General features: G+C 43.1%; 1 protein-coding gene, 1 long non-coding RNA gene and 1 pseudogene across 9 annotated transcripts; 1 reads left to right on the top strand and 2 right to left on the bottom strand.

The window, feature by feature from the left end:
* Window positions 1–522081: 522081 nt before the first annotated feature.
* On the top strand, window positions 522082–1140703 carry LOC137369468 (receptor-type tyrosine-protein phosphatase delta). Of its 8 annotated transcripts, XM_068030717.1 has the most exons (34): window positions 522082–522553; window positions 525578–525648; window positions 652398–652565; window positions 781230–781375; window positions 790609–790750; window positions 907969–908157; window positions 911381–911491; window positions 914613–914882; window positions 915355–915936; window positions 951745–951878; window positions 959675–959819; window positions 965493–965798; window positions 966593–966786; window positions 978729–978846; window positions 991516–992103; window positions 992475–992575; window positions 1002269–1002525; window positions 1011255–1011345; window positions 1025865–1026077; window positions 1032059–1032219; window positions 1034805–1034917; window positions 1039462–1039503; window positions 1040025–1040122; window positions 1057792–1057915; window positions 1082024–1082199; window positions 1089969–1090088; window positions 1091962–1092116; window positions 1111538–1111823; window positions 1113275–1113453; window positions 1115073–1115199; window positions 1115845–1115970; window positions 1120481–1120635; window positions 1124282–1124417; window positions 1140504–1140703. In XM_068030717.1, exons 3-34 carry the CDS (start codon window positions 652502–652504, stop codon window positions 1140570–1140572), a joined length of 5718 nt encoding a protein of 1905 aa, XP_067886818.1. In that variant the 5' UTR covers window positions 522082–522553; window positions 525578–525648; window positions 652398–652501; the 3' UTR covers window positions 1140573–1140703. The 8 variants fall into 8 exon arrangements, with proteins under 8 accessions (XP_067886818.1, XP_067886820.1, XP_067886817.1 ...); XM_068030719.1 differs by lacking the exon at window positions 525578–525648 and having other exon boundaries at window positions 992478–992575; XM_068030716.1 differs by lacking the exon at window positions 525578–525648.
* LOC137369470 (uncharacterized) lies at window positions 867186–925452 on the bottom strand. Its single transcript, XR_010974952.1, has 3 exons — window positions 925369–925452; window positions 914593–914873; window positions 867186–867738 (listed from the first exon to the last, which is right to left on the bottom strand). It is a non-coding gene; the product is annotated as an uncharacterized lncRNA (long non-coding RNA).
* Window positions 955067–955440, bottom strand: LOC137369469 (histone H2B 1/2-like; annotated as a pseudogene).
* Window positions 1140704–1153433: the final 12730 nt, after the last annotated feature.

The following is a 1153433-nucleotide window of genomic DNA, read 5'->3' as shown; positions in this document are numbered from 1 at the left end:
CAGAGAGTAAAGGCCTAAACTGCTCAATCTCTGTTCATAAGACAAACCCCTCATCTCTGGAATCAATCTAGTGAACCTCCTCTAAATTGGCTCCAATACAACTACATCCTTCCTCAAGTAAGGGGACCAAAACTGTACGCAATACTCCAGGTGTGGTCTCACTAATACCTTGTACAGTTGTAGCAACACTTCCCCACGTTTATACACTATTCCTTTAGTGAGAAATGCCAAAATTCCATTTGCCTTCCTTATTACCTGCTGTACATGCATACTAGTTTTCTGCAATTCATGCACGAGGACACCCAGATCCCTCTGCACTGAAGCACTCTGAAGTTTCTCCCATTTAGATAATAGTTTGCCTTTCTATTCTTCCGACCAAAATGGATAACCTCACACTTAGCCACGTTAAACTCCATCTGCCAAGTTTTGGCACATTCACCTAACCTATCCATATCCATTTGTAAATTTCTTATTTCTTTATTGCAACTTACTATTCCACCTATTTTAGTGTCATCTGCAAATTTGGCTATCCCTGCATCCAAGTCATTAATATAGATTGTAAATAGTTGGGGCCTGAGGACCGAACCCTGTGGCACTCCACTAGTTACATCTTGCCAACCAGAAAAAGACCCATTTATCATGACTCTCTGTTTTCTATTGGTTAGCCAATCCTCTATCCAAGCTAATAAATTGCCCCTAACTCCAGAGAGTCATATACACTAAAACAGGCCCTTTGGCCCACCAAGTCTGTGCCAACCAACAACCACCCATTTCTTCTAATCCTACATTAATCCCACATTCCCTACCACATCCCCACCATTCTCCTACCACCTACCTACACGAGGGGCAATTTACAATGGCCAATTTACCTATCAACCTGCAAGTCTTTGGCTCTGGGAGGAAACCAGAGCACCCGGCAGAAACCCACAGTCACAGGGATAATTTGCAAACTCCACACAGGCAGTACCCAGAACTGAACCTGGGTTGCTGGAGCTGTGAGGCGTGGTGCTAACTACTGCACCACCCCGATGTGATCTTACCTTGTGTATTAACCTTTTGTGTGGCACCATATCAAATGCCTTCTGGAAGTCCAGATATACTACAGCTACAGGATCCCCATTATCCACTTTGCTTGTTACATCTTCGAAGAACTCTAGAAAATTAGTCAAACACGATTTACTTTTCATAAAACCATGCTGACTCTGGTGGATTGCGTTTTGACTTTCTACATTTCCTGTTATTACTTCCTTAATAATGGATTCTGACAATTTCCCAATGACAGATGTTAAACTAACTGGTCTATAGTTTTCCACTTTCTGCTTCTCTCCCTTTTTGAATAAGGGCATTATATCAGCAATTTTCCAATCCACTGGAACCTTTCCCACATCCAAGGAATGTTGGAATATTATAACCAATGGATCCACTATCTCTGCTGCCACTTTCTTTAAGACCCTAGGATGTAGGCCATCAGGCCCTGGGACTTGTCTGTCTTCAATCCCAATAGTTTGCTCAGTACATTTTCCCTATTGATGATAATTGTTGTAAATTCCTCCCTTTCTATAACCTCTGCATTACCTATTACTATTGGGATGGTACTAGTGTCCTGCACCGTGAAAACTGAGGCAAAATACTGAATTAGTGTCTCTGCCATTTCTGTATTCCCCTCCATTAACTCCCCAGTCTCATCCTGCAAGGGACCAACATTCACTTTAGCTACTCTCTTCCCTTTTGTATACTTTTAGAAGCTATTGCTATCCGTTTTGATATTTTGCATTAGTTTTCTTCCAGAATTTACCTTTGCTCTTTTTATTACTTTTTTAGTAACCCTTTGCTGATCTTTGAAAGTATTCCAATCTTCCAGCCTGCCACTGGCCTTTGCAATATGGTTTGCGTTAGTTTTTGTCTTTATGTTATCCTTAACTTCCTTTCTCAGCCATGAATGTTTTTTCCCCCTCTTAGAATCGTTCTTCCTCTCTGGAATATATTTTAGTTGGGAGGAATTGAATATCTCCTTAAACATCCGCCACTGCTCATTAAGTATCCTACTTTTTAGTCTTCCTGCCCAGTCCACTAGGGCCAAATCTGTCCTCATGCCTATGTAATTACCTTTGTTTAACTCTCGAACGCTAGTGTGGGACTCCAGTTTTTCGCCCTCAAACTGAATTTGAATTTCTAGCATTCTATGATCACTCTTCCCTGGAGGATCCTTAACTATGAGATCATTAATTATTCCCACCTCATTACACAATACCAAATCTAGAATAGCCTGTTCCCTGGTTGGTTCCACAACATATTGCTCCAAAAAACAATCTCTAATACATTCAATGAACTCTCCCTCGCGGCTCCCCTTGGCAATATGATTAATCCAGTCTATACGCATATTAAAATCACCCATGATTATTGCCGTACCTTTCTTACAAGCCCCTAGTATTTCCTGGTTTTTACTGTGCCCCACTGCGGAACTACTGTTTGGGGACCTATAGATTACTCCCACCAGGGACTTCTTTCCCTTACTATTTCTTATTTCTATCCAGACTGATTCTATGTCTTGATCTGTAGTGCCTATATCGTTTCTCACTACAGCACTGATCTCTTGCTTTACTAACAAAGCTACACCACCTCCTTTTCCTTCCTACCTATCCTTCCAAAATATTGAGTACCCATGGATATTCAATTCCCAAACCTGGTTTCCCTGCAACCACATCTCAGTAATCGCCACTGAATCATCCCCATCCATCTCTATTTGCGCTGTTAACTCATTTACTTTATTCCGAATGCTTCGTGCATTCAGATACAAAGCCTTTAAGTTTGTTCTATTATCAAATTTCCCTACTCTTGTACGATTCCTTGGTGCAATATGATGTTCACACGTTCTGTCCCTTCCTTTTATTTTCTGGTAGCAATCAGCCTCATCACTAACCTGCACTCCTACCTTCTCCTTTAACTTTGACTTCCTAATTTTCCACGCAACTGAACCCTCCCCACCACCACCGCCACCCCCCCCCCCCCCCACCACCCACTATTTAGTTTAAAACCCTATCTACAGCCCTAGTTATACGATTCACCAGGACTCTGGTCCCAGCATGATTCGGGTGGAGCCAATCCCATCGGAACAGCTCCCTCCTTCCCCAGTACTGGTGCCAATGTCCCATGAATTCAAACCCATTCCTCTCACACCAATCTTTGAGCCATGCATTTACCTCTTTAATCTTATTGACCCTATGCCAATTCGCTCGTGGCTCAGGTAGTAATCCGGAGATTATTACCTTTTTAGTTCTGCTTTTTAATTTAGCCCCTAGCTGCTCATATTCCCTTAGCAGAACCTCTATCCTCGTTCTACCTGTATTGTTGGTACCTGCATGGACCATGACAACTGGATCTTTCCCCTCCCACTCCAGGTTGCTCTGCAGCCCAGATGAGATATCCTGAATCCTGGCACCAGGTAGGCAACACAGCCTTGGGGACTCGCGATCCCGGCCTCCTAACTATACTATCCCCGATTACGACTACATTTCTCTTTTCTCCCCCCACTAGAACGGCTCCCTGTACCACAGTGCTATGGTTAGTTTGCTCATCCTCCCTACAGTCCCTGCTCTCATCCACCCAGGGAGCAAGAATATCGAATGTGTTGGACAAAGACAAGGGCTGAGGCTCCTGCAACACTACTCCTGGATCCCTCTACCTGCCTCACTCACAGTCACACTCTCCTGTCTCCGACCACTGGCCGAATTCAAGGTAGTTAATCTAAGGAGTCTGACTGTCTCCTGAAACACAGCATCCAGGTAACTCTTCCCCTCCCTGATGTGTCGCAGTGTCCGAAGCTTAGACTCCAGCTCATCAACTCTGAGCTGGAGTTCCTCGAGCAACCAACACTTGCTACAGATGTGGTCACTAGGAACCATAGTGGGGTCCACCAGCTCCCACATCATGGAGGTACAACACATCGCCTGGCCCTGCATCTCTATTTTATTTAATTAGATTTTAATTTGTTTTTTACATTTCCTACCGGTCTTTAGTTTTTTAATCCTGTTTCGTTTTTAGTTTATATACTAATAAATCGATGAAGTCTTACTCTATATTTGATTTCAATTAAATTATAAGGCAAAGAAACCAGCACAAAGAGGACTTCTTAGGTTTAAAGAAGAAAGATTGAAACTTATTAAACTTAAACTCTAATTCTGTTGACGCCTACGGATACATGACGTGCCCACACTAGCATGCATATGCTATACACACATGCAGATAGAGACAGAAAGAAAACAGAAGAAATAAAGTGGAAAAGTTTGAGGCAATATCTGAGGAGGTTTTTTGTGTTATGGTTCTTTGAGCTCACTGTAGTGTCCTTTATTGGAGGTAGATCTTGCTTTTCGTTGGGGCCCAGTATTCTTCTTAAACCTTGTTCGCGGTAGGAGACTTTTCTCTCTTGGGGTTCATGTGTCTTCAGTGGATTTGGAGTTCCGTGAGAAAGAGATGGGAGCAGGCAGACAGGAGAGGCTGTGGCGAGCCAGCCAGGAGAGGTCTTTTCAATCCAGGAACAAACAGCTTTCTGCAGACTCTCAGTTCAAACTGTACAATTCAGAAACACCCAGTTTGCCAAGCAGGTTAGTCATATGACTACAACAAAAACAAGAAATGCTGGATTCACTCAGCAGGTCTGGCAGCATCTGTGGAAAGAGAAGCAGAGTTAACGTTTCGGGTCAGTGACCCTTCTCCGAAGAAGGGTCACTGACCCGAAACGTTAACTCTGCTTCTCTTTCCACAGATGCTGCCAGACCTGCTGAGTGAATCCAGCATTTCTTGTTTTTGTTTCAGATTTCCAGCATCCGCAGTATTTTGCTTTTATTTTAGTCATATGACTAACTGGTCCGACCACATCTTGACTATGTGTATTGTATCATCTTAGCAGAGAATGGGATGTGCTTCCCTGCCTTTAATGTCTGTTGGTAGTGTTTTTTCCAACCCCAAGGTCTGGCAGTCCTTGTAACAGGCCTTCTCATCTTCCCAGCAACAATTTGAAATTTAATGTCCATGTGGCAAAATTAATATGCGTCATTCTTGGCAGGTGGGGGCCTGCATGACAGTATTATGAAAGAAGCTCAGCGAATTTCAGGCATCCAGTGTCAGTATCAAGCACTATAAGGTCAGGTAGAGCACTGCCAGATTCAAAGTAAAGGTAGTTCTGTCTGAGCCTGCAAAGATGTTTAGCCTTAACCATAGCAACAACTTGCATTTGTATAGCACCTTTAATATATTAAAAATATTCCCAAGATGCTTCACATAAGCATTATCATACCTAATTTGACACTGAGCCACAAATAGAGATATTCGGACAGGTGACCAAAACCTCAATCAATTTAAGGAGTGACTTAATGGAGCAGAAACAGACAGATGGAGAGGTTTAGGGAGAGAACTGTAGAGGATAGGGCCTCAGCAGCTGAAGGCACAGTCGCCAGTGGTGGGGTCGTGAAAATCGTGGATTCTCAAGAGGAATGAGTTGGAGGAGTGCTGAGATCGAAGCTTGTAGGGCTGGAAGAGGTTGCAGAGATCATGAGGGGTGAGGCCATGGAGGGATTTGAATACAAGGGTGAGAATTTTAAAATCGATGCATTCCCAAACTGGGAGCGAATGTCGGTCAGCATCTACAGGGATGATGGGTGAATGGGACTTAGTGGAACTTCGGAAGAGATTTTTTTTTCATTAAAATGTTTCCTTATTTCTTCTGCACAATGCGGACCTGTCAGTCTTTTGAATATTTCTTTAAATGCTCTTTTGGTGTCAGTAGTCAGGATGATTGACATTTGCCCTCGAGAAGTTTGCAGTTTTCTGGAAACATTTTTCTATATTCTTGGCCTGGATTTTCAGCCAGCAGTTGTGGTTTGGCATCAGTATTTTGGAGAGAGAGAATCTGTTTAAGCAGTAATGAGTAAAATAGCTTTAGAGAATCCCAGCCCCCCCAGCTATGAATATCTTTTCAAAGCACAGCTGGAGTCTTGTCATTCTGAGGCAGTCATGTGTTCAGAAAATTTGCTCATCAGCAAGGATGCTGAATTGTGGATGAATATTATTTTCCTTAAATTCGCAATGTTTATGATAGCAAGTCAAACTTGATAAAGAAAAGGGTAACCGAACCATCAAATCCTATAGAGAAATCTGGTTATATTACATCCATGTGACTGCCATTTGAAGAATCAATTGATGGCCTGCTCTGGCACATGAACAATCAATTTAAAACAACTCAGTAATATGTGATGACTGTATGCAAAAAATTAAAAAAATGTATATAAAGGGAAGCCCTGTTGAGAGGATTCTCAAGGGAAGTACAATTTCTGGACTTCCTCTGGCATCATGCTGATTAATCGCAGCTTACAAAATACATGCTTTCTGCACCAGGAAACAACCAGGTCCAGTGAATGAGTTCTGGCAATTTAAATCTTTAAAAACAGCCCAAAGTAGCGGGGAACTTTGGGGGGAATTTTCTTAAGCATGGGGGGATGTTTTTAGATGCATGCAGGCAGTTAAATCCCCTAAAAGGGACATCGGTTCCGGATCCTGACATTATCCCACCCTCTTCTGGATTTCACCTGGGTGATTAAGTTCTGTTTAAACTCAAATTTGTCGATTGTTGTAAAAACTCATCTGGTTCACTAATGTCCTGTCGGGAAGGAAATCTGTCATCCTTAGCTGGTCTGGCCTGGTCTGACTCCAGGCCCACAGCAATGTGGTTGACTCTTAAAACAAATGCCCTCTGAAATGGCCGAACAGGCCACTCAGTTCAAGGACAAATTAGGGATGGGCAATAAATGCTGGCCTAGCCAGTGATGCCCACATTCTACAAAAAATGAATTAAGAAAACCTAAGGATTCTCAGTTTAACAGGCAACGGAGGTATTTCTGATGCTGTGTGGAACTTGCCAGGGTCACTGAGGTGAGTGCACACTGGGGGAGTGCTTGTTTATTGAATCTAACAGGCTGGGAAGCCTTTGATCAGTGAAACTGAAGAGCTGCAGACCTGCCTAGCTGAGAGGCTGCTACTTACAGCACACCTTCTCAGAGAGTGCTTTCACTGCTTTACTGTCGATTCCCAACTTCTTAGAAGTCACTTTGCCTGTCTTGCACTTCACTCACCTTCAGCTGCTCTTCTCTGCTGTCAGCCTTCACCACAGCATGGGAGCAGCTTATGCACCTCTGACGAAGAGCAAGAAGAGCAGCAACACCAACACTCACACCAACAGCAGAAGCAGCAGGAAGATAACCAGCTGCCTTCTCCCCAGCCACAGGCCTCATCACAGGGCAGAGATGATGGATGTAGAGGTCCGGCTCCAAGGAGGCAAGACCCCCCACACAGGGTCTACAGGTAGAGGAACAGCTCTTTTGACATATGTGAGCACCAGTGGCTCAGAAGGCTCAGGTTTTTATGGCAGGTTGTAGCTGGCATCTGCAGCCTCCTGGAACAAGACCTTCTTCCCAGTGGACCAGGTGGGCATGCATTGCTAGTTGCTGGAGCACACCCCGCCCCCAACCCCGGGTCTCTGCCTCTCTCCGAAATTGTGTACTCTCTTCTCCTGCAAGAAGTAATGGCTTGTTTAGTTTAGTTTTTTTAGTTTAGAGATGCAGCACTGAAACAGGCCCTTCGGCCCACCGAGTCTGTGCCGACCATCAACCACCCATTTATACTAATCCTACACTAATTCCATATCCCTACCACATCCCCACCTGTCCCTATATTTCCCTACCACCTACCTATACTAGGGGCAATTGCTAATGGCCAATTTACCTATCAACCTGCAAGTCTTTGGCATGTGGGAGGAAACCGGAGCACCCGGAGGAAACCCACGCAGACACATGGAGAACTTGCAAATTCCACACAGGCAATACCCAGAATTGAACCCGGGTCGCTGGAGCTGTGAGGCTGCGGTGCTAACCACTGCACCACTGTGCCGTGTGTGGATAACAGGGTGGGACAAGTGGCCTCTTTCTGTGCCTTAAATTTTCTATGATTTCAGGAGGGTGAGTATGAGGCAAGGGTGCGAGAATGCAATAGGATGAGAGTTGGCTACTCAGATGAGGATGTGAGATGCTTGGAGAGAGAGAGGAATGTGGAGCTGCAAGGTGTACTGTGCAGGAGAATGCTGGGAAAGTCAAAGTATGGCACCTGAAAGTGTTATGCCACTCCCTTTCCCACCCTTCTGAGGCCCTGGATCCTCTTGGTGCACTGTCTCCAGGTTGCAGGGACCACACTTCTGCTGCTGGCTTCCTCAGTCACTTACGTTCACACCTGCTTGGTTAGAGATGTTGTCGTCTTCCTCCTGTCCTTGTGAAAGATCACTCACTGCAGTCCCTCATACCAGAGCAAGACCTCCAGGTAACCTTGCGAGACCTGGAGAGCAGCCTTCACAGGTCTCTTCACCATTTCAGTGGTTGCTGCAGCCTCAAACGTTCATGTGCAAGTGAGCCATTGTAACCCATGCCAGGGTTCCTTTAAATAGAAAGCCTTCATTGACAGTGCATGATCCCATCGCCCACCCCAATTGGTTAGGGTATCCAGAAGTGGGATGCTAATACTGTGGCTCAGTTAAGGAGCCTCAGCAAAAGCTCAGTGCCGAGTCCAAAAGGTTCCCAAACCACTAATGATCCCGCTGTTATGGCAGAGACAAAGTTGAGAAAATTTCACCCTTTTGTGTCCAAAGTGGAACCAGAACCAGAAACTTAGCGTCTCTCCACCTCTATCCCCACTAACTAGACTGGGACTAAAACATAAATACCTAAGCTCAGGTTCCAATACTGAAGGTAACAGCCTTACAGTCCACTCAGCACTTCAGTCCAGGGATCTGAGGTAAATTATGGATTAGCTGAAGAATCAGACTTTACAGCTGATCTAGTTCAGATTAAAATAAAAATGTCAGGAACAATCCCCTTTCTTTGCAGTCTTCTCCATGCTGGGTGGTCCTGGAGAAAGGAGCAGGCAATGTCCACCAGTATGCCTGAAGCCTTCCACGACCAGTGGGCATGACGGGGACTGGAGTGTATACTGAAGATCGTTCATAGTTTTATTTAACTTTGTTTTCTTTAATGGTTTAGGTCTTTATTATAGGTGCCCCTCTACAAAAGAGAGTACTTTAGTTTTTGTTTGAGACAAACATACAAGCATACAAATTCAGAACAGGAGTAGACCACTCGGCCCCTCGAGCCTGCTCCGCCATTCAATACGATTATGGCTGATCTGATTGTAACCTCAACTCCACATTCTCGCCTACCCCCGATAACCTTTCACCTCCTTGTTTATCAAGAATCTATCTACCTCTGCCTTAAAAATATTTAAAGACTCTGCTTCCACTGCCTTTTGAGGAAGAGAGTTCCAAAGACTCACGACCCTCTGAGAGAAAGAAATTCTCCTCATCTCTGTCTTAAATGGATGACCCCTTATTTTTAGACAATGACCTCTCATTCCAGATTCTCCCACAAGGGGAAACATCCTTTCCACATCCAGCCTGTCAAGACCCCTCAGAATCTTATATGTTTCAACCAAGTCGCCTCTTACTCTTCTAAACTCCAGCGGATACAAGATTAGCCTGTCCAACCTTGCAGCAGTGTCTGCTTACTGGTTTTAGTATAGTTGCTCCAGTGGGGCTGCTGAGAAGAGCTTCAGCAAGCTGCTGTCCACAACTCTAAAACCAACTGTTTCTGACCTGTTGCCTCCATGCAAAGGCTTCCCAGCCCAACTACTCTCATTCACTGAGTGCAGCATCAAGCGCGGACTTCCTTTCCATTGCCCAATAACAAGTAGTTGCACAACAGCTTTCTCCCCTCATGTCCCTCCAACAAGTAAGGCTAAGGCTTCCTGGAATGTTTGCTTCACAAAATACCCACACCACAGTGCAATCCTGAGGTGCCATCCATGAAAATGCAAATGCAGACCGCATCACTGCCTGCACAAGTAAGGACCAACTAACCCCAAGGGCTCAAATGTGAATCAGCAGCAGGAAGGCCAAAAAAATGCAATGCAACAACAGCGACTCTACACCCTCCAGTGACCTTTCTGGGCTCTCTCACGCCCTTAATCTAATGTAGTGAACCTCATGTTAAATCCAGCACTGCAGACTACTATACTGGGCCACAGTGAAACAACTTGACATGGGACAAGCTCTAAGCAGTTTCTGGTCAGCTATACAACAACAACTTGCATTTATATAGCATCTTTAGCATAATAAAACATCCAAAGGCACTTCACAGGAGCATTATCAAACAAAATTCGACTCCATGCCAAACAAGGAGATACTAGGACAGGTGACCAAAAACTTGTTCAAGGATTTACCATTTAAGGTGCATCTTAAAGGAGGAAAGAGAGGTGAAGATATTTAGGGAGGGAATTCCAGAGCTTAGTGCCTAGGCAGCTGAAGGCACAGTTGCCAGTTTTGGAGTTCTGAAAATCGGTGATGAGCAAGAGTCCAGAATTGGAGGAGTGTTTGTAAAGCCAGAGGAGTTGACAGAGATAGGGAAGCGGTGAGGCCATGGAGGGACTCATAAACAAGGATGAGCGTTTTAAAATTGAGGTGATGGAGCACACCGGGAGCCAATGAAGGTCAGCAAGCAGAGTGGTGATGGATGCATGGGGCTAGGTGCAAGTTAGGACATGGACAGTAAACTTGTTTGGAACTCAATGACATTCTTGTGGAATCAATGACATCCATGTGCATTCCATTAACAAAATGCCACAAATACTGTGCTGGACTACAAGCCTAAAGGAACTGAAATGCCTCTGTTCCAACCTTTATTACAGAGAATGGGAGTTTTCAACAAAAAAGGAGAACTTTAACAACCAAAAACATCATCATAATATGTGTAAATTTGGCATCCCCAAGGGCTAGAAAAAATAGACCGGTTTCCTCAATGCAGGAAAATGAACCAAATACTGGACAGCTTCCACCATTCCCACCAACTTAAAATTTTCCAGGATGTCTGTAGTACAAATCTTCAACTTTTCACAACCCAAAGAAATCATCGTGTCCAAGCAAGCTATCAAGGGACAGTTGTGTATTTCAATATTTCTGAACCTCTTCATTGAATTGTTATACTGATGATAAAAGAAATCCCTCTTGCACCAGAGAATTCAAAATAGGATGTTATATTGCACCAACCAAGCTAAAAATCATGACGTCTCATCTTCCTTTGATTTTCCTCAAAATGCAGAGCCTTTCTTTTAACCCAAAGGCATCAATGTCACAGTAACTAGGAGACGCCCTCCAGACTCCACAACTTAGTAACAACAAGCAGATGACAAAAACAAGTCCAAGTGAACCCAGGACAACCTCATCCGGCAGTATCCTGATATACTACCTGACCAGAAATGTCACAACAGTACTAGGATCAACTTTACTCAGCACAAACAGCAACATTCCTCTTGAGTACTATGAGTGGGCGAAGAGAAAACTTACCAACTTCAAATGATCACCTACAGGCTCCAAGGCACTGCTGATACTCTCAAGGACTGGTCACATATGATAAAGAAACTGTCATCTCATTGTAAATATTCTTAATTCACCATTTATTTAATTATCTCATATTTGTTTCCAGACACAAGGAAGTGAGATGTTGTTCTAGGTTACCATGATTAAGTAGGAATTTAGCATAACTCAATAGGAACTGGTGTTTGATAACTAAAGTTAATAATGCATAACATTTGTCAGCAACTTTAGTCCTTCATACAAGGGTCAACTCACAAGCTAAATTAATTCACCATCTGGGAAGTAAAGAAGGATTTCCCTCATATTCTGCGGCTCTGTACCCAAGAGAGTAATGGGAAGGGAAGATGCATTGTTGCACCAATGCAAATTTGCCTCCATATTAAACAGTGGCCACAATTCAACAATAAATAATTGGTTACAAAGCACTTAGGGCAACTTTCCACTCTTACAAGTCCCAATCGATCAATACAAGTTCTTACTAGCAACAAGATAACTCTGAGAAAATAGACTGCATTAATCCACAAAATCAAGTGGTAAGACAGTCAGCAAACTTATCAAAATCAACTTCAACTACAGTCTCCCTGTGCAGTTGACAAAACAGGAAACAAAACAGTACCTAGCAGATTTTCTGCTCCCCTGTCTCTCACAGAGGTGGCATGGGCTAGATGCCTAATCTGAGTGAATGAAGTCCAAAAAGCCAAGATCTGTAGTTCAATAAATCCCCAGGGCCAGATGGAATCTCTGCTAAATTATTTTTAAAAAACTATTCATTCAACAGGCAATCTTCCGACACCAGATACATTCTGCAGGAATCCCACGGCTAAGCATTAAGGGAGAATTCAAAGGAAGCACATAATCTCAAATTATTTTCTTTTAAATCTATTTTATTTTCTCTTTGTAACCAGAGATTTTATGTAGGTAGCCCATAACTGGCTAGCTCCCAACAAGCAGAGTGTCTGGAACGGAGAATGATTTCAGCAGTAATAGCTTTTCTCTATGGATGTTGTATGGCAGGATGCGCAACAGTTGAAAACATTAATTCAATATTAAATGATGTGTCAGTGCAGTGTCTTAAATATTAAAACCTAAAATCTGCAAGTGTTCAAGAAAATCACCTTTCCATAAAAAGCTACCTGGGATGACTGTTCAGCTGCAGGGCTGCATTGCCTAGTGGGGGTGAATATATACAGCTTTGACCTGGACTTGCCAATACACCTCTGTATTTTGAACAGTTTACCTGGGCACACAGTCATAATCTGTATTCCATTTCCTGCTGTGTGCCTATATGCAATGTGTTTATCAAATTTAAATATCAAAAGGTGACTCCTTCAATGGTTTGGTGGTTTTCATGCTGAGTCGTACAGATCAGGGAAGTCCCAGGTGTGATCATTGGTAATCTCAGCAGTCACAGCTGTCAGAGTCTTAAACTGGCGAAAGGAAAAACGCTGTGGATTTGTCATTCCTGATTGTTATATATGATACCTTTTCAGAAAGAGGTGAACATGTGCTGTTGGATGAGTACAGAAAATGGACTCAACTATAATGCCCACTGTCTGGGCAGATGCATGAAGAAGTGAAATTTGGATGGAGGTAAATGAACAGCTGCTGGCACCTTTTTACGGATTTGTGCCTTCTAAAGAGCAATGGAGAATATTAATTTAAAAACCTGGATCTCTCTGCCAAACTCAGATATTGCCCTCTTGCTTTTCAGGTTTGTGTGCAATGGAGATAGGCCTAAATTATTCTCAGCACAAACATTCACAATAATAAATGACTGCTTATCTCCATTGAGGCAAGGCTCCAGAAGGTAAAATTCTAAAAAACCATTTACTATCAGCTCACCAAAGTTCCAGATGGCAGTTGCGAAGGAGAAGACCATTTGTGATACATCATAACTGCTCTGCTACTTCAACCCCAGAACAAAATTAATAGTGTTCTGTGCTTAAGAGGAAACAATTTGGGTTGAATTTTAACAGCCCTTTGGGGACAGGCTGAGAAGTGGGAAGGCTGGAAAAATGGCACAGGAAGGCATCCAGTGGCATACCCGTCATTCTCCTGCCACCATGTCAGTTTGCAGCAGGAAAGGTGGCAGACAGCCTGCCTACCCCGAGCCCAATTGAGCCACTTAAGTCGACAATTAAGGCCCTGTTCCTGCTACCAGTGGCACTTCACCAGCGGCTGGAGGGACTGCCACTGCGTGGGGAGACCGTCGGGTAAATCCTGATGGCGTCCCAGTGGGTTCTGAGGCAGGTAGGCATCCTTTATGGGTACTCTGTGGCCCACAGAGGGGGCCCCCTGCGGCAACGGCACATCTGCTCACCACGATGACGCCCCTCCTCCCCAACCCTCACCTCAGACCCCACTTAGCTGCTTTGAGGGTGCACAGCCATCGATGCGGCCTCATCCTCCAGGACCCTTGCTGGCTCAAAATGATTCTGCCTATAGCATCATACAACATAGAAGGTGGCCATTTTCTCTTTCCCCATAGCCTTGCAACTCCTTCCTTTTCAAATATATACCTGATTCCCTTTTGAAAGTTGTTTTTAAACTGCTTCCACCTCCCTTTCAGGCACTGCATTCCAGATCACAACAACCCACTGCAAAAAAAGCTAACTCATCTCCCCTCTGGTTCTTTTGCTGATTATCCTACACCTATGTCTTCTGGTTAACAACCCACTTGTCAATACGAATAAACCAACTAGGAGCAGGAGTGGGCTATTCAGCCCCTCGAGCTTGCTCTGCCATGTAATAAGATCATAGTTGATCTGTTTGTGAACACAACTCCACTTTCCTGCCTACCCTCGATACCCTTTTACTCCCTTGTTTGTCAAGAATCTGTCTACCTCTGTCTTAAAAACATTCAATGACCCTGCCTCCACCGCTCTCCGGGGAAGAGAGTTCCACAGACTCACAACCCTCTGAGAGAAAAAAATTCTTCTCATCTCTGTCTTAAATGGGAGACCCCTTATTTTTAAACAGTGTCTCTAGTTTCTCCCAACAGGGGAAACATCCTTTCAACACCCACTCTGTCAAGTCCCCTCAGGATCTTACATGCTTCAATAAGGTCAACTCTCATTCTTCTAAACGCCAATGAATACAGACCCAACCTGTCCAGCCTTTCCTCATAAGATAACCCTCTCATCCCAGCAATCAGTTGAGTGAACCTTCTCTGAACTGCTTCCAGTGCAATGATATCCTTTCTCAAGTAAGGAAACCAAAACTGTACACAATACTCTAAATGTAGTATTACCAATGCCTTGTACAACTGTAGCAAATCATCTCTACTTTTATATTCCATTCCCCTTGCAATAAACAACAACATTGCATTTGCCTTCTTAATCACTTGTTGTACCTGCATACTAACAATTTGTATTTCATGTACTAGGACATCCAGATCCCTCTGCATCTCAGAGTTCTGCAATCTTCATTTCAATAATATGTTGCTTTTCTATTTTTCCAACCAAAGTAGGCAAGTTCACATTTTCCCACATTATACTCCAGCTGCCAAATTTTTGTACCTACACCCCAAGGAATACAATGGTTCAAGAAGGCAGCTCACCACCACCTTCTCAAGGGCATTTATGATGGGTAATAAATGCTGGCCTAGCCAGTGATGCCCACATCCCATGAACGAGTAAAAATAAAGTACACCCATAGAACTGTTAGGAAGGGAGTTCCAGGATTTTGACTCAGCGACAGTGAAGGAATGGTGATATAGTTCCAAGTCAGGCTGTTGTGTGACTTGGAGGGGAACTTGCAAGTGCTGGTACTCCCATGTATCTGCTGCCCTTATCTTTCTAGGTGGTAGAGGTTGTGGGTTTGGAAGGTGCTGTCAAAGGGGTCTTGGTGAGTTGCTGCAGTGCACCTTGTAGATGGTACACACTGCTGCCACTGTGCATCGGTGGTAAAGGGAGTGAAAGTTGAAAGTGGTGTATGGGGTGCCAATCAAGCGGGCTGATTTGTCCTTCTTGGCGTCAAGCTTCTTGAGTGTTGTTGGAGCTGCACCCATCCAGGCAAGTGAAGAGTATTCCATCACCCTCCTGACTTGTGCCTTGTGGACAGGCTTTGGGGAGTCAGGAGGTGAGTTACATGCCACAGAATTCCCAGCCTCTGAGCATAATTGAAGTCCCTCATTCTTGGTACTATTCTAGTAAAACTCCTGTGCACCTTCAGTTGACCAAATTTGTTACATTTGAATGAGCTTGTGCCATAAAATATGGCACATAAACATTTGCGCCAAAAATAGTTGTAATTGAATTTAGTCTTGTGTGTTTACTTTCAGCTATTTTTGCATTGCACGTTATGTCTGCATCATTCCTCCTTGAGGCATGCTTTCATATTTTTAATTAAAAATGAACTTTAGGACCTATTATTAATTACATTTTGGAAATACATAATACAAAATGAGAATTGTGTTCTTTCATCATCAAACTGCAAAGAAGTGCAAATGAGTGGATCTGTGGAAACATACCCAAGAAGGACACTATGAAAGCAAGACAGTTGTTTATGATTAAAATGAAAAAAACATTAACTGTACTGGTATTGTACACTTGCACAAATTAATCTGTGAATCACTTACTAGGATTGCATTGATAATTGTATTTTTTTGCACTTCTTTTTGCTTTTCATGTTTTATGGTCATTAAAATGAGGGGTGTTACTGGTAGAGAACAAAGCGTTTTACATTCTTGACATCTAGGCCCTGAAATTTACTGGGATGGGATTTCCATTTCTGGGAGTGGATGGGGTGGTGGAGGAGTTCTGGTCGGGATCGAATACTGTGGAGCTTTGACTCCACGGTACGCTTATTTTTTTTAAAACAGGATCCCCACCCAGAAGCCAGCCTGTTTACCAGCTTTAGCTCCATGTCAACAGGGAACACTGCAGCAGAGGTCTCAGCTGAAGAGCAGGTAGTTTTGTGCTGCTTCTGTAAAGATTGTGAGGCAGGGAGGTGGGTACAGAGTAGTTTGTAGAGTCAGTCAGTGGGTGATTGTGGGCTGTCAGAAACAGATTGGGGCAGAGATGGGATTCAGAAGGGATTGATGAGTGGTGCAATAGTGGGGGAATTGGATGGATGGTGTTATGAGTTCTTTATGTTGTCTGATGCAACATAAATGAGATGCATGGAGTCCAGTTATGCTGAAGATCTCTGACAGGTTTATTAACAGCTAAACTATTATATACAGTACAGAACAAATTATTTACAGAACCTTCCTCTGGATGTTACAGTTGCAGAGTGACTCTGGCTTGTAGTCACATGACAATATCTTGGTATTTAGCTCATGAACATACTGAGATCATAAAGGGGCATCACTCTTAAGGCGATCATACAACATTCCCTTTCTTTCCAAAAAATTAGTCTTGTATGCTACAAGTAAAAACATATAAAATTAGATAACATCAAAATTAATTATACGGGAAATAAAAGCAAAATACTGTGGATGCTGGAAATCTGAAATAAAAACAGAAAGTGCTGGAAAAACTCAGCAAGTCTGGCAGCATCTGTGGAGAGAGAAGCAGAGTTAACATTTCAGATCAGTGACCTTTCTTCAGAACTGGAAGATATAAGAAATGTAAAAGACTTTAAGCAAGTAAAGCAGGGGTGGGCCAAGAGATAACAAAAAAGGTGTTGATAGGACAAGGTCACAGAATAGCTGATGAGAAGGTCATTGAGCAAAGGCAAACAGTATGTTAATGGTATGCTGAAAGACAAAGCGTTAGTACAGAGAGGGTGTTAATGGACTGAAAACTGAACAGCCACAAGCACAAACATGAAAAAAACAGTGGGTAGACACAGTAGAAACAGACTAAAATAAAATAAACACAAAAAAAAAGAAAACAACCAGGTGCGAATGAGGTCTCGGGGTTTCTTTCTGCCTTCACCTGGTCTTACTGTAACAGGGTTTTATTTTTAAACACACAGTGTTTGAGCTCCCCTTTGGCGAATCCTTGTTCATCGCTTTCCAATTATAAGGTAAAGAAAGGAGTACAAACAGGCTTTCTTAGGTTTAAAGAAGAAAGACTGAAAATTATTAAAACTTAAACTTAAACTTTAATTCGGTTGACGCCTATGGATACATGACATGCCCACACTAGCATGTAAACGCGATATGCACATGCGAATAGAGGCAGAAAAGAGCAGAAGAAAAATAAAGTGGAAAGGCTTGAGGCAATATCTGAAGAGTTTTTTGTGACCGGTCTGCGAGCTCACCATATAGTCCTTGCTTGTAGGTAGATCTTGCTTGTCGTTGGGGCTCAGTATTGTTCTTAAACCTTGTTCACTGTAGGAGACTTTTCTCTCTTCGGGTTCATGTGTCTTCAATGGATTCCAAAGCTGGTGAGAAAGAGATGGGAGCCGACAGGAGAGAGATGTTGTCAGTCCAGGAGCAAAACTGCCTTCTGCCAGTTTGAACACTGTCTCTACAACTTAAAACACCCCAAGTTGGCCAGCAAGGTAGTCACGTAACTGACTGGTTTGGCCAGGTCTGTTCTGTGTATTGTATGGGAACAGGGGATAGCTCCTTTGTTCCAACACTGTATGCTAATATGCAACAATGGCTTTCTGGCCAGGGGCCTGGCAATTCCTTGTAACACACCTTCTCTTCTTCCCAGCAACAATTTGAAATTTAATGTCCATGTGGCGAAATTAATGTGCCTCATTCTTGGCAGGTGGGGGCCTGCATGACAATATTTAAATGAGCAAACACTCCTGGGAATGGGTTTTTCACCTATCCCCTGTTCTCTGTCATTAGAGCCAGTAGTTGCCTTGTTCTAGGTGAGTCAGGTTCACGTTTGAGATTTTTAACATTTTTACATCCCACCCGAACCAAACCCATCCATTTTTTGGGGGTTAAAATTCATCCTAGTGTCAGTGTCAATTTACTTTGCCCAACTTTGTTCTTCAGCCCCAATCTCAAGTGCATCCTCAGCCACATTTTGCTCATATTTTTCCATTTCCCCAATCTAATATACATCACCTCACTAATAATGTCTGTTAGCACCAATTTGTTAACACTTCATTTCTAAAGAATATGCTACTCGTTCCACTGTAGACAGTTGCCTATCGAATTGATGGATATGTGAATATCTGATAGCTACAGTCCTGATGTAGGCAATTTCTGTAATCAAATGCATAGTATGTGATTCAGAAATGTGTGAAAGTGGGTTTACAAATTATTTAGTGAATCACAAGTGATTCAGTTTCAGCAATTCAGTTTAACTTGAACTGTACACATTATTCAAGCTGTATGATCCAGGTCAATCCTTCAGTGCTTGACATTCCCTTATTGGTACAAAGTTGCAGTGAATGCGCAATGAACCTTACAACAGTGAGGTGACAGGGTTGTGTAGAGATGGTGTCAATGAATAGTTCCCTATGAAATGCTCTGTGGTATTCTTTTGGAACTGGAGCACTGCATTGCTCATATCATTCAGGTTGTGTACCGGTGACAAGAGAAGCAATGTTAACTGTCTACTTGAGGTCAGCAGGAGCGCACTTTGTATAAAAACAAACTTTTATTCCCTATCTCTATGCCCCGTAAACAGTACATTGAAGGAAATATTTTAGTCACCTTGTAGTTTGGCAAAAATGTGCTTGTGAGACAAACACATTTGCCATGATGCAGATTACTGAATCTATTCTCATATACTGTGCTGCCTATTAAAAGCCTGCCGCCAGCGAAAAAAAAATGATGACCCGCACTAACGGGGTGAGCATCACAGAGCATGGCCGGGACAACTGCCCCCACCTCCCCACCCCCCTGCCCAAGACGTGGAGGGGGCGGGCGAGCCTTCCCTGGCAACGGTGTCCGACGCCAATGCGCAGGCACTGGCGCTATTATTAAAGAGCTTACAGCCCTAAATGACCATTTAGATTTTTAAAGACACATTGAATTAAACGTCAATACAAATGAATGAGAAAAAAATCTTTCCATGCCCTCTCCCACCCACCCTTCCCCCGATGGCATTGTACATCATTCCTGCCCTTTCCACCCCACCCCTGGAATACTTACCATTAATATATGACCATCCCCCCCCCCAAAAAGTTAAGAACCTTTGTCCTTTGCCCCTTCCCATCATCCCCCCCAACCAATCCAAAGAATGTGACCCCACTCCCACACTGAGAAATTCACCTCCTCCCCCCTCCACAAAGATGTCGTGCCTCGTTTCCCTGAATGGGGGTTCGAAGGCGATGCAGCGCCGGCTGCCAGAATGAAGATCCGTGCGGCAAATTCAGGTCGGTTAACTTATTCACATATGGAAATCGTGGTCCCATTGCCGAGTGGCGTGGGGGCCGCCACAAGGCCTCTGCACCTCCGCTAAGATTGAGCTGCACCCTGCCAGCATCGGGGTCGGTGTCGGGCCTCATCTGCAATGATCTTCCTGCCACCACCACCCCCCGCCCCCCCGGCCACTGTTCCCACATGGAGGGCTCTATAAAATTCAGCCCAATAACACATGAGCATTGACTCCATACCATTGTACTACCCAGGCCCTTGGCCACAGATATGTATTCATTTTAAAGTGTGTTAATCACACCTACCAACTGTGCACTATTTTCTGAGGTGCAGAATATTTATGTAAGCTTAAACAGTTTGTGATTTGTGAAATTAACTTACCCACATCTGATCTCAATATGTCAGAGAATAGCAATGTGTTTTACCTTTGGTTCAAATCATCTCCTTGCATTTTCATCATGACATAATTGGCTCCAGCATATTCACTGTGGTATGTGAGGCCATAGATGGAATGTCAGCATGTCAGTACAAAAGCAAGTCAGAAGCAGATGCTAACACATGCATTGATGTTTATTGGGCAATACAAAAAAATATTTCACGTCAGCAACAATTAAAGAACTTCAAAATAACAAAATGTCTCAGGAAAACAATTTATCCTTTCATGTACTGGTTGTTGACTAATTTATTGCATAGGTCAAAGATCAAACTGTTTTACTATGCCAATCACCTACCTATATATTCTTAAAATGCTTTTGGTGCTGATTTTGTTCAGGAGTAAAATGTGTGCAAAAATTACTTGATTAAAATAGAAAGGGTATGAAATATATATTATACTCATGACCATTAGTTTTAGTGCCATGTGATTCCATCGACTCCACTTATGCTGGAACTAAGCCTCAATATGACAGCTCAACAGAGTACTGCTTTGACAGAGTTCTTAACTCGGGGAATTTGGAGAGTGAAGGAATTCAGTGCAGTAAGGAATGTAGTGCTGTTCAGGTCTTTTACAAGACATGAAGCAGTCCAAGTGAGAGTGTGGGAGACAGCAGAACCTGGTGAGTAGCTGCCAAGTGTTTCTACATAATAGTCTAGAAAATAAAGGCAGGGCAGGGAATCTCAGCCCTATGGAATGCACATCCTGTGCCATGTGGGAAATCCTGGATGCTTCTCATGCCCTGGATGACAACATATACAGGAACTGTCACCAGCTAGAGCTTCTCGAACTCCGGGTTTTGGAGCTTGAGCAGCGGCTGGAGTTACTATAGTACATCGTGAGGCTGAGAGCTTCCTGGATAGCATACTTCTGGAAGTGGTCACCCCGCAGCTTAAATATTCAGGCAGAGAGGGAATGGGTGACCGCCAGAAGGACAAGGAGGACCAGGCAGACAGGCCTGGGATCCATGAGTGAATCTCGCTCTCCAACTGGTATGAAGAGTCGAAGAGTGGTAGGGGAGTCGATAGTGAGGAGAACAGACAGATGCTGCTGCGGCCGCAGACATGATCCAGGGATGGTTTGTTGCTTCCCTGGTATTAGGGTCAAGGATGCCACTCCAATGCAAGAAGTTTAGGAAATAAGGCAGGTGAGCAGAGAGCACAGATTGACAGGTGGGAGTATTATATTATAGCTATTACTGAGACATGGCTGAAAGACGGGCAGGAATGGCCACTCAACGTTCCTAGTTACAGGGTTTTCCGACGAGTTAGAAAGGGAGATAAAAAAGAAGGGTGGGGGGGTGGTGTGGCTGGCCACAATATTGATTAAAGAAACAATTATAGTTGTGAGGAGAGATGACATAGTAGAAGAATCATCAAATGAGGCCCTATGGGTTGAATAAAAAATAAAAGAGGGGCAATCACACTACTGGAAGTGTACTATAGACCCCAAAGAGTCAGAAGAAGATGGAAGAGCAAATATGTAGGCAAATCTTTGAGAAGTAACAAAACAACAGGGCGGTAATAATGGGGGATTTCAATTACATGAATATTAACTAGAATAAAATTAGTGCAAGAGGCACAGAGGGAGCAGAATTCTTAACATGCCTGCAGGTGAACATTTTTTAGCCAGTACATAGCGAGCCCAATGAGAGAGGGGGAGGTTCCAGACTTTAGGGAATGAAGCTGGGCAGGTGGAAGGGGTATCAGTTGAGGAGCACTTTGGTGTTAGATTTATAGTAGTTATGGAAAAGGACAAGGATAGACTAAGAATAAAAGTTTTCTATTGGGGAAAAGCTACTTTTACTAAGCTGAAATGTGCTTTAGCTAAATTTGACTGGAAACATCGACTTGAAGGTAAGTCAGTGCCAAATCAGTGGGAAACATTCAAGGAAGAGATACTGAGGGTTCAGAGCAAGTAAGTTCCCTTAAAGAAAAAGGGTGGGACTAACAAATCCAGAGCCCCCTGGATGCCAAGGGGCTTAAAGGGGAGGGTAAAAAAAAGGGAAGCTTATGACAGATACCAAAGGCTCAATACTGCAGAAAATCTGGAGGAGTATAAAAAGTGTAGGGGTGAAATTAAAAAGGAAATTAGGAAAGCAAAGCAAGGGCATGAAAAAGATATTGGCATGTAAAATCAAGGAAAAACTAAAGATTTTTAAAATAAATACATAAAGAGCAAGAGGATAACTAAAGAAAGAGTAGGGCCTATCAGAGACCATAAGGGTAACCTGTCTGTGGAGGCAGAGGACATTGCTATGGTTCTTAATGAATACTTTGCATCTGTTTTCACAAAAAGAGGGATGATACAGACATTGCAATCAGGGAGGAGGATTGTGAAATATTAGATGAACTTAACATAGTGAGAGAGGAAATATTAAGGGGTTTAACATCTTTGAAAGTGGATAAACCCCCAGGCTGGATGAAATTTATCCTAGGCTGTTAAGGGAAGCAAGGGAAGAAATAGTGGAGGCTCTGACCATCATTTTCCAATCCTCTCTGGCTACTGGCATGGTGCCAGAGGACTGGAGGAGAGCTAACATTGTACCATTGTTTAAAAAGGAAGAAAGGGATACACTGAGTAATTACAGGCCAGTGAGCCGAATCTCAAAGGTGGGAAAATTATTGGAAAAAATTCTGAGGGACAGGATGAATCTTCATTTAGAAAGAAATTGATTAATGAAAGACAATCAGCACAGAATTGTGAAGGGAAAGTCGTGTCTGACTAACATGATTGAATTTTTTGAGGATGTAACAATGAGGGTCCAAGGCAAAGTGGCAAGTTGCATCCAAAAGTCGCTCAGAGGCAGGAAGCAAAGGATAATGATCAATGGGTGTTTCTGTGACTGAAAGGCTGTTTCCAGTGGGAGTCTGCAAGACTCAGTACTAGTTCCCTTGCCTTTTTGTGGTATATATCAATGATTTGGACTTGACTGTAGGGGGTATGATTAAGAAGTTTGCAGACCATACCAAAATTGGCCATATGGTTGACAATGATGTCGAAAGCTGTAGCCTGCAGGAAGATATTAATGGACTAGTCAGGTGGATAGAACAATGGCAATTGGAGTTCAATCTGGAGTAGCGTGAGGTAATGCATTTGGGGAAGGCTAACAAGGCAAGGGGATCCACAATAAATGATAGGATAGAGGTGTATAGAGGAACAGAGGGACCTTGGTGTGCATGTCTACAGATCCCTGAAGGTGGCTGGGTAGGTAGATAATGTGGTCACGAAGACATAAGGGATACTTTTCTTTATTAATCCGAGGCTTATCTAAGAGCTGGGAGGTTCTTCTGGAACTGTATGGAACACTAGGCGCTAGATTTTACCAAGCCCTCGACATTGTGATCCGTGGCCGGAGAGGCCTGAAGATGGCTCCGGATGAGGGCCTGACCTGATCCTCCCCGTGGCGTCGAGGCTCCATGGCAGCTCCCACGTCGCTGGGCGACAGAACCACAATTTAAATTGGGGGAGGGGGGGGGGGGCGGGCTGCCCAGGCTGTTTAAATGAGCCACCGCACTTGAGATTGAAATTGCGGGCCGCCATTTTGTGAGCTCGTCGCTGAGATAGGCAGCGGGTTCTTAAAATCCAGTCCGAATAGACCGCAGCTGGACAACTACATGCAGTTCTGGTCACCGCAGTATAGGAAAGATGTGATTGCACTCCAGTGGGTGCAGAGGAGATTTATGAGGATGTTGCCTTGACTGCAGAATTTTAGTTATGAGAAAAGATTGGATCGGCGAGGGTTGTTTTCTTTGGAACAGAGGAGGCTGAGGGGAGACCGAATTGAAGTGTATGAGGCCAGATAGAATGGAAGGGTCCATACTCAGGGGGCATAGATTTAGGGTAAGAGGTAGTTGGTTTAGAGGGAATTTGGCAGGAAATTTTTCACCCAGAGGGTGATGGGAATCTGGAACTTGCTGCCTGAAAGGGTGGTAGAGGCAGAAACCCTCATAACATTTAAAAAGTATTTGAATATACACTTGAAGTGCTGTAACCTACAAGGCTACGGACCAAGAGCTGAAAAGTGGGATGAAGTTGGGTGGCTTTTTGGCGACGTGGACAAGATGGGCCAAATGTCTTCCTTACTGTAAATTTTTATGATTCTAAAAGATGAAAGTACCCACCCTTGAATAAGGTGCATGGTGACACTTTTGCTTTGCAACTTTATGAAGAGAAATTATTGCATTCATTAAAATTGCACTAAATGAGAAATAAGGGTAAATATTGCAGAGGCTCTGGCCACAATCCTCCAATCCTCCTTGGATATGGGGGTGGTGCAAGAGGACTGAAGAATTGCAAAAGTTACACCCCACTTTTAAAAAAAAAAAGGGGAGAAGGATAAACACAGGAATATAGGCCCATCAGCCTTACATTAGTGGTGGGGAAACATTTAGTGACAATAATCCAGGAAAAAACTAATTGGCATTTAGAAAAGTAGGGGTAAGTAAATGAAAGTCAGGACGGATTTGTTAAAGGCAACTCATGTTTGACTAACTTGGTCGAGTTCTTGAAGTAATGGAGAGGGTTGATGAAGCTAGTGTAGTGTAATATGAACTTTCAAAAGGAGTTTGACAAGTACCAATAAATAGACTTGTTAGCAAAATTAAAACCCATGGGATTAAAGTGACAGTGGCATTATGGCTACAAAATTGGCTAAAGGAGAGAAAGCAGAGAATCGTGGTGAATGCTGGTTTTTCAGATTGGAGAGAAGTATACAGTGGTGTCCCTCAGGGGTCAGTATTCGGACCACTGCTGTTTTTTTTATAAATATTGTAATGAACCGTACTTGGGGTATACAGGGCATAATTTTAAAGTTTGTTTTACTACATCTCATGTCATCTGCAATGTAATAAACATAAGGAGATAGGAAACAGTAAGGAAGATAGTTACAGAATTCTTGAGGATACAGACAGACTGTTGAAATGGACAAACACAGGCGGATGAAATTTAACAAAGAACATTGTGAAGAGATACATTTTGGTAGGAAGAATGATGAGATGCAATATGGACTAAATGGTACAAATTTAAAAGGGATGCAGGAACAGAGAGACCTGGGGGTGTATGCACACAAATCTTTGAAGGTGGCATGACGAGTTGAGAAAGCTGTTAAAAAAGCATGTGGGATTCACTGGAGTTCAAAAGCAAGGAAGTTATGAGAAACCGTTAAGAAATGTACAGGTTAGGCCTCAACCGTGTTTTGTTCTGGGCACCATAATTTAGGAAGGGTATCAATGTCTTATAAGGGGTGGAGAAGAGATTTACTAGAATGGTACCTGAGCTGAGTGATTTCAATTATGTGGAGAGATTGAAGGAGCTGGAGTTGCTCTCATTGGGACAAAGAAGGTTAGAGGAGCAGAAACAAAAAAGAAAGTGCTGGAAATACTCAGTAGGTCAGGTAGCATCTGTGAAAGTTAACTGAATTAATATTTCAGATTGATGACCTTTCATCAGAGGATATTTGATAGAGATTTTCAAAATCATGTATAGTTTCGATAGAGTAAATAAAGAGAAACTGTTTCCAGTGGCAGAAGGGTCAGTAACCAGAGGACATATTTGATTGACAAAAGATATAGAGGCAACATGAAGAAAGAACATTTCATGGCAGTTGTTGTGATCTGGAATGTACAACATGGAAGGGGTGTGGAAACAAATTCAATAGTAACATGCAAAAGAGAACTAGATAAATACCTGAAAGCCATAATAACATTTCCTACGTGGAAAGAGCAGGGATGCGGGATTAATAGAATAGCTCTACCAAAGAGCCAGCACAGGCAAGATAGGCTGAATGGCCTCCTTCTGTGCTGTATCTTTCTATGATTTTACAGAATAATATCATTAATAAAGAATGTTAACAAAAGATTTAGAAGATCAATAATGTAACTTTAGAAAACTCTATTGTGTAGTTAAAGTTTGATGCAAGCTGAGTTCCAAATCATGTTATTTGGTTATAAAAGAGTCTCCTAGTATTTCTTTCAGCAATTGGCTGTTGGTTCACATTGACAGACAATAAATTGCTGTACTTCAGGGTCAGGATAATTATTCAGCACTGTGATTGATGAAGCTTTGATTTTACATTGCTCTTTGTACTGAAAATCAATTGGCAGATAACCAAGTCTGCAGATAGTGTTGACACAGTTCATGTTGTTTCAGAAAACAGTTAAACTACTTCCAATGAGTGCTCCATTACTGCATAGCCATCCAATACTACTGAAATGCCAGCATCCTTTATGGGAAATAATAACTGACATTCAAAATATGCTGCAAGAATATTTTACTACTTTCATTAACTTTCAATAAAAAATGGTAGCTTTGGCAATCTCTGTTTTTGGGCACCCAGTTTGTATTAACATGCCTTAATATTTTTACTCCTCTTCATTTCCATTACTTTGGGTCTTTTTCTTTACTAGTCTCAAGACCTTGACTACAATCTATCAAATGATAAATTTGGGCAAACTACCATTTGCCTCTTGATGCTACTGGTTACAACTCATTTAGAGTGCTGCATTCAACTCCGAGCCCTTGCACCTCAGGAAGGATATATTGGCTTTGAAATGAGTGCAGTGCAGATTTACCAGAATGATACAGGGGCAAAAAAAGGGTTAAATTATGAGGACATATTGCTAAGCTAGGCTTGTAATCATTGTGTTTAGAGTATTAAGGGGTGATGTAATTGAGGTTGGTTAAGATGATGAAAGGAGTTGAAAGGGCAGATAGAGAGAAACTATTTCCTCTGGTGGGCAATCCAGAATAATGTGACATAACAATACAATTAGAGCTTGACCATTCAAGGGTGATGTCAGGAAGTACTTCTTCACACAAAGAACAGTGGAAATCTGGAGCTCTCTTCCAAAACTGAGCTTGATAGATTTTTGTTAAACATGAGTATTAAGGATTATGGAGCCAAGGCAGATAGATGGAGGAAAGATACAGATCAGTGATAATTTAATTGAATGGTGGAACAGGCTAGAGGAACTGAATATCCTACTCCCTGTTCTTACATTCCTATGATGTTGCAAACTGCAGCATTGGCATATGTGTTATATTTCAGCATCATCTTTGTGAATCTCTATCTGTTGTCAAGACATCCGAGGACATCAGAGCTATTATGAATTTTCCAGCACCAAACATTTATTCTTGTCAGCAGCTCATGTGAAGCTGATCAAAATATTAAACTGCTTTTAATTGCACCATGTTGAACTAAATGAGATGCTAATTAAGGTACTTAAAGGCTTTTACCTTGTTTTAATATCAGTTTCAATAATGCTATCTTACTCTAAAATTGTGCCTTTAACTTCGCAAAAAGAGGAAGGCAGAAAATTAGGTCTTTGGCAGAGACTGGGAGAAGAGTTAGGGAAAGTGGCTAAGACAATCCTGCAGTAGAACCGTAGCCATGCCCTACATTCAGTTAACTTGAGTTTTATGCGGGTGTTAGGAATTCCAGTTGGCCAAAGATATTTTATCGAGTTGTATGACATAAATGTAGCCAGGAGTCTCCAGCAATAGCTTCTCTTTCTGCCTCTGCACCATTGCCTATGGAGACCCTCAGAGCTCTGTTCTTGCACCCCTCACCTTCCTCATCTATGTGTTGGCTCCTGGCAACATCACGAACAGGGGTTAACTTCCACATGTGTTTTGATGACACCCAGCTCTACCTCTCCACCATTGCATGGCCTTTTTGCTGTCTCTGTGTTGGTATTGGAATGATGAAAGCCATTGTCTTGGCCCCCACCACAAATTCCATACCCTTGACACTGATTCCATCTCTCTCACCAGCCACAATCTCAGGCTGATGCTCGCTGTTTGCCCCTACAGCGTTTGCCTTGTTAGACTACAAGCCAAGCTTCTGACTCTATATCCTCTCCATCACGAGGACTGTCTACTTCTACCTCTGCAACATTGCCCACCTCCACTCCCACTTCAGCCTGTCTGCTGCTGAAACCCTCGATCATGGCTTTGTCAATCAAGTCTCAACTATTCCAATGTTTTCTTTGCTTGACTCCTCTAAAATCTCAGTTCCTCTGACTCTAGCACCTTGTGAAATCCCGTAGCTTTTGTTTCACCATTGGTATGCATGCCTGGAACAATCTCCCTAAACCCCTCTGTCTCTTCACCTCCCTCTCCACCTTTCAAACCCTCCTTCACCTCCTTTAAGACCCTCTTTAAAACCCACCTCTTTGACCAAGCTTTTAGTCATGCCTCCTAATATCTATGGTTCAACATCCAATTCTTTTCTGATTTCACCTCTGTGAAGTGCCTTGTTAAAAACAAAATTATGCTCTTAAGTGCTAAACAAAAGCATGTTGTTGTTGCATTTGTCTTTTGAATCCCAAACTTTTACTTTATTGAAGGCATCCAATGTTACTCCTAATGTTTATAGGATTTTTTATGTTTTCTAATGAATTTGTCACAGAAGTCTTCATTGAAGTGGTTTTACGTTATATGGGACCTCTCCAAGTGTGGCTGTTGTGACATAGATTCTCAAAGGATATCAGGTTATTTTTATCAAGTAACAAATGAGGTTTCTCATATATACTAGCAGAAAAAATGTTAATACTTTTAAGCATGCTTATATAATTAGTGTATGATGTACTATTGAAGGGGAATAATGACAGAGCAAAATATAAACCTGCTCCTATATGACCAAGTAGAAATACACAATTTCATTTTTTGCAGAGAGACTTCCTATTTAATCTGTTGTTTTCAAGGTTGTAAGTAAGATACCTGACAGAAACAAATACTTCCATGTTTACATACAACAACCATTCCTCCACACAAAACATTGGGCTGGATTTTGTCGTCCCGCCATGTAAAAAATGGCAGCTGGCACACACAAGGGCCGCTCACCACCACACTGCCATTATCATATGTAGGGCAGCTGCCCCTCCCACCAATCACGTTGCAGGAGCAGCCTCGGCAACATGTCAACTGTATTTGCAAAGGCGCTGGCGCCATTTTTAAAGGGCTGCCAGCCCTGCATAGAAACTGCAGCAGAGTTGCCTCCGTCTCCCCCCCACTGCACTAAAAATATATATTTGCCCCGTTCTCCCCCCTCAACTATGCCACCAGTGCAGAGTTGACCCCCTCCCCCCCACAACTGCATGAAGTGCAGAGTTCACCCTTCCCCCACACCCCCCCCCCCCCACAACTATGCTACAAATGCAGAGTTCACCCCGTTTCCCCCCACCCCTCCCAATACACTACAAATGCAGAGATCCCTTCTTCCACACTTCAGTGGTGCCAGTGTTCCCTGGGACGGGAAAATGAATGTGCATGAATGCCACCCGTTGCGCTGAAGATCTGGAACTGCAGGTAAGATCACTGTGGATTAGATTTTAATTAATGTAAACAGCTAATTTAAATATGTAAAGTCAGGTCCTGTCGCAGAATGGTGGAGAGCCCACCACAGAGCTTCCCTGCCACCAAGAAGATCGGGTCCGGCAATCCCGCTGCCGCTCCGATCTTCCTGCCACACCCTCACCCTCCACCCACCCCCCACCCCGACCACGGAGCCCAACGTCGGGAGGGGAACAAAATCCAGCCCGTTGGCACTGAGAGGCTATAACAACTTAACATTTGTACAGCACTCCTCAAGTTGAGAGAAGCTATTCTCATTTCTGAAGTTCCTAATTTGTTTGTTCCTGATCTGTTTGTATTTGTTTCTCCTTCTTCCACAATTTGTGATCAATCTGAATTTTATTTTTATTTTTGAGTTTTAAGTGGCTAACCTGCATCCATACTTTGTAAGCAGTGCAGAGGCAGGCCTGGGGACCAGGGCCATGGTACAAAAAACGGTTGGAGCCAACGCTGTGAACAATTACAGGCTGATAGTAAAGGCCTGCTCAGGTACCCGGGCCAGGCCCGACCCGACCCGACTACCGTAGTAAAGTTAACGATATCAAAGAGGTTATTGTGCTCCACCTTGTCCAAATGTTGTGATCCTCAGTTCTGGCAGCACATTTCCCGCCTTGATGTCTCAGCTGAATGTTCAAATTTTGAAGTTTACTTCCCTCCCTGAGCAAGGCAGCACTGTGTCCACGTCCAGCCCGACCCGACCCAAGCCCGAATGCCGGAACCGGAAGAGAGGCCCAACCCGACCCGAACCTGACACATGTTGTCGGGTCTGGTCGGGTTCAGGTCGAGTAACCATGCATTAGCTGATAGCATGGAGTCCTGAGAGAGCATGTGGGTGCCTTTGGTCTTTCCATGTGCACATATCCTTCCCAATAGGCCTAACTAGGGCTTGGGCCACTTGAGGACAATGGATTTCTGTTGGGTCAGGAGAATATACCAGATTAGCAACTGTTACTTTTGCATGGAAGAAGAATGCATCAGAGTGATTGGTGCTTGTCTCTGTCTCTGTTCTACAATCAGATTGTTGGAAGGGAAATGACTATATGACACCACTATATACAGTGACTGCAGCAACAACAACATGGAATCTCCCTGGTCAGCATAGTGGGGAAAGTCTTCGCTCGAGTCGTTTTAAACAGACTCCAGAAGCTGGCTGAGTATGTCTTCCCTGAGGCACAGTGCGGCTTTTGAGCAGAGAGATCCACCATTGACATGCTGTTCTCCCTTCGCCAGCTACAGGAGAAATGTCGCGAACAACAGATGCCCCTCTACATTGTTTTTATAGGCCTCATCAAAGCCTTTGACCTCGTCAGCAGACGAGGTCTCTTCAGACTACTAGCAAAGATCGGATGTCCACCAAAGCTACTAAGTATCATCACCTCATTCCATGACAATATGAAAGGCACAAATCAGCATAGCGGTGCCTCATCAGACCCCTTTCCTATCCTGAGTGGCGTGAAACAGAGCTGTGTTCTCGCACCGACACTGTTTGGGATCTTCTTCTCCCTGCTGCTCTCACATGCGTTCAAGTCTTCTGAAGAAGGAATTTTCCTCCACACAAGATCAGATGGCAGGTTGTTCAACCTTGGCCATATTAGAGCAAAGACCAAAGTACGGAAGGTCCTCATCAGGGAACTTCTTTTTGCTGACGATGCTGCATTAACATCCCACACAGAAGAGTGTCTGCAGAGACTCATCGACAGGATTGCGGCTGCCTGCAATGAATTTGGCCTAACCATCAGCCTCAAGAAAACGAACATCATGGGACAGGACATCAGAAATGCTCCATCCATCAATATCAGCAACCACGCTCTGGAAGTGGTTCAAGAGTTCACCTACCTAGGCTCAACTATCACCAGTAACCTGTCTCTAGATGCAGAAATCAACAAGCGCATGGGAAAGGCTTCCACTGCTATGTTCAGACTGGCCAAGAGAGTGTGGGAAAATGGCGCACTGACATGGAACACAAACGTTCGAGTGTTTCAAGCCTGTGTCCTCAGTACCTTGCTCTACAGCAGCGAGGCCTGGACAACATATGTCAGCCAAGAGCGACGTCGCAACTCTTTCCATCTTCGCTGCCTCCTGAGAATCCTTGGCATCAGGTGGCAGGACCGTATCTCCAACTCAGAAGTCCTCCAGGCAGCCAACATCCCCAGCATATACACCCTACAGAACCAGCGGCACTTGAGATGGCTTGGCCATGTGAGCCGCATGGAAGATGGCAGGATCCCCAAGGATGCATTGTACAGTGAGCTCGTCACTGGTCTCAGATCTACCGGCCGTCCATGTCTCCGTTTTAAAGACGTCTGCAAACATGACTTGAAGTCCTGTGACATTGACCACAAGTCGTGGGAGTCAGTTGCCAGTGATCGTCAGAGCTGGCGGACAGCCATAAAGGCGGGGCTAAAGAGTGGCGAGTCGAAGAGACTTAGCAGGAAAAAAGACAGAAGCGCAAGGAGAGAGCCAACTGTGTAACAGCCCCGACAACCAATTTTATCTGCAGCACCTGTGGAAGAGCCTGTCACTCTAGAATTGGCCTTTATAGCCACTCCAGGAGCTGCTTCACAAACCACTGACCACCTCTAGGTGCTTACCCATTGTCTCCCGAGACAAGGAGGCCAAAGAAGAAGAAGAAGAAAAGAATATACAACACAACTTTCACAGAGTACCAAGGTTTTGAATGCTACTGATTATGTTTTTCATTGTTTATATATAATATTATATGAGGGACTTCAATCCCTCCTCAGTAGATTTGGCTGTCATCTTTCAGTTTATCTGGAGGTTGATGCGTAGGAACTGTGAGATTACAGACAACTGTAAATGAAGACTATTTGCTTGAACCTCTTATGATGTAATTATAGAGATCCATGCAGCTTCTGTGTTATTAATGTCCATCAATAGGATGCATCTCAAGAATATTTGCAGGTTGAACCAAATGATATTAACTCTTTATTGTTCATTAAGACTCCATTTCAATTTTTGTGAGCAGTTTTGGTCACCTTACCATTCAAAGAACATTGATCGCCTGACAGCCTTCAAAGAAAAGCAACTAGAATAATCAAAATAGTGAAGGGGATTGTTGTAGTTAATGATATGTTGACTTTTTTTTTGAAGAAAAGATAGAATATTTTTAAATAGAAGCTGGAATATTTAGTTACGGTTACAAAATAAATATAAACATGGATGATGAAATACTTTCTGAAACAGCAATTCATCACTGTTAGTCATCTGTGGAGTTGAATTTTGCTGAGTAGCTTACTTTGTAATGTTAGATTGATATCCTGGAGATTTTACTCAATTTGCATTTGAAAGTGAAGGAAGGAAACCAGTGTTTAACGTTTTTTGGAGGGTTCACTTGGAGCATACTATTTCAGAGAGTTCCTGTCAATGCAAATCACACATGGACCACCAGAAGATGGGTCTCAGATCACAGTACAATATGGAATATCAGGCTTCACAGTTCAAGCAGCACGACATACCTATGGAGGTGCTGGGAGTAGAGGGAGGCCAAAACCTGTCTCATCTCTGATCAGTCTTTTGATTCCCTGGCTAAGGAGGCCTGGTATGGGTGAGGAGTGCTCCTGCAGGAAGGGAGAGGGGTGATGTTTCATCGTTCCATCCTAGTTCCAGAACCTGTCAATCATTTCTCTTAGTCGCAAATGTTTCACTGGTGCTTTGCCCACATGGTGTGAAGGGTGTTGGGGGCTGTGGTAAAGTTGGGGGATGCACCTTCTTGATGTTGGGGACAAGAGCTCAGCAGGTCTGCATGTAGGTGAAGATTCTTTTGCCTGCAGACTCCAAATGAAGTAGGCATGAAGTTACATCTCGGGGCTTGAGAGGCAGATAGTAAATTTGGTGTCCTCCAAAATATCTGTCCCGAAAAACCTGGAGTTGGAGCAAAGACCAGAATGTATGCATGATGTCATGATTCTTCCAGTAGTCACCTGTTATCATCTGATATATTTTCATCATTTGTATGGGCTGAGGTACCTGCACTGTCGAATTTTGAGCTGGGTCCTCGTCTCTCAAAAGTTGCTGCAGGTAGAGATCTGTGATGGTCAATATCAGTGCTTTTCTCTAATGTTCCCCAGAGAGTAAGCGACCCGTGTCACTTCCACAGATTTAATAACAATAAGCCCTTGCATTTATATAGTGTCCTCAAGACAATATAAAGGTCCCAAGGTGCTTCAATGCAACTTTCTCTAGGCAGGTATTTAATTGTTATGCTTTCTTATGATATTGTAAATCTTTACCAATAAAAAGTGTTCAAGTAGAGGGGCAGGAGTTTTTGGTCCCAATGTGGGGGGGAGGGGGAAACGGAGATGGGGGGGCGGGGGGCGCTAAAAATAGCACCACCGTCTGGCATGCAGGTTCTTTATTTTCATTTTGTAGGCTGTGGGCGCCACTGACAAGGCCAGCATTTGTTGCCCATGCCTAAATGCCCTAGAGAAGGTGGTGGTGAGCTGCCTTCTTGAACTGCTGCAGTCCCTGGAGTGCAGGTACACCAACAGTGCTGTTGGAAGGGAGTTCCAGGATTTTGACCCAGCACCAGTGAAGGAATGGCTAAATAGTTCCAAGACAGGATGGTGTGTGGCTTGGAGGGAAACTTGCAGTTGTGGTGTTACCATGCATCTGCCGCCCTGTCCTTCTAAGTGGTAGAGGTCCTGTGTTTGGAAGGTTCTGTTGAAGGAGGCATGACGAGTTGCTGCAGTGTATCTTGCAGATGGTACACATTGCTACCACTGTGCATCGGTGGTGGAGGGAGTGAATGTTTGTAGATGGCGTGACAATCAATGTCCTGGATCGTGTTGAGGTTCTTGAGTGTTGTTGGAGCAGCACCCATCCAGGCAAGTGCAGAGTTTTCCATCATACCCCTGACTTGTGCCTTGTATATGATGGACAGGCTATAGGGAGTCAGAATAAGGCAACATAGAGTAAGCTGACGACAGAGTGCTTTGAGGACTGAATGCTATGTCAGAATTTTGGTGCAGGTGGGAATACGGTGCAGAGGGGGAAAGGTGCTTCTTTTCACACCTTTGTGTTCAACATTCACTGGCTGGTGAGTGTTCCTCTGTCTGCAAGCTAGGGACTCTAACTTGCTACTACTTTAGCTGAGTAAGTTCATAATCAATTGACTAATTAAATAAACAAAGTTAAAAAGTTTAGACAGACATGGCAGGGATGATGATGTGCCGTGACTGCAACATGGGGAAATCTGTGGAATACATTGCAGTCCCGAACAACCATATCTGTGTTAGGTGTCTGCTGCTGAGGCCACTTTGTCTCCAAGTCACTGAGCTGGAGTCTGAGTTACAGACAATGTGGAGTATCCCGTGCCCCGAGCCAAGCTGTTTTAGTACAGCTACAACACTGGCATCTACCCGGCAATGTGGAAAATTGCCCAGGTATGTCCTGTACACAAAAAGCAGGACAAGTCCAATCCGACTAATTACCACCCAATCAGTCTATTCTCAATCATCAGTAAAGTGATGGAAGGTGTCGTCAACAGTGCTATCAAGTGACACTTGCTTAGCAATAACCTGCTTAGTGATGCTCAATTTGGGTTCTGCCGGGGCGACTCAACTCCTGACCTCATTACAGCCTTGGTTCAAACATGAACAAAAAAGCTGAACTCAAGAAGTGAGGTGGGAATGACTGCCCTTCTCATCAAGGCAGAATTTGACCGAGTATGGCATCAAGGAGCCAGAGCAAAACTGAAGTCAATGGGAATCCAGGGGAAAACTCTCCGCTGGTTGGAGTCATACAGAGCATAAAGGTTGTGGTTGTTGGAGGTCAATCATCTCAGCTCCGGGACATCACTACAGGAGTTCCTTAGGGTAGTGTCCTAGGTCCATCCATCTTCAGCTGCTTCATCAATGACCTTCCTTCAATCATTAGGTCAGAAGTGGGGATGTTCGCTGCTGATTTCACAATGTTCAGCACTATTCACGACTCCTCAGATACTGAAGCAGTCTGTGCAGAAATGCAGCAAGACCTGGACAATATCTAGGCTTGGGCTGATTAGTTGCAAGTAACATTCATGCCACACAAGTGCCAGGCAATGACCATCTCCAACAAGAGAGAATCTAACCATCTCCCCTTGACATTCAACAGCATTACGATCGCTGAATCCTCTACTATCAACATCCTGGAAGTTACCATTGACCAGAAACTGGACTGGAGTAGCCATATAAATAACATGGCTATAAGAGTAAGTCAGAGGCTCGGAATCCTGCGGCGAGTAACTCACCTCCTGACTCCCCAAAGCCTGTCCACCATCTACAAAGCACAAGTAAGGAGTGTGATGGAATACTGTCCACTTGCCTGGATGGGTGCAGCTCCAAAAACACATCACAAGCTCGATACCATCCAGGACAAAGCAGCGCGCTTGATTGGCACCCCATTCACAAACATTCACTCTCTCCACCACCGACGCACAGTAATAGCAGTGTGTACCATCAACAAGATGCACTGCAGCAACTCACCAAGGCTCCTTAGACAGCACCTTCCAAACCTGCGACCTCTACCACTTAGAAGGACAAGGGCAGCAAATGCAGAGGAACACCACCATCTGTAATATCCCCTCCAAGCCACACACAATCCTGACTTAGAACTATATCACCGTTCCTTCACTGTTACTGGGTCAAAATCCTGAAACTCCCTTCCTAACAGCACTGTAGGTGTACCTACACCCCAAGGACTGCAGTGGTTCAAGAAGGCACCACCTTCTCAAGGGCAATTAGGAATGGGCAATAACTGCTGGCCTTGCCAGCGATGCCCACATTCCATGAACGAATAAATAAAAAACAATCAGGGAGGGGGAGAGGTACCTGGACAATTTATTCCAGGAGGCAGTTACACTCTTTAGTTCAAGTTGAGCTTTAGAGTTGGTCAATGGTCAGGGAGAGGAGGGTGTGACTGTGAGTCAGGCAGTATGGGGATTTAGCCTGTAGTGATGGAGGAGCCTCAGCCTTTGACTTCGACCAACTGGTATGAGCTATTTGCCACCTGTGCAGATGAGAACAAAGACTTCAGGGTGTATGAGTAAACTGGTAATAGCACCATGGTTCAGGATGTCATTCAAGTGGGAGGAGTGAAAAGGAATATGGTACTGATAAGAGACATACAGTCAGGGGGACAGATAGTGTTCTCTGCAGCCCGGACTGACAGTCCAAAGGTTGTGTTGCCTGCGCAGTGCCAGGGTTCAGGACTTCTTGCAGCTGGAGCCAAACTTGGAGTTGGGCGGGAGGATCCAGTTGTCCTGGTCTATGTCGGAACCAACGACCTAGGTAGAACTAGGAATAATGGTCGGCTGAGAGAGTTTGAGGAGTTAGGGTCCAAATTAAAATGCAGAACATCAAAGGTAATCATCTCTGAATTGTTACCTGAGCCATGTGCCAATTGGCATCGGTCAAGCAGATTAGAGAATTAAACGTGTAGCTCAAAGAGTGGTGTGGGAAGAAGGGGTTTCAATGCATGGGACCAGTACTGCGGAAAGCAAGAGCTGTTCAGTTGGGATGAGCTCCACTTAATCTGAGCTGGGCCCAGGGTCCTGGCGACTCATATAACTAAGTCTGTGGATAGGACTTTAAACTCACAGAGCAGGGAGGTTTAGGTGAAGGGAGATTTAGAAATCCAAAGAGAAAAATCGAGGCAATAGAACAGTCTAGTGATGTGGGTAAGACAAGCAGGAAGGGACAAGACAAGCAAAGTGAGACAGGAGGGGGCAGAGAGTTGTGCATGTTGTCCAATTGTGGAATCACATCTAATGTACCCGACCAGCCCAGGCTTGAAAAACTCAAAACACAGTGTCCAACATTAGATGTGATTCCGCAATTAGACAACATTTGCGAGATAATCTGCAATCTGCTAAGAATTACATTGATGGCCAATTTAAGATTGTCAGTAGGGCTCGTAGTGTGGTGCATTTGTGTGTACTGGAAGCTACATATATTCATACACAGGACCCTGTTCTTTGCAGACAAAAAGAGCACGTACACACATTGCGCCTGTTTCAGCTGAACAAAATAAGTTACAGCCATTCGCTGGTTCATGCCTCAGGGCAATGCCTTGACCAATCAGGGTAAAGCTGCCTGGTTTAAATTTCAAACAAAGCTTGGCAGTTAACTGTCAGTCACCCTAAACAGCCACATTCTGCATGGTAACACCTCTACCAATCAGAGTTCACTTGCCAACCAGTCAGCACTCTCTTCTCATGCAGTATAAGTTGTTGTTTTCCCTTACATTGGTCATTCTTATGCATTGTCCTGATACATGCAAGACGAAAAGCTTCGACGACATGTCTCTATTTTCATCAATTTTCAAATTAAATGTTATTTATCTGACTGTGTGAAGCATCCACAATAAGGTAAATGAACTAGTGGCAGAAATGGAAATAAATCGTTTTGATCTAATCGCCAGTACAGAGACATGATTACATGGTGACCAAGGTTGGGGAATATTTTGAAAAGACAGAATGGCAAAGGAGGAGGGGTAGCATAAGGAGGAGGGAATACATAAGGGCAGCAATGAGAAAGGACCTTGTCTCAGAAGATCATGAAGTGGAAATTAGGAATAGAAAGCATCAGAAAACGCTGGTGGGAGTACTTTATAGGCTCCCTAGCAGTCGTTATACCATTGGACAGAGCATTAAACAAGAAATTATTGGAGTTTGTAACAAAGGCGATGAAATAATTGTGGGAGACTGGTCCAATCAAATGGCAAGGGTGGTCAGGAAGATGAGTTTGTGGAATGTTATTGTGACAGTTTCCTGGAGCAATATGCTGTGGAACCACCTTGCAATAAAACTATTTTAGATCTAGTATTGTGTAATGAGGCAAGGTTAATTAGTAATCTCATAGTAAAAGATCCTCTGGGAAATAGTGATCATAATACAATTGAATTCCATGTTAAGTTTGAAAGCGACATACTCAATGATAAACAAGAATCTTAAACTTAAATAAAGCCAATTACATAGGTATGAGGGGAGAGATGGCTAAGGTTGATTGGGTAAATAGACTAAAAGGTATGGCAGTAAATAAACAGTGGGAAACCTTTAAAGAAACAATTCAAAATGTTTAACAAAAAATGCATTCTGTTGAAAACTAAAATATCAGCAAGAAAGATCCATGCATGGCTTAGTAGGGAAGTTAAGGATGGTATTAGATGAAAAGAAGAGGCTCATAATGTTGCAAAGAATAGCAGCAAGTCTGAGGATTGGGAGTGTTTTAAAAATCAGTAAAGGGCCACCAAAAATTTCATAAAAAGGGGAAAAAGTAAAATTTGAGAGTAAACTAGGAATATATAACAGATTGTAAGAGCTTCTGCAAGTACATAAAAAGGAAGAGAGCAGCTAAAGTAAATGTTAGTCCCTTAGAAGCAGAGACAAGAGAAATTATTATGGGGAATGACAAAATGGTAGAGACATTAAACAAGTATTTTGTGTCTGTCTTCACAGTGGAAGACACAAGTTGCAAGGTAACCAATATCAGCAGAGAAAAAGTATTGGGATATAAGGGATTGAAACCCAACAAATATCCAACACTTGATGGTCTATGTCCGAGGGTTCTAAAATAGATAGCTTCAGAGATCGTGGATGCGCTGGCTATGATTTTCCAAAGTTCCTCGGATTCTGGAATGATCCCAGCAGATTGGAAGTTACAAATGTAACACTGCTATTCAAGAAAAAAGGGAGAAAGAAACAGGGTGACATCTTGACATCAGTCATTGGGAAAGTGCTTGAATCTATTATCAAGGACATTTTAACAATGCACTTGGAAAAGCATAGTATGATTTGGCAAAGTCAACATGGTTTTACAAAAGGAAAATCATGTTTGACAAATTTGTTAGAACGTTTTGAAGGTGGAACTAGTAGGGTAGATAGAGGGGAACCAGTAAATGTAGTATACCTGAATTTCCAAAAGGCATTTGATATGACACATAAGATTAATAGGCAAGATAAGGGCTCATGGAGTTGTGGGTAATGTATTAGCATGGATAGAGGATTGGCTCACGGACTAGAAGCAAAGAGCAGGTATAAATGGGACACTTTCAAGTTAGCAGGCTGTGACTAGTGGAGTGCCACAAGGATCAGTGCTGGGGCCTTGGCAGTTTACAATTTATATGAATAACTTAGACAAAGAGACAGAGAGCAATGTATCTATGTTTTCTGATGATACAAAGGTAGCTGGAAATGCAAGCTGTGAGCATGATGCAGAAAGGCTGCAAAGAGATATAGATAGGTTAAGTGAGTGGCAGATGGAATGTAATGTGAGGAAGTGTGAGGTTGTTCACTTTGGTTGTAAGAATAAAAGAGCAGAATATTTAAGATGCAAAACTTGTAAATGTTCATTTTTTGAGAGACTTGGATGTGCTCGTACAAGGAAAACCAAGTTAGCATCCAGGTACAGCAAACAATTAGGAAGGCAAATGGCATGTTGGCCTTTATTGCAAAGGGGATTGGAGTACAAGAATAAAGAAGTCTTGCTACAATTGTACAGGGCTTTGATGAGACCACATCTGGAATACAGGGCTGAAATTTATGGGCCCCCCCAGAGGCCAGTGAGGAGGTGGGGGACCCTTAGAATTGCAACAGGAGGCGGGGGCGGAAGGCCTGTTGTCTTCCCGTCACACCGCAATTTAGTTGGGAACGGGATAGGCTGACGATGGCCTTCCTGCACAGAGGTCAATTGAGGCCCTTTAAGAGGCCTTTTCACAGCCACTTAAGGGCCACAGGGGAGGCCACCCCGTAAAACGAGGCGACCTCCCTGCTGGCTTGTCGGGGGTAGCCTCCTCTATGGGTAATTTGTGGCCCACGAAGGGCCCCCACCAGTAAACAACACACCTCCCTGGTTCCCCTTTCCCCCCACCCCCAACCCCCACCCCGCCATTGCCGGGACCTGTCGCACTGGCCCCGGCAACCCTGCCTCACTTACCTCAGGTCCTTGACAGCATTTGACTGAGTGTGGCATCAAGGAGCCCGAGCAAATGGTCGAGTAAGGGATATTCAGGGCCATGAAGTTGCAGGTTGTCATTAAAAAATGGAAACTCGGATGCCTGATGTCATATGTCAATATTTACAGTGTTCAATAAGTTAAAAAGTGCACATTTACAGGTGAGGCAAATCCCGGTTAACTACTCAATGCTTTGGCCAACGCGATGGCCTACGCTCAGTTACTTCTACGCCATGCTCCCCTTGTGACCTCGGATGAGGTGGAGGCAGCCTGCTCGCTTGTTTATGCTTGCTGCTGAGATGCATACGTCAGTAATCCTCATTGTGGCGGTGCCAGTAGGGGCACCTCTAGAGGCTGCTGCACCGTCAGCAATGCCAGAGCTGCACCACATAAGTGGTCCCTGAGTCTGAGGGGCCAAAGAGGCCGATAATAATGGGGGATGTAAACATTCCCAATGTCTGTTTCCCAACCCTGGAGGGAAAATCCTGCCCGAGGTGTGAACATTTTCAATTCACTAGCAGTAAGAGGAGCAACAGTTCTTGTTATCTGATAATTAACCAAGAGTATTGGCTGCCTGATAGCATCTTGTTTGCTTTGTCAAGATCTTTGAACATGTAGTGGAATGAAATCCTGCATCCTTGTTAGCATCTCTGAAGTCAATGGCAGAACACATTGAGTCTATACTAGTTGACATTGGTTGTTGGCTATCTTTGTTTTCAGTATTAGAGTAGGTTTCTGTCGAAGAGGGATTAAAGCTTGACATGTCTCATCAGGAATTATCAAGTTTGGAAGCAAAGGATTGTGCAGTGGCATATTGGTGATGCAATGTGTCCATCACACCAGTAATTGCAACTGCAACTACATGTTTCTTAGCTTGAAATTAAACTAGGCAACTGAAATCTCATAAATACATTGTAAAAATGTATGCTGTAACAGATAAATTAGTTGCTGCAACAAGAGCTTGCCATGATGGCCAATGCAGTGGTCTCTCACTAAGAATTTTCAGAGCAGTCAATTCCTGGCGGTTCAGGAACACAGCTAAATTAAAATTCCAAAAACTCGCTGCAATTCTTAATATAGACTGCATTTTGTGTTGCTGTAAAATATCTATTTTTATTTTTAATTTTTAAAAGGAACATCCTGATGCAGGACTGACTCGGAGTCACTGAATAGCACTACAGTAACACACACAGCGAAAATGAATTGATCAGTAAATGAGTATGAATTAATGACTTTCTCGAGAAATTTTAATTAGACTCAATTACACTGTCAAACTCACTAATTTCTATAAACCAGGAGGCCGCCCATTATCTTTTGAACTGATAGTACAGTTACCTAGGGTTGCCAATGCTCCCAGATTGTCTGAGAATTCCCTGATTGAGGATTTATTTTCCAGGCGCTGCTGTGAACAATCCAGGAACAAGGTTCCGCAAGCTCACATGATGGCCACCACTGCTCTATCTAGATGGGGCAATTTGTTCTTTCTCAGATCCGTTCTGACTCGGTGCAGCTGTTCCTACAGCCAGCTCCCACTGCACCTATGCATCAAGTCTGAAATGCATTCAGGATTTGAATAACTTTAGAAACTTTGCAGTCATGGGGTTGAATTTAGCACGGCCATTTGGAACGGGAATGGTGGCGTGGAGGGCCAGAGATTAGCGACGGACAAGTCTGCCCAGAAATCCAACGTTGTGACGTCGGTTCTGGATTTACTCAGCGGCAAGAAAGCACCAAGGTGGTCTTGCTGCCCCGAAGCGACAGGAGTGTAGTTTAAATTTTAGAACAATTAGTTTTAATGCATTTGCATTCAATGGGAGGCTTGGAATTAAGTGGGCAACGGGCGGCCCTCATGTGCCTTCAGAACCCTGGCCGTTGAAAGCTGGCAGCACCAAGGCAAGAGCTTATTGCCTCAATAGGTAGGCAGCCTTGGCTAGCACTGCATCAGGGAAGAGGGAGGAGCAGAAGATGTTGTTGGCCTACAGTGCTGGGTCTTGGGTGACATTACTGGGTAAGCAGCTTCTCAGGTGTTGTGAACGGGGGCGCTGAGTGTTGGATGTTTTCCAAGGTGGGGCTTGGTTTTGGGTGGCAGTATCGGGTGCCCAAACTGTTGTATGAGAGGTTCAGATGCCCATACTGCTGGGTGAGAGGGTTGACTATCTGCAGGGTGGGCACTGAGGGCTGTTAGTGAATCTGCTGGGAGAAGTAACAAAGTGAAAGGTTTGTCTCTGCAAGGACAGCACTCTGGAGGCCTACTGATCACCTGCCATGGGTCTCATACACCCTATCCTTTCGGAACCCTGTGACGTAATGCAGCATCTCCGATGGAGGGATGGCCAGGAGGCAGCTGTGCCTACACATGAAGCTCCATGATGAGAGCATCAGCAGCCGGCCATGGCAAGAAGGGCACACCTGCACCAGAGACTGTACCGGACTCGAATCAGCTACCTCCAAATGTCTGAGCGGTGGAGGCCGTCACCGACTCATGTGCCATTCTTCAGGTGATTTACAACCTATTGGATTTCATGGCCACCCTATGCTCATGGCATAGAAAATCACTTAACTTTTATGCTTCTAGATCATTCCAAGGACCCACCGGAGACATGTGTGGGGTCTCGTAAGCAGGAGCCCACTGCGACATCAAGGAGGTGGCCAATATCCTGTTCAAGAGGAACGGTGACTATGTGTGCTACCGGACTGACCCTGACAGTCAGACCAAGAATGTAATCAGATTTAGGGCCATTACTGGATTCCCCCAGGTGCAAAGTGAGATGACTGCATGAATGTGACCATCGAGGCTCCAAAGGACCAGCCTTCATCAGCAGGAAGTGCTTCCATTCAATCAATGTATGACCACAGAAAGCATTTCCTGCAAGTGTGTGCCCGCTACCCGGGAAGCAGCCATGATGTGTACATACTTAGACAATCCCAAGTGCCACAGCTTTACAGGGACCCAGCTCGCCTTCAGGGATGAATTCTCAGGAACAAAGGCTACCCATTGAAGACACGGCTACTCATGCCAGTGAGAAACTCTCACAATGCAGTGGAGGAGAAGTACAACACTTGACACGGCTCCACCTGAGCGACCATCGAGCCTGGATCAATCTGGTGTAGCCCTGCAGTGTGCCCCAGTGAGGGGCAGATTGAGCAAAGGGCCAAGGAATCAAGGGGCAATCTCATACCTACCCGCTTCCAGCCACCATGATGGCCTCTCAGAGTGAAATCAATACAGACCCACCTCAATGCATTCAGTCTGTCATCTCCTTTCTATTTGTCTTCCCTGCCTAGCGCTCAACTTAACCACGTGCTATGGCCTATGGGAGACGCTAATCAAATGAGGGCTGTGCCTACATTGGCATCCACTAAGGGGAAAGGGAAAGGCATGATAGAAAAAGCATTTTCCACTTTGAAAGATTACTTCATAAAACAAAAGAACTTTACATGAGAAAAAAGTAAAATATCCCATGGACCCCCAAATGTGTCTTGGTATTTTTCTTGATGCATTTACGAGTGCTTCTACAAGGTGTGCACCCATTGCAAGTAGCTGGGATTGCGACAGGCTACCTATCACATTGCTTCTTGGTCTGTGATGACTTCGGTGGCCATCCTCTGGATGCCTGAGGCCTGGCTGTAGGTCTGAGGAGCTGCTGTCCACATTCGGAGCGTCCTGAGGGAGCACCTAGTTGCGGAGTGCAGCCTCTCCTTTTCAAGGCTCATTTGAACCTCCCTGCTCATGAAAGAAGGACAAAGAGCTGGAGAAGACTCCATGTGCCTTGTCCTTCTCTTGCCTTGCCACTGCTACTTCGAGCTCATTGGCAAGGCAATGGTGTGCAGGTCTGCACGCATTTGTGCGATCTGGCTCTCCATGAGGTTCACCAACCTCTCGATGGAGGAAGTCATGCAATCATTGCATGGATGGACTCCTCCATCGTCCACTCATGGCTGCTGTTATGATCACATGAGGTGGGGTCAAAGGACTCCCTTCTTTTCCCTCTCCTTGTTTGACCACAACAGGGTTTATTTCTTTTTAAAAGTGAATGCATTTGCCAATTCAGTGAGTGTTTCACTTTTTATCTGCTATGATCAGAAAAGAACCAATTGGACTGTTTTTCTTGAGTTTAACAAAGAAAGAGGTTAGCTTTATTGTACCTAAACCGATCCAGATAAAATAATAAACTGCGCTCCAACTTTCACACACACACACACCCGAGGTTCATACACTCATGCAAATAGGTACAGAATGGAGAAGGATAGATTGGTTAGATTAGAGTCCACAATAAAAAGTAGTATACATTCAGTGGATTTTGATGCCTCAGTGGTATTCTAGCTGAACTCAGTGGTCCTGAGGCTTCCGGCTTGTAGATGTAGCCAGCAGATTTGGGTTTTCCTGGAGAGCAGTGATGTAAATGGTTTCCTTCACGGAGTCTCTGTCTGCAATAATGATAGACTTAGGTGGTCACGGCCAACAGGCAGGGTTTGAAAATTGCCAGGCAGACTGAGGAGAGAGAGAGACCACTTATGTCTCTTCTGATCGGTGTCAGTTGCTTGTCTGTCGCAGAGAGAGAACAGCTAGTTTAAAACACACAGATGGTGGGTCTGTCACACGATGGTTCAGTGTATTCCCTCTTGCAAATTAATTAGTTCATGTCTAGGAATTTCCCTTTTCTCAATCAGGGTCCCATTGCTCAAGCAATTACCCTTTAATTGGGCATCTCCACCAGTTTTTATGTCCCAAGATTACCTTTAATGTCTTGTTGATTGAGAATGGTCAGGTGAGGCACTCCAAACCTCTCAAGTCATTGTTTTGGAGGAGAATGGCCAGATATTCCGACCTCTTTCAATGCAGTGGAATGCAAGGTATTTTGATGCCAATTTTGGTGGCCATTTTAGCTGCTAGCAGCCACCTTTTGGTCTGTTCCTTTTCCCTTTTCAATAAAATTAATTCAGGTTTCCAGCCGATTGATTAAAAAGTCCTCATTCAGCACAGCACGTGTTCGTGACATTGCATCTGGCATCCCTGCCAGATGTTGCCTTACCTTTCCCTACATCTTCAGCATGCCCTGTGCTGTCAACACCAGAGGCTCGCATCAGCCTGGGGCTCAGCATGGGCCTGGCCACCCACAGTCCTCCGACTGTCAGAGGCCTCGGCTGTCACAGCCTCAGTCAGTTGCTGGCGTGTGTGTGTTGTGCTCTCACCAGCTTGTGACCCTGATTCTACAGTCGAGTGGTGACCCACCAAGATGAAAGTATCTGTGCTAGTGGAAGGTGTAGGAAAGTCATGGGCCGGTGCATCCTTTGACTCTGGGTCCTTCTCAGAGGTGGAATTATGTTCCCCTACTTCTGGAGTCTCCTGTGGGTGCCAACCTGCATGGGATAGGCATTACAGATCTCATCATGCCAGCCATGCATGATGTGCATCTGCAGAAGTGTGTTGGATGTCGATTGAACACAATCCTCGCTCTCTTGAGCCAAGACTCCAGGCTCTCCATCCGCTATTGAGAGGCCGTCCTCGGGCCTGCTAACTCAAGTGGCTCCTCCTCAGCCGTCGAGAGAGGCTGTTTGTCAGCAATTCCTCTGCCCGTCTATGAGGTCTCCCTCCTGTTATGGGACCGCTTATCCTACAAGTGGAAAGACAAAGATAGTAAGACTTTGCAGGAAGTGCGAGATAACAGTTCTGCTATTGGCAGCCCCTTGTCCCTGCTGGGGTTATCTACATGGCACCTGCCCCATGTGCTGTCAGGGCAGGTAATGGAGGTGAGGTTTAAAAGAAGGTGGCCTGTAGCCGAGATGCATCCATGCATCTAGCAGGATGTGGTGATGCCTGACCCCTTTGCCAGCGCCTTTGTGGTGCCTCCCTCCCCATGTCACGCTGCCTGCCACATTCCCACATGCAAGCCCCAAGAGGAGACAGGTATGGCGCACTCACCTTGCCGGACCAAAGGAAGTTGATGACTCTCTTCCTGCATTGGACTCACGTCCGGTGGGAGGTGACCGCGCGGCTGCTGACCTCTTCTGCGATCTCTGTCCAGGCTTCCTTGGTCAGGGGGGAGGACGTCTTCTTACCATGATAATAAAAGCAAAATTCTGCAGATGCTGGAAATCTGAAATAAAAACAGAAGGTGCTGGAAATACATGGCAGGTCTGGTAGCAGCTGTGAAGAGGGAAATTCAAAGGTCACAGACCTGAAACATTAACTCTGTTTCTCTCTCTCCTTGCCATTCCTGGGGAAGAGGACTTCCTGCCTTTCCCTTTCAGCCTAGAGGAGAATCTGCAGGGAGGCATTGCTAAATCGTGAAGCCACCCGGTGTCTTGCTTTGGACATGGCCCCAGTTCTATCAGGCTCTGTTCCGACGGTTGGAAGTCCTGCTGCAGCTAGGTGCAGGAGTTCAAGTCACAGGAGCTACACTAGTGTTGCAGCGGGGTGGAGGGATGGGGGGGGATCCATTATTCATAGGAACCAGCAACTGTGGTAGTATTACTGTGGGAGTCCAGTCGTCACAGCAACCAGCAGCTACAGTAATGTTGCAGGGGAAGTCCAGCAGCACTCCAGCTTCACTGCCTCACTGAAAGGCAGCAGTGCAAGCAGGGCTGGCAGCGCTTTAAAGATGGTGCCTCAGAGCTTGCCCCCGCCGCATTATTGGGCGGGCCCTGCTCCTCAATTATTGTAATTGGCCGTCCGCCACGTGGCTGTGGTGGGCCCACCGCACACATGTCGACCAGAGATGGCGCCCACTTCCGGGTTCGCCGCTGGGATCTGCGACCGGGGTCACTAAATTCAGCCGAAGATGTGCAAAGTAACATTGAAACCCCCACCATCAATCTCCCGACCGGGCACCTAACATGCAGGGTAAGAGTTACATGGATCCATAGTGCGTTACAAGGAATTAAGGTATCTGAATACTGATAAGATAAACAGCAGTAAAGCTCAAAACAATTAACTGCACCATCTGAACTTTGATACAGAGTCTAGGTTCTGTTCCTTATATGTAAAGTTAAAGGTATTTTACCATATTTGAGCACCTGTGTCATCAAAATTAAGCTGCGAGAATCCTGAATTACAAAATGTATCACTTGTCAAATTGGTGCCTAGGTCTCATATGTGTGTGATAGTGTTTAACCAGCAGTGATATTGAGATTTATTTCACATGGAAAAACCTGCAGTTAGTGCACTCCAAGTATTCTTCATTGTTTTAAGGTGGACAAACTGTTGTAAACTTAAATAGCAGAAAAAATTCGGATGGACTGACACGGTGAGACTCTGGACCACTGAAGGGTCAGGACATTTGGAACATTTCTTTAAATGGCAGGTTTGAACCTCTCAGTTGACAGATCATATTCCCAGATTAGAATGTGCTCCATGTCTATGACTTTATAATTAGTAGTTCATATTATCACTTAAACCTGAAATTAGTCTTATTTTACTTTTCTCATGAGCAATTTTGTTTGCTCCAGACATCAAATTCTGCCAATTTTACCTCTTCAAAAGCTGCCAATTTTCACAAATTGAAAGTTCATTTATTCTCATAGGATAGCAGCTGTTCTCAGAAATTTCACGGAGAGTCTGCTTTGTTTTATAATCTCAAACCTTTTGTACCAAAAATTGTATTATGCAAATTGATAGAAATAGTCCTGCACCTTTTGGTTATTACTAACAAAATGTTTCTGTTAGTGAAGCTGAAATACTGATTAAATGGATTCAGAAAAGTAATGGTGTGGACAATGATCGTATTTCATGTATGACTGAAGTTATTAAGGACAGAGTATTTTTAGCTCTACCTTGCCTGAACAATCAAATGCAAAAGCAAGTGTGTATCTGGGGGCCAGGGCAAGACTCTGGCTGAAATGTCACCATGTTCTATGTAGGATTGTAGTGTCTTATTTCCTATTCGTTTTCTACTCAAATAAAAATGATCTGGTTCGGATTGGGATTGATAGTTGCAGGGATATTATTTAAAATCAGTAACGATGATGATGCTCTTTCCTCCATGGGACATAATAGACATGGTGTGGGGAGGGAATGTTGTCAGCATGTTGGAAGTCCAACAGTGAAGAGCAGATATATGAGGTAGGTTGGATGAATATTATAGAATTTTGTTGGATTACCATTGAGCATCATAAAGTCTGCCAATCTGTGGTTGAGTCCAGAGCAGAGTAAATTCTGTGTGGTCTAAGGAAGGAGCAGTCTTGATGGGTCATAGGAAATATGAGCAGGAGCCGGCCATTTGACCCATTGAGCCTGCTCTACAATTCTAAGAGACCATGGCTGATCATCCACCTCTGCACCATTTTTTGCCACTATCCCCATATCTCTTAATGTCAACATTCTCTTCTCTAAGGAGAACAACCCCAGTTTCTCCAATCTATCCATGTAACTGAACTCCCTCAAACCTGGACCCATTCTCGTAGATCTTTTCTGCACCCTCTCTAAAGCAATCAGATCCTTCCTAAGTGCAATGCCCAGAATTGGACACAATACTCCAGTTGAGGCCAAACCAATGTTTTATACCTGCATTCAGTTCTAGGCAACAAACCTCAGGAAAGATATATTGACCTTGGAATGGGTTTTTCTTTTATTAATTCATGGTGTTATGACCAGGTGAGAAAGGTGTCTAGGAGTCTTTTACTGTCTTCACCTGGTCTTATTGTAACAGGGTTTAACTTTTAAACACAGTGTTTTGAGTTCCCCCTTTATGAATCCTTGTTCACCACTTTCCAATTATCAGGCAACGAAATGAGCACATCAGGTTTTCTTAGAATTCACTTTTCTTCTTTAAACCTATTAAAACTTTAACTTAAACTGTAATTCGGTTAACGCCTATGGATAAGTGCTGCACCCCACGCTAGCATGCATAGGCGATACGCACATGAAAATAGGGACAGAATAGAGCAGAAGAAAAAATAAATGGAGAGGTTTGAGGCAATATCAGAAGAGTTCTCCTTGTTTACTGTGCTTTGAGATCACTGTAGTCCTTTTGTAAGTAGTCTTGCTTTTCATTGGGGCCCAGTATTCTTCTTAAACCTTGTTCATTGCAGGAGACTTTTCTCTCTTGGGGTTCATGTGTCTTCAATGGGTCTTCAGTTCTGTGAGAAAGAGATGAGAGCAGACAGGAGAGAGGTGTTCTCAGTCCAGGAGAAAAGAGCTTTCTGAGTTCAAATTTTCTGTGGCAAGTTCAAATTCTGCAACAGCTAGTTAGTTATGTGACTTATCTGGTCTGACCACTTCTTCTGTGCATTGGGGAAGCAAGGACTGGGTCCTTTGTTCTAACCCTATCTGCTAGTATGCAAAACATGTATTTCTGGTGAGGGGCCTGGCAATTCCTTGTGATAGGCCCTCTTTTCTTCCCAGCAACATTTTAAAGTTTTTAATGTTCATGTAGCGAAATAATGTGTGCCTCATTTTTGGCAGGTGCAGACCTGCATGACAATGGAATGACAGCATCACTAGCAAGGCCAGCATTTCTTGCCCATCCCAAATTGCCCTTGAGAATTGCCACCTTGAACCGCTGTGAGTAAAAGGCTGGCTATGGCATCTGCCAATACTGTAATCTGCAGCACTCTGCAAAGAGAGAAAGAAGCTGTGTTAAGAAAAAACAAGCCTGTGAAAAAACTATACCTGGACATTCTGAAAGGGGAGGATGAACAGCCAGAGGTCGTGGTCCTTATTGGTACCAATGACATCGGCAGGAAAAGAGATGAGGTCCTGCAAAGTGAATATAGGGAGTTAGGCAGAAAGTTAAAAAGCAGGACCTCTGGGGTTGTAATCTCAGGATTACTCCCTGTGCCACATGCTAGTGAGGGTAGGAATAGGAGGATTAGGCAAATGAATGCGTGGCTGAAGAGCTGGTGTAGGCGGGAGGGCATCAGCTACTTGGATCATTGGGATCTCTTCTGGTGCGGAGGTGACCTGTACAAGAGGGATGGGTTGCATCTGAACTGGAAGGAGACCAATATCCTTCCAGGGAGGTTTGCTAGCACTACTCGGGAGGGTTTAAACTAGTCTTGCAGGGAGATGGGACCCAAAGTAGTAGTCTCTCAGATGAGATAGTTGAGGCAAATGTAGAGATTAAAGCAAGCAAGTCCAGTAGGCAGGCCGGGCAGGGGCAGGACAGGGAGAGTGGAAGGTCTGGTAGGCTAAACTTTAATGCAAGAAACCTTACAGGTAAGGCAGATGAACTCAGAGCATGGATCGGTACATGGGATTGTGATATTATTGCTATTATGGAAACGTGGTTGAGGGATGGGCTGGACTGGCAGCTCAATGTTCCAGGTTACCGATCATTCCGGCGTGACAGAGGTGGAGGTAAGAGAGGAGGGGGAGTTGCACTATTGATTAGGGAGGACATCATGGCAGTACGTAGCGAGGATATCCCTGGGGGAATGTCCAGCGAGGCCATATGGGTAGAACTTAGAAATAAAAAAGGGATGATCACTTTGATGGGATTATACTATAGGCCCCCCAATAGTCAGAGGGAAGTGGAGGAGCATATATGTAGGGAAATCACAGTTAGGTGTAGGAATTATAAGGTTGTAATAGTAGGTGATTTTAACTTCCCTAATATTGACTGGGACTGCCTTAGTGCTAAGGGATCAGATGGGGAAGAATTTGTTAAGTGTGTCCAGGATAGTTTTCTGAAGCAGTATGTGGATAGCCCGACGAGAGAAGGGGCTACACTCGACCTCCTCTTAGGAAATATGGATGGGCAGGTGGTTGATGTGTCAGTGGCGGCACACTTTGGGACCAGTGACCATGGGCGGCACGGTGGCGCAGTGGTTAGCACCGCAGCCTCACAGCTCTAGGGACCCGGGTTCGATTCTGGGTACTGCCTGTGTGGAGTTTGCAAGTTCTCCCTGTGTCTGCGTGGGTTTTCTCCGGGTGCTCCGGTTTCCTCCCACAAGCCAAAAGACTTGCAGGTTGACAGGTAAATTGGCCATTATAAATTGTCACCAGTATAGGTAGGTAGGTGGTAGGGAAATATAGGGACAGGTGGGAGTGTTTGTTGGGAATATGGGATTAGTGTAGGATTAGTATAAATGGGTGGTTGATGTTCGGCACAGACTCGGTGGGCTGAAGGGCCTGTTTCAGTGCTGTATCTCTAATCTAATCTAATCTAATCTAATCATAACTCTATTAGCTTCAAGATAGTTATGGAAAAGGTCCTCAGGTTGAAGTCCTAAATTGGGGGAAGGCAAATTTCGATAGCATCAGACAGGAACTCTCAAAATTTGATTGGGAGAGGCTGTTTACAGGTAAAGGGATGTCTGACAAGTGGGAGGCTTTTAAAAGTGAGATAGGAAGAGGTCAGGGCCGGAATGTTCCTGTTAGATGGAAGGGCAAGGCTGGCAAGTTTAGGGAACCTTGGTTGACGAGGGATATTGAGGGTTTGGTCAGGACGAAGAAGAAGGCATATGTCAGGTATAGGCAGCTGGGATCGAGCGAGTCCCTCGAGGAGTATAGGGGATGTAGGAGTACGCTTAAGAAGGAAATTAGGAGGGCAAAAAGGAGCATGAGATTTCCCTGGTAGATAAGATAAAGGAGAATCCTAAAAGATTCTATAAGTATGTTAAGAGTAAAAGGGTAGCTAGGGAGAGAATAGGTCCCCTTAAGGATCAGTGTGGAAATCTATGTGTGGAGCCACAGAAAATGCGTGAGGTCTTAAATGAATATTTCTCGTCCGTATTTACCGTGGAGAAGGTCATGGATGCTAGTGAGTTCAAGGGAGGGAACACCGATATCCTGGAGCATATCAACATTACAAAGGAGGAGGTGTTGGAGGTTTTGGAGCGCATTAAGGTGGATAAATTCTCAGGGTCTGACCAGGTGTATCCAAGGATGCTATGGGGAGCAAGGGAGGAGATTGCTGGGGCTCTGGCAGAGATTTTTATATCATCGTTAGCCACGGGTGAGGTACCGGAAGACTGGAGGATAGCTAATGTTGTGCATTTATTTAAGAAGGGCAGCAGGGATAAGCCAGGGAACGACAGGCCAGTGAGCCTTACATCAGTGGTGGGAAAGTTATTGGAAGGGATTCTGAGAGACAGTATTTATATGCATCTGTAAAGGCATGGTCTGATTAGGGATAGTCAGCATGGCTTTGTGCATGGGAAATCATGTCTCACGAATTTGATTGAGTTTTTCGAGGAGGTGACCAAGAGGATTGACAAGGGCAGGGCGATGGACTTTAGCAAGGCCTTTAACAAGGTCCTGCATGGTAGGCTGGTCCAGAAGGTTCGAACACATGGGATCCAGGGTGAGCTAGCAAATTGGATACAAAATTGGCTTGGTGATAGGAGGCAGAGGGTGGTAGTGGAGGGTTGTTTTTCAGATTGGAGGCCGGTGACCAGTGGTGTGCTGCAAGGATCGGTGCTGGGCCCTCTGTTGTTTGACATATATATTAATGACTTGGATGTGAATGTAAGGGGCATGAATAGTAAGTTTGCAGATGACACCAAAATCGGTGGTGTCGTGGACAGTGAAGAAGGTTGTCTAAGGTTACAACAGGATATAGATCAACTGGGAAAGTGGGCAAGGGATTGGCAAATGGAATTTAACGCAAACAAGTGCGAAGTGATACATTTTGGGAAGTTAAACCAGGGCAGGACATATACAGTGAATGGCAGGGCCCTGGAGAGTGTTGTTGAGCAGAGAGACCTTGGGGTGCAAGTACATAGTTCCTTGAAAGTGGCAACACAGGTAGACAGGGTGGTGAAGAAGGCATATGGCATGCTTTCCTTCATTGGCCAAGGCATTGAGTACAAGAGTTGGGACGTCATGTTACAGTTGTACATGACGTTGGTTAAGCCGCATTTGGAGTACTGTGTGCAGTTCTGGTCACCGGACTACAGGAAAGATGTGATTAAGCTAGAGAGCGTGCAGAAAATATTCACAAGGATGTTGCCTGGTTTGGAGGGCCTGAGTTATAAAGAGAGATTGGATAGGCTGGGTCTGTTTTCCCTGGAGCGAAGGAGGCTGAGAGGGGACATGATAGAGGTATATAAAACTATGAGAGGTATAGATAGGGTAGATAGCCAGACTCTGTTTCTCATGGTAGGGGTGACTAAAACTAGACGGCATAGATTTAAGGTGAGAGGGAGGAGGTTTAAAGGGGATCAAAGGGGTAAATTTTTCACACAAAGAATAGTGGGTATCTGGAATGAGCTGCCTGAGGAGGTGGTGGAGGCAGGAACAGTCGTAACATTTAAGAGGCATCTGGACAGGTACTTGAATGAGCAAGGCACAGAGGGATATGGAATTAATGCAGGCAGATGGGATTCGTATAGATAGGCATTATGTTCGGCATGGACGCGGTGGGCCGATGGGCCTGTTTCTATGCTGTACTGCTGTATGACTCTATGTAAAAGGAAAACTTGTGAAAAAGCCTATAATTGTAAAGAAGCAAGGTCATCAAGTAAATGGGATTCAAGTATCCAATCACGGATTGGAAAGCATCAGACATAGTGTCCGAGTTCAAACCGTTTTGCCAACAGATGGAACCATGTTTCTTGGATCAAGAAGTGAGCAAACCAGAGAAACAAGCTGTAAAAATCAAGATTGCATTTAGAAAGTCATAATACAATCAAGCAGAGTCAACGTGTTTTTGTGAAAGGGAAATCATGTTTGACAAATTTATTAGAGTTTGAGGATGTAACAAGCAGGATGGATAAAGGGGAACCAGTCGATGTAGTGTATTTGGATTTCCAAAGGCATTCGATAAGGTGCCACATAAAAGATTACTACACAAGATAAGAGTTCATGGTGTTAGGGTAATATATTGGCATGGAAAGAGGATTGGCTAACTAACTGGAAACAGGGAGTCGGGATAATTGGTGTACTTTCAGGCTGGCAAACTGTAACTACTGGAGTGTGACAGGATCAGTGCTGGGGCCTTAACAATTTATAATTTATACAAATGACTTGGATGATGGAACCGAGTGTATCGTAGCCAAATTTGCTGAGGATACAAAGATAGGTAAGAAAGCAAGTTGTGCGGACACAAAGAGTCTGCAAAGGGATATAGATAGGTTAAGTGAGTGGGAAAAAATTTGGCACATGTGTGTCACAGTCAGCGCTGTCATAGCTGCAAGTGATGAGGACCCTGCTAAGGGTGGTACGTTTGATGATGATAAGGTCTAGCTGGTGCCAATGGCGTGATTTTGGATGTCGCCAGGACACCTTGCAGCATGGCTTGACCTGGAAGTAGCTGTTCGTTGTCCAGAGTTCATGGTGACAGTATAGATCCAGCAACCTCTGCCCATTTTCATTCATCTTGCCAGTCCCCCGGTGCCTGATGCACATTGGCCAAGCTGAAGTCCCCCAGCAGGTACAGTCCCTTGGCACTGGGAATTCTACTGATGGCAGCGTCAAGTATCTCATACCACTGATCTTTGACATCTGGGGTGGAGGTGAGTGTCGGGGCATAGATGCACATTAGATTAACTGGGCCCGCACTTGTTGACAAGCGAAGAGATCATCTGCGTGTCATCTATAACTTTTTATTTAAAACTTCAGTCCGTCGGATTGCTAAGCGAACAAGTTTTGACTTTTTTTTTCGATTGGTTTTTCAGTAGATTTATTGGGAATCTAGAATAGTGGGAATGGAGGTAAAGGCAGTTGTATGTTCCTCCTGCAGAATGTGGGAGGTAGGGGTCGCCAAGAGTGTCCCTGCTGACTGCATCTGCGGGAAGTGCACCCAACTCCAGCTCCTCGCAGACCGCGTTAGGGAACTGGAGCTGGAGCTGGATGAACTTCGGATCATTCGGGAGGCGGAGGGGATTATTGACAGGAGTTATAGGGAGGCAGTCACACCTCAGGTAAAAGAAGTAGGTAGATGGGTTACCGTCAGGGGAAGGAAAGGGAACCAGCAGGCAGTGCAGGGATCCCCTGTGGCCGTTTCCCTCAACAACAGGTATACCGTTTTGGATACTGTTGGGGGGGACGACTTACCAGGGGTAAGCAATGGGGTGCAGGTCTCTGGCACAGAGTCTGTCCCTGTTGCTCAGAAGGGAAAAGGGAAGAGGAGCAGAGCATTAGTCATTGGGGACTCCATAGTTAGGGGAACAGATAGGAGGTTCTGTGGGAACGAGAGAGACTCACGGTTGGTGTGTTGCCTCCCAGGTGCCAGGGTACGTGATGTCTCCGATCGTGTTTTTGGGATCCTTAAGGGGGAGGGGGAGCACCCCCAAGTCGTGGTCCACATAGGCACCAACGACATAGGTAGGAAGAGAGATGGGGATTTAAGGCAGAAATTCAGGGAGCTAGGGTGGAAGCTTAGAGCGAGAACAACCAGAGTTGTTATCTCTGGGTTGTTGCCTGTGCCACGTGCTAGCGAAGAGAGGAATAGGGAGAGAGAGGAGTTGAACACGTGGCTGCAGGGATGGTGTAGGAGGGAGGGTTTTGGTTTCCTGGATAATTGGGGCTCTTTCTGGGGTAGGTGGGACCTCTACAAACAGGATGGTCTTCACCTGAACCAGAGGGGTACCAATATCCTGGGGGGGAGATTTGTTAGTGCTCTTCGGGGGGGTTTAAACTAAATCAGCAGGGGAATGGGAACCTAAATTGCAGTGCCAGTGTACAGGCTGTTGAGAGTAGTGAGGTAGGGGATAAGGTTACAGGGACGCAAGAGGGCACTGGCAAGCAAGAACTTGGTTTAAAGTGTGTCTACTTCAACGCCAGGAGCATCCGGAATAAGGTGGGTGAGCTTGCAGCATGGGTTGGTACCTGGGATCCTGATGTTGTGGCCATTTCGGAGACATGGGTAGAGCAGGGGCAGGAATGGATGTTGCAGGTTCCGGGATTTAGATGTTTCAGAAAGAACAGAGAAGAGGGTAAAAGAGGGGGGGGGTGTGGCATTGTTAATCAAGGAAAGTATTACAGCGGCAGAAAGGACGTTTGAGGACTCGTCTACTGAGGTAGTATGGGCCGAGGTTAGAAACAGGAGAGGAGAGGTCACCCTGTTGGGAGTTTTCTATAGACCTCCGAATAGTTCCAGAGATGTAGAGGAAAGGATAGCGAAGATGATTCTCGACAGGAGCGAGAGTAACAGGGTAGTGGTTATGGGGGACTTTAACTTTCCAAATATTGACTGGAAATACTATAGTTCGAGTACTTTAGATGGGTCTGTTTTTGTCCAGTGTGTGCAGGAGGGTTTTCTGACACAGTATGTGGACAGGCCAACCAGGGGCGATGCCACATTGGATTTGGTACTGGGTAATGAACCCGGCCAGGTGTTCGATTTAGATGTAGGTGAGCACTTTGGCGATAGTGATCACAATTCGGTTAGGTTTACCTTAGCGATGGGCAGGGACAGGTATATACCACAGGGCAAGAATTATAGCTGGGGGAAAGGAAATTATGACGCGATTAGGCAAGATTTAGGATGTGTAGGATGGGGAAGGAAACTGCAGGGGATGGGCACAAATGAAATGTGGAGCTTATTCAAGGAGCAGCTAATGCGTGTCCTTGATAAGTATGTACCTGTCAGGCAGGGAGGAAGTTGTCGAGCAAGGGAGCCGTGGTTTACTCAAGAAGTTGAAGCGCTTGTCAAGAGGAAGAGGGCGGCTTATGTTAGGATGAGACGTGAAGGCTCAGTTAGGGCGCTTGAGAGTTACAAGCTAGCCAGGAAGGATCTAAAGGGAGGGCTAAGAAGAGCAAGGAGAGGACACGAGAAGTCATTGGCGGATAGGATCAAAGAAAACCCTAAGGCTTTCTATAGGTATATCAGGAATAAACGAATGATAAGAGTTAGAACAGGGCCAATCAAGGATAGTAGTGGGAAGTTGTGTGCGGAATCAGAGGAGATAGGGGAAGCGTTAAATGAATATTTTTCGTCAGTATTTACAGAAGAGAAAGAAAATGTTGCCGAGGAGATTACTGAGATACAGCCTACTAGGCTAGATGGGATTGAGATCCACAAGGAGGAGGTGTTAGCAATTTTGGAAAGAGTGAAAATAGATAAGTCCCCTGGGCCAGATGGGATTTATCCTAGGATTCTCTGGGAAGCCAGGGAGGAGATTGCAGAGCCGTTGTTGTTGATCTTCAAGTCGTCATTGTCGACAGGAGTAGTGCCGGAGGACTGGAGGATAGCAAATGTTGTCCCCTTGTTCAAGAAGGGGAGTAGAGACAGCCCTGGTAATTATAGACCTGTGAGCCTTACTTCGGTTGTGGGTAAAATGTTGGAAAAGGTTATAAGAGACAGGATTTATAATCATCTTGAAAAGAATAAGTTCATTTGCGATAGTCAGCACGGTTTTGTGAAAGGTAGGTCGTGCCTCACAAACCTTATTGAGTTTTTCGAGAAGGTGACCAAACAGGTGGATGAGGGTAAAGCCGTGGATGTGGTATATATGGATTTCAGTAAGGCGTTTGATAAGGTTCCCCACGGTAGGCTATTGCAGAAAATACGCAAGTATGGGATTGAAGGTGATTTAGAGCTTTGGATCAGAAATTGGCTAGCTGAAAGAAGACAGAGGGTGGTGGTTGATGGCAAATGTTCATCCTGGAGTTTAGTTACTAGTGGTGTACCGCAAGGTTCTGTTTTGGGGCCACTGCTGTTTGTCATTTTTATAAACGACCTGGATGAGGGTGTAGAAGGGTGGGTTAGTAAATTTGCGGATGACACGAAGGTCGGTGGAGTTGTGGATAGTGTCGAAGGGTGTTGTAGGGTACAGAGGGACATAGATAGGCTGCAGAGCTGGGCTGAGAGATGGCAAATGGAGTTTAATGCGGAGAAGTGCGAGGTGATTCACTTTGGAAGGAGTAACAGCAATGCAGAGTACTGGGCTAATGGGAAGATTCTTGGTAGTGTAGATGAGCAGAGAGATCTTGGTATCCAGGTACATAAATCCCTGAAAGTTGCTACCCAGGTTAATAGGGCTGTTAAGAAGGCATATGGTGTGTTAGCCTTTATTAGTAGGGGGATCGAGTTTCAGAGCCACGGGGTCATGATGCAGCTGTACAAAACTCTGGTGAGGCCGCACCTGGAGTATTGCGTGCAGTTCTGGTCACCGCATTATAGGAAGGATGTCGAAGCTTTGGAAAGGGTGCAGAGGAGATTTACTAGGATGTTGCCTGGTATGGAAGGAAGGTCTTACGAGGAAAGGCTGAGGGACTTGGGGTTGTTTTCGTTAGAGAGAAGGAGGAGGAGAGGTGACTTAATAGAGACATACAAGATAATCAGAGGGTTAGATAGGGTGGATAGTGAGAGTCTTTTTCCTCGGATGAGGATGGCAAACACGAGGGGACATAGCTTTAAGTTGAGGGGTGAAAGATATAGGACAGATGTCAGAGGTAGTTTCTTTACGCAGAGAGTAGTAGGGGCGTGGAACGCCCTGCCTGCAACAGTAGTAGACTCGCCAACTTTAAGGGCATTTAAGTGGTCATTGGATAGACATATGGATGTAAATGGAATAGTGTAGGTCAGATGATCGGCGCAACATCGAGGGCCGAAGGGCCTGTACTGCGCTGTAATATTCTAAAAAAACTCTGTACTAACTGCATAATGGAAAAGAAGTCGGAGGAATACGGACTGGTTTGAGGCTTAATAGACTGAAATGGAGCCAGTTACTGTAACTAAGAGGAGAGCCCTCATGAACTATAAGCAAGTACCCAGCAAATAAAACCTAGATGCTCTCAAAGCTGCCAGAAACAAGTCTGAGCAGACGACTCAGCACTGTGCCAATCAATACTGGTTGAAACTCTGCAATGACATACAATCTGCTGCTGAATCTGGGGATGTGAGGGGGATGTATGAAGGAATTAAGAAAGCAACAGGCCCAGCAGTAACTAAATCAGCTCCCTTGAAGACCAACACAAAGGTGATCAACACTGAACCTAGCAAGCATTTTAAAGGACTGGGGCTGGCGGGGGGCGGCGGGGAAATTGAGCATCACCTCGAACTCTGCACAATGGAGAACGTTGTCACTGAAGTAGCTCTCAGCACCATTACAGACTTCCCTGTTATGGAGGAGCTGAACAGCAAACCCATCATTGTAGAGATCAACAAGGTCATCGAGCATCTTGCTGGTAGTAAAGCTCAGGGAAATGATGGTATTCCACCCAAAATCATCAAAGTGGAAAACTGGCACTGCTGCAGCATCTCCACAAACCTGTGTCTCTGTTGGAAGGAAAGATCTGTGCCTCAAGACATGTGTGATGCAAACATAGACACCTTGTACAAACATAAGGGCGATCGCAGTGACTGGAACAATTACTGAGGCATCTCCTTGCTGAGTATTGTGGAGAAGGTCTTTTCTCATGTTGCTCTGACCAGATTGCAGACCCTGCATGCATCTATCCTGAGTTTCAGTGTGTCTTCAGAGCTGGCAGATCGACAGTCGACATGATTTCTCACTTCGGCAGTTACGGGGGACGTCAAGTGGCCTTTTTGTGTTTCCTGTATCTTTGCATAGTATTTGGAACAAAGGAACAGGCCATTCGGCACAGTGTGTTCATGCCAGTGTTTATGCTCCAAATGTGCCTCCCCCGGCCCTTCTTCATCTAACCCAATCCGTGTTTATCTAGCTTCCACTAAAACGCATCTATGCTACTGACCTCCACCACTCCTTGTGGTATTACTTCCACATTCTAACCATTCTCTGGGTAAAGAAAATTCTCCTGAGTTTCCTATAGGATAACTAGCACATAAATCCCACTGGCTCACTCAGATACAGGGAGACCAGAGTTAACAGAGGATTTACACTCTTGCAACAATTTGAGATACAAAATTATTCCTGTGAAATTTTTTTTTTTATACAGGCACATCAAATGGAGTATTAGATCTCCTCACTCACACTACCTATTCAAAAGACTTATGTGAAAAATGGACAACCCGTCTAAACCCCACACACTATCCTCCACCAAGACCATCTATTTCGACCTGTGCAATATTGCCTGCCTCAACCCCTGAAATCTCCTCTTGCACCTGGGATGTGGGCAGCACTGGCAAACAAGAAGAATGACAACAACAACTTTTATTTACTTAGTATCTTTAACTAGGCCCCCAGGTGTTTCAGAGGAGCATTATTAAACAGATGACACCGAGCCACTTTAAGGAGATAGGAAGGCAGATGACGAAAAGCTTGATCAAAGAGGCAGGTTTTAAGGCATGTCTTCAAGGAGGAAAAAAAGTTAGAGAAGTGGAGAGGCTTAGGGATGGAATTCCAGAGTTGAGGGACTTGGCATGAATGCACAGCCACTAATGGTGGAATGATTAAAATTGTGGATATGCAAGAGGCCAGAATTGGAGGAGTGCAGATATCTGAGGATTGTAGGGGTGGAAGCAATTACAGGGATAGGGAAGGGTGAGGCGAAGGAGGAATTTGAAATCAAGAATGACAATTATAAAATTGAGGCATTTCTTAACCAGGAGCCATGTTTTATTGCCCATTCCTAGTTTCCCTGAGAAGGTGGTGGTGACTTTCTCCTTGAACTGATGATGTTTTTTTGCCGATGATGCTTGCACAGTAGGTAGGAAATTCCAGAACTTTGATCCAGTGATAGTGATGGGACAGTGGTATATGTCGAAGTCAGATAGCATGAGATTCCTATGTTCTTATTTTCTCCAACTTACTCTTTGTTATTCTTTCTGTGTCAAATGTATTATAAGGGTCTGAAAGGGTTAATCCCGAGAGAGTGTAAAGAACACCACCCATCATGATAATGTAAGAGATAATGTGGGAGAGACTCAAGAACAGATACAGCGAGGCTTTTGAAGGAGCCACACAGGCGAGTGTGATGTGTATATAGTTATGAAATAAAGATTAATATTTAAATACAACAGTCTAAGAACCTCTCTGGCTGGACTCAATATGATGGCAGCATAAAGAACCAAACATATCACATGAAACACCACACAGGTGACCTCGGCAAATAGTAATTGATAACAGACTTCTAGAGATTGAGCCTACTGTGGGAAAGCTCTTCACTTCCTCATGCTAGTCTGGCTGAGCTTAGTAACTTGCCAATGTACATTTGCAGATATCAGCAGGCTCCTAAACCTTTGCTACATAACTTCCATGGTTCCAATGCAATGTGTTGTCACAATACCCAAGTGGCAATTCAGTAAAATTATTCACGATAGAAATACCTGCTTTATTTCAGCCCTCCCCTTTTGTCCTAAAGGTATTGATTTATTTGCTAAGATTTGGTTCCATGAATGGCATACAACAACCATTAGCAACTTTATGTCTGAACCTAGAGAGAGAGTATTGGCAAGCTTCTCATATGCAGGTGGCACTGGCGCTGACTCCAACCCTGTCCTCACTCCAGTCTGCATACCATACTTCCAGCTGGGGTTGGAGGTTGTAGGTTAGTAATCAAATGTATTTTTCTTTTCCCTGACCCAGAAATTACCTTCCTGCTCATATCATTCAATAATAAACAAAATGTCTCTTGAGAAAAGTACAAGATTAGATTGATTTCACTGCATGACATGGAAAACTATGGAGGAGCAGAAATTTGAATCTTAACGCTATGCAGTGAAATGGCCAGAGTCCCTAAAAATAAATTTGACCCGCCTCTACACACAAGTATGCACACAAAATAACACACTCTTCCATTTCACAAATAGTGTGGCACTTGTGTTAGTTCTTTAAGGGTGTTACAACTCCTGTCAAAGCCCCCAATCAAAATATGCGATTCTGATTGTGGTGGGAGAAACGCACTGTTAATTCAATCCTGTCCCTCCACAGATTACTTAACATATCATTTTAAACTTTCCAAATTAAAGGAAGAGCCAGCCAAATTGTACCATCTATTGACCCCTGAATGAGGCTAATCAAATTAGGTATCTTTAAATCAACAAATTAACTGTTTAATTAGAAATACTAAATTCTTAAACACTACGAAGATATAAACAGCATTTAAAATATAAAAATTAGAGTCCTTGCAAATATACACTCTTGCCAAAGGTGGAAAAGTTCAAGGTTGCTTGAAGACCTCACAGCCGTCCGATGGGGAGAAAACAGGTTCTTCAACTGCAGAATAGTCCATAGTCTAATTCCGGCAGTATGTGATGCTTTCCTTTTCCAGCGATGACCACAGTAGATCAACAACTCACAAGCACTTTCAATAAAATCAATCTGGATTTAGAATTTTTGAGGGATAAAAGATTGTCACAGTCTAACTTCCCTTCCTTCAGTTTAATTATCAGAGATCTCTGTTTTGGCTTGACTTGTTTTTAGAATTTTGAGAGAGAATAATAAATAAACAGACTAAATTCTCTTCCTTCGGTTAAAATGTGCTGAGAGCTCTTCTTTCAGGTGCTAACACACAGCTGTCTGTCTGAGTCCCCTGTTACAATAAGCTGTTTGCACTCTAAGCCAGTTCAAAATTAAATTAATATTATTTAATTAGAGATACAGCACTGAAACAGGCCCTTCAGCCCACCGAGTCTGTGCCGACCATCAACTACCCATTTATACTAATCCTACATTAATCCCATATTCCTACCACATCCCCCCCTTCCCTCAATTTCCCTACCACCTACCTATACTAGGGGCAATTTATAATGGCCAATTTACCCATCAACCTGCAAGTCTTTGGCAGTGGGAGGAAACCGGAGCACCCGACGAAAACCCACGCAGTCACAGGGAGAACTTGCAAACTCCGCACAGGCAGTACCCAGAATTGAACCCAGGTCACTGGAGCTGTGAGGCTGCAGTGCTAACCACTGCGCCACTGTGCTGCCCAAATTGTAACAAATGTATCTCTCGATGCTCAGTGCGAGTGCTTGTATCCAAGGCAACGAGAATGCACCCTTTGAATCGCAATCTCCAATTGGCTGTATCCAAGGCAACAAAAATGCATTCTTTGATGCAGTCTTTAGAGCTTGCTGCCTTCAAGTAATATGGCTCTTTTTCTAGCCTTAAAGGCACACCACATTCTTCCTGGAAAAAAAAACTACAGGATCACAACAAGGGTGTGACATCATTTTGACATGTGGAGTCATAGGAGCAGTGAGATTATTCACCATGTACAAGGCACAAGTCAGGAGTGTGATGAAATACTCTCTACTTGACTGGATGAGTGCAGTTCCAACAACACTCAAGTACCTCGACATCGTCCAGGACAAAGCAGCCCACCCACCACCTTAAACATTCACTCTCTCCACCACCAATGCACAGTGACAGCAGTGTGTACCATATACAAGATGCGCTGCAGCAACTTGCCAAGGCTCCTTCGATAGCACCTTCCAAACCCGCAACCTCCACCACCTAGAAGGAAAAGGGCAGCAGATGTATGGAAACACCACCATCTGCATTTTCCCCTCCAAGTCACACATCATTCTGACTTGGAAATAAATCGCTGTTCCTTCACTGTCACTGGGTAAAAAACATTGAAATCCCTTCCTAACAGCACTGTGGGTGTACCTACACCAGATGGAGTGCAACAGTTCAAGAAGGCAGCTCACCACCAACTTCTCAAGGGCAATTAGGGATGGGCAAGAAAGGCTGGCATAGCCAGCGAAACCCACATCCCATGAATGAGTAAAAAAAATACAGGCTGTTGCAAAGATTCTACTTCATTAAATTTGAAATATTAAGATTAGAATTTTGTAAAAACCATTTGGTATCTTTTGCGTGCATCTTTAGGGAGGTTCTCCTCAGAGCTCGTGACAGACTTGAGGTTGTTCGTTGTATCGTTTCCAGCAGTAGAAGTAAACTCGGCATCAGGCCATCTCATAATTACAAATTAGAAAAAGACCAGATGGCAGAAGCTTGGCAGTGCAGACAGCACAGTGCCTGCCTCCCAACCAAGGAGGTCTCAGGTTCAAGTACATGCAGATATGCCTGCAAGCCAGTTTTGTTATTTCTCAGCCAGGACGCTAGCTGGGTTACCTCACCATGGATGGGATCTTCGTACCCATTGCAGAGACTAAGCATACCTCCTGTTGGCCTATCTTGAAATGACATTGCTGAAGGTCCTCATGGAGACCACAGTCCAGGCCATGTGATTCTCCACACTAAGCCAGCCTCTTTGGCAGAGACTGGCTCCATTTAGTTCCTTCTCCAACAGCCCCCCAAAACCACCCCCCCCCCCCGCCCCCCGAAAACAAGCAGGGGTGAGGGGATTGAGAAATTTAAGCTAAAATATTCAGGTGAAAAAATAGATTCAGTTAATTTTACTGCAAGTATAAGACAGAAACCACTAAATGTAATTATTCTTCTAAGCTTTTTGAAAGGATGAAATTAAAATTTCTATCACTTTACCTGAGCAAGTATGTCCCATGAATTTATTAGAACACAGCGGCCCTTAATCACCTTAATCAGTTCTGGTCTTAGTTAAGTAAATGCATTTAATACCATTTATCTAAATTACTGTAACATGTATTATACATTTTTTAATCACATGTCTGTAATTGTAACACTGAAACTAATTTCAAGAATAAAATTGTATGTCTTTTGAGTCCAGATATCAATGGGGTTGTCACATCAGAATGATAAGTAACAGTTAAGGCTTACCAGTGTGTTTCTCTGCAGTGAAAATGACCATTGAATAATAAGAACCATTATGAAATAAGGAGCTCATGTGGAGATGCACAGTCAGGTTGTATTTACGGAGGATAGGGCTTCCATATATGACCATAGCAGTGGACTTCATCTGAAGTGATGCTCATTTTTTCACACGCTGTGTAAATAGACAGATTCTGGCACAAAAACAGCCATGCTGTTCTCTGGCTTCATGTAAAACAGAGACCCAGATTACATTGAAGCCTGCCAGACAATCGTTAAATTGACTGGAAAGACATATTGGGCAAATAATGAGTGATATTGTTGCGTGGTGTTGATAGCAGTGAAAATCTGGAAATCATCTTCTAAATCCTGTGAGAATACCATTGATATATCGGCCCATTTGTTGTTAGATGGCCAATAAAAAAAAGCACTACAGTTAGAAAACCAGTTTTTTTTAAATTGTCACATCTGTAAGGAAATGTTTTTATTTTTGTCAGATGGAGAGTCTCCCATTTGGTTTCACAAGCTGTAGTTAGCTTGCCATGTCTGTGGTGCCGTGGAGTCATTCATGAAATAAAATTTGGAATCTAAGTCCTGACCATGTGTTAACCTCTTTTTATTATCAGTATGTGGAATTCATATCAGTAAAACCCACAAAAGATACGGACTACAAACAGACCCATTTGAACATTTCTTGGCACTTCAACTAGGTAGAATTTTTTTTTAATTGAACAAATGTATAATCATAACTTTAAGTGGAAGAACATAATGGGCCAAAACTTGCTGGAGTGGGGCATATGCCTTTGGACATTTTCCTGAATCTTTCAGCTCCGAAAGTTTTTGCCGCATAACTTGCTGGTATGAGAAGAGCATTAGTGGATGGCGGGATCAGCTAGAACCATTGAGATTTAAGGATTGAGAAGGAAATAGAGGAATGACAGATGGTGAGTGAGAGTCAAATCAGATACAGAAAAGAAGTAAAGGGAAGAAAATAATGATTGGATTAAGAGAGGGAGAATAAAGGGACAGAAAGGAAAAGTAAGACATTTTTTCAATCTAAACTTGAAATTTTGAAGATCTCAGAAAAAAATATACTGGATATTAATTTACTAGATTAAATTGTTCCCCTTCTGGGCCAGATAGGTTGATTGGCATTGAATGAGCAATAATTATGTCGTTAAAAGAGTATTTACACTATAAATTACCAGCCTTAACTTCCTGCCGTGAGTTTAATGGGCAATTACTGTGCAAAATTCCCTAGATTCTGGAATGGTCCCAGTGGATTGGAAGGTAGCAAATGTAACACTGCTATTCAAGAAAGGAGGGAGAGAGCAAACAGGGATTATGCAGAGTCAACATGGCTTTATGAAAGGGAAGTTGTGTTGGACAAATCTACTTGAGTTTTTTGGGTATGTAATTAGCATGTTAGATAAAGGGGACCCAATGATGTAGTATATTTGGATTTTCAAAATGCCTTTAACAAGGTGCCACACAAAAGGTTGTTGTACAAGATAAGGGCTCATGGGGTTGGCGATAATATATTAGGATGGAGCGAGGATTGATTAAAGGATTTAAAAAACAAAGTAGGAATAAACGTGTCATCTTCAAATTGGCAGGCCATTTCTCATGGAGTGCCACAAGGATCAATGCTGTGGCCTCAGCTACTTACCATCCATATAAATAACTTAGAAGAAGGTGAGAAAGTAAACTGAGAGAAGTACACAATGAGTCTCAAAAGGGATAAAGATAGGTTAAGCAAATGGGCAAGAAAGTGACGGTTGAGGTATAATGAGAGGAAATGTGAGGTTCTTCGCTTTGGCAGGAAGAATAGAAAAAGAAAATATATTTTAAATGGTGACAAGCCATTAAATGTTCATGATCAGAGAACCATTGGGTGACCTTGCACGTGAAACACAGAAAGTTAACGCACAGGCACAGCGAGCAACTCGGAAGGCAAATGGTATGTCATCCATTATCAGAAGGAAGTCGGAGTACAAGAAAAAGTCAGTCTTGCTACAGTTGTACAGAGCTTTGGAGAGACCACACTTGGAGTAAAATGTACAGTTTTGATCTCTGTGCCTAAGGAAGGATATACTTGCCTTAGAGAGCGTGCAACAAAGGTTCACTAGATTGATTCCTGGGATGAAAGGTTGTCCTATGAGGAGAGATTGAATAGAATAGGCCTGTTCTCTGGAGTTTGGAAGAATGAGAGGTGATATCATTGAAATATATAAGATTCAGAAAGGGCTTGACCGGGGAGATGCTGAAAGGCTGTTTCCCTTGGCTGGAGAGTCTAGAACAAGGGGGCGTAGTCTCAGAATAAGGGTTGGCCATTTAGGACTGAGATGAGGAGAAATTTCTTCACTCAGCAGGTTGTCAATCTTTGGAATTTCTCTATCCCAGATAACTGTGGATGCTCAGTCATTGATTATATTCAAGGCTGAGATTGATAGATTTTTGGACTCAAAGGCAATTGAGGGATATGGGTATCAGGCAGGAACATGGTGTTGAAGTCAAAGATAATCCATGATCTTATTGAATGGCGGAGCAGACTCGAGGGGCCATATGGTCTACTCCTGCCCCTGTTTCTTATGTTCTTAAATCCAGCAAGTTCTTAAAAATAACAGGGAGATGCCATTTGTGCAAAACAAACAGCAGAGTGGTGTAAAGCAACATGCAAACTCTGGAGATTCATTATGCACGGCATATCTCTTGATCCCCTGAACTTGTTGCCTGATTTGACATTAACACCGGCATACATCATTCACATGCCATTATTTTTCCAGCAAGATTCAGCGCAATATACTGTGCACACTGATTTTTCTTTCTTTGAAACTCAAAATTTTGAATACTAGAACAATATGGCACAAACATCCAGCATTAAGAACCTTATACTCTTGTTAGCATATGTATTACCTGGTGACATTGCATGATCTTAATAACAAGGTGAAAAAGCACTAGTTCCAGCAACACCACCTTATATCCTATAAAACATTTTCAGCCGCATGTCAGCTGTGGCTCAGTTGGTAGCACTCTCACCTCTTGTTCTGAGTTCAAGTTCCAGTCCAGAACTTGAGCACAAAACTCAAAACTGACATTCCAGTACACAACTGAGAGTGCTGCACTGTTAGAGGTGCTGTTTTTCAGATGAGATATTAAACCGCGGCCCTGGCTGCCTTCTCAGGTGGATATACAGTAAAACTTCTGGGCAGGATTTTTAAAGCCCGCTCGGTGGGGGTGGGGGGGGGGGGGGGATGTCGCAGGGGGTGGTGGGCTGGTGGGGCGGGAGCGGATTTGGACATTGCATTCTCAGAGGTCGGCACTGCGACCCACCGCCTCTGGAACGCAAAGCCATTTTTAAAGGGTTGTTGGGAGGGAGGGAATGGCAACCCCGCAATCCTGCAATTAATTGCCTGTTGAACTCATTGTGGAGCTCATTAACAGGCTTGCCAGCAGCAGTTTGGGATTTTCAAAGGAAGAGCAAGGGGAAAATGCCATGTCTGTACCATGGCAGTATGTAGAGAACGTGAACAATGTGGATGGCTATGGGAAGGGCTGATTAATGTGATGCAGAGGCCCAAAATAGAGCTCAGCTGCTCCAAAAGAACCCCAGAGTAGCCATTGTTGGAGCTGTAAGCTCTGACCACGATGATCTGAGGCTTCGCAGCCCCCATGGCAGTCCCTTACCTGTAGTCTAAAAGGTCTCTGTCGCCCTGGATTTCTATGCAACCAGTTCATGCCAGGGATCAGCTGCAGACCTAGGGGTCATCTCACAGTTGGCAGCTCATCACGCCATCAGGCAAGTGACAGATGCCATATTCAGGAAGACAGGAGACTACATCCACTTTGACAAGGGACTGCGCAGGCACAGAGGGCATTGGGTTTCATCTCCATCGCTAGATTCCCCCAAGTTCAGGGCATCATCACTTGCGCCCTTGTGGTCATCAAGGGACCCAGCGACCGGCCAGGGAGATCTATCAGGGAGGGCTTCCACTCCCTCAACATCCAACTGGTCTGAGATCACAATAAGAGCTTTCTCCATGCGTGCGCTCACTTTTCTGGCAGCTCTCATGACTCCTTCATCTTCCGCCAGTCCAAGCTGCCTTGGATCTTCATTCCATCCCCCAAAGTGTGTGGATGCATCCAAGAGGCCAAGGGAAATGCTTTGAAGAGATGGCTACTGACCCCTCTATGGGAGCCCCAGACAAAGGCACAAAGGCAATACAAACAATGCCACCTGCTCAGCAGGCCATATGTTGAGCAGCCCATCGGGCTTCTGAAGAAGCAATGCCTGCACTGGTCAGGTGGCACCCTCCAATATCCTCCTGCATGGGTCTTGGTCATTGTGGTGGTCTGCTGCACTTTCCATAACATGGCCCTCCAGAGAGGTGTGGACCTTGACGACAGTGAGACCCTGGAAGGAGACAACTCATACGGGGAGGAGTATGAGGTAAGAGAAGAAGAGGAAGGGAGGGGCATGACACTGAATAGAGAGGTGCCCCTGCTGCATGACAAGGTAGCCTCCACCTGCCACCCTCTGGACCACTCTCCCCCTCAACCTCCAGCATTAATCCAGGTTGGCATTGATGAAGCGAGGTTCTGCCCTGCCCCTATTCCAGGCCTCCAGCTCCCTTGTGACATGTCACTTCCCTCTGCTGCAGTGGAAGGTTTTGGCACAAACTGCAGATCTCTTCCCGACGACAACAGCAGCCTCAGTGATGGCTGCCATGGAGTATCTACATGGACCCCACACTTGATCTGACCCACCTCCATTCCCAGCCCCATTGGATCTCCATATCAAGTAGGGGCTTACTCATTTGAAAATTTGAACCTGAATCAGTTTGCACTGGCAGTGGGTTTCTGACCCAAAACCAGATCCGGTTTCTGTTTTCCACCTCTATAACAAAAGTCCAGCCCAGATTACATGGTCATTATCACATTTCTGTTTGTGGATGTTTCCTGTGCGCAAATTAGATGTTGTGTTTCCCCACATTACAACAGTGACGACACTTCAACAGTACGTCATTAGCTGTAAAGCACTTTGCACGTCCTATGGTTGTGACAGGCTCAATATAAATGCAAGTCTTTCTTTTATTTGCTTCTATCTCTGTGACTAAGGCTAAATAACAGCTCACAGATGCCAACAGTCATCCAATAGCTTGTCCAAGTGGCCATTCTTAATTTGCATGCCTGAACTGTGACAGCCAGTGGGCCTGATTGTGCCTTCACCCAACTTCCACATGCATGGCTTTGCCAGCAAAAGTCATTGCATAACAAACTGGAAAGAGAACTGATGAGTTCTGATGAAAGGCCACAGACCTGATACGTTAACTCTGCTTCTACCTCCACAGATACTGATAGACCTGCTGAGTATTTCCAGCATTTTCTGTTTTTGTTGAAAAGAGAACCCTTGGCTAACTTATTACCCTTCACTAATCAAGAGGCAATGAAGCCGGTTGTCGCACCACTCCTATTATCCCAACTAAGAGCTAACAGGACAGTGCAAAGATCCAAACTGTGGCCTTCCCCTTGAGTATCACTGAATACCACACTGAGCAGTACATTTACGCATTAAACCATGGGGAAAGCTGATATGTTAAAGTTCCCTGTACATTACATGAGACAATACCAGATGACTGTCAGTAAATCACAAAACAGAAAAAAAGTAGAAATGCAAAATATATCAGTCAGCATCTGAAAGAGAAAGGCAAGCTAACATTGTGTGTAGGGTCCTTCATCACAATGATTCCATTTGAAATATTAACTTTACTTTTGCCTTCAAAAGCTAGTTGCCTCATTACAGATTTGGAGTGTTTGCTTTCTTTGAATACCTAAACCACTTGAGCTTTGCTCTCCTGATTATGACATTTCTCTAAAACCATTGAGATTAGTGTCTCTTTCACTCGTGTGACTCACAGCCACGCTGTGTGCTACTGTTACTTCATCTGTAAAGAGGTCTACCCAACTCACTGAGTACCTGTCCTGCAATTGTGGGGCTCATGACTTCTGCTTTTGTAATTTGAAATAAATTCAATGTTTTATTCCTGACTGCATACTTCCTACTCCTCTTAATTTGAAGTTGTTTTATTAGAATTATCTATTAATGCAAACTGAAATGAACAAATAATGGCTCCTGTACTGTTCAAACTACTTAATTCTAATTAATGGATGATTCCATTTTCCAGATCAACAAGTGACTTTGAATTAAGAGGAGGAGATTGTATTATCCTTTATTTTTCTACTCTCATTAGTCAACATATGCTTGCTTTCATACTTATTTCAAATAAATGTTCACGTCATCCTTCGGTATGTAATCTAGTCTTCCCTAAACATTACAGTCCAGTATTTCTCAAAAAAACTTGAAATCCAACATAATAGCTGAGGAGAAGGATTGACATCATAGTTTCAGAGCATCAATGTGCTCTGCCATGGATCAATAAGATGTCAGGCTTGTTTTAGCTATGATTCCCCACATTAGTCTCAGACATGATAATGTGGGAAAAACGGGTCCCCAGATGAAGAGACAGAGGGAAAAGATCTGAACTTGAGTCATCCCCACTGCCCTTGCATAATTCTTAGCTGCATGAGAAGAAGTCTGCGAGCAGGTTGCTTGCCTACCTTTTTAGGCCCAGCTTTGATGCATAGTGTGGAAAGATCCAGGGAAAAGGAGAGAGAAGTAGGAAGATGCATTTAAAATAATAAAAAACTGGTTGCCAATAAATGAAGTAAGATGGAGGCTGAGTTAAATTTTTTAAGAGTTGAAATTCACACCTGAGTGATAGCCCTCAGATAACAAAATGCTGGAAGACGATTGGTTGCTATTTATAAACAACTTGAAAGTTCTTGTTGCGATACAGTGTCCTTGCTTCCATCAGCACGAGGTAAAAATAAACTGCAATCTGTCCTCTTTATGATGCATAAAGTTTGTTGGTTATGCAAGTGCACCGGCTGTGAAAGACAGGCCTGTGGTACTGAACCTGGCAGTACCACGCTTTCTAATTAGTGTTCAATGGTAGAATCAAAGTTGCTTTATGGTGGCCCCTGTGGAGATGCACACTGATGAATTTGTGCTGAGTGAGATTAGACACAAAATAATAGTTCTCCAGGAGGCTGCAAGAATACCCTGAAAGCAAAGGAGTAGATTTTCTGAATGAACTTTGCTATTATGTTGGCAGCTAAAATGCCACTTAAGGGCCTTAATTGGCCTGGGGTGGGCAAGTCGTTTCTCGCCACCGCCAGCCCTTGTAAAATGGTAGTGGGGGCAGGAAGGTGACGGGAACAGCACTCCCCCGCCTTCCACTCAATTTTACACCCCACCCCCACCCCCTGCCTCCAGCCTGCACCTGTGGGGTGGGGGAGGGGCGTACAATTCTGGCCATGAGGTGGGAAGTTTGGTGGGAAAGGACATTATTAAAATTAAATCGAACATGTCAAAATTTCATAAAGGGTCTTAATGCCTTTGACTGGTCATTTCAGCCTCACAACTTGTATGCCCAAATCGCTCCAAACTACTCATGGTCACAAAATTTGACTTTGTCGTGCCTGTTGCACTCTGTGGGGGGACTTTATGCTCTCCCTCTTGGAGGTTTACCTCCACCGAAATTGAGTCTGTACTGGAAAGGCCTGTGAACGGCCTTCCCTCCCTGTCACCAATTGAGACCCTTAATTAATGCCCATCATCCCACCACCAAGCAGTGGGTGGCCCTGTCGCCGCACAGAAAACACGCCAGGAAAACCGTGCAGGCTGCTTGCCGGCTCCGGTTTCGGGGGTTGGTGGGGGGGGGTTCCCCTTGTTAAAAGGCACTTAGTGTCTGAATGAGGGACCCGGCATCAGGAAGGGGGGGCCAGCTGAAAGCCACCCCCCTGCCCTTGCTTCCCTATACCCACCTCCCCCACAATCGCCACCCCAGCGAGATTCCTCCCACCCTGACCTATCTGTGGCCTGGATCCAGTGCCACTCCTGGGCCTCAACTAGGTGCCCCACCAGCAGCAGCCACCTCCTCCGTGGAGGAGCTGCTCAGTTAGAGAGATGCCGGCTTCTGACTGGCTGGCAGCTCTCAAAGGGTGGGACTTCCATCGCCGGAGTCCTTGATCCCATTGAAGGCCCGCTGCTGACTAGTTAAGTGCCTAATTGGCACTTGATTCGACGGGCCTCCCACAGAAGAGGCGACGCGGGTTCTTGGTGTCGCTTTTGCTGGACATCGAGACCTCCATTGCCTGGATAAAATCCCAGCCTATATGTGAGTTCTAGTTCAAAAATCATGTCTGTGTTGCTTCCGCTCACTTCCAGTGCAGCCCACTCCAAGTACCACCTTGGTGAGAACATGCACCAGAAGTATGCAGAGTTGGCAGATTATGATGTCAGTCAGCATCTAATGCTGATTTGCTGCCATTTTCAACCTTGTCGCTCTAGTTAATACCCTCTCTTAAAAAAACACAGCTGTATATACATTCAGCTGCACTTAGGCACCCCCCCACCCCGCCTGCAGCAGCGCTATTTAATCGGATCATCCACGACTTGCAGGTTAGTTGTTTATTACTTTTGTTGTTTCTGTTTGAACTTATGGAAGTGTTGGATGTTTTTAGGAATTGGTGAAGCCTGCAGAGAATGGAGCTGGGGAAGGTGTTGGTTGTGACTGCAAAGGCTTTAGGCACACGCCCTCAGTCATGGGTGCCAGAGTAGTCGTCCTCCTTGGGCTGCAGCATGAGAGGAAGATAGTCCTGAGGAAGTAACTAAGAAGACAAGCTCCTCCAACCTGAAGCCCCCACTCTCAACCATACAAGCTGAAAGAACCTCAGACCTGTTGGACAATTGCAATGGCTGAGGCTCCTCCACTTTTCGATTCCCACACCACCTTCACTTGCATTCACACTTCCATGTCCCTGACCTCTGTGCTACCCTCTAAAGTTCACACAGTGCCAGTATTTGAGCTGGTGGCAGCGAGTTTCAGAACAAGTAACAGTGTTTCTTCTTCATTAGTCTCTTCTTTTCTATGCCTTTAGCAAATGGGATCTCTCTGGTAGTATTTCTCAATCTGAAATTTAGATTAACAGTTTGAATTTGATTAAGAACTTTAAAACTGCAGAAGAATGTGCAAGCTAGTTAAGATGCTTAGTTAACAGAAACTGCCTGACGATGGTAGTTAACTGTCAATCAACTGAAAGTGGTTGCCTGATTAAGTGCTAATTACTTAGCAGTTGCAACTTGGATGTGAGTCAAAAGCTGTCCAGAAAGTCGAACCGAATATTAAGTTGAGAATTTGGGGCAAGTGGGAATTCTCTGCAGAGGGTGAAGGATGTGGTGTTTTTTTAACTTTTGTTTTACCTCCAGTACCTGGTGAGTGTTCTTTTGTTTCCTATCTCGGAGACTGTAACTTGTTATTATGTTAGCTAACTAAATTAGTAACTAGTTAACTAATCAAATAAATAACAAGGTGAGACAGACATGGCAGGGATGGTGATGTGCTGTGACTGCAACATGTGGGACTTTGTGGAATACCCAGACAACCATATGTGCGGGAAGTGTCTGCAGCTTCAGCAACTTTGACTCAGAACTGCTGGGCTGGAGACTGAGTTGCAGACATTGCAGGGCAGCATGGTGGAGGAAGTTACCTGGACACTTCGTTCCAGGAGGGAGTCGCACCACTGAAGTTAAGTCGAACTTTAGAGTTGGTCAATGATCAGGGACAGGAGTGTGACTGTGAGTCAGGCAGCTATGGGGATCCAGGATTTAGTGATGGAAGAGCCTCAGCCCTTGACATTGACCAGCAGGTATGTGGTACTTGCTGCAATTATACAGGGCCTTGGTGAGGCCACACCTGGAATATTGTGTGCAGTTTTGGCCTCCTTATCTGAGGAAGGATGTTCTTGCTATAGAGGGAGTGCAGTGAAGCTTTACCAGACTGATTCCTGGGATGGCAAGACTGTATGAGGAGAGATTGAGTCGGTTAGGATTTTTTTCGCTGGAGTTCCGAAGAGTGAGGGGGCATCTCATAGAAACCTATAAAATTCTAACAGGACTTGACAGGGTAGATGCAGGAAGGATGTTCCCGATGGTGGGGGAGTCCAGAACCAGGGGTCATAGTCTAAGGATACGGGGTAAACCTTTCAGGACTGAGATGAGGAGAAATTTCTACACCCAGAGAGTGGTGAGCCTGTGGAATTCGCTACCACAGAAAGTAGTTGAGGCCAAAATATTGTACGTTTTCAAGAAGGAGTTAGATATAGCTCTTGGGTTTAAAGGGATCAAAGGGTATGGGGCGAAAGCCAGAACAGGCTACTGAGTTGGATGATCAGCCATGATCATAATGAATGGTGGAGCAGGCTCGAAGGGCCGAATGGCCTACTCCTGCTTCTATTTTCTATGTTTCTATGTATGGATGAGAACCAGGACGACAGGGTATATGAACAAACTGGCAATAACACCATGGTTCAGGCTGCCATTCAAGTGGGCGGAGTGAAGAGGAATGTGGCCCTGATAAAGGACAGGATAGTCAGGGGAATAAATACTGTTCTCTGCAGCTGTGACTGGAACTCCAAAGGTTGTCTTGCCTGCCCAGTGCCAGGGTTAAGGACATTTCATGGTTGGAGACAAACCTGGAGTGGAAGGGGGAGGATCCAGTTGTCGTGGTCCACATAGGAATTAATGACATAGGGGGATGGGAACCAGAGCTACGGATCAGTGGATGGGGTAGCTGTTGAACAGGCAGATACAGAGTGCAGAGAGTCTGTGAGGAAGGTTAGACAGTTGACAGGGCAAAGTTGCAGCCAGTATGATGGGTTGAAGTGTGTCTATTTTAACGCAAGAAGTGTCAGGAATAAGGGTGATGAACTTAGATCATGGATCAATACTTGGAGCTACGATGTTGTGGCCATTACGGAGACGTGGATATCACAGGGGCAGGAATGGATGTTGGATGTTCCGGGGTTTAGATGTTTCAAAAGGAATAGGGAGGGAGGTAAAAGAGGTGGGGGAGTATCATTGCTAATCAGGGATAGTATCACAGCTGCAGAAAGGGAGGTCGTCGAGGAGGGTTTGTCTACTGAGTCATTATGGGTGGAAGTCAGAAACAGGAAAGGAGCAGTCACTTTGTTGGGAGTTTTCTATAGACCCCCCAATAGCAACAGAGACATGGAGGAACAGATTGGGAGGCAGATTTTGGAAAGGTGCAGAAGTAACAGGGTTGTTGTCATGGGTGACTTCAACTTCCCTAATATTGATTGGAACCTCCTTTGTGTAAATAGTTTGGATGGAGCAGTTTTTGTCAGGTGTGTCCAGGAAGGTTTCCTGACTCAATATGTAGATAGGCCGACTAGAGGGGAGACTATGTTGGACTTGGTGCTTGGCAACGAACCAGGCCAGGTGGCAGATCTCTCGGTGGGAGAGCATTTCGGTGATAGTGATCACAACTCCCTGACCTTTACTATAGTCATGGAGAGGGACAGGAGCAGACGGGGTGGGAAAATATTTAATTGGGGGAGGGGGAATTACAATGCTATTGGGCAGGAACTGGGGAGCATAAATTGGGAACGGATGTTCTCAGGGAAATGCACAACAGAAATGTGAAGGTTGTTTAGGGAGCACTTGCTGCGACTGCTGGATAGGTTTGTCCCGATGAGGCAGGGAAGGGATGGTAGGGTGAAGGAACCTTGGATGACAAGACATGTGGAACAGCTAGTCAAGAGAAAGAAGGAAGCTTACTTAAGGTTGAGGAAGCAAGGATCAGACAGGGCTCTAGAGGGTTACAAAGTAGCCAGGAAGGAACTGAAGAATGGACTTAGGAGAGCTAGAAGGGGACATGAAAATGTCTTGGCGGGTAGGATTAAGGAAAATCCCAAGACGTTCTACACTTATGTGAGGAACAAGAGGATGGTCAGAGTGAGGGTAGGGCCGATCAGGGATAGTGGAGGGAACTTGTGCCTGGAGTCGGAGGAGGTAGGGGAGGTCCTAAATGAATAAAAACAAGAAATGCTGGAACCACTCAGCAGGTCTGGCAGCATCTGTGGAAAGAGAAGCAGAGTTAACGTTTCGGGTCAGTGACCCTTCATCGTTCCGACTCTGCTTCTCTTTCCACAGATGCTGCCAGACCTGCTGAGTGGTTCCAGCATTTCTTGTTTTTATTTCCGATTTCCAGCATCCGCAGTATTTTGCTTTTATCCGAAATGAATACCTTGCTTCAGTATTCACTAGTGAGAGGGACCTGGTCGTTTGTGAGGACAGCGTAGAACAGGCTGATATGCTCGAACAGGTTGAGGTTAAGAGGGAGGATGTGCTGGAAATTTTGAATGATATGAGGACAGATAAGTCCCCGGGGCCAGACGGGATATACCCAAGGATATTACGGGAAGCGAGGGAAGAGATTGCTGCGCCTTTGGCGATGATCTTTGCGTCTTCACTGTCCACTGGAGTAGCACCGGATGATTGGAGGGTGGCAAATGTTGTTCCCTTGTTCAAGAAAGGGAATAGGGATAACCCTGGGAATTATAGACCAGTCAGTCTTACGTCGGTAGTGGGCAAATTATTGGAGAGGATTCTGAGAGACAGGATTTATGATTATTTGGAAAAACATGGTTTGATTAGAGACAGTCAGCATGGCTTTGTAAGGGGCAGGTCATGCCTCACAAGCCTTATTGAATTCTTTGAAGATGTGACAAAACACATTGATGAAGGAAGAGCAGTGGATGTGGTGTATATGGATTTTAGCAAGGCGTTTGATAAGGTTCCCCATGGTAGGCTCATTCAGAAAGTAAGGAGGCATGGGATTCAGGGAAAGTTGGCTGTCTGGATACAAAATTGGCTGGCCCATAGAAGTCAGAGGGTGGTAGTAGATGGAAAGTATTCAGCATGGAGCTCGGTGACCAGTGGTGTTCCACAAGGATCTGTTCTGGGACCTCTGCTCTTTGTGATTTTTACAAATGACTTGGATGAGGAAGTGGAAGGTTGGGTTAGCAAGTTTGCCGATGACACGAAGGTTGCTGGAGTTGTGGATAGTGTGGAAGGCTGTTGTAGGTTGCAACGGGACATTGACAGGATGCAGAGCTGGGCTGAGAAGTGGCATATGGAGTTCAACCTGGAAAAGTGTGAAGTGATTCATTTTGGAAGGTCGAATTTGAATGCAGAATACAGGCTTAAAGACAGGATTCTTGATAGGGTGGAGGAACAGAGGGATCTTGGGGTCCATGTCCAAAGATCGCTCAAAGTTGCCACCAAAGTTGATAGGGTTGTTAAGAAGGCTTGTGTGTTGGCTTTCATTAACAGGGAGATTGAGTTTAAGAGCTGCGAGGTTATGTTGCAGCTCTATAAGGCCCTGGTTCGACCACACTTGGAATATTGTGTTCAGTTCTGGTCGCCTCATTATAGGAAGGATGTGGAAGCTTTAGAGAGGGTGCAGAGGAGATTTACCAGGATGCTGCCTGGACTGGAGGGCATGTCCTACAAGAAAGATTGAGGGAGCTAGGGCTTTTCTCATTGGAGCGAAGAAGGATGAGAGGTGACTTGATAGAGGGGTACAAGATGATGAGAGGCATAGATAGAGTGGATAGCCAGAGACTTTTTCTCAGGGTGGAAAGGGCTATCACCAGGGGGCATCATTTTAAGGTGATTGGAGGAAGGTTTCGGAGAGATGTCAGAGGTAGGTTCTTTACACAGAGAGTGGTGGGTGCGTGGAATGCGCTGCCAGCGGTGGTAGTCGAAGCAGATACATTAGGGGCATTTAAGCGACTCTTGGATAGGTACATGGATGATAGTAGAATGAAGGGTAGGTAGTTAGTTTGAAGGGCCTGTACTGTGCTGTACTGTTCTATGTTCTATGAGAACTAGGAATGATGTTCTGCTGAGAGTTTGAGGCATTAGGGTCCAAATTAAAAGCAGAACATCAAAGGTAATAATCTCTGGATTGTTACCTGAGTCACATGCCAATTGGCATAGGGTCAAGCAGGTTAGAAAAATAAATACTCAAAGTGGTGTGGGAAGTAGGGATTTCAATTCAAGGGGCACTGGCAGCAGTACTCTGGGAAAGACGGAGCTGTTCCATTAGGATGGGCCCCACTTAGGGATCTGTGTCCTGGTGAATTGTATAACTATGGCTGTTTGGCTAGGGCATTAAACTAAAAGGGTGGGGGAGGGACCCGGACAATATCCAGGCTTGGGCTGATAAGTGACAAGTAACATTGGCACCACACAAGTACCAGGCATTGACCAACTCCAACAAGAGAGACTCTAACCATCCCCCCTTGATATTCAATGGCATTATGATCGCTGAATCCCCCACGATCAACATCCTGGGCTTTACCATTGACCAGAAACTGAACTGGAGTAGCCATATAAATACTGTGGCTACAACAGGTCAGAGGCTAGGAATCCTGCGGTGAGTAACTCCCCTCCTGCCTCCCCAAAGCCTGTCCACCATCTACAAGGCATAAGTCAGGAGTGTGATGAAATACTCTCCACTTGCCTGGATGGGTGCAGCTCCAACAACACTCAAGAAGCTCGACACCATCCAGGACAAAGCAGCCCGCTTGATTGGCACCCCATCCACAAACATTCACTCCCTCCACCACCAACGCACAGTGGCAGCAGTGTGTACCATCTACAAGATGTATTGCAGCAATGCACCAAGGCTCCTTCGACAGCACTTTCCAAATACATGACCTCTACCTGCTAGAAGGACAAGGACAGAAGATGCATGGGAACACTACCACCTGCAAGTTCCCCTCCAAGCCACACACCGCCCTGACTTGGAACTATATCGCTGTTCCTTCACTGTCGCTGGTTCAAAATCCTGGAACTCCCTTCCTAACAGCACTGTGGATATACCTACCCCACGTGGACTACAGCGGTTCAAGAAGGCAGCTCACCACCACCTTCTCAAGGGCAATTAGGGATGGGCAATAGATGCTGGCCACATCCCAGGAATGAATAAAAAAACGTGAATTAAGATTTGGAAATCTAAAGAGAAAAGTCGAGACAATAGACCGGTGTAGCAATCTGGGTACAGACAAGTTGAGTGGGTTAGGTCAGGTCAGAGAGATTAATGGTAATAGTGCATTAATGAATAAGGTCCATGGAAAGAATAGTAGCAAAACAATTGAATTAAAGGCTCTTTACCTGAATGTGTGAAGCATTTGCAATAATATAGATGACCAAGTGGTACAAATAAAGATAAATGTTTTAGATCTAATCACCATGACAGAGGTAACCAAGGATGACAAAGGTTGGGAAATAAATATTTCAGGATACCCAACATTTCAAAAAAACAGAATGGAAAAGTGGGAGGAGTAGCCTTGATTGTCAAAGACAGTACTGAAAAGGGATCTGGGCTCAGAAGATCATTAAATAGAATCTGTATGAGTGGAGATTCGGAATAGCAAGGGCCAGAAAACATGGGTGGGAGCAGTTTATAGGCCTGCTGACAGTAGTTATACGATTGGACAGAGTATTCAGCAAGAAATAATTGGATAAAAACAAAATACTGCGGATGCTGGAAATCTGAAATAAAAACAGAAAGTGCTGGAAATACTCAGCAGGTCTGGCAGCATCTGTGGAGAGAGAAGCAGAGTTAACGTTTCAGGTCAGTGACCCTTCTTCAGAACTGGAAGATATAAGAAATGTAAAAGATTTTCAGCAAGTAAAGCAGGGGTGGGGCAAGAGATAACAAAAAAGAAGGTATTGATAGGACAAGGTCACAGACTAGCTGACCAGAAGGTCATGGAACAAAGGCAAACAATATGTTAATGGTGTGCTGAAAGACAAAGCATTAGTACAGATAGTGTGTTAATGGACTGAAAACTGAACAGCCGCAAGTACAAACATGAAAAAACAGTGGGTAAGCACAGTAGAAACAAACTGAACAAACTAAAATAAAATAAACACAAAAAATAAAAGAAAGAAGAAAAAAATAACTAAAGATAAAAGTAAAATGGGGGGCCCAACATGCTCTGAAATAATTGAACTCAATGTTCAGTCCAGCAGGCTGTAGTGTGCCTAATCGGTAAATGAGATGCTGTTCCTCGAGCTTACGTTGATGTTCACTGGAACACTGCAGCAATCCCAGGACAGAGATATGAGCATGAGAGCAGGGTGTGGGGTGGGGTGTTGAAATGGCAAGAAACCGGAAGCTCTGGGTCATGCTTTCGGACTGAGTGGAGGTGTTCCACAAAGCGGTCACCCAGTCTCCGTTTGGTCTCCCCAATGTAGAGGAGACCACATTGTGAGCAGCGAATACAGTATACTACATTGAAAGAAGTAAAAGTAAATCGCTGCTTCACCTGAAAGGAGTGTTTGAGGCCTTGGATAGTGAGGAGAGAGGAGGTAAATGGGCAGGTATTACACCTACTGCGCTTGCAGGGGAAGGTGCTGTGGGAAGGGGACGAGGTGGTGGGGGTAATGGAGGAGTGGACCAGGGTGTCGTGGAGGGAATGATCCCTTCGGAATGCTGACAGGGGAAGGGAGGGGAAGATGCTTTTGGTAGTGGCATCATGTTGGAGGTGGCGGAAATGGCAGAGGATGATCCTTTGAATATGGAGGCTGATGGGGTGGAAAGTGAGGACAAGGGGAACCCTGTCGTGGTTCTGGGAGGGAGGGGAAGTGGTGAGGGTAGAGGTACGGGACATGGGCCGGACACGGTTGAGGGCCCTGTCAACCACAGTGGGGGGGAATCCTCGGTTGGGGAAAAAGTTTAATTGGAGTTTGTAATGGACAATGTAATAATTGTAGAGCATATAGAAACATAGAAAAATAGGAGCAGGAATAGGCCATTCGGCTCTTCGAGCCTGTTCCTCCATTCAATACAATTATGGCTGATCATCCAAACTCAGTAGCCTGTTCCCGCTTTCTCCCCATATCCCTTGATCCTATTAGCCCTAAGAACTATGGAACAATAGACACATAGACTGGACCATCAAATTGGCTGTTCTAGAAGATGAGGTTGTATATTTCCATGACAATTTCCTGGGACAATACGTTGTAGAACCAACTATGGACAAAGTTATTTTTGGTCTGGTGTTGTGAAATGAGGCAGGGTTAATGAGTGATTTCATAGTAAAAGATCTGCTGGGAAGAAGTGATCATAATATAATTGAATTCAATATTAAATTTGAAAGTAACATACTTCAGTCTCAAACAAGAATCTTAAACTTAATCAAAGCCAATTACATAGCTATGAGGGGAGAGTTGGCTCAAGTTGATTGGGAAAATAGATTAAATGAACAGTGGGGAAAAAAATAAAGAAACAATATAAAATGTTCAACAAAAGTACAGTCCATTTATTTTAAAAAAACAAACTCAGCAAGAAAGATCCATTTGTGGCTTACTGGGGAAGTTAAGGATATTATTAGATTAAAAGAAGAGGCTTATAATGTTGCAAAGAATAATCGTAAGCCTCAAGATTGGGAACATTTTAGAAACCAGCAAATGGTGACAAAAAGTTGATTTTAAAAAGGGGAAAAAATAGGAAATGAGAGTAAACTGGCGGAATATGAAAGCAGGTTGTAAGAGCTTTTACGTGTGTATAAAAGGAGGAGGGTATCTAAAGTAAAGTCCCTTAGTGGCAGAAACAGGAGAAATTATCATGGGGAATGAAGAAATGGCAGAGACATTTGTTATGACCAGAGAAAGGTGCTAGGGGTCTCTCTCAGCCTTCACCTGGTCTTACTGAAACAGGGTTAAATTTTAAACACACCATGTTTTGAGCTCCCCCTTGGTGAATCCTTGTTCACTGCTTTCCAATTATAAGGCAAAGAAACAAGCACAAACAGGCTTTCTTAGGTTTAAAGAAGAAAAGTGAAATTTATTAAAACTTAAAATCTAATTCGTTGAATGTCTATGGATACACGACATGCATAAGCGATACACACATGCAGGTAGAGACAGAAAAGAGCAGAAGAAAAAATAGTGGCAGTTAAAATCCTTCATTAAAACCTCTCTGCCTTTGCTACATGCATGTCTAACCTCTGCATTTATACAATCTACTGCTTCACAGCTACTGCACAGGGGGCCTATGCACAACTCCCACTACAGTCTTAAAGCCTTTTCTACTTCTTATTTAGACCCATAAATAATTTTTCCTGCCCCAATTGCAGCCAAAAAACTCTCGCATTGAAATTACAGCCACAGTTATTATACTGTGCCAACCAATGCAACTTACCCCCTCAATAATAGTAGACACAGTGGAAATGGTTTGTGAATCTGCTGTTATCTGCCAGTATGCAATCATTATATCATAAGCATAAGACAGCAAATCTGCTATATAAAAATCAATTTGTTAATTAACATCAATCTGTTACCACCTGGAGAACATAATTACCCAGGATGTTCAGTCACTCAACCCAGTCATACCATAACAGGAGGAAGTGTTGCAGGAACATGGTACGTCCTGAGATGTCAGGCTTGGATCATCCAACAGTAGCTCTGATTGACCTCCTCGAAGGGGATTTAACAGCTACTGCATTCAGGTCAGTGCCAGCGTTGTACCATCTTCATGCCAATCTTTTTATGGCAGGATGAGAGGTTTGCACTCTGAACCACATAAGTGCCTTTACACAACAGTGATAGACAAATTACTTTGGCAAACTCCTGTGAGAGAACAAGCCTAGTTGGGGCAGGTTATAGATTGGCTGCATTAGTGTGGTTGGTGACATCTGTTCTGTCATGAAAGGGAGCTATTAGCTCTACAGCTGAGTACACCGACCTTCCATCCCTTTAAAATGTATTGGTATTCAAGCTGTTGAACAAGCTATACCAATGGGAGTCATGATTTCTTTGCTGAAGCATCTTTCTTCTTCCTTCTTCAACAGTACATTTGGTGAAACCTGAAGTGTCTCCCAACTTGTCGGAGATGTCTCTATTCATGGCAGGAGTATCACATGCAATTACTGTGATTAAGCAGCTTTAGATGGAATCTCTTAACATGGTGTGGATCATGGAATGCAGCGTTACAGCAAGCTAAACAACCTTTATTTCACTGGCCACTCACGCTCAAGCTTAGACATTCTGTTTGAGGCTTATTGGCTCTCCGGTGTAACTAGTGGAGTGGAGTAAAAATTGCCTTAAGGAGCTGTTCCACCAGCTCCTTGCTCTCCCGTACATAAGTGCGATGTTATGCAGATAACAGGAATATGGCTTCTGAGCCACCAGTGCATTTCTGGCATTCAACATTATTGTAGCAGTGGGAGGGAGGTGGGTGTACTTTAATTTCAAAGGAACGGAATTCAGATGCAGGGCTAATAACTCCCATTTAAAACAAGGCAGAGGCTACCAGCCATGTTACACTGAGGCAGCCAATTGCTGCACTCTTCCTGAAATAAAAACCAAGTGCTGGAAAAAAACACAGCACCTCTGGCAGCATCAATGGAGAGAGAAGCAGAATTAACGTTTCAGGTCAGTGACCTTTCATCACGCTTTCTCTTCTTTCACCCCTCACATCCATTTGTGTTCTGGACCCGTAAAACACAACATTGTTAGCGGCATAGGCTGGGGGCAGACGGAACTCCTGCCATAACTCAGATGACCCAACATCCTGCAAAAGTGGAAATTCCGAGATTAATTTATAGGAATAGCACATCCATGTTAGAGCAAACAAATTGTACTGAGAGATGGTAATGCTCAAAATCCAGTAATCACAGGCTATGGCAACTGAAAATCATGTCACCCCAAAGAAACTGTGAAATATACTTTTCTGTATACCCTTGACTAGAGATTACAATTATGTTGTATTTGTGCCAGATACCCTAATGATAATAATGATAATAATTTGATGACTCATCAAATAGCTTCTTGACAAATTGATCATTTGAATGAAAATCCTGGAGCAAACTGGGCAATGGTGGTATCTGTGGGATATGGCCATCTCAAAGCTGCCATTTCCAACCACTGTAACATTCTGTAAAGTCTGCTGTACATGTAGCACCTTCATTGTGTTATTAATGTTAAAATTGTCAATGGGAGTGGAGAAACAGAGGAACCTTGCTGTGAAGATAGACAGGTCATTAAAGATAGCAGTACAAATTCATAGGGCACAAAAACAGAGACATAGAGTACAAAAATAAGAAGGTAATGTTAAACTTTGCAAGACCTTAGTTAGGCCACAGCTGAAGAATTCTGTGCAGTATTGGGAACCTCATTTATAGGAATATCTAACCAATGGAAAAATGCAGCATAGATTAGAGGCTAACATAAAATAGAACCCAAAGGTCTTGTGTGAGTTCATAAATAGTAAAAGGTTAGTCAAAGGAAGGTTGTGATCAATTAGCCACCAAGAAATGAGATCTACTTGTCGAGGCAAAGAATATGGATGAAATAGTAAATAAATACTTTGCATTTGACTTCACTAGAGAAGAGGATGCTACTGAGGAGGCAGTGGCAATATTGGATAGGATAAAAATAGATAAAGAGGATTTACTTAAAGGGTAGACACCCTCAAAGTAGAAAAGTCACTTCAGCTGGGATGCATCCTAGTTTACTGAGGGAAGTAAGGGTGGAAATTGCAGAGGCTCTGGTCACAATCTTCCAATCCTCCTTGGATATTGGGATGGTGTCAAAGGACTGGAGGATTGAAAATATTACATTCCTGTTTTAAAAGGGTGAGAGGGATAAACCCAGCAACTACAGACCAGTCAACCTAACACCTCTGGTGGGAAAGCTTTGAAGGACTATAATCCAGGAAAAAATTAACTGGCATTTGAAAAAGTATGAACTAATAAATGAAAGTCAGCATGATTTTGTTAAAAGCAAATCGTGTTTGACCATCTTGATTGAGTTCTTTGAAGTAAGAGAGATGGGTTGATGAGGGTAGTGTGTTTGGTGTGTGTATATGGACTTACAAAAGGCATTTGACAAAGTACCACATAATAGACTTGCAAAATAAGGCCCTTGGGATTAAAGGGACAGTGGCAGCATGGATGCAAAATTGCCTAAGGGACAATTGCCTAAGAAAAAAAAGAGTGGTGTTGAACAGTTGTTTTTCAAACTGAAAGGAAGTAAACAGTGGTATCCTCCAGGGGTCAGTATTGGGACCACTGGTCTTTTTGATATATTTTTTGCTGACATGGTCTTGAATATACGCGGCATAATTTCAAAGGTGCCCCGAAAGTTAGAAATGCAGTAAACAATAAGGAGGATAGTAATAGACTTCAGGAGGACATACAGGCTAGTAAAATGGGAAGACACAGGGCAGATGAAATTTAATGCAGAGAAGTGTGAAGTGATATTTGGTAGGAAGAATGAGGAGAGGCAGTATGAATGAAATGATACAATTTTAAAGGAGGTGAAGAAACAAGAGTTTGAAGGTGGCATGACAAGTTGAGAAAGCTGTTCATTAATAGAGGGATAGAATACAAAAGCAAGGAAGTTATGCGATAGCTTTATAAAATATTGGTTAGGCCTCAGCTCGAGTATTGTGCTCAATTCTGGGGACTGCATTTTTGGAAGGATGTTATGGCCTTAGAGAAGAGTTTTACTGGAATCACACCAGAGAAAGAGGGGGCCTCAGTTATGTAGAGAGACTGGAGAAGCTGGAATTGTTCTCCTTATAGCAAAGAAGGTTAAGAGAAGATTTGATAGAGCTGTTCAAAATCCTAAACGGTTTTGATACAGTAAATAAGGAGAAACTGTTTCCGATGGAAGACGGATTGGTAACCAGAGGACACAAATTTAATGTTATTGGGAGAAGAACCAGAGAATGCAGAAAGCAACATTTTTTTACAGCGAGTTGTTGTGATCTGGAATGCACTACCTTAAAGGGTGGTAGAAACAGATTTGACAATAACATTCAAAAGAGAATTGGATGAATACTTGAAGGAAAACATTTACAAGACTTTGGGAAAGAGCAGGGCAGTGTCACTCATTGGATAGCTCAACCAAAGAACCAAATGGCAGCCTCCTGTGCTGTATCAGTCTATGATTCTAACTTCAGTCAAAGGAGCATTTCAGGTATTTGCATATATTAGAAAATCCAAATTCCTTTATCTGTTATGTTATACAATCCTATGTTATGGGTGGCAAAATTGCAGTACTGAATAACAGTACTCGCTGCATGTATGGAAACTGATATACTGTTGAAAATAATGGGAAAAAAACTCAAGCATATCACACTTTAGCAAACCTTGTTCGTATTAGTGCCACTGAATACCAATCAATATTATAATAAGCAAGTGACTAATATTATTACTGAAGCAGTGTAATTTTTCTTTACAAGGATTAGTAATTGCTTAATTTTAGATTACATGAAATGGATTCAGAATTGTTTTTCACTTTGCTAGGAAGCCTGCTCTATATCTCGTGCTCTCACGTGCACCCTTTCAATCTCTGTACTGAGGTGATACATGCCAAGTAACATAGATTTCACCTTCCAGCTCTTTGTTTCCTATTGGAATTTGTTCAAACTGCTTTTAAAATGAGCTTAGTACAGGTGCCCAAGTCATACAGAAGATGTTAATCTGTCATTTTCAGAGGAAAATCCAAGTTAGAAATCCCTTGGGATTACTGAGGAGCTGATTCCAGTTTCTATTTTTCACATCTGAAACTGTCTTTCAATTTTTCTTCACTTTTAATCTTTATTACAACATAGGAGCCCCAAAACTTTATTTGCTTCAAATATGAAGTTATTTGGGAAATGTGTTTTGAAGGGAAAATTGTGAAAGAACGAAGACTACATGAAGCAATAGTAATTCATTGGTAGTAATAGTTCCATTGATTTAGAATCAATAACATCTTCACCTACATCAGTGTGAATTTTATGATGCAGTTCAGTCCATTATGGCACTACACAGGCATTTCTTATGTGGCAATAATTATTACAGTATGGTGGTTTGCTGTAAAGTGCCAAATATGGTGGTACACTTTTCTATATGTATAAGTAACCGCTTCCATCGGACTTGTTGAAGCTACCATGAGTTAACAGAATGCAAGGCCACTCAAAGATGGGGTACCACGGCACTTCTCACTGCAATCTTTCTAGCCTGAAGCCAGTGTAATTTTTAAACTGAAAATACATCTGATCTCTTGATTAAAGAAGCCTGTTTCTGCAGCCTCTTGAAGGTAAAATCAATTAGTATAAACGCACTTGTATTTGTACTATAACAAGGCATTGAGGTTAGATACTTTTGCCCTTCAATCTCATGTGCTTTTGTCCATTCTCTGGTACAAGCACACACAACGAGATTACAGAGAATTATTATTATTGCTTCATTGCAATTGAAATGCAGTCACTCCTGGATGGAAACCAATCTCCTACTCCTTCTCCCCCTTTGCTTTTACTTTTTTTCAGTCCTATCTCCCCTTGTAACCTCTCTCCTGCACAAACATTTACTGCATACCCCTATTGTATTGCATTGAACTGAACAGTACTGCAGCACAGCCATTCCTTCAGCGAGCTGAGCATGCATGTAGACTTGTATTCAAGGGTTTTGAGAATCAAGGTTCAGAGTGCAGCAGGCTTTGAACTCCACAAACCTTGCACTTGTTAAGAGCGAAACCTCTGAGCTTTACATGTTAGAGCTATCCTACTCCTGCACCAGATGGTAGTGAAAAATAAACGCAGGCTGCTATAAATGTGATTCAAAGAGATGTGTTACATGCAAATGTATCAATGAAACATACACTTTTTTAAAGATATAACCACAGGAATTAGGTACCAGAAAGCGACTATCAATTGTTGCATCAAGTTGTCTGATTTAATGTCATTGTATCCTGGTATTGGTAGGAGCATTATTGGCATAAAATCTCAGCTTTAACATATACATTGTTAAAAAATACTTCATGTTTCTCTGGTAGCTAAATGGGTATCTGGTATGATACTGGGCCTCAAAAACCAGAAATGTCCCAGGTTTGATCTCTGCTGTGTACTGGGTTAGCTGATCAGGGGATTAGCAATTGGCCTGGGGGGGTGGGTGGAGTGGTGCAGAATCAGTCTTGGTTCCTGCTTACATATCACTATCTAGTGATCCCTATTGGAAAGTACATGTCCGCAGATTTCTTGTGTGCACAGTATTATTGGGCAGCTGACACCTCTGGAACTCTATCCCTAGCATTAGTTTGTGCCTTCAGGAAAAAGGAGAAATTCAGAAAGAATGATATACCAACATTTTCTCTTTTTAGAGATCAAACTATGGCCACCCTTGAATTTGAATCGGACATGTTATTTCTGGTTTAGCTGTAGTTTGGAAGCTCCTCATTCCCTACAACCTGACCACAAGCCTGTACCCAGATACAGTAAATTTAGTTATGCATCCATCCCTGTACCTGAGCTTGGAAGAATAAGGAGGGCAATGTGACCAGCTGAATTAGGGGCACCCTACCTTACTAACATTATATAAACTTTTGTGAACTGTACAATTGGGAGAAATGAAGGGAGTAATGCCTTCTGATTTATACAAATTGTATGTCAGGTAAATAAGTTTGAAAAAGAGCAGTTGTCACTGCCTTTCAGCGGAGGGGGGTAGAAATAGGTGACAGACTAAATGCTGTCATTTTATCTCTGGGGCCTGTGTTTGAAACCAACCTGGATGTGATGATTCAGAAGTTTTTTGTAATAGATGTTTGTGAAATGAGTTTGAGCATTCATAATCCCTTTCCTTAGTGATAAATTCAAACACAAAAACTGCCCCTAATTTGTCACTGACAGAATTGCTACAGGATATCTGGTGTGAGAAATGGAGCGTGTCACATTGGTGTAGAATGGGTACTCTTCCGAGGTTGTAATGAAAGGCATGCTGTGGGGACAGAATAAATTCTCAAGTCCACCTGGGAGTGTTTGTTGCTTATGCTGAGTACCTGATAGTGTTCCATTTCTCCAGCACTAACATCCCTTACTTTGGGCATAAAAAGTCACTCAAGAAGAATGCCATACTGTCTAGTCTTATTTTAAAGTCACTCAATTCAAATTGTTAGATAATTCCATCCTTTTAGCACAAAAACATCAAATTATTCAACTGTATTTCAAAGCCCAATGTCATGCACACCCCCACCTGCCAAGAATGAGGCATATTAATTTTGTCATATGAACATTGATTTTAAACTGTTGCTGGAGTGAAGAAATGACTTGTTTGAAGATCACCAGACACTGGGCTGGAAGGAAATTTGCATACTAAGAGACACTGCTTGTGAAGAAAAGGGATATTCCCTGCTCCAATTAACCCAAAAGGATTTTGATCACCGGACATTGAAGGTGTAAGAAAGCGCATTCCAGGCCCTGCTAAGACGATACAATCCACAGAGCCAGGACTGGTTAAACCAGCTGGTCACATGACTAACTGGTCCAGGTTTTTTGAACTAGCCACAGGACAGTTTGAATTCAGAAGGCAGTGTGCAACTGAAGCTGGAACAAGGAAGCCTCTCTCCCTCTCCCTTTCTTCCAAGCCACCGGAACCACGGAAGGCACGTAAACCTCAAGAGAGAAAAGAATCCTACATCAGAACAAGTTGAAGCATGAGCTGGGCCCCAATGAATTGCAAGGCTTACCGGCAACCAAAGATTCCACATTGAAGTTAAAGGACTATAACTACCAGATATTGCCTCAAACTTTTCCCCTTTATTCCTTCTACTACTTCCGTCTCTATCTGCATGTGTGTTTATCGCGCATGCTTGCTAGCGTGGTTGCTTCGCATATTCATAGTCGTTAACTGTATGAGAGTTTAAGATTAGTAAACTTCGACCTTTCTTGTTTAAATCTAAGGAAACCTATTTGATTTCTTTGCCTTACAATTGGAGCAGTGAAAAAGGATTCACTAAGTGGGAGCTAAGAACACGGTGTTTTCAAATTAAACCCTATTCCGGATAAACCAGGCAAAGGCTGAGAGGGAACTCCTAGACCCCTTCTCACCTGGTTGTAACACCCAAAAATACTGTAATCTTCTAAATGTACTACTTTAATCAGAGTAACTCTCAATGGTAATAAAAATAACTATAGACTGCAATGCAAGCAAGTCTAAAATACTGAGGATTTAGTGTATGGCAAAAGTTGATTGGATTTAGGAATAGATAGAATTGGAAAAGAGGAAACAGAAATGAAGTAACAGGTTGAAGTTTAACATAACAATATTTATTGAGCACCTCCCTTCCCCTCACTAAAGTCACCATCATCAATTTATCAAAGAATCATAGGATGATAGAAACATAGAATGGTTACAGGACAGAAGGAGGCCATTCAGCCTGTCATGTCTGTGACAGCTCACTGCAAGATCAACTCACCTGTCTTTTCCTCATAGCCCTACAAATTTTTTCTCTTCAGATAATTATTCAATTCTTTTTTGAAGGCCACCTGCCTCCGCCCCACTCCCGGGCAGTGCATTCCAGATCCTAACCACTCGCTGCGTAAGAAAGGCTTTTTCCCCATGTCGCCATTGCTTCTTTTGCCAATCTCTTTGAATTGGTGTCCTCTGGCTCTGAATCCTTCAACCAATGGGAACAGTTTCTCCCCATCCACTCTGTCCAGACCCCTCATAATTTTGAACACAAGGTGCTGAGCTTCAGTAAGAAGCACTTGTGCTTGAAAAGAAAACGAGGGTGGAGCCAAGGGAGCTACTCAACTTCTCAGAAGTGTATAAATGTACAAGAAAAGTAATTTCCTAAAAGGCAAGGATTTAGTAGGAGGAAGCTGCTCCAGCTTTTCAAATTCAATGGCCATTTTCACTAAATGGTGTCGGCCCTATGGGGCTGAGGTGTCTTCTGCAGAGCCATGGTAATCACTGTAATAAGATGTTATTGAAGATATTCTGCTTTACTTCTGGGTCACATTAGAGCATTTTATTAAGAAATGACTGTGCATTATCATTATAATAGACTTGGTGCTTAAAATTCTAAACAGGGAATAATTAAATGTTTCTTTTAGGATTTAATATTCCTCTCTTGTTAAGTTAGAACAGACTAATGACACAAATCTGAACAGAATTGCAGTGCTGTGATGACACCATGATTTTGCAGTAATGAAACACTTAATTATTAAATCTTCCAGCATGCTGACATAGTTTTAACAAAACAGCAGACACAGCCATAGGAAAGGAATAGCTTTTGCCTCTCCTGGGAAACCATGGCCAATGTCAACAATTAATCCTTGGGAGATTACAACCAACATTTTAAAATATTTTTCCCCTACATCTGTGAGTCGCTTCAAAAAAAAATCATTCAAACCATCTTTCTGTGAACTTGTATTTTCTCTGACAGACCGTCTGGACTTGAATATGCTTTTCTTTGTTATGTAAAGCATTGCGTGAATTGTCTATACCTCCCCTGTCATCACACACATGCACATCCAAGTCATGGATAACTCAGGGTTGCTTCTGTGCCATTGGTACTGTCGAAGAGCATCTTTCCTACACCATATGACGGTTTTTGTGGATTGAATACGAATGATTTATTTTCCGTAGACTGCTGCACAGTGCGTAATACATTTGTGTACATAACAAATTGCAGCACCCTTTTTAAACTAGTTTCCCTTATGCTGACACTTTGTGTTAATTTTGGTTACTTACTCCTTCCTTAAAAAGTACCACTGATAAATACATTTTTTAAAAATCCACTATTTTCTGCCACTTTGCATAATGCATACCGCCAGCCCAACTCTAGAATTAACTCACCAACAGCCACTTGATCAAATCACCATCTCTAAATCAAGAAGCTTGCAGCAGACTTTCCCCATTGTAAGTCCCCACAGAATAAAGCTATTATGTTGTTACAGTCTTTTTTGTAAAGAAAAGTAGCTAAAACTTGAAAAATCAATCAGTGCGTAGTAAAAACAATGTACATAATGGGACTTTAGAAATTTACAGCAAAACAAACCACCAAGTGAGTTGGTCCTGTGTAACTCAAGCACCCTTAGGGATCAATCAGTGTGTTACTTTACATTAAATCACTAAGACTTGTAATGTATCCCTATTTAAGTTCTTGCTAATTTGTTGTCACTGGTAAATTAAATCATGAACCCTTCTAAATATATGACTCAATATTATATTTAACAGCAGTACAGGTAAGTTATAGAAATCTGTCTCAAAGAATGCTATTATTCAAAGAATTTCAGGGTAATTTAAATAATATTTATATTAGCAAGATTCCAGCAAGCGAGTGAGTAATGTTCTCTTCTAACTTAGCCTATTAACAGGGTAGTATTTGGGGTGAGTATTTAAGCTATTAACCTGCTAAATAAATGTTGAAGACAACATTGACTTGTATTTATATGGTGCCTTTAACATAATAAAATATCCCAAGGGACTTCACAGGAGCATTATAAAACAGTGTGACACCGAGCCACAAAAGAAGATATTAGGTCAGCTAGATCAAAGAGCGGTTTTAAGGAGTGTCTGAAAGGAGGAAACTGAGGCAGAGTGGTGTAAGGAGGATGTTACAGAGCTTGGGGCCTAGGCAACTGAAGGCACAGCCACCAATGGTGAAGCTATTAAAATCTGGGAAGCACAGGAGGCCAGAATTAGAGGAACACAGATATCTTGGTGGGTTGTGGGATTAGAGGAGATTATAGATAAGGAGGGGTGAGGCTATGGAGGGATTTGAAAACAAGGATGAGAATTTTAATATCAAGATGTTGCTTGACCAGGAGCCAATGTAGGTCAGCGAGCACAGGCGTAAAGGGTGAATAGAACTTGGTGCGAGTTAAGACATGGACAGCAGAGTTTTAGATTACCTCAAGTTTACGGAGAGTAGAATGTGGGAGACCAGCCAGGAGTGCATTGGAATAGTCAAGTCTAGAGGTAATGAAGACTCGAATGAGGGGTTCAGCAACAGATGAGCTAAGACAGGGGCGAAGTCGGATGATGTTACAGAGGTTGAAATAGGTGGTCTCAGTGATGGCACGAATATGATGTTGGAAGCTCATCTCAGGGTCAAGTGTGACACCGAGGTTACGAACAGACTATTTTAATCTCAGACTGTTGCCAGGGACAGGGATGAAGTCGGTAGATAGAAAATGGAGTTTGGAACAGGGACCGAAAACAATGGCTTCAGTCTTTCCAATATTTAATTGGAGGAAATTTGTGCTCATGCAGTCTGATAACTTAGCAACAGTGGAGGAGTTAAAAGAAGTGGTGCTGAGGTAGAACTGAGTGTCGTCAGCATACTTGTGAAAACTAACGCTGTGCTTTCAGAAGATGCCGCCAAGAGGCAGCATATAGATGAGAATTAGAAGGGGGCCAAGGATAGATCTTTGGGGGACACCAGAGGTAACAGTGTGGAAGCAGGAAGAGAAGTCCTTGCAATTGATTATCTGGCTACAATTAGATAGATAAGAATGGAACCAGGTGAGTGCAGTTCCACCCAGCTGGACGACAGTGGTGTTGGAGGAGGATGGTGTGGTCAACTGGGTCAAAGGCTGCAGACAGGTCGAGAAGGATGAAGAGGGAAAGTTCACTTTTGTCATACTCACATTTGATGTCATTTATCATTTTCATAAGAACTGTTTTGGTACTGTGGCAGGGGCGGAAACCTAATCAGAGGAATTCAAATATAGAGTTCCGGGGAAAATGGGAATGGACTTGGAAGGCAACAACATGTTCAAGGATAAAAGCAAAATACTGCAGATGCTGGAAATCTGAAATAAAAACTGAAAATGCTGGAAATACTCAGCAGGTCTGGCAGCATCTGTGGAGAGAGAAGCAGAGTTAACATTTCAGATCTGTGACCTTTCATCAGAACTCACAAAGGTTAGAAATGTAATAGGTTTTACGTAAATGAAGCAGGGTGGGGTGGGAAGAGAACTAAAGGGAAGGTGTGTGATAGGGCAGATGGCAAGAGAAATTAAATGACAAAGATGTCTTGGGACAAAGGCAAAGGAAGTGCTAATGATGTTGTGAAAGCCAAAGCATTAGTCCAGAGAGACTGTTAATGACAGAATAATGAACAGTTCTGTCCAAAAGCACAAACATCAAAAATCAGTACCTGTAGAAATGCTATGGCGAATGGAGGGCCAAAGGCAAGAAAGTTAAGATTTTGAAAGTGCAGTTGTAAGTGAATAGGGGGATAGTTTATTTCCAGCGACAGATACAGAATGAGGTAGGGTTGAGGCATGGAAGGGGGATGTGGGTGGAGAGTGATACAAGGAAATATCATAGATGGAGTTAACTGTAATTGATACAATAGTACTAGCAAGGCCACATGAGATGGGAAGGTTGAGGGGGTGGCCATGAATATGGGTTGGGGAGTTTACATGGAGGGAGAGATTGAGGAAGGATAAGAGGGCAGTGGACTCCAAAGAGAGAGAACATGATGAGTTGGAGATTGATCTCACTTTTGTTGAAGACTGGCAAACCGTACAATTTGGCATGGATGACGTAGACATTGAGGACCCACAATTGGTAGGGCTGCTCATAGAATGATGTCATCACACTGATAATCTTCAAACATACAATTTTTAAACATAGTTTTCTTTTAAACTCCAATCACAATAAAGTTTACTCTATAACAGGTATAGGCCTAGATTTTCTGCTTGGTGTTATTGTAACACCCATCCGCAACCAGTGCTAAAGTAATGCTGATCAGAAAACCTAGGCTATCATGTTTACCAAGGTGAATATGATTCCAGTGTGGAGCTGTGACTATTTTTATGATGATCACTATTGCAAGTGACTTGGAGGATATCTTGTAACATAGTTTTATAAATGTACAAAGTTTTTTTTTACATAACAGAAATGCCTTGTACTTATAAGAAAATCCAGATAAAATAATGTAATAGACAATTAATATGGGAACTAATAACACCTTCTGATTCTCCTCTTTTAGTATCAATATTGCAGGCATTGGGGATTCATCAAATCAATGTAAGCAAAATAACAGTAAGGAAGAAAATAATGGCACTAAAGAGTGATAAATTCCCAGAACCAGATGGCTTTCCAGCCTAGGGTTTTAAAGCAAGTCAGTGAGAACATTGCAGATGTCCTAATTAATCTTCCAAAGTTCTCTCGATTCGGGAACCATTCTTTTAGATTGGAAAGTTATGCATGTCACTCCACAATTTAAGAAAAATGAGAGAGGGAAACTAGGGAACGATACACCAGCTAGCCTAGTGTTACGACCAAGTGAGAAAGGTGTCAAGGGGTATGTTACAGTCTTCACCTGGTCTTATTGTAACGGGGTTTAATTTTAAACACACTGTATTTTGAGCTCCCCCTTTGTGAATCCTTGTTCACAACTTTCCAATTGTAAGGCAAAGAAATGAGCACAAACAGGATTCCTTTGGTTTAAAGAAGAAAGATGAAATTTATTAAACCTTAAACTTAAAGTCTAATACAATTAACGCCTACGGATATACATGCGCCCACGCTAGCATGCAAACACGATACACACATGCAAATAGGGACAGAAAGGAGCAGAAGAAAAGATAAGTCGAACAGTTTGAGGCAATATCTTGTTACTGCTTTTTGAGCTCGTTGCAGTCCTTGATTGAAGATATGGTCTTGCGTTTCGTTGTGGCCCAGTATTCTTAAACCTTGTTCACGTAGGAGATTTTTCTCTCTTTGAGTTTACGTGTCTTCAATGGTTTCTGAAGCTGGTGAGAGCGAGATGAGGGCAGATAGGAGAGGAGATGTTCTCAGTCCATAAGCACATGGCTTTTTCTGTTCAAAATCTGTTTTTGCAGTTTAAAACTCCCCTAGTTGGCCAGCAGGTGGTCACGTGACTGACTGGTTTGACCAGATCTCTTCTGTGTATTGGGGTGGGGACTGGTTCCCTTTGTTTCAGCGACATGAGATAGAAAGTAGGGAAACCGGGCTGGTAATCTAATTGACAGGATGTGACTAGTGGTGTTCCACATGAATCTCTTTTGGGGCCTCCAATGTTCACTGTATTTATGAATGACTTAGATGATGGGATAAAGGACCATATATCCAAATTTGCCGATGATAGATTGTAAGCAATGTAGTTGGAAACATAAAGTAAGAAAATATATTAATAAATAGTGAATGGGCAGAATGATGGCAAATGGATTTCAATATGAGCAAGTGTGAGGTTAAAACAAGATCGATCAGGGTTTTTTCAAAATGTGAAATTCTAGAAATAGTGGAGGTCCAAAGAGACTTTACCGGGAGGGGGGGAGGTCCATATACATAGATCATTAAAATGTCATGAAAAGGACCATAAAATAATCAAATAGACTAATGGAAAGCTGGGCTTTATATCCAAAGGACTCGAATATATGGAATTGGAAGTTTGTACCACACCTTTTTTTTTTATTCATTCATGGAATGTAGGCGTCGCTGGCCAGGGCAGCATTTATTGCCCATCCCTAATTGCCCTGGAGAAGGTGGTGGTGAGCTGCCTTCTTGAACCGCTGCAGTCCATTTGGGGTAGGTATACCCACAGTGCTGTTAGGAAGGGAGTTCCAGGATTTTGACTCAGCAACAGTGGAGGAACGGCGATATAGTTCCAAGTCAGGATGGTGTGTGACTTGGAGGGGAACTTGCAGGTGATGGTGTTCCCATGCATTTGCTGCCCTTGTCCTTCTATTTGGTAGAGGTCGTGGGTTTGGAAGGTGCTGTCTAAGGAGCCTTGGTGCATTGCTGTAGTGCATCTTGTAAATGATACACACTGCTGCCACTGTGCGTCGGTGGTGGAGGGAGTGAATGTTTGTAGATGGGGTGCCAATCAAGCGGGCTGCTTTGTCCTGGATGGTGTCGAGCTTCTTGAGTGTTGTTGGAGCTGCACCCATCCAGGCAAGTGGAGAGTATTCCATCACACTCCTGACTTGTGCCTTGTAGATGGTGGACAGGCTTTGGGGAGTCAGGAGGTGAGTTACTCACTTCAGGATTCCTAGCCTCTGACCTGCTCTTGTGGCAACAGTATTTATATAGCTACTCCAGTTCAGTTTCTGGTCAATGGTAGCCCCTAGGATGTTGATAGTGGGGGATTCAGCGATGGTAATGCCATTGAATATCAAGGGGAGATGGTTAGATTCTCTCTTGTTGGAGATTGTCATTGCCTGGCACTTGTGTGGCGCGAATGTTACTTGCCACTTATCAGCCCAAGCCTGGATATTGTCCAGGTCTTGCTGCATTTCTACACAGACTGCTTCAGTATCTGAGGAGTCACGAATGGTGCTGAACATTGTGCAATCATCAGCGAACATCCCCACTTCTGACCTTATGATTGAAGGAAGGTCATTGATGAAGCAGCTGAAGATGGTTGGGCCTAGGACACTACCCTGAGGAACTCCTGCAGTGATGTCCTGGAACTCAGATGATTGACATCCAACAACCACAACCATCTTCCTTTGCGCTAGTTATGACTCCAGCCAGCAGTGGGTTTTCCCCCTGATTATCATTGACCTTCGTTTTGCTAGGGCTCCTTGATGCCATACTCGGTCAAATGCTGCCTTGATGTCAAGGGCAGTCACTCTCACCTCACCTCTTGTGTTCAGCTCTTTTGTCCATGTTTGAACCAAGGCTGTAATGAGGTCAGGAGCTGAGTGGCCCTGGCGGAACCCAAACTGAGCGTCACTCAGCAGGTTACTGCTAAGCAAGTGTCGCTTGATGGCACTGTTGATGACACCTTCCATCACTTTACTGATGATTGAGAGTAGGCTGATAGGGCGGTAATTGGCCAGGTTGGACTTGTCCTGCTTTTTGTGTACAGGACATACCTGGGCAATTTTCCACATTGCAGGGTAGATGCCAGTGTTGTAGCTGTACTGGAACAGCTTGGCTAGGGGCACGGCAAGTTCTGGAGCACAGGTCTTCAGTATTATTGCCGGAATATTGTCAGGGCCCATCGCCTTTGCAGTATCCAGTGCCTTCAGTTTTTTCTTGATATCACGCAGAGTGAATCGAATTGGCTGAAGTCTGGCATCTGTGATGCTGGGGACTTCAGGAGGAGGCTGAGATGGATCATCAACTCGGCACTTCTGAAGTACTGTTTTCAGTTCTGAGCTCCACACCTTGGAGAGAGTGCAGCATAGATGTACCAGAGTGATACCTGACCTACAAGGGTTCAGTTACACAAACCAGGGTTGTATTCCCTGGAATTTAGATAGTTAAGAGGTGATTTGATTGAAGATTTTAAGATATTAAGGGAACTGATAGTTTCTCTCGATCTACCCTATTTTCACTGGTTGGGAAATCTTGGTCAAGGAGACACAATCTAAAAAATAGAGCCAACGCTTTCAAGAGTAAAGTTCGGAAACACTTCTGCATGCAAAGGGTGGTTGAAGTTTGGAACTCACTTCCACAAACAGTAGTTGATGCTCGGTCAATCGTTGATTTTAAATAGCCTTTTGTTAACCTATTATGGGGCAAAGGTGGGTATATGGAGTTAGCTAACAGATGTGCCATGATCTCATTGAATGGCAGAATAGGCTCGAGGGGCTAAATGACCTACTCTTATTTCTAGGCTCCTATGTTCCTCAGAATAAGGAGATATGGAAACTTGATTCTCTCTGCACCATGACAATGAGATTACTTCTCTGGCTGGGTACCATTTGCTATAAAACAATGAAGAGTTGTCCTGAACAGTGGAGGACAACCCTATACTTATTTATGGTAGCATCTTCCCAAATTGAATAATTAAGCAGGTGCAGTTAACTATCATAACTACACAGATTGCTATATGTGCTCAGGAAGTAGCCAGTCCTCAGAATCGATCCCCGAATTGCATGTGCCAGAGTTTGTGAAGTCAGTGAGGACATCTAATTTACATGGATCCAGCAGATGCATCTTTGCCAGCCACCTGCCCCATTTAACTAGAAAGTTTGGTGCTTGTCCACCATTGCGGGAGGGTTAGCCGGCCCTGCCTTCACCACCCACGACACCTCCACCCCACCACTTGACTATAGCCAAGTCAATTTTGACAGCTGGTGTAAGGGAACCAATCAAGATCATTCAAATAAATTACAGTTCTTCATAGTTCTAAGCTACTGGCATGGTCTGCATTACACTGACACCGCATCCCACCACGACCCTCACCCCGCCCCACCATCACGGAGCCTTACCTCACTATGTGTATTGGTCTCCATTTCAACATCAGGTCCTGAATGATCAGATATTGGGAACTCCTGTTGTAGGGAGAGCCCTACCTCAAGCTCTACCCCTCTGATACTTGTCCAGTATGTGCAAGCAGAGGTTCTACCTTTTACAAGGTAAACCAGAAAATCCTGGAAACGGCAAAGGCACAGTGCCAACCAGGTCCATGCCATTTTTGGTGCTGTTACAACAAAAGACAAACTGCGGCCCTGTGGATTTTCAAGACCAAATTGAGTACTTCATTGGGTAAATACCATGTATTGAAATCTGCATTCTGCTAACTCGATGGGCCAAATTACCTCCTTCTGTGCCATAATTACTAACTCTAAAGAAAAAGTATGTAACTGAAGAGTAGCAAATTTACTGCCAGCCATAGGAAATTTCACCTCACAACCAAACCTAAAACTGGCTTCTTGGTGTGAACTGTTTAACAAGGCCTCTGTAATCCAAATAAATGATGGATGAAATCAAAATCTAAACAAAGCCGAAAAAAGTCTGGAACTGTAATCAAAAATTGCTAAATAATAAATAAATATAAATAGATATGGTGTTTTTCTTCAAAAAATTAACTGAATGATAACTAGTTATGGAATAGACTATATATATTACCCTACCAGAAAATGGTCAGTCATTGCTCATGATTTGCAGGTAGCGAATGGTACTAGACTAGAGGTGGTCATTTTTTGTCGTTCATGGAATGTGAGTGTTGCTGGTAAGGCCGACATTTATTGTCCATTCCTAATTGCCCTTGAGAAGGTGGTGGTGAGCTGCCTTTTTGAACTGCTGCAGTCCATGTGGTCTAGGTGCACCCACAGTACTGTGATGGGGGGAGTTCCAGGATTTTGACCCAGCAACAGTGAAGAAACGGCAGTATATTTCCAAATCAGGAGAGCTCGTGACTTGGAGGGGAACTTGTGGTGGTGATCTCATGCACTGCTGCCCTTGTTGTTTTAGGTGGTAGAGGTCATAGGTTTGGAAGGTGCTGTTGAAGGAGGCTTGGCAGTTGCTCTAGTGCATCTTGTATATGGAACACACTGCTGCCACTGTGTGGGAGGAAGTGAATGTTGAAGGTGGTAAGGTAGATGGAGCGCTGATCAAGCAGGCTGCACTCATCCATCACACTCCTGACTTGTGTCTTGTAGATGGTGGAAAGATTTTGGAGAGTCAGGAGGTGAGTTATTTGCCACAGAATTCCTAGCCTCTGACCTGCTGTTGTAGCCACAGTATTTATATGGCTGGTCCAGTAAGGTTTCGGACCAATGGTATCCCCCAGGATTTTGACAGTGTGGTGTGATTGCTTTTAAGAGTAAAGTATTCTCAAGATCTTAGTTTGCTAATGAGCCGAGTACCAGGACGCAGTCATGTGACTATATGCCAGTCTCACTATGTAACTGTAACACCAAGAGGCAGGTCCTGTAAATGGTTAGCTCTGCACTGTATAATAGTTCAGCTGTTTAATAAACCTGTTTGAGATCTTCAATCAAGTGAACTCCACGCACTCATTTATGTTGCATAGACAACATAAAAAGCTTCTCATTATAGATTTTTAAAGTTCATTCATAGGATGTGGGCATCGCTAGCTATGCCAGTATTTATTGCCCATCCCTAATTGCCCTTGATAAGATGGTGGTGAGCCATCTTCCTGAACCGCTGCAGTTCATGGTAGGAGATTCAGTGATGGTAATGACATTAAATGTCGAGGGGAGATGGTTAGACTCTCTGTTGCTGGTGCTGATCATTGTCTGGCACTTGTGGCATAAATGCTACTTGCCAATTATCAATGTTGTCTTGGTCTTGAGGCATGCAAGGTTGGATTTCATCATTATCTGAGGTGTTACAAATGATACTGAACAGTATTTAATTATCAGCGAACACCCCCACTTCTGACCTTATGATGGAGGGAAGGTCATTGATGAAGCAGCTGAAGATGGTTGGGCCTTGGACACTGCCCTGAGGAACTCTTGCAGTGATGTCCTGGGGCTGAAATGATTGGCCTGCAACAACCACAACCATCTTCCTTTGTGCTCGGAATGATTCCAGCCAGTGGAGAGTTTTCCCCTGATTGCTATTAACTTCAATTTTGCGAGGGCTCCTTGATGCCATACTCGGTCAAATGCTGCCTTGATGTCAAGGGCACTCACTCTCACCTCATTTCTGGAATTCTGCTCTTTTGTTCATGTTTGGACAAAGGCTGTAATGAGGTCTTGAGCAGAATGGTCCTGGCGAACCCAAACTGAGCATCGATGAGCGGGGTATTGCTCAGTAATTGCCACTTGATAGCACTGTCAACAACTCCTTCCATCACTTTACTAATTGAGAGTAGTCTGTTTGGGCAGTAATTGGTCTGATTGTCGGGTATATGCCAGTGTTGAAGCTGTGCTGGAACATACTGGTTCGGGGCACAGCTAGTTTTGGAGCACGTCTTCAGCACTACAGCCGGGATGTTGTCGGGGCCCATCATCCTTGCAACATTAGGTGCGCTCAGCTGTTTGTTGATATCATGTGGTGTGAATCAAATTGGCTCAAGACCAAAAATTGTGATGCTGGGGACCTTAGGAGGAGCCAGAGATAGATCATCCACTGGGCACATCTGGCTGAAATAGTTGCAAATACTTTGCACTGACATGCTGGGCTCCACCATCATTCAGGATGGGGATGTCTGTGGAATTTCCTCCTCCTGTTAGTTATTTAACTGTCCACTACGATTCACAACAGGATGTGCCAGAGATTGGTAGGGGGATTGTGCAAAGCAAATTCTAAGAACTATTTTCCACAGCAAATCCAAAAGCACTGAACTGGACTGATAATTGCTGGTTAAGATGGTTGGTGGTCCTTCAATCTTGAGAAAAAGATAATTTATTTTTTTCTATGGACCCTCTTGTGGCTGTTTAGTCCAATTTGTAATCACAGGACTTTGCTAAATGTATCCATTTGACAGCTCTGATTTGGTATTTAATGTTGATCTTGTTTCTACCAAAACCGCTTTTCTTGCTCCTATTGGTAGGGTTTCATTTTAACATTGTCTACTTCTGTGTCATAGTATTGAACATCCACATCTGCCAGAAACATCTTCCAGTTATTTGTGTCAGTGCCACACAGTTTGCTGTGTGCTTCAGTTGATTCTTAAAATATTTTCTCTACCCTTCCTGGGATGTTTGCCATGTATGAGAACATGCTTGGGAAGTCATTTCCCATCCATTTAAATAATATGTCCAGGACAACGGATCTGTTTTCTTTATTAGCATTCTCAATACTATTTGATTTTTGCACCTTTTCAGCATCTCGCAATTAGTAATATTGCCCTGCTATTCAGTATGTATAATAAATATGAGGTGATGGACTGACACGGAACACAAAAGTCCGAGTGTATCAGGCCTGTGTCCTCAGTACCTTGCTCTATGGCAGCGAGGCCTGGACAACGTATGTCAGCCAAGAGCGACGTCTCAATTCATTCCATCTTCGCTGCCTCCGGAGAATACTTGGCATCAGGTGGCAGGACCGTATCTCCAACACAGAAGTCCTCGAGGCGGCCAACATCCCCAGCTTATACACACTACTGAGTCAGCGGCGCTTGAGATGGCTTGGCCATGTGAGCCGCATGGAAGATGGCAGGATCCCCACAGACACATTGTACAGCGAGCTCGCCACTGGTATCAGACCCACCGGCCGTCCATGTATCCGCTTTAAAGACGTCTGCAAACGCGACATGAAATCCTGTGACATTGATCACAGGTTGTGGGAGTCAGTTGCCAGCGTCCGCCAGAGCTGGCGGGCAGCCATAAAGGCGGGGCTAAATTGTGGCGAGTCGAAGAGACTTAGTAGTTGGCAGGAAAAAAGACAGAGGCGCAAGGGGAGAGCCAACTGTGCAACAGCCCCGACAAACAAATTTCTCTGCCGCACCTGTGGAAGAGTCTGTCACTCCAGAATTGGCCTTTATAGCCATTATAGCAGGGGAAGGGGGTGTGGGGGGAAGATGGTGCGAGGGGGGGGCGGGCTGGGACGGGGTTGTTGGGGGGTGAGCTGAGAGGGTGGAGCAGGGAAGGGGAAGGGGGGAAAAGGGGGGGGGGAAAGCGGGTGCAGGTAATAAGGTCCCTAGGGAGCCATATAAATACCATGGCTACAAGAGCAGGTCAGAGGCTAGGAATCCGGCCACGAGTAACACACCACCTGACTCCCCAAAGCCTGTCCACCATCGACAAGGGACAAGTCAGGAGTGTGATGGACTACTCTCCACTTGCCTGGATGGGTGCAGCTCCAACAACACTCAAGAAGCTCGACACCATCCAGGACAAAGCAGCCATCTTGATTGCCACCCCCATCCACAAACATTCACTCCCTCCACATCCGATGCACAGTTGTTAGGGTCTGAAGTTCTGTTAATGGATGATAAACACCTAGTAGTTCAAGATAAAAGGGTGAACAGGTGTTGAGTATTAACTAGTTAATTGTATTCAAATGTGTGTATATATATATATAAAAAAAGAGTCAGTCAGCACTGGCGATGGGTGTTAGGAGAGCAGAAGTCAGCTCTTTGGCAAGCAATAAACAATCTTCACCAAAGAATCCTAATCTCAGTGTCTTCACCAACTGGTTTGGAAGTTTCTCTAACAGCGGCAGCTGTGTGTACCATCTACAAGATGCACTGCAGCAAAGCACCAAGGCTCCTTAGACAGCACCTTCCAAACCCACGACCTCTACAACCTAGAAGGACAAGGGCAGCAGTTGCATAGGAACCATCACCCGCAGGTTCCCTTCCTAGCTACACGCCATCCTGACTTTTTTTATTTGTTCCTGGGATGTGGGCATCGCTGGCTGGCCAGCATTTATTTCCCATCCCTAATTGCCCTTGAGAAGGTGGTAGTGAGCTGCCTTCTTAAATTGCTGCAGTCCATGTGGGATAGGTACACCCCCAGTACTGTCAGTAAGGGAGTTCCAGGATTTTGACCCAGCGACAGTGAAGGAACGGCGAAATGGTTCCAAGTCAGGATGGTGTCTTAGATTGGAACTTGGAACTACATCGCCATTCCTTCACTGTCGCTGGGTCAAAATCCTGGAACTCCCTTCCTAATGTTGGTGTACCTACCCCACATGGACTGCAGCGGTTCAAGAAGGCGGCTCACGACCACCTTCTCAAGGGCAATTGGGGATGGGCAATAAATGCTGGCATAGCCAGTGATGCCCACATCCCATGAATGAATAAAAAAAATACCTGCATTAACATTTGTTGTAACATCATCAATCAGTGTTGCTAAAAAGAGACCAACGAGATTTGGTGCAAGAGCTTGAGCCCTTTGGAGAAGCAAAATGGATTAGTAAGGGCATCCTCTGAGTACAAACTTTGCCCAGCACAGTGCCACTTAATTGGCAAATAATCTGAATACTCTCTAGTATACATCTCACCTGGGACAGCAGTTTGCAAAATCCAGATGCCGATTATAGCTAAGCTACTCATTTCAAAAGGAATTAGATAAATACTTGAAGAAAAATATTTAAGGCTGTGAAAAAGGTGCAGGGGAATATGATTAGCATGGATGGTTTAGGTGTAGATCTCATAAAGGCAAAGTAGGACAAACTGCTTCCTTCTGTGGTGAAATTTTCTGGAATTCAGCTCTTTTGTCCATCAGGTCTGCTGACAGTTAAATAGTTCTGTCAGATCAGTAATGGCTGAACAGCTAATAATGTTCTCTTCTCTACATCATTCAGATCAACTTCTGTTTGCTGTGAATCCACTTTAGTGTTTCCAGAAGTACACTCAGGTTAATTTCACAATCCTGCAATTCCAGCGGGAAAGCCATGCAAGAAAAAAGTGCAAATAGGAGATGTGGCGAGAATATTTTTATCCCAGTTCTGCAACCCATGATCCCCTTGAGCATGGCTGTTTCTGAAAGTGCAGGATTATGCAATTAACCCTACTGTCTGCATTGCTGACAAGAAGGCAATCAAGGACCACTGTGGTGAGAGCACCTGGCAATAGACAAGAGGGAAGTTCTTCCTTTATATCCTAAGGGTCCACACTATCTCCAGGTTAATCTCAAGAATGAATGTAGCTGCACACATAAAGGCTGAATTTAATACCCCCTCCTCCCCCCACCCCCCCCCCCCCCACCCCCGGAGACAGTCTCGGAGGCAAGGGGTAGAGGGCCCATCGCACAGTGATTAAGTCAGATGTGGGAAAGGCTGAAGATGGCCTTCCTGCCCAGTGGCTAAGTGAGGCTCTTCAGCAGCCTGTTAGCCACTTAAAGGCCTCTTCTCTGACCCGTTTCCCCCCCCCCCCCCCCGCCACCCGCTGCTGGACTTAAGCCAGTGGTGGGGGTAGCTGCCCCCACCCAGAGAGGTTGCCCAGTGAAACAAGACGACCTCCCTGTGGGCTTGGGAAGCCGGTGGGGCTTCCTCCATTGGCAAACCGTGGCCCACGGAGGTCCCCACTGGCAAACACCCCACCTTCTGTAACACCGACCCCACCCGTGCACTTATTGCCCACTCTTCTACCCCACCCCCATCGCCAGAGCTTGCCGGAATGGCCCTAGGGACCCCGCCTCATTAAACTTCTCTCCAGGTCTCCAGCACCAGGCCTGCTCCCAGGTCTCTAGTCGTACCAGCAACGGCCGCTGCTCGCAGTCATGCTGCCGGTACCACTGAGCTGCGAGCCCCCCCAGCTCAACTAAATACAGCCCTTTGAGCTCAGTACCCCCATTTTCATTTCAAACAACCACATCCAACCAGAAGTGCCACCAACCAGACTCCAGAAAATGAAGAAATTGATGTTGAGGTGACTGGAAGATTTTGTGCAGTCATGTTCTGGACTGTATCTGATATTTGACTTTTATTACTGGTTTCACAAAAAACAGTGCAACAATAACCAAACATCTCTAAGAAGCAAAAAGCACATGGGAATCTAAGATACATTAGCTGATTCTGATTTGGTAGTTAAATTTACTGAGAGCTTTTCCATTCCTTATCACCTAATTTCATCTTGAGCAGCAGGCTCATGTGTCCTTTTTTGGAAAGATTTATTTTTATTCCTTTATCTATATCTTTATCGATGCTGCTGAGGACCCAGTTTAATGCTTTGATGCAATCCAGACACTAATTTTGTATTGCAATGAAACAGTTGGTCAAAATGGTCACAACGGAAGTTTCCTCCTCCTGACATGTCATGCCTGAGGAGCTGCACATACATTGCACTTGAGCATTCTCGGCCACATCCGCCAATTGTATCAATGTACTCAGGAGGTGAAGCATCAGCTGTCAATCATGGCTACTCCTGACTCCAGAGGAATTAATAGACCAACACGGATGCTGTATCAAGGCTGTCATTGAAGTGCATTTTCAACATTCTGTTCTTTCCGCAATGATTTATGCGGTTTCCCCCACCACCACCTTAAGTAATGAGATTGAAATGGAGGAACTTCTCTCCAATTTGACTAATTTAAAGTGCAAGGATGTGACAGATGGGCGAAGCATCTGCTGGCAGTATCTTGGCATGTCACGTTGGTACTATTGCTGGATTACAAGGCTGCAGTCGATAATCACTCCTCCCCCTCCCCACACTGTGTTCTGTTATCAGTCAGCAAATATAAATAACCTGTCCTCCATCACTTTGCCAGCCAACAATTCTCCCTATCTACCACCATTTATTTGAATGGATATGCATTTCTTTAATGAGGTTTCTGCCTTTTCTTTGCCTTGCTCCAGCTCTGGGTTTGCTTTCACAAACATTCTGAATTCAGTAATGAAAGTAACATGGCTGAATCTCGGGCTTGAAGAGCATTTTTCTTTGCCAGTACCATGTACTAAACAAATGCTGATAGCAGCATCAGGCGCGTTTTTATTTTGCTTATCTTGATGAGTTTAAGAAGGAGGATAAATATATGTTTTTTTGAAAGTAAAAAAAAATTAATAACATTTTCAGATAGCATAATTCAAAGCTTTGGTAGCATAGGAGACTGACTCCTGAGATGAATACAGAGTAAGGGATTAACATGACTGGCAAGAGACTGAAGTGACTGGTTGGTATGTTTTTAATAGGATTTATGAAACTTTATTTGATATCTCTCGAGTTTACCAAACTGTTCAAATTTTACTCTGCTTCTTAAGGATGGCATTGATGCAACATTCCGTGTTTTTTTCTGATGAGCAAAAAATGTCACAGGTTATAACCTGGGCTGGAGCATTTCAGCTATGAAGAGAGACTGGAAAGGCTAGGGTTGTTTTCCTTAGAGCAGAGAAGGCTGAGGGGGGACCTGATTGAGGTGTACAAAATTATGAGGGACATTGATAGGTTAGATAGGAAGAAACTTTTTTCCTTTAGCGGAGGGGTCAATAACCAGGGGGCATAGATTTAATGTAAGGGGAAGGAGGTTTAGAAGGGATTTGAGGAAAAACAATTTCACCCAGAGGGTGGTTGGAATCTGGAACACACTGTCTGAAGGGGTGGTAGAGGCAGTAACCCTCAACATTTAAGAAGTATTTAGATAAGCACTTGAAACACCATTGCATACAAGGCTACAGGCCAAGTGCGGGAAAATGGGATTAGAATAGATAGGTTCTTGATGGCCAGCACAGACATGATGGGCCGAAGGGACTGTTTCTGTGCTGTATAACTTTATGACTCTAACCTGCACAGGGGCACAATCTAAATCCAACCTACCCATTCAGACAGGACATATGACACAATCGAACCCTAATATTAAAAACCCATCTATGCCAAGCAAAATGGTCCCATTATCCAACAACCAAGTGCACCTATTCATTGAAGTGTCAAGAAACCTCTGGCGAGCCACCTTATGCCTCCTCTAGGCATTCGTGACAATTGATTGAAGGGGCGGGTTGTTCATGATTCATGCACAAAGCTGTCTGATTAGCAAGGTGATAATTTCAAAGTTGTCCATTTGTTTCTGTTAAACAGATATGCTAACTAAAATAAGTCTGCAATACTATCAAGCTTGTTTCTATTATAGGGCAACCACAGGAAGTACAAAGAATAGATGGGGTATGATTCCATCTGTGTTCTATGTGCAACACAATCATCAAAGATTTTTAAATCTTCACCCCTGATGATAAGGAATTATAAGATTTAATTTATATTTTATGAGTGGCTTGACCTCATAACTCAACTGCAAAACGTCATGGGTGAATTATAATCATTCAGAGAAGCAGGATATAGATCATGTCCCTTTGTCATTCATTAGAATTAATGGACCAAATGGCCCATTGCTGTATCGCACTATTTTATGATTTTATATTTTCCATATCCTGATGAATTTAAATATTAAACTCTATCGCAGATTAGTTTCACTGTCACTGTGACTTGATTTTTTTTTTCTCTGTGTACCATCTGGGCTCAACTGTGTTTCAGGAGATTTAGTCTCTGGAGTAGAGGATATTTGTGCTCAAGGGGCAATTAGCAACGCTTCACAGGATCAAAGAGGATAAGGGATTTCTGGATTATACTTGTAATGAGAAGCTTTCTCCACAATGTGGTCACCCAAGAGGCAATGCCATTCAGGACACAGGGGTGGGGAGAAAGAGAAGAACATAAGAAATAGGAGCAGAAATAGACAGTACAACTCCTCGAGTCTGCTCCGACATTTAATAAGATGATGGCTGATCTTCGACCTCAACTCCACTTTCCACTCTGATCCCCATATCCCGTGATTCCCTTGGAGTCCAAAACTCAATCAATCTCAGCAGTGAATATATTCAACACCCACAGCCCTCTGGGGTAGAGAATTCCAAAGATTCACAACCTGCTGCATAAAGAAATTTCTGTTTATCCCAGTCCTAAATGGCTCAGCCCTTATCCGGAGACAATGACCCCTAGTTCTAGACTCTCCAGCCACAGGAAACAACCTCTCAGCATCCACCCTGTCAAGCCCTCTAAGAATTTTTTATGTTTCAATGTGATCACCTCTTATTCTTCTAAATCCATAGAATATCGAATAAAAACAGGAAATGCTGGAAATACTCAGTAGATCCTGCAGCATCTGTGGAGAGAGGGACAGTTTACTGGATGAATTTTGAACTGACAGTCTCAGCCAAAATGGCGGGACCTGTAGTGGGTCGGGAACTGGCTGGGATCTGCAGCGAGCTTTTCCATGGCTCTTTAACTGACTCATAGCATTAGCATTCTGCTTCCGGGTTTCCCGACCAATCAGAGGGTGGGCGGGATGATATGCCGAATCTGTCAAAGGAAGGATCAGAAAGGGGTCAGAAAGGTTCAACTGAACGTGGATTCCTGAGGCTGCAGCCACAACAGGAATGGAGAGGAGATCTGGGAAGGAAGCCCATGGGGTCATTCCGTCTTACCTGGCAGTCCTGCTGAGGGATCTAAAGGACTGCGATGAGGTGATCCTTCCCAAGAATGGAAGGAAGAGGCCAGCCCCTGTAACCAAGCAGGCATGCAGAGAAGAGGCCAAGGAAGTCAGCAGTGGGAGTGTGATCCCTCCAACCTGGAGACATTGCAACAGGATCCAGGACCTCAGGAGGGCTGGAAAGGTGAGTGGGATAACACTTTCAGGTGCCAGCATTTTCTCCTGCACAGCACTCCTCAGAACATCACATCTTGCAGCTCCACACATTCTCTCTCTCTCTCTCTCTCTCTCTCTCCAGGCACCTTACATCCTCATCCGAACAGCCAACACTCACATTCACCCTCATCCTATTGCCTTCTTGCGCCCATGCCTCACATCGCCTTCCACAAATGTTGTCCTTCCCTCCTCTCCACACAAATCATTATTAACATTTATAACTCTCGCTTTCTCTCTTTGCTGACTTTGGGGAGGGGGAGTGTATGTGAGGGATGGGGATCGTGCTCTCCAGTGAGAGCCACCTTTTGAAGGACACTGGCAATGTGCGACCATTTGGTCCACTGGGAAGGGGGTCTTGTTCCAGGAGGCTGCAGACGTCAGCAACGACCTGACAAGAAAGTCTGAGCTTCCGGAATCACTGGTGCCACACATGTCGAGAGTGCTGATCCTCTGCCTGTCGACCCCATATTGGGGATCTTACCTCTTTGGAGCTGGATCTCTGTGTCTATCCCCTCCGCCCTGTGGAGTGACATGTGGCTGAGGAGAAGGATCTGGTGCTGCTGTTGGTGTCTCTCCTGTTGATCCTGTTATTCCTCATCAGAGGTGCAAGGAACAGCTGCATAAGCTACTCCAATGTTGTAATGGAAGCTGACAGCTGGGATGTGCAGCTGAAGGTGAATGAAGTTCAAGACAGGCAAACTGACTTCCACAAAGTTGGAAATCACCTGTCAAACAGTTAGAACACACTCTCGGAAGGAGTGCTGTGAGCACCAATGTCTCACCTGGAAATGGCTGAAGCTCTTCAGTTTCACTGATCAAACCCTTCCCAGCCTGCCAGTTTCACTGAAGTAGCACTCTCCTCAGTGTACTCCTGTGGTTGACCCTGGCGAGTTGCTAACAGCTCAGGAAATAGGTCGGCTGGCTATTAAATCCAGAATGCTTGGTTAAAACTATGTTAATTACCTATTTGCATATGACAGTTACTTACCTAGTAGCTCCAAGGGGATTCCCCGCTCTCAAGCACATTCGCCTGGGGTGTGGGATCTCGACCCAACATCACTTTTCGGGGATTTAATTCCCCGCACATTCCCAAACCCAACTCCCTTTAGCAGTTAAGATTCTTTCCAATGTTTCAGGTTAATGATCTTTCATCAGAACTCCATCAGAGGTCCCTCAGAAAGGTCATCAAACTGAACTGTTAACTCTGTTTCTCTCTCCATAGATCCTGCCAGACCTGCTGAGTATTTCCAGCATTTTCTGTTTTTATTTCAGATTTCCATCACCTACAATATTTTGCTGTTGTGTCCAGAGAATTTGGGCCCATTCTACTCAATTGCTCCTCATAGTTCAGCCATCTCATCCCAGGAATCAGTACATTGAACCTTTGTTGCGCTTCCTTTTAAAGCAAGTATATCCTTCCTTAAGTAAGGAGACAAAAATGTACATAGTACACCAGGGGTGGATTTTCAAGACCCTCTGCCATCGGGATTGGTGGTGGTGGGGGGAATGAAGATCAGTACGGTGGAGGCCTGACGGCGGCAGGCTCCGTACCGATCTCGGTGACGACAGCGAGGCTTCGTTGCACCGCCCCGCCGCTCGGCGATGGGATCCACATTAAACTATGTAAATGCCTACTTACCATTCATCCCACAGTGGTTCTGCCATCACTTTGCCATCTTCATTCTTGCCACCAACAATGTTGCGCCTTTGAATCCCCGTTCTTTGAAACGTGGCATGACACCTGTGGGGGGGCGGGTGCAGAGGATTTTTTCTCTGTGTGTGAGGAGGATTGATGGGAAGGGGTAAAGGACAAAGGTGCCGAATTTTGGGGACGGGGGAGGTCAAAGTTTCAATGTTGGAATTCCGGGAGGGGAAAAGGGCAGGAATTGTGCAATGCCAATGGGGAGTTGGGAGAACGCTTAGAAAGCTCACTGCATTTATTTGAGCAAAACTTTCACTTAACTTGCCCTTTAAATTTTAAATGCTCATTGAGGGCTATCAGCCCTTTAAAAATAGTGTGGCGGCTGCACGTTGGCACTGGATGCATTGCCGGCAACGGCTTGCCTGCCCCCGCCACGTCATCGCAGGGAGCGTGCGCGCAGCCATGCAAATGAGTTGTTGTGCTGGAAATCACGGCGGCTCCATGACGTGGTGCCTCTGTGTACAGATTGCACTTTTTTATGTCCGCCTCCTACTTTGGCGGCGGAGTCTTAAAAGGCAGCCCGTGGTCTCACCAAAGCCCTACATAATTTCAGAAAGATTTCCTTACTCCTGGACGACCAACTCCTTGGAATAAAGGAGTGGGGATCATCCACAGGGGCAGCAGAGAGAAAAGGACTCAACAACAACTTGCATTTAAATAGCTCCTTTAACAGAAGAAAACATTCCAAGGCGCATCAAAGGAGCATTATCAAACAAAATTTGACTCAGCAATATTAATCCAGATGACCAAAAGTTAGATTTAAGGAGCATGTAAAAGGAAGAGAAAGACAGAGGCGCAAGAAGGTTTGGGGAGGGAATTCCAGTGAGTAGGGCCTAGGCAGTTAGATGTACTGAAAGTACAGCAGTTCAGAAAGTTACTGGATCAGTCCAATAGCAACATAGACAAATTTTCAACTTGCTACCTGGGTGTGAAACTGACTTTCCTGATTTGCAACCTGTTCCAGAGACCATCCAATTTTCATTTCTGTTGATTTCAAGCCATTTCTACAATGTGAGCCAAGGACTACTGAGGGAGGAAGGACTACAAGAATAGGACAGTTGTAATGGCGGAGTATTTGATAGGGAAATAGATATGACCTGTGTTTAGTTCAATATTCCTGGTTATAGCTTTTGCAGGAGAGATAGCGAAAGAAGGAAGTCAGGGTGGGGGGAAGGGGGAATCGGGTGGCAGAACGAGTGAAGGATGCTATTACAGCACTAGAATTTAAGGATATCCTAGGGGATAGTGTACAGATGGGATTGATATAAGAGTTAAGAAATTGGAAGGAAAATGGTTGAATTCTTGGTGTGAATTGTGGACCACGAAACAGTGGAAATGAGATAGAGGACGGAATAAGCTATGTTGGAACAGGGCAGTAATACTGGGTGATTTTTAACTATCCAAAAGAAGTTGCAATACTTGTAATATGTCTGGTCAAAGTGGGGAATGCTTTTTATTATACATAAAGGACTCCTTCCTAGATTAGCATGCTCCTAGCCCAACAAGGAAAAAAGCATTCGTGCATTTAATTCTGGGAAATGAAGTATGGGAAAATAACCGGTATGTGAGTCAGAGAACAATTTGGAAATAGTGACCACAGCATACCTCACTGAGGTAAGAGGGGATCGAGTCCAAATTAACTGAGCAGAAATGTTAGCAAATTGGTGTTAAAAATCTCTGAATGTGAGATGGATAGAGTAAAAAATACATCCCTATAAGTTGAATAGGGGGTGCAGCAAAGGACAGAGTTCCATGGATAGAGAAATTGAAACTAAACTGAAACTTAAAGGGGGGGAAACTTACAAAATCAGAGCTAACAATACTAGGGATACTGCTGAAGAATATTGAAAGTATGGTGAACAGGTGAAAAGGGAGATTAGAAGAACAAAATGAAATATGAAAGAACGTCTGTGGGTAATATAAAAGGAAATAGCAAAGATTTTGTTAGCACAAAATGTACAAGAATTGAGAGGCAAAGACCACTTAGGGACGAAGGATAGAATTTAATTGCGGAGAATGAACTAAAGCAGCGACATTAAATAAATATTTTGCACTAGTTTTTACAAATGTTGGTGGAAGTAAGAATGTAGGGATACTGTCGGAAGATTTAGGGCAATTGTTGGAGACAACCGCATGAAAGGAATTTGTTCAAAATGAAAATTATCAGAATTCAGGTGAATAGGCTAGTGGAGTCTATTGACATACACTTTAGGCTATTGCAAAAAGTTAGAAATGAGATAGCAGAAGCTATGGCTACAATTTTTCATCTGGTATTGAAATTGTGACTTAAAACTGAACACAAAACATATTTGTTCAAGAAAGGAGGTAGATATATATTGGGTCACTGCAACTTCAATTGGAACAAATCAGTAAATGAGATTAAAAAGAAATTAGTGAACATTTAGAATTCTGTGGCTTAATCAAAAACAGCACAGATTCTACTCATGTTTGAGTTTTTTGAAGAGGTGATTGATTGGATAGATCAAGAGAATGCAACAGATGTAAGGTTTATAGATTTTCAGAAAACGTTCAATAAAGTGTCTCACAGGAGACTTGTTTAAAAAAATTCAAGTGTTTGGTGTAAGAGGAAATGTAACAGCATGGATAGAAAGTTGGTTGATGAGTTAGGGTAAATGGGTGTTCCTCAAATTTGAGAAGTGTTGTAAGTAATGTACTCAGGTGTTAGTGATGGATCCACTTTTGTTCTTGGTAGATGTGGGTGATTTGGTAGAGAAAGCAATTTCAATATTTACTGACCGCACAATAGAGAAACTTGAGCCACAAAGGTTGTTTCCACTGGAGCAGAGAAAGCTAAGAGGATGTTGAAAATGTTTTTAAAGTATGAAGCCCTTTGATGAAACTATTTCCTCTGCATGTAGAGTTAGCCACAAAAGGTTTAAAATTGTCACAAAGACAATGAGGACAGAGATTAGGCGATGTAGAATGATATAGCATAGAAGGACGCCATTCTCGAAATGTGAGATGGAGAGAGTAAAATAGAAATTCCTGTAAATTGAAAAGCAGGGTGCAGCAAAGGATACAGTTCCATCGATAGAGAAATTATAACTGAACTGAACTGAAACTTAAAGGAGAAACATTCAGAGCTAAAAATACCGGAGATACTGCTGAGGAATATTGAAAATATGGTGAGGAGGTGAAGAGAGATTAGAAGAGCAAAAAGGAATATGAAAGAAGGTCTGTCGATAATATAAAAGGAAAGAGAAAGGACTTTATAAGATCCAAAAGTACAAGAATTGAGAGGCTAGACAACATGAAGGAGGTGACAGACTGAATGCCATTTACCCTGCCTTTTGCACATCGTCTTGCAAAATTTTCCTTTTCAAGTAGAGCAGAAATTCCCTTTCGAAAGTTACTATGGAATCTGCTTCCAACACATTTTCAGGTAGTGGATATCGTAACAACTCATCTGCATAAAAGAATTTCTCATCTCCCCACTGGATTTTTGCCAGTTATCTTAAATCTGTGCCCTCTGGTTACCTACGCACTTGCCAGTTGAAACAAGTTTCTCCTCATTTACTCTGTCAAAACCCCTCTTAATTTTGATCACCTCCATCAAATCTTACCTTAGCTAGTTTTGTTCTAAGGAGAACAATCCCAGCTCTCTAGTCTCTCCACATAATGGAAGTCCCTCATCCTCAGTTCCATTCTCATTTGCACCATCTCCAAGACTCTACTCAGTTGTTTGTTGGATGAATGAATTTTGTGCCCCAGGAAGTAATTGAGACAGAGACCATTGCATCTTTAAATTAATATTTAGACAAATATTTGATGTGGGGCAATAGGACTTGGGCAGTGGGAATAGTTTTGAGTTGCTCTAACGTAAAACTGGCACAGATACAAGCACAAATGGTTTCCCTCTGCTGTGAACATCTGTAGTTCTGTGAAATGTGTTGGCTTTGAAAGAAGAAAAATGTTTCATAGAAACATAGAAAATAGGAGCAGGAGTAGGCCATTTGGCCCTTCGAGCCTGATCCACCATTCATTATGATCATGGCTGATCATCCAACTCAGTAGCCTATTCCCGCTTTCGCCCCATACCCTTTGATCCCTTTAGACCCAACATCTATATCGAACTCCTTCTTGAAAACATACAATGTTTTGGCCTCAACAGCTTTCGGTGGCAGCAAATTCCACAGGCTCACCACTCTCTGGATGAAGAAATTTCTCCTCATCTCAGTCCTGAAAGGTTTACCCCATATCCCCCACCATCGGGAACATCCTTCCTGCATCAACCCTGTCAAGTCCTGTTAGAATTTTATAGGTTTCTATGAGATCACCCCTCACTCTTCTGAACTCCAGAGAATATAACCCTAACCGACTCAATCTCTCATCATACGTCAGTCCCACCATCACAGGAATCAGTCTGGTAAACCTTCGCTGTACTCCCTCTATAGCAAGAACATCCTTCCTCAGATAAATAGACCAAAACTGCACACAATATTTCAGGTGTGGCCTCACCAAGGCCCTGTATAATTGCAGCAAGACATCCCCTGCTCCTGTACTCGAATCCTCTTGCTATGAAGGCGAACATACCATTTGCCTTTTTTACCGCCTGTTTCACCTGCATGCTTACCATCAACGACTGGTGTACGAGAACACCCAGGTCTCGTTGCATATTCCCCTCTCTCAGTTTATAGCCATTCAGATAATAATCTGCCTTCCTGTTTTTGCTACCAAAGTGGATAATCTCACATTTATCCACATTATACTGCATCGGCCATGCATTAGCCCACTCACTCAACTTGTCTAAATCACCCTCCACCCAGTTTTGTGTCATCTGCAAATTTGGAGATATTACATTTAGTTCCCTCATCTAAATCATTAATATATATTGTGAATAGCTGGGGTCCTAGCACCAATCCCTGCGGTACCCCACTAGTCACTGCCTGCCATTCAGAAAAAGACCCATTTATCCCTACTCTTTGTTTCTTGTCCGCCAACCAATTTGCTATCCATCGCAATACACTACCCCCAATCCCATGCGCTTTAATTTTACATGCTAATCTCTTATGTGGGACTTTGTCGAAAACCTTCTGAAAGTCCAAATAAACCACATCCACTGGCTCCCCCTCATCAACTCTACTGGTCACATCCTCGAAGAATTCTAGTAGATTTGTCAAGCATGATTTCCCTTTCATAAATCCATGCTGACTCTGCCCGATTCTACCACTGTTCTCTAAGTGCTCTGCTATAAATTCTTTGAAAATGGACTCCAGAATTTTCCCCACTACCGACGCCAGGCTGACTGGTCTATAATTCCCTGCTTTCTCTCTACCTCCCTTTTTAAATAGTGAGGTTACATTAGCTACCCTCCAATCTGTAGGAACTGTTCCAGAGTCTATAGAATCTTGGAAGATGACCACCAATGCATCCACTATTTCTACGGCCACTTCCTTAAGTACTCTGGGATGTAGATTATCTACTAAGCCCTGTGTTCCCCAACATTTCTGGTATGATATTTGTGTCCTCCTTTGTGAAGACAGAAGCAAAGTATGCATTTAGTTGATCAGCCATTTCTTTATTCCCCATAATAAATCCCCTTGTTTCTGACTGTAAGGGACCTACATTTGTCTTCACCAATCTTTTTCTCTTCACATACCTATAGAAACTTTTACAGTCAGTTTTTATGTTCCCTGCAAGCTTGCTCTTGTACTCTATTTTCCCCTTCTTAATCAATCCCTTGGTCCTCCTTTGCTGAATTCTAAACTACTGCCTGTTTCACAGGGAATGGCCTCACCAAGTGCAGCATTAGATAAAAATCTGCTCATATGATTGTAGCCATACTTCTCTTTTAATGTATATTTTGAGGGAGCTTGTATGCTATGAGGGTCATCCAGGTCACCATCTTCTGTTTGTCACCCAATGTCAGTGACCAGTACTTCCAATCAGTTCTACGTTAAAGCTCCCTCAACTCTGCACCAATAAAATGTTTATTTGAAATGGGCAGATGATTGTGTTAAAATTACACACACGGAATTTTATGTGAACATATTAACCAATACATTATCAAAGGTTTTTATACCCCTTTGAGTGTCATTTTGTTTCTCTCTCATTCTCTCTCTCTCTCTGTTGACATGTAATGGGGTGATGGGGAGCGGGGTAAACGAGGGCAATATCGTGCATAGTAAAGCAAAGAATTGTCATATCCATAATGTGGAATGCCAGAGTGAAATGTGTGTGCAGTGAAAACTTTCCTTCGTCAGTGCTAATGGTGTATGTACAGAGGTGACCAGTTATCACTACCTATATTCTGTCAGTTTTTGGAATCGTTTATTTTCATATGTATCCTTGAAGATTCCCTTGCTAAGGTTGATAGCCAGACTGAAGACTGCAACAAAAAGTAGGTCCCAGTTTTCTATTCTTAATCTATTAGTCTTTCTCGTCTCCTGTGCCATTTTTTGAGGTTGCTTTACTTTTCTTTCTTTTGAATCAAGTATCTGATTCTTAAAGTAGTTTGTATTCAATATTCCCACTCTCAGGCCACACCACTGACAAAAGACACAAGCCATGCTGAGGCTTGGATAGAAAAGCTGACTGCACAAACTGTATGTCTAATCTCCTCTCACAGAGTGTAACTAATATGAATTAATGACACTACATTTTTCCATCCATGCGGTAGGTGCAGCATATTCTTACACAGTTTATTCTTACATAGTTTTCAGCATCTATACATTCCTTCAAGGTACAAAAACCTCAAAAGTAAAGGCAGTCATGCATGGCTAACAAAGGAAGTTAAGGATTATATATGATTAAAAGAAAAGGCCTGTAAAGTTGCCAGAAATAGTAGCAAACCTGAGGATTGGGAGAATTTTAGAATACAGCAAAAGAGGGCAAAGAAACTAATAAAGAAAGGGAGAATAGAATATGAATGTAAGCTAGCAAAAAACATAAAAGCGGACTGTAAAAGCTTCTATAGGTATGTGAAAAGGAAACATTTGACTAGGACAAATGTGGGTCCATTACAGTCAGAGTCAGGAGAATTTATGATGGGGAATAGAGAAATGGCAGAGAAGCTAAATGATTACTTTGTGTCTGTCTTCACTGAGGAAGATGCAAGAAATCTCCCAGAATTTAGAGATCCAAGGGATTAGGAGGAATGAGGAATTGAAGGAAATTCGTGTTAGTAAGAAGGTTCTATTGGAGAAACTAATGGGACTGAAGGTTGATAAGGCCCCAGGACCTGATATTCTACATCCCAGAGTGTTGAAAGAGGTAGCTATAGAGACAGTAGATGCATTGGTGATCATCTTCCAAAATTCTATAGATTCTGGAATGGTTCCTACAGATTGGAAGGTAGCAAATGTCACCCCACGATTTACGAAGGGAGGGAGAGAGAAAATGGTGAACTACAGACCTGTTAGCCTTACATCAGTAGTCAGGAAAATGTTAGAATCTAATCAAAAGGATGTGATAAATGGACACTTAGATAATAATGATCTAATTGGGCATAGTCAACATGGATTTATGAATGGGAAATCGTGTTTGACAAACCTGTTGGATTTTTGAGGATGTTACTAACGGAATTGATTAAGGGAGTCGGTGGACGTAGTATATTTGGATTTTCAAAAGACTTTTGATAAAGTCCTCCACAGGAGGTTGGTTAGCAAAATTAAAGCACATGGGATCGGAGGTAATATACTGGCATGGATTAAGGATTGGTTAACAGACAGAAAACAGAAAGTAGGAATAAACGGGCCATTCTGGCGTTGACAGGCTGTGACTAGTGGGGTACTGCAGGGATCAGTACTTGGGCTCCAGCTGTTCACAATAAGTATCAATGATTTGGATGTGGGGACCAAATGTAATATTTCCAAGATTGCTGAGGATACAAAACTAGGTGGGAATGTGTGTTCCGAGGAAGATGCAAAGTGGCTTCAAGGGAATTTGGACAGACTTAGTGAGCGGGCAAGAATGTGGCAGATGGAATATAATGTGGAAAAAAGTGAGGTTATCCATTTTGGTAGGAGGAATAGATGTGCAGAGTATTTCTTAAATGGTAAGAGATTAGAAAGTGTAGATGTACAAAGGGACCTGGATGTCCACATCAATAAGTCACTGAAAGCTAACACGCAGGGGCAGCAAGTAATTAAGAAGACTAATGGTATGTTAGCCTTTATCGCAAGAGGATTTGAGTACAGGAGTAGGGAAACCTTGCTTCAATTGTATAGAACCTTGGTTAGACCGCACCTGGAGTACTGTGTGCAGTATTGGTCCCCTTACCTTAGGAAGGATATTATTGCCATAGAGGGAGTGCAATGAAGATTCACCAGACTTGTTCGTGGGATGGTGGGACTGTTCTATGAAGAGAGATTATGGAAACTGGGCCTGTATTCTCTCGAGTTTCAAAGAAAGAGGTGATCTCATTGAAACCTACAAAATACTTAAAGGGATAGACAGAGTAGATGCAGCTAAGGTGTTTCCCCTGGCTGGGAAGTCTAGAACCAGGGGACACAATTTCAAAACAAGGGGGAAGCCACTTAGGACCGAGATGAGGAGAAATTTTTTTACTCAGAGGGTTGTGAATCTTTGGAATTCTCTACCCCAGAGGGCTGTGGAAGCTCAGTCATAGAGTATGTTCAAAGCAGAGATTGACAGGTTTCTAAATACGAATGACATAAAGGAATATGGGATAGTGTGGGGAAAAGGCATTGAAGTGGATGATCAGCCATAATCGTATTGAATGGCGGAGCAGGCTCGATGGGCTTAATGGCCTACTACTGCTCCTATGTTCCTATTCAGTAGAAAACCAATTTGAAAGTTCGAACAAATCGTCAATTATAGATTCCATCCTAGTTCTTCCTTGGTATTATCAGACTTGAAGAATAGCCTAAGGGTCTCATAATGACTGATAACCTGCTCACCACTGCTCAGTTTGGGTTCCGAAAGGATCACTCAGCTCCAAATCTCATTACAGTCTTGGACCAAATATGGACAAAAGAGCTGAATTCCAAGTCAGATGAGAATGACTGCCCTGGATATTAAGGCAGCATTTAACTGAGTGTGTCATCAAGGAGCCCGAGTAAAATTGAAGTCAATTGGAATCAGGTTAAAACTCTCCATTGGCTGGAATCATACCCTGCATAAAGACATCTCTGCAGGAGTTCCTCAGGGCAGTGTCCTCGGCTCAACTATCTTCAGCGGCGACTTCATGACCTTTCCCCCAATCATAAGTTGAAAAATGGAGCTGATCGTTAATTGCAAAATGTTCAGCTCCATTTGAAATTTCTCAGATTATGAAACTGTCCATGCCTAAATGCAGCAAATCTGGACAACATTCAGTCTTGTGCTGATAAGCGGAAAGCAACATTCGCACCACACCACACACGTACTCGTCAATGACCATCACCTAAGAGATATTAAAAGGCATCATCATCACTGAATCCTCCATCATAGGGGGTTGCTTTTGATTTGAATCTCAAATGAACTAGTCCCACAAATGCCATGGCTACTAAAGCAGGTCAGATGCTGGGTATTCTGTGTCAAGTGACTCATCCCCTGACTCTCCAAAGCCTCTTCACCATCTACAATGCACAAGTCAGGAGTGTGATAGAATACTCCCCAATTGCCTGGCTGAGTGCACCTGCAACAACACTGCACTGAAGAAGTTTGACACCAATCAAGACAAATTTGATAAAGACACTTTATCAACAGCCCAACTACTATGTCAAGCATCGATTCCCTCCATTGTCTGTGAACACTGGCTGCAGTGTGTACCGTCTACAGGATATACAACAGCAACTCACCAAGGTTTCTTTGACAGCACTTCCCAAACACACCTCGAAGGCCAAGGGCAGCAGGTGCATGGGAACATAGTCACTTTCAGATTCACCTCCAAGTTGCACACAATCCCAAATTTGACATATCACTGGCTCAAAATCCTGGAACTGGCAAACATTGGGAGTACCATCACCACATGGCTGGCAGTCCTTCAAAAAGAGGGTTCACCATTACCTTTTCGAGAGCAGGTCGTGATGGACAATAAATGCTGGCCTGAGAATGATTATTTTTAAAAATACATTGTTCCTTTTCTTAATTCTTTTTACTACTTAGTCTCCGTCCCAAATTGGAAGACCTTATATATCAGAAGCCCAAGCTTCTAAATGTCCACTCTTAACAACCCAAAGTAAGATCTGGGAAAAGGTGGACCCCATTACCATTAGTGTAGATGCCCAGCCTGTTAGAACTTATTTCAACACCCATTGATCAGCATGTTGGTTGCTGAAAATATGTTGTCCATTTGCAAATTTAATAATTACCACTACAAGTGTTTCTAACTGCACTTTCCTGAAAAGCAGGAAATTAAAAATTGAGGACTAATAAAAAGAAAATCCTTAAAGAAGTGATATGGAAATGAATAAATTGGTAGGACATAAATAGACAAAGAATGACCCAATCCTATTCAGATGAAATTTTGGAGCTCATTATATATTATACATTGCTTGTCATTGACAAAAGTGAGAAAGGTCAGTGCCCTTTGACCCATTCTCAGTAAGATCTGAAACACTGCTTCTCACTGAAGTCAGTATCATCAGTAACCCCAGGAAATGTTATCAATCAAAAGTTAAGACAAATGCTACTTTAATCTTTCAATCAGTATCTTTCAGACTGCCTCATGAGCTGTGCAAAACTTTAACATTGCAAACAAAACTCCTTCCTAGTTTAAGTATGCAACAGAAGGGCTTCCTTCAGTGATGATCCAGGATCATGCTGTAATTTAAAGGAAGGAAAAGTGATTATAGGGAAGAGAAAGAATATCTCCAATCTACAACAATCTGTCCTTGAATACCCTAAAGGGACAATCAGCCTCATGGCAGACACATTTATTTGTCAAAGTCCTGATGTGAAAACCCAGATTAAACAGTGTGCAGAATTAAACTTGACATCTAGAACATCAAGAGAGTTTGGATAGTGCAATCTGCCCTGTGTAGATTCTTCCCAAATGCCAAAGGCAGATGTCAGTCATACAGCTTTTTTTTAATTCATTCATAAGATGTGGACGTCACTGGTAAGGCCAGCATTTATTGCCCATTCCTAATTGCTGCTGCTGAAAATCTGATACTTGGACAACAGATGCTGAGAGAGACCTGGTATGAAAGTTATGCTTATTGTGGTGCTTATTGTGCTGTCCGTGATGAGCTTCTAATATCTGCTGTATGTCAAACTTATAATTATCAGTTCTCTAATGGCAATGTAACTATCTTCGATCGGAGGACGGGCATGCAAAATAGGTCTCCTGATGTTCAAGGTGGTTTGAAAAAGGCACAATTGGCAATAGAAGTTTGAATGTTAGTCAGTCTTGTGTGGAAAACTTGGTAATCCAGTAGAGAGGTGCAGACAGGGTGGATAGCAAGAAGCTTTTTCGCAGAGTGGGGGATTCAATTACTAGGGGTCACGAGTTCAAAGTGAGAGGGGAAAAGTTTAGGGGGGATATGCGTGGAAAGTTCTTTACGCAGAGGGTGGTGGGTGCCTGGAACGCGTTGCCAGCGGAGGTGGTAGACGCGGGCATGATAGCGTCTTTTAAGATGTATCTAGACAGATACATGAATGGGCAGGAAGCAAAGAGATACAGACCCTTAGAAAATAGGCGACATGTTTAGATAGAGGATCTGGATCGGCGCAGGCTTGGAGGGCCGAACAGCCTGTTCCTGTGCTGTAATTTTCTTTGTTTAGTACCCAGAGCCATGCATCCCATGGTATTATTGAGGATCAACTGGCCTGCCACATGTTTTCAAGTTTTCTTTAACTTCAATGTAAATTATAAGTGCGGGGTTGGGGAGGGTGGGGTTAAAACTTCCACTTTCAACTACTTGATCGCTTCCCACTGCTGCTTAAAATTGTGTTTCCAAACTCACAGGCTGAAGTAAAGATTCCATTGTGGTTCTTAACAAACCTTGTTTAGCGGAATACTATCTCAATTCACTTAACATTTCTTGCTCTTGAAAAGGGTATGCTGAAGCAGAATAGACAATGTGATCTCCATCTGTTTGTCATCTTGCCAACTGCCAATTTATTTTCATCTATCGCAGTTTATCCTTTTCATGCAAAGCAGAACCAGAAGAAGATGAAGTCTTACAGCTTTAATTCAGCCTATTAGGGGCACACTGTGGTTTGACTCTTATGCAGTGCACATTATTACTCTTCGATGCATCATGAGAGCTGCTGAGAGCAGCATGAAAAGAACTGCTGAAAGTTCAGCACTATTCTGTTCAATGTAACAGGCCCATAACGCATCCATGCTATTGAGAATTACTGCATATTAAGGACCTCATTTAGCTGTTCTTTCAGGTTGCCAGAACAATGTAATTTGAAAACGAAAGCTTCCAAAATGGAATTAACTTCTTATAAGTTTTGCACTGTTTTCCTTTTTTGTGCATTCAGCAAAATCACTACATTGTCAATGATAAATGCATGATGCAGCTCAACAAAATTGGCAAATTGTTATATAGTCAAATAAACAACCAAATCACTACATCAAACATAACTGCCAGGGGCTAGAAATTAATGATTTCCAGTAAATGTGATGTGCCCCAAAGGCCAAAGACAGGCCCTCAGTCCAAGGTTTCATACTTAACCTGTGCAAATTGTGTTCTGTTTCTAACCCCTTCCTGGTATTGTTGCAATTCTTTTTGTAAAGCTGTAGTAATTTCTACTAATGTGAACTTTATGAGGGAGTCTTTGGAATTTTTGGGAGGGAAAGAGCTTGAAAGAGCTGATGTCGATGATACAAGTGACACCAGACACTAGTAAAGCTAGTAAAAGGAAAATTTGTCACTTTTGTCCGCCCAGGATGCGGACTTGCATGTTGGGATACTGCATGCGTGCAGCCCAACCATTTTCTCTGCTCATTTCCCATAGCAGTAAGCCTGAAAGCAGCAACTCAGCAGAGTGATCAAATATGGTACAAATCTGTGTCTTACCCTGTACATTTATGCACTCATAGAGATTGAGGAGAAAATAATATTTAACATAACATTTTGAATAAATTGAATTCCACGATCCAGTCACCTGCCATTGTGCCATCTAGGTTATCACCCCCATCGCACCTGGAATGGCCTGTGTTCACACTGAAGTTTTACTAATTGGGAAAGGTTAGCATTTGGAATAGCTATACCTCAGTTTTAAGCAAATCTGTACAACTTCCGTTCCCCCACCCCTGCAATTATTTCCTCCCCTTGCACCACCCCCAGATACTCACCTCAAACAGCTGACAATGACATAAGCAACCCAGACCACTGACCCAGCTGCTAAGACACCAACTTTAACTTTTTCACTCATCTCCACGGAGAGATGGCTGCCATCTCTGCAGACATCACGCTAAGACTGAAAATTCTGCAGAATGAAGTCAAACTGCAGAACGTACAGGTCGCTATCAGATCTTAAGTCAGCACTGTGCAAGCCATAGATAATACTCAGTGCACTGTAAAGTCTCTGAAGCCAGGCAGGATATTTGGTATTAACACTGTTTGCATCAGAGATTACACAAAGGTTATTGCTCACATCCCTCACATGAATGCTTCATATTGAGATGCTTGTTAAGGACCTTCTGATGGCAGTGCTAAAATAATAGTAAATGGCACATTTGATACGTAATTCTGAAAATCTGATACACCAGTAGTGGAAAGGAGAAAACAAAATAAATCTTCAAACAAGAAGATTTATTTGGTCTCTATGTCACAACAAGTACACAGAAACACTGGAGAGGATGCAAAAAAGATTTGCAAAGGTGCTAACAGAAATGCACAACGATCAGGAGTGATTGAACTGGCTGAGGCTCTTGCCCCTAGCAAGGAGAGGGCTGAAGGGTGACCTGATGGAGGTATTTGGAATTATGAAAGAGTTGAATGGAGTAGATAAAAAGAGGATGTTCGGCTGTGGAAGAGTAGAAAATAGGGGCCATAAATATAAGACAGACCCAGATAAATCCAAGAGGGAATTCAGAAGAAATTCCTTTACTCAGAGAGTGGTGAGAATGTGGAACTCATTACCACATGGAATAGTTGAGACAAATAGCATAATGCATTTCTGGGAAAACTAGATATGTATATGAGGGAGAAAGGAATAGAAGGTTATGATGAGAGAGATGCAGTTAGGTGGGAGGAGGCTTGTTTGGAGCATAAACGCCAGAATAAACCTGTTGGGAAAATTGTCTGTTTCTGTGCTGTAAATATTGTGTAATTCTATGTATTTATTTTATAATTTATGCTTTTTTTGGTGGTGCGTCATCATGTTCAAGAGAGAAAGGTCTTTTTCTTTCTGTTCTTGATTATAACGTGTGGAAAATTGTGGTGTGCGTTCACCCAAATTCTCAATGTGTGCTCCTGGTCTCTCAAGCTCGATGCTGCAACGCTCTCCTCCATTCCCTCAATACTCCTATACCACATTATATCTTCTACCAGTACTCCTGTACTCCAACATCCCCAATATTACTATGTGCCAGGATTCCCTCGACAAAGGGTCGCATCTCACTAGTGCCTTACCCCATTACCTTACAACCCATTCTCAGTATATCCAAAAATGAGAATCCCACTCCCACTCCTCCCACATCGATAGACAATGCTCCTGGTGCTCCCAGGTCATAAGACAGCACAGCGAACATCACCAAACCACATCCAACCCTCTCTCCAGTCTCCAGTACACCACCTACCCACCTGAAGTAGAACATCTTATCTATTGTTTTAACTATTACCTATTGTCTTCTCTAGATATCCTTTTTTTTTAAAGATCAAATTAATTGCAGGTGAAGCATGAAGTAATACTCAAGGCAATGGATTTATAGTTTCTAAGCAATGTGGACACCATCATAAAATTTAAACCTTGAAATACCACTATCACTCCTATAGTACGCTAATAAAAATGCAATTTGACTTGTATTGTGACCCTGATTGATCAAGTGATGTGGACTATTCTCTTATATTGTGAACAATGCTGGGGAAGATCTGGTATTTTATTATGTAGTATTAAAGTATTTTATTATTTAATATTGCATATGTACTAAATTCTGATGTCCACATTTCAAATGGTAAAAATTATCATTCTGTAATTACTCTATCCTGCCAATGGTGCCACTGTAGGGCCTCAGTTTTGCATTTCCAAACTCATCAGAGTATACTTCAGAGAAATTCCTATGATGCAACCAAATCTGCTTCTCTGGTTAGCAAATTGCTGTTAGTTTTGCTGTCTAACTATAAATAACATGTATAATCAAAGTATTATATAAAAATGAGTATCCCATTCCACCCAGGTCTAATTATTTTAAGGCCCCAACTGTTCCATGCATTGTGAGGATGGCAAAGTGACCTATTCCTAGCTCTCTGTCAATGGCACTTTGTAACTAAGCACTTGAAGGTGGATATTCACTAGCAGGTGGAGGAGCTTCAGATCCCATGGGAAACGTTTGGCCTCCTGATGAGATTGACTACTCATGTTGTGGGAAGTTACAGGCCAAAAAACATTGTGCGGATTCTGTGGGGCATTGATATTAATTACAGTGTATTGTATCTTTAATTATTGATTCACTTCCATCATGCAGATTGGTCCAAAAGTGCTCAAGGTCCTTTAGACTGTTTGACTCCCTGGAACTGCGTTGCAGATTTTTGTGAGTGCAAGTGTAAATTTTATTCAGAGTTTGTAACTATGATGGTGTTCAAACATTCAGAAATGAAGGTAGTAATGCATTCAAATCCTCTGTCTAACACAACAAAGGTCCTGCAATGTTCCTGCTGTGCCTTTCTTTAGTACCTTTTGATAGTCAAAATAGTTTTCCAAAAATCATTAAGTTTAGACTGTGTTTAATTAAATACTATTTTATCAGAATTCGGCAATTTAATCCACAAAAGAACCTTAATTTAAAATATCAAAGGTAAGTAATTCATTGAAATTACAGATTTTAGATTCTGAATTATTTTCTTTTAATTGATCTGTCATGATCTAATCCAGTCAGTAATGTGGAAACTCACAATATAGTAAGACTGTTTGTCTTCAAGTCATGCACTATGAACTTATATTGTAGCAATTAAATTAACTGCTAAATTTCCAAATCTTGTACATTGCTTTTTTTAATGTGAAGCAGTGGGGTTCTGTACTTCCAAGCTTATTGCGGTGTAGTGCAGTGATTATGATTTTGTGTCAAAATAAAATATCATACCATTACCTTTTAAGTGACGATCCTGATTGACAGCATTCAATCCGAGCACAATTCACAATTTGATAGTGAGCTTCACCCCTGCTCCCCCCCCCCCCCCCCACAATTGGTGCAACCATCATTAAATGGTGGTAAGGACACCTGCTATTCAATGCCTCAACAACATGCATGCTTCCCATGTGTCTTTACTCAGTACCGGCTCAATCAAAAAAATTTGTGATAGATTTAAATAAAATTATCTGACTTAATAGCCCCAATGTTTAAAGGGAGGGAGTGCGGACACCTGTTTGCAGCCAGGAAACCTGAGAAGAATGGAAGGCAGAGGTCCTGCTGCTAAATTCAGTAAGACCTCATTAGTTTTCTTTTTCTCCCTTTCCTGTCTGGCAGCCAACCGGTTTGAGAGGTGGGAAAGCCAGCGGTACACAGCAGCAGCTGTGGACAACTTGGGATGTCCCCTGACAATCAAGAGATCACAGGGAAAGAGATCATGGGGAGGGAGTAATGGGCAGCTGATCATGTCAAAGGTAGAAATCAAGGCCAGTTTGCTTGAGGGGCCAGGGATTAGCGCTTCTGCTCCTGACCAGCAAACAGTGCTGGAAAAACTCTTAACCTGGTGCATCTGGCATTCTCCAGTTTTCCTTCAGCTGCCCGGTTTCCCAAGGCCTGGGATACCTGACCCATGATCTTTACATTTAAATGGCTCCTGAAATCTGAGGCATGCAGCTTCATTTAAATATGAGAACTATTGACCCTTGTGGGTTATTTCTCAAGAAACCCCAAACCTTTCCTAGTTAAAGCAGAAATAGGCCCGTTGGGGTTGGGTTTCACAATTTTTTCAAACTTAAACCCCCACACCTCCCAGCTGACCCTCTCCCACCTGACCTAAGACGGTTAAATTACCCTTAGTGATTCCAAATCTTTATCAAACTGAGCCCCACCAATGAAACAAACATCCTGTCTGTGGTAGTGGTTATTTGACAAACCAAAATAGGCCTCATGCTTCACCATTTTCTCCTATTTCATTTATATTTTTCTCTACTCCTGCTCTGTTTATCTCTTTTCCTTCGATTCTCTCTTTCATGTCCTTTCCGGTTTTGTTTCTTACATTCCTCACTTGCTCTCGGCCGATGTTCATCTCTTTCTACTCTTTCTTTCCTTCTTCAATGGTTTCCATTCTTTCTACTTTTACACCACTGGAGCTTCCATGATGGAGCAGCCTGAGGAAGATTAGGGAAACGTACTTTCGAACTGTACAGGGAGCAGGACCTTCAAACAGAACAGGGAGATTTTTTTAAAATTAATTCTTCAGATTTTGGCATCATTTGCAAGGCTGGCATTTATTGCCCTTCCTACATGCCCTTAGTGGCACAACTGAATGGCTTGCTAGGTTACTTCATAAGGAGTTAGGAGTCAACCGCGCGGGTGTGGCACTGGAGGCTGTACCAGTCAAGGCAGTAGTTTTCCTTTCCCTGAAGAATATTTGTGAACCAGTGGAATTATTATCACAATTTAAGAGCATCATGGTCACTTTTTTTTTTACTGATGCCATCCTTTTATTTCCACTCTCTCTGAACTGAATTCAAATTCTCAAACTGCCATGGTGGTATTTGAACTCAAAATTATTAATCCAGGTTTCTGGGTTATAACTAACAGAACCATTACTCTACAAACCGACTCCTGTTACATATTGGGCAGACTGCTTTGACTGCCCATGGTGTTGGCTGTGCAAGTGCAAATGTGCTGTTACTGACCAAGTTATATGCTTTATTATATGTATACTATAATAATGCACATTAACTATTAGTTCCCATCCTGATCTCTGCTACTAACCAAAAAAGGACCCAAATAAGGATTATTTAACCCCCAGGAACTTCACATTGCATATATTATTTTTTAAAAAGCTACTGTGCAATTGGTTTCAATGCTTTAATCTCGCTTCAAGGCATGCTTTGGCTGTTGACGACGGCAGCTGAATCTGCTGATGATATTTCTCCCCTGTTAACACTCCCAGGTGTCCATTATTCTCTGTAATTTGTACATAGTAATGATTTTTGTTTTGTAAGTCACATTCAATAAGAAATCATTAATACAATCCTGTATCATAAATTGTTATCCTTTGCAGCCAGCCCATCAACTTTATTTCCAATAAAATATGCCTGCAAAACTGAGAAAAGGCATTTATGAGCATAATTGAAAGTGTAAATATGTAATGCCTGATAGCCTCTGCAAATATCATAGATTTTGGACTTCAGATTATATTAAAAAGTTTAGTTCGAGATGTTTGTTTCGTTTGTGATTTAATTTGAATCCTTTGTTTGGATTAGGATTATTTAGTAATATCCTCCTACTGATATGATTGCTGCAAGGGCATGAGACTAGGAACTCATGCAAAGCAACCAAAGAAGTAAGAAGTGACCAGAAAATCCATGACTGTTCAAAGTCTCACCAAGTACTGAGGTAGATGATTCATAAATACATGCTATGCCTAGGAGAGGAACTCAACTTCTTCAAAAAATACGAGCCTGTGCGAAAAAATTCACTAAGTGCCTGCAGATGTGCCACTTACAATTGTGAAAATGGCTCATAGCCACAAGATTTCACAGGAGCCATTAGCAGAAAGGATTCATTCCGCAATTACTGTCGGAATGCCACAAATATATCGGGGCCACAGAAATATTTAAAACCCTTGAATTATTTTCCAAATTACTGCAATGCAGATAGTTTCCAAACTAATGGATTAAAAGCTAATTTGAGAGAGATCATGTTAAGCTGAGTGATTAAAGGAATGTTTGGAGCCATTTTGCATGGGTTCATTTTGCTTGGCTGCTGTCAACATTTAACATTCGGGGTTATCAGTGGAGGTATTAAATTGTGGGATGAATGGTACCAGTGGCACCTAATGCCCTGGCTGCAGCTACCACTAATGGGGTGGATCTGTGTAGTCTAAAGGCTGTGCCAGAATTTGTACTGGCTTGCTTCTTGCATGACACCATTTACAACTAGCGCTGATAACCTTACCACACTACACGGAGGGGTGAAAATAAATGTCACATATATATCTAGAGGTTTTTTAGCTGGAGAATAAAAGCTTTTAAAGATGAAGTTTTGCTGGGTAAGGTGCTTTTATGTCAGCTCTTAATGTACATCAATAGATATTCCTCTGAGTCATGAACTTGAACACTGTGCAGGTTGGTCTGCGGCAAGGATAACCCCTTTTCAAGAAGAAAAACTTTGTAGCACTGGTAAATTCCAATGCATTCCGAGCACTATGTTGAAGTCTATGACTAAGAGTAGTAACAATAATGTAATCAACAACTTGCATTTACTTAGCGCCTTGACGTAGTAAAATGTTCCAAGGCACTTAACAGGAGTGTTATCAAACGTAATTTTGACACATAGAGATGTAAGGAGAGGCAAAACTTGGTCACTGAGGTCAGTTTTAAGGACTCTTAAAAGAGGAGAATGTGGTGGAGAGGCAAAGAGGTTGTGGGAAGGAATTTCAGAGTTTGGGGCCCAGGCAGCCGAAGGCTGGAGTGATGAAAATCGGGCATGTGCAAAAGGCCAGAATTGGAAGAGCACAGAGATCTGCAAGAACTGTAAAGTTAGAGAGGGTCAAGGTCATGGAGGGATTTGAAAACAATTATAAGAATTTTAATATTGAGGTGTTATCGGAGTTGGAGGCAATGTAGGTCAGTGAGCATAGTTGCAGTATACATGGCTGGATAGATTTACACTGGGAATCCCCGTAAAGGCTCACTGCATTTATCCAGTCATGAGCTAAAACAGACAGATCAGGAAAGTCCTAGTTTTGATCTGTGATCCGAGCCATTCAGTATAGAGGGGAATACAATTGGCCAGTGCACTTCTGAGGTAAATTAGTTGGTGCTCATATCAAAACATAACAGTGTATAATCCTGCCGAGCTGAAGATAGACGGGAGAGAGGGAAGGCCATTGTATCACCTGTTAGGCTTATTAAAAAGTTCAAGTCTAAACTCATTATTTTAATAGTTTCAGCATCATTAGTCACTCCTATAAGTAGGTGCCATGCACTTACATGCAAAAGTTTATTTTTATTGCACAATAGCTTGTCATACAATAGTACGACTTAGGTCATAATGATGGAAACCCACTGTTATATGCACTTGAAAATGTCATCTTGCACATGTTCCCACATATAATTCTTCCAGAAAATTGACAGGTTCATTAATAATCAACAAACTGATTAATTTTACAAATGATAGAATAAGTGCTGCAGTATTTTGTAATGTCCTGGCAACCCACAACGGACTCTCATGAATGAGAGGCTATGACCCTGTTTCCATGCTGAGATATATTAATTAATCACATGGTCTCAAAATGTTGTGGCATGCAAGAAATACCAACCTGAATAGATGCTTCAAGTCGGTCTAATTCATTATATGCTGAATCTAAATCTACAAATCCAAATGCTCTATACTGTGGATTTAACTTCCTTTAAGTTGAATTGAACTTCATAATAATATCTTGATAAATATTGTCAAAAGTCCTTTAATATTAAATTGTCAAAAATCCCCAAAACATGACATAAATTGACCATGGTACCTCTGAGTAATATGCTGACTGTTCATATCAAAGCACAACTCAATATGATTATGCTGAGCTGGAGATGGAGGGAAGGGCTATGCACATTAAGTGCAAAGAGGATCCAGTTCAACAGTGCAGTCATCTTTAAGCTGACAGTTGACTAACCTGCCAGCTCTCACTGCCCAGACTCACAACTGAAGAGTGAATGCATAGTTGAGGGAACAGAGAACCACAATGCCCCAATGAATCACTGCCTTCAGAAAAAGAGGCGGAAAAAGGAGAAATTTACAAAAGAGAAGTCATGGACACTTGTATGTGAAGGCCAAAACACTCATTGCAAACCCTTGATAGATATAGAATATTTGGCTGCAACGGAGTCCCTAAACTCTGACCCACACTAGTGAGGCTCTGTGCCAGCAGTAAAGTCTTGCAATTTTGTCTCTGTCATGCTAACAAAACAATGTCCTCAAATGTGGAGATTTGCTCCAGCTTTAATTTCAGTGACACTGGATACTGTGACCTAAACCCTAGTTTTCCTCATGCCTTTCGCATCTCTCAAGCAAAAAAAATAAATAAAATGAGGTTTGCTATTAAAATTACTGTTTACATGCAAGGAAAATGCTGCATTTTATTACACCAGTATCAAAATGTAGCATCAAAAATAAAGCTATAACATTGGACTGTAGTCAACTGGGAGTCAGTTGCCAGCGTTCGCCAGAGCTGGCGGACAGCCATAAAGAAGGGGCTAAAGTGTGGCGAGTCGAAGAGGCTTAGCAGTTGGCAGGAAAAAAGACAGAGGCGCAAGGGAAGAGCCAACTGTGTAACAGCCCTGACAAACAAATTTCTCTGCAGCACCTGTGGAAGAGCCTGTCACTCTAGAATTGGCCTTTATAGCCACTCCAGGCGCTGCTCCACACACTACTGACCACCTCCAGGCGCTTACCCATTGTCTCTCAAGATAAGGAGGCCAAAGACAACTGTACAACAGTGTATAACTTAAGGAATTTTGTACCTATTCTAGTAGATCTCCTGTGGCATTGCTTCTGATGAATACGGTTACAGTGTTGCTGGGAGAGTTTTGGGATTTGAAAGTGGTTGGGAGTTTACCTCTCTACTGAGATTTGTTTCAAGAGATCATCCCACAAATGGTGAAGTAAGTGTGTTGTTTTGATTGGTTCCTGGAAAGTAAATAAATACTGGGGGTAATTTTAACTTAACCCACCCACTGGGAAACGCATGGGTCAGGTTAGCCACCCATTTTACACTTTGCCCAATTTTGCTTTACATTAAAGCCTCTGTTCCAGATCATTGTCTAGTGTCTTTTGCTCTGTGTGTATGTGCGTGTTTGTGTGTTGATGGTGAGTGAGGACAAGAACAAATTCAGCTGTGACACTAATCCAAGTAAAGTAGCCTGCTGACATTCACTGTCGAGCCAATCAATTCTCCATCCATTTATTTAAAGGATGGCAAACCAGGAGGGCTCTGCCAGAGTCACGTTATCCTCCCCACCCAATTCTCCTCTGTGTGCTGCAGCCAGGCAATGCTTATTCCCTAGCAATACCCCCTTGTTATATTTAAAATCTTAGAATCTTGAAATCTTAACTTTTCGTACAAATCATACACTTCTTTATTACCCTTCCACTGACTTCATGCTGCTCTACTTCACTCCACAGATTCTCTGTAGATCTATAAGACAAGCAAAATATGACTTTTTGTTAATAAATAGTGCATTATTATCTATTATAGGGAATATGTAGTTGGCAATGAGTTTGAGTGTAATTCAGTCTTGCAGATCTGCTGAGGTTTCAGTCTTTGGTCTTAAAGTTTACAACTTCATCAGAAGCACTTGAGTGAACTTCTGCCTTGTAAATCAGTGCCAGCTAGGTTCTCCACATTGCAGTAATTGTATTCACTTTCCACTGTAAATGTTATTTCAATTTAAAATTGCTAAATGCTGGAAAATCAACCGTGTAAGGCACAGGCAGATGGTGAGTCTATATAATCTCAGCTGTCTGCAGTTGAGAAGAACTGTGTTGTCTGGGTGGAAGAAAGGGAAGGAAGAGAATCGACTATTCACTTCGCAGGAACATTGTTGTGGCATTTACAACACAATTGAGCTTTTTTTTAAAATTTAAAGACTGGAAAATAGGTTTCATGAAGAAATTGCAATAGGGACCAGATGGCATTGTGCAATCACTTTTTTCTCTTTGGCCCGAATTCTATGTAGTGTGAACTGTGGGGCTTTATACTTGGGCTGGTTTTCTATGGCTCTGCCATCAGTATGGATTTTCATTAGGTAGGAATGTGCAAGAACTTGCACACAATCTAGTAGATACCATTTGTTCCATTTTGAGTCTAAGGAAATTTCTGTGTTGTTGGCCAGCACATACCTCATTACAGGTTTTAAAAATAAGTTACGATTCCCATGCTGCATCTTGCAGCCATCCTGCCAGTTTCTTGGCTGCAGCGTGGCTCGCCCATTTAAAACGGACACAGCAGTGTATGGAAGGCCTGGCCTGTAGGAGTAGGATTCTTAAAGTTGAGCTTCACTTTTTAATTTTCACTTAGAAGGTCTGTTTGTTGCTCAAAAACATTGTTAATGTGCATTGTCATTGGTGCATTCAGTTTTGTTGCTGTTTAAGTCTGTTTTTTGGGGATTGAAGGATTTCCATTTCCAAATTTTGAACAACTCTCTTGCTTTCATATCTTTGTTTTCCTGTGGAGAACAAAATGGTCATCAAGTTGGAAATTCCTTTGGGATTTCCAATAGTGTAAATAGAACAGTCAAAAAGGCCAGTACAATTGGCCTCACATGTTATGTATACACCAGGATCCATAGCTATTACCACAGACAATCCTTCCTGACTTAAATATTTTAAATTTATTTTGAAGCTTAATGAAGATTGAACTTGTTCTTCACCCCTTCCCATGAGTGGACATTCACCTGTAAGCCTACATTGAGCTGCTGGTTTTACTTGTTTTGCCATTAAGCTAACTGATAGCACAAGACTAAACCTGTACTGGAAGCTTATGCTAATTATTTGAATCAGCTGCCCCTACAAAAAATGCAACAGTCACTGCAGTGCTCTGTGGGCAAGCAGGGTCGGCCTGACGAATTTTGTAAAATCAGGGCTCCTGCGTTTAATTTTGGAAAGGAATGTTAGATTTAGTGAAGTCAAAAGCCAAGCTCATTTCTTTCTTCCTTTCAGCTCGCATGTAGTCTTCAGAGGCAGTCATTCCAGCCCTCTCAGAGCTGGCTCACATCCTTGCATGGTGACTTTCTGTCTTGTGATATATATAGAATATATAAAGTCTGGTACGAGTAAAGTATGTATGTGAGATATAGTATTGAAATAAGTCAAACTTTATATGTAATATCAAGGCAGAATGTCACGACGGAGGGTGTGAGCCGGCTTTGCGTATATATACGCCAGACGTTACAGTTACATTAGACTCACAATCTGCATTAATTGGAGATGAGGCCTTGGCTGTCAGCATCCATTTACATATATTTATATATTATGTATGATTGTGGTGAGATATATAAATATCTAGAGATGTTAATAGAAAGCAAAAGAAGTATGTTGATGTAAAAGAGCAAAATCTTTAAGTATTTGGGGTTTTTTTTGCTTGGCATCCCACATGGCAGTGGCATAGATCACGTCAAAGCATTCATCATTCACATATCACAACATTGCAACAAAAAACTGGTGACATTTCTTCCACTGTTCCTTTGTGACAAAGATGATCACCATTAAACATATTTAGTGCTTTTGACTTTTGTTGTTGAAATCCTAGTCTAGGTTTGGAATGGGTTACCAGGGTACAAAAGTCTTATAGAGATTTTTATTAAGGAATTAGCGAACTATTATCTATTAAAGGAATTCAGTGGCTTTACAGCTCAATGTATTTTCTGACTGTTCAGTCTGTTCTAACATGCACTTTATAATTGAATATCCTATTCAGAACAATGAGGATGCAATGACAGACATGGATGAAGATTTTAGATGTATGCAATTCTTGCATGACCAATTTGTTGCATCTCACAGAGTTTTGAATGGATGTGCTTCTATTAAGTGTGTGCCTTAGCATTCACATGGTTTTATAGTCCTTCTCTATTGTTTGGAATTTGGCACAATGCTGCTCCAGAGTGTTCTAATGTACTGTTGTCGATTGGGGGAAAGATCATGTTCAGCACTTGTTGATGGAACTCTAATCATTGCTTTCTTTTTACTTTATACTTTGCAAGTGGATATTTGTATTCTTATTGGATACTGGGTGCTGTTATAACTGTATTTAGGAAACTTGTAAATAATGATAATTAATAACCGAGGGGAAGAAATTAATTCCTTGGTATCAATGAAGAGTGATGTGTAGATAGCGGCCTGCGGCGCAGTCCACCCCCAGGGGATCGACGTAATTGGTGTAGCATCACTATGCGAACCACTTAATCCCCATCTCCCGGTGTTCTACTTCATTTGCTTATGTCATGCTTTATTAAAATAACTGTCCATGATATTCAGCATCCATAACAAGATAACTACCAATCTCACATTGTTCTGATATGTCTGTATATTTTCTACTTTATTATTTTGTAAAGTCAGTTAGCAAAATATAAGCAACAGGGGACTAAGCAACATTTTATGTAGTTCTTTACCATTGCCGAAAGGTGCTGCAATTGATGCAGATTATGACCAGGTGAGAAAGGGGTCGAGGGTTCCCTCTTAGCCTTCACCTGGTCTTAGCGTAACAAGGTTTTATTTTTAAAGACATCATGTTTTTAGCTCCAACAAAAACAAGAAATGCTGGAATCACTCAGCAGGTCTGGCAGCATCTGTGGAAAGAGAAGCAGAGTTAACGTTTCGGGTCAGTGACCCCAAGGGGTCACCGAAATGTTAACTCTGCTTCTCTTTCCACAGATGCTGCCAGACCTGCTGAGTGATTCCAGCATTTCTTGTTTTTGTTTCAGATTTCCAGCATCCGCAGTATTTTGCTTTTATTTTAATGTTTTTAGCTCCGCCTTGGTGAATCCTTGTTCACTGCTTTCCAATTATAAGGCAAAGAAACCAGCCAAACAGGTTTTCTTACATTTAAAGAAGAAAGGTTGAAATGTATTAAACTTAAACTCTAATTTGATTAATGCATACAGATACACGACGCGCCCATGCTAGCATGCATATGCGATACACACATGCAGATAGAGTCAGAACAGAGCAGAAGAAATAAAGTGGAAAGGTTTGAGGTAATCTCCAAAGAGGGTTTTTGTTGCAAATCTTCGAGCTCACTGTAGAATCCTTAATTGTAGGTAGATCTTGCTTTTCGTTGGGGCCCAGTATTCTTCTTAAACCTTGTTCGCTGTCGGAAATTTTCTCCCTTGGGGTTCATGTAACTGCAGTGGATTTGGAGTTCCGTGAGAAAGAGATGGGAGCAGACAGGAGAGGCTGTAGTGACCCAGCCAGGAGAGGTCTTTTCACCAGGATGTTGCCTGGTATGGAGGGCGCTAGCTATGAAGAGAGGTTGAGCAGATGAGGATTATTTTCACTAGAAAGACGGAGGTTGAGGGGGGACCTGATTGAGGTGTACAAAACCATGAGAGGTATAGACAGGGTGGATAGCAAGAAGCTTTTTCCCAGAGTGGGGGATTCAATTACTAGGGGTCACGAGTTCAAAGTGAGAGGGGAAAAGTTTAGGGGGGATATGTGTGGAAAGTTCTTTACGCAGAGGGTGGTGGGTGCCTGGAACGCGTTGCCAGCGGAGGTGGTAGACGCGGGCACGATAGCGTCTTTTAATATGTATCTAGACAGATACATGAATGGGCAGGAAGCAAAGAGATACAGACCCTTAGAAAATAGGCGACATGTTTAGATAAAGGATCTGGATCGGCGCAGGCTTGGAGGGCCGAAGGGCCTGTTCCTGTGCTGTAATTATCTTCGTTCTTCTTTGAGTCCGGGAGCAAACAGACTCTCTGAGTTCAAACTGTTTGTACAATTCAGAAAAAACAGGTTGCCAAGCAGGCTAGTCAAGTGACCAGCTGGTCTGATCACAAATTTTTGTGGATTCTCTGGTCTTAGCCGACCCTGGAATGCTTCTTCTTACACACAATACCTGTTGCTCAAAGTTCATTGTGGGTTAACTTGGATAAGGGAAGTAACCCCTTTTGTCACTGCAAGCACTGTCTGTTAATATGCAAATGTATTTCCAGCCAAGGGGCTGGTGATTTTTCTTTTTAAACAAGTCCTTTCTTCACTTCAGCAACAGTTTGAAATTTAATGTCCATATGGCAAAAATAAGATGCCTCATTCTTGGCAGGTGGGGGTCCAGCAAGACATGCACAATGTCCTTTTTTAAAAAATCATTTCTATTTTCTAATTTTCTTTTGCATCTCCTCTCTAAATAGTGACTCACGTTGGGGTACAAGCCCACAGGTGGCAGCAGCCCTCCAGTACATTACCCAATTGATCATTTTCCAGTGTGCGTCAGCACACATATTTGAAGTTCTGCTTTCCCTGCCTAGAGAATGGCACAGCAGAGCAGAAACTTTTTTTTTAATAAAATGTCCATGTGCCTGTGTTTCTAATTAAAGAATTTCTTGGGTAAAAAATTCCTCATCAATTGCACCATGTTAGAACTGGCAATAATGGAATCCCTATGGAGTTCATCAAAGAATATATGTGAAGAAGAATTGTAAATGATACTTGCGGCTGGCAGGGTGATTCATTTATCTTCACAACAAAAATGTTGCGGGTTAGTATTTCTGCTTAGTAAGATTTTACGCTGCAGTTACAAAGATGGTTAATATCCCTCTGACCAGTTTTCAAGTTCTTTAAGATTATCTGTATCTTGACATTGAATTGAAAATAATAATATTCATGGAATGTTGGGTGTCACAGGCTTCGCCAGCATTTATTTTATTTATTTTATTTATTTAGAGATACAGCACCGAAACAGGCCCTTCGGCCCACCGAGTCTGTGCCGACCATCAACCACCCATTTATACTAATCCTACACTAATCCCATATTCCTACAACATCCCCACCTGTCCCTATATTCCCCTACCACCTACCTCTACTAGGGGTAGTATTACCCATCCATAGTTGCCCTTGAGATGATGGTGGTGAGCCATAATCCTCCACTCCTCCATCGATACAGGAGTGGTGCTCGAGAACTGGAGAATTGCAAACGTAATACCCCTTGTCACGCCAACGTGCTTTGTTGAATGATAATTTTCTTCAATCCACTAACTGGACAACTGAATTTATATTTTTGAAGAAATTTAGAAGAAAACAAATTAATAAAAATAACTTTGATAGCAGCTTGAGTTGGCCACCTAACTTGCAACACTGTATCCTACATTGCAAGGCTTATGAGGAGGGAGACAAAATATCTGCTCATATTCCAGCAAGAACCAAGACCCAGGAAGTTTAAGGGAACTGTTCTTTTTAGTAAGAAGAAGAAATACTGCTCACTGTTATGTTTGAGTCACTGAGTGACTGTCATGTGACAAGCCCCTCCCCATCTGCAGTTTTAAGCTGGTGTTTTTTCTGTAGCAGAGAAGCTTCTGGACTCTGACACATACAGACCCAACTGGGGGTCTCTCTCATTCCTAGCTCGAAAGCTTTCAAATCCTGCTTGTTGACTGACCATCTTTGCATACTCCAGCTACAATCAGAAACCCGTTGGAGGAAATCATCCACATCGCTATCTCCAAGAGACCCACCAAACCAGTCATCTACCTCTTCAAACTAAAGAGGTAGTTTGAACTCATGCAGGGGAAGCCAACCAAGTCACCAAATCCCATAGACTGTATACTCCTTTTTTTTCTATGGACTCTAACTCAACCCATCTACCTTTCCCCACTCTGTAACCTATTTGTGTGTGTGTAAATCTTTAGTGTATGTGTGTGAGTGAAAGTTGGCACATAGTTTATTATTTTCATTAGTTTGGTTTCAAGTACAATAAAGTTAACCTCGTTCTTTGTTGACTCAAAAAAACCTGTCTGATTGGTTCTTGTTAAGATCATAGCAAGTAAGTAATCAAATACTTACTGAATTGGCCAGTACATCCACTTTAAGAAAGAATTAAATCTGTTGTGGTCAAACAAGGAGAGGGAAAAGAGGGAAGCCCTTCAACCCCTCCTCACTTGACTATAGCATCCTGTTCAAAAAAGGTTCAAGGATGAATCCAGCAACTACAGGCCAGTCAGTGAAACCTCAGTGGTAACAAAATTAACAGTCATTTGGACAGGTGTGATTAATTAGGGAAATCCAGCATGGCAAATCATGTCTAACTAACTTAATTGAGTTTTTTTAATCAGGTAACAGAGATGGTTGATGAGGGTAATGTGGTGCATACTAAAAGCATTTGATAAAGCACCACATAATCGACTTGCCAGCAAAGTTGAAGCCCATGGAATAAAAGGGACAGTGGCAGCACATATACAATATTGGCTGAGTGACAAGAAACAGAGAACAGTTGTTTTTCAGACTGGAGGAAGATATACAATGGAATTCCTTCATTCCTAGAACCACTGCTTTTCTTGATATATATCAATGAGCTAGACATGGGTGTGTAGGGCAGAATTGCAAAATTTGCAAATGACACAAAACTTGGAAGTATTGTGAACTGTGAGGAGGATAGTGATAAACTTCAAGAGGGCATAGACAGACTGGTGGAATGGGCACACATGTGGCAGATAAAATTTAATGCAGAGAAGTGTGAAGTGGTACATTTTGGGAGGAAGACCAAGGAGAGGGGACATAAATAAAGGACACGATTCTAAAGCGGATACAGGAGCAAAGAGATCTGGGGTATATCTGCAGAAATTGTTGAAGGTGGCAGGGCAGGTTGTGAAAGTGTTAAAAAGGCATACGAGATCCTGGGCTTCAAAAATAGAGGCTTAGAGTACAAAACGTAAGGGAGTTATGATAAACCTTGATAAAACTCTGGTTCGGCCTTAACTGGAGTATTGCGTCCAATTCTGTGCACCACAATTTAGGCAGGTAATGTAGTGTTATGGTGACTTCACCTTTTAAGAAACCATACCTTTAAGAGATCAGGCCACTGATGCATCTGATGACATCATCACACATATGTAAGGAGGGAAAACCATTTTGAGAGACACACGCAACACATGGCTTGCATGAGTACACACAGCAGTGAAGAAAATGCCTGGACCTGAGATCATGCAATGTAGATAAGTAAGCCATCTGAATATAAAGCCTGTGGCTATCATTTAAGAAGACTTAAAAAATCACAGCACCATGCTTTAGAAAGGATGTTAAGACATTAGAGAGGGTGCAGAAAAGATTTTTGAGAATGGTTCCAGAGATGGGGTATTTCAGTTATGTGGCTAGATTGTAGAAGCTGAAGTTGTTCTCTTTAGAGAATAGAAGGTTGAGAGGAGATTTGAAAGAAGTGTTCAAAATCATAAGTGGTCTAGATAGAGTAGATAGAGAGAAACTGGGGGAAGGGCAGGGGAGTGGAACTAGCTGGGTTGCTCTTGCAGAGAGCTGATAAAGACACAATGGACCAAATGGCCTCCTTCTGTGTTCTAGCCATTCTATGATAATTATTGTTTCGCAACTTACTGTCGATCATCTGCAAAGTGAGAGTATGAGTCATCAATAGTGCTTTCATGTGGTGCTTACTCAGCAATAACATACTAAATGATGCCCAGTTTGGGCTGTCACAGGATCACTCAGCACCTGACCTCATTATAGTCTTCGACCAAACAAGGGCAAAAGAGCTGAATTCCAAAGTTGAGGTGAGGTGAGAATGACTGCCTTTTGGCATCAAGGCAGCATTTGACCGAGTGTGGCATCAAGTAACCCTAGCAAAAATGAAGTCAGTGGGGATCGGGGGAAAACTCCCGGCTGGTTCGAGTCATACCTAGCACAAAGGAAGATGGTTGTCGCTGTTGGAGGTCAGTCATCTCAGTCCCAGGACATCACTGCAGGAGTTCCTCAGGGTAGTGTCCTAGGCCCAACCATCTTCAGCTGCTTCATCAATGACATTCCTTCAATCGTAAGGTCAGAAGTGGGAATGTTCGCTGATAATTGCACAGCATTGCAGCATGACCTAGACAACATTCAGGCTTGGGCTGAAAATTGGCAAATAACAGCATGCCATATAAGTGCTAGGTAATGATTATCTTCAACAAGAGGGAGTTTCACCACCTCCCCTTGACATTCAATGGCATTACCATTGTCGAATCCCCTACCATCGACATCCTGGGGGTACCATGACCAGAAACTTAACTGGACCATCCACATATATACTGTGGCTACAAGAGAAGGTCAGAGGCTGGATATTCTGTGGCGAGTGACTCATGTCATCACTCCTTAAAGCCTTTCCATCCTCGGCACAAGTGAGGATGGAACACTCTCACTTGCCTTGATGAACGCAGTTCCAAGAGCACTCAACATCATCCAGGACAAAACAGTCCACTTGATAGGTACTCAATCCACCATCTTAAACATTCACTTCCTCCAACACAGGTACAAGGTGGCTGCAGTGTGTACCATCTACACAATGCACTGCAGCAACTCGCCAAGCCTTCTTTGACAGCACCTACCACACACGTGACCTCTACCACCTAGAAGGACAAGGGCAGCAGGCACATAAAAACACCACCACCTGCAAGTTCCCCTCCAATCATACACCATCCTGACTTGGAAATATATCGCTGTTCCTTCATCATCGCCTGGTCAAAATTCTGGAACTCCCCAATTAACAGCACTGACAGAGTACCTTACCTAGACTGTAGCAGTTCAAGAAGGCTGCGCACAACCACCTTCTCCAGGGCAGAGTAAATGCTGGCCTAGCCAGCAATGGCCACATCCCAAGATTAAACAAAGAAAAAAATATAGAAAGGTGAAGAAGATGGTGAATACCAGTGTTAACAAATATATCTCTCATAGAGAATGTAAGGGAAATCGCATTATAGCAAATAACATATTTCTTGTGCTGCTTTGCTGTGCTTAACAATACTTGTGGGGCCTTATCATTGCTACCATTGAGGGGTCAGATAGTTCACTACTTGATTCAGAAGCATAAAAACATCATTAATGTTACTACCTTATGATTGGCTGCAACTCCTTCATGGGCACTAGCAAAATTGTAGATAGCCTGTGAGTAGAATTCACAAGAATGGTTAAAAAATATGGGGCCGGATTTTCAAACCCCGCTGTTTTGAATATTGTGCTCTCGGAGGTCAGCACTGGGTCCCGCTGCCTCCAGAATGCGATGCCATTTTCATAGTGCTTGGGAAAGGCTTGGGTGCTCATCTCCAGTTAAGTGCCTGTTGAGCTCATTGGAGTGTTCATTAACAGGCTTGTCAGTGTCAATGAACGCTTTTTAAAGGCTGGGAATGGGGAAGATGCCATGGGGGAATACGACAGGGTTGTGAAGACGTGGACAGTGTGAAGGGCCTTGAAGGCTAAGGGAAGGGCTGATTAGATTAATTTATAGGCAGCAAGAAAAGCTTAGCTGCTTCAGATGAGTCTCAATGTGGCTATTCCTGCAGCTGACAGAGCTTAAGGTCACAATGGAGACAGGCAGGAAAGCGGAGTGGGAAGTGAGCCCGCTGGCATCACTCTGGCAGCTGGGATTGGCACGGGATGGCCTGGTGAACGTTCAAGGCCCAGCTGTGGGAGGTCAAATATGAACAGGCTACTCTGACATTGAACAGAGCAGCCAGTCTGAGCTGCGGCAGATACAATCTCCTGGACAGAAGAAGACCAGAGGAGCACAGTGGGGAGGGGGAGGGTTGGGGGGCGGCTGCAAGGGGGTGCATTCCTATGCCCACACAGGCCCACCAAGATCCCCGGTAAGTCATTTGTATAGGCAATGGCAAGCCCAGCGGTGGCTGCCACTTGCCTTTAAAAATTGCATTCAATTCCTCATTACTGCCTCCAGAATGCTTGTGGTGCCTCTAATTGAGCACCGGACTCACTCCCAGGTCAATTACTTATTTTGTATTTCAAAATAGCGCCGCGTGAGTTTGGGAGCCGGAAATGCTCCAGTCGTCGGGGTCCCAAACCGAAAATGAAAATCCAGCCAATGCTTTTCCTGTGTTGTACAGAGAAGTGACAGCCCTTAGGTGTCATGTGTTGATTCTCCTGTTGTGCTTTCCCATGACAGATTATGCACTGTTAAACAGATGGTGCCATAGTATTGTCTGTCTCTGAACTTGCTCAGACTGTTGTACTCGATGATTCTATTTTTCTGAATGCATATACTTGATCACACTTAGATTGCAATAAGTTACAATACCAAAATATGCTGAAAAGACTGAAATTGTGAATTGAGAATGAAGCTCAAGACCTTTATAATCATTTCATCCCCAGACATCCTTTTGCTTCAGAGTACACGAAAGCCTTTTTTTTTCTTGCTTTCTCCTTCATTATGTTTCTCTCAGGGTATATTTCTATGGCTTTCAATAGTTCTTAGGCACTTTAGTCAAGTGTCTATTCTTCAACTGTGAGCCTGACAGCATGGTCAAGGCATATCCTTTACATTTGGTCAACATCTGCTTCAGTCCTCAGCTACACCCATTTTCCCTCTGGCTTCCTGCCCCACTCACCATTTTAAATTTCCCTCCCTGCAGCCTCTTTGACCTCAAACCCTGCTCCCTCTGAGCACCTCCCTCCTGCTAAGCTGTTACTTTAGATCCTGGCCCCCATGCCAATTTTCTCACCGGCTGTTTGCCGGTTAATCCTAATTTCTTTCTCTTTTGAGAGCTGTGATCCCTCCAGACCCACTCTCTCTTTTATCAATTAAACTGGAATGGGTCTCAGCCAACTTCCATTGATCCGCTCTCTAACAGTACCTACTTTTTTATTATTAATTTCTCCACCTACAGCTATGTGATATCTGTAATGAATCAAAATCAATACCTCTGATCTTAGCACTGCACTCTTTCTGTTCCCGTCCCTTCATTTAGTTGATCTTATGTTAAACCCATGTGACATAAACTATCTTATAAATAATTTATCATCATTTAGGCTGTTTTCATCCACTGGAGGATGTAGCCTTTTCCATTTATCTCTCTCCCTTGCTGTTCTCACCCATGACCCTAGATATGATATTATGTCATCTCTCCATTTTCTTCTTGGTCTCCACCTTCTTTTTCCTGCTCTTGGCTGTCGCTCCATTAGCCTTTTTGCCTGTTATCATTTCTTCAAGCAACATGCCCAGCCCATCTCCATTTGGCTTCTTTTATCTTCCGAATAATGTCCTTAACTCCAGTTTTCTGGCGTATTGTATTACACCTTATTTTATGCTGAATGGTGATGTGTAATATTTGCCTTTCCATTGCTCTCTGAGCTGTGCACAGTTTTTGCTGTATGTATTTTGTCGTTGTCCATGATTCCGCCCCACATGTCACACTGATCATACACCCTCCTCCTAAATGCCAGTGGCATTTTTGTATCACACAGAATATCTCTGTATCTCCTGAACCAACTCCATCCTGCTCTAATCCTACTCAGTACCTCTTCATTTGTACCATCCTCCATCATTAACGTTGCTGCAGATAATTGTATTCAGTCACTTTTTCAATTTCTTGGTCTTATTATAAAGATAAACAGAAAATGCTGGAAATACTCATCAGGTTAGGCAGCATCAATGGAAAGAAATAGAGTTTACATTTTGTCAGAACTAACTTATCTTAAACCAAGCGTCATGCTGGCCCCACCTGCCATGAATGAGGCATATTAATTTCACTGTATGGACATTAAATTTCAAATTATTGCTGGGAAGAGGAGAAGGCCTGTTACAAGGGCTGCCAGACACTTGGATGGAGGACATTTGCATACGAATGGAGACTAGAGAGGTTACTTCCCTTATCCACTTAACCTAAAATCGACTTTGATCACCAGGTATTGTGTGCAAGAAGAGACATTCCAGGGTCTGCTGGGACAAGAGAATCAACAAACACAGAAGTGGTTAAACCAGTTGGTCACGTGACTAACCTGCTGGCCAACTTGAGAGTTTTTGAACTCAGAGAGACTGTTTACTCCTGGAGTTAGAAGACGTCTCCTGCCTGCTCCCATCTCTTTCTCAGAAGCCTCTGGACCCACTGAAGACACATGAACTTCAAGAGAGAAAAGTCTCCTACATCGAACAAGGTTTAAGAAGAATGCTGGGCCCCAACGAAAAGCAAGACCGACCTACAATCAAGGACTTTACAACGAGATTGAAAAACAGTAACCAAAACCATCTTCAGATATTGCCTCAAACTTTTCCACTTTATTTCTTCTGCTCTTTTCTTCATGTATGTATCGTGTATACATGCTAGGGTGGGTGCATCGTGTATCCGTAGGCGTTAACCAAATTAGAGTTTAAGTTGAATAAAGTTCAATCTTTTTTCTTTAACCCTAAGAAAACCTGTTTGTGCTGGTTTCTTTGCCTTATAATTGGAAGTTAGTAAACAAGGATTCGCTAAGGGGGAGCTAAAAAAAAAACGGTGTGTTTAAAATTAAGCCCTGTTATAGTAAGACTAGGTGAAGGCTGAGAGGGAACCCTAGGCCCCTTTCTCACCTGGTCATAACACAAGGAATCCTCTAAATTACCATGACCATCACCACGGGACATCTGTTAGTATTACAATAATAATGAGTAATTCTAACCTGAATTGCAGGACTATGGGGAAAGAGCAAGGGAGTGGAACAAATTGGATAGCTCTTTGATGAGAGTTGCACAGACACAATGGGCCAAATGGCCTCATTCCATGTTACATGAATCAGTGATTCTATGAATAACAGCTAGGTTCTGATTTGAATTCAAGGAAATTCATTCCATATCCTGGTGATAATGGGTAGGCCAACAATAAAACATGAACTTCTAAATCACTTGAAGCAATTTACTACTTCTATTTGGAGAGATTTGATTACTTATGAGTTCATTGTGCATGCATGTGCACCCGCACCAAGAGAAATGAATGGTTTTGATATGTGTCTCCAGTAGGAACAGGGCTCAGAACTGGATAATTACTGAGTTATTACTAATGCCTGGTATCATTTTACTCTTTGTGAAAATAGTTCTGTCTCCATTTATTTGGAGAGGAGTATGCTGTACAGCAATTAGTGTCTTCCACTTACCAGGTAAAACATGACTATGTGCATGATGAGGGAAAAGGAGGAGCACTGTCATTTATGTTTTCTGGTCAAAAGGTGGGCGACCGGAATGAATTGATATGAAATAGACACAGCAACCTCTCAGCATATTGGATGACAATTCATTTCAGGCTATTGGGATAACTAGTTATTAAAAGCATGCAAAGTCACCCAGAAACTTACATTCTTTGAATATATGAAAGTATCTATTCTGTTTTTAATTTTACAATTGCTTCATTTTTATACAACACCTAGTGTGTCACATGATATATTGTACAATATTAGCACGCGAGAGGTAATTTTGCACCTTAGTACTTATGGTGTAGAGCCTCGCCTGCTGAAAGCACACATCAGGAATTCAGACCGCAACCCTTAAGATTTTTCCGTGTATTACTCATGCAACCACTTATGAATTTTTATAATAATAAATGCACAAATTATAAAATTTCAATTGAGTCTAACAGAATACTCAATGGGAGGCTTATGCTACTCCTTGGGCTTGAGCTCAGAGAGCTTACCAGTGGTATCATTTTCAGTAGATGAGTCCCAGAATTGTTTAATGATTGACAGCAAGCCTAACCATTCACAGAACAAATTAGGAATTGCTATTTGTAGCCCCGCCCCCTCCTTCTCTCCTGTATTTTGATGAAAAGTTATTGATGAAAACCAGGGGATTTTTTTTTTTCATTTTAGACACAATGGAATTTTATGAAAGAGGCTGAAGTCCCTCCACGGGGGCCGAGCTTGGGTAATGACCCCACTTTGGCCAGTGGTGGGACCCATGGAGGCATATTCCTGGCGGTGGCCAATTACATGGCCGCCACTGGGGCTGCCATCCCTATTAAGGACAGCGACCCACCCCCGAGAGCTGCTGGCCTAATCACAGAGCTGGCAACTCAGCAGCCTCTGCAGTGCCGCTAGCGGTAGCCATTGCTGGGGCTGCACCTGCAGGATGAGAATGCATGATGGCGGTGCTCACTCGAAGAGGTAAGTGGGGTCTGGGGACTCTGGGCCCAGGCAGGTGTTGATTTGGGGGGGTGGGGGCTGGATAGTCACTGAGGGCTGGCTGCACCTTTGCCACAGGAGTGTCCATTGCCACTGGGGTATCTCTCTGTGAGCTAAGGAGTGCCCAAAGAGGAAGGGGCCCCTCTCAAGCCCACTGGGTGGCTGCCAGGTTGCACTGGACGGTTTCGCCATGCAGAGTGGGCACCCCCCCCCCCCCCCCCCCCCACTGCTGGCAAAATTCCCATGGAGGCAGAAAGAGGCCCTTAATTGGCCATTTAAATGGCTCAATTGGGCTCCTGATGGGTGGCATTTCTGCCAGCCTTCCCACCTCCCAGCCTATTGGCAAGGGACAGATACAAATCCAGCCAACATCAAAAAATAGTACAGCATAAACTGAAGTAACTTTACTGAAGACATGCAAGCTACTGCTATTCAAGAGGTTGTTTATTTAGTAAATAATACATGTTACATTTCTCACAAATGAGAATACACTTTGACATTTTGGCATTGTCCAACTCTATATTTTGAAGTATGTGCCAATTAGTTACACCAGCTACTTCTGAGGGAGAACCTAAAAAACAAACAGCAAACAGAATAATAAAAATGCTGGGGAAAGGTAGCAAATATTAAAATTTCTAGTGCACTTTCGAAATAAAAGTCTTTGAATTAAGTAGGATCATTTAGCAACTCTAAGTACTGTTGCAGAGATCTTTGGTAAAAAAGGAAAACACCTCTTTAGAGAATGTCTCAAGATGAAGGCTTCATCCTACAGTATCAGCGCCTATATCTGCTGGAGGGTCTGTTGTCCGTCCAAGGCTGCCAGACAGCCTGCAACCTCAGGAATCCGCCAGGAAGGCGGACACGGAGGTGGTCAATTAGAAGGTACACTGCCAACAGGTATGTGGTTGGGGACCTCAAAATGGTCCTGACCCACAATTACTTTTAAAGAGCTTACGATTCCATCCTGAGACTGTTGCTCCTGCTGGGAGAGCCAGATTGAAGAATGAGCCTTTCATGGTGAAGAATTTGTCTGTCATCTTAAATGCAGATTCGTTTCATGTGTTATTGATTGACATATCTGCCTGCAGTGGACAAGGAAAATACTACTTTTTAATTTTCAATCAGTCAAAAACCACTTACTGTGACGTCTTGAGGTGGTTTCTTTTCAGTTTCTTTCCAAATTCTTTTAGTGGAAATGTACTCCACTTCTACATCTCAGCAAAAGTAGCACTCAATAAGCAATGCCATGAACAATCTGTTAATATTCTTAAGTGAAAAACCATGTAATCTTGTTTGAATGAAAATTCCAGATTCACATTTAAGGAGATTTGCTGCCTGTCCTAGTTCACAGATACATTTTCAAATTTGAGGCACGTTAAAGAGCAGCATAGAAAAAAAATCCATTTACAAAAAAAAATGTTACAATAGCTAATTAACTATGTGCTTAAAATATGTCCCATAAAGCAGAAACTTTTCACATCAATGATAGTTTGCAAAGCTCCCAGAGAATTTTACATAAATAAATTTTAATGCTAATAGGTTACCATTTTTGTAATGATGTAGCAATGTAAAAATAATTTCTGTTCAATGGTCCTTGTATGACATAGTTCAGACGTTATTTTACTGTGCTGTTTCACATTAATTATCCACCAATTATGAGAGGTGTTTCAAAATTACAAGATATCTTTAAACTCCGTTAAGGAGATCAAACCTTCTTATGAATTAATTTGGCATGGGGCTGTCTTGGACATGATGCACAGACATTGTTGTGCCCAGTTTGTTCTGTTCTAGGCATCACACTTTTTGAGAAAGTAAGCTGAAGGTCCAAGGTTTGTACTGTGGAACACCACTAGGGTTAGACAGTGTAACATCAATGAGGTGACATCAACCTTGGCTTTTCATGGCCGACAGGATGTGGAAGGAAAGGCTGTAAATTTGCCATGCTTTAATGAGTTCCTATTGGGTCTTATGCATTCATAAACAGCCATTCAGAGCCAATTTCTCTGATGACCTTGCTTATGTTTGTAGAGGAGAGGTCAAGGTCAAACTATACTTAAACTTTAATTCTGTCAGAAGTGAAAATTCAGGCAGTTGATTGGTAAAACTATATTCAGTTGTCTCTAAATTGGAAGGGGGTACCTCGTACTGTCCAGGAGTTTTTCCCATTGCGCATTGTGGGGACAGAGAATCAATCCATCTGACCCAGAACAGTGAATGAGTTGAACGTCAAGATCACTTTAGAAGAGAATACTTTCAATATGAAGCCGCCGTAAGTTTTGTTGTGAACCCAAGTCCTAATAGTGCAATGGAAGCAATAAATGATGCCAGAGCAACATTCAATTGGAATGAATGTGCCCCACTGCAGTTAGCAAGTCATTAGGCAACAACCCACAGAGAACATGGTTTTTTTTAGATTAGAGATACAGCACTGAAACAGGCCCTTCGGCCCACCGGGTCTGTGCCGAACATCAACCACCCATTTATACTAATCCTACACTAATCCCATATTCCTACCAAACATCCCCACCTGTCCCTATATTTCCCTACCACCTACCTATACTAGTGACAATTTATAATGGCCAATTTACCTATCAACCTGCAAGTCTTTTGGCTTGTGGGAGGAAACCGGAGCACCCGGAGAAAACCCACGCAGACACAGGGAGAACTTGCAAACTCCACACAGGCAGTACCCGGAATCGAACCCGGGTCCCTGGAGCTGTGAGGCTGTGGTGCTAATTTTTAATTCGCGTGTAGCAGCCATTCTCAGTTTTGTAGGCCATAACCAGTCATATTTTACTATATTCTCAACTAACTGACAGAAAAACCTACTCAATACCGGTACTGCCTTCATCATCTGCTCCTGCTCACATGTGGCATGTTCTTCGCCTTGTACCACCTGTTCTATCCAGGACTAAGGCCCACCTGAGGTGTGTGTCTCTGCACTGTTGGAGGATGCTATGACTCATGTTGGTGCTTCTTCAGACTGCTTCTCCTCCTCTGAGGACTGCACTACCTTCTCAGCTGACTCTTGCTGCACCTCCAGCACTGCACATGCGGAAGAAGTAAGACCTCAGTTCGTGAAGCGTGTCGACAATATTGGTTTTATTTCCTCACGTGCTGCTGAGCTTGAAATGTCTATTTATGGTTATTTTAGCCGAACTGGGGAAGCTGCTCAGATCCTTTTCCATCATTAATACATAATTCTTTCGCCTGGTCTCTGTTGCACCCACATCTCCCCTTCAGTGACAGCCTGGCCTGCAGCCACCCTGCCAATTTCCATGGCTTCCTCCTCCATTGGTATCAGGATTGCCATAATGGAACTCCACCCCAGTTCAATGCCTCTCACATGAGTTCAGAGTGTTTGGAATATGAGGGATGCAGTGTACGGGTCATAAGGCGCTTCTACATTTGATGGACTTCACTCTATTTGATGGAGTGAGGTCCACATGGTCTTCACTTTAGGGCTGAGTGTGAGTGCTGTCTGTATATATGAAGGGTGATGAAGTGAGCCTGTGAGTGATTCCTCTGTGCTGATGCAGAGAAACGTGGTTGTCAGTTGGTAATTGCAGGGCACTTACCTTGCCAGACGCCAAGAGGTCTTTTTTTATTTCCAAAATATACTTTATTCATAAAAATCTGTCAAAAATACATTACAAAACAGTTCCAAACAACACCAAGTCAAACAATACCAACAGTGCAAAGGAGATCAGTTTCCTTCAATACAGGAGTGAGTTGCCTCACAACCCTTCCATTTCATTTTACATGCCATGTACATTTCACAGCAAACAAATATTTTCCGGATACAGTTCGAGGGATTTACCATGGATCCAGCCCCTCAGTTCAGCTTGGTGGGGGGGGGGGGGGGGCCTTACACAGTGGTCCTTTCCCCATTGAGCCTTTGTTGCGGCTGCCCCAAACTTTAGTGCGTCCCTCGGCACGTAGTCCTGGACCTTGGAATGTGCCAGTCTGCAACATTCGGTCGTGGACAACTCTTTGCGCAGTAAGACCAGGAAGTTTCGGGCAGACCAAAGGGCGTCTTTCACCGAATTGATAGTCCTCAAGCAGCAGTTGATGTTTGTCTCGGTGTGCATCCCTGGGAACAGCCCATAGAGCACAGAGTCCTGTGTTACAGAGCTGCTTGGGATGAACCTCAACAAAAACCACTGCATTTCTTTCCACACTTGCTTTGCAAAGACATATTCCAGAAGGAGGTGGGCAACCACCTCTTCCTCACTAAAATAAAAGCAAAATACTGCGGATGCTGGAAATCTGAAACAAAAACAAGAAATGCTGGATTCACTCAGCAGGTCTGTCAGCATCTGTGGAAAGAGAAGCAGAGTTAACGTTTCGGGTCAGTGACCCTTCTTCGGCCCGAAGAAGGGTCACTGACCCGAAACGTTAACTCTGCTTCTCTTTCCACAGATGCTGACAGACCTGCTGAGTGAATCCAGCATTTCTTGTTTTTGTTTCACCTCTTCCTCACCACAGCCACCTCGAGGGCATTGTGCGGAGGAGTTGAGACTTCGGGCGTGCAGGAAGGATCTGACGGGGAGGGCACTTCTCACCACCAGCCAAGCTACATCTTGGTGCTTGTTTGAAAGTTCTGGTGATGAGGCATTCTGTCAAATGACTTTGGCAGTCTGCTCAGGGAACCATCCAACAGAATCCACCATCTCCTTTTCCTGTAGGGCCTTGAGGACATTCCGTGCGGATCACTGCCTGATGGATTGGTGGTAAAAGGTGTTTTTCCGCAGAAAATTTTCCATGAAGGATAGGTGGTACGGCACGGTCCAACTGGATGGAGCATTCTGCGGCAATGTGACCAGACCCATCCTTCGCAACAGATAATCTCACTGCAGCTACTGTGAAGGCTGCCAGGGGCATTCAAGTCTTACACATTCATTCGCGCTCCCAACTCTTCTCTAATTGAACAGCAATCCTGGAAGTGGGTTCCCAATTGGATGCTTTCCGGAAGATTGCATCGGAAGTCCCGTCAATTACACATTCGGGTTTCCAAAATTACCCCACTGCCCATGGAAAAACTCAGTTGGCAAAATTCCACCCAGCGTTTTGGGTTGATGACTTTTCATCAGAAACTTCTTTCCACAGATGTTGCTGGACCTGCTGAGTATTTCCAGCATTTTCTGTTTTTATTTCAGATTTCCAGCATCTGCAGTATTTTGCTTGTGTACCGTATTTTCTAGTTTGTGATTGGATCTGAGGTAACAGGAGTGCTGTGGGCCATATCAGTTGGGAGAGTGACATCTCAGAACAAATAGTTTTTAAAAAAAACTAGGAGGGTGAAGTTTTATTTCTGAGGCAGCTGCATCTTGAACATAGGGAGTTATTTTGCTCTGTGGTCCCATTGTTGATGTCTTCTTGACAGTGTTGACTTATGAGATACACCAGGGAGCTGCGACCTCAGGGGGGTAGGTGGTGGCATAGTGGTATTATCACTGGACTAGTAACCCAGAGATCCAGGGCATTTCTCTGGGGACATGGGTTCGAATCCCACCACAGCAGAAGGTGGAATTTGAATTTAATTAATAAATCTGGAATTAAAAAGCTAGTCTAATGATGGCTATGAAACCATTGTCAATTGTTGTAAAAACCCATCTGGCTCACTAATGTCCTTTCGGGCGGCACAGTGGCGCAGCGGTTAACACTGCAGCCTCACAGCTCCAGGGACCCGGGTTTGATTCTGGGTATTGCCTGTGTGGAGTTTGCAAATTCTCCCTGTAACTGCGTGGGTTTTCGCCAGGTGCTCCGGTTTCCACCCACAGCCAAAGACTTGCAGGTTGATAGGTAAATTGGCCATTGTAAATTGCCCCTAGTGTAGGTAGGTGGTAGGGAATATGGGATTACTGCAGGGTTAGTATAAATGGGTGGTTGTTGGTCGGCACAGACTTGGTGGGCCGAAGGGCCTGTTTCAGTGCTGTATCTCTAAATAAATAAAAATAAATAAATAAATTAAAATTAGCCCATGAACTTTCTGAGTCACCACTTTTTTTCATCAAATCTTTCCTTCTTCACCTTGTGAAAGGGTATCATCAATTTTTTGAAATTTCTTCTGCACTTGCAATCCTACTTGGAATATTCAAGAACATTATAGGATGGGAAGGTGAAGATGAGGTGGGGGAGTGACGTGACCTTGGTTTTCTTTGATAGATTGTTTAAAGTGGAAGAGTCTAAAACAATAACACACACAAGTCCGATGTGTCTCTGTCCTTGCTTGAACATTTCTAAAGGAACATTGATATGAAAATAATTCAAATTACAGCTGAAAGGAATAATTAAACTCTAGAAAAGAATAACTACTAATAAGAGCTATAAGGCCATTGGACCACATCATTTATCCAAACAGAAACAACTGATTAACAATCCAGTTTTCCAGTTTATTTTCCACATTGCAGAAGAGATTCCAGACAACAAATAGCATAGCATTTTATAGAAAGATCTCATGGAGTCTTTCTGTCACATCTGTTGTGCAAATAGTTAACAAATATAATTTTAGTGATATAAGGAGCATGTTCATTATCGATATGTTAGGTCAGTTCATCATGACAATAGATGACGTGTCAAATATTACATTTCTCAAATGTGTCCTTGTATAACCTTTCATTCTGTGGCATTGAGATCTTCATTTCTCTCTTCATTACCGATTTTCAAGACCAAGCCAAAATTTAGCCCATTGTTCAGTCAGAATCTTTTAGTTTGACCAAGCAAGTTTCTGATATTCAGCAGACTCTGGTGGAAAATACAATGTATTTTGCATAAGGTTATGAAAGACTTAGAGCCTTCCATGACTAAAACAATTGATACTGACAGTGCACTTAAACTAACTAAGTGACAATACTTAATCCACATTAAAAAGGTTTGAGGTTTTCATCAGGACTTGATAAAAGCACTGGAAATAACTAGTAAAAATTATCAGAACTCATCTGATAAGTAAGATAAATTTTAGAAATAAAAATACCACTGGCTGCAAGGGTCTAAAATGAAATGAATTTTGGCAATTTCAACCCTGGTTCTGGTAGCCGTATCCCCTCGGCACAAAACTGCCCTTACTTCAGCAGTGATTTTGGCAGTTTTGCTCAGAGACAATGGGCTGAATTTTACCTTAAGCAGATGGGACTTCGCCACCGACGTAAAATTCGGAGGCAAACCCGCTTCCACCTAGCACGGGGATCCGACATGCATTTTATGGGTCCCTGGGCTTTAATTGTCCCGAGGTGGGACTTCCACCTGCTTGAGGGAGGAGCTCCCACCTCAGTGAGCTGCCGGCCAATCATTGGGCCACCAGCTCTTAGTCCCAGCAGCGCCACCGGGAGCTCAGTCGTTCTGGCGAGGCAAGGGTGGTCGTTTGGGGCTAGGGGGTGTGCCTTGGGTCCAGGGGGTTGGTTGGGAGGTGGGGGCAGCCCTCAATCGGGCACCTTGAACCCGACTGCATGGCACCACCCCCCGCGACCCCGGGCGCGGAAAAACCAGCAGCTATCATTGAGTGGCCTTTCATGTCTCCAGCACACCTGCTTGCCATGGGTGAAATACCGGTGGAGGTGGGCGAAGGCCCTTAAGTGGCCACTTAAGGGCCTCGATTGGCCTGGGGCGGGTGGGCTGTTCACCCCCCTCCCCCGCCCCCCCATAAAGTTGGCTGGAGGCAGGAACGGGGAGGGAAGGCCTCACGGAGCCTCCCGCTAAATTTTACACCGCCCCTACGCCACTATCCCACCAGCCGGGGCGGCGTAAAGTTCAGCCCAATGTTACCTTGGTAACATGGGCTGCCTCTCTGAGGTTGAGACCACTGTTGCAATAAAGTGGGGGAACCGTCACTCTGGGGATGCTTGTTGCTGATATTGGATGCCCAGGATGGAAAGTGCTCTATTTTCCATCCCTCAAAAGTATGAACACAAAATTAACAAGCAAAAATATTAGAAAGTACGGATGTCACAGGGTCCACCTTGTTTTTATTTAAGGCACTTTTTTTCGTCTTTCATGGGATATGAGCATTGCTGTCTAGGCCAGCATATATTGCCCATCCCTAATTGCCCTTGAGAAGGTGGTGGTGAGCTGCCTTCTTGAATCGCAGCAGTCCATGTGGGGTAGGTACACCCACAGTGCTGTTAGGAAGGTATTTCCAGGATTTGGACCCAGTGACAGTGAAGGAATGGCGATATAGTTCCAAGTCAGGATGGTATGCAATTTGGAGGGGAACTTGAAGGTGGTGGTGTTCCCTTGCGTCTGCTGCCCTTTTCCTTCTCGGTAGTGAAGGTCACGGGTTTGGAAGATGCTGTCGAAGAAACCTTGGTGAGTTGCTGTAGTACATCTTGTCGATGGTACCCACTGCTGCCACTGTGCGTCGGTGGTGGAGGGAGCAAATGTTGAAGGTTGTGGATGGGGTGCCAATCAAGCAGGCTGCTTTGTCCCAGATGGTGTTGATCTTCTTGAGTGTTGTTGAAGCTGCACCCATCCAGGCAAGTGGCGAGTATTCCATTACACTGCTGACCCGTGCCTAGTAAATGGTAGACAGGCTTTAGGGAGACGGGAGGTGAGTTACTCGCTGCAGAATTCCCAGCCTCTGACCTGCTCTTGTAGAAACTGGATCTATGTGGCTGGTCCAGCTAAGTTTCTTATCAGAAGAAATAAGATTTGCTTCTCGGGCTTTATTGCTGGGAAAATAAAGTGGCTTCAAGGCCTCTCACTAAACAACATTTGGTTAGATGCACTTCTTTGAGTGTTTGGAAAGAGCAGCCTGTAATGGTAAGAAGTCAATTAAGTGTTTCTGCAGGTGTACAGGAACAGTTTTGGAAGGCAGTTTAGTCCAATATCCAAACTGACAGGCTTATCCTTAACATTTGGACCTATTTGTCAGGAATAAGAGGGTAAGTCAAAAAACATTAATACCAACATATGAAGAATGGAGCATCACAAGGGACAATGGTCAGGCCCTTCAGTGCCCTTTTTATTACATGTGAATGACATTGGAGTTAATACTGACAGAAGTTCTTTGTTCGTGTTGCTACTGCCTTAATGACGGAATTAAATAGAATGTTGGAATGGGCAGAAGACTAGAAAATTATTTTTTTTCCTGTCAGAAAGCATCACAGAATGCAATTGTATTTGAATATTCCTTAAAGAATACGAGATTAGAGACTATAAAGCACCTATCAGACAAAAGCTGAAGCAGTTGGAACCCTTTACATTCTGTGAGCATCGTCTAAAATTCTTAAAGAATAACTGAATAAATTCCACAAGGTACAATGGAGGGCATCAAGATACAATAGAGGGTGTCAAGATTCATCACGAGGGATTTTTACAGGTATAGTAATATTAGTAAAATTTATCAGGAACCTGGTAGGGAATTATGATTTTCAAGAAGAATAATGGTGATACTTTGTCTGTTTTATGGCAGGGGCGAAAAGGCTATTCATATCCCAGAATTCTTAGCAACAGAAATTGGCATCAATGCCAAGTCCAAAGCAGGACTCTTGGCTTTCAGTATATTCTGTTTACCCAAGAACAGTGACTGGCTTGAATATGCCATTGACTATAATTGAGACACATAGGCTAAAAGAGAGGGCTGGTGGCAGGCAGGGGGCGGGGGGGGGGGAGGGGTGCCGTTCCCAACCTCCTCCCGCCTCCGCTGCAATTTTATGCGGGCTGGCGGTGGCGAGAAACAGCCCGCCTGCCCCAGGCCAATCAAAGCCCTTAAGTGGCCAATTAACTGGCACTTAGGGGCTTCCTCCCGCAGCTGCAGGTATTTTACCCTCAGCGGCCAGACAGCAGAAGCCTCAAGGACCCTGCCTGGTAAAACCAGGCGGCCTTCTTGCAGGCTGCCGGGAGTGATGGGGTGGGGGGGCCCTCCTGATCGGGCACCCTGTGCCCCACAGAGGGCCGCCCCAAAGCCCCAATCGCCCCCAATGCGCAACACTCCCCCTGCCACCCCCAACCGAACCCCCTTGCCTCGTTGGATCCAGCCAATTGTTCCTGGTGAGGCCCTAAAAACCCACCTTAATTCCAGGGCCATCCTTCACCTTGCTTGCAATGGTGTAGTTCCAGCAGTGACCACTGCTGATTGGCCGGCAGCTGCATTAGGTGGAACTTCCTGCTTCATGGAGGTGGAAGTCCTGCCCAAGACCAATTAAAAGCCGAGGGAGTGAGAAATCCTGGCCTGGCTCCCCAGGCTTAGTGGAGGCAGACTCGCCCCTGACTTTTTGGCCAGTGGGCAGGGCCTCCCACCCAACAAAAAATTCCGGCCATAGGGCTGAATCTTAACTCCAAAAAACAAAGGGGGGTTGGGGGTGGATGGGGTGCTTGTGTTATGTCAGAGGCGGGATGAGTGGTGGGCAACCAATTTGCTCACAGAAAATGGGTTGGTCATTTAAATATTATAATGAAGCTGCCTGCCTTCATTTCAACACAGCCAGCTGCGTTTCCCAGGTCTCAGGACACATGACAGCTGAGGGAAAGGGAAAAAGGCTGAATCCATGAGGTAAATGCTTTTGGAGCACTGTTCATGGGCCAGAAGAAGCAGGAGTAGTTCTGCCAAGCTCAACAAACTACCCAGAAATTACCCCCGTTCAACTATTAGACCCTCCCACCATCCACATCCCCATCCACATCCCCATCCAGCCAACCATCGTCAGACCTTCATGCTGACCACCATCGATAAACCACGCTCCCCTCCCGCCCCCCCCCCACTGCCGCATTCGGGATCCCCGACCTCGATGGTTCTCTCTCTCTCCCCCCACTAATACCCTTACTTCCTCTCATAGGTCTTGGCCTGCTGAAGCAGGCTTCCCTCCTGAAGGTCTTCAGCCTGTCAATCAGCCTGGCAGTGGGTGGGAACCCCACAGGTAAATTCTACGTGGCATTCGGGATCGGGAAACCCGTTCTCCTAGGTTTCGGCACCTTACAACAGCACCAGCCCACCTCGCCCCCATCCCCATCACACTTGACTCCAGGCTACAGTTCAGGCTATATTTTCAAAGAATTTCAATCAAAACTTAAAGGATAATAAGGCTGTCATTAAGTTGGTGTAAAATGCTGTCCAACCTGAGTAATGTGCCCTTGTGTCTAACACTGAATTACTCGTCGTCATAATGGCAGATGCATATCATGCAAGGGATGTATTGCAAGATCATTGCTCAAGATGTAAAATGAGAAATGACAGTCAACATGGATTTAGGAAAGTTATGGCATGTCTTGAAAATGCTAGATTTTTCAGAAAGTCACCTTGTTAGTGGACAAGGAAAAATCAGCCTTTAATATCTGCTGAATTTAGAACTTCAAAATGCCTTCCACCAGCTTTGCCTCAGGAGATTTGTTCAAGTGTGTAGAATTAGAACAGAAGTTGAAAATTTGATTTGTAGAAATTTTTTTGGATGTATTTTGCGTTCGTTAAGGTGAAAGAAAAACTGCAATGAAGAATGTCTGTATCAAATGTCAGCACTAAGCAATCTAAAATCAGGAGTCATACAATTAATTGGAGGGTACAGCTCCCACTCATCTTTCAGCACAATATACCTCAAGCTCAAAACAAAGCCACCTACTACATTATTGTAACATTTCCATTTCTTATATCAGCCTTTCTTATGGCCGATCTGAAAATTCACTATTTGTGCAAATTATTACCAAGTTATCAATTTCTTTGGCTGGGTCCCGGTCTTCCTGGTCCCACAGGGATGGCTGCAAGGCAGGATCGGGAGGAATTTCAGAGATAGACACGTCAGTTCAGCAGCCCAGTGCATTCCCACCTCCATGTGATTTCCCCGAGGTGGGTCAGCAGCAGCAGAAGTTACCCGCCTGGCAGTGGCAGGTACCCAATCTGAATAACTCAATGCCCATTTGTGTGCTGATTGGGGTTGCCGTCAGGATCTTCCCGATGACGGATGGGCCAAGCATGGCAGGTGCTTGGAGGCAGACTGCCAGCAGCTGGACTGGGTCTCCTGTTTTAAACCTTCCAGCAGATTCACCGGCAAGCAGCCTTCAGAGGGGTGGCCTCACAGCTGAGGCCGCTGTTTATTTTCTTAAAGTTAATGTCACTTCAGAAGGCTTCTCCATTTTGAGGCGACCTCACATTCCCCTCTGACATTGGCAGCGCCCACTTCTGGCAGTGGGACTGCCTTCTTTCCAAAGCTGCAGGCCCTCTAATTGGGCCTGTAGCCTCAGGGACTGCCTGCTGTCCTTAACTGGACAGCAGACCCAGAAGTGGCCTTTTAATTGGCCATCTCCAGGAAGATCTCCCAGTCAGTGCTTTGATAGAGAATGAGTCGGGATCCAGGAATGGTCCCAACTCATGCTCCATAGCCTGAGAGCAGGAGATTCTGCCCTTTGTGTTCATTTCATAAAGCACATTTACAGCCAACTGATGTGTACAAGTTTACTCACATCGGTTCAGTGATAAAGAAGAGGTGTGCTGGTTCACAACATAGCCATCCCTGGATCTTTGACGTAAGAAATAGTTAGACCATGTGGTTAGAATTTCCTGTGGACACAATGTGTAGTGATGTTCTATGGAGATTATTCCTAAGCCATTTTCAGTAATCAGATTCATAGATTTGTTCATAAAGAACAGTTTCACAATTTCACTACACCAAGTGCAGAGAAAATCTTCCTTTCTCCCCATATCCCCTCAAACTGTATAGTAAGATGTCATAAACTAAATAGATTACCCAATGCAGTATAGACCAATGAATAGGGGTGTTCATTAACAGTGGTGAATAGAAAGAACTGCGACCAATTACAGAATAGAAAAAAAAATCAGAGTGCAAGTTTAGATCTGGGATTGAATTATGGTAGTTGAGGGTTAATTCAGGACTTCGCGTTTCAACAGAACATTAGTATGCACCAAAAGTAAGACTGAAATCATCTGCCATGATGCTGATACGGAGATCTGTATCTGCTGGGGCTCAAATACCATTTTCTCATTCTTTCATTCCAATCTGTTCTTACAAGTATATACTGTTGATATTAATGCAGATCCCAAGTGCTCCATTGTCACTATGGAGATCAGCACATGTTGCAGAATTGTCAGTTTTTCCCTTTGCCTTCCTTTCCCAAACAGATGTCTCCATTTGCAATAGTTTTGGAAACACTCCCTCTTGCAGCAATACCCGGTGTTCTGATTTTGAATTTTGTGGATTATGCAGCGACATTAATCTCAGATCCTTTGCTCAAATGGTTTTACACACTGAGCCATTAAGGTTACTCTAACATCATTAACATAGTGTTTGAGATAAGCACAATTATTTGGAAGGTCAACATACAGTTTTAAATGCATCACGATCTCGCAGACAGTAAACTTTCTCACATCAGGCATAATATGGACTCCAAAGATGAAGATGAATAGGATCCACCTTCCACAAAGCTTTTAAATTTGAACCAGGGGCCAGATCTTTAAAGCCTGCTGAGTGCAGGAGGGAGTGCGCGCGTGATTTTAAGATTGCATTCTCGGAGGTCAGCACTGGGACCTGCTGCCACCGGAATGCAAAGCCGTTTTTAAAGGGACGCCGGAAGGGAGGGAACAGCAACCCCCATCCCTCCAATTAATTGCCTGTTGATCTCACTGAAGTCCTCATTAACAGGGTTGTCAGCAACAGTTTTTAATTTTCAAAGGCTGGGAATGTGGAGGACACCAAGACTGGAACACGTTAGAGTGTTCAAGATGTGAACTCTGCAGAGGGCCATGAGGGTTTTCGGAAGGGCTGATTAAAATACTGTAGAGGCACAAAATAAATGGTTTACTAAAGAAGTTGAAGCGCTTGTCAAAAGGAAGAAGAAGGTTTATGTTAGGATGAGACGTGAAGGCTCAGTTAGGGCGCTTGAGAGTTACAAGCTAGCCAGGAAGGATCTAAAGGGAGAGCTAAGAAGAGCAAGGAGAGGACACGAGAAGTCATTGGCGGATAGGATCAGGGAAAACCCTAAGGCTTTCTATAGGTACATCAGGAATAAAAGAATGACTAGAGTTAGATTAGGGCCAATCAAGGATAGTAGTGGGAAGTTGTGTGTGGAATCAGAGGAGATAGGGGAAGCGTTAAATGAATATTTTTCATCAGTATTTACAGTAGAGAAGTAAAAGTTGTCGAGGAGAATACTGAGATACAGACTACTAGGCTAGATGGGATTGAGGTTCACAAGGAGGAGGTGTTAGCAATTTTGGAAAGTGTGAAAATAGATAAGTCCCCTGGGCCAGATGGGATTTATCCTAGGATTCTCTGGGAAGCCAGGGAGGAGATTGCAGAGCCTTTGTCCTTGATCTTTATGTCGTCATTGTCGACAGGAATAGTGCCGGAAGACTGGAGGATAGCAAATGTTGTCCCCTTGTTCAAGAAGGGGAGTAGAGACAGCCCTGGTAATTATAGACCTGTGAGCCTTACTTCGGTTGTGGGTAAAATGTTGGAAAAGGTTATAAGAGACAGGATTTATAATCATCTTGAAAAGAATAAGTTCATTAGCGATAGTCAGCACGGTTTTGTGAAGGGTAGGTCGTGCCTCACAAACCTTATTGAGTTTTTCGAGAAGGTGACCAAACAGGTGGATGAGGGTAAAGCAGTGGATGTGGTGTATATGGATTTCAGTAAGGTGTTTGATAAGGTTCCCCACGGTAGGCTATTGCAGAAAATACGAAAGTATGGGGTTGAAGCTGATTTAGAGCTTTGGATCAGAAATTGGCTAGCTGAAAGAAGACAGAGGGTGGTGGTTGATGGCAAATGTTCATCCTGGAGTTTAGTTACTAGTGGTGTACCGCAAGGATCTGTTTTGGGGCCACTGCTGTTTGTCATTTTTATAAATGACCTGGAAGAGGGTGTAGAAGGGTGGGTTAGTAAATTTGCGGATGACACGAAGGTCGGTGGAGTTGTGGATAGTGCCGAAGGATGTTGTAGGGTACAGAGGGACATAGATAGGCTGCAGAGCTGGGCTGAGAGATAGCATTTGGAGTTTAATGTGGAAAAGTGTGAGGTGATTCACTTTGGAAGGAGTAACAGGAATGCAGAGTACTGGGCTACTGGGAAGATTCTTGGTAGTGTAGATGAACAGAGAGATCTTGGTGTCCAGGTACATAAATCCCTGAAAGTTGCTACCCAGGTTAATAGGGCTGTTAAGAAGGCATATGGTGTGTTAGCTTTTATTAGTAGGGGGATCGAGTTTCGGAGCCACGAGGTCATGCTGCAGCTGTACAAAACTCTGGTGAGACCGCACCTGGAGTATTGCATGCAGTTCTGGTCACCGCATTATAGGAAGGATGTGGAAGCTTTGGAAAGGGTGCAGAGGAGATTTACTAGGATGTTGCCTGGTATGGAGGGAAGGTCTTACGAGGAAAGGCTGAGGGACTTGAGGTTGTTTTCGTTGGAGAGAAGGAGGAGGAGAGGTGACTTAATAGAGACATATAAGATAATCAGAGGGTTAGATAGGGTGGATAGTGAGAGTCTTTTTCCTCGGATGGTGATGGCAAACACGAGGGGACATAGCTTTAAGTTGAGGGGTGATAGATATAGGACAGATGTCAGAGGTAGTTTCTTTACTCAGAGAGTAGTAGGGGCGTGGAACGCCCTGCCTGCAACAGTAGTAGACTTGCCAACTTTAAGGGCATTTAAGTGGTCATTGGATAGACATATGGATGAAAATGGAATAGTGTAGGTCAGATGGTTTCACAGGTCGGCGCAACATCGAGGGCCGAAGGGCCTGTACTGCGCTGTAATGTTCTAATTCTAATTCTAATAAAGCTCAGCTGCTTCAAAATTGCCACGGAGTAGCCATTGCTGCAGCTGTAAGAATTGCTTCTCTCAGTGGTGAGTGGCAGGAATCTGGAAAGGGACATGATGCCACTGGCATCACTTGGGGTTGGCAGAGGAAGGCCTGGTGAACACATAAAGCCCAGCTAAGGGAGTTCAGATGGGAACAGGCTACTCTGACATTGCACAGAGCAGCCAGGATGAGGTTCAACAGATGAAACCTCCTGGACAGCAGGAGACCAGAGGAGCACGGATGGGGGCGTGGGGCTGGGCGGGGGATTTCAGGGGGATGGGTGTGTGAGAGGGAGTGCTGCAAGGGGATGAAGGTGCTACCCACAACATCGGGTGCAAGTCCCATGAACCAAGAAGTGACAGAGCTCCAGTGCCGTAGGAGCCTACGCCTATCCAGGCAGATGGTCTCGGACCTGTATTTTCTGATCGACAGTGGCCTGAAGCTTCACGGCCCACTTGGTAGTCTGCTATCTGCAGCCATCAAGGTCTCCATTGTCCTAAACGTCTATGCAACTGGGTTGTTCCAGGGAGCAGCTGCGGACCTACGAGGGATCTCGCAGTTGGCAGAGCATCAGGCTGATCACGGTTGGCATTTTCAGGAGGGCAAAGATGGGCCTGTGCAGGCACAGAGGGCATTGGGTTTCACATCCACTTACTGGATTCCCCCAGGTGCAGGGCATCATCAATTGAGCCCATGTGGCCATATACCCAGAGTATGTTCTGTGCCCTTCTTCCAAGTGGTGTTCAACATGGAGGAGCACTGATTCATCAGCTGAGGGAGGCTGGCAGGTGTTAATCAGCAGGAGGTTTCCTTGCCCATGTTTGACTTGATGCCATGAGACTTCATGGGGTCTGGAGTCGATGTTGAGAACTACAAGAAACACTCCCTCCTGATTGTATACCACTGTGAGCCACCTCTGGCGGGTTAGGACATACCCAGAGATGTTGACTGTAAGGTTTGATTCTGTGAGTATGACTGTGAGACTGTTGCTTGACTAGTTTGTGGAATCAACACTCCCAATGTTGGCACAAGTGCCCAGATGTTGGTGAGAAGGACTTTGCAGGGTTGACTGGATTGGTTGTGCCTTTATTGTGTCTGGTGCTGATGTTGATGCCAGATTGTCTGTCTGGTTTCATTATTTTTTTATTCAGGTGTCACATGTCGGGTAAGGATGATGGATTTCATTCCCTAAAGGGCATTTTTGAACCAAATGGGTTTTTACAAGCATCTGTTAGTTTTATAGTCACTATTATTGATGCTAGTTTTTTGTTCCCGATCTATCTGGAATTAGCTGCCATGGTGGGATTTGAACTCACATGTCCACATCACTAGGCCAGACCTTTAGATTGCTAGTACAGTAACATAACACTATGCGACTGTACCCATTGCACTGGTGCTGAAGATTTGGGGCTGGATTTTCATTATGGAGGCAGGAAACAGGAACTGGGTCTGGTTTTGGTTCAGAAACCTGCCTCTGGTGGGATTCAGATTATAATCTTTAAATGGGTAAACCCTTAATTGCGATGAAGACGGGTTTCTTGTCCACTTAGAACCAGTGATTCTGGGAATGGAGGTGGGTCAGATGATGTGTGGGGCTCCTGTAGACACTCCACAGCAGCCGTCACTGAGGCTGCTGATTGTCCTCCAAGAGAGATCTGCGTTTTGTGCCAAAACCTTCCACTGCACTAGAGGGAAGTGAGATGCCACAGGGGAGTTGGAGACCGAGCACTCGGGGCAGGGCAGACCCTCACTTCAGCAACCCAGTGACTGGCCAGTGAGATCCATCTACAGGAAGGGCTTCAACTCCCTCAACGTCGAGTAGGTCTGCAACCACAAAGAGCTTCCTCTATGTGTGCCCTCACATGGAAGCTACCATGACTCCTTCAATCCTCTGCCAATCAGGGGTTAGCAACGTGGCCGTGGTAAAAGTTTTGGGGTAATTTCAGGGACGAGAAATTTCTCATTGGCTTCTTCTTTCAACCAGTCAGTTTTTTAAAAATTGCAGCTGTCAGTTTCACAGCTGACGTCTTTAGAGCAGGAACAGCATTTCCAATTCGGACAGTACGGGCTTTTCCGGCGGGTTCTGATTTTTCTTAAAAAGCCTGCCAGTAAACACCGAACCTGTCTGAATTGGAAATGCTGTTCCCACTCTAAACACATCAGCTGTGAAACTGACAGCTGCAATTTTTTTAAAAAACAGACCAATCACAAAGTTGAGAGTTCCTGCTCACAGCAACTATCAGAGTGAGAGGGAGGGGAGGGCAAGAGAGGGGTGATGGGAGAGAGAAGGACAGAGAGAGAGAGATGAACAAAGAGGGAGGGAGAGAGAGAGGGTGAAGGAGGGAGGGGAAGAGAGAGAGGGAGGAGAGGGACAGGGAGAGAGAGATGGAGCATGAGGGAGGGAGGGAGGGGGAGGGAGAGAGAAGGAAGGAGAGAGAGGTAGAGAGAGAGCATGGCAGAGAGAGAGGGGGAGGGGAAAGAGAGGAGGAAGAGGGGAGAGAGGGCAGCGAGAGAGAGGGGGCAGAGAGAGAGAGAGAGAGGAGGCAGTGAGAAAGAAAGGGGGCAGAGAGCGAGGGGGGAAACACAGAGAGGGAGGGGAGAGAACAACAGAGAGAGTGAGAGTGGGAGAGAGAGAGCGATTAAGATCACTCCTGACAATGGACATCTATCTGGAATACTCTGCATTGTTCCAACAAGTGTGCAGGCAAATATTGACTACTTGTGCAAGCAATAAAAGCTAGGTGACTCACTAAATCAGTGCCCAACATAATGGCCAGAAAGTAAGTCAATAAATTAGTCTTCTCATTTAAAGCTTCTTAAAGTAGCATTGTTGTTGTTTTGATTAAACCCTTATCTTTCCAAAATTGTCTGACTGGCCCCTATGTAAGACAAAAATTGTAATGTGCCCCCCCACCCCCACCCCCACCACGGTAAAATATTGGGCACTCTTGCTTCAAGCCTTTTACCTGGCAGCAAAAGTAATCTGCATTGGCGTTGCATCCTATTTTGCTTGCTAGCTAGCTAATACAGTTGTGCTGCTCTCTATTGACATTTGTATGCTTAGTTACTTTATTTCTTGGGAGAACTGTGTTTTAAATTGGATTGTGTTTTGATGGCATTAGGTTGGTTGTATATTTTATATACAGATTAATCATCCCCATGTCCATGGCTGAGTCAATAATTTTGTCAAATGTCCTCCTCTCCTGCATAGCCTGCAGCATTACATTCAGGTCAACATTGCTGGAGTGAGGGTCTGCCCTGCCCCTAGTGTCAGGTCTCCGGCTCCCCTGTGACATCTCACTTCCCTGTAGTGCAGTGGAAGGTTTTGGCACAAAATGCAGATCTCTCTTGCAGGACAATCAGCAGCCTCAGTGTCGACTGCTGTGAAATGTCTACATGAGCCCCACACGTCATCTGGCCCACCTCCATTCCCAGAACCACTGGCTCTAAGTGGGCGGAATAACCGTCTCCATCGCAATTAAAGGCTTATCCATTTAAAGATTATAATCTGAATCCCACCAGAGGCAGGTTTCTGAACCAAAATCAAACCTGGTTCCTGTTTCCTACCTCCGTAACGAAAACCCAGCCCCGGATCTTCAGCACCAGTGCATTGGGTATGGTAGTATAGTGTTATGTTACTGTACTAGTAGTCTAAAGCTCTGGCCGAGTGATGTGGACATGTGAGTTCAAATCCCACCATGGCAGCTAATTCCAGATAGATCTGGAATTAAAAACTAGTATCAATAATAGTGACTATAAAACTACCAGATTCTTGTAAAAACCCATCTGGTTCAATCATGCCCTTTAGGGAAGGAAATCAATCATCCATACTCGACATGTGACATATGAATAAAAAAATAATGAAACCAGACAGACAATCTGGCATCAACATCAGCACCAGACACGATAAAGGCACAACCAATCCAGTCAGCCCTGCTGACCACGACACAGTCCTTGTGGACTTGAAATCCCATCTTCACACCGAGGACATTTTCTATCACGTTGTCTAGCTAAGTAGGTTAGATTCAGAACAGATCTAGCAGCACAAAACTGGGAATGCATGAGGCATTGTAGGCCATCAGCAGCAGCAGAATTGTATTCCACCACAATCTGTAACCTCACGACCCAGCATATTCTTCACTCTACAATTGCCATCAAGCCAGGGGACCAACCCTGGTTCAATGAGGATTGGGGAAGATCATGCCAGGAGCAGCACCAGATATACATAAAAATGAGGTGCCAAACTGGTGAAGCTGTATAACATGACTACATGCATGCTAAGCAGCAGACACAGCATATTATAGTCAGAGGTAAGCAATCGACGATCAGATCAAAGCTCCAGAGTCCTGTCACATCCAGTCATGAATGGTGGCAGACAATTGAACAACTAATGGGAGGAGATGGTTCCATGAACATCATATCCTCAATCCTGGTGGAGCCCAGCATGTGAGTGCATAAGGTAAGGCTGAAACGTTTGCAACCGTCTTCAGCCAGAAATGCTGACTGGATGATCCATCTCGGCCTCTTCCTGAGGTCACCACCATCACAGATGCCAGTCTTCAGCCAGCTCCATTCACTCCACATGATATCAAGAAATAGCTGAGCCCACTGGATACAGCAAAGGTTATGGGCACCAACAACTGAAGAATTGTGCTCTAGAATTAGCTGCACCTCTAGCCAAACTGTTCCAGAAGAGCTACAACACTGGCATCTACCTGACAAAGTGGAAAATTGCCCAGGTATGTCCTGTCCACCAGAAGCAGGACAAATTCAATCCAACCAATTATTGCCCCATCAGTCTACTCTCAATCATCAGCAAAATGATGGAAGCTGTCATTGACAGTGCTATCAGGTGGCACTTACCAATAACCTGCTTAATGATGCTTGATTTGCATTCCACCAGGACCACTTAATTCCAGAGATCTTTACAGCTTTGGTCCAAACGCACAAAAGTGTTGAATTCCAGAGCTGAGGTGAGAATGACTGCCCTTCACGTCAAGGTAGCACTTGATCAAGTATTGCATCATGGAGCCCTTGGGGTATTCGCTGATGGCTAGACAGTGTTCGGTTCCATTCGCAAGTTCTCAATAATGAAGCAGTCCATGCCCGCATGCAGAAAATCCTGGACAATATTCAGACTTGGCAGACAAGTGGCAAGTAACAGTCATGACACGCAAGTGCCAGGCAATGACCATCTCCAGCAAGAGAGAATCTAACCATCTCCCCTTGACATTCTACAGCATTACCAATGTTGAATCCTCCACCATCAACATCCTGGGAGTCACCATTTACCCAAAAATTAACTGGGCCAGCAATAGAAATGCTGATAGAAGAGCAGATCAAGGCTTGATATTCAGTGGCGATATTCAGCACCTGACTACCCATAGCAGTTCCACCATCTATAAGGCATAAGTCAGGAATGTGATGGAATACTTCCCACTTGCCTGGATGAGTGCAACTCCAACAAAACTCAAGAAGTTGACACCATCCAGGACAAAGCAGCCCATTTGATTGGCACAGTATCCAACACCTTAAACATTCGCCCCCTCTGCCACCAGTGCACTGTGGCTGCAGTGTATCTACAAGATACATTGCAGCAATTTTCCAAGGCTTCGACAGCACCTACCAAACTTGCGATTTCTGCCACCTAGAAGGTGAAAGACAGTGGGCGTATGGGAACGCGACAAACTCCAAATTCTCCTCCAACCACATACCACTCTGCCTTGGAAATATATTGCTGTTCCTTCATTGTCACTCAGTTAAAATTCTAGAGCTGTCTACCTAACAGCAGCTTGGGAGTACCTTCACCACAAAGACTGCAGTGGTTCAGTAAGATGGCTCACCATCGCCTTCTCAAGGGTAATTAGGGATGGGGAATAAATGCTGGCCTTGCCAGCGATGCCCACATCCTGAGAATGAATAAAAAAGTCATATGACTTGCAGTGTGTCAGTCTGCATGAATAAAAGGAAACCAAGTGATGGCAAAGAGCAAAGAAGAAAATGAAAAGAAAATGAAGACAGCAAATGAATAATTATGGTTTTATGTAATTGTCACATCGAAGAATGACATGGATTAAGATAGTGGAAGATTAAATGAAAGAAGTTGGATTAATCACAAACAAATTCACTACATATCTTCCAGCATTTAAACAGACTATTAATAAGTTTGACAGCCATGCACATCTGGAAAGCGTAAATCACAAATTGTGCAGAGAATATCCAAAGTTTTTCATGGCTATGTTATCAGTTTCTGAAAGTTTTCACTATGCTTTCATCTGTTTCATTTCACTTATCAAAATATCATAAATCTAGTTTTTGGAGACAAGGAATTATAATAAATGTTGCATTCTTGAACTTTTAAAAATTTCAATTTGTCCTCATTTTTTCTTTTCATTCAGCTCACTGCTTGCCAGCACATGTCCTCATTCAACTGGGAGAGCTTGGAGTAGAGAAACAATTCCTGTTAGTGTTGTAATCTTAACTGCCAGTGGGAAGTGTTCGTCCACATAATTGAAGCAGAATGTGCTTTTTTCTACTTTACTAAACCTTCTATGCTGCCTCATACTCCATGATTGTACACTTGCCTGCAGTGCACTGCTATTGCAATGCTAAATTTAAGACCTAATTTAGAACTGACAGAGATCCTGACTTAATATGGAGGCTAGTGGCTCAATATTGTGATCTTCTGGTTGATATTCAGTTCACCAGATGCCTCAGTTACTGAACTGCCCCATTTTTCTTTCATTATTCATTCTTGGGATATGGGCGTCGCCAGCAAAGCCAACAATTATTGCCCATCCGTGGTTGCCCTTGAAAAATTGATGGGCGGGCCACCTTCTAAAACCATTGCAGTCCCTGTGGTGAAGGTAATCCCACAATGCTGCAGCATTGAAGGAAAGGATATGTCAAAGTTTGGGATGGTGTGTGCCTTGGAGTTGAAGTTGTTCTCATGCAGCTGCTGTCCTTCTAGTTGGGTGGGCGGGGGGGTTGTTTGGTGGTTGTGGGTTTGGGAGATACTGTTGAAGAAACATTGGCAATCTGCTGCACTGCTTTCCATAGGTAGTACACTTTGCAGCCATGGTACACCAATCAACCAGACTGCTTTGTCATGGATGGTGTCAAGCTTCTTGAGTGTTTTGGCACCTGCACTCATTCAGACAAGTGAAGAATATTCCATGACATTCCTGACTTGTGCCTTGCAGACGATGGAGAGGTTTTGTGGAGTCAAGAGGTGAGCACTCACCACAGAACAGCCAGCCTCTGACCTGCTCTAGAAATTGTGGTATTTATGTGGCTGGTCTTGTTGATTTTCTGGTCAGTGGTGACCCCCACCCCAGGATGTTGTTAGTGAGGGATTTGGCAACAGGAATGCCATTGAATGTAAAGTCAATGGCGGTTAAGGTCTCCCTTGTTGGAGCTGGTTATTGCCTGGCACTTATGCGGTGCTAATGTTACGCTCTACTCATCAGCACTAAATGTTGTGTCTTGCTGCATGCGGGTACGGACTGCTTCATTATCTGAGAAACTACGAATGGAACGGAACACTCTGCAATCATCAGCAGCGAGTTTCACTTCCGACCTTGGAGGGAGGCACTGATGAAGCAACTGTAGATATTTGGACTTAGGGCACTGATGTATAGTTTTTGAAAAACAATTGATCAGAAGACCTGTTTATGTACAGACATGCAGCAAGAACAGGGTCAGTATCCAGGATTCCACACGTTGCAAATTCCGATTTTCAACTGTAGGTACTGGAGAGAGACAGTGGGCCGAATCTTGATTGGGTGGGCTGCGAAGGCAGAAGTGGGGCGAGGAGTTTCTTTCAGGCTGCATGCTGTGTAATTTTGACACCATGTAGCATACGTAGTTTTGCTTTGACAGGTTTCCCGCTCGGAAGTCAACCTGATTGACAGACTTGGCTTTCACTTAGTTGGGGAGTACTCCGCAGGAGGCCACAGCCACTGGTCAGTTGCTTGCTGCTGCTTGTGGGAGCTTGGGTGGGTGGGGAGTCCAAGCCTCAACCTCATCATGGGGGGTAGGGGGCAGGGGTGCTGTATGGGCAGGGTGGGGGAAAATCTGATTGCTTATGGGGCCAGGTGTAAGCTGGTTAATGTAAAAGATGCCATGGCACTATTTTGAAGAAGAGGAGGGGAGTTATCCCTGGTGTCCTGCCCAATAGTTATCCTTCACTCAACATTATAAAATACAGATTATCCAGTCATTATCATATTGCTGTTTGTGGGATTTTGTTGTGTGTATGTTGGCTGCCAGGTTTCTTACATTACAACAGTGACTACACTTCAAAAAGTACTTAATTATCTGTAAAGTGCTTTGGGACATCCGGTGGTCGCTGTACAAATTCCATTCCTTTTTTTTCTCCCTGAAACTGTCCTCATCTCCCTTCAGCTGCCGGGTTTCCAGAAGACTGGGAAATCTGGCTTGGCCACAGTTAAACCTGCTTAAAGCAAAGAATGCCTGCCTCATTAACATATTTAATTGGCCAACCTGCCTCCTGGGTACAGGTTGACTGTCTACCCTTGTCCCATCTCCATTAAACCCAGAAGTAGTTGAGTTAGAGGGATTTGGGACCGGGTTTGAGATTTTTAAAGTTTTAACATCTCACCCAAACCGAACCCATCTGTTTTCCGTTTTAGGGGGTTAAGATTCAACCCAGCATATTTCCCAAAAAGGCAAGAAGACCTTGGGTTCTTGGAAGAGGAGAGAAGAGTATCAACCTTACTATTCACATATGTCTCTTAAAACCTAGTTACTGGTATGGCTGGTTTCCTTGAAGCAACTTAAAAATGCATGCAAGTTACAACATGGAAAGAGGTTATTTGGCCCACTGAATTCTTGTTTGCTTTCAGTCAGGGAATGGCACATTGATATACAGGAGGAGACCCCAATAGAAGGAGAATATAACTTCAAAGTGGAAGGAAATCTGTATAGTACAACTGAAATCAGGATGAAAAGTGTAATAATTCACACTCGCATAATTAGAACAAACTTTATGCAGAGATTTTAATATGTTCAGTCCATTCAGCTAAAGGTGGCTGAAACCATTTAAAAACCCACATTAAGCAATGCACGGAGAATTCCAGAAGTATGGAGGACTCGGAGGCAGCAATTATGAAGGTTGTTTCTCCCCATAGAAAGAAAAGCAATAATGCAAGATCACCTTTACACTAATCTGTTTGCTTAATTGTCATTGCTCAGAGAAGGTTGAAAGGTGTGAGCAGTTATCTGATAATTAGAGTTGATGTTAATTTTTATTGTCACAGCTGGAATACAAACATCATAACCATGAAACAAGTTATGGATCGGTGGAAAATATTCTGTGATATACCAAGCACATTCCCATGGGCAACAGAATATTTTTTGCCTTCTACAGTAGCATGTCACAAGTTCTATTTCTACCATAATTTTCCAACAGTTCGGATTTTTTTGACTTGTATTTAGGTTCTTTCCCTTTATCTGACGACAGTCATTACTGGATGATATCGGCACGCGTTGCTACGATGCTTAGGGCATTACCCCGGCTGAGGCTCGCCAACTTTACCTCCAACCACGCACAGAAACACTTAACATCCATTAACCACCTTAGCACTGCTAAGACTAAGGACTTGAAATAAGAAAATCAAATCTGCACCCCCACTCCATGGGGCTGTATGTTGGTGTTGTGCCACTATGCTATTTTGGTGAGTTTTTTTAATGTAAAGACATTTCTCTTGCGCCTACTATACATGAAATAGATAATGGAGCTAATTGAACGTTTAACTCAAGTGGGAAGCATTATCTATTATTACTTCACATGTGTATCTATCAGTGATGTAGAATAAATCATGCACACACATGTTGGATGTAACATTTATCCAATGTACTGACCCATATTTATTGTGTGACATTGGATAAGTATCCTATTGTGTTCCTTGTGTATTCTGTTTATGTTTTAAATACATATAAAAAACATCTAGATAAAAGTTTTTGAAATATTAAATAAAGTGAAGAAAAATGAAAGTGGACTTAACATGATGATGATAATGCAGTATCAAGAGACAAAGTATTATCATAGACTCTAGCATGAGCTTCATCTGACTTCAGAAAAGCATCTCTGTAAATTCCCATCTCCCAAATTAGGTATCCTTGTTTTTCTGAGCAAAATCACAGAATAAGGGGAGTTTAGCACTACATACATTGGAACTGTCCAAACTTATTTTAGATAACACACTTACAGTCATCGAAGAAAACCTTATTTCCATCTAGATTGAATTCTATCCACCATCCTGGCCATGCTGTCAGGCTGAACCAGGCAGTTCACAACTTCGCATTCTATTTGACCCTGAACTAAGATTCCAACTCCATATCTGTTCCATCCCAATGACCACCTACTGCCACCTCCATAATGTCACCTGCCTCTGTCCCTGTCTCAGCCCATTTGTTGCTGAAATCCTCATGCATGTCTTTGTTATCTTCAGACTTGACTATTCCCATGCTCCCGTGGCTGGACTCCTATCTTCCACCCTCCATAAACTTGAGCTCATCCAAAACTGCTGCCCATGCCTATCCAGCACCAAATCCCACTCACTCATCAAGACTCTTAGCGCTCAAACTTGCTCCTTAAAACTTTCCACCTCTCCCATCTCCTTCATTAAGACCCATCTTAAAATCTACCTGTTTGACCAAGATTTTAGTTATCTATCCTTCCTTGGCTCGGTGTTAACTTTTGTCTCATTATGCTCCTATAAAGCACCTTGGAACACTTTATACAGTAAAGTTGCTATATAAATGCAAGTTGTTGTTGGAATGGTGGTCATCTGATCAATGTAGCACATGATATAATGAAATCCTGTCAGAAATTGGCCCGACATAGCAATCAATCAGTCCTATTCTACACACATTCTTCTAAATGTATTTACAACAACACATACACTGATTTATGACACATCAGTTGACGTACATGTCAAAGCTTTCTTCCAGTTGTCACCTCTCCCCACTGATTTTCCCGACTAATGGCTTCCTTGCCTCCTAAACAATTGAATCTCATGCATTTTCAATCATTGTTATGGAATGAACTGAGGGGAAGTATAGAGACAGTTTGAGACACCAGGGTTATTCTTGTTTTGGTTAGAAGTGGAAGGTAGTATGTACATGTGTAGCAGTGCCACATGTGTTATATACTGACCCCAAATCAATTCACAACAGTATTTGTATCCTACATGAATGCATATAATTATAAATATGATGCTGAAGCTTTTTTCTTAGTGAGCTCTCCAGCATAGAAAGTGAGTCCTTTAGAGCTGATGAGAAGAAAAGTGAATTTAATATATATTTGCCAAGGTTTGCAATGAGAGAACAGGAGTTCCTTGTGCAGTGGATGTGAGAAAGAAGCTCAGGGAGTAATGACTCCTTTCACACGGTTCATTAAAACTGCTTATCAGTGTTTTTTCAGCAGCCTCCTGACAAATGCGGCAACTGAAAATGCAGAAAGAATTTTTCTAACATATGCTATGTAGGTCAACCTGCATGGCTTGTAGGTTAATGAAATAAAGGTACTGTATGGCTATGTGCAAACGGACTCGGCTGTGCTGTGCAAGCAAGCTGTTTGTTTTCATCATAATAGCTATACGGTAATTAAGTAAAAACAAAAAGATTTTCGAGGTAGAGCATTCAGACTCATCAATGGCTCATAAACATGTCATATGGTCATCTTTTATTTAATGATTAGAGATGGTGCTGTGTAAACAAAACCAATAAATGATTGAGTACTCCATCATTCTGCAGCTTAGTCATAATTTAACTTCCTTTCCTATTGTACTATTGCTCACCTTGCAACGTTATTGTCAGTTGTATTGTACCCTTATGCATATTGTGTATGGGATAGCTTGCCACAGAGCTCCCAATTACCTTTTTATTACTGAATAATGCACTGGGGCCATGCAGAATGTCTACCAAACACTCCTGTCCACTTCACTAGTCACTATCACATTGTCGGACTGTTAACAGCAAAGCTCAAATTAATAAGTTTTATTTGCACATTAATTATACAGCAGCAGAGAAATAAAACCAGGAAATAAGTTGTGTAACACCTGACTTCCACAATATATGATATTTTAAAATAAAAGTATGAAGTCTTTGTAGTTCCTTTCATTAATTTTGAATTCAATCTCTGAAACATTACATCGGCAAAAACTCCACGGGTGCCTCGCATGGAATAAGCATTGTGGAAAGAAAAGTGGGGAACCCAGCACAGTTTTAAATATTTATTTTCTCTTTGATGTTGATGCAGGCTTACTTGAAAATTGAATGGCACCTTCCACCATTTAGCATTTATAACATTAACCAGTAATAACACTTAACTAAATAAGATGTGAACAGTAGTTGCCTGACCATCTAGTGTTCCATTAGCTTTTACCACTTAACCACAACAGACACCAGGGACAATTTTTGGCAGCGCATTCAACCACTGATGATCCTCCCAAGATGGGGTCTTGAGCTGAAAAACCAGTTTAGCCCCCATTTAGCACAAATGCCATCTTGATAAAGGTGTTGAAGCTTGTGATGAAACAATCACCCCAAGGGCTTGTTAAGGAACCAATTACCACCTAAAATGCCTACTTGTATTCATTAAAGATGCTAAATAGCATTTTGATGGCTATCACTCGTCCTAACAGAATCTTCTAACAGCAACTATATGTTTGGTAGTAAACAAGGCATTGATGCCAATTTCATGCACTACATAAGGAGTACTCACTGTTTCATGTTCACCTGATGCTGTGAAGAGGACCTCTTCATAGGGTGACCTCTCAAATACAGAGGGTGCCTTTCTGGAGACTTTGTTAAGACTTCATCAACATTCCAGCAACATTTATTCTGGAATCTCTGAGGACTTCACATAAAAAGACTTAAGTGCTGTGCTATCCCCCCTTATTGGACATGTTATATCAGTCATCAGGAAAAGAGGAGTGCTTGGTCATGGGCATCTTGGTCTGGGTGAGGAATGGGAAGAGGACATGAGGCCAGAGAAAGCAGCACCAGCTTCTGCAGGAGAGAGGGACAGGAGCACAAGGTGGCATCCATTCCCTGCTGTGAGTATAGCACATCCCCTTTCCTCCAGACCTACTCCACCAGGACTTTAAGTGCCACATCCGAGAACCTGTGCGCCCTCTGCCTCGGTCACTGAGCCATCCTACAGCATGCTGCTGTGTGCCTGCCACAGAACTCCATATCTTCAGTGGTGTTGGGTGTGAGGACTCTACATATACTGCTCCACAATTGTTGAGTCTGATCAGCAGTTGAGTGTAGTATCTGGTTCAGCACCTCTGGGCAAGTTCAAATTATGGCAGTTAGCAATTAAGGCCAAAAGTGCTTGCTAAATCTGGACCTTCAAACAGGCATGCCTCCTTCGCACAGCCCCATTTAGCACCTGTTTTCACACTTTGGCAAAATAACCCCAACCATTTTTAATGTCTGTTCAGATTATGCTCAATAAAATTATACCAGAGACTGCAAATTCAATTATCCCCTGAGAATAAAAATACTGCGTCCTGACTGAAAGTGAGACAGACACATGAAACAACCTGCCAGCTCACAAACAGCTTGTCTCGTACAATAATGGTAAATATTCTCTGGACAGTTTTGTGTACTGGCTGCTCGCAGCCTCTCCAAAAGATACAGCCATCCAAAGCAAATTATTAACTTGCCTTATTTAGTTTAAAGTCACATAAAAAAGATACAATACAGAAATCTTCTGCATAATGCATGGCAAAGCTTTGCTTCTGCCACAACCTATTTTCCCACATACTGTGTACAAATTGCCCTAAGACAGTCTGTGTCAATCCATTTAATCTCCGAAGTAAATGTCCTCCAGTTTTTTTTCCCCTCAGTGCCCTTCCCCATAAAGATAAATAACACATTTTTCCATAACCTGTATCCAGCTCTGAATCCTATGTTATTGATCCTATAAGCAATATTTTCCACCTTCAAGCACTTTGCTTCATGGACATCTTCCTCCACTGCATTTCCTGTTCATACTACTGATAGTTTGGTCTTTATTTTCCAATTGGTAATGATTCTGACACTGCAAGGTTTCTCCTCATTTGAGGCCATGAACTTAACTAACCACCTAGATTTATTCAAATTTAAATATTCCAGGCTCTTGCAATTTTGTGATCCGAACTGTCGTGGAATCTTACCACCTTAGACCCTTCCCCAATGTCGAGACCATTTTTTTGATTCGGAACCTGATTCTCTGCACAGCACCCCAGGCAGCTTCTCTTTACAAACCAATTGTCATCCCACCTTCCAGGTTCCCTGACCAATTTGGGAGGGTAGGCAGGATAGCACATCCATTATGTCAAAGGAAGAATTTCGAATTAAAGGGCCCACAGCCTGGGTAAGAAAAGCTCACCATTCTGCAGCAACCATAGGAATGGAGAGGAGACCTGGGATGGCTGCTCCGTGGGTCTCTCACTCTTACCTGGAGCTCCTGCTGTGGGAGCTGAGGAGCTGCAGTATGGTGATCTTTCCCAAGGACTGGAGGAAGAGGACAACCTCCCAACCAATTTAAATATTCAGGCTGTTGCAATTTTGTGATCCGAACTGTGGTGGAATCTTACCACTTTAGACCCTTCCCCAATGCCGCAGATGGAAGTGGCCGAGGAAGTCAGCAGCAGAAGTGTGGTTCCTCTAGTCTGAAGCCAGTACACCAAGAGAATCCAGGACCTCGGTAGGCAAGAAAGTTGAGTGGCACAACACTTTCAGTTGCCAAGCCTCACACTCTGACTCGCCTAGCATTCTCCTGCACAGTACTCCGAAGAGCAACACCTTGTAGCTCCACACATTCCACTCCGCATCCCCATTCTTCGCATCCCCATCTGAGCAATCTACACTCTCAGTCACACTCAGCCTATTTCCCTCTTGCACCTAAGCCTCACAGTCACCCTCCACAAATGGGATCCTTCCCTCCTCTGCACACAAGGATTACGAGCACGCAACCTCTCTGCTTTCTCTTCTTGTAGGAGGACAGAGCACACAACTTGGCGAGAGGCAGAGACCTGTGGTGGGGGGAGGAACGAGGGGTGGGGGTGGCCCTCCAGGGGCAGGCACCTTGTCAGCAACTGACAATGCATGCCCAACTGGGAAGGAGGTCGTTCCAAGAAGCTGCAGATGTCAGCAGTGATCTGCCCCCAGGGCCTGAGCCTCCTGAGGCACTGGTGTTCAGATATGTCGAGAGGGCTGATGCTCTGCCTGTAGACCCTGTGTTGGGGGGGAGGGGGGGGTGTAACCTCCTTCCAGCTGGATCTCTGTGTCCATCCCCTCTGCCCTTTGCAGGGGCATGCAGCTGAGGAGAAGGCAGCTGGTACTGCTGCTGGTTTTGCTCCTGCTGCTGCTAGAGCAGTTGGTGGTGGTGTGGCCTCTGCTCCTGATCCTCAGGAGAGGTGGACGGTGGAGCTGAATAAGCTGAGGAGAAGGCTGGCAGCAGGGTAGTGCCGCTGCAGGTGAGTGAAGTACTAGACAGGTGAAGTGCCTTCCAAGAAGTTGGCAATCACCTGTCAAGCAGTGAAAGCACCTTCTGAGAGAAGAAGAGCTTTGAGCAGCAGTCTCTCAATGGCCATGGCTGGAGCTCTTCAGTGTAACTGATCAAAGCCTTCCCAGCTTGTCAGTTTCACTGAAAAAGCTCTTCCCCCTGTGCACTCACTTCGGTGACCCTGGCAAGTTGCTGACCTGTCGGCAAACAAATTCCATGGCTGGGAAATCCAGGATTCAGGACTAAAGCAGCTCATAATTGGCTCCTTAACAACCTCCTACTTACTTACTTGACAGATCCAAGGGGGTTCCTCGCTCGCATTCAATGCCACCTCAGGAAAGCTGGAAGAGGGCAGGATGACGTCAGATATCTGACACGACATCAATTTCTGAGACGTACCACCCTGCTCACTTCCTGAACCCACCTCCAACTGCCTGGAAAAAAAGAATTTCCAGGACAGACCCTGTTGGGAAAGGATCAACCCGCTTATTCCTGAGTGCTCATATTGAGTTAATTTTTTGTTTCATAAATCATCATGGTCCGTTATTTTACTGACTTTTTAAATGTTTGCACATTTAATGACACATTGGCTAGCTATGGCACCTGGAACAGTTAGTCATTTCAGTTTATGACCAAGTCACAAAGATAGGCACATGGCTCAAGCAGTTCAGAATAAGAAACCAAAGCCTTTATTCCAACTGAAGTATTTGTATAAAATAAAAGCTTATTAGCTCACTCACTCTCTCCCTCTCTACCACCACCAAAGTGACTAGTTCTGTATGAACAGATAACTGCTTAACCTTCTTTTGGTTCTGTCTCATTAATCTGGGCCAGCATAATGGCAAATAAAGAGGACCCAAGAAGTGTCCTTCCTAATTAGTGCAGTGCAGTATTATTTGCATATATAATTGTTACGTCTACAGGCCGAGCCTGCAGACATTACTCTCTACTGTGGCCATTTTCATCATGTTCGATTCAGACAATTCAACTCACTGAATTCTACTGTAACTGCAAAGATTAATATTAATTACAGCCTGTTCTACTTCTAAAATAGCAATAGTCCAGGTATTCACTAAAATATTCATAACATAAAATATTTCAATTTTTGCTTTGCGAACAAAACATTCCCTGCTTGAATTCTTTAGTCAGTATGGGGAAAAGGCCAGGGGCTGGATTTTTAGCCGGGGGCAGGAATGGAGGTGGGTGGGTGCGGATTTTCATGCTGCCAGCCCGCGTGCCAGTTTCCCGGCTCCATTCCGCCCCGGGCCATTTTCCTGGAGGTGGAATGGAGGGGCGTCAGGGCTCCCCGCCCACAAGCAGGACCCATTTAAAGGCCTTTTAAGGCCTGTTAATGGAGGCTGACTGGGATTTTCCAACCAGCCACCAGGTCCCTGCAGGCAGCGGGGATAACACGGCTGCCTAGAGGCAGCCTCTCAGCAGCAGACTGCAATCCAGCCCTCCAGGCAGACTTAGAGGCTCCCCAACCTGCCTGGGTTCAGCAGCAACCACAGGTTTCCTTATGCATCCTGTTAAAGCTTCCAAGCTGGAGGGTCTCCTATTGGCCCTCAAGCTTTGAAAGCCCGCCTGCTGTCCTTAATTGGACAACGAGCCCACCCTCTTGCCACCTTTTGGCCAAATCATGAGTCACTGTTTCGACACATTTTGGGCTTCTGACCCCCATTTGAGCCTGAGGGCAGGATTCTGAAGCCTGCAGAAAAATCCCGTCCCAGATCAAAGACCTTCAAATATCAAGAATTTCAATTTGGCGCAAGCAGCATGTCACATTTGGAATTATGGTCTGTTTAAATCCAAACAGATACTGATTTCGAGACTGCCTGTCCTCAGATACCTCAGAAATTTCTCTCAGACCAACTTCCAAGAAACAGATATCACAATTGCACTTATTGTTCCTTTTATCAGTAAAAATCTGCCTCAATGTTTAAGAAATTAGTGAGAGGTATTCCCAGGGCAGGTTTTCTCCACTTCCATCAAGTTTAGGCACATATTAAAATTCCTGATCCAAGAAGAGATTTCTTGCTTCCTAACAGGAAGACAAAGGGTGAACATGCTTCCGACACATCTAGTCGGCTGCTACAAAATAAACACTGGCAGAGACCCAAGGGAAGATTCATTGTCCAATATATTGGCTGGTGAACAACATGTGGAGAGGAATATACCTCATCCCTACTCCTAACAGTCGGACCAAGATTGAGAACTTTTCATGTGAAGAATCCCAGGCACATGACCACATGCACCACCGAACATTGAATTAATACACCATTGCTTTTAAGTTCATAAAAGTCACTAACCGTATTAACAGGTGCCTGCATGCTCCCAGCTTTGAAATGCTTCGAGTCACCACTCTTTAGAAAACTTGTATTGTCTGGTAAACTAGCAGAGAGCCTTTTGAACAGGTGGTCCCATCGCTGCTTGTCAGTCAAACGCAATCACTGTTATTAAGTATTGTCACTGCTTGGCTGTGCTGCCTGAATGTCTCAGTTTTATAACTGTCGAGTGCTCCATCTCAGAATGCAGAGGTGCTGTGCCTGTCAGATGATTAGAAAATGGCAACAGCGGCAGTTGTGGAGCAGTTGACAGCCCGTGTCATCCTGGACTCATGGAGATGAGGGGGAGGTATAACAGTCAGAAAGCAAAACTGAATGAAATGTTAAACCTTTGCCTTTCATAAAATCATAGAATGGTTACAGCACAGAAGCAGGCCATTCAGCCCGTTATGCCCATGCTGGGCAACTCAGCCAGTCCCACACCCCGGTCCATTCTCCTTAGCCCTGAGAATTTTTTCTCTTCAACTTCTTATCCAATTGTATATGCCTCCACCATACTCTCAGGTAGTGAATTCCAGATCCTAAACACTTGCTGCGTAAAGTAGTTTTTCCTCATATAGAATCACAGAATGGTTACAGCACTGGAGGCCATTCGGCCTGTCGTGACTATGCCAGCTGTCTACAAGAGCAACTCAGCTAGTCCCGCTACCCTATCTTTTCTCCGTAGCCCTGAAAAAAATTTTCTCTTCAGATAATTATCCAACTCTCTTTTGAAGGCCTCGATTGAGGCCTCCACCATACTCTCAGGGAGTGCATTCCAGATCCTAACCACTCGCTGCATAAAAAAGCTTTTCCTCCTGTCGCCATTGCTTCTTTTGCCAATCACCTTAAATCAGTGTCCATGGTTCTCGATCCTTCCGTCAATGGAAACAGTTTCTCCCTATCTGTCCAGACCCCTCATGATTTTGAACATCCCCATCAAACCTCTTCTTAATCTCTTTCTCCAAGGAGAACAGCCCCAGCTTCTCCAATCTACCCATGTAACTGAAGTGCCTCATCCCTGGAACCATTCTTATGAATCTTTTCTGCACCCCCTCTAATGCCTCAACATCCTTCCTAAAGATGCCAAAAACTGGACACAATACGCCAGTTGAGGCTGAACCAGTGTTTTATACAGCTTTATCATAACTTCCTTGTTCTTGTACTCTACGGTCATATTCATAAAGCTCAGAATCCTGCATGCTTTATTAACTGCTCTCTCCACCTGCCGTGCAACCTTCGATGATTTGTGCGCATAAAACAACCCGGTCCCCCTGCTCCTGCACCCCCTTTAGCATTGTACCCTTTAAATTATATTGCCTCTCCACATTCTTCCTACCAAAATGAATCACTTCACATTTTTCTGCATTAAATTTCATTTGCCACATGTCCGCCCATTCCACCAACCTGCCTGTGTCATCCGCAAATTTTGAAATTTTACCCTCTAAATCCAAGTCCAGGTCAATAATATACATCAAGAAAAGCAGGGGTCCTAACACCGATCCCTGGGGTACCCCACTATATACCTTCCTCCAGTCTAAAAAACAACCGTTCACAGCTATTCTCTGTTTCCTGTCACTCAGCCAATTTTATATCCATGCTGCTATTTTCCCTTTTATTCCATGGGCTCTGACGTTGCTGAAAAGCCTGTCATGTGGCACTTTATCAAATGCCTTTTGAAAGTCCATGTACACCACACTAACCGTATTACCCTCATCAATCCTCTCTGTCACCTCATCAAATAATTCAAATAAGTTAGTTAAACACAATTTGCCCTTAACAAATCCATGCTGGCTTTCCTTAATAACTGCACATTTGTCCAAAAGACAATTAATTTTGTCCTGAATTATCATTTCTAAAAGCTTTCCCACCACCGAGGTTAAACTGACTGGCCTGTAGCTTACCCTTAACACGCTTTTTTGAACAAGGGTGTAACCTTTGCAATGCTCCAGTCCTCTGACACCACCTCTGTATCTCAGGAGGATTGGAAGATTATAGCCAGTGCTTCCACAATGTTCACCCTTACATCCCTCAGTATCCTTGGCTGCATTTCATCCAGTCCTGGTGACTTATCAACTTTAAGTTCAGCTAGCCTCCTCTTTATCAATTTTTAGCCCACTGAGTGTCTCAACTACCTCCTCTTTCACCATGATTTGGGCAGCATTTTCCTTGATAAAGACAGATGCAAAGTACTCATTTAGTACCTCAACCAGGCCCTCTGCATCCATGCGAGGATCCCCTTTTGGGTCCCGAATTGGCCCCACCCCTCTGCTTACTAACTTTTTACTATTTGTACGCTTATAGAAGACTTTTGGATCCCCTTTTATGCAAGCTGCCAGTCTCTTCTCATACTCTCTCTTTGCCACTGATGTATTATCAACTTGACATCTGTCATAGAGTCATAGAGTTATACAGCACAGAAACAGGCCTTCGGCCCAACGCGTCTGCACCGACTATCAAGCACCCGTCCAATCTAATCCCATTTTCCTGCACTTGGCCCGTAGCCTTGTATGCTATGGCATTTCAAATGCTCATCTAAATACTTCTTAAATATTGTGAGGGTTCCTGCCTCTACCACCCCTTCAGACAGTGTGTTCCAGGTTCCAACCTCTGGGTGAAAAAGTTTTTCCTCAACTCTCTTCTAAACCTCCTGCCCCTTACCTTAAATCTATGCCCCCTGGTTATTGACCCTTCCGGTAAGGGAAAAAGTTTCTTCCTATCAATGCCCCTCCTAATTTTGTATACCTCAATCAGGTCCCCCCTCAGCCTTCTCCATTCCAAGGAAAACAACCCCAGCCTATCCAGTCTCTCTTCATAACTGAGATGCTCCAGCCCAGGCAACATCCTGGTGAATCTCCTCTGCACCCTCTCCAGTATAATCGCACCCTTGCTACATTGTGGTGCCCAGAACTGTAACCAATGTTTTACACAGCTCTAGCATAACCTCCCTGTTCTTATATTCTATGCCTCAGCTAATAAAGGCAAGTATCCCGTATGCCTTCCTAACCGCCTTATCTACCTGTGCTGCTGCCTTCAGTGATCTATGGGCAAACACCCCAAGGTCCCTCTGACCCTCTGTACTCCCGAGGGTCCTACCATCCATTGTATATTCCCTTGCCTTGTTAGTCTTCCGAAAGTGCATCACCTCACACTTCTCAGGATTAAATTCCATTTGCCACTGCTCCGCCCATCTTACCAGCCCAACTATGTCGTCCTGTAATCTAAGGCTTTCCTCCTCACTATTTACGACACCACCAATTTTTGTGTCATCTGCGAACTTACTGATCATACCTCCTATATTCTCATCTAAATCATGAATGTACACTACAAACAGTAATGGTTCCAGCACCGATCCCTGCAGTACACCACTGATAATAGGCCTCCATTCGCAAAAACAACCCTTGACCATCACCCTCTGCCTCCTGCCACTAAGCCAATTTTGGATCCAATTTTCCAAATTGCCCTGGATCCCATGGACTCTTACCTTCTTAATCAATCTCACGTGCAGGACCTTATCAAAAGCCTTACTGAGGTCCATGTAGACTACATCAACTGCTTTACCCTCATCTACATATCTAGTCACCTCCTCAAAAAATTCAATCAAATTTGTTAAATACAATCTCCCCCTGACAAAGCCATACTGACTATCCCTGATTAATCCCTGCCTCTCCAAGTGGAGATTAATCCTGACTCTCAGAATTTTTTCCAATAATTTCCCTACCACTGACATTAGACTTACAGGCTTGTAATTACCTGGTTTATCCCTGCTACCCTTCTTGAATAATGGTGCCACATTCGCTGTCCTCCAGTCCTCTGGAACCTCTCCTGTGGCCAGAGAGGATTTGAAAATTTGTGTCAGAGCCCCTGCTATCTCCTCCCTTGCCTCACATAACAGCCTGGGATACATCTCATCTGGTCCTGGGGATTTATCCACCTTTCAGCCTGCTAACACATATACGCCCTTTTTCTGCTTCATCTTAATCTCTATCTCTCATCATCCAGGAACCTGTGGCTTTGCTTGCCCTACTTTTCCCCTTTATGGGAATGCAGTTTCACTGTACCCAAGCTACCTCCTCTTTAAAGGCAGCCCATTGTTTTGTCACAATTTTGGCTGCCAATCTTTGATTCCAATTTACCTGAGACCGATCTGTTCTCACTCCACTGAAATTGGCCCCTCTCCTATCTAATATTTTTGCTTTATATTGCTCTATGTCCTTTTCCATGGCTAACCTCAATCTTGGAATCTATTATCACTGTTCCCTAAAAGTTCCCTCACTGACTCTTGATCCACTTGACCCACCTTATTGCTCAGAACCAGATCCAGCAATGTCTCCATCCTTGTTGGACTGGAAGCCTACTTACCAAGAACATTCTCCAGAACACACTTCAGAAACTTTTCCCCCTCTCTGCCTTTTAAACTATTGCTACCCCATTCTACATTAGAATAATTTATATCCCCTGGTATCACTGCTCTGCAGTTTTGCACCTCTCAAAAATGTCCCTACAAATTTGCTCCTGTATGTCTTTCCCACTATCGAATACACCGAGTAATGCAATGGTACCTCTATTGTTTCTTAACCAAATAGATTCAGCCCTTGACCCCTACAGGACATCTTCTCTCCCCAGTACTGTAATATTCTCTCTAATCATTATAGCCGCCCCTCCTCCTTTCTTTTCTTCTCTATCTTTCCTGAACGTCTTGCATCCAGGAATATCTTGTACCCAGTCCTGCCCTTTTTCAGCCAAATCTCCATTATCACCACAGCATTATATTCCCATGTGGCTATTTGCACCTGCAGCTCACCAACCTTAAGTATCATGCCTCGTGCATTCACATACATGCACTGTAAACCTAATTTAAACCTTTTTGCATTCTCTCTTAGTCTGACCCCACCTAATACCTGATTATTTCTTACACTAGTGCTATCTGCTTCTCCCATTCGTTTCTGCATCTTGTTTATCCCTCTTAATGTTATACCCTAGTTCCCATCCCCCTGCCAAGTTTGTTTAAGTCCGCCGCAGTAGCACCAGCAAATCTCCCGAGAGGATATTGGTCCCAGATCTGTTGAGGTGCAACCATTCAAGCCTGTATAAGTACCAATTACCCCAGAAATGGTCCCAATATCCAAGCTTCCTAAAGCGTTCCCTCCTTCACCATTTCTCTAGCCATACATTCATCTGCTCTATACTCACTTGCACATGACACCAGGAGTAATCCGGAAATTGCTTGCTCATCTCTTTCCTAGCTCCCTAAAACTTTCTTTCTACCTTTGTCATTGATACCAATATGGACCACAACTTCTACCTGTTCATCCTTCCCCCTCAGAGTGCTCTGCAGCTGCTTAGCGACATCCTTGACCCTGGCACCAGGGAGGCAACATACCATCCTGGATTATTGTCTGCAGCCATAGAAACATCTGTCTGCACCCCCTAACTATAGAATCCCAGATCACTGTTACTTTCCCAACCTTGACCAGCTGAGCCATCCGTGATGCCATGCACTTGATGACACTGGCTGTACTACCCAGAGGAACCATCATCCTCACCAGTATTCAGAACTGAACACTGCTTAAGAGTGAGATGCACTCAGGGGTCTCCTGCACTGCCTGCCTGGTCCTGCTTGACTGTCTGGAGGTCTTTGCCGCACACTCTTAAGCTGCAGGGTAATGTGAAACATGCTATCCATGAAACTCTCAGTCTCATAGATGCACCACAGTGACTTCAGCTGCTGCTCAAAGCTCGAGCTCCTCCAGCTGATGACGCTTTCTGCACATGTGTTTGTCCAGGACACGAGAAATGTCCTGGAGTTCCCACATGGAACAGGATGTGCACTCCATGGGACTGAGTTGCCCTGCCATGCCTCCATTTATTGGACGACTAAGTTTAACTGAAAAAAAATGTAAATTTATTAAAGACGAAGATAAAAAATGTTTATCTTGTTTATTAATTTAATAACTATTAGTTACAGATTCCCAGCTCTGAGTTTGACATGCTTCTATAGTTTAAAGTGCAAAAACAAAACCACAATACTCACCAGCTGATCACTTACCTGCTGTCCTGTCATGTCATTTCTTGCTTTTTTTTGTTGTTTTTGAAACTCCGGCTCCCAACTCTCCTGCACTTCCCAGGCTGGCTTTATCTCCCACCGCTCCTCTTGCTCTCCCACAGGTCCTGCGCCTGGACTTGGCTTTATCTCCCACCGCTCCTCTTGCTCTCCCACAGGTCCTGCGCCTGGACCTGGCTTTATCTCCCACTGCTCCTCTCATTGTCCCACAAGTGCCAATCCTGGGCTTGAGTTTATCTTCCACCGCTCCACTCGCTCCCCTGCATGTCAACTGCCGCAGTTTTGCAGGTTTAGTCACTCATTTACTAGATTGCTGGAGTTTTACTTCTGTAGCCTACTTTTAAAAAATGGATAAAATCGCCACCGCATTCATGGCATGGAGCCTTGTTCTCTGCAACCTCATTTCATAAAGTTACACATGCATCTGACAACTTTCCACTCGTTTATTTCAGTAGTCAAAAAATCACAGGTACACGCCTGAAACTTCCTGATGGAGGTGATTCTGTGATCAGATGTTCCTACAGGATATATCTCTTAGGGAATCAAGGACACACAGATTCCATAAGATGCTGTCTTGTGATGCTTCTGACTTCCTGTTGGGAGCATTAGATTGAGAAATCATCCCTGACATGTGATCCCAGTGGCTGAGGTTCCACGACAGGAGCATGTGTAAAGAAAATTTACCGTTAGAATTCCAACATTGTTTCTAAATGCCCCGCATGTACTTTTTTTTTTGATTTTCTCCTCTCCTGTTGGCTGTGCTGGAGTACAGTATCTCACATTCAGTGGCCTTTCTTCATGGCTGAGAATATATTGTGAATATTATCTGGCTACTTGAACCGTGGGAAGGTTATGAATTAGGGAATCACAGATGAGCCTAATATCACCTTCATCCAACAGCCAAACATGTACATTTTCCTGCAGATGTGACTCTATTTAAAAGTGGAGTATTCTGCACCCATAAAGCTGAGGCACTCAGGCAGGTCTTCCCACTTGTAGCACTTAATTGCTACATTAACTGTGATCATCACATGACTGTGGCCTTCTGCTATGTATGTCATTGTGCTGAATGAAGCAGTAGCTTTACCATTAAACAAGCAGGGTGTCAAATATACAAAACTCATGATAACTTCTAAGGTGCTCAATTGGTAAAGCTTATGCACAGTGCTGGTGTGACTAAAGAACTTCGGACCATTATTGATTCTCATAATTTCCTAAATCATTAGCTTGTTGATAATTTATTTATTTACTTATTTATTTAGAGATACAGCACTGAAACAGGCCCTTCGGCCCACCGAGTCTGTGCCGACCAACAACCACCCATTTATTCTAACCCTGCAGTAATCCCATAATCTCTACACCTACCTACACTAGGGGCAATTTACAATGGCCAATTTACCTATCAACCTGCAAGTCTTTGACTGTGGGAGGAAACCGGAGCACCCGGCAAAAACCCACGCCATTTAAACCAGTGATTACCCACGTGGTCACAGGGAGAACTTGCAAACTCCGCAGAATGCCAGCAGAAACTAAAATTAGGTTAGTGGCTTTATCTTTCAGAGCAGGCTGGCTATCTTCTGATTTCCCCATCATTGAAGGCTGGTGCCAGGAAGCTACTTTCTCCAACTTATCTCGAACTCTGTCATACAAAGTCCTGCATACCTGTCACTCCTGTCCTTACTGACTCCTCATTGCATTGATTTCAAAGTCCATATCCTTTTCACCCTACCTTCACATTCTGCTTCAGCCTTATGTCCCAGTTTGTACACTCCACCTCTCTAACTCTAATTAACACACTTTTGCATTCTTTCTCTCTCTCCTTTCTTTCTCTCTCCTCCTTCCCGTTTCATTCCCTGTCTTACCATTGGTAGCAGAACATTCAGTGTATGCACATGCACAGTCTGGAAATCTCTGCCTTGCTATATCTCTCCCCACTTTCAAAAGCCTAATTTCCCACCACACCTTTCACCACCTCTCCTAATTTTGTTACCCCTGTCAACCCTCCACCCTCTTGTACCTGCTTGGGCCTGTCCCCACTCCCTCAGTTTTGAAACCACTTGCTATATTACAGGTGGTAAATGGATATTCTCTCCTTTGCCCATTTACTGTACCACATACCCTTTTCTTAACAATGTCTTGGGTGCTGTCAAAGAGGCCTATGACCACATGTAAAAGCACGTTAGGGGTTGGGCAACAGGAGTTATCCATGTAGTAGGCATATTGGTCTTAATAAGTCTGTCACATACAGAAGGTAAAATAAAATTTTAATTTTGATATCTGAGATGTGACCTTGTGTAAAAAAAGCTTCTGAATACAATAGTCCTCTGCTGCTTTTGTAAAATCCTTTGTTCATTGGCTGTCAGAAAGTTAATAGAAATTTACTTGTCCTTGCAAAAATCATTTATCAAGAAGCTGCTTAATAAAGTACTTCTTCTGCTATCTCTAACTCTTTCAATTGTATTAGTTCTTTGCAGCATACCTAAAGGAACAACTTGGTGGAGTGCCATTTAAACCAGTGATTACTCTTTATATATAATGGTCCAGAATTTGCTCAAGTAAAAGGGTTATGAATTATGCATATCATTATTAATGTGAAAATTGGCTCACGACTTCTGGCGAGCAAGAGATGCCCCATGAATTGCAAATTGCTACAAGTTGCCCCACTCTATAGTTAGCTTCAGGAAAACAGCATCTTGCCCTTCACTGCCCCATGATTTCCATGAAGTTGCTGCATTAATTTCCCATTAATCTTACCAGAAGAAGTTAAGTCTAGCAATCTAACCTGAATATACTTTTACTTACGTGATGTAGATGACTTCCAATGAGTCTCTCTTTCTCTAAATGAACAATTAAAAGTCTGGCATCTCAGTCCTTCATGTTGTGAATTGTTGTTGAGGAATTTAAAAATGTCTTGTGTATTTTTTTCTCCACCTCTCTTAATCCAATCTTTCTTTCCCTCTCTTTATTTCTCTTTCTGTATCTGATTTAACATTGAATTCACTCATTGCAATTCACCCTCAGATTATTTCTCAATCCTTTAATCTCATTGTTTAAGATGAACTATTTGTTCCGTCATTCACAAAGGTTCTAGCTGCCCTGTTGCCCTCACAGATATTGGCTCGGACTTCCAGCAACTTTGTGGACGAAACATTTTTGAGCTGAATAATTATAGGAACAAGTTTAACTAGTTTGGCACACCACGAGATGCTCCATTCCAGAAAATTCTGCACCCATGATTTAAGCCATTATAAAATCAGAAGTGAGTGCAGTACCTTTTGTGGAGCCAGGAAGCTGTGCTGACCCCACTCCCTCATAAACTGAACATCGAATATATTTTGGAACCTGCTAAATCTGAGATTCTAACGTGCTCCAACATTCCAAAGTACATTAGGACATTGCAGCCAATGGGGCTCTGATGCTGCAGCTACATTCCAAGAAGCCAACCAATGATGCTCGCCATCTGGTGGGGTGGGGGGGGGGGTGGGGGGAGCTCCCAAGTGTGCTCGGTAACTTGCTATATTGTACGTCAGCATGTTCCATTGCGGGTAGGTGTCCTTTCACTGGATCTGCACGGAATCCCTGACTGGCTCAAGGCCCCATGCAATTGTATTGATTGCATGGCCCTGACTCCTGTTACTCGCCTTGTTTGTCACAAGTGTTAACAGTGGGTCTGTGATGTTAGCAGTAACACAGATGACCAATAGAGTGAGACATTCTACTTTACTGCAGTAAACATTTTAGGATTGTGTCAGCTGTTTATATTTGACCATGCAGCCAATACTAAACTCAGAAAAATACACTGAACAATCAATCAGCCCACTCAATCCCACTTATTGGAAACAGATCAGCCATAAACATGGGGTCAGGATTTAGAAGCAGGAAATAGTTGTATAATAAAACCGCTCTTTGATTTCTTTTATACTGTAAAAATCAACAGTTTTTTTTATTTTAAGGGATTGCCATTATACTATGTTTGCATTTAGATGATTTATTGCAGTGCAAATTGTCTAAAAACATACAATTTCATGGAATAGATGTTGACATCTGAATTGAACCATAACAACCCCATTGCATCAGCTGAATAAAAGTGAATATTGCTGTGATGCAAATAGTTACTTATTTAGCTTTTCAAAACAACAATATTTCAATACCTGGTTGCAAGGAATTAGCAAACTGCCATCAGTTTATAGTTCATCAGCAGTCCAAATCCAGCAAGTTATGATCCTTAAAAACTCCACTGATCTTCAAACCTTCAACCCCCACCTCTCTCTCTCACACACAATCATGTTTTTTCCATCAGCCCTAACAACACCTTCTAAGGTTAGGCATATGCTGAATACACCTGTTCTCCACTATTGCCTGCTAAAGGAAAACAAAGATTCTGACATTTGCAAAGATCCACGCTTTGCATTTATAATAAAGCTTTTAGTCGAAGAATGGGCGCTGCATTTTAGATTCAGCCAGAAAATACCCCACTCCTTCTCCCAAGCTGAAACTTCAATTCTGCTGCCCACAGGAGCTTCACACCAATGCCTGCACACGTACTTAGACACGTGTCTACACACATGGAGCTGAATTTTATTGGGGTGCCACCATTCTTTGAACTCAGCACAGTGCCCACATTTAGCAGCTGCCGCAGAGCCCCCGCAATATTACGCGCAGGAGCTCAGTAACATCACTGCGCCGAGCCTACCCCCAAAAGTGGGGAGAGGCGGGACATTCAGCGCGGTGAGGAACCCTTTGACAGCTGTGTAGCAGGTGCTGGGACCCTATTTTAAGCGCCCCACCACCTGCTTCCTGACAGCTGTCAAAGAAATACTTACCTGACTGCTGAAGAGTGGGGCTGCTGTCAATCTGGCAGCAAAGCAGAAAGTGCTGCAGAAATCCAGCAGCTCAGGCAGAATCTGTGGAGGGGGAAGCAGAGTTAACTTGTCCAAGTTCACAGACCTGAAAGTTAACTCTGCTTCTCTCTCCACAGATGTTGCCTGACCTGCTGAGAGACCCCAGCACTTTCCGCTTTGCTGCCACATACTCACCCTGCTGTGTCCTAGTGTCCTGTGAAGTTGCGATCCTCTTCTCCCACTCAAGTGTAACATTCCTTCTTGTAGGTGTGCTGCATCTGGGTGAATAATCTTAAATTTGCACATTCCAGGACGTGTGACTTAAATAGACCATAAAAGGCATTACAGAGGTTTACAGAGAACACACTGACACAAATGGGAATGCACGGGTGTCACAGCAATGTAAATACGTCTTTCACTAAATGTTCCTCACCAACATGCATGTCCTTTTCTCTGTGCGAATGATGTGTGCCAGCATGTAGCGCCAATGTCACATCCCTTTGCACCGTTGGCCCTTCAGAAGAGCCAACGTATGCAATAACATCATTGCCATGTCACCATTACTCATGAGCACCTCCACGGATGCAGTGACAGGGACATTGGCTCAGTCAGCTGCTGCCTCTAATGGTTTACACAGGGATACTGCAAATGTGGACTGGTGTACAGCAGGTGAGTGAGGGTGATGTGTGGCTTGCAGAGCTCATGGCGGTGCCTATGGAGCAGATAAGCCACTGCTGTACATCTCTAGCTCACTGCTAGCCTTACATTTTATTTATTTTATTTAGAGATACGACACTGAAACAGGCCCTTCGGCCCACCGAGTCTGTGCCGACCATCAACCACCCATTTATACTAATCCTACACTAATCCCATATTCCTACCACATTCCCACCTGTCCCTATATTCCCCTACGACCTACATGCAGAGCCTGGGTGCCATCTGCTCTCCCATGCGTCTTTCATGTTGTATGTTCAGCGTATCTTTCATGTTCAGCGCCCTCATAGTCCGAGGAGGAATCCTGTTGACGTCTCTCCTCACCTTGCCAGGCCAATGGGATGCAGAGTTGTGCAGAGCAGCAAAGAAAGGAGCTGGCCTTTTTGGCCCGTAGTACAGGGAGCCATGTCTGCAAAGGATAGCCCTTATCTCCAAGAAGCCACCCCTCTATCTGAGCCAGTTCAGTGAACAGAGCAGTGGCAGCCGGGACTGGTGCAAGGCCCAGGTGTCATGGCAGCTGCCTGAGAAGCGGTCAGACATTCGCTGCAAGCATCTGCGGTGATCATATTCCAGCTTCACCTAGATTGAGAGGATGCCTTTAATGGTGACATTTGCAGGTGGTAGCCTGGCGGGAGGTCTGATGGCCACAAGAGTGCAGTCTATGAACATTACAACCTATGGTTCTCCGGCAATGGTGCCAGAACCAATGGCACTCTGGGCCTGGCTGTGAGAGTCCGTCCTGAAGCGGACATCCTCACTGGCCCTCCAGTGCAGGGCATTGGTGACCTTCCTGATGCAGCGGTGCATTGCTGACTGTGTGACCCCACAAAGGTCTCTGGTGGGCCCCTAAAAGGCTGCAGAGGCATCAGGCTTGAGAACCACTGCCACTAAAAGGAACAAAGACATGGGTGTCCACCGGAGCCCAAGAGCTGCAGGTCATCCTTGAGCAGGGCACAGACACATGTCACCCCCCCTTTCTATGTATGCAATCTCCTCTGACACTGGTGTTCTGGCATCCAATGGCATATCATGTGGGGGCTGCTGCTCATGACTGGGGGCCTCTAAGTGGATCACACCTGCCTGTTGGTATTGCCTCTGGCGCATACGGATCCTCACGTGCAGAGGATCACACAATGTAGGATGAGCCACCTATTTCCATGTGATAAATAAAGTTGAACCCTGCAGTATTCGAAGGTTCCTAACAGGGCATGGATTGGTGTTGACGGGTACATCAGCTGCTTTTCTAGATCAACTATGTGGTGTGCCATGGCATTTCCCATCTTAGCCAACACTCAGAGTGGCACAGCATGACCACATCAAGACCCTACCAGTTGAATCGATTTCCCCCGCCATCCGTAACACTTTAATGCTCCTGCCCTTGCTGGCACCCTCCCCACACACAGGGTGCCTAGTGTGCCATTGCCCCCTCACAAACACAGACCGTACACTGTTAATGGAGGGATGGTACACGGTATCTCCCTTCATGCCAGCACAGCTTTCCCTCCAGTAATCCCAGACTCCCTCCCTTGCAGAATTCAGAATGCAACCCTGTGTATCGCCCCTCCCTCCTCCCTTCCAGAATGCAGAGTTAGACCTCTGTGTATCACCCACCACCAACCCCCCCCCCAACCTTCCAGAATGCAGAGTTAGATCCCTGTGTATCTCCCTCCCTCCTCCCTTCCAGAGTGCAGAGTTAGACCCCTGTGCATCCCCCCTTCCCTCCTCACTTCCGTAATGCAGAGTTAGACCCCTGTGGATCCCCCCTTCCCTCCTCCCCTTCCGTAATGCAGAGTGAGGACCCACCGGCTTTTCAGATCATGAATGGGACGGCACGAGACGGCAAGGGGACGGTAAAATTCAGCCCATGCTTACAGACTTACTTACACATGTACTGAAATTTTAGCATTAGTGTGAAGCAGGGACTGCTTTGCACCAACACCTAAAGTTGCAGTATAAATGCACACACAGGTTTCTTTTCAGTAATGGCATGCTCTTCTTTCTGTCATGCCAAGTTCCATCAGCTTCAAAATTAGAACCAAGTAAATGTTTCCAAATTGACTCCACACAGATCTACACCTGACAGTGTGCAACCTCTCATTCATGTTTTACGTTACCTGTCACCCAACTGGACTTTTGAATGTGACTATTTGATCGGATATATAAAGTTAAACCATTGGATAAGAGGGTCTGATTTTTACACTCTTGCTACCAGATTAAGTTGCTGCAAGGTATATTTGGATTTTCGGGTGAAGATAATATTTTAGGGAATTTGTCCTTGCATAAGTGTACAAAACTCAAACACCTGACCTTGCATTACTTGAGTGAAGGAGTCAGAAGGCAAAGCTGAACTTAGGCATGATGGTAATGCTAACCCTTCAGTCAGTTGCTGACTGAACATAGCCAGGAGATTTGATTTTCTTTGGGACAGGACTCACATTCGTCTTTTTGGTTTTGGAGGGACTGTTGACATTCAAAGATCGTTAAAGCCACATCCAACCCTCTGATCCTGAAGGTCGGTGCGTGAATCTCAGTTGATCACTGGAAAACATAAACACAATCTCGATCTGTACCGAAAATGAAAAGGACCAACTTGTCCACACTTGCTCATTCCAGCTGAGGCTTATTCATTTAAGTTTCATAAATAAGAACTATTTTCATTGATTACAACCTCTAAAAATTCCATCTGCTCAAATGTGCATGCAATTAGTCTCAGTCTTTCTGGTCAAGAATCTTATTCTTAACAACACCCCAATATTTTTAGCATTGCAAAAAGATCGCCTGTTAATTGGTATTCTCGCAGAGTATGGACATAGACTCTCCCACCCACTCCAACATCCCAAAAAGAATCATACAGCCTACCAAACTTAGCGTACAGTGCCCCTTAGACAGTCAGGGTAGTATAACCCACCCTGGTAACTTACTGGGACAGAAATTGGCCACCCACCCTTGTATATTAGGTTGGAGACAAATGACTGTACTAGAACAGCAATGTTTCACACCAAATTAAAAAAAAAATTTTTTTTTTTGTTATCTCACCAGCCACGGTGACCAAGTGTGCTATCCTACGTTATTAAAACTTCTTTGTGTGATTATTATGCTCGAGAAGATGCTGTTTCCTAGTTTCCTACATTATAACAGTGACTATACTTCATTGGCTGCAACGCGCTTTGTGACATCCAGTTGTCATAAAAGGCGCTATATCAATGCAAGTCTTTATTCAGTACAATAGGGAGTGTTGTTCTGAGGTTGTGGCGAAAGCAAATTATTAGAGCAGAATGGGGGGGGGGGCGGTGCGGGGTGTGGGGTGGTGGTGGGATTCCAATGCTGCATTTAAATGCGTCAGACTCGATCTGGGATTACTAATTGCTGACACTGGGTGTTTGAAATGGGGAAGAGTTAGACTAATTTTATGCCGACTCCATACCCACTATGAAGTTGAAATGACCAAAGCCATTTGATATTGGACCCGAATAGCCAGAACAGCCACGGTCCAAACATGGACAAAAGAGCTGAATTCCAGAGGTGAGGTGAGAGTGACTGCCCTTGACATCAAGGCAGCATTTGACCGAGTGTGGCATCAAGGAACACGAGCAAAACTGGAGTCAATGGAAATCAGGGGGAAATCTGTCTGCTGTTTGGAGTCGTACCTAGCGCGAAGGAAGATGGTTGTGGCTGTTGGAGGTCAATCATCTCAGCTCCAGGGTATCACTGCAGGAATTCCTCAGGGTAGCGTCTTAGGCCCAACCATCTTCAGCTGCATCATCAATGACCTTCCTTCAATCATAAGGTCAGAAGTGGGGATGTTCACTGATGATTGCACAATGTTCAGACCATTCGCGACTCCTCAGATACTGAAGCAGTCCGTGTAGAAATGCAACAAGACCTGGACAATATCCAGGCTTGGGCTGATAAGTGGCAAGTAACATTCATGCCACACAAGTGCCAGGCAATGACACAAGAGAGAATCTAACCATTGCCGTTGACATTCAACAGCATTACGATCGCTGAAACCCCCACGATCAACATCGTGGGGGGTTACCATTGACCAGAAACTGAACTGGAGTAGCCATATAAATACCGTGGCTACAAGAGCAGGTCAGAGGCTAGGAATCCTGTGGCGAGTAACTCACCTCTTGACTCCCCAAAGTCTGTCCACCATCGACAAGGCACAAGTCAGGAGTATGATGGAATACTCTCCACTTGCCTGAATGGATGCAGCTCCAACAACACTCCAGAAGCTCGACACCATCCAGGACAAAGCAGCCTGCTTGATTGGCACCCCATCCCCAAGCATTCACTCCATCCACGCACAGTGGCAGCAGTGTGTGCCATCTACAAGATGCATTGCAGCAAAGCACCAAGACTTCTTAAACAGTACTTTCCAAACCCGCGACCTCTACCACCTAGAAGGACAAGGGCAGCAGATGCATGGGAATACCACCAGCTGCAAATTCCACTCCAAGCTACACACCATCCTGACTTGGCACTATATCACCGTTCATTCACTGTCGCTGGGTCAAAATCCTGGAACTCCCAATCGTGAATGGTGGTGGACAATTAAACAACTAACTGGAGGAGGTGGTTCCACAAATATCCCCATCCTCAATGATGGGGGAGCCCAGAACATCAGTGCGAAAGATAAGGCTGAAGCATTTGCAACAATCTTCAGCCAGAAGTGCCAAGTGAATGAATCATCTCGGCATCCTCCTGAAGTCCCCAGCATCACAGATGCCAGACTTCAGCCAATTCGATTCACTCTGCATGATATCAAGAAATGACTGAAGGCACTGGATACTGCAAAGGCTATGGGCCCTGACAATATTCCGGCAATAGTACTGAAGACCGGTGCTGCAGAACTTGCCGCGCCCCTAGCCAAGCTGTTCCAGTACAACTACAACACTGGCATCTACCCTGCAATGTGGAAAATTGCCCAGGTATATCCTGTACACAAAAAGCAGGACAAGTCCAACCTGGCCAATTACCGCCCCATCAGCCTACTCTCAATCAACAGTAAAGTGATGGAAGGTGTCATCACCAGTGCCATCAAGCGGCACTTGCTTCGCAATAACCTGCTCAGTGATGCTCAGTTTGGGTTCCGCCAGGGCCACTCAGCTCCTGACCTCATTACAACCTTGGTTCAAACATGGACAAAAGAGCTGAACTCAAGAGGTGATGCCTTTGACATCAAGGCAGCATTTGACCGAGTATGGCATCAAGGAGCCCTAGCAAAACTGAGGTCAATGGGCATCAGGGGGAAAACCCTCCGCTGGTTGGAGTCATAACTAGCGCAAAGGAAGATGTTGTGGCTGTTGGAGGTCAATCATCTCAGCTCCAGGACATCACTGCAGGAGTTCCTCAGGGTAGTGACCTAGGCCCAAACATCTTCAGCTGCTTCATCAATGACCTTCCTTCAAGTGGGAAAAGTGGGAATGTTCAGCACCATTCGTGACTCCTCAGATACTGAAGTGTAGAATTGCAGTAAGACTTGGACAACATCCAGGCTTGGGCTGATAAGTGGCAAGTAACATTCGCGCCACACAATTGCTAGGCAATGACACAAGTAGAAGCTAACCATCTCCCCTTGACATTCAATGGCATTACCATTGCTGAATCCCCCACTATCAACATCCTAGGGGCTACCATTGACCAGAAACTGAACTGGAGTAGCCATATAAATACCGTGGCTACAAGAGCAGGTGAGAGGCTAAGAATCCTGCGGTGATTAACTCGCCTCCTGACTCCCCAAAGCCTGTCCACCATCTACAAGGCACAAGTCAGGAGTGTGATGGAATACTCTCCATTTGCCTGGATGGGTGCAGCTCCAACAACACTCAAGAAGCTCGACACCATCCAGGACAAAGCAGCCTGCTTGATTGGCACCCCACCTACAAACATTCACTCCCTCCACCACCGACACACAGTGGCAGCAGTGTGTATTACCTACAAGATGCACTGCAGCAACGCACCAAGGCTCCTTAGACAGCACCTTCCAAACCTGCAACCTCTACCAACTAGAAGGACAAGGGCAGCAAATGCATGGGAACCTGCAAGTTCCCCTCCAAGTCACACACCATCCTGACTTGGAATTATATCGCCGTTCCTTCACTGTCGCTGGGTCAAAATCCTGGATCTCCTTTCCTAACAGCATTGTGGGTGTACCTACCCCACATGGACTGCAGCGGTTCAAGAAGGCAGCTCACCACCACCTTCTCAAGGGCAATTAGGGATGGGCAATAAATCCTGGCCTGGCCAGCGACGTCCACATCCCATGAATGAATTTTTAAAAAAGCACTGTGGGTGTACCTACCCCACATGGACTGCAGCGGTTCAAGAAGGTAGCTCACCACCATTTTTTCAAGGGCAATTAGGGATGGGCAATAAATGCTGGCCTAGCCAGCGACGCCCACATGCCATGAATTAATTTTTTAAAAAGGGAGATGAAACTTACTTCTTATCATTCCGTCTGGATTCAGACCCAGGAAGTGGAGGTGCCTGGCCAACATATAAATTATTGCACTACCCTATCCCTGATCATCTGCCATTGCAGAAACTTATGATGGAATAAAAAAGTTGGTGGGATATGTGTTCAGTGGGATAATTTGCTATGTATCTGCTCCAATATTATTTACAAGAACTGGCACCCTGAACCTAAAATAATCCAAATTTCTCAAGATTCAATTATTAATAAAGAAACAGCAAAACAAACTCCCAATTGGGATCACTTCAGGTTTCCATTTTAGTTTGGGTGTTGCCTCTGGTGAAGGGTGCCCATGGCACAATTTCTGGGGGTTTTCAAGAAACTCGGCAGCGACAACTTTCAAGGGAAGTTATTCCCGTGAAAAATGGTTTGCCAAACACTTTTTAATGTGTTTAAACACAAGGCTCGTGGTGATGTAAAATGTGTTGAAATCATCACTGTGTCACCTGTTCATTATGTGCTCTTGACCAAAGCGACATATAATTATGCTGGTGTTATTCCTCCCACAACAAAATTCATTTTCCACACTCTTTCTCATGAAAGCAATGCCTCGTTTAGAATGTTATCACACCTGTCAAGTGGAAATTTTGTGGTGGGCAGGATATGGAAAATGTTACGTTGACCTTTGTCAGTTTTAAAATGACCAATATTCACATTTGTCCTGCTGTATCTGTTTATGTTAAGCTGCATTATGCTCACTTAGCCAGGTGATTTAATTTACTGTAGTTGAAGTGTATCACTCCTTCCCTGTACTCATGTTTGTAGAAAAGGTCAAATATCTTGGGTTCCAGTCTAACCCAATGACCTGTCTTGTGACGCTGGACAAATACATGCAGTGTTGTGTGTGTGAAGGGCTTGCTTATTAGAATGCATGGTGACATTTTTGTCTTGGAACAATCGGCTTGTTTCGAATTTGAGTGAGTTATAATGTCATGTCATCTTTATCCCCAAATGGAAGAACATCACCTGGAGGGACAGGAGTGGTTTATGGATATTTCAGAACACCTAAAGTTGATTGATCGAATTCCTCCCCGCAACCCCTACTTATGCAATAGAACAAGTGCAGTATTTGTGAGTAGAGCATGCCCCTTGGACATGATTGTGCGAGAGGCCAGCTTTGCTTGAGGTTGACATTATGATGAATTTTTTTCTTCAGGCTTCTGAGAAGCTGTTTTATCAGTAAATGAGATTCAACTGCACAAAAGAATTTAATAAAGATGGGACTCGAACCTTTATAATAAAAAAAAAGACAACAAGCCTGGAAATTAGCTGGGGTGCAGAATTTCGGGTAGGAAACCCAGGGCTTGGCAATCAGTCAAAAGGAGGATTCTGGAGTAGAAGACAGAATTAGGTCGATCCGATCCAGGACCCCAGTGGGGTCTCCAATTCCAACCTTAGGGAGGGGATCCGATCCTGGAGTGGTAGAAAATGATCCCTGATCCCAGGGTCGGGGTTTCAATCCCCTAAGCTGGTGCCTTTGTATGGAGGTGTGCATAGCAGATGGCTGGAGCTTGGGGAATTGGTGGGAAGCATTGCTCTTCCTCGCAGTCCACAAGCAATACTGGGAAAGCATGTACCTTTTCACTGAAGATGTCCTCACCTCACTTCAGTTGCCATGTTTCTGGTGGTCTGGGAAACCCAGCCACCACTATAAAACCCTTAAAACAGGTTAAACCAGAGGCTTCTAGCCTCCTTAAAATATTTGCCAACCCCCATCCTGGGCTAATCCCTTGTCCCACTTCCATATGCATGGGGCAGCATGGGGTCAGGGTCCAGATTTTTTTAAACTTTAATATCTGATCTGAACCCAAGGTACTCTTTTCTGAGTGCTAAAAATCAGCCCTTGTTTTCAGTTTATATTTCATAATGATATGGATGACTGTTGATAAATTAACACACTAGAATGTGTCAGAGTCTGTTTTGTTGTTATGACTTCTCAAACTAGCCAAAAACACGAAGAGATGAAAAGCCCAAAGCAGCAATACAAAAAGCACATATTTTCAGTCACCTAGTGAGTTTTTGAGACAACCATCCCTTTTGTTTAGAAACACTGGGATTTAATCTAAATCAGTCTTATATTGGCTTGACATGTCTTTGGGCAACAATTGTATATTCTGATGAAACATGAGGCTGCCCAATTTGAAATAAATCCAGAAAATTGTGGGGCCCAGTTTACAACCTTTAACAACAGGAGAAATCATTTGCTTTCACACTGATATGTCAGAGTCAGGCAATTTGACAGCCTGCTCTTCATTCATGAAATGAAAGTATATTTGTAGGATTTCATGCCTCAGACTTGTAATTTTCTAAAGAGAATTTGAACAAGTAAGGATAGGAATACTGGGGGAAAACAAAATCTAAAACTTTGAACTATAAGTGGATCACTTTTTTTATTTCTTTGTGGGATGCGAGCATCACTGGCAAGGTCAGAATTTATTGCCCATCTCTAATTGCCCTTGAGAAGGTGGTGCTGAGCTGCCTTCTTGACCTGCAGCAGTCTGTATGTTGTAGGTACACTCACAGTGCTGTTCAAAAGGAAGTTCCAAGATTTTGACTCAGCGACAGTGAAGGAACGGCGATATAGTTCCAAGTCAGGATGGTGTGTGGCTTGGAGGGGAACTTGCAGGTGGTGGTGTTCCCATGCATCTACTTCTCTTGTTCTTCTAGGTAGGAGAGGTCATGTGTTTGGAAGATGCTGTTGAAGGAGACTTGGTGAGTTGCTACAGTGCATCTTGTAGATGGTACACACTGCTGCCACTGTGCATCGGAGGTGGAATGTGTGAATGTTGAAGGTGGTGGATGAGAGGCCAATCAAGTGTGCTGCTTTGCCCTGGGTGGTGTTGAGCTTTTTAAATGGTGTAGGAGCTGCACTCATTCAGGCAAGTGGAGAGTATTCTATTATACTCCTTACCTGTATCTTGTAGTTGGTGGATAGGCTTTGGGGAGTCAGGAGGTGAGTTACTCATCACAGAATTCCCAGCCTCTGACCTGCTCTTGTAGCCACAGTATTTATGTGGCTGGTCCAGATCAGCTTCTGGTCAATGGTAACCCCTGGGATGTTGATAGTGGGGGATTCAGCGGCAGTAACACAGTTGAATGTCAAGTGAAGATGGTTAGATTCTCTCTTGTTGTTCTGCTTCAGTATCTGAGAAGTTGCAAATGGAGCTGAACAGTGTGCAATCATCAGAGAACATCCCCATTTCTGACCTTATGATGAAGGAGCTGAATATGGTTGGGCTGAGGACACGACCCTTATCCTGCTGAATACAGTGGACCTCCAAATCTAGTCATCATGAATATACAATAGTCACAAATATATGTAATAGGGAATTCAGGGGAAACTTTTGTACACAAAGATTGTTAAGAATGCACTACCTCAAGGAGTAGTTGAAGAAAATAGCATTTATGCATTTCAGGGGAAGTTAGATAAGTATGTGAGGTTGAAAGGAATAGAAGATATGCTGATAGGGTTAGATGAAGAAGGATGGAAGGAGGCTCATGTAGACTATGGACCTGTTGGACAGAATGCCCTGTTTCTGTGCTGTAGACTGTAAGTGGGGAATTTTAACCACCAAAAACAGGTCGGGTAGAAAGTAAAAATGTCAAACTCGAACTCAACCCACCTCAAACCCGCTCACTTCCATTTTTGTTTCGCAGTGGTGGGCCTGGCGGAAAGGGTTAGCAACCAACCTGCTCCCAGAAGGTGGGGTCCTAATTGAAATATTTTAATAAGGCTATGTGCCTTAGGTTTTTTTTCTGTTCCAGCTTTAATGCTGGTTAGCTGAGTTTCCTGGGAAGTAAGGACTCCTGCATGGAACAGGTAAGTGCTTTTACAGCACAGCTTGAGAGCCAGGAGGAGCAGGAGTACTTCCCCCAGCTCACCAAGCAAACCTGTTAACCTCCTCAGAGATTGAACCCCACCTCTCCCTGCAATCTGATGCTCTCCCAGTGTTCTCCATGGCCCGCGATCTCCTCTCAACCTGCGCCCACACTCCCCATATCCTCGGCGGATCCCCTGCAACCTTCTCTCCTCCTCCCACAATCTTTCCGGCCCCTGCGTCGATGTCCCCCCAATCTCTTGAGGACCCCATCCATGTCCCCTCCCGAACCACAATCTCTCTAGATCCCTTCATCAATGTCTCTGCCACCCCCAATCTCTCCGGCACTCCCCCATCGATGACCCCCAATCTCTTCCTCCTTCCTCTCCACTGCGCAGTTGTGGCCTGGTGCCGCAGGCGGACCCACAGGACAGCCAGCCAGCTTCTCAACCTGGCTGGCTGCGGCCAGGTAACAGAATTCAACAACAGTAGTCTGTTCCTGCTGTTAAATTCAACCAGGCCTGAGGGAAACTTCTTCTGTTCTTCTGTTTTTCCTCCCCACCTCCCCAACAATATCGGGGATAGATAACTATGAACAATTATTACTATAAGTGCCATGATAAACATGGTGCAAGTTCCTTATATGAAAAAAATACCATGCTAGGGACAGTGATGTTCAGATGTTGGTATTCTTCCTTTTATTCAGTGGTTTCCTTAACCACTGGTAACCGGCATTACTGTGACCCCAGCCCCTTCTACCCTCCACTGGAAGCATGGAGAGAAGTTGGACAAGGGCTGCAAGAAGTGTATCAGGTTTATTTTGCAATTAAAGTCCACAGAATTCTCCTGGTTAGTTATCTGATCTGTACAAATCTTACGTGCACTCAGCAGAAATGTGAAAACTTCTGCAGTAGTAATGATGGCGTAACTGTCAGCATTTGCAGTCATTATTCCTCTGAAACTGAAAGCGTCTTCTGGAGTCTGCACATGTGGAGTTAATAGCAGAAAGCCAGATGTTGCTTTCATTGATTCTATGTTTCTCTATAGGGTGTGCTGTTGAAGTCCCTGTAAACTGGAATCAATGGGAAATCAGTGAACTGATGAGGACTCGCCATTTTACACTATTATTCTCACTGTAAAAACCTTGAAGAAGTTACACCTTGTCAAATGAGGTGTAACTGGGTTTTGAACGGCATACTAATTTCCTAAAAACCTTTCTGATCCTGAAAAACTATTGTATTTGTGAATGTTAAATTTCCCCCATGATGAATTCCACATATTTTAAAATAATATATACTTTTTTTGAGTTTGTTTATGACATTCCAGCTTCTACTTTCATTCCATCTGTATGTCCCAAACATTTGTATCATTTTCTGTAAAATGTAATTAAAAATGAAGGATAATCGGTGCTTTTTACTTGCTGGTTTACTGTTTATGAGAATACCTCAATGTGATTGGCTGCTTACCCTGCTGGATTACATCACTGTTGCTGGATGCCTGGAGATTCCCTTGACTTGGTGCCAGATTAAAATTAAGGTTGGGAAAGGTGAAATCCATGTCACAGAGAGGGTTACATCTTTGTGGGCAGCTTTTTTTCAAGGTCAGTGGCAGGCTCCGTCACTTTGCTGCTGACTGGGAAATGTGGACCAACATATTTGTTGTCATAATAAACCTGGATTTTCTCTCTCACAACCAATGATTGGTAATAGATGCAGGTTTTCTGCCAAAGTTGCATCGGTCATAGTTAAACAATTTCTGTCGCCATGCAAGAGCTAGTGCATTAGTTTGTTCTATTTAACTCGGGTTCTCAATGATCAGCTTTTTCTTTAACAAGTTTACTTCTGGTATAGCACATCTCAGCTCATAACACAGTGATGGGTAAAGTATATCTTGAATTCTTTATGGGCTAGTACATTATCTGGTTGCCAGCTGAGTATTTTTCACTATCTAAATATCACTTAAATCAAACACATATAAGAACCATATTTGAGAGATGCTTTCATTTTTAATTAGAAAGCTTGCTTTCCTCATTCATTTATTCCTTAAATAGATACAAAAATACTAGCCCATTGTTTTCTGGTTTCACTCCATTTTAAGGTAGTGTATATGCTGGAAAATGTTTTCCCAGCTATATGAAAAACTGGTCGAGTGGAAAAATCAATTTCGGAAGAGATAGTAAACAGAACAAATCTATTTCCAAAGAGTTTTTGAGAAATTATGTTTTAGAAGTATCCTGGTCAATATATTGATTCAGCAATTTTTTGCCTGGACTTTTAACCTCATCATTGCCAGTCAGGCTTCATGTAGATGTTTGTCAGCTGGAATGGTTCTGCTCAACAGTAATGTAATTTGTGTTTATACCTATTGACTAGTTTGTTGACTGAAATATTATTGGTAAGTTTAAAACTTAAAACTTTATTTAGTATCTAGCTTCTAACACAATGGAGGAATTTTATGCTTTCACCCACGACGGGTTTGGAGGCAGGAAGAGCATAAAATTGGGCGGGATGCTGGCAAGGGTTGGGGGGCGAGGGGGGGTGAGGTTTCCTGACACCATCCCGCCTCTGCCAAAATTTAGTCTGGTGTTGGAAGGCCTGTAAACAGCCAATTGAGGCCCTTAACTGGGCAATTAACCCCAATTAAGTGCCTCATCCTGCGGCTATTAGCCATGCGGCGGGCAGGCCTGTCGCCGCACGGGGAGCACGGCATGAAAAACCATGTGGACTGCTTCCTGTCTTTGGGGGCCTCTGATTGGCCGGAAGCTCTCCAAGGGCGGGAATTCCAGCAACAGGGTCTTTGATCCTGTGGAAGGCCTGCCGCTGTCCACTTAAGTGCCTGATTGACACTAGATTTGGAGGCCTTCCAGGGAAGAGGCGACGTAAGGTTTTCAGCATCGCTTTTTCCAGACTTTGAGACCCCTTTCACCAGCATAAAATTGCAGCCCATGTGTGCACATGTTAGAAATGATTCATGGGTAAATTAAGTGGCGCAACATTATCATTGTAAAAAATCATAAATGGCATCTCTTGTTCTCCATGCTGGGCATATATAAGAGCCCAGAGTTTCTTGGCTAGTTCTGTCCCTCCCTTTCCAATTTCCTCTCATTTTCTTCCCTTCCTTTGAAATTTTCTGGGGTATCAGATTATGTACATTAATGTCTGTCGAGAAAGAAAATAAAGACTTGCATTTATATTGTTCCTTACATGGCCTTAGGATGTCCTGGAATGCATTACCACCAATGACGTCCTCTTGAAGTGTAGTCAGCATTGTAATGCAGGAAACGAGGCAGCCAATTTGCACACACTAAGGCTCCAGAAACAGTAATGCAATATTGACCAAATAATCTGTTTTCACGATGTTGGTTTAGGAATAAATATTGGCCAGAACACAGGGGAGAATGTTCCTGCACTCCTTCAGAATAGTATTATGGGATATTTTACGTCCACCTGAAAGGGCAAATGCGTCCTCAATTTAAAGTCTCATCAAAAGATAGTACCCCCAACAGTGTAGTACTCCCTTGGTACATGACTGAAGCATCAGCTTACTTTTTGTACTCGAGTCTCTTGATTCACAACTTTCTGACTCAGAGATGAGAGTGCGAGTGACTGAGCCGTGACTCACATTTAAGACACTTAAGTGGCTATTCATCATAGGTAGCCCATAGATTGAGGACAGCGGACAATCTCAGCATAGGGAGCAGTATAGGTGAGCCCAATCTCGCCTTGTCAGGTGCATACACGAGCACACACATGTAATAAAGAAGCCACAGGATATCAGTCAGGAATAAGAATACAGTACTGGCTGATTAGGCCCATTTCTAGCCATGGGGCTAGAACTGTTATGCTCTAATCGTTGCCCCTGCTGCAATTGTCTATTTAGCACAGACTGGCAATTAAACCTGAACCTTCCTAGTGTGTATGGCTTGGTGCCACCCCTCCAGCTCATTAACCCAAGAAACTATTGGGGTTGCTCATAACACAATGTTAATTCAAGGCTAATTATGTTTTACTGTGAATTATCAAAGGTGCCTTTTATATTACATTACAAAACTTGGCTATTTAGAGATTAACATAGTAAACTTGTTAGCAAATTAATCAAAATCAAATCATCTGCAAGGTGGCATCTTCATTTTCATCTGACCAAGTATATTATCGGTTTCCAAAGTTTTGCATTTGCCAAATCGTCCTGTGGAAACTGATAATAGGTGAATTTGTCTCAGAGCCACTGTCACCTGCACTGACAGTGTTAATGCTATTTACCTTTATGGGTTTAATTCTCTCTGTAAGGTAATTATAATGCACTGGTTAAATTCCTGTCTTTGCTATTGTAGTTCAGCTGTTAACCCAGTTATCTTATTTCAAATGGTTTATCAACTATATTATGGTATCACAGACAGGAATTTCTGAATTGCTGTGATCCTTCTGGTGATGGTGAAAATAGAAAGACTTGCATTTATATAGCACTTTTCATGACCACCAGACATCTCAAACCCCTTTACAGCCAATGAAATACTTTTCTTTGAGAGTAGTCAATGTTTTAATGTAGGAAATGAGGCAGCCAAAAGGCGTACCGCAAGCTCCTACAAACAGCAATGAGACAATGAACCAATAATCTGTTTTTGTCATGTTGATTGAAGGCTAAATATTGGCCAGGACACCAAGGAATACTACCCTGCTGCTCTTTGAAATAGTGCCATGGATCTTTTACGTTCACCTGAGTGGGGAGAAGAGGACTCGGTTTAATGCTTTATCCAAAAGACTGCACAACCAACCGTGCAGCACTCCCTCAGTACCAGATTCTTGTGCTCAAAGCCTGATGTGGGTCTTGAACCTTGTGATTCAGAGGCAAGAGTGCTACCAACTGAACCACAGCTGACACACATTGATGTAACATTCCGGCAATAGTACTGAAGACGTGTGCTCCAGAACTAGCCACGCCCCCAGCAAAGATGTTTCAGTACAGCTACAGCACTGGCATCTACCCAGCAACGTGGAAAATTGCCCAGGTATGTCCTGTACACAAAAAGGAGGACAGGTCCAACCCGGCCAATTAGTCTACTCTCAATCATCAGTAAGGTGATGGAAGGTGTCATCAACAGTGCTATCAAGCGGCACTTGCTTAGCAATAACCTGCTTAGTCACGCTCAGTTTGGGTTCTGCCAGGGCCACTCAGCTCCTGACCTCATTACAGCCTTGGTTCAAACATGGACAAAAGAGCTGAACTCAAAAGATGAGGTGAGAGCAACTGCCCTTGACATAAAGGCAGCATTTGACAAAGTATGGCATCAAGGAGCCCCAGCAAAACTGGAGTCAATGGGAATCAGGAGGAAAACTCTGCTGGTTGGAGTCGTACCTAGGGCAAAGGAAGCTGGTTGTGGTTGTTGGAGGTCAATCATTTCAGCTCCAGGACATCACTGCAGGAGTGCCTCAGGGAAGTGTCCTAGGCCCTACCATCTTCAGCTGCTTCATCAATGACCTTCCTTCAATCATAAGGTGAAAAGTGGGGATGTTTGCTGATGATTGCACAATGTTCAGCATCATTCGTGACTCGTCAGATACTGAAGCAGTCTGTGTAGAAATGCAGCAAAACCTGGACAATATCCAGACTTGAGCTGATGTGGCAAGTAACATTCACGCCACACAAGTGCCAGGCAATGTCCATCTCCAACAAGAGAGAAGCTAACCATCTCCCCTTGACGTTCAATGGCATTACGATCGCAGAATCCCCCACTATCAATATCCTGGGAGTTACCATTGACCAGAAACTGAACTGGAGTAGCCATATAAATACCATGGCTACAAGAGCAGGTCAGAGGCTAGGAATTCTATGGCGGGTAACTCACCTCCTGACTCCCCAAAGCCTGTCCACCATCTACAAGGCACAAGTCAGGAGTGTGATGGAATACTCTCCACTTGCCTGGATGGGTGCAGCTCCAACAACACTCAAGAATCTCAACACCATCCAGGACAAAGCAGCCCGCTTAATTGGCACCCCATCCACGAACATTCACACCCTCCACCACCGACGCATAGTGGCAGCAGTGTGTACCATCTACAAGCTGCACTGCAGCAACCCACCAAGACTCCTTCGACAGCATCTTCCAAACCCGCGATCTCTACCACCTAGAAGGACAAGGGCAGCAGATGCATGGGAACACCATCACCTGCAAGTTACCGTTCAGACCACACACCATCCTGATTTGGAACTATATCGTCGTTCCCTTACTGTTCTTGGGTCAAAATCCTGAAACTCCCTTCCTAACAGCACTGTGGGTGTACCTACCCCGCATGGATTGCAGCGGTTCAAGAAGGCAGCTGACCACCACCTTCTCAAGGGCAATTGGGAATGGACAATAAATGCTGGCTTAGCCAGCAATGCCCACAACCCATGAACGAATTTAAAAAATGGTGTTTGGTAGGGATTCCAAGATAATTGACCCTGCAACAGTGAAGGGACAGTGATATATGGTAAAGTCAGGCAGATAGACGACTTGGAGGAGAACTTGGATGTGATGATGTTCCCACAAACACATCAACCAGGTTATCACGAATATTGCAGAGAAATTAACGACCTTGAGCTTTTACTAGTCACTAGTATAATCAGATAGGATGAACAAGCTGTGGTGAAATAGGGACTTGTGAACAAAGCAGCTGCAGGAAAACAAACCAAACTTTTCTTCTCCTCCTTAAGTGCACGGGGTTCTGCTGTGGGCATATATATTTTAATCAGAAATTCAAGTGATGTGCACCCACATTGGAGGATACCTAAAGGACTATTTCTGAGTTCCTTTATTGACTTTTGACTGCTTTTTATACTACATAAACAGAAAGTGCTGGAAATACTCAGCAGGTCAGGCAAGATCTGTGGAGAGAAAACGGAGTTAACATTTCAGGTTTGTCAAAAGTTAGAAATGTAATAGGTTTTGAGCAAGTGAAAGGGGGAGGGGATAAGAAGAACAAAAGCGATAGGGTGGAGATTAAATAAAAGGTTTCATGGTACAGAGCCAAAGGGAATGGTAATGAGACAAATAAAGAAACAAAAGAGGTGTCTGGAGGAGGTGGGAATGGCAGGATAGCAACCGTCCAAACACAAAGTTAAGGGATTAAGAAAGAAACGGGGTTGGGGGGGAGAAAAAGCAAACCAGCAAAAAAAATGTAAAAAGTAAAAATGGGGGCAGAGGTTATGATCTAAAATTATTGAACTCAAAGTTGAGTCCGGAAGGCTGTAAAGTGCCCAGTTGAAAGATAAGATACTGCTCCTCAAGCTTGTGACAAAATGGCCTTTGTCATTTAATCTCTCCTGCCCTCCACCCTATCAGACATTTCCTTTTGTTCTTTTTCCTGCCCTTCCACCTTTCACTTTCTCAAAACATATTACATTTCTAACTTGCCAGTTCTGATAAAAGGTCCAAACTTGCAATGTTAATTTTGTTTCTCTCAACACAGATGCTGCCTGACCTGCTGAGTATTTCCAGCCCTTTCTGTTTTTGTTTCGGATTTCCAGCATCCGCAGTATTTTGCTGTTGTGTTACTAGTTCTTATGCTGTTGACACAAATCAAATGTCAGCTGTGGAAACCAACCAGCAATAATAGTTGCAGAATGGATATTATATATTATAGAATGTTGCTTTGCTATATTTGGAAGAAAGGATGTCATTTTACACCACTTTCTCCAGCAGGATTAAATAAGAATGGCTAGCTCCATGTTGGGACAGATTGAACATCGTGGAAGGAGGAGGCTTTTTGGAGTAGACAACCTTTTCTCTTCCATATTTGCCAGATAATTATGGATGAGGGAATCCATTTAGAGTCATAGAGAGATACAGCACTGAAACAGGCCCTTCGGACCACTGAGTCTGTGCTGACCATCAACCACCCATTTATACTAATCCTACATTAATCCCATATTCCTTACCACATCCCCACCACCTACCTCCACTGAGGGAAATTTACAATGGCCAATTTACCTATCAACCTGCAAGTCTTTGGCTGTGGGAGGAAACCGGAGCACTCGGCAGAAACTCACGCAGTCACAGGGAGAACTTGCAAACTCCACACAGGCAGTACCCAGAACTGAACCTGGGTCGCTGGAGCTGTGAGGCTGCGGTGCTAACCACTGTGCCACTAATCACTGCGCTACTGTGCCAATTTGATCAATTTTAATTGACCCAACCAGAAAGATCCTAAAATTTCCCTATTGGAGCATGCTTTTTTCCCTTGAATGATTACAACATTTTTCACTATTCACTATTCTATTTGGAAGTCTATTCACATGTTCATCACTTTTTGTGATGAAAAATTTATTTGTCAGTCATAAAATTAGTTTTTATTAGTTTGAACCTCTGTTGTCTTGTTATACTCCAACAATTTAATTTAAATTAATATTTCTGGTTCACTTTTTTCCATTATCTTACCACTTTTATATACCTTCATAATGACACTTTCAGACACTCTTCATAGACTCAAAAGATCAAGTCTGTCCAGTCTTTCTACATGAATCAAACTCCTAATGTAAGGAATCAGTCTTGTGGCTCTTCTCTGTACTGTCTGCAGTGCTTGACTGCTTTAATTGTTTCTTGGTGCCCAGAATAGGACATTGTATTCAAAAGCACTGTAAAGTTTGATCATTACCTCTTCTGATCTATATTCTACTGCTTTGATAGTACAGTTAAACATACTTTGTTGATGGGTGCTGTGCATTTTTTGGATATATTTAACTTTAAATAAGTCACCTAGGCCTTTTTCAGCTTCATTCTTCATTATTTCAATACCATCCATGGAGTACATATATTGCTTATTTTCCTTCCTCTGTACAGTATTTTACACATGTCTACATTAAATTACATTTCTTTTTCCACTTACGGACTTTGTCCAACACACCCTGTAGTTTCTGAGCTGCCTCTTCCATCTTCACTGCCCTTCCGAGATTTGTATAATTAGCAAATTGGACAAAAGTTTCTCAGTCAAAATCTCCGATATTTAAGGGGGTATGGGGACATTGTGGGGACCTTGTCAGCGGCTGGGGAACCCAGACCTGCTCGGAACACTGAGGTCCTGCCAAATTTAATGGCAGGACTTCATTACAAGCTTTTCATTCCGTTTCCTGCCTGGCAACTGGCCAGATTGAGAGGCTGGCCAGCTGCTTGGTAGAAAAGTCAGCGTAACAATGCAGCAGAAACAGGGACAGACCTTGACAATCAAGAACATCGAAGGTTGATGGAGTGGGGCTTGGTGTGCAGCAGAGAGGAGGGAGGTAATGATCAGATCATGGGTGGGGGAAGAGATCACAGGAAAAGAGATCAGATCACTGGAGGGTTGGAGGATCACGACTGGAGAGGGGGCGAGATCAGTTTGTGGGAAGGAGACAGATCATGGCAGATTTTCTTGAGGAGTCAGGGGAACTGCTCCTACTCCTGGGTCACAAGCAGGATTGGAAACACACTTCACTGCTTGCTCTGCACCTCTTTAACTGTCAGGTTTTCTAAGCCCTGGGAAACCCATGCTGATGATGATAAATTTATGTCACAAAATGTGACACGGAGCCTCATTTCAATATCATCTTTACCAACATGCATCTTAAGTGTGGGCTACTCAGCCAACATCAAACACCACCCCATCACCACCACCACCACACCACTGCCGCCAGTTAAACCGGAATTAGGTGCACTGGCACTGGGTTGGGTTTCCCATCTCTATCAATTTAAACTCCCCCACCCATCCCTGACAGTATCCCACCTTTCCTGCAGGGGGGGTTGGGTTTATTGTTAAAATTCCCCCTAAAGTCACTGATATAAACTAAAAATAGTACTGGTCCCAACAGGGAGCCTTGAGGCACTACACTCAGTACTTCTGCCTTCCACCAGTCTGACCACTCATCTGGCAAGTACTCATTGTTAATCTATCCGACAACTGGTTTTTTATCCATTCCCAAGGTTTACATTGAATCTCAACAGCTTTGAATTTATCTAAAAGCTTTTTGTATGGACCTTTATCAAACACCGTTTTGGATATCAAGTTACACCATGGCTGGAATATTACATTGGACGGGAGGCCCCACCCACCGGCCGAAAAGTCAGTGGCGAGCCCGTCTCTACTGGGCCTGGGGAGCCACGCCAGGATTTTTCGCTTCCCATGCCCTTAACTGGTCTTGGGCGGGACTTCCACCTCCTTGAGGCAGGAAGTCACGCCTAATGGAGCTGCCAGCCAATCAGTGGGCTAGCAGCTCTTAGTCCCAGCAGCACCACCGGGAGCAGTGGCCACTGCTGGGACTACACTGGCCACTGCTGGGATGCAAGAGAAAGGACAGCCCCGGAACTCAGGTAAGTATTAAGGGCCTCGTCGGGGACAGATGACCGGGCCCCGGCAAGGCAAAGGGGGGGGGGGTTGTTGGTTGAGGATTGTGGAGTGTTGTGCATTGGGGGCGGTCGGGGCTTCGGGGGTGGTACTCTGTGGGGCATAGAGTGCCCGATCATGTGGGCATCCCCAGCCCGCAAGAATGCCATCTGGTTTTACCAGGCAGGGTTCTTGGGGCTATTGCTGTTCGCTGCCGCAGGTAAAATACCAGCTCCTGTGGAGGAAGTCCTGAAGTGGCAGTTAATTGGCCACTTAAGGACCTTGATTGGCCTGGGGTGGGCGGGCCGTTTCTCGCCACTGCCGCCCCGTGTAAAATTGCAGCGAAGGCAGGAAGGCGCCAGGAACGGTCCCGCATCCGCCCCCCCCAGCCTCCCACTCAATTTTACGCCACCTTCCCCTCCCACCCCAAACCACCAGCCCGCTCGTTGTGGGGGCTGTAAAATTCTGGCCAATATGATGAGGCTCTCCATAGTCTAGTTAATCATTTCCTTAAAGAAATTGAGGAGGCTAGTCAGGCAGGATCTTTCTCTTCTGAATCCATGTTGATACATTGCTAACTAGGTTAAGTGTTATGTAGATTACCCTGAAGTTTACTCCTGATCATTGACAATATAATTTTACATGCAATGAACGAAATCCTAATGAATCTATAGTTGATTGTGCCTTTTTTGTTGCCCTTTCTTAAATAGGAGCACCCAATTCTCCAGCTTCCAATCTTTTGGTTCCTCCCCAGTGTCCACTGACTGCTGCATAATAACTTTCAATGCCTAACAAATCTCCTCCCTAATCTCTCTTAGCATTTCAGGATAAGTGCTATCTATCACTGGGAATGTATTTGTTTTGAACCCTTTCGAGGATTTCCATCACAATTACTCTGAAGTCACTGATTTTGTTTGGGCAGAGTATGTGGCACATGTCTTCCTTTGAGAACCACTGGAGGAAACAGTTATTCAGAATATATACTATTTTGTGTTTGTCCTCAGTTTTGAGATTATTTTCATTTTGTATGGCTTTCACCTCTGCTGTCACTGTCTTCTTACTGTTATGATACTGGGAGGACTTCTCAACTGTTATGTTTCTTTTTTCCAGGTTATTCTGTGCTCCTCTTTTCATGTTTTAACATGTTTCTACATTTTCTTCTATTTATTCCTGCAAGATTTGTTGAGGTTTATTTTCCTCTTGATCTCACTTTTAACTTTATTTGGTTAGGGTCACATTTGTTTTCTCTGAACTTGTTCTTCTGATTACAATCCTGATAGGGGCTGGAGTTTGATGCTGAGTTTTAAGGGCCTTTTTATTGAAAAGAAAAGCATTTGTGTACATTGTCTGGCCACTGCCTGCAGAAGAACATTTATGAGACTGAAGTCCCATCTCTTTAAGGTTGAGAAATGTACACACACCTTGGTTTGCATATGGGCAGGGAAAAAACATAAGACAGATTGTGAGTGGGCATGTGCATATTCTGTGCACAAAACGGAGGTGAAGTTAGATCCGTTCTTGTTGTGAATACATCTGTTTGCAAGGATAAAAATCACCCTGCAGGATATATTAAATAACCTTGTACAGCTTTAATTATGTAATTGTGACAATCTTCACAAAACATTTTTCCCCATTTGGTTATCAGGACACAATTTGACATAAATGCTGTTGAGTTGCATTATCATATCACTTGCCTGTGACATCATACCAATAAAAATGTCACATACCAATTTTTGAGGTGCTTTCCTCTCCAGAAAAGTAAAGTTTTCAAACCTTTTTTCATATAGACGATGTTTCTTTAATCATTTACCAAAAAGACCACCTTACTATTGCCTTTTTAATTGCAAATTTTCCAACCAAGTACACATTCAACATCCAAATGTTATCATCCTTTATCATCCTTACAGCTTAATGTAGCTCCTTAAAATTTTCAGAAAAATATACATTGTAACTTGAATGTTCTTCTGTTAGGAGGTACAGGGTGAGATTTTCCTTTTCAATGTTTGGGCAAAAAAGCTTGCTGGGGTAGCAGCACTTAATGGCTAGAGATTCACCGGAGTCCAGAATAAGGGGACATAACGTTAAAATTAAAATCAAGGTTAATATCAGAAACCATTACCTCACACATAGCATAGTGAAAATCTAAAGCTGTCTCCCACAAAAAGCAGTTGAGGTTAGGTCAATTGGAAATTTAAAAACTGAGATTGATAGATTTTTGTTAGGCACCGGTTTTAAGTGTTACAGAACCAAGGCTGGTAGATGGCGTTAAGATACAAATCAGCCATGACTTAATTGAAGTGTGGAACAGGTTCAAGGCGCTGAATGGCCTACACTTGTTCCTATGTTCCTAAACTCGCATCAGTTATTTAAATTCTGGGGCTTGGAGACTATGGAGCAACCTATGAAATAGTACCCGTTGCACACTAAACTTTGTAACGTCCCACACAAGGAACTGGAGGAAACCTTGAATAAGCCACCGAGATGGGATTGCTGCTAATATTCCACTATGGCCGATCGGAGAACCTACGAGGAGATTCCCGGCACCAATTCAAAATCAAATGGTGGACCAGTCACCTTATCCTGATGCAGGCTTGAACAACACTATTAAATTAATTGTCCATAGTCAATGGTCTTTGCATGGTAAATTTCTTCTCATCTGTTGTAACCTGGGTTAAAATTCAACTCAGACTGATGGGATGAAAGTCTCCCAGTCTTCTGGTTGCAATGCCCCTATGAGAAATGCATTTGAGCACTCTGAATCTACTTCTGGTGGGCATGGGCCTTTGACACAAAACTGTCTCTAATTGTGTATGAATTAGCAATGTCACTTAGGAAGGTCACAGGATGGTTGTTATGAGCACTATATTTGCATAATAAGGTGCTCTTAGTTGGAGCACATAGGAGCAGAGCTTTACTCTGCATCTGGCTGTGTCATAACAGAACATGTGGTGCTTGCTGCTGATACTTGTCTGCCTATAATTTGCATTTCTCAACACAACATCCATCACCTTCATGAACATAAAAGCAGAAAATTACCTCTATATTTTCCATCTGATGTAAAATGTAAAAACATTAGAGAAGTGAGTGGGAAAACAGACAAAAAGCAGTAATGGCCATTCCTGTTGTTTTTACTACCATTCAGTTTTCCATCAGTTCGCAAACAAATTTGCTTCTATTTGTTTGTTGAAACCCATTGAGGCCTTGTCCATGACATGCCATGAGAAAGTGTTGCAGGTTCATAGGTGGATGGCTTTAAATACACATCCTGAAGTTATTGTAACAATAAAGTGGCAAGATTTGGAAGTATCATTACAGTAGTGACAAGGATTTTTTTAGTCTCAGCAATGATTGCAGGAGCTCTTGCACACTATCTCACACAGTAATGGAAATCAGCATGTGAGATGGTGGTCTGGAAACACAGATGGGATAGAAAGCTCACCATTCATTGCAAAAACTACCCCAGGGCATGAATGTATCAGAAAAGAATCAGCTATCTGGACCTCAGGGAGAAGCTGTGCCTGATGTTCCTCAGACACAGTAGGAACACTGTGCCATCTGGTGTATGAAGACTTGTAGGAACAATCTGTCTTCACACTCCACTGCCATTGGCAGTGAAGTTTCCACTGTTCATGTTATGCGTCAGCATAGTTTCAGGCATACTCAAGGGACATCACAGGAGTCCACTACTATCATTACAATAAGTTGCAATTTATATAGCTCCAAAAAAGGAGACATTAGGACAGGTTTTGATCAAAGAGGTAGATTTTAAGGAGCATCTTAAAGGAGGAGGAAGAGGCGGAGAGGTTTAGGGAGGGAATTCCAGAGCTTAGGGCTTGGATGGCTGAAGGCACAACTGCCAGGAGCAGGGTGAAGGTAATGGGGGATGCACAAGGGAAAATTTGTTGTTCTGTACATTACAAAGGAAGCTGAAGTCCTGTTTTGGCATCTATCCACATGTATACACTTCAGGAATAACCAGCAGCAACAGTGGAGGCAAATACAGTTTAACAGGATGTTTCACATCCACATGATACCATGTATAAGCAACTGCATACATGTAACTATTCCCATGCCTATCAACAATGCTGTGGTAGATCGAAATAAAGCTGTCACTCCATCAATAATCAAATAGTTTTTGACAGAAAATCATACACACGATTCCTGTTGGGTAAATTTTGAGTTGCCCTGTGGCCTTGCACACAGCCAACACAAATCATAAATTTAATAGACTCTCTGCCCAAGGTATCCTGGCCATTAATTCCATGGACGATAAACATAAATAACATGCCCCTGAATTTCTGTCCAGTGCTGACTGCATATGAAGCCTGCTAACTGAGTTGGCAGTTGCAAAATTTACCCCAGGATGCAATCAACCTGTAGTAATAAAATGTTACACAAAATTCGGAAGGAGAGCGTAAGATGCAGGGCTGGCTAATTGAAATGGGACTTGATGCACTGTATTGCTGATTCTCTGACACACTCTCTTGACTAGCGTGATTATCCACTTGAAATGAGAATCTGCTGGCTGGATTTTGAAAGCCTGGTGGGAGCGTGAGCAAGTGCGCACATAATTTGTAGATCACGTTCTCAGAGGTCGACACTGGGTCCCGCGGTCTTCGGAACGCAAAGAAATTGTTAAAGAGATGCCGGGAGGGAGGGAACAAGAAGTCCGAACACATCCAATTAATTCCCTGTGGAGCTCATTGAGGAGCTCATTGAAAGGCTTTGCAGGAGCATTGTGTAAGTTTCAATAGACAGGCACAGGGAAAATGTAGGGTGTAGAGGTCGTGAACAATGCAGAGGGCCATGAGGGTGATTGGAAGGACTGATTAGCATACTGCAGAAGCCCAAAATAAAGCTCAACTGCTTCAAAAGTGCCACAGAGTAGCCATTGCTGGAGCTGAAATACTTATAATCATCAGTAGTAAGTGGTAGGAACTGGAGAGGGACGTGAGGCGGCTGGCATCACCTGGGCAGTTGGAGTTGGCAGGGGAAGCCCTGGTGAGTGAACCTGCGCCAGCTGAGGGAGTTCAGACATTGGACAGAGCAGCCAGAATGAGCTTCAGCAGATGCATCCTCTTGGACAGCAGGAGGCCAGAGGAGCACAGGAGGGGCTGCAAGAGGAAGAAGGAACCACTCAGCACATCAGGTGTACCCAAAAGTCAGCTATCTAAAAATGACAGAGTGCCAGTGCCATAGGAGGCGATGCCTATCCAGGCAGATGTTTGCCTGTAGGCGCCAAGGACACTGTCATCATAAATTTCTATACAACTGGGTCGTTCCAGGGATATAGCTGGTATCTCACAGTCGGCTGCTCATTACACCATCAGGCAAGTCACAGATGCCATATTCAGGAGGGTGGGGGACGACATCCACTTTGACACAGATGGGCCAGCACAGGCACAGAGGGCATTGGGCTTTGCCTGGATTCCCTCAGGTCTGGGGTCATTAATTGAGCTCATGTAGCCATCAAGGCACTGACAGACCAGTCCGTCAGATTCCTGAACAGAAAGGGCAACCACTCACTGAAAGTCCAGCTGCTCTGTGACCACAGGAAGTGAATCTTGAAGATGTACGCCTGGTTCCTGGGCAGCTGTCATGACTCTTTTACCTTGTGAGAGTCCAGGTGCCACACCTCTTCAGGCCCACATCCAGACTCTGTGGGTGGCTGCTGGGAGATAAGGGTTATCCCTGAAGAGATGGCTCCTGAACCCTGTCTAAAACCCAGACACGAATGGAGAGAGGCGCTGCAATCAGAGCCATCTCTGAACACAGACCGGCATTGAACAGACCATTGGCCTCTTGAAGATGTGCTTCTGTTGCCTTGATTGGTCGAGTGATGCCCTCCAGTACAAGCCAGCAGAACTGTCTCGTATTGTGGTTTTCGGCTGTGCCCCGCACAACAGGACAAAGGCAAAGAGGCCTGGAGATGGATGAAGAGGAGGAGCTGGAATGCCATTCCACCTGGGAGGAGGATTGGAAGGAGGAAGAAGAGGAGGAAGAAGGGCTCGTTCAAGAGTTGGTCGGTGACCAGTCAGAGCAAGATGCCTGGCAATGCCGTCCCAGACCTCAAGGTAAACTGCAGGCTGGCATGGTGGCCGGGGCCATGCTGAGTCAGCAGTGTTTCGCCTGATTACCCTCGAACTCTTGCGGCTGATGTTCACAAAACATACCTTCCAGCATAGAGAACGAAAGGTCTGCAAATCAGACCCGGCCCAAGCCTGACAGAACCCCAGCTGAGCCCAAGCCCGACGTGGCCCGAGTCCTTCCATTTTTTCCTGCACCCGACCCGACCATCAGTTAACTCACTTTCCGTTTCTCACTTTGTTCCTTACCTGCACAAGCTTAAAATAACTGTAGCAAAACCACCTTTAAAGTCCAAAAAGTAAATTAACATTATAGTCACTTACCTGAGGTGGTGATAGAGCATGTCCGATCCGGCCCAACCTGACCCGAGCCCGAATGCCGGACCCGGAAGTGCGACCCGAACCTGACACATGTCGTCAGATCCCGTTGGGTTCAGGTTGGGTAGCCGGCCTTTATAGAGAGCTATCATACGCTATGACCTCCAAATAGTCAAGGAGAGATAGGGGAGCAGCTATGAAGGCAAATCTCAGAGAGGTGTGAAAATAATAGTGTAATAATAGTAGGAGATTTCAACTTCCCCAATATTAACTGGGATAGTCTTAGTGCAAAAGGCTTAAAGGAGGCGGAATGCTTAAAGTGCATACAGGAGAGCTTTTTGAGCCATCATGTAGAATGTCCTGCAAGAGAAGGGGGCGGTGTGGAACTAATCTTAGGGAATGAAGTCGGACAAGTGGTAGAAGTATCAATGGGGGAGCATTTCGGGGATAGTGACCATAGCTTTGTAAGATTTAAGTAGTTGTGGAAAAGTACAAAGACGGACTGGAAATAAAGGTACTGAATTGGGGGAAGGGCGATTTCAATATGATAAAATAGGATCTGGCCAAAGTGGACTGGGAGCAGTTACTTGTTGGAAAATCTACATGAGACCAGTGGGATTCATTCAAAAAGGAAATAGTGAGGGTTCAGAGCCAACATGTTCCTGTAAAGATGAAGGGTAGGGCCAACAAGTCCAAGGAACCCTGGATGTCAAGGGATATGGAAGATTGGCGTAGGGAAAAAAATTAGACTTATGTCCGATTCAGAGCACTGAAAACAGTGGAGGCCCTAAAGGATTATAGAAAGTGTAGGGGGGTACTTAAAAAAGTTAATTAGGAGAATGAAGAGGGGGCATGAAAAAACACTGGCGGGCAAGATAAAGGAAAATCCCAAGGCATTTTATGAGTATATTAAGGACAAGAGGATAACCAGGGAAAGAGTAGGGTCCGTTAGGGACCATAGTGGCAATCTGTGTGTGGAGCCGGAGGACATAGGTGAGGTTTTAAATGATTACTTTTCATCTGTGTTCACTATGGAGAAGGACGATGTAGGTGTAGAGATCAGGGAGGGGGATTGTGATATACTCGAACAAATTAGCATTGAAAGGGAGAAGGTATTTGCGGTTTTAGCGGGCTTAAAAGTGGATAAATCCCCAGGCCCAGATGAGATATATCCCAGGCTGTTATGTGAGGCAAGGGAGGAGATAGCAGGAATTTAATCCTGTTCTGACACAAATTTTCAAATCCTCTCTGGCCACAGGAGAGGTTCCAGAGGACTGGAGGATAGCGAATGTGGTACCATCATTCAAGAAGGGTGGCAGGGATAAACCAGGTAATTAGAGGCCAGTGAGTCTAACATTAGTGGGAGGGAAACTATTGGAAAAAATTCTGAGGGACAGGATTAATCTCCACTTGGCGAGGCAGGGATTAATCAAGGATAGTCAGCATGGCTTTGGCAGGGAGAGATCATGTCTAACAAACTTGATAGAATTTTTCAAGGAGGTGACTAGATGTGCAGATGAGGGTAAAGCAGTTGATGTAGTCTACATGGACTTCATTAAGGCTTTTGATAAGGTCCTGCATGGGAGATTGGTTAAGAAGGTAAGAGCCCATGGGATCAAGGGCAATTTGGCAAATTAGATCCAAAACTGGCTTAATGGCAGGAGGCAGAGGGTGATGGTCGAGGGTTATTTTTGCGATTGGAAGCCTGTGACCAGTGGTATACCGCAGGGATCAGTGCTGGGACCCATGCTGTTTGTCATGTACATTAATGATTTAAACATGAATATCGGAGGTGTGATCAGGAAGTTCGCAGATGACACGAAAATTGGTGGTGTCGTAAATAGTGAGGAGGAAAGTCTTAGATTACAGGATGATGCTGGTGGGCTTATAAAATGGGCAGAGCAGTGACAAATGGAATTTAATCCTGAGAAGTGTGAGGTGATGCATTTTGGGAGGACTAACAAGGCAAAGGAATATACAATGGATGGTAGTACAGAGGATCAGAAGGACCTTGGTGTACTTGTCCATAGATCACTGAAGGCAGCAGCACAGGTAGATAAGGTGGTTAGGAAGGCATATGAGATGCTTGCTTTTATTAGCCAAGGCATAGAATATAAGAGCAGGGAGGTTATGTTGGAGCTGTATAAAATGCTGGTTTGGCCACAGCTGGAGTACTGTGTACAGTTCTGGTCGCCACACTATCGGAAGGATGTGATTGCACTGGAGAGGGTACAGAGGAGATTCACCAGGATGTTGCCTGGGCTGGAGCATTTCAGCTATGAAAAGAGACTGGATAGGCTCGGGTTGTTTTCCTTAGAGCAGAGAAGGCTGAGCGGGGACCTGGTTGAGGTATACAAAATTATGAGGAGCATAGATAGGGTAAATAGGAAGAAACTTTTTCCCTTAGCGGACGGGTCAATAGCCGGTGGTGGGGGCATAGATTTAAGGTATGGGTAGGAGGCTTAGAGGGGATTTGAGGGAAAAAGATTTCACCCAGAGGGTGGTTGAAATCTGCACCACACTACCTGAAGGGGTGGTAGAGGCAGGAACCCTTACAATATTTAAGAAGTATTTCGATGAGCACTTGAAATGCCATAGCAAACAAGGCTGCAGGCCAAGTGCTGGAAAATGGGATTGGAATCGATAGGTGCTTGATGGCTGGCACAGACATGATGGACCGAAGGGCCTGTTTCTGTGCTGTATAACTGTATGACTCGATGACCCATGTCGGCCAGGCCCCATTGCCAGCAATGAGCATGGAGAATGAGGGTTCCTTTGCCAACATTCTCCAACATCACAAGGTATACGCGCATAATATTCCCAAGGTCCCACAAACCACCACCCCCCCTCCCACCCAGCTACCTAACAATGCTACTTCCCCCTTCTGAGATGAAACATCAAAAACACACCTATCAGGTTAATAACATAAACAAGTTATATTGTGATAACAAAAGAGCAGACAAATGTGCAGAACAGCATACAGGTGACTCATTAAGTGAAATCAATGGCGTGGCACCTTTCTTTCTCGAACAATTCTTCAGGATGCTCCCCCTGTGGCAGAGGATGGGGTGGAGATAGTCTGCTCTCTAGTCTCTGCCTCTGGTTGAGATGCCTGTGGCTTCTGTCCTTGTCTTGGATGTGACCGTGAGGGCTCCACCACAGGCTGCTGCCCCTGCATCATTGTAGGGGCTGCCTCTTGGTACACAGAGGGTCAGAGTCAGAAGGGGTGAGGGGCTGAAGGGTGATGCTAGTGCTCCCTGAGGGGTGGCCCCTTCGTCTGCAGCTGAAAAAATGCACTTGTCTTCATTTAGTCGCAAATGGTGCACTTGGAGTCGATCCAACACTGCTTGTAAGTGGTCATCGTGTTCTGCTTGTGTTTTCACATTCACAATAATGTCATCTGAGACATTCATAACTCTATTCAGGCCTGTAAGTAGTTCTGTTACTGCCAATTGAAAAATTTCAGAGGCTGCTTCAAGTCCAAATATTAAGCGTTTGTACCTTCTAATTCAATGTGGGTAGTGAAGGTAATTCGGTATTGAATGGATTCTGATAGCTCAAATTGGTGACATCCAACAGTCAAGTCTAGGGTAAAATAAAAGCAAAATACTGCAGATGCTGGAAATCTGAAATAAAAACAAGAAATGCGAGAAATACTCAGCAGGTCCGGCAGCATCTGTGGAGAGAGAAGCAGAGTGAACGTATCAGGTCAGTGACCCTTCATCAGAACTGACAAGTCTAGGGTACTGAAGATTGTTGACCCATTCGTGTCTTCAATTATCTCGTCTAGCATTGGCATTGGGTGCCTTACTCGTTAAATTGCTTTTTTGGCCTGTCTCATGTCTGTGCAAATATGTACTTGTTCTGTACCTTTGGGGACAACAACAATTGGGCTGATCCATTCTGTTGGCCCTTCTGTCTTTTCAGTGATGTCCAACTTCTCCAGTCTGTCCAATTCTTTCTCTACGTCTTCTGTGGTATGGACTGACACCCTCCTCTATTTCTGTTGTTTGGGTTGGACTGACTAATCTATGTGGAGCTTGATTTTCTTTATCACTTTGCTGATGCCTTCGACTACATGTCGATATTTCTTCAGGATGTCTTCTTTCTTCAGGGAGTTCTGTCCTCTGACAGTGTTGATCACGATCAGCATCAATCCGCTGGCAGTTTCGAAACTTAGCAGATTTCCCTTGCTTGAGTCTACAAACGTGGAACTCAGTCTGACAGGTGAACCCATGGGAGGATTTGCGAGTAACTTGGACCATCCCGAGGACTGATAGAGGGATATCTGATCCAAAGGAGAATATTTTCGACAGCAGCTTGTTCAGTTGCAGTTTCTGTTTTCTCTGTAACTCGTGGAATGTTGGAGCATCCATTATGTTGACTGTTGCTCCTGAATCAGTTACTGCATAGATTGTTGAATTGCCTTCGAGCACATTTCACATGGGCTGGCAGTGGAACTTGTGGTTGTGAGCAACAAAGTTCTTCTCTTGTGCTGCAAATATGTAATCTTCCTTCTGGCATTCAACTCTATTAAGGTCTTGTGCAGGTTTCGATCAGCATACTCTTGTGAAATGAGCCCTTGAGGAATATAAAGACAGTAGGAATGAACCTAAGCAAGGAGTTAGGAGGGCTAAAAGGGGTCATGAAAAGTCATTGGCAAATAGGATTAAGGAAAATACCAAGGCTTTTTAAAAAGAGCGAGGGTTACCAGGGAAAGGGTTGGCCCACTCAAGGACAGAGGAGGGAATCTCTGTGTGGAGCCAGAGGAAATGGGCGAGGTACTAAATGAGGACTTGGCATCAGTATTCACCAAAGAGAAGGACTTGGTGGATGATGAGCCTAGGGAAGGGAGTGTAGTGTAGATAGTCTCGGTCATGTCGTTATCAAAAAGGAGGAGGTGTTGGGTGGCTTGCAAAGCATTAAGGTAGATAAGTCCCCAGGGCCTGATGGGATCTACCTTAGAATACTGAGGGAGGCAAGGGAAGAAATTGCTGGGGCCTTGACAGAAATCTTTGTATCCTCATTGGCTACAGGTGAGGTCCCAGAGGACTGGAGAATAGCCAATGTTGTTCCTTTGTTAAAGAAGGGTAGCAAAGATAATCCAGGAAATTATAGGCCGGTAGGCCTTACGTCAGTGGTAGGGAAATTATTAGAGAGGATTCTTCGGGACAGGATTTACTCCCATTTGGAAACAAACAAACTTATTAGCGAGAGGCAGCATGGTTTTGTGAAGGGGAGGTCGTGTCTCACTAACTTGATTGAGTTTTTTTGAGGAAGTGACGAAGATGATTGATGAAGGAAGAGCAGTAGATGTTGTCTATATGGACTTCAGTAAAGCCTTTGACAAGGTCCCGCATGGCAGACTGGTACAAAAGGTGAAGTCACACGGGATCAGAGGTGAGCTGGCAAGATGGATACAGAACAGGCTCGGTCATAGAAGACAGAGGGTAGCAGTGGAAGGGTGCGTTTCTGAATGGATGGATGTGACTAGTGGTGTTCCGCAGGGATCAGTGCTGGGACCTTTGCTGTTTGCATTATATATAAACGATTTGGAGGAAAATGTAGCTGGTCTGATTAGTAAGTTTGCGGATGACACAAAGGTTGGTGGAGTTGCGGATAGTGATAAGGATTGTCATAGGAAACAGCAGGATATAGATCGGTTGGAGACTTGGGCGGAGAAATGGCAGATGGAGTTTAATCCAGACAAATGTGAGGTAATGCATTTTGGAAGGTATAATGCAGGTGGGAGGTATACAGTAAATGGCAGAACCCTTAGGAGTATTGACTGGCAGAGAGATCTGGGCATATACGTCCACAGGTCACTGAAAGTGGCAACGCAGGTGGATAAGGTAGTCAAGAAGGCATACAGCATGCTTGCCTTCATCGGTCAGGGCATAGAGTATAAAAATTGGCAAGTCATGCTGCAGCTGTACAGAACCTTAGTTAGGCCACACTTAGAATATTGTGTGCATTTCTGGTCGCCACACTACCAGAAGGACATGGAGGCTTTGGAGAGGGTACAGAAGAGGTTTACCAGGCTGTTGCCTGGTCTGGAGGGCATTAGCTCTGAGGAGAGGTTGGATAAACCCGGATTGTTTTCACTGGAACGACGAAGGTGGAGGTGCGACATGATAGAGGTTTACAAAGTTATGAGAGGCATGGACAGAGTGGATAGTCAGAAGCTTTTTCCCAGGGTGGAAGAGTCAGTTACTAGGGGACATAGGTTTAAGGTGAGAGGGGCAAAGTTTAGAGGGAATGTGCGAGGCAAGTTCTTCACACAGAGGGTGGTAAGTGCCTGGAACTTGCTACCAGGGGAGGTGGTGGAAGCAGGTACGATAGCGACATTTAAGAGGCATCTTGACAAATACATGAATAGGATGGGAATAGAGGGATACGGTCTCTGCAAGTGCAGAAGGTTTTAGTTTAGGCAAGCATCAAGATCGGCGCAGGCTTGGAGGGCGGAATGGCCTGTTCCTGTGCTGTACTGTTCTTTGTTCTTGTTCTTTGTTCTTTGAAATGTCACATTTTTCCACAGGCGTTACACTTTGTTCCTCTCGCAGTACAAGCTTTGTAGTGACGATATGTACCACCACAATAATTGCATGTTGGAACGTGAGATGATTGTGATCTCAGTCTTCTGCTTCTTTGACATGCCACGGACCTTTCTCTGGGTTTCTTCTGTGCCCTCATGTTTGGTGTGTTTCTCTGGTGAAACTGTTCTCTTGTGGCATTCACAAATTCTGTTGATGATGCTGACCTGGCCTCAGGGGATTCTCATTTTATGTTATTTGCCTCCTACCCTTCTTTGTCTTTCGCTGGCTTCCAGCATTCTGCCGAAAAGTGAGTAACCTTTGCAAGTTTAATGATTTGCCCTGTTTAAGAGCTTGCCTTCTTAGACTTGTTGTTTGACAGGTCATAATGATATGGAGATGATTTCTTTGTCCACGTCTTTGAAGTTGCAATTCTGGCTCAGACTTCTGTGTCTCATCAGGTCGTGATCAAGGGTCTCGCACTTGTCTTGTTTTGCTTGCCTGAAGGCATAAATTTCATTTGAGGATTTCCCTCGATTGAAAATATCTCGTTGGAGCATTCTTCACTGCTCTTCTCGTCATCGTCAGTTTCAGTGTCTGTGAGTGTATCGAAGATATCGTTGACATTTGGTCCAGCATAGTGCAGGAGTAACGGTCTCTTTTGTCAGGATGTATTGATGTCAGGTGCCACCATTAGGCATTCGAATCCTGCGAGCCATTTGCTCCAGTGTGATCCTAGATTGCTGTCATCTCTGTAAAGGCTACAAAAAAACTGGCAATTTTTGCACACTCAGGGTGATTGCTTTTATTTTGCTTCAATCTGGAATCGTCAATGCAAGTCTTCTGTATGTTCTTGGGCTTTCTGTGCGGTTTGCCTTCTTGTAAACCCTTGTTTTCTCAATTGGCTAGTGTGTTCAGGTTTGCACTCCTTTTAATAATTAGTTTATGGCTGCACCACTTTTAGCTTCCTTATTTCTGTGTACCTGCAAAATGTTTTGTTTTTCTGTTCCAGTCCATGTTTTCTCTCTCTGCCTGTCCACATTTTTTCTCTGTTCCAGTCCATGTTTTCTCTTTACTCCAGTCCATGTTTTCTCTAAATTCCAGTCCACGTTTTCTCTTGTTCCAGTCCATGTTTTCTCTAAATTCCAGTCCATGTTTTCTCTCTGTTCTAGTCCATGTTTTCTCTGTTCCAATCCATGTTCTCTCCCAACTTTTTTTTTCTGTTTGCTTTCTGTCCTTGGAACCTTCTGTGCTTCATCTTTTCCTTTTTTTTCTCTTCGTTGCCAGAAATTGGCGATTTTTGTGCTGTGTTCTTAAGTCTTCTTTAAATGACAACCACAATCTTTATATTCAGATTCAACACAGACACGATTTATTGTCTTACTTATTTACACTGCATGGTTTTAGGTATAGGGCTACTCCTCGCTGGTGTATGTCTGTTCTCTGTAAAGCCATGTGCTGGGTGAGCCTCTCAAAATGGTGTCTCCTCCTTATATATGTCTGAAGATGTCATCAGTTGCATCAGTGGCCAGATCTCTGAAAGGTACATTTCTTAAAGGTGAAGTCACATTGCAGGAAACACAAGAAAGTGGAATTGAGGATTCATCCTACTCAATAAGTGGCCCAGAACAACCATCCACTCAGATGTCAGTGGTCAAAGATCCACAGCATTCATTGGGCTGGCGTTTCCTGCATGCACTTCACTTCAGGATAGAACTATCCAATGACCCTTCTGCTCATGGCCTCCTATCTTGCCATCCCCCACCAACTGCTCCGAGGGTACCCTGGTGATCTCCAACACTGCCTCCTTCATCAGGGTCAAAGTGCCAAGTTGGGCCACACCACCATTCAGATGGGGACATCAGTGGGTGCTGCACATGTGAAAGTGGCTGCCTTCTCAGTATTGTGACTGGACACTTGAACTGGCAATGTTAGGGCAAACTATGGACAATCTGTGAGGTCGGCTCGTATACAAACTGGTGCTTAGAGAGTTGCTGACCAATCAACCGGATGCTGCTGGCAGCTCACCTCACCAGCCCACAGGAGGTTATTGAACCACTTCCTAAATAGGACCCATGTCCTTCTGCTGACTTCCCAGCTGCTGACCTTCATCGCCCCCTCCATCCAAACCCTCTTGGTCTCTCTGGGTGGATTTCTCCTTCCAGATGGCAGGAAGAACACCTCTTTCCTCTCTGCAACTGCATGGGTCAATACCTCAAGGCAGGCCTCAGCAAATGGTGGTGCCAACACTGACCCTCTGAGCTCCCTGCTGCTCCATCTCTGAAAGCAAAGGCAAGCCCAGTCATGGCTGCCAATTGCCTTTTAAAATCGCCCTTTGTAATTCTGGCCTGTCTCCAGGACGCTTCTGGCGCCTCTAATTGGAAGCCAGACTCACTCCCAGGCCAATTAGGCCCTTTACATTTGAACATAGTGTTGAGTCAGCAGCGCTGACGTGGTGCAGGGTCAGAACCCGGAAATGTTTCCGATCCCAAAATGAAAATCCAGCTCAGTAAATTTATCTGCATATCTATTATGCTGCTAAGTTGCTGCCATATCATTGCTTTACCATGGGCTTTTCTTGTTCAGATCAAGATAACCCGCACCCTGACATTTCACTATACATTTTGCCAATGGACCGCAATAGTTTTTACCTCTGTCACTCCAGAGTAATTCTTTCTGTTGTCCACTACTGAATCAGCCAGCATTTTGGTGGCCATGAACTGGCCTATGTGAATTCACATACAGAATCCTATCCTCATGCACACATGAGTAGGAGTTACCAAAGAGCAGTCATAGGAGGGAATCCTGTCCAATTCTCTTCTCCCTAAAGTCAGGAATGCTGCAGTCAATTGTGGTTCCCCAATTTCAGCCAGGCTGAAACCAGCTAACTTTGTATGAACTGAAGATCAAACTTAGGACTTTGTGGTCCATATAGCTCAGTAACTCCATGAATAAACTCTCAGAGTCAACATGAGTTTTCACAGAATTATAGAATCATAGAAAGTTTATGACACAGAAAGAGGCCTTACCTGTTAATTAATTGCTGTTTATTTTCTTAGTCACCTCCTGACGGTGTTGATTTTTATTGGCCTAGCAATTTCTTCAGGTATGGGTCTAGCCAGTAAGTGTTGGAGCAATGAAGGATATCAAAGCTCGTACCCACCCTTTCCTAACTTGATATCCACATATCTACATCCCATCAGGCAGAAGCTGAAAATTGGCGTAACGTTTTGCATGTGCCTCATTAGCTCACAGGCATCAAGGTTGATTGTGTGGCCCCAGCTGATACCCTGAGGTCACTGAGGATCAAACCTGGTTCATGTGGCTCACGAGACAATGCATTTACCCATTAAGCAATTTGGAGATATGACTAAGATTTCAGAAGCAATTACAAGATCAGTTTCCATTTTTTTTTTCTGGTGGGGTGTGGTTGAAAGTTGGCAGTCACACTAGGAAATGTGTTTTTCCATTTTTAATGGGCTCCTATAAAAATAATTGGCTGAAAGTACACAGTGGCAGGAAGCGTTCTATGCCATTGGTTATACCCTCCTTTTGTTAATATGTAATATACTGTCCTGTTCTTGTCTATTATAACTGGACATTTTACAAAAGTTCTTGTTAATAATGCACTGAACACATTGTTTGTTACGGATGTCACTTGAGTTCACAAAGGAGATTATTAAACTCCAAATTAGATGCATATACATTTTATTTGTTTAGAAATAAATTTCACTCCTTTGGGCTGCATTAATGACTGTGCTAAATATTGGTGTTTTCTCTGCTGGTATTTTTATTCAAGAATTAGAGAACTAAGTTGGCAATTTTTCTCTCCCTGTAAAAATTGGGGCTTTTGGTGCATTTATTTGACAATGCATTAATACGTCGTAGCCATTTTTATGTTGTACCCATGCAGTTGGCTCCTGACAAATGGATTGTATGCATTACCTTTAAAACTGGATTTTCCCTGTCACCATCCTTAGTAAATATTGCAAGTGTATCTTTCACACAACATGAAAGCTACGGTGAACATTTCCCAGGGCTGTGTCATTCATGCGATGCAGGTGTCGGTGATCTGAGGATCCTGGCCTAATGTTGCTCTGTTTAAATGGTAGTTCTAAAATAATGAACTTTTAAAAAGAAAGACTTGCTCTTGTATTGCTCCTTTCACCACCTCAGGATGTCCCAAAGCACTTTACAGCCAATGAAGTACTTTTGTAGCGCCACTGTTGTATTGCAGAAAGCGTGCCAACAATTTGTTTATAGCAGCAACAGCATTATGATAATGCCCAGATGATCTCCCCTTCGGTGTTGGTTCGGGGTAAATATTGGTCAGAACTCCCCTTCTATTCTCCAAAATGATTCCATAGAATCCTTCTTGTCCAGGGTAGACGGGGCATCTAAAAAACAGCATCCCAACAGTGCAATGCTCTTGCAGCTTCATTGTCTCTGGAGTGGAATGTGAATCCACAATTTTCTGACTCAGGTATTAGAATGTTACCACTGATCCACGCCTACAAAGGAAATTGGGTAAATGTAACACACTATGAGAAAGACTGAAATCTGAAAAATATTCAAATAGATTTTCATATTTTATGATAAACAGTTCAAGACCTGAAAATGGAAAAACACGATATGATCCACGTGGAGATCACAAACCAAAAGAATCCAATCCACTGGCCGACCCCAATTTAGGAAACAGGAAAAAAAAAACAAACGGACAAGATTTCACGTTTATAAATTTTACTTTAACACTCAAACCAAAACCAACAAAGAAAAAGCTTATAATTGTGCAAAGATGGGTGACAGGTCAAAAGATTGGACAGAACATAAAAAGCAGAAAAGAATGACTAAAAAATTAATAAGGAGGGAAAAATTAGAGTGCAAGAGAAAGCTTGCTAGAAATATAAAAACAGATAGTAAGAGTTTCTATAGATATATATATAAGTGAGCATTGGTCCTATAGAAAGTGAGTCTGGGGAATTAATAAGGGAAAATAACAAGATTGCAGATGAATTGAACTGGTGTTTTGCATTAGTCTTTACTATAGAGGATACAAGTAACATCCCAGTGTTAGTTGTAAATCAGGAAATGGAAGCAAGGGAGGAACTCAAGAAAATTACAATCACCAGGGAAGTGGTACTGAGCAAAAACAAGAAATGCTGGAATGACTCAGCAGGTCTGGCAGCATCTGTGGAAAGAGAAGCAGAGTTAACGTTTCGGGTCAGTGACCCTTCTTCGGAACTGACAAATATTAGAAAAGTCACAGATTATAAGCAAGTGAGGTGGGGGTGGGGCAAGAGATAACAAAGGAGAACGTGCAGATTGGACCAGGCCACATAGCTGACCAAAAGGTCACGGAGCAAAGGCAAACAATATGTTAATGGTGTGTTGAAAGACAAAGCATTAGTACAGATTAGGTGTGAATACACTGAATATTGAACAGCAGCAAGTGCAAACCTGAAAAAAAACCTGAAAAAAACAGTGGGTAAGCAAACTGAACAAACTAAGATGAAATGAAATAAATGCAAAAAAAGATAGTAAAAAATGTAAAAAAGAATGTAAAAAAAAAGGAAGAAAAAATAACTGAAAATGAAAGTAAAATGGGGGGCTGTCATGCTCTGAAATTATTGAACTCAATGTTCAGATGCTGTTCCTCGAGCTTGCGTTGATGTTCACTGGAACACTGCAGCAATCCCAGGACAGAGATGTGAGCATGAGAGCAGGGGGGAGTGTTGAAATGGCACTCAGTGGTACTGAGCAAATTGGTGGAGCTGCAGGCTGACAAGTCCCTGGGTCTTGATGGACTTCATCCTAGGGTCTTAAAAGAAATTGCTAGTGAGATAGTTGAAGCGTTGTTTTCAATTTTCCAAAATTCCCTAGATTCAGGGAAGGTTCCATTCAATTGGAAAATAACCAGTGTAACTTCTTTATTCAAAAAGGGAGAGAGACCGAAAGCAGGAAACTACAGGCCAGTTAGCTTAACATCTGTCATCGGGAAAATTTTAGAAGCTATTATTAAAGACGTTATAACAGGGCACTTAAAAAAATTTAAGGTAATCAGGTAGAGTCAACATGGTTTTGTGAAAGGAAACTCATTTTTAACCAATTTATTGGAGTTCTTTGAAGAAGTAACATGTGCTGTGGATAAAGGGGAACCGGTGGATATACTGTACTTAGATTTCCAGAAGCCATTTGATAAGGTGCCACATCAAAGGTTATTGCAGAAAATAAAATCTCATGGTGTAAGGGGTAACATTTTGGTATGGATAGAAGATTGGCTAGCTAACAGGAAACAGAGAGGAGGCATAAATGGGTCATTTTCTGGTTGGCAAGATGTTAACGAGTGGTGTATCGCAGGGATCAATGTCAGGGCTTCAGCTTTTTACAATTTATATAAATGACTTGGATGAAGAGACCGAAGCTATGGTTGCTAAATGTGCTGATGACACAAAGATAGGTAAAAGTTTAAAGTTTATTTCAAATATAGTAAGTAGTATTTTTTTTCAGGGAGTTCTATAGTAACAAGGACCAGGGAAGAAGGGACCTAGAGTAACTGATATTATTGGATATTAAGATCCTCCAGAAGGTTTAAGTTAATTTAAAGGGTTAAGTCATGGCAGGAGAGCTCAAAGCCATGGTGTGCTCTTTGTGCTCCATGTCGGAAGCTGGGAACATTTCCAGTGCTCAGGACCAGCATGTTTGCATGAAATGTATCCAGCTGCAGCTCCTGGAAGCCCAGGTTTCAGAGCTGGAGCGGCAGCTGGGGGCACTGAGTTTCAGAAGAGTGAGGGGGGAATCTCATAGAAACCTATAAAATTCTAAGAGGACTTGACAGGGTAGATGCAGAAAGGATGTTCCCGATGGTGGGGGAGTCCAGAACCAAGGGTCATAGTCTAAGGAAATGGGATAAACCTTACAGGACTGAGATGAGGAGAAATTTCTTCGCCCAGAAAGTGGTGAGCCTGTGGAATTCTCGACCACAGAAAGCATTTGAGGCCAAAATTTTGTATGTTTTCAAGAATGAGTTAGATACAGCTCAAAGGGTATGGGGCGCATGCGGGAATAGTTTACTGAGTTGAATGATCAGCGATGATCATAATGAATAGCGGAGCAGGTTCAAAGGGCCGAATGGCCTACTCCTGCTCCTGTTTTCTATGCTTCTAGGTAGGAAAGTAAGCTGTGAAGAAGACGTAAGGAGGCTACAAAGGGACATAGATAGGTTAAGTGAGTAGGCAAAGATCTGACAAATGGAGTATAATGTGGGAAAATGTGAAATTGTCCATTTTGGTAGGAAGAATGAAAAAGAAGCATAATATCTAAAAGGTGAGAGATCGCCGAGCTCTGAGATGCAGAGGGATCTGGGTGTCCTAGTGCATGAATTGCAAAAGATTAGTATGCAAGTAATTAGGAAAGCTAATAGAATGTTATCGTTTATTGTGAGTGGAATTGAAAAGTAGGGAGGTTTTGCTTCAGTTATACAGGGCATTGGTGAGACCACATCTGGCGTACTGTGTACAGTATTCATCTCCTTATTTAAGGAAGGATGTAAATGCATTGGAAGCAGTTCAGAGAAGGTTTACTAGACTAATACCTGGAATGGGCGGGTTGTCTTATAAGGAAAGGTTGGACAGGCTAGTCTTGTATCTGCTGGAGTTTAGAAGTGTAAGAGATGACTTGATTGAAACATATAAAATTCTGAGAGGTCTTGACAGGGTGGATGTGGAAAGGATGTTTCCTCTTGTGGGAGAATCTAGAACGAGGGGTCACTGTTTAAATATAAGGGGTCGCCCATTGAAGACAGAGATGAGGAGAAAGTTTCTCTCTCAGAGGGTGGTGAGTCTTTGAAACTCTCTTCCTTAAAAGGCAGTGGAAACACTCAGAGAACATTACATTTCCACTTTGTAAATGTGAATTGATAGAATTAGAACAAATTTATTTGATGGAAAAATATTGGTCAATTTAACTATGGGAATGGATACAGCAAGGAAGAAAAAAATTGCCATTTAATAGTTCATTCAAATAACGCTGCTAATTAGTGAATACAGCATACTACGTCGTGAGATTTTCTTCAATAGATACATTTATTCAATGAATGAGAAGAAGGGAAAGCTCATGGGAGACAAGTTGCAAGTAAGGTATCGAGGTCTTGTTCTTGAGGGAAGCAGATCCAGTATTCCACATATCCCTGCAGAGAATTCTGTTAATTTTTTATGCATTTTAAGATTAATGATCAATTGTCAAATGGAAAAGGTTGCTCACTTTTTGCCCCAACAAAGCATAATGCAAATTATTGCACAGGTTGTACACCAATGCATGTTACTCGATTAAGCCCAAAATATTGATGTGTTTGTGATTCTTCAACCGCACGAGTTCATAATTTCCACTGGATTGATTTAGGTTTTGAGGAGGGGGCTAGGCACTTCCAACCTATGGAGTTCCTCTTGTGTGTTTTTTTTTAATTCATTCATGGGATGCAGGCGTCACTGGCTAGGCCAGCAACTAATGCCCATCCCTAATTGCCCATGAGAAGGTGGTGGTGAGCTGCCTTCTTGAACCGCTGTAGTCCATGTGAGGTAATTATACCCACAGTGCTGTTAGGAAGGGAGTTCCAGGATTTTGACCCAGCGACAGTGAAGGAACAACGATATAATTCCAAGTCAGGATGGTGTGTGGATGGAAGGCGAACTTGGCAGCTGGTGGTGTTCCCATGCATCTGCTTCCCTTGTTCGTCTAGGTGGTAAAGGTCGCAGGTTTGGAAGATGCTGTCCAAGGAGCCTTGGTGAGTTATCGAAATGCATCTTGTAGAAGGTACACACTGCTGCCACTGTGTCGGTGGTGGAGGGAGTGAATGTTTGTGGATGGGGTACCAATCAAGCGGGCTGCTTTGTCCTGGATGGTGTTGAGATTCTTGAGTGTTGTTGGAGCTACACCCATCCAGGCAATTGGAGCGTATTCCATCACACTACTGACTTGTACCTTGTAGACGGTGGACAGGCTTAGGGGAGTCAGGAGATGAGTTACTTACTGCAGGATTCCTAACCTCTGACCTGCTCTTTTAGCCATGGTATTTATATGGCTACTCCAGTTCAGTTTCAGGTCAATGGTAGCCCCTAGGATGTTGATAGCGGGGGATTCAGCGATGGTAATGCTATTGAATGTCAAGGGAAATGGTTAGATTCTCTCTTGTTGGAGATGGTCATTGCCTGGCACTAGTATGGCGCAAATGTTACTTGCCACTTATCAGCCCAAGCCTGGATATTGTCCAGGTCTTGCTGCATTTCTACACAGACTGCTTCAGTATCTGAGGAGTTGCGAATGGTGCTGAACATTGGGCAATCATCAGCGAACATCCCCACTTCTGACGTTATGACTGAAGGAAGGTCATTGATGAAGCAGCTGATGATGTTTGGGCCTAGCACACTACCCTGAGGAAGTCCTGCAGTGATGTCCTGGAGCTGAGATGGTTGACCTCCAACAATCACAACCATCTTCCTTTGTGCTAGGTATGACTCCAACCAGTGGAGAGTTTTCCCCCTGATACCTATTGACTTCAGTTTTGCTAGGGCTCCTTGATGCCATACTCGGTCAAATGTTGCCTTGATGTCAAGGGCATCACTCTCACCTCACCTCTTGAGTTCAGCTCTTTTGTCCATGTTTGAATCAAGGCTGTAATGAGGTCAGGAGCTGAGTGGCCCTGGCGGAGCCCAAACTGAGCGTCACTGAGCAGGTTATTGCTAAGCAAGTGACCGCTTGATGGCACTGGTGATGACACCTTCCATCACTTTACTGATGATTGAAAGTAGGCTGATGGGGCGGTAATTGGCCGGGTTGGACTTGTCCCATTTTTTGTGTACAGGACATACCTGGGCAATTTTCCACATTGCCGGGTAGATGCCAGTGTTGTAGCTGTACTGGAACAGCATGGCTAGGGGCGCGGCAAGTTCTGGAGCACAGGTCTTCAGTACTTTTGCCGGAATATTGTCAGGGCCCATAGGCTTTGCAGTATCCAGTGCCTTCAGTTGTTTCTTGATATCACGCAGAGTGAATCGAATTGGCTGAAATCTGGCATCTGTGATGCTGGGGACTTTAGGAGGAGGCCGAGATCGATCATCAATTTGGCACTTCTGGCTGAAGGTTGTTGCAAATGCTTCAGCCTTATCTTTTGCACTGATGTTCTGGGCTCCCCCATCATTGAGGATGGGGATATTTGTGGAGCCACCTCCTCCAGTTAGTTGTTTAATTGTCCACCACCATTCACGGCTGGATGTGGCAGGACTGCAGAGCTTAGATCTGATCTGTTGGTTATGTTTATCGCATGCTGCTTACGCAGTTTGGCACGCAGATAGTCCTGTGTTGTAGCTTCACCAGGTTGACACCTCATTTTGAGGTATGCCTGGTGCTGCTCCTGGCATGTCCTCCTGCACTCTTCATTGAACCAGGGTTGATCTCCTGGCTTGATGGTAATGGTAGAGTGGGGGATATGCCGGGCCATGAGTTTACAGATTGTGGTTGAGTACAATTCTGCTGCTGCTGATGGCCCACAGCGCCTCATGGATGCCCAGTTTTGCATTGCTTGATCTGTTCAAAGTTTATCCCATTTAGCACAGTGGTAGTGCCACACAACATGATGGAGGGTATCCTCAATGTGAAGGCGGGACTTTGTTTCCACAAGGACTGTGCGGTGGTCACTCCTGCCAATACTGTCATGGGCATGGCCAGATGCATCAGCGGCAGGCAGATTGGTGAGGTTGAGTTCAAGTATGTTTTTACCTCTTTTTGGTTCCCTCACCACCTGCCGCACACCCAGACTAGCAGCTATGTCCTTCAGGACTCAGCCAGCTCGGTCAGTAGTGGTGCTACCGAGCCACACTTGGTGATGGACACTGAAGTCCCCAGATTACATTCTGTGCCCTTGCCACCTTCAGTACTTCCTCCAAATGGTGTTCAACATGGAGGAGTACTGGCTCATCAGCTGAGGGAGGGTGGTAGGTGGTAATCAGCAGGAGGTTTCCTTGCCCATGTTTGATCTGATGCCATGAGACATCATGGGGTCCAGAGTCGATGTTGAGGACTCCCAGGGCAAATCCCTCCTGACTGTACACCATTGTGCCACGACCTCTGCTGGGTCTGTCCTGCCGGTGGGACAGGACATACCCAGGGATGGTGACTGCAGTGTCTGGGACATTGTCTGTAAGGTATGATTCCATGAGTATGACTATGTCAGGCTGTTGCTTTACTAGTCTGTGGGCCAGTTCTCCCAACAAGCTCCCAGATGTTAGTAAGGAGCACTTTGCAGCGTTGACAGGGCTGGATTTGTCATTGTCATTTCCGGTGCCTAGGTCGATGCCGGGTAGTCCGTCCGGTTTCATTCTTTTTATTGATTTTGTAGCAGTTAAATACAATTGAGTGGCTTGCTAGGCCATTTCAGAGGGCATGTAAGAGTAATCTAGTTTGTTGTGGATCTGGAATCACATGTAGGCCAGACCAGGTAAGGACAGCAGATTTCTTCCCCTAAAGGACATTAGTGAACCAGATGGGTTTTTACAACAATCGACAATGGTTTCATGGCCATCATTAGACTAGCTTTTTTTTTAATTCCAGATTTATTAATTGAATTCAATGGAATTGAATGTGAATGTGTTTGTGAAACTTCTTCTGTTCGGTATTCCTAGAATTATTATAAACTAACTCTGAGCAACAAATACCAAACAAATACATTCTTCTTATGGAATGTGTTTGCAACATCCTCAGAATTACTGAATCAAAGAAAGCCTGCACCTATGTACCTTTTGATTTCATTGCACATAGCGAACAGAGAAATTCTTATTTCCTGGTGAGCTGGAGATTGGTTGATTAATTACAAGGCCAACCTAGCACATCTAGCATCAACTAGTTACAGAGTGATATTGGCAGAGGCTGAAGAATATGTGCCTAACCCAAAACCGCCTCCCCGTCCTCCATGGAACATGGTACATTCATTGGAAGGAGAGACTAACTGCAAAACAGTGAGCAGTTGCCACTTGAAAAATGAATGAATAAATAAATAATGATTGAATATGAAGTGAGGCAGTTTATTGCAGTTCATTCAGTCCATAATATTTTTCTTGTAATAGATGGAAAACCATCTAAAAGCTTTTAATGGAAATGTGCTTAACCTGCTGCTCTTTGCTATTCCACCAACCTTTAGCCCTTCAATTATAATTACAGAATGCATCATTGTAAATCCTGCATTGGGTGTCATAATGCATCTTCTATTTGAGAGAACAATTTAAGGACATCTACTGCAGTAATCTCAACAAATCTTCTGTTAAAACCATATACAATTTTATCTTATGTTTCTGAGTTTTTTGTCGAAGCCAAGAACCATGGTAACAGCTCTTTTGCTTTCCATTAGACAGTCATGTCATATTTCAGTCAGTTTGTGAAATCCTGTTTTCCATTGGAGGAACGATAGCATGATGTGTTCTTTAAGAATAATTTCTCACTGCCCTTCTGCTACAACTGCCTCTATCAGCTCCTCCCATTCAACAGTTCCTGAGGCCGCTTAGTATTTGTTAAGGTTGTTCTCCAACAGTTGATGATTTTCTCCTTACTCCATCCAGTTTTACAACTGCATTCCTTTCTTAACAAAAACCTCGGATTAGTTCTCTTCTACTTAAGGCATTTATTGTCCCTTTTTCAGTTCCACGGTTAACTTATGTTGATTCAGCTGTGTGACTTCACACCTAATATTGAACATTTTAGGTTACAACTAATAAATTGGTGTATGCATCTTTATCGATTGACAGCATTCTTCAAGATGACTTACAGAGTGTGGTTTTGTTTACTGTTGTCATTCTATTTTTGTACTGCCCCATAGGTACCCTGCTCCTTCTGCTACTTTACCCCAAGTATACTATTGAGTCAAATCTATTTGACAGCAACAGTGCGACAAACCCCACCTCAATCATGTGTGCCTCCAAATCCATTCAATCATGCTGCCACCACCTGGAGAGTGATCAGGAGCAGGAGCACTGGGTAACTTTCCCTATCTTCACCCAGTGACAATGAGCCCAGTTGCAGTACCCTACTGCCACTACAGTTGAGATTAGCTAGCCCAGCACAAATAGAGGCCATCCTGGTCTGCATATCTCAGCTACTCACTGGTATTATTACCAGTGGATATTCAGGTGGATATGAAAGAACTCTAACTGGTTAACAAAAGGGTTGTTATCCTAGAAGGATCAAAATGAGCTTTCTTCATCTGAACCTATCTAATTTTCAATTATACATGTAAATATTAAATTTTACATTGCATAGAAAATAGAATTTCATTTTTTGTTAGGATGGCCTGTCCCCTTAAAAAAGAAAAAGGGCATGTGTAGATAGACACAATTGTTCTTAACACAAGCACATTTTTCATCTTGCTCAACATTTCTCTCTGCCATATTTGTCCTTTGTGACTGAAATCACTGCAACAGAGCTAAGTCCACTATATTTATTACAGCCCAAATTTTCTGATGGCTAGCAAAATGGGTTTTCGAGTGCATGAGGTGGATGCAGGAGGTTAGATCTGTTTGGCACCTCTGTGAACCTTTCACCAGAGGAAAGTAGTCACTATTCCGGAAGCAGGTGGTGAGCAGGTTCAGCATGGTCTACATGACCTGCTGAGCTGGAAACAGATGCTGTAGATGATGGCGCTATTTTAGGAATTTTGTAAGGTAAGACTCCTCAACAGTGCAATGTATCAGGTAGGTGGCTCAGAATTAGATGCCACAACAATGCCTTTGGCTGAAAATCAGTATTTATTTAATCATCTGGTGGTGCTGTGTGGCATACATTTCACTCGTCATATGATTTCTTTCATTGTACGTGACGCATGAAGCAGTGGACTTTCAAAGATTGATATTCACCATTTTAATAGTTATGTGGAATAATATGGCATGTAAGATCATAATAACTGAGTATCACTTATTCCGTCTCTCAGAAAATGTTATAAACTTCAATAAGGTATATTGTATGTGCATTGTAAGGGTTTTCAGCAGTCAGTGTGCCATATCTCATACTAACATACTATACTTGACACACCGTGAACTTGCCTTCGCAATCAATATGATGAATTTTATGGGAATTATTTGGACTGCAGTATTCTTCGCTGGATCACATATTTAGTTTACCTGGAGGTTCCCACTAAAACTAAATCATCTCAAAGTCCTCTTCTGTGCCAATCAAATCTTCCAAAACTGACATCAAAGACTTTGGAACATCTTGACAAACCAAAAACATTTTGTACATGATGCTTACTACAAGTATAATATGTGTTCCAAATGAAAGACATTTTTTTGTGAAATCTCAATCTTCCTTCTACATTATCAGCAGGAGTATTGGCTTTGAGTCGAGCTTTCACTTGAGTCCTTTGGGAGATCTTCTGCCTCTGACAGTTGTCAAAGTTTTCAGGAAAAAAACATGTTTCCAGTACATGGGATAATGGGGCTTACAGTGTGTATACTTCCAGGAGGTGGTGATAGCGATATTTGTTATTGCATTATGTTTGTTTGTTTGCATTGTGTTGTATTGTACTGCATATCATTTCCTGTTGAAGAAAACAAGGCCATTACACCGATCATCCACTCGTGAACAGACATTTCAAACAGATTGCATCCTTGTTGGTGGTAAGTAATTGAAATAGGTCTTCCAAACTATTATGAAAAAATAGCGTATGTGAGAATTGCCAATTAGTCAGCTTTGATCCTATGAACATATCTTCTCGAATATTAATGATTGATAATTGATGTTCATCCATGGCCAAACAGCTGCAATGAAACAGTAGAAAGTATCTATTATTTTTGGTTATGGATGCATCGGCAATGCATGCCATATGTATATACAATTACACATATGTAGACCTCATTACAAATAGTTGCATTCCTGAACCAAACCTTTTATTTTTTAAATGTAATTAATTACCTTGGTTGTCAAGCTTTAGGCTTATCTTTTAATTGTTTCTGACTTCTCCTTATTAATGTAACAACCCTAAGCCACCTATTGTAATTGGTGAAATTACTCTTATGCAAATTAGGCATTGATTGGATAAAAAGAAATGGTGCATTAAATGATGTTCTAAAACTAATATCTCAAAAAAGTTAAATACTGTAATAACAATGGAATATCATCTTAGCCTACAGAATGTGGTACTTAATTAGAAGTTAACCTGTGAGCATGCATTGGGACCAAGTGGTGAGGTATGATATAACACTCCCTTTTTAGCTCAGGAACCTGGAGTTTGAAGCTAGCTCAGGCTGCTGCAGTGAAAGTCGCTGTCAGTTGTCAGTATCTTAAACTGTAATAAGTTTTGGTTACAACATGATTTCAGAGCACAAAGCTGCTCATAATTCAACACAAACTGCCATTCGTTGGCTTTCTGCCTCTTTATGGTAACATGGATGGCTGATGAGTGATGTGGAAATTGGAGCAGGAGTAGGCCATTCAGCCCCTCGAGTCTGCTCCGCCATTCAACTGGATAATCGTTGATCTTCTACCTCAATGCCTTTTTCCCGTATTCTTTGATATCTTTAATATCTAGAAACGTATCAATCTCTGTTTTGAAAATACTCAATGACTGAGCCTCCGCAGTCCTCTGATTAGAGAATTCTAAAGATTCACCACTCTCTGAGTGAAAAGATTCCTCCTCAGCTCAGTCCTAAATGGTTTACCTCTTATTCTGCAACTGTGTCCCCTGCTTCTAGACCCCCCAGCCAAGGGAAACATCCTTCTTGCATCCACCCTGCCAAGCCCTGTAAGAATTTTGTATGCTTCAATGAGATCACCTGTCATTCTTCTAAACTCCAGAGAATATAGGCCAAGACTCCTAGCTAGTCTCAGTAATGGTGACCATGAAACCATTGTCGATTGTCATAAAAATCCATCTGGTTCAGTAATGTCCTTTAGGGAAGGAAATCTGTCATCCTTACCTGGTCTGGCCTACATGTGACTCTAGACCCACAGCAATGTGGTTTACTCTTAAATGCCTTCTGAAATGAACTAGCAAGCCACTCAGTTGTACCAAACCGCCAGAGAAAAGTCTAAAAGGAATTAAACCTGATAGACCACCTGGCATCGACCTCGGCACTTGAAACGTCAATGGCACACCCAAGCCCTGTTGACCCTACAAAGTCTTCCTTACTAACATTTGAGGGCTTGTGCCAAAATTGTGAGAGCTGTCCCACAGATGAGTCAAGTGACCACCTGACATAGTCATACTCACGGAATCGTACCTTACAGAAAATGTCTCAGACACCGCCATCACCATCCCAGGGTACGTCCTGTTCCACAGACAGGACAGACCAACCAGAGTTGGTGGTACAGTGGTATACAGTCAGGAGAGAGTTGCCCTGGGAGTCCTCAAAATTGGCTCTGGATCCCATGAAGTCTCATGGCATCAGGTCAAACATGGGCACGGAAATCTCCTGTTGATTACCACCTACCGCTTCCAACCCCCACCTCCCCCCCCCCCCATCACCCAGATGATAAATCAGTGCTTATCCATGTTGAACACCTCTTGGGAGAAGCACTCAGGGTGGAAAGGGCACAGAATATACTCTGGGTGGGGGACTTCAATATCCATCACCATGATTGGCTTGGTAGTACCACTACTGACCGAGCTGGCTGAGTCCTAAAGGACATAGCTGCGAGACTGGATCTGTGGCAGGTGGTGAGGAAGCCAACAAGTGGGAAAAACCTACTTGACCTCGTCCTCCAATCTGCCTATATTGGTCGGAGTGACCACCACACAGTCCTTGTAAAGACGTAAGTCCCATCTTCACATTGAATATACCACCATTGTGTTGTGTGGCACTATCACTGTGCTAAATGGGATAGATTTTGAACAGATCCAGCAATTCAAAACTGGGCATCCATGAGGCGCTGTGGGCCAACAGCAGCAGAATTGTATTCAACTACAATCGGTAACCTCGGCCCGACATATCCCCCACTCTGTCATTACGATCAAGTCAGGGGATCAACCGTGGTTCAATGAAGAGTGCCAGAGGGCATAACAGGAACAGCACTAGACATACCTAAAAATGAGGAGTCAACCTGGTGAAGCTACAACGCAGGACTACATGCTTGCCAAACAGCAGAAGCAGCATGTGATAGACCAGGGCTGTGCAACCTTTTTACGTGGGGGACCACATTACAATTTTTGTCTTACATGGGGAGACAGTGAGACAATTGCATAAAGATGAATACATTGAAATTTATCTTACTATTAATCAAAACAACAACAATGGTGCATTTTTGTGAAGAAACTTTAAATGAAAAAAACAAATTTATTGACTTACTTTCTGGTCACTATGTTGGACACTGATTTAGTGAGATACCTGACATTTATTTACTTGCACAAGTAGTCAATGTTTGCCTGCGCACTTGTTGTAGTGATTCAGAGTATTCTGGACAGATGCCATTCTGTCAGGAGTGATCTTGATCATTCTCTCTCCCTCTCTCTCTGCCTCCCCTCTCTCACTCTCTCTCTCTCTGCCCTCTCTCTCTCTGCTCCCTCACTTTGCTCTCTCTCTCTTTCTCTCTGTCCCCTTTTTCCCCTCTCTCTCTGTCCCCCTTTCCCCCTTTCTCTATGTGTCCCCTTTCCCTCTCTCTCTCTCTCTCTCTGTCCCCCTTTCCCCTCTCTCTCTCTGTCCCCTTTCCCTCTGTCTCTGTCCCCCCTTCTCTCTGTCTCTCCCCATCTGCCTTTCCCTCTCTCTCTGTCCCCCTTTTCCTCTCTCTCTCTCTGTCCCCCTTCTCTCTCTCTCTCTCGCTCTGTGTCCCCCATTCTCTCTCGCTCTGTGTCCCCCATTCTCTCTTTGACAGTTGCAGAGAGCGGGAAAGCTCAGCAGATGGTTGATCAGTTTTTTTAAAATTTCAAGTCAGTTTCACAGCTGACAGATTCTGGCATTGGGAACAGCAGTTTCTGAACTTCGGACAGATTCAGAGTTTTCCGGTGAGCTTTTAAAAAACTCCAAATCTGTTTGAAGTTCAGAAATCACTGTTCCTGATGTCAGGATCTGTCAGCTGTGAAACTGACTTGTAATTGTTTTCAAAAACCGGTCTGACAAAGGGAAATTTTGCATCTGCAGTCACAGACCCCTGGTGAGGAAGAGGAACCGCCCAGGTACAGTTTACAGCCACGGGCCAGATGGGAACCTTCAGCAGGCCAATCCCGGCCCGCGGACCGTATGTTGGACAACCCTGTGATATACAGAGCTAAGTGATTCCACAACCAACAGATCAGATCTAAGCTCTGCTGTCCTGTCACATTCAGTCGTGAATGGTGGTGGACAATTAAACAACTAACAGGAGGAGGAGGCTCCACAAAATATCCCCATCCTCAATGATGGAGGAGCCCAGCACATCTGTGCAAAAGACAAGGTTGAAGCATTTGCAAACCATCTTTAGTCAGAAGTTCCAAGTGTATGAGCAGGTCAGAGACTGGGAATTATGGGGGAAATAACACACCCTCTAACTCCCCAAATCCAGTCCACCATCTTCAAGGCACAAGTCAAGAGTGTGATGGAATACTTTCCACTTGCCTGGATGAATGCAGTTTCAACAACTATCAAGAAGCTCAAAACCATCAGGGATAAAGCAGCCCACTTGATTGGCACCAGAACCACCACCTTCAACATACACTCCCTCCACCACCGATGCGCAGTGGCAGCAGTGTGTGCCATCTACAAGATGCACTGCAGCAGCTCACCAAGGCTCCTTCAACAGCACCTTCCAAACTTGTGACCGCTACCACCTAGGGCAGCAATGCATGGGAACACCACCACCTGCAAGTTCCCCTCCAAGCCACACACCATCCTGACTTGGAACTATATCGCTGTTCCTCCACTATCGCTGAGCTAAAATCCTGGAACTCCGTTCCTAACAGCACTGTGGGTGTACCTACACCACATGGGCTGCAGCAGTTCAAGAAGGCAGCTACCACCACCTTCTCAAGGGCAATTAGGGGTAGACAATAAATATTGGCCTAACCAGTGACGCCCACATCCATGAAAGAATAATAAAAAAATCTCTCCTCATAGAGCAATCCTGCCATCCCAGGGTTCAGTCTGGTGAACCTTTGTTGCACTCCCTCTATGGCAAGTATATCCTTCCTTAGATAAGGAGTCCAAAACTGTACACAATACTCCAGGTATGGTCTTACCAAGGCTCTATACAATTGCAGCAAGACTTCTTTACTCCTGTAATCAAATACTCTTGCAATAAAAGCCAACATACCATTTGCCTTCCTAATTGCTTGCTGCACCTGCATGTTCGCTTTCAGTGACTTATGAAAAAGGGCACCCAGGTCCCTTGGGATATCAACACTTCCCAGTCTCTTACCATTTAATAACTACTTTGCATTTCTGTTTTTCCTACCAATGTGGACAACTTGACATTTTTCCACATTATATTCCATCTGCCATGTTCTTGCCCACTCACTTAGCCTGTCTAAATCCCCTTGAAGCCTTTTTGCATCCTTCTCACAATTCACATTCCCACCTAGTTTGTGTCATCAGCAAACTTGAAAATATACCATTTGGTCCCCAAGCCAAATCATTGATATAGATTGTGAATATGATTGTGGATAAAGCATGTTGTTGGAACAGTGTAGACAATGCTTTATTCTGCAATACTTGAACTAGGAGGGTCTGGCGCTGGCATTGGATGCAAAACTTTCCAAGAAGTGACCAGCCTGATCTCAATGCACATTAAAATTAATCCAATTGAAAGTCAAAGATTTTCTCCCAAAGCATCATAACGTGTCAGCTTTAAAGACTTAGAACTTCACAAAGATCTGAACAATTCTTTGGACGCAATCCGGATAGGAGAGGTATATTATTTTATTCAATATGAACTGAACAAAATGTTCTTATTAAAACCCCACTGTCCGCAAAAAGCAAGAACAACAAAAATTTTAAGACAGGGGGATCTTATTGGGCCTAATAAGTAAGGCCCATTTTCATTGAAAGACCCTGCCTGCCTTATCTCCTCACCATATTCTTTCTCCAGAAAATTGCAAGAACAGAATGAGAAACAGATTACCCATTTATGGGTTTGCTTTAATGACCTTTGCTGATAATTTGCTTCTCAACTTTGTTAGCCTTCAGGTGAAAACGTTTTACCTGATCCCCGTTCTGATACCTAATTTCCTGATTTGCATCACATGCCACTTGATATTTGAACTGTTTGCCAAAGTGAGCCAAGTGCTGTGAAGCAAGCTGAAAAAATATTTAGACAAGAGAGTAAAAACAAAAGGTACACTGAATGCATACTAACTGTATTCACCGTGGATGGCGTGTACCAGGGCTATAAACAGCACTCAGCAGACTGATAACTAGGTACAGTAATTCAAGCTGAACATCAAAATGGGCAGATGTACATTTCTGCAAGCAGTAGAACGATATAACTTTGTCTGGACAGCAGAAGAGTGGTGAGTATAGTCTGTATGCATCCATAATGTGGACAGAAACTTTGGAGATGGCTGGATGGACCACGTTGCAAGAATTTCTATTTTTATAGCTCCCTACAAAACATGCCAAAGGACTTTCACATTGGTGAATTATTTTGAATTGTAGGCACTGTTGATATGTGGGTAAATCATTTGCTTTCAGTAAGATCCCACAAACAGCAATTGGATGAATGGCCAGTAATCTGTTTTTGTCGTGTTATCAGGGGAGCTAACTGTTCTTATTTGTTTCGTACCATAGGATCTTTACTGTCCATTTGAACCACAGGAAAAGATAGACAATAGCTGAGTTTAACATGTCATCTGCAGGATGACACCTCAGTGTAGCATTTTCAGTGCGGTGTTAAAGTACTATGATTACATGCTCAATTTTTGGAGTAGGGTTTGATTCCATAAAGTTGGGTGAGAGTGCTATCAACTAATCCAAACTAGCATATTGTCATATTCCCTGTTTTTAACTAGACTGATTACAAATAACTTTAACCCAGAGCTAGAACAAGGGTCTTGAAAATAGCTTTCTAGCAAATACTGCAGTCACAAGTATTTTGATAGTTGTTTTTTATGTGTTATGACCAGGTGAGAAACGTGTCTAGGGGTCTTTTACTGTCTTCACCTGGTCTGCTTGTAACAGAGTTTAATTTTAAACACACTGTGTTTTGAGCTCCCCCTTTGGTGAATCCTTGTTCACCACTTTCCAATTATAAGGTAAAGAAATGAGTGGAACCAGGTTTTCTCAGGTTTAAAGAAGAAAAGTGAAATTTATTAAACCTTGAACTCTAATTCTGTTAACGCCTACGAATACACGCCATGCCTGTGCTAGCATGCATATGCGATACATGCAAATGGAGAGAGAAAAGAGCAGAAGAAAAATAAAGAGGTTTGAGGCAATATCAGAAGAGTTTCTTGTTTACTGTGCTTCGAGCTCACTGTCGTCCCTTTGTAAGTAGTCTTGCTTTTCGTTGGGGCGCAGTATTCTTCTTATACCTTGTTCACTGTAGGAGACTTTTCTCTCTTGGCATTCATGTGTCTTCAATGGGTCTTCAGTTCCGTGAGAAAGAGATGGGAGCAGACAGAAGAGAGGTGTTCTCAGTCCAGGAGAAAAGATCTTTCTGAGTTTCAAGCACTCTGTGGCAAGTTCAAGTTCAAAAAGCCAGTTAGTCATGTGACTAATCTGGTCTGACCAGGTCTTCTGGTATTGGAGAAGCAGGGACTGAGTTCTTTGTTCCAACACTGTCTGCTAATATTCAAAAAAGGTCCTTCCGGCAAGTGGCCTGACATTTCCGTTTGATAGGCCGTCTTTTCTTCCCAGCATTTTTAAGTTTTTAATCTTCATGTGGCGAAATATTGTGTGCCTCATTCTTGGCAGGTGGGGGCCTGCATGACATATGGTATCATGGATTAAAAAGCCCAAATCCGAGGAATGTTTTACAGTAACCATTAGGGATGCCCATGCAGCCTCCGCTGTTGCTTCACATCTTAAATATGAAGAAAAGCACCATGATTTGAGCTTGAAAAGATTAATAGGGTCACATTCAGGCTGATCCTTGCTAATGTCTGTATATTATAATTGAAAGGGAGAAAATGATCACAGAGGTAGAAGTCTGTCTAACTATCTAGTTCAGAAAGTAGTGTTTAGTTCATGTTGGTAGCATCATAGTTTTAGAAAGTTAGAAAGCTGATCCAAGTCTATGACAGTGTTCTGAAGGCTCCAATATTCTCATATTTAGGGCTGTATTTTGTGGAGGAAGCGGGGCTCCTGACACTGGGCCAAAAAGGCAATTGGCTGCTTCATGCCCATCCCCCGCCCACCCCTGCCTTTTAAGATGGGGATCCTACCTCGAGGAGCTGTTGGTCAATCAGAGCACTGGCAGCTCAATAGTAGCTGCACCATCCAGGAGTGGTGGCCACGGCTGGTACTGCAGAAGCCTTGGACCCAGGCCCAGCGCTGGAACCCCAGACCTCAGGTAAGTGAGGTTCATGGTTCCATGGAGTTGTCCGTTTTTCCACTGGGAGTCCTCCATGGGCCACAGATTGACCTGAAGGATGGACCCCCCCCTTCCCCAAACCCAGAGGGAGTGTGCCTCACTTTACAAGGCAGCCTCTCCCATGTGGCGGAGGCAGCCTCTCCACTGGTTAGATCACAGCGGTGGCGGGAAGAGGCCCTTAAATGGCCATTAATAGGCCACAATTGGCCTCTGGATGGGTAGGCGCCTATTCTGCCCCCAGCAAAATCGCTTGGCGATGGGCCCTCCACCACCACCCCCCACCCCCCCCCCTCCCCCATTGCAATTCTGTGGGCCCCCCTCCCAATCCCTCATTGTCAGATCCCCCTTTCTGCCATGATCTTATTGAATGGTGGAGCAGGCTCGAGTGTCATATGCATTACTTCTGCTGCTATTTCACATGTTCTTTCCCATCTGTTATCCTCAACTTCATTTATTGTGTGAGTACTGAAACAATATATCAAAGGATATATTCTTCTTGCCTATCATCACATCAGGATGTCTCAAAGCACGTCACAGCCAGTGAAGTACTTTTTAAGTATAGTCACTGTTATAATGTAGTCAAACATGGTAACCATGGTGTACAGCAAGCTCCCACAAACTGTAACAAGATAAATAGCCAGATAATTTGCTTTGATGTTGACGAAGGGGTAGATGTTGGTCAGGTCACCAGGAGAACCCCTGCTCCTTATGAAATACTGCCAAAGAATCTTTTATGCCCACCTGATAAGGAAGTTGGGCCTGAGTTGTAACCAAGATCTATTAATCTCAATTTTGAAATTTTCAATTGACTGAGCCTCGACAGCTTTCTTGGGAAGATAGTTCCAGAATTCCATTACCATTTGTGCGAAAAGTACTTCCTGACATCAGCCCTGAATTGGATCCAAAGTGGATAACCTTGTTGAACTCCATCTACCACATTTTTGCCCACTCACCTAATCTATCATTGGCCCTTTGCAACTTTCTGCCCCCATCTTCCCTAATTACTGTGCCCTCTAACTTAGGATCATCAGCAAACTTAGATATACAGTTCTCTATTCCTTGATCTAAGCCATGTATAAATATAGTGAAAAGCTGAGGCCTCAGTACAGGCTCCTGGGAGACACCACTAGTCACATCCTGCCAGTGGGAGTGCATAACCATTATCTCTGTTCTCTGTCTCCTGCCTCCTAGCCAATTCACCTTGCAGGTCAAAAAACTGCCTCCAATTCCATGTGCTTCCAATTTTCCTAACAGTCTCTTGTGTGGAACATTATTGAATTCCTTCTGAAAGTCTACATAAATAACACACATGAAATTGACATGTAGCAAAAGACCAACTGGTCCATCAAACCTGCCCCACCCTCATGGTGGCTGGAGCATCATAACTAAGTCCTTCCTCCCCTCGCCCCTCACTCATATTATCTCCTGGGAGAGGCAGAAAAACAAAGGGAAACCCAGGGTCTATAAAGTTTTTAAAAAAGCTCTTGAAAATTCCTGACTCCCTTAGGCGATCGAAACCAGTCCAGGAGATCACATGGACCAAGTGTTATCTATCATTCATTGATACCACCTTTATTTACCATCTTAGTGATCTCCATAAAAAATGTAACTAGGTTAGTTAGACATTCTGGCTTCCTCTGATCAGTTCATAGTTGTCCAAGTGCTTAGTCATTCTGTCCCTAATAACATATTCTAGTAACTTCCCCACAACAGACATTCGACTTATAGGTCTATAATTTCCTGATTTATCTCTCCCACCCTTTTTAAATAATGGAGTGACGGTGGCAATTTTCCAATCCAAGGGGATAATACCTGTACAATATATAGTTTTATATATTTCTATTACAAAAGAGAGACCTATGAGCAAATTAAAATGTTTTTGTACAAAACCCAACGTTTGTGTTGCAGTGTTTATTCTGAATGTTTCATTTTGTGACATCAGTCGGTGTTGTGTTGTGAAATGTGTTTTTGAATTTGTTATCAGAGACAAACTGTTCACTTGTTTGCTGTTCTCCACTGGACCTTATCAGAGAACATGCTAGCTGCAGGGTATTGGCATGGCTGATCACTCAGAAGGAAACCCAACAGCTGTGCTTCTGACAGCTGGAACGAGCATGATGGCCCATCGCTGAATGTTCGGCAGACCTTAGACTTACAGTCACAGCAAGAAGTCCTAAACCTGTTAAGCTATACGTAGAATTCCTCCTGAACACTGCTATTGCACCTTTGTCTGCCGACTGAAACTGCTTCAGAATTACATTTATATCACTATCAGTCCATCTGCCTAAAATGTTCTCAGTCTTAGGTGATGATGTAATTGCAATCCTAGCTGGCGGTTTTCTCTTTATAATTAGAGGTGTATACAATTATCTTTTAAACTTCATTTTTTACTAAACTAATTGGAAATAACTGCTATAGGAATTGCAGTATTAAGGCATTTTTGATTTTCTGTTACTTTACCCTCATCTCTTGTGTGATGTGATGAAGTTATGATTTTTCTCTGGACTTGCTTAAAAATAAAAGGCTGGATTTTGTTGAGGTCCTGATGTCGGGATCTATGGCAGGGGGTGAGGTGGGGGTGGGAGGTGGCGTGCCAGAAGATTGTGCCAGTAGCTGCCTGCCACGGACCCTGTTGCCAGGAGTGCCGGGCCTGATTTTCCCAGCAGCGGCGAGGTCTGTGGCAGCCGCGTCCACCGCCCCCCGCCCCTGCCGCTGGGCGACGGGGCCCGACTTTGAATATGCGAATTAAGAAATGATGCATTTAAATAAAACTGTTGGCGATCTTACCTGCTGCCCGGGATCTTCCAAGCGGCAGCCTGCACTCCCGCGCCTTCACTTTCCCGTCCAGGAAAAGCTGGCGCCACCGATGTGGGGAAGGGGAGTACTTAGGATTTTCATTATAGTGGTGGGGGGGGGGGGGGGGGGTGGTTACGAGATCAATTGTGCATTAATAGTGTAGGGGAGGGGGCGAATGGGTGACCTCTGCACTTTGTACTGTTTTGGGGTCGGGGGAAAGGTCAAAACTTGCATGTAAGTTAATTTTGGTGGTGAGATGGCAACTATTATCTGTAAGTGTTGTTGGATAGGGGAGAAGGGGCGATATTTTTTATTGCGGTTTTAAATATTTAAGTTAAGCAGCAGGTCTGACTGCATTTTTAAAATGGCGCCTGCGCATAGGCAGCTGAAGCTGTTGTGGACGTCACAGAGCCCACCCCACCATGTGATAGGGGTGTGTTGGGGGCGGCCCGACTGGCGTATTATCTTGAGCCGCCCCATGGGCCACCTTTTTTTGCCCGCTGCTGAACCCAGCGGTTGGAGAATAGAATTCAACCCAAGGAATCTGGCAGTTAGAGGCAAATTTAATGGAAGCAACAACAACAACTTGTATTTAATGGCACTTTTAACACGAACAAACATTCCAAGGCAATTGAGAGGAAAAGTTTCTGTTTGATCATGTTGATAGGGATTAGCATTTGTGTAAAAGAGAATACTAATAAAAACATGTCCCAGTAATTGAAATAAAACTAGAAATTTTTATAAATGCACAGGTCGTCAGTCAGCATCTACAAAGAGGCAAAATGATTTATTGACTTTTTCAGGTGATTAAAGCCTCATTGTGTTTTGGGAATTGTCTTGAGATAAAGATACATTTTCAAAGTAACAGTCTATGGGAGGAGGTCTTCCAATATTATATATAATGTGTCGTGGAAATACCTCCCAACAGGCTCCCCTGTTACCAGGGTGAATGAATGCACCATTTGCTGGGGTAATTAACCTTACAAACAGGAAGATTCCAGTTCCATTGCTGTCTGTGCTAAGTTAACTGATTTCAACACTCGAATTGGTCTAGTGCTACAAGGAAAGATAGGGAATATTTGCTCCAGTAATGCCTGAGGGAAAATGTGCATGTGAAGATGGTATCACATCTAGTTAGTGCTCTACAGTCATTTGGACTGTCAACACTCCTGCTTCAGATTCACACATCAAGAATGATTGCTTGGGTGAGGTACCAAACTACCGTGACTTGTGGAAGCATGGGCAAGTGGTTCCTAAGCTGGGGTCAGTAGAGACTGTCCGGGGGTTTGCATAATAATGTGAATGTGACTCATTGCTTTGATGGTGAGGGTCGGACGCACACTGATGGCTGTTACTTTGTGTGCTTGAATGATTCTGCTCAGCGTTTGTGCATTGGGAGTTCAATGTCAGGCCCAGGGTGCACTTGTACAGTGAGACACTGGTAAGTGATTGCTTTGGAAACAAATATGTAAATGTATTAGTGGGGCTTCAGACAGACCGAGAATCCTGAGAAAGCGGAGGAGAGGCCCCAGAGATACCAGGAATTGTTGGGGGTGGGGGACGGGGTAGGTAGCACTCATGATGTCCGCCTCGTCCAGAGGCCTAGCATGACAATGAAGCCAAGCTTTGTGTATTAAGTACAGTGTGATGGAGTCCATGGTTTGTGAGACCAGTGGAGGAGCATGTGCAAGCTGTTGTCTGAACAGATGACTTGTTGAATATTCTTTTAGGTGCACTGACTGTGTTTCAAAGCTTGTTTTTGGACACAGTCCCTAACTAAAAGTGAAACTAAAAATGTCAGTGTTCTGGGGAGACAGTACTGGTTGGAATCAGATAACAGACAGTCATCTGACCAGAGTCATCCCTAGATCACAAAATTGCAGAGTTCAAGCAGGCTGCAGGCAGTGTGTGCAGACAAGCTGCAGAGAGAGGAAGCTGAATCTGGGAGCTGGCCATTGGCAAATAAGAGTTACTGCAGCTGTTTTCGGTTACTTAAAGCAATACTGGTGGATCCACGCCATCAAGACTGTTATGAGCAGAGCTGAGGAGTTTCTGGAGTAGTGCACTTTTTTTTTTCATGGAAACCATACCCATGGAGTTTAGGATTACAGGGGAACTGCTGTCAGATGAAATCGGTGACTGCAACTTGGGTGACAGGACCTGGAGATCTACCTGAAAAAGTTAAGTTTTGAAGAACTTTGTGGCTGTAATTGGTGCCATATATGCCAAGTGGACTGCCCTGTAAATCTGAGAGTCCATCTTTGTTGTATCAGATAGTCAACGTGCAATTGGGAAATATATTTTGACTGTGATTTGTCTGTTAATTCATGTTTCATTTATGTTCATTTTAGTTTGAATGTTAAAGGACATGTTATAAAAGTAAAATCTTGCCCTTTCTTTATTGGGGTCATTCGGTAAGTCCAGTTCGTTGGTTTGTTGATCTCCACAGGGATCATAACCATGGCATAAAAACGAGAAATGCTGGAAATACTCAGCAAGTCTGGCAGCATCTGTGGAGAGAGAAGCAGAGTTCTGATGAAACTGACCTGAAACATTAACTCTCTGCTTCTGTCTCCACAGATGCTGCCAGACCTGCTGAGTACTTCCAGCATTTCTTGTTTTTATTTCAGATTTCCAGCATCTGCAGTATTTTGCTTTTATTATCACAACAATGGCAGTTGGGCTTGTGACTAGAACCAGACTAAAGACTCGGTCCCATTTACTGGCAATATTTCAATGGCAGAAATACCGCAGACCAGGCAGTGTGTCAGTGGTATTCCAGTGCATACAGGCCAGTAAACAGCAGAGTGGAGGAAAAAGCCCTGAAACACTCAGCAGCTGTGCAGTGAGTAGGTGGGCAGTGGAGGGCCACACCTGAAACTCCCAGTAGGAGCCTCCCTGCCTCATCCCTCTCCAAGAGAGCAAGTAAGTGTTGGGTCCTGAAGTATTCAACAGACATGTTGCTGAACCTGTAGAGTTACCTTTACGTTTAAGGGATGATAAAAGTTTTCTCATCACCAATCAGATCAATCAGTTCAGTATATGGAACAGCCCTGGCAAAATTTCATGCAAGTCCCTTTAACAGGACACTGATGAACGATGAACTTTGCCTTCAGAAATGTAATTGTGCAAGGAGTTTATTGTATTACAGTTTAGATGACAGGGGTAGGAGTCCCTGATAAACAAGAGACGGGGTGGTTCTGGACCCAACCTTAGGGAATGAAGCCAGACACGTGGTAGAAGTGTCAGTGGGGGAGCATTTTGGGGATATTGGCCATAACTCTAAGATTTAAGGTAGTTATGGAAAAGGACAAAGATGAAAATAAAAGTACTGAATTGGGGAAGGCCTAATTCAATCTGATAAAACGGGATCTGGCCAAAGTGGACTGGGAGCAGCTACTTGTAGGAAAGTCTACATCAGACCAGTGGGAATCATTCAAAAAGGAAATAGTGAGAGTTCAGAGCCAACATGTTCCCATAAAGGTGAAGGGTAGGACCAACAAGTCCAGGGAACCCTGGATGTCAAGGGATATAGAGGATTGGATCAGGAAAAGAAAAAGAGGCTTGTGGCAGATTCAGAGGGCTGAAAACAGTGGAGGCCCTAGAGGGGTATAGAAAGTGTAGGGGAGTACTTAAAGTAATTAGAGCGAAGCGGGGACATGAAAAAACACTGATGGGCAAGATAAAGGAAAATCCCAAGGTGTTTTATAGGTATATTAAGGGCAAGAGGATAACCAGGGAAAGAGTAGGGCCCATTAGGGACCATAGTGGCAATCTGTGTGTGGAGCCAGAGGACGCAGATGAGGTTTTAAATGATTTGCTTTTCATCTGCATTCATGATGGAGAAGGATGATGAAGGTGTAGAGATCAGGGAGGGGGATTGTGATATACTCGAACAAATTAGCATTGAAAGGGAGGAGCTATTAGCACTTTTAGCGGAATTAAAAGTGGATAAATCCATAGGCCTGGATGAAATGTATCTCAGGCTGCTATGTGAGGCAAGGGAGGAAATTGCAGGGGTTGTGACGCAAATTTTCAAATCCTCTCTGACCACAGGAGAAGTTCCAGAGGATTGGAGGACAGTGAATGTGGTACCATTATTCAAGAAGGGCTGTAAGGATAAACCAGGTAATTACAGGTCGGTGAGTCTAACATCAGTGGTTGGGAAACTATAGGAAAAAATTCTGAGGGACAGGATTAATCTCCACTTGGAGAGGCAGGGATTAATCAAGGATAGTCAGCATGGCTTTCACTGGGGGAAATCATGTCTAACAAATTTGATTGAACTTTTTGAGGAGGTGACTAGATGTGTAGATGAGGGTAAAGCAGTTGATGTAGTCTACATGGACTTCAGTAAGGCTTTTGATAAGGTCCCACATGGGAGATTGGTTAAGAAGGTAAGAGCCCATGGGATTGAGGGCAATTTGGCAAATTGGATCCAAAGTTGGCTTAATGGCAGGAGGCAGAGGGTGATGGTCAAGGGTTGTTTTTGTGATTGGAAGCCTGTGACCAGTGGGGTACTGCAGGGATCGGTGCTGGAACCCTTGCTGTTTGTCGTGTGCATTAATAATTTAGATGTGAATATAGGAGGTATGATTAGTTCGCAGATGACACAAAAATTGGTGGTGTCACAAATAGTGAGGAGGAAAGCAATAGATTACAGGGTGATATAGATGGGCTGGTGAGATGGGCAGAGCAGTGGCAAATGGAATGTAATCCTGAGAAGTGTGAGGTGATGCATTTTGGGAGGACTAACAAGACAAGAGAATATACAATGGATGGTGGGACCCGAGGAAGTACAAAGGGTCAGAGGGACCTTGATGTACTTGTCCATAGATCACTGAAGGCAGCAGCACAGGTAGATATGGTGGTTAGGAAGGTATATGAGATATTTTCCTTTATTAACCAAGGCATTGAATATAAGAGCACGGAGGTTATGATGGAGCTGTATGGAGTGCTGGTTACAGTTCTGGTCGCCACACGACAGGAAGGATGTGATTGCACTAGAGAGGGTGCAGAGAAGATTTGTCAGGATGTTGCCTGGGATGGAGCATTTCAGCTATGAAGAGAGACTGGATAGGCTGGGGTTGTTTTCCTTAGAGCAGAGAAGGCTAAGGGCGGACCTGATTGAGGTATACAAAATTATGAGGGGCATAGATAGGGTAAATAGAAACTTTTTCCCTTAGCGGAGGTGTCAATAACCAGGAGGCATAGATTTAAGGTAAGGGACGGAAGGTTTAGAGGGGATTTGAGGAAAAACTTTTTCACCCAGAGGGTGGTTGGAATCTGGAACGCACTGCCTGAAGGGGTGATAGAGGCAGGAACCCTCACAGCATTTAAGAAGTATTTAGATGAGCACTTGAAACGCCATAGCATACAAAGCTATGGACCAAGGGCTGGAAAATGGTATTAGAACAGATAGGCTTGTTGGCCGGCACAGACATGGGCCGAAGGGCCTGTTTCTGTGCTGTATAACTCTCTGACTCTAATTCATTTAAAGCAGGTCTCCAACCAAAAAGGTTTTGAGAACCACTGCCATAGGCTGACAAGCATTACCACATCTGGGAGAGGAGTGGAGAAATGGAGAGGAAAAGAACATTTTAAAAAGTACAAGCATCATATGAGGAAATATAACTGTGTTTTTGGTGAGACATGTGCATTGTGAACTGGAAGGACTGGCCTAGCAGTTGCAATAAAATGCACAGACTTGAAAGAATGCGCATAAAGAATATGGAGATTAATCTTTCTAATACCTCAACACTTGAAAATGAAGACATATGAATATTAAGAAGAGCTTTCCATGAAGAATAGTTGGATTCTGCAGCACATTCAATGAACCACAGAAGAAATGGAATTTAAAACCCATAATACTGATGATGTCACAACGAAATAATGCCTTTTTAAAATCAAGATTCACGTTACATTTAGGCTCCAGGCAGTGAAGAAAATAAGCCATATTACAGCTGCCAAGTTAACTCAATGAGTTAGGAGAGGAGCTTTGTTAGCTTGCCAAGCACTGCATTGAGGGTTCAGTACAAGCTTTCAAATCCAGTGATTTTTCACGTTTGTCATCAGTAGTTCCTTGGAACAAGGTTATTTGGGTACAAATGCATTTTGCAAATGAAACTTTGTAATTTTAAATAAAAACGTTGTTAGAGAGGTTCAAGAGTATTTTACTACACCCCTTCAGCATAAAACATTGTTCCATTTTGAAGACATTTGTGCATTTTCTAAGCTAAAAATGTGAGATTTACTGTTGTTTCATGATGCTGTGCACAATGTTAAGTCATTGTTGGAAGAATATCTCACAGTATTGACTCACAGTATTGATCCTTGCTAACACTTTTATATATGTATATTATATATATTATATATATATTAAATAAGTACAGATGCACATGATTTGCACTGAGTCTTTTTTTGCGGGAATAAAACCCCAAATCCCTTATGTTATTTCTACTGCTAATAAAAATGAATGCACAATTGTGTGTGCACATTTCGAGCATATGAGATAAGTGTCCGCATAGTTTGCAAATATTCAAGAACTGTTTGACGTAGTTCTGTGGTGTGTTAAGGCTGCCAGTGCTCTGAATCTGGCCTATTTACATTGGGCAGGTTCAGGGTACTCGCTGTAACAGTGAACATGGTTGCTCAAACTTGGGATTGAGACTTATTAATTTTTTGGCCACTGAGCTTCTCCAGGGTCAAGAGATGCCACAGTCAGAACAGAACGGAAGGCATCATGTTTATGTTTCCTGCTGTCGGCATTTAGCCTTAGGTGACCCCTTGTCTACCCACCTCATACCTCCGGAGGTAGTGCAGCAGGATAATTGCAGCAAAATAATTCTTTATCCTGGCCCATAATCTTTGTGAGACTTTTTTTTAAATATTTCCTGTGATTGTAAGAAAGGAAGAATTTGAAAATGGCATGAAGAAGAGATACAATGGTTTTGCAACAAAACTCTTGGAACTTTATGACAACACAATTTAGTTCCAAGCCTTGCAAATATTCACAACTTCCCAACTAAAATTGCAAGCATAAAAATAAATCCATAAGAGACACTTCACCAAAAAATTAGAAGTCAGTGATGCTTTGAGAGTCGTGACTCGTTGAACAAAATCCACTTCTTTTTTAATGCAATTAACTTGTGAAAACAGGTAATGAGAGTTAAGTCATTGCAGAATATCAAATGAGGTGAAGGTTAGGGAATAAAATGAACAGAAACTTTGTTTCCTGTGGGTCTCTTGTCCGAAATACAATAATGGATGTGCCACAAGTTCCTCCAATTGTCTTTGACCCCCACCACAAACTCTGTTCCCTAGACGCCGATTACATTCCCCTCTCTGTAACCAGTATATTAGGTTGAACCAGACTGTCAACAACCTTGCCATCCTATCTGACTGAGCTGCGCTTCTGACCACCATATCCTCACCACCACCACTAATACCGGCAACTTCCACCTCCACAATGTTGTCTGTCTCTATCTCTGCCTCAGCCAAACTGCTGCTGAAACTCTCATCCATGCTCTTAGTACCTCCAATGCTCCATCGGACAGCTTCCCATCTTTCCGCCCTCCCCATAAACTCAATTTCATCCAAAATTCTACTGCCCATAAAGTAACACACACCAAGGCCTGCTCACGAATTGCCCTTGTGCTCCCTGACCTACATTGGCTTCTGGTCCACCAACATGCTGACTTTAAAGTTCTCAGACTCATAGTCAAATTTCTACATGGTCTTATCATTCCCAAACTCTGTAATTTCCTCCAGCCCTACAACACTCAAAAAAAAACCTGAGTTGTTTCAAATGTGATCTCTTATGCAAACTCCATGAAGGCCATACCTTCAGCCATCTGGGGCCTAAGCTTTGGAATTGTCTTCCTAAGCATCCCACCTCTCTACCTTCCTCCTCATCTTTAAGACACAGAGCCTCCTTAAAACAACAGCAACCTTCATTTATATTGCACCTTCTAGCATAGTAAAATATCCCAAGGCTCTTCACAGGAGCATTACCAAACTAAATTTATCGTTGAGCTAAAGAAGGAGATATTAGGACAGGTGACCAGAGGATTGGTCAAACAGGTAAGTTTTTTTGAGGAGGAAAGAGAGGTTGAGAACAGTTTGGTACAGCCTCAGACAGTGGCCAAGTAGAGTGATGGAGTCAGTGGCTAAGGAACAAAATTTGTGGAGAGGACAAAAAAACAATGGCTTCACTCTTCTCATTATTTAATTGAATTTAATTTCTGCTCATCTGTTACTGGATGTTGGACAAATAGCATGACCAAACAAAGGCAGTGTTAGGGTCAAGGGAGGTGGTGGTGAAGTAGAACTGGGTATCTAGGAGGTGTTTTGTAGTGAAAAAGAGAGGCCGGAGGTTATATTTGCATTCCAGGATCTTCCTGGAATAGTGAGCTGCTTTGTGCTTTATATGGTTCAGCCAGATCTGCTAATGAACAGCTAAATCTGTTGGCCATCATAAATGTTCAAGCCTGCATCCTTCTGTTTTTAGGCCAGGTTTTTTGTCACCCCGTCCTAATATCTCCTCTTTTGGCACATGACAATTTTTATCTAAAACCTCGGCAAATGCTCATCTTTTAATACTACTACACCATTAAATGAAAATATAAACTTGCACTTTTTTTTCAAACTTTGAGGGAAAGTATTTTGAGTTACTGTCTGTGACGCCCTGACCCTTTCAAAATGGCAGCTGTGACATAGCCCAAAGGTTCAGATACTGAGTGTCAGCTGTGGCTCAGTTGGTAGCACTCTTGCCTCAAGGTCACAAAGTTCTGAGGTTAAGTCCCATTCTAGGGCTTGAGCACAAAAATCTACACCGATACTCTAGTGCACTACTGAGGGAGTGCTGCACTGTCAGAGGTGCTATCTTTTGGATGTGACGTTAAACTGAGGCCTCAACTGCCTGCTTGGGTGGATGGCTCTATTTCAAAGAAGAGCAGGGGAGTTCTCCCGAATGTCCTGTTCAATAGTTATCCCTCAATCAACATCGCATAAACAGATGATCTGGTCATTATCACATTGATGTTTGTAGGAGTTTGCTGTGCGCAAATTGGCTGCTGTGTTTCCTACCTTACTACAATGACTACACTTCAAAATTACTTCACTGGCTGTAAAGTACTTTCACACATCCAGTGGTGGTGAAAGGTGCTCTATAAATGCCAGTCTTTGAAACCAGGTATCTATTGTCAGATTGACAGCAGTTCCCAGCCAGTTACTGCCTGGAATCCCCAGCAATTGTTTGTTTCTGTATGTACCAGTATCAACCATACAAAGGTACAGAAACAGTAATACTGCAGTCTTAATATGTTTTTGTGTTCTCATTTAAATGTTTTTGCATGCCAATCTTGTAATTTTATATATAGGGTTCATTCTAATTTTTTTTTAAAAAGCCCACATTTCACTTTGCCTCACTTTATACACTCACCATGGTTCAAGGGAGACCATTTGCTTGTCCAGAGAGAATTTAAGAAATGCTAAACTATATCACATTGCAGTGTTGTACTCTGTAGAGCTCCTTGGCAGACAGTGCAGTGAACAGCTTATTTTCATATTCATGAGAGAGATTTCAGGTGCTTTAAAGTGTGTATATTTATAGAACTAAAAAGTGATTTGGGTGGTATTGAAAGGCAATTGTTTGGTGATAAGCATAACTCATAGAGCTGGTGAAAATACTGGAAGTGTCAGCCTGTATGCAGCATCAATTTCACAAATAGACCTCCATAAAATGCCATATAAACCCTGCAATCAACAAACATCATGTTGTAGGACATCGCACTGGAACCTTTAAATACAGAAAACATGAATGCTGGAAATCTGAAATCAAACACAAAAAACGTTAAAAATACATGGTTCCATCTGAATCTTTTAACCCATTTGCCTCGTTTTAATACTGAATGATCTGTTTAATTATACATGGAGATGAGGGAGTGATTAGAGAGATCTTCGGTGGGGAATGGGATTCTTCAATTAAGGCAGTCATGCGCAAGAGCGGGCTTGAGCAAAAATGTTTTTTTGTCCCAAGCTGACAATTGTGCACTTTCTACATTTAGTGGAACTCACTCTGGCTCCTTTTTATATTTGACAGGTTTTGCATACCAGGAATTCATTTGGTGCTTGATTTAGCATTCCCACTATTCAAAACATGTCTTTTATTTAACGAATATGTGCTAACTACGCTGAATAGATTTTTTGAGAACGATTAACATGGTGCTGGATCTAATTTGTTTGAGGCAGAGGAAAACTAAAAGAGGTGGACTACTATCAAGTACATCAAGCATCAGTATGCGGAGATATATACACACACATTTAACAACCTTATGTAAAATTTTGTAGAAGACAATGATCATTTCCTATTCAGAAGCTTTGGATCTTGCAACTCAATGTATTTTTTTTCCATCTGCAACATTTTTTAACATTGCAGTTGTTAGGTTTGATTGACCACCTACAAATAGGTTTGCGCTTGCTCATATGTCAACATCAACATTATAGTCTGGGTAAAGATTTGGAGAATATATATTTATATATACATAGTGCAAAGCTACAAATTTTCAGAAAGTATCATTTTCGATCTGTGGTTTTTTTTTTGCATAATGACTTGGAAACAGAAAACAATCGATCAGCTTTGTCAAGATCTTGTCATCGTTTCATTTTTGTGCAAGTGCCACTTCTCAAACAGATTGGAGATGTCAGACCTGGGTGAGTTGTTGCTTTCACCACAGCGATGGATGCCCTTTGTTGATGGTTTATCCAATGCATCCCTTAACCATTTAGTACTGCATGATCTTGAGCATCTCCTCTGCCCATGCTTACCTCCCCGTTGAAGTATGGAGATTGGTCAGTTGGGTGAGGAATGAGGGAGTGGCACAGCTTTGTAATCATATGAAGGATGCAGTGCATTCAGGGGAGGAGTAAAGCAAACTTGGGGAAAAATCTCTATCAGGAGTTTGTAGTGCCATAGCTGTATCCCAACTAGGGCTCAGCTTATAGAGGTGCATCTGTTTTAATGGAAAAAGCTTCAGTTCAATAATTGTGTGGATTTTACGTGATTTTAAAGGCAATATTTTAAGTAGGCTTGTTCTTTGCTCAGAAAACACCTATGATTCTTTGCTATGTCACAACTGCATTTTAAAATGTTAAAATGACAGCTGAACTACCTCAAGGCATTTGGCACTTATGAGCTGCAAAATGTCTGAATAATATTTGGCTGTTTCAACCCTCGCTCCCAACCACCAGCTTCACATTCTACTGTCAATCTCCAAAGAATGATTATAAACAATTTTTTTTTTGTACAGCAGGACCATTGGCATGCTGGACAGTACTACAGGTTGCAAAATTCGCCTTACAATGTTAAAAGCCTATTTCTGAAATACACTCACATCTGCTAAGGCTCACACCAGAAGCTTTTAATAGTTATTAGTTTGTAAAATTGCAAGAGTTCATTCCTGCAGCACAAAACATTACACAAATACAGCCTGCACCAGAAAGTAGGATGAAAGGGTAAAGAAAGAGTGAACTGCAGAACAGGAACAAACTTTCTGATATAGAAAGATATAAAAATTAACAGCAAAAGAATTTTGGAATCTCTCTTGTGCATGCCCTGCCCCCACAAGCTAGAAGGAAAGCTGATGTTGCCCTTTTTAACAAGGTACATCGGACTGCGACACCGACCACTCCCTGGTGTGCAGCAAGGTTAGACTCAGACCAAAGAAGTTGCATCATTCCAAGCAGAAGGGCCATCCGCGCATCAACACGAGCAGAATTTCTCACCCACAGCTGTTACAAAAATTTCTAAATTCACTTGTAACAGCCCTTCAAAACACTCCCACAGGGGATGCTGAGACCAAGTGGGCCCACATCAGAGACGCCATCTATGAGTCAGCTTTGACCACCTACGGCAAAAGTGCGAAGAGAAATGCAGACTGGTTTCAATCTCATAATGAAGAGCTGGAACCTGTCATAGCCGCTAAGCGCATTGCACTTTTGAACTACAAGAAAGCCCCCAGCGATTTAACATCCGCAGCACTTAAAGCAGCCAGAAGTACTGCACAAAGAACAGCTAGGCGTTGCGCAAACGACTACTGGCAACACCTATGCAGTCATATTCAGCTGGCCTCAGACACCGGAAACATCAGAGGAATGTATGATGGCATGAAGAGAGCTCTTGGGCCAACCATCAAGAAGATCACCCCCCTCAAATCTAAATCGGGGGACATAATCACTGACCAACGCGAACAGATGGACCGCTGGGTTGAGCACTACCTAGAACTGTACTCCAGGGAGAATGCTGTCACTGAGACTGCCCTCAATGCAGCCCAGCCTCTACCAGTCATGGATGAGCTGGACATACAGCCAACCAAATCGGAACTCAGTGATGCCATTGATTCCCTAGCCAGCGGAAAAGCCCCTGGGAAGGACAGCATTACCCCTGAAATAATCAAGAGTGCCAAGCCTGCTATACTCTCAGCACTACATGAACTGCTATGCCTGTGCTGGGACGAGGGAGCAGTACCCCAGGACATGCGCGATGCCAACATCATCACCCTCTATAAAAACAAAGGTGACCGCGGTGACTGCAACAACTACCGTGGAATCTCCCTGCTCAGCATAGTGGGGAAAGTCTTTGCTCGAGTCGCTCTGAACAGGCTCCAGAAGCTGGCCGAGCGCGTCTACCCTGAGGCACAGTGTGGCTTTCGTGCAGAGAGATCGACTATTGACATGCTGTTCTCCCTTCGTCAGATACAGGAGAAATGCCGTGAACAACAGATGCCCCTCTATATTGCTTTCATTGATCTCACCAAAGCCTTTGACCTCGTCAGCAGACGTGGTCTCTTCAGACTACTAGAAAAGATCGGATGTCCACCAAAGCTACTAAGTATCATCACCTCATTCCATGACAATATGAAAGGCACAATTCAACATGGTGGCTCCTCATCAGAGCCCTTTCCTATCCTGAGTGGTGTGAAACAGGGCTGTGTTCTCGCACCCACACTTTTTGGGATTTTCTTCTCCCTGCTGCTTTCACATGCGTTCAAATCCTCTGAAGAAGGAATTTTCCTCCACACAAGATCAGGGGGCAGGTTGTTCAACCTTGCCCGTCTAAGAGCGAAGTCCAAAGTACGGAAAGTCCTCATCAGAGAACTCCTCTTTGCTGACGATGCTGCTTTAACATCTCACACTGAAGAATGCCTGCAGAGTCTCATCGACAGGTTTGCGTCTGCCTGCAATGAATTTGGCCTAACCATCAGCCTCAAGAAAACGAACATCATGGGGCAGGATGTCAGAAATGCTCCATCCATCAATATTGGCGACCACGCTCTGGAAGTGGTTCAAGAGTTCACCTACCTAGGCTCAACTATCACCAGTAACCTGTCTCTAGATGCAGAAATCAACAAGCGCATGGGTAAGGCTTCCACTGCTATGTCCAGACTGGCCAAGAGAGTGTGGGAAAATGGCGCACTGACACGGAACACAAAAGTCCGAGTGTATCAGGCCTGTGTCCTCAGTACCTTGCTCTACGGCAGCGAGGCCTGGACAACGTATGCCAGCCAAGAGCGACGTCTCAATTCATTCCATCTTCGCTGCCTTCGGAGAATACTTGGCATCAGGTGGCAGGACTATATCTCCAACACAGAAGTCCTTGAAGCGGCCAACACCCCCAGCTTATACACACTACTGAGTCAGCGGCGCTTGAGATGGCTTGGCCATGTGAGCCGCATGGAAGATGGCAGGATCCCCAAAGACACATTGTACAGCGAGCTCGCCACTGGTATCAGACCCACCGGCCGTCCATGTCTCCGTTATAAAGACGTCTGCAAACGCGACATGAAATCGTGTGACATTGATCACAAGTCGTGGGAGTCAGTTGCCAGCATTCGCCAGAGCTGGCGGGCAGCCATAAAGACAGGGCTAAATTGTGGCGAGTCGAAGAGACTTAGTAGTTGGCAGGAAAAAAGACAGAGGCGCAAGGGGAGAGCCAACTGTGCAACAGCCCCAACAAACAAATTTCTCTGCAGCACCTGTGGAAGAGCCTGTCACTCCAGAATTGGCCTTTATAGCCACTCCAGGCGCTGCTTCACAAACCACTGACCACCTCCAGGCGCGTATCCATTGTCTCTCGAGATAAGGAGGCCCAAAAGAAAGAAAGACATTGGGAGATCAAAGGGAATTCATGCTATAATTAAAGAAATTAACAAAAATCAACATGTACATGCTATTTAAAATGAAAGTGTTTCATATTATAGAAGACAACAACGCAGTGATTGTACGTGGGGGGCGGGGGAGTGGCAAAATCTCTGGCAGCCATGCACAAGGTGTAATGGTGTTCAAGAAATGAAATGGTGCATGATGGATCTTGTGCTTCTGGGGCATGGGTCAGATTGAGTGGTTTTTTTTGCCTTTGCAAGCAGCAGCCCAAAATTGAGTAGTTGAGCTATGTGGATGGAAGAGCTTGATTGTTTTTCAAGATCAGGAATTATTTATACAGAATTGTCATTGATGAGGTGAAATATGTCAAATTCCATGCTTTCTAATTTCGAGACTGTGGATTTCATTGGAAGAATGAGCGAAATGGGTAGATTGACCTCCTTTTATAGAATTATGTCTTCATGAATCTTCTTAATCCAATTACAGAATACAATTTGTCCACAAATCTGCTGGGGAAGTTGTTTTTTCTGAAATAAAAACAGAAAATGCAGGAAATATGAAGCAGACCAGTCAGTATCTCAAAAGACAAAATAAAATCAAAGAAATGGAATTGCAACTATCATTTCCTCAAGACATCTGAAAGCCTTTCAGAGCCAATGAATTATTTTTAAAGTGAAGTCGCTGTGTTGTTTTGAGCAGTGAGCATTCACCAATATGTGCACACTAGAGTTCCACAGACGACAGTGAGATAGATGACCAACTAATCTGTGTGACGTTGGTTTAGGCATGAATTTTGGACAGGACATGTGAATATTTCAAACGTAGAGACTTTGCCAGAATTGGAAGATAGCTGAAAAAAAGGAAGACATGGTTGGGGGTGGGAACGGGATCCCTATGCGAAAGAACCAGAAATGCAGAGCACTGCTGTCGAGCAGCTAATGGGTTTACTGACTGCTCGCAGCTTTTACTTTATTCTCTTTCCAGAAATCTTTTGTGTCTCAAACTTACAAAGTCATCCCCCATTTCAGCATACGCATTGATCAAAACTGTCACCATATTATTGCTGCTGACTAATGTCAATTAATATTTACAAATCATATTGTCAAGTCACAAAGAATGCGCCTCCAAGGTTTTTGCAGCTGTAGGTAGTTCACTGACATCATTTTTATTTATTTATGCGATGTGGGCATCACTGGCAAGGACAGCATTTATTGCCCATCCCAAATTGCCTTGGAGAATTAGGTGGTTAATCGCCTTCTTGAACCGCTGCAGTCTGTGTGGTACTCCCACAGTGCTGATAGGTAGGAAGTTCCAGGATTTTGACCAAGTGACAATGAAGGAATAGCGATGCATTTCCAAGTCAAGATGATGTATGACTTGGAGGGGCACTTGGACATAGTGGTGTTCCCTTGCACCTGCTGACCTTGTCCTTCCAGGTAATATAGGCTGCATGTTTGGGAGTTGCTGTTGAAGATGCCTTGGGGAGTTCCTGGAGTGCATCTTGCAGATGGGACAACATTCAGGCTTGGACAGATAAGTGGCAAGTAACATTTATGTCACATAATTGCCAGGCAATGACCATCTTTAACAAACGAAAGTCTAACCATTTCCCTTTGACAGCCAAAGACATGTGAATGCTGGTGGGAAATTAAACAAATAACAGGAGGAGGAGGCTCCATATCCTCATCCTCAATTATGGGGGAGCCTAACACATCAGTGCAAAAGACAAGGCTGAAGCATTCATGACTATCTTCAGCAGAAGTACCAAGTGGATGATCCATTTCGGTCTCCTCCTGAGGTCCACAGCATCACAGATGCCAGTCTTCAGCCAATCCAATTCACTCTACATGATATCAAGAAATAGCTGAAGGCACTGAATACTGCAAAGGCTATGGGTCCTGCCAACATCCCAGCTGTAGTAATGAAGACTTGTTCTGCAGAACTAGCCACATCCCTAGCCAAGCTGTTTCAGTACCGCTACAACACTGGCATCTACCCAACAATATGGAAAATTGCCCAGGTATGTCCTTTCCCCAAAAAGCAGGACAAGTCCAATCCAGCCAATTATTGCCCCATCAATCTACTCTCGATCATCAGCAAATTGAAGGAAGGTGTCGACAGTGCTATCAAGCACCACTTAAATAACAAAAGCCTGCTCACCGTTGCTCAGTTCGTGTTTCGCCAGGGCCAATTTGCTCCTGACATCATTACAGTTTTGGTTCAAACATAGACAAAAGAGCTGAACTCAAGAAGTGAGATGAGAGTGATTGCCCTGGATATCAAGGCAGCACTTGACCAAGTATGGCATCAAAGAACCCGAGCAAAACTTTAAGTCAATGGGAAAAAACAGGAAAACTTTCCACTGGTTGGAGTTGTACTGAGCACGAAGGAAAATAGTTGTGGTTGTTGGAGATCAATCATCTCAGCCCAGGCCATTTGCTGTAGGAGTTCCTCAGGGTAGTGTTCTACGCCCAACCATCTTCAGCTGCTTCATCAATGACCTTTCCTCCATCACAAGGTTAGAAGTGGGGATGTTCGCTGATGATTGCACAATGTTCAGCACCATTCGCAACTCCTCAGATACTGAAGCAGCCTGTGTCTAGATGCAGCAAGACCTGGACAACATTCAGGCTCAGGCTGATAAGTGGCAAGTTACAGTCATGCCACACAAGTGCCAAGCAATGACAATCTCCAATAAGAGAGAATTTAACCATCTCCCCTTGACATTCAATGGCATTACCATCACTGAATCCCACACTATCAACATCCTGGGGGTTACCATCGACCAGAGACTGAACTGAAGTAGCCACATAAATACCATGGCTACAAAAGCAGGTCAGAGGCTGGGAATTCTGTTGTGAGTAACTCACCTCCTGACTCCCTAAAGTCTGTCCACCATCTATGAGTTACAAGTCATGAGTGTGTTGGAATACTCTCCACTTGCCTGGATGAGTGCGGTTCCAACAACACTCAGGAAGCTCAACACCATCCAGGACAAAGCAGCTCGCTTGATTGGCATCCCATCCACAAACATTCACTCCCTTCATCACTGACGCACAGAGGCAGCAGTGTGTACCATATACAAGATGAACTGCAGCAATTCACTAAGCCTCCTTAGACAGCACCTTCCAAACCTGTGACCTCTTCCAGGCAAGGGCAGCAGATGCATGGGAACTCCATCACCTGCAAGTTCCCCTCCAAGTCACTCCATCCTGACTTGGACATATGTTGCAGTTCCATCACTGTCGCTGGATCAAAATCCTGGAACTCCCTCCCTAACAGCACTGTGGGTGTACCCAAATCAGAAGGTCTGCAGCTGTTCAAGAAGGCAGCTCACCACCACCTTCTCAAGGGCAATTAGGGATGGGCAGCAAATTCTGGTCTTGCAGCAATGCAATCCCATGAAAGAATACAAAAAAAATACCATTGCTGAATACCCCACCATTAACAATGCAGGTCAGCATTGACCAGGAACTTAACTGGGCCAGTCACACATATATTGTGGCTACAAGAACATGTTAGAGGCAGGTCTGTGCCAAGTGGCACACGTCCTGACTCTCCAAAACCTTTCCACTATCCACAAGTCAGGAATGTCATGAAATACACTCCACTTGTCTGGATATGCACCGCTCTAACAACACTCAAGAAGCTCAACACCATCCAGGACAAAGCAGTTCACTTGATTCGTTAAGTTGATGGATGGGGTGACAGTCACTTTCAACACCACCGGCGCACCATGTTTTCAGTGTCAGGACCCATAGCTTTTGCTATATTCAGTGCGCTCAGCTATTTCTTGATATCACGTGATGTGAATTACTGGAGACTGGCTTTTGTGATGGTGGTGATCTCAGGAGGAGGCTGAGATGGATCATCCGCTCAGCACATGAGGCTGAAGATGCTTGCAAATGTTTCAGCCTTGTCTTTGGCATTGGGGATGGGGATGTTCCTGGAGCCGCCGCCTCCTGTAGTTGTTTAATTGTCCATAACCATTCAATATTGGATATGGCAGGAATGGAGAGTTATGATCTTATCCGTGAGTTGTGGGATCACTTAACTATGCCTGTAATGTGCTGTGTCACGCATACTGGAAGTGCGATGATACAATGATCATGGGACTAACTCTGAAGAGTTATAAAATTGGACTTTGTTTTGAAAAAATGAACCTTTTATTTTAAAAAGTGAACAATGGTCCAAAATGGCCACTGAGGAAAAAGAGATTGGCCTTTTGTGCATTCAAACTGTCGGACAAAGCCAAAGGACAAATTTTCAATGCCCAAAAGGTGATAATGGAACTCTTCTTATACCTATCCTAAAACATTTCAGAATTGAATATCTTCTTCTGAAACAAAGGAGGTGTGAAGTAGCCACATCCTGGGCCATTGCATGATCACTATGGGAAAGAAACCAAAGTGTTTCCTAATAGGAGGTGAGCGATAACAGCTTTTCCTTAAAAAAAAAGAGACAGCCAGCGAGAGAAAGAAACTCACCCAGGATAGAGCAACATCCAGCAGCTCGTGTTTCCAGCAAACCAGAAAGCACATGCCCTGCTGAAACAATCCAAAATCTACACTATACAGCATTGAAAGCTAGAAGCAACCCATCGTCTTCAACAGAACCTTCAATCAAGAGAGAAATCTACAATTATCTCAGGCCTGCATCCATCTAGCACTTGATTCTCAAGAGAATTCAACTGGTTTATCATAACCTTTCACCCCACTGAAAGCCACCTTCCTTTTTCCCTTCCCTGTCTGTTTATTTGTGTATGTGCGTGAGCGAATGCGAGAGTGGATGTGGTTGCGACAATTTAGGGATAAGGCGTATTGATCAATAAACAAGTGATTTTCTGTTTTTAAACTTACAAGAAAACCTGTTGCTGTCTGTTTATTAGAAAAATAACACCAAGGGGCTAAACTCTAATACAAATACACTTGCTGCGGTCACATGGGGATTTGAACATTTGGAACCACCCACATCACACCACGTGACCGTAACGGCTCCTTCAAGTTTTCAGCTGCTAGTTCGGAATTTCTCCCATTTACCATGGCAGTGGTGCCACACATGATGGAGAGTGACCACAGTGTGAAGATGGGACGGGTTCTCCTCAAGAACTGTGCGGTGGGCACTCCTAACCAATGCTGTTATGGACAAATGGCATCTGTGTGACAGGTTGATTTGGTGAAATCAAAGTCAAGTAGGATTTTTGCCTTGTGCTGATTCTCTTGTCACCTGCTGCAGGCCCAGTAGAACAGCAGTGTCCTTCAGAACTCGGCCAGCTCAGTCAATAATAGAGCTTTCAAAGCACTCTTGGTGCTGGATATTAAAGTTCCTCACACAGAGTACATTCTGTTCCCTTCCTGCCTTCAGTACTTCTTCCAAGTGGTGTTCAGCATGGAGGAATGCTAATTCATCAGCTGAGGGAGGGCGGTACATGATAATCAGCCGGTTTCCTTGTCCGTGATTAACCTAATGTCATGGGACTTCATGGTGTCTACAGTTAATGTTGAGTCCCGGGACAACTCCCTCCTGACTGTATATCACTGTTCCGCCACTTCTGGGATGTCTATCCCACCCCAGGGATGGTGATCAAGACAATTGGGACGTTTGCTGAAAGGTAAGATTTTGTGAGCATGAGTGTCAGGCTGTTGCTTGACTGGTCTGTTGCATCGCTCTCCCAATTTATACTCCAGTCCCCAGATGCTTGCCAGGAGGACTTTTCAAGGTCGACTCCACTAGGTTTGCATTTGTCGTGTCCGAATCTGATGCTTAAGTTGATGCACGTTGGTCCGTCTGGTTTTATTTTTATAATCTTTTCATAGCAATTTTGATAGGCCATAACAGAGGGCAGTTAAGAGTCATTGCTATGAGTCTGGAGTAACAGGCCAAGTAAAAATGGCTGATTTCCTTCCCTAAGTGACATTAGTGAACAGGATGGGTTTTTACTATGTCATGGTCACCATTACTGATACCTGCTTTTTATTCCAGATTTACTTAATTAACTGAATTTGGATTCCCCAGCTGGCATGGAGAAATTTGAACTCCTATTTTTTCAGGCCTCTTTGTTCAGGCCTCTGGATTACTTGTCCAGTAACATAATCACGATACCGCGTAGACTATAGACATAGAGTGCAGCTCAGAGACAAGTGCAGCTCAACAATAAAGGAAGATGAAGACATGCTACTGTGAAAACAGCACAGCAAAATGCAGCACAAAATTGGCTCAGCCTGACTTCTAAATTATTATTGTGACGACAATCAGTGGTGCTCATATCATGCCTGAGTGCACTTTCGCATTAGTTGAAGCATTTACATTAGGGTTGTGGTTCTCTTCAACACACACATAAAGGGTATGTCAAATTGTTCTGGCATGATCCTGCTGACTCCAGTGCAGCTATCAGCATGGAGCTGCCGGATATTGACTCGTCCTTCACCAGCCATTTATCCAACACTGCCTACAGAGCATTGCTTTCCTGTATGGACCTTTGTACCAGTCATGGTCTAGACCAGAATGGTACAACTTTGTACCAACTGTAGATGTGAAGGTCCTTGCAAAATTCAGTCATTGAAGTATCCTCAAGATCATTAGTGGCTAACTAGTCAAGCCCAGTTAAGAATAATTAGCTGTCCATCAGTAAAGCCGTTTCTCATTTACATAATACTGTGCAAATTATGTTGCAACTGAGCCAATTGTCATTCAACAATGGGAAGCTGCCACTAAAATGATCTCTTCAACTCGGCTGGTGCAGATCACGATAAGCGATTGCACTAATATAGATGGATTATGGTTTTGGAAAGCAGAATTTGATTGTTGCAAGTGACTGATCACAACTAATGATTAGTATAATAGGATTTCACTGTGCAAGTTTTCCAGAGTCATCGCTGAATTGCAAGCTAGATATTAGAACTGTAAATAGAGTGACATAAACCAACCTTAGTCTGAAATGAGGCCTTTAATTGTATGATGGAATCAGCAGCGTTGGAATACCGAGTTGCATAAACTGTTGCACTGGTAGATTTCGTCATGTTGTCTAATTTAGAAAATTACACAAGGAGATTACGTGTTTCTCAAGGTTAAGCATTTGAAAATGGAGAGATTGCTCAGGATTAATCGTAACATTGCTATAATAACAAAGAAGGTCAATATGACAGATCAGGTGATATGTGTGAAGTGGGTAATTTACCAATAAGTCAGAGGATATACAATCAGGGGTTGTGTGTTAGAATTTGAGCTTGGTTTTGCACCGATTTATATTCAATTGGGAGAAATCTATCCCACAAGTGCTCTGACTTGGCAATTCAGGAGTCACATCGATAATGCTACAAAGAACTTGGGCTCCTCAGCTCCTCCCTGAATCGAAATTAAATGCAAATATAAGTATTGAATGGAAACTATATTGAAGGACAGATTGCAGAGTTGGTTCCAGCGGCATTACTATGAATGGTTTCTTTCTCATAAGGCTCGCTGATCAAAGTTACAATGTCATCTCCAAAAATACTTCCCAGATGCAAAGTATTCATCTGTGGTTTAAATATAATTGGACAACAAAAACAATTTTGAACTGATGGATGAGTAACATATAAACTTAAGGCTTACTGACTGAATGTCACTGTGTCCCAGGCAAAGGAAGGGGCATACAGGGGACATTTTATCAGTTGCATAGGCTAAAAATATGAACTCAATGTAGAAAATCCAAAGTAAAAACAGGAAGTGCTGGAAATAGACCAACAGATCATCAGCATTTGAAAGAAAATGATCAAATTCCCTCCCTTGGCTGAGCTCATTAGGACAATGAAAATCTTTTCCAGACTTGGAAGATCCCGGGTTCAATTCCCAGTCTCTGCTCAGTCAGCTGATCTCAGTCACAACAGCTGGATTTCACACACCCAGGTGAGAGAGGTACAAATTGGCCAAAATCCCAACTCATGGTCACTATACAGTCTCCTGCTGGAAGTACATGTTTGTGACTGTTGGATGAGTGCAGCATTTAGTTTGGTTCGGATAGACTATTGACAAAGAACAAGAACAAAGAACAGGACAGCACAGGAACAGGCCATTCGGCCCTCCAAGCATGCGCCGATCTTGATGCCTGCCTAAACTAACACCTTCTGCACTTCCGGGGCCCATATCCCTCTATTCCCTTCCTATTCATATATTTGTCAAGATGTCTCTTAAACGTCGTTATCGTATCTGCTTCCACCACCTCTCCTGGCAACAAGTTCCAGGCACTCACCACCCTCTGTGTAAAAAAACTTGCCTCGCACATCCCCTCTAAACTTTGCCCCTCTCACCTTAAACCTATGTCCCCTAGTAACTGACTCTTCCACCCTAGGAAAAAGCTTCTGACTATCCACTCTGTCCATGCCACTCATAACTTTGCAAACCTCTATCATGTCGCCCCTCCACCTCCGTCGTTCCAGTGAAAACAATCTGAGTTTTTCCAACCTCTCCTCAGAGCTAATGCTCTCCAGACCAGGCAACATCCTGGTAAACCTCCTCTGTACCCTCTCCAAAGCCTCCATGTCCTTCTGGTAGTGTGGCGACCAGAATTGCACGCAATATTCGAAGTGTGGCCTAACTAAGGTTCTGTACAGCTGCAGCATGACTTGCCAATTTTTATACTCTATGCCCCGACCGATGAAGGCAAGCATGCCGTATGCCTTCTTGACTACCTTATCCACCTGCGTTGCCACTTTCAGTGACCTGTGGACCTGTACGCCCAGATCTCTCTGCCTGTCAATACTGCTAAGGGTTCTGCCATTTACTGTATACCTCCCACCTGCATTAGACCTTCCAAAATGCATTACCTCACATTTGTCTGGATTAAACTCCATCTGCCATTTCTCCGCCCAAGTCTCCAACCGATCTATATCCTGCTGTATCCTCTGACAATCCTCATCATTATCCGCAATTCCACCAACCTTTGTGTCGTCCGCAAACTTACTAATCAGACCAGCTACATTTTCCTCCAAATCATTGATATATACAACAAACAGCAAAGGTCCCAGCACTGATCCCTGCGGAACACCACTAGTCACATCCCTCCATTCAGAAAAACACCCATCCACTGCTACCCTCTGTCTTCTATGACCGAGCCAGTTCTGTATCCATCTTGCCAGTTCACCTCTGATCCCGTGTGACTTCACCTTTTGTACCAGTCTGCCATGCGGGACCTTGTCAAAGGTTTTACTAAAGTCCATATAGATAACATCCACTGCCCTTCCTTCATCAATCATCTTCGTCACTTCCTCAAAAAAGTCAATCAAATTAGTGAGACACGACCTCCCCTTCCCAAAACCATGCTGTCTCTCGCTAATAAGTTCGTTTGTTTCCAAATGGGAGTAAATCCTGTCCCGAATAATCCTCTCTAATAGTTTCTCTACCACTGACGTAAGGCTCACCGGCCTATAATGACACTCACCATCATGTGTCACACCTTTAAATAAGGCTTTCTCAGCAAGATACCAGAAAGCGAGAGTAACAGGGTAGTTGTTATGGAGGACTTTAACTTTCCAAATATTGACTGGAAATACTATAGTCCGAGTACTTTAGATGGGTCAGTTTTTGTCCAGTGTGTGCAGGAGGGTTTTCTGACACAGTATGTAGACAGGCCAACCAGGGGCGATGCCACATTGGATTTGGTACTGGGTAATGAACCCGGCCAGGTGTTAGATTTAGATGTCGGTGAGCACTTTGGTGATAGTGATCACAATTCGGTTAGGTTTACCTTAGCGATGGGCAGGGACAGGTATATACCGCAGGGCAAGAATTATAGCTTGGGGAAAGGAAATTATGATGCGATTAGGCAAGATTTAGGATGCGTAGGATGGGGAAGGAAACAGCAGGGGATGGGAACAATCGAAATGTGGAGCTTATTCAAGGACCTGCTACTGCGTGTCCTTGATAAGTATGTACCTGTCAGGCAGGGAGGAAGTTGTCGAGCGAGGGAGCCGTGGTTTACTAAAGAAGTTGAAGCGCTTGTCAAGAGGAAGAAGAAGGCTTATGTAAGGATGAGACGTGAAGGCTCAGTTAGGGCGCTTGAGAGTTACAAGCTAGCCAGGAAGGATCTAAAGGGAGAGCTAAGAAGAGCAAGGAGAGGACACGAGAAGTCATTGGCGGATAGGATCAGGGAAAACCCTAAGGCTTTCTATAGGTATATCAGGAATAAAAGAATGACTAGAGTTAGATTAGGGCCAATCAAGGATAGTAGTGGGAAGTTGTGTGTGGAATCAGAGGAGATAGGGGAAGCGTTAAATGAATATTTTGCGTCAGTATTTACAGTAGAGAAAGAAAATGTTGTCGAGGAGAATACTGAGATTCAGGCTACTAGGCTAGATGGGATTGAGGTTCACAAGGAGGGGTTGTTAGCAATTTTGGAAAGTGTGAAAATAGATAAGTCCCCTGGGCCAGATGGGATTTATCCTAGGATTCTCTGGGAAGCTAGGGAGGAGATTGCAGAGCCTTTGTCCTTGATCTTTATGTCGTCATTGTCGATAGGAATAGTGCCGGAAGACTGGAGGATAGCAAATGTTGTCCCCTTGTTCAAGAAGGGGAGTAGAGACAGCCCTGGTAATTATAGACCTGTGAGCCTTACTTCGGTTGTGGGTAAAATGTTGGAAAAGGTTATAAGAGACAGGATTTATAATCATCTAGAAAAGAATAGGTTCATTAGCGATAGTCAGCACGGTTTTGGGAAGGGTAGGTCGTGCCTCACAAACCTTATTGAGTTTTTCGAGAAGGTGGCCAAACAGGTGGATGAGGGTAAAGCAGTGGATGTGGTGTATATGGATTTCAGTAAGGCGTTTGATAAGGTTCCCCACGGTAGGCTATTGCAGAAAATGCGGAAGTATGGGGTTGAAGGTGATTTAGAGCTTTGGATCAGAAATTGGCTAGCTGAAAGAAGACAGAGGGTGGTGGTTGATGGCAAATGTTCATCCTGGAGTTTAGTTACTAGTGGTGTACCGCAAGGATCTGTTTTGGGGCCACTGCTGTTTGTCATTTTTATAAATGACCTGGAAGAGGGTGTAGAAGGGTGGGTTAGTAAATTTGCGGATGACACTAAGGTCGTTGGAGTTGTGGATAGTGCCGAAGGATGTTGTAGGGTACAGAGGGACATAGATAGGCTGCAGAGCTGGGCTGAGAGATGGCAAATGGAGTTTAATGTGGAAAAGTGTGAGGTGATTCACTTTGGAAGGAGTAACAGGAATGCAGAGTACTGGGCTAATGGGAAGATTCTTGGTAGTGTAGATGAACAGAGAGATCTTGGTGTCCAGGTACATAAATCCCTGAAGGTTGCTACCCAGGTTAATAGGGCTGTTAAGAAGGCATATGGTGTGTTAGCTTTTATTAGTAGGGGGATCGAGTTTCGGAGCCACGAGGTCATGCTGCAGCTGTACAAAACTCTGGTGAGACCGCACCTGGAATATTGCGTGCAGTTCTGGTCACCGCATTATAGGAAGGATGTGGAAGCTTTGGAAAGGGTGCAGAGGAGATTTACTAGGATGTTGCCTGGTCTGGAGGGAAGGTCTTACGAGGAAAGGCTGAGGGACTTGAGGTTGTTTTCGTTGGAGAGAAGGAGGAGGAGAGGTGACTTAATAGAGACATATAAGATAATCAGAGGGTTAGATAGGGTGGATAGTGAGAGTCTTTTTCCTCGGATGGTGATGGCAAACACGAGAGGACATAGCTTTAAGTTGAGGGGTGATAGATATAGGACAGATGTCAGAGGTGGTTTCTTTACTCAGAGAGTAGTAGGGGCGTGGAACGCCCTGCCTGCAGCAGTAGTAGACTTGCCAACTTTAAGGGCATTTAAGTGGTCATTGGATAGACATATGGATGAAAATGGAATAGTGTAGGTCAGATGGTTTCACAGGTCAGCGCAACATCGAGGGCCGAAGGGCCTGTACTGCGCTGTTATGTTCTAAAAAGCATCTGTCACCTGTAGAACTGTAGCTCATCACTGAATCAACATCTTCAGGACACTGGAAAATAAATAGTAGTTTTTGGGTGCAACCTTTGATCTGAATTTACATTAGATTCACAGCCTATATTTCTCTAAGAGTCACCAACTCTGACTGCAGATATATCTGGAGGTTTGATCACATGAGATTTGATCATAAGATTTGCAGTTTGCAGAGATTATTGCATCTATGTTTATAAAGGTTGGGTCGCATACAGTTGATTATCTGTTGCTCACAGTTTCTCACCAGTAGCTGTCGTGAGAATTTCAGTGAATCAGGAGGCAGCCTATGAGCTGGTGCAGAAGGTGCACAGGCACAAACTATAGGTGAGAACTGTGAAGTGCAATCTCTGCTTGTCTAGCAGCAGTGCCCAGGAAATTATTCTTCACTTCCTGTAGGCACCCAGACAATCTGGGAGGGTTACCCTGGAGACAGATTAACCTGCAGAGCATTTAAACAATTTGCTGCCTGTTTCAGTTGAATCAGTATCAATAAACAATTCTTTCTGTTCGCTGCAAAGTGCATAACATGTATAAAATTTAATTGATGCACTTTTAAAAGATGCTCTGTGAGTGGGGTTATCAGATGATACATTTTCTAGCTGGGTCACTCAAGGCAATGAAACTGAACAAATGCGTACATTCTCCTCTCAGTTCCACTGCAATAAACATAAACACAGTTCCGGTTAAAGATGCCATTGTTTTTGTTTTAAGACATAAGAGCATACCAATTAAACACGGTGGAAAAAGTAAGGCCGACGTACACGAATCAGATGCATGGATAGTTGTGCTGACAATCGCAGTATATTTGAGCAACATTAACAATGAGTTTCTGTTTACCCTACTCTTCCTCCTATCACGAACCACTCTACTCTTATAACACTCCTTCTCTTTTTGGATGAGATTTTCACTCATTCAAAACCCATCCACTTGTACGTAGTTAAAATCAAGCCCTTTAAATCCCCTACTCTTTAATACTGCTACCCTTTTTAACCTTCCTATCCTTTAACCCACCCACTCTTTAAATCTCCTATTCTTTAGCCCTTCTGCTCTTTAAAACCTCTACTCTGTAACTCTCCTGCCCTTTAACCCTCTACTCTTTAACCCTGCTGCTCTAACCTTTCAATTCATCAACCCTCCTACTCTTTAAAGCCTTTTATAAATATGCGCAGACACAAAGAACAATCAAAGGTGATTATATTGTTCAAATTTTATAATGCATTTGGGATTTCTGATTCTCATGCTTATTTGTACTGTCGTTCTTCAGTTCAATTTCTACTAGAACGGTTAACGTTATTATCTACAGTATTAATTCTGAAACAAGTATTTTTAAACACAAATTTAATTTAATACATATTTAATTATGCAGCATCTGATAGTTAATTTTTTGGCACATGCTAAGTAATTGCCTGTTCCAGACCTGTCTTTTCCAACCAAGATAGACGGTAAAATTGAGCCACAAGCGTAAAAACATCATCGCAGCATTTAAACATTTATTGCCCTGTACAGCTGATCCTTGGGGAGCATTCTAAATAAACACAGATGGACATCATTCACTTAACACATTGTTTAGTAAAAGAGAGAAACAAATTCCTTCTGGGATAGTAATTGTTCAAAACCATCAAGCATGTGTTTTTGAGAGGAAGGGTGGTTGTCAGAGGGAGTAGAATGTGCTGCAGCAATTGAATCTTCCAGCCTGTGCACAGTCAGTTGACAAAGGCTGTTAGCCTAACATTGGAATATCCAAACAGCAATTTTTGTAGAGATTTAAAAAGCACAAATGCAAAAATCTTAAACAAAAACAGGGAATACACAGCGCATTAATCACCATCTGTGTTTTCAGGAAGGGTCAAATCTGTAAGGTGTCCCAGAAACAGACTTCATTCCAATTCCCAGCATTTTCTACTTTTAAAATCATTTTGGCTGTTGTCTACAATACTGGTTAATGTAGTTCGTATATTTAGCCCCATAATTGTTTAGTAGTGTGCACTAAACACAATAATGTTGGTATCTTTTCCTGCAACATTCCCATTCTAATGAATCCAAGATGGTAGATCTTATATTTGGGATTGCTTTGAAACATTTTACTAATTTTCAACACAAAGGGTAGCTTGCACAGGTTAGCCTGCCCTCCCTGTAATCACAGACTCAACCTCATGCATCTGCTTTATGGGATGCATCATGCCTCGGGGCAAATAATTCTCCCTTTTTATTGTAAAATAGCTACAGTTTAGTATTATTCAATAGATTGGCCACTAGCCACATGTGGCTAATTGGGAATCATGATGTGACTAATTGTGTTTCTGATTAGTAAAAAATAAGTAACGGGCATGTAATTGCAATACTCATTTAACATGGCGCACCCCATGTGGATTTTAAACTTTTTGCATGTTTATTGGCCAAATGCTAAGATGAAAAGCAGAGTGTGGGAGTGTTTGTTGATTGTTGTCAGTGCTTTACTTCCATGGTTACTGAATCATGGTAGATGTTTGTTCAGTAAACATACACATGAGTACATTTATCTGTGTTGAGTGACTATGTGAGGCGTTTTCCACTAAAATTAATGCATGTGCCTAGTCAGCAATTTCTGTTGAACAACACTGAGATAGCAGACAGGATTCTATTGTGTTTCATGTCACTCAGTAGGCAAAACTTTATTCTCAAGTAGAATTATTTATGGAATAAGTAATATAGGTAAGTCTAGTACAGTTTTAGAAGTTGACAGACAATTTTCAAGGGGATAAACAAAACAAGACAGCTGAACAAGATCCTTTGAATTCTTACAGAACTTGGGATGAAGTACTTCTGAGAAGGAACAATGTCATCTTGTTCCTAAGCAATGGCAGAATGATATTTTTGAGAATTCTGTAAACACCAGCTTATAAAGCTGAAATCATTCTCTCTGCTCCACAAGAAGATGAACAAAACTGCAAACAAACAAAGCATGTTTTTTTGTGCTCAGAACTCCTTTGAAGACGAGCCAGTTGCTTTGAAAGACAGTCTGTCAAATGAAGGTGATTGGCTGAACAATACCAACGAAATTTATACCCACTCGGCACAAAAACATGAGGATGACTGCATAGAATGTTGATGCAGATCACAAATATGCGTTATCTGGGTTTGAGCAATTTGACACAGTTTCAAATAGATGTTAATTTTTCAGATCAAAGACAAGTAAACTTCTTCCAGCAGCCCATCCTGATGGTAGTACGGGAAGTGTTCTTGTGATACGTTATCTCTAGCAACTTTCCAATCAAGATGTTAGCATGCCAAAGTAATTTATTTCCTTTGCAGAAGTCCCATAGCATTAAACCAGCCATCTGGTCTACAAACAAATATACTGATTTTTAAAGAAGCATGGCCTTTAAAATTACTATTTATTTTGAAAAGAGGAGAAATCTTAGACAATAATTCCATATCATCTGGAATGTATAAATAAAGTTTAGAGGCCACAATCTTCTTTTGGCATTCCACCTGTGTTGGTAGCATTGCGAGGGTCACGTGATGTATTTTAATTAAGTATAGTGGAGATGAACTAACATAGTATGACAGCTCCACAGTACTCTTACATCATAATCTTGCCATTGGTTGCCCAACACATCCATACTTGCAGTGCACCATCTTTCCATAGCCAATCAGAAAGTGAATAGTCTCTTCATTGCCTGATTGGATGATTTTGACCATCAGTCCATCAGCTTTTTTGTCATCTGATATTTTTATTACTAATGATCAAAGTTGTAAAATAATTGTTTTAAAAGCACACTGCTGCAAGCAACCAAGGAGAAAAATCATAGTGGCAATAAAAATGTGTACCTAGCTGGCTGTGAAGGCAAAAGATCTTTGATTCCTGGAGATTCCAAGGTAATCCAAGAGGGTTGGCAACCCAAGCAGGAAGTGAAGTTCAGAGCCTGGAAAGCCAACGGTTGCACATCTGCATTTAGCCCTTATCCTACCAATAGAATGTCAGTCATTCATCCACTGAAGTAGTAAGCAGAAAGTTGGAACCAACCATACAAGTAGCAAATGGTGCATTCTCACCCCCAACACTTATGTCTCCTCCCACCCCTTAGGGAAAAGGAGGTCTCAGTCGATTCCATCAGTAGGAACGCACTCAGACTACCTTTTGCCTTCAGAAGCAACTTGGTACCAACTGGCAAGGAAACCCCACCTTCCAAACCCCCATACCCAGGGATAGGCACCAACATATTGCACCACGAACATTTGACAAAATTATTGACTCGGCCACGGACAAGGGGCGTTAAACTGCATATAAAGTATACAGCCAATCCAATGCCATCAAAATTCAGTCCAATTTAAAATACATTTCTCCCGATAAATAAAGTAGCTAAGCATATAAATATCAATGGAGAGCAGCACAACTGTATTAGCCAGCTAACAAGAAAAATAGTATGCAATGCCAATGTGAATTACTTTTGCAATTACTTTTACTGCCAGGTTATTTTAAAACACAAGGTCAAAGCTTGAAGCAGGAGTGTCCAACATTTTTGTGTGGAGGGGCCACATTTCAATTTTTGTCTTACGTAGGGGGCCAGTGAGACAATTTCAGAAAGGTGAAGGCATTAAAAATGTATCTTGCTATTCATCAAAACAACAATAAGGTGCATTTTTGTGAAGAAACTTTAGATGAGAAGACTAATTTATTGACTTACTTTCTGGCCACTATGTTGGACATTGATTTAGTGAGACACCTCTTTTATTGTTTGCACAAGTAGTCAATGTTTTCCTGCACACTTGTAGTGATGCGGAGTATTCCACATAGATGTCCATCTGTCAGGAGTGATTGTGATTGCTCTCTGTCTGTCTCTGTCTGTCTCTCTGTTCAAACAGAGAATGCAGTTATGCTTTACAGACCAAATAATTGTAGAACCAGAAAAACAAGCTATAAAAATTGGAAATGAGGGATTGCATAGAATCAATACCCTGGATTATCTAAACAGGACCAGAAAAATCCCACAAAGATATGGAAGGTGCTGGATGATCAACTCAGATTAAGAGTGAATTTTCAAATTCACCACCTGAATTTGATGTCCTACTGGCAATAACCACAGCAATCAATAGACCAGTTCATCAGTAGATGCCGTAATAAGGGCAACGAAAGTGAGTTTTTAGAAACTGAGCTGTCGGACCAAATAATGGAACACCCATTGAAGTGTTTCAGAAAAACCTCTTGGGGGAGAAAGAAAGGTCACAGCATTGATGCACTGCTGGAAGATGGCAGGAAATACAAAGCCATTGTAGCTGGACACAGCACTGCAAGCACTAGGTGGAGGCGACAGTGTCAGCACCACAACCAGGTCGAGAAGAGCAAGCAAGCTATGTGATGTGCGGTCTATCCCACTAATGACGAAATTGCCCTGCATTTTGAGACCTGTACAAGGAGTGCAGTGCAAAAGGACACTGGGGCCACCTTTGCAGGAATTCTGACTTGAAAGATGCAGCCATAAGCCACAGTAGGACACGAGCCAACAGAAGACAGGTGCCGCAACACGGCAACAGCAGCAAGGAAAGCGCTGGAGACCTGCATAAATGCAAATCGACATGAGGTCCACAGCGAAGCTGACCTGAGACAAAACTCAGAAGTAGTTTTCAGACAGGCGAACAGACATTCCACATTGTGGTCCTGACACATCACCTTGAAGTCCAACAACTGGAAGCTCTCGCCACTATTGACATCATGTGCCCAAAGAAAGCTGGCAAGCATACACTCAACGTCAAGATTGACACTGGAGCGAGTGCAAATATCCTATCAGTCCGAATCCTCAAAGATATGTATATGTACCAGAATCGCTGGAGATCAATGATACAACCGACAACTGCCAAGTTATCTGCATGCAATGGGTCATCCACTAACCATGTAATGCAGCTATGGCAAGTTGGCTTGGAAACTGCAAACATTCTACCTGCTAGATACGAGTGGACCAGCATGTAAGGGCCTCAATATCATAACTTTCCGCAAGGGCATTGCCAAGGGGAAATATCCAAGGACTGGAGCCCAATCACGGACACTGGCCAGCATCAAATTGTGCAATCTGGAAATCCAGCAACAGCACAACTATGCCGTGCCTTCACTTCTTCTGCTCTGTAGAGAACTGCCAGCACCACAACAAGCCAGAATGGACCGGTATCTCCATGAGACCAAGTACTCTTCCTCCAACAAGTTCTCAACCTGGAGCTCCAAGCTTTTAGGTGCAGAGGATGAGGATGAGGAGAGGCAAAGGACACACAATCTCCTGAAGAGGCAGAGGAGGAATGAGTTGAAGTCTACTGGATCTTCAAGATGAGGTGCCAGAACTTTCCAAGGATGACAAGGCCCCAAAAGTGGTCATCTTGAGAAAAGCAACAGAGTATGTTGGGCTGAAGGCAGAGCAACAGAAACTGAATGCAGAGAGGAAGAAACTTCAGTAAAAACAGCAACAGATGGAATGCAAACTCCCCGGGCAAGAGTCGTTAAACCACTGAGATGACCTATGGACCTTTGAGCCTTTTATATTTGTAAAGTTCATAATTTTGATATCTAATTGCATATGGTTGTACTTTTGAGACTCTTTGGAAAGAAGGGGGGATTGTGTGATTGCCCTTAAGAGTAATGATCCTTTTAAGATGAGCTAAATGCCAGGACGTAGTCATGTGACTACAAGCTAGCTCATTCTGTACAAGTAACACCAAGAGGCAAGTCCTGTAAATAGACAGCTCTGCACTGTATATACTAGTTAGCTGTTAAAAGATCTCAAACAGGTTTTTTTTAACAAACTGAACTCTCATATCTCCCACCCTCTCTCCCTCTCTCTTTATCCCTCTGTCTCTCTGTCCCCCCTCCTCTTCCTCTCTTTCTTTCTGTCTCTCTGTCCCTCTCTCTCTCTCTGACAGTTGCAGTGAGCAGACACTCACAGCTTTGTGATTGGTCCATTTTTTTTAAAATCACAGCTGTCAGTTTCACAGCTGATGTGTGTTTAGAACAGAAATAGCAGCTTCCAATTCAAACAAGTTCAGGGTTTTCTGGCGGGCTTTTGAAAAATTTGGGACCCGCTCTAAACACATGTCAGCTGTGAAACTGACATCTGCGATTTTTTTTTTTTAAACTGACTGGTTGAAAGAAGAAGCCAGTGGGAAATTTTTTGTCCCTGAAACTGCCAGTCACGGACTCCAAAACTTTTACCATGGACATTGATGACACGTTGGCGACCCCTGTCCATACCTCACGAGGAAATCCAGGCCTCGTCCAACATCCTCCCTCCTCCCATTAAAAAGGACTTCTTCCTGTCTCTTTTGAAATCCCCCATTACCCCCACACACCTTCAACCCCTGCCAATGAGAAGCAACACTTTCCCCCAAACTGCTGGAAAACAACTCGTCCCACTTTAAGCACCCATTCCCCTCCCCCTGCCACCCGAAAACAATTGAGACCTTCTCCCCTTCCAGAGAGAAGAACATCTCCCCTTGGCCAATCCCCACTTCTTGCACCGAGGAGGAACTGGGACCTGACTCCCTCTCCCCACTTTGAGCCAAAACTATACCCCTACAAGCCCCCTTAACTGAAAAGTAAACCCATGCTCTTCCTCTAGCCCCCATGAAGATGGAAATGGCTGTGTCCAGTACAATTCTTTTCCTCCCAATAAGGAGAAAATCAGCCTTAGACTAGTAAACATCTACTGCTTCCCCATCTTCTGACCCACCCCTTGTCCACCTCCTTTTCTCCCCACCTCCTCCCATTTTCCTTTTCTCGTCCTAATAAATGTCATTTTACACATATTGTACAACACAACAAATATTCTTTGATGTTGCTATTATAACATGAACAAAATAAAGGTTCAGGGCAATAAGTCAACCAGAAAGTCTACTTCCAACCCAAAGTGGGATCTGTTCCTTCGTTGATGATGTCATGGTAGGCTGTTGACTGTTCATAAGTAAATAATGTCTCATGGTGTTAATACCACTGACATTCGGGAAGTCAAACGTCCATGTATCTCAACATAATATAGAACAGTGGGGGAAAGGACCGAATCTATACAACAGGATGATTATATGACAGTTTCGGATTACATTACAGGCATTGCAAACAAGATGCAGTAGGGTATTTTGGGGGAGCTAATTGTTCTTTGGAATAAAGATGATGCTACATAATGATGCTTCTGTCTCCGGAGTGGCGAAAGCAGCTGGGACTCGATAATTTGAGAAATGCCCTCAGATTTGCAAGAACTGATGAACCATGTCACCACTTAACATGGGGAAGAATGGCATTGTGCGTGTTTAATCAGTTTTTACACACATCTGTGCTTTTCCTCAACAGCTTGTTTGAAAAGGTATATACCCTATCAAGTCTAATTTATTGAAATAAAATAGACCGACACATGAGACAGCAAATTGTCCCTCTCCCTAATTACTGACATGGAGTTGGGACCGAAGATTTTTTTTGGTTGCATTTTCTTAGAGAAGTCTCATGTAACTAGAGGTTGGTGGTAAACTAATAGTTTATAATGTGGAAAATTGAGAGCGCCCTGGGGGAGGTGGGGTGCTCAATCTAGCAGCTCTGTGCCTCAGTCATGGTAAGATTGTGAACTTGGAAAAAAGTGATAATTTCTTCATTTCATAGCGGCTAGAAATTGTAAGAATATTCCAGTCAGTGACCAGATCAAACATTGCATGATCTTCCTCGCAGAAGAAGAATCATTGATAATTGTAGCCTGTTGTCAAATGCAACAGAGATGCTAAAAGCTGCTGACTTATTAATTGCTGCGTGACTTTAACAGTACAGAAATAATTGAGATTTTCAACCGAGGCCTCATCTTTTCTCGTTGGGATTACAGCATCTTTTCCTTGTTTCTACAAGAGGGACAGTGATCGTTTGGTGAAAGGTGACCAGCTATTAATGAGCCGCTGCATATTTTTATTCTGCTAATTATCTTTGTCTCTGATTTTGATGATTTGATAATTATAACAAAGTTTAGATTATTAGGAGATTGTGGCATGAGTTTGATTAAATATATTTTAATAGGACTTCTTATTTTCATTTGTTCTTAATATTCTGTGAAATAGTTTATTTCTTATGTGAACATACTAGTTTCTCCAGAAATTCTGGAAAATGTTGGTTTTATTCTTAAAGAAGCTGAAGTCTTAAGAGTCTAAGTGCGCTATCATTCAATGTAGTACATGTTGACAGCCAAAAGGCCATTGATAAAAGTACTACATGAGACTTCTTTGCAAATTCAGGTCAGTTGGCATCGAGGCTAAGATTTGGATCGGTAATTGGTGAAAAGGAAGCAAATAGAGCAAGCAAATAAGAGGAGCTGGATTGCAAGTGACAAAGCGGTGATATCAAATTGGGTGCTACATGGCTCCGTCCTGGAATTTCAGTCTCAATATGACGCTGAACTCGAGGGATGTATGGACTCAGAAGATATTCAAACTCTAAAAGAAAACTAAATAGTTTGTTCCTGGGACACTCAATAACAAATGAACCTCAATATGAACAAATACAAAGTACTGCATATTGGAAGTGTATGTAGGATATAAATATGTTCCACAAGTTGTGGGGGAATGGCTGGGTGGGTAGAAATTGCTCTGGATAAGGCAAAAAAGACTGGTGTTTGCACATTACATCTGAATAGTGATAAAGCAATAAACAAAATAAATAGGATTTTTGACGATATTGCCTAATCATTTGAATTCAAATCCCTAGAGGGCATGCTTATGCTTTGTAGTGTCTGATCAGGCCCCAGTGGAGTCAGAAATACAGTTCCTGTTGCTGCACATAAGACAGATTTCGAGACCCTAGGGGTAGTGGAGAGATGAGCAGTGAAGCTGATCCCTCGTGGCAGTGGTAACATCTGTGAGAAACTATTTGATTTCCAGGATTCGTTCGCCGAACAAAAGAGGTGTCTTAGAGGCAATGTTCTGGATGTACACATGATACATAATCTGTTACGGTCAAGTGAGGAAGGGTCAAAGGGCCTCCCTCTTTTCCCTCCTTGTTTGACCACAACAGGTTTAATTCTCAAAGTGGATGTACTGGCAAATTCAGTAGAACTTCATTGTAACTAAACCGAGCTAATAAAATATTAAACAATGTGCCAATTTTCACTCTCCCACACACACTCTGAAGGTTTGCACACACAGAAATAGGTTACAGAGTAGGGAAAGGTAGATTGGTTGAGTTAGGGTCCAGAAAAAGATAAATAGTCTGTGATGTTTGGTGATTCTTCTGGCTTCCAGCTGAATTCAGTGGTCCTGAGGCTTTTAGTTTGAAGAGGTAGATGATTGGTTCGGTGCGTTTCTTAGAGATAGCAATGCAGATGATTTCCTCCAACAGGGTTTCTGATTGTAGCCAGAGTATGCAAAGGTAGTCAGTCAACAAGCAGGATTTGAAAGCTTTCAAGCTGGAATGGGGGAAGGGGGGTGGGGGGGGGGGGAAGAGAGAGAGAGAGAGAGACCCCCCGCCCCGCTTAGGGTCTGCTCATGTCAGAGTCCAATTCTTTCTCCTTTCCTGCAGAGCAAAAACAAGCTTAAAACCACAGATGGGGAGGGGCTTGTCACATAGTCACTCAGTGATTCAAATATAGCATTTAGCAGTATTTCTTCTTGCTGAGAGAACAGGTAATTCCTTTAAACTTCCTGGGTCTTGGTTCTTGCTGGGGACTTAACAGACATTTCATCTCTCCTCACAAGCATTGCAGTGTCGAATACAGTGTTGCAAATTAGGTGATCATCTTAAACTGAAAGGATGACTTTGCTTTTTAAAATGTCTTTTTTTTAAAATGGAAATTAAGATCTCCAGTCAGTGGACCAAAGAAAATTATCATTCAACAAAACACAGTGGTGTAACAAATGGAACAGAGAAATTAAACCTGAAACAGAATTTTCAGATATAACAGTGCAGCAGGACACATGCTCAGTGTTTTAAAGAGCAGATTTAGGAACTTAGGAGCAACATCTGGAAGCATTTATTTACCTAGAGGGTAATCAACAGCTTAATATAGAAAGATGTTAGGTTTGGCAATCTGGAAGGATGTAGTAAAATGGGCTGGAGGTTCATTCTTTATTTGAACCTACCTTGTGAAATTTCACACTTGGTTGTTCTAAACCTGATTTTATTTCAATAACATCAGCTAAAGTTTGTTTCATTGAAGTTAATTTGACACTAGCACCTACCACTATTCTCTAAATGTGTGTGCGTATTTTGAAATTATGGATTCACGGATACTGCGCTTATAAAAGGGAGGCATGGTGAATCTATCATGGATGTTTTGTGTAGCATAGACAACTACATTTTTAATCAGATCGTAATCACAAAATAATATATTTCATTTTAATTGAACTTTCTAAGTTCTGTTTTGAACAAGTGCACCTACTTAGAAAGGGAATATGGCTGACATTGTCACTGTATTCAGGCTGATTTTCTCTCTCATATATATAAGAACATAGGAGCAGACCATAAAGCCCCTCAAGCCTGCTCCTATATTCAATATGATCATGGCTTATCTTTTGCCTACTCTCCACTTTCCTGCCAGTTCCCCATATCCTTTGATTCTCTGTGATGCCAAAAATCTGTCTATTTCAATCTCAAACTACGCAATGATAGAGCATCCCCAATTCTCTAGGGTAGATCATTCTAAAGATTCGCAACTCTTTAAGTGAAAAAGATTTCTCCTCATCTCACTCGTAAATGGTTGATCCCTTCTCCTGAGACTGTGCCCAGACATGGGACACAGCCTTTCAGTGTCTACCCTGTCAAGCCCTTTCAGAACCTTGGGTTTTTCAATGAAATTACATCTCATTCTTCTAAACTCCAAAGAGTACTGGCACAATTTACTCAGCCTCTCATCATAGGATAATCCTCTCATCCCAGGAACCAATCTACTGGACCATCCCTGTACTGCTTCCAATGCAAGTATATCCTTCCTTAGATATGGAGACCAAAAGTGCACACAGTACTCCAGGTGTGGTCTCACCAAAGCCCTATACAATTGCAGCAAGATTTGCTTGTTCGTGCACTCCAATTCCCTTGCAATAAAGGTCAATATGGCATTTGCCTTAAATAAAAACAAAGTTCTGGAAATACTCAGGTCAGGCAGCATCTGTGGAGAGAGAAGCAGAGTTAATGTTTCAGGTCTGTGACCTTTCATCAGAACTAAATGGCCTGTTTTCTCTCTTCCTCCTTTCTTGAATAGCGGTGTTACATTTGCTAACTTCAAATCCACTGGGACCATTCTAGAAACTAGGGAATTTTTGGAAAATCATAACCAGTGCATCCACTATCTCTGCAGATAGCTCTTTTAGAACCTTAGGATGTCACCTTTTAATCCCTTAAGTTTCTCCAATACCTTTTCTCTGCTAGTATTAATAATTTTAATTTCTTCACTCTTATTAGCCTCTTGGTTACCCTCTAATCCTGGTATGTAATTTGTGTCCTCTACTGTGAAGACAGACACAAAATATTTGTTCAACATCTCTGCCATTTCCCCATTCTCCATGATAATCCTTTAAGTGACCAACAGTTACATTTACTCCCTTTTCTAGATTTGTAAAGGTTCTTACAATCTTTTTTTGTTATATTCCTGCTTTGTTTACTTTCATTCTATCTTTTTCCTTTTTTATCAACATTTTGGTCACTCTTGACTGCTTTCTAAAGCTCTCCCAATTCTCAGGCTTACCACTATTCTTCGCAACATTATAAGCCTCTTTTAATCTAATACTATCTGTAACTTCCCTGGGAATCCATGGATGGATCTTTCTTGCTGAGTTTTTGTTTTTTTAATGGAATGTATATGTGTTAAAAATGTTGAATCATTTCTTTCAATGTTTCCCTCTGTTTATTTACCGCCATACCTTTTAGTCTATTTATTCAATCATCCTTAGCCAACTCTACCCTGATACCTATGTAATTGGCTTTGTTTAAGTTTAAGATTATTATTTGGGACTGGAGTATGTCACTCCCAAACTTAATATGGAACTCAATTGTATTAGATTTATTATTTCTTAGATTCACTATTTCCCAAAGGATCTTTTACTATGAGATCACTAATTAAACATGCCTCATTACACAATAGTAGATCTAAAATAGCCTATCTCTCTAGTTGGTACCACAATGTATGGTTCCAGGAAACTGTCATGAAGGCAATCTACAAACTCTTTTTCCAGACTACCTTTGCCAATTTGATTTGTCCAGTCTATAGGAAGACTAAAGTCCCCCACGATTATTACATTGCCTTTGTAGCAAACTCTAATTATTTCTTGCTTAATATTTTGCCCAAAAGTATACCTACTATCAGGGGGCCTATAAATTATTCCACCAATATTTTCTGACCCTTGTTGTTCCTAATTTCCATCCTTACTGATTCTACTTCCTGATCTTCTGAGCCATGACCTGTTCTTACTACTATCCTTATTTCCTTTACTATCAGGGCTACTCCTCCACCTTTTCCATTCTGCCTGTCTTTTCAAAATGTTGCATATCGTGGAAGAGTAATTCCCAACCTTGATCAATTTGTAATGGTGATTAGATCTAAACCAGTTATGCCACTAGTTCATCTATCTTATTACAAATACTTTGGGCATTCCGATAAAGAGTCTTTTTTACTGCTATTCTTTGCATTAACTTTATTCACTGATGCACTATTACCATTAAGCTCTCTGTCCCTCCTGGCCCACTTTGCTTCCCTTTACCCAAATTGCTACAATGTTCTATTGTCTCGACGTTTTTTTCCCTTTAGATTTCTAAAGCTTCCTCCACCTGGCCCCCCACTTTTAGTTTATGGCCCTATCCACAGCCCTATTTATCCAATTTGCCAGCACGCTGATCCCAGCCCAGTTTAAGTGGAGCCCATCACAATGGAACAGCTCTTTTTTTTTGCCCATTACCAGTAACAGTGCCTCATGAATCAAAACTCATTTTTTTCATGCCACTCCTTGAGCCTTGCATTTAATTCTGTAATCTGCTAGACCCTATGCCAATTGATGCATGGCTCAGGTAACAATCAAAAGATTATTACCTTTTGAGGTTCTGCACTTTAATTTGGACCTTAGCTCCTCAAACTCTCTTAACAGAACATTATTCTTAGTTCCATCTATGTGTTAGTTCCTATGTGGACCATGGCAACTGGATCCTGCTGCTCCCACTCCAAGTTCATCTCCAGCCACAAGGGGATGTCCTTAACTCTGGTACTGGGCAGGCAACACAACCTTCAGAACTCCCAGTTATGGTTGCAGAGATCAGTGTCTATCCCCTGACTATACTGTCCCCTATCACCATTCCTTTTCACTCCCCCACTTGAATGGCCTCCTGCAGCATGGTGCTATGGCCAGTTTGTCCATCCACCCTGCAGTCCTTGTTCTCATCCACACTGCTAGTCAAAGGCAAGGGCTGAGGCTCTTTCATCACTACATTCTGGATTCCCCTTACCTGCCTGACTTGCAGTCACACCCTCCTGTCCCTGACCATTGACCAACTCAAGTTCTGCTTCACCTAAGAGGTGTGACTTCCCCCTGAATCAATGTGTCCAGGTAACTCTCCCCATTCCTGATGCCCTGCAATGTCTGCAGCTCAGACTCCAGCTCAACAGCCCTGAGCTGAAGTTGCTTGAGTTGCAGACACTTACTGAAGATATGGCTGTCCAGGATTGCAATGGTCTCCCCAAACTCCCATATGTTGCAGTTGTGGCACACCTCCTGCCTTGCCATGTCGGTCTAATCTTATTTATTTAATTAGTTAATTAGTTACTGATTCAGTAAATAGAATGTCCCAGTTTCCTAGCTTAGAAACAAAAGAACACTCAACAACTACTGGAGGTTAAACAAAAAGAATAAAAAATGTAGCACCTCCTTCCCCGTCTACAGAGAATTATCATTTGCACCAAATTCCCAATTTTAGCACTCTATTTCCGAAGCACTCTGTTCTACGATCACTCTGTGCTCCACAATCTGTGTGGTAGGAAACACTGTCTATTTATATAGAGAGCTTTTGACTCAACACCCAAATTACAATTGCTAAATCAGCTTCCTGCTACAGTAATGAACAGTTATTCAGACAACCACTTTCAGGTGATTGACAGTTATACAGAGTCGACTTCTCAAGGAATATATGTAAGAAGCAAAACTATTGACAACCAACATAAGTTAAAATGCAAATTGAAAACCATTTCCTAATGGTAGCTATATCATTCTAATTGTTGATGGTGAGACTGCATGAAAAGTATTTTATACATGACAGGACTGAGAAATTCAGTTAACAGTTTTGGAATGGATGTTGGGTTCTTTTCGTTTGGCACTGACATAATCTCTATACTCCATCCAATCTAAGTTATCATATCATATATTCTTTCTAGAGTTCTTTTTGTAGCACAACTCCCACCTCAAAATCATTAAAGTCTTGCCCTATCATCCAACCCTTCCAAAAATCAGTTATAAATAACAATCAGTAACATCACCATCCTTTTGTGGGTTCACTCAACAATTTTTTATTTTGTTAACAAAATTCTTGATTCAGTGGAGAAATGTGCTTTCGATCATTGAGAAAATTGACTAGGAGGAGTTAGTTATTGAGACAGACAATGTGAAGAAGCTGAATTAACACAGTTAGAAATACTCTCATTAACCTAGGGGGCTTCAGCAATCAGGATATTACAACTGCATGTTAATTTAGTTCACTTGTACCATCAGGCTCAGTAACTCATCAAAGCTGGTCTCCCAATATTGCCATCAGTACTCGCAATTTAAAGAAGCTTTGTCATCGAGAGGGGGAATAGCTAAACCAGACACGCATCATTTTGCTTATGCTGATACACAGAAGTGGTACAATAACGCTTTCTTGATGCAAGGACACATCTTGTCACAGAAAAATGTTTGTGAAGTGATTATGCTTCTTGAATCAAGTATTTGGACAAATAGACATCAAAAGCCATAAGAATGGTAATTAACTGTAAAATTCTATTGTTTTTAAAAGGAGGATCTGTTATCAGACTCCCTATATAAGCAAATTCTGGGATATATTAAAAGTGAAATTTATAATCAAGTGTAGTACAGAATGCAAGTGTATTTAAATATATTTTTTGGAATATATTTTTTCCAAACTAATATCAAACTATGGTGCATTTTAAGTGCAGGGCAATCTGTGAGTGGTGACCACATTTACTTGAAGTGGCATTCACAAAATGGCATCATAATGCATCATCTCAAATGTCAGCATAAATGTCAGCTCATTTTCCACACTATCTTGTGTCCTCTCCAACTGAGATTGCTAACTTCATGCTGATTATTGCTAAATTACAGACCATACCTCTAGGAACTGCCCCAAAATAATTTCCGTCAAATAAACTTTCTTGTTTATTTAGTGGCAAAGATCTAGGTCTATGAGTGTTGGGATGGTGCAGAGGAGCATTTGCTCTAATCTAACGGCAGTGATAGAGGTTAATATTGATGCTGGATGCAAAAACACAGACAAGTGCATCACTACCTACCTTCGACATGATCAGGAAGTATTTACCCAAAAACACAAATGTAAGAGATAACTTGCGAATTTCAATGAGTATCTGTTTGAAAGTGACGTCAAGAAAAAATGTCCCTTTTAAACAGCTGTTGCTAGAATTACCTCGTTTTTTTTTAAGAGGCAACATCAGTGAGAACCTGTTGCAACATTTGTCTCATACCACATTAAAGATGGTAAAATAGTGTACCACAGTTTTCATTATATCTGTATATTGTAAGTGACAGAAAATGGCATTTCACATTTTGGCTTTTGTTGTGAATATGTGCAAACCATCCACTTTCTGCAGAGTATGTGAATAGAATGAGCTGGATCTTTGTCACTATGTCCGACACAACTGTGTGATGTCTGGAAGTTCTGAACCAGGAGAGGATCCTGTGACATGGGAGATGGAGGAAAGGGATGTGGCATATCTGCAGATGGCATCACTTAGGCAGATGGCACTGTGCCAGCTGTTGGAAGGCTGGAGCCCAGGCTGGTGCTGCTGCCCAGTGAGTTTGCGCACAAGCTCAACATGCCCAAATCTCCAGAACCTCTTACATACGTCTATCGATCGTCAACACATAAGTTTCTTGCAGTTGCACACAGGCACCTGTAGTCATCTGAAACAGGTGTAAATAAGTTGACCCTGAAACCTTTGAAAACATTTTAATTACTTTTAAAGCCATTTAGCGTTTAAAAAAGAAATCTAAATTTGAATTCACATCTTTCCTGTCTCTACACCTGCTTTATATTATCGAGGAGGAAAAGAATCAAAGACAGGAAGAGTGAAACACCAGAAGTTGAGATGACACCCCATTCACAAACACCCAGCCAAGAGAGTATACAGGCCTCGACTAACGTTGCAGGAGATGCCTGAGGAGCTGACGGCGTGTTGGCTCTACAATGATTAAAGCCGCAGTTCCATGCAGTAGATCCTTAACTGTGGAAATGAAGGTGACCACGGCTCTCAATTTTTATGGGCCCGGATCTTTCTAGTCTTGCTGTAGCCAAAGATGCCTTTTTCAGGTCCCACAGCACAAAGTGGTGGAGAGGTACAGTCAGGCATGTTAGTGGTTGAGAGGCTAAAGATCCACTTCATGTGCTTGTACAGGTCCAGGGGTACCGTTCAATACTCCCCAGGGAGAGTGCCAGGGTTTGTCATCGTGTTCCATGCTCTGTATAACTGTGCAATACCTGATGGTCTGAACATTGACATACATAGAGAGCTTGCTGCACCACGGCAGCCAGAGCCAAAACTATGTGGAAGTGGCTTGTTCGCAGGAGGCATCTCTTCAAGGGGGCTGATGCCTCATGCAACCTGCTGTATCCAGAAGGCATTGAGCCCAGGCTGGCGCTCCCGCCCAGAGAGGTGGCAGCAGCAGGTACTTGGACCATACTAATCATCCTTGCATAGTGGGTTTCATCTGCAGCCCCAGGCAGCACCCTGATGGGTGGAACATGGCCAATATCAGATCCCTCACCAGAAGACGAAAAGCCACAGCTAATCATGACCTTTAGTTTGTCACCTAAAGCCCAAGAGCAGGAATCTGAGCTTCCATCCAGATGGATGGCCCAACTGCTCCCTCATCGCCCCCTGCTGGGATCTGTTTCATATTGCAATGTAGCACGCACCTGCTGCATTGCTTCTTACAGCTCTAAAATCGCCTGTGCAGTGTTGGTGCTGAGCTTTACAGCCAATTCAGTGACCAAACCAGCGAGAAGCTCCATGTTACTGCTGTTGAAGCCCAGAGTCCCCATGCCTCTCCTGATGCTCCACCAGAAGGCACCTCTTCAGGCCTCAAGTCACAATCCACTGATTCACCAGTCCATGGCAGCCTTTTAGCCGGTATCTGCAGAGAGATGGCAGAATCTTCCATCTCCTCAGAGTCTTACCATTCCCCAAAACCGATGCCCCAACCACCCCAACGCCTAACATGTGCCAGGGCCTGACCAATTGCCCCTGGAGAGGCCCCAAAAACTTATTCTGTTCTCCGGGTCTCCCCAACATCTTCTGTCTTCAGCCAGGTTGCAGTCCCAGCAGTGGCCACCACTTTTGGTGGTGCTGCTGGGACAGAGCTGCCAGCCCGCTGATTAGCCAGCAGCTCCATTCGATGTGACTTCCTGCCTCAATGAGGTGGAATCCCACCTAAGACCAATTAAAGGCCTGGGAACCACAAAATGCGGTCTGGATACCCAGGCCAGGCAGAGACGGGATCGCTATCGACTTTACCGAGGGTAAAATTCCGGCCATTGAATGTAAACTCATATTGAAGCTGCCACTACTGCACTGGTCAGCAGAGGAATAACCAAAGCATGTTATGGACGAGGATCTCCTTAAGAGTAGTAATTGTTTTCAGTTAATTGAGAGAAGATGACTGAGAATGTTGTTGTACTGTCACTTTATCATTCACATGTAACAGTTTTTAATGTGCGTCACTGCAAAGTTGGCAGTCTAACGTCTAGAGCCAGATCTGATCTCACTCCAAAAATATTTGGGGACTAAGCTGTGTAGAACTCCTGCAGGGAAGCTATCCCCCACTGCTTGGTTCACCCTGTGCAGAGTGTTACACCCAGGTGAGAAAGAGGGTCTAGGGTTTCCTTTCAGCCTTCACCTGGTCTTACTGTAACAGGGTTTAATTTTTAAACACACCGTGTTTTTAGTTCCCCCTTGGTGAATCCTTGTTCACCGCTTTCCAATTATAAGGCAAAGCAAATAGCACAAATAGGCTTTCTTGGGTTTAAAGAAGAAAGGTTGAAAGCTATTAAATTTAAACTCTAATTCGGTTAACGCCTACAGATACCCGACATGCCCACGCTAGCATGCATATGCGATACACACATGCAAATAGAGACATAGAAGAGCAGAAGAAAAATGAAGTGAAAAGCTCGAGGCAATATCTGAAGAGTTGTTGTTATGGTTCTTCGAGCTCACTGTAGAGTCCTTGAGTGTAGTAGATCTTGCTTTTCGTTGGTGCCCAGTATTCTTCTTAAACCTTGGTCGCTGTATGAGACTTTTCTCTCTTGGGGTTCATGTGGCTTAAATGGATTCAGAGGCTTGCGAGAAAGAGGTGGGAGCAGGCAGAGATATTTTCAGTCCAGGAGCAAACAGACACTCTACCATCAAACTCTCTCTGGCCAGTTCAAAAGAAAACCCTGGAACAGCCAGGTAGTCATGTGACCAGCTGGTCTAACCAGTCTTGGCCCTTGTGGATTGTATCCTCCTTAGTAGGCCCTGGAATGTGCTTCCTCACCTTCAATGTCTGTTAGTATGTAAATGTTTTTTTCCAGCCACGGCTGATCTATTTAACAAGTAATTTCCTCGCTCCAACAACATTTAAAAATCAATGTTCATGACAAAATTGATGTGCCTCATTCTTGGCAGGTGGGGGCCTAGCATGACAGGAGGATATCTCTGATGAGGGGCAAAGCCAAGTTTAAAAAATATTGGCAAAGGGTTGGACTCCATGGGCTATTTTTAAAAAAACATAAGTTTTCTGCAGTGGTTTCAAAGCATTAATATTGGTATTTATTTGTATTTGTATCTGTGAGACAGCAAGGGTAGTAGACAGAGGCTTAACGTAAAGGAAGAAGTGTACCATCAATCAAGTTATGAAACGCAATCTTTATAATAAAAACAAAATACTGTAATTCGATGTGATATGTAAATTGGAGCTCTAAATACCAGTAACCTTGTTGCATGAATTTTGGTGAAGGAAGTGGTCAGCAAGTTCCATAGTTTCTTTGTTATTGTAGCATAACAGCTCACCCTTTTGGATAAGTGTTGTTAGATTTTTTTCAGCATGAGCAAATTGAAGAAGATACTTCAATGGCAAATAGTAGTTGTTTTTAATCAAGCACTGATATCCCTATGCATAATTGAAGCAGGGAGAGAAAAACAGTCCAGTTCAGGATGGAAGATAATGAATGCTGAAACACAATGTGGAATATCAATTGGAACTGGCCACATTTGCAGTGGTAAGTCTCAGTGCCTCATCAGCCTGGTGGCATATGCTGGCCACATTTCTCCCTTTGCAACTCCCATTCTCAGTGCAATATATCGACAGGCTTAATGGCAAGCACTAACTGCTTGTTAGAAGGAAAATTGGGGGAGAGAAAAAAACCCTTCAAACAGATCACCCCTGATCAATGCTCCAGCTCAGCAGATGAAATTACAAGTTTCCTAATTAGTGCCACGAAACATTCAATTTTATTTTATTTAGAGATACAGCACTGAAACAGGCCCTTCAGCCCACCGTGTCTGTGCCAACCAACAACCACCCATTTATACTAACCCTACAGTAATCCCATATTCCCTACCACCTACCGACACGAGGGGCAATTCACAATGGCCAATTTACCTATCACCTGCAAGTCTTTGGCTGTGGGAGGAAACCGGAGCACCCGGCGAAAACCCACGCAGTCACAGGGAGAACTTGCAAACTCCTCACAGGCAGTACCCAGGATTGAACCCGGGTCACTGAAGCCATGAGGCTGCGGTGCTAACCACTGCGCCACTGTGCGGACTGACTGACCAAATGTATTTGCTCAACAAGACTACATTTACTGTACACTTAGCAGGAGTGGCTTGCTGAACTCCTCATAGGACTCGATTTGCAATTTTTGACATCTTATGTATGAAATACATTAACATCCAAACAAGTTATATTTTATTCACACTCCATTTGTCTATCCAAATCCATAAGTTTTTGTTTTAAAAAAAATGCATAATTACCAAAAGAGATATTTTCTGTGCCCTAATTACTATCCTGCACTTTGGTAAAAGTTTAAAATAAAACTTAGAGCACACTTTGCTAAATCTCCGTATCAGTCAGCAGCAAGCAGCACCAAGTTACAACCAGATGGCAAGAGACGGTCTATGAATCATCTCTGTGCAGCAAGTAATGGCTGCTCACGCACAGCCAAAACTGAAAAAATATATATTTGAGCTCGTCACAAGATCAGAGTGAGGTGTTTTGTGCAGTAGAGCAAAGTTGTTTGTGGAGTCTGTAGTTTTACTTCAAGGCATAGCACTGTCATTTGCCTCTGGGAATACCCCTGTGTTGAGAAAAAAATGCTCCTTTATCTCATCACTCCTAATAAAATCCATGGGGGGGTGAAACTGTTCTTGAGCAATTGTTCTTCAAATGAACATGGCTATTAACTGGGACACTGTTACTGTGCTTAAATGGAGTAGGGTACATTTAAAACAGCTGAACTAGTAATACTCGAGTATCTCAATTGAAATTTGATTGCATTGCTGTCTAGATAGGTTCAGTATTAGGAGTCAGCACTGTCAACGCTGGGCAATTCCACAGCATGAGATTTTCCATTGTGAGCTCTGTACATCAGCCTTGTGCCACAAATATATAGTTCAAGTTTAGTGAATGTTTTAGTTTTCTTTTTCAGTCTGTCACTCATTACTGCTATGGATGATGAGCCAGCACTTGCTCCTCTTGCCTTGTTCTCTTGCCTTGGAGTGAAAAAAGCAAGAAAGTGGCAGAGCATGAAATTACAACAGAGGATTAAGGGCAGGGTGTAGGGGAGGAAGGAGGAAATTGTATTCTCATCCACGAGTCTTCCACCAAATCCAAGAATGCTATAAATATGAGCTAACTAAAGAGGAGCCTTGTTATATGCAAAAATTCGTTATAACCAGACATGCATATAAAGTAATGGGCTCTAGTTACTTTTAAGAAAACTTGATCTATCAGGTTTGCACACAATGGTCTTTCATGCAAACACATCAAAATCGTTATGAATGCTGCCTAAATTTTAACAAGGGTTCAGCTTTAAATCATAATTCCTTTCTAAATATTTACTTTTGGGTGTGTGGCTTAGGTTGTGACCTTAGCGTAATTTGCAACATCAGTGCTTCGCCACATCCTGTCGTTCTTCAAAGAAGGCGACTGCTGTGTTGCTACAGTACAATAAATCTGAATGTGTTGCAGTGGCTTGTTTCAAGGCATGGATTTAAAAAGCTTTCCAAAATTTACATTTTGATTTCTGCTTTCAATTCCTGTTTTAAGAGCTATAATTTGCCATATTGCGAAGCGTGACTATTTATCAGCATATTGTTCAGTAATTCTTAACTGATGTACTTTTGAAGAAACATCCATTGTTATCTGGTTTATCTCAATTGAAATCGTTGGATTCCCAAACTAAGGTGGCCCCATGCTAACTGCTCCCTGGGCCACATGGCCTCTGGTTTCCGAGGAAGTTGTTCTCTGTGAGGTCGTCTTTGCCAAACACAGCTGTTTTGAATGAAGAGTTAATATCTGAAGGCCACAGCAGACAAGTCAGTTGCGAGAATTTAATTTATTGCTGCACACCTCTCAGCTTCCAGTCTCAGAAATGTGGGAAACTTCCTTTTAAAATGTGGCACCAATGAATGCATTTTGAAATGGACTCTGTGTGAAGGGATGTGCGAGCTGAGACTGCAGCTGCTAGCTTCAACTCAGTTGGGTAAACCTGATGTTCAGGTCATGAAAAGAAAAGGTTTAAGTATCTTATTAGGCAAAAAAAAAACGAAACAAAACAGACACTGCAAATGTTTAATGTGGGATAAGAGAAATGTGGGCCTGAATTTTCTGAAAAAGTAAGCCGTCATGTCGCCAGTACTGAAAGTGCGAGCCGACTCTGTACGGGCGGGAGGCAGGATGCTTGCAGTTGGAAAATGCTACAAGTTGGATGAAACAGTTTTATACCTTGTGTTTGTTGGCAGGAGTTCCCAATTGAACAGACACTATTCCTGACTGTTTTCTGGCAATTCTTTTATAGCAATTCTTTTTATTTCTCATTGAGATCTCCTTGTATATTTTGTAGTTTTTGAAAGCATTTTATGGCATCAAAATCTGTTGCACTAAAAAGAAAAAAGTTTCCACAGTTGTATTTTCATATTCATGCTGTGCTTAATGTGCATTAGTGATGGTTTGATGGCTTCAAACTAGAATTTTCATAAGATCAATAAGGTAAAGAGAGACTTAAGGAACAAAGATGACACACTCTCGACACTTTCCTCAAGCCCCAATAGTTTACACTGATTTTCCATCTGTTTTTACAAGCAAGGGTTTTTACATTTGTTTTATGCTGATGCGATTAACAGGAAATTTTGGCTTAAGTTGCCATCGGCAAGATTAGTATAGAAACCGGCATAAATGTCAGCATAAAAATGGATTGAGGAAATTCTGGACCATTATATTTTGGAGATAAAGCATACACTAAAACTTGCAGCCAGTTATTTGGAATGACAAAATTGCTCGAGGGCTGTTGAACTAAAGTCTATGCCATGGCAGCTAGAATACTGTCTTAATATAACACAATGTTTATAATGTAATGCTATACAGATGTATTTTACGCACAGGATTTGAACTAATCCATGTATCAGTTGTTTAAAAACAAACAGTATCACCTTTAAGAACAGCTGTAACAGTTCAAAAGCCCAAGAAGAGTACAATTAAGTGCGACCAATAAAAGCTTTTGTTTAGATTTTCGGGTATGAATTGTGGATCGTATAGCCAGACGTACTGTTGCAGATGTAGTTTGAAAGTACAGTATAACTATAACATCAATCAGCTCAAGGGAACAAGATCAGCCAGTTAATATACAGGAAGAAAGCATAGGTTTATATTGAATTGTGCAGACTTTAGTCATCTCTGGCCCTTTTTTTCAAATAAATTAACCAAGTTAATACTTTCTAGCCAAATTCCATACAAATGCATTGTGCTTATTTTTCTACAAACTATTAAAAATTGTGCCAGCATGTTGCAATTATAGTCAGGTGGAAATCTTTTTGCATGTGAAAAAGCTTCAATCAAAAGTATTTTCTACTCTATATTGCTTCTTATTGCCTTAGGTAACTATCTACCATCCACAAATGTCAAATGCCAATGATTACCAGAGGCAAGCGTTCAACATTAATTCAGACTGGCTTTGGCAAGTCTAAAATTCTGAACTAAAATTCTGTATTAAACTATCCCTGCTCAGAGCCCGTGTAACCCTGAATTCTGTAATTTTTTTTTTAGAGATATAGCACTGAAACAGGCCCTTCGGCCCACCGAGTCTGTGCCGACCATCAACCACCCATTTATACTAATCCTACACTAATCCCATATTTCTACCACATCCCCACCTGTCCCTATATTTCCCTACCACCTACCTATACTAGGGGCAATTGCTAATGGTCAATTTACCTATCAAGTCTTTGGCATGTGGGAGGAAACCGGAGTACCCGGAGGAAACCCACGCAGACACAGGGAGAACTTGCAAACTCCACACAGGCAGTGTTTTTCATATTTTCAAACAAATTGTATTCAATAATCTGCCTTCATGTAAACAATCCAAAATAACTATTGGTATATTCCTTGACAATTTGTATTCATTTCTGCAATGGTTAAAATTAAAATAAATAATACTGTACGAGTGGTGGCTGCTGCAGTAGCTATTGTTAAGCTATCAGCGGGTAGAAATACACTTGGACATTCACGCAAATCAACCAGTATTGGATTGGCCACCCATTATATACAATGCCTGATATTCAGTTTCATTGCAGTTGTTATGGTCAAGTGAGGAAGGGTTGAAGGGCTTCCCTCTTGTCCCTCTCCTGTTTGACCACAGCAGGTTAATTCTCTCTTAAAGTGGATGTACTGGCCAATTCAGTAGGTGTTTGATTACTTACTTGCTATGATCATAACAAGAAACAATTAGACAGGTTTTTTGAGTTAACAAAGAAAGAGATTAACTTTATTGTAGCTAAACCAAACTAATAAAAATAATAAACAACGTGCCAACTTACACACATACATACACACATACACACTCTGGAGGCTTACATACACACAAATAAGTTTCAGAGTGGGAAGGGTAGATTGGTTGAGTTAGAGTCCATAGAAAAAAGGGGTACACAGCCTGTGATGTTTGGTGATTCGGCTAGCTTTGAGCTGAATTCAGTGGTCCTGAGGTTTTTAGTTTGAAGAGGTAGATGACTGGTTCAATGGATCTCTTGGAGACAACGAGGCAGATGATTTCCTCCAACGGGGTTTCTGATTGTAGCTGGAGTATGCAGAGTTGGTCATTCAACAGGCAGGGTTTAAAAGCTTTCAAGCTGAAATGGAGAGAGAGAGAGAGATCCGCACTTGGGTCTGCACATGTCAGAGTCCAGTTGCTTCTCCACTCTCTGCTGCAGAAAGACTCAAGCTTAAAACCACAGATGGGGAGGGGCTTGTCCAGTTGTGAGGCTGCGGTGCTAACCACGGCACAGTGGCGCAGTGGTTAGCACCGCAGCCTCACAGCTCCAGGGACCTGGGTACGATTCTGGGTACTGCCTGTGCGGAGTTTGCAAGTTCTCACTATGACCTTGTGGGTTTTCGCTGGGTGCTCCGGTTTCCTCCTACTGCCAAAGATTTGCAGGTGATAGGTAAATTGGCCATTGTAAATTGCCCCTCGTGTAGGTAGGTGGTAGGGAATATGGGATTACTGTAGGGTTAGTATAAATGGGTGGTTGTTGGTCGGCACAGACTTGGTGGGCCGAAGGGCCAGTTTCAGTGCTGTATCTCTAAATAAATAAATAAAAATAAATAAATGACAGTCACTCAGTCATTCATAGCAGTTAGCAGTATTTCTCTCTTGCTAAAAGGTAGTTCCTTTAAACTTCCTGGGTCTTAGTTCTTGCTAGGGCATGAGCAGAAATTTTGTCTCCCTCCTTACAAGCTTTGCAGTGTAGGATATAGTGTTACAATTAGTTTAGTTTAGAGATACAGCACTGAAACAGGCCCCTCGGCCCACCGAGTCTGTGCCGACCATCAACCACCCATTTATACTACTCCTACACTATTTCCATATTCCTACCACATCCCCACCTGTCCCTATATTTCCCTACCACCTACCTATACTAGGGGCAATTTATAATGGCCAATTAACCTATCAACCAGCAAGTCTTTGGCATGTGGGAGGAAACCGGAGCACCCGGAGGAAACCCACGCAGACACAGGGAGAACATGCAAACTCCACACAGGCAGTACCCAGAATCGAACCCGGGTCCCTGGAGCTGTGAGGCTGCGGTGCTAACCATTGTGCCACTGTGCCATCTTAAGCAAAGTCATCCTTTTAGCTGGTCTTTTAAAAAATGTTTTAAAAAATCTATATAAATTCAGATCTCCAGTCAGTAGATAAAAGAAAATTATCATTCAACAAAGCACATCGGCGTAACAGTTAATGAAATTAAATCAGCCCCTGCGCATGATATGACTGGGGCTGTGCGGCAGCCTTGATAATTGTGCTCAAGGTTTTGGAATGGGACTTCAGCCCACAACTTTGTGACTCAGAGGCAAGGGGGCTACAAACCGAGTCATAGCTATCAAGCAAAACATGCAAGAACAGGTCTCATTCTGACTGAGTACTCATTAATAGAGTATCAAAGCTTCTGTGTTGTTCAAAGTTTCATTTTGAAAGATAAAACTGAATTTCTCTGGAGGTGAGTTTTAATTTCTTGGGGATGGGGTTCATCTCAATATAATAAATAACAGTAGCAGCTCAAGTACTAAATGACTAGATTGTCCCAGTCATAAATTCAACACTGCTCTCTACTATTCTGTTGAAAATGAGACAAGGACTTAAGCATCCTCATTGTGAGGACTCAAGTGGGAACAATTTGCTTTCATCCGAACTAATCAAATTGCAATTTTTAAAGCAGAATGCAACTTTACAGGTAAATGCTTAGAATGAAAAATGCTTTTGTCTCTTTGTGTTCCACTCTTTTGTCTTGTAATCACCTTCTTTATTGCTGAAGAAATCAGCAGTGGAAGGGCTGTCATCAGATAGTCAATTCAGTGTATAGAAATGAAGTGACCTGGTCCAAGTGACATTAGCTTAAGTATAATTCCTGTTCCTCTCCTATACATGAATTTTACAACTATTGATTTTCCAGGTAATTTTCCCTTTAAGTTTCTAAAATGAATAATTTCTGAGTAGTTTAATCCTCCGAGTTGGATTTTTTTTATTTGGAGATTGAGATATCCTTCGACTGTGTATAGAAGTACTACTAAGAATCATAACTCAGGAGACTATTGCAATATGATGTGTGATATGATGGTGGCATAGTGGTAATGTCACTGGACTAGTAATCTAGATGCCCAGGCTTATGCCCTGGGGACACTGGTTCAAATCCCACCATGGCAGCTGATAGAATCTGCATTCAATTACTTAGCAAACATCTGGAATTGAACGTTAGTCTCAGTGATGGTGCCATGAATTATCATCAATTGTCATAAACACTCATCTGGTTTACTAATGTCCTTTAGGGAAGGAAATCTGATGTCTGTACCTGGTCTGGCATAAATGTGACTCCAACCCACAGCAATGTGACTGACTGTCAAAAAGCCCTCTGAAATGGCCTTGCAAGCCACTCAGTTTAAGGACATTTTGGGATGGCCAACAAATGCTGGCCTGCCAGCAACGCCCACATCCCATGAAAGAATTTTTGTTAAAAAATCAGGTAGTACTGATCCAGCTGAACTGTGAGAGTATTCTGTACAGCACCAGGTAACACCATCAGAGTTTTCCATGAATATTTACTTTCAACTTGCATCTGAACTCATTTTTACCTGCCATTCATCCTTTGGAGGCAGAGTGAGAGTCAAACCCCATGGTCCTGCCACAGTGTTTTCCAATTGAAATCAATTTGTGTCTTTGTTTTTGCTGCCATTCAGCGCAAAACTTTACAATTTTTCTCACCTAAGTTTGGAGTTGTGACTTGCGTTTATCAGATGCAGCACATCTTAATGCAGTTTCTCGGTTTTTATCCAACATTTGCGAGCATAAAATGTTGCTGCACTTAATGAAGCACTCCAGACCTGCTGTCCATCCAGTTGAAAGCTGCTTGCTTTTTGCCATGACGTGACCTGTTGCATGCATTCTTCTCTTGGCCTGGAGTGGTTATTCTGATTGGTCAATCCAACCATGATGACCTATCCCATTTCGAAACAATATTGTTGCTGTTTCTGGATTGCTGAAGCTTTGCATTTTCACCCGTCTTACACACTAATTTAGCAGATAAACAATAAGCAATAACCAAGGGAGTGAAGTAGATAGAACAATCAAAAAACAATTGTACACTCTGCTTTTCATAACGTTTTATCAATGAATGCACAAATGGTTAAAGTACATACATATGTTGTGCAAATGAGTATTGAGATAACATGCTGAACAACAGTGCCTATTGCTCATTTTTATTTACTAATCAAAAATGCAATTAGCTACATCTGGGCTGAATTTTATCAGTGTGCCGTGCTTCGTGGAGGTGTGCTGTGAGAGCGGTGGCCTCCCAACATGGAAGGGCCGCTGCACTTCCTCCATCATATTAAATTGGGGCTAATTTATATAGAGGGGGTGGAGCGGCTGCCCCGATGACGTAGAGGGGGTGGCTGCCGTGTCCCCAGCAATGGTGTCCCTCGCCACCGCGCCGGTGCCATTTTTAAAGGGCTTCAAGCCCTTAGCAAAGATTTAAATTTTAAAGGTGCATTCTAATTAATTTTTATTGAGTAAATACTTAAGTGATGGAGGCCCTTCCCCAACCGCCGCCCCCCCCACCGCCAAAGGTCTTTTCATTACCCGATTTGAACAAATCTCACTTTATTCTCTACCCGAACGTTCCCCCCCAGCCTTCTAACATTTGCCCTTCAACCCCTTCCCACCATCCCCACAGCCAATGAAAAGTGTTCTCCCTGCTTCCCCACCCCTCCTGCCCTGAAAATTTTATTCCACCCCTCCCCCAACCAGGTTCTCGCCTCGGAACTCCATATGGAGTTCCGAAGGCACGTGAGGTACGATCGGCGGCCGTAAAATTGGCATGGGACGGCCGCTGCCAACAGGTAAGTGCATTTACATATCATTTAGGTTAATTTAAATATTTAGATGAAGGCCCCACCGCTTGGCAGCGTGGGGCCGCACTGAGGTCCGCCCGCCGCCGGTAATATGCAGCGGGCCCTTCTCGACATTGGGGATCGAGGCGGGCCTCTTCCCACAGAATTTTATGGGCCCCTCGCCGTGAACCACGGCGTTGAGGGGCTCGTAAAATTCAGCCCCTGGATTCAGTCATCTAGAGGAGGATTGATGAACAGAAGAACAGTGACGGCAGAACATAGGAATTCTTAAAGCAAGTAAAGGCCTTTTGACCCAATAGACCAGCCTCCTTTCAACACACCAATCCCATCTTCCCATCACACCTCTCGAACCATTTTCTTTCCAGAATCACAACTAATTGCCTCTTTAGACCATTTTCAATAAGGCCAGTGTGGCTACCAGCATCAAGTTACGGACTGCTGGCTCGGCACGAGTCTTCAGATTTCACTATTTCTGCACCAGAAATACAGTCAATACTAAGTTTCTGAGCAGTGGATTTCATAAATAAAAATGGTAAATAAAATGCAAATGCTACCCCAGAATTCTACCAGGAGGAGGATGTGAGCTTCAGTAAAACTCAGCAGAAAATGACTCAGTCAACCCCGTACTTATGAAGAAACTAAATTAGAGAACACATATTGGAGTTAGTATTCTTGTCATTTTAATGATATGCATATGTCTCACTGGAACCTAAGTACCGTTGTCAGAGCTATTTCTGCCGACTCAAAATTATACATGTATGGTAGTCATTCATAGGTACTGTGTGCATCCATCTGTTTTTAATCTGATGTTATTCATACATAATTAACAGTTGAAGTCATACTTTATTTCTGAACTCTGCTCCTGATCCCTTGTGGCTTATCTGTTTGTTTTATTTAAGACGCACCTGTATATGATTACATCTGAGTCCATAGTGAAAAATGCCCCGTCAGCATTTAATCATTTCATTTTCAAATAATTCGTTCCAAAAATAATACTTTAGCTTTCGCTGTCCCACCACTGTCATTGTTGGACTTTTCTTCACATCGATGAAGTTAACTGGATGCAGAAGCAAAGCATTGGAAATCTGAAATAAAAATAGAAAATGCTGGAAATCCTCAGCAGATCTGGCAGCATCTGTGGAAAGAGAAGCACAGTTAATGTTTCAGGTCAATGACCTTTCATCAGAATGGGAAAAAAAATTAGGGATGTAACAAGTACAGAGGCAGGGAAAAGGGGAAGGGAGGAAAAGAGCAAAAGGGAGCAAAAAAAAATTGTGATCAGGTGGAAGGCAGGAGAGATTTAAATGGGAAATGAAGACAGAAAGTGCTGGAAATACTCAGCAGGTATCTGTGGAGAGAGAAACAGAGTTAATGTTTCAGATTTGGTCAGAGTATTTTGCTTTTATTTGAGATTAAATAGGATGATGGTGCAAGGCAAAAGGCAATGGTTATGGGGAATTAAGTTAACAAAAGATAAGTCTAGAGGAGGTGCAAATGGAATAGCAGAATCAGCACGAAGAGCTGCTATCTGAAAAAATGGGGGCAGAGGTTATTATCTGAAATTGTTGAACTTAATCTTGAGTGCGGAAGGCTGTAAACTGCCTAATCAAATGATGAGGTGCTGTTCCTCAAATGCATCTAGGATGGTGCTGCATGTTTACTCTCATTCCTTCAATTCCCACAGAACCAGGATAGAATTCCCCTTGTCCTCACCTTCTACCCCACCAGCCTCTGTGTTCAATGGATCACCCTCTACCTGCTGCATTATGCCACCAGCAAACACATCATCCCCCTCCCTCCCCTTACAGAATTCTGAAGTGTCCATTCCCTCTGTGACACCCTGGCCCACTCTTCAATCACTCCCAACATCCCCTCCCCTTCCTACGGCACGTTTCCATGCAAGAGCAGTAGATGAAACACCTGCCCTTTCACCGTCTCTCTCCTCACCATCCAAGGCCCCAAACTCTCCTTGCAGGTGAAACAGCAATTTACTTGTACTTCTTTAAATGTATTATACTGTATTCGCTGCTCACAATGCTGTTTGCTTTACACTGGGGAAACCAAACACAGATTGGGTGATTGCGTTGCTGAAAACCTCCATTCAGTCCGCAAGCGTGATCCCAAGCTTCTGGTCGCCTGTCATTTTAATTCTCCATCTTGCTCTCACGCTGTCCTCGGCCTGCTGCAGTGTTCCAATGAAGCTCAGCATAAGCTGAGGGAACAGCACCTCCTCTTTCAGTAAGGCACTTAACAGCCTTCCAGACGCAACATTTGAGTTCAACAACTTCGGACCATAATCTCTGTCCCCATTTTTGTTTCATTTTTATTTGCAGGTTCTGGTTTTACTCTCGTTTTTCTCTTGTTTTTGCTTTTGGACTAGAGCTGTTCATCATTCTCCATTTACACTTCCTCCAGACACATCATCTGTTTCATCACTTATCCCATTACCACTCCCTTTGGCCTTGTACCATCAACTCTGTCATTTAATCTCTCCTGTCTTCCACCCTATCACAGACCTTCCCTTTTGTTCTTTTTCCCACCCTTCCCCCTTTCACTTGCTTATTACCTGCTACATTTATATATTTTCCCAGTTCTGATGATAGGTCATCAAACTGAAACATTAACTCTGTTTCTCACTCCATAGGTGATGCCAGACCTGCTGAGTATTTCCAGCATTTTCTGTTCTCATTGCAAGTTCTGCTTGTTTAGATTCATGGGGCACTGGCACCAGTACTGGGGAAAGTGGGAGCTGTACTGTTGGAATGGTCTTCGCCACCTAAACCATGCTGGGACCAGTGTTCTGGCAATTTGAATAACCAGAGCGATAGAGAGGGCTTTAAACTAAATAATGGGCTGGGGGGTGGGGTGGGGAATGGAAATCACATGAGGGAAGATGTGGTAAATTAAAGGGAAAGGAAAGGCAAGGTAGCAATAAATGTATTGACAATCAGAGTTTGGCAGGAAGGGACAGAAAGTACAACCTCGCCAGAAGTAACGGCCAAATATAGTAAAATAAAAGCAAAATACTGCGGATGCTGGAAATCTGAAACAAAAACAAGAAACGCTGGAATCACTCAGCAGGTCCGGCAGCATCTGTGGAAATCTGTTGGGCCAAATATAGTACCTGGAGTGTGTACGTTAAATAGGGAACAATAGCTTGTTATGCTCGAACTAACGCTCTACTGACCTTGGACATTGCAAAGGGCACAGAGCTGCAGGTGGTCTTGTGGTTGTCCTGTGGTTTATGCTTAATTGTGAAACTGCTAGCTCTGCTTCTTTTATACTATATAAGTCCACAGCGATTTGTAGTTGGAGGGAGTAGCGCTGGACCGCATTTAGGTAAGGTGTGCTCCCCCATGATATCATGCAATAAAGGGTTTGATTCTCAACGTCTGAGTCCGGAGAATTTGTTCAACAATTGGGCACAATCTGGATTTTCTTCAACACCCTGCAAAATTAAACAAATAATTTATAACTCCTCTTTCCCACCCCCCAGTAACAATTACAGTAACTATGTGCCCTCCCGCCACCCCCCCCCCACAAAAACTCAGCTTTTACATCTGACATTCCCCCCACAAACTGCACAAAGTTTAAAAGTCAACCCTTCCCACCATCCCCTATACCAATTAGGTTTATTTGACCCCATCCCCTCCACCCACTGCACTGAAAATTTTACCTCCTCCTCCCTCCACACCAGTGTGGCACCGCGTTTCCCCAGACAGGGATTTGAAGGCGTGGGAGTACTGGCCGAAGATTGCAGGTAAGTCTATTTAAATGTATTCATTTTATTGATTTGAATATTCTAATTGAGGTCCCGTGGTCCAACGGTGGGTGTGTGGAGGGGCACCACGGAGCCTCACCGCTGCTGGGAGGATCGAGCCAGGCTCTCATGGCATTGAGGTCCGTGGCCGGCCTTATCCGGAGCCAGCTTCAGGTCCTCCCAGCATAGGAACCTAACACCTGGGGAGAACAATATCCAGTCCTTTGTGTCTGTCGTCAATGTAGAATACACAAATAACAACCAGAAATACTTGTCGATCAAGAGGTGAAAGGGAGGGAGGAACCTAAAGCAATAGTAATCACCAGGGAAGAGGAACTGAGAAAAATATTGAACTAGAGGCTGATAAGTCCACAGGACCTGATGGACTTCATCCTAGGCTCATGAAAGAAGTGGCTCCAGAGATGAATTGGTTATAATTTTCCAAAATGCCCTAGATTCTGAAAACTCCTCATCAGATTGGAAAATAGCGACTGTAATTCCTCTATTCAAAGAAAGAAGGGAGGCAGAAAGCAGGAAACAAGAGGGCAGTTAGCCTACCATCTGTCATAAGGAAAATGCTCGAATTTATTATGAAGGCAGTTATAGCAGGGCACTTAGAACAACTCAATGTAATTATGCAGAGTCAACATGTTTTTATGAAAGGGAAATCATGTTTGACTTATTTATTAGAGTTCTTTGAGGAAGTAAATAACAATGTGGATAAAGGGGAACCTGTGGATATGCTATACTTAGATTTCCAGAAGGTATTTGATAAGATGTCACATCAAAGGTTACAAAATAAGAACTCATGGTATAACGGTTAACATATTGGTATGGATAGAGAATTGGTTAGCTAAAAGGAGCAGACAGTGGGGATAAATGGATCATTTTTGGCTTGGCAGGATGTGACTAGTGGAGTGCCACAGGGATCAGTGCTGGGGCCTCAACTATTTACAATCTGTATTAGTGACATGGGTGAAGGGACCAAATGTATGGCAGATAATTTGTAGGAGGAGAATAAGTTGTGAGGAGGATATAAGGAGTTTGCAAAGGGATTTAGATAGGTTAAGTGAGTGGGTAAAAATGTGGCAGATGGAGTATAATATAGGAAGATGTGAACTTGTCCATTTTGGCAGGAAGAATAGAAAAGTAGTATATTATTTAATTGGAGAGAGATCACAGAACTCTGCGGTACAGAAGGATCTGGATAGCCATGATTCACAAAAGTTAGCATGCAGGTCCAGCAATTGATTAGGAAGGCAAATTGAATGTTGGCCTTTATTGCACGGGGAATGCAGTATAAAAGTAGCTACATTTGTACAGGGCGTTGGTGCGACCATATCTCGAGTACTGTGTACATTTTTGGTTTCCTTACTTCAGAAAGGCTATAATTGCATTGGAAGCAGTTCAGAGAGGGTTCACTTGACAGATTCCTAGGAAGTGTTATCTTATTTTTATTATCTTATTGTATTATCTTTTTAATAATCCTTTAATAAAATTATCTTATGAGGAAAGGTTGGATAGGTTGGGCTTGTATCCATTGGAGTTTAGAAGAATGAGAGGTCATCTTATTGAAACACGAAGAACTTGAGGGTGCTTGACAGGGTAGATGCTGAGAGAATGTTTCCCCTTATGAAAGAGACTAGAACTAGAACACAGTTTAAAAATAAAGGGTCTCCCATTTAAGATGGAGATGAGAATTTATTTCTCTGGGGGTCGTTATGCTGTGGAATTCTCTTCCCCAGAGAACAGTAGAGGCAGGGTCATTGAATATTTTTAAGGCTGAGTTAGGTAGATTCTTGACTGACAAGTGAGTCAAAGGGTATAGGGGGTAGACAGAAAAGTAGAGTTGAGATCAGCTATGATCTTAACAAATGATGGAGCAGGCTCAATGGGAGCTGAATGGCTTTCACCTGCTCCTAATTCGTATGTTTATCAGGAACAGCAGGGGACCCAGCACTTTGCCATCAATTTTGAAACCTCTTGGGCACCAAGTTGACTCAGAAAGCACAGTACAATTCTTCAGTGGCTCAGAAGTATAATCACTATTCTAGAGACTTACAGACCAAGAAGATCCTGAGTGTAATCGCAATAATTTTCTCTTCGCAGGGAGCCAGTATCCCTAGGTTAGAGAAGGGAAAAGTTAGCAAGTGTTCTTGTTGATGTCATTCCACAGTGACATGATGGAAGTGCATGTGTAACAGGTGAGGACAGGTTTAGGTTTGGAGGTGACCTCCTGTAGAGTTAGACATCGTGCTGATAATCACTGTTGTGGCTCGCAGGTCAGTAATGATAGGTACAGGAGGACGGCGACAACACAAGCAGGAAAGGAAGGAAAGCGAGAAAAGAATTGGAGCATTTTTTTAAAAGTACAGTGTAACATAAAAGAAGACATGTTTGTACAATGTATTCAAGACCACCTGGAGGAAAGGAATGTGAAAGCAGCAGGTGCAAAGTCGCCAAAAATGTAGGTCAAAAATAAAATCAGAAATGCCAAAGAAAAGGTCAATAATCCCTCAAAATAGATTATGCTGCCAATCATATTTTAATGGTTGAATAGAGCTGGCTGTCTCATTAGCTCTATGAGATATTTTTTTTAAATAATAGACAGGCCAGTGAGTTAATGCAGCATGTGTGTGTTTGGTATGGATGCTTAAGGCTGTTATTTCCCCAAGTTCACAACAATGGGCAATGCCCCACATTGCTGTGAAATAAAACCAATACTGCTGCCTTTGATGCAGTATTAAAGTGGCATTAAGCACTATCATCATGTAGCCTGCTCTGTATCACTCATTATCAACCTGCAGACATATACACAAAGCATCAGTATATTAGTACCCTGAGCACACACATTGATGTGCCATTTAACACAGAAGTTTGTAACAATAATGACTGACCTAATGGGCAACATTTTAAGAGGCCTGTGTCGATGGGCTGGGAGGCAAGGGGAGGGGGGGGGGGGGCAGCCAAAATGGTGTGGGGTGGTATTGGGTGGCATGCCTGATGTTGTCCTGCCCCCATGCCGTTTTGTCCATGATGGGCACGAGGGCGGACACTGGGAGGCCAGTTGGGCCACTTAAATGGCCCATTCAGGGCCACTTGCTGCCCCCTGTCTCAGCTGGCATTTAGCCAATATTGGAGGGTTCCGGTTTTGCATGGATACACCGCCTCCTAGCGAGCTTGACGGGGGGATGGGAACCCTCCTGATTGGGCACCCAATGGCACACAGAGGGCTCTGACAGAGGTAAGGACCCCCTCACTGGAAGACCTATACTGCCCTCAGTAATAACCTCCCCTTCCACCTCAACTTGCCAGGGCCTGTCTGATTGGCCCCAGTGAGCCCAGCCCCACTCACCTGTCTTCTAGGGCCTCCTCCATGGCTGCTGTTCTGGGCCTCCTGCATTAGCCATCCTCCCAATAGTGCTGTTGGGACTGCATTTTGCACCAGTTGTTTTTTTTTTTGGTGCTACATCATCATGTTTTGAAAAATTTGCCAGTGTAACTTCATTGTGGTTGCATAAAGATTCCCCTTGCCTATGGTTTCTGGAGGCTTTCCTTCTCCAAACTCTGAGTTTGACTCATTTCAATAATAAAGAACTGCAAATGACGTGCAACATTTGCAAAAACATGAGGAATGTTTTGGTGTATATAAACACCCACCCAGACACAGCTATGAAAAATCTAGCATGAAATAGTTAGCTGAATTGAAATGGGATTGAAGTTTTCGCAGGTAAGTGTCGCTAAAATTGATCAATTGCTCCCAGGCAAAGTCAAAGATGTAAGGCCTATGCCTACTCCACAAGACAAAAGATCTACGGAGATGTCTTGAATTTTTCAATTTCTTGGCACCATACATTCCAAATGTTTCTGACAAGGCATCATCACTGAGAGAGCTCTTAAAGAAAGATGTACCATATGTATGGCAGGAGACCATCAGTATATGTTTGAGTCTCTCAAACAAGCATTGTCAGCAGAAGCCTGTACCCTGCAGTACTATAATTCAAGGAAGAAGACAATCCTGGTACCAAAATGGTCACCTCGGATAAGCTAAGCAGATGGCCAAATCCGAAGAAGAATGAAGAAGTTCCACTGGATCTACAAGCAGACAACATGGACATCGAGGTGGAAGATGTGCTCAAAATCAATTTATTACATTTTGGTCAGCAAAAATGTGACCAACAACAATCAGAAACCACCAATGACCCGCAACTGGAGGCACTATGAAGTCATCATAGAAGGATGGCCTGATACGCAAAAAGAGGTGCCAGAAACTCTCAGATGCTTTTGGCCTTGTAGAGATGAACTTGATAGCTCGAGAAACATCACCTTCAAAGGAAAACAAGTGATTGTACCCAAAGCTGTCTAACAGGACATCTTGTCACAACTTCACCAAGGCCATATGGGCATAGAGCGAGCGAGACGACTGGCACGTGATACTGTTTATTGACCAAGGATCAACGGTGACATTGAAAAATTATTGAGGATGTGCGAGGCATGTTAGAGCCACCAGCCACAACAGCGTAAAGAATCTCTGCACCTTCATGAGATTCCATCAGTCTCTTAGTCCAAAATCGCCACTAATCTATTTACTGTGAATGGAGACGACTTTATCTTAGTCACTGATTATTTCTTCAAATTTCCAATTGTAAGACAAGTAAAAGACACTACGCAGTTGGCGCAGACACATTGGCTGGAATTTTACGCCACCCCAGCGCGCCAGATGGTGGCGGCAGGTGGGTGAGGTAAAATGGATCGGGAGGCTCCAGGAGGCATTCCTGACCCACATCCACTTCTGCCCCGCTTTATTTAAGGTGGGGGGGACCAAAAACAGGTTGCTTGCCCCAAGTCAATCAAGGACCTTGAGTTGCCAATTAGCGGCCACTTAAGGGCCTTCGCCCACCTCCATTTTACCCATGCCAAGCGGGAGCCCTGGAGCTGGGAAGGACCGCCTGGTGAAAGGTAGTGGCCTCTCAGCGCCCCGGGGTTTGGCCCTGACAAACGGGCACAGGGTGCCCGATTTGAGGGCCGCCCCTGCTTCCCCAACCACCCTGAAGACCCAAGAAGCCCCCTTTCACTCCAAACGACCACCTTTGCCTCGCTGGGGCCCAACCAATTACCCCTGGCTAGGCAACCCAAACTTACCTGCACTCCTGGTGCCATGTCTTCGGCTGGCCTGCAGTCCCAGCAGTGGCCACCACTCCCGGTGGTGCTGCTGGGACTAAGCTGCCAGCCCAATGATGGGCCGGCAGCTCAATGAGGCGGTACTTGCTCCCTCAAACGGGTGGAAGTCCCACCTCGGAACAATTAAAGCCTGGGGACCCATAAAATACGAGACGGCTCCCCAGGCTAAGTGGAAGTGGGTTCGCCACTGACTTTTACGTCAGTGGCCTACTCCCATCTGCCCTACGTAAAATCCAGTCCATTGATTGCCATATTCAGTTTGTTCGGTGCACCTGAAGAAAGTATTTCTGACAATGGTTTGCCCATAAACTGTGGCCCATTCAGGGATATGTGTGTCAAATGGGGCGTAAACCATGTGACGTTCTCACCACATGACCCGAGAACTAATGGTCTTGCCGAGCGAATGGATCACACAGTTACATCACTCATCCTGAAGTGTAGGACAACAAAACAAGGTTTTCGTGTTGCCATGCTCCACCTCAGAGCTACACCTATGGATATGGGCTCACCGTCACCCGCAGAGATCATGTTTGGCCGACAAGTGAGAACGATTTTGCCAAGACATCATCTGTCCAAATTCTCCGAGATGCAGGAGACACTGCTCAAAAACAAGGGAGAATGAAGATGGTGCATGATCGACATGCAGGGGCGGAACTACCTCAACTACACGTAGGACAAAAGGTTAGGTCATACACCCCATAATGAGGGCATGGCTACCCGCAGAGGTATCTAACGTCTGCAGTGAGTCTAGGTCCTACGAGATTACAACATCTAAAGAGGATGTTGAGAAGGAACCGAATCCAACTAAAAGAAGTGTACAGTACTCCAGTTGCGCACAGCGGACTTGAAAGAACACACTCCGACAATAAGGGTGTGAAGGAACAACAAAACAACAACCAACACATTGACGCCATGCCTGCAAACCCAGGACAGCCAAGGGTGAAATCCACCATAACCAGATGTGGAAGAGTTGTCAAACCACCAGAACCATATATGGATTCTTAAGCTTCTGCACTCGTAAATTTCACAGTACCTATCTTTTATACTTACAAATTTTATAATCTCTATCCCTGTATAACTAATTTTGATATTGTCCAATTTTATGTTTTGTTTTTGTTTTAGTTTTAGAGATACAGCACTGAAACAGGCCCTTCGGCCCACCGAGTCTGTGCCGACCATAACCACCCATTTATACTAATCCTACACTAATTCCATATCCCTGCCACATCCCCACCTGTCCCTATATTTCCCTACCACCTACCGATACTAGGGAGAATTGCTAATGGCCAATTTACCTATGTGTTTTTACTTATCTTTGGAAAGAAAGGAGATGTTGTATGATAGCAGTAAAAGTGATGTCCTTTTAAGAACTCTGTATGCTAATGAGCTAAGTACCAGGAAGTAGTCATGTGACCAGAAACCGTAGTCACTCTGCACTGCAACACCTTGGCCTGGACAAATGCTCTGGATATAGTTTGCTGTGAATAGTACATACTGCTTTAGCTGTTAATAAACCCTCTAGAGATCTTTAAGGAACTGGAATCCACGTAGCTCATTGTGTTGCTTATGATAACACAAAGAATTTCATGACCATAAGGAAGTTTCATCTACGGAAAGCAATGTGCCATGGTTGAATAATTCAGCTGTGGGAAACATAATGGGAAGACTTTTAACTGCCAAGGGGAAGTGGGTTCAGGTGCGGGTAGGGGTTTAAAGCCCCACAAAGTCGTATCATGTCTGAAACCCAATGTGCTGCCACCCACTTCCAGGTTAAACCCGGGCGGGTTTGCAGACGAGCTGGAAACCCCACATGAAATTGTGCTTTCACTGCTTGATGGGTGATTTCAAACCACTTGGAAGTCAGTTCACTTGTCTTGCATGTGACTCACTGTTACGACCTGGTGAGAAAGGTGTCTAGGGATCCCTCTCAGCCTTCACCTGGTCTTACCGTAACAGGGTTTAATTATAAACATGCTGTTTTTAACTCCCCTTTGGTGAATCCTTAATCACGGCAATCCAATTATAAGACAAAGAAACCATCACAAATCGACTTTCTTAGGCTTAAAGAAGGAAAATTGAAATTTATTCAACTTAAACTCTAATTCATTTATCGCCTACGGATATGCGACATGCTAGCATGCATATGCAATACATACATGCAAATAGAGACAGAAAAGAGCAGAAGAAAAATAAAGTGGAAAATTCTGGGGCAATATCTGAAGAGTTGTTGTTACGGTTCTTTGAGCTCACTGTAGAGTCCTTGATTGTAGGTAGATCTTGCTTTTCGTTGGGGCCCAGTATTATTCTTAAACCTTGTTCGCTGTAGGAGACTTTTCTCTCTTGGGGTTCATGTGTCTTCAGTGGATTCAGAAGCTTGTGAGAAAGAGATGGGAGCAGACAGGAGAGAGATCTCAGTCCAGGAGCAAACAGACACTCTGTCTTCAAACTCTCTCTGGCCAGATCAAAATAAAACCCTGGAACAGCCAGGTAGTCATGTGACAAGCTGGTCTTACCAGTCCTGACCCTTGTGGATTGTATCCTCCTTAGCAGGCCCTGGAATGCACTTCCTCACCTTCATCTCTGTTAGGATGTAAATGTTTTTTTCCAGCCACATCTGATTTGTTTAACAAGTCATTTCCTCGTTCCAACAACAGTTTAAAAATCAATGTTCATGACAAAATTGATGTTCCTCACTCTTGGCAGATCGGGGCCCAGCATGACACTCATCTTCATGCCTCTTCTGTGGCATGAGAGCAGCTGATGCAACTGTACCTTGCACCTCTGATGAAAAACAGGTGGAGTACCAACACCAAAAGGAGCATCAGCTGCCTTCTCAACCACATGCTGCCCAACAGGGCAGAGGAGATAGACACAGAGATCCAGTTCCAAGGAGGTGAAAACCCCAACACGGGCTACGGGCAGAGGATCAGCTCTCTCAACATGTGTGAGCACCAGTGCCTTAGGAGACTTCGGCTTTCACAGCAGGTTGTTGCAGACATCTGCAGCCTCCTGAATAAGACCTCCTTCCCAGAGGAGCAGGTGGACATGCATTGCCAGTGGTTGCCAAGGTGGCTATCACTGGAGGGCCAGCCCTGATTCTTTGTCTCTCCCGGGAGCTGTGCTCTCCCTTCTCCGGCAAGGAAAGAAAGCAGAGGGTTATGAGTTTGAGAAATACATTGTGTGGAAGTGAGGGAATGATAACACTTGTAGAGGGTGACTGGGAGGGATGTGTGTGGGATGTCAATAAGATGAGGGTGAGTGTGAGTATTAGCTGTTCAGTTGGGGATGTGAGGAGGTGTCTGGAGAGAGTGGCATGTGTGGAACTGCTAGTCTGAGGTGTGCTGTAAAGGAGAAGGATGGGAAAGTAGAGTTCCACTCACCTTTCCTGACCGCCTGAGGTCCTTGAACCTCTTGGGGCACTGTCTTCATCTTCAAGGGGCCACACTCCTGCTACTCACTTCCTCAGCCAGTTCCATCCACGCCTGCTTGGTTTGAGAGGCTGGTCTCCTCTTCTTGTCCTTGGGAGTCAGAGAACGGGGGGCAACCTTCCCATGTCTCCTTTCCATTCCTGACATTTCCAGCCAGGAAAGAGCCTTTCTGCCCCTGCCAGGCTCGCTTTTTAACTAGAAATCCTTCCTTTGACAGATATGTCATCATGCCCCGCCTCTGTCATTGCTCAGGGAAACCCGTAAGCAGGATGCCAACACTGTGGCTGAGTTAAAGAGCCATGGCAAAGCCTGCTTCAACTACAAACAGGTTTCTGACCTGCTATCGGCCTCCCCGCTGCATGTGGGTGTGTTGTGTTAAGATTCCGCCCAATAACTCTGAATTTTGCTTTATTTTACTTTGGATCTAATTTTCCCTTAGGTGTCTGAGTGGTTGGTGGCTATGCACTGTATTTGATCTTTTTAAAAATTCTTTCATGGGATGTGGGCGTCGCTGGTAAGGCCAGCATTTGTTGCCCATCCCAAATTGCCCTTGACAACTGAGTGGCTTGCTATGCCATTTCAGAAGGCAGTTAAGAGTTAACCACATTGCTGTCAGTCTGGAATCACATACAGGCCAGACCAGGTAAGGATGGCAGATTTCCTTCCCTAAAGGACATGAGTGAACCACATGGGTTTTTGTGACAATCAATGATAGTTTCATGGCACCATTACTGAGACCATCTTTCAATTCCAGATTTTTACTAACTAATTGAATTTATTAATTAATTGAATTGGAATTTGCACCTATGTTCCCGGGGCAGTGACATTAACACTATACCACATCTCCCCTGTGGGATGGGATGGTTTGCCGAGAAACCTGTCCACGGATCGTTATTTCTCATGTTTTACTTTACAAAATGACAATGTATGTGCTCACGTCTTGGGCACCAATGTCGTCAGACGGCTCACTGGTGTGTTCATTCTAATCATTAATGTTGTGGGGAAAAGTATCACCATCAGCTATTACTTCATTTTGGATCACATTTCCCAGTTTGCATCTGTGTGACCAATATTTTTAGCACTATTGAAAAGAATCTAATTTCTATTTCCGGCATGACACAGCAAATATACATGGGGAATGGATGGTTTATGGGAAGTGAAGCATTGACCGCATAACCCATTGTAATGGCTTAGAAGGCTTTTTCTCAGACCTCCAGTTGGCAGATCTACACTGCGGACTTGGCAATCAATCTCCTTCTGACTTGTGTTTTTTGTTTGCTGCCCGATGTTGACCAGAATTTTAATGGGCAGCTATCTGCACAGGCGTGACCAAGATCATGAGCTCAGCAGAGTGGGAGGAGCAAAAGCTCTTCATACTTTGAAAGGACCATTCCTCCCACCTCAAATCACTCAGCCAAAAGCCTAATGTACCAGTATGAGAGCACTCTAGAAAGGCATTACAGCCTCCTCTAAAATATTTATTCGATGGCACCTTATGCTGCTCAATTAAGTAGGTTAAACAGTGTCTGGAGGCACAGCATGTCATCTTGGACAGGTGTTTATTCCTGAACTTTGAAGGCACAGACGTAACTGGATAGAAAAATAATTAAGGAAATACTATGACACATGCTTGGTGGGGAATGACACAAGTGACTCAAAAAAGCTATGTTGACAGACTGGGAAACTAGCATTGTATGAATTGTTATCATCATAATGTGCCCACATATAAGAACCTGTGATGACAATATAAAAATAGCCACTATGCAGTAATGTGCCACTAAAGTGTGAATCAGTGCATCTATTACAGTCTGACTACCATTTTTGTTGACCAGGTATCTTGTCACTCCCTTTCTCTCTTGATCCAGCTTCTGTCATTCACTGTCTTCAACTCAAGAGAATAGGCAAGCAACCTGCACCTGGGCATCTACCAAATCCACTTTGTAATTGGGCATTTGGAGGTGTGTAAAAGCAGCAAATTGTGTTCTTTTTCCCGCTGGAAATTTTCTTCCCTCCCTGTAAGAAAATGCCTGAATTTAAGCAGATGTCCTACCATTGTGTGGAACCATGCCTTGGAGCTTTAATGTGCTGTACAGCTGCAGCATCATACAAATGTAGCATTTAATATATTTTCTCATCATTTTCTCCAATATTAGAGCATTAGAATTTACAGCACAACAATCCAAGGTTGGTTAGCAGTCAGTCCAGAATGCTTGGTAAACCATTGATATTGTCAAGTACACAGGTCGACCATTACTGTATTTATTGTTGCCGTATAGCAAGCAACCTTTGTGTAGATTCAGTAAAATTTGCAGCATAGGTATGAATTAGCCCAGATTACATTGCAGACCAATATCATGGGACCTCTAGGGAAATTGAAGGTTTGCTCCCATTTTCGTGGAGATATCAGGACTTTAGATGCTGAATTGTACAATACGCTAGGTCCCTCTTAAATTCTTGGGCTTACCCGTCTGAGCAATGGAAACAATTTTTTTATTTCAGACACCCAGGGCCCCTGAAGTTGAGAACTGAGGCAGCAGGGCTGTGAAAATACTGGTACTGGGCAGCGTGTCATTTTGAATTTGCTGTTCCTAGCGCCGGTAATAATCAGGGTGGAGGGAGGATGGGACAGAAACCCTGCTCTCCTCCCAGTTGAGGCCAATTAAAATTGTTTAAAAGCTCATTAAGAGCTTGTCGAGGTTTGAGGTTGAAATTTTTAAAGGGGACCATGCGTTACCCAAGGCTTCATAAACCGATCAGCTGAAGGGAGGTGGGTAAAGAGTGGGGAACCAGCTATGGGCATCACCCTGGACCAATAAGAGGAGCAAAAGGGTACGTGACACTTGGCACCTTGGCACTATGCAGGTGGCAGGGAGAGTGGGCACTCAGTGCCTGGGCTTTGAATGGGGTCAGCATCCCTGTGGCATTGCGGTGGCAGAAGAGCAGGGAGCAAGGCTGCAAAGGACAACTGGGCAGTTAGCTGCCCAGAAGGAAGACTCCAGCTGTCAATAAGGGCATGACTGTCTGTCAGATTATGGGACCAGTGGTGATGAAGGGCAACACCCTCTGCAGGAAGGGCAAAACCCTGGGCATCAGGAGGGAATTGTAGAGGAAAGAGGGGCAGGAAGGCAACGGAGGCTAAACCCTGAATACAGGATCTATCGCCCAAGACAGAGCTACCTGGAGATGACTGAGAAACAGTGTCACAGGAGACTGTGATTCTCCAGGCAGATGGTCACAGACATCTGTGCCCTCTTTGCCAAAGAAATTGCGCCTCGCAGCCGTGCCAGTAGCCGTCAAAGTCTCTGAGGCCTTGAACATCTTCTGGCTCCTTCCAAGGCTCAGCTGCAGACCTTAGTGGCATCTCAAAAATAGTTGCACATCACTGCATCTCACTGGTCACTGATGCCCACTTTGCCAGAGCTGGACAGCATGTTCATTTAACGGACAGGCATGGCCTCGCAGGATCAGGGGGCAGTGGATTCCGCCTCCATCGCTGGGTTCCCCTAGATGCAGAACATCATTGATTGAGCCCATGTGGCCATCAAGGCACCCAGTGACCGGCCAGTGAGATCCACCTACAGGAAGGGCTTCCACTCCTTCAACATCCAACTGGCCTGCGACCACAACAAGAACTTCCTCCATGTGTACGCTCGCTTTCCTGGCAGCTGCCATGACTCCTTCATCCTCCAGCAGCACAGGCTGCCTCGGATCATCACTCCAAACATGCGAGGATGGATCCTAGGGAACAAGGGATATCCCTTGAAGAGATGGCTACAGACCCCACTATGGTAGCCCCAGACAGAAACACAGAGGCAGTAGGACAACCATTAAGTAGACCATGGGGCTTCTGAAGTTGCAATTCCAGTGCCTGGACCAGTCATGTCATACCCAGTCATACCCACCTGCAAGGGTCTTGGTCATTGTGATGGTCTGCTGTGCTCTCCATAACATGGCCCTTCAGAAAGGTGTGGACCTTGAGGACAATGAGGCCCTGGAAGGAGGCAGCTCAAGGAGGGAGGAGCAGGGAGTGGGAGAAAGAGGAAGATGAGGTGGAGGGACATGACGCTGAACAAAGAGATGCCCCTGCTGTATGATGAGGTGGCCTCCTCCTGCCACCCTCCAGAAAGAGGACCTCCCTCCTGACCCTCACGGCCTCCAGCATTAGATTCAGGTTGGCATTGATGAAGCGAGTGTCTGCCCTGCCCTGGGTTCCAGGCCTCCATCTCCTCTGTGACATATCATTTCTGGTGCTGTGGAAGGCTTTGACACAAACCACAGATCTCTCCCTCAGGACAAGCAGCAGCCTCAGTGATGGCTGCCGTGAGGTGTCTACACGAGTCCCACATTTCATCTGATGGCCTCCATTACCGCCCCCACTAGCTCCAAGTGGACAGAAAACCCGTACCCATACCAATTAAGGACATCCCCATGCGAAAATCTTAACTTTAATTAGTTTCCCACCAGAGGTGGTTTTCTGACCCAAAAACAAACCTGCAACCTGTTTCCCACCTCCGTGGTGAAAATTCAGCCTCAATATCCGTATCAAGCTCTTACATATAAGTACAATGCTGACAGTTTGTAGAGTATGGTTCTGTCCACTCTACCACAACCTGGCGTCTTGAAAGCACCTAACTGCACCATCCATTCAACAGGAACTCAGTTGACTCTGTCCAAACTCATTTCACATAGTCTGCCGCTAGGGTCCTATCATTTCATTAGTCTGAGTGTTTTTTAAGACCAGGGCCTGAGATGAAAGGAGGTTGAGTGAATCTCGATGCCTCTGGGCAGTTTATACTTCCCTACAAATGATATCATAAAAGCTCCACTCTAAATCTGCTTTATCCTGCTCCAATGCTGACATGGAGTTAGAATAATTTAATTAAATGACAAAACAAATATTTTCTAACCTCATTTTGATTCAGAAGTACCTGAAATTCAAACTGTGCCTCTTGTTTCTGTTAGGCTGACACTTCATTAAATTGCGTCAATAGAGAGATAGGGCTGATATCTCTCAGTGATTACACAGAGAGCTGGACGGGAGTAGGTTAGCAGTGAATCTTTTTTCATGTCTCACTACTGAACAATAAAAATGATTTTTCCTTCAAGTAAGGCTTTCTCTGACTTTCAGCTGTCTCAAGGGCCAGAATATACATAATGTGAAGACTATCGTGAATGGTTCATATTTGGAGAATACCAGCAGAACAATAATTTACATTTATGATTATTCCAACTGGGAAAATTATTATATGTACTACTCCATAGAGGGTGAATTTCTGCAGTGTATTCAGGTGCTAATGCTCTTCCAAGGTGGCAGAGGTGGGGTCTTAAGCTAAAACGCTGGTTTAGCCAACATTTAACAGAAGACACAATCTTGGTAAAGGAAATCAAGCACATGCTAGGAACAGCCACCCAAAGGCTTGTTAAAGGGGCTGATTGTCCCTTTAAGGAGGCTGCATGGCATTTTGAAGACTCACACTTGTCTTAATGCTGGCTCCAAATAGTGGCTAGTGCTATAACCATGATGTTGATGTCAATTTCAAGTTCTACTTAAAGGCATACGCACCATTTCATGTTCACTTGCTGCTGGAGCTGTGAAGAGGAGATTTTCTGGGACACGTCTGGACTTCAACACTTATTCTGGAAATTCTCTGGGGACTTCACCTAAAAATAGTTAATGCTATGCTACTCCACCTTACTTGGATACCTTATAGGAATCACCAGGAGAAAGGGTGTGCTTGGTCATGAATATCTTGCTAGGAGCCTCCCTGGGATGCATGTCCTTTTTTTTCATTATTTCATTGGATGTGAGCATCGCTGGCAAGGCCAGCATTTGTTGTCCATCCCAAGTTGCCCTTGAGAAGGTAGTGGTGAGCCGTCTTCTTGAACCGCTGCAGTCCATGTGAGGTAGGTGCACCCACAATGCTGTTAGGAACGGTTTTGGACCCAGTGACAGTGAAGGAACAGCAATATAGTTTCAAGTCAGGTTGGTGTGTGGCTTGGAGGGGAACTTGCAGGTGGTATTCTCATGCATCTACTGCCCTTGTCCTTCTAGGTGGTAGAGGTCATGGGTTTGGAAGGTGCTGTATATGGAACACACTGCTGCCACTATGTGCTGGAGGTGGAGGGAGGGAATGTTTAAGGTAGTGGATGGGGTACTGATCAAGCCAGCTGTTTTGTCCTGGATGGTGTCGAGCTTCTCGTGTTGTTGGAGCTGCACTCACCTAAGCAATTGGAGAGTATTCCATTACACTCCTTACTTGTGCCTTGTAGATGGTGGACAGGCTTTTGGGAGTCAGGAGGTGAGTTACTCACAACAGAACTCCCAGTCTCTGACTTGCTGTTGTAGCCACAGTATTTATATAATTGTTCCAGTTAAGTTTCTGGTCAATGTTAAGCCTCCAGGGTGTTGATGGTGGGGGATTCAGCAATAATAATGCTGTTGAATGTCAAGGGGAGATGGTTAGATTCTCTCTTGTTGGAGATGGTCATTGCCCGGCACTTGTGTGGCGCGAATGTTACTTACCACTTATCAGCCCAAGCCTGGATATTGTCCAGGAGGAGGACATGTGACCAGATAGAGCAGCACAAGCTGCTGCAGGCGAGAAGGACAGGAATCCGAGGAGGGCGAGCTGGTGTCCTCTCCTGCGGGTACAGGACAGTGATTCTCCTCTGGACTTCCTCCACCAGGACCTCCAGTGCCACATCTGAGAACCTGTGCGCTCTCTCCCTCGGTCCCTGAGCCATTGGCAACATGCTGCAGTGTACCAGCCATGGAACTCCACACCTTCCGTTGAAGCAGGTCCAAGCAGTACATATACTGCTCCATGCATATTGTGTCTAATCACCACTTGTGTGCTGAACCTGCAGGTGGCTGGTTTAGCAGCTCCAGGAAAGTTCAAATTATGATAATCAGCAATTAGGACCAAAACTGTGTGCTGAACCCAGACCTTTAAACAAATATTTCTTATTCGCACAGCATCCATTTAGCACGATGTTTTTTTAAAATATTTTTATTTATTCATTCACAGCATGTGGGTGTTGCTGATTAGGCCAGCATTTATTGCCCATCCCTAGATGTCCTTGAGAAGGTGGTGGTGAGCCATCTTCTTGAACTGAAAGTGATACAGGTACTCACACAGTGCTGTTCGATAGGGACTTCCAGGATTCCAGCAGTGGTGAAGAAGGGGTGAATAGGTTTCCAAGTCAGGATAGTGTGTGATTTGGAGGGGAACTTGGAGTAGGTGGTGGTGTTCCATGTACCTACTGCCCTTGTCCATCTAGGTGCTCGAGGTTTGGGAGATGCAGTCGGAGAAGCCTTTATAAAAAAAATAGATATTCCAAAGTGAGCGTGAGGTTGTTAACCTATTGATTATGGTAATGGGTAATGCTTATGAACCCCATCCATTTTGTTTTCATGGTTTATAACACCATCTGTACTTTTTTTTATTGAAATGCAGCCTTGTAATCAATGCAATTATGTCCCGTTTGGTGGATTTATCAGAATGAAGGTCTACAATGAAAAGGGATTGTCATAAGAAAAATAGGAAATACTTTGTTCTGTCAAAAAAACTCTAGGACTTGAAGATTCATCGATTCAATTACCCTGTTAATCGCTTACCACTTTTTCTGTCCCCGGCTTCTTCGCTATGCAACTAGATCTTTATTCCCATGCTTGTTTTTCCTACATCACTTCAGTGTTGTTATTTTTTGTTATCCATTCATGAGATGTGGGCATCGTTGGCAAGGCCAGCATTTATTGCCGATTCCTAATTACCCTTGAGAAGGCCGTGCAGTCCATGTGGTGAAGGTACACACACAGTGCTGTTCGAGTGGGAGGTCCAGGATTTTGACCCAGCGACAGTGAAGGAAAGATGATATATTTCCAAGTCCGAATGGTGAGTGACCAGGAGGGAACCTTGCAGGTTGTGTTCCCATGCACCTGCTGCCTTTGTTCTTCTAGGTGGTAGAGGCTGTGGGTTTAGATGGTGCTGTCAAAAAAGTGTGTGCGAGTTGCTACATTGCATCATGTAGATGGTTTACACTTCGGCTACTGTTTACCAGTGGTGGAGGGAGTGAATGTTGAAGGCGGTGGATGGGATGCCAATCAAGGGGGCTGATTTGTCCTGGATGCTGTTGAGCTTCTTGAGTATTTTTGGAGCTGCTTTCATCCAGGTAAGTGTGGAGTATTCCATCACACTCCTGACTTTGAAACATAGAAACGTAGAAAAATATATGGCACTGACGGAAGCCATTCAGCCCATCATGTCCGTGCTGGTAGAAAAAGAGTTATCTAGCCTAATTCCACCTTCTAGCTCTTGGTCCGTTTCCCTGTAAGTTACAGCACCTCAACTGCATATCCAAGTGTTTATTAAATGATTTGTGCCTTGTAGATGGTGGACAAGTATTGGGGAGTCAGGAGATGAGTTACGCACTGCAGAATTCCCAGCCTTTGACCTGCTCTTGTAGCCACAGTATTTATATGGCTGCTCCAAGTCAGTTTTCAATGGTAAACTCCAGGATGTTGCTGCGGGTGGCGCGATGGAATTCAGCATTGGGAATTCCATTGAATGTCAAGGGAAGATGGTTAGATTCATGTTTGTTGGAGATGGTCATTGCCTGGTTCTTGTGTGACGTGAATGTTACTTGCTACTTTTCAGCCCCAGCCTGAATGTTGTCCAGTTCTAGCTGCATGCAGGAATGGACTGCTTCATTATCTGAGGAGTTGCGAATGGAACTGAACACTGCGCAACCATCAGCGAACATCCTCACTTCTGACCTTATGACGGAGGGAAAGTCATTGATGAAGCAGCTGAAGATGGTTGGGCCTGGAACACTACCCTGAGGAACTCCTACAGTGATGTCCTGGGGCCGAGATGATTGGCCTCCAACAACCACAATCATCTTTCTTATAGACCAAGAAGAAGTTGTTTAAATAAAAACAAAGTGCTGGAAATACTCAGCAGGTCAGGTAGCATCTGTGGAGAGAGAAAAACAGAGTTAACATTTCAGGTCGATGACCTTTCATTCGAAATGTAAAGGGTTTTGAGCAACTGAGGTGCGGGGGCGGTGGGGTGGGGTGGGGGAAGAACAAAAGGGAAGGTCTGTGATAGGATGGAGAGCGGGAGAGATTAAATGACAAAGATGTCATGGAACAAAGAGCAAAGGGACTGTTAATAGTCATAGTAAAAGACAGAGCATTTGTCCAGAGAGAGAGAGTTAATGGAAGAATAATGAACAGCTCTGTCTGAAAGCAAAAATATGAAAAGCAAGTTTAAGACCAGCACATTGTGTAAAAAAAATCAAAATGCAGGTCTGAAATTGTTGAACTCAATGTTGAGTCCAGAAGTCTGGAAAATGCCTCATCAGAAGTTGAGGTGTTTTTCTCAAGCTCACGTTGAGCTTCACTCGATCACTGAAACTAGCCAAGGACAGAAATGTGAGTGTGAGATCAGTGTGGTGAATTAAAATGGCGAACAACCAGAAGTTTGGAGTCATGCTTGCAGACTGAGTGGAGAAGTTTAAGTCATTGACTTTGACCAAAATATGTCGGGAAATGGGGACCTCATGCACCCTGCCATCTTCATTTGAGCATGTATTTATGACACAATGTCCAGCAAAACTGGCTGTTCAGTGATCAGCAGGTTAAGCTCTGTTTTTTGTGTCCAACCTAGAAATTTTCTTCGAGTTACCTGTTTATTAACATAACAATCCCAATGAGCATGTCTTAGCTAGAAGTTCTCCAGTTTTTCTACTCTCATTGGATACCCTTTCAAAGAAACCAACAGTGCACTCAACATGTGATTCATTTCAGCATGCATTCTTTTCCCCTATTTTGTTAATTAGTTGCATCATTCCCTTGTAAACCATGCTATGCCCTGTTCCTTGACTGATCGGGCAATAATGGTATCCTCCTTCCAGGGTTTGCACCATGTAACTAGCGAATAATAGTCTACTACAGCAGCCTGAGGTGATCCTCTTTCACTGTGAAGGAGTGCTTGGTTTCCCTTTGGTGATTTTGCTTGATATCACAACCAACATTTGGAATTTACTGCATGAAGAATTATATGCCCAAAATCGGGTTCTATCACGATGTTGAGCCTCATGCTGCTGCACATTTAAAATTTAGTAACCTTGTTACTGTTAGGGCGGCACAGTGGCGCAGTGGTTAGCACCGCAGCCTCACAGCTCCAGGGACTCGGGTTCGATTCCGGGTATTGCCTGTGTGGAGTTTGCAAGTTCTCCCTGTGTCTGCGTGGGTTTTCTCCGGGTGCTCCGGTTTCCTCCCACAAGCCAAAAGACTTGCAGGTTGACAGGTAAATTGGCCATTATAAATTGTCACCAGTATAGGTAGGTGGTAGGGAAATATAGGGACAGGTGGGGATGTTTGTTGGGAATATGGGATTCGTGTAGGATTAGTATAAATGGGTGGTTGATGTTCGGCACAGACTCGGTGGGCCGAAGGGCCTGTTTCAGTGCTGTATCTCTAATCTAATCTAATCTTGTTAATATCTCAATTGTTCAGGTGATTAAGGATTCTGCATTTCAAACACTAGCTTCAGCCCTTGTTAACCTAACAAAGAAAGGATGATGAAATTCTGAAAATGTGTTGTTGTCTGACAAGATTGATGTTCAAACTGGCGCTATTAAACAAATTGAAGTTCAATTTGCTCTGTTGGAGATAGCCCGTTCACTAATAGTGCATTAAGAGGTAGTTATTTTGTAATTTGGTGTTAATTGGAAGGGTGGTAAATTTTGCCCATGCTCCTAAATTTGCTCCTGGGAGTAAATGCTTCTCATGAATATAAACACATAGACCTGGTGTTGCTAGTCTTTTATTTGCTTTTTAAGCAACAATTAACAATTAACATGCAACTTTATTCAGGAGGTACTTAATTCCCACATGGCTTTACTTTCTCCCATTTAAAGCTGTTGTTAAAGCACAAGAGAGAGTTATCAGAGTTCCACTGTTGAGGGAAGGAGGATAATTCAAGGACAAGTCTTTCAGCGAACTCAGAGGTGAGGTCACGTCAAGGCTTGATACTTTGAAGGAGCAGGAGCAGCAACAACAAAAGGAGCAGCTGATCATGCCCTTGGAGTTTGAGACTGGAGAAGGCAGACTTTTAGAACCTGATACTACCCAGTGCAGCGTGATTATCCTGATGTGTTGGTTACTAGGTCCTCAGCAGGAAACCATGTTTAAGGAGCCTGTGCTTCAACAGGGATGCAATCTCCTGTGTCAAACCCTACAATCAGACTAGTATCCATAGAATAACATCTGGACAAAACACTCACTGAAAATGAAAATGACCAGTACGCTCAACTTCACTGTTAGCAGGTGCTTCCAGCCACTAGCAGGAGATATCATTTGGATCAGTCAGTATGCAGTTGCCTACTGTATCACTGAGGTAATAAATGCCCTTTTCCACCACACATGAGCACACACAGGGTCCAGTGATGCACCCGATTGGAGAGGCAGACTCAATATTAACATTGTGTGACATTCCCTCGGTACAAGTTTCCGTCGATCGTACTTGTATTTCCAATTGTAAACCTACAGGCAGCATCTTCCCTATAAAGGGTTACTACACACTCTTGTTCAATAAGGATGCTTTTACCTCCTTCAAAGGCATTATTGTGCAGCATGCAAGATACAATTATCTGCCAACTTGCTCCAGCTCAGACTGCGAGATGTTGCCAGAGTGGTCCAAATGGCTTTGAAGCTGATGAGAATGAAATTGATGCCATAGTAAATATATACAATTATCATTACATGGTGTCAGCCATGGCTTAGTTGGAAGCACTCACACCTCTGAGTCAGAAGGTTATAGGTTCAAGCCTCACTCCAGAGAGTTACCCAGGTAATCAGTGCTGTACTGAGGAAGTGCTGCAATGTCAGAGCTGCCATCTTTCAGATGAGATAAACCAAGGTCCTCTCAAATGAATGTAAAAGATCTATGGCACTCTTTGAAGAAGAGCAGGAGAGATGCATTTTATGTACCCCCTTGCCAACACCTAGAAAATCAGATGATCTGGTTATTATGTCTGGCTGCTTGTGGGAGCTTGCTGCGTACAAGTTAGCTGCTGCATTTCCTATATTACAACATTTCAAAAGTATTTAATTGGCTATGGAATGCTTTGAGATGTCATGAGGTTGTAAAAGGTGCTGTATAAATGCAAGTTATTTATTTCACGAACAGGAAGTGTTCCTATGTCTACAAAAATCAGCAACTCCCTTTTGAGTGTGACCTCTCAAGTTATGACATTTAAAATGGCCCCCTAGTAGTAGATACTTTGTTGTGTGCCATCACCGGGAATAACATGTTCGTGCCCATTAAAGTTGGCCCCCTTCTGCAAAGAAAGGGAATATATTGCATGACTTGATTTAGGTTTGCAGTGAGGAATAGTCTGCATTGCACTATTACACGTCTAATAGAATGAAGTGCAACATATCTTAGTAGTTATAGAGTGGAGAAACATATTGAGTCATTTTGTATAATAACTTCTTCCTGTGCACAATGATAGTTAGTGAACAGGCTATCTTAGGTGCTAACAAGTGCATTTTCTGCCCCATTGTGAAAATGTCATCGTTGCCTTTATTTAGTCCTTCACTTCCAACAAGCTACTGGCTAAATGTGTGTTAATAATCTTGTGTGAAACCATTCAGATGAACATAGCAGATACCTACAAGCTGCTGACCACTGTAAGATAATTAGTACTCAAACCTTATAGCAAAGTAAAATCATTGACAGTCATGCCCATATATCACAGAGAAACAAGTTACTGAATTTCATTATTTAGCCTGGCATTTTTTCACCTCCTTCTTCTTTAAAATGCAGCTCTTTGTGGAAACCAAGTCAGCCATTTGCTATAAAGCACATGATTATTGTTGGACCCTCTTTTTAATGATGGATTGCCCTTCAGACTCATTCACAATATATCACCTTTCCAATGAAACAGTGCCTGCCCTTCCAAAATTATCTATTGCCAGTCAAGCACTTAAACCATCCTGAGGATATGAAGGGTATATAAATGGAAGTTATTTCTATTCCTTCACACTAACCATCAGAATCTGAAGGGCCGAGTATGTGAGGTGGACCTTTCTACTCTCTCCCTCCGCATTCCAATTTGTGTATTCTACAGCCAGATTCTCACACTTTATAGCACTTGTATTAACAGGTGACATAGCACCTTTAAATTCAGTTTCGTTTTCTAATTGGCTGTCCTATTGTGAGTTAATTGCAACCCATCCAAATTCCAAGAATGTGTTGTATGTAAATCTGGGAGTTGCTGTGAAGAGTCCAGAAAAATGGAAAAAGTTCTCTAATTTAACAGTGTACAAACAGCAAATTAAGGCCAGAATCTTCCCCCGAGAGTGGGATGGGAGGTGGGGGGGCTAAAATCGAATTGGAGGGGGCGGAGGAGGTATCGTTCACATTGGCTACTCATGCCCGCTGCTATTTTAACAGCGGTGGGGGAGGTGGCAAGTGATCCGCCCACCCCAGGCCAATTGAGGGCCTTAAGTGGCCAATTAGTTGCCACTTAAGGACCTCCTCCCGTCAGTATCTTAACCATGGCACGTGGGCACTTCAACACCTGAAGAGGTCACCCAGTAATACTTGGCAGCCTCCTTGCAGGCCGTGGGGGGGGGGAGTTCTTTATGATCAGGCAGCCTATGCTTCATGGAGGGCCAGCCAGTAGCACCTGCCACCCCCACCAAAACGAGCCCCCCCCACCAAAACTAGCCCCCCCCACCAAAACTAGCCCCCCCCCCCACCCGACAGCCCAACCTGAAACATCCCTCGCCGGGGCCCATCGGATTGTCCCTGCCAAGGCCCAAACCCCACTTACCTTCCTGAAGGACAACATCCTTTTATTGCTGGGTGCCATCCCAGCAGTGGCCACCACTCCTGGTGGCGCTGCCAGCCCTCTGGCCAGCAGCTCTTGGAGGTGGGACTTCCTGCCTCAGAGGAGTAGAAGTCCTGACCGAGGCCAATTAAGGGCCTGGGCCATGCAAAATTGCAGTGTATCTTCCAGGCCCGGTGGGGTGAGCTCGCCCCTGACTTTTCAGCTGGTGGGCGGGGCCACCGCCTGAACGTAAAATTCCAGCCTAAACTTCTGGGAGTATAAGTTCATCTTGGTCAGTGGCACAAAATAGGCTGTATTGGATCGGCTGCCTGTTATATGCAGGGCCTGATATTCAGTTGTACTGTAGTCACTGCGGAGGCAGGGTCATTGAAAAGTTTTAAGGCAGAGGTAGACAAATCCTTGACTAACAAGGGAGTCAAAGGGCATCGGGGGTAAGTTCAATGGACTATGAGTCACGCCTTGAGTTGCGTGTCTCCAGAACCTGCTGGCTGATTTACGCCACTTTGTCATTTGCTTGGCATGAGCAGCATCTTGCACTTAACCTCCCTCTTATTTTGAAGAACTTAATGGATTTGCCCACTAATTGCGCATAAAACTCGTGCAGGAAGTTAGGGATGGAACTTAACAGCATATGTATGTTTTAAGGATGAGAGCATTGTCAATACAAATGCCAATCAACCTCTGGCACAAAAAGTTAACAATTTAAAGTGTTCAATGTCATTCCTGCATGTAGTTAATTTTTATTAAAGATTTCAAAAGTGTAAACTTTTGCAATTGTTTACATTATTTTCTTGCTTTTAGGTTCTGTCTCTTTTTTTTCTCTCTCTCTTTATCCAATCTTTCTTCGGGTCCCTTCATTTCTCCTGATTTGAATCTAACTCTCCCACTCTAATTCACTCTCCTTCTCTGTCTTTCCTCTGTTTCTTTCTCAATCATTAAATCTCATTGATTCAGGAGTTGGACTGTTGGTCCCACTGTTCACTAAGGTCCTAGATGCCCCTTTGCCTTCACCATGCTCATACTTCCAGTAAGTTACAGCACAAAAGTTTTTCCATCTTAAGGTTGCAGAAAAAGTCTAAGTCGTACAAGATGCCCCAGTGCGGCAAGATTTGGCCCATTAATTAAACAAATGGTTGCACATCTTATTTAGCTTTCAGAACTCTGGCCTGCTTAACATCTACTGACATTACACATGGGCAGGGACAATTAAAAGCAGTAGTGCGCATTAGAAGGGAAAGGTTTAATCTCTCGAGACAGTTTGTGGTTCTGACTCACCATATCACAAAGTAGCAACAAGAGTCTATTTCCTTCTAGATAATGATGTTAGTGACCCAACGAGTGTTAGATCCCCACAGTACTGCTTTTAACAGGTTGGTCAGACTATGAAGTGAAGAGTCATTCACATGTTGCTTGAATGCCTCCTTCAGAGGCATCAATAGAAGAACATATCAATAGTGATTGCTATGTAACAAACTTAATGCACAATTTCTGCACGTAATAGAAATAGAGAGTGGACAGCATGTTATTAATTTTAATTATTAGCAACTCAGGAACTGTTTTGTTACTCCATCACATTCAATTCCACCTGTATTTTGTGGCAATTATGCTAACCCCTTTTTAGTACATAGAAATGTGATCATACAGAATTTTCAGATCTGTTGATATCAAAGAAGATGTTTGACGTCTGCTCGAAAATAAATGATTGGAGAAGCAGAATCTAATTTCTGCTACGCAAACCATTTACCTTCTCAGGATTTTAATGTTTTCACCGTTTCATTTGAACTCTGAGACTCTCAAAGTAAAACTTGATATTCTTTTCAGGGAGGTTGTTGTGCATAGTTTTTTTTTCATCTTATTGCAGCTATTCATAAATGTCTTTTTTAATAAGCTTGTTTGTTGCTTCTGTAGAAATTTAATTGCCTGTCAATGTGGCAATCATGGAGGCCTATCCTCAGAAAATGATCTTTAAAAAGTACAACTCGTGTACTGTGAGAACAGAATCACACAAACACACTGCTTGTGTCTTTTCTGTTAAATTGATTCCTAATATCGCACACAAGGGCATTGATCTATTTTCAATAAAGTTTTCGACAAAAATGGGGTGAATTTTAACACCCAAGGGGACAGGTCAGATGTGAGCTTTAAAAAATCACAAATTCGACCCCAACCCACCTTCAACCCACCCACTTTACCTAGGCAGGGCAAAGGGCAGGCAGCCAACCCACTCCCAGGAGGCAGTTTGGCAATTAAAATATTTTAATGAAGCTGACACCTCTAATTTAGCCCAGGTTTAACAGTGCTGGCAGATTTTCCCAGGTCTTGGGAAACCCATCAGCTGAAGGGAAGCCGAACAGCTTCGGGGAGAAGGTAAATGCCTTTACAGCACTGCTTGTGGGCCCGGAGGAGTAGAAGTGCTTACCCCTGGCCCCGCCAAGCTCCCACCCATCAGACCCACACCCCATACAACTCCTGGAGTTGTGGATGGGACACTGCCGTCCAGTCAGGAACCTGCAGGTTCCCCTCCAAGTCACACACCATCCTGACTTGGAACTATATCGCCGTTCCTTCACTGTCGCTGGGTCAAAATCCACATGGTGTGTCTTTTCTACTTGACTGATTTCCCGCCAGCTAGTCAACCTGATTTATAGGTTTGATTGCGAGTTGGGTGGGAAGAGCTCTGGAGCAAGTCGCAGAAACAGTTAGGTCTGATCCTGGGGGAAGGGTGGGACTGGGTGGTGGCTGGCCAATCCAATAGCAAGGATGGGGGCAGTGGTCAGATCCTGGGGAGGGATGTCCAATCTCCAATCCCTGCGGGTGAGGGGGTGGTGGGGGCGTCTGATCCCAGGAATACAAATTCCCGACCCCGGAGAGGATCTGATCCCTGACCCCATGCGTCTGATGCCCTCGTCCTTCTGGGTTTGGAAGGTGCTGTCAAAGGAGCCTTGGTGAGTTGCCACATTGCATCTTGTAGATGATACACACTGCTGCCACTGTTCACCGGTGGTGGAGAGAGTGAGTGTTGAAGGTGGTGGATGGGGTGCCAAGCAAGCGGGCTGCTTTGTCCTGGATGATGTCGGGCTTCTTGAGTGTTGTTGGAGCTGCATTCATCCAGGCAAGTGGAGAGTATTCCATCACACTTCTGACTTGTGCTTTGTAGATGGTGGACATACATTGGGAGACAGGGGGTGAGTTACTCGCCGCAGGATTCCTAGCCTCTGACCTGTTCTTGCAGCCACAGTGTTTATATGGTTGGTCCAGTTAACTTTCTGGTCAATGGTAAGCCCCCAGGATGTTGATGGTTGGGGATTCAGTGATGATTATGCTGTTGAATGTCAAGGAATGATGGTTTGATTCTCTCTTGTTGGAGATGTTCATTGCCTGGCACTTGTATCATGCGAATGTCACTTGCCACTTATCAGCGCAAGCCTGAATTTTGTCCAGGACCTGCTGTATGCAGGCACGGACTGCTTCAGTATTTGAAGTGTTGCGAATGGTACGGAGCACTGTGCAATCATCAGCGAATATCCCCGCTTCTTAACTTATAATGGAAGGGAGATCATTGATGAAGCAGCTGAAGATGGTTGTGCCTCAGACACTACCCTGAGGAACTCCTGCAGTGATGTCCTGCAACTGAGATAATTTGCCTCCAACAGCCACAACGATCTTCCTTTGTGCAAGGTATGACTCCAACCAGCGGAGAGTTTTCCTCATAGTTCCCATTGACTTCAATTTTGCTAGGGCTCCTTGACGCCACTATCGGTCAAATACTGCCTTGATGTCAGTGGCAGTCACTCTCACCTTTCCACTGGAATTCAACTCCTTTGCCTATATTTGGACCAAGGCTGTAATGCGGTCAGGTGCTGAGTGGCCCTTGCAGAAACCAAGCTGAGCATCGGCTGCTGCCTAAGTGCCACTTGGTAGCACTGTCAATGACACCGTCCATCACTTTGCTAATGATTGAGAGTCGACTGATGGGGCAGTAATTGACCATATTAGATTTATCCTGCTTTTTGTGGACAGGACATACCTGGGCAATTTTCCACATGGCTGGGTAGATGCCTGTGTTGTAGCTATACTGGAACAGCTAATGGCACAGCTAGTTCTAGAGCAGAAGTCTTCAGTATTACAGCTAGAATATTGTCAGGGCCGATAGCCTTTGCTGTATCCAGTGCCTTCGGCTGTTTCTTGATATCATTTGGATTGAATCGAATTGTTTGAAGACTAGCATCTGTGATATTGGAGACCTCAGGTGGAGGCAGAGATGGATCATCCACTTGGCACTTCTGGCTGAAGATGGTTGTGAATGCCTCAGCCTCGTCTTTTACACTGAGGTGCTGGGCTCCCCCAACATTGAGGACGGGAATGTTTATGCAGCCTTCTCCTCCCATTAGTTGTTTAATTGCCCACCATCATTCACGACTGCATGTGGTAGGATTGAAGAGCTTTGATCAGATCCGTTGGTCGTGGGATCACTTAGCTATGTCTATAGCAAGCTGCTTCCGCTGTTCAGCATGCATGTAGTCCTGTGTTCTAGCTTGACCAGGTTGGCACCTCATTTTTAGGTATGCCTGGTGCTGCTTCTGGCATGCTCTCCTACACTTCTCATTGAACCAGGGTTGGTGCCCTAGTTTGATGGTAATGGTAGAGTGAGGGATAGGCTGGGCCAAGAGGTTACAAATTTTGTCTGAATACAATTCTGCTGCTGCTGATGGCTCTCAGTGCCTCATGGATGCCCAGTTTTGAGCTGCTAGATCTGTTCGAAATCTAAATCCCATTTAGCACTGCCACACAACACAATGGAGAGTGTCATCAGTGTGAAGATGGGACTGCATATGTATGAGCAGATGAATTAGGAGCAGGAGTAGGCTATTCAGCCCCTCAAGCCTGCTCTGCCATTTCATAAGATCATGGCTGATCTGATTGTCACCTCAACTCTACTTTCCTGTCTACTGCTATAACCTTTAACTCCCTTGTCAATCAAGAATCTATCTAACTCCGCCTTAAAAATATTCAGTGATCTTGAATAACTTAGTCTCCACAAGGACTGTGCAGTGTTCACTCCTACCAATACTGTTCTGGACAGATGCATCTGCGACAGGTGGACTTCTGAGGATGAGGTCAAGATGTTTTTTCCCTCTTGTTGGTTTTCTCATCACCTGCTGCAGACCCAGTCTGGCAGGTATGTCCTTCAGCACTCAGCCACCTCGGTCAGTGTAGTGGCACTGAGCCACTCTTGGTGCTGGACATTGAAGTCCTCCATCCAGAGTGGATTCTGTGCTCTTGCTACCCTCAGTGCTTCTTCCAAGTGGTTTTTAACATGGAGGAGCACTGATTCATCAGCCGAGGGAGGGTGGTAGGTAGTAATCAGCAGGAGGTTTCCCTGCCCAGATTTGACCTGATGCCATGAGACTTCATGGGGTCCGGAGTCAACATTGAGGACACCCAGGGCAACTCCATCCCAACTGTATACCACTGCCACCACCTTTGGTGGGTCTGTCCTGCTGGTTCCACTGGGACCACTGGAACTGGACATGACCAGGGAAGAGCCTGGGACATTGGCTGTAAGGTATGATCCAGCTATGCCAGCCTGTTACTTAACTAGTCTGTGGGACAGCTCTCCCAGTTTTGGCATAAGTCCCCAGATGTTGGTGAGGAGGCCTTTGCAGGGTCAGCTGGGCAGTGTGTTCCCTTGTCATTTCCGATCCCTAGGTCGGAGCTGGGTATTCTATCTGGTTTTATTATTATTTGACTTTTCTGTAGTGGTTTGATGCAACTGAATGGCTTACCAGGTTATTTCAGAGGGCAGTTAAGAGTGAACCTAGATGCTACGGATCTGGAGTTACTTGTAGGCCAGACCAGGTAAGGACAGCAGATTTCCTCCCCTGAAGGTCATTAGCAAGCCAAATGGGTTTTTATGACAATCCAGTAGTTTCACAATCATTATTAATAGCATTTTGTTCCAGATTAATTAATTAATTGAATTTAAATTCCCCCAGCTGCCGTGGTGGGATTTGAACTCGTGGGCTGAATTTTCTCCGTGCCTCAGCTGCATCACTAATGTAATATGATCTTTAAATGCTAATGCCCTAATTGGGGAGAAGTCGAGCTTGGCGTCCAATTTGCGACATGTACTGTACTGGGCCTGGTGCGAAATTTCCATGGCCCTAAACATTTCCCCTTTCACCAAAAATGTTTGCTTATGCTCACTGTGAGCCTGACAGCTGTGCATTATCGTGCACTAGACTGGTCGGATTCACCGGAATCCTCATTGAAAATTACTGTGCAGACGCTCCACCCCCTTAATGAACTCCTCCATGAGCTTAGGGGGCCATTAATTGGAGGCGAGCAGCTTCCCTATTCCCTCCACCCCCACCCCTCCCCCCCGCCCCAACATTGAAGATCGAGGACTATCCCAGAGGCATCGGGTTTCATAGACGACCTCCAGAACTATGATTATCATATCGCGTTCGCACTGGGTCCTGACCCTGCAGCCCTTTGAAAATCTGTCCCCGTGTCTCTGGAGCATTCATCCAGGCCTTTGGATTAGTAGTCTAGTAATATTACCACAATGTTACAATTCTCTCTGTACTTTAATTTGAACTTTGCAGGTGTTACGATCAGGTGAGGAGGAGTGAACTTGCGCCGCATAATCATACAGTATTACATACGTAGTATTACATAGCTTTTACAGCAGAGAAATGGGCTAGTTGGCCCACCTGGTCCATGCTGGTGTTTATGCACCACACAAACCTCCTCCTACCTTTCTTCATCTAACCCAATCAAAATATCCTTCAATTCCTTTCTCCTTTATTTGCTAATCTAGCTTCCTCTAACCATCTGATCAGAGCAGATTGACTGATGTCAGCAAAAGATAGCCAAGGTTAAACTTTTTAATAGATGAATTGAGGAAGCAATGACTCCAAACTGTATCTGATCTATGGCCTACTTGGCAATATGTTCTCACAACTGTGTAATTTTTTTTTCTGGATTTGCTTTTAACTGGCTTAGCTATAATTCTAAGATTATGTATCCATTGATTATGCTCAATTTCGCGCCTGTGGACCTTGAGGTACCATACGAGTGAAGTTAGTGCAGATAAAATCTCTCCGCATTTGATGACATTAAGATATCCTAGGTAATGTAGACTGATGCCTTTTTTCTTTTAACAGATATTTTCTTGCAGTTGGTTTACATAAAATAAAAATCAAAGCTCAAATACCAAAAAAAACTATCTGTGGGAGGAATTTTAATTTTCATCAAATTACTTTTCCTTTTTAAATGATCTACCTAAATATTACACATTGGTAAAGATTGTACAACATTTTTAAAAAATCATTTAGGGACAACCCCTATTTCACGGTTAGTTGAGATTTCCATTAATCTAGCACTTTCAATGAAAGTGTATATTTGTCATGAATACGTTCAATGAAATGTTTAACCCTATTCGAATTTTCGCTATGATAACAATGAATGCATGCTCCTACACAGCATCTGCAGCACCCAACACTACTGCTGTCCTCAGTGAAGAAAGAACTTGCCTTTATATGGTACATTTCACCACCTCAGGATACCCCGAAATGTTTCACAACCATCAAGTACCTCTGAGTCACTATTGTAATGTAGGGAAAGCATAAGCAGCCATTTTGCACACAGCAAGGTCCCACAAACATCAATGAGATAAATGACCAGATAATCTGCCTCTGGTGGTTTTGGAATAAACATTTGACCATGACACCAGGAGGACTTCCCTATTCTTTGAAAAGTGCTATGGGATTTTCTAGAATTCATTCATGGGCTCTGTGCTTCGTGGGCAAGGCCAGCATTTATTGCCCCTCCATTGAGAAGGTGGTGGTGAGCTGCCTTCTTGAACAGTGAGCCACCTAGAGGGATGACAGTGGAAAAAGCAATCAAGAGAAAGACGGTCAAAATAATTGCATAAGGTTAATCCTGGAAAATCTGCGGGGGTTATTAGTGGGACAGATGGAACGACAGAATCTGACCCCACTGCACTTCAGGTGCTGTTATTGTTGAAGTGGAAATTCTCACCACACACATTTAAATTCCCGATTTTATTTTAATAATAAATTCTTTCCAGGATTTCCTCCCTTTCCTCTTTTTCTTATTTTTGTTTCCTTCCTCAGATATGCATACATAAAAGAGACTCAAACAACTAAATTGCTTACACACTTTACAAAATAAATATGAATATTGCTGAAAATAGACATGTTGTCGAAGCTTTTTGTCTTGCACTCATCAGGACAATCTGAAAGAATACCAATGTAAGGGAAAGCAACAACTTTATACTTTGAGAGGAGAATGCTGATTAGTTGTCAAGTGAACTCTGGTAGAGACAGTGCCATGGAGAATGCACCTGTTTATGGTGACTGACAGTTAACTGTCAAGCTTTTTTGAAATTCAAACCAGGCAGCTTGACTCTGGTCGAGGCATTGAACCAGCAAATGGCTGTCACTTTTTTTTTAGCTGAAACAAGTGGAATGTGTGTGCATGTTCTTTATGTCTGCAAAGAACAGGGCCCTGCGTATTAATATATGTAGCTTCCAGTATGTGCAAATGTGCCACACTGCAAGACCTACTGACAATCTTGTAGATGAATTTCAGTGCCAGTGTGATGCTAGGTATATGGGCTGTATGTCCCAAAGATCTCCACTGTTTCTCCCACTTCCATAGATACAGAAAACTCAGGTGCAGATTAGCATAGCATTGTGTTTAGGCAAACTGAAATATGTACAAGGGTACTGATCAAATTATTGACCTGGTTAGGAGATTGGCTGCCTGAGCAGCAGGAAACCAAGAGCAGGCATAATGGACAGGTACTCTAATTGGCAGGATGTGGCTAGTGATGTTCCACAGTGATCTGTGCTGGAACCTCAACTATTCACCGTATTTAGTAACTACTTAGAATGACAGGATAAAAAGCCACATATCCAAGGGTGCCGATGACACAAAGATAGGTGCATTGTAGGTAGTGCAGATGGAAGCATAAAATTGCAAAGAGATATGAATAGATTAAGTGAATGGACAAAACTGTGGCAAGTGGATTTAATTGTAAGCAAATGTGAGGTCATCTACTTTGGACTTAAACAGGATAGAACCTAATACTTTCTAAATGGTGAAAAGCGAGAAGTAGTGGAGGTCCAAAGTGACTTGAGGGTCCATGTATTTGGATCATTAAAATGTCATGGACAGATACAAAAAATAATCAAAAAAACTAATGGAATTCTAGCCTTTATATTTATATAAGCGGTTAAAAGTCATGCTATAGCTTGACAAAGCTCCAGTTAGACAACACCTGGAGTTCTCTGTTCTCTGGTTGGAGTCATACCTAGCACAAAAGCCGATGGTTGTTGTTGGACGTCAATCACCTCAGTCCCAGGGCATCACTGCAAGATTTCCTCAGGGTAGTGTCCTCGGCCTAAACCTCTTCAGTTGCTTCATCGATGGCTTTCCCTCCATCATAAGGTCAGAAGTGGGGATGTTCACTCGTGATTGTGCAATGTTCAGCACCATTTGCAACTCCTCAGATACTGAAGCAGTGTAGAAATGCAGCAAGACCTGGACAACATTCAGGCTTGGGCTGATAAAGGGCAAATGACATTCGCGTCACACAAGTGCCAACAAAAGAGAATACAACCATCTCCCCTTGGCATTCGATGGCATTACCATTGCTGAATCCCCCACGATCAACTTCCTGGGGGTTACCAATGACCAGAAATTGAATTGGACCAGCACGGTGGCGCAGTGGTTAGCACCGCAGCCTCACAGCTCCAGGGACCCGGGTTCGATTCTGGGTACTGCCTGTGCGGAGTTTGCAAGTTCTCCCTGTGTCTGCGTGGGTTTCCTCCGGGTGCTCCGGTTTCCTCCCACATGCCAAAGACTTGCAGGTTGATAGGTTAATTGGTCATTATAAATTGCCCCTAGTATAGGTAGGTGGTAGGGAAATATATAGGGACAGGTGGGGATGTGATAGGAATATGGGATTAGTGTAGGATTAGTATAAATGGGTGGTTGATGGTCGGCACAGACTCGGTGGGCCGAAGGGCCTGTTTCAGTGCTGTATCTCTAAACTAAACTAAAAACTAAACATATATCTACTGTGGCTACAATAGCAGATCAGCGGCTGGGATGTCTGCAGCGAGTAACTCACCTGCTGACTCCCCAAAGCCTGTCCACCATCAACAAGGTACAAGTCAGGAGTGTGATGGAATACACTCCACTTGCCTGGATGGGTGCAGCTCCAATAACACTAAAGGAGCTCAACACTATCCAGGACAAAGCAGCCTGCTTGACTGGCATCCCAGCCACCATCTTCAACATTCACTCCCTCCACTGCCAATGCAGAGTGGCAGCAGCGTGTACCATTTACAAGATGCACTGCAGCAACTTGATAATGCTCCTTCAACAGCACCTTCCAAACCCATGATCTCTACCACCTAGAAGGGCAAGGGTAGCAGACGCATGGGAGCACCACCACCTGCAAGTTCCCCTCCAAGTCGCACACCATCCTGACTTTGAACCAAGTGTGTCATCTTAAAGAGACTTCAACCCAAGAGAGACTCAAAAGCAACCTCAACGCAAATGATTTTCAAGCTGAGAAATATGACCAATGGTGTTGGAATTTCACAATTAAGACAATTGTACATGGCAAATTCAAGCAATTAGGAGTACCTCAGGACATTGCTCATGATCCACAAGTGTGATGGAATCCATAGTTGCAAAGCTTGTTATTTTTAGACCCTAACTGAGAGGGAAACTAGAACTGAAACAGAAAGTAAAACAGAAACAGACGCCAGAAAAATAACTTCAGGTTTCCAGGGAAACTTAATTCACTGGTTCTTTTTATGGAAAGAAATGTACCATACTTACCTCGTTAGGCCTCCCTGCAACTCCAGCCCCACGCTATGTGATTGACATTTAATGCCATCTGAAGTAGCCTAGTGAGCCATTCAGTTGTTAAAAACAATAGCTTTGAAGAAGGCCGCCCACCACACGTAAGTGCAACTAGGGATGAGTAATAAAACTGACTTTTCACATCCCAAGAGCACAAAAAGACTGCACATTTCTGGGACGCAGTTGACAGAGCTCATCTTTTCTCCCAAATCTGGCCTGTACCTCAGCTGAGAATGCAACTATGGGTGCAATAAGTGAAAAAATATTCCATACCTTACAAGTAAATTTCTCACTTTGAAGAGCTCAAAAATAGGGCTACATTTATTTATTTTGTAAATGAGATTGTTACCAGAGTAATGAAATCAGCATAGATGACTGTTGCAGAATTGATCTGATAGAGAATTGAAAACAATGCATCACCTTCATTTGAACTCCACATCAGTCAAGTGGATAAAGGCATAAAAGTGCTAATTGAACACTGGATTTTATGACATGAGGTATAGAATATACAAGTCAATTTGTAATGATCATTCTATATAAAATCTGAGTAATTCTTGGAGAACTGTGCAGTTTTGTGCTCCACACCATTCGAAATATGTTGGGTAATGCAGTAAAATTTTATGAGGATGCTGCTTGGTGTGAGGAAATATAATTACAAAAGTAGATTCCCAATATTCGGATAGTTTTCATCACAATAAAGGAGATTTAGGGATGATTTGGTAGAAGCATTTAAAATTGTGAAAGAATGGGATAAAATAGGTTAAACCAGGGTTGTCCAACATACCCCCGCCAAAAGTTTCCATTGGCCCGCGGTAGTATTTCAGAGATTTGAAATTTCTTATTGTCGTCTTCTTTCAGACTGACTTTTAAAAACATTGCGCTGTCAGTTTCACAGCTGACATCGGGAACAACAGTTACATTTAGATTTTTCTGGTATATTCCAACTTTTATTTAAAAGTCCGCCGGAAAAACCCCAAATCCGTCCGAAGTTGGGAAACCACTGTTCCCACTTCCAGCACCTGTCAGCTGTGAAACTGACAGCGCAATATTTTTAAAAAACTGACCAACCACAAAGCTGCTGTGCTGAGCGCTCCCACTCCCTGCAACTGTCAGCGAGAGTGGGGGACAGAGAGAGAGGGGGGGGGGAATAGAGAGAGGAGGACAGAGAGACAGAGTGGGGTGGGGAGGCAGAGAGAGCGACAGACAGAGAGAGAGGACAGAGAGTGATCAAGATCACTCCCGACAGATGGATATTTATCTGGAATACTCCACATCGTTACAACAAATGTGTGGGCAAATATTGACTACACGTGCAAGGAAACAAATGCCAGGTAACTCACTAAATGAGTGTCCAACATAGTGATGAGAAAATAAGTCAATAAATTAATCCGTTCATTTAAAGCTTCTTGACAAAAATGCACATTTGTTGTTTTGATTAATAGATACATTTTAATACCTTTACCTTTCCAAAATTGTCTCACCAGCCCCCTATGTAATACATAAATTGTAATGTGCCCCCCCCCCCCCCCGCAAGTGAAAAGGTTGGACGACTCTGACTTAAACAGACTGTTCCCCATGATTGAGTGTTCTATAATGAGACAGAGAGCAGGAGAACCTTTTTCATACAGCAGGTTTTGAAGTTGTGGGATGTGAGACCAAAAACCTGAAGCAGCAACCACATTAACATTTAAAAATATGTGAGAAGGTGGTTGAATAAAAGGGAATAAAAAGATGAAAGAACAGAGTGGGCACTTGGGATTATGACAACGGCTTGTGTCTGGGATAAACACATACTTGGACTGTTTAGGCCCAATGACCTGTTTCTGTTTTGTAACCTCTATGTACTCAGTCAAATTTTACCTCAAAATAAGTTGGTGCAATATATTTTTTTTAACTGTCGTACCAAGATGTGATCGGGACCTTGACAGCATGGTACAGTAATTGGCCCGAGACTTTTTTTTTGTTATTCATTCTTGGGATCTAGTCATCACTAGCAAGACCATCGTTTATACCTATTCCTAGTTACCCTGATTTGAATGAATAGCTTCCCAGGCACTTCAGAAGACCGTTAAGAGTCAACCACATTGGTGTGGTACTGGAGTCATATATAGGCCAGGGTGGCAGCTTTCCTTCCCTAAGGCACATTAGTGAAGCAATTGGGTTTATAATGGCAGTTTAACAGCTTCATGGTCACTTTTACTGATGCCCATCTTTTCAAAATTGAATTCAAGTTCTCAACAGCCATGTTGGGATTTGATCTCTCGTACTCTAGCTTTCAAGTCAAGTAACATAACTGCTGCACGACTGTGACCCCGAAAAGTGCTATATAAAAGCAAGGCTGTTCTTATTTGCTTGAAGGCTTTATAAAAGTTACCAACTTTGTTTTGTGAGGTAATTCGTGAGTGGAAACTAAAAAATTGATGGCAAATAATCACACTTCCAACAGGGAGCCTCACCCCTCAGGAGCACAGGCTCCATGATTTTCCATCCAGAACAGGCCCATGATTTCCCAACGCATGCTTCCAGGGACCAAGGTTCTTCATCAGGAGCAGTTATTTGCAAAATTGGCCCTTAGGTGTTCACAGGGAGTGGAGAGTAAGACAGAAAGATGACTCACCTCAGAGTTCTGCCACATGTCTCTTCACAATGGATACAAAGGGCTGGAGTTCCAATGGGGGTGGAACTGGAGGCGAGCAGACAGAAAAATAACCCTGTGAGAGACAGTTTGCTTGCATCTTCCCACCTTTGGATCATTTTCAAAGAGGCTGGGTCAAAGGCCAATTAAGGCAATTAAGAGGCCTACTAAGGGGCCTTTCCTAGACCGACCAGAATCTTGAGGCACCCTCTCTCTCCATTACCTGCATCAGCAGGCTGCAGCTCTCTCAGTGCTGAAGGGCCTCCTATTAGCCCTCCGTTGTCAGGAGCCAACATGCCGTCATCAATTGGACAGTGAGCCATTAATTGGCCAATCTTACAAAAATCATGTCGGGTTGCTATTCCCGACACAGTGTGAGGTCAGGACCCACATTTGATCCAGACATCAAGGTCCTGACCCCAAACAGAAAATCCAGCCCAAAGATTGGCATTCCATCTACCTGGAGTGGTGGGGTGGGGTGGAGTGGAAGTTTGGGTGGTGTGTTTTTCAGGGACCAAAACAGAGGGCGAGAATTAAAATGGAGCCCATGACAAGCATGAAAATGGAATTAAGATCACTGGATTTTTTTTTTATTCTTTTATGTGATGTGAGTGTCACTGTCAAGGCCAGCATTTATTGCCCATCCCTAATTGCCCTTGTGAATGTATTGGTGAGCCGCCTTCTTGAACCATTGTCGTCTATCTGGTGTCGGGACACTCACAGTGCTGTTATGGAGGTATTTTCAGGATTTTGACCCAGCGACAGTGAAGGAATGGCGATATAGCTCCAAGTCAGAATTGTGTGTGGCTTGGAAGGGAAATTGCAGATGGTGGTGTTCCCATGCCCTTGTCATTCTAGGTGGTAGAGGTCACGGGTTTGGAAGGTGCTGTCGAAGGAGGCTTGGCGGGTTGCTGCATTTTGTTTATTGTACACGCTGCTGCCACTGTGCATCGGTGATGGAGGGAGTGAATGTTTAAAGTGATGGATGGGATGCTGATCAAGTGGGCTGCTTTGTCTTGGATGGTGTTGAGTTCCTTTAGTGTTGTTTGAGCTGCACTCAACCAAACAAGTGGAGAGTATTCCATCACACTCCTGACTTGTATCTAGTAGATGGTGGACAGGCTTTGGGGGCTCAGGAGGTGAGTTACTCACCACAGAATTCCCACCCTCTGACCTGCTCTTGTATCTGCTGTATTTATAGGGCTGGTCCAATTAAGTTTCTGGTCAATGGTAACCCCCAGGATGTTGATGGTTGGAGTATCTGCGATGTTAAAGCCGTTAAATGTCAAGGGCAGATGGTAGATTCTCTCGTGTTGGAGATGGCCATTGCCTAGCACAAATGTTGCTTGCCATTTATCAGCTCAAGCCTGAATGTTGTCCCAGTCTCGCTGTATGCGGACATAGACTACTTCAGTATCTGAGGAGTCACGAATGGAACTGAACACTGTCCAATCATCAGTGAATATTCTCACATCAGACCTTAAGACGGAGGGAAGGTCATTGATGAAACAGCTGAAGATGGTTGTGCCTAGGACACTAGCCTGAGGAACTCCTGCAGTGATGTCCTGGGGCTTAGCTATTTTGCCTCCAACAACCACAACCATCTTCCTTTGTGCAAGGTATGGCTCCAACCAATGGAGAGTTTTCCCCCGATTCCCATTAACTTCAATTTTGCTAGGGCTCATTGATGCCACAGTCAGTCAAATGCTGCCTTGATGGCAAGGGCAGTCACTCTCACCTCACCTCCGGAATTCAGCTCTTTAGTCCATGTTTGGACCAAAGTTGTAATGAGGTCTGGAGCCATGCGGCCCTGGAGGAACTCAAATTGATCATCGGTAAGCAGGTTATTACTGAGTAAGTGCTGCTTGATAGCACTGTCGATGACACCTTCCATCACTTTGCTGATGATTGAGAGTAGACTAATAGGGCGGTAATTGACCGGATTGGATTTGTCCTTTTTTTTTTGCAGACAGGATATAACTGGGCAATTTTCCATATTGTTGGGTAGATGTCAGTGTTGTAGCTAGACTGGAACAGCTTGGCTAAGGGCACAGCTAGTTCTGGAGCACAAGTCTTCAATACTACTGTTGGGATGTTGTCAGGGCCCTTAGCCTTTGCTGTATCCAGTGCCTTCAGCCATTTTTTGATATGTGGAGTGAATAAAATTGGCTGAAGACTGGCATCTGTGATGGATCATCCATTTGGCACTTCTGGCTGAAGATGGTTGTAAATGCCTCTGCCATGTCTTTTGCACTGATGTGCTTGGCTCCCCCATCATTGTTTAATTGTCCACCACCATTCCCGGCTGGATGTGGCAGGACTGCAGAGCTTTGATCTGATCTATTAGTTGTGCGATCACTCTCGCATTCTGCTTACGCTGTTTACCAGGCATGTAGTCCTGTGTTCACCAGATTGACTCCTCATTTTTAAGTATGCTTGGTGCTGCTTCTGGCATGCTCTCCTGCATTCCTTATTGAACTAGGTTTGGTACCCTGGCTTGATGGTAATGGTCGAGTGGGGTATATGCCGGGCCATGCAGTTACAGATTTTGGTTGAATATAATTCTGCTGCTGTTGATAGCCTACAGAGCCTCATGGATGCCCAGTTTTGAGCTGCCAGATCTGTTCTGAATTTATCCATTTAGCACGGTGGTAGTGACACACAACACAATGGACGGTATCCTCTGTGTGAAGTCAGGACTTAGTCGCCACAAGGACTGTGCAGTGGTCACTGCTACCAATACGGTCATCTGTGACAGGTAGATTGGTGTGGGTGAGGGCAAGCAGGTTTTTCCTTCTTGTTGCAACTTTCACTACCTGCCACCGGCCCAGTCTGGCAGACATGTCCTTCAGGATTTGGCCAGCTTGGTCAGTAGTGGTGCTACCAAGACACTCTTGGTGATAAACATTGAAATCCCCCACCCAAAGTACATTCTGTGCTCTTGCTACCCTCAGTGCTTCTTCCAAGTGGTGTTCAACATGGAGAAGTACTGATTCATCAATGAGGGAGGGAGGTAGGTGCTAATCAGAAGAGGTTTCCTTACTCATATTTGTACCTGATGCCATGAGACTTCATGGGATCCAGAGTCAATGTTGAGGATTTCCAGGCTTCTGGCTGTATACCACTGCTGGTGAATCTGTCCTGCCAGTGGGACAGGACATACCCAGGAATGGTGATGGAGGAGTTGGGGCATTGGCTTTAACGTATGATTCCGTGAGTATGCCTATGTCAGGCTACTGCCTGACGGGTCTGTGGGACAGCTCTCCCAACTTTGACACAAGTCTCCAGACGTTAGTAAGGAGGGTTTTGCAGGGTCGACTGGGCAGGGTGTGCCATTGTCGTTTCCGGTGCCTAGGTTGATGCTGGGTGGTCCATCCGGTTTTATTCTCCTTTGATTTTTCTGCAGCAGTTTGTACAACTGAGTAGCTTGCTAGGGAATTTTAGAGGGTAGTTATGGCTCTGGAGTCAGACCACGTAAGGACAGCAGATTTCCTTCCCGAAAGGACATAGTGGGTTTTTACGATAATCCAGTAGTTTCCTGGTCACCATTACTGAGACTAGGTTTTAATTCCAGATTTATTAATAAATTGAATTCAAATCCCACCAGCTACTGTGGTGGAATTTGAACATGTGTCTCCAGAGCCTTAGTTAGGACCTGTGGATTAATAGTCCAGCAACATTACCACTATGCCACAGTCGCCGATTAGGATTTAAAAATTCCTTCTGGCACAGCAGAGTTCAGTGAAGTATTCCGGTTTTGCATATATTATCATATATTTGACAGTGTGTTGGGGCATCATATCATCATTGTATCATTTCCTCTCCCAGAACTCAAAGGAAATACTGGTCTGGAAACACAAGCACATATTAACACAGTTTTATTTTGCATTTCAGTATTTTCATGCTTATCAAGGGTGTCAGTGTTGGGCAAAGGAACACTTCCCATTCAGTGACTCCCAGATTAGATATTGCAGAATTAGATGCAGATTTCAGCTCCTTCTATTCTGCCCAACAATATATTTCAATCTCAAGCGAACAAGAGTACCCCAACTGCCATACTTGTATTTGACATAGCAACCATATTGACAAATTTTTAGCTTTCAATGATGAGAGGCAATTTTGTATTGTGGCCGTATCTTTAAAAATGCACATTAGTTGTGTTCATTTGTATGCAGGTGGTGGACATTAACTGGGGATTTACAGGCTCCGTCTAAAACCCTGCTCAGAAATTTGCAGTAACAGACAGTAGCAGCTACGCTCACATACACAAAATGCCTTCTTTTTAACATCAGGAACATGCCTTTATCTGTGTTCTGCTTACTAGACTCAGTTGATAATGCTCTTGCCTTTGAGTAAGAAGGGTGTGGTTCCAAGCCCCACTTTGGATTTAAGAATTTAACCTCGGCTGGCATTTAAGTGCAGTGCACACTTTCACATGAGAATAAGAGATCACCTGGCCACTTTTTGAAGAAGAGCAGTAAGTTTTTTTGGTATCCTGGCAAACATTCTTCCCATAGACAATACAAATAAAAACAGGTTAACTGCAATGGTTGTTCATTTTATTAAGTAGGCAGTAAGAATAGAAAGCAGAATATTTTTTAAAAGACGTGAAACTTTTAAATGTTGATGTTCAGAGGGACTTGGGTGTGCTTGCACAAGGAACGCACAAAGTTAGCATGCAGGTACAGCAGGCTATTTGGAAGGCAAATGGCATGTTGTCCTTTATTGAAAGAGGATTGGACTACAAGAATAAAGAGGTCTTGCTTCAGTTGTACAGGGCTTTGGTGAGACCACACCCGGAGTACTGAACACTGTTTTGGTCTCCATATTTAATGAAGGATGTACTTGCATTGAAGGCGGTACAGTGAAGGTTCACTAAATTGGTCCCTGGGGTGAGAGGGTTGTTCTATGATAAGAGGCTGAGTAAATTGGGCCTCTACTCTCTGGAGTTTAGAAGAATGAGAGGTGATCTCGTTGAAACAAACAAGATTCTGAAGGAGCTTGACAGGGTAGACATTGAGAGGTTGTTTCCCCTGACTGGGGACTCTAGAACGCAGGTGCACAGTCTCAGGATAAGGGGCCGATCATTTAGGACTGAGATGAGGAGAAATTTCTTCACTCAAACGGTTGAGAATCTTTGGGATTTTCTACCTAAGAGGGTTGTGGATGCTCGATCATTGAATATATTTAAGGCTGAGACAGACAGATTTTTCCTCTCTCAGGAAGGAAAGTGGAGTTAAAGCCAAAAATCAACCATGATCGTATTGAATGGCAGAGCAGGCTTGATGGGCCATATGGTCTTTTCTGCTCCTATTTCTTATGTTCTTGAGTTGTATGTCCTTATATTCTTATCTGTTGCTTGAGGCCTTAATATGCAGACCTTAGCTGTCACATTTGTCTGTCACAATAATTACACTTCACAAGCGCTTCATTGATTGTGAAGCACTTTGGGCTATCATAATTACATGATATGCTGCTATATAAATGCAAATGCAACCAATTCTTAGGCAAGCACTTAAGAACTGAGACTGTTGCAAAGAACTAAATATCTGCAAAATGAAATTAAAATAACAGATCGTGAAGCAACCCAGCAAACTATGTTTTGGAATGTTAGCACAGAATGCAAACTGTGCACAGGTTTGATCCCTTCTCACCAGAGGGAATACAACAGTGTTTCAGGGATGAATTTCCTCTAATTTTCCCCTGACTTGATTCCAGTGGAGCTGTACAGAACACGGTAACAAGAATAGACAATTCAACACCTCAGGTCTGTTTTGCCACTCAATTAGAACATGACTAATCTGTACACAAATTCATTTACCCACCTTAATACCCTTACCTAATTAAAATCTGTCAATCTAAGTTTTGAAAGTTTTAGTTGACCCAGGATTCACAGCCTTTTGGACAAAAGAATTCCACCTTTCCACGACCTATTGTGTGAAAAAATGCCGCCTGATTTCATTCCTGCATGGGCCAGCTCTAATTTTAAGTGGCCTAGCTCTAATTTCATGAGCATCAGGATGGGTGGGGGGGGGGGGGGTGGGTGGGGGAGATGGGGGGGCGGGTGGGTGGCTGGCCGAAGGAGGGTGCTGGCCTCTCTTTAGCCCATCCCAGTGATGTAGGGATGAACGAAATACCCACACCTCTCCTTCTGCCCCACCTCCCACACCTTCACTGGGAGTATTAGAGGGGAGATAAGAATGGTGTATCCCTCTCAGTAATTGGTCAAGGTGGCTTAGAAATCCGAGAATAAATTGCCATTCCTTTTAGTTGCCAGGCTGAGTTGTGCAACTACAGCAACGTCCCACGACACTTCACAGGAGCATTATAAAATATGATACCGAGCCACATAAGGCGATATCAGGTCAGATGACCAAAAGCTTGGTCAAAGAGATAGGTTTTAAGGAGCCTCTTAAAGGAGAAAAGCGAGGTAGAAAGGCAGGGAGGTGTAGGGAGGGAATTCCAGAGCTCAGCAGGTAGGAAAAGAGCATGTCAAACATACCAATTGAATCATTTCACAGGCCCCTAGTTAGGACCCAGATAGCTTTCGCTGCAGTCCAAGTATGTAGTCCAAGCAGGCAAACAGTGTAGGATGGGGGGAATAATTGGATGGTTTGTGATCTTCAGTAAAATCAAAGAAAAATACCATTATAAGATTCAGTTAATTAGAACCAATATACAAACTGGCAGTGATTCCTGAAATATTGATATCAAGGTTGTTAGATTTAGTACAGTGATAAAAGTTTATTAGCAGACATCATAGAAATGACTGTAATGTGCAAGCTCAAGGCATAAACCTTCTTTTCACTTAGAAAGAAATGTTAGAAATTAGATGGAAGAGTGGCTGCAGATGTAAATAGGCAGATAATTAGTGAATTCCATTAACTCGGGCTCCGTTCACAGATGCAGTAAGTACATTTAATAATATTCAAAATCAAAAGCAATGTTTAGCTTATTAGTACTTTATTTCAATCATTACCAATATCTTTGCTGCACCAGAAACAAACACATGGACAAGATAGGAGCCTGAAGGCAATGGATTGTGCAGAACCAGTTGTTGAATTAGATCAGTGTTGAGATCTGCAGGCGAGAGCTGTTTTAATTGTTGACAGAAACATAAATCTGCTGCTAGTCAGTCTGATTCAGTTAAACTTCAATTCCATTATCAATCCCTTGATGGGAGAGGAGTCTCTCACATTCATACAGGAGTGTGATTTTAACTTTGAATAATCCAAGTTTAAAACTAAGATTTAGCTTGACATCCATCACATTGCCTGTTTCTGCCCCTGCCTCAGCTTATTTGCTGATGAAGCTCTCCTCCATGTCTTTGTGACCCCTAGACTCGACTATTCCCATTCCATTGTTCGGACACTACTTTATGCCCTGGAAATGTGATTCAGTGCAGTATTCAGACATTATACTTTCAGCCCTAACTCCATTCAACAAAGAAAAAAGAACAAAGAACAGTACAGCACAGGAACAGGCCATTCGGCCCTCCAAGCCTGCGCCGATCTTGATGCCTGCCTAAACTAAAACCTTCTGCAGTTCCAGGGACCGTATCCCTCTATTCCCATCCTATTCATGTACTTGTCAAGATGCCTCTTGAACGTCACTATCGTACCTGCTTCCACCACCTCCCCCGGCAGCAAGTTCCAGACACTCACCATCCTCTGTGTAAAGAACTTGCCGCACACATCCCCTCTAAACTTTGCCCCTCTCACCTTAAACCTATGTCCCCTAGTAACTGACTCTTCCACCCTAGGAAAAAGCTTCTGACTATCCACTCTGTCCATGCCGCTCATAACTTTGTAAACCTCTATCATGTCGCCCCTCCACCTCCATCGTTCCAGTGAAAACAATCCGAGTTTATCCAACCTCTCCTCATAGCTAATGCCCTCCAGACCAGGCAACATCCTGGTAAACCTCTTCTGTACCCTCTCCAAAGCCTCCACGTCCTTCTGGTAGTGTGGCGACCAGAATTGCACACAATATTCTAAGTGTGGCCTAACTAAAGTTCTGTACAGCTGCAGCATGACTTGCCAATTTTTATACTCTATGCCCCGACTGATGAAGGCAAGCATGCCTTATGCCTTCTTGACTACCTTATCCACCTGCGTTGCCACTTTCAGTGACCTGTGGACCTGTACGCCCAGATCTCTCTGCCTGTCAATACTCCTAAGGGTTCTGCCATTTACTGTATACTTCCCACCTGCATTATACCTTCCAAAATGCATTACCTCACATTTGTCTGGATTAAACTCCATCTGCCATTTCTCCGCCCAAGTCTCCAACCGATCTATATCCTGCTGTATCCTCTGACAATCCTCATCCTTATCCGCAACTCCACCAACCTTTGTGTCGTCCGCAAACTTACTAATCAGACCAGCTACATTTTCCTCCAAATCATTTATATATACTACAAAGAGCAAAGGTCCCAGCACTGATCCCTGCGGAACACCACTAGTCACATCCCTCCATTCAGAAAAACACCCTTCCACTGATACCCTCTGTCTTCTATGACCGAGCCAGTTCTGTATCCATCTTGCCAGCTCACCTCTGATCCCGTGTGACTTCACCTTTTGTACCAGTCTGCCATGAGGGACCTTGTCAAAGGCTTTACTGAAGTCCATATAGATAACATCCACTGCCCTTCCTTCATCAATCATCTTTGTCACTTCCTCAAAAAACTCAATCAAATTAGTGAGACATGACCTCCCCTTCACAAAACCATGCTGTCTCTCGCTAATAAGTTTGTTTGTTTCCAAATGGGAGCAAATCCTGTCCCGAAGAATCCTCTCTAATAGTTTCCCTACCACTGACATAAGGCTCACCGGCCTATAATTTCCTGGATTATCCTTGTTACTCTTCTTAAACAAAGGAACAACATTGGCTATTCTCCAGTCCTCTGGGACCTCATCTGCAGCCAATGAGGATGCAAAGGTTTCTGATAAGGCCCCAGCAATTTCTTCCCTTGCCTCCCTCAGTATTCTGGGGTAGATCCCATCAGGCCCTGGGGACTTATCTACCTTAATGCTTTGCAAGACACCCAACACCTCCTCCTTTTTGATAATGAGATGACTGAGACTTTCTACACTCCCTTCCCTAGGCTCATCATCCACTAAGTCCTTCTCTTTGGTGAATACTGATGCAAAGTACTCATTTAGTACCTCGCCCATTTCCTCTGGCTCCACACATAGATTCCCTTCTCTGTCCTTGAGTGGGCCAACCCTTTCCCTAGTTACCCTCTTGCTCTTTATATACGTATAAAAAGCCTTGGGATTTTCCTTAATTCTGTTTGTCAATGACTTTTCATGACCCCTTTTAGCCCTCCTGACTCCTTGCTTAAGTTCTTTCCTACTGTCTTTATATTCCTCAAGGGATTTGTCTGTTCCTCGCCTTCCAGCCCTTACGAATGCTTCCTTTTTCTTTTTGACCAGGCTCTCAATATCCCGCGTTATCCAAGGTTCCCGAAACTTGCCAAACTTATCCTTCTTCCTCACAGGAACATGCTGGTCCTGGATTCTAATCAACTGACGTTTGAAAGACTCCCACATGTCAGATGTTGATTTACCCTCAAACAGCCGTCCCCAATCTAAATTCTTTAGTTCCTGCCTAATATTGTTATAATTAGCCTTCCCCCAATTTAGCGCCTTCACCCGAGGACTACTCTTATCCTTGTCCACAAGTACCTTAAAACTTATGGAATTATGGTCACTGTTCCCGAAATGCTCCCCTACTGAAACTTCGACCACCTGGCCGGGCTCATTCCCCAATACCAGGTCCAGTACGGCCCCATTCCTCGTTGGACTATCTACATATTGTTTCAAGAAGCCCTCCTGGATGCTCCTTACAAATTCTGCCCCATCCAAGCCCCTCGCACTAAGTGAGTACCAGTCAATATAGGGGAAGTTAAAATCACCCACCACTACACCCCTGTTACCTTTATATCTTTCCAAAATCTGTCGACATATCTGCTCCTCTACCTCCCGCTGGCTGTTTGGAGGCCTGTAGAAAACCCCCAACATCGTGACTGCACTCTTCCTATTCCTGAGCTCCACCCATATTGCCTCGCTGCACGACCCCTCCGAGGTGTCCTCCCGCAGTACAGCTGTGATATTCTCCTTAACAAGTAATGCAACTCCCCCACCCCTTTTATATCCCCCTCTATCCCGCCTGAAGCTTCTAAATCCTGGAACATTTAGCTGCCAATCCTGTCCTTCCCTCAACCAAGTATTAGTAACAACATCATAGTTCCAATTACTAATCCAAGCTGTAAGTTCATCTGCCTTACCTGTTATACTTCTCGCATTGAAACAAATGCACTTCAGACCACCAGTCCCGCTGTGCTCCACAACATCTCCCTGCCTGCTCTTCCTCTTAGTCTTACTGGCCTTATTTACTCATTCCCCCTCATTTATTTCACTTACTGTCCTACTGCTCTGGTTCCCACCCCCCTGCCACACTAGTTTAAACCCTCCCGAGTGACGCTAGGAGGCAAGAGCGCTGGCCATATGGTGGGGGAAGTGTCGGGAGCAGAGCCTGCCATGGCATATTACCAGTGGCAGGAGCCTCAGTGCCACAGCTCCACACCAGGTGGCTGATTGAGCCACATAAGTGCCGAATTAAGGGCCACCTCCTGCCCCTGCCAGCATTTTATTGGCGTCCCAAGGGGCTGCTGCCACATGGGATTGCCAGATAAATCCAGGCAGCTTCAGTAGGTTCCTGGTGGGGTGGGGGCCTCCTTAATGGCCATTCCATGGCCCACGGAGGGCCCCCCCACCGGTGGTAATGGCTGCCCCTGCGGCTATGGAACCACTGCTTGAAGGTGACCCCTCCCTCTCCACCGATCGACGGGGCCTGCCTGTCTTGGCTCAGTTTGCTGTCTTACCAGGTCTTTGATGGAGTCTCACCATGCAGACACCCTCTTCCTTGTCCTGCAGCCTCAGCAGTGGCCACCACTAGCAATAGTGCTGCCGATCCTCTGGTTGGGCCAGCAGCCTGGTGTCGGCCCATTAATTAGCTGCCGGCAGTAAAATACCACCCAATGGTGCTGCTGCCTGCTGGCATGGGGTCAGCTCCCGCTTTCGGCACCTGCAGTGGGACTTCATTGATGCTGGGAAAATTCAGCTTGTTGACTGGGTTGATTACCCGCAGTTCTGCTCTCACCCCTTATCCTCCCTCCCAGAACTATGATTGGGTTTCCCTTGTCCTCCCCACCAGCCTCCGTATTCAATGGATCATCCTCCGCCATTTCTGCCACTTGCAGCATGAAGCCACCACCAAACACATCTTCCCCTCCTCTCCTCTTTCAGTATTCCGAAGGGACCATTCCCTCTGCGGCACCCTGGTTCACTCCTCAATCACCCCCAAAACTCCCTCCTCCACCCATGACACCTTTCCACCCCTGCACTTTTATATCTTCCCTCCTCACTGTCCAAATACTCCTTCCAGATGAAATAGTGTACTTTAGTATAATTTAGTCTGCTCTACACTGGGGTGACCTAATGCATATTGGGTGATCGCTTTGCAGAACACCTTCAATCAATCCGCAAGCATGACCCCAAGCTTCTGGTTACCTGTCATTTTAGTTCTCCACCTTGAACAAAGAATAAAGAACAGTACAGCACAGGAACAGGCCATTCGGCCCTCCAAGCCTGCGCCGATCTTGATGCCTGCCTAAACTAACACCTTCTGCACTTCCGGGGCCCATAATCCCTCTATTCCCTTCCTATTCATGTATTTGTCAAGATGTCTCTTAAACGTCGCTATCGTATCTGCTTCCACCACCTCCCCTGGCAGCAAGTTCCAGGCACTCACAACCCTCTGCTCTCACACTGACGTCTCTGTCCTCGGTCTCCTGCAATGTTCCAATGAAGCTCAACGCAAGCTCGAGGAACAGCATCCCGTCTTTCAATTCGGCACTTTACGGCCTTCCCAACTCAACATTGATTTCAATAATTTCAGATTATAACCCCTGCCCCCATTTTATTTCCTTTTTTCTTTGTGGGTTTTGGTTTTAACTTGTTTCTCCCTTGTTTTTGCTTCAGGACAACAGCTGTTCATCAGCCTGCCAGTCACACTTCGTCTAGTCAAATCTTTTGTTTCTTTACTTGTCCCATTACCCCTCCCTCTGACCTTGCACCACCAACTCTTTTGGCATTTAATCTTTTTCTTTTATTCATTTTAATCATTTGTTCTTTTTCTCACCATTCCCCCTTCCCCTTTGTCTCGCATAAAACCTATTACATTCCTAACTTTACCTAGTTCTGATGAAAGGTCATCGACCTGATAACGTTAACTCTGTTTCTCTCTCCACAGATGCTGCCAGACCTGCTTAGTATTTCCAGCAATTTCTGTTTTTATTTGGGCCTTGCTTTCTCTGCTAACATCATTGTTTTCTCTATCAAATTGTCATAACTATTCAGCATATGCGATTAAAATTATTGATCCTATCTGCAAGTGATTTATTCTGGAAGTGTCCAAGAGCTAAAGGCATTAAGAGGGATTTTCCTGCATCTGCAATATAATGGAGAAGAATCAAGTGTGTTCTTTTCCAGAAGTGAACTCCAACCCACCCAGTTTCCTAATAGTTGCTCTGTCCAGATGCTCCAGTGCACCTGGATACATTCATCTGGTTGAATTCAGTTCAGAGTGTGCAGTGTTGTTGTGAAAAATGGCTATAGGAGAGGTTGATGCCAAATCTATTGGAACAACAGTGATAATTGTATTCTGCTCTGGGACTTGAATGCGTGTTCTAGGCTGATATTTCAGTGCAGCATTGCAGGACTGCGACATTCGTGGAGGTGATGTTCTTTGCATGACATATTAAACCAAGGTCTCATTTGTCTGACTGGTTATGCATTTTGTGGGACCTTCTTGTCTATAAAATGGCTGCTGGGTTCACTGATGAAACAACAGCCATGCATGTCATAGTTATTCAGTGAATGTGAAGAGTTTGGAAATATTCCTGAGAAATAATGAGTAATATAAATAGGATTACTTCACCTGTTTATGCAAAGATCTAATCGGCAATCATTAAAATGATTGGCAGTACATGTATAAATCTAATGTATAATACTGTGTTTGAAGGGTGGCTTTCCAACTTTGTGCTGCCAGGTGTGCAGATCAGCAATTTCGGTGCATGTTGCATACAATTTGCACACACTGGGCACTATTTTCCAACCAATTAAATCAATGGTCAGAAAATTTTATACAGTGTGTGCTTGACTTTCCAACATGCACGACTGAGAGGTGAAACCACCGCCCCCCCCCCCCCCCCCCACCTTCCCCAGCATGAGTACAAAGGCAGAACATTACACTTTTAGTGCTTGGAAAGAATATCAGATTCAGTGGAATTTGCTTTTGAATCTAAGCTACTTGAATCTTCCAGCTTCAAATATCAGCTCATTTAGTTTTCAGACTGAGCTGGTGAGGAAAACTGGCCCTTGCTTCTCATTTCATGGGATGGGGATTTACGGCAGAAATTCAGGGAGCTAGGGTGGAAGCTTAGAGCGAGAACAAACAGAGTTGTTATCTCTGGGTTGTTGCCCGTGCCACGTGCTAGCGAAGTGAGGAATAGGGAGAGAGAGGAGTTGAACACGTGGTTGCAGGGATGGTGTAGGAGGGAGGGTTTTGGTTTCCTGGATAATTGGGGCTCTTTCTGGGGTAGGTGGGACCTCTACAAACAGGATGGTCTTCACCTGAACCAGAGAGGTACCAATATCCTGGGGGGGAGATTTGCTAGTGCTCTTCGGGGGGGGTTTAAACTAATTCAGCAGGGGGATGGGAACCAAAATTGTAGTTCCAGTGTGCAGGATGTTGAGAGTAGTGAGGTCAGGGATAAGGTTATAAGGACACAAGAGGGCACTGGCAAGCAAGAGCTTGGTTTAAAATGTGTCTACTTCAACGCCAGGAGCATCCGGAATAAGGTGGGTGAGCTTGCAGCATGGGTTGGTACCTGGGATCTCGATGTTGTGGCCATTTCAGAGACATGGGTAGAGCAGGGACAGGAATGGATGTTGCGGGTTCCGGGATTTAGATGTTTCACTAAGAACAGAGAAGCTGGTAAAAGAGGGGGGGGGTGTGGCATTGTTAATCAAGGAAAGTATTACAGCGGCAGAAAGGACGTTTGAGGACTCGTCTACTGAGGTAGTCTGGGCCGAGGTTAGAAACAGGAGAGGAGAGGTCACCCTGCTGGGAGTTTTCTATAGACCTCCAAATAGTTCCAGAGATGTAGAGGAAAGGATAGCAAAGATGATTCTTGACAGGAGCGAGAGTAACAGGGTAGTGGTTATGGGGGACTTTAACTTTCCAAATATTGACTGGAAATACTATAGTTCGAGTACTTTAGATGGGTCTGTTTTTGTCCAGTGTGTGCAGGAGGGTTTTCAGACACAGTATGTAGACAGGCCAACCAGGGGCGATGCCACATTGGATTTGGTACTGGGTAATGAACCCGGCCAGGTGTTAGATTTAGACGTTGGTGAGCACTTTGGTGATAGTGATCACAATTCGGTTAGGTTTACCTTTGCGATGGGCAGGGACAGGCATATACAGCAGGGCAAGAATTATAGCTGGGGGAAAGGAAAGTATGATGCGATTAGGCAAGATTTAGGATGTGTAGGATGGGGAAGGAAACTGCAGGGGATGGGCACAATCGAAATGTGGAGCTTATTCAAGGAGCAGCTACTGCGTGTCCTTGATAAGTATGTACCTGTCAGGCAGGGAGGAAGTTGTCGAGCGAGGGAGCCGTGGTTTACTAAAGAAGTTGAAGAGCTTGTCAAGAGGAAGAAGAAGGCTTATGTTAGGATGAGACGTGAAGGCTCAGTTAGGGCGCTTGAGAGTTACAAGCTGGCCAGGAAGAATCTAAAGGGAGAGATAAGAAGAGCAAGGAGAGGACACGAGAAGTCATTGGCGGATAGGATCAAAGAAAACCCTAAGGCTTTCGATAGGTATATCAGGAATAAAAGAATGACCAGAGATAGGTTAGGGCCAATCAAGGATAGTAGTGGGAAGTTGTGTGTGGAATCGGAGGAGATAGGGGAAGTGTTAAATGAATATTTTTCGTCAGTATTTACAGTGGAGAAAAAAAATGTTGTCGAGGAGAATACTGAGATACAGACTACTAGGCTAGATGGGATTGAGGCTCACAAGGAGGAGGTGTTAGCAATTTTGGAAAGTGTGAAAATAGATAAGTCCCCTGGGCCAGATGGGATTTATCCTCGGATTCTCTGGGAAGCCAGGGAGGAGATTGCAGAGCCTTTGTCCTTGATTTTTATGTCGTCATTGTCGACAGGAATAGTGCCGGAAGACTGGAGGATAGCAAATGTTGTCCCCTTGTTCAAGAAGGGGAGTAGAGACAGCCCTGGTAATTATAGACCTGTGAGCCTTACTTCGGTTGTGGGTAAAATGTTGGAAAAGGTTATAAGAGATAGGATTTATAATCATCTTGAAAAGAATAAGTTCATTAGAGATAGTCAGCACGGTTTTGTGAAGGGTAGGTCGTGCCTCACAAACCTTATTGAGTTTTTTGAGAAGGTGACCAAACAGGTGGATGAGGGTAAAGCCGTGGATGTGGTGTATATGGATTTCAGTAAGGCGTTTGATAAGGTTCCCCACGGTAGGCTATTGCAGAAAATACGGAAGTATGGGATTGAAGGTGATTTAGTGCTTTGGATCAGAAATTGGCAAGCTGAAAGAAGACAGAGGGTGGTGGTTGATGGTAAATGTTCATCCTGGAGTATAGTTTCTAGTGGTGTACCGCAAGGATCTGTTTTGGGGCCACTGCTGTTTGTCATTTTTATAAATGACCTGGATGAGGGTGTAGAAGGGTGGGTTAGTAAATTTGCGGATGACACTAAGGTCGGTGGAGTTGTGGATAGTGCCGAAGGATGTTGTAGGTTACAGAGGGACATAGATAGGCTGCAGAGCTGGGCTGAGAGATGGCAAATGGAGATTAATGCCGAAAAGTGTGAGGTGATTCACTTCGGAAGGAGTAACAGGATTGCAGAATACTGGGCTAATGGGAAGATTCTTGGTAGTGTAGATGAGCAGAGAGATCTTGGTGTCCAGGTACATAAATCCCTGAAAGTTGCCACCCAGGTTAATAGAGCTGTTAAGAAGGCATATGGCAGTTCTGTTCACCGCATTATAGGAAGGATGTGGAAGCTTTGGAAAAGGTGCAGAGGAGATTTACTAGGATGTTGCCTGGTATGGAGGGAAGGTCTTACGAGGAAAGGCTGAGGGACTTGAGGTTGTTTTCGTTGGAGAGAAGGAGGAGGAGAGGTGACTTAATAGAGACATATAAGATAATCAGAGGGTTGGACAGGGTGGATAGTGAGAGTCTTTTTCCTCGGATGGTGATGGCAAACACGAGGGGACATAGCTTTAAGTTGAGGGGTGATAGATATAGGACAGATGTCAGAGGTAGTTTCTTTACACAGAGAGTAGTAGGGGCGTGGAACGCCCTGCCTGCAACAGTAGTAGACTCGCCAACTTTAAGGGCATTTAAGTGGTCATTGGATAGACATATGGATGAAAATGGAATAGTGTAGGTCAGATGGTTTCACAGGTCGGCGCAACATCAAGGGCTGAAGGGCCTGTACTGCGCTGTAATGTTCTATGTTCTATTTCCAAGTTCCTTCCAGTGTTTCTTCCTGTATTTACTCTTGCCTCAGTGCAGAGACCAGATACTGATGGTAAATGTACTGCATGGTGTGGGCTTTGGCCACAGAGGTGCCAAATTCAATCCCTGTTCTGTCTTCAGCTGTGCTTTGTCAGGCAGCTGCAGGACACTGCAGTTTCACATGACATCCCTGAGTTAGACGGGAGAAATAACAGCTAGAGCACCTGCTCCTGATTGCTATACAGTGTTCTCTGTTACAAGGTGCCTGCTTGAGAGCTAAGCATTCATGCTCCATGGTCAAATAGCCTGTTGACTATTGGTGCCTCGGTTAAAACTCATGGAATGGCCTCTTGGACAAGGTACTGAAAAGCTCATGGCATCTGTGGAACTGCACTCCACCATTAGTCACCAGACAGGACATGAGGAGAAAACCTAAACACATTATGCTCACACATGGGGAATAATTTGTACCGATTATTAGCTCATGCTGATGAAGTGACTGAAGTAATATGAGGAAAAAAAGCACTGCTCAGAGCTGCAAGCCAGCATAGGGTCCAGAACAGACAAAGAGACCAAATTTTAATTAGGGCAAAATAAGAGTAAGGATTAGTTGTAGGAAGTGATTTTTTTTATATATTCCTCTGGAAACCACCATTTTCACTGTCCCAGAGTGTGTAATTGTGGTAATTTGACAGCAAATCACACTAAGGATAGAAATTCACAGGGCTTGTCATGGATTCCACTGCATGATAATTCACTTGCTCAAGTGGGGTCAGTGTAAGTAACTGATTTGAGAGTAAAACCTATGTGTCCTTTCAGTGAGGACTTGCATTGCAGGTTGATGTCAATCAAAAACTGATGTCTGAGGGGGATCTCAGACAATTCAGTCGAGTGACATTTGGTAAACAAAACCCAAAAGTAATGGAAATATTCAGCAAGTCAGGCAGCATCTGTGGAGAGAAAAAAAAGAGTTATCGTTTCAGGTCTGTGACTTTCCATCAGAACTGGTTCTGATGAATTGTTTTGGCTGGTCAGATGAAATGTCATAGACCTGAAACGATAACTTTTTTTCTCTCCGCAGATGCTGCCTGACTTGCTGAGTATTGCCAGCACTTTTGGGTTTTGTTTCAGATTTCCAGCATCCACAGTAGTTTGGTTAAAACTTAAACACAAACTGCTAAAAGCTGTATTGGGGAATATTAACTCATTCTCCCTCCCATTGTATCTGCCCGCAATACTCTCACCTGCTGCACTATCACAAAAAGTTTGCACGTGTGCAATCATGGAATCTCGAAGTGAAAGTTTATATGCTAAAAAAAAAATCTATTCTGGAGGTGACCCATTTTAAACTAAAAACAGTGCGACTGTACTAACCCTGTTAGCTCGCTGGGAAAGGTGACCTGGTTGTATCATAGTAAGAGTTTTTATACATATTTTAAAAAGAAAAGAGTTAACAAAGTAAGCATTGGTCCTATAGAAAGTGAGTCTGGGGAATTAATAATGGAAAATAAGGAGATGGCAGATGAATTCAACAGGTATTTTGCATGGTCTTCATCATTGAGGATACAAGTAACAAGTAAGAGGGATCTGGGTGTCCTAGTGCATGAATCGAATAAGGTTAGTATGCAGGTACAGCAAGTAATTAAGAAAGTTAATAGAATGTTGTCATTTATTGTGAGGGGAATGGAAGACAAAAGTAGAAGGTTATGCTTCAGTTATACAGGGCATTGGTGAGACCACATCTGGAATACTTTGTATAGTATTGGTCTCCTTATTTCAGGAAGGATGTAAAAGCAGTTCAGAGAAGGTTTACTAGACTAATACCTGTAATGGGCGGGTTGTCTTATGAGGAAAGACTGGACAGGCTAGGCTTGTATCCGCTGGAATTTCGAAGAGTAAGAGGCGACTTGATTGAAACATTTAAGTTTCCAAGGAGTCTTGACAGGGTGGATGTGGAAAGGATGTTTCCTCTTGTGCCAGTATCTAGAACTAGGGGGTCACTGTTTAAAAATAAGGGGTCACCCATTTAAGACAGGGATGAGGAGAATTTTCTTCTCTCAGAGGGTCGTGAGTCTTTGGAACTCTCCTCCTCAAAAGGCAGTGGAAGCAGAGTCTTTGAATATTTTTAAGGCAGAGGTAGATAGATTCTTGATAAGCAAGGAGGTGAAAGGTTATCGGGGGTAGGCGGGAATGTGGAGTTGAGGTTACAATCAGATCAGCCATGATCTTGTTGAATGGCGGAGCAAGCCCGAGGGGCCGAGTGGCCTACTCCTGCTCCTAATTCACATGTTCGTATGTACTTACGTTTGTATCTTACGGTCACTGACAATCTAGCATGAAGGCCTTGGTTACCACATTGTAATGCTGCCTCCAAATGATCAGAGGAATCACTTTGGAATCCAGAATTGTATTTGTGCAGCCTGCAAGCTATGTCCAGCAATTTGCTTGTCTGTATCATTTATTTGGTCATTGCTAATAATTATAACATACTGGATGTTTAGGTGACAAAAGCCATAAAGCTCCACTTAAGTACAAAAATTGTTCCTACAGCCAGTTGTTTTAGTACCATTAGAATGCATGGGGAATAAATCAGTCCCTCCCTATAAATATACAGTCCCATTAAGAGTACACCAGTTAACTGGCATTTTTCCACCATGTGCACAATAAATTCTCCATTCATTGGCCTTGTGCATAATGACTTAAGTGTGTGAAATTGCTTTATGCAATCTTTGACCAGAAATTTGTCTGTCATCCCTGTAGTGGATATATGGGCCATCTTTCAAATGAACAATGAAACTGAAGAATTTGGGCACTGGATTTTGTCTGCAGTAAGAGACCAAGGCCTGGCCTTGAGCCAAATAGTGCAAGGCAGCAATTATATCCTTCATCATTAGAAGCAGACAATCAATAGCTTAAGGTGATACTGACCATGTCACTGATACTGTGAGATCTGAAATTCAGTGACAGAGCCAAGAACTGAGAAAGATGAACACTTAAAAATTTTACACTGGGACAATCTTATTATGACTGTCCAACCATTTTAGTGAAACTCAACCATGCTCATTTTTATTCACTAAACACTGGCCTGAAGTTTCCATTCGATTATGCTGCTTTTTTAGGATGCAATTTAACTGAAATCAGCGTAACCAGCACACACAAATTGCTTTCAGCCCAATTCGAGTTTCTGTGATCTTTTGCACCGGTTGTAAAGCATCGCGTGGGAAGCAAATCCCGCCCATGAAACTGGCAACACCCCCAGGTTGAGTTCATCAGTGGGAGTTTTTGCTACTTGCACTCATTTCCAGATATACGAGGAGGCTCCAAAAATTAAGATGGATCTTTTGGATGCAAGGATATTAATCAGTACCTTGTGATTAACAATCTATATTCATAACTTAGAGGAGGGGGGCTGAGAGTAACGCATTTATGTTTGCAGAATATACAAAGTTAGGTGGGGAAGTAACTGGTGAGGAGGACACAAAGAGGCTGCGGAGGGATATAATACAATGTGGCAAAGTGTGAAGTTATCCACTTTGGTAGGAAAAATAAAAAAGCAGGATATTTTTTGAATGATGAAAGAGTGGGAAATGTTTACATTCAGAGGGACCTGCGTTTCCTTGTACATGAATCACAGAAAGTTAACATGCAGGTGCAGCAAGCAATTAGGAAAGCAAATGGTATGATATTTTTGTTCCAAAGGGCTTGGAGTATAAGATTAAAGAAGTCTTTGTACAATTATACAGGGCATTGGTGAGACCACACCTGGAGTACTGTGTGCAGTACTACCTAAGGAAGACCATACTTGCCCTGGAGGAAGTACAATGAAGATTCACTAGACTGGTTCCTGGGATGAGGGGATTGTCCTATGAGGATAGATTGAATACACTAAGCCTATATTCCCTGGAGTTTAGATGAATGACAGGTGATCGAACTGAAACACATAAAATTCTTAAGGAGATTTTTAAAAATTTATTCATGGAATGTGGGCATCGCTGGCAGGGCCAACATTTATTACCCATCCCCAATTGCCCTTGAGAAGGTGGTGGTGAGCCACCTTCTTGAACCACTGCAGTCCTTGTGGTGTGGGTACACCCACAGTGCTGTTAGGGAGGGAGTTCCAGGATTCTGATGAAGCGACAGTGAAGAAATGGTGATATATTTTCAAGTCATATTTCCAAGTAAGGATGGTGTGTAACTTGCAGGAAAACTTTCAAGTGGTGGTGTTCTCTGCACCTGCTGCCCTTGTTCTTCTAGGTGGTAGAAGGTGCTGTCAAAGGAGGCTTGGCGAGTTGCTGTGGTGTATCTTGTAGATGGTACACACTTCTACCACTGTGCGCTACTGGTGGAAGGAGTGAATGTTTAAGGTGGGGGATAGGGTGCCAATCAAGCAAGTTGCTTTGAGCTGGATGGTGTTGAGCTTCTTGTGTGCTGTTGGAGCTGCATTCATCCAGGCAAGTGGAGAGTATTCCATGAAGCTGCTGACTTATGCCTTGTAGATAGTGGACATGATTTGGGGAGTTAGGACGTGAGTTACTTGCTGAAGAATTTCCAGCCTCTGACCTGCTCTTGTAGCCACAGTATTTATATGGCTGGTCCAGTTAATTTTCTGGTCAATGGTAATCCCCAGGATGTAGATGGTGGGGGATGATGATGATAACACATTGAATGTCAAGGGGAGATGGTTAGATTCTCTCTTGTTGGAGATGGTCATTGCCTGGCACTTGTGTGGTGTGAATGTCTTCTGCAAGCAGACACGGACTGCTTCATTATCTGAGGAGTCATGAATGGTACTGAACACTGCAATCATTAGCAAACATCTGCACTTTTGACCTTTATTATGGAGGGACGATCATTGATGAAGCAGCTGAAGATGTTGGGCCTCAGACACTAACCTGAGGAATTCCTGCAGCAGTATCCTAGAGCTGAGTTGGTTGTCCTGTGATGGTTTCACAGGTCGGCGCAACATCGAGGGCCGAAGGGCCTGTAATGCGCTGTAATGTTCTAATTCTAACCACAACCATCTTCCTTTGTGCTAGATATGACTCCAACCAGTGGAGAGTTTTCCCTTTGATTCCCACTGACTCCAGTTTTGCTCGAACTCCTTGATGCCATAGTTGGTCATTTGCTGCCTTTATGTCAAGGGCAGTCATTCTCACTTCACCTCTGGAATTCAGCTCCTTTGCCCATATTTGGACCAAGGTTGTAATGAGGTCTGGAGCTGATGTGGTCTTGATGGAACCCAAACTGAACATCGGTGAGCAGTTTATTGGTAAATGCCATTGATAGCACTGTGGGCAATACCTTCTGTCACTTTGCTGATGATTGAGTGCAGACTGATGCGGTGTTAATTAGCCGGATTGGATTTGCCCTGCTTTTTGTGGACAGAACATGTCTGGACAATCTGCCACATTGTTGGGTAGGTGTTGTAACTGTACTGGAACCACTTGGCTCGAGGTGTGGCTTGTTCTGGAGCACAAGTCTTCAGCACTATATTGTCAAAACCTATAGCCTTTGCTGTGTCCGGTGCACTCTGGCTTGAGAGGGGAGATGCTGAAAAAATGTTTCCCCTGGCTGGGGATTTCGAATATGGCATCACAGTCTCACAATAAGGGGTTGGCCATTTAGGACTAGATCAGTAGAAATTTCTTCATTCAAATGGTTGTAAATCTTTGAAATTCTCTACCCAAGAGCTGTGGATGTTCAGTCATTGAGTATATTCAAGTCAGAGATTGATAAATTTTTGCTTACTAAGGGAATTCGGGATATGGGGATACTACTGGAAGATGGAGTTTAGGTAAAAGATCAGGCAAGATCTTGTTGACTGGCAGTGCAGGCTCTACTCCAGCTCTTATTTCTTATGTTCTTATGAAAGGTTTTATTATCTTTTAATTTACTAGGGAACTGACTCCTGTATCTCAATCTAACTAGAAAATAGTTTTGTATATTTTTTAGAGGTCATTTTCAGTAATTTAAGATTAATTTACTCACAGGTTGTGGATGACACTGTGATTTACAAGCTCATTTTTTGTGATAAACCCATTTTCAACTATATGAACCAAAATTTACCAAGTTACCACTCTTAAATATATAAAGGATCCTATTTTAAAGCACTTTTTAAAAATGATGTTTTAAAACACATTCCAATTGCACTGGTTCATGGCAGACTTTGGGTTCAGTGATATGCAAATGTGTTTGAGCAGAAACTCTGGGGGTGGGGGGGGGGCGGGAATAAACTTTTCCAAACAGGCACAATTTACACCACAACGTCAATTACACCCAAAGCAGAAACTGTAACCCCAGGGCTTCACTACAATCCCTACTGGATTATCGGTGATTGCAAGATCACCTCACCATTAGGCTAACAGGATTAGGGCAATTGCACCATTGTCTCAGACCAACTATTCTTCATCCCATTAAATTAGCATGATCACATTCACATTCTTCCAGGAACAGAGATCCTGCTGTTAATCGGCTAAAATTTGCTGTCAAAATGACAATCAGGTTCATGTTATTTATGCATAAATGGTATCTTGTTATCTGAATTGCACCACTTTCACAAAAACATCTCACTGTCTTGAAGTTCCTGTATTGGCACAGTAGATATGAACTAACTAGCCACAGAAAGTTAAGTTTTGTCATTTTAAGTGCAAGTAGTCTTTTAGTAATGTGGTGTTAATTACTGCACTGAAAATTGGTACTGAAAATTACCTATTAGCTTTTAAAAAGGTCATTTTTAATTACTTTTCCTTTCCATCTCTTATTTCTCTCACTTTTGGTCCAGTCTTTCTTCCCTCCCTTTATTTCTCTTTCTGCATCTGATTTGACATTGAATTCACCCACTCTAATTTACAGTTCCTTCACAGTTCTTGTGTTGTTTACTTAGCAATCCTTCAATCTGTTTGGTTAAGAAACAAACAGTTGCTTGCCCTGTTCACTTAGGTCCCAGATGCCCCGTTTCCCTTGCACCTTCAGCAACTAAGCATGTGTGAGCAAGTCTAGCTAATGGCAGACACTGTTACATGCTCTCCTACAGCAAATTATCACCCAATAATTTCTCACTTTAACTGGTATTATAGTGGGATTTTAAAATGATATTCTGTGCGTCTGTGCGTGAGTAGCATCCCATCTTTGGACAAACCATGCTAAGTTCCTAGAAGCCCAGACAACATGGATGACAGAAGATTATTGCCAAAGGAAATTGCATTTGAGGGTTTAAGAACAGGTCTCGCTCTCAGATATTTAGTGAAGTAGTGCATCTTCTGCAGTCAGTTTGCATAATATTAACAGAACAGCTTTATTTTAATTTATACTCTTGTAACTTCGTTGATTGAAACACCCTGAAGTATGACCGCGCACATCGATTTAGGTAGCATTCTAATTTAAACACCATTAACTACTATGCAAGCTTCATATTCCCACATTTTCTCTCATCGTTCACACTTCTGTTTCTGTTCTGTCAAGTGGGTGTTTGAAAGGCAGGAACTCTCTGACACCTGATTAGCTGCAATGAAATAATGTAGATGGCTTTAGCCTAGTTTACATTTGGAAGAACTTTCATTAATATAACACCTTTCACAATCTCAGTATGGCCCAAAGCACTGTACAGTCAATAAAGTACTTTGAAGTGTAGCCACTGTTGTAATGCAGGAAATGCGGCAGTTAATTTGCAGTCAGCAAGGCCCCACAAATATCAGTGAGATAAATAACCAGATGGTCTTCAAAGTAGTGCCATTGGAGCTTTTATGTTGCCTGAGAGGGCAGAAGTGCTGTGTTGAAGTGTCAGCTTTGACTATGTGCTCAAGTTTCTGGAGTGGGGCCTGAACCCACAACATTCTGACTCAGAATTCTGACTGGGCGGCACAGTGGCGCAGTGGTTAGCACCGCAGCCTCACATCTCCAGGGACCCGGGTTCGATTCTAGGTACTGCCTGTGAGGAGTTTGCAAGTTCTCCCTGTGTCTGTGTGGGTTTTCTCCGGGTGCTCCGGTTTCCTCCCACATCCAAAGACTTGCAGGTGATAGGTAAATTGGCCATTGTAAATTACCCCTTGTGTAGGGAGGTGATAGGGAATATGGGATTACTGTAGGGTTAGTATAAATGGGTGGTTGTTGGTCGGCACAGACTTGGTGGGCCGAAGGGCCTGTTTCAGTGCTGTATCTCTAAATAAATAAATAAAATAGAGGCAGGAGTGCTAGTGCTGAGATAAGGCTGACACCTAATTTTATTCCTTTGCATTTTTTGATGATGACCTTTTCGAAAGTATACCAGTCTGGCCCAATGAACAAACTTTGTGCTAAGAGTAGGAAAATATAATAGACAATTAAAATCAAGCTGCACAAATACTTGGAAATCATAAAAGAAATCCCTTACAGCCATGTAATCTCCTGCAAGAGGAGAAAAACAGAGCAAGGATGCAGGACCAATGAGGGAAAATAGAAGGGAAAAGTACACTGGAAAGTTCCTCTCTGACCCCCACAGCCAATCAAAACCACTCCAGGAGATCACTTGGACTGGTTATTTATAACGGCACTTAACTTACTATGTGATGAGAAACAGTCAGTCTAGCTCCCTCTCACACATAATCCAACTATTGGTTTTATTAATGGAGCAGGATCCAGTAGAATGTGCCTCTGACAGTACGCCTTGGTATCAGGGACAAATTATATGAGAAAAGATAGGATGTTATCTTCCCTGATATAATTTGCTTATCAGTACTGGTATATGCAGTTGTATTGTTTTCATAATTTTTGCGTGTTTGTGAATTTAGATTAAAGGCCTGCTCGGGTCTGCAAAAAAAAACCTGACCCGAGCCAGACAGAACCTCATCTGACCCAAGCCCGACCCAGCCTGAGTGCTTCCATTTTTTTCCCTCACCCAACCCGACCATCAGTTAACTTACCTTCCATTTTTCACTTTGTTACTGATCTGCACAAGCTTAAAATAACTAACTAAACCATCTTTCCAGTACAAATGTTAAATTAACATTGGAGCCACTTACCTGTGATAGAGTGTGTCCGACCCGAGCCCGAATGCTGGACCTGGAAGTGCAAGTCGACCCAACCCAACACATGTCGGGTTCGGGTCGGGTAGCAGGCCTTTAATTTAGATATTTTTTGTGTTGGTTATCATTATATTGTCAATGTAATTTTGAAGTCCATTTTCTTTAGAGGGGAAAATGTATTCTTTTAATATAGCTAATTTTGGTGAAGCTTGTTCATGGAAAAAAATAGACAAATTCATGTTTATGCTTTCTTATTAATGGTAATACATTTAAAATCCAAATTTGGGTATTAATTGAATTCTTATATAAATATTTCTTAAATTTTAGATAGCTTATATATATAATTACCTCCCTGCCTCAAAAAGGTTTCTTGCAGGACAATAAAGTTCCAAATTATCCATACTCCAATTGGCTCCAGACCTCATTACAGCCTTGGTAAAAAGGTGGACAAAAGAATTCCAGAGATGATGTGAGAATGACTGACTGACTGAGTGTGGCATCAATACGATTGTAAAATTGAAGTCAATGGGCATTGAGGGAAAATTCTCCACTGGTTGGAATCATACCTGGCACAAAGGAACATAAATGTGGATGTTGGAGGCCAATTATCTTAGCCCAGTACATCGCTGCAGGAATTCCACAGGGCAATATTCTATCCCATCATCCCAGGAAAGTCAAAACTAAGTATCAAATCCTTGCCATTCATTTCTGGTTCCAGTACAAGCATCAGTTTCTTTCAGTGAAACAAAAAATCTCATCCCAAACAAACCTTTTGCTCAATGTTTGTTTATCTATTTAAACTGTATATAGCTCACAGAAAGCATAGAGTAGAGGCGATTGGTTGTTTATCAGACAAGAGGGAAATATGCAGTGATGTCCCCCAGGAGTTGGAATTAGGACGACTGCTTTTTTTGATATTTACTAATGACCTGGATTTGGGTACGTAGGCACAATTTCTAAGTTTGCAGATGCCACAAAGTTTGGAAATATAGTGAACAGTGAGGAGGATAGTTAAAGACTTCAGAAGGACATAGGCTGGTGAAATGGGAAGATAAAATTTAATGCAGAGACATTTGAACTGATACATTTTGAGAGGCTGAATTTGAGTGCTGGGAGAGTCTTCATTGAAAAGAGGGCGGAGTTCTGGGAGAGGCTTCATTGAAAAGAACGTGGGGAGTGGGGAAAGGCTTCATTGAAAAGAACGTGGGGAGTGGGGAAAGGCTTCATTGAAAAGAGCGCGGAGTGCAGGGAGAGGCTTTGTTTGAAAAGAGCGTGGAGTGCGGGGAGAGGCTTTGTTTGAAAAGAGCGCGGAGTGCGGGGACAGGCTATCCTATCCTCTATCTTATTGTCCATCCTCTCGATCCTCTGTTCAGTGGAACGAGCTTGTTCAAGAAAATCAAGTGTGACACCACAGGCAAGCAGGTCGGTGATTAGTTGGGGAAGGAGCTACCTGTTTGGTGAGCATCTGGCAAGTGGTTAAGGTCTATTCTAAGGTTAAGGTCCATTCTAATCCTAATTTTTAAAATAGTAAAGCAACTAGTAGTAAGCTTAATAAAATACATTTTCAAAAAAAGGAAAATAAAATAAATAATTGAATAAAATAATTAAGTAGTTAATTAAAACACATTAAGGATGGCAGGACAGGTGATGTGTCATGGCTGCCACATGTGGGAGCTCCTGGATGCCAGTGTGATCCAGGGCAAACACATCTGCAGTAAGTGTTTGCGGCTCGAAGAGCTTCGGCTTAGAGTCGTTGAACTGGAGTCCGAGCTGCAGACACTGAGACACATCAGGGAGGGGCAAAGTTACCTTCACGTTTTGTACCAGGAGGCAGTCACACCCCTTAGGATAGGGTCTTCTGATTTGGTCAGTGGTCAGGGACAGGAGAGTATGGCTACAGCTGAGGCAGGTAAGAGGACCCAGAGGGCAGGAGTGCAGGAGCCTCAGCTTTTGTGATTGTCCAACAGGTTTGAGGTTATTTCAGCTTGTTTGGATGAGAGTGGGGGCTGCAGGGTGGATGAGCAACCTGAACATGGCACCATTCAATTGGAGGGAGAAAAAAGGAATGTAGTGGTAGTAGGGGACGGTATAGCTAGGGGGATTGACACTGTTCTCTGCACCAAAGAACAAGAGTCCAGACGGCTGTGTTGCCTGCCCGGTGCCAGGGTTCAAGACATCTGCTCAGGGCTGGAGAGGAACTCAGTGTGAGGGGGAGGATCCAGTTGTCGTGGTCTATGTAGGTACCAACGACATAGGCAGGAGAAAGAAAGAGGTTCTGCATAGTCAGTAAGAGGAAATTGGCCCAAATTAAGAAGCAGAACCTCAAAGGTAATAATCTCTGGATTATTAACTGAGCCACGTGCAAATTGGCACAGGGCAAATAAGATTAGAGAAATTAATGCATGGCTCAAAGACTGGTGTTGTAGAAGTGGGTTCCAATTCGTGGGGCGCTGGCACCAGTATTGGGGAAAACGGTGGCTGTACCACTGGGATGGTCTGCACCTGAATCGTGCTGGGGCTGGTGTTCTAGCAATCTGCATAACTAGGGAAGTAGAGAGGGTGTTAAACTGAATAGTGGGGGCAAGGGATCAAATTTGGAAAGATATGGTAAATCAAAGAGAAGAGACAAGGCAAAACAGAAAGGTATTAACATGGGAAATGATAAACAGACTGTGACAGGAAGGGACAGAGCATACAAATCTAAGAGTAAATCAACAGATAAGGCTAGACGTTACAAAAATAATAAAAGGACAAAACTAAAGGCTCTGTATCTGAATGCACATAGCATTCGAAACAAAACAGATGAATTGAGAGTGCAAATAGAAATGAATAAGTATGATCTGATAGCCATTACAGAGACATGACTGCAGGATGACATAGATTGGGACCTGAATATTGAAGGTTACGTGGCATTTAGGAAGAACAGGAAGCTAGGAAACGATGGAGGGGTAGCTCTGTTCTGTAATGATGGTATTAACACAATAGAGAGGGACGACCTAAGTTCAGGAAACCAGGATGTTGAAGCAGTTTGGGTCGAGATGAGAAATCATAAAGGCAAGAAGTCATTTGTGGGAGTGGTGGACAGGCCACCTAACATTAACCACACTGTAGGAAGGGGTATAAAGGAAGAAGTAATGGCAGCTTGTCAGAAAGGTACAATGATAATTATGGGTGATTTTGACCTGCATATAGACTGGAAAAATCAGATGGGCAGAGGTAGCCTAGATGAGGAGCCCATAGAATGTTTTTGGGATAATTATTTGGAAAAGCACATTCTGGAGCCAACGAGAGAGCAGGCTTTACTAGATCTGGTATTGTGCAATGAGATAGGATTAATTAATGACCTCATAGTTAAGGCACCCCTAGGTAGCAGCGATCATAATGTGATTGAATTTTACATTCAGTTTGAGGGAGAGAAGAGTGGGTCCAAGACTAGTGATTTAAACTTAAATAAGGTCAATTATGAGGGCATGAAAGCAGAGCTAGCTAAAATGAACTGGCAAATTAGGTTAAGGGATAGGTCAATAGAGATGCAGTGGCAGACATTTAAGTGGATAGTTCAGAATACACAGAATAGAGACATTTCAAAAAGAAAATTTCCAAGGGTGGGACCCCCCATCCGTGTTTAACTAAAACAGTTAAAGATAGTATCAAACTTAAAGAAAAAGCATATAATTGCGCAAAGATGGGAGGCAGGTCAGAAAATTGGACAGAATATAAAAAACGGCAAAGAATGAATAAAAGATTGATAAGGAAGGTAAAATTCGAGTACAAGAGAAAGCTAGCTAGAAATATGAAGACAGATAATACGAGTTTCTATAGATATTTAATAATGAAAAGAGTTAACAAAATGAGCGTTGGTCCTACAGAAAGTGAGTCTGGGGAATTAATAATGGATAATAAGGAGAGGGCAGATGGATTCAACAGGTATTTTGCATCAGCCTTCACTATTGAGGATACAAGTAAAATCCCAGTGTTAGCTGTAAGTCAGAAAATGGAAGGAAGGGAGGAACTCAAGAAAATTACTATCACCAGGGAAGTGTTACTGAACAAATTGTTGGAGCTGTGGGCTGGCAAGTTCCCGGGTCCTGATGGACTTCATCTGAGGGTGTTAAAAGAAGTAGCAAATGAGATAGTTGATGCGTTAGTTTTAATTTTCCAAAATTCCCTAGATTCAGGGAAGGTTCTGTTAATTGGAAAATAGTGAATGTAACTCCTTTTATTCAAAAAGGGAGGGAGACAGAAATCGGGAAACTACAGGCCAGTTAGCTTAACAACTGTCTTAAGGAAAATTCTAGAAGCTATTATTGAAGAAGTTCTAGCAGGGCATTTAGAAAAATTTAAGGTAATCAGGCAGAGTCAACATGATTTTGTGAAAGGGAAATCATGTTTAATCAATTTATTGGAGTTCTTTGAGGGAGTTGCATGTGCTGTGGATGAAGGCGAACCAGTGGATGTATTGTACTTAGATTTTCAGAAGGTATTCGATAAAGTGCCACAACAAAGGTTATTGTGAAAAATAAAAGCTCATGGTGTAGGGGGTAACATATTGTCATGGATAGAAGATTGGATAGCTAACAGGAAACAAAGAGTAGGCATAAATGGGTCATTTTCCAGTTGGCAAGATGTAACGAGTGGTATGCCTTTGGGATCTCTGCTGGGGCCTCAGCTTTTTACAATTTATATAAATGACTTCGATGAAGGGAGTGAAGGTATGGTTGCTAAATTTGCTGATGACACAATGATAGATAGGAAAGTTACTTATGAAGAAGACATAAGGGGGCTACAAAGGGATATGGATAGGTTAAGTGAGTGGGCAAAGACCTCACAAATGGAGTATAATGTGAGAAAGTGTGAAGTTGTCCACTTTGGCAGGAAGAATAAAAAAGCATATCATCTAAATGGTGAGAGATTGCAGGGATCTGAGATGCAGAGGGATCTGGTTGTCCTAGTGCATGAATCGCAAAAGGTTAGTATGCAGATATAGCACGTAATTAGGATAGCTAATAGAATGTTCTCGTTGATCGCAAGGGGAATTGAAGACAAAAGTAGGGAGGTTATGCTTCAGTTATACAGGGCATTGGTGAGACCACATCTGGAGTACTTTGTACAGTACTGGTCTCCTTATTTAAGGAAGGACGTAAATGCGTTGGAAGCAGTTCAGAGAAGGTTTACTGGACTAATACCTGTAATGGGCGGGTTACCTTATGAGGAAAGGCTGGACAGGCCCGGCTTGTATCCGCTGGAATTTAGAAGAGTAAGAGGAGACTTGATTGAAACATATAAGATCCTGAGGGATCTTGACAGAGTGGATGTGGAAAGGATGCTTCCTCTTGTGGGAGAATCGAGAACTAGGGGTCACTGTTTAAAAATAAGGGGTCGCCCATTTAATACAGAGATGAGGAGAAATTCTTTCTCGCAGAGGGTCGTGAGTCTTTGAAATTCTCTTCCTCAAAAGGCAGTGGAAGCCGAGTCTTTGAATATTTTAAGGCAGAGGTAGATAGATTCTTGATAAGCAAGAGGGTGGAACATTATCGGGAGTAGGTGGAAATGTGAAGGAATCAGTTCAGCCATGAACTTATTGAATGGCGGAGCAGGTAACCAATTCGCGCGGATTGAGGATTGGTTTGTGGGTAGGAATAAAAGGGATCATTTCCAAGTGCCAGGCTGCAGCTAGTTGGGTACTGCAAGGATCAGTGCTTGGGCCTCAGCTGTTTATAATCCAAATCAATAACTTAGATGAGGGGACTAAATGTAATCTATCCAAGTTTGGCGACCATACAAAGTTAGATCAGTAACTAAGCAGTGTGGAGGGCATAAAGAGGCTGCAGAGGGATAAAGACATGAGTGATTGGGCAAGAACACAGCAGATGGAATATCATGTGGAGAAGTTTGAAGTTATTCTCTTTGGTAGGAAAATAGGAAAGTAGCATTGTTTGAAGCATTGGGAGATGGGGAAATGTTGGTATACAGAGGGGTATGGGCATCCTTGTACATGAATCACAGCAAGTTAATATGCAGGTACAGTAATCAATTAGAAAAGCATATGATACGTGAGCCCTTATTTCAAAGGGATTGGAGTATAAGGGCTGAATTTTGTGGCACAGGCAGATCTTCCAGCACCGGGCCGAAACGACGGTGGGAACCCTGCCTTGGCCTTTCAGAGTCCCCCGGCACGATTTTATGCTGCTCAGACACTTGTGCCTGGTGCTCGGATCCCTGTCCTTTTAAAGACAGGGACTCCGTCTCCAAGAGCTGCCGGCTAATCAGAGAACCAGCAAGTCAGTATTGGCAGTACCACCAAGAGCGGTGGTCACTGCCAGCACAGCAAGTGGCCTTGGACACAAGTCCAGCCTGGAGCCTGGACCCAAGGTAAGTTAGGTGGGGTCGTCGGGGCTAGACCAGCAGGCCCCAGTGTGGGTTGCGGGGGAGGCTGAGCGTTTCGTGCAGGGGCGGAGGGCGGGTTGATGTATGTGGAGTTTTTCCCAGTGGAGTCCCTCCATAGGCCACAGATTGCCCACAGAGGAGAGGTCTCCCCCCACCCAAGCCCACAGGGAAGTCGCCACGTTTTATTGGGTCTCCTCCCTGCATGGTGGAGGCCCCCATCGCTGCTGGTTAACTCCCAGCGGCACAGGAAGAGGCCCTTGAGTGGCCGGTAGTAGGCCACTTCAGGGTCTCAATTGGCCTCTGAGCGGGAAAGCCACTGTTGGCCTATCCCGCCCCCTTCAAAATTGCGTTGCGATAGGAAGGCGACGGGCCCCCCCCACCTCCTGTCGCTTTTCTATGGGCCCACCCCCCCTCCCCACTCTCCCCCCCACTCCCTGCTTCTGAACCCGTCTCAGGGAGCGCATAAAATTCAGCTCTCAGAGTGCAGAAGCCTTACTGAAACTGTATAGGGTTTTGGTGAGCCCACGCCTGGAGTACTGTGTACAGTTTTGGTCTCTTTAGTTAAGAGAGAATATACTTGCCTTTGCGGCAGTGCGATGAAGGTTCACACTGAACTAATTCCTGGGAGGAGGGGATTGCCAGTTGAGGAGAGATTGATTAGACTAGGCCTATATTCCCCAGAGTTTAAAAGAATAAATGATGATCTCATTGGAATATATAAAATGCTTAATGGGCTTGAAATGGTAGTTGCTGGGAAGATTTTTTCCCTGGCTCGGGAGACAAAAACTAGAGGTCTCATTCTTAGAATCAACAGTTGGCCATTTAAGACTGAGCTCAGAAAAAGAATTCTTCACTCAAAGACTTCAGAACCTTTGAAATTATCTTCCCCAGAGAACTGTGGATGCCCAGTTGTTGAGTATATTCAAGTCAGAGATCAATAGATTTATGGATACTATGGAGTGAAAGGATATGGGGGAAGGTGTAGCTGAGGTAGAAGATTAACCATTATATTTCTAAATGGCGGAGTAGGCTTGAGAGGGCAAATGACCAAATCCTGCTTATATGTTGTTAATTCCGGTGAAGGGTCACTGACCTGAAACATTAACTCTGCTTCTCTCGCCACAGATGCTGCCAGACCTGCTGAGTATTTCCAGTATTTCTTGTTTTTATTTCAGATTTCCAGCATCTGCAGAATTTTGCTTTTATTCTTAATTCTTATGTTCACTGGTTCGCTCTCTGCTATAGTATTATGTCCAATTTGGGGCACCACATTTTAAGAAGGATATTAAAGAGTGTAGATGTGTTTGCTAGAATAATACCATAGATGACGGACTTCAGTTAAGTGGAAAAACTGCCTTACAGCAGAGAGAGAAGGTTGAGGGGAAGTTTAATGGAGATGTTCAAAACTATGAAGGTTTTTAATAAAGTAAATAAATAGAAATTTTTTCCACTGGCAAGAGGGTCAGTAACCAAAGGACATAGATATAAGGTTAGTGGCAAAAGAGCCAAAGGGGTGATGAGCAGAATTTTTTTTTTAATGCAGCAAGACATTGTAATCTGGAATGCACTATCTGAAAGGGTGGTGGTTGCAGTTTCAATTGTAACTTTCAAAAGGGAATTGGATAAATACTTGGAAAGGAATTATTTCCAGGGTTATGAGAAAAGAGCAGGAGAGTGGGATACCTCTTTCAAAGCGTCGGCACAGTACGAAGAGCCAAATGGCCTCCTTCTGTGCTTTCTGACTCACTGAATAAATTTAACATTCAGCATAAAATTATTGATCTTTTCATAAGTTTATAATTTAACCACAAACAATCCCATTTTGAATTGCAGTATTTCTTCTGCTGGAAGATTTAATTGTGCGACAGGCTGTATGAGAACACTTTGTAATTATATCCATAGATTCATCCCTCCCTTCCAAGATCACAAAGCAAAAGATAATAGCTGATTATTTCTGAAAATTCCATATAATTGCAGATCATGTTAGCATGCATTTATTTCTACTACTTCTTTTAGTTTCATAGTATTAAGTATTCTAACTGATGAACCATCCTGGTAATAGAAGTGTTAGCGAATTTCTATAATGCAATATTGCTGTAACGTAATGTCTTCTAAATCGGTCTTGTCCAATAGAATTGCTGGCTAGCCTCAGGTGTAGCTGCAGGGACAATTGCACTAATTTCACTAGAAAACACCTACCACACTCTTGAACATACATGTATATTTACTTAACATCTACTACCATTCACTAATTAAGGAAGTAAAGCACTCAAAACAATCAACAACATTTACTTGCGCGCACAGTTTTTGTCTCAATATTTTGAAAACAAACACTCAGGTTAAAGTACATATGCATACACCATGCGGATATGAGCATTGAGATCATGTGCCCAAAATGGTGGTCTATCATTCATTTTTATTTACCAATCAGCAATGCAATTCATTACATCTGGATTCCTAGTTAGCCACATGTGACTCGTGGCTAACGTATTGGACAGCAGTATTCTAAATGTATTAATAGTGAGACCTACGTCTAAAATGATGGCTTATGAATTAGTGATAGTTTTTGGGAGCCACATTTTAGAAGCATTTAGAAGCATATGTCACCATAATGTCTTGGTCTCCAGCTCTGTTTGTGAGATATGAAGTAACCAGCCCATACAACATCTGTAATGTGGTTTCAGTGATGCACACTGCACTTAACTAGTCAGTCAAAGCTGTATTGCACCACATCATATTGCATTAATCAAACATTCTTAAAATGTCTGGTGCAATGTAGGCTCCGGCTGAATGAGCACTTTCAATTGTATCAGTGCAAACACACTGTAATAGCCTATAGTCTATCCACATCATTTGCAAGTCATCTCTTCTTGATAGATTAAATAGTTTGGAAGTCCATGGCTCAATTTGTGACATATCAATGGTTAGTAGACCAACTGAAAGACTTTGATGTGTATTCCTGTGCAGTAGATAAATTTGTTGCAACATTACAGATGACAGGTCATTGAGGTTGTGATAACACACGCCATCTGAGAATTGCATGTGGATGCCGTCAGATTCTGGATTCACTGTGTAGCATTACAGTGTTAAGTCTGGCGATGTTACTGTTTTTCTACTTTTCTCCTTTGTTCTCTCCTGATGGCACTCAATCATATAGGGTTCAGCTCCACAGGCACGGAAGTGGTGGGAGGGGAATACAGCTCTGCAGGCACAGTGGGGGGGGGTGGGGGGAGTAAACAGCTCCGCAGGCAAAGGGCAGTGGGGGTACAGTTCCGCAGACATAGGGCCTCCAGCTCCGCAGGCACGGGGGTACAGCTCCGCAGGAGTACGGCATACAGCTCCGTAGGCACAGGTCACTTTCCCTACCTCATCAAAGGCCATTCTTCATGTAGGCGCTTCGACAGTTACTACGTGCAGGCCCGTTGACCAGGAGAAAATGGTACAGCTTTGTCCAATCCTGTCCTCAGCTCACATACACAAGTGTGCAATTCCCACTTGGTGTCCCTGATTTTTGATCAGAAGCAGGAACCTGACCAATGTTTGTTTTCCCCTCCCTAGTGCGGGAAAGTTAAGGCCAATTGAACAACTCTTAAATGATGTCCTGGCTGAGATCAGTTATGTTACCGCAGAACAAGGATCAAATCTGGTACCTTCTGATGTGTACGCTTAGTAACAGAGTTGATAATGCTCTTAGCAACTCATCCATCAGAGGAATAAATCAAACTTTCTAGACTCATCAAAAAGCAAGGACTTGTTCATTGGTGCAGCATCATTCTTCCTATGAGATAAAGTAACTTGTTGATTTGAGTGTTCTGTTCAACCCAACAGACTCCACCCATTAATCCTGAAGCAATCTCTATATAGACATCATTTCTATCAATGCATTGTACAAGTGAAAACTTGGAGCATCTGTCGTGTATTTGTCAGTTCAGTTTTATTGAGGTGCAGAAATTTCTACCACTAAACAAGAAAGTCCATCCTAGTTCTATGAACATAAACCTGATTGGACTTTTCTTTGCTGCCTATATTGGGTAGATAGTGACCTCACTTTGCATGGAAATATCTTGGTAACTCTTTCTACAGGAAAGAGGGCAGGATTTTCCCTGTGGGCTTCAGGACCCCGCCATCAGGCTCAAATGGGGATCAGAAGCTCGCACTGTGTGGGGGACAGTCACTCATCTGTGATTTTTCCCTGAGTTGGCAAATTAATGGTGAGAGGCCGGGCTTGCTGACCAATTATGGATGACGGGTGGGCTATCAAAGCTGGAGGGCCAATGGGAGACCCTCCAGAGGTTCTCCAGCTTGAAAGCAGCAGCAAGATGCCATGGCAGGTAGGTGAGGAAGCAGGCGCCCCAAGATGGAAGTGTCTTCTCTCCAACTTTTTAAAACTTAGAATAAAAAAAGCCCTTTGTGGTCTGGCCATTCTTGTCGGGGGGGAATGGGGGTGCAGGAGGGGGGAGACAGTATGAGTGATGGGAGCCCCTCCACAAGGTAGCCTGCAGCTGTAACTGGACCCAGGCAGGCAGGATGGGCCTCTAAGCCTGCGTGAAGCACTGGAGCCCAGCTCTGCCACCAGAAGGCTGCCTCCAGGCAGCTGTACTCTCCCCTGCCACCTGTGGGCATTTGGAGGCCGACAGGAAAATCACAGTCGGCCTCCAAAAATAGACATTAATAGGCCTTTAAGTGCTTCAATTGGCTAACTCGCACTTGCAGGTGGATAGCCCTGCTGCACCACAATCCCCGCACCCCCCCCCCCCCCCACCCCTGCCCCACAACCCATCCAACCTCCGGGAAACTGGCCCAGCAGTGGGATGGAGGCAAGGAACCAGCACATCAACTGGCAGCATGAAATTCTGTGCCCACCCATCTCCCCATCTGTCCCCATTGGGGGCTAAGAATTCAGCCCTTGCTAAGGGTAGCAGGCTTGGGAGGAAAAAAGTGGCTTTGGACCAATTGTTCCCAAAGTTCTCGGCCACTGAGGATTTTCCTTGTGTCATTTCTGGGTCTGTTGCAAACTAATTGATAGAGATTGATTGATTGTTATGATTCATCAACAAGTCTATTATCATTGTATCTTGCAATTACCAGGATGGTAGAAGGTGAACGAGATGGACCTTGGTCATCTTTTATCTGGCAATTCCTCTGGTGATGACCTATTAGTGCACCAAGTGGGTGTGGGGAGTTTTGCAACAAATGACGAGGTTGGAGGTGGGAAAGTAGGGGAGAGTCACATTGGTACGGCTCCCTGGCGCATTCCCGCCTCCGAAGACGTTTCCCAGAGGCAGGACAGGAACAGGTTCAGCTGCCCGCTCCACAGAGCCGAGCATAGGGGCCATTTTGCGATGGTGCAGGTGGATTCCCGCTATTGGAATGGCCCTCCATTGAGTGCGAAGCCTGGCAGCTCATTAGAGGTGGGCTCCCCGCAACAGGCCATCAAGCCAGAGGCTCCATGCCCCAATGATGGGGCCGCAGGGATGAAAGGCTGCAACCTCATTCGAAACCAATGCTGCGAAGGGGTTTCCCCTCCATTCTAGATGGCCCTATCGGCTTTTGGCCTCTTTATTTGCTGCCTATTCTGGAGGCAACCGAGAGCGTCTCAATGTTGAGGCACCCTCACTGTTGCTTTTGTGCTTCAACAACACCCACCTCTTCCCATGGGGCTGCCAACCAACCAGAGGTCCTGGACCTCTGATTGGGATGCAGACAATTAGGAGGCCATCTCCCGGAAGGTTGCATGGGTGGGCAGGCTGGTGACATGAACGGGCTTGGGACCCCTATATGGGCCTGACATCAGGGTCTCGATGCCCGCTGAAAAATTCAGCCTGAATAGTCCTCATGTCTTTCTGTGGTGGGTGAAGTTACACTGCTTTGTTCTTGTGCTACCATCTCTTAAAATATCTATTATTTGTGATGACATTAGTAGCCTGAAATTTTGCACTCTTCATTAGTTGGCCAAAGCCATGCCAACAAGCTATTGTACTGAAAAGACATTTTCCCCCATGTACATATAGGGCAGTATTTTATGCTCTTCTCCCGTGGCAAGTTTGGAGATGGGGAGGGCATTTAATTGGGCATGATGGTGGTGGGTGGGGACCCTGCCACCTTTCTGCCTCCATCCCAATTAAATCAGTGGCGGGAAGGCCACTTGGGTAATTAATTCCCAATTAATGGCCTCTTCCTGCCGCTGCTGGTATTAACCCTGTGGCAGGCAGGCCTGTCGCCATGCAGGGGTGCAGGGGGCACGACATGTAAACCCATACGGGATCGCTTGTGTCTCCCGGGGGTGGTGGGGGGAGGGGGGCTGGGAGTTGGTGTCCCTCGTTCAAAGGCACTCAGTGCCTGATCGTGGGACCCAGAATCAGGAAGAGGGGGGAGTCCATTGAGAGCCACCCCCCTGCCCTTGCTGCCAACCCCCTGACAGCCCCCTCCACTGAGACCCCAACCCCCACCCCGCGAAACTCCTCCTGCCATCACTTACCTCTGAACTGGGTCGCTCTGCAATCCTGGGCCCTCGGTGGGTGTCGTTCTGGCAGCAGCTACCGCCTCCCCAGTGGCGCTGCTGAGCAAAAGAGTGGCTGGCAGCTTTCGACAGGTAGGACTTCCCACCCCCTGGATCCTGATCCCGGGCAAGACCCACTGGTGGCCTTTTAATTGCCTGATTGGCTCATCATGCAGCAGGTCTTCCCCAAACGAGGCAACGCGAGTCTCTTGCTGGCTTTCCAGCCAGCAGCCGAGACCCCCTCGAGTCACCTCCATAAAATTCTCCCCACAGTCACGGCACGAGGGAGTTAAAAGAAAATGAAAAGTCTGGACAAGTTTATATCTCCGACAGAATTGCAGACCGGTGTGAGATTTGACATTTTGATGAATTATAACCTGATTTCCCTGAGACAAGCTGCAGATGGATGCAGATCTTGAACATTACCGTCTAAGGCAAATCAGTGTAAACAACTCAAGCACCTTTATTGTCTCACTCTAAATTAACAGCTACTTTCCAACACTCCATTTCACTGACAAGCTGTGCTGAGGGAAGGGAGTGAGGCATTCTTCCAGGTGTGATTAGAAATCCTTAATACATCTGATCGAGAATGCATTTCACTTGGTGTGTTATCAGCTTAGATGTCTGTGGGAGGACCTGAAGCTCCAAACAAACTGTGTGTTGAGAGCTGAGAATTCATGACTTCCAAATATATTGGTAGGGAGCAGTTGTGCTAAAATGTTAAGAATTTGGAAAAGCTTTTTGTGCTTTTAAGCATTCCCGTACCTTTGGCAATCAGTAACTGCCTATACATGAGTCCAGTCTTCTTCCAATTAGCAGACGTTAAGGAAGAAATAATGCTTTGTTACGATTGAGGCGGGAGGAGTGCACTGTTAATTCAGTCCCACTTATCCACAGGTCATAGCATATCAATAAATTTTCTCACTTACTGAAACAGCCAATTAGATACTCTTTGTCCCCAGAATAAAGCACACCAACCAGGTTTCTTTAATAAACAATAAAATTATCTGTTTATTATAAAACCAAGTCTTAACAAATATGAAGTAAATATACACGCAAATCGGAATATTAAAGCCCGTATTGTTATCCTTGCCCTCACGCACATACATCCAAAAACTGGTTAACTGGGAAAAAAGGGATTTTTGTTTACAGCTGTTTCAAAGGAATAAAAGGAATTTAGAAAAAATTATACTGAAGTAAAGAGATGGAAGTCCTTTGGTTTGGCGAGGTGTCCCAAAGTCGAATAGGTGGATGCTGCTCAGAGTCTTTCCAGGCAAGGTTGATGAACAGTCTGTTTTGAGTAGGCGTTCAAAGAAATCCAACTGCAGAAGCTTCACATAGGTCTTCAATCAAATGTGTGCCGCAACAGGTGTCAGTTCTCACACATCAATGCAAAAGTCCTTTTTAAAGATGCAAGGTTTCTGCAAGCATTCAGTGTTTCTTAAAACTGCAGGAGGCATGAGTACCACTTCATACAGGCTTTTGTTTTTCACTAGCAGGAATTCTTCAAAGAAATGTAACAGTTATCTGTTTTTTCTTCTGATCTCCTGATAGGTCCATATGCAAATTCCAACTGCCTGCTTTTAGTCTAAAAACTAGCATCTTTTAAGAGTTCAAAGTGAAACTAACTTTTTCCAAGCAAGTCCCATGGTAATCATAAATTCTGTCTTGTCACAACAAAGGGTAGCTCTTTGGTCAGAACCCCCTGTTATGTTTACTGGAAATCACAGGTCAACCTTTTTTTTAAAAAAAATTAAAAGTCAGCCTCTTCAGTTTTAAAAATACAGATTCCAAGTTTTAACAAAAAAATGCAAATTCCGTAACAACTTAGAATTTGAATTATATTTAACATAGGTATGGACTTAAAAATAATAAAAACTAATAGGTCATCATTACAGGTAAAGTAATTCCCCAATATTGAAAGAGAGACAAATCCACCCTTTTTTTATTCGTTTCATGGGATCTGGGCATCGCTGGCCAGCATTTATTGCCCATCCCTAATTGCCCTTGAGAAGGTGGTGGTGAGCTGCCTTCTTGAACCGCTGCAGTCCATGTGGGTTAGGTACACCCACAGTGCTGTTAGGAAGAGAGATCCAGGATTTTGACCCAATGACAGTGAAGGAACAGCAATATAGTTCCAAGTCAAGATGGTGTGTGGCTTGGAGGGTAACTTGCAAGTGGTGGTGTTCCCACGCATCTGCGGCCCTTGTCTTTCTCGGTGGTAGAGGTCGCGGGTTTGGAAGGTGCTGCCTGAGTAGCCTTGGTGCATTGCTGCAGTGCATCTTGTAGATGGTACACATTGCTGCCACTGTGCGTCGGTGGTGGAGAGAGTGAATGTTTGTGGATGGGTTACCAGTCAAGTGGGTTGCTATGTCCTCGATGGTGTCGAGCTTCTTGAGTGTTGTTGGAACTGCACCCATCCAGGCAAGTGGAGAGTATTCCATCACACTCCTGACTTGTGCCTTGTAGATGGTGGACAGGCTTTGGAGAGTCAGGAGGTGAGTTACTCACCGCAGGATTCCTAGCCTCTGACCTGCTCTTGTTGCCACAGTATTTATATGGCTACTCCAATTCAGTGTCTGGTCAATGGTAACCCCCAGGATGTTGATAATGGGGGATTCAATGATCATAATGCCATTGAAAGTCAAGGGGAGATGGTTAGATTCTCTCTAGTTGGAGATGTTCATTGCCTGGCACTTGTGTGGCGCGAATGTTATTTGCCACTTATCAGCCCACGCCTGGATATTGTCCAGGTCTTGCTGCATTTCTACACAGACTGCTTCAGTATCCGAGGAGTCGCGAATGGTACTGAACATTGTGCAATCATCAGCGAACATCCCCACTTCTGACCTTATGATTGAAGGAAGGTCATTGATGAAGCAGCTGAATATGGTTGGGCGTAGAACACTACCCTGAGGATCTCCTTGAGTAGAGAATCCACTGTACATGTACTAATCAAGAGTGCCCAGCTCATCTCAGTCACACTTCGACTTCTCAGAGGGGTTCTCGTTGGACATGAGCTGCTGGGAAGAAACTCAATTCCAATTAAAAACTGCCAAGGTCTGACTCTGCTTTAACAAAAATCCAAAGGAATGAGTGGGAAGAAGGAAGAAAGAGGAGATAAATGGCAAAAAAGCAGAAGCAAATCAGACACATATGAAAGCTTATAGAAGTTGAAGATATCTGTGTAAAACCACTTGGGTAAAACTAATTGCCAGGCAGGATGAATTTGGAATGGGAACTTAAAATGACTGAACAATATAATTAAAACTATTGTGACAGAAAGCTTCTTGGCAAATCTTTCTCATTTATTGACAAAAAAAGTAAATTGGTGTAAATTGTGCTAAAAGGCATCATTTCATGTTATAATTACCCTGATCAAAATTACGCACAGCTTTTCTGGCACTTCTCCTACCACAGTTAGAAAAAGATTTTCCGAAATTTTGTTTTTTGTGAAGGCTGTGCCCTTTTAAAGATGGAGGAAAGAAAGAACATACTGTATGTGGGAAAATAAGCCACATGAAGACAAAAACACCCAAGATAAAATGCTACAAATGTTACCTTTTTTGCCAGTTTTGGTCCCACCCTCTTCTGTAGACAGAATGTCCCATGGGGGCACAGTTCCATGGGCAAAAGCACCCCTCCAGTACCTTGGCTAAGTGACCATGCATCATGCAATGGCTATGTCAGTGAATGCTGGTTGATTATTCAATCATTGCAGCACATCATAGATAGCCCTGTTGTCTTCACCCAAGTTCCACCCATGCATTTTCTAGGAGAAGTTAAAGGATAACAATCAGGAACACAAAGTCTGGCTGATTTTCTTATCTTCTGTTGTCTCGGGGCACAGAGCACAGCTGCTAACACAGGGCTGTCTGGGAATTAATTCTGAGACCTTCTGGACAATATGACGTACTCTCAAGTTAAATTTGGAGAGAAAATACATAAAATATGTTCCTTTTAAAGAAAGATGAATGTTACCCAGAAGCATTGAAGTCTTTTTTCACAAATACGCTGATGACACTCTGCTCCGCCTTGCTGCCTTCTCCATCAAACGCACAACTGTTGCCACTGTCTCCAGTCATCTATCAAATATCAAGACCTGGCTGAGGCAAAATTTCCTCCAGATTAATGTTGGTATGAGCAAAGTTATCATTTCTCTCTCCCACAAATACTTACATGCTTCCAACTTTGACTTGCTCCCTAGAAGTCACATTAGCTCAACTTCCTTCCTTACATCCAGTCTGTCACACAAACGACTTCCTGTCACCTCCAACATATTGTTCAGCTCCATCTATGACTCTCCCCCCTGCCAGAAAAACTCTGATCCGTGCTTTTATCACCTCACAACTGGACTTCTTTGCTCTTCATCAGCATCCCTTCGACAAATGATTAACTGCAAGTCTACCAGAAGGCATTGACTAAAGCCTGCATCCCATCAACCCTGTCCTTGACAAACTCCAATGACCTCCGATGTCCTACAGAATTGAGCTTCGGATTCTTTTCCATACCTTTAAATTTCTCAGCAGCCTCATCCTTTACTAAGTTCATGGTCTCCTCCAGCCATATGTCGCTGCATACACCCTCTAGTCCTCGATAATTAGCCTACTTCTTGGTCTCCATTCCACCATCACTGGCCACGTCATCAATCAACTTACCCTTGTCCTCGCCAACTTCCTGCGTTAATATCTCCACCTTGCCACTTCTTAAGGCATCTTCAAATCCTTCTTAAGACCCTCCTCTCTGATTCTGCTTTTACCCCTCCTGCTGCCATTTGGATTTGTGTCAATTTCCCAATCAAACGCTCTGTAAAATGCTCTGAGATGTCTCTTGGTACACATTGAGCACGATGGAAAGATGAAGCATTTTTGGAAGTCACATAACATATAACATGACTTGCATATACGGCTTTTGCATATTTGGCATCTCACCCTATTGTTCTCAACTAGTAATTTCCTCTATGGTGCCAAAGTACAGACTCTAAGCAAGTTTCTACATTAAAATTAATAGATAGAATGTGGCAGAATGCAGATTAAATTGTAGAATATAAGCTTGTTGAGATCAAAATTTTGTGATACTCTGTAAAAATTCTCACTTCTGCAGATTTTTGTGCTCAAACCTATATATATTGTAGAAACATTTCTCATCTAGTTCCTCATTTACATAAATCCTATTAAAACAAATTTAACCTCAAAAAACAGGCAAGTTTGGGTCAGGTGGGAGCTTAAAGAATCCCAACCCAAACCCACTCCAACTAGCCCACTCCAGTTTGAATAAAGGTGGGATAGTGGGAGTGCAACCAACTCGCTCCAAGGAGGTGAGTTGACACTTTACATATTATAATGAGGATGCAAGCTTCATTGTCATTCCCCATTTAAAGTTTAACTGTGGAATCTCAGGAAAGAACTGCCATATTCTGGAGGCGAGTGCCTCTTCAGTTACCTGCTGGAATCAACATGCTTACCTGAGCAACACCCCCATGATTGGGAACCTCCCCCTCACCCTTCCAATTTCACCTTGACATTCCATAGAGGCCTCAAACCTTCCCCCAAGATCACCGATTTTGGTCCCCTCCCAGGCCTATAATGCACCCCCCCCCCACCCCATCCCCGGTTCCAACCAACTCCCCACCCCATGATCAATGACGAGGGTTGTTGTCTTTTGAGAATTGCGTTGTACATATTGTTCATTTGAGGCTGCCATGCACATATGAGCCAGCAGAGGGAGCTGAAAGAGAAAGTAAAACAGAAGAACGAAGACTCCATTATATTCAACAGCAAGCTGTCTCGGTCTTTGTCTCACATTTCTTACTAAACTCGGCTAAACCTCGCTGCAGTCCCGAGAACATCACTAGGGTCATGGACCTGACTTGTCCTGCAGCTTCGAACGAATTACTCCCCACCCAACTGAAAGCCAAACCTGTCAATCGTTCTGGCGTCTGGGCAGGGAACTGTAGTTATGTTGTGTGTATGCTGTGGCGTTAAAACTCCGCAGCACGCGGAAATCCCCAACTTCCATGTTCCCTTCTTTGCGTGTTACCAAGTTTCCCCCACTGCCTCCCACCACCCCACACCACCCCCAGCCCCTGCCCCCAAACACCTCGGCTCCTGGCAGTTTCAGGAAAGTTAAAATCCCACCCTAAATTATTTTCCACAGTTGGAGAAGTAGGGAAAATAAGACATCCTGAGCAACTCGCTTACATTCCATGCAGTTTGATACCAAGTGCCATCAACGTGTCATCTTGATGTTTGGCAGAAAGAAACCTAAGAATGAGGACAACATAATTTTAAAGTGGAAGATGAAAATAATTTTATCTAACAACTAATTCATACAAAAACATATATTCACTTTAAATCCTGGATCTCTTTTTGCAGACATGAATCAAATCTATGATGGGAAGCATCAGCCACACATTCCCAAGCATCAATTACATTTCTCATCAAGCTCTTTTCAATCCAGAACCAAGCCACATAGTGGATTTGTGACTAAAAACAGAACATATTTACAGGACACACCAGCCTACACCAACCTGATGCAGAGTAGCCTAAAGGGCCAGTGTCTCAATGGACATATCAGTCATCCATAACCCCTTAGACAAGGACCTGGATTAAACCAGTACAGTAGTCTTGCAGTCATGGTACTGGAGAACAATCCAGAAGGTATGAGTTCAAATTCTATCATGGCAAGTTATGAAATTGAATTCATAATTTGTGGACAAGGTCTGGAAAATTACAATGAAAGCTGTCAAATTCTTATAAATACCCAACTTTTTCGCTCACATGCCTTTTACTCCAATTCTACACCGAGCGGTTGACTCAATGCCCAGGACAACTAGGCCTAGCAGTAAATATTACTTGACCAGTATCACCCACATCCTAAGGGCAAACCAGTAAAAAAAAACCTAGAATGTGGCATCTGGAATATCAAGGCAGCTGGAAAATTGTAACCTCTCATGAACAGGTGCTTCCCCACACTGGAAGCAGGTGGCTGAACAGGAGTTGTTGAGGAAGCTCTGAAATCCAAATGACAGTTGCTGGAAGGCTAAGCATAAAAACTTGGGCTTCTGTCTTCAGGATTTAGTGTTCTGCTGTCCTGTGTGCAACTTATATGCTGTCCTGGTCTCCACTCCCACATTTCTATGTTCCCCTTCCCTGATTCCCGCTGTGGAGTGTGCACCAGCTTGGAATGAGGCCACACTAAACAAAGCAATTGCTCTTCAGACTCTCGTCTGTCCCACAATACCAAGACTCACTCATAGTGAGGTTTGGTCAAAACAATTAGAAGGGCAGTGTTGTGGGCACCAGCTTTGAATTTTGACCACTGTTAATGAGCCGCTTTGCTGGCAGCAGAGATCTGTTTGATGTCTCCCCATTGGGTTTCCTTTCTTCTTTCCTGGCATTTCTTCCCCAGCCTCTTTACCCTTCAGCTTTGGCAAAACTCGCCAAAGGGTTGAAATGTGCTTTGAGCCTTTCAAAAGCGTCTAAGAATTTTTGGCTTTCTAAATGGTTACTTATTTTTAAGTAGCCATTCCTTTTTAAATTTCAGCTGAAGTATGACTTTCCAGTCTCTCCAATAAGCTAGATTCTTGCACAAAGACAGAGTTGCACAAGGAATAATTGCAAGTCGTTAACTCACTACGCAGTTGGCTGTAAGAGCTGGATGTTCAAGTCTACACTCGGGGCTGATATTTTGGTCCAGGATAATAGTTTCACTTCTGGTGTCACTTCTCATTACCATGCTTGCCTCCTTCTATCCCTTCTTCTGATTGAATAACTACATTAGTCAGTTAAAAACATTAAACTACCCAGGCTGAAACTCCAAGAAACACATATGACATGATGTGAGGCAGAGAGTTTTAATAGATCAAGAGCAAATGGTGTTTTGAAGACGGCGTATAAAGTAAATGGCCTGTAGCAAAGTCTTGGAAAAACCAAGATATTTATGCTGGTAGGTTCCATTTCCTCCCCAAAAGCAGAGACATCAAAGAAGAGTTCCATGAGCCCAGCCAGCAGCCTTCTGATATCTGATCTGAGTGCCAATTCTTCAGCCTAAAATGTCAGCAGACTATTTAATCATGGCAGTGTCACAGCAAATTCAGCCCTTACCTGCACGTGTATCCACCCTTTCCAGCTAATATCACTGCAACTGAGTGAATTGGAATCCGAACAGATTATTGTTGGAACACTGGAGTAAAAATTAGCCGTCTATACTCCATAAGATCACATCATGAAATTGGGCACCGCCAGCCTGTGATTTTGCAACATCTGCCTCCTGGCATGCACTTGCAAATATAGAAGTGGAAATTTTACCCCACTGTCACTGATTGTAGAATCCCCACTGCTGCTGCAGTGAAGACCAACTGATAGCACAGCTAGGGATCAAATCTCATGCTGCTGTTCTGTGTGGCTCTGCATTTACCCACTGTGCTATCTAGAAGATTTTTTTTTTTCTCAAAGTAAATGTTAATGGAAACCCAGGAAAATTATGTTGTTACGTCAATCATGGTGAGATCACCATGCTTGCACTACTGGTTTCTCAGAAGTACCAGGGCAGTACAAAGGAGTAGAGACCCAGAATCGCAGGTCCCCAGCCCTTTTGCAAAGCTGAGAAGAGTAGTCTGTGAGATGTCAGTGAGAAAGCAACGTGGCACTGGTCGGTGCCAGCATTCAATTGGGTGTGAAGCAACACAGGGGAAGATACCACAATGTGGCCTAATGGCCTGGTCTAATTTGCTTTTCAGGAGTGATCACATACAATGGCCTTAGTTTATTTTGGAACATCTCAATGCATTTGAGGTATCTTAACTTGCATCTGTTTCGATATCTTCAGATAGATCAGTGATATCTTGTATCCCTTGAAATTGGCTTAAGATTACTCAAAATTATTTCATGATAAATTTCACGTTGTTAATGGTAAAAGAGCACCCAATTTGTTAAATTTGAAATTAGTTGTCTAGAGCTGCACTGTTTGTTTTGTTAACGATTGTAATGGGATTTTTTTTTTTAATCAGTCATGAGAACGAAGCTACAAGGATAAGATTTTGGGCCACTGGCGATATCATCCCTCTGCAGTATGAACAGTGATGTCTTGCCAAAGTCAATTACTTACACTACATTGCTAGATAAAGGAGTGAAAGCTAGAATCATGCCTTCAGGCCTGAAAACACCAGGGGATTAATACCCATGCTTCATTAATATGCAGAAGAAAAGGAATCTCCTGCATGAAGCATTCGAGAGAAAATAAAAAAGGTCTGGAAATTGAAACATCTCTGGAAATTAACATTTTTTTTCACAACAGTTAAGTAAAAAAGTGATAATCGTACCTTGCAAAATGATTTGGCTTTGTTTTATTCAATAATTCAAAACATTTTGAGATTATAAATGAGTTTTGTTCTGATATTGGACATTTTTAAACAGAGCAGGTACATGTAATATGGCAATAACTAAAACTGCAGTGGGTAAGGGAACCAAGAGTGGATTAAGAGTTCAAAGTTTCTTTTTCTATCATAAAGTAATGGTAAAAGGTTGCGATCATTATTAATGTATAGCAGTCTTTTTCGGTTTATGAGAATTAACACAATAACAATTCTTGGCTTTTACAGCCAATTTTTTTTTCATTCATTCATGTGATGTGGATGTCGCTGGCTAGGCCAACATTTATTGCCCATCCCTAATTGCTCTTGAGAAGGTGGTGGTGAGCTGCCTTCTTGAACCGCTGCAGTCCCTGTGAGGTAGGTATACCCACAATGCTATTGGGCAGGGAGTTCCAGGATTTTGACCCAGCGACAGTGAAGGAATGGCGATATAGTTCCGATTCAGGATGGTGTGTGACTTGGAGGTGAACCTGTAAGTGGTGTTCCCATACATTTGCTGCCCTTGTCCTTCTAGGTGGTAGAGGTTGCAGGTTTGGAAGGTGCTGTCTAAGGACCCTTGGTGAGTAACTGCAGTGCATCTTGTAGATGGTACGCACTGCTGCCATGGTGGTGGAGGGAGAGAATGTTTGTGAATGGGGTGCCAATCAAGCGGGCTGCTTTGTCCTGGATGATGTCGAACTTCTTGAGTGTTGTTGGAGCTGCACCCATCCAAGCAAGTGGAGAGTATTCCATCACACTCCTGACTTGTGCCTTGTAGATGGTGGATAGGCTTTGGGGAGTCAAGAGCTGAGTTACTCGCTGCAGGATCCCTTGCCTCTGACCTTCTGTTGTAGCCACAGTATTTATATGGCTACTCCAGTTCAGTTTCTGGTCAATGGTAACCCCTAGGATGTTGATTGTGGGGTGATTTAGCGATGGTAATGCCATTGAATGTCAAGGGGAGATGGTTAGATTCTCTCTTGTTGGAGATGGTTATTGCCTGGCACTTGTGTGGCGCGAATGTTACTTGCTACTTATCAGCCCAAGCCAGGATATTGTCCAGATCTTGCTGCATTTCTGCACAGACTGCTTCAGTATCTGAGGAGTTGCAAATGGTGCTGAACATTGTGCAATCATCAGCGAACCTCCCTATTTCTGACCTTATGATTGAAGGAAGGTCATTGATGAAGCAGCTGAAGATGGTTGGGTCTAGGACACTACCCTGAGGAACTCATGCAGTGATGTCCTGGAGCTCAGATGATTGACCTCCAACAACCACAACCATCTTCCTTTGCACTAGGTATGACTCCAACCAGTGGAGACTTTTCCCCCTAATTCCCATTGACTCCAGTTTTGATGCTATACTCAGTCAAATGCTGCCATGATGTCAAGGGCAGTCACTCTCACCTCACCTCTTAAGTTCAGCTCTTTTGTCCATGTTTGAACCAAGGCTGTAATGAGATCAGGAGCTGATTGGCCCTGGCGGAACCCAAACTGAGCATCGCTGAGCAGGTTATTGCTAAGCAAGTGCCGCTTGATCACATTGTTGATGACACCTTCCATCAATTTATTGATGATTGAGAGTAGATTGATGGGGCAGGAATTGGCCGGGTTTGACTTGTCCTGCTTTTTGTGTACAGGACATACCTGGTCAATTTTCCACATTGCCGGGAAGATGCCAGTGTTGTAGCTGTACTGGAACAGCTAGGCGAAGGCCGCAACAAGTTCTGGAGCACAGGTCTTCAGTACTATTGCCGGAATATTGTCAGGGCCCTCATCCTTTGCAGTATCCAGTGCCTTCAGTCATTTCGTGATATCACACGGAGTGAAGTCTGGCAATCTGTGATGCTGGGGACTTCAGGAGGAGGCCGAGATGGATCATCCACTCGGCACTTCTGGCTGAAGATTGTTGCAAATGCTTCAGCCTGATCTTTCGCTCTGATATGCTGGGCTCCCCCATCATTGAGGATGGGAATATTTGTGGAGCCACCTCCTCCAGTTAGTTTTTTAATTGTCCACCACCATTCACGGCTGGATGTGGAAGGACTGCAGAGCTTAGATCTGATCCATTGGTTATGGGATCGCTTAGCTCTGTCTATCGCATGCTGCTTACGCAGTCTGGTGCACAAGTAGTCCTCTGTTGTAGTTTCACCAGGTTGACACCCCATTTTGAGGTATGCCTGGTGCTGCTCCTGACATGCCCTCCTGCACTCTTCATTGAACCATAGTTGATTCCCCCAGCTTGATGTTAATGGTAGAGTTGGGGATATGCCGGGCCAAGAGGTTAAAGATTGTGTTTGAGTACAATTCTGCTGCTGCTGATGGTCCACAGTGCCTCATGGATGCCCAGTTTTACCTTGCTAGATCTGTTTGAAATCTATCTCATTTAGCACACTGGTAGTGCCACACAACACGATGGAGGGTATTCTCAATGTGAAGGCGGGACTTCGTCTCCTCGAGGACTGTGCGGTGGTCACTGCTACCTAGACTGTCATGGACAGATGCATCTGCGACAGGCAGATTGGTGAGGACGAGGTCAAGTATGTTTTTCCCTCTTGTTGGTTCCCTCACCACCTGCCATATACCCAATCTCACAGCTATGTCCTTTAGGACTCAGCCAGCTCGGTCAGTAGTGGTGCTACCGAGCCACTCTTGGTGGACATTGAAGTCCCCAACCCAGAGTACATTCTGTGCCCTTGCCACCCTCACTGCTTCCTCCAAGTGGTGTTCAACATGGAGGAGTACTGATTCATCAGCTGAGGGAGGGAGGTAGATGGTAATCCGCTGGAGGTTTCGTTGCCCATGTTTGACCTGATGCCGTGAGACTTCATGATGTCCGGAGTCGATGTTGAGGACTCCCAGGGCAACTCCCTCCCGACTCTATACCACTGTGCCGCCATCTCTGCTGGGTCTGCCAGTGGGACAGGACATACCCAAGGATGGTGATAGCAGTGTCTGGGACATTGTCTGTAAGGTATGATTCCGTGAGTAAGACTATGTCAGGCTGTTGCTTGACTAGTCTGTGGGTCAGCTCTCCCAACTTTGGCCCAAGCCCCCAGATGTTAGTAAGGAGTTCTTTGCAGGGTTTGCCGTTGCCTAGATCGATGTCGGGTGGTCTGTCCGGTTTCATTCTTTCTTATTGACTTTGTAGTGGTTAGATTCAACTGAGTGACTTGCTAGTTCATTTCGGAGGGCATTTAAGAGTCAACCACATTGCTGTCGTTCTGAAGTCACATGTAGACAAGACGGCATATTTCTTTCCCTGAAGGACATTAGTGAACCAAATGAGTTTTTACAACAATCGACAATGGTTTCATGGCCATCATTAGACTAGCTTTTAATTCCAGATTTATTAATTGAATTCAAATTCCACCTTCTGCTGTGGTGGGAATGTTGCAGGTATGTGTTTGATAAGCATTTGGAAAATTCTCTCTTCACTGTGGCTCCGTGGGTAGCATTCTCACTTCTGAGTTGCAGAAGGTTATGGGTGAAAGTCCCACTCCAGACAGTTGAGTACACAATCTAGACCGATAATTCAGTCCAGCACTGTCAGAGGTGCTGTCTTTCAGATGGGTTTTTAAACTGATGTCCTGTCCGCCCTCCCAGGTGGATGTAAAAGACCCCACGGCACTATTTGAAAGAAGAGCAGGAGAGTTATTGTTGTTGTCCTGGCCAATATTTATCTCTCAACCAACATCACAAACAGATTTAACTGGTCATTATCACTTTACTGTTTGAGAGACCTTGCTGTGCACAAATTGGTTTCTGCGTTTCCAAAATAGAGATACAGATGGCATATAGAGAGCAGTCATTGGAAATAAACTGCAAATAGAAATAGATTGATAGCAACTAGAGAGCAGATAGAAAGAACACATCGAAGACTAGCCAACAAAGCCTGTGAATAGGATCAATAAAGAAAACAGATAAAGACAAGAAATAGTGAACAGCGCATAAAACTTGAACTTCTCGTCTTCCCTGTGCTTCTCCCCAGTTTCATCTCACCTTATTATACTGCCTCAAAGAATAGGTTGACTGCCTCATCCTTGAGCAAACCGAGAAAGGAAATAGCATTGACAACAAATTGGCCACATATAGAGACAGCAAATGGAGAACACATTAAGATAGATAGGGAGGTAATAGGGAACATAGACAGTAACTGTAAAATAGAGAAGAGTACAAATAGATAATGATAGAGACAATGAGTAGAGAACAGACAGATAAAGGCAGCAAATATAAAACAGGTAGATTAAGTTAACAATAGAAAACAAAGGCAGCAGCATATAGGAAATGTTTCTATGTTACTATCTTCCTTATCATATTCTGCTATGCCATACCGTTTGCTGAACTATGAGAATAGCCTAACTTCTCAGAGTAAGATATGACCAGGCTGAAGTTGATATCTGTGTCACAACATGTAATTATTACACAGTATGCATGTACATAACTGTATGGAGTATCAAACTGAATCATCAACACTACTCTAGGACTCAGTACATATCTGTAGAACTCTATGGTTCTGAGTTCAGAACAGAATTAACTCACACAGGTAGAAGAAAGACTGAGAGCTGCAGTGAATGAGCTGAGAAAGAGAGAACACTCACTTCATTTTTAATCATGTCCGGCACCCACCTGCAGCGTCAAGGAGAAACAAGACCTCAATCCATATAAATCTGTGAGTTGTGTATATAAAAGACACGTTTCATCCAGTGTTTATCTGTCACACTTAGTTACAGATGCAAACCCTCAGTGACCTGGAGCTTGAAATTGCAAGGAATTAAAAAAGCACTCTGACTGACTTCATTTAAAACACTGGATTCAAAGATATTGGCTAGGTTTGCAGTCAAGCATCCACACATTCCCTACACCTCAGACTATAAATGAGCAATGCCACAGCTGGTATTCTCAGAATATGTTCAGGGTATCAAGGAGTAGCAAATGAGGAATGCAACAACCAGTTAAAGATCAAATCCCTGCAGATAAAATCTTCGAGACCTTCATTTTGGTCATGAGCAAACAAACGCCATAGCTAATTTTGGATGATTGAAAATGTTACAGCATTGATCGATGGTAATAAAGGCCGAATTCACACACTGATTCAATCAATGGATTGTTATAGTGCAGAAGGGAATCCAGAACCCTTTCAATCGGAAGACTTTAACCACCACATGCATTTGGTATTTTTTTTAATGTATCATCCAAATTGTAGTGCAGCACAGTGAAGTGAAACTTGAGAAGAGTTCAGAAATGTTTGGGAAAGAAAACTTTATGAAAGATACATTTTTATTGCGACAAAAGCCTATTTTAGGAAATCTTTGCTGATTATGTCAGGTGAACATACAAAACTAATGATGTACGGAATTTGTGAATTGATTGCATATGATATTGAGAGTTGATTTTAAGTGGGGTGCTATACAAGAGTGATTGATAGGCAATGGAACAGTCATTTATTTGTGTACAGATTAAACAAAGCAATTAAGCCCGTTACCAGGGGCATTCAGATATATCCTCGTTTGGTATTCAACTGCTTTCTCATTCAACTGCTTGTGATAATATATTCAAAAGTGTTTTCTTTCCACATAGAAGGAGACAACAAAAATGTTGCATTTAAATTCTGCAAACTTGACAGGGGAATTGGTGTTTTCAATGACGAGGCTGGACTTGTAATACTGAACCTTATCTGCACAGGCTAAAAGATCCCATCTTCAGATTTATCCAGCAGTCGCTGTTTAAATCTGGCCTTATCTCCCTAAGTGTACATAATAACAGATGTGTAGCCCAGTGAGGCTGACAAGCACACACAAAAGATTTTTTAAAAATCTCTGGGTTATATGATTCCATGGTTATGTATGTGCATGTTAATCCAAGAGGTCAGCTTAATCTCTTGGGTTTTTCCGAAATGCAAATGTTTCCTATATATTCGATAAGCAGACATCCCACTATGTCAACTAACCTTCCAGAGAAACCATTTGGATTCTGAAACAAACAATCATTAGTGTTGGCTTTGTCCTCCCATGCAAAATAATTGTAAAGAGGATTTTGTTGCTTGTATCTAAGCTCTATTGTTGTCCCAGCACTGCTTATGCTGTTGTTTCCATTGATTTTCTACATCCATGCTAATTTGGCCAATTACTTGAGCTTTCTTCAAACCTGCTTATTATTTCTTTTTTTTTTCAAATTTTTGTAATGCATATTTGCTTCTCAGAAAAAGAATGTTTGTTATAATGAGTGCGTTTGCATACTGCCCACCGGTGAGTAAGATGTTCATTGATTTCCAGCTGATCAATGGACAGATGAACTCATTTAACAAGAGAATGTTAGTTACTAATCGGGATGAGTGCTGAACCCAACTTAAGATCCAAATCGATCACAATCCTTGCAAGTCAGAGGCTTTTGGGAAAATTAGACCTTCTCAAGCTTGCATTCAGATCAGGTTAGATTTCAAAATGGTTCATTTTTGCTGATCCCTCATACTGAAAATTGCTGTTTCCTGCCAAAAATTGTGTAAAAGGGATCTCGTCAGCTCGGGGGAAATCGGAATCGGTCATGCTTGAAGTGTGCTGCAGTACTTTCCCCTTTACTGCTTACAGGATAAATCAATGTGCTTAAAGTAATGTTCCTCATTTTCTTCTGCAATTTAGACCTGAACATTCACAATGTCAATCATTTGAATCCAAATTGGTTTGATATTGCTCAGAACTAATCAGCCTATTTTAGACAGTTATTTCTTGGTAACCAGAAATACCCAAATGAACATTTCCATATGTTACCTCATTTAGAACAGAAGACAGATAGGGGTTATTATTTGAAATCACTGGGCATAATACTTGCTTGCCCAGTCCAATGGCACTTATTATAGGAATAGTTTTTATTATAAGAATAATAAGCTTCACACTAATGGACAATACAGGTTTGGCTACAGTTTGATAGTTGGCAGCTAACTTCCCTTACTTGCTAACTATCAAACAGTTCAGCTTTGTTGTAGGATGTTTCATCAATTAAATCTTTGTATAAATTAAGTCAGTAAGTTATCGATTTCAAGTGCTTCATGGGATGCTGATTTTTTTTTTAAACTCTCCGCTTCTCTGCTCTAAATCTAACATTCAATTCTTGCTGGTGGGTTTGCTAGTGCTGTTGGGAGGAGTTTAAACTAATTTGGCAGGGGGAGGGGACGCAGACTCCTAGCAGAATAGGGACACAGCTAAGCACAGGAAAGCAAACAAGTCAGAGGGAATACAGCAGAAGTAAGTTTCAAGGGAGTAAGACCAGGATGGAAGGCCTCTACTTTAATGCCAGGAGTATTGCAGGCAAAACGGATGAGTTAAGGGCAATGATTGACACGTGGAATTGTGATATCGTAGCCATCACGGAGACATGGTTGAGGGAGGGGCAGGATTGGCAGCTCAATATCCCGGGATATAGAATCTTCAGGCGAGACAGAGGAGGGGGTAAAAGAGGAGGGGGCGTTGCAATATTAGTTAAGGAGTCAGTTACTGCAGTAAGGAGAGATGATATCTTGGAGGGGGCATCAAATGAAGCTTTATGGGTAGAGTTTAGGAATAAAAAAGGGACAGCCACATTGCTAGGTGTTTATTATAGACCCCCAGATAGTCAGCGGGAAATTGAGGAGCAAATATGTGCACAATTTGCAGAGGTGTGTAAAAATAATAGGGTAATTATATTAGGTGATTTCAACTTTCCCAACATTAATTGGGATAGTCATCATGTTAAGGGCTTAGATGGAGTGGAGTTCTTAAAATGTATACAGGAGAACTTTTTCGCTCAATATGTAGAGGATCCAACAAGGGAGGGTGCAGTGCTGGACCTAATTCTGGGGAACGAAACCGGACAGGTGGTTGATGTGTTGGTGGGGGCGCATTTTGGTGATAGTGACCATAACATGGTACAATTTAAGCTTGTTATGGAGAAAGAAATAGACAAGTTGCAAAAAAAGGTTTTGGATTGGGGGAAAGCAAATTTTAGTAAAATAAGGCAGGATCTGGCCAAGGTAGACTGGAAAGAGTTACTTGTCGGGAAATCTACAGAAGAGCAGTGGGGGACATTCAAAAAGGAAATGGGGAGTTTACAGGCCCAACATGTTCTCTCCAGGGTAATAGGTAGGAGCAACAAGCCCAGAGAACCGTGGATGATCAGAAACATTCAGGGTATGATGAGAAGGAAAAGAGAAGCTTTTAGCAAATACAAGGAGAGCAAATCAATGGAAGCATTAGTGGAGGACAGAAAGTGTAGGATGGAGTTTTAGAAAGCAATTAGGAGAGCAAAGAGGGGATATGAGAAAGCTCTGGCTGGTAAAAGTAGGGTCAATCCCAAGATATTCTATAATTATATCAATGGGAAGAGGATAACCAGGGAAAGAGTAGGACCCAACAAAAACAAGAAATGCTGGATTCACTCAGCAGGTCTGGCAGCATCTGTGGAAAGAGAAGCAGAGTTAACGTTTCGGGTCAGTGACCCTTCTTCGGAACTGAGTTCCGAAGAAGGGTCACTGACCCGAAACGTTAACTCTGCTTCTCTTTCCACAGATGCTGCCAGACCTGCTGAGTGAATCCAGCATTTCTTGTTTTTGTTTCAGATTTCCAGCATCCGCAGTATTTTGCTTTTATTAAAGAGTAGGACCCATTAGGGACCAAGGGGGAAATTTATAGGTGGAGCCAGAGGACATTGGTAGGTGTTGAATGAATACTTCACATCTGTCTTCACCCAAGAGAATGAGGATGTAGATATGGAACTCAGAGAGAGAGACTATGAGGTTCTTGAGCGAATTGTCATAGGGAGTGACAAGGTATTGGAGGTTTTGGAAGGCTTAAAAGTGAACAAATCTCCAGGTCCGGACGATTTGTGTCCCAGGATGCTGTGGGAGGCGAAGGTGGAGATTGCAGGGGCTCTGACCCTAATTTTTCATTCCTCTCTGGCCACGGGGGAGGTGCCAGAGGACTGGAGAACAGCTAATGTGGTCCCACTATTTAAGAAAGGTTGTAGAGATAAGCCTGGGAACTACAGACCAGTGAGTCTCATGTCAGTGGTAGGGAAACTATTGGAGAAAATTCTGAAGGAGAGAATCTATCACCACTTGGAGAGGCAAAATTGATTAGGAATAGTCAGCATGGCTTTGTCAGAGGTAGGTCATGCCTAACAAATTTGATTGAATTTTTTGAGCATGTGACCAGGTGTGTAGATGAGGGTAGTGCAGTTGATGTAGTTTACATGGATTTCAGCAAAGCCTTTGACAAGGTCCCACATGGGAGACTTATCAAGAAAGCAAATGCACATGGGATACAAGGTAACTTGATAAGGTGGATTCAAAATTGGCTTAGCTGTCGGAGACAGAGAGTGATGACAGATGGCTGTTTTAGTGACTGGAAGCCAGTGTCCAGTGGCATACCAAAGGGATCTGTGCTGGGTCCCCTATTGTTTGTCATTTATATAAACGACATAGATGACTATGTGGGAGGTAGGATCAGTAAGTTTGCGGATGACACAAAGATTGGCCGAGTGGTTAACAGTGAGGTGGAGTGTCTTAGGTTACAGGAAGATTTAGACGGGATGGTCAAATGGGCAGAAAAGTGGCAGATGGAATTTAACGCTGAAAAGTGTGAGGTGATACACTTTGGAAGGAGTAATGTGACACGGAAGTATTTAATGAATGGCCTGACACTGGGAAGTTCCGAGGAACAAAGGGACCTTGGCATGTTTGTCCATAGATCCCTGAAGGCAGAAGGGCAGGTTAACAGGGTGGTGAAAAAGACATATGGGACACTTGCTTTTATCAATCGAGGCATAGATTACAAAAGCAGGGAGGTCATGATGGAGTTGTACAGAACTTTGGTAAGGCCACAGCTGGAGTACTGTGTGCAATTCTGGTCGCCACATTATACGAAGGATGTGATTGCATTGGAGGGGGTGCAGAGGCGATTCACCAGGATGTTGCCTGGGATGGAATATTTAAGCTATGAAGAAAGGTTGGATAGGCTTGGGTTGTTTTCACTGGAGCAGGGAAGACTGAGGGGTGACCTGATCGAGGTGTACAAGATTATGAGGGGCATGGACAGGGTGGATAGGGAGCAGCTGTTCCCCTTAGTTGAAGGGTCAGTTACGAGGGGTCACAAGTTTTAAGGTGAGGGGCGGGAGGTTTAAGGGGGATTTGAGGAAGAACTTTTTTACCCAAAGGGTAGTGATGGTCTGGAATGTCCTGCCTGGGAGGGTGGTAGAGGCAGGTTGCCTCACATCCTTTAAAAAGTACCTGGATGAGCACTTGGCACATCATAACATTCAAGGCTATGGGCCAAGTGCTGGCAAAAGGGATTAGGTAGACAGGTCAGGTGTTTTAATGTATCGGTGCAGACTCGATGGGCCGAAGGGCCTCTTCTGCACTGTATTATTCTGTGATTCTGTGATTAATATTATTACGGCCAGGTGAGAAAGATGTCTGTTACTATCTTCACCTGGTCTTTTTGTAACCGGGTTTAATTTTAAACACAGTGTTTTGAGATCCCCCTTTGTGAATCTTTGTTCCCAACTTTACAATTATAAGGCAAAACTATGAGCACAAACAGGCTTTATTTGGTTTAAAGCACAAAGATGACATTTATTAAGCTTTAAGCTTAAACTTTAATACGGTTAACGCCTACGGATATATGACATGCCCACGCTAGCATGCACACGTGATACACACATGCAAATTGGGACAGAAAAGAACAGATAAGTAGAACAGTTTGAGGCAATATCTTGTTACTGTTTCTTAAACACACTGTAGTCCTTGCTGGAAGATATGGTCTTGCACTTCGTTGGGGCCCAGTATTCTTCGTAAACTTTGTTCACAGAGGAGATTTTTCTTTCTCTGACTTTACGTGTCTTCAATGGTTTCAGTTCCCTGAGAGATGAGCAGGCAGCAGAGGAGAGGTCTTCTCAAACCAGGAACTTTCTGATCTCAAGTACTGTTTTCTCCAATTTAAAACTCTCAGTTCAAACCTCTGCAACAGCCAGTTAGTCATGTGACTGAAACTGGTCTGATCACGTCTGTGTATTGGGGAATTGTTTCAACACTGTCTGTTACTTTGCAAAAGTGTCTTTCCAGTCAAGGGCTTGCATTTCTTAAGTTTTAATGTTCACGTGACAAAATAATGTGTGCCTCAGTCTTGGTAGGCGGGGGTTTGCCTGACACCTCCATACCCAGGGGAATGAAATGCAATTTGAAGAAAAATGATGCATTTCATCACAGAGTTTGAGAGAAATATAAGATACAGAAAGAAAAACCATTTCCATTCATTCACTAATCTTAAAGCTTATTAAAAATGGTATTTTCTGTGTGTCAGAGCAGCTTTAACTTTCCTTTTTCTCAGGAGAGTTGGTTGGTGGGGGCAGTGGGGTTCTATCCTGAACTCCTTGATTCATGCAAAGACTTTTGGCTTCAGGGGATGGGTGGTTCCCTTTTCCTCTGACTGTGGAGGAGGAGTCTCTGTTATTCTCTCCTTTATTTTCTGGGACACTCCTACCTGCAAGTATTTGTGCAGACTTAATTGCATTTCCTGTGACACTTCGACCAGGCGAGGCATCATCCCCACAGTTTCTCTGCCCCCTAGAGGTCTCTCTTTGTCTCTGCAGGTTCCTGTAAATGCTGTTAGCAACTCTGGTGGGGTGCTTCTAGAATCTGAATTCACAAAGGAGGATGTCGGATCTAACTTTTCACATTTTTCGGGGTTGGTTGACCAGACAGTAGGGGTTTTCATCCGGGATTCTTCCCTGACTTCCTTTACCCTGCCCTCTGGGTCACTTTTTCCCCTTCTCTTTCTAAACTTTTGCCAGCCATGTGCCTGCCTGTCCCTTTTTTTCTTGGCGGGGTCCCTTACAGTTCACCAGTCCTCTGCTGGAGAGTCCTCCTAACACCGGTACAGGACTTAGGGGTACAGGTTTCACTGTTGGGCAGGGTTTCCCCTGAACCTGGCACTTGTACCAACTTCTGCAGTATTCCACCACATCCTTGTGGAGTTTTTGACCGATCAAACTGCTGTCTTATGTGGGCATTGGTCTTTTGTATACTGGCATGTACAGCTAGTCTCGTGGGCCCTTCTTAATATTTCTCCCCGGTACCTCTGTGGCACCACTAACTGGTGAACTACTGTCGACTCCTTGCCCTCTGTGAGAGCTCCATTTCCTCATCAGTACCTCATTCTTTAAATAGTAGCAATCAGGGTCTCCCTCTGCTTCACTTTCAGACTGGGCAGCCTGTGCTAATTCTCGCAATACTGGGTGGGCTCCCTGAGCCTCAGCTAGGGAAAATCCATTTAATTCACTCCCTGGGTGTCCTAACTTTCCAAAGAAAGTCTCGGACAGGCAGACCTCATGGTCTTCTGCCTGCAGTCCCAATACAGTCTCCTCTGGGGGAGCTGGTTTGATCATGGCCTGATTCATTACACATTCAGGGAAACTGCAGGGGACCGTCTCCTGCCACTGCCCTGTCTCTCTGACCTCCTGCCGTCTTTCTTTCACTACTGGGGGGGGCTACCACCTTCACCCCCACCAGATCATTACCTAGAAGCAGGTCAACCCCATCCACAGGCAAACTAGGGACAATCCCTACAGTCACTGGTCCCGAACCTAGGTCACACTCCAGGTGCACCCGATGTACAGGTACAGGCATACACTGCCCTCCAATACCATTCACCACCATTTTGGTGTTCACTGCACTCTCTGGGGGAACGGTCAAGCCTTTTCCCAGTAAAAGGGATCTGGTGGCCCCTGTGTCCCTGAGAATTACTCTGGCCTTGCTTGCCCCACTCAAGGGATATGGGGTTACTTTCCCTTCAAATACAAAACCCTGATAACCTTCAGGAATCCTGTTAACTTACCCTGCACTGGCTGTACTAAGCTTCCTGGGTTGCACTCTTACTGCAGTTAAAGCCACAGCTTGTTCTCTGTTTTCCATCAGGGTCCCGTCTGCACTGAGCGGGTGTGCCCTGATTAACCCTACCGGTTTTCCCTTTAGTTTCCAACAGTCAGCTTTTAAATACCCTGCCTTATTACAATGGAAGCACACAGGTCTCCGGGTCTCACTCCTGCTCACAGCACCTTCCTTTTTGGCTGGAGGAGGACCCCATGTGTCTCCTACTTTCCTTTCTCTCCCAGGACTGCCTGGGTGGATATCACCTTCCCACCCTTTGTCCTTTTTGGATTTGTGGGGATGATTAGGAAAGGTTCGCCCCTGGGAAACCGCCTTATAAATTGAAGCAAATTCATCAGCAAGAGCGGTTGCTTGCCGGGCTCCCTGAACCCACTGCTCCTCGACATGGATCTTTATTAAGAATGGGAGAGAGTTTTTAAATTCCTCTAACAGGATTACTTCTCTGAGAGCCTCATAGCTGAGCATTATTTTTAAAGCCCTCAGCCACTGGTCAAAGGCCAGCAGCTTGCTTCTTTCAAACTCCAGATAAGTTTGATTGGCTTGCTTTTTGAGGGTTCTAAACTATGGCAGTAGGCTTCAAGTAGTAATTCATATGCCCCGAGGATAGCATTTTTGATCAGTTCATAGTCTGATGAACTCTCATCTGGCAGTGAGGAATAGACCTTCTGGGCTTTTCCAGTTAGTTTGCTTTGCAGTACCAGGTCTCTGCCAGGTCTCAGCTGGCTATTTTAGCTACCTTGCCAGTTTCTCGAAGGACACAAAAAATTCTTCCACATCTTCCTCATTGAATTTTGGAATTAGTTGGGTGAGTTTTAGCAATCTTGTACTCAGTCCTGAATTGTGTTCCTCCACATTGGCCATGCTCGGGTTACTCTTTCTCCCCCTAGCTAACTCAAGTCGCTTCAACTTTTCAACTTTGCATTCTTTCCGGAATATTCTTTATCTCTCTCTCTCTTGCCTTTCATTTTCTTCATGTTCCTTTTGGAAGGCCCTCTCTTTCTCTTCCTGTTCCTTCTGTCTTTCTCCCTCTCCCTTTCCTCAAATTCAAGTTTCCTCTCTTCCAATTGTATCTTTGCTAACAATACCCTGTCAGATTCTATTTCTAACACTGCTTCTGCTTCTTCAGATTCAAGGGAAAAATGGTTGGCCACTAGCCTTAGGAGTTCAGACTTCCTAGCCTTGCCAGGTACAGTGATCCCACACTGCTCAGCCATTTTCCTCAACTCCTCCATAGACAGTGCTTTTAACTTATCCCAAGTTACTTCACCCTGGCTTGGAGAGCTACTCGCTTCAGCTGCAGACATGTTAGTATTCAATCACACACAACCACAAGAAAACCTGTATTGATTTGCTCTTTTTGATTGGGAACAATTTGACTTCCCACTTCTAATTTCACTCGTTCGTCTGTGGGTAACAACCCGGATGCTAGCACCCAATTTCTGTTACGACCAGGTGAGAAAGGAGTCTCGGGGTCTGTTACTATCTTCACCTGGTCATATTGTAACAGGGTGTAATTTTAAACACACTGTGTTTTGAGCTCTGCCTTTGTGAATCCTTGTTCGCAACTTTCCAATTATAGGCAAAGAAATTAGCACAAACAGGCTTTCCTTGGTTTAAAGCAGAAGGATGAAATTTATTAAACCTTAAACTTAAACTCTAATATGGTTAACGCCTACAGATATAGGACGTGCCCATGCTAGCATGCACATGGGATACACACATGCAAATTGGGACAGAATAGAGCAGAAGAACAGATAAATAGAACAGTTTGAGACAATATCTTGTTACTGTTTCTCAAGCTCGCTGTTGTTCTTGATTGAAGATATGGTCTTGCGTTTCGTTGGGGCCCAGTATTCTTCGTAAATCTTGTTCACATAGGAGATTTTTCTGTCTCTGACTTGATGTGTCTTCAATGGTTTCAGTTCCCTGAGAGATGAGCAGGCAGGAGAGGAGAGGCCTTCTCAAACCAGGAACTTTCTGATCTCAAGTATTATTTTCTCCAGTTTAAAACTCTCAGTTCAAACCTCTGCAACAGCCAGTTAGTCATGTGACTAAAACTGGTCTGACCACTTCTGTGTATTGGGGGAGCAACTGCTGAATCCCCATTGTTTCAACACTGTCTGTTACTATGCAAAAATATCTTTCCAGTCAGAGGCTTGCACTTTTTAAATTTAATATTCTTGTGGCAAAATAATGTGTGCCTCAGTCTTGGCAGGTGGGCGGTTTGCCTGACAATATTACATCTATATACCCTCATCCTGGACCCCTCTATAACTGGAAACGTTAATTCTATCCACTCTGTCCCATCCCTTCATAATTTTAAACACTCACTGTACTACGAAATCAAGGACAGTATAAAGGTTTGGAGCTGTGGTGGTCCTTGAAAGACCTATTAAAGACCTACAAAATTACCATAACCAGTGCTGATGGGCCGTACAATCTCACTGAACACTGAACACTAAATTCATCTGCACTGCTGAAATTTTGAGAGGGATCAGACATTTGGTGCCTTTCTGAGGGCCTCCAATCATAGCAACAGTGCCTATGTGTATTATGGTATTACATTGCATTACGTAACTGTTCCTCAGCTTTATTTTCTCATCCAGCTCATGAGGATTAAATTTAATATAAAAACATATAATCTGTTAGAAATACATTTTGAAAATTGAGAGAGAAAACTGTATAATCCTGATTCAGGTTCTAAGTGCACTGCAGTCACCATAGACACCTGGTAAAAGCACAGAAAGAACTGTGATCTGAATGTGTGATTTTATTCGTTCTTTCTCCTCGTACTCGAAATTGTTTGGGTGGTGATCACTAGCTTCATTAAAATTCCAGAGACCTGCCACAGTGACATGGTGTACTCGAGCATTGAAACTTGTTGCCACAGAGTGGTGGGATATGGGTTTATGCACATGATAGCCTCACTCTCTTCCTTTCTGAGTGTTTGCCCGACCAATGTGGGCAACTAATAAGTGGAGGTCATCTGTTGAGGTTTGCGGAGAAAATTAATAGTGCATGTCACCAGCTGTCTAGTCTTATTGGCCCGAGCATTTTTTTAAAAGCTTTTCCCAGTGTGGTAGCTCAATAGAAAAGTGCAACAAGTGAAGTGGTACTGAGACAGGAAGGTTCTGAGTTCGACCCCTGGTCTGTGTGAAGTTGAATGATCTTAGCTGGAACTGTGGAGCATCAGTACAATCAGCTTCAATGTCCCAGAGTGGAGAACTGGGGTGAGAGGTGGGGTTAAAAGAATCAGCCAGGGTTCCCACTCCCGAATGTTACCCGGCGACTGCTGTTTAAAAGCACACATGCATAGGTATCTGGGAAGACAGGATTAGGATTGCCTGTGATGTTGCTTCTGGATTGAATAGCATGCTGAAACTCACTGTGTAGACTCACAAGTGAAGAATAGCTGTTTGTGTGAAATGTTCCAGTTCCTGTGCAACTCTACCCTAGCATGACTCGCTGCCTTCAGGAAAGAAAGAGAATACAATTGGAAAATAAGAGAAAGTGATAATTGTGCATTAAAATCTAATACACTCTTTGCAGTCTTGATCTTTGACTTCCAAGTTTGCAAATATAACAGCGCTCGAGAGTCATTTTTCCTGATATACCTAGGCTTCAGTTTAAATCTGATCAGATGGAATAAAAACAGCAACTTTATCTTGTGCCTTTTAGTAAAACACCCCAAGATATTTCACAGACGAAGATTGACACTGAGCCAAAGGAGGAATTATTAGGGTTATCAGAAGCTTGATCACAAAGGAAGAATTTAAAGAGCATCATAAAGCAGGAGGGAGAGGTGAAGAAGCAGAGAGGGAGGAAATTTCAGACTGCAGGGCCCTGACGGCTAAAGACAGATCAGCATGCAAGTGCCAGACCAATCTTTGGCCCTTGTGCTGTATTCCCTGGATTTATGGTGGAAGTGCACGAGAAGGGTTAAGGATTTTTGGCCTATTAAATTTAAGCACAGAGCAATAAGATACCTGAGAGACAATTAGAAGCTTTCCAGATAACTCTCATCATTGCCTACACGATTCAATTCAACTGAGCATATTTCCCCTTTAAAGACTAAATCCCAAAAGCAGGACAAGGACCACTTTAAAGGCAAAGAAGGAAAATTCTTTGACTTCAAGTACAACTTAGTGCGATATGAAAAGGAGAAACCATTAGTGATTTTTGTATTCTAATAACCCAGGTTGAGACACTGAGAGTTCCCAGAAGGAAACATAATGGGCCAATTTTCCTTCAGCTTCAGTAATTACGACAGAACTGCTATGAATGAAAAATAAGTGTTGATGAATTTACTACTGATGTGTGACCGTTTTTTGAAACCCTTCATTTTATGCTAGATTCTTATCTCCATTACACTGAGAGAAGTTAGCTAATGTCCTTCTTCGTCTGTATCAGTGTTGCTTGATGAATGATCAGATATGCAGACTTACCTGACTTACAAGCAGAGTCAAAAGTAAATTCCTTTGCTACAATTCAGATTTCAACTGTTGAAATTGACCTGTACCAATAGGCAAAATAAATGTTAATCAAATTTACAGTAATGGGGCAGTGCTATGGTGTCCCATTTCTGATCACTACTCAGTGATTGTTGGTAGAAAATGTATATGTGTGTGCATCTGTGGAAATGGGTGAAGACAGTATCAGGCTCAACTCTGATGTCCTCTACAGTCAAATAGCTTGCAGACATTCATATCTAGGCTTGCATATGAAGAATAGCCACTTAGGAATGAGAGGGCAGCCAATGCCTATGGAACCACGTATTGCGGAAGAGTCAACACTTTCAAAAGAGGGCCTGGACTAATTATCCGGTGACACTAGTTCCAATCCCACAATGGCAACTGGAGAATTAAAATTCAGTTAATTAAATAAAAATCTGGAATAAGAATCTAGTATCATTCATGCTGACCATGAAACTACTGGATTGTGATTAAAAACCGGTCAGGTCCTTTTGGGAAAGGAAATGTGACTCCAGACACACAGGAATGTGGTTGACTCTTACCTGCCCCCTGAAATGGCCTAGTAAGCCACTCAATAGTACCATACCACTACAAAAAATTCATGGACTGCAGCGGCTCAAGAAAGCAGCTCACAACAACCTTCACAAGGGCAATTAGGGATGGACAATAAATGCTGGCCTAGCCAACGACTCTCTCATCTCGTGAACGAATAAAAAAATTGAAGTGGAAAGCAAAACAAATTTCTGTTCTTGAACAAGATCAGATTTGTTGATTAAATTGTTGTATTTTATCAATAACCTGTCACGGTAGTCTATTAGTTCCCTTTATAAGAGGATGATTTAAAAACTGCCTCCTATAATCGCAAACAGTCATTTCAAAATATCCATTTTGCTTGTGGAAAGTAAATGTCAGTAACAGCTTTCTAGTCCTTTAGAGAGAAGGTATTTTGAGCACTTACTTGACAATTTGTGATGGCCGACCCCATACAAAAAAATACAGAAGTGGTTATTTAACATTGACGAGTTTCAACATGATCATTTTCCCTCATCCATTTTCAATGCAAAGTGTTTCATTTTAGTGATACTGAGACACAATGAGGAGAAATCAAAGCAAACATAAAGACTCCTGTTGTCAAAATGTGAAAATAAGCTGGTGAACCTCAGGCTAGGTGCACTGCCGATGGAGCTTGAAAGCACTGTCTGACTGCCATGAGTAGTCGCCCATTTCAAGTCTACAATTTTTTGCCCTCTGTTTTTTGCAGCATAAAAGCTTTGGAAATGCTGCCCAGACTTGGACTAAAAGTAATCTGCTGCATGGGAAAAATACTGGAAAAACTTGTTGTAGTTATTCTGTGACAGGAATTGGAAATGAGATCTTTTCAGTTTTTGACAGGCTTTTTCTAGTACTATTGCCCTAGATACTGCAAGATTCTTATCCTCACTGCTCATTCCTGTTGCTGACTAAAAAAGCATTGCAATCTTCCCTATATTGGTTCAACAAGAGGTTACAATACATTGAAAAGTGATGTCTGCCAAATTATTTGCCAGTGGATTTTAAACTCATTATGTAAGGCTGTATATTTTCATAATTTCTCTGAAGGTGATTGGCTGCGAGGCTTTCCTCTGTTGGGATTTATTGTCTGTGCTGTTTTTGTACCCAGTCTGAGTACGTAAACAGCATCAACTGTCAGCGTAACAGAATCAAAACAGCAGTCACAGCACGTACTGAGATGAGGAAGCTCGGTAGCACTTGTGTTGAGAGCATGTGAAAACAAGGATGATACATCAGTGCTCGATGCTGATAAAAAGAAAGCAAGTGAATGACTGCACTTATGTAGATATTAGTACTCTTACGAATGAGAGAATACACAGGAAGAGTTACCCTCCCACAATATTTCATAGCACTCTTATTTCCACAGATTGATTCAACTTGATCCACCCCTTGTGAAAGGCATGCACCTCTTCCTATGTTGTTTCAGAGGAAAAGCTCTTAGCTTGTGATCCTGACTGAACTTTCTCTCCATAGTAAATGGATTCACATAAGATCTTTGAACCTGATCATTATATTTTGAGGACCCTAGATGGAGGGCTAAGATCCAGAGAGCATGACTTCATTGTTGAAAAGTCGGAAAAAAAGATGAGGTAAATCAAGAAAGAATGATTAGGTGATACCAAACGTGGGATTAAAAGGCTGTAGATTGTAGGAGAAACAGAAGATTGAGGAAGGTAAGTGGTTCCATTGTTTGGAGGTCCCAGCAAAGAATCAGTGGGAAATACTCAGTAGGTCCGACAACATCTGTGGAGAAAGAAACAGAGTGAACATTTCAGATTGATGACTTTTCATTTGCTCTAACAGATTAACATGTTCAAATAGAAGACCTCGTGACCCTTTGAACTCCTCCTCTATACATGGTGCATAAGCAACTAAGTTTAGCCTAAAAGCTTATTGGCATGGGTGCTGTCATACCTGTCTAGTTTTGGACCAGATATACTTCTTTCTTGAGTAAGTTGTCTGGAAATTTCTAAATGCAAACTGGATAGCTAATATCTGTTTCAAAAGAAATCCACGTTCTGCATTTTGCTTCTATAGCTGACGATGTAGAGACTTTAGTTATTAATATAATTAATGCCTTCAATTAATTTTCATCAGCAGTGAAGGAGACCTCAGAATTCAAACAGTGATCCCACACTCTGCCTTGCTCCAGTCCTGTCCCATGTCTGGTTTTAGGCTTTGGACGTGGCAAGGGTAGCGATGCTGGATAAATCCTAGATTTGGGATTTTAGGGTAGATCCCACAATCTGCTTTGTCAGTTCTACCAGCAAGAATTGAATGAGTGGTGACTGGCAGATTGGGAGAGCTGGTCTTCTGGTGAGGGAAAATAAATGGTTTAAAAGGGCGCCTGCCCTAACTATGCAGGACCTTTTTAAAGTGAGAAAATGAATGTAAAAATATTTACAGGAACTGGAGGAACAATTTCCAGTATTTTTCTATGTGTGATGGAGCTCTTCATTGGACAGTTTTGTAAAAATGTTTTTTGTGCAGTTTGACAGTATGCTTTTAATATCAGTTTCTATTTTTTGGTAATTTAATTCCTTTCTTAATTTTTTAAAACTTTTTTTAAAATGTATTGGGACAGAAAATTCTAGTTCCTCCTCTGCCTCCAGCATTTGCTGCTTCTCAACCTTTATACTCTGACTCACTGAGTGCTAGCTCCGGGGCGTGTGTAACTGTCCTGGTGCTTGCAAATGTTGGTAAGTAAGATGTAGGGTGCTATGAAGTGCAATCTAGTTAAAAGCTACTCTTACAAGCTTACGATGAGAGAACAGGGAAAAAAGAAATTAGAATGCTGGCTACGATGTGTAATTTCAAACAGAGCCATCATCACAAGATAGTAAATGTGTGTGATGTTTGTGTGGGTGTGTATATGCCTGTGTGGGAGTGAGTGAGAAATGGAGGTAGATGCAAGAGCTGGATTGGACTAGTCCTGACTTTGGCTTCACCCTTCCCTACCCTTTCCATGCTCTTATTTGCAAGGATGTCAGAGATAGAGAGGGGGAATGGGACTGACTGGATTGCTTTATGAAGAGACAGCATAGATTCGATGGGTCAAAAGGCCTTTTGTGCCACAAATGATTCTAAATGACTCTAGATGGCCTCCTTCAAGGGAATCTAAGGTTTACAATTTGCTTGTGCTACAGGTTAACATTAAAAAATTCTGCTCCTGACATGGACCCTTGTCTGCTGAGACAGCATACAAAGATTTCAAACATTCACTTCCTGCAAATTTTCAACCATTAAAATGAGATGCCATTGTGTCACATAGCCAGAGAACATACAGACAATGACGCACAGTAAAGAACCTTTGTCAAATCCAATCTCCCTTCATAATTGTGATACCGTGTGTATCACAATATATACACTGTTGACCCCATCCAAAACCATGTGATCTCTTGGGAGAGGTCAAAAACTCGATACAAACCCGGGCCAATTTTGTGGTGGGGGGGGGTGAAATCCAGGAATTTCCTCTCTGATCCCTCCAGGATCAAAACTAGTCCATCAAACCAGGAGATCGCTCTGACACTGATAATTCTATGCAGTACCTACCCACCTTTTGTAAGACGCGATTTCTGCCTCAGCCAGAAATAGATCCAGCTTTCGTTTGAAGGAATTCAGCAAATTGGCATCCACCACATGAGCTGGCAGCCTGTTCCACTATTCTCTGGAAAAAGAGCCACCTCCTGACATCTAATCTCGATCCAGCCTAAACAACTTAAAATTGTGAATTCTGCTCCTCCCTAACCTATTTAATAAACAAGCTGTCAACTCAAACACAATCTATTCTCCTCATCATCCAAAATGTAGAGTTCCATCTCTTTTAGCTTATCTTGATAACCAAGATGCTTTAAACTGGGAATTAGACTAGGGATCCTCATCTGCACCCTTTCTAAAGCCTTAATATCATTCACCATGTGAGGAGACCATAACTGTACAAAGTATTCTGACTGAGGCCTAACCAAAGTCTTCTATAAGGTCAAAATAATATGCTTTGTCTTATATTCAATTATCCTGTAAATGCACCCCAACACTCTATTCACTCTAGCTATCACTTCATGGCATTGTTCACAAACCTTTTGAGATCTATGTACTAGAATGCCCAGATATCTTTCATTCTTAAGATACTTGAGTGCTTTTCCCTGAAGACTGTGTGCATGTTCAGTATTCACACTGCCCGTACGCATGACACTGCACTTTAAATATAATTTGCCAGTCATGAGCCGAATCGCCCAACACATCAAGATCCACTTGAAGCCATCAAGCATCGTCTGCAATCCTAACATTCATACAAATCCTAGCATTGTCTGAAAATTTGGAGATTGTACTGTCAATAGTTACATCTTCATCATTAATAATAGTAAAGAGCAATGGTCCCAACACTAATCCCTGCAGGACACCACTGGTGACCAGTGTCCAAACAGATCCATATCCATCTAAATCTACTTGTTGCTTCCAATCTTCCAGCTAGTTCTGAATCCAGCTCAATATATTACCACCAGAGCAGTTGCCATAATTCATTGTAAGTTGAAGGAGCACATGTAAACAGCATGCCATAACCTCAGTAAATTGTAGGTGGTTGGTCTGGTGAGAATTTGGCAAGTATTTAGCTTGCTCGGTCCTACCGATAAACTGCCAGGACTGGTAAATATACCCTGTGGACCTTCCCTTAACTCTACACCAGATGGAGGAAGGGAATCTGCATCGCAATTCCGTCTTATGGGGATGGGAAATTGTGTTGGACTTTATTAAAATTAATTAAATTAAGCTGCATTCCAAGGGGAATGCCTACTCGTGTTCCCATGCCTGGGAGCAACTGAATTATGCAGAAGCCTTAAAGTCAGCAAAATAAGTTCTTCAGCACCTGCCACACAACTCCCTATAGATTTCTGCAACTTTCAACAACTATAGAAAGCACCAAACATCTGTTGAATTGAAGCAACAGCCAGTAGAAATCAACCAGCAAATAATGTGTAAGTATTTGATGATCCCTTTAAATAGTGCTGGTGCTGGTTGGGGTCGGTGGGGAGGGGTGGGTGGTGGGGCTTTTTCCTGCTGTTGAAGTGTGTTCAGCTGTGCAAGGTTAAGAGTGTTAGCCGGAGCGTTGAGCTCAAATGGTACTGCTGGCATCAAATCAGAGTTGCACTCTGATTGGCATCATGATCGAGCTGCTCTGCATATTTCTGGTGGCTGTTCATTGTGCACGGGCTAACACCCCCGCTGATATGGTGGCCGGTGCGATTTGTTCCAAAAGTGTGCACGCAAGCCACGGATGCCATAACAAACAAAACCTGTAAATGAAATCTTGCCATATTGCCTGTGCGGAGTTTGCAAGTTCTCCCTGTGACCGCGTGGGTTTTCGCGGGGTGCTCCGGTTTCCTCCCATCGCCAAAGACTTGCAGGTGATAGGTAAATTGGCCGTTGTAAATTGCCCCTCGGTGTAGGTAGGTGATAGAGAATATGGGATTACTGTAGGGTTAGTATAAATGGGTGGTTCTTGGTCGGCACAGACTCGGTGGGCCGAAGGGCCTGTTTCAGTGCTGTATCTCTAAATAAATAAATAAAAGTAAACTAATCACCGTTGTGCGTTCCCTTAATGCCTGTCTTATGTGTGCCTTGCCTGTCCTAGTACTTGCACACAGTGCTATGTCATTGGCTATGGCATGGCTGGTGAAGGCTGCTGGCTTTCAGTGGAGGAGACTGCATATGGCCTTGGAGGGCAACCTCAAGCAGTTCTGAGCCTTGAAGGCCTGGTCATGGACTGCACCATCCTGGCATGGGCAGCATGTCTGACAGGCAACAGCAAGGGCACTGGTGGAGTGGCAGGGGTGGGAGTACAAATGCTGTCATCATGAGAGAGGACAGCAGGTTTGGACTCCATGAAACAACTGCCACTCCCCCGGGCCAGTTCCTCAGCAATCCTCGTAACCTGTTGGAGGACAGACTGCTGGACTTCTGTGACACCCTGCAAGCCCCTTTGCACATTGTCATCCACAGCCATGATGGCAGCAGCCTGAGCTTACATGGCCACAAGCTGACCCTGGATGAGAGCAGTCTGAGCTTCCACTGCAGCACTCAGATGTTAGGTGGCTGCTGCTTGTGCTGCAATTGCAGCTGCAACACCAGCCGCAAGACGTTCCATCATGGTTGGGTCCACAAGTGTGCAAACAGAGTTGGTCACCAATTCCATGCTGAAAAGGATGGATTCCAAACTCTGTGCAATGCCCTGATCCAAGTTGGTGCTGGAGTCCATCATGTCACTTGACATTAACGTTAACCACAGGCTTTCTGGTGGGTTTCCCAATGCACCAAGCATTTAGTTGTGCATACCCATCAGCAATCCTCTGTAGGCTGCCCCAACAAAGTGCTCATCTGAATCCTCTGCAGCAGAACGCGTGTGCAACCTTGCCCTCTGGTGATCTGGCAGCTGTGCTATTCTCGCCCCCTGCTCCAGCTGCAGCCCACTCATGATCATGTCTCACCACGTGCTGATCGCACCTCTATGCTATCCTGTAAATATGGAGTGTCAGTTTCTGAGCTGGTGGCTGTGAGTGTGAAATCGAGAGAGGGTGCATCTTCATTAACACTGTCTTCTTGCTGTTCCTCCACTACCTGGCCAAGTTGCACTTCTTGAATATCTGAAAGGTAAGGTTGTGATGCGGGGAGGTGGTGGTGGGGAGTGGAGGAAATAAAACTTACACCATCCACAGCTTGTAAATTAGAAGATGAACATATGCAGGTGTGCAAGCTGTCAGTTGTGGGTGTGAGGCTTGCAGCAGCTCTAAGTAATGTGAAGGTGCAGTGGAGCATATCAATGTCAGGTATGAGTCCTGATTGGTAGAGGTTGTTCTTAGCTGAGTGATGGGGTGTGGTGAATTGAACAGTCATGCAGTTGGTAGGATATGACATTTGAAAAATCACTCGCTGACCTTGACCACTGTGTGAGATTATTAAACTACTCGCGGCACTCTTTCCAGGTCCTTGGAGCTTGACTCCCGGCATTGAGCTCCACATTTATCTGCTCTAACTGCCTTCTAGCCCCCTGCTGATACAGGATTTTTCTCCTCCTTTCCACCTCCTCCACCAAGACCTCCAGCATAGCATCGGAAAACCTTGAAGCCCATGCTCTCTTATGTATCACAAATGTCCCATTCTTCAATGTTTCCCAGGTCACCTCACTTCCCAGACAATTCCCAGAACCTGCTCCAGCCATGATGCACCTCCCCTTTAAGATGTGCAGGCAAGCTTTAATCAGTGCAGGTTAGCTTTAATTGGTGCTATCAGGATTGGCCCCCTGCTGGTGCATCCAGGCCATCAACAGCATGGTTAATGCTGGCGAATGCTGAAACAATTTGAACAGCAGGCGGCACAAAGTTGTCACGCTGCCTGTATGGCAATCAATGGGTGCAGGTTAATCATGCATCACAATCCCCGCACCATTTTCAGATGCTATCGAACTTAGTGCCCTTTAAATTAGACCCAGTTAAACTAAGGGCCATTAGGGTGAACTCGGCACCATATAGAGGACTGGAAACCATTTTATGGAGTCAGCTGGAGGAATGCCTATATAGAAGTTGGTTAATAACAAACAGCTGGCACATATTTAGAAGGGAAAGATTCTGCTCGACAAATTCTTGACGATGTTCCATTCATTCACATGCTAATTTATTTGAACTTTTGGAAGTCCCATTTGAAAGACTTGGAATAAAACTGAGAACTACAATAATTTGGGATACATGATGGGATTGGGCAAAAAGTTGAATAAATATAGGAACAGAGATTATTAGTGAAAGGTGAAGCGTCAGACTTAGGGTAAGCAATTCAGTGGAATACTGCAGGGGTGTTTGTGACCCTCGGCTGAATTTTACCAGCCCATTGGCAATGGGCTTGGAGGAAGGCAGGCTGACAAAATGGCATGGGATGGCATCGGGTGGCGTGCCCATCATCCTCCCGCTGCCATGCTGTTTTGCCAACAGTGGGAAAGGTGACAGACGGCCTTCTCACCCAGAGCCCAATTGAGCCACTTGAGGCATTTTACTAGTGGCTGGGGGGCCCTCCAATGCGTGGGAAGACTGCCAAGTGAACCCTGGAGGCCTCCTAGCTGGGTTCTGGGGTTGGGGGTGGGGGGCCTTCTTTTAGGGCACTCTTTGGCCCATGGAGGGGCCCTCCAGCGCCAATGGTTGTCCCCACAGCAGCAGCGCAGACTGACCTTATTGCATCACCCCCAGCCTGCCTGACTGGCCCCGGTGCTCCCAGACCTACTTAACTGACTTTAAGGGCGTACAGCTATTGATGTGCTCTCATCCTCCAGGTGCATCCCTAGCAGTGGCCACTGCTCACTGTGGAGCTGCTGTGCTGCTGGCCCTCTGATTGGGTCGTCCCCTGCCCTCCTCGTTTTTGGCACCAGGACCTCTGCTGCCTATGTTAAATCCAGCCCCCTGTTGTTTTTATCCACATAAATGACCTGGATGCAGAAATCAATTAAAAGCTAGTTAAAATTGTAGATGATGCTAAAATATGAAGAGCAAAAGGTGCAGAGGATGCAGTTAACTGTTGACTGAAGGGTTTGGGTCATTCATGCAAATTGCAAATAAAAGTTAATACTAATAAAATATATTGTATTCATTAAGCAAAATGGTCCACAACAAGTAATACAATTACCATAGAGTGATTCAAAGTGTGATATTTATGTGTAGTGCAGATTAGGAAAGCATTGGGTGGGGCATTCATTCCATCTGCTCACTGACATTGACAGGACGGCCAATCGATTTTCATATTATGGCTTTATTTAAATACCAATCGAACTATTGATCGACACCTCACTGTTTGGGAGGGCAGGAATTCTGGGGGGAGACCCTGATCATGGGCTTGAAACTGAACTTTAAAGGGAAGAACTGAAAATGGTGCAGGAACAGAGAGACCTGGTGGTGTATGCGCACAAATCTTTGGAGGTGGCAGAACAAGTTGTGAAGACTGTTAAAGAAAGCATATGGGATCCTTGGCTTTCTTAATAGAGGGATAGAGTCAATAGCAAGGCAGTTATGCTAAACAATTGTTAGGCCTCAGCTGGTGCATTGTGTTCAATTCTGGGCACCACACCTTAGGGAGGATGTCAACACTTTCGTGAGAATGTAGAAGAGATTTACTAGAATAGTGCGAGAGCTGAAGGATTTCCGTTATTTGGAGAGAGTGGAGATGGTGAGGTTGTTCTCCTTAATGCAATGAAGATTAAGAGTTTTGTTCAAAATTATGAATAGTTTTGATAGAGTAAACAGGGAGAAATTGTTTCCAGTGGGGGAAGGGTCAGCAACCAAAGGACACAGATTTAAGTTGACTGGTAAAGAACCAGAGGCGACAAGAGAAAACATTTTTTATGCAGCGAATTTTTGTGATCTGGAATATGCTGCCTGGAGGGTGGCAGAAGCAGATTTAATAGTGGCATTCAAATTATGCTCTCTCTTTGCTGACGATGTGACAAAATCATAAATTAATTTAAGATGTGATTCTCCAGGCAGGGGTGGTGGTGGTCGGGGGGGAGGTTAGTGATATTTCTATTTCCTGACGAATTCCCGTTTTGGGATCCATTTGATTTTTTTTTAGAAAAGCAATTTATCACTAGTCCTCTGCCTTTGCAAGATAAATGTGAATGAGGAAGGCCATCTACCTAATCTTTGTTCACCATTCAAAGAGCCCCTCATACTCACCCCATGCCCCCATCTGCAACATTAAATAGTTTTTTTTTAATGATTCCACTTCCAATCGTCTACCTAGAGGTTCATTGGTGTGTTGATCAATTATTATGTTGAGAGAAACTTCCTACCATCAGGCCTAAATTTACATTTTACAACTCCTTTATTCAAAAAGGGAGGGAGACAAGTCAAGGAACTACAGGCCAGTTAGCTTAACATCTGTCATAGGGAAAAGACTTTATAGCAGGGCATGTATAAACATTCAAGGTAGTGTGATGGTTTTGTGAACGGGAAATCATGTTTAACCAATTTATTGGAATTCTTTGAAGAGGTAACAGGTGCTGTAGATAAAGGGGAACCAGTGGATGTACTATACTTAGATTTCCAGAGGGCATTTGATAAGGTAGCACATCAAAGGTTATTGCGGAAAATAAAAGCTCATGGTATAGGGGGTAACATATTGTCATGGATAGAAGATTGGCTAGCTAACAGGAAACAGAGAGTAGGCATAAATGGATCATTTTCTGGTTGGCAAGATGTAATGAGTGATGTGCCACAGGGATCTGTGCTGGGGGCTCAACTTTTTACAATTTATATAAATGACTTGAATGAAGGAACCAAAGGTAAGGTTGCTAAATTTAGTGATGACACAAAGATAGCTCGGAAAGTAAATTATGAAGCGGACATAAGAAGGCTGCAAAGGGATATGGATAGGTTAAGTGAGTGGGCAAAGATCGAGCAAATGGAGTATAATGTGGGAAATGTGAAATTGTCTATTTTGGCAGGAAGAATAAAAAAGAAGCATATTATCTAAATGGTGCTAGATTGCAGAGCTCTGAGATGCAGAGGGATCAGGGTGTCCTAGTGCATGAATCACAAAAGGTTAGTATGCAGGTACAGCAAGTAATGAAGAAGGCTAATGGAATGCTATCCTTTATTGCGAGGGGAATTGAATACAAAAGTTATGCTACAGTTATACAGGGCATTGCTGGGACCATATCTGGAGTACTGTGTACTGTATTGGTCTCCTTATTTAAGGAGGGATGTAAATGCTTTGGAAGCAGTTCAGAGTAGATTTACTAGACTAATACCTGGAATGGGCAGGTTGCCTTATGAGGAAAGGTTGGTCAGGCTCGGCTTGTATCCACTGGAATTTAGAAGAGTAAGAGGTGACTTGATTGAAACATGTAAGATCCTGAGGGGTTTTGACAGGGTGGATGTGGAAAGGATGTTTCCCCTTGTGGGAGAATCTAGATCTAGGGATCACTGTTTAAAAATAAAGGGTCACCCATTTAAGACAGAGATGAGGAGAAATCTTTTCTGTCAGAGGGTTGGTGAGTCTTAGAAACTCTCTTCCTCAAAAGGTGGTGGAAGCAGAGTCTCTGAATATTTTTTAAGGCCGAGGTAGATAGATTCCTGATAAGCAAGGGGGTGAAAGGTTATCAGGGATAGGCGGGAATGTGAAACTGAGGTTACAATCAGATCAGCCATGATTTTGTTGAATGGTAGAGCAGGCTCAAGGGGCCGAGTGGCCTCCTTCTGCTCCTAATTTGTATGTTCGTACAAACCTCTGTTCCCTTGTACAACTCTTACCAATCAGTTTGAAGTTTTCTTGGATTTACCTTCCCCATACCATTTGCTATTTTTGAAGTCAGCCTGATTTCCCCAAACAAGCCATCATTCCTTCATAATTGCCAGAAACTGAGGCAGGCAGTTAAAATGAGGGCACGCCTTCCCCTCCTCTGATCCTGCTGCCTTCCCGCCATGTCCTGATGTTAACTTGGTCTACTGAGCACGGAAGCAGGGTGTCCACCCCAAACTGGCAGGCTCCTGCTTAAATATGCGGGTCACTGCCCAATGACATTATTGGGATCCGATCAGCAATTTTATTCTGAGGCCCGAGTATGGCAGTAGTGTTTGTTAGCTCATCAGGCCGACCTAGAAGAGGCCCAGGCAGCTAAGTCTCTTTAGGTGTCCTTATAGGCCAGGAGGAGCAGGGGTGCTCCTCCAGGCAACACAAGGAAGCCTTAATAGAAACATAGAAAATAGGAGCAGGAGTAGGCCATTCGGCCCTTTGAGACTGCTCCACCATTCATTATGATCATGGCTGATCATCCAACTCAGTAACCTGTTCCCGCTTTCGCCCCATACCCTTTGATCCCTTTATACCCAAGAGCTATATCTAACTCCTTCTTGAAAACATACAATGTTTTGGCCTCAACTGCTTTCTGTGGTAGCAAATTGTACAGGCTCACCACTCTGTGGGTGAAGAAATTTCTCCTCATCTCAGTCCTGAAAGGTTTACCCCATATCCTTAGTCTATGACCCCTGGTTCTGGACTCCCCCACCATCGGGAACATCCTTCCTGCATCTACCCTGTCAAGTCCTGTTAGAATTTTATAGGTTTCTATGAGATTCCCTCTCACTCTTCTGAATTCCAGTGAATATAATCATAACCAACTCAATCTCTCTTCATACGTCAGTCCTGCCATCCCAGGAATCAGTCCGGTAAACCTTCGCTGCACTCCCTCTATAGCAAGAACATCCTTCCTCAGATAAAGAGACCAAAACTACACACAATATTCCAGGTGTGGCCTCACCAAGGCCCTGTATAATTGCAGCAAGACATCCCTGCTCCTGTATTCCTGTGCTCCTTGGGACTCCCTGCTCACAGGCTGCCCCCTCCCCACACCACCAACTGTGTCCAGAGACCTGCCACCCCCATTTCACCACCACCACTTATTTGACTGCCAAGGACAAATCGTGCGGGTCCCCAGCTGTGGCCACCTGCTGCCTGAACTCCCTGCTTCCACCAGCCAGTCAGGTAGTGGATCTGGCTGGGTGTGGGTGGGAGACAAAGAAAATTTAAGATTGTCCAGGCCTTCATGTCCCCAGAGTCCCTGTGTTTTCTCCTCGTTTCAGAGCTGGTGCATACCATACCTATGATCATTTCTCCCACGCAACCACTCCCCCCCACCCCCCACCGTGCCCCCACCCCTCCACCTGCTTAAAATCGGGGCCCAGGTTTCTCCAGATATTCCTCACAGCTCTAACATTAGACATTAGCCTTGTGGCTCTTCTCTGAACTGCATCCACCTTCCTGCACCACATTAGGCAGTCGAACTGGACACCGAACTCAAGGTGTAGTTTAGCACTGTGCAGTTTAAGATTGACTTGTACGCCATTGTTTTCAATATACAGTTAAACATTTCACTGACTTTGTTGATTCCTCTGCATTGGTTGAACGTACTGAGTATGAAGTCAACTAGAACCCCAGATCTCTTTCAGGTGTTGTCACCACTCACGGAGTTCACATTGCGACCATTTTTTGAATTTGTAATCCTCACACATGTTTGTATTGAATTTCATTTGCTACTGTTCAACTGACGTAGATATTCTGTCCAACTCATCCTGAACTCTCTGGCCTGGCACCTTCCAATCCACCATCCCTCCTGGTATCATCTGCAATAAGTTTCACAATCCAAGTCATTGGTGTTAACTTCAACAGTAGTTACTGCTCCATGGAGCAGCCCAAGCAACACTTCACCCACACCAGCATAACTCATCTAACAATTTGAAGGTTTCCCATAAATCCCTACTGCTTTGAGTTTACCCAAAAGCCTTCCGTGAATAACTTTGTTAAAGGCTTATCGAAGTCTAAGTTCACAATGTCATCGGCATTTCCGCAGTCCACCTGGGATGTTGATTTCTCAAAATAGGAGTTTTTTCAGGCAGGGTCTACTGTCAATCACGGTAACTGCAGTTTGTTAGGTTCTTCTTGTATGAGTAATCCTCAGGTTTATTCCGCATTATTGATTGCATTATTTTACAATATTGAAATGACTAATGGATGTGTAGTTGCTTGTCATTTTTTTTTTCAAAATAGGCAGCATGCCTATACATGAGTTTTCATTCTAATGGTAGCTCTCCTGTGTCCATTTACTCTGTCATAATAAATGTTGGTGTTTCCTTAATCCCCTCCATTGACTCAATAATCTGGGATAAGTGCCATCTCTATCCTCATGGATTTATTTGTTTTGAGCTCTCTTTGCCCGCCTAGGACTTCCATATTATCTCTATCCAGGTCAGTAATTTTATTTAAGTTATCACAACTCGGGGAGAACATGCTGCTCTTCTCTTCCCTCGTGAGTGCTTGAAGGAAGTATCTTTGCATCTTTTGTGGCTCTCATTTCTCCCACTGTCCTTTTGCTGTTGAAGTACTGAAAGAATTTCTTACTGTTACATGTTGCATCTGTAGCTATCCCTTTTTCCAGATCAGTCTTTGCCCTTCTGACCACTCTTTTTTAACATGTGATATTCATTCCAATGAACCTCATTATTTTGCTCCCTGCAGGATTTTTATTTTTGATTTGTTTGACATTTGATTAATAACATATGGTTGTTTATTCCAGGGTAGCTGATCTTAACTATGTATTTATCCTGCATTTCAACATTATACCTCTTGTATTGTCACAGTTCACTGAGTCTGCCAGGTAATGCACTCTAACCTCTCGACAAACATAAACCTTTACTTGGACATGGAGCTTTAGTACCAACTTGTCAAAGTGAAGTAGCAAAGGCTGAAGCAGGTGAGGCTGTAAGAGCAAAACTGGCATGGGAGAGACTGAAGCAGAGATGAAGTAAGCAAAGGCTAGATTGGCAAGAGACTGAAGTGTGCAGGAGGTGGAGCAGAGCAGCTGAAGTGGACTGTGTCTGGACTGGAGCAGCCAGGGTTGAAGTAGAGAGAGTCTAGTGTAGAGATGCAACAAGGAAAGACTGGACTGGATGATAATTGAGGCTATTTGCCTCCCCATAAGAATGACTTGGATCATCTGCGCATTTAAGCCATTTGAAGAATGATGTTCCTCTTTCTGCTGATGTACATTGTTGAAATTATTGAAACCAAATATTATGATCTTCAGGCATATGAGATTCATGCTGAATGGGGACGTTAGTAGGCCTGGGAAAAAATAGATTACTCATGTAATGTGCCTGAGAATAGTTTTCTTATGTTTTCCACTCATCCATTAAAAACTGCTTCTGTCACACATGTTTATATGAATATGCATAGTACAATTCCAGAGGGACATTGGAGATGAATAGTCCACTGAGGCATAGAGTTTTTGGGCCATGAAATCACGCTATCTTAATGTAATGTTATTTTTGCAGCAATGAGGCAAAGCATTAGTTGCCTTTCTACTTTACCCTTTGTAGTGTACTGCAAGCACCATCTGAAGTTGATCGATAGCAAATTGTCAAGAACAGATCAGAATGACATTTCCCTCCATTTTCCTACCCATCTTCACCATGGACAAGGACCAGTTCTCTTGGCACAATTGCAGACCCAAGTCCACTACAGCTCAGAGAAGTGTGAAGCGTCATGGAAGTGAACAGTATACTGCCAGTTTCAAAATGGAAGACTGACTGTGTGAGTTTTATTACATTTGGGATGTGGGCATCACTGGCAAAGCGACATTTTTATCGCCTATCCCCACTGAGGCAATAATGAATTCTGATACTTGATCCAATAAAATTAAACCTCTTTTACTGTAGGTTGATACCAGTGTACTTGTAGCTACAGAGACTATTTAGCCTCAAGGAAAATGAAGAAAATCTTGTGATTTTTTTCATATAATTTTTCTGGGTTTTTTTTAAAAACCATTCAAATTCTGTTATCCAGCTTTAGAACATCAGTGTTGTATGGAGTCAGTTTGCATCCACGGTTGCTGTGTCTCCCCTTAAATCAATGCACACATTCACTGGTTTTGATTTGATCTCCCAGTTGTTAATTGTATATCAATTGGGGGTTAAATGTATTCAGGTGGTAGGTATTAATTCGTGACTCGCCTGTATATATATATATATAGCAGCAGGCTGTTGTTGGTTGGAGGCGTATGACATATATGTCTGTAAATAAAGCTTATAAGTATGTAAGGACTAGGCTCCAGTATTCTATCCTTCACTGCCTGACTATCTGATTTGTAACACCAGTGATGTAACATAACCTATCTGTGCACCTCTTGCTGAATAGAACATTACATTAACACTGTCAGTGTTAATAAATCCCTGACCTGGCAGCTTTACTGCCTGGTCCTGAACATTCTGAGAATGGACACTAACCTGGGCAAAAACAACAATTTCATAGAAGTGTGAGTGAAACCTTATTGAATGGACAAAGTGACATGCCGTTTATCAGGTGCATCTCAAATATGTTACTGCTCAGATCTCTGGTACATCCTGTACAACATTATTCTATTGCAGATCATAGTGTAAATCATGTACATACATACGCTCAGTTTTGTGGATATGGAACCATTACTACAGATGTTCAGCCGACTGCTGTCATGATTGATTTTAAGAATACTGATTAGTGGCTCGTTGAACAGCACAGCACATTTCAACAGACTTGAAGGAATATGAGACTGCAGGCTGGGTAAAATCCACTCCATCTGAAGTGTTTCTTCTCTGACCTGAAATTACCTTGACTGATCCTTGAGAAAACAAACAAACATGTTGGGATTAAAGTATTGCAGAGCTATTTGTCACTGTTAATTCACAGCTGTACTGGAGAAGAGCCGTTTTACAGATGGATTTGCCACTGTCAGATATCTTGCTTAAGACTAACCTGATGTGGAAATGGCAGTAAATATCAGACTTGATTTTAACTGTAATTCACCTTTTATCAACAGTGCAGTTATTATAGAAGGAAATAGGAGCAGAGAGGCAGTCAGTGGAAAAATGCATTGATTTATCAATGCCCCATAGCATTATGTGTGCTATTTAGGATTCCCTGTGTGATGTCAATGGTAGACAGCTCACTTGGGAAGGAGCAAGAGAGTGGAGGGACAGAAAACTGGAGGGCAAGTCAACCCAGACCTTGTACACCTACTGTAACTGAGTTCAGGTGTGGCATGGGCAAAAGTATTGGTACAGTCAGTCAGGGAATGCTGTGACTGCACCTGGAGTATGGTGTACATTTTTGGTCTCCTTACGTAAGGAAAGATATACTTGCTATAGAGGTAGTGCAATGAAGGTTCACCAGACTGATTCCTGGGATAGTGAGATTGTCCTAAGAAGAGAGATTGAGGAGACGGGGCCTGTATTCTCTAGAGTTTAGAAGAATGAGAGGTGATCTCATTGAAGCAGACAAAATTCTCACAGGCTTGACAGGTGGATGCAGGAAGGATGCTTCCCCTGGCTGGGGTGGATCTGGAGCCAGGGGACACAGTCTAAGAATAAGAGGTCGGCCATTTAGGACTAAGATGAGGCGGAATTGCTTCACTCAGAGGGTGGTAAATCTTTGGAATTCTCCACCCCAGAGGGCGGTGGAGGCTCAGTCATTGAGTATATTCAAGACAGAGATCAACAGATTTCTAGATATTAAAGATATCAATGGATATGGGGAATGTGCAGGAAAATGGCGTTGAGGTAGATGATCAGCCATGATCTCGCTGAATGGCGGAGCAGGCACAAGGGGCCGAATGGCCTACTCCTATTTCCTATGTTCCTATGCAGCTCATGGGGACCCAGAGAGGCAAAGCCAAGTGACTTTATATTAAAATAACTGCATGCATTTCAGAGTAATTACAGATTTAGTCCTTAAAATTACACAAAGTGAATAACAGCATCAAGTTGTACCAGACATTAAGCTGCCTAACTAGTTGTCCTTAAAGGGACCTTTGCAGCCTTCTCCTAACGCAACTGATGAAATTCTTAATGTTTATTTTTCTGGGCCTCGGAGAAGCTGGAGTCCTCCTTAAAGCTTACATCTGATCAAGTTCTGATCACCCATCCTCATATCTCCTTACATGGCTTAAATTTGACTGATAACCCTCCTGTGATTACCCTTGGGATGCTATACTACATCAAAGGCATGATACAAGTGCAAGTTGTTGTTGAGCAGGAAGCAGAGATTGTGTCATATTTTGACTGTGTGGGAGTGCAAAGAGAAAAGATATTCCATCATAGGAAAGTCAAATGTAGTTCTTCCTGAGCACTATATGTCGTCGCTAACTTCAACAGATATGAGCAGTACTTCCACCTCCCGTGTCTTTATCACCTGGCTTCCATAATGCATGAATATGACAACAGAAAATCCAGGCATATTCTATTCAAAAAGACACAATGTGAACTACATGTATAGAAAATTATGTAGAACAAAAGGAAAAACCCACACATACAATTAGTGACTATTTTGCATATCTATAACTGTGCCTCATTACATGAGGCTGTTGAACCTCTATGTCTAAACTGTAGTATCAGTAAAGGAAATCTGACCTTGATTGCAGTTTGAATACTTGATATTGTATTTACTGCTGTTATGTATGTGTGTTCGTGAGGTTTTTTTTCTCCCTTGTGTAGGGTAGGAAGCAAAAGAAACATATTTCATCAATCAAGCTATAGTCAGGTATTAAAGTTGAATACTGGTGTGCCCACTTAGTAATAATATTTCAGATGGATAAAAATAACAGATAATGTTAATGATTGTCAGATTAGATTACCTTTCGAAATGGCTGCTTCAGATTGACGTGAAAGATTTTAAAGTAAAAATTCGTCTCAGGCACTGGCAAAAAACAGGCAGTATCGGATTGATTTCATTGACTGTAATGGGACTGAATATCAGGCACTGTGTATAATAGGCAGCCAATCCAATACCACCCATTTTGCGCCACTCCCTGTAATGACTTTCCACCCACCCACCACAACTGGTTTTGAACAAGAGTGCAAGTGAAAGACACCATTCGTGTTCGATTGTGGATTCAGATGCGCAGCAGTGAGAATCTGCATGCTGATCTTGAGCTGGCATCTATTGAGAAATCTTTATTTAGCAGAAAGTAGTATATGAAAGATGAGGTTTTGACAGTAGCTCAGTAAGTGCTGTGCCTAATGTGTGGCTGAGACTTACAGACCAAGAACATCCCAGTTTGGACTAATGGCCTTAACCGCATTTGATGACCTCATCATGGAGAGTAGTAAGGGTACCAGAATTGGTGTCAGTGCCCCTGGGGTAGCAGGTAGAAAAATCAGACATAATTTTCACCCCTGATCACAATCCAGAGACCCCTGTTGAAAAGTGTAAATGTATAGAGGTGAGGACGAGACTGGGTTTGCCATTAATGCGCACTGGCATTTGCTGCCCAAGCTCACCAATAGAGAATGGGCATGGGGTAAATCACAGGGGCTGGCAGGTGACCTTTGAATGGCCCCCAGCATGAGGCAGTGCCTTCAGGAAAGGAGGGGGAAAAGATTAAACAGAGAAATGTTTCAGTATCCTAATTTAAAGTACTTGTGGCGTGTGAGTGACTTTTAAATATCAGCTTTGGTTCAGTGGTAGCGCACTCAACTCCGAGTCAGAATGGGTTCAAATCCCATTCCAGAGACATTTTACGCCCCCAAAAAGAAGGGGATGGTGGCGGGGGTGGGTGGAGGGGGCGTAAAATGGAGCGGGAGGCTTAGAGGGCCTTTCTCGACCCGCTCCCGCCTCCGCCATCACTTTACGCAGGGCGGTGACGGTGAAAAACTGCCCGCCCACCCCAGGTCAATCATGGCCCTTAATGGCCACTTAAGGCCTCCACCCGCTGCCACCGGGATTTTACCCTTGGCTGGCGGGTGGCCCAGACCTGAGAAAAGCCACCTGTTAAAAGTAGGCGACTTTCCGACGGCCTGGGGAGAGGGCCCTCCTGATCAGGCACCCTGTGCCCAACGGCGGGCTGCCCCTGATACCAAAATCAACCCCAATCGACCACCCTTGCCTTGCCAGGGCCTGACTGATTGTCCCCGGCGAGGCCCCAAAAACATTCCCGTTCTCCGTGCTCCCTGACATCTTCCATCTTCAACTGGGTTGCAGTCCCAACAGTGACCACCGCCCCCGGTGGCACTACTGGGACAGAGAGCTGCCAGCCTGCTGATTGACCGGCAGCTCCATTAGGCGGGACTTCCTGCCTCAATGAGGTGGGAGTCCCGCCTCAGATCAATTAAAGGCCTGGGGACTGTAAAATGTGGTCCAGATCCCCAGGTTAGGCGAAGGCGGGTTCGCCACTGACCTTTCAGTCGGTGGACGGCTCCCGTCCGCAAAGGGACAATTCCAGCCAACGTGTTAGTGAATAGTTCATCCAAACCTCTCATTTTGAAAGAAGGAAAATAATTAGGATTAAAATGATGGCACATACGTGGCCATTGTTCCACTCTTAAGGGATGGCCATGGAGTTGGAATAAATTTGTCAGATAGCAGAAGGAAGGGTGGGAGTTAAAGGGTTTTCACTCCACCCTCCCACCATTGATTGCATAGGGGAAGATTGCTTCTTTCTGTTAAATGTTGCAGATTCATTGTTGCATTCTTTAGATTCTCTCTTGTTGGAGATGCTCATTGGGACTTGTATGGTGCGAATGTTACTTGCCACTTATCAGCCCAAGCCTGGATATTGTCCAGGTCTTGCTGCATCTCGACATGGGCTGCTTCAGTATCTGAGGAGTCGCGAATGGTGCTGAACATTGTGCAATCATCAGCGAGCATCCCCCCTTCCGACCTTATGATGGAGGGAAGGTCATTGATGAAGCAGCTGAAGATGGTTGGACCGAAGACACTACCCTGAGGAACTCCTGCAGTGATGTCCTGGGACTGAGATGATTGGTCTCCAACGACCACAACCATCTTCCTTTTTGCTAGTTATGACTCCAGCCAGCAAAGAGTTTTCCCCACCCCGCCCCGATTCCCATTGACCTCAGTTTTGCTAGGGCTCTTTGATGCCATACTCGGTCAAATGCTGCCTTGATGTCAACAGCAGTCACTCTCACCTCACCTCACCTCACCTGGGGTGATTTTACTTGAGATATTGCTCCCTTCTTTGATTTTAGTATATAAATATTAACTGTAACATTTTCAAAAAGAATGGCATTTTAACTGTAATGTGCAGATGGTCAATTCTTAATTGTTTATGAACCATTTTCTCCCTATAATTTTCTGCTGCTAAAGGCACTGATTAGGTTTGGCTACTTTTCCCCACTTGCAAAATCTCACATGGCTATTCTTTTTGTGAGCAGTGAGTTACAATTCAACTACAGATGGCATCACAACTGTGATTGATTCTGTCTCCAGCCAACATCTACACACCAGCACTTCCAGTAGGGAGCACTAGATTACTATCAAAAGTGGTAAACCTGGCCAATTTATCTCACCCTGGCCTGTGGGCACTCAGAACAATTGTACAACCCTTTAATTATCGTGGGCACTGAGGCCAATTGTGCCACCCCTTGATTATCGTGGGCACTGAGGCCAATTCAGCCACCCCTTGATTATCGTGGGCACTGAGGCCAATTGTGCCACCGTCCCATTATTGTGGGCACTGAGGCTAATTGTGCCATCCATCCCATTATCATGGGCACTGAGGCCAATTGTGCCACCCCTTGATTATCATGGGCACTGAGGCCAATTGTGCCTCCCATCCCATTATTGTGGGCACTGAGGCCAATTGTGCCACCCCTTGATTATCGTGGGCACTGAGGCCAATTGTGCCACCCCTTGATTATCGTGGGCACTGAGGCCAATTGTGCCACCTGTCCCATTATTGTGGGCACTGAGGCCAATTGTGCCACCTGTCCCATTATTGTGGGCACTGAGGCCAATTGTGCCACCCGTCCCATTATTGTGGGCACTGAGGCCAATTGTGCCACCCCTCCGATTATCGTGGGTACTGAGGCCAATTGTGCCACCGGTCCCATTATTGTGGGCACTGAGGCCAATTGTGCCACCCCTCCCATTATCATGGGTACTGAGGCCAATTGTGCCACCGGTCCCATTATTGTGGGCACTGAGGCCAATTGTGCCACCCACCCCATTATCGTGGACACTGAGGCCAATTGTGCCACCCCTCCCATTATCGTGGGTACTGAGGCCAATTGTGCCACCCGTCCCATTATTGTGGGCACTGAGGCCAATTGTGCCACCCCTCCCATTATCGTGGGTACTGAGGCCAATTGTGCCACCCGTCCCATTATCGTGGACACTGAGGCCAATTGTGCCACCCCTCCCATTATCATGGACACTGAGGCCAATTGTGCCACTCATCCCATTATTATGGGCACTGAGGCCAATTGTGCCACCCATCCCATTATTATGGGCACTGAGGCCAATTGTGCCACCCCTCCCATTATCATGGACACTGAGGCCAATTGTGCCACTCATCCCATTATTATGGGCACTGAGGCCAATTGTGCCACCCATCCCATTATCGTGGATACTGAGGCCAATTGTGCCACCCATCCCATTATTGTGGGCACTGAGGTCAATTGTGCCACCCGTCCCATTATCGTGGATACTGAGGTCAATTGTGCCACCCCTCCCATTATTGTGGGTACTGAGGCCAATTGTGCCACCTGTCCCATTATTGTGGGCACTGAGGCCAATTGTGCCACCCATCCCATTATTATGGGCACTGAGGCCAATTGTGCCACCCATCCCATTATCGTGGATACTGAGGCCAATTGTGCCACCCATCCCATTATTGTGGGCACTGAGGTCAATTGTGCCACCCGTCCCATTATCGTGGATACTGAGGTCAATTGTGCCACCCCTCCCATTATTGTGGGTACTGAGGCCAATTGTGCCACCTGTCCCATTATTGTGGGCACTGAGGCCAATTGTGCCACCCGCCTCATTATCGTGGACACTGAGGCCAATTGTGCCACCCCTCCCATTATCGTGGGTACTGAGGCCAATTGTGCCACCCGTCCCATTATCGTGGACACTGAGGCCAATTGTGCCACCCGTCCCATTATCGTGGACACTGAGGCCAATTGTGCCACCCCTCCCATTATCGTGGACACTGAGGCCAATTGTGCCACCGTCCCATTATCGTGGGCACTGAGGCCAATTGTGCCACCCATCCCATTATTGTGGACACTGAGGCCAATTGTGCCACCCATCCCATTATTATGGGCACTGAGGTCAATTGTGCCACCCGCCCCATTATTGTGGACACTGAGGCCAATTGTGCCACCCGTCCCATTATCGTGGATACTGAGGTCAATTGTGCCACCCGCCCCATTATTGTGGACACTGAGGCCAATTGTGCCACCCGTCCCATTATCGTGGACACTGAGGCCAATTGTGCCACTGTCCCATTATCGTGGGCACTGAGGCCAATTGTGCCACCCATCCCATTATTGTGGACACTGAGGCCAATTGTGCCACCCCTCCCATTATCGTGGACACTGAGGCCAATTGTGCCACCCCTCCCATTATCGTGGACACTGAGGCCAATTGTGCCACCCCTCCCATTATTGTGGACACTGAGGCCAATTGTGCCACCCCTCCCATTATCGTGGACACTGAGGCCAATTGTGCCACCCCTCCCATTATCGTGGACACTGAGGCCAATTGTGCCACCCATCCCATTATTGTGGACACTGAGGCCAATTGTGCCACCCCTCCCATTATCGTGGACACTGAGGCCAATTGTGCCACCCCTCCCATTATTGTGGACACTGAGGCCAATTGTGCCACCCCTCCCATTATCGTGGACACTGAGGCCAATTGTGCCACCCCTCCCATTATCGTGGACACTGAGGCCAATTGTGCCACCCCTCCCATTATTGTGGACACTGAGGCCAATTGTGCCACCCCTCCCATTATCGTGGACACTGAGGCCAATTGTGCCACCCCTCCCATTATCGTGGACACTGAGGCCAATTGTGCCACCCCTCCCATTATCGTGGACACTGAGGCCAATTGTGCCACCCATCCCATTATTGTGGACACTGAGGCCAATTGTGCCACCCCTCCCATTATCGTGGACACTGAGGCCAATTGTGCCACCCCTCCCATTATCATGGGCAGAGGCCAATTTTACTACCTCTCACATTACTTTGTGTGGCATCAAACAACAAATCATAAACCAAGGATTGAATCCGAAATCTTCCTGGTCGATAATGCTCAGTACTACATTAAGTAGTGCATTTACATACTGAACCATTGGAAGTTATGGGCAGATTAGAATCTTTTCAGATGCTGTATACAGTTAGCTTCGGTGCAGACATAGCAGCTACATGGGCACACCGAACTGAGTGGCAACTTTCCATATTGAAATAATAAGACTTGAAAAAGCTCCAACCAGCATTTTATATCGACTTTGAATAACGAACATCCTTCATATTTACATTCACTTAGTCTGTCTTTTCACCCCCTTTACTTATAAAAATAACATGCTACACATAGTGAGATGATATCCTTCACAACTATAAGGCTGACCAGCCAAAATCAAAGTAAAAAAAAACCAAAAAATGTTTATATTCTTTCCATGAGTTATATATAAATCTTAAAACACTAAATCACAGTTTAGGAGTAGCTGAGAGGAGCCAAACCTTATTTGCTTGTATTTGTACCTGTTAACAACAGATTAGTTGCTGCCAGAAACTCATTTAGTTTTTTGCTAATGGAACAAGAAGTAATAAATCACTTGTATAAAAACTGACAAATGCTGCCGGGATGTTCAGTCTAACACGAACAATGCTTGGGAAATGCAGCTTTCTATACACCTCCTCCATCCAGCAGTGCCAACTCATTTTTCAGTGAAATTCTGCAGTATCTCAACTGGATTATCAGTTTTTTGTTTGTTTTGTAGAGGTAGAACCGTACTTTCAATTGACTGTACCGCCTGGCTAAAGGAATGCAAGAAAAGCAATGTGTTTGCAGGATGACAAACCAACCTATGAGGGGAGAATTTATGCAGGGTTTTATAAGCTTACTGAGGCAGAAAATAGATTGGGGTGCACAGAGGAAATAATGTGTCACTCAAACTCAGGTTGCAGTATAGGGACACCATACCACACGTGGGTTGCTACCACAGTGTGTGTGCAGTTTTCATGCCTTCAACTAATGATCAATAACAGTGCTGGCTGTAATTTGAGAAGCTAAAAGCTATAATGCTCTTTTTTTATTCCTGATGGCTGTTCAAGACCTGTGACTCCTGGTAATTGATCACTTCCAATTCTTGTGCATGTTATTATAGAACTGTGCACTACTGGCTAGCAGCTAGGGATCAATGTAAATAGTACACAGTTTACTTTAAACCAGTTGCAGTGGTTGTAATTGACATATTTTGCAAAGCAGAATGTTTTTCTCCCTGTAAAAATATTGAGTATTTTTGTAATGTTGCGAGCACTTGTATAGATCTGGCACAGTGAAAGAATAAATGCTTGTTATAGCTGGAGAGTGCCACACTATTAAGCAGTATTCACTTGGAAGGAACTCCAGTAGAAGGCCCTGAAGACACTCATTTGCGATTGAATATCTTCAGCAAGACTGGCAGCAGTTTAACAAAATTAATCTCCCTGCCATGCTGAATATAGAGAATAATGGACACCTGGGAATGATTGCAAATCAGTAATCCAGTCCAGGGGTTCAGATGATGTCATAAACTGCAGGAGCAAATCTCAAATGTTTTATCACAACCATCAAAGCCTGAGATGAGATTAGGAATGTGACATTGCTCCAGGATACCCATCATTTTTATAATGGGTACTGAGAAATACGCAGGATGGTTTTACTCGGCTTGTAATTTATTGCTGGTTGAAGCTCTCGGAGTGTTTACTAACTTCTGTTCTTTTGTTGTGTTATTGTTTGATACTGTCCTAGGTGAATGACTAACAGTTATGATGTGAAACAATACAGGTTAATCAATACATAATTCCCAATTTGAATGCCAGGCATGAAAAGAATCTGCATATAACAATATAAAAGGTAATTCCACATACTATGCAGAGGCTGGATTTTATTTGCGTGCCACATTTTGTGGCGGCGCACTTTGAGCTCGTCGGCCTTCACACGTGGAAGTGCCGCCGGACAGCCCCCGTGATATTATGTGCAGGGGCTGATTTAAATAGAGGGGGTGGAGCGGCTGCCCCCGATGATGTAGGGGGCGGCCGCCGCTTCCCCGGCAACAGCGTCCAGCACCAACACACATGTGCCGGCGCCATTTTTAAAGGCCTTCAAGCCCTTCAGTTGCATTTTAAAATTTAAAGGTCCCAATCTCCGGGAAATGACAATAAAATGTTATTTCAAATAAAAATCACGTCTCCCACCCCCAATGGGTAATTCATACATTAATTACCCCCTTCCCCCATAATAAACTTTTAATAATATCCCGAACTTTCTCCCACGAAATTTGTTACCTTTGACCCTCAACCCCTTCCCACCATCCCCACAGCCAATAAAAATTGTTTTCTCCGCTCCTCCACCCCTCCCGCCCTGAAAATTTAATTCCTCCCCCCGCCCCAACCAGGTTTTCACCTTGGAACTCGAAATGGAGTTCCGAAGGCGTGCGAGGTAAGAACGGCGGCCGTAAAATCCCTGTGGGACGGCCGCCTCTGGCAGGAAAGTGCATTTACATAACATTACTGTTAATTTGACTATTAAGATGAAGGGCCCGCCGCCAGGCAGCGGGGCGGGGTGCCGCACCGAGGTCCCGCCGCTGCCAGTTATATGCGGCAGGCCCTTCTTGACGTCGCAAGTCGAGGCGGGCCTCTCCCTGCAGAATTTTACCGGCCCCCCGGTATCAAGGGGCTGGTAAAATTCAGCCCAGAGAGTGTGGATTTCACAATTGAAGCTGCAGTGGCCGTGCCTTCAGCTGCCGAGGCCCTAAGCTCTGGAATTCCCTCCCTATATCTCTCTGCCTCTTTACCACTGTTTTATCCTTTAGAACACTCCTTAAAACCTAGCTCTTTTACCTTAATATCTTCTTAGGTGGCTTGGTGTCATATTTTGTTTGATAACGCTTCTGTAACTGCAAGCTGTTATTGTATCAGGTGAACCGTATAAGACACAAGAATGCAGTCTTGGAAATTTACTATTGCCCAATTTCTGAGATTCCTGCAACACACTGCAGCCTGTACCATTACATAGCAACGTGGAAAGATTTACAGCATAGAAAGAGGACATTCAGCCCATTGTGTCTGTGCCAGCCAAAAAAGAGCTATCGAGTCTAATCCCACCTTCCAGCTTTGGGTCTGTAGCCCCGAGGTTACATCACCTCAAGTGCATATCTAAGTAATTTTTTAAATGTGATGAGGGTTTCTGCCTCTTCCACTCTTTCAGGCAGTGAGTTCCAGACTATCCACCCACCCCCACACCCTCTGGGTGAAAAAAGAATTACTCCTCTAATCCTTTAAATGCCTCCCTATGCATCCTTAGTTCTGTAGACAGCAGGAATTATGGGGTTGATTTGTTCCGTTTTTGGCAAGGTTTTTTTGCTAGCTGCAGATTTCATGGTTAAGAGCCGACTTCTTTTGAACTGAAATACCATTGTATGTTGTAATGTGCCCATGATGTTGCATTTCATCTCACTATATGTTATAGGGGAATAGGTTATTTTAAAGAAGTCATTTTGCAGCTTCTGATCCTGGCATGGAACCTTGATAGACAGCAATGCAGGTCGGAGATCGTCAATTGCTAATTGCTAATTGACGATCTGCATATCGATCATAATTTTCCATTTGAAATGACAAGAAATATGAGTGGGCATATTCAAATAATGACTGTTTATGTCAAATTTTCCTACATTACAACATTGAGTACAGTTCAAAAGTACTTCATTGGCTGTAAAGCATTTTGAGACATCCGGTGGTGGTTGTGGAAGGAGTTATATAAATGCAAGTCTTTCTATTTTTCTTTCACATGTCACATTTTTGCCATCACCACCTGTAGTGTTGTAATGTTTTGAAATTGCAATTGCGTTGTGCATTGTGTACTCTACAGGCTGCTGTAGAACACACATGCTCGCAAAGAGAAAGTGAAACTAAGACGGAATAAAAGGAGAAGCCTGTGTGATCAGCTGCTACAGTCTTTGTCTCTCTCCATGTCTTTGCTCCATGTCCTATACCAAACTTGGCTCGACCAGACTCAAGTCTCGAGGACATCACACCTCCAGATCCACACTGAATGGTAGTTACACCAGTATTGTTCTGGATTCAGCATTCCTATGACTGCCAAAAATATTTTAAGATTTAATGGACCAGTGTAGTAACCTTAATCGATAAAGGGATGATCCCATCAGCAGATTGTTCTGCATTCCTTAGCAGTCCCTGCTCTCTTCTGGGAAACAGGCTGGCCCCTTTAAACCTCTACAAGTGCCTGAGGCCTACAGCAGCGATGTTTGCACTCGTCTGCTGACCTGTGGCAGACTCCCTTATGCAGGGGGAGAACACCCCTGGGACCTTACTGAAAATATGTCAGACTAAGCTGTTGCTCGGAAATTTGCCATGCTCAAGTGTTTGACAGGAGAGCATGCGCAAGGCTCATCTCGCCAAACTTAACTCCCGTGATGCTGGCACTAAGCAAAATTCTAGCCTTTGTATATAACTTCCAAGCATTTTTTTCTGTTCGCTTTTACCACATAAAAAATGTTTAGGCATTGTCACTTATTAATGTTGTCTATAATAGCATTTGTTTGAACTCTCTATATTCCAGTTGAATTTTATTGAATAAGCTTTAAATAACTAGTATCACATTAGAAATACTTGAAATCTTTCAATCATTAAATTGGTATGTTTGTGCCTTTCTTCTTAAATTTTGCACTGTTCTGATCTGTATTAAAAGAACATCACACCCAGAATCCTCATGTTTCACAAAGTAAGCTTTTGTAAATGACAATACATAGATGAGACATTTCCTTCATGTATTAAGTTCACAGATATTTTTCATAGAATCATAGAGAGATACAGCACTGAAACAGGCTGTTCAGCCCACTGAGTCTGTGCTGACCAACAACCACCCATTTATACTAATCCTACATTAATCCCATATTCCCTTACATCCCCACCTTCCCTCAATTCTCCTACCACCTACAATACTAGGGGCAATTTACAATGGCCAATTTACCTGTCAACCTGCAGGTCTTTGGCTGTGGGAGGAAACCAGAGCACCCAGTGGAAACCCACGCGGTCACAGGGAGAACTTGCAAACTCCACACAGACAGTACCCAGAACTGAACCCAGGTCGCTGGAGCTGTGAGGCTGCGGTGCTAACCACTGCACCACTGTGCCGCCCCAAACAAACAAAACTGTTTTAAAAATGTCGTTTAAAAACTCCTTCTGTCATATGTATGTTGCAATCTAATTTTCTGCAATAGTTTTTGACTCTTACTGAATCTGGCACTCAGAATCATGTCATTATGGTGAAGCCTCAGGCTGTTGTAAAAGGTTTCCATAATTGTGTTTAATCGCAACCTGTCCTAAAGGGATTGACACAAAGCTTCTAAAGAATGCAATTAATGAGGTAATAAATGCAATGCACAGAATTAAAGGAAATGGTTAAAGAACAATAACCCGTCACAAATCGCTCCTTCCTGAAGACTTCTCATGATTTTAGTGCTGATGCTCAATAGCAGTTTTGAGCACATTTCATTAATTTTGGGATGGCTAGAAGCTGATTGCCAGTTGCCATGTTTGCACAGAGATTGCCCTTGTGGTGGAGGGGCTTTTGAAGCTACTCACAGGTGAGTTACTACCATTTTAAATTGAGATTGAACTATACTGTTTTTGTACTTCCCTTTAGATAATTCTTCTAAGTACTGTATCTATTCTATTTCATCAGTAAATTTATTTTAATTATCCCTAATAGTCTGACAATATTACACAATTTTAGCTATGATATCAATTTTTAAATTGCACAAAAAAGCTCTTTTAAACTTTCAAGATGAAGTTCTTTGCAGTTGATAGTCAGCAACGTTAAGTAACCGATTTCCATCCTTATTAAGGCATTGATGGTTAGCTGTGCCTCTCTCCTAGTTGCATGTGCAAACGATGTTCACTCGGAAGAATCCTACATTCAAGTTTTACTACTGTTTTGAAAATATGACCCGTTAAGAATGTATAATTTTGCTGAGTGCCAATAACAATCTCTTTGTATGATGCAGAGCAATCTTAGGTGTGGTTTTTGACTTTGCGTGGTAATGTAAAACTGGTGATAACAAATCAGCAGCCCATTGTAGATCTCTCCCAATTTTTATCGCCATTGACTTCAATAGAAATACAAGTCAGGAGAGATGTAAAATGAGCTGCCGACTTGCTATCACCCGGTTTATGCTATCTCCCACAGTCAAAATGCACCCTGAGTGTCTTCCTGGACAGTATTTTTTGTCCTTGTATCACGTTACAGAAGAAGGAAAAAATTGTTTTGTGCTGGAGACTGCAAGCACAATCTCTGTATGAAGAGTATGGGGGAGAATTTCCACAGTTTTCCCCAGATCTCCACTGTAACTTTGGTGGGGACCCTGGAAAAATGGTGCAAATGACTGCTCTTAACCTTTTGGACTATTTCTCCAGAGTTTCTGCCCACCGCCCACCAGAGAAACCCCTGTGGAAATTCCTGGTGTGTATCTTCATGCTTACTAAATGAGTCAAGTAAGTGTAAGAGTAGCTGAGCTAAAGTGATTTGTTGTAGTGATCTTGTTACAGCAGCAAAAGAAAACGAGGCCATTTGCCAAGACTCTCATGGAAAAATGAACTGCCTCATAAGAGGCTGAATTATATCCAGAGCTGGAGGGTCAGTGGTTCAATGCGTTCTCTGATCTTAGCCAGAGCGGTGGGAGAATTGCAACAACTGCCCTCTTTCTCCCTTCCCCCCAACTGTGAGAGGTAAATCGGGTAGAGTTCTTGCTCCCAGTTGCGATCTGTTGAAGGTGCATGTGTGTGAATATTAGGTGAGAATAGAACTTGTCTTGGCTGTGCTGATCTCTGTGATTGAATAGTCTGATGACACTCTGTGCCTGTGCTATCTGAGGCAAGATAGCTGGTGGTGTGCAGGTTGCATTTTCTGGAAAAGAGGATAGAAAATTGGTGATTGGGTAGAGGGGAAAGAAAACTGATTTTTTACTTACTTGAAGAAAATCCAGAAAAGGAAATTCTCAAGGATTAAGAATGAATGAAGTTACAATGTGTAAACCTAAAATTTCCCTCTAAACAATTTGTTCATTCCTCAAAAGGAGATGGTCAGATAATGGATGTTCATGAAAACATGTGACAGTATTTGAAAGATTGGGCGGCGTAAGTCAGCCATTTTTAAAAAAACGATTGGAATATAATAGGTGACAACATCATGCTCGGCAATGCCATCTTTGCAAGGTCAGCTTTCTGCTGGTTATAAGGACTGCTGCTGCGTAGAGGCAGATAAGGAGACACCCTTCTTTGGAAAGAAGCTGAGAAATTGCTAATTCCCTCAGCAACTTAAAAGCCATTTAAATTCACCTAGGATTGGATGGATGAGTGGTTTCAGCATATTATGTGCATCCTGGCAACACAATGGTCAGCGTCGAAGGAAAAATAAATGAATATTTGTGAGCTGACCGAAGTCTCAGGTGCAGGATTATCTTTATGTTAAGAGCAACAGAATTTATTGCAGTCTCTGAACTGGCAGATGAATTTTATCAGTGTATATATATCATTCCCTTTCCTTCTGAAATTGGGACAGTATATCAGTGTTCTGAAAGAGATTAATTCTAACCATAGCCATGTCCCAAAGTCTGGACTTTGCTGTGCTTTGATTGAACTGGAGTCTCTCCATTCATACCTGATTATTGCTTATAAATCTTAAATGAAGTTTGAGATGATTGCTTAACAAGTGGCACTGATAGCTGAACTGTTTCTATTAATCTTTTCTTGAATCTCCTCTGTCAGGTACAGCCAGCAGCTCTGCAATTCTGTTAAGGTCCAGCTGTGTCATTCTTGTAAATGCAGACCATCATCCAGTCTCACTTAAATATATTTATTTTCCTGCCATAAATCTAGTTAAATTGGTATTTAAGTAATACTTCACTGTGGACAGTTGTATTGCTGGTGAGTCTCATAGTTAATCAAGCTGCATTTAAGTCGGGGGAGGGGGGAAACACTTTATATGAATTTTTGCTAATAGCCTTTACCACCAGCATTCAGTGACTTAAGGCTGCAATTGTGCTGATTTTAAATAGGGCTACATTCTAGTTAAAATAGTGGCTTGAGGAGTTTCACACAAGCTTCAAACAAACACATATATGTTTATTATTTGCTAAGGCTGAATAACTTCTAAAATGTTGATAAAAATCCAGGTCACAAAATATCATACAAAAATAAAAATGTGTTCTTCGAAACCGTGCGCCCTGCCCAATGTAGTCCTGTGAAGCCATTGCCCCAGATGAGGCTATATTATGGGTATTAGGCCTCTGTGGTTGCCGAGAGCATTTGAGCAGTAAGATCAAATGTAAAATAAGGTTTCCTCTGCATCCTTTTGTCTCTCATCACCTCTCCTGAACAAACTGACTCTTTGCTGAGTCACAGTTCCATAAATGCCAATACACCACACAAGTGGCCATAGAATCATAGAATGGTTACAATATAGAAGGAGGCCATTCAGCCTGTTGTGTCCATGCCAGCTCTCTGCAAGAGCAACTCACCTAGTCCCTCTCCCCCATCTTTACCCCATAGCCTTGCAAACATTTTCTCTTCAGATAATTATCCAATTCTCCTTTGAAAGCTACAGTTGAATCTGCCTCCATCACAGTCTCAAGCAGTGCATTCCAGATCCTATCCACACACTGCGTAAAAAAGTTTTTCCTCATGTTGCCATTGCTTCTTTTGCAAATCACCTTAAATCGGTGTCCTCTGGTTTTTGATCCTTCCGCCAGTGGGAACAGTTTCTCTCCATCTACTCTGTTCAGACCTCTCATGATTTTGAGCACCTCCATCGAGTCTCCTCTTAATCAGATATACAGCACTGAAACAGGCCCTTCAGCCCACCGAGTCTGTGCCGACCAACAACCACCCATTTATGCTCCCTCTTTGGCCTCCTTAGCTCGAGAGACAATGGGTAAGCGCCTGGAGGTGGTCAGTGGTGTGTGGAGCAGCGCCTGGAGTGGCTATAAAGGCCAATTCTAGAGTGACAGGCTCTTCCACAGGTGCTGCAAAAAAATTTGTTTGTCGGGGCTGTTACACAGTTGGCTCTCCCCTTGCGCTTTTGTCTTTTTTCCTGCCAACTGCTAAGTCTCTTCGACTCGCCACACTTTAGCCCCGCCTTTATGGCTGTCCGCCAGCTCTGGCGAATGCTGGCAACTGACTCTCACGACTTGTGATCAATGTCACAGGACTTCATGTCGCGTTTGCAGACGTCTTTAAAGCGGAGACATGGACGGCCGGTGGGTCTGATACCAGTGGCGAGCTCACTGTACAATGTGTCTTTGGGGATCCTGCCATCTTCCATGCGGCTCACATGGCCAAGCCATCTCAAGCGCCGCTGACTCAGTAGGGTGTATATGCTGGGGATGTTGGCCGCCTCGAGGACTTCGGTGTTGGAGATACAGTCCTGCCACCTGATGCCAAGTATTCTCTGGAGGCAGCGAAGATGGAATGAATTGAGACGTCGCTCTTGGCTGACATACGTTGTCCAGGCCTCGCTGCCATAGAGCAAGGTACTGAGGACACAGGCTTGATACACTCGGACTTTATACTAATCCTATATTAATCCCATATTCCCTATCACATCCCCACCATTCTCCTACCTCCTACCTACACTGGGGCAATTTACAATGGCAATTTACCTATCAACCTGCAAGTCTTTGGGTGTGGGAGGAAACTGGAGCACCCGGCGGAAACCCACGTGGTCACAGGTAGAACTTGCAAACTCCACACAGGCAGTATCTGGAACTGAACACAGGTCGCTGGAGCTGTGAGGCTGCTGTGCTAACCACTGCGCCACTGTGCCGCCCAAGGAGAACAACTCCAGATTCTCTAATCTATCCTTTCAATTAAAGTTCCTCATCCCTGGAACCATTCTCGCAAATCTTTTCTGCACCTTCCCGAATGCCTTCACACCCTTCCTAAAGTGTGGGCCAAAACTGGACATAATACTCCAGTTGAATCCGAACCATTGTCCTGTTCAGGTTTCTCATAAGTTCCTCGCTTTTGTACTCTATGTCCCTATATATAAAGCTCAGGATCCCATATGCTTTATTGGCTGTTTTCTCAACCTACTCTGCCACCTTCAATGATTTGTGCATATTTATTTTCCCTTCCAGGTCCCTCTGCTCCAATACCCTCTTTAAAATTGTACACTTATTTTATATTTCCTCTCTTTGTTCTTCTTACCAAAATGAATTTATTTTGCACCTTTCTACAATAAATTTTATCTGCCTCTTGTCTTCCCATTCCACCAGCCAGTTTAGGTCCTCCTGAAGTTTATCACTATCCTCCTCACAGTTCACAATACTTCCAAGTTTTGTGCCATCCGCAAATTTTGAAATTGTGCCCTGCACACCCAAATCTAAGTCATTAATATAAATCAAGAAAAGCAGTGGTCTGACACCAATCCCTGGGGAACCCCACTATATACCATCCTCCAGTCGGAAAAACAACTGTTCACCGCTACTCTCTGTTTTCTGTCACTCAGTCATTCGTTTCCATTCTGCTACTGTCCCTCTTATTTCATGCGCTCTATGTTCACTGACAAGCCTGTGATGTGACACTTTATCAAATGCCTTTTGGAAGTCCATATACACCATATCAACTGGATTACCCTCATCAACCATCTCTGTTACTTCATCAAAAAACCCAAGCAAAGTAGTTAAACACGATTTTCACTTAATAAATCCATGCTGGCTTTCCCTAATTAATCCACATTTCCCACCACTGAAGTTAAACTGACTGGCCAGTATTTGCTGGGCTTATCCTTATATGCTTTTTTGAAGCCTCCACAATTTCCACCCTTACTTTCCTCAGTATCCTTGGATGCACTTCATCCAGTCCGAGTGACTTATCAACTTTAAGTCTAGCCAGTCTATACAATACTTCCTCTTTATCAATTTTAAGCCCATTCAGTGATTTAACTACCTCCTCTTTCACTATGACTTGAGCAGCATCTTCTTCCTTGGCAAAGACTGATGCAAAGTTCAAGTTCAGTACCTCAGCCTTGCCCCCTGCCTCCATTCGTAAATCCCCTTTTAGGTCCCTAATCGGCCTCACTGCTCCTTTTACCACCCTTTTGCGATTTCTATGCCTATAGAAGACTTTTGTATTCCCTTTTATGTTAGCTGCCAGTGTCTTCTCATACTCTTTCTTTGCTTTTCTTATTTGTTCGTTCATTTTGCCTCTGACCCTTCCATATTCAGCCTGGTTCTCAATTGTATTAACCACCTGACATCTGTCATATGCACTCTTTTACAGCTTTGTCTTACTCTCTAGCTTGCATGAATTCGAGATAATGATCGGAATATGTGTTTAATAAAGTAATTGATCAAGTAAATTGCCAGAATTGAGAATTCAACAAATAACTGGTTTTCCACAGATGCGTTTCAGTAAGCATTAGTTTCCATGATCATTTTGTATTGATACTTAATATTCAGTCCTGAAATGGTACTGGGGAGTGAGGGGAGGAATCAAACATTTTCCTTGAGACCGTTGCAGGTGTTAGGCATAAGACCATAATCTCAAATTGTAGAAGGATGAATGGTGCCCTTCCAGCTGGGATTGTTCGTGTGACTGAATATCTTGGATCCTTCAATCTATAAGATTTTCTTAGCCTTGTTACAAGCCCTAGAACATAGAACATAGAACATTACATAGAACATTACAGCGCAGTACAGGCCCTTCAGCCCTCGATGTTGCGCCGACCTGTGAAACCATCTGACCAACACTATTCCATTTTCATCCATATGTCTATCCAATGACCACTTAAATGCCCTAGATACTACAATCTTCCAAACATGTAGGTGGTTGGGTTCAGAGTGCATCTAATACAGTTAAGTTTCATATTGAGATTTCTGAAAGTTTGATACTAAGCAGTAAATTGAGTTGCAAGCTACTAAGTGAATTTCATTTTAAGTGGTGGGCAGTGGGGAATGTCTTTCCTTTTGAGATTTTTTTTTCCCCGTTATATAAAGAAACAAACTAGAAACTGCTTGGAATCCTGGCATATATCTCTGTTTCAGGTACCCTCACTAAATGCAGTAGGTCATATTTGCAAGCAGTATGTAATGCAAGATATATCTGTGCTATAAAGATGGTAGGTTGTCAACTGTTACGAATGGGAAATTGGGAGAACAAAATTACTTCAGAAGGCTTAAGTGAGCTACCAAAGTAATGACACCCAAGAAATCAGTCTGGTAAGCAATTTAACGATCACTTTTGTCAATAGTTTTAAGTGTAAAAGTCTTAACCTGTTCACTTTAAACTGAGATGATGCCATTAAATTAAATTCTGCTTGCCTTTTCCATTATGCATATGTGAACAAGTCACAGTGGGATCTTTGATCGCAGAGGTACCACATTTGACCAGTGGTCAGCAATGTGCCTGTGGTAAAAATTTTGAGGTGCATGGTAATTTTAAAACACAAGTTTAAAGCCAGAGTGCAAGACATTTATAATTATCAGGAGTGAAAGTAATTTCAAAGGATTGGGGCAGCGGGCTAGCTCCTACAGCCCGCCAAAGTTTTGTATCTGGCCCACCAATCAAAAGCGCGAATGTGGTTTGCCAGCACATGGACCTCTGCCCAATCGGAGCGCGGGGGAGGTGAGACTCACTGGGAAGACCGAAGCCATAATCAAGTGCTCCCTGCCCATGTCTCACCTGGGGAGTCAGCCCTGGAGAGTATTGGTGTGAGTAGAACAGATAGGATAGCACACAGGAAAGCAATGACAGAACTGGAAAGGCAAGACTTCTTTGAGCCAGAGCAAGCTGTTTTTTTTATAGGCAGAGAGTCCATGTTCTCAGCTCTCCAAACATCCTGCATTTCCCTCAGAGTGCGGGGCTGGCGCCAAGTGGCAATGCATTTCCGCTCCTGGTGCATAGGGTGGGGGAGAGTGAAGCGGGGGAGGAGGGAGAGAGTGGGGGGAAGGGAGACAGTAGGGGGGGGGGGAGATGGAAGAGAGGGAGAGAGGGGGTAGACAGGGAGAGTGGGGAGAGACTGGAGGGTGAGAGAGGGAGACAGTGGGGGGAGAGCAGGGAAGAAGGCGGAGAGAGAGGGGGAGGGGGGGAGAGAGATGGGGGAGAGGGAAAGCGGGGGGGGAGTGCGAGGGGGAGGGGGAAAAGAGGAGGGAGAGGGAGTAGTGCAGGAGGGAGAGGAAGGGCTGCAGGCAGTAGAGGGAAGGGGGAGGGTGAGAGGGGTAAAGAGGCGGGAGAGGGAGGGGGCAAAGGGAGGAGGTACACGGAGAGAGGAGACACGGGGAACAAAGAAAATTACAGCACAGGAACAGGCCCTTCGGCCCTCCAAGCCTTCGCCGATCCAGATCCTGTATCTAAACATGTCGCCTATTTTCTTAGGGTCTGTATCTCTTTGCTTCCTGCCCATTCATGTATCTGTCCAGATACATCTTAAAAGACGCTATTGTGCCTGCGTCTACCACCTCCGCTGGCAACGCGTTCCAGGCACCCACCACCCTCTGCGTAAAGAACTTTCCACGCATATCCCCCCTAAACTTTTCCCCTCGCACTTTGAACTCGTGACCCCGAGTAATTGAATCCCCCACTCTGGGAAAAAGCTTCTTGCTATCCACCCTGTCTATACCTCTCATGATTTTGTCCACCTCAATCAGGTCCCCCCTCAACCTCCGTCTTTCTAATGAAAATAATCCTAATCTGCTCAACCTCTCTTCATAGCTAGCGCCCTCCATACCAGGCAACATCCTGGTGAACCTCCTCTGCACCCTCTCCAAAGCATCTACATCCTTTTGGTAATGTGGCGACCAGAACTGCACGCAGTATTCCAAATGTGGCCGAACCAAAGTCTTATACAACTGTAACATGACCTGCCAACCCTTGTACTCAATACCCCGTCCGATGAAGGAAAGCATGCCGTATGCCTTCTTGACCACTCTATTGACCTGCGTTGCCACCTTCAGGGAACAATGGACCTGAACACCCAAGTCTCTCTGTACATCAATTTTCCCCAGGACTTTTCCATTTACTGTATAATTCACTCTTGAATTGGATCTTCCAAAATGCATCACCTCGCATTTGCCCTGATTGAACTCCATCTGCCATTTTTCTGCCCAACTCTCCAATCTATTTATATTCTGCTGTATTCTCTGACAGTCCCCTTCACTATCTGCTACTCCACCAATCTTAGTGTCGTCTGCAAACTTGCTAATCAGACCACCTATACTTTCCTCCAAATCATTTATGTATATCACAAACAACAGTGGTCCCAGCACGGATCCCTGTGGAACACCACTGGTCACACGTCTCCATTTTGAGAAACTCCCTTCCACTGCTACTCTCTGTCTCCTGTTGCCCAGCCAGTTCTTTATCCATCTAGCTAGTACACCCTGGACCCTATGCCACTTCACTTTCTCCATCAGCCTACCATGGGGAACCTTATCAAACGCCTTACTGAAGTCCATGTATATGACATCTACAGCCCTTCCCTCATCAATCAACTTTGTCACTTCCTCAAAGAATTCTATTAAGTTGGTAAGACATGACCTTCCCTGCACAAAACCATGTTGCCTATCACTGATAAGCCCATTTTCTTCCAAATGGGAATAGATCCTATCCCTCAGTATCTTCTCCAGCAGCTTCCCTACCACTGACGTCAGGCTCACCGGTCTATAATTACCTGGATTATCCCTGCTACCCTTCTTAAACAAGGGGACAACATTAGCAATTCTCCAGTCCTCCGGGACCTCACCCGTGTTTAAGGATGCTGCAAAGATATCTGTTAAGGCCCCAGCTATTTCCTCTCTCGCTTCCCTCAGTAACCTGGGATAGATCCCATCCGGACCTGGGGACTTGTCCACCTTAATGCCTTTTAGAATACCCAACACTTCCTCCCTCTTTATGCCGACTTGACCTAGAGTAATCAAACATCTGTCCCTAACCTCAACATCCGTCATGTCCCTCTCCTCGGTGAATACCGATGCAAAGTACTCGTTTAGAATCTCACCCATTTTCTCTGACTCCACGCATAACTTTCCTCCTTTGTCCTTGAGTGGGCCAATCCTTTCTCTCGTTACCCTCTTGCTCCTTATATATGAATAAAAGGCTTTGGGATTTTCCTTAACCCTGTTTGCTAAAGATATTTCATGACCCCTTTTCACCCTCTTAATTCCTCGTTTCAGATTGGTCCTACATTCCCGATATTCATTCAAAGCTTCGTCTTTCTTCAGCCGCCTAGACCTTATGTATGCTTCCTTTTTCCTCTTAGCTAGTCTCACAATTTCACCTGTCATCCATGGTTCCCTAATCTTGCCATTTCTATCCCTCATTTTCACAGGAACATGTCTCTCCTGCACGCTAATCAACCTCTCTTTAAAAGCCTCCCACATATCAAATGTGGATTTACCTTCAAACAGCTGCTCCCAATCTACATTCCCCAGCTCCTGCCGAATTTTGGTATAGTTGGCCTTCCCCCAATTTAGCACTCTTCCTTTGGGACCACTCTCGTCTTTGTCCATGAGTATTCTAAAACTTACGGAATTGTGATCACTATTCCCAAAGCAGTCCCCTACTGAAACTTCAACCACCTGGCCGGGCTCATTCCCCAACACCAGGCCCAGTATGGCCCCTTTCCGAGTTGGACTATTTACATACTGCTCTAGAAAACCCTCCTGGAGGCTCCTTACAAATTCTGCTCCATCTGGACCTCTAACACTAAGTGAATCCCAGTCAATGTTGGGAAAATTAAAATCTCCTATCACCACCACCCTGTTGCTCCTACAGCTTTCCATAATCTGTTTACATATTTGGACCTCTATCTCACGCTCGCTGTTGGGATGCCTGTAGTACAGCCTCAACATCGTTACCGCACCCTTCCTATTTCTGAGTTCTGCCCATATTGCCTCACTGCTCGAGTCCTCCATAGTGCCCTCCTTCAGCACAGCTGTGATATCCTCTTTGACCAGTAATGCAACTCCTCCACCCCTTTTACCTCCCTCTCTATCCCGCCGGAAGCATCGATATCCTGGGATATTTAGTTGCCAATCATGCCCTTCCCTCAACCAAGTCTCAGTAATAGCAATAACATCATACTCCCAACTACTAATCCTGGCCCTAAGTTCATCTGCCTTACCTACTACACTTCTTGCATTAAAACAAATGCACCTCGGACCACCAGTCCCTTTGCTTTCATCATCTGCTCCCTGTCTACTCTTTCCCTTAGTCACGCTGACTTCATTATCTAGTTCCTTACAGGCTTTAGTTACTACCTCCTTACTGTCCACTGACCTCCTCATTTGGTTCCATCCCCCTGCCACATTAGTTTAAACCCTCCCCAACAGCGTTAGCAAAAGCACCCCCAAGGACATTGGTTCCAGTCCAGCCCAGGTGTAGACCATCCAATTTGTAATAGTCCCACCTCCCCCAGAACCGGTCCCAATGTCCCAAAAATCTGAACCCCTCCCTCCTGCACTATCTCTCAAGCCACGCATTCATCCTGACTATTCTTTCCTTTCTACTCTGACTATCACGTGGCACTGGTAGCAATCCTGAGATTACTACCTCTGAGGTCCTACTTATTAACTTGGCTCCTAACTCCCTAAATTCTGCTTGTAGGACCTCATCCCGTTTTTTACCTATATCATTGGTGCCTATGTGCACAACGACAACTGGCTGTTCACCCTCCCCTTTCAGAATGTTCTGCAGCCGATCTGAGACATGACCCGTGCACCTGGGAGAGAGGATGTAGAGAGAGGGGGGGACAAAGAGAAGAGGGATGGACACAAAGGAGAGAAGGAGGTGCGAGAGATGGTCACAGAGAGGGAGAGGGGAGAGGGATAGAGAGAGAGAGAGAGAGAGGAAGAGAGAAAAAGATATCAAGATCATTGCTGATGGACATCTGTCTGAATTCTCTGCATCACTCATCAAGTGTGCGGGCAGACCTTGACTACTTACGTAAGCAAAAACAATGCCAGGTATCTCACTAAATAGGGAGAAATGTGTTCTAAATTGGACTGTGGTTTTGATGGCATTAGGTTGGCTACACACTTTGTAAACAAATTAATTGCCCCCACGTCCGTGGCTGAGTCAATAATTTTGTTAGATGGTGCAACATGTTGCCCTTGCACATTTTGTTTTATTCATTCATGGGATGTGGGCATCGCTGGCTCGGCCAGCATATATTTCCCATCCCTAATTGCCCTTGAGAAGGTGGTGGTGAGCTGCCTTCTTGAACCGCTGCAGTCCATGTGAGGTAGGTGCACCCAAAGTGCTGTTAGGAAGGGAGTTCCAGGATTTTGACCCAGCGACAGTGAATGAACGGCGATATAGTTCCAAGTCAGGATGGTGTGTGGCTTTGAGGGGAACTTGCAAGTGGTGGTGTTCCCATGAATCTCTTGCCCTTGTCTTTCTAGATGGTAGAGGTCACGGGTTTGGAAGGTGCAGTCTAAGGAGCCTTGGTGCATTGCTGCAGTGCATCTTGTAGATGGTACACACTGTTGTCACTGTGCGTCAGTGGTGGAGGGAATGAATGTTTTTTTTTATTCATTCATGGGATGTGAGCGTCACTGGCCAGGCCAGCATTTATTGCCCATCCCTAATTGCCCTTGATTGCTGATGGGGTGCCAATCAAGCGGGCTGCTTAGTCCTGGATGGTATCAAGCTTCTTGAGTGTTGTTGGAGCTGCGCCCATCCAGGCAAGTGGAGAGTATTTCATTATCCTCCTGACTTCTGCCTTGTAGATGGTGGACAGGCTTTGGGGAGTCAGAAGCTGAGTCACTCGTCACAGCCTCTGACCTGCTGTTGTAGCCATGGTATTTCTATGGCAACTCCAGTTCAGTTTCTGGTCAATTGTAACCCCTAGGATGTTGATAGTGGGGGATTCAGTGATGGTAATGCCATTGAATGTCAAGGGAAGATGGTTAGATTCTCTCTTGTTGGAGATGGTCATTGCCTGGCACTTGTGTGGCATGAATGTTACTTGCCACTTATCAGCCCAAACCTGGATATTGTCCAGGTCTTGCTGCATTTCTACATGGACTGCTTCATTATCTGAGGCGTCTCAAATGGTGCTGAACATTGTGCAATCATCAACGAACATTCCCACTTCTGACCTTATGATTGAAGAAAGGTCATTGATGAAGCAGCTGAAGATGGTTGGGCCTAGGACACTACCCTGAGAAAGTCCTGCAGTGATGTCCTGGAGCTCAGATGATTGACCTCCAATAACCACAACCATCCTCCTTTGTTCGAGGTATGACTCCAACTAGCAGAGAGTTTTCCGCCTGATTCCCATTGACTTCAGTTATGCTCGGGCTCCTTGATGCCACACTCAGTCAAATGCTGCCTTGATGTCAAGGGCAGTCACTCTCACCTCACGTTGCACATTTCCATCAGATTTGTAGATAGCCGCAAGGAGACCACTGAATGATTTTCCCCCTTATCAATCCAGGTGGATTTAGGCCAGCTACACCACAACTATGGTTCAGATCAGCTAATTCAGCATGGGCTAGAGCTAAAATCGGGAAGTTTTCTAGTTTGCACGACTCATCTACTTATTGGGTAAACTCACTGAGTAATCAGAAAATCCTGTGATTATTTCCATTTATTCAAGAGACTTCTCTGACTGAATAAATTTTGATTCAAACGTTCCTGAAATTCTGTTGACTGCTAGATACCTTACAAATGCATGCAGATCATTACCCAGATATTTAAAACAACATATTTTAAAAGCGAAAGAGATCGAGTAAAACAATTATTTTATTTTTCATTAAAAGAGGTGGTATGCATTTGGTTAATATTTTATATGATTATTTAGTTTTTGAAGCAAAGCCTGTGAAATAATTCATTTTCCATCGTTGGATTTTAATTTATTCTGTTTGCAGAGAAAAAATATAAATTTTTGGCATTGGATTAACTGATGCATTCCTTTTAGTTAAGATCCTCCTTTATGAATGTCCATTATGTAATTGTTCAGTTAAAGGTTTCATAAGGTGGTCGTTTTCTTGAACACCCAGATGTGCAGTTATTTGACCAACAGTTGGCAATATATTATGGGATAATTAGAAACAATGAATCAGTGAATGAGTTTATTTGTTTCTTTGTTCCAATCATGGCCATCAACTCGGACTGCTTAACGAACACAATTATCAGACAGAATGCACAGCCATATAAAGCAAGGCTTACAGCCTACCAGAATTGCCTGCAGTGTAGGATGTGAATTTAACAAGCGAAGGGAAATAGGCTGAGTGGCAGATTTCAAACTGATTTTTTGTCCCCCAATTATATTTTGCACATCCTGCTCGGTACGACAGAACATGCTAACCTCTGTTCCTTGGTGGAGCAGCTGAGAGTGTAGGTGGGTGACATTCTCCCAGGTTCCTTTGAGTATTGCTCTGTTGGACACTTTCCAAGATGGTGGCAAAATTAGAGTATATTTTCCATTGACAAATTTCTGAATTTCAGTAGGAAGTTCACAGCATTATTACATCAGGAACAGCGTTACAGTCACGATCATGGTGAACTTGCATTCTGCCGCATCTTGGCCTCGTTGAATTGGCCCTTTTCATTTGCAAGATCAACAAGTCTTAATTGAACGCAATGCTGCAACCTCGGGGTGAAAATTACATTTATTAACTGCCGGATGTCTTGATTGTGTCAGTGCTTTTGAGAATGACACATAGAGATTATCATGGGGAGGTGATATTTTTTATGTCTGCATTACTTTTACTACCATCCTTCATGTTCAAATGTCGCTTGGAACATGTCAATAATCAAACTACAATCTCACAAATTCTGCTTGCTTAGAACTGACAACCAGAGAGAATATGTTTACATTGAGTCAGGTGACACTGGGAGACAGGTGGGTCAGGAGGTAGGGAAGGCAGAGGTGCTGGTATGAAAATATGCATCTCACACTCAAGAGACTTTTGAGTGACTCCATTCATCCGATGGGTAGTAGGTAGAGTGAGCCCACCGTCTGCTCGATGAATGTCGCTGAAGTCCTGAATCATATTCATTGTCGGCCTAATTTTAATAATGGCAAGTTTTCTGCACATTTGGGGCTTGGTTTTGCAGTGTTGCCTCTGGGAGCAGCAGCAGGCATAAAAGGTAGCGGCAGGCATGCACGGCACCCCTCCACCCCGCCATGGAGCCCGACATCAGGAGGGAACAAATTTCCGCCCTGGGGACAGGCACGTCAACAATCAGAGGAGATGGAACTTTCGGTAGCTGTCCTGCAGAACCAAGCTAGCAGATTGATGTTAATGAGAGGGCCAGGTGGCAGAGAAGGGAGGGTCACAAAGAGTCCAGCAGTGGGCAGGAACATTTGTATGGGACAAAAAAAGCATGCAGTCCCTGTGTTTCAGGGTTTGCAGAACATGCAAGCCACACATTACATCATGAAAATTGCACTGGGATCCTATGTATGTCAGAGGACCACACTGGGCTCACTGTCATTGTTTCCCCCTGAGATACTGGCACTTTGAGACCACAATTGGCACCGAGATATGTAAGAGTTTGGAAGTCTACTTATTTTCTAAATACAAGAAAAATACTGCGGATGCTGGAAATCTAAAATAAAGACAAGAAATACTGGCAATACTCAGGTCTGGCAGCATCTGTGGAGAGAGAAGCAGAGTTAACGTTTCAGGTCAGTGACCCTTCGTCAGAACGTGGTCAACAGGTGTTCTGCTGCCAGACCTGCTGAGTATTTCCAGCATTTCTTGTTTTTATTTTCTGAATGCATTTTTTGGAAAACAAATTTCAACCTACAGTTTATCTTAGTTTACATCCTGGTGAATCGATGCTGCACCTATTTCTATAATGATATACCCTAAACAATACTCCAACTGTGGCCAAACGAAGATCTTGTACACGTTCAACATTACCTTCTTGCTTTAATAGGATCATAGGAACATTAGGAACTGGAGTAGGCCAGTCAACCCCCTTGGGACTACTCTGCTATACAATTACACCATGGCTGATCTGCATTTCCACTCCATTTCCCTGCCTTTGCTCCATATTCCTTGATGCTGTTACTAACAAAACATATCTCTATCTCAGGCTTGAAAGCTTCAATTGTCCTAGCATCATTAACCCTTTGTGTGAAACAGTGCTTTAAGATTATGTCCTCATGTTTTAATTCCATCATAAGAGGAAATAGCTTCTCCATATCTACCCTATCAAATCCTTTGAACATTTTAAACACCTCGATCAGATCACACCTCAGTCTTGTATACTCAACGGAATGCAAACTATCTTCATAATTTAACCTTCTAAGCCCCTTTAGATACAAAATCAAGGGTTTTTCTTTTCTGTAGCCATATCTACTTTTGCTTCCACTTTTAATGACTTGTTTATCTACACACCAAGGTAGCTCTGTTACTCTACTTGTTAGAATTTTACCATTTAAATGTACTTAGTTTCTTTATTCCTCTAAAACAGATAACTTCACTGTTCTCTACATAAACCTGCATCTGTCACCGATCTGTCCTTTCTGTTAGTCCATCTACATTCTCCTGCAGTTCTTTTCACAGCTTTTTGTATTCCCAAATCCTTTGTCAGAAAATTTCAATATTGTTCCTTCCTTCCAAAGGCCAGATCATTTACGTAGATAGTAAATAGGAGTAGCACCATCCCAGCCACAATTTTCCAGTCCAAGAACCTTCTGTTCATTCCTATCAGTGCTTTCTGCCCTCCAGCCTTCTCTCTATCCGTAGGACCATATTTCCTTTAGTGTCATGTGCCAATATTTTAACATAGCTGCTCATGTGGTACCTTATCAAAAGTTCTTTGACAATCCACTTATTGCATTTCTTTATCTTCGCCGTTATTGCTTGAAATATTCTGCAAAAATACCCAACTTCTTATAAATCCATGCTGACAGGCCTCGTTAATTCATATTTCTTCATTCTTTAAAAACAAACAAAAAATATATTCACTGAACTAATTTCCGTGGCACTTTAAAACAATAGTCACTTTTGAGAAAATGTAGCTGATTTTTCTCGCATTAATGGCCTGTGTGCATTATCTCCTCGGGGATTGGGAAAGGAAACAGGAAGAGATGTCTGTAACTCCAGGTCTCCATCCCCATTTATGTGTGACGTACAGGCAGGAGAAACTCCCATTTGAAACAAATAGGAGTGCTATTATTATTTGAAAATTATATCTCCCAAATTTTGTAACAACCTTCATGGCAGGTTGACACTGAGTGACATTAATGCCCATTGTAACTGGTCAGCAGAGATTGCTCAGCATGAAACAATGCAGGCAGGTAAATATGAAGACAATTCTTTTAGCAGTTTCTTGGCCTTTTTTCATATTTCCTTTATCCTGGCACTAAGGTTCTCATGAACCTTTGTGTCAATTGCTTCATCTTTTTGTCCCCAGCATTAGTGTAAATGGTGGATTTCCCATTGGAAATCTCCCAGTTGCTCAAAAGATGATGACCACCAATAGGATACAATAGGCAGCTGAATTTTATTAGCTCATCTCCAATCTTGGCGGTGAGCTTCAAAGATGGCGGCCCGCACACGCAGGCTTTACTCCACGGAGCCGCTTCAATATTGCACGTGGTGGCTCATTTACATGGCCGGGGCGGATCACCCGCAACCCCCACCCACCGATGGCGTGGAGTGGGCGGGCATCACTGCGCAGGCACCGGCGCCATTTTTAAAGGATTTCCAGCCCTTAAATTTAATTTAAATTTTTAAGTTAAGGAGTTTTAAAAATCAAATTAAGTTATCCCAACACTCTTGCACTCCCCACAATTACCATCAAATTTATCACTTGCCCTCTTCCCCTAAAAAAGACTTACCTTGTGCTCCTGACCTTCCCCCCCCCCCACCAAAGTTAATAAACTATAAAACTTTACCCCTTTCCACAACCCCCTACACCAATCGAAAACATTTAACCCCACCCTGAAAGGCTACCTGCTCCCTCATCACAACCCCTCTCCGAATGGGGATCCGAAAGCACGGGAGTCCTGGCGACCGACCTCAATATCGCAACAGGACGGCCAGGGGAAGCAGGTAAGTCATTAATTCAGTAATTTACATTCATTACCCATATTTAAATGCTGCTCCCATCGCCGAGCAGCGAGGGGGGCCGCCATGAGGCCTCGCCACTGCCAGCAATATGGGCAAGGCCTTCCCAGTGTTGAGGGCTGGGGCAGGCCTCCGTGGAGGCATTTTCCGGGCCCCCCTGCATGACCCCCGATGTCGGGGGGGTCAGTAAAATTCAGCCCAGCATTTCTTATGTTCTTACAAAGCTGGTTGGCCCGGATGAATAGTGCTGTGTGCCCACCTGCTAATAACTACATCTGCAGACAGAAGTGACCAAACCATTTTGGGGCAGATGATTAACATACTCAAAGGCACCAACTGAGGTCCTGTAGGCAGAGTTTAGGGAGCTAGGAGAGAGACTGAAAAGCAGCACCTCAAAGGTAGTAATCTCCGGATTACTCCCGGTGCCGTATGCTAGTGAATACAGAAATAGGAGGATAGAGCTGATGAATACATAGCTGGAGAGATGGTGCAGGAGGAAGGGATTTAGATTCCTTAGGCATTGGGACTACTTCTGTTCAAGCCAGACGGTGTTGCACCTCAACAGGGCCAGGACCAATATCCTCTTAGGGAATTTGCCAGTCCTGTTGGGAGAGTTTAAACTTGGCAGGGGGTTGGAAACCAAAGAGTAGATTCAGAAGGAAAAAGTTGGAAATGGAAGGCAGAAAATTAGTAAGCGTATTCGGAAGGCAGAGGAAACAAAGGCCAGAAAATTCACAACAATGGAGTTTGTCAGTGCTAAATGGTATATACTTCAATGCAAAAAAATCTAGGAAATTAGGCAGATGAGCAGAGAGCACCAATTGACAAGTAGGAGTATGATGTAATAGCTATTACTGAGACATGGCTGAAAGATGGGCAGGAATGGCAACTCAACATTCTTGGTTACAGAGTTTTCAGACGAGGTAGAGAGGGGGACAAAAAGGAGGAGGTATTGATTGAAAAAACAATTACAGTTGTGAGGAGGGATGATATGGCAGAAGGATCATCAATAGAGGCCACATGGGTTGAACTAAAGAACAAAAAAGGGGCAGTCACACTACTGGGAATTAAGTATAGACTCCCAAACAGTCAAAAGGAAATAGAAGAGCAAATATGTGGGCAAATCTCTAAGAAGTGCAAAAACAATAGGCCAGTAATAGCAGGGGATTTCAACTACCCGAATATTAACCAGAATATAATTAATGTGAAAGGCACAGAGGGAGCAGTAGTCTTAAAATGCATTCAGGAAAACTTTTCTGGCCAGTATTTGGCAAGTTCAACAAGTGAGGGGCTGGTTCCGGACTTAGTTTTAGGGAATGAAGCTGGGCAAGTGGAAGGAGTATCAGTTGGGGAGCACTTCGGCGGATGTGATGATATTTCAGTTATGGAAAAGGACAAAGATAGACTAGGAATAAAAGTTGTCAATTGGGAAAAAGCTAATTTTACTAAACTGAGATGTAATTTAGCCAAAGTAGACTGTAAACATCGACTTGAAGGTAAGTCAGTGCCAGATCAATGGGAGGCATTCAAGGAAAAGATACTGAGGGTTCAGAGCAAGTAAGTTCCCTTAAAGAAGGATGGTGAGGCTAACAAATCCAGAGCCCCCTGGAATTCAAGGGGCTTAAAGGAGAGGATAAAGAAAAAATTGGAAACTTATGACAGATACCGAGGGCTCAATACTGCAGAAAACCTAGAGGAGTATAAAAAGTAAAGGGGTGAAATTAAAAGGGAAAGCAAAGAGAGGGCATGAAGAAGTAAAATAAAGAAAAACCCAAAGATCTTTTATGAATACATAAAGAGCAAGAGAATAAACAAAGAAAGAGTAGGGCCTGTTAGGGGCAATAAGAGTAACCTATGTGTGGAGGTGAAGGATGTAGGTATGGTTCGAAATGAATACTTTGCATCTTTTTCATGAAAGAGTGGGATGATACAGACATTGCAATCAGGGAGGAGGTGAAATTAGATAACATTAACATAGTGAGAGAGGAAGTATAAAGGGGATTAACATCTTTGAAAGTGGATAAATCCCCAGACCCGGATGAAATGTATCCTAGGCTGTTAAGGGAAGCAAGAGAAGAAACAGTGGAGGCTCTGACCATCATTTTCCAATCCTCTTTGGCAACAGGTGCAGTACCAGAGGACTGGAGGAGGGCTAATGTTGTACCATTGTTTAAGGGAAAAAGGGATAGACTGACTAATTTCAGGCCAGTCAGTATAACCTCAGCGGTGGAAAAATTATTGGAAAAAATTCTGAGAGACAGGATAAATCTTCATTTGCAAAGACATGGATTAATGAAAGACAGTCAGCACAGATTTGTTAAGGGAAGATCATGTCGAACATGATTGAATTTTTTGAGGAGGCAACAATAAGGATCAATGAGGGTAGTGCATTTGATGTAGTCTGTATGGATTTTAGCAAGACTTTTGATAAGGTCCCACATGGAAGACTGGTCACAAAATTCAAAGCCCATGGGATACAAAACAAAGTGGCAAGTTGGATCCAAAAGTGGCTCAGAGGCAGGAAACAAAGGTTAATTGTCGATGGGTGTTTTTGTGATTGGAAGGCTGTATCCAGTGGGCTTCTGTAGGGATCAGTACTAGGTGCTTTGCTTTTTGTGATATATATATATATATATATATATATATATATACATATCAATGATTTGGACCTGAATGTAGGGGGTATGATTAAGAATTCTGCTGACGATGCAAAAATTGGCAGTGTCGTTGATGTTGAAGAAGAATACTAAGATATCAATGGACTAGTCAGGTGGGCGGAACAGTGGCAAATGGAGTTCAATCCGGAGAAGTGTGAAGTCATGCATTTGGGGAAGGATAACAAGGCAAGGGAATACACAATAAATGGTGGAATACTGAGAAGTGTAGAGGAACTGAGGAACCTTGGAGTGCATGTCTGCAGAAAGTGGTTAGGCAGGTGGAAATGGTGGCCAGGAAGATGTAAGAAATAAAAACAGAAATTGCTGGAAATACTCAGCAGGTGTGGCAGAATCAGTGAAGACAAAAACAGAGGGGGGATTTTTATACTCTTCCCCACTGTGGGTTTGGAGATGGGGAGAGCATAAAATGGGGTGGGATGGTGGTAGGGCGGGGGGTGTGTTTACACCACCATCCCGCCTGCACCAAAATTTAGTCCAGGGTGGGAAGGCCTATGAATGACCTTCTCACCCCTCTGCCAATTGAGGCCCTTAAGTGCGCAATTAGCTCCCAATTAAGGGCCACATCCCACCACAGCTGCAATTAGCCGTGCACGGGCAGGCCTGTTGCCGCACAGGAAGCATACCACAAAAACTGTGCGGACTGCATCCTGGTCGGTGGGAGGGGGGGTGCCCTTGTTAAAAGACACCTAATGCCTGAACGAGGGACCTGGCATCAGAAGGGGGGCCCACTGAGGGCCACCCCCCTGCCCTAGCTGCCAAACCCCTCCCCTCTCCCTTGCGACCCTCACCCCACAAGACCCCTCCCGCCCTGACCTACCTGATGCCTGGGTCCAGCGCCGCTCCTTGGGCTTCAGTAGGTGCAACTGCAACAGCAGCCACTGCCTCCGCAATGGCACAACAGATGCCGGTCTCTGATTGGCGGCAGCTCTGCAAGGGCGGGACTTTCGGTGCCGGGGTCCTTGATCCCGTGGAAGGCCCGCCACAGTCCATGTAAGTGCCTGATGGCACTAAATTTGGCGGGCCGTCGGAGAAGAGACAACGCAAGGATCTCGGCGTCACTTTCTCCAGAGGTTGAGACACCTGACAGCAGGATAAAATTCTCCCCAGAGTTAGTGTTTCAGGTCGATGACCTTTCATCAGAACCCAGTCAGCCTCCTTTGACTGGCCTCAGGTGGCTCTGAATGAGCTGTGTTAGCTACCTGCCACAAGTGTATGACTAGCCCAGAAAACCACTGCCTCCCATTTCCCCCGATCCCGCCTCCACAAAAATGGCCTGGAGGTAGGATGGAGACAGGAAACTGGCACGCTGGCTGGCCAATTGGGCCATTTTTAGCTCCTGGGCCCCCCTTTGATCCCGACCCTGGTGGGACTGAAAATCCAGCCCAATGTGTGTTGACCTGACTAGCCATTATGCTGGATGGCACTTCAGAAATATCCTAATGACAGTATATCATGCATTGTATGTCACTGCATGAAAGAGGGCTTACCCTGCCAAACATATTTGCAGACATTGTATACCTATCTGGAACAAGTGTGGTGAATAGTCATTGCAGGGTCTTGATCAACAGCAGCAGATGTGAAGTTGTGGCATCTGTTGTAAAGGCACACGCTGCAAGCATGCAGCATAGAGGTAGCACAACCAGCGACACAATTGGTTGAGATGCTTTTTGAGCCTCTCTAAAGGCTTGCTGAATTTTTATCTCACATTATGACGTTCTTCTTTAATTGGCCCCATCCTTTTAAATTTCACTAACTCCGCAGAGTCTGAGTTTGCATCTGGGGACGTGAGTAATAATTCAAACTAGCAGAGACCTGCAAAACATTTGCAGTGAAATTAGTATCTTTATTGTAACAGTACTTCCTAAAATCCCTATTCCAGCCTTCCCATGCCATCCCTCCCATGCCATGCCATACCCATCCCATTCCTTTCATTCCTCTCATATCATCCCCATCCCATCCCTTCTTCCTATACCATTCCAATCACCCATTCCATTCCTCAATGCCATCCCATCCTCATCCCCCATCTCACTCCTCCCAGGCCATCCCAGCCCCCCTCCCCATGCCATCCCCTCCCACTCCCTCTCAAGCCGTACCCCCTCTATCCCTCTCTCCCATGGCAGCCCCTCTCTCCCCCCCACCTCCCTGCTCATGCCATTCCCCTCTCTCTCCTCCATCTCATGCTGTACTTCCCCCCTCCCCCCCACAATGCGGTCTCCCTCACTCTCATGCTGTTCCCACCATGCTGTTCCGCCTGCCCGCCCTCCCTCCCATGGCGCCCCCTCCCTCCCATGGCATCCCCCCTCCCTCTCTCCTCCCATGCCTTCTTCTCCTCCCCATGTCATCCCTCCCTCCCATCACACTCCCTCCCTCCCATGCTGTCCTCCCTCCCATGACATCCCTCCTCCCTCCCAACTCCCATTCTGTCCCCCTTGTTGCCCCCTTCTCCCATGCCGCCTTCCCCAATGCTGGCTCCCCCCTCTCCCCCACCATTCCCCCCCCCCATGCCATCCCTTCACTCCGATGCCATCTCTCCCGCCCCATGCCATCTACCCCCTCCATGTTGTTCCCCCATCTCCCATGCCATCGCCCACCTCCCCCCCCCCCCACTGCTGCCATCTTCCCCCCCCATACCATCCCAACTCACCTCCCCCCTCCCATGCCAATCCCACTCTGATGCTGTCCCATCCTCCTCCCTCTTTCCATGTCATACGAACATATGAACTAGGAGCAGGAATAGACTATTTAGCCCTCGAACCTGCTCCGCCATTCTATAAGATCATGGTTGATCTGTTTGTGAACTCAACTCCACTTTCCCGCATACTCCCAATAGACTCCCTCGTTTGTCGAGAATCTGTTACCTCTGACTTTAAAACATTTCATGATCCTGCCTCCACCGCCCTCCAGGGAAGAGAGTTCCACAAACTCTCAACCCTCTGAGAGAAAAAAATTCTATAATACTGCTCAATCATTGTCCAGTAACTGAGGCTGGGGACTAGCAAAAGCTGGGAGCCAAAGGGGGAACTGATTGCTATTGCATGTGACAGTCAAGGCAGAATTAGTACCCTTTCTAAACTACTTCCTGCAATACAGCAGTGACTACACTTCAAAAGCACTTCATTGGCTGGAATGTGCTTTAATCTGTCCTGGGATTCTCATAAATACTATACAAATTCAAGACTCTCTTGCTTTATTTATTTAGAACTGACTTAGACCTGAAGTCAAAAGTCAGTGCCTCAGTCTCTGAATTGTTTGATGGTTGCTTGTTCATATAAACCTCTGTTGCCTATCTATCGCCACCTCTATCCTGGACATCTATTCTATATTTGGCTCTAGTATCCTTTGAAATACACAGGAAATAAAACTAAATATTTTCGTAACATCAGGCAAATATTCTCTACTTTTGAGCTCTGACCATCCCTTTTAAAGAGGATTTTTTGCATGTCTCCAAAAGACATGAATAATTTTAACCAACTAATCAAAACTTTAGCTGAGGTGTAGCTGACAGTGATTAATAGCTGCACAGTCGATCAGATCACTCATTAGATCCATCAGGTGGGCAGTTAAGGAAAGATGAACTGGCTGCCAGTACATGTCAGTCCTTGTTAATTCAGTTAAAGGCAAAGTCATTTTCCATGGTCCCAGGGATGCAACATTGCCTGAAAAATAGTGCACTACGAAAGTATATTTCCAGTCAGCTCCAAAATAATCTTTAAATAATACAGTTGCACAGATGGAATCTGGGCTTGAAACAACATTGAATCCCTCTTGATCAGTGTTGTCACCAAACTGCTAACGCTTTTGGTGAATTTCAAACAGATGTTGGTAGTAAAAGTGCAGAGCAAGTTGCATCCACCATCAGTATATGCTGCCTTGTAAAAATGACCACACAACTGAAATTGTTGGCTGTTTTTGAAGGGGTTATCAGTTTGTAATATGTTAAAAAGAGGCTGAAAATGCTGGGAAGAAAACAAAGCAAAAATGCTGGAAATATGCAGCAACTGATTAGCATCTGAAAGAAAGATAAGTTAACATTTTTGGCATAGATCCCTCAACAAAACTTAAAGATACATAAGCCCTTTATATGATGAAATAAAAGGGGGCAGAGAAGCGTGACAAGTAGATATCAAGAATTAGGAAAGCTGACCCATCACAGAAAGGCAGTTCATGGAAATAATTGCCTGCAAATAGGTTTTTATAAGGGTGGAAAGAGGTTAAACTAGAGGATGATATACCAAAGTTATTTCTGTGCTACAATGAAAATGCACGAATAGATCAAAAGGCATGAAAATAAGTAAGCAAGGTGGTGAACGATCAAGACAGTAGCTATACAAAACATTATCCAAAATGGAAGGGAAAAATTGGCATTTGGGTGGAGTAAATGGGCTTGAAAATGGGAGTGGTAGCTATTGTGTAATAGATACTAATAAAGATACTAAAGGCAACCCTGAATTTATGAATGACTGCTTTCTTTCTTACCTGGAGAATTTAGCTGCCAAGCTTTCAGGCTTCACCCATTGTTCGTCTTTAGGGGGTAACTCTCTGACTCTGTCCTTCCCTTCACTGATTTCTCCTTGTTTCAACTCTAGTAATAAGCGTTTCACAGACATCAATCGCAAGCTCACATTCCCACTACCTGGATCATGCTCCTTTCCACCATGCTCCTATAAAGCTACCATCCCTTTCTATCAGTTTCTCCGACTTTGTCATATATGATAACTCCACTTTCAAAGCTTCTGAAATGGCCCCCTTTTTCCTCAGCTGAGATTGTCTTCCAGCACTTGTGGACACGGCTCTTGACCATGTCTGCCCGATTTCCCACATTTCCTCTCTCACCTTTCTTTCATCTCCCCAACCTCTGCATTCACCAGATCATCTTCCACCGCTCTGCCTCTTCTGTTCCCCTCACCTCGCTATTTTCGGTGGTGCCTGTTCTCTCCTGATATCAGCCGAACTTCCTCAGGCACTTTCCTGTGGAACTGTAAAAGTGCATAACCTGTTCAATTACCTCTTCCTAGATAATTGTTGAAGGCTCCAAGTTCTCCATCCATGTGAGATACTGATTGACATGTATTCCCTCCAAACCATTAAATTGCATTCACTGCTCATGTTGTGATCTCCTTTACAATGGGGAGACCAAAAATACATTGAGTGACTGCTTTGCTGAACATTTCTGCTCTGTTTTTTTAATGTGATTCTGACCTCCCTACGACTTGGCATTTCCATTTCCTCCTCCCACAATCCCAGCTACACTGACATTTTCATCCATGATCTCCTACACTCTTCCAACCAAGCTCAATGTAAACTTCAGCAACAGCATCCTGTCATTCTCTTGAGCGTATTACAGCCACCTTGTCTATCTCTTCCATTTTCTTTCCCGTTTCTCCTAACTATCTACCAATTTATCTCCCTCCATTTTGAAGAGTTTTATTCTGTGAATCTTTCATAATCTTTTGGCTTTTTCACCATCTTACCTTGCCATTTTCAAAGCATTTTGTTCTATCAGTGCCATTTCATGCCTCACTAAGATATTCTTTGATTATCATCCACCAGTTTTCATTTCGTCAAAACTTTGTAAAAATATAAATACATTTACAGGCTGTAGAATGCATTAACTGCCTTTGTGACGAGTCAGCATTCTTGAATCTCGGGGCTGAATTTTACCAGCTCTCTGGGGACGGGCTGAGTGTTCCCACCACCAGGGGATAGTCCCAGCAGCGGTAACGGCAGCAACTCGGCTGCCCGCCAACTGGAGGTGGGCAGCCAATTAAGGCAATTAATTGGCCTATTGACATAGAGGATGGCTACCCGACCCGAACCCAACGGGACTCGACGACATGTGTCAGGATCGGGTCGCTCGTCCGGGTCTGGTATTCGGGGTCGGGTCGGGTCGGGTCGGGTCGGGCTGGGTCGGACACGTGACAGCCAGGATGTCAAGGCGGGAAACACTCCGCACTAGTCTGCAGTGAGTGATTCAATCAAAGGTAGAGCACAACCTCTTTAATATAACCGACTTTATTCCGGTGGTCGGGTCGGGCGCGGGAAAAAAAATGGAAGGACTCGAGTCAGGTTGGGCTCGGTTCGGATGCGGTTCTGTCGGGCTCGGGTCAGGTTGCATTTGCAGACCCGAGCAGGCCTTTAATTGACAGCCATTTTACTAGGCTGCCAGGATTTTAGAACGGCCCCCTGCCACATGGTGAGTCCACCAGCCATATCGAGGCAGCCTCCCAGTGGCTTCCCGAGGGGGGAACTTCCTTTCCGGGCACTCCGTGACCCAAGGAGGGCCCTCCACCCCTCTGTCACTCCGATGCCTCCACTCCAATTCACCCCTCCAATTGCAAGGACTTTCCTGCCCGCCCCAGCCCTTTGAGGGCACCTCAACATGGAGATACCCTCTTCTTCTCCTTGCAGGCTCAGCAGCAGCCAGGTCTATCAGTGGCACTGCCGAGGCTGCAGAACTGCCAGCCCTCTGATGGGGCCAGCAGCTCAAGGAGGCAGGCCACCATCCTTAATTGGACGGCAGTTCAAGTGGCAGCCTCTTAATTGGTTGCCGGTAAAATTACTGCCACATCCTGCCATCCACCCGCGCAGACTCAGGACCTGCATTTGGTCCCGATGTCGAGACCCACGGTGAGACGGTAAAATTCTGACTTTGCTATCTACTTGTTTTTCTTTTCCAAATCACTCCCCTCTTTTCATTATGTTCCGATCTGTTTTGGGCTTCTGTATTTTCCAGTTTCCAGTTCTGATGAAGGCTCTGCACCTAAAACATTCAGCAGTCTTTTCTCTTTTCAGAAACTGATGTATTTACTATGTCTTTCAATCACATTCTGTTTTTTTTAAGTTAAAACTAGTTGTTGCAGAGATGCCGGTTCATCAAAAACCAACTGCTTTGTGCTTTACAAAGAAAACACTCCACAAATATAGAAATGTAATGAGAAATGGTCAAAACCTGTTGAAGGCAGTGATAAAAGTTTAGTTATTATAGGTCTGTACATGTCAAGAAAGAAATGCTGTATCTTTGAAATACCAACAATAAATAGCCCAATATTCAACTAATATTTTCTCTAATTATTGTGGGATTGTTTGGCTTTCTATTGTGAACCTTGAGAGATGTGGCTGCATCATTAGTATTGTAATAGGTGGGTAGCAGACAGCTAAATAATGTATTGTCCTACATCTGTTTATTAAATTGTATGTTTAATGCACCTTTGTGTGTTCTCCTCTTCACAATAGACATCTATCACATTTTGTTGCTTTACTATTTCAAAGCCAGAAAGAACATTGGAGGTAATTTTCAAGTTATAACTGGAGCGTATAATTTGCATTGTGGGTCAGACACCCAGTATAGAAACAGCCTGAGTTTCCTCTTCAATGGAAAGGAGAATTAGATGCTTTCTATAATGGGCTTCTGACCTGCTCTGCCACTTTCATGCTCCAGCGGTAAATTGAAAACTACCCCCATTGAGGACAGTGACAGTAGATCAGGGGCTAGCATGGTGGGCATAACGCATAATGACATTTCTGCAAAGAAAGTGTCCCCATATGTATCATTGTGATGAGAAGTGTTGGCGACACCAAGGAACTAGGGCACTTGATTGCCCACATAGTGAGGTTCATTTTCAACTTTGCCTCCTGGACAGTTACCAAACTGAGTCGATCACCTGGTCTTTATAGAACCTATCCAATTTTTGTTCCATCGATTTCAATGGAATGAACATCGAGGGAGTTGTACAATGGTACTCTGCCAGATTAACGCCCAGGAGGGGAAGTTGAAAGTTACTCTCAGTGAGTTCATGATTTTAGTTGTGGGGGAAAATTGGTGTGTCAGTGCTTCTTCATGGAGAGGAAGAGAAAACAAAAGAATGAGTGGTCCTGGAGCCCCTCATTTTCCACTGACAGGGATTAAGCAATGGTGTTGGAGCTTGGTCAGGGTGTGGTACACAGCCTGCAAAAGAGTTGCAGACCAAAGTAGAAAAATATGTTTAAAAGACACTAAAAATGAAGCACTTTTGTCCATGGTGGATTTTTTTTTTTAAATCACTGACCACAGTGAATGTGCAGTGCAAAGCTCAATTATTTCTTGAAGTTAATGAAAGCTGTAGGTTATATGCATTATAGTCCGACTAATATTTACACAGCAGGTCAAAGCTGAGACGTGTTTAAGAACTACTTGGCTTGATTGTCATTTTTACCTGGCTGACATCTCATCGAACAGGCCACTGAAAATATTTGGGACAGATAACTAAATTCATTTCAAAATCCTACTTGATTGACTTCTTGAGATCTTTTCAGGTATTGAACAGGTGGGTCAGATCTGTGAGAGAAGCAGGGTCAATAATTCTTTATAATGCTTTCAGGCGTCGATACATTCACCTGGATACTGATCGGGTACAGGCACGTCTTGGTTAATAGGGGATGTAACTTCTGCTTATAGGCTTGGTCTGTGACACTGACCCCTAAAGAAGAAAAATCAAAAACATTCAACCCGTGTAATATCACATCTTATGGAGCTGCAGTGATCCTGAGCTGCATGTAGTGCTGGGACACTGTAGAAGCCCACTGCTGAATGTAGTCAAGTACTGTTCTAACTCTGCAGAAACGAGTATCTACTTTATCAACTAATATCTATATTTTTAAATTTTGTATTGAATGAACTGATGCTGCTTAGAACTTTCATATGTAGATAATATACTGCCTTGATAGTTGGGCAATCAGACTTAACCCACATGTAACTTCTTAGCTCGTGGATGATTTGTACATTCCATTAACTGGTCAAAGGTAGTCTAGAGCACATTTGTGATTTTTATTTGCTAGGATGGAGCTATGCTTAATGTGGCCTGGTCCTTTAAGGCCACTGTGCAAGTACTCCTATGGCAACATCGTTTAATAAGGCTATTCCAGGCAATTAAATGACTAGTGAAAATCTGAAGCCAATTATAGGATATTTGTTGCTTTTTGTAAATTTCTGACTCCAGCTCCGAAGAATCTGGAACAAAATGCAACAGCCTCTCCACCTCCCTCTCCATTCATTTCCTTTCCCTTCTGCAAAGTGGAGTTAAAGGCAGCATTCAGGGAACCCTCCATCACACAAGTGGGATAAATTTTATTCAAGTCCACACTTCCTCATTTGGATGTGGGACATGGTGGATTTTCTTCCAGGATAATTCCCATGCATTCAGATTTCTGAGGTTTTTGATCAGTTGTCACAGAGCTAGTTTCAGCTCTAGGCCCATGACTCATTGTAACTATAAATGTTACAGATTTTTATATCACGCCCTTGTCAGTAGCGGTGACATTCTCGAGGGATGGAAAAACCGCCGAATGCAGAACTTGAGTAGGGAGCTCACCAGTGTTTCCAACACTTGGTATACTGGTAGTGTTGACATTATATTATATTTATGTAGCATTTAAAGTGTTGATGACTCACTGAACCATACATTTTAATTTCCCCTGTAATGTGCTGGCGAAAGATGGTAATGAACTTGCCATCAGTTTTTAATTTCAGTCCCCGCCAGGCACATTTTCTATAGCATTGAATGTTTCCATATGCAATGCAACAATAAGTGAGCAATTTGTATGCTTACAATAGCCCCAATGGAAAGTAAATCACACATTTAATAATCTTGCATTTACTATAATTTTAATCATATATTTGTAAATTATTCACTTGCCCTGAACTTTGGGATAAACTTTGCCTTTAGCACCAATGAATATCATAGATTTTTGTCCACTTCAGAATCTGACAAAGAGAGTTTGTTCATTAGATACGTGAAACTTGATCATTTTACATTTTGAATCTTCTGTAGTTGCATGGATTGTTTCACAATGCAGTTGAAATGGTGAAATGTGACTAATACATAACTAGCCACAGTACTAGATATCATTGAAGATTAATGTAAATCAAGTCAAAATGACATATCAGTAATCAGAGGCTTCTATGACAATAAGAATTGTTTGAATTTGCTTCATTTTGTTGTTTATTTGAACTCATACCCATGCATGGTAGTGTTTATTTATAAAGGGTGAATGAGTGTATTTTATATTTATATATATATTTATAAAAACAGATCTATATGTGTTTATAGAGAAAAACCTGAGATAACGAATGGGCAGAGTAGTAGGATACAACATCACTCATTATCCAAATATGGATGACCACAGATATTTGCTGTCAAAAAAATAATTATGCTAATAGTGCTCACTGTTATTCATGTGCAGATGCCACAGCAAATTCAGGTGAGGGCAGATGCAAGATTAACCATGGAAATCCAAGAGTTGTCAGAGAGGAACTGCTCTGTTTTAGATTTGCGAACATAGCAATTCTTTGTCTGGGTCCCCATTTGCATTAAGCGGTGTGTAGTTACTGTACTTGCATTGTAGATATAAAGTAAACTCAGCACAGAATATTAAGTCGTCATTTAAAGCCTAATTACCATTTTAGCAACATATTAATTGTTAATTAATGCCAGCCAACATCTCTGGCACTGAAAAATAACTATTACAAGTGTGGATTTTTGCCCATCCAGAATTGCCCTTGAGAAGGTGGTGGTGAGCTGCTTTCTTGAACCGCTGAAGTCCTTGGGGTGTAGGTACACCCAAAATGCTGTTAGGAAGGGAGTTCCAGGATCTTGACCCAGAAGCAGTGAAGGAACGTCGATATAGTTCCAAGTCAGGATGGTGTGTGGCTTGGAGGGGAACTTGCACGTGGGAGTGTTCCCATGCATCTGCTGCCCTTGTCCTTCTAGTTGGTAGAGGTCACGGGTTTAGAAGGTGCTGTCTAAGGATCCTTGGTGAGTTGCTGCAGTGCAACTTGTAAATGATGCACACTGCTGCCATTGTGTGTCAGTGGTGGAGGGAGTGAATTTTGAAGGTGGTGGATGAGATGCCAATCAAGCAGGCTGCTTTGTTCTGGGTGGTGTTGAGCTTCTTGAGTTTTATTGGAGCTGCACCCATCGGGCAAATGGAGAGTATTCCATCACACTCCTGACATTGGGGAGTCAGGAGGTGAGTTACTCACCACAGAATTCCCAGCCTGTCACCTGTTCTTGTAGCCACAGTGTTTATGTGGCTGTTCCAGTTCAGTTTCTGGTCAATGGTAGCCCCTAGGATGTTGATAGTGGGGGATTCAGCGATGGTAATGCCATTGAACATCAAAGGGAGATGGTTATATTCTCTCTTGTTTGAGATGGTCAATGCCTGGTACTTGTGTAGCGCGAATGTTACTTGCCACTTATCACCCCAAGCATGGATGTTGTCCAGGTCTTGCTGCATCTGGACATGGGCTGCTTCAGTATCGCGAATGCTGCTGAATATGGTGCAATCATCAGCAAACATCCCCCCCTTCTGACTTTATGAAGGAGGGAAAGTCATTTGATGAAGCAGCTGAAGATGGTTGGGCCGAGGACACTACCCTGAGGAACTGCTGCGGTGATGTCTTGGGACTGAGATGATACCACAACCATCTTCCTTTGCGCTAGTTATGACTCCAACCAGCAGAGGGTTTCCCCCCTGATTCCCATTGACTCCAGTTTTGCTAGGGCTGCTTGATGCCATACTCAGTCAAATGCTGCCTTGATGTCAAGAGCAGTCACTCTCACCTCACCTCTGGAGTTCAGCTTTTTTGTCCATGTTTGGACCAAGGCTGTAATGAGGTCAGGAGTTGAGTGGCCCTGGTGGAACCTAAACTGAGCGTCAGTGAGCAGGTTATTGCTGAGCAAGTGCCACTTGATAGCACTGTCGACGACACTTTCCATCACTTTGCTGATGATCGAGAGTAGACTGATAGGGTGTTAACTGGCCGGGTTGGATTTGTCCTGCTTTTTGTGTACAGGACATACCTGGGCAATTTTCCACATTGCTGGATAGATGCCAGTGTTGTAGGTGTACTGGAACAGCTTGGTGAGGGGTGCGGCCAGTTCTGGAGCACAAGTCTTCAGTACTATTGCCAGAATGGTGTCAGGGCCCATAGCCTTTGCAGTATCCAGTGCATTCAGCTGCTTTTTGATATCATATGGAGTGAATTCGATTGTCTGAAGACTGGCATCTGTGATGCTGGGACCCTCAGGAGGAGGCCCAGATGGATCATCCACTCGGCACTTCTGGCTAAAGATGGATGCAAATGCTTCAGCCTTGTCTTTTGCACTGTTGTGCTGGACTTTCTCCATGGAGAATGGGGATATTTGTAGAGCCTCCTCCTGTTAGCTGGTTAATTGTCCATCACCATTCATGAATGGATATGGCAGAACTGCAGAGGTTAGATCTGATCCGTTGGTTGTGGGATTGCTTGGCCTTACCCATGCTGCTTCCACTGTTTGGCATGCAAGTAGTCCTGTGTTGTAGCTTCGCCAGGCTGACACCTCATTTTTTGGCATGCCTGGTGCTGCTCCTGGCATGTCCTCCTGCATTCTTCATTGAACCAGGGTTGATCCCCTGGCTTGATGATAATAGTAGAGTGGGGGAAATGCCGGGCCACGAGGTTACAGATTGTGGTTGAGTACAATTCTGCAGCTGCTGATGGCCCACAGCGCCTCATGGATACCCAGTTTTGAGTTGCTCAATCTGTTCGAAATCTATCCCATTTAGCACAGTGGCAGTGCCACACATTGGTGGGTATCGTTGATGTGAAGCTGGGACTTCATCTCCGCAAGGACTATGTGCTGGTCACTCCTACGAATACTGTCATGGACAGATGCATCTGCAATAGGCAGATTGGTGAGGACAAGATCAAGTAGGTCTTTCCCCTCACCACCTGCCCCAGACCCAGTCTTGCAGCTATATCCTTTAGGACTCAGCCAGTAGTGGTGCTACTGAGCCATTCTTGGTGATGGATATTGAAGTCCCCCACCCAGATTTCATTCTGTGCTCTTGCTACCCTCAGTGCTTCTTCCAATTGGTGTTCAACATGGAGAAACACTGATTCATCAGCCGAGGTGGGGGGAGGTGGGGTGGTAATCAACAAGAGGTTTCCTTGCCTATGTTTGACTTGATGCCATGAGACTTCATGGAGTCCAGAGTTGATGTTGAGGACTCACAGGGCAACTTCGTCCCAACTGTATACCACTGTGCCACCACCCAGGGATAGTGGTGTCAGGGATATTGTCTGTAAGATATGATTCTATGAGTATGGCTATGCTGTTGCTTGACTAGTTTGTGGGACAGCTCTCCCAATTTTGGCACCCAGATGTTAGTCAGGAGAACTTTGCAGGATCGACAGGGCCAGGTTTGTCACTGTCATTTCCAGTGCCTTGGTGAATCTGTCCAGTTTCATTCCTACTCTTACACTGTGTAGCGGTTTAATACAACTGAGTGGCTTGCTTGGCATTTTGGAGTCACATGTAGTCCAGACCAGGTAAGAACAGCAGATTTCCTTCCCTAAAGGGCATTAAGTGAATCAGATGGGTTTTTGCTACAATTGACAATGATTTCATGGTCACCATTGGACTAGCTTTTTAATTCCAGCTAGATTTATGAATTGAATCCAAATTTCACTATCTACTGTGGTGGGATTTGAATCCATGTACCCCCAAACCTTAGCCTAGGTATCTGGATTATTAGTTCAGTGACATTACCACTACACCACTGCCTTCCCATAACTCATTCCTTTAGGTTTTAATTGTTGTTAGAGTTTGTTTAATTAAAACTTTTAAAAAGTGTTTACTTTTTCTTTCCGCCTCTTTTCTTTCTCTCTCTTTATCCAATCTTTTTCTTTCTGTAACTGATTTGACATTGAATTTACCATTCTAACCAATGCTTCCTGGTTCAGAACTTGTGCTACTCATTTCACAATCCTTCAACCTGATTGGTTAAGGAGATAAGCAGTTGCTTGCCCTGTTCACTGAGATCGCAGTGCTCCATTTCCATCTCACACTTCCAGCAACTTGGAGCGAAGAATATGGAGATTAAACAGGCAATAGCAAGTCTAATCAATGGCCGGCACTGTTTGTTGAGCGGTTACAGGAATTTTGGGGCCATTGACAGAAACTACAAAATTGTCAACTTTAATGAACAAAAAATCCTGGTGCATAATAAAAACAAATTTTGATTTCAATCTTTGATTTATTTCTAAGACATGTGTGGGTGTAGGATTCTGTGATACATTGTCGATCTCACACATATGTGTGATAACAGATATTATGATACATTCTGTCATTTGCATCATTTATTCAGCATTTGATTTATGATTTCTGGTAACTGTTAACCCATTACATCCTGACTGAGTATCTAAACTATTTATAAAATTTAAAGTTAAACTCTGATTGGGTAAAGAGTGCATCAATGAACAGCCAGTGATTATTTCAATATCTGTCATTAGTAGTCCAAGTAGTTTTTCGTTACCTTAAAATTTTCTCCATTAGTTCAGAAAAATTGTCATTAATTTTATTCTCCTCCTCACCTAAGTCTTCAGTGATTGCATGCCCATCCCCAAGGCGGGAGGACAGCTCAATCCCAGGCTGTGTTCATGCCACTCTGAAACTGGATATTAGGAATTCTGCAGGAGTAAATTGGAGTGACTTACCCTTTCTCGTTTGTTTCTACAGTTCTTTCAAGTAACAGCTTACACTTGCTCAGTGATGGCACATCAAAAACCAGGCACTCACCACACAAGAAACCATAGTGTGGCTTTGATTCGAACAGCTCAATACCTTTTTACTTTAAATATTTTCACTATCCCCCATTATAATTAACAACAACTCGCAGCAACAGGTGAGAACCTGTGTACTACTGTATCCCAACTGGATGTGGATTTGTGCCTGACAATCTGCATATGCTTAATCCTGATCTAATCTGCGCTGTGTCACTGGAGAGGCATAAAGTGGCAGCACATATTGAATCTTCTAAAAGAGCCATGATTAGGAAGTCAGTTTGTTTCATAATATAGAGTAATTATGAAGATGCATTGGTAGAGGGCCAGGATCTGTTAATCAGCTGCCCTCGCATTTATATAAGGCATAAGAATATTTCAAAAAATGAAGGGAATTTTTCTTGTAAAAATTTATTGGTGCCCCTCTGGGGCCTGATTTTCAAAGGGTCACAGGGTCAGGAACCGGACCGGATGCGATTTGAAAGTAGTGTTCCTGGAGGTTGTTGCCAGAACCTGCCGCTTCCTGTACAGTCTACAAATTACAATGCGAGGGCGGTGGGGTGGGGGAGGGAGGGAATGGGGAAGCCACTTGCCTCCAATTAAGGGCCATTAAGCTCCTTTAAGAGCTCGTTAAACAGACGGGGTGTTCGGGAAGGTAATTTTCAATCCTGATTTCGGCGGTCCTGACCAGTCTGATGCACGTTAATGCACAGCTGTCGGGGTCACCGCACAGCCAGATAAACATTATTGGAAATTGTGATGGAAATAAACCTGATGGGCCAACTAGCGCCGGGTCGAGCACTGTACCTCCACTTGGTCTCCACGGCCACTTTCCATCCTTGTCACCATCCTGGCCCTTTCATGCATTGCCTGCACTACACGGCAAGGCAGCACCTGCCCCCAACATGGCTGCCGTCTGCCTTTGCTGCTGGCCCCTGACAGGCAGCTCCTGCTTCCTGGAGACACTCAGGGCTTCTAATTGAACATCGAGCTCGCCTCCTGCTCAATTAGGGCATTTGTATTCCAAGATCGCGTCACGAGAGTGACGCTGAAGTGTGGGGTCGGGACCCTGTAATGATCTGGGCGTCAGATTCCCAACCCTGGAGCAAAGATCGAGCCCTTAATCTGAAAGCAACAGCTTGCAGCATCCAATTGCTTTGGGTTTCTCCTCCAAATAAGGAAATGAAACTTTGCTTACTGTTAAATATCTGGAATGTGATGCCACATCTGTGATTTAAACTCAAAAAATATCAAACTGTTTCATCGAATCATTTTTAGAATTTGTAATAAGTGCCTTTAGAATTAGAGCTTTGGTGGTTGCTTCTCTTAACTTCTGCGCTGTGAAGGCTGCAGGTTATTTCTTTCCCACATGGTAGATCCAATGGGGATCCACATGATTGATGCCCTCGAGCTGAAAGATTCAAAAAAAATGATGCAAACTGGAAAAATACTAAGATTAGTCAACACTTTAACCAGTCGGCTGGTAACTACAAATTAAATTTATTTAGATCTTCTCGTGTAACATGGTTGATGGATTATTTTCAGACTGGGAGGATATAAAGTCTGGTGAAACCCCAAGAGTTAGCTTTGGAACCATGCTCTTCTCAGTATATAGAAATGATCTGGACTTTGATAAAAGGGACACAATATCAAAATTTGCAGATGGCACAAAAATAGCATGTGTGACAAACTGTGAGGGGGACTGTACCCCACTTCGGAGGTCATAGGCTAATATTTAGATTTAGTAGATAGATGAAATTTAACAGAGAAATTTAAAATAATAGATTTTTGGAAGATGAATAAGGAGAGGAAAAAAGGATGGGACATATATCCTCCATAGGAAAACTGTAAAGGGAGCAGGTGTTCAGACATACAAATCTTTAAAAGTGAGAGGAAATATAAAGTTTGGCTTAATGAATATAGGTATAGAGTTAAAAAGCAGAGAGGAAATAGAGAACCTATAGAAATCTTTGGTTAGACTGTTGTTAGAATATTGTAGAGTTTAGGGGACCCTACTTTAGGAATTGCATTAAGGTCTTCAAAAGCGTATGGAAGAAATATATTAAAATATTGTGGAGAGGCTTTGTGCCGAGAAGTGATTAAGCAAAGTGAAGTAGTTATGTAATAATGGTAATTCATGGGCTCAAAGTGAGAAACACTTCTCAGAATGCATCCAAGACTCCTTCCTAGATCAGCAGGTTTCTAATCCAACAAGAAAAGATGCATTTCTTTGATTTAGTTCTGAGAAATAAAATTGGACAAATAGTGACGTGAGGATAGGAGAACTACTGGGAAATAGTGGCCACAATATAGTTCGGTTTCATCTCAGAATAGGAAAGGACAGTGAAGAGTCAAAGATAAAGGTGCTGGACTGGAATAAGGCAAAGTTCAGTGAGATGAAAGTGGTTCTGGTCCAAATTAATGGGGCAGAAAAGCTAGCAAATAGGCTGACAGATCAGAAGTGAGAAATCTTCAAATAAGGGAAATACAGAGTACAAAATAAATATTTTTTCTATAAGGCAAAAAGCAGATGGAGCAAAGGATAGTGTTTTTTGGGTAAATAGATTAAAACTGAATGAAAACGTAAAAGGAAGACATGATAAAATCAGAGTCAACAATAGAGAAGATAATCAAGAGGATTATAGAAAGTGTAATGGGGAGCTGAAAAGGGAAATTAGAAGGGCAGAAAAGAAATATGAAAGAAGACTAGCAAATAATATAATAAAAGGAAGTAGTAAAGAGTTTTATAAGCATTTAAAAATAATAGTTGAAGAGAAGATAGAACCACTCAGATGAAGGAGAGAGTCTAAGATGAGTCTGATGGTTTGGCCGAGATATTAATTAAATATTTTACCTCAGTTTTTACAAACAATAGTGGAAGTGAGAATCCCGGTATACCAGAGGAGGATATAGAACAACTGATAGAGCTAACTGTAGAAAAGCCAATGGTTCTAAAAAGAACGAGCCAAACTTAAAGTGAATATGCTGGCATATTGGTTATTGGTTATTTATGGGTTATTGCTGGCACGCACTTTAGGCTTTTGAAAGAAGTCAAAGATGAGATAGCAAGAGCTGTCTGCATTTTTTTACATGTTTAAACCCTCCTTAAATATGCAAATTGGACTGTCAGCCTGGGGAGCACTCAGTGTAACACCATTGTTACAAAAGAGGGAGAGAAGGATAAACAAGGGGCTGAATTTTGATTTGCATGCCACTCTGTGCAGCGGCGCACTTTGAACTCGGCGGCCTTCTAACACGGAAGTGCCGCCGAAGAGCCCCCCGTGATCTTATGCGTGGGGGCTCATTTAAATAGAGGGGCAGAGCGCCTGTCCCCGATGACGTAGAGGGGGCAGCCGCAGCGTCCCCGGCAATGCATCCGATGCCACTGTGCAGGTGCCATTTTTAAAGGGCTTTAAGCCCTTAACACAGATTTAAATTTATAAAGGTACGGTAGTATTGATTTTTATTAAATAAACATTTATGTTATGAAGGCCCTTCTCCAAACTCCCTATGGCCTTTTAGTTGGCCCTCATTGATAAAAATCACTTTATTCCCTACCCGAACTTCCCCACCCCCCCAACCTTCAATCATTTGCCCTTAAACCCCTTCCCACCATTTGCACAACCAATAAACAGTGTTTTCCCCATTCCCCCACACCTCCTGCCCTGAAAATTTTAATCATGTCTCCCCCCTCCCCCCCCCCCCACCCACCAGGGTCTCGCCTTGGAACTCCGTACAGAGTTCCGAAGGCGTGCAAGGTACGAACGGTGGCTGTAAGGTAAGTTAATTTACATGTCTTTATTGTTAATTTGAATATTCAGATGAAGAGCCCGCCGCCAGGTAGCAGTGGGGGGGGAAGCTGCACCGAGGTCCCCCGTCTCTGGTAATATGCGGCGGGCCCTTCTCAACGTCAGGGGTCGAGGTGGGCCTCTCTCCGCAAAATTTTACCGCCCGCCCCCACCCCCACCCCCACCACGACCCATGGCGCGAGGGGCTCATAAAATTCAGCCCAAGATAACTGTAGACCAGTTAGTCTTATGCCATCTGCGAGCAGATTCTTAGTAACCATAATTTGGAATAAAATGTGAAAGCATTTTGAAATTCATGCGTTAGCCAAGGACAGCCAACATGGGTTTATTAAAGGCACTCATGTGCCACAAATATAATTTGTTTTGTTAAAACAGTGACTGGATATATAAAGGGAATGTAATAGATGCCGTGTATATCGATTTTCAGAAGGCATTCAACAAGATGCCTCATAAGAGGCTTATTGGAAAATTATTGTGTTTGATATTAGAGGAAATGTAGCAGCTTGGATGAAAGGTTCTTAGATATACAGAGAATAAAGTGTTAATGTAAATGGGTGCTGCTTTGACTGAGGAAGGGTTTGGAACTTCAATACCCAGGGTATACTCCTGGGGCCAGTTTAGTTCTCTGTATGTGGAAGTGATTTGGACTTGGATATAGGGATGACAAAAAAGAATGATTTTCCAAAGAAGAAGGAAGACTGTCAAAGATTTCAGGAAGAGAAGGATGAGCTAGTGAATTGGCCAGACAGGTGGCAGACACAATGTGGATAAGTGAGAGGTGATACATTTTTGGAGAAAATGCAAGGATGCACTAATGGAAAGACGGTGATGGCTGTGGATGAACAGAGAGTTAGGAGATCAAATGCATAATTTTACTGAAAGTTCAGATAAATAAGGCCAATAGAATTCTGGCTTTTATAAATGGGGAATAGTGTGAAAAAATAAAGAAGTAACGAGGAACCTATATAAAACATTAGTTAGGCAGTGTTGGGTGCCCCATTATATAAACTACGTTAAAGCCAAGGAGGGCAAACTCCTCAGATTCACTCGAATGATACCAAGGTTGGGACATTATAATCATGAGGAGGTACTTGAGATACTGTAACTATTTCCACAGGAGTACAGAAAACTAAGAGGAGATTTAACAGAAGTTTTTAAGTTATGAAGAGTTTTCAGAGAGTGAATCGGAAAAGTCTTTTGACTCTAGTTGGGGAGTTGGTGATGAGGGGTCATCAATTTTAAATGATTACTGAAAGTGTAAAGAGAAGGTTAGAATCCATTGCTTTGAACAAAGGGTTAGAACATAGAAAGCTTTGCCACAGGGAGTGCTCAAGACAGATACCGTTGCAAGAATTTGATGAAAATTTGAAGTATAGAAAAATACGGGGTTATGGGGAGAAAGTGGGGCATGAGATTGTGGGTTGTTCTAGTAAAGATCTGGTACAGAAAATGGGCCAAATGGTCTGCCTCTGGACTGTAATATTTTATGTTCCTATTGGTCAGCACCAAAAGCATGAAGGAAGAAATTAGGTTTTTATTAAATCTGTAGGAGTTTGTTGGGATATAAAATGCCCTACCAGATACAGTGGGAGAAGCAGAATTCGTAATAGCTTCACAAAGGAAAGTGGATATACATTGAATAAAGGGGGGAGAAAGGTATGGGGAAAAAGCAGAGAAATGGGGCCGAAGCAGATTCATCTATCAGAGAGCTGAGAGAGATGTGATAGGCTGTAAAATGTTGGTGATCCTATAAAACAACATCTGAGAGCACTTCATAAGGGGAGAAGTGAACAAAAGGCAAGGAAAAGGAAAATTTTGATGAAGGAGAAAAGATCAAAAGAAGAAACAAAAATCTGTATTTTTCAGATACTTCTAATTGCACGATGGAGATAATGAGTCTAAGTGGCTTTGGGAGAAAACTCCAAGTGGCAAGGCTTAGAGCCTGGAAAATCAACCTTCAATGGAGTGATGGGCAGGAAACAAGTAATCTGGAGTCAGGGTTGTGAACGAGTTTTTTTGGCCAGCGAAAGTAGGAGAGAGGCTGCTGAGGGAGTGAAAAACAAGAGTAATATTCTTCAATATGATTTTTGAATCATGATAAGGACAAGGGTGAAGAAAGCAGCGGAGGGAGCATGAATTGTAGAGTTCTCCACTGCCTGAATTTTATGAAGGATGAAAGTCAATGTCAATCTTTGAGGTGCTGAAGCTATTGATCAAGTTCCAACAACAGTGGGGTGAGATAGGAATTTAGGTTATCATTGTACCATTGGTGGAAGAAGATGGTCTTGGTGACAGACTACCGTTGGAATAAAATGCTTAGCTCAGGGTCAAACGGAAGGGTGATATTTCACATTTGGACTGAATGCTAATCAATGAGCCTTTTGGAGTTAGAGTGAAAGGCATGCAGCTGCTAACGGGAACCAAAAAGGCTAGCATTGGTTTATTGGCATAGAGCAAAATAATTTTTTATCTCATTAGTTTATTGAAATAATTGCATTGGACCATCTCAAAAATAAATATTCCCTGATACAAACTTCAAAAGTGCGTACTTAAAAGAGACCTCATGCTGAGCTATCTGCTCATTATTAAAGTGTAGGAACATATAGCAATCTGCTGTCATTAACACTCATACTGGCCATAAGAAATGAGCATTTTGTTCACTACTAAAAATATGCAAAATTATCTATTTTTTAAAAAGTTTAGGATGTTACCAGCAGAATCGATAAGAGGGAATCAGTAGATGTGATGTATTTGGATTTACAGAAGGCTTTCGATTAGATCCCACACATGCGATTAGTAATTGCAATTAGAGCACATGGGATTGGGTGTAATATACTGGCATGGACAGAGAATTGGTTAACAGACAGAAAACAGAGAGTCGAAATAAATGGGTCATTTTCAGGTTGGCAGGCTGTGACTAGTGTGGTACCGCAAGGATCAGTGCTTGGGCCTCAGCTATTCACAATCCATATCAATGATTTGGCTTGGGGACCAAATGTAATATTTCGAAGTTTGCTGTTGACACAAAACTAGGTGGGAATGTGAATTGTGAGGAGGATGCAAAGAGGCTTCGGGGGGATTTAGACAGGCTAAGTGAGTGGACAAGAACATGGCAGATGGAATATAATGTGGAAAAATGTGAAGTTATCCACTTTGGTCGGGAAAACAGAAATGCAGAGTATTTCTTAAATGGTGAGAGATTGGGAAATGTTGATGTCCAAAGGAACCTGAGTGTGCTTGTTCATGAGTCACTGAAAGCTAACATGCAGGTGCAGCAAGCAATTAGGAAGGCAAATAGTATGTTGGCCTTTATTGCAAAACGATTTGAGTACAGGAGTAAAGAAGTCTTGCTGCAATTGTATAGAGCGCACCTGGAGTATTGTGTACAGTTTTGGTCTCCTTACCCAAAGAAGGATATACTTGCCATAGAGCGAGTGCAACAAAGGTTTATCAGACTGTTCCTTGGGATGGCAGGATTGTCCTATGAGGAGAGATTGAGGAGACTGGGCCTGTATTCTCTAGAGTTTAGAATAATGTGAGGTGATCTCATTGATGCATACAAAATTCTCACAGGGCTCGACAGGGTAGACACAGGAAGGATGTTTCCCCTGGCTGGGATGGTCTAGAGCCAGGGGACACAGTCTCAGAATAAGAGATAGGCCATTTAGGATTGAGATGAGGAGGAATTTCTTCAGTCAAAGGGTGGTGAATCTTTGGAATTCTCCACCCCAGAGGGCAGTGGAGGCTCAGTCACTGAGTATATTCAAGACAGAGAACGATAGATTTCTAGATATTAAAGATGTCAAGGCATATGGTTATAGTGCAGGAAAGTGGCACAGAGATAGAAGATCAGCCATGATTTAGGTGAATGGCGAGCTGTCTTGAGTGGCCAAATGGCCTAGTCCTGCTCCTATTTCCCATGTTCCTAGGAAAAGGAAATCCTAGCTCCTTTTCTCTTGCAGTGTTGATATTAAATGACCAAGCAAAAGGGCAGATAATTAAAAGCTTCGTGAAAGAGGTAGGTTTTAAGAAGCGAGTTATAATAGGAAAGAGAGATAGAGAGATGCAAAGGTTAAAGAAGGGAATTCCAGAACTTAGGGCCTAGGCTGCCGAAAGTTAGCACACTGGTCAGATATAGTAAAGGTTGAGGGAGGGTAAATGTCCTTGTCTTTTCTACTAATCGCCCTTATGCTCAACCTCAGAAAAGAAGCTCCTACTGTACCTTTGTGACATTTTTCATGTGATCCACCTAAGCACTGCCACCCCTATTAAATTGGGTTGAGCATGCCCAAACGTATTTTCGAAACATCCTGCATTTGCTGAACCATATTGGCTCCCAATCCAGCAATGCCTCAATTTTAAAATTCTCATTTGTGTGCTCAAATCCCTCCCTGGCCTCACCCACCCCATCTCTATGACTTCCAATGGCCCTACAATTCTCCACAATCTCTGTTTTCCTCCAATTCTGGCCTTTTGTACATTTGCAATTTCCATCGCTCCACCATTGCCAGCCGAATCCTCAGCTGCCAAGGCCCTAAGTCCTGGAATTCCCTCCCTAAACCTTTGGACCTCTCTAGCTCTCTTTCCTCCCGTATGTTGCTCTTTAAGATCTATCTCACCAAGCTTTTGGTAACCTGTGGTAATATCAATGTTGCTTGTGTCAAATTTTGCAGAATCACAGAATTATTACAGCACAGAAGGAGGCCATTCGGCCTGTCGTGTCTGCGCTGGCTCTCCAAAAGAGCAGTTTACCTAATGCCAGTCCCCGGCCTTCTCCCCGTAGCCCTGCACATTCTTCCTCTTCAGATAATCATCCAATTCCCTCTTGAATGCCTTGATCGAACCTGCCTCCACCACACACTCAGGCGGTGCATTCCAGATCCTGACCACTCGCTGTGTGAAAAAGTTTTCTCCCATGCTTCTTTTGCCAATTACCTTAAATCTGTGCCCTCTTGTTCTCGATTCTTCCACCAATGGGAACAGTTTTTCCCTACCTACCTTGTCCAGACCCCTCGTGATTTTGAATACCTCTATCAAATCTCCTCTCAACTTTCTTTTCTCGAAAGTAAACAGTCACAACATCTCCAATCTTTATGCACATAACTGAAGTTCCTCATCCCTGGAACCATTCTTGTGAACCTTTTCTGCACTCTCTCCAATGCCTTCACATCTTCCCCAAACTGTGGTGCTCAGAAATGGTCACAATACTCCAGTTGAGGTCAAACCAGTGTTCGACACAAGTTTCATATAACTGCCTTGCTTTTGTATTCCACGCCCCTATTAATGAAGCCTAGGATGCTGTATGCTCTATTAACCACTCTCTAAACCTGTCCTGCCATCTTCAGTGATTTATGCACATATACGCCTTGGTCCCTCTGCTCCTGCACCCCCTTTAGAAGTGTACCCTTTCTTTTATATTATCTCTCGGCGTTCTTCCTACCAAAATGAATCACTTCACACTTCTCTGCATTAAATTTCGTTTTCCACTTGTCCACCCATTCCACCAACCTGTCTATGTCCTTTTGAAGTTCTCCACCATACTCACAGTTCACAATTTTTCCAAGTTTTTGTAGCATCTGCAAATTTTGAAATTGTGCCCTGTACACCAAGGTCTAGGTCATTATTATAATTCAGGAACAGCAAGGAGCCTAACACCGACCCTTGGGGAACTCCACTAAAAACCTTCCTCCAGTCCCAAAAACATCTATTAACCACTACTCTCTGTTTATTGTCACTCCTATTCATTTCATATTCATGTTGCTACTGTCTTTCTATTCCATGAGCTATAACTTTGCTCTCAAGTCTGTTGTGTGCCGCTTTATCAAATGCTTTTTGGAAGTCCATGTAAACCACATCAACAGCATTGCCCTGATCAACCTTTTCTTTTACCTCATAAAAAAACTCCAGCAAGTTAGCTAAACAAATCCATACTGGCTTTCCCTAATTAACCCACATTTGTCCAAGTGACTATTAATTTTGTCACAAATTATCGTTTCTAGGAGCTTCCCCATCACTAAGGTTAAACTGATTGGCCTGTAATTGTTATCTTTACATCCTTTTTTGAACAAGGGTGTAACATTTGCAATTCTCCAGTTTTTTTTGATTTGTGATTTAGAGATACAGCACTGAAACAGGCCCTTCGGCCCACCAACCATTAACCACCCATTTATACTAATCCTACACTAATCCCATATTCCTACCACATCCTCACCTGTCCCTATATTCCCCTACCACCTACCTATACTAGGGGCAATTTATAATGGCCAATTTACCTATCAACCTGCAAGTCTTTTGGCTGTGGGAGGAAACCAGAGCACCCGGAGGAAACCCACACAGACACAGGGAGAACTTGCAAACTCCACACAGGCAGTACCCAGCATTGAACCCGGGTCGCTGGAGCTGTGAGGCTGCGGTGCTAACCACTGCGCCACTGTGCCGCCCTCTGGCACCACCCCCGAATCTGAGGAAGACTGAAAAACTATGGCCAGTGCCCATGCAATTTTCACTCTCACTTCCTTCGGTATCTTTGGATGCATATCATCCAGTCCTGGTGCCTTATCAACTTTAAGTACAGCTAGCCTATCCAATACCTCCTCCTTATCAATTTTTAACCCTTCAAGTGTCTTAATTACCTCCTCTTTCACCATGACCTGCAAAGCATCATCTTCTCTGATAAAGAAGATGCAAAGTATTCATTTAACATCTCAGCCATGCCCCCTGCTTCCATGTGTAAATCCCCTTTTTGATCCCTATTTGGCCTCATTCCTCCTTTCACCACCCTTTTACTATTAATATGCCCATAGACGTTTTGTCTGATAATGCTCCTGTGAAGCACCTTGGGATGGTTTAGTACATTAAAGATGCCATATAAATGCCAGTTAGAATCATAGAAAGTTAAGGCACAGAAAGAGGCCACTTGGCCCATTGTGTCTGTGCTGGCCGAGAAACGATCCACCTATTCCAATCCCACCTTCCAGCATTTGGTCCGTAGCCCTGCAGGTTACGGCACTTGAGGTGCATATCCAGACTCCTTTTGAATGAGTTGAGGGTTTCTGCCTCAACTACCCTTTCAGGCAGTGAGTTCACCCTTCGCCACAGCGCGTATCCATTGTCTCTCGAGATAAGGAGGCCCAAAAGAAAGAAAAGAAAGAAACCCTCTGGGTGAAAAAACTTTTCTTCATCTCCCCCCTAATTTTCCACCAATCACTTTAAATCTATGCCCCCTCATCACTGACCTCTCTGCTAAGATGAATAGCCCTTCCCCTCCACTCTATCCAAGCCCCTCAAAATTTTGTACATTTCAATCAGATCTCCCCTCAGTCTTCTCTGTTCCAAGGAGAACAACCCCAGCCTAACCAATCTTTCCTCATAGCTACAATTTTCCAGTCCAGGCAACATCCTCGTAAATCTCCTCTGTACCCTCTCTAATGCAATTACAACCTTTCTGTTGTTGAGAGAGACCAGTCTAGGCTGGATTTGAACCCAGGTACTACAAGTAAATGAAAGAGTAGCCTAGAAATTGCTCTTGGCGATATTAGCAGATTGTATGATATACCTCTATCTGCTATTTTAATGCAGATACTAACCCTCTTATTTTAATTAAGCATTAGTGTGCTGTATTTTCTCAATTTCTAGTTTTGTGTGTTAACCCACTCTCACTTAAGTAGCACCATTCATAGTTATAACACCTTTGCATTGTGGCATCACCCTGGTTACAATATTCAGTATCACAGTTTTATTGATTGCAATCTTGCTGAAACGAAGTAAAGGAAACAGATCTGAAAAGTAACAGGTACATGCGGTTTGAGAGATTTGAGTATGTCAAAAATAGATTTTGAGTAGGTTCGTGTCCCTTTTTTTCCTCAAAGACTTAGCATCATTAGATAGCTTACAGCTGATGGGAGATTCAGTACTCACAAGATTAAAAATAGAAAGCCAGCCATCCCTTTCTTCATGTGGCTTTAAGCACATTGAGCTGTCAGGATTAGTGTAAATAAATGCAACCAAATGGAGTCGCAGCCTGATGAATAGTGCCCTGAAAGCATGGGTACGTGAGGAGCATGTCAATTTTGGTGTGCCTATTTGGGGGTGGGTGGGTGGGGGGAAAGCATAGTTTTCAAATTTCAAGATTTCTCTTGTAAGGCCTGAAGATGCAAGTTGTGTTATTTCTATTTGTGACAGAGATCCACAAATAGTCTACAGGGGGCAGCATATCTTACAGTTTATTCAGCAAACACTGAAACAGAAGCCTTGAACCTTTCATTTGAAAATGCAAAAAAGAGGAAATAAAAATAATGCTAGACCTCATTCATTCATCAAGATATTTTCAGCAGTGTCCTCACACCTGCACAGGTTCTTCCCCTGGCGTTCTTGACTTGCTTGAGAAGCTGCATTGCAGCAATGTTTGCTAATTATTCAGAGCTATCATACTCCATTATCGCTATTTAAAGAGACTGGAAAAGATTTTCTTGGGTCTAACTGGAAGAAAATCAGGCAGATTCCTTCACAGACATTCACTTGGACTAGCCAGATTTTCCAGTATTTGTTGTGCCCATTGATCCAATGCAGATGGGTGTAGACACAGGAAGATCATCTACTATATATAGACCACCTAATTCAGCAGTTGAGCCCTGATATATTACAATAAATGTGACTGTCTATACTAAGGGAATTCTGTGCATTATTTGTTTCATGTTTTCTCAGTAGATTTGTCTAACAAAAATAGGACATACAGTAATAAAGTAATAGGTATGGAATAAATAATTATGCTTTTATGTGCTACAATTCCCCAATAAGTGCACATTTTACAATAACTAATTATTGCTGACTGTTGGTTTAAATTATCAAAGGTATAATACAAACATGAGTGCAATACATGCAATACACCACTATGTATTATTCATAATATACTAATCCTCAGGACCTGAACTGTGGGTTGTGGTTCCTCTCATGGTGGGCAAAGGGAGGGTGAAAGTTGAGTAGCGAAGAAAAAACAGATTTACTGGATAATAATCAGCAGATGGCATATTGGCCATTTTTTCCTCCCGTATTCCGCAGCACTGAGGCCAAATGCTGCACCTCTACAACATCAGGTAACTGAGCTCAGACTGGGGACCAAACCTAAAATCATCCTGTTTTGTGCAGTTCAGTTGCTTTGGTGGCACCAGCTATTAAACCCTTGCTTTCAACAATAACAACTTATATTTATATAGCCCCTTTAATGTAACAAAACGTCCCAAGGTGCTTCACAGGAGCATTATAAAGCCAAGTATGACACCGAGCCACAAAAGGAGATATTAAGTCAGATGACCAAAAGCTTGGTCAAAGAGGCAAGTTTTAAGGAGTGCCTTGAAGGAGGAACGTGAGGCGGAGAGGTAAAGATGTGCAGGGAAGGGTATTCCAGAGTTTGGGGCCTGGGCAACCAATGGTGGAGCGATTAACATCAGGGACGCACAAGAGGCCGGAATTAGAGGAGCGCAGATATCTTGGAGGGTTGTGAGATAATGAGGGGCGAGGCCATGGAGGGATTTGAAAAAAAGATTAGAATTTTTAAAAATCAAGGCGTTGGTTGACCGGGAGCCAATGTAGGTCAGCAAGCACAGGGTTGATAAGGGAACGGGACTTGGTACAAGTTGTCACAGACAGCATGAAAAATAAAACCCACTTGAAGATATTCCAAGGAACAGTCACAAAATTGAGGGTTTATGTCATTGGGTCATGTAAAGGTGAGTTTTATGTGAACCCTCACCTGAATGTTAAATTTCATATGCATCTACTTTACAAGTAGGGAGATATTGCTTGAAGAAATTATGAAGTTTGACACTGATGGGATATGAGCTGTAAATCTGACTGATCTTTCTCAGCACAAAGGTCACATCGTGTGGCTGTGGATATCTGAAGAATCACAGTTCTATAGATAGAGACATCTTGAGAATTTTAAAATGGGTGGAGGGGTTTCGGGCAGAGATTGAATTCAAAACTGCAAACAGGTGCATGGAGTTGTCACTAAAGGGGCACTGTCTTCATGGAAAAGTGGTTACCAATTTCTTTTCATTTCTTTATGAAGAATTGCATTGCCATAAATTCCATCATAATGCATGATCACATCACTTGCACATGATATCATTTTGATACAATTTAGACCCAGCTCTTTTCCTTTCCAAAATAAAGAATTACGAAAGACTTTCTCATGAAGATGAAGCTGCTTTCAACTTTGTGTTTTTAATAGCTTTACGCCCCATATTTCAGCATAAAATGTTCATAGTGACCTTTTCAATTCAGTTCTTGCAATGTGCACAAACTGATTAACAACTCATGGAATCAAACAGAAGGACCCAAGTTTCATTCCTGCAGAGTGTTGAATTATCTGATCTCACCTGTACGAAGAGTGCAAAATTGTCCTTAGTGGTTGTGGGTTGGGAGAGAGAAAACCAGCTGGGATTCACATCAACATTTGCAAAGGAGAAGAATATTGGAAAGGGTAAATCCTAAATTGGTTAAAAGTAAAATATTAAAATAAATGAACGTAAAGTATGAGAGAAGTTATTTAAACTGAAGGGTACAATGTGGCAGGAAGTGACAAGATGTATTAAAGGATCTTGAGGGAAATAGAGGAAGAAATAGTGGCAGCCCTGCAAATTACAGGACAGACTTTCAACTGCCCGATGTCAGTTTCTCACTTGAACAATGGACAACAGATAGTTGAAAATCAGGTGGGGATCATTTGCCCTCTTAAATCATCTTTCAGGCAAGCCTTTAAATGAAGGTTCAGTACTCACACCTAAAAGGGGCAGTAGGCTGTTTAAATATGAACACTGGGGTCCTACATCTGTTGTAGCTCCCCTGACCCCACAAAAATCCTTTGTCGTTACTTGCCAGCCAGCTCTGTGCAGCAGCTGATCGATTTTCCTCCTCACCAGATCAGCAGACAACAACAGACAACCCTCTGCTTCTCTTTCCACAGATGCTGCCAGACCTGCTGAGTGAATCCGGCATTTCTTGTTTTTGTTTCAGATTTCCAGCATCCGCAGTATTTTGCTTTTATAACAACAGACAACCCGTTTGGTATCTGCAGCTTGTGAAGAAAATGTTAGTGAGGCCCCAACCAGAAAGTGATTCAGGGCTCCCAACGTTGGACAGGTGCCATGGATATACCTCCAATATCACATTCATTAGCCACCTACCCTGAAAGAACCCCCCCCAATTCCCCCACCACCCACCCCACCCCGCCCCCCGCCCTATATTACAGGGTTCTGTTGGGTGTGGATGTGTGTTACAGCACTGGAGATTACCCGTTTTGGGAAAAAAAGTGGAGAGAGCTAACTTGAGTAATTACCGGGAGGTTAGTTTAACATCTGTGTGAAGAAACATTATGGAATCTTTAATTAAGATGAAATTGCTAAATCTAGATGAAGAAATAATAATTAGAAGTAACTAGAATGTATTTCACGAAGTAACAATTGTGCTTGACAAGCCTCATAGAGTTCTCTGAGGAGGTTGCAGATATGGTGGATGTGGTACATAGGGACGTTTAGAAAACCTTCGATATGTTATCACACAGGAGACAAAGAATATTAAGGAGTATGGAATTGGGGAAGGGTAGTAAATTGGATGAAAAACTGGTTAAAAAGGAAGAGACAGAGTTGGGAGCCGGATTGTCGAAGCCTGAAGGGGGTGGGGGCCTGGAATTTCCTGCCATCGGCCAGTGTGACAATTTGCCGGCATAGTTCCGGCCCCAAGCCATTTTCAAAAAGGCCGGATCAGAGGCAGAACGACTACCCGCCCACAAGCGGCGGGTAGCCATAAAAGTAATTAAGAAGTCTATTAAGGCCCCTCTCCGGTGTCGACTGGAATTTTTCAGTCAGCAGGCAGGCCCCCTGCAGTGGCCAAAACAGGGCCAGTGAGAAGAGACAGCCTCCTGGCAGCACACTAGGGGTGGGGGGCACTGCTCCAGTGGGCTTTTTAAATCACCCCTCCTCCCCCGGCAGCTGCCATACTGCAAAGGCCACAGCTGCAGCCAGAGGCCGCCTTGTAGAGGGGCTCCCCTGCCCCACCCCTCCGCCCACCCACCACCAATAAGGACAGCCTGGCAGCTGTGGCTTCTTTTTATATTTTTAAAAAGTCTTCAGAGGGTGCCCCAAGATGGAGGTTCCCTCTCCCTCTCTCTCTCTTCTACATACATCAGCAGCTCCAACCTCAGACGGTGGGGCTGCCAATGTGTCATTGCTGGAGAGCTTCCTATTGTCTCCCCAACCTCAGGAGCCCGCCTGCTGCCTGTAATTGGATGGTGAGCGTGCCCTCTGGCCATTAATTGGCCCAACACTGAGAAAACGCATCAGGGGTCGGGACGCGGAAGTTCTCCTGATGTCGGGTTCCTGACCCCAGAAGGAAAGACTTGTGTTTATATAGCGCTTTTCACAACCATCAGACATCTTTACAGCCAATTTAGTATTTTTTTAAGTGTAGTCACTGTTGGACTGTAGGAAATGCAGCAAACCAATTTGCGCACAACCAACCCCCAAAAAACAGCAATGTGAAAATGGCCAGATAATTTGTTTTTGTGATGTTGCTTGAAGGATTAATATTTGCCAGGACAATTTTCTTCAAAATAGTGCCATAGGAGCTTTTACATTCACCCGAGCAAGCAGATTTACTTAGTTTACTTGTCGACCAAAGGACAACACCTCTAACAGTGCAGCATTCCCTCAGTACCGCACTCTAGGTCAGCCTTGACTTTGTAATCAAGCCCTGGAGTGGAGCTTGAACCTGGAATCTTGTGAGTCAGGGGTGAGAGTGCTACCATCTGAGCCACAATCCAGTTCAAGGTGTTAGAACAATTTCTCAGAGTGGATAGAAGTGAGTAGTGGGGTCCCACATGGTTCTGTCTTTGGACTGCTTCTGCTCCTGCACATAAATGATTTGCACACAGGGTTAGAGGGACTGGGACTGATGATACTATAATAGGTGGCACAGTAAATAATTGAGAACCAAATAAAGTTGCAAGAGATACTGATCAGATGGTGGAATGGGTAACAAAATGGTGAATGGAATTCGATTTTGGTAAATGTAAGGCAGAACATTATGTTTAAAATATATAAATTTACGTTCACTGAGGGATGTGGAAGAACAAGAAGGACTTGAGGACTCAGGTTTACAAGACATTAAAAGCAAAAGCTCAAATTGACAAGGCCATAAATGTCAGTGGGCTTCTGGCAACAAGTATGGAATATAAAAATTGAGATGCAATGAAAGAAAGACTTGCATTTTTATAGAGCCTTTTATGACCTCAGGACATCCCAAAGCGCTATACAGCCAATCAAGTACTTTTGAAGTGTAGTTACTGTTGTAATGTAGGAAATAAGGCAACCAATTTACACAGAGCAAGCTCTCACAAATAGCAATGTGATAATGACCAGATAAGCTATTTTTTGATGTTGATTGAGGGATAAATATTGGACAGGACACTGGGAATAACTGCCCTGCTCTTATTTGAAGTGATGTCTTAGGAATCTATATAAAACCTTAGTGACATCACAGTTGGAGTGCTGATTTGGACTCCACACTGTAGGAAGGATGTTGTAACAATAGAGAGGGTTAAATACAGATTCATTAGGATGTTGCCTTGTATGGGGAAATGTGAATATGGAGAAAAACTTGGAAAACTGGGGCTCTTTTTGTTAGAACAAACCAGGTTACTGGGGTGATTTGCTGAACGTGTTTAAAATTATTTGGGAATTATATAGGGCAGGTTACATAGAGATGAACCATTTCCAGTGATTGACGGATCTAGAATAAGAAGCCATTAACGCAATTACATGTAACAAGTTTCGGACAACAAATAGGAGAAACCATTTTGTACACAGAGGGTTGTGAGGCTGTGTTAATAAATTCCACGAATTGATGATTGAAGCAGAGACCATGTCAAAATTAAGGAGTAGTTTGCATAGGTGATTGAAGGAAATGGAGATAAAAGTATATAGGAACAGAATACGAACATGTGATTAGAACTACTTATTTGTATGGAGGATAAACACCAACCTGGACAGCTTTGGACACATGGCTTGCTCCTGTGTTGTAATTTTTATGTAATTCCTGATTGGTATTCAATGATTTCTCCTGGCAAATGCAGTTGAACAAGCATCAGGTGACAAGTGGGCTGTGATGTCTTGTATATTTGAATAATCTACTCACAATTACCATCTAGGCTCAATCAGGAAGAATGGCCACCTCAGTGAATCGCCTAAGGCCTGCTGATCAGTGAAATTATAAACCAGCATCAGTCAATGTCTTCAGGAAAGGAGGGAAGAACAGAGCATGTTTTTTTTAGGTGGGCAGAGGGAAGCTTTAGAATTCAACATATCTCAGTACCTACACCATATTTTGCAATAAGGAAACATGTTTCTTTTAATTTATCTAATAAAATTCAGAAATTCAGCATATCTGATGTAATTTCTGTGGAATTCCTTTCCCTAATACTACCACCTGCCTTTGACACTTTGATCTTACTTTGTGCCTATTTTGAGTCTATAGAACTCATCTCTTTATGGCACTGCTCCTGTTCCTTTCAAATTTTAAGTGCAGCTTTACTTTAAAAAATTTAAATACTGTTTCAATTTGTATCTTGAGCGTGCAAATAACTATGAATACTCTCAACTTATTCTGGAATACCATTATTGTCATTTTCTATCAAATTTAAATGAGTGCCTTGAACTTCATGTCTCTGCAGAAATACGTCAAGAGAAATGTCAGGAAAATGTGATCTTTAAATACACGTCGTACAGACCAAGAAACAGAATTGTGTCCCTTCTAATAAACGAAGATCAAACTTCTATTTAAATCCATAGATTCTAATGTGGCATCTCATTAATGAGAAAGCTCAACTTGAAATAAGTCCAACTGCTTTATACAATGTACAGAGTGCTTTATGGCTAGATGGTTACATCTACCGTGTGGTTCCATTAAACACTGCAGTCACTTTTCCACACCCCAGTAAACATTTCCATCTAAAGCAACAAGCGATGTCTTATTCTGTTTTGAAACTTTTCCTTTTTAAAGTGTTTTCAAAGTCTTGCATTGTAACACAATGCACTGTATAAATAAAATATTAAAAGCAAAGCTTTGGTGAAAAAGAAATGAGATGATTTGGCCAGTGTCCCTCATTTGTGCTTGTGGGATGTTTGAGCTTTGTGCCCCAAATATTTCTGCATTTTTGTCAGCACCCCTTCTTTCTCTGTATTCTCTATCTCACAGACCTTCAGTTGTACCATATAGCCATGATGTGGGTGGAAAAGTTAGGATTGTAACTCCCCTAACCTGGGAAGTGAGCATATGCTTTTCTTTAACTTCTGGCTCAAGTTGTTCTTTATGTAAGGCATTACGAATTGCAAAATCATAATGTTTATGATATTTTATTACAATGGTTTAGACATGAAGGGTTTGTTTCCTTTGTTTAGTAAGTTAGACATAATCTACTAATCATAGTACAAGGTATTAGATATAATATGAAAGTCAGATATCTGATTCAGTCACTGATTATATCACAGTGTAACAGAGAAGGAAAGAAATAAATCTGCAAAATTTGATTTCTTGGCATCCATATTTTTGCCACTATGGATGCTGTTTCAGGTCAAAAATGGTATCTGCACCACGCACACAAGCTTCTGGTGTGGACTGTGCCGGAAGCCATTTTGGGTAGGTCATTAGTATGTAGAGTAGGCAATGACCGATCAGTGAGTAATGCTGATCTGACTCTAGCAGTGCCATTTTCGACCTTAACGCTCCAGCTAATGCGCTCTCTGAATCCCGCGCTTGCATTCAGCAGCAGAAGGGACTCCGCACCATTGTTATTGAAAGGAATCAGTAACCACTTTCAGATTAGTTGTGATGTCTTGTATTTTTGAATAATTTGCTCACAATTACCATCTAGGCTCCAACAGGAAGAATGGTCACCCGAGTGACTTACCCTAAGGCCTGTTGATCAGTGGAATAGTAACCCAGCATCAGTCAATGTCTTCAGGAAAGGAGGGAAGAACAGGGCAAGGTTTTTTTGGGGGTGGGGGGCATAGGGAAGCTTTAGAATTCAACATATTTCAGTGCCTACACCATATTGTCCAATAAGGAAACGTGTTTCTTTTAATCTATCTGATGATAAAATTCAGCAACTCTGATGCCTGTGGCTTGTTATCACTAGTTGTCTGTGGAATTCCTTTCCCTAATATTACCAGCTGCTTTTGACACTTTTCTTTGATCTTACTTACTCCGTGCCTATTTTATGTCTGCAGAACTCATCTCTTTGTGGCATTGCTCTTGTTCCTTTCAAATTGTCAACGTAAAGCTGATTAGTTTCTGTTGGCTGTTGCAGAGTTAGTTGAAGTGTTTGGAGGTTTGTACTGCTATTTAAAGTTATTGAAATCGACAGTGGTGTGGCACAAGGGGAAGGCCTTAGTTCTCACTGCCAGATATCCTGGTAGCAGTCATGATGCCTTCATTCTATGGCAGCGTATTGTGCCATCTGCATTTCAGCCACCATGGAAAACCAAAGGGTGGCTACTGGATGACAAGGGGCTATTCTCTCATCACCTGGCTCATGACTGTGGTGTGAAACCCACATATATGTGCACAGCATACATATAACAGGAGCCAAGCTGCCTCACGCAATGTCATCAAGCAGACCATTGGGGTGCTTAAGTAATGCTTCCACTGCCTGGACCGCTTTGGAGGAGCCCTCTAGAATGCTGTAGAATATGCACCATGATTTGTTGTGGTCTGCTGCATATAGCGCAACCTCAGCATCATGAGGCCACAGCCCTTGCCACCAGATATATAGTGAACAGCAGAGGAGGAGGAAGGGAGGAGGCAACCAACGCAGCCACTTGCTAGCCGGACTGTATGATCAGCTTATCCAACTGTGGTACCAGTGAATGTTACTCCGATTCCCCATTCAACAGCAGTCACACAACTTAACTTCCCTGTCCTCTGTTACTGACCACCATAAAGTCCTCTTGGCCACAATGCTGAATTAAAAGCCACACAAAACTAATTGTACAGTCCATATTTCATACAGAAGTCAACTAATGGCCTTTGTGCTTGTCCTAGTGTCGTGTTGGAAGGCTGCTGGCTTTCAGTTGGGGAAACTGCAGATGGCCTTGCAGGATGACCTCAAGCAGCTCTAGCCCTAGAAGGCCCGACTTCAGACTGCACCATCTCAGCAGCAGTCTGGGCTGGCTAACTGGAAGGCAGCACCAAAGGCACTGGTGGAGTGGCAGTGGTGAAAGGACAAATGCACTCACCTGAGAGAGGACAACAGATTCGTGCTTCATGGAGCTGTTGCCAATCCCCCAGGGTGGCGCCTCAGCATTCCTAGCAATATGTTGGAGGACAGATTGCTAGACTGCTGTGAGGCTCTCCAAGCCCCTTTGAACACTCGTATCAGCAGCCATGATGGCAGCAGTCTGAGCCTGCACGGAAGCAAGCTGTGTTTGCATGACTTCAGTCTAAGCTTCCCCGATAACACTCAGATGTTGGGTGGTTTCTACTTATAGTGCAATGGAAGCTGAGACATCAGTCATCAGACATTGCATTGTGGTTAATAAGTGCATCAAGTGTGGTAATGGGTTTAGCCACCACTTCCATACTAGAAAGGATGAGCTCCAACATTCCGCGCAAAGCCCTGTGCAAGGTTGGTGCCTGATTCTTTCATGCTCTTTGACCGTGGCCGCAAGCTTTCTGGTCGGCCTGGTAATGCACCAAGCATTTCTGTGTGTCTACCCATCAGCCTTTCTCTCTACGCCGCCCCGTTGAGGTCTGCATTGGAGTCTTCTGGAGTAGAACTTGTGTGAGACCTTGTCCTCTGGCAAGCTGGCACTTGAGCTGTCTTCCCCACCCCACCCTGGCTGCAGAACACTGGTGCCTAATGTCTCACCATGTGCAGATCCCACCTCTAAGCTACTGTCTGATGTACACATAGGGCTGAACTTTACGCTGCCCCGGTCGAATGGTGGCGTGGGGGCGGATGGGGGCAGCGTAAAATTGAGCAGGAGGCCTTCCCGCCCCGCTCCTGCCTCTGGCCAACTTTAAGGCAGTCAGGGGGGAAACGGCCCGCTCGCTCAAGGCCCTTAAGTGGCCATTTAACGGCCACTTAAGGGCCCTCGCCCGCCTCCTTGGGTATTTTGCCCATGGCAAGCGGGTGTGCTGCAGAGGTGAAAGGTTACCCAGTGATAGCTGCTGGCCTTTCCGCGCGCTGGGGGGGGGGGGGTGGTGCCATGGCAGTTGGGCACAGGGTGTCCAATTGAGGGCCACCCCCGCCTCCCAACCCACCCCTGGGACCCAAGATGCCCCCGTACCCCAAACAACCACCCTAGCCTCGCCGGGGTGCGCCCGATTCCTTCGGTGAGGCTTCGACAACCTACCTTGGATCCCGGTTCCATGGCATCCTCCTCGGTAGGCTGGGCTGCAGTCCCAGCAGTGGCCACCACTCCCAGTGGCGCTCTTGGGACTAAGAGCTGCCGGCCCGCTGATTGGCCGGCAATCACTGAGGCAGGACCTCCTCCCTCAGGTGGGTGGAAGTCCCACCTCAGGACAATTAAAGCCCAGGGACCCATAAAATGCGGGCCGGATCCCCGGGCTAGGCGGAAGCGACTTTTACATCGGTGGTGAAGTCCCATCCGCCTATGGTAAAATCCAGCCCATTGTGTTAGTATCTGAGCTGGTGGCTGTGAGTGTAAGAGCAAGTGGTTGTGCTTCTTCATTAGCTCTTTGTCCTCTTCCATTTCTTGCTTCTGCACCACTGCCTGACCAGGTTGCAGTTCTTGGGTATCTGGAAGGAGAAAGGCACAAGAATAGTGTTCTGGGGTGGGGTGCAGGAGGGGAAGCAAGAGGTGCATGCTTACACTATTTGCAGCTTGTAAATCAGAAGAGATTGTGGGACGAGGGGGAAGTGGGATGTGAAAAGGAGGATTAGGTGTGAGAAACTGTCATCTTTCATGGTTTAGGTCTTGCCATTGGCTACAGCCTCAGTCATGACCGGTCCAATGATGGTGAGCACCTTTTCCTCCATGGGTTTGAGAACATGCAGCCATGCCTGTCTCCCACCAGTTAGGTGCTGCTGCCTGTGGCTGTGCACCACCTTGAGCTGCACGAGAGGGGGAAATGTATCAGTGCGTGTGGTGCAATGTGTTTAGGTGATGTGCTTGTGATGGTGGTGTGTGTAAATGTGAGATAAGAGTGTGAGACTTGCAGCAGTGCTAAGTGTGTGAGGGTGAGGTGAAGCTATGAAGGTGAGGTATGAGTCGTGGTTGATGGAGATTGTTGGTAGATGAGTGAAGCAGGGGTGGTAAATTGAGCAGTGTGTGAAGCTAATGCTGCAGATGGTTGATATGGCATTCAAGATTCATTCACTAACCTTCACCACTCGTGTAAGATCATTGAACTTCTTGGGATACTGCATCCAGGCCCTTGCGGCTACAGTTATGTGATGCGATGGCTTTCTATTCCCTCTGTTTTCACAGTATCTGTCTGAAGGACCTCCTGGTCCCCTGTGAATAGAGAACCTCTATCTTCCAGTCCATCTCCTGCACCAAAACCTCCAGTGCTGTATTGGAGAACCTTGGAGAACACTCTCTGCTATGTTGTGTCATTCTTGCATCATTCCCAGGTCAAACTCACTTTTAGAATGGCTTCCAGCACCTGCTCCAGTCAAAATGAACTTCCCCTTTAAGAGGTGCAGGCTGACTTTAAATAGTGCAGACTAGTTTGAACTTGTGCTAGCTATTCATGATTTTGCACCCCTGATCAATTGTGCAGCCACTTAATAGCACGCTTAATGCTGACTGCATACTGCAATCATGTGAATGAGCAGGCAGCACAAAGTTTGCGTGCTGCCTGCATAGGTAGGAATGGGCACAGGTTAATCATGCATTGCGATTCCTTCGTCCTTTTTCACGGGCTATCCAAGTTTTCCCCCCAAGTGTCTCTGATTTATATTTTACAACATTAATTTTAGTTTTTAGAAACTGAATACAATTGTACATGTATTTTTAAAACCCCAGTGCATGTGAGCAAAGGATGTGGCCTTGGAAATGCTCAGAAAATAATATTTTAAAAGATTTCTGCCTTTTATTGTGTATTACAGAATTTAATTTATTCCATCATATATTGTAGATAACAGGTTCTACTGTGGTCAGCCTTAACATAAGGCAGATGACAGATTTTACTTAGTGTATCTCTGGTGTTCATTCAGCATGTCATTGCAACTCAACTGTCTTAAAGGGATATGAGCTGATGCCATGCCATAGTACGCTTTGCTATAAAGAATATTGTGTTGTATCTATTTATGAGTAAATAATTAATATAGTAGATTAAGTTTCAATTTTTTTTAAATCATAACTTTATTGTTTAATTTTCCAATTGTTTGCAGGTCGTTATGGCTGAATTTCCCTCCACCCTGAGGTACAGTATATCCACTTTAACTAAATAAATGTTGTTATAAGAAATGTAATGTATGTTTAACAGGCAACTGTTCCCCCTCTCATATAAAGTACAAAGAGTTTCTGAGCTATTTTTGTCTTCAATGAACCTGAGTCCTGAGAATTGCACTGCATCGATTGTTACTCCAAAATATGTTATTGTTTCCGTTGCATTAAATGCAGCATATTTTTCCATTTCTCCCCCTATTTTGTTCAGTTCTGTCCTTTCCCCCTCTCCTTTTGTTTCCTGTCCTAAAGGTGCTGGCTTGCGCAAGGATACATTTCTGTAGGTACTTGCACTCTTGTAAGTGGCCATTCTTTGTTTGTAAGCTTAGGTATGTGTGTCAGCAAGCTATTTGCTGTACAGCGTATTGGAGCTAAATCTGAAGTTAACCTTTCCAACAAGGATCATAGGATAGCCATCAGGAATGATAGCCCGGGCTGATTTTACCCTCTCAAGCCCAGAGACCATCCGCATGGGCTGAGATTTGCTGATCAAAACATGAAACCTTTGTGGTCGATAAGGCTCATTACCATATTGTTGATGCATTTACCCATTAAGCCATCAAAGTAGCTATGAAGTGAATTATTAACAATTATTTCGAACTTATTGTAAACTAAGAACACAATTTTAACATGAAAATGCTTACTTAAGCCAGTCAAAAATAGCATTTACCTTACTAGATAATACAGAAAAACACACTGTTGCATGCATGTTATACAGTTGTACACAAGATTGCTTATGTAAAACAATCATACATTACTGCTTCTGCTGTAAAATTACTTTTCAATATATAATCTGAAAATTTGTCTAAAATTCTCAGTGATGTATTTTGTGTCCCTTGTGCAGTATTACCTATGTCAATATAAACTTTCTCACTCATTTTTACATAGATTCTGGAGCCCTTCTCAATGCAACAGATTGAATTGAGCAAAAAGAATCTGCCAATGACCACATTTGATTTAGGGAAAACTAGGGCTTAGTAAAGGTTTGCTTATATCAGTATCCTGTATAAATTTACTGGGGCATATCCGATTTCCATATAAGTGAATCTGACTATATCCATCTTTATACATTAAGTTGCTGAGGAATGTAATGTGTCTTCCTAGATCAACATAATCCCACCTCAATTGTTGAGGACAGGCTCTCTGCAATCTCATCTATTTCCTGGCTATTGTAAATCTCTACAGATGTATAACTCTATTGTTCAGCACTACAGTTATTTTATTACCAGAGTCAGATATTAGTCTGATGTTCTGTGATTCGCAGTATGATACCATAAATATTATGTCTATACACAACAGTTAATTGTGTTCCTTTAATGTCTTTTCTATCTGCTTTCTCAAATAATGCAAAACACCTTTCTTATTATAGGGCTGACAGGATTCTCTTGGATAATCCATAAGGATAAGTGTCTCACTTTCGAACAAACCATTGAAGTCTTTGCTATTACACATTTATAACCATTATCGAAATTTTAATTCCCTCATTCTCCAGTCAAATTTAAAGTTCAAATGTAGTATTTTTAACCATAGCATTGACTTCTCTTAGCATTGTCAAGCTTGGTGATTAGCTTAGCGTGTAATAATATTATAGAACTCCGATCCTTCTGTAAAATTTCTTCTTGAGAGTCTAACTGTACAAATCATTAAAACCTTGTGGACAGATACAAAAAACAATCAAAAGGCCTGAAGAATGTTAGCATTTATCTTGAGAGGGTTACAATTCAAAGGGGAGGAAGTTATATTTTTTATACAAGTGCAGTATCACATTGTGTATACCAGGAAAATTGAATGTTGGAAATGGAATCTGAAATATTACTGCAGGTTATTTACACTTAGGGCTGGATTTTGGGCAGATGGGAGTTGGCCACCAACTATAATAAAACATTATAACAGTACAGCTCCTAAATATCTGTGGAAGATATTAATTCAGAAGTGCATTTGATAGTTATTTACAACATTCTAGTTCGCTAAATTCTTCTGGAGAAACTTTTTTTTTAGTATTATGGTTATGAAATTGATTCTGGTAGTAGAAATATTCTAATTGGATCTGTAGCTTTAATTCCTTCATACTCTGAGCAAAGGATCAGAAAGTCAGTCTCATTTAAAGATTCAATTTGATAAAAAAAATCAATTAAAATGTATTTAATTTTGAACTAAAGTTAGGTCTTCAGCAAAATTTCCTATCACCTTCAGCACTTTCAATAACATTCTAAATCCTATGGTTCTTATTGCTAACCTAAACATGCATTAAAATATCTCTCCCGAGGTATATATGCTCTAATATTAATCTAATGGTGTGGATAAAACTGGATGAATTCTAAAGCCAAGATCTAATCAGAATTTGGCCAATTAAGAGATGTTCAAAACCATATATTTTAAAAGGTTCATTGTAATACTTTAAGACAAAATTGTGAGAATTTGCTATTTTTATTGAAAACCTTTGTTTCACAAGTTCTCAATGGGTAAATCCTACAATGTTGTATTGGAGTCTACAAGCCAGAAACAAATCAAATGCCAGTCCCCCATTCATGTTGATTTAGCCAGTCTCACAGGGACAGTGATTCTGGCACTCTAAGTGATCCAGGGAGGGGTAAAATCAGTCAGGATTCATATTCCTGACCATAGTCTAGTTTAGGTGTGAATATTGGATGAGGACTGGAATAGACCTCAACTGTGAGTTCCAATCCCCCATGATTGACAGTCTGCCAACACTCACTGTCCAACACATATTTGTGCCTATAGAACAATACACCACACGAGTCACTGCCTACAGGAGAGGAAGAGTAAGGGGAGAAAATTTAGGGACACACATTTCACTTATCCATGTTTATCAAGGAATACTAATATGATGAGGATGTTGAAGTAATCGCAATAGAAATGGCTCGGCAGCAGTTGAAATTTCAAGTTGGCCTCAGAAGGCTAAGTTCTCAAATACCTATGAGGGTAAATGTCATTGCATTGTGTCATACTAGGGACGGGGGGGGGGGGTGGGGGGAAACAGCTTTATCTGATGTTGAATATGCATGTGGATAAAATTGGAATGTCAAACCTTGACTATTTATCAGGCAAAGTTTGGAACATCTGCAAAAACAGCTTTCCTACATTACAATAGTGACGATACTTCAAAAGTACTTAAATAGCTGTAAAACAATTTGGCATGTCCTCAGGTTGTGAAAGGCATTATATAAATGCTAATTATTTCTTCTTTTTAGAAAAATAAGCCAAGCCATTAGCAGTGGAGCTGACATAAAGGGTATTATTTGGGTGGCTGCGGGCTTAAGATTGGAGATCTACATTTTTCTTTTCATGCATGTTTTTCTGGATTGATTGAGGGGTGGGGGGGGGGGGAAAGAAAATAAATAAATCAGAATAACCAGGCAATGACGCAAGCCATGGAGAAATTAGGAGGGGTGATCAAAAACAAGGGTGAAAAAATAGACTTTAAGAAAGATGTCAAGCACAGAGATGAGTTTTAAAGAGATATTAAGGATTTCAGGGGGCGAGTTCTGGAGCGTCAGCTCAGGTTGAATAATGGTTCATCCACAATGATGGGGCAAAAGGAACAAAACATCAAACTCAGAGGACCAAAGGGCACATAATATTGTTTCTGTTATCAGATACTGGCAAACTCTTTGGGCTGCTATGTGGAGCATAGATTCCCACATCAGTACCACTATACATTGCCTCATTTTTCATGGCGGTGGATATCAGCATGTAGAACCACGAGAGCTGAGCGTCAAACTGTTTGAGTGTTGCAACAAAATTAAAAGAAGGCATTAATTGGCAAATTAACTTCAATATAAGTGTGAGGTGGTATGTTTGGTAGGAAGAAAATAAGTGCCTGTAGTAGAGGAGCAGAGGATCTGGGGCTACAAATACACAAATCACTAAAAGTAGTTTATAAGGTCATTAAAAAGCAAATAAAGCACTGTTTGTTCATTTCTAGAGGGATAGAATTGAAAAGCAGGGAAGTTATGTTAAACTTGTATCAAACCTTGGTCAGTTCGCTCTTGGAGTACGGTGCACAGTTCTGGTGTCCATTTTATAAATAGCATAGATGCATTTAAAGAAAAGCTAGATAATCGCATGAGAGAAAAATGGTATACTGGCTTAGGGTGGGAGGAGGCTCATGAGGAGCAGTTGGGTCAAATAGAAACATAGAAAATAGGAGCAGGAGTAGGCCATTCAGCCCTTCGAGCCTGCTCTGCCATTCATTATGATCATGGCTGATCATCCAACTCAGTAACCTGTTCCTGCTTTCCCCCCATATCCTTTGATCCCTTTTGCCCCAAGAGCTACATCTCACTCCTTCTTGAAAACAAACAATGTTTTGGCCTCAACTGCTTTCTGTGGTATCGAATTCCACAGGCTCACCACTCACTGGGTGAAGAAATTTCTCCTCATCTCAGTCCTGAAAGGTTTACCCTGTATCCTTAGACTATGACCCCTGGTTCTGGACTCCCCCAACATCGGGAACATCCTTCCTGCATCTACCCTGTCAAGTCCTGTTAGAATTTTATAGGTTTCTATGAGATCCTGTCTCATTCTTCTAAACTCTAGCGAATACAAGCCGAATCGACCCAACCTCTCCTCATACGTCAGTCCCGCCATCCTAGGAATCAGTCCGGTAAACCTTCGCTGCACTCCCTCTATAGCAAGAACATCCTTCCTCAGATAAGGAGACCAAAACTGCACATAAAATTCCTGGTGTGGCCTCACCAAGGCCCTGTATAATTTCAGTAAGACATCCCTGCTCCTGTACTCGAATCCTCTCGCTATGAAGCCCAACATACCATTTGCCCCTTTTACCGCCTGTTGCACCTGCATGCTTACCTTCAGCGACTGGTGTACGAGAACACCCAGATCTTGTTGCATATTTCCCTCTCTCAGGTTATAGCCGTTCAGATAATAAACTGCCTTCCTGTTTTTGCTCCCAAAGTGGATAACCTCACATTTATCCACATTATACTGCATCTGCCATGCATTTGCCGACTCACTCAACTTGTCCAAATCACCCTGAAGCCTCTCTGCATCCTCCTCACAACTCACCCTCCCACCCAGTTTTGTGTCATCTGAAAATTTGGAGATATTACATTTAGTTCCCTCATCTAAGTCATTAATATATATTGTGAATAGCTGGGGTCCTAGCACCGATCCCTGCAGTACCCCACTAGTCACTGCCTGCCATTCGGAAAAAGACCCGTTTATTCCTACTCTTTGTTTCCTGTCTGCCAACCAATTTTCTATCCATCACAATACACCACCCCAATCCCATGCGCTTTAATTTAACACGCTAACCTCTTATGTGGGACTTTGTCGAAAGCCTTCTGAAAGTCCAAATAAACCACATCTACTGGCTCCCCCTCATCAACTCTACTAATTACATCCTCGAAGAATTCTAGTAGATTTGTCAAGCATGGTTTCCCTTTCGTAAATCCATACTGACTATCTGATTCTACCACTGTTCTCCAAGTGCTCTGCGATAAAATCTTTGATAATGGACTCTAGAATTTTCCCCACTACCGACGTCAGGCTGACTGGTCTATAATTCCCTATTTTCCATCTACCTCCCTTTCTAAATAGTGGGGTTACATTAGCTACCCTCCAATCTGTAGTAACTGTCCCAGCGTCTATAGAATCTTGAAAGATGACCACCAATGCATCCACTATTTCTATGGCCACTTCCTTAAGTACTCTGGGATGTAGATTATCAGGCCCTGGGGATTTATCAGCCTTCAGTCCCATCAATTTCCCCAACACCATTTCTCTACTAATACTTATTTCCTTCAATTCCTGCCTCTCACTAAGCCCTCTGTTCTCCAACATTTCTGGTATGATATTTGTGTCCTCCTTTGTGAAGACAGAACCAAAGTATGCAATTTAGTTGGTCAGCCATTTCTTTGTTCCCCATAATAAATTCCCCTGTTTCTGACTGTAAGGGACCTACGTTTGTCTTCACCAATCTTTTTCTCTTCGCATACCTATAGAAATGGTTACAGTCAGTTTTTATGTTCCCCGCAAGATGACTCTTGCACTCTATTTTCCCCTTCTTAATTAATCCCTTGGTCCTCCTTTGCTGAATTCTAAACTGCTCCCAATCCTCAGGTCTGTTGTTTTTTCTGGCGAATTTGTATGCCTCTTCCTTGGATCTAATGCTATCTCTAATTTCCCTTGTAAGCCATGGTTTGGCTACCTTTCCCATTTTACTTTTGTGCCAGATAGGAATAAACAATTGTTGCAGTTCATCCATGCGCTCTTTGAATGCTTACCATTGCCTTTCCACCGTCATCCCCTTAAGTAACGTTTCCCAATCCATCATAGCCAACTTGCTTGCGCCTCATACCTTCATAGGTTCCTGTATTAAGATTCAGGACCCTAGTCTCAGAATCAACTACGTCACTCTCCACCTTGATGAAGAACTCTATCATATTATGGTTGCTCATCGCCAAGGGGTCTCGCACAACTAGCTTGTCAATTATTCCTCTCTCATTACACAATACCCAGTCTAGGATGGTCTGTTCTCTAGTTGGTTCCTCAATGTATTGCTCCAGAAAACCATCCCGCATACACTCCAAGAATTCCTCCTCTACGGTATTGTGAATAATTTGATTTGTCCAATCTATATGCAGATTAAAGTCACCCATTATTACAGATGTTCCTTTATCGCTTGCATCTCTAATTTCCTGTTTAATGCCATTCCCAACATCACCACTACAGTTTGGGGATCTATATACAACCTCCACTAACATTTTTTGCCCCTTAGTGTTTCTCAGCAAATGTCCTGTTTCAGTGCTATAGATGCTGTGTAAATTTATGTAAATTTCTGCCACCATGCAGTTGAGTGTAAGCTCTGTTGCCTGTCCTGCTGATGGTTTCTTTCCACATGAAAAGTGATGAAGGTGTTCCCCCTGCACATGTATCATCTGTTACTTGTTTGATACATATTTGCAAAACAGACTGTCTGATATAGCAAATATCATATAGATGTATAGAAAAATAAAAAATAATAAAAATAAATAAATATCCCCTACGGTGGCTTGGAAGAATCTGCTCCCACATTCTCTGACTGACATTGGTTATAGTTTATTCCCTAGATAGTTAAGTCCTGCAACTCAATCCCATACTTACATTGTGTATTATATAGAGTTTAAAAAGGTGTTAATTATACATTAGTTAAAGCCTGACAAAAACTTTATCCTACTTTATCCTTACTCAATGAGTGTTTGTGCTGAGCAGTGTGAAATATAGGGACTACTGATGATACCATTCTGTGGTTAGATATACAAAGTAACTGTCTACACTGTTCAGATGCTGAGGGGAATTGTTGGTCATATCTTATTTCCTGGTCATGTGTAAATTTTGTAGCTCAGTAGCTGAGACTGAATATGACTACTTGTTACCTAAATATAAGAAAGCTTAGAATAAGGGAAGCCATTTCATGTGCCAAGCCCATTTCTTCCACATGCCATGTAAATCTGCTCCATCTTGGACCTTATCAAACCCATTTAACTTCCCCAGAATATATTCTCTGGTTTGATTTCAATCCTTCAGTTCAATGAATTTCTGTACTATTTCGATTTGAGACTAAAAGAAACAAAAACTTACATTTATATAGCGCCTTTTCACAAACTCGGGATGTCCCGAAACACTTTACAGCCAATGAAGTAAGTTTGGTGTGTAGTCACTGTTGGAATGTAGGAAACACACAGCCAATTTATACACAGTGAGCTGCCACAATCAGCAATGTGGTAATTGCCAGATAATCTTTTTGTTTACTGAAGTTGTTTAAGAGGGATGCTAGTTATCTCATATAGCCAATTTATAGCATGAATAGGATGTTAATTGTTGAAATAGGAAGCAGATGTGTACTGTAAATCTGGCGGTTTTGTTGCTCTTGGGATACTCAAAGAACCCCTATTTGTCAATCACTTTGGCTTCGTCTTATTTGGTCATTTCCACAACTTATTGTTGGACCTTTGACAGGATAAACATTGAAGTGCTCATTACTATTGGAACCTGTGATGGAAGCAGTGTTCTGCTGTGCTTTAAACAGAAAAAACTCTGCATTAATATCATTTTAATATGGCATTAAATTGACAGAATAATTTGATTTTCAGGTTGTTTTCAAGTATCCTTTGTCTTGAAATCTGTGGTAGCCAAAGGCACAATATTATTTCACAATATATGCTAATTTCTAAAAGGCAAAATGGCTACATGAGTGAAAGTAGCTTTTTGACACGTGGGTTAACAATCATTTTGCTGTGTAACTGTTTAGCAAAGATTTAGTTCAAAGGTTCATGAAAGGAATTTCTGAAAAATCAGGATTTTTTGTTCTTTTGAAAAAGTTTATTGTACTGATATTGTGTTTCTACCAGTGTCCTTCTTGTAAAGCAATGTAATTATTAGTCTTGGCTGGAACAAAACAGTCCAGTGATGTGTTTACCATCTTTTGGACTGGATAGGAGAACACAATGGCAACCCACATCATGTCTATCGAACAACACCATGTAAAAGAATAATTTGTTCATTCTGTGGTGTGCCATCCTATTCATGCCGTGCAAAAGAGTGTGAGTTCTATTTCATAAGCATTGCAGGTTTGCATATGGAGGGTAACTTTCTGCTGTGAGCATGAGATAAATATGTTGGGAGAAAGCCCAAATTGTAATAGTACATGTAGGAACAGAGGAGCAGGAGTAGGGCATTCAGCCCATCGACCCTGCCCCGCCATTCAATATGATCATGGCTGATCATCCACTTCAATGCCTTTTTCCCAAACTATCCCCATATCCCAGTATCTCATTTGTATTTAGAAATCTGTCAGTCTCTACTTTAAACATTACTCAATGACTGAGCTTCCATAGCCCTCTGGGGTAGAGAATTCCAAAGTTTCACAACCCTCTCAGTAAAGAAATTTCTCCTCATCTCTGTCCTAAGTGGCTTCCCTCTTATTTTGAAATTGTATTCCCTGGTTCTAGATTCCCCAGTCAGGGGAAACATCTTAGCTGCATCTACCCTGTCTATCCCTTTAAGTAGTTTGCAGGTTTCAATAAGATCACCTCTCATTCTTCAAAACTCTAGAGAATACAGGCCCAACTTCCCCAATCTCTCTTCATAGGACAGTCCCGCCATCCCAAGAACAAGTCTGGTGAATCTTCATTGCACTCCCTCTATGGCAATAATATCCTTCCAAAAGTAAGGGGACCAAAACAGCACACAGTACTCCAGGTGCAGTCTAACCAAGGTTCTGTATAATTGAAGCAAGACTTCAGTACCGCTGTACTCAAATCCTGTTGTGATAAAGGCTAACATACCATTAACCTTCCTAATTGCTTGCTGCACCTGCATGTTAGCTTTCAGTGACTTATTGACAAGGACACCCAGGTCCCTTTGTACATTTACTCTTTCTAATCTCTTACCATTGAAGAAATACTCTGCACATCTGTTCCTCCTACCAAAGTGGATAACCTCACATTTTTCCATATTATATTCCATCTGCCACATTCTTGCCCACTCACTAAGTCTGTCCAAATCCCCTTGAAGCCGCTTTGCATCTTCTTCACAACACACAGTCCCACATTCTCAAACTTGGAAATACGACATTTGGTCCCTACATCCAAATCATTGATATATATTGTGAACAGCTGGGGCCCAAGCACTGATCCTTGTGGTACCCGACTAGTGACAGCCTGCCAATGCGAGAATGACCTGTTTATTGCTACTCTTTGCTTTCTGCCTATTAACCAATCCTTAATCCAGGCCAGTATATTACCTCCTATCCTATGTGCTTTAATTTTGCTAACCAATCTCCTGTGGGGGACTTTATCAAATGCCTTCTAAAAATCCAAGTATACCATGTCCAATGACTCCCCATTATCAATTGTGTTAGTAACATCCTCAAAAACTCCAACAGATTTATCAGACATGATTTCCCATTCATAAATTCACGTTGACTATGCCCAATCAGATCATTATTATCCAAGTGTCCATTTATCACATCCTTTAGAATCGATTCTAGCAGTTTCTCAATGACTGATATCAGGCTAACAGGTCTGTAATTCCCTGTTTTCTCTCTCCCTCCCTTCGTAAATAGTGAGGTGACATTTGCGACCTTCCAATCTGCAGGAACCTCGCCAGAATCTATAGAATTTTGGAAGATGATCACCAATGCATCCACTATCTCCATAGCTACCTCTTTCAACACTCTTGGATGTAGAATATCAAGTCTTGGGGACTTATCAACTTTCAGCCCCATTAATTTCTCCAATACAATCTTCTTACTAATATTAATTTCCTTCAATTCCTCATTCCCCTTAATCCCTTAGATCTCTAATTCTGGGAGATTTCTTGTATCTTCCTCAGTGAAGACAGACACAAAGTAATCATTTAGCTTCCCTGCTATTTCTCTATTCCTCATTATAAATTCTCCTGACTCTGCCTGTAATGGACCCACATTTGTCTTAGCCAAATGTTTCCTTTTTACATACCTGTAGAAGCTTTTACAGTCCATTTTTATATTTTTTGCTAGCTTACATTCATATTCTATTCTTACTTTCTTTATTAGTTTCTTTGTTCTCCTTTGCTGTATTCTAAATTCCTTTCAATCTTCAGGTTTACTACTATTTCTGGCAACTTTGTGGGCCTTTTCTTTTAATCTTATACAATCCTTAACTTCCTTTTTTATCCCTGGTTGACTGCCTTTTCTTTTGGGGTTTTTGTGCCTTGAAGGAATGTATAGTTGCTGTAAACTATGTAATAATTATTTAAAGACTATCCATTGCCTATGTACTGTCATACTTTTTAATGTATTTTTCCAATCCACCTCAGCCAATTTGCCCCTCATACCTTCATAATTTCCTTTGTTCAAATTTAACACCCTGGCTTCAGATTGAACTACCTCACTTTCAAACATAATGTAAAGTTCGATCATTATTATGTTCAACAACAAGGTTATTAATTAGCCCTTTCTCATTACATAATACAAGATCTAAAATAGCCTGTTTTCCAATCGGTTCCTCAACATACTGCTCTAGAAAACCATCCCTAACACACTCCAGAAATTCATCCTCCACAGCATTAGTGTTCATTAGGTTTACCCAGTCCATATACAGATTGAAGTCACCCGTGATTACTCTATTACCCATGCCACATGCTTCTCTAATCTCCTGATTAATACCATGCCTCACACTACCACTACTCCCTTACTAATGTACTGATCGCATCCTTATTATCAGCGCAACACCACCTCCTTTTCCTTTTTGCCTGTCTTTCCTAAATGTCGAATATCCTTGAATGTTCAGTTCCCAGTCTTGGTCACCCTGTAGCCATGTTTCCATTATGGCAATTAGATCATACCCATTTACCTCTATTTGGGCCTTTAAATCATCTACCTTGTTGCAAATGTTGCATGCTTTCAGGTGGAGTGCCCTTAACCTTGACTTCCTGACATTCTGCATTCTAAGCCGAGTTGCTGCTTGCCTTTGTTTCGCCTGCTTTCTAATGTCACTTGTTACTTTTCTTCCTCCTGTTATCAGTTTTACTTCCTTCCAATTTGAGGTATCCCTCAGGTTCCCACCCCCCTGACAAGTTAGTTTAAACCCTCCCCAAAAGCATGAACAAATCTCCCTGCAAGGATATTAGTTCCCGTCCTGTTAAGGTGTAGCCTGTCCATCTTGTACAGGTCCCACCTGCCCCAGAATTGATCCCAATGCCTCAGAAATCTGATGCCCTCCCTCCTACACCAATTCTCCAGCCACATGTTCAATCAATCAATCCTCCTATTCTATGCTCACTAGCATGTGGCACTGGGAATAATTCTGAGATTACTGCTTTGGAGGTCCTGCTTTTTAATTTCCTTCCTAACTCCCTAAAATCTGCTTTCAGGACCTCATCCCTCTTTCTGCCTATGTCATTGGTACCAATGTGAACCATGACCTCTGACTGTTCACCCTCCCCCAGAGGGATGTCCTGCAGCTGCTTCATGACATCCTTGACCCTGGCACCAGAGAGGCAACACACCATCCTGGAGTTATGTTTACTGCCACAGAAATGCCTGTCTGATGCCCTGATTATCGAATCCCCTATCACTATTGCTCTTCCACTCTTCTTCCTCCTCTCCTGTGCAGCTGAGCCACCCATGATGCCATAGACTTTGCTCTGGCTGCACTCCCCTGAGGAACCATTGCTCTCACCAGTATTCAAAATGGAAAACTGATTCGCAAGCAAGATAGACTCAGGGGACTCTTGCACTGCCTGCCTGGTTCTCTTAGACTGCCTGGCAGTCACCCATTCCCTCTCTGCCTGCATGCTTCTAACCTGCCGTGTGACCACCTCCCTAACCATGCTATGCACGTAGTCCTCTGCCTTGTGGGTGCACAATAGTGACTCCAGCCACTGCTCGAGTTCTGAAACCCAGAGCTCAAGCTTCTGCAGCCTGTGAAACCTCCTGCAGTTGTGTTCATCTAAGACATGTGGTGCTTCTCACATACAGCAGGAGGTACATTCCACTTGGCTGAGCTGACTTGCCATACTGTAACTTTAAAAACTTTTTATTACAATGAGAAGTAAAATAACTTACCAGTTACTCACCAATCAACTTTTTCCCCTGTACTGAAGAGAAAGGCAGCCACTGGAGGTTGAAATAAGGTGGAAGAAAGAAAGAAAGGAGTCCCTTCCTCATGCACCAAACTCCCACTTTACATTTTATGCACTCAGATTTATTTTCTTAATTTATAGTTCTCCTCCTTACCAAACTCCCTCAATTACCAAACTTCCTGTAGTGATTAATTTCTGAAAATGTTGAATGACAAAAAACATTCTAATACACAATTGAAGAAATTGCCAGAACCAGAGACTACTTTTGATTTGGGTTGTTCTTGAAATAAATGCATTTCTCTCATTCATTTCCATTCATTCACCAATCTTAAAGCTTATAAAAAATGGTCTGTTCTGGGTGTCAGTGCTGCTTTAATTTCCCCTTTTTTTTCAGGAGAGTTAGTAGTGGGCGGGTCTATTCTGAACTCTCTCAGTCATGCAAAGACTTTTGACTTCAGGGGATGGGTGGTTCGCTTTTCCTCTGACTGTGGGGAAGGATTCTTTGTTACTCTCCCCTTTGTTCTCTGGGACACTCGTACCTGCAGGTATTTGTGCAGACTTGACTGCACTCTCCTGTGACACTTCAACTAGGTGAGGTATCACCCTCACAGTTTCTGTGCCCCCTAGAGGTCTCTCTTTGTCTCTGCAGGTTCCTGTAAATGCTGTTAACAACTCTGGTGGGGTGCTTCTAGAGTCTGCATTTACATAGGAGGATGTGGGGTCTAACATTTCACATTTTTCGGGGTTGGTTGACCGGACAGTAGGGGTTTTCATCCAGGATACTTCCCAGACTTCCTTTAACCTGCCCTTTTGGTCACTTTTTCCCCTTCTCTTTCTAAACTTTTGCCAGCCATGTGCCTGCCTGTCCCCTTTTGTTCTCAATGGGGGTTCCTTACAGTTCACCAGCCCTCTGCTGGAGGGTCCTCTAACAGGACTTAGGGCTGCAGGTTTCACTGTAGGTTGGGGTTTCCCCTCAACCTGGCACATGTGACAACTCCTGCAGTACTCCACCACATCTTTGTGGAGTTTTGGCCAGTCAAACTGCTGTCTTATGCAGGCTTTGGTCTTTTGTATACCGGCATGTACAGCTACTGTAGTCTCGTGGGCCCTTCTTAATATTTCTCTCCATTACATCTGTGGCACCCCTACCTGGTGAACTACTGTCCACTCCTTTCAGATCTGTGAGGAGAACTCCATTTCTGCATCAGTACCTTATTCTTTAAATAGTAGCAATTAGGGACTCCCTCTGCTTCACTTTCAGACTGGGCAGCCTGTGCTAACTCTTGCAATACTGGCTCAGCTCGCTGTGCCTCAACTAGGGAAAATCCGTTGAATTCATTCCCTGGGTCTCCTAACTTTCTAACGAAAGTTTCGGACGGACAGGCAGACCTCATGGTCATTTGCCTGCAGTGCCAATGCAATCTCCTCTGGGGGAGCTGGTTTGATCATGGCTTGATCCACTACACATTCAGGGGCACTGCAGAGGACTGTCTCCTGCCACTGCCCTGTCTCTCTGACCTCCTGTGGTCTTTCACTACTGGGGGCGGGGGGGAGGGGGGGGGTTACCACCTTCACCCCTGCCAAATCATTACCTAGGAGCAGGTCAACCCGGTCTACAGGCCAGCTAGGGACAATTCCTGCGGTCACCGGTCCCGAAACTAGGTCGCACTCCGGGTGCACCCAGTGTACAGGCACAGACATACACTGCCCTCCAATACCATTCACCACCATTCCGGAGTTCACTGCACTCTCTGGGGGAAAGGTCAGGCCTTTTCCCGGTAAAAGGGATCTGATGTCCCCTGTGTCCCTGAGAATCACTATGGGCTTGCTTGCCCCACTCGAGGGGTATGGGGTTACTTTCCCTTCAAACACAAAACTCCGGTAATCATATTAACCTTTCCTGCACTGGCCAAAGTAAACTTCCTGGGTTGCACTCTCACTGCATTTAAAGCCACAGCTTGTTCTGTTCTGCTGTGCTTTCCATAAGGGTCCTTGTTTAAGAAGGGTAGCAGGGATAATCCAGGTAATTATAGACCGGTGAGCCTGACGTCAGTGGTAGGGAAGCTGCTGGAGAAGATACTGAGGGATAGGATCTATTCCCATTTGGAAGAAAATGGGCTTATCAGTGATAGGCAACATGGTTTTGTGCAGGGAAGGTCATGTCTTACCAACTTAATAGAATTCTTTGAGGAAGTGACAAAGTTGATTGATGAGGGAAGGGCTGTAGATGTCATATACATGGACTTCAGTAAGGCGTTTGATAAGGTTCCCCATGGTAGGCTGATGGAGAAAGTGAAGTGGCATAGGGTCCAGGGTGTACTAGCTAGATGGATAAAGAACTGGCTGGGCAACAGGAGACAGAGAGTAGCAGTGGAAGGGAGTTTCTCAAAATGGAGACGTGTGACCAGTGGAGTTCCACAGGGATCCGTGCTGGGACCACTGTTGTTTGTGATATACATAAATGATTTGGAGGAAAGTATAGGTGGTCTGATTAGCAAGTTTGCAGACGACACTAAGATTGGTGGAGTAGCAGATAGTGAAGGGGACTGTCAGAGAATACAGCAGAATATAGATAGATTGGAGAGTTAGGCAGAGAAATGGCAGATGGAGTTCAATCAGGGCAAATGCGAGGTGATGCATTTTGGAAGATCCAATTCAAGAGTGAACTATACAGTAAATGGAAAAGTCCTGGGGAAAATTGATGTACAGAGAGATTTGGGTGTTCAGGTCCATTGTTCCCTGAAGGTGGCAACGCAGGTCAATAGAGTGGTCAAGAAGGCATATGGCATGCTTTCCTTCATTGGACGGGGTATTGAGTACAAGGGTTGGCAGGTCATGTTACAGTTGTATAAGACTTTGGTTAAGCCACATTTGGAATACTGCGTGCAGTTCTGGTCGCCACATTACCAAAAGGATGTAAATGCTTTGAGAGGATGCAGAGGAGGTTCACCAGGATGTTGCCTGGTATGGAGGGCACTAGCTATGAAGAGAGGTTGAGTAGATTAGGATTATTTTCATTAGAAAGATGGAAGTTGAGGGGGACCTGATTGAGGTGTCCAAAATCATGAGAGGTATAGACAGGGTGGATAGCAAGAAGCTTTTTCCCAGAGTGGGGGATTCAATTACTCGGGGTCACGAGTTCAAAGTGAGAGGGGAAAAGTTTAGGGGGGATATGCGTGGAAAGTTCTTTACGCAGAGGGTGGTGGGTGCCTGGAACGCATTGCCAGCGGAGGTGGTAGACGCGGGCACGATAGCGCCTTTTAAGATGTATCTAGACAGATACATGAATGGGCAGGAAGCAAAGAGATACAGACCCTTAGAAAATAGGCGACATGTTTAGATAGAGGATCTGGATCGGCGCAGGCTTGGAGGGCCGAAGGGCCTGTTCCTGTGCTGTAATTTTCTTTGTTCTTTGTTCTTTGGTCCTGTCTTCACGGAGCAGATGTGCCTTGATTAACCCTTTCGGTTTTTCCTTTAGTTTCCAGTCGTCAGCTTTTAAATGCCCTGCCTTATTACAATGGAAGTACACAGGTCTCCAGGTCTCACTCTTGTTCACAGCACCTTCCTTTTTGGCTGGAGGAGGGCCCCCTGTGTCTCCTGCTTTCCTTTCTCTCCCAGAACTGCCTGGGCAGAGATCATCTTCCCACCCCTTGCACTTTTTGAATTTGTGGGAGTGATTAGGAAAGGTTCTTCCCTGGGAAACCGACTTATAATTTAAAGCAAACTCAACGCCCAGAGCGACTGCTTGCCAGGCTCCCTGAACCCGTTGCTCCTCTACATGGGTTTTTATTGAGAATGAGAGTTTTAAAATTCGTCTAACTTCTCTGAAAGTCTCAGAACTGAGCTGTACTTTAAGAGCCCTCAGCCATTGGTCAAAAGCCAGCTGCTTCCTTTTTTCGATTGCCAGATAAGTTTGATTAGCTTTCTTTTTGAGAGTTCTAAACTTTTGGCGATAGGCTTCAGGTACTAATTCATATGCCCCGAGGATAGCATTTTTGGTCAGTTCATAATTTGATATACACCTATTGGGCTTTTCCAGTTAGTTTGCTTTGTATTAAAAGGGTCCAGGTCTCAGCCGGCCATTTTAGCTGCCTTGCCAGTTTCTCAAAAGACACAAAAAACACTTCCACATCTTCCTCATTGAATTCTGGAATTAATAGAGCGAGATTTAGCAGTTTCGTACCCAGCCCTGAATTCTGCTCCTCCATATTGGCCATGCTTTCACTGGGTTTCTCTGTCGCCCCCTAGTCAACTCAAGCCGCTTCAGCTCTCTCTTCGGATTCTTTCTTGAATATTCTTTCTCTCTCTCTCTCTTTTTCTCATTCCTCGTCCTGTCTTTCATTTTCTTCACGTTCCTTTTGGAAGGCTCTCTCTTTCTCTTTCTGTTCCATCTGGAAGGCTCTCTTTCTCCCTCTCCTGCCTCTCTCTCTCTTTCTCCTTCCCTCTCTCTTTCTCCTTCCCTCTCTTCTGATTGAAGTTTCCTTTGTTCCAGTTGTATCTTTGCAAGCAGTACCCTGTCTGGGTCTTCTTTGAACACTGTTTCTGCTTCTTCAGATGCAAGGGAAAAATGGTTGGCCACTAGCCTTAGGAGTTCAGACTTCCTAGCCTTGCCACGTACAGTGATCCCACACTGCTCAGCCATTTTTTCCAACTCCTCCATAGACAGTGCTTTTGACTTATCCCAAGCTACTTCACCCTGGTTTGGAGAGCTATTCACTTCAGTTGCGGACATGTTAGGATTCAATCACACACAACCACAAGAAAATCTGTATTGAAATCTTGCTCTTTTTTTTGATTGGGAACAATTTGGCTTCTCAACACCAATTTATCTCGTTTGTCTGTGGGTAAAATCTTGGACACTAGCACCCAAATTTCTGTTACAACCAGGTGAGAAAGATGTCTAGGAGTCTTTTAACATCTTCACCTGGTCTTATTGTAACAGGGTTTGATTTTTAAATACACTGTGTTTTGAGCTCCCCCTTTGTGAATTCTTGTTCACCACTTTCCAATGAAAGGGCAAAGAAATGAGCATAAACATCCTTTCTTAGGTTTAAAGAAGAAAAATTTATTAAACCTTAAATTTAAACTCTAATTCTGTTAATGCCTACGGATACACGCCACATCCCCACACTAGCATGCATACGCAATATACACATGCAAATCGGGCCAGAAAAGAGCAGAAGAAAAAATAAAGTAGAGAGGTTTGAGGCAATCTCTGAAGAGGGGTTTTTATTGTGCTTCAAACTCACTGTAGTCCTTGATTGTAGGTAGTCTTGCTTTTTGTTAGGGCCCAGTATTCTTCTTAAACCTTGTTCACTGTAGGAAACTTTTCTCTCTTGGGGTTTATGTGTCTTCAATAGGTCTTTAGTTCCATGAGAAAGAGATGAGAGCAGACAGGAGAGAGATTTTTTTCAGTTCAGGAGCAAAGAGCTTTCTGAGTTTCAAACACTCTGTGGTAAGTTCACATTCAAACAGCCAGTTAGTCGTGCAACTAAACTGGCCTGACCACGTCTTCTGTGTATTGGAGAAGCAGGGACTGGGTCCTTTGTTCCAACACTGTCTGCTAGTATGCAAGAAAGGTCTTTCCGGTGAGGGGCCTGGCAATTCCTTGTGATAGGCCCTCTTTTCCTCCTAGCAGCAATTTTAATTTTTAATGTTCATGTGGCGAAATAACGTATGCCTCATTCTTGGCAGGTGGGAGCCTGTATGACACTTTCATTTTGATGTTCAATAATTTCTCAACTTACGAGGGAAGCTCAGTAAGTTGAGAGATGCCAACGCCTCGTCACTGTCTGTATTGAGGAATGGAATATCTTCACTCAGGACTGCCCTGCACATGTATTTCTGCCCCTTTTTTGCCCTCTCTAAAGACATGTTTAGTGCAAATGGAGCAAAATATATGCATGGCTTGACTGACATCCAGTATTGAATGAGTAGAAATAATGACAAATTAAATGGGGAAGACCAAAGCCATTGCGTTCAGAGCCCAGCACAACCACTGTTCCCAACTCACTCCATCCCTCCCTCTGTCTACTATCTTGGGCTGAATCAAACTGTTGGCATCCTATTTGACCCTGAGATGAGCTTCTGACCACATATCCACTCCACCACCAAAACCCTCCACTACAACCTCTATAACATCACCCGTCTCTGACCCTGCTTCATTTTAATGTTGCTGAAATCTTCATCCATGCTTTTTTAACCTCTAGACTTGATTTTTACAATGCTCTCCTGGCCAGCTCCCACTTTCCTCCCTCATTATACTTGAGCTCATTCAGAAATTTGTTGCCTGATTCCTAACTTGCACCAAGTCCCGGTCACCTATCACCCTATTGATTGCTGATCGACATTGGCTCCGATACGGCGATGTCTCAATTTAAAAATTCCCATCCTCGTTTCCAAATCTGTCCATGGCCTTACTCCTCCCTATCTGTGTCACTTCCTTCAGCCCTATAACCCTCTGAAATATCTGCACTCCTCGAATTCTGGCCTTTTGTGTATTCCCAATTTTAATTGCACCACCATTGGTGGCTGTGCCTTCAGCTGCCTGGGCCTTCAGCTCTGGAATTCTGGAATTCCCTTCCTAAACCGCTATGCCTCTATACCACTCTTTTTGACCCTTTAAGGCACTCCTTAAAACCTACCTCCTTGACTGAGTTGCCTCTCCTCATATCTCCTTCCATGGCACAGTGTCAAATTTGTTTTGATAACACTCCTGTGAAGTGACTTGGGATTTTTTGCTATATAAATGCAAGTTGTTTTTGTTATCCTCCTTTAAGTCACTTCTTGAAACCTATCACTTTGACGGAGCTTCTGATCATCTGTCGGAATAACTCCATGTGGCGTTTTAATAAAATTGCGTCTGATCCGCTCCTGTGAAGAGCCTTGGGTGGTTTTACTACTTTAAAGATGCCATGTAAATACAAATTCCTGTTGCTAAGAATCAACATTTTCAGGCTATGCATTTATAATTTCCCAGTTTGATTCTAATTGTGTTCTTCTGCGAATGGCTGTACAGGGTTGAGACGAAGTGTAGTATTGGTTATATCTCATTTCTGGTTTGATATCTAGCCAGTGCGTTTCTGTGCAGCGAAAAGCCCGAGACTGAGAGGCTGCTGCTGCTTATATCCGATTCACTGTACTGAACAAAAAGCCTGCAGCTTACTTGAGTTGGTGCGTTGCATTCATGGGAGGCTGCTTATATATATATATATCTGATTCCAGAGGCTGGGCGTTCGTATTCTGGGAAGCTGTTTGGGCACTGGGTTTGTGAGCAGTCTGAGAAAGGGTTGTTGTGGGCTGGCTTGATGTTGGAGCTCACTGAGTTTTGTGTGTGTGTGTCTGGAGACTGAGAGTGGAGCGCTGGTGGATCCTGATGTGCCTGACGTCAGCGGACTGACCTCTCTCCTCCTCCCTCCAGAGTGCCTCGGAGATTCAGAGACTGTGTGTGTGTGTGTGTGAGAGAGAGAGAGAGTGAGTGAGTGAGGAGATCCTGGAGAGAAGCGCCGCCCGTTTGCTCTCAAAGAAAAGCCATGTCTGGGATCCGCACGGTGCAGCACTGAGAGCAGCAGACAGACACATTGGGGATTCCTGGACACACTGACTGGCACTTTGAGCGCTGTTCCCCCACCCCCCTCTCTTTTTTTAAATGACATTCTTTCTTCCTCTCGCCGTTTTGCTTCCGCCCGGTGTGCCTGCCGAGGAAGGTGCGAGCCGCTTCGATGTTGGATTACTCGGGGGTCGGAGCCCGCAGCACTGGATTAATGCTGGCAGAGCGCTGCCCGAGAGCGGCTGCTGCTACTGAGGGAGCTGGCAGGCTGAGGTAAACCCTGCCCCTTCTCTCCCACCTCTCCATCTTCTCACTAATCACTGTCTCAGCTTTGATTGTTGCTCTTTGCATTGGTGTGGGTGCAGCTTGGCCGGTCCTATTTGGAGTTGGGAGATTGTGTGTGTGTGTGGAGAGAGGGACGGGGATCATTTCACTGTTAGGGTGAAGCAAAAAAGTGCAGCAACAAAACTGCCTGTAAAATGTTCTTGGCTCCCTGGTCCTCTGTGTGATTTCCCCCCACCCCTCTCTCTCTCTCTCTCTGGCTGTCGAGTGCAAGAGCAAGAGGTTTTTTAAAAATTGCGAATTGCTACTGATTTGGAAATGGATTTAAACTCTGCGATTACCCAAAAAAAATGTTCTCAAGACAATTCCGAGTCTTGTCGTGTATGTGTGTGGAGAAAGAGAGATATTCCAATCCGGATTCTCCGCTCCAGGGACTCTCACATTCCCACCACAAACTGGAGCTAGACCTCAGCTCTGCTCCCGGCTCTGCTCTCTGCATGTGTTTTTTCCCCCCTCTGGACAGGGTTTAAAATTCGCCAGCTTCGCAGTCTCTCTCCTTTCTCACATTGTTCTTTTATTTTGTTTCGTATTCTTTCTCTTGCCTTTGCGTTCGGAACTCTGGTTCGCACACCTCGCAGCGGAAAATGGGGAGTTAAAATGAACCCTGTGCTCTCTCTCCCGCCGCCCCCCGGCTGAACTTGAATGAGAGCGGGGGCTGGGTGGGTGGATGGGGCCGGAGAGACGGAGTGAAAGATGGGGGAGAGAGAGTGAGGGAAGGGAGGGATGGGGAGGGAAGGGGCGAGAGAGAGTGGGGGAAAAGATAAGTGGGGAGGGAGGGGGAGGGAAGGGTAGAGAGGGAGATGGAGGGAGAGAGTGGGTGAAAAGAGAAGTGGGGAGGGAGGGAGAGAGGGAAAGTGGGGAGGGAGGGAGAGAGGGAAAGTGGGGAGGGAGGGAGAGAGGGAAAGTGGGGAGGGAGGGAGAGAGGGAAAGTGGGGAGGGAGGGAGAGAGGGAAAGTGGGGAGGGAGGGAGAGAGGGAAAGTGGGGAGGGAGAGAGGGAAAGTGGGGAGGGAGGGAGAGAGGGAAAGTGGGGAGGGAGGGAGAGAGGGAAGGTGGGGAGGGAGGGAGAGAGGGAAGGTGGGGAGGGAGGGAAGGTGGGGTGGGGAGAGAGGGAGGGGGAGGGAAGGGGCGGGGGAGGGGGAGGGAAGGGGCGGGGGAGGGGGAAAGAGAAGTGGGGAGGTAGGGAGAGGGGGTAGGGAGAGGGGGAAGGTGGGGTAGGGTGGGGGGAGGGAGGGGAGGGAAGGGGCGAGAGAGAGAGTGGGGGAAAGAGAAGTGGGGAGGCAGGGAGAGGGGGAAGGTGGGGAGGGGAGGTAGGGAGAGGGGGAAGGTGGGGAGGGGAGGTAGGGAGAGGGGGAAGGTGGGGAGGGGAGGTAGGGAGAGGGGGAAGGTGGGGAGGGGAGGTAGGGGGTGGGGAGGGAAGGGGCGAGAGAGTGGGGGAAAGAGAAGTGGGGAGGTAGGGAGAGAGGGAAGGTGGGGTGGGGAGAGAGTGGGGGAAAGAGAAGTGGGGAGGTAGGGAGAGGGGGAAGGTGGGGAGGGAAGGGGCGAGAGAGAGTGGGGAGGTAGGGAGAGGGGGGAAGTGTGGAGGTAGGGGGGAAGTGGGGAGGTAGGGAGAGGGGGGTGGGGGGAGGCGGCCGGCTCCTTGGAGAAGGGGGAGAGTCTGATGAGGATCTCAACTCAGATTTCACATTTGTCAAGGTGCATTAACACGTCCGGATTCTTTGTTTCTGTGACAACCACATGTGCAGTATGTTTCCACACGCATCTACTTTTAAAGTGACTGTTGGCAGAAGTGGGGGGTTATTAATTGTTACATGCGACGTGAAACCATTTTTCTGTCTGGAAACAAACTAACACTTTATGTACGAGGAGCTTCCCGTTCCTTGAAGTGGAGAGGGGACACACACAGCCTTTTCTGTATGTTTAAAGTTCTCCCCGTATTCACCTAGAAGGACGGTCGCCGCCGAGCTGGTTCCCCTCCAAGTGTCGGAGCGGGTCAAACGTGTCCCAAGGGGCTGTTTGCTTGTGTTAACTGTCTTGACGGTGCAGCTCTGGGACTGAAGCGCTTTGCCCCGGTCAGTTGGCCGCTTTAGCCGCTGTCTGTCAGTGAGTGAAGCGCTGTGGCCGGCTGTTGAGCCGCTAGGGGCCTGTCGACAGTCACTGCAAACACTCCCATTATTAGCTCCACCAGTCTTTCCCGCAGCTCCAACAGCCGCTAACTTTGCTAACTTTTCCTAAACATGACTCGGGGCCATTTTAAACATCAGAAGTTAGATAACATACATATATATGCACACACACATATATATATATCATGATACTTTATTTGCATATTTATATTTGCAATTTTGAGTAGCTTCCAAGTATTCATTTTCAGTCGGTTAAATATTACTGAACAGAATACAAAATGTTTATTTAAGGAAACAGCTGTCCCGTAGGCACAGATTATTTTGGCATCTTGAAATTCATTCCAGGAGTTTTGCATTTATATAAATAAATTGCCTTTTCCGTTGCTCACTGTATTTATGTTTGTCTTGGGAAGAGTGGGGTGGAAAATACACAGAAATAAAAGATTGAAGGCTTTACTGAACGTTAAACAAATTACTGAATCCTCTGACCCATATTTCCAATTGTGTAAACGCACGGTTGCATTTTCGGTAAATACTGCAGGTAACTGATGGTAGTTTTGTGACTGTTTGGATTTTAATTACAGGTGATCAGGAAAATGTGATTAAGTGAATAATTGTGCTGTTACACGATTGATTCATTTTCTTAAAATTGTTTTTTTATTCATTAAACATACATGTTTATTCTTAATTGCTTAATCTGAGCATGCAGAATGATTTTAAAAGGTGCTTGGTTCATCTGTGAGAAGATACAAATTAAACATGGACTGAATGTTAAGTGTGATTCTTTTCAACATTTTTGCTCATGGTACCTACTGTTTAATCTGTTTATAGATGGTTAGCTGTAGCTTTCGGAATTGAGCCAGTGGCGTGTTAGTGAAACAACTGCATATCTTTCTAAATGGGTAACTACAACCATTGGACTGAAATCAAGCCAATGATTTTTAAAAAAAAAATCACTTATAAATTATCAATGATTTTACAATCCAGAGCAAAAACTATTTCCCCTGACTGGCTACACTGAAAGCTTCTCTGTGACAGATCTACAGTAAAACTGAGAAATTTGATGAATTTTTGGAGCTGCTGAACTTTACCTTTTGCACCCATCCGACCAAAGGTTCAGCATGGAATCCAGAAGTTACATTCCAAGATCTATGACAGAAACAATGTTGTAAAAGTATAGCCTAATATTCCCAAGAAAGGGTTTGGTAGAAGGCAGTGCTGAACCACAAAAACAAAATTTCAAACAATGCCTTTCATGGAGAGCAAGAAGGCCCTTTATTTGTGCCCTGTCTGCTCTGTTTTTGATTTGATCAAGGCAAACACTATTTTGAATCTAAGTGGTATTCAATGAATGAAGTGTCTGTAACACCTTGTTGGTACAGAGTATTATATTTCCCCTTGATTGATGAATGGTTTGGTGGGTGGAGCTTACAGATACAGTCAAGACTAATAGCACACAGTAATTCCTATTCTGCTCTCCCTTGCTCCATTTTTCTCCCTTTGTGACTGTGTTTATGCACTGCTTCCATTTTGCTTCATGCACAGTTTTCCTTAATATTTTTGTTGCTGCTTTTCTGATGGAAGTTAGTTCCAGCACATCATTTTCTCTGTGTTTGAGAAGGAAATTGCTTCTGTGCAATGTTCTAAGAACCTTTCATTTTCTAAATGTTATGATTTTTTAAATCCTGGTCCAAATGTATCTTACAGAGAAAGGAAGCAAGTGATAAATGATACTGAAATGTAATTAATTTAGTAACAATTACATTTTATCCAAAACTTCAGTAGTAACTGAATAAGGTTTAGGAAAATGAATCAAGTGGAGATGAATAGCAAAATCCATTTTCTTTCATATAGTGCTTTAAAAGAGGTCACAAGCAATCAAAAAGAGCAACAAATGTGAAAAGTGTCTCCTGCTGAAATAAGTCAGTCAGTAACGTGCTAAAATGAATACCTCTTTAATTCGCACATTGTTCTGAACATAGCGAGATCTTGTGCAATAAAAGTGTTAATTGTGGCACTCGCCTCGCTATGCGAAGAGGTTTCCAATTAATTTCCAGTTTAAACTGTGAACTGCAAACTCAAAAGGATGGTTGACTTTTGAAGCTAGAAGAAACAGTTGGCTAATAATGCCTCTGCAGCTCAAGATTTGTGCCTGTTAAAACTGAATGTGACAAATGTGACCTAGTCTCACTGTTAGGAAATGCTACACATTCCTCAAATTACTACTGCTAACCAGTTTTCCCATTCAGTAATTCTGAATTTAGCTTTAAATCATCCATCAGTCTGTTAGTCCAAAGTTCTTTGAATAATGTTGATTGTTTGTATTCAGTGAATGGTAGAAACACCTCAGCTCAGCTTTATATTTACCATCGCAGTGATGCATTCCAATACTTTGGCAAGTTGTAATAGCCAGTTTATGTTCAGATTTTTTTTTGGAGGACAAAGGCTTGCATATGTAGAAATATTTTGGGACTTCATTTTGAATATGTTACATTACAACAAGGTTATTATAGGAGGTTGATTTGAGAAAAATATACAAAATAGATGTGTCCACTCAGAATTCACTCTTGCACATTTATGCAGTTTTATAATATCTTGAATTGTACAGTTGAAGTATTAGGTAGTTATTGCTGGTAATTGACACATCCTGCTGTTCAACAGCACCCAGTTACAAAAAATAGCTGCTCAGCTATTGCTAAATGCAGCTGTCCGTCTGTGAAAGATTAGATTTCATAACTGGTGATGAATGCTGGATGCCTGTAGCCAGTTGTGAGGTTTGCATGGAAGTCAGTAGTAACGACAGAGATTAGGGATTACTGCTGGTCTTTGGGGCAGTTGTGAATGAGGTGTCTTGAAAATGTGCACAAACCTCTTGCATTGTTGGTGCTTGTGAAAATCGGAGTGAGTTGGACAGGAAATCAATCACAAAAGTTATGAATAATGGACTGATTCAGGGTCTTCAGGGAAGGAGGGTGTTTTTATTCTCAAGCACTGAAAGCTTTTGTTGGATGAAAAGTTTTGCTTGACAATTAAACTACAATAAAGGCTTTACTTTCTCTGTGATTGGTGAAAACTTAAGATAGCAGGTAGGTTGTGTATTTTTCTTTAGGAGGCAGCAGTAGCACTTCTGTGTCTCAGCATTAGTACAGTGGGATTCTATTCTGTGTGGCTGGTATGAATTGACAGGAACATTGCACATGACCAAACTTGTATATCGTGAGACACCTAAATAAGGAAAGCAGCAACATGGAATTGAGAAATATTTGTTTATATTAGGGTTATATTTAAGTGATTCCTGAAGTGTGAACAGATGAGATTTTTTAAAAGGTTAAAGAATACTGTGAATGTTAGAACTTTTTCGTATGTGTGTTTGGTGACCTGAGTCAGTGTTTGATCCAGCTCATAAGAGCTAGCTGCTAATTATCCTTCACAGTTGGAGGAGCCTGTACAACACTAAATCAGCTGGTTTGGATGTGGAAGTGCCGAATATTGCAGCCCCTGGATGATCTTAATGCTCTGTTCACTGAAAAGAGTGCACCTATTCTATTATTCTATAAAACCAAGCATCGCTTTCTGTAAAGGACAAAAAGGAGTCCTCCCCGCTAACGAGAGGTTTCTGTAGGTACAAGCAATGACAGTGGGAAGACACCATTGCTAGGAAAATCACTTTGCAGAGAGCTTTTGTTTCTCCTCCCCCCCAGCACCTTTTTCTGAGACCGTACACTGATTGCTGTTCTCTAATATCTTTCAGGTAATTTAAATACTGGTCTGAAATAGGTTTTTTTCTCCTTATGGTTCAGCACTGTCATATCGTTATCTGGATGCGCTTAGTTATTTCCTGTATAGTGGCTGGACTAAATTATGGATGGATGTCTATTAATAAGAAATTACATTGTGCAATTACTAATATGCATATGCCTGTAATTCTGCCTGCTAAAGCAATCAGTGTTCGAGACGTACAGAAAATAATTTTTGAAGATATGGCAGCAGAGTTAAATAGTTTCAAAGCTGTACTGAAGGGCATGCTGGACGTGTTAACTTGTTCAACCATTTCTAACTGCTTATTTATACAAGACCTATATTTGAAAGACTATGTACAAGGTTCAAAGTATAACCACATTTAGGCTTGATTTCAACATTTGGTTAAAAGAGCAGCAGGAAACAGAATGGCTTTTTGTTGTTGCTTTTACCCTGTGGGCACAGTATTTTTAAAAGTTTCATTAATTATCATGTTCTGTTTTCTTTCATTTATGCGAGTGTCAGGTGACTTGACACTAATAGGGTTAATAATTATTTTTCACTTGGATTCTTGGATTTTTGGTCAGGCCTAAGAAAGAGTTTTTAATGAACAATTTAAAGTGGAGCTCAGCCTATCAAGTAAATTGTGTTTTTAAGGGAAATTAAACCCCAGTGGGGAAGTCATTCTTTTTATTGGGTTAGATGCTCTTCGATCTGTTTAATTACCACAAAGGTTTCTTGGATTTTTCCTTCTCCTCTGGCTGTTGCGTTCTGTGGTTGCTTCGGTCACCCGGGATCTGGTGACATATTTTTCTTGCTATCTTCTTCTTCTTCTTCTTTGGGCCTCCTTATCTCGAGAGACAATGGATACGCGCCTGGAGGTGGTCAGTGGTTTGCGAAGCAGCGCCTGGAGTGGCTATAAAGGCCAATTCTGGAGTGACAGGCTCTTCCACAGGTGCTGCAGAGAAATTTGTTTGTCGGGGCTGTTGCACAGTTGGCTCTCCCCTTGCGCCTCTGTCTTTTTTCCTGCCAACTACTAAGTCTCTTCGACTCGCCACAATTTAGCCCTGTCTTTATGGCTGCCCGCCAGCTCTGGCGAATGCTGGCAACTGACTCCCACGACTTGTGATCAATGTCACACGATTTCATGTCACGTTTGCAGACGTCTTTATAACGGAGACATGGACGGCCGGTGGGTCTGATACCAGTGGCGAGCTCGCTGTACAATGTGTCTTTGGGGATCCTGCCATCTTCCATGCGGCTCACATGGCCAAGCCATCTCAAGCGCCGCTGACTCAGTAGTGTGTATAAGCTGAGGGTGTTGGCCGCTTCAAGGACTTCTGTGTTGGAGATATAGTCCTGCCACCTGATGCCAAGTATTCTCCGAAGGCAGCGAAGATGGAATGAATTGAGACGACGCTCTTGGCTGGCATACGTTGTCCAGGCCTCGCTGCCGTAGAGCAAGGTACTGAGGACACAGGCCTGATACACTCGGACTTTTGTGTTCCGTTCTTGCTATACGTTTGGATAAATGATGGGCTTGCAGTTTCTGTATAATTCCTGTCCCCATTACATCTTTCTCTTTTAACTGTGAAACTGGTCTGGAGGGTGGGTGCCACAAAGAAACAATGAGTGTTGTTTTTCTACCAGTTCTCAGCAGGAAGTGTCAAACTATGGAGGACTGTAACAAGGAATGAAATGAAGAGATCGAGTAATCTATAATATGTTAAAAATAGTGAGTGAATGAGTGGTTAGAACATGCTGAATGTATTGCACCTGTAGGTGGCACTTTTAGGGGCCTGTTAGGTGGCTCATTAAGTCCAGTAAAGTTGCACAAACATTTTGTGACAGCCTCACTTTACACTTCTTCTCCTCTAGCCAGTTTGAAGTATCTTGAAATCAATCACTCCTTCTGATGTGCCTTCAATCCCTCACTTAAATTGTAACGCAAATTCTGAAAATAGCTCCACAGTGTTCCCTCGCCAAATCTTTGAAATGCAAATTGGAAGCGTAAATTCCCTTCACAAACAAAGGCATGTTTAAATGCCCTCAGTGAGACCAGCTGTTGAAGTGATCGTTCTCCAAGATAGTGAAATGGTATATAAGAGCTTTATATTCTGCTCTCAGATCAACGAACAGAAATTGTTGAACCCTCCCTCTCATATCTCATAAAGAGCACCACAGTATCCTATAGAGCTGACAGCGATGAAACTAATGTTGCCAATGACAATGACCAAGGCCTGTTTTTTTGACAGTTTGTAAAGCTGAAGCTTTCTTCTCCAGCCTTTTGTGAAAGTTGACTCAAAGACTGAATCCTTCCTACTCCCCACCCGCTACCCCCAACCAACCAACTGGGAAACTTACCCCTTCTCCTCCCCTCCCCCAATCACTGGAGAAGCAGCAAACATTGAAAACTCAGAGCGGAGAAATAATGTTCTCCAATTGAGATGGAAAAATGGACTTTCTCCCCAGCATATAAATAGGCTTACACTGCTCACCTTCCCAACATAACAGAACAATTGGCCAGCTGCTCACAGCATCCTCCTTTCCATTGTAAGGAAATGCTAGGTCTGATCAAGCATGGTGAACTCCCTCAATGATAGAAATCCACTCCAGCAGGATGGAAGAGAGGAAAGCCCCCCCACCCTCAAACTCGGAAATGAAATTCCATATTCAAACAAGGGATGGTATTCCTGCTGTAATTCTTGAAATGCTGGTGGCAAGGTATCCGTGGAAGAGTGGTTGTGCTGTCAGGGCTGTGGATGAGGTAACCCTTGGAATGGTAGAAATTGCAGTTTAACATTTTAACAGTGTATCCAAAGTGCGTCTTGTGATCTTGTTAGCCTTGACCCTCAATTGGCTTTTGGAAATCAAGTTTTGAGCTATGGTGGCTGACCAGACCCTGGAGACCCTGTGCACCAATTAAGTAATGTTGCTAAACTTTTGAATAGGTTGAAAACACATGGAAAATAAATCAGGTTCCCAATGGGTCACTGCCACTGGCGTTTTAATTTCCTTAGAAAAAATTCAGTTTACTGAAAATACTCAGCTCCACTTTAAAAGGCCATGGAGCCCAGGAGGGTTCCAGGTTTGACACTGGTTCTTTGCTGGGAAACTTGATTGCAGACAGAGCAGCTGTGAAAGCACTCCAGCTGGTCTCTGCCCGCAGGTTGGAAGGTGGAAAAATTATTCATTGATTTTGCTCCTGAACACAGCCCAGTAATCCTGTTGGAAAGTGTGCGTGCAGATATCGGGTGAGAACAGGATGAGTCTTGGCTCTGATAGTCACTCACAATTGAATAGTCTGCCGACATTCATCATAAAAGAAATAAGGATACTTCGTTGTTTAGCCAGCGCTTGTGGAACTATGTTCCAACACGGTTCAGGAAGGAAAGCTATTAATCTGGCAAGAATTAAAATCTGAAATTGAGTGTATTAGTTAAAAATGAAGAAATGGTGATGCTCTTTATTTTTAAAAAATAGGAAAGAAAAGGGTAAACAGAAAGCAGATGCAGTGCCTAATGATTTTTATAGCTTAAACTTTTTAAGTTTAATAAAGCTTTTCTTTATGCTTGAAAAGCTTTATGACAATAATGTTCAGTTTTTCAGCTTCGAGGTGTGAAAGCTGAAAGCTTTTACAAAAACGGCTGGCCCAGGGAGCTTGCAAATTGTTGGCACAGCCAGAAGTCTCAGGGCTAAATAGAAGATCATACTTTTTTTTTCTTTTAACTGTTAACCTGTGTCCAAACATTCCTTTGAACATCCTCCAGAATACATTCTCTTTTACTGAAGCACATCAAATCGCAGTTCTAATATGTTTTATTTTAAAAATGACAACCAAGTTAAATGGTTTTCATTCCTCAATGGAAATAATGGTGAAGTCAATTCATAAGGAAGCTGCTTATGATTTGCTGGTGGCAAAATGTAATAGATCTGAAATAAGAAAATGAGACTTATGGGTGGTAATGCAGTTTATGGAGTTATTCCATTGCTTTACAAGAGGTTAATGGGTTTATGAATACAGGAACAGGCATTTAACCCATCAAGCCTCTTCCGCCATTCAATGAGGTTACAGTTGATCTGTAACCGAACTCCATATACGCACCTTTGCTTATATCACTTTTGGTAGCCAAAGAGATTATCAATCTCAGTTCTAAAATTCACACTTGATCTGGTATCAATTGTCGTTTGTGGAGGAGAATTCCAAGCTTTCACCATCCTTTGTGTAAAGAAGTATTTCATAATTTCACTTCTGAAAGGTCAGGCTCTAATTTTTGGACTTTGCCCCATATTCCTAGACTGCCCAACAAGTGGAAATAGGGTAGATTGGGAGAAACTATCAGTTCCCCTTATCATGTTTATCATTGGATGAAATTTTATGCTCTTCCCTGTGACGGGTTTGAAGGTGGGAGAGCATAAAATTGGATGGGGTGAGGGTGGGGGTGGGGGGACCCTGCCCCCATCCTGCCTCCGCCGAAATTTAGTCCAGGTGGGAAGGCCTGTGAACGGCCTTCCCTCCCTTGCTGCCAATTGAGGCCCTAAACTGGGTAATTAGCCCCTACTTAAGGGCCTCTTCCTGCCGCAGCTGCAGCTATCTGTGCGACAGGCAGCCCTGTCACCTCACGGGAAGCACCGCACGAAAAACCATGCTGGCTGCTTCCCGGCTGTGGGGGTTGGGGGGGATTCCCTCATTCGAAGGCACTTAGTGCCTGAATGAGGGTCCCGACATCAGGAAGGGTGGGCCCACTGAGGGCCACCCCCCTGTCCTTGATGCTGACTGGGGATTTCCCCTGAAGTGGAGACCCCTGCCGCCAGCACAAAATTCCACCCATTGTATCTTTTAAATTAGCACAAAAAACACTGGATTGTGCTGGATAAATATTAACATAAGAAATTATTTGTACTGGAATTCATTTTATTCATTCTCATTCTCTTCCATTCCTTCCCCTCCTTTACATATTAGCTGCTTGTTGGGGACCACACGCATACATCAGTACCTCACCCAAATGGTCATTATTCATGGCTGAGTCCTGGCTGTGAGGATTTGCCAGCTATTTCATTCTGAGGGACTTCAGAGATGAGCCCTTCCCCTTATGACATCTACAAATGTCCACTTCTATTAGGCTCAGTGGATAGGTAGCGGGGGCAATAACCCTGAATGACTTGTCTTTCATAGCCCAGAGAGATGGAAGATCAATTAAGATCAGCAAACTCTGTGCAGTCCTGGGATTGAACTGGAGACCGTCCTGGTCTGAATGATTCAGTTATTTGGTGCATGGCCTCAATGAGCCATCAGGGAACCCTGCAACACTTTTCTCTGTTAGCAAAATTTTATATGGCACAAATGTTGCCATTTACTTTCAGTTATTTTACTGGAGAGGGATGGCTGCAGTGGAATCTTGCCAGTGGATAGTAAATTGCAATAGTTTGTGGCTCCTTGCCAGTGCTTCATTTGTTATTTACTAAGCACCTATCAATTAAATTGGGACTTGGAAGTTTTACACTTGTAAACTAAGGGAAATAGATTATCAAAGTAATAAAACTAATTTCATTAAAGAATAAATGGAAGAAAGATCCTGAAGAATAGTATGTTGATTTGGCTTTTTTGCAGTAGTTTTCTCAAAAGTAGTACATGAAGTGTACTATGTACATGAAGTGGCAAAATAAGTGAAATGTTTGGCTGAAATGGTCTCTGTGGTCCTGTTTGCACACACAATTCCCTTGATGGTTCAGTAGTTAAAAATGCACTATGTGGTCTGGCACTGAGCATTACAAACCAGGAAGTCTTAAGGTTTTATCACTGTTCTTTCTTAAGGGAGTTGATCTCAGTTGGGACAGATCAACAGGCCTTAGAGTTGGCCTTAACATCCTCAAGGTGGGAAGGGGCAGAAATTACCCCCTTGTCTTTGCCTGCCACTCATGATTGCTATGCAATGACTCATGCTTAAAATGCACCTTTGTTTTTTTTGTTCGTTAATGGGATGTGGCCATCACTGGTAAGGCCAGAATTTATTGCTCATCCCTTATTGCTCTTGAGAAGGTGGTGGTGAGCTGCTGTTAGGGAGGGAATTCCAGACTTTTGACCTAAAGACAGTGATTGTGACTTAGAGGGGAACTTGCAGGTGGTGGTGTTCCCATGTGTCTGCTTCCCTTGTCCTTAGATTGCAGGTTTGGAAGGTGCTGTTGAAGAAGCATTGGTGAGTTGCTGCACTGCATCTTGTAGGTGGTACACACTGCAGCTGCATTGCACCGCAGGTTGGAGGGAGTGGATGTTTGAGGTAGTGGATGGGGTATCAATCAAGTGGATTGCTTTGTCTTGGATGGTGTCAAGCTTCTGAAGTGTTGCTGGAACTGCAAACATCCAGGCAAGTGGAAAGTATTCTACCACAGTGACTTGTGTCTGGTTGAAAAGGCTTTGGGGAGTCAAGAGGTGAGTCACTCTCTGCAGAACAGCCAGTCTCAAGAAAAGATGCTCAATAATTTCCATCTATGCTGTCTGCGGCGCATTATGGGTATATCCTGGCAGGACAAAATTACAGATGCGGCAGTCCTCTCAAAGACAGAGCTCCCAAGTGTGTCAGCACTAATCAAACAGAGGCGGCTTTGGTGGATCGGACACATCCACAGGATGGAAGATGGTCACAGACCCAAGGACCTTCTGTATGGTGAGGTGGCTGGGGCCATATGACCAGTGGGGCGTCCAAAGCTCCACTTCAAGGATGCTTGCATGCGTGACATGAAGGCCCTAAATGTTGACTGTCGCACCTGTGAGTCACTAGCTGGCGAAAGAGGGAAATGGCGACAAATCCTGTGGGCTGGTGTGCACTACCATGATGACCAGTTGCTACAGCAGCTTGGCAACAGACGCCAACGTCATAAACAACAACTCACAGTGTCACCTGGCAGCTTCACTTGCAGCACTTGTGGCAGTAACTGCCTGTGAAGGATTGGCCTTCACAGCCATCAACAAAGGTGCACCAAGAGAAGAACCCCCCATGTAAACGGATTGCTTGCTGTGTGTCCATCATCTTTCGCAGATGGAAGGATGTCAACATATGAAAAATGGCCATTTAAGTAAGGTGTAATGAGGGTGACTGTGGAACAGTAACCAGAGATAGGAGTCACTACCTTTGGGAAAGGTTGGAATATTGATGGTGGATTTTCCACTGATTGTAAAGGGCTGGTGGGGTTGTAATGCATTACATAATGTGGTACTGTGCAGATTATGTACAATGAGAGCCATTGCAGCTGATTGTTAAGCTTCGCTTGCGCTGCCGGTTTCATGATTGGCCCAGCACAGCATCATTGTGCATGTTTGGAACCAATACTATAAGAAAAGGATTTGCATTTATATTGCATCTTTCATGATCTCAATATATATCAAAGTGATTCATAACCAATTAATCACTTTTGAAATGTAGTCAATGTTGTAATGTAGAAAGATGGAACACTCAATTTATGTGCCTGAAGATCCTACTACACAAGTAGGATGAGTGGTAGACTAGTAATCCAGAGACCCAGGATAATGCTCTGTGGACAAGGATTTGAATCCCACCATGGCAGATGGTGAAATTTGAATTCAATTAATAAATCTGGAATTAAAAGCGAGGCTAATAGTGGCCATGAAACCATTGTCATTTGTTATAAAAACCCATCTACTTCACTAATGTACTTTAGGGAAGGAAATCTGCTGTCCTTACCTGGTCTGGCCTACATGAGAATCCAGACCCACAGCAATGTGGTTGACTCTCAACTGCCCTCTGAAATGGCCTAGCAAGCCACTCAGTTGTCAAGAGCAATTAGGGATGGACAACAAATGCTGGCTTTGCCAGTGACACCTGCATCCCATGAAAGAATTAAAAAAAAGGTAGCGGGTATGGGGAGTGAGCAGGATTGGATTGGGTGGGATATTAAAGAGTACAATTTATTTCTTATGCTCATGTTCTGCATCGTAGGTGGGCGGCCATCCAGTTAACTAGGAAAGGAGGGGTGGAGTGGTTGTCACTGGGCTAGTAACCATGAAAGCCAGGGTATTGTTCTGGGGACATGGGTCTGAATCTCACCATGGCAGAAGGTCGAATTTGAATTTAATTAATAAATCTGGAAATAAAAGCTAGTCTAATGATGGGCATGAAACCATTGTCGTAAAAACCCATCCGATTTACTCATGTACTTTAAGGAAGGAAATCTGCCGTCCTTACATGGTCTGGCCTACATGTGACTCCAGACCCACAGCAAAGTGGTGAACTCTGAAATGGCCTAGCAAGCCACTCAGTTCAAGAATGTGCAATAAATGCTGGCCTAGCCAGTAATGCCCACATCCCACAAATAAAAAAAGGCCAGACAATGTTTTTTTGTTGGTTGAAAGATGACAGTTGGCCAGGTCATCGTGATAACTCCTCTGCTCTCTGAATTCTACCATTTAATGTTTTACACCCTCTTGAGAGAGCAGATAGAACTCCAGTTTAGCATCTCATCTGAAAGATAGCATCTCTGACTACCTTACTCCTTCAGTACCACATTGAAGTGCCAGCCTAGTGTCAAATAACTGGAATAGGGCTTGAACTCCTACCATCTGATTCAGAGGTGGGAATGCTACCACTGAGACTGGGTTGACACTTTCGTGAGATGAAGGTCATGTAATGATAACTGACACTGAAATGAAGTAAAACACGTGAATACTATTAAATACTAGAGGTGCAAGGGACTGGTGAAAATAGTTTTTTGTCTTTGTTAATTACTCTAGTATACTTTGAATATTTGTATACCAATGTATACACTGGCAAAGGTAAATTGAGTCAAGTTTAAAAACATACCATTTTCTGCTGCTGATGTCTGATTTACATGAACCTGCACTGCTTTGTTTTACTGATGTTTGGCAGGATCTTAGCATCAAAAATCAAAAATATTCTACTCCTCCTGTTTAATGTGTTGGTTTACACCTGTTTTGCAACAATGACAATTTTAGGGAATATTCTTGGATAAAAAAGCATCCCTAATATTCTTTGAGGGGTGAAGATTCTAAATAAAGACATTTTTTCAAAGTTAGTTTGGGAATTTTCTAATTATTCTCTGCCACATAAAGAAAATTAGACCAGAGTGAATTGAGTAGGGCTCATTCACATGCCTGGAACAATATAACACCTCATACCACCAGCTGTGATCTCCATGGGCAACTTAATATCTCTGTATGTTTCAAACAAATCCTTGCATTCATTAATTTCTCTGTTCTTTGCCTGCATTATTTGATGGATAAATTTGTGTTCTTTAGCATACTCTAGGACCTATGAGTTTAATTTCCTCTGTATGCTATATACAGTGAACTGGTTGATATATACTGGAGAAATTTCTGTCTGTGCAGCTTTAACCTGTTTATTTAAACTGATTCACAACTCTCAAAATGCTGGAATCTATCGACATGGGCTAATTGGGGCAATAAAAGTTGCACCCAGAGGAAATTAAACCTGCTGCTGGAGGTTGCGCACCAATATTCACTCCCTCCACCATCAGCGGAATGTGGCAGCAGTATGTACCATCGACAAGATTGTGTTGCAGAAAGTTGCCAAGGCTTCTTTGGCAGCACCTTTCAAACCCACGAGCTCTACTGCCTAGAAGAGCAAAGACAGTAGATGCATGGGAACACCACCACCTGCAAGTTACACATGATGACTTGGAAATATATCGCTGCTCATTCATTGTCGCTGGGTCAAAATCCTGGAACGCCCTCCCTGACAGCACAATGGGAGTATCTACACCACACAGACAGCAGCAGTTCAAGAACACAGCTCACAAACACCATCTCAAGGACATATAGGGATGGACGATAAATGTTGGCCTTGCCAGTGACGCCCACGTCATATGAATGAATAAATGAAACAAAAATTAGACTAGTCAACAATAAGAACATAGCAGTTGCCAGTAACCAGCAGCATTTCTTTCTTCAGAATAGATGATTTGCAGAAGCTACACTGTGATTGGCGATCACATACAACTAATTTCATCACTGTCAAATTCTGTGTGTTATTTGATTGTTACTTCAATCTGACACATCTAATAGCCTTTGGCCTTCTGGGTTGACATCTCCATCCCTTACTCAGATAATCAGCCAAAAAGCAGTTGTGCCCTGAAACTACAGTTTGCTTAGGCTTCTAAGAATGTTTATTTTTCTGCTTGCTGTTTTTTTGCTTTAAGGAAAGTTAATATGAAATGGCTCATTGAAGATTTATTTCCCTGATCAACTTGCATTGCTTTTTTAAAAAAAAAACGTTTTCGAATACTTTTCTTTAAACGTTTTTAATCATCTATCTTGATTGCTTCCAGTATGGTGAGGAAAACAAACAAGTATTTATGATAGCTGTGCACTTTACATCAGCTGAAGTGAGCTACATGGTAGTGTTGTTTTGTTTTGTGGTTCTATTTATAATTAGAGTTTTAAATGCAATGATACAGGGCTGCACATAATAACACCACCATTTTGGGAGATTACAACTATCTTTCTTCAAAGATCCTCCTTCAGTGCCTCCATGCTTGGTTACTGGATTTCAGCTGGGGCAGTGATTGGAATGCTGCAATTGATTTCTGCATTCCTGATATAGGGAAGGGTAAATTCAATTAGAGTTCGTACTGCTGATTGTTATCTTGTGACTCTGACAAATATTTTTGTGTGAATGTCGGATGAGGACAAAATCAGCCTTCAATTGAAATTAAAAATGGGGAGACGTGTGAAATGGGCTGCCAATTTGCGGCTGCCCATTTTACACAATCACGCAAAGTCGAAATCTATCCCAGTGACTTTAGAAGAGAAAAGGAAAATATCAAACAAGGAAAAATTTGCAATATGCTTACTCTGAAAGATCTTGCACAAATTTCCGTAAATGGTGTTAACTTTAGTAAAAAGGTTTAATGATTAGCCTGAGCAGCTCTTTACTCTACTCACTGAGTTTTGTATGTATTTCTCAACATTGAACAGCTGGTATTTTCTAAAATGATGGCACATAGAAAATACAAATTGTTACCTTGTTGGGCAGTGGGGATGGGGGCTGTTCTTTTGATTTATTAGAATTAACTTGACCTGTTTCTGACTTTCAGAGCAGTATGAAAAGGGCTTTTGTAAAATCAACTGAAATCCAGAATTGACAAACTAGAGCGCACAAGATAGGCTGAGACATGTTCAACAGATTATAGGATTTTGGCAGCTTTACCTGTTTCCATATGTATTTCAATTTCCACTGTTGAGTCCCTTGGTATTTTGAAAAGCTGGTTAAAAATGTCGATAGGTGGCTGTATGGACCCTGGAGGTAAATTAATTCGTCCAGGGTAATACACACTTTCTAAATGCATTATAACTTGGATGATTGTCCACTGTGTAACAGGAGCAGCTATAAATGTCTGAACTGTAAGAGATTCTTCAGCAGTGCAATCAACCCTTGACCAAGGTACAACACACCCCACTACTTTGTTTTTGTTTTGTTTTCCAGTGAGAAATAATTAGTCGATAATAACTAAATCTGATGGTACCTGCTTGCAGACTTGAGTTTTTAAGGTTTTAAAACTGATTCTGCTTCCAGATTTCTCCCCTCTCCTGAATGTGCTCATGCACTGTTTCACAGCCAGTGACAGCTCTCTATTACCTCACGCAAGGCACCTCACTCATTTCACATAGTAACCTGGGCTGCCCTTTGTTACTTTACTCAAGTAACCTGGGACTGAGGCAATTAATTTGAACTACCCTAATCACCTCACCAAATTAGGCTTTCTTCAATTATAATTCTGGACAGTGAATGCTGTCAGGCCTTTCGTTCATGGTGGGCACCACAGCCAAGCCTGTTCCTGTCCTCCAATGAGTTTACATGTATACGTTCTGAAGGGGTTACTGGATACTGAGCAGTCAGGAGTAGGAACCCCATTTGAATTTTCCACTTCCTACGTCTGACTAATCATGCCCTAACCATCATTCCTGGGTAAAATCAGCATAGACTGGAGAATGGAACCTGGGAACCTCCTAGTCTAATATAAAAGCAAAATACTGCAGCTGCTGGAAATCTGAAATAAAAACAAAAAGTGCTGGAAATTGCTCAGCAGGTCTGGCAGCATCCATGGAGAGAGAAGCAAAGTTAATGTTTCAGATCAGCGACCTTTCATCAGAATGTTAGTCTGCATGGCTCAACATCACACCAAGCAATGTACTTGTCCACTGAGCTATTCGGGAACTTCCCGTGTCAACTTCCATATTTAAATACTGACCTTTGGTACAGTGCAGATTAACAAAGATAAAATAATCCCATAGAAGATTTTTAAGAAAAAGAACTTGCATTTATGTAGGGACCTTTTCACAACTCGAGGATGTTCCGAAGTGCTTTATAACCAATTCAGTGCTTTTTAAAGTGCAGTCACTGTTGTAATACAGGAAAACAGACACTAAATGTAAGGAACTATTTTTAGGAAAAGCAGTGGTGGACTACTTCAGAACACATATTGCAATGATTACATTGCAGTGGATAATAATTAATAATAATGATCAATTAAAATATACAAAATTTTACCATGTGTACTTAATATAAATGCAAATATATAAATTTATTTTACTTCTGTTTAAGTTGTTCCTGATCACTGTAGGCTTCCCCAGTTCTATTACTTCCTCCCCTGTCCAGAACTCTCTGTTCTGACTCTGGCATCTAATGCATCCCCCTCTGCTCACCCCAACACTGGAGACCCTGCCGAGGCCCATGCTCTGGAATTGCCTCTCAAAGCACCCTGCCTCTCAACCTCTCCTCCTTTAAGACCATCATTGAAACTTCCTTGATCAAGTTTTTTGTCCTTATTTTGTCCTTATAGCTTCTGCTTTGATTTGACATCACTAATATAGCCCCAGTTTAGCTCAAATGTGCTTAAATAAGCTATGCAGCTGAATGCGTGAGTGAAGAAAATTGGAACCTTTACAGAGCAGAGGTGGATGTGTAACCACCAAAATCCACCTTTCTTGATCGGGTTGTTGACATAATCTATTGATACTGAAAAAAAGACCATGTCCAGTTCTCCCTGTACCTGGTTGCTGTGGTTAGATTGTAGCTGTAAATGTGTGGTATCAACAACAACTTGTATTTATATAGTGCCTTTAACATAATAAAAACAGCCCAAGGTGCTTCACAGGCGCATTACAAAGCTAACTATGACACCGAGCCATATAAGGAGATACTAGGTCAGATGACCAAAAGCTTGGTCAAAGAGGTAGGTTCTAAGGAGTGACCTTAAAGGAGGAAATTGAGATAGAGGGGTGTATTTTTTTTTAGAGATATAGCACTGAAACAGGCCCTTCGGCCCACCGAGTCTGTGCTGACCATCAATCACCCATTTATATTAATCCTACACTAATTCCATATTCCTACCACATCCCCACCTGTCCCTATATTTCCCTACCACTTACTTATACTAGGGGCAATTTATAATGGCCAATTAACCTATCAACCTGCAAGTCTTTTGGCATGTGGGAGGAAACCAGAGCACCCAGAGGAAACCCACGCAGACACAGGGAGAACTTGCAAACTCCACACAGGCAGTACCCAGAATTGAACCCGGGTCACTGGAGCTGTGAGGCTGCTGTGCTAACTTTTGCGTCACTGTGCCGCCCCACAGGTGTAGGGAGGGTATTCCAGAGCTTGGAGCCTAGGCAACTGAAGGCATTGCCACCAGTGATGGAGCAATTAAAATCAGGGATGCACAAGAGGCCAGAATTAGAGGAGTGCAGATATCTTGGAGGATTGTGCGGCTGGAGGAGATTACAGAGATAGGGAGGGTTGAGGCCATGGAGGGATTTGAAAACAAGGATGAGAATTTTAAAATTAAGACTTTGTTTGACCGGGAGCTAATGTAGATTAGCAAACACATGGGTGATGGGTGAACAGGACTTGGTGTGAGTTAAGACATGGGCAGCAGAGTTTTGGATGACCTCAAGTTTACAGAGGGTAGAATGTCGAAGACCAGCCAGGAATCTGTGGGAATAGTCAAGTCTAGACACAACAAAGACATAAATGAGGATTTCAGCAGCAGATGATCTGAGACAGGAGTGATGTTGGATGATGTTACAGAGGTGGAAATAGGCGGTCTTGGTGATGGTACAAATATGAGGTCAGAAGCTCATCTCGGTGTCAAATATGACAACAAGTTTGCGAAGAGACTGGTTTAGTCTCAAACTGTTGTCAGGAAGAGGGATGGAGTCAGTAGCTCGGGAATAAAGTTTGTAGTAGGGACCGAAAACAGTGGCTTCAGTCTTTCCAATATTTAATTGGAGGACGTTTCTGCTCATCCAGTATTGGATCAGTCTCAAACAGAGCATGACTTCTGATGACATCCATCAGGTCATTAATGTACACATGATACATGGTTAATGGTACTCAGGATCTACCTATGTATTTGTCCATCTATCTATCTACCTGTCAGTGTGTCGCCCTGTCCATATAAACTCAGTGTCAGCAAGGGTCAGTTGGTAGCACTTTCACCTCTGAAGCTCATGGGTTCAAGTTCCACTCTAGAGCCCCAGGGACATAATGCAGGCTGCCGCTCCAGTGCAGTTTTAAAATTTTAAAAGTCCTATCATTGTTTTCAAATTCCTTCATGGCCTCACTCCAACACCACCGCCCCCACCCCCCGCCAATATCTGTAATGTCCACCAGCTCTACAGCCCTTCGAGATATATGTGCTCCTTCAATCTGGCCTCTTAAGCCTCCTCAATTTCAATTACTCTGCCAGTGGTGGCCATGCCTTTAGCTGCCTAGGTATGGTAACTTCCCTGTGAAGCCCCTTGAGATGTTTTACAACATTAAAGACACAATATAAATACAAGCTGTGGTTGCAGTACTGTGGGAGTACTGCTGCATCGGAAGTGCCGTCTTTCAGATGAGACGAACCATCTTGGGTGGATATAAAAGATCCCATGGCACTATTGGAAGAAGTGCCAGTGAGTTCTCTTGGTAACTTGGCCATTATTTATTCCTTAAACGACACAGAAAAACAGACGATCTGGTAATTTATTTCATGGCTGATTGTGGGGCCTTGCTGTGCACAAATTGCCAATGCAACCATGATACGCTTCTAAAGTACTTTATCGGCTGTAAAGGGGTTTGGGACTGACCTGAAGTCATGACAACACTATATAAATAAAAGTTTTTTTCATTCTGTTGTTAAATCTAAATTGGGCTAAACTGATCTTCTGCGTTCATTACCTCCCCATCCATGTGTGGTGCATATTCATAGTTTGCTACCCACATGGAAAGTACACTGCAGAGTACTTGCTCTCCTCTCTAATCTTGGCATGTATCAGCTGGGCTGTGTGATGGGTCCTAAGTACTGAATTCAATGCGTTACGATAATGCATATCTGAAATGTGCAGCAGCTACTGACTGGTGTAGTGTATGATTTAAGATTCCAACTCTCCTTACTGCACCTGCAATTGGATTAACTGCAGAGTTGTTTCTGAATTTTAAAAAAAGTCCTATTACAGTTTGCACGCAAAATCCTGATCCAAGCCTAATGTGTCTCCCAGTTATCCATCTTTAATGCCTAGTACATTAAATACACTCAGCTCACTGACCGTTTTCAGTCTGCGATTGCAGCATGTTTTAAAGAGTCTCATCACTTTCTGTGCAAAATGTATGGTTTTGCTGAGTGTTTTCCGCTATTTTCGTATGACTCAAGAAATTAATGAATGGGTTGGCGGTTTGACATTTGCAAAGTCGTTGTGTCAAACCCCAGTTTATATAAATCCATTTACACGCAGAGTATTTCTTGGCAAACAGGCTACGCCTTTATCAGGTTTTGAACAATGACAGCTGGATTCCGGACAAGATAGTTGTTCAGATTGAACCAAAGTAAATAGAAAGGTCAGAAATGATGCAGGCGTGAGCAACAATCCTGCTGAAGTATGCCAACCACGTGCAGTGAGAGCATGTTACTGTGAAATCTGATGCTGGATTGTAGCCTTTGCCAGTTATCATCTGTATATAGTGTACAGTACAGGCAGCTGATATGACATTAATTAATTCAGACCTAATCGTTTTCAGATTACTTTTTGATTGTGGTTCTGTCTCTTCTGTATGTGTTGCACAGCTGTCACCAGAAAAAATAACATCCTGCTGGAACAGGGGCTCTTTTCTCGGCTTCAGATATACCCTGCCAGATATACATTTGACCTTTTTTTTTATCAAGAAGACAAAATAGGGATAGTTCCAGCAGGCAAATAAATCTGTCTTAGTGGTTTTCCTAGCTTATCGGCTGATCACAAAGCCATAGGCAGCTGCTGCTCTCTGCAGTGGTCTAGTCTTTGTGTCTCCAGTCACAATTACAGACCTGGTTATCACCTCCTCTGACTGGTGAAAGAAATGTGATTTAAGTAACAGAAGATTATCTTTCCGGCATTGTGGTTCAGATTTTATTTCCGTAGGTCTTGATGCTCCCTATGGATATCTGTTCCCCATTTTGCTTTCTCATTTGTTGCAGTCAGCTTTGATATTGAGGGAATTTTCCTAATGCTTCCTAACTGATTACAGATAGTACGTTATGATGTATAGAAAAATATGAATTTCCAGACCTTTACTGTTGGTTTGCAATATTCTTAGTCAAGCAGGTGCAGTGTATGAATAAAAATTTTGTTTGAACAGTAAATCTACTCATTCCCAGTCTTGACATTTTCATATATGAATTGTGCAGTCACTTATCTCCCTTCAGAACTGCATGGCATTTGTCTTTTAAATCTATTTGTAATGATTTTTTTAAAAATATCATGAGCATTAAACCTGCCTGTAAGCTACTTTTGTTCCATGTTTTAAAGAATGAGCTCTGAAAAATAATTTGCATCATTTTTACAGCTGTTACTAGTGAGTTCCACACTTATTCTATACCGAACACGTGCTACTCCGGTATGATGCAGCTATCGTGATGGGGCACCAGGTGCACTGAGATATCATATCACATGCATGGTCCGAATGACATAATCTAGTACCGTGTGTCACGTGGAGAAATGAAGACCTTTTAGTATGATCCACTTTCATTTTTGTGTGTGATACATAGAGGGAAGAGTGCTTGATGCTGAATGTTGAAATGTTGACCATAAACATAGAAACTTCGGGCTGAATTTTATTACCGGCCGACAGGAACGACGGAGGTGTGCAAAATGGCAGCGGCCCTGCCTGTGACGTCAGTGGTTGCGCCGTCCCCGCGATTACACGGCGGCCATTTAACGTAATGACGGCAGCCATTCCAACCCCCCCCCCCCAAATCACATGGTGGGGGCAGTAATGGTGACACTGTTCACCGTGTCACCTGATGCTGGAGCAGGTGCTGGCACCGTCTTTAAAAGGCTGCCAGCCCTGCATTTGCACTCGTGTGCTTTCATGAAAATCTCCCTGAGCGTTCACTTCGGTGTTGTTTAAAAAAAATGTTTTGTTCTCTGCAAGCGGCACCCCCCGCCCCCCCGGGCTATCCCCACCCCCCAGCAACAGACAAACCACTTGCAGAGTTCTCCACCACCACCACCCCCCTCCCAACCATCTGCCCCTTTACAGCCAATCTACTTGCTGAGTTCGCCTGCCCATCCACTTCCCCGAGCTAACAATGGTAAAGTTACTTACCCTCTCGCCTCAGTGGCGCCAGCTTTTTAAAGACACGAGACTGAAGGCATGTGAGTGCCACACATCCAACACAAGATTGCGAACACCGGGTACGATCGCAATGAATGACGTTCAAATGTATGCTAAATAGTACTTAACAGATGTAAACAATCATGCCGTCACATCGGGGCGGACATTCCACCACGGCACTTAACCGCCTCCGACAGAATTGGGAAGTAACATTACGGCATCGGGTTCCATGGCGGAAGTCTGCATGCATATTCCCCGACACCACCTCCACCTGAAATCCCACCTTCCAGAGGACCATAAAATCTAGCTCTCCATGACATCTAGCTCCAAATATGAGTTAAACCTTGGGTTGGGGATGGTGCAGGGAAATCAAGTTCAAGCATTGATTTAGATATAAGATTTTACATTTGTTGGCTGATCAAAGATGCAAAGCGACACTTTACTTTGTGTCTGTGAACCTGTTTGGGTCACTCAGCACAACTGTGGTAATACTGACTTCAGTTTTAGGCATTAGTGAGGATCCTGCTTTTTCCAGTCTTTTCCATTTCTTCTGGCTGTCTAGTGATAGAAAGTAGCAGCTGGGATTTGCCTGTATTTATAGTCGTCCGCAACAAACTAGTATGCAGAAATGTTAATAAAATCAAAATACTGCAGATGCTGGAAATCTGAAATAAAAACAGTGCTGGAAATACTCAGCAGGTCAGGCAGCATCTGTGAAGAGAGAAGCAGAGTTAACGTTTCAGGTCAGTGACCTTTCATCAGAACTGGCAAAGGTTAGAAAATAATTAGGTTTTAAGCAAGTGAAGGGGGCGGGGGGTGGGTGATAGCAGGGAAGAGAACAAAAGGGGAGGTGTGTGATAGGGCAGAGCGCAGGGGAGATTAAATAACAAAGCTGTCCTGGAGCTGGAGACAGTCGCTGAGGAAAGAAATGTGGCTGTGAAAACGAGTTTTGCTCGACACCTTATCAAATGCCCGGAGGGAAATAGAAAGCAATGAAGGTGAACAAAGTAAAAGAGACAAACGGAAATCCCATTGGAGAGAAGAGCAGAACTTCTTCCTGGAAGAGAAGTGGCAGTGAATTAAACACTAAAATAAAAGCAAAATACCACAGACCTGAAACGTTAACTCTGCTTCTCTCTCCACAGATGCTGCCTGACCTGCTGAGTATTTCCAGCATTTTCTGTTTTTATTGCAGAAATGTAAATACGTGCATGGGTAATTGTGCCACTTTATAAGTTGGTTTGAGCGTTTTGTTGTGCATAATGTATTACTGTATTGGTTTAGATTTCTCATGATGAGCATGTATTTACAACACACACTCACCCACTATGCTTTAAAGGGGAAATAAATTGGTATTCTTGAAATGCTGAAGATTCATTTATATTTTATGGTGAAGTAGAGGACCGAGACCTGATTAAAAGATACAGCAGTCAGGTAAATAGTTGGCTGTTACGACCAGGTGAGAAAGGGTTCGAGGGTTCCCTTTGAGCCTTCACCTGGTCTTACTGTAACAGGGTTTAATTTTAAACACGTTTTTTTTAGCTCCCCTTAGTGAATCCTTGTTCACTAACTTACAAAGAACAAAGAAAATTACAGCACAGGAACAGGCCCTTCGGCCCTCCAAGCCTGCGCCGATCCAGATCCTCTATCTAAACATGTCGCCTATTTTCTAAGGGTCTGTATCTCTTTGCTTCCTGCCCATTCATGTATCTGTCGAGATACTTCTTAAAAGACGCTATCGTGCCCGCGTCCACCACCTCCACTGGCAACGTGTTCCAGGCACCCACCACCCTCTGCGTAAAGAACTTTCCACGCATATCCCCCCTAAACTTTTCCCCTCTCACTTTGAACTCGTGACCCCTAGTAATTGAATCCCCCACTCTGGGAAAAAGCTTCTTGCTATCCACCCTGTCTATACCTCTCATGATTTTGTACACCTCAATCAGGTCCCCCCTCAACCTCCGTCTTTCAAATGAAAATAATCCTAATCTACTCAACCTCTCTTCATAGCTAGCGCCCTCCATACCAGGCAACATCCTGGTGAACCTCCTCTGCACCCTCTCCAAAGCATCTACATCCTTTTGGTAATGTGGCGACCAGAACTGCACTTATAACTTAGTTATAAGGCAAAGAAACTAGCCAAACAGGTTTTCTCAGGTTTAAAGAAAAAAGGTTAAACTTTATTAAATTTAAACTCTAATTCGGTTAACGCCTACAGTTACGCGACGCACCCACACTAGCATGCATACGTGATGCACACATGCAGATAGAGACAGAAAAGAGCAGAAGAAATAAAGTGGAAAAGTTTGAGGCAATATCTGAAGATGGTTTTGGTTATTGTTCTTCGAGTTCGCTGTGAAGTCTTGATTGTAGGTAGGTCTTGCTTTTCTTTGGAGCCCAGTATTCTTCTTAAACCTTGTTCTGTTCCGAGACTTCTCTCTTGAAGTTCATGTGTCCTCAGTGGGTCTAGAGGCTTGTGAGAAAGAGATGGGTGCAGAGAGGAGAGGTCTTCTCACTCCAGGAGCAAACAGTCTTTCTCAGTTGAAAAACTCTGGCTAGTTCAAAAACCCCTGGACCTGCCAGTTAGTCATGTGATCAGCTGGTAAAAACAGTCCCAGCTTTTGTAGATAGTATCACCTTAGCAGTCGCTGGAATGCTCTTCCTTACACCTTCGATGTCTGGTGATCAAAATCCATTTTGGGTTGAATGTGTCAGGGAATGGTCCTTTTGTCTCCACAAGCATTGTCTGTTAGTATGTAAATATTTTTTTCAGCTAAGTGTCTGGCAGCCCTTGTCTGGCCTTCTCTTCTTCCCAGCAAGTTTAAAATCAGTGTTCATTTGACAAAGTTAATATGCCTCATTCTTGGCAGGTGGGGGCCTGCATGTCATGAGCATAATGTATATAATATAGATCCTCATAATTTTTTCACTTCAGGGATTTGGATTTAATGGACATTGAACGTGTACCCCTGCTCGTCCCCTGATGGTCGGAGGAAGAAAGATCAAGTTGCTTTCTTACTTGATTATTGTAAATTCTGATGAAAGGTCACTGACCTGAAATGTTAATTTTGCTTCTCTCTCCACAGATGCTGCCAGACCTGCTGAGTACTTTCCAGCAGTTTTTGTTTTTATTTCACCATTCTCGAGTTTTTTTCCCCCCTTTCTCCTATTAGAAGATGCTGCAGCCCTAAATATACAGATCTTTCTGACCTAAAAGCTTGGATTCTTATTTTTCTGCTGCCTTGTGACAAATGTACCCAGATTATGTAGTATTTTAAAGTAATTAAGACTCTCACATAAAGTGAGACAGTGACAGCACATTGTAGTTATCACAAGGGAAAAAGATATAAAAGAGTGAGTCACTGCCTGCTCTCTTCAGTCAGGAAACAATGCTTGACATTGTTTCAGGACACCCCTGCAGAAGAAGGAGAAAGTGGAGAGCAGAAGTTTACTGGAAGAGTAACTGATATTCACAGAATAACATGGTCAATAAAAGAATGCACTGAGCACTGATTGCCGAAGGCAGCTACAAGCCTTTTGGTACATTCTTTCCTTTCAACGAGCCATAGTACAGTGCAAGCCCACTCAGGTGAGTGGCTACAGACACACTACATGCTGTTTCATGATTTTTCTTTTGCCATGCAGGCTAAACAAAACGAGCACACTGATAAAGGCAGCATTTTCTTTTGATTTTTAGTTAAGTACCTATCATGGAGGTCTTAAAATGACGGTATGTAAGATTACTGATGCTTGGTGAAGCTCCCCTCTGGTTAGTCTGCTAATTCACTCTACAGAATTAGAACATGTTTGGCATTTGTTATTTTGGAGAAGGAGGCGCAGCCAGCTTAATTCTCCTGAGCTCTGGAAGATGTTCGTAGTAAAGGGCCAGAGGAAACTCAATATAGAGCAATAGCTGAAAATCCTTACTTTACAAACACATTAATCAACAAAAAAGCTTTTAGCATTTCTTGTTAAAGAAGCGAAGACACTCAGCCACTCCCTAATCCTGGAGAAATCATTAACAACTGGTGTAGTTCAGTTGGGACTCAAAAAAATTCTTGGTACGGTTGACACCTTAAGGCCGTAGTTACACTTCAGTCTGAGCAAGTTCAATCCAGTGCAAAATGGCCTTCTCATGGCTTTAGTAACTTAATGATCTCCTGAGCTATTCTTGCATTGATGCAAAGTTGGCAGAAAAATGCTCCTGCAGCTTCCTGTAATGCATAAAATAAAAGCAAAATACTGTGGATGCTGGAAATCTGAAATAAAAACAAGAAATGCTGGAACCACTCAGCAGGTCTGGCAGCATCTGTGGAAAGAGAAGCAGAGTTAACGCCAGTTCCGATGAAGGGTCACTGACCCGAAACGTTAACTCTGCTTCTCTTTCCACAGATGCTGCCAGACCTGCTGAGTGGTTCCAGCATTTCTTGTTTTTATTACTGTAATGCATACTCTGTATGGAGCCTTTCTGTGATTGATTGCAGGTTAACTTTCTGTCAACCCATACCAATTTTTAACTTCTAATCCGATGCTGGAATCTGCCACAGGTAAATTTTCTACTCCAGATACTTCACTTTTTAATGTCATTATAAAAGCTTAGTACAGAGTTCTTAATCTGGAAACTGATTAGCCCCAACTTCCTCTTCATTACTGAAACCCCTTAACCCTGATAGCATCCTGGTGAAACTGTGCTGCACTTTTTCCATTGCTTCTTCCGAACAGGGTGCTACAAATTGTACTAGGGGGTGATTCATGATCCTAATGTTCCAGTGTGTCAGAGAATCAGGGCTCCAGTAGTGGTGTTGTCTCTAACTTGCATTCACATCAAGTACTGTGGTCCTGCTGGGACATTCGATAATGGAGCATGGAATCACCCATATTCCAACTGGGAAATGACTAGGCACTTTTATATGTTCAGTATTCCCTTCATGCTTTTATATTCTGTGTCTTTTGATAGAAAACCAATGACTCTTTGCCTTTCTGTGGTCTTATCAACTTGTACTATCATCTTTTCTAATGTGTCTTTCCAAAGTGCACAGTGGCGCAATGGTTAGCATCGCAGCCTCACAGCTCCAGCGACCCGGGTTCAATTCTGGGTACTGCCTGTGTGGAGTTTGCAAGTTCTCCCTGTGCCTGCGTGAGTTTTCTCCGGGTGCTCCGGTTTCCTTCCACAAGCCAAAAGACTTGCAGGTTGGTAGGTAAATTGGCCATTATAAATTGCCCCTAGTATAGGTAGGTGGTAGGGAAATATAGAGATAGGTGGGGATGTGGTAGGAATTTGGGAAAGTTTAGGATTAGTATATATGGGTGGTTGATGGTCGGCACAGACTCGGTGGGCCGAAGGGCCTGTTTCAGTGCTGTATCACTAAACTAAACTAAACTATTCTACATATTTCTACAGTGAACTGCATCTGCCACCAATGGGCTGCACCCTGCTAGCCTCCTGGGTTTGAATTTTTGCCACAGAGGGGGGAAGCAGGAGCTGAGTCTGTTTATGTTGGTCAGAAACCCACCTCCTGTGTGAAACTGATTAAAGTTCAGATTTGCATGGTGGGGGTGGGGGTGGGGGAAAGGGAATTGAGATGTCACAGGGGAGCTGGAGGACTGTCACTAGGGGCAGGACGGACCCTCACTTCATCGATGTCAACCTGGTTTGAATGCTGGAGGCCCTGAGGGACAGGAGGGAGCACCTTCTCCTGGAAGGTGGCAGGAGGAGGCCATCTCGTTGTGTACCAGGAGGACCTCTCTGTTCAGTGTCATCTCCCTCCGCCTCCTCCTCCTCTTCCTCTCCTTACCTCCTCCTCCTGCTGTGCCACCGATGAGCTGTCTCCTTCCAGCGCCTCACCATCCTCAAGGTCCTTACCTTTCTGGAGAGCCATGTTATGGACAGCGCAGCAGACCACCACAATGACTAAGACCTTTGCAGGAGGGTATTGCAGGGGAACACCAATCTTCAGAAGCCTGATGGGCTGTTCAGTGGTTGTCCTGCTGAGCAGGTGGCATTGGTTGTATCATCTCTGTGCCTCTGTCTGGGGCTCCTATAGGGTCAGTAGCCATCACTTCAAGGAAGTTCCCTTGTACCCTAGGATCCATCCACGCACTTTGGGGGTTGGAGTGAAGGTCTGAGGCAGCCTGGACTGACGAAGGATGAAGGAGTCATGGCAGCTGCCAGGAAAACGAGTGTACACATGGTGAATACTCTTGTTGTGGTCACAGACAAATTGGACATTGAGGGAGTGGAAACCCTTCCTGTGGATGGATCTCACTGGCTGGTCACTGGGTACCTAGATGGTCACATGTTTACAGTCGATGATGCCCTGCACCTGGTGGAATCTAGCAATGGTGGTGAAACCCAATGCCCTCTGAGCCTGGGAGGTCATGACCATTGTCAAATGAACGTGCTGTCCAGCTCTGGCAAAGAGGGCATTATGGAACAGTGAGATGCAGTAGTGTGCAGGCATTTGGGTGATATCACCAAGATCTGCAACTTGGAAGGAGCCAGAGGCAAAGAAGTTCAAGGCCACAGTGACTTTAATGGGTACTAGCAGGACATGATGACCAGTGCTTCGCAATGCAAGGTCTTTGGTGAAGGCGGCACATATGTCAGTGACCATCTGCCTGGAGAGCCGCAGTGTTGTGTTGAGGGTGTGTCCTCCATTGCCTTCCTGTCCCTCTTTTCTCTCCCGTGCCTGCCCTCCTGATGCCCGGGATCTGCCCCTTCTGGGAGTGTGTTACCCCTCATCGCCACTGGCCCCAAAATCTGACAGTCGTGCCCCCAGTTCCAGCTGCAACCTTCCTTTTAGTCAATTGGCTGTCCTATTGTCATTGGCAGCTTTGTCTCCTATTCTTCTGATTCCCTGATGCCTGGGTGGGGGCGGGGTTTGTGGCAGGTGACAACCCTGTTCGATGCTTGAGTGCTGAGTTCCCACACTCCCTGCCACCTGCACAGTGCCATGGGCACCTACTTACCAAGTGCTGAGTCTCCCTTTGCCCCGATGACCCTCTTATGGGACTGGGATGATGCCCTGAGGCAGCCATGACTGGCTCCCTCTCTTTACCCACCTGCTTTCAGCTGGTTAATTCTGAAGGGGTGGGTTAACTGCCCGCCCCTTTAAAAATTAAAAGGTCAGCCTCTGACAAGCTCTTAATGAGCTTCTAAACTGTGTTAATTGAGCCCAATTGGGCAGAGAGCTGGATTCCTGTCCCACCCTCCCGCTCCCCCCCCTCCCCCCCCCCCCTCCCCCCATGCTGCTGATTGTCAGCGCTGGGAGCGGAGCCTTGAAATTGACAAGCCAACCAGAACTGGAATTTTCAGGCCCCGGAAATTCAGCTCCTGAAGTCCGTCGCAATTTCCCATAACCCTCAATTCAGAATCATCAGGAAATACTGTTTCTGCATTTCCTAAGTCGTCATCTTTTTTATGTCAATAATAAATTAGAGCAAGGTGAACATAGTCCCTGTGAAAAACCACATAACACACCTATCCTCGCTGAAAAACTTCCTTTTGCCTTGCTGTTCATTTTCTGTTCCTTTAACCATCACGATGTGGCCTCGTTCCCTTAAGTTCCATGTGCCATTATATTTGCTCTGATTCTTTTATGTAGAGCCTTATCAAATGTTGTTTGAGAATCCATTTAAAGCACATGCATTTCATTTCCTTTACCCCAGTTGCCTAATAAAAATCTGCGTTGGCAAGTCCTGATCAGTTCATGTAATAATCTCATATTATAGAATTTAATAATTTGCCAACAACTGAAGCAAGTCTAACTGTCTTATAATTTCCTGGTTAACCCTATCTCCTTTTTTTGAAGAGGTGTGTCACATTAACCACACTCCAGGCCTTTGGCACAATGTTTCTTTCCGCAGAATTTTACAAAATTAATGGTCGGAGCCTCTTCTATTTCTTACCTAGCTTCCCTCAGGATCTTTGGCTGCATATCATCAGGTGGTTTCTTTAACTTAAGCTTAAGTAACAACTTTAGTACCTTTTTCTTTGGATAATAACCCTCCATACCCATGTCTTGGTTCTACAATCCCACCGTTCACCTCCACTGAAAACTGAAACAAAGTATTTATTAATACCTCCCTCACTTTCCATTGCAAGCTTGCCTCTTTTAGCAGCCCTTCCCTTAACTGTTAATTGCACTTATAAGTGGGTTGTTTAATGAACCTGTCCAATAAATGCTTGGAAACTAGTGGAGTAGATTGTGACAGCAGTTGTTATTGGGCCTCGATTGTAGAGGTGGTGTTCGGCCTGGTATTGAATGGAGGTAGGTTATCAAAACCCTCCAAATCAAAATGAATCCCTTTGAAATACTTGGCTCAAAATCTCAGAAATGCTGAGAAATGGCAACAGAGCCATCTCCCGCACTGTTACTTTATTTAACACTGCACTGAAACAGTAGGCCTCTCCTGAAAAAAGGCACAAATCCCTGGACTCTCCTGAAACTGGCAGCTATTTGTACCTAATATATACTGTCATATATAAATTAATGAGTACTGGGGCATGACCTAATCCCACAGTGAGGTGATGTTTAGAATTTGATTACAGCCTTGTGACCCGTAGCTTGATACAATGTCCATTATTCTTCCTCATTCGTTCAGACTCCACATACACTTGCACAGACCATCATCCAAAGAGAGGAAAATTTTCTGAGCACTGTTTTAGCAGATTAGGTGATACAAGAGCCATATTGGTCATGTGGTCTTTCTCTTTCACCTGTAGATAGAGATAACAGTGGAAGTGTATCTCGATTCCTTTACTTGCTGGTAGCAGTTTGCTGTCAGCACACCAGTCCAGCTGATTAATCTTGCACATTTTTGGCAGGGTAGGCAGTGTATATATTGTGATGCATTAGGTATCACAATTGTGTGGAACAGGCTGGATTGACGAAAGGGTCTTTTCCTGTCTGTCATTGTCCATATGTTTTGTTATGTGTCTCAGTCTTGTTTTTGCAAGTTTTGTTGAATTATTCACTTTACAAAATTACTGGCTCATTCTGGAAACATATTTTACCATCTTTGTGTTTAAATCGATGAATCAGGATCGTACCCCTTCAGTTAGTAAAGCAGTCAGCTAAAATCAGTCTTGACTTTGTTTGATCCTAGCACTTGATATCAAGATCGGAACAGCTTTCCATCCAGAGTGCTGCCTATCCACACACACAAGGTTATTATGACTTTGAAGTAGTCAATGAAAATGTTGAGCATTCAGTTTCAGGTACTAATCACAACAGCTGTATTCATGGTACTGGATGCAAGACTCTTCGAGATGGTTGTAAATAAGCTTTCATCCATGATGGTCTCAGAGACACAGAATCACAGATTTGTTACAGTGCTGAAGGAGGCCATTCGGCCCATCGTGTCAGCACTGGCTCTCTGAAAGACAAATTCCCTCAGTCCCATTCCCCTGCCTTCTCCCCACAACCCTGCACATTCTTCCTTTTCATATAACTGTCTAATTCCCTTTTGAATGCGTCCATTGAACCTGCCTCCACCACGTTCTCCGGCAGTGCATTCCAGACCTTAACCACTCGCTGCATGAAAAAGTTTTTCCTCGTGTTACTTTTGCTTCTCTTACCAAATACTTTAAATCTGTGCCCGCTCGTTTTCAATCCTTTCACGAGTGGGAACAGTTTCTCTCTATCTACTCTGTCCAGACTCCTCATGATTTTGAATTCCTCTATCAAGCCACCTCTCAGCCTTCTTTTCTCCAAGGAAAACAGTCCTAACTTCTCCAATCTATCTTCATAACTGAAATTCCTCATCCCTGGAACTATTATCGTGAATCTCTTCTGTACTCTCTCCAATGCCCTCAAATCTTTCCTAAAGTGCGGCACCCAGAACTGGACACAAAACTCCAACTGAGGCTGAGCTACTGTCTTATACAAGTTCAACATAACTTCCTTGCTCTTGTACTCTATGCCCCTATTAATAAAGCCCAGGATACTGTATACTTTATTAACCGCTCTCTCAACCTGTCCTACCACCTTCAATGACTTATGCACACATACACCCAGGTCCCTCTGTTCCTGCACAGGGCAAGATTTTAACTCACTTACAACCCATTCTCCAGCACAGTGTTAAAATCAGGCCCACTCTTTCTGTTATCTCTGGTTGTCACAAAGAATCAGCATCCAACCACGTAAGCAGGCTGTTCACACATGGCATGCCATGTAATCTTTACCAGGGTGCCTTACCCAGCAACAACTTCCATTTTGCTAGTGCTTTTTGCATAAGAGGAACATGTTAAAACACTTTACAAAGTGAAGCCAAGATAGTGAAAAATGAACAGAAAGTAACCGTGGAATAATAGGATTGCATGTCTCCAGAGATTAATTTTCTAGTAACTTTTTAGAACTTCCAAGATTCTGCTAGCTGAACTCAAGTGTGAGATGGTTCATAACTCCTGGGTGAGGACCTCCTGTTATACTTTCTTGCTGTTGCTAAATACTGCATTTCTACCCAAGATCATTCATAAAATATGAGCAGATGAGACAGTGGCAATTCTGTTTGTCCAAACCAGCTGAGGAAAACTTGATCTATTCAAACTGAACATAGACTGACTCGTACAGATCCTGTACACAGCAGATCACAGATGGAGTACCAGATGTGGCATAGTACTATTGAGAGGGCTAGTCTTTGCCATCAGGGATTTTTGCCATCAGTTTTTGATACTTTACAGCATCCAGTACAAGATGAAAATGGTTCGTCTTTTGACATCGAAATAACAAAACAACGCTGGGCTGTGATACTCCAACTATCACTGCATATCAACTTGGGATCTGTCAGCTGGCTTTTTAATGGTTCACAATACAGCCTGTCACCTTCCGTTGACAAGATATACAGTTGGTAAACATCCAGTGACACCCTGGTTCATGAAAGAAACCTGGAAAGTGGAAATTTTACCTGGGGCCAGAATTTTGTTTTGCACATCTTATGCCAGTTTTATTTGAGTTCTGGTTTCTTCTGATATTGAGTTTCTTCATTTTTAGACTTTTTTTCTGCTCAGCTTTATTGTAACCTACAGATGCTGAGCTTCATGCTCTGCTGGTAAATCCATTCTGTGTATGACGCTGCATGGAGCAGGCTTAATATTTTTTCCTCATTGTTTTCATTTGACACAGGTTCTGCAGTTAGTGAGTTATAATACAGAAACGCATTGTGCAAACATTACATATCATTGTCGATACATGTAACAGATTGCAGAACTGAATAATAGCCAACTGTTGCAGCTTTATAGGTAGCTTATGAATGACCCAAGCCCCTTTTGTAGTTCAGCTTTTATACTGCGTTTCTGGCAGCCTCTTGGGCATTGATTCAGGGCCAAGAATGCAGTCAAAAGTGGGAAGATGCACGTATGTGCACTGGTATGAGGACCACTTGTAAGAAGAGGTTGCTTTTGCATTGGGAATGATGTGCAGTGGCTACAGGGTAAAAACAACTAAAGCAAGACCCTGTATGTGATGAATTCTTTAAAAAAAAAATGTTAAAAGCAAATTCTGTCAGCCTGTTTTGCTGTCCATTTTTTGATGGTTCAAATGAGCTGGTCAGCCTGTCCACTCTTGTAAAAAAAAAATTAAATGTCATTAGCCGCCATGGACTGGTAAGTAGTGCTGTATTCATGCATGTACTCTTTAATTGCCTTATTTTCACAGCAATACAATTAAGCAGTGAAAGATAGTTCCCTGCACACATTTACTGTACACATGGAGTTGATATTGCAACCCTTTGGTTGTAAAAAAGTGGCATTAGGCAGATTGAACTGGTTTGATGGCCTGTATCATTTAGTTGCAAAGCTTTATTCAGTCTTGAAATTACAGAACATTCTGAACAACTCTTACAAATAAAATTGAGGAATATTGACTAAACCTGTTTGCAAGTTTATGGAGCTCATTAGTTCCAAAGTATTGTAATATGGTACTTTTTAACTGGCCAGGGGAAACTTTTGCCAGGTAGCCATTAAGCTATTCAGAATCATTATAAATAAGAATGAACAGACAATGGCGCATTAAAACTTGTGTATAAAAATAAGACTGATCAGTGTGGGTGTGTGTGAATTCCATGACAGATGCACTTCCATGCAATTTCAAGCCTATTATTTTAAATTGATCTCATTTATGTGTATTTATCCATGCCTTAATTATGTTAGTGCTGTGTTTGTTCTAATAAAACTGTTGTAATAAATGGAGAAATCCTGGCAAAGCAGTGTTGCTGATGGACTCAAAAATGCCTGAAACTCGAATTTACAAACCCAACAGCAGCCATTATACTCACTTTAGCCTAGACTTAATTTGAGTACTTCCCATACATTAAATGGAATTGGTAAAAATAGGAAGCAAAAAACATAAACCTGCAATAAAAACAGGAGTACTTGAAATATGCAGCAGGTCCGTAAGTATCCTTAAGAAAAAGGGCAAGTAAATAGTCAGATGAAGGGTCTACAAAGTGTTAATGTATCATTCCTGTTTAAAAATGCTGTGTATTTCCAGAGGTTTCAGCTAAAAATATTTAATTGATTATTTTGTTGTCAAGATATTGCTAATTCCCAGTACCCCTATACACATTTCATTCTGTCTTTTAGAGCTTTTTTGTATAGAAGACAAATAAAATTAGGATAAAACAGAGTGAGCATAGTTCCAATTGGACTATTGACCTGCAGAATGGCTGACAAGTTAGCCCTGGTCTGCCATAATTTGTTGGAAACAAATAAATCAAGCCGCTGAGAGAACATTAAAACATGAGTGTTTTTATTTTCATTTAAGTTAACTGTATTGGTTGTTGTATTGGTGATTCACCACACAGGGATTTCCTTAGCTTAATGGTAAGAAAGAGAAAGATCTTGGATTTATCTAACATCCTTTCACATCCTCAGAACATCCCAAAATGCATCCCACCTAATGACTAGCATTGGAGTGAGAAAGGGAAGTGTAAATATTGATTGGAGGCCATTTGTTTCTCCTGAAGGAGAGTAGACAAATCAAAGGAAGAGTCACCCTGGCCCTTCTCAAACATCTCCATATTACTGGGTCAACATTTCCATTTACAGAGGACTTGGGAGCATTTGTTTGTCTGCTAGATTTTTGAACCCATTCAAAAATACCATCACTGAAAATTGCTGTGGACTCAAAAGTCCCTCCAGGCTTAAGCAATCACATACCAACACATTAAGGATGACAGAACTTAAGAGGCATTACCTCATGGCTTTCCTGTTCCCTGGAGAATCCCTGGAACTTCATGATGTCACCATATTGGATACCTTAAATTCGACCCTTGAGGTTTCCCTCTGATGACATTCTTTTTGCCAGAGGACAGACTCCTAAATTCCACATTCCATTTTACTTTCATTTGTTACCATGGGAAGGCCTCTGATATCTGCTGCTAGTTGTTAATTCATTTTTCCCCAATTACCTTCAAATTAGATAAAGTCCACATTACTGCTCGTAGCCATTATCTATTCAGATCATAAACTGTACTTGTTACCTTTGATAACTTTTTGAGATTATAGGGTAAGCAATCCCTCTTTGAGCCAGGTGTAATGGCTTTGTTGTTAAAACCTTTCATGAATTAAACTTTAAGTGAATGTTTCAGCCTTTTTGTAACATATAAAATAATTAATTACCAATGTTCCATTTGTGATTTCTTTTCAGTTCTGATAATTTGTCTGTTTAAACCATGTGAAAGTCCCAGTTTAAAGATATCCTCAGATGCATTACGATTGTTCTTTGTATTCATATTGTAGTAAAAAGAAAGTACAACAATAATGTGGCTACTGTTCACAAAAGTAGATATGGAAATTGTAATCTGATACAAAACTTTTAATCCAAACTCCAAATTGATTTTTTTTTAGGGGGGGCAATTGAAATCGAAGCCGCATTATCCGAGTTTGTCTACAGACATGGTCAACATATTGTCAAAAGATTCTGCTCTTGCCTGTTTCTTGCATTTTTAGTCAGATTATTGAATACTTCCAATGATGTCTGCAGCCTCTTTGCTCTACAGTGTTGGAAAGAACAAACAAGTCAGTGTGGAAGGAACTATACATGCTGCATGATTAGCTTAAAATCGCACCATGTTGACTGTATCCGCCCTGCTTGATGGCTAGAATAGTCACCACGATACTAGCATACTCAGCAAGTTTGGCAGTTTGATCACTAATCCTGTTGTTTTATTGAATAAACGTTGTAACTGTTCTTTAGCATATAAAATCTCCAAATTGCTTGCTTATTCTTATAACATCAAACATTTTGAGGATTGCAGACAATTTGAACATTACAGAGGCTAGTTTTAGTAGCTGTACTGCCCAGGGAACATTTAATCCCAGGACACCAATGGCAAGCAAGAGGGTTGTAGAGCTGTGAAACCAAGGGCTGAATCTGAACTCTCAAAAACGGGTGGCTTGGAGTTGTTTCAGAGGTTAAAATGCAAAGAATCTGGAAAGGAACTGAACCCACCCACTTCCAGTTTTAAAGGAGACGGGACGAGGGTCAGGCGACCAAATTGTTCATGGGAAGCGGGTTTACCATTTAAATATTGCAATGTGACTGTCTGTCTTCATTTTAAGTCATTCTCATTTTAACCACAGGCAACTGGATTTCCCAGTACTCGGCAGCTTAAAAGGGGTGAGAAGAGCTGAATTGATGAGGTAAATGCTTTTATAGCGTTGTTTGTGGGCCAGGAAGAACCAGAGCGCTTTCCCTTGGCCTAACAAACTACCCTATAAACCCCGCACTGACCCGGCGATCTGTCTGTTCCCACACCCACCCCAACCTGCATTGCAATGGTCCACATCCCCCGCCCTATCTCCGGCCACCCACGATCTCCCTTACTCCCCCAATAACCACCTATTGTTACAGCTCTCCCACCCAAAAGGTCTCCAGCCTTGTCAAAATCAGACTGCCTGTGGATGGGAGACCCACAGAAAAACGTCTTTAAAACAGCCCGGCAATTCCTGACCTTAAACAGCAGCTGACCCCTCCGCCACCCCCACCCCCAACACACCCATACTCAGACACAGAACTCGCCTGCAAGCTAAAATCCAGGCACAAGTCTCTATTCCAATTACATTGTGCTGGGACTTCCCCCAAAGAGCTTGACCAACACCTACATTTACAATTGGCACAAGCCAAGTGTTCCCATGGAAGCGAGGATGGAGATAATATTCCCGGATCATCCACCTCACTTTTCTGTTTTGTCTTTTTGCCTCGGGTGCCTGCAAGGACGATGGTCGGCCTTGTGCTTCGGGTCCTTGGATCACATCATTTTAGTTCCTGGTGCAAGGACGTGCCAAGTGATTTTAACAACCTGGACCACTAAATTTGGGCCTTGTGTTTGGACAGGTGAAGCGCACTTTGTGTGCCCTCTTCCTGTCCAGCACTTAAGGGAGAGTGGAAGGTGAGGTGCAAGAAAATCACCCTTTCAGAAAATTATTTCTTCTTGAAATGAAATTTACGTATGGCCAAACACTTTAGTGCAGACTTGTTGTTTTATTCCTCCTCCAATATAAAAGTCATGGGTTGCACATTGTAAATAAAAATCTCAGATATGATGTGGTAGATGAGCTTTAGGTGCATTTACTCTTACTCAGATGTGGTGTTCCGTGTGTTTTTTTTGAGCACGATCTCTTGGGAACATACTGTGAGAAGATTTGAAAAACACAATGAGAATTTGCGTTTCTGCCACCCTTAACTCGATGTTGGAATTGTCGGTTGATGGGCACTGAATGAATAATTAATAACTGAAAGGTTTTATTTTCAGGTATTGTGACAAGAACCACGGAGAGTTCCGTCTCTGTCCTCATCGAGCAGTGCAGCTGGAGCACTGTTGGATGTTAATCCAACAACATGACTAAACAACAGAGGAACTTTTTCTATCACTGTCTGGGATGAGGATTCAAAAATTCCAGTAGTGTGAATTCCAAGACCAGCAGAATATATCTGCCTGAAGTCCAGTAGATCAGGGAGAGTTTGTAAATAATGAATGTACTCAGGTTCTGCAGTTCAGCACTGGGTGGGATTTACCACTTTGACGGAATGCAGGTGCATCTTCAGCAAGGTGGGAATTTCACCAGCCCCAGTGATGCGCCTCTGACCTTGGCTAATTTTCCAGGGTCAGAGTAAACACTACATTTTCAACAGGTTTCTTGCAATGACAGTAGGAAATACTGGGCACTGTGTTTATGTAGCCTATCAGCAGCCTTTAGCAGAAGGTGCCAGATACTGAAACAGCACACTATTGAATGGACCTGTTGTCTCGGTGTTAGGACATAAATGCTTTTGACAATGTCAGATTGCCCATCAAAATAGTAGTCTTACTTCCGAAGCCTATGTATTTCTAGTACATAACATTAAACATGATGAATAGAAGTGTGATTGGCAACTAAATCTATACACTTTATTTTGCTTGAAACAAACTTGTGGAATAGAAAATTACCATTATATTTGAAAGCAAAATATTTTCATAGGAACTTCATTCTGTTTGGTTAGTTAGCTAAGTTAGATTCCATTCTGTTTAGATTAATTATTTAAGTTAGTAAGTTGTTACCCAAAGATATTGAGGAATATGGGGCAAAGGTGGGTATATGGAGTCAGGTCACAGATCAGTCATGTTCTCATTGAATGACAGAACAGGCTCAAGGGACTAAATGGCTTACTGCTCTTCCTATGTTTTCTATGTTCCTAAGTTGTTGTGTAATTTAATGTCCCAAAGACGTTTTAGTGCAGTTTCTTCTAAATCCTTGGCTTCCTCCTATTTCTCATCTACATGCTGCCCCTCAGCGACATAATCAGGAAACACAGCATCAGGTTCTACATGTACATTGACGACACCCAACTCTACATCACCACCCTCCATCCAGACCCCTCCACTGTCTCTAAATTGGCCGTCTGCTTGTCTGACATCCAGTACTGGATGGGCTGAAATATTGGAAAGATCAAAGCCGGGTCCCCAACAGAATTTTTTTCCCCAAGCCACTAACTCCATCTTTCTTCCCGGCAACTGTCTTGAGGTTGAACCAGACTGTTTGCAACCTTGGTGTGGTGCTTTACCCTGAGATGAACTTCAGACCACAAATTCACGTCATCACTAAAATCGACTTCTGTAGCATCGCTCGACTGTGCCCCTGAGTCAACTCATTTGCTGCTGAAGCCCTCGTTTGTGTCTTTGTTACCTCTAGACTTGACTATTCCAAGACTTCCTGGCTGGCCTCCCATCTTCCACCTTCTGTAAATTTGAACTCATCCAATCCTCTGCTGCCTGTATCCCATCTTGCCCCAAGTCACATTCACTCATCAGCCCTGTACTTGCTGACCTACATTGGCTCCTGGTGTAATAATGTCTTGATTTTAAAATTCTCATCCTGCTTTTCAAATCCCTCCATGGCCTCGCTCCTCCCTGTCTTTGTAACTTCCTCCAGCCCTGCATCCGAGATAGCTGCAGTCCTCCAGTTATGGCCTCTTGCACATTCCTGATTTTAATCATTACACCATTGGCGGCTCTCCTCGCTGCTTCCTAGATTCTAAACTCTGGAATTCCCTCCCTAAACCTCTCCACCCTTTACTTTCTCCTTTGAACTATTACTTTGACCAAACTTTTGGTCATTTGCCTTTATATCTTATGTGGATCAGTGTCAAATTGTGTTTGATAATGCTCCTGTGAAGCACCGAGGGACATTTTTCTGCATTAAATTGTTCTAAATAAACAGTTTCAAGAGTCTTGAAGAACCGTAATTTGAGACGCAGGAAGCATGAGTTTGACTTAACTATACAAACGAGTGCATTGAAATTCCATTGCGGGTATCTGTGTATAGACCCCGAACATATTTTAATGAAATTCCTTCAGCTGCCATTTTACTGGTGGTATTGACCCATTTGATAATATGGTCCAGGGACTGGATTGAAACTAGTAGAAACTGGTGCACACTTATATATGGCCACAACTGGTAATCACACTCAGAGAGAGAGCTGTTGAGAGAACAAAGAAGTTCACATATGTGGCGTAAGAGTGAGTGGAGATTGAAGCACTTTGGTGAGGGAGCAGAGGGACCTTTATTGCTACTATTAGAATTAGCAAATAAGTGCAAAGAGGAAATGGGCGGGACTATGGTTAATATTATCAGGAGATTCATAAACATAGGAAGTGCATCTGAGGGCTGAAGGACAGGAGATGTTATCCTGGCATTCAGAAAAGTAAGGCATGCCCTAGAAAATTATAGCCCAGTTAAGGTAATAATTATAGCAGGGAAAATGCTTGAGAACATTCTGCTGGATGCAGGTAATGTTCACCCAAAGAGCACCGAGGCTGTAGTGAATTATTGAAATGGGCTTAAAAGCAATGGCTCGTGCTTCATGACTATTGGAATTCTTTAAGGTGGCAACAAAGTTAATAGACAAAGACCAATTAGTGGTATTTATTACTGAATCTCTCAAAGTATTTGATAAAGCTTACATGTCATTTTTAAAGAAGGCTAAGTATGGAAATAATGGGTTGAAATGTGTCTCTTTTTCATGGAAAATCAAGCTGAAATGCATATCTTTGTCCTGAATTTGCAAATCACAAACACAATCATGGGACCTAGCAGTTTTTCAGAATATAATAAGAAGCGGGAACAGTCCAATTTTTCTCTTCCTAACTGAGGAGCAGTGATCAGTTGTACCATTCCTGCACTCACCCCAGTTGACATTGTCTGATTTATCACAGATTGAACCTGGAAACTTTTATCTGCACGGATCAACAACTCATTGACTTGTGGAACCATCAGGGGAATCCAAAATTGATATCTTAATTGACAGTGATGAAATGTTCTGTTTTCCGAGTTAATGTTTCAGGTCTGTGACCTTTCATCAGAACTGAGAAAAGTTAGAAGTGTAATAGGTTTTGAGCAAGTGAAAGGTGCGAGGGAGGGAAGAAGAGCAAGAGGGAAGGTCTGTGATAGGGTGAAGGGCAATACAGATTAAATGACAGAAGCTTTCATGGTACAAAGCCAAGGAGAGTGGTAATGGGTAAGTAAAGAAACAGAAGATGTGTCTGGATGAGGTGTGAATGGCAGAATCGCATTTGCTTGAATGCAAAGTAATTACTCTTCCCCCACCGCGTTCACTTGCTCAAAGCCTACATTTCTAACTTTTCTCAGTTCTGATGAAAGGTCACAGACCTGAAACGTTAACTTTGTTCCTCTCTCCACAGATATTGCCAGACCTGATCAGTATTTCCAGCATTTTCTGTTTTATTTCAGAGTTCCAGCATCTGCAGTATTTTGCTTTTGTGTTCTGTTTTCCCCTCCTTGCGAATATCTTGCAACCTCTTCCTATCTCTCTCGAGTCAAAGAGATCAAGCAGACTGCTTTAGTCACAGCTCCAAATACCAGACCATGATCTGTATTAATCTTTAAATACTCAAAGTCTTGCTTATAGTGATTTATAGTTGTCTGTTGCAGAATAAGCTTGCATGCTGAAGATTGTTCCAATCAGTTATGCAGGAGTAGGCCATTTGGTCCCTTCCGCCATTTAATAAGATCATGGCTGATCTGATTGTGGCCTCAACTCCACTTTCCCCCCCTAACCCCCCGTATTCTTTGACTGCCTTGTTAGTCAAGAATCTATCTACCTCTGCCTTAAAAATATTTGTGGAGATTTTGTAAAAAGTAAAAACAAAATGCAATCTATTTCAAAACCCATATATTACATAGAATGTGCAGCACAGAAACAGACCACTTGGTTCAACTGGCCCATATTAGTATTTATACTCCAGATGAGCCTCCTCCTACCCTCTTCATCTAAACCTATCAGCATAACCTTCTATTCATTTCCCTCTCGTAATTATCGAGCTTTCCTTTAAATGCATCAGTGCTATTTGCTTCAACTACCCACTGTGGCAGGGTTTCACATTCTAACCATTCTCTGGATAAAGAAGTTCTTCCTGAATTCCCCATTGGATTTATTAGTGACTATCCTACATTTATAGTCCCTAATTCTAGTCTCCCCCACAAGTGAAAACATCTTCTCCACATCTACCCGAATAAATCCCTTTCATTATCTTAAAGACCTCCATTAGTTCACCCCTTAGCCTCTTTTTCTTGGAGAAAAGAGCTTTCACCTGTTCAAACTTTCTTGAGAGGTAGAGCCTCTCAGTTCTGTTATCACTCTAGTAAATCATTTTTGCACCTTCTCCAGTTCCTCTGTATCCTTGTTCTAATATGGAGATCAGAACTGTTCACAGTACTCCAAGTGTAGACTAACTAAGGGTGTATACATCAAATAGCTTCTCTACTTTTCAATTTTATTCCTCCAGGAATGAACCTGGTACTTTGTTTCCTTCTTTTATGACCTTATTAATCTGCATTGCTACTTTTACTGATTTGAGCATCTGTACCACCAGGTTCTTTTTCTTCTCTACCCTATTCAGACTCTTATTTTCGAAGGCACTTACAGCAAACCTCCAGGTTAATAGACACATGGGACTGGCCTGCATGAACAACCTCAGATATTTTGATATTTTGGTGGCCTATCAACGACCACTTAAGGGCCTCTTCCCCGCCGCTTGGATCTCACGACCAGTGTGGGGGGGGGGGGGGGTGGAGGGAGGCTTCCGCCATGTGGGGAGGATGCCTTGTAAAATGAGGCACCCTCCCTGCAGGCTTGTGGGGGGTGGGGGGTAGTCCCTCTTTTATGGGCAGTCTATGGCCCACGGAGGGCCCTGGCCAGGAAACAATGCACCTCCCAAGACACCCCTCCCCCTGGACTTTACAACCACCTCCCCACCCCCTCTCGCTGGGGCCTTCCGGCCTGCCCCAACGACCCCGTTTCACTTGCCTGAGGTCCGGTGTTGCAGCGCTGGGTCTGGGTCCAAGGCCTCTGTAGTACCGGCAGTGGCCACCGCTCCTGGTGGTGCTGCCGATACTGCTGAGCTGCCAGCCCTGTGATTGGCCGGCAGCTCTTGTAGGTGGAATCTCCATCTTTAAAGGGATGGGGAGCCTGGCGCCAGAAACGTCACCTCTGGAACAATGGAGGATTGCGATGGGGTGGTGGGGGGGGGAGGGTGGCGGGGGCTGGTGTGCAAAAAGGCTGAGGTGAGGTTCCCCCACCTTTTCGGCCTGCGGTTGGGAGCCCCACCTCCTCAACAAAATCCGGCCCTGAGAGTGGAATGGGTTGAAACTTAGATGGGTTCTAGAAAGGACACGTCACTTGTTATAATCAGAAAGCCAGTTGGCGAAGGATAAAACTGGAGCCAATCTTTACACACTTTTGTAAGTATTTATTTACAGAGCTACACATTACAAGTATGCACCTCCTAACCCAACAACCACAATTTCAGCCTGTGTCTATTTAGAGGGGCATAAGTTATAGTCTACCACCTGCATACAATTAAGCACAATTAATATGCAATTATGTCCAGATGGCGGAAATAAAAATGACCTTCGTATGTAATGGTGTTGAACTGAAGTTCAGAGACTCCCTGTTCCATGTGTTCTTTAGGTTTACTTTTATTTGAAGATTAAATGATCTTTTCTCTTGAAAATAACTTAGAACATTACCAGAATTAGTATGGAGTGTATTATGGAAAGAGTGCCACATAATAAAGGATAATTTGAAGAGTGACATAAAATACAGAGCATGTTTCGAAGAAGAGACTTTTAAATCAAGAATTTGAACAGCACAAGGAATGTCTGTAGGTTAAGCAGCAGTTAGCAAAATAACACACTTTTACTGATGTTTAATGAATAGCATCTGTGACATATTATCTGTGACACATTAATCACAAATTAATAAGCATTTACAGTTTGCATCAAAATGCCTTTAGGTACCTAACTTCAATGTAGGAAGTGTTTTCTGGTGAATTCTATGATATATTCCTTTTTCCAGTACAAATTCAAATTTTGCTTTTATAAAACTGCCTTTGAGGCAGAATTTGTTCTTTGAGTTGCAGTGATCTTCAGTTTTTGATTATATTTTAACATTTTACGATACTTCTCAGTATCAGTTGTACAAGTGCAACAGTAGCAACATTCAACAAGTACCAAAGACATACATATGTGTAATTAGGGACTGTACTCAAGCAAAGTCATTTTCTTACGTTAATCTAAACACGCATACACATCCCTAGACACTATTGATGCTGTGTATATGGATGTATATCTGACAAAAATGAACAGTTGCTCAAATCAATTCGAAGTGTTGTTTGGCAATGACCGTTTTTATACAAGTCAATCATTATCAGACAGGGCAGTCTTTGAGCATGTTGGCTCATTTCATTAATAGTTAAAGAACTGAAGTTCACCATGGTAGAATTTTATTTTTATAGGTTGAAAATATAAGTTTGATACGATAGTATACACCATTAAAAGCAGATGTAGTGTAAAAACTATTGAAAAAATCTGTTCTTTTGGCTTTTTAAATTGCCTTACATCTGTCTTATGATTTAAAAGTGTCCTTAAAGTAAATGACAAAAAGATTTGCTAAGTTCATTATACACAGAAAAATATCTCCATGCCACAGCAGGCCACACTCTGTGAAGCAGCGTGTTTTCCAAGGGAGGTGAGTGCTTTCGCACTATGATTTCCCACCAAAACCCACACACAGACGAGGCCTCCTGCAGTCAATCATTGCCTCCACATTCACACCCCACTTCGTTCCAGGGAGCTTGAATTTCATATCAAGTGCATGTTACCGTGTTGGACAAATGTACGCTCAGCAGAGTAACCATACATGTGGCAATCTTCTGAAAGTCCACAACAGGTCACTCACCCTGTTAGCCGCCCAATATGTATTGTGCAAAGGCACTGACCTGCAAAGTTGTGCACTGTAACAAGTAACCGCTTGTAATGTAATTGCTTATAATGCTTCGATTGTGCATTTGCCTTACATTAGTGCATTTTTAATGAGCCTTTCAACTTTACTATAAGCGGACGTGTACAGAGTTGCTCTCTGTCTCAGATATGACTTGGCTGCCCAAATGGGACACGATAAAGAAGCACATTCATTAACTAAGTTTTACACACTTGGATAACCAACATTGCTATTTTGCTTCAAACTGCAGTAAAAATTAAGTGATGTCCATATTAGAAGCATAATGCTCCTTGGGCAAGCTTTCTGGGTGCTGAAGGAATGCTTCTGATGCTTGGATTCTTCAGTAGGATATTGACATATTACCAATTGAGAAGACTGTGCAGCACAGCAACAGTTTTTGGAATGTCGACATCAGTGGGGTCCTGGGTTGGAAGTTTGGCAGGAACAGCATGAACATGCCAACAAAACAACAGCAGGAGACTAGGTATTGCAGAGATGTGTGGGAGATCATTGTAGCCTGCCTCTATTCAGGGAGGCCTGCCAATCTTCATAAAGACTTCCATTTTCCCATTTCGAAAGCCGAGTTTGACTCAATTTTCTTTACAATAAAACCATTGGTTGCATCGTTTCATGGAACAATATGATTTTGTTATTCTTTCATTGACCTCAGTTGAATATTTATTACTTCTGAAACATGTTTCTGTGGTGTGCTAACTAATTACTTGCATGCAGTGGTGGTTATGGTGTCCCTTGCCTTATTTATGTACTCCCCTGGGTGATAGGCCAGAGGAAGGGGACTGCTGAAGCTCCTCAGACCCTGACTTCTCTCTGCCTGGAGTGATGACAACGTCTGACATCTATTCATCAGTCCCAGGAGACACCTGTGCCTCATTCAAGAGGTAACATGGAGTTGGTGCTGGGACTTTGGTTGCTTGTCTGCTCTGAGCCTGTGCTTGCAGGCTGCCGCTGGAAGGTCTCACCTTGAGACACACTCATCTGGTAGAGGACAGTAAAGTGTGCATCTGATAGACTTCCTGAAGTCAATAATTTATCCTCACGACTCCATGTCGTCTACGAATAGTGCAGATGCCTTACCAATAGAAGGTTTAATCCCAGACAACTGTCCAGACATTCGTTTCAGTGCGAAATAAATAGATTCCAGGGATTTCGCACATTGCATTTGCAATTAATCAATCCCTTTCAGTAGGCATGCAGACAAAGTACTTCAATGTAATCAATCCAGCAGGGCAGCCAGTGTGACACGCCCTCACCCCATCTTTCATATCCATTCCGAACCTTCTATCTTTTCTTCCTCTTTGTGCTGGTCTCAGCCCTTCACACCTCTAGAATATAGCTGGGTGCTTACTGCAAGTACAAATGACGACTGAGTGTACAACTCTGGTTCCAGCTCTGCTCCACTGCTTCCTGTACCACCATCTGTAAGGAAAGCAGAAGCGAAAATTTACAAGTTCACTATTTCACTTTGTCAGTTGACTATCAGCTTTTGAATGTAATGATCTTGAAAACTGATGTTCTCTGTGTGAAGATATTAAACTCGTCATGTTAGCTGCTCCACAGATCAGAGGAATGTAGCATGAATTTAGCTCACACCAGCTGATGCATGTACTCAATCTACCTCTGAACAGGAGTTTCCTTGCACCCCATAGTGATATAGGCCAACATCCTTTATTCAGAGGTGGTCAAAGGCTTCATTATATTATTGCCTATGCTAGTACGATGTGGATGATGTGTGTGTTGTCTTTTTCTGTTAAAATGATATGAGTAGACATTATTACCAGGTTCTATTCAGCAAGGCTCATGCAATGCTCCATGAGCTTCCCTGCACTACACTATCATGACAATGCAAATGTTATAAGACCCTTCACACCAGCTTCATTATGACATCTTTACACAATCATATCTGTGTCAGTATAAAGGAGGGTATAGTTTTCAATAATGACGTTAAACTATGAGGCGAAAAATATGAATACTGTGCATGATTAAGACTGCAGCATTTGCAGTTCCATTTCTACAGGACATTGTTCGCTATCTTCAAGTTTAGATGCTTTTTCCTCATGTTCTTCCATGGTACTTTCACTTTTGAGCAAACATTACTTTTCACTGTGGTGGGAATCGGTTAGCTCAGTTGACAAGAGTATGAGGCAGAAAGATGCCTGGCATGGGGTCAATCCCCCTGCCAACTGTGGTAGTTCATTGAGGCCTGTCTCTGCCTTACCCCATGCTTGAGGAGTGGGGCCCCTCGAGCTATACATTACCAACTGTCTCTCTAATGGAGAGAGATGCCTATGATTCTTTGGGACTATGGCTACAACAACAACTTTTCACTGTAATTCCTATCCAAGGATCTTGAGTTTTGTTAATGGCTGAGCCTCTGATCTCAATAAGCTCATATAGTTTTTTTCAAGTATGTCGTCATGAAGGGCATTGAAATCCTGGTAAGAAAATTGGGATTTATGAATGCTGCAAGCAGCCACTATGTGCTCACATTTGCTTGCTACTCTGTTGCATCTATAGTTTGGAAGTATTGGTGATTAAATAGCTGGTGATTGAGAAATGTAAATGTGAGTTATTTTGGGATGGCTGGTTTCTGCTTTGAATCAGACCAGGAGAAACACACGTGCACACACTAGTTTGACGGACAGGTGCTACTGATTAATAGGAAAGGGGGAATGGGTAAAGTATGAACGTATACCCCAAGGTGCAATAGTTCAGTCTTGTCCAGTAGGAATTGCTGACTAGCTAGTGGCTATGGTGACATCATTTTAACCACATGTATTAATTTCAGTGGTAAATGCCTCACATGCACTTACAATCCAGGTAAATGTACTTCACATCTGTCTATTTAATCAATAAAGATCTACCACCATTCAGTAACCAAGGAAGTAAAGCAGTCGCAACGATCAAAACCACTAGATGCTGCGCTTTTCAGTTTACCAAATAATGAGCAAAAAGTTTAAAGTATGTGTGCATAGACCATGCATATGAGAATTGAGATCGCATGTCCTATGACTGTGTCTATTACTTATTTTTTAATTTACAAATCAAAAAATGCATATATCCACATCTGGATTCCCAATTAGCCAGACGTGGCTCATGGTTAATGTACTGGATGACCCAGTTTTAGTTAAACAATTCTCACCCTGTAGACTTTTACTTTAGGTTAGTTAGAATTGTTTTGCTTCCTCATGTGTGATCAACAGAGCATTCATTTTAAAAATATATATTTGGGGGATAAAACTGGTATCAGTAAAAGTATCCATAAAGCTGTTGGATTGTTAGAAGAACCCATTGGTTCACTAACACCCTTCAGGGAAGGAAACCAACCATCCTTACCCGGTCTGACTTATATGTGACTCCAGTGCAACCACAAAGGCGGCACAGTGGCGCAGTGGTTAGCACCGCAGCCTCACAGCTCCAGCGACCCGGGTTCAATTCTGGGTACTGCCTGTGTGGAGTTTGCAAGTTCTCCCTGTGTCTGCGTGGGTTTCCTCCGGGTGCTCCGGTTTTCTCCCACATGCCAAAAGACTTGCAGGTTGATAGGTAAATTGCCCCTAGTATAGGTAGATGGTAGGGGAATATAGGGACAGGTGAGGATGTAGTAGGAATATGGGATTAGTGTAAGATTAGTATAAATGGGTGGTTAATGGTCGGCATAGACTCGGTGGGCCGAAGGGCCTGTTTCAGTGCTGTATCTCTAAATCTAAATCATAAAAATTAATGTGGCAATTCGCAAAGTGCTGAGTTAGCCCACTACTGATGCTGACCTCGCCAGCGATGCCCACGTCCCTGGAGTGCATTTTAACAAATATTGATAAAGACTTAAAGGGAACAATTGTAGGACTAAAGTCGCAGATGGGAATATCCTAATTTGTTGTGTGGCTTTTATTTTAAAAGGATTGTAAGAAATCCTTCCTCTTCAATTCGAGCCAGCTCCCCGTCTTTAAGATTTTAATTTTTAACTTTCAGTTTGTGACTTTTATATGAATTATGTAGGTCTGTTATTCCAAATAACTCAATGTATTTTAGTGGTTGTTTGCTTTTGAAATCTGCACATTGCCATTGAATTATGGTATACTTGAAAAGTGTGTATGGGTCAAATGATTCTGTTCTGTGGTTGGAAGTATCAGATTGCGTAGATATAGTGATTTATATGTTTGGTTCTGTATGCTGCCACTGTATTGAGTCTAGCCAGAGGGATTCTTAGCTGTAGTTTTTAAATATTAATCTTTATTTCATAACTATATACATACCACACTCGCCTGTGTGACTCCTTCAAAAGCCTTGCTTTATCTGTTCTTGAGTCTCTTCCACATGATCTCTTACAGTGGGCGGCATTCTTTACATTCGGTTAAGATTAACCCTTTCAGACCCTTATACTATATCTTACCTCAATCTTTATCCATACATATATATTTGCATATATTCACTTTTTTATTTACATACTACCCCATCTCCCCCCAAGTCTCTGACTTCATAGATTCAATCTGTTAGGAGGCTTCACAATTCTTCCTGATTTTGTTGTCATCAGATGTAGAAGTTTGGCAGTCTTTCTCTGATCTCTTGTATCTTGACTTGGATGACCTTCTTTGAGGTTTGTAGTATTCGGTGCTTTCTGAATTTCCAGTTCAACATCCGAGTCGTCTAAATGTATGACCAATTGACATCTTTGCTGTGAAGGAATAAGATTTCTTCTATTTCTCTGTATAGTACCTTCTTGAGTTAGTAGTAAATAGGATCGCTGTTGATTCTCCACTTTCTGGAGAATTACTCCTCTAGTTTAGTCTTGTACCCATACCTTTTGCCTTTCTGACAACTTTGCTAGGTTTTTTAAATTAATTCATGGGATGTGGGCATCTCTGGCTAGGCCAGTATTTATTGTCCATCCCTAATTGCGCTTGAGAAGGTGGTGGTGAGCTGCCTTCTTGAACCGCTGCAGTCCATGGGAGGTAGGTAAACCCACAGTGCTGTTCGGAAGGGAGTTCCAGGATTTTGACCCAACGCCAGCGAAGGAACAGCGATATAGTTCCAAGTCAGGATGGTGTGTGACTTGGAGGGGAACTTGCAGGTGGTGGTGTTTCCATACATTTGCTGCCCTTGTCCTTCTACTTGGTAGAGGTCGCGGGTTTGGAAGGTGCTGTCTAAGGAGCCTTAGTGCAGTGCATCTTGTAGATGGTACACACTGCTGCCACTGTGCATCAGTGGTGGAGGGAGTGAATGTTTGTGGATGGGGTGCCAATCAAGCAGACTGCTTTGTCCTGGATAGTGTCGAGCTTCTTGAGTGTTGTCAGAGCTGCACCCATCCAGTCAAGAGGAAAGTAGTCCATCACACTCCTGACTTGTGCCTTGTAGATGGTGGACAGGCTTTGGGGAGTCAGGAGGTGAGTTACTTGCTGCAGGATTCCTAGCCTCTGACCTACTCTTGTAGCCATGGTATTTATATGGCTACTCCAGTTCAGTTTCTGGTCAATGGTAGCCCCTAGGATGTTGATAGTGGGGGATTCAGTGATGGTAAAGCAATTGAATGTCAAGGGGTTAGATTCTCTCATAGAGAGATACAGCACTGAAACAAGCCCTTTGGCCCATCGAGTCTGTGCCAACCATCAAGCACCCATTTATACTAACCTTACATTAATCCCATTTCCCTCTCACATTCCCACCTTCCCTCAATTCTCCAACCTACACTCGAGGCAGTTTACAATGGCCAATTTACCTGTCAACCCACAAGTCTTTGGCATGTGGGAGGAAACCGGAGCACCTGGAAGAAACCCATGCGATCACAGGGAGAACTTGCGAACTCTGCACAGGCAGTACCCAGAACCGAACCCAGGTCGGTGGTGCTGTGAGGTTGTGGTGCTAACCACTGCGTCACTGTGCCGCCCTACTCTCTTGTTGGAGATGATCATTGCCTGGCACTTGTGTGGCGCAATTGTTAGTTGCCACACATCAGCCCAAGCTTGGATATTTCTACATGGACTGCTTCATTATCTAAAAAGTCACGAGTGGTGCTGAACATTGTGCAATCATCAGCAAACAACCCCACTTCTGACCTTATGATTGAGGGAAGGTCATTGATGAAGTAGCTGAAGATGGTTGGGCCGAGGACACTACCCTGAGGAACTCCTGCAGTGATGTCCTAGAGCTCAGATGATTGACTTCCAACAACCACAACCATCTTCCTTTGCGCTAGGTATGACTGCAACCAGTGGAGAGTTTTCCCCCGATTCCCATTGACTTCAGTTTTGCTGGAGCTCCTTGATGCTTTACTCGGTCAAATGCTGCCTTGATGTCAAGGGCAGTCAATCTCACCTCACCTCTTGAGTTCAGTTCTTTTGTCCATGTTTGGACCAAGGCTGTAAAGAGGTCAGGAGCTGAGTGGCCCTGGCGGAACCCAAACTGAGCCTCACAGAGAACGTTATTGCTAAGTAAGTGCCGTTTAATGGCACTGTCGATGACACCTTTCATCACTTTACGAATGATTGAGAGTAGTTTGATGGGGCGGTAATTGGCCGGGTTGGACTTGTCCTGCTTTTGGTGTACAGGACATACCTGGGCAATTTTCCACATTGCAGGGTAGATGCCAGTGTTGTAGCTGTACTGGAACCGCTTGGCTAAGGGCGCGGCAAGTTCTGGAGCACAGGTCTTCAGTACTATTGCCAGAATATTGTCAGGTCCCATAGCCTTTGCAGTATCCAGTGCCTTCAGTCGTTTCTTGATATCACGCAGAGTGAATCGAATTGGCTGAAGTCTGGCATCAGTGATGCTGGGGACTTCAGGAGGAGGCCGAGATGGATCATCAACTTGGCACTTCTGGCTGAAGATTGTTGCAAATGCTTCAGTCTTATCTTTCACACTGATGTGCTGGGCTCGCCCATCCTTGAGGATGGGGATATTTGTGGAGCCATCTCCTCCAGTCAGTTGTTTAATTGTCCACCACCATTCACGGCTGGACTGCAGAGCTTAGATCTGATCCGTTGATTATGGGATTGCTGAGCTCTGTCTATCACATGCTGCTTCTGCAGTTTGAGAGATAGAGAGATAGAGATACAGCACTGAAACAGGCCCTTCGGCCCACCGAGTCTGTGCCGACCATCAACCACCCATTTATACTAATCCTACACTAATCCCATATTCCTTCCACATCCCCACCTGTCCCTATATTTCCCTATATGCTCCTGGCATGCTCTCCTGCACTCTTTATTGAACCAGGGTTGGTCTTCTGACTTGATGGTAATGGTAGAGCGGGGGATATGCCAGGCCATGAGGTTACAGATTGTGGTTGAGTACAATTCTGCTGCTGCTGATGGCCCACAGCGCCTCATGGATGCCCAGTTTTGCATTGCTAGATCTGTTCAAAATCTATCCCATTTATCACAGTGGTAGTGCCACACAACACGATGGAGGGTATGCTCAATGTGAAGGCGGGACTTCATCTCCACAAGGACTGTGCGGTGGTCACTCCTACCAATACTGCCATGGACAGATGCATCTGCGGCAGGCAGATTGGTGAGGACGAGGTCAGGTATATTTTTCCCTCTTGTTGGTTCCCTCACCACCTGCCTCATACTCGGTCTCGCAGCTATGTCCTTTAGGACTCAGCCAGCTTGGTCAGTAGTGGTGCTACTGAGCCACTCTTGGTGATGGACATTGAAGTCCCCCACCCAGAGTGCATTCTGTGCCCTTGCCACCCTCAGTGCTTCCTCCGTGTGGTGTTCAACATGGAGGAGTACTGACTCATCAGCTGAGGGAGGGCAGTAGGTGGTAATCAGCAGGAGGTTTCGTTGTCCATGTTTGAACTGATGCCTTGAGACTTCATGGGGTCCGGAGTCGATGTTGAGGACTCCCAGGGCAACTCCCTCCCTGCTGTATACCACTGTGCCACCACCTCTGCTGGGTCCGTCCTGCCGGTGGGACAGGACATACCCGGAGATGGTGATGGCAGTGTCTGGGACATTGTCAGGTATGATTCCGTGAGTATGACTATGTCAGGCTGTTGCTTGACTAGTCTGTGGGACAGCTCTCCCAACTTTGGCACAAGCCCCCAGATGTTAGTAAGGAGCATTTTGCAGGGTCGACAGGGCTGGGTTTGCCATTGTCGTTTCTGGTGTCTAGGTCAATGCCGTGTGGTCCATCCAGTTTCATTCTTTTTATTGACTTCATAGCAGTTAGATATAACTGAATGGCTGAATGAAGGTCATTTCAAAGAGCATGTAAGAGTCAACCACATTGCTGTGGGTCTGGAGTCACATGTAGGCCAGACCAGTTAGGATAGCAGATTTCCTTCGCTAAAGGACATTAGGTTTCTGGTATGGTATTCTCTGTTACGGGTTTGTTTATTTCGATACGATCGCAGACACATTGTACAGCGAGCTCGCCACTGGTATCAGACCCACCGGCCGTCCATGTCTCCGTTATAAAGACGTCTGCAAACGCGACATGAAATCGTGTGACATTGATCACAAGTCGTGGGAGTCAGTTGCCAGCATTCGCCAGAGCTGGCGGGCAGCCATAAAGACAGGGCTAAATTGTGGCGAGTCGAAGAGACTTAGTAGTTGGCAGGAAAAAAGACAGAGGCGCAAGGGGAGAGCCAACTGTGCAACAGCCCCAACAAACAAATTTCTCTGCAGCACCTGTGGAAGAGCCTGTCACTCCAGAATTGGCCTTTATAGCCACTCCAGGCGCTGCTTCACAAACCACTGACCACCTCCAGGCGCGTATCCATTGTCTCTCGAGATAAGGAGGCCCAAAGAAATTCTCTGTTACGGGTTTGTTTATTTCGATACGATCGTTCTTTGTCTTATACTCTCTGAAAATCCTTGCTTTGTAACCCTGGGTAGAATTCGAAGTTGCATTCAAAGTTTTCTTCCCAATAAGAGTTTTGGTGGTGCTAATTTGCACAATAATGGAGTAGTTCTGTAGGTCAGAAGTGCTAATTGGAAATCTTGATTTTTCTTCAACATAGTCTTAATAGTTCTGACTGCTCGCTCAGCTTCTCCATTAGATTGTGGATACTTAGCAGAACTTTTAGGTGAACAAATCCACATTTTCCTCAAAATGCATGAAGTAATCGTTTGCAAATTGCGGTCCATTATCAGATACTATCTGATCGGGTACACCATGTGTTGCGAAAATTTCTTGTGATACTCTGATGACTTGTTGTTGTGTACATTTGTGTACCTCGATCCATCTTGAGAAATAATCAACTATAATTAGATAGGATCTCCCATCAAAGAAGAATAGATCTATTGCCAACCTTTCCCACGCCCCAGTTGGGAATTGGGTCACAATTAAAGGTTCTCCCTGATCCTGTCTGTGAACTGCACATACGTTACAATTCAAAATCGCATCTTCGAGATCCCTCGAGATTCTTGGCCACCACATGTACGCCTGAGCCCGTGCTCTACACTTAGTTATGGCCATATCACCCTTTAGTTTAGACATACAGCACTGAAACAGGCCCTTCGGCCCACCGAGTCTGTGCCGACCATCAACCACCCATTTACACTAACCCTACACTAATCCCATATCCTTACCACATCCCCACCTGTCCCTATATTTCCCTACCACCTACCTATACTAGGGGCAATTGCTAATGGCCAATTTACCTATCAACCTGCAAGTCTTTGGCATGTGGGAGGAAACCGGAGCACCCGGAGGAAACCCACGCAGACACAGGGAGAACTTGCAAACTCCACACAGGCAGTACCCAGAATTGAACCCGGGTCGCTGGAGCTGTGAGGCTGCGGTGCTAACCACTGCGCCACTGTGTCTACTCTGAGTGACTCTGGAATCACCAGTCTCTCGTCATATACCAGCAAACCATTCACTATGGTAAATTGTCTTCTGTGTTCACATTCTTGGCAGACATGGATGCATTCTTCATCTTGCCTCTGCATCTGACGAGTTTGTTGGAATCTATTTGAACTTGCAGGCCATCGTGATGCAGTGAGCTGCGAATATGTCTCAATTTTGTTCATAAAGTTAGCATCCTGTTGAGTAGGATGGTCAACTGTCGCCCAAGACAATGCATCTGTTGTTGTTTGTTGCTTGCCCTGTACGTATACTGTTTTGTAGGTGAACCTCATGAATCTCAACCGGAAACTCTGGATCCATGGTGGCATTCTAGCGAGTTTTCATCGAGAAAGGAAACTAGGGGTTTGTGGTCTGTCTCAATGATGACCTTTAACCCAATAACGTAGTTTGAAAATTTCTCACACAAGCCCCAGTGACTGCGAGAGTTTCTTTCTCTATCACGGCGTATCCCATCCCCGTGTCAGATAGTGCTCATGACGCATAATAAGCAGGTCTTCGATTTCCATCGGGCTGTTCTTGGAAAAGGACTGCCCCTATCCCTGTGAACGAGGTGTCAGCTGTTATTGTAGTTGGAAGTGAAGGGTTATAATGGGCTAAAACATCCGGTGAAATCAGCATCTCCTTGATCCTTTAGAATACTTGTTTCTGATGTGCATCCCAGCATCATGACTGAGCTTTCCTCAGCAGTTGTCACGAAGGTTTGGTAACTTGGGCCAAATTAAGTTGGAATTTTGCCAACTGATTGACCTTGCCAAGAAACTGTTGAAAATCATGAGTTGAAGTAGGAAGTGGAAATTCACTAATGTCTCTTGTCTTTTGTGGGTCTGCCATTATGCTGCTTTTGCTGACAACATATCCCAAAAAACAAATGGACATTTTTGAAAACTCGCACTTCTCATTGAATGTTATGCCTTTATCCTGCAGACGATTCAAAACTGCTCAGATCCTTTGGTTATGTTCTTCTGTGTACTCCCCATGAATTAGGATGTTGTCCATGTGGCAGCTTACAACTTCAAGACCCTGTAGAATATTTCACGTCGTTTTCTGGCATATTTCCAGTGCTGAAATAATACCAAATAGAAGACAGTTAAAACAAATCTTCCAAAGGGAGTAATGAAGGTCGTCAATAACTATGACTTCTTATCTAATGGAGCTTTGCCAAAAGCCACTATTCGCGTCAAGCTTTGTGAAGACAGTGCTTCTGCATAACTTTGCCAAACTTTTATCCACTGAGGACATCGGGTGGACTTCTCTGGCCACCGCCTTATTAAGTTGAGTTAAGTCTACACAAATGTGAAGATCCCCGTATGATTTAGGAATTGCAACCTATTCCTGAACAGCAATCTGTAGCTCAGGAACAGGAGAAATGACTCCCATCCTGGTCATGTCTTCTAGTTGATGTTGAACTTGCTTCATTGATGGGTGTGGAATCTTCTTCGGCATGAAGAGACAAAGAGACAACAATTTCAGAAATCGGGATTTCCTCTTGAAAGTGACTCCCGGATTCTTGTTGTTTTAACTTCTTCAACTTTCTCTATAAGATGAAGGTCAATACAAACCCTTCCACGTAATAGTGAGAACTCCTGATTTCCTAGGATATACAGTGTTTCTAATATCTGCTTTCCCTTGTACTGAAGTGTTGCCTATAACTTCCCCTTTACTTCAAGTTAAGCCCCTCCATGTAACTGAGTTTCCATTGGTTGCAGGAAGTGTGTGGAAAACCACGGCTCTTTGTCTGATAAGACTGTTGCACTTGCTCCCATGTTGAATTTGAAATTAGTGATATGTCCATTGACGTACATGTCTGCAGACCAAAATGCCTGATTTGGATCATTGATCTCGCCAAGAAACTGTTTCAGTTGGTCTACTGCAGGAGGTTGTTTAACTTCGTTAACCTCTCTATTTTTAAATGCTTTTCCTTTAAAGCTTGAGGTTGTCGAGATTTTATTTTGGCACATCTTATTAAAATCCCCTATTTTTCTGCTTTAGAAGCATTCTGCTGCATTTGCAGGACATTGCTCGCTCCTGTAGGTACTTTTGGCGCCACATTGCTAGCAGGGTTTAATGGCACCTTTCATTTCCTGTTTGTACCTCCCTCCTCCCGTTCTTTCACCCCTGCCCCCCCCACACAGTGTACCTTTTTTACCTGTACCTCTTTTTCAGCCCTCTGGTTAAGGAACTGGACAGTTGCAGGAGGTTTCCTGAACCAAGGTTTCTCTTCACCTCGCAGGATTGGTCTTTTGTTCTTCCTGTCTTCAGTTGCCTCACCAGCTGAATATCTTTACCCAGGGTGAGCTCTCCTTTAGATTGCAAAAAGATCTGATATGGATTCATCAGCAATGCCCACAACAGTACGATCTCTTATCAATTCTGCTTTGAGGTCTCCATATTCACATGCCTCTGAAATCCTGTAAAGGTCATGGATAAAAGCATTGACCGTTCTGTCCAATTTCTAGACCCTTTTGTTGAATTTTGCTCCTACTAAAATCTTATTACACCGCAAGTTGAAATAAGAATCAAAAGTTTTTAGAACTTCATCGAATTTGGCAGATGTTTTTAAATCATCTGCTGCAGCACCAATTGAATATGAAGTGTTAACTTGCTCTACCTTAGACTGGCTGTCCAATTTAGAAGCTATCCTATATCTAAGAAACCTTTTTCTCCATAATACCCAGTTTTGAACCTGATTGAGTCCGTCTTGACCTTTGAAACTCTCTGGCATTCTCAATTTCTGATCCATGTTGCTTTATTTTATAGATTTTTTTTTAAAGAGTGTTCCCCTTTAAGAAACTTTTTTTTTGCAGGCTAGCTTGCTTTCAAGTATCCCCTGTTTTTGATAAGCTCTTTTAAGGTTTTTCCCTTTGCTTGAACACTTCCCTTTGTTTGTTTATTCGGCTTGCCTTATGGAGTTGACACAGCTGTTTGAGAGTTCCCTGCTGTTTTAATAGACTGTTCTAGGGTTTTCCCCTTTCTTTGAGAACTGCAGTTTATTTGTTTTTATTTTTACGGCTTGGCTATGTGAATGGAGCCTCCCTGCTGTGTTTGGGGGTTTCTCGCACTCTTCAGTAGCTTGCCCGCTTTTTGGGAGTTTCCCGCTCTCTAGCCAGAGAGGTTCTTAGCCTGTAATATTTAAACATCAATCTTTATTTCATAAGAACAATATATACTCCACACTAGCCTGTGTGTCTCCTTCAAAAGCCATGCTGTATCTGTTCTCAAGTCTCTTCCACATGATCTCTTACATCATCATGTGGGCAGTATTCTTTATACACTCTCAAGATTAACCCTTTCAGACCCTTATACTACATAGTGTATATAGGAAAATTGCAGATGTGTAAGGGAACCTTGCTGATTTCCCATTCATTTGGATTATTGGTGTCCTTTCTGCCCAACAGGGGAGGCGGTGGTATAGTGGTAATGTCACTAGACTAGCAATCCAGGGCCCAGGCTAATGCTCTGGGGACATGGGTTTGAATCCCACCATGGCAGATGATGAAATTTGAATTCAATTAATAAATCTGGAATTAAAAGCTGGTCTAAATAGTGACCATGAAACTATTGTCGATTGTTATAAAACCCCATCTGGTTTAGGGATAGAAATTTGTCGTCCTTACCTGGTCTGGCCTACATGTGACTCCAGACCCACAGCAATGTAGCTGACTCTTAAATACCCTCTGAAATGGCCCAGCAAGCCACTCAGTTCAAGGGCAATTAGGGATGGACAATAAATGCTGGTCTAGCCAGTGATGCTGATGTCCCACATAGAATTTAAAAAAAAATTCTCCTCTTGCTGTACCCAGAGGATCCAATAATCCCAGAAACTGCAACAGAAAACTCTGGCTCATGATTACTAGCTGATTTGTCTGTTTCCAATTGAAACTACTATAGTTTCCTTTCACGGGGTTATTAACGCTAAAAATTATTTTTTTTTCAGGGGCAACAATCAACAGGTAAAAATTCTATTTAAGAACTTAAAGCCCTTTGGGTGGAGTTTACTGCACTTCTGATCCTACATTCCAGGATCAGGGTATTCATATAATTGGGGAGGGCATTTGTTGTGACACCTTACTACAATCAAAGTGTGCCGAGTGGTCTGAGGAGAAGATTTGGAAAAATAAGTAGAGCTATTTTAAAAAGGCTCTTTTTGAATGCAGTAATGGAACTGGCTGCTCAAAATTTAAACATCATCCCCCCCATATTCCACCTCTCTCCCCAATGTACTTCGCAGTGCCAGACAGCAGAATCACATTGGTGTTCCTTGGATCAAGAGTTGCCAAGAGGAGAATGGCAGGAAATACATTGTATGGCCTAGTTCCTTCATGTGCATGGCATCATAATGCACCTGTCCTTATGCACGATCAGACCGTACCCCAATTTCCCTCTCTATCTGCCCAGATTATGACATTTTAATGTCTATTTTGGTGTGGAACTTTCACTCTCGATTATCTTGGTTCACTCATGTTGACTACTTTTCTACCCAATGTAGTATATGTTATACTGTAGTATAAATTTCTCTCAGTTCTGTAATTTTTGATCACTTTTGTGGTTATTATAGAAAAGCATTTGTCATTCTTTCCTTCCCCTACCATGGATCAGGCTTCCTCCTGTGATGCTCGTGATGGCTCCCAGTTTTGTCTTTATTGGCAAGTCATCCGTATTTTTTTTTGATGAAAAATTTTTCATTGTCAATTCAGTTGAAATTAGACTTTTTTTGGAGGAAGTTTCAAGACAAACTAGAGCACTGCCCTTTCACCTTTCACCAATCTTACTTTGAATCCCATCCATACAGATAGGGAAAATGGTTCAGTCTTTCTGGCAACTCTGAAATGCCTCAATCAAGGATGTCCAAGCTTTTGTCTTCATGAGTTGTATTTGCATATTATGCCTTGGGTCATGTATAATGTTAAATTCCATGTTTTTATTCATTCACGCTTATTTCAAGTTGCTGGTATGAACTGATATAGGTGTTCTGATTTAAGATTGATCCACCAAAGAGGCAACAATCCTTTCCAAACCTTATGGATCACAAAATTCAAAGAGGACGGAAAAGAAAATATAAGCTAGAAAAGGGTTGAATTGCCTCTGCTGGGTTCCCAGGGTTTGAGGGATGTACATGGGTTGAGGATTGCAGGTTGGATCCCCCGGACTAAATTAAATGAACATTAAAAATTGCGATCCTTACTTTCCCACAACACGGTACAATCTTTAATTTGGCACTATATTATGCTAATTGGACAATCTTGCTTCAAGAAACAGTATGGGTGGCTGTTTGGAGTGGGAAATAACACACAAATGTAGTGTGGAGATTCATTCTGAGATTGAATTTAAGACACTTCATTGAAACAGGACAGAAGGGAGACCTATCTAATCTTGAATCCCTGTAGTCCTTTAAAAAAGCATAGACTATTCCATTCCCAGAGTACTGAAATATATTTCCGTAATGAGCGCAAAACTCACCAGCATCATAAGCAAAAGCAGACTCTTGCATGCAAAATCTTCCTCTAGATTTATCCATGTTTGTTAAAAAAAGTAAATAGAGGTTTCATATTCACCTTCAAATGAATGACATCCTTGCATCCTCATACTGGTTGCTTCCTGCCTTAAAGCCTAAAATATCTTTATGTCTGATCCCCAGTGGCCTAATTGAACAACAGAGAAAAAGGTCTCTTTGTATGTTTTTGTTGTTCTATCTGTTACATGACATAGCATGTTGACTGCTGCAATAAGATAGACAGAGATTCATGCAACTTACTTGTCAGCTGTGTGGAAGAGTGTGTGCCTGGAGACAGTTATGAGCCCCAGATTCCATCAAGGATTTCTGATGACATCAAAAAACCGCAAGAATGAAATTTCATCGGCTCATTATTGTTAGCAGCCCCTGAGATTTAAAGAGTCTGATCTCCCTGATTTATTAGTTTCAAAATAATTTTTGATAGTGTTATACAAGAGTTGGCTTAAAGATTACATTTTATTTTGATAGTTGTATTTTCTTGGCCACATTGGGCAGGTGGAAATAGTGCAGAATGATGCAGGAGAAAGTGTAATATGTCATGATATAGATTTCTAGTTTACGTCGTCACATTGCAGGTATTGCACATTTCACAGATTTATAAACTGGGCATATATAGCCTGTACACTGAGTTATTTCATTCATATGCATTACAGCATTTTTGTAAACTTGGCTGTTTATACATGCCTCTTTTGACTTAAAGGAAAGATGATTTCACAAGCAGGTGCTCTGTCAGGCACTTTGTCTAAATAGATGAAGGACTCCTAAATGCAGATACGACCTGAGTTGTGTATTAGGCCTTGGAACTTGTGCTTTTACTGAGCAGAATTCCATCCTGGTGTACTGGAAATGATGGTTTATGCATGCTTGAGCAGAAAAATCAAGGCTGACACTCCAGTGCAGTACTGAGGGAACAGTGCACTGTTCTAGGTGCAGTCTTTTGGATGAGGTATTAAACTAAGGCCCCTGTCTGCCTGCTTTGATGTAAAAATTCCCATGGCACTATTTTCAACAAAAGTAGCGGAGTTATTCCTAGTGTCCTGGCCAATGTTTATCCTTCAATCAACATTACAGAAACAGATTATATGGTCATTATCACATTGCTGTTTGTGGGAGCTTGCTGTGCACAAATTGACTGCCGTGCTTGCTGCATTACAAGACTGGCTACACTTCAAAAAGTCCTTCATTGGCTGTAAAGCACTTTGAGATGACTGGTGGTCATGAAGAGCATTATATGGACGCATGTCTTTCTTTTACAGTTTGCTTCTGCTGGATTCTTACATTTTTTTTCCAGCTCCGCAACCCTCCGAGATTTCTGCACTCCTCTAATTCTGGCCTCTTGCGCATCCTGTCTCCCTTCACCCACCATTGGCAACCGTGACTTCAGCTGCCTGGCACCTTAACTCTGGACTTCCCTCCCTCAATATCTCTGCCTCTCTATCTCTTTCTCTTTAAAACTTATCTCTTTGACCAAGCTTTTGGTCACCTGCCCTAATATCTCCTTATGTGGTTCGGTGTCATATAATCTTTGATAATTCTCCTGTGAAGTGCCTTGATACTTTTACTATGTTCAAAGTGCTATATAACTGCAACCTGTTGTTGTTTTGGATTTGGGACACAATGATAATTCTTGGATAGATTACATGATCCATCTGCACCCATAACTAGCTTCCCTCTCCGAGCTATGGAAAACTATATCTGGGTACTGACTTCTGTTGAAATGTGAAATGATGGCTAAAGAAAATAGTTTCTTGTGGTATTATTTTTAAGCTATCCTCATTATGTTGACATGCATTTCAGTGAATTGTGGATCACATCCTATCTGTTTTTCCTTTCAAATGACACAGCTGTGAACGTACAAAAGTAACCTCTGATTGTAGATGAGTTCCCTCCTATGTGTCTCAGTTGGAAATTAAGTTGAGATATTCATTAATCCTTCGACTAGACATGGCATAAATATTATCTCGTTGAAGATCTGCCAGTTAGTTGCCATGGTAACTTCTTTGAAGAATGAAGGATATCTTCCCTTGAAGATTTCAAATGTAGTGGTGTTTTTGTAAGTCAAACTGCATCCCAGCATCTGTTCTTTGTGGACCGAGACTGTCACTCTATGGGTTCACTTGTTCCTTGTATTCAGATGTTGCCCTTTGTCATTGAAGACAGTCATCTTGTCTGCTTGCCCCTGATGATATGAATAATCACAAGGAAAACATTTCAATTGCATCAGCCAGTAGTGATTAGCAGAAAAAACTCAACAAAGATTCAAAAAAATGCCATGACCTGTTCCAGATCAGTATAGGGCTTATGTGTTGTGCTGTATGATTCATAAGGTATAACAGTTCAAGTTGGAAACATGTTGCCACTGATTCCTAAAGCTCCTACTCACCTTTCCAATCTAAACCAGGAATTGGCAAAATTCATTCAATTGAGGCATCGGAATTTCCTTAATGGTCCCATTGAATGTCCAACTGCATGAAATACAATGCTACTAAAATGATCACCATATTATTCTATTGAACAATTGTTCAAGTATCTATTAATGGTTGTGTATGACCTGGATCCTTTAGCCCATGAAGATTTACTCTATCCCTGCATTTTATTTTCCATAAATTGTCATTGTGCAATACTGTACTGCCCTAAATAATTCTACTCTCAATCATATTCCCTCTGTTATTGCATTGCAGACATTTAAAGATAATGAAAGGAGTTTCTGTGTTGAAATAAATTGAAATGGCTTCTCAAGGTACCTTCAAGGGTTAGAAATTCTTAAGTGACTGAGAGAACTTAATGGGTAAAAGGTTAACTGAAAAGACTATGTTACCAAATGGACAAAGGACACTTGAAGCAATATCATTACAAAGGCACCTTTTTATCCCCCTAATCACACAGCCTTTTCTGCTGACTAAAAATATTAATGGAGCAAAAAATAAAGTTATTATTTATGTTATGATTCTATCAGCAGTAGCTGTATACTGATTGTGACTTAACTGGAAGTTCTGCAATGAGGACTTCTGTGGTTGAAGGTAGAGCTCTGCTAGTTGCGACTTAGCAAGTATATTTCTGCTATTCATTCCACCATTCTCCCAACCTGAAGAAAACATAGACTCCATTGTATTTTTATCAAGTAGCCATTGTGCCTCACCACATAATCAACACAGTGAGTGTGCTGTGTTGTAGCATTCAGATGAAGTCTGTCAAAAAAAAAGGAATCTGTGCTGTGTTGGTGCTGCAATGAGAATTAGGGCACTGATGAGAGAATTTGTAGACATCATACTTTTTTTTTGTCTTTGTGTCCTGTTAACTAAATGATTGTCTATTGATGTCTACAGCTTTTATACTAAGAGAACCATCTGTGATTTCAGTGATGTGATCCTCTTGAGATTAAATCATTACTGTTGAGATACTGTAGCTGGACATATATTGCAAGCAGCGCAGATTGCATTAAATAGGTGCACCCCGGCCAAATGCTTATTGGAAAAGTGAGCTGTAAGGTAGGATCTGATTTCCTGTTTACATTATTAATTTTAGAGTATTATATACTCAGTGATTCAGTAATTTCTCCTGAATACTCTCGTCATTGGCATTGTTTAACTGCAGAGTTTACATATGCTGGGCTTTAACTGTGCAGGTTGCTTTAATTCTTTCCTTATAGTCCCTTGGAATCAGTTATAAGGGTGTGTGTATTGGAGCTGAATCAACATTTATGAAATGCATTTACACTCTGTGTTGAAGTATCACTGGGTGCATTATGTGCATTACAGTGACCAGTATAATTATTAGAAAGACTAAAAGCTCTGTTAATTAAGGATAACATTAGTACAGTACTGAGAGATGACCTTAGTTCAGAGGATCCAAGATGTTGTAGAATCAGTTTGGGTGGAGATAAGAGATAGCAAATGTAAGAAGTCAATTGTGGGAGTAGTTTATCGGCCCCCTAACAGTAGCCACACTGTAGGACAGAGTATACAGGAAGAAATATTGGGGGCCTGTCAGAAAGGTACTTCAGTATTCATGGGTGTTTTTAATCTTCATACAGATTGGATGAATCAGATTGGCAAAGGCAGCCTGGAAGATCAGTTCAGAGAGTGTTTTCGGGACACTTTCCGAGAGCAGTTCGTTCTAGTGCCAACCAGGGAGCAGACTATTTTAGACATGGTAATCTGCAATGAGACAGGATTAATTAATGACCTAATAGTAAAAGGAGCCTCTAGGCAACAGTGATCATAACATGATAGAATTTCACATTCAGTTTGAGGGTGAGAAGTGTGGGTCTAAGACAAGTGTCTTAAAATTAAAGGCACTTACAAGGGTATGAGGACAGGTTGGCTAAAGTGAACTGGGAAAAGAGATTAAAAGGTAGGACAGTAGAGAAGCAGTGGCAGACATTTAAGGAGACATTTCATAACTCTCAGCAAAGATATGTTCCATTGAGAAAGAAAGACTCTATGAGAAGGGTGCACTATCCGTGGCTAACTCAGGAAGTTAGGGATAGTATCAAATTGAAAGAAAAAATGTACAATACTGTGAAGAGTAGTGGTAGGTCAGAAGATTGGACAGATTTTAGAAACCAGCAAAGATTGACTAAAAAGAAGGAAGGAGAAATTAGAGTCTGAAAGAAAGCTAGCTGGAAATATAAAAACAGATAGTAAGAGTTTCTACAACTATTTAAAAAGGAAAAGAGTAACTAAAGTGAGCATTGATCCCTTAGAGGGTGAGACTGGGGAATTAATGGGAAACAAGGAAATGGTGGAATTGTTGAACAGGTATTTTGTGTCTGTCTTCACTGTAGAAGACACACAAAAATCCCAAGAATACTTGAAAATCAAGAAGTAAAAGGGAGGGAGGAACTTAAAACAATCACACAATCACTATGGAAAAGGCACTGGGAAAACTATTCGAACTAAAGGCTGACAAATCCCCTGGTCCTGATGGCTTGCATCCTAGGGTTTTAAAAGAAGTGGCTGCAGAAATAGTAGATGCATTGATTGTGATCTTCCAAAATTCCCTAGATTCTGGAAATGTCCCAGTGGATTGGAAAATCGCATATGTAACCTCTATTCAAGAAAGAAGGGAGACAGAAAGCAGGAAACTATAGGTTGGATAGCCTAACATCTGTCATATGGGGAAATGCAATTATAAAGGAGGTAATAGCAGGACATTTAGAAAATCATTATACAAGTAGGCAGACCCAACATGGTTTTATGAAAGGGAAATTGTTTGACTAATTTATTAGCATTCTTTGAGGAAGTAACAAGCAAGGTGGATAAAGGGGAACCAGTAGATGTGTACTTGGATTTTGATAAGGCATTCGATAAGATGCCACACAAAATAAGAGCTCATGGAATAAGCAGTAACATATTAGCATGGATAGAGAATTGGTTAGCTAACAGGAAGCAGAAAGCAGGGATAAATGGGTCATTTTCAGGTTGGCAAGCCTTGACTAGTGGAGTGCCACAGGATCAGTCATGGGGCCTCAACTATTTACAATCTATATCAATGATTTGGATAAAGGGACTGAACATATAGTTGCGAAGTTTGCAGATGACACAAAGATAGGTGGGAAAGTAAGCTGTCAAGAGGACATAAAGAGCCTACAAAGGGATTTAGATAGGTTAAGAGAGTGGGCAAAAATGTGGTAGATGGAATGTAATGTGGAAAAATGTGAACTTGTCCACTTTGGAAGGAAGAATAGAAAAGCAGTATATTCTTTGAATGGAGAGATTGCATAACTATGATACAGAGGGATCTGGGTGTCCTGGTACATGAGTCACAAAAAGTTAGTATGCAGGTACAACAATTGATTAGGAAGGCAAGTGAAATGTCAGGGCTTAATGCAAGGGGAATTGAGTATAAAAGTAGGGAAGTGTTGCTACAGCTGTACAGGGCCTTAGTTAGCCTGCATCTGGAGTACTGTGTACAGTTTTGGTCTCCTTACTTAAGAAAGGATATAATTGCACTAGAAGCAGTTCAGAGAAGGTTCACACGATTGATTCCTGGGATGAAGGGGTAATCTTAGGAAAGTTTGAGCAGGTTGGGCCTATACCTACCGGGGTTTAGAAGAATGAGAGGTGATCGTATTGAAACATTTAAGATCCTGAAGGGACTTGACAAGGTAGATGCTGAGAGGATGCTTCCCTTTGTGGGGGTCTAGAACTAGGAGACATAGTTTAAAAATTAGGGGTCTCTCTTTTCAGATGGAGAGGAGGAGCGGAATGTTATCTGTGGAATTATCTTTCCCACAGAGCAGTGGAGGCTGGATCATTGAATATATTCAAGGCTGAGTGAGAAAGATTCTTGATTGACAAGGGAGTCAAGGGTTATTGGAGGGCAGACAGGAAAGTGGAGTTGAGTCACAAGCAGATCAGCCATGATCTGATTGAATGACAGAGCAGGCTCGTGGGGCCGAATGGCCTACTCCTGCTCCTAATTCTTGTGTTCTTGTGACTAATAGGATTCAGTGCAGTCCATGACCTGCTAACATGCCATGCCTGAAGCATGCTGTTGTATATATTAATAATAATCATAATGTTTAACGATTTTTTCCCCGCCAAAGCTGTCATCATATAAGCAGTTAGTATCCATTCTGAAGGTTGGGAGGATGTGATGCTGAGTTGGGGGAAATGGTAGTATGATCTATCATTGAGTTTTTGTTTATAATTCTGGGGAAGTTGAGCCATTAAGGCAAAAGCATAATTCTGAGAAGTAAATAAAATCATTCCATGTATCATTTGCTGACTTGTAACTATCTTAAAGGCTGAGGCAATTTTCAGGATTTTTCAAATTATTGTTTAATTGTATCCATATATATCTTGCATCGGTTGCTGCCTTATCCAGTATCGCATTACTGAGGTCGCAGTATCATTCTGAAGTTACTGGAGGCAGGAACTGTATGATTGCAATGTGGTGACTGAGCTGCTATATACAAAGTGCTGATTTACAGACTGTTCCCCATATCTCACTGTGCCCATCTCCTTTCCCTGTTTATTGTGAAAGACATGATGACACTGTGAATGTAAGCACAGTGTGGGCATGTGAAGTGTGGAAAACATGAAAAAAACATACAAGTGGGGGAGAGGAATGAGTGATCATAGAACATACCAGAGAATTGTTAATGTTCAATGTCTTCTGTATTTTGCTGTTAGATTTGCAGTTTTAAAGTAAATTTTCCACAGTATTAATTGCTTTTGAAAATTGTTCAGATTTCCAGTGTTAAAGCCATCTCAGTCTTATGGGCACTGATGTCCTGCAACCCAGTTTTTTTGTTTCTCTTCAAGAATTTTATCCTGCTGACCTTCTCACCTCCCCAGAAGGCGGGTGCCTCCTCATGGTTCCACAGGTGCCAAAGCCCTCAGGTCTCTAATTCAACTGTTCCATTGGCCATTGTTAAGATGTAAGCCTGGATGATGAGATTGGGTCAGCTGTGGAACTTTGAAAGGCATTACACCAGATCCTGCTCCTGTACTTGCCTGATATGTACACTTCCCAAGTTTCACTAGTGGGTGGGGTGGTCACTGGATACTGTTCAAGAGCAAGAACTCCAGCTAATTTGTGTTCCCCTTCTCTAGCTCATAGGTACATTTGGGGCATCTATACTGCAACCTGGTTGAGATAGCAAACTCAACACAAACCACAAATTAAACTTGGGGTATTCTTAATATTGTATTTACAGCACAGAAACAGGCCATTCAGTCCAGTGACCATGCCGGTGCTGTTGGTTTTTATGTCACTATACGACACTGTTAACAGTGCTGAATTTTACCAGCCCTATAATGACAGCCTAGAAGGAGGGAGGAGTCGGAACTATCAACAAAAGGCATTACAACCGGATATTCCAAAGGATGGCTAGCATGGCAGGAGGACCTTGGGCTTAAACATGGCGGGAAGGTAATGCCTGGGAAGCAGCCACGATGCCTATATACTAGGGCAGTCCCAAGTGCTCCCCTGCATCTTCAAGGATGGATATTGGGTGATAGGGGCCACCCACTGAAGACATGGCTATCTACGCCTGTGAGGAACCCAAGAACTGATGCAGAGGAGAGATACAACACCTGCCACGGAACAACTCAAGCGACCATACAGCAGGCCGTGCAGCTTTTGAATCTATGGTTCAGATGCCTGGATTGATCTGTTGGAGCTCAGTATGCCTCAGCAAGGGCCCCATGTATTGTGGTGGTATGCTGTACACTGCATAACCTGGTGCAATAGAGGAGAGAGACTTTGAACAATGAGGATATTGTGGAGCCTGATGCCTCCTCTAACGATGAGGATATGGAGGAAGATGCTGGCCAGGCACTGCATATTGAAGAACCCCAGGGACCACAGGCAAGGCACAATGAGATAGGCATGAGGTAGGCTTGCAATGTACTAATACAGGCACGTTTCAGATGATCCTTAATGACAAATCCATGCAATCCAATTAAGCTACAGCCTTCTGCAGCCCTCTTGCCATTTCCTTCATTGTCCTTACCATTTATCTCTACCCATTAAGACATTGGACAGCAGTATGGGGAATGCATCAACCTCACATGGTATCATCCTTCCCATCACACCCTTTGAGGGAGCCAAGTTACTGCTAAAGGCCCAGTGGGCCACCAGAAATGATGGGATTCCTCTTGCCTTGCAACATTACACATTTCTTGGAGAACAAAAAGAATGCAAGGCAACATGCATTAATAGAATTTAAACCCATCAACCCCAGGTGCAGCTAGGTGCTCTTCTTAATTCTCTTATGGGTGCTCCTAGGTGGTGCCCCCCCTGTGCTGTCAGTTGAGGTGTAGGCAGGCTGCTGACCTGGGTGTCCCACAGCTTCCGATGACCGTGGTGGTCGTCCTCTGTCTGCCTGAGGTCCGGAGGGCACTGGCGTATTGAGGACCTCCTGCACAAGTGCAGGAGATACCTCTCTCATTGTGGCTATGTGAGATGCTGGTGTCTCTGACAGAGGGACTGAGAAGACACTATCCAGGCCAGGAGCGCACTGAGAGGAGCCCCCATATGCATCAGGCTGCCTCTCCTCTGCCCTTTCAAGGCACACTTTTACCTCCCTGCTTTCCTGAGGAGGTTGAGGACCAAGCAATGACTCCAGGCTCCTTGGCCCCCACACCCGTCCCTCCTCTGCCCCCCCCCCCACCCCCCTCAGAGCTCAGGGGAAAGGGGATGACCTGCTGGTCTGCGCGCATCTTCGGCATCCACTGAACAATGTGCTGGATAGGCTCTCTATGAGGGTTGCCAATCTCTCAATTGAGGAGGCTAAGTGTGCAAATGCCAGAGATATGGCAGCACTCATAGCCTGGATGGACTCCTACATTGTCCATGCCAGGGTGTGCACAGATAGCCTCTGGAACCTCTGCCAGATGTTCCTGCACCTCCTGCTGCAGCTCTACCTTGCTGAGGACTCCAGAGGCAGGTCATCAGCCTGAGACCCAGCCCTGGCCTCCCACGGTCCTCAGTGGCCTCAGCTGTGACAGCCTCCATCAGGTGCTTGTGCATCTGTGGTGTGCACACCAGGCTGTGACCTAAATCAATGCATGAACGGATACCCATCGATGTGAGAGTACTGCTGATGGAGGGTGCAGGTGAATGATGTGAGGGTGTACCCTCTGAGGTCCCCTCCTCCTCTTCCTCCTCCTCAGAGGTGGATATTTGTTCCCCGTTCACAGCACCTGTCTGCTCTTGTCCTTGACCTGCGTGAGAGAGAGGATTAGTTAGCGGGTAATGCCCATTCCATCACGTCCTTCACAGAACTTGCAACAGGAGAGCAGGAAAAGCCTTGAGACAATTCAACCCCACCGCACCCCACTCCTCCACACCCACCCCAGTGAATTGACGCACAGAAGAGAGCTAATTACAAAGTAGAGAGAGGGGAAAACTGAGGCAAATGAAGGCAAAAAGAAATCATACAGAGTGTACTTTAAGTTCCCAGGATGTCACAAAGCACCTCACAGCCAATGAAGTACTTCTGAAAGGTAGGGGAAGTCTTCAGGCATCCCAATGTGCTTTACAGCCAATGAAATACTCCTGAAGTGTATTCACTGTTGTAATGCAGGAAACAAAGCAGCCAATTTGCACACAGCCAACTCCCACAAACATCAATGTGATAATGAGCAGATAATCTGTTTTTAGTGATGTTGACTGAAGGATAAATGCTGGCCAGAACATTGGTGATAACTCCCCTTCAAAACAGTGCATAGGTCATTATATGTCCACCTGAGAGAGCAGGCCAAAGCTTTGGTCTTAAAGTGCAACCACTCAACCAAGGCTAACAACTAAAACCCAGGAAAGTGCAAAGATAGACCAGTAAGAGCCAAGTTAATGCAGAGAGCAGAGTGAATACCAGGGGGGAGAGCGAGAAGCAGGGGAATGCGCACTCCGCATAATAATGTAACAGTAAAGAGGCTGAAAAAAAAGGCTCTCCCAATTGCTTTTGCGGTCAGATTCACCGGGCTGAATTTTGCCGACAGCCCAAGGTCTTGCCGCCAGGACTGGAAGCGGGAGCCACTGCCGCTCGAGTGGTGGGACGTAGTGGAGAACGTGATTCAGTGGCAGTCGGCCAATTAACTACCAGGAAGTGGAGGAGCTGTCCACTCAGGCGACATGGGCATACGCCGCTGGAAGTGCTGGAACCATATTAAAATGGTTGCCAGCACTCTGGCAATTCTATCCACCCACAAAGGCAGCACAGTGAGGCCCTGAAGAAGAAAACAGCACAGGAAATGGCTGAAGGAAGATCCAGGGTGTGGGCCCTTCAGGTTCTCCTCCAGACTGCTCAGGCAGAGAGGGAAGTCCTGGAGGCAAGACCTTGGGCTGTTGGCAAAATTCAGCCCGGTGAATTTGACTGCAGAAGCAATTGGGAGAGCCTTTATCTTCAGCCTCTTTACTGTTTTCAGATCTTGACGAAATTGGACCACAGTGATGCAGCATTGGAAACGGCATTGGTCACATGATTATGGTGCGGTGGGGTTGAATTGTCTCAAGGCTTTTTCTGCTCTCCTGTCGCAAGTTTGGTGAAAACCTCTTTTTCCGTCAAAGTTACAGTGGCAGAGCCACGGGGGAATTCAACCCCCGCCCCAACCCTGCGACTGTTCCCGGGTTCTGTAGGTTGGGCAGTGTTTTCTCATTTTTCATGTTCTTTTGTCTCTATTTATCTTTTCTACCTTTCCACAATAGCTAGATAAACAAAAAAGGGAAAAAAGGTAATTAAACGTTGGAAAAAACACGCGTTTCACCCCAAGATTCCAGCATTTGGAAAAGGAAAGAAATGTCAGACAAACTTCCCTCATCCCGTATCTCCTGCTGGAAAGTGTGCATGTGGGTGTTCAAGGGAGACAGGATTGGGCTCGTCTGTCACATCCCTCACTGGCAAATATCTTGCTGGTGCATGCTATGTGGGCCCAGATATGGGCGAGTTGCTGGAGGGCTGCAGATACCTATAAATTCATCACCACCACCCCCACCCTACAGCTCAAAAACAAACTGCAAGTAGACAAGAATAAAAGGAGGACTCGAGAGAAAAAGCTCAGGCACACAAGAACAAAACAAAAAAGCCAGACAGTAAAGTCAGTAAATGTGAAAAGGCATTTAAGTATTGGGAGAAAATAAAGGATGTTCTTCAAGGTTAGCATTAAACTCAATTTGGTATATTCATGCGAATAAAAGTACAGTGAGAGTTTGAAATCTTACAATATCATTTAACATAACAAGGCATAATAATAGGTAACTTTCCACATCCAAGCAACTGAATGAAGTAATTATCCACCAGGAATTTTCTAATTACATCCTATTGACTGTCATTCTCCTTACATTGCAACATGGGTTACAAAGACATGATAGTTTGTGAATCTTATTCACATAATCCGGTTTCTGCTTGACATTCAGAAAAAACAATATACATCTTAATTAATAACAAAATACTGCGGATGCTGGAAATCTGAAATAAAAACAAGAAATGCTGGAACCACTCAGCAGGTCTGGCAGCATCTGTGCAAAGAGAAGCAGAGTTAACGTTTCGGGTCAGTGACATCTTAAGTTTTATTTTAGCTCTCCTGCAAAAGTTGCTGTAAATTAGTATTGTATGTGAATAGCCTGCACGATGGAGACTGATGAGTTGAATCATTTTCCCCAGTTACCCGACTTCAAAACACACGCTGAATGGCAAAATGACAGGTTAGCAGCCTCAAACTGGCTTGCACCTGGAGTATGTCACTCACATAAGTCAGTTTGTACTGCATTACTTGCACAGCAGTCACTGCACACCTGATTGCAACCAATAGTTCCAGGAATGTCTGCTGATACTCTGCTTTATTTTCTTTGACAAGTGTTGATAATATCTTTTCGCTCTGATCTGGCTGGTGCCCTTGATGTATTGTTTTTTGAAACCTGGAGATCCAGCTGTTGTGGCAAGCACGGAAAAGTTCTGAAAGGAGCACAATACCATTTGATCTCTGGTAACAAACCACAGAGTAAGCGAACCATGTAATTACTTCAATAATACATTGAAAGATAATCTATAAAAATTGCTGCCTTCCCCAATTCTTGGTCGAGTGTCTTCTCCCACGACAGCCACAGCTGTAATTTTCAAAATGGCGCAACAATTTTGGTAAATGTGAATGTACCAATTTCAAGATTGGGGGATTATAATAGTGTAACAGTGCGACCACGAAACATTGGGTCTGACTGCATGAATTTTACATATTCTGGTTTAGTCTGAGATTATATCTACGTATATAGAATTCTGTAATACAGAATGCAGTTTACTATTGATGCAGTCCATCACCATATGCAAGCAGTTTTATTATAATGGTGCTGTCAGCAGAAAACCAAAATATTAAATAACAAGCGTGTGCAAATTAGCATTTGCCTCAGTAAATGGTCCAAAACCTCAGTTAATGACAAAACAAAAGCATTTTAATTGGCCCTGTTGTGTCACAACACTCAATGATTGAGATTGCCGGAGATAATATTGACATCCTGTAATTATAAATGCATTTCATCAAAAGAGATAACACATTTTTTACAAAAAAAACCAAACTGTTTTTTATGCTAGAACAGAGCCTGGGTAAATCAACTGCCTTTGGTCAACTAGTAAAACTGATCTTAACAAATTAGTAAAATAACAAAACCATTAATAGACTGGATATGTTGGAAAGCTGGTCTCAATGCCAGCTCAGCTCTGTTCTGGTAGCATACCACACTCTAGGTGGGGGAGGTGCGGTTGTTGCGGAGGAGCGATAATTTCTCATCTGGAAATTACACAGTTACTTTGGGGGTTTGAAGAAATTCTTGCCTGTTAATATGCCAAAATGCAACTTTAAATTGGTTTGTATGCTTTTGCTGTAGCATTTTTATGCATTATTTTCCATTCCCTGTTCAGCTGGTTGAGTGAAGGAATATGATTGAAAATATTTCGAGATGATTCTTTTGTTGCAGGGCTGATGGTGGGGAAAGGGAGAGGAAGTCCCATTAAGTGCCCTTGGTTTTACTTTAATACCATTGGTCTTCTAAGCAATAGACATTTTGAACCTGAAATTGAACATAATATTGTCTATACAGGAATAGAAAGAATGATGGAAATGTGTCTAACTAAATGACGCCTGACAATGCAACAGCCCTGATGTCATCAGAGCGCTCCAAGCTGCAAGAATGCGCAAATGGTCAAACGGTCTCCTGCACTCAGTGAGATGCTGCACATGCGCAGCCCACATGTGCCAGGACTAACTCCCCGCTTTGGCCACTTGCTCCCGGCCTTGATGCTTCTTGCTGCTCGCTCCCCGCCTCCCCCACTCTCGAGCTGCTCACTCCCCACTCTCTGGCTGCTCTGCTCACTGCCCGCCGCCCCTTGTTCTCCGGCTGGTCGCTCCCCCACCCCGCCACCACCCTCTTTGGCCGCTTGCTCCCACTCGTTGCGCTTTCTGGCCGCTCGTTTCAGCCGCCCCCCCCCCCCCCCCCCCGCTCATTGGCTACTTGAACCACACCCTGCTCACTGGCCACCACTCGCTCCTTACTTCCCCCCTGCCTCCGCCATCTCACTCACTGGACGCTCGCTCCCCACTCCACGTTCCCTGCCCCACCCCCACCACCCCACTCTCTGGCCGATACAAATGAAGCAATGGCAGGAGCAGCAGGGGACTGTTGGGGGTGGGATGGAGGTGGCAATGGCAGCCTTTGACGGGATTTTAGGGTTAAAGTTGTTTTTCTGCGATAAATTGGGCTGCGCCATCTTTACTCCTGGCAGCTGCCTGAACGTCGCAGACAGTGATGTTTCAGTGGAAGAGGCTGCATTTGCACATGTGCTAGTACTGCGCCACCTAGTGGTTGTGTTATCAGCAAACGCAGCCTAAAAAAACCTCGAAATTGTAGCTCTGTTTGTCAAGTTTTTCCAGTGGACTCTAGATTGAGTAATTGTGGTCGTGGATTGGAAAATTGCAGATGTTACTCCATTATTCTAGAAGGGAGGGAGGGAGAAACCAGGTAACTGCACACCTGCCAGTTTAATATCATTTATTTATTTATTTTTTTATTTATTTAGAGATACAGCACTGAAACAGGTCCTTCGGCCCACCAAGTCTGTGCTGACCAACAACCACCCATTTATACTAACACTACAGTAATCGCATATTCCCTACCACCTACCTACACTAGGGGCAATTTACAACTGCCAATTTATCTATCACCTGCAAGTCTTTGGCTGTGGGAGGAAACCAGAGCACCCGACGAAAACCCACGTGGTCACAGGGAGAACTTGCAAACTCCGCACAGGCAGTACCCAGAATTGAACCCTGGCGACTGAGTTGGTAATTGGTTGGAAGATAGGAGACAGAGAGTAGGGGGTAAAAGATTTGTTCTCTGATCGGTTGGTTGAAAAAGATGGCATTAATGGTGTTGAGTTACAGATCAGCCATGATCTAATTTAATAGTGGAATAGACTCCTAGAGCTGAATGCGCTACTCTTCATCCTATGTTGATTTAAACAGTGTTTCTGTCCATCAACAATACAACCTTTTATATTGGTTGGGTGCGGTGTTCGAATTGTTGCTTCCTGAAGTGCAAGTTTTATACAGCCAGCGGCACCCCCAATATAAACCTGTCACATTTGCTAAATTCAGCCACTGAGAAGACCAACCTTTTATGAGGTCTTTCCAGCAACCGGATTTACCAAAATTGTCAAGTTTATATTGGGGTTACCTCTGGCTGAGAAAGTTCAGGATAACCATAAAAATCCCAGTATTTAGAAACAACAGACAAACACTGGGGAGACGCCGTTCATCTGCTCAGAGTGTGGGAAGGGGTTCGCTCGGTTATCCACCCTGCTGAAACACCAGCAAGTTCACAAGTAACTCGGGGATGAGAAGTTTCTGCCAAATGGCGGATTTCTGACATTGGGGTTTCGGAAATCCACCATTGGCTTCTCCCTTTCCCAACCTTTTAATGCCAGACAACTACAAAGCTGTCTTTGTCTTTTTATTTATTTTGTTACACCTTGGTGGAAATGAACTTCAACCAAGAAAGCAAGTGGGTGGAACTGCATACTCCTTCACAACTTTGGGTGGCGCAGTGGTTAGCACCGCACTCACAGCTCCAGCGACCCGGGTTCAATTCTGGGTACTGCCTGTGTGGAGTTTGCAAGTTCTCCCTGTGACCGCGTGGGTTTTCACCGGGTGCTCCGGTTTCCTCCCACAGCCAAAGACTTGCAGGTTGATAGGTAAATTGGCCTTTGTAATTTGCCCCTAGTTTAGGTAGGTGGTAGTAGAATTGTAGGGATGTGGTAGGGAATATGGGATTAATGTAGGATTAGGATAAATGGGTGGTTGATGGTCGGCACAGACTCGGTGGGCCAAAGGGCCTGTTTCAGTGCTGTATCTCTAAATTAAATTAAATAAATAAAATAAAAAATAAAACTCCTCACCCTTCGATTTTAGTTTAAATGCTTATATCTGCTAATCTGTCACGGGTCAATTACAATGCTGCCTAAAGATCATCCTTGCAGTGTAGTTACCCGCAACCCTGACCTGAAATGCCCATGAGCCAGTAACGTTTTCTGGGGAATGTGTGGAAATGTTCCTTTTAAACAAACATTCCCATGAGAAACATATCTGTTCATTTGGGTGTCCTGTATCACAGGCTGCATTTAGTTGACCAATATTCTACTTCTTTTTGATTACAGCTATTCCAGGGCTTCATTAAGAGTAAACACTATGTGCTGTGGTTTTAATTTTTTCGGAAAATTATAACTTATACACAATATGTTGCCAAGGATAATAAGTGGTTCCTCAATAAAAAGTCCAGGATAAGCAGTTCTTATGTAACTGCTGCTTGCAGTGTGGCTTCAAAATGTTTATGTTTTCAAGACTCTGAACTAATTTTATTTTTTGCTTACCAATTAGTCACTGTGCACAATCCTTACTTGCCAAATCCCACCTACTACTTCTTTCCAAGTTTTTTTGAGTCATCAGTAGTAAATACTATCTGAGGTTTTGCTGAGCGTACCAGTCGTGAATGCTTTCCCCTGCTTTCCCTTTCCCCTCCATGCACGCTGGTACATTAGTAAATGTGTAGAAGTGTCGTTGTCAATGGGGCTTAAGTGAAAGTTACTACTTGTGAAAGCTGAAGAACAAGCAGAATTGGCAAACAGTTATTCCTACCATGATTGTGGACAAAATAAAAGAGTAAGTGCTAATTAAAGGAATATTTGTTTCCATTATCTTTTGAAAGTGGAGCCAGTAACATCAGGCAGTGCAATTTTGTATAACTGTGTAACTTAAATTCTACCATGCTTTTATGAAACTAACCTTGCGTAGACTGATGTTGGCAGTTGCTGTTGACCGAATGCTTTGGAACAAACATTGAGCAGCTGTGAAAACATTTCTTACTATGGATCTAATACAAACCCAATTTGAAACATTTGAACAGTAGGAATTCAGATGACTTCGGGGAGTGTACACTTGTGCCCAATTTACACCACAGTACCAGATTTAGTCCAGATCTTGTTTGTTCAAACTCAATTTGCTAACTCTCATTTCAACTACCAATTATGTTTGAAGCTGAAGGTTCAGGCTGAATTGTTGAATTTGGAGCAAATATAATTTTTTTTATATATAAAGCGGTACACTATTGGAACACCAAATTTGTTTGCACTGGGATGTCAAATGAAAACAATGTGAAAATGCCCAGCACCTGAATGAAAAATAAATCAGCTAGTGTTTTGTGTGTGACCCTTGATTGGAGCATTGCATCCAAATATTAACTTGTCTTTTCTCTTTCGAATGCTGGTCAGTCTGCTGTGCATTTCCAGTAGTTTTCTTTATATGCCAGATCTTAAGCAGTCCTGGTTTTCTTTTTATCCATGCTTGTGTTTCTGTTCATTTGTCCTACAGGGCTCATTTGATTTCACCTGCAGCAGTTAGACACAAACTATTACAAAACTGCTGTCCTCCTAGGGTAACAAGTTAGGAGTTACTATGTAACAGTGGACAAATTTGTTTATTTCACAATGTTTGATCCCTCCCTTGACTTCAGTATTTGCGCTACATTTAGTAACTGTACAAATGACAATCTTTTGTGTACGAGCTCATTTGGATTTGCGCACAATAGATGAGAAGCAGCATCTTTGTTGTTCTGAAAAAGATTTAACCATTTTATCATCAGCTCGCGATTCGTGCAGTGAAATCCAGCCTGTTACGGTTGAAGGGTGCTTGATTTATCAATTCATGTTCCAGTAACTGTTTGCACCACTCCTTTGGCTGGCTTCTTCTGTGTGCTCCACATAGCTTTAATAACAACAGCTGGACAATCCTATTAGCCTGCGCTCAGAAAAGATACAAAATCAATTGATCTGAATCCTTTTGAACTTTCGGATACATTCCTGAACCCTGCTGTTAAATTCACAAAGATTATCGCCAAAATCCTCCGAGAGAACACTGTTCGGCAAAAGACTTTACAGAAGGCATGCTTTGTTGTGTTATTATGAGTCACAGAATTTATTGAAATTTGCTATTTAAGTATGCAATTATCAGAAAGGGTTTGAGTAAAATATCTGGCATTTTCTAAGTGTAACAACAGCATAGTTGACAACAAATACACAATGACTTGTCTCAACAGCTTGGTGACAGTAAATAATAGAAAATAAGTGGAATCCCTTTGGCACTGCCGCACAGGTTCAACCTAGCAATCTCCTGAACACTGAGAAGTCCCAATCTCAATTGCCCTACTGGAGGGATACCAAGCTGACACCAGCCATTATCCCACAGGAATTGAGAAAAAAAAACTGAAACTAGAGTCTTTGCATGTTAGTGGTGGTGGGCACCTCCTGTCAGTGGGTCTTGGAGAGTCATTTGGCAGAAGGACCTCCTGCTTCTTAGTTCATTATACAAATAGGAATCCAGCTGTTCATGTGACAAGTACAGAGGAAGTATTCGTGCTGCAGTCGGGGGTTGCAGCACTTTTTCTTTAGGGTGTCGTGACAGTTTTTGAAGCTCATGCTTTTCTCAGTTGTCCAACTGAGCCTGCCCCCCCACCCCCCAAAAAAAACCCAGCAGAATAACAACACCCAAACTTAGCAGTAGAGCTGTCTGCATTTTACACAGTGCTGCATTTTTACATGAAGCTTTTCCTGATAACTTTTATTTTCTTTGCAGTTATTTCAATGTGTCCCGTATTTTAAGGCTACATGCTGTAATAGGCGAAATGCAGTGTTGTCTGAGAGCTAAAGCGTGTAAAACTTCTAAATTCAGAAAAGGCAGCCTTTTATTGATTTATACGCCTGCAAACTTAGCACACGGTGCCCTCTCGGGAGATACACATGCCCAGAAGTAGTGAGGCTCATTCCGTTTTGTCTGCATGTGCATTTTTTTGTGGGGGGAAAATAAATTGTTTGCATCAACACATTGTGTTGATTCTTATTTGACCATTAGTGATTGCTCTCAAAGGCCGTATACATAAAAGTACTGGCTTGTTATATGAAAAAAAAGCTAGCTGGTCCCAGTGGAGGGCTGGGTCCTGTAATAGTGCTCAGCAGGCAGCCTGAGCAGGGTATGAAGTGTTAGAACAAAGGAATAAATCCCATCTGTGATCCTCTTTACTCCTGTCATTTGGGAGTTGTAGCAACATGACCTGTGGAGAACACTTGTTTGTGGTGAGTTGGGGGGTAGGTAGGGGGTGGGGGGTAAGAAGCAGATTGAATAATGTATGAGGTGGTGGTTGCTTGCAATAGTACAAATGAGGGTGAGTGACTGAAATTAGCAATGATTTTAAGTTTATAATCTAACCTCTGGTTGTTCATTTCAAAATAACCTTTGTGCAGTGAGATTCCAGGTAACATTAAAAAGAAGTTTACCTCAGCAGCATTAGAATGGAAAATAGCTCGGCAGCGTTCACTTTTGCTGGTTTTATGGAGCAGAACACAGTTTGGCTGGGAAATTCGATAAATGCTGTAATGTGAGAGGGGTTGACATTCAAGGGCTGAAGGGTCACAGAATCGGGATTTCTCATGCATATTTGTTTGATAGTCTGGTAAGCAGCCAATTGAATAGAAGAGATGAGGCATTAATAGGGCTTTCTGAATAATCCATAAAGTCAGTGTCCCAGGCAGTATGAGAAGAAAAATGGCCCTTAATGGGCTCACTGGGTCATCCCTGCATTTGAAGCTTGGCTACAGAAGGTGATTTAGTGCACCATATCATCCAAAGCATTACACTTGTATGGTAAAATAAGTATTCTTCAAACAAACTGATTTATTAATTGGTTTGGGCTTCATAGCTTTCAAGAAATACAAAATGCATCTGGGAAAGTCTGTAAAATATGCATCAAGCAAGCTGAACTGTGACACCATTCCCTTTTAAGGAAAAACAGAGGTGAAAGTTTAATACAGTGTATGTTCTCTGAAGCAGATAAATCCTGTAGAGAATGCTGGATGCTTCATAATAGGGGAGGGGAAAGTGTCAGTCGTGAAGAAACTGTGCAGTAATTCAATCAGTTAAACCTCTATTGATCACTTTGGGTTTTACAGATTAGGCGGACACTCAGATTGAAGAAGGGGCCTCTCACAGTTCTGAAGGCTTCCAAAGAGCTGTCCGTTGGGCATAGTTTGAGCAGTGAAACTGATTTGTGTCTGGGTGGATTGTGGCGGAGTCAATGGCTGTGGCCTTCGGGGTGCCACTCCATAACAGCTGAGCATTGCTACATGCAGATGTTGCAAATAAATCATCAGCACAGAAGGAGCAGAAAGCAAGTCAAGTCTTGCCACCATAGTTTGTTTGAAGAACCCAATCTTCAGCTGAGCCTCAAGTTAAAAGCCTGCATTTGTGAAAATGAGGCACAACCTGGTTGGTGCTTTTGAGTTTGCTTTATGCCAACCCTGCACTTTTGAAAGAGAATTTAACTGTTCAGTATCACTGCTGTGTAAGAATCTTGCTTTGCTGCTGTGTGCTTTGTCAAGTTGCCAAAGTCTCCTTTTGTCCAGGGTGAAAGGTCAAGGTAATGCTGTCTGTATAACCAGCTGGTCCATAAGAATGTGGACATGAAACAGTAACAATCTGTCTGGTAACTTATTAAATGCTTCACAGAACGTAACATGACCCCTGTCAAAACATAATGTGGAACATTCTGAGCATATTAGCTGTCTGCCACTCCAAGGAAAAAAGTATCAAACTGTAAAGATAAAGAAACTGTAGCTGAAGTTAATCAGAATTATTTTGTGGAATTAATGTTCAGTTTATTGAGTAGAGATTTTACCCGTTCTCCATATTTAAACTCTAATAGACAGTTGTGCTTTTAAAAATATATATATATACCTTTCTGCCAAGTCTTGTGTATGTTCTCAGAGAAGAAATTTAACAAAATGACCTGCCCCCACCACCAAATTACATCCACATTAGATGTAACATAGGCTGCAAAAATTAGACAAGGTGACGTATAGCTTGCAACATCCGCGTTTGTATTTTTACTCCATTTACTTTGATGGTACTGCATCGGAGACAAGCTGTTCTGCTTACAGATATGTAAAATAGTATCTTATCCAGAGTGACTCAATTGTGACTACTGTCACTCCAGTGGTATCATTTACCCACTCCTGTGACACCAGATGCAGTGAAAGCGCTGGCATATATTGTAAAAGGTGAGGATCAGTATAGATTGACATAAGTGGGATTGTTTCCAGGGAGATGGCTGCCAACTCTAGCTGATAATAAACTGGCTTTAGTTTAAAGGGCATGTTACGACCAGGTAAAAAAGAGGTCTACGGTTCCTTTTCACACTTCACCTGGTCATACTGTAACAGGGTTTAATTTGAAACACACCGTGTTTAAGCTCCCCCTTGGTGAATTCTTGTTCACCGCTTTCCAATCATAAGTCAAAGAAACCAGCACAAACCGGCTTTCTTAGGTTTGAAGAAGAAACATTGAAATTTGTTAAACTTAAACTCTAATTCAGTTGATGCCTACGGATACATGCGGCGCCCCACCCTAGCATGCATATGCGATACACACATGCAAATAGAGACAGAAAAGAGCAGAAGAAAAATAAAGTGAAAAGGTTTGAGGCAATAGCTGAAGGATTGTTACAGTTCTTCGAGCTTACTGTAGAGTCCTTGATTGAAGGGAGACCTTGCTTTTCGTTGGGGCTTTTCGCTGTAGGAGACTTTTCGATGGTGGGGTTCATGTGTCTTCAGTGGATTCAGAGGCTTATGAGAAAGAGATGGGAGCAGACAGGAGAGAGATCTTCTCAGTCCAGGAGCAAACAGACTTTCTGCCCAAACTGTACAAATTCAAAAAACTCAGGTTGTGCAGCAGGTTAGTCCTGTGACTAGTTGGTTTGACCAGGTCCATATATTCGGACATCTTAGCAGTCAACCTGGAATGCAAACTCCCCCACCTTCAACATCTGGTGATCAAAAGTCCATTGTGGGATGAATGTGTCAGGGAATGGTCCTTTGTCCTTTCCAAGCACTGTCTGTTGATATGCAAATGCCCTTTCCAGCCACGGCTGATCTGTTTAACAAGTCCTTTCTTCACTCCAGTAACAGTTTAAAATCAATGTTCTTGACAACATTAATGTGCCTCATTCTTGGCAGGTGGGGGCCTAGCATGACAGGCATCGTTGTCCCGGTAAAATTAGTTTCAGCTTTGTAAAGAGAGATATGTGGTGATGTGATAATGTTACTCCTTCGTCTTTCTTATCTGCACAAAAAAAAAATCCTTAATTCTATGTTTCTTGAAACATCCATTTTGAAACAGTGTGGCAGCAATTTGCAGTACATTTGCAGCATGCCTTTACCTGGCTTACAAAATGGCAACTCTGAATGGAACATCCCATTGTAATGTAAGTTGTATGTGTAAATGGATAAAGTTAACATTTTTTGAGTCTCAATAATGAGTAGATTATGAGGGTGCTTAACTGGACTTGAATTTAAAGCATAAAAATATTCACAACAGTATTCTGGCTAAAGTGTTACCTTAAATATTTATTCACTTTTCTTTTGAGTCTTGAGTTTGTAATTATCAACATTTGATAGACACAATTGGTACTGTCCTCAGGGTAGGCTCTGAACCCTAGATGATACCTGAATATGTTCTCGTTGTGATGAGAAGAGCAGGGGTAATTGGGATGTATGATACGCCAGTTGTAGATCAGATAAAGTTTGGATTAGCAATGCAAGATTTTTCTGTTCAAGTTCTTTGCGGTGCTTGGACCAAAGGTGAAGGTTGATCTTTCAGATGTTTCGCCTCCGAGCGTTGTGTTGAATGATTTTGTCTTTGCACACTTCTAAATAATGGAATCGCATCAGTAAGAGGTTGGTAGAGCGAATTCATTGCTGAAGTGGCCTGCAAAGGCATAGCAAACTACTTTGGAAGATGCCTCAATATGGTCTCAGGATCTCTAGTCGTCTACTTAACGACCTGGTCAGCATTTCTTCCTTCAACCAGCATTGCCAAAAATCACAATTTATTTAATATGCTGTTTGTGTGCAAGTTGGCTGTCACACTTGCCTACTTAAACACAGTGACCACTTAAAAGTAATTAATTGGCTAATTGCTTTGGGACTTCTTGAGAAGCTGAGATGTGCCAAATAATCGAAGAACATTTTTAAGTAGGGGAAAGATGAATTACTGCCAAGAGTAATTTTCTCTAAAGGGCCACTGTCCTATGAAGTCTGGCTGGTATCTGGCATCATAGCAGGCTCCTGATGGGACTGTTTCAACAACACCTCTTTCTCTTTGATTTTTTTTTCATATATAGTTTCAACTCCCCTTTCTAATGAAGACATTTAGTTCCTGCAGGAATATGGTCCTTTGGATAGTAGGTGGGGGCTGATATCTGAGCAACCATTATTCATGTGTGAACCTTGACCATGAATGTTAGCTGGATATTCAGCTGCAGTGGGCATCAGTCCACCTGGTCTGTATGACGGTGATCCAGCAAAGTTATAGGGTGGGACTGCTTTCTTTTTGGGTTTTGAAAGGACAAATTTAATGAAATCTTTTGTGAACACTGGAGCAATCATATATATTCCTGTCATAATTGATTGGATATTGTGTATTGTTGCAGGTTAGCTTCAGTGAGCTGCCTTATGTACGCATCGCGTTGCACTACTTAGTTGTTAACGTTACATTGTTTGACATTTTGAGCTATAGATTCATTTACATTAACATAATTTGGGACAGCATTTCAGTTACACTGGCTTTCTTTGCCTATTTTGTTACTTTCTCATTATTTGTTTGAAGCAGAAAGGGACTTATTTGTGGATGGCTTTGGGGCATTGTGAATAAACACTTCGCTGGAGAAAAAATCAGATGTTTAGATTACCAAAATCTTACTCATTGTTTCTGAGTAAACAAAGCATCCGATAAAGGTCTATTTTGCCCAGAATTTGTGAGTAAAACAGTTAGTGACATTGGTAGATGGGCAATCACATGCGATTGCATGCAGATCCACACACTATAGCAGAAAACTGACACAACTGTAATGTAAACTGTTAAGGGATAATGACATGGGATAAAACGTGATGCGCAATGCATAATAACTCTGATCGTGTGCTGACAAAGCACGGAGAACATATTCAAAGCTAAATGTTTTGATCATCGCAGGATGCAATTTTGTTCTTAATCATCAGCCAAGTGATGGAAAGTGTTGTCGACAGTGCTATCAAGCAGCCCCTATCAGCAATAACCTGCTCACCAGTTTGGGTTCCGCCAGGGTCATTCAGCTCCTGTCCTCATTACAGCCTTGATCCAAACATGGACAAAAGAGCTGAATTCCAGAGTGAGGTGAGATTGACTGCCCTTGACGTCAAGGCAGCATTTAATCGAATATGGCATCAAGGAGCCCTAGCAAAACTGGAGTTAATGGCTATCAGGGGAAAGCTCTTTGCTGGTTGGAGTTGTGCCTAGCGCAAAGGAAGATGGTTGTTGTTGTTGGAGGCCAATCATCTCAGTCCCAGAACATCACTGGAGAAGTTCCTCAGGGTAGTGTCCTAGGTCCAACCATCTTCAGTTGCTTACGAGCATATGAACATATGAATTAGGAGCACGAGTAGGCCACTCGGCCCCTTGAGCCTGCTCTGTTGTTCAATAAGATCATGGCTGATCTGATTGTAACCTTAACACCACATTCCCACCTACCCCTAATAACCTTTCACCCCCTTGCTTATCAAAAATCTACCACTGCCTTAAAATATTTAAAGACTCTGTTTCCACTGCCTTTTGAGGAAGAGAGTTCCAAAGACTCACGTCCCTCTGAGAGAAAACGATTTCTCCTCATCTCTGTCTTAAATGGGTGACCCCTTATTTTTAAACAGTGACGCCTAGTTCGAGATTCTCCCACAAGAGGAAACATCCTTTCCACAACCACCCTGTCAAGATCCCTCAGGATATTATGTGTTTCATTCAAGTCATCTCTTATTCTCCTAAACTCCAGCGGATACAAGCCTATCATGTCCAATCTTTCCTCATAAGATAACCCGTCTATTCCAGGTATTTGTCCAGTAAACCTTCTCTGAACTGCTTCCAACACATTTACATCCTTCCTTAAATAAGGAGACCAATACTGTACACAGTACTCCAGATGTGGTCTTACCAATGCCCTGTATAACTGAAGCATAACCTCCCCACTTTTGTATTCAATTCCACTCGCAATAAATGATAAAGCTCTGTTAGCTTTCCGAATTACTTGCTGAACCTGCATACTAACCTTTTGCGATTCATGCACGAGGACACCCAGATCCCTCTGCATCTCAGCTCTGCAATCTCTCACCATTTAGATGATATGCTTCTTTTTATTCTTCCTGCCAAAATGGACAATTTCACACTTTCCCACATTATACTCCATTTGCCAGATCTTTGCCCACTCACTTAACCTATATCCCTTTGTACTCTCCTTATGTCCTCTTCACAAGTTACTTTCCTATCTATCTTTGTGTCATCACCAAATTTAGCAACCATACCTTCGGTCCCTTCATCCATGTCATTTATATATATTGTAAAAAGTTGTGGCCCCAACATTGATCCTTGCAGCACATTGCTCTTTATATCTTGCCAACCAGAAAATGACCCATTTATGCCTCCTCTCTGTTTCCTGTTAGCTAGCCAATCTTTTATCCATGCCAATATGTTATCACCTACGCCATGAGCTTTTATTTTCCGCAATAACCTTTGTTGTGGCACCTTATCAAATGCCTTCTGGAAATCTAAGTACAGTACATCCACCGGTTGCCCTTTATCCACAGCACGTTACTTCTTTATTTTTTATTTTATTTATTTAGAGATACAGCACTGAAACAGGCCCTTCGGCCCACCGAGTCTGTGCCGACCAACAACCACCCATTTATACTAACCCTACAATAATCCCATATTCCCTACCACCTACCTACACTAGGGGCAATTTACAACGGCCAATTTATCTATCACCTGCAAGTCTGCAGGTAGTCTGTGGGAGGAAACCGGAGCACCCGGCGAAAACCCACGCGGTCTTTAAAGAAATCCAACAAATTGATTAAACATGATTTCCCTTTCACAAAACCATGTTGACTCTGCCTGATTACCTTGAATTTTTCTAAGTGCCTGCTATAACATCTTTAACAATAGCTTCTAACATTTTCCCTAAGACAGATGTTAGGCTAACTGGCCTGTAGTTTTCTGCTTTCTGTCTCCCTTCATTTTTCAATAAAGGAGTTACATTCGCTATTTTCCAGTCTAATCTTCATCAATGACCTTCTCTCCATCATAAGGTCAGTAGTGGGGATGTTTGCACATTTTTCAGAATCATTTGTGACTCCTCAGATACTGAAGCAGCTTGTGTCCAGATGCAGCAAGCCCCGGACAACATCCAGGCTTGGGCATGATAAGTGGCAAGTAACATTCATGCCACACAAGTGTCAGGCAATGATCATCTTCAACAAGAATGAATCTAAACATCACCCCTTGACATTCAGCAGCATTACCATCGCGGAATCTCCCACCATCAACAAGCTAGGGGATGACCACTGACCAGCAACCTAACTGGATGAGCCACGGAAATACTGTGCCTACAGGAGCAGGTCAGAGGCTGGAATTTCTGCCCACTTGACTCCCCAAAGCTTGTTCATCATCGACAAGGCACAAGTTAGGAGTGTGATGGAAGACTCCCTGTTTGTCTGGATGAGTGGAGCTCCAACAACACTCAAGAAGCTCGACACCAATCAAGGCAAAGCAGCCGACTTGATTGGCACCTCATCCACCACCTTAAACATTCAGTCCTCCACCACGAACGCACAGTGGCAGCAGTGTTTATCGTCAACAATCACAGAATCGTTACAGTGCAGAAGGAGGCCATTCGGCCCATCGTGTCTGCACTGGCTCTCTGAAAGACAATTCCCTCAGTTCCATTCCCCTGCCTTCTCCCAGTAACCCTGCACATTCTTGCTTTTCATATAAGCGTCTAATTCCCTTTTGAATGCTTCAGTTGAATTTGCCTCTACCACATTCACAGGCAGAGCATTCCAGACCTTAACCACTCGCTGCGTGAAAAAGTTTTTCCTCATGTCATTTTTGTTTCTCTTACCAAATACTTTAAATCTGTGCCCTCTCATTCTCGATCCTTTCACGAGTGGGAACAGTTTCTCTCTATCTCCTCTGTCCAGACCCTTCATGATTTTGAATACCTCTATCAAATCACCTCTCAACCTTCTCTTCTCCAAGGAAAACAGTCCTAACTTCTCCAATCTATCTTCATAAATGAAATTCCTCATCCCTGGAACCATTCTCGTGTATCTTTTCTGTACTTTCTCCAATGCCGTCATGTCTTTCCTAAAGTGTGGCGCCCAGAACTGGACACAATATTCCAGCTGAGGCCAAAGTAGTATCTTATACAAGTTCAACATAACGTCCTTGCTCTTGTACTCTATGCCCCTATTGATAAAGCCCAGGAAACTGTATGCTTTATTAACCACTCTCTCAACCTGTTCTGCCACCTTCAGTGACTTCTGTATGTATGCACCTAGGTCTCTGCTCCTGCGCCCCCTTTAGAATCGTACCCTTCATTTTATATTGTCACTCCATGTTCTTCCTACCAAAATGAATCACTTCATATTTCTTTGCATTGAACTTCATCTGCCATCTGTCTGTCAACTTGTCTATGTCCTTTTGAAGTTCTAAACTGTCCTCTTCACAATTCACAATATCTGCATTGAAATTGTGCCCTGTACACCGAGGTCCAGGTCATTAATATATATCAGGAAAACCAAGGGTCCCAACAGTGACCCATGGGGAACTCCATCATGCTCTCTGTCCCCTCTCTGTCTCCCCCCTCCCCCAACATGCACTCTCCCTCTCTGTCCCCCACCTCTTTCTCTGTCCCCTCGCTCTGTATCTGTCCCCTCGCTCTGTATCTGTCCCCCCTCTCTCTGTCAACCCCTCTCTCTGTCACCCCCTCTCTCTGTCACCCTCTCTGTCACCTCTTTTTTGCCCCCCCTCTCTCTCTCTGTCCCTCTCTCTGTCCCATACGCTCATTCTCTCTGTCCCCCTATATCTCTCACTGACCCCCTACTCTCTCTCCCACGTACTCTCTCTCTATCCCCCCTCTCTCTGTCCCCCTTTTCTCTCTTTCTCTCTCTCTCTCACTCTGCCCCCCCTCTCTGTTTCCCCCCTCTCTCTGTTTCCCCCCTCTCTCTGTTTCCCCCTCTCTCTCTTTTCCTCCTCTTTCTGTTTCCCCCCTCTCTCTGTTCCCCGTCTCTCTGTTCCCCCCCCATTCTCCCCTCTCTGTCCCCTCCTCTCTGTCCCCTCCTCTCTCTGCCCCCCCTCTCTCTCTGCCCCCTACTCTCTCGTTTTGTCTCTGACAGTTGAGCGGGAGTACTCAACAGAGGAGCTTTGTGGTTGGTCATTTTTGAAAAAAAATTGCAAGTGAGTTTCACAGCTAACAGGTGCTGCATGAGAGCGAAAAGAGCAGTTTTGGGGGCCCACAGAGCTCCCTCAGCAGCAAAAGAGCAGTTTCGGTGGCCCACAGAGGGCCCTCAGCAGCAAAAGCCACCCCATTCTAACATCCACCCTCCCCACTTCCCTCAACAACCACACCCCCTTACCCCTCGCCAGGACCTGCCTGACTGGACCCGGGCCCTGGCAAGCCTGCCTCATTTACCTCCTCCCCAAGGCTCCATGGCTGCTCCTGGTCCCAAGCCTGCTGCAGTCCCAACAGTTGCCACTGCTCCTGGTTACTCTGCTGGGACTGCTGAGCTGCCAGCCTTCTGATTGGCCAGAAGTTTTTGGAGGTGGGATCCCCATTCTTAAAGGGACAGGAACCCAGGCACCAGGCAGTTAACTGTAAAATGTGACCAAGGGTCGCCAAAATGGTCAAGGCAGGATTCCCCTCACCTTTCTAGCCTGATGTCGGAACCCCTGCTGCCTGCATAAAATCCCTCCCTTTCTGAGAGACAACAGGTATAAGCGGAGCTGGCAAATCTGGTGGCAGTTCATGAAAATGCTGGTATTCATGCTAAGTAAAGGCGAGTCAGCTGTTTCTAAGTGTGTAGCCGGTAGTGTGAAACTGTGCGTTTAGCTGTTGAATGAAGTTTCCAAATGTAGGAGTGCCACAAATGTTTCACGAGTCTGCTGTAGTCATTTTAACACTCCATTAAAATCTTCTTACAGTCCTGGTTAAGAAGCTGGTGGTTAACATTGATAAATGATTTGGTTTATCCAACAGAATCACTTAACAGTAATCTTACTGCACAATTGCTTGATGTATAAGGGATGTCTTAACAACATGAGAAGTTCTGTATTAGTGCCAGTTATTGGAGTTAGTTGTCTTTTTAGAACACAAAATACAAATTTTTCTCGCCATGTTTGAGGAAAGATTGTTAGAGAGGGTAGCCTTCATGCTTTGAAAGTGCCATGGGATTTTTAATAACCATCTGAATTATTGGAACAGAGAAATGGGATCTTTGTTCAACACCTCATCCAAAGTGTGACCCTTCTGTGAATGCAATAATCTCTCTGTATTGCAAGAGGAAATTATCCGAGATTAGGAGCCCAAGGATTGGATTGGGAATTTCCTCATAGCCGCTCCCAGTTGATCACCGTACTTTTGCTGGAAATGTGATGGAAGCAACATAAATGGGGTTTTGGCCCCATATTACGGCTGAGTAAAGAGGTCTTGCTGCAATTGTATAGAGCCTTGGTGAGACCGCACCTGGAGTATTGTGTACAGTTTTGGTCTCCTCACCTAAGGAAGGATATACTTGTCATAGAGGGAATGCAACAAAGGTTCACCAGACTGATCCCTGGGATGGCTGGATTGTCCTATGAGGAGAGATTGAGGAGACTGGGCCTACATTCTCTGGAGTTTAGAAGAATGAGAGGCCATTTCATTGAGGTATACAAAATTCTCGCAGGGCTCGACATGGTAGATTCAGGAAGGATGTTTACCTTGGCTGGGTGGTCTAGAACCAGGGTACAAAGTATCAGAATAAGAGGTCAGCTGTTTAGGACTGAGATGGGGAGGAATTTCTTCACTCAAAGGGCAGTAAATCTTTGGAATTCTCTACCCTAGAGTGCTGTGGAGGCTCAGTCATTGAATATGTTCAAGACAGAGATTGATAGATTTCTAGATATTAAAGGTATCAAGGGATATGGGGATAGTGTGGGAAAATGGCGTTGAGGTGGAAGATCAGCCATGATCCCATGATCTAGTTGAATGGCAGAGCAGGCTCGAGGGGCTGAATGGTCTACTCCTGCTCCTATTTTCTATGTTCCTATGAATTACAGTGGCGGGGTGGGAGCAACTCAAAAGAAATGTTCAGCCACTACCTCTTGGCAGTCTTCACTACTTTTTCCTCAAGATCCAGTGCTCATCCCGGTACTAGTTTGAATCATAGTATTTTGTTTTCCAGAACAACTAGTACACTGAGTTGAATATGGGGGAAAATTACATGAGGTCTACATTCAGGAACCTGATTTCACATTCTCCTGCCTCATCTTGTTCACAGATTCTTGTTTCTCCTCCAAGTTGTTCTGTCCTGTATATTGTAATACACCATAAACACATGGTGTTGCTCACATCAGTTATTCATTTGTTGCAGCTCACCAGTACTTTAGATTTGAGAAATTTTCTGAGCGAGTGGGAGGCGCGTCAGGAGGCAGGACATCCGGTAAAATAACGATGGAAGGCGTTGGAAGTCTGATGCCTTGACTTCAGTTCCGGAACAGCTGCTTCGACACAGCGGCAAGCTAATTGAGCCTGTTAATCAGGCAATTGACTGCAGTTTTACAGGGCAAATGGAACTTTATCAGGGGTGCACTGGGTTCAAGGGATTTTTGAGCCTCGCCAGTTATATGGAGGTGGTGAAGGACTGGGAGGTCAGCTCTGGCTGCAGATAGCAGCCATTGGTGCTGAGAGCCTTGTACCGAAGGGAGGGTGGGACAGTGTAGGCACTGCCATTAACACCTGGGAGCAGGTTGCAAATACGTTTAGGTGTCAGACATTGGCTGGCAAAGTGCCAACCTTCAAGTGGCTCACCAGGGACTGTAGGAAGGTTGGGGAGGCATGAGCCAAGGAGGCCATGGAACCTCTGTGCAGAGACCTGCCATGCGCCTCATCCAGTCAGGCTTTGGGAGCTCCAGTGAGGAGGACCATGAGCGTGCTGCCTTCTCTGACAAAGGGAAGTTAGAGGTAGATGACGAGCAGGTGTGAGATGAAGAGGCACCTCGATGACCACAACTAAGTAGAGAGGCAAGACGTGCAAGGGCAGCCAGGGAGGCACTTATACAGAGAGGCTTTAGTTAAAGCTGCCTGTATGACCCAAACAATCCAATAAAGTGCCAGGTTTCTGCAGCCTTGATGCCATTTGCTTCATTGCACACAGCAAGATATGACACAGCAGCATGGGGATGGCATGAGGGTGTCTTCCAGGATTCCGCTTGAGGGAGCCAGCGTTCTTTGAAGACCAGAGAGCTTGGGATAAATAGAGTCCTATTGTTTGCCTTGCCAAGCCACATTCCATTATTATTTGGGGCTGTTCCAAACTGAACGTCCCCTTTCCAATACAAAATAATCACCCGCGAGCTCCAAGTGCATCTGGGTGTAATATTTGAATCTTTTACGGTGTTCAGGCTGCTGATCCTGCTGCCCCTTTTTCCTTTACTGAGGGCCTCCTATGTTGCTACAGGGGTCTCCTCCAGCAATGGTGCCATGTGAGACTCAGTTATCACTGACAGAGAGGCTGATGGGGTGGTGGCCACTCCAGGAGCACTCCGTGAGGAACCCCCAGATGCATCAGCCTGCTGCTCCTCTTCCCTTTGAAGGCAGTGGACCTCCCTGCTCAGCTGAGGGGCTCGAGGACTTGGCACCTCTCCCCCCTCTTGCCCATCATTGCTCCATGGAGCGAATGGCATGCAAGTCCAAGCACATCTCCTGCATCCACTGTTTGACCTGCTGCATTTGACTCTCCCAACAAGACAGTTGTCAGCTGTGTCTGACTGGGGCCCTTCACAGCAAGACTGCCAGGCCTCTGACAGCCAATGCTGCTGCCTGAGCACTGAGTCTGCCTGAGTGGGCAAACTCTTGTTGGCAAGAGAACCTCCCCCCCCCATGCCTGCACAGTCTGGAGGAGAACCTGCAGTGAAACTGTGGGACCAGCCTGGGACGCTGCCTGGCCCTTCTTGGTGCTGCTGCTGTGATTGGAACCTTTTGCTTGCCTCCAGTTGTTAGTTCATATTTTCAGGGGATGCTGGTAGCCCTTATAAGATGGCACCAGCACTTCCCATGGTGTGACCTGATGCCGCACGCATTAAAGGCCGGCTCGGGTCTGCAAATGAAACCCGACCCGAGCCCGACAGAACCACATCCAACCCCGAGCCTGACCTGGCCTTCCAGTTTTTCCCGTGCCTGACCTGACCCAACCATCAGTTAACCTACCTTCCGTTTTTCACTTTGTTGCTGATCTGCACAAGCTTAAAATAACTGTAACAAAACCACCTTTCTAGTCCAAAAATTACATTAACATTGGAGCCACTTACCTGAGGTTGTGATAGAGCATGTCTAACCTGGCTCGAGCCAAGCCCGAATGGCGGACCCGGAAGTGTAACTGGACCTGACCCGACCCGACCTGAACCCGACACATGTCATCAGGTCCCATCGGTTTTGGGTCGGGTAGCCGGCCTTTAGCACGTGTCGCTGGGAACACTGGCTCTTGCACCTGCTGGTGGTTAATTGGCTGGCACTGACGTAATTCGTTTCATCTGGCCTCCCCCGGCCTGCACTCAAAGGCCTCCCACTTCCAAGCCTGATGTCAGGACCTGGGATGGGAGGGAAAAATTCAGCCCATTATATCAGCTCACTCAAAATGGCACCATGTCGTCAACAGGGGTGGTTTTCTTTCCAGTTTTGAAATCTAGGATGTGCAGAGATGTTTTCCCTTGTTGGGTAGTCTAACACTAGGGGCTATAAATATAAGATAGTGACTGATAAATCCAATTAGGAGTTCAGGAAAAACGTTTTTGCTGTGAGAATGCGGAGTGATTGTGATAAATAGTACAAATGCATTTAAGGGGAATCTAGATAAGTCCATGAGGGGAAAAAGCACGAGAAGGATATGTTGAGTGGCTGAGTGATGTAAGGTGGAAGGAGGCTCATGTGAAGCATAAATACTGGCATGAACCTGTTGGGCTGAATGGACTGTTTCTGTGCCGTAACATTCAATGTAATTCTATTTGATATATATGCTGCATATACTGATATTCGTAGCATTAAGCTTCAAAGCCTGCTCAATAAATGATAACCATATCCCATTATCTACAGTTGATATCTTTATTTTTTATCTTTGTACTGGAACTGCAGCTCTAATTAATTTTACAGAGAAAATTAAATGGCACTTGATCTTCGGGAGTACCTCGGGAACAGCTGTTTTTTCAAAGACTTTCCGTGACAAAAGATTTTGGAAAGTAATGAAAAATAATTTTTCCGTGAGAAGCAAAACACCAGGAGAGACAAATAGGGTATTGTCACCCTGAACCTGCAGTATTACTGGCAGAACATGTGTGCACAAGGGAATAAAAATGTAAGGACTATTCATCTACTTAAACAGATTGAAAATGACTGGTTACATCAAAGAAGGAATCGGAAAGAGAGACTGAGACTGATTTGGGAATACTGCTAAGTCATTACACGAATAATGTATTGCTTCAAAAGTTGCATCCTACATGAACCCTCGTTTAAGCTTACTGACCTGTTTTCTCAGTGATCTGAAAATTTATGGAGCAATTTGTAGGGTATCCTTTGGCTAGCCATTAAAATTAATAACACATTGGAATTTTCAATTCCAGAGAATTGCCCCACAGGAAATTAATAACCATTCACTACAAATATGACCTTGTGCACTAGACTGTTGATGTAGGAAGAAAGTGCCCATTCACTTATTGGGAAAGAGTGATGTACCTGTTTCTTCATTAAAATTAACCAGCTTTATGATTCTCTTCTCCTGTTCTACCTGATTCTGAAGCCAATAACTTTAATAGAGCATATGTAAGGCCAGGCAATGCAAGTTGGCAGGTTGTTCCATCATGGAAGGCTTCACAGCAGTGCCCGATCCTGTCCTCACTTTTTGTCCACACCTGTACTTTTGGTCAGGTGTGGAAATACTGACTGATTTCACTCGTCTGTAGCCCAAGGTATAACTTATAGTCAACCCTCCACCACTCTGCCAGACATCTGATTCTTGATACTGTTCAGGAAAGCATTATTTAGAGGTGACTGCAGCGAATTGCATGTGGATTTGTCCAAAGGTTTATCTTCCATGCTGACGTTCTCTTCCCTTCTCCACCTACCATTACCCACTACCCCAAGAACAACAAGTTGAAAAATGCTATCTTGGCCAAGGTTCATTGTATAAAGCTAATATAAATTATTGAACTGTCAAATAAAGTCAGAATTTTGATTCCGTGCCATTTACTTTACCATCTGTTTAAAATCAATATAATTTTTCCAATTATGTACCTTTCTGATTGCAGTTAATCGGAAATTCAGTCAAAGGAACCTTTGCCCTCATTTTAAATATACACCATAACAGAAATGAGGTTTAGCTCAGCTTATTACCCAATAACTTTAAGTGTGTGCATTAAGTGAAAATATCTCCAGAACTGGCAGTAAGCCAGTGCATATCTATCACATAGTGTCTCAAAAGAACAGAAATCATTGGCATCAATGAGGCCCTGGAAATATCACTGCCAGTTCTGTTTTATTTCTTGCTACTCCAAGTATTGATGTGCTCCCTGCCTAACCCACAAGTAATTATTACAGCTGACAAATATTCAGGAAGAAAATGGAGCACTGTTCCAGTGTCATTTGTGTGGACTATAAGACACAATATGATAATGATGATTTCGGAGTCAACCCACCAAAGACACATCTCATTAGGAAGCATGGCCATCTTCAAAATATACTTCTGTGCTGTGAAGAGAAGGCAATGAATCATTTTGCTGTGCATCATAATGTACCTCCAGATGCATGAGCATTGCAGCAGTATGATTGAAGAAATTTATTGCTGAGTAAAAGATCCTATTAAAACCATCAAACATAAATAATAGTAATTCCCAGCATCCTGAGTATTATGTTTTACATGGCATGTCAGGCCACGGAGCAAGGCCACAAGAAAAATTCTGGAGCAGTAATATTGTGTATCTGCCTTCACTTTCTAGCTATGAAACCTGTGATTTTCTGTGGCTCTGTTATATTTTCTATGTTGTTCGCTTTCTCCACCAGTTTTCTCCTCCTCATCGCTTCATCTAAAGGGGTTGACTCTTTCCAGTTGTATGGTCTGAGTGCCATTTACCTTCTGAACTTCACTCAGGTGGTTGTTGATCATTTGGGAGCCTTGTCAAGTTATTTGACTGTGTTGAGTTACAGTTGAGTCTAATCCTGTTCTTGTCCAATGATCACTGGGTAGCAACTAGTAGCAGGAACTCTTGCAACATTTCTTCTCCCTAATGCTGGGTGATGGAGCCAATTCTACTGCCCCTACCTCCCTGGTTGACAGCAGCTATCTGAGCATTAACTGGAGATTGAAACTGGTACCTTCTGGGTTGTATGGTTCATAAACTCAGTGGACAAAATCACAAAGCAAACAGCAGGGGCCCCCCTCTCTCGCTCTCTCTCTCTCTGTTACCTTCCTATTACTCTATGTAATGCAGTTTGTGCAAAAATTAAAGTTTAATGAGTTGGGAGAAACAATAATTTGGTTTTCAGTTCTTTGTTCCAAATATGTGAGGAAAATGTCTCACTGTGTCACACACTTTAAGCAAACACCTTTGCCCAAGTGGTGATATCTCTTGATTTCACTTTGATAAATGGATTTAATTGATGGTCATATAACTTGAGTTAATTGATAATCAATGAACAGAGAAATAAAAAATAAACGAGTGAAAACTGAACTGTAGGGAAATGAAAGCATACCGTTAATACCCTAGTGCATTGATGTTTCCAATAAAGTAACCTTTGTTTTATGGTGGTGATTAGAGATTGTCTCTGTGTATCTGGTATCATGCAGTACACATAACACAATAATATATCCATGCCAGCCTTGCATATTGTAGTAGAGCTGCTATTGTGTTATGTAATGAGACCCTCTGTGTTGGCTGGCTTTGAAAAGTGTCAGTTCAATCCTTAGCAGCATAATCCTGACTTTATTCGGAAATATTTGAAAAGCATGGAACCATTTTCCTTTCCTATTTGCCCCTCCCTACAACCCATTGTCTCTTTCTACACTGCCTAGCCCAGGTCTAACCATGAGATCCCGTCACAGTAAATGGCTTACTGGATAGAATGTAGATTACCCATTGCATCTTCTGCCAATCTGGAAGATGGATCAGAACCCCATACTACTCTGTACAGGCCCAAACTCATCACATTTATTTTGTAATACAATTGAAAAGGATTTATAAAAGTAAAAACATGGGTGCAATACTTATTTTAAAAAACTGGAAATGATCTATGAGAAGTCAGTTTGCCCTGTTCAGAATGCTGCTTTCAGTGCTTCTTACAGTTGAGTATTTTCTTTAGATGGATCCAATCAGCTTTCTTATTGTTCCTTGCTATACAGTATGAGGTCTTGAAGTGCATCTTTCAGGATGAGATTTACACTTGGAATATGTAACGCCTACGGAGTTTGGTACATCTGCACTAGAAGTGGAACTACCTGCTAGAACTGGGACATTTATCACTCTGATCTCCTTTTGAAGGAAAGCAATTTCTTTCAAGGGCTCCAATAATCAAAATGTTAACAGTCTTCACACCTTGATAAATGATCTGATAATGGCCTGTAATAGTTATATTTCCTTCCCTGAATTTCAACCCATTTATGTCAACAATCTGAAATTACATATTAATCTGTGGAAGCTCTGTATAATAACATTATAATTACATTGCTCTTCTCCATCAAAGGAAACCTTTATTTATTTATTAGTGATCATCTGCCTTACCTGGATTTTGTTGGCTGCCTGCCTTCAATCCACTGTATACTTGCCTGCAAGCAGCCTCCATGTTTGACCCTCGCTATTTAAACTGAACCCAAGATAGAAATCTTTTTAGCTTCTTTTGGCAGAAGCTAATGTGTTGCTTATGAGAAGCAAAGCAGTTTTCTGATCTCAGGGCGATAGCCATTATTGTTTCTGTGTTGTGAACCATCGGTATTGGATGGTCATATTCCACTTCGGTAATGTGATGCTCCAGCATGACAAAGATGCATTTTTGTTGCATGCTAAACTGGACCAAACTAAAGGATTCTGGTCAGAGAATTCTGTAAGCTAAATACTATGTGAGTATAGATACAAGTTCGACAATGTTCAGATTACACTGGCTTGTTGAGTGTGAAGAGCTGTAACTCACATCTCAGGTAGAAAACTGTGTGTTCCTCCGCTATGCTGTTCACCTGACTCTTTGTAGGATGTGTGCATGTGGATGATTAAGTCTTGACTATATATTTTCCCCAGGACCTTTCTTAGCCCAGGAGTATTGAGCTGATTAGTAATATCCCCACTCACACCTGTGGTCAATAACTGAACATAGATGAGAGATAGAATTAAGATTCCTCAGGAGGGTTATTTCCTCCCCGATGGGAAGCAATATCAGAAGTCCGCCCATTGCATTTGTCTTTGCGAGTTCCCCACAAAAAGAAACAGACAAAATCTTCCTCATTATTTGCATGACCCGGTTCCACATATGGCAGTAGACATACCTACTCAGCTGTTGTCGGAGCTGTTTTGAAATCCTTGATTTAAAAGATGATGTTGAATAGTGCAGACAATTTAGAGGCAAGCAAAAAAGAACAAAAAGAGCATGATGTAGGAATGGGTTCAAGAAGCAATTAGATGTGTTTCTGGAGAGAGAAGATTGAGGGAAGCGGTGGAGCAAAAGGCAGGGTTGGCATATTAAAAAAAACCGAATAGGCTTGTTCAACCAAATGGCCCATTCCTGTTTCTAAGAGCTTTCATGGTGTTATTTAGAGGAGGTGACTGATACAACAAAAAGGAAGACTACAGAGCAAGAAAAAATTTAAAAGTAGTCTTCTTCTTTGGCCTCCTTATCTCGAGAGACAATGGGTAAGCGCCTGGAGGTGGTCAGTGGTTTGTGAAGCAGCGCCTGGAGTGGCTATAAAGGCCAATTCTAGAGTGACAGATTTTTCCACAGGTGCTGCAGATAAAGTTGGTTGTCGGGGCTGTTACACAGTTGGCTCTCCCCTTGAGCTTCTGTCTTTTTTCCTGCCAACTGCTAAGTCTCTTTGACTCGCCACACTTTAGCCCCGCCTTTATGGCTGCCCGCCAGCTCTGGCGATCACTGGCAACTGACTCCCATGACTTGTGATCAGTGTCACAGGACTTCATGTTGCGTTTGCAGACGTCTTTAAAGCGGAGACATGGACGGTCAGTGGGTCTGATACCAGTGGCGAGCTCGCTGTACAATGTGTCCTTGGGAATCCTGCTATCTTCCATGTGGCTCACATGGCCAAGCCATCTCAAGCACCGCTAACTCAGTAGTGTGTATAAGCTGGGGATGTTGGCCGCCTCGAGGACTTCTGTGTTGGAGATACGGTCCTGCCACCTGATGCTAAGGATTCTCCGGAGGCAGCAAAGATGGAATGAATTGAGACGTCGCTCTTGGCTGACATACGTTGTATTGTAAAATTGTAAAAAAGTAGTAAACCTTGTAAAAGGTACAATGGGAGTGATTCTGTGCTTCCAGCAAGGAGCTGTAATTACAGGTTAAGAGAAACAGGACTACAGTGTTGTAGCCCTTGACTCCAACCTTTGTTCCCTATAAGTGCAATAAAAGTGCAGAATTGTGGAATCTCTCCAAATATACTAGAAGCAATTAAAATAAGTTTTAAAAAAAAAGAGAGCAAAAAGCAATGAGAAATCCTTAAGAGAACAATAGAAAATGTAGAAGTAGTGACTGAGAGCCAGGAAAACAGTAAGCAAACTAGGTGTATTTGGACAAAAGCAAAATACTGTGGATGCTGGAAATCTGAAATAAAAACAGAAAATGCTGAGAATACTTTACGGGTCTAGCAGTGTCTGTGGAGAGAGAAACAGAGTTAACATTTCAGATTGATGACCTTTCATCAGAACTGGGAGAAATTAGATATGTTTTAAGCAAGGGAAAGGGAGGAGGGTAGGAAAAAGAACAAGAGGGAAGGTCTGTAATAGGGCAGAAGGCACGTGAGATTAAATGACACAAGTATTCATGGTGCAAGGCCAAAGGGATTGGTAATGGGACAAGTAAAGAAACAAAAGAATGTGTTTCGAGGAGGTGTGAACGGCAGAACCATGAACGGCTGCCGCCTGAAAGCAAAATAAAGAGAAACCAGAGAGAAAAATCAAAAATGGCAAAAAAAGGGGGGAAAAATCGGGGCAGAGGTTATGGTCTAAAATTGTTGATCTCAGTGTTGAGTCCAGAAGTCTGTAAAGTGCCCAGTTGAAAGATGAGGTGCTGTTCCTCGAGCTTGCATTGAGCTTCATTGGAACACTGCAGGAGGCCGAGGACAGAAAGATCAGAGTGAAAGCAAAGTGGAGAATTAAAATGATGACGACTGGAGGTTCGGGGTCATGCTTGTAACTGAACAGAAATGTTCTGCAAAGTTCTCGCCCATCTGCTTTTGATATGCCCAGTGTAAACTGCAGCGACTACAGTGTTCGTCCAATCCCTCTATTCCTCCATAGCCCACCAGGATGGTCTGTGGGCTCTCTGCTTCTTACTAGAACAGGGGCCCAACAAGTCCCCATCCACCACCACACTCCTCTGCCTGTTTGAACTTTGTTCTTATATTAAAACAACATCTCTTTTAACTCGACTCATTTCCTTCAAATGAAAGGTGTTTCTGTGGATATCTGCATGGGTCCTAGCTATGTCTGCATTTTTGTGGGATATGAGGAACATTCTTTATTCCAGTTCTTCTCAGGAACCCTCCCTCACTTCTTCTTCCAGTACATTCATGACAGTATCATGACTGTACTGCTCTTGCCCTGAACTGGAAAATTACATCTACTTTTCTTCCAACTTACACCCTTTTCTCTCCAGCTGCGGTTGCTGACAATGCAACTACTAGGTGACGCAGTACTGGCACATACGCAAATGCAGCCTCTTCCACTGAAATGTCACTGTCTGTGACGTCCCAGACAGCTGCCAGGATTAAAGGTGGCACTGATCAATTTGTCACAAAAAACAAATTAAACCCAAATCCCCTCAATGGCAGTGATCATCACCTCCATCCCATCCCCAACAGTACCCTGCTCCCTCCCATGCCCATCTGCTCACTGCTCACTCCCCACTTTGTTGCTGCCTTCCCTCAGCCACTTGTTCCCGCTCTCGCCGCTTCCCGCCCCTCGGCTGCTCACCCCCTCCCTTGCCGCTTCGGCCTCTCAATCCCCACTTCCCCCACACCCCCCTCGGCCGCTCGTCCCAGGCCTCACCACTTTCCTGCTCTCAGCCACTCGCTCCCGGGTCGCCCTGTCAACCCTCAGCTGCTCATTCCCCACCGCTTCTTTGGGTGGTGTGGCGGAGAGAAATCGGCTGAGGGGGGTAAGCGACGAGACCGGGAACGACTTCCCGAGGGGGAAAGCGGCAAGGGTGGGAACGAGTGGCTGAGGGAAGGCAGTGGCGAGGTGGGATGGAGTGGGAAATTGAAAGCAGTGATTGAAGCGGGGATGGCGGGAGGGAACGGTGTACTGTTAGGGGGAATGGAGCTAGTGATCACAGCTATTGAGGGGTGAGGATGTCATTGCGTGGTGACATCAATGCTCACATGCGCACATTCATACTGGCAAGCGTTCACACGCACTGATGATGTCCGCAGTCACTCTGCGCATGCTCTGCGTTGTCAGGAGTCACTGTGTTTCTCGCCTTCACACGATCCATCTCCGACTTTTCCCTTCCCTTTCCTTCCTCGATCTCTCTGTCTCTTTTTCTGGGGATAGGCTATCAACCAATATTCACTTCAGCTCACTGACTCCCACAGCTACCTCGACTAGACTTCCTCACACCCTGTGTAAATTCCTGGAAGGACTCTTTTCCATTCTCCCAGCTTCTCAGTCTCCATCTCATCTGTTCAGATGATGCAACCTCCCATACCAGTGCTTCTGGTATGTCTTCCCTTTTCCTTAACCGAGGATTCCTGTCCTACCATGATTTATGGGGCCTTTGACCATTTCTGTTCCATTTCACACACTTCTATTCTCACCCCTTCCCCTCCCTCCTAGAACCATGACAGGGGTTCTCTGGTCCTCATCTTCCATCTCACCAACCTCTGGATTCAACAGATCTCCCACTGCCATTTCCCCCACCTCCAGCATGATGCCAGCACCAATTACATCTTCCACTCCCCTTTCAGCATGCCCAAGGAACGGTTCCCTCCACGACACCCTGGTCCACGCCTCAGTCACTTCCAACAACCCCTTCCCTTCCCATGGCACCTTTCCATGCAAATGCAGGGGATGCAGCACCTGCCCATTTACCTCCTCCCTTCTCACTGTCCAAGGCCTGAAACACCCCTGTCAGGCGAAACAGCAATTTACTTTCAATGTTCATTCAGTTTAATATGTTGTATTCACTGCTCACGATGCGGTCTCCTCTACATTAGGGGGAGACCAAATGCAGGTTGGGTGACTGCTTTGCAGAACATCTCCGTTCAGCTATGTGTCATTTTAATTCTGCACTTTGCTCCCACTCTGACCCTTCTGTCCTTGGCCTCTTGCAGTCACGGAACCATAATGTAAGCTTGAGGAACAGCATCTCATCTTTCGACTAAGCACTTTACAGCCTTTCTGGCTCAACATTGAGTTCAACAGTTTTTGATCATCTCTTTTTTTTTCAATTTTTTTTTTTGCTTTTGAACGGTAGCTATTCAGGATCCCGCCTCTCACACCTCCTTGCGACGCACCTTTTGTTTCTTTACGTGTCCCATTACTATTCCTTTTGGCCTTGCACCAGGAACACTTTTGTCATTTTATCTCTGCACTCTGCACGATCACAAACCTTCCCTTTTTGTTCGTTTTCCCAACTTGCCCCCTTTTCACTTACTTAAAACCTATTACATCTCTGTTTTTCTTTCCACAGATGCTGCCAGAACTGCTGAGAATTTCCAGCGTTTTCTGTTTTATTTTAGATGCATTTAGGAAACGAGCAGTTGATCTTAGATGATGAAACTGAGTTTAGGCCTGTATCATGGATAGTTGTGGTCTTTCTAATTGTTTCTATCCCTGGAGGAAGATGGGTTGTACTATTAAAACATTCATGTAGGTGCAGACACAACAAGCTATTTTCAATTTAACTGTAGCAAAAGTTTTGAATAAGGGATTAGAAATCTAGCCATTGGAAGCATTAAAATAGGTAATTTTTGGAACCTCGTTCAGGTTGTTAGGGATCTGAACAGTCTTCTGAAGGCACTCTGCTACTGATTCACAGGATATGGAAAAGTAAGATATCAGGAAAATGGCTCATAAATTCTTTGAATTATTCAAAAGTCTTTATATTTATGCAGACCATTCTGTTGCTATATATTACTGATGATGTTTGTGCTGATGTATTTGATGCAGCTTTTGCAGTATAACCTTGAGTGCAGACTTTGCTAAGTATGAGGAAAGGTACTGCATATGTTTTCAAGGGATAGAATTATCACCGCTGTTTGTTAATCTTGAATTTAGGGTTCTGTGAAATTCTAAATGTATATTTTCCTTTGGCTTTTAATTTTAAAAATGAGTGTTTGGAAACGACAACTATTTCCTACCTCGAATATTCATCATTCTGTCGCAGCCTATTGGATTTGGTTGAGATTTTCACTTGCAGGAAGCGAATCAGCTGGTGACATGACTGCTTGTGTTGAATTAGATTCTCTCAAATGCAGCACAGGCATTGATGGGTGAAACGTTGACACATAGTGATCAGATATTGCCGAAAGAACCAGAGGGGCGATGAGGAGAACTTCTTTTACACCGCAAATTGTTATGATCTGAAATGCTGCGCTTGACAAGGATGGTGGAATCAGATTCAGTCGGAGCTTTCAAAAGGAAATCGGTTATATACTTGATCAGGATAAATTTGCAGGGCTCTGGGGAAATAGTGTGGGACTAATTGGATAGCTCTTTTACAAACACGATGGGCTGAATGGCCTCCTGTACCGAATGTTTCTATGATGTTCTGGAACTTAAAAATAAATGCAGGTTGAATTGCCTCCCTGCATTTTGATACGCAGAAATGTGTTCAAACGTTGACTAATGTGTAATTCAGCACTGGCCCAAATGGGGGCTCGGGGCTGCATGCAAAAGATTAATAAACTTTTTCAAAAATGGAAACTGGGGATCTGGGTTCTCAATCACGATTGCCCCGCACTGTAAGTTCCTGTTTTTGTGGGACTCCTCTGCAAAATGAAAGGACAATCACTGGGTCCCATTGCATGCATCCCAAAATCTGTTATTGAGCAACATTAACAGAGGCTTCAAAATAGGTCACCTATTCATTATTCAGCTGCAGAATACCATGTGATCCATGCACATCTAATGAAGAGGAAGAAAAGAAAAAATAACACATTTTGTTTTCCCAGTGTGGAGCTTGGCTGCTTGGAGCAGAGGTTAGAAATGGGGGTGGGGTGGGGTAGGAGCAGTCAGTGGGACCACAGGATGTTCTGACCAATAAGTTTAATCTTAACTCCTGGGGGTCAAGTTCTGCAAGTTTGTAAAATTTACCCTATAATGTGACTTCATTCATATCCAGAGATTTCGGCCAACTGTGTCTAAGCTGTGACTGGGTCAGTAGGCGGCCGTGATTGGGAAGGCTTCAGATTAATTTGTTATTTGTATTGATAAATGCCTTACCAATCCTCATTTGACTACTTGTGCTTTTACCCTGTCCCCGTGGATATTTGAATGTTAACAATAGGAGTTACATTGTATAACAGAGCTAGTCATACACCCAGCCTTCGGATCAGAAGTGTGTGCCTGTCACTGCAATGTACAGAGAGAAAACAAAGCATGTGTTTATAAAAGTCTAACGATTTTGTCATGTTGAACAACGCCAGTAGAGTTTATCGAGCTAAGTGCTGTGCAGATTTGAGCATCCTTGAAGAAGGTGAATTGAGTGACATATTCGGTAATAAATTTTACATTTCCCTGACAAAATTTAAGCATGTTTTGAATTAACTGGGGCTCATTTCTGAAATAAACTGGCTGTACTCTTGATTGCATTTGTGATTGCTTGTTGCAGCTGCTAACAGTGGCCAGCAGAACTGGGTTGGCCAAGAGTGCAGTGTACTGGAGCACCAGACTAGGGAAATAGAAGTTTACAATTCCTCAGTTACTGAATTCCACAATCTCAGCTCAGCTGCCAAAAGGAGAAGACCAGCTGAGAGAACGGGAGAAAATAATCATAAATATTTTAGCAGCCACTTTTGAGTCTATTTTTGAAAATCTAGTCTCTCCGGTTGGTTTTCAGTTTAGCTCCTAGATTTTGTGCAAATTGTTTCAATTCAACTCCTATCTTCCACAATAAACAAGATATTAGTCAGCTATGTGCCAATTTTGGAATGTTGTTTTCTGAACCTGAGGTTGAAAATAACCAGCAGAAAAGGGAATGCCCATTTTGGAAAGAGCACTCACTGCTGTCCATTTGATGCCTCAAGTTCAGTGACCAGTATGAATTTGAAATGCGTTTGTCACATTAAAATGGATTTTTTTTTTGGATATTGAACCAGGATTTTAAATGTATCTCATAAGCAGTCCAAGTGTAGTGCTGAGAGAATTCCAGTTTTTGGAAACTTAGTGAATTTTACTCTTGACCTTGTTTATGTTTAGTGTTGTGCAGGAGAGTTACCTTAGGTTTTAAATGGTTACAGAGAGAACACGATTTCTTTACAGCTCATAAACCACATGCAGTGCGTTGAACGGGTATCCACGATTGATTTTGAAAACGAGATAGCCTTCTATGATAAATGTATGAAATATTTATTTGAGTGCAAAAACATGGCATAATGAAGTAAATTAGCTTTTCATCTGTTGGGGGCAAACATTTGGGTCTGTTTCAATATCAAAAGCGAGTGGCTGGAAAATGAAAAAAGCATGTATTATCTTCAGAAAATGGATGATTTTTTTTGTGATATTTCAAAACCAGTAGGAGCTCCAGCATTAAGCAGATCCAATAGATAAGATGAATACTGCAGAGCATACTGCCCAGTGGGCATTTTAAACTACCAAATCACTTATCATTTTAATAGCGCAGCTCTTTGTGTGAAGAAGCCGTGATTTCTTGCAATGATGTTTAAGATTCTGAAAGCAAAAATCTGCTCCGCCGCACAACATAGTTGTTTGAAGTTGTGTTGCCCTGGATTAGTAATAAATGTCAGCAGCTCCATTTACCTGAAGTGGCGCACATTTGCAGTTTATAGGTTTTGTATGCTAGAGTTGGTGTTTTAATCGATATTGGTATGCTTGAATGAGTCTCATTCACAGCATGTCCCATGAAAACCACTTGAAAGGTGATCAGGACATAAACAGTAGGCTGATAATACCAGCACAGTGCCACTTTGTATTAAGGAACACAGTTGCAGTGAATATCTAGCTGGAGGAACAGGCTCAAGAATGCTGCAAGATATTGCACTGTGGAGTATTCCTAATATTTGTCAAGGGCCTCAACCTGACAAGCATTTGCTTTGAGGTCCCCTAGCAGGAATGCCAGTGCCCCTGCATCAGAGGAGGAGCACATAAGCATTATATCTGAATTCACCACAGCGCTGTCCTGTTCTCATTGACCACAGCGCTGTCCTGTTCTCATTGACCACAGCGCTGTCCTGTTCTCATTGACCACAGCGCTGTCCTGTTCTCATTGACCACAGGACTATCCTGTTCTCATTGACCACAATGGTGTCCTGTTCTCATTGACCGCAGGACTATCCTGTTCTCATTGACCACAATGGTGTCCTGTTCTCATTGACCGCAGCGCTGTCCTGTTCTCATTGACCACAGGACTATCCTGTTCTCATTGACCACAATGGTGTCCTGTTCTCATTGACCGCAGCGCTGTCCTGTTCTCATTGACCACAGGACTATCCTGTTCTCATTGACCACAATGGTGTCCTGTTCTCATTGACCACAATGGTGTCCTGGTCTCATTGACCACAATGGTGTCCTGGTCTCATTGACCACAGCGCTGTCCTGGTCTCATTGACCACAATGGTGTCCTGGTCTCATTGACCACAGCGCTGTCCTGGTCTCATTGACCACAATGGTGTCCTGGTCTCATTGACCACAGCGCTGTCCTGGTCTCATTGACCACAATGGTGTCCTGGTCTCATTGACCACAGCGCTGTCCTGTTCTCATTGACCACAGGATTATCCTGTTCTCATTGACCACAGCGCTGTCCTGTTCTCATTGACCACAGCGCTGTCCTGTTCTCATTGACCGCAGCGCTGTCCTGTTCTCATTGACCACAGCGCTGTCCTGTTCTCAGTGACCGCAATGGTGTCCTGTTCTCATTGACCTCAGCGCTGTCCTGTTCTCATTGACCACAATGGTGTCCTGTTCTCATTGACCTCAGCGCTGTCCTGTTCTCATTGACCTCAGCGCTGTCCTGTTCTGATTGACCACAATGGTGTCCTGTTCTGATTGACCACATTGGTGTCCTGTTCTCATTGACCGCAGCGATGTCCTGTTCTCATTGACCTCAGCGCTGTCCTGTTCTCATTGACCTCAGCGCTGTCCTGTTCTCATTGACCTCAGCGCTGTCCTGTTCTCATTGACCACAATGGTGTCCTGTTCTCATTGACCGCAGCAATGTCCTGTTCTCATTGACCTCAGCGCTGTCCTGTTCTCATTGACCTCAGCGCTGTCCTGTTCTAATTGACCGCAGCGATGTCCTGTTGTCAGTGACCGCAGAGCTGTCCTGTTCTCATTGACCACAGAGCTGTCCTCTTCTCATTGACCACAGCGCTGTCCTGTTGTGACCGCAGAGCTGTCCTGTTCTCATTGACCACAGAGCTGTCCTCTTCTCATTGACCACAGTGGTGTCCTGTTCTCATTGACCACAGAGCTGTCCTCTTCTCATTGACCACAGTGGTGTCCTGTTCTCATTGACCACAATGCTGTCCTGTTGTCAGTGACCACAGAGCTGTCCTGGTCTCATTGACCACAGAGCTGTCCTCTTCTCATTGACCACAGTGGTGTCCTGTTCTCATTGACCACAGAGCTGTCCTCTTCTCATTGACCACAGTGGTGTCCTGTTCTCATTGACCACAATGCTGTCCTGTTGTCAGTGACCACAGAGCTGTCCTCTTCTCATTGACCACAGTGCTGTCCTCTTCTCATTGACCACAGTGGTGTCCTGTTCTCATTGACCACAGAGCTGTCCTCTTCTCATTGACCACAGTGGTGTCCTGTTCTCATTGACCACAATGCTGTCCTGTTGTCAGTGACCACAGAGCTGTCCTCTTCTCATTGACCACAGTGGTGTCCTGTTCTCATTGACCACAATGGTGTCCTGTTGTCAGTGACCGCAATGGTGTCCTGTTCTCATTGACCACACTGCTGTCCTCTTCTCATTGACCACAATGGTGTCCTGTTGTCAATGACCGCAATGGTGTCCTGTTCTCATTGACCACACTGCTGTCCTCTTCTCATTGACCACAATGGTGTCCTGTTCTCATTGACCACAATGGTGTCCTTTTCTCATTGACCACAGCGCTGTCCTGTTCTCATTGACCACAATGGTGTCCTTTACTCATTGACCACAGCGCTGTCCTGTTCTCAGTGACCACAATGGTGTCCTGTTTTCATTGACCACAGCGCTGTCCTGTTGTCAGTGACCACAATGGTGTCCTGTTCTCTTTGACCACAGCGCTGTCTTCTTCTCATTGACCACTGCGCTGTCCTGTTGTCAGTGACCACAATGGTGTCCTTTTCTCATTGACCACAGCGCTGTCCTTTTCTCATTGACCACAGCGCTGTCCTGTTCTCATTGACCACAATGCTGTCCTGTTCTCATTGACCACAATGCTGTCCTGTTCTCATTGACCACAATGGTGTCCTTTTCTCATTGACCACAGCGCTGTCCTGTTGTCAGTGACCACAATGGTGTCCTGTTCTCATTGACCACAACGCTGTCCTGTTCTCATTGACCACAATGGTGTCCTGTTTTCATTGACCACAGTGGTGTCCTTTTCTCATTGACCACAATGGTGTCCTGTTTTCATTGACCACAGCGCTGTCCTGTTGTCAGTGACCACAATGGTGTCCTGTTCTCATTGACCACAGCGCTGTCCTGTTCTCTTTGACCACAGCGCTGTCTTCTTCTCATTGACCACTGCGCTGTCCTGTTGTCAGTGACCACAACGCTGTCCTGTTCTCATTGACCACAGCGCTGTCCTGTTCTCATTGACCACAGCGCTGTCCTGTTCTCATTGACCACAACGCTGTCCAGTTCTCATTGACTGCAGCTCTGTCCTATTGTCAGTGACCGCAGCACTGTCCTCTTCTCATTGACCACAATGGTGTCCTGTTCTCATTGACCACAATGGTGTCCTGTTCTCATTGACCACAATGGTGTCCTCTTCTCATTGACCACAGTGGTGTTTTGCCTTATTCTCATATTCAGAAAGCAGTTTCAAAACTCATGAGAGAGGTTAGCTTTTAGTATGACTGATGATTTCAGAGCACCACATTAGATTGTTTTTGTTCTTAAATCGGAGAGCCTCATGCCACTTTTGGTCTTTACTGTAGGTAGTCTAATACTCAGTTTTCTATGTACTGGTGCATGGATAAATCTTCTAAATATAGTACAAAGTAATAGACTTTAGGGATAGTGCCTACATTATTTGTAGTTCACCTTGGAACAATTTTTTTGTAGAGCTCGGAGATAAGAATTTGCTGGTAATAACTCACAGGAATGATTTAATAGTTTTCATGTTGCTTTATGGAAAATCTGGATTCAATAATTGAATAGAGTAATGAGCAGTAACTTAATAGCAGCAACACAGATTTAAAATTAGCCAGAGAATACAAGGGGTATTGTAATCAATCAAATTTTATTGCAGATTAAAATAAAACTTGTAGTTATGTTATTTTTATTTATTCCAACAAACAATATCTTGCATCAATAAGCACAATTATTCAGACAAGAGATAAACCTTATTTGAATAGGATATTCTTCATTTGGCTTGGCAATGGGTAATGTGGAAATGTTTAGTTTCTTAAATAAAAGCAAAATACTGCGGATGCTGGAAATCTGAAATAAAAACAAGAAATGCTGGAATCACTCAGCAGGTCTGGCAGCATCTGTGGAAAGAGAAGCAGAGTTAACGTTTCGGGTCAGTGATTCTTCTTCGGAACACAGAAGGGTCACTGACCCGAAACGTTAACTCTGCTTCTCTTTCCACAGATGCTGCCAGACCTGCTGAGTGATTCCAGCATTTCTTGTTTTTATTTTAGTTTCTTAAAGTTTGTTCAGAGTTCTAGTCAGTTTTGTGCAATTGTATGTGTAACATTGCACATGCTTTAGTCTAGCAAAATACATAATTGTTCTGATATCATTTGAATTATCACCCTTTCCCTAAACCTTTCCGCCTCTCTACCTCTCTCTCCAACCTTAAGATGCTCCTTAAACCTACCTCCATCTGTCCTAATATCTCATTTTATGGCTCGGTGCCAAATCTTGTTTGAAAACGCTCCTGTGAAGCATTTTGAGATGTTTTACCATGTTAAAGGCACTATATAAATGCAAGTTGTTGTTTCTCAACTTTCTAAACTGGCATTTTTGTCTTTTCTACAACAGCTGTAAAATTAATTTTCTCTAAGTTTTTCAGCAGTGTGTGTGATAAAATAGTGGCAGCAAATAATACAGAGATGTAAAACATTTCTCAGTTCACTTGGAATAAAGTCAAGAGCTGGAGTTTTCCATTTGCTGCAGTAATACTCCACAGAAAATTGAGTTCCACTTCAACAGTGCAGTAAAAGCTGAGTTACATCTTATCGTGACTTCATTCTTTTTACAACTGAAAAGCTTTTAAAAAAAATCTGTAGTAACCTTTTCCTTCTGTAATTTTATTTCAAGATTTTGTGTACAAAATTTTGGCAGATGTAGTGATCATATTGCCTGAAGGGATACTGTCTGTTCTGCAGCAAAAGTAAGTTGCAGTTAATGTCTGTGGTTAACAAATAGTGTTCCTACTTCAGCTTCCATTACAGCCTTTCCATTTCTTTTTCAAAATGTATCTAAAGGCACTTTCCTTTCATTTCATAGATTTATTTTTGCATGTGTTTTCCTATTCTGTGCTGCTTGTCTTTAAAATTCTTTACCTGACATGACATGGTTTTGCAAGTGTGGTTAAGTTGTCTGCAGTACGTGCATAGTCCAGTTGCCAGTTAGTGCATCTCACATAATATAGTTATTTTATCATTTGTTTCTGTATTTGCACCCAGTATTAAATTCCGGAAAGCCTGTTGTGGAAGGGTGATGCTGAAGCCTATCTTTACTCAGTTTCACATTTATTATACAGAATAAAAGGATTACAAACATGTCACTTCTCACACTAAAAAATCTCCAGCAGTCTCAGTAAGTGTCTGCTTATGAGTGCCCAAGTATGATCCCAATTAACACCCTCCACCTGCATATCATTAAACAATTGATCCACTATTAACAGACCAACATCCAGATTTGGAACTTTTTTTTTATGGAGACTGAGGGTTGCTCAAAATCAGGGGTGGAATAATTCTCATATACTTGATGGGATAACAATATGTTCTTGATCATCTCAAAATATTAACCACCACACTCAACTTCAAGCGTTAGCTTTAGTAGCAGAATCACTGTGCATCCATCCCTGATGTTTTTTCAACATAAAAATAGTCCTTTTCTTTCCCTAACTTGAAAGTGTGGTAATTTTCGAATTTAAGATCAATTTTTGGCCATTCCTCTTCATCGGGAGTCAACGAAAAGGAGAACCTGAAAAGAGTTGTAGAAATGCTCCCTAAATTAGATTAGAACATGGAAATGGTAGAATATAATAAACATAGTGCAACAGAGTACACAGAACTTGCTTTGCACTTGAGTTAGTTGTTCCACCCAAAGCTTTGAAATTAAAGTCGAGCTCTGTTAGAAATAGTTGTTCGTCATCAAACTCTTTCCCTTCTGCTGCTTAGCTGTTAGCAGTTCCATAGTGAAGAATATGTAATAGCAATAGTAATATGGTGGAATAGATTAAAATATCCAGGTAGCATTATAACTACAGATGGCTTATCCTTGAAACAAACCTTGACAGATGCTGGTGTGTTAGTCATATCTGCCTGTCAAATTCAGATATTTTGCAAATTCAAAACTAGTAAGCTGATTATTACAATAAGCTACAGAATAACTTTTAAAAGTAAATGAAAATGATTTTGTCAGAGATATTCGTAGAAAGGCCATTTGTTTTACTTGACTTCAAATCTTCGGGAAGTTGCGTCAGAGCCCCGGAAAATATGCTCTGTCAACTTTTGGTATGTATTTCTCTTCAGACAGAACTTCTTAGCACCGTGGTTAAAGGTTGAGAAAATCCAGTTGGCTTTCATTTTCGTGGAAACATGTTGATTAGCAAACTACACAAAGTTCACTTTATTTATTCATAATTAAGCTGCAAATATCCTTTTTTAGAGCTGAAGGAAAGCTACATATGTTACAAATCTGGAGATGATTGAATTGCCCATGATATATTGTCCATGCAAATGTTTTAATTAGAAGTATTACGCTTGTGATTGAACAATCAGTGTCTCCGTAAAAATACAAAGTCACTATTTACTTAGAGGGAATTCAGTGTATTTCGGTTAAGGGCCGAACTTGGCTGCAAAGTGCTTTGGGGCATCCTGAGGTTATGAAAGGTGCTAGATAAATGCAAGTAAAAAATGCTGGAAATACTCAGCAGGTCAGGCAACATTTGTGGTGAGAGAAGCAGAGTTAACGTTTCAGGTCAGTGACCTTTCATCAAATGCTGCCAGACCTGCTGAGTATTGCCTGACTAACCATTCTGCTGGGTCATCCTTCAGGCATGCCCCAATCACAGCATGCTTGCTTTACGTCCTGCTGCATGAAAGAAGACACATGCCTGCACCTAAGAGTCCCTTTTCCTGGCCTGTCACACTTTAATCCTCTGCCCCTTAAAGATTGGAAAAGGCTGATGATGGGTTGAAATGACTTTTGAGGCTTTCCAGAATTTCCTGAATTGTTGTCCCCTCCTCTCTGCCACTTTGATTTTCCCTGTCACCATATTTATAACCTGAATATAGGTTTCCTCTTCTACCACTTGTGTCAGTCTGAGTGTGCACATGGAGTTGTGAATAATTGTGCAAGTGAATTGAGATTTGTTATTTGCATTTGGGACTTGGGCAAGAGTTAAAGCAATGCTAACTCAATTAGACCTGATTTATACATGAAGAGAAAACTGGCCATAGTCTACTGACCTTTAATTTAAATATGTAGAGAGCAGATAGTCTCTCCTCCCTACTTTCTAAATTTCAAACATTCAGAAACCTTGCAGAAATCCAGAAACATTTACAGCTCTCTCTCGAACAAGACAGTTAAAGTTCCTGCCAGGCAGGGGCTGAGCAACATAAATGGGGTTCTGCCTGACTGTAACCTAAACTGTAATAATCGACCTGCAGTGTCAAGAAACCCAGAGAGAGGTTGCCAATTTAGTACCAAACTGTCCTGTGGGTTTATTCAGACCAAATGGGATCAAGTTAGAGTCCCAAAATTGAAAGGTTGGTTTTCAACCTACTGCATCAACCAGGCCCCCAGTTTTTCAGTTATTCCTGTTTAAATTTAGGAGCATTTCATGATTTTCCTGACAAAACCTAGTTATGGTCCAGTGGTTGACTGACTGCTGTAACCAAAAAAAAAAGCTTTACATCTTTGCATCTTATTAATTAAATGGAATTACCTTTTCTCCTTCCAGTTAGGATTGTTTGGCATACATAGAATAAGATGACATTTGGGGTCTGTGAAGCTTTAAAATCCTACCTCAATTACAAAAGTTACTGGAGCTCACAGGCTATATTTTTGATGTATTTTGAACATTGTCAAAACACTTGAAAACCTTTATTACACGAGTGCATGTAGATATGGTCATGGATAATAATGAAGCAGGCAGTTTTACTAGTTGTTAACACTGTTATGAATAATAAAAATATCCATTACTGTGCATTTTTAGTGATTATTATAATTGTTCTATGAATTAACTACTTCAATAGTCAGTTTGATGCAAACTGAATCGTATCTTTCTGTAAGCAATAGGGAAACAATTATGAATCGGTGCATTAACTAGTGAATCATTTACACTGAGATTGTATTGAAGAGATAGTAAAAGCCTAGTCACCCGCAGTGGCTGAATTTCATTCTCAAATGCGTGGAGATTATAGGGAACACCAACCCACCCTAACATTACATTTGCAATTCGCCACTCTTAGGAACAAGAGAAGGACATTTAGCCTCTCGAGCCTTTTAACACCATTCAGTGAGATCATGGTTGACCTGCGACCTAACTCCATACACCCGCTTTTGACCCAATACCTTTGGTTAACAAAAATCTATTAATCTCAATTTTAAAATTACAATTGATCTAGCATTATTAGCCATTTGTGGAAGAGAATTCCAAACTTTTACCATTCTTTGTGTGTCAAAGTGTTTCCTACTTTCACGCCTGAAAGATTTGGCTCGAATTTTTTAACTATGATCTCTAGTCCAAGACTCGCCAACTAGCGGAAATAGTTTCTGTGTATCTACCCTATCTGTTCCTCTTAATATCTTGAAAACTTCAATCAAATCATCCCTTAATCTTCTGAATCGCAGGAAATACAACCTTAGTTTGCGTAACCTCTCCTTGTAATTTAACTCTCGGAATCCAGGTATCATTCTGGTAAATGAGTGCTGCACTCCCTCAAAGGGCGACATATCCTTCCTAAGGTGTGGTGCTCTGAACTGCTCACAGTAGTCCAGGTGTGGTGTAATCAGGGCTTTGTACAGCTGAAGCATGACTTCTACCCAACACCACACCCCCCCCACCCCTGTACTCTACTCTTCTAGATATTGTCACAATCCTTTTTTTACCTCTCTCCTCGAGAAATATTGCAGTGCGCCTTTAAGGCTGTAAAAGATCAGTACTTCTTTAAGGCAGCAAGCTCCAAAGCCCACATGTAAAAAATGGCCCCCGAGGCAAGAAAGTGGAGGTGTGTTGTGACAGTGGAACTTATTCCAGTTGCACTCAGCATCTTCAACAGAGATGGGTTGAGTGGAAACACTTAGGGAAAATCTGTGGGATTTAATAAGGTCTGAATTTTGAGGGATGGTGGGAGATGTTTGAAAGGTAACTTTAAAATGCAAAGCTGGAATATTACGTGAAGATAAAAACTCAGCGGTTGGCAAGGCTTATGGATTCAGACTGGTAAAAGTTAAATTTAGGATTGATGTCAGGCAATTCTTTACAGAAAGAACTATCAGTGAATAGAATAGAATTCCTGGAAAAGCAATGGAGGTGAAAATCTGAGAACCTTTTAAGAAACAATTATTGCTGAAATGGATGTGGAGCTTTAGGATCTTCTGAATGGCTGAAATAATAGGGGCCGAACAGCTTTCCTGAACCTGAACTATCTAGTAAACTTCCAATTGGAACGCTACTGTCCTGACCACAATTTAAGGGAAAATCATTGTTGTTCATGATCAACCACAGGAGTCAAGCTATATTTTTGTTTACACTGAGATTTGTACTGTGTACTACAGTTCTGGTTGAAAAATAATAAATGCTTTATTTTGTCTGCTCTTGTTAATTTTATTATTAAACCTGGGATTACTTGGCTTCAATAGGTAACAATTTCATAGCCAAATTAAATTGGCTCTTAGCACGAAACATAATTTGGAGCTTTGTAGGTAAGCCCAGTCATGATCTAACTGAATGCAAAGTGTTTACACTGCACCCTGGGTGACCAAACCGATGATTAAGTGGAAGCCTATTTGTCGTTGCATGTCCTTCTATAAATTTAGCCTTTATGTTATTCATAAGATCCTTCTCTTAAGGAACAGGGCTGCCCATCTGTACTTGACATTCACTAATGGATATGAGATGTTTGTAATGTGTTCATTAAATCTTACCTTAATTTCCATGACAAGGAGGAGTTAAGGGGAAAAGTTCAGGGGGGATATGCGTGGAAAGTTCTTTACACAGAGGGTGGTGGGTGCCTGGAACGCGTTGCCAGCGGAGGTGGTAGATGCGGGCACGATGGCGTCTTTTAAGATGTATCTAGACAGATACATGAATGGGCAGAAAGAAAAGAGATACAGAACCTTAGAAAATAGGCGACATGTTTAGAGAGAGGATCTGGATCGGCGCAGGCTTGGAGGGCCGAAGGGCCTGTTCCTGTGCTGTAATTATCTTTGTTCTTTGTTCTTTGAAAACAATTTTATTCCAACAATATTTGGAGGACCTTCTTGAAAAATAGAAGTCTAATGAATTGCTTTTTAGTTAATACATCAAACTTGTTTTATTTAATATAAATATTCATCGGGAAAGGCTTCGCAGATGGCTCAGTGAGTTTGCCTACTAAGAGTTGCATCACGCAGACCAGGAAGTTCCAGATTTGTCTCTGCTTTGTCAGCTGCTCTAATGCAGTTGAGCCTGTACAATTAGCTTCAGTACCCTTTGGTTAGGCAGGGCAAAACCGTCCAGGGTTTGCAGTTTTGATTTCTATCCAGTAAATCCTCTGGAGGTATGTGATGTGGATTTTGAATGTGAACAGATTTAGGTTCAACCCTGATGCTTTTTGTGGTTGAGGGGTATAAAGTGGCAGGTACTTGTTCCTGGAGTGATGCTGATGTGCAGTAAAATGTTGAGTGGAGTCTCCCAGGGATTGATGGTGGCACTCCTACTGTTTCTAATTTATAGTAACAGTGAATTCAGTGGCTCAGTGCACACTAATCAAATATGCAGGCAGTGGAAAATGAGTTAGATAAAATACATAAGTAAGGGGTTAGTGCCAGTTGATCCTTAGAAAGCTGGCGTATGGGATTAAATTGAACAGCTCTTTCAAGGAGTCAGCACAGGTACAACAGGCCAAATAGCCGCCTTCTGTGCTCTGAGATTCTATGATTCTATTTCAAGGATCGTTCAAAGTATTACACACAGGAGTAAATAATGGACAACGTATATACTCTATGAAAGGTGTTGGAAAAGCTTGGGATGAAGTTTAATGAGATTTAGGATGTTAGCTTTGCTACCTCCATGCAATATTCCCAGTAAGCTGCCTGGCCATGCAAAAAAATCGAAATGGTCCATGCACTTAAGTGAATAGGCCGCGCATAACAAAATAAATTAGAGAGAATGCAGAGCGGTAATTAACAAAGCAAATAGAATATTGTGCTACGTTGTCAAAACAGCAGGGAATAAGTTGGCACGAGTCAAATGAAAAATTGTGTAGTGCTGTGATGAAATAAGACCTTGAGTCCTGTGGCCAGTTGTAGACACCAAGACACAAAGGAGACATTCAAGCATTGGAAGTGCTGTAGCAAAGTATGTTGAGGCTGATCCCTAACATGAGAGGACTGTTATGAGAAATAAAATCCTTAGAATTTGATCTTTTCAATCTTGAGGCTGAATTGTTGGGGCACCCCTCCCGAAGATGGGAATGGAGGCAGGGAGGGCCCCTGAAAATACCGACACTGAGTGGTGTGTCAATCTCAAGGTGCCGATTCTGGTGTCAGAAATAATCACCGGGGTGAGGGGAGGGTGGGACAGGAATCCAGCTCTCCTCCCAATTGAGGCGTGTTAAACTAGTTAACAAGCTCATTTGCAGCTTATTGAAAGGGGAGGGTTAAATATTTAAAGAGGCGAATGGGTTTCAGAAGCTGTCCGTTTCTGAAGAGCTGAGGGGAGGTGGGTCCACAGTGGGGAGCCAATCAAGGCTGCCCCAGGGCATCATACTGGTCCCATAAGAGGGTCAGTGGGGCAAAGATGGCTCGGCACTCGGTAGGTAAGTGCCTGTGGCACTGTGCAGCTGGCGGGGAGAGTGGGCACTCCGTGCTCAGAAATCAAACCGAGTTGTCAACCCCCAACATCGTGGGGCTAATCACAATAGGACATCCCCCAAAATAAAGGGCTAGATTTTAAGGAGCCCTCGACGTCGGGATCCATGGTGGGGGGGTGGGGGGGCGGCTGGTGGCCTGAAGATGGCCCTGGATGAGGCCCGCCATGAGCATCGACGCCAGCAAGGCTCGGCCCGATCCTCCCCACGGCGGTGAGGCACTGTGGCAGCCTCCATGCTTGTGGCTGCACCTGGCCTCTGGCACTCTGCCAGATGTTGCCTTACCTCTCTCTGCATCTCCAGCATGCCCTGTGTTGTCCACACTAGAGGCTCGTCATCGGCCTGGGGCTCAGTATGGGCCTGGACACCCACAGTTCTCCAACTGTCAGAGTCCTCGGCTGTCTCAGACTCAGCCAGCTGCTTGGGTGTTTGTGTGCTGTGCTCTCACCAGCTTATAACCCTGATTCTAAGACGGAACGCAAACCCACTGAGCTGAGAGTATCTGCGCTGGTGGAAGGTGCAGGAGAGTCACATGAAGGTGCATCCTCTGACTGCGGTTCCTCCTCAGAGGTTGAATTATGTTCCCCTTCTGTTGGAGTCTCCTTCGGATGACAACCTGCATGACAGAACCCAAACATATGTGGGTTAGGCTGTGCAGATCTCATCATGATATCCATGCATGATGTGGATCTGCAGAAGTGTGTTGGATGTCGATTGAAGAGACTCCAGTCTCACCACCCGCCATTGAGTGGGTGCCCTGGGTCCCTGCTAATTCCAGTACTTCATGCTCAGCTGCTGAGAGAAGCTGCATGTCTGCAATTCCTCCGCCAGGCCATGAGGTCGCCCTGTTGTTATAGGCCCGCTTGTCCTGCAAGTGGAACGAGAGAGAGGGTAATACTTCACAGGAAGAGCTCCAGGACAGTAGAGCTCGTGGCAAATCCTCATCCCCTGCTGGGGTTTCCTTTATGGCTCATCCCCAGGTCAGCTGTCAGGGGAGGTGCCATGAGTGAGCTTCGTAAGATAGTGGCCTGTGGCCGAGATGCAGCTATGTATCTGGCAGGATGTGATGATGCCTGACCCCCATTTGATGGTACCTTGGTGCTCACTCGCTCCCCATGTCGCGCTGCCCCCCGTGTAGTCACATACCAGTTCAAGAAGAAGACAAATGTGGAGCACTCAGATTGGCAGAACAAAGGAGCTTATTGGCTCTCCCCCTGCACTGCACCCATGATTGGGGGGTGGTGTGGGTGGTGAACCCAAGGCTGCTGACCACCTCTGATATCTCCAGCCAGGCTTGCACGGGACCACAATTTGAATATTTAAATGAATTTAATTAATTAATTTAAATATACTTGCGCCTCCTCCTGATGGCCTGCTGTGATCTTTGGCCCGGCGGTTGGCAATCCCGTGCCTTCAGATCCCCGTCTGGGGAAACGAGGCACAACACTGGTGGGGAGGGGGGGATGAGTTAAGTTTATCAGTGTGGGGGAGGGGACGGAGTCAAATTAACTTCATGGGTGTAGGGCATGGTGGGAAGGGTTGTAGTTTAAAGTTTGTGCCGTTTTGAGGGGAGAGGTCAGATGGTAAAGGTAAGTGTTTTGGGGGGGGTGTGAAGGACAAATAATTAATGTAATTGTTATTGGGTGTTTGGAGAGGGGCAAAAGAAATGTATACATTTAATTTAATTCAGTCTATCTTTAAATATTTAAATATGCTGCCCTTTAAAAATGGCGTCAGCTATTTCAATGAGTTGCCACACTTGAGGTCACCATTTTTGAAACTGCGGTGAGCTTGTTAAATCCAGCCCAAAGTCTGCAGCTGACATTGGGGCCACGACTGTCAGATTTTGGGCCCAGTGGCAATGAGAGGGTACACCCTCCAAGGAAGGGCAGAACCCCGGGCATCAGGAGGGGTGGGAGAGGAAGGAGGGGCAGGAAGGCAATGGAGGCCGTATCCTCAGCACAGGATCTACTGCCAAAGACCGTGTACCTCAGCACTGGTCGCCATGTCCTGCCAGTAGCCGTCAAAGTCACTGTGGCTTTGAAGACCTTTGCTTCTGGTCCTTCCAAGGATCAGCAGTGGACCTTGGTATCTCCCAAATGGCTGCACACTACTGCATCTCAATGGTCAATGATGCCCTCTTTGCCAGAGCTGGACAACACATTGATTTGACGATGGACATGATCATGCAGCAACAAGGGAGATTGGGTTTCACCGCCATTGCTGGATTCCCCCAGGTGCAGAGCATCATTGATTGTACCCATGTGACCATCTAGGCACGCAGTGACTGGCCTGTGAGATCAATTCACAGGAAGGGCTTCCACTGCCTCGATGTCCAACTAGTCTGCGATCACAACAAGAGTATTCACCATGTGTGCGCTTGCTTTACTGGCAGCTGCCATGACTCCTTCATCCTTTGCCCATTCGGGCAGCCTCAGATCTTCTAACCAACCACCAAAGTGTGTGGATGGATCCTCGGGGCCAAGGGATATCCCTTAAAGAGATGGCTACTGACCCCTCTACAGGAGCCCCAGACAGAGGCACAGAAACAATGCAGCCAATGCCACCTGCTTAGTAGGACAACCATTAAGCAGATCATCAGGCTTCTGCAGATGTGATTCTGGTGCCTGGACTAGTTGGGTGATGCCCTCCAATATCCTCCTGCAAGGGTCTCGGTCATTGTGGTGGTTTGCTGCTGTCTGCAGAGCGTAGTTTTGCAGAGAGGTGTGGACCATTGAGGGTGGTGAGGCCCTAGAAGGAGACAGCTCATGCAGAGAGGAGCAGAAGCAGGAGGTGGAAGAGGAGGTGGAGGGAGATGACGCTGAACAGAGAGGTGCCCCAACGGCATGACGAGGTGGCTTCCTTCTGCCACTCTCCGGGAAGAGGATCACCCTGCTCTCCCTCACAACCTCCGGCATTAGATCCAGGTGCGCATCAATGAAGTGAGGGTCTGCCCTGTTCCAGGTGCCAGGCCTCCAGCTTAAAGGCCTGCTTAGGTCAAGAAAAAGAACTCGACCTGAACCCAACCGATCCACAGCGGACCCAAGACCGACCCAACCCGACCCCGACCCCGACCCCACTCGACCCGATCTAAGCCCAACCCGACCATCCCTTTACTTACCTTTCGACTGGGAAGCTCCACAAAGCTGCAGCGCATGCGTGATGATGTCATAGTGACATCACTCGCTCACTGCGCAGACTCAGTTTCATCCCGGACTCCCAGCTCAGGTAAGCTTTTTATTTTTAATATTTACCGGCAGAGCACTTACCGTGTGTGTCCGGTCCAACCTGGACTCGGCCTGATCCGACCCGAGCCCGAAAGCCGGACCTGGAAGAGGGGCTCAACCCGACCCAAACCCGACACATGTCATCGGGTCCCGTTGGGTTGGGGTCGGGTAGCAGACCTTTACTCCAACTCCCCTGTAATTTCTCACTTCCCTCTGGTGCAATGGAAGGTTTTCGTACAAACCACAGATCTCTCTCTCAGGACAACCAGCAGCCTCACTGATGGCTGTCATGGACGTCTAAATAAGTCTCACACTTCATCTGACCCACCTCCATTCCCACCCCCACTTAAAATCTTAACTTTAATCAGTTTCCCACCAGAGTTGGGTTTCTCACTCAAAAACAGGTCCAGCTCCTGTTTCCTGCCTCTGTGGTGAAAATTCAGCCCTTGGAATGAAACTAGGAAGGGACCGCCCAGAGATATTTAAGGTAGTAAATGGTATAGAAAAGTTAAATCTAGGTTAATGTTTCAAGTTGAGATCAGAGAAACTGGTGAAAGGCACTTTTAGACTTTTCAGTCTAAAATAAACACACAACAAGTAGAATAAACTTCTGGGTTCATAGTGAAGGCAGAAAGCTTGGAATCATTTAATAAAGAATTGGATACTGTGATGGGAGGGCTGTTGGTTTTTCTTGGATGGATGAACTGGGATTGGTAGAATGACGTTCCTCATCTGGAGGTGACCTGTGCGATGTTGTGGCTAGTCTGTCGGTACTCTCCATCAAGGCTCAGACACGATTGTCACTGAGGTAAATTACTGAAGAGGAACCAGTGTTCTTTGAGTTGTATTCCAATGATGCATCACTGCCTTCTGAAAAGAAGGTTGCGGGGGAGGGGGGAGGAGAAAAACCTAGTGAGGAAAATTGGTCAGGAAATGAGTTTTTTCAGAAGATATGCTATCGTGTCTCTATGCCATTTTAGGTGGTGTGAGAACAACCTTGTAAGGCAGTAGAAAAGCTGACCCTTTCTGAACGTCCCAGTGATTTATGTCACAATGTATAAAAGGAATGAATTGATTTTCCATGTACTGTACCATCATTCACTCAATAGAAGTAAATAAATGTTTATTATTCTTCAGATCGACTTCCATCTTTTCAGCCAGGTTTTGGACAGACCCAGTAAATGTCACACCCTGGGATCACCGCACTTTGTTATATGAAGTGGCCTATCCAATGTTGAGATGAAGGTTATATTTCTTTGACTTGGTTTGTATTTATGAGATTGAGCAGAGTGAAGAAAGAGAACAAGACTTCGAGAAATCTCCACTGCACTAATGTGTCTTATAACGATGAGATTGTTTTTGTTCTTTTTAATGTCTGAAGTCAGGTTGAGGGTTTTCAACAACATAAGACCTATAAAGCATAGGGCATCAAGACCTTATATACACATTGTAATGCAGGAATAATGTTGTAATAAAAAAAAAACTGTTTTTAAACAGTTGTGACTAAGTTGATAGATAATTATATCTTTGCAGGAATAACGTAAACTCTGGTACAGTAGTAACTTGCTATTCCTGCTTTGCTTAAAGAGAGCTCTTAAGAAATTACATTTGGCTGTGATTTTCCCCTACTCTTCAATAATTTCTCAATACCATGTCAATGTCAACTTTTCTGGAGCTTTTCAAATTCAGTTGCAGAAATGGGCTGAAAAGCAAATAATCACCAGCTTAGTCAGCTGTATGGCTCTTCTGAGAGGAATGTGCCTTCGTTTACTGAATTGATTTCTGACATTTTAGTTTCTCTCATTTTTCTGGCACCTTGTTTTGTATTTAATGACTCCCTTGCAAATCTTTCAAGCACTAGCTTTTGTGTCACATATAATTATGTCAGCTCCATGAAATAGTTCTCTGATTTCTTTAGGAAAGGACCACAATTAATAAATGAGAACAGTGCTGGGGGAACAGGTTGGTGCAGTGGGCCTTTCACCTTTGAGTCCACATCTAGCCCTGAATGATATGATGAAACTCTTTACTGTCTGTGGTCTGTAAAGTGTCTACGTGAAATGAGTATTCACAGTCTCAGTCCAGTTCCGGGTGGGCATGGGCCCACACCATGAGACATTCTCTAATTCGGTAGTTAGTGGTGATCTCACTCAGAGACCCTGGGAAATGGAAAAAGGTGTCACACTGATGCAGTTGGAGGATGGGACAGAGTAGAGGGAGCATTACTCTGCATCTCGTTGTACTATACGTCACCTGGGTGCCTGAAGAGGGAAGAATTCCCTTCCTCAGCACCAACAACCCGAACCTTGATGAGCACAATTTTTATTCAATAAAAAGGGCTCAGCTGAAAAATATTTTCCCGTGACATCTCCAATTAATTTGGCATAATTTATTCAAAATATTTCTTTTTGAATTTTTCAATTTACTTCACTAACATGGCAAAGACAGAATGCATTACCAAGTGATTTGAGATTTGCTTGATGTGTCACTCATCAGAACTCACTTTGTTGCTAGAATCAGCCCACTCGAGGACTATCTGGTGTGTCTCTATCAGTATCTTCTAGACAAAGCTGAATATGATTTTGTCACAGACAATCCCTGCAATACAAGTCTGATTAACATATTGAGAGCTGGATTTTCATGCTGTTAGTAGCTAGGAGTGGTATTTAAGAGTGCTACTTTGTGGCTTCTTCCCTGTAGTTTTCTTCAGAGTTGTCATGGGGAGGAATCAAGTGGGTGTGATAGGCTGTCCTTTTCCAAAGGCAGCAAAGGAAAATTGGAGGGTGAGTCAGGCTGCAAAGCTGTTTGCTCAGCCCCCTCGGGTTGAATTGAGAGTAAAACTGATTGAAATCTGCAAAAGATCCTCTCTCGGATGTAGAAAACGAGATGCAATGGAAGAACCCAAAAAGCAGTGGGTGGGGGGCAGGAACTGAACCATTTCTTGTGGAGGAGAAAGAGGAAACGTTTTCCCATACTAACAGAAAAGGGAAGTATTTCATAAGGGGCAAAATGGTCCCCATTGTAAGTGCACTTCTAAGTGATGCATTAAATAGGATAAGTTGAAACCATGAAATTGAAGTTAGACACTGTGAAAGTGATGATACGCAGTATGTGACTGACAAGATGGAGAAATAAGTTGATATATTTTAAGTTTCAGGTCCATGAAGGATTAAGTGCAGGTAGTTTCTGTTACATGGCTTATTTTGGATCACCCTTACGGTTATATTAGATTCAGAGATTTGGGAGAAAGATTTCCTCTGGTTATTGCAGATTAACAATGTACATTAGCAATGTTCCGACTGTTCACTGAACAGGTGAACATGTTCTTTCAGAACTTTTTTAACCATTTAATCAGGAATAGCAAACACAAGAAATCTTCCAGCTATATTTATGATATTGCCAACATGTAGCAACCAGTGGGAATCATCCTTCCTTCCACATAACCTTCAATTATTGAGTCAGTTGTTAAGACCAGGTGAAAAAGGTGTCTCAGGTTCCCTCTCAGCCTCCACCTGGTCTTACCATAACAGGGTTTAATTTTTAACACATTGTGTTTTTAGCTCTCCCTTGGTGAATCCTTGTTCACTGCTTTCCAATTATAATGCAAAGAAACCAGCAAAAACAGACTTTCTTAGGTTTAAAGGAGAAAAGTTAAAATTTATTCAACTTAAACTTAAACTCTAATTTGGTTAACGCCTGCGAATACACGACGTGCCCACGCTAGCATGCATACACGATACACACATGCAAATAGAGATAGAAAAGAGCAGAAGAAAAGTAGAGTGGAAAAGTTTGAGGCAATATCTGAAGAATTGTTGTTACAGTTCTTCGAGCTCACTGTCGAGTCCTTGGTTGTAGGTAGGCCTTGCTTTTCGTTGGGGCCCAGTATTATTCTTAAACTTTGTTCGCTGTAGGAGACTTTTCTGTCGCTTGGGGTTCATGTGTCTTCAGTGGATTCAGAGGCTTGTGAGAAAGAGATGGGAGCAGGCAGACAGGAGAGGCTGTGCCGAGCCAGCCAGGAGAGATTTTCTCAGTCCAGGGGCATTCTGCTTTCTGCCCAACCTGTTTGTACAAATTCAAAAAACTCAGGTTGCTCAGCAGGTTAGTCATGTGACTAGCTGGTTTGCGCATGTCTGTTTGTGTATTTGGCCATCTTAGCAGTCAACCTGGAATGTGCGCTCCCCCACCTTCAATGTCTGGTGATCAAAACTTCATTGTGGGTTGATTGTGTCAGGAAATGGTCCTTTGTCCTTTCCAAGCACTGTCTGTTAATATGCAAATGTCTTTCCAGCCAAGATCTGACAATTTTTTTTAAAGCAAGTCCTTTCTTCACTCCAACAGCAGTTTGAAATTTACTGTCCATGTGGCGAAATTAATATGCCTCATGCTTGGCAGGTGGGGGCCTGTATGACACAGTACATGTCTTTCCTGTGGCCTTGCAGTGTATTGAAAACCAGATAATTTACACATTGCTCTCTGTTTGGGCTGGTGCAATGTTTTCAAGTACATCCTGGCTGTTTCTGTAAGTATTTGTATCTTCTTGTAATCATGCATTAACTTTTGAGAGTCTGACACTTTGTCAATGAAATAAAATATGATGCTTCACAGTTGGCAGTGAAAGTAATACTACGTCACCACATGACATCCCCAGTAGCACGTTTGAACCCTTGCTGCCTCAGTGAGCCTCATGTTGTTTTAACCTGTGTGCAACACAGCTCAAGTGTCAGAATAAACTGGGGTCAACTATGAGAAACAGGCCACCAACCTTGCAAGTAATCATCTGTGGAGGCTAATCCAAATTGTTAAATGTTTCCTGAACAAAGCTCCACAACCAAGGTGAAAATTCTCTTCAAGGACCAATGCTGCTAATCTACAGTCAATAGTGACACTACAACAGGAGCTTACATCCCAAGTGTTAAATATCTTCAATTCTAGTAATACTGCAGGAAATGCTAAGCCCATATTGGCAACCCAATACAGGCAATGTTAACTCTTTTGGTTTTTAATATAAAAGTCTTGGTGAACTGTTATAAACTTAATGAATTTGACCATAATGAAACAAAGAAAGAAAACACTGGGCAAGCAAAAGCAAAGTTTTGCTTTAATTGAAGTCAGTCTCACAAATCCTTTTTTTTTCCTGCTCCACTGCTGATCGCCACTGTACTAATAAATACCATTCCTCTATTCATTACCACTGACCCCATTGACAATAAGGACAATGGAAGACCTCTTCTCTCCTGTGCTCAACTCTTCCCATTCCAGGTGCTCTTTTTTGCCCACTGTGTCCTCAAGTTCCCACTCCCTGTTTTCCTGTTCCCCATGTTCTTGTTTTCCTACTTCCTATTTACTCTACCGTTCCTTCCCCCTGTGCTTTACTTTCTCCGCTCACTTTGCTCTCTCCTCTTTCCACTCACTGTGCCGTACTGTTTCTGTTCACTGTACTCTCTCCTGTTTGCATTCACTGTGCCCTTTTATTCCCATTCATTGTGCTCTCCTCTGTCTGCTCACTATGCTCTCTCCTCTTTCCATCCACTGTGCCCACCTCTTTCTGTTCACTGTGCTCTCTCTCTGCTCATTGTGCCCTTCTCTTCCTGCTCATTGTGCTCTTTGCTCTTTCCACTCACTGTGCCCTCCTGTTTCCACTCACTGTGCCCTCCTGTTTCCACTCACTGTGCCCTCCTCTTTCCACTCACTGTGCCCTCCTCTTTCCACTCACTGTGCTGTCTCCTCTTCCCGCTCACTGTGCCCTCTGTCTGCTCACTATGTCCTCTTTCCACTCACTGTGCACTCTGTTCTTTCCACTCACTGTGCTCTGTCCTCTTTCTGCTCACTGTGCTCTCCTTTTTTCACTCACTCTTTCCAGCTTCTTTTGTTTTGATGCCTTTATTTGACCCTCTTGCAGGAACCAAATGAATGCTGATGTGACTGGATGGAAATCCTGTCTTGATCATAGAATTCCTGGGTCTAGCTTTGGAAGCAAATGGAATCCAGAAAGAGGATAAAGTTCTATCATGTGAACAAAAGTTACCATATAGTATTCGTTCCTACAATTGCATTACAAAAGAAAAATGACTGTGGAAAAAAATAATCTTGTATGTTCATTACTTGAAAGACAGTGATAGATTCTTACCCTGTATACGATCGCTGATCTCCCAAGCTACTAAAGACTGTGCTCTGGATTGGAACTTCTGATTCCAGGAAACTCCTCGTCATTCCAGGAGGGTTTGGAACACGGGAGTTAAAATGTCCCGGGCCTCGTTTTTTTTACCCAGACCGGCAAGTTTTAAATTGACATCAAAGCTTACCCGCCAAAAACTGGCCCCCAAATTGAAATTGGAGCCATAATGTTTTTCACAGAAATCTTCCAAAACTTGTAGAAATATGGAAGTCTGTAAATTAATAATTCACAAGTGAGGATGACCTTATCATAACTCCTGAGGTCACACGTTAGTTTATGAAGAATTCAGGAAGCTTCAGTTGCATTGGTAGGTACTTCACTAGATCTGGGATATTATTTGAAAAGGAATGTTATGAAGATGTGTGCCATATAAGTCTTGGTAAATGTGCAGGGAAGTATAAAGAGAAGCCACTAGTTCAGAATAGTTCAATCTCAGTCTTCGACTCTTTCTCTCCCTCTCATCCTTCCTTGCTCTATTTTCTCTCAACTCTCTTTCCTCTTCTCTCTCAGTCTAACTCTTTTTTTCTTAAGATATATTATCTATCAAACCATTCCATTGTATTACAATGAAATAATATCTGTCCAAAAACGATGTATTTTATGATAACTTTTCTTGGCAGTTATTTTGCAATATGTTTCTGTGTTGCACTTCATCCTGCAATAGGATAGTTTCAGTTTGCTTTAAAAAAAAAAGTGGCTGATTGCAAGTGGAGGAATATCTTTCCAGCTCTGAAACTTGACTAAAAAGTTCCTCTGTATTTACATAGTTAAAAGAAAAGTTGCTGTCAGTGTGAAAGTGATCTGATCAGAGATAATTATATAATGATTCACTTGAAAACATTTTATTACCGTTCTACTTCAGAGAGGTGATGGATCAATGACAGTAGGCTGGCACATTTGCTGTGATATAGTGTCTCTGTTGTTAGTGCAATGTCAACTGTGATTTCTTCCTCACATTTTGTCCCGTTATTTAAGCAAAACGCCGTCATGCTGCTGAATTTTTGGAATAACATCTTGAAAATTGAACGTGAAAAATGTATTCTTGTATTGGAGATGACATGCTGTCGTAAAATGCATTCAGCATTAATTCAGGGACATGATATTGGTACGTCAATAACAGAAGTAACACTCTGCTTACTACGTGGGGGATGTTGGCACCAATTCACGACCCCCATCAGTGCTTATTGCACACTTCACTCAAAAGTCTCCTCCCTCTTGTATGCGCTTTCTCTGTTACCTACACTACAACAGAACTGGGAATGTTAAGAAGCATCTGGCTGTTGGGAATTGTCGTTTAAGATGTAGATTGAGAGTGACAGGATTGGAGATCACTTGTCACTTACTGTTCGAATATGATGGTAGAGGAGGGGGAAGAGTGCCCATGCCCGTTCCTTGTGCGCTGGGTGCCTACATATGCTGTCTGTTCTGTTTGGAGGATTCCACAGATAGATGAACATGGAGAATGGCTAAGGAAGTGGAATTCAAAGAGCTGATCAGGATTTTCTTTTTATTTTGTGTCGGCTTCACTTTACATGATGTCTGCCTGTAAGCTACAAAGACTCCTCCAGTGGAATGATGATTTACATGGTATAATGTCCTTTTAATCTATTCTGGTTCTGTTTGGGCAATGCTGGTTGCTGTACTTGCATTGATTAACAACCAGATTTAAATGGTAAATGCTGTAGAAATGTGACAGGATTTTCAGAGTCTAATTCTGTTTCTTTTTGTCTGTGGTTTTGCAGGTTCTGAACACACAGTATCTATAGTTTCAGACTGCACTTACTTGCAGCAGCTTGTAAGACAGTGAGAACGAGGCTGCCAAAGGCTGCTGGTGCCAAGCTGTCAGATGATGCATAAAATCAGGCCACTGGTGGTGTTCCTGTGCTTCCTACTACATGCTAATGCTGAGGGTAAGTCCAGTTCTAGCATCAGATTTACCTTATTTTACAGGGTCACCTGTTATCTCCTTCCCCCTCCCCTGCTCAGGCCCCCGCACACACACATATTTAACGGATCCAAAGGTTATAACAGAAGGTCTGCAGGGACATGTGAGCCTATCTTTAGATCCCATTGCCATTTTGTTTCTTCGCACAGTTGGAAGTAGAGCCTCATCAGAAATCTGACTGCTGCGTATGTTTTCATTGTTTCACATCACAAGCTCACATGCTTTCAGTATCTACTGCGTACATGGAACTACTGGTTATGATACTGTCCTGTTACAGGATGATATAATATCCAGTAATATCATTGCAATATGGAGCTGACAGCAGCATGAATATTGGGGCAAGTTTCACACGTCAACTTGGTAATTTTTTTGCAAGTACAATAAACCAAGTGCTACCCCATTGTGATGCAGTCTGTTTTAATTAATTCCATGGACTTGAATCTAAAAATAGAGTCAGATATTTACATACATTTTTTCTCAAAAAGCTTGCCTTGGGCTGAGCTCTCCTTGAAGAATGACACCCAGGTTTGGCAGTTCCCTTGGATGATTTGTCAATGGGTTCTGCATTCTGATTTGTTGCTAATATCTCCAGTGTGAGTTGATAACTTCAATTCAGTGTGATACAGTCTTTACTTTCATCAACTGCAAATTTCACCCATTGCAAATTTCACCATGAAAGACTGCAACAAAAAAAAATCAAGTAATAAGAAAGACTTGTTTTGCTGTAACGTGGAAGTGACTTCTGTCTTTGTGTTATTAAATACAATGTAGGTACATTACTTAAACAAGGTTTTTGTCTTGTGACTGTCATCCCCTGTCCTTTTCTTTTGTTACTAATGTGAGAAACTAGTGATTAACATTGGCGTATTGCATGATGGTCCTAACTCCACCACAGTGGCATTGGCTCTTGAGTAAACAGCGGGTTGCTGTAGCTCACTAGAGTTGCTTTCCCTCTGACTATCAGAAAAGGAAGATGAGCTTGAAAGCTGCATAACCGTGAGACAGCAGCATCAGCAGTTGACACCACTGGCCCATCAATATAACATAAAATGAACACATAATTACCATTTGTTGGAAATGGTTAGCAGAAAGCTTGCTCAAGAAGATTTCTCTGTGCGGGAGCAGAATACTGTAACCATATGCACTTGCATTGCGATGCATTCACTGGTCTGTTGAGCCATCTGTGCTCCCACTGGCACAGATTTTCTGCCAAATATACTGGTCTCAGTTTAATAAACCAGTGCTATATTGAAGCTTGAAAAAATGTTTCTTTGCTTCAAGTCTTCCAGCCTTGCTTATATCTTTAATAAAAACATTTAATCTTTGCCAAAAATCACTTTCAACAATAGAAAAAGAAACCAAATAGGGGTAAAAGGGTTAATTTATATATGCAGAACTGATTACTTGAGATTACACCTTGCCCTCTAAAATTAATACTGATAATATTTATTTAGTAACATTGCTATTGAAAATCTGCTGTCATTTACTTGTGTATCAGAAAATAATCCAATATGCAATATGTTGGGCTCCCAATAGAGGTTAATTGATGACATCACTACATTATAGCTGTGAGTAGTGAAAGCTGTTCTCTAAAGGGTCAGTGAACATGAATGTATTCTTGTTGTGTCAGGTTGTTGGTGAAAATGGATCTCAACATGCCCAGCTCATACTGGCAGACTGTTTGTTATGGGATAGAAAAGGGAGGGCGACAGAAAGGAAGAGAAAAGTTTTGAGCATTTGGTCTCCTGACGACCAAAATTAATACAGCTGATGTGATATATTCGCAAAATATGCCACTTGGATTGATGTTACAGTTTGGTGCATTAGCTGCTACAGCTAAATTAATACATTCATGTGTAGTTGCACTGGTTGTTTAGTTTAGTTTAGTTTAGAGATACAGCACCGAAACAGGCCCTTCGGCCCACCGAGTCTGTGCCGACCATCAACCACCCATTTATACTAATCCTACGCTAATTCCATATTCCTACCACATCCCCACCTGTCCCTATATTTCCCTACCACCTACCTGTACTAGGGGCAATTTATAATGGCCAATTTTACCTATCAACCTGCAAGTCTTTGGCATGTGGGAGGAAACCGGAGCACCCGGAGGAAACCCACGCAGACACAGGGAGAACTTGCAAACTCCACACAAGCAGTACCCAGAATTGAACCCGGGTCGCTGGAGCTGTGAGGCTGCGGTGCTAACCACTGCGCCACTGTGCCGCCCTTGGTTGGTTGGCATCCTTCCATCTATGAAAGATGATGGATAGGCAGCAAACAATCCATTTAGGTGAGGTGTCTTCTCTTGGTGCACCTTTGCTGATGCCTGTGAAGGACAATCCTTGAGAGGCAGGTTCTGCCACAAGTGCTGCACGTGAAGCTGCCAAGTGATGCTGTGAGTTGTTGTTTTTGATGTTGGCGTCTGTTGCCAAGTTGCTGTAGCAACTGGTCATCGTGGTAGTGCACACCAGTCCACAAGATGTGTTGCCATTTCCCTCTTTTGCCAACTAATGACTCCCAGGTGCAACAGTCGACATTTAGGGCCTTCATGTCATACATGCAAGCATCCTTGAAGCAGAGCTTTGGATGCCCCACTGGTCATATGGCCCCAGCCACCTCACCAGACAGAAGGTCCTTGGGTCTACGACCATCTTCCATCCTGTGGACGTGTCCAATCCACCAAAGCCGCCTCCATTTGATTAGTGCCAACACACTTGGGAGCACTGCCTTTGAGAGGACTGCCACATTTTGTCTGCCAGGATATACCCATGATGCACTGCAGACAGTGAAGATAGAAATTATTGAGCTTCTTTTCCTGGTAGCTGTAAATTGCCCATGTTTCACAGCCATACAGCAAGGTGCTGAGAATACAGACCTTTTCAACCATGAAGGTAGAATCAAACTAAATTAGTAGTAATTCCATATCTGTTTAAAATGAGGCTACTCAAAACCATTTTTTTTCTTGTGCTCCTGATTATGTGCGTGCATGCTAGACAGTAAAGAGGTGCTGCAGCAAAGTTACTGAATGATGTCATTCAGTGGGTGTTGGTCTTTTGAATGTCACTGTTAGTTAGGTATAGTGTTACACTATGAAACAAAAGTGTTTCCAGTCCAATGTGTTCTTCGATATAAGAGTGCACCAAAGCACTTGTTTGTTAAAGAATAATAATTGTTTAAAAATAATCATATATGAAATAAATCATAGAGAAACAAAAGCAATTGAATTGGAAAATAAACCTTGGAGCAACTTTTAAAAGCTGATTCTAATTCTGAATTTGGGACAGAAGGATTGGAACCTGCAACTCCCCTTTTGGCAAAAGAAATGAGATTGCCTGTTTTTCTCCATCATTAATGACCTGATAAAATCGAGGGAATGCACAGCTTTGAAAGGAGTGATTTATAAGAATGTGATTTTGTAAGCTGGCAGATCATCACACAAAGCAACATTCTTCCATTCTGAAGTAAGAAACAAACTTTGGTCTGAAGGTCTTTAGATGGTGGCTTGAAGGGCAGTAATCTCGCACATCAGACCACTGTACCTTAGTTGCAATTATAGTTGCAAAAATATCTTTATTGTTTCCTAAAGCCTGAGAGTTATTTTTTAAATGCTAAGTCATACTGTGTATTGTGGAATAGGCATACTTTGAAAAAAAGTCACACTACAAATTAACTTGTAATAATTTGTTCCTAAATAACGTTTAGAAATTCAAATATCTAGAATTTAACCTAGAAATCTGCATATTGATTAATTTTCAAATTAATGACACATGAATGCACTAAAAATGAATTAACACGTTGACCTGATGATCAATGTATTTGCAGGTTGTTTGCTTGAGATGTTACATTCTCTCATGGTGTTTCTTGTTCTGCATTTTGTTTTCTGCTGATGTTGTTGAGTTAAGCCTATGCTGTAGCATAATTAGATAAGCATTTGAAGCAGAGGCAGATCTGGGGAGAGAACAGGGCAGAGGATTAGTTTGGATTGCTCAAAGCAAATGGCTGACACAGACACAATGGGCTCTTTCTGTGCTGTATACCTCCGTGGATCTTTTACGATTTGCATCATATGATAACATGCAGCTGGAGTTGACTTTCCCTGTCTGACTGCTGCTGCAAATCTACCGTATTCAAACTCTTTTCAAAGGTATAAGTATATAATTAAATAGAATTTACAGCACAGGAAAAGGCCATTCAGCCCAGCTGGTCTGTGACTGTGTTTATGCTCCACACGAGCCTCCTCCCACCTTTCTTCATCAAACCCTATTCGAATATCCTTCTATTCCATTATTCCTTATGTACTTATCTAGCTTCCCCTTAAATGCATCTATGCTGTTTACTTCAACTACTCCATGTAGTTCAATGTTCTAGCCACTCTTTGGTTAAAGAAGTTACTCCTGAATTCTTTATTGGAACTATTAGGGACTAACTTGGATTTATGGACCCTAGTTTTGGACTCTTCACAAGTGAAAAAATCTTCACTAAGTCTACCCTATCAAACCCCTTCATAATTTTAAAGACCTCTATTAGGTCACCCTTCAGCCTTCTCTTTCCTAAAGAAAAGAGCCCCAGCCTGTCCAGTCTTTCCTGATAGTTGTAACCTCCCAGTTCTGGGTATTATTCTTGTAAATCTTTTATTACACTATCTCCAGTGACTCTAGATCCTTGATATGATATATAGACTAGAACTGCGCACAGTACTCTTTAGTGTGGTCTAACCAAGGTTCTATACAATTTTAACATAAGCATGACATTTAAGAAAAGTTGCTTGACCCATTAAGTTGGCTCCTTTCATGTACAACATACCATAATGTAGAATGCAGCTCACCCAATTAATCTCCATGAAAGTTCTCAGTTCTCCTCTATTGCCACAGGCAGTTGAGCAAAACTCTAGAATTTTCATCCATCTATTCTCATAACTCCACGATTCAACCCATTGGAATGTAGCCTGTAACTTACACCTCCCAACATGTTCTGTTTGCAGCACCGATTGGAAAATGAGAATGACTGAAGTTAATGTCACATTTTAGTTTAGAGGGGAAGTAGGTTGTCTCCACCCCAGATTGCTATTTCTTCTGAATTGTGATGCTTGTTATATTTCATGGAAATCACACCTTGGACATAATTTTTGGAATACATGATAGCAGCACAACCCGTGATTTACCCACCCACCGATCTCAAGATTCGGGGAATCATCCCCACGTGTGATACACTGATGTAGTGCAGCCACAAAAGCAGCTAGTGTACTATTGTCAGAGACAGATTTGTCAATCTCTTCACATTTCTTCTGACTGAAATATTCTCATTAACCTCATAGCGCACTTCTGAAAGTAGTAATATTTGGCACCAGAATCACTCAGTTTAAAGGGACTTTAAACAAATCAACATTTATTATCCAAAGGCAAAATACTGCAGATGCTGAAAATCTGAAACTTAAACAGAAAATGTTGGAAATACTCAGCAGGTCAGGCAGCATCTGCGGGGTTAACATTTCAGGTCGGTGAATTGCAGTCAGAACTGGAAAGACAGCAGAGTATTAAATGCTTTGGTATCCTTTATGAATAGATGTAGAATTTTTATCAGTTCAGCACATGGCACATTGACAAATCCAGTCGAATGTATCTCTGCTGTATGGATTTTGCCATGATTGGAATTGAGCAGGATGTTTGCGGGCACACGGAGGTTTGTTATCTGCCTTACAAACAATTGGGACAAAAGCAGACCCATTTATTTTAGCAAAAAGTTATGATAGTCTTCTACTCACTACTTCAATTGTGCACTCAATCTCCTGCGCATTCCCTCAGTTGTAGTCAGTCTCTGTTCCTTCCCTCAATTCTACAGTCAATCCATTGCTACTTCCTTCAATTGTACAGCCCATCCTTGTTCCTTCCCTTAATTTTGCGGTTAGTCTTCAACCTCCTTCCCTCAAATGTGCAGTCAGTCTTCAGCCTCCTTTAATTGCACTGCCACTTTTCATCCTTCTTCTCTGAATTGCATTACTCGATTTTCACCCATGTCTCTACTGGTTGTGTTGTTGGATCGTTCCTTGGCTATGATGTTATCTTTTGGTCTTTTCCCTAAATTGTACTACCATAGCATCCATCTTTGCCATCAGATTGGCCAAACAATGCATGCAGTGTGTACGTGTGTCTGTTATTGCTTAAGTCAATGCATATACATGTAAGCACAGTATTATGGATGACAGCTGTGCTGTGCCTTATTTAATATTGTCAGATGTTTTGCTTATTTTTGCTGATTCCATTTCTTTCGAGTGAGCTGAAAATGATTGAGTGACCCAGTTGGCTCAAGATCAGGTTACCTCTTGTGCTAATGGCTGTAGAAAAGGTTGTTTCCATTTCTTGTGAAAACATACCTGTTAATCATCAGAGGTAAAATCCAGCCCTTTGTAGAGGGGCTGGGAGGTGGGATGGCTGGTAATATTGTCAGGGAAGGCTTCGGGAGGGGAGCTTGATGTCTTCCCGCTGCCAAGACATATTACCAGCAGTGGGGACCGTAGCGTCACAGCCAATTAAGTGCCCAATTATGGGCCACCTCCTGTTTCCACCGACCTGTCACTGGTTTCAGGAGGCGCTGTCACTGCATGGTAAACGTTGTCGACCTCCCGGGGGTGTGGGGGGGGGACCCTTAATAGGCGCTTGATGATCCACGAAGGGGCAATGGCCGCCCCCATGGCTATGGTGCCGCCACTGGAATATGTCTCCCCCGATCACCGGGACCCTCCTATCTGTCCTTGGCATGGTATGCAAATAAACTTACCTCGTCTTCGAGGACGCCTCAGCATGGAAGTGTACTCTCCTTCATCCTGCAGCCTCAGCAGTGGCCGCCACTGCTAGCAGTGGTGTTGCTGAGACTGCCAGTCCTCTGATTGGGCTGGCAGCTCTCGAAGGTGGGCTGCTGTCTTCAACTGGATGGGGTTCCCGGTGGCAGCCTCTTAATCGGCCACTGCTGGTAAAATGCCGCCCCAGGGTTCTGCCGACCACTAGGTCGGCTCTCGCCTTTGGGCCTGGCAGTGGGACTTCTCAGCTGCTGATAAAGTTCAGCCCTTAGTATGTCTCTTTAGGAGGAAGGAAGATTGTTACCATTTCTCTGCTAGCACTGATGCTGTGGGTTTATTAATCGATTTGAATTGAATATTGCCAAAGGCATGTATACCTCCTACCAAATAGCATTGCAGAGATGACTCTGGAATAACAGAAGTAATGCATTGGGCGGGTTTGGCGTTAACAGGACTCAGTTTGGAGTGAATCCAAATTATACCAGTGCACAGAGCTTCACCTCCTTAGCACTTTAAGCAGAAAGTCGCTGGCTGCATTTGACTTAGCAGCAGGATGCTTTGATGGCTTGCACCTTGCCCTGAGAAAATTACTCCGTTTCGAACAATATTCTCTACATCAGGAAATATTTCAGATACCAATGGTAACTAGCTTAATAATTCATTAAAAGAGGCTGATTAGGATGGAAACCGATACTTCTTTCTTTCTTTTGGGCCTCCTTATCTCGAGAGACAATGGATACGCGCCTGGAGGTGGTCAGTGGTTTGTGAAGCAGCGCCTGGAGTGGCTATAAAGGCCAATTCTGGAGTGACAGGCTCTTCCACAGGTGCTGCAGAGAAATTTGTTTGTTGGGGCTGTTGCACAGTTGGCTCATTCGTAGAGATTCCAGCTATCAGTGATTTGACGATGTGCCGTCCCGATGCAGTTTTGTCCTCGATCGATACCACTGCCGCAGCGAACCCACCATTCAAGTACAAAACAAAATGCAGTTCACAGTTCATTGTGTTCCAGTTGGAACTTTCTTCATCCTGCTGCTGCACTAACTATATCTTGCATAGTAATGATAAAAGGAGCAATGTTCTTGGAAGCGTGTTACTGGAATAGGGTTTTAGAAGACAAAGTGATGACCAAAATGTTCTGAGTATGGGCAGGGGATGGGGGGGGAGCAATGTCGCCATCATTTTCTGAGATGCGCTGACAGTCGGTGAACTAGTTTGTCAACAGCGCATGCTCTGAAAATTTAGTCCACTATATTATTGTTGGGATTCAAATAAAGCTGAGTAAGATTTTAAAACAATGACTTCTCAAATCCTGGCTGGTTTGGGGTGGATGTATGGTCCAGAGTTTGCTTTGGACCAGGTTGGTAGATGAGGGATTCCAAAAGCAATTTTTAACCTATCCAGTTAGTGGGAGTTACCAGTGCACAGGCACAACTGATATCATTGTGGTCTAAATGGCCAGTCTGAAAGTTTATAAAAGAACATTTATTACTCAATCTCTCAAAGCCTTCAATTGTTTTCTCGACCTTTTTAGTTCCCTCCTGAATTTACCAATGCTGTGTGCTTTGCTGTTTTTCTGAGCAGTCTGTTCCTACCCTCTTTGCAAATGTAAACTTGCAGTTCACCTTTTCCCTTTTGACGTTGAGTTTGTGCCTCTTTGTGGTAGAGTTAATGTCATGTCAAATGTATTATTAGCATTCGGTTTATCTGTGGCCTTGACCAACTTGAATACTTCAATAAGAGCTCCCTTCTCCTTTTCTCAGTGTAAACACTCTCAGTTTCCATGGACTTCCCTTAGAGCTCAGGTGCCAGATCCAAGATGACATTTTAATTGCTCACTTCTGTACGCATTCCAGTGTCCCCACTGTAGTACCATAACCAGAATGGTGCACAATCATCCAGGTGAGGTCCAAACAATGCTTTGCACAAACTCATTATTCCTGGATTTTAAGTTTTATAACTCTGGTTTTTCGCACTAACATCTTGTTTGTTTTCCTCACTGCTACCACACATTGAACTGATGGTTATATTGAGTTACCTGAGTGCTCCAAAATCCTTCCTATGTTATTTCCTGTAACTGATGCCATTAACTTTATTGAATTCACTTGCATCATACTGTTTTCATACCACCCTCCCTGCCACTTTGCAACATCTGTGACAAATGTGACATAATACCATATCCTATCTCTCTTTCCTTCTTTATATTATTTCCTTCCTCTCTTCCCCTTCTTCCCCCCAAACATATGTCACAAGCTATCTTTAAGTTCTTTTAATATTTTGAAAAAAAAGATTGTTGTTGCATTCATAGAATCATAGAATAGTGCAGCACAGACTGAGGCCATTCAGCCTATCGAGTATGCTGTTTTGAAAAGAAATCAAGTTAGTTCCACAACCCTGCCTTTTCCCCATATCCCTGCAATTATTTCTCCTTCAGTATTTATCCAATTCCCTGTTGAAGGCTACTATTGAATTTGAATCCACCACTCGGTCAGGCAGTGCATTCCGCATCTTAACCACTCATTGCGTAAAAGCATTTTTTCTCATGTCGCCTCTGGTTGTTTTGCCAATCACCTTAAATCTGTGCCCTCTCATTATCAACCATTCAGCTATTGGTAATAGTTTCTCTTTATTTATTCTGTGTCTAAACCCTTCATGATTTTAAACACCTCTATCAAGTCTCCTCTTCGTCTTCTCTGCTCTAAGGAGAACAACCCCAGCTTCTCCAGTCCATCCACGTAACTGTGATCCCTGATCAGTGGAACCATTTTAGTAAATCTTTTCTGCAGTTTCTCCAAACTTTACATGCCCTTCCTGAAGTGTGGTGCCCAGAACTGGATACAGTACTCTGGCTGGGGACGCACCAGTGTTTTATATAGATTCACTTAACTTCCTGGCTTATGCACTCTATGCCTCTATTTATAAAGCCAAGAATCCCAATATGCTTTCTTAACTGCTTCTTTCACTTGTCCTGCAAACTTCAAAGATTCCGTAAGGATACTGTACTTGTACAAATGTGACTAATTTTATTAGCTGCTTCCTGATGTACTCCAGCGCAGTTGAGTCAGGTTTAGCAGAATTATGAATTGGATTGAATTTTACCATGCTGTTGTTTTTCAGTATGCTTCCATTACACTTCTATGCCAATTCTCCTGCACACAGGCAGGGAGGCAATCAGCTCCAGTACATTGTATACACTTCCAGATAGAGTTGCAGAAGGAAAAACCTTGGAATCCTCTGAGAAAAATTAGACACTGCTATAGGGATCTTTCTGGATGAATGAACTGTGATGAGCTGAATTGCCTTCCCCATCTATATTTATATTGCAACTAAAAGGGATCTGCAGAGTGTTTTTTAAAATTATTTTTCTTTGGCCTTTTTTGGAAAGGTGACTGTCTTAATTATAATCTTCCTATTGGTTGCATTGTTCTCCAATTCTATAAGCATATGATTCTTTCTGTTTGGGTATTTATTTAGATCAAATGTGATAGCTGTCAAAAATAATGACACATGAGACTTGGATATTTCAGAATTTATGTTGAGAATTTCTCTTGAGGTGACAAGTGTTCACGGCACATAGATTCATCAAGCACGTTGCACGTACATCTTTGTTTCAATATTTAGCAGATTTGTGAATCACTTTCATCTAAATAGTGTGCATATGTCTCTGTTACACTATTCTTTGATTGGGAGAGTCTCTTATATTCTTATGCTTTGCAAGAGCGTGAGCATATGTAGATGAGGGCCTATGAAGTCATCTGAAACACAAGACAGGATGGTAATTGATAGCTTTGGAACTGATACACATTTGGTGTTATATTTGAAATAGAGATGTTCGACCACTAAGTTAAAAAGACTCCCAGCAATTCTGCAACTGTAGACTTATCAATTTCATGTTGCATCATGACTTTCAAGTGCCTTGGTTCAAAGTCAGTTTGAATTACATGGGGCTGGTCAACATATTCAGCTTCCTGGGGTAGCTCATTTACCTGAGAGTGCACGACTGGGTGGCAGTATGCTGCTGAGAAAGCTAATGATGATTTGGAGAATCCCTACCATGCATTACTCGTTCAACAAGGAGCTCAGTGCTCATTAGCAGTAAGTAATCAGCGTTGCAGTCGCACTTGGAAATTCTTTTTCCTATTTATTCCCGGTAAAGACAGTATTTAAAAAGTAATAAGATTAATTTTATTTGTTTTTAGTAAAATAAAATGAATCTTTCATTATACAGTCAAAAACCTGTTTTAATATTATATAAATCAAATACGTCTTTTAGAGAATTTTTGTTGTCAACAGAATGAGGAAGATCAATGCTGAAGAATCTTTTTACATATTATTATGCATACCCATTGTCAGTGCCAGGCATGCAGATTATGTACAACATTAATTTGGGAAACTTTAGTCATCCCTTTTCCTCATTATCGCATTTTTGATTGTGAGAATTTTGACTATACTACTGGGCGTTAAAGCTGCCAGAATTCTTTTTTTCATCATTTGTTTTGGTTGTTCTGTTAATGTCAGCAAGATCATCTGGCACTGCTACATGTAAATATAGCTGCCATTTCCTAAGCTGTAATTTTTTGCTTGTTGGATGAGAACCATCCACCATCCAAGTTGGTGGCGATCCCACCTCTGCCGGACCTGAGGACCCAGACAGTATTTTATGGTCCCCAGGCCCTTAATTGGTCTTAGGCGGGACTTCCACCTCATTGAGGGAGGAAGTCCTGCCTAATGGAGCTGCTAGTCAGCAGCTCTTAGTCCCAGCAGTGCCACCAGAAGCAGTGGCCACTGCTGGGACTACACCTAGCTTCAAGATGATGGGAAAGGATGGCCCGCAAAAGAAGTAGGTTTTTGGGGCCTCGCTGGGGCAAGGGGGGGGGGGGGGGGTCAATTGGGGGGGGCGCGTGTTGGGCATTGGGGGTGGTTGTGGCATCGGGGGTGGCCCTCTGTTGGGCACAGAGTGCCTGATCAGGAGGGCTCCCCCCCCCCCCCCCCCCTTCCCTGCCACCAGGCCGACAGAAGACTGTTTTTGTCAGGTAGCATTTCTCAGGCCTGGGATGCCTGCTTGCCAACAGTAAAATCCCCATGGTGGTGGCCCTTAAGTGGCTGTCAATTGGCCATTTAAGGGCCTTGATTGGCCTGGGGTGGATGGGCTGTTTCCCATCGCCACCTCACGTAAAATGGTGGTGAAGCGGGAGTGGATTGGGAAGGGCCACCCAAGCCTCCCACTCCATTTTACGCACCCACCCGCCACCAGCCCGCTCTTTTGGTGGGGGGTGGGGGGTGGGTGGGTGTATAATTTCGGTCCTAATCTCTGAAATATTTCCGGGAACCCTCTCCCTTAAATCACTATCTGAAACTCCAAGTCTCTTCTGTATCTTCAAAATGTTACCCCTCATATCAGTGATTCAGTCACAAGGGAGTTTTACAAGTATGCCTCACAACTCGAATAAACTGACTATTCCATTGCATATTTTTTTGAAGTCAGTTTTGGAATACAAAATCAGTCCATTTGTACTTTTGTTTTGCAGTAGCATTGATGGAAAGACAGTCAGTTGTTCTCCAAGGAATTTTCTGAAGAACAAAACCAGCAACAGGCACAAAACAGTGTACTTCAGCAAGATCCAACACCACCTCCTCCTGCATAAAACTCTCCTCTCACTGCATTTCACTACTGCAATGTGCTGTTTGCCTGGCTGCCAAATAACATATGATAAAGATCATAAGGCAAGGTCTGCTGCAGTTGTGTCTTTGCATAATGAATTTCAAGAAGTACAGAATCATTCTTGGCCCCTTATTGTTTGCTTACACTCTTGCGCTGCGACAACACAGTTGTTCTGGCTCAAGAGGTGCTACCTAGCATTCTGAAGTGTGCTAGCTGCTTCATTGTATACCTGTAATTAAATTGACTTCAAGCGCTTTTATTTTAGGATTTTCTGTGTATGACTTTCATTGAAAAGGTAGCAATATTTAATCTAAATATCCATCTCTTCATGTGAAGGAGGTTCGGTGTAATTTCATGCCGCGTGATGTTGTGAATACGACAGATGAGGAATGTTAGAGAAGAAGCACTTGTTACACATTTAAGCATGGGCATCAGCACCAGTACCAATCAAATAATTAATTTAATTGCTCAAGCTAATTACAATAATAAAATGAAACATGCCCTGCCATTAGTCAACTGATCCAGAATTTTACTGTTTAACAATCTGTCATTGCCCACTTTTAGACAATGTTTTGTCTAATTTAGAGAAATATTTACTCAATAGAGTAAATATTTCATTAGTTCCTGTAAATATATTTTAGACACTGTTCATACCAAAACGTCCCACAAAAATAAGTCATAGAATGGGGCAAAATCGCTCCTTTTTGTAGCTCTGCCAAAAATGGATCCTGTTCAAAAAATCTATTTGTGTTTAGTACTTGTTAGTTTTTAAGCTCGCCAATTCCTTAATATTTTAATTTCAGCACAATTTGTTATCAATTATCTAATCAATTAGGATCGACTGCAACCAATATGATAAGTATGTTGAGTTTAATCAGAGTTTAAGACAGGGTATAACACACTAGTTAGACAGCAAAAACATACAATCATGACCAGTAACAAGTACTGGTCCAGGTCAGACAGGATGCTCTTTCTTCTTTCTTTTTCCTTCTTGGTGGTTCATGTCTTCACAACTTTTCAAACTATTCAAGAGTGTTAGCATGGATCTACCCATGGGAATTCCTTTCCACCTCCTACTGCACTGCGGCCTCCCAAAGTCTCTTTATACTCTCTTTCAGAGTGGACCTGGCTGGATTATTGATAGGACCATATTGTCCTATAAAGATATCCTTTATCACTAAATGCCCCGTGGTATATTGTGTTCTTTGTCTAAACCATGGGGTAAAAGCCATCCTAATGTTATCCAATTGCCATGGGTTTCTAGAGGCTTTGCACATACTCTCTGTCCTTGATCAGTCAGGCCTTTACATTATCTTTTCTTATCTCACCCTAGGCTTTTCCCCATGACTGGCTTTATAACTCCCTTCCATCGCATCTCTGGCCTTCAAATAACTTTCAGGGCTTCATTGTTGTTATTGGCCTATTATCATTTGTTTATGGTCAGAGCTGTTCATAATGGCTATCCAGCCTAAGTGGTCTAATTCCTTATCAGACCATTGAACCCATTGGGGTGTTCACTAAAGTAACTTCTATTCTACTTCCACACATTAATTAACTTTTACGTTCCATCAAGCATCCTAACTAGGCAAGGTAAAATAAAAAACCTAACACAGCTTGGCAGCATGGTTATCTATTTATGCACTTACCCAGCTATGGCCCCCTTTCAAGCTGACTATAAAATGTATCAATTGTTGGCTGTCCTTCAATTTGAGGATGATGTGATGGACACATTCGGATGCCAAATGGAAATATTAGTTTTGTCAAATGGAAACTACTTGAAACTTTTCACTGAACATTATAAATAACTTTTAAAAAGCAGAACTGAACAGCTAAAGATGTCCACGCACATTTGCATATGAGAAGACGAAGGCTGGCTGAGGGACAGAGGTAAATTACCCAGTCTAGCTGGAACAATGGGGGTGCTCCCTGATTCAATTAGCAAGATTGATTTTGTCAATAGTGGTGACCAAAAGCCATCGACACCCTTTGACTTTAATAACTCTATTAAGGCCAAACCAGAGAAGGGGCGAAAAGGGATCCTGAGACCCCTTCCTCACCTGGTCTTCACAACGACACCCACTCAAGGTTGCGAGTTTCTGTCATGGGTTTTCAGGTGACTGAACAGGCTGATTCTCAACCCACAGATCTTTGGGCACAGGGAGCAGGACGTCCCACGAGGTAGTGGGATCCAGAATACAGAATTTGCTTCTTTATCTTGCTTTCTTTGCCACTGCTCTGCCCCATCATTAAGGTGTTTGGACTCAAAGCATGATGCAGCTTGACAGACAAGTTGTCACTCTTTGTATGATTGGTAGCAAACTCCTTTGAGTCATCAATGTCAATGCTGCCGCACTTCAAAAAGAACTTCATAGAGAGACATATCGAACTATATAAGATGCACTGCAGCAACTCGGCAAGCCTCCTTTGACAGCAACTTCCAAATCCGTGGCCTCTTCCATATAGGGAGACAAGGGCAACAGATGCATGGGAACACCACCACCTGCAAGTTCTCCTACAAGGCACACACCATCCTGACTTGGAAATATATTGCCATTCCTTCACTGTCGGTGGGTCAAAAACCTGGAACTGCCTTTCTAACAGCACTGTGGGTATACTTACACCAGAGGGACAGCAGCAGTTCAAGAAGGCAGCTCACCATCACCTTCTCAAGGGCAATTAGGGATGGGCAACAGTGACGCTCACATCCTATGAACAAATAAAAAAACTACCATTTCCTAAGAATAATCATTCCACTAGCTTTGTTTCTAGAGAAACAAAACTCTAAGCAGTTTCCAGTAAAATGAAATTTACAGCACTAACCTGTTCTTTGACCTATTTCAAGTTGACTAGTAAATATATGTTTATTCTAAGCATATTAGTAAGTTCGAATAACATGCGTCATAATTTTTTTCAATAGGAGGAATTTCAACAACAAAATTAGGAAGGAATTTTTGGGAATTCGGCTCCCGTTAATTTATGTTGATTTTTTTGTTCTTGTATCTAAAGTGATATTATACACAGCAAAAACTCCATTGTTTCATGGAGTGTAGTGCACCACACTTGAGGCGGGCGGTACATCCTCTGCAGCTCGCTATCTATGAAAGAAAAGTATTGTGCTCCAGATGGATAGGCAAAATAGATTCCTAATTTGCATTGGAACTCTTTTGCTGTGATGCAAACTGAATGGAATTCAGGTCCCAAGTATTCCTTACAATTCTGCCTTAAGGTCCATTAATATTTATGACTTTGCCGTACTGTGACTTTTATGCCACTGAGGTCGCAAACGCGGTACAGAAATCCTGGAGTCGAGCCTCTGATCTTAAACTGTTCCTGATAACGGCACTTTCACCAAGACCAACCCAAAATTATACCTTCCACGTAGAGTGGGTCATCAACTTCCTCTGAATGCCTTTCATGGTCCAGTATATGCTGATTGTGCATGTGGCACTTCAGGTTTTAGAGTAAACTGGACCACCCAGGTTCTGCCAGCATAGCCAGTATAATCCAGTCAATTAAAGAAAGTCAGACATAGCAATCAGAATCATGGCTGGTGAATTGTCAGTAGAGATAGCTTTGTGAAAGAGATCTCGTCTCCAGAATTAATAGCCTGCATCTTGGATGTTAGAATCCATCCACCCAAGGACCCAATTAAGTTTGTTGATAGCTTTTAATCAACCCGCCAGACTGGTATCCCCCTGTTGCCTGAAGGCAACTGATGCAGATCAAAAGAAATTTCTGTTACTGTCAGAAGTGTTGACATTGTCACAATTGTAGAGATGAGATATGTAATCAATGTGAGTGACGGAGATTTAGGGCTCTTTTAGATCTGTGGTGTTGTACTTATTTTTCAGAGTGGCATCCAGATTGCATTTTTAAGGCAGAATGAGTACTTGGTGGGTAAATAACCACCAAGCTGGCATTAGTACATCACTCACATTTGGATGGTCACTTTCTATGTCAATAAAGTCATTTATTTAAGTCAAAAGAAAAAGATCTTCCACATACTACAAAATGTTCTGTAAGCTTATTCTGCATTTTTGCAACCTACCTTACAACAAGCAATGCCCACTTTGCCTCATGAATTAATAATAAGCTAATTTAATGGTATTTGTGAGCATTTGATAACACATTGATTGAAGGCTCAATGTTGGCAGGGGTATTTTCACTGCTATTTCATGCATTGGCCTCAGAAAGAACAGGAGATGAATTGAAATCTCTTTCTTTTGTTCAATTTTCATTTTCATCAGCTTTTCTAATGCTGCCTAAAAAGCAAAGAAGCTCTTCCACAAAAAGAAAGAGTAAACATATTAAAATCGTCAACAAGCTTTGGGAGTCATTATAGGAAGAAAGTGTTTTTTTAACAAACTAATACAGAGATCATGCAACTTAAGCAGTCAAAAAGTATCTTGGAGCATGTAATTATTGGTATGAATAAATCAAAATATTTTCATGGATGTTCATGGAGGTTTACTCTCCATATTGACTGCTGAATCCATCCCAGCTGCAGTAGGCATCACTGGGCTGCTGTGATTGCTTTCTAATCTGCAAGTCAGTAATCAGGAACTGATAGGTTTCTAAATACCACAGGAGCGGAAATGTGGGGGAAATGTGAGCTATCACTGCAGGAAACATTGCTGCGATATTAATGGAACAGAAGTGTGGTGTGTGTGGGAAAGTACTGTGGAAGACAGATTGATCATCTGCTTTATCTCCCTCTGTAGGACAGGGCTTTTCTTCTGCTTGCTTTAAAATGCAAATATAGCACACCACTTTTCACATAAAAACCAAAGAAAAATTAAAAATGCAGGGAGCTAAATGCAATGTGAATTTAGATCATCTCTGATTATGCCACATGTAAGAGAGATTTTACTTCTTTTAGAAGCCATTGTTTATTCTTATAGAATTCATTGCAAGAGCCATTTGCCACACCTGACATATACTATAATGCCTATATTTATGGACTCGTATGTTTATTTATTTAGAAAAGATGAAACTTTGAGGCAGCATTTAAAAGAAAAGACCGTTTGTAATCGTTTAAGAATGTCAGAATCTTTTGAAATGGGGAAAGGCCATTAGTCCCAACAAGCTAAGTGAACCAGTTGGTCTTCTTGCTGTATATCCTTTCAGCCTTTATTTCTACAGAAACATATTTCGTTGATTCTGGGAGCCATTTATACTATTTATTTTATTGACCTTCCCTTCCAACTTACTCCATAAGTTTTTGTCAGGTGATTTTTCTCCTCCATGACGTTGGAGGCCATTTGCAACATTCCTATTGTCACTCTGACTGAGATCAGCTCAGTCCGCACAGATGGGTAAGAAATCTTGGATCTTCCTGATCTGCCGTTCCGGACAAAATTACTAAGTCTTGGCCTTGACTAAGGAAAGCGATCAAAGCAATACTTACAGCTACTTTTTCTATTGACAGTTGTGTCAGTAACAAGAATAGAGTGTAGATTCACAAATTTCAAATGAGCTTCAGCTTTTCTTCTGAAGATGATAAAATATTGATTAAAAATAATTTGTCAATGTCGGTGTACAGCCTGTTACTGAATAAATTGAATTGTTTTGATTTGACTGCCAACAGTGCCTTGCAATTTCAGACAATGATAAGATGTGATAAAATTTGCAATAACATTTTCCAAAACCTCATTACTTGTTGCAGAGTCAAGGCCTCCAGGAGGGTGGAAAATTCGACTTATGTATAAACCAAGGTTGCTGATTGTTATAATTAGGAGTATAATCCCTGAAGCTGGAATTGAGGACCGTATGATTTTCTTTGTTCAGAAAAAGGTTAATTGCCCATTTCCATTATTGATGAAGATTCACTAACAAAGTTGTGAAAATGTAAGTTTTTGAAACGTTTTCTTCACGAGAGTGTAGTGAGAAAATGGCCAATTGACTCATTTGTGATGTTGATCTTGCAAGCTACAAATGAATTATTATATCACTTTCGTGAACAAAGCCATTTCAAAAACTTCATGGAAAGCTTGGTTATCAAACTCGGGAGTGTGTTTGCAAACTGTGTATGGAGAAGTGGCATGATTTGTTGGTGTGGGAGAAAGGACCTGAAACTTGCAACGAACTTGACAATGTGTCACAGAGCATGGGAACTCCATATTCATGACTGAGATGATCCGGTGGGCTGCTGGTAGGAAGCTGCACAAGTTTATAACAGAACACATACGGGATATGTGTGAAAATGTAGGAAAGAATAATTGTTGAAATTAAATATATAAAATATACGTGCTCACACAGACAAATGTTAATCAGGATACAGCAAATGAAAAATACAGGGTGCAATAAATTACATTTTACATCCCCTGATGAGAAATAGAATGTAGTACATAAGAAATTTTCATGGGCCCTGCCATCTTATCGGAAGCCATGCTGCTATTATTTTTAACAGTTAAATTTCCCACATAAGTAATAGAGTGGAATAGATAGTGGACCCTATCAGCAGAAACCTCTGTCTGAATTTGAGTAGAAAATAATGGATTTGCTGCTGAAGGAGTCCCTGGAAGGTCTTGTGAATGCAAATGTTGGACGGCGACAATTGGTATGCAGTATATTTATCATACCCAAGTGACTGAATAAGGCAACTTCTGGTTTTAGAATATAGGATTCAGCAAATTTTACGGCTTTTTGGGTATTGCATTCCACAGCTCTGTCAGACTTTTTTTTGGTGAAAACTGTAAACCAGGGCCTCAGTTATATCTTATTTGATGTGTGCTCAATGTTGCCAGAGCATATCTACAGACACATTTTTATTCGTTCTGAGGATGTGTCACAGGCAAGGCCAGCACTTATTTCACATCCCTGATTGCCCTTGAGAAGGTGATGGTGAGGCATCTTCTTGAACTGCTACATTGCAAGTAGTGTAGGTACACCCACTGTGCAGAAGCCTATAATTCTGATGATTGCCCCTCTTGAATTGTCTGAGAAATAAGACTTAGTCAGCTTCTTTCCAAAAGAAGATATTAGGACAGGTGCTTTGCTTTGAGTCGTCACTTGCTTATATAGGTTGAGGGCTTTCCACCATCTTCTCCTTCTAAGATCTGCAGCATGCTTTATTGTTTCTGAATGAAAGCACTATACATGTCTCCCAGAAGTTGTGGTGAATATATTCTTGTGTGGGACAGAAATGCTAGTTTCTGTTTGGTAGCCCTTCCTGTTTAAGGGTGTCATGGAATGATGGCGAGCACATGGTTAACAATATTGGAGACAGTTAGTGATGCTTGGACAAGCTACTAACTTGTAAACCAGTTGTTTTTTCGTTGGTGCTGAAGCACATGTAGCCTTGTGCATGATGGTACAGTACTTCAGTTACCTTTTTATTGAAGCAGTGCATGATAAAGCTCCTGAGAGGTCGACAGTTGACATCTGAAAGGACAGTAGTGACCTTCCCTGCTCCTGGCATACTGTCCCGACGAGTCTTCCACAATCAGATCCTAATCATGCTCCCGTGCAACTCCTTTCCCCTGCCCAGGTAGCTGGCCCTGTTGCAATTGATCCTTTGTCTCGGGTAGTACCTGCTAACATTTGTGTGTCCTCACCCACTCTGGACTCCTGGATTGCCTTTTTCTCTTCTTGCTGCTGTACTGTGAGATACTCAACAATGCTGACCATGACTGCACTTGAGGGCAGAACCTTCCCTGAACTATTCACTTCCAACACAGCTGTAGTGAAACATCAGTAATGTTTAGTCTGACTTGGAGTCAAATACACTGTAAATTTTGTACCAGTTTTTCCATAATTATAGTTTAACAAGGGTTTAGGAGCTACAGATCTGTTTGTTTTCCCCCACACTTCTTGTTAATTTTTGTAATCTACTGTTGGGACAGAAGAAATACTCAGCAGCACCAAACCTGAACACCTTGACTGTATTGCCCTTTACCAGTGTGACACCATTGTTTACACATATCTAACTTGAAGCTGAAATTAGTATACTGAAAAAATAGGCAAAGGGATTTTATTCAGTGTTTTAAATCTCATTTTGGTGGAGAATAGGACAACTGAATATCAGTCTCTGGTGTAATTATAGGCTTTTGAAAGAGAGAGGGTTTTTACTGTTTGTTCAGTGAGAGAGTTGTTCAAATCATCTCATTCTCCAATTACACACAGAAATAAATAATGCAGTTAGAAATAAAACTCCACAGGCATGTGAGTAAGTACACAATTACATTTACACAAATGTGCACAAAGACAAGTGCTCTCAGTGTAGCACTGAAAGTAGATCATATCACTTGTGGAAGCAGAGTGAATGGCTGAAACAAAAAATAATTACGATGCTGGCCAAGTGATAGTTTAATGCAAAGAGATTTATTATCAACAATCAAATATTTGATTGTGGTACTGGTGCTGCATTCTCCTTGAATTGTGGTACTGTTCATAGTGCTTGTTTTTCTGATCTAGCCATTGAGTTGCATATACCCTTCTTTGATATGCTGCCAATTCACACTGTATTTGATAACTGCTTCACTTTGCCTCTGATTCTAATTACATATAGATTTTTTACTTACCTTCTCTGCTCATCTTGCAATGTTATTTGGCTTTTTCAGATTTTTTCATACAAACTTGCAGGTAGTTATGAAGACATACTTATTTCCAGTTACACAACTGTATTTGCTGAATTATATATAAGCGGTTTTGATGAAAATTGATTCTGTCTGCTGTTGATGCATGACCAGGTAATCGGCTGGAGTTTATTTTGTGGTACCTGGTTCTCACTGACATGACTAGCTTTTGCTTGTAAATAGCTCTACAAGTTACTTATGAATTGAAATTAATTGTCCATTGTGCTTTTTATCTTTTTGTTGCATCTAATGATTTTCAAGTAAAAGCCAAAATCTTTGTTTACTGGACACTGGAATCTGCTACTCCTTTGTAAATCTCAGGATTTCAGTTGAAGCGAGGATAGATAATCAAGGATAGGATTTGAAGGAGAGGGTTCAAAGGCCATGGCTTCAACACCTTAATTGTTTGGAGGTCCCAAAATATTTAAAATATTAAGATTGAAATTTTGCTACTTAGTTGCAAAATTAAATACAGGGATTTTGCTAATAATGGCAGGCTGCTGTTGCTTACGGGTTGCATCATGGTTCTCCTGAACAATGGCCATTACATTCATCTGTTTGCAGGAATAGTGAGAGACTTGCTTGCTACAGTCCAGGTAATCCTGTATCTGATATTCTGCTTGTAATGTATTTACATATTGGGCTGAATTTTATGGGCTCCCCTGAGATGGGTTCGGAAGCGGGGCGTAGCTGACGGTGATAGAATTGCGACGGGAGATGGGGTGGCGGTGGGTGGTGGAGGGCCCATCGCCTCCCCATTGCAACCCAACTTTATCAGGGGCGGGATGGGGCTTCCGACGGGCTGCCGACCCAGAGCCCAGTTGAGGCCCTTAGCTGTTAAGTGGCTTATTAATGGCCACTTAAGGACCTCTTCCGTACATCGCTGGGATTTAACCAGGGGCTGGGGTGGCCACTGCAAAGCGGAAAGGTCGCTTAGTAAAGCAAGGTGACCTCCTTGCGTGCTTTGGTGGGTGGTGGGCCCTCCTCCGTGGGCTATCTGTGGCACACGGAGGGCCCCCACCAGCAATCAACCCACCTCCCTGGACTCCCCCTCCCCCTCTACTCGATGCCCACCCCAGTTGCCAGAGCCTTCCAGCCTGGCCCCGGCAACCCCACATCACTCACCTGAGGTCCAAATCTCCAATGCTCAGCCTGGGCCTGAGGCCACTGCAGTACCAACTGTGGCCACTGCTCCCCAGTAGCGCTGCTGATACTGCTGAGCTGCTGACCCTGTAGTTGGCCAGCAGCTCTTGGAGGCAGGATCCCTGTGTTTAAAGGGATGGGAATCCCAGCGCGGGCGGTTAATTGGCCTGGCGCCGTAGAATTGTTCCGGGAGTGGAGTGGGGTGGGGGGGAGCTTCAGCTGTCTGAGGCTGGATCTCCCCGTCTTTTCGGCCCGGTGCTGGGAGCCCCAGTGTGGGTACAAAATTCAGCCCGCTATGTTAATGATGCAGATGTCAGAGCATGCGCAGTGTGTAATGATGCAATCAACACACACGTGAATTGGCCATCTTTGGTGGCTGTCTTCTTTGTTGGTGCCAATCAATCTGTTACAAATTTTGGTGATGAGGATGGGATGAAAGTCCACAATATCGGCAGCAAATGGCAGCAGAGACCGTGGTGAAGATGGTGGAGATTTTGGCTAGATTGTGTGGACCTCACCATTTCTGCCATCATGAGGCCACACACTTCTGCAAGGCGGTTCAGAGAATGTCCTGTCACTAATCCCTATGGGACTGGAATCCAACAGGAAGACTACAACACCAGGAATGAAAGGGAAAAATATGATTTTCTATTGACTTTTGGCACTGTCACTGTGTCAGACAGACTTTGGAACTGTGTCCTCAGTCGAATGGGCTGCTGCAAAATTCTAATGTGCATCTGATTCAAATCTCTCAACTGGCTAGGAGGATATTTTCAAACTCTGACTAGACTGATTATAGGTGAGTTTGTTCTACCTCGGCTGGCTTTTCGAGATGTTTTGGTGTGAGCACTTCTTTTAAATCTCATCTGCCTCACACCTACAGTATCTGTGCATGAGTCTCTGTATGACTGTTACAGACAGCTGCAGTGAAATGTTTACTGTGTCACTGTTGAATTTGCAAACAGGACAATCTGGCTGCGCCCATGGGATACATTGGAAGGCTCATATGAGAGAGCTCGAGATCTATTCATTTTGTATATTGAAAGAATGGAAATATTTTTCAGAGCTCATAACATTTTGGAACTTGAAGGTGTAAGTGATGAGGTCAGGACTCAGAATAAGGTATTCTTGAATGCAAGAAAGCCATTTTGCTACCGAAAATTGGCTCGCAAGTATATGGCACACTACCAAACCTTTAGGCTCCCAACAAGGCAAACGATGTGTCATTCAAAACAATCATCACCAAGCTGGAGGAATATTTCAATCCTAAACCACTAAGTTACAAATTTGGAAACAGAAATCAAAATGTAGTGAAACAGTTGGTGAGGACATTGCAGCACTGAGGAATTTATCACTACATTGCAACTTTGACACATTCATAGATTGTGCATTATGAGACAGATTTGTGTGTGGATTGGTGGATGAAAGAATCCAATTGAAGTTACTGAATGCACAAAATCTTACATTTGAGCTTGTGTGCAAGATTGCTCTTTCTATACAGATGGCATAGAGGAATGCTCGGGAATTTTTTGCTATGCCAGTGACTGATAGTTTCTGTCCACAACCAGAAGGCTTATGCCAAACCAAAAATCGGGAGACCTAGTCAGAAGAGTGCTGGTGACGGTGGTTTAGTGACTTGTTATCACTGTAAGGGCAACCACACGACACAGGCATGTCAGTACAGAAATGCCAAGTGCTTTAATTGCCAAAAGAACGGCCATATTGCAACTGCTTGCCGAGTGAAGGCCAAAGCAGGAAAGAGAACTCATTTCAGTGGTAATGGAAAATGACGTCACAATGTAGAGTTCACAATCCTGAAGTGAATCCAGAGTGCCAAAGTGAAGAGGAGCGAGAGTTGTTCAGCATTTATACCACTAGCAATCACTGAAACGACAGAGACTTTTGTACAAAGGTGTTGGTAGATTAACAGTACATCAATATGCACATTGATACTTCTGTAGATTGCTCCATTATGAGTAGAGACACATATGAGAGCAAATTCAGTGATGTACCTCTAACTGAGAGCACAGTTCAGTTGAAACCTACTCTGGTGAGGTGTTAGAAATGTGTGGACAAATGGAGTGCAATGCCCAATATAAGGGCAAGTCCCTCAAGTTGCCTATTGTTGTACTGTGATATGTCAACAAACCAACATTAATGAGAAAAGATAGGCTTTGCAAGTTGAGATGACCAAGAAGCTTGATCAGCTATTGCATAGTGACATGAACATTTTCGAGGATAGCTATGAAGGCATAATTGGTTCGGAAGCACACATCCGAATTAGGCCGACGCATTCTCGTGTAATCAGGATAAAGTGTTGATCGGGACTGCAACGGAGGGAGAGAATCCTCAAGTGTTGGATGAAGTACTAAAAAGGCTCAATGATCACACTGTGAAGTTGAAAAGGAGCAAATGCGTCTTCGTGCAATCTGAGGTATTGTACTTTGGCTTGAAAATCAATGAAAAAGGATTACTCTCAGTGAAAGAAAAGATAGAGGCAATAATCAGTGCCCCAAAGCCAAAAAATGTGCCTGAACTTCGATCTTTTCTCGGCATGGTTCAATACTACTTGCAATTTCTGCCTGAGCTTGCAACAGTGTTAGCTATACAATATGAGTTATTGAAGAAAGATGTGAAATGGGAATGGTCCAAAGAGAAGCTTAAGCAGTAATGCGCTACTTGTTTATTATGGCACAAATTGTGACCTGAAGCTAGCAGGTGAGGCTTCAAACTGTGGAGTCAGAGCAGTGATCAGTCATGTCATGGATGGCGGTCAAGAGAAGCCCATAACATTTGCGTCGCGTATTCTCACCAAGAGCGCAGATAGAAAAGGAAGCGCTTGGAATCATCCTTGGAATCGAAAAGTTTCACCAGCTTTTGTTGGGTAGAAACTTCACGCTAGTAACTGATCATAAACCCATCGTAGCTATTCTGGGACCAAAGTCTGCAATACAGATGATGACACCGTCAAGGATATAGCAGTGGGCTGTATTACTCTCTCAGTAAGACTGCAACATCGAATATCACAATTGCTGTGGCATTTGCTGCATGAGGACTCAGCGGTAGGCTGTGAAGGTGCAATCTTCACAAGAAGAGTAGTAGATGATGACTTTCCAATCACTGCAACTGAAATTGTAGCTGAAACTCAGAAAGACTTAGTATTGAAAAGAGTCTATGAACAGACATTTAATGGAGGGACAGAATTGGACCGTTCCACAAACATTGCAATGAGTTGTCTTGTGAGCAGTGCTGCATCAAGTGGGAACACAGTGGTGGTATCTAGTTCTTTGAGAGGTAGGATTCGGGCAGAACTCTGTACTGAACACACAGGAATAGTCAGTGTGAAATTCAAAGCAAGAGGAATTTTTCCTCGGCCTGGTCTAGACAGTGACCAAGAATCACTGGTAAGCAAATGTACTATCTGCCAGAACTGTAGTAATAAGCTGTCAAATGCCTCTTTGCAGTCATGGTCATGGCAGACTCAACAATTTCAAAAAGGTCATCTCCACTTTTGTGAAAAGGAAAATAATTTTTTGGTACTTATTGATAGCCACTCAAATTGGGTTGAAGTGAAGCTCATGGGTCAAAACACCAATGCTGAACGAACAATAAACAAGTTACAGTCTCTTTTTGCTTGTCATTGTTTACCAGAGGAGCTTGTCTCAGATAATGGCTCTCAATTTCGCTCTGCCCTGTTCCAAACTTTCATGAAGCAAAATGGTATCAAACATACCCTCAGCCCTCCTTACGATCCAGCATTAGATGGAGCAGCTGAAAGATCTGTTAAGGTTGTTAAAGAAGCACTCAAGAAACAAGTGCTGCATGTGTGTTCAAAACTCAGTATGAAACAGTGATTGGCTAATGTTCTGCTGAAGTATACAAAACCCCACACTCCACTACAGGGTATTGTTACGACCAGGTGAGAAAGAGGTCTAGGGTTCCCTTTCAGCCTTCACCTGGTCGTAACAATACCCTGTAGTGGAGTGTGGGGTTTTGTATACTTCAGCAGAACATTAGCCAATCACTGTTTCATACTGAGTTTTGAACACACATGCAGCACTTGTTTCTTGAGTTACAAGAGTTCTCTTCTGTTACAGTAAGACCAGGTGAGAAAGAGGTCTAGGGTTCCCTTTCAGCCTTCACCTGGTCTTACTGTAACAGAAGAGAACTCTTGGAAAGCGGTGAACAAGGATTCACCACGGGGGAGCTAAAAACACAATGTGTTTAAAAAAATACCCTGTTACAGTAAGACCAGGTGAGAAAGAGGTCTAGGGTTCCCTTTCAGCCTTCACCTGGTCTTACTGTAACAGGGTATTTTTTTAAACACATTGTGTTTTTAGCTCCCCCGTGGTGAATCCTTGTTCACCGCTTTCCAATTATAAGGTAAAGAAACAAGCACAAACAGGCTTTCTTAGGTTTAAAGAAGGTGAAATTTTATTAAAACTTAAACTTTAATTCAGTTAACGCCTACGGATACAGGACGCGCCCATGCTAATATGCATATGCAATACATGCAGATAGGGACAGAACAGAGCAGAAGAAAAATAAAGTGGAGAGGTTTGAGGCAATATCTGAAGAGTTTCTTGTTACTGTGCTTCGAGCTCACTGTAGTCCTTTTGTAGGTAGTTCTTGCTTGTAGTTAATTATTGCTTTTTGTCGGGGCCCAGTATTCTTCTTAAACCTTGTTCACTGTAGGAGACTTTTCTCTCTTGGGGTTCATATGTCTTCAATGGATTCTAAAGCTGGTGAGAAAGAGATGGGAGCAGACAGGAGAGAGATGTTCTCTATCCAGGAGCTTTCTGTCTTCAAACACTGTTTCTCCAATTTAAAACTCTCAGTTCAAAACTCTGCACCAGCTAGTTAGTCATGTGACTAAACTGGTCTGACCACGTCCATTCGGTGTATTGGGAGCAGGGACTGGTTCCTTTGTTCGAACACTCTCTGCTAGCATGCAAAAATGTCTTTCCGGCTAGGGACCTGGCAATTCCTTGGAATTGGCCCGCTTTTCTTCCCAGCAACAATTTGAAATTTAATGTCCATGTGGCGAAATTGGCAGGTAGGGGCCTGCATGACATGGGTTTTGATGAGGAGACGGTTAAGGACACATTTGTGTCTGGTTCTACCAAACCTGGCTGTTAAAGTTGAACACAAACAATTCGGTCAAAAATGTCAGTATGACGCAAACAAAAGGGAACATGTTGGTGTTCTGATGCCCCCTCACAAGTGGAATGTGGGAAATATAGCAGAAGTGTGTGGAACCAAAAGATACTTGGTTGAAATTGACGGAAAGGTGAGAAATGTTCATATAGATCACATGATCCTGGCAAGGGATGAACTAAAACATGAGCACAATCGAAGCTCATGCCAGAGTTTGAACCAATTCAGACTTCAGTGTCTGAAGTACCAATTTCTGAGAAAGAAATTGTTGTTCTTGCCTGTATAGCTTGAGGGCTACCACTCCTCAAGCATGGGTTATGTGAGGATGCAGGCATGCCTGAACTACCATAGCCAGTACAGGGATTCAACCCACGCTGTTGGCATCTTTCTGCATCACACTGTAGCCATCTAGCCAACTGAGCTAACCAGCCCCCTGAGAAAGAAATAGAAAAGAGACAAACAGGATCTTACTTGAGGACTGAACCAAAACCAAGCAGTCCAAATCCTGAAATAAAAACAGAAAGTGCTGGAAATACTCAGCAGGTCTGGCAGCATCTGTGGAGAGAGAAGCAGAGTTAACATTTCAGGTCTGTGATCTTTCATCAGAATGCTACCTGACCTGCTGAATATTTCCAGCACTTTCTGTTTTTATTTCAGATTTCCAGCATCTGCGGTACTTTGCTTTTATTACAGTCCAAAATCTGACGACACCAAAATCTGTAAGGAGATCAGGAAGACTTTTTAAACTAGTTATTCAACTTGATTTATAGATTTAGTTCAAACAATAAGAAAGATTTGATTATTTGCGTTTCACTGTTGAAGTTGTATAATTAGTAAAACAGGCAATAAAGACAGTCTTATATATTGGGAGTAACTTATGAAGAAAGACGGACACCAAGATGGCCAGTTCACATGTTTAATGATGTCATTACGCATTGGGCATGCTCATAAGAAAGGAATACATTGCACTGCTTCCCTTTTTTAAAAAAAAGTAAACTATTTACAGGTACACTAACTGTACAATTTCAAAAACAAACAAATCTTTGAGAATATACACACTTGACAAAATAACAACTGACACTTTTCCTTTAAATGATATCTATAAATCAAGTCTAACAACTGGTTTATAATATCTCCCCGATCTTCTCACAGGTTTTGGTGTAGTGCCCGGTTTTGGACTGTCTGGTTTCAGTTCAGGACTTACAGAAGATCTTGTTTCTTTTTCTGAAACTTGTACTTCATACACTGAAGCCTGAACTGGTTCACACTCTGGTAAAAGCTCGCTATCAAGTAGGTCATGTTCAAGTTTTGGATCATCCCTTACTGGGAAGATTGTGCCTTCCGAGCCTACCTTTGTGTCTTCATCCAGCAAACGTGACAGTATGTCGGCTATAACATTCTCCTTTGACCTACGATATTTAATGTTGTAGTCATACTACGAGAAAAAATCAGCCAGCCCATCACTGCATCCTTGATGCTGCCATTATTGGTATTGCAGACTTTGGGTCCAGAATAGCTACTCGGGTTTTATGATCTGTAACTAGCTAATTATTCCATAGCTAGACACAAGACAACTCATAATGGATGTGTTACATGCACGTAACCTGTTGGCAATCTTGTAAATAGGAAGTAAGCAGGTACAGTGCTCAATAACATGGCCAGATCCATAGGTACCAATGACATCCTAGCATGTGTATCAATAATCCTGTAGCTGGATCTTGCAGCCATCTTTAAGCTAAACCGTGCTGACGTCAGGGAGGAGAGCCCCATGGGAGTGTATTCACTAGGAATTGTACAGCTCCCCATAATGTGTGGTTATAGATTAATCGGGTGTTGTCTTGTTTTTAAAATGGGGTTAGCAAAGACTGGAATTGAATGGCTGCTAAATTAAGTGCTCCATGGGCATTTGTCTATGTGACATAAGGGAGCTTCCCCTCTAGTACAAAGTGCCGGTCAGCACACCATTTAGAGGAGATTTGCTTTGCATGTTGGATACCAAAGAGTGATACATTTTACTTTGAAAGTGCATTCACTGCTGTTTTCTTTCCCTTTAATAACTTGTCAGCTTGACTGTTTAAGATCAGGCCTAGAGGCACCAGATTGCAGTTATTTTCCATAAAGTAATATATGGAACTGTTCAGAATTCATTTAAATTTCATTATTCCAATTAGAAATTCATAAGATACCATAACTATTTTTATTCATTGTTTCACTAGCTTTGATTGACAACAAATCATGATACAAAATCTGAATTTGTAATAAGGTGCAGTTTAATGAATATGACAACAACAAAAAACATGTATTTGTTTGGTCCCTCAATATTGTTCTGCTGTAGCAGCATCCTCAGCATCTCCAGCTTGTGGCTCAAAATGCTTCCTTATATTTTCAGCTTACCACATGCAGTCAAAGTCGCTTAATTCAAATCACTAAATCTCCAGTGCTGTTTTATTTCAGTTATTTGACTAAAATTCCTAGATAAATTAGATTTGTTTTGAGTATAAATACTGTGTTACGACCAGGCGAGAAAGGTATCTAGGGGTCTAATACTATCTTCATCTGGTCTTATTGTAACAGGGTTTAATTTTAAACACACTGTGTTTTGAGCTCCCCCTTGTTGAATTCTTGTTCATCGCTTTCCAATTATAAGGCAAAGAAATGAGCACAAACAGGCTTTCTTTGGTTTAAAGGAGAAAAGTGAAATTTATTAAACTTAAACTCTAACACGGTTCACGCCTCCAGATATATGATGTGCCCACGCTAGCATACACATGCGATATACACACGCTGATAGGGACAGAAAAGAGAAGAAAAGATAAAGTGGAACAGTTTTGAGGCAATATCTTGTAACTGTGCTTTGAGCTCGCTGTAGTCTTTGATTGAAGATATGGTCTTGTGTTTCATTGGGGCCCAGTAATCTTCTTAAACCCTGTTCACGTAGGAGACTTTTCTCTCTTTGAGTTTCTGTGTCTTCAGTGGTTTCCGAAGCTGGTGAGAGCAAGATGAGGGCAGACAGGAGAGGAGGTAATTCTTGCTTCAGTTCCAGCAGCACATGGTGTTCTGAGTTCAAATTCTATTTTTCCAGTTTAAAACTCACCTAGGTGGCCAGCAGGTGGTCATGTGCCTGACTGGTTTTACCAGGTCTCTTCTGTGTATTGGGGTGGGGACTGGTTCCTTTATTTCAACACTGTCTGGTATTATGCAAATGTCCTTCCAGCCAGGGGCTTGCAATGTTAGGTTTTAATGTTCATTTGGTGAAATTATGTGTGCCTCAGTCTTGGCAGGTGGGGGGTTTGCCTGATAACTGACTTTGAATTATCAGGAGCAGACTATCTATATTTTTTAACTCACACAATGCATCTGCATTTGATTCATTTCATTGTTAAATATCAAGGCAGAGGTCTTTATATCAGACGCAGTGAGTGGAATGGATGGTGCAATGGCTTAACACAGAACTTTCACCTTTGGGCCCATCTTTGTAACCAGCCTAGACTGATGGTATATGAGTCTTCTTTCTTGGCAGCAATGAATATTGACAGTGTTAATGCACGACTGTGCAGCATAATTGTTTCAAATTCCTCTCCTTGTAACTTTCTTTTAACACAGGTTAACAGTCACTTTCAGCCTTGTCATATCAGTCCAACATGAAGAAATTTGAACAGCCTCGGCCCAGTTCTTAGTTTTTGTGACTCTACAGTACTAAAGCTGCCCATATTTCAGCATTACTGGCACTGATGCAGATTGAGCAGTTGGGAGGAACAACAACAAAGCATAGCGGATCATGTCTGCTAAAATGTATGCCCACAACACAAACAGAAACGTTTTACTGAAGTGACGCATGCTGTAAACAAAACCATTTGAAATCCAGTTTATACTGGAACTGACTTGAAAGCTAAAATGATTCCCAGGAGAAATTGCACCTCGCTTTATGACTGCTGCGAATTATTCATTCGGTGCTACTCATTTGATAAATATGATGCCATGTCAAATCCGACGTGTGTCATCTGTGTTTTTCATTTTAATATAAGGGTTTGCTAATCAAAACAGTTCCGTGAGCCGACTGTGACCTAAGGTTAGTGGTATATGTCATGCTGCCCAACACACCAAAAATGACTGTTTTACCTACTTCTCCCCCTGCGCCCCCTCTTTCCCCCACATCGGCTAACGTGTGGACGTTGAAAAATAATCTATCCTTCACAAGAATGGTTCACAAAATCAGTACTGTCATCACTGTTAACTGTAATCCAATCATGTTGATGCTCTCAGAATATTAATTATATTCCTGCACATTGTCATTTGCCTTACCTGATATGCAAATAAGTAAGAATCATCGAGAGTCTCCTGAAGCCACTTTATTTGTTCGTCAAGAGAGGGTTTTGTGTTATGAAGAAACACTTGCGCTTCTCTGCTGAGTGGAAGGATCCACCAATTTTACCTTTCCCCTGAATGAATTTGTGGCCAATTTTTCCCCCTGTTTGTTTTATGCACTTTGAGCTTGGCATATTGAAATTTGTTACGTTGAATCTCTCTGTAGGGTAAATTTTGCTTGCTCAGCAGAGAGCATTGCATGCCGGGAGTGTGTATCAGGATATCACACATGGAGGACCACATGCCTGTTGTATCCCTTAAAAGTATTGAATAGAACAGGAGGTGATTGAGAAATGGGTGCACTATTCAATATTGGGCACAGTGTGTGATGCTCTGCAGAGGGAATGCAAAGGTGGAAAATTCCCCTCAAGCTATCATATGGTCTTGGTCCTTAGTGTTACTTTTTATATAATAATTTCTTGATACAGCAAAATAATTTTGGTCGTGTACCCTTCTGCATGCATGGTTTCCTGTTCTCGCAAGCTGCCCTCATTTGCCAGAACGCTACAGGATGCTATTCCAGGGTTTATCATGATATTGTGGTAGCCTCCTGGCTCTAGTCTGATACTTTACCGCTCTTCTGCCTTGTGATTCCTGTACAATGTGCAGAAATCAGTTCAAAGACTGAAAACCAGTTTGTGTTAGGTGGGCCCAGTGCTCTGCTGAATGCAGCTCTGTCATTTGTGGCTTCAGGATTTTATGTTGCAATGAGGGGACAGCACTGAGAACAAATGATTCCTATTGCACTGGGCGCATTGAACTTAAACAGAAGAACCCAGTGGTGCTGATTTGAGTCGCTGTGATGTATTGAGTGTTCCACGTGCTGATTGGAAAGGGATCATTTTAACTTTAGGTGAAGGTGTAAGGCAAGCGACAGCAGATCACCTGTCCAGCAGGCACTCTGACCGATTTTTCTTCCAACTGAAGCTTTACACCATTGCTTAAGCATGGGAAACCATCAGCACTGGGGTTAGAGTATTGTAAGAGGCTACCACAGCATTTATGTCAGCAGGTTATGGAATGCACATAATGTACTGTTTAAAACAAAAATGCTGGCAGAGTCTCAGTATGCTGAGATTTTTTGGCAGCCCCTTTGGATGTGATTCATTGATTCTCGGCCATATTTTCTAAACTTCACATAATAGTTAATGTCCCATGTATAGTGAGAAAATGTTGATTTCTTTTAGTATTAATATCATAAATTTTACTGTTTAGCAGTAATAAGCATATTAATGGCTTCGTTTATGAATATCCGTGTGTTGTAAAAAGTCAATCTTTAAAACCTGATTTGTTGGTGAAACCCAGTGTCACTAGGATTTCTGATTTCCACTAAAAGCCTCAAATTGATATTCTGCCTTTCTGTCTTGACTGACCTTAAAGTATAGTTAGCCCGCTGCCATAACATGCAAGTTATTTACAGACCTGTACATGGTCACTTAGCAACTTTATTCAAACATATATCACATCAGAATGCATAAAGCACTCTTCTGTCAAACCCAAAATTAGATTTCTGTTGGATTTGAGAAATTAACCTACTAACTCACTTTTCTGTTCTGTTTTCTTGTGGACAGGATGTCATTGATAAATTCACAGAGCCATTGAGCTTCTGATAGGAGCGAGATTTTATGAATTTGTGCCTCGGCTCAGTACCTTGGTACTGGGAGGTAGTGCTAATTGGAATATTTGGGCGCAAGTTCGGCATGTCCATTTTGTGTCAATCATAACATTTATCCCATTGAGTTTCTTTGGCAGTCAATTTTTTATGAAGCATATTCTTCTCCATCCAGAAAACATTATGCCATGCTTTATTTTTTAAAAACGTACATTTTTTTAAACTCACTCTGTAAAATAAATTGTGCAATTACTACATAATTTCAATAGTTTAATCTATGTAGGCTAAAGGAACGGAGCAGTTTTGCTCTGAGCGAACTCTTTCTGCGTCAGCAACATATGTTGAATGGAAAAGAACCCTTTCCCCATTCCCTTTTGTCAGGGTGTCAAGAGTTACTATAGCAAGATGAATAATGATACAAAACAGGTCGCATAGGCAGGCACTCTAAGCAGTTCTCTGCACATCTGCTGTTGGCAATTCGATTGCTGTTGTAGCCTCACTAAGAGTCTCCCTTCCCACCCCACTTTTTTTGTTTGCTGTCAGTGTTCCAGGGCACTCCATTCCTGCATTCTTGCTGGGGTTTAAGAGCTAGTAATAGGCTTGCCACCACATTGTTTGTTGCTGTGACAACTGATAAGAAAGAAAATCATGGAGATGTTTTAGTCCAAAAAGAGAAAATGGAACAGGAAACTAGCAGGGTTGCAGATTTTATTGCCTTTAAATGCTCTTGACTACTATGTTGCTGCCAGAATGTCTTGTGTCTTGCACAAAGTCACACTCGAGACATCTGTGAGGTACCTTGTGTCACCCTGACGACAATCTGATGTATTCTTGTTGCTCATTCATGCAGCCTAGCTCGCAGTGCATTGTTTCAGGGAAAAGCTGATGCACATTCTCATGAGAACAGAGGAACATGATTAATGTGCAAATACCTCACAAATGCAGTCTCAGTACCTTGGTGAAGGAATACAGTCATGGCTGACCATCCAACAGCATGTGCTAAGTACCACAGATGCTGAAGTATTGGGTTCTGCAACTTTCTCACTCGACAGTTGTGTCATTTGTATCTAGTCTTGGTCCATCTAGCCTGTCCCAAAAAATTGTGATGCCTTATGCATCACAACTCAGATGCTCCCTACCCACCACAAGCCATGTAACTGGAATAGTTATTTGCTGATGGTCCCGTGCCCTTTTGTGACATAATTTGGTCTTTGTAGAGGCATTCAAATATAAACAAAACATTTTGTCAGTACAGTACATACATATTGAAAAGTTTAGTGGTAGTAGGACTGTTGTTCAGAGTGTTTTCAACAGCAGCCAAGTCTGAAAATAATTCAGATTTTCTGCATCTGGAGGAAGTTGTCACATAAACCACTGTGCAGGACACGAACTTGGAATCTTCGTCTTTATTTTAATACTGTTGGAAACTCGCTAAAGAGCCTGTTTGCCTTGAACATTTTCAGCATATAGGCAGTGTAGTGACAAAACATTTAGTTTAGATTTAAATGACGCTAGAGGCACAGAGTTGTAATATACTTTGCTGTACATTTATAAATAAAAATGTAATGGGCTGGATTTTACCTTAGGCGGACGGGAATTCGCCACCTATGTAAATGTCGGTGGCGAACCCGCTTCCGCCTAGCCCGGGGATCTGTCCCGCATTGTATGGGTCCCCGGGCTTTAACTGTCCCGAGGCGGGACTTCCACCCGCTTGAGGGAGGAGATCCCGCCTCAGTAGCTGCCGGCCAATCAGCGGGCGGGCAGCTCTTAGTGCCAGCCGCGCCACTGGGAGCGGTGGCCACTGCTGGGACTGCAGCCCAGCCAACACCATGGAGCTTAGAGATGAGCTAAATTGGGCTTGCCTCACCAGGGGATCCATCATTCCCTGGTGAGACTGGAATGGTCATTTGGGGGGAGGGGGGCATCTTGGGTCCTGGGGTCGGTTGGGGGGCGGGGGCAGCCCTCAATCCGGTACCCTGTGCCTGACAGCAATGGCCTCCCCTCCGGGGCGTGGAAAGGCCAGCATCTGTTGCTTTCGCGTCCCCAGCACGCCCGCTTGCCACGGGTAAAATACCCGTGGAGGTGGACGGGGGCCCTTAAGTGGCTGTTAAGTGGCCACTTAAGGGCCTTGATTGGCCTGGGGTGGGTGGGACATTTCCCCATGCCCGCTCGACTGCCGCAAAGTCGACTGGAAGCGGGAGCGGTGCGGGTAGGCCTGCCGGAGCCTCCTGCTCAATTTTACGCTGCACCCACGCCACCAACTGACCCGCTGGGGCGGCGTAAAATTCAGCCCAATGTACTGCAAATGTTCAGCAAGCCAATCACCATCTGAAAGAGAAAGAACAGAATAATTTTTCATTTGTGGTCCAGTGTGAGTTCTGATGATGGGCTGCGTCCAAAAATGTTAACCAATCCTCCTCTTTCAGCAACTGATTGATCTGCTGTGTATTTTGTGTCGTTTTAAGATTTCCAATGTGGGTAGGGTAGGAGAATTGCACTAGTATGTCCTGTCATTCACAGCTGGACAGCTCAATAGCTAAAATACCCAGCAGGTATAATGTTGCTGTACCTGATGTAAAGACAGCATGGAGAGCAGCAGCTGTAGTAGACATGTCTGACAATAGAGTGAGACTTCCAATTCTACCAAGTGAAAATAACTTAAAAGGCCAATGGAATGTACAGGATTGGAACAGGCCAATCATCCTAACTAGTCCATGCCGATGTTCATGCTTCACACGAGCCTCCTCCCACCCTCATCATCTAACTTAAGAAAGCAGATTCAATCACTCCCAATGCTGCCGCATCTGCTATGGCAATTTTAAATGTCATCTCTTTCAACACTCTATAAACTAATAATGGAAAGAAAGGTTTCAGCATTGCACATGTGCCAAAAATCATAATGAATAACAAGGGAGATTAATTTTTTCCAAAGAATGGATGAATGTAGGAAGCTAGAGTTTGGCAGGAAAAGACAGGGTGTACTTAACCATAGCTGTTCAACTGGCATTTGTATATGTCACTATGTCGGAATAAGTTTCGACCAGATCTACCCCTTAAAGACCTTTAGCGGGAAGTAGCTTTCGCTCTTGGTCTTACGTCCTCTCAGAATGTTGACCTTGATCTCAAGGGAGCTGCAAAACAAACTGGTGGAAATTATGTTACAATTAGGTAAAGCTCTGGTAAGACTGCATCAGAATACTATATTCAGTTCTGGGCAACACACCTCAGGAAGGTTATATGGGCCTTAGCAGGGTGACAGTGCAGATTCACCAGAATTATACTGGACTAAAAGGGTAAAATTATGAGGACAAGGTTGCATAGTAGATGAGATTCAGGGATGATCTAACTGAGGTGCTGAAGACGATTAAAGAATTAGATAGGGTAGATGGAGAGAAACTATTTCCTCTCATGGGGAAGTCCAGAACAAGGGGCAGTAGTCTTATAATTAGAGCTAGCCCATTTAGAGGTGATGTTCGGAAGCATTTCTTCACACAGAGGGACCTCTGTCCTCAAAAGGCTGTTGAATCTAAGTGATTTGGAAATGTCAAAACTGAAATAGGTAGATTTGTTCTTGGTGAGGATATCAAGGGTTATGAACTAGGCTGGGCAAGTAGAGTTAAAATGCAGATTAGCCATGATCAAGAGAGGAGTGAGACAGAAAGCAGGAAACTATAGGCCAGTTAGCCTAACATCCGTCATTGGGAAAATGCTAGAATCCATTCTTAAGGAAGTAGTAGCAGGACATTTAGAAAATCATAATGCAATCAGGCAGAGTCAACATGGTTTTGTGAAAGGGAAATCAAATTTATTAGAGTTCTTCGAGGATGTAACAAGCAAGGTGGGTTAAGGGGAACCAGTAAATGTCGTGTGTTTGGATTTACAAAAGGCATTCAATAAGGTGGCACATAAAAGGTTACTACACAAGAGTCCATGGTGTTGGGGGTGATATGGATAGAGGTTTGACTAACAGGAAACAGAGAGTTCGGATAAGTGGGGTATTTTCAGGTTGGTAAGCTGGAATTAGTGGAGTGCCATAGGGATCAGTGCTGGGGCCTCAACTATTGATGATCTATATTAATAACTTGGATGAAGGGACTGAGTATATTGTAGCCAAATTTGCGGACGATACAAAGATAGGTAGGAAAGCAAGTTGTGAGGAGAGTCTGCAAAGTGATATAAATAGGGTAAGTGAGTGGGCAAAAATTTTGCAGATGGAGTATAATGTGGAAAAATGTGAGGTTGCCCACTTTGGTGGGAAGAATAGAAAAGTAGATTTTTTTTTAAATGGAGAAAGACTACAGAATGCTGCAGTACAGAGGGATCTGGGTGCCCTTGTACATGAAATACTAAATGTTATTATGCAAGTACAGCAAGTAATTAGAAAGGCAAATGGAATATTGGTGTTTATTGCAAGGGGAAAGGAGTATAAAAGTAGGGAAGTCTTGCTACAGCTGTACAGGGCATTGGTGAGACCACACCTTGGATACTGCATACAGTTTTGGAGCGATATACTTGCATTGGAATCAGTACACAGCAGGTTCACTAGGCTGATCCCTGGAATGAGGGGGTTGTCTTATCAGGATCGGTTGAGCAGGTTGGGCCTATATCCATTGGAGTTCAGAAGAATGAGGTGATCGTATTGAAACATATAAGATTCTGAGGGAGCTTGACAGGGTAGATGCTGAGAGGATGTTTCCCCTTATGGGGGAATGTAGAACTAGGGGGCACAGTTTCAAAATGAGGGGGTCTCACGTTTAAGATGTAGTTGGGAAAGAATTTCTTCTCTGAGGGTCATTAATCTTTGGAATTCTCTACCCCAGAGAGCAGCGGAGGCTGGGTCATTGAATATATTCAAGGGTGAGTGAGACAGATGTTTGATCAACAAGAGAGTCAAGGGTTATGGGGGGCAGGCAAAAACGTGGAGTTACAATTAGATCAGCCATGATCTTATTGAATGGGTAGCATGCTTGAGGGGCCAAATAGCCTACGCCTGCTCCTATTTCTGATGATTATATGATCTAATTGAATGGCAAAACAGCCTCAAGGAGTTAAATGACCTCTTCCTGTTCCTATGGGTGAGAAATTTGGCCTGTTTCTTTGGGTGCTCTGAGTGCCCATAGAGCAGTAAAGTGATGTCTGCAGCATGAGTGCACACTTGTGTTGCAAATTGCGCTACATGACATCTTGTTGCAAGTATTAACATATGCGCAATGACCGTCTAGTGGAACTATGCTAAGCAGGCAGATCCTGATGTCAGTCAGTATGCAATGCCAAAATTTGCCATTTTGGAGCTCAGCACTCCAACTCGTGTCCTCTCTTAAGCACACTCAGACAAACACTTTTTCAGCAGCAAGAAGGACACCCTAACAGCACTATTGAAAAGGATGATCAACTACTTACAGGTCAGTTGGTGGTTTATTTCTTCTGACAGTTGGTACAATTCTGCACATTTTTGGTGCTTTCTGTATTATTGCAAGTTTCAGGAGTCTACAGGGGTGGCAGGAACTTTTGTACTTTATTTATTTAGAGATACAGCACTGAAACACGCCCTTCAGCCCACCGAGCCTGTGCCGACCATCAACCACCCATTTATACTAATCCTACATTAATCCCATTACCCTCTCACATCCCCACCTTCCCCCTACCACCTACCTATACTAGGGGCAATTTATAATGGCTAATTTACCTATCAACCTGCAAGTCTTTGGCTGTGGGAGGAAACTGGAGCGCCCGGCGAAAACCCACACGGTCACAGGGAGAACTTTCAAACTCCGCACAGGCAGTACCCAGAATCGAACCTGGGTCGCTGGAGCTGTGAGGCTGCGATGCTAACCATTGCGTCACTGTGCCACCTTTTTACTGACTGCTGTACAAACCAGTTGCTCCTGGACATGGATGTGCTAACATGCCTTCCTCTTGAATACAGCATATCTTGGAGAATGAACAGAGGCCACACAGAACAGGAAGAGGAAGGAGGAGGAGGGCAGAAGGGGTATCAACAGGAGGGCATATCTGGCTGGGTGGTTCAGAAAGCAACCCTCCCACCTAAACCTCAGTGAAGAACAATATGTGAGACATCTGGGCTTCACTAAGGAGGTCCTCACTGAAATCTGCATCTGCCGCAGCCACAACTGCAACCTGAGAGCAGGGTACGTAATGCACTGACAGTGACTGTGATAGTGCTTGTGGTGATGAACCTTTATGCATCTGGCTCCTTACAGATTGGTGCTGGAGGTATTAGCAACATTGTTCAGTTTGCAGTCCACTGTTGCATTAAGGAGGTCACTGAGGCTCTCCATTAAAAGAGAGCTAACTTAGTTTCGTTATCTCGTGCCAGAGGCAAGAAGGCTGAATGACCAGGTGGGTTTGCTTGGATTGCACACTTCCCCATGGTGCAGGGTGCCATTGACTGCATGCACATGCTTTGTGGGTGCCGCATGTTAACTCTTCCATATACCAGATCTGAAAACGATTCCGCTCCATCAACATCCAGCAGGTGTGTGACCACAGACAAATCACCATGCAGGTCAGTGCCTAGTATCCTGGTGACATTCGCGATTCTTTCATTGTGGTGGTCCAGGGTGGCTACTGAGTGATGAGGGCTATCCACTGACACCATGGCTTATGACTTTGGTTCATAAGCCACACAGACAAGTGCCACATGCATAAAGTGAGAGCCGTGCTGTTATGAAAAATATGATAAGCAGACCATTGGCATGCTGAAGCAATGTTTTTGCTGCCAGGACGTCTCTGGAGGACCTCTGCCATACTCGGCTTTGCGGACCTCAAGTTTCCTGTTGGTATATACATGGTGCACAGGCTCACCATCATGAGGGGGCAGCCCTTGCCAGCAGCTATGAAGTAAGAACCTAAGGAGCTGAAGCTCGAGGAGGAGGAAGAGGAGAACTTCAGTGAGGAGCGGGCAGAAGAGGAAGGGTGGCATCAATCTCAAAAACTCTTTTCTCCCTGAGCTGTACATGAACAACTAATTCAAGTGCGATACCAGTAATCTCAATCCCAATTCCCAATTCAGCAACAGTTGCGCACTCCACACTTTCCCTCTGTCACTGACCATCAGATCGTCCACTTGGCTCCAATGCAAAAGTAATAGTCAACGCAAAACGAACATTCCAAACCAAATTCCTACAGAGTGTTACACCAGTGACTGCAGCATGGCTGGTGGAAGGCTGCTAACTTTCAGTGGAGGACACTGCAGGTGGCCTCAGAGGATGCCCTCAAGTAGCTCTGGAACTAGAAAGCCTAGTTTCAGACTGTACCATTTGGCCTGGGCTGGCTGGCTCACAGGCAACAGAAAGGACACTGGACTTGTGGCAGGTTTGGGAGCAGGAATGGTGCAATACTGAAGGAAGGCAGCGGGCTTATGCTTCACAGAGCTACTATCACTCAGCTGGCGCTGCACCTCAGCAATCCCAGTAATCTGTTGAATGACAGGTTGCTAGATTCCTGTGATACCCTGCAAGCCTCTTTGAACACTGGTATTAGCGGTCTGAGCTTACATGGCAGCAAGTTGATCTTGCATGACTTCAGTCTGAGCTTCCATTGCAGAACAAACACTTTTGGTGGCAGCTGCTTATGCTGCAATAGAAGTTGAGACATCGGCCATCAGCTGCTGCCTCGTAGTTGAGTGCACAGTTGTGCTGAGAGTGTTGGTCACCAATTCCATGCTGGAAAGATGGGCTCCAAGCTCTGCGTAAAGTTGGTGCTGGACTCCAACATGCTCCTTGACATTGAACGCAGGCGTCCGAACGCATCAAGCATTTTGTTGTGTACACCCATCAGTCGTCTTCTGTAGCCTGGCCCATCGAAAATTCTCATCAGAGTCCTCTGCAGCAGAACCTGTGTGTGACCTGGCACTCTGGCAAGCTGGCACCTGCGCTATCTTTGCCCCCTGCCCTGGTTGCAGTGCACTTGTGCCCAGTGTCTCACCACGTGTAACCTCCATCTCTAATCTATGTTCTCAGATACGCAGAATGTCAGCACCTGAGTTGGTGGCTGGGAGTGTGAAATCAAGTGACGGTGTGCCTTCATTATCACTCTCTTGCTGTTCTTAAACTGCCTGGCCAGATTGCACTTCTTGGCTCTGAAATGGCAAAAGCCCAAGGGTTTTTTTTTGTTGAGGGGATGGGTGGGCGAAAGTTGAGTGCATGCTCGCACCATCTGCAGCTTGTAAGTCCGAAGAGATTGTGGGATGAAGAGGATGTGGCATGTAAGAAGGAGGATTAGGTACAAAGATGCCGTCAGCTTCAGTGTGTCAGCCATGGCTCAGCTGGTAGCCCTCTCGTCTCTGAATCAGAAGGTTGTGTGTTTAAGTTCCTCTCCAGAACTTGAGTGTAAAATCAAGGCTGACACTCCACTGCAGTACTGAGGGAACACTGCACTGTCAGAGGTGCCTTCTTTTGGATGAGACATTAAACTAATGCCCAGTCTGTTCTGTCAAGTGGATGTAAAAGATCTCATGGCACTACTTCAAATAAGAGCAGGGGAGTTATCCCCAGTGGCCTGGCCAATATTTATCCCTCAATCAACATCACAATAATAGATTATCTGTTATTGTTGTGCGCAAATTGGCTACCTCATTTCCTACATTACAACAGTGACATCACTTCAAAAGTACGTCATTGGCTGTAAAGCACTTTGGGATCTCCTGTGGTGGTGTAAGGTGCTATATAAATGCAAGCCTTTCTTTCCCTTTTTTCAATGGTTTCAGCCCTGCCACTAACCACAGCCTCAACAATGGTTCTTTCCATAATGGCCAGCACCATCTCCTCTGTGGGGGTTAGAACATGCAGGCGCGCCTATTCCCTTCCACATAGTTTCTGTTGCCTTCGGTTTTGTGCCACCTTCTCCTGCGAAAGAGAGGGAAGCGTGTCAATGAGTGTTGTGCAATCCATTTGGCAGACATGGCCATCATGATGGAGTAGCTGGCAGTGTGTGCAAGGTATGAGATGTGGTGTGAGGCTTGCAGCAGTTCTCTCCTCCTTTCCACATCCTCCACCAAAACCTTCAGTACCATAGGAAAACCTGAGTGCCCGCTGTCTCCTGTGATTAGCCATTCTTCTACCTTTCCCAGGTCAGATTCATTTCACACAAGATTCCCAGCATCTGCTCCAGCCACAGTTACCTCTTTTAAGAGGTCCAGGCTAGCTTTAAGCAGTACAGACTAGTTTTGAGTAGTACATCCAATCAAGAGCGTGGTGAGTGCTGGCTGCCCACAGAAATCCTGTAAATGAGCGGGCAGCAGCAAGGTGGCATGCTATCTGCATTACATTGACCAAACACGGGCTAATCACACATCGCGATCCCCGTGCCCATGTTCACCAGCTCTCAAATATATCCCCCTTTGCTCCAAAGTGTCAGGAAGCAACGAGGGATGCTGGAGTAATGACTCGATTTCATCTCAGTTGTGCCTCTGCTTTGCTGATGCATGGTTTGAATTAACCTCAATGTACATTTCAGAACGTAGATGAGGATTTAGATTATTTGAATTTCAGGATAATTGCAGCACTTGAATGGTATGCTCATGCTATTTGCAAACTTTTGTGATATAACAGTCGAATCTGCATTACATACCTTCTAAATTACAGGTTACAAGTCTGACTTTCTCTTGAACATGTGGATCTGTATTATGTACAGGATTTATACACCCGTTTGAATTTGGTTAGATTACATTGACCAAAACTGATAATGGATCTCCCTGGTGATTGTCTTTTCATTGAGACAAATCAGTTGCCAGATATGATTACATTACAGTCTCATGGCTGCTCCACAGTTCAAAAGTGGGACGGAGATTTAAATCAAACTTTCTGTATTCACTTCAGAGCCTGCACATGACTGATGCATGCGAAATGTGTGCTTTTAGCTCAAAATAATAAGCAATTTACTCTATTTCAATTTTGAGTTATACTAAATTTAGAACTTGGAGCAGATATGTGTAGTTTGTCATTAATTTGTTTTGTGAGGCGTTGAAAAGAGGACCAAATGAGCTAGTGAGCTACTTACAGTCATTGTGTTGCTGTTATTGCATGGGTGGCTGTTAGAAGAGGACATCCACTCAGGACTGTGCTGCATGTATCAGTGAACCAGACCCTGACTATTCCTGAGCACTGGCAGCAATTATATATATTCAAATGAATGTTTCTTCAGAGATTTGAGGTTCTAACCTCAAATTGAATTTGAATTCTGCATTTTGCTAGCGCACTGCTAAGAGCCTTGTAAATATTTTCGAAAGAGCAACCTCAAAGAAAACTTCAATATAATCACAATGAATGGATTTAAAAAAAACTTGGCTTAGCCTCAGTTTAAATGTTCAATCTACAAGAGCTGCCTCCTCAGTGTACATGTTTATTTATTTAACGGAAATTCTTATTGACAGCTCTTAAATATGTTTTTCAAAGTAACTGTTGTGATTCAGATCAGTAAATATGACTGATGGGGAATCTTGATGGTCTCCCTGACAAGTCCTGGACTGATTCCATCTCATAATCGGAGGAGAAAACTGAAGTGTGACATAACCCCTAGGGTTTTCCTGTTGGAAAATTCTGACATTGTTTAATCTTAGGATTCTAATGTCAAATATAACAATGATCGGAGTACTGCTTGTGTTTCAGATGTTGCAACAAATGATAAACATGCTGGCCGACATCTTTTGCTTAGCAGAACTAGAATTAGCCACACTGCTATTAAAAGGGAACAATGCCTGCCATTTATTGCCTGGAAATGAAAACAAACACTCAGAAAATAAATGGACCATGTGGTGATATAAAGAGAGCCATATACACCAGAAACTAATTGACCTCAACCAGGGTTACCACAGTTGCCTCTCGTAACCCTGGCCTGGTAAGGGAACAAAATCATCCAACGTTCCCACTACCGATAGACCATTTCTTGAAATGTGTATATGTAAATGTTGGGCGTGAGTGGGAGTGGGTTTAGCTCTGAGTCCTTCATTGACAAGTAAGCTTCAGAAACTCACTGTCCAGCCTCAAACATTATGAATGGTCTCTGGAATAAGGTTCTGGGGATCTGACTGGGAGCTGAATATTTATACCTAATTTGACACCTTTAAACGGGGATGGGGAATTATAATTTGGCTCCAAAAGAAATGTCATGGATTAAAAATTAATTTCCATTATTTGTAGGTCTGCTAAATTTTATGCTTGACCATGTCAGTCCTCATAAGTACTAGCACTTTCAATATATGTACATACGCCCGGATTTTGCAGCAGTAATGACAGCGGAGCTGTCAACATTTGTTGTCATCAGGGGTCGGCAATGTGTCCGTACAGGGACCCCAGTGTCTGTGGTAACAAATTTTGAGATCCGTAACTGGTACTTTCAGGGATGAGAAATTTCCCATTGGCTACTTCTTTCCCATGAGACCGGCTTTAAAACAAAAGTTGCAAGTTTCAGTTTCACAGCTAACGGCGTTGAAGCAGAATAGTGCTTTTGAACTTCGAACAGCTTCATGGTTTGCTGGCAGGTTCCAATTTTTTTTAAAGCCGCCAGAAAACCACAAATCTGTCTGAAGTTCGGAAGCACTGTTCCTGCTCTCAGCAAAGGCCAGAGATAAAGCGAGAGGGGCAGAGAGAGAGTCGGGGGGGGGGGGGGGGTGGGGGGTGGGTGGTACAAAGAGAGAAAAAGTAGGGGAGAGAGAGTGGGGGAGAAGGAGAGAGATAGAGAGTTGGGGGAGAGAGTGAGTGGCAAGGAGAGAGAGAGAAGGGGGTCAGAGAAAGAGAGGGAGGGACAGGGGAAAGAGAGAGCGAGACATAGTGGAGGAGAGAGAGAGAGAGTGGGGACAAAGAAAGGGGGGCAGAGAGCAAGAAAATGGGGGACGGGGGGGACAGAGGGAGGGAGGGGACATAGCATGGGGGAACAGAGAGAGAGGGGTTAGAGAAAGAGAGGGAATAGACAGAGGGAGCGGTGGGGGACAGAGAGAGGGGAGGGGTATCGAGAGGGGTAGAGATAAGGGAACAGCACAGAAAGGGGAGGATGGGGCGGGGGGAATGACAGAGAGAGGGAGTGATGACATGGAGGGGACAACATAGAGGGATGAAGCAACACAGAGAGTGCGAACAATGCAGAGGGGGGTCAACACAGAGGGGATGATAACACAGAGGGGGACACAGAGAGGGGGGAGAGAAAGAGAGACAGACAGACGGACACAGAGAGAGAAGAGGGAGAGAGAGCAATCAAGATCACTCCTGACAAATGGATATCTATCCGTAATACATCGCTACACAAATGTGTGGGCAGACATTGACTACTTGTACAAGCAAAAAAAATGCCAGGTATATCACTAAATCAGTGTTCAACATGGTGACGAGAAAGGAAGTCAATAAATTAATCTTCTCATTTAAAGCTTCTTGACAAAAATGCGCATTAGTTATTCTGATTAATTGTAAGATAAACTTTTAATGCCTTTATCTTTCCAAAATTGTCTCACCAGCCCCCTATGTAAAACTAAAATTGTAATGTGGCCCACCCCAAGCAAAAAGGTTAGATACCCTTGCTCTAAGCCTTTATGTTTGTGTTTTAAAATAGCTTAGCAGCTAGGTTATTTTAAAACGCAAGTTTAAAGGCTTGTGTTATGTTAACTCATTTTAAAATGGCAAGTGTCACTGAGGAAATGTCTCGATTTCTATGCTCTCAGACACATTACTTTCACTTGGGACACAAACTCAGTGACATGTTGAAAATTACTGGACTTTTACTTCTACTTCTGCTGGGCTTTTTCTTTTACTGCTGCTGCTATCCATTTGGAATCACATTGTTCCAGAACTTGTGTTGAGGGGAAAACAGGCAAGAAAATCCAAGGAATCTCCAGTGGTCAGCACTGTAAATTCCTCATGAATACAAAAGTACTGTGTATTGGGGCTGAGTGATATTGGTGAAAACAGGATGCTGCTGACCCATATACGATAGTTAGCAAATCCAATGTAATGGATAGCTTTAATAAACCTTAATCTACAATTCCTTTACAAAATCCTGCTGAATTTACAGTTTTAAGAACTGTCGGGGAAGACATAGTAAAAATTTATTCTGTTTCAATGACCTTGCTAGAACCGGTCATTAATGGACTTTTTTTTGCTGTGAATTGGATTAAAGGACAAGTTTTACAAGTATGCCAAAGATCAGTAACTGCAATGTGCATCATTTACTGCCCAGTTTGAGGGCAGATAACCTGAGTGGCCAATCTCATTTGAAAGTTGCCTGTATCATATAATTACATTACGTTAAAAGTGCATCTTTGCTAACTGGTTTGGCTTGGACATAAATTGGTTAGTTTGGAGTAGAATTTTACAGATAATGACATTTTGTCATTGAATAATACATGCAGTAATAACTGTTCAACATTTTGCAGAAAATCGTTTTGTTAATAATTATCTTATTTGAGCTGAATCAGAATCAACAGTGATAGGCTGAGATACAGACCTAAGTGAATTTAAGAGAATCCCTTTACTGAAAGAACTGAAGGGTGTCCTTCATTTGTAATTGTGTTTACCTAATTTTGTCACTAGCTTTGCTGAGTAAAAGACATTTTGTCCATGAAAGATTCTGTTGTCTTGGTATTTTAGAATCCAGGACCTAGTTTAACAGCCTATCATGATAAATAAACTAGTCTTGTCTACCTACCATTAATCTCTCTGTCCCACTTTGCTTTTCTGTTTTACATGACTCTTCTGACATACCATCTGCTCCATCCTATAAAATTCTCCTGATTTGTAGATCACTGCCCTTTTGTTGGCTGCCCTGTCAGACACATATTACAAGCAGGTGGAAAAGTTGCACAAACATTGACCACGGTTTAAATTGTCTTGTGACAACAGCAGTATGAGAAATGGTCTATCTTCCTATTGCTGATTTTTCAACTACCTCACCTCAATAACCACAATAACAATCTTCTCTTTGAGTTTCATGGTTTATTGGATGAATTTGCACTCCTGAATCCACGGAGGTCATCCAGTAAGGTCCATCTGCCACCCCGTGACATGGTGTAGCTAACTCTGTTCTACCAACAAAAGTAATTCCCATTGGCATTGCAAACTGTTTTGCTTGCTAGCTAGCTTATACAGTTGTGCTGCTCTCCATTGATGTTTGTATGCCTAGCTACTTTATAGGGAGAAATATGTTTTAAATTGGACTGTGTTTTGATGGCATTAGATTGGCTATACACTTTATATACAGATTAATTGATGTACAGAGAGACTTGGGTGTTCAGGTCCATTGTTCCCTGAAGGTGGCAACGCAGGTCAATAGAGTTGTCAAGAAGGCATACGGCATGCTTTCCTTCATCGGACGGGGTATTGAGTACAAGGGTTGGCAGGTCATGTTACAGTTGTATAAGACTTTGGTTCGGCCACATTTGGAATACTGCGCGCAGTTCTGGTCGCCACATTACCAAAAGGATGTAGATGCTTTGGAGAGGGTGCAGAGGAGGTTCACCACGATGTTGCCTGGTATGGAGGGCGCTAGCTATGAAGTGAGGTTGAGCAGATTAGGATTATTTTCATTAGAAAGACGGAGGTTGAGGGGGGACCTGATTGAGGTGTACAAAATCATGAGAGGTATAGACAGGGTGGATAGCAAGAAGCTTTTTCCCAGAGTGGGGGATTCAATTACTAGGGGTCACGAGTTCAAAGTGAGAGGGGAAAAGTTTAGGGGGGATATGCGTGGAAAGTTCTTTACGCAGAGGGTGGTGGGTGCCTGGAACGCGTTGCCAGCGGAGGTGGTAGACGCGGGCACGATAGCGTTTTTTAAGATGTATCTAGACAGATACATGAATGGGCAGGAAGAAAAGAGATACAGACCCTAAGAAAATAGGCGACATGTTTAGATAGAGGATCTGGATCGGCGCAGGCTTGGAGGGCCGAAGGGCCTGTTCCTGTGCTGTAATTTTCTTTGTTCTTTGTTCTTTGTAATTGCACCCATGTTTGTGGCTAAGTCAATAATTTTGTCAAATGTCCGTGGTGCAACATGTTGTTGCCTTTTCCTTGTCGTCATTACTCTTCTGAAACTGACAGCAACCTCTGGTGTCACATGCTCAAACACTGAAATCCAGAAGTGTCTATCAGTGCTTCTACGCTTGTCCATCGGATGTGCTGTTGAAGTCCCCCCCCCCCCACAAATGGGATTCAATCAATTATAAGTTATTGAATTGATGAAAAATTGTGCATTTACGCTATTTGTCTCACTATAAAACCATTGAAAAATTAGGTATAACCGAGTTTTTTAACGGCATACTATGTTCATAGTTCCTGCTGAACAGCCTCACTGGTCCTGAAAAACTAACTTTATATTTGTGGGATGTCAAATTTCTCCATTACATTAAAAGTTCCATATATTTTTAAAATATCTTTTTTAAAAGTTTGCTTATGGTATTTCAGCTTCTACCTTAATCCCTTGTGTTTGTCCCAATCATTTATTTTGCTGTCTGTAAAATGCAATTTTAGAAGTGAAGGACGATCAGTGCATTTTACTTCCTGCTTTGCTGTCTGTGAGAATATTTCTATGTCATTGGCTGCATACCCTGCTTGATGACAACACTGTTGCTGGATACCTGGAGATCCACTTGACTTTGCACCGGATTCAAACTAACATTGGGGAAAGGGGCATCCAAGTCACAAAAATCGCTAGATTTTTCTGGGCAGCTTTTGTTGAAGTCAGTGGCGAAGCGATGGGCCATAGCTTTGGTCTTATGCAGGTGCTACTGGAAAAAACTGTATTGCTATAGAAAACCTATATGGGGCATCTTGCTAGTTAAATAACAGTGAACCTCATTTTGGTGATTAATATTCCATATCTTGCTATCAAGGAGAAAAATCTTCATTTAATTCATTTAGTGAATTACTCTAGCAGTTTATGGAACAATGTTTTCTTTTACAGATGATATTTTGTGTTGCATCGTTTTAGTTCACTCTCGCATGGTTTATAATTCATGATGGCACTATCAAGGACCTGACAGCGGCTCAGAATATGCGATCTCACACAGAATATATCATATTTCTGTTGTGGCATTGCATATTCATTGATTCAAAAGGTGAATTATCTTGCTAAAATGGTACCTGCAACAGGGCACCGGAGGCTAAAGCAGCAATTGCAGTGGTAGAATATTATAGCTGTTGGATTATTGAGTTGTTGACATGAACGCCAAAGTGTTAAGGTTGTGAGCTGAATAAGTCAAGATGTCCACAGAGAATGCTAAGCAGTTGCTGGGCTGTCTCCTGCTTCCACATTCTCACATTATTGATAATGCAGAGAGAGCATGGATATTTAAATATTTATCTCAACCGTAGTATGTTTTTATGTATATTCAGAATCGCAAGAAAACATCACTGCAAATTGCCTTTGTTAATATTTATAGGGAGCGTATCGATACTTTTGAGGAGTGCCAACAGTTCTTTGATATTATGTTCTTGAGAGTTAACACTCCAGGGAACTGTGAGCAAATCCATGTATGAATCCTCAATTCAAAGCAAAATGAAGCTGAAAATTATAGTTTTCTTTAACCATGAAGAATTTGCACTTCTGTGTGCAATAAATCAGAAAAGTTATGCTTTTATAACTCTGTAATGGCTTAATTTTTATAGCAGTGTGCTATTATCACTGGAGTGATATTTATGTCTGTACAGTTCAATTTGTAAAGTTAATAATGCATTAGCACATATGTTGCTAAGCTAATGATTCTGGACGTAATTCGTTTCTCTTGGGGAGGGAATGTCTTATAATAAATTGTTTAGCATTAATAGGCACGTTATATCGATATATTTTTGCGTGCTTAAATCTGATCTGCTTATCTCCAAATATAATATTCTGCACTGTAACATTGCACTGTTTTTACTGGAACAGCTCCTGTAGATGTACAGTCCCGATGTGCTGTTCTTCATTATCACTTACCTAATTGTCGATAATTCTTATTTAGCACTTGGGAATTTGATGCCAAAGCAGGCAATCCTGGAAATAAACAGGAGGTCAGTCAGGATTGGGAGAGAGAAAAGATAAGCTAGCTTTTTGGGTATAATCCTTTAGCAGAACTGAAAACAGCATAATAAGCAAGCATTGAGTGGAGCTGGGAAAAGAAGATGATGGGAGGGGAGAAGAAACCACAGATATTCCCAGAAAAGATGTCAATGTGTTGACTAAGTTTGGTATAGGTATTACTTATCATTTTGTTGGATCAGGTTTTCAACCTGCCGAGCAAGTGTAAAACTGACAATGTGTATTGGTTGCCGTTAACAGAACCTGTCCAATTTTCATTTCAATTGAAATGGAAATCAGATGATTTTCGACAGTGAGTGGCCAATCCACAGCACCAGATTTAGGCCTAGCTGGCAAATTGAAATCTACCCCTTTGTATTTTGCGGGAGATTTTTTAACTTTCACTCTGCAGAGAAGCTTTCCTAATGCCTCAGCAGAAACTGTGCTGCTGAATGTAATATTATGCATTTTCAGCCGAGAAAGATCCCTCGCTTTGTATTATTAGTGTCAGCTATGGCTCAGTTGGTAGTACTTTTGTCTCTAAGTCAGAAGGTCGTGAGCATATAATTTAGGCTGACAACCCAGTGCAGTAGTAAGGGACTGCTGCATTGTTGGATGTGCCGTCTTTTGGATAAGATGTCAAACCAAGGCCCTCTTGGGCAGATGTAAAAGGTCCTATGACACTATTTCGAAGACAAGTTGGAGAGTTTTCCTGGTGTTCTTGCCAATATTTATCAACATCTAAAACAGATTTATCTGATTATTATCCAATTGCTGTTTGTAGGAGTTTGATCTGCACAAAGTGACTTTGCTTCAAAAAGTACTTCATTGGCTGTAAAGCACTTTGGGATGTCCTGAGGTCATGAAAGATGCTATGTAAATGCGAGTCTTTCTTTCTTTATCAATTCATTCTGCCTAGGCCAGCAATAAAGGCATTATAATTGGCTGGTGTCCTTGGGCTAGGAAGTGGAAATAAAATCAGCCAAGGTCTCTGTTCCTGACATCTATTGGGTGAACTCCATTGGAAGGTGCTCATGTATCATGCTCACTAGTGGTCGCTTGGCAGCTGCTGTCCAAACTCATGCAGGACCAGGTTAACTCGGCAAGGCATGTAGCCTTTCCAGATGGCAGTGTGTGTCACAAGAAAAGACGCTTTGGTGTAATAGCCCTGTCTCCAAGCTGTGCTCTCACTTACTGGCACTCAATACTGGGAGTGGAGCCTCACTGAATTTATCCTGAGTTACCAGAGAAGTGGCAGCATCTAGCAAACCATCTGTCCGGCTATGCAAGCAGATGTAGAAGATCACTTGGCACTATTTGAAGAACAACAGGAGGTTTCCCAGTGCCCTGGCCAATATTACCTTCCTCAACCAGCAGCACTAAAAAAAAACAGATTATCCAGCCATTCACCACATTTTGCTGTTGGTTGTATCTGCTCTGTGTAACTAGTTGCTGTATCTGCCTACATAACAACACCGATAGTACTTCAAAAGTAGTTAATTGATAAACACTTGGAGACATGCTGAGGATGTGATAAGGTGCTATACAAATGCAAGTTCAGATAAAGCGTTTAATCATTGTGCTCTGTCAAGGAATGAAAAACAGTTAAATTCAGACTTGGTTGACGTGTTTTTGACATATCATATGTCATTTATTTCTTACTCAGTGCACCTATTTCATTATCAGTCTGTCAACTATGACACAATCTCTGCTGGATTTTGGCCTGAAGCTCTTGAATCCCAGTTACAGCAGCATGGATTCTGAGCTTTGGGGGTGTTGGACACCTCCCTTAACCCCAATTGTTTCTTCTGTTCATTTGGTCAATGACTAGTACCCAAGCGAGGAATTGGTGTCAGTGAGGCTGGTTTACTGTGCACTGCTTAAAAATAAAGTTATTAAATTCTGTTTGCTTTCCTTAAAAATATACACCCATTATAATTACTCCTGTTAATTTGATATTTCAACTTCAGGTTGAATGCTGGTACAACCTCAGTGAGATCGTTGACATGAAAAATACAAGATATGAATCCCCTGACCAATTTCAAGAATTGCACAAGATTTCACTTTTTCAGATTCTTATTATAATAACTAAATTAAAAGAAATCCCCAATTAACTGAATAGCACTTTGTAAGTCGCTGAAAACCCAAATTACTAAGAAAGCATTAAGATAATTGAAAACCTCACACACACTTATAGGTGACACGGTCCTTTTTGATGGCAAAATCCGTTGCGGTTAAAAGCCCTAAACTCTCCTCCCAGTTACAATGGGTTGGATCTCCTAAACCTTTTCAGAAATCATTATTCTGTTTGCTCACTTCTCCCAGCACTTGCAACCCGGACATCTGTGAATAAGGCGATTCCTGGTGATCCTGCTGGTCTTCTATTACTCTGCAAACTTCAACTTCCAAAACAGGTTCAAGTCTTTGCAGCCTTTTACTGTAACAGGCTTCTGAGAGCAGATATTTCCTCTCTCTCTTTCCCTTGCCACCGCTGTTGTCTTCTTTTCTTCCAGCCTACTGTGAAGCTGCAACCACTGAGTTCCGTTCTTCCAGCCTACCTTAAGGCCACAACCATAGGTTTCTTTTCATGCAGCCTGTTTGCCTTCAGAAAGTCTGTTAAATGTATCTGGACTCAGACGTCAATAGCTTAATGCATTGTTTCAAAGATGCAGAGTCCATGGCTGGAATTTTATGCCACCCTAACGAGCCGGATGGTGGTGGGGGGTGATATAAAATGGAGCGGGCAGCCTTCTGACCCGCTCTCGCCTCTACCCTACTTTACGTAGGGCGGAGGGGGTGGTGTGGAAAATGGGTCGCCCACCCCAGGCCAATCAAGGCCCTTAAGTTGCCAATTAACGGCCACTTAAGGGCCTTCGGCTGCATCCCCAGGGATTTTACCCATGGCAAGCAGTTGTCCTGGAACCAGGAAAAGCTGTCGGTCTCTCCGGACCTCGTGGGGGGGGGGAGGGGAGGGTAGGTCCTGACAATCAGGCTCAGGGCCTGCCCTCCCGCTTTCCGGCATGGCTGATTACCCCCGGCAAGGCAACCCAAACTTACCTGCAGTGCTGGCTCCATGTCCTCGACTGGGCTGCAGTGCCAGCAGTGGCCACCTTCATACAATGCCTTTTCATTCTAATACTATTTACAAATAAAATTTGAAGAAACTACCTGGACCATATGTCATTTATGAAATTATTTAAACTAGAGCAAGGTAACTCTATGTAACTATTAATATTCTTCAACCGTTTTCATTACAATTAGAAATGTTCAAGGAATTGTGCAGCAGAATGTTCTCATGAATATATTATGATGAATGGTTGATAAGTCAGTTGCACGTTCTGGCAAGTAGGTTATTCTCTGAACATGAATTGATTGCATAGCACTTCCAAAATTAAAAAACATGGATTATTTCTCTGTAGCCCACTCTTCCGCATGCAATTTAAGAGATAGTCAACTGTGTTAGGGAGAGGAAGGAGGCATTTTGAGAGTTGAGAGACATGCAACACCTATTGATCAAATGATGCTTGCCAACATTCCTTTTATTACCCAGGGTACTCACTGGGAACGAGATTGCCAAAGGAAACTTTTTTTATATATATTCATGAGATGTGGGCATCGCTGGCTAGGCCAGCATTTATTGCCCATCGCTAATTACCCTTGAACTGAGTGGTCGGCTAGGTCATTTCAGAGGGCATTTAAGAGTCAACCACATTGCTGAGGGTCTGGAGTCACATGTAGGCCAGAGCAGGTAAGGACTGCAGATTTCCTTCCCCAAACGATATTAGTGAACCAGACCTATTGATACAGAGCATCTACCAAACCATGCCAATCCTGTACAGACTGGCAATGTTATCTTAGTCAAAGGGCCAAGTCTGGCAGCATGGTTCATCCAGTGAAATGGTTCATGAAAGATACCTGGAAAATGAATCCATTGGCAGGGCTGCTAAAATCTGCTTGGGATTTCAGACTTGAATTCCGATTTCAGATTTAAAATTCTGGTGTGTTTTGACCTTACAGTCCTTTTTAAGACTGTAAGCCCAGATGTTCTCAATGACATTATTTTATAACGGACTCTATCCCATTTTTGGGTTACCACTGGCATTCAACAATGTGAAAAACTGCTTGTTCTAAGCTCAGCTGTAGTGTCTCACTGGTTGGCTAGCATTTGAAAAGAACATCTCTAAAACCACATCTAACTTCATGCCTAAAATTGCTCCAGTGTGACAATTGCATCAAGTAATCATTTTTACTGAAATGCTTTTCTCAATTGTTTCCTCATTAAAAAGGAAGTAACATTTTGCTGAAACTTACATAGTTTAAGTTTTGTAAATGCAAAGAGCGAGAGATAATTGTGCAGTTATAATTCTTAGGCAAACCAATTACTGAACAGCATTTAGCCACCTTGGTAATGTTTTGTGTCTCACAATGTAGTTCCTGTAGTGCTGGATTGAAAGCTCATTCTGCTTGTGCTGTGACCACTTGTTGGGTCATTGTGTAAAGGTTTCTATTTTCGATAAAGAATTGTGGCCTTGATTTGACAACAGAACTGGGAAGGCATTTTGTCAGTGTGACTTGCAAGCAAGTCAAAGAGCTTCCCATTTCAATTTCGTGTCTTTCTTTGGTATAGTTAATTTATATGTGGACATTGAATGAATTAAAAAGAATGTTACATCACCCAGCTCAAATCAAATATGCCCTTTCTGATCATTTTCAACTTTGCCCAACTTTTGCTTACAAACGATTTCTCCTTACACGAAGCTAAGTCAGTTATTATGCCTGCACGGTCCCTAACTCTTAAAAGATCAGCACTGCAATATTTTTAAACTGTTTAAGTTTAAGAAAGAGAAAAAAAATCACCTAAGATAATGATCTCTTTGTACTTTTTAAAGATGTGTAACTCCAGACTTTTTGATTTTCTGGGCTATTTAGACTTAGGCAAAAATTGAACCATGGAAAAAGAATGATAGAATGCAGTGCAGTTCATGAGATCAAACATCATTTGAAAAATTGTTGGCTTCCTGTACTGCTCACTCAGTTAAACAACAGAAGTTGCTTCCAGATTCAAATTGTTTCAATGTCATCATTGTGGATTATGTCACATGACATGGATTGGTTATGCTGCTAAATGGGTTGGGGTTGTTTTTAGAAAATAAGGGATCCACAAATTTTCAGAAAGGATAATTGCATTGGAAAGTTCTTTGCATCCTTGGAAATGACTTCCTAATTTTGCTCCTTACATGTAGAGTTGTCCCACTTCATTATCTGTCTATTCATCTGTCATCTTTAACTTATTCACAGTATGTGGGCATCACTGGCAAGGCCAGCATTTATTGCCCATCCCTAACGGTGCTGTTCGGTAGGGAGTTGTAGGATTTTGACCTGGTGACAATAAAGGAATGGCGTTATATTTCCAAGTCAGGAAATGCCTTGGAGGGGGACTTGGAGATGGTGACTCGCCACAAAATACCGAGCTTCTGTCCTGCTCTTGTAGCCACAGTATTTATGTAGCTGGTCTAGTTAAATGTCTGGTCAGTGGTGATCCCCAGGATGTTGATGGTGGGGAACTTGGTGATGGAAATGCTATTGAATATCAAGGGGAGATGGTTAGATTTTCCTCTTGTTGGAGATCGTCATTGCCTGTCACTGCTTGTGTGGCGCGAATGTTACTTGTCGCATAACATCCCAAGCCTGAATGTTATCTAGATATTGCTGCATGTGGGCACAGGCTGCTTCTGTATCTGAGGAGTTGTGAATGGTACTGACCACTGTGCAATCATCAGTGAGCAGCCCCACTTCTGACCTGATGATGGGAGAAAGTTCAATGTTGAAGCAGCTAAAGCTGGTTGGGCCGAGGACACTACCCTGACGAACTCCTGCAGTGATGTCCTGGGGCTGAGATTATTTCCTTCCAACAATCACAACCATTTTCCTTTGTGCTGGATATGACTTCAGCCAGTGGACCATCTTCCCCCAATTCCCATTGACGTCAATTTTTCTAGGGTTCTTGGATTCCACACTCGGTCAAATGCTGCCTTGATGTCAAGTGCAGTCACTCTCACCTAACCTTGGAATTCAGCTCTTTTGTCCATGTTTGGACGAAGGCTGTAATGAGATCTGGAGCCAAGTTGTCCTGGTGTATCTCAAACTGAGCATCAGTGAGCAAAAAAATGTGCAGAATTTCTTCAGTTGCTTGAACCTTATGGTTTGCAATGTGACCGTGTTACACCTTATGTAGAAGAATCTCCAGGGGAAAACTGAAAATACATCATAGTCATTTTTAGCACTGCTCATTTTTATTTGTATCTGAGAATACCTTTAGTGAAATTTTAGCATAGCAGTAAGGTTTTGGGCAGGAAGGATTTTAAAAAGATTTGTCCATTCACGAGGCTCTGATTCTGGGACCTCTTGTTCAGATGCTGTGTTACTTTGGAAATAGACCACTGATACAACAGAAAGGGTGCTGAGTCATGCCACTTCAGTAACTCAAATCTCACTCACGAGAGGTACAGCAAGAATGTTCTGAGGTTTTCTTTGAAGGGAGGACAAATCAAGAGGAGCAGGAACATGAGATCAACAGTTGCAATAGAGGGGAAGGCAGGATGAAGTTCAGATTTGGAGGAACTTCAGAGATGGGAGGTTGAAAAGACAAGGAAGAATTAGAGGTGGGAGATTGAGAAGATGAAGAATCAGAGGTGTATAGCAATAAAACAGGGAATACTTTTTGTTTTTTGAGTGGGGAAATGTTTGAAAAAATACACCCTCTCAACTTGCCTTTCTGCTCCCTATTCAGGCCTCCAACTGCAGTTGGCTTGAAGCTTGTGTTCTGGTCTTTGGTATTGTGCTCTTAGTGAAGACCATGAGGAACAGTGCCAGAAAAATTTGTTTGCACAGGCAGCACCGTGAGCCACTACCTGCATGGCTCACATGGCACTCTTCAATTCTATCAATGAAGAAATCTGCTTGAGTTGCGCAGGTAACCGTCCATGCGCTGCCTGCCCCTAGGGAATCAATGTATCTCTGCATAACACTGATAGTCGCTGGTGCTACAGAACCAAGTTTCTCCCCACAGTATCTTTTGCCTGTCCTAACACTCACCGCATTACCACACTTGACTTGACATTGTTGAGCTATGGTAATCCAGTGTACTATACTGCTCTACTGGAGCATCTTTATAAATCAGGAAGAGACCTTGCAACCAAACCCTGCTAAGCACAGCTTCATTACATATATAATAGCATAGTGCACTGTAAAAGTATACTTGCTCGCTCCCGTACTCTACACCATAGTCAATTAAGATTCAGTGTACATTTGTTATTTACATAGTTTGATGAGAGATTATACAGATTTTACTTCATTCCGTGTGCGAGTGCTTTCGTAGTGAGGTGATAACTAATTATCTCCAAATATCTAATAACTGCTAAGATTACACGGAAAGTCAATGGGAGACATGTTGTGACATCCTGCAAAAAAATGCATCCAGGTATATTTTAGATGAGAATGAGTGTTTTATTAGGGCAATTTTTATACTTATTGAAAATCAGAAAAGGTGTGTTCCTGGAACTTCTGTTATGGTTCTCCAGTGGGAGATCAGTGGACACCACCACCCCCACCCCCCACCCCCCCACCACCCCACAAAGAAATGGTATATACAGCTAAAAATACTATTTCTAAAGGATTCTGCCAAAGTTACAGCAAGAGATTGTCAGAACTGCTTCGAAATTCAGACATAATCTGACTATATAACCTAAGTGACTGCAGTAAACACTGACTTTTTATTTATCCTCTTTATTTCTGATTGACAGAGACTTTTTTCCAACCTGTGTCAAGATGACTACATTGTAGTGGAAAAATACTCTCTACTCCTGATAGCACTCAAGGAGTGCCTTAGGGCAGCAGTTTAGGCCCAACTATCTTCAACTGCTTAATCAATCACCTTCTCTCCATCATAAGGTCAGAGGTTTGCTGATGATGGCACAGTGTTCAGCTCCATTCACAATTCCCTAGATAATGAAGCAGTCTGTTCCTACATGCAATAAGATCTGGACAACATACAAGTGTAAGTAATATTTGCACCACACAAGTGCCAGACAATGTCTGTCTCCAACGAGAGAGAGAGAGCCTAACCGCCTCCCCTTGACATTCAATGGCATTGCTATTACTGAATTACCCACCATCAACATGCTGAGGCTCAACATTAATGAGGATCTCAAGTGGACCAACCACATAAATGTGTGGCTACTGGAGTAGGTTAGTGGCTAGGTATTCTGTGGTGAGTGGCTCACCTTCTCACTCCCCAAAGTCCCTCTTGCACCTACAAGACACAAGTCAGAAGTGTAATGGAACATTCTCCACTGGTCTGGATGAGTGCAGCGGCCACAATACTCAAGAAGCTCAATACTATCCAGCACAGAGCAGTCCGTTTGATCAGTGCCCCAACTTAAACATTGACTCCCTCCACCTCCGGCTATATACGGTGCTATCTAAAGGATGCAATGCAGCAACTCGCTAAGGCTTCTCCAGCAGCACTGCCCAAACACATGACCTTCACCACCTAAAACTTCCCCTCTACGTCATACACCATCTTGGATTTACATTGCTATTCCTTCATTCTTACTTAGTCAAAACCTGGAACTTCCTACCTGACAGCACTGGGAATCCCTTGACCACATGGACTGCTGCCACCTAAGCAGAACCATAACCACCTTCCAAAAGCAATAAATCCCACCCTTGCCAGAAATGTCCACGTCCTGAGAATGAATAAAAATAAAAGCTGTCTTTTTTGCAGGAAAATATTTGGTTTATCCAATAATTGGACTTAAGTGTCGTAAGTAACACTGCAAAGTGCTTAAACATTGAATTAAGAAGAATAGACTGTATAGAAATACCTTAACTATGCTCCAATTGACTAAACTGTGCTGCTGTTCTACGTGGTAACAGTAATAGGACAAATATATTCTCATAGTTCAATTCAAGATCTTTATTTTGGTGACTCATTTGCTACAATTTATGTTACCATTCACTTACTAATAATCCTGTCTGCTGAAATCATATGTATGAAATATATCCACAGTCTAAAGGTTAATGCATTGAATTGTTGGATTCCTGCTGCATAAACGTGGATAATGAGACTTCAAAGGGCATCATCTTCATACAAAATTGGTTGGCAAACCTTTCTTTCTCATTTGAAATGAAGGCAGAAAATGCTCGAAATGCATAGACCAGTTAGCATTAGAATTGGTCCTACCTGAAATGTTAGGTTACCTTCCTCATTCGGATGTTGACTGACTTGTTGTGCATTTCTCGCATTATCTGTTCTTAATTCGGATTTCCACCGTTGCATTTTTTTAACATCTCTTTTTCATTATTTGCTTCTGAACACATGATACAGGTATGAGCGACAGATTGAAATGCCTCCTTGTTTTACTTGTATATGATATTCTGATAAAAATAATACTTGGCTGTTTGAGTTTTCATGTGTCGCCAAAAAAGTTTACCATTTTCTTTGAACACTTCTCCGATCAACAGCTAGATTTGAGTGGCAGTACTTTATTTGCATGTGCTTAATGAAGCCATAACAATACTAATTAACAATTTTAATGGAATAACAGAAGGATATATTTATACAAACAGTTTGAATAATAAAGCATTTGTATCTCTGTGGAGGAAAGAGGAAGCAATTGGAATGCCCCTAACCATATTTCAGCTGCACACCACACTGAACATTGCAGAGTGGGGACTGAATCGAACTCTGTGGGGTGGGCGCATTTAGAGAAGTGTTTGGGGAAATCCTTGTTGCTTTGCTACAGATTTACATGCCTAATCTATTTTGGAGCCAGTTGCGTGGCTGAAGATGCTTATGTTATGATGCATGGCTATGTTTCTGCTGACAGTGCTTCAGCAGAAATGGCTGCAGTTCTGGCAAGAGGAACTGTACCAGAGGTGGAATTTGGTGTGGTTGTGGAGAAGTGAAGATTAAGGCCAGGTTAAGCAAGCTTTAAGATGGTTGATTTTTGTTTCCGGTCATTGTGCTGCCAATTTGAGATTTCTTTCTGTCATCTAAGCTTCTGTTTGTCAGCAGATATGCCATAAAAAGAAACACTTTGGAAGAAGCACGGCCACCCTATAATCGGCACGAAAGCTACTCTGGTGCACATGTACAAAAAGAAAGGAATCTTTGCATTATCATAACCGTATTCTGTTTTAGCAGCACAATTGAATTAATGTTTGAACACAGATAACAGAGCAATTTATGCTTATCTGCTTTCATTCATTGTGCTCTTAATGATTAGTTCTGCATGATCTTCTCTTGTACTAATGCTGTCAAATTTGAGGTGCCCTCAGCTGATCCTCATCATAGATTGCCCTACTGTTATCTGTATACATGGGGTTAACTTCCATATATATGCTAATAACACTCACCTTTGACTCTCTTACACCCCTTTTAACTCTGACTTTTGCTGTATTCTTCAGTCTGTCGAACATTGTCATGGCTGACCCAAAACTTTCTCTAGCTGTACATTAGCAAGTCCAAAGCCATCTCATTTGTCGTCACCAGAAACCTCACACCATAATCTCAGCATTTGAGAGAAAATCCGAAAGATCTGCACCACTGAGGGCTCCACTACTATCTGAGTTGCCATTGTAGATTGCAGTTAATCATTCATCCACGTTTCTGCCGGTACAGCTAGTGGACCCTTCCTTACTCTTGACCACATTTTGCATGCATTTCGCACAGTCATAAATGATAAATACGGAAGGCATCCTTTCTGATACTATGAAGTCAGAATTTCTAAATGCTACAACAGAAGTAGGAACTAAAGGCCGGCTCAGGCCTGCAAATGAAACCTGACCTGAGCCCAACAGAACCACATCCGAGCCCGACCCGGCCTGAGTCCTTCCATTTTTTCCCGCGCCTGACCCGACCCAACCCAACCCAACCATCAGTTAACCTACCTTCCGTTTTTCACTTTGTTACTGATCTACACAAGCTTAAAATAACTAACAAAACCACCTTTCTAGTCCAAAAATTACATTAACATTGGAGCCACTTACCTCAGGTTGTGATACAGCGAGTCCGACCCGAGCCCGAATGCCGGACCCGCAAGTGCGACCCAACTTGACCCGAACCCAACACATGTCGTCGGGTTCCGTTGGGTTCAGGTCAGAGAGCTGGCCTTTAGTAGGAACCATGCTAGCTCCCAAGTCGTTTGCCCAGTTCTGCCTCTTCACACTCCCTATTTATCGGGGATATGTGTAGCTGTACTTGTGCGTGCTGAAAGCGATGAGATTGACATGGATGCTGGCTTTCACAGGGACATTAGCTGCAGTTGCTTTCTTCTACCAAGCTGATAAAAACAGGAAAGCAATGTAGACATCAGAAAAGAACCTTCAAGCAGACATTGCATTGCACTATACTGTATCTGATGTTATTGAAGTTGAGCATATGCCCATGTAAGGGAACAGGACATAACAAGAACGTGATGGCACCAGCTTTGAGCTTGGGCAAAGCTTCCAACTTCATTCTCTCATCCTGCCTCAATATTCTGACGCCCAATGTGATCCAGAGTGACCTTTCCAAATGAACTGAAGACCTATTGGCGAATGGGACCTCCTCCACCCCTAGTCTGCTTTCTACTTGCGCTGAGTTTTGAGATTTTGCAAGTTTAGATAGCACAGCCATTGACATAGAGCTGCCCGACTTTTCTGATACTAAATGCAGCATGCAGCAAGGTTGGCTTAAAATAATGTCTCGTTTTTTGGTACCCACTGTTGGAGTTGCCCCACTGCTTAAGCTGCAGTATGGCCATGCATGATAAACATTCAAAATTCGGTTAGCCTCACAGCCAGACTGCATGGGGTATGCTTCTATAAATGGTTTTCATGGTCAGCATCTTATGCATGCATTTTGACTTATTCCTTAGCCTTACCTTAGCTGATTTTTTGCGCTGAGCCATCTTCCTTCCTCACATCTTTCTAATTCACTGAGTTCTGGCGTTGGAACTGGTGGGGACGTCATTTGAAAATCGTGGTCCTGGAGATTGTCTCCAGAATCTGATGCCTCTGGGGCAGTCTGTGATCTTCGATGTGAGAGTGGGAAGGGAGGGAACGGGGAAGCTACTCGCCTCCAATTCACAGCTCATGGAGTTCATTAAGGGGCCACTGGTGGGGTGGTGGGATCCACACAGCAATTTTTAAAGGCGATTCCGGGGAGCCTGACCGGTCTGGTGCACAATAGTGCACAGCGGGCAGGGGGCAAACTTTGTTTCTGCACGATGAAATGTTTTTGGGCCCATGGGGATCTTGCTCCGGGCCAAGTGCAGGACATTTTTTTTAAAATTTTGGAAACGCTGCATCACCTTTTTATTTTGCTGGCCCTGCATGGAGCTGCCTATTCTCATCGGCAGGCCCCATCATGGCTGCCTTTTGCCTTTGCCGCGCGTACTCTGCAGTCAGCTCCCGCCTCCTGCAGATGCTCGGTGTCACTAACTGGGCGGCAAGCTTGCCTTCTATTCAATTAGAGCATTAGCATTTGATGATTGCGTCACATTAGCGATGCAGCTCAGACGCAGGGTTGGGTGCTGGAAATCATCCGGGCGCTGGGTTCCCCACCCTGTTTTGAAAATTCAGCCCCTGGAGTCTGCATTCGCCTTGCCTGCTATTTGTTGCCAAACCTGTTGCACCAGGTTCTTGCAAGGAGGGTGACCTTCAGTTTCAGACAGTACTGCCCCACTGTCCCTTACTTCCATTATCGGTGCTTGCAGCACCTGGTTATCAAAACGACTCTTGGGATCTCGATCTGGGTAAACCAAGTCAGCTCTCTCATGTTTAAATGCAGCGGTTCAAATACTTCCTTAATACAAGAAACAGCCGCTCAGCCCTGTTATTACTTCCGTGATACTATTGGCCAGTTGCATTGTGAGTGTTGTAGCACACAATGTATGCCATGGAATCTACGGCACAGAGACAGACCAATTGGCCCAACTGGTTCATGCTAAAGTTGATGCTGCACAAGAGCCTCCTCCCACTCTACTGATCTCTTCCTATCTTGCCCCTATATCCCTCTATCCCCTCCTCCCTCCTCTTAAAGACATCAGTGCTGCCTGCTTTCAACTACTCCATGTAGCAGTGTGTTTTACATCCTCACCACTCTCTTCCTGGTACTAAAACCAATAATCCTGGAAGTTAATGAACAGGCAAGTGCTAATTTTCTCTTATCTTTTAGTAGCTGCGCTTATTCTTAAAGAACATCAACTGCAATTTCTCGACCTCAAAGTATTGATTTGTACAAAACTATGGAGGTACTGAAATCTGTGTACTTCCCTTTAAAAGACCATTCTTCTGGAAAGACCATTGAAGAAAAGAACTTGGAGCTGCTTCAGTTACAATTACAATATCACGACACTTCCCAGGAGCAGAGCAATATGATTATCCCAACATTTTTATTTGCTCTTGCATAGAACATGGTATTCAGTGCTAACTAGTAAATCACATGCTTGTACTAAAAATTTTCCACAGAGGGGCTGGAAAAGAAAATGCATTCAAACATTGTTATATTGTAGTATTGTTATATGGGTTAAGTGCCAAGCATAAGAGCTGAAAAGCAAAAGGTAAATCATTGGGGACAAAAGAAGAATTGCTCTTGCAGGAATGATTTCCTGTTTGTCTTTGCTATAAAGACCAATTACACTGTCATTTTAGGTTGTTATTTATCAACTATGTTGACAGTCTATTGCCCGATATTCCACGTATATGACAGTGCAGAAAATGACATTTATTGCGATTAATTCATTCTCTCAAAGCCCTCATCAATACTTTGTTGCTATCGCTCACTGTCTAGCATCGCTGAGCATGTGTTTATGAATTGTACCCTACCAACAGGCCTCATTTTGAGTGTGTTGAGAAGTGTTCCACTGATGGGCTGCAATGGCTCAGTGGTAAAGACACCACATAGATTATAAAAACCAAGAAGGTCCTGGTTTCAGCTCTTGATCTGTGCTGATTTGGCTTTTACCTGCTGCATGGTGTAGCGGTGCTGCAGTAGACCTCTGAGAGTTCTTGGGTTAGAGAGGGGTAAAATCAGCCAGCCCACCAGCAAAGTGCACCTACTTAAAAATTGGAAAGAGGACATGTTTGTGTTCATGTGTGAAGCCACCCGCAGTCAAGTAGCCTGTCGCTCGTTGCTGACCAGGCTTGCATGCGACGAACAGTCACTTAAATGAGATAGTAGAGAGCTGCAGGTACTGTTTATATTTCAGTATAAGTCAGTAGCAGGAGAGTAGAAAATTGGGAACATAATTCCACTTCCTGAGATGTCAGCTTGCGTTTGTGCTTATACAGTAGCTCACTGCAGTAATTTGCCCAAGACTGCAGTTCTGCATCAATACTACTGTTAAATCAGCCAGCAGGAGGCACAATCAGAGTATGCTGTGTAAGCAATTGTTTCTTGTTCTAAAATAGAATGCTTTTTTCTCCTTTATAACTCTCTATCTAGCCCCTACTGTTGCTGTGTGTCTAATTGAGACAGGGGGCTCAAAGTTGTTTTTTTTTGGTTCAGAAACAAATATTTCAACCAGTTCAGCCAAGAAGTCAGCAGCCCTACGCCTACTACCATGTTATGTTGAACTGCAGTGTGCAGTGTTTGTAAAAAAACACTTATGAATCTATAACGAAGAACGGAAAATTGATGTGAAATTGCAGATCAAAACATAAATACTCCTGCAGAAATTTTATGGGCAGTTACCATTGACTGGGGAACTGCTGATATAGTACAATGTCATTTCATTGTACATTAAGTTTGCATCCCGTTTGGTATGGAGGGGGCAGGACAATTTAACTATTGAGCACCATAGGTCCAAAATGCAGTTTTAAACTTGACATACTTTTAGGTCCCTTTATTGGTGCAACGGTGAGAATGAAAATCTGCACGTGTTATTAAATTCTGGCAATGTATAAAAATAGGTGAGTCTGAGGGGATAAACTGAGGGCAAACTTTTATTCATATTGTGTTTCTCTCAAATTGCATTTGCATCACAGTCAGGGACGGTAATGGAATTTGACAGTCTGCAAAATGCATGGAGAATTTTAATTTTACTTGAACATTTGTACAGGATTTTGATGCTGCACTAACATGCAGGATAGCATTCACATCAACATGTATTGGTCACCCTCTTACCAGTGTCACCTCAGCTGGTAATAAAGATTAATTTCACTTCCTTTAATTGTGCTGGTATTTCCCTTTAAATTAGCATATCTTTTCAGATTCATAACAAAGGAGACAACAGTCCTTCAAATGTAAATCCCAAGTAAAACACAATCAAGTAATTGGCACAAGACTGTGTTGGGAGTTAGTATTATTGAGGTTGCACAGATTAACCCATTGGCATCACCCTTGTCTATAATGCTTCTGAATATTATCTGGGTTTTTTTGTGCCATGGCACATTTAATGGCACTTTTTGTTGATGCAGTAATATTCTTCCTCAAGCTTTTCTCTCATAATCTTCCACACGTAGCACAATGCCATCTGGCACATGTGCATGCAAAAGAGATTAGAGTTCTGCTGGGAGAGGAATTCTCATCCTGCGTTTTCAGGTGTAAGATAGGTAGGACTTCAGAAATAGCACATTATGCATCATGGTTTATGAGTGCATTAATTCACAAAAACATATCACTCGTGCCTTTGGAGCAGATTAATTTGTTTGATTATCTTTAGAGTTTGGGAAACAGTTTTAACTAAACAAGTGACCCGACAAATGAAGAAGGGACATGACAACATGTGAGAAAATGAGTTCTGCCAAGTGTCACTCAGGAGAGGTGGCACTTGGATTTAAAAATGGAACCTATTTGTCATTCTTAAAAATACCAAACATGTCTCCAAGGGATTTAATTTCCTCTGCGCTAATTTTAGTTTACTGGTTGGTGCATTCATGCCTGCGCTATTTCAACCCAGTCATTAACCTGCTTATTTAACAACTGCATTAAAAGAACACAGACAGGAATATAATGCAAACTCATTAACTGCTGCAATCTCCATTTGAAGTAGAATCGTTTCAGTCCAGCTGTTTACCAAGATAAGAGAATAATCTCTTGACTGCTGTTTTCATGCACAAGGCTTTGCCAGGATATGGAACTGCACAAGAACCATTTTTAGTGCATGTCAGCCCACAGTGCGGAAGTTTCTCTTCCTTAATAGTGTAACCCATGGAATGCAATTCACAGAGGCTGGGCTCAACCAAATGTGCCATAGTTCTCTGCGAGGAGGCCCATTTCTACCCATGGTGGAGCATTTGAGAGAAAAATGGGAATGGGTTGTGGCAAACATTTACAAAGCCAGTTAGTCGAAATACAAAACCAAGTCTCTGAAAAGTTAGGTTCATAACGGTGCATGGGCAGCACAGTGGCGCAGTGGTTAGCACCGCAGCCTCACAGCTCCAGGGACCCGGGTTCGATTCTGGGTACTGCCTGTGCGGAGTTTGCAAGTTCTCCTTGTGACCGCGTGGGTTTCCGCCGGGTGCTCCGGTTTCCTCCCACAGCCAAAGACTTGCAGGTTGATAGGTAAATTGGCCATTATAAATTGCCCCTAGTGTAGGTAGGTGGTAGGAGAATTGAGGGAAGGTGGGGATGTGTTAGGGAATATGGGATTAATGTAGGATTAGTATAAATGGGTGGTTGATGGTCGGCACAGACTAAGTGGGCCAAAGGGCCTGTTTCAGTGCTGTATCTCTCTATGACTCTATATCACTGCTCAGTTCAGTAACCATAGAAACGCATGTTTATCACTGGTACTTCAGCATTTTTTTGCATATGAAAGAATTTTTGAAATGACTCAGATACATTTGTGCTGTGGTGTGAGCCCTCGTATTGGATGGAACAAGAATGGTTTGATGAGAGCTAAAATAAAAGCAAAATACTGCGGATGCTGGAAATCTGAAACAAAAACAAGAAATGCTGGATTCACTCAGCAGGTCTGGCAGCATCTGTGGAAAGAGAAGAAGGGTCACTGACCCGAAACGTTAACTCTGCTTCTCTTTCCACAGATGCTGCCAGACCTGCTGAGTGAATCCAGCATTTCTTGAATGGTTTGATGAGGATTGTTTATCAGTGGTCAAACTGCTCTGCAGATTACACTGGGGTTTGTGCAGTTTCCTTTTCGAACTTTGCTGAACATTTAGGACAATTAATCAGCGATAAAGCATTTGCCATGAATTTAAAATCCTTTCAGTGGCTAAAAAATGGAGAGACGTGTGTTGCGCCACTGACAAATTGTCTGTCCGTGAAAGCTGAATTGTCAACTGAATTATTTCAACAATGTTTTTGTAGATTTGAACTACATTCTGTCTCTGAATATTTAACTCCATAGGCTGGTGTGAGAACTGTATTCTTTATCATCAAAAGACAAAATAAAGAGAAAATGCAAAGCAATACACACCACAAAATATTTCACTCTACTTTTCCTTACTTCAATTTCAATAGATAAATGAATAGGCCTTCATCCATATTAGGGGGACAAAAACAGGGATACACTATCCCTTTACGATTTTGATCCTTATGGGAGCTGTGATAATCATGTACGTTTGAACACTTACCTTTCAGTTTGATTGCAGCCCAGATTAATGAGTGGATGTCGCCTCAGACTGCTGGTGTAGGGATACCACAGGAGTCTGGATAATAACAACTCCATACCAAGTAACCATGGGTCTGCAATGTAAACTGCCTCCAACTGAATGCAAAGTGCCAATCTGTCTCTCCCTGAGAAACCATATGGATTGTTTTAGTCAGGAAAAAGGGAAATTCGCAACAGTACAATAGAGCTGTTCATCCACAGTTGAGGTGTTCTTTCATTTAAAAAAAAATAGGACCTCCCCTTCTGCTGCAATTGGGTGCTGTGCAGCTGGAGCACTGCTCGGACACTTGAGTGACAATATGAGGCAGCCCCTAGTTTAGCTCGTTCAGGAGCAAAACTGAGCTGTGAGCGTGGCCTTTCCGTGCCCTTTATGCTGACTGCCCTCATTAGGGGGGGTCATGGGCACTTCTGACCCTTTGCAGGCCACAGGCCTTTGTACCCAAGTTTTCAAAAGATGGACTTAAGGTGCTTGCAATCACCCAATGGCCACAAGCGCAAAAGTATTCCATTCCTGGTGAAAAATATCTCACGGAGTGTCTATCAGGCGGCATAAAAATGCTTCCAACTTTTATAATAGCCCTTATGAAAAATAAATGTAATTTGTAATAACTTTTAAAGAAATGCAATAAACAGGGATAGCTCAGTCATGAGAAGGCTGTTCATGAATCACTCATGAGATTTTTAGTCTTCCTAATTGTTTTCCTTGTTCATCATTTATTGTCTTTTACCTGCATGGGCAGAAGAGTGAATTCCTCCCTCTGCATTTAGAGGGGTCAGAATTTTTAAAGTGCTTCACCCACAACGCATTCATGGCCCGATTTACATTCTCATCTTGCAGCAAGAACAGTTTGAATAAAATTACTTGGCATCAGTCATCTTGTTCTGTAGATTAAACAAGGTGATGGCCTGTTTTATCACAACTGATTTGGATGAACAATTGGGAAAATAAATCAGGGTTAAATTGTGTGTAATTTATTTCATATCCTCTCTGTGGCCAGAAATGGGAGGGATTTGTGTTACCAGATTTTCATCAAACACTGCATGTGAGTTCATGTCATTAGATAGTGAATCGGATATTTAATTCGCCTGCTCTGCTGGAAGGGGAATTTATTTTATGTCACCGTCCATCGGCCTGTGAAGAATAAATTATTACCTCAATAACTCAAGACTGCTTCATCAGATTGCAACCAGACCTGCTTGTGACTCCTCATCAAACACTTGGATGGATCTATTTATAAATGGATTTGCTTGGAACTGTCCAAAGATTAATTTGATTCATATTTGCTTTGATTTTTTTTATTCCTTTCCTGTCACCTTTAGATTGTCTTGTGCCAGGCACCAATTTGATGCTGAATGGGCAGGTGAGCTAGTTTCAGACCTGCGATGATGCTAAGCACGCCAAATGACAATGGGCTGGATTTTACCTTAGGCGGACAGGAATTCGCCACCGACGTAAAAGTCTTCCACCCACTTGAGGGAGGAGGGCCCGCCTCAGTGAGCTAGCGGGCCGACAGCTCTTAGTCCCAGCAGCGCCACCGGGAGCGGTGGCTACTGCTGAGACTGCAGCCCAGCCGATGCCATGGAGCCAGGAGTCCAGGTAAGTTGGGCTTGCCTCACCAGGGAGATTGGTCCTTCCCTGGCGAGGCTGGAGTAGTCGTTTGGGGTGAGGGGAGCGTCTTGGGTCCCAAGGGTGGGTTGGGAGGCAGGGGCAGCCCTCAATCGGGCACCCTGTGCCCGACTGCCATGCCCCCCCCACCGGCGCCCGGAAAGGCCGGCAGCTATCGCTGGGCGGCCTTTCATGTCCCCAGCGTGCCCGCTTACTATGGGTAAAATACCTATGGAGGTGGGTGAGGGCCCTTAAGTGGCCGTTAAGTGGCCACTTAAGGGCCTTGATTGGCTGTAAAGTGGACCGGAGGCGGGAGCAGGGTGGGCAGGCCAACCAGAGCCTCCCGCTCAATTTAACGCCGCCCCCATGCCACCATCCGACCCGCTGGGGCGGCTTAAAATTCAGCCCAATGTGTGAGTTGGACCCACCTTCCAGCGTTTCTGGAGCCCTGTATGTTCCTGCCTAGCCTCCATTCACTGCCTGGCACTGTAGGAAATCACAGGTTCAAATATGTATCCTACAACTTATCAGATGTCTGCAAGATAATGCCCAAAAACAATAACAAGTTGTATTTATATAGTGTCGATAAATAGTAAAATGTGCCAAGGTGCTTCACAGGAGCATTGTCAAACAAAATTTGACACTGAGTCACATAAGGATGACCAAAAGCTGAGTCAAAGAGTTGAGTTTCAAGGGAGCTTGTTAAAGGAGGGAGGAGAGGAAGCGAGGTGGAGAGGTTGTGGGAGGGAATTCTAGACCTTAGAATCTTAGAAGCTGAAGACACGGTTGCCAATAGTGGGGCAATTAAAATTGGGGATGCTCAAGAGGCCAGAATCAGAGAAGCGCAGGTATCTTGGAGGGTTGTGGTTCTAGAGGCGATTACAACGATAGGGAGGGGTGAGGCTGTGGAGAGATTTGAAAACATGGATGAAAATTTTAAAATTTATGAGTTTCTTAACCAGGAACTAATGTAGGTCAGCGAGCACAGGGACGATAGGTGAACGGAACTTGCTGCTAGTTAGCACAGGGGCAGCAGAGTTTTGGATGACCCCATATGTTACAGAGGGTAGAAAGTGGGAGGTCAACCAGGAGTGTGTTGGAATAGTTGAGTCTAGAAGCAACTGAGCTATGAGCCGAAGCAGAGATGGAGTTGGGCAATTTATGAATATGGAAATATGGGTTCTTAGTGGTGCGGATATGTGGTCTGAAGCTTATTTCATGGTGAAATATGACAGCAAGGTTGCGAAACAGCCTCAGGCAGTTGTCAGGGAAAGTTATAGAGTTGGCGGCTAAAGAACAGCATTTGTGATGGGGCCTGAAGTAAAGACCTATTCAGGTCATGAGAAAAAACTCGACCCGAACCCGACACATGTCGTCGGGTCCCGTCGGGTTTGGGTCGGGTAGCAGGCCTTTAGCCTGAAGACACACGCACATATTAGCAGGAGAACGCGATGGCAGAGAAATAGATCCTGAGATTATAATTCTTTGGCCTCATGTTCCTCATCCAGCCCTGAACTGAGCTCATCGAGTCTCACTTTGTCTCTAAGCTGATAAAATAATATGTGTAATTTTATTTAAGAAATGTACAACACTCTCTGCAAAACTCAAGAATAAAGTCATCACTTTATAGTTTATATAACAAAACATCAGATTGAATATGTTAGAATTCTTAGTGGAAATTGAAAATATTTGATCTTTATTTGATTGACACAAAGATTGGCCGTGTGGTAGATAGTGAGGAGGATAGCTGTCGGCTACAGGAAGATATTGATGGTCTGGTCAGGTGGGCAGAAAAGTGGCAAATGGAATTTAAACCTGGAGAAGTGTGAGGTGAGACATTTGGGGAGGTCAAACAAGGCAAAGGAATACACAATTAATGGGAAAATACTGAGAAATATAGAGGAAGTAAGAGACTTTGGAGTAAATATCCACAGATCCCTGAAGGTAGCAGGGCAGGTTGATAAGGTGGTTAAGAAGACATATGGAATCCTTTCCTTTATTAGCCGAGGTATAGAATACAAGAGCAGGGAGGTTATGCTGGAACTGTATAAATCATTGGTTAGGCCACAACTTGAGTACTGTATGCAGTTCTGGTCACCTCATTACAGAAAGGATGTAATTGCACTAGAGAGGGTACAGAGGAGATTTTTCCACGACCCCCGACGCTGGAGGGCTCATAAAATTCAGCCAAACTTGTTCTGCAGATTAAACCCGATAATGTGCTGTTTTATCTGGTTGAACAATTTGGCTATAAAATGCTATTTCAAACTGTTTAAGTTGCTCTCTTCTGCAAGCTGTAGAGCACTGAACATCTATCCCAGACAGGACTTGCCGTACCATCTCGGTCCTTCCTAATTTTTTCTGCATTGACTTCCATTCTCACATTTTAAAGACTCATCATTGCACAGTGCTCCAAGGTCGAATGTTTCATCAGACAGCATTAAGTTTGATCACTGGGCCCTGCTTGCTGTCCATAAACTGTTCATTAACTAATGCTGGTGCGAACTCTGCAGTCTTTGAGAATATTCCAAAGTGTCACTTTTTGGTTGCCGTTAAATTTTTATAAAGCTAGCAGAGATAATGATCAGTATTTGTTTGCACCCGTGCAATTTCCAACTTGACTCTTTTCAAGAAATTGATGTCACAGAACTGTTTATACATTTAGGTGAAGTGAGATCAAAAGGTCAAGCTACTCTGCCCCAAGTGAGCCAGGTAGTCCTGTTCTTAAACTTCCAACAAATTCCTTCCCAATCAAAGAACTTACACGTAAATATATTGACCTTTTCAGGAAACTGAATGCACAAATCATCCAGTGTGGTTATGCTACTCCAACATGGAATGCTCCTGTTTGTGGAGTAGTCAGTATTCGATTGCAATGTCAATTCCAGATTGGTAGACACATATTACCACAATTCCTTCTGCAATGTTGATTTTCTGGTGTAATTCTAATGGAGGTGGGTATAATTTATTTGTGTTTCTGACTGTAACGGACAAGTGGTAAGGGGTGTGGGTGGTTCCCATTGTTCACCTCCCAATGGACCACAGTCGTGTTTTGTTTAAAATGATGAGTTAACCCCTGAGTATTTTAATTGTCAAAGAAACAGACAGTGACAGGCTTTCTTGGAGGTTTAAAATGTAAGATTAACTATTTATTAAACAATATTCATTCCCCAAAATGTTCACACCGCCACTCACGCACACATTCACTCTCACATGCACTCTCAAGAAAAGATAGATAGAAGGTAAAGGGTAAGAGTTCAAGGTGTGGTAGGTGTTCATGGTTTATGGTAAACCTGTTAAATCTTCTTGGAAGGACAGTTTCTTTGAAAGGTCCAGGCCTGGGTGTTTGTCGTCTTGAACTTGTTGAGGTGTTGTCGATTTCTAGTGGTTAAGATTTCAGACTGGACGTGGAAGTCACTTTCAGTTCTTTGCTGGAGCAAGTTGAAGTATAGAATTTGCAGCTGGGCTTCTTGTTTGGACAGGATTTTTACACAGCCCCGTTTGGACTGCCTCCTCTGTGATGTTGCTATGATCTCTCCCTGTCTCTCCTGCTCTGTTATTTGACACATGGCCTTCTCCCTGGTGTGATCACACAATGGACCAGGATGTGGAATCCATGACTATTTATTAATGTTTGAATGGGTACTATTCTCAGGAGAAATCCATTCAATTCGGGAATGTCTCTTGATGGTTTCAGGATGGTTGTAGTCGACACCTCTTAGTCCGGAATGTATCTTTTTGTCCTTTCGAGACAGTGAGACAGTTTGAATATGCAGGCCAGGTCATCTGACCTTTGGCGACCATTTTGCAGCACATTGTCCACTTTTTTAAAGGAAAAGTCAATTTCCAAGATTCCATATTGAATACATTTCATATCTTAAAAATTGGATGATGATATGTCTTTACTGGGCAGGGTGTCTTTTGCACTATTGCAATCGCAACATATTCCTGGCAACCAGTGCTATGGTAATGGCGGGGAGGGTGGGCTTGTTTAAAATTTGAGGGGCTGCCTTAGCCTATGCAATTGATCGCAGGGCGACAGGTTGATCGATTACGGAGGCTACTGTGGAATTCCTTGGCCAGCGACAGGGGCTATCGACCATGCCACAGAGCAGCAGCTGTGGAATGTCCACCACCACTATTTTATATTCCCCCCGGAGTACCTCAAATGTATTTCAGATAACTGACACTAGGGAATCAGTCATAATGATTGTCAGACCTTAATAGTGGATGGAACTCTGACCCCACCTCATCTCACCCCAACTCTCAACCCCGCAGCCTCTCACCGAAGCTTCACCAAAATAGAGATTTGCATCCAATCACTGCAGTTGTTCAATGGATTGATAAATTGGGAGAAGTAGGATGCTGAGTTGGGAGGTGGAGAGAAAAGTGTTAACTTAGGCGAGATAATTCAGTCTGAAAGAACTTCTTTACCTCTCTAGAAGATGACTCATTGCCAGGTTTATCTGAGGCAATCTTGTGTTTGTCTACATTTGCAGCAGATTAATTGAAATATTCAAATGTCTCATCGCCCAAGAGACTGAAGGGGCATTCTCTTGCAGCACAGAAAGTTTAATTTTTCTGATCTAACCTTGAGAGTTGAACCCTCTGGACTTTCAGGCTGCTTAAAAACCTTTAGTCTGTACACTGCTGAGAAGGTATTGAATTTAACTTGCCCTTTCATCATTTGAAAAAAAAGCATTTGGATCAGAATTTTGTGAAGCCATTCGTTGTATCTCGGTGGGGCATCCACCTGCTGCTTTGGCATTCCTGTGACCCTGACCAGCTCAAATCCAGGGTATGCAGCCCTTGAAATATTCCGGGTCAGCATCCCGCACCTTTATAAGCCCAGAAGGGCTTGTCCCACTTTGCTGGTGGAAGCTCAGAGTGGCATCTTGCTGCTTGGGTGCAGCCCCAGTAGGAAGGGCCTGAGCACCTCAAGGATCTGTGTAATGCTCGGGGAAAACCCCAGAAATGTCGCAAAAGCAGGTCCAGCCCATAATGGTACCCACTCCTCATGCCCTCCCTCCTGAAACTACAACTTGGGGGTGTCTTACATGGAGCCAGAAACCTTGTTTTCCATAGAATACAACCTTTTAGCCACAACATGACCCAAATCCCATAAAGAGTAACCTTGTGACAGCCCAGCAACTCACAAGCCATGCAGTGTAATTTCAAAATGGGCTCTGTGGTATTCTGACGTAGAAGTGAGTGTTCCAAGCAGGGCACTGAGTCATCCTGCATCTCCTCAGACATGGCCTTTGTACTTGATGCCTTTGTACTGAGCGATATGGTTGTAGCTCAGTCTGTTTTTGTTGTCTGGAATATTAATTCACATCAAGACGACAGTACTTGAAAATAACTGACCTTGAAAAGAGTGTATTATGATTCTCTATACAAACAGATCCTGTAAAACCTGGTCACCCCATGGCGGTGAGTTTATTAACTGAAGTCTTTGGGGAAGTTACTGATAAAGAGCAGGTGCAGGCTGTGGATTATCAGTGTTCAGCAACACAAACTTTCCAGTGAATGTCACTCATCATTTACAGACATTTCAGGAAATAAATAAATCATTTTAAAAGTATCTGTCATCTTATATCCGATTGGAAAAAGGTGTGGCCTGATAAAATGTTGCCCATTTTTAAAGGCTGCTGCACTGAATGTAAATGATGCTTAATATTTTTAAATTCCATTACTGCCTGAAGTTACAGTATTTCCATTTGCATAGTGAAGAAATGCAATTATTAGCAATTCTTTTTTTCCTGATATGGAAATTCTTCCTTTTCCTTCAGATGGGCAGAGAGGGTAGTTTGTGCTTAACCTTCTGCACATGCTGTTTGACAAACTTTGATTGAAATATTCCAGTGCAACCTGTCAGCCAGTGTCATGTCCCAGGAAGAAATACGTGACTTTCTGTTAGCATTTTGGAGCACAACTGAGACCAGGAATTTAAGCAACGAGGGATTCCAGAACAAACCAGTATCCCATTGTCTGTGGTCTAAAATGCCATTTCTTTATTTCCATTGATTTTTATGACCCCTTCCCTTTTCGCCCCTCTTTTGTTCCTTTCCTGCAGACAGAAAGGTATGCTGGGGTGCAGCCCTCCAGTGCTTCTTACAAGCCCCAATTCTTCATGTGAGAACCTAAATAGTGACTGTTGGGTAGCTGTTTGGCCTTGGGAACCATCAGGGGCACAGCTGCTCCTCTCCTGTCACAATGGGCAGAATTTTTGTTGTGGGGTTGGGACCCTGGCGTCAGGTGCATTTCCAAGTCCCGACCCCACGGCGCGTGAGCGTCAGACTTCCAGCACGATTTTTGAAAGGATGGCTAGGGAGTGTGTTCGCTGTCCAATTAAGGATGGTGGGCGGGCACTCGAGGCTGGAGGAACAATAGCAGGCCCTCCAGCACTGAGCGATGTAGATAGGCAAGAGAGAGAGGCCACCTCAAGATGGAGATGCCCTCTGAAGACCTTTGGAGAAGATGAGAATAATACTGGCCACAGCGGCCAGACCACTACTGTAGAGGGGCAGCCCCTCCACTGGGCTGCAGTTGTGGCCTTCTCACGAAGGCAGCCTCAGTTGGGGGGAATGTCAGAAATGTTAATGGAGCACTGACCTCCATCAGCCACCGGGACGCTGCCTCCATCCCTGGGTCAGCTTCAGAATATTGGCCTTAATTTGCTCTTTAATTGAGATTAGAGTTCGTTCTGGCTTCTTTCCCTTCTCTCGGTTAATGATCTTAAGGCCCCTCCTGCTGTCCTGACTAAGATTCGCCCTCCCAGTACTGACAAGAAGGTAAACCCAGAATATTTTCCAGCCTGCGTGATTTCCTGCCACACACCAGACCACTCCAACAGCCATAATTACACCCTCGTTGTAAAGCTTCAGCTGCTGAGGACACAGGTCAGCAATAGAGGCTTGGAGGTTAGTGGGCCTTGCAAGATTTCCCATCTATTAAATTAATGGGCTGGATTTTAATGTGGCCCCTGATGTCATGCTGTGTGGCAGGGAGGGGGTGCCAGAAGAGTGTTCTGGCAGAGGCCCCCCATGGAGCTTGACGCTGGCCTGATCCTCCCAGCGGTGGCGAGGCTCTGTGGCGGTCCCTCTGCTGCTGGGCGACAGGACCTGAATTTCAATATGTAAATAAAGAAAATGAATAGATTTAAATACACTCACCTGCAATCTACAGGGCCCGCCGCGATCTTCAGTGCGGCAGCCAGCACTCCCGTGATTTAACAGGGTCAAATAAACGTAATGGGTGTAGGGGATGATGGGAAGGGGTGAACTTTAAACTTTGTACAGTCTGGTGGGGATAGGTCAGATTTCAAAAGTAAGTGTTTGGGGGTGGTGGGGGGGAAGGGCAAAATCTTAATGTAATTTTTATTTGGGGGTGGGAAAGGGACATTAGGATTTTATTTGATGCCTTATGGGGTGATTTATCTTTCAAAATTTAAATATGCCACCAGAGCTGGCTGCCCTTTAAAAACGGCACCAGCACTTGCGCACGGGCAGCTGATGCCATTGCTCGCGTTGGACAGCCTGCCCCCTGCAGGTGAAGCAGTCGATGTCTACATGCAGCAAGACCTGCTCAACATGAAAGATTGGGCTGATAAGTGGAAAGTAATGCTCAGGCCACACGAGTGCCAGGCACTGATCATATCCAAGAAGAGAGAATCTAAACATCTCCCGTTAACATTCATTGGCATTAACATTGCTGATACCACCACCATCAGCTTCCTGGGGGTTACCATTAACCAGAAACTTAACTGGACCAGCCACATAAATGCTGTGGCTACAACAGCAAGTCAGAGGCTGGGAATACTGTGGCGAGTAACTCACCTCCTGCCTCCCCAATTCCTGTCCACCATCTACTAGTGAGGAGTGTGACGGAATACTCTCCACTTGCTTGGATGGATGCAGCTCCAACAACACTCAAGAAGCTCAACACCATCCAGGACAAAGCAGTCTGCTTGATTGGCACCTAATCCACCACCTTAAACATTCACTGCCTTCACCACCGACGCACAGTGGCAGCAGTGTGTACCATCCACAAGATGCACTGCAGCAACTCACCAAGGCTCCTTCAACAGCACCTTCCAAACCTGCGATCTCTCTAACAGCACTGTGGGCGTACCTACACCCCAAGGACTGCAGCAGTTCAAGAAGGCAGCTCACCACCACCTTCTCGAGGGCATTTAGAGATGGACAATAAATGCTGGGCTTGACAGTGACACCACACAATCCAAAAACGAATAAAAAAAATCTTAATGTCATTTTTTAGCCTTCTTTCCAAACCAAAGTTAATATATTGTTTTGCAGCAGAATATTTTCTTTGCTGTGAATATTACATTTACTCGCACAATCCATGATCAGCACTAACCACAGTGAACCTTATCAAATAGTTAACTTTTTTTTTTAGAAATAATTGGGTAAAGCTAATGAGCAGAGGTATGAGAGAGATGAAATATACTGTAATGACCAGGTGAGAAAGAGGTCTAGGATTCCCTTTCAGCCTTCACCTGGTCTTACTGTAACAGGGTTTAATTTTAAACACACTGTTTTTAGCTCACCCTTGGTGAATCCTTGTTCACTGCTTTCCAATTATAAGGCAAAGAAACCAGCACAAGCAGGCTTTCTTAGGTTTGAAGAAGAAAGGTTGAAATTTATTAAACTTAAACTCTAATTCGGTTGAAGCCTACGGATAAATGACCTGCCCACGCTAGCATGCAACCGCGATACACACATGCAAATAGAAAGAGGAAAGAGAAGAAAATCAACGTGGAAAAAGTTTGAGGCAATATCTAAAGAGTTTTTGTTATGTTTCTTCGAGCTCATTGTAGAGTCCTTGATTGTAGATAGTTCTTGCCTTTTGCTGGGGCCCAGTATTCTTCTTAAATCTTGTTCACTGTAGGAGACTTTTCTCTCTTGGGGCTAATGTGTCTTCAGTGGATTCAGAGGCTTGTGAGAAAGCGATGGGAGCAGACAGGAGAAATCTTCTCAGTCCAGGAGCAAACAGTCTTTCTGAGTTCAAACTCTCTGTGGCTAGTTCAAAAGACCCTGGAACAGCCAGTTAATCATGTGACCAGCTGGCCCAACCAGTCCTGGATTGCATCACTTTAGCAGTCTCTGGAATGCTCCTCTTACACAAAACCTGGTGATCAAGGTCCATTGTGAGTTGAATGTGTCAGCGACTGGCTCCTTTGACCTTCCAAGTACTGGCTGTTAATATGCAAATGTCTTTTCCAGCCATGGCTGATCTGTTTAACAAGTCATTTCCATGCTCCAGCAACAGTTTAAAATCAATGTTCATGACAAAATTAATATGCCTCATTCTTGACAGGTGAAGGCCTAGCATGACATTCACTGATGGCACGATTGCAGTTTTCTAAACCAGCTTCAAATTCACTCAAACATTTGGGTTATTACACCTGTTTAGTATTCTGAAAGGAAGTTGGGACACATGCTAATTTTGATGAATCAAGTTTCCTGTTGGAATATTGAAGAATCCAAACTGACTGAACGTAGATGTATTTGTAATTTTCTGAGACTGATCTCCGATATCGGTCTGAAACCCTTCAACCATGTCAGTGACCTCAAAGCATGCAGTGGCCTGCCCCTGCTTACATTGGCTGATGTATAAACTCAGTGCTTAATGGAAGAGCTGTGACTTTGAACAAATAAAACCGTTAAAAAAAAATCAGTCATTAGTCAAGTAAATAGTGAAACACCAGTAAGTGAAGTCGTGAAGTGACTGTAGAGGGGTGAAAGCAGCAATTGGTTATGTTTTGTCCTACCAATTCGATTCAGAAAATGATACATTGGTTAGGTACTCTCTATTGATCTGAGAACCAATTTTCATTATTGCTTACAACATTGTGGGTACCAAAGTGCTAAAGAGGGTCTCTGCCGTCTCCTACTTAAGTCCACTTAAGGTGCTGACAGGGTGAGTTGTAGGCAATGTTGCTACCTATTTTACTGTTGCTCAATCTGTGTTCCGGGTAGAGTTGGAGGGAGCAATACATGGCAGCAGGTGCTACAGTGCTTGCTGGTCATGTAAGTGCGAGTGGCCTCTCAGTTTTAGTTGTCCCTTATAACTCTTGTTCCTCCTCACCTCACTCCTTACTGCAACCCAGAAGTCAAATGAACTCAGTGGCCAATCTGTGGTGGCAAGCACACTGTCCTACTGGGCACACCTCACTGTGGCAATAAAACGCATATACAGAGATAAACAACGATCAGCATTTGTATAGTGGTTTCAACATTGAAAAGCATCCTGAGCCACATTACAGAGGCAAAATCAGACAAAAATGGGTGGCAAGCCAAAGATTGGGAGATCAACATTAATGAGCATGATGGGAAGTTCATATTAAGTTGTGTCAAAAAAGAGGAAAGATTACATTTTTCTGCCTCTCCCCACCCTAGCTATGAAGAAGAGCAGAGTTGTCCAGTCTCAGGAACACAAGGCTTTCCTGCTCACCGCCATTCTGGGGTATTCCCAGCATGAACTCTCTCACTTCATTAGCATGGCTCAAATGGGAATGTGTCACCTTCAACTGCAGGCCAAACTCCACACTCCCCCACCCCCAAAATGCTCTGAAAAACTTAGGACATCATAAAAGAGGTGGAGACCCAACTGAACAGTACTACTTTGATTTTTCCTGATCTTTGAACCTGAGTAAATTGGGACCAAAGGTCAGGAAAATCAACCTGCAGTATTTTCCTTTATTTTTTGGGAATTATTCCATATAAAAATGAAATTATTTGCCATTATGCAATGTTATGTTTCCGATTGGGCCTTGGAATGTGAAAAGGTGTTTCAGATGCAAATTGCAGTGGCCATCTTGGCTGGCAGTTTTTTAAAATATTTAACTGTAGGATTTTAATGTAAGTTTCCAACCGATGAATTAATATTCCTTATTTGGCATATCATTTTTCTTGACAAATGTAGAAAATGCAGCAGCCAATGTGTGCACAAGAAGCTCCCACAAACAGCAATGTGACAAATGACCTGATCATCTCTTTTAGTGATGTTGACTGGGGTAAGCATATTGGCAAAGGCACCTGAAATAACCCCGGTGCTCTTCTTCAAAATTGTGCCATCATTTGCAATTGGAGGCCCAACCGGAGACGGAGGTCTGAGGAACATGGATCCAGAACAATGGCTTGCTCTCGGCGATTGAATTACCTAAGATTGCTTCATTAGCATGACATTCAAGGCAATCCTATCAACTTGACTTTGAAGGAGTAAACCCCTCCGAGTGTAAATATTGACATGTTAAGCCCTAGGGAGCCAATTCCAAACCTTGAATCTCATTAGAAGGTTCAAGAGAACCTTTTGCATCCACCTCAGAAAGCAGACAGGTCCTCAGATAACACCACATCTGAGAGGTGGCACCTCAGCAGTGCAGCACTCCCTCAGTCTAGGTTTTCTGGCTGGAATTTTACTTCGGGCAGGAGGTCCCGCCCACCAGCCAAATATTCGGGGGTAAGCCCACCTCCGCCGGGCCTGGGGAGCCATGCCAGGACTTTACGCCTTGGGTCGAACCTCCACCCCTCTGAGGCAGGAAGTAACGCCTCCAAGAGCTACTGGCCAGTCAGCGGGCCAGCAGCTCTCAGTCCCAGCAGTGTCACCAAGAGCGGTCTCGTAGCTAGAGGGATGCCGGCTCTGGAAAAAAAGGTAAGTTTGTGAGTCCTCACCGGAACAATCGGCCGGTCCCCGGCGAAGCAAGTTGTGGGGTGGGGGGGGGGGGGGGCGGCCTTCTGTGGGGCACAGGGTGCCCTGAAGCCCGCAAGGATCTGCCAGGTTTTACTTGGCAGCCTCCTGGGTGTCCTCAGCCGTCAGCCTATTGCTGGTAATATACCAGTGGTGGAGGGAGGAGGCAGTTAATTGGCCCCTTAAGGGCCTTGATTGGCCTGGGGCAGACAGGCCATCGCCGTCTCCCTTCGTAATATTGCAGCGGTGGTGGGAAGGCATCCGGAACGGCATCCCCCAACCCCACCTCCAACTCAATTTTACAACGCTCCCCCACCACCAGTCTGCTCCTGCAGGGGGTGTAAACTTCCGGCCTAAGTCTCTGGAATGGGACCTTCTGACCTTCTGACTTAGAGGTGAGAGTACGACCAGCAGAGCCACAGCTGACACCTCTGAAGACGTCAGTCAAGAAAAGAAGAAAAATGTTTAAGGAAGTAAAAAGTAAAATAGTTATTAGTTTGGCTTCCCCTTTGTGAAGGTACTTGTATGTTTTAATCTAGTGGTTTTAGCATTTATTAGCTTGAACAGTAAATAGTTATGAAAAACTTAAGACAATAAGATTGGTTTCTCTGTATCCCCTTGCACGTGGGCACAGCGCACAAGAAACGTGTGTGTCTCTACAGTGGCCTGAAATTGTTTGCATTTCCAGGCCGCCCTGTTTGCATGAGCCAGACATTATCCTGAGGTAGGCCTGGCAGGTCTATGGCTGTGGCAATGGTGTTCTGGCAGCTGTTCAGAAACAGTCTCCAGAATGCTCCCAGCATCACCCTCTTCTTGGAGAAAATAAGAAACTGTGAATACCTGAATCAGAGGGGCTGGGTGCCTCAGTGTCCCACCAGTGACCCAAGAGAAAGTTAATGCTGGAGGCCAGGATTATTCACTCCTGCTTCATGAATGTGGTTGTACTCCATCAGCCTGCAGCCTTTTGGTCCATCCCTGGGAAAATCCTGGAACAGTGTAAGGGGTAGAGATCTGGGGTTACGGATCTCCATGGCTTTTATTCTGCACTCTTGCTCCCAGGGAATATGCACTTTCTATGCACAAAGCTTCGGAAAATCAGCCCCGAAATGATTATTTATTATCTAGCCGTAGAATTGTGCAGTTGCTTTGCTTTCAGCCTGCCAATGATGGGAATAAACCTCCCAAAGCCCCATTGGGCTTAGGCTAAATATTCCCACATTGCAATTATCAAAAGCAGAATTAAATGAAGTAAATGAAAAGGCATTTACCACCCATAATATCCCATGACTTCTCACAGATAAAAACTTTCAGACAATACTGGCACTGTGGAGAAACTTTTACCTTGTAATTAAGCCATGTTGTAATGGCAATGCAATATCATGCAACCTGTTAAATTCAAATTATCTGATGATTAATTGTTTTAAGCAATTTGCTATATTTTACATTGCTTAATTCAAATTATTAGAAAACTTTTGACTACATGAAAATGACTAAGAATTATCTGATCTGGCGGCATCTTTGGAGAGAGAAACAGAGTTAACATTTCAGGTCGATGACCGTTCTCTCTTTCTTTCTCCAAAGATGCTGCCAGGCCTGCTGAGTATTTCCAGCATTTTCTGTTTTAATTTCAAATTCCTAGCTTTTGCAGTGTTTTGCTTTTGTATTTGAATCATTAGGAATGGACTGCACACTCATTGAAATGTTAGGATTCTGCTGTGGGCCCGTTTTCAGGTCTGGACCCGGCCGTGTGGACGCAGTGCTGACCAAGCCAAGAGGCCCAAGGTTTGCCAGGAATTTGTCCTCGGTCCTCATCTATGTGTTTAGGGTGAGCCATCAGTATGTGGTGCGCCTGCAGATGCAGTCGCCCGATTGGTGGCTTTGACCTGGTACTTGAAGTTCCACTTCAATCCCCATGGGCTGGGAAAGAAAATGGTGCTGCCAGAGACTTGAGACCGATTCAGAGAGAGAGACCCAAGCCTGTGAGCGAATAGGGTTAAAACCACCACCTTGATGTAGATTTCAGTAGTAATTCCGGAACATCTGTTCATAAACGTTTGTTGAAGCTACAGCTTAACTAGTCATTTCTAGGCAAATAGAAATGCCTTAGAAAAGACCACAGGGAATAATGTGTTCTCATTTATGTATTGGTGTTTTTGCTGAAGGAAAGGAATTGCCAACTTGCACCAATTAAATAAACAGACTTGGATGTCAAATTCCCTGCTTGCTATGTTTATGTAGCTTTTAAATGGTCTATGTTAAATCCTACACAAAATCCTCTTGCATCTTTTATAATGGGAGGAAACTGATATTAATCAAAGAGGGTAATTGTAGACATCTACACTGATTGTAGTCTACACTGATCTTGATTTGAAAACCTTATATAGCCCACTTTAATAATTCAAAAAGAATAGTGGGGTAGGATTTCTGCTCAGAAAAATTGTTCCTTGTGGTGAAGATCATATGCACAAGGGTAGATCAGTAAAGATCCCTGCCTAATTAACCAAGTGCTTCATCTACTTTGCTGGCCTTTTGTACTCTTCCACATTCTGTACATTATCATATTTAAACTGATGGTAAAAATGTTTAAATGAGACACAACATGGTTCACAGACGTCCTTGAGGAAAACGCTGTGCTTTTTAAAATGGGCTGTGAAGACCAGTTTTCAAAGGGTAAATTGCAGGATTGTTTATATATCAGGATGTGGTCATTCCTATTGCTGCTCCTCTGCTTGAAAGTTTAGAAGAAGGGGAACTGGTAAAGTGAGGGATGTGAGGCAAGTTTATTTGTACCAGGGGTGGAATTCCCACATCAAAAGGTCATATCTGGTAGTCCTGCTCATTCCACTTTTATAAGGCCTCAATGAAACTCTCGTCTGCTGAGAATGACCAAGAGTTCCACTGAGACCTTTGGAAAGGAACCAGCAGCTCTTCAGACAACAATAATCAATCCCAGAGGGCATCAATTAACCCTCCAATTGCAGTGTGCTCCCATTGGCACAGAAGATCTGTTTCTTTCTTCGTGGGAATGGTTCAGAGGGGAACTGATGGCAGAGTGGATGTGGGCTGCTCCATCTTTCAAGGGCATGTGAGGCACTGTGAATGTCTCCTTGCAGGTATCGGTGACCTGTCCTATGTTCATGACCCTGTTCCTGAAATTTAGGACAAGGTCTACGCCTTTGTGGATCGGCAGTCGTACGTTCTGCTCCACCATGCTTCTGCCAGTGCGGTGCGCTGATTGTAACATTGACCCCTTTGTGTCAAGTTGGTATGCTGGTGTGTGTGTGTGTGTGTTTGAATGAGTGAATGGTGAGAAAAACAACAGCATCCAGCTTCCTCCTCCCTCACATCCTCTCTGCTCCTTGGCTCTAGAATCTTCATCTTCAGCAGCACTAGAAGATTTGAAGTTGCAGGAAACACTTCCCCCCGTGGGTTTGCTCCCTTCCATTATGTACCACCGGGTTCTTTAAGCCGAGAAGTAATGTTGAGATGAGGGAAGTTCAGTGAGCACACAGAGTGACACCCAAATGCCCAACCTGGTTATGTCTGAGCAATGAATCGAGCACCGTGCAGTAAGGTTTGGCTGGCAGCTTTCAATCTGAGCTCACCATTACCCATGCCAATATGACAGCACTTAGATGTTGCAGTTAGAAAGTTTGATCGACTGCAGTGTGGGCATGTATGTGTGCAATCGGAAAGAACTGAAAGGTTGTTTGAATGTTTGGCATGTGGCCTCAGTTAAGGTGCAGTAGATTGGGGGGAATTATTGGCTATCTACTTTAGTATAGGAAAATTCTGAATGCCTTGCCGTTGCAGATTTCCATATGTTGGCAGACATTTTCCTCAGCTGCTCCCGGGTCCTCTGCATTTTGGGAACCATATTCATTCTTTGTGCAACTTCCCCACATACAGTCTGGAGAGGGTGCTTTTCGATGGCAATAAGGACAACATTTTATTTCATTGAAGAAGGGAGCAGTTTTACTGTTGTATCAATGAATGGACTTTGTGTAGGCATTGCACCATTTTTGAGCAGCTAGAATACATTCCTGCTTCCTGTATCCTTACTGCAAATAAAACCTCTCATCACCTGTAAATTATTGAAGAACTGTACCAGAATTCCCATCCTCCCCATTGAATAGGCTTCCAGTCCAGCCCGGAAGCTCACACCGATAATTAGTCTGACCCAGGAAGAATCGGTTGGGTTGGCTGCTCCTAATACTTGCGAGTGTAAAGTTTCAGTGCACTGGTCCTCTAGCTCCAGCAGTCGGACTGGAACATTTCTCCATAGGATTGTCTGGATGGCAGAGTTAGTTATCCCAACTCTGTTCATTTTCATTGCAGTTTGGTAAGATTCCTGTAATCACATTGTCTTGATAGACTGTTGATAGAGTTCCAATGCTGATTGTGAAATAAATGGAGGGATCCCACTTGTTGCCTCTGTAAATTTCACTATGGCTTTGTTGTAGTTAAACTCACACCCAGAGCTTCATTCCTCTCTTCAATCATTGAGTGCTGGCTCCTTTCCTTTTTTAACTATGACGCATTTGACATGCATAACAGGCAAGCTGACTAGGAAAGATACTTAATCTATTAAATAAAACAGACAACTGCAGCAACTAACCTTTACTCTCCACTCCAGGGTATCTGAAGTGGAGCACATTGAAGATAACACAGTCCAGAGGCTTGATTTGAAAAGTTAAAAGAAATTTATCGCATCTCATTAAATATTATGAGGCCTGAATGTAAATGAATTATTTACTATCGAAGTGGTTTTGTAATGTTGGAACCACTCAGCAGGTCTGGCAGCCTCTGTGGAAAGAGAAGCAGAGTTAACGTTTCGGGTCAGTGACCCTTCTTTTTATTTCAGATTTCCAGCATCCACAGTATTTTGCTTTTATTTTGGTTTTGTAATGTGTTGGGGCTCCTTGTGCCATGTAATCTCCAATATTGACTGAGTGAGTACTGCACTGTTTGAGGTGCCATCTTTCAAATGAGACATTAGATCAAGGCATTAGGGCAGCCTGTTCAGATGGACATGGAAGAAGAGCAGGGGAGCTCTCCTGGTGTCCTAGCCAACAGTCCCCAATCACAGATGAATTGGTCAGTCATTGCTGTTCGTGGGAGCTTGCTGTGTGCAAACAACATTAACTACACTTCAAACGTACTTAATTGGTTGTAAAGTGCATTGAGATGACTTAAGCTGTGAAGGACATTATATAAATGTAAGCACTTCATTCAAATTATGGGACAGATTTCACAGCTTCAGCAGCAATGGAGAAATAAGTACGTGGGCACAGTCCCAAAACAAGTTTACATGTTCAGCCGGTGGATGTCCCCAGGTGGCTGCAGGGGTTCTGGGGGGGTCAGTGATACAATAATGCACATCCCTGTTGCATACTGCTGATACAAGCTCTTCTACTTAATGGTGAACAGAAAGACTAGGGACCTCTCACTCTAGCAGTAATTTAGTTTGGTGTGGGGAGCATTGCTGCATTCTGAGGTAGCTTTGCTGGAAGCTGCTGTGGCACCTCATTTAGTTTGCAGTGTTGGAACTGACAATTAAATTCAACTTCTATTGAAACCTGATGAATTTATTTGCAATAAAAAATTGTTGTTTTCTTTCTTAAGTGTTTTGCAGGCCACATACACATGAATGGTTAATCCATCATAGATCACTAACTCTATTTGGACCTTTGTAGATGTTCTATTTATAGTTTGACACTCAGTACACTGAACAGTTGCAATGTAAATGGTAAAACTCTGCCTCTCGTCTCAAGCACCCTTTTGGTAAACAAACATCACTTGCTTTAAAAGACACCTTTAGCCCATTTCTGCGTGTGGATTTCTTTCTGTACATGATACTCTGAGGTTGCCTTTGGTAGCTTTGGGGATTATCGTGAAGTCTACTGAGAAGCTAATGTTATGCGTAGATTAGTGGAAATAAAAACAAGAAATGCTGGAACCATTCAGCAGGTCTGGCAGCATCTGTGGAAAGAGAAGCAGAGTTAACGTTTCGGGTCAGTGACCCTTCATTGGAACTGACAAATATTAGTGGAAATATGGGCTTAGAAATGTCTTGGGCCCCAGCATTATTACGACAGAATGGAACCTCGTCTGCCCATGCCCAAGGCTGGAGACTGCATTCCAACTTTCAGAGTCAGGATCATTTTCATAGCTGAGGTGGGCCCATTGCTGTCTGCAAGTGCAGATCAGTGACGGCCATCGTGACCTGAGGTGAACTGACTTCGCATGGCAAAGTGGAGGCCCAAATAGACCAAAGATAGTATTTATTATAATTGGCTCCCATTTGGAGCCACTTTATCTAGTGAAGTTACTTGATCTCCTCCAAACTTAATTATCTTATTCTAGTAAAGGTTTGGGCCTTCAAAAAGATCATCAAGTCACTTATGCCAGGTCTTATTAGTGTGAGTTCCACTGAGGCTTTTCAAGGGAGTAGAGGGAGGAATTTCCCAGGGAAGCCTGTGAGTCCTCCTACGCCCTTCTCCTTGACATGGGGCAAGTGAAAGGAAGACCTGCCCTTGGTTCTCTCAACTGGAATTTAATGATCTAGTCGAAACGTGACAGAAACCAGCAGCGCTAGGATTAGGCCCATTATCCAGGGCATCTCTGCCCCTTCCAATTAGGAATTCTGAGGGTATTATTTATAAGCAGGCAATATTTAGCCAACTAAATTTGGTCCTGCAGTGGCATATTTATTTGTATCATAGGTGGTAGATGTAATGGAAATTGTTGAGAATTTGTTGTGTAAAGGCATCGAATAAGCCAAGATGTATTTGTTGTTACAATTTGCTTGAAAGTTAATAGTTTTCTGAAGTACATTGTATCAGGAACAAATACATCTGTCAGGCCCCTGGAAGCATAATAATACACCCACATCTGGAAGTTGGCAGATTGGTGATTATGATACCCTGCTCAGAGAATACCTCTGCATATGCTTTCGGATCATGTCATAAAATAGAGAATCCATACATCAAATTTAAATTTACTGGCCAAAATCTTTGATGTATTAAGTCTCTGATGTAATTAAGCCTAACATTTAAACTGTGTCCCTACTATATTTGCAGCAGAGGAACTACACCCGAAATGTCACAGAATTGGTGATACTAACCCATGCGCTTCTCGAGAATTTACCCATCTACATCCATGGCATCCAGTTTTCTAGCAGGTTCAGAAGAGTCTCTTCACCAGTAGTTTGTGAATCAGTAACCAGCAATGTGTGCATTTGTAACCAGTAACTTGTGTACCATTTTTAAGTGGTAGAAACACTTACAGTCGGGTAAGGAGAAAGGAAGCTAAGAGTATGGGAGGTTTCTTTGGAGGGCCTGAAGGAAAGCACAAAGTGAACTCAAAGGCTCCAACAACACCTTCCAACCTAGTGACCTGTACCACCTAGAAAGATTTAGACAGCAAGCACATGGGAACCACTACCTGCAAACTCTCCTCCAAGTTACACATCATCCTGACTTGGAAATGTATATTGCTATTGGGTCAAAATCCTGGAATGCCCTACCCAACAGCACTGCGGGAGTACTGATACCACGTGAACTGTAGTGGTTCAAGAATGCAGCTCTTGACCATCTTATTAAGGACAGTTGGGAATGGGCAATAAATACCGGACGTCTCACAAAAGAATTTAAAAAAAGGGAAGTGAAAGTCAAACTTTGATTAAATAAATAGGCAGTGTGAAACAGCTTAGAGCTACCATTATTTTATTGTTTAATTTTCACCGAAAAATGAAGGTTGTCAGAAGCAATTGTTTTTACTTTTTTGCACCTGCATCAGCAGTAAGTGCTCCAGATGCCTCTATTCTAGCCCAGACTTGTGGACAATTTCAGCAGAGCACTTCCTGCTCTCTCAACCTCATGCCCACTAAAGGTCTAACCACTCAAATTCCCTTCTTGGCTAACCTTCTAACTGACTTTTTAAATGATTCCCTCTTCTCAGGTACTGTCCTCCTCTCCTTCAAAACTGCAATCATAACCACCCTCCTCAAAAAAAACTAACTCAAACTCTCTGTCCTTGCAAACCACCGTCCCATCTCCAATCTCCCTTACCTTTCCAAAGTTATTGAACGTGTTGTTACCTCCCAAATCTGTGTCTACCTTTCCTGTAACTCCATGTCTGAATTGCTCGAGATTTCTGCCCCTGCTTCTGAACTAAAATGGATCAAAACAAAGTTGCAAGTAACATCCTTTATGTCTGTGACAGTGGTGCACTACCTTGCCTCATCCTCCTTAGCCTTTGACATTGTTGACCAAAGAATCCTCTCCCAATGCATCTACTCTGTTGTCCAGATTAGTAAGACTGCTCTCACTCAGTTTAATTCTGACCGATACATTCATAGCCCTTGTACCATTACCTCTGGTGTCTTCCAAGAATCTTGACTTCCTCCTATTCCTCATCAACACGCTGCCCCTCGTTGACATTATCCAAAAACATGGCGTCAGGTTCCACATGTACACTGATGACGCCTACATCTACCTCTCCACCACCTTGCTTGGCCGCTCCACAACCTCAGTGTTGTCAGTTTGCTTGTCCAGCATCCATCCCAAGTGATCAGCAGTTTCTTCCAGTTAAACACTGGGAAGCAGATTTGACATCCTGCAATGATTCCATCCCCCTCCCTGGTCACTGTCTCAGGCTGAACCAGACTGATTGCAACCTCTGTGTGCCTTTTAACCCCCTGCTGAGCTTCCAACCCAAAATCCTCTCCATCACAAAAAAACACCTACTTTCACCAGTGTAACACAAAACATCTCCACCCCTGTATCAGTCCATCTGCTGTTGAAATTCTCATTTGTCATTTCCAGAGTTGACTGAGCTCTGCTGACCAGTCCCCTACCATCCAGAGCTCTACTAAATATAACATGACAGGCACCAATGCTCGCTGCCATGCATTTACTCCTGGTCAGCAAGTTCCTCCAATTTAAAATGTTAATCATCGTGTTCAAATCCCCCCTTGAACATTACCCTCCCTATCTCTGTAACCTCCAGCCCTAGAAACCACTGAGGACTATGCATACCTCCACGTCCAGCAACGTATGCATTCCCCAAACCACTGTGCTAAACTGGATAGATGCAGAACAGACCGAGAAGCTCAAAACTGGATGTCCATGAGGCACTGTGGGCCCTCAGCACCAGCAAAATTGTAATCAGCCACGATCTGTGACCATGTCCTGGCATATCCCTTACCCTACCTTTACCATCCGGCCAGGGGGCCAATCCTGGTACAGTGAGCAGTGTAGGAGAGCTTTTATTTTAGTGTAGGAGAGCATGCCAGGAGCAGCACCAAGCATACCTAAAAATCAGATGCCAACCTGGTGAAGCTACAACACAGGATTACATATATGCTAAACAGCAGAAGCTATAAGAACATAGGAACACAGGAGCAGGAGTTGGCCATTCAGTCCATCGAGCCTGTTCCGCCATTCAATTAGATCATAGCTGATCATCTACCTCAGTGCCACTTTCCCACACTATCCCCATATCCATTGATGTCATTAGAATCCTGATATCTCTCGATTTCAGTCTTGAACATGCTCAATGATTGAGCTTCAACAGCCCTCTGGGGTAGAGAATTCCACAGATTCACCACCCTCTGAGTGGAGAAATTCCTCCTCATCTCAGTCTTAAATGGCCTGCCCCTTATTCTGAGACTGAAATGGTCTCCCCTATAGTCCTGTCAAGTGGTGGTGGACAATTAAACAACTAACAGGAGAAGTACGTTCCATGACACCCCCATCCTCAATGATGGTGGAGCTCAGCAGATCAAAGCAAAAGACAAGGCTAAAGCATTTGCAAACATAGTCAGCCAGAAGCGTCAAGTGAATGATCCATCTTGGCCTCCCCCTGAGGTTCCCAGCATCACAGAAGCCAGACCAGGCAATTTGATTCAAGAAATGGCTAAGCAGACTGAATGCAGCTAGGACGATGGGCCCCCGTCAACAACCAGGCTGTAGTGCTGAAGACTTGTGCTCCAGAGCTAGCTGCGCCTCTGTCCAAGAGGTTTCAGTACAACTGTAACACTGGCATCTACCCTACAAAGTGGTAAATTGCTCAGGTATGTCCTATCCACATAAAGTGGGACAAATCCTTTCTGGCCAATTATCACTTCATTAGCTGATTCTCAATCATCAGCAAAGTGATGGAAGGCGCAATCGACAGTGCTATCAGCTAGCACCTACTCAGCAAAAACCTGCTCACCAATGCTCAGTTGGGGTTCTGTCAGGACCGCTTGGCTCCAGACCTCATTACAACCTTGGTCAAAACATGGACAAAAGAGCTGAATTCCAGAGGTGAGGTGAGAGTGACTGCCCTTAACATCAAGGCAGTAGTTGGCTGAAGGTGGCATCAAGGAGCCCTAGCAAAATTGAAGTTAATGGGAATTAGGGGGAATATTTTCCATTGGTTGGAGTCATACCTAATACAAAGGAAGATGGTTGTGGTTGTTGGAGGGCAATCATCTCAGTCTCAGGACATCACTTCAGGAGTTCCTCAGAGCAGTGTCCTCGGCCCAACCATCTTCATCAGTGACCTTCCCTCCATCATAAGGTCAGAAGTGGGGAAGCTCGCTGATGATTGCACAGCATTCCGTTCTATTTGCATCTCCTCACATAATGAAGCAGTCTGCCCGCATGTGGGTTTACTGCTGATATTAACATTTCTGTTGCTTTTTCTTGTACCAAATATGGTTTGCGCCAGCACACAAAGTAAGGAATGAGTATTTCTTTTGTCTTTACTCTTAGACTAGGATTTAAGATTCTCTTGACCTACAAATGTTGGTGCCAACCTATAAATAATCCTTATTGGGATCAATACATTACGTAAGCATCTATTGATTCTGTCTGTTTCAGTATGATGATAATTGTATATGATTTTCACACAGCTGCTTCAGTTAGTGTTTAATGGATATTAGTTATTATGTACAGAATGTGTACTGACATTATCAGCTTTAAGCTCTTATATAAATAACAATAAAAGCAGGGTATAAGCAGTCGCGGAGCTTGTAACAACCCTGTCTCACTCAGTCCATGGATTTGACTGAGCTCTAAAACTCTGCACTTTACAAAAGGCTTGTACCTCTCAATTTGCTAATTAAAGCATACACAGACATCACAGACATTAAATAACTTCCTAATTTTACTTTTGTCCTGGATAGATTATTTTTTCACTAAAGATGAAGGCCTGGAGTTTCTGCTCGATTATGCTGATTTTTACTGGCCAAATTCCTCTGATGTAGGTGTAACCCATGCAAGAGAGCGTGGAATATGAGGTGCAAATTGATTTCAGCACAACTGTACTTTCTGCGATCTTTTTCCCTCGTTTTAAAAACATGGCTCTAGAAGTAGGCCCTGTCCACAAAACTGGCCATATCCCCAAGGGTGAATTCATTACCATTGGGAGTTTCCACTCATATTGTGCTTGTTTGCAGGCTTTCGAAGAGGCTCCAGAATTAAGCTGGATCATCTGTGGCAATGTATAGCCTATGCTGATAAGCATGTTTTGAAGGCTTTTGAATTCATTTTTGAAAATTATTGAGGAACTGACTACTGTACCCCAATCTAACTGGAAAATAGTTTTCAAAAAATTTTAAAAGCAATTTTCGGTCACTTAAAATCGAGTTATTCACATGTGGTGGACAGATACAGTGGGCTGCATTTTATTCTGAAGAGGGGGTCCCAGCAGTGGGCCAGAACGTGGGGGTAGACCCCGCCTCGGCCCTCCGTCAGACCCCCGAAGTTATTTCACGGCGGGCAGACAATTAACTGCCCCCGGTCGTGGACGCTGCCCCTTTAAGAGATGTGCCCCTGCCTGCAGAGCTACTGCATGGTGAGCAGTGGTGACTTCGAAGTGCCCGTACTTCGGGAAACCCTGCAACACTGAGGATGTCCAGGACCCTGGGAAAGCTGAGTGGGGTCATGGTCACCGGGTTCATTCAGGCAGGCCCTGGCAAAGGGGTTGGGGGATATGTGGTTGGTGAGGGTCGGGGCTGTCTTCACAGCAGGGGGGCCAGCAATCACCACTAGGGGCCCTGAATTGCCCCCAGAGGAGGGACACGTCCTCCAACCCTGCAAGGAGGCCGCTAGGCTTTACCTGGTGGTCTTCCTGCGGCGGCAGACCCCTCTGCCTTCCCCAAAATTGAGGTGAAGGTAGGAATAGGCCCCTTAGTGGCCATTAATTGGCCTGGGGCGGGAAAGACATCCGCAGCCTTCCCTGCCCCGGACAAAATGGCAGGGGGCTGGGCAACGTTGGGGATGGTGCCCCCTGCCATTTTGTTTGCCCCCCCACCCCCCGGCTCCGTGCCAGCCTCCAAGGGCACAATAAAATACTGCCCTGCGATTTAAAATGTTTATTTTTTTTGTGATAAACCTTTTTCATAGGTATTACTCGAACTTCACGGAGTTACCACTCCTCAATACATCAAGGAATTTATTTTTTTAAAGCAAACTGTTTAAAAATTAAATTGATGTTTTAAAACACTGCCTTGGGTCATGGCAGATTTTGTGTTTGGCAATATGCAAATGAGTTTGAGCAGAAACTTGTGGAAAAGAAGCACTTTTTCAAAACGGGTGAAATTTAGGCCGGAATTGCCAAATGCACCCAAAATGGAAACTCAACCTTGAAATGTCCAGTATCGTACTTAGTGATGAAATATTTGAAATATGTAAATCTATTTATAATGAGGATACTGTATGGATTAATGGTGCTTAAACACTACCAGTGCAGATCATATCCAACTAATTTCTTTTCTAATTGCTTTATCACTGTCCTTAATGCAGCGAGTCTATATCACAAAGTTATAATAATATATACTTGTCATATTATTTCCTGGAAAGCAACTAGATGTTGTTTCTTGATAATTTTGCAGTATTGATGGCACACTTGTTAATCCTTCAGCATGAATGGCATCTAGGAACAAGGATACACGGGCAGAAAACCGATAACTTCAAGCAATGCAGATACTACCCAAAACTTAAAAACAGCACCTTCACATTGTCCATCTCTGACTCTCCCCTTCCCTTCCTTGACTTCTCTGTTTTCATTTTTGGGCATAGGCAGTCAACCAATATTTACCCTGGTCGACTCCTCTGTCACCCACCAAACCATCCCCCTTTCATATGGCACCTTTCCTTGCAAGCGCAGGAGATGCAAAACTTACCCTTTTACCTCCTCCCTTCTCACCGTGCAGGGTCCCACATACTCCTTCCAAGTGAAACAGTGATTTACTTGTACTTCTTTCAATTTAGTATACTGTATTCACTGCTCACAATGTGGTCTCCTCCATATTGGGGGGATTAAATGCAGACTGGGTGACCACTTTGTGGACCACCTCTGTTCAGTCTGCAAGCGCGACCCCAATCTTCCAGTCGCTCGTCTTTTCAATTCTCCACTTGCTCCTACTCTGACCTTTCTGTCCTTGGCCTGCTACAGTGTTCGAATGAAGCTCAAGGAATAGCACCTTGTCTTTGACTGGGCATTTTAGCGGCTTCTGGACTTAACACTGAGTTCAATCATTTTAGATCATAACCTTTGCCCTCTCCCCTTTATATTTTATTTTTGTGGGTTCAGTCTATCACCAATATCACCCCCCAATCCCCACCCCGCTCCCCACCCCCGTTTCTTCCTTATCACCTTTACTTTGTGTTTGGGCAGCTGCTGTCCTGCCATTTGCATCTCATTAAGGCACATATTTTGTTTCTTTACTTGTCCCATTACCACTCCCTTTGACTTTGTACCATGGACTCTTCTGCCCTATCACAGACCTTTTCTTTTATTTTTCTCCCCCCACCCCAAAACCTATTCCATTTCTAACTTTTGCCATTTCTGATGAAAGGTCACAGACCTAAAACGTTCACTCTGTTTTTCTCTCCACAGATGCTGCCTGACCTGCTGAGCATTTCCAGTACGTTCTGTTCTTGTTTCAGATTTCCAGCATCTGCAGTATTTCACTTTTGTGTTAAAAATAGCACATTGGGTCATTTTGCCTTTTTTTGATAGTGTAAGACAGGTGATAGCAAATTGGCAGCCCGTTTTACATCACTCCCAATTTTTGCTTCCATTAACTTCAACGTTTCCCTCACAGATTTCAAAACTGGAATTTAATTGATGATTTCAGATGCCACTTGCAGATTTTTGTGATGTAAGGTGTATCAGTGAGGCTGCTCCTGGATAATACCTTAAGTAATATACATTGCTTTCAGTATAGTACTTCCCAAATATCCATTGTTCTCTATGTAATCACTCCCAGTTATCTGTGATTTCTACGGAAACACTGAGAGATCTGTTGTTATTGATGCAGCTATGTTCTCCATGTAATCACTCTTGGGTACCTGTTTCTATATATGCAACTGTTTCCAGATATCCACATTACTCCCAGATATTCATTGTTTTCTATGTAATGAGTTATAAATATTCATTGCTCTCTATATAATCACTCTAGGTAACCATTGTGCTCTGAATAAGCACAACAGGTTTCCACTATTCTCTGGGGAATCACTTCTGTTATCCCTTGTTCTCAGTGTTTCCACTCTTAAGATATTCATTGTTTCCACATGAACTCTGTGGTATCCATTTTCTCTATGGTATTACTCCTGGGTAACCATTATCCTGCACATAATCATTCCCAAGTATCTATTGTTCTCAATGCAATCCTTTGATATATTGTAATCTCTTTAATATTTTTCAACTGTTCTGTTTCTGACCCAGTGTCTTCAAATTATCTCAGCAATGTACAGTCATAAACTGATGAGATCACGAGCAAGTTTGGAGAAAACTCCCATTTTATGTCCTCAGTGGCTCAATATGACAGAAAACGTAACAAGAAAATCCCATATTGTCCAAACATGTACTTTACAGTGATGTGACTTTGTCAACATTTTGATGGTAGTTCCTGCCACATAATGTTGGCTTGCTCTCTGAGCTTTATCTGACCCCCCTCCACTGGATGTAATTTTTCTAATTATTAGAACTGGCTCCATAAAAATCTTAATTGGAACCGTGTTCTTTTTATATGACAGTAAAATCAGTGTGTCTGTGGCACATAACTTTATCCGGAGAGCTGGTACAACAATTGGTAGGAGTGACCATCATACAGTCCTTGTGCAGACAAAGTCCCGTCTTCACATTGAGGATACCCACCATCGTGTTGTGTGGCGCTACCACCATGCTCAATGGGATAGATTTCAAACAGATCTAGCAACTCAAAGCTGGGCATTCATGAGGCGCTGTGGGCCATCAGCCGAATTGTATTCAACCACATTCTGTAACCTCATGGCCCAGCATATCCCCAACACTACCAATGCCATCAAGTTGGGGGACTAACCCTGGTTCAATGAAGAGTGTAGGACGGCATACCAGGAGCAGCACCAGGCATGCTTAAAAATGAGACGTCAGCCTGGTGAAGCTACAACACAGACTACATGTTTGCCAAGCAGCGGAATCAGCATGCGATAGACAGAGCTAAGCGACCCCATAACCAATGGGTCAGATCTAAGCTCAGCAGTCCCGCCGCAGCGAGTTGTGACTGTTGGTGGACACTTAAACAACTGACAGGAGGAAGAGGCTCCACAAATATTCCCATCCTCAACGATGGGAGAGCCCAGCACAAGACAAGGCTGAAGCATTTGCATCCATCTTCAGCCAGAAGTGACGAGTGGATGATCCATCTCGGCCTCATTCTGAGCTCCCCAGCATCACAGATGCTCATCTTCAGTCAATCCGATTCACTCCACGTGATATCAGGAAACGGTTGAAGGCACTGGATACTGCAAAGGCTATGGCCCCTGACAACATTCCGGCAATAGTACTGAAAACTTGTACTGCAGAACTAGCCGTGCCCCTAGCCAAGCTGTTCCAGTTCAGCTGCAACACTGGAATCTACGAAGCAATGTAAAAAATTGCCAGGCGTGTCCTGTGCACAAAAAACAGGACAAATCCAACCCGGCCAATTACCGCCCTATCAGTCTAATCCCAATCATCAGCAAAGTGATGGAAGGGGTGGTCGACAGTACTATCAAGCGGCACTTGCTCAGCAATAACTTGCTCACTGATGCTCAGTTTGGGTTCCACCAGGGCCACTGAACTCCTGACCTCATTACAGTCTTGGTCCAAACATGGGAAAAGGAGCTGAATTCATGAGATGAGGTGAGAGTGCCTGCCCTTGACATCAAGGCAGCATTTGATCGAGTATGGCATCAAGGAGCCCAAGCAAAACTGGAGTTAATGGGAATCAGGTGAAAACTCTCCGCTGGTTGGAGTCATACCAAGCACAAAGGAAGATGGTTGTGGTTGTCGGAGGTCAATCATCTGAGCTCCAGGACATCACTGCAGGAGTTTCTAAGGGTAGTGTCCTCGGCCCAACCATCTTCAGCTGCTTCATCAATGACCTTCCTTCAATATAAGGTCAGAAGTGGGGCTGTTTGCTGATGATTGCACAATGTTCAGCACCATTCGTGACTTCTCGGATAATGTAGCAGCCCATGTTCATATAAAGCAAGACCTGGACAATATCCAGGCTTGGGCTCATAAGTGGAAAGTAATATTTGCGCCACACAAGTGTCAGGCAATAAACATCTCAAACAAGAAAGAATCTAAGCATCTCCCCTTGATGTTCAATGGCATTACCATTGCTGAATCGCCCACTATCAACATCCTAGGGGTTATCATAGACCAGAAACTGAGCTGGACCAGCCATATAAATGTGGTGGCTACAAGAGCAGGTCAGAAGCTGGGAATTCTGCAGTGAGTAACTCACCTCCTGACTCCCCAAAGTCTGTCCACCATCTACAGGGCACAAGTCAGGAGTGTGATGGAATACTCTCCACTTGCCTGGATGAGTGTAGCTCCAACAACACTCAAGAAGCTCGATACCATCCAGGACAAAGCAGCCCGCTTGATTGGCACCTATAGAACCATAGCAAATTTACAACACAGGAAGAGGCCATTCAGCCCATTGTGCCTGCGCCAGCTGGAAAAACTAGCTGCCCAATCTAATTCCACCTTCTGGCACCTGGTCCGAATCCACCCCATCCACCACCTTCAACATTCACTCCCTCCACCACCGGTGCGCAGTAGCAGCAGTGTGTACCATCTACAAGATGCACTGCAGCAACGCATCAAGGTTTCTTCGACAGCACCTTCCAAACCCGCAACCTTTACCACCAAGAAGGACAAGAGCAGCAGAGGTCTGGGAACCCAATACCTGCAAGTTCCCCTCCAAGCCGCACACCATTTTGACTTGGAATTATATCGCCGTTCCTTCACTGTTGCTGGGTCAAGATTCTGGAACTCCCTTCCTAACAGCACTGTGGGGTGTACCTACACGTCAAGGACTGTACTGGTTCAAGAAGGTAGCTCACTACCACCTTGGTACAGGCAATTAGGGATGGGCAATAAATGCTGGCCTAGCTCGCGAGGCCCACATCCCGCGAACGAATAAACATTCAATCATTTCGTCATTGTGATTTTTGAGAATTAATTTTTTCCTATTTAATGCTGAAGCACTGGATTACCTCAAGTTGAGTTTACATGTCTATATAAATCTTTGTTTTTATATAGGTTATAATGTGATGTCTTTAAACACATTATGATTATTCACTATCACTATCTAACTCTGCATAATTTGTATCTATATTAAAGCCAATAATATGCTACATCAAATCCTGCAAAACAGGCCTGTTGCCAACTTTAAGAATCAAGTTGGATAACCAGATATTGCAGACAGAACATGTTATTTTATGAAATGGTAATCTTAACACAATAACACAGGAGGGTTAGTGGAATGAGAAAGCTGTGGCAGGTAAAATTTAATGCAGATGAGGGTGAGCAGTTTGGAAAGATACGTAGTGTTACGACCAAGGCAGGAGAAATGCACTGTTAATTCAGTTCCACTTCTCCACGGGTCACAGCATATTAATAAATTTTTCCCACCTACCGAAGAATTGTCAATCAGACACTGAATTTGTCCGCCAGAATAAAGCACACCAACCAGGTTTCATTGAACAACATTAACTATTTATTGGAAAAAAAAAGTTTTAACCACTAATGAGACAAATCTATATATATGAAAGCTCATTTCCCTAGTCCTCATGCACACGCACACACATACATTAAAAAAAAAGGTTAACCAGGGAAAACAAAAGGATTCTTGTTTACAGCTGTTTTATAGGAATAAAAGGAATAATAAAATAGTTCAATTTGTCACGTTCTGGTAGGAAATTCTTTGATTGGGTGAGGTGTCCCAGAGTCAAATAGTTAGATGCCACGAAGTCTCTCCAGGCGAGGTTGATGAACAGTATGTGATGGGTAGGCATTCAAGGCAATTCGACTACAACAGGCATCACATAGGTCTTTCAGCAGGAGTGTAGCAACAGGTCTGTTTAGGACTCACAGCAGCAGTCTAGCAGTAGAAGCTTTCTTCAGGATTTCCCAAAATACGGGAGGCAACAAAAATCCCACTGGGTGCAGGAATTCTTCAGAGACAGGAGGCAATAGGAATCTGCCAGCTTTCAAATACAGTGTTTCTTTTCAAGAGATGCAAGTTTCCTTACAGAGAGAGGTCTTTTTCTCTAGTCTCCAGGCAGGTCAATTCTAAGTTTCAAAATGTGTACTCTTTGTCCAACTCACTGGTTTTTAAAAGGGTCCAAAGTGAAAGTAAACGTTCCTGAACTGATCACATGACCAGACGTAGTGTCTCCCCTGTCATTCAAAGTGTTGCTCTGAGGAGGTCAAAACCCCTGGCTGGAATCCTTGAAACTGCTTGTTTTCCTATTGTATAAAAAGTTAACATGCAAAAATTTCAGCTATTTGCAGGTGGTCCATGTTCACTGAAAATCTTTTTTTCAATTTTTCTGTTAAAGCACTCATAATTCTAAGATTTTAGTACAAAAATAAAACCTCTTGTAACAATAGGAAACAGGAATATAAACTGACTGGAAAGACGCTGAAAGGTGTGGATGAATTGAGATATTTAAGAGTGTAAAAACATAATTATTTTCACATATTACAGCAAATAGGTAAAGACATAGACCCAAGGTCAATCATACTTTGGATTTTATAAATCCGGAATGAAGTACAAGAACAAAGAAATTACAGTAAATGTGTACAAGACAATGTTTAGAACAAAGTTAGTGTACTGTATGCTGTTTTGGAAATCTTATTATTGGAAGGACATGAAAGTTATATTGAGCATACAGAATAGATTCACCTTTATGACAGCAAGGATAAGAAACTATAGTTATGAACAGAAGCTTGAGATACTTCGCCTTTTTTAACGAGAGATGAGAAGCCTCGGCGAAGATTGTAAAGAGGTTTTTCAGTTTATGAAGGGTTATGGTACGATACGAACATATGAACATACGAATTAGGAGCAGGAGTAGGCCACTGATGAGTAGTGAAACATTATTTCCTTTAGATTGCGAGTCAGTGACAAAGGGTCATTCATCTACATTTCTTAGAAGAGAATGAGAAGATAGATTAGGGAACATTTATTTTTACAGAGGAAATAACATTATTTCACAAGAAAAAAGTATTGCCTCTTTTAAGGGGAAAAAAAATTGCACCAATAGTAGTGCAGGAACACCTCTCCAGCCTGAAGCCCTGACCAGTCTGGGGCAGGAACAGGATTTGTGATGGGAAGTGGATGAGAACAGGGGCCTTTCCTAGTTTTGTTAGCTTTTTCCTATGAGTACATAACAGTGCTAGCACCAGCTGCCTTCATACTTTGCTGCTTTGTGCTGATGAGAAACTGATTGCTTACCTTTTAAAGCACTTGTCCAGTTAGATAGTATCTCTGCCGAGGGAAAACGACTTATTAGATATAGTATAAATGTTATGAGCCTGGGATACTGTGCCAAAGTTGAGGTGATTGGGTATGAAAGACGAAAGAATGAGTAAGAGGGAAATAGTGAGGGAATCTATAAAGAGGGGTAATGGGACGAGGAAGAGGGAAGCATTGAGCAACAGAGAGTTAAATCAGTAGCGAAAATAAGAGAGAATATGGTGAGAAGAGGAAGAGGTAAACTGTGAGGGTCTGAAGAGGTGACAGTGATGTAAGAGAAAGAACAGAGGGAAAAGGGAGAGGAAGCAAAAAGGAAGAGGGAAACAGTGCATGTATTATGAAGTCCTTAGGGAAGAAAGAGGGAAGCTGCTGGAAGTGACACATGGGGGCTTGGGATTGGATAAGGAAAGAGATTGCCAGCATTCATGGGGGAGACTGCCAACATGTACTTGGGGAGCAAGAGATGTCTGCATACGTTACGAGGAAGTTAGGATAGAAGGCAGAAAGAGTGCCAGCTTGAACTGGGGAATATAAAAAGAATGCAGGCTTGAGTTTGGTTGGAAAGGAAGAAAACTGCCATGTTGAATTGAGGGCAAAGGAGAAGAAAGCCAGTCTTAATTTAATGGGATACAATGTCTGGGGTAATAGGCTATGGATGTAGGAGAGTGATTGTTGCAAGTTTTGGGGAAGTGGTCATATCTGGTTGGTCATCAAAAATTATAATGTCACTTTGTTTTTCATTGTCCAAAAATATACCTACGAACATACAAATTAGGAGCAGGAGTAGGCCACTCAGCCCTTCGAGCCTGCTCCACCATTCAATAAGTTCACAGCTGAACTGATTACTCCACATTTCCACTTACTCCCAATAATCTTCCACCCCCTTGCTTATCAAGAATCTATCTACCACTGCCGTAAAAATATTCAAAGACTCTGCTTTCACCGCCTTTTGAAGAAGAGAATTCCAAAACTCACCACCCTCTGAGAGAAAAAATTTCTCCTCATCTCTGTCTTAAATGGGCGACCCTTTAGTTTTAAACAGTGACCCCTACTTCTAGATTCTCCCACAAGGGGGAACATCCTCTTCATATCCACCCTGTCAAGACCCCTCAGGATCTAATATGTTTCAATCAAGTCACCTCTTACTCTTCTAAATTCCAGCGGATACAAGCCTAGCCTGCCCAATCTTTCCTCGTAAGACAGCCCGCCCATTCTACATATTAGTCTAGTAAACCTTCTCTGTACTGCCTCCAACACATTTACATCCTACCTTAAATAAGGCGACCAGTACTTTACACAGTACTCCAAATGTGGTCTCACCAGTGCCCTGTATAGCTGAAGCATAACCTCCCTACTTTTGTATTCAATTCCCCTCGTGATAAACGATAACATTCCATTAGCTTACCTAATTACTTGCTGAACCTACATACTAACCTTTTGCAATTCATGCTCTGGGACACCCAGATTCCCCTGCATCTCAGAGCTCTGCAATCTCTCACCATTTAGATAATATGCTTCTTTTTTATTCTTCCTGCCAAAATGGACAATTTCCCACTTTCCCACATTACACTCCATTTGCCAGGTCTTTGCCCACTCACTTAACTGATCTATATCCCTTTGTAGCCCCATTATGTCCTCTTCACAAGTTACTTCCCTACCTAACTTTGTGTCATCAGCAAATACAGTGGCGCGCTTTGAACTCAGTGGCGTGCTGGAAATCTAAGCCACCCGTTCCCCTTTATCCACAGCACATGTAACTCCCTCAAAGAACTCCAATAAATTGGTTAAATATGATTTTCCTTACACAGAACCATGTTGACTCTGCCTGAATACCTTGAATTTTTCTAAATGCCCTGCATTAACATCTTTAATAATAGCTTCTAACGTTTTCCCTAAGACAGATGTTAAGCTAACTGGCCTGTAGTTTCCTGCTTTCTGTCTTCCTCCCTTTTTGAATAAAGGAGTTCCATTCGCTATTTTCCAATCTAATGGAACCTTCCTCCAATCTAAGGAATTTTGGAAAATTAAAACTAATGCATCAACTATCTCACTAGCCACTTCTTTTAAGACCCTAGGATGAAGTCCATCAGAACCCAGGGACTTGTCAGCCTGCAGCTCCAACAATTTGTTCAGTACCACTTCCCTGGTGATTGTAATTTTTCTTGACTTCCTCCTTCCCTTCCATTTCCTGACTTACAGCTAATACTGGGATGTTACTTGTATCCTCAATAGTGAAGACCGATGCAAAATACCTGTTCAATTCATCAGCCAACTCCTTATTATCTATTATTAATTCCCCAGACTCACGTTCTATAGGACCAACGCACACTTTGTTAACTCTTTTTAAAATATCTATAGAAACTCTTACTATCTGTTTTTATATTTCTAGCTAGCTTTCTCTCATACTCTAATTTTACCTTCCTTTCTGCTGTTATTTTATATTCTGTCCAATCTTCTGATCTGCCTCCCATCTTTGCGTAAATATAGACTTTTTCTTTAAGTTTGATACTATCTTTAACTGTTTTAGTTAACCACGGATGACGGGTCCCATCCTTGGAATTTTTCTTTCTCGTTGAAATTTATCTATTCTGTGTATTCTGAAATAGCCCCTTAAATGTCTGCCACTACATCTCTATTGACCTATCCCTTAACCCAATTTGCCAGTTCACTTTAGCTAGCTTTGCTTTCATGCCCTCATAATTGCCCAACATGTAAATATATAAATATATAATAAATACATCAATTGTGAGGTAACAAAGTGTGAAATTAACCAATGAAGTCCACTTCTCTTAATTTGAAGTTGTTCACTGCAGATTACTGTTTGAATTAAAATTGTGCAAATAATGACTCCTGTTGAATTAAATTGCTGATTTCAAATTGCTGGATAATTCAAATACTTTTCAAGCACAAGACAGACTTTACAGGACTAGACTGTGACATTCTTCATTCAATATTTTTCAGTCTTCTAGGGGAGCTTTCTACCTGTACCTCCTCCAGCTCACCGGATATTCATCCACCAACTATTCCTTCAAAATTGATAAATTGATATTCCTTTTAAGTCTTTCCTGTAGCTACATATTTTATCTCCAATATCATCTACTCCTGATAATTCAAAATCGTTGTTTTGCTGCAAAAATATCCAACAATTTGCGCAAAGCAATTATGAATTAAAAGGGATTGCGTAATTGAATGTATGTTGAGTATACCTGCAATTTAAGTGTGAACTTTTTCGAAGCTCTGAGTTAGTTTTCTAGATTTGCGGAAGGGATTTAGGGAGCGAATTCCAGAGATTGGGGATTGGGAGCTAAAGGCGTGGCTGCCAATGGTTGGATGAAGGAAGGGACAGAGCGCACGAAGGGAAAGTCAAAGAAATAGGCAGTATGGGGAGGGGTTTGCACAGCTCGAGGAGATAGATAGGGGTGAGCCCATGGAGGGATTTCAACACAAAGGTGAGAATTTTAAATTTGAGACCTTGGGATGTAAATGTGGAAGCTGACTCTGTTGGTTATGGACAATGTTGCCGTGGCGGTAGCATCAAGATGAGGAAGAGGAGGGGACTAAGAATGGACACTTGTTCGAGATGCTATGGCAGTATGCAAGTGTGACAGCTGGAGAGGGATAATATTCAACCTTTGTGAACTAAGGTGCACCCTGAAACTGTGTCCTTGTTGCAATCTGTTAATAGCATTTCTAGCATCCTGCCATGTGTATTCAAGTAACAAAACTGTTATGCTGACTCTGCTCAGTGTTATATTCTTCCATTTGCTACAGTTTAGTTCCAGAAGGCAGATTTGCCATGTTCTCTCCGAGTTGTTTTGCAGCCACTTAAACAGGCATTTCTTTGAAAATCAGGATTCTGTTAGCACGAAACTCATTGCCGTGCAAGTTTCTTGATTCCTTTTGCTATATTTGTCAATACTGAGTCCAAAAATGTAAAAGATCCTGGGTAATGTTTCTCTAATCACTGGGGAGCACCATGTAGTCAGCCATGCAAAATCTAATACCTGGATTCTCTCTGGGCCAAAGCCTAGCAATCATAGATAGCGTGAGTCACCCGAGGCATATCTGGCAATTCAGAATGGGTTTTGTTAATAGAATTTACAACAATATTTCTGCTGTGTTCAGAAGCATTAGCTGCAGTCTTCATTTACTGATTTCCATTAGCTCTGCCTGAGGACTTAAATGTATTTGAGTATTTTTCTTAATCCTTGTTACGCTAAAATATATTCTTATTTCAGTAGACAATTCATTTAAAATTACCATGCAAATGACTGTAGGAGTGAGAACAGAAGCAACATCTAAGCTCAACCTTACATTAAAAAATTTGCATCATTAACCTGGCAAAGAAACAATATTGTCTCATAGTTCAGAAAAAGGAGTCAATGCTTTTTTAAAGGTTTTTACATTTCAATATAAAAATAGATTCACTGTCTGAACAGGACTTGGAAGATCCGCTCTCATCCCTCAGGATTGTTATGTATCTACTGAAAAGCAGTGGGAAAGGTTTCAGAATTTGTACTGTTCACTAGATAGAAACCTCCATCAGTGGCTCTTCAAGTTCATCCCCTTTGTTTGACCATCACATACAAATAAATAGCCTATTACCTAAATATTGGAGAACTGATTTGGGGAATGCCCCCTTAAACTTATGCTTGTACGTGTATATTTACCTGAAAATGACAATAGTAGTCAGGATTGATCTGAATTCAGTAACATTTTAGAAAAATCCAAATAAATCTGTTGTGATGTTGAAGCACATCCCCTGTGCTTAATGTGTCTTATCCTTTCATTAATTGATCAGTGGGGCGAGAAAAGTAGTTTGCAGTAATTAAATGGAAAAGTGGGAATTCCAATGGAAAATTCCAATGGTCATCACTATAGCATGCAAACATGCGTGTAATCTTGATGATTAGGCAATAAAGCTCCCAATATCAACTGAATTTGATGGTACAGTGACTGATCTCCAGGATCTCAAAGGTCGGTAAAGGAAATTGCTTTTACATCAATAGTTTATTCTATAGTTGTTAACATATGAAGGATGAGCTAAACAATTCTAGTAAGCAGTATGTGTTTGTACATATTAGTGTATTCGCCGTGTTCTTTTACAGGTACATAACTCAGCCACAGAAATGAGTAATAGAGAAACATGAATGTGCCCTCACATGGTGTGGTATTTTCCATATTTTCATGGTATTCTTGTTCTGGACCATAAAATGGTCTGGAAGGATTCATTTGCTGAGCTTTCAAAATAGAATTCACGTGTGCAATTAAAAATATAACTAGCTGGAGTTTCACATTTAAGGATGCTATGATTAACAGTGGGATTCCCAAAATAAAACAAAACAACATAATACGAAATGTTTTTTCATTAAGGACAGAGGGCTGGCAAATCATGAGGAATTAAGAGTGTCAGAATGAGAAGAGCTCTTCAACCTACTAGCTCATTTCTTTTTTAATTCCCTCTTGAGTTGTGGGCGTTGCTGGCAACACCAGCATTTACTGCCCATCCCAAAATGCCCTTGAGAAGGTGGTGGCGAGTTGGCTTTTTGAATCGCTGCACTCCATATGGTGCAGGTACACCCACAGTGCTCTTGGGGAGGGAGTTCCAGGATTTTGACCCAGCAACAGTGAAGAAACGGCGAGAAAGTTCCAAGTCAGGATGGCGTGTGGCTTGGAGAGGAACTTGCAGATGGTGGTGGTCCCATGCCTCTGCTGCCCTTGATCTTCCTGGTCAATGGTTCTCATCCATGAGGGTCCTCTAGGTAGATCACGGGCTGGTCCAAAACGCAAGTCACTGACATGCAACACCATGGCTGAGGCCATACAAGAGAACAGGCCAGAACCCTCAAACCCACCACTCATGTCACATCAGACAACCAGACTCGCTCCCGTGGCATGAGTCATTATAAGCGTGAGCAACAACAGTAATGTAGTTTTATAAGCAAGATTTATAGTACTGTTGATTTTGTTTGATTAATATATATGTAAGATAAGTACTAATTTCTCAGAAGAAGATTATTGTGATGATTTTATAACACATATTAGAATATTTCAAACATGTTGGGCTGAATTTTACCAGCCTCCCGACTTTGGGGGTTGTAGCCGGGGAACCTGGAAAATACTTCCGGGAGAGGCCCGTCATGGGCCTCGACGTCGCGAAGGCCCTGCCCCATATTACCGCCGGCGCTGGGGCCTCATGGCAGCCCCCCACCGCCCCCGGCCACTCGGTGGCGGCATCACAATTTACATATGTTAATATATTATAATTAATGAATTAATTACTTATCTACTGCCACCGGCTGACATGCTCCGACATTCCGACCGGTGGCTGGAACTCCCGTGCCTTCGGATCTGGTGGGGAGCGGGGGGGGAGGAGTGAATTTTTCAGGGCGGGGGAGAGCAGGTTGAAGGTTAAAGGAAAGCAAGTTTTTTTTTGGGGGGGAAAAGGCCAATCAATGAGTGTTGGAGAGGGTGGGTGGGAGAGGAGATTGAAATTCTAAATAAACTGTTCCCTTTAAATTTTTTTATTTAAGGTAACTTTAAATATTTAAATTTAAATGAAGGGCTGGAAGCCCTTTAAAAATGGCGCTGGCGCCTGCACAGTGGCGAGTGAAAGCAGGTGGGATCGGAACGGTATAGGTGGTCCGCGGGGTCTTTTTCCCTGCCGAAGTGGTATGCGGATGGAAAAGTTGGAGAACCACTGTTCAAGGTGGTAGGTTTGGAAGGTGCTGTTGAAGGAGGCTTGTTGAAGTTGCTACATTGCATCTTATATACAGTACACACTGCTGCCACGGTGTGCTGGTGGTGGAGGGAGTGAATGTTTAAGGTGGTGAATGAGGTGCCAATCAAGCGGGCTGCTTTGTCCTGGATGGTGTCGAGCTTCTTGAGTGTTTTTGGAGCTGCATCCATCCAGGCAAGTGGAGAGTAATCCATCACACCTCTGACTTGTGCCTTGTAGATGGTGGACAGGCTTTGGGGAGTCAGCAGGTGAGTTACTCGCCTCAGGATTCCCAGCCTCTGACCTGCTCTTGTAGCCACAGTATTTGTGTGGCTGGTCCAGTTCAGTTTCTGGTCAATGGTAACCCCCAGGTGGGGGATTCAGCAATGGTAATGCCATTGAATGTCAAGGGGAGATGGTTAGATTCTCTCTTGTTGGAGATGGTCATTGCCTGACACGTGTGGTGCGAATATTACTTGCCACTTATCAGCCCAAGCCTGAATGTTGTCCAGGTCTTGCTGCATGCAGGCACGGGCTGCTTCAGTATCTGAGGAACTGCGAATGGTACTGAACACTGTGCAATCATCCGCGAACATCCCCACTTCTGATCTTCTTTTGGAGGGAAGGTAATTGATGAAGCAGCTGAAGATGGTTGTGCCAAGGCCACCACCCCAAGGACCTCCTGCAGTGATTTTCTGGTCTCTAACAAGTGCATCCATCTTCCTTTGTGCTAGGTTTGACTCCAACCAGTGAAGAGTTTTCCCCCTGATTCCCATTGACTTCAATTTTTCCAGGGCTCCTTGAGGCCATACTCGGTCCAATGCTGCCTTGATGTCAAGGGCATCTCACCTCACCTCTGGAATTCTTCTCTTTTCTCTATGTTAGGATCACGGCTGTCATGAGGTCAGGAGCTGAGCAGCCCTGATGGAACCCAATCTAAGTATTGGTGAGCAGTTTGCTGCTGAGTAAGTTCTGCTTGACAGCACTGTCAATGACACCTTCCATCATTGACATGATTGATGATTGAGGGTAGATTGATTGGGCGGTAATTGGCCAGATGGATTTTTTTGTGTACAGGACATGTCTGGGCAATTTTCCACATTGTCGAGCAGATGCCAGTGTTATAGCTGTACTGGAACAGCTTGGCTAAAGGTGCGGCAAGTTCTGGAGCACAAGTCTTTAATACTACAGCCGGGATGTTGTCAAGACCCATAGCCTTTGAAGTATTCCGTGTTACAGACATGTCTTGATATCACGTGAAGTGAATCAAATTGTCTGAAGACTGGCATCTATGATGGTGGGAACCTCAGGAGGAGGCCGAGATGGATGATCCACTCTGCTCTTCTGGCTGGAGATGGTTGCAAATGCTTCAGCCTTATCTTTTGCATTGATGTGCTTCACTCCACCGCTGTTGAGGGTGGGAATGTTTGTGGAGCCTCCTCCTCTGGTTAGTTGTTTAATTGTCCACCAACATTCATGATTGGATGTGGTAGGACTGCAGAGATTTGATCTAATCCATTGGTTGAGTGATCGCTTCGCTCTGTCTATCGCATGCTGCTTCCACTGTTTAGCATGCAAGTAATCCTGGGTTGTAGTTTCACCAGGTTGACACCTCATTTTTAGGTAGGCCTGGTGCCTTCTGACATACCCTCCTGCACTCTTCATTGAACCAGGGTTGGTCCCCCGACTTGATGGTATTGATAGTGTGGGGGATATGCCGGGTCATGGGGTTACAGAATGTGGTTGAATACAGTTCTACTACTGCAGATCACAGCGCCTCATGGATGCCCAGTTTTTGAGTTTCTAGATCAGTTCTGAGTCTATCCCATTTAGCACAATGGCGGTGCCACACAACATGATGGAGGGTATCCTCAGTATGAAGACGGGACTTTGTCTCCACAAGGACTAACAGTAGTCATTCTTACCAAAACTGTCATGGGCAGATGCATCGGCTACAGGTATATTTGTGGGGACGAGCTCAAGTATGTTTTTCCCTCTTGTTGGTCCATAAGCACCTGCCACAGGCCCAGTCTGGAAGATATATCTTTCAGGACTCGAACAGCTCGGTCAGTAGTTACAAGCCACTCTTAGTGAAGGACATTGAAATCACTCACCCTGAGTACATTCTATTCTTTGTTATCCTCAGTGCTTCTTCCAAGTGGTGCTCAACATGGAGGAGCACGGAATCATCAGCTGAGGGATGGCAGTAGATGATAATCAGCAGATCAGCAGAGGTTTCCTTGTCTGTTTGACCTGATGCTATGAGACTTCATTGAGTTGGAGTCAATGTTGAGGACTTCTGTGGTCACTCCCTGCCAACTGTATACCACTGTGCCGCCACCTCTGGTGGGTCTGTCCCGCCAGTGGGATAGCACATACCTGGGGATGGTAATGGAAGAGTCTGGGACATTGGCTGTAAGGTATGATCCAGTGAGTATGACTATGTCAGACTGTTGCTTGACTGGTCTGTGAAACAGCTCTCCCAATTTTGGCACAAGTCCCCAGATGTCAGTGAGGATGACTTTGCAGGGTCAGTTGGTCAGGTTGTGTCTTTGTTGTTTCCGGTGCGTAGGTTGGTGCCAGATGGTCCATCCAGTTTTATTCCTTGTAGAAATTTCTGTAGCAGTTTGAAACAGCTGAGTGGCCTGCTAGGCCATTTCAGAGGGCAGTTAAGAGTCAACCACATTGCTGTGGGTCTGGATCGCATGTAGGCCAGACCAGGTGAGGATGGTAGATTTCCTCCCCGAAGGATTTTTATGACAATCCAGTAGTTTCATGATCATTATTAATGAAGCTAGCTTTTTTATTCCGGATTTATTAGTTAAATTTAAATTCCCCCAGCTGTCTCTGGAACATTAGTCCAAGCTCTGGATTACTAGTCCAGTAACAATAACACTATTCTACCATCCCCCATGGCATGCCCATTCTATTTTAGGACCACAGTTGGACAAATTTAATTATTTGTCATCATTTTTCGACCCTACACTTGTATGTACCTGTTAAGCTTTCTCCCAATGTTTTGTTCTTCGCTTACAAGAAGAAAGTGTTTTTTATGAACAGGCTGAATCTACTGCAATTCACAATCTGTACCCTGTGCAAAAGCAAACCTCACATCAACAATTAACCCTAATGGCAGTATTGAACGTTTGAGATCATGCGAGATGCTCACCATAATCTCCTAACACTTTCGAAAGGGGGGAAAATATGCTGTCATATAAAAGCATGTATGATAAAACTGACATATTGATTAACAGGTTGAGTAATAATGAGAAACTGTAAGATACTGAGAATAGCATACTTCAAAAAACACCATAATCGAATCAGTCCACAAGCCATTAAAATTCCCTTTTAACAATGTATTTCTTATAGTACTAAACAGTGATTTTTGGATGAAATGGTCTTTTGTAGATTTTCACAATGTAATGTTACAGATGAATAATGTGAATATCTACTCCATCCAAGCAGTTTGGATCTCCGGACAGAACTAAAACCTATAGGGGTCTTCCCCAGGCTTAAGTCCTGCCTGCCAATCATCCCTAATTACTGAGGCAATGCTGGGGGATATTGCATATCACACTCATGAGCAGATGTTTAACACTATCCAGAGCTCAAATATTTGCTAATGATTTGGCCATGTATATTTTAATTAGCAACTGGAAGAAAGCCCTTGTATCCAAATTAATTTGCAGACCAATCAGCCTGACTTGGTCCTGAACCTCACAACTCATGGCCCCCACTTTGAAATTTGCCAACAGTTTCTATCTAACACCAGATACCTTGAAACATTATATGAAATTAAAACAGAACTGACCTTCTTTCATCAGCACTCCTTCGCCTGCTGAATCAGAAATCAATCAATTCCTTTTTAGAAGGTTTTGCTGAATCAGTATTTACTAATATATGATGACAATCTTTTCTGTGTTGATGATTCCAAAAGTAAAGGAGAAATTTCTTATAATGAGTTTGGCTTGTGACTTTTTAAGTTAATTGTAATCATATTTGTAGTTTCGTTTTTTCTATATTAAAGTCAGTAGCTTGGTTTCTGATTCACTGTAGGTGTTTGAATTTTACTCATATTTTCTGAACATCCTGCTTTCCTACACAATTTACTGCTATATGGCAGCTTTGATATTCGACTGGTAATAAATGTGAAGTTCTAATTTAAAGGATTAAAATGCACTTTTTAGAATGCATTTCTCATACTAATGTGCCTAAATATAAGAATCACTTTACCTGTAAGAATGAACAGTCATTAAAGTGGATTTCTTCTTAGTGTTGGACCGAGTTACAGTTTAAAAACTGGCTGTCTAGAGGTGATAAGCTATCTGCATGTCTCTAATCCAGAGGTATCCAGGCTTTTGCCTTCATGGGTATATATTCTCAGGGGCCACATAAAAAGTTTAAAGCCCAGGTTCTCATTAATTTGCATGAATCAGAAGTTGCTGATGCCAACAAATCTTGATCTTCTGATTTATGATTCATCCATCAGTGAGCCAAAGGTGCTGAAAACTGCTTTCCAGCCCCACAAAATTCATATAGAAGCCAGCAAGCAAAAAATTGTAAGCATAGTTTGTTGTTTGGGCTCCGCGGGCCTGATTGCTAAGGCTCAGGGTGTTTGCAGCTTTTTTTATTCATTCTCTGGACACAGATGTTAGTTGCAAGGTGAGCATTTATTCATTTTGCTGTATTTTTGATTTTTAATTGGGATGTCATTTTGAACACTCATTTGCATGCCCCCAAAAAAGGGAAGACTGTTTGTCCTTTGCACAGGTGCCACAATTGGTCATAAGCATTCTCGGCATCTTTGATGAGGCAGCCCTTGTTGTAGATTTTTAAATTACCCAATCTTAATAGCTGGAGGCCTTATCTTGTCCGAAGACCAAAATAAGGATTGGTGCAAAATTGTTGATCTGACCCTTTTATTACACTCATTAATGGTAATATCATTGTATGCATTTTCCCTGAACTGCACAAAAAGGTTAATTTCTGATATAACATTCATAAAGGTTGCTTCTTCCATAATTAAGTGTATGATGTGTTAAAATAATCTCATTTGAAAATCTCTGAGTTAGAACAAGTTTAATGTAAATAATAAAAATGAGAATTCTCAGTAGGCTACGTAGATCTGTTAGAGATTTCTCATAAAATTTGCTAATTGTTTTTCTGCTGCATTTATAAATATTGTCTAACTCTGGTTCAGTGCATCAAATAATAAACTAATTAGAATTTAATTACCAAATGAAAGCAAATTGTGAATCTTCAAATGTACAGTGGTCACAAAAGAGCGAGCCTTTTAATCAGTTACTGAAAGAATGACATCTATTTATTAAACTTCGTACTCTCATAACTTGCCATTTCTTTGGCATTGCATTGCATAGAGCAGGGTTAACCAACTTACCCCCACAGATGTATTTCAGAGATGAGAAATTTTCCGTTGTCTTCTTTCAGATTGGCTTTTTTGAAAAAGTTGCTTTGTCAGTTTTACAGCTGACAGGTGCTGACATTGATAACAGCGGTTTCCCAACTTTGGACAGATTTGGGGTTTGTACAAGGCCGTAAAAAAATCCCGAACCTGTCCAAAGTTCAGAAACTGCTATTCCTGATCTCAGCACCTGTCAGCATAGTGATGAGAAAGTAAGTCAATAAATTAATCTCATTTAAAGCTTCTTCACAAAAATGCACATTTTGATTAATAGTAAGTTGAATTTTTAATGCCTTTATCATTCCAAAGTTGTTTCACTGGCCCCCTATGTAAGACAAAAATTGTTATGTGTCCCCACACGTGAAAAAGTTGGACCACCCTGGTCTAGAGATGCAAAAAAAAAAATGACTAGGATAATATCATATCTGGCACTGGACCTGATCCTATATAAATACAAGAGAAGTGGTCACAGCCCTCACAGAATCTTTTAATGATGTATTTGCATATTTTCCAAAACAACACCCCCTCCCCCAAACCTGGCTGAAAAAAAGAAATAACTGCAACATTGATCATTTTTCAGCTAAGTTTAAATTATGTAACTGAGGTTACATAAAAACTATTGCACTTATATCAAACATTTTGCCTGATTTGCCTGCCCTGTTTATAAGGAAGTGCCAGTAGTCCAGGCAATGCATGTTTGATCTCATTGATTCCCTCAGGGGTGTAAAAGCACCTTATTCCCAATTAAGGACTATAAAACAAATAAAAAGGAACACACTTCTTCAGGCATGCATTGGAATTTACATTTCCAGTCCAGGCAGAAATTAAATAGAACAATCAGTGTATTTATGTAAAAAGAAAGTGTCAAATTAAGCCCAGAGAGTCATTAAAGATAAAGAAATGCTTGCATTTGTTTTGTTCTTTCATGGGATGTGGGTGTCGATGATAAGGCCAGCATTTGTTCCCGATACCTGTATGCCCTTGAGAAGGTGATGGTGATCCACTTTCTTGAGCCATTTCTGTCCATCTGGTGTAGGTACTCCAACAGTACTTTTCAGGAGGGAGTTCCAGGATTTTGACCCAATGATGGTGAAGGAATGGTGATACAGTTCCAAGTCAGGATGGTGTGTGGCTTTTAGGGGAACTTGCAGGTGTTGGTGTTCCCACGTGTCTGCTGTCTTTGTCCTTCTAGGTGGTAGAGGTTGTGGGTTTGGAAGGTGCTGTCTAAGGAGTTTTGGTGAGTTGTTGCAGTGCAACTTGTAGATGGTACACACTGCTGCCACTGTGCGTCAGTGGTGTAGGGAGTGAATGTTTAATTTGCTGGATGGGGTGTCGATCAAACCTTGTCCTGGATGGTGTTGAGCTTCTTGATTGTTACTGTAGCTGCACTCATTCAAACAAGTGGAGAGTATTCCATCACACTCCTGACTTATTGATGGTGGACTGACACTGGGGAGTCAGCAGGTGACTTATTCGTCGCAGAGCTCCCAGTCTCTGACCTGCTCCTGCAACCACAGTATTTATGTGGCTAGTCCAGTTCAGTCTCTAGTCAATGGTCACTCCCAGGATGTTGATAGTGGGGGATTCAGCGATAGTAATGCCATTGACTGTCAAGTTAGATGGTTAGATTCTGTCTTGTTGGAGATGGTCATTGCCTGGTACTTGTGTGGTGTGAATGTTACTTGGCACTTATCAGCTCAAACCTGAATGTTGTCCAGGTCTTGCTGCATCTGGACACTGGCTGCTTCAGTATCTGAGGAGTTGCAAATGGTACTGAACATTGTACCATCATCAGCGAACATCCCCACTTCTGACCTTATGATGGAGGGAAGATAATTGATGAAGCAGCTGAAGATTACAGAATCATTGAATTGTTACAGTGCAGAAGGAGGCCATTTGGCCCATTGCGTCTGTACAGGCTCTCTGGAATGAGCAATTCGCCTAATGCCGTTCCCCCACCTTTTTCCTTTTCATACAACAGTCTATTTCCCTTTTGAATGCCTCGATTGAACCTGCCTCTACCACACTTACTGTGTGAAGAAGTTTTTCCTCATATTGCTTTTGCTTCTTTTGTCAATCGCTTTAAATCTGTGCCTTCTTGTTGTCGATGGTTGACACTACCCTGACCTTTTATGACCATCAGATGTCCCAAAGCATTGTACCGCCAATTAAGTATTTTTGAAGTGTTGTCACTGTTGTCACGTAGGAAAAGCGGCAGCTAATTTGTGCACAGCTGTGTTTTAATAGTGCCGTACATGACTGTCACGCCTGATGCTGAAACGGGAACAATATTTCATTCAGCATTTGTGACATCTCACAGCCTGAGTGCAAATTCTTCCCGAACAAATCTTCAGCTTAATTTTTTTCCTGGCAGTTTCTGTTCACTGGTCATTTTTTTTCCCAAAGTCAGAGGCCTTTGCAGTCAATCCACATGCATGTTTTATCTAATACAAGAATAAAATACTGCAGATGCTGGAAATCTGAGAGAAACAGGAAATGCTGAAGACATTCAGCAGGTCCGCCAACATCTTGAGTGCTTCCAGCATTTTCTGTTTCTCTTTCATGGTTTATCTGGTGCACCCACTTTTCCTATGATCACTTATTTTATCTGGACAGAATTTTCACACTGAGATGCAATTTATCTTTTGTTGTGATATATACAAGTCAGATCGAAGCATTGACAACTCCCTGTAAGTGGGGGAAATCTGATTAAAATGGGTGACTTTTTAATCATAGTTTTATTGCAAAATGGCTTATCTCAATACATTCTCTGAGATAAACTACATCACCTTGGATTGAAACCATATTAATGTCAGTTGTCATTTTCTTTCCTGGATCGGAAGGGATTGATTTTCTCTTCACATTTGCTATCTGTATGAGTGTGAGGGCATGCGTTTTTCTTTATAGCACTGCATAAATTAGAGTTTTAAATGTTTGTGGTGCTGTGTCGTTGTATGGCACCAATTCAGTGTTCTCAGTATAATTTAACTTCTGGTGTTGTTTTGTGTCAAACCCATCAGTTTGTCCCTAATGCAGCAGGAAGGAATAGAGGTCCATCCACTGTCACTGCCCAACCACCCCTTCCTGTACATAGTAATGATGCATTTTCCCATTGCTCTGACAGATGAGTGTTCAGCAAGGTTGTTCACTGTGTAGGTTGGTGTCGCCTCATATGTGATGTTAAACCAAACATTGATTTGTAGATATAATTGCAAATATTACATATAAAGGGGTGGGTGAAGGCGCTGGCATGGTGACATGTCCACAGTATATTTGGGGAAAATAAACTACTCGGTCATTATTGGTTAACACAAATATACAGAGTGCGATTTTGACAGTGACAGCATCAGGAAGTTGCTGCACTGAGTGGAAAAGTCTGAAACTGATCTGCAGATTCAATTTAATCTGAGTTGTCCATGTATCAATTAAACTAAAAGGTTGAGCTGTCTTCCTGTCTAATATCACATTGGAAATGAATGGTGGACTTAGTAAAGAGACATAAAAATTCCGAACATTCACTTCAACAATAGTTTATTTTCCAATCTTTATTTTCTCACCTCTTCTCCTGAAGGCAGAGACTCAGACTGAAATATGGTTACCCAAGTGCCAACAGCCCGCCAGTACCTCATCCCCAACTGGCCATTCTTTGGTTGCAAGCCTGGATAGAGAGCTGCCTGGCAAAGATGACCCTCAAAACTGAGCTAAATTCTGCCCTTACCTTGGAAGGGAGGGGATGAAATTCCTTTTATAATGAATAATGATGGAATGTCTGCATTCTCCATAATAAATGACTTGCCAACGAAATTGCATTCTCAGACATCACAGGTTTCAAAGACCTTCATTCCTGTGATTTTGTTAATTATAATTTATAGACAAAAACAAGGATTCTTCTGTTTTACATGTTGACAGGAATTTTCCTCCCCACACCTACCCCACACACACAGACACACACACACAGGCATGCATATTTTATTTCCCTGGCAGCCTTGTTTCAGTATCAATTTTTAATTTTCCCCTTCCATATTTTCATTTTTGATCCCCATTTTAGAACTCTTTGGATGCTTAAAATCCGACAAGCCATTTGGCCCAATGTGCCTCTGCTGTCTTGATGGGCCATTTGATTATCCAATTACTTGTACTCCCCTGCTCTTTCCCCATAGAACTGCAAAGGTTTCCTTTCCACCATTCGCTGACAGATTGGTAGGGAAGTTGACCAATTTGCTGTTCTCTGCTACTCTGTAACCAGCTGTTTGCTGATTGTTCCTTCCTCACGCTGGGGTGCATCTCATCCTCCAATTGCTTTAGCTATTTTGGAAATTGAACACAATACAGCCAAAACTGTCAATTTGAGGAACTGTAATTTGGGATTGTATGTGTTTTGTTTTATTTTCTGACATTTTTTTGTCAGCTTTCCGTCACTAACTGACATAGAATTTGCCACTCAGCAGAAGTCCATTTGGCCTAACTGGTCTCTGCCAGTTGAACTTTTTAAACAAAGATGTAGTGTAATCTTGGATTATACCATCTAAAGGAGTTCCAGTGAAGTCTTGACATTGTGTGATTGGTAATGGCGATTCTGTGCAGTGTAATGTTGGATTCCTCCAAAGAAAACCCTACTTTATCAAAAAAAAACGAGAGAGCAGAGGTGCAGGGTAGTGAAGAGGCGAACAGTAATCAAAGTGTGACAGGAAGGGACAGAAAATATAAGCAGAAGAGTGCAGCAGAAAATAGAACCAGAATGAGTAATAATGGTAAAAAGTCAAAGCTTAAGGCTCTTTATCTGAATGCATGCGGCATTTGTAACAAGATGGATGAGCTGACGGCACAAATATAAATAAATGAATATGACTTGATAGCTATTACAGAGACGTGGTTGCAGGGTGACCAAGACTGGGAACTCAATATTCAAGGGTATTCGACGTTCTGGAAAAATAGGCAAAAAGGAAAAGGAGGTGGGATAGCTTTGTTAATAAAGGAAGGTATCAGTGCAGTGGTGAGTAGTGATATAGGTGCAATAGATCATGATGTGGAATCAGTTTGGGTGGAAATAAGGAATAGCAAGGGGAAGAAGTCATGGGTGGGAGTCGTCTATAGGCCCCCGAAGAGTTGCCTCACTGTAGGACAAAGTATAAATCGGGAAATAACGGAGGCGTGTAAGAAGGGTGCTACAATTGTCATGGGTGATTTTAATCTGCATATTGACTGGACAAATCAGATTGGCAGAGGTAACATGGAAAACAAATTTGTAGGGTGCATCAGGGATTGTTACTTAGAGCAATACGTTGCAGAACCTACCTGGGAACAGGCTATTTTAGATCTAGTAATGTGTAATGAGGTAGGATTAATAAGAGATATCGTAGTTAAGGACCCTCTCGGGGGTAGCGATCACAAAATGGTCGAATTTCAAATTCAGTTTGAGGGCGAGCAATTTGGGCCTCAAACCAGTGTCCTTAACTTAAACTAGGGCAATTATGGAGGTATGAAGAAAGTGTTGTCTGAAGTGGGCTGGGAAGATGGACTGAGGGATGTCAGTGGATGAGCACTGGCAGACATTTAAGCAGATATTTCATAACACTCAGCAAAAATGTATACCGGTTAAAAAGAAGGACTCGATGAGAAGGATGACCACCCGTGGTTAACAAAGGCAGTCAAGGAGAGTATCCAATCAAAAACTAAGGCATACAAAGCGGTGAAAACTAACGGTAGGCCAGAGGATTGGGAATTTTTTAGGAACCAGCAGCGGATGACTAAAAAGCTAAAAAAGAGGGAGAAAATTGATTATGAAAGTAAATTGGTAAGAAATATAAAGGCAAACAGCAAGAGCTTCTACGGGTATATAAATAGAAACAGAATGGCTAAATTAAGTGTGGGACCCTTGGAGGATGCGACTGGAGAATTCATAACGGGGAACAGGGAAATGGCAGATAATTTAAACCAATATTTTGCATCGGTCTTCACGGTGGAGGACACTATAAACATCCCACAGATAACAGATAAGCAAGGAGCTAATGGGAGGAAAGATCTTGTAACAATCTCTATCAGGAGGGACAAAGTATTTGACAAACTAATGGGACTAAAGGCAGACAAGTCGTCAGGACCTGATGGCCTATATCCAAGGGTTTTAAAGGAAGTGGCTGCAGAGATAGCGAAGGCATTGGTCATAATATACCAGAGCTCACTGGATTCCGGGAGGGGCCCAGCGGATTGGACAATCGCTGATGTGACGCCCCTGTTCAAGAAGGAAGGGAGACAAAAAGCAGGAAACTATAGGCCAGTGAGCCTAACATGGGTCGTTGGGAAAATGCTAGAGTCCATTATTAAAAAAGAAATAGCAGGACATTTAGAAAAGCTTAATGCAAACAAACGGAGTCAACATGGCTTCATGAAAGGGAAATCATGTTTGACGAATTTGCTAGAGTTCTTTGAGGATATAACAAGGGGAACTGGTAAATGTAGTGTATTTGGATTTCCAGAAGGCATTCGATAAGGTGCCACATAAAAGATTATTGCACAAGATAGGAGCTTGCGGTATTGGGGGGTAATGTATTAGCATGGATTGAGGATTGGTTAACTCACAGAAGACAGCGCCACAAGGATCAGTCAGAGGGCCTCAACTATTTACTTTCTATATTATTGACTTGGAGGAGAGGGCAGAGTATAACATACTCGGTGGCGCAGTGGTTAGCACCGCAGCCACATAGCTCCAGCGACCCGGGTTCGATTCTGGGTACTGCCTGTGTGGAGTTTGCAAGTTCTCCCTGTGTCTGCGTGGGTTTCCTCCGGGTGCTCCAGTTTCCTCCCACATGCCAAAGACTTGCAGGTTGATAGGTAAATTGGCCATTATAAATTGCCCCTAGTATAGGTAGGTGGTAGGGAAATATAGGGACAGGTGTGGATGTGGTAGGAATATGGGATCAGTGTAGGATTAGTATAAATGGGTGGTTGATGGTCGGCACAGACTCGGTGGGCCGAAGGGCCTGTTTCAGTGCTGTAACTCTAAACATATCCAAATTTGCTGACGATACAAAAATAGGTGGGAGGGCATGTTGTGATGAGGACATAAGGAATCTGCAAGGGGATATAGATAGGTTGAGTGAGTGGGCAAAAGCTTGGCAGATGGAGTTTAATGTAGGAAAGTGTGAGGTCATGCACTTTGGTAGGAAGAATCAAAAGGCAGACTATTATTTAAATGGAGAGAGACTCCAAACAAAGTGCAGCACAGAGGGATCTGGGTGTTCTTGTACATGAAACACAAAAGGTTAGCATGCAGGTGCAGCTAGTAATTAAGAAGGCAAATAGAATTTTGGTTTTTATTGCTAGGGGGTTGGAGTTTAAAAATAGGGAAGTCTTGTTACAACTGTACAGGGTGTTGGTGAGGCCGCACCTGGAATACTGCATACAGTTTTGGTTCCCGTATTTAAGAAAGGATATACTGGCATTGGAGGCAGTTCAAAAGAGATTCACTAGGCTGATTCCTGGGATGAAGGGGTTAACTTATCAAGAACGGCTAAATAGGTTAGGCCTTTATTCATTAGAGTTTAGAAGAATGAATGGTGATCTTATTGAAACGTACAAGATTCTGAGGGGGCTTGACAGGTAGATGTTGAGAAGATGTTTCCACTAGTGGGGGAATCTTGAACTCGGGGACATAGTTACAGAATAAGGGGATACTCATTTAAAACTGAGATGCAAAGGAATTTCTTCTCTCAGAGGGTGGTGAATGTCTGGAACTCTCTACTCCAGAGAGTTGTGGAAGCTCGATCACTGAAAGTATTTAAAGAGGAGGTAGATAGATTTTTGAAATATTGGCGAGTTGAGGGCTATGAGGAGCCGGCACGAAAGAGTTGTTGAAGTCTGAGGCAGATCAGCCATGATCTTATTGAATGTCTGGTCAGGCTTGAGGGGCCAAATGGCCTACTCCTGCTACTTCTTATGTTCTTATGTACTTTGATTACAATGTCGATGAATGATTTAAATTCCTATCTTCACTCTTGATCAGTACAATCACAGTGGAAATTGTGGTAAGTTTGGAATGTCATTATTAACATGAGGTTTCTGTAGCTCAAAGACATTCATGGCCATCTTGTGCAGGATGGCGAGCAGGAGTAAGATGAGACCATAGTAGAGGTGCTTACCCTGCAGACCCTCACTCCAACAGTGCTCCATTTTTAGTGAAGTTCACTTTCCCTGAATACTGCCAGTTACCCTTTTGGACTTATATTTCCCCTAAATCTTTCAGCTAGTTACTGGTAAAGTTTACAAGGATAAAAACACAGCCAAATAACTGTACTATCTGCTGTAAGGTAATTTTGAGGTGAACGTTAGTTTGCAGCAGGAAGCACTAAATATTTTTTCTACATATTAGAAGAAATAATTCTTCCCCTACTTGAAACCTGTTATGTCGGGTATGAAAACCAGAAAGGAGCAGCTCAGCTGATATTTACAACTTATCCATAAACAATTGGCAAAGCGTTGGGGAGTGGAAATAATTAGATAACTCTTTCAAAGAGTCAGCACAGGCATGATGGGCTGAATGGTCTCCTTCTGTGCTGCAAGATTATATGATGCTATCTATTGGTGACCATGGGAACTGCCAGGATCAACAGCGTTTCCAGGTGATTTGGAATTTAAATCTTACAACCATATGTGCCGTTGTTTGAAAGCTGCAGTTTCTGAATGCTTCTTTTATGCCTAGAGAGGGTTTGTCAGAGTACAGTTGGGAAACTACATTGATTAGCCCATCAATGGCCTGAAAAAATAATGGCCACTTTCTCTGGAGGCACTTACAAAAGCCACTTCTTTAAGTGGGTATCAATGCTTCCAGAAATAGCGTCAGCTCCAAGGATCCCTGGATATGAAGATAGGCAGAAAGCTGACTCAGTTTTCTCCTTTAATTGAAGTTTGAATTAACATTAAGAGGTGTGTCCAGCAAACACCCCACCTGCTAAGACTAAGGCACATATTATTTCGCCACATGAACATTTAAAAATTAAAAATTGCAAGCCCCAAACCAGAAAGACATTTCCTCGGTAACTGACAGTGTTGGAACAAGGGACAAAGGGCCGTGCCCTGACTCATTCAACCAACAATGGACTTTTGATTACCAGACGTTGAAGGTGGGGGGAGCTAGCATTCCAGAGACTGCTAAGGTATAATGCACAAACCTCACAGGAGAGACTGTTCCATATATGGAGCTCGTCACATGACTAACCTGCTGGGCAACCTGGGAGTTTTTTTGAATTTGAATGCCCAACAAAGATATTGGAACAGAGACAAAGCCGTGTGCTCATGGAGTAAAGATCTCTCCTGGAACTGAAGCAAGACGACCTCTCTCCTGCCTGCTTCCATCTCCTTCCCACAGACCTGAATCTTGTGAAAACACGTGAAACTCAAAGAGAGAAAGGTTTCCTATGTGAACAAGGTTATAAGAAGACTACTGGGCCCCAACGAAAAGCAAGACTACTTACAAAAAGTACTACAGTGAGCTCGAAGCACCGTAACAAGATATTGCCTCAAACTGTTCCACCTTATCTTCTCTTCTCTGTCCCTATTTGCATGTGTATATCGTGTGTGCATGCTAGCGTGGGCGCATCGTATATCCATAGGTGCGAACCATATTAGAGTTTAAGTTTTAAGGTTTAATAAAATTTCATCATCTTTAAACCTGAGAAAGCCTGCGACCAGGTGAAGATGGTAACAGACGCCTAGACACCTTTTGCACCTGGTTGTAACAGGTGTCAATTATTAAGGTTCTTCCTATTTAAGGCAAGAGGTTAATTGGGCTGTTTATGAATCATCAGTGTCTAGAAGCTGTCGGATATAAAAATGGGGTTGTAAAGTAAACATGCCGTATCAAAAGAAAATGTTTTAAATTCATCTTGAGAGGGTTGTTATCAGGTGTACAGTTACTGAAGTGAATCAGGCTCCGTTTTCTGACCATTGACCATGAATGGTTGAAACTTGAGGCGGGAGGAGTGCACTGTCTTTCTCTAGTTCCACTTCTCCACGGGTCACAACATATATTTAAATGTTTGCCCAGTTACCGATACAGCCAATTATATTATATAATTATATATTAATTCTTGAAGGAAAAGGAGAAGATATGGAATATTATCAGTTGCCCCGTTATTTTGGCGTCCCAAATACACGTAGACGGCTGTCATTGGGATCTTTTTGGAGCAGTTCTCTTCAGGTGACGTCGGGGATTAGTTTGGCAGACTTTCCAGGAGAAATGCAGCATCAGGTTTTTTTTCTCTTGCACTGGAATCTCAGGGTTTCTCAGAGAGGTGGAGAAAGGATGATCTGGTGTCTTCTCTCTTAGCAGGCTGACCCCCAACTGATTCAAAACAATATCCAAAACTAAACCAACTCTTAGATACCATAAACCTTGACATGTCACTTCTCTGTAACGAACTCCCTGAGTCACCAAGGCTCTTGCTGTTTATTTAGCTTAAGGCATGTGACATCTAGTAAGGGTGTGTTTCTAAACAAAGTTCCCCAAATCCTTCCAGTGGCCTTTTTAAACAAGAACAAAGTCCAGCATCTATGGAATCTCTTCAGTCCAAATTGAATCCATCTCCACATTTTGAAAACACGAATCCTCAAAAAAAGTTAAAAATGGAAGTACTTTCATAACCGTCTTTCATTGCATTTCTCCCTGAAGAGAAAGGAATTGACCAATCAAAAGGTTAAAAAGACACTGGGATGTCTTATGATGTCTTGGAGCCGATCACATCTGGCTAATTTACAGGCATCAGAGGTTTTCCTCATTGATAGGTGGCAGTTGGTAATGAACTGTGCTGGATTGCTCCCTCACACTTTGTTGGATCAAGTGCTGCAGTTGTCTGGGAAGGTTATAAATAGCTGCCAGCAGACTATCAACACTCCCATGCTAATATCTAGACACTAGCTGTTTACTTCTACAGTCCAACGGAAGTGCAGGGTGATTCTTTTATCAAAGTTACTGCAGGTAAAGAAGAAATTTAAGAGTACCTATGCAAGTAGTTATATGGTGGTGCAATATATTGAAGCATCAGTGGATGGTCGGCCCTGCAATGCAGCAAGATGAGACAGAAGTTTCCTACACTGCATATTACTGGAGTCCAGCTGCACTGTTGTGGAAAAATGCTGGTCAGAGGCCAAATGGTACACAGTAGGTGGGGGAAGGGAAGAAAATCATAAAAGAAACATTGTCAGGCCATACTGGGGCAGTTCACGGTAACCAGATCAGACCAGCATTAATGCAGGTCTGGAAGAGGTTTGCAGACTTCTCAGCTGGAGTTGGTGGAAGACCAGACAAAAGGGAAGAAAATGAGCCGAGAAAAGAAACTGACACAATCATAAAAAGAAAGCATAGTTTTAAAAAATTTAATGATCAGAAGCAGTATTTAGATTTGTAGAAAGACACACGTAGTAAACACAATTACCAGCCTAAAATACATTTCTATTTTTAAGTCTTTGGGCAAGTGATAAATGTTATTTTCTTGTCGTGCTGGCCATACCTTCCTGGTTTACAATGTAATTGTCCTGTTGAGTTTATTTTTCTAATAGCTTTGACACATACGACTAATACTATAACACTTTTAGCAATGCGCAAGCAAATTGAGAGCACCTCGTTGATAACATTGTCACTGAAGTTGTGGTTTTAGCACCAACTGAGGCATCTCCTCCATATTGGTGAATACATTCCTCACACAAAATGCACAGGTGACTAACTTCATCAGCTGTTGTCACCCCTGCTTTGTTTCTGTTATCTATTCCTTCGTCAAATAGGGCAGTGATATTGAAGTTTGCAGTTTATCCTCACTACTTCACCTTTCATCAAGAAAAAGCACAAGGTTGGTGCTACGCAATGCTGCACACGTCCTGTGTCTTGTGGGGAGGCGGTGGCGTAGTGGTAATGTCACTGCACTAGTAATCCAGAAGCCCAGGCTAATGCTCTGGGGACATGGGATTGAATCCCATCATGGCATATGGTGAAATTTGAATTCAATTTTTTTTAAAATCTGGAATTAAAAGGCTATCCTGACCATGAAACCATTGCCGGTTATTCTGGTTCACCAATGTCCTTTAGGGAAGGAAATCTGCCATCCTTACCTGGTCTGGCTTACATGTGACTCCAGACCCCACAGCAATGTGGTTGACTGTAAATGCCATCTGAACTGGCCTCGCAAGCCACTTAGTTTCTCACGGGCAATTATGGATGGGCAATAAATGCTGGCCTGGCCAGCAACACCTACATTCATGAACAAATAAAAAAAAACACAATAAATACAGTGTTTACGATCTGATTCGGTTGAAATGTGTGCTGACATCACGCTGAAGTGTTGAATATATAAACATCAAGTTGTTTTGTATACCGTTATTTATTTAGTTTGGATTCTAGGTGAACAAGATTCCCTGAGCCTGTACTTGGAAGTTACACAACTAAATCCTGCTTCTTTACTGCTCCCAGTTGCAGCAGTGTGTACCATCTGCAAGATGCACTGCAGCAACTCACCAAGGCTCCTTTGACAGCACCTTCTAAACTCACGACCTCTACCATCTAAAAGGACTAGGGCAGATACCTGGGAACACTACCACCTGTAAGTTCCCTTCCAAGCCACACACCATCCTGACTTGGAACTATATCGCCGTTCCTTCACTATCGCTGGGTCAAAATCCTGGAACTCCCTTCCTAACAGCACTGTGGGTGTACCTACACCACACGGACTGCAGCGGTTCAAGAAGGCAGCTCACCACTACTTTCTCAAGGGCAATTCGGGAAGGGCAATAAATGCTGGCCTGGCCAGTGACACCCACATCCCAAGAATGAATAAAAAAAGATAGAATTGTAAGTCCTCTCTGCCACTTGGATAAGGAAGCTGGATTTAGTAGTGAAATCACTGGGGACAGGGTCAGGGGATCGAGCCATTCAAAATCTGATCTGAAGAACTGCAAGTTTAGGAAAGCCTTGAGCAAGAAAAAGGCTATGGGGCCCATCACCTTGCTCCAATCAATATGTCTCCCAGGACCATTCATCCTCAATTACAGAACATTTAGTTCCCTCCCTTCCCTCCCGTGGAAAAAGTATCTCTAATCCTCAGTCCCTCTCCTGAACTAATGTCTGTCTGGCCTCATTTAAAATGTATAATTGACTCTGAATCAACCTTTTGTGAGATATTGGCCAGAATTTGGTCAAAGGGCAGGATGTCCTGTTGCCGGGACTGAAAGTGGGTCCCGAGCCTGCATCTGTGGACAGCGTGTCACTGGATGGCATTTTACTAGTGATGGCCAATGACAAGGCTGCTTCTGGGAATGCTGTCCAGTTGAGGGTGGCGGCCTGCCTCCCAGAGCTGCCAGCCCAATCAGAGGGCCGGCAGCTCGGCAGCCTTGGCTGCGCCACCAATAGAGGTGGCCGCTGCTGAGGTTGCAGGAAGAAGATGAGGGCATGTTGAAGCACCCTCAAAGGCCAGGTGAGTTTTTAAAATTTAATCCACCGAGGCCAGGCAGTCTGACAGGCACCGGCGATCAGAGGGGTGCACCCACCAGCGGTGCCGCCGTAGCTGCAGGCCTGGCCGTTGCTGGCAGGGCCCCCTCTGTGAGCAATGGAGTGGCGAGAACGGAGGCTCTTCACCCCAGGAACCTGCTGGGAGGTCGCCACGGTTTACCTGGCAGTCTCCCCATGCGGCAGTGGCCCCTCCCGATGCCGGTAAAATGCCAGCGGCGGTGGGGAGTGGCCGATTACTAGACAATTAATTGGCTTAATTGGCCACCTGCCTCCAGTTGGTGGGCGGCCGGGACACTGAGTTTACTACTTGTAAGAATATCTCCTGGCAGCGGGGAGACGTCAGGCTCAACTTCCACCTCGTTCCAACTCCTTCCACCTCCCTCCTCCCAGGCCATAGGGTTGGCAAAATCCTGCCCATCGTCTTCTTTCTTTTAATACAGTCTTCTATACTACCTGAAATAAAGGTCTGCAAAGGAAACCCAACCCAAGCCCGAATGCTGGACCCAGAAGTCCGACCCGACCCGACCCGAAACCGACACATGTTGTCGGGTTGGGTCGGGTAGCAGGCCATTACCCATGTACTGATGTAAAGGCCTACTACCCGACACGGTCCCGACGACATGTGTCGGGGTCGGGTCGGACATTCGGGTCCTGCATTCAGGCTTGGGTAGGGTTTCCTTTGCAGACCTAACTTGAAATGAATTGAGCACTGTTTATTATATTCTGTTAAAGGACTGAAACTGCAGACGTCCTCCAGTTTCACTTCAGGATTGTCTGGTGGGCATATTTGGCCATTTGTTTTCATTGCCATTTATGGTTGATGCTGCATTCCCAGGGAGTGCTGGTCAGGAAATTGTGGGCCTCCTAAAGACTGACATTTAAATTAATGGATGAAAAATGGGCAGTTCACCCATTGGGCTGATATAAGAGATCGTATTACAGCCTGAACAGCAGATGCTATCTTGTATGAGGAAAGACTGGGGCTCATTAACTTGATGTGAACCTTATAGTTTTATATATGATGTTCAATGATTTGGAGACTGTCAATCCAGAGCCCTACGTCAATAAGCATTCACAACAGAACTGGTATACAGAGAAAAACTGGTGAAAGGTTAATTTAAGACTAATTCAGTAAGGTATTCTTCAAACAAGAGCAGGCAACATTTGGAATGGGCCTCCAAGCAGACGCTATAGAGCAAAAACTTTAGATTAATTCAAGAACCAGTTGGCTGATTTGATGAAGGGACTGCATTGGAGTCATTATAACTTAAACCACCCAGTTGGAAATAGATGAGATCAGGTCAGTCACTCATTTTGCACCCCGCCCAATTTTACTTCTATTCTGGTGGGGTGTCTGGTGGGTGGTTGACCCAATTGTGGGAGTTTCCTATTGGCTGGTTGGGTTAAAATTACCCCCATGATTTTTTTCTTCTTCATATTCATCCAATTGGATCTTGGATTAATCCAACATTTTTGCTCTATCGCCTTTCGCATCTGTATTTAACTTGTGACTTAATGTGCACATGCACAGCCTGTCAGGAGTAAAATATAAATTATGGGATACAACATCCTGATTTTAGCGTGTCCTATCTCTGAGGGTGCAGTTGCATGGAAAATGCACAGGTCGACTCACATTACCTTTCAAACTGCTTTAAATTGAAGAGGATCTGATATTGGTACATAGCAGCATTTCATCTGGATTTACCCATAAATTAGCACATTGAACCATCTCTCCAAATTCCTGTTTAAGATTGCACACACACAGAAAGCATTCCCACTAAGCCTAATAAATGCATTTGCTTTCATGGATATGAAGCTGAAGATTGCTGCTGGAAAAGTTCCAACAAATCTAGAGGACTGGTGATACTATGCTTTAATATGTTTAATGAAATGTAGCATTGCCTAGCAACTGAGACTTAAGTTATTTAGGAATGTGATTTATTATTTTTCTTTCTTTTTATAGCACCACCAAAGTTTACAAGAACTCCCATTGACCAGACTGGAGTCTCGGGAGGGGTTGCATCATTTATCTGCCAAACCTCAGGAGAACCGAGACCTAAAATTGTATGGTCTAAAAAAGGAAAGAAAGTCAGCTCTCAGCGATTTGAGGTATTACATCCATTATTTTCTCATCAGGAAAATACTCTGTAAGGTTCTCAATATAAACCTCTCATTTAATTCTTTTGTTTTTCCACTAGAGCTCTGTTATAGTGTGTTGAAGGTGGTCAGTGGTGTTAAAGATGACTAATTGGTCAACTGGAGTGTCCAGAATTGGAATTTGAACTTGTCTCACTTATTTATGTGCATCAACCAGTTTATCAAATAATATTGTAGTTGTTATACAATTAGTTGGCTGATACAAGAACACAAGGAATAGGAGCAGGAGTAGACCATACCGCCCATCGAGCCTGCTCTGCCATTCAAAACGATCACAGCTGATCTTAGGATTCAACTCCACTTTCTCACCCACTCGCCATAGCCCTTGCTTCCCTGAGAGACCAAAAATCTGTTGATTCATTTTGAGTTGATGGCCGATCTTGAAATCTTCCAACATCAGAATTGGAGATCCTGGTCACTGAAACTGTAAGCTCATTGTTACATTTCTGCATTTCCACGTACCCCCCCCCCCCCCCTCCCCCCCCGCCACCCACCCACCCTGTTTATTCTGGATTTTTTGGGGGCTGATCACCAGGGATCACTTTTATGATCTTGATATCTCGGTAACTTTGCAACATGGCCTTGTTAAACTAAATAAAGATAATGCCTTACTTGCTGAACACCCTGTCAATGCAACCTTTTCCATAGGTCAAGAGTACGTAAGTGTTATCTCTCTCTCCTTCCTCTGCCTTATGTTATCATTGTTGGTCCAGTTTCTTTGTGTCTAACCTATGGTGTTCTTTTTCTCCTTGTGTTGTTTCTGACACAGTGCCCACTTTCAGCATCTCCTGGTACACACATTTCTTTGCCTTGCATCTGTAGCTAAACTGGCGAATTTTATTTCTATATCTATGCCTTAAAGTCCTTATGCACACTTTGAAAGATTGTTGTCTGCTATTTCTTCCTTTAAATTTAGCTTGTTGGTCTATGAGTGATATTCTCCCTCACTTGTGTATTTTTCAGGGTGGGTTTCACTCTTTTACTTCAGTTATCCCAAAGGATGGACAGATAATGTTGTCAATTTGTCATATGCCAAGGGATTGGTTAGAAAAATCTATTCACTTTGTTTATTTTACTGATTTCATCATGTGTCCTCTATGCGATCTTCTTTGATATTAGAAGGCTGGGGTTAAAGAACATCAGATGTGATTTAGTTTTTAATTGCCAAACAAGTTTACTAAGGAGCAAAGGAAAAAGTGTACAATTGCAATGAGGCAACACAGATTTTACAGTGGTTATTAAATTAAGTAATCCTGAGCGAGCAGAGAGTAACTAATAGTTGCAAACGGCTGCACTAAATCATGTCTTCCGACATTGTTTTTTTCCTTTTCACACTATCTTCAGAAGCTATCTGACCTATCACACTTTCACATGTTTATTTCCAATTTGAATCAGCCTGGCTGAGAAATTTTCTCCATAGAATCTCTGTGGCCAATCAGATTTAAATCAACTCAAAAAGAAGCTGCCTTTGAAACATAAACCAATCCAACAAAAACAAAAACTGCCAGACCTGCTGAGTGAATCCAGCATTTCTTGTTTTTGTTTCAGATTTCCAGCATCCGCAGTATTTTGCTTTTAACCAATCCAACAAGATGCTTGTCATGGAATTTAATGTCTAATTGTTGCAATCATTGTGTTCGAGTAAACTAGAGCCCTAACTCTTTATATATGATTACAGAATTGAAGAACCCAATGCCATTCTAAATCTTAGACAAAATGCTTCATTATTGTCACATTCGTGTAAAGAACATGTTTATGATTTCACTACAATTAGTGAACAGGTGAATTGTCCTTAAGTGTATATACAAGGAGACTAACAGTGAATAATTTACCTGAGGCAAAAAAAATTAGCTCCTGACAGTTCCTTGATGCAGTGCACGGCCCTAAATAGAATCATTTATTTAAGAAGAACATTAGCTTTAGCCCTGTATAATTCTCCATACGTTATACACTGTTTGATCAGTAGAAATCATTTAGATAACTCAACATTTTATCTGCTAAAGCTATGTTCCCATTAAAAGCTTCATGTGTAATTGATAAAGTAGGCGTATTTGTTCTCCTTGAAGTAGAGTCTCATTTCTTTGTGTTATCTCTCACATACTGGGCTGAGTTGTAAGAAAAATCTTCCTGTGGATGCCTATCATTTCAGAGTTTGCATTAATTAGAAGGTTTCAACCTCGAACGCAGTCTGTGCTGAGTTCGTTGAACTCAGCCAGGTAACATTTTGGTCTGCTACAGTTGTCCTTCGTCCATCATAGGAAAATATCAATTAGAGTTCCCACTCCTGATTGCTATCCAGCAACCCTCCTGCTGGAAAGTATATGGAATCTGGATGTCGGGTGTGAAAAGGATTAGGCTTAGCTGTGATGCCTTTCATAGTCAAATAACTGTCGACACTCACTGTTTAGGGTTTGCGTGGAGAATGGCCACTTGGGCGCTATACCAGGGGAATGGATTACAGGTGCATGTGGGGCTGCATTCCAGAGAAAGACATGCCTTGGGATGGGGAATAAACAGAGTCCATAGTAGTAAAACGGCTAACTGTTAATTCATGTGATTTGTTAGAATTTGCGTCATCTACTCAGGTGTTTTCCCTTTTAACCACCCCCACCTCCGCACCCCCGGCCTCCCCTCCCCACCAGCTTCCAAACATAGTCCAGTTTTAGTTATGTTTTTACTATCATTAAGATGAAATATATTTGATTTGTTTCGGTGCCTTTTTTCCAATTTAGTTACTCCCCTTTTCCTCAAAGTTTTGCTCACCATTCAGCAACTTTAGTGAAGAGAGGGGAAGGATTTGAACACCTTGCTCCTAGCCCTCTCGCAATGCTTCAAGTTCTGAACTTGCTTCTAAAATGTGCTGAGCAGTGGCTAAATGATAGACTTGGCTTTTACCTCTTCCCAAAGGGATGTGCTTGGCCTGTGTTCTAAACTTCACCACAGTGACCTGGCTTAGATCAGGAAAACGATGGTATGGTGGCTTGTGAATGCAAGCTCAGATTTCACTATTTTTTCTTGTTATGTGTTTGTGCTCATTTTGCTAATGCAACAAGAATCTGTAAGTTTACTTTCAGTTTAAATTGGGGTGACCTCAAATCACCTCAGATGCTACCTTATTGAAAAACCACTACATTGCAGTTGATCTCAATCTGTTTGACACCAAGCATTCATTTTCCGTATACTTCACAGTTGTGGCTAGTGGATAGGAACATAGGAACAGAAGTAGGTCTTTGAGCCCCTCGAGTGATGTTGCACCATTCAATCCGATCATGGCTAACCTGTACCTCAACTCCAATTACCTGCTGTTATTCCATAATCCCTTGATGCCCTTACCTAATAGAAATCTTTCATCTCAGTCTTGAAGATGACCCAGCATCTCCAGACATTTGGGGATGTTCACTAACCTTTGTGTGAAGAAGTGCTTCTTGGCCTTGCTCTAATTTCAACATTTGTGCTTTGATCTGAATTTCTCCACCAAAGAAAATAGTTTATCTGTATCTACCCTGTTGAATCTCTTTATCAATGTGGCTGATTTTACTCCTTGGTGCTCTGAGGTCAATTATCGCAACAAGAAGAACAACTTGTATTTACATTAGCACTGTTAACTATTGTTAATATTTAATAATAACTATTGGTGATTAGCATTACATCCTACTAGATGTAGCATTACATCTAATGCTTAGACCATAAACCTCCTTAAGAATTCTATGTGACAATCAAAACTCCACTGTGGACTTTGAAGCAATTGAAGTATCTGAGGCATCACTTGCTTTTAAACTGCCATGAATTCACAGGACTGAGAAAGACCTCCTTACCTGAACAAAGGATCAAGCAAGACTGGAGCCCAGGTCTGGGAACATCACACTGGAGGCTCCACAGTAATCTTAGGCGTCTTTTTCACACCAACTTCACAGTACACGAGTTTGATTTGATGATAGATATAAAGAGCTCTTGTGAAGTATTTCAACAGGATTATCTTTACAGTGACAATTAGGGAAAGAATCTCCCAGCTAGCAGCGAAACCATGTCCCGTTCCTATCCTGGAAGTGCTACCCTCATTAGTCTCTACCTCTCAAGGCATTATGTTTCCTGCTGCCACTTATTGTGGAGATTGGCCTTAAAAGGGGCAGAATACCAGGGAACTAATGATCACAGTATCTTCTTGTGAAAGCAGAAGTTATTAACATTGACATTCTGCATTTGTTTAACACTCAGTGATCATTAAGGCCAATTAAGGCCTTGGTAGGTGCTGCCAGCAGTCACTAGTACCTTCCTCTGCTCGGTGCTGTGTTGCTGTAAAGCAGACTTAGAGTCATATTTTCTCCAGACAAGTAATCTGGAGTGTGTGACTGTTGCCATTTCTGTTATGATAGGAGTCAGAGGGCTGAGAAAGAGAGCAAGGGCTGCATACACGGCTTATAACAACACAAATGAATCATCCCAGGTCCTGTACTGCAGGCGCAGATCCAGAAGCTTGTCATGAAATTATTCTTTAGCCTAATGGCTTTCAACAGAAATAAAAAGCTGTGGTACAGATGTTGCCCACCTGTCAGCAGGTAACATTGCTGACCTACCCTGCTCTCTCTCTCTCATGGAATCTGAAGAACAGCTCACATATTACACTATAGATCCAGTCATATATTTGCTATAAAATTTCACTATCTTCTCAAATTGCAGCAGATCCATGAACTAAGATGTAGCATGAACATTATAAATCAAGATCTTAGCTCTCTGTACTTCAATTATAATCATGTTTCAAATGCCTCTCCCCACCCACCTCACCGTGGAGAAAGTCACCAGCTGCTGCAGTCAACTGTTCCACTTTGTTACTAGCACTTTCAGTTCAAACAAGAACATACATAAAGATTTTCAATGCCCAGCTTCCCGTTTCTTTCTGGTTAAATGGGCCATTGACAGAGGAAAATCCTGTTGGACCTTGGCTATTCTTAGTCTGCCTGATTTAATTTTTCAGGCAGGCCTTTAAATGGGTGCCTGACAATCATTCACATCTCTTGTATATGTGCTTATTCAAACTCTTTGAAGGCAGAAAGAGAAAACACTTGGCAACAATGGGCCAGATACATACCTTAAGCTGCTTAACTTCACAAGTGAATATGGGGGAGATGGTGACATAGTGGCAATGTCACTGGACTTGTAACCCAGAGGCCCAGGCTACTTCCTGGGGGACACAATTCAAATCCCACCACGGCAGCTGGTGAAATTTAAATTCAATTAATTAATAAATTGAGTTAATTAATAAAAAAAAAATCTGGAATTGAAAACGAGACTCAGTAATGGTGCCATGAAACTATCATTGATTGTTCTTTCGGGAAGGAAATCTACTGTCCTGACCCACTCTGGCCTACATTTGACTCCAGACCCACAGTAATGTGGTTGACTCTTAAATGCCCTCTGAAATGGCCTAGCAAGCAAATCAGTTGACAAGGGCAATTAGGGATGGGCAACAAATGCTGGCTTTGCCAGCGATGCCCATATCCCATGAAAGAATAAAAAAAGGTAGCAATTGTAATCAGACCTAATTAGTTCAATCAGTAAAACTTGCCTTCACATAATAATACTAAATAATGAATATGCTACACTTGCTCACACATCAGTAGGTCATCATCATGCTTGAATTAAATATCTCCTCTCATGAAATATAGATACCATTCTTACCTGATTTTACATGATGTTACAGCTGCACCATGCAAATTTCTGTTGAAGTTGCATTTGAGCCACAGCATTCTTAAAAAGTGTTGATCTTGGCTCAGTGGTGACACTTTGCCTCCGATTCAGATAGTCAGAGTTTCAAACCTCAGTCTAGGCTGACACTCCTGCAGTGCCAAAGGTACCATCTCTTGGATGAGACATTAAACTGATACTTTGTCTACCTCCTCAGGTCGATGTTATGGGCGGCACAGTGGCGCAGTGGTTAGCACCGCAGCCTCACAGCTCCAGCGACCCGGGTTCAATTCTGGGTACTGCCTGTGTGGAGTTTGCAAGTTCTCCCTGTGTCTGCGTGGGTTTCCTCTGGGTGCTCCGGTTTCCTCCCACATGCCAAAGACTTGCAGGTTGATAGGTAAATTGGCCATTAGCAATTGCCCCTAGTATAGGTAGGTGGTAGGGAAATATAGGGACAGGTGGGGATGTGGTAGGAATATGGAATTAGTGTAGGATTAGTATAAATGGGTGGTTGATGGTCGGCACAGACTCGGTGGGCCGAAGGGCCTGTTTCAGTGCTGTATCTCTAAACTAAACATAAACTAAAAGATCCAGTGGAACTATTCAAAGAACAGGAGAGTTCCTACTGACTTATTCCTCAACCAACATCATAAAAACAAAGATATAATTGGTTGTTTAGTTCATTGCTGTTTGTGAAGCCTTGCTATTCACAGTAAAATTACAATGGTGGTTCCACTTTATTAGTTCTTCATGTTGTGAAGCACTTTTGGACATCTTGAGTTCTGAAAGGTGTTACATAAATGGAAGTGCTTGCTTTCTGGAATTCTACCTTCCTCCATTTACCTCATAACTAAGCATGCAATTATAGATGTGTGAAAGACCCTCTATGACATGCTAGACAGAACAGAAAGAACATGAGGTGCTATTGCTTTTTTATTCCTTATTGAAGCAAAATCCTGGTTAAACCAGTTACCAATCAGAAGATGGTTGGATGAGGAACAGTGACCACTACCTGGTTAGTTTTAGGCACGTTACTTGAGATAACATTTCTGAACAAGTGACATGAAGTACTCGTTGCACATTCCCTAATCTTTAGAATTTGACAAAGCAGTGTTCGCGTCCCTGAGGCCCCTACTCAGACATGTCCATCTGTGTTCTAATGCGGTACCATTTTGGTAGAGTTATGAACGAAATGTGAGAGGTAGTGAATGAAGAAAGATAACATTAATCGCTTTGTGTTCTCAAATCATATTATCTTCCACATACGAGTATTACTGTCGTTGTGCCATCTGAAGTTTGATGTAGTTTATCGCTAATTATTGTGCGTTTCTGGGGCTGCACTACATTGATGCCCGAAAGAAAAGTTCTTTTCCCTCCCATTTTTATTTTTATTTAGCGAACCAAGAAAAGAAGTGAATATTGTTGCTGCTGTTAAATTTTTGTGTGGCTTCCAGGGAATTTGTAGTTTTTTTAATCCAGTTTGTGAAGGATAACTCTTTATTTCTAGTCCCTGCCTCTAGCTTTAATCTTTGGATTGAAAGTAACCAAGAATGGATGACACGAGTAGAATAAGTCACATGTTTTGTGAATGCGAAATCTCTTAATGGAAAATTTCCCCTGTGGGTTTGTCTGACCTATTATCTATGAAGGATAACCCCAACTGAAATATGAGGGCCACTACACACATACAACAACTTATCTTTTCTCAAACTGATCTCATCATCGATTTCAAATGCACTCATTGCCAAACTGATATTGCCAGTCACTGGCAGTGGTAACATGGTAGTAATGTGATTTACAGGGGTTCAGTCTTTAGTTTATACGTATGCTGTGAGATAAAAGTACTCTGTTGCCAGGCTTCCAATTTTCATCATCTTACTGTATCAGCTGTAGGAAGTAATTGCTGAGCCCCACAGAACTTGCATTTATATATAGCCCCATCTGAAAACATTTCACAGCCAATAAGTTTACATTTTACCGAGACAAATTAGGTTGGCAATGATAGATAAATGTCGCCGAATGTTCTTCTTTCATTGTCTTAACTAGCCACTTGGTCTGAAGTTGGTCTTATTCACTCCTTCACCCCATCCGCCACCACCCCTCTGCCTCCCACCCCCAACCACTACGTCTCCGGTCTCCTCCCAATAGGGGTTGGAATGTCATTCCTATCTTTCTCTCTACAAAGAAATGGTAATATTCTCCTTTCGAAACAATCTGCAGTGCTTACACTGCCCATTTCACACAGAATGAAGTTATCAAATGTGACAACAGCATATAAAACCAACAATGTGTAATTTAAGGTAGGATGAATATGCAATTAGGCCCAGCTGTGATGCCTTTTGTTGGTAAATAGTTTGTCAACATTTGAGCTGCTGTAAGCTTACCAGCTACTATGGAACAGTACTGGTGAGTCAATAGCTTCAGAAGAGAGGGACAAATTAGGAGCAAAGCAAGGGTAACCAGCAAACCTAAGCGCCAACTTTGCAGTTTGCAGTGGACTCAGGTGAAAGACGAAATGTTATCAGTGTTATGGGAGGGAGGCAATAAACTCTTCACGCACAGTATTTTAAACCAAGTCCTTTCATAAAAGAGAACAGATTATGTTTCTGCTCCAATTTCAGTCTTTGATAACCGTACTGTAGAGGTGACAGGAGCTGAACGCATAATGCATTGATATAATATTCCTCAATCAGATATTTTAATGGAGGTGTAAATCTGTTTATTTTACATGGTTTAATGCCTACACTAATATAGCAGAATAGAAATATATAACTGTGTGTAATGTTCATCCACTAGTATCTCCAGTAGTAACTTCTAGGCTACTGTCTATACTGAGCTGAACAATACCTGGAGGGTGAGCAGGAGAAGGGAGTGGGTGGCAGGGTGAGATTCCTCAGGGCTTCTGCTCTGCCATCTTAACTTCAACAGAAACCCTGTTTACATGCGTTGTGATGGCGACAGAGTGGGAGAAACCCTGAGGAAATTCACCGCCTCCTCTCTGCCAAACCATGGTACACTGACCGGCCAGAAGATAAGATCATCCATTCCTTAACAGTTTCCCCTTCGGCAAATGATTTGCTGTAGGAAAAGCCCAAGTGACCTTCAACCTTGACCATACAATAATAGAACAAATCCTCTGTACATTGGAGCTAATGGTGACATTTTTCAACAAATGGGAGCAGGTTCACATGAAACTAAACAGTTAGCTTAAACACTAGCATTTTTAATGAGTCACCAGGAAAGTGCTGTCAGAATTAAATATTTCATTTCTAAAGAAATAACTTAAATTAATTGTGTTTGTAACTAAGTGTGTATAAAATAGTGCACAGAAAACTTAATCTACTCCAGCTCAATTCCTTCTTCCCATTCCCCAAAATAAAACAGAAAAACGGGCATATAGAAGGAAAATAGTGTTGTCAACAGTGCTCTGTAGAATTGCCTACATTTTGGAGGTCTAAACAATTCTTAAAAGCTAGAAACAGTATTGCTGTTTATCTCCACAGGTGATCGAGTTTGATGATGGATCTGGGTCTGTTCTCAGAATACAACCATTGAGGACGCCACGAGATGAGGCTATTTATGAATGTGTAGCCTCCAACAGTGTTGGAGAAATAAGTGCCACCACCAGGCTTACAGTGTTACGTGGTATGTTTCCATCAGTGTAATAAACTTAACTCAGCGATGCAAGACATTCTTAAGTTTCTCTTTCATTTTCAGCTGTGAAGGTAAGCTGCGAAAAGTACTGTCCAGTTGATATGCTATGTTTCACTTAAGATTTTGAATTTTACAATACCAATAGATAAATGTGTAGAAACTAATTGATAACATTTTCCACCACAGTATTAGAGAAACAGCATGTTCCATTATTACGAGAGTTAATATGATGATGCACCTCAGCAGGTAGATTAACTCTGATATAGAATATCAATATATCGACTTCTCAGTAAGGACAAGAAGCACATATTTTGATGAAATCTTAACTAAATTGGCATTTTGTGATGAATTATTCTTGTACGAACTTGCAGCATTTTCATCAGTTTTTGTTTCTTCACATGAGGATGTGAAATAAAGATGAAATTGCTGTAAGTGCTTGCTGTACTCTATTGTAATCTGGTCCTTTGAGGATATTTGATCCACAGCAAGTTCTGAGTTGGATGTTCAGCAAGCCAAACAAAGAGGTACTGTTGGTCGAAGTGGAGAGTGGCATTTTGGGAAGCCAACTGCACATCATTTCATTATCTTAAAATTAAATAGCTCATAATACTGATCGAGAACACAGCAGCGTTCCTTGTCATTGTCTAATACTGTGTGACCATGATTAGCATGTTTATTACAATGCTATTTTATTAATACCCCTTCTTGAGGATAAACATTGCTGTCCTGCTGTGAAAGCAGTGCTGAGCAGTTTATGTGATGAAGTCAAATCCATTCAGATGTCTCAGTAGGAATGTTAGGGAACAAAGAACAGCTGGTTACAAACTGCAGACAGAATGCTATGAAAGAACAAAACAAGAAGATAGCTGGCAAGAATGAAGTGTGCTGCTTCTGGGAAAATAAAGGTTAGATGTATATCACAACCGAATCGAGAATTGAGTTGGTCTATAACGTACTCGATGAATGAATGTTGGCTAGTTTTGGGTGTAGGTTAAAATACTGTTGTTTAGCAATGCCTAGATAGATTTCTAGCTATGCTGTAAAATTATCTGTGGACATTATCTATATGGCTAATATTGAGGATTTAGAAAAGGAGGACCACAAGATTGATTCGCAGTTTAAAGCACCTTAGTTATCCAGATCGGCTTAAAAAGCCAGGTTTATATCATTTAGAGAAGTACAGACTGAGGAATGATTTGACTGAAGTGTATAAAAATAATGAAAAGATTAGAGTGCGTTCACATTGGCAAATTATTTCAGTTAGATAAGTTGGGAAGGACTGGGGTCATGCTTATAAATTACGGGTCCTGATGGGCTTCATCCTAGGGTCATAAAAGAGGTGGCTAATGAGGTAGTAGATGTGTTGGTGTTAATTTTTCAAAAATCGCTAGGTTCTGGAAAGGTTCCATCAGACTAGAATGTAGCAAATATAACCCCTCTATTCAAGAAGATGAGGAGACAGAAAATAGATAACCGTAGGCCAGTTAGCTTGACGTCTGTCGTGGGGAAGGTGTTAGAATCAATCATTAAGGAGGCTGTGGCTGGGCACTTAGAAAAACTCAAAGTAATCGGGAATAGTCAGCATGGCTTTGTGAAAGGGAAATCATGTTAAACCAAATTATTGTAATTCTTTGAAGGAGTAACATGTGCCGTGGATAAAGGGAAGTCAGTTGATGTACTGTACTTGGATTTCCAGAAGGCATTTGACGAGGTGCCACATAAAAGGTTATTGTGCAAAGTAGGAGCTCATGGTGTAGGGGGTAACATATTAGCATGGATAGAAGATTGGCTGGCTGGTAGAAAACAGAGAGTATGCATAAATGGGTTCTTTTCTGATTGGCAGGATGTGACGAGTGGAGTCCTGCAGGGGTCTGTGCTGAGGCCTCAACTTTCTACAATTTATATCAATGACTTAGATGTGGGAAGCGATTGAATGGTCGCAACATTTGCAGATGACATAAAGATAGGTAGGAAAGTATGTTGTGAATATGACATAAGGAGGTTGCAGACTGATATAGATAGGTTGAGTGAGTGGGCAAAAATCTGGCAGATGGAGTATAATGTGGGAAAATGTGAGGTTCACTTTGGCAGGAAGAATAACAAAGCAGAGTATTACTTAAATGAAAAAAGACTGCAGAATTATGAGGTGCAGAGGGATCTACATGTTCTAGTGCATGAGTCACAAAAGTTTAGTATGCAGGTACAGCAAATGATAAATGAATGGAATACTATCCTTTATTACGAGAGGAATTGAAAATAAAAGTAAAGGTGTTATGCTTTAGTTATACAGGGCATCGGTGAGCCCACATCTCGGATATAGTGTGCAATTTTGTTTTCCTTGTTTAAGAAAGGATGTAAATGTGTTGGAGGCAGTTCAGAGGAGGTTTACTAGATTGATACTTGGAATAAGCAGGTTGTCTTATGAGGAAAGGTTGGACAGACTGGGCTTGTTTTCACTGCAGTTTAGAAGAGTGAGAGGAGACACGATTGAAGTTTATAAGATCCTGAATGGTCTTGACAGGTTGGATGTGGAGAGGATGTTTCCTCTTGTGGGGGAGTCCACAACTAGGGGGCACTGTTTTAAAATTAGGGGTTGCCCTTTCGGACAGAGATGAGGAGAATTTTTTCTCTGAGTGGGTTGGGTGACTTTGGAACTCTCTGCCTCAGAAGGTGGTGGAGGAGGGGTCATTGAATATTTTTTAAGGCAGAGGTAGATAGATTCTTGTTAGGCAAGGAAATCAAGGGTTATTGGGGGTAGATGGGAGTATGGAATTTGAGACACAAACAGATCAGCCATGATCTTATAGAATGGCAAAGCAGGCTAGAGGGCCAGAATGGCCTACTTCTGCTCCTAATTTGTATGTTCGTACGTTCATATGCAAGGGCCGAAATAGGTTAGATGTTAGTCAATCCTTCTTCTCTCAGAGGATTGTAGACCTATGGAACAAGTAAGTGACTATCCTTCAAAAGAGAGCTGGATTGGTTCCTGGCTGGTGAGATCACACTATACAAGAGGTAGGTACCAGGTAATATAAGTATTCAATGTGGTTTCCTGGTCGAATTTCAGTCATCAAGGGGGAATCAGAGGGAAATTTTCCAGATATTATTCCCCTAATTGACCATTTCTTTTAAATCTGGTTTTCCACCCCTCTCAGGAGAATACACATCTGATGGGCAGGCATAAAGCATCATCACTGTATGTGACAGGCCTAGTTTGGTGGACCAGCTAGTCTTTTTTTGTCCAGTATTTTCTAGCATTAATATAACATTGTATTTGGGAACAATATAAATACATACAATCAAAATGTTAAAGCAATGGCCACATTATGTTGGATACAGCCTGTCTGTGTATTACAACCTCAGCTTTACTTTCATTTTTTTTGTTGGCAGTAAATACATTTCATATTTTCAGATCATCAGCACAGCCACTAGGAAGAATGTGGAAGTCATGTCGTCTCACTACACACATATTTTATTTCAGCATGGATGATATCCCTACCTCCCACTCCCCTGCTCCCAACTCGTGTAAATTCCACTGATCTATCGACTCGTTCCCCTCTTTTTATGTGTGATTGCACATCTGTGTCTCATCCTGCCTGCACCAGTAATGGTGACTATTATGTTGTACGTTTGGATGCAAGTATATGCTGCCAGACTTCGGGATATAAATGTGTACAAAATGATGAGAGCAATATTTGACTTTATTTTAATGATATGTTACTGATAATATTTAAATCAGGGAATTGTTGGAAAAGAGTGGAAGAAACCAAAATGATTAATCTTCCTTTTTTTTGAAAGTGTATTAAATTACACTTCAAAAGGACGTCAGTGCCTGCAGGGATAAGAGGCCAGTGATTCAGTGCCCTTGATATAATAATAAATATCAATGCATTTAAGCAAATCAATAAGTCTAGAGGGAATGGAGAAAAGCAGTGACTTCAGACATTTAGCTTCTGTCAAAAATAACGAAAACTGTTGCTCTGGGAATGTGGTGATATTGTGCTGGCAAACTGTATTAACATATACAGTGCATGCAGTTTCACATTAAGCTAAGAGTTTCTGGGACATGCAAGTACAATTTCTGCGATTAACAGAATAAAATGGGAGTCTGAACATTGTACAGAAATGGTGGTGCAGTTTGTCAGAGCATTGTAGCTTGAAGCTAATGCACCAACACTTAAGGTAAGTGCACTTAATTCTGACATGTGTCATTCAAAAAAAAAGGCACATTTTTAACTGTGATGCATTAATAATGGGAAGATCTTAATAGATTGTGGAGTTTATAACCTAACAATAGCTATACTACCCCAGGGGGAAGTTTGAGTAAATTTCAGTCAGCGCACATTTACATCCAGTGCAAGATGATGACAGAAATAATTGGTCCTGTTCTATATTAATTCAAGTGCATTTCCATTTTAAAAAGGGTCTTTTCTCCCCTGCATAGCCTCCCAGATAAAGCTAATTCCAACTGTGGGTGTGGATGATGATTTTCCCCACTCCCTTCTCCTGACTATTGGCAGTCCTGCCTTCAGCTGTCTCGGTCCTAAACTCTGGAATTCCCTAGCTAAGCCTTTCCATTTCTCCACCTCTCTCTTCACCTTCTCTTGACTCCTCCACTGCTACACATTTTTTGTAATTCATTCATGGGATGTGAGTGTCACACACAAGACCAGCATTTGTTATTCATTCCTAATTGCCTTTGAGAAGATGGCCGTGAGCCACCTTCCTGAAACACTACACTCCATCTGGTGTACGGGAACATCCACAATGCTATTCGGAAAGGAGTTTCAGGATTTTGACCCAGCGACAGTGAAGGAACGGCGATATAGTTCCAAGTCAGGATGATGTGTGGGTTGGAGAGGAACTTGCAGGTGGTGGTGTTTCCATACATCTGCTGCCGCTGTCCTTCCAGAGGTAAAGGTCGCAGGTTTGGAAGGTGCTGCTGACAAAGGTGTGTTGAGTTGCTGTAGTGCTTCTTGTAGATGGTACACACTGCTGCCACTGTGCATCAGTGGTGGGGGGGGGGGGGGGGGGTGAATATTTAAGGTGGTGGATCGGGTTTGTCCTGGATGGTGGAGAGCTTCTTGAGTGTTGTTGGAGCTACACTCATGCCAGGCAAGTGGAGAGTATTCCATAACCCTCCTGACTTGTGCCCTGTAGATGGTGGACAGGTTTTGGGGAGTCAGGAGGTGAGTTACTCGCTGCAGAATTCCCAGCTTCTGACCTTCTCTTCTAGCCACAGCATTTATATGGCTGGTCCAATTAAGTTTCTGGTCAGTGGTAACCTCCAGGATGTTGATGGTGGGGGTTTCAGTGATGGTAATGCTGTTGGACATCAAGGGGAGATGGTTAGATTAAAGGGGAGGCAGTGGCGTAGTGGTAATGTCACTGGACTAGTAATCCAGAGGCCTAGGCTAATGCTCTGGGGATATGGGTTTGAATTCCACCATGGCAGATGGTGAAATTTGAATTCAATTAATAAAAATAAGGAATTGAAAGCTAGTCTAATGGTGACCATGAAACCATTGTCGATTGTTGTAAAAACTCATCTGGTTCACTAATGTCTTCTAGGAAAGGAAATCTGCTGTCCTTACCTGGTCTGGCCTACATGTGATTCCAGACCCACAGCAATGTGGTTGACTCTTAAGTGCCCTCTGAAATGGCCTAGCAAGCCACTCAGTTCAAGGGCAATTAGGGATGGGCAACAAATGCTGGCCAGCAATGCCTGCATCAGATGAAAGAATAAAAAAAATTCTGCCTTGCTAGAAATGGTCATTGCCTGGTACTTGTGTGTTATGAATGTTACTTGCCAGTTATCAGCCCAAGCTGATTATCTGACTGCTTATCTGACATCCAGTACTGGATAAGCAGAAATTTCCATCAGTTAAATATAGGGAAGACTGAAGCCAATATCTTCGGTGACTGCACCGAACTTTGTTCCCGAGATACAGACTCCATCCCTCTCCCTGGCAACTGTCTGAGCAGACTGTTTGGTGTCACATTTGACCCCAGGATGAGCTTCCCATCACATATCTGCGCCATCACTAAGACTGCCTATTTCCATCTCCATAAAATCGCCCAACATCACCCCTGCCTCTGCTAATAGAATCGTAGAGTTATACAGCACAGAAAGAGGCCCTTCAGCCCATCTGCTGCTGAAATCCTCATCCATCCATTTGTTACCTCTAGATTTGACTATTCCATCACACCCCTAGCTGGTCTCCCACATTCTACCCTCCGTAAACTTGAGGTCATCCAAAACTCTGCTGCCCATCACCTTACTTGCACCAAGTCCTGTTCACCTATCACTTCTCTGCTCGCTGACCTTCATTGGCTCCCAGTCCAGCAACACCCTGATTTTAAAATTCTCATTCTTGTTTCCCAATCTCTCCATGGCCTCACCCCTATCTTTGTAACCTCCTCCAACCCACAGCCCTCTAAAATACCTGCACTCATCTAATTCTAGCCTCTTGAGCATCCCTGATTTTAATTGCTCCACTATTGGTGGCTGTGCCTTCAGTTACCTAGGCCTTAAGCTCTGGAATTCCGCCCCTAAACCTCTCCGTCTCTCTACCTCGCTTTCCTCCATTAAGATGCTCCTTAAAGCCTACTTCTTTGACCAAGCTTTTGGACACTCCATTATTTGACCTGTCGTCGACTTATACTTTATGAACAGCTTTGGGACGTCTTTCTCTGTTTGGGGTGCTGTGTGTAGCTACCACCAATTTTGTCTGTGGTAAGCTGGTAGGAATTTCTGAATTCTTACTAACGTACCACAAAGCAGAATTGGCTGTTACTTGCTGCGATAGGTGCAACAGATAATCAGGAAAGTCAGCTTATTATTTGAGGGGCAGTCTGGAAAAAGTGCCAGACAAGGCTGGGATTTGAACCTGTGCCACTGAGACCATTATGTCACCTGTTAGAATCTGACAGCACAGCTGGAGGCCATTCACCCCTTGTGTCTGTGCTGGTTCTTCGAAGGAACTATCCAATTTAGCCGCACATTATGCTTTTTCCTCATAACACTGTAAATTAATCCTCTTCGAGAACATGTCCAACTGCCTTTTGAAAGTTCCTATGGAATCTGATTCTGCTACCCTTTCAGGTAATGTGTTCCAGATCTTAACAGCCTGTTGTGGCATAAGGAAGAGATGATTAAAAATAGAATCTCTCAAGCTGGATGCTCTCCCCTTACACAGGTACTACATTGACATTGAGCAATGTGAATAACTAGCTCATTCTATGCAAGCAACAGCTTTCTATTGAACACTTAATAAAATCAAAGCCTTTATACTGCCAGCTCTGCTAATATGTTTTAATAATTGATACTGATCATCAGAAGTGGAGGAATATTTCTTGAGTATATGTAGGCCCTTCAATAGCTTGCCTTAGATATTCATTTAGGGAAATTTTACATTTTAAAATGGAAGATGTAAGTGAGCTTGAGAAATATGTAATGTAACTTTTTTCTAACCATTGGGACCACCAGTAATAATGAGCCTTCTGAGACATTTGGTTTTGAGAACATGACAATCAGCAAGTGAATCAAAACACTTTCTTGACAATTTTCCCTTTTCCAGTATGTACAATACAAGAATCACTGGATGTCTGATTCAATCAGTACATGTAATTTTCCACCAACAAAAGGGAGAGAAAGTGCCTTTTCTTTCACTTTGTAAATTACAGCTTCTCTCGTCTCCATCTTTATCTTATGACAAATGTTATTCACTGTGCCAGTTCAGCAGAGGCCACACTGAAGATAATAACAGTATGAGAACAGCAAAAAAAGACATACAGATGTTTTAGATAGCACTCGCATTTTGTCTGACTGTGGTAGTTATAATAGATGTACTGTGAACCCTTGTCACATTTTTTTGGTTTACTGTCTAATAGTATTTGTCAGTAAAGAATATATATTGAAGACTGTAAGTGACTTCAAATTAAGTTTGCTTTTTATGTCCAGTTCTCATGGTGAAGATTAATAGTGTCTGTTATCAAAAAGCTGGAGGGTCCAGTCTGATTTCATTAAAATGAATTTGTAAAGCAGCTCTGATTGCAAATTTAATTGGAACAGGAAGTAACTGGCAGTGTAGAGTGAAGTGATTTACTTCTCCACTCAGGTAGGCAAAAATCAGGCTATTTAGTTTCAACTGTTTTGCCAGTGGCAATTTTGATTACTTCAGGTCAGCGGCAGACCACTAAGCACACCGTTAATGTTTTCGGTATTCTACTGGCCCATCAGACAAACAAGGAACAATCATCCAATCTTGCCTGTGCTCCATTAATCTTGGTGCTTACTCAGAAAGCTGACATTACCCCAATTTGATTGTCATCTTAATATCTTCCACATGATAAGATATACCAACATATGAATTAGGAGCAGGAGCAGGCCATTCGGCCCCTCGAGCCTGTTCCACCATTCAATAAGGCTGATCTGATTATAACCTTGACTCCACATTCCCGCCTACCCCCGATAACCTTTCACCCCCTTGCTTATCAGGAATCTATCTACTTCTGTATTAAAAAATATTTCAAGACTCTGCTTCCACTGCCTTTTGAGGAAGAGAGTTCCAAAGACTCACGACCCTCAGAGGGAAAAAAAATCTCATCTTTGTCTGAAATGGATGACCTATTATTTTTAAATAGTGACCCCTAGTTCTAGATTCTCCCACAAGGGGAAACATCCTTTCCACATCCATCCTGTCAAGACCCCTCAGAATCTTATATGTTTCAATCAAGTCGCCTCTCATTCTTCTAAATTCCAGCGAATACGAGCCTAGCCTGCAGTTTTTCAAGCAGGGCTGGTAACTGGCAGCCAGTGCTCCTACAACAAGTTGTAATTATATAGCTCCTTTAACGCAGTAGGACATTCCACAGTACTACAGAGGATCAGAGTAAAATTAACACTGACCACAGAAGGAGAAATTAAGACAGGAGCTTGGTCAAAGTGCTATGATTTTAGGAGTGTCTTAAAGGAGAAAAGTGAGGTAGAGAGACGGAGAGGTTTATGGAGGGAATTCCAGAGCTTAGGGCCCAGGCAGCAGAAAACACGGCTGCCAATGGCAGAGAAATTAATTTTGGAGGATGGTCAAGAGGCCGGAATTGGAGGAGGGCAGAGGTCTCGGAGGATTGTAGGAGCTGGAGGGGATTACAGAGATAGGGAGCGGGGAGGACAGGGAGGGATTTGAATATAATTTTAAAATCGGCTCCCGGTCCAGCAACACTTCAATCTGATCGGGGGTGATGGGTGAATGGGCCTCTGTGTGTGTCAGAGTTTTGTAATAGGCAGGGTGCTGTGAATCAGGAAGTGGAAGGAAGAGAGGAACTTGTTGAAATTACAATCACCAGGGAGGCAGTACTGAGCAAACTGATGGAGCTGCGGGCTGACAGGTCCCCGTGTCCTGATGGACTTCATCCTAGGGTCATAAAAGAGGTGGCTAAAGAGGTAGTAGATGCGTTGGTATCAATTTTTCAAAATTAGCTAGGTTCTGGAACGGTTTCATCAGACTGGAAAGTAGCTGATGTAACCCCTCTATTCAAGAAGCAGGGGAGGCAGAAAACAGGTAACTATAGGCCAGTTAGCTTGACGTCTGTTGTGAGGAAGGTGTTAGAATCAATCGTTAAGGAGGCTATAGCTGGGCACTTGGGAAAACTCAAAGTAATCGGGAATAGTCAGCATGGTTTTGTGAAAGGGAAATCATGTTTAACCAATTTATTGGAGTTCTTTGAAGGAATAACATGCACTGTGGATAAAGGGGAGCCTATTGACATACTGTACTTGGATTTCCAGAAGGCATTTGACAAGGTGTCACATAAAAGGTTATTGTGCAAAGTAGGAGCTCATGATGTAGGGGGTAACATATTAGCATGGATAGAAGATTGGCTGGCTGGCAGAAAACAGAGGGTATGCATAAATGGGTTCTTTTCTGATTGGCAGGATGTGACGAATTGAGTCCCGCAGGTGTCTGTGGTAGGGCTTCAACCTTTTACAATTTATATCAATGATTTAGATGAGGGGAAGGATGGCATGATAGCTAAATTTGCAGATGACACAAAGATAGGTAGGAAAGTATGTTGTGAATATTACATAAGGATGTTATAGACCGATATAGATAGGTTGAGTGAGTGGGCAAAAATCTGGCAAAGCAGGCTCGACAGGCTGAATGGCCTATTTCTGCTCCTAATTATGGTCATATGGTAAATATTAGAATAGGTGACAGCTGAACTATTATCTTGAAGGACAGTTTATTATAAACTGATGTAACCAATAAATACCAAAAAAATCTTTATGGAAAATATAAACCAGTATTCTGATTGAAAGATGTGCATTTTTTATATGTGACAATTACTGTACAAAACTATCTGTGGCTGTAATAAATAAAACTATGTTAGTCTGCTCTGAAACTGTTGCAGGAAAATCTGCCATTTCCAGGGTGTGGATTCAATGGTGTTGCTGCTGATAGAAAAGTATTGTAAAATGAAAATGAATTCAAGGTTAGCCACCACTCTGCTTTCAACCCCGACTATCTACCTCCCGCCATCCACTCTCACCCTTCACCAGCACCCAATTCAATGATGTACCATCGGCATTCAGCATTATGGAATGCTCAGACATGGATTAATTTGCTAACTTCCCAGTTTCAGCAGTGTCACTTTGGGAAAGCACCAAATGAGGGCCAGGGCCCACCTCGCCGGACCCCTGCAGCTGACTCAAATGTGACACTGGCAGAGGTGTGGGAGCCAGTGTACAGGCCAAATAACAATGTTAAAGAGGATTGGGGAGATTAACAAGATAACCTCCTTGTTAAAACAAAAGATATAGTTAAACTACAGTGCATTATCATTTCATTAAAATGCAACAAAACATGAAAAGTACAGTAGATAATGATGAAGAGAAAGGCAACAGATGTGATGTCCGATTTGTGGTGAAATGGAACAAAATTATGCTGATTTTTTTTATCAGCGCCTGTATGATAACTTGTGACGACTGAGGTGGGAGCAACGTACTGTCAATTCAGTCCCGTCACTCCACAGGTCGCAGCATATTAGAAACACAGAAACATAGAAAAATAGGAGCAGGAGTAGGCCATTCGGCCCTTTGAGCCTGCTCCACCGTTCAATACGATCATGGCTGATCATCCAAACACAGTACCCTGTTCCTGCTTTCTCCCCGTATCCCTTGATCCCGTTAGCCCTATTATAAAAGTTTTCCACCCTACTGGAAAACAGCCAAATTAAACACTCTGGTAACCCCCAGAATAAAACAGGCCAAACCAGGTATCTTTAGTCAACAACAAGTTAGCTATTTATTAAAACTAAATCTTGAATGTTAGTAATATAAACCTATATCTGAAGACCTTATAACTTCTTATTTTAACCAAACTTCCCTATTCACACATATACACTCAAAAATAACAGTAGTTAACCTGTTTTAAAAGTGGTGTTTTTAAAAATTAGCTGTTTCTTAAGAATAAATAAACAAGTAAGTCTTTGTGGGTTATGTTCCTGATGGATGAGGTATTCTAATGTGGAAATAATCAAATGCTACTCGAAGTCTTCACTTGGATTTCATGAAGCAGTCTGTTGTGATGGGCATTCAAACTCTTCTGCTGCAGCAGGAATCAACAGTTCCTTCAGCAATACAAAATGGTCTCTTAAAAGGGTTATGTCCTCTTTTAATTCAGCCTGTGGCTCCTTGTAGAGTTTCTGCTGAGAAGGGATGGACAGCTCTTTTCTCTTCAGCATGCTTCGCTTGTGAGTCCGGTTCAGACCGGTTTTTGCCAGTTTTTACACACAGTCAAATCGAAACATTATACCATGTGACCCCTCTCTCCTGCTGTTGCCTAGGTAACAAAATGCAGCTGTGGCATACTGTGCCCCCAGAAATCCAAAACTTCTCTTCCTGTCTTGAAGGTGCACTGTTTCTAACAGAGTCTTTAAGGCACACTGTTTTAATCCGAGGAGAAAAATAATACAAGTCTGTGACATAACTATTAAAGGGCTTATAACTTCATGACAATTTTGTATTTCAATGCCTTGAGACATGTTTTGTTTGTGACTGCCAGGCACAGGACAATGTGAACTTTAAAAGCACCTGACAATGTACAATGTTTCTACATGCTGAGTTCTGCATCTCAGCCTATATGTCAGGGTGAGAGGGGTGTATTAATCAGTTGTGTGGAGGGGTATCAGATCAAAATATAAGGGGTCATTATCACTGCCAATGAAGAACAGCAGACTGTTAACCCCTACCAACAGGTAGTTATAGGGTATTATCAGCAGATACCTCAATAGATTACCAGCCCAGAATACTGGTTATGAGATGAACCATGATAAGGAAGGTGGAGAAGACAGGAGAAAACAAACTAAGGAAAAATCCACACAGTTCATCCGAATACAACAATCTCTGAAATAGCTCACTATGTTAATGTCAGAAGGAAGGAGAACCAAACACCATTTTCAGTGCATGCATAGAAGCTAGACTCCAGACTGGAAGGATGTAAAGATGGCTCCCTCATTATCTGTTGAAGATCATGAGTATCTAATATCCTCTTGTGCAAGCTTACCAATAATGTTGTACATTCTGAACTGCAGTTTTCTTTTTGCTGCACGTCAACACATTGCAGCTTGCTGCAGAAAGATTCAATTCCCATCAGTGGGATATGAATTGATTCCCCACTGGCCGTGTAAACGGAGTAATAGTATAATTTAGTCCTAAGCGATTCTGCCACAGAGATGTTTTGTCTGTAGTTTTGTTTACACTTTACCATGCAATTACTAGAATAATTTCTTTTGTTGCTCATATGTGGCATGTTAGCTTGTCGCATGCTATAATAGTGTTACAAAAGGTTGAAAGGCTGAACAAACTACATGTGTAATGCATTTTGGTGTCTTTGCACCTGCTTTGCCTTTGCCTAAGTAAATAACAAGAGACTTCCCTGTAGCAAAGTGAAACGGAGAATACATGTAAGTTTAGTAATCACATGGGTCGCAGATGTGAAATCCTCTAGTGGAGGAAGCAATATGCTTCCCGATTAAATTCATCCAAGACAAAACGTGCTTCTCAGATGCCGTTTCCTGACTTTCTAGTGAGATGAGCTGTCAGATCAAAACAGATGTAATTGAAAGAACACGTAGAGGAAGACTGTATAATATGACTGAAATTTCAGTATTTACAATGGGCTACCTCTTATCATTCGAAAAGAATTAGTTTGAGTCTGCATAAAATTGACGTGATATGTTCCTAGATTGAATTCCTTAAGATTGTTGCTAACTTAAAGACAAAAATAATAGCCTGCATTCTGGTGCGCATTAAACTCGAGTTCAGAGTCAAACAGCAATTTCACTTACAGATTATGAGAAAGGAAAGGGACATGGACGTGAGGTTTAACATTGGAAAGGGCAGCTTAGCTTTCACTTTATGGATTGAATATAGATAGCACTGGGCTCAGCTGGCTGTGAGCTACATCCATTTCTTCACTTTCGCTGAAAAGACTCTGGTTTATTTTTTCATTGTGTGAAGGATTTGAGCAAACCACAAAAAAGTCAGCTGAAGGATCAGTGGTCTTGCCCAGGACTTAACCAAATGCTTCCTAAACTCTGATGCTAGACTGAGAGGTGAACTTGTCATTTTCTGTACATTAAGGATTGAGCTGACTGTATGATGTTAAAATGTAATTTGTCTCTCAGCTTTATTTCTCTGTGAACTGAAAATTTTTGTCACCTTGTACTGTTCGCAGATATAGGTGACAGTAGCTATTAAGTTGTATTTGTTTTTATGTGCCCCCTGCCTCTTTCCCTCATCTTCCACTCACAGTCCATTCATTTACAATCCATCTTCCTCCAGTCAAGAGGACAGTACGTTTTGAATAGTAGATTTGCCCGTGACAACCATCAAGGCTGTGCCTTGAGAGGCTGGCAGGAGCTGCAATTCAAATAGGCAAGCTATGCACAGTAAGCAGTCCATCTGGCCGCGAGCTCCCAGAAAAAAAATCATTCAACTGCGACAGGATAGATCAAGAGGCAGACAGCCATGGGACTTGCACTCTTGACTTTCACGGTCAGGAGTGAAGTGCTTTGACCTTTGAGCTACCATACCAAAGACTGGTAGAGAACTGAAAGAAATCTCCCTAATGCACAGGAGAATTTAATGGATATTAGTCACAATTGAAGTATTTTGTTCTCTTCTAAATTAGAAACAGAATATATCTGCAAGTAAATAGAATTTGTTTTGTTTGGACAGCTGATCACAGTAGTATGCTCTTAAGCAGCAGGAGGTGTGTAAACCTAAACCAAAAATCCATCTATTTTAAAAATGTAGCACAGCCAAGCTGCAACTTTTTAACTGTCAGGCTAATTTGCTGGTTGCTGAGTTGGTGTATTGTCCTAAACCAATGACTAAGTCACTTGAGGATAATGTCGATGTCAACAAATATAAGTGTTTTATGTTATTAGGCTCAGGATTTTTATTGAAAATAAAATTGGGAGTGGTCTTGGAAGGTGCTTATACTTGTATACATCATATGATTTGGAGCACCAGATGGATAAAATGTTTTGTTTCTCTATTCCTTTGAAAAGTAAATGTGACAGGATGTATTCATGTTTCTGGCATTAGTGCGTCACTGCAGTAGCTGTCGAAGAGTTTTGTCAGGTTTCGGTAAGCTTCATAAATGGTGCCCTTTCACTGGAGTCCACGTTACTGACTCAAAAGAAAAAGTTATATCTGCGTTGAAACATGCACCGGGAATTTACTTGGAACTGCTCCCCCGCCGCTGCTGTAAACTTGCCTGAAGTCCGGCGGCAGAGAGGGAGCAGCACTGAGGAAGTTCATCCCCATGTGGTGGTCTTCCTTTAAGAGGTGCAGCTTAAATTCAGAGCTAGGCCGTTCTGGAGGGGGAATTGGGAAGCACTTTTTCCACACAAATGGTAGTGGAAATCAGGAACTTGGTCCCAAAAGATTGAAATGAACACATTTATGTTGGCTGAGCATATCAAGGGATATGGAACAAAGGCGGAAAAGTAGCTTGAGGTACAGATCAGCCATAATCTAACTGAATGGTGGAACAGGCTCAAGATTTGAATGGCCAGGTCTTGTTTCTATATTCCACAGTATATCTGCATCTAAACACTGAACCTTACCTGTTACATCGAAGTATTAAAATCATTTAAAATATATTATATATTAGTTCTATTTCAGAAATCACCAAAATTGCCTTATAAAAGAGACACTTGGGTCTTGAAGTTATCCCGTACAAATATTAGTTTAAGATCGCTTAATGTCTATATAAAAATGCATTGCCCACTATCTTGGCAGAGGAACTAAATTTAATATAACTAGATTAACATCTCTGCATAAATAATGAAGCCAAGAATTTAGTATGAAGGCTTTAAGTATTTACATCCTAGTACACACACACTGCAATTTCAAGACCTTGCAGCTTCTTCAAATGGTGCTTGGGGATATGTCTTTATATCCCAATTTACCAACCAATAAATTCAAAACTATTTTTGGGGATTTTGCCAAACCTTACAAATATCTTGCTCTCATCAGACTATGAGCTACTTTCAAAAAATAGCAAGTGCTATACTATCCTTACAAGCACAAAATATAACTTGCAATTATAGAGTGGTTTTCACATAGATAAACATCTCAGAGTTGGAGCCAAGGCAGTTAAAAACATAGCCACCAGCAGTGGAATGACAAAGGAGCGTGCAGAGGAGGCTGGAGTCAAAGAAGTGAAGGAATGACTTCCAAACTCACCCGCCAAAAATTGACCCCCAGTTCAAATTGGGTGCAAAATATTCAAGGACCAGGAAACTAAGTAGATAGGGGGTTATAGGGAACAGGATTTTGTGAAGGATTGGGTACAGACTGCAGCGTTTACTGAAGTCTATAGAGAGTGGAAGATGGGAGGCCAGTATAGGAAAGCAGTGGAAGAGTTCAATCTGGAGGTAACAAAAGCATGGTTGAGCATTGCAGCAGCAGATGGGCTGAGTTAGTGGCAGAGGCAGGCAATGTGATGCAGCTGGCATAGGAGGTCAACATAGTGGAGAAGATATGGAAACAAAAGCTCAGCTCAAGATCAAATAGTTGTGAACAGTCTGGTTTAGCCTGCCACAGTAGCTGTGGAGTAGGGCTGGAAACAAATTTCTCCAGACAGCCAAATTTGAGGAGGATGTTCCATAATCCCTCCCTGTTGATAGAGTTGAAGGCCTTTGTTAGGTCAAAGAAGACCATGTATAAAGGTTGCTGCTGCTCCCTAAATTTTTCTTGGAGTTGTCTTGCTGTGAAGATTATGTCCACTAGACCTCTTGACGGATGGAATCCACATTGTGATTCCAGTAGGGGCTCTTCAGCCACGGGAGGAGGCAGTTGAGAAGGACTCTTGCGATGAGCTTCCCTATAGCGGACAGCAGGGATACCCCTCTGTAGTTACCACAGTCGGTCTTATCGCCTTTTTTTGAAGATGGTCACAATTACAGTGTCTTGGAGATCCCCTGGCATGCTCTCCTCCTTCCAGATGAGGGAGATGAGACCATGTATTTGTGTCAAGAGTGCCTCTCCACCATATGTTAAAGTTTCGGCCTCCCTGAAAAAATGTGACATCGCGACCAATTCGTGGGAATCTCTTGCCCGAGACTGCCCAAAATGGAGAAGAAGCATCCACGATGGTGCCAGCCAGTTCGAACAACGTCGACATGCCCAGGCAGTGGCCAAGCGCAAACAGCAGAAGGAACGTTAGGAAATCGAGCATCCCATTCACTCGCCTCACCAAACACCAACTGCCCCACCTGTGGCAGAGTGTGCGGATCCAGAATTGCACAATTCAGTCACCTAAGGACCCACAACCCTGGAGTGGAAGAAAGTCATCCTCGTTTCTGAGGGATTTCCTAAGAAGAAGCCAGATCTGGCAAAGAATGACTAAACCAATTGTCCACCTTATCCATTCAAGTCTGCATCCCTGAAGGGACTTAAGGAAGCAGAGATGAGGGCCGTACAAGGGTGAGAGAGAGTAATTTTTTTTAACAAGGACGAGGGCATAAAATGTGGAGGTGAGAATGATCGGTCGCTGCAGAAATGTTATGATGAAAGGCGAGACAGTTGGGATTTTGAAAGTGCAGTTGTAAATGAATTGGGAGTTTTTCCAGTGGTGGAAACAGAAGGAAGTAGGGTTTGATGAGGGATGTGGGTGGAGAGTGATACAAGGAAGTGGTCAGAGATGACTTTATATGTAATTGACAAGATGGGAGTAGTGAGGCCATGTGAGGTGGCAAGATCAAGGGGGTGGCTGTGAATATGAGAAGTCATTCAGTGTAGTGGCTGAGGGAGGAACCATTGACAGTATCAGGGAGGAAAGTAGTGAAGATGTCTTGGTGAGAAAATTTTTATGGCAACTGGGTGGGTGGTAGAGAATGAGGATTTTAAATGAGAGGCAAGAAGGATGAAATAAGGTGAAATGCCCAAAGGAGGAGAAAGTACCAGAGGAGTAAGAGGGCAGATTTGGTGATCAGAACCACTGCAACAGTCTGGGCGGGCATAAGATGGAATGTATAGCCAGGCGGAGAGGCTTCATTTAGGGGCAGGCTTCATTGAAGGGGACGGTGTTATCACCTCTCAGTTAGGTTTCCCGCAACACCGTGATGTCGATGCAATCATCCACAATAAACTCAAGGATGAAAAAGGCCTATATAAGGTCAGTAAGTGCCAACTTGTCATCTTGGCTATCTGAAACACTGTGCAATAGGTCTTATTCCAACACAGCATGTCATTTTTTTCACATATATTTTAGCCCTAGTTTCAGATGTTGAAATACTTAATGGTTATGAAATTTACACATTCTTATCTTTATGTTGCAGGCTGTAATATTGAAAACTTTGGATCAAATTAACTTTATCATCTGCAACTAAATATTTTCGACTTAATTTGTGTAATTTCACTGCCTGTGTATTCAGTGCTTCACATTTTCTTTGGACTGATTTTTGAATATTTTCTAAAACCACCATTTGCAATATTCATGTGTTGATATGGATGTGCATGAGTGTGGGTGAAAAGAGAGATGGAAATGGTATTTGTGAGTGTTGGTTGTTCTCATTTAAATTTGTACTGGTTACATCATTTCCATTTATAATAAAAATGAACAAAGCCTTTAGTATTAGTTATCGGGCCACTGCTGTCAACAATTCATTTTAAATGCAAAAAGTATTTTTTCACTGCCAAGTTATTAAAATGATACCAATTTGAATGGGAGAGTGCTAAACCCAAATTATTACTTTCATGAAAAGCACAGAACTGGATGAGAGCCAATAAAAGGATCAGGCAACCATGAGAGGAGCTTGCCGAGTCCCCTTTCCGTGTGAGCATAGCATCTGTTCTTCAACTGTAGGACATGAACAATTCCAGATGAAATCCATTGGACATTTTTCCCCCAAGCTTCATGACATCTTCTTTGACCTCCTTATCTCGAGAGACAATGGATAAGCACCTGGAGGTGGTCAGTGGTTTGTGAAGCAGCGCCTGGAGTGGCTATAAAGGCCAATTCTAGAGTGACAGACTCTTCCACAGGTGCTGCAGATAAAATTGGTTGACAGGGCTGTTACGCAGTTGGCTCTCTCCTTGCGCTTCTGTCTTTTTTCCTGCCAACTGCTAAGTCTCTTCGACTCACCACGCTTTAGCCCCGCCTTTATGGTTGCCCGCCAGCTCTGGCGATCGCTGGCAACTGACTCCCACGACTTGTGATCAATGTCACAGGACTTCATGTCGCGTTTGCAGACGTCTTTAAAGCGGCGACAAGGACGGCCGGTGGGTCTGATACCAGTGACGAGCTCTCTGTACAATGTGTCCTTGGGGATCCTGCCATCTTCCATGCAACTCACATGGCCAAGCCATCTCAGGCGCTGCTGGCTTATTAGGGTGTATATGCTGGGGATGTTGGCTGCCTCGAGGACTTTAGTGTTGGAGATATGGTCCTGCCACCTGATGCCAAGGATCCTCTGGAGCGAAGATGGAATGAATTGAGACGTCGCTCTTGGCTGACATACGTTGTCCAGGCCTCGCTGCCGTAGAACAAGGTACTGAGGACACAGGCTTGATACACTTGGACTTTTGTGTTCTGTGTCAGTGTGCCATTTTCCCACACTCTCTTGGCCAATCTGGACATAGCAGTGGAAGCCTTTCCCATGCGCTTGTTGATTTCTGCATCGAGAGACAGGTTGCTGGTGATGGTTGAGCCAAGGTAGGTGAACTCTTTTTTTTTCAGAATTAGAACATTACAGCACAGTACAGGCCCTTCGGCCCTCGATGTTGCGCCGACCTGTGAAACCATCTGACCTACACTATTCCATTTTCATCCATATGTCTATCCAATGACCACTTAAATGCCCTTAAAGTTGGCGAGTCTACTACTGCTGCAAGCAGGGCGTTCCACGCCCCTACTACTCTCTGAGTAAAGAAACTACCTCTGACATCTGTCCTATATCTATCACCCCTCAACTTAAAGCTATGTCCCCTCGTGTTTGCCATCACCATCCGAGGAAAAAGACTCTCACTATCCACCCTATCTAACCCTCTGATTATCTTATATGTCTCTATTAAGTCACCTCTCCTCCTCCTTCTCTCCAACGAAAACAACCTCAAGTCCCTCAGCCTTTCCTCGTAAGACCTTCCCTCCATACCAGGCAACATCCTAGTAAATCTCCTCTGCACCCTTTCCAAAGCTTCCACATCCTTCCTATAATGCGGTGACCAGAACTGCACGCAATACTCCAGGTGCGGTCTCACCAGAGTTTTGTACAGCTGCAGCATGACCTCGTGGCTCTGAAACTTGATCCCCCTACTAATAAAAGCTAACACACCATATGCCTTCTTAACAGCCCTATTAACCTGGGTAGCAACCTTCAGGGATTTATGTACCTGGACACCAAGATCTCTCTGTTCATCTACACTACCAAGAATCTTCCCATTAGCCCAGTACTCTGCATTCCTGTTACTCCTTCCAAAGTGAATCACCTCACACTTTTCTGCATTAAACTCCATTTGCCATGTCTCAGCCCAGCTCTGCAGCCTATCTATGTCCCTCTGTACCCTACAACATCCTTCGGCACTATCCACAACTCCACCGACCTTAGTGTCATCCGCAAATTTACTAACCCACCCTTCTACACCCACTTCCAGGTCATTTATAAAAATGACAAACAGCAGTGGCCCCAAAACAGATCCTTGCGGTACACCACTAGTAACTAAACTCCAGGATGAACATTTGCCATCAACCACCACCCTCTGTCTTCTTTCAGCTAGCCAATTTCTGATCCAAAGCTCTAAATCACCTTCAACCCCATACTTCCGTATTTTCTGCAATAGCCTACCATGGGGAACCTTATCAAATGCCTTACTGAAATCCATATACACCTTGAACCACTTCCAGAGTGTGGTCGCCGATATTTATGGATAGAGCATTTCTGACGTCCTGTCCCATGATGTTCGTTTTCTTGAGGCTGATATTAGGCCAAATTCGGTGCAGGCAGCCGCAAACCTGTCGATAAGTCTCTGCAGACACTCTTCAGTGTGAGATGTTAATGCAGCATCGTCAGCAAAGAGGAGTTCCCTGATGAGGACTTTCCGTACTTTGGTCTTCGCTCTTAGACGGGCAAGGTTGAACAACCTGCCATCTGATCTTGTGTGGAGGAAAATTCCTTCTCCTGAAGACTTGAACGCATGTGAGAGCAGCAGGGAGAAGAAGATCCCAAACAGTGTAGGTGCGAGGACACAGCCCTGTTTCACGCCACTCAGGATAGGAAAGGGGTCTGATGAGGCGCTGCTATGCTGAATTGTGCCTTTCATATTGTCATGGAATGAGGTGATGATATTTAGTAGCTTTGGTGGGCATCCGATCTTTTCTAGTAGTCTGAAGAGACCAAGTCTGCTGACAAGGTCAAAGGCTTTGGTGAGATCAATGAAAGCAACGTAGAGGGGCATCTGTTGTTCACGGCATTTCTCCTGTAGCTCTCAAAGGGAGAACAGCATGCCAATGGTGGATCTCTCTGCTCGAAAGCCACACTGTGCCTCAGGGTAGACACGCTCAGCCAGCTTCTGGAGCCTGTTTAAAGCGACTCGAGCAAAGACTTTCCCCACTATGCTGAGCAGGGAGATTCCACGGTAGTTGTTGCAGTCACCTCGTTCACCCTTGTTCTTATAGAGGGTGATGATATTGGCATCGCGCATGTCCTGTGGTACTGCTCCCTCGTCCCAGCACAGGTAAAGCAGTTCGTACAGTGCTGAAAGTATAGCAGGCTTGGGACTCTTGATGATTTCAGGGGTAATGCTGTCCTTCCCAGGGGCTTTTCCGCTGGCTAGAGAATCAATGGCATCACTGAGTTCCGATTTTGTTGGCTGTACATCCAGCTCATCCATGACTGGCAGAGACTGGGCTGCATTGAGGGCGGTCTCAGTGACAACATTTTCCCTGGAGTACAGTTCAAGGTAGTGCTCCACCCAGCGGTCCATTTGCTTGCGTTGGTCAGTGATTGTGTCCCTTGATTTAGATTTGAGGGGGGGGAAATCTTTATGATGGTTGGCTCAAAAGCCCTCTTCATGCCATCATACACTCCTCTGATGTTTCCGGTGTCAGAGGCCAGCTGAATATGACTGCATAGGTGTTGCCAGTAGTCATTTGCGCAGCGCCTGGCTGTTCTTTGTGCAGTGCTTCTGGCTGCTTTAAGTGCTACGGATGCTAACTCGCTGGGGGCTTTCTTGTAGTTCAGCAGTGCAATGCGCTTAGCGGCTATGACAGGTTCCAGCTCTTCAATGTGAGATTGAAACCAGTCTGCATTACGCTTCACACGTTTGCCTTAGGTGATCATTGCTGAGTCATAGATGGCGTCTCTGATGTGGGCCCACTTGGTCCCTGCATCCCCTATAGGAGTGTTTTGAAGGGCTTTTTCGAGTGAATTTAGAAACTTATTTAGTGCACAACATTTATATTACTGGCAGAGTCTTAGCCATTGGCTTTCTGATCAACCATGAAGCCATAAATTCCCATTCGCAATTATTTAATTCTGCTTCTTAACCCAAGGTGTTACTTATTTACACGACTCTCTTCCTGAATCTTTTGGCTTGATACAAGTAACCTCTGAGCAATAGAGCTACGTGGAAAACAAGAGTTATGTTTTGCTTCATTGAAAATATTCTGTCCCACTGTCATCAGTTGGAGCATGCTGATCACTTAAGTGTGGGTATGTTTCATCAATGAGAGTAAAATAGATAACTTCAAAAGTACTAATATGCTGTTAATTTGTATAAGACAAGAATGTTCTGGCATTTGAGTAGACCTTCTGTGTCAGTAACTAGGTTAGAAAGGAAAAACAAGGATTATTGGCTGGGTGCCACAAGTTAGACATATCATATATATATATATATATATATATAAAACATATCCCACAGCCAAAGACTTGCAGGTTGATAGGTAAATTGGCCATTATAAATTGCCCCCTAGTATAGGTAGGTGGTAGGGGAATTGAGGGAAGGTGGGGATGTGAGAGGGTAATGGGATTAATGTAGGGTTAGTATAAATGGGTGGTTGATGGTCGGCACAGACTCGGTGGGCCGAAGGGCCTGTTTCAGTGCTATATCTCTAAATAAATAAATAAAATAAAATAAATATCCTGTTTTCCCTTCTTGGGAGGGAAATATGCGACAAACTGTATGGTAGTAATATTTGATTTGGGTGAGGTTTGCATTTTCTTCAAGCACTGAACTGATGATGAAGGTAACCATTTACATTTTGATTCGGTGCAATTCTTTAGGGTTTCCCAACAAAGCATCTCTAATAGGGTTGATTCTGTTTCCTGAAAGTGTTCTGTGAGGACACAGGAATGTGTACCTGTCGGCATTCATCAGCAAAGGTTTTACAGAGATAAGTAACGTCGAATTTAGCAGTGCCATGTTCCCATTTAAAAATGGCACTGTTACTCAGATTGTGAGGTTTGTTTTGTGCATTACAAAATCGTCTGTAGTTCAATTTGTCAAATCGATGTGTTAAAGGAGTAGTAATTGTGTTAATTTGTTCTTTTAGTAGTGCTGTTGTTATCTTACTGCCAACAACTGTCAAATTAAAAACACATACGCCTTGAAATTAGGCTCTTTAAATATTAGCATACAAATGCTTAATATTAAATGGTTAACGCCCCCATTAAAATCACAGACAAAGGAGTTTCAAATTAATATGTTAAGCTGTTATGCATTAATATTCACAGGGCTTAATTTTCAAAGCAATAACCACTGCCTTGATCACCATTTTCAGTTTGTGTGTGAGGGTTGCAGCTGCACATCACTGTCCAACAGCACTCTGACCTTGTTCCCCTTGTGTAAAGAAACAGGGATTGGAAAAAAAAAAGCTATTTTCATCATCAAGTTAGTTCTTTTCACAGGCCATGAACGATGTATCATATTGTAGACCTTCCCACCTTTTAATCTCTTAAGGGAAATAGACCTGAGTCCCCAAAGTTAATTGACCAAAACTCCAAAATATTTATGCATCTCTACTTCCCTGTCCTGCTGCCCTGTACAGATAACACACTTTTCCTCGCCTATCTTCCCTTTTCTCCAGCACGAGTAGCATGAGCACCATTGTGTCCATAGAGTATTCAATTATCTGGAAAATCCTCATTTTCAGCTCAAGATTTAAGTTAGCTCCATTTTGAAGAAGTTAATCAATTCAGCTGCAGCTGCTTTTGCTGGGAGTTTTTTTCCACATATATTTCACTCTATGGGAGAGAAAACAATTCTTCTCATCTCCAACACATAGTAAACCGATGCCACATGCATGCCTGTGTGTCTTCTTATCATAATATTATGCATTAAATTTACAGTTTTTCAGACAGCAGTGACATTTATCATAAAATCAGAAATGTAGCAAGGTTAGGAATTGCTCAGTTATGGTAAAAAAAAATTCAGTTGAATTTGTGAATGCTCTTCGGCATCTCTCATTCTGCTACCTGTTGCCTTCTTCAAGGAATGTGTAGAATGTAAATTGGCCAAATATTATTTTACATAAAAAATAGAAAATGTTTTCTGTATGCACACACTTCCTGTAATGCTTAATTGCTATACTACTTCCAAGATATTTTAAAATTTAATCTTTGTATTATGCTTTTCTACCATTGAATTTTTTTCAATCGTTCATTGGGATGTGGGTGTCATAGGTGAGGCCAGTATTTATCGCCCATCCCTACTTGCCCTTGAGAAGGTGATGGTGGGCCTTCTTCTTAAACTGTTGCAGTCCATATGGTGAAGGTACTCCCACAGTGCTATTGGGTAGAGGGTTCCAGGATCTTGACCAAATGCTAATGAATTAATGGAATTATGGGCTGGATTTTAAGAGCCCACTGTCACTCCCAGCGGCGAGCTCAAAAAATGGCAGCCTGCATGAGCAGGCCACACGCCTACGAGCCGCTGCCATCCTCCGTGCAGCGACTCATTTAAATAGCTGGGGTGGCCAGCATCCCCCGCAATCACATGGAGGATATGGGCTGTCCGACCCCAGCAATGGTGTCAGCTGCTTGTGTGCAGGCATAGCGCCCTTTCTCACCATCCCCGACACCCATTATGTTTATTTGATCCCGTTACCCACCCCCCCCCCCCCCGCACTGAAAATCGTAACTCCTCCCCCCTCCCCACCAGTGTCACGCTGGCTTTCCCCAGACAGGGAATGGAAGGCGCAGGAGTGCCAGCCGCTGCACTGAAGATCGCGGCCGGCCTGTAAGTTGAAAGGTAAGTTTATTTAAATTTATCCATCCCCTTCATTTAAATATTTAAATTCAGTTGCCGGCACCTAGCGGCGGAGGGGCCATCATGGAGCCTCACTGTCGCCGGGAGGATTGGGCCAGACCCTCCCAGAATCAGCCTCCATGGTGGGCCTCTGTCGGAGCAATCTTCTGGTCCCCCCCAACCTACCTGTTCCATCCTGCTTCCCCACCACCTACTTGATTGGCTGTTGGTGTTAATCTATTAGTTGTGTATCAATTGTTTGATTATATGCAGGTGGAGGGTGTTAATTGGAGTCTTACTTGAGCACTTATAAGCAGACACTTACTGAGACTGGTGAAAGGTTTTGAGTGAGAAGTTACATGTTTTTAATCCTTTTACTCTGTACAATGAATGTGAAACTAAATAAAGATAGGCTCCAGCATTATCCTTTCTTAACAAGCTTTCTGGAGTTTAACAGTTGGTTCCTCCTGTCATGCACTGCAAAAGCCAGTTCTCAATAGCAACCAGAAACTATAGTAAAACCGTTACTGTAATGAGTTCTTTTTTGTTGTCTGATGCAAACTAGATGAGATGCATGGAATCCAGTTGATTGAAGATCTCAGACAACACACTTACAGCTAAGTTATTGTATACAGTACAGAGCAAACTATTTGCAGAACCTTACTCTGGGTGTAACAATTGCAGAGTGACTCTGGCTTGGAGTCGCATGACTGTGTCCTGGTACTTAGCTCATTAGTATACCAAGATCTTAAAGGGACATGACTCTTAAAAGCAATCATACAACACTTACCACCTTAAAGCTGGTCCCTGGTTGTTGGCTCCTTCAGTGCAGAGGCAGGATTCTCTAAAGGGGTTCCCCAATACTTTAAGAAAACAACTAATATTTCAAGTGCAAACACTGCTTGTACTATAATATAATCCTTTCAACCTTACCATCACCATACGAGTACTGCCACATCCCAAGAGCATGCTCCTCGATTGCCAAAGCCCAACATTCCTCTGGAACCACTTCCACATCCTCAACACACCAGCGCCACTACTCCCACAGTAGTTGCACCTTCCTCCATTACACACATGCCCAAGGACTTCCCTCCTAAATACTCCCACATCCAAATACTCCTCCACTCTCTCATTGTTCACACCACTATTGCAACAGAATGAAAAGTAACATTGCCTGCCCGCTCCTGTATCACCTACTTCTCCTACCCACCTGTACCCTGTTGCATCTCCCCGACTGTCTTTCTTTAGGTCCAAAAAAAAAATTAAGACTTAAAATCCAAAATGACTCTTAGTAAATTAAAGTTCACTGATAATATTGACATTTTCATGGTTTTCATGGAAATTTAATCGCATATTTTAAATCATCCAACCTGTTCATAATATTTTCTAATAAAAATGTTATGTGAATTATTCAATTACTATAAAATTGTGTATCCTCAGACTCCTTGCCACTGGAGAGCTATATATAAATGGAGTGGTATTTTTAAGACTGAGAAATTCTTTGTATCCTCTGAGGACTGAATAGATTTAAGAATGAGGCAGGGAGGGGCGGGGGATGAAAATAATCTCGATCTTCGCAGTGCTGAGGGACACAGATAATGCAGATTTCAGGAAGTTTTTTGGATTTGGAATGTGAGCCAAGAACTTGAAGACGTAGGTTTAAGATTGATAAGTCTGAAGAAGAGAAAATATTTTTTGTTAGGCAGCAGGCCAGAGTTGAAAAATGGTAATGCAAGGATGGATGAATATCACAGAATTTCTTTGCCTAATCACCTATGGGGAATAGAGAGTATTTGTCGAGAACGTTCCCTCAGGAGATTAAATGGATTCGATAGAGTCCATGATGGAGTGGATTATGCAGTGCCTGTGGAAGAACGATGATGGACTGAATGCCATCTCATTCCATGCTTCCTTATTTTCTAAATAGAAGATTGCTTCTCAGAACTGAAAGACAGCGTTTTGGAAAAAGCAGGTGAGGAATTTTCAGACACCAGTGATCCGTGTAACACAAAACATGCATTAAAAATATAACTTTTGCCTGGGTAGGATTTTTTTGACCAGAGAGAAAAATGTGCCGAAAGACAGGGAGAAAATGACAGGAGAATAATTAGATGGCTGCATTCAGTCCTGTTATTTGTGTGAAATTCAGTAGTCAGCAGGCATGTGTCAAAACAATTAAACCAATTTAAGTTATTGAAAGGTGAATGATGTTTCATAATTTTAGGCACTGTTGCACCAACCAGTGGAACAGCAATTAAACATACAGCATTCATGTGCCCTGATTTTATTCTTTCTGACACAGGGTTAAATCTATCTGTGTTGAAATACTGTGTGATAATAGCATCAGTATGGAATTTCCCAGTATTCTATTGTAACAAAGGCATTATCCCATAAATAAAAATGCTGGTTAATGGTTTACCTTAAAATAGCAGGTAAGGAATTTTTTCCAATTGCATTAATCTATTTGTTGCCAATAATGTATCCTGTGATTTCAATCCACTAAGAACAAATGTTGAGACACGTTTCTACTTCAGTGCCAGTTAGTGTTCCGGATTCTAACTTGTTGCTAACTGGCATTACCAATGCCATATATTCCTCTTATCTTTCGCAGAATGCACAGTCTATGCTGCATTGTTGCTCCCTGTATCTTTTAGTTCCTCTGTCCCGAACCTACCTTGATTCTGGTTGAGTCGGTTTCTGGAAGCAAGGTAACCTGCAGTGGGGTGTCTTTTGGTGCTTGTAGTCTGCCTGTTGTACAGTAACTAAGTGTAACAGGTCTCCTGTCAGTATCATTGGGCAACTCTGCTGATCCTTGCTCCAGCTTTGGCCTGGCGGAGGAGTCACCGCTGCTCACCTGCTAAGGTTAACGTTAGGCCCTGGTGACACCATCGGTGCTCCATCTGCATATTTAAAGAAGGACCCCGTCAGCATCAGGTGACTTTTCTCACCAACAGCAATTTAATTGCAGTCAGTCAGATTGGGCAGGAAGCCCAATCCATTTCAACCACCTCCCCCGCCAGTCATTTTCTCTCCGGTGGAGAGGAGTTTAAAATTCCCTCAATACTATTTATAATCATTACCTTGTGTCAATGAGCCATAGCACCAAAGAGGTTTAGTGTTGAAATGAGACAAGTTACATGTAATGAGTTTCATGAAAGCCTTTGCTTCTTGTGCAGTGATTGTGTCTACAGAATATGTTTGACAGACATGGATCAATCCAATAGATTGTTGCCCTCTGGTAAATGTTTATGCAATATTCCATTGATCTATTGCTCAGACAGACTGTAGGCTATGTGAAAACAGAGCACAGTCTTGTGTCATGCAGACCCTCACCTGCCAAGAATGAGGCATATTAATTTTGTCATGAACGTTCATTTTAAACTGTTGCTGAAGTGAGGAAATGACAGATCAGCCGTGGCTGGAAAAAACATTTACATACTGACAGACAGTGCTTGTGAAGCAAAGCAGCCATTCCCTAACACATTCAACCCACAATGGACTTTGATCACCAGACATTAAAGGTGAGGAAGCTCACATTCTAGGATGACTGCTAAGATGGCCGAATCCACAAACAGACATGGTCAAATCAGCTAGTCACATGACTAACCTGCTGGGCAACCTGAGTTTTTTTGAATTGTACAAGCAGTTTGAGAGAGAGACTGTTTGCTCCTGGACTGAGAAGACCTCTCCTGGCTGGTTCGACACAGCCTGTCATGTCTGCTCCCATCACTTTCTCACGGAACTCCAAATCCACTGAAGACGTGAACCTCAAGAGAGAAAAGTCTCCTACGTCGTACAAGGTTTAAGAAGAATACTGGGCCCCGACGAAAAGCAAGACCTACCTACAATCAAGGACTCTACCGCGAGCCGAAAGCCGTAACCAAAACCATCTTCAGATACTGCTTCAAACTCTTCCACTTTGTTTCTTCTGCTCTTTTCTGTCTCTATCTTCATGTTTATTTATTGCCTATGCATGCTAGCATGGGTATGTTGCCTATCTGTAGGCATTTACTGAATTAGAGTTTAAGTTTAATAAAGTTCAACCTTTCTTCTTTAAACCTGAGAAAACCTATTTGGCTGGTTTCTTTGCCTTACAATTGGAAAGCAGTAAAAGAGGAGCTAAAAAAAACGATGTGTTTAAAATAAAAACCCTGTTACAGTAAGACCAGGTGAAGGCTGAGAGGGAACCCTAGACCCCTTTCTCACCTGGTTGTAACACTTGACTTATCACCAGACTACATTAAACATAGGCAAAGCAGCAGATTTGAAAACTTCTGGATTTTTTGCTTTCATTAACTGGGGTCAATTTTCTAGATACATATTGGCAGAAGGGAGCCTTGACTACAGCACATGGCAGTCATACTGACTGTAGCAGCATGTACTTGGAAAATTGACCCTATTGTTTCAACGTTTGATACTAATTTATATGGGACTACCTTTGCTTGAGTCCACTCTTAACTATTCAATCAGCCAGAGCATCCTTAGATCTTTTTTCTCAGCTCCATGATGCCCCTTGCCAACATTATCCATATCTGTGGGACCAACTTCTACATATAAGCTGTTGACACTCAGTTCCCTCTCTCCTCATCTCTCTTGATTAATCCATTACAGATTGTTCGATTTCCAAACTTGGATGAGACATAGTTTCTTCTGATTAGACTAAAATCATCGGCCAGAATTTTATGCCCCACCCGGGAGTGGGCTGGGAGGTGGGGGGAGAGGGCATAAAATTGGGTGGGATGGTGGGGGGTGGTACTATGCCCGTTACCTACAGTCTCCACTGGTATTTTATCAATGGTTGGGGAGGTGTTGGGTGGCCTACCTGCCTTTAGGCCAGTTGAGGCCCTTACTAGGCCAGTTAATGGTATTTTACCAGTGGCGGGTGGGCACCGCCACATGGGGAGGCCGCCAGTAAAAATCTGGCTGTCTCCTTGCAGGGTGGAGGGGGTCCCTCATGATTGGGCCCGCTGTGCCCCACGGAGTGCTCCTCCCCCAGCTGCATGGGCCACTCCCACTTGAAGACCCGCCTCCTCCTTGCGATTGCACATTCTACCCCAGGGCCTGGCTGATTGGCCCCGGTGAGCCCTGACCCCACTTACCTTCTTCTCTAGGCCTCTGTCGCTGGCTAGGTCCGGGGCCTGCTGCGGTCCCAGCAAACCACTCCCAGTGGCACTGCTAGGACTGGAGAGCTACTGGCCCTCTATTTGGCTGGCAGCTCTTGGAGGCGGGACATTCTGCCTCAGAAGGGTGGAAGCCACGATCTCAGGCGTTTAATTGCCTGAGCCATGCAAAATTGTGTCATGGCTGCCAGGGCTGGTGGAGGCAGTCTTGCCTCTCACTTTTCAGCCGGTACTGCCTCCTCATTAAGTTCCAGCCATCATCTTTGGCCCCTGCCTCAAACTCCATACTGCTTTCTCAGACACAGCCAGGCTGCTCGCAGTCTCACCGTCCTGTTCAACCGCAGCTGAACTTACAACGCTCTATCCTCACAATACAAAGATGGCCTACTTTCTCCTGCATAACACTACCTGCCTCCACTTCTACCTCAGCCTATCTGCTCTGAATCCTTTCTTCATGTCTTTGTCACCTCCAGATTCTCATATTCTTCCTCTCTTTTGCTTTCTGAGCTCACCTCCCATCTTCCATTTTGCATAGATTTCAACAAATCCAAATCTCTGCTATAGGTATACTATTTGCACAAAATCCACCTCACCCATTACCCTTATCTCCCCTAACCTACATTCGCCCCCAGTACCTCAAATTTAAAATTCTCTGACTCTCGTCTCCTGTACAACTTATTCCCTCCCATTCGCCCCAGCGTTCAACCAACTATTCTCTGGAAATATTGCCCTAAATCCCTTTATCTGCCTCCTTTAAGATGCTTCATAAAATCAACTCTTTCAAACCTGTTAAATCTCTTCTCCTACGCCATTGTGAAACATCTTAGGAAGTTTTTCCAGGTTGAAGTATAATGTAAATGCAAATTATTTTTGTAGAAACAAGTTGCTCTCCTGTGGTATCATTCATGAATAAATTGAGGACTGAAGCATATTGCAAGGTTCAGGTGCTAAGATAGAGCTAAAGTTTGGCCTCTCTCTTTAAAGCCATTGCTGTTCCTTCCTGTAGTCTAAATAGGCATGTCCTGAGCTCATTCCAAGGCTAATTCATGAAGGAAGCTTCCCTACGTTGGCAGCTGTTTATAAATCCCTAGCTCCCATTGGTGTTGTGCAATCAAATTAAGAATGTTATTTACACACACCCAGATTGATGTAGTAGATATTTGATTGGTTGCGTGAGAAATCCAGACAGAACAATGATTCCAGGTGAAGTTTGATGTTTACTGGACCTCTCATTTTATTGTGTTTGTTGACATTGCTGGTGTAAAAAGGGCATTCCTTTCCAGAAGAATGAAATTCCAGAATTTTACTCTGTCATCTGTTACGATCAGGTGAGAAGAAGTCGAATGGTTCCACTCTATTCCCTCCTTGTTTGACCACAACAGATTATTTTTTTTAAGTGGATATACTTGCCAATTCAGTGAGTGTTTAACTATTTACATGCCGGGATCGTAAAAAGAGCCAATTGGACAGGTTTTCTTGAGTTTAACAAAGAAAGAGGTTAGCTTTATTGTACTTAAACCATTCTAAATAAAATAATAAAATACACTCCAACTTTCACACGCACACACAAATAGGCTACAGAGTGGGGAAGGATAGATTAGTCAAAATAGAGTCCAGAGAAATAAAAGGGGTATACTGTATCTGGAGATTGGTGACTCAGCTGGTTTCAGGCTGAATTCGGTGATCCCAAGGCTTCCGGTTTGAAGATATGGGTGGCTAATTCGTTGGTTCTTCGACTTCCGGTTTGAGGAAGTGGATGGCTGATTTGGTGCTTCTCTGGGAGGCAGCAATCCGGCTGATTTCCTTCAAAAGGGTCTCTGTCTATTCTTTCTGGAAACTTCTCAAAACTCCCTTGCTCTACCCTCAGTCTTAAGTAATTAAGCATAGTAAACATCGATCAGTGAGCTGACTAACACGATCAATTAACTCCCTGAACGCTACAATCTGCGGCAAGGAATGTGCCTCGGTGGTCATGGTCAGAAGGCAGAGTTCAAAGCTTGTGAAATTTGAGTGGTTCGTCTCCGCCAGTTTAATATCCAGGTGTCCAGCTGGTGGATTAAAAATCATCATTCGACTTGGCACGTTTTCGTGACACACCAGTACAGTTTACATGACTGCGCAAAAGAAATGACGAGTAATGTTCTCAGTCCTCCTTTCATCCTTAGTAAAATTCATTAAGTGCTGTTCTATGGCAATAATGCTCACTTCCTTGGCATCCCTCATGTCTTCACTGTGTGTTATTGAGAAGAATTAAAATGTGTAATCAACCAATTAGCGATTCGAATGTCAGAGAAACAATGTGGTTTTACCTTTAACTGTTGTTAGTGCCCCCAAAACCCAAAGTACACTAGTCCTTGTCACCACTCTGATTTATCACTGTGTCTGATATAATGTAAACTGCTGTGCTCCCCCGCTAATTGGGAAATCATATAATGTGCTTTTGCTATAACAAATTTTAATTGGCTCCCAAATACAGCCTTGTACAGGGGGTTGTGTACTGTAAAGGAATCGTAAATAGCTTTCATATTTGTGGTTAGAATTATCACTTGTACAGATCAAACTAACTATGTCGGTCTGAGAAGAATTTCAACCTGTAATATTCTTCTGGAGATATTCTTTGATTTGGACCATTTTATCAGAATTCCATTCTCACACCTGGATCAAAATTTTAAATATGAGTGAAGACTAATTAAGGGCATTATTGGGCTGTGATTGATTCGCACGTTGGCGCACTTTAAACTCGGCGACCATGCGACATGGAAGGGCTGTCAGACAACCCCCATGATATTATGCGCGGGGGCTGATTTAAATAGAGGGGGCGGAGCGGCTGCCACGTCCCTGGCAACAGTGTTTGGTGCCACTGTGCCGGCGCAGGCGCCATTTTTAAATGGCTTCAAGCCCTTCAGTAATATTTAAAGGTCCTGATCTCCGTGAAATAACAGTAAGATTTTATTTACACTCTAAATTCTGTCTCCCACCCACCTCCATGGGTAATTTATATACAAATTTCCCTCTCCTCCATAATTAACTTGCTTTGATCTCCCAAACTTTCCCGCGAGATTTGTTCCCTTTGACCCATGACCCCTTCCCACCATCCCCATAGCCAATAAAGATTGGTTTTGCTGCTCCCCCACCCCTCCTGCCCGAAAAATTTTATTGCTCCCCCTTCCCCACTGGGGTCTCACCTCAGAACTCCGTCTGGAGTTCCAAAGACACACAAGGTACAAACGGCGGCGGTAAAATTGGTGTGGGACGGCCCCCGCCTGCAGGTACGTTTATTTGCATATCATTTAGCTTAACTTTAATATGCAGATGAAGGGCCGGGGGCCGTACCGAGGTCCCCCTGCCACCAGTAGTATGTGGCAGGCCCTTCTTGACGTTGCAGATCGAGGCAGGTTTCACCCTGCAGAATTTTACTGGCCCTCCCCCGCCTCCCCCCCCCCCGCATCGCGACCCACAACATCGAGGGGCTTGTAAAATTCAGCCCATTATGTGAAGAAATCGAATTCAACTCTTTTACTATTTATGACCACTCCTTGATACCAGCTGATCAGAAGAATGTAGCTTCGTTGTGATTACATATGTGAGACATGGAAGGAGTGGTCTGTTTCAGGAGCAGGATTTGGGTAGGTTACTGTCATTGAAACCTATAGAAAATGCTCAGTTCCTAGGCACACGCAAAGCGAAAGAGAACTGTTACCTTAGGCCTCCGTCGCAATTGCACTCCTGGGGCTTGCTAAGTTTCTTGTGGGTTTTCACCTGGAGTACACTTGATCGGCACCCCATCCACCACCTTAAACATTCACTCCCTCCACCACCGATACACAGTGACAACAGTATATAATAACCACAAGGTGCACTGCAGCAACTCGCCAAGCCTCCTTAGACAGCACCTTCCAAACCCGTGCCCTCTACCACCTAGAATGACAAAGGCAGCAGAGACATGGGAGCACCACCAACTGCAAGCTCCCCTCCAAGCCACACACCAGCCTAACTTGGAACTATTTCGCCGTTCCTTCACTGTTGCTGGGTCAAAAACGTTGAACTCCCTCCCCAGCAGCACTGTGGGTGTACCCGCACCAGACGGACTGCAACAGTTCAAGAAGGCGGCTCACCACCACCTTCTCAAGGGCAATTAAGGGATTGGCAATAAATGCCAGCGATGCTTACATACCAAGTATGAATAAAAAAGGACCACCATGTAACAAAGGGTCTGTGGCAAGGGCGGGGGTTGCGGGGGTGTCAAGTGCAGGTGAAAAGGAGCCCAGCGCCAGCAGTGCACATCCCCTTCGCTCACAATTTTCAGGCGATTGGAATTTCCAGCTTCTACTCCCTAACAGCAGCCAGAAGACCCTGATGTCTGCAACCACGAGCATACTTGCAGGCCTCTCAGCCAGGCAAGGTACATCTCTCCCGTGCCGAGTAGGGGCCCCAGAAAACAATTGACTCGAATGTTTTCAAAGGATGATGGTATAGAGGGCCAGAGTCTCCTTAGTATAAAGTGCACCCTTCTTTACATAATATCAAGCATCTTCATTTACGGCATTGATTATTCCCCCCTCATGCATTAGTGTCAGTTGTGAGCATTTTAGGAGGGGCTCCATAACAAAAAAAATAGAAATCAGGCCCTAGGACCAGCCCGGGTTCAAACTTAGAGGCTGCTTAACCAAGAAAGATCAGTACAGACTAAGAACTACTGTGTATCCAGCTAGTGCTGACTTTTCCCAGTGTGATCTCCTCCAGATTGCTGTTGATACCTCGGTTTGCCACAAATCTGATGACTGGGTTTCCTTATGAAGCCTCTCTTTGATTGCACATAACAGATGTCATAGAATGATTGGAGCTCTCAAATGGATGGTCTCAGATGGGTGTGGGTCAAAATTCCCTCTTTCAAGATTGGAGATGTTTAAACATTGCATTAATATTGCAAAACTGGGGAGGGAGTACTTTAAACTTGAGCTACTCCCCTTTACTGGCTTCTTATAATATAGTGTATTGAGCATTTGAGGTAATCTAATACAGGCTCATTTTCCGACTTGCCTTCTGCCAAAGGGGAGCCTTGCCCCCTGAGAATAGAAACTGGCATTCATCTGCATTCTGTGCAGGATTTTCCAATCTTTCATTGTAAAGGGTTGATGTGCAATACCATTGGTCAGGCACCCTGTTGGCAGTGCAAAATCACAAATCTTTTATGCGTGTGAATGGTATTCCATGTATTGTACAGATGCTAGAGAAAGGTAATGTGAGTATAAAGAACTGACCCAAACAACTGCAAGACTTGGAAAGATCAAACACCTCATTAGTAATTTTTGACATTATTTACACGAGGGAGTAAAGTCAGGTTGCAGTGCTGATCCTTGAAGCTGCTCCGTAGGCATTTTGTTAAGTCATAGTTGTGGTGTAATGCTGGTTTAATGTTGGGACTTTGATGTGTTTTATCCATTGTTACTGCAGTTAGAAAGTATCCAGTTATGTTTGTGTTTGGAAATGTTTTTGTTGTGATTTGACAACCTTAGTAAGGTGACAAGTTGCAAATGAAACTGAACATTGTGCAAATCATCAGCAAACGTTCCCACATCTGACCTTATGTTGGAGGGAAGGTCATTGATGAAGCAGCTGAAGATGGTTGGACCTAGGGCACTGTCCTGAGCAGTGATGTCCTGGGGCTGAGATGGTTGGCCTCGAACAACGACAACCATCTTCCTTTGTGCTAGGTATGTCCTTCAGGACTCGCCCAGCTCGGTCAGTAGTGATGCTACTATCACTCCTGGTGATAGACATTGAAGTCTGCCAATCAGAGTACATTTTGTGCCCTTGCTGTCCTCAGTTTTCCTTCAAAGTGGTGTTCAACATGGAGGAGCATTGATTTCATCAATTGAGGGCAGTTGGTGGTAATCAGCAGGAGGTTTCCTTGCCCTTGTTTGACCTGATTCCATGAGACTTCCTGAGGTCTGGTGTCAATGTTGAGGACTCCCAGGGTCACTCCCTATCTACTGCATACGCCTGTGTCACCACCGCTGGACATACCCAGGGATGGTGATGGAGGAGGCTGGGGCGTTCGCTGAAAAGTTAGATTCTTTGTGTATGACTATGGCAGGCTGTTGCTTGACTCGTCTGTGGGACAGCTTGCCCAATCTTGACACAATCCCCAAATGTTAGTGAGTAAAACTTGCCAGGTTGACTGGTCAGGGTGTGCCTTTGACGTGTCCAGTGCCCAAGTCGATGACGGGTGCTCTGTTTGGTTTTATCCTTCTTATACTTTATTGAATCAGTTTGATACACCTGAGTGGCTTGCAAGGCTATTTCTTGAGGCAATTAAGAGTCAACCACATGGCTGTGGGTCTGGAGTCACATACCGGCCAGACCTATTAAGTAAGGCAGATCTCCTTTTCCAAAGGACGTAGGTGTACAAGATGGATTTTTATGGAAATCTGGTGGTTTCATGGTAACCCCAATGATACTAGCTTTTTATTTCAGATTTATTTAACTCAATGAATTTAAATTGCCCAGTTGCTCTGGTGGGATTTGAGTTCATAGTTCTGGATTATTAATCCAAGCCTCTAGATTAGCATTATGTTACTGTACCCGTATGGGGTAACCACTGTGCTACCATACCCATATCATTATGCTGATACTTGTCATCATTAATGGCCATGTGGATAAATGACTGAAGAGCTTTTGGAATCCTACCCTAAGAAAGAATGAATGCTTTTGGGGGAGGGAAGGATAACAAGAAAAGGTCAATAGGTTACATTGCATTGGTCTCAAAAATCTTTGGTGGTGTGTGTGAAGTGACTTTTGTCATTGTGTGAGACATTTAAGCCAACTGCCACCCTTGAACTGGGCAAATGAGCAGGCTATTAGCAGAGCTTTGTTCAAATGAGCATGAATTTTAATTTGTGGTGTTTTCACTTGGGCCTTGTTTGCTGAGCCTTAGAGAAGTGATTGATGAGGTTTCCTTCAGAACATGACAGTTTTTAGCTGAGTGAGAAAGCCAGCTGGGCATTCGTGTTTCAAAAGGTGACAAAAAAAACCCCAACAGCAAGAGAAGGTTTTGTTGCAGTGCTATTTTTCGTGACCTTGGTCAAAAATGCAGAGAATTAGTCTGCTCTGTAGGTTCATGTCTTCATCGTTGAATCATCAAACAACAAGCATAATTGGAAATGTTTTTCAACCACCTTGGGTGAGAGCTTGGATTTTTCTTCAATCATTTTTATTTGCATGACTTCACAGCATTGCAAGTAGTGTGTGAACTGAGGCAGGCTTCGCTGGTTCAGCTGTTTCTCATAGGGAGCATTACTGTGAAGAGACTCTTTCTGCCTTTATTTTCTTTCTCAATGTCTGCTTTCCGATGGGGCCTTTGCTTTTGGGGAAAAATATAGCCTCATCAGTAGATTTAACAAACGTTTCAATATTTGCTTGACTAGCTTTATGACAAAGCTAATGGATATTAATGAAATATAGTATAAGGTTGAATTTGTTTGCATAACCCATGAGATTTGTACCTGGCCTCCTGAATCTTTGTATGAACTGGTGAAACTGATATTGCAGTGATTGCAACATTTTCTGCACTGGAAAGTTGTAAAGAAGCTTCTCTATGCCCCTCATGGGTACATAGTTTGAAACCTCCAACAAGCACCATGAGTGTCAGTAGATCCAGCTAAAAATCTAACTCACAACTGCAGAAGTGATAATCGAGCTACATCTTCTGGTAGATCAAATTATGGTTTGTAATTAAAAGCATGAGTAAGTCATTTGTGTTAAAGTTAATTTTCTAGAATAGATGTGCCCATGTGTTACACTGGAATTAATTATTCCAAATCTTGTCTAAGTGTGGTATTACATAAGATGCAACATTGATTTAATCTGTTAATTGCATAAAGAGATTTGATATTTTCTTTCCGTGTTAACAAAGTTTAGTCAAAGTGGCACAGCATGTGGCTGCTGCAGCAACACTATGCCATACCAGAGTACGATGAGGTGATGTGCCTGCAACTTTCCGTGTTCTTGATCTCAACCAATCCCTGATAGGAAGGGAGAGTGAGGCCAGGAATTCTCCTTCTAAGGACTGGGAAAGAGACAACTGCGGGTAGCTCATCAGAGACATCTCTTTCACACTTCCTAATGGCTAAGTCAGAAACAGCATTAAATAACAAAGCACTGGGAGTGTGTTGCCTCTTCATCTCGTCACTCAGGAGTTGATAGGATGCAAGGGGATTCCTGAGAATGGGAATAAAAATGACAGCACTTCAGAAGTTAGGGTAAAAATGACAGATACTGAAAGCCAGGCCAAATCTCAGAGTGAAATAATATTCCAAATTGACATCAATAAAAATGTAAACAACTGCTGTGATATCTGAAATAATTTTGGACTCTCCAAAGCAGTCTATTACCACATGAGGATTTACTAATGGCACTGTAGCACATCCTGAGGAATAGCTGATTTGGAATCCATTTCATCATTCAATAACAGTTAAAGAAGAAAGTAAATTCCACTCAGTTGCTACACACAGTTATATTTTTCTTCAGTCATTAATGTGAGGAAAGAATAATTGGTGTGGCTATAAAACAGGGAGATCCTTTTAACTGACCATTTTTGCTTACATTAGCAACTGGAGGAAAGCAATGCCCCATAATGCTAAATGATATGTGTACCACCACTGTGTTTTTATAGCTTTCTCAGCCCTTCCTCATTCCTGTATTTTTGTTCCAGAAATGCTGATCATATAAGAAAGAGGGGTGTGAGCAACATAAAATGTGACCAAGATATGAGAGCATTATGCTTTGCTGTGGGTATTTTGATTGCTGATCTTTCCATATAAAAAAAGAGATGTGCCATTACATTACAGTTAAGAGTTTAGGAATTGGCAGGTATTAACGCACTTGTAGGTATTATTGAGAGGCGCAGAGAACTTGCAAGAAGGCGGCAGGTGGAAAGACTAAGAAGAGGCAGGTTCTATCAATGAGAAGCACAATTGACTGGAGGTAACCTGACTCAGGAGATTCACTAATGGATTGGTTTAAAGAGCTTGCTTTAAGAAGTAGGGCATAGTGCCAGGATACCTTGGGTAGCATTTGTTCTTTCTGAATGCAATGAAACCTTTCAGAATAGGTTCCAAAATCTACAGACTCAGTTGCAGCACAATTTATTTCCCATTTGTATAAGCTGGTTTTGTGGGACTGACTGGAAGAGTCATGAGGTCATCCGCTTGTTTTATTTATCACTGCTATATCCCTTTTATCAATGCACCATTAAAATAGGCCTCCATTAGTAAATACAACCTCACACTGTCACCAGCACTGCCAGTATATTAAAAATCTTGGAGATGGTTTATTACAGCAGCTCTGAGAAAGTATGTTTATTATAGTCCACTGTGTTCAACCAACATCGGCAATATGTTTACACAGCGCAATTTATTGCAATAGTTTGACCGTCATGTTTAGGCAGTTTATTGAGGACTGTGGGAATACCATTGCAACATGAATCCCTTATTAATACGTTGATTAATTTATGATTCCAAGTGCTGTTTAGATCAATAATCTATGTTGCAAGACTCTTGTCAATTCACATGGCACTTGCAAAGTGCAGTGCACTTCCAGTCTACTAAGGTCTCTTGTTTTCACCATCAAAATGCATAATTGAAGCAGTCTTCCAATTAATCTATGAAAGCTCAAGACAGATTGCCTGCAGAAAAATAATATGGTATGAAGTAATTGTTACTTCTGTCATTGAGGCTTTTAGGAAGGTGTTTCTTTCAGGAAGCTTTCGTTCTATTTATTTTCCTTTATTATTACATCCTTTAGCCAGGGAAACCTGTAATAATTTTTTCATAGCATGGGAAGACTCCCACAAACAAAGGCCAGGAATTTTGTTGGAGCTATTCCCACTCCTTCTGTAACTTCAGCGTAAGTGCAGCAGAAGCCCTAATTGCCCATGTAAGCGAGGTGGAGCGAGAGCAGCTCAGAGAGCTTCTTGATGAATGCAGAATATCAGCACAGTTCCATTCATAAGGGGAATTGAATGCAATGTATTGTAATGACAGTGCAGCAATATTTAAGAAAGAATTCAGTGGCTAGTTCAAGGGTGAATAATTTGTTTGCTTATTGGAAAATGAAGTAATCTGTGAACTGCACACATTTAAATCAAAGCTGCTAACTTTCCAAGTATGAAAGATCAGCTGGATTGTATAACTTTGGGGGATGAAGAATATAAGAAAAACAGTGACAATGCTGGACTGAAATGAATTTAATGCTGAAATATTCTCATAGCCTTTTAATACTTTATAAAACACTTATCCTTCAGTTTTGGAAGATCCCCATCATTGAAGAATCTATGTGTATAAGAGATTACCAAGATTCAGTAGCTTCACATTGATGATTACACTCCAGTGAAAGTTTAAAAGAACAAAATGTACCTTCAACCCTTCAACAAAAGCAGTTTTTATTGAGGAATTCAGATGTAAACCTCATTATTAATATTAAAGAATTAAAAGGGCACTAAACAGGCACAAAGCATGCCGATTTAGCACTGCTAAAACAGGTGTTAGCTTCCTTCAATATGTAAATTAGCAGCAGAACACCAGTTAAAGGATCCCTTATCAAAAGTTGTCAGCAATGAACTGGGCAGGCATTGGGACAGGATTCTTCCCTGGCCCCTGTGACCAGCACAAAGTAAGCTAGCAATTGTTTTTATTTTAAAAAAACCTTCCTGTGGAGCCAGGAGGAACGGATGTGCTCCCCTAACTCCACAGCTGTTATAATTGCACCCTCCCTCCCCCCCCCCCCCCCGCAAGCATGCTCATTACACCCCCTCCTGGGACTTGCCTGAGAGCCGTTGCCAGCATTGCATATCGATGCTCACTTTGCTGGTGAGCTGCCTGGGAATACACAGCAGATGTCCACAGGTCTAGTTTAAATGGGACACCTGATTTCAATAAGGTCTCATGCCTACCTGTTCCAGGATGAGTATTGTTTCCTGCACTTTGTTTATGGCGACAGGCTGGCTCTATTCAATTTCTTCCTCTAAGTATTCCCAGAGGGAAAAGTAATAAGAGGACCACTGCTTTTTCCATGTAAAGACAAGAGCTTGTACATCTTCATGATGCCTATTGCTCCAATTTCTTGTTCCGCTAAACCAGACCCATGTCTGACAGTGCCATAGCTTCTCCCCTACAGACCCTATTTTGTATTAAATGGCAGGCCTTGCATTACTTCTAGTTTGTGTCAAAGTGGGAATTCAGGTCAAGCTATTTATTATTCATAGCTCAGAGTTGCACCGTAGAGTGATTTCTGTAAATTATTTAGCAAATAATATATGACACAATACATAACTTCAGAGTGCTTCACAAAATTGACAACTGATCCTTTGAAACAAGCAATTTTTGTAAATATAATTGGAGCAAATCTTAAATTTGCTCCTTTATATTGCTTCATGTAAACAGATAAAGTGCCTCCAGAGAGCTGCAGGAACGTTTAGATGTTCTGTTTTTATAAAGGCTATCATGAAGCTAAAATTAAAACAGTGAGAAATCGCAGAGCAGACTTTTCAATCTGAGGATAAAAATAAGCTTAGCTTCAAAAATTTAGATTACACCTTCCATCAATGTATACGCATTATATTAGTAATTCTCCTGTAAATCACAGTAAAGTCTAGCCTGATAATACTGTTTCCCCTACATGTTAACGACAGCATCCGTTATAAAATGTTGGTAATGACCTTTGTTCACCATCACTGCTGTCACCTTCAAATCGAAATGCAGCGCTGTATTGCTTAGAAACAGAATTTTAGAAGAAAATGTACAACCTATTATAGACAGTGAACATCTCTGGGTAACTGTATTCATTCTCCTGAACATTAACAGGATAACTCAGTGGATTTGTAAGTTAAGAATAATAATGGATTACCTCAGAATGCATTTTTATTCTATACAATAACAGCTATCACTGAATTTAAAGCATTAATCCAATTTTATGATCATTAATATTAATGATGTCATTTGAATTCTTCAATTGGATGATTCCCTTGTAATGGCTTTGCATCTGGCATCCTGTGTTTGTGGTAGAATCTTGGCTTTGACTTGTTAGTCAATAATACCTTTTAGATCAGCCTATAGCTAAGCTAGATATTTAATCTGTGCATTTTAACACTTTCAGTTCTTGTAATTTCCTTTTCCAGTTTGGCTCACACTGAATCTGCAGGTTATTGTCCTTTTCACTGGGTGAAGCACTCACATTTAGTGATGATGCAATCAGTGAATTGATACATGTGGTGGATGGTTGACTTTAACGGCAGGTTTCTGGATGTCAACTCAGAGAAGGATAGTTAGTTTTAATCCATATCAAAGAGAAAACCCCATTGAACTCCAGCATAACTGAAAAACGAGGGAGTTGAGTTTCCGTTCATTTCTGCTAATCATATCAGCGCAATCTGCCAAACCAGCGCAGAAGGTCGAGGAATTTTAAAAGGAAGTTACGCCCAAAACTGTTTAACCTCATGTTTTCTGTGGTCCTTTATGTTGGCTTAAAATTCAGTTCACCCAGATCAGGCGGTGCCCACAAAACAGGCCACCCCAGATGGAAATTGCATTGGTGCGTCAAGGCTCTTCAAACTCTGTTCACAGGCACTGAAAATAAAATAAAAAGATTCTGTTCTTTTATGCTGACTGCATTGGTTCATGGAAGATTTTAAGCTTGTGATTATGTAAATGAATTTTATCAGAAACTTGAACTCTAACCTATCGAGTGCAATTTCAAGCACATTTTGGGCGCAATTTCCTGATTGTGCTGAAAGCGGGAATTGTACCGTCAGATATCCTGATCCTTTGCCTGAGGCACCGCATGGAAGACCTCATTGCAGAAAAGGACTTTTGCCATTTAAGAAAAATATCAAGGACCTCACTCCTAAAATCATCTTGTATGAGTAGCTACAGAGTGGCATCAATGGATCCAAAACATGTGCCCCCACTGAAAAGAAGCTTATGATAGCATATAGACAGATTATGAGACTGTGGCAAAGGCACAAACTGCTACAAATAAAATGTAAGTTTTTTAAATTAACTAAAAATAAATAAAATATATCAATTTTAATGTATTTATTTTCCAAAATGTTGCTTGTGCAGCAAATGCTGATGTCATAAGTGGGATATTGCATTGAAGGAATAACAGCTCCACAGTGACCCTTTTAAAATGCTTTTGCTGCCTGATAAAGTGACTTCTTGTAAGATACTCAGTCAGATTTATGTACGAAGGAACATGCATTTATGTGGTCTGCAGTTTATGGACATCCCTTCAGCAGTGTTCACAGTGCTGTAAAAACTGGAAAGAGTTTCAAGTAAAATCAAATATAAAACTAAGAAAACGATGTCACAAAAGTTCATCCTGCAACATCTGCTGTTTGTGTTGGAGTGCAAACACACCTAGAGACCAGAATGGCGCAGGTTCTGAGGAGCTTTATGGGCTGTAGTGCTCGCTCGGCTTAACCTTCCTCCACAGTAAGGTCTGCTACTTCATTCACCATCCACATCGTAGTAGTGGAACGGTCAAAAGCTGAAACTGATCTTTGCCTTGCAGAAATATTACTGCTAATACCCTACAAATGAGAACAAGCATTTTCACACTGTATATGATCGACTTTTCAATTATCTTTATTAGTTGTTTAGCTTTGTCAGGCAGTAGCAGCGTGAAGCCAGGAGTTTTATCAGCTCTAAATTAGCTGACCTCAGGTACAGCTCAATAATTGCAGTTGGCAGAATGGTTTATGGGAATGCATTACAGCAGGAATAATACTAATGCAGCTCTCGGTCTCTGGCTGCTCAGACTTAACCCCTCAATCAGTCGCGAAAGCATTTGATTTTGTTGTCAGAATCTTCTGAACTCTGAGTTGCATTGTTAGAGGATTAACTGGAGAGATCCAGGTCATTCCTAATTGACTTAATGAAGCTCATGCAGCGAATAAGTTGAAACACTGTAGTCACAGAACACGGTGAATCTCAAGACATTAAGTTCTCCCATTTTGAGGCTTGAAGGAAAAAATGGACCGTGGAAAATTAGTGTAACAAGGATAGCAGAGTGCATCAAACAAATAGCAACCCAACATTCTTGCAAAAGGTGTTGCAACACATTTTGTGTGAGGTTCCAATGTCTGACTGTTTTGTTCCAATATGAAAGATAGGGTCCAGTTATTGACAGTGGCTTGTAATGTGCAGACTGGATTCAAATGTTAACTGTTTCTATGGATTCAGTAATTGCATGCAAATAGATATTTTATGAATAAATTACAAAGGGCAAGGTGAAGAGCTTATTGAAATGTTAACTGATTGGGTTTTGAAAATTAATTGAATTGCGCCTACCTTTGTGTAGTCCTTGTGAAGGGTTAAACGGCAATGCTGATTAGTCTTAAAGGAGTTTTCTGCATCAACGATATTATTAGCAATACAATTGGCAAGTGAAGTGTTCAACAATTAATGCCCAAAATCGAACAACTTCAACAACTTACATTTATATCGCACCTTTAAAGAAATAAAGCATCCCAAGGTGCTTTCCAGGAGCATGATAAAACAAAGTATGACGCCAAGACACAAAAGGAGATATTGGTTGGAATTTTATGCTCTTCCCCGGAGTGGAACAGTGTACAATTGGGTGGGATGGTGGCAGGGCGGGGCTGCCAGCCCCATCCCACCTCCGCCGAAATTCAGTCCAGAACGAGAAGTCCTGTGAACAGCCTAGCCGCCCCGCCACCAGTTGAGGCCCATAACTGGGCAATTAACTCCAAATAAGGGCCTCTTCTCACCGCAGCATCAATTACCCATGTGGTGGGCGGCCCTGTCACTGCCTGGGATGCACGGTAAGAAAAATATGTGGGCTGCTTCCCGGCTCCGGGGGGAGGTGGGGTGTTCCTCGTTCAAAGGCACAGTGCCTGAACAAGGGACCCGGCATCGGAAAGGGGAGGGACCGCTGAAGGTCAGCCCTCTGCCCTTGCTGCCACACCCCCTCTCCCGTGAGTCCCCTCCAACCCTGACCTACCTAAGGCCTGGCTCCAGAAACTCTGCCTCCGGTAGGTGCAACTACAGCAGCAGCCACCACCTCTGTGATGGTGCTGCAGCTACCATCCTCTGATTGACTGGCAGCTCTCCAAGGGTGGGACTTCCGATGACGGGGTCCTAAATCCTATGGAATGCACGCCGCTGTACACCTAAGTACATGATTGGCACTAAATTCGACAGGCCTTCCGGTAAAGAGACGATGCCGGGATCTCTGCGTCGGTTTTCCCCCAACGTTAACACCCCCATCGCCAACATAAAATTCCCCCAATTAGGTCAAAGAGGTAGGCTTCACGGACTGTTTTAAAGGAGGAAAGCGAGGTGGAGAGGTCAAGGGAGGGTATTCAAGAGCTTGGGGCCGAGGCAACTGAAGGCGTGACCACCAATGGTGGAGCGCTTACAACCAGGGATGCACAAGAGGCCGGAATTAGAGGAGCGCAGATATCTCGGAGGGTTGTGGGGCTGGAGGAGATAACAGAGGTAGGGAGGGGCAACCCCATGGAAGGATTTGAAAACAATGGTGAGAATTTTAATGCCCAAAATCTAACTATAAATAAAAATGTTTTTTCTTCCCAGCAAGAACAGACCAAACCTGGCATTTTAATGCTGATTTCTTTTGTTATTGAGGGAGCTGCAGCTGTCATTTCCAATCCACCAACAGACTAACTTATGTTTCCTAGCATTGTGCTCTAAAAAGATGTATAATTCATTGCTGTTTTGGTCCCTGTGCCTGACCCATGAAGACCAGGAGGTTGAAGGGTTAAAATTAAATAATAATCTTGACTTTTAAAAAGCTTCTGATATTGTAATTTCCCTATTAGTGTCAACCAGTGCTAACATTGAAGTGGTCCAAAAATGTTTTAATGATATGATGGTGTATAGTGTATCACTGCTTTGTATGTAAGTATCCGGCACCTAGTGCTGAGACATCAGAATGAGTAAGTGGATACCTTGTCAGGAGCTGAAGAAACGGACTGGGCATCAGGAAAGAAGATGGAATTTTAAAAATGCGAAGCTCTGATAGTGCCTTCGCCATTGCCAGGATAATTGATGTGATATTGCTGTCACAACGTCGTAAATGAAAAAGAGGCCTTTGGCAACATTTATTGTGCAGCGTTGTGAATTTCTCTAACTTGCGCATGGTGCTAATGGGTGGGAGGTTCAGGAAAAATTGGATTGAGTTTTATTTTTGTAATTTAGCAAGTATTCTTTGCTTGAGAACAAATTGTCAGCTTTGTTCATTCAGAAGTGGAAAATAAATGAAAGATATTCTATCAGTATGCCAGTGGATATGAAAAAGAATTGCCATGTCTTAATCTGGTATTTACTATTTCTAAACTAGTCATTCATGTATCCAATCTTTATTCATATTAATTTGTGACCGTGTTTCTTTCTCTAAGTATTGGTACATCTTTTAGATTGGGATCGTTTAGTTAAAGAAGCTAAGTAAAGAGATAAATCCCAGAGTGCAACAAGAGGAATGCAAATATGTTTTACAATGATGTTAATAATTGTAGGAAAGTTAATGAACTGTTGGGTCCATTAAAGGATAAATTGTGTAAAAATAATAGATTATCCGGATATGGCAGATGTATCGGATAGATTCTTCACATTAGTTTTCATGAAGGAATTCTGTAGGGAGCATTCCAGTGATGGTTAATGGGGTTCAGCAATCCATAACGGAATTGGGAATTTGTAAAGAATGTGTGATGCAGAAATTGGAAGGATGAAGTATCCACAAACTCCTGGGGCAGATGTGATGCAGGGAGAATCCTCGAGGGATTGACCCATGAAATTAGTACTTATTCTTCAGTTCCAAGTTTCAGAATCCATAAATACTGAAGCGGTATCTGAGGATATTGGTGGGGTGGGGGGGGGGGGGGGGTGGCGGGTGGCAAATGTAGTTCCAATATTCCAGCAAGAAGTAAGGTACAAACTTGGTAATTACAGGCCAGTTAGCCTGTCACTTATTGTGAGAAAAATTGCTTGAGGGCATCCATGGGAATCTTTAACTGAGCATCTAAAAGAGTACAGGGAACATAGATAGACGTCAGAATCATTTAGGAGTGATAGTTCATAGCCTACAATTGTACTGGAATTATTTGCGGTGCCAACACAATTAGTGGACAAAGGTAAGTAATCAACTAGATGTAGTTCATTGGGATTTTCAGAAATTTGACGCAGTCCCGGATATGAGACCAGCAGAGCAGTACAGGCTGGTTGGGTACGGCTCGTACTTTGCAAAACTCGGAACACAGTGTCCAACATTAGATGTGATTCTGTGATTGGACAACATTTGCTAAATAACCCACAGTGTGCTAAGAATTACACTGACAACCAATTTAAGATTGTCAGTAGGGTTCGCAGTAAATCCCTGCTACCCGACCCGAACCCGACGGGACCTGACGACATGTGTCGGGTTCGGGTTGGGTCGGGTTGCACTTCTGGGTCCGACATTCGGGCTCGGGTCGGGCCGGGTTGGACATGCTCTATCACAGGCAAGTGGCTTCACTGTTAATTTTTGGACGAGAAAGGTGGTTTTGTTACAGTTATTTTAAGCTTGTGCAGATCAGCAGCAAAGTGAAAAACGGAAGGTAAGTTAACTGATGGTTGGGTTGTGTCGGGCTCAGGTCAGATGTGGTTTTGTTGGACTCAGGTTGTTTTTTTTTTTGCAGACCCAAGCAGGCCTTTAGCTTGCAGTGTGGTGCATTTGTGCGTACCGGAAGCTACATATATTAATACACAGGGCCTGTGTCCTCTTTGCAGACAGAAAGAATATGTACAAACAGTGCGCCTGTTTCAGCTGAACAAAATAAGTGGCCACCATTTGCTGGTTCATTCCTCACGGAAATGCCTTGACCAATCAGAGTCGAGCTGCCTGGTTCCTTTAAATTTTAAACAAAGCTTGGCAGTTAACTGTCAGTCATCATAAACTGATACATTCACCATGGCAACGCCTCTACCAATCAGAGTTCACTTGCTGGGTAAGTTGTTGTTTTCCCTTACATTGGTTATTCTTGCGATTGTCCTGATGAGTGCTTCGACAACATATCTCTATTTTCAGCAAAACTCAAATTCTGTACTAAACGACTATTGATATCAAAGTTATTGGTTTTACTTTGGTTATGACTGTTGGGCAAGAGCTTGTTACCCAATTTGACATGCATTTTTTTAATGGGTTTCACACCTTCTCTGACTGCCCTATTATACTACGAAGTGAATCAACAACAGCAACTTTTACAATTTATATAAATGACGTGGATGAAGGGACCGAAGGTATGGTTGCTAAATTTGTTGATGACACAAAGATAGGTAGGAAAGTAAGTTGTGAAGAGGAAATAAGGAGGCTACAAAGGGATATAGATAGGTTAAGTAAGTGGGCAAAGACCTGGCAAATGGAGTACAAAGTGGGAAAATGTGAAATTGTCCATTTTGGCAGGAAGAAAGAAAAAGAAGCATATGATCTAAATGGTGAGAGATTGCAGAGCTCTGAGATGAAGAGGGATCTGGGTGTCCTAGTGCATGAATCGCAAAAGGTTAGTATGCGAGTACAGCAAGTAGTTAGGAAAGCTAATAGAATGTTATCGTTTATTGTGAGGGGAACTGAATACAAAAGTAGGGAGGTTATGCTTCAGTTATACAGGGCATTCGTGAGACAGCATCTGGAATATTGTGTACAATATTGGTTTCCTTATTTAAGGAAGGATGTAAATGCATTGGAGGCAGTTCAGAGATGGTTTATGAGACTAATACCTGCAATGGGTGGGTTGTTTCATGAGGAAAGGTTGGACAGGCTAGGCTTGTATCCGCTGGAGTTTAGAAGAGTAAGAGGCGACTTAATTGAAATATCTAAGATCCTGAGGTGTCTTGACAGGGTGGATGTGGAAAGGATGTTTCCTCTTGTGGGGGAATTCAGAACTGGAGTCATGTTTAAAAATAAGGGGTCGTCCATTTAAGACAGAGATGAGGAGAATTTTTTTTCTCTCAGAGGCTCATGAGTCTTTGGAACTCTCTTCCTCAGAACAAAGAACAGTACAGCACAGGAACAGGCCATTCGGCCCTCCAAGCCTGCGCCGATCTTGATGCCTGTCTAAACTAACACCTTCTGCACCTCCGGGGCCCATATCCCTCTATTCCCTTCCTATTCATGTATTTGTCAAGATGCCTGTTAAACGTCGCTATCATATCTGCTTCCACCACCTCCCCTGGCAGCAAGTTCCAGGCACTCACCACCCTCTGTGTAAAAAACTTGCCTCGCACATCCCCTCTAAACTTTGCCCCTCGCACCTTAAACCTATGTCCCCTAGTAACTGACTCTTCCACCCTGGGAAAAAGCTTCTGAATATCCACTCTGTCCATGCCGCTCATAACTTTGTAAACCTCTGTCATATCGCCCCTCCACCTCCGTCATTCCAGTGAAAACAATCCGAGTTTTTCCAACCTCTCCTCATAGCTAATGCCCTCCAGACCAGGCAACATCCTGGTAAACCTCCTCTGTACCCTCTCCAAAGCCGCCACGTCCTTCTGGTAGTGTGGCGACCAGAATTGCACGCAATATTCTAAGTGTGGCCTAACTAAGGTTCTGTACAGCTGCAACATGACTTGCCAATTTTTATACTCTATGCCCCGACCGATGAAGGCAAGCATGCCGAATGCCTTCTTGACTACCTTATCCACCTGCGTTGCCACTTTCAGTGACCTGTGGACCTGTACGCCCAGATCTCTCTGCCCGTCAATACTCCTAAGGGTTCTGCCATTTACTTTGTACCTCCCACCTGCATTGGACCTTCCAAAATGTATTACCTCACATTTGTCCGGATTAAACTCCATCTGCTATTTCTCCGCCCAAGTCTCCAACCGATCTATATCCTGCTGTATCCTCTGACAATCCTCATCCTTATCCGCAACTCCACCAACCTTTGTGTCGTCCGCAAACTTACTAATCAGACCAGCTACATTTTCCTCCAAATCATTTATATATACTACAAACAGCAAACGTCCCAGCACTGATCCCTGCGGAACACCACTAGTCACATCCCTCCATTCAGAAAAACATCCACTGATACCCTCAATCTTCTATGACCGAGCTAGTTCTGTATCCATCTTGCCAGCTCACCTCTGATCCCGTGTGACTTCACCTTTTGCACCAGTCTGCCATGAGAGACCTTGTCAAAGGCTTTACTAAAGTCCCTATAGATAACATCCACTGCCCTTCCTTCATCAATCATCTTCGTCACTTCCTCAAAATGCTCAATTAAATTAGTAAGACACGACCTCCACTTCACAAAACCATGCTGTCTCTCGCTAATAAGTTTGTTTGTTTCCAAATGGGAGTAAATCCTGTCCAGAAGAAACCTCTCTAATAGTTTCCCTACCACTGACGTAAGGCTCATCGGCCTATAATTTCCTGGGTTATCCTTGCTACCCTTCTGAAACAAAGGAACAACATTGGCTATTCTCCAGTCCTCTGGGACCTCACCTGTTGCCAATGAGGATGCAAAGATTTCATTCAAGGCCCCAGTAATTTCTTCCCTTGCCTCCTTCAGTATTCTAGGGTAGATCCCATCAGGCCCTGGGGACTTATCTACCTTAATGCTTTGCAAGACACCCAACACCTCCTCCTTTTTGATAATGAGATGACTGAGACTATCTGCACTCCCTTCCCTAGGCTCATCATCCACCAAGTCCTTCTCCTTGATGAATACTGATGCAAAGCACTCATTTAGCACCTCGCCCATTTCCTCTGGCTCCACACATAGATTCCCATCTCTGTCCTTGAGTGGACCAACCCTTTCCCTGGTTACCCTCTTGCTCTTTATATATGTATAAAAAGCTTTGGGATTTTCCTTAATCCTGTTTGCCAATGACTTTTCATGACCCCTTTTAGCCCTCCTAACTCCTTGCTAAAGTTCCTTCCTACTGTCTTTATATTCCTCAAGTGCTTCGTCTGTTCCTCGCCTTCCAGCCCTCACAGATGCTTTCTTTTTCTTTTTGACTAGGCTCACAATATCCCGCGTTATCCAGGGTTCCCGAAACTTGCCAAACTTGTCTGGCTTCCTCACAGGAACATGCTGGTCCTGAATTCTAATCAGCTGACGTTTGAAAGACTCCCACATATCAGATGTTGATTTACCCTCAAACAGCCGCCCCCAATCTAAATTCTTCAGTTCCTGCCGAACATTGTTATAATTAGCCTTCCCCCAATTTAGCACCTTCACCCGAGGACTACTCTTATCCTTATCTACAAGTACCTTAAAACTTATGGAATTATGGTCACTGCTCCCGAAATGCTCCCCCACGGAAACTTCGACCACCTGGCCGGGCTTATTCCCCAATACCAGGTCCAGAATGGCCCCATCCCTAGTTGGAATATCTACATACTGTTTCAAGAAGCCCTCCTGGATGCTCCTAACAAATTCTGCCCCATCCAAGCCCCTAGCACTAAGTGAGTCCCAGTCAATATTGGGGAAGTTAAAATCACCTACCACCACAACCCTGTTACCTTTACATCTTTCCAAAATCTGTCTACTTATCTGCCCCTCTACCTCTTGCTGACTGTTGGGAGGCCTGTAGTAAACCCCTAACATCGTGACTGCACCCTTCCTATTCCTGAGCTCCACCCATATAGCCTCGCTGCATGACCCCTCTGAGGTGTCCTCCCGCAGGACGGCTGTGATATTCTCCTTAACCAGTAATGCAACTCCCCCACCCCTTTTACATCCCCCTCTATCCCGCCTGAAGCTTCTAAAGCCTGGAACATTTAGCTGCCAATCCTGCCCTTCCCTCAACCAAATCTCTGTAATAGCAACAACATCATATTTCCAAGTACTAATCCAAGCTCTAAGTTCATCTGCCTTACCTGTTATACTTCTCACATTGAAACAAATGCACTTCAGACCACCAGTCCCACTGTGCTCAGCAACATCTCCCTGCCTGCTCTTCCTCTTAGTCCTACTGGCCTTATTTACTCGTTCCCCCTCATTTATTTCACTTGCTGTCCTACTGCTCTGGTTCCCACCCCCCTGCCACACTAGTTTAAACCCTCCTGAGTGACGCTAGCAAACCTTGCAGCCAGCATATTAGTGCCCCTCCAGTTTAGATGCAACCCGTCCTTCTTGTACAGGTCCCATCTGTCCCTGAAGAGAGCCCAATGGTCCAGATATCTGAAACCCTCCCTTCTGCACCAGCTGCTCAGCCACATGTTGAGCTGCACTATCTTCCTATTTCTAGCCTCACTGGCACGTGGCACAGGGAGTAATCCAGAGATTACAACCCTAGAGGTCCTGTTTTTTAACTTGCTACCTAATTCCCTAAACTCCCCCTGCAGGACCTCATCACTCTTCCTGCCTATGTCATTGGTACCGATGTGTACCACAACCTCTGGCTGTTCACCCTCCCCCTTCCGAATGCCCCCTGTCCGTTCATAGACATCCTTGACCCTGGCACCAGGGAGGCAACATACCATCCTGGAGTCTCTTTCACGTCCACAGAAGCACCTATCTGTGCCCCTGACTATAGAGTCCCCTATAACTATCGCTCTTCTGCACTTTGTCCCTCCCTGCTGAACAACAGTGCCAGCCGTGGTGCCACTGCTCTGGCTGCTGCTGTTGTTTTCCCCTGATAGGCCATCCCCCCCAACAGTATCCAAAATGGTATACTTGTTAGAGAGGGGGATAGCCACAGGGGATTCCTGCACTGACTGCCTGCCCCTTCTAGTGGTCACCCATCTAGCTGCCTGCACCTTGGGTGTAACCACTTCTCTAAAACTCCTGTCTGTGACGCTTTCCACCACCTGCATGCTCCTAAGTGCATCCAGTTGCCGCTCCAACTGATCCATGCGGTCTGTGAGGAGCTGCAACTGGGTACACTTCCTTCAGATGTAGTGGCCCGGAACGCTGGAAGCGTCACGGACTTCCCACATCTCACAGGTGAAGCACTTCACCCCTCTAACTGTCATTTCTAGCACTAATTAGTTAATTAATATAAAATAAATAAATACTTATTAAATTCTTACTAAATTATGATACACTTAACTATATGGTCCCTAGTGCTAGATTTCTACAATAAATACTAAATGCTGTCTAAATACAGTAATCTCCTCCCTCTGGTTTAGTTACTCTACTTATTAATTAGTTAATTAGTGTTTCAATCAATTTTTATCAGTTTTATTTTCAAAGGCAGTGAATATTTTTAAGGTAGAGGTAGATAGACTCTTGATAAGCAAGGGGGTGAAAGGTTTTTGGGGGTAGGTGGGAATGTGGAGTCGAGGTTACAATCAGATCAGCATTGATCTTGTTGAATGGCGGAGCAGGTTCGAGGGGCCAAGTGGCCTACTCCTGCTCCTAATTCATATGTACGTTGTATGTATGTTGTATATTCTACTGTAGGTTTAGTCACACTAGTGTGGGGTAGCAGGACAGGTCAATAAGGTGGTTAAGAAGGCATATGGAATATTTTCCTTTATTAGCCGAGGTATGGAATATAAGAGGAGGGAGGTTATGCTAGAATTATATAATACATTAGTTAGGCCCCAACTTGAGTACTGTGTGCAGTTCTGGTGACCTCATTACAGAAAGGATGTAATTGCACTAGAGAGGGTACAGAGGAGATTTACGAGGATGTTGCCAGGAATAGAAAATTGCAGCTTTGAGGAAAAATTGGATTAGCTGGGGTTGTTCTCCTTGGAACAGAGGAGGGTGAGGGGAGATTTAATTGAGATGTACAATATTGTGAGGGGTCTGGATAGAATGGATGGGAAGGGCCTATTTACTTTAGCAGAGGGGTCAGTGACTAGGGGGCATAGATTTAAAGTGATTGGGAGAAGGGTTGGAGGGGAGATGAAGAAAACATTTTTCACCCAGAGGGTGGTGGAGGTCTGGAACTCATTGCCTGAAAGGGTGGTAGAGGCACAAAACCTCATCTCATTTAAAAAGCACCTGATGCCGTAACTTGCAGGGCCACGGACCAAATGCTGGGAAGTGGGATGAGGCTGGGTGGCTCTTTTTCTTCGGCTGGCACAGACACAATGGGCCAGCTGGCCTCTTTCTGTGCCGTTAACATCCTATAATTTGATGGGGTTCAATTTTAAGCCCAACCTGGGAATGAGCTGAATGTAAAAACCCCTCACTAGCCTACGTTTTACTGCCATTTGGGAGATGTTTGACTTCATATGGCATCTTGTTCTGAATTTTCGTGTGAAAACATTTTGTTATTGACTTACCTGCTTTCAGATTCCCTCTGTCTACCTTTTCCTGGTCACTAGTTGCCTCTCTACTAGTACCTGTGTCACTACCCACTCTTGACTACCTTCTCCACAATTATCCTCCTGCCATTTCACTCACCTATCTCATTTGAATGATTTTTAATAGCTGCCTCTCTGTTTTCTAAGACTTTTTCTCCCTATATTGTTTAGGTGAAGCTCATCTCTCCTGTACCAGTCTTTCTAATTCTGAAAATTTTATCAATTATTTATGGCGGTAACTCTGTTCCTTTTGCACCATGCTGCCAGCCACATATCAACAGCCTCAGTTTTCTTCCCTTCCTTGTCAAACATCAGGCTTATACCTGAGAACATCGCTTTTCATTCCCTATCTTTGAATTTCAAGGCAAACTTTGTGTTTGTGACCTTTAAGGCATGGTAAGATGGGCTGCTATGACCTTTCCCCAATGTGCACTGCTCTTGCTCCAGTTAGGCAACTCACTATCCTGTAGGTACTGTCTTTGTGATGCACATGATTCTCTATTTCCTGAGCAAAAAATCTCCTTCGACTATCAGCTATCTGTTACTTGTAAACTGCGGCAGGGGCAACCTGAAAAATAGGTCTGCAAATGAAATCCGACCCGAGCCCAACAATCAGTTAACTTACCTTCCATTTTTCACTTTGTTGCTCATCTGCACAAGCTTAAACAAAATGCAACTAAACAACCTTTCAAGTCCAAAAAGTACATTAACGTTGGAGCCACGTACTGGAACTGGTGATAGAGTGTGTCCGACCCGACCCAAGCCTGAATGCCGGACCTGGAGGAGCGATCCGACCCGACCTGAACGTCGTCGTCGGGTTCAGATTGGGTAGCTATGCTCGAGTTGGAAGTTAGATCTACCTTTTAGCATGATTCAACCTTTCAAGTTGCAGAGCACAATATATTGATTTTTTTTCATTCGTTCCTGGGATGTGGGCATCACTGGCTCGGCCAGCATTTATTGCCCATCCCTAATTTCCCTTGAGAAGGTGGTGGTGAGCTACCTTCTTGAATCACTGCAGTCCATTTGGGGTAGGTACACCCACAGTGCTGTTAGGAAGGGAGTTCCAGGATTTTGACGCCGCGACAGTGAAGGAACAGCGATATAGTTTCAAGTCAGGATGGTGTGTGACTTGGAGGGGAACTTGCAGGTGGTGGTGTTCCCATGCATCTGCTGCCCTTGTCCTTCTAGGTGGTAGAGGTTGTGGGTTTGGAAAGTGCTGTCTAAGGAGCCTTGGTGCGTTGCTGCAGTGCACCTTGTAGATGGTGCACACTGCTGCCACTGTGCGTTGGTGGTTGAAGGAGTGAATGTTTGTGGATGGCGTGCCAATCAAGCAGGCTGCTTTGTCCTGTATGGTGGTGAGCTTCTTGAGAGTTGTTGGAGCTGCACCCATCCAGGCAAGTGGAGAGTATTCCATCACACTCCTGACTTGTGAATTGTGGATGGTGGACAGGCTTTGTATAGTCAGGAGGGGAGTTGCTCGCCACAGGATTCCTAGTCTCTGACCTGCTCTTGTAGTCCCGGTATTTATATGGCTACTCCAGTTCAGTTTTCAGTCAATGATAACCCCCAGGATGTTGATAGTGGGGGGATTCAGCGATCGAAATGTCATTGAATGTCAAAGGGAGATGATTAGGTTCTCTCTTGTTGGAGATGGTCATTGCCTGGCACTTGTGTGACCCGAATGTTACTTGCCACTTATCAGCCCAAGCCTGGATATTGTCCACATCTTGCTGCATTTCTACATGGACCACTTCAGTATCTGAGGAGTCACGAATGGTGCTGAACATTGTGCAATCATCAGTGAACATCCCCACTTTTTGTGCTCTTGTAAAACTTAGAATTCACAATTTGTGCCTTCTAATGATACCAGCCAGTGTATTCCTAAGCCAGACTGATCAGAAGGTCATAGGTGCCATCTCCTGTCTAGTTAGCTGCCCTCGACATGGCCTTTTGTGGGCAAGGAAAGAATGGGCCAGGCTTCCGTCTCCTGATGGTAACCAGCCTAATGTTTTTCTGTGTGGATGTCAGGTGTAAACATGAATAGCCTTTCAATCCCACTTGGCCAACTGGACTGATGCAGAAGCTTGTAGAAATATACCTCAGTATGAATCAACATCTTTGTGAGAACAGTGAGATATTGGGGGATAAAAGACATGACATCTGTTACAAATATGTTTTAATACTTTTGTGCAAGGCTTCACCTGCATGCTCTCACATGTTGTTATTGTTGTTGATCCTGCAATGTTCTTGCAGAACTGATATCATCATGGTATGTTGATGTGCGTGTGAGAGCTCATGATTGCAGAGTGAAGTTAGATATCTCAGCAACAGATTAAGCATGCCTCAGTAGTTTATTATTGCTATGATCATTGGCACCAACTGATAGCAATCATGCTTCTAGGCATAAAGCATGAAAGTTTCATAGATGCATTCATGATGGCCTCATCAAGGCAGGAGGTCAAAAAAAATCATCCAAACTGCAAATTAGCATTTACTTTTTTGTACTCATTACTGGAAGGTGAAATCAATAGGAAATGCTAGCTTACTTAATTTAAAAATGTATATTTGTTAATGTTCTCTATCAACTCTGAATATTAATGTATGAGTACGTAACACATTTGTATGAGACTCTTGCTCGTTAAACAGATGCGTAACTATTTTAAACAATTTCTAATAACTTTTTACTGATCTATGTCATTAAGCGTCTCACGTCTTGCACATGTGTAGTAAGTTGGGGAAGAGTATCGAAATCACTTAAATGAGTTTGAAAGTACTTTCAGCTGCAGCCTGGCCCCTCATAACTTGAGGGTCTAATGCTAAAACTAACGCCCTTAATTTCCATGGGGATTCTCACAATCACTTTCCGTAACTTTGTGATTTTTCTGACATACAATAAACAAAAGGTTAAATAATTTTTGACAAAAGCTTTGAACGTCCTCATGAAGTTCCCTTTCCTGTGTTTGAAATCTCTGCAAGTGCATTTTCCTTCATAACATTACCCCTCTCTGGAGCCTGGAGTCCAGTTCTGCTACACTCCCACAGCAATATTTTCTTCCCTCTTAATCTGGAGGCTGAATCAAGCTGATGAACGTGAACTCCTGGAATGCACCAGTGCCACTCTCTGCTTATCACTTTGGTTGACTGCAACTCCCAGAATGCAGTTCCACGAGACCACCTTCTGCTCAAACTGGTTGGGAGGAATCAAGTTTCCACTCTCTGCCAACAGTCAGTTTTGTTGTCAATCATGAATAAAACAATCTTGACACAAAGTGTTCCAACATTTTTGCAAAGTAGAATAAAACACCAGAAGTGTTTTTTTTTTAAATGATTAACAGGAAAACTGGCCATTCACTGAGTGTGTTGGGACTTCCTTTTGGTAAACCCTGTCTTCGACTGACCAGTTCAAGTCCAGTGCAAAATAAAATATGCTGTTTGAATAGGGACATAGGAACATAGGAGTTAGGAGCAGGACTAGGTAATCCAGCCCTTCGAGCCTGCTCTGCCATTTGAGAAGATCATGGCTGATCTGGTTGTGGTCTCAACTCCGATTTCCTGTCTGCCCCAGAACCATTGACTCCCTTGTCTATCAAAAATCTATGTAACTCAGCCTTGAATGAATTTAATGACCCAGCCTCCCCTTCTTTCTGGGGAAGAGAATTCCACAGTCTAATGACCCTTTGAGGAAAAATAATTCTCCTCAACTCTGTCTTAAAAAGGGAGACGTCTTATTCTTAAACTGTGCCCCCTAATTCTACTCTCCCCCTCAAGAGGAAATATCCACCCGGCATCCACTCTATCAAGTCCCCTCAGGATCTTGTATGTTTCAATAAGATCACCTCTCAGTCTTCTAAATCCCAACGGGTATAGGCCCAACCTGTTCAACCTTTCTTCATAAGATAAGTCCTTCATCCCTGGAATTAGTTGAGTGAACCTTCTCTGAACTGCTTCTAATGCAATTATATCCTTTTTCAATGAAAGAGACAAAACCGTACACACTACTCCAGATGTGGTCTCACCAAGGTCTTGAACAGCTGCCGTAATTACTGTGAAGTAATAGGTGAGATTTTAACTCATTCAAAACCCATTTACTTTCACAGAGTTAAAACGGACCCAATGGTCTGAATTTTCATTTAGCAAAGGTGGCGGTTTCAGAGGCTGGCACATTGGCAGTTTCATGCTACTAGCTGGCGTGCTGGTCTGCTGACATGTTCTCGCCTCCAGCCTATTTTGAGGGAGGCTGCTTCTGGTGAGGTGGTGGCTACCTGCCTCCCAGCAGTGGGTAGCCAGATATGTCAATTAAAATGCCTATGGTGTCTAGAATTTTCTAGACAGCATTGGGCCCCCTGCTGAGGCCAAAGCCCGTTGAATGAAGGGAAGCCTTCCAGAGGCAGGCTTCACTTAATTCCCCTTCCCAGCCCCACAGCCACGATTGCCAGAGGGCCACACTTTGCATCCACAGGCCATCCTGGCTTTCCCTTCCTCAATGCCGGTCTGGCGGCTGTGGCCACATTTAATTCTAAAGGCATCTCAATCGTGAGGCAGCCTCTCGTTCTCGCAGGCCCATCGGCACTGTTCGCCTCTCCCGCTGGGGCTGCTGGCCGCACAGAGCCTCGGGCACTCCAATTGGCTCTCCCGGCTGTCCTTAATTGGACGGAGCTCCCCGAGGCAGCCTCTTAATTGGCCGTCATCTCGACTATCTTTCCTGGAGTCCTGCCGCCAGAATGTCCAGGTTCCCGAGCTACCTTTCATTCCGACAGCGGTATTGAGACCCGGGAATGAAAATAAAACCCAGTGTGTCAAAAAAACAATGCTAGAAAAGGAGAAAGAGAGAGATTTACAGTGAGAGTGCAAAGAAGAAAGTGAAATTATGTTGACCACAAATAGAAAGAAGTAGAGGCAACAGTGAAAATTATATAAAAAACAAAGGAAGCGAGAGAAGCATGGAAGACAGAAGGATAGAAAGAATCACAGAATGTGAGACCAAGAAGACTGATACAGGAAGACAAAGGCACAATTTTAATTTTTCCCCTGAAAGTGGATTAAGTTATATCATAGCACTGTATTACTGTATTAATAGATAATATTCTATTGTGTGCACTTTTCATTCTTATTTATCTCTGTCATTGTGGTGTAGATTTTACACATTTTGGTCTGTTATGTTTTGTTAAATCCCATGAGGCCGACTGATAGCCTCACCCAAATTCCTGGTATGTGTTCCTGCCATGCAAAGTTCTATGCCAGAAGCAAAGCATCATAAAGCCTGATCCTCACTGAGCTCAGTCACAGCAGATCCACACATATTTTGTATATCTTTTGTAAAGTGAAAAATGTACATGATTACATGTTGCTGTTAAAACGTGGGAGTTTTATTAAACTGTTACCTCTCAACAATTTAAAAGCAGTTTCTGCCACTCTGCAGTAATCTGAGGCATACTAAGGCATACAGGTAAGTGAAAATGCAGGCCACTACTTCTGATTTCATTTGCCAAAGTAAATGAACAGAGGTAGCAAAGCACAGGCACAGCCAGTATGTGCCCTCCACCCTGGGGAGGTTGGGAAGTTGCTTATTTTTTGTGTACCATACTTTACCAATCATAGGGTAGATTGGCTGAAATTCAGAGGAAATAAAACAAGCAATTGTTCATGCACATGCAGTTGTTTTAAGCAATGTTTTTAAACTATTTCTTGAGTTGTAACAAATTGTTCAGTTGCTTCAAGATCTGCAGTGTTGCTGCAGGTTTTGAGGAACTACAAATTAGATAAAGCATTCTCAGAGCAAATTCTGTGCAGCTGTGAGCCTGAAAATCCCTTATCAAAAATCTGTTGATCAAATACCACATGTATCTTTCAAAAACAACTTTACAGCAGCCATAACTGGCATGCCAAAAGATTTAATGTCATTAAAAGGTTCACGGTCGTTTGGATGGGTGTAAAGTACAAATTGAGTCATGCTCATTTAGGAATAACTTTTAGCTTAGTTGTGTACGTGTGTTTCTGTATCCTGTCATGTAACGTTGCATTACTTTTACAGCCTTTTGTTGTGATTAACTTGATGCAAAAATCCTCTACTACCTGTTGAGGGGGACGGGGGATGGATTTGGCAGCGGGTGGGTGCAAACTGTATACTGAACTGAAGCTTTATAAAGTGCTGCTGCACAGGCATCTCCACCTATAAAGATTTCAGGAGAGAATGCACACTTACACCATTTCCAAGATGTCTATGCTGATGGAGTTTACCCAACGGTGATTTAAAAGGCCAATGGCATCATTATTTCAAACAGAAAAGTCTGTCGGGCCAGCAAGTCGGACTTACTTAAAGAGAATAAAATTATATGGAGAAATTGCTCTCACCTCTCAAGGGTATACTTGATATTGAAATATAGAAGCTTGGGTGTTTTTTCTGTCACAGTTTGTGCAGAAAACAATCACCACTGAAATGCCACAAGGACATAATGGCCAATATTGTCATATTTGCGTCAGTATCGATGAATAGAGTGCACTCAGTTTTAAAGTCAACTCAATTCAACCCATCTTTTTTTTCTTTGGCCATTAGTGTTATCTTGATCTTTAAGCATAAAATAGATCAACTTCTATGTGCAGTGTGTATATTTGGTGTAAATGCGTTACCAACTCATTACCATAAAGTTGCTTTAAGCTATAACAGTGGCTGTAAAGATGTCAAAAAAGCGGTTTCTTTTGGAGCTGACTAGTATCAATCTAATCACAATAAATGACTATAAACGTGTAATATTAGGTGGTACCATTCAGAAAGATCAATGTATGAAGAAGTAAAATGGCATCGCTAAATTTATGCTGGACTCTGCAGACATCCAAATGACATTCAAGCTTTCAAAAGTCTTTTGGAATGGCAGTAGGTTCTGGTTACTATCATACTGTTTATGAGATTTGCTTTTAGTATTTGAACAACAACTTTTATTAAAGAAGTTTCACCCACAGAACCAGAGGGGATCTTAGCTGTGAATGTTCGGGCTTGCTTGTACTTCCTCCAGACAGAGAGCAGCACTACTGATTCCAGTGGCACAGATGCACTGGGGCAAAATTGAACCTCATTGCACCAGTTTTCCAGGCAGAAAACAGGAGCCCAGTGTGCCAATTTTATGTGTGTGTGGGGGGGGGGGGGGGGGGGTGCAGCCTTCTGCACTTGAAACATTTACAATGCCATATTGGGACATGAGCTGTAGAGATGACCCTGGCAGCTGCCTAAAACAGGCATTTAGGAACTTGGGTTTGTTAACAAGGAGCCGAATAGCTGTTTCAGAATCTGTTCCAGCATTTTGTTTACTCTGAATGGAGCCTGCTACAGTCAGAATTACCTGGCCTATGAGCAGCCCTATCAGTGGTACTTAATAGGACCACCACCAAAAAGATATGTTTTGAAAAAAATAATTGTCTTCATGCAGAGCCAGAAGTTGGAAGGGCTCCTCCCAGATCCTTAGCAAAACTGTGGGCTGCTGTCAGCTCTGCGCTTGGTCCACCCATCCGTTTTCCTCGCCCCCACCCGGAGGCTTTATCTTCGGGTTGCTGCCTCTGGAGGCTCACAGGCACCGGCAGCTCAGCTGAATTATTAAAACCACGGAAACTGGTCCTCAGGCTGTCTTATCTGGTGCTTGCAGCCTGAGTACCACCCCTTTACAGCCTGAAAACTGGCACAGACCAATTTATCCTTCATTGTAAGATGAATTGCATATGTGTCTACCACCACACTGAAGCTCTGATTTTCAGACAAAGCCAGAATGCTTCTTGTGTACACCAAGTATAATCTATGCAGGTTAGCCGAGGAATTACGTTTCGTCATATCAGCCGATGAACACAATGCGTTCAGATGATATACCTTTGTTGTTTTGATAGAGCTGTTAACCCATTTCAAATAAAGCTAGTTCTATCACCTACCATGATATCATCTACCAAACAGAGGGAACAGATTGTGTGAATATATAAATAATGCTGTCAAGGGACAGCTCTGAATTCTGTTGTATTTGATTTGGTGCAGTGTTCCTCCATTGCCTGGTGACCATTTTAACTTATTTTTATTCTTTTATGGGATGTTGGTGTTGCTGGCTCGGCCAGTATTTATGGCCCATCCCTAAATTGCCTTTGAGAAGGTGGTGGTAAGCCGCCGCCTTGAACGGCTGCAGTCTATTTGCGATAGGTGTACCCATAGTTCAGTTAGAAAGGGAGGTCCAGGATTTTGACCCAGTGACAGTGAGGAACAACTATATATTTCCAAGTCAGGATGGTGTGTAGCTTGGGGGGGATCTTGCAGGTGACAGTGTTCCCATGCATCTGCTGCCCTTGTCCTTCTGGGTGGTAAAGGTCGCAGATTTGGAAGGTGCTGTCAAAATAGCCTTGGTGAGTTGCTGCAGTGCATCTTGTAGATGGTACATACTGCTGCCACTGTGTGTCAGTGGTTGATGGAGTGCCGATCAAGCGGGCTGCTTTGTCTTGGATGGTGTTACGAAGACCCCTCCTGCCAAGAATGAGGAATTGTATTTCATCATATGAACATTAATTTTAAAGAGTTGCTGGAATGAAGAAATGACTTGTTTAAAGAGATCAGCAGTGGCTGGAAAACATTTGCATACTAAGAGAACAGTGCCTGGAGACAATTGAACAGCTCCCTGATCCAATTAAGCCAAATGGATTTTGATCACCAGACATTGAATGTGTAAGAAAGCCAGCATTCCAGTGTCTGCCAAGATGGAGAATCCACAAACGCATGAGTTTGTTGAAACAGCTAGCCACATGACTAACCTGCTGGCCTATGTTTTGTTTGAACTGCTCACAGCACAGTTTGGGTCAGATTGCAACTGAACTTGGAAGAAGAGAGCCTCTCTCCTGGCTAGCTCTCGCTCTCTCTCTCTAGTGAATCTCCGGATCCATTGAAGTCACTTAAACCTCAAGAGAGAAAAGGCTCCTACATCGAAACAGGGTTTAAAGCATGCACTGGGCCCCAACAAAATGGCAAGACATACCAGCAATCAAAGACTCGACATCAAACTCAAAGGACAGTAAATTAATCCCAGCTATTGCCTCAAACTTTTCCCCTTTATTCTTTCTACTTTCTGTCTCTATCTACGTGTGTGTTTATTGCGTATGCATGCCACCGTGGTCGCGTCGTGTATTAATAGCCATTAACCAAATCAGAGTTTAAGATTTTTAAGCTTAATAAACTTCCACCTTTCTTGTTTAAATCTAAGAAAACCTGTCTGGTTGATTTTTTTACCTTACAATTGGAGAGCAGTGAACAAGGATTCACCGAGAAGGAGCAAAAACACAGTGTTTTAAAAATTAAACCCTGTTCCGGTTAAACCAAGCGAAGGCTGAGAGGGGACCCCCAGACCCCTTTCTCACCTGGCCGTAACAAAAATTTGGCGGCTCATCCACAGACAAAGAAGAAATTAGAAGTGGGAAGCCAAATTGATCCCAATCAAAAACAGCAAGATTTCAATACAAGTTTCCTACAGGTTGTGTGTGCTTGAATACTAATATGTCTGCAACTGAAGCAAGTAGCTCCCCAAGCAAGGGTGAAGTAACTTGGGATACATTAAAAGTACTGTCTGTGGAGGAGTTGAGGAAAATAGCTGAGCAGTGTGGGATCAAAGTTAGAAAGTCTGCACTCCTAAGACTAGTGGCCAACCATTTTTCCCTTGAATCTGAAGAAGCAGAAACCGGGTTAGAAATAGACTCCGACAGAGTATTGCCAGCAAAGATACCATTGGAACAGAGGAAACTTAAATTTGAGGAAAGAGAAAAAGAGGGAGAGAAAGAAAGAATCTTCCAGAAGGAACGTGAAGAAAAAGAAAGGAGTGAAAACAAGAGAGGAGAGGAGAGAGAGCCTTCCAGAAGGAATGCGAGGAGAGAGAGCTGAGGCAGCTTGAGTTAACTATTTATTTATTTAGAGAAACAGGCCCTTCGGCCCACCGAGTCTGTGCCGACCAACAACCACCCATTTATACTAACCCTACAGTAATCCCATATTCCCTACCACCTACCTAGAGACAATTTACAATGGCCAATTTACATATCACATGCAAGTCTTTGGCTGTGGGAGGAAACTGGAGCACCCGGCAGAAACCCAAACAGTCACAGGGAGAACTTGCAAACTCCGCACAGGCAATACCCAGAATTGAACCCTGGAGCTGTGAGGCTGCGGTGCTAACCACTGCGCCACTGTGCCGCCTTCAAACTAGGGGGGGACAGAGTAACCCCAGTGAAAGCATGGCCAATATGGAGGATTGTAATTTGGAGCTAGATACAGAATTGTTAAAATTTTCCCAATTGATACCAAAATTCAATGAGGGAGACGTAGAAGAATTTTTTGTATCTTTTGAAAAACTTACGAGGCAGTTGAAGTGGCCAGCTGAGGCATGGACTCTCCTGCTACAAAGCAAGCTAACAGGAAAAGCGCATGAGGTTTACTCCCGGTTGCCAGATGAGAGTTCATCCAATTATGAATTGTCATCAGGGCATATGAGTTAGTACCGGAAGCCTATTGCCAAAAGTTTAGAACCCTAAAAAGCAAGCTGATCAAACTTACTTGGAGTTTGAGAGATGTAAGCAGCTGGCTTTTGACCAGTGGCTAAGAGCTCTTAAAGTGCAGCCCAGCTATGAAAATCTCAGAGAGGTAATTTTGCCGAGAAAATTATAAACTCTCTCTCACTCTCCATAAAGACCCATGTAGAGGAACAAAAATTTCATTGAGCCCGGCAAACCGCAGTTCTGGCTGATGAGTTTGCTCTCATCTATAATTTGGTTCCCCGGGGACAACCTTTCCTAATCACCGCCACAAATCCGAAAAGGACAAAGGGTGGGAAGGTGATAGAAGCCCAAGCAGTTGGGGAAGACAAAGAAAAGCAGGCGACACAAGGGGCCCTCCTCCAGTCAAAAAGGATAGTGCGGTAAGTAGGAGTGAGACCCAGAGACCTGTATGCTTCCATTCTAATAAAGCAGGGCATCTAAGAGCTGACTGCTGGAAACTAAAGGGAAAACCTGTGGGGTTAATCAGGGCACACCCGCTCATTGAAGGAGAAAGGACCCTGATGGCTTTAACTGCAGTAACCAGGAAGTCTACTGCTGCAAGTGCAGGAAAATTTAATAGGATTCCTGAAGGTGATGAGGATTTTGTGTCTGAAGGGATAGTAACTCCATACCCCTCGGCTGGGGCAAACAAGCCCGCAGTAATCCTCAGGGACACAGGGGCCACTAGATCCCTTTTACTGGGAAAAGGCCTGACCTTCCCCGCAGAGAGTGCGGTAAACACGAGAATGTTGGAGAATGGTATTGGAGGGCAGTGTATGCCTGCACCTTTACACCAGGTGCACTTGGTGTGCGACCTAATTTCGGGACCGGTGAATGTAGGGATTGTCCCTAGTTTGCCTATAGACGGGGTTGACCTGCTCCTAGGTAATGATCTGGCAGGGGTGAAGGTGGTAGTTTCCCCAGTAGTGAAAGAAAGACCGCAGGAGGTCAGAGAGACAGGGCAGTGGCAGGAGTCGGTCCCCTGCAGTTTCCCTGAATGTGTAACAAATCGGGCCATGATCAAACCAGATCCCCCAGAGGAGACTGAATTGGCACTGCAGGCCGATGACCATGAGGCCTATCTGTCTGAGACTTTCTTTGGAAAGTTAGAAGACCCAGGGAATGAATTAAATGGATCTTCCCTAGTTGAGACTCAACGAACCAACCTCGTACTAAGAAATTTAGCACCGCCTGCCCAGTCTGAAATTGAAGCAGATGGAGTCCCTGATTTGCTACTATTTAAAGAATGAGGTACTGATGAGGAAATGGAGTTCTCTTCACAGACCTGAGGGCAAGGAGTGGACAGAGGTTCACCAGTTCGTGATGCCGCAGAGGTACCGGAGAGAAATAGTAAGAACGGCCCATGAGATTACAGTGGCTGTACAAGTCGGTATATGAAAAACCAATGCCCGCATAAGGCAGCAGTTTGACTGGCCAAAACTCCACAAAGATGTGGTGGAGTACTGTAGGAGTTGCCACATGTGCCAGGTTGAGGGGAAACCCCAACCTACAGTGAAATCTGCACCCCTAAGTCCTGTATCGGTGTTTGGAGGACCCTCCAGCAAAGGGCTGGTGAACTGTAAGGGACCCCTGACGAGAACAAAAGCAGACAGGCAGGCACAAGGCTGGCAAAATGTTAGAAAAGAAAGGGGAAAAAGGGACAAAGAGGACAGGTTAACAGAAGTCCAGGAGGATTTTTTTTTTTTATTCATTCATGGGATGTGGGCATCACTGGCCAGGCCAGCATGTATTGCCCATCCCTAGTTGCCCTTGAAAAGGCGGTGGTGAGCTGCCTACTTGAACCGCTGCAGTCCATGTGAGGTAGGTACACCCATTGTGCTGTTAGGAAGGAAGTTCCAGGATTTTGACCCAGCGACAGTGAAGGAACGGCGATATAGTTCCAAGTCAGGATGGTGTGTGACTTGGAGGGGAACTTGCAGGTGGTGGTGTGCCCATGTATTTGCTGCTCTTGTCCTTCGAGGTGGTAGAGGTCGTGGGTTTGGAAGGTGCTGTCTAAGGAGCCTTGGTGCGTTGCTGCAGTGCATCTTGTAGATGGTACACACTGCTGCCACTGTGCGCCGGTGGTGGAGGGAGTGAATGTTTGTGGATGGTGTGCCAATCAGGTGGGCTACTTTGTTCTAGATGGTGTCGAGCTTCTTGAGTGTTGTTGGAGCTGCACCCATCCAGGCAAATGGAGAGTATTCCATCACACTCCTGACTTGTGCCTTGTAGATGATGGACAGGCTTTGGGGAGTCAGGAGGTGAGTTACTCGCCTCAGGATTCCTAGCCTCTGACCTGCTCTTGTAGCCATGGTATTTATATGGCTACTCCAGTTCAGTTTCTGGTCAATGGTAGCCCCTAGGATGTTGATAGTGGGGGATTCAGCGATGGTAATGCCATTGAATGTCAAGGGGAAATGGTTTGATTCTCTCTTGTTGGAGATGGTCATTGCCTGGCACTTGTGTGGCGCAAATGTTACTTGCCACTTATGAGCCCAAGCCTGGATATTGTCCAGATCTTGCTGCATTTCTACATGGACTGCTTCAGTATTTGAGGAGTCGCGAATGGTGCTGAACATTGCCCAATCATCAGCGAACATCCCCACTCCTGACTTTATGATTGAAGGAAGGTCATTGATGAAGCAGCTGAAGATGGTTGGGCCTAGGACACTACCCTGAGGAACTCCTGCAGTGATGTCTTGGAGCTCAGAATATTGACCTCCAACAACCACATCCATCTTCCTTTGCGCTAGGTATGACTCCAACCAGCAGAGAATTTTCCCCCTGATTCCCATTGACTCCAGTTTTGCTAGGGCTCCTTGATACCATACTTGGCCAAATGCTGCATTGATGTCAAGGGCAGTCACTCTCACGTCACTTCTCGAGTTCAGCTCTTTTGTCCATGTTTGAACCAAGACTGTAATGAGGTCAGGAGCTGAGTGGCCCTGGCGGAACCCAAATGGAAACCCCTACTGTCTGGTCAGCCAACACCGAAATGTTTGCAAGGTTAGACCCCACATCCTCCTATGTAAATGCAGACACTAGAAGCACCCCACCAAAGTTGCAAACAGCATTTACAGGAATCTGCAGAGACAAAGAAAGTCCTCCAGATGGCAGAGAAACCATGAGGGTGATGCCTCACCTAATTGAAATACAGGGGACTGCAGCAGAATCTGGGCAAATACCTGTAAGCAGCAGTGTTCCAGAGGACAAAGGGAAGATTAGTAAGGAATCCACCCCCACAGTCAGGAGAAAAGGGAACCAACCAGCCCCGAAGGTGAAAAGCCCTTGCGTGACTCCTCAAAGCACTGAAAAAGAGTTCAGAGTGGATCACCCACTGCTGACACCCATGAGCAGAACTCCAACTTAGACCGAATTAAATCTAACTGTCCCCCTGCAGATCTCAAAGTAACCAAAGACACCCTAGGGAATCCTGGAAATGTGCAAACTGGAAAACTTCCCCAAAAACCACATGTTTATTGGGATGCCAAAACGGGCAGTTTAAAGCAGCACTGCTACCAAGAAAAGACAGGCTGAAACAATTTTTAGGATTCCTGAATGAATGAGAAAGATGCATGTGTGTTTTCCTGTACCTACTCTTCTCCCTCGTCCCTTTTAATGAAAATTCTTCTAAAAATCACATTTCATTCCGTTGGGTGTGGAGGTGTCATGAAGACCCCACATGCCAAGAATGAGGCATATTAATTTCATCATATGAACATTAATTTTAAAGAGTTGCTGGAATGTAGAAATGACTTGTTTAAAGAGATTAGCAATGGCTGGAAAACATTTGCATATTAAGAGACAGTGCCTGGAAACAATTGAACAGCTGATCCAGTTAACACAAATGGATTTTGATCACCAGACATTGTATGTGTAAGAAAGCCAGTATTCCAGGGTGTCTGCTAAGATGGAGAATCTACAAATGCAGGAGTTTGTCAAAACAGCTAGTCACATGACTAACCTGCTGGCCCATGTTTTTGAATTGCTCATGCACTGTTTGGGTCAGATTGCAACTGAACTTGGAAGAAGACATCCTCTCTCCTGGCTAGCTCTCTCTCTCCCTTTCTCTCTGTCTCTAGTGAATCTCCGGATCCACTGAAGTCACTTATACCTTGAGAGAAAAGACTCCCACATCGAAACAGGTTTTAAAGTGTGCACTGGGCCTCAATGAAACGGCAAGACTTACCAGCAGCAAAGACTCTACATCGAACTCAAAGGACCGTAAATAAATCCCAGCTATTGCCTCAAACTTTTCTCCTTTATTCTTTCTACTTTTCTGTCTCTATCTACATGTGTGTTTATCACATATGCATGCTAGTGTCGTCGCATCGCGTATTCGTAGCCATTAACCGAATTAGAGTTTAAGGTCAGTAAACTTCCACCTTTCTTGTTTAAACCGAAGAAAACCTGTCTGGTTGATGTCTTTGCCTTACAATTGGAGAGCAGTGAACAAGGATTCACCGAGGGGGAGCTAAAAGCATGTTTTTAAAATTAAACCCTGTTACGGTTAAACCAGGCAAAGGCTGAGAGAGAGCCCCTAGACCCCTTTCTCACCTCGTCATAACAATGGTGTCGAGCTTCTTCAGTGTTGTTGGAGCTGCACTCATCCAGGCAAGTGGAGAGTATTCCATCACATTCCTGACTTGTGCCTTGTAGATGGTGGACAGGCTTTGGGGAGTCAGGATATGAATTACTTGCCACAGAATTCCCAGCATTTGATCTGCTTTTGTAGCCACGTTATTTATATGGCTGGTCCAGTTCAGTTTCTGATCAATGGTAACCCCCAAGATATTGATACTGAACCATGTGGGAGCAGCACAAAGAGTGGAGTGAGAGTTGTGAGCTGTAAACTAAGCTACAGCATAAAATATGGCACTTTGATTGCATTATAACAATGATGGTCAAAAGCTCTTCCTGTTACAAAGTTGTTATCCAGCCATATGTATGATACAATATGTGCATTAGTAAATCCACTAACACTGGATTGGAAGAGTTTCTAACCTTTGTTTTAAAGGGTGAGTGTGGAGACACTAGTTTAATCCAGCAATCCTAGCAGGGAGCATATCTCAACAATTTGCAGTCACATAGCCTTCCAGTTAAATGGACTAAAAAATCACAGCTTCGCTCCCTCCATTTCCCAAGATGCACTCACTGTGTGTCTTGCTCCCCACTGCAAGCCCCTTGTGACCACACAGGAGGAAGCCAAGCGTGATGCATAGCGAAGGAATCCAGTCTCTTTTTTTGGGTTTCCAGCACTGACGGAGTGTTTCTGTTTAGCTGTTAAATTGCAGCAGAATGTTGACCAAGTGTTTTAGTCTGCAGTGAAGGCACAGCACATTCTCCAAGCCAGCTTGATCAAGTCTTAATGCTGCATTGTAACCTCCAGCGCAATAAAAATAATTGGAGCAGAATAAGAAATAAATCCCACAGATGTACATTGGAAAAGTGCCAAGATGATGGCGGGATTGCACGAAGGCATCATTGTCTGATAAGTGAACACCTGCAACTGTGAAAAAAATAACAATCGCAATGCACTTGGCATGCATCTCACATTATCATTGGGGCTATAAAGCAGACTATAATATTTCAAATGGCTTACTTTTAAACTAACCATTTTCCATTGCCTGATCATGTGTGCAATAACCATTAAAATGTCATGAAAAATATTTTTTAAAAGCCTACATGATAATGCAATATCATAAAATCCTGAGAGACGATGCTGTCTGTTCACCTAAGGAACCATACCCCAACAAGAGTCTGTAGCTGAAGGAGGGTCAGGGAGGGTGGGGAGTGGGGGAGGGGGGAGATGACTATGCTGTCTGTTTAACTCTGGATTTGTGGCTTTCCTTCCTTAGTGCTCCTGGATGACACATCTTTGTCACGCTACTGAACAGCTCATTACCTCCAACTTTTAGAATTAACATGAATATTAAGTCAAATGTGTTGTTTCTGGGTTTCAAATGCTCAGTCATCCAAGTAGTTATCCTCATCTGATTTAAATGTATGCTTGTGATTTGCTATTTTTTAAAGAGTTTTTCCTTTTCCTCTTCTCATTGCTAAGGGTTCCTTGGAAGTCTTGGGCACTGATGTTGCACAAGAACATTTGGATAGGGAGCTTTGTCAGAGGCTTAATCGGTGAACGTATCACCTGGTGTGATGCTGATTCCAACAGCCCTGAATAACCCCTTGTTTGAACCTTGTTCTGAATTAGCTTGTCTCAGGTGAGGTCACAGTGGAGCCTTTGCAATTTGACTCGCTGTCCCTAAACTCAAATTAGAAAAGGTATCAGCAAACCTCCTGCTCCTGACTGGTAGACATTGTTTCCTGCTGGAAGTGGGTGATTGTGGCTGTCAGATCAGAGCAACATCAGGATGAGCTGTGATACTCCTCATGGTTAAACAGAATGCCAACGCTCTCGGCATGCTTACAATGAAGGACAATGTCCCAGCAGGTGTTCTCGCTTTTCGGAGACAAAAAAGAAAATTGAGGGGAAAAATTAAAAGATAATATTATATTCCAATGTGCTTCATGACAGAAATGGAAATCTATCCAGATGGTCAGCTGGTACATATCAGTATGGGAATGTGTGTGTCAGCAGAGAGCAGCAGCAAAGCTGTAAATCCATTACTTTTACAATGTGCAAATTGCACAATTTATTTGCTTATAAAAATCCAAAGCTATCATTGGATAGACAGTTTTGACCTTCTCAGGCAGCTAGCTGCAGACAATGATTTCTTGTGGCTAATAAATTCCAAAGAAATGTCTAAATTCAAATGCTAATAAAACTAGCATTGGTCTCCACTTTTTCTGTGATGCCAACATCATTCTATTCTGCCCTCTTTGTTGGTGGGCCATTCATTATTCTATAGCTCCAGCCTCTTTGATGGTTCAGCTGGTGGATGTATTCATCCACACAGCCCAGTTAAATTCCTCTTCGTATTCGGTTCGCTGGCCTTAATGCCCCTGGACAAGGAAGAGTTCCTGCTCCTAATCTGTTGTTGGAAGGTGTCCATGTGTCGATGGCAGGCGAAGGCACCAGCCAGTTTCGCTTGATTCCTCCTGAACAGTGGAGTAACCTGTCAACAGCAACTGCTGAGCCTCCAATATGAAGAATGACCACTTGGGCAAGGTACTGGGAGGCATCTGTCAGTGAATTTGCCTCATCATGAATCAATACAAAGGGGCAGGAGGGGGAAAAAATTGAACAGGACAAAGAATAAAGGCCAGTGACTATGGAGGAGACCATCGACCCACTTGACTTAGTGCTACAAAGCCCAGCTCTCTGTAGAGGTATGATTGATATCACTGGTTCCTCTGCAGTCCATTTTCTAACATTACCAGTGTTTGAGATTTTCATTCTGAAAACAGACATCTGTTACATTGTCCAAGACCTGAGCCAGTCACAAGTGATTTATTTCAGAGATTTGGAGGCATATTAGACATTCATAGCTGACATCTGGGTCCGAGTTCAACTTTAACGACCTGTCATGTTTTATTTCTAAATAAATCTACAGATTTGTTTACAATTAGTTCATGATTTATGACTTTGAGGTTTTTTAAAAATTCACGCATTCATGGCTCTGGCACCATGCAAGTGCTGTGCTGTACATCTGATATGTTTTGTGAGTCATTGGCACCAATAATCATGGATAGGTGTGATGGGTATGGCTGAGGCCGTAAAGAATAGACGATCTTGGCAAGGCTGGGGATGCGGAGATCCTGCCGACCTTAACGTCAGAGCTTCATTAACAATTTGTAGCTCCATTTCCCACCCAGCAACCAGTCAAATGGGTAGCTTGGCTGGGGGATGGGTGGCAACACCAGCGGCAGGAAGCTGCAGCCGGGAACCCTTGGGGATGGTCCCTGCAATCGGGAGGTCAGAGAGCCCTGGCAATTGGGAGGGGAGAGAGAGAGATTGGCAATCGGGGGTGGGGAAGGAGGCTACTGATCAGGAGTGGGAGGCTTCCTTTGAGGGGCCACAAGGAGTGCTGACAAAGGTACTTAAGTTGTACTGACAGCTCCCACCTCCGTTTCATTGCCTGGGAAACCTGCGCAGCAAGAGTCAATTTTAAATCGGTCTCTGAGTACACTGTGGAAGCCAGATTTAAATATGTTAATAAGGATCCCACCTCTCCACAGCAGCCCAGTTGGATGGCTGGATAACCACCGCCATTAAAAAAGCAGAGTGCACTGTGTAAAAAGATCACATTGCTCTTGTTTAGCTCTTTAGCCCATAATCGACTGTTAATATTGAACTATTGTCAATGCCATTTTGGTCACAAAGCGATTTGCAGAAATTAAATGGAGGCTCCCTTTGACTAATGGTGTGACATATTTTTACGAATGTAACCAACTGCATTATTTACAGTGGAGAAAGAAAATGTTGTCGAGGAGAATACTGAGATACAGACTACTAGGCTAGATGGGATTGAGGTTCACAAGGAGGAGGTGTTAGCAATTTTGGAAAGTGTGAAAATAGATAAGTCCCCTGGGCCAGATGGGATTTATCCTCGGATTCTCTGGGAAGCCAGGGAGGAGATTGCAGAGCCTTTGTCCTTGATCTTTATGTCGTCATTGTCGACAGGAATAGTGCCGGAAGACTGGAGGATAGCAAATGTTGTCCCCTTGTTCAAGAAGGGGAGTAGAGACAGCCCTGGTAATTATAGACCTGTGAGCCTTACTTCGGTTGTGGGTAAAATGTTGGAAAAGGTTATAAGAGATCGGATTTATAATCATCTTGAAAAGAATAAGTTCATTAGCGATAGTCAGCACGGTTTTGTGACGGGCAGGTCGTGCCTCACAAACCTTATTGAGTTTTTTGAGAAGGTGACCAAACAGGTGGATGAGGGTAAAGCAGTGGATGTGGTGTATATGGATTTCAGTAAGGCGTTTGATAAGGTTCCCCACGGTAGGCTATTGCAGAAAATACGGAAGTATGGGGTTGAAGGTGATTTAGAGCTTTGGATCAGAAATTGGCTAGCTGAAAGAAGACAGAGGGTGGTGGCTGATGGCAAATGTTCATCCTGGAGTTTAGTTACTAGTGGTGTACCGCAAGGATCTGTTTTGGGGCCACTGCTGTTTGTCATTTTTATAAATGACCTGGATGAGGGTGTAGAAGGGTGGGTTAGTAAATTTGCGGATGACACTAAGGTCAGTGGAGTTGTGGATAGTGCCGAAGGATGTTGTAGGTTACAGAGGGACATAGATAGGCTGCAGAGCTGGGCTGAGAGATGGCAAATGGAGTTTAATGCGGAAAAGTGTGAGGTGATTCACTTTGGAAGGAGTAACAGGAATGCGGAGTACTGGGCTAATGGGAAAATTTTTGGTAGTGTAGATGAGCAGAGAGATCTTGGTGTCCAGGTACATAAATCCTTGAAAGTTGCCATCCAGGTTAATAGGGCTGTTAGGAAGGCATATGGTGTGTTAGCTTTTATTAGTAGGGGGATCGAGTTTCGGAGCCACAAGGTCATGCTGCAGCTGTACAAAACTCTGGTGAGACCGCACCTGGAGTATTGCATGCAGTTCTGGTCACCGCATTTTAGGAAGGATGTGGAAGCTTTGGAAAGGGTGCAGAGGAGATTTACTAGGATGTTGCCTGGTATGGAGGGAAGGTCTTACGAGGAAAGGCTGAGGGACTTGAGGTTGTTTTCGTTAGAGAGAAGGAGGAGGAGAGGTGACTTAATAGAGACATATAAGATAATCAGAGGGTTAGATAGGGTGGATAGTGAGAGTCTTTTTCCTCGGATGGTGATGGCAAACACGAGGGGACATAGCTTTAAGTTGAGGGGTGATAGATGTAGGACAGATGTCAGAGGTAGTTTCTTTACTCAGAGAGTAGTAGGGGCGTGGAACGCCCTGCCTGCAACAGTAGTAGACTCGCCAACTTTAAGGGCATTTAAGTGGTCATTGGATAGACATATGGATGAAAATGGAATAGTGTAGGTCAGATGGTTTCACAGGTCGGCGCAACATCGAGGGCCGATGGGCGTGTACTGTGCTGTAATGTTCTAATATACAGGCACACTGAAGTTCAGTTTAGACCCTTAAGTTATGTAAGTGTAGCGTCATGCCAACTTGCTTTGTTAAATTATAATTTTCTTTACTCCACTGACTGGAGATCTTCTTTTTCAAAAAAATTCAGAAACGTAAGAGTAACAGATGAAGGATGATTTTGCTGGCAGCTTAGGATGGGCACCTAATTTACAATACTGTCTCCTACATTGCAAGGCCTGTGAGGCGGAAACGAAATGGCTGCTCATCCCAGCAAGAACCAAGACCCAGGAAGTTTAAAGGAACTACCTGTTCTTCTTAGTAAGAAGAGAAACACTGCTACCATGTTTGAATAACTGGGTGACTGTCATGTGACAAGCCCCTCCCCATCTGTGGTTTTAAGCTTGTGTTTTCTCTCGAGCAGCAAGAAGAAACTTCCTTTGACACGTGCAGACCCAAGTGGGGGGTCTCTCTCTCTCTCTCTCTCTCCATTCCAGCTGACAAACTTGGAATCCGGCTTATTGACTGACCACATTTGCACACTCTGGCTATAGTCAGAAACACCGTTGGAAGAAATTATCCACATCACTGTCTCCAAGAGACCCACCAAACCAGTCTTCAAACTAAAAGCCTCAGGAACACCGAATTCAGTTAGAAGCCAGCTGAATCACCAAACCCCAGAGACTGTATACGCCTGTTTTCCATGGAGTCTAACTCAACTAGTCTGCCTTTCCCCAATCTGTAACCTATTTGTGTGTGTGTGTAAACCGCTAGTGTGTGTGTGTGAGTGAAAGTTGGTGCATAGTTTGTTATTTTCGGTTTAGGTACAATAAAATTAACCTCTTTCTTTGTTAAACTCAAGAAAACCTGTCTGATTGGTTCTTGTTATGATCATAACAAGTAAGTAATAAAACACCTACTGAATTGTCCAGTGCATCCACTTTAAGAAAGAATTAAACCTGTTGTGGTCAAACAAGGAGAGAAAAAAGAGGGAAGACCTTTGACCCCCTCCTCACTTGACCATAATAGTGGTGATACCGTGGTTTGCATGGGATTGAGTCATTTATTGTTCCAAACCAGAAATACTACTGATGTTGGAAATAACCTGAAATAAAGACAGAAGATGCTGAAAATACTAAGCAGGTCTGGCAGCATCTGTGGAGAAGAGGCAGAGTTAACGTTTCAGGTCTGTAACCTTCCATCAGCACAGTTTTTCCAGCATCTTTTGTCTTTATTTCAGGTTATTTCCAGCATCAGTAGTATTTTGCTCTTCTATAAGTCTGTAATAGTGTTTTTCTCTACATGAGTCATCTAATATAATCCCACTCTCTTGCTCACTCCCCGTATATTCTTTAATATTCCTCTTTTCCAATTAACTATCTAATTCCACTGTTCAAGTATAGTCACTTTCTGTAATCAAGGAAATGTCGCAACCAATTCCTGCACAGCAAGATTTCACAAACAGCAATGAGATAATGACCAGATAACCTGCTTTAGTGATGTTAGTTGAGGGATAAATATTGGCCAAGAGACGAAGGAGAACGACCCTACTCTTGGTCAAGTGGTGCCATGAAATCTTTTATGTCCACCTGAGGGGGCAGATGGTTCTTGGTTTAACGTCTCATCTGAAAATGCATTGAAAGATTGCCGCTCCCCCCCACCCCCCCCCCCCCAAAAAAAAGAAACAAGAAGCCAAATGCTCAGTATTTTTTTTTAAAACCAAGTACAGACATTTTGGTTCACTAGCCCTTTTAATTTCAGGTTGGGAAATCTGGACGCACTGTTCAAAATGGCAGCTTCAGTGAACCATTGCCTACAGAGCAGTAAGATATTAATTGAGTGATGTAAAAGCCTCTGAAGCAAGTTTGGCCAACTTTTTACCCCACTACTATCCCATAACAGGTTGAATCTATAAGGGTTTACTGAATAACAGTTTTACAATGTAAAAGTCCAATTTCATTTCCGGTGAAATGTTTTTTTTTGAAGTGTGCTCATACCAGTGGTTAGATTTGCCACAGTTGAGCTCTGTTGTGTATGACCTTACAGAGCAGAGACCTATCATTGTGTTGAAGAATTCAGAATAACTGGAAAATGAGCCATGTTGTTAGATCACCTCAGCTTCAGATAATAGGCATTTTTTTTTGCAGTATTTTCAAACAAGGTTAGTGGTCAGGATGTGGAATTCAGTTGCTTTTAAAACCACTTAAGCTTTCTGTGGTATTCATTAAAGATGCATTTCTTGCTGGCAGAACGTCATCACTGACTGATTCGACTGCTTACAATGCCTAGGAATTAAAATCAAAACAAGTCACTTGTCAGTTTATAATTTTTTTTAAGAAATGAATCATTCTCTCAGAATATTGCTGTGCTTTCATCTGATCAACGATGTTAAAAAGCAACAGAGAAAAGGTTAAAATCTACAGATCTGTCACACACGACAAGCACGTTGCCATCAAAAAATACCCTGTGCTATTCATAGTAAGGCTTGCTCACTTGAAGCTTTCCTTCTTCTACTTACCATCTGTGATCTTCAGTAGACATGCTCACTCCTCCTTCAAGCTGCTTGCTCATGCTCCGGGTAGCACTTTGGCTGGGATGCCTCAGTAACTGTTTTCTGTTCCGCGTGCCCCACCTCCACAGGAAAGAACGGTGTGCCAATCAGCTTCGGTGTAATGTCCGAAGGTGAGAAGGAGCAATGGAATCTCCCAGAGGATGTATTCAATTCCTGCTTAATGATCCTTACATGAAATATGTGCAAAAGTGAGGAACAGTACCTGTCAAGCTCTGTGGGTGAGCTTTGCATGTTACGATGTCTAATTCAAACTAGGGAAAGGAACTCCTGTCACTACCGAGCCACCCATACTACAGGACGGCTCACTCCCATATTTGCCACTTTCCCAAAATCTGTGTATACATGTCCACAACCCATATAAGGGCACTAAATGTGTCTTTAATCTTAATTTGATCTGGAGTTCTACTGATACAAATGGAGTGCTAGCACTGAGATTGAGTTTATGGAGAACCATGAAGAATGCATTATATTTTATTCTTCTTTAGTTTCTGCCAAGAACAGAGATGTCAGCAGGTCTCTGTCCAAAATGCTAATGGCAGCAATTGACACAGTAGCCAAAGCAATTGAATTAACAGCATGGCTGCACTCCATACAGTCAATATGTGGATCAATAGTGCAAATAAATACCACTCATCATTTAGCAGGAGAAGTATGTGTACTTTATTGGGGATGGGGCGGGAGGAGAGTTGGGGCAAGATGTTGCTGGGAGGGGATGGTATGCAGGTTGAAGTATGGAAGGAAGCACCTGAGACTCTAATTCAGTTCTGAATAGCCCTCAAGCTCGCTGGCAGGACACTGCCATTTCAATCATTACAACAGTTATTACTGTCAATATGATAATGTGAAAGATGATTCTTGTCTGTTGTAACTATTGCAAGAATGGTTAGCTTCTAAATATTTTTTAAAGTTCTGGTCATTCCTGCTTAATTGTTCAATTTTAATGCTCATCACCCTCCTTGAACTGTGTGGCAAATCTGCTTATCATTATTACAGGGAAGGACTGGCCTTACACCCAGAGAGAATGCAGGATAATATCACACTGCCCACTGCCAGCAAGGTCTGACTGGTTGTTGTGGCTTTTCATATTATTACATCAACAGAATTAATTCTTGCACTGATAAAAATGGAAGTGATTTATTTTTTGGGATTGGAAGGTTGCTCAAAAGCAGGAGCTGTATGGGGGTCAATCCAGGATCTCTCCGTGGTTGTATCAGTCATCATTGTTTTCACAATGACCACGTTTCTGAACACTTTATATGATCTGCAATGGTAGATTGTGGCAGATAGTGTTATCATGACCTGTTGCTGAAGAATGTTCCTGTGCTGGGTAATCTTGAACAGGTCCAGTATCGTTACTGTGTTGTGAACGTTTTGAAAACTCTTAAGAACTTTTAAAAAGAAATAATATTCAGGTCGAGTAAATAGCCGAAGTATGTAAACAGCTCATGGGAGAGGGACACAGCTGGCACAGAGAGTTATCATGTTGTACTTTCATCCATGTTAACTGGGTTTTAATCCAGCTCAGACAAATGGTCCTCTTTGTGCTGGCTTGATGTGAAGTAAGTTGGGGCAGTCACAACTTGGTTCTTGCTGGACATGAGCCACCAGGTCAAAACTACTGTGAATTTAGTACCAATGGGCCAATCTTATTTAAGGACCCCATAAGGGTAGTTAATATAGGAAAGGTACATGCTTTCACCACTGTAGTAAGAAATGCTGTCCCATGTTCCTGCAGCGATATTCCTTATCTTGATATGTGCAAATGTTCACATACAAGTTTGACTTTAGACTGTCATTTGATCCAGCCTGGGTGGAAGAATAGAATCACTGCATGTTATTCTGTTTTTGGTTTATCTAAACTAAGAATGAAAGAAAATGTTATAAAGAAATGGGGTGTGAAGTGTGCCTTGTGGTCCAATACTTTATACTAATAAAAAAACAAAATACTGCAGATGCTGGAAATGTGAAATAAAAACAGAAAGTGCTGGAAATACTCAGCAGGTCAGGCAGCATCTGTGGAGAGAGAAGCAGAGTTAACATTTCAGGTCAGTGACCCTTCATCAGAACTGGCAAAGGTTAGAAAATAATTAGGTTTTAAGCAAGTGGGGGGCAGGGTTGGTGGGGAAGAGAACAAAAGGGAAGATGTGTGATAGGGCAGAGGGCAGGAGAGATTAAATAACAAAGCTCTCATGGGACAAAGGCAAAGAGCATGTTAATGCTTGTGGTGAAAAACAAAAGCATTAGTCCAGAGAGAGTGTGAATGGCAGAACAATGAGCAGCCAATGACAGCTTTGTTATTTAATCTCTCCTGTTCTCTGCCCTATCACACACCTTCCCTCTGTTCTCTACCCCCCCAGCATCCCCGCCCCCCCCCCCCCACCCCTTCACTTGCTTAAAACCTAATCCTTTTTTGACTTTTGCCAGTTTTGATGAAGGGTCACAGACCTGAAACATTAACTCTGCTTTTCTCTCTACAGACGCCGCCAGGCCTGCTGAATATTTCCAGCATGTTCTGTTTTTATTTCAATACTTTATACTGTTTGGTATCCTGCCTAAACAAGTAAAAGCCATTGAGGGACTGACGTGGGTTACAAAGACATCTTGAATTGTTTCTTGCAATGGGACTTGAGATACACTGAGTATTCCCTAGTTATCTGGAACATGCCTAATGCAGAATGAGTAACAAAAATATTGCATTGTAAAAGCATTAGTGAAAAAAGATGACATCACCCATTTTCCACGTAGCTGCAGTGGTGAGTCTCCAGTGTTCCTAATCATGATCATTTGCAGACAATGCTGTTTTTTTCATGATCCAAAGGTGAAATCTCTGATTAAGAATTTGATCAGAGTTTTACTTCATAACCTGTCCTAATTACCAGCATTACTGGATGTGCTTGAGTCAAATTGTAATTTTTGTCTAAGCCAAGTTCAAAGAAAAATGGGCACGTTTTGCTATTTTTCTTTGAGTCACTTGCCTAATATATCCACTTCTCCACAGTCAAAAATATACCCATCTGTAAGGATAAACTAAAATGCCATTAGAAGCCTTAGAGATAAATGGAGAGTGAGTGGAACACTATTTTTGTTGAAGTCTGATCCTTTAAAAAGAGTATTCTTTGATTTCCATCAGTGGGTGATTGAAAAGAGTGTAATGGATCAGTCACGGAGCAGCTTCACATTGAGCAACCTCCAGGGGACTACTTCACATGGCAGAAGTTTTATTTCATGGAATTTCTCTTGACTTCAGAGTGATAAAAGCGTTGCGCGGTTGAATTGAGCTACAGAAAATGAAGAGCATTGTGAACGTTCAGTAGATTTTATTGTGATAGGCATTTTGAAAATGTTCCACCAATAATGCAGAATAGCTGCACTGTGTTGCAAATTATGGCATACTTATTGGTAAAATATGAGAAATACTCACAAATGAGGTCAACGGCAGCTGACAAGTGGTTTACGATCAGCCTCGTGAGTGGAGATATTTCATTTATATCGCACTATTGCCTGTGACATTTGTATTTATGACCCACGGCACAAATAGCACTGTAGCTGAAGGAAATGAGTGGAAACCTTTTGACGATATAATTTTGCTATTCCTAATGTCATCATAAAATGTAAAGTGCATTGGATCATGTTTCATTTATTGTGAACAGGCTAAATGTGAATTTTCCCATCAGGGTCCTTGGTTCCTCCCCTTAAGGCACTGACACTTGTGAGCATTATTAATGAACCTAGAAAGTGAGTGTTATTGAGCCATACAGGGCATCACAACCAGGCCCAATACCATCTTCACCTGATATCCACAACAGGACTGATCACATAGCAATCAGAAAAGAAGGACGCATGAATGAACATGCATTGTTATAGCAACTTTCACATCCTCAGGATGTCCTAAAGCAGCTCACAGCCAATAATAAGTTCTACAGACTTACAAAAAAAATACGCTCGGCATTAAAGATCACATGGAATGCACTAATTACCATCTGATTTTGGAGATTTTGTTTCTTCTCCTGATTTTCAATAAGAAAAAGCGAATGGAAGCTGTCGGCACATCAATGTTTCCTTGGACTGACCTTTTGCAACAGTGGTGGGAAACGGGAGCAGGGTTTGTTTTTAGGCCAGAAATCCACCTCCGGTGGGAAGTTGACTTTTTGCAGGGTTGAGCCCTGAATTGATATGAGGTTTCCTGTCCACTTAGAGCAAGTGGGGATAGGAATGGATGCGGATCAGATGAAGTGGGGGACTAGACTCCCATGGTATCCATCACGGAGGCTGCTGGTTGTCCTGAGGTAGAGATCTGTGATTTGTGCCAAAAGCTTTTTTGTTTATTCATTCATGGGATGTAGGCATCACTGGCTAGGTCAGCATTTTTTGCTCATCCCTAATTGCCCTTGAGAAAGTGATGGTGAGCTGTCTTCTTGAACTGCTGCAGTCCTTGCAGTGTAGGTACACCAACAGTGCTGTGAGGAAGGGAGTTCCAGGATTTTGACCCAGTGACAGTGAAGGAATGGAGATATAGTTCCAAGTCAGGATGCTGTGTGACTTGGAGGGGAACTTGCAGGTGGTGGTGTTCCCATGTATTTGCTGCCCTTGTCCTTCTGTGTACGCAGGGTTGGAAGGTGCTGTCGAAGGAGCCTTGGTGAGTTGCTGCAGTGCATCTTGAAGATGGTACACACTATTGCCACTGTGTGTCAGTGGTGGAGGGAGTGAATGTTGAAGCTGGTAAATGAGGTGCCAATCAAGAGGGCTGCTTTGTCCAGGATGGTGTCGAGCTTCTTGAGATTTGTTGGAGCGACATTTATCCAGGCAAGTGGAGAGTATTCCACCACATTCCTGACTTATGCCTTGTAGATGGTGGACAGGCTTTGGAGAGTCAGGAGGTGAGTTAGTCGCCGCAGAATTCCCAGTCTCTGATCTGCTCTTGTACCCACAATATTTGTATGGCTACTCCAGTTCAGTTTCTGGTCAATGGTAGCCCCTAGGATGTTGATAGTGGGGGATTCAGAGATGGTAATGCCATTGAATGTTAAGGAAAGATGGTTAGATACTCTGTTGTTTGAGATGGTCATTGCCTGGCACTTGTGTGGCGTGAATGTTACTTGCCACTTAACAGCCCAAGCCTGAATGATGTCCAGGTCTTGCTGCATATGGACGTGGGCTGCTTCAGTATCTGAGGAGACATGAATGGTGCTGAACATTGTGCAATCATCCACAAACATCCCCACTTCTGACCTTATGATTGAAGGAAGGTCATTGATGAAGCAGCTGAAGATGGTTGGGCCTAGGACACTACCCTGAGGAACTCCTGCAGTGATGTCCTGGAGCTCAGATGATTGACCTCCAAAAACCACAACCATCTTCCTTTGTGCTAGGTATGATTCCAACCAGCCAAGAGTTTTCCCCCTGATTCCCATTGACTCCAGTTTTGCTAGGGCTCCTTGATGTCATACTCAGTCAATTGCTGCCTTGATGTCAAAGACAGTCACTCTCACCTCACCTCTTGAGTTCAGCTCTTTTGTGCATGTTTGGACCAAGGCTGTAATGAGGTCAGGAGCTGAGTGGCCCTGGCGGAACCCAAACTGAGCGTCAATGAGTAGGTTATTGCTAAGCAAGTGCCGCTTGATAGCACTGTCGACGACATCTTCCATCACTTTACTGATGATTGAGAGTAGACTTGTCCTGCTTTTTGTGTACAGGACATACCTGGGCAATTTTCCACATTGCTGGTAGATGCCAGTGTTGCAGCTTTACTGGAACAGCTTGGCTAGGGATGCGGCTAGTTCTGGATCACAGGTCTTCAGTACTATTGCTGGAATGTTGTCAGGGCCCATAGTATCCAGTGCCTTCAGCCATTTCTTGATATCATGTGGAGTGATTCAGATTGTCTGAAGATTGGCATCAGTGACGCGGGGGACCTCTGGTGGAGGCCAAGATGGATCATCAACTCGGCACTTCTGGCTGAAGATGGATGCAAATGCATCAGCCTTGTCTTTTGCACTGATATACTGGACTCCTCTATTGTTGAGGATGGAGATATTTGTGGAGCCTCTTCCTCCTGTCTGTTGTTTAATTGTCCAGCCCCATTCACAGATGGATGTGGCAGGACTGCAGAGCTTAGATCTGATTTGTTGGTTGTGGAATCGCTTAGCCCTTCCACTGCACCAGAGGGAAGTGAGATGTCGCAGGGGATCTGAAGGCCTGGCACCTGGGGCAGGGCAGACCCTCGCTTCATTGATCTGGATCTAATGCTGGATGCCATGAGGGAGGAGGGAGGAGGGAGGTCCTCTTCCCAGAGGGTGACAGGAGGAGGCCACCTCATTAGGCAGCAGGGACACCTCTTTGTTCAGTATCATCTCCCTTCGCCTCCTTTTCCTCCTCCTCTCTCACCTCCTGCTCCTCCCCCGATGAGCTGTATCATTCCAGAGTCTCATTGTCTTCAAGGTCTGGAGAGCCGTGTTACGGACAGTGCAGCAGACTACCACAATGACTGAGATCCTTGCAGGATGGTGTTGGAGGGCAATCCAACCGGTGCAGGCACTGAATTGCATCTTCAGAAGCCTATAGGTTAGCCTGCTGAGCATGTGGCAGTGGTTATATGTCCTCTGTGCTTCTGTCTGGGGCTCCTGTAGAGGGGTCAGTCGCCACCTCTTCAAGGGATTTCCTTGTCCCCTTGGATCCATCCACGCACTTTGGGGAATGGAGTGAAGATCTGAGGCAGCCTGGATTGGCAAAGGATGAAGGAGTCATGGCAGCTGCCAGGAAAACACGCGCACACATGGAGGAAACTCTTTTTGTGATCGCAGACCAGTTGGATGTTGAGTGAGTGGAAGCCCTTCCTGTAGATGGATCTCACTGGCCTGTCGCTGGGCACCTTGATGTCACATAGGTGCAATTGGTGATGCCCTGCACCTGGGGAATTCAGTGATGGAGGTGAGACCCAATGTTCTGTCTCTGCAAGGCTGTGTCTGTTGTTAAATGAATGTACTATCCAGCTCTGGCAAGGAGGGCATCGGTGACCTACATGATGCAGTGGTCTGAAGCCGTTTTTGAGATGACGCTAAGGTCCACAGCTGATCCTTGGAAGGAGTCAGAAGAGAAGTTGTTCAAGACCACAGTGAATTTGACAGCTACTAGCAGGACATGGCAACCAGTGTTGTGAGGTGCGAGGTCTTCGGCAATGAGGGCGCAGATGCCTGTGACCATCTGCCTGGAGATTCGCAGTCTCCTGCGGCACTGGATCTCGGTCACCTCCAGGTAGCTCCGTCTTCAGCAGTAGATCCTATGCTCAGGGTTTGGCTTCCTGCCCCTCTTTCCTCTCTCGTGCCCTCCTGATGCCCAGGGCTGTGCCCTTCCTGTGTCAGGTGTTGTCCCTCATCCCCACTGGACCCAAAATCTGAGAGCTATGTCCCCATTGCCAGATGGAGGTTTCCTTCTGGGCAGGTGGCTGCCCAGTTATCCTTGGCAGCCTTTCCCTCTGCTCTTCTGCCCTCACTATGCCAGGGCGGTGCTGACTCTGTTCAAATCCCAAGCACTGTGCCCGTTCTCCCTGCCATCTGTGCAGTGCCAAGGGATTACCAAGTACCCAGTCCTCTGCCGCACTGAGCGACCTATGGGGCTGCGTGATGCCTTGAGGCAGCCATGGCTGGCTCCCCACTCTGCACCCGCCTCCCTTCAGCTGTTCGGTTTCCAAAGGCGCATATAACCTTTCTGGCCCTTTCAAAATTAGAACTCCAAACCCTTACAAGCTCTTAACGAGCTTTAAAACTATTTTTATTTGCCTCAATTGGAAGCAGAGCAGGATCCCTGCCTCGCCCTCCCCCCGTGCTGGTGATTATTGCCAGGGCTGGAATTGGCGCCTTGAAATTGACATGCCGCCTGGTGCCAGCATTTTCGGGGGCCTCCCCACCTTTGTTCCCGCCTTCAGGGGGCCCTGAAAATTCAGCCCCTCAAGTCACAAATTAATTTAAATGTTTGCAAACAGAAAATTTTAGATTTAATCAGTCAAATAAATTTGGAAGGAGCATAAATACCCATAACCTTACAGTAAAACAACATTGGAAGGAATTAACATAAAGCATCCAGTAAACAATAAACCTTTACAGTCGTCTTAACAATGTGATGCTAACAGGAGTTGACCTGCATTATTAGATACGTCCTCAGTAAGTTATCCTACCCGCCCCATGGAATTTTGCTCCACTGCTTGAATGTATGGGTTATGCTGGTTCTAGGCAGTACTGCGATAAGATGAAGCATTTCTTCTCAAACAGGGACAGCAGCTTCTTGGCTCACTTTAGAACTTCCATTATGTTAAATCAAGTTTAATCGAATTTTAAAATCCTCTTTTAGAGGAGTCATCATCAGTTTTACTTTGGATAAACCCTGAAATCCAGAGGCTTACAAATGAAGTTACTGTAAGCATTGAATGCTGTTAATTGGGGTCACAAATGAATGGGCAACTGTTTCTTCTGTTATTACAGTATCATTCTCATGAGGGCTACAAACCTACTGAATCACTGAGTTGCCAAAAGCTAAAATAAACTAGCAGTTAGTTGGTGTCTTTGGAAGAACTGTCTAACCACCAAGATGCAAACATAGACTGACACCAATAAAATTGGTGCAACATATCAGATATGTCTCGTTTGACTTACTGAATATAATGACACTGTAAGTGTTTCTTTTTGTTGCAAAGGTGTTTTTCTTTCGAGAAAGCAGGTTTACTAGAGAGGGGCAGTAGTCATGATCGGAAACGGATGTAATAGCGTTTTGATATGACTCTGGCAGATACAGTTATTTTCACAATTTGTTTATCTGAGGATTTGACCATTTGAGTGACGCAGCTTGCTAATTGAATGAAATCTCATAATTGTCTGCTTAGGCTTTCAACTGAGCACGCTATTATATATACGCTGGAATTTTACGCCACCCCTGCGAGTGGGATGGTGGCCGGAGGGGGTTTGTGGGGTGGTGTAAAATGGAGCGGGAGGCCTTCCCGATCAGCTCCCACCTCCGCCCCACTTACCTAGGGCGGGGGGGTGGGGGGTGGGGGGGAACAGGCCGCCTGCCCCAGGCCAATCGAGGCCCTTAAGTTGCCAATTAAAAGCCACTTAAGGGCCTTTTCCCGCCTCCATAGGGATTTTACCCATGGCAAGCGGGCATCCTGGAGCCGGGAAGGACTGCCCAGTGAAAGCTGGTGGCCTCTCAATACTCCAGGGTTGGGCCCTGATAAATGGGCACAAGGTGCCCCGATTGAGGGCCACCCCCACTTCCCTAACCACTCCCAGCACCCAAGACGCCCCCCTTCCCCCCAAATGACCACCCTTGCCTTGCCAGGGCCCAACCAATTACCCCTGGCGAGGCAAACCAAACTTACCTGCATTCGTGGCTCCATGTCATCGGCTGGGCTGCAGTCCCAGCAGTGGCCACCGCTCCCAGTGGCGCTGCTGGGACTAAGAGCTGCTGGCCCAATGATTGGCCGGCATCTCAATAAGGTGGGACGCCCTCCCTCAAGGGGCTGGAAGTCCCGCCTCGGAACAAAGCCTGGGAACCTGTAAAATGCGGGACGGATGCCCAGGCTAGGTGGAAGCGGGTTCGCCAATGACTTTTACGTTGGTGGCCATCTCCCGTCCGCCCGACATAAAATCCAGCCCATAATGTTTTGTTGCTGTCTTTATATCAGGATTAGTCATCTTGATGTGTTAATGATTTACAAAGTGGATTTTCAAAAGTAACTTGGAAAATTGAGTTGCTGTCTCATACTCTCTGGATGTCACTCATCTCCTTGGTTGCAATCCCAACATTGAGAGGCTCTGAGTCTGGTCTCCTCAAGACAAACTGGGAGTCTACCACTGTGAAGCAAGGTTTTCAATCAAACATTTGAAAAACTCTATAGCACTGCCAATGGCTTGGGTCAGATGCAAGGCAGAAGGAGCAGTCAGCACATGGATTACTTCCCTGTGCCCATTACCCTCTGTTTTATCTTGTAAATAAATCGGTCCAAAAATATTAGTTTTCCCAGTGTATAGTTTATGCATAGCTAAAAGAAACTGCAGCTGAAAAGGACCCTAAATTGATGTGCTAAATTCCACATCAGATATTCTTCAATACATAAGATTGGATCTATGCAGATGGCTTGAGTTTTCACAAAGTATTGCACGTGTATACCTGTTACACAACAGATAGTGTCCAGAAATAGTGACAACTCTTATTGCTGTTATTATCTGCACTTATTATCTAGAGATGAAAAGAAAGCTGATTACTGTTGTCACTGGCAAATGCTTTTAACTTGTCAGCCCTTTCAGAGTTTCAAGGCCAAACTATACCATGACTCTTCTTTGGCTAGTGTCAGCACTTTAATCTCCTGTAGCACAGAACTTGTGTCCAGTGTATCTGTTGATTAAGAGCTAGGTTTGCATGTTTTCTTCTTGATGTTTTCTGATTCTCTTCCTCCTTTACGTAGTGGACATGGCATTGATCCACCTTGGGCGAGCTTCAAAAACGACGGGGCGCACTCATGAGATGTACTGCACGGAGCCGCCTTGATGATGTGGAGGGGGCAGGTGCTCCATTCCCAGCAATGGTATCCAGCGCCATTGCGCAGGCGCTGGTGCCATTTTTAAAGGGCTTCAAGCCCTTACATTTAATATACATTGTTAAGGAACAATCATGAAAAATTTAATTTGAAAAATGTAATAAATGATTCAAGCCCCTCTCCCACCCCCCCCCAATGACTAAACACTTTATTGATTGCCCCGTCCGCCCAAAAAAAACTTACCTTGTGATCCCGACCTCCCCCCCCCCACCTCCGCCGAACTTTATTAACTTACCTGCTCCCCCCTCCCAACCAGTGTGCCACCTTGGATCTCCGAACGGGAGAAGGTAGGTCATTGATTCTTTAATTTGCATCAATTTAAATATTCAAATCCTGCTTCTGTCGCCGAGCAGTGGGGGCGGGGGGGGGGGGGGGGGGGTGGTCCGCCACATGGCTTGCCGCCGCTGGTAATATGGGGCAGGGCCTTCCCGGTATCGAGGCCCGTGGTGGACCCCTCCCAGAGGCATTTTCTGGGGTCCCCCATCATGACCCCGGATGTCAGGGGTCCAGTACAATTCTCGCCCTGGTGATCCACTTTCAGACTTGTACTCTTGTATAAGGATTACCATGTGTATGCTATATTGCTGCCCTTCTGGCTGGTGCCTTAAAGCACAATCAAATTCAACAATATGTCAAGAAAACAGACAACACATTTCCCTCAATGGCTCTAAATTACCTGTTCAACTGTTCTGTAACAGCAAAAACATTGGGCTGGATCTTACAGCCCGCCGCCAAGGTGGGATCGGAGGTGTGGGGGCGCATTGAGTATCACAAGAGTTGGCTGGGAGGGCGGTGGGGCAAAGGGTCCATCGTCTTCCCATCGCCCATAAATCTTGCTGGGGGTGGGATAGACCAACGACGGCCTTCCCGCCCAGGGGCCAATTGAGACCTGTAAATGGCCTATTTTTTGCCAATTATGGACCTCTTCCTCACTGCCGCTGTCCCAAGGCAGGGGAGGCGGGGGCCACATGGGCAGAACACCTTGTAAAACAAGGCGACCTTCCTGCAGACTTGGGGGCGGGTCTCTCCTCCATGGGCAATTTGTGGCCTAAAGAGGACCCCCACTGGGAACCAATTTACCCCGCTGGGACTCCCCTCCTCCTGGACTGCAAGACCACCTCCCAGCCCCTCCCTCGCTGGGGTCTTCTGGACACGCCCCGGTGACCCCGCCTCACTTACCTCTGGTCCAAGGTTCACCACTGGTCCTGGGTCCAAGGCTTCTGCAGTACTGGCAGTGGCCACCGCACCCAGTGGCACTGCCAATCCTGCTAAGCTGCTGGCCCTGTGATTGGCCAGCAGCACATGGAGGCAGGATCCCTGTCTTTAAAGTGGCGGGGATCCCACCTCCTGAACCTTATATTTAAAAACACTGGAGTATCGCTCCAGGGAGGCCATGAAAATGCAGAGGCAGGGTTCCCCCCGCCTTTTCGGCCTGGTGTCGGGAGCCCTGCCTCCTACACAAAATCCAGCCCATTATTTCCTAAAGGACTTTAAGGCTCATTTCTTGCTTCATATAGTGCCAAATTCCAGTAATCACTGGTATGCTGTGATTGGTCCAAAACCATTCGCTAGATTTAACAAATAGTGGGAAGCACAGGGAAGCAAACAGAAAAAGTCTAAATGGTACAGAAGTGAAAAGGGATCCATGGGAACAGATTCACAAATCGCTAAAAGCAGCAATGCAGGTTAACAATGGCATAAAAAAGCAAATAGGATAATTTCTAGAGGAATAGAATTGAAAAGCAGAGAAGTTATGTTAAATAAACCTTGGTTAAACCACACTTGGAGCACTGCGCATACTTCTGCTATCCATATTAGTAAAGGACAGACAGGCACTGGAGAAAGGTGCAAAAACGACTCTCAAGAATGACACCAGAAGGATATTCTTACCAGGGAAGGCTGAACAAGTTGGGGGTCTTTTCTATAGAAAGGAGAAGGCCTAATAGATGCCTTCAAAATTAGGAAGGAGTTTAATAAGCTAGACATATGGGCGGACCAAAATAAGAGTGTCACCAATAAATTCAATAGGAAATTCAGGAAATACTTCATTACCTAAAGAGTTTTTTTAAGCATTTGGAACTCCCAAACACAAGGGGCTGAATTTTACCAGCCCCCGACGTTGGGGGTCATGGTGGGGGGCGCCTGGATAATATTTCTGGGAGAGGCCCGCTAAGGGCCTCGATGCCGGGAAAGCACTGCCCCATTTTACCGGCGGTGGTGAGGCCGTGGGGCGACTATTCCCCAGCCCCGCAGCCACCACTTGGCTAAAAAAATGTAATTAACCTATTCAAATAAATAATAATTAAAGAATAATTACCGATCACATTGCGATGGCCGTCCCACGCCAATATTCCAGCCAGTTGACAGAACTTGCACGCCTTCAGATCTCCATTTGGCTATCCGATGCGTAACACTTGTGGGGATGGGGGAGGAGTGAAGTTTTTAGGGCAGGGGTGGGGGGAGCAGGAAAAACTATTCCTATTGGTTGCAGGAATGGTGGGAAGGGGTTGAGGGTCAAAGGTAATGAAGTCAGGGGGGGAAAGTTCGGGATCACAAAAAATGTTTTTTTTTGCGGAGTTAGGGCGGCTTATATATTGAGTACGCAGTGGGGGTTGGGAGAGGGGATTCAAAATGACATTAAAATTTTATTTCAAATTTTAGAGCAACGGGGCCTTTAAAAATTTTAATTAAACTGAAGCCCTTTAAAAACGGCGCTGGCGCGGTGGCGTGGATGCCGTTGCCAGGGACGGAGCGCCCACCCCCTCTACGTCATCGGGAGCGGGTGTTCTTCCCTCTCCATGTTAATGAGCCGCTGCGCACATCTCGTGCGTGCGCCGAGCCGATCCGGAAGCTCGACATTGAGATCAGCGGCGAACGATATAATTTCAGCCCAAGGGGTAGTTGTGGCAAGTAGGATAGGTGCATGTAAGGGGAAGCTGGATAAGCATATGAGGAATATGCAGATATGCTGATAAGGTTTGGTGAAGAGGGGCGGGAGTAGGTTCGAATGGAGCATGAAAACTAGCATAGATCAATTGAGCCGATATGCATGTAGACTGCATGAAATTCCACGCCCGCCTGTTCGTATGTTTGGCCTTAATTGGATCGATTGGTTGCACACCTCTGTGAAGCAGGCTGCCGAGTCTCTTGGCACCCTGCCCTTGGGAAACTCTCCCGGAGGCGGGGTAGTGTCAGGGAGCTGTCCCGACCGGGCTTTCTGATACCTGCCTGGCAGCCTCCCCTCCCCCCACCTCCAAGCTACCTCCAAGGGGCCGGAAAGGTTCCACTTGTACCACAGAGTGGACCTATTTGGCCCGTCTTGCGTCTGCTGGCTCTCTGAAAGAGTTACTTATTTAGTCCCATGCCCTGCTGTTTTCCCATAGAGCTGCAGATTTTTCCTTCAAGCATATGTCCAAATCCCATTTGAAAATCAAAGTGATTACTGGCAACGCAGCCGGCAGCTTACGTCATCCAACTGCGCCAATCTGCGCACATGCGCAGATTGGTTCCTGCCCTCTGCGCATGCGCTGCGTTCCGCAGTGCCAGGACTGGTTGGTGCATGCGCAGATGACGCCATCGTGTAACGCGGGCAGATGGTGGAGGGATCCGGGCCGGAGAGAGTAGGGGTGGGGTGAGGGGGGTCTGGGGAGCGGGGAGAGAGCAGGGGTGGGGGAAGAGGGGGTCTGGGGAGCGGGTAGAGAGCGGGTGCGGGGAGAGCGCGGCCGAAGACCTTGCTGGTGGTGGTTGCGCTCTCCTCCTTCCCCCTGCCGCCCGGTCCTGACTCCCGCCGCCCACCTGCTCGCTCACCCCCCGGCCCACTCGCTCACAGCCCCCGGCCCGCTCGCTCAGAGACCCGCCTGCTCGCTCAACGCCCGCTTGCCACATCCCCGATCGCTGGCTCACCCACCCGCCCGCTCGTTCATTGCCTCCCTGCCCGCTCGCTCCCTCCCCTCCGGCCATTGTGTGCTGCCATGTGTTGAGGTTGCCATTTTGTGATTATTTGAGCAGCACCATCTTTAATCCTGGCAGCTGCCTGATTTCACAGACTGTGACGTTTTAGTGGCACAGGCTGCATTTGCGCATGTGCCATTGCAGCGCCACCAAGTGGTGGCGTTGTCAGCAAACGCACCCTTTGAAAATGCCGACTGAATCTTCTTCAACCACCGTTTCAGGCAGTGTATTCCAGATCATAACACCATTGAAGCTGGTAGATTTTTAATCCAAAAATGGAAAATTGAGATTTATTTGGGATAATCTGTCATTAAGACCACCCCCAATTCCCCATAAGTTACTTCAATAATCACTGTTTCCACTTCTTTTACTAACTTCCCCTTTCAACTCTTCTGACCACCTATAGTTCACAGTGATATTCACTCTGTCCTTCATGTGTTTCTTACTGCTGGTCCTGGCTGTAGCTCTTTCCAGGTGTTGCCGCTTCATTTCAGTATCAAACTCCATGCTGCTGATGGGAATTCCTGACCAACTGCGAGACCAGTGAAACTCTGGAACAATGCGACACTATCAGGTATAAATTGCAGTCAGCACCAGCATCAAGAAAAACATTTGTGAACCGAGTTGTGATTTCCTGGCCTGACCCCTGTGGGGGCCAATCAGTTTTGCACACACAAATTTGTACTTCAAAGCACATCACCACCCCAAGGGATTGTAAAAAAAAAGGACACATTTGTTTACACATATGGTGACACTGCTAGAAACACAGAAGTTGGTTGCTGCTACTGTAACACTCTTTACACCTGTAGTAGTAGTGAGTGTAGCATTGCATTGTTAGGCGTGTAGTGACTGCTATGCTGCACTCAGCTTTTTCACCTGAGCTATGAAATCCTATTTTAAAAAATATGTGCATGAAAATGTTAAGCATTATGTTTTGAAATCAGAATATTCTGGACTTCATGATATCCTCCAGGTGCTAACTGTACAGTGATACTGGGGCGCAGATCAACAGAATAATGAACCATAATTGAGAGTGCCAGTAAATTGAAGTATTTTATTGTTATGATTTTGTGTGTACTATTATATATGGTGGTTCCACACAGCCAAGCAAGGTATTGGGAAAAAGGGAACAAATCTGTGATTGTTCCTTCTTGCAAAAAATGTTTGACTCAAATACCATAACACTTGTATATTTTGACACCTTATTACAAGACAAAATAATGAAACATTTGCAAATATAATGGGACTGCATCAGAACTTCCAAGACATAGCCAATCTCAGAGGCACAATGGTTGCAATTTGCCTAAATTACAAAGATAAATCTTACACTTGCACTACAGGACTCCTGTTTAGACATCTGATCTGATTTCCTCCTCACTGTTTAGGAAAATGACTTGTCTGTTCCGAGGTGGGGTCCATGGATTTTGCACCCTGCAGCTGATGACAAGTCATATCAAATGAACAGCAAGGGTCACTGCTCATAGTTCAAAGAGATTGCAAGTTATTACTTGCAGAAAGGAAAGGGGTCGTTGTTACTGGGTTTTGAGAATACAGGACCCTCAGGGCTAATCAGGCTTCCCACGTTTGTATCCAATCCAGTAAGAACAAGTGTAACATTTCAATGATCTGAGCTCACATTAGCAGTTTCACAACTGGCTCGGCAACATTACTGCAGCTATGCATTCTCACAAATCTGATCTTACAGAAATGCACTATTCAGAACTGAGCTATTTGCAATGACGAAACAAATTAATACATTTTAAATATATTTTTCACAAGGCAAGTGGGATTTCTCCTCATTCGTGATCTAAATATTCGTGTTCTGTGCTCAACTTATATGTGACGCACTGGATATTTACCAGATGCAAAATATTTTTCTTTGCATTAAGTCATGTTTCCATTGAATTATTAATACTGAATTTCAAATAGTAAAGACAAATAATATAAAAAGTATTAAGGGGATGAATTTTCACAAAGGCCCTGCCAATTGTCCAGCAAAAGAGCGGCAGTAACCTAGGAAAAGTTTTGTGAATGCTCTTTATGCCGTTTTTCTGGTATTTCACCCACTCTTCTGCTGAAGTTAGGGCAGAAGAATCCCCGTGAAAATTTACCACAGATATCCTTGGTAAACACCCCAGACCCAATTTTTCTTCTAATGTGGAGGTTAAAGTCACAAGCACCGCATTAAGTTGTGCTGCTTTAAATGAATAGACAATACAATTAGGTAAAAGAAATTTGAAATCAATTTCAATGGTTAACTAAGAATGAATTGTATTCACCTACCAGATTGCCATTGAATTAATATTCAAAATCTAATTTAAATAGGATTCTGATCTGTCAGAGGTACTTCGGAATGAATGACCTTTTTTGTTATTATTTGGGGACCAGATCCACTCACTGGGTTACTTTCCTTCACATGGTTATAAAATGGCTCTGGCAGCCTTTCGAGGTGTTTTAGAGTGTATCCTGGCCTTTGGTCTCTGGGATGGCCAAAACTTTTTTTCATTTTTCTTTTTGTCAAAAAAGCACCGTGGCACACTTCCAGCAGAATCCTGGAAGTGGAGGGGGATACTGAGGCTTGGTGGATTTCCTACCCCGATCTGTTGGGACTTAGGTTGGTGTTTACTCCAATGGAATATCCTGCCTCGTCACCATTGGATAATGAGGACCAGGCCTAATTCTCTCCTCATCTGACTTCTTCACATAGGGAAAGCTGCATTTTCACCAAGAGTTCCTGGATAGGGATTGAGAGCAAATGTTTCAGCCAACCTTTCCCCTCCCTAGCCCAGTATTGCAGAGGCCAATTATAAGACCCTTAACCACACTCAGTAATATCAACACAGAGAGCAGGATGAATCTTGGACTTTCCTTACCTGTGCGGCTCAGTGCCACACCACATGGATCACTTACCTCTCGTAAGATTGAGATGCCGTGTGGACAACAGACACCAGTGGGGTTGGGACCTGGAAATAGTCCTGCCTCTCAACTATTTGCTATGTTGGCAAGAGACTGCCCAAAGAATCTGTGAAATTATGAGCGTAGTTATATTATTTTAAATTGGCATTTTCAAGAGGAGCATGCCCTGGACCTGCTACATATATGGCACTATTGAATGTGGGGGCTGGGGACAGCATCGAGAAGAACTATATAAAATACTAAATTTGCTGCCGACTGGTCTGCTGCAGAAAGAGTCATTCGAACACAAATTATAAGTGCATCTGTTGCCCAGGTGTCCTTTTATGTAGAATGCAGTTATGCCAAGATTGATGGTTGAACATCTGCAGGTTTAGAAAATATTAGTGGTCCTGTTAGTAGCGTTTTGATCCTCATTCAGCAAGTGATGTTAACATATTTTTGGAATTGTCTATTCCTATGCTTCATTCTACCTCTCGTGATGATATGCAGTATAGCAGAAACATAACTAGTGGGCTTGAAATTAATGACAACACATGCTCTTGTCATCCTTTTGGTGTTGCAAATGGGTGAGTGGTTTTCTGGTGGCACTTCATTCTCCATGCCTCACACTGAACACCTTTACCAGCTTCCCCACTGTCCCGTATACTCTTTTGTCTGTTTCAGTTCACCTTAGATTGATTAATGCCAGCTCCGAGCAGTTTGGATATATGCATTTGCCATGGGAATTCCAAGGCTGCACGAGGTTGCACCATGTTCCGTGAATTACTGCTGAATAGTGATCTAACAGGCTAAGCTCCGCTTTTTATAACAACTGTTCATTGTACCAACTTAAACAAAACAAGATTTTGTTTCCAAAGAAGCAGATAACTGCTTTGTGAATGTTAACCTCGCATGTTCCCATCAGTTAAGTGTGTGGGATAATTGTAACTACAGGAGGAATTTCTCCCCCAAGAGTTTGTGATCAGACTTAATGACCTATGTAATCATCCCTTTGAGTTCAAAAATGAAATGTCAATTTGCTGAGACAATTTTATTTTCTTCATATGAAAACACCTAAAAGTAATCTGAATTTTTTTTTCAAAAACAAAGATTTAAGCCCTTATCCACTGCAGGTACAGCTTGATACTGGTGTCTACTTTTTACAGCAGTGTGAGTGATAGCATTCAGTTACACTGCCCGACTTGTCAGAGGCAGTGGGGCCTCCTCTCACCTCCAATTCAAGTGAAATTTATCATGGTAAAGAGATGATGGGACCATCAATGATTTTCTAATATTAGAAACTTAAAGGCACTCCAGTTGGAAACTGAAAAACATGCAGTCTAAGTTATAATATTAAATGGAATGTTTATTGAGTAAATATAGCAAAGTTAGATTTGCACCCAGATGCAAATTTGAACTTTGAATTTGGCATTGCTTAATCCTTATATTTTGGAAAATATTTTAAATAATGCTCAGGGTCAGCGAAGGGTCAAGGTTAAGAGTTTTGGAGAACTGAGTTGGAAAGCTGCAGGATCAGAACAGATGTGGAGATTTTGTAGACTGGAGACTGGTCGCATCTGGGTCAAAAGTAATGGATTAAGGTCCCATACCAGTGAGCAGATAAGGGATAAGTTTCTGACCTCATGTCTTGCCCACCATAAGTGCAAAGTCAGAAGTTTACCCCTCCAATCTGGCACGGAGTGTCGTACTGAAATGTTAAATTGTTAAACATGCCTTCTTTCAGATGAGATGTTAAACCAGGGTTCTGCCTTCCTGTTCAGGTGGATGTTCAAAGTTGTAATGGAATGAGAGTAGGCTTGATATTCTGAGAGGATGCAATGAACCTTTTCAACTGAACCCATCTTGCGATGTTGAGAACTGAAGGGATATTGAAACCAAGCTAATTTATATCCAGCAGGTACCCAGGATAGCTGATCCAAGTTGCAGTGTACAGAAACTGCTACAAAGTTGTGTTATTTCTCAGTGAAAGTTTCTATTTTTTGGGTATACACCTGGTTTGAAACGGTAATGTCATTACACCATACCTCTTCCCATAATGGAATCCCTGGAGGGGTACAGAGCAAATTCATCAGAATTATTCCAGGGCTTAAAGGGTTAAATTATGAGGATGGGTTGTATAAACATAGCTCGTATTCCCTCGAGTTTAGAAGGTTGAGGGCTGATCTAATTGAGTTGTTTAAAATGATAAAGTAATTCAATAGGATAGATACAGAGAAACATTTTTCTCTGGTGGGGGAATCCAGAACAAGGAGGCATAATCATAAAGTTGGAGCTCGGCCATTTGGGAGTGAAATCAGGAAACATTTTTTTCATGCTAAGGTAGTAGAAATTTGGAGCTTTCTCTTCCAAAAGGCCGTGGTCATTAGCAATCTTTAAGACTGAATTTATTAGATTTTTGTTAGGTCCGGGTATCAAGGGAAATGGAGCAAAGGCTGGTAAATGGAGTTGAGGAACAGATCAGCCTTGATCTACCTGAATGGCGGAACAAGCTGGAAGGGTCTAAAGGCCTACTCCTACTGCCGCAAACGTCAGCAATACTAACAGAAAATATCAACCCTGACTGCGACTCTAGTGGAAAAGCTATGAAGGGATAACAACAACGAAGTGATAACTTCATTTCCTTTTTTTAAAAGAAGGGTGCGTCAGAAGGCAAAAAAATCAATGGAATGCTTGGTGCTTGCTTTTGTGTTTTACAGGATTGAAGGTACTACCCTTGAGGATAGTACAGCTTTGCAATATACTCTGTACGATCACATTCTCTGTATATGATAAATAGGAGCATTGAATTCAATGAAAAAAGTTTTTCTTCTGTAAAAGACACTTTTTTTTGTCCCCTGTGAAATCCATGTATATTTTCGTTTAAAAAAAATCCTAATCTAAAATCATAATTCGGTGCTTATACTTATCTGTCTGTATTGAAGTTTTGCATCCAGCATACAGTGTTCATAGGGAAAAATTGTATGTCGGGTGTGGGAAATTTTTCATCTTGTCTCAGATTTTCCAAGGGACAATCAAAGGACTCTTAGCACATTTACTAGTCTCTAAACAAACTATTCACAGAATTCTTTGCAATTACTTTCTTCAGTCGCATTGCTTCCTCATTCACCTTACTCTCCACCCCTGCAATTAAAATTTAGAACACAGTAAATGCTGCCCACGATTTCCTGAGATGTGAAGTGAGTCTTCCTGGTAGCAGCACGCTTTTCTAAGATCTTTATAATTATAAACCTTTGTAAAGTCTGGTGTTGTGTGCAAATCTGTGACTCATTCACATGGATCTGAATGATTACAACCTACTCATGCTCCACTCTCTCAGGTTGTTTTGTAAACTCCAGGCCCTAATAAAACAGCCCAGGCTGTCTGTTACTTCATAATATAGGCAATGAGTAATGTGATATCCCACCAAAGGCATGCCAGCATTGAATACTCTTTCACCAGTCAGGTTGATTGTTGTCTCGTACTTAAATTACTAACTTGCCTTCGCTTGCATCTTAATGATCATTGCGCAGTGTAGAAATGGTTGCTTTTAACGATTCTGAACACTTTATTAGAAGCCATTTTATTATGGAGACACAGATGGGGTAAGTAAGCTGTCCTCTCACCTCCAGAACCTGGAAATCGAGAGGATGAAAGCCTTTTTTCCCCAAGCAGCTATAAGGATCCTACACAAAATAGCTTTGAACAGATTCAGTCCAGTTCCTGGTGGACAAACTCCACAGCAGAAATAGGCATATGCCAACATGCAGAAGTTCCATGATGGTTGCTGGAGTAGGAACTGGAAACATTTGCAGAGGTATAATGAGATGCTATTGTGAGAAAATTGAGGGAGCACTATTCAGCATCTGCATGTACTCAGTGTTGTGACCAGGAGCTAAAAGTGGAAAACCTGTTCCATTCCCTTAGGCTGAGATTTCCTACATTGAGAAGCAGAGAAGTACACAAAAAAACTCTCAATTTTGCAATGGAAAATAAATGCCAATGAGTTTGTTTAAAGCAGCTAATTTGGTCATTTTTTTCACATTGCTCTGTGAACTTTTCAGTTTTACGTCTTCTAAATACTTCAGTAATATAATTGCCCCATAACTCACTTCTGCCCTCTGCTACTGTATTTGCATATTCTGGTTGTCTTTACAATAGCAAATGTGCTTAATCCTACCAACCAACTGAATTACATTGTAATTCATGGTTTTTAAAGTGTAGCTTTATTTTTCATATTGAATCATGTAATGTTTTCAACCCTCAATCTTTTGAAAAATTGTATATTTCAACGTGCTGGCTGGTCTCTGGTATAATTTATACAGATGTTGATTTTTTTTCCCCTGAGTCCAGTCAATGACTCTCCACAATATCAATTTCTCATTTTCATTCCTTGATGGCGCGATTGATTGAAATTCAAGACACTAATAGAGTTGGTGTAGCCTGTAGCATTTTCCACATGGACCTCGATTCTCTCCAAAGCAGAAGAATTAAAATGCTTGGCCCAGTCTGGTATTTACTGCTAATGAGAGACATGGAATTAGGTTTATATTTGAGACGGAAGCTTATAGAAGACGGTGAATGTCAGTCAGAATGAGAACACCAGAACAGATTCTGATAACTTTTCCTGTACTGTGAATGACGTTTTCTTTTGCTGTCTTGCTGTAAGTAGGTCTTCTTTCCAACAGAAACTAATCTTTGGCCTCCATGCACCTTTGATATTTTTACTGAACGAGAGTGAAAGCAGATAGAAGGGGAGATAATGGCATGAAATTACCTAAGAGTTGCATCTGGGTTGAAGGGAAAATACTTCCAACTGTATCTGTCATTTCAAATGATGTTTGCTCCATGAGAGTACAATAGAAAAGAATAAAATAAGCTATATCTCCAGTGGCTTCAGCAACTGCTGCAACCAAAGCATATTCAAAGAAGCAATTTAATTGAAAGGCAGAAGATTTATTTTGGTTACATAGGATCTCAAATGTTTGCCATCAAGAATATTGTACAGAATATTTCAGTTATTGGGCTGAATTTTACTGGCCTCTCGATGCCATGGGTCGTGGTGTGGTGGCCATTAAAATTCTGCGGAGAGAGGCCCGCCTCGACCCGCGACGTCGAGAAGGACCTGCCGCAAATTACCGGCGGCAGGAGAAAGTGGGTGCGCCCCCACTGCACAGTGGCAGCACCACAATTAGATTAGATCACCTCTGCAGATTATGCAGCCACCTCTCGATGGAGACCTTCGGATTTTTCGCTGAACGGATGGCCATCACGTGCTCTTGCCCTGACCTATCTCGAGCCTACTTCCAGCGCCGCTCCTTGGTGTTTGGTCCCTGCAGCTACAGCAGTGGCCACCGCCTCTGTGGTGGCGCTGCAGCTGCTGGCCTCTGATTGGCTGGCAACTCTGCAAGGCTGGAACTTCCGGTGGTGGGGTCCTAAATCGTACGGAAGGCCAGTCGCTGTCCACTTAAGTGCCTGATTGGCACTAAATGCAGCCAGCCTTCCGTACAAGAGCCAACATGGGGATCTTGGCGTCGGTTTCCCCCGACGTCGAGACCCCTACTGTCAGCACAAAGTTCCACCTAAAGTCTCTCTGCTCCTCTATGCTTTTAAAGTCTTTTTTCTTCTCAGTAGATGTTATTTAGTGTATCATTTCTCTACCATCGCCCGCCACCCCCCCAAGCTCCCAAAAAAATATAGTTGGAGCAGAGAAGAGTGAACCTTGTTCTACATGGGCTGTGATGTACTGACATGTTCAACACTGACACTCAGTGCCTCAAATGGAAAAATGTTTCATTTCCCAGCACTGACATCCGTTACCTCAAGAGCAAATATTGCACCAAGCAATATCTATAAATTTAAATGTAGCTTTAGAAATGACAACCACTGAACAGTCATCAGTTCTTTCAGGTAATATTACCCTGAGAGAGTGCTGTCAATGGCAGATGGAAAGGCCTTACATTGTCGATAGTACTCTGCAACATAAAGCTGCTGAGTTCTGGGAAAGCAACAATATTAAAGACCCAAATATTTATTGGTCCCTTGAGTTGCTGTTAGTATCCACTATCCTATTGACAGTAAATTTCATTTAACATTGGGAAAACTATTAACGCTAAATGGAAGAGGCAGTGCCTGAAGGGGTGGAAGTTTGAAACTCCCTCCCACAAAAGCAGTAGATGCCTTAAATCTGATGCTTTCAATTTTAAATCTGAGTTTGATAAATTTTTGTCAGACAAGGATCTTAAGGGAGATGGAGCCAATAGGGTGGATGGAGTTAGGATCCCATTCAATGGCGGAACAGACACGAGGGGCTGAAGGGCCTACTCCTGTTCCTGTGTTCCAAGGACACTTGCTAAATGTAAAAGTGTCTATAGATTTATCCGGAGAATTCAGAGTGATAGGTCTCATGGAAGATCACTTGGAATTAACTGTGTCTTATTTGCTGTACTAAAAGGCTAATCATTAATTAACATATTTCAGTCATCCAGCAGCGTGACTGAAAACAGTACACTTTTATTGTATACTTCGTATTCCTCAGTCCTTGAAGTATATGTGTTTGTGGGGGAGAGGAGATTAAATTAAGCTTTTCTGCTAGAAGTATTTCTTGTGGCTGTCAATTTTCTGGTAGCCAGTTAAATATTTAAACTGTTCTTGATTTCAGAGCAAGCAGTGCTGTCCTTCAGAAAGGCTGCTTGGTCGCTTGGTGCTACTGGGTGATGATGTCATCTCGTGGTCACTGTCAAAATGAACAATATCTTCAGCCTCCTGCATGCAGGATTGGAACTGCGGCTGCCAGTGCCATCTTGCACCTACCGTTTTCGCCCCTTTCCTGTCACTACAGGACTTGCTAGTTGAGTTATAGTTGGGGTGGATGAATTTCCTTCCTGCCTGCGCGGTGGTGCTTTAAGGTGGAGTACAGTTTGCACTGACTGACCCCACCCTTTAGGCCTGGAGCCCATCTGTCGTGGCCCAGTGAACTGGGACAGCAGCAGCAAGGTCTCCAAGCCACAGGTTTGGATTCAGAGTTTCCCTCTCCTAGGTGGGTTATCAACCAAGGCTTGAAGGGACCCTCCTTCCTTTGCTATTTTATCCATAGCTGGTATACCAACCATGGTAGTCCACGCAATATGGTGTGGTACGCCTTTGGTCCAGAACATGATGGTCACTTGAGCCGCTTGGAATCCTTCCACCCTGGCTGTTGTCTTTATCAAGAAAGACGTCCGCCCAGGTGGTGTCATGTTCATCATTTCTCCCCTCACTAAGGTTCGCCCATCAGCTGAGACGGTGTACCGGGGTGCGGAGCTTGGAGCCAGCAGTGAGAGCTGGGTGTAGATGAGGACCAGTGATTTCAGCCCATCCTACAAATTGGATGCAGCTGACTGAAAATATAAGGGTACTACCTCTATCTGAACACCCCATACATCCCTCTTGATTTAAATATTCATATATTAAATATATATGTTTGTTTAAAATGAGTTTCTATCATTAAATCACTTGGAAAGTTAATTTGAGCAAAGATTTGCGTGGAATTGAAGTACAAATTCCTACTGTTTCTTTAATATGCATTTTTTAAACAGAAGTTTTAATTTCAGATTTTCTCCCGTTTCCTCTTTCTTCCCTATTTGTACTGGATGCACAGACTCATGGTATGATACAGTTCCACAGAAGGTAGCAGCCCTCCAATGTCTTACCCAAGTGCCAATTATTAAAGGAAGTCTAATTTCTAAAAGAATTTCCAAGGGTGCAACCTTTCTGCCTAAAAATCATTGTTGGTGATAGTGACAGGCTTTTAATGTACTCATGGCATATCTCTGTTCCTTCCTTTAGCGGAGGTTTTAACCCATGCGTTTCAATGATGGGCATTGGCCCTTTAATATTGCCAATAGTAAGTTTTAGCTATTTGTTTTAAGTACTCCAAATTTATATAGGGGAAAGAAAATGAGCATAACAACAACTTTCATTCATATACTGCTTTTAAAATAGTAAAACAATATAAAAAGGAATGTGATTCTTTGATCAGAAAGTAGTAAACCCATGTGTCCCTTCTCTGATCTGTGCGATAGACAGTGAATGTTAACGGACTACACCAGGCATCACAATCAAGCTTGATAGTGGGCTGAATTTTGCAGACCGCCCCCCCCCCCCCCCACCCGCCGATGTCAGAGGTCGTGGAGGGGAGGAGGGGCTGAAAATGCCTCCGACAGAGGCCCACCTTGGGCCAATATTGCTGGCGGCGGCAAGGCCTTGTGGTGACTCCCCCCGCCGCTCGGCAACGGGACAACCATTAACATATTCAAACCCATTAAAATTAATGAATTAATCAGACCTACGCCTTCGCCTTCAGTCCCGCTGCCAATATTGGTGCCGGTGGCCGGCACTCCCGCGCCTTCGGAGCCCCGTCTGGGGAACCGATGCGGAACACTGGTGGGGAGGGGGGCGCAGCTAAGTTTCTGAGAGTGGTGGGTGGTGGGGGGGAGTGGGGTCAAACTAATATCATTGGTTCAGGGGATGTTGGGAACGGTTAGAGTTCAACGTTTATGTAGTTGGGGGGGGGGAAGGTCAGGTGGACAGGGGAAGTGTTTTAGTGGGGGGGAAAGGGAAAGAAATTAATTGCATGGTTATTGGGGGGGTGGGAGAGGGGCAAATTAAATATTTTAAGAATTGTTTGTCACTGCTTTCTTTAAATATTTAAATTGAATGGAAGGGCTCAAAGCCCTTTAAAAATGGCGTCAGCGCCTGCACAAAGGCGATGGACAGCCCACCCCCTCCACGTCATCGGGGTGGGTGGTCCGCCACCGCCATTTAAATGAGCCGCTGTGCTGAATAACGCGGTGGCTCTGCGATGTGTCGTTCTCACAGGCGGACTGCCATCGTTTTTGTCAACTTCCAGCCCATGCCTTCCCTGATGTCAACACCCATTAACTCTTTAATAGGTGTCATTCCATAAATGCTGGGAGCAGGAAACATGTCTGACATTTTCCCTTCTAGTCCAGAGCCAAATTATAGACACCCACCACCAGCTCCCCCGCCCCACCCTGCACTTTCGAAACTGACACCAGGTAACTTAGTACTAAACAGGGATTAAACCTTGTCATTTCCCGGTCTGTCTGTTTCCATGTCACATCAGGTCAGCCATGGTCTAATTGAATGGTAGAATGAGCTCAACGTCTGAATGACCAACTCCTGCTTCAATGTTCCCACATTTTGGGCAGACTTTGATTGTGCGCTTGGAGGTGGCATGGAGGTGAGGTGGGGTGGGGGTTGCACAAACAAAATGGCAGGGGGTTCCCCAAGCCAGTTAATGCCACTAAGGGTCTCACCCTGTTTCCATCTCAATTTAGTGGAAGGCAGAGGGGCACGCTGCCACAGGGAGATGCCGCCAAGTAAAACCTGGAGGTCTCTTTGTAGGGTTGGTGGGGTTCCTCCTTTGGGGGCAATCCAGGGCCCCTGGAGGACCCCCTAGCAGTGATCGCCGCACCCCCGGGGAGACCACCACCATTCTCACCAGATCCCACCCCCCCCCCCCACCCCGGCCCACCCCATTGCCGGGGTTTGCCTGAATGGCTCCTACGACCTCAACCCCACTCACATTTTCCTGGGTCTCCTTTTTTGGTGTTGCGGGGCCTCCTGCAGTATCAGCAGTCGCCCTGCTCCCAGTGCCGGTACTGCAGAGCTGCCAGCCTTCCAATTGGACAGGAGCTCGTCCTTCAAGGGGCGGCGTCCCCGACAGCGGGCTGTTAATTGGCTGCCTGCCATGGAACGGATACCAGGATCCGACAGAGGGTCTCCCCCGCCTTCTGGCCTGCCGCCGGAAATCCTGCATTCAGAATAAAATGCAGCCCCATGTTATGCAATTACTCAATGATACACTGAAGAATTTAATATTCAACTCGAATCAAATGAAGCCCCTTCCACATAACTGCTGCAACTTCTGCAGAGTGCATTGTTGTTGAAATGATTAAATGTCTGCGTGCTGATCCTTCAGAACTCTTTGTCAATTTTGAAAAGACATCTATTAAGATGTCAGTACTTTATTATTAAAATAATTGAGAGTCTCTTGACTTTTTCATTCTTCGGCATTAATGCAAATTTAAGTTGAAGACATTTTTTGAAAGATACTTCTTCGCCAGACGCGGCATTTGAAGAGCCTCACTTCTGTCTTTCTCTTTATGCTTTGGTATTTTTGATAATTACATTGCAGTTATCAAAGCATCAATTCCTTCACTGCCAATGGTAAATATAGGTACCACACCTTGGGTACACATTTCATAGAGAAGTCATTAGAAGTGCTCTACTTGTTGATCTGTACATGGCTTGCTGTTACAGGTATCTTCCATGTTAAAAGTATTGTGTTGCTATGTTACAGTGTGATTTGCATAACCCTCTAATTGTGCAATGTGGCCACCCGGTTTCAACAAATTGCCTTAAATGGGTTTTTTTTTTAGCAGGAGTTGAAATTTCTAACGTGTCAAGGTTTAACCAGAATTTAAAATACTTATTTCATAATAATGTGGTTAAATTTATCAAACGAATTGTCTTTTGTGTTTTTTAATGCCTTCGTTCAAATTTTTATTTAAAGGCGTCAATCTCTACCAAACCCTGGCCTTAAAATAGTGGGTGGAGATGGAGTAGTTTAGGGAGAAAATTCCAGAGCATGGGGCCTAGGTGGCTGAAGATTCAGTGCGAGGAGTAGATTGAAGGGAGGGAAATATGCACAAGAGACCAGAGTCAGAGGTCAACAGTGTTGGGAGGAGTGGAGATGGGGGAGGATTGTAAGTCTGATGAAGGTTACAGAAATAGGGCAGGCCAGTTGAAGATTTTGGAGAATGCAGTTTTAGAGACTGGCTATGAAAGCATTTAAATAGTCGAGTCTGGAGGTGACGAAGACATGTTGAGGGTTTCAGCAACAGGCTGAGATAGAGGTGGATGTCGACAGCGTTACAGAGGTAGAAGTAGGTGGTCTTTGTGATGGAGAGTATATGAGCTCAAATGGCCCATTCAGGTTTGAATAGGACACCAAGATCTGGTTCGAACTAAGACTATAGCTGGAGGAACGGTTAAAATAGATGACAATGGCACGGAGTTTGTAGCAGGGACTGAAGATAATGAATTGGTTCTCCCAGTGTTTAGCTCGAGGAAATTGCAGCTCATCAGAGTCTAGATGTTGGACAAATATGCTATTCTACCTCACTTTAGCAGGTGCTCTCGCTTGACATAAAAGCTAGTTTTATAACTCCCCTGTCCTATGTTCCATCCTTCTCACAGTCCTTTGCAGCCTGTGCAACACCCTGTTTCCAAAAGCCAGGTTGCCTGTGCCATTGCTGGTGTTTTTTTTTTATCTCCAGCTATTCATACCTGGAAAGAGATCAAAAGCCTTCCAGCAAAATAGGTATGAGGTGTTTATCCATTACTAATGATCAATTGCTTATTATTTGCAGTCTATAAGACAACAGTAAAGCCAGCTCATTAGCATCATAATTATTGAGACTCAGACTCCCCTTTTTATCTGCAGGAATATATTGGATTTCACAACACATTTCAAGTGACTTTGCTTTAAATCCTTTCTGTGAATAAGTGGTCAAAAGACATGGAACAAATACAAGTATCTGTTGGAAGTGAAGACTTGTGATTTTTGAACTACATCGATTGTACAAGTATTAAAGGGAGGTTCTAAAGTCTGCTGAGAAATGTTTTTAAATAGACCTTTATCGCAAGCCTCAGCATGCTGGTCAGAAAATAGTGGTTGGAAGACAAAAACACAGGAAGATGTTGCATTCCATTGAACGCACATTAAGTATTAAGCGTTAAGCCAGTAGCGGGGAGGGTCACTGCCATGTGGAAAGGTCACCCAGTAAAATGAGACAACCTCCCTGCTAGCTAGGGTTGCGGTGGGGGGGGGGGCGCTCCTCTATGGGCCCCCACCAACAAACAACCCACCTCCCTGGACCCCCCCTCCCCCTATACTGAACCAGACTGGCCCCGGCAACCTTGTCTCACTTACCACAGGTCTGGGGCTCCAATGCTGGGCCTGCTCCATGACCTGGTGCAGTACCGATAGTGGCGCAGTGGATTCCAGCGCTGGTCTGTTAATTGCCCGGGTATCATAGAATTGTGCCGAGTTGGGATTCTCCCACCTTTTCAGCCCGGTGCTGGGAGCCCTGCCGGTGCCACAAAATTCAGCCCTGTGAAGATGCAGATTGAATCAGGAATGTTTAGCTGGTTCAACTACTGTAGACCACGAGAAGCTGGGGTAGATTTTCAACTCAATCACTATTATATCAACTGCCTAATCTTCATTTATATTGGAAATAAAAGTTTGGATGGTCTCTATAATGGGTGGCCAATCCCTAAGGTTAGTTTTATGTCTGAATGGAAAGTTAAAAATCTGCCCTGCTTTGTTCTATTTTTGGGGGATAGATAGGCATATAAACGATGCACCCTGGCCTTAACATGCAAATCTGCAACACATGGCACTGAGACAAGCACATCAGCGCTGATGTAACAAAGTTATGCTGGAGCCTGTTTACTGTTATTTTTCTCTCAAAGTCTTTCATTGGAGTCATTGACAAAAAGCAGAAATGCCCACAGCCTGAAACATGTTTGTCGCTTGGACGCATGTTTGGATCTGTGCTTGGTGCAGTAAATACGAATAGTGCTGCTATTTCATGCCTCTTTTTGAGCCCATAAATAGCTTGTTTACACTTGTTATTGGGCCTTGCGCCACTTTCTGGAGTTCACCTCATCACCATTAGTATCTGCCACTGGTGATGATCTAAATCAGGGACTTGCTAAACACAGAGCATAGTCTGTGCAAGCACAGTTACTTCAGTCTCATCACATGTACGGTATACATGTGGCCTGACAGTAAAACTAATGCAATGGCATCAGTGCTCGTCAGATATAGCCAAGCAAATACCAGTTTGAAACTTATGTATCTTTTTGCAGTGATGCCATAACAATATGAAAGCACCTTCAAGCTTTCATCTTCAGAGATACTTTGCTCACTCTGCTTTAAAAGTAGCTTTTATATTAATAATGGGCTTCTCCTGGCTGTTTTCTGGGCTGAGTATTGCTTTATTACAGAAATAAAATTGTAAAAACAGGAGACTGAATGTGTTCTATGCTGAGTTAGGTGATGTCAGCCATGGTGACAATAAAGACAGTGCAGTAGCCTTAAATGTCCCGATGCAAGAAAATGGAAAGATTAGCTTGGGTTACTGTTCCTCGTCACTATCCACTGACTCCTGCTGAATGGATTTTTGGGGGTTGGGACTAGTTATAACTTGACAACATCCACATTTAAGGCTCACATTTGAAAATGGCTATTTGGACAAATTGCGAGAAGGATATTTCCATCCAAGGAACTCCAATCCAGCATACGTCAATGCCTTCAGGTAAAGATAAAAGAAAATTTGAGAAAACAGGAAAGCGGCTTATACAGCCTCTCATTTCTGTAACATGCTTTAAACTTGTCATACACGCACTCATTTTTTTATTACCATAGTTTGGAGATTTAGTCTAGATGGTGCAGGAATTCTTATCTGTAAACGGAATTGTAGAAATAAAAGCATATTTGAAGGACCTTTGATGAAGTAATAGAGAGTGGATGAGGGTAGTGCAGATGATGATATCTATATAGACTATCAAAAGGTGTTCAATAAAGTACCATATAATAGACTTGTTAGCAAGATTAGAGCCCATGGAATTAAAGGGGCAGTGGCTGTCTGGAGGCAAGACTAAAGGACAGAAAGCATGTAATAGGTGAATGGTTGTTTTTCATACTGGAAGGAAGTAGACAATGGTAGCCCCAGGAGCAGGTCATGATTTTTAGATTTAGATATACAGTACTGAAACAGGCCTTTCGGCCCACCGAGTCTGTGCCGACCATTAACCACCCATTTATACTAATCCTACACTAATCCTATATTCTGACCACATCCTCACCTGTCCCTATATTCCCCTACCACCTACCTATACTAGGGGCAATTTATAATGGCCAATTGACCTATCAACCTGCAAGTCTTTTGGCATGTGGGAGGAAACCGGAGCACCCGGAGGAAACCCACGCAGACACAGGGAGAACTTGCAAACTCCACACAGGCAGTACCCAGAATTGAACCCAGGTCGCTGGAGCTGTGAGGCTGCGGTGCTAACCACTGCGCCACTGTGCCGCCCGTAATAGGCCCACTGTTCTTTTTTCTATATATTATGAGTTGGAGTTGGGTATACAGGGTGTAATTTCAAAGTTTGGAGATAACACTCAGAAAAGTAAACAGTAAGGAAGTTGGTAACAGGCTTCAGGAGGACATAAACTGGTGAAATGGGAAAACATATGGCAGATGAAAGTTATTGCAGAGAAGTATGAAGTGATTCATTTTGTTAGGAAGAATGAGGCGAGGCAATATAACTAAATGGTACAATTTTAAAGTGTGTGCAGGAGCATAGAGGCCTGGGGTGTACGTTTGCCATGCTTTGAAGATGGCAGGACAAATTGAGAAGATTGTTAAAAAGGCATACTGGACCCTGGTTTTTATAAAGAGAAGCAGAGAGTACAAAAGCAAGCAAGTTATGCTAAAACCTTTATAAACCACTGGTTAGACCTCAGCTGGAGTATTGTGTTCAATTCTGGACACCAAACGTCAGGAAAAATATCAAAGTCTTAGAGCAGGTGCAGAGATGATTTAATAGAATGGTGCCATGGTGAAATACTTCAGTTATGTGGAGAGATTAGAGAAACTGGGGTTGTTTTCCTAAGAGCAGAGAAGGTGAGGGGAGATTTGATAGAGGTGTTCAAAATTGTGAAGTGTTTTCAAAGAGTAAATAAGGAGGAACTGTTTCCAGTGGTAGAATGGTAAGTAATCAGAGGATACAGACTTAGGTTAATAGGCAAAAGAAGCAAAGGCGACAATCAGGAAATTTTATTATACACAGCGAGTTATTGAGATCTAGAAGGCACTGCCTGAAAGGGTGGTGGAAACAGATTCAGTAATAACTTTCAAACTGGAACTGGATAAATACTTAAAGTTTGCAGGGCTAAGGGGAAAGAGCAGGGGTGTTGGATTAATTGCATAGCATTTTCAAAGAGCTAGTACAGGCATGACAAGCTGTATGGCCTTCTTCTGTGCTGTATCATTCTATGATTCTATGACCCCATGCCACTACTGCACATCTCGGGCACACACTAATTGGGAGGAGTGGGTGTGAGGGCCTTGCCCAGAGACATGATGTATGGGGTGCCTCGTTGGCTGCTTTTATAAGGAGATCAAAAAAAATCTTAAACTATTTTCGGATCTTAAGGAGTCCCGGTCTATATCACAAGACAGCCCCACGCCTACTGGCTGAACTGCTGGTTCACCTCTTCAATGCATGTTCCAGCCTACCGGTGAATCATCAGGCCAGGCATGAGGAAAGACCTAGCCCGCGAATCTCTCCTCATCCTTGGCCCCATCCTTTCTGATATGGTTAACCTTGTTTGGAATGGGTATAGACATGGTCCCCCAAAAAAGCCCCATGGAATCCAGCAGGGAAGGTTGGTACCAAGCATATTCACCTTCCAGCCATTCTGCCTCATTTCCACAGAACTAATGATAGAAGTACACCACAAGGAACATAATTTTTCACCCCTGCCCCCCATATATTTCATTATTATTTGCATCAGAAAAGAAATGGTGCTTTATTAGTTATTTGTTTATAAAAAGGCAGCAGCAAGCTTTGATGTGGTAAATACAAAACTGTTGGTGATGATGTCTCGAAACAAAGTATTAATTACTTTAAGATGTCAAAGGTGCCTTGGGCTTCCTTCAATGAGTGAGCTGGATGGCATTGTGAAAGTCAATAAATTGATGATAAATGAATTACTAAATTCAGCATAAGATTAAAACCCAGTAAGATTCTCGGACACCTTCCCAGTGATGCAATGAGCAATAATGAAGGTCTGAACAAAAACATTTCTTTTCAATTCTTTTTTAACCTCGTAAACTCATTTTTTTTTTTTAGATGGTGTTATATTCAAGACAGATTTCTTTAGTGACATTAATTGCATTACATTCACACAGTGGCACAAATTATTCAAGAGCTAGAATTTGGCAAGCTTGATAATACAGCACTTCCAGTTAATCTCAGCTGTCTGTCCACAAATAGGCATTTTGTGGTTAATTTGTTACCAATTGGTACTGTGTCAACCTAATTAGTGCTATGTATCATTTATAAATTGACGAGTTCTCCATTTACTTGTTTTGATGCATTTAGCATCAGTAAAGTTTCAGCATAACTGGATCTTGAGCTGATTCAGAGAGGTGAGCAAGATGCCCTGGATGTCTCATGCTGCTTGAGTTTGACATCACATAGAGTCATGCAGCACAGAAGGAGGCCATTTGGCCTGTCACGCCTGTGTCAGCTGTTTGGTGAAGCTATCCAATTAATCTCACGTCCCTGCTCTTTCCCTGAAAACTTTTCAAGCCTATACCCAATTCCCCTTTTGAAAGTTACTATTGAATCTGCTTTCACCACCTTTCAGGCAGTGCATTCCAGATCATAGGAACTCACTCCATTAAAAAAATTCTCCCAATTTCCCTGCTGAATTTGTGTCAGTTATCTTGAATTTGTGTCAACCTCCCTACCCAACCCTCCTGCCAGTAGAAACAGTTTCTATCAAAACTCTGAATAATTTTGAACGCCTGAATTAAATCTCCCCTTAACCTTCTCTGCTCTAAGAGGAGCGATGGCAACTTCTTCACTCCTTCCATGAAACTCACTCATCCCTGGTAGCATTCTAGTAAATCTCCTCTGCACCCTTTCCAAGGCTTTAACATCCTAGCTAAAGAAGTAAGCTTAAGCACGGCTTTAAACTCGGTTAAAAAAAAAATTGGTAAGTCCATTGGGAGTCATGAGCACTTTCTAAACCTACCTGGAGCTGATTTAAATGGTTATTGTGTGAATGCTTCCATGCATGTGCATCAAATATTTGAAACGTAATGATTGGGAGGAGAGCAGTTTGCATGTCTTTAAGAGCTCTGTCTTGTGGAATCTGATAACTGGGACTGATACTCCAGCAAGGACAATTTACAAAGCCTCTTCATAAGCATTTTGGGGGAAAAAAATCTACCCATATAATCATTGTAATAAATAAAATACATTTTAATAAATGAATATATATAGTTGAACATTGTTTAACCCAGATAATGGGCTGAACTTTCTCAACAGGTAAGAAGTTCCACTGTTGAGATCGAAAGCAGGACCTGACCCTGTGCGGGCACGCCGCTGGACCCTGGGCATTATTTTACTGCTGGCGACCAATTCAGAAGCCAACGCGGGACCACTGTCCAATTGAGGATGGCGGCCCTCCTCTCAGGGCTGCTACCTAATCAGACGGCTGGCAGCCTTGGCAACGGCCACACATAGAGGTGGCCGCTGTTGAGGCTGCTGGAAGAAGGAGAGGGTGCCTCCAAGATGAGGTGCCCTCGAAAAGAATGAAAAGTTGTTTTTCTGTATCGTTCCGGGGCCAGGCAGACAGACCCCAGCGATTGGGGGAGAAAGGGTGTGCACCCTCCATCGGTGGCACCTTGGGCGAAGGGGTGGCCATTGTTATCGGGGGGGGGGGGCCCCCTCTGTGAACCATACATAAAGGAGGCCATCTCCCCAATCGGCTGCAGCACCTCCCGACGCTGGTAAACTGCCACCGGGATGGCAAGTGGCCCTTAATTGGGCACTTAACTGGCTTAATGGGCCACCTGGTGGGTGGCCACGCTGCTGAGGTTCCCGCCACTGGTAATAATGTCTGGCGACCAGAAGATGTCAGGCCTCCCTCTCGACGGCTTCCGCCATCATATAACCGGCCCTCCTGCCGCCCAGTCTGTCTCCAAAGGGCTGGTAAAATCCAGCCAAATTGTACTTGTACTTATAAATTGTGCTCGGAATCATACAAAATGGCTGTTATCTCATAGCGACTGGCTCTCAGACTGCAGTAGTTTGAGTCTGCTTTAAATGATGCAGGAAAATTTAACAAAGCAATTAAATACAAAGAGGATCTGTGAAAAAGGAGTGCCTTAAATGAATTGTACTTATTTTAAAAAAACCTTTGTAAACACTTACCAGTTCAGCATGCAAAGCAAACTATCAGTGTTCCACTCATACACGTAAATATTTTCGAAAAAGAAAACTGGCTCTTGAGCGTGTTACGACCAGGTGAGAAAGGGGTCTAGGGGTCTTTCTCAGCCTTCACCTGGTATTATTGTAACAGGGTTTTGTTTTTAAATGCACCATGTTTTGAGCTCCCTTTTGGTGAATCCTTGTTTCACCGATTTCCAATTATAAGGCAAGGAAATGAACACAAACAGGCTTTCTTAGGTTTAAAGAGGAAAAGTGAAATTTATTAAAACTTAAGCTTAAACACTAGTTCAGTTAACACCTACGGATACATGCTACGCCCCATGCTAGCATGCATACGCAATATGCAGATGCAAATAGAGACAGAAAAGAGCAGAAGAAAAGATAAAGTGAAAACGTTTGAGGCAATCTCTGAAGGGGTCCTTGTTTGTAAGTGAATCTTGCTTCTCGTTGGGGCCCAGTATTCCTCTTAAACCTTAAAATAAAAGCAATATACTGCGGATGCTGGAAATCTGAAACAAAAACAAGAAATGCTGGATTCACTCAGCAGGTCTGACAGCATCTGTGGAAAGAGAAGCAGAGTTAACGTTTCGGGTCAGTGACCCTTCTTTGGAAAGAAGGGTCCAAAGAAGGGTCACTGACCCGAAACGTTAACTCTGCTTCTCTTTCCACAGATGCTGCCAGACCTGCTGAGTGAATCCAGCATTTCTTGTTTTTGTTCCTCTTAAACCTTGTTCTCTGGAGGAGACTTTTCTCTCTTGTGGTTCATGTGTCTTCAGTGGGTTTCAGTTCCATGAGAAAGAGATGGGAGAAGACAGGAGAGAGATGTTCTCAGTCCAGGAGCAAAGAGCTTTCTGCCCGTTTAAAACTCTGTGGCAAGTTCAAATTCAAAAAAGCTCCAATAGCCAGTTAGTCATGTGCCAAATTGGTCTGACCATGTCTGTTTGTGTATCGGGGAGCAGGGACTGGTTCCTTTGTTCCAATACTGTCTGCTAATATGCAAAAAATGTCTTTCCAGTCAGGGGCTTGGCAACCCCTTGTAATAGGCCTTCTTTTCTTCCCAACAACAAGTTTAACATTTAATGTCCATGTGGCGAAATATATGTGCCTCATTCTTGGCTGGTGGGGCCTGCATGACAAGTGCTTTATCACTTAAAACTATACTAGTAGAGGCAAGTACAGGCCACATGAATGCATTGAAGTGGTTCCTGTGTGGCACAAGTTAAACCTTGTCAGTTATTTTCAAGGTGAGTCCTTCAGGATTTCAAAAAGTGATTATTAAAGTAGCATTTGATGCTGAGAGCCTGGATACAATTACCATAATACCCCGCTTTGAAATACTGTTCATTGGAGAACCTTTTAGGTTGAGGGGAGAAGAAAATCATCTCGCACGTGAATATAACCGTAGCTGCAAGATGCTTCTCTTTTTCCCTTGTTGAGGTTATTTATGAATTTTTGTTTTCAATTGGCTAGAATGGTGCAGCTCTTAGACAATTTAAATTTAATGAGTCCCTCTTCATTTTTTGTTGGAATTCTGGTGATCTTGGTAAGATTGAAAAATGTTATCAGGGAATGCCAAGGTCCTGTTATGTTTGTGTCAAAGATAGTAGCTTTGGTTTAACTGGTGAAAATCACAACACATCTGAGATCAGATATTGGCAAGGAGTCTAACAACACATAGTAGGGTAGACGCAGTGTAAGGGTTGAGAGAAGTAGAGGTGGATGTCATCAGTCAATGGGCCAGATTTTATTTTCTCACAAAAAAATGGCAGCCTGCATATGCGTGCTGCGCGCCGCCACGAAAATCGCGGTGGCTCATTTGAATATGCATTGCAGCCACCCAAGCCCCACAATCATGTAGCGGGGCGGCCTCGGCAATGCCATGAATGGCGTCAGCTGTCTCTGCGTAAACATGGCGCCATTTTTAAAGGGCTGCCAGTCCTGCTCAGAGAATGCAGAGTTTCACCCCCTCCCCCATTACACTAAAAATAAATGTTTGGCCCGTTTCCCCCCACCCCTCCCCGCCCCAATACAGTGAAATTGCAGGGTTAACCCCCTTCTCTCCTCAACTGCACAAAGTGTATAGTTGACCCCTCTCTGCCCCACATCCCCCAACTGCACAATGTGCAGAGGTCACCCCTTCTACAACCACTTCATCAGCCCCAGCTTCGTTCCCACCCCCACTGGCTCTAAGTGGACAGGAAACCTATCTCCATACCAATTAAGGGTTTCCCCACTTGAAAATATTGACTTTAATTAGTATCCGACAGGAGGCGGGCTTCTGATCCGAAAACAAATCCGACTCCTGTTTCCCGCCTCTCTGGCGAAAATTTAGCCTGTGGAATCTGATCCTGGGCTTTGGGTGATGTCAACAAGCGTCAACAAATAGATGAGGAAGAGGAAGGGGCCAAGGATCGAACCTCAGGGGCTCCATAAGTAATGGGGCAGGGACTGGAAAGCAAGTCAGTGCTGGAGATGCTCTGTCTATGATTGGACAGGTAAAAGTGGAACAAAAACAAAAGACTTCAAATCTGAAATAAAAACAGAAAATGCTGGAAATACTCAGCAGGTCTGGCAGCATCAGTCAAGAGAGAAACAGAGTTTATGTTTCAGGCCGACGACCTTTCATCAGAAAGGTCTGCTGAGTATTTCCAGCATTTCCTGTTTTATTTATGAGTGGAACAAAGCAGGGACAGTGCTACCAAGCAGGACTTTGAAGGAGAGGTGTTGTATGGTGTAGTTTGCTGTGTTGGAATATTACAGAAAGGATGAGGAGGGATTGGGCAGTATGGTCACAGAGAATGACGGAGGTTAAGAATGTAGAGTGTGGCGAGGTGACAAATTAAAAAATGGAAGTGGACCTCATTCCGCTTAGATTGTTTAAGGGCGAAAATTTCAATTTGCACCATTCTGGCCAATTTAACAATTTAATGAGCTCTTGCATTGTTGCTTTGATCAAAGTATTCAGCAGTGTTCAAATGCAAAATGTTCTATTTGTTTCAATTTTTGTGTGCAACGCCAACTTGTGTAATTTATTGCAACCAAAGTCCTTAGTATCCTGCTGAAACTCTATTTAGAAACCATGTCAGGTCCACATGCTGCAGCTTCATTTGTGTCTTTTCATTGTCTCATGGGTTTCCATTTATAGGGTAGGTTATGGGGTTATTGAGCGGTCCTGGTCAGAGGTTACGCAGGGTGTTACGAGGGTTTCCTTTTTTTTGTTAAAACTTGAAAATTTATATTTTAAAACTGAAAAGGATTTCACAGAAGCTGAACTTGGTATTTTTTTTAAAAAGAAAGGTCAGCAGAAGGTTGGGACTGAGAGTGGAACTTTAAACAGTTACTGGAAGGCATTTGTTTTTAAATAAAAACCCAGCTGGGGTTGTTTTGGTTTGAAGAGAGATGACAGGCCAAGATTTATGGAGATCATGAGACTGGAATTCTGGAAAAGATTTAGTTTTTTTTTAAAGCCAGTTGGTTTTGGCCTGAAACAGAAGAAGTTTGCTTATTGACCTGTCAGGAGACTACCAGCCCATCTTTCTCTTGAAAAGGAATCCTGCATCAAGAATGTTCTTGTTTCCTTGTGTATTTGAAGAAAGCCTGCACTATTAAAGAACTTGCATGTCAAATGTGTGGAACTGAAAACATTGTTGCTGCATTTCTGCTTTAAAACCTGACTGAAACCTTCTGTAGCTGCATCTCTTGGAAGCCGACCCAAGTTGATCATCAACATCGCCTGGAAATAATTGTTCTAGGCAGATCCCTATGACAGCTTCCTATTCGCCTTTGGGATACCTCACCAAAACAAAGGACTTCCTTCCATACCTTCTTTTCAGCCGAAGTTTTTTTTAAGTCCTTCTATTTCTTTGTAACAGCTTTAAACAAAAATTCCTTTTTCCCCCAGTTAACCACTTGTCTATGTACATGTGTGTGCTTGAGGGCGAGGATAAATAAGGGTCTTTAATATTTCAATTCGTTTGTCTGTTTGCTTCCTTATTGGTTGAAACTTGCTTTATAATAAATGGAAAATTTTGTTGTTTATTAAAGAAACCTGGTTGGTGTGCTTTATTCTGAGTAAAGATATGGTATCTGATTGACTGTTTCAGTAAGTGAGAAAATTTAAATATATGTTGTGACCTGTGGAGAAGTGGGGCTGAATTAACAGGGCACTTCTCCCTCCTTGGTTGTAACAGGGGCGAGGGATAAGTTGCCTGTTTGACAGATGTTTATAATTAACTCATAATGCTGTAGTTCATACATGGATGATTCCACATGATATATTTAAAAATAGTATTGAATTGACATTCAGCTTTGTATTGTGGTCCTGCATTGACCATAGCTCTTTGGCAGTTTTTTGTGACGCTGTTTATTAATTGGGTTGTATGTTTTTTTTATTGTCCTTTCTTTCAGAGGATCAACTTCCTGTGGGTTATCCCACGATAGACATGGGCCCTCAGTTGAAGGTGGTAGAGCGAACACGCACAGCCACCATGTTGTGTGCAGCAAGTGGTAATCCAGATCCAGAAATTACTTGGTTCAAAGACTTCTTACCTGTTGATACAAGCAGCACTAATGGACGCATCAAACAGCTACGGTCAGGTAGGGTCTTGTTACTGTTATCACGTGGTAGATTTGTTTTATAGGTAATATTTTTTTCTATTCCTATCCTCTTTATGTGTACTTTGGTGTGTTGTCCATGTCTGTGATGTTGTCATAGCCTGTTCCAGTGTCTGTGTGTGCAGCTTCTGTTAATTCCATATTGCTCACTGCTGTGACTGTAGTTTTGATGATTTTTTTAACTGCTTTTAGCAGTACTTAACAGATCCATTTCCTCTTTTTGTTTCTTTTTTTCTTTTTTTTACTGATTAAGTTCAAAACATTGGGCTTCATTCAGAAGTGCAAGGAGAACCAAATGGTTTTAAACCTTTTAAAACCAATCTTCAAACTAAAAAAACTAAAACCAAGAAAAGAAACTGTATTTTGTTCTGTCTTCTCTACATTTTTTAACCTAACAAAGTATAGACACTGTTTTGTTGCCTCGCATTGACAAAATGTACATACTTTTTTCCATACCTTAGTATACAATGGGATCTTTGGAAACTGACTAAAGTTGTTTATTTTTTGCTCCTGAAGCATTTTTCCATTTAGCCACAGTAGTGTGTATGCACTAAAGCGTTCCAGACTAAATATCAGGATCTACAGAAGCCTGCTTTTCATGTAGACTCTAGCTTTTCCTGCTATCTTTGACCATGGCACTCCCTTGGAATACCTTTAATATTCTTTACCCTGCCTCCCCTAGTTTCTTCTTTTGCTATAGCTGATAGATGAGCTTTACCTGATCCTAAATTTATTAAGTAACGTGCTAAAAATTTTCTAGTGCCCACTGATAGTCTGTAAGAACCTGTTTGCATTCACAATAGTAACTATATCTTTCTATACTGAGATGTTTGATCACCTGTGTAACCAGGATTCTCAGCTTTGACCTGTCCTGTGATGTTTAAGTCGTCTTGTTAACTGCCTCTTTGCTTGTTGTCAGCAGAATTGTGTAAATTAACCTGTTAATGTGAATTAAGATTAATTTTCATCTGTCAAGTAGATGATATAGTTTTAAAGCTTTAATTCTGAAAATTTGTACCAAATTATAAGGAATATAATAATATTTTTATGCTGTCTTTCTTCTTTCCGTGTTAAATCTCCAGAATCCTTTGGTAAGTGCTTAGTTCTGAAGCGCACTTCACCCCCACTAATTCCATATTCAGATTAAAATGCATGGCATGCATTTTACTAACAGTTAGTATAGTCACTGGATCTCTCCGTAGTGGCACACACTTCCACAAAAAAAAGTGCTATCAGCCGTAAGATATACCTGTCTAAAAAACTTGATACACAAACTTCACTTAGATGTAGATGAGTAGATACCGTAATCCAACCTAAACTGTACTAGTTATATCCACCAAGCCTACAGTGTTTCCGATATTTGCTTAAACAGTTTTAAATATGTTAAGGGTTCTAGGTTGTCAAACACTATTGTATCTAACCCTTGTGACCAATCTCCTAAGACTTCACAGTCAATTTCTGTTCTGGCAGAGGCAATGTCGCCAACAGTGGACATTGTCCTGATGGTACAACTTGCTTTACTAACCTAATACTATCTAATATAATCCTGTTTACCAATACAGTAATTCAGTTTCTTTCTAGACCTTTATTCTGTAAATCTAATTTGATTTTATCTTCCAAAGCCCTAGCCTCCTTCTTCTCGTACTAATGCTTCTTCTTTCTAATCTTATTTGCATTCATATTATCCACCCAGGTGGTACACCAATACGAGGTAAGAATGCTGAACTAACGTTCACAGAATTGATCCTCCTCATTTCTTCTGTCCTTTCATATCTCTCATGTTTGTCATGTAAAGTTGTCCATTCTTTCCTGTTTTGCTTTGTCCAGTTTGTTTTCTGTTCAATGATGTTCCTGTTGTGTCTTTTTTTTTATTTTGGATGTAAAGGATTTTGTTTCTGATATGCTTAGATACTGCATATCATTGTCCATATCCAGTCACAGCGTATCATTTGTCCCTCTTTTTTGTATTATTAGAAATTCAGGGTAAACCTACCCCTTCCCTTTCTGAAACGTGACCTGCGTAGCTGTTCTTGATCTTGACCATAAGATCACATGGTCTATGGAGCACCTGCAAAAAGACTTGAATAATTGTTTTTTTTTTTGTCAGCTTTTTACCCTCCCCTCAAGGAACGAGTTTTGCCATTTTTCTTCACTTTTTCTTTTCCCCTTCTTCAAAACAGCACTTTTCAAACTTTCCTTATCCAGTTACACTTTTTTTTTGCTTTCAAAAACTTTTTCACGGATTTGCGCATTTCGAGTTTTTCAAGCCACCTCCTTCTTCAAGACTCGCAAGCCGGAAGCACCCAGTGAACGTTTTGAAGCGTGGTGAAGATGGTACCGCTACTTTTTTTTTTCCTTTTTAACACACAGTGCAAAGACAGACAATAATTTTGGATTTTTTTCTTGCATTTTGTGGGCAGACACTAAACTACTAATCCCACTTGTGGATTTTTTCGTGTCTTGGGGCCCGAGAGGGTCCTGCGGCAGAGGTTGGTTGTTCTTTCCAATTGGCTCGGGCCACCATTTTACAATGAGACAAAGTGTGAATTTTTCTTTACTGATCCAATTTACTCTTATGTATTTTTATTTTTCAGCAAAAGGGTCTGAAAGATTGTAAGTTGCACAATAATTACATTTATGTCCTACAAGGTTGCATGTGTAGCAAGAGTTACTTTTCAAAAGGTCTTTTGAACAGTATTTTGAGAGATTATGCCTAACTAACCAAAATTCTTTTTTTTTTTCACTTTGAGCAGCTTTTTGTGTTTTTGCTGCACATTTTTGACTGAACTCTGAAGAAAATGATTCTTGAGAACGTGTCTGCCTTTTTCGACATTTCCGAATCTTTGTGGTGACTTTTTTAATGTTAACTCTTTTATTTTACCCAAAAGCCATGCTCCTTTGAAGCAACCTCACCCATCCATTGACCAGTGAATTGCCCAAAGCAGGATTTCGTTGTGAAAAAAAATATAAAATTCTCCTGCCGGTTTTGATGGTGTGAAATCCGTCTTTCACTAACTTACCCATCACATCCACTCTGTCTGTTCACCCTAGCAAAGCAATGACTCGACGCTGAATGGAGCTTCGCAGACAAGTCCTTTCATGATGTTGAAAGGATTTGGAAAAAAATAAATGAATAAAAGAATTGAAATGATAAGACATTCTCTAACTGTTTTCTGCGCACATTTTCTTTTTCTCTCCCATACAGGTGCCCTCCAAATAGAGAACAGTGAAGAATCAGACCAAGGGAAATATGAGTGTGTGGCAACCAACAGTGCTGGTACACGTTATTCTGCCCCTGCCAATCTATATGTGAGAGGTAGGAAAAACAAAACCATGGCATCCACTATTCAGAAAGACTCAGGGCATTGGGAGCATATCTAAATGTAAACAGTTACTGCACTAGGGAGCAGAAGGATCTACTCTAGCTGGCTTATTAGTACAAAAAAGAAACTAATAAAATTAGTGATTAAAAAAAACCAGCACGCTTGAGCCCAATCTATCCTGTGAGATGGGTTTGTAAGTATATTTTGTTTTTACATTTTAACTTCTGTTTTCTTGCATTAATTTAAATCTGTGCTTTACATTTTTTGTAATTTCTATTTCATTTAACTTTTGCCATGATTTGATTGCTTGGTGTGCTACTAATGAGCAACCAGTGACTCCAAGCACTGGGGTATGTGTATGGACATATGCACTTAAATCCTGAGATGCACGGGGTGGAGATAATAAGTGTGTAAACACTACCTTTGCAAATAAAAATCAGCAGAGCACAATTGATTCTTTTCCTTTTCCTTCTTTATTTACTATGGAGAAACCTGCAAATCCCTGCCACTCCAGTAATGAACTGGGTTTGAAAGCTGTCTTGTTTTCAGCCTGAATTGTTTCAAGACACCGAAATTAGAACACAAAGTCCGAATGCGATTTTTGAAACTGTCGACTCAAGTCTGATCATTTCAACCTGAGTGTCTCTTCAGTTGTAACATTTGTCAAATCCATGAAATGACCACAATTAAGTTTTTAAAGACTTTTTCTGTATAGGTAGGGTAATTGAGGATTGCTTAGGAGATGATGCAAAAATATGATTTTAATAGTCCTTTTTAAAATACAAAGCAAAAAGAAAAAATTCAGAATGAATTTAACAGCTTTGAGCTCATTACTGCAGTGTAGGTGCTCCTAGGCTAAAACTAGCTTCTTCTTGGAATCTTTCTCTACTGCCTTTATTTCCTGTTCCGTCTTTAATAGCGGAGGGCTTTATGATTGCAAACTATCCAGAAAATCAAGTGATCTTGACCTCTAGGTAATAAACTCTCTCCAGCATTAGGGAGGAGGAATTATTTCTTTCATCAAATGGACTGAAAATTTCAAAATGATGCTAGTTGTAGCTCTTGACACCATCATAACATCAAACAAATGGTGATTTTTGGAAGTTGAGGTAGGAAGGCTTAATCAGAGCTAGATAAAATGTACTAGTAGCAGTTGAAAGCCTTGATACGGCCTTTTTACTCTCTCTGTGTTTCCCTTGTTTTTCTCCTTTCCTCATTTCATTGTGTTCTGCATCAAACCCCCTACATCCCTCAGAGCTGCGAGAAGGTTGGTGTGTTTTTTACTTTTTACCCACCTTAAGAAATATTGATTGAAATAACCAGAAAAAAATCTGAAATGAATGTAGCTGCATTGTGGCCTTTGATTAATGTTATGTCTTATGTAATGCTCTGGTCATGGCTGCTGGTGCTTGTGAGCTCATAGGATCAGACAGTGGTGCATGTTGGGAGAGAATGTGCATTTGGATGCATGGCAAGCTGTGGTCTGCTAAACTGATCAGTGTTCCTGCTCTGTTATTCTCACTGATGCCTGTTGCTCAAAGAAACCTACTAAAGTCAGAATGATGTGCTTCGTAGTACAAAGCTTTCAAAAGCATGATTAAAAAGACTTCTTATTGTTCCGTTTCTGTTTTCCATAGAAAACGTTTCATCATCTTGTACTGCAAATTCTATATTAATATTGGCTGCTTCCCGCTTTTTTTTGTAGTGCCTGCTCTTTGTCGACAAATAGCTTGCTCCGTTACCCATGCTGCCAACCATCATTGCTCACAAGGTCATAATGGGTCACTGCAAAAAAACCTTGCAACACTTTTTTCTAAACCGCTCTTGTATATTACAAAAATAATCAATCTGGGGAAAGGACTATAGTTTGATAGTTTAATAGCACATTGATGTGCAAATGTTTCTTTGCAAATATTTTCTTTGGTTTGAACATTATTCTTGTCCTATGCTAGTGAATTACGAAGTAGGTTCAATCTACAATGTTGCATATGTAACCAAGTTCAAAGTAATGATGCAGGCATTTGAGCAAAACTAAGTGTATATACTAAGCAGGAACACTGATAATAATACTTTCTTAAACTTTCAGTCTTGTGTTCCCTGTATGTGGTCCAGTCTCGTAAATGTGTTTACATGCTAAATGTTTTACTTGACTACATGACTTATTTGCAGTAACACTGAGTACAAATAACCCTAACCTGTTAATGTAGCTTGCACTAGCTTCTGCTTAATGTGAATGTTTAGTCCATATTGAATGCTTAGTCCATATTGAATGCTGTTGGTGAAACCATGCTTCTTGTCCTGGCTTTTTCTACCTTAGATTTAAAGTGTAATATTACAGCACTAGCATATTCTAACATGCTCCTGCTCAGTTCCTTCCTCTTCCTCTCTTCCTTTCCCCCCTTAGATATTTTTAACTTTTTTTTCCTTTTCAGTTCTGTTTTATTTCTTTAAATGTCCCCCCGCCCACCCCTGCCTTCCTAATTGTCTTCAGCATGGTAGTATATTATAGTCAGCCATATGCTTGCTTGCATGACCAGACCCAGTTAAAGTACCAGGCTTTGCCTTGTTTTCTAATGTGCATATATGTTTACATGTTAGTGTGAGGTCTTGAAGCTGCATCCACTTTGACTGAGTCTGAAAGCAAACGAGTTGCACTTTCAATGTACTGTAGATGACGTGTACCAGGGCTCTGATGTGACAATGTGGTCAAGCACATTTACTCACATCAACTGGAAGTACGCAGCATTGAAGTTGGTTTTGTACTCAACTCAAGCATGCTGTTGATCCTCCAGTTCTTTCTTCTGTGCGTATTTATTAATATATCTTCTGCATGGTGTTTGTGTTTTGTTAGTCTGTAGTTTAGTCCAATGTGGGAACCTGATAGGTTTGATCTAAACTTATGTATGATTAGAACTGATGCAAACATAATTGAAACATTCTATAAATAATAAACATTAGTTATTTTTTTCACAAACAACTGGCTTATGTTTAATATCAAGTGTATAATATAGCTCTATGTTGAAATGGATATCTGTAGAATGCATGTAGTGCACAAACTCTGTGGACAAAGTGCTCTTTTTGTACATGTTATTACCTTTTTGTGTTTTGTTGCAGTTCGGCGTGTCCCACCGAGATTTTCTATCCCTCCAACAAGCCACGAGATCATGCCTGGTGGAAGCGTCAATATCACCTGTGTCGCTGTGGGTTCCCCAATGCCTTATGTGAAATGGATGCTGGGAGCAGAAGACCTGACTCCTGAAGATGACATGCCAATTGGACGAAATGTTCTGGAGCTCAACAACGTCAGAGAGTCTGCAAATTATACGTGTGTTGCCATGTCAACACTTGGAGTCATAGAAGCATTTTCTGAGGTCACTGTTAAAGGTAAATAATAATTCCTTTTTAAAACCATAGGCCATGCAATAAGCTTTATGTTGTGTTGTTTGCATAATACACATCTTATCTATTGTACTGCAGTATAATTTTGTTCTTTGGAAACTGGAGTAAAAGTCATATCATAAGATTAGCCAGTGTTTAGTTACAGTAATAAATGGTATAGATAAAATCTTAGAGTCTTTGTTGGGTGTAATCCATGGTAATGGCTAATCCAAACCATTATCAAAATAGCACTTTACACTTTCCAATATATTCCAATCAAATGTTGCTAAATCTTTTCATAATGTAAACATAATATAATGGAACTTTGGAAGTTTAATTCCAGCATTAATCCTCTGATGTCATAGAATGCCATTTTGTGTTGTGGGGTGGGTGAATACTATTTAACTATATGAACAAAAATGTTAACATATCTACAGATCTATACAAAGTTGTGCTTATACCATTCTTTCATCTACAGCTTTGCCAAAACCCCCAGGCACCCCTGTCGTAACTGAAACTACAGCAACAAGTGTCACATTGACTTGGGACTCAGGAAACCCAGAGCCCGTGGCTCACTACATTGTTCAACACAAGCCCAAGCATTCAGATGGATCATTTCAAGAGATTGATGGGGTAGCTACAACACGATACAGTGTTGGAGGACTAAGCCCTTATTCAGATTATGAATTCAGAGTTATTGCAGTGAACAATATTGGGCAAGGGCCACCAAGTGAACCAGTAGAAACACGAACAGGTGAGCAAGCCCCTTCCAGCCCACCTCGTTCTGTACAGGCACGCATGCTAAGCACCACCACCATGTTAATTCAGTGGGAGGAGCCGGAGGAGGCAAATGGTCAGATCCGTGGATACAGAGTTTATTACACTATGGATCCCCAGCAGCACATTAACAACTGGCAGAAGCATAATGTAGATGACAGTATGCTGACAACAATTGCAAACCTGACCCCAGAGACGACTTACACGGTCCGTGTACTGGCTTTCACTTCTGTTGGGGATGGACCACATTCACCTGAGATACAGGTTAAAACTCAACAAGGAGGTGAGTTGTCTGTGCTTATGCTAACTTAGGAACATCTGTACTCTCATTTCACACCACGTTTTCCCAGTGTTAACTGTCAGATACTTTTTTATGTTATTGCATTTTTTTCTTTGTTGGCAGACCCTTGTCATAGATTACATTCATGGTGTATAATTTACATGTTACTGTGTTGGCAGTGAGCAATGGAATCTTGCAGTGGCATGTGGCTTGGTTTATGTATGATGCTAGACAGCAGTAGTGATGTTGGGACGATACTCATTCTTCTCATTATTATGTGCCTTCACGAGAAATGAAGATTTATGACGAAACTTAGCAAGCGTACAGCATAAAAATGATTTCCCCCATTCCTTCCTCCTCCAAAACACAAAATCTATGGCCTTCTGAACTGAAATATTCAATATAAACAATCAGACTGAGAATCTTGGCAAAATTGCATGGTTTAGAACACTGGAGGCATCCAAACCTTTACTGTGATTGAATAATGTGATATATTACCACAGGCAAAAATAAAAGTGCACACTCTTTTTATCATAGTGAGCCAGAAAGCAAAGGTGGCAGAGTGGAAATACGAACTCAACACAAGCTCATCTCCGTAGCTGTGATTATTACCATTTTGGATCCAAACTTGAAAAGTGCGAATTAAATGCAAGTTTTTTAGTTCTTTTCAATTGCAACTTATCCCATCCCTGCAGTTTGGAATGAAGTCCAGATCCACAACTGTGGGCAAACAGGAGTTCCCTCTGGAATGTCAGGCCTACTGCTTCAAAAGTAAGATGACTGCAGTAAGGACTGGATTAAATGAACTTCAAGGGACAACAGCTAAACCTATTATGAAACTGCTGAGCATGCCTGAATTCACTCCAGTTGCTCTGGGACAGCGGGACATAATCAGTACAGTAATTGGTTTTTATTATGCACCACAAGGACAGGTTATTTTAAATTTAATTTTGATTTGATACTACAAAAACTTAACAGTGTCCCTTACTGTACTCCTCATTACTACACTCATGCAGTAGTAAAGGAAATAAGCAGATGCTAAGATCTGTGCCGTTAAATTGTGCTAAAATCATTGCATCTGAAATAATTCAAGTGTTAAAATAACTGCAGTGACATCAGTGGGCCTACGGCTTATACAAAATCTTCATCAGCTTTGATTCAGCGTAATCTAGTTCAGACCCTGTAATCCAAATCAACATCAATGCAGAGATCTGCAGGAAGCCGCACAAAGGTATTAAGCAACTACCTCCCAGCGAGCTGAGCCAGCATTCCTGACGTCCCTGGTACTGTTTGTTTGAAAATTTCCCCATTGATTACTCTGCATTTACTTCCTCTCGAAAATGTTAGCCTATTAATGGTACATGTTTTGTTTCCTATGACACATGGGTTAAAATGGCTGATTTTTAAATTTGATACCCAATGTAAAGACACAAGTTATTTTGTTAAGAACATTGCAAGACTGATCTTGGCAATTCAGACCACAATACACAATGAGACCAGTAACCAGATATGCAAAGCCTGTTGAGGAAGTAAGCCTCGTGAAAGAATATTGTGCTGATCTGCACTTCTCTCACATCCCCCTGAGCACTCAGGGTGCATCTCAGTTCAGTGAGCAAGACAGACATCTGTTTTTTTTTTTGTAATTCATATGATATGCCACGGATCCTGAATACCATTCAAGTTATCACCTTGCTGGGACTGGAAATGACAAAAAAGGTCACGTTCTAATTTTTACATCTTTTGCAGGGTAAAATACTGGCACCATCTTCTATCTTCTATTTTAAAGTACATCACTTTTGGTGTATTGTTCTGGAAATAACCAAAATAGAGATGAGGACTTTTGTGTTTTGATTCTGTCAGCTGTTGCTTTTACTTTTGTTTTGTTCAGCTTGCCTTGGATTAGGAGAATCGTTCAAAATGGATCAGCAAACTTGCCAAAATACAAGTGTAAACCCAGCAAAATACACTGGCAAACTCACCAACATACACTAACAAACACACCCGAAGTATGTGGATAAATTGCAAATTCTCCAAGTGTAACAGCAGATTCACCATAATATGGCACTAAACCTCATACTCATCAATACTGACCAAAATATGCCATTGATTTGCAAACCCAGCAAAATATAGTAATTCACAGAAAACCAGCACGGTCACCAAAATAATGTAGTTTTTAAATTTTGTCAATTGTAAACCATGTCCTACTAACAGTTAGACCTTTACAAATAAAACCTAACATCAACAAAAGTTTAAAACTTCCAAAAAACTGCACGTGATAGAAATGACAGCACAGAAGATGGTGCAGAGATCATCACATCTGTGTAGGTCCTATTTCCACAACTGGAATTGTTTACTCTGATCCAATTTCCCCTGCCTTTTCCTTCCATGACAAGTACTTATCCAATTCCCTTTTAAATGAAGTTACAGCCTGTGCCTCAGTAGCCACATATAATAAAGCATTCCAGTTCTCATAACCTCAAAATAAAAAAAAAGTTCTTCTAACTTCCCCTTTCCTTCTTCTAAACCTGAGTTTATGCTCTCGCATTACTGATTTGCCAACCATAGAATTATAGAAATTTACTGCAGAGGAGAGCATTCGGCCCATCCTGTAAGTGCTAGCCAAAAACAGCTATCCAGCCTAATCCCACTTTCTACTGGAAACAGTCTACCACTTTTTATCTTCTCTACACCTTTCATAATTTTGAAATTCATTATTAGATCCCCTTACCCTTTCTCTATTCCAGTGAAATTAGTTTCTACATAACGATAACCTCACAATTTCTGGTGGCATTTTATTATTTTGCTATCCTTCCAATAAGCTACACACAATACTCCAACTATTGTTTAATGTACATCTTTCAGAGATTTGTCACTTCTTTGCTTTTATATTTAATACACATATACCGACATACAGAATACCATTATTCTGTTTTGTTTTATTCTTTCCTGGCATGCGAACATTGCTGACAAGGCCAGCTTTTGTTGCCCATCACTAATTACTCTTGAGAAGGTGGTGAACTGCTGTAGTCTGTATGGGATAGGTACACCCGCAGTGCTATTAGGAAGGGAGTTCCAGGATTTTGACCCAGCGACAGTGAAGGAACGGCGATATAGTTCCAAGTCAGGATGGTGTGTTACTTGGGGAGGAATTTGCAGGTGGTGGTGTTCCCATGTATGTGCTGCCCTTGTCCTTCCAGATGGTAGAGGTTGTGAGTTTTGGAGGTGCTGTCTAAGGAGCCTTGGTGAGTTGCTGCAGTGCATCTTGTAGGTGGTACACTCTGCTGCCACTGTGCGCCAGTACTGGAGGGAGTGAATGTTGAAGATGGTGGATGGAATGCCAGTCAAGTGGGTTGCTTTGACCTGGATGGTATTGAGCTTCTTAAGAGCTGTTGGGGCTGGACTCATCCAGGCAAGTGGAGAGTATTCCATCACACTCCTGACTTGTGCCGTGTAGATGGTGGACAGACTTTGGTGAGTCAGGAGATGAGTTATTCGCTGCAGAATACCCAGCCTCTGACCTGCTCTTGTAGCCACAGTATTTATATGGCTACTTCAATTCAGTTTCTGGTAAATGGTAACTCCAGGATGTTGATGATTGGGAATTCAGCAATCGTAATGCCGTGGAATGTGAAAGGGAGATGGTTAGATTCTCTCTTGTTGGAGATGGTCATTGCCTGGCACTTGTGTAGCACAAATGTTACTTGCCACTTATCAATCCAAGCCTGAATGTTGTCCAGGTCTTGCTGCATGTGGGCACAGACTGCTTCAGTTGCTGAAGAGTCACAAATGTTTCTGAACACTGAGCAATCATCAGTAAACCTGATCACTTTCAACCTTATGATGGAGGGAAGGTCATCGATGAAGCAGCTGAAGATGGTTGTACCTAGGAAACTACCCAGAGGGACTCCTGCGGTGATGTCCTGGAGATGAGATGTTTTGCCTCCAACAACCACAACCATCTTCCTTTGTGCTAGGTATGATTCCAACCAGCAGAGAGTTTTCCTCTTGATTCCCACTGACTTCAATTTTCCTAGGGCCCCTTGATGCCATACTCAGTCAGATGTTGCCTTGATGTCAAGGGCAGTCACTCAGCTCACATCGTGAATTCAGCTCTTTTGTCCATGTTTGGACCAAGGCTATAATGAGGTCTGGAGCTGAGTAGCTCTGGTGGAACCCAAACTGAGCATCAGTAAGCAGGTTATTGCTGTGTAAGTGCTGCTTGGTAGCGCTGCTGGTGACACCTTCCAGCACTTTACTGACAATTGAGAGGAGACTGATGAGGTGGTAATTGGCTGGATTGCAATAGTCCTGCTTTTTGTGGATAGGACATACTTTGGCAGTTTTCCACACTGTCAGGTAGACGCCAGTGTTGTACTGAAACAGCATGGCTAGTTCTGCAGCACAAGTCTTCAGTACTACTGCTGGGATGTTGTCAGGACCCACAGCCTTTGTTGTTCAGCTGTTTCTTGATAATATGTGGAATGAATTGAATTGGCTGAAGTCTGGCATCTGTGATGGGACCGCAGGAAGAGGCCGAGATGGATTATCCACTTGGCACTTCTAGCTGAAGATGGATGCCTTGTCTTTTGCACTTTTTTTCTGGGCTCCCCCATTGTTGAGGGGAGGGATGTTCATTGAGTCTTCTCCAGTTAGTTTAATTGTCCACCACCATTCACAAATGGCAGGACTGCAGAGCTTTGATCTGATCCATTGGCTGTGGGATTTCTTAGGTCTGTCTATAGCATGCTGCTTCCGCTATTTATCATGCATGTAGTCCTGTGTTGCAGCATCATCAGGTTGGCACCTCATGTTTAGGTATGCCTTCTGCTGCTCCTGGCAAGCTCTCCTGCCCCTTCATTGAACCAGAGTTGATACAAGCCAAGATTATGCAGCCTGTCCTCATAATTTAAATAGTTCAGCTCTGGTATACATTTGGTGAATCTGTGCTGTACCCCTTCCACAGGCAAACTATCCTCCTTGAGGTTCATGCCCAAAGCCAAACACAGTGCTCCAGATGGGGTCTAACCAAGGGTCTGAAGCATCATTTTTGAATTCAAACTGCTTTGAGATAAAGACCAACATTCCACTAGCCTTTTTAGTTAATCTTTGACCTGCTTTTAGTGATTTGTGTCTTAAATCCTTTTGCTTCTCCTAATATATCACCATTAAAATATATTCCAATTTATGAATCTCAGATCCAAAAGGGATAACCACACTTCCCCACCTTGAACTCCATCTACCACAGTTTTGCCCAATCACTTTAGAACATAGATACAACATTAGAACATTACAGCGCAGTACAGGCCCTTCGGCCCTCGATGTTGCGCCGACCTGTGAAACCATCTGACCTACACTATTCCATTTTCATCCATATGTCTATCCAATGACCACTTAAATGCCCTTAAAGTTGGCGAGTCTACTACTGCTGCAGGCAGGGCGTTCCACGCCCCTACAACTCTCTGAGTAAAGAAACTACCTCTGACATCTGTCCTATATCTATCACCCCTCAACTTAAAGCTATGTCCCGTCGTATTTGCCATCACCATCTGAGGAAAAAGACTCTCACTATCCACCCTATCTAACCCTCTGATTATCTTATATGTCTCTATTAAGTCACCTCTCCTCCTCCTTCTCTCTAACGAAAACAACAAGTCCCTCAGCCTTTCCTCGTAAGACCTTCCCTCCATACCAGGCAACATCCTAGTAAATCTCCTCTGCACCCTTTCCAAAGCTTCCACATCCTTCCTATAATGCGGTGACCAGAACTGCCCGCAATACTCCAGGTGCGGCCGCACCAGAGTTTTGTACAGCTGCAGCATGACCTCGTGGCTCCGAAACTCGATCCCCCTACTAATAAAAGCTAACACACCATATGCCTTCTTAACAGCCCTATTAACCTGGGTGGCAACTTTCAGGGATTTATGTACCTGGACACCAAGATCTCTCTGCTCATCTACACTACCAAGAATCTTCCCATTAGCCCAGTACTCTGCATTCCTGTTACTCCTTCCAAAGTGAATCACCTCACACTTTTCCGCATTAAACTCCATTTGCCATCTCTCAGCCCAGCTCTGCAGCCTATCTATGTCCCTCTGTAACCTACAACATCCTTCGGCACTATCCACAACTCCACTGACCTTCGTGTCATCCGCAAATTTACTAACCCACCCTTCTACACCCTCATCCAGGTCATTTATAAAAATGACAAACAGCAGTGGCCCCAAAACAGATCCTTGCGGTACACCACGAGTAACTAAACTCCAGGATGAACATTTGTCATCAACCACCACCCTCTGTCTTCTTTCAGCTAGCCAATTTCTGATCCAAAGCACTAAATCACCTTCAATCCCATACTTCCGTATTTTCTGCAATAGCCTACCGTGGGGAACCTTATCAAACGCCTTACTGAAATCCATATACACCACATCCACGGCTTTACCTTCATCCACCTGTTTGGTCACCTTCCCAAAAAACTCTATAAGGTTTGTGAGGCACGACCTACCCTTCACAAAACCGTGCTGACTATCTCTAATGAACGTATTCTTTTCAAGATGATTATAAATCCTATCTCTTATAACCTTTTCCAACATTTTACCCACAACCGAAGTAAGGCTCACAGGTCTATAAATACCAGGGCTGTCTCTACTCCCCTTCTTGAACAAGGGGACAACATTTGCTATCCTCCAGTCTTCCGGCACTATTCCTGTCGACAATGACGACATAAAGATCAAGGACAAAGGGTCTGCAATCTCCTCCCTGGCTTCCCAGAGAATCCGAGGATAAATCCCATCTGGCCCAGGGGACTTATCTATTTTCACACTTTCCAAAATTGCTAACACCTCCTCCTTATGAACCTCAATCCCATCTAGCCTAGTAGTCTGTATCTCAGTATTCTCCTCAACAACATTTTCTTTCTCTACTGCAAATACTGACGAAAAATATTCAGTTAACGCTTCCCCTATCTCCTCTGATTCCACACACAACTTCCCACTACTATCCTTGATTGGCCCTAATCTAACTCTAGTCATTCTTTTATTCCTGATATCGCTATAGAAAGCCTTAGGGTTTTCCTTGACCCTGTCCACCAGTGACTTCTCGTGTCCTCTCCTCGCTCTTCTTAGCTCTCCCTTTAGATCCTTCCTGGCTAGCTTGTAACTCTCAACTGAGTCTTCACGTCTCATCCTAACATAAGCCTTCTTCTTCCTCTTGACAAGCGCTTCAACTTCTTTAGTAAACCACGGCTCCCTCGCTCGACAACCTCCTCCCTGCCTGACAGGTACATACTTATCAAGGACACGCAGTAGCTGCTCCCTGAATAAGCTCCACATTTCAATTGTGCCCATGCCCTGCAGTTTCCTTCCCCATCCTACGCATCCTAAATCTTGCCTAATCGCATCATAATTTCCTTTCCCCCAGCTATAATTCTTGCCCTGCGGTATATATCTGTCCCTGCCCATCGCGAAGGTAAACCTAACCGAATTGTGATCACTATCACCAAAGTGCTCACCTACATCTAAATCTAACACCTGGCCTGGTTCATTACCCAGTACCAAATCCAATGTGGCATCGCCCCTGGTTGGCCTGTCTACATACTGTGTCAGAAAACCCTCCTGTACATACTGGACAAAAACTGACCCATCTAAAGTACTCGGACTATAGTATTTCCAGTCAATATTTGGAAAGTTAAAGTCCCCCATAACAACTACCCTGTTACTCTCGCTCCTGTCGAGAATCATCTTCGCTATCCTTTCCTCTACATCTCTGGAACTATTCGGAGGTCTTTAGAAAACTCCCAACAGGGTGACCTCTCCTCTCCTGTTTCTAACCTCGGCCCATACTACCTCAGTAGACGAGTCCTCAAACGTCCTTTCTGCCGCCGTAATACTCTCCTTGATTAACAATGCCACACCCCCCCCTCTTTTACCATCTTCTCTGTTCTTACTGAAACATCTAAATTCCGGAACCTAAAACATCCATTCCTGTCCCTGCTCTACCCATGTCTCCGAAATGGCCACTACATCGAGATCCCAGGTACCAAGCCATGCTGCAAGCTCACCCACCTTATTCCGGATGCTCCTGGCGTTGAAGTAGACACACTTTAAACCAAGTTCTTGCTTGCCAGTGCCCTCTTGCGTTCTTATAACCTTATCCCTGACCTCACTACTCTCAATATCCTGCACACTGGAACTACAATTTAGGTTCCCATCCCCCTGCTAAATGAGTTTAAACCCCCCCGAAGAGCACTAGCAAATCTCCCCCCCAGGATATTGGTACCCCTCTGGTTCAGGTGAAGACCATCCTGTTTGTAGAGGTCCCACCTACCCCAGAAAGAGCCCCAATTATCCAGGAAACCAAAACCCTCCCTGCTACACCATCCCTGCAGCCACGTGTTCAACTCCTCTCTCTCCCTATTCCTCGCTTCGCTAGCACGTGGCACGGGCAACAACCCAGAGATAACAACTGTTTGTTCTCGCTCTAAGCTTCCACCCTAGCTCCCTGAATTTATGCCTTAAATCCCCATCTCTCTTCCTACCTATGTCGTTGGTGCCTATGTGGACCACGACTTGGGGCTGCTCCCCCTCCCCCTTAAGGATCCCAAAAACACGATCCGAGACATCACGAACCCTGGCACCTGGGAGGCAACACACCAACCGTGAGTCTCTCTCGTTCCCACAGAACCTCCTATCTGTTCCCCTAACTATGGAGTCCCCAATGACTAATGCTCTGCTCCTCTTCCCCCTTCCCTTCTGAGCAACAGGGACAGACTCTGTGCCAAATACCTGTACCCGATTGCTTACCCCTGGTAAGTCGTCCCCCCCAACAGTATCCAAAACGGCATACCTGTTGTTGAGGGAAACGGCCTGCTGGTTCCCTGTCTTTCCCCTGACGGTAACCCATCTTTTACCTGAGGTGTGACTACCTCCCTATAACTCCTCTCAATAACCCCCTCCGCCTCCCGAATGATCCGAAGTTCATCCAGCTCCAGTTCCCTAACGCGGTTCTTGAGGAGCTGGAGTTGGGTGCACTTCCCGCAGATGCAGTCCCTGCCGCTCACAATGGGATCAGCCAGCTCCCACATCATACAGCTACAGCACATCACCTGCCCAGCCATCTCTACTTTGAGAGCTAAATACTTTGATACTTCTCTGCTGTGGTCTTTTTCAAATAACCAATTAATAGATGTCAAAAAAGTAAAAGAAGGAAGTAAATTTTTACCAATCACACGATACAGAAGAAATAAAATAAAAAGCTTACCTTATCAACACACCAGAGTCCTTTTTTTTTTGGTTGGAGGAGGAGGGCGGGTGGGAGACACTACACGTATAGTGTCTCGGGTTCAGCCACTGCCCAAATATATAGGTTTTGACTTACCCAGCAGTCCCCTGGTCCTCCGAAACAAAAGGGAATTAACTTTAACTTTAAACTGAAACTGACCTCCCAGCTGATAGTTCGCTCCGCACTCTCTGCTTCTGAAAAAGCTACTGCAACCAAAAGAAAGTTATTTTCAACTGCCCAAATATATAGGTGTTGACTTACCCAGCAGTCCCCTGGTCCTCCGAAACAAAAGGGAATTAACTTTAACTTTAAACTGAAACTGACCTCCCAGCTGACAGCTTTGGCTGTCAATATTCTTGTATAACTTCCTGCTCCCATCCACAAAACTTACGTGCCCTCCTAGCGTAGCGCCATCTCAAAACTTAGATATGCAAATCTCTATTCCTTCATTCAAGTCATTAATATATCTGGTGAATAGCTGCGGCCCCAGTAGAGATCACCGGGGAACATCGCTTGTAATAATACTCCAATCAGAAGATATACCCTTTATTACTCGTCTCTGTTTCCTACCTCCCAACCAATTCCCGATCCATGTTACAAGGAGGCTTCCTATTCCATGCATTCTCATTTTTGCTACTAAGCTCTTGTTCAGACCCTTCACAAAGGCATCCTGGAAGTCATGAAGACAACATAAGTATTTTCCCATCTATTATACCAGTGACGTCCTCAAATAATTAAATTATATCAGTCAAATATGGCCTATGCTTTGGGAGTGTAATTACAGCATGATCATTGTTACAACTGAGATGAGAGGAGTGCGCTATTTATTCTAGTCCTACTTCTCCACACATCACAACATATATTCAGATTTCCCCACTTACCGATACGGTCAATCATATACTCTATTTTTCCCAGAATAAAACACATCAACCAGGTTTCTTTAATAAACAACAAAATGATCAGTTTATAAAACAAGTCTTAACCAGTAATGAAGTAAAGCATAACAGACAGATTGAAATATAAAAGCTCTTTTTTTAACCTTAGCCCCTCACACATGCACATATACACATACACATATGCAAACTGGAAAAATAAAAGGGAGTTTCGTTTTAGAGCTCTGTTACCACAAAAACAGACCAAACAACCACTTAGTCTGAATACTTGCTCATTCTTGAAGAAAAAAGAGAAGATATGGAAAGATGTCCTTTGTTTTGGTTTGGCGTCCCAAATGCGTATAGATGGCTGTCACTGGGATCTTCCGAGAACTGTTCTTTCCAGATGGTGTTGAAGATCAGTTTGGGTAGGCTTTCCAAGAAATGCAGCTACAGAGGTTTCAGATAGGCCTTACAGCAGAAATGCAGCAACAGGGGTTTCAGTTCACACACATTCGATACACAGGGTTTCCTCAAATACAGGAGGAAAGATGAGACTGACACACTGGATATGCAGGGTTTCTTTCAAAGGGAAAGAAAGAGATGAGCTGTGTTTCCTTGGCAGGCAAAAACCAACTGTCTTCCAAGCAGGTTGCACTCCAACCCACTGTCCAAAGTGAAACCAAAACACTGTCATAAGATTCAAGCCTCCTGACCCCTATAAATCTTGACTTGTCACTTCTCTGTAAACATCTTCTCCAAGTCAAAACAACAAGCTCCCTGCTGGTATTTTATCTGAAAACAGGTGCCTTCCAGTAAGGGCTTGTTTACAAGCTAAGTTCAGCAACCTTCTGGTGATCTCTTTTTAAAAAAAACACAAAGTTCAGCATCTCTTCAAGCTTCCAGATGAATCAATGTCCATAATTCAACTAAAAATCCTTAAAAATATTTATTTATTGAGAGATACAGCACTGAAACAGGCCTTTGGGCCTACCGAGTCTGTGCCGACCAACAACCACCCATTTATACTAACCCTACAGCAATCCCATATTCCCTACCACCTACCTACACTAGGGGCAATTTACAACGGCCAATTTACCTATCACCTGCAAGTCTTTGGCTCTGGGGGGAAACCGGAGCACCCGGTGACAACCCACACGGTCACAGGGAGAACTTGCAAACTCCGCACAGGCAGAACCCAGAATTGAACCCGGGTCCCTGGAGCTGTGAGGCTGCGGTGCTAACCACTGCGCCACTGTATTTTACAAAAAAAAGAAGCACTCTCGTAACATCAGTTAACTTGGATAATTTGTATTATAAATGTGGCTATGGGGATTTGTAATGTAAATATAAAAATAACAAAATGTATGGAGAAAAAATTGCAGCAATATGGGGAAAGAGCCTGGGAATGGGATTAACCGGCTTACTCTTCAAAATACCCACCATAGACTCAGTAAGACAAATGGCTGCCTCCTGTGCTGTACTGTTCTATGATTCTATGAAATCCATGCTATCTTTGATCAACTGATTTTTATCCGTAGTGTTCAGTCACTCTGTTTCAGATAATAAAACCATCTGTTCAGCCCAAAGCCTTGAAAGCCAATGGAGTTGTTGAGGATAGCCTATACTTTCATACCAGACTTCACTCTGTATAACATCAGAAAGATTCAGATACATTATCAATCTTCTAGGGGGTTATGTCCTGAGCAATGCTGGAAGATTTTATATTGCTTCATGCAACTTCAGTTGTAGCTCTGTAGTCTTTATCAATTTAAGAAGTCTGCACAGAATGTGAGTTGTGAAGCTTCACACACTGAGCTTCTCACGCCTGTGAAATTCTCTCCCAAGCAGCATAATCAGTTGGATTACTCTCCTTTACATGCCGAAGGTCAACTTGGTAAGCATGGTTTACTGGAGCATGCAGCCGGAGATTGTTGCCAATTCTGTACTTCCAAGGATTACCTGGAGCAAAAATTCTGAGCTATTTTTTGCAGATGTCTCCAGTTGCCGTGACGCCAGTTAATAAATGAAAGAGTCTGAAAGAGAAAGGGATAAAAGGAAGCTAGTGTCTTCTGAAAAACAGATGAGTTGACATTAAATCCTATTCCAAACAGTTCAACATCTGATAAAGGTTAGAATTAGGGAAGAAAAATGTTTGGAGAATGCTGGGCTAAGAAGTCCAGGGGCCCTCCTTTTCCATCAGAAGTACAGTAGAGCAGAACTCTGTCACCTCGAATTACAGACACGAGCTCAATCTTAAATTATAGCGATGGGGTTGTTTGCATGCTTTGGGTGGGCCCATCAGTGTTGATAAGGAACTTCAGCAGATTGCAGCCTGATGGATGCCTGGAATATCAGAGCAGTTCCCTGCTTTTTTGACCATGGAGAGGAGACCTGGGAAGGGCTCAAAGAAGCATGAGGTTATAACATAAGAGCATAAGCAATAGGAGCAGGAGTAGGCCATTCGGCCCCTCAAGCCTCCTCCGCCATTTACTCAGATAATGGCTGATCTGATTGTGGCCTTAACTCCACTTTCCTGCCTGCTTCCCCATAATCCTTGATTTCCTTGTAGATCAAATATCTAACTCAGCCTTGAATATAAAATAGCCTTGAAATAACTCACCCTCCACTGCTCTCTGAGGAAGAGAATTCCAAAGATTAACGCCCCTTTGAGAGAAGAAATTCCGCCTCATCTCTGCCTTAAAAGAGAGACCCCTTTTTTTGAAATTCTGCCCCTAGTTCTAGATTCCCCCACAAGGGGAAACATCCTCTCAGCATCTACTCTGTCAAGCCCCCTCAGAATCTTATATGTTTCAATAATGTCACCTCTCATTCTTCTAAACTCTAATGAGTATAGGCCCAACTTGCTCAATCTTTCCTCATAAGACAACCCCTTCATCCCAGGAATCAGCCTGGTGAACGTTCTCTGAACTGCTTCCAGTGCAAGTATATCCCTCCTGAAGTAAGGAGACCAAAACTTTATGCAATACTCTGGGTGCAGTCTCACCATTACCCTGTACAATTTTAGTAAGACTTCCCTACTTTTATATTCCATCCCCCTTCAAATAAATGCCAACATTCCATTTGCCTTCCGAATCGCATGCTGTACCTGCATGCTAACTTTTTGATCCCTCTGTGCTACAGCATTCTGCAATATCTCTCTGTGTAAATAATATTCTGCTTTTCTATTTTTCCTACCAAAGTGGACAGCCTCACATTTTCCCACATTACAGTTCATCTTGGGCAAAGAGATCAGTTTTAAGGAGCATCCTAAAGGAGCTGGAGAGGTTCAGAGAGAAATTCCAGAGTTTAAGGCCCAGGAAGCTGAAGGCGCAGCTGCCAGTCATGTAGCACTTAAAATAGGCACATCACAAGAGGCCAGAATTGGAGCAGTGCAGAGATCTTCGGGTTGTAGGGTTAGAAGAGGTTGCAGGGGCAAGCCCATGGAGGATTTGAAAACAATTGAAAATGTTCCCACATCCCATAGACACCAATCCATTTGGGTTATCCCTGTCCCACAGGTATAGGCTGTGTATAAGGATGCAATTACAGATTTTGTACGATGAGAACATTACATTTCTGGCTGGATTTTCTCCAGCACATAACTACTCAGGTCTAAATTATGCAAATACATGAAAATTGGCTCCATAGTGTGCAGATTTGGAGGGTAGTTCACTCTGTATAGAAGCTGCAGATTTTAAATAATCTCCACTCAAACAGCTTTAAAGCCAGAAAAGGAAATCCAATTTCATACCAGAACAAAATGACAGAAGGTGTGGATGCTAAGGGTTACGCCACCTGTTGTTACGGACAGATGAGAAATGATAGGGATGCTTCCCCCTTTTCCACCTCTCCACTGACCGAAGGCACCATTTATTTTGTTGAGAAAGGTGTTTTTTTTTTAAATCCCTGAGCGTTTTAATTAGCAAGAACAGACAAATGACAGGTTTTCTCGTAAGTTTAAAAAAAAGATAAATGTTCATTGTACAACACCCAAAATATACACAACACCCACTCTCACACTCATACGGATAGAAAAGATAGAGTTTATTAAGATAATGTGTATTAGGTCTGATGATTTCAGAGTTCCCCAGGGTGAAGACTTAAAATGATGCAGGCCTGTAATCTTTTCCCTTGTTCACTGAAGAAAGACATGGGAGGTTCAGAAAGACGGATGTGCTGTTTCAGACTGCTCTTATTATATTCCAGCCAAAAGGTCAATGGCAAATTCCTGGTATGATTTCTAAGGTAGGGAGTTCAAGGCCAACTCGAGTCGCTGCCTACATGTAGTTCAAAACTGGTATTCTTAGGCAGGGTCCTTTCTCTTCAGTGGCATAGATTGATCTCCTTTGTCTGCCCAGAATATACCTTTATTAAAGCTCCTTATCAGAAACCTAGTTTTTGTCATGTGACCATAGTTTCTCTTTTCATGGCCCTCATAAATGGTTTCTGATGGTGAGGCCATTGTTAGACAATGGAGTCTGGGTATCCTTCATCCTCATCTCACCTTGATAAAGTAGGGCTTTTCATGCCAGTTTTTTGGAATTTGAGTTTTGAGTCCAAAAGTCTCCAATCAGTTGGAGAGAAGCAGCCATTACCACGGAAAGGGTCATTTGCATTTTAATGTTTTCTCATGGATGTGTCCAGAAAAGCCGTTTGTATTTTAATGACTTCTCCAAGACTTGTCCAAGCATGAAAATTAGTTCAGGGTTCTTGTAATTCTGTGTGTAATGACAGGAAAGGTAAGGTCACCTCACCGCTTACTCCATTTTGTTGACAAGAAAAGTGTCTGTTTTGGGTTTACTTCACAAGTTCATTGCATAGTTCAGAAGTTCGGACTGTGTGGGTGTGACTGTCCTAATGTAATTAATTTATTTTAAATTGTACTCTGGTACTATTCAAAGCCAAATTATAAATGCATTCTTTATAAATGCTTTGATAATTTTCCTGTACATATTAAACAGATGAAACTTATGACCTGCATTGAGAAATAAGATCGGGCAAGGTCTTGGCATATCGCCTGCACGTAAAGAAGCAGCATGCTCTTGACATGCCATCAATGTCAGATGGATGTTCGAGTTGATGTTAACTGATGACTGAGGGTTTAATCTTCAGGGGGAAATATAATAGTAATAAAGGGCAGCCTTGCTATGTCCTTCCAGAGAATAAAACTATCCTGTTTGAGATTATTAAGAAACTGGGGATTGAGAATAAATGAAAGAATGGTTTGATAAAGGTATTGACAAACGCCACCTTTATTAAAATTGCCTTTCAAATAAACCTATTCAACTTGGTTCAAAGCCTTTTCCTCATTAAGAATACATACTGGTAGAACTCCCAGCCACAAATGCACTGTGAATACAATTACCATGAATATTGTTGACAGAGTGCTTTCCATAGATAAGTCCAGTCTGATCTGGGTGATTTAATTTAGTGATCAGATTGTTCAGGCATAAAGCCAGAATGTTGGCTAAGATTTTGTGATCACAGTTAGGGAGAAGTGGAGGTCTGCAGGAGAGTCTTTGTATGGGATCTTTATCCTTCTTCAATAACAGTGGCAATTTGACAGATATTGGGGGTAGTGTCAATGAGTGTTTTATGCTACACTACATTTAAAATTAGCAATGCAAATTCAGCAATTTGTTTTGTTAAATTCATGGGGAAACTATATGAGCTAAAGCCCACCCCTGTCACTGTAGAACTTGTAGTCTGTTGCATTCCTCCAGCAAGGTATCCGGACTTGTTATGTTATCAATTCACAAAACTGGAAGACGCAGTGGTTAGCACTGCAGCCTCACAGCTCCAACGATCGGGTTCGGTTCTGGGTACTGCCTGTGCGGAGTTTGCAAGTTCTTCCTGTGACTGCGTGGGTTTCTGCTGGGTGCACTGGTTTCCTCCCACAGCCAAAGACTTGCAGGTTGATAGGTAAATTGGCCATTGTAAATTGCCCCTAGTGTAGGTAGGTGGTAGGAGAATGGTGGGGATGTGGTAGGGAATATGGGATTAATGTAAGATTAGTATAAATGGGTGGTTGTTGGTCGGCACAGACCCGGTGGGCAAAAGGGCCTGTTTCAGTGCTGTATCTCTTTATATCTATATTTGCCTAATAATTATCAACATCTTATGATTCAGCTACTATAGTGCCAAACAGGGCACTCAAAATGTTTGGTAAATAACCTTTGGCTCCACTGAGATCCCTGCCATCCGAATAATGGATAAACTAGATAGCCTGCTTGGTCTGCTGCCTAAACAAGGCATGAAGCAGAAGATAAACCAACTTATTTTCTTTCCAGGAACATAATTACATAAGAAATAGGAGCAGAAGTAGGCCGTTCAGCCCCTCGAGCATGCTCTGTCATTCAATAAGGTCATGGCTGATCTGATCTTGGCCTCAACACCCTTTCTTGCCTGCTCCCCATAACCTTTGACTCCTCTGTAGTTCAAAATCTGTCCATCTCAGCCTTGAATATATTCTATGATTCAGCCTCCAAATCTCTCTGGGGTAGTGAATTCCAAAGATTCATGACCCTCTAAGAGAAGAAATTCCTCCCTATCTCCGTATTAAATGGGCAACCCATTATTCTGAAACTATCTCCCTTCGTTCTAGATTCCCCCACGAGGGGAAACATCCTCTCAGCACCTACCCTGTCAAGCCCCCTGAGAATCTTTTATGCTTTAATAAGATTACCTCTCATTCTTTTTAATGCCAAAGAGTATAGGCCAAACCCCCTCAACCTTTTCTCATGAGACAACCCCTTCATCCCAGGAATCAACCTAGTGAACCTTCTCTGAACTGCCTCCAATGGAAGTATATCCATCCTTAAATAAGGAGACCAAAACTGTACACAGCCAACATTCCATTTGTCTTCCTAATTACTATACCTGCACGCTGACTTTTTGTGATTCATGTACAAGGACACCCAGATCCCTCTATGCTGCAGCATTCTGTGGTCTCTCTCTCCATGTAAATAATATTCTGCTTTTCAATTCTTCCTACCAAAGTGGATAACCTCACATTTTCCCACATTATATTCCATCTGCCAAATTTTTGCCCTCTCACTAAACCTATCTATATCCCTTTGCAGACTCTTTGGCTGGAATTTTCCTTGCCCATTGGCGACAGGTTGGGAGGTTGAAGGGCTGGCACAGTGGTGGGGAAAGGCGTTGGGAGGGGTGCCCAAAGTCTTTTTGACACCATGCCACATTGCCAGCGGTCAAAAAGTTTGCGTCTCACCCGCCCGTGAGATGGCTAATTGAGCCACTTAAGTGGTCAATTAAGAACAACTTCCCACCTCTATGAGCATTTTACCCACATCAGGAAGGCCCACTATCATGTGGAGAGACCGCCCAGTGAAAATTGGCAGTCTCCCAGCAGGTTGCAGGGGTGGGACCCTCCTTTAGGGGCACTCCATGGCTCACAGAGGGGTCCCCAGGCAGCAATGATGCCAACAGTGCTTCACAACTTCCCCTGTCCCCAAATGCCAGGGCCTGACTGCCAGGCCCCAGCTTCCCACAACCCAACTTACTTGTCTCCGAGGGTGCCAGGCCATTGAGGCACCCTACCCCTGGTGTTGCAGCCTCAGCAGTCATGTCGCGGGCAGTGACAATGGTGGTCTTTTAATTGGCCTCCGCCGGCAATGTGCCACCCTGGGTCATGTGGCCAGCCAAAATGGGGTCGCTTCCTGCTTTCGGCCCCAGTAACAGGATTTCCCCGTTGACGCAAAATTAAGCCCTTTGTGCCAGTCCTCACCTCTTGCTTTCCCACCTATCTTTGTATCATCAGCAAATTTGGCTACTGTACACGCGATCCCCTTCATCATTCATTAATATAGATTGTAAATATTTAGGCCCTAGCACTGATCCCTGTAGCACCCAATTAGATACAGTTTGCCAACCTGAAAATGACCCATTTATTCCGACTCTCTGTTTCCTGTTAGTTAGCGCATCCTCTATTCATTCTAACATATTACACCCAACACCATAAGCTTTTCTCTGGTGCAGTTACCTTTTAGGTAGCACCTTATCAAAAGCCTTTTGGAAATCTAAGCATTCTACATCTTTATCTTTACCAGTTCCTCTTTATCCACCCTGCATGTTACATCTGCAAAGAATAAAAATAAATTTATCAAGCATGATTTCTCTTTCAGAAAGCCATGATTGTATTATGGTTTTCTAAATGTCCTGCTACTACTTCCTTATTAATGGATTCCAACATTTTACCAATGACAGATATTAGGCTAACTAGTCTATAGTTTCCTGCTTTCTGACTCCCTCCTTTCTTGAATAGAGGTGCTACATTTGCAGTTTTCCAATCTGCTGGGACCTTTCCAGAATCTAGAGAATTTTGGAAGCTTTTCACCAGTGCATCCACTATCTCTTCAGCCATTTCTTTTAAGGATGCAGGCCATAAGGTCCAGGAGACATTTCAGCCTTTAATCCAATTAGTTTTCCGAGTACTTTTTCCCTCGTGGTAATTGTTTCAAGTTCCTCCCTCCCTTTTCACCCCTGATTTTCTACTATTATTGGGATGCTTCTAGTGTTTTCTACCATGAAGACAGATACAAACTATTGGTTCAAAGTTTCTGTCATTTCCTTGTTTCCATTATTAATTCCCCAGTGTCATCATCTAAGGGACTAACATTTACTTAAGCTACTCTCTTCCTTTTTACATACTTGTAGAAGCTCTTACTTTCTATTTTTATATATTTTGCTAGTTCACTCTAATTATCCATTTTCTCCCTCTTAGTCATATTTTTAGTCATCCTTTGCTGGTTTCTAAAATTTTCTCAATATTCTGGCATATCACTAATATTTGCACATTGTCTACCTTTTCTTTCAATTTGATACCATCCTTGACTTCCTTAGTTAGCCACAGATGGTTGATCCTCCTCAAGGAGTCTTTCTCAATAGAATGTATTTTTGTTGAGGAGTATAAAGTATCTCCTTAAATGTCTTTCACTGTTTATCACTGGATTCAGACTCAAGTTTCTCATCCTCCAACTAAAAAAAGCATACTGAGAGAGGAAGTATTAAGGGGTTAAACATCTTAGAGAGTAGATAAATCCCCAAGCCCTGATGAAATGTATCTTCGGCTGTTAAGGGAAGCAAGAGAAGAAATAGCAGAGGATCTGACCATCATTTTCCAATCCTCTCTGGCGACATGTGCAGTGCCGGAGGTCTGGAGGAGAGATAATGTTGCACCATTGTTTTAAACAATGCGGCACAGGGCGCAGTGGTTAGCACCACAGCCTCACAGCTTCAGGGACCCGGGTTCGATTCTGGGTACTGCCTGTCCGGAGTTTGCAAGTTCTCCCTGTGACCGTGTGGGTTTTCGTCGGGTGCTCCAGTTTCCTCCCACAGCCAAAGACTTGCAGGTTGATAGGTAAATTGGCCATTATAAATTGCCCCGAGTGTAGGTAGGTAGTAGGGAATATGGGATTACTGTAGGGTTAGTATAAATGGGTGGTTGTTGGTCAGCACAGACTCAGTGGGCTGAAGGGCCTGTTTCAGTGCTGTATCTCTAAATTTAAAAAAAATAAAATAAGAAAGGGAAAGACTGAGTAATTACAGGCCAGTCAGCCGAACCTCAGTGGTGGGAAACTTATTGGAAAAAATTCTGAGGGACAGGATAAATCTTCATTTTGAAAGACACAGATCACTTAAGGATAGTCAGCATGGGATTTGTTGAGTGAAGGTCATGTCTGATTAACATGATTGCACCTTTTAAGGAGGTAACAAGGATGGTCCATGAGGGGAGTGTATTTGATGTAGTCTATCTGGATTTTAGCAAGGCCTTTGATAAAGTCCCGCACAGCAGACTGGTCACAAAAGTAAAGTTCATGAGATCCAAGGCAAAGTGGCAAGTTGTGTCCAAAAGTCGCTCAGAGACAGGTAGCAAAGAATAATGGTCAATGGGTGCTTTTTGTGACTGGAAGGCTGTTTCCTGTGGGCTTCTGCAGGGCTCAGTACTAAGTCCCTTAATTATGTGGTATGCATCAATGATATGGACTTGAATATAGGGTGGATGATTAAGTTTGCTGATCATATAAAAATTGGCCATATGGTTGATAATGAATAAAAAACTGTCGACTCCAGGAAGATATCATTGGACCTGTCAGATGGGTGGAAGAGTAGCAAATGGCATTTAATCCAAAGAAGTGTGAGGAAATGTTTTTGAGGAAGGCTAGCAAGGCAAGGGAATACACAATAAATAGTTGGAGACTGAGTATTATGGAGGAATAGAAGGACCTTGGAGTGCATGTCCACAGATCCCTGAAAGTGGCTGGACAGGTAGATAAGGTGGTCAAGAAGGCGTATGGGATACTGCCTTTATTAGCTGAGGCATAGAATATAAGAACTGGGAGGTTTTGCTGGAACTACATAAAACACTAGTTAGGCCACAGCTGGAGTACTGCATGTAGTTCTGATCACTGCACTGCAGGAAAAATGTGATTGTCGTAGAGAGGGTACAGAGGAGATTTACGAGGATATTGCCTAGCCTGAAGAATTTTAGTTATGAGGCAAGATTGGATAGGCTAAGGTTGTTTTCTTTGGGACAGAGGAGGCTGAGGGGAAAGTTAACTGAAGTGTATAAAATTATGAGGTGTCTTGATAGAGTGAATAGGAACGCCCTATTCCCCTTGGTTGAAGGGTCCATAATCAGGGCAAGAGGTAGGAGCTTTAGAGGAGGTTCGAGGGGAAATGTTTTCACCCAGAGGATGTTGGGGTACTGGAACTCACTGCCTGAAAGGGTGGTAGAGGCGGAAACCATCATAATATTTAAAAAGTACTTGGATATGCACATGAAGTGCCATAAAATACAGGCCACAGGCTGGCTAGTAGGATTAGGTTGGCTGACTCCTTGTTGGCCAGTGTGGACTTGATAGGCAGAATGGCCTTCTTCCAGGCTGAAAATTTCGATGATTCTATGAATGTGAAATTCTATCGTTGATCACTCTTTCCAAGAGGATCATTTACAGTGAGTTCATTAATTAATCCTTTTCACTATTTAAGAAAGGAGGGTGAGAGAAAATGGGGAACTACAGACCTGTTAGCCTGACATCAGTAGTAGGGGAAATGCTAGAATCTATTACAAGGGATGTTATAGCTGGGCACTTAGAAAATAATGGTGAGATTGGGCAGAGTCAACATGGATTTATGAAAGGAAAACCATGATTGAGAAACCTGTTAGAGTTTTTTGAGCGTGTAACTAGCAGAATAGGTAAGGGGGAACCAGTGGATGTGCTTAATTTGGATTTTCAGAAGGCTTTTAATAAGGTCCCACACAGGAGGTTAGTAAGCAAAATTAGAACACATGGGATTGTGGGTAATATGGATTGAGAAGTGGTTAATGGACAGAGAACAGAGAGTAGGAATAAATGGGCCATTCTCAGGTTGGCAGGCTGTGACTAGTGGGGTACTGCAAGGATCAGTGCTTAGACCCCAACTATTCACATTCTATATCAATGATTTGGATGTGGGGACCAAATGTAATATTTCCAAGTTTGCTGATGTTACAAAACGAGGTGGAAATGTTCAGTTGTGAAGAGGATGCAAAGAGGCTTCAGGGGGATTTTGTCAGGCTAAATGAGTGGGCAAGAACATGGCAGATGAATATAATGTGGAAAATGTGAAGTAGGAAAAACAGAAATGCAGAGAATTTCTTAAATGTTAAGAGATTGGAAAGTGTTGATGTCCTTGTTCATAAGTCACTGAAAGCGAACATGCAGGTGCGTTAAGCAATTGGGAAGGCAAATGGTGTGTTGGCCTGTATTGGAAGAGGATTTGAGGACAGGAGTAAAGAAGTTTTGCTGCAAACGAGCATACGAATTAGGAGCAGGAACAAAGAACAAAGAACAGTACAGCACAGGAACAGGCCATTCGGCCCTCCAAGCTTGCGCCGATCTTGATGCCTGCCTAAACTAACACCTTCTGCACTACCGGGGCCCATATCCCTCCATTCCCTTCCTATTCATGTATTTGTCAAGATGTCTCTTAAATGTCGCTATCGTACCTGCTTCCACCACCTCCCCTGGCAGCAAGTTCCAGGCACTCACCACCCTCTGTGTAAAAAACTTGCCTCGCACATCCCCTCTAAACTTTGCCCCTCGCACCTTAAACCTATGTCCCCTAGTAACTGACTCTTCCACCCTGGGAAAAAGCTTCTGACTATCCACTCTGTCCATGCCGCTCATAACTTTGTAAACCTCTATCATGTCGCCCCTCCACCTCCGTCGTTCCAGGGAAAACAATCCGAGTTTTTCCAACCTCTCTTCATAGCTAATGCTCTCCAGACCAGGCAACATCCTGGTAAACCTCCTCTGTACCCTCTCCAAAGCCTCCACGTCCTTCTGGTAGTGTGGCGACCAGAATTGCACGCAATATTCTAAGTGTGGCCTAACTGAGGTTCTGTACAGCTGCAACATGACTTGCCAATTTTTATACTTTATGCCCCGACCGATGAAGGCAAGCATGCTGTATGCCTTCTTGACTACCTTATCCACCTGCGTTGCCACTTTCAGTGACCTGTGGACCTGTACGCCCAGATTTATCTGCCTGTCAATACTCCTAAGGGTTCTGCCATTTACTGTATACCTCCCACCTGCATTAGACCTTCCAAAATGCATTACCTCACATTTGTCCGGATTAAACTCCATCTGCCATTTCTCCGCCCAAGTCTCCAACCGATCTATATCCTGCTGTATCCTCTGACAATCCTCATCCTTATCCGCAACTCCACCAACCTTTGTGTCGTCCGCAAACCTACTAATCAGACCAGCTACATTTTCCTCCAAATCATTTATATATACTACAAACAGCAAAAGTCCCAGCACTGATCCCTGCGGAACACCACTAGTCACATTCCTCCATTCAGAAAAACACCCATCCACTGATACCCTCTGTCTTCTATGACCGAGCCAGTTCTGTATCCATCTTGCCAGCCCACCTCTGATCCCGTGTGACTTCACCTTTTGTACCAGTCTGCCATGCGGGACTTTGTCAAAGGCTTTACTAAAGTCCATATCGAGAACATCCACTGCCCTTCCTTCATCAATCATCTTCGTCACTTCCTCAAAAAACTCAATCAAATTAGTAAGACATGACCTCCCCGTCACAAAACCATGCTGTCTCTCGCTAATAAGTTCGTTTGTTTCCAAAAAGGAGTAAATCCTGTCCCGAATAATCCTCTCTAATAGTTTCCCTACCACTGACGTAAGGCTCACCGGCCTATAATTTCCTGGATTATCCTTGCCACCCTTCTTAAACAAAGGCACAACATTGGCTATTCTACAGTCTTCTGGGACCTCACCTGTCGCCAATGAGGATGCAAAGATTTCTGTCAAGGCTCCAGCAATTTCTTCCCTTGCCTCCCTCAGTATTCTGGGGTAGATCCCATCAGGCCCTGGGGACTTATATACCTTCATGCTTTGCAAGACACCCAACACCTCCTCCTTTTTGATAATGAGATGACTGAGACTATCTGCACTCCCTTCCCTAGGCTCATCATCCACCAAGTCCTTCTCCTTGGTGAAGACTGATGCAAAGCACTCATTTAGCACCTCGCCCATTTCCTCTGGCTCCACGCATAGATTCCCATCTCTGTCCTTGAGTGGGCCAACCCTTTCCCTGATTACCCTCTTGCTCTTTATATATGTATAAAAAGCCTTGGGATTTTCCTTAATCCTGTTTGCCAATGACTTTTCATGACCCCTTTTAGCCCTCCTAACTCCTTGCTTAAGTTCCTTCCTACTGTCTTTATATTCCTCAAGTGCTGCGTCTGTTCCTAGCCTTCCAGCCCTTACAAATGCTTCCTTTTTCTTTTTAACTAGGCTCACAATGTCCCGCGTTATCCAAGCTTCCCGAAACTTGCCAAACTTGTCTTTCTTCCTCACAGGAACATGCTGGTCCTGGATTCTAATCAGCTGACGTTTGAAAGACTCCCACATGTCAGATGTTGATCTACCCTCAAACAGCCGCCCCCAATCTAAATTCTTCAGTTCCTGCCTAATATTGTTATAATTAGCCTTCCCCCAATTTAGCACCTTCACCCGAGGACTACTCTTATCCTTATCCACAAGTACCTTAAAACTTATGGAATTATGGTCACTGCTCCCGAAATGCTTCCCCACTGAATCTTCGACCACCTGGCCGGGCTCATTCCCCAATACCAGGTCCAGAATGACCCCATCCCTAGTTGGACTATCTACATACTGTTTCAAGAAGCCCTCCTGGATGCTCCTCACAAATTCTGCCCCATCCAAGCCCCTAGCACTCAGTGAGTCCCAGTCAATATAGGGGAAGTTAAAATCACCCACCACTACAACCCTGTTACCTTTACATCTTTCCAAAAAGGAGTAGGCCACTCGGCCCCTCGAGCCTGCACCGCCATTCAACAAGATCATGGCTGGTGTGATCGTAACCTCAACTCCACATTCCTGCCTATCCTCGATAACCTTTCACCCCCTTGCTTATCAAGAATCTATCTACCTCTGCCTCAAAATATTCAAAGACTCTGCTTCCACTGCCTTTTGAGGAAGAGAATTCCAAAGATTCATGACCGTCTGAGAAAAAAAAATTCTCTTCATCTCTGTCTTAAATGGGTGACCCCTTATTTTTAAACAATGACCCTTCGTTCTAGATTCTCCCACAAGGGGAATCATCCTTTCCACATCCACCCTGTCAAGACACCGCAGGATCTTATATGTTTCAATCAAGTTGCCTCTTATTCTTCTAAACTCCAGCGGAGACGAGCCTAGCCCGTCCAATCTTTCCTCATAAGACAAACCACCCATTCTAGGTCTTAGTCTAGTAAACCTTCTCTGAACTGCTTCCAACACATTTATATCCTTCCTTAAATAAGGAGACCAGTACTGTACACAGTACTCTAGATGTGGTCTCACCAATGCCCTGTATAGCTGAAGCATAACCTCCCTACTTTTGTATTCAATTTCCCTTGCAATAAAAAATAACAATAATCAAATAGAACCTTGGTGAAATCGCACCTGGAGTATTTTGTACAGTTTTGGTCTCCTTACCTAAGGAAGGATATACTTACCATAGTGGGAGTGCAACGAAGGTTCACCAGAATGATTCTTGGGATGACGTGATTGTCCTATGAAGAGAGATTGAGGAGGCTGGGTCTGTATTCTTTCGAGTTGAAGCATAAAAAAAATGTTTACTGGGCTCGACAGGCTTGATGCAGAAAGGATGTTTCCCCTGGCTGGTGGGTTTCGAACAAGGAGGCACACTCTCAGAATTCGAGGTAGGCCATTTAGGACTGAGTTGGGGAGGAATTCTTTCACTCAGAGGGTGGTGAATCTTTGGAATTCTCTACCCCAGAGGACTGTGGAGGCTCAGTCAGTGAGTATATTCAAGACAGAGATTGATAGATCTCTAGATCTTAAAGATATCAAGGGAAATGGGGACAGTGCAGGAAAATGGCGTTGAGGTAGTAGATCAGCTATGATCTATTTATGGCGGAGCAGGTTCGAGTGGCCGAATAGCCTACTCCTGCTTCTATTCCTTATGTTCCTATGTACAGATTACCAGATCTAAAATAGCTTGTTCCCTGGTTTGTTCCACAAGTATTGTTCCAAGAAATTGTCCTGAATACAATCCATGAACTCATCCTCAAAGCTACCTTTGCCAATTTGATTTAGTTTAGTTTAGTTTAGAGATACAGCACTGAAACAGGCCCTTCGGCCCACCGAGTCTGTGCCGACCATCAACCACCCATTTATACTAATCCTACACTATATCCATATTCCTGCCACATCCCCACCTGTCCCTATATTCTCCTACCACCTACCTATACTGGGGGCAATTGCTCATGGCCAATTTACCTATCAACCTGCAAGTCTTTGGCATGTGGGAGGAAACCGGAGCACCCGGAGGAAACTAACGCAGACACAGGGAGAGCTTGCAAACTCCACACAGGCAGTACCCAGAATTGAACCCGGGTCGCTGGAGCTGTGAGGCTGCGGTGCCTAATCTATTTGAAGATTAAAATCACCCACGATTATTGCAGCACCTTACTTACTAGCCCACAATATTTCTCGATTTTTACACTGTCCTGCAGTGTCGCTGCTTTTAGGGGGCCTATAAACTACTCCCACCAGGGATTTCTTTCCCTTGTTATTTCTTAATTCTACCCAAACTGATTCTCCGTATTGATCTTCCAGGCCAAGATCACTTCTCACACTGCACTGATCACATCATTTGTTAACAGAGCTACCCAACCTCCTTTTCCTTTCTGCCTCTCCTTCCAAAATGTCAAGTACCCCTGAATATTCAGTTCCGAGCCTTGGTCATGTTGCAACCACATCTCTGTAACAGCAATCAGATTATATACATTTATTTCTTCGCGCTGTCACTTCATCTGTCTTGTTTCAATGCTGTGTGCATTCAGATACAAAACCTTTAATTTTGTCTTTCTTCCATTTCTCCCTGCTCTGATCCTATTTGCTGGTGCACTGTTCCTTCCTGTCACACTTGGATATCATTACCCATATCGCTACTTTGCACTGTTGTCTTGTCCTTTCCCTTTAACTTGCTAAGTTTCCCCTCACCTGAACCCTCCCCCTGACTATTTAGATTAAAGCCCTCTCTATAGCCCTAGTTATACGATTTGCCAGGACACTGGTCCCAGCTCTGTTCAAGTGAGGTCTCTCCAAATGGTACAGCTCCCTCTTTCCCCAGTACTGGTGCCAGTGCCACACGAATCAAAACCCATTTCTCCCACACCAATCTTTGAGTCATGCATTCAACACTCTAATCTTACTGACCCTGTGCCAATTTACTCGTGACTCAGGTAGTAATCCAGAGATTATTACCTTTGTGGTTCTGCTTTTTAATTTAGCCCCAGCTGCTCATACTCCTTCAGCAGAAACTCTTTCTTAGTTCTACCTATGTCATTGGTACCTACATTGACCACAATAACTGGATCTTTCTCCTTCTACTCCAAGTTCCTCTCCAATCCCAAGGAGATGTCCTTAACCCTGGCACAGGGAAGGCAACACAGCTTTTGGTACTCACTCTCATGGCTGCGGAAAAGAGTATCTATCCCCCTAACTGTACTGCCCCTACCAGTACTACATGCCTTTTTACTCCCCCAACTTACATGGCCCCCTGCACCACAGTGCTGTGGTCAGTTTGCTCATTCTCCCTGCTCCCTTCAACACAAACAGCAAGAACCTCGAACATGTTGGACAAATGCCAGGGCTGAGGCTCCTCTACTGCTACCGTCTGGATTCCCATACCTGATAGTCTCACCCTCCTGTCCCTGATCATGGACCAAATCTAAAGTAATTAAGCTAAGGAGTGTGACTGCCTCCTGGAACAAAGTGTCCAGGTAACTTTCTCCCCACCCTGTTGCATTGCGCTGTCCGAAGCACAGATTCCAGCTTATCAACTCTGAGCCGAAGTTCCTCGAGCTGCAGATAACTACTGCAGATGTGGATCACACTGGTGTCCACCAGCTCCCATATGCTACGGCTGCCACACATCACTTGCCTTGCCATCTCTATTGTATTTTATTGAACAAATCAGGTTTTCAAGTCTTGAAATATCACTCAATTGTCTGTTCATAGTTTTTAATCTTTGTAATAGCCTTGTTTAATTAAATTTAATTACGTGCTTTAGGTCTTTATTGTAACTTAGTCCACATTCCTAATTTAACCTTATTTGTTTATATTTATTTGTTATATATCAGGCAGCACCTCACCGAATTCCTACACTCACCAAATTCCCTTGCACTCTGGTGAAATCTGCACTCAGGTGAAGCTGCTCTGTGCTAATACTCATTATTAACTCACTTACTGTTTTACTTACCCCTATTGGAAATTTTTAATTTTTCGGCTCTTAGTTTCAACCAGTTCCCTAGTTTAGGGAAAAAAAGAGAAATACTTACCGACCATTCAGTTACCAATCAGATGTCACATTTTTTGTTTTGATTAATAGTAAGATAAATTTTTAATGCCTTTACCTTTCCGGAATTTGCTCACCAGCCCCCTATGTAAGACAAAAATTTTAATGTGGCCCCCTATGCAAAAGGTTGAACACCCCTGTTCTAATTGGACAGCAAACCCCCATCCCCATAAACATGGAACAAGATTCAGCTGTTGGAACGGAAGGTCTTGGCTTTGCTGTTAGGTTGTCTCGGGCATCTATAGCTCATTTAAAATTCCCCTGTAAACCCACTTTATGAAGAACTGGGAGGGAAAGAAAATTGAACCACTAAGTATTACACACCATTTGCACATAAACATTCAGTAGTGCGACTAGATTGCAGTTCTGATACTCTGCTTTGATAGTAAAAGAAAAAAACTGTGCACTATGATTGCTGCCTCCTGTTTTAGAGGAATTGGGACAAAAATGTGACAGGTCCATGAGTTTCTGCAGATGCCTCCTAACTCCTCTGTAGCTTACCTTCACTCCTCTCCCTCCCTACCCAATCATCTTCACATGGACAATTTGGAAGTTCTTTTCTGGCGCTTTCGAATATACACATCAGGAATAATTTTCCAAGTGTGTCAGTAATCTTACCTGCCACCATTGCAGATCAGAAAATTGCAGGGAACTTGCCCAGAATTTTCGACATGTGTTGGAGTCGGGTGTGATTCTTTGCTACCATGATATACTTGGAAAATTACCCTGCGGTCTCAAGTGAATTTATTTTGACTGCGTGGCACAGTTAGTTAGCACACTTTCAACTCTGGGATCTCAATCCACCAAAACTCATAATGGGTATGGGCTCAAGCACACAGTGCCCACAATTCAGCATCACCATGATTAAAGTTGTAATTTCACATAATTAGCATCACAGTAGAGGTACTGTTGCGAGGAATAAGTTGTCTTCTGAGAGTCGGGTTAAGGCAGTCTTTAGTCCTGATATTGGCAACAACAATGTTCCATTTCTTGATATTAGAATGAAGATAAAAAGTATACAATTGTCTTACATTATTTGGAACACACCAAGAGCAAACAAATGTTGTATTTCAAATTGCCATCTCTGTATCACCATATTTATTTTTCCACGTTTTGATGTGGTCTTATGTCTAATAGTATATTTGCATATTGCTGTTGAAGCCAAAATCTTGAAAAAAATGAAATATGAGACAAACAAACATAAAGACATGTACCAAACAAATTGATGAAAATAAGAAATTAAGGAAAAGGAAATAGCAAGCTGGTGTCAGTAATACTTTTCTGTATCTGCCTAAAAATGTTAAGAGGCAATTGGATATATATTTATGGGAGGAAATGATTAAGAAGTAGTCATTTTTGGGACGAACCAGATGGAATTCAGAGTCTTTTCCAGTTCTGTAAGTTCCTGTGTTCCTATCTTAGCAACTTTTGCTCACAATTGTAACTGTAGAAAAATAAATACAATACAGAAAAACTGTCCCCATTAGCTGATGGTACAAGGACTAAGGGATGCAGATTTAAGGTTTTGGGCAAGAAATGCAGAGAGGATGTGAGGAAGAACATTTTTACGCAGTGAGTGGTGATGACCTGGAACTTGCTACCTACCAGGGTAGTGGAAGTGGAGACAATCAGTGATTTCAAAAGGAAATTGGATGGAGCCTTGGAGGAAATAAACTTGAAGGGTTGCAGGGATAGAGCGAGGGAATGGGACTGACTGGATTAATCTACGGGGAACTGGCATGGACTGGATGGGCCAAATGGCCTCCCTCTGTGCCATAAATGACTCTATGTCTGAATCCAATTACAGGATTGAAATCCAGCAAAGTAATTCTTAACTACTTGAATAAATATATTCCAAATAATGCTTCTTACACAGGCCATGGGGGAAGAAGTGGAAACTACATGCATCTTGCATATGATTCCATTGCCACTTTATTTCTCCCTGTACTGTTCTGAATTTTTTCCAGATTGCCGTCAGGGTCTTTTACTTTCTGCTCTATTTCAATGAAACTGTTGAACTCAAATGATACCTTCTCATATAATTTGTAACTACATGGTTGTTAAGTTACTGTCTGAGAATATTTTTGTTCATATCCTTTGGTCTCTAAATACTCTTTATGAATTAAATCCTCCATTTGTATTGTTACATCGGACCTCATCAGACTAAAGGTCATGGTTGTCCCTGCAATAGACATTGGAATGCTGGTAGTGCTAGAAATTTGGATCTGTTGCCCCATTACTTCATTTTTTACTTCTCGCTCCCATTTGTGTTCAAGTTTAGAAAATGTGCTCTAATCTTTATCTACATATATTAAAAATCTTATGTCTGCACACACTTCCTGTCAGCATTTTCAATTTCAATTCTTATGTCCACATTTATCATCAAAATTGCCTATGTAAACTTGTCACTCTGTCATTACACCCTCCTGCCATTGGGAATGGTGAATTGCCTTGGTTTTGCATCTCCCAGCTCTGGAGCCTCGAAATGCTTATGCTCCAAATATCTTAGCTTCCCAATTAGCACAGCCGTTCAACCAAAAGTAAAGATATAAACTCAAAATATACATTGTATAAATACAAGGACATCATATATGTCGTAACAAATGCTAACTGAATTTCATATGGACACCTTCATCCAATTATCCCCCCACACTCTAACCCACTTCACCTGAAGAATAGGTTTGGTCTTGAATCCTCATGTGCAATGCCACTGAATTACTCCAGTGTGTCATGAAGGTGCTTCCATTATTAATTTTTTTGGGGGACTCGTGTTTAAAAGATTGTGAAAATTGGTTCATTTGAAAGACTGAGGAGATGCCTGGATTTTTTTTTAAAGATTACTGAAAGGACACTGAACTTTTTTTTTAAAAAAACACACTTACTGGAAGAGACAATGAAGGGCTAATTAAACATATTGAGCCTTGCTGGCTATTTGGAGTTGTTTACAGCGAAATCACATATCTCGGTTTATGGTTAGCAGGAGTTTTTGGCTTCCTGATTTGGGCGTGAACTGTTAGAATGCTCAGTTGGTGTGTATCCTGCTCAGAGTGAAGCCACCCAACATCCTTTTCCACCTGCTTTGGAACATCGTCTGAGAATCCAGCGTAACAGCTGAAACCACTGATGTAGTAATTCTCCCGAAAAGCCTACAAGACTATTCCTCCACGTCTCCTGAACAGAACTGCTCCAGAAAGATCCCAGTGACAGCCTTCTGTATGTACGCGGACGCCAGACCAATGGGTCATCTGGAACATTCCGTACATTATCCCTTCTCTTCAAGAATTGACAATAACTTAGCCAAAGTATTTTTTTTAAAGTTGATCCCTGCAGAGCCAGTTTTTTTCATTTTTTTTTTAACGGGTGTGTGATGTGTGCGTGTGTGTTAGGATATTTTAGAAGGATAGATGATTATACTTGCATATTTCAAACTGTATGTTAATAAGCTTGGCATCTTTATTGAGTAAGTCTTATTTTCTAATAAATTAACAATTTTGTTGTTTATTAAAGAAACCTGGTTGGTGGATTTTTATTCTGAAACTAACATAAAGTATATAATTGTCCATATTGGTAACTGGGTAAAACATTTAAATATATGTTGTGACCAGTGGAGTAGTTTCTTTGGCTTCCTTGTCTCGAGAGACAATGGATATGCGCCTGGAGGTGGTCAGTGGATTGTGAAGCAGCGCCTGGAGTGGCTAAAAAGGCCAATTCTAGAGTGACAGACTCTTCCACAGGTGCAACAGATAAAATTGGTTGTCGGGGCTGTTACACAGTTGGCTCTCCCCTTCTGTCTTTTTTCCTGCCAACTGCTAAGTCTCTTCGACTCACTACACTTTAGCCCCGCCTTTATGGCTGCCCGCCAGCTCCGGCGATCGCTGGCAACTGACTCCCACGACTTGTGATCAATGTCACAGGACTTCATGTCGCGTTTGCAGACGTCTTTAAAGCGGAGACATGGACGGCCGATGGGTTTGATACCAGTGACGAGCTCGCTGTACAATGTGTCCTTGGGGATCCTGCCATCTTCCACGCAGCTCACATGGCCAAGCCTTCTCAAGCGCCGCTGGCTCAGTAGGGTGTATATGCTGGGGATGTTGGCCGTTTCGAGGACTTCTGTGTTGGAGATACGGTCTTGCCACCTGATGCCAAGGATTCTCCGGAGGCAGCAAAGATGGAATGAATTGAGACGTCGCTCTTGGCTGACATACGTTGTCCAGGCCTTGCTGCCGTAGAGCAAGGTACTGAGGACACAGGGTTGATACACTCGGACTTTTGTGTTCTGTGTCAGTGCACCATTTTCCCACACTCTCTTGGCCAGTCTGGACATAGCAGTGGAAGCCTTTCCCATGCGCTTATCGATTTCTGCATCGAGAGACAGGTTACTGGTGATAGTTGAGCCTAGATAGGCGAACTCTTGAACCACTTCCAGAGCATAGTTGCCGATCTTGATGGATGGAGCATTTCTGATGTCCTGTCCCATGATGTTCGTTTTCTTGAGGCTGATGGTTTGGAGTCGTGGAACTAGAGAAAGACAGTGCACTCCTCCAACCTCGGTCGGAACAAGTGGTGAAATGTATAACATAATAGTTTTATATTGATTATACAGTAGGTTTAGTAATTGCAAGTTTTAGTCATGGATTTGTTTTTGAATCCTTTCCAGTGGCCCAGTAAAACAAATTCACAATAAAAATAATTGAAACGCTTTAAATTCTTGTCATCAGAAGAATTAATCAGTGATGGTGGGTGTCATTTATTTCAAAACCAATTGCACTAGTGGGTTGTGGTGGCAGCACATCACCACCTTTTCAAGGGCAATTAGGGATCGGCAATATATGCTGGCCTGGCAGCGATGCCCACATCCCATGAACCATAAATGACAAAAAAAATTCTAACAGGATTAGTGAGTTAGGTGGCACACGGAGGGACAGCATTGTCCTTTCACCTCTGGGGCCTGTATTTCAAACAGGGACTGATGCAATGAAAGTTGCCTCTATCGACTGGCTGTAAGTAATATAAGTGAAATGGGACTCAGATGAGTTATAGATGGCATGAATTTACATTACAAAAGCAGCCCATACTTTGGCAATAAACTGGCATTCTCTGTCAAAGAGGCCACAAGGATGATTGTTATATGAAATGGGGATATCACAATTTGGTTGCTGTTAAGTTAGTGTAAAAGCAGCTTGTAAAAACTGGTACAGGTAACTTTACCCTGACCTGGCACTTCTTTATGCTGACACAGATTGAAAAATGTACAAATTCATTCTAATCTCAGCTCTGACACTAATCACTTTTAGCATGAAAACCTATTGCTTCCCTTTAAAACAAAACAGCTGTAAAACTATTTTGCTGAATAGTAAATCCTCTTTTGCACTTGATAAATCTTACTGCAACATTAAAGGCTTACTTCTTCATATTCACTGAAAATTGTAGTATGATATAATCTACAGACAAAATCATAACCAGTTGGTATCCCATACAAGATCACCAGGCATCAGTGTTAACAGAGGGAGTTTATATTGTGCACACTTCCTATTTACAAAACCTTATTTCCTGTTCTTTCATTTTTGTCACAATTTTGAGTTAACTTTGTATTGCTGGGTCTCCTATGCTCCAATTGATCTGCATCCCAAATTACACAGAAGTTTAACTCTAAACATTAATATAAAATCAAAGTGTTATATAAAATTATAGACACAATGGACTGAATTGTACGCCACCCCAACAAGTGGAATGGTTGCAAAAAACGGCCCGCCCATTTAATGGCCACTTAAGGGCCGTCGCCCACCTCCATGCGGATTTTACATGTGGCAAGCGGATGTCCTGGACCCAAGAGAAGCCATCTGACAAAACCAGGCAGCTCTCGAATGTCCCAGGAGGGGGGGGGGGGGGTGGGGGTGCCCTCATAATTGGGCACCCAGTTCCCGATGGAGGGCCGCCCCCACAACCCCAACCACCCCCAACACCCAAAACACCCTCCCCATCCTCCCAACTGATCACCTTTGCCTCGCCAGGGGCCGACCGATTACCCCTGGCAAGGCAACCAAAACTTACCTGCCATCCAGGCTCTACGACATCTTGACTTCTGGCTGGGCTGTAGTCCCAGCAGTGGCCACCACTCCCAGTGGCCCGCTGATTGGCGAGTAGCTCCATTAGGCGTGACTTCCTAACTCAAGCGGGTGCAAGTCCCGCCTTGGAATAATTGAAGCCCGGCAACGCGCAAAATACGGGTCAGATCCCCAGGCGAGACGGAAGCGGGTTTGCCACTAACTTATCAGTCGGTGGCCGGCTGCTGTCCACCTAGGGTAAAATCCAGGCCAATGTATGACTTCAAAATGAGGATTAAGTATGAATTTAAAAAAAAAAATTATTTAAATTTATTATAAGTCTGTATACATTCATCCAGTTATCCCCTCCCATCTAATCCCTTAACTGTACTTGGTCTTGATTTCAGCACCACAAGAGATCAATTAGGGTGTATATTGCAGAGGGGAAATTAACTTTTTAATTAACCTCAAACATATTAAAAATAAAAAAAAAATGCTTGTCTAAGCATTGGTTGGTGATTACTGTACTGAAAGGACTCTGGTTTGTGCTGTTATGATCAGGTGAGGAAGGGATCTCAGGCTCCCCTTCCGCCCCTTCTCTGTTTTGACCACAACAGGGTTTATCCCTGTTTAACACACTGATTTAACTTACTTCCTCAGTGAGCATTTGCTCCTGTTCCTCTAAATTAATTGCAAATGAACTAATCAGACAGGTTTTCTTGAGTTTAAACAAGAAAGATGTAAGTTTATTATCCTTATCATTCTAAGCCAGTTAGAATTACTAAAATACACTACGCATCCACGCCAACATTCGCACAAGAGCCACACACACACACAAATAGTTTACAGAGGGAAATACAGAGTTGGGAGTTAGTGTCGAGTCTGTAATAAATGGAATTGAGATACAGGTCAGTAGTCTCAGTGTTTTTAGTTGAAATTGTAGTCCTGAAGTCTTCGAAGGGCTACGTGCATGGTTGCAGCTTTGCTTGTATCCCCGTTATTGGTTGTAGGAGTCTGCAGATTTGAGGCTTCACCCGCTGCAGCTTGAGGCTTCTCTGGATCTCTAGTAGGGAGAGGGAAAGAGAGAGCTGTTCCTTTGATTGATTTTCAGTTACAGTCTGCCTTCTGAGTCACAATTCACGATCTCCCAGAGTTGCACAAGCAGCCACATGACATGACCACCTCTTTGTGTTTTAATGCGGTTCATCTGGAATTTCCTCTGAAATTCAAGGTTCTCCCCTCAGGCTGCCCAGGGATACTTGGTGGGGTGAGGGGGTCATGGGGGGAGGGTGCGCTTTGCTCTTTCAAAGTCAATGTGTGTCGATGGCTTTTGACAACCACATAATGACAAGGCTATCTCGGGTAATTGAAACAGAGAGCACCCCATTGTTCTGGTTAGGCTGAGTCAATCAGGTTTGTCTCCAGTCTGCTCTGTTGCTGATTCGTGTGCAAATTGCTATGGCCATCTTGGCTGCTAGCTTTTCTGTTTAAAAAAAGTTATTTGTAACAATTTCCAGTAAGAGTCTCAGGCATAAATCAATGACATTAATTTTTCCATTTGACATGTGGGGTTTTCATCACAGTGCGTGCAGATAGAGGAGATGATTATTACAGATCAATTGTCTTTCTAGCTTCTGGCAGAAGTGAACTGTACTCCTCCATTAAACCACTTTTTTCTCTTTCTCCTCAAGTCCCAAGCCAGCCAAATAACTTCAAGGCAGAGCCGAAATCAGACACAAGCATTATGCTGTCATGGACCCCACCGCGACAGGATACCATCATCAGATACGAGTTGTATTACAGGGAAAGAGAGTATGGCAAAGAGGTACGGTGCAATACAGTCTCTGAATAAAACTTTTGAAGATGTGATGCTGTTTTTGTCCCATTGAAAACATATAATAAAATTGCACTTATTGATATGGCGGCTTGAGAAACTAGTTTTGAAACTTATGATGATATTATGTAGCCTTTCTCTCATTCTATTCATTTAAAAATAAGTGCAGATGGAAATAGTTCTTAAGAAGTACAATTAATTGTATTTTTTTTTTATTTAGAGATACAGCACTGAAACAGGCCCTTCGGCCCACCGAGTCTGTGCTGACCAACAACAACCCATTTATACTAATCCTACATTAACCCCATATTCTCTACCACATCCCCACCATTCTCCTACCACCTACCTACACTAGGGGCAATTTACAATGGCCAATTTACCTATCAACCTACATGTCTTTGGCTGTGGGAGGAAACCGGAGCACCCGGCAGAAACCCACACAGACACAGGGAGAACTTGCAAACTCCGCACACGCAGTACCCAGAATCGAACTCGGGTTGCTGGAGCTGTGAGGCTGCGGTGCTAACCACTGCACCACTGTGCCGCCTAATGCAAAATAATGTGTATAATGCAAAATAAATTTTTCTGTTGCTTGTTTGTTCTCCAAGCACAATGGGTAATGATGTAAACCCAACATTGTCACACACCTGTCACTTTGAGCGCTTTAAATCATTCCATCATGTGATCAAATAGAATCCAAGTGCTATCTTTCATCTGTTAATTCTTTTCTCGGCATCAGTCGTTTTCATGTTCTGCCCACAAACGTGAGGATTGAGAGACACTACAATGTTACGCCTTTCTTCAAGACTCTAGATATGTAATTTGATAGTTTAAGCTTACTTCTGTTAGTTTCTGATGTAAATATATGAATATTACATGCTTATTTCCTGATCTTAGTTGAGGGAAGGTATTTTATCCTGTCCATCTCAGTGCCCTTCTGTTGAGCACAATTTAGCTTCAGCTCACTGGCACAATTTTAGGTGCAGATCTGAACAGATCAAGTGAGCACACTCACGATGGGAGTGGAAAACTACCTGTAAATCAAATGTAAAGGGGTGACGACAAAAATTCTGCAAGCTGTTGGATAGTCTCGGAAGGTATCTTAGCCCATTTGCAGGCTTTAGGGGACAAGAAGAGACAGACAGAAATGAAGGAAAAGGAAATCCAAGGTGCAAGCATGAGCCTCCAGGCAAATGATAGAGCAGCCCAACACCCAACCTCTACCTGATGTTATGGAGGTGATGGGGCAAGAGGTTCTTCCAAAGTCAGTGGTCCATTATACCATCCCTTGGGAGGCATGTCCATAGGTCAGTATTACAGCACACCTGCATGGAGGTGAAGCCAAGTTTCCAGCCGCTGCTGACTGTTACCAGCCTTATGCTGTCTGGTAGCTGTAGATATCCTTCCACCAGATTATGTAACACTACATCTGCTTCTTTCCTGACATCCTAACAAGATAGTTAGCCACTTATATCGCCAGATCAGTGGCATGAGCAGTCAGGTGAAGTAGGCTCTGGATTACCTGACAAGCATTTTTCAACATAGTTGCACTAAAAGTAGGTGTCACATTTCAGAATTTCTTCCTGCCAGCACAGGGGGCCTTATAAAATACATGTTAAAAATGGTACCATTGATCTAAATTTAGCACTCAATGGATTAAATTAACAGAACAGTAGGGCTGGGAATGTAGATTAAAATTGAGACAGAATGTCGGCAGGGCTGAGACAATGAGATAGTTTAACTTCTAGTGATTATCTACTCTCATTGCTGCTGCAACAGCCCCATTCATTCAAACGTAGCAGGGGCTGTTTCCAAAGTAGACTGGTGGGGCAGGATGTGTGGGGAACAGTCACCTGACAGTGACTTTCCTGAATTATACTGTTACCTAAGTAGATATATGGGAGTTTGGGTCAACTTAGACCACTTAAGGGAGCAATTAATGCTACTGACACCAAGAAAGTATCCATAGGAGACCCAAATTTATAATAGTATGACATTCTGTGACTGGAATGCATCCAAGGAAATGTCCAACATAACAGTTAGTCATGCCATTGGGTCTGCTTTCCCAGCTTCTTTGGGAAGAGGAGCCTGCACTCGCGCTAATTATCTGCCAGAGTTATTTCCATCTCTGCAGATGCTGGATTGTTGTTGGGCACCGGCCATCTTTTGGCTCACCTCAAGTGCCTGGCATCTCTCCGTAGGACTTCCTCTTCTTCCAAACATGTCCAGAATTGATTTCCATTGGGAAACCCATTGGTGCCAGTAATGCTGCTAAGATAAACATGGAAGTAAGGTACAACAATTGGTGCAAAGCCTAATGAAAGTGTAAATAACATAAAAAAGAAACAAATAAAGGAATGACTAAAATATGTTTACCTTTATTTAATGTGTCTTTTCTGTAATCTCCAATATATTTGCCATTTTTTACCAATCCTGGAAACTCATTTCAAATGGGTATACTTTACATGTGGTGTCCTGCACACCAGAATTTTGGGAATGGCATGGAGAATAGGCAGATCCCCAAATTATTATTGAAATGAAGCACCTAGTCATTTGGAGCAAGCACCTTCAAATCTCATGTACAGTCTTCTGGCACACCAGTTGACAGACACCAGCGTATGCATAAAGATAACAGGGGACTGTTGGACTGGAATCAGTGCAACAGAAAGTGGGCTCATCTGAACCTTTGGCGCACTAATTATATGGTTTTGCAGTTCTGTACTGATTCATTTCACCATCATGGAGATGAAGCTACACCAACTGTTGAAAATGGGTTTATTTCAGGAGGAGATTGCTCCTGTGAATAGCTGGATTTTGAAGCTTGCTGGAATTCAGTCTGACACTTGGCATCAGTGCAATGCATTTGGGTGAATCAGTCAGTAGAGGAACAACCTTTTGATATCTAGACTTTGTGGAGGGGGGAAAGAATTCCATCCGAAAACTAATGTTTTTTTTCCAAGGAACTGAACTTAATCCTGTAAAATTTATGTCATTCCTGCATTCAGCCTTTGGTGTCCGATGACATTAAGGCACTAAGTTGAAGGATAGTTTTCTGGCAGATCTGAAAATAAAACAGAAAAGTAATAAAGGAGTTGTCTTGGTTTAGGAGATAAAGGACCAGGAATGAGCAGTGCTCAGGCATCTTGTGTTATGTATTTTTTTCAGTAGATTGCAGAGTTTTACTTGTAGCTTGTGTACACAGTCACAGGCTTTGTCCCATCCAACATAGTGTGTATGGCCAGCTCCCCAGGTAGCAGCAGGCGCATGGCAATCTGGATCTCTCTGGAGCTGATGGTCAAATACTTGTTGCATTGGGCTAGGCAGGAAGCTTCACCTGCTCAGAAATACCATTCACAAAGAAGTTTACAATGCTGATGGCTTTGGAACAGATGCCGGTGTCAAGATGAACCTGCTTCATCATTTTGTGGATGTAGGTTGAATAACTCTCCTTCCTCAATCTTCTCCATTTCTTGACACTCTTTGCTTTGTCTTTACTGACGGCTTTCTTGGTGCCCTTCTTGGGTGCTGTTTTCCACTCCTTGGACAGCGTCATCACATTCTCATCCAGGCACAGAATGATTAAGTGGTCGAAATTGCTGCCTTCAGGTTGCAATCTTCTCGGAGAATGGGTATGCATCTGATTTCTGAAGTGCAGTCAGGCCGCTTTGCAAGTTCTTTACTAAGATTGTCACTTGATGGTACCCTGAAGGACACAAGTAAAGATGTAATGTAGATTCCTTGATCTGCACTGAGCTTACTTCTAATGCATAAACAATGTTACGGACAGGTAGGAAATGATAGGGGTGGTTTCCCTTTCACCTCTTAACTGACAACAGACAGTGTTTTATTCGAATTATGTTTTAACCCTTGAGCGTTTTAATGGTCAATAAACAGACAAATGATCGGTTTTCTCAAAGGTTTAAAGAAAGATAAATGTTTGTAAAACAAAAAGCCAAAAATTCACAACTTCACCCACACACATACATGCATGCACACAAGAGAAGATAGAGATTAAAAGATAGCATGCATTTAGATCTGGGTTTTTAAGAAGAGTTGGTTGTGAAACCTTGTTTGTTTCCCCGGGAGGAAAATGTAAACGATGCAGTTCTTCCTTTTCTCCTGGTTCACTGGAATCAAGCTTTTGAGAGTTTCAGGTGGACGGATGCTTGGTTGCAGACTTCTTTGGTTAAGTCTCAGTTACAGTCCAATGATGAAGATCCTGTTTCAAATCTCCCAGATGGGGAGTTATCAAAAGGTCACCTTTTCGTCTCTGCCTCTTGGTAGTTTTTAAAGATAGTATTCGGCAGGGTCTTCTTCTTGGCTGGAATAGATCTCTCTCAGCTTCATGGCAGCTGGTTTTCTGTCTCTGCTTTGGCTTTCTGCACAGAAAAGTCTCTTTTTAAAAAAAACAACCTTATCAGGCTTGGTTTCTGTCAGGTGACCAAAGTTGCTCTCTCCTGGTGTTTTCATGCAATGTCTCTGAATGTGTGGCCATTGTTAGACTATGATGTTTGAACGCTGCTCATCTTGATAAAGTGGTGTTTGGTCACACCCATTATCCAGAGTTTGCGTCTGGAGATGCTGTGTCTACAAAGGTCATTGTTAGTCCAACTGGTTGAAAAAGATAGTCATTAACATTGAATGGTACCATTAACATTTCTAATGCTTTCTTCAAGGCTAGTCCAGACATGATGATGGGTTCAATCTCCAACAGTCACTATGAATATTCGCAGCACAGGAGAGGTCCCCAGACCTGATAGCAAACGTGTGTCCACTTTTGGGAGGTTAATTCATCAGTTCGTTTTTATTGTTCATAATTTTTCCTTGCGTGAGCGTGACAACAAAACGAATAGCTTTGGAAAATGCAACTAATGATTGTGACAAATGCAAATGAGATGTTTAGCTCACTCTTAAACTAATGCTACCAACTGGCAGAGCGACATCATCCTGAGTAGGTTCAAGAAAACTTGATAACTTAGGGTCCTGTAAAAGTATATTGGTTTTTATGTATGACGCAGCAAAGACTGATATTTTAAGCATTTTAATCCAGAGGAAATCCCCATGTTTAAAAAGGAAGATGGAAAAACAGGAATATTTTGAGTGCATAATATGAGAGGATCATAACAATGTTCTCCCATGCGTTAGATTGTGTTAGGGATGGCGTTCGGAAAATTCAAATCAAGGAATGAGGACTACTACATCTTTTGTTAAGTATTCTTTCAAATTTCATAGGATAGTATCGTCCAGTGAAGTCAGGAGTCGGCAGAATGTCCGTACGTGGACACCAGTGTCCATGATAACAATTTTGAGGTCCGTTTCTGGTAATATCAGGAATGAGAAATTTCCCATTGACAACTTCTTTCCAGACAAGTCTGACTTCAAAAAAAATTGCAGCTGTCAGTTTCAGTTTCACAGTTGACAGGTTCTGGGAGTGGGAACAGCGGTTTCCAAACTCAGGACAAGTTCGGGGTTTTCCTGCAGGTTCTGAGTTTTATTTTTTAATAGCCCGCCAAGAACCATGGACTTGTCCTGAGTTCAGAAGCTGCTGTTCCTGCTCTAAAATGCACCTGTCAGCTGTGAAACTGTCGGCTGTGAATTAAAGAAAAACTGACCAATCACGAAGCAGAGAGAATTCTGGGGAGAGTTCCCGCCCTCTGCAACTAAAAGAGAGAGAGTGGGGGGAGAGACAGATGGGGGGCATGGGGAGTGGTGGTAGAGACGGGGCAGAGCGAGAGAGGGGCGGGAGAGAGGGGGGGAGGTCAGAGAGAAAGGGATGGGGGGGAGTGAGAGAGAGAGAGGGATGGGGGGAGAGAGAGAGAGGGAGGGAGAATGGGGGGAGAGACAGAGAGAGGCAGTGAAAGAGAGAGAAAGAGGGTGGGGGGACAGAGAGAGGTGAGAGAGGGGGAGAGGGGAGAGAGAGGGGGTGATGGATGGACACAGTGGGGGAGGGGAGAGAGAGAGAGGGAGGGAGGGAGAGAGAGGGGAAGAAAGGGGAAGAGAGAGAGGGGAGGAGAGGGATGGACACGGGGGGAGAGAGAGGGGGAGATGGATGGACACAGAGGTGTGGGGGGAGAGAGGGGGGAAAGAGATGAACACAGAGGGGAGAGAGATGGATACAGAGTGGTGAGAGATGAACACCGAGAGGGGATAGAGATTGACACAGAGAGGGGGAGAGAAAGAGATCAAGATCACTCCTGACAGATGGACATCTGTCTGGATTCTCCGCATCGCTACATCAAGTGTGTGGGAAGACATTGACTACTGGTGCAAGCAAAAACAATGCCAGGTATCTCATTAAATAGGGAGAAATGCATTTTAAATCAGACTGTCTTTTGATGGCATTAGATTGACTATACACTTTATATACAGATTAATTGCCCCCATGTTCACGGCTGAGTCAGTAATTTTGTCAAATGTCCGTAGTGCAACGTGTTGGTGCCTATCCCTGAGTGAAGTGTATGCACCATCTTTTTTCATATTTCATCCATCACAGGTCCTTTTATCAGGCGCAGTCTATTGAAACAAAAATAGGACATGGTGTCCACCCTACTGGCAAACCATTGCTGCTAGCTGGCCACATCACACATTCAAATGTTCACATTCCTTTGCCAGTAGATATGCAGCATCTCTCAGGACTGTGAATGTGATATGTGGAAAAAATCTTTAGCTCTTCCTGCTCTATCGCACTGTGCAAAGGCACTCCAGTGTGCTGCTCCACTTGATGAATATTCCATTTACTGTGTACACGCCAAAATTCTGCATAAATTTATTTCTTCGCTGAAACCCCTCAACACTGTTAATCCTTTTAGGGCACTGACTCTGGAAGAATGGGCTGTGTTTGAACTGACAGGGTTGTACATACTAAGTCAACCTGTGTAGTAATATTATTAAACAGTATGGGCATCATTGTCCATTCTGCCCATGCGCAGTAACCTGCAGAACAAATTACCTGGCGATTGTAGAAGCCATCTGATTTTTCATCCCATTTGAAATCAATGTGATGAGAATCAGGTGAGTGCTATAGTGGGTGAGTCATCTGCTATGTAGAATTTTTTCAAAATAGTACTAGGATCATGATATTTTAGTACTCTTTAAGCTGCATATGTTTTTTATACCACACAGGAACAAGGTAATAGACCAGTCACAGTGAGAGTGCAGTGTCAGTACCTGAGTATGAAACCAACCCAGACTGATGTGATGAAAGTCTTCAGTCTGGTAGCTGCAAATGTGTAGTGAGAAATTAGTTTGGATGCTCTCAGCTTCCTTCTTAAGAGTTGTAAGGCCCCAGCAAAGAAGTGCATCTAATTTAGCACCTCTGCAATAAATTGACCAACTCACATAAAGATCATTGGTATGGAATTGAAAGCTTCATAGTGCTGCAGTAGGGGCGATTGTTCTGAGGTTGGAATTAAGGCATGTTGTTAAGGTAGAAGGAAGGGAGCTTTACTCTGCAGCTGTCCTGGAAATGTGCCTCAAATGGGAAAACGTTGTGTTCTCCAGCATCAGTGCTTTGATGAGAACAGAAATTCACTTTTTTTTTACTTTTTGAACTTTCATTGAAGTATTATAGAAAAGCTTGGGTATATTTTTTTGACTGATATTTGTCAATTCCTTATTTAATTGATAGCTGATTATAACTGTTGAATGCCTGATGCTGTAGACATGTATAGATAGAGTGACTCAGGTTTACATCTGTCGTAATGTTTTGATCTTGCTGTTTAGCTTGTATTGCTCCACTTTTACGACAAATTGCGTGCATATTCTCTAACTTCCTTTCTCCTCCACAGCAACTTGTCACATTTGAGCCAAAGACATCATACCTTCTAGAGGAACTCAAACCAAACACCATGTACTACTTTCGTCTTGCTGCCCGCTCTGAGCATGGCCTTGGAGCTTCAACTGCACAGATTTCAGCTCAAACCATGGAAACTAGTAGGTTTTCTTCTGTTGACTAATTCAAGCTTGCTGGGGTGCTTGTTAGTCTGATGAGGAGGTCTGTCCCTAACATCTAGCAGCTGACTGCAAGCACCAGGTGGTATTGTAATAAAACATAGTTAGGCTTCAAAAGGAAAGAAAAATAGGAAAAATTTAGGATTGGTGAGGTTTAGATTTCATGCAGGTGGGATCACGGCATTCATGTTTACAGTGACTAACAAGCACTTTGAGTGGAGAGTAGAAGCTTTCGTAGTTAGTTGACCTTTCTTGTTCAGTTGCTTTGAACACAGTTCCAAGTTAAATGTGCTTCAGTTGTTAATTCAAAAAGGTTCTGTACTGAACAATATGAATTGCACTTTTCTTATAATGTATTGTCTATTTTTCCGAATGGGTTCTAAGGGGATATGGTGGTGTAGTGGCAATATCACTGAGCTAATAGCCCAGGCTCATGGGACATGGGTTCAATTCCCACCATGGCAGCCAGTGGAATTTAAATTCAATTAATTAATAAAAATCTGGAATTCAAAAATAGAAATGGTGCCATTAAATTGTCAACAATTATTGTGAAAAACCCATCTGGTTCACTAATGTCCTTTAGGGAAGGAAATCTGCTGTTCTTACCTAGTCTGGCCTCGATATGATTCCAGACCCACAGCAATGTGGTTGACTCTTAACTGCCCTCTGAAATGGCCTAGCAAACCACTCAGTTGTCAAGGGTAATCAGAATGGCAGCAAATGCTGGCTTTTCCAGTGATGCCCATATCCCATCAAATTTGAAAACATTGAAAAGCCAGGCTGTAATATTTCCAATGACCAGAAGTATTAACATAGCCTGTGGTTTGGTGCTGATGAACTTTTAGTACTTATCATTTCTTCTTAAAATAATTGGTGAGGATAATGGTCTGTATTTCAGTGGACATGGAATGATGGGAAAACTTGTAAAGGTCAGTTAACTACAAAATGATCTATTATATTCTAAGTGTCATTCCTTTCAATAAAGTCCTAAAGGTCAAATGACAAGCTTGAATCCTGTGCACTACTTAATGGAATGGTAATTATGTTTCACATTCTAAAATTGTTTCTAGTGCCATTGACTGCTGTTGTAATACCTATCCCACAGAATGTTCTGTGATAGAGTTGATTTTTAAGTAGACTTCTTATTTTTATACATGTAAGACCTGTATGTCAATGCAGAATTCATCCAACCTCAATCTGTTTGAACCTGTAAAATCAAATAGGGGAGGTAACATTTAATCATGAATGCTCTTTAGGGTCAAAATTTATTCCCACCATCTACATTGGCATGAGGGTAAGGGGGCTAGAGCAGGGAAATGGGACTGACTGAATTGCTCTGCAGAGAGCCGGTATGGACATGCTGGGCCGAGTAGCCTCCTTCTGTGCCGTTACAACTTTATAATGCTGAGGGAAATTTGGAATTCAGCCATTAATGTTATTCAGGATGTGATAGCAGTAGAAGATGCAAATTCCTTTCCTCTGTGTCACTGGGGGGAAGCAACCAAGTCCATTGAACGAGGTATGGCAATTTAAATCTTTAAAAACAGCCCACAGAAGTGGGGAACTTTGGGGGGAATTTTCCCAGGCAAGGGTAGGCGGATTCAGGTGGGGGCAGGGAGTCAAATCCCCTAAAACTGGCATTGGGTCAGAATCCCAACATCATCCCACCCACTTCTGGGTTTCACTTGGGCTGGTTTGAAGGCAAGCGGGGAAACCCCAACCCCCAGACCTTGGAGCTGTCGCGTAAGGCATTTAATGTAGGAAATATAAAAATGAAATATTCTAATAGGCAATTATATACTGTTTTAACCATTAATTCTGGCTTTAACAGCCAGTGGATCTATTTCCAGAGCTGTCAGCAACTGGCCAGGGTTAATCAGGCGAGTGCACAGTGGGGAAAGCTTCTTTAATGAAACTGACCCATGGGGCACCTTTGATCATTGAAACTGAAGAGATGCATGGCCAGGTGAGAGGCTGCTGCTTACAGCACTCCTTCTCTCAGCGTGTTTTCACTGCTTGACAGGTGATTGCCAACTTCTTGGAAGGCACTTCCCCTGTCTTGCACTTCACTCACCTTCAGCTGCACGTCTCTGCTGCCAGGCTTCACCACAGCAGCTTGCGCAGCTCTGATGAGGAACAAGACGAGCAGCACCAGCTGCCTTCTCCTCAGCTGATGCCATTCCACAGGGCAGAGAAGGTGGACACAGAGATCCAGCTCAAAGGAGACGTGACCCCCGATACAGGATGTCACAGGCAGAGGATCAGCTCACTCAACACGTTTGAGCACCAGTGCCTCATCAGGGTCAGGCTTTCAAGGCAGGTCATTGCTGCCGTCTGCATGTTCATAGAACAATACCTTCCCAGTGACTGTCAAGGTGCCTCTCACTGGAGGGTATCCCCCTCCCCCGCAACCCCGCCACATTCTCCCCCCAACACACCCCGTGTCTGCCTTTCCTCAAGGTTGTGTTTTCTCTTCTTCAGGGAGGGAAAGCAGAGAGTTATGTGTTAATAATGGCTTGTGCAGCTAGCAGAGAAGGACCACATTTGTGGTTGGTGACTGTGAGGCGTACGTGCAAGAGGGAAATGTGATGAGGGTGAGTGTGTGTTAGCTGCTCAGATAGAGATGTGAGGTGTGGAGAGAGAGAGAGGCATGGATGGAACTGCAGGGTGTGTTGTCCCGAGGAGTACTGTGCAGGGAAATGCTTGGAAAGTCAGAGTGTGGGCCACCTGAAACTGTTATGCCACTCACCTTTCCCGTCATCCTGAGGTCCCGGATCGCCTTGGGTGCACACTGCTGTTGCTGACTTCCTCGGCCACTTCCATCCACACCTGCTAGGTTGGATTAGTTGTTCTCCTGCTCCCATCCTTGGGAAAGATCACCTCACTGCAGTCCTTCAGACCCCTCAGCAGGACTGCCAGGGAACAGTGAGCGACCCAGGGATCAGCTCCATTCCTCTGGTTGCTGCCGCCTCAAAAATGCATGTTCAGATGAGTCATTTTAAACCATGCCGGGGTCCCTTTTATTAGAAATCCTTCCTTTGACAGATCTGGTGCGTGTTGCTGCATGCCCTCTCTGATTGGTCAGGGAACCCAGAGGCAGAATGCTCATGCTGTGGCTCAGTTAAAGAGCTACGGCAAAGCCCACTGGAGTTTCCAATGAGTTCACGAACTGCTAATCGTTCTGCCGTTTTGGCAGGGACTAACTTGAAAATTCCGCCCACTGAGTGCTAAGATGCCAGTCAAGGTTAAGAACTAAATATTCCTCTGGGCTGGTATTGATGATAGAATTAGATTGGGGTGGAATATCTGCCCATTGGCCTGAACCTACCATGACTATGTCCTATTTCCCTCATTCAAGATGAATTACGTTTACACTCTGTAGAAACAGCCGACCACCACCAATGCATGCAGCAATGCAAAGGGCTGGAGCTACTGCTAAAGGGGCAGATGCCAAGGTGTGCGGAAGTTTATGCTTGATGATTTAGGGATTTTTCATTTGCGCCACCACTGTGTGTCTCTCTACCATGTCTCCAATGTCAGTCATGCTGAGAGTCAGCAGCACTGAGACAGGAAGGCAAGGAAATTTATGGTGTCCAATGCCCCAACATCTTGACTTAATTTAAATGCAACACAATGGTTAAAAGGAGGGTGTCTGACATCCCTGCTAATGGAAGAGTAGGAGGTAAACCTCGATCAAGCAGTTTAGGGCTGGGGGTTTCCATAGCGTTACATAGAAATGCATAGTGCCTACAGCATAAAAACAAGCTATTCAGTCCAGCTGCTCTTTGCCAGTGTTTATGCGCCAAATGAGCCTCCTTCCATCACTTATCATCTAACCCAATCAGCATATCCTTCTATTTCTTTCTTCCTAATGTGCTTATCTGGCTTTCCCGATTGCCTGAAAATGGGTAGTTTACCGAAGGAAAATTCAGATTACATCTTTGACAAGAGAGGGAAGTTGGAGGGAGATTGAGCCTCAGGCTGAAGTCCGATACCAATTCCTATCAGTTTTATCAAAAATGTCACCCGCCCACTCTCAGCTACAGTGACGGAGAAAATAGTTGCTCTATAAATAAACAATTCAAGCTGCTAAGTATTCAGGACAGAATATGAAAGTTCAGAAATCTTGCCACATATGATCTTGTTGATATCACTGTATTTTTGTAAATCAGTACGCTCGGTGTTTACAAACATAAGACATCCGGCTCAGAAACTTTCCTCTGAATGTGCATGTGCAATATATCCCACCCATCGAGTCTCTTGAGGGAAAGTAACGACCCCCAAGGAAGCAAATCCCACAGTATCTATCCAACCCATTATTCAACCCTGGCTGGTTGCTTTCCAAAGATGAAGTTGCCCTGGTCACAGCAGCACAATGACCGTTGTGTCCAATGGAGATTTGATTATTTCTCATTGTGCTTACCCAGTAACTTCCAGTTCCATTCCTGATCATCCAGTGCTTTACTGGAGCAGTTAAGCAACACAGCATGAGCTGTTTTTACCGGAAGCCTATTTCCACAGCTCAGTGGAGAAAAACTATTCATGCTCATGCACACAGAAAAAGTTACAGTTTGCAAAATTACAAGGGAGAAAAGCCGCAAAAGGCTCCTGGGGTCCTGCTTCTGTTTGAACAGTCATACAGTCTATGCAGCTTTCTGTTTTATTTTTCACCTTTTCATTTCAGCACCGTATTGTGTCCAAAATGGCATTATTCACAGTCCCAGATTTGTTTTCATTAATTATATACCACTAGCACTTTGAATCAAACATGAATGGGAATTTGCTTGCTCTGCCCTATCCACAGACATGCACACTGCTGCAAGCAGGTGGGAATTAACATAAGGGTGTTTGTCTCTCAGTCAGTTACTATTTGTGTCATAGTCGATAGCAGTGACATTTTGGGAATAAATTTTGTCCCTATTACTGTGTGAAAAAGGACCACAGGGAGCAGTGGAATCTTCTCCCCTGTGGTGTAGTTTTATATATTCCTGTGATGTATTACACCAGCTGAAAATGAGCTGTCACTCAAAAAATAGATGCAGCAGTATATAAACATGGAAATAGATGCAAAGAAGCCCATTTTTAACAGGCAAATAGAAACACTTGTTACTTGACCTTGTAGGAGCAAAGCAGGGTGTACGTGTCACCCATCAGTAGCAGGTGGGTGCCACTTACAGACAGTAAACAGGCCTCTCTTTGTGTGTGGTAGGTAGGTACCCTGGTATTTCACTTAGAACTTTTTCTCTGGAATGTAGAAATATTTGCAACACATAAGAAGGTAAAGCGCACCATTGCAGCTGTTCAAGAAGGGTAGGTAATAAAAAAAAAGAATTAGAGGAATTAAAGAAATATACATGATGTAAGATCTATAATTACAGGTAGGTAATATTATTTGTAGGCTCCATTTTCAGAATTTTTATTTTACTTACCATCTCCCCATTTTCTAGTTTTATATTATGTAAGAAATTATTTTTGAGTTATCTTTAATTTGCTTTTCTAAGCCAAGGTGTCATATTTAATTTATGAACGCATATTTTGCTTTATGTTTTTTGTTTTCTTTTAAGTTGTTGGATCTGCTCCCATTTGTATTTTTTATTCTTTTTCACAATTCCCTCACCTTTTTCACCTGTACTTGACCCAACTTCCAAAAATTAGAGCCATCAGCCCCACCTCAGGATATCAAGTGCACGAGCCCAAGCTCAACGAGCATTCTGGTAAGTTGGCTGCCCCCACCAGCAGAAAACCAGAATGGCATCATCACCAAATACTCCATCAAATACACAGCAAATGACCGAGAAGCCAGCTCGCCCAATGAGGTCTCGGATATACCGCCAGATACCACACAATACTTGCTGGAACGTTTGGAGAAATGGACTGAGTACTGCATCATTATGACTGCCCACACGGATGTTGGACCTGGCCCAGAGAGCTCTCCCATACTGATTCGCACAGATGAGGATGGTATGTTGGCTTAACACAACCAATCAGCAATTTTCTCAGAAGCAAGTCTTCCCTTGCACCTTTCTGTAACTGTTGTGTCTGGTCCTCCGTTCCACTGAATCTCCCCCTCTCTGTTTCTTTTTGAATGACAACTCTGGAACCTCTCTGCACCTATGACAGTGCAAAATTGCTTATATTTCAAATTTCCCCTGTCTGATGTTTTTTCTTCCCTCAACACTTTATGTATTAGATTACTGTTGTTATTATTGCACCCCCCCCCCGCCCCAAAGTATCCTTTCCAATTGCTTTTATATCACATAAATCATTCAACATTCTTCTCAGTGCACTGGCATATCACACAAACATTTGTGCATTGTTTTTGCCCGGATTTCATGAGATGTTGGACAATGAAAAGCAAACAGTCCTGGGACAGAGACCCAATAGTGGCTGTCATTTTTTTTTTACCACAATAAATATCTTTTGGAATCATTTTTTAAATCAGATGTAAAAAAATCTTGCATTTTGTGATGCTTTGGCATTCAAAGCATTATCCTTGGCTGCCTTTTATCCTATGTTTTTAGTATTTGTACCGTTTCCTCCATGGTTTTTCACATTTTTCCACATTTTTTGGTGTTTTAGAAAGATGCAGCTCAGGCATTTTTCAGCTTATGAAGCATTTTTGGACACAGTTTCAAAGAAGTGATACCCTTTCCTGCATCCCTTTTTAACAATAGTGGGTCTGTCCTTGTGCTGCTGATTGGGAGGGACGGGGCATCATCAGTTTTTGTTTCTTTAATCAAATGGTATTCTTCCAGTTCCTAGTGGTCCTCCTCGCAAAGTCGAGGTAGAGGCTTTGAACTCAACAGCTATTACAGTGTCATGGCGCTCACCTGTTCCAAATAAACAGCATGGACAAATACGTGGCTACCAGGTCCATTATGTAAGGATGGAATATGGAGAACCAAGAGGACAACCCATGCTCAAAGATATCATGCTGGCAGATGCACAGGTACGCTGGCTGAAATGTTGATGCTGATCTGGTTATTGTAAAATTTCATAATGTTCCATTGTGCAATGAGAAAGGATAAATTTATGTCAGTTTAACTTTGAATGTTATCTCTTCCATTCTACCAGCTGTACTGTTTTAATGGAGGCAACAAACTTGTCTTTAGGACGATATAAACTACTGCATGTAGTCACATATAAGGCAGCCCTGTAGCCCTCCGCGCCCCCACTCACAATATCCAATATTATGTGATCATCGTACAAGACCAAGAGTCTATATTCCAACATGATTGAAGGTGAAAGAGGGGAGGGTGGGGGGAAACAAAGGAGAAGTTGGTTTTGAGCTGATCACTGGTAATCTTGATAACTGATCACATGTGAGCTCAGTGTTGAGTGGGACATCTAAAACTGTACACTTACCACCAGTTCCATTTCCTTCCCTGGTTACTCGCTCAGGTCGACCTAGGTGGTGCTTAACCTTACTATCCTGTCTGATTCAAAACGAAGCTTCAAATTCCATATCCTGTCCGTCACTTAATTATTTCTGCAACAGGGCCACAGAAGCCTATGTGCATACTTTCATTTTCTCTAAACTCAACTTCCCAATATTCCCCTTACCAGCCTTGTGAGCTGCTGTCACCACAAATATGAACATCTCCAAACCCACCTGTCCACATCCTTTCTGACACTAAGTCCCTTTAGCTCACTGTCCTCCTTATCTGCAGGCATAGACTCACTGCACCCAGCCACGCAGCCTCCCTCTGCCTAATGGTCCCTCCTTTTTGGTTCCCCAAGACATCTTTACTGACCACCTCCTTCTGTTCCATTATTGGTGATATATCCTTCGGTTGTCTCAGCCCTACTCACTATAAATCCCTCCCTTGCCACCCTTGCCTTACTACCTCTCACTTATCTGTAAAAGCTGTTTCAAAACCTATCTATTCATTGACACTTTCTGTCAGCTATTACTGCTTGCCTTCAGTTATCTCCTATGTGAGGGGCCTTTTCTACACAAAAGATGCTATGCAAATTCAAGCTGTTGTTTTTGTTCTGCATCTCTGGGCTTAGCTTTAGGTGACAGCCAGGAACGTGGATGAAGTCAAGGTTGGAGGCATGCTAGTGTTTTCAGCAGCCAAAGAGGGTAGCTTCAGTTTTGCTAACATTTAGCTGGAGGAGATTTTGCCTCATCCAAGTCTTAATGTCAGATGGATAGTTGGGGGAGAGTGGGATTGGCCTTTGGGCTGAAGGGGGAGGCAGAGTTAGTTGACAGCAGGCTGATGCAAGGTTCTCCCTGCCAGAGAAGCACATGGAATTAAGTGCAGCTGAGGTACAAGACTTGACTCTTGTTTTAAACCGTAAAACCCATGGATTAGACAACCCCTTCATTTTCAGCCTCAAACAATGATGTGGATTTCATCGCTTTATTTGAATACGTACAGTAGTTTTACAAAAGATAATAGAAAATGATTTGTAAATTTTTTAAAAAAGGAATAAATAGTAATCTGCGATTTCAGTCCTACAAATGAGTGCCCATGATATCAGCAGATGAATGCTCAACGTGCTCGAAAGACGTTCCCTTCTACGCTATTTTGTGGAGGAAGGAATATCATATCTGTGCTAAATTTTCTTCTGGAGTCAGGTCTATCAAACAGATTAGATTTTTCTTTGAGTCACTCATGCAGTATTTCTGAAGTTTTTCCTAAATTTGAAGACTGTGCGAGTGATTCTGCGATCTGCTGTTTCTATCCGAGAGCACATCTCAGGAAATTGCCTGCACACAGCCCAAGCATTTCCCTCCATTCAAGTTGAAAATAGAAAATCATGGACTGTGTACCCACGCTCACCCGAGGTGCACGTCTTATCTCTTTGCGGCTATTTATTTTATTTAAAGATGTATTTTTCTGTGCTCTCTTGATCTCCTCAGACCATTTGCTATCTGTAATTAGGTGGCCTGCTCTCACGTTTGAGACAGTCGCACCCTGCTATCTCATTAGGGGATGGGTAAGATTGTATAGATGCCCTTATCTTCTATTCGACACAGTTGGAATCGGTAATTTAGCCAAATGGGGGTCGTGGTCGATGTTCTCTCTGAGCCGTGTGGCCAGGCAGCGACCCAAACGTTTCCATGCAGGCCGCACACACAAGTCACCCCCTTTAAGTACCATACATGCATGGATGTGGAAAAAAATTTAAAGGGCCTGAGCACTTAAACAAATTGGCTGGGCACTACAAAAATAAAAATAGAGGCTCCATTTGTTCTGGTGCCCACCCTAGTCCCACTGCTCTGTGGTGCTAGGTTGGGAGACTTTATTTTCATTGTTTTCTGAGAATCCATTAAAAGTGACAAAAGTAAGAACATAAAAGATGGGTGAGTTACAACTCACCCACCGTTTGATTTAACTGCCAATAATGTTAAGTGAATAATAAAGGTAATAACCTTTTCTCTCAAGCGTTGGGGCAATCTTTTTTTTTCCCACACTTGAACAGACAGAAATTCAGGTGTTATGACTGTCATCAGCTGACTGATGAATGTTGCACACATTTCATTCTTTTATTATAGTGTTTTAAAAAGACATATCTCTCTTTCTCTACTTCTGTAGTCAATAGTAGAACGTAAATAAATACATGATGGCGGGCAGCCATCAAGGCGGGGCTAAAGTGTGGCGAGTCGAAGAGACTTAGCAGGTGGCAGGAAAAAAGACAGAAGCGCAAGGGGAGAACCAACTGTGTAACAGCCCCGACAAACAATTTTATCTGCAGCGCCTGTGGAAGAGTCTGTCACTCTCGAATTGGCCTTTATAGCCACTCCAGGCGCTGCTCCACAAACCACTGACCACCTCCAGGCGTTTACCCATTGTCTCCCGAGAGAAGGAGGCCAAAGACGAAGAAGAAGTAGAATGTAAATAAATACATTTGCATAAAATGCTACGAGGTACATCTCAGATATGCTTCAGGGTTAAAGGTTGCAGTGTAGTCACAATGAAAAACGACGAAATGAATGCAGAAAAAAATTCACAATACCACAACAGATTATTAAAATTAGCTAATATACAGAATATACATATTGCAGAGAAATAAACTGAGTGACATTCATAACTTAGTCTCGATCAGTTGACCATGTCTGTTCTACGCCTATGTCACAAAACAAGAATTTGGTGATATGCAGGTTATTCTCGTGTATTCAATAATATTATGTACCTCCATATCCGAACTGCAGAATTACATTTTTCTCTGCTGTAAGGACATTAATAATTTTTTTATTGCCTCAGTTTTAAATTAAATGAGGACTCTTAACCACGACTGCAGGCTGCTTGACAAAACACAATATTATTATGAAAGTAAGTACCATTGTGTGAGCCCCGATCAACTTAGTACCAAAGTGATTGTTTTTCCAGTACACAGGAGTGTGATGGATTATTCTCCACTTGCCTGGATTGGTGCAGCTCCAACAACACTCAAGAAGCTTGACACCATCCAGGGCAAAGCAGGCTGCTTGATTGGCACGCCATCCACCACCTTCAACATTCACTCCCTCCGCCACCACCGACGCACACTGGCAGCAGTGTGTACCATCTACAAGATGCACTGCAGCAACTCACCAAGGCTCCTTCAACAGCACCTTCCAAACCCACAACTCAACCACCTAGAAGCACAAGGACAGCAAATACATGGGAACACTGCCACTTGCAAGTACCTCTCCAAACCACACACCATCCTGACTTGCAACTATCACCGTTCCTTCATTGTCGCTGGGTCAAAATCCTGGAACTCCCTAACAGCACTGTGGGTGTAGCTACACGCCAAGGACTGCAGCACTTCAAGAAGGAAGCTCACCACCACCTTCTCAAGGACAATTAGGGATGGGCAATAAATTCCCATCGATGCCCAATCCCCCAAACAAATAAAAAAAAGTACAATTCAGGAAATTCACATTGGAGCTGCTGTTGTCGACAGTCTGTTTAGAAATAATACTGACCTGATGGTGATCATTGTTTTCAGTGTCAGATAGTTACTTTGTCATGTATGACTATGGCTTACTCCATAGGTCCCATTGACTTTACAGTAAGTATTTTCTCTTCATTCTATTCTGCCAAAAGCAGATCACCATGCTATCTTATCTTCCCATACTGAATCAATTGGGAAAGGATTTAAATAAAATGAGTTTGAGTGGTCTCAGTCCAATTCCTATTGGACATGTATACTTGGGACCCTCTAGAATTTGTCAGTTTTCATCAGGTTTGATGTATGAAGGGAGCTGCTGGTGTGGGGTCTTTATGTTCCTCAGGCACTTCCTGTAACAGCAGAAAAGCACATTGGTCTCAACGTCCCTCTCTCCATCCAGTGAGCATGGTGCAGTATGAAAGGCAATGTTCCATCAGCATGGATACCATGGAATATGAGAAAGTAGGTTTGACGCTTTGCTTTACAGAGAGGAGTGAAGTCTGGTGGGCAAATCGTCAGCTGACCACAATTGTGGTCTTCCAACTGCTGATAGAGTGCCGTGCACCACAATCTTGAAGCAAGCCATCTGCTTGCCTTTCAGTCGCAGGAATACTTGGCTTGGCAATCCCAACACCGTGGATAAATTACTAAGAGCAGAAAACGATAAACAAAGAAACTACATTTAGAAGCGGTAAAAACGACGAAGTATAGATTTTTAAAAAAAGGTTTTTGTGCATGTTTGCAATAAGATTGCACACTATTAAGAATTCACAGAATATTGAAAAGATTAATTTTGTTGAGATTTGTTGAGCTGCTTTCGTTGAGGGTTGGAATTTGCTGAAAACTTGCACCAGAGTAATGGTGCATCTATGGTTCACCTCAGATATTCCAGGAACTTATAGTGAGTGACTTATGCCATTATGTACACCACACCATAATTTGCAGGCATTTTTGCAATGCTGCACCAAAACTCTCACCAAAGAGTTGGATAGCTGATTAGAAAAGCATCCCCCCCACCTTACGCCTCCCCCCCCCCCATTAAAATCAATGAAGCAATTGCATTTGCTGAATTAACCCCACTGTCATCACTTTAGCCACTTAGACCATTACAGAATGGGGCTGGATTAATTAGAAAGAGTTTTCAATTGCTCAGCAGGTTGCCTGTAGCAAAAATAACGATCTAACATATTGGTCTCCTGATCATAATCTTAACCAGGCATTGATACACAACATGCTGCTCCACACTGAGGAAGGGCATGATTTTATAGTAAACTTAAAGTTTAATGTTATCTTGACCTTAAAAGAATCCTTGAGGATATAATTTTTACTGACTTCTTGTAGGAACTTAATTTTAACCTTAAACCTTAGTTAATGAGAGTAAGTGTTTGGGCAGCCAGGGAATCTCCCCAATCGATATGATCTTTTCCTCAATATTGAATGCAGATGAATTGCTGTCGGTGGTGAAATATTGCTCGAGATCGCAAAGGATTCAGAGCACAGTTACCAAATAACCAACTCAAAAAGCAATAATCATAAAGCAATATTCAGAGTTAAAAACCATTACAGATAACGGACCTTGGCGCCTTGGATGTGTATTGGACAATAACTGTGCCCCTTGTGACTTGTTGCTATGCTGATCGTGGTGTATTCTAATCAGTTCTCAAAAACATTTTTGCGTAAATTTAGCATTGGAGGATCAGAAACACAATGCTGTTAGTTGTTTTCCACGAGCCCACATTGATTGTTTCTACCAGTTATAGAGTCATAGAGAGATACAGCACTGAAACAGGCCCTTCAGCCCATCGGGTCTGTGACGACCAACAACCACCCATTTATACTAATCCTACATTAATCCCATATTCCCTACCACAGCCCCACCATTCTCCTACCACCTACCTACACTAGGGGCAATTTACAATGGCCAATTTACCTATTAAACCTCAAGTCTTTGGCTGTAGGAGGAAACCGGAGCACCCGGCGGAAACCCACGTGGTTACAGAGAGAACTTGCAAACTCCACACAGGCAGTACCCAGAACCGAACCCGGGTCGCTGGAGCTGTGAGGCTGCGGTGCTAACCACTGCGCACAGTTCTGCTCACTCATCTAACCTAGTAAAATGTAGTTACTTTTAATAACTGAAAAGCTCATCATTTTATGTGAGGTGAAAAATTTAAGATAAAAATCACTCTTCATAAAGAAAATAAGGTGACGAGCTGCAAAACTAATCCTTTTTCTAGTTTAGGTGTAGGTGAAATATGAGCAGACCTTTTCAACACGTGTTCAAAACTTTAGATATAATAAGAAACAAACCTTCCTCAATAAAAATTAAATTGTACAAACCACCACAAATTCTAAAAAATACTTTCTCTACAAGGCATAACAAAATTAACTGTTGGAGACTTTAACAACATACACCTCTTCACATTTCAATATTTTGTGATACCCTTAAAATGATTTTGAAACAAAAGTTCAGAGTTCAATACCCACTTTAAATCTTTTCTTTATTCTATATTTTTTCTTTCTATCGATCATGTTTTGTCTCAATCAGTGGGAAACTGATGACTCTGCCGAACATGTGAGTAAAACATAATTGGACAACTGCAAACGTGTGTTTTGTTGTTAACTCTTCAGTGTCTTCACACGATGTCTTCTTGAAAATTTTTCTTTTTATGTGAACTTTTTTTGTTGGTGTGCTGCACTGCATGCACTAACTGGTCTTCAAGACTTTTGCAAGTTTTATTTTGTACTAACTTGTGCATTTATTTTACTGTTTTGGAGTGAACACATTGCATGGAATGAAACACTACCTGTTGATTTTGGAAAACTGCTCAGGGTAGTTACCCTGTGCATTTTCATTATTAGGATTAAATAACTTGGTTGACATATAATTTCACACATACCCAACTCTGCCACTCAGTTCAGGAAAGAATTAAGCACTTGTCTGATCGATAGCAGAGCATTTTGCACCGAGTGGATTTTTTTTGCAGAGATCCTCAAATCCCATGAATTCCATGTGACCTGATGTCTTTCATAGGAATGCTGCACAGAGACTTTAACCAATCTTCTCTGGAATACATCAGATGTCCCTGATTTAATGGAGCTTCGGGACTACATGGAAAAAGTGCACTGTATGCAAAATGTCCAGCTTTTGTTTTAGGAGTTCTTGATGACCTGTATTATGAATGATCATCAGCATACCTTTTTGGACCTCTTAACTCTTTACTCTCAACAGAAAATCACTTTCTCCCTACCAGCAAATGGTAAAATTGCATTCTACCACATTCTGCATTGCAAAAGTGTACCAATGTTATAATTGCAGCAGATCTCCACCACTCACAAAACAATGCAACACCTGCCAACATGAGATTCAAATCTACTCATAAATAAAGCTACCCATTACCATTTCCATTTCAAATTGGGCTTGAGAAGCTGTATTGCCAATCATACGTAGTACTTTGCCTTGTGTATATCACTACACTGCTTGTGTGGAATGTGAGGATAGCAATTCCAAAAAAAAATATTTTGCTATTTAGTCATAATAGTTTTTAATATGTTTTAGACTGTCTCATTTATTATTCGGAGCCCACAATTTTGTGAATGCTGTTAACTGTTGTAGTCAGGTTTGTGGAGGAATGCAGTTTTAACCCTCTTTCTTTAGTTCTTTAGTTCATTTCCTATTTGTCCATTTCTCAACCTCTTCAATTATTTATTGGTCAAGCAACTGACTGATACTGCAGTCCCTGGAGAGATGGTGCAGGAGGGAGGGCTTCAGATTTCTGGGGAAGGTGGGACCTGTACAAGCCGGACAGTCTACACCTGAACAGGAGCAGGACGAATATCCTTGCAGGAAGGTTTGCTAGTGCTGTTGGAGATGGTTTAAACTAGTTTGGCAGGGGGATGGGAACCTGAGGGCAGTTTCAGATAAGATAAATTCAAGGCAGGGAACGGGAGGCTGTAAATTAGCAAGTGACTCTGAAAGATAGAAGAAGCAAAGGCTAAAAAGTGTACAGCACTGGAATTTAGCAAGGTATTAAAAGGTATTTATTTAAATGCAAGGAGTATTGCAAATACAGTCGATAAGCTGAGGGCACAGATAGTCACATGGCAACATAATATCATTGCTAAGAGGGAAACTTGGCTTAAAGAGGGGCAAGAATGGCAGCGCTACATCCCCGGATATAGAGCTTTCAGGCAGGATAGAGAGGGGGGTAAAAAAGGAGGGGGGGTAGCATTATTGGTTAAAGAATCAATTACAGCAGTGAGGAGGGATGATATACTAAATTAATCATCAAATAAGTCCATATGGGTTGAGCTGAGAAATATAAAAAGGGGCAACCACACCACTAGGAGTGTACTATAGACCCCCAAATAGTGAAAGGGAGATAGAAGAACAAATATGTAGGCAAATTTCTGAGTGCAAAATCAATAGGGCAACAATAGTTGGGGATTTCAACTACCCTAATATCAACTGGGATACAAACAGTGTGAAGGGCACAGAGGGCACAAAATTCTTGAACTGCATACAAGAGAACTTTTTTAGCCAGCACATAACAAGAGGAGGCGCAATTCTGGATTCAGTCTTAAGAAATGAAGTTGGGCAAGTTGATGAAATAGCAGTGGGTGACCATTTTGGAGACAGTGACCATAATACAGTGGTATTTAACATTATTATGGAAAAGGACAAGGATAGAACAGGAGTAAAGGTTCTAAATTGGGGGAAGGCAAATTTTACAAAGCTGAGAGGTGACCTGGCAAAAGTGGACTGGATACAGCTACTGAAAGGAAAATCAGTGGCAAACCAGTGGGAGGCATTCAAAAGCGAGATTCTACGGGCACAGTGTAGACATGTCCCCACAAAGAAAAAGGGTGATACTGCCAAATCTAGAGCCTCATTGTTATCTAGAAGCTTACAGGGTAGGATAAAGCAGAAAAAGAAAGATTATGACAGTCACAAAAAACTGAATACTTTAGAAAGCCTAGAGGAGTATAGAAAGTACAGGGGTGAAGTAATAAAGAAAATTAGAAAAGCAAAGAGAGGACATAAAAAATTATTGGCAGGTAAAATCAAGGAAAACCCAAAGATGTTTTATCAGTACATTAAGAACAGGAGGATACTGAGGAAAGGGTAGGGCCTATCAGCGATGCATAAGGTATCTTATGTGTGGATGCAGAAGATGTGGGCAGGGTTCTTCATGAGTACTTTGTCTCTGTCGTCACAAAGGCGAGGGATGATGCAGACATTGTAGTTAAAGAGGAGGAGTGTAAAATATTAGATACAATAAGCATAATGAGAGAGAAAGTTCTAGAGGGTCTGACACCCTTGAAAGTGGATAAATCACCAGGGCTGGATGGATTGTATCCCAGGCTGTTAAAGGAAGCCAGAATGGAAATAGAGGATCTGCTGAGGATCATTTTCAAATCCTCACTAGATTGTACCAGGTGAGGTACCAGAGGATTGGAGGTCTGCGAACGTTGTACCATTGTTTAAAAAGGGTGCGAGGGATAGTCCAAATAAATATAGGCTGGTCAGTCTGACCTCAGTGGTGGGCAAATTATTAGAATCAATACAGACAGATAGGATAAACTGTCACTTAGAAAGGCACTGATTAATCAGGGATATTCAGCATGAATTTGTTAAGGGAAAGTAGTGTCTTACTAACTGAATTGAATTTTTTGAGGAAGTAACAAGGAGGACTGATGAGGTTATTGTTGTCAATGTTGTCTACATGGATTTTAGTAAGGCATTTGACATAGTCCCAGATGGCAGACCGGTCAGAAAAGTAAAAGCCCATGGGATTCAGGAGAACGTGGCGATTCGGATCCAAAATTGGCTCAGTGACAGGAAATAAAGGGTAGTGGTCGACGGATATTTTTGTGAATGGAAAGCTGCTTCCAGTGATGTTCCAGAGGGCTCAGTGTTGGGTCCCTTGTTGTTAGTGGTATATATTGCTTTCGACTTAAATGTGGGAGGCATGATTGAGAAATTTGCCGATGACACAAAAATTGGCCGTGTAGTTGATAGTGAGCTGTAGACTCCAGAATGATATCAATGGTTTGGTTGAGTGGGCGGAAAACTGGCAAATGGAATTCAATCTGGAGAAGTGTGAGGTAATGCATTTGGGGAGGGCAAACAAAGCGAGGGAATACACAATAAATGGGAGGATATTGAGAGGGGTAGAGGAAGTGAGCGACCTTGGAGTGCATGTCCACAGGTCCCTGAAGGTGGCAGGACAGGTCGATAAAGTGGTGAAGAAGGCATATGGAATGCTTTCATTTATTGGCCGCGGTATAGAATACAAAAGCAGGGATGTGATGCTGGAACTGTATAAAACACTGGTTAGGCCACAGCTGGAGTTTTGCGTACAGTTCTGGTCACCACATTACAAGAAGGATATAATTGCTCTGGAGAGAGTACAGAGGAGATTTACAAGAATGTTGCCAGGGCTTGGAAATTGCAGCTCTGAGGAAAGATTGGATAGGCCTGGGTTGTTTTCCTTAGAATGGAGCAGGCTGAGGGGTAACTTAATTAAGTTGTACAAAATTATGAGGGGCCTAGATAGAGTAGACAGGAAGGACCTGAGGGAACATGAGGAAAAACTTTTTCACCCAGAGGGTGGTGGGTGTCTGGAATTCACTGCCAAATCGGTGGTGGAGGCAGAAACCCTCAACTCATTTAAAATGTACCTGGACCTGCACCTGAAGTGCTGTAATCGGCAAGGCTACGGACCAGGTGCTGGAAGGTGGAATTAGAATGGGCAGCTGTTTTTTTTCAGCTGGCAGGCGCGATGGGCTGAATGGACTCTTTCTGTGCTGTAACTTTTCTATGTTTCTATGGTTCTATGATACCTGGAGTACGGACTGGTCGCTTTTTCTCATTAATGCATTAATGCTGTAGCTTCTTTCAGTCAGGAAAGTACCACGGGGTAGATTTTGACTTCAATGTCTGACAGTAATCAGGCAGAGCAGATTGTCTTCTCTTTATAGAACATTTAATTTCATTTAAATCAGTTTAATGAAAATTAGACAGGTTCTATAAAGGGCAGATGGTCCACTCCTTCAGATTACTGCCCATATCCACCCCAGCTGATTACTGCCCATATCCACTTCAGCTGATTACTGCCCATATCCACCCCAGCTGATTACTGCCCATATCCACCCCGGCTGATTACTGCCCATATCCACCCCGGCTGATTACTGCCCATATCCACCCCGGCTGATTACTGCCCATATCCACCCCGGCTGATTACTGCCCATATCCACCCCGGCTGATTGCTGCCCATATCCACCCCGGCTGATTGCTGCCCATATCCACCGCGGCTGATTACTGCCCATATCCACCCCGGCTGATTGCTGCCCATATCCACTTCAGCTGATTACTGCCCATATCCACCCCGGCTGATTGCTGCCCATATCCACCGCGGCTGATTGCTGCCCATATCCACCCCAGCTGATCACTGCCCAGACCTGCTCCTCTAGGTTACTGCCCAGATCCAGTCTGACTGATTACTGCCCAGGGAGTGACGATGGCAATCTAAATCTGTATTTCTACTTTGGCAGAGAACAGATAGGAAAAGTTACAATAAATCCTACCTTTGTCGCTTGTTCTTTTAAAGAGTGCAACAACAAAAGATAATTGATTTCACATCTGCACAAACACAGCATATTAACTCTGAGTAACAGCCTTTGCACCAAAGTGTAAAATGATATTTATTTTCACAGTACAATGAATTATACTTGCTAACTGAAATTTGTTTTTGAACATTTGAAATGTACAGAAAATGCTGTAGGAGAAAAAGAAACGTATGTGTGTTTTTTAAAACTGGCAAATCTGCTACTCAGAAGGTTAATACATGTTTGACATCAATAAAAAAGATTAAATTTAGCACCCTATAATTTGCTGTATTCTCTTATTATTCAGAGACCTGAATAGCTGACGGATGGCCTAAAACGACAGAAGAGATTCTCATTGCCGTGTTTATTTTTTTTTCTCTTTTTTGTGTACAGGAGATGATCATTTCTGGGCTTATGCCTGAAACTACCTACTCTGTCACTGTGACAGCTTACACAACAAAGGGAGATGGAGCTCGTAGCAGAGCCAAGCTTGTGGTAACCACTGGTGCAGGTGAGTGATTTCTGGAGATAATTATTGGGTTTCAGGCAATTGATGTATAATACCAACCAATGTCCAGATTTAAAGCACCAGAGCCAACTCTTTCAAATCTACTTTGTTAAGACTAGGACAGTCATTTCTGATTATTTCCCCCCTACCCTTCCATATGTGAAGAAATGAAACAGCAGGGAATCCATTCTGTCTGGTGCCTGTGCCAAAACGGCAGAGGCAAGAACCAATTCATACAAATCTTACCAGATTGCTGGAGGTGAAGCTTCTTTTGGAGTTGCAGTTTGTCGAACAAAAAACTCAGAACCATGCAGAATTTCAACAAAACTGCTCCTGTAAGGAGGCTTGTGAGCACTGCGATCAACGGATTTAAATTTTCAGTTACCTCTACACTTCTGATTTCATCGTAATTGCACATTTAATCTTATCGTACAATCTGTGCAGGATAAGGTGCACGCACCATTTTCTGCTATTCTTTGCCTTACTGTTTCAATAATTTATTTGTGTCTGTGAAAAAGAAGCATTATAGTGCCTTATTCTTAAAAAAAAACTCGACTTCTTCCTGATCATTACTGATGGTTTAAATGGTATTTGTTGCCAATCATAAAGGAATATTAAAATCAGATGGGTCTGTGAGGCAATGCTCCTTAACAGAAAGAGGTGACTGAGGATCTGAACCAATGATGTTGGAATGAAATATGACTGAAATGCACTTTGCAGACCAAATCACGATAGTATAAAACCTAACTGCATGCTGGGGCTTACTACCCTTAACTGCAAAAGAAAATTACTCAGTTTTGAAGGAGCAGCATCTCCTAGGATGGCAGCATAAGCAGTAGTCCTTTCATTGGTGTAGTCTTAATAATCTTAACAAGGGAGTCACAATAAGGCTTAGCCATATGGACATCTTAACCATCACTACTATACCATATTGCCAAGGCAATAGACATCCTTTGACAAATCCTTCAATACTTTGGAGCTTGCAGGAATTCGGTGGAGAATCAAAATCAATAGGCCAGTAATCCTCAAACTTTTTTTTGATCGTGGGACCCATTTCCAATGGATTCGTTATCTCAGCCCCCACCCCATTCAAATCATAATACTATATAGTACTCATAATATGAAAGTGCTGCATGTAAAGAGTTTTTAAATATTGCTTTTAAGAAAACAGGTATTTCCCAACATGAGATGGATGTGGCTGCTTCTCACTGCAGAGTCCATCCTTGGCGTGAGAACAGAAAGAGCAGAAGCCTAGGGAGAGCAAAGTACAGAGAAAGCACTAGGGGAGCAGGGGGAGAGCGGAAGCACAGGCCAGAGAGAGCAAGAGCATGGAGAGATCAGAGCACGGAGGCAGCACTGGAGAGCAGGAGTATGGGGGTGGGGAGCAGAACATGCCTCCGGCTGCCACTCGCTGGCTTACTCTGGACCATGGTGCCTTGGGCAGTCCACCTGTAAGGCTGGCCCTGTGTCATGGACCCACTGGAAGGTCTCTGCAGTTTCCCCAAGGGTCTGCAGACCCCGGTTTGAGAACCACTGCGTTAGAGAGTTTGTTTGCAATATGCTGTTTAAAGATAATATAAGTGGGTTAAATGTTTTATTGTACTTTTGAACTACACAGAAGGTGCCTTCAGGCCAGAAAAGGAGTTCCTTTAACTCTCACTACTTTATTATTCTCAAAGTCAGAGCCATAGACATACTTATGTGTTCCTTCGAAAAATAAAAACTTAAGGTGATTACTCTGATTTTTTTCCAGGCAGAGTGGCTTGGGGTACATTCACAATACAATGTGTTTTTGCAGTTATAGTCTAGATACACCCTGAATCTGCAGTCTTGGGCCGATTTGACAGGGAAGTGAGGCAGAATGGCATTCTCTGGAACAGGGACTCTCACTCCGTTTCACTTTGAATTCAGGTTGAGCCTCCTTTACATTTTACACAGAAGCTGAGGCTGTTCTCCTTAGAGAAGTGAAGGATGAGGGGAGATTTGATAAAAGTTTTCAAAATCATGTGCGGTCTGGACAGAGTAGATAGGGAGAAACTATTCCCACATCCTGAAAGGGCTGGGAAGCAGAGTACATTGCCAATGCCAACAAGAGGAAAAACCTCTTACACTGTGAGTGGTTAGGATCTGGAATGCACTGCCTGAGAGTATGGTGGAGGCAGGTTCAATCGTGACTTTCAAAAGGGAATTGGGTAAGCACCTGAAGAGAAAACATTTTCAGGGCTATGGGGAAAGGACGGGGGAGTGGGACTAGCTGAGTTGCAGTTGCCTAATGCTGGTACAGACGCGATGGGCTGAAGGGGGTATAAGGTTATTGGGGGTCGGCGGAAATGTGGAATCGAGATTACAATCAGATCAGCCATGATCTAATTGAATGGTGGAGCAGGCTCGAGGGGCCGAGTGTCCTAATTCGTATGTTCTATGCCTTTACCACTCTCTAATTCTGGGTACGATGCCAAAACTGATATGGATCTGTATTAACCTTGTATAAATGTGCTCATAGACAGTAGCTGTGTAAGATAGTAGTCAAAGATTCCACAAACAATGAATAAAAGTAACAAGAAGCCTCAGTACTCGTGCCTGTCAATTGTTAAAATGGAATGGTGTTCTGCTTTGGGGTTTTCTCAGTACCCAGAGTTTTCTCTTAGTCGTGGTAGCATGCCTATGTCTTTCAGGGTTCCATGTGTATTCCTTCACAGGTGTCTGGTTTCCAAGATCACCATAAGTGAAGGCCAGGTGATCTGTTTAACACCAGCACTCATTCAAATTACTGACATTCAGAAACAGAGGACACAATTTTTCACCACGCATATTACATAGGCCTGTCCAAAAGCTTTGCAGCTGCTGTCAACTTTCTAAGCTAGAACACTGTATTCTTCATGAACTTTCTCACTGTCCTGGCTCATTGATACTCCAGGCAAACTCCAGTTCTAGCGAGTGAGTATCAGCCTAGTATCAGCTCATTGTTCAAATGGAAGACAATGGGGGTAATTTTAACTGTGTGCAGCAGCGTAAAACAAGTGATTGGGAATTGGCAGCCTGTTTTACATCTCTCTCGATTTTCCTTTCTGCTGACTTCAGTTAAATGAAAACTGGGAGTGATCCAATATTGCCTGTTTCCCATTATCGTGCAATATCAAAATTACCTCCAATGCCTCAACAGACATTTGGCTGCAAAATAATTATTATAAAAATACTTCATACAATGAATGGATGACATATTTGAAGACTGGGCAGATAAAAAAGAATTTGCGGGGGGAGGGAGTGTTTATAGATCTTGGAAAATGTGTTGCCAATATAACAGTACCAACATACAGCAATGCCTCATGTTTTCTGATAATTGGATACAAATGGGCAAAGCTGTCTGCAAAATACCAATTAATCTCATTAACTGTGCATGCATGTGTGTCGTTGATCCAGTGAGAGTGGATCACGTCTCTGATCCTACAATCTTGAAAGTCTTGCACACCTGCTATCCATAAGTGAAACTTGGAACTGGCAAGAACAGGATGAAACTCCACAAGAAATCCAGCCACAGCACAGTAATATAGATTTTCCTTCTGTTATGGTTATCATCTGTAACATGTAAAGCGGGGCTTGGCATTCTATCTCACCATCTGGCAAAGGCGGGGGTTGGGGGGGGGTGGTGGTGCCAGCGGAGCACTCTCCGTATGAGACTCTACGCTGTTCGGGAGATGGCCTGGAGAATATTGCATGGAGTACTCTCTTGCACGAGTTTTTTTTTTTAGCTATTTCAGATTCCCAGGTTGCTTGTAACTTTTCCAGCCTGGATGAGTCCGTGTTCCACATATTTGTTGAATGTGAGAGGCAGCAACCCCATTTTGATTATTTGAGGGGGTTGCTCCTCAACCTTCAGCTTCACTTTAGCCAAACACTGCTAAACGTCAGCCTGGTAAGGAGGCAGGCATATCAGAGGACCTTCTTAGGGGTCTTGTCCTGGGCTTGACCAAGATGGCAATCTACAAGTCCATGATGAACTTGGCCTGTGAGTAGAAGTTGTTGGGGGCAGTGATGGGGTGGGGGGTGGGGTGGGTTGCTTTGGCTGCCTACCTCTCTTGCCTGGTATTGTTCACACCTGGGAGGTCCTGCAGAGGGAACTTGCCTCACTTGATGTCTTCAGCAAAAGTGGGCACTGCAAGGAATGGTGTCTTGCAGACACTAATGGTAAGATTACGATTTGTTTTATTACTTTATTATTTTGCTGAAGTACTTTTTCTCTTTAAATTCCTATGATAGATGCATCTCTTCAAACAAAACAGGGGACATGTGTAAAAAAGATTCTGTTGATGACGCTAGGACAACACAGTGACATCCTTATGGATGATTTTAAAAATGCATGTGTAGCGGGACACATAGGAGATGAAGGCCCACAACTGCAAGACTCTGAAGCAGACCATAGCCAAGGGTGAGGACTTACAGACAGAATGTCACACTTGGGACTGACAGAAGAGCAGTGTCAGAGGAGGTTGAGGTTCTCATGGAATGCAGTTACTAAACTGTGACATATGGTAGCAGGAGATTTGAGGATCTGCTCTGTGATGAAGGCAGCTCCTTGTCACTATAAAGGACACAACTGCATTTATCACTAGATCAAATCAGTCACGTGGAGTAGCATTAGGCAGAAACATGATTCATCTACAGTTAAGTTGTCACTGTTTTTCAGCGGGAGCAGGCTCATCTAGTTCCACAGAGTTGTGAAGCAACAGTTGCAGAGAGAATAATACTATGGCATTCGTGTCATCCTTAAGGTCTCATGAAATACATAGCTGTGTGGGTTGAGAAACCCACAATCATGGCACAAGACCAACATCAACCCAAAGTTATCCGTTCCTTCAACAAGAAGATAGCTTGTAATAAAAACACAAGGATCCTAGGGTTTAGTTGCACAATTCCTAGGCATCGCCTCATGACACCTCGATCACTCAACCACTGAATTAATGCTTCCATAAGATAAAGCACCCAATGCTCGATTGGGCAAAAAAACAATGATTGGCTTAAATAGCCAATATTTGGCTGGTGATTGATTCAAATATCCCATAGGATAAATGCATAGCAATGAAAAAAAAAGTTCTGTTCACTGGACTAATGGAAAAACTTGCATTTCAACAGCAGGCCAACATTATAAAACCACCAATCAAATTGTTGTTTGAAGTTGTCGAGCGAGGGAGCCGTGGTTTACTAAAGAAGTTGAAGCGCTTGTCAAGAGGAAGAAGAAGGCTGATGTTAGGATGAGACGTGAATGCTCAGTTAGGGCGCTTGAGAGTTACAAGCTAGCCAGGAAGGATCTAAAGGGAGAGCTAAGAAGAGCAAGGAGAGGACACGAGAAGTCATTGGCGGATAGGATCAAGGAAAACCCTAAGGCTTTCTATAGGTATATCAGGAATAAAAGAATGACTAGAGTTAGATTAGGGCCAATCAAGGATAGTAGTGGGAAGTTGTGTGTGGAATCAGAGGAGATAGGGGAAGCGTTAACTGAATATTTTTCATCAGTATTTACAGTAGAGAAAGAAAATGTTGTCGAGGAGAATACTGAGATTCAGACTACTAGGCTAGATGGGATTGAGGTTCACAAGAAGGAGGTGTTAGCAATTTTGGAAAGTGTGAAAATAGATAAGTCCCCTGGGCCAGATGGGATTTATCCTCGGATTCTCTGGGAAGCCAGGGAGGAGATTGCAGAGCCTTTGTCCTTGATCTTTATGTCGTCATTGTCGACAGGAATAGTGCCGGAAGACTGGAGGATAGCAAATGTTGTCCCCTTGTTCAAGAAGGGGAGTAGAGACAGCCCTGGTAATTATAGACCTGTGAGCCTTACTTCGGTTGTGGGTAAACTGTTGGAAAAGGTTAAAAGAGATAGGATTTATAATCATCTTGAAAAGAATAAGTTCATTAGAGATAGTCAGCACGGTTTTGTGAAGGGGAGGTCGTGCCTCACAAACCTTATTGAGTTTTTTGAGAAGGTGACCAAACAGGTGGATGAGGGGAAAGCAGTGGATGTGCTGTATATGGATTTCAGTAAGGCGTTTGATAAGGTTCCCCACGGTAGGCTATTGCAGAAAATACGGAAGTATGGGGTTGAAGGTGATTTAGAGCTTTGGATCAGAAATTGGCTAGCTGAAAGAAGACAGAGGGTGGTGGTTGATGGCAAATGTTCATCCTGGAGTTTAGTTACTAGTGGTGTACCGCAAGGATCTGTTTTGGGGCCACTGCCGTTTGTCATTTTTATAAATGATCTGGATGAGGGTGTAGAAGGGTGGGTTAGTAAATTTGCGGATGACACGAAGGTCGGTGGAGTTGTGGATAGTGCCGAAGGATGTTGTAGGGTACAGAGGGACATAGATAGGCTGCAGAGCTGGGCTGAGAGATGGCAAATGGAGTTTAATGCGGAAAAGTGTGAGGTGATTCACTTTGGAAGGAGTAACAGGAATGCAGAGTACTGGGCTAATGGGAGGATTCTTGGTAGTGTAGATGAGCAGAGAGATCTTGGTTTCCAGGTACATAAATCCCTGAAAGTTGCCACCCAGGTTAATAGGGCTGTTAAGAAGGCATATGGTGTGTTAGCTTTTATTAGTAGGGGGATCGAGTTTCGGAGCCACGAGGTCATGCTGCAGCTGTACAAAACTCTGGTGAGGCCGCACCTGGAGTATTGCGTGCAGTTCTGGTTACCGCATTATAGGAAGGATGTGGAAGCTTTGGAAAGGGTGCAGAGGAGATTTACTAGGATGTTGCCTGGTATGGAGGGAAGGTCTTACGAGGAAAGGCTGAGGGACTTGAGGTTGTTTTCGTTGGAGAGAAGGAGGAGGAGAGGTGACTTAATAGAGTCATATAAGATAACCAGAGGGTTAGATAGGGTGGATAGTGAGAGTCTTTTTCCTCGGATGGTGATGGCAAACACGAGGGGACATAGCTTTAAGTTGAGGGGTGATAGATATAGGACAGATGTCAGAGGTAGTTTCTTTACTCAGAGAGTAGTAGGGGCGTGGAACGCCCTGCCTGCAACAGTAGTTGACTCGCCAACTTTAAGGGCATTTAAGTGGTCATTGGATAGTCATATGGATGAAAATGGAATAGTGTAGGTCAGATGGTTTCACAGGTCGGCGCAACATCGAGGGCCGAAGGGCCTGTACTGCGCTGTTATGTTCTAATTACTCAAACCTTTTCAACTTCAGCACCTACCACAAAATCAACCTATTGGGGCAACATATTTTTGTTCATGATGACAAAAGCAAGCATTAAAGCTAGTAGAAAACCATCAGTTAGTGAAATGCTCGGCGACAGGATCCAACTTTAAATATTTAAATAAACGTATGAATACATTTAAATACAGTTCCCCGCGATCTTACTTGCAGTTTGGGATCTTCCGTGCAACGGGCAGCACTCACGCGCCTTTACTTTCCTGTCCAAGGAAAGCTGGCATCACCGAGGTGGGGAAGGGGGGAGCTCTGCATTTTTAATGTAGAGGTATAGACAGGGTGGATAGCAAGAGGCTTTTTCCCAGAGTGGGGGATTCAGTTACTAGAGGACACGAGTTCAAAGTGAAAGGGGAAAGGTTTAGGGGGGATATGCGTGGAAAGTTCTTTACGCAGAGGGTGGTGGGTGCCTGGAACGCGTTGCCAGCGGAGGTGGTAGATGCGGGCACGATGGCGTCTTTTAAGATGTATCTAGACAGATACATGAATGGGCAGGAAGAAAAGAGATACAGACCCTTAGAAAATAGGCGACATGTTTAGATAGAGGATCTGGATCGGCGCAGGCTTGGAGGGCCGAAGGGCCTGTTCCTGTGCTCTAATTTTCTTTGTTCTTTTTCTTTTCTTTGTAGTCGGGGGGGGGGTGGGCAGTGGGGGGGGCGGGGTCATCTCTTCATGTGTCGTGTGGTAGGGGGGAAGGGGATGACCTCTGCACTTTGTGCAGTTTGGGGGAGAAGGGGTCATCTCTGTAATTTAAGTGTTTTGGTGGGGGAAACGGGGCAAACATTTATTTTCAGTGCAGTGGGGGTGGTACGGGGTTCAACTCTGCATTCTCTGGGCAGGTCTGGCAGCCCTTTTAAAAATGGGGGCAGTGGGAGGTGTGGGGGTGACTGCCCTGCATATTTTAATGAGCTGCTGCTTGATCATGGCAGCACTGTGTGTAAGTGATGTTTTATGAGGATAGGGCGGGGGGGCGGGGGGGTTATAGTTTTCATCCTGCTGTGTGGAACTACAGTACCCAAAGTGCAGCACTACAACCAATGTTGTATAACAATCAGGGAATGAGGCCTCCTGTTGATAAATTCTGGATTGGAACAGGATAGTGATGCAGCAGGGAACTATACATTTTCACTGCTGCGAAAGAATTACAATGCCCAGAATGTGTAATAGGCAGGCAGAACATTTACAGATAACAACTAGGAAGTGTGAGCATCAAAAATATAAAGATCACATGCATCCAAACAATTTTGTCTCCTGTGTTAGCCACCAAATAAAAGTTCTGAACTAATTGTTTAGAATGAGGATTTTTTGCATGTTGCTGAAAGGAGCAAATTTTTTTTGTCATCTAATCAGCTGAGATACGGGAAGGCTTTGTCGAGGAAGGGGGGAAGAATAAGCATATAAAATACTTGCATTCTGAGTGAATACTGCAAATACACTGTCCTGGGACATTTTAGAATGTAAATAACCAGAAATAAGGTTTTGGAGACAGGTGATCAAACAGGATTACTTGAATCTTAAGCAAGCTTTAAAAGTACTTAGCAATTGGTACTTAGTAATTAGCAATACACATTTTATAACCTGGCAATTAATGTTGGTGATATTAGCAGATAAATACTGCTTTATTGATAAGTGCTGTGGGGTTCTGTAATTATGTTGCAGATGCTGTTGTATCAATAGGTATATAATATGGTTTATGTCAGTTCTGCAATATCACTTCAAGTTTCCTGTATAGTAGCTATTGATGAAGGCTAAATATGATAGCTGTTCACATAAGAAATAGGAGTAGACCATTCGGCCCTTCGAGCCTGCTCTGCCATTCAGTAAGATCATGGCTGACCTTCTACCTTAATTCCAATTTCTTGCACTCTCCTCATAACCCTTAATTTCCTTAGTATCCAAAAATCTATTGATCCTTTGTCTTGAGTTTACTTGATGACTGAGCATCTACAGCTCTCTGGGGTAGCTGATTCTAAAGATACAGAAAACCCTTTGAGTGAACAAATTTCTCCTCATGTCAGTCCTAAGTAGCTGACCCATTATTTTGAAACTGATCCCTGGGACTAGACTCCCCAGCCAGGGCAAACATCCTCTCAGCATCCAGCCTGTCAACCCTTCTATATGTTTCAATGAGATCATCTCTCATTCTTCTAAACTCCCGGGAATATTAGCCTAATCTATTCAGTCTCTCCTCATGGGACAATCTCCTCATCTCTGGAAAAGCAAGTGGTATGTTAGGCTTTATTATAAAGGCATTGGAGCATAAGAGTAAAGACATCTTACTGCATTTATATAGGGCCTTGGTGAGACCACAGCTAGAGTATTGTGTACAGTTTTGGTGTCCTTACCTAAGGAAGGATACACTTGTCATGGACAGAATGCAACAAACTTTCCCTAGACCAGGGGTTCTCGACCTTTTTACTTCTGAGGCCCTACCGTGTTATAAAATTGCCATAAACCCCCATGTAACACTACACAAGTATTTTCTCTGTAAAAATTAGTTATACAATGACAAAAAATGAGTCTGTGGATGGTTCTTATATATTTCATGCTTGGTGATTAAATGCCTCTGTAATTTCGAGAGTTTCAAGATTCATTGGACAGTACTTGTGCACAAAGTACAAACTGCCGTTGAGGTATATTTCCACTTCCAGTAGAAATAAGACCAAAATTCAGGTCGCTATCTTTCATACTTGGTAATTTTGCAGAATTAATGGTGGCTTTATGTTTTTTACTCACACCTCCATCTCCTCGGTGTTCTTCAGTCATTACGGTTGAGATTAGTGAAGGAAGCTCTGTATCATCGCACTATGAGTTTTGTTGTTTTGAAGCTGATGGTTGAATTAAAAATATATCCATATCTGGTATTTATTGCATGCATTTGCAATGTTTTTTTTCCTGTGATTTGTAATATACCTTGCTCCCCTTGAAATAGCTCTATTATGCCTTACATAAAGAGAGAAAGCGTTGGAAACCTGAGGACATGTTAATTTCTGCACTTTCAGCATGCGATAAACATGCACCAACTAGGGATGGGCATAAAGGCCAGCCTTGCCCACATCCCAAGAATCAAAATATATGAAAGATATCCCAGCCCGCACCCAAATGGTAAGTAAAGCATGATAGTCCAACCTAAACTGGGTGAACATATCATCAGATAGCCTACATGGATGGGCAAATCATCAGATACCTCAAGTGGATAATCAAAACATCAGAGAGCCAAACCCCTTCTAAAGAAATGTTGCCTGCTGTTCGTGTAGATGTTCACTGACCTGCTGTTTTTCAGTATGTGTAACATTACAGTAATTTGCTTTTTACCTCCCTATAAACGGGAGGGTCGGGTTGTCTGAATAACTGCCGACATTGCCACTGCTAGGAACCCCCCTCTCCACGCCGCCCCACAGAGGGGACTTACCTAGAAGTCACAGCCTTACTGTCTCCAAGTCAGTTGCCAGGACTATCCCTGTATGCTACTGTCTGTCTCCGGGTGCATCCATTTCTGAGTGCTGCTTTAAAAATATGCACCTTTCTCAAATGTTGCGTTGCTACTGATAGCTTCCAATCACCATCCACTTTCCAGTGATCTCACTATATCACATGCGCACTGTGGGCTGTGCCAGTTTGAGAATGGGTGCTGTATTATTTCATTAGAGCAAAGTATTACATTTGCCTAGACACTGGCAGACCCCTTGGAACCTCCTCATGAACCCTCGATTGAGAACCCCTGCACTATACTGATTCCTGAGATGAGAGATTGAGTAGACTGGGGCAATAATCCTTAGAGTTTAGAAACATAAAATTCTTAAGCATTTGACAGTTTAGATACTTGGAGGGCGTTTCCCCTGGCTGGGGAGTCTAGAAGTAGAGATCACAGTCTCAAAATAAGGGATCAGCCATTTAGGACTGTAATGAGGACAAATTTCTTCACTCCAAAGGTTGTTGAATCTTTCAAATTCCCTACCTCAGAGAATATTTATGACAGAGATTGATAGATTTTTGGATACTAAGTAAATGAAGGGAGGTGGGGATCGTCAGGAAGGTGGGGCTGAGGTAGAAGATCAGTCACAATCTTATTGAATTGCAGAGCAGGCTCAACAGGCCGAATGGCCTCCTGATACCCCTACTTCTTGTGTGAACAGCTATTCCATTTAAGATGCAGTCGGACAGTGGTTAAATATCAAAAACTGAACTCCAGTTCCTGCACTAGTCATAAGCAACAGCACTGCCACCAAAATCAATAAGTTGTAATTTTGTCTTAAATGCTCAAATGATATTCCGAACTGTTGGAACATTTCTCTTGGTTTGATATTGCAGACCCTTCAGCTTAATTGAAGCTTCCTGATTTACTGATAGATGTTGATTTTTTTTGGCAGTTCTTGTTTAAAGATGATATATGTCTTCCAAAACCATTTTGCCACATGATTTGGATAGTTGTGTTAATCTTGTTAGCACCTGTCCACGTTTTCATCAGAACCAGAATCCTGAGAAATTTTCCAAAGATAATGGGCTGGATTTTACAGGGCCCCCGACATTGGGCTCCATGGGGGGGTGGGTGATATGCTGGAAGATCCTTCAGGCAGCAGCCCATCACGGAGCCTGACGCGAGCAAAGCCAGGCCAGATTTTAGCGGCAGTGCCAATGCTCCATGGCCCCCCCCCCCCCCCCGTGCCACTGGGCGACGGGACCTGGATTAACATATGGTAATTAATTAAATGCATACATTTAAATACACTTACCTGTGACCTAACGATCGGGCCGTGATCTTCAGAGTGGCAGCCGGCACACCCGCGACTTCACTTTCCCGTCTGGGGAAAGCAGGCGCCTCAGTGTGGGGAAGGGGGGTGACATGAGACTTTTAGGGGTGGGGGGGGGGGTGCTGGACATGGTCAAACTTCTGTCATTCGTGTTGGGGATAGTGGGAATGGGTGAACTGTGAACTTTGTTCAATTTGCCGGCCAAAGCTCATATTTGAAAGGTAAGCTTTTTGAGGAGGGGGAAGGGCAGAAACTTAATTTTATTGTTATTGTGGGGTGGGAAAGAGGCAATAGAATTTTGATTTGAACAGTAGTGGGGTGGGTGGTTCCCATTAAAAATTTAAAATAGCTGGCAGGACAGGCTGCCCTTTAAAAATGGCACACAGGCAGCTGATGCCATTGCTGGCATCGGAGTGCCCGCCCCTCCATGTGATTGGGTGGGGCGGGCCAACTGGAGTATTTAAATGAGCCGCCGTGTGGGAGATCGCTGCAGCATAGCGGCTTACATGAGCAGGCTGCCATATTTTTGCCTGGGCACTTAAAATTCAGCCCAATGTATGTGGGGTGACTCCCAGGGAATGCAGGTTTTTGTATGTGATGCATAACTCATTCTTGAATTAACTACATGAGATAAGTGTATCTTTCTTGCATACAAATTTTATGGAGAAATGAATGAAAGAATTCCAAAATCATGTCTTACTTTATTGTTACAGTTCCTGGGAAACCAAGACTTCTGGTTAGTCATACACAGATGAACACTGCTCTTATTCAGTGGCACCCTCCCGTAGAAACCTTTGGACCAGTTCTGGGATATCGTTTAAAATTTGGACGCAAAGACTCTGAAATGCTAACAACATTGGAATTTTCAGAGAGGGACGACCATTACACAGCTACGGACATCCACAAAGGCACCTCCTATGTCTTCAAACTCTCCTCAAAAAATAAAGTTGGCTTTGGGGAAGAGATCATGAAAGAAATCACAATCCCGGAAGAACGACCAAGTGGATTTCCCCAAAACCCACGTGCTGACAGCTCCACAGCTTCAGCTGTTCAGTTGACTTGGCAGCCACCGGTCTTGGCAGAACGGAATGGTTTTATCACTAAATATAACGTATTATACAGAGATATCAACAGCCCAAACAATCCAATAGAGCTCTCTGTGGCTTCTCCTGAGACAAGTTTGAAGCTCATCAACCTAAAACCAGACACCACTTATGATATCAAACTGAGAGCTCATACAAGTAAAGGTCCTGGTCCATATAGTCCTAGTGTTCAGTTCCGGACACTGCCACTGGATCCAGGTAGGATTTGTCTATTTGTGTGCTCCTAGATGCAGGTGGGTGACGATATTAGGGAGTTGGGTCACAAGATTGTACATTAGATCTCACTGCTTTCTACCAACTTGAAAGGTAAAGTTCTTGAGTCTTAATATACTTTGGGGTCTTATGTGCTCTGTTGCATACCGTTGAGACTGCATAAACCTGCATGACTTACAAAGGTAAGTAATAGTCACTAAGATTTATAGATTTAGGTTAGTAACAGGATGTACAAAATGCAGGTAGGAGAGGTGTTTTGTGCATATGTTATATTAAACAGGTAAGAGCACTGATACGGGTCCAAGCAGAAAACTGAAACAGTCCCATCTAAATTGTCACTCTTCTTACCTTTTCAGCAGTGTTTGCAAAAAATTTTCATGTTAAAGCTGTAATGAAGACATCGGTTTTGTTAACCTGGGAGATTCCTGAGAACTACAACACTGCCATTCCTTTCAAAGTGAGTTATTTTGCCTCCACTGTAAATGTTTCCTGTGACACTGCGTATATTTGATTATGTGGAGATGCAGCCAAGTTTTTGATAATTTGCCACTCACAATCTCTTAAGGGTAGAAATGACTATCATAGATGTTATTGTAGAAATGCTTAACTTGCACTAAATTCTACTGCCCACTGTTCTAACATAGACATTGATCCACTTATTTTAAACTGAATAACATGACTGAGAGTAATTTCTACCCTTTATGCTTTTGTTAGCATATTGGAGCAAGTGTGGACTTCTGAGAGCATTTCGGTTGTTTACTTTATGTTACAGTCATTCGCAGCTTCGACAAAAGAGTAATGCAATTTTTTTGTGGTTTCACTTAAGATTGTTACCTGAGCCAGGTCCATTGGCATAGGTACACACAGATTAGGAAAGTTAACACATGGCTAAAGGATTGTGTGTAGGAGGGGTTCTATTTCATGGGACAGAAAGGACCTGTACCATTGGGAAAGGCTGCACCTGAACCAGGCTGAGACCAAGGTAATAGAGAGAATAACTAAATCTATAAGTAAGACTTTAAATTAATAAAAACGGAAAGTGCTGAAAATACTCAGCAGGTCTGGCAGCATCTGTGGAGAGAGAAACAGAGTTAATGGTCCAGGTTTGCAGCATCCGCAGTATTTTACTTTTTGCTTTGAGAGTTGCAAAAATTATAGGGTAGTTTTAGTCCAAACATAGACTGGGATAATAGTAGTGTAAAGAGCAGTGAAGGGCAAAAGTTCCTAGAGTGCGTTCAGGAAAATTTCTACAACAATTGGCATAGGTACACACAGATTAGGAAAGTTAACACGTGGCTAAGGGAGTGGTGTGTGGAGGAAGGTTTCTATTTCATGGGACAGAAAGGACCTGTACCATTGGGAAAGGCTGCACCTGAACCAGGCTGAGACCAAGGTAATAGAGAGAATAACTAAATCTATAAGTAAGACTTTAAATTAATAAAAACGGAAAGTGCTGAAAATACTCAGCAGGTCTGGCAGCATCTGTGGAGAGAGAAAAATGTTGCTAGGCCAACAAGAAAGGAGGCACTGCTAGACCTGGTTCTTGGGAATGAGGTGGGCTAAGTGGATCAAGTATCAGGAGAGCATTTAGGGATGAGTGATTATTGTATCATAAGGTTTAGGCTGACTATGCAAAAGGACAAGGAGCAATCCAGGGTAAGAATAATTAACTGGGAGAAGACCAACTTCAATGGGGTTAGAATGGAGCTGGGGGTGAATAAATTGGAGTCAAAAGCTGGTAGGAAAACCGGTAGATGAACAGCCTTCAAAGAAGAGATAGTTTGGGCAGAGTCAAGGTATGTTCCCTCAAAGGGGAAAAGTAGAGCAAACAAATCCAGAGCTCCATGGATGACAAAAGAGGTAGTGATTAAGATAAAGAAGATAAAGTGTCCTTATGACAGATGCCACGTAGAAAACACGACTGAGTACTTGGCTGAATATAGAAAGTCCAGAAGGGAAGTGAGAAAGCAAATAAGGGAAGCAAAGAGAGAGAGCATGAAAAAAGACTGGCAGCTAACATTAAATGGAATCCCAAAGTTCTCTATAAACATATCAATGATAAAAGGGTGGTAAAAGGAGGAGTGGGGTTGATTAGAGACCAGGAAGGGGATTTACACATGGAGGCAGAGGGTATAGCTGAGATATTTACCAAGGAAGAAGATGCAACCCAGGCAATGTTGAAAGAGGAAGTAAGGCAGACACTAGAGGGGTTTAAAATTGATAAAGAGGAAGCATTAGATAGGCTGTCTATACTTAAAGTGGATAAAGTACCAGGGCAAGATGAGATGCATCCAAGGATAATGAGGGAAGTGAGGGTGGAAATCACAGATGCACTGACCATAATATTTCAACCTTCCTTAGACTAATGGGGTTGTGCCAGAGGACTGGAGAATTGCAAACATTACACCATTGTTCAAAAAAGGGCGTAAAGATAAGCCCAGAAACTACAGGCCAGTCAGTTTAACTTCGGTGGTGGGAAAACCTCTGGAAAAAAAATTGGGACAAAATCAACAGTCACATGGACAAATGCAAATTAATTAAGGAAAGCCAGCATGGATTTCTTAAGGGAAAATCATGTTTAACTAACTTGCTGGAGTTTTTTTGAAGAGGTAGCAGAGAGGGTTGATGTGGGCAATGCAGTTGATGTGGTATACATGGACTTCCAAAAGGCATTTGATACAGTGCCACACAACAGACTTGTGAGCAAACTTGTAGTTCATGGAATAAAAAGGACGGTAGCAACATGGATACGAAAATGGCTGAGTTACAGGAAACGAAGAGTAGTGGTTAATGGATGTTTTTCGAGCTGCAGGAAGGTTTGCAGTGGAGTTCCCCAGGGGTTAGTGTTGGGACCCTTGCTTTTCCTGATATATATTGATGACCTAGACCTTGGTGTACAGGGCACAATTTCAAAGTTTGCAGATGATACGAAACTTGGAAGCATTTTGACCTATGAGGAGGATAGAGTAGAACTTCAAAAGGACATCGACAAGCTGGTGGAATGGGCTGACAGGTGGCAGATGAAGTTCAATGCAGAGAATTGTGAGGTTATTCATTTTGGTAGGAAGAACATGGACAGACAATATAAAATAAAGGGTACAATTCTAAAGGGGGTGCAGGAGCAGAGGGACCTAGGTGTATACATGCATAAGTCATTAAAGGTGGCAGGACAGGTTAAGAGAGCAGTTAATAAAGCATACAGTATCTTGGGCTTTATTAATAGAGGCATAGAGTATAAGAGCAAGGAAGTTATGTTGAACTTGTATAAGATAGGAGTTCGGCTTCAACTGAAGTATTGCGTCCAATTCTGGGCGCCACACTTGAGGAAAGACGTGAAGGCATTGGAGAGAATACAGAAGAGATTCACAAGAATGGTTCCAGGGATGAGGAATTTCAATTTTGAAGATAGATTGGAAAAGAGAAGTCTGAGAGGTGATTTTATAGAAATATTCAAAATCGTGAGGGGGCTGGACAGACTAGATGGAGAGAAACTGTTCCCACTCGTAAAAGGATTGAGAACAAGAGGCACAGGTTTAAAGTATTTGGAAAGAGAAGCAAAAATGACATGAGGAAAAACTTTTTCACGCAGCAAGTGGTTAAGGTCTGGAATGCACTGCCTGAGAACGTGGTGGAGGCAGGTTCAATTGAAGCATTCAAAAGGGAATTAGACAGTTATATGAAAAGGAAGAATGTGCAGGGTTATAGGGAGAAGGCAGGGGAATGGGACTGAGGGAATTGTTCTTTGAGAGAGCCAGTGCAGACACGATGGGCTGAATGGCCTTTTTCTGCGTTGCAACAATTCTGTGATGCTTTAAACTAATAACATTGAGTTGGGGAGAGTGCAGGTGAGCGACACTCCTGTTCTATTTGGGAATGCGCGGGTGATTTGTTTAAGTGCATGACCCCTTCAAATTTTTGTGTGCTACTGCGTGGTAATCAAAAGGGGCCGACTTGTGCAAGGCCCACAGGGGGACTTTTGGGTTGCTGTGCAGCTTAGAGGGAGCATTGGGGTGAGGGTGTAGTGTTGGAGGAGTGGAAAGAACAGAAACTTAAAAGCAAAAGAATCAGGAAAAGAGTGTAGACGACAAGTTAAAGGAAGGAATAACAAGAAACCGAATGGCCAAAGATCAGATAAAGGCATAGATCATAAAGATAACATAACTATTAAAAAAAAAGAGAGGAATAATAAATAAAAACTATTTAAAATGTTTGTACAACAATGTACACAAGTATTCAAAACAAAAGGGGTGAACTGGAGACAATTTATAGAGAGGATCCTGATATAGTAGGATGACTGAAACATGGCTACATTGAGAGCAGGATTGGCAATTAAATATTGCAGGATACAGCATATTCAGAAAGGAAAGAGAACAAAGAAGGGGAGCTGGAGTACCTTTACTTGTTAAAGGTAACATATTGGCAGTAGAAACAAAGGATGTGACTAGCAGTAAGATAGATATGGAATCCACAGAGACTGAGCTACAAGAAGGGATCCACCACCCTCACAGGGGGAGACAATAGACCACCAAATAGTGGAAGGGAACAGGAGGAAAAATCTATGAGTGAGTGGGCTGTCATGGAATAATAATCATGGGAGATTTCAACTACCCCCAAAGAAACTGGCAGGAAAAAGTAGTGTAAGGAGAAAAGGGAATTGAGTTTTTACATTGTATAGATGGCTGCTTTCTAATTCAGTATGTAAGAAATCTAACAAGAGAGAGAATCGCTGCTGGATCTTGTGATGGGTAACTCACCTCCAGACTCGCCAAAATCTGTCCACCATCTACAAGGCACAAGTCAGGAGTGTGATGGAATACTCACCACTTGCCTGGATGGGTGCAGCTCCAACAACACTCAAGAAACCCGTCACCATCCAGGACAAAGCAGCCCGCTTGATTGGCACCCCATCCACAAACGTTCACTCCCTCCATCACCGACGCACAGTGGCAGCAGTGTGTACCATCTACAAGATGCACTGCAGCAATGCACCAAGGCTGCTTAGACAGCACCTTCCAAATGTGCGACCTCTACCAGCTAGAAGGACAAGGGCAGCAGATGCATGGGAACACCACCACCTGCAAGTTACCCTCCAAGTACCCACCACCTGCAAGTTACACTATCCTGACTTGGAACTATATCGCTGTTCCTTCATGTCGCTGGGTCAAAATCCTGGAACTCCCTTCCTAACAGCACTGTGGGTGTACCTACCCCACATGGACTGCAGCGGTTCAAGAAGGCAGCTCACCACCACCTTCTCAAGGGCAATTAGGGATGGGCAATAAATGTTGACCTAGCCAGTGACTCCTACATCCTGGGAACAAATAATAGAAAAATGAACCAGAACAGACAGGAGAAGAAAGAGTAGGAGGGCATCTTTGTCGTAGTGATCATTTGTGATATGACTAGAGAATAAGTAACTCAATATCAAAATTTACAGATGATAACAAACTTGGGGTATAGCGAACATTGAGGAAGATTACAACATAATATAAAAAGACATCAGAAAACTTGCAGACTGGGCAGTTGAGTGACAAATGAGCTTTAACATAGATGAATGTGAGGTGATGCACTTTGGTAGGAAACATAGAAACATCATTGAAACTGGGATAAAAGAGCAAAGGGACCTAGGGATACTGGTGGAAAAATCATTAAAAGCAGCATCGCAGGGTAGCAAAGCAATTAAAAATGCTAACAAAGCACTGAGATTTGTTTCTAGCGATATATAATTCAGAAATAGTGGAGCTATGTTAAACTTGTATAGGAGCCTGGTCAGGCCACACTTAGAGTACTGTGAACAGTTCTGGTCTCCTTATCATAAATATAACATAGAAACACCGAAGAAAGTGCAACGATGATTTACAAGGTTGGTACCAGAATTGAAATCTTACAGCTATGATAAAAGATTGAACAGCTTCAGCCTTTTTTCTTTCGAAAATAGAACACTTTGCGATGATCTGATAGAGGTCTTTAAAATTATGAATGGGTTGGACAGGTAGATGTGGAGAGAATATTTCCATTTATAGGTGAATCCAGAACTGGGGCCATAAATACAAGATTGTTACTAATAAATCCAATAGAAAATAAGGAGAAATATCTTTACCCAGGAAATGGTTGGAATGTGGAACTTGCTACCACAGGAAGTGGTTGAGGCATATAGCTTAACTGCTTCCAAAAGGAAACTAGATGAGTACATATGAGAAAAAGAAATAGAAAGATATGTTGGAATGCTGAGATGAGGTAGATAGAATGGGAGGAGTGTTGAATATAAATACCAATACAGACTAATTGAGCCAAATGGCCTGTTTCTGTGCTGTATGTTCTATGTAATTCTATGTAAGATACATTTTTATTGATTATTTTGTCCAGTGACTTGTGCTGAGAGTTTTCATGTTAAGTCCCTAGTTTAGTAGTTTAGCATCAAGTAATGTATCTTGAACCAAACTAATGTGAGACTTTTGGGTTCAAATCACACTGCCATATTAGCAACAAACCTAATAGGACAGATACATGAATGCCTGAAACAGAAACAGAAAATGCTGAAAACACACAGCAGAGCAGTCAGCATCAGTGGAGAGCACAGGCAAGGTAATGTTTTGTCAGAACTTGTCCACTTCTGAAACATCAGCTTTCCTTTTCTCTTCAATGATATTGACTGACCTGTCATGTTTCTAGCAGTTTCTGTACTTACTTTAGATTTCAAGTTTCTGCAGATTTGAAAAATTTTGTATGAATGTGTCTCTGCTATTTTAACAAAGGAAGAACCAGTATAATAGGTTAACTGCATTAAAGTAGCAAACAGAAGAATCTTCTTCATTACTATTATCACACAGCATGTTTTTGATTCATTGGACTCTGCTGACAGTTTTATCTACCACAGGGACCTGTGTGGTAGTGGTAGACACTATTATCTCCACAAGGCACTTAAGTACAACAAAAGACTGGTCCAATTCTACTTTTGAAATTTCACTAACGTTTTTAGAGAATATAGAATGCAGCTGTGAGATATTGCCTCTCCCTCAAATGTCTTTCACAAGGATCAAGAATGCAGGGAAGGGTCAGCTGCTGTGTGTTTGGATTTATAGCATAGGCATATCTTGATTCAAACAAAATTATCTTGATATATAGTACTATATGTTAAAAGTCACTTTATAGTTTAGATACACTTACAGTTTCATTTTTAAAAATACTGCCAAGGACATTTAGGAGATGGAATTCCTGCTCTTGATACTTTTACCAAAAAAGTCATTGTACGTACACATTGGGCAATCCTGTTTTGTACTCATTCCAACATTCTTACTTAAGCTAACAACCACAGGAATTCAACCCTTTAGTGCCCCCTCTGTAGCCTGAACTCAAATGCCTATCTGTATTGTACTCCAGTCATGCTTGTGTTCAAAGAAATGCAACTATCTTTGCTCTTCTGTAAAATTGTTTTTAACCTGTGGGAAATTGTATGTCATTTGTACATTTTCCTTTTCCCTGTTAAATGCAAAAACAAGGATGTTCACCCAACCCAACTCAGCCTCTCATTTCCATTCATCATGAGCACCATTTTCATTACTTCTGGCTTAGCACCAAGCCTGCATTCTCTAGTTACTTATAAATATCCTTTTTGAATGATTCAGTACTCAACATTCACTTTGCAAAGTAACAGTCTGTTCAGTACACTTAACTGAGTTTCAAGATATTACTCAAGTTGCATTTGGATTGTACATTCGACAGCTTATGCTAATGTCTTTAAGTTCTTCTCTTTTTCCTCCTTCGAACAAAGCAGGAACCAATTGATTCCCATCTTGATTTTAAATGTTCTCTCCATTTTCTTTCACTAATGAGAACAGATTGAGTTCTTTTAGTCTCTTTGCAATTTTAAGAACCAAGGCCTAGAATTGTCCTTGATTTCTTTTGAATCCTTTTTACTGCCACTGTCATTTTATGCGTGTGGTGATCACAATCAGTTACAATACAATCTTGCTACACTGACATTTTTATGCACTGTTAGTATCACCTCCTTGGATTCAAGGCATTTTTATGTTACAGCTCCATGCAGGCCAGGTCCTGGGAGAGCAGCACCAAAACAAATCTCTTATGCCATTCCCTCCTTGTTTTATTTAAGTCTACCAATAATCTCCTATCTGCCTATTTTGGAGGAGTTTCTCCTTACATGCATGAAGTGTCCTGACTGCCACCAGATAATAAAATAGCCGTACCTGCTGTCCCTTCTTTGCTGTTTCAGCTGATATACATCTATATTACGGACTTTGAAGTTGAGCTGGCTCTGTGTCAATGTGTTTGGATCAAGTCACAACTTTGTGTCACCACAGGCATATTGCTACACTGAACCAGCTCAACACATTTTGCAGGCTAGCAGAGGAGGTCGTAGCTCTAATAGCAGTACAAGTTCCATGAGAAAAAGTGGGTCTGCCCTGTAATTGGCAGGGTGGAGATTGGTTTGATTTTACCTGCAGGTGCCATCCATAGGGTCAAGATGCATGTACCTGCAGGCAGCAGCACTCTTAATGAAGGTACAGTACCTCTATATACTATACGTCCTCTTACACATCATGCCAGCCTATTTGCCTTGACAAATAGTGCCACAGAAATGCTGACACCTTCAATGTTAGGCTGCTATTGCACTCCAGTACCTTTTCTGATGTACCTTATTTTAGCAGCGTTCTATAATTACTTCTTTTTATTAATTCACGGGATGTGAACATCATTGGCAAGGCCAGCATTTATTGCCCATCCCTAATTGCCCTTGAGAAGGTGGTGGTGAGCTGCCTTCTTGTCACATATGTTAATGCTATTTATCTTTCCTGTTATAATTTCCTGTGATCCTTTTGCTCTATATTTTGGATAATTCTGCTCACCCCTATGTATGAGTTTTACCTCCAGATTTAGATTTTTTTACCTTCCACATTGTTCATTAATCAATATGAGCTGCAGAGACCCAAGGATAGATCACTTGGAAATAGCAGGTCCCAGTTTTCTGTTTAGAGCTGTTACTGTGGAGAGCTACCCATTTACTGTTACTAGCGACTTCATTATGCAATTAATAATTTTCCTCCTGACCCCATGAATCCTTGAACGAGCCAGAATATTCTTGCCATTTAACCTTTTCAATGGCTTGTTGAAAGTCAGCATGTATGGTATTCATCACAATGTCTTAATTCACCTTCTCTTGTTACATTTGTACAGAACCAATACAAATGTTATAGACATTGACCTTCCTTTCTTAAACCCATATCAGCTTGAATTCATGACTATCTTTCACTAAATGTTTTTGGATTGCTTTCTGCAGGTGGGGCTCCAATGTTATATTTCCAATATAGATACAAAAGTTGACTGGCCAATAATTCCCTGAATCAAGCTTTTGACTTAGTAAAGGCTGGAAAGCATTAGCTCTTCTCCAGTCCTCTGGTATTGCCCATCTCCAATGAGCTGTGAAAAATATCTGCAGCATTCACACCCACTACTTATACCCTCATTTATTTAATTACTCTCAGCCATTTCAACTGGTCCTGCCTGACGTTTAATGAAGATTCAAGCCTCTGGTTTTGTTAATGCCCACTTCATTTCTGATAACTATTTGCTCCATCAATTTGGGTACATCCCCCAGCCTTCCAGCTACTGGATTGAAAATACTATCAAGCATTTTCTGTGGTGAGGAAAGTAATTTAAACGTTTTTATTCCTCCAGTCTTTCACCATTGTTATCCTGGTGCAGCTATATATGTTCCCCAGGACATGTCAGAGTTCAATTTTTATGATGGAGGAATAAGCTTAAGAAAACAAGTTGAAGAAAAAAACGCTGGGTAAATGCTACTGGAATACCTGTTGCAAAAAGTTTCATTTTTCTGAAATAACATTAACCCTGGTCTGAACTTAGCATTAGTCTACCTGTATTAATAAATCAACGCAACTGTTAATGAAGCACGATACTGCGGATGCTGATAATCTGAAATAAAAACAGAAAATGCTGGAAATATTCAGCAGGTCAGCCAGCATCTGTGGAAAGGAAAACAGAGTTAACATTGCAGGTGGATGAACTTTCGTCAGAGCTATTAGTCTGCCAATTCAGATTTGGTATTTTGAATTAATTGTAACCGATGGGTTATAAAGGAACTAATGGAGTTTTTTTTTCAACTGATTAGATCATCTACAATAATGACCATATTGAAGTGGATGGGAGAGCTACGCAGAAGCTAATCACCAATTTAAACCCTAACACGTCCTATTCATTTGTTTTGACCAATCGAGGAAACAGTGCTGGGGGACTCCAGCAAGTGGTTTCAGCACACACAGCACCAGACCTGCTCCGTACCAAGCCAGTCCTGATTGAGAAAACCAATTCTGATGGAATGCTAACCGTTGAGCTGTCAGCAGTGCCAACACCACCAGCCCCAGTGAAGTAAGCAACAGTTACTTATTATCCTGAGTCTAGAGTTCTGCTCAAGTCTCTCCTCTGAGAATTATACCTTTTCACCTTATTTTCCTCATGTTGAGTTTAACAATTTCCAAATCAACAGGTTTTTTCATTTTTCTTACGTCACTTGGAAAAATGGCACACACGTGTACTTAGTTGGACTATCCCACCAGCAATACTTCTACTGCTAGAGCTAACTTAATTTTCCACATGTCTAAAACTGAGTGACTGCTAGATTTTTAGTCACAATTTCATGTCTAGCTAATAAAGGGCAAAGGGGTGGCTGAGGTTGAAAGCACCGAAGTTGGTGATAATATATTACTAATCACTGTGCTGGCAGTTGGGAATATTTCATTGAGATATTTTCTCTTTCATTGATCTTCTTGTGTTCCCTAAAGGGGTACTGTATCCCACCCTGGTCTCGAAGCTGTAGTCTCTTGAATTTGTGCCCTGACAGATCACCAGTCGCCCTCTGCACTGTGACTTAATCCAAATGTTTTGCAAGATGCAAATATTAAAACCTCTTTCTTCCCCTTATGTCAGGCTCCAACTTGAGCACCAGGTTTATTACTAGTAATTGTAAGGATACAGATCGATGTCTACATAGTGACTGCATGAACTGTGAGCCTTTTGCAACTATATTATTCAGTGCAAATTCCTTGCAGCCAGAAAATGTAGATTAGCTGTGTATTATTTTGATTACTTAATTGTCTCTGATAATTTCAATTCCAAATTGAATAACTCACAAACTGATATTGTTTCACTTCCAAAACCAAGGTTATTATGCCTCAATTAGCAGTCAAACCAACTTAAGAAGATCTCCAGAAGCCTAATGAGTTGGTGTTGGTCAGCCCATTTTCAACTGACCTGACCGTAGCTTTAAATTTTTAATAAAAAAACACATTTATCTCTTTATTATTGGAAGCGTTCCGTATGACATGCACTTCCTGTCCATAAAACTCATCTCCTGTTGTCACAATTTTTGAGTTGTATTCCCAGGGGTCAGTTTTAGGTTCATTATTCTTTTCATTTTTTTAAACAACCTAGACTCAGGTGTAGGAAGCAGCATTATAAAGTTTTCAGATGATATGAAACTTGGCAATGTAGTAGATAGTGACAAGGGCTTTATGAAGGCATAGACGGGATGGTGAAATGGGTAGAAACATGGCAGATGAAGTTCAATGTGGAGAAGTGTGAAGTGATGCACTTTGGGAGGACTAATATGGAAAGACATAATACTATAAATGACATGATTTTGAAAAATGTAGATGATGTCAATATATACCAATCCCTAAAGGTAGCAGGGCAAGTTGATAAAATAATTGAAAAAATGTCTGTGGATTGCTTGGGTTTATAAATAGAGGATAGTATATAAAGGCAAAGCGATCATGCTAAATCTTTATAACTCATTGGTTAGGCCTTAGCTGGAGCATTGCAGATAACTTTGGGCACCACACTTCAGCAAAGATGTAAAAACTTTAGAAAGGGTACAGAAGAGTTTTACCAGCATATTCCCAGGGATGAGGGAATTCAATAATGAGACGAAGTTGGAAAAGTTAGGAGTATTCTCCGTGGAACAGCAAACGTTAAGAGGTGACCGAATGGAGGTTTTCAAGAAGATGATAGAGTAGATAGAGAAAAACTATTCCCTGTGGCGAGTGGGTCAATAACTAGAGGTCATGGATTTAAAATCATTGGGAAAAGATGTATAGGGGAGATGAGGAGAATTGTTTTCACTCAGAATGCTGTTGAGATCTGGAACACCCTACCTGGAAAGGTGATAGAAGCTAATTGCACAAATTAATTTTAAAAGGGAGTTGGACATTTGCTTAAGGATGAGGAAATTGAGGAAGTACAGGGTTACAGCAAAAGATGGGGGTGGGGGACTGAGTCAGCACGGGCACAATGGGGCCCGAATGACCTCCCTTTGTGCGATAAGTTTCTATGATTATAATTTGCTTTATCTCAACAGTTATAATGGAATCTTGCGATGGTAATTCCTGTTGGAGCATTTTTACAATGTCCAAACACTATCTGCCTGTCACACTATCGTTGCAGGCCTCCTAAATTGTTGTAGCCAGGTACTTGCCATTTTCTTGAAGTGGAAATGGCTGACTATCAATTTTTAGTTTTCTCGCAAGTTCCAAAAGAACTTCACATTTTTATACATTATCTGCCTATCTTTCTTCTGGGCCCCTGCCATCACTTTCTTGACTCCACTATTGTTCTCCCCTTACCCATCCTCAGGGCCCACTGTCTCCAAAATTCAGGGCTTGGGCCCACTGGGTGTGTTCTCTTGCCCATTGCTGCTGACATTTGGGCCCCTGCCTTTTTCCAATGGCCACCCTTTATTTGTTATGCTCCCTCAGTTTCATGGGTGTAGCCCCCATCCCCCCTGGGCTGAAATGCCACTAAAAATCAAGTTCTGGTCCCACTACCGTGCAATCCACTCTGCTCCACTTTGTGGACCCTCTCCTGCCCTTCCTCTCCCTCTCTTTTTTTTGAAGTCAGTTTATTTCTGCGATGACTAGTGTTCATAATTTATAGCTTATTCAAGACCCATTTTCCATTAAAAGCTCAATTCTTCTGTTATTTCAATCATAAGTTAGCATCACCTGATTCAATTTACTGTTATTTGTATTTGGCTCATTTTTACTATATTTTGGAGTAGTATTTAATACATTTTGGAATAAATCTGCTCAATCTCCTAATTTTATTCAATATATTTTCAATTTCCTGCACTTTTTAAATGAATATCAGTCAAAGTTGCTGCTTCAATCCTTTATTCAATTAATGCACTTTGAGGCAACCTCATTCTATTAGATAACCTCTTTTTAATAAACTTACACAAATTTGTTTGATTAAGCAATGAGCCACATTACAATCAAACACTACTTTTTAAATTAATTAATACATTTTGCACCAGCCCTACTCCATTAAATAGCTGCCACTTTCACTTAGTTTGAATGTTTAGGAGGAAACCAACAAAGAACAAAGAAAATTACAGCACAGGAACAGGCCCTTCGGCCCTCCAAGCCTGTGCCGATCCAGATCCTCTATCTAAACATGACACCTATTTTCTAAGGGTCTGTATCTCTTTACTTCCTGCCCATTCATGTATCTGTCTAGATACATCTTAAAAGACGCTATCATGCCCGCGTCTACCACCTCCGCTGGCAACGCGTTCCAGGCACCCACCACCCTCTGCGTAAAGAACTTTCCACGCATATCCCCCCTAAACTTTTCCCCTCTCACTTTGAACTCGTGACCCCTAGTAATTGAATCCCCCACTCTGGGAAAAAGCTTCTTGCTATCCAACCTGTCTATACCTCTCATGATTTTGTACACCAGTGTAGTAAAAACCGATTGCTTTTATTTACTGGCTTTTTTTGTGGGGAAGTTCACTTGCTCCAACTTCTTGCCAGCAATGCCATAGGAGACTCACTAGTAATGTATTAAGAGTCTGAGTATAGAGCACACTTCAGTATATATCACTCTTTCCCATAACATTTGGTTGATAAAGGTCCTTTTGTTATAAAATAGTAAAACTTCAGACAAGGTGAGCAATGCCGTGGGGGTTCTGTTAGTATATCATGCAACGTTAGTCCTACTCCTATCTACTTTATGCAGTGATGGAATTACAGGATCTTCCCCAGTTCTCCCCACAACATCCACCGCCCCTCCCTACACCCCACCAGCACCACCTAACTTCCACTTTTGGTGATGGCAGTACAGTGGCTTGTGGAAACATGACCGGTTAAAAGGCAGTTTTTTTCCCCCCCTGTTTACCTCCTCAGTGGCAATGGAATCCTTCTGTTGGGAAGGCACAACTAACTTTCCTGAAATTTTAGGAAAAAAGATCTTGAGATGCACAGTTGGAAATGCTGAAATAGAAACATAGAAAAAAAGTAGGCCATTCGGCCCTTCGAGCTTGCTCTGCCATTCAGTACGATCACGGCTGATCATCCAAACTCAGTATCCTGTCCCCGCTTTCTCCCCATATCCCTTGATCCCATTAGCCCTAAGAACGATATCTAACTCTTTCTTGAATATATTTAATGATTTGGCCTCCACTGCTTCCCATGGTCGAGAATTCCACAGGTTCGCCACTCTCTGGGTGAAGAAATCTCTCCTCATCTCAGTCCTAAATGGCTTACCCCTTATCCTTAGACTGTGACCCCTGGTCCTAGACTCCCCTGCCATCGGGAACATCCTTCCTGCATCTAGTCTGTCCAGTCCTGTTAGAATCTTGTAGTAATATTCTAGTTTTGGGGAGATGTTACAGATACCAGCAGTATCCATTACTGGTAAATTCCAATATATTTTCCTCTACCTTGAGCGAGACAGCTGGTTTTAATGGTGATAGCAAACTCCATAGTGACATTGTTGTCTGAGCGGGCTGAGGAGTGTGAGGAGTGTAGAACTTAAACATATGCACCCAGAAATTGCTGGAATGGCGCATCACGCTGCAAGCAACATGAACTGGACTTCTGCCTCGCTGTTCAAAAAACAGTGTAATTGCATTGCAGATTGTGGGAATATTAAAACGATAATGACACAGCGATGCCAATATCGCATCTGGGACCTAAGGAACGTCATGCCCAATGGTTTCGCTCTTTGATGAGTGAGACAAATGCATAGAGGAGAAACAGAGTCATCAACGGTGAAGGAAATAGGGCAGACAGAAAGAGAAATAAAGTGAGGGAAAAAGAGTGGATTTAAGAGAGAGAGAGAGAGAGTAAAGAGACCGAAAGAAAAAAGAGACCATCATAACTCAGTTAAATTGTTGTCTTTTGGTCCTTGAGAAAATATGAGTGGATAGTGGGGTCAGTGTGTAAAATGTACAAACATTCTTTAGTCTCATTCTGTTAACCTTTCTCTTTGGGCTGGATTTTAAGAGCTCTGCCAAAGAGCTGCCGCAATCTCCCGCGTGGCGGCCCATTTAAATACGTGGGGCAGCCCACATCCCCCCTTCCCCAGTCCCGTGGAGGCGGCAGGCTGTCCTTCGCAACAATGGCATCAGCTGCCTGTGCGCTGGCGCTGGCACCATTTCTAAAGAAAAGCCAGTGCCTGTTGGCACATTTAAATGTTTAAAGAAGTAACCCCCCCAAATTAAATAAATAAATTTGTAAACCTTTTTCCCACCCCTCCCAATAAGAATTAAATAACTATTTGCCCTTCCCCTCCAAAACCTTTTACATCTGACCTTTCCCCCCCACAAACTGCACAAAGTTTAAAGGTCAATCCTTCCCACCAACGCCTACACCATTACATTTATTTGACCCCGTCTTTAGTCATGAAATATGAACCAGCATGATCATTATGATCAGAAACAGTGGAACAGCTTTCATTCGAACTTAAGACCGGAAAAGACAGAGACCTATTTAGTTCACCTTCTACCATCCTGGTAGTTGTATGCACTAACTGTGAGAATGAAAAGTTTAATTGTTCCCTTTCTGGACCACCAAGGTTGAGTGGCATGTCAGGACCATCAATCACATGATTAACAGGATCATTATGACATGAATTACTAACCCTAAATGGCTGCGGCGAGATTAATTTGCATTAATGACGTAAATCCAGCAATTTCGTGACATGCAATTAATTTCAATGGGGAGGATCACGGCAAGATTGCATTTTTTTCTGTTTTGTCAAAGCTAATGGCACTGCATCACAAAGTGTCCAGCGTCTCCTTGTGCAGAATTGGAACTCATGGCGTATCTCGTCTTCACTGCAAATTGATGTTTTTTTTTATGAACTAATAATGGCGAGCGCCATGAGCTCACCACTATTCTTCCAGCAACTTCTGGACCATTAATGGCTTTGGCAAAGTTCATTATATTGAAATAAAGCCAGTTTTCCTGTTTCATGACACGAGAGTCTTGCACCTTTGCTAATGGAGGGATTGAAGCATGATGCTTTGTCTGTGAACCAATAACTAGCAAGGGTACTGTACATTGCAGCCTAACACCACTTTACAAGGTAACAAGCATGATTATATAAGAAAAAACCCGTTACAAGAACGAGAAATAGAAAGTTAAGGTTTGTGGGAACGGCTCATTGTGTTAACCTTTTTCTTTTGGCTGGATTTTAAGAGCTCCACCGCAATCTCCTGTGTGGCGGCTCAGTTAAATAGCCGGGGCGGCCCGCACAGCCCCCTCTCCCCCCCCCCCCCCCCCCCCCCACACACAATCTCCTGGCGGTGGCAGGCTGTCCGTCGCAGCAGTGACATCAGCTGCCTGTGCGCTGGCGCTGGCGCCATTTTTAAAGAAAAGCCAATACCTGCTGGCACATGTACATTTTTAAAGAACTAACCCCCCCCCCAAATTAAATAAATAAATTTGTAAACCTTCCCCCCCCCAATAACAATTACAGTAACTATTTACCCTTCCCCTCCAAAACCTTTTTACATCTGACCTCCCTCCCCCCCCTCAACAAACTGCACAAAGTTTAAAGGTCAACCCTTCCCACCATCCCCAACACCCATTACCATTATTTGACCCCATTCCCCCAACCCCCGCACTGAAAATCGTAGCTCCTCCTCCCTTCCCATCGGTGTAGCACCGCGTTTCCCCGGATGGTGGTTTGAAGGCGCGGGAGTGTTAGCCGACGAGCCGAAGATCACGGTGGGCCCTCAAGATTGCAGTGAAGTCGATTTAACTGTGTTAATTTTATTGATTTGAATATCTTAATTGTGGTCCCGTCACCCAGTGGTGAGGGGCCGGCACGGCGCCTCGCCGCTGCCAGGAGAATCGGGCTGGACCCTCACAGCATCGAGGTCCGTGGCGGGCCTCATCTGGAACCACCTTCAGGCCCCGCCCACCACGGATCTCGACGCCTGAGGGGGAACAAAATCCAGCCCTTTGTCTCTGTTTGTAAAATGTATATCTGCACATATTATTTTCGGTTTCAATAAAGTGTCTTAGCATTGGTATTTTATCTCAACAGTTTCAGGAATGTAATTCACTGACTGTTTTATTTGAAAAGTAGGAATTATTTTCCCAGATCCTTTGCTGCTGGGAGAGGAAAGGTTAAGTGTCCTTCTCCTGCAGCACTATTTGTCTTTTCATAAAAATTTACAGATCTCTTGCAACTTCAAGATCCAGCTCCATCATCCAACTTTATCTTGTGTGATGAGCAGCAGGGTTGATCTGAGGATCAGCTAGAATTTAAAGAAGTAATCTGTCAGTTATCAAATGGCAGTGAAGTCAAGAAATATGCTGTAACTCGTGGCGTAATACATACAATATTACAACTTTATTAATATAACACCATTAACATGTTAAAATGTCCCAAGGGCTTCACACAGGCACAGTGCAAAAAAAACGGGGATCAGACTAAGGAAGGAGCGATTAGTAGAGGTGTCAAAGAGGTGGGTTGGAAGGAGGGTGTTAAAGGAGTAGAGGTTTTGGGAGGGAATTCTAGAATGTCGGGTGTTGACAACAAAAAGCACAGCCACCATTGGGACAAAGGAAAGCAGTGGCGCTGACCTACGTTGGCTCTTGGTCAATTTTAAAATTCTCATCCTTGTTTTCATATCCCTCCACGGCCTCTCCCCCTTCCCTATCTCTGTAACCTCCTCCAGTCCCCCAGCCCTCCAAGTTATTTGTGCACCTCCAATTCTGGCCTCTTGCGCATCCCTGATTTTAACCGCTTAACCAATGGTGGCCACGTCTTCAATTGCCTCGGCCCTAAACTCTGAAATACCCTCCCTACACCTCACCACCTCTCTAAAGCGTTTTCCTCCTTTAGGAGACTCCTTAAAACCTACCTATTTGACCAAGCATTTGGTCATCTGACCTAATATTTCCTTTTGTGGCTCGGTGTCATCCTTTGTTTTATCACACCCCTGTAAAGCACCTTGAAATGTTTTATTACATTAAAGGCGCTAGATAAATATAAGTTATTGTTGCAGAAGATAGGGCAATTACTGATGGGCAATAACTGCTGGCCTAGCCAGCGATGCCCACATCCCATGAATGAATAAAAGGAAGAGGCCAGAATCAGAAGGGTGCAGTGTTCAGGGCAGGGTTTGGGGTGGATGGTGTTGTAAAACTGAAGGGGCTTAGAGAGGCAGGGACAAATGAGCTCATGAATGGATAAGAATTTTAATATTGGCGTGTTAAAGCACTGGGAGCCATTTAGGTCAGTTGGATAGAGCTGATTGGTGAGTGGGACATAGTGCAGGATAGGATTCAGGCAGCAGACTTTTTAGAGTGAAAGATGGGAGGGTGGCCAGCAGAGCAGTCAAGTCTTGACGTGACAAAGACCGGATCATCATCAGCAGCCAAAAGGCGGAAGTAAGGCAGAGGCAGAGGTGGAAACTGGCGATCTCGATGATGATGGGGATATTGGATGAGGTTGTTGAAATTGGTCTTGGAGGTTGCGCAAAATGGACAATATTGAATTGACAATCCAATGATTTTCTTTTTCATTGATTTTAGCTGAAAAGAAAATCTGGTGGCGGGGGGAGGGGCGAAATGGGCGGCTGATTCACTACTGCCTGTTGTGTCCAAAAAAAATCTCATCCCCAGGGTTCAAAGGTCATTTCAGGTCGACTGGGATGTCAAGGTTGCAAACAGTCTGGTTGAACCTGAGATAGTGACAGGGTATATGTGTAGTGAATATCTTCATTTTGGAACAATGGATTACTTAAGAAAATTGTCTGTTCAATTAGATGACATTTTTGACATTCTTATCTTTTTTCTTAACAGAGGCTACTATATAATTGTTGTGCCTTTGAAGAAATCCCGTGGAAAATTTATCCAGCCCTGGGACAGTCCTGATGAAATGGATTTGGAGGAGGTATGTATGCAGCTGCTGCACAATTAAGTGGCTCGTAACAGGAAGGGTAAAAATATAGAAGCAATCAAGTTAATTGTGTGGTTGCGTGCAGCAACTTCTGTTTGTATTTCTGTGTGTATTTTGCTATTTACTGAAATGAGTTCCAGAAATTGGACTTGCAGAACCTTGTAAACCACAGTGCAGTTGTGCAAAATGGGTATTATATTTCACCAAACAGATTTTTTCTTTTATTTCATTAAGAATGAGAAATGCTTGTAATGATACTGATAAATCAAAAGAGAATTACATAATTGTTATTTACATTTACTGTCATTTAATGCCACAAAAAGCATGAAAAAGTGAGACAGAAAACCTTTTGATCCCTGTTCCTGCAGCAGACTACGCATAATTTGCACCATAAAGGACACTCTTAATTTACTTCATCTTCCGAGGGGAGTGACTAACTAATGGTTAAAATTTCCAAGAAGAGAAAAAATTGTGAAATTGTTCCTAATTTCTTGAAACAAAACTCCTGGATACCAGTCTTTAACGTTATTGTCCACATTAGGCAACCCTGACCTGTTACATTCCACAAGTCACGTTCCCAGTCTTACCAGCAGGACCAAACTATTGGGGCTTGATTTTACGCTCCTGTTGAAGGCGGGATCGTTGGCTACGGAACCCGGTGCCGCTATGCTCGTTTACGATTTTGTCAGAGGCGGCAAAGTACCGTGGCGGCACTGCCACCCTGGCATGGCAACATCATCATTTAAATATTTTACATACTGTTTTACATACAGTTTCATGTCATTCACTGCGAGCCATTCTCAATTTTGTGTTTGACTTGCAGCACTCACGTGCCTTCAGTTTTGCATCTTTCAAAACCTGGTGCCACTGAGGCAAGAGTCCTCAGTGCCTCGAGAGGGAAGGAGTTATGTGGGGGAAGTGGGTTTTGCACTGGACGTTGCTGCTGTGCTGACTCTGCGAGGGGATTCTTTATCAATGTGGTGGGGGAATTCGGCAGGTGACTTGTGTTTGGGGGAGGGGGGGAGGGTGTGGTGGAACACTGCATGTGGATTGTTTGTGAAGGGGGGGATCTCTTGGAATGTATAGATTGTGTTTGTCATGGGGGGGTGTTGCAGGGTAGTTTGAATGGTGTTGTCCGACCAACATTAATCCATACTATAGAGCTACTGCACGCATCCTGCAGAACCAAAATTTACATACTTCTTTGCCCGGACAGATTTACTTTAGCTTTAGAAGGAAATTGAAGGTCCAAAGTGAATAGAGATGGTGGCTGGGATTTTACTGAGCTCCTAACGTAGGCTCCATGGCAGGGGGACTGGAAGATCATTCTGACAGCGGCCAGCCACATACCCCAACACCAGGAGTGCCAGGCCCGATCTTCCCGGCGGCGGTGAGGCTCCATGGCAGCACGCACCACCCCCCCCCCCCCATCCCCCCGCCGCTGGGCGACGGGAACCAGATTAACATATTTAAATTAATGAAATGAATACATTTAAATAAAATCAACAGCGAGCCTACCTTCGGGCCGCGACCTTCCGAGTGGCGGCTGGCACTCACGCGCCTTCACTTTCACGTTCAGGTAAAGCAGGCGCCACCATGGTGGGGAAGTGGGGGAGTGCGGACATGGGCTCTAATGTAAATTGCAAGTGTAGGGGGGAGGGTGGGAAGGGGAAACCTCTGCACTTTGATCGGTTTGGGGGATGGAAAGGTCAAGCGTTGAAGCTAAGTGTTTTTGAGAGGGGAGAGGGAAAATGTTGAATTTAATTGTTATTCAGGGTGAGGGGCAATAGATTTATCAGTGGTACATTGGGTGAGGTGAGTAGCCCTATAAAAATGGCACCAGCGCACAGGCAGCTGATGCCATTGCAAGTGTCGGAGAGCCCGTCCCTCCACGTGATTGGTGGGGGGTGGGGGGGGGAGGGTGGTGGCAGCCCAACTGGTGTATTAGCTTGAGCCGCCGCATGGTAGATCGCGGCGACATGGCGGCACGCAGCTTGCGTGTACGGGCTGTCATTTTCTTCACCCTCCGCTGCTCACAGTGGCGGGAGAATAAAATTCAGGCAGTAGTATGCAGGGCCCGCAGCCTTTTAAATATGGTGCCGGCACCTGCTCCAACTTCAGGTGACGCCACGAATGGGGTCTCACTGCTGCCCCGTTATGTGATTGGGGGGGGGAAATAGGAGCAGGAGTAAGCCATTCGGCCCCTCAAGCCTGCTCCGCCATTCATTTCAGATCATTCCAAAGAATCACCACCCACATAATTTTCAAAGGGATTTCCAAAGACAGTTATTTAAATCTGTAGAAAATGCATCTATCCTCAAATACCGCTTGTCTAACCCTGTTCTGCTGCACTCGACAGATAACATTCTCAACAGCATGGCAACTATTAGTCCACATTTTCCAATCAGCAGCATCGTAACACTGGTGGTAACACTTCAAAATAGATGAGTTCTTGTCAGCATTAATATGACATGCATTGGAAAATCGAGACTTTTGTGTTCGATGGAGTATTTAATCATCCCAGTTTCTACTTCCCTCAACCATGTATTTATCCACTCCCATTTGAAAGAGTTAATGAAAATAGTACCAACTGCTTTTTCTAGAAGACTATTCTACATATTCATTACTACAGGGACAAATAGTTTCCTCCAATCTTGAGTCACGTTGTGGATTGTTAACCATAAACATCTGTCTTCCTATTTCTGTGCTTAGTCTCAATAGACCATTTAAAACATCATCAATACCACTCAGCATCTCACAGATATGGATCATGGGTCCTCTCAATTTTCTTTTCACTAAAATGAAAATAAGCTTAATTCTATAAGTCCCACATCATAATTTAGAGCCTGCCCCAATATACCAATGCGTTTATGATGCAATAAATTATACACATTGTACCCTCATCAATGCCCCATACAAGGTTAGAATGACCTATTTTGCCTTCTTATCAAATGCCTTTCTGCTGTCATCTAGTATTTGATTAGCTTTGTTCATAACCACTTCATAATGACATAATCAGGCTTAAACAATTTCCTCCTCTTTCATTACTAATGGACACTCTTCCGTTTTGTCCAACCATTTGCTGTTTCACGTTCCAGTGTGCAATACTTTGCATTTATGTAAGTTGTAGTCTAACTGCCATTCTATAGCCCATCTGCTTAATTGACACAGATCCTTTTGAATGCTGGTTAACTCTCTTACATTTGTCATGCTGCCATGCAGCTGGATAGCATCAGCAAACATGATAATATTACAAACAGCACTCTTCTCCACACTGTATAGAAATATTGTGAACAATCGAGTCACTCAGAGGAGATCTGTGCAGAATTCTGATATTCACTTTCACCCAAATGGAGCTTTTTCTGTTTATAATACTGTACAATAACTTCATAATGCCATGTCAGTATTCATCTCCAGTCAGCTAATGTCATTAACTTCATCAACTTTTAACCCTCTTATAAAAGTCTTACACCATGGAACTTTATCAAAGGCTTCCCAAAACTCAACACAAATTTGGAGAATTCCAGTAGCTTTTTGAAACAGGGCAGGTTAATTCTGTGCTGACCACTCCTTTTGACCTTTGTGCTCTTTAAATAAGCCTCGATAGCATGCTGTATAAAACTTGATAATTTTGTCCACTGTGGATGTTAGCTAATGCTGACTGATCTGTAGCTTTAAGCTTCATGTTCTTTTTTAAACAGCAGGATAATGTTTTCTGTTCTGTTGTCTTCAGCTAACTCTACTCTTTCTGGCCCTACTAAACATATTTACTAAAGCCTCACATATTTTCTCCTTAATTATTATTGAGGCCACACGCCCTAGTGCCTGGTATACATTTAATTTTGAGTTTCTTCATAACACATGCTTTAGAAATGCATATTTATGCTATGGATTGTTTGAGCCAAAGTCTTCATTTGTGAAAAACTGATTTGTTTTAATACATCTGCCATTTTATGATAGGCTACAATATATCTTCCTCATGCTTTGAGTGATGGGGGCTCGGCATTCTAATCTCTTCCTGCTTGAGGCTTGTTAATTTTGTCCTCCAGTTCTTTAATCAATGTAAATTACATAACGTGCTAATAGCTGCATTATCGATGCCTTTAATCATTTTAAGGACTTGGATCATGTCTTCTGTCAATTCTCTTTTCTCTAGTGAGAGCAAATTCTACCATGCAGTATGATAACAAAAAAAATCCTTTCTAGTTAGACTCTGTGTGAATTCATTATACTGTGCAGTTAATTTGGATTTTTATACTTAAGTGACTCTTTTGACTTCTTTTTGCTCAGTGCTACTTAAAAGAAATATTACATTTACCTTTCTGTGCTAAAAATAAGTTATTTTGACTAAAATATATCAACTCTTTCCTTCTAAGACCATTCCAGGGAGCAGAACACCACTGCAGCATTTGATCTGCATTGCTGCAGTTATGAAGAGAGTAGGGGAGGGAGAACTCAGGACTTTGAGTCACATCTCATTGGGAGAGGACTAAAATAGGATCCCTCCTGTGAAGAACACCAGGTTGGCAGACAGTATATGATTATCCCTTTTGGTTGGGAGAGAACATGATGGATGGTGCCAAGCTGCGTCCCTTTCTGTGGGCTACCAGGACTCATTCCTCTTTATTTTCTGCCGGCCAAGCATCAGTTATTTCAAGTTCCTATGTACTTTGCCAGTAGATGAAACTCAAGTGGTTGGTAATCTTTATGAAGCCATACACGTTCTTATTAATTCAGTGGTGTGTGTAGCCCTCAGGCCTCCCTCTGAAGACACCAGTAAATATCTCCCTTAGTAACATTTAATGTTCTGTGACAATTAATTGGAATACACTTCCCCTTTAAGGACGTAAACTTCTTTAAAGCTGTCTGTGTTTGAGCTATTGAGAGGCATGCTTTGATCTCAGTGAGTAACAGGAGGTGTTGTAGCTTGAGGGCATGTGTCAACATTAGAGCCTCGGAAGTGGCAGCCCCAGTTAAGGTACCAGGCTCCTTTAAGGAGATTTATTTAATTATTATAGAATAATAACAGATATTGGTCATATTTTTATATATAAGTAAATGCTTAAAAAGGCCATGAAAGCACATCACCCTGAAGCATTTTTGAAGAACTTGAAACATCTCCAGACATATTTGAAGTGAACACATTGGGCTGCATTTTGAAAGCCTGCCGTAAATAGGCAGCAGGCAGAAAGATTTGCGGCCCACAGGCATGGGCCCATATTGTGGAGCCACCGCGATAATGAGCAGCGGCTCACTAGCGTGGGCGGGGTGGCCGCCTCCCCTCCACTGATATGGAGGGGGTGGGCGAGCCATCCCCGGCAATGGCACCCGGCGCCATTTTTAAAGGATTTAGAGCCTTAACTGAGAATTTACATTTTTAAAGCAGCATTACATTACACATTAATAAAAGTTAATGAAAATTTTTTCCCATCCCCTCTCTCAAACCCCCCCCCCCCCAATAGCCTTACCTTAAATTTAATGGCTACTCACCCACTCCCCCACACCCCCCCCCCCCCCCAAAATACTTATCTGGACGAAGTGACCTTCCAGCCCCCAAAGTTATTGAACTTTAACCCTCAACCCCTTCCCAACATCCCCCAAAGCAATCCAAGGAGTTTGACCATGCAATCCTCCCCTGCACTGAGAAAAGTAGCTCCTCCCTCTCCCCACAGGAGTTGCGCCTCGTTTCCCCGCACGGGGATTCGAAAACGTGGCGATGCCGGCCGCCCGAATGAAGATCGGTGCGGCGAATAAGCAGGCGACGGGACCTTCATTAATCCAGGAATTTAAATTAATTTAAATTTGGAAAATCATGGTCCCGTTGCTGAGCAGCCGCCACGAGGCCACACCACAGCTTCCGGTATGGGACGTGTCGGTGTTGGTGGCGGGCCTCCTCTGTTGCTATCCATATTCCCACACACCACCGCCCCCCCCCCCCCCCAGCACCATTCCCGGCATCGGAGAGCCTTTAAAATCCAGCCCATTATGTTAATTTTTAAAAATTTATTTGTTCATGGGACGTGGGCATCGCTGGCAAAGCCAGCATTTGTTGCCCATCTCTAGTTGCTTGCTAGGCCATTTCAGAGGGCAGTTAAGAGTCAATCACATTGCTGTGGGTCTGGAGTCACATGTCGGCCAGACCAGGTAAGGATGGCAGATTTCCTAAAGGACATTAGTGAACCAGGTGGGTTTTTGCAACAATCGATGATCGTTTCATGGCACCATTACTGAGACTAGTTTTCAATTCCAGAGTTTTATTAATTAATTGAATTTAAATTCCACCAGGTGACTTGGTGGGATTTGAACCCGTGTCCCCAGAGCATTAGTCTGGGACTCTGGATTACTAATCCTGTGACGTTACCACTACGCTCCCCTCACTGCTCATCTGCTCATCTTGTACCAGTTTGTTTGAAAAAACTATTCTGAATTAAAGCTGTGTTCTCTTCGAAACAAAATGCAAATGTATGTGAATAATCACCATAATTATAAATTGTAAGATCACTCCTCACCAATCAGGTGTGGCACTCTATCAGCGTGAAATGCAGGTCTCGAATCACAGAGGCCTATGTCTGAGTCTAGACGTGTAGAAAAAGCAGTACAGTGCTTCAGAGTCTTTGGCTGCACATTCTGTTACTTAGCAACAAAATATATCTTTGTTCGAAAAATGTGTCATTAAATCCAGGAGTATGTGCGGGCTGACAATGACGATTTTCACATTTTTAAATCAATGGGTACTGTTAGGTTGGTGGATAAATACTTGAAAAAACAGCAATTTATTCAACATTTGTTTATGAGTTCTATATTTTGCTCTTGAGGCTGGAGAACTGTTTTGCAGTTCAGTTACAATGCACAGGGATTGGTGGCCTCAAGACTACACTCACAAAGCAGAGAACTCCCTCAGTAAACATGCAGAGATTCTGTCAGTCAATCTGGCCAATTTAATGACTTTGTTCACTTTCAATGTTGATTCCAATGTATTGATGCCTATGATTTGCTCTGATTATTCGCACTGAAGATATGTTGCTGTTGAAGTCACACTGCGATGCTAATGATTTTCTTGTTATTCATTCATGGGATGTGGGCGTCACTGGCTAGGCCAGCATTTATTGCCCATTCCTAATTGCACTTGAGAAGGTGGTGGTGAGCTGCCTTCTTGAACCGCTGCAGTCCATGTGAGGTAGGTATACCCACAGTGCTGTTGGAAGGGAGTTCCAGGATTTTGACACAGTAACTGAAGGAACGGTGATTTCGTACCAAGTCAGGATGGTGTGTGACTTGGAGGGGAACCTGCAGGTGGTGGTGTTCCCATGCATTTGCTGCCCTTATCCTTCTAGCTGGTAGAGGTCATGGGTTTGGAAGGTGCTGTCTAAGGAGCCTTGGTGCGTTGCTGCAGTGTATCTTGTAGATGGTACACACTGCTGCCACTGCACGTCAGTAGTGCAGGGAGTGAATGTTTGTGGATGGGGTGCCAATCAAGTGGGCTGCTTTGTCCTGGATGGTGTCGAGCTTCTTGAGTGTTGTTGGAGCTGCACCCATCCAGGCAAGTGGAGAGTATTCCATCACACTCCTGACCTGTGCCTTTTAGATGGTGGACAGGCTTTGGGGACTCAAGAGGTGAGTTACACGCCGCAGGGTTCCGAGCCTCTGTCGGGCTCTTGTAGCCATGGTATTTATATGGCTACTCCAGTTCAGTTACTGGTCAATGGTAACCCCTAGGATGTTGATAGTGGGGGATTTAGCAATGATAATGCCATTGAATATCAAGTGGAGATGGTTAGATTCTCTCTTGTTGGAGATGGTCATTGCCTGGCACTTGTGTGGCGCGAATGTTACTTGCCACTCATCAGCCCAGGCCAGGATATTGCCCAGGTCTTGCTGCATTTCTACATGGACTGCTTCAGTATCTGAGGAGTCGTGAATGGTGCTGAACATTGTGCAATCATCAGCAAACATCCTGGATTTTACCCACAGACTAAACAAGAGAAATTGGAAGTGAGAAGCCAAATTGTTCCCAATCAAAAAAGAGCAAGATTTCAAGACAGGTTTTCTGGTGGTTTTGTGTGATTAAATACTAACATGTCTGCAACTGAAGCTAGTAGCTCTCCAAGCCAGGGTGAAGTAACTTGGGATAAGTTAAAAGCACTGTCTATGGAGGAGTTGAGCAAAATGGCTGAGCAGTGTGGGATCACTGTATGTGGCAAGGCTAGGAAGTCTGAACTCCTAAGGCTAGTGAATCTGAAGAGGCAGAAGCAGTGTTAGAAATGGACCCTGACAGGGTATTGCTAGAAAAGCTACAATTGGAACAGAGGAAATTTGGATTAGAGGAGAAAGAAAGAGAGAGACAGGAGAGGGAACATGAAGAAAATGAGAGGCAGGAGAGGGAGAGAGAAAGAACATTCTGGAAGGAATGCAAAGAGAAAGAGCTGAGGCATCTTGAGTTAACTAGGGGGCGACAGTGTAACCTCAGTGAAAGCATGGCCAATATGGAGCTTAGTTCAGGGCTGGGTGCAGAATTGTTAAAACTATCTCAACTAATCCCAAAATTCAATGAGGGAGACATAGAAGAATTTTTTGTGTCTTTTGAGAAATTGGTAAAATGGCTAGCTGAGACTTGGCCTGTTTTATTACAAAGCAAGCTATCTAGAAAAGCCCATAAGATTTATTCCCTGTTGCCAGATGAGAGTTCATTAAAATATGAACTGACAAAAAAAGCTATCCTCGGGCATATGAATTAGTACCCGAAGTCTATCGCCAAAAGTTTAGAACCTTCAAGAAGCAAGCTAATCAAACTTATCTGGAGTTTGAAAGAAGAGAAGCAGCTGACTTTTGACCAGTGGCTGAGGGCTCTTAAAGTACAGCTCAGCTATGAGAATCTCAGGGAAGTAATTCCGTTAGAGGAATTTAAACACTCTCTCCCACTCTCCATAAAGACCCATGTAGAGGAGCAGTGGGTTTAGAGAGCTCGGCAAGCAGCCTTTCTGGCTGATGAGTTTGTTTTAATCTATGTCGGATTTCCAAGGGAAAACCTTTCCTAGTCACCCCCACAAATCCGAAAAGGACAAAGGGTGGGAAGGTGATAGGAGCCCAAGCAGTCCTGGGAGAGAGAGAAAAGCAGGAGACACAGGGAGCTGTCCTCTAAAAAAGGAAGGTGCTGTGAGCAGGAGTGAGACACAGAGACCTGTGTGCTTCCATTGTAATAAGGCAGGTCATCTAAAAGCTGACTGCTGGAAACTAAAGGGAAAACCGGTAGGGTTAATCAGGGCACAGCTGCTCAGTAAAGATGGGACCCTGATGGAAAGCACAGCAGAACAAGCTGTGGCTTCAACTGCAGTAAGAGTGAGACCCAGGAAGCTTACTACTACAGGTGCAGGAAAATTCAGTAGGATTCTTGAAGATTATCAGGGTTTTGTGTCTGAAGGGAAAGTAACCCCATACTGCTTGAGTGGGGCAAGCAAGCTCATCGTAATTCTCAGGGAAACAGGGGCCATTAGATCCCTTTTACTGGGAAAAGGCCTGACCTTTCCCCCAGAGAGTGCAGTGAACACTGTAATGGTGGTGAATGGTATTGGAGGGCAGTGTATGCCTGTACCTATACACTGGGTGCACCTGGAGTGCAACCTAGTTTCGGGACCAGTGACCACAGGGATTGTCGCTAGTTTGCCTGTGGACAGGGATGACCTGCTCCTAGGTAATGATCTGGCAGGGGTGAAGGTGGTAGCCCCCCTAGTAGTGAAAGAAAGACCGCAGGAGATCAGAGAGACAGGGCAGTGCAGGAGACGGTTCCCTGCAGTTTCCCTGAATGTGTAGTGAATCAGGCCATGATTAAACCAGATCCCCCAGAGGAGACTGAATTGGCACTGCAGGCAGATGACCATGAGGTCTGTCTGTCTGAGACTTTCTTTGGAAAGTTAGGAGACGCAGGGAATGAATTAAATGGATTTTCCCTAGCTGAAGCTCAACGAGCTGACCCAGTATTGCGAGAGTTAGCACAGGCTGCCCAGTCTGAAAGTGAAGTAGAGGGAGTCCCTGATTGCTACTATTTAAAGAATGATGCTATTTAAAGAATGAGGTACTGATGAGGAAATGGGGACAGGCAGGCACAAGGCTGGCAAAAGGTTAGAAAGGGAAGGGGAAAAAATGACCAAGAGAGCAGGTTAATGGAAGTCCAGGAAGAATCCCAGATGAAAACATTTATGTCCGGTCAGCCAACCCGAAAACTGTGTAAAGTTAGACCCCACATCCTCCGATGTAAATGCAGACACTAGAGGCACACCACCAGAGTTGCTAACAGCTTTTACACAAACCTGCAGAGACAAAGAAAGACCCCTAGTCCAAGTGCCACATGGGCGTGCAGTAGAGTCTGCACAAATACCTGCAGGCAGGAGTGTCCTCTGGGACAAAGGGGAGATTAGCAAAGAATCCTCCCCCACAGTCCGAAAAAAAGGAGAACCACCATCCCCTGAAGTCAAAAGCCTTTGCATGACTCAGCAAAGCACTGAAATAGAGTTCAGGATAGACCCGCCCACTACTGACTCTCCTGGGGGAAAAAAATTCCAACTCAGGGCTAACTAAAGCTAACCATCTCAAAGACACCCTAGGCAGTCATGGAAATGGGCAAACTGAAGAACAGCCTCCCCAAAGAACCACATGTTTATTGGGATGCCAAAAAGGGCAGTTTAAAGCAACACTGCTACCAAGAAAAAACAGGCTGCAAAATGTTTTAGGATTTATGAATGGATGTGAATGAATGAAAGAGAGAGAGAGATGCATGCCTTTTTCCTGTATCTTATATTTTCTCTCTCGACCCCTTTTCATGAAATGCACTTCTCTCAAATCGCATTTCATTCCACTGGGTGTGGAGGTCTCATTGGGCCCCCACCTGCCAAGAATGAGGCATATTAACTCTGTTATATGAACATTGATTTTAAACTATTGCTTGGAAGAAGAGAAGACCTATTACAAGGGTTGCTGCACACTTAGCTGAAAAACATTTACATACAGTGCTTGTGGAGACAAAAGGACCATTCCCTGACGCATTCAACCCACAATGGATTTTGAGCATGAGACATTGAAAGTGCAACGAAGAGCATTCCAGAGACTGCTAAGGTGATACAATCCACAAAAGCCAGGACTGGTTAAACCAGCTGGTCACATAACTAACTGGCTGGCCTAGGGTTTTTGAACTAGCCACAGAGTTTAAACTCAGGAGAAAGACTGTTTGCTCCTGGAATGGGAAGACCTGCCCTGTCTGCCCCACCTCTTTCTCACAAGCCTCTGGACCCACTGAGGACACATGAACTTCAAGAGAGAAAAGTCTCCTACATCAAACAAGGTTTAAGAAGAATATTGGGCCCCAACGAAAAGCAAGACCTATCGACAATCAAGCACTCTACAGTGAGCTCGAAGAACTGTAACCAAAACCATCTTCAGATATTGCCTCAAATTTTCCACTTTATTTCTTCTGCTGTTTTCTGTCTCTATCTGCATGTGTATCGTGTATGCATGCTAGCATGGGCGCATCGCGTATCTGTAGGCATTAACCGAATTAGAGTTTAAGTTTAATAAAGTTCAACCTTTTTTTTCTTTAAACCAAAGAAAATTTGTTCGGCTAGTTTCTCTGCCTTATTAGTTAGTGAACAAGGATTCACAAAAGGGGAGCTAAAAAAAGACGGTGTGTTTAAAATTAAACCCTGTTATGATAAGACCAGGTTGAAGGCTGAGTGGGATCCCTAGACCTCTTTCTCACCTGGTCATAACAGTATTCACTGTTGTAATGTAGGAAATGCAGCAGCCAATTTGCATGTTTAAGGTCTTACGGACAGCAATGAGATGAACCAGACAATCTGATTTTGGTGTTGGTTGAGGGAAGAATAGTGGGTAGGATACCAGGAGAACTCACCTATCCCTCTCCCTGTGCCATGCGATCTTTTATGCCCACCTGCAACGGTAGATGAGGTCTCAGTTTAACCTTTCATCTGAAAGGTGGCAGTTCTAACAATGCAGCACTCCCGCTGTAGTGTCAACCTTGATTTTGTGCTCAAGTTTCATAGAATCATAGAATGGTTACAGTACAGAAGTGGGCCATTCAGCCTGTCGTGTCTGTGCCGGTTCTCAGCTGGAGAAACTCAGATAATCCCATTCCCCGCCTTTTCCCTGTAGCCCTGAAATTTTTATCTCTTCAGGTGCAAGACTCTAGAATGGGACTCAAACCACAGCCATCTGACTCAGAGTGCTACCACTGACCAAAGCTGACACTGTAACACACCCACACGCTGATGATGACAATTGGCTGATAAGCATCGAACAAATTCTTATGACTTTCCTCTCAGCCATTTTATTATTAATTTTCCTTGATCAACATCTCAACAAAAAAGGAAGTCATATTAAGAATTTGTCCACAATGATCACCAGCAAAAATTTCCAGGTAACAGTAGTGGCTGGGATTTTGCAGTCAGCAGCAAAGTGATGACTCTTGAGTTGACAGTGAAGAAAGCTTCCCTCAAAGGTTTAGCATTCCCTTGAGCATCAATTTCTCCTATTCTCATGTGACATTCAATCTGGCACCATCTGTAGGGCATCCAGGAACAGTGAAGTATTCAAGCAGGCTGAGCAGCCAATCATTTTGAAGAGTTCTCATAGACAGCAAACCAGGAAGGAAAAAGCACAGACTATAATTCATTTCAAATATTTCACTGAAAGCAAAGTAGAAATTGGGGCATGCTCATGAGATTAAGATAGAAGCCACAATATAAAGCATTTTCAAAAGAATTGTTATTTTAAAAATCTTGGCACTTTTTATCATGGAATGGGGGAATGGCATTCCACACACAGATTAGCTTTTCAGGATCAGAGAGGTGGTTTATCAGTAATTATGAGTTGTTATGCCATTAAAAACTTAGGTATACTTCATTCAACAAGGCTTAACATTTCCAATGGTGTTTACGCGAGAGTAGTATGTAAAAAGTTGCTGTTCATGCCAAATCACTGATTCTGTATTGATTGTATCTGTGAAGATTACAACAGCACACCTTATGGGGTGGGGCATCACCGACAACAACTCCCAGATTTCCGTGTTTAACTGCATATGTGTGGACACCAGAAGTTGCTGTCAGTTTTACACAGTAATGATGGCAAGTGCTGACAGTTACACCCTCATTACAACCGCAAGTTCTGGGCCATTATCCCCCAGAATGAAGTCACTGGTATAGATTTTCATCTTGCCTCCAGGGTGTAAACCTGTTGTGCAGATGGACCGCCCATGACAGAGAAGTCCAATCCCTTCTCTGTGGCAGAAATTCCAACACCCCTGAATTTCTACCAGTGGAGAAGGAGAAATAAATATTGAAACAAATGCAGCAATGGCCACACAACTCCACGTTCAATCACATGGTGGACTCAAATATATTAGCACCGCCCCAACCTACACAAGAAAATGGCCTGCAGTTTGCGGTCATTGGTGAAGCAAGGGCAGTCGCCACTGTATTCTGGCGAGAATTTAATCTCTAGCACCGTGCAGTGGTACTACACCAGATTACAACGTTCTTTACTGGGCATTCAGTGTGGAGCTGGTGTGATGCTACCAGCTGTCCAAACAACCAATCACACTGAAATAAAATAACTTTATTTTTTACATTGAGCGAATTAAAGATCAGAACATACACATGGGGTGAAGGTAGAAGCTAAAATATTCTGAAAAATCTTTTTCTCAAAAAAAATTATTTAAAATCTGGATGAAAAATCTCCTAATTAATCAGTTAACCGCACTCCACGATTATAAAATTATTTTTGCAGGGGCAGTTCTGTTGTTCACTGAATTTTCTGAATCACATCGCTGCTAAAATTCCAGGTGTAACTTTCTGTAGGGTTTCTAACAGTGATGTGGAAGTGGGGAAAGATGAAATTCTCACTGATTTCAGTGATTGCTGGCTCTGGGAGGATTTACAGAGCTGCCTGCGTCAGAGCCCTTAGTGACACACTGCAACTTCAGGATTTCCGGGCTCATCAGCACATGCCTGACATCCTGAAGTTGTGTTCAGTTTCAGAGGGGTAATGAGGGCGAACGCTGATAGTTCACTGTCAGTCTGCAACCCCCCCTCTGCCCCAGAAAATCCTGCCCATTGACCTGTGAGGAACCGTTTATGGTCAAGTCCATTTTTCATCTTTTAAAGGTCACACTGCAGAGGGATTTTCTGAATCTGCGCCAATGATACTGTTTGATGATCAGTCTGGATGTTGATAATGTTTTTACAAGACTCCTAGAACTTCATTTACAAACTATCCTGATGCCCCACTGTCCAGCGTATGTTACAGAATCAAATTTTTTCATTTAGTTTGTTGGTCTGATCAACAAATAATTGTAGCAACTAGTGTTTAATGAAGTAATACTTGCAGTTCTGCTCAGAATAGAAAGATGCATTCTGCTCATTGTCAATGCTGCAGAAAGACATGCATTCTGATCTTCAACTCTGCACATTAAAGTAATTATTTAACTGAAGCCAATTTTTCTTTTCCAGTTACTGAAAGAAATTACCAGGAAACGAAGAAGTATTCGTCTAAGGAGGCAAGCAGATGGCCTTAAGCCATATATTGCAGCCCACTTTGAGGTTCTTCCCAATGAGTTTACCCTCGGTGATCGGCTGTTTTACAATGGATTTGAAAACAAGCGCCTCCAAAGTGGTCAAGAATACGTTTTCTTTATTTTAGCTGTACTTGACAGCCCAGAATCTGTAAGTTTGGTTTAAGTCATTCTAGTTAGGTTTTCTCCATGCATAGCTGTGTTTTAATTATATTGAATGCGATAGGATACAAAATAAATAATTTCAGGGTGCGATCATGCAGAGTATATTTATGAAGAAGGTAATTATGATGGGTTTACAGTGTCATGATTATTTGTTGTTCTTATAGTTAAGGTAAGTTAAGGAAAGTATTCCAATTGTGCTAATTTGCTTAACTTTGTATTGTAATTCTTTAGTGCAAAAAAATGTCAAAGAACAATGGTGTAATGATAAAGTACCCACTTCAGGCAGTTTGAATGAAGTATTGTGCTCTCATTCTGTGTTTAAAACTTTTCTGTGCTGGTCTTTTGCTCTGATTTATTTCTGTGCTGGTCTTTTGCTCTGATTGGCTATGTACCAAAGAACCAAACGAATCCTTCCTGCAGGATCAATGTTAACTCTTACAATACTAAGCATGGCATAAAATGCATTAAAAGGATGCAGATATATGATGTATCCATATGATGATAGTATGAGCACATAATCTTAATTTTGATTATGATTTTTGCCTAAAATTCAAGTTATTTGAAAACGTAAAGTTATTAAATTTGTGATAATTATGAATACCTTAAATCATCAAACAGTAGGTTTACCCAATCAGCATTTATTGTTTAGAGATATTGAAATATAACGTGAATGTTCCTCATATTTATGCAAATATGAACTGCAAGTATTTCGAGGGGAATATTTATTTGAAGCACTGTTCTCTTGGGAAAATTTGTACTTGGATTGGCGATTTTGTTTTGCCCATTCTGCTTTGCAACACCCTCAGACTGAGGCACACCTCAGTTATTCTGTACCCACCAGAGGTAGCAGATTGATGTCTGTTGTTTCTTTGCCCAGACTCATTACGTTTGTAATCATTACATATATCATTGAGAATGATATAAGTTGACTAAGTGATAATTTCTTGATATTTGGTTCCTCATACGGTGTGAGTCTTCCATTAAAGTCCTTGGAAGTGTAGGGGAAAAATTCGTTATTTTTTTTCTGATTTTTCAACTTCAGCTTTAGAATGAAAATAAGTTTCTGAACTGTTCAATGCTATCTTAAATCAAGGCCCAGCCCAGGCTATCTTGGAATTGGCACAATCTCAATTGACTTAAGTCTACAGCTGTTGACCATTTCCATCAAGTGGTTTCAAAATTTGTGTTAACAACCTCACATGGTTCCCAATGACAAATGGCCAGAGTACCTGTCATTGTTACCTTCCATCATTGTGTAGCATTTCTATATGTGATAACTGTCCCATGTTTAGCATACCAGCTGGATATAATCAACTTGAGTATCACAAGGTAAATTTGCCACAATGAGGTCCAAGCTTGATTCATCTACTTGCAGTGAGATCTTGGATTCCAGCTTAGTGGAGCGTTCTTCCACCTTCAGATCAAGCTGAGAACAAAGGATGATCAGGGAATATTGCATTGCTTAAGTCCCAGGAAGAAGATATCAGTATTCTCTGGTCATACACAACCTTGGCCAGCATCTTTCACAGATCAGCTTAACATTGGTATCTGGCCACTTAATTATCACTAATTAACACTTGTGCCGTCTAAAAGATCAGGGATTCACAACGGGCACCCAGGGATTTCCATCATCTTCACAAGCAAAAACTTTGCCAACACTGGAAGGTGTTGTTTTAGCAACTAAACAGCATTGATCTAGGGTTACTTCTCAGTTATGCTGCAGCTAGAGTAGGATAGCATTAGTGGTTATGTTACTGAACAAGTAATCCAGAGGCTGGGACTAATGATCTAGAAACAAGAGCTCAAATCTCAGTTCAGTTCATTAAATAAATCTGGAATAAAAAGTTAGAATCAGTATTGATGACCACGAAACTATGGGATTGTTGTAAAAACTCATCTAGGTCACTAATGCCCTTTAGGGAAGAAAATTGGCCGTCCAGATCTGCAGCAATGTGGTTGACTATAAACTGCCCTATGAAATGGCCCAGCAAGCCATTCGGTTGCATCAACCTGCTACAAGAAACAATAAGAATAAAACCAGACGGACCACCCAACACGGGACACAACAAACTCACACCTTGCCCAGTCGACTCTGCAAATTACATCAGGATACTTGTGACATCTGCGGCCTTGTAGAACAAGGGCAGCAGACTCATGGGAACACCACCACCTTCAAGTTCCCCACCAAGTCACACACTATCCCGACTTGAAATAATATCACCGTTCTTTCACTGTCGCTGGGTCAAAATCCTGGACCTCCCTCCCTAACAGCACTATGGGTGCTCCTTCATGACCAGGACTGCAGCAGTTCAAGAAGGCAGCTCACCACCACCTTCTCAAGGGCAATTTGGAATGGGGCAATAAATGTTGGCCTTTCCAGTGATGCTCACATCCCATGAACAAATGAAAAAAAGCTAGATAAATCCCCCATCTATGCCACATTCTACTATATGTCTTAGCAGGTCAGGAGATCAACCCTGAAAAATCAATCAATCCCAATAAGGAAGATTTTCGGACACACTTTATTTTCTGTAAAGAAAAGATTATTTATAAGTTTCAACTGAACAACACATTGTCATTCTAGTGACCCACACGTTACTCCAGGAAGACATGATGCTTGGGCCTTCTAATCACCATCAGTCTAGAAGGATCCCACATGGGGAAGATTTTCTCACCCAGGTCTGATCTGACACAACACCCACTACAAGTTCATTTAATTTCAGAACTCTTGAAGGCTATCTGAGCAATTATTACTCACAATACTGCTGGATTCCAGGAAAGCATATACTGCACAGGTCTGAAGGACTGTTTGGAGCACTCTGCTAATTTGTATCATGACAGTTACTTCAAAGGCTGGGGTGTAATATGCCAGTGATTCTTTCATGCCTTCAAAAGCTGCTGGTGAAATGACTCAGCCCATGGCCACTCTTGCTTCTATTGCTGCCTGTCATCCACTTCTAACAGGGCAGCAGTTGGCGAACACCTGATATCACTGTTTACAAAGAACATATGGTACATATGACCATTCATATCTTGGGATGTTTTTCCATGGGATTTGAATCTTGTTCTGAGCAAGCTAATGTCGGAACATTTTGAACCCATGGATTCCAATGAGCTTCCATTTCTTTCCTTTAAGGCCCTTCCTTTATTAGCTCCTTCATCAGCACTACAAATCTGCAAGTTGCACAAGTTAATGATTGATCTTCAATTGTTGGATTTTTTTCCCCCCACATCTCACTATTGTAAGTGGAGTGGTCTGGTTCCAAAGAGTAAATTCACCAATCCTGTGGTTAGAGTGGGAAGCGCACTCGAAGAGTACAGCATCGATTCTCCGAGTCACATCCCATTGAGCAGAGTCGGGAAGTTGACTCTCAAGTCCCAGGTGGCTTTTGAGGAACTGATACAGCAAATATCTTCTGACCCAGAGGAATGATCATTTCTAGTACGAAGAGGTTTTTTTCATCAGTCTGGCCAATGCTTTGTTTCATGTGAAACTAGACTGAAAGAAAACCCATTACTCAATAGCAATTAGCAAACTGGGCCGTCGAATGTATCTCCTTATGGTTTTCATGGCACAGCACAAAAAGATAGAATTCATTTGAACATGTGGAAGATTCCTCTCAATGACATCTTTAAGACAGTAATCTGAAGCAGACCACTTGCTTTTACCAAGTATTACTGTCTTGAATTGGCAGCTCAAGGTGATGAGTACTTTGCTGCTGCTGTGCTCCAAACTAGCCTGAAGAATCTCACCACCAACAGTTTTGCTACTTTGATGCACTTGCTTTTATCATGTGGGGGCTGAATGAATGAGGAGGAATAACTTACTGTAAGTGGAGCTTTTCTCATATTTTTGAAAGAAGTTTCCTCCTAGGCCTTTGCGGGCCGCCCTTCATTTTCTTTCTGACCTGACAAGGCTTGGAGCCATGCTGCTGTATTTATTAGACTTTGTAATTTTCTAGTTACTGTTGCTTTTGCGAGTTCATTAGGTCTGCTGTCTACAACGGTTAAAAAACTGATGATGTGCCTCAGATTAAGGCTGTAGCATAGCAAGGTGAATGCAAATTTTCTTAAAGGGAAGTGTTCTAGACGGCTGCAACCATTACTACAACTAAAGTTAAATGTCTCAAAACAGTGAGAAAGATTCTTTCTACAATAAATGATCTACCGTTCTTTTTAAAACTAGAGGTGCTACATAACTAAAATGAAAACCTTTGCAATGAAATGTGTGTAAATCTTTTATATATGCTTAACAATTAAGGGATGCCACTCTGCAAAGTCAAAAACAGTGAGTTTATTAGAAGCATAGAAATTGCGAGACTGAAAAGGCCCTGGGCCATCTGATTTGTCTCCTCCCATCCCACTAGTCACATGATACAATAATAATGGAGACATTGACTATTCATTGAAATCCTGCAGTTTTTTGCAGGATCAAATGTTTTAATGTTGCAACAACAATCTTCCTTGCCTAATTTTCCACTCTCAAAATATGATTTATTTGATTTCAAGGCCCTTAAATTTATTCTCTGTCACAATGGTGACAGATAGGCTGAGACTTTCCCTGCCCATTATTTGCATCTCTGACCCTGGTGCATCTGTCAGAGGCAGGGCCATTGACATATTTAGGGTGGGTGCCCATGTAATTTCCAGCTGGGGTATTTGCCTCAGTTAAGAGGTTGGATACATACTAAAATGACTTGCTGAAGCCAGTAGCTTGGCTGTGTCACCTAATGAATTAAAAATAAACAAGTGCCCTGCTTTCAAAGAGGCCAACTTCCATACCGCAGGCTCTGTGACTGATTGCAGTAGAGAAACCAAGCTTTTAAATTTTAATTGCACACCTCCAATGCTCTTAGCAACACTGGATGTCAATGATTTACAGTTATTCATTGCTCTCAGCATTGCTAGGGTGCAAAAGGCAGGATATATGTCATCTGAACTATTTATCTCATTTGCATGGCGTGTTGATGTGCCTGCCCATTCATGAGTCAGTGTGTTATGCAGTTGCCCCTAACTCCTGCACACATGGGGCTGGATTTAGTGGAGCCAGCAGGGCTCCTGGCATCGGGCTGAAAAGGCAGTGGGAATCCCGCCTCGGCCATTTGGAGCACTTCCCAGCTCTATTTAATGACGCTCGGGCAATTAAAAGCCCAGCACCAGGATCCCTGTCCCTTTAAAGACAAGGATCCTGCTTCCAAGAACTCCTGGCTAATCAGAAGGCAGGCAGCTCAGCCACTGCCTGTATCACAGAAGGTTTTGGAACCAGGCCCAGTGCAGAAGACTGGAGTCCTGGTAAGTGAGGCAGGGTCGCCGGGGCCAATGTGACAGGCCCTTGCGGTGGAGGGAGGGAGGGTGAGCGTTGGATGCAGCAGGAGGGGGGGGGGCGTTCAGGGAGGTGGGTTGTTTTCCACCTGGGGCCCTCCATGGGCCACAGATAGCCCATGGAGGAGGGATTTGTTTCACTGGGTGACCTCCCTGTGTGGCAGAGGTCCCTCACCCCGCCCCCCCCACCGCTGGCTTAATCCCAGCAGCAGTGCGAAGAGGCCCTTAAGAGGCTGATAGTAGGCCCTCTTTAAGGGCCTCAGTTGGCCTCTGGGCGGGGAGGCCGTCATCGGCCTATCCGCCTGACTTAATTGCGGTGCGACGGGAAGGCAACAGGCCCCCCGCCCCCCCACTTCCCATCGCAATTCTGTGGGCCTCCCCGCCTCCTAGTCCATTTTCAGGGGGGCTTATTAAATCCAGCCCAATTTGTGACAGGTGAATAAAATGGTGGGAACCCAACATGATCGCTCTTACAAGCCCACAATATATCCATTTTATGCTTATTTACCAGACTAAATTTGTGGTGCAAATTCTTAATTCCTTTTATGTTAAAAAAAGTTCAATTCAATTTATTCCTCCTTTGATTGATTAAGCAGCTCCACTCATTCCCGCTAATATGTTGTGGTATTCTGAATCATGTTCCAGATGATGTATGCAACAAGTCCTTACTCTGACCCTGTACTGTCAGCGGACCTTGATCCTCAGCCCATCACAGATGAAGAAGAAGGATTGATATGGGTAGTTGGCCCTGTCTTGGCTGTTGTGTTCATCATCTGCATTGTCATTGCTATCCTCCTATATAAGAGGTAAGAAAATTAGCACTGTAGATTTCAGTGCATAAATTGGTATGTTCAGTGCAGTCAGATCAGGGAAGGACTGCTTTTCAAAGAGCTGCATCTTACCGGTACAGCAATGGCTGCCATTCCATAGGACCATATGAACATACGAATTAGGAGCAGGAGTAGGCCATTCAGCCCCTTGAGCCTGTTCCGCCATTTGATAAGATCATGGCTGATCTGAATGTGGCCTCAACTAGACTTTCCTGTCTGCCCCCTGCCCCTCCCCCCCCCCATAACACTTGATTTGCTTGTCTGTCAAGAATCTATCTAACTCAGCCTTGAATATATTCAATGACCCTGCCTCTACTGCTATCTGAGGAAGCAAATTCAACAGACTAATGACCCTCTGAGAGAAAATAATTACTCCTCATCTCCGTCTTAAATATTTACGGTCATTAAAACAACCAAATAAGGAGTGTCTAATAATAAAAGCAAAATACTGCAGATGCTGGAAATCTGAAATAAAAACAAGAAATGCTGGAAATACTCAGCAGGTCTGGCAGCATCTATGGAAAAGTTATCCTATAGTTTCAAACAGTTTGCAAAATAAGCAGTGAATACTATCACCATAGTGAAGGCAAAGCAGCTCCCATTTGCCAGTATTGCTGTCTCTAATCTCTGGGGGCAGTGCAGATTCAATTCACCGGATTGAAGTATTTAACCTTACTGCATATAAATTAGTTTGAAGTATCAAATGAGGAGTCACTTAAGCAGATTCATGTTGCTTAAGTCAGTTGGATGTCAAAACCAGCAAATGCACAGTTTTGCTGTCAAATTGCTGTCCCTGATTCTGAGCTGACCCATTACTCAGGGAATAATCCACATTACCTTGCCACATACTGTCAAATGAAGTGCCCTCCTCATCCCTAATGGAGACGTGCTGTGCTTGGAGCCCACAGTAAAAGCTCTTTGATGTCTCCACCTCCAGCTTCTGCAATCGTTATTTTCTTTGCATGTGTCAGTCCTTTTGCACATCAGACAATTTTGCTTTTACAGATTCTTGGTTGTTGCTAAGTTTATCATTGGCTCAGTCTGCAAGCATCCAATAAATCTAGGCATGGTCTCAATTTGACTTATTTAGTTTCCTCCGAGACTGATGATTGGTAAACATTTAACAATACCAAATTGGACTATCACCACCTTCACTAGAACAATAATTAAGTGTGGCATTTCAGTATAGTCTGGCCGTAAGTGAATGTGACATTAGAATTGAAATATATTTCTGTTGAAGCACGCGTGTTACTGTTTTCTTGGCCTGACCTTTAGTCCTTCATTATACTGCTATTAGAAAGCATTAACTGCACTGATGAACTGTCAGTTCCTAATTTGCATGTTAAGTAACATGTTCCCTGCCAGTAAGACATCTGCAGTGAAGCAAGTACGTTGCCATGACTATTGCTCTTTGAATAGGAAGCTAACAGACTGACCTTTTTTTTTCTCCTGTTGCGTTACAATGGGACAGCAAACCTGACAGGTAAGCAACGATATAACTGCTCAAGGAGGGGTTATGTGTTGGGGTGGTGGTGGTGAATCAGTTTCCTGAGGAACAGGAAACGTGATACCTTAGTTTTAAACAAAGAACTACTTGGTTTAACCCTGAAATCGTTGCATGTAGTCATCAATATTAATGATCTTATTGATGGCCCATAGTCGTAAAACAAGCACAAAAGCAAATATCACCTCTTACTGTTTCCCCCAAAGGACTTCATCAGGAAACAGTCTGCCTAAATATTTAGACTGGACGGACAAAACAAGAATCTGTTATGAAGCACTTACAGCAGCGTGTAGTGGTACTGCTGCTGGGTAGCCCATCACCACTCCCTCAGTTATATCCTGAAATTTTGTATAATGATTTCCATCGTTCACAGAAGCATACACTTTATTAATAACTGCCGGCGGCAAACAAAAGCCACATGACCAAGCAGTTTCAGAGCTGCAGCACGATAATGTGACTTGCCATCCGGAACAGTTTTGGTTTGCCTCTTTCATCATTTTCTACAGTATGCATTTTTTAAACTTCTTTTCCTCGCAGCCTTTATAATTGAACGGAAGTAGCTATGAAGTTATCTAGCAAAATATGATTACATATTTGAGGAAATGACTTTCTTTTAACCACGGTTTTTAATAAAAAGGGTAGGTAAAGCCCATTTTCCGATTTTGTAATACATTTATGGATATTGCTCCAGTGATCATGCCAGTGGGATGGAAAGGACTTGACAGTAGACTGCGGCTGAGGAACGTAATTGAATTTAAATGATACCTATGTATACAATGTAAATGCCCGCAAGCTCTATATGATGTGGAGGGAGAAAATGGAAAAAAAAACTTTTAGTATGTGAAAATAGACATTCCGCATGGAGCAAAGCACAAAAATTGAGAATAAGCTTATCTAATGTTGCTGCAGTTACTATTAGTCAAGGAAATATTTAACAGGTTGACTTTTGTTGTTTCTGCAGTTATCTGGTTGTTCATAAATCTGCTTCTTCAGCTCATTTAACTGCACAGTGTTCAATCTGTTTCCATGATTGCTAACAACAATGTTCTCCTTGTAGGAAAAGAACAGAGTCTGATTCGAGAAAGAGCAGTATTCCTAATAGCAAGGAATTACCTTCCCATCATCCCACAGACCCAGTAGAACTGAGACGTCTCAATTTCCAGACTCCAGGTGAGATGGGGAAAAGTTTAAGTCCAATCCTCCCAGGTTTGTGTTGACCATATTTTTGAGGTTTTTTTTGTGGGGGGGTGGGGGTATGTGGCTACACAAAACTCTATTGACTTTTCTCATCACATGCTCAAAAATACAGGTATTTACCTCGTGTTGAGTTTAAGATCTATCAGTGAAGAGCTTCCGACTAAAAAAAAAAGAAAGGAAAAAGGAAAACAAGGATTTGTCTCCGCATTTTGTCTGCTGTGCTGTTCAGTGTTGATATTTTCCTATATGATCATTGTATGCTACACCGAATCCATGCTGGCACGACTGCCTCTATTGGTGATAATACTCTGATTGACGAATTTAAGATGTCACATATTTGGGGTTGCTAAAAACAACCAACAGACTCTGTAAAGGCTCTGGTTGGGACTGTTTGACTTTTTCACCAGCAATTATGTGGGTATTAGTACTCCAATGGTAGTTTTCAACTAGTGCAAATTATTGCTGGGACTTTGTTCTCTCTGAAAGTACATAGTCTTTTTTTAATTAAAATGTTCTTACCTATCCTCACTTCATTAAGCTCTGTAAAGGAATGAAGAGGAAAAATAGTGTCTATGTGACCAAGTAGCATAATCAGTCTCTGCTCACTGCTGTCTGGTCTGGATTTGAGTCCTGCAAGAGGCTGACAGCGACTAACCAAGAGTGCAGTGAGTTTCAGAAACTAGCAGCGAGGCCACTAGCTGAAATGCCTGGCAGAGTAAATGTTTCCCCACTTTTTATCTCACCTCAAAGGAGTTAGGTCACCTGTCAGCTGAAGCTGGAATGCTGTTGCATTGAACGTCATGTACTGGTCTGTGATGTATTTGCCAAGTTTCCCCCTTATGAAGGAGTTAATCATTTAACATGCAGGTGGCATTAAACCCCCGCTTAAATGTGACTGAATTGACTTAAAAAAAGCTGCCAATAGCAAGTAAGCTATTGTTTAAAGCCACAAATTAGCTCTGGTCCTGTGAAAGGGTTTCGTTAAGGGGACTATTTCATCATTGATCTGAGTTTGCTGTTTGATGCAATGCTCCTTCAGTGCGTTCACCAAACCAAGAATCGTAAAGAGAATGACAGTTCACAATGCAGTCGTGATTATTTCCCAAACATATTCTAGATCAGATGTACTCATTTTACACCACAACGGTGAACAAATAACAATTTAATCATATGCTAAACAACAGAGACAAAGGAAAATCCAACAGGTTCTGATATTACTTATATGGCCTACTTTGAATTAATACTCCGCTCAAGTCTGGAAACAATACAGTATCATCCAGTAAATAAACAGATTTAAGTAACAGTAACCCCTTAAAGAATGATCCTCAAAAGAAATAAAATTGGAAAGAAAAGAGGAGATACTTGTATGCAGTAGAAATTGATCCTATAGTGAGGGCTGAGAACCACAATGAATGAGAATGCAGCTCTTTGACCCCGTGGACCTAGGTTTCAATCTAGATCCAACTGATGGCATGAAAGGCTCTGGCTGCTGTTTAAACATTCTAAGTGACAGTCATCCTGGAACATGTACAAGTCCACAGAAAAAGCCAAGACATAATTCAGCATTAATTGCCAAAAAAGGGTTGCTAGTGTGAGGAAACAAAATGACAAAAGTTACCCTGGTATACTTGGGTGCTTTTCTGAGATTGGTAATAAGATGCATTAGCCTACATTTTCCAATCAGTCTTATTTTATTGCTAGTAGGACCATAGTATCCCGTGGGTACTTGCAGCATTAAAGCTATGCTGACTGGAAAATTTCAGCCATCAACCTTGAAATTAGGATATGCAAAAATTAGCATACAAATGCTTAACATATTTGTGTGAAGTTCCTTCCTCCACTATTTTTAGAGGTATCAGTCCATTTATTATACATGGATTAACACCTCCATTAAAATAGTGGGAAAAGGAATTTAATACAAATGCAATAAGCATATTTATTCTAATTTTCTTAGTATAATTTCAAGGCCAACACTAGGTCATGCAGAAAGAGCTGAACTTTGTATCTGCCTAGGCAATACCTGACCTCTGCTGCTTAGTGCTGGTGATTCAAATGGAAAATGCTCTTTTTTGCTTTAAATATATTTGGCACTTCAATGTAGACAAAAAAACTATCTTTCCCTTCTCTCAAAAAGATATTCTACCTGGCAACACCCCGTAAATTGAAACTACAAATGTCTTTCAATAAAAGCGTAGAGAAATAATCATTCTCTTTTGCAGGCCTGGCATTTTGCACAATGACCCCTGATTGCTTCTGATGCATGGCAATGTCAGGTTCAACTAACCGGCTTGTTTGAAATGACCCTCATGTGACCTCAAATTCCCAACTTAACAGGAATTGAGGATGTTTTTTCTTTAATAGAAGCACTGAAACATAAATATTGATTTCCTTTGGAAAATTTCCTTTTCTGAATGGCTGCCTCCTGTTCCCAGCACAATCAGTCTACAGTTAGGAGGACAGCTCTCTGCGATTTGATGTCAAATCTCAAAAGTGACTCATCGCATTGAGTCTGTGGCATGGTCATGTGGGTTAAAACAGCCAAGGCTGGGGAAACATAACAACCAGTAATGTGAAAAAAGGAGCAGAATCTAATCCACATTTAGGGACTTCAGTAGCAGAGTCCAGTAAATGAGAGAGCATCATTCATTTCAATGTCTTTTGTATCTGATGTTGTTGTAGGTACTGAGTAATTTATGGAGTTGTGACTGTGACCTGTGCAGCTATTACTAACCTATATTTATCATTTCCAACTGGCTTTCCCTTTTACAGCCTTGGCCAATAACTCAGTCCCCCTATGCCTCCCTGATTGGCTCTGTCTCCTCCCTCTCTAGCTACACTACTACTCAGTATTTATATGATAATATTACTCTTGCATGAATAGGTCTAAGTATCTTATATTTCTGTTTTGATATTTGAGCACTCAATCAAAGTACAATATCATTGTGATTTTTTAAAGGATTTCCGCAGTCCTATTGTTTGCCTTCCGTGCACATCCATATCATCGTGTCTGTGTGTAGTTCTCGATGCTCCAGCAGTCACTCCGTTAATATTCCTCACCAGCTGCTGGATGTTGACATAAAACCAGTGAAATATTTCCTAGCCTTTTCCTGATGTGTGCAGAGACACGTAAAATTGTCCTAAAAATTAATGAAGGGCAATGAAGAGTTTTTTGATGACTATTCAGAATGATAACGAAACCTGGCAGGGTAGGAGGAGAACTCCTGAATCTTACTTCTCTTGGAGAAAGATTTTTTCCTCCCAAAAATATACTTTAATCATAAAAAATTTGCAAAAATACATTACAAAGCAGTTCAAATATCACATTTTGGAAAGTACGATAGAGAGCAGATTTCTTTGATGGAGAAACATGAGGTGCCTCACAACTCTTCCCATTCCATTTTATGTACAATGTAGATTTTTTTATTTCCAAAATATACTTTATTCATAAAAATCTGTAAAAAAAAATACATTACCAGTTTCAAACAGCGCCAAGTCAAAAATTACAAACAGTGCAAAGGTGATCAGTTTCCTTCAATATACTCATGAGTTGCCTCACAACCCTTCCATTTCATTTGTTGTGCCATATGCATTTTTACATTTTACAGCACACAAAATTTTCCCGATACAGTTCGAGGGGTTTCCCATGGATCCAGCCCCTCAGTTCAGCTTGGTGGGGGGACCTTACACAGTGATCTTTCCCCATTGAGCCTTCGCTGTGGCTGCCCCAAGCTTTAGTGCATCCCTCAGCACGTAGTCCTGGACCTTGGAATGTGCCAGTCTGCAACATTCGGTCGTGGACAACTCTTTGCGCTGGAAGACCAGCAAGTTTCGGGCAGACCAAAGGGCATCTTTCACCGAATTGATAGTCCTCCAGCAGCAGTTGATGTTTGTCTCGGTGTGCGTCCCTGGGAACAGCCCGTAGAGCACAGGGTCCTGTGTTACAGAGCTGCTTGGGATGAACCTCGACAAAAAGCACTGCATCTCTTTCCATGTTTACGCCTGCAGTAGATTGTAGGAACAATACAGGCAGCAGTAGTTGACCCTGGAATCATCACATAGGCAGGAGTAGCTTATTTATGTCACACTGAGCAAAATAAATCAAATGGTAATAGTTGCCCTCTTCCCCCAGCCCACCTCCCCTGCAATCTGCTAACAGTGGAAATATTTTTGAAGTTCTAATTGTGTTGCAGTGTTGGTGTGTTTAGTACTTGCTCAGTAATGCTGGTGCTTGCTATTTGCATTCAGCCCATCATTGAAATTAAACTGCATGTAAATGTCTGCTGTGTGAGTAATTTTTATTATCAAACGTTTATATGGAGATGAAATTGATTTATTTTTTCCCTTTTCAAAAAAATTTGCAATGAAATGATTCAGTTTTTTTTTGAAAAAAGCATTTTCAGTTGGCATCTCTACCAATTTGATTTATCTTCCCAGTATTTTATGTGAAATTTTCCATCTCAATTTCCTTTGGTGGAAGAGCAGCAACGTTATTTATACACCCCCCGTTTTCTTTACAGGTTCAGGTGTCTCCAGTTACCATGGTAACCTCCATTCGACAAGTTAGTTTCCCCTAACATTAGTTCACTTCTTCTTTCTTCTGAACCCTGTTCTCTCCTTTCAGGCTTCTGGCTGCTTGTTGTGTAGTTCACATTCTGCAGTACTCATTCTAACTCAATACAGAGAGCATTTTGTATATTGCAGGAAGAAAGTTTGAAATGACAATGCTGTCATTACTCAAAGCAGCAGTGAGCGTCAGGGCTAACCTTCCATCTTCTCTGCCCAGCTAACCTCAGCAACATGCAGTCCAAACTTTTTTTGTCCTTCTCACTTTAGGAATGTGAGCTTTCAGAGCATGCTCGGTGACTGTTAATTGACTTGAGAGCTCTTCTCTTCTGAGCATGCCCTGCTTTGAGTAATCAAACTGTCTGCCTGCTTTTTTTTTCTCTCTCTCCACATCAAACATGGTTACTAGTTTACACATCAAGCTCTTCTAACAATTGCTTTTCAGACTTGTGTTGTGCTGCTGTGTCATTAAACACTGCTGTTGTAACACACATTTTATTCTTGTCCAATTTGTCAGGCATGGCTAACCATCCACCAATCCCTATCTCTGAGCTTGCTGATCACATTGAGCGGCTGAAAGCCAATGACAACTTGAGGTTCTCTCAAGAGTATGAGGTAAATCAGTTTTTTGTTGTTACCATGTACAATGTTTCCAAGTTTGCTTTAAAAGGTTACAAAATGCATTTTGACTAAAGAAAGAAGATAGAACCTTTTTTATTTGAAAAAAATGGTTGCTTAATTACTAATCCTTTTTTATTTATTTATTTAGTCTTTATAATCCACAATGGGAATGGAATTAATTTCCAGTTAAATTGGAGCTTTGGTCTCTTTTCTCCCCACACATGGAGTTTTTACGTAGCCCGAAGCCCACTAAAACAAAGCATCTGAGAAGGAAACTGGGTTTTAAAATGGAGAATACAAAATCTTAAGTAGGGAAGAGATATAATTGAATGAATCTTGAATTTAAACATTTTTCCTCATAATAAAGTGATAATGTGCATGTGTGTTGTGGTGTTGAATGAACCAAGGTTTGCAGACCCGACATTCAAATCCACAACATACTAGAGGTACACAGCCAGCCTCGAGACAGAGAACAGGTTAACAGATGCTGGTCGGCCTGCTGTGTATTTGCAACATTTTATGTTTCTATTTAAAATTTCTAGCATTTTTAGTTTTTGTTTTATCTTGAAGTTCAAACACATCAGTCTCTAGGCTCAAAGAGCGAAATACTGCAGACATGAAAACATAAAAAGGAACAGAAAATACTGGAAGCACTCAGCAGATTGGGCAGCATTTGCGATGAAGGTAGGGTTATGCTACAAATGAACTGTCTCTAAGGAGAAAAAGAGCCAGCAAAAGGAGAGTGGAAAGAAAAAAACGATCCGCAATTATGTGGAAGACAGGAGATGATCAAATGACAAGTGATAACAGTGTGACAAAATAAAACTGTAATGAGAGCAATCGGATAAAATATGTAATGGAGGCCCAGAGCATGTGTAAAGGGTCACAGGAGAATGAAGAAGGGTTTGTACCAATTGGGTTCTGACAAAAGGTCATTAATTTGAAGCATTAGCCCACTCTTCCTCTCTCCACGGATACTGCCTGATCAACTGAGTGTTTCCAGCATTTTTGGTCTCTAGGCTCTGTTTGGTATTACTCCACACTGTGCAACTATGCAGTCACATCTTAATTAGTTTTGACATAATAATGTTATAATACAGTATTTCATTTTTTTTTTCATTTGTTTACCAAACACTGGACTTCGTGTTATTTCAGATCCTGACCCCCAGCTGCCATTCTTTTTACCAGAATTCCAAAGGAGAATGGTTGCCGGGGCGAAGTTGCATCATTACCTGCTCAGAGTGCAGACAGGTAATGTGCTCCCAGACTTGTGCCAGTGGTAGAATTAAAATGGAATCTTACCATCTGCATCACTTTCAACAATCAAATATTTGTGAAGAATTATGATTGATAGCATTATTTCCTTCAGTTCTCTCCATTTCAGTCAATTTGTAATTATGGACTGGATTTTACGCCGGGCGGACAGGAGCTGACCATCGATGTAAAAGTCCAGTCTGGGGATGCGACCCACATTTTACGGGTCCCCAGGCTTTAATTGTTCAGAGGTGGGACTTCCACCCACTTGAAGGAGGAAGTCCCACCTCGTTGAGCTGCCAGCCAATCATTGGGCTGGCAGCTCTTAGTCCCAGCAGCACCACTGGGAGTCGTGGCCACTGCTGGGACTGCAGCCCAGCCGAGGAAATGGAGCCAGGACTGAAGGACATGAGGGTTGCCTCGCCAGGCTAATCGGTCACGGCCCGGCGAGGCAAGGATAGTCATTTGGAAGTGGGGGGCGGCCTGGGGGTAGTTAGGAAAGCGGGGGCAGCCCTCAATCGGGCACCCTATGCCCGATTGTCAGGGACAGCCCCCCACCCCCGGTGCGATGAAAGGCCTTGATTGGCCTGGGGTGGGCAGCCCCTTTCTCGCGCCCCCCACGGCCCATGTAAAGTCTCCCGGTGCCTCCTGCTCAATTTCACACCATCCCCGCCACCATCTGGCTCACTGGGGTGGTGTAAAATTCCAGCCTATGTTTTGCTTAAACAGTGGCGCAGTGTTTAGCACCCCAGCCTCACAGCTCCAACGACCCGGGTTCAATTCTGGGTACTGCCTGTGTGGAGTTTGCAAGTTTTCCCTGTGTTTGTGTGGGTTTCCTCCAGGTGCTCCGGTTTCCTCACACATGCCAAAGACTTGCAGGTTGATAGGTAAATTGGCCATTAGCAATTGCCCCTAGTGTAGGTAGGTGGTAGGGAAATATAGGGACAGGTGGGGATGTGGTAGGAATATAGGATTCGAGTAGCATTAGTATAAATGGGTGGTTGATGGTCGGCACAGACTCGGTGGGCCGAAGGGCCTGTTTCAGTGCTGTATCTCTAAACTAAACTAAAACTAAACGTGACTAGAAATTGTATTATTGGAGGCACCAGCTGAAGGGAGTTACATAGCCTAGCCATTACTGTCAGTCATTTACAGGAGGCCTGTCTGATCTGGGAAAACAGTATCTTTTTGCAGTTTTATCCATTCCTTTATACCTGTGGTGTGCAACTTTCCCCTGTCCAAAACTGGGTGGACGAACATAAGAAATAGGAGCAGGAGTAGGCCACGCGACCCTTCAAGCCTGCTCCACCATTCAATAAGTTCTTGGCTGAACTAATTACTCCACATTTCCACCTACCTCCGATAACCTTCCACCCCCTTGCTTATCAAGAATCTATCTACCTCTGCCTTATAAATATTCAAAGACTCAGCTTCCACTGCCTTTTGAGGAAGAGAATTCCAAAGACCCACGACCCTCTGAGAGAAAAGATTTCTGCTCATCTCTGTCTTAAAAAAGGGGCGGCACAGTGGCGCAGTGGTTAGCACCGCAGCCTCACAGCTCCAGCGACCCGGGTTCAATTCTGGGTCCTGCCTGTGTGGAGTTTGTAAGTTCTCCCTGTGTCTGCGTGGGTTTCCTCCGGGTGCTCTGGTTTCCTCCCACATGCCAAAGACTTGCAGGTTGATAGGTAAATTGGCCTTTATAAATTGCCCATAATATAGGTAGGTGGTAGGGAAATATAGGGACAGGTGGGGATGTGGTAGGAATATGGGATTAGTATAAATGGGTGGTTGATGGTCAGCACAGACTTGGTGGGCCGAAGGGCCTGTTTCAGTGCTGTATCTATAAATAAAAAAAAATAAAAATAAATGGGTGATCCTTTATTTTTAAACAGTGATCCCTAGTTCTAGATTCTTCCAAAAGGGCAAACATCCTTTCCACATCCACCCTGTCAAGACCCTCAGGATCTTATATGTTTCAATCAAGTCACCTTTTACTCTTCTAAATTCCAGCATATACAAGCCTAGCCTATCCAGTCTTTCTTCATAAGACAGCCCACCCATTCCAGGTATTAGTCTAGTAAACCTTCTCTGTACTGCCTCCAACACATTTACATCCTTCCTTAAATAAGGAGACCAGTATTGTACACAGTACTCCAGATGTGGCCTCTCCAATGCCCTGTATAGTTGAAGCATAACCTCCCTATTTTTGTATTCAATTCTCCTCGCGATAAACGATAACATTCTATTAGCTTTCCTAATTACGTGCTGTACCTGCATACTTACCTTTTGCGATTCATGCACGAGGACACCCAGATGCCTCTGTATCTCAGAGCTCTGCAATCACTCACCATTTAGATAATATGCTTTTTTATTCTTCCTGCCAAAGTGGACAATTTCACACTTTCCCACATTATACTCCATTTGCCAGATCTTTGCCCATTCACTTAACCTTTCTATATCCCTTTGCAGCCTCCTTATGTCCTCTTCACAAGTTATTTCCTACATATCTTTGTGTCATCAGCAAATTTAGCAACCAAAACCTTCGGTCCCTTCATCAAAGGCATTTATATAAATTGTAAAAAGTTGAGGTCCCAGCACAGATCCCTGTGGCACACCACTCATTACATCTTGCCAACCAGAAAATTACCCATTTTTGCCTACTCTCTGTTTCCTGTTAGCTAACCAATCTTCTATCCATGCCAAATGTTACTCCCTACACCATGAGCTTTTATTTTCTGCAATAACCTTTGATGTGGCATCTTATCAAATGCCTTCTGGAAATCTAAGTACAATGCATTCATCGGTTCCCCTTTATCCACAGCACATGTAATTCCCTCAAAGAACTCCAATAAATTGGTTAAACATGATTTCCCTTTCACAAAACCATGTTGACTCTGCCTGATTACCCTGAATTTTTCTGAATGCCCTGCTATAACGTCTTTAATAATAGCTTCTAATGTTTTCCCTAAGACGGATGTTAAGCTAACTGGCCTGTAGTTTCCTGCTTTTTGTCTCCCTCCCTTTTTGAATAGAGGAGTTACATTCGCTATTTTCCAGTCTAACGGAACCTTCCCCGAATCTAGGGAATTTTGGAAAATTAAAACTAACGCATCAGCTATCTCACTGGCCACTTCTTTTAACACCCAAGGATGAAGTCCATCAGGACCCAAGGACTTGTCAGCCTGCAGCTCCAACAATTTGTTCAGTACCACTTCCCTGGTGATTATAATTTTCTTGAGTTCCTCCCTCCCTTCCATTTCCTGACTTACAGCTAATACTTGTATCCTCAATAGTGAAGACCGATGCAAAGTATCTGTTTAGTTCATCGGCCATCTCCTCATTATCCATTATTAATTCCCCAGACTCACTTTTTATAGGACCAATGCTCATTTTGCTAACTTTTCTTTTTAAAATATCTATAGACCTGTCCCCTGACCTTTCAATGCCAGCACTCTGTAACTGCTTACAATTGAATGTTTGAGGATGACCTGGGGTGATTTGGCCGACAATTTTTCATTCTCCTTGTCAGGTAGAAATTAGCCTCTGTTCAACTAACAGCCCCTGACTGTTAGAGCTGAGGGGTAAAAGAAGTCTAAACTCGCAAGAAAATCTGTTTTCGTCCAACTTTTTTGACATAGATGTATTTTTCAAGATGTCAAACAAAATGCTTGTGGATTTTTCCATAAACACACATGAATGAGTGTTTTGGAGTTTGTGTAAATTCACACGAACAACCAGCAAAGTTGCGACAATTGAGATGAACTTGAATCTCAGTTTTACATCGTATTTACAGCACAGAAACAGGCCATCTGCCCATGCCAGTGTTTACTATGCCAGTGTTTATGCTCTACCCTTCTTCATCTAACGCAATCAACCTATCCTTCGATTCCTTTACCCCTCATTCATTTATCGAGCTTCCTTTTAAATGCATCTGTGCTAGTCTCCTCAACTACTGCTTGTGGTTGACAGTTCCACATTCGAACCACTCACTAGGGAAAGGAATTTTCCTGAATTTCCAATTGGATTTCTTACTGACTATCTTATATTTATAACCTGTATTTTTGGCCTTTCCCGCAAGTGGAAATACCATCTCTAAGTCTACCCTATCAAACTCTTTTATAATCTTAAAGACCATTATCAGGTCATCCCTTTTTTAAAGAAACGAACCCCAGCCTTTTCAATTTTTCCTGATAGCTGTAGCCTTTCAGTTCTGATATCATTCTAATTAAATGTTTTTGCATCTTCTCAAATGCCTCTATTATCGTTTTTATAATATGGGGCTAAATTTTCAACCTGGGATCGGGAACCCAACAGCCCGATAATTTCTGGGTCCCAACCCCGCGACACAATCTTCAAACATAGACGCCCTAGTTGGGCCGGCGGTGGGCTCAGTGCCCAGTTAGTGGCACCGAGCTCTGCTAGAAGGCAGGAGCTGCCTGCTGAGCACCATCATCAAAGGCAGAAGGCAGCCATGACTGGGCCTGCCGCTGCCTTGCAGAATAGAGGAGGCAGGATATCGGAGGGCAGAGAAGTGGCCAAACGGTCGGCTAAAAGATGCTGTGTCCAATCTCACACAAAAATCCCTAGTGACAACATTTTTTTCTCATTCAAAAAATAATTTAATTGCTCCCCGCCTTGAACCCGACAGCTGTGCACTTGTGTGCACCTGATGTTCAGGTTTGTTGATTTGCGGATTGAAAATCAGCTTCTGGCTCTCCCTGACTCGATAACAAGCTCCTCAAGGAACTTAACAGGCTGTTAATTGGATGCTAGCGGGTTCCCAGCTCCCCACACCACCACCTGTGCCGCCCCTGCCCTCACTTTGAAAATGCCAGTGCATCCTGGAGGCGTCGGGACACTGACATGTCATCCGGGAACACTGTTTTCAAATCGTGCCAGCTCCCATTCTCGCCCCCATGAGTGATTGAAAATCCCAGACATGGGGACCAGAACTGTACAACAGTATTCCAAGTGTGGTCTAACCAAGGGTTTATACAATATCAGCTTACATTTATATAGCGCCTTTAATGTAATAAAATGTCCCAAGACGCTTCACATGAGAATTATAAAATAAAGTATGACACTGAGTCACAAAAGGAGATATTAGGTCAGATGACCAAAAGCTTTGTCAAAGAGATAGGTTTTAAGGAGTAGCTTAAAGAAGGAAAGTGAGGTGGAGAGGTAGAGAGGTGTAGTGAGGGTATTCCAAAGCTCTCTCGAACTGAAGGCACAGCCACCAATGATGGAACAATCAAAATCAGGGATGCTCAAGAGGCCAGAATTAGAAGAGTGCAGATCTTGTGGTTGGGTGGGGGGGGGGTGGGGAGGGTGCGGTTGTGGCCTGGAGGAGATTGAAGAGTTAGGGAGGGCCGAGGCCATGTATGGATTTGAAAAGAAGGATGTGAATTTTAAAATCAAGATGTTGCTTGACTTGGAGCCAGTGTAGGACAGCGAGCACAGGGGTGATTTGATGTGAATTAAGACATGCGCAGCAGAGTTTTGGATGGCCTCATGTTTAGGAAGGGTAGAATATGGGAGGCCAGCCAGGAGTGCATTGGAATAGTCAAGTCTGGAGGTAACAAAGGCTTGAATGAGGATTTCAGCAGCAGATGAGCTGAGGCGGGTGAAGCTGGGCGAGATACGGAGGTGGAATTAGGTGGTCTTTGTAATGGCACAAATATGAGGTCAGAAGCTCATCTCGGGATTAAATGTGACAAGAAGGTGACGAACAGACTGTTGCTCAGGAGAGGGATGGGGTTGGTAGCTAGGAAGTGCAGTTCAAAATGGGCAACAAAAACATGGCTTTTGAGAGCCATGAGAGTGACTGCCCTTGACATCAAGGCAGCATTTGACCGAGTATGGTATCGAGGAGCCCTAGCAAAACTGAGGTCAATGGGATTCAGGAGGAAAACCCTCCGCTGCTTGGAGTCATACCTAGCGTAAAGGAAGATGATTGTGGTTGTTGGAGGTCAATCATCTGAGCTCCAGGACATCATTACAGGAGTTCCTCAGGGTAATGTCCTAGGCCCAACCATCTTCAGCTGCTTCATCAATGACCTTACTTCAATCATAAGGTCAGAAGTGGGGATGTTCGCAGATGATTGCACAATGTTCAGCACCATTCGTGACTCCTCAGATACTGAAGCAGTCAGTGTAGAAATGCAGCAAGACCTGGACAATATCCAGGCTTGGGCTGATAAGTGGCAAGTAACATTCGCACCACACAAGTGCCAGGCAATGACCATCTCCAACAAGAGAGAATCTAACCATCTCCCCTTGACATTCAACAGCATTACCATCACTGAATCCCCCACTATCAACATCCTAGGGGTTACAATTGACCAGAAACTGAACTGGAGTAGCCAGTGGCTACAAGAGCAGGTCAGAGGCTAAGAATCCTGAGGCGAGTAACTCACCTCCTGACTCCCTAAAGCCTGTCCACCATCTATAAGGCACAAGTCAGGAGTGTGATGGAATACTCTCCACTTGCCTGGATGGGTGCAGCTCCAACAACACTCAAGAAGCTCAACACCATCCAGGACAAAGCAGCCCGCTTGATTGGCATCCCATCTACAAACATTCACTCCCTCCACCACCGACGCACAGTGGCAGCAATGCGTACCATCTAAGATGCACTGCAGCAATGCACCAAGACTCCTTAGACAGCACCTTCCAAAGCTGCAACCTCTACCAACTAGAAGGACAAGGGCAGCAAATACATGGGAACACCACCACCTGCAAGATCCCATCCAAGTCACACACCATCCTGACTTGGAACTATATCGCCGTTCCTTCACTGTCGCTGGGTCAAAATCCTGGAACTCCCTTCCTAACAGCACTGTGGGTGTACCTACCCCAGATGGACTGCAGCAGTTCAAGAAGGCAGCTCACCACCACCTTCTCAAGGGCAATTAGGGATGGGCAATAAATGCTGGCCTGGCCAGCGACGCCCACATCCCAGGGATGAATGAAAAAAAAGGTGAGCAGGAAACCCCTGTAGAGCTGTCAAGTCAGTAATTTAAATATTTAAATAATCAATTAATTATGGGTTTAACAGCCAGCGCATGGGTTTCCTGTACTGTGTTGAACTCACCAGGGTCAACATGGCGAGAACACAACAGGGAGCCGTTGTTCAATAAAACTGACAGGCTTGAAAGCTTTAAACAGTGAAACTGGACAGCTGCTGGCCTGCCTTTGTGAAAAGTTGTGCTCACAGCACTTGTCCCGGGAGCCTGATTTCACTGCCTCAATGGCGATTTCCAATGTTTTGGAAGTCATTTAACCTACCTTGGACTTTACTCACCTTGATCTTATCTTCCCTACTGTCAGCTTTCACTGCAGCATGGGAGCAGCTTATGCAGCTCTAGCTTGCACCTCTGATGAGGAAGAAGAGGAGCAGCAGCAGCACCAGGAGCTGCAGCAGCGGCCTTCTTTGCAGCCACATGCTGCTCCACAGGACAGACAGGATGGACACAGAGATGCAGCTGCAAGGAGGCAATACCTCCAATACAGGGTCTACAGGCAGGGGGCCAGCTTTCTGGGCATGACTGAGCACCAGTGCCTCAGGAGGCTCAGGCTTTCACAGCAGGTTGTCGCTGACATCTGCAGCCTCCTGGAACAAGATCTCCTTCCCGGTGGACCAGGACAACACACATTGCCAGTGGCTGTCACTGGAGGGCCAACCCTGGTTCTCTGTCTCTCCCTGGAGCTGTGTGCTGTCTTCAGCAAGGAGAGAAAACAGAGGGTTATGAGTGTGAGAAATGGATTGTGTGGAGAGGAAGGAATGACAGCACTGGTGGAGGGTGACTAGGATGGGTGTGAGATGTCAATAAGATGAGGGTGAGTGTGAGTATTGGCTATTCAGGTGGGGAGGTGAGGAGGTGCCTGGAGAGAGGAATGAGTGAAGCTGCAAGGTGTGTTAGACTGAGGAGTGCTGTGCAGGGAATGCTGGGCAAGTCAGAGGCTGGGATTTTCAATCGTCTGTGGGCACAAGAAGAGTCAGCATGCTTTGAAACGAGTGCTCTCATATGATGTGTCAGTGTCCCAACACCTCTGGATTCTCTGTTCTGTTCTCGCTGCTACTGCTTGCTCCTAAAAAAAAAAATTCAATTTTAAGAGCCTCCTTGAAGGCCCACAAATGGGCACAATTAGTGGAAACTCGCCACGGTGATTAATTCAACCTGGCAATGTGGGGCTAGTTTAGTGGGCAATGCCAGCTTTTAGCACATTTCTTTTTAAATTAGATTGTGGAAAATCATTTGTTACTGGATTTGCACTTGAAATTCCTTCCCTAATCTTTTGCACTGGTTTGGCCAACTTCAGTCGAACTGCACAGAATAAAACAGTGCAACCTAACAGAAATTCCAGGCCAATACCTTTAAAAATGGTGCCAGAGCCTACGCAGAAACAGGCGGCTTTGCCGAGGCCACACCTGCCATGTGATCGGGGGGTCGGTGAGACCGGCCGCCCTGCATATTATAATAAGTGCCGCATACTAGATCTTGGCGCGGGGAGACAATTGTTTCGAGCGATGGCAGGAAAATAAAATCCAGCCCCACATGTTGAGACCTTAGTTATGAGTCTATTGTGCGATATGTTATCAATGGCCTTTTGAAAAACCAAATATATTGCAACTACAGGTTTACTTCGATCTACCTTTTGGGCTGGATTTAATGGGCCCCCTGGGGACAGGCTAGGAGGTGGTTTTGGTGGGGGGAGGGTGGGGGGGTGCCCATACATTTGCAACGGGAGGCAGGGGGTGGAGGGCTCGTCGCAACGTGATTAAGTTGCGGGGCGGTAAAGGCCAAAGATGTCCTTCCTGCCCACAGGTCCATTGAGGCAATTAAGTGGCCTATTTTTGCCATTTCAGGGCCTCTTCCCATCTTCCCACTGCTGCTGGAATGAAACCAGCGAAGGTGGGGGGGAGGGGGCCTCTGCCACATGGGGAGGTCACCCAGTGAAACAAGGTGACCTCCCTGCCAGCTTAGGGGGGGGGGGGGGGCTCCTACATGCGCAGTCTGTGGCCCACGGAGGGCCCCCAGCAGCAATCCATCCACTTGCCATAACACGCACTTCCCCCCCACTCCCCCCCTCCCCCCCCAAACTCCCCATGGGACAGGGATCCCAGTACTAGGCTGTTAATTGCCTGAGCACCGTTGAATCGCGTCAGTGGGGCTCCAAAAGGCCGAGGCGAGGTTCCCACCACCTTTTTGGCCTGGAGCCCGACCGGCGTGACTAAATCCAGCCCTTTCTGTTACAACTGAAAAGAATTTGCTGAAGTTGTTCAAGCATGATCTTCTGCTTTGAAATCTGTGCTGATTACTGTTTATTATGTTTTCAGTTTCTGGATGTTTTTCTATTATATCTTTGAGTAAATATTCCATTACCTTACCTACCACTGATGTTAAGTTGATTGGTCTATAATTCCCTGGACTTGTTCTATCTCCCTTTTTAATTGTAGGAATTAACATTAGCTGTCTGCCAGTCCTCTGGCGATATTCTTTTTTCTAATGAGCTCCCTTTCCTAATGGTGTTGATCAACACACACTTAAATGTGATTTAGTTTTCTTTGTATGGACATGGATAGGGCGCAGAAAGATCCCACCACCTTTCCCGATTCCACAAAACTAGCAACAAATTGTACTTCTCTTGCTAGTAGGTTTTTTTTTTCTGTTACTTGGATGAATTTGGCTTCATTTCTGTTTTTTTGTAAATGTGACATTCTGCTATTTACTTGTCTCTGCTTACAATTGATTATAGTCAAATTGTTCAGTCCTGTCAGGAAATTAAAGCCATATCTGAATAAGTGCCAAATTGTTACAATTGCACTATTCTAATCACAGAATACATTTATCATCATGATTTATGAAACTATCCTTAGCTTTGAATTGAAGTAAACTGTGAATGTTTGAAGGCTAACTGCTGGGGACTATAGCTTCTCAAATGGTTGAATTTTAACATTTAAAATACAGTGGGTGTGTTTTTCATTAAAAGAATATAAGTCAATGGAATATTTGTAAAAACCCACAAAGGAGATAAATAAAAAGGGGAAAACAGGCAGTTCACGATCTTGCACTTGTCAATGATCACACACACTTCAGCTTAAATATGGGAGTAAAGAATAAATGTGAGTCTTAGTTTTATTCAGTGGGGACAATTTTAACTGAACCTCCCCCCGCAGTGAAAAACGGGCGGGAATCAGATTGAGTTTTTCTATCTGTCAACTTCATGAGAAAGGAAAATTGGATGGGGGTGTACAACGGGTTTCAGCTCCCACCCAAGATGGAAGTTACCCCTGTTATGTATATGAACTTTTGCAAGACATGATTGAGGCTCCACAAGAGATCTGTGGCTAAAGGGAAAGTTCTTAGGATAAAGGAAAAAGTTATAAATTGGATACTCAATTGGCTAAATAATAGGAGATAGAAGTCAGTGATTGATATCGGTTGTTCTAATTGGACAGTTATGATTAGTGGAATCTTGAAGAATCAGCATTGGGATATCAGCTGTTTGTAATACAATCAAAGAGGGCAAAGTTGTTAATTCTTCAATGTTGTGGTTAAATTTGCTTCCTGACGAAACATTATCTGGGTTTGTCGAGCAAAAAGACATTGCATATTAATCTTGTCGCATTTATGATGCAACAATGTTGATCTTTCAAGTCTGGACCCAAGAGACAGCCTTTACATGACTAAAATACCCTATTTCCTAAATTTATTCCCACTTCTAAAATAGAGGCAGAGATCCAGAAGAAACAAAAAAAAATCAAATAAGTTAAAAGATTTTAAACTTCATATTTAGGGAAAGAGTTTAGTAAAGATAGATAAATAATGCTGAACAGTTAAAATAAAGTTGCCAATATTTGGGAAGTACCTTGCAAGTCAACTGTCTAGCCCAGTGGAGAACTGTGTTTGTTTATTTCTTCCTGGAAGAAATATGTCCGTTAATAAAAAATGCAAAAATTGTAACTGATCTATAAAAGAGAAAATCCAATCGTGTAATTTGCATATGCAGAGAATAATAAATCTCATCACGAGCTAGTGTATACCTGTAAAGGAGTGCACAACATTGAAGTGAGGGGTTTTGTTATCCTAGCATCATGCCAATCTATTCAGAAATAATATTTACCTCTGTGCATGGACATTTCTAAAACTTGAAATGTTGGCAATGTTTTTGTCCATTTTCAAATTGTTTCATAATATAAATATCTTCAAAGTACATTATTATGTAACTCTAATGAATGTCAATAATTTCTCTCCCCCACCCCCCCCCCCCCCCCAACCCCACACAAATGCAATCCTCACCCTAAAACCAATGGCATTTGGGCAGTTGTGCAGTACTTCAACTAAATGGCCATACACTATTCATGAGTTTAGGCAGTGGCTATTTAACCAGGAGGTGTAATCATAGCCGAGCCCAATCTTATCAACAGCCAACAGTTACAAAGGGAATATTTTTTATTTATTATTTAGAGATACAGCACTGAAACAGGCCCTTCGGCCCACCAAGTCTGTGCCGACCAACAACCACCCATTTATACTAATCCTACGTTAATCCCATATTCCCTACCACATCCCCACCTTCCCTCAATTCTCCTACCACCTACCTACACTAGGGGCAATTTACAATGGCCAATTTACCTACCAACCTGCAAGTCTTTGGCTGTGGGAGGAAACCGGAGCACCCGGCGGAAACCCACGCAGTCACAGGGAGAACTTACAAACTCCGCACAGGCAGTACCCAGAACCAAATCCGGGTCGCTGGAGCTGTGAGGCTGTAGTGCTAACCACAGCACCACTGTGCCTCCCGTAATATTCCTACTTCACTCTCTGATAGAAAGCCTGACCTGCTGAGTGAGTGCTTACCAGAAATGAGAACATCATATGCAGTGTCCACCATACTTTCTGGTGTGTGCTGTTGGAAAGTGAGGCTCCCCAAATAGTAGCAAGTTGGAGAATTACCCCTTCCATGTACGCTGGCCAGCATTGTCACTGTACAGCAATCAAGGGCAGTAACCTTGCCCCATTCTCATGAGAGTGACATCAATTTAAGTGTCCTCACTATAGTTCAGGTGGGATGAGCTAACTTGTCAATCATCAACCTGGGACATTCTTTGTCTAAATTGTGTAGCATCACAATGCACTGGGCATTCATCCTCTAACTTGTGATAGGTTCCTCATAGGCTACACACTTAAACAGATGGAAGAATGCATTCCTTGGGTGAAAAAGCAACATGAATTTTTTACAGTGTAGAGGTGGAACAGTTCCCCAAAACAGTGTCACACCAATAGACTGTGCTATGGAGTGGCAGGATCATGATTGTCCATTCGATAAATGCTGAACTTGGGCATGCCTTCCTGGCAGGAATTAAGGAGGAACTAGATACTCCCCAATGTCAACAGAGGAAAAACTGAAGACTGAATCAATGCACCTTGCTCTGATGCACCTGGCTTGTTACACTGTGCACTGGTAGAGACCCAGCATCAGGTCATTCATATACCTTCTTTGCTAGGGATGATGCATGACAAGGTATAATATGGGCGACACAGTGGCGCAGTGGTTAGCACCGCAGCCTCACAGCTCCAATGACCCGGGTTCAATTCCTGGTACTGCCTGTGTGGAGTTTGCAAGTTCTCCCTGTGTCTGCGTGGTTTTTCTCCGGGTGCTCCGGTTTCCTCCCACAAGCCAAAAGACTTGCAGGTTGATAGGTAAATTGGCCATTATAAATTGTCACTCGTATAGGTAGGTGGTAGGGAAATATAGGGACAGGTGGGGATGTTTGGTAGGAATATGGGATAAGTGTAGGATTAGTATAAATGGGTGGTTGATGTTCGGCACAGACTCGGTGGGCCGAAGGGCCTGTTTCAGTGCTGTATCTCTAATCTAATCTAATCACAATGCCATAAAATGTTTAATCAATTTGCAATTTATTTAGATAGATTTAAAAAACAGTATTAGCTCCAATCTCAGAGTACAATTGCTGAATTTTCTCCTGTGCTGTGGAATTTCTTGTCTGAGCCATCACAGTTCCACCATAGAGAGAGCATCTCAAATTGGAAGGACCTCTTAGCCTTTGTCACATGTTGTTGATGCTCAGCTGGATTATTCAGTATCAGAGGTAACCTCGTGTTAACTGTTTGTTTATTTCCTTGTCAATATTCTACTTCCCCCATTCTGAAGCATGAATTGCTTGCTGAGATAAGGTTACTCTCATCTATCTAGCCCAGGTTACAATAAATCGTGCATAAGACTTACAGTGGTTATTTGACCTCAGGAATTGGTGGGGGTGGACAATCATTGCTGAACTTGATTGTACTGCACGATATGCACTTCCAACATGAGTCTCTGGATAGAACATTACTTAACTTCTCCTTAAGCTGAGGTCATTGAAGCCACCTGCAGTGCCACTCAGACTGGGGATCATACCTGCAATCTTCCCAGTCTCCATGTCTCTGCTACACACTGGCTGAGCTCACTGAATCATCAGGGAGCCTACTTTATGTACTTAAGTAATTACTTCATGGGAGTCGTGGATAAAAGCCTCTTACCGGTCTCTGTGGAGCAATAGTTTCATGAAATGTTAAGGTAGGCTATAGAATCTATTTATCTGCTAACCCTGAAGGAAGGAAGATGGTGTGGAAGGGAAAATGGTGATAAGCAAGATAACAAGTACATTCAATTCATCCTTTGGTAATTCAGTTGTAGGCTGTTTGAATGTGACATCTGTGCATGATAATTGGTGTTAAGTTTTCATTTAGGACTATCTTTGTTAAATCACATTGCCTATGTAGATAATAACAATAACAACACATTTAAATCGTGAAGCTGTACACAAGGACATCTTTTTAAATCGTGGCTTGAAATTCAAGCAATGTTTTGTTTAATTCATACAGTACAAGTTTTCTTTTTATATGGGGAGGATAACATCACTGTGATACTTGTACTAATTTTCTCTACCTAAGATCTAATTGTCTTAATGATGATTAATAGTCAGTAGGGTATTTTGCATGGACAATAACTGAGGGTGCATTTGCCCAGAGGATCAGGGATGTATTTCAGATGCCTACAGGCACCCTCAGAGTGGTGCAGGCTTCTTTCAAGATTGCGAAGGTTAGGGATACCGTTCAATGTTTCTATGCATCTGTTGGTCTTTTCTGAGGGGTAGACTATGTATTGGAAATGGTAGATTAGCATTTGCCTCCATACCAACTCTCAGATTTTGGTGGATGCCTTGCCCCAAGTGATGATGCTGTGAAGTTGAGCTGCCCAATGCTAGTGCTTTAACATTTGGGAATATTCTTAACCATTTGATATCATGCTATTTGTGTAAATTACTTATTTTCAATATTGCTCTCCTATTGACAACAAGTGTAGTGATTTTGATAGGATATTAGGTTTTGTGCATTGTGTTGATAATTGGAGGTCCGTTTGTTTTGCATTAAACAGAGGTGGTTGAATGAAAATACCACTCAGTAAGGGGACAAAGCACTGAAATGAGGAACCTTACGTCATCTGTCACAGAAAATGATACCTCATCAAGTGACAAAAAGAACCCTGTGGATCATTATTAGTGCCACAGGCAACTCACTGTGGGCTTCATTAGAACTAAATTGTGACTTTGATTCCATTGCTATAGTATTCCAGTTGGAGATTTATTTTAATAGACAGCATTGGGAAAATAATGTTGATTAGCGATGTATAGGGTTGCCTGAAGTGTCGTCTTGTTCTTATATTTCTTTGTAATTTCCTTTACTGGAGAGGAAATTATACTACTCTGTATTTATGGTTTGGCTTAATCATCTTCCCTTGGTTCTTCAGACGTCAGAACAGTAAATGTAATTTGTTTAGTGCAATAGCACTATACCATTGATGTATTTCAGACCATCAATGGCCTGATGGAGCCTATGGAGGAACTTGTGGTCAATGAGTGTGAAAGTAGGAATTGTTTTTTTAATCCCCGGAATGATGAAGGAATTAAATAAGTAATGCACATTGGGCTTTAAAGTACATCACATTGTAATGTTTTGTTTTTAACTATTGGCTGGGGTTTTACAGCAGTAAGTAATTGCATTGTGTGTGTTTTTATTATAGGAACATTGGATTTGTGCCTATACAATAGATTATTGCTTTCAGCAGAGAGGTCACCCTATAATGTCAGTGACCCTGAAAAATTAATAAAGAGGGTTGCCATATTTGTGATTTACTCAGATGTAGCTGTGTACATAATGAAGACTTAAGGACCTGCCACGAATAGGAACCACATTCTGTGGCTGTTTGGTCACAAGTAAATGATTTAAAAAGCTGGCATTGACCTTCTGTTGACTTTTAGATACAGCCTGATACAATTCCATGTAATTATTTGTAGCTTTGCAAGCAGGTTATTTAAGGTTGCTGCTGTCCCAAATAAATTCACATTATTTTTGAGGTCACATGAGCAATATGGGAAAACAGAGCAAACTGCTGTAGCTTTACAGCAATAGGACACCAGAAGTATAAGTGGTTTGCATTACTTTCCAATTGCTTGTTGCACTGAGTGGGATCTGAGGCTCAGCTTGTCTTTTTATTTAACCAATGTAATTTAATTTCCAATAAGAAATTAAATATGAGTATGTGTAATGATGTGGGGGTACATTTTCCTCTGTGCATGAAAGATTATTTTACTAAATAGTCCAAGATTCATAATGACCAGTCAGAAAATACTTTCAACTTTACTTTTAGATACAGGGGAAGTGTGTCTTGTCGTGTACCACTGAAAGTATGGAACAGATAAATACATCATCACTTCACAAAAGCAGGCTACAATTCAATATCGATGTTGTGTTGCCTCTTTTGCTGATATAGCCATGTACAGGAAGAACTTGGAAAGATGATCTGATCAAAAAAGTCCTAAAAATATGGTCATATTATAAATATTCACAGCTATAAAAAAAACTATCTGAGCTAAATTCCAGCTGTTGTCTATTTAGAGGCAAATCTCACTACATTTTGCATGTGATCTAGATTATTTTAGACTGCTAGATTTCATTTTCACATGTCACATCCACGTAGAGTAAACAAGTTCAATTCAGTATAAACAGACAGAAGCAACACTTCCACGTCAATTTAGAATAATTGGAACCTGGAGCAGGTCTGAGAGCCTTTGAGGGTCCAGAACCGTGCAAGGGTGCGCATTGTTTTTTTTCACTCCGTTCTTTTTTCAAACTGCAGAAACATAAATGCAAAAATGTGTATTGCAACATTGGGGTCAAAAAGTAGTACATCACAAAAATTGTCCAATGTACTCAGTAGCCATGAGGAGGATTACCTGAGCATAATCAAGAATAGTAAGTAGCTAATGACTGTAGCATATCGGAAATAATATAGTGCCTGTTCTAATGGATTTCTCTTCTACTCTTCCCCCTTCATTCTAGTCAATTGATCCTGGCCAGCAGTTTACATGGGAACATTCAAACATGGAAGTCAACAAACCAAAGAATAGGTATGCAAACGTAATTGCATACGACCATTCACGGGTCCTCCTGTCTGCAATTGATGGTAAGTGAAGTCTCGGAAATGGCACACTTGTGAACACCTGAACTCAGCAGCTCCTGGCTATCAGCCAAAATTTGCTAATTGTAGAAGTCTAACTCAGGCTTCCAAAATGTTCAGTTCTTCCTTCAGGAATGACCCTGGCGATCTCAATGTGGGTAATTTTTACTTTGGGCCGTAACCTGGCGATTACATCATCTGCCCATTATGGAACCCACTCGAATTTCCATTTCCACTTATTTCAAAATTGAGTGTATTCAGTAACAGGTGGGCGATTCACTCTACCAGTTTACTGCCCAGGCAGTGACGGTAAAAATGCCCCCAATGAATGTCAAAATCTTAGAATTCAAGGAAATTGTTTAATTTCAGCACTGGTGTACCTGGTAAATGAAGATGACACTGAATCCTCAGCATCTGAAGTCTTAACACACAATGACAGAATAATACTGTCAGTTTACAAATAGGCTGTCTTAAAAGGTGAGAAGAAAACAATGTATTTACTTATCTGAAAGACGCATGGGGTAGTGTCTAAAAATACCTGAATGGATGCCTGTCAGCTATCAAATAAAACATTTTTGAAAAATAAAATAAACATAATTGAGGGCGTATAAAGGAAGAAATAATGGGTGCTTGTCAGAAAGGTATGGCGATAATCATGGGGGGTGTTAATCTATATATAAACTGGAAAAATCCAATGGGCAAAGGTAACCTGGATGAGGAGTTCATAGAATGTTTTCAGGATAGTTCCTTGGAACAGCACATTCTGGAGCCAACCGGAAAGCAGGCTATACTAGACCTGGTATCGTGCAACGAGATAGGATTAATTAATTACCTCATAGTGAAGGCACCCTTGGCAGCAGCAACTGAAATATGATTGAATTTTAATTCAGTTTGGGGGAGAGAGATTGGGTCGTATTTTAAACTTAAATAAGGCCAATTATGAGGGCATGAAAGCTAAAGTGAACTGGCAAATTAGGTTAAGGGATCGGTCAATAGAGATGCAGTGCCAGACATTTAAAGGGATATTTCAGAACACACAGAATAGATATGTTCTAACGAGAAAGAAAAATTCCAAGGGGAGGGCCCGCCATCCACGGTTAACGAGAAAAATTAAAGATAGTATCAAACTTAAAGAAAAAGCATATAATTACACAAAGATGGGTGGAAAGTCAGAAGATTGGACAGAATATAAAAACAGCAAAGAATGATTTGAAATAGAATGTCAGCTGGAAATATAAAGACAGATAATAAGAGTTTCTGTAGATATTTTAAAAAGAAGAAAGTTAACAAAGTGAGCTTTGGTCCTATAGAAAGTGAGTCTGGGGAATTAATAATGGGTAATAAGGAGATGCTGATGAATTGAACGGGTATTTTGCATTGGTCTTCACTATAGAGTATACAAGTCACATCCCAGTATTAGCTGTAAGTCAGAAAATGGAAGGGAGGGAGGAACTCAAGGAAATTACAATCACCCGGGAAGTGGTACTGAGCAAATTGTTGGAGCTGCGGGCTGACTGGTCCCTGGGTTCTGATGGACTTCATAATAGGGTATTAAAAGAAGTGGCTAGTGAGATAGTTGATGCAAACAAGAAATGGTGGAAATACTCAGCTGAGTATTTCCACCATTTCTTGCTTTTATTTCTGATTTCTAGCATCCGCAGTATTTTGCTTCTATTTGAGATAGTTGATGCATTGGTTTTAATTTTCCAAAATTCCCTAGATTTGGGGAGGGTTCCATTAGACTGGAAATAGCAAATATAACTCCTTTATTCAAAAAGGGAGGGAAACAGAAAGCAGGAAACTATAGACCAGTTAGTTTAACATCTATCTTAGGGTAAATGTTAGAAGCGATTATTAAAGATGTTTTGGCAGGGCATTTAGAAAAATTCAAGGTAATCAGGCAGAGTCAACATGGTTTTGTGAAAGGGAAATCATGTTTAACCAATTTATTGGAGTTTTTTGAGGGAGTTACATGTGCTGTGGACAAAGGGGAACCAGTGGATGTATTGTACTTAGATTTTCAGAAGGCATTTGATAAGGTGCCACATCAAAGGTTATGGCAGAAAATAAAAGCTCATGGTGTAGGGAGTAACATATTGGCATGGATAGAAGATTGGCTAGCTAACAGGAAAGAGAGAGTAGGTATAAATGGGTCATTTTCAGGTTGGCAAGATGTAATGAGTGGTGCGCCACAGGGATCAGGGCCACAACGTTTTACAATTTATATAAATGACTTGGATGAAGGGACTGAAGGTATGGTTGCTAAATTTGCTGATGACACAAAGATAGGTAGGAAATTAGGTGAAGAGGACATAAGGAGGCTACAAAGGGATATAGATAGGTTAAGTGAATGGGCAAATACCTGGCAAATGGAGTATAATGTGGGAAAATGTGAAAATGTCCATTTTGGCAGAAAGAATGGAAAAGAAGCATATTATTCAAATAGTGAAAGATTGCAGAGCTCTGAGATGCAGAGGGATCTGGGTGTCCTCGTTATTAGGAAAGCTAATAGAATGTTATCATTTATTGCGAGGAGAATTGAATACAAAAGTACAGAGGTTATGCTTCAGTTATATAGGGCATTGGTGAGACCACATCTGGAGTACTGTGTACAGTATTGGTCTCCTTATTTGAGAAAGGATGCAAATTCTATTGGAAGTAGTTCAGAGAAAGTTTACTGGACTAATACCTGGAGTTGGCGGGTTGTCTTATGAGGAAAGGATGGACAGGCTGGGCTTGTATCTGCTGGAGTTTAGAAGAGTAAGAGGATTGAAACATATAAGATCCTGAGGTGTCTTGACAGGGTGTGGCAAGGATGTTTCCTCTTGTGACAGAATCCATAACTGGGGGTCACGTTTAAAAATAAGGGGTCGCCCAATCAAGACAGAGATGAGGAGAAATTTTTCTTTTTTCAGAGGGTTGTGAGTCTTTGGAACTCACTTCCTCAATAGGCAGTGGAAGCAGAGTCTTTGAATATTTTTAAGGCAGAGGTAGATAGGTTCATAATAAGCAAAGGAAAGCTTACTGGGGGTAGGCGGGAATGTGGAATAATCAGCTCAGCCATGAACTTAATGAATGGAGGAGTAGGCTCGAGGAGCCGAGTGGCCTACTCCTGCTCCTAATTCGTATGTTCGTCTGAGACCAGTTAATTTTTGGATCAGAAAGTCGCAGGGAAAATTATGTTTGCTTTTGTCTGATAAGATGGTGCTGTGGAGTGGAAACTGGTGAGGTGTGGATTCTCATAATTTGGACTTAACAAATTCAGGCACTGGGAAGCAAGGAGCAGAGTCAAAATTCTTCCCTATAGAGAAGGAGAGCTGGTGGGAAGGTGACCAACCATTGCATTCCAGCAGTATTTTGTGACCAATCATTCTAGCCTGCTCAGCTGCAGTTAAGGTAGGGCGACTGTAGACGAGGGAGAAAAAAAACTCTGACAAAAAAGGTCACTCTGACCTTAAGAAAAATGATGTGAGTACTTTACAGTTAATATGTATAAAATGTAATTAACTAAATTTGGGCGTGTGAGTAATTAGGCTGTATATGTACAATTGTCATTTGGCCATACAGAATTTGAGTATTGCTGAAAATAGAGACATTTTGTTGAAGCTTTTCATCTTGCACTCATCAGGACAACTCGCAAGAATACCAATTTAAGGGAAACAACAAATTTATACTGTATGAGAAGCGAGTGCTGATTGGTAGAGGCGTTGCCATGGAGAATGCACCAGTTTACGGTGATTGACAGTTAACTGCCAAGCTTTGTTTGAAATTTAAACCAGGCAGCTTGACATTAATTGGTCAAGGCATTGCCCTGAGAAATGAACCAGCGAATGGCTGTCACTTATTTTGTTTAGCTGATACAGGCACAATGTGTGTACATGTTCTTTCTGTCTGCAAAGAACAGGCCCTTGTGTATTAATATTTGTAGATTCTCGTACACACAACTGCACCACACTTCGAGTCCAATTGACAATCTTAAATTGGTTGTCAGTGTAATTCGTAGCACACTGAGGTAATCTTTTTAATAACCTGAGTGTATTGCAGTGTAGTACAACTAGAATATATCTTTTATTCTGCATACAATTAATTTAGGGTACATGGATTAGTAGCTTTGCAGAATTAATGTGAGTCTATCTTAGTATGCACTGATAGACTATTATAATGTAAAAAACAGAAAACACTGGAAAGATGCCAGGTGCAGCAATGTCTGAAATGAAAAAGATGGTTTAACATTTTGGGTTCAGTGTTGGGTCCCTTGCTGTTTGTGGTATATATTAATGATTTGGACTTAACGTGGGAGACATGATTGGGAAAATTGCAAATGACACCAAAATTGGCTGTGTAGTTGATAGTGAAGAGGTAGACTCCAGAATAATATCAATGGTTTGGTTGAGTGGGTGGAAAAGTGAGAAATGGAATTCAATCTGGAGAAGTGTGAGGTAATGCATTTGGGGAGGGTAAACAAAGCAAGAGAATACACAAAAACGGGAGGAGATTGAGAGGGGTAGAAGAAGTGAGAGACCTTGGAGTGCATGTCCACAGGTTCCTGAAGGTGGCAGGACAGGTAGATAGAGTAGTGAAGAAGGCATATTGAATGCTTTCCTTTATTGGCCGAGGTATAGAATGCAAAAGCAGGGATGTAATGCTGGAACTGTATAAAACGCTGGTTAGACCACAGTTGGAGTATTGCGTACAGTTCTGGTCACCACATTACAGGAAGGACATAATTGCTGTGGAGAGAGTACAGAGGAGATTTACAAGAATGTTGCCAGGGTTTGAAAGTTGAAACTGTGAGGAAATATTGGATAGGCTAGGGTTGTTTTCCTTCGAGGAGGCTGAGGGGTGGCTTAATTGAGGTGTACAAAATTATGAGGGGCCTAGATAGAGTAGACATGAAAGAACCTGTTTCCCCTAGTGGAGAGGTGAATTATCAGGAGGCACAGATTTAAGGTGATTGGTAGAAGGATTAGAGTGGACATGAGGAAAAACCTTTTTCACCCAGAGAATGGCAGGTGTCTGGAATTCACTGCCTGGATCGGTGGTGGAGACAGAAACCCTCAACTCATTTAAAAGGTACCTGGACATTTTTTATTTATTTATTTAGAGATACAGCACTGAAACAGGCCCTTCGGCTCACCGAGTCTGTGCCGACCAACAACCACCCATTTATACTAATCCTACATTAATCCCATATTCCTACCACATCTCCACCTTCCCTCAATTCCCCTACCTATACCAGGGGCAATTTATAATGGTCAATTTACCTATCAACCTGCAAGTCTTTGGCTGTGGGAGGAAATCGGAGCACCCAGCGAAAACCCACGCGGTCACAGGGAGAACTTGCAAACTCCGCACAGGCAGTACCCAGAATTGAACCCGGGTCGCTGGAGCTGTGAGGCTGCGGTGCTAATCACTGCGCCACTGTGCTGCCCTGCAAGGCTACAGATGAGGTGCTGGAAGGTGGGATTAGATTGGGTGGCTAGTCTTTTCAGCCGGCGCAGACACGATGGGCTGAATGGCCTCCTTCTGTGCTGTAACCTTTCTCTGGTTCTATGGATACAGATGCTTCAATGGAGTCTTGTTTATAGTTTGCATTTCTCGGAGTGTGCATATATAATTAGTGTTTTCGATCGGTTATTGTACTTTACAAAATGGTGAATTGTACCATTGAATTCAATAACATTGTATTCTATACAAAGCTACCAGGATTAATTATAGATAAATGTAACATTTAGGGTACGAGTTGCAAATAGATGTGATTAATTGGGCATTCTCAATTCATTGTTATTCTGAAAACATTTACAATAAACAAGGCATTTCATGATTGGCACTGAAATCAACTGAAATAGTAATTATATTTGAATTGATTAATCCCTAACATCTCTGCTGTGTGCTAAACAGAGTGTTCTGACAACCTGAAACAATGTATCTTTGTACTGGACAAACAGAATAGAAATCCTCGGCAGTTAAGCATGTTCTTTAAAATTCAAAAAGTAAATACATTCGCCCGTTCCAGATAATTGCACCTGAGTTGGATTTGAATTGCCATGACCTACCTCTTGCGTATTAGCAAAGAGCAGACTCTGTCCTCCCCTATCACTACCCCCCCACCAAAACCACAATGTCACCCTCACTCACATACAAAATTTGAATGAACGTCATGCTGTGTACCTGCACTTCGTTGAACAGCAAAGGTTGAAAAGAGATTTAATTAGATCTTTTAAAATCATGAAGAGTTTTGATAGAGTGAACAGAGAATGACTGTTTCCACTGGTTGGAGAATCAGTGTTGAGGGGTCAGCAATTTAAAGTTACCATCACATTTAGGAGAGGTGAAGAGAAATTTCTTCATGCAGAGTTGTTCGAGAATGGAATGTGAAAGAAAAGGAGATGCAAGGCTATGAGGTGAGAGTAGAGCAGTGGAAGTAGTATTAAATTGCTGTGGGGAAAAAGCTGGCACAAATGTGATGGGCTGATTGACCTGTACTGCAAATGTCTATGGTTTGACATCATAGCTGCTTATTTGGTAGGGCCCCATTAAGAGCTGAAACTGCAATGGAGAAGAGACTTGCAGTCAAGCATATCTTTTACTATCATGCAGTATAGATTTCATTGTAACTAGTCGTAAAATAGAACAAACACTATGCAGCAAGTTAATAGCGGCAATTGTAACCCTACCCACATGGCAGAAACCAGGAGACTGAGCAAGTAAAGTCGTCCAGGTTACTTACCTGTACTGGAGATGTTAGATGTTGACCATTCCTGATTTTAACCTACTCAACTGAGCAGGAAGCAGGACACCCATCCAAAACCGGCAGGATGCACTTTTATATATGTCTGATTACGCCAATGGGACCAAACTTCAGCTTAGGCAGCCTGACTGGAATTTGCAGTGAATTTTCTGCCAAGCTAAAATTTCACTGCATCAATTACTCACCAAAAACTGGCCTGGTGTCAAAATCAGACTGAATGCATATTAATACTGTTACCAACTTAGCTGCCTTATTTATTGCCTATAGCTAGTAATTTTTCTATGGCAATAATCTTGCATGATAAACATCTAATACATTGAGTCATAGATTCAGTATAGCACAGAAGGAGGCCATTCAGCCCATCGAGTCCATGTCAGTTCTCTGAAGAGAAATCCAGTCAGTCCCATTTCCCCACTCTATTCCCATCGCCCTGCAAATGCCCATCCAATATCCTTTCGAAATCATTAATCATCTATGCTTCCACCACCATAGGCAGTGAGTTCCAGGTCATTATTGCTTGTTGTATAAAAAGTTCTTCCTCAAGCCACCAACCTCCACATCTCGCACCCCCCCCCCACCCACGGACCTCTTGCTCAAACCCTTAAATCTGTGTCCCCTTAGTCCTTGTACCATCAGCTAACGAGAACAGTTTTTCCTTGTCTAACTTATCTAAACCTCTCATAATCTTGTACAAGTCTATCAAATCTCCCCTCAATCTCCTTTGCTCCAAGGAGAACAACACCAGTTTCCCCAACCTAACCTTATAGCTAAATGCCCTGATTCCTGGAACTATTCTAGTAAATCTCCTCTGCACCCTCTCAAGGACCTTCACATTGTAGGGCGTGTGAGTCCCCTGCGGAGTCTCACTTAGGTTCGGAGCTGTACTCTGGACATAACACAAATTATGTATTAAAACAATAATTTTATTGAGTAATTATTAAGTAATTATTATGCAATTATTTTGCCGCTGGGATGCCAACCCCATTCAAAGCCTGGGTGCTGAGTACCCACTCTTACTGCCAACTTTGCAGTGCCATTGCACCCCCTTAGCAAGTGCCCAGTCCCCCTTTGCTCTGCTGACCCTCTTATGGGGTTGGGGTGACTTCCTGGGGCATGATGGCTGGCTCCCCACTCTGTAGCTGCCTGCTGTCAGAGAAACTGTACCTGAAGGCATGGGTAACCTGTCTGGCCTTTTCAAAATTAGAACTTAAACCTTTGATGAGCTTTTCAACAGCGTTAATGGGCCTTAATTGGGAGAAGAGAGGGAATCCTGTCCCGCCGCAGTGATTATTGCCCTCGTGGCGACTGTCATCTTGAAACTGGCAGGGCACCCGGCACTGGTATTTTCGGGGGCCCCTGCCTCCATTCCTGGCTTTCGGGAGGGGCCCCGAAAATTCAGCCAAAGGAATAGCACTGTTTCTGTCTGTCTTGGGTTTTCAGCAATGATCAACAACACAGTACAGTTACAAATCTGAAGTGTGCAATACAACCCAACACCATGACAGTTATCGTGAATTAACCTACTTAGAGTTGCTGATGTGTTAGCAATGGTTAGTAGATTTTAATCAGTTTATAAGTCAACATTTCTGCTTTTTTTTAATAATTATCCATTTTGCACAATACAAAGAGCAGACAAATGAGAAAAAAAAAGATGCATCTCCTCATGTGAGCTAACAATCATGGCTGGATTTTTCCATTTTCCCAGGCAATGGGAGGCGGGCTTGGTGCACGTGGGGCATTAAATCCCCTAAAAGTGACATTGAGTCAGGATCGCGACATCATCCCGCTCTCTTCTGGATTTCCCCTTGTGGGTTCTGAGGTTGATTGGGAAACCAACTGAGACACTTGAAAAGCCAGTTAAGTTCTTCTTTAACCCTGAGTTCCGACTTTCCCAGCCAGTGCACGAGTCCATGCTGTTTCAACATCTCACCAGGTTGGAGAAGGTGAATGCACAGTGGGGAGTCATTGTTGGCTAAAACTGATCAGATAGCAACAGTATAAAGGCTGAACTCAGCCTTTGTGGTTAGCCACATTAAAAAGCTCGCACTGACAGGAGTAGTTCTTCCAGCCTGAATTCACTGATTTCTTTGAGAACAGCAACTTTTTCCAGCAACTTTCAAATGCCTTGATTCCACTGAGCTCAATCTCAACTTCGTGCCTGTGAATGTCCCTGCAACATGAGGGCTACCTATTCTACAGTTACCGGTCCTCTGAGGAGGAGCTGCAGATTGCTCCAGCCTACCAGCTGCACCGACAGATGCAGCAACTCTAGCAGCAGCTGCCTTCTCCACAGCCACATTCAGCTCCATGGAACAGAGGGATGGATGTAGAGCTGCACCTCAAAGGAGGCGATAACCCTGGCACAGAGTCTAAAGGCCAAGGGTGAGCTTCCACGACATGCTTGAATAACGATGCCTCAGAAGGCTCAGGCTCTGCGGCAGGTCGACGCAGACATGCAGCCTTTTGGAAGCAGACCTCCGCCTAAGAGGATCAAGTGACCACGCATTGTCTGTGGCTGTCAAGGTGGCCACAGCTTTCAATTTCTTCATGTCCAGCTCCTTTCAGGGATCTGCTGGTGACAGCTGCAGGATTTCACAATCTACAGCCACAACTCCATCACCCATGTTGCTAAGGCCGCCAACTATTTCCACTTTAACATGGATGAAACCAGTCAAACACAGAGGGCTATCAACTTTGTGTCACTTACAGGATTTCCAAAGGTCCAGGCGGTGGTTGACTGCACTCCTGTGGCAATCAAGGCACCATCAGAGCAGCCAAGTGTCTTTGTTAACAGGAAAAACTTCCATAATGTGCAGCTGCTCTGTGACCACCACAAGAACATCATGAAAGTCCATTCCAGGTATCCAGGGAGCTGCCATGACTCTTTCATCTTTCAGCAGTCACATGTACCACAGATGTTCTCTCCATCAGACAGCCTCCGCGGTTGGCTCCTGAGAGTCAATGGATGCCCACTCAAGACCTGGCTGCTGACTCCAGTGAGGAACCCCACCACAGAGGCTCAGGAGAGGTACAACAGGAGCCATGTCACCATTAGAGCAACAATAGAGAAAGCCATTGTTTTGCTGAAGATGAGGTTCCGGTGCCTTGACAGATCTGCAGGCACCCTTCAATAGCAAGGGTCTCCAGGATTGTTTTAGCCTGCTGTGTCCTCCCCTGTGTAACCCCTACAACCCCTCAGCAACCAAACATCCTTCCTCTCGTCGTCCAGTCAACCATCACAGTTACACCCTTTTCTTTTCATCAAGGTTGATCATTCCATTCACCGGAATTAAACTATCCAGGGTCAATGGGGGATACGACAAAGTGGAGGCCATCACAACAAGTTGTTCACATAAACTCATGCTTTCATTCAAATATAGAGCATTACTGAAACAGCAGCAATCTTAAAAGCACCCAGGTGAAGCCCTTTGTGCAACTAAGGCGTCTTCCTCTTATGCTTTCTATTACTTCCAATTGCTGCTACCCCATGGGTTCAGGAAAGCTAGAGGCAGGCTGCACATTCCCCTGTCCTGACACACGAGATGCCCATAGTGGACATCCTCCAGGTTTTGGAGCCTGTGAGGGGGCCTGAAAGTATGCCCTACCTGCACCTGTGCAGGGGCAGACTTGGTCACTGAGGCAGGAGGGAGCTTGTGCGGCACTGTCTGGGGGGGAAAGGAGGGCAAGGAGCAAGAAATGGGGGGGGTGTTATATATTTGGTTCTTTATGCTGCCACCGTATACAGTCTAGCCAGAGACGCCCGTAGACTGTAGTATTTAAACATTAATCTTTAGTAACTATATACACTCCACACTGTGTGTCTCCTTCAAAAGCCACACTGTAACTGTTCTCGAATCTCTCCCACATGATCTCTTACCTCATCATGGTGGGTGGTAATCTTTACATACTCTCAATATTAACCCTTTGATACCCATATATTACAGGGGGCACCTTGAGACGAGCCCCCACTGCCATGTGCCCTTGCTCCACCATCGCTCTCAGGGCCCATCTGCACTTCCCAGCTGACCAAAAGCAGGCGAGCACTTGGCTGTATGTCTGTGTGGTGCTCAGCCACGAAGGTGATTCTTCAATCCATGTTGGTGCAAAGTGGCAGCTGTAGTGTGCAGACCATTGGCTGTGGGCCAGCAGGCACTCGGTGGTCTGCCCCGTCTGATTCTCCATAAGGTTGGCCACTCTTTCAGTACAGGAGGTCGTCAGTACAAAAGTGTGAGACTTCATGACACTTATGCTGGAGATGGACTTCTCATTTCCTGTGCAAGGCTGCGCATTGTCTCTGGAAATTCTGACAGATGCACACACATTTCCCATGGCTCCTCTGCCAGTACTCATTTAGTGTATGACCCCTGAGGCTCAGCATCTGTGTCCAGCTGAGCAGAGCTTGAACTATCCTGTGCCCTCTGTAGGGGAGGCTCCACTTTTGTCCCTGTCTCCAGATCCTGCTCACGTGTGATGTGCTCTTCACCATGTGCCACCCTATCTATCTGTGATACAGGACCCACTAAGGTGTGTGTATCCATGCTGGTGAAGGTTGTGCAGGAGTCATGTGACGGTGCATCCTCAGAGTACTGGTTTTCCTCTGAGGACTCCTCAAGCTCCTCCCTAATCTCCTCCGTCAGCACCATCAATGTAGCTGTGGGAGATGAAGGACGTGATTTAGTGCTGAAAGTAAGTAAAATAGGGTTTCATGTTAGCTTAGTGCAGAACATATGTCTTTGTGACATCAGGTCAACATGAGTGACAGTTAAGTGCGTAGTGGCAGTGCAATAGCTAATGCTAACACCTGGTCTCTGGGCCACCTCCATTTCTCCATCGCCAACAGACAGTACTTGTACCACACTGCTGATCTCCAGGGCTTCCTCCTCCATTGAGGTTAGGACGGTCATGTCTGCAACTCTAACCCCCAGTTCTCTGTCTCTCCCTGGAGTTGTGGGTTCTCTTCTCCTGCAATGAGAAAGAGGCATAGAGTTATGGCTGTGAAAAGTGAACTGCTTGTTGAGGATGGAGGCTCAACATTTGAGGAGGATGACTGTGAGGAATGGGAGCGACTGCTATCTGTTGACATGGAGATTTGAGGAGGAGGCTGGAGAGAAAGGAATGTGTGTGACAGGAAAGCGTGTCGGTCTGTGGAGTGCTGTGCAGGACAATGCTCGGGAGGTGAGCGTGCAATGGCTGGCAGGTGAGAGTTGTATGACACTTACCTTGTCGGACCTGAGGAGGTTATGGTCCTGGGCACCATTTTATATTCCAGAAAGCCAATTGGTAAAGGATGTAACTGGAGCCAAGCTTTGTACACTTTTATCAATATTTATTTGCACAGTTACAGATTACAAGAGAGTACCTCCTAACCCCAACAAACCACAGTTTAAGTCAGTGTCTATTTATAGGTGCAAAAGTGAATCCCCGGTTAATGCCCACCATCTGCCTAGAATTAAACACAATTCATATACAATTAAAACACCACATTCCTGCTGCTCACTACCCCTGCTACTTGCAGCCATGCCTGCTTGATGAGGCTGACCGGATTCCTCATCCCATCCTCAGGGAAGAGGACTTCTCTTCCGGCCGTGACTGCATCCATCATGTGACCTCCAGGGACGAGCCTGAGAACCGGGTGGGGGGGAGCATTCCAACGTTGTGCTTCCATCCTGCAGCAGCTTCCTGCTTCCCACTGGTATATTCAGGGTTTGACTCAGTGCTGCCATTGCGATCTCTGCCATGGTCCCTTTAAATGCATATAAATAGTATAAAGTAGAGGCCTGCTACCCGACCCGAACCCAACGACATGTGTCAGGGCCGACTCAGGCCAGGCACACACGGTAAGTGCTCTGCTGGTAAGTATTGAAATTTAAAAAAACTTACCTGAGCTGGGAGTCCGGGATGAAACTGGGTCTACGCAGTGACGCCACGATGACATCATCGTGCGTGTTCTGCAGCTTTGTGGAGATTCCGAGTCCAAAGGTGAGTAAACGGATGGTTGGGTCGAGTCAGGGTGGGTTTGGGTCGGGTTGGGCTCGGGGCAAAATCGGAGGGACTCGGGCCGGGTCGGGCTCGGGTCCGCGTTGGTTTGGTCGGGTTCGGGCCGGGTTCTTTTTTCCCGACCTGAGCAGGCCTCTTGTATAAAGTGGTTGTTTTCCTTTACATTGGTATTCTTGCGGATTGTCCTGATGAGTGCAAGACGAAAAGCTTCGACAACATGTCTCTATTTTCAGCAATACTCAAGTTCTGTACTACCAAACAACTACTTCAATAGATACCCTTCATTGCATGATTAGGCGCATCATCCGTCTCACCCTCCCTGATTGGTTGGATAACCCGGAGGCAGGACGTTAATGCCGTGGCTCGGTGAAAGCCTCGGTAAACCCCGCCAATTAGTCAAACGGGTTCCTGACCTACAAATGGTCCTGCCGGTTTGGCAGGGACTAAGTCTGGAAAATTCCACTCCATGAGTAGTAGCGGCGGCGTGACCATGTGATTCACTGAGAATTGTCTTGGCACTGTTTCTGCAGGGCTAATATTCTATATTCATCATACACAACACTTGTAAAAAGTACATTGTACCAATACATTGCTTTATATTTGACAGCTGCTTTTGCAGGGCAGCTGGTTTTATTTTGAAAACGTAACCTCCAGTTTTAGTGTGCTGTAGTTCTCTCAGGATACTAATTACTTTTGTTCTTGAATCAGAATAAATTAGCTATGTATCACTGTAATATTACTTACAGTGTTTAAGATCAGAGATCCATTCAGTTACATGAAATTAAGCTACTGCTCTAAGCCTGCAGAGACTAACGAGCATTTTTTATGTTTAATAGTGTTTTGCTGCAGAATGCGAGGCACTTCATGAGCCTGGTGAGAGTAGCAGAAAGGAAAAACTGGGCCCACTAGCAGTTAGATCTGCTTTCAAGCTGTCAGGTTCAACTGTTTTCTAATCTTTATACAGTAAATATATGGTCTAGGTTGGAAATCTACAGGAAAATCTTCCATTGAATGTGCAACACAACAGTTACAGACTGGAATTAGAAAAAACAATGGTCAGCTGCTGATATGTTATTTTCGAGGTTGTTAGACCAACCACTTTTTGGGCATTTGCCTCCTTTTTGGGCATTTTTTCAGCACATGTGTATCAGTGCAGAGAGGTTTCAGCATCCCGCCAAAGTGAAGTCACTTCGATTTACTGATGTGAGACCACATGGAGGAGGTGGTCTTGCAGAACTTCAGCCTTGCAGTGATTGTAGTATAAAAATCTATGATACAAAAGTAAATTTGGAGACTTCAAGCAGTTTGCTAAACCCCGCTTTCAACAGTCATGTTTCATTTTATAATGTTAGAATAGAGCTGACATGCTAGGTGGCTCTCCTCTTATTTTAAAAGTTTCACCAACAGTTAAAAAGCAGTGGGCAGAGTTCTGTGAACGTAATTCGACTTGCACGCACAGATCTCTGTGGTGTTCCCAAATTAGAAAGCAGTGGGAGCACTTCTCACTGCCCACTTGCAACATTCTCAAATTGGTACATATCGTCATTCTCAGGACCAAGAATAGAGTTGCTCTGTAACTTAAATATGAATCAAATGTCAGTTTTGTCATAAAAATGTACTCTGACAAATAATTCTCAGGTGTGCAGTTCTAGTGGAAAAATATGTAAGTTGAGGATTGCTGATGTATTATCACAAACTATTGAATATCTTTTAAAACAAAATGTGGTAATGGTAACATAATTACATTGTGGATCTGTAAATGCCTGACAGCTGTTTTTTGTTAGCAAAGTTGCTATGGAACTGACCTGCAAGCACTTAATCTTTCCATTGCAGATTGTATTAGGATTTAAAATATTCAGTACATAAATGGATTTTCATTGCACATGTGTATACTTAAAATGAAACACGTTATTATAGCTGTCAATCTTAGGTTTATTTTGGACATCTCGGTGTTAAACCACTAAGGCAAGAAAATAGCATTGAAATAAAAACAAAATACTGCAGATGCTGGAAATCTGAAATAAAAACAAGAAGTGCTGGAAAATACTCGGCAGGTCTGGCAGCATCTGTGGGGAAAGAAACAAAGTTAGCGTTTCAGGTCAGTGACCCTTCATCAGAACCTAATGAAAGGTCACTGACCTGAAACATCAACTCTGCTTCTCTTTCTACAGATGCTGCCAGACCTGCAGAGTATTTTCCAGCACTTCTTGTTTTTAATTGTACTAAAATAGCATTGTGTTGGTAGTCAATAAAATTGAGAAGTCATCAAAAAAGTTATCATTTTTAAAAAGTTAATGTATCACTGAATATAATGTTATCTGAATTCACACTAGGTATGTTATGAAGATAAGCTTCAATGCAGTTTGACCCTGTAACCTGCTGAGGGAATTCAAGTTGTGAAATAGATCAAAGATTGTTGATCCAAGATTAGGGCCCGGGAAGCAGAAATGTTTAAGAGCTGAATATTGAACCGTCCCTCCTTCATGAATAATAGGCTATACCATGGGCTCAGTAGGAGTAACTGTAACAAGGACAGATGTCTCAAAGTTGACCATGGTTGCTATTAAGAGCACAGGAGAAATTATATATTCATGCCAGTGGGAAAACCATAGATTTCGTATAACCTAATCATACATTTTCAACCTTAGTTTAGCAAACGGTGTTTAACCTCTTTGGTCAAACCTCTCCATATAGGGGACAGAATTCCAACTGATGATTGTAGCTGAGAAAAGGTTATCTGAAGCATTTTGTTTCCAAAGTTGCAGAGAATTAAAACAAAACCCGTAGGTTAGAGCAGTGTGTGACTGTGTGCCCCTGGTGCTTTATAGAAACATCGAACACAAAAGAGGCTCTCCGAAAGAGTTACCCAATTAGTGCCATTCCCCTATTCTTTCCCCAGAGCCCTGCACGTTTCACCTATTCAGGTACATATCCGATGCCATTTTAAAAGTTAGTATTGAATTAGCATAATTTATAAGTAGCTGATGGATAAAAATAGAACATCTAAAAATCATATCTCAAGCAGCTGCAATACACAAGACCGCTGCTGGTCAATAGGCAACGGGAGCGGGTAGGTGACAGAAAAGGCAGCCCCTACCTCCCACTCGATTTTACACCCCCCCCCCCCCCCCCCCACCGTCAGACCACTCCCATGGAGGGGACATAAAACTCTGGCCAGTATTAACAACATTAAGAACAATCCCAGCTTCCCTACTTTCTCCACTTAACTGAAGTCCTTCATCCATTGTACCATTCAATAAATCTCCTCTGCACCTTCTCCCGGAATTGGATAGTGTGCTGCAGCTGAGGCCTATGCAGTGATTTATAAAAGTTTAGCATAACTTCCTTGCTTTTGTATGCTAATGCCTCTGTTTATAAAGCCAAGGATCTGTTGTACATTTTTTAACAGCTTTATCGACTTGTCCTCCACTGTCAAAGATTTCTGTGTGTAAATTCCCCAGATCTCTGTTCCTGCATCCACTTTAAAGTGATACCATTTCATTTGTTTTGGCTCTCCTCATTCTTCCTTCCAAAATATATCACTTCACACTTCTCTCCTTTAAGTTTTATCTGTCACGTGTCTGCCCATTTCACCAGCCTACGGCCTCCTGAAATCTGCTACAGTCTTCCACACTATTGACTACTTTTTAAGTTTTGTGCCATCTACAAACTTGGAAATTATGTGCCGTATATTCAAGTCCAGGTCATTAAAATATACCAAAAAGAGCAGTGCTCCTAATACAGACCCCTGAGGGATACCACTGTATACTTCCCTCCAGTCTAAAAACAACTATTCACCACCATTCTCTGCTTTTTGTCTGGTAGCCAATTTCATATCCATGCTGCCAATGCCCCTTTAATCCCATGGGCTTCAATTTTGCCAAGAAGTCTAATTATGTGGTTTATTTGTCAAATTCTTTTGGAAGGCTATTTACCCGTCAACCTCACTACTCTTATGAATGCTGTCTATTACTCCATCAAATAACTCAATTAAGTTTAGTCAAGCACAATTTGTCTTTAACAAATCCATGTTGACTTTTATTAATTAACCCATGTTTTTCCAAGTGACGATTAAATTTGTCCTGAATTAAAAATCTCTTAAGTTTTCCACCACTGACATTAAGGCTGACTGGCCTCTGGTACCTGGTTTATCCCTTTACCCTTTTTTGAACAGTGTTAATTTTCAACCCTCCAGTCCTCCGGCACCACTCCCATTATCTAAAGAGGATTGGAAAATTGTGGCCAGTGCCTCTGCCATTTCCAGCTGTATTTCGTTCAGCACTCTAGGATGCATCTCATCTGGACTGGCTGACTTTACGTTGAGAACTGTCAGCCTTTTAAGTATCTCTATTTTTATCCTATCTAATTTCTGTATTATCTCCTCCTTTACTGCTATATTGACAGCATCTTCTTTGTGAAGACAGATGCAACGTACTCATTCAGTATCTCAGTCATGCCCTCTGCCTCCACAAAAAGATTTCCTTTTTGGTTCCTAGTCGGCCCCACCTTTCCTTTGGCGATCTTTTTACTATTTGCATGTTTATAAAAGACTTCAGTGTTCTTTTTTATGTCACCTGCAAATCTATTCTCATAAACTCTCTTTGCTTCACTTATTTCCTTGTGTAGGCTTTTTGTTTTGTTACAGAATGCTGAAGTGCTGTTGCAACAGCCCTTGTTTCCCTGACACTCTTGAGCTGTTAAAGAAAGAAAGTCAGTCTTGCATTTATATAGCACCTTTCGTATCCTCAGGCTGTCCCAAGTGATTTACAACCAATGAAGTACTTTTTGAAGTGTCATAGAGTGTTGGCTGTAGAGAAAATTTGCTCTCAGTTCATGCACACTAAGGTCCCACAAACAGCAATGAGATAAATGACCAGCTAATTTGTTTTGGTGATAGTGGTCGAAGGATAAATGTTGGTCTCGATATCGGGAGAACTCCTCAGCTCTTGAAATGTGGCATGGAATCTTTTAACTCCACCTGAGAGGGCAGCGTAGATTATGTGCTTAGTTTTCCATCTCATCAAAAAGATGGTATTTCCAACTGTGCAGTGATCCCTCAGGAACTGGACTGAAGTGTCAGTCTAAATTATGTGCTCAAGTCTCTGGTGTGGGGCTTGAACCCATAGTCATCTGGTTTAGAGGCAAGGATTCTGTTACTGAATGAACGCTGGTACCTGTGATCTAAGTCAAAGTCTAAGATACCCCAGTCTCCATCACTTTAATTTTGTAGAGTCTGGCATGAAGCAGGTCATTCTCATCAAATCCACTAATTTTTATGGCTTTGTGCTATACTCAGTCTAGCAGCAAGAGATGGATTGTCTCTGTATTGTGCCAGACAGGATTAAAATATTCCATCCATGGTATATAAGGCTCATATAACACTCAAATTGTTGAAGGTGACAAGTTGATCTGAGTTTTGACACTTTTTATAAGCTTGCTCAGCTAGATGCTTGCCAAACATAGTTTGATAGCCATTGTCAAGTTAAAAAGCTAGAGTTTTTTTCTTGAGGACAGTCAAGTGGTTGATGGTTTAAATGACAGCAGATATATATAGGAATCATAGAAATATACCGTTGTCACTATTGTTTTTTGCATGAAATCACAGGATTAACAAAAAGCAGGTGCTATGTTTTTGATTTTTTTTTCCCTAAATATTTTCCTTAGGCTTGGCATCCTCGACTGATTTTGACTAATAGCGAGGTAATTATAGCGAGACCCTGTGACAGAACTCTTGTCAGTGTACTCCAGCTTACAGGATCTATCATGTGCTGTGATATGCCCTTCTTAGTACCAACTGTATATATTTACAGTAATTACTACTGTTCTCCTTGAAATTGTCAAAACAGCAAAGGTACTTTCATAAATAAAAACCAAAAATGCTGGAAACAGCAGATTAGGTAGCATCTGTGGAGAGAGAAACAGAGTTAACATTTCAGGTCATGCAGAACTGGGAAAAGTTAGAAATGTAATAAGTTCTAAGCGGGTGAAATGGGGGAGAGTGGAAAAAGAACAAAAGGGAAGGTTTGTGATAGGGTGGAAGGTAGGAGACACCAGTAAAGTGTTGGTGGTGCAAGGCCAAAAGGAGTGGTATTGGAACAAGTAAAGAAACAAAAGATGTATCTGGAGAGGTGTGAATGACAATAATGAACAGCTGCCATCTAGCAAAAACAAGAGAAAAACCAAAAATGAAAAGAAAAGGAAACAAAATGGGCTGTAGAGATTACAGTCGGAAATTGTTGAACCTAGTGTTGAATCCAGAAGGCTGTAAAGTGGTTAATTGGAACATGAGGTGCTGTTGCTCGAACTTGCATTGAGCTTCACAGGAACACTGCAGTTGGCTGAGGACAGAGATGTCAGCATAGAGCAAGGTGGAGAATTAAAATGGCAGGTCACCAGTAGCTCGGGGTTGTGCTTGCAGACTGACCGGAGGTGTTCCACAAAATGGTCACCCAATCTACGTTTGCTCTCCCCGATGTACAGCCAACCACATTGTAAGCAGTGAATACAGTATACTAAATTGAAAGAAGTACAAGTAAATTGCTGTTTCACCTGGAAGGAGTGTTTGGGGCCTTGGACAGTGAAGAGAGAGGAGGTAAAAGGGCAGGTGGTGCATATCCTGCGCTTGCATGGAACAGTGCCATAGGAAGGGGACAGGGTGTTGGGGGTAAGTGAGGAGTGGACCATGGTATCATGGAGTGAACGGTCCCTTTGGAATGCTGAAAGGTGAGGGGAGGAGATGATATGTTTGGTCGTGGCATCACGCTGGAGGTGCTGGAAATGGCGGAGGATGATCCTTTGAATATGGAAGCTGGTGGAAGGTGAGGACAAAGGGAATCCTATCATGGTTCTGGGAGGGAGGGGAGGGCTGAGAGCAGAAGTGCAGGACATGGGTCGGATAAGGTTGAGGGCCCTGTCAACCACAGTGTGGTGGGGTGGTAGTACTTGGTTGAGGAAAAGGAAGACTTATCAGAAGCGTTGGTATGGAAGGTTGTATTATCAAAACAAATGTGACTGAGACGGAAAAGCTGGGAGGATGGAATGGAGTCCTTACAAGAAGCAGGGTGTGAGGAAGTGTAGTCGAGGTAGCTGTGGGAGTCAGTGGGTTTATAATGATTAGTCCCAAAAAATGGAGACAGAGAAGTCGAGGAAGGAAAGAGTTGGACATGTACCATGTGAAGGTTAGAGAAGGATGAAAATTGGAAGCAAAGTTGATAAGGTTTTCAAGTTCAGTGCAGGAGCAGGAAATGGCACCGATACAGTCATCAATATACCGGAAAAAGATGTGAGGGAGGAGGCCCGAGTAGGACTGGAACAAGGAATGTTCCACAAATCACACAAAAAGGCGGGCATAGCCAGGACCCATGTAGGTACCCAAAGCAACATTTTTATTTGAATGAAGTGAATGGAGTTAAAAGGGAGCTTGTTCAATCTGAGAAGAAGCTCAGCCAGGCAGTGGAGGGTGGTGGTGGATGGAGACTGGTTGGGCCGCCATTCAAGGAAGAAGCAGAGAGCCCAAAGGCCATCCTGGTGGGGGATGGAGATGTAGAAATATTTGTTGTCCATGGTGAAGATGAGACAGTTAGGGCCAGGAAATTAGAAACTGTGGAAGTGATAGAGGGCATTAGAAAAGTCATGAATGTAGGTGGGGAGAGATTGGACAAGGGGAGAAAAAAATAGAGTTGAGATAGGAAGAAATCAGTTCAATGGGTCAGGAACAGGCTGAAATGATGGGTCTACCAGGGCAGTGCTGTTTGTAGGTCTTGGGAAGAAAGTAGAACCGGGATGTTTGGGATTGGGGGACTGACTTTTGAAGCCATGGAGGGAAGATCTCCAGAGGAGATCAGCTCAGTGACAGTCTTGGACACAATGGCTTGATGTTCGTTGGTGAGGTCATGGTCCGGGGGAGGTTGGAGGAAGTGTCAGAGAGATGGCTTTCGGCCTCTGCTAAGTACAGGTCAGTTCACCAGACAACAACAGCATCATCCTTGTCAGCAGGTTTCATGACAATGTTAGGGTTGGACCAGAGAGAACGGAGTGCATCAAGTTCAGAGGAAGACAGGTTAGAGCGAGTAAGGGAAGCAGAGAAATTGAGACAGCTGATGAGAACTGCTGGCGTGACAGTGAAAAGATCGAGAGGGGATAAGAGGCCAGAGTGAGGGGTCCAGTTGGAGGGAAAATACTGTTACTTGCATTCTAACTTTACAAAAGAATTAAACCTAGAAACACAGTCACTTCTTGCATAGCTTCTGAATAGCCTTGTACTCCTCATAGCCCCAGACTGACTGTCCTGGTGTGACGCAGCCCAAGATATAGCTTCCTTTTACAATGTACCAGAACAAGGGACATTTAAAGTTTTTTTCCTAACTATATTAAGGATGAGTAACAAATCCAGCCAAGCCAACAATGACCACGTCCCGTAAACAAATATAAAAAAGATGCTCAGCATTTCAGGCTTTATCACTCTTCAAATGTTCGCTGGTCAAGGACATCTTGAGCACCCTTTTAGGCTCAAAACCCTTAATTGTAGAACATTTATTCGTATCCAGGCAGCTATCAGAGATCTGGCCAGGCAGAATGACGTTAACACACCTTTGGCAGCTATAATTTCAAATAGCTTGTCTAATTCTCCAAAGAGAGTCTTGTGTGACACCTTTATTTATGTGTTTATGTATGTGTTGCAATAATATAAGTCATAAAGCTGTTTTGTTCTGTTACAATAATGCAGATTCTCATCATTCGTCCATGAGGTTAAAATTCAGTAATACAGGGATAAAATTGAAGGCAGTTTAGCGGACCTTCGTTCAGTACAGTGGTGCAATTTACAATTGTGTTTAAATGCCTGGGCCCCTGACACATTTGAGATTCTTGTTAGCATTTTAAATGCACTGTTTACAATAAAGAGAGCTTTTACTTTGACTAATTCCTGATGAAAGAGGAAACGGCCTCTTCTTGCAGGTATTGTGACAAGTGGCTGCTATCATGGAGATTGGAAACCACAGTAGTTCACTTTCACTGAGCTCTTTAAAAATATACACTATTATGGTGAGGCCAAGTGTCTGTACTTGTCACATATGTAGTTTCCCTTCTCTGCATATAACTTTCAAGGATAGAACTTGCACTTGGCAAAGTTCACATATGGCATTCGTGCATGCTCGATTTTTACAGATGCGTCAAACCTTTCTTTTAAACAAGTTAATGTCTACCTTCAGGTCACGCACACAGGAATACAGTGTGAGAGCATTAACCATCCATATGTGAACTTTGACAACTGGACGTTCTACTCTCTAAAGTTTTCATTACCTCCTATTTGCTGGTCATTTTGAAAACAATGTACAAAAATGCACTTTGCGATTAAAAAGCAGAGAAAAATATATACTGTCTGATTTATCTGTTCCCTTCATGATACTGAAAGTAATGGGTCTCGATGTAGATGAGGCTTATCTGTGGAGAACATGGGCAGCATTTGTGGCTTGTTACAGCACTATTTGTGCCAAGACAAACAGATTTTGGCTGCCTTTGCACAAGATCTCTGCCAGCAAGGGAATTGGTGCAAAGAGATGGTGCCCATTGGAACTGAGATGGGTCATCTTCTTTTATGTCTTGCCATACAATTTTTCTCCTTTTAGTAAGGAATTGCACAATGCAGAAGACAGCTGCTAAAAGACAGTCTTATCACAAAGCATTTTTAAAAATTAAACATATCTGCAGTTTTGACAGAAATATATATTGGCTCATTTCCTGTGCAGGGTGAGGTACAGCTGAGTCCACAATCACATTTAAAAAGACTTGAGAGCCAAATTCGTTTCTTTCCCTCTTAAAAAAATTTCCATCCCATTAACACTTGGCTCAGTTTGTAGCCTGTCCTCCTGTTGACACATTAAAACAGTGAAGCGGAACAAGCATTCCGCTTGGGTGCTGCAACCAGATTTACACATTGTTAAAAATAAAGGCTGACCAGGTTAGGCGGTGCAACAGCAATGCTCAGTGCCACAGACTGAGATTGATTGTTGGTTCAGTCCCTAATCAACTTTGACCTTGGTCTGAACAGGCAGATGTTGAACAGAGACTGACATCTCCCCTGTGTGAGGGAGGAAAAAGTGGAGGGAAGAGTCATGTTGAGGTGAAAGCTAGAGCTTCCTGGCTACTGGCTAAGGGGAGCATTGGTGCAATGTACGAGCAGACTCCATGACTATCTGTCAGCAGCAACAGAGATACAAGGCCCAAGTGGAATGTGCCTTTGCAAAGCAGGTCTGGAGAGAGATGCAGTGGTTTTTGTTGAGGTTCATCCCAAGCAGTTCTGTAACACAGGAGTCTGTGCTCGATGGGATATTCCCAGGGACACAGACCAAGATAAACATCAGCTGCTGCTGGAGGACCATCAGCTCGGTGAAAGATGCTCTTTGGTCTGCCCAAAACCTGCTGGTCTTCCAGTGCAAAGAGTTGTCCACGACCGAGTGTTGCAGACGGGCACATACCAAGGTCCAGGACTACGTGCTGAGGGACGCACTAAAGCTTGGGGCAGCCACTGCAAAGGCTCAATGGGGAAAGACCACAGTGTAAGGTCTTCCCGCCGTGGTATACCAAGGGTCTGGAACCTGTGTAAAACCCTTCATGCTGTATGCACTAAATATGTATTTGCTGTGTAATGCAAATGTTCATTGCATATACAATGGAATGGAAAGAGTTGTGAGGAAACTCACATTCTGTATCGAAGGCATCTGATCTCTATTGCACTTTCTAAAATGTCAAGTTTGAACTGTGTTGTCATATATTTTTACAGATTTTTATGAATAAAGTATATTTTTGAAAAAAAAATACAAGGCCCAAGTGGTCCTAAAGAACCGTGGAAATAACTTGCAACCAAAAATAAAATAATTGTAAAGATAAATGGAAAGTGCTGGTAAGGGAAACATTACTTGAGTGCTTTCTTCGTGGTAGAAAGCACCCATTTATCTAATAATAATACTTGCAGCAATTTGGTAGGGAGAGGAAGAGAGGGTAACCTTTTACAGAGTTTAACAAATGTTTCCCACTGAAAGCCTGTGCTCTCGAAGGTGCAGTAGACTGTTCAAGAATAATGTGAGCCTGTTGAGTGAAGATGATGTAACTGCATCTACCTTTCCTTTAGATTAACACAGCATTAAAAAAAATCCAAAGGTTTTAAATATTTAATCTTTTGAAAGATGAGCTGCTGAGTTTTTATGAGCTCACTTACATTATAAATACATTAGTCTAACGAGAGCTATTATCTTTGAATGTTCTATTGTCTTATGGCAACACATTGGCTCCAGAAGCAAGATTAAAGAAAAGCTGCTTTCTGCTGAAATGTTGTGATCTATAAGTCCCATTCCTTGCTTTCTTCGTAGGAATACCAGGAAGCGATTACTCCAATTCCAACTACATCGATGGTTATAGAAAGCAGAACGCGTACATCGCAACACAGGGTCCTCTACCTGAGACATTTGGAGACTTTTGGAGGATGATTTGGGAGCAGCGAAGTGCAATTGTTGTGATGATGACTAAACTAGAAGAAAGATCGAGGGTAGTTATTTGATACCTGATATCATGCATTAAGAGAATTGATAACAAACATACTCTTGATATAAATATGGAAAGTGACGTTATTGCTGAACATGCATGTTATATTAATTTTAACCAGGTACATTTGAAAATGAAAGATTACTGTTCGATCATTTGTCCAAGTCTCAGGCAGTCTCATAAATCACTATCTAAACACTAACACATCTGCTAGTGTTTAATTAATTTAAGATCAGATGCTTTGATTAGCCAGAAGACTTTAAGTTAATTTCATCTGATTGTAAACCAGCAGTATTAAAAAAAAATACATTATTCTTTGATGCAGTTAAGATTGGCCATTGAAATCTATTTGTGATAGCCATTTTATGGAAAGATGCAATACTGCTTTCCTTTATGGTATCAAAGTTCATTGCAGCAGTGAACAGAGAAATGATATTTCATTGGGCTCAGCACCTGATTTGTGAAACTCTTGTGCCTGATCTCAGTGCTGTGTTTCGAAATCTCTATCCACATATATCATCTCTGAGCTGTTTTTCACTATATCCATCTATCTGCCCTGCTTTGTTTCAATAGATCCATCTTCCATTTCTTCAAATAATTATTTTTCTTCCTTCCCTTCTCCATATTCATGATTATTTATAGATCTCAGCTTACTATTTCTTCTCCAAGGCAAGATACTTTTCCATCCCTGTTTTCTTGAAGCTACATCCTCTCTTGTCTCTGGCTTTAATGACCCTTTGAGGACTGCACCAGCATTTCTGTACTAGTTTGAAAAATGTGCAGTGTTCTGGCTTATTCCAAGAGTACAACAATTAATATGTTGGAGTTCTGTGCATTCCTATTAGTAAGAATACATTAGTAATTCACAAGAATGTCATTTGAGAAGCTGCAACAGTCTGCACAGTACTCCAAGGGTTGACATGTCTGCTTTCCTCTTGTGCCACATATTTTTATTCGATTGGCATGGGCTTACAGATCCTAAATAGATGAGACTGGTGGCTGCTTCTGTCAAAGCTTCTTAACCCATGCTTAACTGGAGCGAATCAACTTAACCAACATCATTTTGATATTAGTCTTTTCAGGCCCCATTTCTGTTTGACACAGCTTGAGTATATGCTACTGAGCTTTCAGAGGCACTACCTCTTACTGTAGGAACCATCTCATTTGTCCTACAGCATGGTTTAATTAAACTGGAGGGGAAAAATGGCAACAACAAACGAACAAACAGAGCTCTCACCCTTTCTGCCACAGTCTGCTTGTTATTTTCATTTGGTTCAAAGAGAGAGTTGGTTTCACACACCAGCAATTACAAATTTTAAATAGCAGGGCAGGAACCAAGTGGGATGGCACTAGCTGAGTTTTTTAACTGAACGCACCGACCTTTGTGCTATTTGAGAGCTCTGCATTCCAAGCATGCAGGAGTAATACACTCACCTAAAGATAGTGAGCTTAGATCTTACAGACTAAATTAAAAATGGTCTAAATATATAAATTGTTTAAACATATGTATACTGGAACTGAACCAGTGAATTCTCCCCCAAGCCCAACCCCTTTGTTTAGCTCTTATTTATGACATTGAGTGAGATATCAGACTTCTGGCTCAGTTTCCAAAAATGTTTCCACAATCATAGAACTCAACCAGATGTCGAGGGGGCAAAATTAGGCTCGATACCACCTGTTGTTTGGGTGCTACAATCACTTAAGCAGCATGATGGCCCCCCACTAATGGTATTTAAAAGGATCATCAACTACTTACAGGTTAGTTGCTGACTTATTTCTTCTGGTTGTTGCTGGAATTCTATGGGGTTTGGGTGCTTTCTATAGTTGGTTAAAGTCTGAATAGTCTGGTGTTGAATAACCTTTTTGGTGACTTAAAGGCTTGTGCACAGACCAGTTGCTCCCAGACATGGGCGGACCAGTCGACCTTCCTCTTGGCATTGAGAATGAGCAGATGCCATACATATGGAAGAGGAGGAGTGGGAGCAGGGCTGTCAGTTGGAGACCATGAGGGGAATTTTGTGCCGACAGTGGGAGTCTCGACCTTGAGGGAAACAGATGCCGAGATCCCCATGTTGCCTCTTTTCCAGAAGGCCTGCCAAATTTAGTGCCAATCAGGCACTTAATTGGACAACAGCGGGCCTTCCATAGGATTTAGGATCCCATTGCTGGAAGTCCTGCCCTTGGACAGCTGCTGGCCAATCTGAGGCTGCCAACTGCAGCGCCACCGCTGAGGTGGTGGCTGCTGCTGGAGAGGACCATCCGGGAGGCCAAGGATCATCGGTGGACCCAGACTTGTTAGGTTATGGCGGGAGGTGGGAGGGTGGCACTCAAGCGAGTCCCCCCTTCCCGATGCCAGGTCTCTCGTTCAGGCACTAAGTACCTTTGAACAACAGACCCCCATTCCCATCGTTTCCCCCCCCCCCCCGTCCCCCTACCCACCAGAGCCAGGAAACAGCCCGCATGGTTTCTTGTGCTGTGTTTCCCATGTGGTGACAGGACCACCTGCTGCATGCCTAATTTCAGCTGTGGTGGGAAGAGGCCCTTAATTGGACATTAATTATTCAGTTTAAGGGCCTCAATTGGTGGCAGGGCGGGAATGACATTCACAGGCCTTCCTGCCCTGGACTAAACTTTGGTGGAGACAGGGTGGTGGCAGGACCCCAACCCCCGCCCACACAATTCCACCTGATATCGCTCTCCCCACCTCCTAACTCACCGCAGGGGAGAGCATAAAACTCCACCCTATATCTGCAGAGGATCTTTAGGGAGAACAGATTTCTGTGATGCCCTGAAAACCACTTTACGTACTTGTATCCACAGCCATGATGTCAGCAGTCTGAGCTTCCATGGCAGCACTCAGACATTGGGAGATACCACTTGTGCAACAATGGAAGCTCCAACATTTGCCACCAGACGCTGCATCATGGTTGACTCCACAGGTGTGCTGATGGATGTGGACACCCATCTTGGAAAGGATGGGCTCCAAGTTCTGTGTATAGCTGCTGTCACATTGGTGCTGGACTCCTCCATGCCCCTTGACATTGAGGGGAGGCTATCTGGCAGAGTTCGCCGTGCACTAAAGTAATTGGGTGTGTACACCCTTCAGACTTCTTCTGTAGCTTGGCCTATTGAAATCATCCATTGTGACCTCTGCAGCAAAACTAATGTGTGGTCTTGCCCTCCGGTTGGCACCTCCATTAACCTTTCCCTGTACCTTGGCTGCAGGGCATTGTGCTCGGTGTCTCACCAGGTGCAGACCAATATTTGTGCTATCCTGTAAATTATGCGCAGCGTAAGTATCTGAGCTGGTGGCTGCAAGTGTGAAATCGAGTGATGGTGTGTTTTCATCTTCACCATCTTCTTGCTGTTCCTTCACTGCTTAGGTAGGTTGCAGTTCTTGGGTATGTAAAAGGGACAAGGGGGGTTGTGAAAAGTGGAGAAAGTAAGAGGTGCATGCTTACACCATCAGTAGCTTCTTAGTCAGAAGAGATTGTGGGACGAGGGAGAAGTGCAATGAGAGAAAGAGTTTAAGGTATGTGAATACCCAAATCTTCAATGGCTTCAGCCTCACCAGTGGCCAAGGACTTAGCAATGGCCCTTCCTAAAAAGGCCAGCACCATCTCCTCCATGGGGATTAGTACACGCAGGCATACTTCTCCCCCTCTGATTAGTTTCTGCTACTGCTGGTTGTGTGCTACCTTCTCCTGCCAGAGAGAGGGAAGTGTGTCAGTGTCTGTCATGCAATACGTGGGTGATGTGGCTGAATATCTGGCAGCATGTGCAAGCTGTGAGATGTGGGTTTCAGACTTGTAACAGTATTAAGTGTGTGAGGGTAAGGTGAACCATGTGAATGTTAGGTATATGTTCTGACTGATAGAGAATGTTGGTAGGTGTGTGATGTGGGTGTGGTGAATTAAGTGAGTGGCTGAGGCTAATGGTGCAGTTGGTAGGAAATGGCATTTCAATGTTGTCCACTTGTGTGATATCATAAACTTCCTCCTGCACTGCATCCATGTTCTTGGAGCTAAAATTCTGACATTGACCTCCTCTCTCGCAACTGTCTTCTAAGCATGTGTTGGCGAGGGCCTCCAGTTCCCTGAGGGTACAGGACATCCCTCCTCCATTCCATCTCTTCCACCAATACCTCCAGTGCAGTGTCCAAAAACCTTGGGGTCCACTCTCTCCCATGGTCAACCATTGTTTATCAAAGCACAACACACTATACCCAGCAGCTAAAGTGCACCATCCCTTTGAGTAGTGCCAGGAAGTAACCATATTGAGTCGCCTCCTGATGCGTGATGTCCTGCCTGCGTTCCACTGAACGGCCATGGGTTAATTACGCAGTATGATTCCCATTTCCGAGGGCTAACCAATTTAGCCCCCATAGAATCCAGAGCTGGCATTTACAGTAGTAAGAGTAAAGCGAGGGAGCTGTGGGTTATCAATCAAGAGGCATTCGCTGTAAGTTGATCAAGGTTAGGTCCCAGACTGAATGATGTGAGTAAATAGATCATTAGTGATTAGTGAACATACAAATCAAGCTTAAATCCAAAGGTGTTTTATTCAGCACAGTGGAAGAGAACTATTTGTTTAACTCTGGGTGTTAATTGAGATCTTGTTTAGGGTTCAGATTTCCATGTGGTTATTTGTGAGCGGACATCAAGTTGCATTGGTGAAATAGACGTAAAGGGACAGAGTAAGATTCACTGCCTTGGTTTATCTTTTTTTTTTCGAATCTGTAGGATAAGGCCTCTTATTCCAATCCATCTGCCACTATTTGGGTGAGTTGCATTGGTCCTCACCAGTGTCACAATTGAAGTGGAACATTTTTCATTTTAGAATTCAGTTTTGGAGATGGAGAGGAAAATGCTGAGATGATTAGCCCACCCTGACGTACAGCTACACGCTTTCCATTGGTCAATGCATCAACAATGACCGTCGAGAGCTCAGATTGTGGCCTGAATTTTATCAGCGCGGTACACTTTCAACTCGGCGGCCTTCCGACACGGAAGTGCCGCCAAGGAGCCCCCGCGATATTACGTGCCCCCTCGATGACGGAGAGGGGGCGGCTACCCTCTCCCCAGCAACGGCGTCCAACGCCACCACACAAGCATCAGTGCCATTTGTAAAGGGCTTTAAGCCCTTAGAATGACTTTTCATTTTTAAAGGTGCAGCAGTCTTAATTTTTTATGAAAAAATAATAAAGATGTGGATGGCCCTTCCCCAACCCCCCGAATGGTCATTTCAGGCATTGAAATGACCAACACTTGACTTTTTCCCTACCCGACCCCCAAACTTCTAACATTTGGCCTATAACACCTTCCCCACGTCCAGTAGAAATTGATTTCCCTGCTCCTCCACCCCTCCCGCCCTGAAAATGTTATTCCTCCCTCATTCCCACCAGGTTCTCGCCTCAGAACTCTGTGCAGAGTTCCAAAGGCCCGCGGAGCACGAATGGCGGCCATAAAATGGGATGGCCGCCGCCTGCAGGTAAGTATATTTACATCTTATTAACATTCATTTTAATATGTATATGAAGGGCCCACCGCCAGGCGGGGAGGGAGGACGGCGCACCGATGTACCCCCATCGCCAGTAATTTGCGGCAGGCCCTTCTCGACGTCACAGGTCGAGGAGGGCCTCTCCCCACAGAATTTTACTGACTCCCATGCTGCGACTCGCAGCGTTGAGGGGCTGGTAAAATTCAGCCCTGTATCTTGGACCATACATACCCTCTGATTTGCAGGACGCCATAACAAGAGGCCCCTTTATTGCAGTGAGGGAGGAGTTTCAGTTGTGATAATGGCTGGAATCTTGTCCTGCCTCTGTTTTATTGTGTCGTTGAACAATATAACACTAGCTTTTACAAGTGTTATGAGTTATCATTAATACAAATGGAAACCATATGATGTTCTGTGTTTCTATCTCAACCCTAAAGTTCATTTTCTTTCATATGAGGATATGTTTCATTTGACTACAGATCTGGGTCATAATTCACTAGCTCTTATTAAAAAGCCGCACATGCTGCCAAGAATCTAGGAAAAAGGACACTTGTAAAAAAAAACTCTATCCATCAGTGATAAATCCATCAGTGAAAATCCTTGAAGGATTAAATAATAATTAGTTTTTAGTTCCCTATTAGTTCAATTTCTAAAATAATATTCTATCCTAAAATATATGCATGAAATGCATAGTGTGGAGGATAGAGGTGGGTTTAGTGTACTGTGAAGAAATTGGAAAATATGACAGTCTGATATTAGTTTTGATCACAGAGCAGAGGTTCTCAAAGGGTTACATAGCTCATATTGCACAGACAGAATGAATGTTAAACAGCCCTATTGTTAGAATTGAATTATAGATCTCAAATTGGAATGTTGTGCATAATTACTAATAGAAAAACAAAGAATGCGGCATAAATTATTGCCCATTTCATGCTCATAACACTTTGACCCTCAATGTTTGTTTCTGCTACTGTCTCAAATTGTTTGTTATTTTGGAAGCTGCTGATTAACGCATTACTTTCTATATTTTTAAGTATTGGTAGTGGCATTAAAAAGACATGTTTTAAAAAATATATATATCTGGTGCAATAAAATTAATTGAATTCCACGAACATAGCCCTCTACCAAAATCTGTAATTCTGGTAATATAATTATAATATTGACCCATTTAACATCTCACAGGAAATGGTACGCCTATGCATTTTGTTATTTTATTTTCCTGAGTGTGATTCAGCGGTTTCATACTCATTAACCTGAGGATGCATTCTTTTAAGCAGATCGAGACTGGCTAGCATAGGGTTCCTAACATCACTCTACAAACCTTGATTTAATACTATGAGGCAAAAAATGCACCTTTAGACTATTTTGCATCTTTGCTTTGCATTTTAGGAAGTGAACTTCTTTTGTGTAAATTATGCAAAATTGAAATATGTTTGACAGAGACCAGTTAAATGTGTTGGATCCATTCTGCAGCCTACGACCATAGTATGTGAAGTGAACCTAGAGTAAATGTTAACAGCAAGTAAATTCATTCAGCAAGGGAGTAGATTTTCTTCTGGAGTGATCTTGCTTTGTGCATATGTATGTAAAGTGCATCACATTGCACTGCGAAGCGAAAAATATATTTGCAGCTCCCCACCCCAAGTCCACTACCAGATCTTTTCTCTCTATCTCTGGATGTCTTTGGTCTTTTCCAGCAGCCACATTGGCTTCAGGACTAATGGAAAATTGGGCATAAAATGTGAGATGCATTCTTTTTCTTTAAGCAAGTCCTTAAGACTGCTTTGTTTCAGTAATGCCAGACCCCCTCTCCCACAAATGACACCAGTGTCAACTGTAACTGATGAGGTGAAAATACTGCCTTGCCTTGTGTTTGAATAAACCTTCCATATCCTGTAGCGCCAGGGCCCAATAGCCCTTTACCATTGGCAGAGGTAACATTTGTACTGCTGAACTAAGATAAACATTTTCCTGTTTATACATTGAGCCTGCAAATGTCAATCAGACTGGAAAGCCTGCGTCTGTGAACTGATTTATCAAGTCCAGAAGCATTTGCTACTAACCCATGCTCTCGTGCAGTGAAATCACATTATTGACTTTGTAATAAAGTCAATGTATTCAACATCGTGACTGTGTGAGTTGATTTAAAAAAACACAGCAAGTTAACAATAAAATGGAAAATCATTTTCAAATGTATTTTTATGCGTGTCATTTATGAGTACTGCTTAATATCTGAAAGTCTCCCTCTTCACGGTAATGTGGTTATTCTTATAGGTGAAATGTGACCAGTATTGGCCTTCTAGAGGTACAGAAACCTTTGGATTAATCCAGGTCACCCTGCAGGATACAGTTGAACTGGCAACCTATTGCGTTAGAACATTAACATTAGACAAGGTATATCTTTTATTCTCTTTTAAGGCGAATGTTTTTTTTTTCAAAAATAAAGCACGTCTTCCTTACTGCTGTAACATTTATAACCCAGTTTGCTCCTAATCTAATGCAGTGAACCTATCTACTAATCAAAATACTCCTATTTTCCTCCTTGGAAAGCTAAACATCTATTGAGACATTGCAATACTGTAGTCTATACTAAAAAATTAGCTGGAAGAAACATGGACTCTTCAGCCTTGAAAGGAGGCAATTGAGCAGCACCATTATAGAGGTATAGAAGATACTAAGTCGAATAGAGAATATTAATTCTGAGTGTTGTTTCACGTTGAGTCACAACTACAGGACAAGGAGGCATACATGCAAACTGTATGAGGAAATATTCAGGGCAGATGCCAAGAAGCACTTCTTCATACAAAGAGTGATCAGTAGCTGGAATGTGGGGAGTAGGCGAATGAAGGTTTCTAATCATTTGAGAGGTAGATGCTACGAAAGAGATTGTAAGCTTCTAAACAAGGAGGAACTAGATGACTAGATGAGCTGAATGACCTCCTTCATTTCTACATTGTGATGTCATTATTTGGCTCATTTCTACTGAATAATCACTGCCCTTCTAGACCATGTGCAGCCTATTGCACTGGACTGTTTGGATCCACGAAGAGGCAGCCAGCAGTGGGACAAGTTGCCATTCTACAGAATAGATTTTAAGTAGTATTTTTGATTTCATTTTCACATTGACTTTTTAAGCTTAAATTATTGACAGAAGAAATTTCAAACCCAGATCTTCGAAATTCATGTGATTATGAATGGGTTACATTCTACTCTTGATGCTGCACTCATTGTTAGGGTTAGGATGTCAAGGCTAGTGTGCATGGAGCAAGTTATTTAGTAGTGAACTGGCAGATTTCCAGTGGTGTTGCTAATGGTAAGGCAGAAAATGCCCTGTTTTAGAACAACAGGAGCATTGTACCATCGTGGTGCAAAAAATAATGGTCTTTATCTGATGGGCGTGAGGGAAGGTATCTGCTGCCAAGGTGAACTTCTCCTTCAGATTTACATTGAAGTTTTCCGCCACTTGCCCCACCCATGACTGTCATTTCATGGCACTAGTACACTTCACTACCAAAGCACACAATGGATGGAGTGTAGTCACCAGCAAAAGTGAGCTTCAGTCTGATTATTGATATTTGCAGGCTGATCAGCAGCCACAATTCATTTTACACAAATGTACCATCTTCGATTTGTTGTCTTCAGCAATTCTAGACTGGTACATTTATAGAACAAATTATGCCCCTGAATAGGCTGAAGAAGAGGTTTAAACCCTCATTCTTGCTCAGGGCATTCTTGCTAATCCCTGTCAACAGCAAAATGCATCTGTTCTCATGAAATAGCATTACTGCTTTGTGAAAGGCAATATTTCTTCAAAAGAGCACTTCTCTCTCTGAGCCAGATGTGAACCATGCGAAGGAGGTGCCATGCCATCTTCTGTCTCTCTCACACGCACATAGCTCTGCAAGAATTTGTGGCTACAAAAATTCTTTGTTCTAATTATTCTCTTTGTACGTTCACATGCTCCAGACTCATTTTAGTTCATTAGAGGAAAGTACATTACCACAGCCTGACATCTGCAGATCAGATATCTGCATTTTCTCTGTTCAGATTGGATTTGAGGTAGTAAGACCTGGAGGGCAAACCTAAATTTCATTCATTAAGATAACAAGCGCTGTAATTTGATCAACAAATGACAGGCGGCAGGAAGTTATTACGCATGTCAGCATGGAAAACTTCACTTCATTACCGTGCCCAAAATAAAGCGCCTTTTTTTGGTTATTATGAATGTGCTCATCAATTTGTTGATAATATCACCTTGTTCTAACAGATCGGCTCCAGTGAAAAGAGGGAAGTACGACAGTTCCAGTTCACAGCGTGGCCTGATCATGGGGTTCCAGAGCACCCAACACCATTCCTGGCCTTCTTGCGGCGAGTGAAAGCCTGTAACCCTCCAGATGCTGGGCCTATGGTTGTACATTGCAGGTAGGTGATATCTTCAGCAAAGACACTGTAGGCAAGAAGCTGTGGCTTCATTTCATTTAAAAATACATTTTAATGGCACGACACGTCAACTAACTTTCAGGGCACAAGTTTTGCTTTATCTCTTTATTTTAAATAAGACAGATTTTAAAATTGTCATCCTTGTTTTCAAACCCCTCCATGGTTGTGCTCCTCCCTATCTCTGTAATCACCTCCAGCCCCACAACCCTGCGAGATATTGCCACTCCTCTAATTCTGGGCCCCTGAGCATCCTTGATTTTAATTGCTCCACCATTTGTGGCTGCGCCTTCAGTCGTCTAGGCCCAAAGCTCTGGAATTCCCTCCCTACACCTCCCTGCCTCTCTACCTCGCTTTCCTCCTATAAGACACTCATTAAAATCGACAAATCTACCTCCTTGACCAAGTTTTTGGTCATCTGACCTGATATCACTTTTTGTGGCTCAGCGTATTTTATAATGCTCCTGTGAAATGTCTTGGGGATGTATTTTGTTAAAAGAGTTGTTGTTGCTCTTAAATTTATGCTGAAATATATTCCTTACAAGCATTTTGCCTGAACTTCCTCTCCGCATAGAGATTAATCCAATGGTTTGCATGTCCACTAAAAGTGGAAGAGACAGGAACTTGATTGCACAGCATACCTCCAAAGCCAGGGTTGTTTCCCTAAAGACAACCATAAAATCAGATGAATAACAATCAGATTAGTATTTTTGATAACAATAAAGGTGTAACAAGGTATCAGAAGTGAGATGAGGACACAGATTTTGCCACACACTATAATAACTGGTTGATCATCCCGACAAGGAGGGAGTTTTTTCGCACACTTCTATTGGTAGTCGGACTGCGGTATTTGGAAGAGACTTGTGTGCATGACATGTGCTCGCACTGCCATTCCCCCTTTTTGCTTGGGTGCTGGAGAATTATTCCATTGTCGCCATACTTTTGACAATAATAGCATGGGGTTTGCAGGTTCATTTTGAGGATGTTTCTGTTTATTTCATGATTTTTATGAGGTATATGTAGCGTATTCTGTAATGAAACTGTAATATTTTCTATTACAATTAACAGTTCCTTGAATAATATTACAGTGGAATATATTCAGCAGAAATTATGGGCTGAATTTTATGATAGTGGCTGAAGTCCCTTTTCAGGCCAGCAACCTGCCCCCAAGAGCTGCCAGCTCAGAGGGCCAGCAGCTCAGCAGCGCCACTGCTAGTGGTGGCCATTGCTGGGCTGCACCTGCAGAATGAGGGCTCATCGATGGTCGTGCATCCTCTAAGACAGGTAAGTGGGGTCTGAGTGCACTGGGTCCAGGTGGGTTGAGGGATGGGTGGCTCACTGAGGGAAGGCGACGCTATTGCTGTGGGGTGGTGGGGTTGGGGGGGGGAGATGTTGCTGCCAGGGGGCCCCTCTATGGGCCATGGAGTGCTCAAAAAGAAAGGCCACCACCACTGAGCCTGCTGGGAGGTTGCCAGGTTACGCTGCACTGCGTGGTAACACGGGCCCCCTCCCCTTCTGCTTCAACATGCCCATGGAGGTGAGAAGAGAGGCTTAATTGGGGAAGTGGTGACGTAATGGTTATGACACTGGATTAGTAATCCAGAAGCTCAGGTTAATGCTCTGGGGACATGGGTTTGGATCCCACCTTGGCAGATGGTGAAATTTGAATTCAATTAATAGATCTGGAATTAAAAGCTAGTCGAATGGTGACCAGATTGTTGTAAAAACCAATCTGGTTCACTAATGTCCTTTAGGGAAGGAAATCTGCCATCCTTACCTTTTTGGGCTACATGTGACTCCAGACCCACAGCAATGTGGTTGACTCTGAAATAGCCTAGCAAGCCACTCAGTTGCAATCAGGGGTGGCACAGTGGCGCAGTGGTTAGCACCGCAGCCTCACAGCTCCAGCGACCCGGGTTCGGTTCTGGGTACTGCCTGTGCGGAGTTTGCAAGTTCTCCCTGTGACCGTGTGGGTTTTCGCCGGGTGCTCCGGTTTCCTCCCACAGCTAAAGACTTGCAGGTTGATGGGTAAATTGGCCATTGTAAATTGCCCCTAGTGTAGGTAGGTGGTCGGCGAATTAAGGGAAGGTGGGGATGTGGCAAGGAATATGAGATTAATGTAGGATTAGTATAAATGGGTGGTTGTTGGTCGGCACACACTCGGTGGGCCGAAGGGCCTGTTTCAGTGCTGTATCTCTCTATGACTTTATGATAGGCAATAAATGCTGGCCTAGCCAGCAATGGCCACATCCCACAACTGAATTTGAAAAAATTGGCCACTTAAGTGGCTCACGTCTGCCAGCTTTCCCTCCACTGGCAAAATGGCATGGTGGTGGGAAGATGCTGGGCAAGCCCTCTGATGCCGCCCTGGTCTGCTTTGTCCGCCTTCCCACCTCCCAACCCCTCACCAAGGGGCTGGTAAAATTCCAGCCCATAACTCAGTGAGTGAGTGGTGAATCTATGGAATAGACTCCCTGGACAGTGGAAGCAGTCAACAATGATTCAGTCAAATAAAAATTAAATTTCTTTCAGAAAATTAACATTTGGGATACATATATTGTATTACATGCTTGTTTTACAGCATGTTAACAAGTGTAGCATACTTGGGAAGAAAGAAGTGACTTTGGACCTATAAATAGCAAAAGAAAGACTTGCACTTATATAGAACCTTGCAGAACCTCAGTGCATCTCACTTTACAGCAATGAAGTACTTTTGAAGGACTTTCTCAAGGGCAGTTAGGGATGGGCAACAAATGCTGGCCTTGCCAGTGAATGACTAAAAGTGTAGACAATGTTTTAATGTGGGAAAAGCAGCAGCCAATTTGTGCACAGCAAGCTTCCACAAATAGCAATATGATAATGACCAGATAAACTGTTTTTGTGCTGTTGATTGAGGAGTAATATTGTCTGGGCACCTGTGATATCTTCCCTACTCTTCTTCAAAATAGTGCCATGGGATCGTTTATTTCCACCCAAGCAAGCAGATGGGGCCTGGGTTTAACATCTCATCCGAAAGACGGCACCTCTGACAGTGCGGCACTCCCTCAGTACTGTACTGGAGAGTCAGAGTCTGTGTGCTCAAGTCTCTGGAATGGGACAGGAACCCACAGCCTCTGATTCAGAGGCTGGTTTCCAAATCTCTGCACCGCTGGAGTTTTCCTAGTATCATTTCTGTGTCTGTTGTAGAATAATTGATAAGAGATTGATTGCTAATACTGATCAACAACTCCATTATCATTTTGTTGCGCGATAGTAGAAGGTGAGCTAGATGGACCTTGGGTCTTTCTTTGTCTGGAAATTCCTATGTTCCTATATTTCACTGTGGAAGGCATCACAGCCAAGCTTGATTGGATCTCCACCGGACACCCATGCATGCATGTTTCTCCCAGGGCTTCTTGGATAGTGTTCAGGAACAGCAGCCATGTCTGAGTTTTCCCTTTTAAGCCTAAAGACACTGTGGCCAATTGCAGCAGCCCTACCACTGCCTCATCTCAGGTCGGGGAATTGTGCACAGAAAAGGATCAAACTTGGACTTTCCAGGTCTCTATGGCTCAGATACTGGATAAATATTTGAAGCAGAGAAAGATACAGTGGTACGGTGAGAGAACAGGGCAATAGCATTCTTTTTTGATCGCTGTACCGAGGAGCCAGCACAGACATGAAGGTAGGAATGGTCTCCTCCAGTCCCCAAAAAGTTCAATTTTTCCATCTATCGATGTAGTTATGAAACGGTTTCAGCAACACTGCACATCCTGCCATTATAAAATCATAATCATTTAAGATATCGCCAGCAGCACTTGGTAATAAATGAAACTGAGATGTACACATTAGCCAAAGAGACACTGCTTCAAGATTATGTGTAATAGTTTTTATTAATGCTATCAGAAGTAAGGACTTTAACTGACATGATGAAAGAGACTTACAAAGCAGCAGCATTTGAAAAAAACAACAGTCACAATGAAAGGGGCCTCAGGAAGGTTGATGTGAGTTCTGACATTTCTGGTTGAGTATCAATGAATCAGTCCGTGTAAATTCATTCTGAAAGAAGCAGTGGTTCGTTTTGATGAAGGGAGAGGAGACTGGTGATCAGGGTGACTTCTCAAGGTCAGCTATCTCTCTGATCCATGTCATAAAAAATCTTCTGATCATTACTGTATTATGGATTTTATTTGTGTTTAGACTTTCTGATGTAACCACTTGAATTTTATGAATCACATTTAGCTCAGCTGCCTGTTAATGCTTTGCATGTCTTGTGCTATAGAGTCTCCTCCTTTTGCATTATTGTGTAAGGAATGAGAGAATCAGCTGTGGAAAGGGAATGGGCAAAGGTGGAATTCAGCTGCATGCTATACTTTTGGTTTAGCCATTCCTTGCAGCAGGTGTAGTTACACTTACAATGACAAGGTCACATTTGCCATAGCCACTGCCCTCCTGTGCTGATCATGATAGGTGTTTCAAGTTCACGACAAATCCAAGTCTTGTTACAACAATTGCATTTGTGTGAAGAATTCAATCATCGTGTCAGTATCAGTCAAAAAGAAGTAATCTAGCTGGATTTGGCTTTAATGGAGTTTGAATTAGAATTACCAGACAGTGGGGGGGAAAAAGGCATCAATTTGCTTGAAAATATGAAGCTATTTACATGTAAAATAATAACTGCACTGTGAATACTAAGTGAGGCGATATTTGTAGTCTTGTCCTGTACTGAGTGTTGAATGCGATGGAACACATTTTTTATCAACATGGCATTTGACCATTCAATGCACCTCATCTCGGTCTGTTGTAGCTCAGATTAAAGGCCCAACTTTGGTCAGTTCGTAACTTTTCATTTAGCCTGTCAGCTGTCATGTTAATTCTGCTACCCTTTTCTTGTCCTTATGCCTGCTTTTCTATCAGCCTGTTAGCAATTTTCACTCCGGTCACAGGTACAGCTGAAGCCCACTTTTATTCAGACTGAATCAACGTGGAGGCCAAAAACCTGGCGGCCTTCTTGCAGGCTGGGGGGGAGGAGCCCTCCTGAGCAGGCACCCTGTGCTGCATGGAGGGTCGCCCCCGAAGCCCCAATCATCTCCACCGCACACCGCACACACCCCCGCCTAACCAAACTCCTTGTCTTGCTGGGGACTGGCCAGTTGTCCCCAGCGAGGTTCTAAAAACTTACCTGTTTTCCGGGGCCGTCATTCACCTTGCTTCCGATGGCTGGATGTAGTCCCAGATGTGGCCACTCTCCTGGTGGCGCTGTTGGGACTGAGAGCTTCCGGCCCGCTGATTGGCCAGCAGCTCCATTAGGTGGGACTTCCTGCCTCAAGGGGGTGGAAGACCGCCCAAGGCCAATTAAGGGCCTGTGGAGTGAAATGTCCTGGCGTAGCTTCCGTAGACCAGCGGAGGTGGGCTCGCTCTGATTTTTTCCTGCCCAACATAAAATTCCGGTCAATGTCATAAGTAAATGGAATAGAAAAAGCAATACTTTCAGAGGGCACAGGTTCAGGGATGTGAGGAACAAATTTCGGACGAATGTCGGAAAATATTTCTTTACATCGAGGATGATCAGCAGCTGGAACAGATAGTCTGAATGAATGATTGAGAACAGGACACAGGGCGGCACAGTTGCGCAGCAGTTAGCACCGTAGCCTCACAGCTCCAGGGACCCAGGTTCGATCCTGGGTACTGCCTGTGCGGAGTTTGCAAGTTCTCCCTGTGACCGCGTTGGTTCTCTCCGGGTGCTCCGGTTTCCTCCCACAGCCAAAAGACTTGCAGATGATAGGTAAATTGGCCATTGTAAATTGCCCCTTGTAAATTGCCCCTAGTGTAGGTAGGTGGTAGGGAATATGGGATTACTGTAGGGTTAGTATAAATGGGTGGTTGTTGGTCGGCACAGACTCGGTGGGCCGAAGGGTCTGTTTCAGTGCTGTATCTCTAAAATAAAAAAAAACTCATTGAGGCATAACTGATTGCTGTAAGAGGAAGCTTGTGCTGACTCCTTCGCGTAGGTACGGCACATGTCCAACCTACCAGCCACCTGGTTTACACTGAAGCTGAAAATCTGGCCCAAGGCGCGCACAATGTTGGTCCTGGGAGAGAACAAATTAGAGTAGGGAACTGTGTGGTGAGCCTTCTTTTGAAACTAATAAAAACGCAAGGAGGAGCAAAGATTTGTTGGATGGTGACTTTGTAGCTAAGGGAGTTGTGGGGAAGAGCAACAACTATTTGTTGAAAATGCTAAACATAAATTTGTTAATCTTTCAAAGAATCTGCTGCATAGTTTCGACAGTTTTCATTCATTGTTGTTCGCCTTAAAGAAAGATTATTATGGCTCTATTTTGGTCAAATAGCCACTTTTCTATATTCTACTTAACAGAAAGCCCTTTATTTTTGTATGGCTTTCATTTTTTAAACTGGTTTAAACATGGAGATAAATTCCTACTGAATTCTAATACTGAGCATTCACATTTATCTGTAAGTGTGAAATAAATCCAATAAATATATCAGTGATTTGTCAAAATTTCACTGACAGGATTTTACGCTGGTACCGATATCAGCTAAATTACCCACTGTGGATTGCAAATATGTAATGCCTGCGTTCCAGATAGTAATCTGGCCCAAGGGAGTAATTTGTAACATGAACAAAGAGTTGCTTACTTAGCCTGCTGAACCTTTCAGTTATATCTGGTGTGGGTCATCCCAGCCATGCTTGTTTATGGTTAGTTATTTGAATGGTGCCCTATCTACATTACCAGCAAACCCTCCAAAAATAGGTCCAGGGTAAACTTCAGCTGCAGCATGTACGTTTGCAAAGTATTGGAGATTTTCTCTATCTTTGTGCTGGATCCTGGTTCTGTCTGCCCACTAGTTGCAGTTAGGTCATACAGGTTGCTCAAGATACTGCCCCAAAACGTTCTGAAGCTGGTTGCCATTGTTTACTTGGCATGGTTCCCCAAGGCATAAAGGCTATTGGTCAATGCCTCCACCTGGGGGTGACCAACTCAAGGTAAGAGAGGTCAGATGCAGAGGCTTCTGAGACCGCTGTTCGCTACGGATATTGCTGCATCATTTCGAATTCTTCTCGGATATTGATGGAGACGACAGCATTGGACTCTGCTATGATCCTAGTCACTTGTCTCAGGCCCTGCGGGATGACTCTTAGAGCCTCCATGTAATTTCAGTGCTCCCTCCAGTATCCTTTTGAAAGTAAGTGCCTGAGATCTGAGCCCTGAGGCTGGCTCCTGCAGCACCTCCACTACCCGCAGTTAGAACTCCACTGTGCCCCTCTCTGTATTCTAACATGTAACTGCAACTACTCGGGGTGTTTTTCAAATGTTTCTGCTGCCTCTCCCCCGTCCTTTCCAGTGTGGTACGGTGCAGGTAGGATTTGCGTAGATTGCACAATGATGAACATTCTAATTAACTGAGCCTTTGATTCCCATTGGGGTCAATGCCGCAGCGATGGTGGCTAAAGGGTTTACCAGACCATGTTGGTGGCACTGTGGCACACCAGAATGTCTAAGCTTACAGGAGTTCCTTTATCTTCCATGCTAAAAGCTCTGTTTAACCATTTTTTTCAAAAAGATCTGACAAGCAAGCAGAAAAATTGATGTAACGTTCAGCCGGCGCACCACTTGAGTTCTGTTTACCGCTAAATCAGCCTTTATCTGATCCACTTCTTCAGAACATGACTGGTTTACAGCCTGGGCTCGATTCTTATCTTTAGCACTCCCAGCACAGAGCATCCAACATCTATCAGGTGCATGCCCGATATGTGAGGCACGATTTTCAGCTCATTACAGTTAAAAGATGAAAATGCAGCCATATATCAAAGCATCAATAACTTTAAGTGTCAGCTGTAGCTCAGCTGGTAGCACTCTTGCTTCTGAGTCAGAAGCTTGTAGGTTCTAAGTCCCACTTCAGGACTTGAGCACTAAAATCAAGACTGACATTCCACTCTGGTACTGAGGGAGTGCTACATTGCCGGAGGTGCTGTCTTTCAGAAGTTAAACAAAGGCTCTGACTACTTGCTCAGGTGGATGTAAAAGATCCCATGGCACTATTTTGAAGAAGAGCAGGGAGCTATCCCCAGTGTCCTGGCCAATATTTATCCCTCAATCAACATCACAAAAACAGATTATTTGGTCATTGTCACATTGTTGTTTGCGGGAGCTTGCTGTGCACAATTTGGCTGCTAGGTTTGCTACATTACAATAGTGACTGCACCTCAAAAGTACTTCATTGGCTGTAAAATGCTTTGGTATGCCGTGTGTTTTTGAAAGGTGTTATAGAAATGCAAGTCTTTCTTTCTTTACTCTGGTTTCCTTTTTTTGGAAGAACCTTCTTATACTCTGGAATGAATTATAAACAGATGGGTTGCAAAAATGTTTTAAATCTGAAATCCGATCCCAACCTGCCCACTTCCAGGTTTAACAGAGGTGGGATGTGGAGCAGGCAGCCATTCCGCTCCCAGGGAGAGGGCTAGTTGTTTAAATATTATAATAAGACCAGGAGCCTCACATCAGCAGCTTAAAACTCCACAGTATGTGGGGGAACTTGAACTTCTAGGGTTCCTGTCCAGAACTCCAGTCCCTCCCCCTGCCTGGAAAACCTGCCCCTGTCAATATTGAGGCATCTGATCCTATGGATTGCAGTCCAGAGACTATTTCCTTTGGTTCCTTTGCTAGGAACAGCGAAAATAAAAAATCATCTCATTTTGTCCACAGTGTCTGTACTGTAGTGGCCAATGGAAACCAGGTCCACATTATTTAGTGAGTGACCCTAAAAAAGAGAAAGTCCAATTTATATATTGTGACTGTTTCATTCATTGGACTGAATTTTAATTCTTGGAAAATTTTGGAGGAAAGCTGAGAGTGGGTCCTGTCCAGGAAGGGATAAAAGAATCCATCTAATTAATTCAGGATTGCTTACGGCTCATGTGGAAAGTGACTGGGCCATAATATTTATCCTTGTGCCGCTATTGCTGCAGGTAGAATCATCGAAACATACAGCTATTAAATCTCCCCTTAACCTTCTCTATTCTAAGGAGAACAATCCCAGATTCTCTAGCCTTTCCATATAACTCAAATCCCTCATCCCGAGTACCTTTCTGGTACATTTTCTTCTCTTGTGCAATTATCTATTTCCCATAACCTCACTCTTAGTCAAACTACGTTGGGTACATTTGAGTGCCATACTATTCCAGAAAGGTAAAACTATACTGGAAGGCAAGTTGGGATTTGTATGACCAGGAATGAGGTCTGACGAAATGAGTATAAAATACAACCAACATGCAGATCAGAAAAACAGAACTGTCTAATGTGACTACCACAAGTCGAGACATGAATGAGTTTCACAGTCTGGGTTAGTTTCGTGACAGATAGCAGTGGTTTCATTCTCATTAGTCTTCTGTGGCACGAATATTTCAAACAGTTTCATAATAGGAGTTCATCCTTTCACAACATCCATTTTTAATTCAGTCTACTGTTGAGTTCTTATTCAGGTCCCCTCTTTCTCACTCTTCAGTAATCAAGGAGTATTGAATATTGAACCGTTACTTTTATTCCTCTTAAATCTTTTTTTTGTGGAAGTGGGAGTTGATGAACTTGGTATCAGTGCCTGGTATCTTCCTGGAAACAGGGATTGGATGCAGAGCAAAACTGCTCAAACTAACAATTTGCCTTAATCTCAAACTCAGAGAAGTTCCTTCCCCTCCAACTTTTTAACATGAGATTTGCATTTCATGAACCAGTCATCTTTGCAACTTTCTGAGTGATGCTCCTAGTTAGAATGGTGGTTAATGTTGGACCATGATTTTTTATTCACTGGGAACTGCTTCAAGGCTGTGCAAACTCATTTGATTTAGATGCTTCGACCCACTTCCCAGGGGTGAAAGGACAATGTTCTAATCCTGCATGTCACTCAGTGCAGCCAGTTGCAGTCATTAATTACTGTTAAGTGGATATTTATTATGGAGGTGGCTTTCATCTTCGACATGGCAGGGGACTGGGTATCAGATCAACCTTGTACATGTCGGATGTGCAGCCTGATTTTCCTTTTCATTGACTTTAGTGGAGGGGAGGATCAAGTGAGGTGTGTGGCCAAAGTTGGAACTTTCCCCTCCCCACCCTGCCACCATGTGTTTTATTACCTTTCCTTTCTGAATACAAACTATATAACCACAGTTATTTGAAGTGATAACTAAATGAAGCCACTTACACACTGAAGGTGCTTTTATGATATCTGAAAGCAAGAAAGAGCTTGCATTTATTTCGTACCTTTCATATTTTCAAGACATCCCAAAGGGTTTCACAGCCAATTAATTACTTTTGAACTGCCGTAGATAAACACAGGAGCCAATTTGCATATCGCAAGGCCCCACAAACTGCAATGAAATAAATGACCAGATCATTTTTTTTATTGGTATTTGTTGAGGGGTTGGTTGTTGGCTCGGGCACTGGGGAGAAGTCCCTTTCTTTCAGGTTTACCTGAAAAGAACAAAGAACAGTACAGCACAGGAACAGGCCATTCGGCCCTCCAAGCCTGCGCTGATCTTGATGCCTGCCGAAACTAACGCCTTCTGCACTTCTGGGGCCCATATCCCTCTATTCCCTTCCTATTCATATATTTGTCAAGATGTCTCTAAAATGTCGCTATCGTATCTGCTTCCACCACCTTCCCTGGCAGCAAGTTCCAGGCACTCATCACCCTCTGTGTAAAAAACTTGCCTCGCACATCCCCTCTAAACTTTACCCCTCGCACCTTAAACCTATGTCCCCTAGTAACTGACTCTTCCACCCTGGGAAAAAGCTTCTGACTATCCACTCTGTCCATGCCGCTCATAACTTTGTAAACCTCTATCATGTCGCCCCTCCACCTCCGTCGTTCCAGTGAAAACAATCCGAGTTTTTCCAACCTCTCCTCATAGCTAATGCCCTCCAGACCAGGCAACATCCTGGTAAACCTCCTCTGTACCCTCTCCAAAGCCTCCACATCCTTCTGGTAGTGTGGCGACCAGAATTGCACGCAATATTCTAAGTGTGGCCTAACTAAGGTTCTGTACAGCTGCAACATGACTTGCCAATTTTTATACTCTATGCCCCGACCGATGAAGGCAAGCATGCCGAATTCCTTCTTGACTACCTTATCCACCTGCGTTGCCACTTTCAGTGACCTGTGGACCTGTACGCCCAGATCTCTCTGCCTGTCAATACTCCTAAGGGTTCTGCCATTGACTGTATACCTCCCACCTGCATTAGACCTTCCAAAATGCATTACCTCACATTTATCCGGATTAAACTCCATCTGCCATTTCTCCGCCCAAGTCTCCAACCGATCTATATCCTGCTGTATCCTCTGACAATCCTCATCATTATCCGCAACTCCACCAACCTTTGTGTCGTCCGCAAACTTACTAATCAGACCAGCTACATCTTCCTCCAAATCATTTATATATACTACAAACAGCAAAGGTCCCAGCACTGATCCCTGCGGAACACCACTAGTCACATCCCTCCATTCAGAAAAATACCCATCCACTGTTACCCTCTGTCTTCTGTGACCGAGCCAGTTCTGTATTCATCTTGCCAGCTCACCTCTGATCCCGTGTGACTTCACCTTTTGCACCAGTCTGCCATGCGGGACCTTGTCAAAGGCTTTACTAAAGTCCATATAGACAACATCCACCGCCCTTCCCTCATCAATCATCTTCGTCACTTCCTCAAAAAACTCAATCAAATTAGTAAGACACGACCTCCCCTTCACAAAACCATGCTGTCTCTCGCTAATAAGTTCGTTTGTTTCCAACTGGGAGTAAATCCTGTCCCGAAGAATCCTCTCTAATAGTTTCCCTACCACTGACCTATATACCGGCCTATAATTTCCTGGATTATCCTTGCCACCCTTCTTAAACAAAGGAACAACATTGGCTATTCTCCAGTCCTCTGGGACCTCACCTGTAGCCAATGAGGATGCAAAGATTTCTGTCAAGGCCCCAGCAATTTCTTCCCTTGCCTCCCTCAGTATTCTAGGGTAGATCCCATCAGGCCCTGGGGACTTATCTACCTTAATGCTTTGCAAGACACCCAACACATCCTCCTTTTTGATAATGAGATGACTGAGACTATCTGCACTCCCTTCCCTAAGCTCATCATCCACCAAGTCCTTCTCCTTGGTGAATACTGATGCAAAGTATTCATTTAGCACCTCGCCCATTTCCTCTGGCTCCACGCATAGATTCCCATCTCTGTCCTTGAGTGGGCCAACCCTTTCCCTGGTTACCCTCTTGCTCTTTATATATGTATAAAAAGCCTTGGGATTTTCCTTAATCCTGTTTGCCAATGACTTTTCATGACCCCTTTTAGCCCTCCTGACTCCTTGCTTAAGTTCCTTCCTACTGTCTTTATATTCCTCAAGTACTTCATCTGTTCCTAGCCTTCCAGCCCTTACAAATACTTCCTTTTTCTTTTTGACTAGGCTCACAATATCCCGTGTTATCCAAGCTTCCCGAAACTTGCCAAACTTGTCTTTCTTCCTCACAGGAACATGCTGGTCCTGGATTCTAATCAGCTGACGTTTGAAAGACTCCCACATGTCAGATGTTGATTTACCCTCAAACAGCCGCCCCCAATCTAAATTCTTCAGTTCCTGCCTAATATTGTTATAATTAGCCTTTCCCCAATTTAGCACCTTCACCCGAGGACGACTCTTATCCTTATCCACAAGTACCTTAAAACTTATGGAATTATGGTCACTGCTCCCGAAATGCTTCCCCACTGAAACTTCGACCACTGGCCGGGCTCATTCCCCAATTCCAGGTCCAGAATGGCCCCATCCCTAGTTGGACTGTCTACATATTGTTTCAAGAAGCCCTCCTGGATGCTTCTCACAGATTCTGCCCCATCCAAGCCCCTAGTACTAAGTGAGTCCCAGTCAATATAGGGAAAGTTAAAATCACCCACCACTACAACCCTGTTACCTTTACATCTTTCCAAAATCTGTCTACATATCTGCTCCTCTACCTCCCGCTGGCTGTTGGGAGGCCTGTAGAAAACCCCCAACATAGTGACTGCACCCTTCCTATTCCTGAGCTCCACCCATATTGCCTCGCTGCATGATCCCTCTGAGGTGTCCTCCCACAGTACAGCTGTGATATTCTCCTTAACCAGTAATGCAACTCCCCCACCCCTTTTACATCCCCCTCTATCCCGCCTGAAGCTTCTAAAGGCTGGAACATTTAGCTGCCAATCCTGCCCTTCCCTCAACCAAGTCTCTGTAATAGCAACCACATCATATTTCCAAGTACTAATCCATGCTCTAAGTTCATCTGCCTTACCTGTTATACTTCTCGCATTGAAACAAATGCACTTCAGACCAACCAGTCCCGCTGTGCTCAGCAACATCTCCCTGCCTGCTCTTCCTCTTAGTCCTACTGGCCTTATTTACTATGTCCTCCTAATTTATTTCACTAGCTGTCCTACTGCTCTGGTTCGCAACCCCCGGCCACACTAGTTTAAACCCTCCCGAGTGACGCTAGCAAACCTTGCAGCCAGGATATTAGTGCCCTTCCAGTTTAGATGCAACCCGTCCTTCTTGTACAGGTCCCATCTGTCCCTGAAGAGAGCCCAATGGTCCAGATATCTGAAACCCTCCCTTCTACACCAGCTGCTCAGCCACGTGTTTAGCTGCACTATCTTCCCCTATTTCTAGCCTCACTGGCACGTGGCACAGGAAGTAATCCAGAGATTACAACCCTAGAGGTCCTGTTTTTTAACTTACTACCTAACTCCCTAAACTCCCCCTGCAGGACCTCATCACTCTTCCTGCCTATGTCATTGGTACCGAAGTGTACCACAACCTCTGGCTGTTCACCCTCCCCCTTCAGAATGCCCTCTGTCCGTTCAGAGACATCCTTGACCCTGGCACCAGGGAGGCAACATACCTTCCTGGAGTCTCTTTCACGTCCACAGAAGTGCCTATCTGTGCCCCTGACTATAGAGGCCCCTATAACTATTGCTCTTCTGCACTTTGTCCCTCCCTGCTGAACAACAGTGCCAGCCGTGGTGCCACTGCTCTGGCTGCTGCTGTTGTTTTCCCCTGATAGGCCATCCCCCCCAACAGTATCCAAAACGGTATACTTGTTAGAGAGGGGGATAGACACAGCGGATTCCTGCACTGACTGCCTGCACCTTCTAGCGGTCACCCATCTATCTGCCTGCACTTAGGATGGAACCACTTCTCTAAAACTCCTGTCTATGACACTTTCTGCCACCTGCATGCTCCTAAGTGCATCCATTTGCCGCTCCAACCGATCCATGCGGTCTGTGAGGAGCTGTAACTGGGTACACTTCCTGCAGATGTAGTCGCCCGGAACGCTGGAAGCGTCACGGACCTCCCACATCTCACAGGTGAAGCACTTCACCCCTCTAACTGTCATTTCTAGCACTAATTAGTTAATTAATATAAAATAAATAAATACTTATTAAATCCTTACTAAATTATGATACACTTCACTATGTGGTCCCTAGTGCTAGATTTCTACAATAAATATTAAATGCTGTCTAAATACAGTAATCGCCTCCCTCTGGTTTAGTTACTCTACTTATTAATTAGTTAATTAGTGTTTTAATCAATTTTTATCAGTTTTATTTTCAAATTTGGTATAGATTCCCTACCAGCCAATCAGGTCACAGCTTTCCTGTGACGTCGCTTTTTCAGTTTTTTTTCCCCACCCTGCTGAAGCTGCCGAATCGCTAGGTAAGTACTTTATACTGAAACTTACCTTCCCAGCTGCCCCCTGGCTCGCACTCTCACTGCTACCGCTGTTCAAAAAGAAGCTGCCGAATCGCTAGGTAAGTACTTTATAGTGAAACTTACCTTCCCAGCTGCTCCCTGGCTCGCACTCTCACTGCTACCGCTGTTCAAAAAGAAGCTGCCGAATCGCTAGGTAAGTACTTTATAGTGAAACTTACCTTCCCAGCTGCCCCCTGGCTCGCACTCTCACTGCTACCGCTGTTCAAAAAGAAGCTGCCGAATCGCTAGGTAAGTACTTTATACTGAAACTTACCTTCCCAGCTGCCCCCTGGCTCGCACTCTCACTGCTACTGCTCAGTTGAGCATCTCGTCTCAAAGGCAGAAACTCCAATAGTGCAGGATTCTCTCTGTGGTACTACAGTGAAATGTCACCCAAAATCATGCGCAAAGTTATATCTCTGGAGAGTGCTTGAACCCATAATCTTCTGACCCAGAGGTGAGTGTGCTTCCACCGATCCAAGGTTGACATCCATGTCCATGGCGATAGTGATAATTTGTGAACTAAGACTGCATCTGTGAATCCCACATAGATAAATAATCCAGAATAAATGCTGTGCCAAATTATTCACTTAGCAGCAACTGTAATATTGTGACACTTGTTCAGTTAGATTATTAAAGAGTAACTGGAATATTGTGACAAACAGATAACTCAGTCCACTTGCAGTTGCCTACAGATGTAAAATGTGAAAAAACAATGATTTGTCTGAAGAACCTAGAGGTTTGGAAGGAAAATTCCTCTGTTTTTATTTTAAAACGTAATCAATCTTTTAAATTACTCTCGTCATTGACTAACAAACACTAAGGCAAATAATAACCAATGTATGTGCCACTGCCATTTCCTAATGACAAGATACCAATCACTACATCTGACGCCACCTTCCCCTTCTGAGCCAAGTACTAACCACTGAATATGCCATTGCCTTGTGCACTGGAATATAGGAGCAGGCCATTTAGCTCCTTGAGCCTGTTCCACCATTCAGTGAAATTGTGGCTGAAATTCATCCTAACTCCTTATATTCACCTTTGCCACATGTCCCTTCACACCTTTGGATTACAAAAATATATCAATCTCAGGTTTAAAATTTACAATTGAACTAGCATTAATTGTCATTTGCGGAAGCAAGTTCCAAACTTCTACCACCCTTTGCGTGTAGAAGTATTTCCTAATTTCACTGCAAAAAGGCCTGACTCTAATTTTTAGACTATGCCCCTACTCCCCAACGAGAGGAAGTAGTTTTTCTCTATTTAAACTATCTGTTCCCCTTAATATCCTGAAAATGTTGATCAAATCGCCCCTTAACCTTCTAAATTCCAGGGAATACAGCCCTTGTTTGTGTAATCTCTTCTTGTAATTTAACCCTTGGAGTCTAGGTATCATTCTGGTAAACGTACGTCACACTCCCTCCAAGGCCAGTATCTCCGATCTAAGGTGTGATGCCTAGAACTGCTCACAGTTCTCCAGGTGTGATCTAACCAGGGCTTTGTATAGCTGAGGCATGACTTCTACCCCCTTGTATTCTAGTCCTCTAGATATAGCGTCCAGCATTCCATTAACCTTTTTAATTATTTTCTGTACTTACTCATGACATTTTAATGATCTATGTACCTGGGCCCCAAGTCTCTTTGGGCTTCCACTGTTTGTAGCTTTTCACTATTTAGTAAGTACTCTTTTCTATCCGTTTGAGGTGGATGACTTCACATATGCTTACATTGAAATCCATTTGCCACAGTTTTGCCCATTCATTTCATCTATCAATCTCTCTTTATACTTTTGTGCTTCCATCTACACTACTTACAATTCTGCCAATCTTTGTATCATTGTCAAACTTGGATATCTGGCTTTCTATCCCATCATCTAAGTCGTTAATAAATATGGTGAATAGTTGAGGCCCCAACACAGATCCTTGTGGGACATCACTAGTCAGATCCTGCCATTATCCCTACTCTCTGTCTCCTGCCTGTCTACTGACCCAAATATTAACCATTGCACATAAATCAGCCATATTTTACTGAATCAGCTAATACATATTCATAATTTACATTATCAAGCACACTTTTCATCCCCAGTAGACCCATTAGGCATTATTTGGTGCCTTCTCTGTGCCTCTTTCCCTCTTTGCAGCAAAAGGGTTGATACACATTTTACACTTCTGTTTGCCCTCACTGTTCCTCTTCCTGCCTTAACTGCTTCTCATTCTAGGCTTCTATTCACCCCTGTCACTTTACTTTTTTTTGATATTCTTACTCCAATTGGTTTAATTCCTCAAGATCCCAGTCAAGCCATACATTCTCTTTTTCACCCCACTGTCGCCAGTACCATACATAAATAGAGCTGCTTCCCCAGTTGAATGGTCCCCATCCGCTTTCCCTGCAACTGTGTTTCAACACTTAAGTACAGGTGATCTGCCCTAGAAAGATAGCTTGCACCAGAACACCGACCCACACTTTCTAAACTGTACATCTTCAGATTAATCCTCACCTTCGAGACATCCAATCCCAGAGACTGAAGGTTGACACTCCAGCACAGTATTGAGGGAGTCCTACACTGTTGGATGTGTCATCTTTCAACCAAAGTCACAAAAACAGATTACCTGGCTGTTATCGCTTTTCTATTTATGGCACCTTGCTGTGCACAAATTGTTTGCTGTGTTTCCTACGTTACTGTGATGACACTTCAAAAGTAGGTAATTGGTTCCAGAGTATTTTGGGCTCCCTGAGGTCATGAAAGGTGCTATAATGCAATTTCTTTGTCGCCACAAATACCAATTTGGATAAGCTCAGATTTATAATGAGACTATCTTTTTAAATAATGCAATAGCATACACAGTCTCAACAAAGCTCCATACTCAAAATAGTGGATTCACGTGTGAAACTTAGTTACAATAATGAGCAGTTTCAACCACTTTAGGCACAGGAGTATAGTTAATTTGGATTTGCACACTCAGGCCTAAATTTTATCAGCCCTCTGGGGACGGGCAGGAAGGCAGGAGGGTCGCGTGCCTATCGCCCTTCTGACACCATTGAATTTTGGCAGGGGCAGGGAAGGCCAAGGACAGCCATTAATTGGCCACTGAAGGGCCTCTTCCTGCCATGCTGGAATTTAACCAGCGGCTGATGGAAGTCCCGTCAGGTGAGGAGGCCACCCAGTAGCACCTCCCTGTGGACTGGGTTTGGGGGGATGCTGCTTGGGCCGTCTGTGGCCCATGGAGGCCCCTGGGGCAAAGGCCACCCCTTCGCCAATGCCCACACCCCTGCTGTCAACAACACGCCCCCCTGCCTCCCCCCCCACCACCTCTCGCCGGGACCTGCCTGAACAGCCTTGGCATGCCCACCCCACCTACCTGCACTCCGGGCTTCCAGTACTATTCCTAGTGGCATTTCTGGTACTGCTGAGCTGCCCGGCAGCCCTTGGGGTGGGATCTTTGGTCAGGCAGTTAATTCCCCGTTGCCTAATTAAAATGCAGCCCTCCGTGCACACTTGAGTTCCTGTTGCGCCATGAGAGTCTGTTTACCTGCTTTCCATTGAGGTCTTAATATTTCGATTTCAAGTTCCGAATACTTGTACTTCAGACTTTACAAAACAAAGTCAGCAGCCAAAGTATTATTTTTCCTTAGAGTACATCCTCAACGCAGAATAGAAAAATAAAAATACTGAATATTTCAGCAATTTTCTTGAAAAACTAAATGGCCACAAGTGTTATAAGCATAATATTTCTGTGAGGAGCCAATGAAGTATGACTTTCATTTCCATTCATGAGGTTTGCCAGGACTCATTTACAGACACAAAAATTGTATTTCACCAGCCCCTCTAGCGTGTCCTCCATATATACAACCACAAGTTCAGTTCCAAGCAGCATTTTATCAGAACACTAATGAATCTGGACAGGAGGAAAGACTCACTAAACAGTACAGAAAACATGGACCTTATCACTGCAAAAAATCTCTTTGATTTATCTTGTGTTGATTATCTTAGTAAACTATTGCTTACAAACCCCACTAAGAAGAAATACACAAAAGTAGATTCGAGTACTTTGCCACTGTATAAGAGTGAAGTTGCCTTTTTTTGGAATAAGACTATTGGAAACACAATATTCCGAAAGCAGGTATCTTGTATAAGGAACTGTGCTGGTTAGTAATATGGAGCCATGGACTGAACTTTTATACTGATACTGGTTTGAAACAGGTCCTTGCTCACAACGATGCAGAGCTGACAGACCCAAGTCACACTGCAAGGTCTGCATCAGTCTCCAGTCAAGGAAATAATACTCACCATTGTTCAATTGCTGGTTAAATTTACATGCTAATTGGTAGGACATTTGACTGCTAATATTAAAAAGATTTAAAGCAAACTTGAGAAAAGCCAGAACGCTTGCTAAAATGGGAAGCCGTTGCCAATTTGGTATTTTCTACCCTAACTTATACAGCACTTTTTACATCAATGAAAAGTTGAAACCACTTGTAAAGATGCATAATGTGCAACTGATCTGTAAGAAAAATAAAACATAACACCAGCAGCTTTGAGAGAATCCAGTGGTCTTCCTTATGAGGAACACATGAAATCATAGGATCTGTTACAAAACTTAATCTGTGTGGGTTTTCTTTTTATTTTTCAGTGCTGGAGTTGGAAGGACTGGGTGTTTCATTGTAATAGATGCCATGTTGGAGAGAATAAAGCATGAGAAAACTGTAGATATTTATGGTCATGTAACACTAATGAGATCACAGAGGAATTACATGGTTCAGACTGAGGACCAATATATCTTTATTCATGATGCACTGCTTGAAGCAGTGACTTGTGGAAATACCGAAGTGCCAGCCAGAAACCTGTACGCATATATCCAAAAGCTGACACAAGTGGAGCCAGGAGAAAACGTCACAGGAATGGAACTGGAATTCAAGGTAATTGAGCTGCTACTTGTGAAGGAAATTCCAACTTGCTTTCAGCTGTAGCTTCAAAGTTTCAAGCAGCTAATCAGTTAAAGTAACTTCAACAATTGATGATCTTGCCCGTGGTGTTGATTATTCTCTGTGGACGTCATGTTTTTCACATCTTCAAAGATCAGAATTATTAAGACACTCAGAAAAGAGAAGTTATTGTTACAGGACTTCAGTGAAATAAAACCATCTCAACATATCTATGTTGATGTAGACAAGCAGTATATGCAATTTCCAGAGACTTATGAATTTTTTGCTGATTAAGGTGAGGGATGATAGTGCTGGGAAATGGAACAAATACCACTTCAAGTACACAGTGTGAGCATCAAATGATGTGGAGTCAGGTTAGATATAAATAAATCTCCCTGTATTCTGCCCAACAATGTACCTAAACTACAACCTCGACCACAATCTCAACTTTGGAACGGCAACCCGGCTACACCAGTGTGTCATTTTCCAGTTCACGCACCAGCCACCCTGCAGCTTCACTGAATGGGACTGTCAACTTTGCTGTAGTTTTGTGTTGTGTGCTGGTGCTCACTTAGAACTGGGTTGAGACTTGCTACACTTGGTTCAGAGACAGGGGATACTTTCATCCTAACAGTCTGGGTTGATTTTAGCCCTTTCTCCCTCTAATTCCTCCTCTGGAATTTGTTCATTACACATGCTGATTGTACCAATGTTGAACTCCAGTTTTAGACTGAAAGAGCTGAATTTTCCTAGTCCATTGGCGATTGGCTGGAAGACAGGAGGGCTGGCAATATGGCAGGGGGAAGGTGTCGGGAGGGGAGCCCAACATCTTCTCACCACCATGGCATACTGTTGGCGGTGGGAACCTTGATGGAGCAACCGCCCCCACCTGTGGTTGCCAATTGAGCCACTTGAGTGGCGAATTAAGGGCCTCTTCCCACACTCGCGTGCATGTGATGAGACCAAAACCCTGGCGACCTCCCCATGGGTTCTGGCAAAGAGGCCCTCCTTAATGGGCACTCCATGGCCCACGGAGGGGCCCCTTGGTGGCAATGACCATCACAGCGGCAACAGCACCACCAGTGACCATGACCCCCGTGCCCTCCCACCCCGATTGTTTGGCCTGCCTGGCAGCCTGGCCCTGTCTTCCCCTAACCAAATTCACCTCTCTTCAACTGCGCTCCACCATTGGTCCTGCCAAACTGCCCATCCTCTGATTGGACAGCTGAACCAGCGACGGCCTTTTAATTGGCCGCTCCCGACAATATGCTGCCCCAGGGTCCCGTAGCCCGCCAAAGTAGAGTTGACTCCCGCTTTCGGCCCTGGCAGCAGAACTCGACCATCGGGGGAAAATTCAGCTCAGTGTTACTATGTAATGTAATTGGCTTTCATGAGGCACCACTTTCCAAAACCTGTGCAACTCTAAAACTCTGTTTTTTCCACAGCGTCTAGCCAACACTAAAGCCCACACATCAAGATTCATTAGTGCCAATCTCCCATGTAATAAATTCAAGAATCGCCTTGTTAATATTATGCCATATGAATCCACAAGAGTATGTCTACAGCCGATCAGAGGAGTCGAGGGCTCAGACTATATTAACGCCAGTTTTATTGATGGTTATCGGTAAGTGGAAGGAACAGTGGTCTTAAAATGTAAACTGTTGTAGGTGACAGACTGTAAGTATTAATCCTCAGCTACATTGGGGCCCTTTGTACATATAAAACAGAGAATGAAAGTGGAATGGAATCAGTATTGTCACTATTGATTTTTGGCAAACAACTGGTGATTATCAATCAATAGACTTACATTAATAAGGTCACCTTTGTTCTTATTTTAGTATGAATGTAATCATGCATCGAGTGTATGATGTTTGCTTGCCAGCAATGAACTATTATGGCACAAGCTGCATGATCAAGAACAGGCCAGTAGTAAAATAATGGATTCCACAATATGTATTAGAAAAGAAAAAAAAGTTCTGGGCTGTAATTTCATTTTAAGATTTGGATGTTGGTTATAAAGCTCCTCATATTCTGTGAAGCCTGAGATGAGATTATGCCTTATAACATATCAAATTATTCTCTACATGATATAAACCAGCCATAGAATTTACCAACAATGAACTGCAAATGATTTCTCAAATGCAGTAATGATATTACAGTAATTATTTTCACACATCAATGATTTGGAATAGTTGGTGTCCACATTGATGATGGCAGCTGGCCCAAAATTAAATTAGAAAATATTTTAAAAAGACATTTTCATCTCAGGGTGTAAGGGGACAGTCTGTCCTTTGCTCTCACATTTTATTTTATCCTATTATTATTGCCTTGCAATCACTCCCAGATGGTCATCATTCTATACATGAACAGTCTGAATCCCTCAGTAAGGTTACTGCTTTCTTACATAACACTCCACTTTAAAAATTAATTCTCTGTGTGAAGCTCTTGAAAATGCACTAAGATATATTTTTTAAATCACATCCATTGTTCTGTGTACAAGTCTTTCCATGAGCTTGTTACCTTCTGATCACTCCCAGATATCACAACATTCTCTATGGATCATGTGCAGATAGCAGTGTGATAGTCAGTGTTTCATAGGCAACTGAAGAGCTACAAGTCAAGGAGTGGACTAACAGCTGGATTCCACTAACCTACAGTGCAATCTCTTTTATATGAATTATATGCCACATTTCTTTTTCAGCCAGTGAAAGCAAATCTCGAATATCTTTTATTTTCGTGTTTAATAGCCATGAAACCTTGTAACATTGACACAGAGTTAATCTCACCCCAGTAAAGGTGCACGTCCCATCTTATCACTATAAGCAGTCTGTTGAAAGGTTTTGCCACCTTTCCTGTGAACAAACATAATAAAACAGTACTTCATTAATTTGTCTGCAAGTATATTGTGCAGAATAAAGATAGGTTTGTGAACTATCAGAGTTTCGATGAGATGTAATTACCGTCCCAAAATGAATAATTGAATTGGCTGCAAAAACAAGGCTGTTTCTTCCTAACATTTTACACACTACACAAATGATTCCCTCCTCCACTGGATTTTCTAAATTATAAATAGAAAGCAGTATTATTATAATTCTTATTTTATTTCCAAAGTAAGTGAACAGTGGATCTCAGCTGTGTAAAGGATGAGGAAGGTTGTTAGCAGTTGACTAGCTTGTCATAAATGTAGATCAATGAGAGGGAGCAACATGACCAAGCATTAATTTTGGTTTGTTTTATTTACAGGCAGCAGAAAGCCTATATCGCCACACAGGGACCCTTAGCAGAGACAACAGAAGATTTCTGGCGAATGCTTTGGGAGCACAACTCTACAATAGTGGTTATGCTCACCAAGCTCCGAGAAATGGGCAGAGTAAGTGCCCTGTGCACCATAACAATTCATACTTGGAGCATGCCTTGTGCAAATGCATTGCAAGTAATATTGTATCACCTTTACATTCTGATACATTGGTAACAAAGGAGATGGCTTAACTTGTTTAATAATAAAAAAGGAAACCCCCAAATGCTGGAAGTCCAAAACAATCACAGAACATGCTTGAAATACACAGCACATTAAAGAGGAAGAGTTGCAGATGTTTTGGGCAAGATCCTACATTGGTTCTGATGAAAAGTCACTTCCAAAATGTAATCTGCCTTTTCCTTTAAAATTCTGAGCGACCTCCTGTGAATTTTCAACATTTTCCAGCTTCAGTTGCTCGCTGCTGCCATAACTAGACTGTGGAAACTGGAATGATTCAAGTTCTCCCCAGTCACAGCAAAACCTAAATGAAACGACCATAAGTGGTTAATTGACTAATTTCACCCTATGTGACTTCTAGTCAACCATATACCTGTGATTGGTATGAGGCCTCTCAAGACACTATAACTTGAGAGTACCACTGGAACTGTTTTGCAGAGTGTATTAGGCTCATGTTAGAACACCAGGGGATCTCCAAAATGCTTAATGGATCAGATGAAGTAATGCCTCACAATTCACTGTTGTTCTTGTGTTTTACAGGAAAAGTGTCACCAGTATTGGCCTGCGGAGCGGTCAGCTAGATATCAGTATTTTGTAGTAGATCCCATGGCAGAGTACAACATGCCTCAGTACATCCTCAGAGAATTCAAGGTCACAGATGCTAGAGTAAGAATTTTTTTTTCTCTCCTTTTGAGTGAAGCAAAAATCAGTCTTAGATCTGTATGAGAATCTACCATATAGTTCCAGTATAGGATTCACATGCAAGCATCTGGGAAAGACCACAGACTGAATGCTGAAGTTACAAATGGGCAGCGCAGTCAGACCAGTATTGTTGTCTGTCAACAACTCCAACCCAGAATATAAATGGGTTGAATTCAAACATAGTGATGTGGTTCACCAATATACATGAAGATCAGCCTTTGTGGATCCACTTACAATTGTTTTCAACTCAATGTCATTATATTGCTCAGAATTTGGAATCAAAGCAGAGCTTATATTATAACAAGATGATATTACTCGCTATCAAGGAGCAATATTGGCCAATTGAGGCACCACATTGTAAAACAGTAGAATAGACCGTTTTCAAAAATTCATTTTCATGATATAGAAACATAGAAAATAGGAGCAGGAGTAGGCCCTTCGAGCCTGCTCCGCCATTCATTATGATCATGACTGATCATCCAACTCAGTAACCTGTTCCCTCTTTCTCCTTTGATCCCTTCTGCCCCAAGAGCTATATCTAACTCCTTCTTGAAAACATATGATATTTTGGCCTCAACTGCTTTCTGTGGTAGTGAATTCCACAGGCTCTCCACTCTCTGGGTGAAGTAATTTCTCCTCATCTCAGCCCTGAAAGGTTTACCCCGTATCCTTAGATTATGACCCCTGCTTCTGGACTCCCCCACTACCGGGAACATCCTTCCTGCATCTACCCTGTCAAGTCATGGAGCCATCCTGTTAGAATTTTACAGTTTCTATGAGATCCCCCTCACTCTTCTGAACTCCAGCAAACATAATCCGAACCAACTCAACCTCTCCTCATATGTCAGTCCCACCATCCCAGGAATCAGTCTGGTAAACTTTCGCTGCACTCCCTCTATAGCAAGAACATCCTTCCTCAGATAAGGAGACCAAAACTGCACACGGTATTCCAGGTGTGGCCTCACCAAGGCCCTGTATAATTGCAGCAAGACATCCCTGCTCCTGTACTCGAATCCTCTTGCTATGAAGGCCAACATACCATTTGCCTTTTTTACCACCTGTTGGACCTGCATGCTTACCTTCAGCGATTGGTGTACGAGAACACCCAGGTCTTGTTGCATATTCCCCTCTCTCAGTTTATAGCCGTTCAGATAATAATCTGCCTTCCTGTTTTTGCTACCTCACATTTATAGTAGTCGCTGGCATGTATTTCCCATCCTGAATTGCCCTGAGAAGGTGGTGGTAGCTGCCTTCTTGAACCACTGCAGTCCGTGTAGGAAGCTGATAAGTGATTTAGAATGTAAAACAAGGAAGTACGACTGCAGTTATACAAGTGCAAGTCAGATCCCATTTGGAGTATTGTGTTCAATTTTGGGGGACATTCCTGAGGAAGGATGTTCTAGTCTTGGAGAATTTCTAGTGATAATTCAACAGGAAAGATACCTGGGGAGAAGGGACTGAGCTATGATCAGAGACTGGGCAAACTTAGCTTTATTGCTTGGCAGATACAGAGCTAAGGGATTATCTGATTCAGATATCTGACATCATGAGGGGGGATGGGGAATGGCTCTTCCCTATAGCAGGAAAATACAGAACACAATGTCATAATTTGAGTTCAGCTGATTCATCCTGCTGAATTCAAAGTAAATGTGTTCATTCAAAGGGTTATATGCATCTGAAATGCAATGCACAGAAAGCAATCGGTGTAAAATTAATTGAGATTTAATAAAGGACATAGTTACGTACTTGAGAAGTAAGGTTCTGAAAAAGAATCGAGAAAGGGCAGGAAATACAGGGCCGGATGAAATGCACCCCAGGCTGTTAAAAGAAGCAAGAGAGGAAATAGCGGAAGATCTGACCATCATTTTCCAGTCTTCACTGGATACAGGTGTGGTGCCGGAGGATTGGAGAACTGCTAACATTGTACCTCTGTTTGAAAAGGGAGCAAGGGATAGATCAAGTAATTACAGGCCAGTCAGTCTAACGTCAGTAGTGGGCAGATTATTGGAATCTATTCTGAGAAACAGGATAAACTGTTACTTAGAAAGGCACAGGTTAATCAAGGATAGTCAGCATGGATTTGTTAAGGGAAGATCTTGTTTGATCAACTTGATCGAATTTTTTGAAAAAGTAACAAGGAAGTTAGATGTGAGTAGTGTAGTTGATGTGGTCTGCATGCATTTTAGCAAGGCTTTTGACAAGGTCCCACATGGCAGACTGATTAATAAAATAAAATCCCATGGGATCCAGGGAAATGTAGCAAGGTGGATATAAAATTGGCTCAGTAGCAGGAAACAAAGTGTAATTGTTGACGGGTGTTTTTGCGACTGGAGGGCTCAGTACTGTGTCTCCTGCTTTTTCTGGTATATATTAATGATTTGGATATAAATATAGGGGGCATGATCAAGAAGTTTGCAGACATCACAAAGATTGGCTGTGTGGTAGATAGCGAGGAGGATAGCTGTAGGCTGCAGGACAATAATGGTCTGGTCAGGTGGGCAGAAAAGTGGCAAATGGAATTCAACCTGGAGAAGTGTGAGGTGATGCATTTGGGGAGGTCAAACAAGACAAAGGAATACATGATTAATGGGAAATTACTGAGTAGTGTAGAGGAAGTGAGGGACCTTGGAGTGAATGTCCACAGATCCCTGAAGGTAGCAGGACTGGTTGATAAGGTGGTTAAGAAGGCATATGGAATCCTTTTGTTTATTATCCGAGGTGTAGAATACAAGAGCAGGGAGGTTATGCTGGAACTGTAGAATTCATTGGTTAGGCACAACTTGAATATTGTGTGCAGTTCTGGTCACCTCATTCCAGAAAGGATGTAATTGCACTAGAGAGGGTACGGAGGAGATTTATGAGGATGTTGCCAGGACTGGAAAAATGCAGCTATGAAGAAAGATTGGATAAACTGGGGTTGTTCTCCTCGGAACAGAGAAGGCTGAGGGGAGATCTGATTGAAATGTACAAAATTCTGGGGATCCTGGATAGAGTGGATGTGAAGGGCCTATTCACCTTAGAAGAGAGGTCAGTGATGAGGGGGCATAGATTTAAAGTGATTGGTAGAAAAATTAGAGGGGAGATGAGGAAAAGGTTTTTCACCCAGAGGGCGGTGGGAGTCTGGAACTCACTGTCTGAAAGAGTAGTTGAGGCAGAAACCCTCAACTCATTCGAAAGGAGTCTGGATATGCACCTCCGTAATCTTCAGGGCTACGAACCAAATGCTGGAAGGTGGGATTGGAATAGGTGGATCGTTTTTCAGCTGGCATAGACACAATGGGCCAACCGGCCTCTTTCTGTGCCTTAAACTTTCTATGATTCTATGTCAGAGTAAACTTGAGTGGCCAAATGGCCTCCCCTGTAACTCTAGCAGGTTACAGTTATCTATTGAGGAACTGTGCATTGGACGTTACAAACTAACCAGTAAAGAAAAAATAACAAAATGTGGACATAATATTGAATTTATAATTGAACAGTATTAATGGGTTCACATTTTACTTCCTCAGCAAGTTGGGAATGGTCTGGAAGAGTGAATGTCTCTGAACTCATCATTCAGTATTCCAGTGTAGATTCAGTTGGAGCTGAGCAGAGACGCACACAGATACTAAAGATGATTATGCAACAAATAGCAATAATAGCAGTAATGAGCTGTAATATTAATTTAAAAAGGCAAATAACGCCCTTCTCCTGGTGTGTCCCTGTTCAAATTTAGCATGTCATCTGCAGAATAAAAAATACAGTCCAGTCCAGTTCAGCCCAATTGATGTACAAATTATTACCATTATTATAGTGACAAATGCTATAATTATTCAACTGCAGTGTTCCACAAAGACTGGTTTAGAAGTTGTTGAGCTGATTTTATGTCACTGTTACCATTTGAAAACACTGTAAGCCTGGAGTTTTAGTACTTGAATTTATTTCCCTCCAGATATTCCTGACTAGATATCTGTAGCTAACTAATTGCCTTATAATATCTTTGTTCTTAATATTCATGACAGCAGCACTTTTATCAAGCATTAGGCCTGCTGTGGTTGCTCATTATCAACTTCATCAACAATTGCAGCTGTATCAGTCTTTTTTTGTCAGGAAGAGCTTGTTTGTTATTAAATGTCAATTTTATTATTAAAAAAATCACGACACATAACGGAAAGAAAATTGCCAAGTAAAGAGAAATAGCAACTGCACTGCATATGATCTGAGTGAATGATGACATGAATATAGAAGCACTGTTAGATTCATTGACATTACTGCATTACTTCAAATTGTCAAATCTGCAGCTCCATCTTCAAGACTGGTTTTCCTGTTAATTGGTATTGAAAAACATAAAATAAATGAACCACATGAGCTGCTCTGACCGTTATATCATCTGGGCAACAGTGCTTTTGGTCTATTTTGATTCCTTAGCGAATGTAATGAGGTGTGGCTCATTGATCAGGACCTTATTGTGTTTTCTTTTCCAATGGGGGTGAAACAGGATGGCCAGTCACGCACAGTGAGGCAGTTCCAATTTACTGACTGGCCAGAGCAAGGAGTGCCAAAGTCTGGAGAAGGATTTATTGATTTCATAGGCCAAGTACACAAGACAAAAGAGCAATTTGGTCAGGATGGACCCATCAGTGTTCACTGTAGGTGAGTAATCTCTTCAATGTATTGTACCTTTCTCAATGAAAATAGGGGAGGCAGTTAAAGTAAAAGGTGACCACAATTTATTCTGATTGTACAAAATGTGACCATGCTATGTAAAGTCAGCTCGGGGTGGTACAGCACAGAGAATATTAGAGAGCAGGCAAGCTGCTGCACCTCTGGATTTTGATTAAAAGCATAACAAAATCCTTCATAACCATGAGGTGGTACAGGTTCAAGACTTCACTGTCAGGTTATAAAGCAGGATCACAGAGGCTGTGTGAAATGGAAAATACCACTTAAATCAGCTGAGCCTTCACAACACAACCCAGTTTGAAACTTTTGATTCACTTTGGGGAAATCACTGTCGATGCTTTGAAATGTCCAGCTGCTTCCATTCTGGAAGAAATGTGCATTTAACCAACTAGGAATAAGGAAGTCAGAACCTAATTAACGGAGAGAGGCATTTGGTACAAAAGGTTTGTCATTCCATGACCAACAGTATTTTTAATCCTATTGGAATTTTAAAATGTACATTGAAAGGTTTTGAATTTATTTTTGTAATTGTGTATTATTTAGTTGAATTGCACCTCAGAGCCATGAAAATCTTGTTTCAATGTTTAAAGATATAGGAGTTGATTTTAACCCTTTCACACTGCATATACCATTTTCTCTCAACAGCACCTTAACACTATAAAGTCCAAGGTGTCAATACTAACTCCAGCACCCCTCTTCCACTTGTAAATGTTTTTTATCTGATTGGTGTTCCTTTTACACTTCTAGCTGCCAATCTTTATCTTCCTTCCCCCACAACCTTGTCTTTCTTTATCAATACTGTTACAGGTGGTAATTCACTGAACTTGCCTCTCTCATTCTTCCAACACTCTAAATATGCTGTGTTCTTCCATAGACCCTCATTGCATTTAAATCAAAACTTAACACAGTATCCTACTTTAAATCATTCTTGCCCAATACCTTAAAACTATGGCACCCTTAGTAAGTTTCAGTTTTTAAGAAGGAGACACTATCAGTTAACATCTATTTCTTTGTTTATCTTGTAATTTGTACCCTTGTCAACGCTGAAGATGTCCTGCACTATGGACCTTAGCTGTTCACCTTCATCTCAGTAAAACAAAAAAACGACAGTTTTTGAAAAAAAATACTTTGTTTCATGGGATGTCGGTGTCACTGGCAAGGCCAGCATTTGTTGCCTATCACTAATTGCCCTTGAGAAGTGGGTGGTGAATTGCTGCAGTCTATCTGGTGCAAATACACTCACAGTGCTGTTAGGGAGGGTGTTCCAGGATTTTGATCCAACAACTGTGCAGGAAGAGTGATATAGTTCCAAGTCAGGATAATGTGTGGCTTGGAGGGGAACTTGCAGATGGTGGTGTTCCCATGCGCTTGCTGTCCTTCTAGGTGGAAGGAGTCGTGGGTTTTGAAGATGCTGTCGAAGGAGGCGGGGTGAGTTGCTGCAGTGCATCTTGTAGATGATGCACACAGCTGCCATTGTGCATCGGTGGTGGAGGGAGAGAATGTTGAAGGTGGTGGATGGGGTGCCGATCAAGCAGGCTGCTTTGTCCTGGATGGTGGTGAGTTTCCTGAGTAATGTTGGAGCTGCACTCATCCAAGCAAGTGGAGAATGTTCTACCACACTCCTGACTTGTGCCTTGTAGATGGTGGAATGGCTTTGTGGGGGGTGGGGTCCGGAGGTGGGTTACTCGCTGGAGAATTCCCATCTCTGACCTGCTGTTGTAGCCACAGTATTTATGTGGTTACTCCAGTTCAGTTTCTAGTCAAGGCTAACCCCCAGGATGTTGATAATGGGAGATTCAGAGATGGTAATGCCATTGAATGTCAAGGGGAGATGGTTATATACTCTGTTATTGGAGATAGTCATTGCCTGGCACCTGTGTGGCACGGATGTCACTTGCCACTTATCAGCCCAAGCCTGAATGTTGTCCAGGTCTTGCTGGATACGGACATGGACTGCATCAGTATCTGAGAAGTTGTGAATAGTACTGAACATTGTACAATCATCAGCGAACATCCCCAAGCCGGACCTTATGATGGAGGGAAGGTCATTGATGAGAGCAACTGAAGATGGTTGGGCCTAGGACACCACCCTGAGGAACTCCGGCAGTGATGTCCTGGGGCTGAGATGATTGGTCGCCAACAACCATAACCATCTTCCTTTGTGCGAGGTCTATGACTCCAACCAGTGGAGAGTTTTTTCCCTGATTCCCATTGACTTAAATTTTGCTAGGGCTCCTTGAAGCCTCGGTGAAACTCTGCCTTGATATCAAGGGCAGTCACTCTCACCTCACCTCTTGAGTTCAGCTCTTTTTCCCATGTTTGGATCAAGGCTGTAATGTGGTCAGGAGCTGACTGGCCCTGATAGAACCCAAACTGAGCACCAGTGAACAGGTTGTTGCTGTGCGAGTGTCGCTTCGTAGCATTTTCCACGGCACCTTCCATCACTATGCTGATGATCGTGTGGAGACTGATAGGGCGGTAATTGGCTGGATTGTATTTATCCTGCTTTTTGTGGAGAGGGCATATCTGGGCAATTTTCCACTTTGTTGGGTCGTTGCCTGTGCTGTAGCAGTACTGGAGCAGCTTAGCTAGGGGCGTGTCTAGTTCTGCAGCACAAGTCTTCAGTCCCACAGCTGTGATGTTGTCAGGAGCCATAGCCTTTGTAGTGTCCAGTGCCTTCACCAGTTTCTTGAAGTGAATCGAATTGGCTGAAGACTGGCATCTGTGATGCTAGGGACCTTAGGAGGAGGCCGTGATGGATCATCCACTCGGCATTTCTGGCTGAAGATGGATGCAAATGCTTCACCCTTGTCTTTTGCACTGGTATGCTGGGCTCCCCCATCATTGAGGATGGGGATATTTGTGGAGCCTCCTCCTCCTGTTAGTTGTTTAATTGTCCACTACCATTCATGACTGGATGTGGCAGGACTGCAGAGCTTTGATCTGATCCATTTCACAGATGAAGAATTAAAAACATTGAAAGACCTATCTTCATACATGTTTTTCAAGCATGACCATTCTTTCATTATTGAGAAAGTTGGGTGAAGGACAAAAGCCTATAAGACAGGCTTTAACCAAAATTGAAAAGAACAAACAAGAATGGATAAGTAAAGGGATAATGCTGCCAAATTTTGGTTCTTTAGATTGAGAAGGAGGAAAAAGAAGAGGAACACAGTGTTTATTATTATAGAACTCAAAGCAAAATGTAGCCAACACAGACCACACAGATATGTCTACTTTTACTACATGGTTTCATTCCACAGCCGTCACAGTAATATTGAAGCCTTCAGTGTCTGTAAATGAATGGGCTCCCATTATTGTTGAAGTACATTGAATAGAACCATTCAGATTATAGAAATTAAAAGTGACTACTGCCAAATAAGTTTGTCATGTTTTTAATAGCTAAATACCCAACATATTTTACTGGCTCTTTCGGCACTCTAGTGTTTACAAAACCTTCACTGTCTGTTGTGTTAATAGGGTTTACAGTAGCATATTCAGAAATTGTGGCTGTAGTACTATATTTAATAATTGCCTAGTGTGTGGGAAGCCATTACCAACACAGTCTCTCAGCCACTTGATTGTCATTTAATTAATGTTCCTTTGCTCCCCACAGTGCTGGCGTTGGGAGGACTGGTGTTTTCATAACACTAAGTATTGTGTTGGAAAGAATGAGGTATGAGGGTGTTGTGGATATCTTTCAGACTGTCAAGATGCTAAGAACACAACGGCCAGCTATGGTGCAGACAGAGGTAAGGAAATAGTTTTTTAAAAATTAAATGCAGCTGTATTCTAATTAGTTTTCCATTAGTTCTCCATTTAAACAATTTCCACTTTAAGATGACAGATAAAACTTGACTTATCACAATCCTTTATGATGGATCATTTGAAGAAAAACACGGTCATTTATAAATGAGATGTGAAAGGCGTTGACAAAACTCCTTTTGTATTTTGTGAGATACGTGCTGGTAGTGCTGGCTTCCGATGCAGAGGTCTTGCATTGCCAGCTGCAGTCCAGACAAGAATTGCCAACATTTGATGAGGCAAGTGGCCAATAAACGTGGTGAAAGTGGCTGTTCCCAGCCACCAGCTTTAGTGAAATCTGGCTATTTTATGGGTTCCAGACGGCTTCACATATCCTGAGGTGTTGGAAGCCAGTGCCATTTCCCAGGTCTCACGCAATATTGATGCAGCTGCAGTGTCACAGAGTGGAGGGATGCCGGTTTGTAAGTCTCTGTATTGTTATCGTCAGTCTGCACGTGCTGTGAAGTGATTTGAATATTAGATGATGAACGATTTGTCCCTTGCATGTACCACCTGGTGCCCAACTCAAGGGCAGCAGTGGCACAGTCAGAGGTAAAGGACTCCCGTCTGCCCAGCTGCAAAATGGTTTGTGCAATACAGTAACTAGAGAGAGGCAGAAAAAAAAAATGTGGGCAGAAATCAGAGTGAATAATGTAAAGTATATTAAGCAAAAGAAAATGTGTACAGGACCAATTGCACAGCTGATCACTGCAGCTGAATGCTGGACGGAATGAGAAACCTGAAGTGGCCCAAATTATTCTGTCTTGGATTTATTCACAAATTCTCAAATACAACTAAATTGGGACCACTCCCAGGTTAGCAACACCATTGCTTTTAATAAAGGGTAGCAGATCCCATATCACAGCAACGTTAACCAAATACTCAGAGTGACAATAAACATGCACATTACCGTCTTCATCACCTACTACATGTTTCCATTATCCTGGTGGATGGTGTCAAGTGGCACACATCCCTGGTGAAAGCCGCATTTATGTATTTTGGGGTTGGGGAACTTCAGTGTCGTAATTTAGAAGAACAAAACCATTGTTAGCAGGAATGTGTTTCTGTATTTGTAACAGTCTGCGCAGAGCATTCATCTGCTCTTCACTGGTGGTCAGCTGGAGGAACTGTTATATGACGCACTTGGTAGTCGTGTGGAGAATTCCCATGGATTTCATCACATGATCTTCAAATGTCCTGCCTTTATACTCCTACCATTGGTTGCCCAACACATCCATCCTTAAGATAAAACTTGCTCTGCACACCAATTGAAAAGAGAACAGATTCTTTGGCCCCAAGATTAGTGGGGAGACCAAAATGGCCAAAGGCCAGGGACACTGATGTCCAATTGATTTTAATGACGTTATCATTTTTTCCTTCCATTTCCCACGTGGCAGACAGCCAAATCGACAGACTGCCGGTGGAAAAATCAACAGCTGGATGCCACAGCCGGGGATTCTTGAGAACGGTCCCCAGCTATCAGCAGAGGAGAGGTTCTGGTTTTGGGGGCAGGTGGGGTGGGGGGGTTTTCCAGGCAAGTAGGTTGCGATCGGGGATTGGAGGGACAGCCAACAAGGCTTGTGGAAGGAGTGGGGGATGAGTGGGGAAGGTTGGGGTTTGGAGAAAGAGAGAGACGATGATGAGTGTGAGGCGAGGTGGGAGTGGTGGTCAGTGAGCATGGCAGTGGTGGGGGCAACAGAGAGGCCAGGATCAGCAGAGGGGAAGCTGAAGGCTTCCTTGAGGCATCGGGTGTGGAGGGGGAAAATAATTCCTGCTCCTCCTGGCCCACAAGGAATGTTGGAAAAGCATTTAACCTTGTGGAGCCAGCAGTACCCACCTCTCTTCTTAGTGCAGGAATTCCCAAACCCGGGATAACCATGCAGCAACTATAAAATTTAAATTGGGCTGCTTGTTACCCTGTGGAAGCCCAATTTAAATATGTTAATGAAGTGCCCTGCTTCTGCGCACCAGTCGCTTATGTACCGGGTTGGGGCCACCTTCCTCATTCTTTTTCATTATAACACTCTCCCTGAACCTCTCCCGCCCATCGTGGGGGTGTGGGTTATATTTTGTTATCCGATTAGATGATTCTTGACAGCTAAGGAAACAGCCTTTCTTCCCACTTATAGTATTTTTTCACTAATACATTAAAGGGTTAAAAAGAAATTGGAAAAAGCCATGCATTTTTTTAATGCTGTAGTGCTTTAATTTTTATTCATTCATAGGATGTGGACATTGCAGGCTAGGCCAGCATTTATTGCCCATCATTAATTGCCCTTGAGAAGGTGGTGGTGAGCTGCCTTCTTGAACCTCTGCAGTCCATGTGGGGTAGGTATACCCACAGTGCTGTTAGGAAGGGAGTTCTGGGATTTTGACCCAGCGACAGTGAATGAACAACGATATAGTTCCAAGTCAGGATGGTGTGTGACTTGGAGGGGAACTTGCAGGTGGTGGTGTTCCCATGAATCTGCTGCCCTGGTCCTTCTAGGTGGTAAAGATCGCGGGTTTGGAAGGTGCTGTCTAATGAGCCTTGGTGTGTTGCTGCAGTGCATCTTGTAGATGGTACACACTGCTGCCACTGTGCGTTGGTGGTGGAGGGAGTAAATGTTTGTGGATGGGGTGCCAAACAAGTGGGCTGCTTTGTCCTGAATGGTGTTGAGCTTCTTGAGTGTTGTTGGAGCTGCACCCATCCAGGCAAGTAGAGAGTATTCCATCACACTCCTGACTTGTGCCTTGTGGATGGTGGACAGGATTTGTGGAGTCAGTAGGTGAGTTATTCTCTGCAGGATTCCGAGCCTCTGACCTGCTCTTGTAGCCACGGTATTTACATGGCTACTCCAGTTCAGTTTCTGGTCAATGGTGACCCCCAGGATATTGATAGTGGGGGATTCAACGATTGTAATGCCATTGAATGTCAAGGGGAGATGGTTAGATTCTCTCTTGTTGGAGATAGTCATTGCCTGGCACTCGTATGGCGTGAATGTTACTTGCCACTTATCAGCCCAAGCCTGGATATTGTCCAAGTCTTGCTGCATTTCTACATGGACTGCTTCACTATCTGAAGAGTCACAAATGGTGCTGAACATTGTGCAATCATCAGCAAACATCCCCACTTCTGACCTTATGACTGAAGGAAGGTCATTGATGAAGCAGCTGAAGGTGGTTGGGCCTAGGACACTACCCTAGGGAATTCCTGCAGTTATGTCCTGGGTCTGAGATGATTGACCTCCAACAACCACAACCATCTTCCTTTGTGCTAGGTATGACTCCAACTAGCGAAGAGTTTTCCCTCGATCACTGTTGACTCCAGTTTTCTGGGGCTCCTTTATGATATACTGGGTCAAATGCTGTCTTGATGTCAAGGGCAGTCACTCTCACTTCTCCTCTGGAGTTCAGCTCTTTTGTCCATGGTTGGCCCTGGCTGAACCCAAACTGAGCATCAGTGAGCAGGTTATTGCTGAGCAATTGCTGACACCTTCCATCACTTTGCTGATGATCGAGAGTAGACTGGATTTGTCCTTCTTCTTGTGTACAGGACATACCTGGGCAATTTTCCACATTGCCGGATAGATGCCAGTGTTGTTGCTGTACTGGAACAGCTTGGCACGGGGCGCGGCAAGTTCTGGAGCGCAAGTCTTCAGTAATATTGCCGGAATATTGTCATGGCCCACGGCCTTTGTAGTATCCAGTGCCTTCATCCGTTTCTTGATATCATGTGAAGTGAATCAGATTGGCTGAAGACTGACATCTGTGATGCTGGGGACCTCAGGAGGAGGCTGAGATGGATCATCAACTTAGCACTTCTGGCTGAAGATGAAGGCAAATGCTTCAGCCTTGTCTTTTGGATGCTTGCAACAGTGTCTTGGAGATTACTGTTTCATTCCTGGAGTCGCCGAGACAGTCCTGGAGGGTTAACGACCCTAAATTGAAACTGATGGCTGGATTTTATGGGCCCCCCTGAGGCGAGGTCAGAGGTTGGGGCACCCATTGAATTGTGACAGGTGGCAGGGGATGGAGGGCCCATCGCCGCCATGACACCAAGCAGTCTTGCTGGGGGCTGGATATGCAGATGATAGCCTTTCCACCCAGAGGCCAATTGAAACCCATATGTGGCCTATTAATGGCCACTTACGGGCCTCTTGCCGCCGCCACTGGGACCTAACCAGCAGCGCTGGGGTGGGGGTGTGGGGGGTGTGCCTCCGCCACCTGGGGAGGGCACATTGTAAAATTAGGCGCAATCCCTGCGGGCTTGACAGAGGGCCTCCTCTGTGGGCAATCTGTGGCCCAAGGAGGACATCTCCCCTGCAAAATCTCCACCTCCATGGACCGCCTGGCCCTGGTGACCCCTGCCTCACTTACCTGAGGTCTGGGGTTCCAGCACTGGGCCTGGGTCTGAGGCCTCTGCAATACCGGCAGTGGCCACTGTTCCCAATGGCGCTGCTGATTCTGCTGAGCTGCCAGCCCTGTGATTGCCTGAAACTTCGCCTCCGGAACAACGGAGAATCGCACCCAGGGCATGCAAAAAGGCCGAGGCCAGGCTTCCCCACCTTTCGGCCTGGCGACAGGACCCCAGCCATATGTACAAGAACCCGGCCTGTGTCTCTGTCCTCGATCATGTCGCTATTGTACTGAACTGGATTTTCCTTATTGTGTTGATTGTTCTATTTTCCAAATGGCGAAAGGTGATTTTGATTCAATGAATTCAGGGCAGAAATTGAAAATAATATAGTTTGATAAAATAAGTAATCCACAAACAAAGCATTTATTCTCATTTTGCCATGACGACTACTGTCACTTGTAATATGGGGCCTGCTTCACTAAAATGTGACTAAACGCCCCAACATTGTGCAAGATATCCAATTATGTACCTGGACAACATCTATACATCTCTCAATTTGCCTTTACGTTCAGGATTAAAATTTGCTGCTTGTTACAAGGTGAGTGTTGTCTGGAGCACTGTCCAAGTTAAGTGTGGGAAAAAAAAATGTTGTTTTACTTGTGATCATTTCAGGGTCTTTCACTGACAGAAAATAGATGTATTTACCATTATCTCTCAGTGTGTGAATAACTAGGCCACCATAACCTCACAGTGTTTCCAATGTGGCAGTTCAGAATAAAATTGAAAAAGAAAACACAATTTTCTAGGAGAACACAAACCTTTCCTTTCCGCATCTTTCTTCACCCACTGTTTTCCCTACTTCCCTCAGATTGGATGAGTGACCTTCATACCAGTCCTCCACCTGATTTAATCCTTCCCCCATGTCTGGCCTCAACGAAGTACCCCCTCATCCAGTGACATAGCTAAGACTAGAAGCTCAGCATCTGGGGTAGGGTGTTACCTGGGTATGAACCCGTACATGGTACCATATGTTGGTGTTACTATGCACACAGTACAATAAATTTAATGCAATATGTAGCGAATTATTAAGTTCTGATGCTGCACCATAGGGTGTACTGAACATTGTACACTACACACATTTGGGGGCCGGAGGCTGATGTCACCCCATAATGCAAAATTGCCTAATTTAATTATTGTGGTAGTGTGGGAGCACACTGATGTTTGGCATCAGAACTCTCTGGGGGATTATGGCCATCCTTGCAGGCATGCTTCAGCTGAGAATGAAAATTGTTGCAGGCAGAAGGGTGTTGATGCAGGTTCACCTGTGGTCCAGGATAGGAAGAAATGGTATGTCCTGCATAAGTTTGGTGGGATAAGTTTATGATGATGTGGCCGAATCTTAATATGTTACCTTAAAAGCTTTGTTATTGTCTTTGCTGTAAACTTGTCACTGATCACAGAGGGAAACTGTAGAGCGCTGTGCTATATGTTCATCGTTATAAGTACACAGGCATGCTTATGTTCTTGACATTGTCTAATCGAGCCATAGCAGACTGCTGACCATGTGACCCATTAAATACAGAAAGTAACCAGTAACAAGCACCAAGGCCTATGCCAGTACATGATCACTTAACTCAAATAAAGTAGTTTCTGACCTGAAGCTTGGGTGATAGAGATCCATATTCTTTCACAATCTTTTCAACATATGTCTCTTTTGTTCCTGTATGCGGGAGGAGGCTGCATTCAACTTGAGGAAGCCCATGCAGTCAGGATTTTTTTTTTATTTATTGCTAGGATATGAGCATTACTGGCAAGGCCAGCAATGATTACCCATCCCTAATTGCCCTTGAGAAGGTGGTGGTCAGCTGCCTTCTTGAACCGCTGCAGTCCACGTGGGGTAGGTGCACCCACAGTGCTGTTAGGAAGGGAGTTCCAGATTTTTGACCCAGCGACAGTGAAGGAACGGCGATATAGTTCCAAGTCAGGATGGCGTGTGGCTTGGAGGGGAACTTGCAGATGGTGGTGTTCCATTGAGCTTACTGCCCGAGTCCTTCTAAGTGGTAGTGGTCACGAGTTTGGAAGGTGCTGTCGAAGGAGGCATGGTGCGTTGCTGCAGTGCATCTTGGGAGTCAGAAGGTGAGTCACTTGCTGTAGAATTCCCAGCCTCTGTCCTGCGCTTGTAACAACAGCATTTATGTGGCTGGTCCAGTTAAGTTTCTACTCAATGGTAGCCCCCAGGAAGCTGATGGTGGGGGTATCAGCAATGTTAACATTGAATGTCAACAGGAGATGTTTAAATTCTCAGTGGCTAAGATAAAGTCGTCTCCATTAGTGGAAAATCGATCAGTGGCAATTTTGGACCAAGTGACTGACGGAATCTCGTGAGGGTGCAGAGGTTCTTTATGCTGTTATGGCTAGTGGCTCTGGCATGCTCATGCATCCTCACTAACTTTTCGATGTCACTGCTAATCCCTGGGCAATTAACAGTGTCTCGTGCCAGTCGTCTCGCTCGCTCTGTGTCCTTATGGCCGTAGTGAAGTTGTGACAAGATGTCCTGTCGGAGAGCTTTCGGCACAATCACTTGTTTTCCTTTGAAGGTGATACCTCTCAAGATATCAGTTCATCTCCACAAGGCCAAAAGCATCTGCGGGTTTTTGGCACCTCTTTTATCGTATCAGGCCATCCTTCAATGATGACTCTCCACAGGCCTTCAGTTGTGGGTCATTGGTGGTTCTGATTGTAGTTGGTCACATTTGTGCTGACCAAAATGCAATAAATTGATTTTGAGCACATCTTCCACCTCGATGTCCATGCTGTCTACTTGTAGATCCAGTGGGACTTCTTCGTTCTTGTTCAGATTTGGCAACTTGCTCAGCGTATCCAAAGTGACATTTTGGTACCCAGTTTGTAGCAGATGAAGTCGTACCCCTGTACTTTCACGAAGAGTCGCTGTAGTCGAGGTGGTGCGCTTGTTAATGGTTTGTGCCGGTGGTTTCTGGTCAGTTTTCACAGTGAACTGCCTACTGAACAGGTAGGTATGGAATTTTGTGATCCCAAACACCAGAGCAAGTGTTTCATGCTCTATGTTTGAGTAATTGGATTGTGCTCAGGATAAATGATTGGATCCGAAATGCAATTGGTTTGCCATCCTGCAGGATACACACTCCTAGCCCTTTCTGTGAGGTGTTGACTTCCAGGATTGTCTTCTTCCTTGGATCATAGTACTGCAGGGTACAGATTTCTGCTGACAATGCTTGTTTAAGAGACTCAAACATATGCTGATGGTCCTCCTGTCATACATATGGTACATCTTTATTTAACAGCTCTCTCAGTGATGATGCTTTGTCAGAAAAATTTGGAACGTATGGTGCCAAGAAGTTGAAAAATTGAAGGTGGTGACTTCTTGAGGTTCCTTAGCTATGTATACCGACCAATCCATATTGAGCATCCAACTTGGAGAAGAATTTGGCTCCTGTGAACTTGGGATTCAATTCCTCTAATGTCAGAATCTTGTGGGTGCATCTCTTTAGGGAGAGGATAAGACTGCTCAGATCTAGACATACCCTGATTGCTCCATCCTTCTTCAGTACACCGTAATTGAGCTGCAACAGTCTATGTGATGATGCACACGATGGATGTGATGCCATTGCGTTCTATGTTCTCTAACTCACACTTAAGCTTTTCTTGTACGTGCATGTTGCACTTTCTGGGAGGGTTGATTGACAGAATTGCATCCTCTCTGAGGTGCAGTACGGCATCGCCTTTGAAATCTCCTCTGGTGTCGAACCTGTCCGGGTACATTTGTTGTAGGTCGTGGACTGACACAATGCGGGTACACCTGGTCTCTTCTGCTGTAGTGGGTACCTTGGTGACCTCGTGGATGGTCACAATGTTGAGGTCCTTACACACTGGTAGTCCTGCCACTGCTGGTCCACTCTTGTACACCAGGTGGAATATTTGTGGTTTCCATACGGACTTGCCATAGCTGCACTGCATTGTCAGTGTGCCATTGCAAGGGATGGGTAACCCGTTGTATGCAGATAACTTTGCAGTTGTCGGTTGTATCATTGATTTCCAATGACTCCGGTACATATCTTTCAGGATTCGGACTGGTAGGATATTTGCACTCGCTCCGGTGTCAATCTTAATCCTGAGTGTCTGTTTGCCAATTTTCTTTGGGAACATGATGTTAATAGTAGCAAAAGCTTCCAGTTGTTTGACTTCATCAACACAATGTGTCAGGTTCACAATGTGAAACACCTGCTCGTCTTCTGGCTGGGAATTGCTCCACTCTGATTCTTGTCTCAGGTGCTTCAACATTAAATTGACTGACTTGCTTTGATCTCTCATGAAGCAGGGAAAGGTTTGAAGGCATTCTTGCAGCTGCTGCTTTCTCCAGGCCGCACTGCAATAAGTTGAAACCCTCTTAAATTTTGGTGTACACCACCGCTATTGCTACCACCTGCCACGCATACTGGGAGAGGCCATGCCGAACATCCATATGGATACAAAAGCAAAATACTGCAGATGCTGGAAATTTGAAATAAAAACAGAAAATGTGGAAATACTCGGTAGGTATGGCACATCTGTGGAGAGAGAAACCGTTAACAGGCTGCACTTTAAAAGCCTGACGCCGAAATAGGCGGCGGGCGGATAAATTTGCGGCCCGCATGCACAAGGCCCACGTCGCGGAGCCGCTATGGCTCATTACCATGGCCGGGGCAGCCGGCTTAGAGCCCTATTTAAAGACACTGTTAATGTTAGGTTTATAGAAATGAATGAAAAAATATGTCCATGCTCTCTCCCAACCCCCCAAAGGAATGCCACATAATTCCTGCCCGTCCCCCGCCCCTCCCCCCAGAATACCTACCGATAATATTTGACCTTCCCTCCCCCCCCAAAGTTTGGAACCTTTGTCCTTTACCCCTTCCCAACATCCCGCCAACCAATCCCAAGCATTTTAACACCTTCCTCCCCCTTCCGCAATAATTAATTCAGGTAGGTAAATTAATTTAAATACAAAAATCATGGTCCCATTGCCCAGCACCGGGGTGGCTGCCATGAGGCCTCACTGCCGCTGCCAAGATTGGTACGGGGCTTGCCGGTGTCGGGGTCATTGGCAGACCTACTCCATTGCTATCTTCGTTCCCCCCCCACCACCACTGTTCCCAGCGCGGAGAGCCTTTAAAATCCAGCCTAACATTTCAGGTTATTTGATACAGTGCTACATAACAGGCTTGTCAGCAAAGTTAGAGTCCAGGGAATAAAGGGGATAGTACTGGCATGAGTATGAAATTGGCTGAGTGACAGGAAGCAGAGAGCAGTTGTGAACGGTAATTTTTTGGGTTGGAGTAAGGTATATAGTGATGTTCCCCAGGGGTCGGTGTTGGGACCCCTGCTTTTCTTGTTGTATATTAATGACCTAGACTTGGGAGTACAGGGCACAATTTCAAAATTTGCAGATGACCCAAAACTTGGAAGTATTATGAACTATGAGGAGGATAGTGATAAACTTCAAGAGGACATAGACAGGTTGGTGGAATGGGCGGACAAGTGGCAGATGAAATTTAATGTTGAAAATTGTGAAGTGATTCATTTTGGTAGGAAGAATGTGCAGAGACAATATAATTTAAAAGGTACAATTCAAAAGTGGGTGCAGGAGCAGAGGGACCTGGGGGTTTATGTGCACAAATCATTGAAGGTGGCAGGGTAAGTTGAGAAAGCAAATGGAATCCTGGGCTTTATAAATGGAGGCATAGAGTACAAGATCAAGGAAGTTATGATAAACCTGTGTAAAACACTGGTTCGGCCTCAACTGGAATGTTGTGTCCAATTCTGGGCACCAAACATTAGGAAGGATGTGAAGGCATTAGAGAGGATGCAGAGATGAGGAACTTCAGTTAGCTGGAAAAGTTAAGTTTTTCATCTTGGAGAAGAGAAGATTAAGAGGAGATTTGATAGAGGTGTTCAAAATCATGAAGGGCCTGGACAGAGTAGACAGGGAAAACTGTTCCCATTGGTGGAAAGATCCAGAACCTGAGGCCTTCAGAAGAGAACTGGTCAATTAACTGAAGAGAAAAAAAATTGCAGGGCTACTGGTAAAAGGCAGGGGAGTGGGACTAGGTGATTTCTTTTGCAGAGAACCAGCAAAGACACGATGAGCTAAATGGCCGTCTTCTGTGCTGTAACCATTCTATGCTGCGATAGGTCAATGACCTTTCATCAGAACTGGGAAAAGTTAGAAATGTAATAGGTTTTAAGCAAGTGAAAGGTGGGAAGGTTGGAGAAAGAACAAAAGGGAATGTCTGATAGGATGGAGCGATTAAATGACTGAAGTGTTGGTGGTGAAAGGCCAAAGGGAGTGGCAGTGGAACCGGTAAAGATGTGTAAAAGATGTGTGTCGAGGAGGTGTGAATGGCAGAATGATGAATAACTGCCATCTGAAAGCAAAGGAAGAAAAACAGGACTGTAAAAGCAAAACCTGCAAAGAAAAGGCAGTGGAAGTGAGTTTTGGTAGATATCTGATCAAATATGAGAAGGGAAATAGAAAGCTGTGAATAATCTTTGCAGTATCTGATCATCTCTCAATTCTTCGTTTGTAGTGTACCCCCTCAAATAAATGTCTCTGCGTTGCTGAGTGCAAGTGAGTGAGTGAATGCTCGAGTGAATGAGTGGTGGTCAGTGTTGCCAGAGGTAGAGGAGATTTACTCGTCAGAAATGTTCTCTGTTTATCCTCACTTGCAGCTTCTGCAGGAAAAAAAAAATTACTGCTAATAATGGTCTGTTTGAGAAGCATTCTATCATAATCAGCTACTTTTCTGGATCTCATGAGAAACATGTTAGCTGGTGAGGTGGTTCAAGGGTACATAGAAACATTTAAAAAAAGGTGCACATTCTTACTGAAGGCACAGAGACTCCTACATCTCACGCGCAGCAGCCAGACCAGAGTTGAAGCCAATTATTGCCATTGCTTCCCCATCATGGGCTGTTAAATGCTAGATATTGGCATGTAGCCTGGCATTCACTGGCACCATGTGCTGTGCCCTCGAGGAGGAATACATTTTATTAATTGACTGCTGCAGTCTCCAGGATCTGTGGAATGGCTGGCAGTCATGTAAGGTGTAAGGAAACAGGGACCAAGGATGAGGACATCAGTGTGCCAGCATGAATTACAGGATGTGGAGTGATTGACGTGAGTCCTGGCATGACTTTGGTTCTGAGTCAAGAAACATGGTGCCACGTGATAAAGGGAAATGTTTGACTTAGTGCTCAGGGTGTACACATGTACTTCTCTGTGATTTAGTTCATCTACTCTGTTATTCACCTGCTAACCTAATGAAGTTATCAAACCTCTTCTAATGCTGCAAGGAAGTCCTTGCGATTTAGGATGTCCCGGTCAAATTTAAGCCAGCAGCACTTCCACCTTAGCCTCAGAAGAGTTTGGTGCCTGCTTTGTCCCTTCTGTTACACACATTTACTTTGCTCCCGCTTTGAGGAACCTGCTCATCCCTTTAACTGCATGCAACCTTTACTCTGCTTGAGGATGCTGAAGATGTGTTCCATTATGACCCTTATGAAAAGGTGGTCCACATTGTACCTGCGTTTGGCTGATGCATTGATGGCATGAATCATGATGACAGGCATTTTCTTGGTCATCTAAAAGCCATGTCTAAAGTTTTCTCAGCCCTTTAGATAATGTTGGCAATGTTGATTGCCGGAGGATGATGGAATCAGCCTTGCCATGTATAAATCTGTTCCTGTGGGTGTGAGCCATGTGAATTCACGGAGTGGTCAGGAATAGGGTCGCATTCGGCATAGGGGGATGTTCCATGTGTGTGCATTTAATGATGCCTTGTGCTTTTGCGAATCTGGCTACGTGGTGTATGTGGGGCTCTTTCCAGATGAAAATTGCTGAAATTCCTGGGCGCGGCAAATAATCTGTCAGTGACCTGCTTGATACCAGTGTGTGCTGAAGGTTGGGAAATGTGATCATCACCTCCCACACTTATCTAGAAGGACTGTGCTGCATAAAAGTTCAACAGCGCTGCATCCCTGACAGTGCCTGCCAGAACCATCCCTGTGCTGAAACTGGTCTGCAAGTGTGGCTGTAGGAATCTGCATTCTTCTGTTCTGATCTCCTGCAGAAATGTAATTCTATGAAGGCAAGTTTCTTTCTGCAGCTTCAGATAGAGGGGCAAGGTCCTCTATATGATTGGCATTGTTTGAATGGAGCATCTGAGGTACATTTGCACTTGTCTGGCACACCGCCTCTGATCCTCTTCCTCCTCTACAACCTGCAAATATGAAGGTGCGTCCACAGGGATATCCATAGCTGCTGCAAATGACAAGCAGTTACAAAAAGAGATGTTGTTCCAGCTTAAAAAAAAAAATTGGGGAGGCTCAACAAAAATCTTTTACTTTCCCTTGTTCAAATCGACTTAAATGGTGGATAATTCTGGGCTGTATGAAGGTCATTGGAGCAGTCCTTGTGAATTGGAATGCAGTTTTTTTTTTCTTTGGAGTTTAGTACGAGAGAAAGACAGTTGTTGAACTGAAATGTTTTTGTATTAAGAATAGAGAATCTGTTGAATTTAATATCCTGAATAATAATCCCTGGTTTCCATCTGTGATCACAATGACAGTTCCACAGACTGAGCTGCCAGAATTTGTCATTTTTCTTTCAGAGAAAGAAGCTGAAGCTATTTTTAATCGGCCCTTGGCAACGAACAGTGTGGTTTTGTGTTTACATGAAACATAGTTTGTCCTTTTCCATTCTTCACTGACAAAACATTGTCACTACACACATCAGCACCTTAGGAATATGCCTGGCAGTTGAAAAGAAAGGGGTACAAACTCAAGAGACGCTTAAAGGGATCAAATAAGTTTAGGCAAAAACAGAACACCTTTTCTGTTCTATGCATGTCTGACCAGTTGAATGGGAGCTCACTTTGGAGTATTGTCTTTTTCCATGTAGGTTGCCAATAATCATGCAGCAGTTGTGAGAGTACAGATGTTGTGGTCCAGTTTTATTCTCCCATCCCTAAACTAACTGAATTAAAGGGCTGAGTTTAGTGAGCCCGCCGCCAACCCAGAAGTGCTCGTCACGTGGGCAGCTGGCCCACCACGATACGTGGCAGGCAGCCACTTTGCACAAAGGAGTCGCAGGGCCCGTCCAGTCACGCGGAGGGGGCGGGATGCAAGGTGCTGAATAAGGTGTCAGATGACTCTGGAGCAGGTGCTGGCACCATATTTAAAGGCCTGCCAGCCCTGCTTGCATTGCTTCCTCGCACTCAGTTGCTGCGAGCTCGTCAAAACTGAGCCCTGTGTTGCAGTGTTTCTGGATCAGGGTCGGTCTGGTAGTGCACGTAGTCACCAGCCCTCTTGAACAGGGCATTTTTGCAGCAGTGAGCTGCTGCCTGGGAGACCCCACACATGTCCCCAGTGGATCCCTGGAATGATCCAGATGTGTAAAAGTTTGGTGCCACGGGCAAAGGGTTACTCCAAAATCCCATAGGTTGCAACTCATCCTGCAGCAGGGCACATAAGTCAGTGACGGACTGCCTGGAAAGCCAATCTTCACTGACGCTCATCATTTGGAGGTAACTGATTTGAGTCCGGTACACTCTCTGGTATACGTGGACCCTTCTTGGCATGGTCGGCTGCAGTCCCTCTCCTCGTGGAGCTTCATGGACAGGCGCAGCAGCCTCTTGGCCTCCCTCCATCGGAGGCGCTGTATCACGCCACTGGGTCCAAAAAGACTTTGTGTATGAGACCCATGCCAGGTGACCAGTGGGCCTACAGTGCACTGTAAATACTGAGACGACCATGCTTTTGCTTTCTGCAGACTCCCTGATGGCCCTCAGTACCCATCCTTGCTGATAACCGACCCTCTCATCCAGCAGTGTGGATAACCAAACATCTCACCCAACAGTTTGGTCACTCAATATAGCCATCCAAGCCCAAGCCTCCCCCTTTGCTGAGCACCTGATGCCCTGACCCTGCACCCCCCTTGCACAGTGCACAGCACTGCAGACTGACAATGGCCTCTGCACCCCTCTCTTCCCCTTTGCAGTGCTGGTCATGGCTGTCTACCCATTCTGACACTGAAGCCTCACCTCGGTGCTGCCAGCTTTTAACGGTTGGGAATCCGAAGGCACATGAGGGCTGCCTGCCGTCCAGTTAATCCCAAGTCCCCCCTTTGAATCGCGATGAATTAGATGCAAATGTATTAAAAGTAAGTGTTTAGTATTTTAAATTACATTCCCATCACGTCAGGGCGGCAATGCTACCTTGGTGCTTTCCCACCACTGACTACATCTGGAATTGACATCACGCTGCCGGATTTCCGGGTGGATACTTCCAACGTGATTCTCCGGCCCCTCATGCTCCCCATTTCTGCTCCAAACAGCCGTACTAAATTCGGCCCAGAGTGTGCCAATTCCCCCAGGGTCCTTTCATTAGAAGGGAAGGATGATCTCCATGAGCTAGGAAATCTCCCTGCATTACTGAAGGGAGCACTCTTTCCAGACTGTGTATAAAACATGGGGATGATATCTGCAAGGAATATGCAGGACCAGAAAAAGCAGCTGTTATCTATCTGACCAGCCTAATAGACACTAACCTAATTTTAAATATTTCACATTCAGAGCTCTATAAAGACAATGAAACTAATATATCGAAGCATATGTGATTTTGCTCCATAAAAGACAGAAATAATAAAGTTGGATTTGTCCAGTGGTCATTGACCTAGACACTGGGCCTTTTATTCCAATTAACTTCAAATTCATTGGAAGCCTGTAGATCACACATTTAGGAGGGTAGATCTGATAGCTTCACGTCTCCCAATTGCCCCCTTTACATCGCAACACTGTTCTCAGGAGTATCATAATGTAGGCAAGGTGCTGTCATGTTGCCGAGGTGTGGAACAACACCTCAAAATGTGGTGTCCAACTGCTTCTCTAATATAAAATGAGCTTGATAAATGCTCCTAGTCAAGTGCCCAGTCAATATTTGAAGACCATTTTATTCTTAATGAGGATAAGACGAAAACATTTGAATGCGGCAGAATTTGGATAAACATACAAGACTGGAATTATGCCATCTAAACTCTTAATGTGCTCATCTGAAAATTACCTTGGCTTTTTTAAAGGAGGCATTAGCCTGTTACCTTTAATACCTCTAAAATAGTAGAGAGGAATTTCATCTAAATGCTTGGTGTGTTCCGATGTGTATTCTAGTCAAAATACAAATTAAGAATTCCAATCTATCATTACCATTTTGTTGAAATACTCATTAAAACAGGAAGAGTTCAGTTGTGTTCCACAGACAGCTGCAGCATTTAAGCTTAACAGAGCAATGCTAAACCCAAAAGTTCAGCGTGTTTTAAGATGCCCTTTATAATTACTCAACAGTGATGATAAATTATATGAGAAAGGGACATAGAGTTGGCTTTAGTCTAATGTCAAAGGCTAACGTTTGCAGAATTGCTTAGTCTCAGAGGGAGACCTTCTTCGATAAAACATGGATTACATGACATTCTTGTGATGCTATTAGTCTAGAGCAGTCCATCGGTCCACAGAACTGCACTTGCTGAACTGTAGTGCACTCACTTGTATTACACATGAAGCTCAGCGGCATCATTTACTGTATTCAAAGCTCTTGTATTGGAAATTCATTTCCTCTTCTCTCTCTGCAGGATCAGTATCAATTCTGCTATCGAGCTGCACTGGAGTACCTTGGAAGCTTTGATCACTATGCAACGTAAAACCTGATCCACCTTGGATGTACAGTAGGCCATTTAAGATCCAGAAAGCCTCTTCTGAGCCATACAATGTGCTTGAGAAGTACTACTTACTCCTAGCGAAAGATAAATTAGTGGGGGGGGGGGGGGGGGGGGGCGGGAGGGGAAATTTAAAACAAAACTATTCCAGGTGGACCAAGAATTGGCAGTTTAATAACCTAACTTGAAAAGAAGAGGAGAATCCTTTCAGACGTGCCATCGAAAGGATTTTTCAGCTAACTCAAGGATTCGACTTTGATGATGGAAGTGGGGAAAAACCTGTTATGGAAGACAGTGATTGTGTAAAGGTTGAACTGAGAACTGTGAAAAATGGATTGCAAAAATGAATCTTGAGAGTACTGTACCTGCAAGGGAAAGAAGATGTTATGAAAAGGCCAGTTCCTGACTCAAGAAACTAGTTGGACACGTTTGCTTCAACATCACCCCTTTCCACCATTTGCTCATACTAATTATTAAGAGGGAGGGAATGTTCAAATTACTGATTTAGTTTTTTAGTACTGTAATATACTGCTGACCTGTGCTTCATTTTTAACTGTGTAAACTTCTTTCCCTTTTTTAACAAAAGTTTATCATTCAATGAAGTGAATTTTAAAAGTTGCTTATTTGTTCATATTTTTTTTTCCAGACTGTAGCTTTTTTTAAGCTGTAGAAATGATGTACGTATCTGGCTGTAGAAACGGAAATAATTTGAATTTTTTGATGCACATTTTTTTTGTGCAGCCCTTTTATTTATCTTACCACATAATGGTCTGATTGAGTTTTTCATTTCAGTGGAAGTTACCCGTAGCAGTCAGATAACAGATAAATCAACAAAAAAAAAAGTTAAAACAAGGGCCTTATGGAATCAACAGGGAGGCGCAAAGTATAAAGCTGCTGCTACTAAATTCCTCAGATCTTCCGTGTCAAGGATTTTAAGATGTGGTTGAATAGCTTGCCAAATATGTTACTAGCAACCTCCATCTGAATAATAATTAGTTGTCTAAGCTTCCGTGATGAGATGGTGAGAAGTTAGTGTCTACTGGAATGCACATCAATGAACTCAGTAATCCATGTTTAATAGGTTCGTATGATATCCTGAAACGTATCTTTGCACATGTACGCAATAAATTGCATTATAAAAGAAACAAATAAGTTTTAAACCTTTTAGTGTGGGAAGTTTTTTTTTTGCTTCTATACTTTATAGTGGCCATACTGCACCTGGCACTAAGTATTAATGTATTAAATAATCTCAGTGTCAGTAATAAAGTGGGGTTGAAATTCAATGTTTAATTTCTTTAAGAGGAAGGAAAATCTTGGCGGGGTAGATCATTTTAACGAGAAGTATTCCACAGTTTCTTGACGAAATGAATAGTCTAAGCAAAGGTTTCTCCTTTGCTGTTTGAGTGGGGTTTAATTTTCTGAGCAGTATGAAGAGCCTTGCTGCAAAGTCATTTTAGTAATCTTGGCCGATGTGTCCCAGAGTGCCCTCTGTTGCAAGGGGAAAGAGTTGCCCCACTGCTGGGAAACTTTTAGAGTTGAGGTTGAAGAATTCTCAGCCTCTCAGTAGGATCTCCTCATGTTTGGAGGGCTCCAGAATGCCTTTGAACCTGCACATCCTCAATGTTTACTGTGGGTACCAGTCCAGAACACACTGTGACAAAGTATCCTGGCAATAACAGGAAGTTTGACTTTAGCATCTCCATACCAGCAAGAAATGTCATGTTTATGTCAGAAGATAAAATCAGAAATAAATTTTGCTCAAACTAAATGGGGAAATGTTTTGAACCGAAATCAGACTCCTAAGACTATCCTTCCCCTTTAAGTAGATCGACAGATTGCAATGATTACTTAATATGCAAATTGGGCACTATTATAATGTTGTGTACATACTTTTGCCTTTACTTTCTATTTCTGAACTGAAGTGCTTAGACTGTATTTAGTTTATTTTGATGTACCTTAACATTATAAACATTATTTGAAAAAAGTATCATGTGTAGTAGGTGACCACATTACATTGCATTTAGATAGCACAGGTGAGTTATGTGGAAATCAATAGATATTCAATGTCACGTCAGATAATGTGCCCTTGCTATTTCATCAGGTCATCCAACATAATCATTTTTTTATGTATATGTCCTTGATATTACAGTCACTTTTGGAGTTTTGAGCTTTTTTATATATGAATATGAAAGTTGGATTCCCTATCTTGGCTGCTTTACATTGTTCCGGTTGTTTTCCTTGCAAGAGTAAACACAACAGTGATGTTGGCCAAGCAGCAGTGTTAACTTGTGTTGCAGGTTATTTGCAATTAGAGCACGAGGAAAGTTGAAAAATAGATAGAAGGATGTCTAAGGCATCCGTGTGGTAGAGAATAGATAGCCTGTGAGGGCAGTCACTCGGAGTTTTTTAAATTTTCTTTTCTTTGTTCTCTCGACCTTCAAAGGTCAAAAACTGTATTAGAAATCATACGAAAGCACTTTTTTCTGAAACAAGAAAGCTGACAGAAGGCTGCCTCAGGATGGAACTGGAGCTGTAAGAGTTTATATCATGTTGCACCTCTTCACATGTTGTTATATTAACAATCTGCTAATTGTCACTGTAAAATACAGACCATCGTCTCGTAAGAACTACCAGCCTAATGTCAATCAGTGTTGAGCCCCATTGCTGAGGTTGCCAAGTATAACTGTTCATATATCTGTTCAGTTGATGGTTGTTCTTGTAAAAAAAAAGTATCTGTTTTGTACCAAGAGCCATTTGTTAAACCGTAAGAACATGCTGAGTGAGAAAGTATTCCAAGAGAGTTCTTGTTTGGAATGTATTTCTTTTTTCCCAGAGCTGATAAAGAAAATTTTGAAATATTTAAATTGAAAATCAGTATGTAGGTGCCCGGGAAATCTACAATAAAAGGAGTAAGCTGTCAAGAACGCCCACTGTATTTGCTGCTTTTCTAACCGAGCTTCTCATTGATGTGTGTTCCTGTTTGCACTCAGTCTCTCCCATTCCAGTATCACTGTCTTATTAAAACCTCTTATTCTGCAAATTCCTTCATAACTTGCAGGAGGATATATTCTTCTCTCCTTTAAAGTTGATAAGGTGCTATAATTATTTAACCTTTAACCTAAGTAGGCTATATATATATAGATAATTTTTTTAATTAGTTGCATTTAAATAGCTGACATTTGTACAAAGCACGTATATTTTAATTTAGCAAATCTTTTGCAGATTATTTCCTCACATTAGCTGTTGCTGTTTTGTTGTTAATGATCCATTTTACAAAAATCTAAAGTCCTCCAGGCAAATGTGCACTTTTCCAAACTTTGTACCATGCACTGCCCTAGTGATTCTACACCCAACATTACATGCTACTTGGAACCTTGTAAAACTTATGCGTTCACTCTAGGTATGTATGTAAATAACACAATTTTAAAAGAGAAAGGTTGCTCCAATGATGCCCCGATACTCCAGCAAATCTCTCAACGGCTTCAAATTCCATCATACCCATCTTGTTATGTGACTTTGCCATTCAAGCTTGGAGTGTCTTGATTTTTATTTTGGAAGTAACATTGTGTTCACTGCTCTTGTTTGAATGCATAGATTGAACAAAACAAAATGTAAAATGGCTTGTTCAAAGAATCATACAATTACCTCTACTTAGTAGTTAGCATAAATGTTTTACAGATTGAAAGGCGTGCTTTTTATTTTCTTACTTAGGTTACATTGGTGGCAAAAAGTCTGTAAGAAAATCAGTTCTTTGCTGACACAAGTTCCATTTGTTACAAATGAATTCTAATAAAAATGTCAGTGTTATGCACCAGTGGTCTTTTTTATTAAGCTCTGCGGCAGTTTGCATACTTGTGTTGTGGCTGCAGCAGGGGTGCTTTTGAAGCAGGTTAACACTTTGGTAGCTTCAGCCAGGTTTCACAGCTGTTTTTTTTTTCTGAGGTTATAGCTGCTAGCCATCTTATTAAGCTTGACGACCAGTAAAGCCACCCCTTCCCCCCGCTTCCCACCAAAATAAAAAATGTTTTTCACTGGCACTAGATTCAAAAGGATTAACAACAAATGTGCTGCAGCTTTCTAATTTCAACACATTTAAAATCTATGGATGAAGCATAAAAAGCCCCCAAAGAACAAGAACAAGCAAGGAGGAAATTTAGCTTGTAGGATACATGTGACTTCTTTCTTACGGACTTTTGATGAAGTTTGTGCACAAACAGTATATCCAAATGGATTTGGTTAGTATCCAGGTTTTGGCCATAGCCAGAAATCCACACAGGCTAATATGTAAAACATTGGTCTCGTGATGACATTGTTAAGCAGTCAGCAAAAGAATTCTAGTTACGGAGGCCAAATTAACTTTACGAGGTATTGTCCCACACCTCCTTTCACGTGAATTTCAGGTCTTCCACTTGACTTTGGGGGAAAAAAAAGCCAATCGGGGTACGGTCTTTTAAGGGACAAGGTTGAATCAACACTGGAAACTTTTAAAGTCCATCACAACCCGAGAAACAAGCCAGCAACACCCCAAAAAAGAACTAGCCAAGCCAGTCAACCTTTTGGTTGACGGAAACTGAAATAAAAACAGAAAATTCTGGAAATACTTGACAGGTCTGGCAGCATCTGTTGTGAGAGAAACAGAGTTAACGTTTCAGGTTGATGACCTTTCATCAGAGCTTTTATTTTGCTTTTTTATCGTTGAGGGATTAGCTGCTTCTTAAGGGTTGCTGCTCCCATCGAAGCAGAAGGAAAATGCCCATGCCTGCTAACTCCTCCCCCCCAGAACATTATCCTCCACGACAAGAGAGGGAGACCTTAGTGGTAGAAACCATCTGAATTTTAATCAATTTCATCTGACAAGTATGTTGCAAACACCGTGGTGAAGGGCTTCAGTGATTTTCTTGGGATTGACAGCAAACAAGGGATATTTTGGGCAAAAGGTACATTGTCCATTGAGTTCATAGAAGCATTTCCATCAGGACAGAAAATACAGTGTTTTACTTCTGCTGCATGATGATCACCAAAGGTAAAGGATGCAACCTATCCTGGACCTTAGGGCTATGAATGCCTTTATCCTGAAGGAGATGTTAAAAGATGGTCACCTGCTGCAGAATATACAAAATGCACAACTTTGAGACCAGCTAATTCTAGTCAACCAGAAGGGTATTGTGACATAGACACACTTTTTTTTTGCTGAGTTTTTAAACACTTGTACAGTCTGGAAACAACACATCAGGAATAATTATGGTTTTCTGTGAGCTGGCCTTTGCGTAGAAAATACTAATTACATAATTGCGTACAAAAGTCAGTTAAGGTTCAGGACCATAGTCCCTAAAACAATGGGTTTCTTGACAAGTGTGAATGAATAAAACTAAAGTCAATAGAATATTCAAGGTGTCTTGTTCAATGACAAGCATCTAAAGCCTTTGACAAATATTGCCTGCTTTTATTGTTTTTGAGTTGCTGATCATTTGAACATAATTATGAGGAATTTAGGCATTGGCTACTTTTATTCTCCTGGGAGGCTTCAGGGGTGGTTCTGTACCACCTTGATGCAGAACAAGGGATTAGCTTGGCCTGGGATGGTGACAATAGATTTCAGGAGGGGACAGAGTCGGTGATTGACTGGAACCTTCACTGACAGCTCAGGGTCGGAGTCCTTATATTACAGTACTACATTGTGAACCAGTTTCGGTCAGTGCACAGTTTTAGTTTCACAGGTAACAGCTGCAGAGCTATACTTTTTTAAGTCACTACCGATGCAGCAAAGGTGTGATGCTATGATCTATGTTTAGAGACAAAGCGAGCAGCATCTTTGTTCAATACATTTGAGAAGGGTGGAGCTGTTCACTGTTCATCTGTCTCTCTTACGTAAATAAAACCACTTACTTAAAAGTCTGTGCGCTGAATTTCCTGTGGGTTTCAGGACCCCGACAATGAGCTGAAAAGCCAGTCCCAAGCCTGCACTTGCCGGCAGCAGGACCGCTCAGCAATTTTACCGCAGGCAGCCTCCAAGTTGGCTACATTCGGTCATGGCATCCAATTAAGGATGGCAGGTGGGCTCCTGATACTGCCAGCCCAATTAAAGAGCCCATAGCTCAGAAACCTCAGCAGCACCATCGGGAGAGGTGGGCACTGCTGAGGAAGGTCAGAGACCTCGGGGTGTTTCAAAAGGGAGGCGCCTTCGGACAGATATGTAAAAATTAATATTCAAGATGGCCAAGGGCAGGTGGCTCCACCAATCGGAGGGGAAAACCTTCCAGTGGGATCATTGGGTCATGCGGGGGGGACGGGGGGGAGGGCTGCTTTTTCTGCCCGTGACCCCTTCTGTGGGGCATGGAGCTTTTGTCTCCAATGGCCCCCACCCTCTCCACCCTGAGCTGCTGCAGGGAGGCCGCCTTCATGACGTTGGGGGCCTTTACATGCGGCGGGGCCACCTCACTGCTGGAAAAATGCCGGAGGCCCGGCTTAACAGCCTCTAATTGGGCCCTTTGATATACAAATCAGTTGTCAACCACTGTAGAGCAGGCAACCAATCCACACCCAGACCTGCCTCCTGCCTGCCGCTGGCAAAGTTCCCTGGCAGTGGGACAGGGGACAGCGACCAGGAGCTGTCCTGACGAGGCTCCCTGCTACTTTATCAGCATCCCCCCCCCCCCCCCCCCATCACCTCCCACCTCCTTTCCCACCATTCAGGAGCTGGTAAAATGCAGTCCTGTGTCTCAATTTGGTAAACGTATATATCGGGGCCTTTTTTTGAGGGGAGGAGAATCACAGGACAGCAGATTCATTCCAGTAACCAGTGTATAGAATTCTGATCACTGGAACATGCTATCGTTTACCTAGTTGCTAGGCAAAAATAAAGAACTCTGGATCTGAGATAACACAAGGTCCACTAAGAGAAATAGCAGAACTGGACGCAAGAAAATATCTAGTCCAAAAATCTAAAAACGTGACAGGTGTCAACTTCCATCATGAGCCCACATGAAGTACCTCAGGCTCAGTGTTGGCAGAGTGCACTACCAATTTAAAGTGATAGGCTGGAATTTTACGGCCCCCCCCCCCACCACAGGAGTGGGCGGGTGGCTGGTGGGGGGGTTGGTGCCGTAAACCTGAGTGGGAGGCGGGGGTGTGCCATTACCAACGCCTTCCCGCCCCCCACAATTTTACGCGGTGCGGTGACGGCCAGAAACAGCCCACTCGCCCCAGGCCAATGAAGGCCAGTTAACTGCCACTTAAGGGCCTCCTCCCACCGCCGCTGGTATTTTACCCACAGCCGGCTGAGCGCCCCAGAACCGCACCAGGTAAGACCTGGCGGCCTTCTTGTGGGCTGGGTGGGGGCCCTCCTGATCGGGCCCATGGACGGCACCCCCCCACCCCCACGGCACAACCACCCCCTGCCCAACCGACCACCCCCTTGCCTCGCCGGGGCCTGGCCGATTGTCACTGGTGAGGCCCCAAAAACTTAGCTGTCTTCCGGGGCCATCGTCCCTCTTGCTTCTGTTGGCTGGGTGCAGTCCCAGCAGTGCCAACGCTCCCGGTGGCCACTGCTGAGACTCAGAGCTGCCAGCCCGCTGATTGACTGGCAGCTCCATTAGGCGGGACCTCCTGCGTCAGAGAGGTGGAAGTCCAGCCCAAGGCCAATTAAGGGCCTGGGGAGCACAAAATCCCGGCTTGGCACCCCAGGCCCAGCAAAGGCAGGCTCTCCGCCGACCTTTTGCTGGTGGGCGGGGCCTCCCACCCAATGTAAAATTCTGGCCATGGTCTTTGGTGCTGGCCTCAGATACCAAAATCTGTAACAGTACCTCTGATGCAGCAAAGACTATATTTGTGCCTGGATATGAAGCTGTTGAGGAAATCTTCCATAGAGGAGGTCCAGCAAATCTTAACACTTCCAAAATGGCCATGTTGAATCAAGGAAAATCCCAATTATTCCTAACTCGGGACCTGTTCTCCTTAGAGACCTTTTTTCAGAAAGGGAAAGATGCTTCTGTTGCAGAGATTTACCACAATCCGACAGAAAGTGCGATCAATATCAAATCTCTCCCACAACCGTCGAGTGGGCGGTTAAAAATTAAAAATTGAGGAATGCGTCTCCATCCCGTCATATATGCACCTGTCACCATTTTTACAGCAATGGGAACATAGGAAGGGGAGAAGGCCATTCAGCCCCTTGAGCCTGTTCTGCCATTCAATGAGATCTGTATTCTAACTGTGACCTTTTCCGCATATCCTTTAATACCTTTAGTTAACAAAAATCTATCAATCTCAGATTTAAAATTCACAATTGATCTAGCATTAATTGCTGTTTGCAGAAGAAAGTACCGAACCTCTACCGCCCTTTACATGTAATAGTGTTTCCTAACTTTACTCCTGAACTCAGTCATATTATGTTAGATAAATGTTGGTGCACCATTAGGCTGTTAACTAAATCTGGCTCATTACTCATTACTAAATCTAATATGACCTGCCCCCTTGTTCGTTCCAGGATGTATTGCTGCAGAAAACTATCCCAGACACACACAGGAAATTCGCTACCTTTCTGACATGTGACTGCAATGAAATGGGTTGCACGGCTTACTGGACACTTCGTTATCGTATTTATATCAGGCTTCCCGAGGAGCCTGTTTTGGATTCAACAGTTGCTGGCTGGGTTTTCCAGGGCTCAGGAAACCCACAAGCTAATTGGATTGGTTGAACCTCCACAACCTGCAGTTGAACAATGCAACCGCCCCCCACTGTTCCCACTCCAACGTCCAATCTTTCCCTTCCTCACTTACCATTGCCAGGGTCTGACTCCCTGCCCCTTCAACTGTGATCTTTACCAATTGCTGGGCACTGACCTGAAGGGTCACTTGCTGCCAAGTCCTGCCGCAGACTTTCCCACCTTGTAGCCAGGTTGCCAATCTGTCTGCTTGATGGGTGGGAAACACGGAAAAGGAAAGTTATGATGAGATCCTGCTGTTAAATTCAGCAGGATGTCTGCTTGCTCGGGATTTCAGGCCTCCCGTAAATATCAGGGCCCAGTGCTTCACAATTCAACTGGATATGGACATAGCATTACAAGTGTATCCTGAACATGATGTGGCATATTTAATGTCTGTACTCGGACCTTCCCACACACATTAGGGAGATTGTTATTCCCTTATTGACCATTGCAGGATGCAAATGGAGAAATTGATGCACTTTCCCATTATATCTGTGGGCCAAGAAAGTCATGGTCTTTGGATACTCCAGGTCTCATCATTGACTCGCTTGTTAAGATGATCAGCAATATCTAGAGCTTCTAACTAACGGTTTAGCTCGTGAGAGTGTCAGCTTAGGGTAGTTGTCATTCTAATGTCAATTTGATTACACAGTGAGTTACCAGGAAAGCCTCGATTTGGAATGTTTGCAACAATAAATAGAGACAAGAAACATTAGTGCAGACTTTCCAGTTCCTGCACCGGGGGGAAATTGGATCACCGAAGCACAACAAATACCAGAAAACTGTGTGGGAAGGAACAGCAATTGTAAGGATGCCTGCCCATTTTTCTGGTCTTCGCTGTGCTCAAGCGATCCAATATCCCCAGGCACAAGAACTAGAATAATCACCCCACTTAGTCTGCATGAAAAATTTTATTCCATGATGGTGTGATATGCCAATAGTTTTATACAACTTAATTGGGTCTCTCCAAGTCTGCAGCAAATCCTCATTGCTATCATCCTTACTAATAGCCCATCTCTGGCAGTGATAGTAGTATTGGGGGGTGTGCTGTTTGATGATCTGTTTTATTAAACCTGCACAAAAATTGTGACTTAATTGTTCCTAAGGTTGTACCTACAAAGGAATTGAATTTGATTCTAAGCAAATTAATGTCAGAATCTTTGGAACATTTGGGTTCCTGTGAATGCACATTTCTTTCAGTCATGACAGTTAAATTAATACTTCTCATAATGGAATGAAAAACTAGTAATTGTGCACATTGGTGATAGGCCTATCTTGTTTGACATTCAGACTGGTCTGTTCTTAAGCTATGATTTTTTTCCACCTGATTAAATCATGGTGCTAAAATGCCATCTATCATTCCAGATATTTTGCAATGAAAGAAAAGATTACCTAGTTGAAATGCATAGGGCAACAGCCTTTCATTTAGATAAGATGAAAGATTTTCAACAGTCCAGATGCTGTTTTTTCAGTTTTCTTCAAACCAAGTTGTTTAAAAACAAAACTTTTGATTAACTCATGATGAAACAGAACTTAGCAAAGTGGGTGATGAAGTGTGTCTCCTCATGTTCCTTTTGATGCACTTCTGTGTTCCATGAGCAAATTGGTGTCGGTAAATAAGATTAGAGAGTTAAATGAGTGATTCAAAGACTGGTGTGGGAGAAATGCGTGTTGATTTATTGTGCACTGGCACGAGTACTGGGGAAAGTGGGAGCTGTAACATTGGGATGGTCTTCACCTGATCCGTGCTGGGACCAGTGTTCTGGCGAGTCATATAACTAGGGCAGTAGAGAGGGTTTTAAACTAAATAGTGGGGGCGAGGGATCAAGTGAGGGATGATGTGACAATTTAAAGAGAGGAGAAGGCAAGAGAGCAAGATAGTAATAAGAGTAATGATAATCAGGATGTGGCAGGAAAGGACAGAGTGTACAAACTCAAGAGTGCAACAGCAGATAAGGCTAGAGGTTGTGAACTAACAGAGGAGGGGAGGGTTCAGGTGAAGGGAGATTTAGAAATCCAAAGAGAAAGGTCGAGGCATCGAAATAGTATAGCGTTGTAGGTAAAAATAAGCAGAATGGGACAGGAAGGGACAGACAGTTTAACAAAAATTGTACATCGGCGAATAAGGTCATTGCAGGGAATAGAAGTAAAAAAATGAAATTGCAGGTTCTTTATCTGAATGTGCAAAGCATCTGCAATATGATAGATGAGCTAGTGACACAAATAGAGGTAAATGATTTAGATCTAATCACCCTTACAGAGACATGGTTACAAGGTGATCAAGGTTGGGAAGTAAATATTCCAGGGTACACAATATTTTGGAAAGAGAGACAGAATGGCAAAGGAGGAGGAGTAGCCTGATAGTAAATGCTGACATAAGGACATTAGTGAGCAAGGATCTGGCCTCAGAAGATCATGAAGTAGAATCAACTTGGGTGGAAGTTAGGAATAGCAAGAATCAGAAAACACTGGTGGGAGTAAATTATCGGCCCCCTCGCAGTAGTTATACTGCTGGACAGAACATTAAACAAGACATTGTTGGAGCTTGTAACAAAGGCAATGTAATAATTGTGGGAGATTTTAATCTTCCTATAGACTGGGACAATTAAATTGGCAAGAGTGGTCTAGAAGATGAGCTTGTAGAATCTTTTCAGGGCAGTTTCTTGGAGCAATAAGTTGTGAAATCGACTAGGGATAAAGCTCTCTTAGATCTAGTTTGTGTAATGAAACAGGATTAATTAGTAATGTCATAGTAGAAGATCCACTGGAAAATAGTGATCAAAATATCATTGAATTCCAAGTAAAGTTTGAAAGTGACATATTCCAATCACAAACAAGAATCTTAAACTTAAACAAAGCCAATTGCGTAGGTATGAGGGGAGAACTGGCTAAGATAAATTGGGTAAATAGACTAAAAGGATGGTGGTAAATGAATAGTGGGAAATATTTAAAGAAACAATCAAAAATGTTCAACAAAAATGCATTCCATTGAAAAACAAAAACTCAGCAAGAAAGACCCAGCCGTGGCTCATTCAGGAAGTTAAGGATAGTATTAGATTAAAAGAAGATGCTTACAATGTTGCAAAAAAGACTAGCAAGTCTAAGGATTGGAAGTGTTTTAGAAACCAGCAAAGGGCCACCAAAAAGTTGATTAAAAAGGAAAAAAATAGAATATGAGAGTAAACTACCCAGTAATATAAAAACAGATTGTAATAGGTATATAAAAAGGACAGTAGCTAAAGTAAACATTGGTCTCTTGGAAAAGAGGCAGGAGAAATTATCATTAGGAATGAGGAAATGGCAGAGGCATTGAACAAATATTTTGCATCTGTCATTACAGACTTGAAAACTTGATAATGCCCCGTTTATGCCCACTTTATGCTTCCTGTCCATTAACCAGTCCATGCTAATATATTACCCCCAATTCCATGAGCCTTTATTTTGCCTATTAACCTTTTGTGCGGCATTTTATCAAATGCCTTTTGGAAATCCAGGTATACTACATCTACTGGTTCTCCTTTATCTACTCTACCAGTTACATCCTCAAAAAACTCTAATAAATTTGTCAAACATGATTTCCCTCCAGTCAAACCATGTTGACTTGTTCTAATTTGTATAGTGCTTTTTTAAGTGCATTGTTAAGACCCCCTTAATAATAGATTCCAGCATTTTCCCAACGACCGATGTTAGGCCACCTGGCCTGCAGTTCCTTGTTTTCTCTCTCCCTCCTTTCTTGAAAAGCAGTGTAACATTTACCAACTTCCAATCTGGAACCGTTCCCAAATCTAAGGAATTTTGGAAAATCATAGCTAGCGCATCCAATATCTCTGCAGAAGACACAAATTTCATTCCAGAAATATATGGTAACCTCAGGGCTAAAAAGAGTGAGGAAATTAAGGAAATTAATATCAGCAAAGAAAAAGTATTGCAGAAAGTTAAGAGACTAAATCCCGAGGACCTGATGGCCTACAGTCTAGGGTTCTAAAAGAGATAGCTGCAGAGAAAGTTTTCCAGATTGCCGGGTAGATGCCAGTGTTGTAGCTGCACTGAAACAGCTTGGCTAGGGGCGGGGCTAGTTCTGGAGCACAAGTCTATTGCTGGAATATTGCTAGAGCCCAAAGCCTTTGCAATACCAGTGCCTT

This window comes from Heterodontus francisci, chromosome 4, assembly GCF_036365525.1.
Source record: "Heterodontus francisci isolate sHetFra1 chromosome 4, sHetFra1.hap1, whole genome shotgun sequence".
NCBI lineage: Eukaryota > Metazoa > Chordata > Chondrichthyes > Heterodontiformes > Heterodontidae > Heterodontus > Heterodontus francisci.
Note: the sequence above shows the minus strand (reverse complement) of the source record. Positions and strands in the feature narration are given on the sequence as shown.

Bases quoted from the DNA above. Each gene is read 5' to 3' on its own strand.
- LOC137369468 (XM_068030716.1), top strand. From the start codon at position 652,502: ATGATGCATAAAATCAGGCCACTGGTGGTGTTCCTGTGCTTCCTACTA. The intron at 781,376-790,608 runs GTATTACATCCA...TTATCTCCACAG, and splicing joins TCAGCTCTCAGCGATTTGAG to GTGATCGAGTTTGATGATGG. The intron at 992,104-992,474 runs GTAGGATTTGTC...TTACCTTTTCAG, and splicing joins GACACTGCCACTGGATCCAG to CAGTGTTTGCAAAAAATTTT.